We start from the raw sequence: 1,153,433 nt of genomic DNA, 5'->3' as shown, positions 1-1,153,433 counted from the left end.
TTTGAGCCCTTTGTTCCACTTTTGGCGGGCCTCTGTACAGAGACCCTCCAAAGTGGTGCCATTCTGTCTGGGTTACCACAGGGGTGTGAGAGGGGGTTTAGGCACCCTGGATCGAGTTGCCTTGCCAACTCCGGTCGCACTCTGGTGTGATTGGCCCAAGTGGTGAGCCTCCCCGCTCACCACTTATCATGTGTTGATTGACAGCTAGGCTGAATGAATGGGGGTTTTCTGCATAAAAGCAGGGCTTTTGGGACTGGATCTTCAGAAGTCGCAACAGGACCTAAGAATCCGACGAGGGTAACGCTGAGCCGACCTGCACGACGACACCTCCGGTGGAGCCCTGCGGAACCGACTCACCACTTCCCAACGACAGAGGAGATCTCCCTGCCGGAGAGTCTCTTCCCCTGACTGGTGGGAACAACCAGTCCCTTTGCTTTTTCTTCGCCTCAGGACGCAGTGGTCGAATTTCCCGTGCAGAGCACCTCGGCAACCTGATAGCCACTACCCCTGTACCGCGACCAAAAGGTGGTTCCTTGTGACGGAGCACTCCGCGGCTGGTCTCTTCCCTGGTGGTGCACCGGACTTCACTTTTCTTCGACGACGAGATCATCTCTACTCTTGGCAAAGACCCGACGTGCATCCACCACCAGGAACAACTGCCCCCGCCGGAGCTGTCTCTCCACAAACAAGGTACCGTGTCCGCCTGGCTTCCCTTTCGATCGGTTCGAGTGAGCTGTCTTAATCCTCTCCTTTCCGTTGGGCCGCCTCCAAGCTTTCTCACGTATTGTTCTGAACTGGTTCAATCTGCCGATAACAATTTGCTACAAAGACTCAAACGCATTTCCCCTAGAGACTTTTTGGGACATATCGCCTTGCCTCTCTCCGAGTGGGCCTGGCCTCTGAACTTTATGATCTCTTGTGGTTCTTGCCTTCTTGCCTTGCATTTTTCCTGTGAAGTATTGAACTGTGTTGATTTCGTAACCTGCTTATTTTTCTCTCCCCTCCTAACCAATATTAGAGTGCCATCTAGGTTGAGGCATACACCTCTGTCTGCAAATAAGTGATGCTGGTAGAACCTAGACTTGTCGAAATATTGTTAGAGGGATTGATTGTTTCTTCTTCGTAGAGTAATTGTGATTGAAGTGTTTGCCGTGATAGTGCCATAGTGTTTTCCATACATGTTCCGTTATAAATAAATACCTGAATATCTTTACACTGAGTCTCGTTGCGTGTTTGCTTGTCTTACTGTGAAGAATTGCCCTATATGTTTTATACTCCACATACTGCTTAACTCTTCTTGAGGGAAGTCTGACTGCTCAGACACAGCTACCAAGTGAATCTGTGTGGTACAGACTGCTACCAAGTGGGTTTACTGCCAAACACCTGTAGTCCTAAATGTTTTGCAGTGGTCCCAGAGGGAACTGTACAGGTTTCACTGGTGTACAGCGGTGGGATTTGTATCGAGTATACAGTTTAGAGTGCTTTTCGACACTTTAGGATAAATAACCACAAAACTTAGCACTAAAAAGCAACTTTCAAAAACATGTCTACGATGGAAACTTACAGTCAAGAATCATTGTCAGGTGAAAATACTGAGAGTTTGCGAGCTCTCTGCAGGCAAGAGAATCTTTCTGTAAGAGGCAAGAAGTTGGAATTAATAGAGAGATTGCTGGCGAACCAAAGTCTGGGTACTGGATCAGAGGAACCAATTTCTCCAGCAAATGTAGATAACAGTGATGGTGTTGATCTTAATCGTAATTCTGATGATAGCGATGAAGAGGCTGACGAGGACGGAGAGGCTAACGAAACTGTCTCCCCTGCTCCTCTACCTGCCTTACCCGCTGTGCCTACGGGGCCCATACCAGGTCCCACAAGTTACCCTGCTTATTTTGAACTTGAAAAAATGAAGCTCGAATTAGAATACAAACGGTTCTTGGCTCAATCTGAACGAAACCAAGAGCTCGAGTTCAGATGGATGAATGCCCAGGCTGAGCAGAAGCAAGCTGAGTTAAGACTCAGGGAAATAGAACTTAATCACGGATTAGAGATGAAAAAGTTGTCTATCGAAAATGCTTCTCTCTCCTCTGGTTCCTCTAGGAGCTCCAGTCCCAAAAGACCCCGGATGCCGAAGGAATTAGTGGGTATGTATGAACCGAGATTGGATGTGTTGGATTGGTTAAAACTGTTTGAGTACAATCATGGGCTTCAGGACATCACCGGGAATGATTTACTTCCCTGGTTGTTCTCTAGGCTCCCTCCTGTTGCGACTGATGTGGTAATGGAGTTGGGGGAGGCGGATAAGACGGATTACGAAAGTGTGAAACTAGCTTTGATAGCTAGATTCGGGAAGACCCCTTCCCAGTATCTTAAGAGGTTTAGAACCCTCAAAAAGCATGATGGTACCCCTTGGGCTACCTGGGTGAGTGAAGGGTTGAAAAACTTAGAGGGATGGATTAAGGGTTACAAAGTGAACACTTATGAGGGTATGAAGAATCTTTTTATGTTGGAGTCGATTTATGATGCCTGTTCTCCTGAGCTCAGACAGCACTTGGCTGATTCGAAGGAATTTGATTCCCGGACGCTAGCTAAGGCTGCTGATTTATGGGTTGCCAACAGGGCTACTCATAAGGATTCTGGGGCAACTCAGAAAAAGGATGAGGGAAGACAACCTAAAAAAGACTCAAAAGAGAATTCGAATAACTCAAATTCCAAAGAGGGCCCCAAACAAAACCAGAAGGGTAAGCCACCGGGAAAACCACAGCAGAATAGTGTGTCTTCTGGTGCCAAACCGGAAGGAGGTCAGAACAAGCCACCATTCCAAAAAGCGTTCGGTAAATGCTTTGTTTGTGGCTCGACTGACCACGTGAAAGGATATCCCAGATGTAAGGGTAAACCTTCAGGGCTCCAGCTTGTCTCCTTAGCCTTCTCTCCAGAGGAGGAAGTCCAAATGGCAAGTGGAAACTTTCTACTGCTAGCTGACGAACCCATTGGAGTCTCAGCCAGCGTTTCTTTAGTATCTCTGGGGTTGTGGGAACAACAGAATTTAGATGTCTATAATTCTAACCCCGATAACACTAAAGAGTATTATAAGGACAGTGTCCAGGTGAATGGTCAGGAGACTCCTGCCATTAGGGACACTGGGGCCAGCATAACTGTGGTGGATAAATCATTTTTTCAGGCTGAGGATGTTGCTAAGGCACCCAAACGCCTCACCAAGTTAGCTGGAGGGCCTGCGCAGATGCTTCCCCAATTACCAGTTCTCATCCAGTGTAACGACATGACTGTAAAGATACCTGTCAGCATACAGAGTGAGGTACCAGGATGCGTACTGTTGGGTAACGATTTGAAAACTCTCGGAGTTGTATCGCATACTCCCAGACCTCCTAGTAAACGGTTACAGGAGCTAACCAGACCCGCAAGAGAGAGGACCATGCGGGGTACTCTCCAGGAGATGATGAAGAAGGAAATCACTCCTGCTCCACTGGAATTGTCGGCAGCTGTCTCCGAGAAAACAGAAGCGAAAGGGAAACCTAAGACTTCTCTCCCGAAACCAGCAGCCAGCATTTCAGTGCAGCCAACACGGACTTCCCCGCGGTTGTCCAAAGTTACACCCGTAACTCCACCTCCAGCTGAGGCTGAGAGGGAGGTACAACCCTGTGTGGTAGAATTAGACTCTGAGGAAGAGCTAATGGAAGGCCAGGAACTCATTGGAGATCTGGATCCTGTTGACCATCCTGAGCTGCAGTCTTTACTGGCAGAAGGTGGACCCAGCAGGGCAGACTTCAGTAAGGGACAGAGAGAATGTCCAACTCTGGAAGGTCTTCACCACCAGGCAGAAGCTCAGGCTGAAGGGCAAGAGCCTGGGAAATACAGGTTGCACTGGGAAGATGGCCTCTTCTACAGCGAACCGACCGAGTCTGCACCTGGAGACTACAAACGACTTGTAGTACCCCAAGAGAACAGACCACAGTTCTTGCAGTTAGCCCACGAGATTCCTTTGGCTGGTCACTTGAGTTTCAAGAAGACTAAGGAAAGGCTCTCTCTCTACTTCTATTGGCCAAAGATGGGGGCCGAAGTAGAAAAACACTGCAGGAGCTGCCACACCTGCCAGACCTCTGGTAAGGTTGGCTCCAAGAATGTGGCACCTTTAGTGCCTCTCCCAGTTGTGGGAGTCCCGTTTGAGAGAGTAGGGATTGACATCGTTGGTCCCCTTGATCCTCCAACCTCCTCAGGCAACAGGTTTATACTTGTTGTAGTAGACCATGCTACTAGGTATCCTGAGGCAATTCCTATGAGGACTGTTACAGCTCCGGCTGTGGCTAAGGCCCTCCTTGGTATTTTTACTAGGGTCGGGTTTCCTAAGGAAGTAATCTCTGACAGGGGGTCAAACTTTATGTCCCACTACATGAAAGCCATATGGAAAACCTGTGGAGTTACTTACAAGTTCTCAACAGCTTACCACCCACAAACCAATGGGCTGGTAGAACGGTTCAACCGAACCATGAAGAGCATGATAGGTGCCTTAGAAGAACCCATTCAGCGTAAGTGGGACCTTCTACTGCCATGCCTTTTCTTTGCTTATAGAGAAGTCCCTCAGGAGGGAGTAGGTTACTCTCCCTTCGAACTTCTCTATGGTCATCCCGTCAGAGGTCCATTGGCCCTGATTAAGGAGGGGTTGGAGAGTGCTCCTTCCCCCAAGCCAGTCAGAGTGACTGACTACGTGATAGGTCTCCGGAGGAGAATGTCGCACATGATGACGGAAGCAAGCGATAACTTGAAAGCTGGACAAGCATTGATCAAGCACTGGCACGATCAAAAGGCTAACATTGTTGAGTTCGCTCAAGACCAGCTCGTTCTCGTTATGATCCCAACAAGGCAGAGGGCCTTGCAAGATAAGTGGATGGGACCCTTCCGAGTTGTGGGTAAACTCGGAGAAGTTAACTATCTGGTGGACTTGGGCAATCCCAAGGAGGCTCCGACAGTCTTCCACACCAACCGCCTCAAAGCGTATGTCTCACGACCTGATGTAGGAGCGTTGCTTCTCGCATCATCCGAGGAAGAAGAAGAGAGTGAAGCTCTTCCGGATCTCCTCAGAGGCTTACCTTTAGATGAACAAATTGAAGGAGTAAATCTCTCCTCCAATCTGACACCTGAGCAACAAGAAGAGTGCAAATCCATGTTGAATCAGTTTGCCTCTCTGTTCTCGCTTTCACCAGGCTTGACCCCTTGGGGCCAGCATGACATACTCACTGGTGACTGTCTGCCAGTCAAAAGCAGAGGATACAGAATGTCAGAAAACGTACGAACCCACATCAAGGGTGAGGTCAGCAAGTTGCTTGATCTCGGGGTAATAGAGCCCTCTACTAGTCCATGGTCTAGCCGAGTTGTGTTAGTACCAAAGGCCAGATCTAAAGAACTTAGATTCTGCGTGGATTATAGAGCTCTTAATGCAGTCACCAAGACTGATGCCCACCCTTTGCCAAGAACAGATGAGTTGGTGGATAAACTTGGCGCTGCCAAGTTCCTCAGCACATTTGACTTGACGTCAGGCTATTGGCAAATAGCCCTGACAGACCATGCCAAGGAGAAAACTGCATTTTCTACCCCCGTTGGCTTATACCAGTTTAAGGTAATGCCTTTCGGATTGAAGAATGCACCTGCTATGTTTCAACGGATGGTAAACCAGGTTCTGAATGGGATGGAGGACTTCTGCATGGCATACTTGGATGACATCGCAGTGTTCAGCAATTCCTGGGAAGAACATGTAACCCACCTGAGAGATGTTTTGCAGGCTCTTGGACGAGCCAATCTGACCATAAAGGCGAGTAAATGCCAAATTGGACAGAATAAGGTAGTCTATCTTGGACATGAGGTAGGAGGTGGAGAAATAAGGCCTTTGCTCAGTAAGATTGAAGCTGTGCAAAATTGGACAACACCTACTACTCAAACCCAAGTGAGGGCCTTCCTAGGCCTCACTGGGTATTACAGGAATTTCATAGAGAACTATGGGACCATAGCTTCTCCAATGAATGTCATCTCCTCGCCCACATTTCCTAAAAAGGTTAAATGGAACGAGGAGTGCAATCAGGCTTTTGAAAACCTGAAAAAGGCTCTTTGCCAAGCCCCAGTACTCAGAGCTCCTGATTACCGCCAACACTTCATTGTGCAGACAGATGCTTCAAATGTAGGGATAGGTGCTGTACTCAGTCAACTGGATGGGAAAGGTAGGGAGCACCCCGTTTGCTTCATCAGCCGCAAGCTGAAGGATCCTGAAACAAGGTGGGCAACAATCAAAAGAGAGTGCTTTGCTATCGTGTGGGCTCTGAAGAAGTTTAGGCCGTACTTGTATGGTTCTACTTTTGTCATTCAGACTGACCACCAACCCTTGAAATGGTTAATGCAAATGAAAGGGGAAAACCCAATCTGCATGCAAGGGTTTGATTTCACCATTGAGCACAGGTCAGGATGTCACCACCAAAATGCTGATGGTCTCTCTAGGATGTACGTCATCGACTAGAGGTATGACACTCATCCAGGAGTGGATTAAATCCTTATGTCCCTTAGTCTGAGGGGGGTGAGTGTTAGGGAGAATTCTCTGTTTAGGCTGAATTTCCTAACCTAGTGAGTCCCCCAGCAGCTTTGCTGATTTTCTGGAGTTGTTTTTTCCATCCTGCCAAGAGTGAGACTCCTTTTCCTCCCACTCTTGGACATGAATGTGTGTAATTCCTTTAAATGTCAATGTGTTCTATGGGCTATGGGGTCTTTTACTCCATAGGGTCTCATATGTTTTTCTATGGGTGTTACACCGCACCCTACGTGCCGTGACACTGGGCCGTCCTAGCAGACCTCCACCATAGACTCCATACCCGGGGACTGACTACTGTCTCCCCGGGCATGTAAAGTCACCATTGGCTTTACTAGACCTAAATTTACTAACAGAACTAGTACAAACCATCTTATTGTGGACGTACTAGTAGGGGTAATTTGATTACTCCTGGATCTGTTACTCGATGGGGCACTGTCCCGTCCCCCCTCGTCGAGTTTTGGCTGGTGGCAGTGGAAACTACTTGTTATGTTCGACCCCGAACATAACCCTATGGGATTCGTCCCATTGTTAGAGATTGATACTTTTCCTCGTTAATTTCTAACGTACCACCGGTCTACTTATCTTAAATAAGTTTATCGGATGGTATTTTCTGCCAGAACTCGGTTTTTAAAATGGCGTCTGTGTTCGTCTCTGTGACTCCTAAACCAAAGGTTGAGCCCTTTGTTCCACTTTTGGCGGGCCTCTGTACAGAGACCCTCCAAAGTGGTGCCATTCTGTCTGGGTTACCACAGGGCTGTGGGAGGGGGTTTAGGCACCCTGGACCGAGTTGCCTTGCCAATTCCGGTCACACTCTGGTGTGATTGGTCCAAGTGGTGAGCCTCCCCGCTCACCACTTAGCATGTGTTGATTGACAGCTATGCTGAATGAATGGGGGTTTTCTGCATAAAAGCAGGGCTTTTGGGGCTGGATCTTCAGAAGTCGCCACAGGACCTAAGAATCCGACGAGGGTAACGCTGAGCCGACCTGCACGACGACACCTCCGGTGGAGCCCTGAGGAACCGACTCACCACTTCCCGACGACAGAGGAGATCTCCCTGCCGGAGAGTCTCTTCCCCTGACTGGTGGGAACAACCAGTCCCCTTTGCTTTTTCTTCGCCTCAGGACGCAGTGGTCGAATTGCCCGTGCAGAGCACCTCAGCAACCGGATAGCCACTACCCCTGTACCACGACCAAAATGTGGTGCCTTGTGACGGAGCACTCCGCGGCTGTTCTCTTCCCTGGTGGTGCACCGGACTTCACTTTTCTTCGACGATGAGATCATCTCTACTCTTGGCAAAGACCCGACGTGCATCCACCACCAGGAACAACTGCTCCCGCCGGAGCTGTCTCTCCACAAACAAGGTACCGTGTCCGCCTGGCTTCCCTTTCGATCGGTTCGAGTGAGGTGTCTTAATCCTCTCCTTTCCGTTGGGTCACCTCCAAGCTTTCTCACGTATTGTTCTGAACTGGTTCAATCTGCCGATAACAATTTGCTACAAAGACTCGAACGCATTTCCCCTAGAGACTTTTTGGGACATATCACCTTGCCTCTCTCCGAATGGGCCTGGCCTCTGAACTTTATGATCTCTTGTGGTTCTTGCCTTTTTGCCTTGCATTTTTCCTGTGAAGTATTGAACTGTGTTGATTTCGTAACCTGCTTATTTTTCTCTCCCGTCCTAACTAATATTAGAGTGCCATCTAGGTTGAGGCATACACCTCTGTCTGCAAATAAGTGATGCTGGTAGAACCTAGACTTGTCGAAATATTGTTAGAGGGATTGATCGTTTCTTCTTCGTAGAGTAATTGTGATTGAAGTGTTTGCCGTGATAGTGCAATAGTGTTTTCCATACATGTTCCGTTATAAATAAATACCTGAATATCTTTACACTGAGTCTCGCTGCGTGTTTGCTTGTCTTACTGTGAAGAATTGCCCTATATTTTATACTCCACATTCTGCTTAACTCTTCTTGAGGGAAGTCTGACTGCTCAGTCACTGTTTCCAAGTGAATCTGTGTGGTACAGACTGCTACCAAGAGGGTTTACTGCCAAACACCTGTAGTCCTAAATCTTTTGCAGTGGTCCCAGAGGTAACTGCACAGGTTTCTGCCTAACAGTGCATAATCGAATTATGCATCCGGACAGAAGTTTAATCCCTTAGATAAGACACTGATCTTAATTTTAGTCACTTGCTTTTGTGACAAATTTACCACTTGTAAATCCATGTTTACTTGTTTTTGTTCTTGGCTTTGCTAGAGTGAGTTGACTGCATTTGTGAGGTTGAATCTCTTGATTCTCTTCTTGCTCCTCCTCCCTCTCTTTGTCTTATGTGGTTTCACCCTGGTAATGATATTCTTTTCCCTTTGTTCCATCCTTGGCCTTTTGGCTTTTTTCCTTCCAGGTGTAGAAGCGTAATTTGTTCAAAAAACTTCACTCTAATCGGGGATTCACTTTCTGATATTTCTAAGGATGAGTCAGCAGACTCTAATGATGTCTGTTCTTCCAGAATCTCCTGAGTATGTCTTGTGGTTATGCTAGCCTGTATTGCTTCATCCTATTTTTTCACAAACATTTATATTGTGCCCATCTCGTAATCTTGTTTGTCCCTTAAAAATGTGCCTTCTTTTCTCCATTTATTTTCTGTTTCATATCTTTTGAGGTTGTTTTCTATTTGTTTTTTAATTTATTTTGACAGTTCAACCTCATTACCAGAGTATACATCATTATCTATCTCTTTGATCTCCAATAACATACAGTCTTTCTCTGTGCTTCTTATCATACTGTACTAGTATTTCTAGGAACTTAAATGAGCAGTAAGGTGTGGCTACTCCCTATTCTGTGAGCATTGCTGGATAAGGATTTTCGTAGGTTGGAGTTGTTCAAATTCGTAGTCCTCTAGGTATTCTTTTCATGTTGTTGTATTTTTGGAGAGAGCTCACCTCCCACCACTTACTCGTTTCTTGTTTTTGTCGTTTTTCTAGTCTGGACATTTTTTGATACATTTTTGTATTTTGTATTTTGAAAGCAGTTGATCCAGGCTCTTATCCATTATCATTTGTTCATCAGATAAGGTTGCTGCCTCTAGAGTTATACGTGATTCTTAGTCTGTTATCTTCTGTGCCCTAATCATTTGAGTGTGCTAAACTAATACAGTAACTAGTGCCATTCATCCGTGGCTGTCCGCAGCTGTTTTATATATCTTCATTTTGAAACTAGATAGCAATATATCAAGTAAATTGCCAAGAAACTGGGTGTTTACAAATGAAACGGCCGCCATCTTTTTTTTCTCAATGTCAGAGATAGCTGCGGCTATATTTGAGGATGTCAAAAAATGAAACGCAGGAAAAAAACTATTTGCAGGTCAAAAAATATGCCAACTCCCACCTGCGATGTCATCATTGTGGTCATAGGCTGCGCATAAGGTGGCATGAAATTAAGGTGGCTTTAGCTGAAATTCAGGGGTTTTGTTGAATTAACTTCTCACCTTAATGTACCTGCAACTAAAGATTTTTCCTTGAATTCCAGAGGTTTTTTTATAATGTATTGCTTACCTTAGCATCCATGCAACTAAGGTTTTTTCCTTTAATTTCAATGGTTTTGATAGTCCATAGATTTTTAGAACACTACCAGACCACTAGCCATGGCCTTTGGCCATGGTCAGTGGGCTGTCCATTTTAAAACACTACCAGACCTCTAGCCATGGGCGGTGGGTCGGGCCATTCTATATATTAAAACACTTGCAACCCATCGCATAAAGACATTCATCAATCACAAACTGATTGTGTCCTGTTTTGACAGTGGTATTATTATGTATAAAAGATTTTAGGCTTTGAGAACTCACAATGTTTTTAGGGAATGCGCAGTGAGATTAAATGATTTGCCATGCACCACACACTTTGTTTAAGCAGCGTGCTACAGACCCCTTGTTTTATGGCCGATCTCTTGCTGACTGTTTTGATACACCCAACTAACCGCATTTAAGCAGCACGGAAAAGGGAAAACATGACTTGCTTCAAGGATAACATATGCCCAGTTATTATTGCCCCAAAGCAAAAATCAAAAGCTGGCGCCCATGAATATACACACAATAAGTGAACATAAATCTTCAAGTGAAATATACAAATAAAGTTCATTTGACCTTCCCCTTAGAAGAAAGTGTGCAAGACAAAATAGCAGTAGACTTTAAAAAATGTAATTAACAGCATAAAAATAACCTGAGAGGGGAAATGTTCCAATAGCTATGCTTTGAGCAAAAACAAAGATGGCAGCTGTTTCATTTCTAAAATAAAACAGTTTTGGTCATTTTCCCATGTTATAGCTATCTATTTTTGAGAAGGGGGCACCCCCTTCACCCACAAATATTTAAAAAATGACTGCACTGAATAACCCAAAACCACAAAAAAGGCCTGTTTTAAATGCTTCATGCCAAAGAACTTTCAGACCAGGTCCAAATCCATCCAGAGGTTTGGGCTGTGTGGTCCGGCAAAAATTATTTTCAATGGGAAAATGAATGGGAAGTAGGCCTCAACTTTTAACCAATCTTTACGAAACTTTGCAGTCTCGGACGGGCCTGCGCATCCCTAATCAACTTCAACATTTCAGCCAAATCTGGTGCTCAAATCAAAAGTTATTAACAATATACATTTTCGAGGTTCCTATGGGAGTCCTACTAACCCTAACTATATGGCGGCGACCGCTGTCCTATTATATATATATATATATATATACTCAGTAAAAAAACTTTGTTAAAGGGACGTTATGGTTAAGTTGCGCTACTAAAAACCTATGAAATTCAGTAAAAAAACTTTGTTAAAGGGACGTTATGGTTCCAAGTAAAACCGAAATAAAAAACTGAAATTCGCTAGTTATGGTAAGCTAAGCAACCATAACTCGCGCCACCACCGTGGACTGCTAAGACTAACACCCAGGACATCAAAGATGACATCACAAATGTCATTGATGATATCACTGATGACATCACATGTGCATTTACCTTTCATAAAAAGTCTGCACAAGGGATTCTTATTGTAATGTTAATAAAAAAAGTGTCAAGGATCATTGGAATAAATATCATGAGGTACGTAGTGCATTAAGTAATACATTATTCCAAATAGCATTGCATTATGAAATGTTTTCCAAAATACTAAGATACACATGTAGTAACATAGGCATAGTGTGCAGCAGACATGATGAAGATGCAATATTAATAATCTTGCCATGTTAAATACTAAAATCATAAATGCTTTCTTATTAGAGTCTTGCGTACTGTGAAAAATTTAATAAGTACCTAATCAAACCCACTTACTCCATTATTGCATTACTGCACACAAAACACAAACAGACAACAACACATACAAATAGAGCATATACAGGAAAGTGAAGTAAACAAAAAAACAGCAGTATTACCCGCCAATCTTCATAACCTAACTGATTATCTTCATGCACAGAAATGATTGCTCTGCTTCAAATCTACTACTTCCCTATGTATAACTATCACATATTGTGAGTAGACCCTAAGGAAAGTAGTGTAAGTGCAATGTGTACAAATATGAGCATATCCAGGGAAAGTACAGTAATAAAAAAACAACAGAACTATAAAACAGTGTTGATAACCTTGCTAATCATCTTCATACATAGAAAGCATTGCTGTCTTCCAAGTCTGTGTTTTCCCCTTTGTATGTGTTTCATATGCTTTGAGTGGACCCTAAGTGAATTACTGTAAGAACATATTTGAAGTATAAGTCTACAAATATAGTACTTTGTACTATAGTATAGTGAATTTTTAGTTCCTGACTGTTACTGGCCTAGATATATCAGTAAAGGAAAAAAGAGTAGCCAGACATGTGATGTTATCTTTGATGTCGTGGGTGTTAGTTTTAGCAGTGCACGGTGGTGGTGGCGCAAGTTATGGTTGCTTAGCTTACCATAACTGGCAAATTTCAGGGGTTTTTCGGTTTCACCTAATGTCCCGAATATACATTTTCATAGTGTGAATTTGATAGATGTTTACTAGGATTCCCTTACTTTATATACATGTAACATAGAACATACTGAACCCCCGCTAATGATTTTGATGTCCGCTGACAGTGCGTAGGTCCGCGAACGGTCGCGGACGACATCAACACTAACTACCCAAACACTCAGGGGGTATCTTATATTGTTCTATCATACAATTTAAACACTGCACAAGTTCAAAAAGCAGCACATAAACACATTGGCCCTCATTACAAGGTGGACACAAAGGGATACTGGGCACCGATAATGACACCGGTAATCCCTTTGCACCCTATTCCGAGGTCCCTTTCCGGGTCCCTCCCTTAACGCCTGGTCTTACCAGGCGTTAAGGACGGAACCCGCAAAGGGATACCGGGGTCAATAATGGTACCGCAATTTACGGTATCGTTATTGACGCCTTCACCCTTCCCATTGAGCCCTATGGGGGCTCAAATGGGAATGGGGAATGGCTTTTCAAATGGGGATTTACCGGTTCCGCAATGGTCGGAATAGACCGGTAAGTTCCCATGCTACCAAGTCGGTGGCGGTACCGGTATTGGTGCTAGTCATGGCGCTAATAGCGCCAAGACTAGCACCAACCTCGGAATGAGGGCCATTATATGTAATAATAAATAACCAGTGGAACCTACATATCTAACACATTAACCATCCATTTAAATACCATGGGGGTCATTACGACCCAGGCGCTAATTGCGCCAACTTTACCACCATGGTGTAAACTATGTTTACACCATGGTGGATGGCGGATTTACCGCCCCATTCCAAGGTGAGTGGGGCGGTAAATCCCCATTTCCAATTTTCCCTTCCCCATTCCCATTTTTGCCCCATAGGGCATAATGGGAGTGGGGAAGGCGCTAATTACGCCACCGTAAATTACGGTGGCGTAATTAGCATCATGGCAGGTTAGCGCCATGGATTTTAACGGCTGCTAAAAGCAGCCGTTAAAATCAGAATCAGGCGTTAAGGGTTAACAACGGCGTTAACCCTTAACGCCTGAGTTGTAATGAGGCCCCATATGTACTAAAATGGAATATACCAAAACAAAAAAGATATGCCTCCAACATAATTACCTCACAGAAACTGCAGAGCTAGAAGCAACAGTAGACCTACACAACAGTACGAATACAATTGACCAGAAACTAGTAAGTAAACTTCATGTTTCTTATATATTTTAAAACTTTTTGTATTAGGTACACTACAATTAATAAATGTGCAGTACTTTGGAGTGGCTTGAGGAGAATTCATGTGAGGAAATGCAAATTAATAATCATTACTGTATGTGTACTTAACATATATATATATATATTTATTTTTAACAGACTGTCAAACGGTAAATAATATCATACTTCCTATTGCAATGAATATATGTATATTGGCCTACACCAAGCTGCTCGTAAGCCACTTGCGAAGAAATCCGTGTTGCAAGGTCCTGACCTTAAAATCAATGTAAGCCGCCATTTTAGGTCAATCCACCATTTTAGGTTTGCGTTGTAAAGTCACCCTCTGAGTTAAAATGGTGGACGATGTCGTTCCGAAATACAACATGGCCGTCTTGACCTCTGTGTGTAGCTAATATGTAACTTGCCTGCAGGACACTTGTTGAGGTCGTGAACTGAGACCTTGTCCTTCGTTGACCTGTGTGTAAAGGATTACTCGCGTCAATGAAACTAATCCGTGAGCCTATGTTAAGAACAATGTATTCAAATACTGAACTAAGAACACTTGTTTAACTACATTGTATTAATATTTGAGAAGACTTGTATGAGGAATCCCAGAATACACAGTTGCCGTGTGGGCTTGTTGATGTATGTATTAAAGGCAAACTAGTTAAATGTGGATATGCGAACTCAGCATGAACCCTAGATCAGTAATGTATTAGAGGAATATTAACCCGAAATAGGGTTGGACATCGTGTTCGCAAATGGTATAAAAGAGCAACAAATTCTAATGTACAGCGTCTTCCACTGAACACACCGAACCACGCTGGAGTTCACTGTGTTGCACTGAAGGCCGATAGCTATCTGATTTTGTTTTGTTCTTTGTAACTGATTCAGTATAAATTAAAGATCTTTGTATTTCCTTTGTAACCCGTGTTCGGTGTATTCCTTTTGGGGTACTCAGCCTCGATATTTTGATTTTGTTTTCACAGTTGGCGCCCGAATAGGGACCCTCAAGATTGATGCCGGATTATCGAAGGTTGACCCTTGCTATCGGACTGGGATCGGACGGTGTGACAAAAAGGGGCCCCATTGAATGAGACACGACAGCTCAGCAGCGCTGCACGACCCGATCCCTGGACGATTAGCTTGTGGTCCGAGAACGGCATCTTGATGAGGGTCCACTTATCGAGGCGGGCAGATTTGCCGAAATCACCACACACGAGGTAAGATTAGTTAGGTAAGATTCTTTGAAATCCGATCAGACCTCCTTAGGACTGATCAGGTGAGTCGTGACACGATTTTTAAATATCCTGATAATTTGATTTTGGCGTATTGTATCTGCAGACACAATTATTGACCAGGAAACACCAATAATTTAATATGCCTGGGAAATTGACTACCTGCTTCAGGGAGTTGTTCCGCAGTGATAGACAATCTTTGGAATTTAGCCGTCCGGTACCACAGGAGGGGTCGCCGGCGTGTACTAGGTACTGTAAGCATGGCATTGGAAGTATAGTTTTTAATGATATTTGGCACAGACAAACCAGACATGCCTCCGAACTTCAGTGGCCAATCAATGGTAGTTTTGAAATCCCTCGTATTGAGTATTTAGAGTCTCCTCTATTAAAGAAAAAGGCTAGACCTGCAGCATTTGATGTTTTGCAGAATTGGAAAAAAGAAGTGTTACAGCAACTTAAGAGTAGAGAAAAACATGCGTGCCGTCATAAAACGAATGCCGCAAAAGCATTATTGTATGACCAAGATAAGCATTCTGGGTCGACTAGGAATATGGATAGGGCTTTCTCACTTGGAATTCAGAAAATCTATCCTTCTAAAGACCTTCATGTTTCCGACAAATTCAAATTATTAAATGAACAAAGGCCTGGTGCCTCTGCGCCACCTCCGTATGTTCCTCTTCCTGCTGCTATGCCTCTTCCTGCTGCTATTCCTGCTCTACCTGCTGTTGTTCCTGCTCCTCCTAATGTTCCTCTTCCTCCAGTTACTGTTCCTCCACCTATCCCTCCACCCCTACCTATTGCACCAGTAACAGTACCTCCATTGAATTTGCCTGCGCCCCCTCTTCCAAGTGGTCCTGTGCCGCTTGTAGTCGATCAAGGTGCGGGGTCGAAGGTTGTCACTCGCAATACTGTGCCACCAGAGAAGAAACGTGATTTGATTGCATGGGCTAAGCATTGTATGGAGAGGGATGATCAAGCTAATGTTTTTGCCACACTTCATAATATGGATAATTTTCCTGAGACTAATGTTTTTATTGAAGGTTTAGGGATTCATTTATGTGTAATGTGGGGCAAAGTAAATAAAATAGATCTCCCGCAAGGGTTAAGGGATCTAAACACTTTAGCGTTTTCAAGAGACACTGTGGAGAAAATAAATGAGCATGTCGAGAGGTTATTTGAGTATAGAAAGGAGTTGGCAAGGTTACAGAATGAGGATGACAAGGGGGAAAGTATGTATGTACAGAAACGGTTCCTTCCTTGTCGTAAATCGATATCTGAGGAAGCACAAATTAGTATGAAAGACGCGCTAGATGGATTTCAGATATGTCGATACTCCAGTTGAGGTATATGACACATATAGTCAGTATAAGCCCGAAATGCAGAGGAAAGTGATACAGGTAATGATAGAGTACCTACAGGATGATTGTGTAAAAAGAAAGATTAGTTGTCCCACAGAGTTATTAAGTATTTATAAGAGAGCTTTTTCACTTGACACTTCTTCGACTGCCTTAGCGCTCGACTTAGCTCTGTTGCTTAGTAAGCGTTCGGAGTCACCTACTTCTGAGTTGCCTATGAGAGAGGTTCCTCTGACATTTGTCCCGAAGGTTGAGATTGCGACCGATGCTGCACAGGGTATAGTTGCTGTGAACATTCCTGCACATTATATATCACAGTTTGTTCACGTCCCATTCTCAAGACAAGAAGTGAATACTATTAGACAATCTGTTCCTGATATTAGGAAAAATCCGACAGGATTCTATAAAGAAATAGAGTCCGTCTTGCAGTCCTCAGTGTTCATTTTAGGCGATATTGATTTGTTATTTCCTGTACTCCTGCCCGTATATTTGTGGAAACAAGTTAGGACTATAGACGACATGCCAGGGTTGGGAGATACATGGGCAAATATAACTAGATTCGATGGAGGAAGGCCAGCTGGTGACAGACCGCCAAAGGTGATACTAAATTTGTTTGATAGAATCATTGCAAAATTAAAAACCATAATTCCTGAGAAAATAATTATTTGGGACAAACTTACGGCCTGTGTCCAAGGGAAGTCTGAGGGTGCTACCGAGTTCTTTAATCGGTTTGAACAGGTATTCTAGGATTTCAGGGGACAAGACTTAGGCACAGAGCTGGGAAAAGGTTATTTGTGGACAAATTTGTGCGTTGATTGCTGCTTGACATCCAGTCACAAATTATGTCTTCTGAGAGCGCTTGGCAGGCGAAGTCCCAATCAGAAGTACTGCATATGGCTCAGTACTATGAGAATCATGTCAATAATGAAAAAGATAGAGTTGAAAAACGAAAAGGTGATTTAAAGACTAAAGTACTATTACAGCAAATTGTTAGAGGCACCAGAGGGGGTAGTTCGCAGATAAGAGGTCAGTATGTTCCACAAGGGAATGTGCCCTTGGGTCCTGTGAACATTAACCAGTGTGCCTATTGTCGACAAGAGGGTCATTGGCGTGCACAATGCCCCGTCCTTCGACAGAGGTCGAATAACACATTTGGGAATATGGGTAGACGACCCAGAGGTCGACCCGGGTGTAGGGGCACTGGTAGAGGTCAGTTTGCACAGGATCCTCAGCAACCTTTTTCACAGGATAATCAGACTTCGAGTGTGGATACTAGGAACATATTTGATCATCCTTCTGCTGCATATCTATCTGAAGAGCTTCCTTTTGATGATATTCTGTTTCGCTAGGATTGCCCGAAGCAGGGTTTGGAGCCTACACCTATTCCCGTCAATCAGAAAGGTCCCTACGTTGAAATGGTGGTGGGAAATAGGAAACATCAGTTTTTGATAGATACTGGAGCACAGAAGTGTTCCATTGATCAATCTGGGGTTCCAAACATTCCACTGTCAGGGCAAACCAATGTTTCTCTAGGGTTTTCTGGCACGCCAATTGTTTGTCCAGTTTCGTCGTCTGTACTTATTTCTTTGGGTCCCTTTATGGACCACTGTCCATTTCTGTTGACTTCGAATTGTGGAGAGAATTTGCAGGGGTTGAACCTGTTAAAAGAATTAAATGCAGTGATTTATTGTTCTTCTGATGGAGTGCGCTTGACGATTTCACCACAGCAATTTTCTGTCTCGCAATTCTTGACTAGACCTTTGCCGCCAGAATTCATTGATGTACCAGAGAGCTTCTGGGCTGTTGACGACAACGATGTCGGTGTTTTACACAATTGAGCCTGTTAAGATAGTTGTGAAACACGGGATTGCGCTGCCACGCATTCCCCAGTACAAGATTTCAGTTGAGGGCGAGCAAGCTTTGAAATGCATTGTTTCTGATTTTGGGCATCGCGGGGTGATTGAGGACATTTCAGGAAGTTTGTGCAATAGTCCGATTTTACCCATGTGCAAGAAAGGCGATAATACAATTCCATTCCATTTCATAATTGATTTACGTGCCATTAATAAAGTCGTCGCTCCACAATTTCCAATTGTGCCTGATGTGACGACAATATTAACCATGATTCCAGCTACAGCTACTTACTTTAGTGCTGTGGATCTAAAGAATGCTTTCTTTAGTATTCCTATACACAAGGATAGTAGATACTTGTTCGCGTTCACCTTTTGGGGACACTCGTTCACATTTACTGGTGTACCTCAAGGGTACACAGAGAGTCGTAGCATCTATAGTAGGGCTTTGAAAGAACAGCTTGATACCCTTGAATTGCCCTCTACTTGTACATTGCTTCAATATGTTGATGACTTGCTTTTAGCTGCTGACTCTGAGAGCACCTGTAAGGAGGGCACTGTATTATTGCTCATTCATCTAGCTAAGCATGGTCACAAAGCTTTGCTTAAAAAGTTTCAATATTGTTGCCAGGAGGTCGCCTATTTAGGCTATCTCCTGTCAAAGGAGGGAAGAAGATTGACACCTGAACGTATAAAACACATTTCTGGCATGTCTGTACCAAATACACAGAAGGAAGTTATAACCTTGATAGGTATGGCTTCTTACTGTAGGTTGTGGATCCCGAATTTTTCACTACTGATCAAATCGATGTTGGCTTTGACAAAGAAGGGCATTTCTTCACCATTGCTGTGGAACGCGGAACACCAGCAATCGTTTGATTTGCTCAAGACTGCATTATGCTCAGCACCAGTTTTGGGCACACCAAACTATGAAAAGGCTTTGTGTTGTTTCTGCTGAATGTGATGGATGTGCTTTGGCTGTATTAATGCAGGAACATGGAGGGAAGAATAGGCCATGCGGTTACTTTTCTTCCGCCCTTGATCCTGTAGCATGCACTTTGCCAAGATGTTTGCGAGCTGTCGCTGCTGCTGCTGCGTCTGTAAAACAGAGTGAGGGAATGGTCCTAGGCCATGATCTAACCCTGATGGTGCCTCACTCTGTAGATGTTCTACTGAACCGAACCCAAACGCAACACCTCACTTCCGCATGGTTGACGATATATGAATTGTTCTTGTTTGCTCCTCACATCCAAATTAAGAGGTGTTGTGTTCTTAATCCGGCTGAACTCCTACCTTTCCCGGAAGGTACTACTTGCGGCGATGAAGAGTCACATGACTGTCGGTATACTACCGAACAAGAGACCAAGGGTAGAATTGATTTGAAAGACACTCCTTTGGATAAACTGCAAGGAGAGCTGTTTTGTGATGGCACCTGCTTCAAACTTTCGGATGGTACATCCACAGCTGCTTATGCAATCACCACATTAAGCACGGTTGTGGAAACCAAGAGAATCATGCATAACACTGTGCAGGCCGCAGAGATTATAGCATTGACCCGAGCTTGTGAACTTTCCGAAGGGCTTGCAGTAAACATATATACTGATAGTCAGTATGCCTTTGGGGTGGTTCACAACTTTGGGAGACTTTGGTCAGAGAGAGGGTTCTTAACTTCACATGGCACTAAGATCCAACATGGCTCCCTAATAGTACAACTGCTCTCAGCGCTTGCGCTCCCTATTCAGTTAGTCGTTATGAAATGTGCAGCACATCGAAAGATTACAGATGACATAGGAAAAGGGAATGCTTTCGCTAATCAGATAGCTAGACAAATTGCTACCGATCTCCGTATGGAGATGTATGTTTCAAGGGAGATTGTAAATGCTTATGCAATGGACGAGGGTGTTGGGTCTGTACGGGATATCCAAGCTGGTGCCACGTTAGAAGAATCCAAGAGGTGGGCTGAAGGCTTGGGGAAACTTGATGATGATGGGTGTTGGGTGGACATAGTTGAAGGGAAACGGCTACTCCCCGACGCGTATGTAATAATGATGGTCACCATGGCCCATGGTCCTACGCATGTATGTGCCCAGAAAGTAACAAAGATGTTAGAGAAAGTTTGGGTAAATGACAACATTTCGAAAACTGCCGAACGCTATGTTCAGGATTGCATGATTTGCCTACAACACAATGTGGGAAAGGGGACAGCAACTCCAAGGGGACGTTTTGGGCCACCCTCTGTCCCCTTCGAAGTCATACACTTTGATTTTATTGAAGTGGAACGCTGTAATAATATGAAGTACGTATTAGTGGTCATCTGTGCTTTTAGTAAATGGGCTGAGGCTTTCCCTGTCAAAGATGCTACAGCCATGACTACTGCGAAAACCATGTTAAAAGAATACTTCCCGCGTAATTCTGCAGATATGTGTGGCATTAGAGATTGACACACGGTTCCATTCGGCCAGACAAGCTCAGAGTGCCGGACTAGTAGAAAGACACAATAGTATCATCAAGAACAAGCTCGCTAAGACGTGTGCCGGCACTAAATTAAAATGGCCGGACGCCTTACTGATTGTGTTATTATCCATGCGTACAACCCCTCAAACTAAGACTGGGCTCTCTCCATTTGAGATGGTAATGGGGAGACCTGCCAATATCTGGAACCTTCCTAAATGTAGATCTTTGAGAGATGTTGAAAATGCATTACTTTCAGATGATTGCAGCCAGTTGACTAAAAACCTGTATTTGATTAATAACCAGGTGCGAGAGGCTTTACCTGTGCGATACGAGCTCCCGGGCCACAGCATATGGCCTGGAAGCTGGGTGCTCATCAAGGCATTTGAGCACTCTTCCTGCCTTGCACCTCACTGGCAGAGCCCATTCCAGGTCCTGTTGGTCACACAAACGGCGGTGCGGGTTTCTGGAAAAAAGAACTGGATCCACGCGTCGCACGTCAAGAAACTTCCTCACCCAGTGGCACACAATACAGAAGAAACAGAACCCCTCGCTAACGCTGCAAACAACAATCCCAAAGCAGTAGATAGAGCTGAGGGTGCATCAGAGAATCTTTCTGAGCCTGCAAGGCTTTGGAAACCAGCCATTTTGTCTCCACACTCTCCAAAAGTTTTGCTTCCGGAAACTGCTGTTTCAAATTCGGCATCTTCACTTTTTTCTGATACGTTGCTTCCAATGGGAAGTGATGACACATTGTTTCCAGATCAATCAGTACCGGGAAAAGCAAAGTACAATCTGCGTCCAAGAAAATAGACTTACGGCACGGTTTTGCTGTGCATCTGATAGACTTACGGCACAGTTCGGCTGTGCATTCGGAGAAGAAAGGATCATCGAGGGCTTGTTTTTGCCCAAATTTGAGAAAGGGGATTCTGTTGGCTAGGGTTGTGGAAGGAATAAGAAGTTGCGCGGCTGGGAAGTCACCAGCTAAAAACACTGGGGTTTGTCGTTTGAAGACTACAATGCCTGCCACTGCTACCGCTCGTATGGGACTTGTAAATGATTGTGTAACCAACCGGGACAATGGACAATGCACCTGGGCCCCGAAAACGTATTGCTGTGTTTTTATAATGATATTTGGTTTTATAATAGTCACTGTCCTAGGCTTATGGTACCTCGAGGAAATGCATCCTTTAGAATCCTTGTTACCGACTGAAAATGTACCTACTGTTCCTACTCCCTTCGCACATTTGCATACTCTGTCCCCTAGGGACTCCCAGCATAGACAAAGGTACCACAATAATACTCTGCTACTTATCATGAATGTTATGCATGCCAATTTTTAATAAGTCTAACTGTTGGGTCTGCTCACATTTACCGCAACACAAGGATAAGGGGCTAGGTTGGTATATTCATCCTTTACCTTTGATTACTGCTTGTTATGCTTCTCTTAGAGCACTGTTCTTTGGCCGTTGGAACGATAGCATCTCGGGGAACTTTGATGGCACTAATTTGAATAGCTTTGAGAAACGTGTTCTGACTCCACTGGGATGCTCGCTTTTCGCAAATAGGAGTAAGCCCAACGTTGCTTCTATTAGGCCTTCTGATAGACTGTCTCGTCCTTTCCAATCCTTGATTTCCTTTAAGATGGCTCCGATAGGCAATAAGGATGCCATGCCTCCTTCTTACACTGTTAACGATAGCCCCGATTCAGTTTGTTTTTGCATACAGAGGAATGGTACTCAGTCAATGGGAGATTTTAAAGGTTGTGCCAACGTTGTAAATTTGACTGGGGAAGACAGACCTTTCTATGTAGGCGAACCTGTCTACTTTGTTTGCGGTAATGTAGCATTTCCATGGTTGCCCAGTGATTGGCAGGGAACCAGTTATTTAGGGATCCTGTTACCTGGGGTGTTTATAGCTACTACAATAGAAGTTTCAAAGGCTCGTCCATGGCGGGACGAGAACGGTGACACTCCAGCACAAATCTTGGGAGATATAGCAAAATAAGTTGTGCCATTTTGGGGGCAAATAGCGAATTCCGAGGATATCAGAAGACTAGCGAGAGTACTGGAGAGAACCATCAACCGGACCATGGACATACTCTATAATATGACATTAGAACAGAAAGCTATAAGAGTAGTAGCGCTTCAGAACCGGATGGCATTAGATGTCATTCTGGCAGAACGTGGTGGAGTGTGTAAATTAGTGGGGTCCGCTTGCTGTTTTTTTGTGCAAGTTTCCTCCCCAACTATCTTCAAGGCAATACAGAATCTGCACGTCCTTAGTTCAGAAGTGCATGTTCCCGAGGGAAACTGGGATTTTAGCGCTTGGTTCTGGCATCTTGGGGTTGGAAGGTACTTTCGGTCTTACTGATCATTTTGGGAATTCTGTTGTTCCTTTGTTGTTGTATTCAGTGTCTACCTAGTATATGTTCGATGCTAGCGGGATGTTGCGCACAAGTGATAGGTATGATAGGATATAAAGTGTATGCCCCGGATAAAACTTCCAAGGAATATGTTTTTGAAAGAAATGTTAGCGAATGACCTGATGGCAATAGATATTTCTGACAGCGATTCAGGGTGCATGGACGATGATGCATGGAGTTATTTGCAAGGAGATCCGAAGTAGTTTAGCACTTGGCATAGGCCCAAAGGAGGGTTTGTCAAATCGGAAATTATATCGTACCTCCTATTGCAACGAATATATGTATATTGGCCTACGCCAAGCTGCTCGTAAGCCACTTGTGAAGAAATCCGTGTTGCAAGGTCCTGACCTTAAAATCAATGTAAGCCGCCATTTTAGGTCAGTCCGCCATTTTAGGTTTGTTTTGTAAAGTCACGCTGTGACGTAAAATGGTGGACGATGTCGTTCTAAAATACAACATGGCCGTCTTGACCTCTGTGTGTAGCTAATATGTAACTTGCCTGCAGCCCACTTGTTGAGGTTGTGAACTGAGACCTTGTCCTTCGTTGACCTGTGTGTAAAGGATTACTCGTGTCAATGAAATAAATCCGTGAGCATATGTTAAGAACAATGTATTCAAATACTGAACTAAGAACACTTGTTCAACTACATTGTATTAATGTATGAGAAGACTTGTATGAGGAATCCCAGAATACACAGTTGCTGTGTAGGCTTGTTGACATATATATTAAAGGCAAACTAGTTACGTGTGGATATGCAAACTCGGCATGAACCCTAGATCAGTAATGTATTAGAGGAATATTAACCCAAAGTAGGGTTGGACATCATGTTCAGAAATGGTATAAAAGAGCAATGAATTCTAATGTACAGCGTCTCTCACTGAACACACCAAACCACGCTGGAGTTCGCTGAGTTGCACTGAGGGCTGATAGCTATCTGATTTTGTTTTGTTCTTTGTAACTGATTCAGTATAAATTAAAGATCTTTGTATGTTCCTTTGTAACCCGTTTTCAGTGTATTTCCTTTTGGGGTACTCAGCCTCGATATTTTGATTTTGTTTTCACAAGACCATCCATTGAAAATAATACACCAAAAGACACAATGGAAAAGACTCTGCATCGCATGGAACAGAAAATGGACATGCTCAATGAAAATGTCAATGGGCCTCATTACACGTAGTGCGGTAACGGTCTAACGGTACCGGTAAGGGCACTGGTACCGGTAAACCCTTACCGCCTTACTACGAGGTCCCTTTGCGGGTTGGTACTTTAACGCCTGCTTTTTAGCAGGCGTTAAAAACCAACCCGCAAAGGGACCAGGGTGCTAATTATGGTACCGCAATTTGCGGCACCGTAATTAGCGCCTTCCCCATTCCCATAGAGCCCTATGGGGCAAAAATGGGAATGGGGAAGGGCAATGGGGCAAGGGGGAATTACCACCCCGCCAACCTTGGAATAGGTCAGTAATTCCCCTTTCCTCCAAGGCGGTGCCAGTATTTTACCGGCATGGACCAAGCTGCTAATAGCACCTTGGTCCACCACCTACCGTGTAATGAGGCCCATTGTTTTGAAACAGTTAGTGGAGGACCACATAAAAGAAAAAATTAAATACCATTGTCCCCCATGTACCTGGTCCCCCTCTCCATGTCCCAGTCACCTATCCCCAAACCCTGAACACCTACAAAAACGTTCTGATGAGACTTCCATCCCTTCATCCCCTCCCATCCATCCTCTCCAAACCCCTAATTCCCCTGTATTTGTATCAGTTTCTGCTTCCCCCTCTCTTTCATAAATTGTATATATGTATATAATAAAATAATATATTATGTTTCTTTTAATGAAATTCTTCGTGTCTTATTTTTTTTCAAAAAGCAGTTAAAATGTCCGCGGACAGCTCGCCTGTCCGGGCTGTCCGTAATTAACAAAATGGGGATGTCCTAAGGACACTATACATGTCGGTAACATTCGCAGCAAAGATGGAACTGTTCTTATAACACACCTGGTGTCCGGGATGTCCGTAAATGAACAAAATGGGGGTGTCCTAAGGACACTAGACCTGTCCTTACCGTTCGCAACCAAGATGGAACTGTTCTCAGAACACACCTGGGGCCTCATTACAAGGTTGGAGGTAAGGGATTACCGGCACCGGTAAGGGTGCCGGTGTCGGTAATCCCTTACCTCCATATTCCGAGGCCCCTTAGCGGGAGCCACTATGCAGTAATGCAGTACGGAATGCAGTAAGGGGGTAGCTACCTCCAACCTCTTAATGAGGCCCCTGGAGACCGGGATGTCCGTAAGTGAACAAAATGGAGGTATCCTAAGGACATTATATCTGTAAGTACCGTCCGCAGTCAAGTTGAAACTGTCCTAAGAACATGCGCGGTGTCCGGGATGTCCGTAGTTAAACAAAAAGGAGGTGTCCTAAGGACACTATACCTGTCTGTACAGTCTGCAGAACATCTACGCACATGCGCACCACACCCATAAGTCCTGCGAATATCGCGCCTGTCCGTAACTGTCCGTCTCACTTGAGTCGCACTTTTAATTTGTTTGAGGACCCGAACACTGTCCGTAGAACACCCGCGCGCATGCACACAATCGTTCCCGTGCATTTGGTGTCCTGCGGACACCTGTTCCCTTCGCGGATGTGTTCACAACATCATCATATGACCGCACCCACGCTGAGCGTATGTCCTAATTTGCGGACACTGTCCGGTTCCCCAACATTTTAAAAGAACTTATTCAGACAATCCAAATTATTTTACAGTACAAATTCACCATTGCACAGGTCCCAGGCAATGACCCTGGCTTTCCACATACTTTTTGTAACTTTTTGAATCTTTTTGGGTGTTCGATCTGTTCGCGAAGCACACCCCTCCACCCCTATAAAAGGCCACACCCCAGAGCTCATATTCATTGTACTTCTGGCTATTGCAGATTGACTTTTGCTGCCTTTGCTGCTCTTGCTAAGATTATCCCATCAACCCTGATGGCATCCATGGCTGCTGTTGCTACATCTGCCTCAGCACCACCCCAAACCCTCCACCACCACCACCTCCCCAAGGGCCTGCAGAGGGGAAAACGCGTGAGGATGTAGAGAACGAGGATGAAGAGGATGAAGAGGATGAAGAGAATGAGGTCGAGGAACTCCCTACTACCAGCACTCACCGGGAGTCTTGGGTGTGGCGGTTGTTTACCATTCATGGTAACATACCAAAAGCACTTGCGAACAAGGTCACCTGCCAACAGTGCAAAACGGTGCTGAGTCGTGGGAGATGTGGTTCGTACAGCTTTGGTATGACATCCATGCAGCGACACGTAACGTCGTTCCACAGTGCGGACATTCGCAAGGTTGTACCTTGTGATAAACGTAGTAGGTGGAGTACTCTACACCATCCTCCATTTCCGCTCCTCTTACCACAAGAGACACTCCTGTGGGAGAGCGCATCCCTCCAGCTGCTTCACAGGCCACTCACGATGCTGTTGAGCCTTACCTTTCGAGGGTCACAATATTGTGTATGTACTGCGATGTAGTACTCTGCAGGGGGGAGAGTCTTCGAAGTGCTTTCGAGACTACAGTCAAGGAGCACCAGAAGACCTGCTACCTACCTAAGAAAGGCCCACCCTACATCTTCCCCTCTCCACCTGCCCTTTCTTGTCCCCGTGGTTGGTGTCCCTTCCTTACCCTCCTTTCCCCTCCTCCCCTAGTGTGTCGTGTGTAAAAAACCCAAAAAAATATAAAACAACAAAAATCCAAAAACAAAGGCTCTTTTCAGAGCCTCCTTTCACAGTTTAAAAATAGAAGTGGCAAATAAACAGTGCAGGGCCCTGTGCATTTTTTGGAAGTCCGCGGACAGTCCTAGGACATACAAAATTTTAGGGTGCTGCCCTAGCAAAACCAATGCACTTTTCTCTGGGAGGAAGTGGTGGCTCTGAAAAGAGCCTTTTGGTGGTGTTTTGTGTGTTCGAAAAACTTGAAATTGTCAACATCTACTGCAAAATAGATGACTCTAATTCCAAAAAAGGTTGCAATGCATTTTGCACATTTCTCAGAAAAATCTGATTGCCAGCATAAGTAAAATGGACTACATGGGCCTCATTACGACCCTGGCGGTAACCATGGTGCTATTAGCGCCATGGTTGCCTCTAAAACCTTACCGATTCCGCCATGGTGAATGGAGCAATTACCGCCCCATTCCAAGGTTGGCAGGGGCGGCAATGCCCCATTCACCATGGCCCTTCCCCATTCCCATTTTAGCCCCCATAGGGTTTCAATGGGAATGGGGAAGGCGGTAATAACGGTACCGCAAATTGCGGTACCGTTATTACCTCTAAAGTCCCTTTGCTGGTCCCGTCCTTAACGGCTGGTTTTACCAGCCGTTAAGGACGGGACCCGCAAAGGGAACTCGTAATAGGGCAGTAAGGGATTACCGGTGCCCTTACCGGTACCGGTAATCCCTTACCATCCGAGTCGTAATGAGGCCCCATGTCTGCGAAAAATGTATGTGCTACGAAACATAATATTTTCATTGTGAAAAGAGGACATGCCAACATCTCTTAGAAAGGCACAAACAGCCTTATTGACATTGCACCTCGCTTTCTCCATTTGTGGACCAAATGAAGAAGAACTCAGCCACATTTGCCTTTGCGCAATACGAGAAAAATTACTTGGGAATTTGGAAACATGTCCATGACCTTCTCAAGACCTTCTTTCATTGCAAATTTCAAAGAAATTCCAGACACATGTCCTAAACTGTTCCCTCCACAATGAATTATAATTATATCTGGATGATGCTATGTCTCTAAAGTAGCACAGAGAGGTACCAAGTCCAGCCACTTCATTTCACGCACTCCATGCCAGTGCACTTCCACATGAGGGAATCCAAGATCTGCAGCTACTCCACAATGTTCTGCATGCACCGCCAATCAATGTATCCATGAGTCTCCCAAAATCCAAATAATCTGTTTTCGGAAACACACATCCATAGCTATCTGTTCTTCTCACATGAAAAAGATGTTCTGACAAAATCTCTCCTTACACAACACACCCAGTAAACTTTACTGACCAATACCTAGCTCCTCACATTCTCATTTGCATGCCTCTCCACCCCAGAATCCCCGTATGTAATACGCGCTGTCCGCAGACTACCACCATGTCTGCGGAAATATCGAAAATCTGGGCGTGGTGAATGTAAATTTAAATAGTGTGCCCCATTTCCCCTTTGAGGTGGGCTCTGAAAAGAGCTGTTTTTTTTGTTTTTTTTGCAGATGCCTGACAGACACCTGTTGTTTTGTATTTTTTGGGGGTTTTTCTTCTTACTTTACAACTAAAATCTTCACATAACCTTCTCCAAAGCAACCCTTACATTCCAAAACAGCATGGCATTTCCCAAAAAAGATAACGAAAAGCCATCTTCTTCAAAATAAACAGCATTACTCCAATCAATATTCTCATTATTGCAGAAAAACATACCAGCTCTAAGCATGAAAGCACACATGCCTTGATTGATTGCACATCTAGCAATGTTTTACTGAGGACAGAAAACAGAACTATTGTCCCATATTGCCCTAGGTAGTAATCCAGAAAAAATTACTTTGCATTTGGAAGGATGTTCATTACTGCTAGAACCAACTGTTCCAAATCTGCCAACAAAGTAGGGGCACTGACGTAGCCCAAATAAAAGCACCATAGTGCAAAACTACCAGATGGGGACTGTTCATTCTGCGCATATCTTCACAAACTTGCAGAATTCCCTCTATATTGCAAACAGGCACAGCGCTCCACGCCACCTCCACTCCTTTAACATCGAAATTGTTTGCCACATGCCTGCATTGAGCATACTGCTGTACACCACAGACAAACATATCTCCGAGCACAAACACCCTGACTTTCTCCACCTCTGCCATCTTCACTACACACACTCTCTTTCTACACAAATCCACAACATAAACATCTGATCGGCTGATCCCTACAGTCCCCTTTCCATGCTGGATTTGCTGGAAAACCCCAGATGTGGCACGCCCCACCCGCGGACAGGCGCAGTGTCCTCGCGGCACGTAAATTTAGCCTGCCCTTCTACCCTTTCCACATCACTCTCAGTGCCATTCCGTCATTGGATGCAGCTAAGCAGTCAACCAACCATCCACCAATCACATCCAAGACCTCTACATCTAACTCCATCATCAGAGTTCTGCACTTTAAATGTACTATTGATCACCCTGAGTACAAGTCTCATATCATTTGAAAGCACCGCCTAGAAAAACTACTCTACAAGTCTCCAAGATTTCTACTTACAGCTGCATTCATATCCACATGCATGAATACAAACTATAGGTATGCATATTTTATTCAAAGTACATGTACAACTGTTATGAATCCATATAAACAGAGTAATGCACTAAACCTGCCTAGCCTATACATACATGCCAACCCTCCCGATTTAAGCGCAAGACTCACGATTTTTGATTGAAAAATCGCACTATTTTTTACTGTCTCTCGCATAACCTATACATACATGCCAACTCTCGCGCCTAAACTAATGCTAATCCCAATCCAATCCTATGGGAAAAATAAATGTTCCCGATTGCTGTGGTGAAATATCCCTCTCAGGTGCTCCCGATTGTTATCATGTCTACCTATAAAATGAACATATTGAAATTTAATCAACAGTCACTTCCAAACCTGTCTCCTATCTACAACACACATTTAAAAAACCAAGTGAATTTCATGCACTTAAAATTCTACTCATTGGCAAAGCATGTTGAACTAACATATTGTAAATAAAATATAAAGGCTGCACATAGTCAAATGAAATGCATGCATACACTATGTTCAGATATCAAACAAGAATACTACCACAAAAACATAAAAATCAACGTCTACATTAACATCAGTGCCATAAGCACACAAACTTACTAACTTCTTTCTTTTACAGTTGTTGTGAAGACCACTCTCCTGAAAACCAGCAGCATCTGAACTACAAACAACATATCCGAAGAAACCTGCTCATTCCACAAAAAAGAGTAAGCACAATACTACCTTCATATTCTAAGTGTTCCTCAAACACACTGTGTGGTTCATTCATGTAATTTGCGCACCAAAAAAAACAGCGGTTTCTGAACCATTCTGCCCACAAATCTCCATTTATTAAACAGAGATTAGTAGGCAGAATGGCACACAAATCTCTGTTTTTTTGGAACACAAATAACATACTCAACCCTTAGAATGTTAGTACTACAAAACAAAGAACTGTTTTAATTTTATAACATTAAATTTACTATTAATGCTTCTCCTCACCACTAGCTCACTTTCTACTCTCATCTGAACTGCAGTTTAGTAACACACAAATAGAAGAATAGCCTTCCCAACTAATTGTAACTGCCCAATGCACAATCACACCCACCACATACATCTTTCCCACCATACTCAGAGACTAATGCACACAGCACACATACATTGAAGAACGTCCCAACCTATACCTTCTTTTTTTTCAACAGAGCCCAAAGAATGGCTACCAAAAAGCAAGTCCATAGAAAGCAACTCTGAAATAGAGCAAATGAAAATAAAAGTGTCCAAAATAAGCATCCATCTCTACCAGAGTTTATACAAAATGTTCAAACAAACAGCTAATACTGTCATTTAGCAAAACAAAATAAGCTTCCAGTACAGAAACTTTGCCTCCTCTATCAAAATGTAAAATGAAACAAAAAATGCTTAACAAGAATTCGGCTACCACTACTGCTAAAAATGCTCCTATAAATCTTGATATACTAGCAAGTTGTTAAGTGACTTCAATTCAGCACTCCAACTAAGTCAATGCCTAGTTTAGGATGCCCAAGGGAAGCCCTTATTTATATATTTTTATGACAAGTTCATAGATCTGGATGATAAACCCTTGTATAACACCCCTCTCTTTGACTCCCCCTGACCTCACTGAGCCAAGAAGTAGGTTTGTTTTGCAAATTAAAAGATTTATTTGAAAAATTAAACAATATGTATATATCACACTTTTATGAATACATTTATATTTGATAGCACACTTATGAATATGACAGTGATCAACAGTGGATAATATTACACTAGCACCCTTTTTTAATTACTTAGGAGTTGGTATAGAAAGGATAAGGTATCTGAGAATACTTATATGGTTTCAAAGAAATGCAGTGATGGAAAAGAATGCAGCACAGAAATAAACTGATTTGGTTTCAACATGAGATAATATGATCACTTTTTCTTTTGACAATCCACTCCCCCCCTATGCAATATAAAGAGATGGAAAGAAGAGCACACAAATTTCAGGAATACAATCAAAAGCAGTTCACCCCCCCCCCAGCAAGCTTAGAGCAACCAGTATGCTTTTAAACAGTCAGAAATACTTTTAATGTGATTTGCAATGAAGTGAAAACATGCTAAAAATGATTTTAATTCCCTCTAGGAGATTCAGGGTAAGTGACAGCTACTTTGACTTAGTTCAGGTCAACACGAGCAATGATTCATGAGGGATTATCAGGTTGAAAATGAATTTCAGCAATGGAAGCAAAAGACAGCTATTTTTGACAGGTGAAGAAGTTGAGCTCGTTTGCAATTCGCGACATTTTTTCTGAGTGCACCAATCGCGATTGTGGAAAAACTATAAGGAATAGAAAGCTTTAAAATGAAAGTTAAATCTCGTTCCTAGCACGTATGGTTCAAAAGATGCAGACGATTTAGTGGAGGTAGTTTCTCAAATTAAAGTAAAGCTCAGAATGACAAATGTACTTTCACAGGTTTGAAATCACAGAATGGACACACAATTTATATGCAGTTCTAAATAGGTTGAAATGGATGGGATGAGATTATTTTAGACTAAGAGGTTTAGGTTCTGCACAGTTCTGGCTGGATACTCACACTATAAATTTGAAATAGGCCGTCAAGATCTGGTCAACAGGTTTAGACAGGTCTTCTGGCGGGTGGTTCTGAAGTCACAGCTATCTGGGTCAGCTCTGCACTGCTGGTCTGGATCTCTGGCTCTGGCAAAGGTTCTTGGCACTACACTGCTTTCTGGGTCTGGTTCTGGATACCGCTCTGCTTTCTGGGTCTGATTTCTGGGTCTGATTCTGGATACAGTTCTAGCCAGAAGCGAACAGCACAGCCCGGCTGTTGAGAGTCAGGTTGCAGGTTGAGGCCTGCTGAAAATGGATTCAGCTTGTGGTTCAGGCCCCTCTGCTTTAAGTTCTGGAATCTGGAGTCTTCTGGCAAAGCGCTTCTCAAGAAATCAGTTTGAAGTGGAAAGTGAATGTCCCTACCTGGGTCTCAGTGGCTCTTTTTATGTCTTTCGAAAGTGGATGGGAAAGTGGGTGGGAAGGCTGACTTTCTATGCCCAACCCTCTAAGGATCCTGATAGGCTAGAGGATTCTCTGTCGCCTCACTGGGGAACTGAATTGTGAGTCATCCCGTGTCATGAAGAAGAAACTCGGAGGCACCACTTTCTACCACTTAGCCGCGAAAACCTGGAACAACATCCCAAAAGTAATAAGGAACACTAAAGATCACCTTAAATTCAGAAAATTACTAAAAACCTGGCTCTTCAACACCAGAGACTAAAACCGAAACAACAATAAGACAAATGACTCAACAGAAAAAGACATTGACAAGCCCCTAGAACCTACAGAAGTACTCTGAGCACCAGTAGGGCTGACGCTGGACACAGGGGTCCACCTGCGAGACCCAGGGAGACGGAGGCAACAACTCCAGCCAACCCTTACCATCCCCCACCGCCCGTACAGCCACAACTAGATACCACGGGGTTGTGGAACGGACGAGATACCACCAATCACCACACAATCGGAAGTATAGACACTAGCAGGTATGCTAGTCATGTGGGTGGGGGTGAGGAGCATGCAAAGTTATTAAGGGAGCGGGCAGAGGGGACAGCTAAATCCTCAAACGGCCTTGAATGCAAAAACGGGCACGCACCTCCTGAGGCACAGGGTGCACAAGCATCCCGTCGTGTAAGATTACACAAGCCCAACCGATTCAATCCAGGATAGAGATACCAACTAACCAATACCACTAACAATTTCCTTCTCTGCATACACCTCTCAAACTCCAAACCAAACACAACCACAAACCTCCAGCACAGCAAACCGCACAAACTTCACTACACTGCAACAACAAAACAAAAAACACACATAGACTCGCACATCAGCACACAACGACTACCGGCTGCATACACCCCAGGCCCAGCCGACGGAACCACCGGGCTGAGGCTGCCAACAGCACATCACTGCAATCTTGCACTTTTTCAGCCTCCACCCACTAACCCACCTCTCCCTCCCTCTTTCAGAGCCACCAGAGCACCAGGGGACCACTCCGGTGGTGATAGTGCGCGGTACAAATGACCTTTAACATTAACATTAACATTAACATGAGACATCATTTTTATGGCATACAGAAAGAACACTCCCCTTGTCACTTTGCACAAAAATCTATTCTTGACTTAAATGCATATTTATCTATGTACAATTTTTCTAATATTATATGTCCAGTTAACATATTTTCTGTAGAGCCAAACCATCCGATCCCTGTCTTTGTAAGATGTTGTGTTCACTTCTGACAGAATTCTGCCCTTTTCATCCAGATCACAACCTCTAAACTTTTCCAGAATTTACACAAATGTGCGCAAGGAATATGGGCATCAGATGATGAAGTGTCAGATTTTTAACATACAGACATTTGGAGTAATACCCTATTTTCCGCTACTACCCCCCAGAACATTCCACAGAGTCCTAACACCTCTTAAAATGTGCACAGAAAAATCACAGGAATAATGATATTATTGATATAATTTTGACAATTATGTACTATGAATTATCCATCTTTCTAAAATCATGCTCTAGCTCAGAGGGGTGTGGTTTCCCAAAGCACATGGGGAATTTCTGGTTTGTCCACTTCCTCCAAGCTCAGCTGGCTCACAGAGGCAGTGCCCCTCCCATTTCCTTCCAAGAGGAAGCCATTTACGACCCCCTGATTTAGCAATTGCTTGGAGCAAAGGGAAGTTCATTGTTCTGTTTCCCTGCAGTCCCAGGTACTCCTCCCCTGATTCAATCAGAGAGGTGTAATCTCCTTTTGGTGGGGCAGCAGAAGGCAGGCCAGGCCTGTGAATGCAGTTGCTGGGCAAGTTTCAACTCCTGTCGGGGGTAGTTGCCGGGTAGAATTCAATCTCCTTAAACCAGGCTTCAGCCAAAGGTCACTTTTGTTCCCATTTTTCTTCATTTAAATCAAACTTACAATTTTGACACATGCAGCTAGAACACTGATTCTAAGTTCAAAACCATGACATTTAAGCAGTTGCAACCTATGTGACACTCAAAAGTAGGTCACTCATTTATTTTAAACATTTCGATTTTAGTGGCTTTAAATCCCATTTCACTTAGGCTGCTGACATCCACAGCTCAGCCAGTTTTGTTATGAACATTATTTTAGGCTCTTTATCTTTCCAGATTTGGTATGCACACAAGACTTCATTCTACCAGACGTCTGCTGGTGTTTAGTAAGATTTTTGAATATCTTGCAATGTTTGAAATAGGCATTTTGAGCTTGCATTCAGAGAAACAAAGGTGATTTCAAAGCGCTTTTTGAGCTAACAGGCACTGCTGATTTTCCTTTGGCACCACGTTTCACTCATGGCGCTTCTGGCCCATCACGCTCACACTGGTGGGTGGCGGGTCAGGCGACCATTTTGGTGTGTGCAAAAACTGTGTGGTTTTCCTGGATTCTGGCGCAAATGTGGGCTTTTTCGCCATCTTGGATTTTCTATGCCCACAGCACCAAATATTGCAGCATAATAACTTGAACGTGGGTCGATACACCTGACAAAGAACCCATACTAAAAAAGTACTTTAGCAAAAAATGTTCTGCCACAGAGTCCTTCAGAATCTTATAAAAACAGGAGACAAATCATCCACAACCCTTCAAACCTACCGTAGAAAATTAATCTTAGAAGCTTTGATAGACAGTGCAATCCTTCTCACAAGAAGGTTATTCATTTTAGTGTTAAAGAGAATGAAATCACTAACAAAACTAACTACTAAATTATATTAAAAAAAGTCTCAATAAAAAGAATGTCAACAAAAATAACTTCTTAAATATCTGTGGTGGTGAATGGAGTCACACCACGAGCACAGAACCATATTTTAATTAAGAAGCGTACAAACAAAACCAAACAAACACAATTGCCATCCATAGCAGTGGACAAGGTTATGAAAAAATTAATAATACCATAATGGAACAAGAAATACTGCTTACAAAAATATCCCCAGAAAGCTCAGATTTACCTCTCCATTCGACTGAACCAGAACGTCCAGTATACAAATGGCCATGCACGTCAATGTGTAACATTCCCAAAAATCTTTCAAATCTTTACGCCAGTTCCTCAATCAGTATGTGAAAGGCAAAGACAAAAACAAAATGAAAGTGCTGCAAATTATGGATACCTGTCCAGCGCGCAAATACACAGGACTACAAGGACATTCATTAGCTTTCATTTCAGGACCTATTTGCAAAAGCACCTTCCATCATATCAAAATGATATCAACACATCAATCAACTATATGAAATCTAGTCTATAAACTGTACTATGCTAAAAGTCTTGCTTTTGCACTAGCCAATTTAAATAACACTCTTCTACATGGTACACCCAAAGACCTACTCAAAGAAATCGACCATATCCAGAGAAAATATTTTGGAAGTGAAAGCCACTTACAAAATAAAATAGCTTTACAACAGACTAGCAACAATTCTGCACATGGCAACCCTTTACTACACACATGCAAAAAAGAAATACTAAAATTTAAAAGTACATCCGCTGAAGTACCAAACCATGTGCGTGTGTGTTGGCGCAGAACTTTTTATAAAAGTAACTCAAAAATCATAGACGTAACATACAAAATAGAAGACAATGAAGATTCCAAATGGTTTGAATGAGCTCTCTACCTTATAGCAGAAAACAAATATGCAACAACTGACCCCTTAATACTTTGCAGTTACTGCACTACAAAACTTGACAACAACCAAACTCCTTCACGTTCTATCACAACTGACTTGGAATTATTCCCACTACCAAAACCCCTGCAACAACTCAATTTATATGAGAGCATCATAATTCAAACAGTGCACCCATTTCAAGCAATAATACGCCTTCAACCAAAAACAGCAAACTTACCTCCCTCTGAATTGGTGAAAGGCATTTGTGGCAAAGTAGTTTATTTATGTTAATATCTGAAAGAAAATGTAAATGTGCACACTCTGGGAGTGCAATGTCCAATAGAGCAATCTTTAATTGTCTTAGTAAATGGTGTACCAACAAAAGACAAAAAAAAATTGGCAACAACTCGTAGACTTACATAAAGTTAGACAAGCCTTGCAATATCTAAAAGACGATAATGAATACTACAGAGAAATATATATTGAAGAAAACTTAAGGGAAACAACTGAAATAATTCAAGAGTCACCAGAAACTGGTCAATTTTAACTTCTAGATCCTGCTACAGTATCCAATATTTTAGACCAGTATACAATTCATCCATTACACTCTAATGGCACCATAGATGATGCACTACAAACGTACCAAATGCGACAAACCAAAGGATCACCACTCGGCATATGGGAAAAAAGTATAGAAGCACATGCTTTTCCTCTACTCTTTCCTACTGGCAAAGGAGGAAGGTACGATGATAGACCCACTCAGATAACACATCAGAAAACCGCTCGTTACGAATGTATTCTGAAGATCCCAGATTTAGACAAAATGTGGAATACATATTCCACCTACTATTTGAAAGTGAACTAGCAACTCTATCTTACGGAGTTGCACACATATTGAAATCAGGAACCCACTTTCAAAATATGTCAGCTACGCAATTAATACAAAAAGTGCAAGAAAACAATGAGGTTTTACAATCAAGCATTACAAATCTGTAAGCAAACATGCATGGTATGAAAGAGTACTGGTTCCGACGTCACGGAGTGTATGTTGTATGATAAGAAACCTTGGCCCACCCACTTGGTTTGTTACATTAAGTTGTGCAGAATATGCATGGGAAGATTTACATGATTTCCTATGCATATCAAACAAAAACAAAACAAACATAGATATACTAACACCTGGAGAACTTTGCTCTCTAGATCATGTTAATGTTTCAAGATATTTTCATCATTGTTTTATTGCTATGCTACACTTTATTTGTAATAAAACTGTTCCTCCCCTCTGAGAAGTGTGACACTTCTTTTGGAGAAAAGAATACCAAGCCAGAGGAGCACCACATATCCACATGCTTTTATGGATTAAAGATGCGCCTAAATTTAGTCAAGACAGAGATTCCACTGTTTTACAGTTTATCAAATAATATGTCACTAGTGAAATTCCATTGAAAGCAACAAATAGTGATCTTCATGCACAAATTGTACAACTTCAAAGACACTAATGTGGCAAATATTGTCATAGCAAATACAAAAACAAAGGGAAGTACTAGACCAAATGCCGCTTTGGTTTCCCTAGACCAGTTACAGAAACAGGTGAAGTGAACAAATTAATGTCTTCAGTTAGACATAGTGTTAAAGGTAAATCACCTAAGAACACGTATTACATAAAATGAACAGAAGAATCAACATATATCAATGATTACAATGCAATCATTGCCTTCTTATGGAATGCAAACATAGATGTGCAGTACATTGCAGACAATTCCACTGCAGTTGCACGATATGTTACAGCCTACTTAACAAAAGCAAAAAAAACAGAGCTTCAAGACCTCTGGAATGACCTATCATCAGACAAAACACTATCTCAGAAATTGTACAGCTTAGGCATAAAAATGCTATCTCATAGAGAATGTGGCTCCTATGAAGCTCCAGATCATTTAACCAGTACTACTTTGTATGGAAAATCTGAAAATGTAGTATGGCTAAGTCTTGGTCCTGCTAAATATAGAAAAAGAGTTCTCAAATCATATGAGGACATAGAAACAATAGCCAAAAATGATCCCAACAGCCAAGACATTTTGAAAAACAATTTACTGGACACATACTACCCGAACAGGAGTACCACTTTAGAAACTATGTGTCTATACGACATAGCCCAAAAATTCACATACAAAAATAATATAAAAACCAATTTAAAAAAAGGTAGATATAGAGTGACAGATTGTGAAGGCAGCTTAGTGAAACTTACCAAACGGAGCTTAATTAATCATATCAAATTGTCATTAAAAACTCCTCAACAGAAAGAACTATATTACATGTCCCTGCTACAACTTTTTAAACCATTGAGAAAAGAAGAAGAGATACTAGAAAACTATGACTCCTATGAAGACGCTTTCAAAGCAAATGAAAGCACTATCACCGATATAAACTTTACGCAGTACAAAACAATGTTGCACAATGAACAGCAACACGAAGAAGAACTCCAGGCCCAACTAGATAAGGACACTCCCGACAGTATTCAACCTTCTGTAACAGGAAGTCAAGAACCACTGGGACAGCCACAAATAGCAAATGAGGCAGAATTAGCTATGACAGAAGTAGAGAACACCATGTGTCACTATGAAGAAGATACAGAAGACTTAACTGTACTACAATCAAAACTGAACAAAGAGCAGCGCACCATTTTTCAAGAAGTCACAAAAGAAATTGCACAACATGAAAATAAAGAATGTACCTGCCAAAATTACAAACCTATACTACTATACGTCAGTGGTGAAGCTGGTTCAGGCAAAACAATCATCAGCAAGTTCCTTCAACAATTGACAAACAACAAACTGTCAGCTGTTGTAACTGCCCCCACAGGTTTAGCTGTCTACAACATAGGCGGTGTCACTTTACACCGATTACTAGTCCTTGCCGTAGAACACCAAAACAAATTAGAATATTACAAACTTTCTACAGAAGTTACAATGGATCTACGCAGAGTGTTAAAACAAATGGAAATGCTACTAATAGATGAAGTGAGCATTGTCTCCAACCTAATGTTGGCTTTGATTCACCTCAGATTGCAAGAAGTACTTAAAACAAACTGCGAAGAGCTCTTTGGAGGAAAACAGATTATTGTTTTCGGAGATCTTCTTCAATTGACACCAGTGAAAGGTGAACCTATTTTTAAAACCTTAGGACACAAACTCTGCCGTAAAACTGTTGGCAGCATAGGAAATGTCAACCTTTGGCAACATTTTCAATACAGAGAATTAACAGAAAACATGCGCCAATCTGCAGACCTCACTTATGCCAACATTTTAAAAAGTATTAGAGTTGGTGTACTATCTCAAGAAGCACAAGCAATATTAAAAACCCAGCACATCCATGCACTTTATGGCCATAACTCATGTGCTACTGATGTTATGGAACAATTAGCGCACAAAAATGTCAATTGTATGTCCTTAATGCCAACTCTTGCAAGCTGTTCCAAGTTCAATGAAACAATGTTGAAAAAAGAAATGCAACCAATAATTGAAATTTGCTCCACAGACAAACTGGACGTACATGGTATGACACTACCCATGTGTCAACAAGCCACAACAAGACTAAATACCTTAGAAAATTCTATCTCCAACACAGCTGGTTTGGAGAAAATATTAAAATTATCCTTAAACTGTAGAGTAATTCTTAAATGTAGCCTTGCCATGGAGTAATGACTAGTTAATGGAGCACTGGGTACAGTTGTTGGCTTTCAAATATACCCACATGACAACAACATTCAGTTTGTCAATATTCTCTTTGATAAACTTTCAGAAGTAAAAAGGATAGGGAGCTCAACAGCTCGATTCCTTCTCTTCAAAGACATGTATGTACGCAGAGAACAATTTTCTCTAAATCTAGCATACAAAGTCACCATTCATAAATCACAAGGTCTTACCCTAGACAAAGCATTTATAGATTTTAGTAACACAGTCTTTAAATAAGGCATGAGCTACATAGCACTATCACGCTTACGTACACTTGACAGTCTATTTCTAATCAACTTTGATGCAAGTAAAGTAAACGCTGATATTCCTTGCATTTTAGAATACAATAGACTACGTTCACTATACACCCCCATCTAAAAACATATCCTGTTCCACAAAAAGGAAAATGTTGTAAAAGAAAACTAATTCAAACAGAAATGCTACAGGATCTGACTGCAAATCCTCCAAAGAGAGTAAAAGAAGCTATTACTTCATCAATTACCACAACCTATTACTCAACCACAACCTATTACTCAAAGTAGCTCAGGTACTTCTTCAAAGAAGCAACACACACTCTGGAAAAATGACTTAGACACAGAACTATCTGGTCCATTCAAATTTTCAAACATAACTGGTGTAAGTTGCTACGCAAATGTAGCAATGAATATTCTATTACAACTGACAACAATTGTTGACAACATTTACTTACAAAGTACAGACCAATTGTGTTTGCAAATGTTAGTACTTCATAGAAACGCAACAAACAATCCTGACAACACGTATAGTGTTCATGGAATAAGACAAGAATTGGACTACTGTGCTGGAATGGGGAAATTCACTATAAACTCACAAGAAGATCCACAAGAATTTCTAATGTACTTACTAGAAGTGCTGGAAAACAAAAACATACCTATAAATGAAATCTTCCAGATGCACTCTCTGCAACAATGTGACACAAGAACAAATCCCTAATGAGCACTTTGTGTATGTATCCATACCTAATTGTGAATCTGTTCCACTTCAGCAACTTGTACAAAATGCAAAACATGGTAGATTATGTACTACCTGCAATTCAGATAATCGCTCCACCTTACTAATACAAACACATAGTAAATACGTAATACTAATGCTTCTACGTTACAATGCAGATGGTACCAAAAACAACTGCAAGCTGACTGGATTCACACATGGTTAAGTATCACTTGGTAAACAAACCTTCACAACAATAGGTATAATCTACCACGCAGGAGCCACAACCAATGCAGGTCACTACCTTGCATATATAAAAAAGAAATGTGGATTGTTCAAATGTAATGATAGTACCATTACTCTAAAGCAGAGATTACCAGCACATCTTACAAACACTTATTTTATCTTCTTAAAACCAAAATTTAATAACTAATCTGTACTTAAAAATTAACAAAACTTCAATTAAAAAACTATAAACTGTTAGAATACGCCAACAGTTATCTAACTGCCCCAAGATTCTATAACAACCAAACAGATAAATGAATACCACAAAATTATAACAAGGAATAAACAGTTAGAATACGCCAACATGTATCTAACTACCCCAAGATTTTGCAACAACCAAACAGATAAATCAATACCACTAAATTATAACAAAAAGTAGACAGTTAGAATATGCCAACAGGTATATAACAGCTCCAAAAATCTGCAACAAGCCAACAGATAGAACATTAGCCAGAAACAACAAGTGAACAATGAACACATACAAGCAAATAGACTGTAGCATAACAAAAAAAGGATTTTTTTAATCCAACATGGATTTTTTTCCCACAGACCAATGATTTGAAAAACAAACACAGAAACTGAGCAAATTGCACAGTACACTGGTTTGTAAACTCCTAAACATGAGGGTCGAAAAAAAGCTGAAATGTCTATTATGCAATGTAATAAGTCTTTATAAAATACGTACACTAACATGCTCTTTTCTTTTATCACAGAAATTGAAAAAGAATATGTGCTTCAGTTACCCAACTCATGAAAAAATATATCCAATCTCAAAAAATCAAACAGTAAGTATATTCTAATAGAACGCATAAATACTGCTGCACAACAGAACCATTAAAGCAAACATCTAACCATGCACCACAATACAAAATGTTGACTTCCATGGATATGTTATACTACAGTGCTTGTTCCCAAACTCTACAATCTTAATGATATGACATAGCCAACACTTCACATGCAAACTATACAAATCAAACAGTACACAAACTGTATATTTGCAAACATTTGATAGATATTCGATTCTATGAGTGTGATCTATGGGTGTGATATGCTGCAGTGGTTGTGGCCAGGGCCTAGAGTCTTGGGTGTATGGCCTACGACCTTCGGCCATGCACCCAAGACTCTAGGCCCTGGCCACAACCACCGCAGCATATCACACCCACAACCACCGCAGCATATCACACCCATGGTGACTTAAAACTTCAGTACTTATACCTTCGGTCTTGGGTGTATGGCCTTCGGCCATGCATCCTAGACTCTAGGCCCTGGCCAAAACTACCGCAACATATCACACCCATAGAATCAAACATTTTAACTGCGGCATATGGTCAATTTTTATGTCCGCTGACACCGCGCGTGTAGGCCCTGACCACAACCACCGCAACATATCACATTCATAGAATTAAACATTTTAACTGCGGCATATGGTCAATTTTTATGTCTGCTGACACCGTGCGTGTCCTTAGAACAGTTTCAACTTGCCTGCGGACAGCACGTACAGGAATACTATCCTTAGGACACCCCTCAATTTCACTAATTACGAACATCCCGGACAGCGTGGGCATGACGAATGCATCAGTAGCGCCTGCCACCTAAACAAATACAGTATTTGACCCATCTCTTACTCCCCAAACCTCCCCAAGCACTCTTGCCTACCAAAACACTCCCCAAAACTGCATTTTGCCTCTGTTCGCCGTCACGCTGTAGGTGGATCCAAGATGGCGGGCGCATCGGCACAATCTGATGCACATCACGCCTCACTCCAGCCAATCGGCAGACACGTTGCGTGCCTGCGGACATGACGCGAGCCAATTAGCCAATCGGTGTCCTGCCCGAGGAGTGAACAGGGAAGTGTGTCCGCGGAGTGGACATAGATATCACACATTTTTGGAGAACTACTTTTTGATCGTTTAAAAAAAACTACTGCACAGATGTTCACCAAATTTACAAAAGCACGCTCTCGGGACCAAGCCGCTGCTCCTGCCGCAAATTTGGTGAAAATCCGTCCAGCGGTTTGGGCTGTAGGCATGCGCAAAGTTTTTTCCCCATCCACTCTATGGGAAAAAAATACATTTCGGGACCCCCCCTATAACTTTGCCCCCCTGGACCAAACCTCACCAACTTGCAGCCACTACCGCTGGCTGTGTGAAATATATATATATATATATATATACATATATATATATATATATATATATATATATATATATATATATATATATATATATATATATATATATATATCAAAAACACACAAGCCCCTACGCAGTTGTAACACTACAAAACACACATATCAGGCAAGTACAAAAAGATCCCAGCACACAAAACCTTGCTACTTTAAAATAACATCTTTAATATAACGTATCACAGCACATCATTAAAAACAAAGGTGAAAGCATTCTCCCCTGTGACAGCCATAAGGTTGCAGAAAAGTCACTCACCCCTAGGGTGGAAAAAAGTCACGCGTTCCACCTGAATGCTCAGGCTTCCTCAGACTGTTGAAATCCAATTGTGCTGGTAACACCATAGAGTTTAAAAGGGGTAAAGACAGTAAAAAGTTTCAATGCCTGTTGCATCATGTGTCTAACAGTCATGTGACCGCATCTACAGGAGTCTCTAACATACCCGTTACCACGACCTCCATATTGTAATGGTTAGTTTCCTATTAATATAGTACTACAAACATTGCTAAGACTCAAAGAGAAAATCTCTAACTGCAACAGATAAGTATCTGTTGTTTATGTGCAGTGAAACAGGGATGTTGTTAAAAATTCATGCATTTGAAAAAATCGGTGTACATTTTAATGCACTAATGTGCTTGTTTGTCATTATATGGCGGAAAGCAGCTTGAATGGCCGCAATCAGACATACGCTCCCCCTAGGGGCAAGCACTTACAAGCCTTGGAGCACTCAACAGCGATCATCAACCATCAAATTTAAAGGGCTAGTGCCTAAAATTCACAAATAAAGCACATGCCTTTCGTATTGACACCTAAATGGGTAAAAATGTCTGATTAGTTGTCTAAACATCAATTATAGGTCAGCAGCCACAGTTATTGCTAAATTTAAAGCCTTTCCTACGAGATGCAATCCAATGTTTCAATTTAAGTCAACAATTCAATTGTACAGTAAATGATTCAACCAGGTCCGATAGTAGAGACAGATAAAGTGCAAGTTGCAATTCATATGGCATAAATACAGTACTCTTAACTAGCAGCATCACAAGTGTGCAAAATGGCAATACAGTATCCTAAATCAGTTGTGTTGTGCAAAAATCACAAAATGAGAATGAAAGGGGTCTCATTCATCCATGTCCCAGAATAGGGACAGGTAATGTGCAAATTGCAATTCCCATGACTAAGAAAAAGTCCTCTAAACTGGCAACGCCAGAATGTGCAAAGTAACACATCTAATATGTTAAAAAACATTTCTGCTTGAAGATAGTAAAATGAAGCATAACATATATAGCAATTTCTTTGTGATCCACTCAACCTTATTCAATGTCACTCCCATGTATCAATGTTAGAAAAAGTTAAAAAATGGCAGATACAATAGCTTTTCATCCAGGGGCTAATATGCCTGCGTAATATTCAAGTTTGAAGGAACACATACATTTCAGCATCTATGTTGAGGCCTTTCGGTCTCAGAGTGTCAAATTTACAAATCATAGTTGCTTCTAGTTGCCTCAATTTAAGTTGTCGGTTGCCTGGTCTCTTATTGTGCGGTATGTGTGCCAGCCCCAAGAAGGATAAGTGTCTCACATCTCCATTATGTTTCTCTTGGAAATGGCTGGTAAGTGGATAGGTTAAATCACCATTCTTAATGGCTCTATAATGCTGCAAAATACGCATTTTAGAGGTCCTATGGTTGAGCCTATGTAGTGTAAACCACATGTGCAAGTTATCACATATACTACAAATTTAGTGGTACAGGAAATTCTATGTTTATATTTCCAGCTTAAACCATTCGCACTGATGAAAGGAGTTTTCGACATATGATTGCACATTTTACAATTAGCACATTTGTAAAAGCCATTCTTGCTTAAATTGGTCATTTTCGTACTGTCAGCTGCTTTAGTTATTACCAAACTAGGAGACAACATAGTTTTAAGGGTAGGAGCCTTATGATATGTAATATTGGTGACATCATCTAAAACTGATTTAAGATATGGGTCTATAAGCAGAACCCTCCAATGTTTATTTGTGATCTTTTTGACTTCTTTTGACTGATGGTTAAACCCTGTGATGAGCCTAACTTTGTTGTCCTTGCTTTTCTTTTGCCTAGCAAAAAGAGATTCTCTAGTAGATGCCTCTGCTTTAATATAGCATTTAGAGACTGTGTTTTTTGAATAGCCACGTCTGACAAATCTCTGACTTATGTTTTTGGCTTCATTTTTGTAATCTAAGTCATTACTGCATGCTCTTTTGGCTCTTAAGAATTCCCCATAGGGAATAGAGTCTATTAGGGCTCTAGGGTGATGACTTCTTGCATGGAGAGTTGAATTGGAGCTCGTTGATTTCCTAAATAATTTGGATGTCAATTTATTATCTTCTATTTGAAATTGAACATCTAGGAATATTACATTTTGTTTACTTATTACCGTAGTGAGTTCTAGGTTAAGTGTGTTATCATTCAGTATATTCACATATTCTGTGAATTCCAATTCGGTCCCATCCCAAATTATAAACAAGTCATCGATGAATCGATACCATATTTTTATATGTTTGGTCCACTGCTCCAATTCTTCTGTCCATGCGTTCTGTATCTCCCACCATCCCATGTACAGGTTGGCGTAGGTCGGGCCATACACAACCCTATTGCCGTACCTCGAGTTTGTTTGTACAGTTGATTGTCATGGAGAAAATGATTATGATCAAGGCAGAACTGCAACATTTGTAACAGCATCATATTATGTTGCTGATAACTTATAGATCTGCCCTCGAGAAAGGACTGACATGCCTGTATACCTGCTGGATGCTGTATAGATGTATATAGCAAGACTACATCCAAAGACACTAGGAAATATTCTGGTTCACAATTGATGTTTTCTAATTTGGCCAACAGATCAGCAGTGTCTCGTATATACGAGCTTAAACTGGAAACAAAAGGTTGGAAAAAATAATCTAAGTATTTGGATGTGTTTTCCAGCAGACTACCCATTGAGGATACAATGGGTCGACCTGGGGGATCTATAAGGTTCTTATGAATTTTAGGGTTAAAATAAATGAGAGGAGTAACAGGATGGGCATTTTTGAGAAAGAAATATTCATCTTGGTCTATGAGTTCCTGATCACACCATTCTTTTAACTTCATGTGATAAAGGATCTTAGTTTCCAACAATGTCTCTTTTTCTATAGGAATAGAGTTAAGGATCTCACTCAGTTGTCTCTTGGCTTCTCTTTCGTATTTTTCACTGTCCATGACAACAATACCTCCGCCTGTGTCAGACGGTCGTATGACTATAGTGTGGTCATTTCTCAAAGTTTCTAATGCCTGAAATTGCGAATAGTTTAAATTTCGGCCTGCTGGCACAATGTTGGTGGGTAACTTTTTAAGATCTCTCATGACTAGTTCCTCGAAAATTTCAATGGGTCCACATGCTATGTTGGGACAGAATACCGATTTAGGTTTGAATTTGGTGGGGCAGTTCTTGTTGGTGGATATCCCATATTTTTCTTGTAACGTTACCTCATCAATCCTCATATTCTCTTCCGTTGCGGATTCTAAGGATTCGTCCATGTTCACTAGGCATATAAGACTGGTAAGATCTTTTTCTGATAATATAGAAGCCTCAGTTTCTGTTTTATCTCTCTTGTGTCCAGGGTTGCCTTCAAACTTAGTAGCATGAAATTTGGTATGTTTGAGCTTCCTAGTAAACTTGAATAAGTCTATTCTAGTGGACGTGTAATCGTAGATGTAAGAGGGGCTAAAGGAGAGACCAAGGGAAAGTACCGATTTTTCATTCTCAGTGAGATTTCTTAAGGAGATGTTGACAATCTTTAACTGGAGGTTTTGTTCCCTCGTGTTCTCCCCTTCACATTGGCTCCAGATGTCGTTGCCATGGGTGATTGGTTGTGTGTATTTGATCCCCCGCCTTGTTTTCCTCTGCCGCCTCTTGTTGCTGCCCCTCTCCCTTGTCCTCTTCTCTCCGATTTGCTGCCTAGGTGCAGCAGTTTGAACTCTTCTAAAAAATCAAATTTTTTTGATCCCATTCCTTCTGTTTCTGATGAGCCCACTTCTGAGCTACTTTGGTCTTCACTCTGCATTGCTTGTGCTCGAATATCATTTTTCTCCATTTGTTCCAGTCTCACTTTGATAGGATTGTCGAATCTTTTAGCAAAAGTGTAGATTCTCCCTTGCTCGTAATCCAGCCGATCTCGTTTGAACTTATGTTGTTTCCTCATTCTGATTTCACCTTCATGTCTTTCAAGATTTTCTTCTATGCGTGACATTCTTCTTTTGCATTCGTTTCCGTCATCAGAGGAGAATAACTGCTCCTCCATATTTTCGATATCTTTGAGAAGCTTAATTCTGTCGATTTTCGCAAATTTCACTAAGCTTTCTATCATTTTGAAGGAACATGTATTGGAGTGATCAGTCCATTATCACACGGCCTGCGGTAGTGGCAGTGTAGTTATGGTTAAGCTGCTAAACTGCAAAACCCATAGAAAGAGCACTTTTTGGGCAGCTCATAACTTCGCTCCGGCTGGACGAATACTCACAAAACTTTGCAAAAAGAGTATATGGCCCGCTCTGAATTTTATTGGCAAGTTTGGTGATGACATCTTTGATGGCCTGGGTGTTAGTCTTAGCAGAGCACGGTGGTGGCTCGAGTTATGGTTGCTTATCTTACCATAACTGGCGAATGTCTGAGGTTTTTCGGTTTTACTTGTAACCATAACGTCCCTTTAACAATGTTTTTCCATTGAATTTCACAGGTTGTTATTAGTGCAATTTAGCCATAACGTCCCTTTACCAAAGTTTTTCATTGAATATAATATAGCTACATGCTGAAGTCCTCCCTGTTCGAGATGCTTTATTAATGTCTGTTATCATTATCCAAGGCAGTGTTACTCAGATATTGTTGCCCATTTCTCTCTGTAAACAGAAAACCATTACAGATTTAGAAAGCATTTCACATTTGCACATTTCGCAAAATTATTTGTTATTCAGCAAAAGATAAGCAATCCTCAATATATTTTTGCACAGGGCAGGAGAACTTCAATACATTTCCGCAGGTGAAGGGGGCAGGTTTTCAGACCTATTGGTAGGTTCATTTCCATAGTCTCTTTACTAACAATCAGCGGTGCATGGAATTCAGGGCGGGCACAGGCTAATATCATCAGTCAGCACAAAAGGGGAGTGGCAACGTTAGTGTCACAAGAGAGAACACACACATCAGCTCAGCCAAAGCTAAGGAACCAGAATGAATACAAACAAGCATTGGCAAAGCCAGCATGTTTTGTTCTTTGGCTCAGAGGGACTGTCTCTAACACAAACCACTTACAGCACAGAAAATCCTTGACAATGTTGACTGTTGTGCTATGTAAACCCAGTCCAAATTATCATTAAAACAGATCTCACATCTAGGGATGCTTATTGTTGTAAGACATGTGTGTCCATATCCCTTTGTCTTTGTGTGGGACTCGTTATTCTGAGAGGAAATAATGCTTCGGTGGGAGACTTTATTCCTATAACATGTGAAGTCTTGCTCCAACACAACCTTTTGTTTTGGGTATTTTAGAGTCGATTTCCCATTAAACGCTCATGAAGTCACACCGTTTGGCCAGTATTGATGTACTTTGTTTATCTATGCAGATCAGATGGCAACATGACTGCTTCAGTTCATAGCCTACCTACTTTTCTGTTCTTTCCCTATAGACTGTGACGTAGTTTCAAAGCATTCTTGATAAGCTAACCGTGCTGAACATAGCTGGAAACTGCCTTCCTTTTCCTCACTGCCTAAACCTTCACCCTATTTTTTTTATTGATTTAGTTGAATTAATCAACTTTTTAATTTCATTTTTATCATCACATACATAAAAAATACAAACAGCTAAGATACAAAAGATGAATACTTTGACAATTAAGATGCAAAAAGATACATATAATACAAAAAATAAAGACTCAACATTTAACAAAGTGCTAACGATATATTTACAAAATCAACAACCATTTAAAATGTATAACCAACATTTAACTACATAAATTTCCTTCACTAAAAAAAAATATATATAAATATATATACCAATATGACCAAAAGTAGACAAGACTATGATATGTCTCTTGTTGCTTTTTTTTTCATACACACCATTTCATTTCATGTAGTCTTGCTCCAAATTTAAAGATGTTAGAAAATTAATAGTGGCTATTTGTAACATCTTCTCAGCAGAGCCTGCAATGTGCGCCCAACACATTTTCTCTTCCATTTGTCCTAAATATTGATGAAAGTTTCTGTAATGTGTTACTCTCGGGGATCTTAATTTAGTGCATTCAGTAATTAAATGTGCAGTTGTTTCTTCGACCCCCTTAATCTTGCAAAATATACATACGTTGTCTGCTTTTGATATAAGTTTACGTTTACAAGCCAGGCTCCTTGTGGGCCATAGATTGAAACGAAATCGCAAAATGGCATGTCTATGAAAAACAGTCGGTATTTGCTCAAGGTACTTTTCTGGTATACCCATTTGTTTTGGTTTGAATACTTCAGGTGATATAGACTGGTAGCTTAGACATCTTTCCTGATTATCAATCCAGTCCATTCTATAGATAGACATTTTTGCTTTATCAGGGTTGGTTATTAACATATCAATTGAAACATCTCTGTGTGACATAATCTGATAAATTGTTACCAACCACTTCTTCACAAAAGGATGATAACTTGAGACCATATATTCTGACACTGTTTTTAGTATGCTCGGACTACTTGGAGATATTATACATTTTCGAAAAAGAGCACATACTTTCCAACAGAAATCTGCATACAATGAAGTAAGTCCTAGTTCACATCGGATCCATGCCATGGGAATACAGTGTGGTAGTTGTAATATATGTATCCAGTAACGTTTTTCCCATTTCTCACAGATACAAGATGATAACGGAATGTCTGTCTCCATACAATATAAAAAGGTGGGAATTACTTTGTCTTTTCAATAGGTCAAAGCAGGGCGTATTGTAAATTTGCCATACCGAGATTGCATGATTTTTTGCCTGAGACACTACAGCGCACAACTTCTGTTCAATTGCAATATGGTGTGCTTTTGCGTTTGTGGACCCTTCAAAATGAATACCAAGATATTGGTATTCAGGTACAATTTCCAAAGGTAAATTATTAATGTACCAATTATACACCTTACCTCCCTTTCTCATCGGTTTGTATATTACTATTTGAGTCTTAGCTGTATTGATACTCAATTCATTGAGGTTAGTGTATTTTTCAAAAGCAGTCAGAAGACTTTGTAGGCCTATAGGAGTCTTACATATAAGAACCAAATCATCGGCGTATAAAAGTGGCTTGAGCAACGAACCGTTCGTTTTTGGTGAATCTGAGTTTACAACTTCCAATGCCTGTTGTACATCCTGAATGAAGTAGTTAAATAAAGAAGACGCTAGAAGACAACCCTGTTTTAGCCCTTGAAAAGTAGGTATTTCTGCAGATAACAGGCCTTGTAGATTTAACCTAATGCAGATGAGTGTGTTATGATGAAACTCGTAAATCATATCACATAGGGAAGGCGGGCACCGATCACGTATTAATTTAAACATCAACAGAGCTTGCGATACTGAATCGAACGTGGCTCGCAGATCTACAAATGCGAAAAATATTGGTTGTTTAGTTCTATGACATTGATATTTTAAAGCATTGATGCAAAGAAGATTAATGCCCATACCTAAACCTTTCACAAAACCTGTTTGTTTGGGGTCTCCCAATTTATGTGTCATTGTCCACGCATTGAAGTCCCGCAACACGCCTTTTGCAAACAATTTCCCTGGTATATCAAGAAGGGCTATAGGCCTATAATTAGCTGGTTGGAAATAGTCGCCCTTCTTGAATATTGGGACCAAAATCGAAGATTTCCACGTGTTTGGCAGAGATTTATGCATAAGAATTTGTTGGAACATTGAATGCAAAATTTCAGACCACAAATCAACATTGTTATTGAGCATTACATTGTTTAGTCCATCAGGACCTGACACTCTTGAATTACTTGCTTGTTTTATATATTCTGAGATGGTGCTTGTAGAACATTCTAGGTGCCACTGTCCATACGTTCGCAACTTGTACTCATAGTTGGCGAAACCCACATCTGTGTATAACTCATTAAAATATGATAACCATTGTTCTTCCGTTACCACGTCAGCTTGTGCCTCAATTTGATGGGAGTGCTTACAATCATTCAACAACATCCACGTATCAGCTGAATATTTTGTTAGAATTGTTTTGAAAAAAGCTTGGCTGTCGCTATTAAATAGTTTTGCTTTGTATGCTTTAATCCAATTAGTGTACTTACATTTTGCTGTTTTAAGCCTGGTTAGCATCACAGGAGAACTCATTTTAAGAATGTGTCTCCGTTCTCTACGATAAGCATTTTTCCTTTCATGTACTTTATAGTCATACTTATGGGTATGTCTGATTGGCTGATTGTTTTTTATGAGAATAGTGTCTTTGAATTGCTCAAGAATATAAGTATATGGGTGCAAACAGTTGTCATGAGCATGGGTTCGAATCTGCATATCGAGTGCCTGTAGCCTTGATATGGACCATTTGAATCTGGTTTTAGCATTATTAACTGCTACCGATTGATGCCAATATAGCTGTTGAACTTGATCTTTGGTATGGCACCACTTAAATTGACAAACCAGCAAATTGTGATCACTTGTGGACATCTTGATGACATTTAATGAAATGATATTTGAGAAATGTCGTGTATCAACAAAGATGTGATCAATTATGCTGGCACTGTTTTTTCTGTGCCATGTGGATTGAGCCGGTACATCTCCTGTAATTGCACCATTTACAAGAGTAAGTGCTCGCTCTGACATAAAGGCAAACCACGTTGAGCCCCCTTAGATTGCAAACCTGTGTTTTTTTGGTTGTTAAAATCCCAATTGGAATCACCTACTACAAAGGTTGGTGTTATCTTGTCAGTTAAGGCAGTTAGCTCCAACATGTTGGACAATTTCGAATAGAAATTCTCTTCCGATATTCCATAAGGGTTTCGGTAAATATTTATGAGTCCAATAATACCAGTTGAGCTTGTTAATTTTACAAGTTGTAAAGAGCTACCATAATGTAGCCAGGGCTCCAACTTAAAGCCTGATGTTAGACAAGTAGCCACTAGTAGGCCTGACGCTGCTCTGCCCTTAAGTCCTTTAACTGTCGGAATCAATGATACCACATAATTGTCCCAAATAGGTGCCACAAGTAACCAAGTTTCCTGCAATGCTATCACATCAAATCCACGAGTGAATTTTATGATGGATTCTGTCAAATTACTGTGACCTCATGTGTTCCAACAAGCAATTGTAATGTGTGATGCTTCATGATGATTGTTTAGTTATGCTCTCGAAAAAGCTGAAGAATTAGATTGTGATCTTGCTCACTGATCCGTGTTTTCTACGGGTCTAGAAGATGGATAGATCGCATGCATGTTTTGATTGGGAATTCTTTCCGGGTCTTCTGCTATCAGAAAACCCATATCAAAGAGCCTCATTTTTGCTTTCCATATTACATTACACACTAAACCTGAAGGTATCCATAATCTTATCACTGTGAGGTTCTTTCCTGCAACAAATTGAATAAGCTCAATGTCCCTTGATGAAATTGACTATAGTTCAGGAATATCTGAGAACAGGTTTAGTACACTTTCCCGATTTAAATCAAGCGCCTTGAACTGCCCTCCCCGACATCTCATTATTAACTAATTGCAATTGGGGCTGGTCTTAGGTTGTGATGGTTTTATCTGATGATTATGTGCATGTGTTCGATTGTGTGTGGGTCTTGTGGATTCAGCAGCCGTTAGCAAGGCTTGTCTGTAAGGATACTGTGACGGTCTGCCTTGTATATATACTATTTCATGCCCATCTTCCGTTCTTCAGCTGCAGCATTTGGAACGGTCCCTGAGCTGCTGAGACTGCTACACTTTCAATGTAGAGCTAATTGTTGAGAACTATATGACAGCGGCAGCAAAAGACGCTTTTGTGGAAACATAATATAAGAGAGACCCTTCATTTATACAGCACATTTATTAATTTTAAGAACAAGTCAACAAACCAGAATTTAAATTGCAATCATTAAATACATTATTTTGGAGAGGGAGTGTAGTGAGGGCAGCGGCAAAGGAGCAACGTGAGGAAGAGGGAGTTGTATTCTAGTGTTTCACACTGGGCGCAATATTGTCTAAAACTGCTCCGATCATTGCCAATAAGTGCACGCAAATGCTGCACTGTAAAAGTGCAATAATCGAAGGTCTTATGCGATCTGTATAGGTGTTGCAGCTACATGATTTGTCATGGAAAGTAGAGGTGGAGTTGTGCAGGTGAAATGCCCATTCAAGACAATAGGCAGTCAATTTAGAATAGACCTTAGTACTCCGTTATAGCATCATATTAGCATTCCCCTTCCTGTGCAAAGTGTGCAAGTCAGCATAGTAACCATGTCTTCTGGCTAAAGCTTCAACGTACTTATCTTACTAAGCAGTCCCTTGTTTTATGTTTCAAAGCCAAGACTTTATATATTTATCTTTCTAATTTACTTTCAAAATTGATAGTTTCGAACAATATTGTCTTTATATTTGAAGCAACCTGGCAAAACTGAAATGTTCCCACACATGTTTACCTCTGTATACATTACTCCTGCTGGTGTCTGCATATCCTTCACCCCGATTCACAATGGCACTGTGCCAAATGTGCAGGCCAGCAGGCAGCATGCATGCACCATGTAGGCGGGCGAATTACCAGCAATGACTTTGCTTGTGCAAGGCCTACGGCCAGCCAGTGTCTTCCCAGTAGAAGAATGTTCACCATGGGGGTTGGGCGGGGGATTGGCAGACAAATCCAGGAGCATATCAATATTCAAAAAAGAAGGCGGTCTGAACAGAGCCTGTCCCTGCATCAATTTCCCCTGAGCTGGCAGTGCACTGTTACACACCAGGCACAGTGAGACATGCAATACAGTCAGGGCCTATTCACGCATCTTGCTTGGATCGCTATGCCACAGATCAACATACAAATGCACAAATGGGTCTATAATTTGTGTACATTTCCTTGTCCAAAATGGGCTTAGAAATGCACACACCGCATTCACTTGGCAGGCGACTGATTCTTGCATGTATCTATGCACAGAGTACATGCCTCTTACTCCCTTTCAGACACAGGGCCTGAGTTACAAAAGGTATTGGGTAGCGGAGAGAGACTGCACACCGTGCAGAAATATAGAAATGGATTCACAGGTCGCACTTTGTACTGCCCAAGCTCATTGCCCTTAGTGCTGATAGCGCGGCATTAGCGCAAAGGAAGGGCGCAAAGTGCGCGAAGGGGGCGAAATATACAAAACTGAAAGAAAAGGGGGAATACTATGGGCATGCAGAGGGAAGCACTGTGCAAACTCGCCCCAGACCCCACATCAAAGTTCTAACCAAATTGAATTGACTGAAAAGATAGCACCATCACTCAAATATCAAAGGGTCAGAAATTCACTGCTAATCTGAGCAGATGCAAACTATAAAAGCACTGAACAATCATCATTTAAACTAGAAAGAATGGCTAACCATGCATTGCTCGCACGTGTGCTTGGACAATCAAGGAGGAGGATGACCAGGACATTCCACAGCCGCACCACCATTTTGGGATGCCAGATCAGGAGGTTTATGGCACATATCGATCCCCCCCACCCACATATCATCCTGGACATGGACAGGGAGTGGGAAGATAACTTGCCCTCACGCACTATATGCACACATGCATTACCACCACATGTGGGAATCTTAACTGCACTTCACTTCCTGGTCACTGGGTCATTCCAGTGCAAAAGTGCCATTGTAGGGGGCATATCACAGGCCACACAATCCCGGTGTCTACACCAGTTTTGCACTGCATCATTGAATGCATACATAGCCACATAAACATGCCCCACACTCTGCAGGCAAGGCAATGAGTGGCCAGGAGTTCTAAGGTGTTGCTCCACCCCCCGGAGCTATTGACTACACACATGTTGCGTTGAAAACCCAGAAAGACAATGCACACATACCAGAATAGGAAACATTTGCACTTCATCAATGCGCAGGTTCTTTGTGGCGTCAGTGGCCGCATAGGGCATGACAGGTTCATCCTACATCATCCCATGTCCTTCAGGCTCAAGCATCAGAACCATTTGGCAGTGTGTGGTTGCTTGGTGGGTACCAGCCATCAAGCACATCCAACTGCACACACAACCGCATGCAAAAACTACACTTACCACATGATCCAAACTAACCTATGCATACCATTTAACCATTTGCAAGGGACAGTCCAACCCGCTCGTACTATTCCCCATGACCTCCATTAAGAATCATGCAAAGCCAGGTGAGGTCCTGCACAATGCACATAGCCTTTTTTTTCATAAACCACAAGTGTCATGAACACTCCACAAACACCAATCGCGACGTCTTTCAATGATAATAAAGGGCAAGTCCTTTCTGCCCAAACATAACATCCTGAGAATGGCTGTCTTAATAATAATAATAATAATAACTTAGCATTTATATAGCGCTCCGAACCCTCAGGTATCTGAGCGCTGCTTATTATTACCCACGGTGTGTGGAAGGCTGAGTTTAGCCCTGCCGGGATTTGAATATGTGTCAGCAGGCTCGGCACAGATGTCAAGGCGAGCACTCTCCTCGCTGTGCTATTGGACCGGATGGATCCTCATCATCATCATCACAGAAACCACACACTGCAGCATTTACCTTATAAACATGGCACAAACAAACAGATCACCTCCTAAACACATGAGACACACCACACCAGAAACCATGTACTACACAATGCCCACAAGCACGGAAGTGCACAGAAAGTGCAGTCTTTGGCAGTGCCAACCACGTTTGAGTGCAGGCTGGGACCCTCCTTCTCTTACTCATTCGGCATTTGGAGACACTTCTTGCAGCTGCTCCATCTGCTTGCAGCTGGGGATCTTTCCTCGCTGCTGTTTACCTGCCTGAGAGTGGTTCCTTCAGTTCTGCTGTTGTGACTGTCGGCGCCTCCTTAAAACGTTTTCCACGGTGCGAAGCGCACGGAAAGTGCAGTCTCTGGCAGTCATTGGCAGGCGGAGCCTCTGGGAGCCGAGCTGCGTCCCCTCTTCAGTTACAGTAAGTACTTGCTCACCAAATTATTGATAAGTCAAGGGTCTATAATAGAGGCTGTTTTACAGACCTTGTGTCGAACTTACTCTCAGGTCCATTTCAACATGTCAAATGAAGGTGGGAATGTGTTGCATAATCTAAGGAGCGGCATTTTGAATACCAACACTAATTGTGCTCCTCCTCCAGCAAGTCACAAAAGCAAAATCACCACATATTTCAAAATAGAGCTATGATGAGTGGGGAGGTGGAAGTGGACATTTTACAACTCGAGAACAGTATTCATTCTACTGGTGACTCCTCCAAATGTACACCAATAGATAATAATTCTCTTTTCAACTTTTGTTACTCACAAGAGTAGCTTAATTACATCACACCAGCGGCTACAGAAGAACTAACGATAATGAATGCACTGAATGCCCCCATATTCAACAATCAGGGAGGAAATACAAATCTGAGCCCCAGCCTCGTGGCCACACCTCATTGGTTTGCAGCTGGTAAGTCTCCTGATAACACTACTAGCGGGAACACAACAACTGCCTCCCTTACAGCTACTTGCCACGACCCTAATAACTTTGCTTTAAAGATACTGGTACAATTCAGTAACGCAATTCATGAGAGAATGCTTGTCCAAGTACAGGCAATCCAGCGCTTAGAAGACAACAATAGGTTATTGCTGTTAAAAGAGGAGACCCACACAGGGAAGTCGGTGGCTAGTGATAATAGTGTAGTATTAAGTCGCGCCTTGAAACACTTGTGTATAGGCGAGTTATAAATGCCATATCATATCATAGCAGCGGCTTGGAGGCAAATATGCTTGAACAACCAGAGCTACAAAACAAAGACGCTCTTGAATCTACAATCTTGGAGGTCGTACTACAAACTATTCAATTATTGATCTGACGACTCAAGAAGAACAGGATAGATATCTTACATGAAGAGAACAAACACGATTAAGGAGAGTTAACATAACGAAAGCGAGTAAAGGAGCCAAAAAGACACTTAACCATCAGACAACAGACAGTGCCCCTGATGAGGTAGGAATGGTGGCCTATGTTGTGAAAAAGTGGGAAAGAAGGCAAAGAAATAACTAAGGAGAGCAAGAGCAAATGGCAACCTAAACAGGTGGTTACTAAGGACTAAGTCTGATCCCTCTGTGAATGCAAGTACTATTGATGTGGACAAAAAAGCGGGCCTGACCAACGAAAATATAGGCCAAGATTCAGAAACGGTGGATTCACTATGCACAAACTTGAGCATGGATAACATCAACAACGCCAGTGTGATAGATACACCTAGCCTATCATTATCGCCACATGCCCAAATAATGTAATAGAGAACATTGAACGCTAACTAAAAAACGCTGAAGCCTCATTGACCATCGCTAACCTCTTTCAGGATACTGAATCTGGGACGTATTTTGCCAATTCTATCATGCATCCACCCTTTAAGAGTGTTAAAATCAAATTATATTGACTACATCTAATTCATTGAACACACGCTGACCCCTGTTACGTGTGTACATTGTATGTCACCAGTGATTGTCCACATGATCAGATGTCCCATACACTGTTTCCTCAGATTGGGTTACAATCTTGATAATATGGCCCCAGTGTTTAATAAGAAACCCAACAAATATCCAGACAGGGATAATAGAAAGGGACCTGAAAGTCACAGTGACAATGATAGGCCGCAAAGTGGGGAACCACTGTAGACCAGACTGGGGCGGCAAGGTTGAATGTGAACTTGAGGGTGAATGGCAGTGGCTCTCCTCCTTTTTACCAACAAATCCCAATCAAAGACATTGGTCCTCATTATGACTGTGCCGGTCTGGTAAAAACTGTGCTGGTAAGCCTACCGGCATCATTGTTACCGGATCGGCACAGTACGACTCTGCGGGCGGGTGCCGTCCTAGGGGACTCAAATGGGAATAGGGATTTACAATTTACCGGCGCCTGGCTTCCCCGAATGCCAGGGTTGTAATCCTCCTGTGTTACGGCAAGCCAGGTGCCAGTAAATCTTGCAAGTTCGCCCACAACCCGCCAGTAGCACTGGCAGGGTTACCTCCAGACTTGTAATGCAGCCTCATTACGGATCCGGCAGTTGCCGTGCTGGTAAAACCGGCAGGTAGCCACTGAACCCTATTCCAAGTCCAGTGGTCGGGAAGTCAGGCCCCAGTAATTTTGTTAGTGCCCATTCCCACTAATTTTGTTAGTCCTGGGGACACAGGAGCACCAGCACTGTTAAGAACGTGGCGGTGTAGTAACAACAGTGCCGGTAGGCTTACCGCCACAGTTAGAATGAGGTCCATTGACAACATAAAATATTTTCTTGGAGCACGCGCAGGCACAGACATTACAGCAGCAGCACAGGGGGCATACAATTCTGACTGAGGTGGATATCTTTTTTATTCAAGAAGGTTGGTTAATGGGACCATTAACAATGGATGGTTATAAAAAATACCATGAACTAGCCCTTGAGGGAGCGAAAGGGCAACCTTATGGAGGGTTACTGTTAGGTATACGGGAGATATTGATACCAGGACTTTTACTGCAAAGACTAATGATAATATGCTATTTGTGCATAATTATATACGCTTGGGGAAGATAGGACGTCCAAAATGTTGCTGGTAAGTGTCTATGATCCTCCGACAGGGTTATGTGATATACTGCTTAAGTACAATTAGCCCCATGTATCGGATGTCCTAAATATTGGGGGCGATTTTAATGCACGTTGCTCAGATGCGAATGTTTGGGAGGAAACTGATCTGGTAAACGGGAACATCATGATGAAACAAGGCAAGATTGACAGGCAGGGCCAAAGATGAGTTAAATGCATTCATGACTGGGATTTGGCCATGCTTAACGGGAGAGTAAAAGAAGATGAAGATAGACAAAATAATTATTAGCACCATGGTCGATGCCGGAGTCCGCCATGGCGGAATGGGGAATTACCACCCCATTCCAAGGTTGGCGGGGTGGTAATTCCCCATGCCACCATGCAAATTGCGGTACTGTACTTACCTCGAGAGTCCCTTTGCGAGCCCCTACTTTAACGGCTGGTTTAGACCAGCCGTTAAGGTCGGGTCCCGCAAAGGGACCTCGTAGTAAGGCGTTAAGGGTTTAACGGCGCCAACACCTTTTACGGCACTGTTAAACCCTTAACGCCAGGGTCCTAATGAGGGCCACTGTATTGCTTTTATATAGTGAGATATTTTAACGTTAATGATACTGACTCTAGCAATCATGCTGCCATCACCCTGGAATAAGATTTGGGTATGGGTTGCGGTAGGCTAAGTAAGGTTGTTGATGCTGAAATTAATCAAGGTGCTAATCTTTTAGGGTGGACTGAGCATAATTTAGCAGCTGTTCCTAAACATATTAGGATGCATGAAAGAAGGGACTGGCAAATGCTTTCTACCAGTTCCACTGGGGCTATATCAGCGTGGATACAATGTCCACACGCACAACCATCAAATCTGCTATCACCTTCTATACCTCTCTGATCACTCTTTAATCTATTTCTCCCCTGAGTTACCTCCCTCTCTCCCTGTGCCTCTACTCATTTCACTTTCTCTTGGCATGTCCTGCGTTCCATCAATACTTCTTTTTTTTTCCTACCCTCAATTCCTTTCTTCTGTACATTCACCCCAATGCCGGCTACTACCGCTCTTCACTTTAATCTATTATCTACTCTTGACTCTCAATGTTCTTCTCACCCTTTTCTCCCTCGCTTCGACCTCCACAGCTGAATATCACCCTACTTCTCTCCATATAGTCTTAACTCCCAAAAGCTGAATGACTATGAAAATAACTCAGACTCTCTTACAGATCTTCCTACTCTCTCCTTTATTTACTCATCATATGACTCACTTTTACTCGATGCCAATAAACACTTTTTTCTGCTCTGACAACTTCTTTCTCTTATCATCCCCATAGCCTCTTCCAACTTCGCAAGAGAATACTCCCTCCTAAAAACCCTGATCCCTCTCTGTCCTCCCCTCTCTCTGAAACTCTGTTTTTTGATAGTTACAATTCTAACATCTACAACCTTTGTTCCTCATTTCCGGACTCTACACCTTCTCTGCCACTTATGCCTTTTTCTTTCTCACACTCATTTTCTTCATTCCATCTACTTTCCGACTCTGCCACAGCTAGCAACCTGTGTTGTGCCCACCCTAGCCCCTCCCCTATTGATCCTCTTCCTTCCTCTCTGATACCTTTGATGTACCCTCATCATCTCATACTGTATCTCACCTGTCTTTTTAATCACTTGTTTTCCTCTGCTCTCGTTCCCTCCTCACTCAAGCATGCCAGTGTGATTTCAATATTCGAAAAAACTTCTCTTGATCCCCACTCTTTTTCCAATTACCACCCTATTTCCATTCTCCCTTTCCTCTATAAAATGTTCGAACGGATATTTCACTCTCAAGTTTCCTCTCATTTAAATCTCCCCTCCCTACTCTTCCTCTGCAATCTGATTTCGTCCGTCCCTCTACACAGAAACTGCCCTCATCCACATTCTAAACTACCTTCACTTAGCCTGAGACAACAAACATTGCCCCAGACTCATTCTCCTCAATTTTTCAGCTGCATTTGATACGATAGATCCCCCCACTCTCATTTTTTCCCTCTCCTCACTTGGTCCTTCTGGTCCTGTACTTCTGTGGTTCCCTTCGTGTCTCTCAAATTGCTCCTTCTCTGTTTCTTGGGCTGGTTGCACTTCAGCTCCTCACCCTCTCTAATATGGTGTGCCCCAAGGCTCATCATTTTGCCTGCTTCTCTTCTCTCTCTATACCATTTCTCTTTCAAAGCTCATATCCTCCTTCAATCTCACCTCCAACTTCTACGTAGAGGAGTCACACATTTTCTTTTCATTCTCTGCTCTGTCTAACACTCTTCACACTGATATGTATGCCTAGCTCACCATTGTACAATACTGAATGCACTATCATTTTCTTTACCTAAATCCTTCAAAAACCAAGCCACTCTTTGTTCCCGCTACCACACTCTCCACTTCTGACTTTCCCTCTGGCATGTAATTTCACCCCTGCATTACTCCCTTTATCCTCCTCTGCTAGGAACCTTGGGGTTATTTTGAAATCATCCTTCTCTTTTGCTACTCACATCTCAACTACTGCTCGCACATGTTGCTTCCAGTTCTACAATATTTGCAGTGCTCACCCTTTTCTCTCTTTTCATGCAACCATAATTCTTATGTTTTCTTTTGTTCTTTCCTGACTTGACTATTGTACTGCCCAATTGGCTTGTCTCCCCACTTTGCATCTTTGCTGTGCCTTCAATTCTGCAATTCATGCCAGGATCTCCTTACCCCCTCTGGCCTCATTTACTCCCTACCTGTGTTCTGCTTCTCTTCTCTTCTTTGAAAACAGACCACTCTTTCACTTCGTCTGTACTGTTTATAACTACATTCACGGCCATACTCCATGATATCTGGATTCTCACATTCCGCCCTATACTCCTTCTCGCTCTCTTCACTCAGAACAGCTTAATGTTGTCACTGTCAGAAAACCTGTCTGTGCCCAGTCTGGTTTCTGTTGCTGTTCCCTACTTGCACCTAAACTCTGAAACTCTCTCCCTCTTCCTTTACGCTGCACCACCTCTCTTCACCTCTTTCATACCCTCCTAATGAGCCACCTACTGCCATCCCTGCCCAATGGTGGACCCCTATGACTGATGTTACCTTGTGCTCATGTGTACATTCATTGTACCTTTTCATTTTAATTTCTGTTCAGTGATGTGCAGAAAGCCCTATATAAAATGAAAAATGACAAATAAAAATACCAACAGCAATAACAAACACAATCGATAGCCACCAGAAATACACATATTTCGTGACATGGAACACTGCTATCACCTCTTGGAGGATGTAACCACAAGTGTGCCATGTCACAGAGCACATGTAACAATACATCACGGTACAAAAAAAACATGAACCTGAGTGAAACCTTTTTTTAAAGTGAGACGCCGGAAACCTTAACAGGTCTTGCAGAAAAACCTCAACTGGACCCCTATATGTGGACTGACAGTACAATCACTGAAAAAAAACATGGCCACCTTCGGCAGCAGGTGATTAATTAGATCCATGCCTGTGGAATGGAACAAAGCACTTCCAAGGGCATACGGAAGTGCCTTGGAGAGCTCAGGAAAAAGAACCACAGCTTGGCAAGTAGGTAAATAGCAAGGAGGGCCATAAGTCCCATGTCACTGGGATTGCTCCTCCTGTTCTGTATGTCGCCCTGGCAGCCTACTCAAGGCACACAGTTTCAAGGCCTGATCCCCTGGGTGACTGTAATATGTTCCAGAGAGGCATCCATAAGGCACCAATGAAAAAAAGGCCAAAGTGCCTGTACTTCTTGCTCTAGGCTTGCAATGCCCTGCACAATCTTTCTCTGCAGCTGGGCAACATTGTGGGTTATGTCCTCCAGGATGATCGATTGTGATGTGTTGGCCTGATGCAACTCCTGCTCCCAGTCTGCCGACCCCCCACAATGACAGCCCTCACTTGTGCATGGCCTACGGGTGCGAGAGGAAGATGTCCTGCCCAGACGTAAGCTGCTAGATTGATACCGGAGTGGCGGTGAGTGCAGACAGCACTGCACGGCTCATTGGACTGCGATTTGTTCTGCTGTTTCCTTACGGTCAATTTTGGTGTTACACCTTGCTATTCAAAAGCTCCCGGCAGGCGCCGAGCACCACAGAGTGGCGGTGAGTGCAGACAGCACTGCACGGCTCATTGGACTGCGATTTGTTCTGCTGTTTCCTTACGGTCAATTTTGGTGTTACACCTTGCTATTCAAAAGCTCCCGGCAGGCGCCGAGCACCACAGAGTGCCGGTGAGTGCAGACAGCACTGCACGGCTCATTGGACTGCGATTTGTTCTGCTGTTTCCTTACGGTCAATTTTGGTGTTACACCTTGCTATTCAAAAGCTCCCGGCAGGCGCCGAGCACCACAGAGTGCCGGTGAGTGCAGACAGCACTGCACGGCTCATTGGACTGTGATTTGTTCTTCTGTTTCCTCACACACCATTTTGTTGTTTAAACCTTGCGATTCAAATGCTCCCAGCAGGTGCAGATCACTGCAGAGTGCCGATGAGTGCAGACAGCACTGCAGACAGGGCCTGCTGACAGGCTTGGAGACTTGCCGGTCGGTGTGGTTTGTTAGGCTGTGTAGGAAGTAGGAGGTCGGATCCTGTACGGTGCGTAAGGTGAGTTCTACACTCTCTTTCCTTGTTGATGTACGATCTGCTTAGCATGAATAAAGTCGCTTCCACGCCCATCTTCCCCTGCCCATTGGAAAAAAAGAGATCAGGTCACTGTGTCCCCCAATAGACCGGGCCTGGCTGCTCGGCTTGAACAGGCTCATGCCCTTCCTTTGCCAGTTTCTCCTGCATTAAAGTCTGTAATGGGGGCAGGGTTCCCTAGGTCAGCAGGGGGCCTGATGGTTAAGCTTTTTTTTTCTTTAATTTTTTTATTTTTTTATTATTATTTGCATTATAAAGCATACACAACATTAACCTCTGCACAATGTGAGCATCCTTCCCCATGCCCCCAGGTTTATCTTCCCCTCTCCTCTGTTCCTGGTCTCCTTCACCTGCTCCCTCCCTCTTTTTCTCATTCATACTTCCACTTCCTCCCACTTCCCGCATATTTTTTATATTTCCCCAACATCTCCCTTGTTCGGTATATGATTTTTTCCATGCTGCAGCAATGTTCCATGCCCGTCTCCCAGTTGATCATTGTTGGCATGTCTTTAGATCCCCATTTAGCTGCCAGGTCCCACTTGACCACCATTGATGCAATGTTCAGGAGCCGATTATCCCATCTTGTTCCCTCCATTTCCCCACCAGTTTGCAATAACAACATTTTGGGGTCCTTGGGGATCGCAATGTCCAGCACCTCACTCATTCTCCCCAGGACTTGGTCCCACAGTCTCACCACCATCCGGCACTTCCACAGCAGGTGATAGAAGGTGCTCACAGCCCCCCTCCACATTTGAGGCACGTGTCTTCCTCAGACCTTCCCATTTTGTATAATCTGTCCCTTGATAGGTATATTCTGTGGAGTATTTCATATTGAATCAACCTCATCCTGGAGGACACATTAACCTCCCCTGCTGCCACCATCGCCTCCACCCAATCTTTGTTTTACAAATTCCCGAAGTCTCTCTCCCATTTCCCTTTAAGCTGTTCTCTGTAATTATGTATTGCTTGATACAGGGTCGATATCCCTTTCCTTAGGAGGGACTCCATAAACAGGTTAACTTGATCAAGATCGCCTTTGAACTGGGCCGACATCGCATGTTGCAGGCGCAAGTTTGTATACTCTCCCCCTTTGTTCAGTCCATATTTATTTTGCAAGTCTGGAAAGTGTAACCCCCACTCCCCTATCATCTCTCCTACCCTTGTTATGCCCGCTCTTGTCCACCTAACCTGCTTCCCCAGTTTCTGAATCTCCCCCAGTTTTGAATTGTTCCATAGCGGATGTGCCCTTGTGTCTTTCCCTTTCCACCACATTCCCCGAGTGGCTTCTTCCCATATGAAGACTATGTTCCACCCTGCTGGGGGGAGCAACCTCCATCCAATGCCCCTGTAGAGCACTTGTAGCAGGTCTGTGTTCCATACTACCTCCAGCTGCAGTCTTTCCCGACGTATACACATTTGTCGGCCACCACTAGATGTGCCACCCAGTAATACTTCTTTACGTCAGGGAGACCCAGTCCACCCTCACATACCGACCTAGTCAAGATGGTCAACGCTATCCGCAGGGGTTTTCCCCCCATACCACCTCCCTCATAAGGGCATTGATTAGCTTGTAGCTTGATGTGGTTATTAGTGATGTGCAATGGGGTATTCTGTAATACATAAAGTAGTTGAGGGAGCACCACCATTTTAAGTAGATTGACTCGTCCCAGCAGAGTCACCGGCAAGCTAGCCCAGTGTTTCACATTGTCTCATAGTTTATCCATGATCGGGGCCAAATTCTTTGCTATGAAGGACCCGAGTGTCTTTATACCTCGATCCCCAAGTACCAAGTACTTATACACTTCCATTTCTACTCAAAGTGGACACCCCACTGGTATTTCTGGCCTTCCCCCTTTGAGCAGCATTATCACCGACTTCCCCCAGTTGATCTTCAGCCCGCATTATTGTAGTAGCTGGATAACCTTCGGGCCAGATCTTTCAGGCTCCCCCAGATATACCAGGACATCATCTGCATATAGGGATATCCTATCTTCCCACCCTCCTGGCCATGTAAACCCACGAATATTGGGGTCTGTTCGAATATTGGGGTCTGTTCGAATAACAGGAGGGGGATAGTGGGCATCCCTGCTGGGTTCCCCTCTGCATCGGGAACGTGTTTCACAAGAGGCCGTTCACTTTGACCCTGACCAGTGGGCTTGCGTATAGTAGCTGCACCCATCTTATATATTCCGGCCTCAAGCCAATTCTTCCCATCACTGCCCATGGAAATTCCCATCCGACCGAGTCAAAGGCCTTCTCCAAATCTAGGGCCATAAACGCATGGTCTCCGTCAAGGGAGTCTGAAAACGCCAGTGCATTATGTAATCTTTGCAGTGGTCGGGTGGATCAATTTGCTGATCTGTGGCAATAACCTGGTGGTCAGTGGTTTCCGTTTATGTGTATGACCACAATATCGGCCCTTCTTAGTTCTACTGGGAGTTTTCCCCTGGCCTGGCTTACTTTTAACATCCTTAGCAAGTGTTCTCCTACCTGCGCTCACATACCTCCCCAGTACTCCACCGGTAATCCGTTTGGTCCCAGCGTTTTCCCAGTCTGTAATTCATGTATGGCCGTAACTAGTTCCACCCTCTTAATTTCCACCCCCAGATCAAGACGTTCTCTCTCCCCTTTTTGTAGTAGGTGTCACGGTTTTATTACATGGCACACTCCAGCCAGGGACTCCTTCCTCGACAATGAATGTGGCATACAATAAAGCGCTTTTTATTTTTAATAAACCACAGGTTCTTTTCTGTTTGAGTAGGCCTCCAACCCGTCTCGCACTCAACCTCCACAAACACCCTGTGTCACAATGGACCAGGAATCAGGCCGGTGTGTATCAATAGATATTTATTAATTTATTATTTAATTAAAAAGGAAAAACAAACAACTTTACAGCCACTAATGTTGTGGTACACAATTGCACTAATCTCTACAAAACAATTTGGTTAAGATGTACTGTTACAATTCTCGCAATCTTTAATAGCAACACAGAAAAAGAGCAGTTTTAGAAAGACCAACAGTTTAACACTCCCCCTGCAGCACTCCCCCCAAACATTGGCTAACTTGATTCCTTTGAATGGAAGGCAGTGGCAAGGAGTAGGGGTAGAGAGAGAAAATCGGATTTAGACTAAAGACCTCCACCCCAGGATGGGAGCCCAGCAAAGAAAGTGAAAACCCATTTTTGGAGAAAAATGGCAGAATTGGATTTTGATTATTACTCACATGCGTATGGGACAGAATGAAAGGAAATGTGTGTTGCTACACTTGAGGAGTTAGGGAATCTTGGAGACTACTATTCAGCACACCAGGGCAATGTAGAATTAAAGTAGGAAATTTGGTTTTGGGGAGAAAGCAAATGCAAAAGGAAAAATACAATGGCAAATGGAAATTTGTTTTACACTGGATCTACAATGACAGGCAGCTCAGGGAAGCGGTATAGCTCAGAATAAGAAAATCGGTTTTCATTGACACAGACAGAGACACATAACAGATACACTTGTAGGCAAAAAGGATTGCTCTTAATGAGGCTACGGTTTGGGGTTTTAATAGGACAGATGCAAATAGCAATTTGTGAGGTAAGGCACACAATAAACAGGCAAATTCGATTTTCAGTTACAAGGAGACTAATTCTTTAGAGGCAACACTTTAATGACTATAATTATTACAAAAAGACACGAGGGACAAGGGTGTTAATTTCAAATTTTAACCGACTTGTACTGTGAATTACAATGGGGGAATTACTTGATTTACTCAGGAATATGCTATGGATTTACACAGACACTTAGAGGTTTACTAAAGGGAATATGCTAACATACACAGGCTACACAAATTCTTCTATGGGAAGGTGACTGAATTACACTAACAAAGTGAGGTTCTCAATTGGGTTTTCAAGTAGGTTTTCAATGGGTGCAATGCTACAAAAAAGGAAGGGCTCATGCAATTTAGGGCTGGGTTATTTGCTACTTACAAAGTAAGCCTTGGTTTGGGATTTTGGAAAGCCAGCTGAATCTCAGGACACACTGGGCAGCTAGGCAAGGGGTCTAGTCACCGCACTCTCAAGGATGGTATGGTTCAGTGGCCTCCTCTCCATCTTCCTTCTCCTGTCTCCCCGGATTTTTGTCTGTCCTGACTTAGTACAGTCCCCCTTATATCGCCAAAATTACCTCATTCTCTTTACAATCTAGGGGAAGTAATCTATAATTACCCCTACCCCTCAAATAGGACAGTTCACCATTACTCTCTCCGTCCCCTGGCATGATTGGCTCAAGGGAAGAGAGCACTATCTCTATATTTTTAATGTATTACCATTCTTTGTTCTCTTGGCCACTTTTTGACAAAACCCAGTGATGTCTCATAACTTCATATTTCTACTAGCCCCTGATATATGCATTAGATATGCAGTTTGAGTGGGTCATAGGGAATTAGGTAAGCCGATCACCAACTCTGTACGAGGTAGCATGGCCCTTTGGCACCTTTTTGTAATTTTTGTAAAATGTCTAACAGTTATGACTCTGCAAATGATCAAGAATATTTATAATTTCACCTTCCATCTTTCCATCAAATCTCATAATTGTCACATCTTCTGAGCAGCCAGAAGCTAGTCTTAGCTGGCCATGTCAGTCCCCAAAATCCTAACAAAATGAACTATAGCTCTTAAAAACCACCTGGAAATTACACAAAAATATAGTGTAAAACTAAATTATGTATCATTCTAATTGCTACAAAAATTCTTACAAATGGAATCAGTTCTGTAATGTCAATTTGGGAAGATCAGTCCCCCTCTGTGGAAGGGGTGCTTTATCCCCCAGAGCCGGTGACCAGAGAATTTTATTACCCATTTTGAAGTTGTCAGTTTTTCCTTGGTAGTGGGTACAGGAGGAACTCACACCTCCCAGTCAAGTTTTTAGCCACACATGCTTTCCTTGAAATCCCTGAGCCCCTGCCTTCAAGTCAGGCAGAGCAGGGAATTATAACACCCTCAGTACATCACATGTTGTTGCAGGCTGATTCACCAGTACGTGCAATTTCCAGTGGGAAGCAGGGCTTTCAAGTGAGAAGTTGCCTGCCTGAGCCCAAAAACAGTTTTTCTTCTGGTATTATGAGCTTCTTCCAAGGTGATTGTAGTCTTGTGGATGGAAACATAATGTACATTTCTTACTCAACCCACTACCCCACAGCATTTTCCCCATCCATTTCTGTGCGAGCAGAGCTGTCCTTTCATGGTGGCTTTTTAAAGTCATTTTTTTTCTTCACACATATGCAAGCTGTTTTTTTCCGTTTGCATTATTTCAAGGGCTGCTGCTCAAATAAAATGGTAAGCAAAAGCTGTGTTGGGTTGTAATGTTGAAATCCTTGCCCCGCCTGTGAATTAAAAGTAAAACAATGGCAGTTTGTGGCTGTAGTGTTAACTTTTTGTCATTCAGATGAATTACAAGCAACACAGGGTGGTTTTTGGATGCAGTGCATAACTTCATGTCATTCAGGTGAAACAAAAGCAGCGCAGGGCCATTTTTTAATGCAATGCATAAATTCATGTCATTCAGGCGAAATAAAACAATGCAGGGGCACTCATGTGACAAGAAAAGCAAAGCACAGCCATTTTTGGTGACAGGGTTTAAATGCGATATTTCAGGTGGAGGGGATTTCTGTTTAGGGCCTTAAATGCATGCCACAGATGGCAACACCATTTAGGTACTATGCAATTTCTCCCAGGGTTGCACCTGGGGCCTCAGCACTTAAGGCCTTATAGTACTCTTCGAAGGCCAGGACTATGTCCTCCCTCTCCCTTAATTCCTCCCCTGTCCCACCTATAACCACCTGCACCCATATCCCCCTCCTCCTTCCTCTCCATCCATGCCAACACCCTCCCTCCTTTATTCACCCATTCGGGCTTCATCTGTCACTATTTTGTTCAGTTCCCGGACCACCTTAGCTCATGCTCTCCTGTTTTCATCTGGTGGGGCCTATATATGAAGTTTCTCAGCTCCTCTACTTCCTCCTCCTTCCCACTCATATTCACTCGCCTTTCCCTCTCAAGGCCCTCTAGCATGGTTTGAGTGGCCCTCTAAGCACTGTTTCATATGCCTCCCATATCGTGGATCGACTGTCAACTGATCCCAAGTTTTGTTCAAAGTACTTTTGGAACTGTCCATCAGTGCTTTCCTCACCTCCTCATTCCCCAAGTGGTAGGCATTCTGCCTCCATTGTCCCGTATTTGCCCTTGCTTTCCCTTCTTTCCCTTCCGATGCAATTTGTAGCAGGCATGGTCCATCAGGCCCCTGGGCAAGTATCTCGCCTCCCCCCCCTTCCGGACACTGTGCAGGGCATTAATGTATAGTCGAGTCTTGATTGTAAATCATGGGCCCCAGAATAGTACGAGAAGTGAGTCTGCTCCGGGTTGAGGTCCCTCCATGCATCTCAGATTCCGGATGCTGTGAGGAAGGACACCAGTTTCGTACTACCCCCTTCCCCTGGTGGTGGACCCTCTCTGGATCTCCTGTCCCTCCCTCTATCCACCACGTCATTAAAATCCCTGCCCCACTATGGTGACCTCGGCTCCCTGAGTTGCAAGCAAGGATATCCACTAAGTGTTCTGCCTAGAGGGCTGGTGGTGCATAGACACTAACTAACAGGACTGATTCCCTACAAAGTTCTCCAGTGACCCCGAGATACCTCCCCTATCATCCCTTCTTACCCTGGTGAACTGAAGGGGCAAAGACTTGAGTATTAATACTCCAACACCTCGTGATCCCTGGTGGTAGCCTGCATGTTCCACAACATTGTATTTTCCTCTCCCCAAGAAGCGGCAGAGCGAACCCAGTAGGTGGGTCTCTTGTGACAGGATTATCTCTGGCTTATTCTCCTTAATATAACGCATGACCAACACCCTCTTTATATTTTACCCAACATGCTGTTCACATTCGATGTGAAGCATTTTAGTGTTTTACGTCACATTTTCTTTGGTTTCTTGGATGTCTATTCCCCTGGCGCCTGGATCCCATTGTTCATTCCTTTCGACCCCCGGTAGATGACTCTCCACCCACATGGTACATTCTCAACCATAACTCCCCTTCCCAAATCACTTCCCCTCGCCCCTAACTGCCCTTACCCCAGTTCCACTCCATACTTCTCCCAACTTTGAAGCATCTGTCATCCCATAACCATTGAACTACCAGTCTCCTCGATTCGGGAGGTGGGTTCTGTGTGGGGGGACCCTGCAAAGTGGTCGCTCTGCTCTTGCTGCCATCTCCAGACCGCCTTCTGTCTATTCAGTCTGCTTAAGTTCAAGTTCAGTTCTGGGCTTTTATAAGCTTACCCCATACCTGCCCTTCGTTCCACCGGTATGTGCACCTCTGTGGGTCTCTGTCCGCTGTTCTGCCTCAGAATCTCCTTGGTCCAGTGGCCCCTCTTAAATCAGACAGGGTCTGTTCTTGGCTAGGGTATTCTGTTGCAGTCTGTTCGTTGGATGTTTCTGCTGTCTTTCGGCCCAATCCCCTGCTTCTGAGGGTTTACTGAAAAAGCAAACTCCCTGAGGTCCGAACACTCGCAGCATGGCCGGATACATCATTGCATATCGTGTCCCTTTTTCCCTACGGTTTTGTTTAGCAGCTTCAAAGGTTTGTCTGGCCTTTTTGACCACTCTGGGGAAATCCGGAAAGTTTGCTACTGCTGTTCTGTTGTGTGTCGGTAGCCCCTTTCTGCTTGCCATTTAAAGGACGGGGTCTCTGTCCCTATAGTTTAGTAGTCTGGCGATCACCTTTCTTGGCAGGCTCCCTGGTGGTGGTTCTCTTCCAGGCACCCTGTGGGCTCACTCCACCAAGAATAACTTTGACAGTCCTTGGGGACCCATCCAATCTTGGGGTAACGTCTCAAGAAACAGTTCCATGGAGGGACCCTCTGCTTTTCTGGTGATCCGCTCAGACGTATGTTGTTCCGATATGAGCGTCCCTCCACTTCCTCCATCCTGCTCTCTAGCACCTCCATTCTTCTGAGCAACAGTTGGGTGTCCCATTGTATTGGTGTCATGGAGTCTTCTATTTCCAATATGCGGCCTTCAGCTTCTTGGACTCTGGTGGACATGTTTCTTAGATCCTGGCTCAGAAGTCCCACTTCAGACCACACAGAGTCTATTCTTTGTTCTAACTTTGTTTTGATTCTCTAAGCACCTGTAGGATTTCTTGTATTGCCATCAGTGTCCCTTCCTTATTGCAAGTTTTATCCCCAGGGTCTGATTGGCCTGTTTCTCCCACTGTTGTGTAGACACCCATCTTTGTCTGATGTCCTGATCGCTTGGATTTCTCCTTATCTCTCTTAATTTCTCAGTCATTTGAATGTAACATTACGGGCCCACAAGTCTGCTCTTCCTAAGGTCTGGCTCTTTTCTGTTCCTTCTTACTGCTTCTCTGCCGTTTCTCTATCCCCTGGGTCCCTGTTCTGTAGTCTTCCTTGCCAATGTCTGTTTGGAGATCACCACTTACTGCATGAAAGGGACACTCTCCTTATTTTGGTTGTGCTGTGGGTCCTCCTCTAGCCCATCAATGCCTTCTACATCTCTCTATGACCTACACCTGTCCAGTAGCAGCTGCCATTGTGCCGCCCTTCTCCAGCCTTGGGCATGAGCACTGTGTTACCAGGGCTCTGTCTACCCCTGCTGGCCACCACATCTGCTATTTGATAGCAATCCCTGCAGAGGGTGGTTGGGGTGGGGGGCTAAGAACCCCAGTTCTGCTCCATCTTTCATGGTACCTGCTGAGGGATCTTTGATCCATGTTGTGATCCAGACCAGCTATACTGTTCCTCAACTGCCCTCCTTTCTTTGAACTTCTGGGGTGCATGTCCCCTTTTCTCACTGGGTGGGTGTTGCTGCAGGAGGCAGTCGTCTCTGTCCCTGGCCCCTCTTGCCTTGGTCCCTGGTGTGTGTAGAGGCATCCCTCTCTTCCCACTGGGATTAATTGCTTTGTTTGCAGCTGAAGGCTTGCGGCGCTGGGAGCACTGGCATACCTGCTTCATGCCTGGTAGTCTTCAGTCTAGGGTCATATTATTGTTTTTTCTCCACTTGCGCCTTGTTTCTCCTTTCTCACCCTCTGTGGGAGAATGGTGCACAACCCGCTGCAATTGGGCTTCGATTCTCTTCTATCAACCAACCTGTCGGCTTCCCACGCCAGGGCAAGAAGATGCCATTCTGCGCCACCTTCTTCTCCCTCCCTACATCAGCCTCAGCTTCGGCTGGGGTGTTGAGGGGCTGCATCCTCTCATCTCCTCTCCGGTACAGGACTTCGATTGATTGTCCCTCTTTTCCCCGCATCTGCACACGCCTGGCCGGCCCTCAGCCTCCTTCATCACGGCACGGGGGCCAGTACTCAGTCTACCTTCACGCCTCTTGGGTGGTTGGCAATGTCGGTAAATATGTTAGCTCTCTCACCTCGTAGCCACTTTAGACTCTGTTCTCTGCTGTCTTGCACTTTGCAACAGCTGCTGTGTTAGTTTCATGGTTCAGAGCTTATTATTTCTGCAGTATTAACAGCTGGTTTAGGGGCAGAGCGACGTGGAGTTGAACTACTCCATGTTCTTTGCAACAGTACCCCCCCACCCGATGGTTAATCTCGCAGAGGAGGTTTTGGAGGTAACCTCGACCAGTGGCGAGGGTGCAGAGTTTGTGAAGGTAGTTGAACAAAAAAGAGTAAATGGAAGTGGGACAAGATTGCCTTATTCTTCCATAAGAAGAAAACAGAGACAATTGAGATGGCTGTACAGCCAAGAGTATGTGACAAAGAGAGTCTGTCTTTAGTGGACACTGGGCCTACAGCAATTGGACCTTAACTTAAGTCATATTCAGGTGGAAGAGGAAGTGTTGATATGTGATATGTCACACCCACTGGAAGAGTCCCCCCTCATACTCCTCCCTCATTAGATATGCCACTAGCAATTGAGGATTACAATGACAATGCCATCGCAAAAGGCTCTACCCCGAGATCAAGTAGAAGTAAGGATTATTGTTCTTTCGCAAGTAATCTTAATCAACAAGGGGGGGGGACTCAACAATACAATCAGTATGGTTCTGTGCTCCATGCCTTAAACTATGTGCTTACATTGTTTGTGGATTTATATCAAAATATAAAAACGGAGGTGAAACTACATACTGTTATCCTGGACTCAATCCCAATGAAACCAGACTCTGGTTAGACCAGAAAAAATATGGGTCCCCTTTAAGAGTAGAGATCTGAGTAGAGATGATCCGGGTTCGTAGTTTGGGTGCCTTCTTTGTACACTGTGGACTCAGGCCCCCTCTGTTGCTCCTAGCCTTAAGGACTTGGATGCAAGGGGAAACGTGGTAATGGGGAAGTTTGGGAGCTGGCTCTACCTCTGAAGTTGTTTTAAATGGCTGTAATGGATGCGGTCCAAGTGTTCATATTGGATTGAACCTCACATTCAACACAATCAATAAATTAAGCAAGTAAGACTGTGAAGGCAATTGTCCACAGAAATAATCAAGAGCATTTAGTGGACAGGAATAAACAAGATGAAAAGAAAATTAAATACTTGAAAGCAAGATGGACAAAGGGCTCAAGAACATTTCTGAAAACAGCTCTAAGGTTGGCCTCCCCTCCCCAGTTTCCATCTTGTAAGCAGGTTGTAACTACTAATCAACATGAGGAGTCTCTTTCAAAAACCTCTGTTGTTTCTACCTTAGTGCCTCCGGTTGTACTGGTTTCATTGGATGTCCCTCGGGATGTAGGTCAAAAGCGCTTTGTAGACAGTTTTCAGTCAGGGGATTCTGGCCATCTAGGGCCAAAACAAACATATGTGGATGTGTAAAAAGTCAGCCTGAAGACACAAAGACACTAGTGGACAAACTAGGGAGAACATTACAGGATGACCTGGCGACTATTTTGGCACAACAACATGAGGAGCAACAACTATGGATCCAGTCACTTTATAAGGGCACTAGTGACGGTGGTGGTGGGTGGGGTGGGGGGGCTAGGTAATAGTAATCAGGCTCCTGCGCCACAAAGGGCTACCCTAATTTAAAACAATTATCAGAGCCCTTTGAACAGAAGGAGGTGCCAGTGCTAGCTTAAAAAATTAATAAACTGAGGGGATGTCCCAACCAGGACTGAATTACACTGCACCAATCTCCAGAGTATGGTAGTAGATAATGCTGCTAGTGTGGGCCCGAGAAGCTGCCTGTGGAATTCACTGAATACTTTAAGTGCTAAGCAGGTTTTTAAGGATGGTTCCCAAAACAACAATTAGTATTTTGAGGGTTGCCCGATCTTCGGATATCTCACTTGACAACTCTTGGCACATGCAGTTTATGCAGCAGAAAGATGTGGGTGGTCTTGGTAACAGGGGTCAATGGACTATCCTCTGAGTCTTCGTAAAGAAAATAGAACAACATTGGAATGTGAATTCAGAGAAGCACAACCTGTTGTGATGATAGAAAGAATGTTCTACTTTTCTTCACAGAGATCCCCAACCTGCGAGCCATATCCCCTAAGCACTTTTCAAGAGTTGATTTATTAGAGGATACCAGGGTGGACCTGGTCACAATGGATATAAGATCTAAAATAGTCTTGAGTCAATGAGACGACTGGGATATCATGTGACACCATACTTTCTCCTGTAGAAGCCAGTGTTAGGTGCAAGCTGCCAGGCTGGGATTCCTCCTTCAAGCAACATGTTAACTGTGATACACAAGGGGGATATTGTTAGGCAGGAAGTAGGTTCCCGGTACTGTGCTCAACCTACAACATTCAAGGCGACAGAATGGTCATGGGTTTCACGTGCTTTGTATGTAACCAGCCATAGGTCCTTGCCCGATGACCGGCCTCTTTGACAAAAATAGGAAGACGGTTTGGTGGAACTCGACTGAGCACTCACACTTGTACGAGAACAATACACTGGGTTTAAACTATTACATCGTTTTGCTTCAAGAGACGTGGTTGAGGGCACTCTGTCAAAATTCCAAAGAATATGCAGTAGGGCGTGCCTCGGGGGGGGGGGGTTCGATATATTCTGGTAAAATTCGTTCTGCAGTAGTTGATGGGGGAACTGTATGATATTGATGTGGGTGTCTTAGGTTTGGAATTACGTATGAAATGTGCCATTCATGCCATCATTATCCTCATTAATATGTTTTGGGAACCTGGAGTAGCACACATCATTACCTTTACTGGTGCCGTATGTGAGTTTATAAAATGCTGGTCTGCTAATCATTTGAATGGTCATGTTTTGGTAGGTGGGGACTTAAACTCCTGCTGTGATATAGCAGGAGTGTACAGTGGGACCTCGGTATGGTTAAATGAGCTTAATAATTCCTCTAGGAAAGTGGCATCTGGGCGAGTGTGGTTAGCCTGTCTTGCATCTATGGGTGTTTCCCGGCTCAATGGGAATATTGATGGGGACTGCCCAATGGTGGCTAACTGGTATAATGGCAGGTCTGAATCTGTTAAAGACTATATTTGTGTGGACCAATACTTTTGTCAATATTGTGATAAGATAGGAATTGTGTTGGGGACCCGCGAGCAACCATAGAATGTTATCTCTTACACTTTGAATGAGGAAAGAGGTGTATCAGGATAGAAGAAGAGGGGGATTGCTGTGGTAAACCAAGGGACCAATAGAGTTAGATGGAATCTAGAGAAAATGTCTGCCTATAATGAGTGTCTGTCGCAAGTATTTACATCCACAGATTATGAGTGGAAAAGAAGACTGTTACCCACTGACTTGTTTCACCCATTTGTCGAGGACATGGTAAATCAGAGGTTCTTAGGAAAAAGAGTATCCAGTGTTACAACCGTGCAGCATAAGATACATTTGCATGTGTTTGATGCCATAAAAAAGAGAGAAAGGCTGCTATGCAGAAGGAGTTGAGGATAATAAGAAAGGTATCAATAAACAAGAAGTGTAAAGAGGCTACTACTAAGATTTAACAGGAGTACCGTAGCTGGTTCAAACATCATACATGGAAGATGGTCCAGCAAGTAAATGAGTCGAAGCTGGAGGTCATCCAGAAAAAAGACACCATGGGAGTTAGTGAAAAATCTGGCCGTGATCCAGGCATCAGTTCAATCCAATTGTATCTCAGAATTGGAATGGACAGATTATTTCCATGGGAAATTTGGTGAGCAAAATAGGATGTATATAGATAATGTTGTCACGGTCATGTCGCAAGGGGCAGGCACTATGGACTTTGATTAAAAGGGCATCTTGCACAAGATTTGGAAGGCTAGCACCTCACATGTTATGGGTTCAAACATGCTGATGAATGTGCTGTTAAAATCAGCCAGATATTTGGGTGCCAATTTTGGAGATTTTTTTTGACAGATCATCTTAACTAATATATTTCTAGCTTTGTGGCAGACATCATTTGTTATACAAAAGGGACCTGGCGCAGACCCTAAGAACTATCAACGTATCCTGATCATGGATGCAGATAGTAAGATATTGCATCCATGGTCCTAACACACCTGGAACAATTTGCATTAGCCCAGAATATCTTTCTGAAATATCAGACTGGTTCCAGACGTTGACACAGTACAGCTCTATATGGATATCTTCTGCATTGCTTCCAGGACCTGACCAGGTCAAAACATATGAGTTCATCTAAGTGGATTCCATTGACCTCACATCTATTTTTGACCTGGTGAATAGAGGTAGTTTATGGGCCAAATTGGCTGTGTGGGGTTTTCCGGAAAGGTTGAGTATTTTGGTAAAGCTGCTCTAGTACTCAAATATTCAAGTTAGATTTTATCTGGATGGTACTCCAAGAAAGAAAAGTGACACTAAACCTGGCCTAAGGCAGGGCTGCGTTTTTGCGCCCTGCCTTTTTAATCTGTCTATGGAAGACATCAATGAATATTTAAGACTGGTGGCCTTTGTTCCTCTGAAATTGGCTAATCAGAGGTATACGTGGATCTCTTTTGCAGACAATTATCTACTCTTTGATTGCACACATTTGGGTCTCCAAAGAGTTTTGGAAGCCTTCTCTCAGTATGCGCTTAAACATGGGCTGCAGATCAATCCAATTAAAACACACGTTTTGAGAATTGACTACAAGACACTATGAGGGTCATTACGAGTTTGGAGGTAGCCATGGTGCTATTAGCGCCATGGCTGCCTCCAAACTCGTGTCCGGGTCCTGGTTGTTTCAATGGGGACTTACCGGGTCATTCCAACCTTGGAGGACCCGATAATTCCCCATTCAAAATACCCATCCCCATTCCCATTCAAGCCCCCATAGGGCTCAATGGGAATGGGGAGGGAGATAATAACGGGTCTGTTAATAATGGGCCCGTTATTAGCTCCCTGGTCCCTTAGCGGCTCCCACTAAGGGCGGCTGGTAAAGCCTCGTAAGGGACCTCGTAATGCGGCGGTAAGGGGTTAATGGCACCGGCATCCTTACCAGCGCCGTTAACCCCTTACCACTGCACTCGTAATGAGGCCCATAGAATACGTAAAGGGAACTGGATAGTAAACAATGCAAAACTGTCTCAAGCAGATCATTTGATTTACTTGGGTCTTTCGGTACTCAGTAAGTCCACTAAGTATTGTTTGTGGGATTATTTAAAAAATAAAGCAAAAGCCCTTATGCTCCATTTGGTGAAAATAAATAATACATTCGGGAAGTTCTCCATAGGCCCTGCAGTGATGTTTTACGAGGCGAAATTAGTACCTACGTTACTTTATGGAAATTAAACCTCACAGTCATATGTTTGTGGGAAAACCATGTTTTTGGAAGGCATCATGTGGAGGCGAACATTGAAACTTCCGAATTGCATTCCCATTGCTCTTATTAGATATGAGGTGGGTCTGAAATCTTTAGAGGCCAGGGTGAAGTGGAAGTTGCTGTGTCTCTATGCTAAATTCTGTACACCGCTAGCCCAGTCCCTTTATGGGGGTATGGTGATGTTAAAGTTAAAGTTCACTCTAAAATGTTATTGTCCCAATCATGGGACATCATGGGTGGCCACAGAGCAAAACTAGAACAAAACTGAAACCTGAATCCAATTTTTGTATCTTAACTAACTGTCCCGCCTGGGCCAGCTATTTAAATAGGTAGGTTTCTAGTGCCCTTCGAAACTGATAAAATGTTTTCTGGGCCTGAATTTCCATCGGTTGACTGTTCCATAGTTTGGGGCCATACACACTGAACCTCTGGTCGCCTGTTAACATATAGTGTGACCCGGGACTATCCAGTAACAGCTTGTCGCTAGAGCACAGCCACCGGGTCATAAGGTGAAACCTGAATTTTTTAGATAGGTATGAGAGGGCCATGTTATTCACACTCTTAAACATGAGGCACAGGATTTTAAAGTCTATCCAGCCTTTCACCATGAGTCAATGTAAGGATCGACGGAAGTTGGAGATTGGGAAGGATTTGCTCATTCTAAAAATCATCCTCTGCTGTGTTTTTGGCATTTTGCATATGATGCATTTGAGTTAGTGGTATACCTGCCATTAGTCCATTACAGTAGTCTAGGGAGGAGTTCACCAAGGCCCCAGCCACTACTGGGTGGTCCTTCACCGGTATAAAAGGAAGGGCTTGTCATAGGATGTGCAAGATATAGAAAACAGCTTTTAACTTCGCACTAACCTGGGCTTTACATCCTATATTTTCTTGCCAAATGGAACCAAGATTTATAATTTTAGGAGAGAACTGTAAATCTGCATCCAAAAAGCGTGGCAGATCCAGCCGCCTGGTTTGATTCAAGAGGTGTTTTGGACTGAACAGGGAAACCTCAGTTTTACTGTGGTTCATCAGAAGCCAATTAGAAGATAGCCTTGTGCTCACATTCACCAGACAATTTTCGACTGCCTGGAAGTGTGGAATATTTTCCCCATGCCAATGCACCCCACTGCACCCCTTTGCCAATGGGGAAAGAAAACTGCCAAAAATGGAGGCAATAACCCACGGGCGCGACAAATCTGCAAAACTGCACAGGGTTCATAAACCAAAAAAGAGCTGCACCCCCTGACACACAGGCAAAGTTGGTGTAAAAACAGGAATCACAGCTGTCACCTGTCACCTGAAGCAAGGCCACAGAAGGGCTAAAATCTGAAAATGCCCTTAAAAATTCAGTCATTTTCCCAGTGAATTATTGAAAGGAAAAGTGTGCTGAAATCAGAGATTCTCCAGGCAGTCAGAGGAATCCAGGCCTCCCTGCCTGACATCTGCTTAAGGAAATTAGTTGTCAAACCCAGTTTAAAAGTGTTTCTTTTTCTGGAAGAAATTGCAAAATGCGCCTATTTAAAGCATGTTTGTGAAGGGCTTAATTCTTTTAAATGTCCTAATCCCTTATAAACTATGCTTATTTTATATGTGTTAAAGACAAGGTTTTATTGTGAATCTTAACATAACCCAGTGGAAGTAACTGTTTAATTCTGATAGGGCAGTGCCTGGCCTGGGAAAGTTGACATCTCAGCTTGACACTCCCTTGAAAACAGGAAGCCTAATGGTTCCCGCATTTTGACAACAAAGAGAGCATCAGACATTCTTCTCTGGCTGAGCCAAGAACAAAGGACAGGCTGAGCATTGCCCTCGACTGGGAGGGGCAGGATACTTCCCTCTCCAGGAAGGGGACACACCTTCCTGATCAAAGGACTGGACAGCTGTTGCTTGTGAAAGGGAGGTACCAAGAAAAAAAAAACGGACTTTTGAAATCCTTCTTTGTGATTAAAGTTGAAACTCTTTACCTGAGCAACCTAAAGAGGGATACATCTGAACATTGGTAGACAGTAACCTAATTTCAGGCTTTTGATTTGAAGACATTGATGAAACCTGCACCATTTAAGGAATCAAAGTTATGAAAAAAGTCTCATTGTAGCAGAACGATTCATGTTGCAAACCTAAAATTGTACGAACATGATCCACTGATAAGCGCCCAGAGATGTACCGAATTAGAAATTATTAATCCAAACGGTTATGGTTAAAATTGATAAAAATATGTAGAATGACAAAGACAGCTCTCAGAAAGATGGAGGGTGTATTTGAAAATAGACATTAACATCTGATATGTATGTGTCCTATTTTATTAGGGTACATAATTTTTTTAACGTACATTTGTGCAAAAGTTATGTTTTGGGCAAAATCAATGTGGGAGTTCCTAAATCCCATCGTAAAGATGACAGCTCTGTTCAAACTGCCAACCAAAACAAAGCATGTGCCTGCAGCCACTCACACTGATCCCTAAGACCCTAAGTCCCTTAGCTACATCCACAACAAAAAACCACATCGCAGAAAAGAGTATTAGAACCGTTTTTATCGAATATCCCAAAGTAAAAGTTTGCCGCAAATTGACATTTTAGAAAAAGTTTACACGTCTTTTTCCCATTTCAAAGGGCTACTTCCATCCCATCCTGATCTAAAGTGTGTACTGTTGTTTATATTATAGCTCATCTGTTTTAGGATCTGTTTCGTGTTGCTTTCCTCAGAATTTCTATCCATTTAAGCATTTTTGCACCCTTTTGCATTGTCTCACAAAGTAATTTTCACATGTCAGTTTAAAAGTGTCATTGTCCAAAAACGGTTTTCTAACTTGTTGGGGGAGGGAAGATTACATCTAAACTCTAGACCTTTGCCTTTCATTCCTGAATACCTGCTGATTACTTACATTTGTGTAGGATTGCTCATTTGTACTTCAGTACTTTGCAGGGAGAACTATTAACATAACGCTATCTGTTCACAAACCAAAACTGTTCTTTTTCCTGTGTTCTCTATTCTGCATCATTATAAGTGAATTCAATTGCTTTGCTTATTTTCTGAATTGTCTTGTCACAGTTAGGTGATTGCTGTCCCATATATTACATGGCCACGCTAGTGGCCATGTTGTTATGGTTAAGTTGGTGTTTCCATAGGAAGAGTACTTTTTGGGCAGCTTATAACTTCGCTCTCCCTGGACGGATCCTCACCAAACTTTGCAAAAAAAAAGTATTTGGGTCACTCTGAATTTTTATGCAAAGTTTGGTGAGGATTCGTCCAGGCGGCGCAATGTTATAGGGGGGGCGGATTTTCACCAAATATGGACCAGGAGCAGCGGCTTGGTCCCGAAAGCGTGCTTTTGCAAATTTGGTGAAAATCCGTCCAGTAGTTTTTTTTTAAAATGACCAAAAAGTAGGTCAAAAAAATTAGTGATATCTGTGTTCGGTCCGCGGATGGACTTCCCTGTTCGCTCCGCGGACAGTGTCCTGATTGGCCAATCGGCTTGCGTGATGTTCGTGAACATGCAACGTGTTCGCTGATTGGACGGCGTGGAGCGTGAAGCGCGTCAGATTTTCGGTAGCATCTTGGATTCGCGGTCGTCCGTGGACAGCGCGGTGAAACTTTGTTCAAAATTTGTATTTAGTAGAGTGTGTTGGTGTGTAGGAGTGTTTGGGGAGGGTGGGAGTGTATGAGATAGGATGAAAGTTGTGTTTTTTATGTGTTAGACGTTTTTTTTGTGTTTGATTTGTATGCGGACATCACGGGTGTTCTGAAATGTTCTAAATAAACTCAACGGGGTGTGTTCTGATGACTCAATATGTGTCAGTTTTGTTTGCAAGCAAACTGAAACTGTTCTAAGAACACTCGCAGTGTCCTGAAATGTTCGCAAATAAACAAAATGGGGGTGTCCTGCGGGTGCTGTCCGTATTGTTCGTTGTCAAGTTGAATATGTTCTAAGAACACTCGCGGTGTCCTGAATTGTTCACAAATACACAAAATGGGGGTGTTCTGAAGACGTCGAACACTCGCTGTGTCCTGAAATGTTCGCAAATATGAATGGGGTTGTGGCTGACAAGTTGAATGTGTTCTAAGAACACTTGCAGTGTCCTGAAATGTTCGCAAATAAACAAAATGGGGATGTCCTGAGGACGCAGTCCGTATTGTTCTCTGTCAAGTTGAATGTGTTCTAAGAACACTTGCAGTGTCCTGAAATTTTCGCAAATAAACAAAATGGGGGTGTCCTGAGGATGCTGTCCGTATTGTTCTCTGTCAAGTTGAATGTGATCTTAGAACACTCATGGTGTCCTGAAATGTTTGCAAATAAACGAAATGGGGTGTTCTGAGGACACTGTCCGTATTGTTCGTTGTCAAGTTGAATGTGTTCTAAGAACACTCGCGGTGTCCTGAAATGTTCGCAAATAAACAAGATGGTGGTGTTCTGAAGACGTTTCTAAGAACACTCGCGGTGTCCGGGGAATGTTCGTAGGGGGTGTCCTGAGGACACTGTCTGTATTGTTCTCTGTCAAGTTGCATGTGTTCTAAGAACACTCGCGGTGTCCTGAAATGTTCGCAAATAAACAAAATGGGGGTGTTCTGAAGACATTTCTAAGAACACTCCCGGTGTCTTGGAATGCTCGTATGGGGTGTCCTGAAGACATAGTCCGTATTGTTCGCTAGCAAATTGAATGTGTTCTAAGAACACTCGCAGTGTCCTGAAATGTTCGCAAATAAACAAAATGTGGGTGTCCTGAGGACGCTGTCCGTATTGTTCGCAGGCAAGTTGAATGTGTTCTAAGAACACTCGCAGTGTCCTGAAATGTTCGCAAATAAACAAAATGGGGGTGTCTAGAGGACGCTGTCCGTATTGTTCTCTGCCAAGTTGAATGTGTTCTTAGAACACTCATGGTGTCCTGAAATGTTCGCAAATAAACGAAATGGGGGTGTCCTGAGGCCACTGTCCGTATTGTTCGTTGTCAAGTTGAATGTGTTCTAAGAACACTCGCAGTGTCCTGAAATGTTCGCAAATAAACAAAATGGGGGTGTCTAGAGGACGCTGTCCGTATTGTTCTCTGTCAAGTTGAATGTGTTCTTAGAACACTCATGGTGTCCTGAAATGTTCGCAAATAAACGAAATGGGGGTGTCCTGAGGCCACTGTCCGTATTGTTTGTTGTCAAGTTGAATGTGTTCTAAGAACACTCGCAGTGTCCTGAAATGTTCGTAAATAAACAAAATGGGGGTGTTCTGAAGACGTTTCTAAGAACACTCGCGGTGTCCTGGAATGTTCGTAGGGGGTGTCCTGAAGGCGTAGTCCGTATTGTTCGCTGGCAAGTTGAATGTGTTCTAAGAACACTCGCAGTGTCCTGAAATGTTTGCAAATAAACAAAATGGGGATGTCCTGAGGACGCAGTCCGTATTGTTCTCTGTCAAGTTGAATGTGTTCTAAGAACACTTGCAGTGTCCTGAAATTTTCGCAAATAAACAAAATGGGGGTGTCCTGAGGATGCTGTCCGTATTGTTCTCTGTCAAGTTGAATGTGTTCTTAGAACACTCATGGTGTCCTGAAATGTTTAAATATAAACGAAATGGGGTGTTCTGAGGACACTGTCCGTATTGTTCGTTGTCAAGTTGAATGTGTTCTAAGAACACTCGCGGTGTCCTGAAATGTTCGCAAATAAACAAGATGGTGGTGTTCTGAAGACATTTCTAAGAACACTCGCGGTGTCCGGGGAATGTTCGTAGGGGGTGTCCTGAGGACACTGTCTGTATTGTTCTCTGTCAAGTTGCATGTGTTCTAAGAACACTCGCGGTGTCCTGAAATGTTCGCAAATAAACAAAATGGGGGTGTTCTGAAGACGTTTCTAAGAACACTCCCGGTGTCTTGGAATGCTCGTAGGGGGTGTCCTGAAGACGTAGTCCGTATTGTTCGCTAGCAAGTTGAATATGTTCTAAGAACACTCGCAGTGTCCTGAAATGTTCGCAAATAAACAAAATGTGGGTGTCCTGAGGACGCTGTCCGTATTGTTCTCTGTCAAGTTGAATGTGTTCTAAGAACACTCGCAGTGTCCTGAAATGTGCGCAAATAAACAAAATGGGGGTGTCCTGAGGACGCTGTCCGTATTGTTCTCTGTCAAGTTGAATGTGTTCTAAGAACACTCGCAGTGTCCTGAAATGTTCGCAAATAAACAAAATGGGGGTGTCTAGAGGACGCTGTCCGTATTGTTCTCTGTCAAGTTGAATGTGTTCTTAGAACACTCATGGTGTCCTGAAATGTTCGCAAATAAACGAAATGGGGGTGTCCTGAGGCCACTGTCCGTATTGTTCGTTGTCAAGTTGAATGTGTTCTAAGAACACTCGCAGTGTCCTGAAATGTTCGTAAATAAACAAAATGGGGGTGTTCTGAAGACGTTTCTGAGAACACTTGCGGTGTCCTGGAATCTAAGTAGGGGGTGTCCTGAAGGCATAGTCCGTATTGTTCGCTGGCAAGTTGAATGTGTTCTAAGAACACTCGCAGTGTCCTGAAATGTTTGCAAATAAACAAAATGGGGGTGTCATGAGGACACTGTCCGTATTGTTCGTTGTCAAGTTGAAAGTGTTCTAAGAACTATCGCGTTGTTCTGAAATGTTCGCAGGGGGTGCCCTGAAAACGGTGTCTGTATTGTTCGCTGGCAAGTTGAAAGTGTTCTAAGAACACTCATAATGTCCGCGGATATTAAAAGTTTCCATAGACCATATTTGAAATGTTTGACTCTATGGATGTGATATGCTTCGGTGGTTGTTGCCAGGGCATAGAGTCTTGGGTGCATGGCCCCCCGCTCATGCCTCCTGTCTCCCTTTTGTTCCCCCACCCCCTGCTCATGCCCCGTGTCTCCCTCCTTCCCCCCCACCCCCACTCTTGCCCGTGTCTCCCATCTTTCACCCCACCCCCGCTCATGCCCTGTATCTCCCTTCCCCCTCCCACCCCCGCTCATGCCTGTGTCTTCCTTCTTTGCCCCCCAACAGCTGCTCATGCCCCGTGTCTCCCTTCTTCGCCCCCACCCCCCGCTCATGCCCTGTGTCTCCCTTCGTCCCCCCACCCCCCGTTCATGCCCCATGTCTCCCTTCTTTCCCCCACCCCCTGCTCATTCCCCGTGTGTGCCCTGTTCCCCACCACCCCCCGCTCCTGGCAAGTGTCTCTCTCCCCTTCCCCCACCCCCCGCTCATGCACTGTGTGTCTCACCCCTCCCCCCACCCATGCCTGCTCATGCCCTGTGTGTCTCTCCCCTCCCTCTCACCCCCTGCTCATGCCCCGTGTGTCTCTCCACTCTCCCCCGCTCATGCCCCATGTGTCTCTCCCCTTCTCCCCCACCCCCGCTCATGCCCTGTGTCTCCTCTATTCCCCCCACCCCCACTCATGCCCTGTGTCTCCCTCCTTTCCCCCCACCCCTGCTCATGTCCCGTGTGCGCCCTGTTCCCCCACCCCCCCCTCATGCCCCGTGTGTGCCCTATTTCCCCCCCACCCCCCGCTCATGCCCTGTGTCTCCCCTGTTCCTCCCACCCCCCGCTGATGCTCCGTGTGTTTCTCCCGTTCCACCCACCCACCGCTCATGCCCTGTGTGTGCCCTGTTCCCCCCCAACCCCCGCTCATGCTCCGTGTGTGCCCTGTTCCCCCACCCCCCGCTCATGCCCCGTGTGTGCCCTGTTTCCCCCCCACCCCCCGCTCATGCCCCGTGTCTCCCTTGTGTTCCCCCCACCCCCTGCTCATGCCACGTGTCTCCCTCCTTCCCCCCCACCCCCGCTCATGGCCCGTGTCTCCCATCTTTCCCCCCACCCCCTGCTCATGCCCCGTGTCTCCCTTCTTCACCCACCCCCCGCTCATGCCCTGTGTCTCCATTCTTCCCCCAACCCCCGCTCATGCCCCGTGTCTTCCTTCTTTCCCCCCCACCCCCGCACATGCCCCGTGTCTCCCTTCTTACCCCCCACCCCCCGCTCATGCCCCGTGTCTTCCTTCTACCCCCCCACCCCCCGCTCATGCCCCGTGTCTCCCTTCTTCCCCCCACCCCCCACTTATGCCCAGTGTCTTCCTTCTTCCTCCCGAACCCCCGTTTATGCACCGTGTTTCCCATCTTGAGACCCCCACCCCCGCTCATGCCCCGTGTCTCCCATCTTCCCCCCCACCCCCCGCTCATGCCCCGTGTCTCCCTCCTGTACCCCCCACCCCCCGCTCTTGCCCTGTGTCTCCCTCCTGTACCTCCCTCCCCCGCTCATGCCCCGTGTCTCCCTTCTTACCCCCACCCCCCGCTCATGCACCGTGTCTCCCTTCTCCCCCACCCCCCGCTCATGCCCCGTGTCTCCCTTCTTTCCACCCCCCACCCCCCGCTCATGCCCCATGTCTTCCTTCTCCCCCCCACCCCCGGTTCATGCCCCGTGTCTCCCTTCTTTCCCTCCCACCCCCCGCTCATGCACCGTGTCTCCCTTCTTCCCCCCACCCCCATTCATGCCCCGGGTCTCCCTTCTTCCCCCCAACCCCCGCTCATGCCCTGTGTCTCCCTTCTTTCCACCCCCCACCCTCCGCTCATGCCCAGTGTCTTCCTTCTTCCCTCCACCCCCTGCTCATGCCCCGTGTCTCCCTTCATCCTCCCCCACCCCCCGCTCATGCCCCGTGTCTGCCCTGTTCCCCCCACCCCCCGCTCATGCCCCGTGTCTCCCTCCTGTACCCCCCCACCCCTGCTCATGTCCCGTGTCTCCCTTCTGTACCCCCCACCCCCCACTCATGCCCCGTGTCTTCCTTTCCCCCCCACTCCCCACTCATGCCCTGTGTCTCCCTTCTCCTCCCCCCACCCTCCGCCCCCGCTCATGCCCTGTGTCAGCACTGTTGGAACAGGGCAGACACGGGGCATGAGCATGGGTGGGGGCCCCACCTTGCCCCACCCCCGCTCATGCTCTGTGTCTGTCTCCCTCCTTTTCACCCGCTCATGGCCCGTGTCTCCCCTGTTCACCCCCAGCCCCTGCTCATGCCCCGTGTCTCCCTTCTTTCCCACTCATGCCCCGTGTCTCCCTTCTTTCCACCCCCCACCCCCTGCTCATGCCCCGTGTCTCCCTTCTTTCCCCCCACCCCCTGCTCATGCCCCGTGTCTCCCTTCTTTCCACCCCGCTCATGCCCCGTGTCTCCCTTCTTTCCCCCCACCCCCGCTCATGCCCCGTGTCTCCCTTCTTCCCCCCCACCCCCCACTCATGCCCCGTGTCTCCCTTCTTTCCACCCCCAACCCCTGCTCATGCCCTGTGTCTGCCTTCTTTCCCCGCCACCCCCCACTCATGCCCCGTGTCTCCCTTGTGTTACCCCCCACTCATGCCCCATGTCTCTCTCCTGGTCTTCCCGACCCCCCCCATGCCCTGTTGTGTTCTCTTTATACACCCCGCTTTCCTTTTCGATGGCGTCCATCTTGGTAAAAGATTTTCCTCCCTACACAGGGACGCCTGCCTGCGGCGTCCCGATTTGGGAAGAAAAATCTTTTTTTTACCTCCCCGGGTTCCCACTTTGAGAACCTAGGATGCTAGTGCTCTTCCTCCATTGAAAAGGACGTTATAGTTACATTGCACTAATAAAAAACTATGAAATTCAGTAAAAAAAATGTGTTAAAGTGACTTTATGGTTAAATTGCCCTTATAAAAACCTATGAAATTCAGTAAAAAAACGTTGTTAAAGGGACGTTATGGTTAAGTTGCGCCAATAAAAACCTATGAAATTCAGTAAAAAAAACTTTGTTAAAGGGACGTTATGGTTCCAAGTAAAACCGAAAAACCCTTGAAATTCGCAAGTTATGGTAAGCTAAGCAACCATAACTCGCGCCACCACCGTGCACTGCTAAGACTAACACCCACAACATCAAAGATGACATCAAAAATGTCATTGATGACATCACTGATGACGTCACATGTCTGGCTCACTCTTTTTCCTTTTGCTGACATATCTAGGCCACATGGTTTTCTTCAGTAACAGTCAGAAACTAAAAATTGTATTTTATTTGTAGACGTATCCTACAAGTAGGTTCTTATAGTAATTCCCTTAGAGTCCAGTCACATCATATGAAACATATACATAGGGGAAGACACAAGCTTTAAAGACAGCAATACTTTTTGTGCATAAAGATAATCAATAGACTTATCAGCACTTTCTGATAGTTCTGTTGTCTTTTTATGGCTGTACTTTCCCTGTATATGGTCATAGTTGTATACATTGTACTCACACTACTTTCCTTTAGGGTCCAATCACATCAAGTGATACATATACATAGGGTAAATAGCAGTTTAGAAACAGAGCAATCATTTATTTGCATGAAAATAATCAGTTAGGTTATGAATTGTTTGTGCTACTACTTGTGCTTTTTTGCTAACTTCACTTTCCCTGTATATACCCATATTGGTATGTGTTCTTGTCTCTTTGTGTTTTGTCTATACTAATGCAATTATGTAATACATGGGTTTTATTAGCTACTTATTACATATTTCACAGTACACAAAAATCTATTAAGAAAACAATTATCATTTCATTATTCAACATATTAACATTACAATATTATACCTTCATTTTGTACGCTGCACACAATGCTATGTTTCTGCATTAGTAGCTTAGTATGCTAGATAGAACCCCATAATAGAATGCTATTTATGTCAATGCATCGTTTAATGCACTAATTAGGGTATGATATTTATTGCAATGATCCTTGACACTTTTTTCGCAACATTATAATAAGAATCTATTGTACACATATTTCATGAAAAGTACACACACATGTGATGTCATCAGTGATGTCATCAATGACATTTGTGATGTCATCTTTGATGTTGTGGGTGTTAGTCTTAGCAGTGCACGGTGGTGGCGCGAGTTATGGTTGCTTAGCTTACCATAACTTGCGAATTTGAAGGGATTTTCGGTTTTACTTGGAACCATAATGTCCCTTTAACAAAGTTTTTTTTACTGAATTTCATAGGTTTTTAGTAGCGCAACTTAACCATAACGTCCTTTTAACAACGTTTTTTTACTGAATATATTACACAGCCACGATAGTGGCTGTGTAGTTATGGTTAAGTTGCTGTTTCCATAGGAAGAGCCCTTTTTGGGTGGCTTATAACTTCACTCTCCCTGGACGAATCCTCACCAAACTTTGCAAAAAAAGTATATGGGTCACTCTGAATATATTTACAAGTTTGGTGAGGTTTGGTGCAGGGGGGCAAAGTTATAAGGGGGGGTCCCAAAACTTCTTTTTTTCCCATATACTGAATGGGGAAAAAAACTTTGCTCACGCCTACAGCCCAAACCGCTGGACGGATTTTCACCAAATTTGGACCAGGAGCAGCGGCTTGGTTCGGTCCGCGTACACACTTCCCTGTTCGCACCGCGGACAGTGTCCTGATTGGCCAACCGGCTTGCGTCATGTCCACGGACATGCAACGTGTTCACTGATTGGACGGTGAAGAGCGTGAAGTGCGTCAGATTTGAAGGAACGCCCGCCATCTTGGATTAGCGGATGTCCGCAGACAGCGCGGTGAAACTTGGTAGAAAAATACTATTTAGTAGAATGTGTTGGTGTGTAAAACTGTTTGGGGATGGTGGGGGGGTAAGAGATGTGTTAAATGTTGTATTTATTTAGGAGGTAGACCCCCCTGTTGTGTTCGCTTTGTCCGAGGACAACACGGATGTCCTGAAATGTTGTAAATAAACGAAATGGGGGTGTCCTGAGGACACTGCGGCTGTACGTATGGTTCGTAGGCAAGTTGAAACTGTTCTAAAAACACATCATGTGTCCTGGGATGTTCGTCAATAAACAAAATGGGGGTGTCCTGAGGATGGTGGATGTTCATCAATAAACAAAATGGGGGTGTCCTGAGGACGATATGCCTGTCCGTACTGTTTGGAAGCAAGTTGAAATAGTTCTAAGAACACATGAAGTGTCCTGGGATGTTTGTAAATAAACGAAATGGGGTGTTCTGAGGACGCTGTCCGTATTGTTCGCTGGCAAGTTGAAATTGTTCTAATAACACATCATGTGTCCTGGGATGTTCGTAAATAAACAAAATGGGGGTGTCCTGAGTACGCTATACCTGTCCGTACTGTTCGTAGGCAAGTTGAAATTGTTCTAAGAACACATCAAGTGCCTTGGGATGTTCGTAAATAAACACAATGGGAGTGTTCTGAGGACGCTAGCCCTGTCCGAATTGTTCGCAAGCAAGCTGAAACTGTCCTAAGAACACACGCGGTGTCCTGAAATGTTCGAAAATGGATGAAGTGGGGGTGTCCTGAGGACTTTTTTTTGTTATGCTACAGTCGATTTGTTTGTTTGTTTCAGTGTTCACTTGTTGTTTCTAGCTAATGCTCTATAGATTGGCTTGTTGCAGATTTTTGGAGCAGTTAGATACCTGTTGACAAATTCTAACAGTCTATTTTTTGTTATAATATAGTGGTATTGATTTATCTGTTTGGTTATTGCAAATCTTGGGGCAGTTAGATACCTGTTGGCATATTCTAACTGTTTATAGTTTTTATAATTAAGTGGTATTGATTTATCTGTTTGGTTATTGTAAAATCTTGGGGCAGATATTTTTATGCCCAAGCTGTATAATTTCTGAGACAGTGTATTGTCTGATGACAGGTCATTCCAGACGTCTTGGAGCTCTGTTTTTTCTGCTTTGGTTAAGTATGCTGTAACATATCGTGCAACAGCAGTGGAATTGTCTGCAATGTACTGCACATCTATGTTTGCATTCCATAAGTGGGCAATGATTGCATTGTAATCATTGATATATTTTTCTTCTTCTGTTCTTTTTATGTAATATATATTTTTAGGTGATTTACCTTTAACACTAATTCTCACTGAAGACATGAAGTTGTTTACTTGACCTGTTTTTGTAACCAGTCTAGGCAAATCAAAGCGGCATTTGGTGTAGTATTTCCCTTTGTTTTGATATTTGCGACGACAATATTTGCCACATTTGTGTCTTTGAAATTGTAAAATTTGTGCATGAAGATCACAATTTGTTGCTTCTGATGGAATTTCACAAGTGACATATTTGTCAATAAACTGTAACACAGTGGCATCATTGTCCTGAACAAATTTAGGAGCATCTTTAATCCATAAAAGCATGTGGATATGTGGTGCTCCTCTGGCTTGGTTTCTTTTCTCCAAAAGAAGTGTTGCACTTCTCCGAGGGGAGGAACAGTTTTATTACAAATAAAGTGTAGCATAGCAATTAAGTGAGGGTGAAAATATCTTGAAATATTAACAGGATCAAGAGAACAAAGTTCTCCAGGTGTTAGTATGTCTATGTTTGTTTTTTTTTTGTTTGATATGCGTAGGAAATCATGTAAATCTTCCCATGCATATTCTGCACAACTTAATGTAACAAACCAAGTGGGTGGGCCAAGGTTTCTTATCCAACAACATACTTCTCCATGATGTCGAAACCAGTAATCTTTAGTACCACGCATGGTTGCTAATAGATTTGTAATACTTGATTGTAAAACCTCATCTTTTTGTTGCACTTTTTGTAATAATTGTGTAGCTGACATATTTTGAAAATGGGATCCTGATTTTAATGTGTGTGCAACTCCGAAACATAAAGTTGCTAGTTCACTTTCAAAGAGTACTAAATCTGGGATCTTCAGAATACATCCGTAACAAGCGGTATTCTGATGCTGTTATTTGAATAGGTCTATCATCGTATCTTCCTCCTTTGCCAGTAGGAAAGAGTAGAGGAAAAGCATATGCTTCTATACTTTTTTCCCTATATGCTGATTGGTGATCCTTTTGTTTGTCGCATTTTGTACGTTTCTAGTGCCTCTTCTACGATGTCATTAGAGTGCAATGGATGAATTGTATAATGCTCTAAAGTATTGGATACTGTAGCAGGATCTAGAAGCTCAAATTGACCAGCTTCCTTTGACTCTTGAATTATTTCAGTGGTTTCCTTCAAGTTTTCTTCAATATTAATTTCTTTGTAATATTCATTATTGTCTTTTAGATATTGCAAGGCTTGTCTAACTTTATGTAAATCTACCAGTTGTTGCCAAATGTTTTTGTCTTTTGTAGGTACACCATTTATTAAGATAATTAAAGATTGCTCAATTGGACGTTGCACTCCCAGAGTGTGGACATTTTGTTTTAGATCTAATGGTAAATACACTACTTTTCCACAAATACCTTTCACTAATTCAGAGGGCAGTAATTTTGCTGATTTTGGTTGAAGGTGTATTATTGCTTGAAAGGGGTGCACTTTTTGAATTATAATGCTTTCATATAAATTGAGGTGTTGTAGGGGTTTTGGAAGTGGAAATAATTCCAAATTATTTGTGATAGCACATGAAGGAGTTTGGTTGTTGTCAAGTTTTGTAGTGCAGTAACTGCAAAGTATTAAGGGGTCAGTTATTTTGTATTTGTTTTCTGCTATAAGGTAGAGAGCTAATTCAAACCATTTAGAATCTTCATTGTCTTCTATTTTGTATGTTAGGTCCACAGTTTTTGTGTTACTTTTATAAAAAGTTCAGCGGCAACATCCACACATGGTTTGGTACTTCAGCAGATGTACTTTCAAATTTCAGTATTTCTTTTTTGTATGTGTGTAGTAGAAGGTTGCCATGCATAGAATTGTTGCTAATTTGTTTTAAAGCTATTTCATTCTGTAAGTGGCTTTCACTTCCAAAATATTTGTTCTGGATATAGTCGATTTCTTCAAGTAGGTCTTTTGCTGTACCATGTAGAAGAATGTTATTTAAATTGGCTAGGGCTAAAGCAGGACTTTTAGCATAGTACAGTGTATAGACCATATTTCTTATAGTTGAATGATGTGTTGATATCATTTTGATATAATGGAAGGTGGTTTTGCAAGTAGGTCCTGAAATGCAGGCCAATGAATGTCCTTGTAGGCCTGTGTACTTGCGCACTGGACAGGTATCCATATTTTGCAGTAGTTTAATTTTGATTTTGTCTTTGCCTTTCACATATTGATTGAGGAATTGGCATAAAGACTTGAAAGGATTTTTGGGAATGTTACACATTGACGTGCATGGTCATTTGTATACTAGACGTTCTGATTCAGTTGAATTGAGAGGTAATTCTAAGTTTTCTGGGGATATATTTGTAAGCAGTATTTCTTGTTCCATTATGGTATTATTAACTTTTTCATAACCTTGTCCACTGCTATGTATGGCAATTGTATTTGTTTGCTTTTGTTTGTATGCTTCTTCATTAAAATATGGTTCTGTGCTTGTAGTGTGACTCCACTCACCTTCACAGATATTTAAACAGTTATTTCTGTTGACATTTTGTTTATTGAGAAGTCTTTTTTGTAATTTAGTCATTAGTTTTGTTAGTGGTTTCATTTTGTTTAACACTAAAATAAATAACTTTCTTTTGAGAAGGATTGCACTGTCTATCAAAGTTTCTAAGATTAATTTCCTATGATAGGTTTTACGGGTTGTGCCTGATTTCTCTCCTGTTTTTATAAGATTTTGAAGGACTCTGTGATGGAACATTTTTGCTAAAATACTTTTTTTGTATGCTTACTTGGCACTATATCAAGATTTATAGAAGCAGTTTTATCAGTAGTGGTATCTGAATTTCTGTTTTGTTTAAAATTCTGATAGAGGAGGCAACATTTCTGTACTTGAAGCTTGTTTTCTTTCGCTAAATGACTGTATTAGCTGTTTTGTTTGAACGTTTTTTTTACAAATTCTGCTAGAGATGGATGCTTATTTTGGACACTTCTATTTTCATTTGCTCTACTTCTGCGTTGCGTTCTACAGACTTGATTTTTGGTAGGCATTCTTCAGGGTCTGTTGAAAAAAATAAAGAAGGTATGGGTTGGGATGTTCTGCAATGTATGTGTGCTGTGTGCATGAGTGTCTGAGTATGATGATAAATATGTATGAGATGGTGTGTGATTGTGCATTGGGCAACTACAACTAGTTGGGATGGGTATTCTTGAATTTGTGTGCTACTAAACTGGGGTTCAGATGACAGTAGAAAGTAAGCTAGTGGTGTGGAGAAGTACAAATAGTAAATCTAATGGTATGGTATATAATTAAAACAGTTGTTTGTTCTATAATATCAAAATTCTAGGGGCTGAGTTTGGTCATTTGTGCATTGAAAAATGGGAATTTGTGCGCCATTCTGCCTGTAAATATCTGTTTAAGAAATGGAGATTTGTGGACAGAATGGTGCACAATCTCTATTTTAAGGCACAGAAATAGCATGAATTAACCTTACAGTGTGTTTGAGTAATAGTACAAATATTATGGTGGTATTTAACTTACTTTTTTTCTGGAATGAGCAGGTTTCTTCTTAGTTGTTCTTTGCACTTCAAATTCAGCTGCTTCTTTTCAGAAGAGTGGTCTTCACTGTAATTGTAAAGGAAACAAATTAGTAATTTTGTTTGTATGTAGCACTAATTTTAATTTAGACATTGATTTTTATGTTTTTGTACAAGTATTGTTGTTTGATATTTGAACATAGTGTGTGCATGCAATTTTGTTTGCGTATGTTAACTCTTTATATTGTACTTTAAATATGTTAGTTCAACATGCTTTGCAAATGTGTGTGTAAAAAGAAATTAAATAGCAGATAGGTTTGGAAGTGACAGTTGATTATAGGAGATGGGAAAAATGACAGTACGTTCATTGTATAGGTTATACAAGCTAAAAGTAATTTAATCTGTTTATATGAATGTATAAGAATTGTACATGTACTATACAGAAAATATGCATACCTGTAGTTTGTGTTTATGCATATGGATATGCATGCAGCTGCAAGTAGAAATCTTGGAGACTTGTACAGTATTTCTTGTGGAAGTGCTTTCCAATGATATGACACTTGTACTCAGAGAGATTAACAGTACATTTGAAGTGCTGATCTATGATGATGCAGTTAGATGTAGAGGGCTTGGATGTGGTTGGTGCATGGTTGTGTGATTGCTTAGCTATATCCAATGAGGGAATGGCACAGAAAGTGAAATGAAAATGGTAGAAGGACTGTCCATGTTACGAGATATCCGCGGACATGGCGGTAGTCCGCGGACATCACGTGTTACATCCGGGGATTTTGGGGTGGGGAGGCATGCAAATGAGAATGAGCAGAGCAAGGGATTGGTCAGTAAAGTTTAGTGGATGTGTTGTGCCAGGAGAGAGTTTCTCAGATACTCTTTTTGCTGAGAGAAGAACAGATAGCTATGGCTGTGTGTTTCAGAAAACAGATTGTTTGGATTTTGGGAGACTCGTGGTTACATTGGTTGAAGGTGGATGCAGAAAGCTGTGGAGTAGCTGTAGATCTTGGATTCCCACATGTGGAAGTGCACTGGCATGGAGTATGTGGAATTAAGTGGTTGGACTTGCTACCTCTCTGTGCTACATTGGAGACAGAGCAACATCCAGACATAATTGTAATTCATTGTGGAGGGAACAGTTTAGGACATGTGTCTGGAATTTCTTTGCAAATTGCAATGAAAGAAGGACTTGGGAAGGTCATGGACATGTTTCCAAATTCTCAAGTGCATTTTTCATTGATTGCGCAGAGACAAATGTGGCTTTGTTCTTCTTCATTTGGTCCACAAATGGAGAAAGCAAGGCACAATGTTAATAAGGCTGTTTGTGCCTTTCTAAGAGATTTTGGCATATCCTCTTTTCACAATGAAAATATTATGTTTCGTAGCACATACATTTTTTGCAGAGATGGAGTCCATTTTACTTATGCTGGCAATCAGATTTTTTGGAGAAATGTACAAAATGCATTGTGACCTTTTTTGGAATAACAGCATCCATTTTGTAGTAGGTGTTGAGCATTTCAAATTTTTCAAACGCAAACAAACACCACCAAAAGGCTCTTTTCAGAGCCACCACTTCCTCCCAGACAAAACTGCAATGTTATGATAGGGCAGCACCCCAAAATTTTAGATGTTCGCGGACTGTCCGCGGAATTCTAAAAAATACACAGGGCCCTTCTTCATTTATTTTCACTTCTATTTTTAAACTGTGAAATGCGGCTCTGAAAAGAGCCTTTTTTTATTTTTGTTTTATATTTTTTTTGTTTTTTTATACACGACACACTAGGAGAGGAGGAAAAAGGAGGGTACAGGGGGGACACCAACCATGGGGATAAGAAAGGGCGGGTGGAGAGAGGTAGATGTAGAGTGGGTCTTACTTGGGTAGTGAGCAGATCTTCTCGTGCTCTGAGACCAGAGTCTCAAAAGCATTTCGAAGTCTCTCCACCCTGCAGAGTACTGCGTCGCAGTACATACACACAACTGTGACCTTCGAAAGGTAAGGGTCATAAGTATTGCGTATGGCCTGTGAGGCAGTTTGAGGAAAACGCTGTCCCACAGGAGTGTTCCTTGTGGTGACAGGATCGGAAACGGAGGATGTAGTAGAGGATGTCAACCTACTACGCTCCACGCAAGGTACAACCTTGCGAATGGCCCCAGTGTGGAATGACCTTAGGTGTCGCTTCATGGTAGTTGTCCCAAAGCTGTATGCACCAGGCCTCCCACGACTAAGTACCATTTTGCACTTGTTGCAGGTGACTTGGTTCGCACGCGCCTTAGGTACATTACCATGAATGGTAAATAACCCCCACACCCAAGACCCATGCCGAGTTCTGGTAGTAGGGTCTTCCACTACCTCATTCTCGTCATCCTCTTCATTCTCCGCTGCATCCTCACTCGTGTTCCCCTCTTCAGGCCCTTGGGGAGGTGGTGGTGGTGGTGGAGGGGGATGGGGGTGGTGCTGAGGCAGATGTAGCACCAGTTGGCAGTACTGCAGCCATGGATGCCATCAGGTTTCAAATGAAAATCTGGAAAGTTGGCAGCAAAATGCACTGTGTTCTGTAAGATAGCCAGAAACACAATGAGAATGGGCTCTAGAGTGTGGCCTTTTATAGGGGTGCTTATGTGCGGTTCGCGGACACGTGCGCTGTCCGCGGACAGATCGAACACCAAAAGAAAGGTTCAAAAAGTCCCAAAAAGTATGTAGAAACTCAGGATTACTATGTGGGACTTGTGCTATGGTGAGTTATTATTGAAAAATATTGTGGATTGGTTGAAAAGGTAGTTTTAAATTGTTCAGGGACACGAACAGTGTTCGCAGTCAGCTCAGTGTGAGTGCAGTCATATCATAGCTTCGCGAACATGTCCGCGAAGGGAGTGGGTGTCCACAGAACATCAAATGCACTGAAACTGTTTTGCGCATGCGCGTTTGTGTTCTACGGACATTGTTCGGGTCCTGAAACTAATTAAAAGTGCATCACAAGTGAAACAAACAGTTACGAACAGGCGTTTGTTCTTAGAACAGTTTCAACTCACTTGCGAACAATACGGACAGGCATAGAATCCTCAGGACACCCCCATTTTGTTTATTTTCCAGCATCCCGGGACACTTGATGTGTTCTTAGAACAGTTTGAACCTGCTTACGAACAGCACAAACAGGTCTAGCGTCCTCAGGACACCCCCATTTTATGAACATTTCAGGACAGAGCGTGTGTTCTTAGGACAGTTTCAGTTTGCCTCTGAACAACACAGACAGGCATAGAATCCTCAGGACACACCCATTTCGGTTATTTACCAATATTTCAGGACACCGCGTGTGTTCCTAGAACAGTTTCAACTCGCCTGCGAACAATACGGACAGGTATAGCATCATCAGGACACCCCCATTTTCTTTATTTATGAACATTTCAGGATACTGCCTGTGTTCTTAGAACGGTTTCAACTCGCCTGCCAACAATACGGACAGGTCTAGCGTCCATAGGACACCACCATTTTGTTTATTTACGAACATTTCAGGACACAGCCTGTTTTCTTAGGACAGTTTCAGTTTGCCTCTGAACAATACAGACAGGCATAGCGTCCTCAGGACACACCCATTTGGGTTATTTACGAACATTTTAGAACACTGCATGTGTTCCTAGAACAGTTTCAACTCGCCTGCGAACAATATGGACAGGTATAGCGTCATCAGGACACCCCCATTTTGTTTATTTACGAATATTTCAGGACACCCTGTGTGTTCTTAGGACAGTTTCAGCTTGCCTCCGAACAATACGGACAGGTATAGCGTGCTCAGGACACCCCCATTTTGTTTATTTACAAACATTTCAGGATACTGCCTGTGTTCTTAGAACAGTTTCAACTTGCCTGCGAACAATACGGACAGGTCTAGCATCCTTAGGACACCCCCATTTTGTTTATTTACGTACATTTCAGGACAGGCATGTGGTAGTTTGATTGCGGACATCCCGAACACCAGGTGTGTTCTTAGAACAGTTTCAACTTGCATGCGAACAGTACAGACAGATATAGTGTCCTTAGGATGCCCCCATTTTCGTTTCTTTACAGACATTTTAGAAACCCGCGCTGTCCGCAGACACCTGAACTGCTTTTTAAAAAAAGACAAGAAAAGAATTAGGACACAATATAATAATTTTACTTTATTTTATATGGATGTTAAATTTATGACAGAGAAGGTGAGGAAGAAACTGATACAAAAACAGGAGAATTGGGGGTTTCAATAGGATTCATATCAGGTGAAGAAGGGATGGAAGTCTCATCAAAACGTTATGGTTCATGGGGAGGGATTGGGGATAATTGACTGGGATATGGTGAGGGGGGACAGGTATATGTGGGACAATGGTATCTAGTTTTTTTTGTTTCAAGTGATCCTCCACAAAGTTTTTTAAATTGTTGAAATTTGCCATGAGTATGTCAATTTTTTCTTCCATGTGCTGGAGAGTGTTATCCAATACTTCTTTTTCTTTGCTATTTTCAATTTTTGTATGGTCTGTAAAAAAAAAGAAGTATATGTTAAATGTATATAAAATAATATTTATTAATTGGTTTATATAGTAAAGTGTCTACCATTAGGTTCACTATCTTCAGACATTTCCTCACGTGGGAAATGTTCCTCTATCCACTCCAGAGTACTAGACATTTCTGTGAGAAAAAAAAATAATATCACTTTTTTTGTATCTAATACAGAAAGTTTACAAATATATGAGTAAAATGCAGTACACTTACTAGCTTCTGGTAAGGTGTGTTCTTACTGGTCTGTAGATCTGCTGTTGCTCTTAGTTGTGGAGTTTCTGTGAGGTAATCATGTTGGAAGCCTATCTTTCTTTTTTTGGTATATTCCATTTTAGAACATATTGTATTTAAATGAACGGTTAATGTGTTATATATATGGGTTATACTTCTTATGTATTACTACATATAATGTGTATGTGTGCTGGTTTGTGAATTTGTACAATGTTCATATGGTATGATATAACAATTAAAGATACCCCCCAGACTTCTTGGGTAGTGTTGCTGTTGTCCGCATATGTCCGCGGACATTAGAAGAGTTCGCAGACATCAAATTCAGTAGAGGGGGTTCAGTATGTTTCATGTTACATGTACATAAAGTCAGAGATATTATTGTTAAGTTGTGCTACTAAAAACCTATGAAATTCAGTAAAAAAACTTTGTTAAAGGGACGTTATGGTTAAGTTGTGCTACTAAAAAACTATGAAATTCAGTAAAAAAACTTTGTTAAAGGGACGTTATTGTTCCAAGTAAAACCGAAAAACCCCTGAAATTCGCCAGTTATGTTAAGTTAAACAACCATAACTCGCGCCACCACTGTGCACTGCTAGGACTAACACCCAGGACATCAAAGATGACATCACAAATGAAGGGTGTGATGTGAGCGGTATATCATTCAGAATATTGAACTTATAGACACAAATAAATAAGGGTTTCATTGCGCACTACATGCTTGGCGAGAACGGGGTGTGTGTCTGATTGAAATCCTTAGCATAAGGTCTCGTCCATGTTCCCCAGTTTTATGAACACTTGGGTGTCATCTGCATAGGAGTAGAAGTTGACCATGTGCGTTCTGAGCAGATCCACTCAAAGGGGGCAGGTAGAGATTGAATAATATGGGGAAAAGTGATGACCCCTGTGGGGCTCCACAACCCTGAGGGAGGGGGGATGAGGTGAAACCACTCATCTTAACCTTTTGCTGCATCTCTGAAATGAAAGGGGAAAACCATTTACTACCTTGGGCCACGATGTTACTGATCTCTCTGAGCCTTCTGAGTATACAGTGATCCACCGTATCGAAGGCTGCAGAGAGGTCTAACGGGACCAGGAGGGACACATCTCCCTGGTCAGCCACCTCGATAAGATTGTCCCACACCGCTGTCAGAGCAGTCTCTGTCCCAAAACATGGGCAAAAACTGGATTGGAAGGGGTCTAGTATACATTCCTCATCAATGTACTTTTGAAATTTCGAGGTCACAATCCTTTCTTGGATTTTAGCCGGCTAAGGAAGGCCTGCCACTGGGTGATAGTTTTTCAATTCCCCCCGGTTCATGTTACGTTTTTTCAAAAGAGGGCAAACTGTACCCTTTTTTAGTACAGAAGGTACAACCCCAGTAAATAGAGACTTGTTAGCAAAACATGTTACAAAAGGGGTGATATCCAGTGCAAATCTTTTAGCCACCCTTGCAGGGATGGAGAATAGTACACATTTGTGGGTTTCACATTTTTCAAAAGACCAGTGACATACTCTTCGGTGACTGCTGATGGTATTCAGGAGTAAAAAATGTGATGCGCTTAAATGGTAGTCAGGTGTAGGAAATGTGAGGCACCTAAATGGTATTGAGGGGTAGGAAATGTGATGTACCTAGATGGATTTAAGGGCTAGGATATGTGATGCATTTGTATGTAATTCAGGGTGGCAGGTATTAAGCACGTGGATGAAATTCTGAGCTATGAAATGTGATGCACGTAAATTGTTTTTAGGAGTAGGAAATCTGATTAACTGACATGTAATTCAGGGGTAGGAAATGTGATGCACCTAGATGTGGGATGTATGAACCCACTTATGCTCTGCCCTGCGGCATCACTGTGTGCTGATGGTGCCAGAATCATCAAAATGGCCGCAAAACCCCTATGCGTGCCAAAACCTATGGAATTTGCAGAGTACAGAAAGATGGCTGCCGAATCTACAATGCATGTTGTCAGTGGTGGAACAGAGACCGCACTCCTGAAACATGTCACTGGGCTGCCCGACAAGTAAAAATGGAGACTGCATGAAAAGCAGTGCTTGCTGAAAGAAATCCGAAATCTTGCATTTAAATCCTTTTTCTTGGTTGCTGAAAATACAGAATGCTGGTCCAAAACACCCACAAACATCCAATCTTCTTGCTGGGTGTTACATTTTACTGAATTCAAGAAATCATTGTGAAATTGCAATATCCTGGAAAGTTGAATTGGTCATCAAAACACCCACAGCACAAGTTTGCCTGCCTGTGGGATCTGTCAAAATATGGGTGCAGTACCAGCGGCCGCCTGTATGACAGCTGTCAGTGGATTGCATCATAAGGATTTAAACTTGTACAATTGTAATCTAATGTCTGAAATCTAAGTGACCTGTTATCAAGAGTAACCTAGGTTGTAACTATTTAAACTTCATGGTTTAGAGTCTGGAATCAGTGTTCTAGCTGCTTGTTTTAAAAATACAAGTTTATTTAAACAAAGAAAATTGCAACAAAATGACATTTACATCTAAGCCTGACTCCATGCCAAACCAAAAACAACTTCCCCCAGAGGGCCAGTCACCTCCTTTCTGCTCTCTAGAACAGGAACTAACACCCTAGGGGAACTTGGGCTGCTGTGGAAAGAGCACAATGGACTTCCCCCAAGGCAAGGAGATGCTAATCAGGAAGGATCGTAAATGGCCTCTGCCAGAAGGAAGGGGGCGGAGATTGCTCCTGAGCTGCACGAAGGAGAAGGAGACGGGGACAGACAGACTTTTGTTGATTCACAATGGACAAAAAGCATATTTCTGAAAAGACTGATAATTGACTGCGTACAATTGTAAAAAATATGTAAACCCTGGACTTCGGAACCTAATTTTTGGCTGCACATTTTAAGAGGAGCCAGAACTCTGTTCTATGTTCTGGGAAGTAACTGTGAACATTATGGTTTTGTAGCAAATGTATTTATGTCAAAAGCATGAAACTTCACACGCTTATGGCCATATGCATATGCAATGCGCACAGTTGTACATATTTAAACTAGATATTGGGTTCTGGCCCAAAAGGGCAGAATTCTGTCAAAAGCCGACACAAGATCCTACATTGACGGGGCTTGCTCCACAAAATATGTGATCTAGATATGTTATTGTAATAAAGTTTGCAAAATTGTAAATATGTATTATACTAAAAGTAGATTTCATGTTCAAAAGTCAAGGGGAGGATTCTCTGACTCATAAACCCACATCATCATGGTGACACCCTATTTTCTCCTCCAATCAAGGGAGAGGGGAGACTCTAGCCAATAGCCTACCGAGGGGGTGCGCTTAGGAAAATACAGCACACACACCCCTTTATCAAATGCATGAATAGAGAAAGCTGAGGACTTAGAAAGACACACAGATTCACCCACTAACCAATTTCTGGTGAAGCACCCTGAAGAAGATCCATCCATTTTCCTTGCTCCAGACTCCAGAAACTTGGCAAAGCAGAAAGGCCCACTCTATAGCTGAACCATTCTCAGCTAGGCCTTAAACTACTAGAACCAGAATCCCACAAACTTAAAGGGGAAACGAAAGAAGCAGCAGGGCTGTGCTGTAACTGCTTTCCTGCTAAATAATTATCTTCAGAACCGAGAAGGGCAGATTAAACCCAATCGTGTGCTGTGCTTTGCCATGCTGTGCCAATCCTGTCCAGTCCTGTCGTGCGGTGACCAGAGCACCTTGCTGATTACAGACCCCGTCCAGTCCGGTGTGCCCGCGTCTGATCCCTGACCAGAAACCCTGACGGTTCCATTCAAACCTATCTAGTGAGTATCCATAGTGTAGGACTGTCACTAGCCTATCGACTATCCATAGTCAATCCCTATCTCAAATCCATCCTCTCTTAAATCCAGCACTGCATTGTTAGAATTATTTTGAATTGCCTGAACTCTCTATCTCATCCCTACTATCTTCCTTCTGTAATGGTATTGTTAAACATATCTTTGCGCTGATATATTTCATCTGAAGAAGGCAAGCTCCTCGGCAGGCAAAAACTTGATCCAGAGGTGTCCTGGTCTAGTGGCTGTGCTCCCGTGTAGTATCTGCTTCTTCACAGTCTGACCCTAGTGTAAAGAAATCCTGTTTGTCTTTGAAAGCGCATCCCTTGTTTCTCATTTTGGTGCATATTTGAAAAAAACAACCTCCACTAAAATGTCCATAACTTATTCAATGTTCATGCTAGAAACAAAATTCTAATGTCTGATTGTAGCTAACATCCACAGCTTTCCATAGTATCTCAGATCCTTACAGTTCTCCCGGGATCGCGATTATCGCGCGCAGAAAGGTTTGCCGTGGATTTTCGTTTTGGCAAAATATTACACGTGTGTAAAACAGCTTTCAATTGCACCCAGCCTCAATTTTCCATTTGCACATTGCTTCTTAGTGTCAAATCATTGCTAGTGTTTGTCTGCAACCATATAAAGCGGCTCCCATTACAATTTAACCAATTTCAGCCATTTAAACCATATTTAGTGTTTTACCATTCCATTGAAAGACAACTTTAAAAACCATTTTGACAGTTTGCCAATCAATTCTGTTTCTCTCGTGTTTGCTGGGGAAAATTGGGATTGACATTTGCTTGAATTCTGCATTCCTGAAACCTGTTCTCTCTCCTTCTATCCCTCTACATTGCATATTGGGGGGTTGAGGGGTGTGCAGGGGGAAATAGTAACTACATTGCCATTTGATCTGAATACACACCCACAAAAGTATTATTGCTGTGCTGCATTGTTTTTGATCATTATTACTCCTTGTGATGAAAGAGATTGCCTAGTGTGACATCACCGCATTGGTGATCATTGTATTCCCATTAAAAATAGTGTGATTATATTGTGAATATATAAATAAATATTTTAACTTTGCAAACCAGCCTGATTCCTGGTTCAGTGTGACCGGGGGGTACATCGTTCAGAATAAAATAACTTTTAGACACAAATAAATAAATAAGGATTTCAGTTGTGCATTACACGCTAGGCGTTGACTTAGGCGAAGTCCCGGATTGAAATCACTTACATAGATGGAATTCAGGGATAGGACATGTGATGCACTTGGACGGAACTATGGGATGGGAAATGTGATGCACTTAGATGGAATTCAGGGGTAGGCAATGTGATGCACTTGGATGGAATTCGTGGGTTGGCAAGTGTGATGCTCTTGGGTGGTATTCAGGGGTAGAAGATGCAATGCGCTTGGATGGAATTTGGGGTTGGGAAGTATGATGCACTTAGATGGATCCCCAAGATCTCCATCAACTAACCTTGCTTAAAATGCACTCTTCTGCATACACCTCTCAAGTGCTGAACTTAACACAACCAAGTCTCTACAGCACCACAATCTGCACTAACTTCACAACACAGCAACAACTAAACAAACCATGCATAATGTTGAAGAACAGCACATGATGGCCAACTTCCGAAAATCGCATCTAGGCTCAGTGAACAATGTTTCCAAAGTGAATCTGCCAACAGCACATCACAGTTCTCTTGCTCTTTTCCTGCTCAATCCTACTAACCAATCCCCCTCACCCTTCCATTACAGATCTGCCTGAGTGCCATGAGACTACGCAAGTGGCGAGAGTGAGCGGTATTAAAACCTTTAACATTAACAGATTCGGAAAAAAGTGTTGTTCAATCCCATATAAGCTCAATATGTCCTTACCCCTGTTCAGAACATGCATGTCCCTCATCACTGTATAAACTCCATAAAGGTCTTCTGCCATCAGACTATTCAGATTGTACAAAGAGCATCAATCCTTGAACATTTGCACACCATTCCCCAGATAGGTAGGGGGAAAATGGACACAACTTCTATGGAATTAACATACCTTGTTTCATGTGTCTCTAGACAGTCATTCCTGGAGTAAACAAATTAATCTGTTCCTTCTTTTGGTGCAAATTCAAAACCATGCTGGTATTTCTGGGTCTGTGAATGCTGTATGTCATTATCACCTCCGTCCCTGCTGTTCTTGTATTCTGAGGTGGTGGGCTGGCCGTGGCCTGGTGACAATAGTGCATCCTTGCAGTTCAGCTGTGATAAAGTAAAGGGAGGTTCAGCCATTTGTGGGGCTACAGACAATACGCTGGGGGTCTGCCTAATTAATATCTAGTTACGTCTCAGCACTTCTGCACTGTCTGGCCATGGATTCAACTTTTCCCCTTGTTGGGGTGATAACTGCTCCACATGATTATAAGCATGCTTGTTGGTCTGGGGCCAGAGTGTGAAGTGGACAGAGTCACTGGTCTCATATTAAGTATCTGAATCTGGTGTTCCAAGCATGCAACTCAACCTACCTTGCCCTACAATTTGCCTGCTTTTAATAGAAGTATGGGAGAGTCAGGCTTTCGGCCTGTGTGATGCCATATTTTGCCATATAAGCGAGGACTGCATAAGGCTATGGGTGAAGACGAGTAACTATGTAAAGGTTGCCTCAGTGATATCCCCTCCCTTGCAGCACCTCAGATAATATGTCGAGCACAGACATGCAAACATGTTTGTAGAAGTGGCATACAATTGGTGGCACAGGATATGGACACTCAGGGTTACTTTTGGCAACATATGGTCTGTGGTGTCATGTAGCATTTTTGTATAGGAAACAGATGCATAGATTGAACCTGAATCTAAACACCTTCCATGCTGAGGAAACAGGGGTATGCAATCAAAGGTTTAATCCATAGCTTGCACCATTAGAAGTCTGGATACCTTTTTACAGGGCATGTAATTGCTGGCTAAGGATCATACATATTGGTGGAAGCCTTCTGCCTGAGGTCTTCTGACCCTGTGCCATACAAATCTCACAGCAATGCATTGTCTGTGTGCATGCTGATGACTCATATCCCCCATGGCATTATTCACTGCTGAAATGTTTTTTCAAAGTCGCCTTGCTGCCATGCATGCCCCTTAAGTACTTGAGCAGTCCATGTTGCTACAGGGGTATGTCCTGGGTAATCCAATAGCATTAGTGCTGCATCATCCAATAACATTAGTGCTGTTGCCCCTGCTATTTCCTTATTTCCTATGGGCTTGTCTTCATCCTAAATTTGGTGCTTCTATTTAGAATGTCAGCCAGTTGGATATTCTGGTGTGACATTCTAGGAGTTGAGTTAGCTGATTGAAATTGTGCCACTTTTCCACAAGCCACTTCACACACATTGGATCTGCTTCTTCAGTAAACAGAACGTTAATCTCTAGGCACTACATGCAGTACTGCAGCACTGTTTAACATTATAGGGTGAAACATCACCCTGTAGGTTGGAGTGTGTTGGCTCTGCCCCCTCCGTGCTTCCTCACTAGGATAACCAATGTTTTGGGAGGGGGATAATCATGTTTCCAAATTTGTCTGGCCTCTTCAGAGTTGTTCTATTGCTGGATTACAGAATAGTGCCCAGGCATTGGATGGCTTTCCCCTTGTACATAGCCTTTATTCACCCAGACCTGTCTTACTGCAGGCTGCTAGCAGCCAGGGGTACAGTTGGTTAAGTAAGATTAATCAGTACGAGTCCCTGATCTATAGGCACCTGCCAGAATGATTCTGTCATATGGTCATTTTTCTACCAACAACCATCTGCTTAAGTGTAATTTTTGAGGCTCATCCATTGAAGTTGTACCCTGGAGGTGGCTTCTTGGCAGAGGTTTTGCTTGTGACTCCAGATATTTTCAGGTGCACCCTGGGCTGGCTAGTCCAAGGGAAGAGCCATTGCCTTACCTGAAAGGAACCTGCTGTGCTGCAAGGACATGTTTGCATCCTGCATATCAATCGTATGGCCCTCTCTGGTTGGTGTGTGAACACTTGCACACTCCATGTGGTCCACTGGGTATGGATGGCATGTTTTTCTCAATGTTCAGCAACTACCCCCACTGTGTCAGGTGAGATATTTAATGTGGATATGAAGGATGTTCAGGTCCCATCTTTTGATGCACATGGTGTAAATACAATGACGAGGAAAATGTCGGTGAAGAATATGCCCTGATTGCTTACCAGGAATACTCACTACTCACTTTCACACTCATCCTCATAACAGTGTCATACATAAATCAAAATCGCAAAATTAACAACCCCAGTGAAGACATCATCTCATTACAATTTACATACACAAGCTACATATGGGGATAGGACAGGTGGAGAACAGTGCAGAGTTTGAGTTGTCGGGGCCTAGGGCACTAATTAAGTCATACATGTACAAAAGGTTCAGTCATCAGCTGATCACACATATCATGCATTTTGTGTTTGGAAACCTTTAGGAATGAAGAAGATTGCTTGTAAGTCAATGAAGCATGCCAGCCTGGTCAGTCTTCCCTCTCCCTGTACCATACCGATTGCCTGGCCGTGCTTCACAAGACACGGGCCCCATTAGAAGTATGGCGATCCGGTAATAAGGCTGCCAGTAGCAACGTACCAGCACCCTTTCCGGACCGCCATACAACAATGATGGTGGCAGAGGCCACAGATCCCCTGGCAGGGCTCACCTGCCGGGTTTTTAGGCCCCTACTGGTATGGTTGTCATGGAATCACTGGCACTGTTAGCAATAGTGCCAGTGTGTCCATGACCCCATCTCCATGGAGTCTATGTGATTCCATGTAAATGGGGAGTAACCGTTACCGTCACCCGTTTGATATCCTTGTGACAACGGGATATCCGCCTGCTGAACAATTGTTTAGGGGTTGCCAGAAACCCGCCACCTACAGGCGTGTTTTCCGACAACCCCCGTAATGAGGTCCAAGGTGTTTCCATGCAACCACACAGCCTGGCTCACACCACTAGAAATGCCAACATGAGAGACTCACACAGAAGCAGATCGTTCAAATACCAATGTGAACTATTAACAGGCCCTATCCTGTCCCCACTTACACTGGGCCTTATGATGCTATTGTTTGGAGAGGATGACTTTTATGCAATAACTGTAAGGCTCCCTCACTCATATCAGCCCAACCTTTGTGTGGTCACCGGCAGCATCATCTACGCCTAGCCATGCCTGATGCTTTGATTGTCTCCCCTAATTTGCGATGGTTACCCCCTGACACCTGAGCAGTGTGTGCACAACGAGCAGTACTAATCAGTGTCTGACAGACACTGGGTGAGGAGCATGCGCCAGTACGACTTCCACTAATATCATATTGATAATCTGTACCTTAGCAGGTTAGGAATGTGGCCCCTGTGTGCATGTGGACAGCATATGTGATGCCAGCAAATAAAAGGAACATTGATGTAACACACCCACACATTGCACAGGACAAATGTTGTGTCAATGCTCACACTCTAGCCAGCCATGTTGGGGACCTTTTGATCGGCCTAAGCACATATATGTGATTTCTCCTGGTGGCAAAGTCCTCTGTATCAATCGTTCATGTAATGGGATGCACTTTAGCATACACGCCTTCCCTAGCTACCTCCCTTGAGTCCCAACTGGCATGCATCAACACCCCCATGTTAATGCAAGGTAATGTAGCAAACACATCCTCAGGGTCACATAGTCTTTCATCACGTACATGACTTCACTGGGAATTACAGCACATTATCACATTCACCCAGTACTTTTATATTCTAAGCTGAATTGGGACAGCATGGTTGAAATGTGGCACTGTGTGGTTGACAGTATAAATCTTTCAAGGGCAAGATGAATGACATTATATAATAGGAGCCGGGTGTAATGGGGACATGGCCTGGGAGTGTTAATGGGCCCCATGAAAGTGTATTGATCCTGGAGAAATATGTAGTGACAACACATGTACTTCCCCAGACATTTCCATTTTCCACAGAATCCTGTGTATATTTACCAAGTCACTTACTTAATCATGTTACATTTCACTTGTGTCAATTACTGAACCATACATGCCAGTACAACAACCTAACTCTGTCCCTGGGAAGTGTACCTTCATCAGATGTGGTAGACTACACAAAATGGGTCAAGCGCTCTACACAGGACAGACAGATTTCTCAGAGGAACAAGTGATGCACGTATTGAATTTGTGCATGTGCCCAATAAAACATTATATAATGGTTAGTCTCAAGGGGCTCATTCTGTTTACAATGTGGACCATGCACATGGGTGACAGTGGGCACCAACAGGTATGTGAAGTAATCATGTCTCATACATATGTGTCCAACATTATGCACACATCACTCTGTCACAGCAATTCACAGTGAGCAACAATGACATCATGCAGACATGCGACTCACCAGAGGAGGTCACATATATGTCCAGTCCTTTCACACCAACTACCTGCTCACTGGAAATTATCCCACTCACCAACTCTTCTAGTGGGGTCAACACCCCCACTTTGAGGGATGGCATTCATCTGTTGCCATGGTCAACGGCACGTCCCCCCTTGCCTTGGCCTCCTACTGAGGTCTCCAATGTGCGCACTGACTTCCTTGGCAGTGTCATTTCCACTCCACAGGCATTTAGCAGAACAGTCACCTGCTGCAATAGGTGGCCAGGTTACATGGCTGAGATTCTACTACTAGCCTAAACATTAAGGTCCATGATGCTAATCCACAAAATCTGTTTGAATTGCCAGCTCCTCATCAGTGAACCTCTTCTTACGAGAGGCTCCCTTTTTCTTGCTTTGCGATGCACTCTCTATGTTTTTTGATATGCAGAATGTGGTCTACACACATCCACTGAGAAATGTATTTGCGTGTATATGCCCCCTTGTGCATCTGGCACTTAATAGCAATCTACGTTATGCAAATATGTTGCACAAGCGCAGCGACCATAGCGTTATGCATGTACATTATGTGCTGTGGGACTATCCTTGATTTTTCTCACTCTGATGTCTCATGTTTCTTCTGATGCCACCTGTGCCTTACATCTCTTCCTTCCTTGCCACATCTGTTGGCTCCTCCTGCCTTATTTGCCTTCTCTGCATGACAACTCTTGCTGCCTGGTGGTCTGTCATTGATTGTGGTCCCTTACCCTGTCCTACAGTGACTGTTTGACCACCATGGTCTGCCAACTTCTACTGTTGTACTGTGTAGCAATTCTACATCTAATCACTCAGACCACCTCATCTGCCTCATCAGGGCAGCCACACCTCCATAGTAGCATCACAGCTCCTCTGGATAGGTAATCTAAGGACCCTATATCACCCCACTAGCCACACGTCTGTAATGTCTGAAACATAATCAAGCATTGCAATGGTGGTAAGGCTAAGGGGTGTCAACATCTCGGCTACTGAAGTTGGCATACTGGGTGATCAGGTCCTGCACCATTATGAGACCCTCTTCGATACTGAGAAGCAGCTTGGGGCTTCTACCCATCCAAGGATCTGAGATAACATCACAGCTTCTATCAATGTGGAGGAGGAGGCAGTCTGGACTGTAGAAAAACATCAAGAAGCACTGGGACGGCATGAAGATCTGGAACCTGAAGAAAGCCTGTGCTACCATTCAGGCCGGAGCCACAATGGAGGTGCAAGGTGCATTTTCATGGCCACCATCATGTCACCCCACTGCAGCTCTAGTTCCTGTAGAAGGTAAATTCAGCGCTTCATGCCCAGGTCCTTGATTTGCAAGTCTGTATCCAAGCTGCAGATAAGTACACAAAGGAATACACAACTGCAATGTTCAGTGATGAAACAGAGAGAAAGGGGAAAGCCAGTTGTATACCAGTAGAGGTGGATGTAGCACATTTTACCTACAACCACTTACACCATATGGTCTCCTGTGCATTGACACTTGTCTCCCATAACGACTGACACCTCTCCTTCAAAGTGCACATAGTAATAGACCTAGCAAAACATGGCTAACAATATGCACCTTTTATGAAACACAACTCCCTCATTCCAGCTAAATGAAGCACACCTGCCATATAAACCTTGGTCCGCTACTACATTCATGCCCAGCATTCCGCTCTCAAAGGCCTTATGAAGAACAAGTGAACACAGCAGAAAGGAATATAACAGGCTCCACCTTCATCCATGAAAGGACTGCAAAGTCAACCACAGCTAAATAACCCTACGCAAACAGTATGGCTTCACACCTCAAACACAGAACGCCTTCAAAATTGCCTGCATCATCTACAAGCCTGTATCCCTCTAGTTCAAAAGCCACCTTTATGATAACAGGGCTTGAACTTCAGGAGGAAGAGGTCAGCCCCAACATTGGTGAGTCTGTGGCAGTCTTGGAGGTTCAGCTTGCCAGAACACCAGGGTCACTTAATTGTCCCTGCAGAACTGGACAGCCTTCCCCAACAGATGAGTATTCAAAGCACTGAGAGCCCTCCAAGTGGCTGTTATTGCCCTCTAATTTTAGTACCTCTCACCCCCATCTTGACCATTTCCCCTGAGGGGCAAATGACCTCAGTGTTGCACCCCCCCCCACATGTGACTGGCATTTGTTATGAGAATGAATGCCTGATAGAAGGAGAACAGCCGGAATTGGTGATTCCCCTCAAGCAACTAGACCAACATTCTCCTGATCATGTGAGAGTCTGCTATCTGCCTGGTGAGGTCTATGAAAAACACATCCATGCTGGCCAGGAGGTATTGATCCAATAGTCTCAAGGAAAATATAGCCCATGGGACTCCAAAGACAATGTCTGCCAAGTCTCCATGCACCTGCAAGCATTATAGAACCGATGATTCCTTCCTGCTGAGCAAGGCCTTCAGCCTGTTCTGCAGCTTCAAGACTCTATATTTGGGTGTGGAGATCTATGTCTTCTGGGTATGGAAATGGCCCATATAAACTCCAAGACCGGAGTGGGGCAGAAAAAGACTTCTGTGTGTTCACCACTCAACCTAACCTCTCCAGTAGTGCTAGCACAAACAAGAGAAGAGTAAAGAATAGAGTACGGTGGAAGAAGATCAAAATTACGTAAACCAACGTAGAGGGGGCAACAGTATTTCAAGACATTGTAACACAATAGTTTGAAAGAAGTTTTTAGTGGAAGCAAATGTTAATAAAGGCCTGATTTGTTTACTGTTAAATAAGTGAATCTGGCAACAGTGAACAACAGAGAAAAGGAGGAATCTAAAATAAATCCAATATTGCGATCCATAGCACTTACCGAAAGCTGCAGAGGAGGAATATAAATGGTCATGGGGGAACAAATAGATGGAATCAACAGGAAGAAAAACATTTCTGTTTTTTTTGGATAAAGACAGAGAAACCTGGAGCCATCAAGATTGAACAGCAGAGAAACAAGAAGAAAGCCAGTGATTAATAGTGTTGGTAAAAGAGGGAAAGGAAAGGAAGATCTGAGGATCATCAGTGGATAGATGCACTTGAAAGCCGAAGGCAAGAATCAGAGGAGAAAGAGGGAAGGTGTACAGACATGAAAGAAGGGGGGATAGAACCGAACCATGTGTAACAACATATGGGAGAGGAAGAGCCTGGGAGAACAGTAAGCAAGTGATTACAAATGTAAGACTGAAACCAATGAAGGGAAGAATAAGAAAAAACAACTGAAACGAGTGCAGAGAGAAGAATGGAGTGATCCACTTTGTTCAAAGCAGCACTAAGATCAAGGAGTACAAGAATAGCAAAAGGTTTGCGTTGGCAAGCATGAAGAATAGAGCTTTAGACCGAAATAAGAGCAGTTTCAGTACGAAAGCCAGGGCAAAAACCACATTGAGAGGGAGGGCGGCGATTGTAGGTGGTGAGATACGATATACATTGAGAGTAAACAAGATACACAAGAATCAAGTATCAGCAGGATTGAGGGAGGGCTTTTTAGGAAGCAGAACTATAGTGGCAAATTTGAAGAAGGATGGTAGATGTTGGAAGGGACAGATTAAAGAGGGAAGTCAGAAAAATAATAAAATAAGGCAACATTGATTTAATAAGAGGCATAGGGAGAGGAACAGAGGGAGAAGTGGTAGGGTGGGAGCAAGAAATTACTATAGCAACATCAGTCTCTGCAATGGATGAACAATAAAAAGAAGAATGGCCAAAACCTAAAGCAATAGAAGAGAAGTTAGAAGGCATGAATAAACCGCAAAAAGACGAAACAGGTAGAAAAGATCTAATATCATTTATTTTTTTTATTTTTTTATTTAAAATGATATAGTTTATACATAAACATTTCATTTAAATTGCAAAAGACCTTTTTCGTTATTTACAAATTGCAAAAGAGAAGAAAAGAAAAAAAGAAAAACAAAAAACAACAAAAAAAAGGAGGAAAGAAGAGACGAAGGGACTAAGAAACACAAAAAAGTTACTTTAGGCAACTTGTGAAAGCTCCAAGATATTATCAAAGAATTGGACAACTGTGTAGCCATCTTGAGTCGCCTTGTTCTTGTTGTTCTGAGATTTTGAATAGGTCTCCAAAGAGGTTTCTCTTATCCGCTAGTGCAGGACATATCATGATTAGATGCTTAAGGGACTCTGTTGTTTCTTTATTCTTACAGAAGTGGAAAAAATGTTCCTCCTTTAGTATATTTCGAATTTGGGATAGTCTTTGTCTGGTAGGGAGGATATTTATTCGCAGTTTCATGAAGGTTGTTCATATGATTGGGTCCGGAAAAAGTTCCAAGTAATGTGGAAGTTCATTCAGTGCTCGTATGTCAGTCGGGCATTGTAAATTCATTGAGTAAGCTGCCTTTTCTGCCATCGTTTTGGACCAATCATTACACTGAAATTTAATCTTTGCACGCTGTGGACGATTTATCAACATTTCCTCTGTGATTTATTCTTTTGCCATTTGGTTGAACAGATCGGTCTTCCATGCTTTCAGGCTGGCATTGTGCATTGCTTGTGGCATGATTTTAAGGATTTGCATCTCTGGGATTGTGTCTTCCTTTATGACCTTACGCAGGAGGTCCAACGGCTTCCAGCGTACTATTGAGGCAAGTGATTACCTCAAAACGTATTCTGGTCATAGGATAATTCCTTGGGAGCTGGAAGATATTCCGCCAGAATAATGCCTCTAGCTTTTGCCAGTTTATTTTGGTAGCAGTGATCATGGCGTCGCTTCCCTAAGTAATGATCGGAATTACTTTTTGGCAGTAGAACGCTATGATCGGTTTTGCAGAGAATTTCCCATAGCACCTATGCAACATCACACCTTGACGTGCCAGCAGTTGGATGTTTCCTTCGAGACTGGTCACCCAGGCTGTTTCTTCCTTTTGTTGATTTAGTAATACGCCAAGATATTTAAACAAAGTCACTATGTTCAGCACTTTATTATCCAGTGTGAAATTTGGTCTGTTTCGGTAAGAAGACTTGTGATAATTGGTTAGTGCCATGATTTTGTTTTTTTTAATATTAACTGGAGTTCATTGTTGGTCATGTATGATTCTGTCATACGTACATTCTCCTGTAGTCCAGATGGCGTTTTATCTAGGAGTACAATATCGTCAGCATACATCAAGTATGTAATAGGGAGTGAATTTATTTTTGGCGGATTGAGGTTTGCAATGTCGATGTTCATGGAGTAGTCAGCAGTATATAGATTATACAGGGTCGCAGCTAAAGGGCATCCCTGTTTTTGGCCATTCCATGTTCTTATCGCCTCTGTAGTTGTACCTTCTTTAGTTAGCCTGATTGAAACTGTCGTGTTGGAATATAATAGTTTGATTGGTTCGCTGATTTCAAGTGGGCAATTCCATTTAGCAAGTTTTTTCCACAAGATGGACCTGTTTGTAGCATCAAAAGCCATGTGTAAATCTATGAACGCTGCATAGACGGGCACGTTGTTTCGTATGGCTTTGTGCATTTGTATTTGTATTTGTTTTATTTATATAGCGCAGACCAGGCCCAAGGGCAACCGGGCACATATCTTAGAAGGACAATACAGGCATGACATATAGTTACAGTGTTTACAGTAAATTGTGCACAAAGTACAAGTGACGTTACAATTCAAGGTAGCAAACAGAGCATTAGTGAGGGAGCGTAGCAGGACAGGGACCCAGAGGGCCAGTCATGATCAGAAGAGCTGTTGCTAGTAAGATGTGGCTAGCCAGAGCTTTGCTTTATGTTTAAATAGGTTGAATGAGGGTAGGGTTCTGATAGCGAGAGGTACGGTATTCCAAAGCTTGGCCGCCAGGACTGGGAAGCTGGTGCCTCCAGAAGATTGGAGCTTGAATCTAGGGATCGCAAGACCTTGGGATTGTGCAGATCTGAGTACTCACGATGGAATATGCTGTGTGAATCGTGAGGCAAGGTACGTTGGGGCCTGATGGTTTACGCATTTGTATGTGAGGGCTAGTGCTTTGAGTGAGATTCTTTGGGCGACTGAAAGCCAGTTGAGGTTCTTCCTAGTTTCTGAGATGTGAGCAGAACAAGGGATATTGAGGGCAGCTCTGATGGCATTATTTTGGATAATCTGTAGTTTATTAAGATTACCCTGGTTAGTGCCTTGGTACAGAGCATTGCAGTAGTCCAGTTTGGACATAACCAAGGTCCTGGCCAAGGTGATGCAATTCTGGGTGGTAAGGAATGGGCGACAAGCTGAGATCAATTTGCAGGTGTAAGCAGATGTGGAGGCTACTGCATTGGTTTGCCTATTGAGAGTCAAGGAGGAGTCCAGATAAATACCCAAAGTTTTAGTATCTTTGGAAACTTTAATTAGGTTACCGTCAATGTTAAAGGAACCAAACAGAGAGCTCAGTTTGTTGAGTCTCTGTTGGATACCTAAGATAAGAAGCTCTGTCTTGTCATCGTTGAGGCACAATTCGTGTTGGGCCATCCATGCTTGGATGACAAGATAGATGTCATTGAGGGCTTTGGAGTCGGCAATGTAGTCACCAGTGATGGATATGAGTATCTGGGTGTCATCGGCTTAATTCGTGTAGGTGACACCCAGATAGTCAAGCACATCAAATAGTGGTTTGGTGAAGACATTGTAGAGAGTTGGGGAGACACAAGATCCTTGAGGCACTCCACAAGGGACTGATGTAGGATCAGCCGATGAGGACGGCGAGAAAACTCTCATGTGCCTATTGTCAAGGAATGACCTGATCCAGTTGGATGCATTGTCTGAGAAATGTGCGGCGGATTTCAGATGCTGACATAGTATTTGGTGATTGATCAAATCGAAGGCCGCGGATAGGTCCAGTAGAAGTAGAAGGGCCAGTTTACCGTTGTCTTTGATGTCCTCATCACCTCGTGTTTTTTTTTAGGTTTAGAATTAGGAGATTTACATTAGTTCCTACGTTTGCGGTGAAACCGGTTTGCCGACTATCCAAACGGTTCGAAGCTTTCGCCCATGTAGTCAATTTTTACAGCAAGTATGAAGCAAACAATTTTCCCAATGGATCTAACAAGCCAATAGGTCTAAAGTTAGCTGGATTGTCTCTGTCGCCTTGTTTATAAATTGGGATCAAAACCGCTTTGGTCCACGACGTTGGTAATCGCTTGACTGTGTTTATTAAGGTTAGTATGAGATACATTAGGTTCGCCCAGGTCTCCGGGTCCCACTTCAGTGCAGCATTAGATAGCCCATCAGGTCCAGGTGCTCTGGAGGCATTTAATTTGACAATCATTTCTGCAAATATGTGCTTCTCCCAGGAGATGGTCCACTGATTTCAGATTGGCACTATCTCCATGTTTTTGTCGCTATTCTGCGATTTGTATAGGTTAGAGAAATGTGCAATACAATTCTTTTGGGTGACATTAGATACCATTGCTTGTTGCTGGTGGGCATTATTATTTAGCAGATCCCATAAAGATCTCAAGTTCTTGTTTCTGAGCGTTTGGAGCATAGCTTCAGCATCTGTTTGCTGCAGGGCCATTGCGTTTGATTTATTCCAATTTCTGTATCCTTGCTTTGCTCTCCGGATGTTTTCCAGGTTTTCCGGGTTTAGATCTTTTCTCCATTTACGCAAGTTTTGGCGCAACAGTTTTGTTTTTTTAACAATTTCCTGGTTATAGTAATGTTGGTGGATCGGTTTCTCTAAAGCAGGCGGTTGTTTTTGGAATGGAAGGAGGACACAATCGTAATTTATTTTCTGGTCATCTGGCAGGAGTGTTTGTTGGAATACTTGCGGAATGGTGGCCAACAGATCTTTACTGATTCTTAATCTGGTGTTGCCTCCAATGATTCCTATCCGAGGAGGGGGAGGACAACGTGCGGGGTCATCAACTATCGCAACAGAGATCGAAAGGATTGAGTGATCGCACTTGTTGGTAGATACTATTTGGAATTCCAATAGTGTGTTGGTTATGGCTGGTGATAAATATATATAGTCAATAATGGTGGTAGAATTTCGACAAATCCAAGTCGGAATCAATAGATTCTGGGCATCATGAGGTTGATTTATTAGCTTTAAATTTCTCATCGAGATCTCTTTAGTGCAGCCAAGGGCTCTGGTTGAGAGGTCATCATGTTGCCTAAGGAGACCATTGGTGTCATACAGATGGATATTAAGGTCTCCACAGATGATGCCATTTATATCAGGGAATTTACCACTGATTCTGTCTATTGTTAAGAATACGCCATCCAAGAAATTATTATCGTTAATTGCCGCTGGGTTCCAGTAAACGTTGATGACTGCGATCATTCTAATAGGCTTCAATTGTGATTCAGGCAGGAGTTCTGAGGTCGCCTTATTCGGAATTTTGATAATGCTCAGTTGTGTCCATGGATTTATGTTTTCTGTTTCGACAAGGTTCCAGAGTGGCGATATCCTAACCAACATTAATAGGCCCGCAGCCACGCGTCCCCTGGAATTTTTCAGGGCTGGATTGAGGAATGCTGATATATCCATCACAAGCCGGCGTGTTAGTCATCCACGTCTCTTGAAGGCATATGATATGACAGGATTCTAATACAGAGTCTGGAGAGTCAAAGAGATGAGATGAACCTCTCGTATTCCAGGAGCACAGTTTCTATCTGCCGCTCTTTGGTTGAATTGATGGTTATGAGCGAGATTCTGGAGGTATCATCGGTTGTAGTGCATCTTCTTCATAGTCTCTCCAAAACGGTTGTTTATTTTGCGATTGTCTGTTAATTTCAAACTGATAAAATGATAGGGATGTGCAACTTCTGCCAAGGTACGAGTTAGTACTCATATGTCATACTGGTCTATCGTCTTGCAGCTTAGTATATTCGGTGGGGGAGTTTGCTTGTTGTGTGTGGGATCGTATAAAGGCATCAGCGTCGCTTATTCCGTCCACAATTGACGTGAGTGCAAATCCTAATGAGAGCATGGCCATGTCTAGGATTCAATTCACGGTCTCCGGGGTGTGAAGTTCAATCTGGACCTTGTCTAGGTAATATTCATCTTCAAAGGTCACTATCTTTATTTCTTGAGATTTAATTGATTTGAGTTGCGCGATTGCATGAAACAGTCTTAGAACATTAGTCCTATTGAGTATTATGGATGTACTTGATTCACTAATGCAGGCTAGAGGAAGGATGTATTTCTGCTTTTTCTTCCAAGGATCTATGAATTGTGGAAGAATACAAGTACCGGCCTTGTCAGGATTCCTTGTGCTTTTCCCTGTATGTCTGGAGAGTCAATTGCTGAGGGTGATAGAGCCGCCTCGGTCTCAGTGGATTTATCAGTCAGACTGCTTGTTTCATTCAAATAGTTTGTCGGGTCATCTGATATGGTTGTAAGATCTCCCGTATGGCAGAGAGGAGCATCTGAGATGGTTTCACGGGACAAATTCAAATCATTTAAGGAGTCGGTAGAATCCATAGCGTATTCATCTATTATTTATAGAATTGATTTGTTGCTATTTAGTATCTGATCATTGGTCTCATGGTAGACTGAATACTTACTAAGGTTCAGGAGGTCTTCTATTTCAACTTCTGGGATATTAGAAGGTTCTTCTGTAGGGCATGGCTTGAGGTCTGATCTCATTGCTGCATTTTGTTTCAGGTTTCTAGGGGTGCAGTTGATCTGTTTCTTAGGCTCAGGGGCTCTGGAAATAGTCCTTAGAAAGGCTTGTGAGCCTGTTTGTTTAATCCTCTTTGTTTGTTTGGTTTGGGGTTTTGGAGTCTGTCTCACTAGTGGCATTTCCTTTAGAGGTTTCTTAGTTGAAAAGATTTGAAAAATGTCTGGGGGTTTCGGTGCTGTTAGGCTATCTAGTAAATTCGTATTAGCAGACTGAGGGCAAATGGCAGAAGTTGCCATTGAGGTTGATAGACTTTGTGGTTCTGCAAGGTGGTAGGTAGAACAATGCTGTTTGAGGGTGCCGTTTGGAGTTCTTGGGGAGCTTTGGGAGTTGGCAAAGGCTGAGCCTTCATCAAGGTAATCATTGTGGCAGATAACATAGCTTTTTCGGCTTGTTCAACTGCGGCCATTTCAAAGAGTCTTGTTTGCCACTGATGGGAAAGTTCTGCTTCTCTATCTAAACGTTTTTCTACGTTGGTAATGAAGGCTTCTAGATGGATTTTCTTCGTGTGGATTAACGCTAAGAGCGTGGTTTGATCTTTGGAACTTTCATTTATCGTTTCAACAGCTTGCAGAACGGAATCATGGCTTGTGTGGTAAGGGTTGTGAGCATATTTTGTAAATCGAGCATTTTGGTCGGGATCCTCTGAGGAAATTGGTCTTCAGGGGTAGGGGATAGGGCTTTGCTGAATGCATCATGTTCTTCTTCATAATTAAGAGGCGTGTCACTCTTTTTCTGTGTTTCAGAACCGAAAGGGAACGAGGAATCCATTTCATCGTATTCATGCATAAGGTTCTTTATCGTTTGCTCTTTTCATTTCACAGATTTCTTTTGTTGCACGTTCTCTGCCGTAGATATTGTGGTCAAAGCTGGAGTTGACGTGGTTGGTAAGTCATTTAGCCGCTTTGCACATGTGTCTCCAAAAGATTCTTTCCTTTTTTCGATGTTAGTCAATAATGATTCAATTTCAGTGTTGTCTAATGACAGGCGAGCTACTTTTGCTCTAGATTGTTGAGTGTCTTTAGAGCTTTCAGTTTTAGAGAGTCTCCTAGCAGTATATGATTGCAGCCATCTCAGTTTAGCCTGCCTGGCTTTTTCTTTTTTTGATGAGTCAGGTATTTCGTGGTTCTGTCTGTACTCTTGGGGGAGTGTGGTTGAAGGTGCTGTGATCGTCTTTGATAGGGGGGCCATGTTGGTCTCAATGGCTTGGTCTGTTTTACCAATTCCTTGGATGGCCATTTTAGGTGGTTCTGTTGGGATTTCTCCTCCTTTTATGCAGGGTTATGCAAACGGCAGTGGGGTTTGCACCAAGGGTATCGTGGTTAAAGGGTATTTAGTAGGGACTAGCAGATTTGCAGCAGTGTTGACTTTGGTCTCAGTGTCCGGCTCCAGAATTTTCTTTGAGCTTGATACGAGAAAGCTGCTAGCCCGTCGAGGAGATATCGGTAGCTGTCCTCCTGCCACTTGTTGAAAGTTACATGCCGGCGTTACTTGCAGAGTGTCTTCTGAAGATAACAATGTTTCTCTCCGAGCTAAAGTAGGGGAGATAACTTCTAGTTCCTGTATGTTGATTGCTGACAAGTTGGCGCCCACAGTCTGCGTGGGTTCGCCATGTATGTCTCTGCTTGGCACCTGGTAAGTGAGGGGGTGCATCATTCCTTTTGCAGTTTCGTGTTTGAGGAGTACTTCCTTTATTGATGGTTGTGATGAATCATTCAGCATGTTGGTCTGATGTTTCTTATCACGTTTTCCTCTTAGCCTGGTATGTGGGCCAGGTTTCACTGTTTGGGACTGGTCTCCTCCCACACTGGACGTATTTGTTCGGGAAGTCATTTCTGAGATATTTGCCAGAGGTTCGCTTCCAGAATCGTCGAGTTCTGACAGACGGTCTAAGACCATGTGTAATTAGAAGGAGAGAGATAGTATAGTTACTACGAGTCCTGCAGTATCCTGATTGCAGAAATTCCTTACTGTATCTGATGGTATGAAGGAGCAACAATTTTATACAGTACCAGAAACCAAGCACGAAAAGTTAGAGATATATTTACTAAAGTCAGGTAGACGCTAGGAAATGATGACAGCTTGAGGTTTCAGGAGCAGGTACCAGAATCAAAGGGGCAAGCCCCCACAGTCTCCTGGTAGCTCTAGTTCTCTGTGCTGAAGGTCAGAGAGAAGTGTAGCAGTGGTTGCTATAGTTAGGCAGTCGCTGAAAAGTGATGGCAGCCCGAGTTTACAAGAGCAGATATCAGGATCAAGGAGGGAAGCCCCCGCAGTCTCCTGGTAGCTCTAATCCCTGGGGGCTAGCAGTCAGAGATAAGGTAACGGTATAGGCAGTTCAAGAAAGACACCTACAGCAATTTCCTCTAGCGGTGGCAGCTGTGGCACCGTACGTGGGAGTAGTGCTTCTGTTCCGATTGTCAGTCGCCGCCCTGTGGTGAATTCAGGCCACGGGGGGTGGGGGGATCGACAGGGTTACCGCAGACCCAAGGACCCAAAGGACCCAAAGACCACAAGACTCAACGGCTCGACTCCGCGGCCCGCTCCGCGGTCTGGGTGTGCTTTTAGGCACCAAGAACAAAGAAAGTGGACTGAAGGTCCTCGTAGCTCGTAGCTCGCTGCTCGCCGCCCAGGGTGTCTATCTGTCTATCTAATTATCTATCTATCTATCTATCTATCTATCTATCTATCTATCTATCTATCTATCTATTATCATTAAACTTTGAACGAAAGAAGGTAGCAAGGTCATTAGTGGTGAGAGAAGAAAGACATGTAGGATCACAAGAGGGGAGCAGGAAGTTTGTTTAGCATCGAATTCAGAGGTCTAGGTGAACAACTTTCACACTGTGTCAACGATTGAAAGCAATACGTTTTAGCTTGCTTAAGGAGATAAGAAAAATAATGCAAGAACTCTGAAAAAAGTGATACATTAGCAATGGTCCTAGATTTTCACCATTGGCGTTCAGCCCTATGGAGCTGGACCCTGAATGAATCTGAAAGCCAGGGATGAGGAGGCTTCCATTTAGGTTTACATTTAGACATGAGGCAGAGAGTATGAAGGGAAGTAAAGATAGTATGACAAAAATCATTTATAGCAACATCAATGACAGGGAGGAAAAACTCAAAAGGGCTAGGAATATGAGCAGAAACAGAGTCAATAAGTGTAGAGTGATCAAGCTTCCAGATGTCATGACTGTGACAAATTGACTTCTGCCCTGCAGGAGTACAAGATTGAGTAGAGGCTAAAGTACCCTCTCCGCCCTCACACTTCTACAAACCAAGAGTCAACACAATCATAATGGTAAAACCGGCACAGTTAAGAGATATACCTCTTCGATATTTTGTGGTAATGTGGGCTGAGGGAAGGCTATACTCTCAAGAGTGGTGTGAATTTGGTTCAGTAGCAGCTTAATCAGCAAGCCACAACAGTCTAAAATAAAGGAATGTCCAATCAAGTTTCTCCAGAAATATATACTGTAACCAAACACACCACGTACAATAATAACAAACTAGAAAACACTATAAAAACCCATCCTGAAGAAAGTACACACAATATGCAGAGATAGAAAATATGCAGAAGTCTTGAGACGGGGAGAAAATGGAATAAAAGACCACAATAGTCAAAGGATATGGTCTTGAGGATGTAAAACGGATTCAAATGATCTATCCAGCCTCTAGGCTCAAAGATGGTCCACTGGGGCAGTTCATACCTTTGCAAAACTCTTGGTGGTGCAACAGCATTGCACAAGGCTTCTCTGCATTGATCGTGGGTTCTCTTCAGTTCTAAGATGCAGCAGTCACGATGGTCCAATTGTAAGCTGGTATCAAGTTGGTTCAAATAGAAGATGGCTGTGGTTTCAAAGCGTCTACTCGAGCTGCGCAGCTCGGGAGTCACCAGGCTTGGTTGGTGGTCGAGGTTCAATGGCAGTGTGCTGGTACCAGGATGTGCAGGCTAATCGAGGCTCAGATGTCGCTGTTCAGGAGACACCAGGGTTGGGTCAATCTCCTTAAAGGACCGATGATGAAGATGTAGGTGCTTCCAATGGTGACTCAGGAATGCAAGGCAGCAGTACTTCATTGGTTGGAGAAAGACAACAATGTGCTTCAGCTAGTGCAGCGGCAAACCGAGTCTAACAGGCAAATGGTGGGTCAAAGAAAAATGAAGCATAATGCGTCATAATAGTGTGGCATATCTCCTGCTTCCATCGGGCCCAAACCCAGGCATCATCATTGTTCTCTTCCCAGGTACAGCTGCCCCTTCGCCTCGCCAGCTTCGGACTACGCGGTTTTAGAAAGGGCTACTGCGCGCTTCGCAGGCCGTATAGCCGTGCTACATCGGCGCCAGAAATGTAGCACCTATGAGACACCGATAGCTTCGGAACGGAATTGCGAGGACATCCCCCTCCTTTTCTATCCGTCCCGCTTCTCCGCACTCGAACACTTTGGTCGTGTTCACCATTTTCACCACCGGTGGAGGGACAGTGTCTTAGGATTTGTCCCAGCCCGCGGACTAAGACTTGGAGGCCCTCCCTTGTTTTACCTTCCCCTTGTTTTCCCTGGGGGAGCGGAACACTGCTTGGAGGTATCACTACATCTCTTGCAAACTCCATTTTTCCCTGGGGTCCTGATGAAGGCAGCACAATTGATGTTTGGCCGAAACGTCCTTTACTTCTCTCCATGTCATCGAGCTATGCTACATGATTTAATAATGCAATTGAGGACGTAGACCTGGGATGTGTGTGTTTTTTGGTCAGGTGCAAATCACTTCGCCATGTTGAAGTAATTTTAGAATTTGTATAAGGTGACACTGCTTTATGTAGTATCTCTGTGACTTGTTAGCCAGATAGGGTCAGGAAGACAGCATGTGTGCCCGGTCTCCCCCATCTTAGAGAATTGTGGCTGTGGCACCTTGAACTTTTATGAATTAATCATAATAATGTTATTAGATGCATATTTAAATTCTCCTCATCAATATATGTTTGTATGTGGTTTGTTTTACTCAGTGAAACGTAGGACTCATGCCTGAGCAATAAAATTTAAAAAAACTTTTTTATATTAAATGAAAACTCTAGTGCACTGTGTATTACATTCTGTGTGGTGATGTGAATAACCTACGGAGTGGGACCCAGTATGAGTTAAGACTGGGTCACTAAATTTGTATTTGCTTTTGAATGGTCCATCCGGGGGACTCCCCTTAGTGTGTTGGCACAGATGGAGGTGGCACCCACTGGAGATGGCATGTGGTGTTCCAGCCTTATGTTTGATGGACTGAAGCCCTCCTTTACCAAGAAACCTGGCATTCATGGATCTTCTTGGAGCCTGAATGGATAATCTTGCCTAGTATCTTTAGGGAGCCCGAGTTGGCTGTGTGCAGACTTCGGATCAGAAAGGGGCTTATCTTTTCTCACTTATTTGACCAGTTAGTTAATCTGTGGGCTAAAGTCCTTCTGGCATAAAAAGAGGACATGTATTGTTATGTTATGTTAGTTATGTTAGTTACGCTTATAAGGCGCCAAAGTCCGCAGGCATCCAGGTGCCGAGGGATAGAAGTAGAAGAAACAACAGGGCTGGAAGTATTTTATTTAAACAGAATTGTCTTCAACTGTTTACAAAAAACAAGATGATTCTCTATTTTACACATCTGTATCGGAAGGGAATTCCAAGCTTGTGCACCTTGGATACAGAGGGCCCGTCCTAAACCACAAGGTTTTTTTATCCGGGGCAAAACCAACAAAGATCAAGCCGAAGTGCGTAAGCTTCTTGTTGGTTGATAAGTGTTGATCTTCTCCTTCAAATATACCGGAGCGTTTCCAAAAATACACTTGTGGCACATGGTGAGTATTTTGAATTGGATGCGAGCTACCTCTGGAAGCCAATGAAGTTTTCTTCTGGCCACACTGGTGGATTCCGAGCTTTTCATCTTGAAGATAATTCTGACAGCTGTATTTTGTATCTTCTGCAACTGTTGGATATCAGCCTTATTGGCTCCCCCCAACAGTGCGTTACAATAATCCACGCGGGGCAATATTACTGCTCTTACAAGTTTTATGCGATTTTCTACCAATATCAACGGGGCTACTTGTCTAAGTATTTAGATGGCCTTCTGTGGTGCTTCTTTCCATTCCAGTGTTGGAGCCATTATTGGCTTCGGGCAGAATTGACTGATACACAGTGGCGTATCACACAATCTGGGGGCCCCCCTGGTAGCCATGTTGAGGGGTCCCAGCTCGGCAACAAATCACGTGTCGTGCCACACTCTGGTCCAGCCTAGATCACCACGCTTGCGCAATGCATACAAGCAAGAAGCTGCAGGGGTACGCCACACACTGTTCTTGGAAAAGGAAATATATATATATATATATATATATTCAGTAAAAAAACTTTGTTAAAGGGACGTTATGGTTAAGTTGTGCTACTAAAAACCTATGAAATTCAGTGAAAAAACTTTGTTAAAGGGATGTTATGGTTCAAAGGAAAATCGAAAAACCCCTGAAATTCGGCAGTTATGGTAACATAAGCAACCATAACTCCCGCCACCGTGCACTGCTAACACTAACACCCAGGACATCAAAGATGACATCACAAATGAAATAAAAATAATAGAGAGCCCCGTTCATTTAAACAAATGAGCCAAACAACTCGAAGTAGGAATACTTACAAGTTTATTGTATGCAAAAATATGTATAGTTTAAAAGCCACCATTAGCAGAAACAACAGAGGCAGGACACCAAAAGAACAGTCCAGGATATATATAAATATATATAGTGTTGTAAAGTGACAGGCTTTCTTGGGTTACATCTTAGGTTTATTACAAGCACTTAAGTTACAGTTACATTAAGATAAATACATGGGAATATGGACTATAATCAGCACTGACCCCATCACTCAAGCAGGGGAGCTCTAACTGCCTCAGTATGGAACCCTCAGATCCATCATTCATACAGCAACACCCTTTTACATCAACGCAGGCAAACTCCAACACTACACTTCTTTCACCCAACTTCGATCAGCATATTAATATAGCACTACATGGTCTAGAAGTCCATGGGTGAACACCCTTTAACCTGCAAATCCTCCAACTTGTTACAAATAACTCTCAGTATCTTGCGCCACCCTTCACTTAATAAAAAGGATACAGAGCACCTTCACGCTACTTGCGACATGCATCTTCAAAATTGTGGGTTTTTTATAGGTCCTTCGCTGTGCTTGACAAAACCCACCAATGCCTTTACAACTTTGCATCTCAACCATGGGCGCCAAGTCTGCGATGCTTTTACCGCCAGTTCAATATTTTTTTGGCTCTTGTGCAGAATGCCGCGTTACCTCTCACGGCGCTCGGGTCCAGTTCCATGTCTTCTCGTCTCTTGAGAATAATGCTGCGTTACCTCATCGCGTGACAGCCGCACAACTTCCTTATCTAGCTGCATCACGATAGTTCACAGTAGATCCACAGGACTCACACTACAAATCTTGCCTTGGACTTTGCTGCATATTAAATAGACGAAGACTTTCTTCGCTTTCTGTACCATTGTGAGCTATTTTCTTAATTCCCCACGTGAAAAGCTCTACAATGTTTGTTATTCATTGGCTGCTTCTAAACGCCTCAAGGAGCGGCTTCTTCTCTTGTGAACAGCTGTTTATATGAGATGCCTTCCGGGTGCCGGTATGTAGCGCTGTCACGTGACATGATCGATATAGCAGGTTCTTTACTCAATCTCTGCATGCTTCCCCACGTATCATCAACTAACGACACTGCTACGGGCTACACTTGTCGCATCCACACATGGAACGTTGAAACCTTCGTTCCATTTCTTTGCAAAGTCCCCCTGAGTCTAGTGTGACATCATCATTCACATATTCACAGGGGAGAGGCGTTGGGCTCCTACTATCCAACAGTCATCTCACGAGTGAGACAAAGTTATGGTACAGTTTCACTTTGGCTCAACACCTTTCACCCATAGTGCATAGTACTTCCATCATCGTTCCATATTACCTTCTGGGGTACTTCAGCTTCTCCTCTATAGAGAGCAGCCTCTCTTTTAACTCCTTATGGGGATGTATTACTGCAGTTATGGGCATATACCCAAACCTTCCTTCCCGCTTCTACAGGCTTCACTTAGCTCCGCCTGAGGGGTTCTTCACCTTAAGGGCCACGCTCCCTTCCTGAGCTTCCCTCCTAGACGCTGCTTCTTCCTTCAACCCCTTGGATCCACCTCAGCCTGCTGGTTGTGGACCTCTGATCCCTCAGGACATGGGACTTTCTTGTTCCCCCTCCTTAGCCCTGGGTGATGGGTCTTAATTGAATTGTGGGGGCAGTGCTGTCCTTTACGTTGTCTGCCTCTCTCCTGCACCGCCCGCATCAGGCTCCTTCAGTCTTCACCTTCACCTTCATGTGCACAGGTTGTTCTCTCAAGACCAACTTGTCGCCAATTTTGTAAAGTGACTTGCAGGCTTTCTTGGGTTACATCTTAGGTTTATTCCATGCACTTAAGTTACAGTTAAATTAAGATAAAATAAATACATGAGAATATGGACTATAATGAGCACTGGCCCCATCACCCAGGCAGGGGAGCTCTAACTGCCTCAGTATGGAACCCTCAGATCAACATTCCATCATTCACACAGCAACACTAACTTCGCTCTCCCCGGACGAAACCTGACCAAACTTTGCAAGAAAAGTATATAGCCCACTTTTTTTGCAAAGTGTGGTGAGGTTTGGTCCAGGGGGGGCAAAGTTACAGGGGGGGTCCCAAAATGTCTTTTTTTCCCATAGAGTGAATGGGGAAAAAACTTTGATCACGCCTAAAGCCCAAACCGCTGGACGGATTTTCACCAAATTTGAGGCAGGAGCAGCGGCATGGTCTTAAAGCGTGCTTTTGTAAATTTGGTGAAAATCCATCCAGTAGTTTCTTTTTAAATGACCAAAAAGTAGGTCACAAAAAAATTAGTGATATCTATGTCCGCTCCGCGGACACACTTCCCTGTTTGCACCGCGGACAGGACACCAATTGGTTAATCGGCTTGAGTCATGTCCGCGGACATGCAACGTGTTCACTGATTGGATGGTGAAGAGCGTGAAGTGTGTCAGATTTTTGGAAATGGCCGCCATCTTGGATTCCCGGACAGTGGCCAGTGTCCGCGGACATCGCAGTAAAAACATATTAAAAAACACAACATTGCACTTATCAATCTTATCAAATAATCTATAAAGAACATATGACAAGGTTAACTTCTAGATATGTAGCACCTTTTTCAATTTTATTATTCTGACTGCCAGTGAACAAAACCACCCTGCCTATATATGTCAATAAACAAAAACAAGTGGCCCAGATATGTGATGTCATCAGTGATGTCATCAATTACATTTGTGATGTCATCTTTGATGTCCTGGGTGTTAGTCTTAGCAGTGCATGGTGGTGGCACGAGTTATGGTTGTTTTGCTTTCCATAACTGGCGAATTTCTGGGGTTTTTTGATTTTACTTGAAATCATAACATCCCTTTAACAAAGTTTTTTTTCTTTGAATTTCATAGGTTTTTATTAGTTCAACATAACCATAATGTCCCTTCAACTAGGTTTTTTCAGTTAATTTCAAAGGTTTTTAGCAGTGCAAATTAACCATAATGTCTCCTTAACAAACATTTTTCATTGAATTTCATAGGTTTGTATTAGTGCATATATATGTGTGTTTTAATGTATTATACAGCACACTTTCTGAGAATAATTTACTAAAAAGCCTGAACGTTTGCAATTGTTTTGTAGGGTAAGACCAGTCCAAAAATCCAATAAATGCAAGTCACCAACAGTGCACAGAAACATTAATGTTAGAATTCATTTAACGCTTTGCTATTAAAAATGTCATGCCACAATGAAAACATGTCCAACTGGCTTCACATTATAGACCAGTCTAGACATGCAATAACATATTACAGTAAAGCATGCCAGGCCACATTTACACATACATAGACTGGTTGCACCAAAATGCCAGTCAAAGCAATAACACGTATCATGGTTGATTTATCACAGATGCCCAGAAAAATATACAATGCCACAGTACGCAATGGCTAGACTGGTAGCACCAAAATGCCAGTCTAGCCATCTAATTACACTTAGCAGGACTGCTTTACCAGAGATGCCCAGTTAAAAAAAAGTCTTGCCAAACTGAGAAATGACTAGACTGGCTGCACCAAAATGCATCTCTTGCCACTAATACCACACACCATTCCTGCTTAGCCTGGATATGGATTACCATTATGACTTATCATACAATCCTTGCCCCCTTTACACAGCCCCTCTCCCTCCAACCCTCTGCCCCGACCCCCAACATCAGCACCTCAGCCCAGAATGACCTCGATGTCCCACTTCCCTGTCCCAGTGCTTACGTATGAGGCACCTTGCCTCATACGTAAGTACTAGTAGGTAAGTACTAGTAGGTAAGTACTAGGTCAAGGAAGAGCTTTACTCAGAGTAATGAAGATTACAGGTAAGTAAGTCAGACATTATCTGCATGTCCCGCTACTTCATCCCAGTACTGTGTATGAGGCATGATTGTAAGGGAGCACAAAGTTCTGTGATGAGGAAGAGTAGGAGTTGGAGTAATAGAGATCACCAGTAAGTTATTCAACCATTCCTACTGTATGATTAGGCCACACAAAATTCTGTTTAGGGCTTGCCATTGCAGTGCAATGCAGATTCATGGCACTATCCGTTTATGCACTGGGCGTGTGTTGTGGTTGTGGCCGGTGCAACTGATTTTTCTCGCACCTGTGGACTATGTTCTGACTTTATTCTCTGAATCAGCTAAACATGCTATACGTTTGCACGGCACAATCCTAGTGGTGGTATTAAATCTTTGCGTTATGTATGCACATTTTTTTGAAATGTTGCCTAAGGCTTCTGTTGCCCAGGTGATAATGAAGAGCTAGAATTAATATACCATATTCTTTTCACTTGTCCTTTCTATTCGTTCGAATGTAAAACCGTGGGTAATAATAGTTGGTTCTCACCGACAGCACTCATGGTGGCGGAGGGTGGCGGTGTCAGACCCAGGAAATGGTTGACAATGATTGTTCTAACTTACCTTGATTAAAACAGTAACATTGTTGAACGATATTTTAAATGAAAAGAGCACCTTGATGAATGTTTTAAACTCTGTAAGTCTGGAATGGTTGTAATGATTGTGTATTTTAGATGTATTGATTTGAAATCTAGTCATTTCTGAACATACATATTTAAATGATACCATTTCATATTGTAAGTTATTAAGTCATTGACAGCCTTTTCTTTGCTTGTCAACAACTGCCTGTGATGTACTTTAGGGATATAATTGCATTTTAACTTTTTATGTTGTACGCTTTTACGGAAATGTGTATTTTTCCAAAATAAAGCTTTGTTTGTTTTGTTGATGTCATTGTATGTCTGGATGTTTTACTGACCGGTCCCTGGTTTACAAAGTGTTTTTAAATGGCATTTTTCAAATGAAAAACACTTTTGCAAATCAGGGCCTTTGTATGGCAGCCATGTTGTTGTGCACATCTCTAAATACAACACACACTGCTGTCATATTGACCTTCCTAATATCGGATCTTCCGTGTGTGCTGATTTGTAAGATGTCTAAACAGTCGTGAGGCAATGGCCCTCATTACAAGTTAGCCGGTCCGATTTTAAAGTGCCAGTAGCACTGTGTACTGGCACTATTACCAGGCTGCACAATTACGAGATAGAATGCCAGTAACACCGGCATCGAGAGATTCAATGCCTGTGCCACCGGTGAAAGTGGCACAGACAACGGAATTACAGGAAACCCCTAAGACACATGCCAGAACCACCGGCAGAACAGAGCCATGGCTTATTATGCCCATGGCATTAGCGGTTCCACCGGCATAAAAATGCTGGTAGCGCTGGAAAAACCATGCCTGAAACACTGGCATGGCGGACCTGGCGGTAACTGAATTCAACGGTAGACCAAGACCCTCCTCTTTAACTCCCCTCATGCTGAGCCCTCTCGCCTGACCAGTCTGTTCTCTCTCACTGTTTCCTCTGAGGTATCTCCTCTGCTGTCCGTTGTTGTCTTGTTTCAATGTGCACTGGTGATGGTGGAGGGTGGCGGGGTCAGAGCCAGCAAATTGTTGACAACTGATTGTTGTAACTCACCTTGATTAAAACAGTAACATTGTTGAATGATACGTTAAATGAAAAGAGCACCCTGATGATTTTTTTAAACTCTAAAATTGTGGAATGGTGGTAATGATTGTGTATTTTAGATGTATTGATTTTAAATCTAGTAATTTCTGAACATGCATATTTAAGTGGTACCTTTTCTATTTATTGTAAATTGTTAAGTTGATATACTTTAGGGATATAATTGCATTTTAACTTTTTATTTTGTACGCTTTTATGGAATTGTGTATTTTTCCAAAATAAAGCTTTGTTTGTTTTGTTGATGTAATTGTATGTCTGGATGTTATACTGACTGGGCCCTGATTTACAATGTGTTTTTAAATGGCATATTTCCATTGAAAAACACTTTTGCAAATCACAGGCTTTGTATGGCAGCCATGTTGTGCAAATCTCTAAATAAATACAACACACACTGCTGTCATATTGACATTCCTAATGTCGGATCTTTCATGTGTGCTGATTTGTAAGCTGTCTGAACAGTCGCGAGACAATGGCCCTCATTACAAGTTAACCGGTAATAAAGTGCTGGTAGCACCGTGTACTGGCACTATTACCAGGTCGCACAATTACACAGACACATGCCGGAATCACCAGCAGCACAGAGCCAGGGCTTATTATGCCCATTGCATTAGCAGTTCCCCTGGCATAAAAATGCTGGTAGCACTGGAAAAACCATGCCAGAAACACTGGCATCGTGGACCTGGCGATAACTGAATTCAAAGATAGACTCAAGACCCTCCTCTTTACCTCCCCTCATGCTGAGCCCTCTCGCCTGACCAGTCTGTTCTCTCTCACTGTTTCCTCTGATGTATCTCCTCTGTTGTCATTTGATGTCTTGTTTCAATGTGTATACTGAGGGCTTCAGCCGTGTGGCGCATTATACAAATTTATATGCGTAAATACATTAAAATAAATGACCCCAGGTAAGCCCAAATGGTCCACAGGTGCATCACTTCCCCCCAGATGCACCAAATACAACCAGGAACACTAGAAAAGGACCACACCCACACAAGAACACACCACCAACACAACCGTGTTGGCTCTCTCAGTGGAAGCAGTGGACATGGAGGTGCTGCAGGCTGCAGTGCAGCAGAATGAGCTGGAGCAGCACTGATGGCAGCAGGAGGCCAGGGAGAGGAGGAGGATGACGAGGATGAGGATGATGGCTGGGAGGCAAGTGGTGAGGTGGAGGCCTTGATAGATGAGCAGATACATACCCTGTACTGGCTAAACAGGGAGACAATACAAGAACTACTGACTCCAATCCAGACAACATAGGGAGCAAGATCAGCATCCGGACAGCCATACCACCACTGAAGCTGGTGTCGGTCCTGCACTTCCTAGCCACAGGAATGTTCCAGCACTCTGTGGGCTAGCTGCATGGCCTATTGCAGCCCACATTCTCCTGAGTGCTGGTGTAGGTACTGGAGGTCCTTCTGCGCCATGTGGGCCATTACATTGCCCTCCCAACCACCCTGGCACAGGTGAATGCCACAAAGGGCAGCTCTTACGTGCTTGCAGGCATGGCAAATATGCTCCGAGCATTGGACTGCACACATTCGGAGCTGGTGCCCTAACACGCCACAGAAGAGGTGTACAGGAACTGCACGCACGCAGTACCTTTCCCTCAACGTACAGATGACCTGTGATGCTAACCTCACCATCATGTACTGCTGCACACAGTTTCCAGGATCAAGCCACAACTCCATGGTTCTGTGGAACAGCACCCTGCCAGCATACATGGCACATACAGCACACAAAGGACCTGGATGTTGGGTGAGTACATGGACAAGTACACACAGATTCTTCATGGTGCACATGCCAATGGGGTGGGTGGTATGACACCAATGCATGAACCACTACCACCAAGCATCAGTAGGTACAACCAGTGAATGTCCAAAAGTCAGTCCACAAAGTATTCAGTGGCAAGTACAGACATCGACCGTGAGGAATCAATCCGGCAACACACTGCAGGTACCAGAATGCCACATTGCCACTCCCAAAAACCCACACCAGCAGTACACCTTCCGACCCAAGTCGATATAGGCATGACCTAGCAATGTCCATACATGCACAGATGGCAGCATTGGTGTCATGTGGCATGTGCAGATACTTTATTGGCATTGGTGTGGCGATTAGCAGGCCACACCATGGGGATATGCATGCTGAGACTGTTGGCGGCTATTGCATTCCCACCCACATCAATTCACCACATGGAGTACAACACATGCCGGTGTGGATGACTCACAATTGCTGTCACAGGGTGCCTCAAATTGCATGACTCACATACTTACAATGGTAATGGACCATCAGGGCATTTAATAATGTGCCATTACAATGTCAGTCCAGCCACACACATGCCATGGCTCACCTTGTGTCTGATTCCCTTGCAGGTGATTCTGGATATCCACTGCTGCCCTAGTTCATGATCCTGCTGAGGGATCCACAGTTGCCAGAGGATGTGGCCAACAATCGTGCCTGAGTGCGAACAAGGGCAACTTTTGAGCAGATATTTGGACTCCTGAGGGTACGTTTCAGGTGCCTACACTGGTCAGGGGGGTTACTTATATACAGGTCAGAGAAGGTGGGACAGATAGTTCTGGTCTGTGCAATGTTGCATAATATCTGCATAAGGAGAAACATACCCCTGCCCCCAGACCTCGACATACCACCACCTGAGGGTGGAGATGATGATGACGGTGACAGTGCTGGTGAGGCAGCACCAACCAGGCATAGACACATGCACAGGGACGGGCATATTGTATGATAAGAAATCATTGCAACTACTTCTGAGTTCCTCTAACTGAGCACCACCCATGATATGACACTGTAATCAAGGTGCTGACTCAGTAAAATACTCTTGAATAATGGCTGTCCAGTCATTGTTTGCTGTTGAAAAATGGAATGTATTAACCATTGCTACATACTACAAATCAAACACCCTGCACACCACCCACAACCCCCTCCCCGCACACCCACCACCCCTCCCCACACTACATTACTACAAATTGTCTATTATACCAGTCCAGTGTCTCACTCCCTGTCCCTCATGGCAAGAGGACCCTTGCCATGGGCAGGCACACCGAAATGTCCCTGGTGGCAGTGCCAGGGGCTGCTCTGCATTGAGCTGGCAGTGGCAGCAATGCTAGAGGTGCAGTCTGACCCATGTGTGCCCATGCCCTCCTGGTTGGCCCGCACAGACATTGCCACAGACTCTGCCAGTGCTGACACTCCCTCATTCCCCTCTCTGAGCTTCTGGGCTAGTTGAACGAGTGCTGCAGTAGCGTTGGCCAGTGGCCTGTATGGTCTCGCTAATGAGCTGGGCCTCCACTAGTTTCTGGTGTTGGATGTCTAGCATCTCCACATAACGGACCTCCATCTGCCACATGTGGTTGTCCATATCCCTGATGGACGGCACTGGTGGTCATGGCGGACTGTGGAAGTTGAATGGACTAAATGTGGTGGAGGGATATGTTGAGTGCTGGGGTGTCTCGACCGTGTCTTGCCAACCATCTGCTGCCTCAGCCTCATCAGAGGTGGTGCCATGTGAGGCGGGCGCATGATGGATGATGGCTGGTCTGGATGGCCGCCATTGGTGTGCCACTGCCTGGTCATTGTAGAGCAGGCTGCTGTTCTGGGGCAGCTGCCTGGGCCTGTGGTGGTTTCTGGGCTTCCTGGGCTGCTGGCTGGGCCTATGTGGCTGCTCACTGTGCCTCTGCGGCTGGTGTTGCCACAGTTGTTGGATGAGTGGGCCGTTGGGTAGCTTGGCTGGGCCGTGCAAGGCCTGTGCATGGACCTGTCAGTCGATCGCCATTGCTGTCATTGGATTTGCCTGTTAGGGTGAGAAATCAAAAAAGGGAGTGTCCTGCCAATAAATCTCTTTTATAACAACAACATTAGCAGAAATTAATTTTATGCATTTTATTTGTCAACAAAGGTGGAACTTGGTGCATTGAATGCCAACATATTGTGGTGTCCCACAGTAAATGAGAGGGGCAGACTGACTCCAAATTATAACCATTATGTACAAAAAGTATCATAAATCACTCATACAGTTAATTGAAAAACCTGTAAAGTTTGGGTATTATATTTTATTTTATGAAAAGTAAAAATAGATTCATATCAAACCATCAGAACAAAAGGAAATTAATAGCAGAAAAATTCATCATGCACGTATTCATAAAAACACACAACATTTACAATTGGTCATGATAGGTATTAAGTGTTAAATAAACACCAAAAGAGAGGGTGAGAAAACATAGCAGTTTGAGGCCTGTTTGTGACTTTAATACACTTGCATTACCCTACCTGGACATTGCATGTTCCCTGGCCTGGTCGCGATGGGGGAGGGTGGATTGTGTACTGTTGCATGAATGCATGTGTTGGGTATGTCTGTTTTGATTGGACTCAGGGCAAGATGGTTTGTCTTTCGTGTTTTAAATGGGGTAGTACTAACTGTCCTGTTATGCCACGGTGCACATGACATGTGCACATGGGCACGGATACTTGTTGTATACAATGGTATTGCATGTGTTAGATTGGGCCCAACCCCTGTGTTCTATGTGTGCACTGGGACTTTTGATGGTGATGTCAGTGCTACTATCCCTTTCCTTGTGCATGTTTCCCATGCCTGTTTAGTGTGTAGCTTTCGTGTGGTGCAGGGATATCTGGTGTGTTTTGTTGTACTCACTGCCATCCCAGCTCCACCCTCTGCTCCTCTGACTCCCTCTATGCCCTCCAGATGCATTATTGAGCTGCATCGATCCTCCCAGGGCTTCAGTCAGATGGGTGACACTGTCCCTTCTCCTGTGGCCATTGTTTCACAATGATGTGCTGCCAGCAGGTTCTGCACCACCTTTCACGCACACTTGTGTACAGATGCATTATAAATGCCATATCATATCATATCCCTGGATGTTAGGGGGACAGACCCCACCGCAGTGACTTGACTAGCCACCTCCAGCCATATGGCTTACCTGCGCCGCTTGCTGGTGCGGCGGTTGTCCCTGCCAAAGAGGGTATCTGCATTGTCCACTATGTGGTCTGTCAATGCTGTTAATTCCGCCTCTGAGAAATGTGGCTTCCTGAGCCGGACTTCTGGGACCCTGTGCTTGCTGCTTCCAGAAATCCTGGCAGTGTTTCCTGGTGTGGATGCCTACAGGAAATACCTGATTTAAATTGGATTGTGTTTTCCAAAATGACCACAGGTCGAATTCCAGTTCCTTCGATGAAGCTAATTCCGGTGTCTATGTTGCCGGTGGCGGTGTTTCCGGCATCTAGGGGACATATCCTGTGTTAGCAGCATGTTTTCTGATGGTGGCACTGTTATTTTACGAGTTTATTCACTGTCACCGCATTGTCCGTGTCACTGTTTCCAGATCTGCCGGATGCATGGGCCAGAGGTGTTGTAATCTGCCAGTGAATCCGCCATGCCAGTAGACGGTAACGGTACTACTGCATTGGTGGAGTCACAGGCATCATAAATGATAACTTGTAATGACAGCCAATGTCTGTGGAAACGGTGCATCTCAGGCATTAAGAAAAGCTGGCTGGGTAGACAGGAACTTTGTCAGGGGTTACACAGCGCACCCTGGTGGCTTTGGGTTGGTTGTGCTAATGTAAGGGGACAGGCACAGGAAGAAAGGCCAGGCATCAGTGGTGAACAAGAAAGTCTGAGGACCATGCACTAGACAAACAATGAGGGAATCCCACTAGGGGGTGTACACAGATTGGACTAGAGACTACCCACGGATATAAGGGAAGTTCAATGCCTCTGTGTAAATTACTTTTGCAGGCACCTCACCTTGCAAGCCCATGGAAGGTGGCAGCAAGAATGGCTGCTGTGTTTGCACCCTAGGGCACAAACAAGGAGTGCACTTACATGGGACAAGCCAGTATGGGTCCAGCCGATCCTACAGCAGATGTCCTCTGAGGGAACAGAACGCAACACACAGTTAAGTTAAATTCATTATAGACTACAAGTAAAATGACACAAAGGAAGGGGCACAGATTGCCTGCTGGGAAACCCAGTAGCCAAACTCTGAACAAAGGAATAACAGAAGCATGAGTAAGGACAAGAACAGTATGGAAGAATAGGTAGTCAAAGTAAGCAAGGTTCTGGACAGAGACCACAAATGAAAGAGGAAAAGCAAGTAGAAATTGATCTAAGTGCAAAATGTACAGGGGACTGGAACTGCAGACTAGAAACTAAGGACCGGAATAAAGCAACAGTGTACTGAACTATAAACCAGGAACAAGAAAACTCAGGACTGAAACTTTAGACTAGGAAAACAAGGACTGAACAGCAGACTGGTTACATGGAATTCAAGGAACTGTAAATCTTGACTGGAATAACAAGGGCAGGACTGCAGACAGATAAGAAGGAAACTCAGGACTGGAAACTTGGAAACTAAAACCAGGCAACCCAGGCTATGGGTGTAGAACAAGGATCTGCAGGCAGGGAACAAGATAATAGGTGGACGAAAGCAGGGGCTGCAGACAGGGAACAGCAGACTGCAAGCAGGAAGCACAGAAGAGCAGGCCAGAAGGAAGGGGAGAGTAGGCAGAGTAGCAGGTCTGCACAGCAGGGAGCACAGAGCACATGGCACTGGAACAGGAGCAGGTTCTGGCAGTAACAGGAAACAGAAGAATTCCGAGGCTCAAGGAACAAAGGGCTAGGAGAGAACTCAGTGCAAGAGCCCTGTGCTCCTGCAGGCAGCTGCTTAAATATTGCCATGTCCTGTGCTGAAGCAGGCTCACTAGCCGCACCTGGAGCAGCACAACTGAAGGTAATCTGCCTCCCCCCTCTCTGGTCCTGAGAAAGTGAAAGCAGCACTAATCTCTAGAGCTTCTGCTTTTTTTTGTTTTCTGTAAGCGGGCAAGCACTTCTTTTGTGAGAAGATTATGGAAGAAAAATGTCAGTTTATGGCATAATTGCATTGAATCCGATACATGTATTTTACATTGTAATCCACGGACAGCAGTGGTAGGATGTTTATCGTGCAGTCCGGTTTATCATCCCACACTGTCATACAACAGTTGCGTAGCGATACTCCAAATGATGTTTGTTTTTTTTAAACATTTATTTTATTAAGAGAGCAGGTTATCAGCAAGACAGCAGTATAAGAAGCAAGACACATATTAGATATGATTGCATTATTGGCACACATACATTCTGCATGAGGCATAGCATATCAGGGCGAAGAAGTAGGTGTTACATCAGCATCGGGCATCAGATTCAACAAGTACAGGCGGAGTAGTGACCAAATGTCTTTAGGTCGACAAGGTTACGGGACCGATAGCACAAAAAGTTCCTCATCATCGTTTACCATACATAGGTCTTTTAGGAAACTGGCTCTGGTCGGCGCATTTGCGGACTTCCATGCTTTAAGGATACAGCGCTTTGCGACAACACAAGAGATGTTGAACAAACGTCTTGTGGTTTCCCTTACTTTACCAATGTCGCCAAGCAAGTACTTCAGGGGGGACAAAGTCGCCGGTATCGACGTTATGTCCTCAAGGAGGTCTGCCACTTCCTGCCAAAATTAGGCGATCAAAGGACATGACCAATACATGTGGTATGGCCCGGCATTAGGCGCATTGCATTTGGGGCAGGCTCCTGTGCAATTTTCCACGAATATGGCCAGCATGGCGGGGGCATAATGCAGTTGGTTCAAGACTTTAATTTGAATCAATCAGAGCCCTGCATTCATAGAAACAGATCTAGTGAGTCGGCAGTAGCAGGCCCACCTAATACCATCAATCTGTGTGCCCACGTCCTTTTCCCAGGTTTCTTTTATCGTGTTACGTGACGGGGAGTGGGTCTGTACTGATGAGTATACCATCGAGGCTCCTTTGTTATGGCTATTCGCGGACACTATTGCCCTAATGCATTCGTGTACCTGGGGCTCTATCGGGAAAGTTGGCCATCTAGCAGCAAAGACGGATCTCATGCGATGGTACTGAAAACGCTTGAGCTGCCCACCTCCCACCACTTCAATGAAGTCTGTGAGTTTGCAGTTTGTGCCGTCAGGGAACATATCCCGCAATGTAAAAAGCTTATTGGGATCCCAGGATTGTTGTAGGGCTTAATCAAAAGTTGAGGAGATGCTCGAGAAGTTCCATAAAGGGACCTCTGGGTTGTAGGGGTTCTCTAGGCCAATTCTTTTATATATCTTGGCCCAAGCCTGAGTGGTTGTGTACACTGGGTCAAACAGGCAAATTATCTTTATAAACCGGGTTGAGGAGAACTGGGGAGGACAGCATGCTTTTCGATGGGGATGTGGGGAGCTGTATCCTCGGGGTTGAACCAATGTTTAGCAAATTGAGCCTGTGCAGCCAGATAATACAATTCGAAATCAGGGGCTGCAATACCGCCCTGTGAGAATGGTTCCAAAATCTTGTCCAAACCTAGCCTGGCTGTCTTCCCGTTCCAGATGAAAGTGGAAGCAAGTGACTTGAGTTTCACGAAGAAAGGCTTGCCAGGCCAGATCGGGATGTTGTTAAAATAGTATAGGAGTTTGGGAAGGACAACCATTTTGAGTATTGCAACTCGGCCATATAGGGACAGCAGGAGATTCGCCCAGGTCTGGAACCTGGTATCCAGATTTAGCAACAGCTCCCCATGGTTATGTGCATACAGCAGCTGTCTGTCCCTGGCAACCATGATACCCAGGTAGCGTACACAGGTGGGAGCAAGCCTAAACCCTGCAATCCCGGAGAGGTCTCCCGCCCCAATGGTCAATGGGAATATCTCGGACTTGGGGACATTGATCCTGTATCCCGAGTGTTCAGAGAACTCGTAAATGTCTGACATAATGTGTTGCACATTCTCCTCTGGGTCCCGGACGTACAGAAGGGTGTCATCTGCGTACAATGATATGATCTGCGGTGGGCCAGTCATTCTAAGACCTCTGTGCGATTGATTCTGACATATATATTCCACCATTGGCTCGATAGTAAGGGCGAAAAGTATAGGTGAGAAGGGGCAGCCCTGCTTGGTCCCTCGGTGCAAATGAAACATAGGGGATAGAGTGGTGTTGGTCAAAATCCTAGCAGATGGACAGGTGTACAGCAACCGTACACATCCGATGAAGTACCGGCCAAGGCCGAACCGCTCGAGCACCAGGAAGAGGTATGTCCAGGACACAGAGTCAAAAGCCTTTTCGGCATCCAGGGCCACAACGGCCGCCTTCGCGTCCGGATCTGTGCCATTACATTGAATAGGCGTCTCAGGTTGAGCGCTGTAGACCTGCTTTTTATAAAGACAGCCTGATCTGGATGGACCAGGATTGACATATAAGGAAGGAGTCTGGTGGCCAGTACTTTAGTGAAAACCTTTGCGTCAGTATTTATCAGCGAAAGGGGTCAGTAAGACGCCATATCCTGTGCCGGTCTGCGGGGTTTTAGGAGGACAGTAATGATGAATTTGCGCATTGACTCCGGAAGGGCACCCCGGTCCATCGCATCGAGCCAGGGGCACGGCCACCTGAGAGGGATTTAATGGCTTCTTTAATTTCTTCAATTGTGATAGGTTGATCTAGTATCTTACGGGTCTCAGTGGTCAGTAGAGGGAGGTCTAGGTTATCTAGGTACTGGAATGTGTCTTCCCTAGTGCTTGTATAATGGTTAGAGTATAGGGAGGAGTAGAACCCAGCAAAAGCGGAGTTAATGTCTTTCTCCTTGTTGACTATTACCCCCGCCGGAGTTAGGATGCTAGGAATCGGGCTATGGTGCCTGTCGGTCTTAAGCATATTGGCGAGGAATTTCCTGGCCTAGTTGCTCTCCCCATATCTGCGGGCCTTAGTTGGTGCGGCCATGTATAGGACTTCCCTGCTGGCTAGCACATTAAATTATTTTAGCGTGACATGAATTTTTGCTAACGTTTCCTTATCCTGCGTGATACTGTATTCAGTTTGTAGCATGTCTATTTTGGCTTCGGCTATACCCAGTTCCCTACGCACGGCCTTCAACATACCTGGGGGTTTGCCCAGAATAGTGCCCCGTATCCAGACCTTGAATGCCTCCCACAGGGTAGCATAGGTGGACACTGAGCCCTCGTTAATTTCCATAAATTCTGCAATTTCTGTGTGTAAGGCTTTGCAGATATTGGAGTCCCTAAGAATGGCAGGGGGCATTCTCCATCTTCTAGCTGGAGGTGGGGTGTCGCCTAGTTTAATATCTAATGTTACTGGTGAGTGATCGGAAAGGGTGCAGGGGTGAAATGCACAGTCAGAGACTGTGCCGGCTAGGGATAAGCTAATAAGCCAGTAGTCTATGCGCGAGTGGGAGTCATGGACTGACGAGTAAAAGGTGAATTTCTTCTCGTGCGGGTGCACAGTGCACCATGCGTCTATCATATTCACCTGTTCCATGATCTGCGTCACCACCAATGCAGCTCTGGTCGGGGCTCTAGGGTGACTGAGGAGTGGTCCAGGGACTGATCTAATATCGTATTGAAATCCCCGCCCCAGATTATTTGTGCCTCCCCTGATGTGGACAAGACATCAAGTAGTGTACAGTAGAATTGTGGGTCGTCCCGGTTAGGTCCATATGTATTGACAAGAATTATTTGTTGTCCCACCAGCTCGTCCCATACCAGTGCATATCTACCGTGCACGTCTATTTTACTAGAGTGGTATTTAAAGCACAGTTTGGGATGTATGAGAGTCAACACTCCCCTGGATTGTGTAGAGTATTCTGTGTAGTACCTATGGAGGCCCCATCGTGGCAGGAATTTGGCAATGACATTTCCTAGTGCATGTGTCTGCTGTATATAAAGAATGTGAGGGTTGTGGTGTTCAACATATGCCGCTATCTTCCTGGCTTTAACCGGGTTTTTAAGCCCGCGTACGTTCCAGGAAAGTAGCCTGATATTTGTGGGATATTTTACCCATGCAACCGAGCCCTACCACAAAAACTGTGCATTACTGGCATTGAAAACATCATGATGGCCAGAACTCCCCAGAAAATGCACAGGGAAAACAGGAAGAATAGGCTGCCACCCATTTTTGCCTATGTTGTGAACACAGGAGGGCACTGCCTAAAACCTCCATTGGGCTACACACATAGTAGCCTGAAACCATTGGGAATGGCAAGGCTGATTGCCAAAAGCAACCCAGAGCTGTTGGGAATTCATTTTCTTGATGTCAAAAAGTTGCTAAAATCATGGGTGTGCAGTACCAGCTTTGTCCACAAACCGGCGCTAGTGGTCTAAACTCTGACAGGAGAACTGCTACTTCAGAAGCTAATCAGCCTCCTGAGACAGCTGGAAACTTCAAAGGCCCGCTGGTTAATTAAAACTCTTAACCACCTGCTGTTCCCAGAGACAATCTGATTGCATTAACAGGCCAAGAGGCTGGGAAATCTTCTCACCTCAGAGACCCACACAACAGCCCAGGAAATCACAGGTTTCTGTTAATCAAATGCAGAGTGGCCCCCTGGTCTGTTGACCTCAGCCTGCCGGACACAACACTTAGACTCTTTCCCTTGAATGGGGTATGTTGATTTTCAGTGTGGACTGTAAACAGAGCCCTGCCTGGGAGAGGAGAGACATGTGGTACTCCCAAGTTTCTGGGGGTGGGCTCAGACACTTTTGTGGAATCATATTGCAGCAAATATATGTTTAAGTTAAATGCGTCTAGAATATTGTATTAAGCTTACAAAAATGTGCAATTTGGAGATCCTTAATCTAAGAAATGTACCCACAATTCAAGACTTGATTCAACTTTGTACCATGTTCTGAGGCAAAACCCCGCTATTTATTGATATTACAGACACTGGGTTTATGCTAGAGACCTAGTAAATTAATGGAATATGGGTAGAAAGGCGGTGTACATGTGTGCCATTTTTGGTAAACGTCCGATATTGGTAAATCAACTAAAAACGAAAATAAGTTGTCATTTTTAAATGCAAGCCCCAAGGGAGATCAGAGTTGGGCCAGAATGTACCTTAAGTAATCTGTAATATGTACATGTAATGTCAAACAACTGTGTATCTGGGAAATATGTGTAGTTATGAAAAATGATTTCTAAGGTAAAGGCAAAGGGGCGTTTCTTCAATAGATCGTAAATGGCTGACATCACTCTGACACACTATCCTTTCTCAAATCAGGGACCAAAGAATCCTTTGGCCTATCAAATCTTGAGAGGGTTGGGCATGCAGAATTAGCCGACCCACCCACTTGCAAAACACATGAAAGGAGACAGTGCAGGACAGGTAGGACATCCAATTTCCATTTCCTTGCGGAGCACGTTGACAGACGACTTCACATCCAGAACATAGAACTTAACTCCAGATAGACTACAGAACTCTGAACCAAGAAGGCCTACTGTAAGCTAAAGTATTCTCAGCTGGCCTTGCAAGTTGCAAACTGATTACCCCAGATCTCCAAGGGGCACATCAGAATAGAACAGCCGGGCTGCGCTGTTTGATTCTGGCCTAAATCCCTGCGCCAGAAATCTCCAGAACCAGAGAGCTGTATCCAGAATCCACTTGATCCAGACCAGCAGAACCAGAGATCGTGCAGTGCCAAGAACTTTTGCCAGAATCAGAGACCAGATGCTGTGAGCAGAACCGCCAGAAGTCCAGTCCAACCTGTTGACCCGATCCGTGACGAAGTCGCATTCCTGTCCAAAATCTAGTGTGAGTATTCAGCTTTGATCGTGCAAAACCCAATCTCTTAGTTTAAAATAATCTAATTCAAACTATTTTAACCTATTGAGAACTGCATCCTAGAAATCTTGTGTTCCTTCTGTGACTTTAAAGCTGCAAAACTGTCATCTGTCATTCTGAAACTGTGATTTCATTTCTGAAAAACTACCTTCACAAAATCGTCCGTATCTCCGGAACCGTTTGTGCTAGGAGCGAGTTTTAACTGTCATCTTAAAGCTAAGATTCTAAGCTTTCCAACAACCCAAACCGACTTGCTACTCCGTAATTTGCCGCGATTTTACATTTTGCTTCATTTTAGCCACGTGTAAAAATATTTGTCTTTTCTTGCCTCCCTGAAATCCGTTTCCAACCTAATAATCCCTCATTAATCATTGTAGCGCAGACCTGAACTCATTCCAAGTATCTATCACCTACCCTGAACCTCCTATAGGGAATTACATTTTAGCACATTTCTCACTTCATTGTCATCACATTCAAAGCATTTTGGGCCTGTGTTTAAAACTTCTACCTGTTTTCCTCTAAGCTTGCTAGGGGGGGAATTGAATTATATTTGATTGCATTCCTGAGAACTGTGTGCTTTCCTTTCATCTCTTTACAGGGGGAAAAGTGATTACATTGTTTTGGTTGAAATCTTATCAAGTTTATTTTCTGTACTGCATTTCATTCATCATTGCATTGTTTTTGAAGCCGTATGAGCATTCTCAGCTACTTTATCCTCTCTATATCAACTTCTAAGCCATTAAAAAGAGTGTACCACTATAACATTATCCATTGTTGATATATATATATATATATATATATATATATATATATATATATATATTGTTTCATTTTCAAATAAACCTTTTAATTTGCAAAACAAACCTACTTCTTGGCTCAGTGGGGTCAGGGGGATTCTGAGAGAGGGTGTTATATAAGGGTTGTCATTCAGAGTAAACGAACTAGACATACAAATATATCAATAAGGGTTTCCCTCAGCATCCCAGACTAAGCATTGACTTAGCTGTAGTGTTGAATTGAATCCGCTTACATATTTAAACTCTTGTTAACCTGTGTCATAATTGTATCTTGGAGGAATCATCTGTCCGTAGCCCCATCCCTGTCGCGGGTGATACGGGCATCTTGCTATACAACCGCTCTCTGAATTTAACATTATAACTCCCCCCACCAACAATTCTCCAAACAGACCTGGCATACAGCCAGGCATAGCCCACTCTCGAATACCCCTCCCCCCCACCCGCATCATCAACCCCAACCCGATGATGTATCCCTTGAAACCTAACTTGGGAATGCTCCTGGGGGTGAAGACCGTACTCACATGGCTGCAATTCCTGGAGGTCCTCATGGCCCTGCTCCAAACAAGCAATAATGATCAGGGCAACCTCACCACTTGTCTTTCCAGACAATGCAACAGCGTGGTCAGGGTTGGAGTGCATCAGCCGGCGGGTTCATCCGGCTCCCCGATGGGCCGGGGCGGCCCATTCCGAGGCAACGCCCGGTCCCGGGGAGGTAGAGGGATAGAGGCTTCAACATATAACACAGCTTCTGTAGGATTTTCAAAGAAGTGCGCCTGTCCTCCATATTGGATCCTCATTTTCGCCGGGAAGACCATAGAGTAGGGAACCTGACACAGCCTCAGTTGTTTCTTGACCGGTTCAAAGGATCTTCTTAATGTTTGAATATGTATGGAGAAGCACGTGTATATGTGTATTCTGCTGTTTTCAAAGAGTAGAGTACCTTTTTCTCTGGCCCTCCGAAGGATAGCATCTCTGTCCCTATAGTTGAGGAGACTGGCGATTATCGTACGAGGCGGGGCTCCGGGTTTAGGAGGAGGAGCCGATGTACGGTGAGCACGCTCCACAAGGAAATGGTCTGAGAAAGTCTGGGCCCAGAAGGTCTTTCAGGAGAGATTCCACCTGGCGTTCCATGGACCCCTTGCCGAAGGTCTCGGCCACCCCGACCAGATGGATGTTATTTCTCCTGGACCGGGATTCAAGGTCTTCGCATTTATTCAGAGTTTTTTGGAGGTCTCCCTTCAGTTGGGTGATGTCACGGCTGTGCTGTAGTATAGAGTCCTCATTGGTGCCAATACGATTTTCGGCCTCAGTAATACGTGTGCTCTCTTTATCGACCCTTGCCTTCAAGGAGCTAATTGTCACCCCAATGTCGTCTAGTTTGCTGTTAACCGCCAGGAAGCCATTTTGGACCATTAGCATTAAACAGTCCACCCTCTCATCCGTCGAGGGTTCCATTTGGCTGTCCATTTGTTTAGGTGGCAACGTGGTGGACCCACCGGGCTGGGAGCTGGCAAACAAGTCTATAGGTCCAGTCTTCTTGGAGCGAGCCCCTTTCTGCTCGTGGCGGCCCATATAATGAGTCGAATGGCCTGTGTCCTCCCACGTCTCTCCGTGGGCCACAACGGTGTACCTGTGATTTTATATGAGGCCTGTATCAACCGTGCACCCAACAATCCTGTAAGGCACGACTGAAGGCTGGTAAAGGGTCCGAGGTTATGTCGGGTTGCAGGATCAAGGGGGGGTCCACTGGGTAGGCTCTAGATCTTCATTCAGGCCCTGTCATCACTGCAGGGGTTGCACAAGGTCACTCCTCACAGCAGCTGCCCCTCCACGAACTCCCGCCAGAGGGAAGGGTATAACACCCTGCTAATCCCTGGTTCCAGGAGGAGCGCCAGCGGTCAAAGCAATGCAAGCCACTCAACACTGAAGGCCCTCTGTGGTCTGTTATGAGTGTCACTTAGCGAGTAACAGACTCAATCAGGGGTGGTATGGAAGAACCCAACGCCCATGGATGGGAAACCAGGACAAAGTTCTTTCATGCGGGTCTAGTATATGCACCTCGGGTTCCAGCCAGCCCGCTTCTGGACGGTATTGTTGCAGCAATGGGGTTGCACTTAGGGTTCCCCGTTAGCGCCGAGGGATTGCCGGCACCACGGCGCTCCACCAGCTCCCAGCCGTGTGTACTTGTCAACTTGGTTCCACCGTGGGCGGCCTCGCCAGAGATCACGCCGGCACTTCGGGTCTAATAGTAGAGCCGAGGGTCGACCAATACCACGGGGTGCACCGCCTCACCAAGGGACATCAGGTTGTGTCCCTATGCCCGGGCGTGTTTGGACGGATGGGGACACACCGCACCGCCCCGAACACTTACTTGAAGAGATATCTTGAGGGCAAGCCCCCCGACCTCCCTCGGCCGATGCCGACACGAACAGGGGCATCCTCAGCCTTTCACTCCCGCAGGGCCAGTCACAGAACAGAGACCACAGTGCTCGAGCGCACGGCCCGCCGCCTCTCCCACTACGACGGGCCTCCCTTTGTTGTGTCTGCAGCGCGGGGGTTCCCCGACCATGGCACCGCAGCCCGGACAGGCCCACCTCCAGAGCGTCCGCCGCGCCGGGGTTCCCCGTCCGCGGCACAACAACAGATCACAGCCGCGGCCGGATGCGAGCGGAGTTCCAGCCAAGGGGTCACCTCACAAGACGTCACGGCTCACAGAGGTTAGTGTTTGTCTCCGCCGCCGAGAGCGGCTCTCAGGACGCGCTGCCCCCCTCCCCCTGCGGCTGCACAGGAGGATTCTTCTGGTGCCCGCGGCCGGCCCGTGCAGCCGCCAGGGTGTGGAGGATTCCTCGGGACGTCACAACACCCGAACGGCCCACGCCAGCAGCCCCAATTTTTCACAGCTCGTGCCGGAGGAGTTGTACAACACGCCAGTGTGCTTCTTTCGCCTTGTAGATTGCCCTGACGTAGGATAATGACAGAACAGGATTTATACGGGCCGGAGCTCTGGGACTAGGCTGCCATCTTAGATGTGCGCAACAGCGCCCCCCCCACTCCAAATGATGTTTAACATCCCAGACAATGATATGGACACAGGTAATTGAATCAGGAAATTAGAGCACTGTGATACAATGTTTCTCACACCGACAGAGGCACAGTTCTTTAGGGCCATCAAAGGCACAGCAAGAGGGGAAGCCTGCACCTTATACAATCCTGCGACAAACGTATGGGCCCCATGTAGAAGAGCATGTTTTGCGAGAGGATTCAATTGCCTACTTATCATGGGTGTAATTATAAGGGGGGACAGGGGTTTCCCCCCCTAACTTTTGTGTCATGCGTTAATGTTCCCCCCATACTTTTGGGCCGAGTTTGTGACCTGCACCAATGCCAGCTAGTGCTGACTTGTCCACCGAACCAAAACGAAACTCAGCTAGAAGCCAAAGCAGAAAATGAAACTCGGTTGAGTGAGCTGAGTTTCATTTTCTGCTTCTGCCTGTGCAGGGCTATGTTGAGCAGAAAACGAAACTCAGCTAGAAGTAGAAAATGAAACTCGGCTGAGCTGAGTTTCATTTTCTGCTTCTGCGTGTGCAGAGGCGGCACCGTGTCGGGCTGGGTGAGGTGGTCAGTTTCAGTTTGCTGATATTTCCTGGTCCCTGGCTGAGAGGCACGTGCACACACAGCACAGTTTCCCAGTCCCACTATGGTGACGGTCGGAGTTCGGCCCAAGCGTAAAGATACCAGTGGGGGGTGCCTGTACTTCCACTCTGTATATGGTAGATGAGAGGCACAGAGGACCCCAGCCAAGATTCTCTATAAGGTAGCAATGGGCGAGCAATAAAGGCCTAGCTTCTCAGGAGGTGATGCTGGCTGGTTCTTAAGTACAGTGTAGTCCCCGAACCCCCACAAAGGAATGTCCACACACTGCATTACTGAAAACACAGTCTTTATATAATTAATATTCAAAGGTATGTACACGATCACAATAACGCACTTTGTACTCGGAAATCAACAATGATAAATTTATACAATTCTAAAATGGTACCACCAATGTTATCAAATCTCCTTAAAGTGCATCAACTGTACGGTTAAAATGTCACACAGATCAATAACGAGGAAACCAGCAATAGAAATAAGAAGGGACGCAAGAGGGTTGAAACAATAGGCAGATTTCTGGCCCCTACCACTAGACACAGTTCTGTGTGGAGATCCCCCCACCTGGGCAACCTGTAAAATAAATATTTATAGCACAAGCCCAGTCCATATATTGTTCAATAGTCTTATTTCTTCCTATAATGTTTTACCCCCCCTAATGTACCTGGTGGAGTAGAGTTCTTCGAAGACGCGTCGAAGGATCCTTCTTGAGTGACTCCCTTTAAATCAGGAGCCACGGATCGTCGAGAGGCGTCGAAGATGGTGAACTTGGCATTGACGGCATCGATGAGAAGTTCAAGGGTGCCGAGACCACGACGTCGATCCAGGCATGCTTGTCAGCGACGTCCTGCGAGGATGAAGTGTGCGGGGCACCTCGCGATGGATTGTTCAGGACCGCAAAGAGTTTCAGAAGAACTGTGGCCCAACAAGGGCGTTGAGTGGTCGAAGTCTTTGTGGCCTTCAGGTGGCGGGAAACCCACCAGCGGATTCTCCTCGGCGCGTTGGTCGTCCTCGACTTTCTCCGGTGGGACAAAGCTGTTGATGTTGCGGACAAGGGAGTCCTTCGATTCAAAGGTTCTTATGCAAAGGAGCGGGCGGCTCCGGTCGTCGGTGGCACGGCGTCAAGTGGTCCCCACGGCTGGGCAACACAACTTCGACGTGCCTCCAGCGGTTACACAAACCTGCGAACCGTGGTCGATGGCAATAGACTTCGACAGCGGCAAAGTCCGGGTGCTTTGCTTCGTTCTCCTCAGCAGTCCCGTCTCCGGTCGGCAGTCTTTCGAGGGTCTGACTTCCAGGGAGCTTCGGCGAAGGTTAGTGGTGCTCGATAGTCCCTCGGAGCACGGGAAGAGGGCACCTTACAAGGTCCTCTCTAGGATCAGTCTTTGACGAATTCGGCAACTTTCAGATCAGGTCGAAGCAAATGCAACAGCAAGTCTTCTTCTTCCAGCTGGCCATCGAGGATCAGCAGTTCCAGTTACTTGTCAAGTGTAGACACAGCTTCTGAACAATTTCCAGTGGTGAGAGGTCCCCAGATATACCATCCTGTCTCTCATCCACACTGCTGGGTCACTCTCAGCAGCCACTCATACAGAAGGGCATTCATGCAGTCAGTCAGCCAATCAGGGACACAGTGCATTCAGGCCATCCTCCTCCCTCTCAGACACTTACAAGAAGGAATGTGGATTGGGACAAGTACCCAGCCAATTAACACTACACACTGCATTCAGACCATTTTCGGGCAGGGCTGTCTCAGTCTTTGTCTCTCATACCAGAAACCAGACAGCCACAACAAGAAGTGCATATTGGTCACACACTCCATTCACCCAGGTCCCACCCACAGGTTGTACCAACAACATACAGTCACTGGGAAGGCTCCAGCCAGTCTGGACTGGACTTCACAACAACACCATATATGGAACTTCCACCCAACAGCCAGTCAGGGGGAAGGGACAAAGTCAGGGCTTCCCAGAACTTTGGGAAACAAGGTAACCGGCAATAGAAAGCAAGAGGCCACAGGGGCCATCTTGTTTTCCATCAGGAATCAACTGATTCCAGTGGCAGGGCCTGGGTATCCCAAAATGGAGGATACTCAGAGCACCTGTCAAATTCAGCATGGAGCTGCCACCAGCCTATACCCTGCTCTGCGGGCCACCCACAGGTGCCATAAAACATACACTAGGGGCACAGGGTTATACCCCCATCCATGGGTGCTGTAAGGGTATCACATGGGTCTGTTCACCAAACCAAAAGAGAGAGAGCCGCACCGCCAGGCGTCCTACATGAACTCCTGCGCAGAAAACACGACAGAACACACGATAAAAAGGCTGTAAAGGACAAGGATACAGAGGCCCTGTCCCTCCGATGCATTTCCAGCATCACACCAAGCATTGAAAAGTTTACTTGCAGCCATGTTGCTGCTGCTGGCACCGTCCGTGTGACCCGAAGCAGGTAAGAGTTTAACATTTCTCACCCATTAATTTGCAGTGCGTTTTTCCCTGCCTATGCATTTTGACATTTGTAAAATAAGTTTCCTGCATGAAATAGGTCAATATTTGGTATAAGATTTGTTGTCAAGTTAAACACTAAAGTAGTTAGTTGAGTGGGTTAACGTGTACTATGTCACCAATATTCATTGTCAAAAATAAAGTCAGTGAGTGGCTAACAGCTATTGCGGAGAGTGAAACAAAAGTTCAGAAGAATCTCCTGCTAGGTCTGTTTTAACATGTTCATATAGGCCTGACAGAGTTGAACATTGCAGCTGCTTAGAAGAGTTGTTTCATTTTCTGTACTTGTGCGTGGCAGTTGTACAAATGGCTGCTTTTTATCAACTGAAATCACCATCTTCCCACCACATATTGCCAGTAGTTTTGTCCTGGTATATCTTTGATGCACGGCTGGTACAGCCTTGGGGGATGCTATCGCCCATTTAGCGAAAAGATTCCTATTTGTCATTCAGCCTACACCAGGGGTCAACGTGCGGGCACAATGCATGCCCTGGCCACAAAACACATGCATCATTCCCTATAGCTTTTGCGGACCTGATGTCAGAGCGCTTGCCTGGCAAACCCCTGAATCAACTAGGAACTAGGGTTCAATCCTGGTGAACCCCTCAATTAACCAAATGAATGCCTCAATCAATTGGGAACCATGGGCTGATCCACGCCATCAATGTTATGTTTCACAGTAGACACTACTGCGTGTATTTTGTTGTATATTTATGCCCTGTTTTTTGTTAGGTCAATGGAACACCCCTGCTCACATAGTTTTATGCCAAATAATATGACCATGTTTTTTTTTTTAAATGTGCACGTCCTGATTTTATGGTGCACTCAAGTCCTGCAACTTTAGCCTCTTATGTATGTACGACCACCCATACAGGTTACAAGGTCAGTGCCATGTTTAATGCAACAATAACATTTACCCACATGGTTTAACTCTAAAACGAAATCCATGCAGCCAATTAATCATTCGGAAATGCTATGAAACAAAATGACATTTTGATACATTATTTTTAGAGTTTTTACAAATAGAAACACATGTAGAGTACACACATATTCTGTGAAGTGTTGTTTTGAAATAAAAAGCGAGGCCTAAAATCTGAAATCCTATTGCAGATGTAAAATTGTGAGATGCACATAATTCGTACACCCAATTGAGAAGCCCCTGTTAAAGGGTTAATTTTGTGTGGCTAGAAATTAGACAATTGTATACCCCAGTCGGAGCCTGGTGGGGAGGGGGCACATAACACCACCTCAAATACCAGACTTTTTGGGTACATCCAAACCATGGTCCGGTGCTTTATAAATAAAATAAAATACAAATACAAATACCATCTCAACCTAGTGCCTGTGTATCCATTGTAGTGTATGCTCGGTTATCTTATACCATGCAAAGAAGTTGCCTCAAATTGTAAATGCACTAGGCCAAAAACCCTTTCTACACTGCAGCACCATGAATTTCGCTTGATGCAGGCCAGCACTAATAAGAGATGCGAATTACTTATTCAAACATATTCAAGGTGTTCAGTTTCACTTCTTCTGTTTGTCTGAACTACTGAAGGCACATGAGTGATCCAGAATTCAAAATCCTCAAAGTTCTACTCCAGTTTTCTGAAACACATACTGCGCTAACCTTTGCCATTTGCTGTGAGAAGTCAATGAGGGATATCCTCAGAAGCGGAAAACAAGGTTTACGGGCTCATTAATACACGTACAGTATCAGTGACGCCAATATTCTATACTCAGGAGAAAATGATGCAAGCCCTCTGGTCGCAGAGAACTGATTATGTGACTATCATCATGGTGGGTGCAAAAATCTTAGTTCCGTTTCCTGAAAGGCATATCATTGGATTTTGCTTGTTTAGGGCAAACTGGTGTGCGCTACTTGTACTTGGAGGAATACAAGCACGTTCGTTTTTCACTTTTCACAAGGTAGTGTAGTTGACTTGACAAGCATGTTTCAAACATTTGTCTCGGTTGCTGGCTGCACCTGTATGGGGGGTATTTCCTCAGGTACATCAGCCTGCTATGATCGTCTGAATAATCATCGTTTATATGACGTTATAGATTTCAATAATTGCTTTGCCATCATATATGGCCGCCTGTGGTGAAAGCAAGTGTTTATGCCATGTGTTATGGTGCGGCATAATAATGCGATCAGCCAGGCATATATATGGCAGCGAGGAAGGGTCGCAAAGGAAATTATGGACGTTTTTTGATGCTGGTTTCTGGAAAAAAGCTGGCAAGCTGGTGTCAACTTTTCACAAAAGTAGTACGACTGCAAACCATGGGAAACGTGAAATCATAGAGAACACAGAGAAAAAGGTGGGTGTAGGAACTAAAGGGTATCTAGTTCTCATACTTTTCAGGGAATCCTGCTATTGCGCCCTTACTTTATTTTTAAAAAAATGTATTTATATAAAGTTATACATCCAACAGATGAGAATATCAATAACATTTTTAAAAAAAACTTCAATTGTTCCCTTACTTTAAGTCACCCAGAGAACCTTTCTGGGGATTCGAACCAGGGACCTGCCGGCACCTGTCAGTAACAATCCAATGTGCTGGATGGAGTTTGTTTATGTGAGTAGACTGCTTGGAATGTAACGCCTAATCTTTTTCTGAAAATCCTAGCTCAGCAGCAATCTTCCTTTGTCTTCTGCAATTAAGAAGCAATTGGATTTGCAATGCCACGTGAGAAGTAACATTTGTATGACCTTTATTCGCACCCTCCCACCCCGAGTACTTGAGGTTGACCACTCTACTCTTTGTCTGGGCAGGCTGGCTTTACTTGCTGGCTGCGTTTGGAACCCCCTTCTCCACACACCACTCTGTTTTACCTGGCAAAGTTTCATCGGTGCTGCTTGTCTGGTTAGTCTGGCTTCCTGTGGTGGTGGTTCTCTGGGTGGCCCTGCCCTTGACCCGTCCCTGGCCATTAGACTGATTCCTTTTTAGTTTGGGCTATACGTTGGCAATATATCCTCCTGGGATCCCTTAGGGCTAGCCTTATCTAGCAATGAAAAGTGTCTGCCGGCGTTATTTCAATGCTGTCTTCAGAAAGTGAATGGCTTAAATGCAGCTATAAATGTGCTGGGGTTCAACCTGTCTGACTCAAGCAGCAGGCGTTGTGATGTCACAACTGAAGCGTAATAACTCATTAAGGAGCGGTTGTGATGGCATTTTCTTGTTACAGATCAGCTGGAATTTCTCAACTAGCCTGTGATAGGAACATTACTTCCAGTATTTTATATGGATATGATATGACAGGCTGCTATGTAATATGGTAGACTTACAGCTCAAGTGGGCAGCTGAAACAGGCTGTTGGCTGTCAACAGCCTCTACCATTGTATGCACTTTCTTCTTGGGCCCACAGTTCCTCTCTCAGGCTGTTATAAACTATTATAGCCCTCTCAGCTAAACAGGGATGTAAGGTGCATGTATATATGTCGTGCTAGAGGCCGCTCGAGAGCCAACCAAGATGGTGGCTCCCTAGCGAGCTCCATCTGCGCACCCTAAATGAATCCTGCATAATCATTGATTCCAGGCACCTCCAGATGCGATTGGCCCTGCGCGCCCCAACAGATTTACAGCAACAAAGAAAAACCAGTAATCAGGGGCAGAGAACCAACCTAGCGATCCAGATTGAGCAGAACCTGATCTAGGGGTGCCGCCGCGTCAGGCCCCAAACACGTGGGAGGACCGTTGCTCCTCCTCCCCCGGGGGGCGGACACTAACGTCGGAACCCATCCAGAGCTCGGCTCGATAGAGACTGACAGAGGAGCCTGCCGCGCTAACCATTGCAGTTGACCCAGATCGCATGGCGAGCTGCACCCTGATGCCTGCTGGGGCACGGCCCGTGGCGGTCTCCCGCTGAAACTACCTGCGGGACCCAAAGGCAGACTCACACCCACCAAGTCCATCCTCCGGCGGTGGTCCCCCGGCGCCCGGCAGGTCGGTGAGTGGAGCGATGGACTCTGGGCTGTGTCGGCTGAGGGAATGCCCGGAGTTGCTCCAACCCCAAGTCCCAGCCGTGCGGAGGGAGCTGGAGGCAGAGTGATCCGCGGGGGTGACCGGCCAGTCTTAGCACCACAGCCGGGAGTCACCAGCCCACACACTGCGAGGTGAGAAGAGTCCTCGCCCTCTGCCGTAGGCCCCCAGGAGGTGTGCTCCAGACCCCTGCGTGGAGACAGAGGCAGATTCCACCAGCCTGAAGGACCCCGCTACGTAGGTAACCCAACAAGCGGCAGCCCCACGTCGATCACTAGACAGCCCCTGCTGATGCTGAGACAAATCCAAAATCGCTTTCACGCGGCAGACGCCAGGTCCCTGGACCCGATCAGAACCCCCCAAACAACTCACCCTGTGGGCGGACTGGCAGGGGTGCCGTCCCATTCTGCATCAGACGCCAGCCCTGGACTGAGTGAAACAACCCATTGGAGGCAAAATCAAGTGTGCCCATACCATCACGCAGGAGCTCACACCACAGCGCCTCTGCCACACAGCACCACCCGCTCCCACAGAAACTAAGCGGGGGTAAGTGGCCCCCAACTGCAAGCCCACAGTCTCGTGCAGTCCCCGGACCTGGCAGCTAGAACACTTTGCACCAGACACCCCTCTCCTCCCCATCTACCAAGGAGTGATGCTCTCACGAGGTGCTGGGTCGGTGCGACACAGCATCCTGCAGTGCAAAACACGTGCTGGATACCCCCATAACCACCTAGTCTCTTCAACCTCCCCCCAAGACCTGAGGACATTGAGGATCCGAAAAGTTTAAAAGCAGCAAAGAACAAGCCTCCGGAAATGGGGAAATCTGATAAATCACAGAGAAAATTTTCATTCGAACCAGGAATAGTGGTCAGAACCCCCAAATCAAACGACCAATACACCGAACCTGGGGAAACAATGTCCCTTGACTACGACATCGACCAATTCATAGACATCAGAGGGATCCTCCTTGAGTTAAAAACCAGCTTCGGCAACATTGACAGCAAGCTCGACCAGATCCAGCACCGATTAGACAAACACGGTGACAGACTGGACACAGCCGAACAGCGGATCTCAGACCTGGATGACCACACGCTTTCCCTGGCATCAAGGATGGCAACATTAGAAATGCAAATGAAGGCTGTAGTGGCAAAAAATTAGGATCTCGAAGAGCGCTCATGCCGAAATAACATCAGGGGTAAGAGAACATCAAATCGCAATGAAAACGGAGGACTTCATGGAATTGGTCTGCAAAACACTGTTTGGAAGTCCAGCACTCTCCAACCTGTTTGTTGTGGAGCAAGCCCACGGAGTCCTGGCAAATCGCCTCATCCCTGGGGCGCCTCCACACCCGATCATAGCTAAACTTCAAAGATCGTGACTCAATACTACGCCTGGCCAGGGAGAAAGGTGACCCGATCTACGAAGGGGACAACTTACAATTCTTCCCAGACTTCTCCCCATCAGTCCAGGCACATCGAAGAACATTTACTGGGGTGAAAAGACGGTTACAAGATAACCAAATGCTCTATTCCATGTTATACCCAGCCAAACTGCGTATCCAACATGACGGAAAGTCTCAATTCTTCAACACCGCCGAGGAAGCAAACTCCTTTCTGGACAAATTAGGCTGCAGACCTGGGGTAAACAACCCGAGACTCCCAAGGAGAGACTGACCTGGAAGAGTCCCCCCTTGGCACCTCTCATCGCGGGAAGGGGACCAACTCAACACTACATGATCGATCACCTGGAATCTTCAACAGCGAATAAAAACAGGGTGTGCTGGCCATTGGGAGGTTACTAGCGCCCCAAGTGCATCAGTGTTATGTTTTGGGATTTTGAATGGAGAAATTCTGCAGGCTAGTTGGGGGTTGCCTGCGTTGGGGAGGGACGTTGGTTAATGTTTGAGAGACGCGCCTGCCAGGGGTCCGTGCCTCACCACCTGCCATCACGAATTCCCGCCAGAGGTACCAGAAATGCCCATTGTCAAAGAACATATGTACCCACACACCAACTTACAAATAAGTGGAATGGATGTATACGAATTGTTTGAACTACAATTATTCGAATTACAATTGACCTTTGCACAATTGACCGAATTGTGAAGGTCAGTTATTACATATATGCGGGGGGAAACCCCCCACAACCTCCCATTATATATATAATATATATATATATATATATATATATATATATATATATATATATAGAAAAGGGAGGAAAGAGCGAATCGCACTCCCGCAGGCACAAACATAAATGCCAGGTTCAAAAAGGTTCGGAAAAAACGAACAGACACAGTATAGAAATTACTGATGTCTTTAATGTTTAAGTAAGTTAAAAAACAAAAGCATCGTGCAAAAAACAAATGCACGACACATAGCAGCACATAGAAGACAGAACAACAACAGGACGCCTAGGGGCAGCAGCCTGCAAACAACGCGTTTCGAGCTATACTGAGCGCTTGATCACGTAAGGGGGAGAGGGTTGAACAGTGTGAATACATAATAGACAATAGTCCCTCAACTATGTCGATGGCAACGACTGTTACCAACTCCAAGGGAACAGGGGCGGCCATGTTGGAAGGGAGTGTGCATATATGCTAAAACTTGGATTAGAGCACAGTGCTTTGCAGATGCTTTTATCAATGATCAGTAGAGAAAATCTCAAACTGACCCGGATTTTAAATTGAAGTATACAACACCACAATCTCTAAATTAAGCAGAAAGGGCCCTCAAATATGTATAAATACATATAAGGGGACTTAACTACACATCAATATACGGTGTATGAAATAACAATGTGATGACCGTACAGCATAAAAGATATAATGAACCACACTCAAAATAAATAAACCAACATTAAAGAAATCACCCCATATAAATACATAGTCAGCCTAGTGAAAAAAGTCATTCCCAACAATAAAAATATTAGACAATGCAATGCAATGACAATAAAACTAGTCAACCACGATTAGATGTAAAATCAGGTTAAAAACAGTAGAACTGAACCTAAATATTAAAATTTAGCAGCAGGATGATACAGCCAGCAAAATATTTGTTAGTGCAAACAGCAAAGATAGCAGCTCAAACATTAAATGTCGATTATATAGTGCAAATAAGCAAAATAAAGCAGCAGGGCAACAGTATGCCTATCCAACCTCCAAAGTGGAGGAAGAAATAAAGTGCTAGTGCATCGATCTAATAAGCTGTGCAAAATTGCAAAGATTAGCAGCTAAGTCATCAAAGTGCAAGTGCAAACCATGATGTCAAAGTATCTAAAGCTGAAGACACAAACGCAATATGACAGATCCAGAACATACAGTAGACTAGGACAAAAATTTCAAAACATTGAAAGATAATGGAAAGCAATATCAGGAAATAATAGGAATGACTCAAATAACTAAAGCAAAGGGCTACGGTTAAATCTCCAAAATAAACAAAACATAATTGAGAAAACGCTCCCCCTATTGCAAAATAATCAGCTAAAACAGACAGGTAAAACAAAATAATAAGCATAAGTGCAGAAACAGAAAAAGATCAGTCAATACCTGCGGATAAACCATCGAAGAAAGAACAGGAATCCAAAAATACAAAAGTGATAAACCAGAAAAACAAGATAGCCCCAACAATGGAAAACAAAGCATAAATGACCAAGAAAAAGCAGTAATGAAAATGAAAAATACAAATGGGAACAAAATTAGGTTCCCAAAAAGGTATACAATTCCTCGTCTACATTGTGACCTCTGGGAAATTTGGTGTCAAGATCCAAGATAAATCTGGTTTCGAGTTGTCTCAGCCTCAAAATACGATCACCGCCCCTAGGATGAGGGGGTACATGTGCCACAGCGAAAAATGTTAACAAGTTAGCATCATTGTTGTGTACAGATTTAAAATGCTTGGCCATAGGATATGTCGGATCAGAATTCTTGATGGCTCTCAGATGTTGCAGAATTCTGAGTTTTAGTTTACAGGTAGTACTGCCCACATACCAACGTCCACAAGGGCACAAAAGCACATAAACAACAAAATTTGTGTCACAATTAATAGAATGACGTATCATCTGCTGAATTTGTGTGACAGGATGCAGGAAAAATTTCTTGACAACAGCATGGGCACATGCTTTACATTTCATACACTTAGTGAATCCTGTATGAGAGGCTGGAAGCCATGTATTGGAACGCTGGATCTTGCCCATAGGAGGTAGAAAACTAGAAACAAGTTTGTCCCTTAAAGAAGGAGCACGTTTGTAAGTCATAGTCGGGCGCTTACCCAAAATGGGCTTCAGGTCAGCATCAAGGGTGAGAACATGCCAATGTCTTGCCACGATTTTACGAATGTCATTGGACGAAGTATCAAATGTAATGATGAGTCTAGGATCATCATTTAACACAGTTTTAGAACCAGTATCATAAATCAAGGCATCTCTAGACATGCCACGAGCTCGGAGATATGCCGTTTCAATTGTTCTTTTTTGGTAACCTTGCTTTCGAAAATCCATAGCTGCTTGTGCACAATAATAATCAAAACATGCAATGTTGGAGCAATTGCGACGATATCGAATAAATTCCCCATAAGGGATTGATTTTTTGCAAGGTGTAGGATGGCAGCTATTGGCATGGAGTGGCAAGCCAGTGTTGGTAGATTTCTTATGTAATGCCGTACTAATACCTGAGTCATCCATCATGACAGTGACATCCAGATAAACAATTGTAGTACGGCTGTGGCATTCAGTAAAGCTGAGATTGACCTGGTTATTATTGATACTTTTAACAAATGAGAGCCAATCAGTTTCGGTGCCCTTCCAAATGATGAAGACATCATCAATAAACCGCCACCAAGAAATAATCTGTGTCGGAAAGGAAGATAGTAATAGGTCAGAAAGGAAAGTAGCCTCCCACCACCCCATTGTGAGATTAGCATAGGATGGTGCAAAGGTACTACCCATCGCAGTCCCCCTTACTTGCCGATAAAAATGGCCTTCAAAAAGAAAAACATTGTTGTGTAGACAGAATGAAAGCATATCCAGGATCATGGTGCTGTGTCCAAGGGAGTTTAAAGAACGAGTGTCCAAGAAGTGTTTACATGCAGATATACCAACAGTGTGGCTGATAGATGTGTACAATGAAACTACATCCAAAGTGGCCAAAAGTAAACCTTCCTCCCAAGGTGTATTAGTAACATGTTTGAGAAAATCCTTAGTATCCCTCAGATAGGAAGGTAGTCCCGTGACAAATTTGATCAATGTTTCATCAATGAATTGGGCTAGATGTTCCAATAATGAGCCACAGAGAGTAACAATGGGCCTACCTGGGGGATTAATAAGGCATTTGTGCGTTTTAGGGAGGAAATAAATGGTAGGAATAGTATAGCTGGTCGGAGTAAGAAATTTGACCAGATCATCCTCCAGTAGACCTTCATTCATCCACCTGGTACACAGAGCAATCAGATCTGTCCTGATTTCTTCTGATGGGTCTTTCAGCATTTTAGTATAGCATTGGCGGTCATGTAATTGTCGGTTGGCTTCAATAACATATTTAGTTCTGTCCTGGATGACGACATTAGAGCCCTTGTCGGCTGGCTTGATAACAATGTTAGATAGCAGCTGGAGTTCATTCAAGGCCTGGCGTTGGGCAATAGTGAGATTCTGTTTGCTGGTACCAGCCTTATGACGAAGTTTTCTGAAATCCTCGATACATAAGTCATGGAAAGCCTCAATACAGCCGCCCACAGGAAATTGAGGGTTGAATCTCGATTTACTTTTTAGCTTGGTCCGTATATCCCAGTTGGGATTGATGTCAAAATCAGAAAAATCAATATTAAATGGATCATATTGATCATCTTCAAGACATGCCAAATCCATGAGTGAAGGAATGTCTGAAATTAGAAGATCAGTGCCACCCATACGAGGTATTGAACGTTTCATGGGGGCATCAGTGTTGGCAAAGAATTTTTTTAACTTGATTTTACGCATAAACTTGTCAAAGTCTATGCGTACTTGGGCGTAATCATAGTTGACAGTGGGACAGAAATTAAGACCCAGTGATAATACCGAGGTCTGAGATTTTGTGAGAACATGAGACGACAGGTTGATAATTTGGTGAATCTTCATATTATCTATGGTTGGTTTCTGGCCCCAGAGCGTGTTTCTCTGCCCTGTTGCTGCGCCTTTTGACCGGTTCCCACGTCGGCCTCGGCGAATGACTTTTTTGCCTGCAATTTTTGTCCTCTTCCTCGTCCTTTAGGCTTACCACGGCCTCTACCTCTTTTTTGATTTTTCCCATCCTGACATAAAAGTCTCATTTCATCTAAAAAATTCATTTTAGGAATGGGTTCATCAGTCTCAGATGCAGAGATATCTGATTCAGAGGTGGTCGCGGCCAGGTCACCCGATGGGACAGACATTGACTGTATAGCATTAGTTTTGCGGAGAGAGTCAAAGCGTTTGGCAAATGTAAAGACACGACCCATCTCATAGTCTGTTTTATCTCGTAAGAATTTCCTGTGTTTACGCTGTTTAATTTCATCTTCATATACAGTTAAACCTTCATCAATTTTTTTCCGTAAAGATTTGCCTTCTTCTGTTGTAGGGACTTTAGTAAGATCCAGCTCTACAATACCTAATTCTTTCAGGGCTTGTTCACGATCCAATTTAGCATACTTCACTAAGATTGTCAGAAACTTGCCAGAACAACCTTTGCTTGCTTCTCCCCATTCCTCAAGCATTAATGGATTTTGGTCCTCAAAGGATGGAGTGGTCATAATGCGTAGGCCACGCGGTATTCTCTCAATGTCTAAATAATTTTGAAGAGAGTGCTCCTCCCACCATTTAGAAATTTCCCTTCGTCGGAGTCTCTCGTATTCCCTCAGCAGGAGCACTTCCTTGCTACCAAACCAATATATATATATATACATATATATATATATATTTATATATATTTATATATATGTGCGGTCAATTGTGCAAAGGTCAATTCGGACCCTCGACTTTCGGTCAATTCGGTAATTCGAACAATTGTGTTCGAACAATTTGGGTAATACCAAGTGGAATACCAAAATCAGTGGCACCATAGCTCCAAAACAAGTCAAACAAATTACCACTCCACTACATTCAAGCTAGCCACTTGGAACATTAGAGGGGGCAACCACCCTAAAAGAAATGAGGAAAATAACCCAATACCTTCGGAGACACAAGGTGGACATTGCACTGATCCAGGAAACCCACCTCCTTCCTGGCAAAGAAAACCGCTGGGCCTGTGAATGGGGCTGTCACAGATACTTTTCCTCGTATTCCTCATATTCCAGAGGGGTGGCCATTTTGATTAATAAAAGCCTAAAATTCAAGCTTCTACCATCCAGCAGGGACACAACAGGCAGAGCACTACTGGTACATGGGATCCTGGAAGGGACAGAACACATCATTGTGAACTCCTGCGGACTCAATGTCGATGGAGCAAATAACTTTGATTGGGTTATGACACACCTCGAGGAAGCTGGGTCAGCTACAATTATTTGGGGCAGCAACATGAACACCACACTCGACCTCCAAAAAGATATATCACAATCAACATCTACCCCGACCCCCAAGGCAGCACTCCAAATCCTCGAGATATGCAAAGCATATGACCTGGAGGAAGCCTGGAGAAGCCATGGTTCATCCCAGGATTACATGTTTAATTCCTGGGTCGATAAAATGAGCTCATGCCTAGACTACTTCCTGGTGTCCGTGCATAGGGATCTACAATGGAGTCAATGTCACATCCTTCCAAGGACAATATCAGACCACTCAGCAGTTACACTAGAATACACATCCCCTGGCCCATCAGAAGGGAATCGACACTGGAGATTCAAACCTGGGGCATTGCAAGATCAAGTGTTTGCAGAAGAACTTCGCACAGAGATCATCTCCTTCCTAGAAACAAACCAGGGCTCGGTGTCGTCAGCCGGAACGTTATGGGAATCCCTAAAATGCTACATAAGAGGGGTATGCATATCCAAGGAACACAGAATTCTGAAACGTAGCTCTAGTGAAACTCGATTAAAAGAACTTGAACGCGAAAACCCCGCTTCCACAGACCCGATTATAATTGAAACATTGAAAAAAGAATTAGACAAATTTAATGAAGCAGCCAATCACGAAATAACATTTTTAACTCAAGGCCACTGCATCCGCCAATACGGCGAGGGGCAAAAACCAGGGGGCCTCCTTGCAAGGCTGATAGCAGCAGACAGAAAACCCTCACAGGTAGAACAAGTATGTGACCATAGCGGCGCTCTTTCCCTGCACTATGGTGATCGGAGCGGATCGGGGCAGAGACACGGATGCCTCCCACGTTCCATCTGGAGGCCCTGCAACGCTCTTGTGCATTTTTCAACTGCAGGTAAGCCCCCCCTGGGCTTATGGATCGACGCATGATGCCGCTGCGGCTGACTATTGAATTGCACTTTAATTAATGGCGTGACTTTTTCCATCTGCTTCATGCAATTCAGGTGACATTAATTGTGCAGATTCATGGTCTGCTGTGTGTGTGTGTACTGTGCTGGCCTCTGCCTGCTGCATGAGGCTCGGCCATTCCAAGATGGCCCCTTCCTTTGTTCTGCACTGATGTGCCTTTTTACTTCTGTTATGGCCTAGGATTGGCCCTGACCCATTACATCTGGGCCAATGAGGAGGCCGGCAGGCTTGGCCGGCCCGCCTCACAAAGCCCACTACTGGTCCTGGCAACGCTTTCATTCTCCCACTCTCTGCTTTCCCTGCACTACAGCGATCGGAGCGGATCAGAGCAGAAACACGGATGCCTCCCACGTTCCATCTGAAGGCCCTGCAACGCTCTTGTGCATTTTCCAACTGCAGGTAAGCCCCCCCTGGGTTTATGGATCGGTGCTTGATACCGCCGCGGCTGACTATTGAATTGCGCTTTAATTAATGGCGTGACTTTCTCCATCTGCTTCATGCAATTCTGGTGACATTAATTGTGCAAAGTCATGGTCTGCTGTGTGTGTGTGTACTGTGCTGGCCTCTGCCTGCTACATGAGGCTCGGCCATTCCAAGATGGCCCCTTCCTTTGTTCTGCACCGATGTGCCTTCTTACTTCTGTTGTGGCCTAGGATCGGCCCTGACCCATTACATCTAGGCCAATGAGGAGGCCGGCAGGCTTGGCCAGCCCTCCTCACAAGGCCCACTCCTGGCCCTGGCAATGCTTTCATTCTCCCACTCTCTGCTTTCCCTGCACTACGGCGATCGGAGCGGATTGGAGCAGAGACACGGATGCCTCCCACGTTCCATCTGGAGGCCCTGCAACGCTCTCGTGCATTTTTCAACTGCAGTTAAGCCCCCCCTGGGCTTATGGATCGATGCATGATGCCGCCACGGCTGACTATTGAATTGCGCTTTAATTAATGGCGTGACTTTTTCCACCTGCTTCATGCAATTCTGGTGACATTAATTAACTGTGCAAATTCATGGTCTGCTGTGTGTGTGTGTAATGTGCTGGCCTCTGCCTGCTGCATGAGGCACGGCCATTCCAAGATGGCCCCTTCCTTTGTTCTACACCGATGTGCCTGCTTACTTCTGTTGTGGCCTAGGATTGGCCCTGACCCATTACATCTGGGCCAATGAGGAGGGTGGCAGGCTTGGCAGGCCCTCCTCACAAGGCCCACTCCTAAGGCCCTGTCTACCCCTGTCCACCACGGTACGCCGGATCGCCGCCCCCGTGAGTGTCTGTTCTCTGCCATGCCCCCCCGTGAGTGTCTCTTCTCCCCCATACCCCCCGTGATTGTCTGTTCTCCCCCATGCCCCCGTGATTGTCTGTTCTCCCCCATGTCCCCTGTGAGTGTCTATTCTCCCCCATGCCCCCCTGTGAGTGTCTGTTCTCCCCCATACCCCCCGTGAGTGTCTGTTCTCCCCCATGACCCCCCGTGAGTGTCTGTTCTCCCCCATGTTCCCCCATGAGTGTCTGTTCTCCCCCGATGCCCCCACGTGAGTGTCTGTTCTCCCCCATGCCCCCCATGAGTGTCTGTTCTCCTCCATGGCCCCCTGTGATTGTCTGTTCTCCCCCATACCCCCCGTGAGTGTCTGTTCTCCCCCATGAGCATAAACCACAGTAAGTCAATAATTTTCACTCTGACCCCTGAGACACGAGAATTCCAAGACGAATTTGGATCCAAATGGGAACATACCAACGTCAGATACTTAGGCATACAACTGGCCAGATCCCACCAAAACCTTTTCGAAGACAACTTTAGCAAGGCTTTGGAAAAACTCCAATTAAAGGTCACCAGATGGAAAGCATTGCCACTCACCCTCTGGGGCTGGGTATCGCTGGTCAAATGGTGATTCTCCCCAAATTTCTATATCTCTTTGCGAATCTCCCTTTATTGGTGCCACAAAAGTACCTACAACATCTACGTAGCTTGATTCTGGAACTACTGTGGGTGGGCAAACCAACCAGAATAGCATACAAAACACTGATTCAGCCTGTGACAAAGGGAGGCATGGCGCTCCCAGACCTAGAACGATATTATTGGGCAGCACAAGCCCAATTCCTTGGCCATTGGTATGCTATTCATTTTATAAGACCCCACGTTCAACTCGAAAGACCCCTTGCGTCTCCTTAGATGCTAAGAGCGGTCTTTATCGGGCAAACACACATACCACACGCAACAATAAACACGGTACTCGCCACCATCGCAATCTGGAAAAAATAGCACAGAAATGGGGCATACAGAAAAGGTTCTCCCCCCCTTCTCCCGAAAAGATTCATCCCTGGAATCCCTCTAACTTCAGAAAAAGTATATCTGAACTGGATCGACAAGCTCCAACTACACACCATGGGGGACCTATTTAGGGACCGAAAATTCCTTACACTTGAACAAGCCAGAGCCTGTGGAGCCACCACTGCCCTGGACACATTAATCTATTTTCACCTTAAGGTCACTCTCCAGGCCCTATTCCCATTGTTTCCACAACAACCGTCGATATGACAACTATTGCACAGGGTGGTCCAGTCTCAGGGAGAGGGTAGGCTAGTGTCGCTAATCTATAAAACCCTACTATGCGACACGGCCCCACCGCCTACAGCACCGAAAGTTAGATGGGAGAAAGCCCTACATTTGGCTATCCCAGATGAGGAATGGGACTATATATTAGCTCAAACCCAAAAAGTATCACTAAACACATGATATAAACTGATACGACAATGCCCCATTAGCTGACTTTATCCACCTCGCTTGGTCATGCCTGGCCATACACCAATTCTGGAAGTCAATCCTGGAGAAAATGGCATCAATCATTGATACCCCACTAGAGCCAGAACCCAAGATCACACTACTGGGACTAACCAAATATCTATCTCCCGCTGTGCGCAAACTAGCAGGACTGTTGCTGTTACTTGCCTGAAGAAGGATTGCAATGTCCTGGGGGAGAGGACCGATACCGACAATTCAACAATGGCAGATGGACATAACATATTGCCAAGACACTGAAGTGAACTTCATTAGTCTCCTACCTCTGAATGCACACCCCCCTGATATCTGGGGCCCTTATATTACCTACCTAATGTCCGTCCCGGACCAGGACTCTTCAAGAGACTCTTCCCCAGGTCCCAATGTCAGTGAGTCAACCATCGCTTCACTATGAGACTGTGTTGGGTACAACAAATAACCTTAAAATGTAGCAAAATCGGTGCATTTCTGGGGTAAGGGGCTGCAAAGGGGAGGCGGACACTAGGGCGGCTGGTACGGCATTGTTAATCTTTTTGTTTGTTATTGCATGTGCAGAGAAAAATACCAAAAATAAAGTGTTAAAAAAATGTATATACGTCGTGCTGAGTATTGCTCATTGGCGAGGTAACATTAAGGTCAGAAATACAATATGGTGCAGTTCCAATATTTTTAAAACATGGACATTAATCGAACATGCATAGTATTTTCTTTATAATAATAATATACTGATGTATTTAAAAAAACAGATTTATAGATGCACAAGATTTGAATGAACCTACAATACTCACACACAAGACCCCAACATTTCATTGGTACATGATGCTGCTAACACCTTTTGTTGGAAGTATGCATTTAATAAACACATGTTTAGATCTTGAAACATATTTACAAGTGTTCAGAAGGGAGTCAATGTTTTTCAATCAAAATCCACAACTATTCATCCAACGCATTTGCTGAAAGGTGTCGCTCACTGACATTCCACAAGATACACTTTCAAGCACTTACAAAAGGAAAGGGTGTTGCTTCCCTCCCACATCCTCACGCGTGTTGTGTCCCTCAGAATTGATGTTGTTCTGCAGTGTGATCAGAAAAACAGGTCTGCTATCATTTCTCACACAGGGCGAAGAGATCTAAGTACCGTCACATCAAAACACGAAGGGAAATGGGCAAAAAGGGCAGATGACCCCTGACTCAAGAATTTCAAGGTAGACATTAAGCGTGAGATTAATTATGTGAAAACGCAGTTCAAAGCCGCTTAAGGGATGGCCTGTTTCTAAAGAGAGTGCTGCTAACAATTGCAGACAAAGCCAGGTTTAAGATTCTAATGGCTCTCGCCTGTTCTGAACTTTCTTCCCCTCATTAAGCCCCTGGACTCTGGAAGGGACCAGTGAGCCGATCCACGGGAACAGATACACAACCACCGTGTGGGGCGGAACTGATAGGCTGCTGGGGGAGACGTGCAGGCTAATGGCCTCGTAAGACTGCGCCCCTGGAATGTCTTTTCGGTGAGTCATGGCTGAGGACCCTCTCTGGGATTAGCACCTTGCATTGTATAGTCTGAGCACATCCTCATTTCAAAGTACTGTATGCTCTGATGTTTTTAGGGCCCAGGCAAATCCGAGCAAAGCATGCCTTCCATACAGTGAAAGCTTAAAGGAGCTACACACATAAAAATGGCAGCCTTGAACTTTGAACAACTTGGAATTCAGAGTATTAGTCTGTGGTTCAGCTACCTGATTGAACTAGCGGAAGAGATGGCTCTGGTCTGGGATTCGCTGGCTTTTCGGGTGCCTGGGAAAGCCAACCTGGGCATGTGTTCCCAATCTTTCCAGCGGATAACCCCCACTTTACCTCACCACAGGTCATCTGATAAACCGGGGCTATGTATTTTTCCACATAAAGCGAACACCTAAAAGGGGCCTCGGGCTACTGTAATGGGTTATGAGGAGTTAAATTAGAAGCATGCATCGAGGAATATCACTTCACAGAGTGCCACAGATGGCCTTAACCATTATAGGATTTAAGGAACTTAAAATGAGTCTTAGGAAAAGCACAACATAGGAAGGGACAGGCTATTATGTTTAAGATAATCGTTGCATCCTAAATGATGAGGCGCATTTATACGCGACTTGCGGTCTGGGAACGAAGTTGCATATGAGAAACTGCATCTCTTATCTGTAAAAGTGTGTTCTGTGAAAGTAAAGTACATTTCAAAACATCAAAGCCACACAACAAAAAAAGAAATACAGACAAGACGAACATGTCCCAAGTAAATAAACTATACACTTCAAGGGAAACAGAACATAACCAACAGCAAACTCACTAAATCCAACAGCATGGCACACAATTAAAAATAGCAGGGCCTCACACAACACTGCAGACTGGGTGAAAATACTCACATATGTATGAAAGACAACACATGAAACGCCAGACACAATACAACGGCAGTGCACCCGTAATACATGTGTAACAACGCACACACATACACACACAAGCACACACACACCAGTGCATGCATTAGGCAAGCGCAGCAAAAAACAACATGACATATATCTGTCTGCTCACAGGACTGTCCACGGATCCTCCAGACACAGTCACAAAAACAAAAAGCACAGTCTCACTATTCCTGAAGTGAAGGCAGCTCGCACAATGACCAAGATGGCCACTCTTCCATGGGGCAGATCTGCCAAAAGGGCACCATTGTGTCAGTCCGCTGAGAGTGCAGGAAATACCACCCGTCTGTGGGAGGCGTGACTTTTAGTGCATACGTGCTCTCGAGAGAGCCTTTTGAAGCAACTGTCTGATGACCACCCCGAGGGTATATGTTACAAGCACCTAGTGATTCAATATGCCCCAATCCAATGCATGCTCTCTGAATGATAAGTTTGTACTCATAAAAAACACAATTAAACTATGAGCATACCATAAAAATGCTGAGCACTGATGGGCATGCTCACAGAGCCTAAATGCCTGGTCACAACAACAACACACTACCATGACAGAACAACTATATATAATACAAAAACAAAACAGGAGGTCACACGGATAGACACAATTATTCAAGAGATATTTGACCCAGGTGGGTGAAGGGTGATAATAGGCACAGGGCCTCATTACGAGGCTTGCGCTGACGGAATGAAGGGGGCCGGTACGGGACCGGCCCCCTTCATTCCGTCATGGCTGATTACAGGGTTCCCATCGCGGGACCCAGATCGGATGCCCGGTAAAACCAGGTGTGCTTTCCGGGTCCTGCGAGGGGAAGAAGGAGGTAACAAAGGGACACTCACAATGTGCTTGTTGTTACCTCCATCCCCATTCCCATTGAGCCCTATGGGGGCTCAAATGGGAATGGGGAATGGTTCCTGCAAGGTGGATTTACCGGGTCCTCCTATGTCGGAATGACCCGGTAAGTCCCCATTGCAGGAACCCGGTAAATGAGCCCGGTTTGGTGGCAGCCATGGAGCTAACAGCTCCATGGCTACCGCCAAACTCGTAATGAGGGCCACAGTCAGGTAAACAATCCAGTTCACATATGTTATTAGTTATCCAAAAATCACAAAAGAGTAAAAAAAATGTAATCCACACAATAACATTTTTAAAATGTATATGAATATACATATTTATCAAAAAAGTTCTAGAAAAGATCTAAAAAACTGCCTGATTGGGCACTGCTAAGTGTAGTACATTTAGTCACTGTGTATCTAAAAGAGTGGATAGAAGTCAGTGCAAAAAGATTTATCAAAAAGTGCTGAGTGCCTACTACGAGTATCTCATTTACAAAATATCATCAAAAGCGTAGTTTCGACGACCAAAAAACCAATCTAATTTTATTGAAAAAAAGAAAAAGAAAAGAAAAAAGCTGATAGTGGTCTTCATCAGGGCACACTAATGACATAAACATTTAATCTTAAGACAGCCCACAACATTTGTAGCATTAAAAATGGCAATCAACCAGTCGGTCACTTAATAGCTGATAAACTGTGCTTCAATTTTGATTGAAGATCTGGACCTCTAGTAGAATGCTAATACAAAAAACAAAAAACATATAAACAGACTTCTTGTTAAAAAAAACTATGATTGAGCCTGATTATGACTCTACACACACCCAACACCGATTAGAATTCAATTTATAGGACTGCCAAATTCAAGTAAACCAAATTGACCTTGATGGATCCATAGGGGGCGCCGAAAGTGATTACTTCATTCGTGCTGCCCAAAGGTACACCAATGATAACAAGTAGTTATTCATCTATGAAGACAAAAAAGGGACTTTAAACCATAATCCCACATTCCTAATCTAATTATACTGAGTAACTGACAAAAAAAGTGCAAGGGCAGCATATATGAAACCCGCACTAACCTTATAGAAACAACACATGGAGAACGTGTCCATAAATCAAAAGATCAAACATATGTCCGTCTGATGTACCAAGTTTATAGAGTTGGAATGCATACAAATGGATCAAGAAAGTCACTGCCCACGCTGGAATGGAAAGGTACGTCCACAGATACTGCCTCTAAATGGAAAAGACAGAGGCAAGTACATGTAGAAAGGACCGTAATAAACGCACAGGCAAACAAAGCGAACAATGATAGAAATACTAAATGACCGTCACATGTCAAGCAGGGGAAACCCATAACTCGAATGGAGAACAATTTGCATAGTTGTCAAAGAGTTGGACAATTATATGGAAGCCGCATCTCAATGGGCCTCATTACACGGAAGGCGGTAAACCATGGTGCTTTTAGCACCATGGTTGCGGCCAGTACCATACCGGCACCACCATGGAGAAAAGAGCAATTAACACCCCATTCCAAGGGTGGCGGGGCGGTAATTCCCCCTTTCTCGATGGCCCTTCCCCATTCCCATTTTTGCCCCTTAGGGCATAATGGGAATGGGGAAGGAGCTAATTGCGGTACTGCAAATTGCGGTACCGTAATTAGCAGCAAGATCCCTTTGCGGGACCCAACTTTAACGGCTGGTCTACACCAGGCATTAAGGTCGGGTCCTGCAAAGGGACCTCGTAGTAAGGTGTTAAGGGTTAACGGTCACCAGTACCCTTACCGGTGACCGTTAACCCTTACCGCCTTCTGTGTAATGAGGCCCAATGGATGTAATCAGCAGCCTTCCAAAGAGAAATCGAGGGGGACTAGCCCCAATAGGGTAATGTAATATGGCCCTTTCTAATATTACGTTAGCCCAGCTCATAGATATATAGCAATTTAACACGTGATAGCCGGCTCATAGTAAAGAAAAACAAGACCAAAACATAAGTAGTAGTATGCCACGCGAGTGCCGGCTCACGAAATAGAAAAAGCAAAGTAAGTCAGGCGTGCCGAACCGAAAAAACCGACATCTACATGGAAACCGGTGATAACATAAACACTTTAAAAAGCTTACTGCGTAACACGGAGGGTGCATTTATTCAATTCGTGGGCGGAACGACCATTGAAAAGTGTGTTCAGTAGCGTTTATAAATTTGCTGTCAGCTGTCTTCGGAGAGTGAAAACAGGAGCTTGTAAAATATACTTGCTTCGTTTCAGTAAGCCCGAGATAATGAACACAGAAAGGGGACTGGTCATCAACTCCTGCACATAAAAATAGAGGTAAACCAATGACTCTGGCACCTACAGCCGTTAGACTGGGATAATGGCCAAAAAGTATGTAAGAGATGAAGTAAAAATCTATATTTATTATCATTTATAACCAGAGGGCATGGATGTAACCAATACCGCAATGGCAAAAGATGGATAATAAAATTCCAAAAAAATCAGACAGAGGCCGATGGATATGCTTATTCACCTAGCCTGTCTAAGGATGTTATAGAAGATCTCATGGAATACAATGTAGCCACTCTTCTTGTCGGTTAAGACCTAGATCATAACTATGAGTATTGTACATCCACCACTGCTCGCGTTGTGCCAGTCTGGATGCTGTATTAGTGGCGTCCACGCATGAAACTTTTTAGAGAACCAACCATGTCAAATCATTACAGCTATGGTTTTTATCTACTAAATGAGTCACTAGAGGAGATGTAAGAGTCTTGGTCCGTATTTTTGATTTATGTTCTCCAATCCTCAGCTTAAAGGGCCTCAATATTTTCCCAATATATGTTTTTTGGCAGGGGCAAAATATAACATAAATGACATTTTTAGTGTTATATGTAGTGTGTTGCTTCAATTGCCAAATTTTGTATAGCATACAGCACCATGTGACAAGGCCGCTAAATAACCGATATCACTGCCTGCTCATGAATGGCAGCTGTAACACCATGGTATCTGCCAACTCTGAAAAGCCTAGTGTGTGTGATGCAGTACAATATCCATCAACACCAGCTCATGCACAGCATCATACATGGTCACAGATCATCCATTGCAAGGACACCTAGCTGACGATATTGTTGAATTAACCAATAAAGTCAAATATTCTAGGGATGCAGGCCCAGATGGACTCCAAAACTGAACAGTAATAGCTGATCTGAACTTTTGGGGTCGGATGTGGAAATATTGTACTCCAAGATAGTTTGTTCCTCCAGCATTCCATATTCTTTGCATTCCTTCCACATTGTGCCCATTTATAAGAAAGGAGATAGGGTGGATCGACAAAACTATCTCCCAATCACCTTACTTGACCTTAAAATCAACATATTTGCATCACTTATTTTACGGCACTTAGAATAAAGGGTTAAGGACTCAAACAAAATGTCAACAATTCAAATTGATTTTCGATGTTCTCAAGGAACCTCACCGAATGGTTTAATCATTAATAGTACCTGGCAGGGACATGGCTTAAGCCTCCCAGCCAATGAGTAGGCTCAGAATGGGCGCTTTATCACACGGTATTGCCTCAGCTCAGAGCCTCGGCACAGCTGAGTTTTGCCATATTTCCCAGCTAGATCACCGGTAAGTGCGTGCTCCCCCCGCGTCCCTTTCCCCTACTCGCCTTTTCCACATCTCCTCTCTCCCCCCACCCTCACCCCACTTACGCTTCTCTGTCTTTCTACTGCACGGGGAACACTAGTGTTCTCGGCATATCACCGACCCGGCAGTGGCTGCCATAAAAAGGGAGAAGGTACTACATGAAGTGCCTTCTGCATGTTCCATGGTGCCCCTCCTGTTTGTTTATTTTTTTTCTCACTTTTGAATGACTGCCATGGAAAGGTAGAAGAGACTACATTAAGTCCTTTCTCCCCATTCCAAGGTGTCCATCGTGTTTGTTTATTTTTTTTGTCACTTTTGAATCGCTGCCATGGAAATAGAGAAGGGACTATGTAGTCCCTTCTCCGGACCCATGGCAGCCTTTTTTTTTTTTTTCTTTTTTTTTTTAAAGTTGAGGAATGACTGCATCCTTTCTCAATTAAAAAAAAAAACATAACAAAAAACGATTACTATCTGGTATATCGTTCTGGATATTACTAGCAACATTAACCTCCCATCCCATGGGCAGCATTACCAGTCCTGGTAATGTCCTCCCCCCAATTGGGTAATATGTCTTAAATCTATTGCTGAATCAGGCCAGGAGTAAAGGATCTTCTCCTGACTATTTTATCTGTATTGATTTCTCTGGTGCTTTCGACCGAGTGAATCGAACCGTCTTATCGAAAAAGTAAAAAGTGTGGGGAATGCCTGATGGTTTTTTAAAACATTTAATTCTCCTGCACTTAAATATATCTATTAGTGTCAGACTGAACAGTAGAGGCAAATGTACCAACCCTGTTGTAAATTCTCGTGGATTAAGACGGGATTATTTTAGGCCCGTGTGTTTTCAACCTCTATATATCTGACTTTGTGACAGCTTAGATTCAGGGAGAGTGTTTCCTCCACTGCAGGGAAGGTGATGCTTCAATGGTTAGCCTATGCTGAGGACACAATCATTTTTGATCTGACACCCATTTGTTTGCAGTATTGTTTATCAATTTTCAAGTGTACACAAAGGACAATGATTTGGCTAACAATAGATCTCAAACCACAATAGGATACTTTTCCCAGTCAAGGATTTGTTGGGGTTGAACTAGTATTTGGGTATTAGTTCTTTAAAAATAATTAGCAATTTACTTATGCATGGTTCTTATTATTATTACCAAATAAGCCTAATAAGGCACAAATTGCATGCGGCTAAGTCTCAAAATAGCTCCTTTCATAGCACAAATAAAACAAATCAGGATTAGACTGTCAATTTTCTATTTTGCCATTGATATCATATTACAAATAGAAAGTTGTTCCTGGTCATGTGTATGGACTCAAATTTAATTTTACAACTGACTGGCGACATCTTGTGGGGTGCCTTCAAAGGCCCCAAACAGAAGTCCCTTTCACGTGAACAGCAGGATTTTAAACACTACGGCTTGCCCTGTGTTTCTGTTTCAAGTAAAATTGAAGAGCCATGTGAAAAAGGGGCATACCTGTCATTACCAAAGGAAAAGCAACATTTTAATTCACAAAAGAAGGAGGAATGAAAGATCCCTTTCACATGGAAAACAGGATTTTCAGTGACACAAAAACGGCCTGCATAGGTGTGTGCAAGTAAAAGCAGTTTAAATGTGAAATTGTATCACTGCTCACAGAAAAATGCCAGGGAAAATACACGATGTGTGGGTTGACAAAAAGCAATGCATATTATGTTTCACATACAAAACACCAGTGACATTTGAAAAGCTACTTTGTTTTCATGGGCAAACTTCACAAGGAAATCTCCCACTCCCACTTATGCTTCATGTAGTGCCCCACTAGACACATCAGATAGGGGCTCTAACTGCTTAGATGTGCTCTTCTGCGGAAATATACACCTTTCCCTGGTCTCATCTATCCCTATATCATGGAGCGAACATTTTGGCAGGATGATTGCTGTTCATTTTTTGAAGCAGTGACAGAAGAAAAAGCCTTGTTACATAACACGTTAGTAGACCTTATTTCTTCTTTACCAATTTGCAGAAATTTTGCTGAAGGGTTTTACAATCAATGCCTTCTGTTCAGACGTTCATTCAGTGCCTTGCCCCCTCTTTATAGTTAGACGGAGAAGGGCCCCAACCCCTTTGTATTTGCTAAGTTTAAAGCTCCTCAAACAACTTTACCAAAAGAAAGAATAAATATGGCCAAGTTCCAGGACTGCACCTCTTTTGCCAAAAGCCCAGGAAGAGCTCCTTTCATACAAAAAGGAATCAAGGAGAAAATAACTATGTTCTTACATAATCAAATTCAATCAGCTACCACTATGTCTGTTTAACTTTTCTCAATTGTCAAAACAGTTGTTTATCTGCCATGTAAATTCCAAAACATTGAACCTTCAGTCCAATTGGCCAATGAATGTGATGAATTATGTATGTCTAAAATTCTGATGATTCGGGAAAGGGTACTATGTGCCAAATCTTGAGACTTCTTGTTGAAATGCTTTGATGTTTCTTAGCTTATCCACTCGTTCTCTTTTAAGCAAGGCTCTGATGAAGATGTTCTCTTTTTGTCACAGAGGTTGAAACCTCCTCGATCTAACTCTGACTTTTGACCTGCTCTAGTCACTAAGCATCACTCCATTGCACTGTACAAACACATCTTCTGTATTTTCAATCTATCCCTAAAACAGAGGGTTGTTCCATCAGGCCTAAAAATCTGTTCTTATGACTCCACGCATAAAGAAATTCCTGACGGGCTCAGGTGTGTTGGTAAACTACCACCTGATAGAAGGCCTTCCCTGGATGGCTTAGATTCTAAAGAAAATGGTTGCACAACAATTGTGGAGAACATTCAAATCCTGGACCTGCTGCAGTCAGGTTTTCACCCCAGACATGGGACGGAAACTGCCCTGGTTTCTGTCTGGGAGGATAGTCTGGGAGGATAGTTTGCATTACTCTGACATGGGTCATTTCTCATTATTGGTGAGGCTGGACCTGCCCAATGCCTTTGATAAGTAGATCATATGTTTATGTTGTCATGGCTTTTTTGAATTTATTCTGCCTTTCTGGTTCTACTGTGTCTTCGTTTTGGGAGTTTTCTTTTTGACTCAAGTAGTACAGATGGTCCTTTTAGCTCAACATACTTATCGGCCACCTGTGGTGTGCCCCAGGACTCCTTGCCTCTTTTGTTTAATATCTACATGACACCACGTATGTCTAATATGCACACATTGAATATACTGTTTCACTGATATGCAGATGACACACAGCTTCTCTTTAAGGTCTCTGGCCTGAAGGACAGTTTCTCCAAGCTCCAGCTCTGTCTAGCAAAATCAGACTTTTGTTGATTGGCTGATAACAAACTCCACCAGAGACCATGTCTATAGGCCCCAAACAGTAATTAAAGGATCTGCTGAGGTGTCCTATTTCACCTCACATGTTTGGGCTGCCCACAACATTCTCAAATAAGGCTGCTTATCTTGGAGTAAAAAACTAGGTTGGATTTTTCTGTCTATGGATGTGGTGCCTCACTCTTCCTTTCCTTTTGTAAAGAGACCATGCTGACCATGCTGTGGTGTTTGGTGCTTTGGTTAATTCCTGCCTAAATGTTGCCTACAATCTCTATGCAGGATTACCAAAGTTCCTTTTGAGGTAACCCCAAAATGCACAAAATGTGACTGTGGCTTATTTTTAAATTTCTTGAATTTGCTTTGACTTCCGTCTCCTGATGCACCTTGCAGTGGATGCCTGTATGCCAACGCATATCTTTCTAAATACTTTGTACCTCATTTTGAGTCTGGCGATAAGCCTGCCGGTGATAACAGCGGCTTGCTGCCAGACTTGAAAAAGATTGCTGGCACCTGACTTCCCAGTAACACTGGGGTATTACAACCCCGGTGGCCGGGAAGTCAGGCGCCAGTAATTTTGAAAGTCCCCATTCCCATGAAGTCCCATGAGGACCACGGAAGAACTGGTGCCCGGGCTTCTGTGAAACTCTGCGAGCAGGTGCCGTTCCACCCGCCAGGTCTGAGCCTGGCGGGCGAGACGACACCCGCCCGCACAGTCATAGTCTGCCGGTACAGTAACAACGGTGCCAGTAGGCTTACCAGCACCATTGTCACCAGACCGGCACACTTGTAATGAGGCCCTTTGTCTGGTGTTAACGTGCCTAGATGGCCTAAGGCCCAACTCTAACAGACAGTACAAACCCTTCGCTCTGTACATGCAAGTCTACTGGTTATTTCCTCCTCCCAATCTATTAATGGAGAAGATAGACGGTTCTCCGTAGGTGGGCCCCGCTTGTGGAATTAACACCCACCTCATCTCCATCTGTTGAACTGCATTTATTCAGGAAAGAATCGAAAATGATTTTATTCTCAAAATCAGGTCTTTGCTTTTGAGTGTTCTTTGTTATCTGGACTACTTGATTTTCTCATTATTGACGATACGCCCTGATGCAGTTGAACTCCTCCGAAACAAATCAGTCAAATGAAATCAAATCTTGCTATATTTACAGCTCGGGGTCATGTATCCTTGATACAAGAATCGATTTAGCCAATGGTGTGGCTAAAACTGACCCACGGACTATAGTGGGCGGACCCATATATCACTCATTTATTTATGGACACGTTAGTGCCTATTTATTTTATGAGCAGGTGCCGTTCCACCCGCCAGTTCTGAGCCTGGCGGGCGAGACGACACCCGCCCGCAGAGTCATAGTCTGCCGGTATAGTAACAACAGTGCCAGTAGGATTACCAACACCATTGTCACCAGACCGGCACACTTGTAATGAGGCCCTTTGTCTGGTGTTAACGTGCCTAGATGGCCTAAGGTCCAACTCTAACAGACAGTACAAACCCTTCGCTCTGTACATGCAAGTCTACTGGTTATTTCCTCCTCCCAATCTATTAATGGAGAAGATAGACAGTTCTCCGTAGGTGGGCTTCGCTTGTGGAACTAACACCCACCTCATCTCCATCTGTTGAACTGCATTTATTCAGGAAAGAATCGAAAATGATTTTATTCTCAAAATCAGGTCTTTGCTTTTGAGTGTTCTTTGTTATCTGGACTACTTGATTTTCTCATTATTGACGATACGCCCTGATGCAGTTGAACTCCTCCGAAACAAATCAGTCAAATGAAATCCAATCTTGCTATATTTACAGCTCGGAGTCATGTATCCTTGATACAAGAATCGATTTAGCCAATGGTGTGGCTAAAACTGACCCACAGACTATAGTGGGCGGCCCATATATCACTCATTTATTTATGGACACGTTAGTGCCTATTTATTTTACGAACCATTCACTGATTCACAAAAAAATTGAGAAAAAGCATGCTTTCAGGACCCAGCACTCTGGCATTGTGAAGGTTTGGCCTAAATCCATCCAAAAGAGTTGGCTTTAGATGAAAGCAAACTTTTCAATATAGAGATTGAATGGGAAAATGTAAGTGTTGGACGCTCCACATCTATGGCTCCCCTCCTTCATGAAGTCCAACTTCTCCGTAACTACTTCCAGCCTATTTTACTTGAAGGCAGGGCTCCCTGGGTGGACATTCTAGTTGAACATTTCCAAATAGTTTCTACATGGTCCAGTTTCTGAAATATTGGTTTCTGAAGACCGACAGAACTGCTTTAACGAAAGTTTCAGTTTAACCCCACTACTTCATTGACCCTTCCCCTTCATTCTTTTTCTATCGTAGACATTTCTCCCCCGTGCATTTTGTGTTGCTAGGGCAAAGAGTCACAGTGGAATATACAATTGATCCCTGACAGAATGGGTCCACTACCAAAAGAGGTGGGTATTAAGTTACTATTATATGTAGATGAGTAGTATAGCTGTGGCATACAGGAACTGTGAGGTTTAGACCTGTTTTGCTAAATGTATGCCAATAAAAAGACATACAAGTATTCAATGATGATGTGCTCCCTCTTTGTGCACTGCACCACCCCTCCCTATGAGTGCCTCTACGTCGGCAGACAGTGGCGTGCATGTCCCATCCTTTCTCTCTCTCTCTCATCCCTTTTCATGACCCCTTACTGATGCTCTTTTCACTATCTATCCCAAATCCAATACGTTTGACTTTGCCAAAGCAGGTTTTATTTTCCTGTTGGATACACGTTTTCTTAAAGCTGCACTTAACAATTCTTTAATTTCTTCTGTGCGTTGAATAAAGTGCTATACATCTAATGGATGTATAAGGGTGTCACTTGATCAATCAATAAAGTAGATGTAATCCACAAACGGATGCAAAACTGGCAGGCTGGCTAAAGATGTGTCAGGGCTGTTGGGGGCCCATTTCAGCATGATGTTTGGCGGGACTTGCCTGCAGCTGGGAAAAACAACTGGCACCCACGAGGAGCTTAAATTATAAATCAGACAAATGCAGCAAGGGGGTTCATAACTGCAGATTATCATTACACAGGCATGCAGCAGAGAACTGAAACATGAAGGAGCTCATGTTGTGTGAGCCATAACATAACTTTAATGCATACGAATGTATGTTACAACTCATTTAGTTAACATTCCATTTCACCCTTCCTCTCTGTCATACAATTACTCCAGCACATGCTGTGTTTTTTCCAGCACATGCACGTGTTTTCATGCTGGCACAAATGCTGTGGATGCCCATGGAATCCGCCTGATTTTTACACCAGCAAAAGGCAGGAGGATTCCATAGAAATACATTGTAAACGCTGCCTGCCATGAGTAAATGGCAGGCAGCGTTTACATATTTTGAACGGCTGAGTCCAAAAGAGAAGCGCAAAAGCAAGTACGCCACCATTTCACACTACCCTTTTTCACGCTGCCTTGAAAAAGGTGAAAACTACGTTGAGTGGACCTGCGTAGGCCAAACTGTAAACCTAACAGTTCCCTGCTGGGAAATGTGTGTGGAACTCGAAAAGGAGCTCCTAAATGTCAACTGTAAAGATATGAGTCCATCCTTGTGAATAATGTGTGAATGTAGAGAAAAGCAGAGTAAAAGGCATCAAGGTGATGAGGATGGTGGTGGATACTACAAGTGGGAGGTGATGGCCTGACAGTGCCAGAAAAGCCAGCCTGCAAAGTGCACACTGTCTCGGGAGGATAGCTCAGGGGCAACATGCTCGCCCTGAAGCAAGACAACACAGAGCAACACAGGTTCGATCCCTGGGTCCGTGCTTAGAAACCTCTGGGCATGTAGCGCGTTATAAATAACTTATCATATCACATCAAAGCGCATGTTTAATAAGTTGCTTATCATAAGACTGGCAACCTGGCCCATCTGCTAGGTGCACCCCTGAGGCCCAGGGCCCATTTCAAAACAAATTGAAAGGCCCTGACGCCATCCCTGAAGATCGGGTCATACATGAACACCCTTCAGCAGCAGTATGACACTGAAGGGGAAATAGTGCAGCAAAAACAGAAACTTTTGAAAGCATTTCGAGCAGTTTTCGTAGATTGTTGAGATCATAATGGTAGTTCATTTAATATGGAGGACCCACCCTTGTGAGACCAACAGACATGACGTATTCATCACTAGAAAAAGAAAAAATGCAAGTCAACTGTGATCTCACTTTCATAACAGGAACATTAATGATACTGATGATTAGTAGGCAATGCAGCCAAGAAGCATAAACCGTCTTACCGACCAGAGTCAAGCCATTGCTCGGAATGCTGTTCCGTTTGGATGCGCGTGGTTATCGGAACACTTAAAATGCTTGTTCCTTATATGCTTCAGACGTCCATGTTGCTGACTCACTCTGACTGACTGGCAGAAGTTAAACCATGCGGTGTTTACGTGTGGAGATGTGTTTACTGCACGTAACGATGCATTCTGCTTCAGAAGGAAGAATCGAATTCCTGTCAGGCATTTACTACACAGCATACTGGCACGAGCCCGTTGTTAAGTAGTAACTCAGTCTTTCCCCAACCCAGCAAGTGCTACAGGACCCTAGTTGGCCTTGATGTCTCTACATACATTTCCAGAGAGGAGGTATTTAGCAGGAACCTTCTCTGTGTATTTTCCTTGTCGTTTCTTTGAGCCCCTCTCCCTCTCACCTCCTACATTTGCACATGTTTAGTTTGTTTATAAATATTGGTTTACAAAAAGAAAAAATATTCGACTGGGGAATATTTTTGTCCAAATGGTCTAAGCATTGTTTTTTGAATTGTGATACCCTTTGGCATATTTCATGCCCTTGTTTGATGTGTGTAATGTTTCCTGGCACACTTGAAAATAAAGAGTTGACAAAAAGGAAGTAGTAGTTTACTGCCTATATTTTAATGAGCAGTGAAAAATGGATTTTTGGGTGGTAAAAAGTAATTTTATTATTTCGGAATGTAGACTTTTATATTTGTATAGGTAGAGGTGTATATTTATGTAAGTATAAAGCTACACATGTACATGTCTGCATTCTTTCTTTGATATATATTATTAGCAACGGGGGTGGGGGGAGCAACCAATCAGGTTGCTCGGATTGTGGGCTGAATCTACAGATCCAGGCCTGCGTACTGAGCAACCTGATGGCTGCTTACTCGGGCCAGCCATCTTCCCCCAACCCTCCATTCCCTTCTTATTTGAATCCTCCATCCCCACTTACCTGATTACTATGGTGCTAGTGGCTGCCACTGCTGCTGCCTCTTCCCGGTGTCCTCACTGGCTACCATTAAAATAAAAGAGGGGCTCCGTATGGAGTCCCATCTTCCTGATCCATGACGGCCATCTTAGTATTTTGTTTCAACGAAAGGTAATAACCCAATCCAAGGCATATGCGAGCCTGGCAAGCGTCATTCACAATTAAAAGTAAATGCTGCCTGGCATGCAAGCATGCCAGACAGCGTTTTCTCACTTTGCACGGTGGAGTGCAAAAGTGCTGGGAAAAAGACAGTGCACTTTTGGGCTGCACTTTTGCAATCCACCATGCAAATGACCAAAATCTGGTAGCTGGGAGCCACCTATGTGTTTGTCAGCACATAAAGGCTCCCCTCTGTCAAATTATGCTTTTTAAGAATATGAGCTCTGCGGAATCATTAGTAATACATGTTTTTTATGCATGCTCTGTGATGGATACCTATGATCTTTGCCCTTGCAGGTGACTCTGGATACCCACATCTACCATGGCTAAGAACACCCATGCAGAATTTACAGATGCCACAGGAGGTGGCCTACAATGAGGCACAGCTCCGCACCAGGCTCTGGATGGAGCTGACCTTTGACCTGTTGAAGGTGCATTTCCGGTGCATACACCAGACTGGAAGGGTCGTAATGTACAGGCCAGAGAAGGATGGACAAATTGTACTTTCAAATGCTGTGTTGCACAATGTTTGCATCAGGCAGACTGTCCCCCTACTCCACGATGTGGTCATGCCACCCCAAGAAGAGGAGGACTCACTGCCTGTGGGTGATGCACTGCCATGCAGTGGGTGGGAAGAGGGCAGGGATGGATGTCTGGTTCGGCAAGACCTGATATAGAAAGTAAATTGAGCACATTGATATTCACATTGCACACACCTCCGTAAATATATTCACATCATGAACACATGTACACAATGTGGAATGTCAGAGAATTGCTTCAAGTGAACTATGTTTTAATATTGAAATGTGCAAAGAGCCTCCCCACACCTCCCCTCCACACAATGCTATCCCCAAAACCCCGTCCCCCACCTCCCCATCCCCAGAATGCCATTTCCAGCACACCCTCCCGACCTCCCTCCTCCCCACAACACCATCCCCAACACACCCTGCCCACAATGTCATCCCCAAAACACCACCACCCCCACCTCCCTTGTGCCCATATACAATTGTACAGCTTGGTTGGCCTCTTGCCCATACTACTCTCCTCTGGCACCTTTAGAGCCAGATTGTACATGAAGCAGGACCTTGGGGTGCTGGGAAAAGACCCCTCTGGGGGTGACAGAGGAAAATCGGTCTGACTCTGGCCCCTGGATTCGTTGGTGTGTCAAGAGCATGCTGGCCTGCATAGCCTCGGCAAAGGCAGAAATGTTCTCAGTCATATCCATCACTCTCTGTCCAACAACAGCAGGGCAGCAGATGTAACAGCTGCCTGTCATTGATCCCCGTCCATGGCCCTTGATATCCTCTGTGAAGGTGTTGGACTTGAGTGGCTGCAAGTGTTTCCAAGTGCACCTGGCACTGCTGTATAGCATGTTGCTTCTCCACATGGCATCCTTTGATGCATGGGGTAAGGGTTGAGGGCCATGGGGAGGGTTAGGGCTGAAGCAGGGTGAGCCGTACAACCTCCCATCTGTGTCACCCCAGAATCCTGGTCATGACGTGCCATGTGACTGTTTAGGTGACAAGGGGGTATCATGGGCCAGTTGGGTGACTGAATGCACAGTGATTTCAGTGGGAATGCCAGCAGTTGGCTCCCCTGTCTCAACCACAGTGGTTGGCTTTTGGGGGTGGTTGTCGGTACCAGGGGTGCAATACCTGCAGCTGTGACATCATCTTTGCCATTGGGTTTTGTGCTGATGCTGGCATGTGTGGCACTTCTTGGCCCTGTTGTCACAATCATTCCCTTTCTCCTTCTCATCCCATCCCTGGGCAGTGAAGGGGTGGTGGCTGTTGGCATTGTCATGGAGGACCATCATCCTCCTCCTCCTCCTGAGTTCCCTGTGAACCTGCTGGGTGAACAATGGCATGCTGTTAGTCATCATGCATACTTGTATGTGGACTTGCTAGTCACACATGCTACATGATGGAGGGATATCCTACTCATGTGGTCTGAAGGGTATGGTCAGTTGCAGGCCAATGCATATGGCCACAGCAAGGTGAAGGTAGTGTCTGCTGAGGGTGTACACCCATTTGGCATGTGCTCTTTGCCCCTTTGTTAAACTGTATTCACATAATACCGCCTTGTTATGAATATTGGCCTAAGCCCATTCGCGTTGCACAGAAAACCGCATTCATAATGTTTCCATTTTCAATCAACTTCGCTGCCATTTTAAGAATTGTCCGCCATTTTGATTTCAACTCTTGTTTCTGTGTTCTAAAATGGTGGACTGTGTTTTCAACTTGCAGCCGAGCCAAACCGACCTTTGAGCTTTGTTAACGTTTAGGCTGACTGCTCTTTGTCGAATGCAAAGAAACCTTGTGACTCATATGAACTGCAATCCAAGTGTTGTTGGGGGCGCACAAGCCTCATCCTCATATAAACAATGAGAAAATGAAGAACAAACTCAGATCATGTGCTTTTGCTGGACTGCATTGTGGCGATTCTTGAAATAAGGATTATTGTGGATCAGAGAACCTACGCCACCAATGAAACTTCATGGACATCCAAACTTGTTTAATCATTTGTACAATATTGTAATATTTGACATGTGAACTGGGTACGAACACTAGAATGTAACTTATTAGTTTGAAGAGGGGCTGGACAATGTTTCAAAAATAGTATAAATTTATGTGTGTTTAGATGTCCAGCACTCTCACCCCTCATTGTGTGTTGGGAGCCGGATAGCTATCTGTTTTGCTTTGATACTGTACAGTAATAAAATATACCTGTATCTTTTAAACCTGTGATTGGCGTATTTCATTAGTGGTACTTAACCTCAATATTTATTTGGTCTTTAAGATGGCGCCCGAATAGGGACCCTCAAGATTGATGTCACCTCGCTGAAGAGAAGACCTGGATTTCGGACCGGGATTGGAGAGTGAGAAAAAGGGGGTCCCTTTGCATGAGATGCGACACCTCGACAGTGATACACAATCCGATCCCTGAACGGTGAGCATGCGGTTCGAGAGGGCATCTTGACGAGGGTCCCCATATCGAGGCACGCTCTTTGCCAAAATCGCCAACTACGAGGATCCTTTGTAATCCGATCGGGCCTCCTTTGTACTTTGTAATAAGGTGAGTCGTGCCCCAATTCCTATGTATCCTGATATTTGGTTGTATATTTGCACCCAGGGGTTCAAACAACACCAGGTAACACCAGTGATCTGATGTTCTTGGGAAATTGTCTGCCTGTTTCAGGGGTTTATTCGGCAGGGACAGACAATCTTTGGAATATGGCTGACCAGCGCCACCGGAGGGGTCGCTGGCATGTACTATGTACTGTTAGTATGACATTGGTAGTATAGTATTCAAGGATATTTGGCACAGACAAACTAGACATGCTTCTGAATTTCAGTGGCCAGTTCATGGTAGTTTTGAGCTTGTTCGTATAGAGTATTTAGAGACTGTATTGATAAAGAAAAAGGGTAGGGCTGCAGCATTTGTTGTAATTCAGAATTGGAAAAAGGAAGCTATTCAGCAACTTCAGAGTAAAGAGAAACACGTACGTCGCCATATGTCTAACTCTGAGAAAGCGTTATTGTATGATCAACAGAAACAGTAAGAATCTATCAGAAACATGGATAGGGCTTTTCAACTGGGTGTACAGAAAATATATCTGTCTAAAGACTTTCATGCCTCAGATGAGCTAATTGATAAGCTTTTAAATGAGCGTAGGACTGTTGCCACTGCACCGCCTCCTTATATGCCTCTTCCTGCTGTCTTACCTCTTCCCGCTGTTGCACCTCCTACCGTTGTTCCTGTTCCTCCTGTTGTCCCTCCGCCTCCAGTTGATGTTCCTCTTCCTGTTGTTGTTCCCCCTTCTGCATCTCCATGCTTATCGACTGTGGCTGTTCCTGTAATTCTGTCTTTACCGCAAGCGGTAGTGTCTCCACTACCGGTTGTACAAGATGTGTCTGAACTTTCTTTCCAAAGTGGTTCTGCTCCACTTGTAGCAATTGAAGTGACTCGTAATACAGTTTCTAAAGCTAGAAAAAGAGAATTGTATTCATGGGCTAAGAAATGTATAGAAGAGGGTGAAAAATCAGGTGTCTTAACTTCAATTTCTGACCAAGAAAGTATTCCCAAAAAGAATATTTTGATAGAAGGGATGGGAATGCACTTGGCTGAAATGTGGAGTGATTTGACGGGCATGGATGTCCCACAAGGGTTGAGGGATTTGAATGCCTTAGCTTACTCAAAGGACACTGTGGAGAAAGTACTTGAGAATGTTGAGAGGGTTTTTGAGTTTAAGAGGGGGTTGGATCGATTATGGAATGATGAAACAAATGGTGATAGATTGGACGCTTCGTATGTGAAGAAACAATTTCTTCCTACATGTAAACCAATAAGTGAAGAAACACATATTTGCACAAGAGACGCACTTAGATGGATCTCGGATGTTTCAATATCTCCCGTGGAAGTATATGACACATTTAGTCAGGATATGACACATTTAGTCAGTATACCCCGGCTATGCAAAAGAAAGTGTTACAGATAATGGTAGAGTACCTGCAGGATGAGTGTATGAGGAGAAAGGTTTGTTGTCCCGCAGATTTAATGGTTATTTATAAGAGAGCATTTTCACCCGATACTGATTTAACTGCTTTATCACTCGATTTAGCCCTATTGCTTAATGGACGTTCTGAATTGCCTACTTCTCAATTACCAATGAGAGAGGTTCCTCCAACATTTATTCCTAAAGTAGAGATTACAGCTAATGCCGCAACAGGCGCAGCAGCCGCCACTATTGAAGCTCATTATGTTTCACAGGTTGTTCACGTCCCATTCTCTATAGAGGAAGTGAATACCATTAGACAGACAATTCCAGATATTAGGAAAAATCCAACAGAGTTTTATAAAGAAATAGAATCTGTCTTGCATTTGTCAGTTTTCACGCTGGGTGATATAGACTTGTTGTTCCCTGTGATCCTGCCTGCTGATTTATGGAAACAGATTAGAACTATAGAAGATTTGGCAGGACTGGGTGACACATGGGTTAACTTGGTATGGATAGACAGAGAAAGCAAAGCTGGTGAGAGTCCACCATGGGTGATATTGACACTGCCAGACAGAATAGTTACGAAATTTAAGACTTTGGTTCTAGAGAGAAGAATAGTTTGGGAAAAGCTCACAGCTTGCATCCAGGGGAAATTTTAAGGTGCTACCAAATTTTTTAATCGGTTCGAACAAGTGTTTTCAGATTTTAGTGGTTAGGATTTAAGGACCGAGTGAGGAAAAAGGTTGTTTGTGGACAAATTTGTGTGTGGATTGTTGCCTGATATCGGATCACAAATTATGACTTCTGAAAGTGCCTTGCAAGCTACAGTCCGAGTATTGCATATGGCTCAGTATTATGAAAAAAGAGTCAATAAATGGCAAAGAGTGGGTAGAAAAGAAGAAGGGAGACTTGAAGACAAAAGTATTGTTGCAGCAGGTATTTAGAGGAACCAGATTTGGGAGTACACAGTTTAGAGCGCAGTTTGCTCCACAGATTAATGCGCAGATGGGTCCTGTACACATGAACCAATGTGCTTATTGCAGACAAGAAGGTCATTGGCTAGCACAATGCCTGATGCTTCAGCAGCGATCAAATAACACTTATGGTACTGTGGGTAGACGATCCAGAGGCCGTCCTGGGATAGGGGGTCCTGGTAGAAGTCAGTTCGCTCAGAATCAACAGTCGTTTTCACAGGATTGTCAGCAGCATAGTTCGAATAAGGGGAACATTTATAACAATCCTTTGACTGTTTATCTTTCTGAGGATTGCGCATTTGATGATATATTGTTTCGTTAGGACAGCCCGAAGCAGAGTCTGGAACCAGTACCTATTCCCGTCGATCAGAAAGGGCCCTATGTAGAAATGACGGTGGGGAATAGGAAGCATCTATTTTTGATAAATACGGGAGCACAGAATTGTTCCCTTGATCATTCACGGGTTCCAGATATTCCACTGTCAGGGCAGTATAACATTTCTGTAGGGTTCTCTAGTACTCCAGTGGTTAGTCCGGTCTCTCAGCGTGTACCGATTTTACTGGGACCATTCACCAATTCATGCCCATTTCTTTTCACAACGAATTGTGGCGACAATTTGTAGGGGTTGAATCTGTTGAAAGAATTAAATGTGGTAATTCATTGTTCTCCAGGTGGAGTACATTTGACGATCTCTCCTCAGCAAACCTCTGCTTCACAATTTCTGACTAGGCCTTTACCGACTGAATTGGATACAGTTCTGACATGTTTATGGGCAGTTGATGATAATGATGTTGGCATTTTGCAAATTGAACCTGTTAAAATTGTCTTGAAACCAGGTGTTAAATTGGCACGTATTCCACAGTATAAGATTTCAGTTGACAGTGCGCAAACTTTAAAGAATATAGTTTCTGATATTGTACATCGAGGAGTGATTGAGGAAATTGCAGGAAGTTTGTGCAATAGTCTGATTTTACCAGTGTACAAGAAAGGGATAATGCAATTCCTCTCTGTTTTATTATTGATTTACGTGCTATCAATAAGATTGTTGCTCCACAATTCCCAATTGTGCCTGATGTGACCACCATATTAATGATGATTCCAGCTTCTGCTACTAATTTCAGTGTTGTGGATCTTAAGAATGCTTTCTTTAGCATTCCTGTACATGTTGACAGTAGATATTTGTTTGCGGTCATCCTAGGGGGACACTCGTTTACATTCATTGTGTGCCACACGGGTACACTGAGAGTCCAAGCATTTATAGTAGACCTTTGAAGGAGAAGCTCGATACACTTGAGTTGCCTTCCACTTGCACATTGTTACAGTATGCTGACGATCTTCTTTTAGCTGCAGACTCAGAAGTTGCTTGCAAAGAGGGCACTGTTTTACTGCTTATCCATCCAGCAGAACATGGGCATAAGGCTTCATTGAAAAAGTTTCAATATTGTCGACAGGAGGTCGCCTATCTAGGCTATCTCCTGTCAAAGGAGGGGAGAAGACTGACACATGAACAGATAAAAATCATCTCTAGCATGTCTGTCCCAAATACACAGAAAAAGGTCAGAGCCTTCGTAGGCATGGCTTCGTACTGTACACAGTGGATCCCTAACTTGTCATTAATGATAAAACCAATGTTGGCGTTGACAAAGAAGGGCATTTCTTTGCCATTACTGTGGAACTTGGACTGCCAGAAATCTTTTGATCTGCTCAAGTCTGCGTTGTGTTCAGCAACAGTTTTGGGCACCACCAAATTATGACAAGGTCTTCGTGTTGTATGTGAATGAATGTGATGGATGCACTTTGGCTGTGTTGATGCAGGAGCATGGAGGGAAGAATAGACCATGCGGTTATTTTTCCTCCACGCTTGACCCTGTTGCATGGGCTTTGCTGAGATGTTTGGGAGCTGTTGCTGCTGCCGCTGCATCTGTAAAACAAACTGAGGGTATGGTTTTAGGTCACTCTTTAACGGTGATGGTACCTCACTCTGTAGATGTTCTATTAAACAGAACACAAACGCAACATCTCACATCAGCACGATTAACAAGATACGAGCTGATTCTATTTGCACTGCATATCCAAATTAAGAGATGTTGCGCATTAAATCCGGCCGAACGATTGCCTCTCCCACAAGAAAATGCTTGCAGTGACAAGATGTCACATGACTGCCTCTATCCCACAGAGCAAGAAACTCAAAGCAGAATTGACTTAAAAGATAAACGGCTAAAAGATCCACAAGGGGAAATGTTTTGAGATGGCTCCTGCTTCAAACTTGCGGATGGTACATCCACTGCTGCTTATGCCATCACTACATTAAGCACTATTGTGAAAACCAAAAGAATTTTGCATAACTCTGCGCAGGCCGCAGAGATCATTGCATTGACTGGAGCTTGTGAACTTTTCGAAGGGCTTAGTGTAAATATATTTACAGACAGCCAGTATGCCTTTGAGGTGATTCACAACTTCGGTAGATTATGGGCAGAGAGCTGTTTCTTGATCTCACATGGAACTAAGGTTCAACATGGCCCTTTGATAGTTCAGCTACTCACAGCACTTGCGCTTCCTACTCAACTAGCAATAATGAAGTGCGCAGCACAACAGAAAGTAACAGATGATGTGGGGAGAGGACACGCTTTTGCTGACAGGATAGCCAAACAGACTGCCACTGATTTGTATTCTGAAATGTATGTAACAAAAGAAGCCACTAATGCTTGTATTATAGATGAAGGAATTGATTCTATAAAAAACATTCAGGCTGATGCCACTCCAGAAGAGCTTAAGCAATGAGCTGAGGGTTTAGCAAATTTGGACGATGAAGGTTGTTGGATAGATAATGCCAAGAAAGGATGGATGCTAGCCGATGCTTATGTCACCGCTATGGTTATGATGGCTCATAGCCCAACTCATATATGTGCTAGAAAGATTTGTAAACTGTTAGAACCTGTCTGGGTAAATGTAAATATCGCAAAAACGGCTGAGCGTTTGGTCCAAAATTGTATGGTATGCTTGCAGCATAATGTGGGAAAAGGTACATTGACACGGAGGAGTAGTTTTGGTCCCCCCTCTGTGCCTTTTGAAGTTATACATTTCGACTTCATTGAAATGGAGCGTTGTCAGAATTACAAATATGTTCTGGTAGTCATTTTTGCTGCTTTTAACAAATGGGTTGAAGCTTTCCCTTTAAAAGATGCCACAGCAATAAGAATGGCGAAAACCATGCTGAAGGAATATTTTCCTAGGTTTGGTTTGCTGAGGGTTATTTGGTCGGACAATGGTCCATATTTTATCGCTGCTGTTATCCTGCAAGTATGCGCGGGATTACAGATTGATAAATGGTTCCATTCGGCCAGACACACTCAGAGTGCCAGACTTGTGGAACACCATAATGGTATATTAAAGAACAAAATGGCGAAGATTTGCGCTAATAGCAATTTGAAATGGCCAGATGCCTTACCAATAGCTCTATTGTCCATGTGGACGACCCCGCAAATTAAAACTGGGCTGTCTTCCTATGAGACCAGTCAACTCAAAACTTGTATTTGATTTACCAACAGGTGAGAGAATCCCTCCCAGTAAAGTACGAGGGACCAGGTCATAGTCTTCGACCTAGCGACTGGGTGCTCACTAAGGCCTTTGAAAGAACATCCTGTCTCACAGCACGCTGGAAGGGACCATTTCAAGTCCTATTGGCCACACAGACCGATGTATGAGTAGACAGAAAGCAACACTGGATTCACACAACGCACATTAAGAAAATACCTGCCGCATGACGAAGGAGAAGAGAAGGAGATGGTTCGCTCTGTTCCTTATCACAAGCCTATTTTGACCGACACCAAGGGTGTCCCGGAAACCCTTCCTGAGCCCATGGGAACTGGGGAGACTGCTGTTTTGCCTTTGACTTCTTCTTTGGATCTTTCTGCATCATTGAGCAATCTTGCTTCTACTTCACCACTTCCATCAGGAAGCAACAACAATATGTTCGCAGATTACACCGTACCTGGAGTCTTGGGTATGATCTGCATCCAAGGAACCAGATTTAAGCACAGCATCGTCTGTGCCCACAAGGAACCACCTTTGAGCTAGTCCTTTGTCACTCTCTCAATGAAACGTAAATAAAAGGCAGGGACCGGCAAAGCTACCTTCAAGCAAGATAGGCCATCTGGTCAGGGGCCACCGACGGATGAGCTAAAAGAGCCTAACCTAGAAGCTTCTAAACGGACTCTGAGAAACAATGTCCTTTCCTAACTCTACTTGTATGGAACAAACTATTGGTCTTGTGGATGACAAAGACTCTGATCATCAAAGATCGTGGTCTCTGAGGAGCCATTGTTTTCTGATTACAGTGCTAATTTGTCTGACAATTGTATTCTCGCTTGGGTTTTGGTATCTGGAAGGGGTGCGTCCACTTGAGACTTTGTTACCTACTGAAGGGCACTATTCTTTGGTCATTGGAATGGCAGTATTTCTGGGAACTTCGATGGGACTAATCTGAATGAATTTGAGAAACGAGTCCTGACACCTTTGGGATGTTCCCTCTTTGCAAATAGGAGCAAACTTAATGTTGCTTCTATTACGCCTTCTGATAGACTCTCTGGACCTTTTCAATCACTCATTTCTTTCAAGATGGCTCCTGTAGGCAACCAGGATGCCATGCCTTCTTCCAATACTATCAAGCATATCCCCATCTCTGTTTCCTTCTGCATACAAAGGGATGGTTCCCAGCCAATCAGTACATACAAGGGTTGTACCAACATTGCAAACCTAACTAGTGAGCACAGACCTTTGATTGTAGGTGATCCCGTTTACTTTGTTTGTGGTGATGAAGCCTTTCCTTGGTTACCTAGAGATTGGCAGGGTATTTGTTACTTGGGTATCTTGTTACAAGGGGTATATGTGGCTAGCACTTCTGAGGTATCTAGAGCTCATCCAAGGCGGGACGTGAATAGTGATACTTCTTCGTAAGTCCTGGGTGATATAGCAAAATTCTTTGTGCCATTTTGGGGACAGATAATGAACTCTGAGGATATCAGGAGACTAGCAAGGGTATTCGAGAAAACCATCAAAAGAACCACTGATATACTTTACAACATGACACTGGAACAAAAGGCAATTAGATTAGTGGCCCTTCAAAATAGGATGGTGTTAGACGTCATCCTAGCTGAGCATCGTGGGGTATGTAAATTGGTGGGATCTGCTTGCTGTGTTTTCGCCCCTGCCTCATCCCCTACTATATTCAAGGCAATACAAAATCTGCATACCTTAAGTACGGAAGTACATGTCCCAGAGGGAAACTGGGTTCTTAGTGCTTGGTTCTGGCACTTTCTACGTTCATGGGGTTGGAAACTCTTTTCAGTCCTAATGATGGTTCTTGGTGTTCTATTGTTTTGTTGCTGTTGTATACAATGTCTTCCTGTCATATGTTCGATGTTAGGGGGATGTTGTACACAAGCCATAGGTACAATCGGACTAAAGGTACATGCCCACAAGAAAATTGCTAACGCTTTTGTAATGCAGGAAATCACTATCAAGGAACTCATGGCGACTGATATTTTTGAAGAATGTGATTCAGGATGTACGGACATTGAGGCGTGGGCTTTTGAGTAAAGCAAATGTTAGAATAATGCTCTTGGCCTAGGCCAAAAGGAGGGTTTGTTAAACTGTATTCGCATAATACCGCCTTGTTATTACTATTGGCCTAAGCCCATTCGCGTTGCACAGAAAACCGCATTCATAATGTTTCCATTTTCGATCAACTTTGCCGCCATTTTGATTTCAACTCTTGTTTCTGTGTTCTAAAATGGTGGACTGTGTTTTCAACTTGCAGCCGAGCCAAACCGACCTTTGAGCTTTGTTAATGTTTAGGCTGACCAAGAGCAGACTGTTTGTCGAATGCAAAGAAACCTTGTGATACGTATGAACTGCAATCCAAGTGTTGTTGGGGGCGCACAAGCCTCATCCTCATATAAACAATGAGACAATGAAGAACAAACTCAGATCGTGTGCTTTTGCTGGACTGCATTGTGGCGATTCTTGAAATAAGGCTTAATGTGGATCAGAGAACCTATGCCACCATTGAAACTTCATGGACATGCAAACTTGTTTAATCCTTTGTACAATATTGTAATATTTAACAGGCGAACTGGGTGCGAACCCTAGCATGTAACTTATTAGTTTGAAGACAATGTTTTGAAAATAGTATAAATGTGTCTGTGTTTAGATGTCGAGCACTCTCACCCCTCACTGTGTCTGCTGGTACACACTGTGAGGTTTTGGGAGCCAGATAGCTATCTGTTTTGCTTTGATACTGTACAGCAATAAAAGATACTTGTATCTTTACAACACGTGATTGGCGTTTTTCATTTGTGGTACTAAGTCTCGATATTTCTTTGGTCTTTCACCTTGTGCTGGGGCTCCACTTTGGCACTTGGCCTTTCTTAGCAAACATGGGTGCTGCACATAGTTGCATGTGCTCCCATGCACATTCATACTGCTTTGCATTGGTACGTGCACAGTTGCCATCTACCCCTGCCTACAGTACCGGCATTAGCTCTGGCAGCACCCGAGGAAAGAAGATATGTGGTGAACACCCACCAAGGGGGGGGGAGAAAATATGTGGGTGCTCTGCCACAACAGCATGGGGCAACCTTGCAGACCCATGCTGGTGTAGCTGTGGTGCTGTATTGCAATGGAAAGCGCCCAGCACCTGTGCTGGAGCCGGAAGTAAATCTTTTCAATAGAGCCTTGCTGCCATGCCTGCATGGGGCATCCTTTGGAAGGGTCCCTCATGCTGGTATAGCAGCGGCGCTCAGTTGAAATGATTGACTCCCCGCTCCAGCATGAGAGCTGGGCACTTTCCATTGCAATATGTAGTCTTCACCACACCAGCAATGGGCACTTGTTAGATTAGTCTAAGCTGGCATGTCAGGGGGGCTGATGTGGCACCCCAGGCAATTGTACGGATCGCCCATGCATGAAAACGCTTGGGTATGCATTGGGTGGTGTTCCCTTTGGGAGCATTGCCATTTGGTGCCATGTTACCCTGTCCATTGTGCACATCTATGCTAAGGGACACGTACTTGGGATGGTCATTTGGACAGTGTATTGTCAGGGAAAGGGGTTGGGGGGAGATTCAAACTCACCACATTCAACTTGGCTGTTGGCTCTGGCCTCAGCATTCCAAACTCCTTCAATCTCCTCCATGTGGAAGATGGAGCTGGCATTCTCCTCCCTCAGGTTCAGGCACCTTCCCATAGGAATTTTCCTGGGACAAACCAGCTGCCACTGTGTTTCCCATTCCAGCGATGAAGCTATTTCCGCTGACGGTAATTCTGCCAGCAGAATTTGTGCCGAATGTACGGCACTGACAGTAATTCCACCAAATACGGGTGGAATTACAGTCATGGACTCAGTTTCATCTGTAGTTTCGCCGGACGGAATTACTGTTAACGCCAAATGTGAGAGCGCACTCCTGCCAAGTTGTAATACTGGTGGTAATTCCGCCCATCACCGCAGAGGTAACAGTAATTCCACAGAGGCGGAATCACTGCTGCATTACCCGCCAAGTCATAATGAGCCCTCTTCACAGATGCTAATGAACAATCGCAACATTAAAAGATACACACACACTATAATGGAATCCAATTTAAATATTCTTTATTTTTCTCCAACAGATACAGACAGTGTTACATTGCTATGTCATTTATGTTGATGCTTGTGTATTTAATCCATAACATGATGGATATCCCTGGGCAGAGCTAGATGGAATGTGTTAATTAGATGTTCATATGACATTTGGGGCAAATACTTGGACTTCTGTCCATGAGGGTATCTGAGTCTATGTTGAGATCCTTTATTAACTGTTCCAAGGTCGGCTGTGAACCACATGCCTAATCTTGTGTCTGATATATCCTTGCTGCTTAATTCACTAATTATTGGAATATATTTTTCTGTCTGATGAATTCTGCACATGCTGCAGACCCACTATATTTATCCAGTTACATAGAAAAGTTTGACCTACTATGTTTCTCAATATATGGCACAAGTTTGCTGATTCACCACATTCTTAGTCACACATTATGGAAGAGCCACAGCTTAAACTGTCAAAGGGAAATGTGTTTTTGCTTTGACCATTTCTGTTCCCCAGCGTGCATGTCCAATGTACCATGCAAGCATGGGAACGTTTTGCCTTGCTAGCTTTTCATGGTCCATTGGGGATGAAGACTGAGGATCTGCATGTTTGAATTATCCTGCACCTCCCTTCACATTCAGACTGAATGGGGTGCTGACAATGGAGAGCTCGCCTCCTGTGTTAATGTTCAGGAACCAGGAATCACTCTGTGTGATTCCTGGTTCCTGTTCTTGTGTATGGGAGCCAGAAGGACTTCAATATGGGAGGCTCAGTCACAGCGAGGAGCAGCCTTCAGACTGGGGCTAAAGGTAACTTTAGAATGTTGTATGTATGATAAGAATGTTGTTATGTGTGTATGTGTGAATGAGCACGTTTGCATGGGTGGCTGGGTGCACTTTTGAATGAATGAGTGTATGGTGTATGAGCGCATGTGTGAATGAGTGTGTGAATGCTGTGTGCATGAGCAAGTGACTGCTATGTGAATGTGAGTTTGATTGAGCGAGTGAATGAGCAAGTGAATGTGCATGTGTTTGCTTTTGGTTTGTGCAAATCTGGGGCACTGGTTTGGGCAGGGTCATATTGTTTTTGACTGGGCATCTATGATACATCAAGCATGGTAAGTGTTATTATGAGGCTAGAATGGCATTGTGGTGCAGCCAGTCTACACATTCTTATTGTGGCAGGACAGGTTTTACTGGGTATCGATGATAAAGTAATCATGATACATTTTATTATGTGACTAAACAGGACTTTTGGTGCAGACAGTTTAGCTATTTCCTACTGTGGCATGACATATTTTACTTTGCATCTATGATAAATGTTATTACGTGAGTAAACAGGCCTTTTGGTGCAGACAATTTAGCTATTGCTTACTGTGACATGATATATTTTACTGGGCATTTATGATACATGTTATTATATGTGGCTAGAGTGACATTTTGGTGTAGTCATTATAGCAATTTCTTACTGTTGCATGACATACCTTACTGAGTATCTATGATAAAGCTAATATGATAATTGCTATCTTCTGTCCAGACTGGCCTACATTGGTGCATCTCATTTGGACATGGCTTCTTATTCTCTCATGGCATTATAATGGCAACACCAACAGGAGTATGTTCTTACGTGGTGATACTGCGGTACATAGGCAGAGCCAGTTTAGACATGTTTTACAGGCACTATGTGCAAAGCAAACATTTGTATGTTTTTATCTACTGACATATATTTGTACAGTCAGCAGGAAAATGTATAGGCACAGCCAGCTTGAAAATGTTTCTTTATATTAGTATATATTGTGGGAAAAGCCATCATGAAAATGCTTTGGGAAATGCTCCTGTGCACTATTGGATTTTTTCATGGATTACCCTACAAAACCAATTACAAACTGTCTGGCTCTCTACCCAGTTTTCCACAGAAAGGGTGCTGTATAACGCACTATTTTAACTCATTCAAAATGTTTAAAAAAATTGTCGATGGTAGAACCCTCCTCCCCCATAAAACCCACGTCTTGGTTGGTTAAGGCTCCCTCAATATGCTTGGTCGAATATTTACAGCCCTCCAATTAAACTATTCATCGGCCTCCACTCCCCATGATACATTTCAAGCTATGTTTGAAGCAACTGAAAGCAACCTAACAAATTACAAATTAAAACAATACAAATACATGTTAGACAATGAGCAAGAACAGATAGACAGAGAAATTGGTAATGAAACTTCTGAAATCAACCATCTCATCCAAGTATCCAAGAACCACTCAGAGAACCACTCCACCATGGCTCAATCCAAGAAATCTGAACAAGATTTATTATTTCTCATATGACAGTTAAATGATGAATAACACATGTACATGGAAGTCACTGAAGAAATAGAACATGGCTTGCACTGTGAAAACAAAACATACAATTGCAATATTAAAACAGCTCTGCTCTTGTATATTAGTGGTACAGTAAATTCTTGCAAATTTCTTCCGATTAACACAATTCATATATTCAGTTTTTAGAAAAATTTCATACAGCCATAAAAATGGCTTTTTATATTTCATGTCATTTTGCATGTCCATTTAAGTCACACCATAACTGACAATACAGTTACCCTGAAGGGAAAACGCTGGTTTTAGAACTTCTTTAGCATGTTATTGATGGCCACCCTAGAGTTAGTTAAGTGATAAATAAGCGCTAATTAGTTGCCCATCAAACGCAGACTCCAAATAACCATCCCCTCAAAGGAGATCATTTGTCCATCACCCATAGCCGAAGGCACTTCCTTCTGAGGTTTGAGGTTGCATTACAATGGCAAAGTAAATGTATGGCATGTTCTATCTCCAAAGTCCCTCTCGACCTGTATGTGTGCTCCTCTCTTGGCAGGGACCGCCGAGCCCCAATGTCTTCCAGCGATTCCACCATTTTGAATTTCACTTTCATGTACTCCATGCAGAGAAAGGAATTGGGGAACTCTATGATTAAATTGCTGTTTCATTCGAAGGGGCTCTGTAGCCCAGATAGTTTCTGCTACTGCTTTTGGTGGATAGATTAGGCCAGTTCTGTTCTTTTTCTAGCCAGAGTATATTTCAGCATACTTGTCTCTGGTGGTTCTGCATATGTCAATATTGATCTAGTGCTATAAGTTAGTCCCCGTTTCTATACTGCGCATGCAAGTTGCATTTTTTGCCATTTTTGAGACTGTATTGGCTTCTCCCTTTTCTGAGGCCAAGCAGGTGCTTTACCTGTGCTTTCATGAGCTTCCAATGGTACGTGGCACACTGATATGGATAAAGTTCCTTGATAGAACACAAGTTCAATTCACTCAATAGGAATTCAGTGGGAGTCCTGACTGGGAAGTTCATGATAGATTGAATACAGAAAGCTTCCAGTATACGTAGTTCTTTCTCTTTCTTCCTCCCCGTACTTCAATCCTGTATGTAACTTTAGGTACAATTTTACTTGTGTATATCACTATTAGGGACACTATAGAAAAACCTGTATGCTGAGCTGCAAACGTTTTATAGCCCTGATCGTTTGGTGGATCGTCACTTCTAGTGTTTCCAGGTGAGGGCTTCAATTCAAGTGAGGTCTATGGTAATGCTTAAATACTCAAGTTCAGATACCTGCTCTACCTTCTCCCCATTTAACGTAAACTGAAAGGACCTAATTTGATGTTATTTTCCTATTGAAAAGGTCATGATTTTAGTATTGGAGGAATTGATGTTAAGATCTTGGATATTCGCAAATTCTGCTGGCTAGGCTGCAAGTGGCTGCAAACCCTAGGGGTAAGAATGATTAGGAGGAGGTTGTCAGCATTGCAGCCCAGTCATGGAATTTGGGCGCCTCCCAGTATAGATGGATTTGATTGTGAACTGCTTGATGCAGAGAGAGTTGTGCCAAGTATAGATTAAACAGAAGCAGACCTAAATTACGTCCCTGCTTTAGCCCAGTGCAAGTGGGTATTGGGGCCGTGAACCTCCCCTTGGAGTATAGCCTCACTCGTATGGTGGTGTTCTGGTAAATAACACTAATTGTATTCAATAAACCTTTTGTCATGTCCCATCCATTGAGCTTGTGCCAAAGATTGTTTCTGTCACTGTGTTGAATGTGTCACCAAAGTCAATATATGGAACATGGACCGTTTGATTATGGAAGCCCCAGTCACCCCCCTCTATCATGGTAACCAGAGTCAGAATATCATGTGTGAGATTTGTGAAAGGCTGTGTGGTTAAATGGCAAAATCTGTCTCTGGTGAACCCATCCACCTAGATCTGCCAGAAGTACTCTAGCGAAGATCTTGGGCGGAGCATCGAACATTGCTAATATGTGGTCATTTATGGATCATTCATGGGGCCACATTCATAGACGGGAACCGCTATACTATTAGTCCACAAATCCGGTAAATGTCCTGTCTTACTGATGGATTGGAAAAGTTTTAAAAATAGCTTCCCCCATGCATCCAGGTTCATTTCCATCAGAGCATTGCTAAAGGACCAATGCTCTGGTGTATCAATTTTCTGTGGTGACACTACAGGTTTATGACACAGTGTATGTTTAATAAAAGATTCTCATGACTCCTTTGATCCTCCTTCCATTTTTTTGTGTTGACTAGAGGGACTGTTTAGCAATTTGCAGAATGAATGATCATCCTTGCGATTACATATCTTCATCAATTTCCTGCAGCGTTCCAAAAGCTGCACACCTCTATGGCTACGATATTTAGACTTTAAGTGTTCAATGCAAGCAACCAATATGTGTGGGTCTAAGTTAAACCTAGAAAAAGTCTGAGTTTGCCTCTCAGTAACCTTTTCTTGAATATCATGGTCGAAGGCCTTCACGTGTTGCCTTACTTCTGTTAGTGAAGTTACCTGGCTCAGGAGAAACATTAGGGAAAGTGGATTGAATCAATTTTGCCATAAGGAACTCATCCAGTAAATACTCATTGTAGCAGGTGAGTGTCATCCCAGGCCACACTTTCTCAAGTGCCCCATGTCTAGGTAGAGTCGTTTCACTTTCCCGATACATAAATTCCTCACTCAACTCAGTGAATAGGGCATTCAACCTGGTGAGATTCCATGGTTGTCATGATATGTGGTTCAAGGCTGTGTTAAATTAGAGGTCGACAGCAAGGTACCTCTAATTTTTCTGGGGATTAGAGGCACATTTGACATTCAGGGAATAGTGATCATTTTCATCCCTACAATCTACCTGAAGACATAGGATTAAGGGGAAAAAGCAGACCTGAATAAAACAATAATCCAGTATAGAGGTGCTCACATCAGTTAGTCTAGTGTAGCTACCTGGAATACCTCTGTTGATTCTGCCGTTTAAAATGCAAAATCAATTGCTGCATAAATATTTCAGCCAGTTTCTGATCTTGTCATTGCTCAAGATTTCTTTGGGCATAGCTTGGGGATATTAAATAATGTGTATATTTCATCTGCATCACCGCATGGGATTTTGGTGTATAAATCACCTCGAGTTAGGAAAGGAATTGGTGGTAAATAAGAACAGCTCTCCAGTAAAATGTTGATGCTTTTCATGATAGTCTCGGTGTGTACCAAGCCAGGCGGATCATAAACCTTAATAACAATGGTTTCCTTATATGGACCTAACCACTGCCCTTGTGATATGACTTGCTAGTATGTGTTCTGATTCAACCTTAATTTTTCCCAAGGTGAGCAAGTTAATGACGCCTATTAACAGCCCTCCTTTGAGACGTCCCCTTCTGCACTGCCGAGCTGCACTATTTATGGTATTCCTACCATCACTAGAGAGTTCATCAACCAACCAGGTTTCTTGCAAGGCCACTACCATATATGTGTCAATGTTTGAGCAGATACCTCCTTGTTGCACATAATGGGAGTACCCTTGGGTGTTCCAAGACAGAATAAAGGAGTGAGTGTTAGGGTCTACTGATATATATTGTTTGTAACACCCAGGCTAGCCATGACCAATCCGCCTTTTCTTTGTTGTTTCAAAGGTATGTTTTCTTACTACCATCCCTGGAGATTTCCACTGAGATATATGTGTTCAAGAAGAAAACAGACAACAACCTTTCAGATGTTTTATCAGCCTCCATGGGTCTAGCTGCTTACAACACATGAGGTGTAACTTTACACTGATTAGTACTCCTAGTACAATTGGGCATCAAAACAAAGTAAAGTGTCACAATTGTCTGCATACGCTGCATTTGAAGAAGCCATTATTCTAAAACCAATTTCAATCTCTTCTGATGAATGAGGGAAGCATGGTTTCTAAGTGAATGCTTGCCTTAATTCACCTAGGAATGCAAGAAGTCATTAAGGATGGATAGGAAGAGTTGTTTGCAGGAAAATATATCATTGTGGATGGTGATCTCCCACAGTTAACACCAGTCAAAGGAAAACCCATATTCCAACCATTAGGTAACAAAGAATGTTAAAACTCATCAAAGGAAAACTTAATTCATGGCGTCGCTTTCACTATAGAGAAGTTTCACTAAATCTCTGCTGACATTCTACCCAACCTCCTCTCTAGAATTCTTCATCTACCCCTCAAACATCCTGATATTTCCCCACCACTTCCTTATTCTCCATTGCCTCCTCCTCGCTTCTCCTGATGTTCTTCCCACCAGCCGCCTTAGCACTTCATTCGGCTTTAATAAACTTGTCTTCTCCTATCTTTACTCAGTCAGCCACTTCTTTCTAGCCTTCTTCCTCTGCTTCCTAAATCACTCCTGTCTCTGTCCTTTGCAATCTCTGCTCCTCACTCACCAGTTCCAAAGTCCTGCTCTGTAACTCTCGGCTCCCAATACCTCTCTATTGTACCGTACAAGCACCTCCTCCCTGGCCCCAGCTCTTCTTATCGGGGTCTTCTGCTCCTGCTTAAGTGAGTGACTGGCTTCTGACCAGCTTCTGTTTGGTTCACCCTGAGGTGGTAATGCTGCTCTTGCATCAACAATGGGGTGCACATGCACCTTAATGTGCCCTCTAGAGAGACCTAGATCATGATAACAAGAAGACTAATTTGTATTGGAATGCCAAGGAAGATGATGCATATGAATTACCCTCATTTGAACTTAAGATATTTGCAAGGCTATAACCACTATTATAGGGGAGAACCAGTAAACTGGAAAGGATAACATGTTAAAACATATTGAAACATATTAAAAGAAGGTACCAAGAATCCTGATGCATCTGCCCAATTCTGTTCCAGCCACTACATTTGACCTGGCTGTCCTGCATTATACGATTATTGGAGACATACCATGTGTTATATTGTAGCTGTAATTGTAGCTGTAATTTATATAGTGCCATTTTCCCTTTTGTTTGGCCTCAATGCAATTTGTGGTTGAAATGCCCTTGGGGGATCGAAGCCCAGGTATGGGTAAATGGTCTGAGAGTACAATTTAAGATGTGTGTGTGCATTTTCTGTGTGTAGGACTTAGCAGGGCTGGCTAGGCTCCAGTAAGCAACCCAAGAGGTTAGGTACATGGGCGTGTGTTGAGGGTGGATATGACAGAGTTCTAGTGCAGGAGACTCGATGTGTACCCAGCTATACTAAGTTTGTCATCGGTTGCCGCTGTATGCTAATGCCAAAGGTGTTGAGGCGAGTCTGGGGTTTCAGTGCGAAATGGATGTGGGCAGCTAGACCCAATTTGTCCTAGCCTTAGCTGCTAGAGTGTGTGGATGGAGAGCCGTGCCTGCCGCAGATGTCCATAGAAGTGGTGTGTTTTTATATACCTTAAACTCGGATTGAGTTTATCTTTGATGTCTGGCCCGGCTACCCCTAAGTCTCTAAAGGTGATAAACTGCTTGTCAGAGAGTGTCTTCTAGTAGGGGTAGAATCCTACCACAGAGAGGACCAGGCTGCAGAGCATCTAGCGAGTAATGTGATCTAATACACTTACTGTCAGACTCTACACCTCTGCACTTGTTTCTTTTTACATCAGTGCTGTAAGGTGACATTTAATGCTGCAGCTGCTAGCTGTTATCCGCCATGCAAACTCCCAAAATGTTGTCAAGGAGGGTGATAGAGTAGCAATAAGCAGTGTCAGAATAGCTTGATTTGCAGAAGACAAGAAAGTAGAACCGGTAGATGATCTTTAGTGTTTCCCCTGTTTAGTTCAGATACAGAGCAAAATCAAGGTCAAGCAGGCTCAGTCTCACAAGCTAGAGAAATTCTACCACTGTATGAATATTGAATAAATATTGGATTATAAAAACATGTTCGCATTGAGTTCAAATACCCAGTGTGTCAACTATTTATGATTCTATTAGACTCTTTTGCATGATTCATTTTCATGAGGCAATATTGGTGTCAGTTCAAGAGGTTCCTGTGGGGTGGAACTGCACCCTGCACCCATGCAAATTAAGAAAACATCCATACAGTTTTCGTTTAGGCTGCTGCTCTGTGCCCACCTCCGCAACAGAGGATGAATACTCTAACTAACAGAAAATATAACCCTGCATCCAGGTCAAACACAGCAGCTTAAAGACCCATGCTAGTTAAGATGTCATTGATTGAAGTATTGGAGGAATAGAACACCTTAGCTTTAGTACAAATCATCAGAGTGGAAGTTAAAAGTCAATACTTTTGGTGAATGGAACAGAAATGCAACCCATGATATCAGCCGTGTACATTTAGAAAATCAGGACTATGGAAATACAATCAGGATGTACTGGCCACTGAAGAAGGTAGAGGACATTACACAATGCTTACATTAATGAATCCCCTAATTTCTGGGACTTGCCTCCAAAGACAAATTTCACATCCAGAGAGGACACAGGCAAAACCAATGATCAATCAGAGAGAAAAGGAACATGATGGAAAAATCAGCTCAAGAGAAATACTCATCTACAAATTTACCAAAGCCATAATGATTTTGGATGCTGAAAAATATCAAAATCAGTCACAATGTAACGGCCACAAACTTTTTTTCTTGCAGCACTTTGCAAATAATATTGTCATGAAGAAAGAAATTGTCAGACCTGGGTCAAAGTATCAGGACAAAATAAAATACATTTGGCCTGTTTAATCCTTGCCTCTTAAAAATGACTATGCAATCTGCAATGACTATCAATTTTCACAATCCATCACATTTCGATATTAGCCTACCCAAATGCAATCGAATCCTAGATGTTGGGTGCAATGCGGCCCCAGAGCAAGGCTCTGCATTGCTAACGTTGCCTAGCAACGTTTTTTAATTTAAATACCATAACATCAACCGGCAGGCGGAAGGACCCGGCGGCCAGAAGAAGGCCAGAAAAAGGCCCTGTTTGCCCCTTACCTCTATCAGTCCCCCAGCAAGGTGCAGAGGGCAGGAGCCCCCACCTACCAACTCGATCATCGAGCTACAGTGCCAGAACTCCAGCCATGCCAACAACAAGCTTGCTTAGCCCATCAACAGCCTCCTTTGATCACCAGCGTTAAGGCTTGCACTTCAAACAGCCCCTGCATGTCATCCTTAGCCCTCTGAGCACCTGAGTTGCTCCGCTGCATTTCCGCAACTTCATCTTGGCAAATGCGACTGAAATCACAACGCGATATTAGCCTACCCGAATGCAATCGAATCCAAGATGTCGGGCACAACGCGACACCAAAGCCAGGCTCCGCGTTGCTAACGTTGCATAGCAATGTTTTTGAAATAAAATCCCATAATATCCGCCGGCAGGCAGAAGGAGCCAGTGGGCCGAAGAAGGCCAGAAAAAGGCCCTGTTTGCCCTTGTTCACCACAGGGCGCATAGGAGCCTCTGCCTTACACCTTCGATCCACCCACATTATATCCCGACGCACTGTGCAATATTGAAGGTAACATCGACCGCTAAAGTCTATCTTCATTAAGCTTATGGTAACCTGGTATCTGATTTCACATATCCCCTCACAGTTTGTTCTTAACTGTATTATTGCCTTTTTGCCCTTTTACATGCTACGTATACTCATATCAAGCATCATGCATATTGCTTTTATATCTCACTAATAAGGCAGCTTTCACTGTAAAGTATGTAAGCTATAATGCATCTATCTGCACAGCACCAGACCAGTATTGTTATCCGTAGGGACTACATGCCGTAAGCTAAATATTTGTATTATTATATATATGACTAGTTTAATCTCTATCTCAAAGTTGACACTGTGACCTGGCCAATATATTTGGCTGGTATTCCATTGTAACAGCGGCATGATCAGCAGCTCAGTCTATATTTCCAATCTAGATGCTTCATACCTATGGCCTAACCCATGAGTAGCAATTGTACCCAATAGCATTGATACTAGTTGCCTGTACCTAATTCATGAGTAGCAATTGTACCCAATAGCACTGATACTAGTTGCCTGCCTGTACCTAATTCTTGAGTAGAAATTGTACCCAATAGCATTGATACTAGTTGCCTGCCTGTACCAAACCCACGAGTAGCAATTGTATCCAATAGCATTGATACTAGTTGCCTGTACCTAATTCATGAGTAGCAATTGTACCCAATAACATTGATACTAGTTGCCTGCCTGTACCTAATTTATGAGTAGCAATTGTACCCAATAGTATTGATACTAGTTGCCTGTACCTAATCCATGAGCAGCAAATGTACCTAATAGTATCTTTGTTCCAATGATATACTGGTAGCTCTGCAACTCCCACTAGTCATTTGTACTTTACTCTGCCTGACTATTGATAAAAACTCAAGGTTGTTGCACTCCTTTTGACACGCTCAGGGCATTTACTACTGATGACTGCAGGCTCATATCATAGCAACCTCTGTCCATATTTGCCCATATCCAGTAACTTCATTGAATAATTAATTGCAATGCTCACTGAGATAAGTGTAAAGTTGCAATACCAAACTAAATTCTACCCAGTCCTACTGTGCAGATCAGACTGCGCTATACTGCTATACTATACTTTACCCGACTCCAAGGCAATATGCACACCATCCTGTTAAACACAGTCTCCTTAGTCACACTCCTCACAATAGGTGTATTAACTAGTCTTTCAAGTCTACCCACCTGCATACCACCTATTCATTTTATCTCATCTTTTATAGCAACCTCTTTGACCATTGTGCCTAATGCACCCTCTCCTAACATTCGGATTATTGGACAACTATCAAGTAAGTTAAACCACCCCCAGGGACCACCCAACCTCAATAGCCCCTGTAACATCACCTCTAGAAGCTCTAGACTTCGCTCTTGACTGCCCAAACTATTTGAACCCTCTGCCCGTTCTGTGACCATCAGAGACTGCCAGAGAAAGGGCCTTCCTAATGGGCAAAATATGACTACCAATATCTCATCACCTTACACATCACCTAGCCTCTTCCATACAAAAAGTCCAAAAATCTAAGCCTTATATAGACACATCTGCTACTGAAGTTATTTCCAGCACCCCTTCCCCTCCCTAGTTAGACAGCTCCACAGCAGACCTCAAGGGGGCCTTAATAAAGGCAAGATCATTGGCTGATCACGCTACGAAGATATCTGACCACATTACAGCAGAAAACTATGACTTCCTAGCCATCACCGAATCTTGGCTACATGATGCAGCAGGTCCTGTCTTACCTTAGCAGTCCCAGGTGAATACACTATTTTGAGAGCAGACAGACGTGAATCACGAGGAGGAAGCATAGCCATTATTGCTAAATCTAATCTATCCATGAGATTATCCCCTTCTCTAGACATCAAATCTTGTGAATCCCTTTCAGTCAAAATACCTATTGCAAACTCCCAAACTCTCAATATCCATCTCATATATAGACCACCGGATCCTATCGGCACCTTCGATGAAGATATCTCCACTATATTGTCGGATAACCTAAAAAGCACTTCACAAATCCTATTGCTGTGGGATCTTAATCTGGGATTTAATGACCCCAAAGACCTACAAACAACTACTGTAGCTAATATCCGGGTAGAACTTGGTTTCACTCAGAGAGTTAACTTAGCAACACACAAAAAGGGGAGAATACTTGATTGGGCGGCGGATTACAACTGTAACGCCTCGATAACCACTATCACCCCTCAAGCCTGGAAAGACTACCACCTTCTGTCATTCATGTTGGCTATCAAAAGGCCCTCCGCTAAGTCAACCCTATCCTCCCCACCCACATTAACTATAAACAAAAAGAATATTACGCTAGAGAAACTTCTACCACACATCCTATCTACTCTCAATTCATTACCTGATAGCATGGAATCCAACTCGTTAGTCGACGAACACAACAATATTATGACCACCACTCTTGATGATATAGCCCCATTAAAATTGAGAAATAGCAAGCCCAAAAGCCACCTTAACTCCTGGTTCACCCCACACTTGAAAAGCCTGAGAAAAGATAAGAGAATATGTGAACGCACACGGAGACTACTTCCCTCTGCTGGAAACAAAACTAACCTAATCAACATATCATCTCAATACAAGAAAAACATCCTCGGCGAAACAAGAAACTTACAACAATAGAATCCTGAAAACCAATTCCAGCATGAAGGAACTATTCATAATCTTAAAAGAATTAGAAACTCCAATACTAGCACAAGACAACTGCGTCATAGACAAAACCTGGTGCTCCAATATTCAGCATGCTTTAGTCAATAAAGTCTCTAACCTTCAGAATAAGATAGCACAAAAGAAAGCCTCACTAACATCCTCGACTCCACCTAACGAAACTCCCACGACCCCACACAAACACCTAACCCGCTTTAGCTTTTCCAAAATCGCCATTCTCGAAGTCGAGCAGAACTAATTAAGGATGCTGCAAGAGACCTAGCACCTTTCATTTCAAAGCTTAACAACGCCTCCTTCTCATCAGGTACTATCCCAAGTAACCTTAAAGAGTTCTGGGTACGCCCTCTCCTCAAGAAACAAACACTAGACCCTACTATAGCGACTAACTACAGGCCCATCACGACAGTGCCATTCCTCCAAAATCTTTTTAGATAAGGTGGCATACCTCCAAATTCAGAAGTTCTGGAAATTAACCAACTTCTAGGAGCCCGCCAATCAGGTTTCCGGCCACAACATGGCACAGAAACAGCATTAATCGATCTCAAGGCCCAAATTGATGAGCTCAGAAACAATGGAACATCAGCTTTGCTTCTCCTTCTTGAGCTTTTGGCTGCATTTGACCTAGTGGACCATAAGGTTTTATGCAACCACTTGGACTCAGCAGCCCATTTCTCTAAGGAAGCCATATTATGGATACAATCCTTTCTCAACAATAAGACTATGAGAGTCTTCTCTCCCTCAGCAGCTGCTGACCCTATTCCCATCACCTGTGGAGTGCCCAGGGGATCTTGTCTCTCACTGACTCTGTATAATATATTTACCAAGACCCTTTTTGATGATCTGGACCATCTTGGTATCATCTACACTAACTATGCAGATGATACTCAGATTCTCCTACCACTTACTGGGGATTATGATAAGGATTTGGCCTTGCTGAAAATAATTTACAGCATCATTTAAGCTTGGATCGCCTCTCAAGGTCTTTGCTTGAACGATGACAAAACAGAGCTCATCATCCTTGGTGCTACTTCCCACCTTACAAAACTAGGCCATGAATATTCATACTTTACCGTTGACGGGAACCCCATTAAAGTCACCAAAGAAGTAAAAACCTTAGGTTTTTACCTTGACTCCACCCTTACATTTATCAAACAGGTACAAATCCTGGCTTCCTCTACTGCATATACATGTACATTAATTAGAGCTGGCAAACAATTCCTATCCTCTAACAGCTGTATTACCTTGGCCAGAGCCCTCATCCTGTCCAAATTGGACTACTGTAACACCCTCTACACTGGTGCCAACAAATACATCATCAAGAGAATACAGACTCTCCAGAACAATGCCCATGGAGCTGCACAAAGCATAGCAAGGAAAGAGCATATCTCAGAGACTAGGAGACAACACAATTGGTTATCTACCCACGACAAAATCCGACTGAAAACGGCATCACTCACCCATGAATGTCTAAATAACAGGGCACCAGGCTACTTGACAGAGAGAATCAACAGAAAATCTTCAAGTAGGCCCACTAGAACAGTGAATACTAATTGTCTGGTTGTGGCAAGATTCAAACTATCCACAATAGGGGGCAGAAGCTTCCCTGTCAAGGCAGCTCAGCTTTGGAATTCCCTGCCACACCCACTGAGAGCTGACCAAATATTCACAAACTTCAGACAGAATCTCATCAACTGGCTCAAAGACTGACAAGTAACACACTGGCCTCCCACCTCTCCTGCCGTATAAATAGTTTCTAACTGCCACGCAAATGACGTCCCTGCTTGTATAGTGTTATTCCTTTTAAATATTTCTATGTATCTACTTTAGCCTGTATATTCTGAATATTATGCCTGTATATCCTGATCTGTATTTTATATTGTATTGCATGTAAATTTGTAACTAAGCTGAAAGCCTTCCGGTATCCTCTGCGCCCTGATAACCTTGGGTTTTGCGCCCATTATAAATAAATAAACAAACAAGCAAACACACTCTATACACACCCGTTAAGAAGAATGGGAACTGGCACAGTGAGACATGGGGATGACATCATTCCAATCACCCATCTCCTAAGGAATTAATGATCTGCCATACATGTGTTGGGCTGGCCTTTATCTGCTTTGCCATAAACATGTTGCTTGTTTTCTTGCCGTTGAACCTAATTTACATATGAGAATGTCCTTATAACAATAACAAATAACATATATTAGTAGCAATTGGGGTTGTGGCTTAGTCCTCTCAGCCAATGTGGAGGCTCAGAATGGGGGCTTTACCACACAGAAAACCCCCGCTCTGATCCTTCTCAGAGTGGGAGGCCACCATCTTCCCCCTCCGTGTGTAAGATAAGTGATCCCCATGACCATGTGTCCTTATCCCCCTACCCCCCTTTTCTAAAGATTTTGTCCTTCCCACCACCGCCCCACTTACGATGAAGCCCTCGCTTTGCTTGAGCTTGTAACTGCTGCTCTGGGGCATTACCTGGCCCGGTAACGCCCCCCACCCCGGCTCGGGTGATATTGCTTAATTATATACATTTAAAATATTTATTTTTTATTAAGAAAGTGTATGTGTTATAGAATAATGCATTCATACAATAACTATAGTTAAGTCCCAAGGTATTCATCCAGACCCCCTAAAATCATGATCAATTTAAAGGATTGAGAAATGCTAATTTGATTTTTGCTAATGGATATATTACCATTTTATGATGCTTTTATTGGAGTAGCATCAAAGCTTGACCCATTTAACTGCTGTCTCAGATTGGCAATTATGTATTTTTAACAACTGACTGTAGCTTTTTTGCAGCCTGATCATTGTTTTCTACATGTATTCATGTTTATGTTGTTTCTACTTTGGTACCTGTCTTTCTGTCCTGCTTTGTTTACTTTCAGCCGTTACTACAGGTAACCCCTGTCATTCAGTAATGTGAAGATGTATCGGTTATGTATGTGAGTTAAAGACCATTGGGTTGGAAGACCTCTTGGGTAGTATCCCTATAAATCAATACTGTTTTAAGGCACCTTAATGTGGAGTGTATAGACATGCCTGACTGTGATGAGCTAGCTCCTTGTGTGGTGGTCATATACCATTACTATTTTATTGTAACTCTCCTTCTTTAGATATTCTAATTCACTCCAAGATACATTGATTCTGACTTCCTTTTTTTACAGTAGCCTCATCTTGCTTATGCCAAGGCAGTCATATTTAAGGTAGCTGGCTGACAGAAATGATTGCAGCCGAAGACTATGGTAAAAGTGCTAGAGTATTACAGACAAACTAGGTCAGGTGTTGCTGGATAACCATCCTCGCAGTATTTCAAACATCTGTGTTACCGCCACAGCGTTCCTGCCATTGGTCACTGTTCACACCATGCAATGTTTAGAGTTGACAGTAATTTACTGTTAGACACAATTTAGGACCATCATTTAAGGGTTAGTTTTAAGAGTGGCAGACTTGACAGAGCCTTTGTTGATTTTCCTAAAATGGTAACTAAATATGCTTTGGTAGATACATGGAGGCTGCATCCCAAATGTAATCTAAATTGTGCTTTCTACTCACATTCATGTGACTCAGGTTCAAAATCTAACCCATGTATTCACTGTATGTCTCTCTGTCTTCTGTTGCCTACTCTAGCATGTAAGATACAGGTCTTTAGTGTGGAATATTGAATTAAATATACAAGGACCTTCATTTTATTATAGTGACCATTTTAATTACCTATGAAGACAGACAGGTTTATAATAATTGGGATATCTTTTATGCAAACTAAACCACCTTGTAGAACTAACTTACTGGTTAGAAATGTACAGTAGGAATTCTGAACTTGATGTTTAAATTAATAGAAATGCACACTACAAATGGTTTGAGATGTTTCTTGTTTAAAACTTCAAAGCTAAAAGCTATAGAACCAATGCACACAGCTTTCTTTTTAAGGCATGTGGCTTGAAAGAGCCATAATCACCCAACTTCAAGCACATATCAAAACCAACACCATCCTACCTGCCTATCAATCAGGTTTCAGACCTGGATACAGCATGTAGAAAGCCATCATACAGGTGGCTCCACATCATCTAAGATGGACACCTCTAACCTCCTCAAACACTCAGTAGTATTTGACACACAAGAGCATCAATCCATCATCTACGTACTGCAGAGCTGAATGGAACTTCAAGAGAACTTGCTCTGCCAGTTCACCTCCTACCTCAAAAACTGGCATCATTTACTGTAGATGGATACCTCCAGATCACCACATCTACCCTTCACCTGTGGAGTCTCACAGGAAACCATCCTCTCACCTATGGCCTTAAACCTCTTTATTGACCCACTAGGAAACCATATCACTAGCCACAACATCCATATATGCCAATACTAGATGTTACACCAATTCAAATCTTGGCACACCGAAATACTGACCTGGATGCCCAGCGCCTACCTCAAACTGAACCCTAGCAAGACAGAATTCCTGCTCCTAATGAACAACACTACACACTCCCATATCCAGTGCTGGTTGTCAGACCTCAAAACCATGTGCTTTGCCTAAGAGCTGACACCATGAACTAAGTATTTAGAATTGCTCACAGACAGCCCCCACTCCTATATATCTCACTAAGCAAATACAATGCATGCAGCGTGATACCAACTATCCCTGTAGAAAAGCAAATCTTTCCTCCCAAATTCCAGCTTGAAATCCTCCTTACATACTGGGGCCTAGCTCAGCTGGTTGGAGCACCTGCACACTGGCCTACATATCACTACTCTAACACATATGAGAAACACCTTCAACACTCGTATCTCATCTCATAGGAGATCTTCATAAATATGACCACATACAATCCACATTCATCATAGTTCTATGGACACTTCTACAAGCATGTGTGAACTTTAACGCTAGCTGCATCAAATACCAAGCTGTCATCTTGCATGCACCCTCTTTGACTGTCGGTACATCGCCAGACATCAGAAGCTGGGCAATCTAGATCAGCAGAACTCCCAAAAAGAAATAATCAGATAATAAGCATTCTCAGTCTATGCCCCCAAACTATGAAAAATCATTCCTGTCAACATCAAGCTCACCCCCACCTTCATGCAATTCAGAAAACATATCAAGACCCTCCTCTTCATGTAGTATATTTACACCGTATAAGGTGCCCATCAAGACAACCCAGCAATCAAGCCCTCTTGATGATCACACCCATTTTCATTGTCTCCAATATAGATAGCTCAGGGGCAACATGCTCGCCTTGGAAGCAAGACAACACTGAGCAACTCAGGTTCAATTCCCAGATCTGCGCTTAGAAACCTCTGGGTGTTAAGCGTGTTATAAATAACCTATCATATCATATCATATCCCAGCCCATTTCAGCACTATACATGTTCCCCACTAGCCAAATGTAAATGTTAACTACTCCCTGCTCCCAAAATTCTCATGCGGGTAATACACAATATTCAGGGAAGTCTGTGTACCTTTGTAAATGTAATGTTTGCCTGTTAACTCTATTGATATACAGTGCTTCATTGCTTTTTGACCCCAGGTTCACATGAAATAAATACCTACAGTAAAATAATACATTACTTAACTGCAAAGTAAGGACAAGAAGAAAGAAATAATGGAGGTGACGGGGTGCATCAACAATATTTTAAAAAAAAAAACAGAAACAGAGATAAGCTTACAGTTGACAAAAAAAAAAGGAGAAATCATATACACACAACCAAGAAAAAGGTTTTGATTTGGTTCACATATTGGACATTAAATGTATGTTATGTTATGTTATGTTAGCGGTACTTGTAGAGCGCAACGTCACCAACGGAATTGGTTCCCAGGCGCTCTGGCGGATCTGTAAACAAGAAGGGTGGGGTAGGGTTAGTCAGGAGGAGGGGAGAAGGAGAGTGGGAAAAGTGGTGTGCTGTTGGCAGCATCAGCTCGGTATACACCGAGTGCTGGGCTTTGGTGCTAGTATCGGATGAAGGCCTCGAGTGCTGTGGGTGAAGTTTATGTGTTGTTGATGCGGTGTGGTAAAGTGCGTGCAGCTCGCTGGGAGAGAGATGGTTGTGTGGTTTTGTATGGGTTTAAGTATGCAGAAGATTGAGGATTGGGTTAGTGGGGTCTGTATCCTGGTTCAGGTACTTATGATTCTGTTAGAGTTGTATAGCTGTGGGTTCGGATGTTGCTGGTTCCTCGTGGGCCGACTCGATTTGGTGGTGTTGCACTGATCCAACTGTATCCTATTGAGTATAGTTTGGATTGGTGGGTGCGTCTCAACCTAATCTTCAGGTGTGGGACTGGGTGGGTGATATCTATTCTCAGGTGATCTAGTGTGACTCTGGACAGTTAAGGCTTTGAGTGGTTCAGGGTCGGGGTCATGTTGAAGTGTTGTCCTAGTGGATCCGTCTTCGTGAGCGTGTGTATTGAGATGTCCGTATCCTTCTGTCCTGACTGGTTCTTTGATTTCCCTGGGGTGAACATCCTTGGGACTGATGTTTACTTGTAGTTGTGTGTGGTGGGGCATTGTGCTTCCTGCTTTGTATTGGTGGACCGTGTGTAGTGATGAAACATTCTGTTTCTCACCCATTGCATTGGGCCCGTGATGCAGTACTTCCTTTCCATCTCTATGTTTTGTTCTAAGGGCTTTGGGGAAGGTCATAGTTAGGTCCTGGTCCTCTTGATGATTTGTTCAAGTCTTTCTGTCTTAGCTTGCTATGTTTACTGTCTTTGGTCGTATTGTGACTGTTTCCCATTTGGTCCTTTAGCATGCTGTGGGATATTTACCTCAGCCTTTCCCATTGATTGATCGGTGCGTATCGCGGTCGCTCTACGTTCATTGATGTTTTTAGTTATGTCGGTGCCAGTGTCAGTACATAATACTTAATAAGATAAGATAACCCAGGAATATTAAACAAAGCTATATCATCATTCTGATAATATTGTAAGCATTCTATGTTCTCCAGTTCAGATATGCATGCAGGCCCTTTATATATTTAGTTTGAGGCAACTGCCTTTGTCTCGATGTAATCCTCTATGCCAGCACGATAGCCTTGATGATCCAGATATGTTCACCCTGGTCCATACATGTGGACATGCATTCTCTTTCAGAGTAGATAGCTGACCTCAATTTCTAGGATCTTGACTTGAGGCCAGACAGTTTTGTCACGCAGCTTCAGCAACCTGTTACTCCAATGTAACACAGCTTTTCATTCCCCTTTCATGGTTTTTGGCTTACTATTTCATAATACCAATGTCCAGTTTCTATACAACGGCGGCTTTGCCTGCATTCTATTTACTACTTATGGCTAGCCTACACGATGACTTGATCTACCTTTGCGTTTCAGCGTCTGTACATTCATTGAACTTCTGTTTTCAGCAGCACTTTGTTAACTTGTAGTCTTCATCTTTTCCACTTTAACAATTCACGTGATTCTTTACTTTGCCATTTGTCGTCTAGGATCATCTTCATTCAGTATTTCGGGATGTCGTGCACACTTTCTGAAGACATCATCAGTTTTCTTGGCTTTTTCTCATATTCCTTCAGGGTGTTCCTCCTGTAGGTTGTCATCAACTCAAAGGTACATTTGATAGGGTTGTCTAAATGGATATAGCCTTCCAAATACTTTCTGCAATATCGGTGCGATAGCTGGTGTCAGGCAAGGCACAGACTCATGTCCCCAATACAAAGTAGGTAGGGGCGGGATCTCCTGCGGATGTATACCTCTGCGCCTCTACATTTGAGTGGCATTTTGAGAGAATTTGAATCGACATAGTGGCTCCTTTGGATCCTCAAACAAACTCAAGTTATTGGTACATATACCTTTACCCCTGTTAAATGCCTCATAAGACTAACCAAGCCATTACCAGTAGGTAAATCAAGTTATTCTTTCCCAGTCTTGTGAGCTCAAAACCAAAACAAAAGAGGTGATGACTGGAAGGTTTAGAATTAATCTTAAGCTCGGTCATTGTTCTGGGCAACCCTCCAGACCATCGTTCTTCACCTGCCTAGCCATTGCAAACGGAGAAAGACTATATGCAAATCAGTCCTCTCCCCAAAAGGGGCAGTCCAGCTCGAAGTGCTTGGTCACATCCTTTCTACAGGAGACCACAAGCATCCCCAGGCATGTTTTGGCCTAATTGGGCCTCATCAGTGAGGAGTAGCTTGGGTTTTTAGGCGCAGCAGGCATGGGCCCCACATTCGGGTATACAAGCCCCACACAGGGTGACTATAGCAAAACAAAGGAAGTGATGGGTGGAAGGGTTATCATGTATCTAAACCTTTGGCATTGCTCTGGGCAGTCCTCCAGAACAACGTTCTTCATCTGCCAAGCTATTACAAAGGGGAAAGACCAGATGTAAATCATGCTTGATCCCACCCCAATAGGAGCAGTTCAGCCCGAACTGCTTGGTCACATCTCTTCTCCATGAGACCACAAGCAGCCACAGACATGTTCAGCCTCATTGGGCTCCATCAGTGAAGAATAGCTGGGTCTTCTGGCCCAGCAGGCATACGACCCACGTCTGGGCATAACAGTTCCACTCAGGCTGACTATAGCAAAACAAAAGAGGAGATGGCTGGAAGGTCTAGATTTAATCCTAACCTCTGGAATTGCTCTGGGCAACCCTCCAGACCAGCACTCTTCGCCTGCTAAGCCATTACAAAAGGGGAAAGACCATATGCAAATCAGGCTTGGTCCCACCACAAAAGGGGCAGTCCAGTCCAAACTGCTTGGTCACATCATTTCTGCACAAAACCACAAGCATCCACGACATCATTTCAGCATCATGCGGCATCATCAGTGGGGAGTAGCTTGGGTTTTAGGCCCAGCTGGTTTGGGACCTATGTCTGGGTATACGAATGCCACTTGTGGTGACTATAGCAAACCAAAAGAGGTGATGGGTGGAAGGGTTAGCATGTATCTAAACCTTTGGCATTGCTCTGGGCAATCCTCCAGAATAACGTTCTTCATCTGCCAAGCTATTACAATGGGGAAAGACCAGATGTAAATCATGCTTGATCCCACCCCAAAAGAAGCAGTTCAGCCCGAACTGCTTGGTCACATCTCTTCTCCATGAGACCACAAGCATCCACAGACATGTTCAGCCTCATTGGGCTCCATCAGTGAAGAATAGCTGGGTCTTCTGGCCCAGCAGGCATACGACCCACGTCTGGGCATAACAGTTCCACTCAGGGTGACTATAGCAAAACAAAAGAGGAGATGGCTGGAAGGTCTAGATTTAATCCTAACCTCTGGAATTGCTCTGGGCAACCCTCCAGACCAGCACTCTTCGCCTGCTAAGCCATTACAAAAGGGGAAAGACCATATGCAAATCAGGCTTGGTCCCACCACAAAAGGGGCAGTCCAGTCCAAACTGCTTGGTCACATCATTTCTGCACAAAACCACAAGCATCCACGACATGTTTCAGCATCATGCGGCATCATCAGTGGGGAGTAGCTTGGGTCTTAGGCCCAGCTGGGTTGGGACCTATGTCTGGGTATACGAATGCCACTTGTGGTGACTACAGAAAAACAAAAGAGGTGATGGCTGTAAGGTTTAAAATTAATCTCAACCTCTGGCATTGCTCTGGGCAACCCTCCAGACTGTCATTCTCCGCCTGCCAAACCATTACAGAAGGGGAAAAACAATATACAAATCAGGTTTGGTGCCACCCCAAAAGGGACAGTCCATTCCCAACTGCTTGGTTACATCTCTCATGCATGAGACCACAAGCATCCACAAACTTGTTTTGACCTCGTTGGGCCTCATAAGTGAGGAGAATCTTGGGTCAAGCTTAATCCATCCTACTTATATCCATTCTATATGGAAGCAAGGTATACAAATATTCAAAACGGAATAAATATGCCTGCCCCTAACAAAACAACAGTGGACCCCAATGACCTTAGCATCTATTGCACAATCACCCACATTCCTTTCCTAGGCCAGATCCTCAAAAGAGCTGTATCCACTGAACTTCAAGCACACATGAATACTAAAAACCTGTGACAGACCTACTATTTTGGCTCCATTCTCAGAGACTTTGACCATTCAAGTTGTTGACAATACTCACCATATCCTTGATGAAAGACACCTGCTGGCAATCCTTCATCAGCTTCAACAGAACGGATCATCTAGTCCTTATTGACATACTACACAATTGCATGGGAACTGATGACACAGTCCTCCAGTGTTTCACCTCATACCCTTCAGATTTGTACTGGAATTTAGATGAATACCTCCAGATCACCCCCACTACCTGTCACCTGTGGAGTCCTACAAAGATCCAGCCTCCAGCTCTTGATACTCAAAATCAACAAGGAGACCCTAGGATATCTCATTGCCGGCAACAACTTCCACATTCATCAATAGGCAGATGATACTCAACTCTACCTTAAAATATCTTTCATTTAAGGCATCCACAAGATCCAGGCTTGCTTCACCCTAGTACCAACGTGGATGCCCAGCACATACGTCAAACTGAACCCAATCAGATCAGAATTCCTCCTTCTGACACTGAACACACCCAGATACAGACCTGGCTGTCCACCATGATCCTAGATGGATTCGACCCACAGCTTACAGCAGGTGTGAAATCCTTTGGATTCAACATCGTCAGTCACCCGTCCTTTCAAATCACACACTGCAATGAAAACCCAAGCAGCTTGGTACCAACTAGTTCTCTTGCGAAAAACAAAACCAACTTTTTTTTACTCCAGATAAGAACTTCTTATCCACGGTACATGCCCTTGTCCTTTTGCACTTGAAAAGTGTGAATTCCTTATTTACTGGCCTACCCACCTCTGCGATGGCACCAATGAGAAGCATCCTCCAAGCTGCAGACAGTCTTATCAAAGACCTCTGCAAATTTGCCCACATTGCCTTCAAGACCAGATTCATCATTTCCAAATCTTTCACCTCGCACACTCCTTCCTTCCTGGCGGTCAATGGTCCACAAGAAGCCAGGAACTAGTCAGATTAGAACTGCAAAAATGTAAGGAAGAAATAACCAGGAAACAGGCTTTCAGTATCCACACAGCCCACCGACCCAGGCTGTAGAATCAAAAACTTGTCAACATTAGACCCGTTCCCGCCCTCATGCAATTCAGAAAGGAACTCAAAACCCTAGTCTGCCAGGAGCACCTTCTTTAGGCACTGTGACACACCAATTCCCACCTCAAGTCGATCCCACTTACCGCAAATGACTGTTCCTGATCCTTGAATGTAATGTAACACAACCCTCATGTAACTTTGCTGTCTAACATATAGTCCTAGAAACCTCTAATACAAAGTTTCAGCTTTTCGAATTTAGGGCTACACTCAATAAAATAAAAATAATATACCTACAAACAATACAGTATAGATTTCAAAGCTTTATTCTCTGACATCATTGTAAAGCGCTTTTACGACTTCCAGGTCTGGTCCGCGCTACAAAAAACTTTATAAATAAATCAAACCAATTCACGTACTCCTCCTTTGGCTAAAATGTAGATACTGTAGATAGGTATAATGTAAAGAAAATATGTTAAACTGTTCCTAGTGTGGTCTAACTTTACTTCTATTACATCCTGTTACCTAATCTCAATGAACAAAATGTGCCATACAGTTCTCATGGGTGTGATTTTCGTTAAAGTGCTATGCAGCTTCTTGCAGATCAGTCTATACAATATGAAACGGTTAAGGTGGCATGAAATTCCCTTCCCACACCCCCACCTCCAGCACCCACTAAAATCTAACCCAAAAAAAAAATACACAGAATAAAGGAAAAATCACATTATATAATCCATACCTAAATACAAAGCAAACTGCTTGGAGGAGTGACTTTGCAGAAGCATTTGTGTCATAAGGTGTGTCTTGTGCACATGCCACAAAAACAGCAGATGCATCACGAAGAACATGATTCTAAAAAGGATATTCCCGGATCTGAGTCTACCCCTCTGCCAGTCTCCTTCGTCCATGGCCTGTCCTGTTGCATGCAGGGACTTTATTTCACCAAAATGTCAGGGGTAGTGGACGTGGCATCACATGACCTTTGACATCTGATGAAATCACAGGAAATTATGTCATCTGACCCCATCCCAAAGGGACATCACAGGAAGCTATGGAGCACGACCTTTCATCCCTTGACAAAACAGGAAGTGGCAACACATAGCATTGTTTCTAAGTACACTATGAAACATATGGTTATGGTATCAGTGTAAAGTGATATACATTACATACAAGAATGGATCACCATATGTATCATTAATATCATTGCTTATAGGCCCATTTACCAAATAACTGTGAATGCAAGCAGATGTCCTAGGCCAAACGATAATGCGTTATTATATAGCACTTATGCTTAAGCGTTTCATATAGAAAAAATATACATACAAGATCAACCAACCTGTGTCGGTACTCATTTATCAACCTCAGCAGGAAGAAATGCTGAGTTGACCTTGCCGGGAGTCGCACCTGCAACTTGTAGATCTCACAACACACATTGCAGCAGCGAGTGCTCTACCCACTGAGCTACCTTAGCGGCTACAACTTACAGAAAACCAGCCACTCCAGAAACAAAGAGCGACATGGCCCTGGCCACAGCCGAGGAGCTATTTTTTCACATTTTTTTTGTGCTAGCAAGGGAGACCACAGGGGTAGCAGGGCAAGGGAGACTTCAGGAGTCACAGTTGCGACTCCTGGTATTCCTAAATGATGCCCCTGGTTGAATTGTATCACACAAAAGATCATCAGGTAAATGATTTAAATTATTTACACTTTTTAAAGTTAACTTCTGTGTAACTATAGCACTACTTGCCTTTCAACAATATGTTCTATCCCTCATGAGCTTGCTGACCCTGGGCAGCGCTGATGGGACGTTTATCTAGGGTGAGGGGATAGATCAAAGACTTGCCAGTTTGCCTAATATCTCACAGTCACTTCTAATTTTGATATAAAAGGCACGCCTTAACATATATCTACCTCAATGGTGTGCCGAATGCTTTGGTGAAATCTGATTGCTTAATTCTGTTTCCTTGCTCAGCAGTTTTAAAAGAAAGACGGAACAACTTTCGTTATTTAGTGAATTTATATTTAAGTCACTTTCCCAATATGGCATATCATCTAGTTGTATCCAAAAAATGTCATATTGCTCTTAGCAAGTGTTTTATTTATTGCATCGACCATAAGACCATCCAAGTGATCCGAAATTATGGTCTGTTCTGGCCTTACCGGTTTCAGTGGTGTGTCAGGTTACCACTTTCTTCAGGACCACCACACTGTATTTGGTACTGCCAATCAAAAAACAAAACAACAAAGCATAGAGAGTGTTGTTTTCTTTTCTTATGGCTAGCACACCGCACCTGTGGGCGAGAGAACTGGGAAAAACGGGGGGAGAGGAGAGGATGGGTAAGAGAGAACACAACGATTACTCAACGATTTGGGCTTAATGTGTCATTCTAAAGTCTCTCGACCCTGGATCATAACGAAAGGTCCTTAACCCAATTGCGTTGTATAGCCAAATCGTGTGGGAAATCACTTCAAAATCAGGTGACTGTGTTCCTTCTGTTTGGGCACGGTTTTTGATACGACGTCCCTATATGACCTAGGGTAACACAAAGTAGTATACCCTTTAAAGTCTAGTGTATGTTGGCAAGGCTAAAGTCAAACATATCTTCCATAACTAACAGCAATGCTTCCGAGTGTTGACCGCTAAGACAAAACACTTGTGTGCCATGTTCAGATTCTGCATACCCATGTATTCAGTCCTACAGAATCCAAACAATTATCCTAGGTGACTGCATCCCTTACCTCGTGTTATTCGAGGCTGCAGACCATCCATGATCCGGTTAAATGGGGGGTGTATTTTGTTTCCGCTATAAGAGCAACCCAATACCAAACAGGTCTTTCTAAACGTTTCTGCGGTTGTCCATGGCGTTGATGCGCATGTGGGGCTCACGGGAACGAATTTGGGTTATGATGTGGACAGGCATCCACCATCTTGGAGTGTGGAAATATATGCACAAAATATGTGTATAAAAATGTGGAAAATTATAGCTGATGCACTAACAGGGCTACCACATTCCTGCGTAATTAAATTGCCCAACGCCCACTCTTCAAAAAACAATCGTTTTATTTCGTCCGGGATTTTAATTCTTGTAATTCCCTCATTTTGATGTCAATTCATGAGTGACACCATGTTTAGTCCTGTACTAAACAGTTGTTGGTGGTTATTACTAGTTACATGAGAGCCCAAATGGGTTACCTCATACCGTGCTTCATATCCTGTGTACTACATTGCAGATGCCGCGCCTAGAGACTTCTGGGTAAGCGAGTCCCGGTCGATTGATGATTAATATTCTAACCATTCCTATTCATCACCACTATCCAAACAGTCTGATTCTTGTACTGTACACCTGGGTATTAGTTTCTCTACGATCTGGAAAAGAGGTTGGTCCAGGAATGTTTACTAGAATACCCTTCTTGAAACCTATGTTAGCAGCATTGTGTCTTCTCATGGTTGGTAGGTACCGCAGGTTTTCTCACATTGCGATGTAAATGGAGTGAATGCCAGTATTGATTTAGATGCTGCTGCTAGATATTTGCTACATTACACTTGTTTGTACCCCACAAAGTGTGTAGGTGTCTAATTGTGTATTACTGCGATGATCATTCGGGCCCGCGCATGCTATATCTATTTTTTGGTGAATATATCATCTTCTATTCCTGCACTTGTACATTGGTACAGGTAGTTACCAAATGGCTATCATGGAGGCTCATGGGTCCCACACATCTGAGTCAGCTTGCTGCACAACCTATTTGAGTTCATTGTAACATCTACGATGCTTGTATCTCATCATCCTAGACCAAATATTGGATGTGGATAAAGCTAATAGTAATGGGAGATGGAGACAGCGTGGTTGTCAGATAGTTGCTAGGGTCTGCCAACTTGTCTGTTCATTCAGACCAATTATGTCTGGTTGCAGATGAAAAATCCACAGTTGTTCTCTTTTAAACAGTAAGTTATGTATGTTACCACCCCTCTTGGTATGGCAATCTTTTCCAGGATTGTCCATGTGAAGTTGGTTGGGCCGTCGGTTTTCTTAATAAAGTGCTCGACCATTGGGGCTGACACTTTTTTGGTCCTTATGCAGGACCGATGTTCAGCCAGCCTGGTTTTTATAGGACGTGATGTCATTCCTACATATCGAAGGGCACACGGACACGTGATTAGGTATATTACGTTACTGCTATTGCAGATAGTGAATGTATTTTGGTTCCAATGGTATATCCACCCAATATCAATCGAGATTAATCTCTGTGTATTTTGGCATACACTCATTGGCCACAAGGGGCATGGCCCACCAGTGCTGTCTGATTCCAGAGTGTGTTCTGTTCCTGTTCTTTCAGTTCTTTGTACATATGTATCAAGGAATCCCAAAGGTTGCGACTTCTTTTCATAGCAAATCATGGCTTGGCCATCTCGGATTGGCCTACATTGAGTATTGTCCAAAGTCTGAGTACTTCCTTTTTGATTTTGTTCACCATTGGCGAGAAGCTGAGGACTGCTGTAATGGTCTCACTGGTTTCTGTTTTTCTCCCATGTTGTTCCAGAGTGATATCTCTGCGTCTTTTTTGGCTCGTTTTATCACGCGTCTAGGGTAACCATGACTTAGAAGTTTATCCACAAAATTCCTGTATTGTTTTTCATAATCACATAAATTGGAACAGTTTCTTCTATACCTGAGAAATTTGTCGAATGGGAGGTTATTCTTCAAACCCAATGGATGGGAGCTATCAAAGAGAAGTAAGGAATTTCGATCTGTTGGTTTGTTGAATACCATACTCTTTATATGTCCATCTGCCACACTCAGGTTTATATCCAGGAAGTGGATGCCTTCTCTGCTATGTGTCTCTATAAAGGCGAGGAACCTGTTTTGGCTGTTGAGCCAGTTCATAAAGTTGTTAAGTTCTTCCTCATTGCCATTGAATATCATAAAGACATCGTCAATGTACCTTGACCAAAGATACATTTATACAGACCAAGGATTGTTAGCATGATAGATAACCTTGTCCTCGAAGTCTGCCACATATAAAATTGCCAGACTTTGTGCGAAACCAATCGCAGTGCTTGATATTTGCTAAAAAAACCTGGTTCTCATATATAAAATCATTTTTAGTCAACACAATCTCAACTAGTTGCATTATCAGTGTTACTGGTGTCGCTAAAGGTGGTTCAATGTTTCTCAGTACTTTTTCGATTACTTTTAGGGTTGCCATTTGTGCTATTTTGGTGTATAAAGACTCAATATCTAGGGTCACTAGTAACTATGAGCCTGGGCAGAAATGGCAATCTTTGATCAATTGTAGTACTGCTGTCATATCTTTTAGATACAATCTCATTGTTGTAATTTCAGTTTTGTGGAAAAAAATCTACAAATTGGAATAGGGGTTCAAGAAGTGATCCTATCCCGAGTCGATTGTTCTACCTTGAGGAGGGTTTTTGCCTTTATGAATTGTTGGTAAGGCATAGAAGGCCAGCCGTCTAGGTGTTTTTGTACTCAGGAATTCACACTCCTTATTGCTAATGTGTCCTTCGGCAGCTGCTTCCTCTTTGATTGGAGTGATGAGTTGGCGTATAGTCTCCGTAGGATCACTACCTAATCATCTATAGATGTTGTGGTCTCTCAACAAGTCGGTCACCATTTTCTTATAGTTTAGAGAGTCCATTATTACAGTGGCTCCCCATTTATCGGTAGGTTTTATAATGATATAATTGTTGGTAATCACGGACTGTAAGGCTATTTTATCCTTTTTTGAGAAGTTGTTATGGGTCGGTGTGTCATTCTGTTCAAGTTCTGCCAGCTTATTAAGTAACGTTTTTTTTAAAGTTATTGACTCTGCAGTAATTCCATTGGGAGGGGGATAAAAAGTAGATTTGTTTTTAAGGTTCGTGGTACTACTTTCTTCTGCTGCTTTTCTGTTCTCGAAGAATTGTTTGAGACTGATTTTTTTACGAGTTGAGCTATTTCGATCTGGGTCTGAAATGCATCGTAATTAGCCATCGGTATAAAGGAGAGGCCTTTTTCTAGAATCCTATGCTGGTCCTGATTCAGACTGGTTTCTGATGAGTTGACCACTGAAGACAGTGGTGTGGGAGGGGTGTCAAGTTCTACTCGTATGATGGTCTGTCCTCTGGTCAGATTGTCATTTATCTGCAAAGCTTTCTGTAATCGGTTGTCTACTACCATTAGGGTGGTGGTGCATTTCATCCTCGGCCTCGGCTACGTGTGATCTGGAGTGATTGATTTTGCCATTGGTTTTGCCAATTGCCTCTGCTTTTGTTTTATGGGTTTGCCTTGCCCTCTGTTAAACTGGTTTCCTTTCGTATTGATATTATTTGGATCTATATATCTAACATTTCTGTTGGTTGGATGGCTTGTAGATGGAATCGCACTAGATGGGCTTGGTCCACTTCCATCTGAGCTTTCACTACAGAATGTCCGTTGTGTGGTCTTCGACATGTACCATAGCCTCGTTTTTTAAGAAAAGAACAGAGTTGTTGCCTACTCGTTGTGCCGTTACTCTTACTCAGGTTCTCGTAATATGCCTCCGTAATATATGGATACACCTTCTCCTCTGAGTGTGTTGAGAGATCTTTCTTCAATTTTAAACTCTTTGAAATCTTTCATAGAGGCATCAAGATCTTCCAGACTCTTCTTGTAGTTCACAAGTACACTAGCTGTTTTTATTGAGTCTTGTTTTGCCTAAATTTCCCTCATAATCTTTTCCAAGACTGTTTTTGCTGTGCTGATGATCAAGATTAACCAGTCCCTGGTGCATTTATTAGAAATGTAACTCTAATCTTTTCTAAAGTGGACTTGCTCGAGAAAGATGCAGCGTTCTATTCTGATGATCAAGCCCATGTGGGCAGCATGTGCCCTCAGATATACGGTCATCATTGCCCCATGGAGCTCAGTTCTTATCAATTTTTTCTTCAGAACTTCAAACTTGTTACTCGCGTCTGGATTTTTCCCAATTACGGGGTTATTATCTGCGTGCCAGGTTAAGGAGTCAGGTGAGGAAGACAGGGTGTTTTTGAGATCGCCTATCTTAATTGCTGTACTCCAGGTGTGCATGGTAATGCATTGCCAGTGGCTGACCCTTTGAAGGCCCCTCATTGGTAATGCATGCCCAAAACGTAAGTGGGTGGAGGGGTGACCCCAGCCATCTGTCCACCTGAGGGCTGTGGGCCACTGCATAGGTCCATGTCAGCAAAAGCCCAATACTTTTGCATAGAGGCACGAGCTGCAATTTCTTCACACTCGCAGATCATCCCATCTCAGGCTTTGGTGAACCATGGCAGTTGAACATAGTTGCTCATCACATCCTGTACCAACCACCTTTAAGCAATGTGGGCAGTTGTATGTGTTGGAACTGGTTAAGAGAAGCACTCCTTTGCCTACAAGTGAATAGTATTGCTTGAATGTGTTGTATTTTCCATTAATTATCAATGTATGTCATTGCACTGCAGTATAGTAATGCAAATCATGTTTTGAAATCAGTGCATTATTTCTTAAGTTTAAAATTACTCTCAACCTCATTTTAAATGGGCAGAGCGAGAAATTGGCACATGACACTGAGGTGTAATGCTTTTAAGCCTCCGTTGTTTGCTCCTTCCCATTTTGCAGCTCTGACAAAGCGAACCGGGGCGCAGATAAGAGCTCCACCGTGCTGACTTCCTTCATTGAGTCAGTGCACTTTGTTTTACATCTTGGATGAGCTTTTCATCCAGGTTGACATGACCAAAGAGCTGGTGGATTCCACAGAAATACATTAATAAATGCCAGATGCGAATTGTAATTTGCAGGCAGTATTTATTTTTTAACAAGAAAGAAAGTGAAAAGGTCAGTATCCTTTTATAATACCTTTCACATGTTTAAAATTCACTGCGGGGAGCCCCATTGTGCATAAATGCTAATGCTGGTGGCCACGTGCATGCAATTAACATGTATCAGACACGGTACACCTCTTGGCCATTTACATTTGCCCAACACTTTTTGTCCACTGTAAGAGCTTATTGAGCACATTATTATTGCCATCTGTACAGGGGAGTTAACATTATAAATACCAGACATGAAAGTCTTAACTGACGCCATTTAGTCCTGCCATTTCCTAGCCTATATTTCGGGACAGTAGTTATTATCTTTCATGCGACTACATTTCTGTTACCCTGATCAGAAAACTTTTATACAAGTCTTGTTGTGTTCCGTGTGTGTGTGATTCCAGGAAGCAGCTTGGGTCCGGACCTGCGCCTCCCAGTCATGAAAAAGCAGTCACCAAACAGTAAATGAGATGCAAGCGATACAATAACTAAACAATTTTCCATTCGCAAAGCCACGTTCACCGTAATAATGTATTCAAGACAAAAAATAGCCACACGAGTAGGAGAGTTAAACAAATGAATGAGCAGTTGAGCTGTGAAAGCAGTCACATGATTGCTTACCTTGATTGCTTGTTGGAGTCCTCTACCAGGTGTCAAATCCATCTCAGGCTCAAGCGTTTTTGGGGCTCTGTTGCCCTCCACGTCTTTTTCCATTATCTATTAAACTGTGCACATTTTCCCACTCCCTCCCCTCTTTCTCCTTCCCTAAGCATTTGTTAGCTTGGGTGTTGGCTGACGTTTTTTGGGAGGAAGGTCACCAGGGGTGACTGTGAGCAAATGTTCTTGAGCCCCTGGTGTGTTCAGGACTCCTTTTCCTGGAGCTAACTGCTGGAGTGGCATTTTTTTTACCCTTTTGCCTACCCTGGAGGTAGCTTACTCCATTGATGTGATCTACAGTTTTATGATCTCAGCAAAAGTGTACTTTGCTGTCTGTGCTTGGACTTCTGCCTTGGGCACTGGAAATTGCTATTTATAATTGCCTGCATGCTACCACCTTATCAGACTTTCCAAATATGTGCACTTCCTTGTACTGGTACCGGCGCTGTTCGCCCACCATCATCTGCTGGTGACTTGTGCCATCCACCCTGGACCTCTAAGCTGACTTTTTTTGTGTCCATTCCATCGCCTCTGCAGCGGGTCTTACAGCTCTATGCCGCCTCCCGTGTTTGGTGACTGGTGCAGTCAAGTGTTTCCACGTGACTGCTATTTTTAAGGAGCCTCCTTGGACATCTGCAGCCACAGCACCCTATTCTGTGGGTGACCTCTCTTGAAAAGCTTTGATTTTCATTATTTATTTCTGCTTTGTGGCAACCAATGTGCTGATTAGTCATCTATTTGTCTACGTTTCTCCTTTTTATTCTTCTCTTTACTTCTATGTCTCATCCTATCCCATCTAGGACAACCTATTGCACTTCGTCGGCAATAATGCTTCTAACTTGTCCTGTCCTCCCATTTCTTCTGACGCTCTTCTGCAATTCCACTTTGGTCCCTTAAACATTTGTTCTGTTTGTAACAAATTACATTCTATTCTTGATCTCTTCTCTCCTCTTGCTCAAATCTTCCTTATTTTTTATTCTTTTAATACAATTTTCCCTCTTTTTCTAATCCTTTTCCTGTCTATTTACTTGTTGTTTATCGTCCCCCTAGCCAACCCACAGATTGCCTTGAGCATCTTGAGCTCCTTCTATCCCATCTTCTTCCGTCTCCGCCCCCCTTTCCTTCTCCTTAGGGATTTTAATCTTCCTGCCACTAATTCTTCACTCCCCCTGTTGCTCTCTCTTGTTGGCTCTTACAACTTGCACTTCTTTCCTTCTCCTTTTTCCCATCAGTCTGGCTCCAGTCTTATCTTAATTTTCTTTTCTTTTTCACCTCTTCCCCTATCGCCTTCCCTCCCTCCTGTTCCTCCTTTGACTATCTTTACGCGTCATAATCTTTCTTCCTTTGTTCCCCATCTTCCTTTTCGTTATTGAGTTCTTCCCTTCCACCAATTTACCTTTTCTCTTCCCTTGCTCCTGATTAAGCTGCTAGTACCCTACATGCGTATGTGTGATCTGTCTTGGGCTCTTCTTTCCCTTTACATTCTTTCCCCCCTCCTTGTAAAACGTCAAAGCCTTGACTCACTCCTAGTTGTATTTCCCGTAGTTTTAGCTTGCGTAAAGCTTACTGGATGTGGAAAAACTTGCACTCCCCTTCAAATTCTGCTACACTTTCAGTGCCGCACTCGTCCTTTGATTCTTCTTTACTCATTGCCAAGAAATCTTACTTGTCTGAACTTACACTTTATCTGTCTCACCACCCTCGTCATCTCTGTCAGCTTCTACACAATATCCTCTCTCCAAAATCCCCTGATCGTTCTGCCTTCTCATCCCTTTCTTCTTCTGATTTTGCAAACTACTTTACGTCTTAAGTAGCTAACCTCTGTCTTGCTTTTACTTCTTCTTCCTCTTCTTCTGCTCCTTTTTCTCCTCCTTTGTCACTTTGCATATGTCAATCTTTTCTCCTTGTATGGACCTTGACACTTCTGCTTTCTTGACTCATGCTCAACCTACTTTTGTATTTTTGTATTTTATTTATTTGTAAAGCGCACCAGGCCCGAGGGCTTCCGGGCGCGTTGCTTAGTTACAACATGAGAAAAGGTGAACAGTACAATATATTTACAATATAAAATACAGTTATATACATAAGGCACAAAGCATGAAAAACAAGACTAATCAAGAAGCTACATGCATAAAGTGAGGCTGCTAGTTATTGCATGTAAGGAAGTTGGCCAGTAGTGCGGGGTGAGTTATTGGAAGATAGCCAAGCTTTGGTCAGGTTTTCCAATCTGTGGAAGGAGGGTTCCGCTCTTAGCACATTAGGGAGCGAGTTCCACAGTTTAGCCGCCAGGACTGGGAAACTGGTGCCACCTGATCTTTGCAGGTTGCATCGTGGTATAGCAAGGCAGTTAGTCTAGGCAGTTCTGCGGGCTCTGTTGGAGTTTAGTGAGGTAAATATGTTAGCTAGGTAGCAAGGTGCCTAGCTGGCAAGGCAATTGTGGGTGAGAGAAAGTGTTTTTAGAGAAATTCGTTGAGGGACTGGGAGCCAGCGAATATCGTGTCTGGTGTCTGAAATGTGATTGTTCCTTGGGATGTTAAGAGCTGCTCTTATGGCATTATTTTGGATAATTTGTAACTTGTTTAGATTACATCGGTGGGTGCCTAAATAGAGGACATTGCAATAATCAATTTTCGACAACACAAGAGTCCTGGCAAGTGTAATGCAGTTGGCTGGTGATAGAAAGGGGCGGCTAGCTGTGATAAGTTTGCAAGTGTAAGCCGCTGCAGAAGCAAATGCATTAGTTTGTCTGGCCAAGAATAGAGTGGAATCGATGTAAATCCCTAGGGTATTAGTGTCTTTGGAGACCTTGATGGTGTTGCCATCTATGGTGAAGGATTTGAATGCAGGATCTAATTTGAAGAGATTTGGGGGGAGCCAAGGATGAGAATCTCTGTCTTTTCGTCATTCAGTCAAAGTCCATGCTGCGCCATCCAGGCTTGGATGACTTGGTAGATGGCATTTATAGAGAGAGAGTCGGCTGTGAAGTCTCCTGAGATGGGGATGAGTATCTGGGTGTCATCAGCATAATTAGTGTATGTGACACCCAGATAGTCCAAGATATCGAATAGAGGTTTTGTAAATACTTTGTACAGAGTGGGAGAGACGCAAGATCCTTGTGGTACTCAGCAGGTTTCAGGTGAGGGTGAGGGTCCTGCTAGGGGAGAAAAGACACGCATTGATCTATTGTCCAGGAATGAACTGATCCAAGCTGTTGCTTTGTCCGAAAAGTGGGCTGCTTGTTTAAGGTGTCTGCACAGTATTTGGTGGTTTACAAGATCAAATGCTGCGGAGAGGTCTAGAAGGAGTAGTAGTGCAAGTTTACCCTTGTCACGTAAGTCTTCAATCTGGGTCTTAAGATCAATAAGGGCCTTTTTGGTGCTGTGACATGGTCAAAACCCAGATTGCCTGATCCCAGGAGTTTGTTGGATTCAAGATATTGTTGAATCTGTAAATAGGCAGCTCGGTCCAGGTTTTTTAGTAGGAACGGCACTGTGGTGATGGGCCTGTAATTGGTGGGAATGTTGGGGTCAGTGTATGTTTTTTTAGGAGCGGGATAACCCAGGTGTCCTTAAGGTTGTCTGGTACAATCCCAGTACTGAAGGATGAGTTAATGAATGTGGTAATGAAGGAATCTAGCTCAGAGGCGGCCTCCTTGATGATTGGCGCAGGGCACAGATCCCCCTGGCAATTACAAGGTTTGAGGCTATTGATAATATTTTCCACTTCTGGAACGGAAAGAGGAGTGAAGCTGAAGGGAATCAAAGATTCCAGGATAGGATTATTTAATGGCGGTTGAGAGTTAGGTTGTGGGTTAAGTTGTAAACTAATTTGTTTGTCATTGATTTTGGTTTAGAGGGTGGCTATCTTGCCAAGGAGAACATTTTGAATATTGATGCACCAAGTGCTATCTTTGGTGCAGGTTTCGGGAGCCGAGACAGGGGTTTCCAGTTCTTTTAAAATTCAGAACAGTTCTTTCCTATTAGATTTGGCTTGTTTGATACCATTATTATAAGTTTATTTTTTTGCCTGGAGTATGGCTTCCTTGAAGTTTAACGTTGCTAGAATGATGCTGGCTTTATTAGCTTTGTGGGGTTGCTTTTCCAATGTGATTCAGAGATTTGTTTTTCTTTACGTAGGGTTCTGAGCTGAGGTGTGAACCAAGAGTTAAGATGAGTTCGAGGTTTGGGTTTTCTTAGTTTAGATGGGGCAATAATGTCAAGGGCTTTTAACATAGAATGGTTGTAGATGTCAACCAAAGTAGTGGGATTGGTACATGAGGGAGCCTGTTCATTGAGGGCTGGAAGGATGAGAGGGAGAAGTTTATCACAAGTTATGTCGCGCTTGTTTCTAGTGGGAATGGCAGATGCAACATCTGGGGTGGAACTAGAAGTTTTGGCAGAGAAATTAAAAGTGATCGGGTGATGGTCAGTCCAAGCACATGGTTGGTTAGATTCAACATTAATTTCACAGTTATGGACGGCTATCCAGTCAAGGGTTCTCCCCTTGGTGTGTGTAGGATTATTATTGTTGAGTGAAGCCTGAGTTAGTGAGCATATTGTCAATCAGCAGGGCAGCCGAGTCATTAGGGTCAGTGAGGCCTAGGTTGAAGTCGCCTAGTACGATCATTTTGGAGCTGGTTTTAGTATTGTTTACCAAGATTGGATAGGTCTTCAGAGAAAGTGGATAAAGGCCCTGGGGGCCTGTATAATAAGTGGAGTGTGATGGTGAGGTTGGGAGTAAGGGCAAGTCTGGCTGTAAGCTCTTCCATCGAGGAGATTTGGTGCACCGATGAGAGACAGAGGTTCAGGGAGTTTTTATAGATGATGGCAATGCTAAGAGTGTTTATACTGACGAAAGGGTATCATGTGGTGATGGGAAGCATGGGATAGTCTGGAGCCAAGTCTGGTGTTTCTCATAAAGCGTGTGCATAGTTGGTTCGAAGTGGGTTTTGTGGCAAAGTGATGGAGCCATAAGGCAGGTGTTACGCTCACCTGGCTCCCACAGAGGCGTCGGTCGGACCCAGACTGCTGCGGCCTCCACCCACGTGATGCGTAGTGCAGCGATGACTGACTGGATCTGCCCTCCTAATCTTGTCTGCTTGACCCATAGAAATATTCTCCTACAAGTGGAGAGATGGATTTAGCACTTGTGGATTCAAGTGATAGCACCCCCACTGTCCTCCCCCCTAATCACCTCTGAAGTGCCCTCTCAGCAATCTCACCTTATATTCTTGAAGGATGAGCTCTCCATCCTGCGAAGTACACAGGGGCATGTTGATGACCAGTTACTTCAATGGCCTGAAGATATTGGAGGAGTTGTAGACGAATCCTGACTCCAAAAGGTCCTGGCGAAGAGCCGTAAGTATATAGTTTGTAAGAGTTCAAAATGTCTGGAATTCACTCCTGTCCAATTCCTCTTTTTATCTTGCAGCTTTGACGCAATAAGAAGATTGACAGCGGAAAGTGCTCCGGTAAAAGTCTGTGTTACCCAACACTGTCCGGTAAATAATGCCAAGGGTTAAACTTGCTGCTTTCTCCTTTTCTTACAGGTGTCTCTGTCTGTTCTCTCTGCTCACCTTGTTGTTTCTTGCCCCCCTTAGGTGCCAGAATTCGGCGATGTAAAGATGGAGACAGCGCCGGATCGAAGAGATGCTGCGTGGAACGCTAAGTATGGTGCGGCGCTGCTGCTGGCGATGCAACGCGTTTAAAACAAGTCTTTCCTCTGGTTTGAAGATGCAATGAATCCGGGATTAGGTAAGAAATCAGGTAATACTCTTGTTCTAACCTTTGCTTCTTTCCTTCTTTCTAGGTGCTCCAGGTTCGAGGCGGGCGTGGCAGAAGGCTGGATGCCGCTGCTGGCACGGTGAACGTTACGCTGCTGGATGCAGAATAACGCGAAGCGTGTGCTGCTCTTCGGGCGTGGTTTAAATAGCCTCCAAAGTAGTCCCAGGTAGGTATTCCTCCCCGACCACACCCGAGTAACAAAATAGTTCCTAAGGTAAAGTAGTCCCTTCCAGGCCTCACATGGGCTTGGATCTTCTTGCAGCATGGTCTGCATCAGGTAAGTGTGCACCTATGAGCCTGGCGCCCATGGCGCCAGGACTGATGTCCCATATGAGCCTGGCGCCATAGGCGCCAGGACTGACCCCAGACAGCCCAGAGCAGGGGTTGCTGGGTTTTCTCAAGGCAACATGATGCCTGCTCCCGGGGCTGATGAACATGGTCTGGATGCCCAGGGGTATGCATCATGACAGCAGGGTTGTTGAGGTATGGATTAGCTGTTATGGTTATCTCATTATGAAGAAGAGAGTTGGGCCACGGGGCAGTACTAGGTTGTGCAGGGAGGTTGTGTGGATTGTGAGACAGAGTACGGAAGCAATAGCTAGTGCAAATAGCTTGGGGAGAGGAAGTTTGAAGGAGTGATTGGCTGCCTGCAGCTGGGGCATAATGGCAGATTGCATAAAGGCGTGGATGTGGTTGCTGTACTATGATAATGATTGCAATTTCAAGTGAATGTGCAGAGAGTGCAATTGGGCTGAGGAGAATACCACCGAGCAGTCCCAGCAGGGTGGGCTCGTGGGGATTCGGTAGTGTGCCTCTAATGCAGTATCAGCTCAATAGGCTCAATTTACAATTCTCAAATGCATACGTCTGAATATGCAAAATGAACAATTTGCTAAGTACGTACTAAAAGGTAGGCCTGGCAGGGTATGCATGTAGGAAACTGGTAACAGGACTTGAGTTTAGCGTCAGCTGGATAGTCTAGGCAACATTACATTAAATGCAGGCTATGTGGCAGGGTGTACTGTAGCGGGCTCAGTGCAACAACAGCAAAATAAGTAAGGCAAGCATATCACTACATGCGCGCTACAGGCATGCCTAGCAGGGTGTGCACATAGGAATACAGCAACGAATTACAGGTGCAGAGTCAGATGGGTATGCTAAAAAATGGCGATCGGGCCGGAAGAGCTGCGGGGAGGACCATATGCCGAAGGTGCTAAGTGAAGTTACCATAAGGTAGCACGGGGTTTGCAGTAAGTACAGGGTTGCGTTGTGAAGGATCAGGTGACGCAGAGCTCAAGGTGCTAATACGTTATATAGCACAGCATGCAAGCGCAGCAATGTAGTAGATATTGAGCGGGGTTGGAGTATGGTGTATTGCGGTAGTGTAGCGAGTCAGAGAAAGGTGCTGCAGGGTAGGTGGCACAGAGGTGGGTCGAGTCTAGAGCAGGTGTGCAAGCCGCGCGCGCTTGGTCAAGGAATAGGAAGGGGAGGTAGGACGTAAGCCGCCCCTCCGACAGAAATCGATGTCTCAGATGAGAGTGGATGGAACGCCTTAAACCATGAAACAATGCAGTCAATGCTAGGGGTACATTTGTACATTTAGCGTACATAAGGGCCTCACCATGTGAGGGTTCATAAAGTCAAAGGAAGTTCCAGCTGATGTGGGAGTAGCGAGGTGAACTGAGGAAGAGCTCAAGAGCAGACCGCAGCACGGCACGCTCGGTCAGCTCAGTCAGCAGCCTTATTCTCAGCCTTTTTCCGTAGGCCGGCGCTCGCCTGCCGGCGATGCAGTATTGGCTATAAGGTGCAGCCAATCGGTTTAATCCAATACTATTTGCCTCGGAAGGAGGAGGTTGCCTGTCGCAGGACGGCCATCTTGGAAGGGGTAGACCGCATGTGGGTCAATGGTGGAAACGTCTCGGTGCAGCAACTGTGCAAATGCAGTTGATTTACAATCTTTTGATGCTTTTTGCCTGTGCCAAACAATGAAATAAGCGGCGGGATGACGCGCGATGGTGCGGGGTGCCTTGGGATCAGCTGGACAATGTGCCCAGAGCTTACCTTGCAACCCAGCCGGGTGAAGGTAGGAAGGGTGCTGCTCCTGCAACATGTGAGGCAGCTAGAGCTCCTGCTCTGCTGAGGGTGGACTACTGCTTCTCCATCTGACCCTCTCCCTTCCTCTCTCATTCCTCAAGTATATCCCCATCTTCTTCCTTACCCTATTACTCTTATTAACTCTTCCCTTGTACATGCTTGCTTTCCTGGAGCTTTCAATCATGCATTTCTTCTCACTATCCTAAAAAAAAGCCTTGTGTTGATCCATTTTGCGCATCTAATTTCAGCCCTATTTCTCTTTTACCCTTTCTTTCCAAAATTCTTGAACAGGCTGCCTATACCCAGGTAACCTGTTACTTGAGTCTGCACTCCCTTCTTACTCCCTTGCAGTCTGGTTTCCGCCCGTCTCTTCTTCATGTTTGCAATTCTCTTCTTACAGCCTGAAACTCTAAGTTTTCTTGGGTTCTTATTCTTCTCCGTCTATCTGCAGCGTTTGACACTGTGGACCACTCTCTTCTTATTTCCTCTCTTTCCACTTTAAGTATTTATGGTTCCGCTCTTACATGGGTTTACTCTTATTTCACGCAACAGACCTATTCCGTTACCTGGCTGGACACTTTTCTTCTTCTATCCCTCTTCTTTATGGTGTCTGCCAAAGCTTGGTACACAGCTCTCAACTTTTTTACTCTCTATACTGCTCCGCCCTCTGCTCTTATCTCCTCCTTTCACCTTTCTTTCCACCTGTATGCCAATGACACCCAGATCTTCCTTTCTTTCTCCTCCTTTGACTCTGCTCTCCACTGTTTCTAACTGGCTTCTAGCTGTTCAGAACTGGATGTCCTTCCACGTTCTACATCATAACCCCTCAAAATTGAGGTTTTATTATTTCCCTCTTCAACTATCTCTTCTACCCCATCCCCTCCCTTTCACCTTCAGCATGCAACCTAGGCATTATCTTTGTTCCTTCCCTTTCCTTTTCCCTTCATATGTCCTCTATTGCTCGCTCTTGCTGCTTTGATCTGTTTAACATTCACTACACTTGCACTTATCTTTCTTTTCACGCCACTAAACCTATTTTTTCCCTTGTCTTTTCCCGTATTGACTGCTGTTCCTCTTCATTGTTTGGTCTCCCTGCTTGTGACATGTTCCCTCTCCGTTCCATCTATAGTTCTTCTGTTCATCTCCTTTTTTCTGTGCCCCCTTGGTTGCCTATTATATCCTCGTTGCTTCTAATAACTTTATTTCCTTTTGAATCTCGTCTCTTGTATCACTTTCTCTCGATTGTCTTCAAATGCACTCATGGTCTGGCCCCGCCCTACCTCTCTTCCCTACTCTTGTGCTACATCCATTCACATCCTTTACATTCTCAGAATCTATTTCTCTTAACTGTTCCTAAGCCCCCTTTTGCCTCGTCTTGATTCCGCTCTTTTTCTCTTCTGGCTCCTTAGCAATGCAATGCTCTTCCTCTTCCCCTGCGCTCCTCTTCTTTGCTTTGTCTCTTCCAAACACATCTTAAACTGTACATTCTTTCGTTTCTTGCTTCATCAAATAACAAAAACAGATCAATCTCTACTCATTTGTCTCATTCACATTGTACCGTTTTCTGAATTATTTTATTGTTCACTGCCTTTGGCGGAAATCACTTTATACATTTAATAAAATACAAATACAAATACAAATACAAGAGAAGAATGTCAGCGTGTTTCATTGGTGTTCCATCCGGGAAGGGTTATAGCTGGAGGTCTGGTAAACAAACTGCTTTCCAAAGTTACTCAAGGGTTAACTAGAGGCATAACAAGACATTTAATCCCTGTGAAGTAATCTTGCTACAACACATTCTATTATTAAATCTAGTGCAATTGGGCAATTTGAATAAAGTTGTCACATTTGTTGTAAAGCTTTTATCGTGGTTGAAATGTTATATCACTAGATAAGGTTATAGCATTGCTATAACCATCACAAATATGTCCATTTTGGGTCCACATAATTTAATTACTTCTCTGATGTAGTGATGCAAAAGCGAAATGTCTGTCAATTGAAGATAATGTCATCAATTCAATGTTAAAGTTTCAGAATAATCTTTTGTATTTCGTCATTGCATATATAAGCGCAAGTGAAATATCCAGTTGAACATGTATGAAACAATTGATTTATAATTTTCCATTACGAAACGATGACATATTCAATTCGTAGGATGGATTGGGATTCGTCCATTATATCTGAAAGGAAACAAATAAGGCACATGATTACTATGTTTTATGTGAATAAAAGCACTGTGTATTCCCCTCCCCGGACCACTCTCCTCTCCCAACCCCAGTGCATATTTGTAAACACTCCATGACAATCCTATAGTGTTTGTATTTACTTTAGACTGCTAATAGAGGTTTGTGTGCATTGTATCTAATAAAACCTACCTAGGATGTCCTTCACCCCACTAGACTGGTTAATCTATCTGGCATTGCTACTTCTGTACTAGGCACACTGACCAGGGATTGCCCTGCCATCCAAATATAGTCACACGCAGACCTTCTTGTCGAGGTTCTCACTGTAATATCAGTAAAAACATATTCAAATATTTATAGAGAAGTCTCATAAAATCCAAGGCAACTTCTATCGCAGATATCACAGGCGGCTAAATGTGAATATATGCTCTGTTACATTATTGGTTATGATATATGATATGATATTTTATTTATATCGCGACCATACACAAGTGTTTCAATGCACGATGAGGCAAGGGAGGGGTACACGGGAGGACAAAACAACGATCTTACTAGACCCAGTGACATTGAGAACGCGCAAGTGCAGGATGGCCATTGCATCCCTCTGTTTATAGTTAGTGCATCTCTGGGTTACTCTGTTTTAGTTGCTTTGGTGCTCTGAAGTGGTAGCAGCAAGTGCGCTACACTAAGACATCATATATGCCGCACATTCCCATAACCATTAATCTCTCATTGTATTTCTTCATTAACCCTTCTTTTCCAAGGAAGACCTAGAAACCTCCATCCTAAATATATCAAACTGGGAGTGCACGACCTTATATATGTTCTTGTTCCAACAATCTCTTGCTTGCAGTCAAGAAGCTGAGAAGGATCAACGAGAGACGGAAACAAAAGTTAATTTGACTGGTAAAGCCACATGTATCGTGCACTGATACAAGACTTCGGTCTGGGCGTTGAAGAGCCCCTGCACTTCTTTCTTGTTTGCTGGTTTCGTTAGGTGTGGTCTGCTTCTTCTTGGCCTGAATGTCCCGCGTTTCAAGGGGCCCCTTCCCCTGGGTCACCAGGATGGAGCCGTGCTAATCCTTTATTTCTTGTCAGTAGCAAGAGCAAGGCCTGAGTGTCGCAAAGCCTCACAGTCCAGCTTCTGCGAAAGATCCTACCACTTATTCTGGCCTGCAATTTGGATACACTGGTTTATGCATGGCTCATGTCTGGGAGGTCTGACTCTTGTGTTCAATACACCACCTTTCTCTGCCTCATCGACGATCCAGGATACTTTGTCCCTATACGGTAGTCTCTTACTTTTCTCCTCCAATCTCCCTTTTACTCTGCTTTTATCTGTTGAAACACCTCCTAAACTTGCCACCATGTGATTGTTCCACCTCACCTCCTCACACCACTTCTCTAATGCTTGTAGCCTGCCTGTTCCTTTTCCTCCTATTTATGCTCTGCCTTCTTGTTGGTCAAATGCTGTTTAGTCTCTCCATCTCCTCTTTCCCCTGGAGGTCCATTCATTCCTCCCTGGCCTTCTCCACGTTAATTGTCACCTATCCTCTTTTCCTTCCCTCCGCCACTCACTCCTCTTTCCCCAGCTCCTTCTCTCCAATGTAGCTCGACCTCAAACGTCCTATTCTTCTATCTTCTGCCATCTTCTCCCCTCTCCAGCTCCAACTCCCCCCTTCTCTCCTCCTTTCCACAGTCGTCAACACAGTAATCTAGTATCTCCAAACCGCACACCTCCTTGAACCTCTTCTGGTTTATGTAGGGACTTGACCCATCCCGCGTAATGCCCTCGCTCAGCGTATCTGATGTGTGGGAAATGGTGCCAGAATATGATTTGCTTCACTCTGTTTGAGAATGACCTCCCTGCTGCTTTGTGGGAACAGCATCCTCTCTACATGGCCTTTATTTTAGCTTGCCACCATCTTCATCTTTACTTCAAGTTGGAGTAGTGGATGCCACAGTGTCTACTTGCTTTCCTGGCACGCGGATGGTGGCTGATAAATCAAACAGACTTAGGGGCTGGTGTTCCATGCACCCGCGTTCAACTTCTATTTTACTATTTCTGAGGTTTCCTGAACCCAAACTTCCTGAGTGAAATGCCTCAATCTAGAGGGAATGGGTGCTACTCTTCTTCCCAGTGCTTCCTTTCCAGCAGGCCTACTTAAGGTGTACCATGGTCTTGGGTGGGGAGTGTGGACATTATGACCTTGGGAAAAAGCATTGTTTGGGTGTCACCATACCTAGGAAACGCTTTCTGTAAAGTAAATGTCTTCATATCATGAGGGACACTTTAAGGCACTGGCATATAGGTTTCTTTAATGTGACAAGATCCTGATGTATGACTGGGGTGTGATGGGTTAAGAAAAGGGATCCGCTGCCACCTATTCCGGGTCATCAGCACTGCTTAGCAGGTGGTGAGACCCAGAACTCCATTATAGCCCACCCCTCACCCCAAGAACCAAGCAGGAGACTTTGTCACATTGCTTTGCCCTTTAAATTCCACAGCATGTTTCACTTCAGTGAAAGAGATATATAAAAATGTGTCTCTGACACTGTTCAAACACATTTAGGCCAGTTGTTTCTAAATATATTATGGCAAACTTTGGGCCTGATTTACAAAAACATTTTAACATGGGAAAGTCCCATTAAGAATCTTTTTATTGTAAATCAGGTACTTTGTGTTTTTGGTGGGTATTATTTAGAGCAGCCCACACATCCTTGATAGCTCTATTAAAGCTCAATGGCTAAAAAGATATTCATATGATTTCTGAGAAATCACAATTATTAAGAGCCAGTTTAACATACATAGAGAGAGTCAGTTCACCAATTTCAAATAGTGGCACTTTAAAAAAAATCAAAACTAACTTCCCAAAACAATTATTCTTAATGTGTTTTCTTAATTTGCATTGTTCTGATCCTATATATATTCAGTTCTGAAGCAGACAACTAGAATTTTCTCAACAGTTTTTGGTTTGCAGAGAACAATCTGCAGGAGAATATAACACTGTTAATCAGACTGACAACTGTAATAAGACATCTCCTACTAAACTAATATTCTTATTAAATCTCTATTATTTTCTGCTAGCTGTGTGCATACTTCTGTTTTTGACCTCAATCACATTTCCTGTGCCACGATTACACCAGCTCAAAGCTCTTTTTTTATCAAAACCAGTCCAGCCTCCAAATCTGATTGTAATACTTAAACTTCCCCATTCTCTTTCATTGTCACAATTAGCCATGGTCAAAATTCCTGCCGTCTTTCGTAGTTGTCATGTGATCTATAATATATAGCCATTATATTCTACAGTTACGATCAAGCAAATATTCCTTCAAGTTTCAATCCTGTTGCATATTACAATCTTCAATCCTCTTCTTTGACCTTCATGTATTTCTACTCATTTATTACATTTTCCAAATGTTTTATTCTTCATATTTCAATTGTCATTCCTAACACTAAATGTGACATATTTTCTTTTTCCATGTTTGGATTTAATCAGGAAATATCCTTTGGGATAGTCAATTGATAACTGTTTTAGGTTGTTCAGACAATATAAAAAACATCAAAATCAAACCAAAATTAAATACATTTCAGTGTTTCTTCTGATCATGTACCATCATTTCCAAAAGATGGTTTAATGACCCCTCCTTTAAAAAAAAAAAGTGTGTTTGTGCTTGACTCTTCCTTCGAGACCAACCATAGACCTGTTAGTAACATACTTGCTCTTTCCAAAATAATTGAGATGTTGGTTCTCCCAGATTCTCACACCAGCTTGTCCCTGCTTCAATCTGGATGTTGTCCCTATCATGGCATGGAGACAAGCCTTTTGGGTTTCTGGTGAGATACTCTAGCATCAATTAATGCTGTTAAAGCTCTGCTGATGGTCGTGTTGGTCTTGTCTGCCTCATTTCACATGGTTAATGACTTTATATTACTTGCCTTTTTGTCCATGGTTGTTTACATGACCAACAGCACCCTCCTTCAGTTTTGCCCCTTTCTCAAAGTCTGTTCCCAACAGGCATAGCTGTGCCCTTTTTTTAATCTAAATCAACACCACTGAAAGTGGAGTCCCGTAAGGGTCACTAATCTCTCCAATTCCAGTTATTCCATCCTTGGAATGTGAATATGCAATCTTATGTGGATGATACCCCAATGATATCTCAATTTGCATTGAAGTCACAGGAGTAGAGGGAGAATGTGCAAACCTCCAAGCCTGATTCTTAGCCATCAAAGATTGAATGTCCAAACACCATCTTCAACTTAATGGCTTCAAACTGAACTTAAAAAAATGATCTAGGACAGAGATGCACTCACAGTTTTCAAAAGTTCAAGTGGTTCAATAATTGATATATGTGTACATACGGTAAACCCTGTAGGGGCGAGACATTTTAGGTGCTGCCTGCTGAGATCTTGGCTACAAGATCATGAATTGGTAAAAAGGAACGGTCCCCAGTGTGCATCAGAGGGCACACAGCAGGGCACACTTTGTACAATGTAATTGTTAATTAGTTCATTTCAATACATACATGATTCAAATGTTCAAAGTAAAAGAATATAGATAATTCAAATTCCAAAAAATGAACAAATATCAAAAGCATTTATTTGACTAATTCGTAAATCTAAAGTTACATTAGTCAAGAATACAGACCAAGTCATCTCATTTTCTTAACATAGTATAAATCACAAGCATGAGAGTTTTTTAGACATAGAACATAAAATTCACATATCTTTTGGAATCGCATGTAGTCACAATAGGTTCTCTTTTCGTTAACAAATACATCCTGTTTGGTTAAAAAGGCATCTGAAGTTTGGGAAACACTCTTATTCCTCCCGTATGTGGACTCTCTTTAAAACATAGCTCTGCAATAAAACCATATATTTTTTTAAATGTTGATAACAATCTTACACTGGTCTCCCAGATCAGCGCAGTGCTTGGTAGCTGCTTGTGAACGTCAAATTACTCAGAATAATAATTCCTGTTCTTTACCTCAAACCATAGTGAATTTTAGACTGGTCTACTCCAATGCCCTGTATCTTGCCATAAACTAGAGAGGGTAAAGAATGATGCTATTCAATTAGTTTTGGTCTCCATAAATGACACCATGTTTCCATGTTCAGCGCATCCCTTCACTGTATGCGGATTGAAGGTAGAATTGAATTTAAGCTTGCATGCCTAGGGCCGGATTCACAGAGTGATTTCCTATGGGATTGTGCCATTATTAAACGCTTCTGTGAATCATGCCCGTAATTTTGAAATGTCTATATAATATGGTCCCTGCTTATTTAACCTGTACATTGCAGCCTTATTCATATATAACAGGACTGCAAGACTTGTCCTTGGCCTCAAGTCCTGGGATTGTATCTCTCCAGCCTTGAAATCTCTCCATTGGCTCCCAGTGGCTGCAAGGATTAAGTTGAAGACCCTTTGCATTGTCCACAAGGCTTTCTGGGGCCTGAGTCCACAATACCTTCAACTCTCCCTCAATAAATACCTCCCCACTCGACCTCTTCACTCCTCCCCCTCCAACTCCCTCAGGGCAGTCGCTTCTCCAAGCAATGAGTTGGGGGTAGATATCTTTCCTCCCTGCTCCTCTGAAACTTGAGGAGAGTCATCTTTGGCACCGGAAGCACCTCAAGACCTTCCTCTTTGCTTCTGCCTTCACTCTTCCTCTCTCCTGCTAATCTGTCTGCTTCAGCACCGGGCACTTGGTTACCCTCTGATTTTTGGGCCCAGGTCCCTGCCCATCCAGTCACACACCTGCACTGCCTCAGGGCCTCCTGGCAACCCTTGGACTTGGGTCTGTATCTGTAACCCTACAGTCGCCTTACCTGCGCTTATCAGACACCCCTTGTCTCTGCTTTACCCTGCACTTGCCACATTGGCTGCACTCCCAGGTGTTGTTGTTTAATCCCTTGCTCAGTACTTACCACTCCTCCCCTCTCCCTTGTACTTTCCCGTTTCCCTTTCCCCTGCAATTGTGCATGCTCAATGTAACTGGGCCTAGTAAGATCGCTGTTTTGTCCTCCCTTGTTCTCCTCCCTTGCCTCGCCGTGCTCTGAAATACTTGTGTAAGAGCGCCATACAAATAAAATATCATATAATATCATATTTACCCCTCCAAGATACTTTGATGGTCTAATCTTTTCCTGTTCACCTCTCCTCCCTTTAAGTTATCGTCTAAAAATGGGAAATGTTAGTGAAATGGGTTCTCCCAGCCCTTTAAGATGAGTAGCAATACCCTGGAGATGGATGGGGATGCAGATTTGTATTCATACATTAATAATCAAAACGACTTGGCAAACGGGGAGTCCATTTTAATAACAAGTATATAAAACAGGCAGTACAACGAACATCAGCAGTCGTTCGATCCTCTTACTCAATGGCCCTCATTACGACCCTGGCGCTAAGGGGTCTGCGCCAGCGTTAGCTGCGCCGACCCCTTACCGCCAACTACGAGTTCCCGGAGCGCCATGGTCATTTTTCCGCCCGCTTTTTGCGGGCGGAAAAATCCATGGCGCTCTGGGACCTTGGTGTTAATTACGCCACCGTATTTTACGGTGGCGTAATTAACTCCTTCCCCACTCCCATTATACCCTATGGGGCCGAAATGGGAATGGGGAAGGGTAAATGGGTCAATGGGGACTTACCGCCCCGCCGACCTCGGAATGGGGCGGTAAGTCCGCCATCCGCCATGGCGTAAAGGGACTTTGCGCCATGGCTGGAAAGTCCGCCGATGGCGGAAAAAATCCGCCAGGGTCGTAATGAGGGCCAATGTATTTTAGTAGAAACTGAGGTTATATTGCATAAAATTGTCATTATTGATGTTGACCTGCATCACTACCTACGTGGCAAACTACAAAAACCTATCGGAGCCAGGGATTGGTTCTAAATGAATGTCTAAGCATACGTTCCATATCAGTATAAGACCGTGAAGAAAAGTGATAGGGTGTTTAACATCAGGTGGGGCAACCAAGCCCTCCCTAAAACATGGCCACTATGAACGTCACTAAATAAACGACGTTCCATTGGCTACACAAACTATATGACTCTTGATTACACAGTCCTCTGTAATTGGTTGGCTTCTAACCCCCATCATTACTTTTCCACCTAGGTTTAGCAGCACACAGACTGAACATCCAGGCGTTAGTGGGCTCATTTAGAAACTAACTTCCCACCAGATCAAAGATCAGATCAGAACTTTCCACCAATTATTATATAAATCCATCATCACCTCAATGGTCCAGTGTCAATTAGTGCTTTGAAGTTTTCCTCGGGTTTGTACTGCGCTCTTTAGAATTTTAAGGAATGTAGGCACAGCCGGCCCTCGTGCCTAGGTGTGACCACCTCATCCTTCCAATTTCATCTTTTCACATGACTGGACACCATGAAATCCAGCTTTCCATGTATTTAATATTCTTTTTAATAGTCCTCTGACGTATTTTGTTTTGCTCAAGCTTCCTGAACAGGAGCCCGTTGTTCCTTCACACAATTTGTATGCAATGTAAGCCAAGTCATGTTTGATAAGACTTTTGGCTTTCTGGCTCATCCTATCTCCGATTCATTTTTACAATTAAAACTTGCTTTTAACTGTAACACACTGGAATGAGGCCTTCTTATTCATGTTCAGTATAACGTACAATCCATCTTTTATTTGTCCATATGCATCTATAGAGGTATATATAAATTGGTGCATGCCGTGGTCTATCTATCATAAGCTTAGAGCTAGATTCACAATCATTTTGCTGCTTGCATTTCAATTGCATTTGTACACGTGCAAACTGACTTGATATTTACATCTGTTTCTGCGGCATAAGCTTATTCACCTTGAGCCTAAGATGTCACTTATCCTTGTTGCTTTCTTGATGCCTATAATATCTGCATTCACTGATCCCTGCATCACTTCTGTATGCGTCATCTCTTTCTGTGTGAAGTCACCATTCATTCTTGCCTTTCATCTGCTCTGCTTCTTCAGGAATCTCATTCAAATGACCATCATATTGTCTTGCATGCAGGTACGGTTTTCCCAATGGGTACCTTGTCTCCCGGATTCTCTTCGGTATTGGGTCTCTTCTGGGTATTGCACAGAGACCACACTCTGCTCTTTGCTGATTCAATTGTTGCACATACGTCACATACTTTGGTTCCCATTCTATAGGTAATATGGGTGGGGCAGTTGGAGAGGGAGTACTTGGCTCCTCCTCTACACTCCCCCCTCTGGGTGATTTATTAACCACTCTCTCATCATCCTTCATATCTAGACATCCTTGTCTGAAGAACTGCTTCTTAGGGATCCATATTTTTATGACTCCTTTCAGACATCCTGCTGTTTTCCCATGCTCATCCTTGTTCCATGTCATAAGCATGCACTGTCCACTTGGACTGCAATAGATCCATCTTCCCACATATTTCTTATGGTTCTTTGGGTACAGGAACTTTGTTCCCTCAGGTGCATGGATACTGGCTTTCACAAAGTCTCTGATCTCTTCATCTGTTAGATCCTTGGGCTTCCATCCTGGTTCATCATCAATCATAATCTTCATCCCTATGGCTTTCTTTGCTGTTTTCCTGCACTGTGAGATTATTATCTTGATCACACAAAATCCAAGCAAGATCAACATGATCAGGGCACCAAGAAATGTGAACATATCTGCCATCCATTGTGGAACCCAAGAGAAAAGTGATCCAAACCAACTGTCATCAGCAATGTCTTGTACTTCATCTATCATCTGGCCATGGAGTTTTGTCAGCATGTTGGCAGCCTCTGTCAAGGTTCCATTCTCGTCATCATGAGAAGGTATGAACGTGCAACAGGATTCTCCAATGTTTGCACACCTCCATCCGTAGCTGTGATCATATCCAAGACATACCTATTCTAGATAGTCATCAGTCTTATGGCTCTCATCTCTTCTCTGATTGCATTGAATCCCTTTATGGTAGTGTTAATTGTCTGCAGAAATTCCCATCTGGTTATCTGTAGCCACTTGGTATTTGCATCAACTTGGATTCTTGGCATGAAGATCAATGTGAACACTGAAGGAGTTTGGCTGAATAGTCTGTGCTCAAATGGGATAGAATCAAAAGCTTCTATTGATTTGGCTGAAAAGTCGTTCTCTCTCTTAATTCTTTTTATCAGCTCCACAGATCTCTTCTTCCTCAGGCGAGCATCTGCTTTTGGGAAGCTGTCAAGATTCAGATCACTCTTCGGAATCACTAATGCTGGAACATGGACATTCACCAATGTGCATATTCCTCTCCAGTCTTTAGGTAGCCTTATGCAGGCCTTGGATCCATATGCCCAATAATGATCCATGATTACTGCTGTTCCAGGCACCATTCCTGATGTATCAAAGATATGATCACATTTCTGATGTTCTCCAACTTTTCTTGTAGCATTCCGTCTGAAGCACAACTTTGAGCTCTCCAAACGCACCATTTACAGCGGTCCTCCTCTGTCTCTGACCAATGTTAATAATTAAGGAAGTTCTGGCCACAATGATTTGCATACCTCTTGTACATTCAAAATAGTGGTTTCAGGACGATTAGTTACCATGCAGGCTCTGTAGATCACCACTCCTTTTTCCCAGCCGTCTGGTGGTAACACTGATCCCCAGATCTGCATCTGACCCCTGTTTTTCCAAATTCGAATATCATCTGCAGTTTTTCCTGCGATCTCCAGTTTTGTGTTCACTTCTCTTCTTATTTCTGCTCCTTTTACTCCAGGTTTCTTGTATCTGATCACAAGCCTACTTGTTTTTGCATTGTTTCTAGTCTTTACATCTCGGATGTAGTCATCTTCATCTGGATCTGTCTTTTCAGTTGCCCATTTGAGAGAGGCATCTTGACCCATGAACTGGCCTATTGTTTTGCAAAGTGCCACATGTGAAAGACAATTTGCTGTTTGGACATCTATTTCAACAGCTATGAAGATCTTTGACTTCCCCATGCTGTATGGCCGGAGTCCAAGCAGCACACATGAGGTCAGAACATAGCAAAACATCCCCACATAAAGGTCTGTTGCATAAACCTACTGTTTCCACTGTCTGGGAACAACATGACAATATTTTCTAATATATAAGGAAAACAGATCTAATTAAAATTTGACAAAAAAGAGGGGTGTATCACGCATTGGCTATTTCTTTCGAAAAATATTTTTATTTTAGAAAAAAGAGACATCATTCTCATAAATCTGTGGTAAAAACTACACAGACATAAGAAAAACCCTAAACCCAGGTTTCTTAACAGGTTGATTATGTACACAACATAAATGTGGAATGAAAAAACAACCATACCACATTCAAAATTATAAAAACATACAAACATCAGTAAAAAATAATTAGTTGCATTCTATATGTGACCCAGCATGTTTCTGTCTGTTGACTCCTAAGTGTCTGACATTCATCAGGGGTAGCTCTTCACAATGTTTTACAATAATCGTCCCCTCCAGTCCTGGTCTTGACTTGATCCTTAATGCAATCTTGAGATCAGCGTATTCCAAGGGTCCAATGTAAACAAATACTCAAACACACACAGCCGTATTTCAGCTGCCTTTTCGTATATCCTTTTGAATGGATATTGGGTAAAACACACTCCAAGTGAAACCCAGCCAATGTGTATTCCAACACTAGAGTACTCCTTAAGGTAAGTACCAGATCTTTTCAATGTCGGCAAAAGTACTGTGTTTTTTATTTTTCTTCTAACGTTTTCCAGAATCAATCAGTGTTCCGAATGTAATTCTGTGTACTTCCACACTGGTCAGGTCCCTGGTTCACCCCATGTGGTGTTCTAATCGCCATTACTCATAAACCGGGAGTGCTGTGCTGTCCAGATAATCATTTAATTCATAATTATCATCCTGTGTGCTTCTTTTAGATCTCATTCTTTTCATATGAGCTTCCATAATCATATTATGAAGTGTACCCACTTATCTTCTCCTCACTGAAATAATCACAGGAACATCCGTCCGGGTTCTCTGTGTAGGAGAAAGTTGAGAACGTCTCATCTGCCCAGGAGCCCATTTAGGCATGAAAATGTCTCTTATAATCTCCATCTGGAATCTTCCCTTTGAAACTGCTTTCGGGTGTATTTGCATGTATTACTTGGCTCATCTTTTATTGACCCCTTGCCTTGCCTGGTCTTCCCAGCCTGTCTCTGGCATCTAGAAATGGTCTCTAAGACACGTTTTGCATGTGAATTATTATTAACAACATCCATCTCAAGCTTAGGCAATTTGCCATCTTTCTTTGAGACAGGAATAACTACATATGGTCTAGGCCGCCCAGTAGTTGCCACACGTACAATTTCCTTCTGCTCAGAAATGTGCACAGGAGTGTTAGCTCCATGTGCACCAATGTAAAATGCCATTCTCACAGTCAAGGAAAGCAGTACAATTATGAACACAATACAGGTGTCGATTATACAGTGGTACGTTAACCTGAAAAATCGACTTCTTGGACAACATGAGTGCCTTTCTTCATGTGGTAGAATGATGTTGCTATTTAGATTACCCATCTTGACCACCTAAGGAAGAAAAAACCTAATCTTTAATGTTTCAGCATGGTGAACTGCTTCTGAAAACTGCCGTATTGATTCAGCAAGTCGCCCTTGATCAATTGTCTGCTTACTGGATGATGAAAACACTGTCTTTGTGTCTCTGGAATCAGTCTTTCACTAGTCGAAACTGCAGACACCTCTTAAGTATGAAGAAAAACAACCTCAGTAAGTCTACACAATCTGTACGACATAGATTATCTCCCAATCTATGCCTCGAATCTGCCTCATCCCAGAAGACATGTCGAATTTCTTTCAGCAGGATCCAAAAGTCTTTCTTTATCAGCAACCTCTCGATCTATCCTTCGAAGAAAAGTGTCTACAGTGATGTGTGATTTCTTTCAGAATAGATGCACACTTGTATAATGATACCTTCCAGGATCACATACAGATTGGCAGTGTTACTCGGATCTCTCAGAAAGGTGCGCACATCTGTGTGCCTCCCAACAATGTGCTGATATTCTTCAATTAGATGGAAGAACACCACACTGACCGGTCTATGAGCTGCTTCTTTTGATAGGGGTATTTGTGTTCTCCTCACTGTATTCAGGTAATTGCAAGAACTGTTCAGTGATGACTATGAGTAATCTTTTTATAACTTCTTCATTCTTAGGATTATGTAAAAAGGCTAGAACGCGGGTGGTTCTCCCCACCAGCGAAGAATAATTACACAGTACTAACTCGAAATAGGTAAGAATGTTTCTAGTAAGGTCATCACTGGTTAACACCATAAATAAATCCAAACAGGAACTCTGTGTTATACAAATCTGTGTATTGTACCCTTTTCCAATTGCTGTGTCCACGATTAAAATCTGGCATAATCTGCTTCGTATGAAGGCTTAAGCATGCCTCAGTCCAGAGTCAATAAACTATTGTGGCTTTAAGATCAAAAAGATCTTCTTTCACTCTGAAATGGCAACACAGAGTGTTCAAACTAGTTTTCCTTGACCCTTTTATAAATTACTTAAAAGGAGTGTCCCAAACCAACCCAAAATCCATTGGGTTCTTTGTCTTTCTACTTGTCAATGATCTTTTCTGCACATGCTGTGGTTCTTCCCCAATACTTGTACTTGCCTCATCATGTAAGGGTGCAGGGAGAGGAGTCTTTCCAGCAAAGATTTTCACCTCTCTCAGGAAAATTCAGGCATGCCTACCCTGAATTATGGCAGCAGACAGCGTGATGTCCTCCACAATGAAAGGACCACAAAAGCGGGGCTCATATCACTTTTTTCTCACGTGATTGCGGATTAAAACCGCATCTTCTGGGAATAGTTTGGGAATAGAAAGTTATTTAGATTGGTCTGTTGAAGCATATCCTTCTGTGTTCAGTTCTTCTCTACACTCTTGTCTCTGCAGCTGTCCTGAAATGACAGAGATACTGGAAGTCATACAGTTCAAAAACTCACGTAATTCCAAACCTAACAGTTCTGACGTTGGCTGAGCATCATTTACAACAATTTCATGGGGTGTGAGATGGTGTTCAGAACCTGGTTGGTTCCTCAAAGCATAAAATGCCAGTGGTAGACAATGCAACCACCCCTTTTTCAAGGTCAGCTTCAACTTGGCTATTCTTTCTTTAAGCAAGCCATTGAGCCTCTCACAAATCCCATTTCCATGTGGATGATAAGCCGAAGACAACTTGTGTTTTATACCAAGCAACAAGCTAATCTGTTCAAAAATTGCATTAACAAAATGAGGAACATTGTCTGACCTCATAACTTCACATACTCCCCATCTAGGAAATACTTCCTGCACTAACAATGTTGTTGCACAGGTGGAATATGGGTGTGTACAGGGGCCTGCTTCTATCCACCTTGAGAACAGACACACCACTACCATCAGGCATCTATATCCATTACATACTTGTATCATATCGACATTGTAGATAGGCAAGTGCTGGAAAGGGCCATTATGTCTCGGAAAGACTCCCCTAACTGCGCAGTGTATGCCCAGCCATGAATTGTTGACACACCATACAGTTCTCTATATAAAATACAGGATGTTCCATCAAATTCAGTACAAACCAATCATCAGCAATAGCTGCAGCAAGATTCTCCCCAGTTGTATGCGCGGGGTAGTGTAGCTGTTCTTACACCACCCTTGATAAGGATACAGGCATCAACAGTTTACCAGTGCTGTCCTTTCACCACAATGCTTCAGAGGGGTTTAAAGAACACCCTCTTCATGTCCACACATTATTTTCCTCTTGGGGTGCTTCCCCCTGGATTTCCACTAACTGCGTTTTAGACAAATGTTTATACCCTTCAGATACAATCATCATTACAGTCATTCTTTCATTTACATCACAAGTTTCAACACTCATCATCCCTATATCTGTAGTTGCTATGCACTTAGCATCAGCGTCCGCTGCTTGATTTCCATGTGAGATATAATCTGCTCCTTAAGTATGGGCTGTGCATTTAATGACTGCAATGCCTACTGGGAGGTGCAGTGAGCCTATCCAATAAGGCAGCATGTTGCACTAGCGTGCCGTCTGCTCTGACGGTAGCCCCTCCTCTTCCAATATGCTAGCCCTGCGTGCATCGTTGACGTCACATAGGTGGAGTCGCTGTACACTGTTGCTTCCTGATATGCGTGACTCTCGATCACGGGTATCAATGCCAATAATTCTGCCGCTTGTGCAGAATAATGAGATGGCAATCGAGTACTAATAAGCACCCAAAATTCCCCATTAAGCGTGTGCTTTACCACAGCGATATCTGTGTACCTCTGTCCATCATTTTTATCGATCCTTGAAGAACCGTCAATAAAACCAATCTCTCCTCCTGCTAATGCATTTTCCTTTATTCTAGCGAGCTCATTGCAGAGCTCTTCAGAGTTCACGCAATCGTGTACAGGCTCTCCCTATGTCATTGGCTCAGCTATAAACATGGCTGGAATCACTATTTTACATCTAACTATTTTGATCGCTGGGTTGAATATAACTACCTCATAGGCAGAAGCCCTTTGAGAAGTCAACATGCCTTTTTCTTTTTTTTTAAATGGCAAATAGTGCGTGCTCAACAAATAACGTCATGGAACATCCCATTACTATGCTTGCAGCTTTGTCTATGTCGAAAACTATGGCGGTCAAACTTTGCTCGCATGGAAAATGACCCCTCATCATTGGGACTAAGATTCCACTGTAATATGCAAGGGGCTTGTGGCCCAATGTGGTTCTCTGCATGAGCACTGCTGTCATAAAAGTGCCATCTGTATGTGAAAACAAGAAGAATTCCTCCACATAATTGGAAATCCCTAAAACTGGGGCCATGCAAATTGCTTTTTTCAATTCGTCAAACCCATTTTCCATCTACTCAGTTGCATTGCCTGTGCTTTCTTCAAGGCCTGTAATAGGGGCCTTATATACTAGCTGTAGTCAAAGACCCATTCTCTGACGTAGTTACATAATCCCAAAAATCTCTGCATGTGTTTTATCATGTGTGGCTTGGCTGTTTTCAAAATAGCCTCAGCTCTTTCAGGAGTAACCTTTTGCCCTTCGTGTGAAATCAATTGGCCTATGTACAACACTTCTTGTTGACAATATTGTAACTTTTACTTGTCAACCTTAGATCCTTTGTCAGTGAGCATAATCAACAGCTGGACCGAATCGCGTCTGCACTCTTCCTCTGAGGTGCTGCAAACTAGAATGTCATCTACGTTTTGCAACACAACACTTTCCAAAGCGATATTGCTTAAGTTCATCTGAAGGACTCTATTGAAAATCGATGGGGACTCACAGTACCCCTGGGGTAAACAAGTGCTTTTTATGCGACTTTGTCTGAACGTAAATGATGTCAGATCCTGCAAGTCTTTATACAATGTGATTGAGAAAAATGTGTTTTTCAAGTAAATCTATAAAATACCAAATATCGTGCCTCAACAGGCATATTACATAGAATTGTAGATGGGTTGGAGACTAGAGGGAACTCGGCCACAAACCCCCCTTAGATTTTTTGAAAGGGTACACAGCAGTATTACAGGCTGACTCTGACGTCACCAGGATGCCCTATTCCATCATGGCAGAAATTGTCTTTAAAATACCTTCATCTGCCTCTCAAGACATGGTATATTGTCAGGCTCGAGGTGAAATCGCTCCTGGTTTCAATGTAATCTTCCCTTCTCAAACCCCCTTTACTAAACCTATGTCATAAGGGCCTGTGGTCCATAATGCAACTGGCACCGTTGCCATTTCTTCGTCAAAATATTCAGGACACTTTTGTGCTAACATCATTTTTTGAGGAACTTCTCTTTTAATTGCTCTTACCAAATAATTAATGCTCATCTCAAATATCACCTCATCGTCAGATAGGTGATTCCCAAACAGATCTTAATCAGTGATGTCAGTCAATCTTTAATCTTCTACAATGGCAATTACTGCTCGCCATTGTCTGCCCTCATCATCATTACCATCAAGCAAAGCCATTCCTCCGCGCGCTATGGCTGCTTGTATCTCTAAGGGAAAGGCTTGTCCCTTTTCCTCGAGCATAGGTATCCTAGGCCTAAACAAAAATTCATCAAAAGTTCTCATCATTCTACCTGCCAGTCCTGGCAACCATGACATTAGAATGCGAACCCCATACTGAAAAACCTCTGGTTCTAATGGAATCGCTCTCTTAGCTATTTGTCCTGCAAATGCCATGATCATTTCGCACACGTTTCCATAATGCATTCCTGCCATGGAACACACTATACCTTTGTCAGTAAACAAGATTGTCATATTCAATTTCATCATTAAATCTCGTCCCAGTATATTAACAGGTGTTTGCCTCAAATATAGCAGTGGCACCTTCATGTCACATTCTCCTATAGAAACTGGTAATTCTTCTGTAAAAGGAATTCGACTTGTAGCTCCTGTGAATCCCTGAGTATACATGGCATTGCCAGACATTGAAAATGTTCCTTCTTGTATACATGAGCGCGTATCACCTGTTTCTACTAAAAACGAAAAATGTGTGATTCCTATACTGACATCCACCCTTGGTTCCTCATGGGGGTTTGGCGTCACGGATAGTATTGAACACATCAGGTCTCCCATTGTGCTGTCCTATTTCGGGTACAGCCTTGTCCCATCGCTTGTGAAAGGATTCCCTCCATTGGCAGTGACATTCCCTATTCTAGGAGTCATTACCTACCTGTGTTTGTGGTTTGCTGAAGCTGCATAGGCGATTTCTGAGACTGTCCTTGTGGCAGATTAACTACTACCTGCTGTGGTTGCGAGCCTTGCTGCATTCTCGGTGCTTGCTGCTGCGCTGTTTGATTTCATCTCCATTCTGCTGCGAATATATAGGTAGATTTGACATCCCCCCTCTTGAAAAGTGGCCATTTTGCATGAACCCATGACTTCTACATGTGTGAAACAAGTGCCCTGTCATTCCACATCTCCAACTTATAGGTGGTTGTTTCCCAACCTGCCATTTTGCATATTCAGATTACCATTCTGCATATTTTGAAACCCACCTTGATTATTCTGAAAGTTTCCATGATTACTCTGCCAATTCCCTTGATAACATTGCCACCCTCGTCCTCGGAATCCCTTTCCTCGTGGAGTATAACCAGTATTGTTTTGATCGAACTGTCTTTGATTATTCACCTGCGGTATGTTTACTGTCTGCTGTGAGTTCGACCCGTCTACACTGGTCAACAATGCCCCTTCAATGGCGTACTTGGATAGTTTTTTCCTGCACTAATTTTGCCTTGCGCCTTTATGAGCATCATCTTTTTGCAATTCTTTTCTTGCAGGAGTCTGCAGTAATGCGCAATGGTTAGCTGAAATTCTGACCATGGTTTAGCCTCTATCCCCACTAACTTTTTGAGCTGCTCCTTACTGGCTCTGGCAGCCCTTGACATAATATATGTAGAACACTGGTATAGATTTCCCCCAAGATTGACGTGTTTCCAACGCCCAAGATTCCTGAAAATGTTGAATGTAAATTAACAGATCATCTCCTTCTTTCATCTTTTTAGTTATTATATATCAGACATGTCCGGATATAATACTCAAAGTGCTTTCCAGACTTCTGCTCTTTAGTTATTGAACGATGCTCCATCGTGAGTGATATTGACTGTAGTCACACCAGGGTACCCTGCCCTCGTCCACACGTCATCAGCTCTCTCACCAATTATGGCGATTAAAAGACCTTTTATGTCCCCTATAGCCAACGTGTTTCCTCCCGTCATTTTATCTAATTCATGTATCCATTTCCCAGTGCCAGAAGTTAAAATTGGGAGTTCACACCTTAAATTATCCTTATCCATCTGGGTCCACGTTATATACTGTGGTCTGCCCCCTCCTTTTTCTAACAAAGCAAACTGTGACGCCCCAAACTCATCCTCATCTCTCATTATTTGTTTGTCCACTGCAGGGACAATATTGCCTTATTGCCGTCTACCTGGCAATGATCTTAACCTGCTTACATAAGGCAGCGACTCACCCCTCTGACCGTGAAGTTGCCCCCTAGGTCGGTCTGACAGTGCTAATGACTCCATTGCCTTAGACACACGCACATTTAAATCTGACAATCTTACTTCCTTATCCATAGAAAAGCATCCATCAGACCCACATACTCTCTCTTCTCCATGGAAGGCTTCCCTTGCTTTGTCTGACCTTTCCTGTGCCCAACTCGCTCAACTTCTCTCGTCTTCATTTCTATTTAGAGTCAGTCTGTCTAAAGACAGTTCCTTATGTCTCACACTACATGAGGCTTCCTCCGTGTCATAAAAGTGAGTGCTCTCTTCCCTTCCCCTTTGGCTCTTTCTGAGCCTTCTTGCATTGGTATACTTTATCGATCGTTTCCTCAATGCTCCATGAGCCAAACTCGTCTTCTAGATTTGCTCTAGACGTGCCTGAAAATGACTTGCATTCTGGGAAGAATTCCTATATATTCTCCCATGCTACTTTTGGATCTCTTACTTCCTTCTCCAAATACTCGAGATAGCGTGCTCTCTGCCTTATTCTACACTCCATATCATCATCAACTTCTCTTCGCTTTATAGCTTCCTCTCTCACTCTGTCTTCCCCTTTCTTTTTCATATCCCTTTTTTCATTTGCCCTTCATATCTACTCATTCCTTCATCTTTTCATCCTTTTATCCCATAATTTTGTGTTCCTCTTCTTCTATTCTCCTATCCTTTGTCTTTCTAACCATCGAGTTTAAGCAAACTCTGACCATCCATCCAATTGTTCAGTAAGAGAGCTACCTCATCAGTTTTATCTCTTTCTCCTTTCCATCTCTATATTTCTCTTCCTATATCTAGAGATGTGCTTGCTAAATCACTTCTCTCTTTATCGCATCTCTCCTTGTCCCTTGGGACCTTGGAGCTTACATCTTTCTCACTGTTTTTCTCCAGACCCTCATCACTACTTTGCGTAGGTGACTCATAAGCCGGGTTGCTGTACCCTGTCGCTGCTTTAAATTCCCTTAATGGGTATAACCCATCGTCTTTCTTATTCTGGCCTTTTATTTCCGACGGGGCTGGTGGAACAGAGGGCTCTTCACCCCCTCTCTGCATACATTAAGTAGCCAATCTAAAGGAGGCTCCTCATCTTTCTCTTGTTGATACATTTTCCAAAGCTCTAAGCTCACTAGGCGCTTTTCTAGCTTCTTCCCAGTATACGCAGCATGCAGATATGTCGTCATATGCTGAAAGACTGCCTTCGACAGTGATTCGCCTTGTGGCCACGGCATAAACATTTTGTCAGCGGTTCTTTAACCCATTCTGCACTGTACTGTCTAAGTTTAGGAGCATGTTTTGGAAACTGTTTGCAGAGATGCCCTAATGGAGTAACATCCTCCATTCTTAATTTGTCTATTCTTAACTTATTTACCACTCATTTGTTGTTGATCATAGGTTTAAAGCATGTTTTAAAAGAACAATACCACATGAGCGAGCACAAATCGTGGCAAGCTCCAATCCCGTTTGCCCACAATTTTACTTTAATCTTGCTAAATAACAACCTTCAAGTACAATAAAAACAGTCGCTTTCTTTTCCTCAACTTGACACTTCTCTCATTTATCATACATTTTTCCTTTGACTTTGACATAATCGTGCTTTCAAAACTACATAAAACAACAAAACTTGACCATTCACATAAAGTTTTCTACGATTTTCTTTCTTAAGACTCGTGTTACCCTCTAAAAATGCTCCTCGCAGAACTTAAATCTATCTCCATAGGATTGCCTTTAATCAGACCCGTATTCTACGCCATCCACAAACGGGATTTTAGATAAGATTTCTTCTAACGTTCTTTAAAACTTACATTTTGGGGAATACGACTAAAGAAACCCTTTCCCTGGTCATGAAATGCATTGCAAGAGCCTGTTCTTGCACTATGGCAAGGTTGTATTAGTGCTAGTTGCTCTTACACTGGTGCATCATTTCTGTAATACCATCCTTCAGATCAGAAATTCCCAATTTGACTGGTGACGGGGCTTGATAGAATGGGACCTTTGTGAGTTCCTCATGTAATTTCCTAAAAGCTGACACTTTCCTTCTTCACATCACACACACAACCACAGGTCTTTGAAAATTGAGGACCCCATGTGTCTTCTTGCTGTAGGGACACCAGAACGGTGTAGATTTTTTTTATTGCTTTTTGATTTCCACTGGCACAAACAACAAAATCATCACACATAAGTCATTTTTAAACCTTCACTTAATGACACATGTTAACCTCAGGATTCTTGCCACACATAGCACATCAATACAAATTCTGATTCTGTGAGCCATCATAATATGAGTTGGCTGGGCAGATTTCTGGGTCTTTTCATGGAACTTCCAGTAGGCGGTCAATTATTTTGTCTTCATTCAAACTGGAAAATTATTTCAGAAGTGCTACAACACGCTCCTCCTTTAATGTGTCTTTGCATACTATATAGGTCCTATTTTCCTATGGGAATGAACCACAGAACTATAATGGACAATAGCAAAACCATACATTGTTGGATCTTGGATAGCATAAAGAGTTTATTAGCAGGTAGTTTGTTTTTTTCTTAGCACATGGCTGACAAGAGAACGCAGGGCATATGTATCTCCTTCGCCCAAAAAAGGTGTCTTACACATTGGTTTATTTTATACCTATGTTGTTCCTTAGGGAGATGATGCCAGATAGGCTCACATAGAAACTGGGAACGATCAGGAGCAAGAATAATATGAATGCATTGCAGCTCGTTTGGCAGAATGGTAAGCACTGGAAATACAGATATTATCTAAATTAAGCTATCACTATTCCTGCACCTGACCTTAGCAAGATCTGGGTATATGGGCTCTACGGGTTTAAGGTATGAGGAGCATTTGGTACAGGTGATCTGATGATGTTAATGCATGTGTTACCAATACCAAATAAACGAGAAAGGAACAATGTAGCATGGAGAATCTAAGTTACCAGGGGTGTGAATCTTGTTTCATGGATTTGTATAGGTATGGGCAATTGGTGGGTGTGTAGATATTTGCTGGCCGATTCATGGAATAATTAGCGCGGCGCAAGTGGGCAAAAACGTGCGAATCGCAGTGGAATAGCGAAAATCGCAGTGCAATTGCGAAAATCGCACGAAAAGCAGCGCACGTCGATTCATGGAAGGCCGTGCGCGAGAAAACCAGCGGATGTGCGATAAAAAGTGCGCGGCGCACGTTGGCGCACAGGCCATCTAACAGCGTGCGCCAGGTCACTGCGAAAATCGCACAGGCCACAGCGAAAATCGCACATAGCGCGGCGCACGCAACAAAAGTAGGCGGAACACGGGCGTAACACTCGGAATGGGGAACAACTTGCCGGAAACGTGGGCGTCACGGGGGAAGTACAGGGCACAAGTGCGCGGAACGCCCACACGCTCGCCTACAACACGTATTCATGGAATAGAATAGGGGAAAAAAGCGCACGCTCAAACCAGCGCACAGGCACAAACACGACCGCCACAAGAAAGCAGGCGGTAGCGTCTCTGCGGCTGTAAGAAATGTGCGCCAAAAGGTGCGCCAACTAATCGCACCTATATACTGCCATGATGAATGTCCCATACTGTGGCCCTCCAGGAACAAAGACGTGCAAAGGGGTACCCACAAACACGGACACCCGCTGACAAAAAATACGTGTGCGTGTATACCGGGGTGCGCGGGAAGTCTAACACGCGATTTCAGCAGGGTACGTGCATCACAGGGGTTCGCGTGAAGTTTGACATGCGAATAGGCTGGGCGCGTGTATTCCAGGGGTGCGCGGGAAGTTCCACACGCGAATAGGCTGGGCGCGTGTATTCCAGGGGTGCGCGGGAAGTTCCACACGCGAATAGGCTGGGCGCGTGTATTTCAGGGGTGCGCGGGAAGTTCCACACGCGAATAGGCTGGGCGCGTGTATTCCAGGGGTGCGCGGGAAGTTCCACACGCGAATAGCCTGGGCGCGTGTATTTCAGGGGTGCGCGGGAAGTTCCACACGCGAACAGCCTGGGCGCGTGTATTGCAGGGGTGCGCGGGAAGTTCCACACGCGAACAGCCTGGGCGCGTGTATTGCAGGGGTGCGCGGGAAGTTCCACACGCGAACAGCCTGGGCGCGTGTATTTCAGGGGTGCGCGGGAAGTTCCACATGTGATTTCACAGTGTGGGTCCTCCCAGGTGTACCCTGTACACCCTCCACGGCCCCTGCAGGCAGTCCACACCACAGGGGACTACCCTGCATCCCTGGTCATGTCCCGCAGGCAGCCCACCCACCATGGGCATGCCCCCCAGCAAAGGCACATGTCTCCTTGAACAAATGAACACCAACTCATGTCCCCTTGCACCCCCACCCCCCAGCACTGTGGGGCACCTGCCAGCAGGCCCCCACCCATGTCCAACTCATGTCTCCCACCACCCCCACACCCCAGCCACCAGGGGCACCCTCCACCAGGCCCCCACTCATGTCACCCACCACCCCCACCCCCCAGCAGTGCAGGGTCACCCTCCACCAGGCCCCCACTCATGTCTCCCACCACCCCCACCCCCCAGCACTGTGGGGCACCTGCCAGCAGGCCCCCACCCATGTCCAACTCATGTCCCCCACCTCCCCCCCACCCCCCAGCACTGTGGGGCACCTGCCAGCAGGCCCCCACCCATGTCCAACTCATGTCTCCCACCCCCCCACACCCCAGCACTGTGGGGCACCTGCCAGCAGGCCCCCACCCATGTCCAACTCATGTCTCCCACCACCCCCACCCCCCAGCACTGTGGGGCACCTGCCAGCAGGCCCCCACCCATGTCCAACTCATGTCTCCCACCACCCCCACACCCCAGCCACCAGGGGCACCTGCCAGCAGGCCCCCACCCATGTCCAACTCATGTCTCCCACCACCCCCACACCCCAGCCACCAGGGGCACCTGCCAGCAGGCCCCCACCCATGTCCAACTCATGTCTCCCACCACCCCCACACCCCAGCCACCAGGGGCACCTGCCAGCAGGCCCCCACCCATGTCCAACTCATGTCTCCCACCACCCCCACACCCCAGCCACCAGGGGCACCTGCCAGCAGGCCCCCACCCATGTCCAACTCATGTCTCCCACCACCCCCACACCCCAGCCACCAGGGGCACCCTCCACCAGGCCCCCACTCATGTCACCCACCACCCCCACCCCCCAGCAGTGCAGGGTCACCCTCCACCAGGCCCCCACTCATGTCTCCCACCACCCCCACCCCCCAGCAGTGCAGGGTCACCCTCCACCAGGCCCCCACTCATGTCTCCCACCACCCCCACACCCCAGCACTGTGGGGCACCTGCCAGCAGGCCCCCACCCATGTCCAATCCATGCCCCCCTGCACCTGGGTCCCAACATTCCCCAATCATGTCCGTAATGCCCATCCTCCCCTGCCAAAAGGCCCAACCAACTATCACACCCACCCACATATCAAAGGCAATTACATGTTACACCCCCAATGTAAATAATGCAATTTAACACATGTCTGTCACACACAATGGCTGCAAGTGAATGACAAAACACCCAACATGACATGCCTGAAAGCAATGAGATGATACGACACATTGAAGAATAAAAAAATATCATGTATTGAACAGCAAACAAGAAAAAACACAAAGCAAATCAAACTAAACAAGATGAATGTCCAAGAAAAAATTCTGAATTATTAAAATAAGGAAATTAAGAAGATCATCCTGGGTCCATGAGCCCTACCAAATAAAACCTAACTGACTACTAACTAAAAAGTGAACTATATACAAAAAAGTGGTGCATTGTCCAATCGCAACCAAAAAAAATTCAAAAAAACAAAGGAAACCTAACCCTAACTATACAACTATATACAAAGGCAGCGGGCTATTCGGACGGCTCACTGGTTGTTGTCATGGGCCAGGGCATCATCGAACTCCTGGTCAATGGCTTGGAGGCGGACATGTTCCCTGGCCCCGAGGTCCCGCAGGGATAACGCAGTGTCCAGCTCTAACTCCCTGCGAAGACCCTCGAGGCACTCAGCCCGCCTCAGTGCCCTCCGCATGGAGTCCTCCGCCCTGACCATCGTGAGCCGTTCCTCCTCTGCCCGCTGCCGCTCCGCACCTATCCGCTGGCACAACCTCTCCCACACGGAAGCCACTCCCATTCCAGGGTTCTCCTGCCCTCCGGCCGATGCCTGCACCCCCGATGTTGATGGCCCCGAGCCATGATGCCTCCCACGTTGAGCCTGCTGCTGCCTCCGACGCAACTGCCTGTGCCAGCACGACGGCATCCAGGCTGGTGGAAACCACCGACGCCGTCGTGCACGTGCCCTGCCCGATGATGCCGTCACATCCTCCATCTGCTGGGGTCCAGTTGCTCTGGTGTCCACCCCTGCTGGATCTCTGACTCCCGACTGTGGCAGGGATGGGATCCCCACCGAGCTGGCTGCATTGGTCGGGGCAGGTCCACAGGGGGCCCTGGTGGCATCTGGGCTGGAAGACAGCAAGGAGAACGACTGGTGGATAGCCTGCACAGAGGAGGAGAGGGCCGCCACATTGGCCAACACATGCAGGAAACCCCCGAACATGGCCGATCCCAATTGGGCCACGTCGGCACGGTGCACTTCGTGATGACGTGCGTGCTCCTCCCGGGAAGCACGCACGGCATCACGAATCACAGCCGTGCGCATCGCGACCCCAATCAGGACCTTCTCCGCACGGCCAGGGGTTCCCACGTCCGCAGGTGGAGGGTAGTCAGGTGACATGGACATCCCCTCTACCTGCGGACGGGCCTGGGACGGGGCATCCCTGCTGGTGCATGGTGGTGCACTCACAGGGTCAGGGACAGCGACATGCACAGGCCCCTCCACGGTGACCTGTGCTGCCTCCTGCCCCTGGCCCTGGACTGCACCACTTGCACCAGCAGGGATGCCCCCACCAGGCCCCATGTGTGCCCCAGTGGCGGCCTCCTCCTCCTCTGTGCAAACCACCAACCTGGATGGCTCCTCACCGTCTCCCACCGTAGCAGGCCCCTGTGGGGGCTCACCCACCCCTTCCGCTGCAGCCGTGGGGGCATCCCCGCCGCCTTGCTCCACAGCGCCGTCTCCGCCCTCTTCTTCACTAGCCGCTGCGTAGAGGGAGACAAAGAACACAAGCATCAGGGCACTGTACAATGGTCCCCTAGACAGGAAGCAATAGCAGATGAGCACCACTGTCAAAGTACACTTCCATCATGTCCCTCCACAACACATGGGTCAGTCCAGGCAAAACACACACAGTAACAGGCATGGTGCATGCCATGGACATTTCCATGCATGTCCAATGGACTCTTGAAACATTCAATGATATGTAACTCACATGCATCATGCCTCATGCCCATCACATGCACACACTTCACCTCAGTCACATCCATCTGGCCCCAAACACACCAAACACAGCGGTTACAAGGGTAATTTGGCTGCTTTACTGAATCTCTGCACTGTCACACACATGTGTCATGCATCCATGGCATGCACAAGTCACAGACACGCAGGTCAGGCACACAGACATGGCTACCATATATGTACCTGGCATCAGCACCCATCCCTCACCCCCACCCATGTCCACGTACAGAGACTGGCATGCTCTCATGTTCAAAATCTGAATAGGGCTCCCCATGCGGCATTTCAACACATGCAACAACCATGTGCATCACACATCACTGGTCGCACATGCATTACCATGATGTCCCTGCACACATACATGCATACATGGCCTATGGCACACATACAGGCAAGTATCATAGAACCAGCACACCGCAACATGCCCTGTCTCACACAGTAATGCATGGACACTTACCGCTCAACTCCAGACGGGCCTCCCTCTCAAGGATCTGGGCGTGGAGCGCTGGGCGTACGCGTTCCAGGACCCTCATCTGGATGGAACTCATGTGGCCCCGGCCCCCCTCCACGAGGCGCCGGGCCTTCACAAGGGTCCTGGACCTCAAGTCCTCCCAGCGCTTCTTGATCTTCAGGACGTCGCGGGTTGCCACCCCCTCCGCGTTGATGGCAACCACACAGTCGGCCCATATCCTCTGCCGTCCTTCCTTGCTGGTGCGGGACGATCCAAAGAGGGCATCATACTGCCCCAGGACATGCTCCACCAGGACACCAACTTCGGTGACAGTGAAGCTGGTGCCCCTCTGCCCCTCTGGCCTCGGGTTGCCACTGGTGCCAGATGTGGAAGTGCCCGACATGGCAACCCCAGAGGCAGGTGTGGGTGGGCAACTGGGTCCTGGGGCTGGGCTGTGGAGCGATGTAATACCAGTCGGGAGTCTTCTGTTCCAGCAGGGGTGCACACAGCAACTGGACCCCTGCAGATGGCTGATGTGCAGGCACCAAATGGCAGGGCACGGTGGCAGCAGGCAGGCAGGCAGGCAGGCAGGCAGCAGCAGATGGCACGTGGGAGGCTGCTCGGGGCACTGGGGGGCAGTAACTCGGCCTTCTGGGCAGGAGCGTGGGCTTCCGTGTGTTTTCGCGTGGCCAGCTTGATACGGAGTGATTTGGCACGTGAAAATCCTGCACGTCAGCCTGAAATCCGAGGAAAGGCCCTTAGCGCGTAAGCGCGTCAGCACGCATACGCGATTCTATTGGACCAGAGTCCCTCAGCGCGTAAGCGCGTCTGTGACGTGACCCGCACGGGTGTTCCCCACTCAGCACGTGATGACGGGGCACACGTGGAGATACTGCACGTCAGAGTGTCATCGCGTGTAATTGGACAAAAGTGCGCGTACACGCGATTGGCCTATGTACGTGTATTTAATGGGTGCGCGGCCACTTACACACGCAAGTACGTCAGCGAACCTGTATCACATGGTGCGTGTGAATTTCCGCACGCTATTGGACTGGGAACTGGATTCCAGGGGTGCGCGGGTCACACGCTGTATCCCGTGGTGCGTGTGAATTTCCACACGCTATTGGACTGGGAACTGGATTCCAGGGGTGCGCGGGTCACACGCTGTATCCCGTGGTGCGTGTGAATTTCCACACGCTATTGGACTGGGAACTGGATTCCAGGGGTGCGCGGGTCACACGCTCGCCTAGAACACGCGCTAAGCATAAATTGCGGACTTTAACAATAACAAGCTCAGACGCCAGGATGAACATACCGTTCCTAGCAGCAGTGGCAGTGGGCTACCAAAGGAGGAGGAGGAGGATAGTCAGGGCCAGAATATTCACACCCAGAACCAGCCTTTTCGGGATGCCTGATGACCAGGTGTATGGGAGGTACAGGTTTCCACCACACATCATACTGGACCTGGTGAGTGAGTGGGAGGATGACCTCACATCACCCACCCTGTGCTCCCAAGCACTCAGCCCCCTGGAGAAGGTCCTCAATGTACTGCACTTCTTAGCCACTGGATCATTTCAGCGGACAAGTGCCATAGTGGGTGGGGTGTCACAGGCCACCCAGTCACGCTGCCTACACCAGGTCTTGAACATCATGACTGCACGCCCATCAGTCCGCAGGCACATATACCTGCCCAGAACACCTGCAGAAAGGCATGCTGCCGCCCTGGATTTTTACGCAGTGGCATGATTCCCCAAAGTGCTAGGTGCCATCGACTGCACCCATGTGGCTCTACGTCCCCCCAGGGCATCTGAGCACATCTATAGGAACCGCAAGCACTGGCATTCCATCAACGTGCAGGTAGCATGTAATGCCAAGGGAATCATCATCTCAGTATATGCCAACTATCCCGGCTCCACCCACGACAGCTTCATTTACCGAATGTCCACCCTAAGCCGGGACCTAGAAGCTGGGCGGCATGGCGATACATGGCTGCTTGGTGAGTATGTATGCCACTGCACATGCATGCATGTTGGATACTGAGCAAGGTCACAACCTCACCAATGATACCAATCCCCACCTCCACAGGGGACAGTGCCTACCCTCTGAGCCCCCACATGATGACGCCAATTCGGAACCCCACCACGCCACCCCAGGTAAGATTTAACACAGCCCACATTACAACCAGGGGCATAGTGGAGCGCACATTCGGAGTGCTGAAGTCACGCTTTCGCTCCCTTGACCGTTCTGGCGGGCAGCTGTTATACGCTCCCCCAGTAGTGTGCAGGATCATAGTGGCAGCATGTGTCCTGCACAACGTTGCAACACGCCGGGGCCTGGCCGTGGACATGGTGGTGGCCCCACATCCCCAACCACATGCACAGCCGCTGCGCATGGGAGGGGAAAGGGCACGGGGGGAGGCAGCCCGTACACAGCTAGTGGCTAATTACTTCACATAGAAATCACACCCCTGTGGAGTGCACACTGCCCTGGCACATTCCATCTGACAATCAATGATGACTCAACCTGACACTGATCCTGAATGTGTGGAGAATGAACCGGGAATTCCATGTCAGCCTGAGATTGTTCACCTGGAAGTGTCACAATGTGTGCATCCCTACCCACACAGACACCACCAATGCAGTTTTGTGAAGTTACACATTGAAGCAGCTAAAATGAATACCCACTTGCAAAATGCAACAAGAGGACAGTGCCATGTCAGCCAACCCAACCCCAGCACTGCCACACGACACACCGTGCCATGTCATGCTAATTGCAGGTAAACAAAGTAATCCCCACAACATGACATCACTCTCACTATGTACAGTGGCACTATTAGAAACCTGCAACACCTGAAATGCTCACAGCAATGCCGGACCAACAACATACTTGAGCACGTAGTACCATTAACATGACATCAAAAAGGTTACATATTAGTAGTCTCACCACCTGGAAATGCCTGCACTCCCACCACTACCAACTGTGCAGTGTTGGCGCCATGTAGAGTTGTAGGTGCACTGCTGCCAACATGGTCCCCTTCGCCAGACTAGAGGTCCTTGTGTGGACTTGAGGAAGGGACCTGCAAATTGGGAGGTAGACACAGAAGAAGAGTTACACATCAATGCAACATGCAGTGTACAACACAACAGCAATATGCACTATGAATGTATACACAGTATTGACTACAGACTGGCCACACAGCTCATGGGAGTCCAACGTCACTGTGTAATTCACTGTCACTTGGGCACACCCTTTGCAAGCCCATGGAAACGGGAAGCAGGAGGGGTGTGTGTGACTCAAACCCAAGCATCTGAACCAAATACATTACAAGCCTGCATGTGCCCAGCCACAATGCAGCGTATGCCCACAGGAACCACGGAAGCCAACAGATCGGAGCCAACAGATCGGAGCCAACAGATCGGAGCCAACAGATCGGAGCCAACAGATCGGAGCCAACAGATCGGAGCCAACAGATCCTCCCAAAAAAATTGGGAATAAAAGAAATCAAAATAAAAATAAAAATAAGAAACAATCAAAAATGGCCATTGATGGGCCCGGGGGGGTTGGGGAGGCCACCCAGGAGGTCCGAGGACAGGATGCACACCAGAACCCACCTGCGTGGATCCTGGGAAAATAAAACACCTCCATGGGCTCATGGCCCACACGGCTACCCTATTGTGGGAGTGTCACTGCTGTCGCTATTATCACCCTGTGCAGCTGCATCCGGAGGTGGTTGCACTATGGGAGGCAGCCCACGCAAGGCCCTAGTCTGCTCCTCCATGGCTGCAAGCATGCGGGTGTGGTAGGTCTGGTTCTGGAGGATGAGTGTGCGGAGGTCATCATGCAACAACTCACGGGATGCCCGGACCTCCGCCCTCGTTGCCTGCATCTCAGCTGAGAGCGTACGGGTGAGACGCTCCAGCTGCTGTTCTGTCCTTTGGTGTGTTGAAGCCTCAAGCTCAACAAGAGTCGTCCTGAGGTGTAGGAGCTCCTGCCTCAGGGCTTCCCTGTGTGACTGGCAGATGGAGTCGGTTGCCTGCTCTAGTCGCTCCATCAGCCTTTCTGGGGGGACAATGGAAGTGGCCACCCTATCCATGGCCTGAGCCATCATCTCGGATGATGCAGCCTGTTGGGTAGCCATACCGTAAATGGATTGCTCCCATGCGGTATTGCCGGGTGGCGTACGGCCACCACGTCGGCGGGCACCACACCTGTCTGGGGCAAGGCGAACTGCGCCTTGCTGTGCCGGCACTGCCTGAGGCTGCAGGACTGCATTCCCCCTCTGATATGCTGGCCCAGGAACAGGATCAGATGTCGCGGAGTGTGACCCTGCATCCGTAACCACCGAAGGCGTAGCTGCCAACACTGACATCCCCATGGAGGGTACTGACCCTGGTGCAGGTGGGTGAGACAGAACAGAATCCCTCCCTGGAACACTCACCAGCGATGGCACGTAGGTCTCATCCGAATCAACACCTGAGTACAGCTCGGGGGAGGTGCAGCCAGAGACACCCCTTGAGAGCACGACCTGCAGCACTTGTGGGTTCTCCCCCACCACCACACCACGTCCCTCACTGGTGGTTGGTCGGCCCTGGGACACCTCCTGGGTCTGCACCATCTCCACAACCCCAGCAGTATCAGGTGCGTCTTCCCCTGCAAAGACATGAAAACAAAGTAATGGAAACAGGCATTAGCACCATGGCACACATTGAGGGCTGAGAAGCAAGAGAACCAATACTTGATTGACATGTCCCACATGACTAAAACCCTCCCATGCATGCACCCTCACTGCGTATGAAGTGCAGGCAAACGGCACACACTGATGACACCAAGATGGAAGATGAACAAATTTTCTGCATGCTGCCTGGCAGTGGCATCACACATTGGCCTGTGATTGGCAGGTGAAACACACATGCCATCACACAGATGGCATGTACCATTGCTATTGAGTGAAGATGGAGAGGAGGGCAGCACCTATTCATTCAGTCCAGTTCCCGCATGTAATAGCTTTTCTGATTCTGACAGGTCAGATTTTTCACCTGGAGCTGCCAGTCTGTAATGGTCAAATTGCACAGGGACATGTGTGTACAAATGATATCCAGGTAACAAAGTCACTCCCCTTTACCATACCCATGTCAGACATGTGACTAGTGGACAGCGACATGCCTAGTGAAAGTGGTGGAATGCAAACAAACTGACTGAATGAACAGTGAAAAATAAGCAAATCTGTTGTGTCAAGGTGACACTTCAAGGGCAACTGGCGTGCAGTTGTGCTAGATGTCTACTGTTGGCAGAAGGGATACTGCTATGGCCAAATGCAGCTGCGCAGGAAGTATTGCATGAAGCACATGGCTGACCCATACGACTGAGGCGCACACACTCTCACCTGGCACCAAAACAGAAGCCCTCACACACACACCATGCACATGTATGACACACACATGCATGTGCACTCACCGGACAATGCCTCGTAATCAGCCAGATCTCCCACGCCTTGGATCTGTTCCTCCGTGACGTAGGTCCCAGCGACTGACTCATGTGGAGTGAGTTCCATGTCTACTACTGGAGACCCACCTCCAGTCACTAGAGTTGCGGCATGACTTGAGGCCAGCTTACTCTTTGCCCTGCGCTTTAGGTCATTCCAGCGCTTATAGCAATCATTGGCTGTGCGCCTCACGATTCCAAGGGCACTTACGATGTCCGCAACGGTCTGCCAGTGTGCCTGGCGTTGTGCAGGTGTGGTCTTGGATCCTGCAACAATGACCATCTCGTTGTCATGTCCGGACACATACTCGACAAGTGCATTCAGATCGTCATCCGTGAAGCTGGGCTTCCTGGACGGGCCGGACTGTGTAGCCGTGTCTGGGGCATCAGCCTGTGCCGGACGAGCACTCTTCCTCTTCCGCTTGGAAGGTGGTGGTGATCCTGAGTGTCCTGCGCCGCTCTGGACACTAGGGGCAGGAGCCCTGGTGGACTCTATATCAGGAGTGTGGGATTGCACACTCAGCATGGGAGTTGGTGCAGGCATTGGCTCTAGTGTGATGGTGTCAGGGGGAATGTCAGCAGCATGGACTAGGACCGACACTGTCCTGGCTGGGTGTGTGAGGGCTGGGGTGGATGGAGCCGCAGCTGCCCCTGCAGCCACTCCGCCCTGCCTCCTTGGTGCAGCAGATGACCTTGCTGCCCCAGATCCACGTGGCATGATGGCATCAACGTGCACCAGAGCACGTGTCGTAGCCCTGCTGACCTGGAAGTCAGCCATGGAGTCAGCCAGGTCTGGTGCCACAATGGGCTGGTCCAACAAGGGCTGAGCATGGATGGTGTCAGCCACTTCAGCCTCAACGGGAGGGGGGGAGGGGGGGGGGGATGATGGGTGCCCTTGACTGGTCCTCCACACATGGGGGGACAGGCTCACCCTGCAAGTTACGACCACGTCCCCTACCGGATCCACCACGGCCACCACTTGTGGCTCTTCCACCTTTGCCACCCTTACGGAATCCTCGCCTCCCAGCCATGGCACTGATATTAATGTGCGTATGGGAGTGGCTGTAGACAATTGTCCTGGGCAATTGGGGGTCAAAGGGGTTGGGTACCAGATGGTAATTGTACCCTAGTGCTCTAGCACGGCTGATTGTAACCCCTGGGGAAAGATGACGGGTCACGCAACGCACAGGAGGCCCAAAAAAGGGAGATGACGTGCACGCAACCCCTCCTAGACCACGTGTGCAGAAAGAAAAACCTGCACTACGCTGTGGCACCCAGTAACACAAGAATGAACGTATGCGTGTCACACGCAGCCTAGAATGACCTCTGAAGGGGTAGGCTACACACGGGGCAAGCACAGAAGTTGGATACGTGCGTGACTCACCGTCTGCCAGGTAAAAGAGCGTGAAGAATGAGCGCGTTTGGCTGGCTAAACCCCCGCCAAAAGAAGATGTGTACGCTGTCTGAGAAGACAGGACAACAGTAGAAGGGGACACTGTTTGAGGGAACAGGCCCAGGTAAACCAGTAAAAGAGAAAAAAGAGAAAAAGCTGTCAGCCTAGAATGACCTCTGAAGGGGTAGGCTACACACGGGGCAAGCACAGAAGTTGGATACGTGCGTGACTCACCGTCTGCCAGGTAAAAGAGCGTGAAGAATGAGCGCGTTTGGCTGGCTAAACCCCCGCCAAAAGAAGATGTGTACGCTGTCTGAGAAGAAAGGACAACAGTAGAAGGGGACACTGTTTGAGGGAACAGGCCCAGGTAAACCAGTAAAAGAGAAAAAAGAGAAAAAGCTGTCAGAGGTAACAGGGAATACGAACTGGAAACGCCGTGAAGTAAATTGCGTGTGAAACGACAAGAAGTACAGATTTCACCCACTCGCTCTCCACGAAAAGCACGTACAAGGAAATGGTGTTCTACATGTACCTTATATACAGGCCCACACGTACAGCGTCACTTACGTGGCGTGTACGTTCACCAATCACACGCTTTGTCACTCCTGCGTGTAGATCCATTTTCACCAATCACACGCTTTGTCACTTCTACGTGTACATCCATTTTCACCAATCACACGCTTTGACACTGGGACGTGTCACGCAACAATTTCCTGCACGTGCAGGTGACTATAGGCGCGCATATGCTGGTGACTATAGGCGCGCATATGCTGTTGACGGGTTTACGCGCTAAGGGCCTTTGCTGACGTGTGGGATTTCACTACCTATCAGGCTGTCCACGCGTTCACACACGAGAGACCACGCTCCTGGCCAGGAAGCGAAATTACTGCCCCCCAGAGCCCTGAGCACGCTCCCACCTGCCATCTGCTGCTGCCTGACTGCCTGCTGGCCACGTGCCCCACAGTGCTGGTGGGTGGGGGTGTTGGGAGACATGGGTGGGGGCCTGGTGGAGGGTGCCCCTGCACTGGTGGGGGTGGTGGGAGACATGGGTGGGGGCTTGGTGGAGAGTGCCCCTGGTGGCGGGGGGTGGGGGTGGTGGGAGACATGGGTGGGGGCCTGGTGGAGGCTGCCCCTGGTGGCGGGAGGGTGGGGGTGGTGGGAGACATGAGTGGGGGCCTGGTGGAGGCTGCCCCTGCACTGCTGGGGGGTGGGGGTGCAGGGGGACATGAGCAGGTGTGCAGGGTAGTCCCCTGTTTTGTAGGCTGCCTGCAGGGGCCGTGGAGGGTGTACAGGGAACACCTGTGAGGACCCACCCAGCCTAATCGCGTGTGATGATTCCCACGCACCCCTGTAATACACGTACCCTGGCCAATCGCGTGTTAAACTTCCCGCGTACCCCTGTAATACACGTACCCTGGCTAATCGCGTGTTAAACTTCCCGCGTACCCCTGTAATACACTTACCCTGGCTAATCGCGTGTTAAACTTCCCGCGTACCCCTGTAATACACTTACCCTGGCTAATCGCGTGTTAAACTTCCCGCGTACCCCTGTAATACACGTACCCTGGCCAATCGCGTGTTAAACTTCCCGCGTACCCCTGTAATACACTTACCCTGGCTAATCGCGTGTTAAACTTCCCGCGTACCCCTGTAATACACGTACCCTGGCCAATCGCGTGTTGAACTTCCCGCGTACCCCTGTAATACACGTACCCTGGCCAATCGCGTGTTAAACTTCCCGCGTACCCCTGTAATACACGTACCCTGGCTAATCGCGTGTATAACTTCACGCGTACCCCTGTAATACACGTACCCTGGCCAATCGCGTGTTAAACTTCCCGCGTACCCCTGTAATACACGTACCCTGGCCAATCGCGTGTTAAACTTCCCGCGTACCCCTGTAATACACGTACCCTGGCTAATCGCGTGTTAAACTTCCCGCGTACCCCTGTAATACACTTACCCTGGCTAATCGCGTGTTAAACTTCCCGCGTACCCCTGTAATACACGTACCCTGGCCAATCGCGTGTTAAACTTCCCGCGTACCCCTGTAATACACGTACCCTGGCTAATCGCGTGTATGACTTCACGTGTACCCCTGTAATACACTTACCGTGGCTAATCGCGTGTTAAACTTCCCGCGTACCCCTGTAATACACGTACCCTGGCCAATCGCGTGTTAAACTTCCCGCGTACCCCTGTAATACACGTACCCTGGCTAATCGCGTGTATGACTTCACGTGTACCCCTGATATGCACGTTACCCGCTTTGCGTTCCTTGTTTGGCTGCCCTGTAAACTGGTCCAGGGTTAGCGCAGCCCTTTGCGATGATTTAGCGATTTTGATGGCTTTTCCTTGCGCGAGGGCGTTCTTGGGGGCGTTACTGGCGCTGCTGCAGGGTCGCTGCGATACTCTGCGCCACGGCTGGTTTGGGAGCATGAAATCCATGAATACGCTGTGCGCGGAAATCGGTTTTAGCGCACGTGCCTGGCGCAGTCAATCGCACGCGGACACTCTGCGCCAGCCGCTTGCGACACTTTTCTGCGAAATTCTATGAATTACCCTGATAGTGTGTAGGTGTGAGGGTATTCATTGCTGATTGCGGGTCAAACCTTGGTTTGTAGATGTCCCTGTTTGACTATTTTCTCCATTATCCATCATCTGGACCTGCCATCAATTGGAAAACAAGAGTGATATTAAAAATGTATTGGTCTATACCAGGCCAAACTGAGTAAAGGTTGAGGGGATATAATACATTTGTTGAGAATTTTGGAATCAAAATGTACGTGTTTACTACGTTGCAGAACTGAAGGCTGAGCATGAAATGCATGTATTTCTTGTTTGTTGTTGGTATATTGATCTTCACCTTCTAGTGCTTTAACTTTGCAATGGTGCTACAGAAACCGAGTTTCTGGCTTACTAATTCAATTGGCATTGACAGGTGTATATGTTATCATGAATGAAGTTACTACGATTTGTAATATCGCGAAATGCCAGTATTTATGGGCACAGCTATTCACATCTGGCCAGTTAAATAAGGAGGATTGGCCATGCTGTGTTTTTGTGACTGTTAATTATGACACCAGAAAATACAGAATGCCAATAAATATGGAAGGATGAAGGGAGAAATGTAAAACATATTGACAATCTAGTCTTGAACACTGTAATTGACGTTATACCTTAGAAGATGTCTGAGTCACTAATAAGGCTTTTGGACTTTAAGATCCTTAGAAATGACACTTGTGTATGGAGATCTACAATGTGTATCAGCAAGTAATCTCGGGTGCTAGACTACTCACCATTTAACGGTCTAGCTGTTACACATGGGTACACACAAAGAACGTGCTGCGTGTACCCGGAACCATTTTTAAAGGCAGGCGAGCCGCATGCACACTGCCAAACATCGGATGCCACACCAGATGATTCCGGACAGGACATCTGTGGATTTCAACCAAGTAAGTTTTCTTTATTATTTATGTAGCTGTATGTAGTGGGTGAAACTATCATAGTTATGCCCATTATATTTTAACTCGTTGGAGCCGAACCGAACAGTCCCACTACCGTTTAGTGAAGGTTCAATAAGAAGCTATACACATTGCGCATACCTTATCAGGTAAGCCCATCATAATAATACCCGCTAACAGGAGAGTGACGCACATTCTGCGCTAATTATAAACATCAACATTATTTAGTAATGCTTGCTCAATTCCGTTTGTTTTAAATAGCTATTTGGCTAATATGACAAGTACAGCAAACAACGATTTTACAACTGTTCTGGTGTGACAGACATACCTGACCCATCATAAGGGGTAGGAATACACAATTTTTACAATTGTTAATCCCCTATGTCCCCGTTCAGATTGTTCAGGAATACTATGTTTGCATTCTGTTAACTACAGTTTTTTGACGTCATCTACTTATAGATTGACAATGGGCCTCATTGCAAGGTTGGCGGTAGCCTCGCCGGTACAACCGGCAAGGCTACCTCTAAACTTGCAAGAAAGTCCGTCACCCACGAATGGACAAATACCAGGGTATTCGGCCCCACCGGAGCCGGTAATTGCCCTTTCGCGGATGCCGGAATCGGGTGATCCCCATTCCCATTTGAGCCCCAGAGGACTGAATGGGAATAAGGGATGCCTGCAGCACTGGCACCGTACTTAACGGTGCTAGTGCTACATGCATGCTGTGCTTGCGGGTGCCTTTCAGGTCAGACCTGGCAGAATGAAAGGCACCCACGAGTACAACTCGGAGTTTGTCGATCCGGATACAAAGGTACCGGCCAGTTTACCGGTACCATTGTATCCTGTCCGGCAAGCTCGTAATGAGGCCCAATGGCTCTTTTGGTGAATTTCTAATCCAGGAACCTGGAATTAATCACTTTTTCACTTAGGACTCTTTGGCACCCTGGTCTTGATTTGCAAGCACATACTTTCACGCGATCATAATGGTGTCACCTGCATGTTACCACAAGTAGGGGGCGGACAGTGCTGTAGTTATGTGACTATGACACCAACTTTGGTGAAATCAAACCCCTGCCTGTTACATTGGCATCTGGGATCTCTCACAAGGACTGTACACATTATAATTACTATGAATAATGCACAAGTACATTGAAAGCCATAATTGGGTGGCACGAACAACAAATGAAAGGACTCCAATTGAATATTTCATTTAATAATTGGTAAACTTTGTGTATATGTTTCCATGCTTCGTCTGTTACTTCACCTACATACCCAACTCCACCCTGGTATGTGAAATTTATTTATTACCGATGCCATGATTTTGCTCTTTATTTTCATTTTATTTTAGTTAACAACAATTTTTGTGTTGGCTGTTACTGTACAACGTGTGCAACAGATTGCTGTGTAAAAATGAATAAACAATCATTTGTGTTGCTAAGCGCATTGGACTAGTATTTTCAATGTTGTCTTGAGAATTTAAAGTAGCATTTAGTGAGAACATTTTTGATGAATGAAGTCTGCAAGAAGAGATGTTGCTATTTTGAAAACCAACAAAGCTATTGCAAAAAAGACAACAAATAGACATTTTAGCTGGAGAGTATTTACTGAAAAAGTCTCCAGCAAACAGTTATCTGCCGTAGTTACCAACAAAGCGGAAAAGTCAACTACACAGTTTTTAGCTGTGTCCAAATTACTTTACTTGGAGGGGTGGGGACTCGAATTAAACTTTTGCTGTAGATTTATTTTGCCAAAGTGAGCAATGATTCTTTTACTAGCGTTTTCCACTACTTTCTTTGTAATTTTGTCAGATTCAAAATTGGGCAGAAAATGTATAATTTTCCAATTTCACAATTGAAAAATGATGAACGTTGCCCAATTCCACTTGTTGAATTTAGATTTCACCTAACCATATGAAAAATGCAAAGAATTAAGTATTATATGTCTGGGTACATACCTGCTGATGGCAGGTTCTAAGAGTTTTGCATTTTCGGATTAATTCAGCAATATTTTCTTCCTTGATTTTCAGTTCGGCTTGTAAATCTTGAATTTGGGCTTGCAAGGAGCTCACAGATTGTGTCCCACTCAGTTCTTCTGCGTTACAAGTAACTCCATCATCATTTGAGTCATTTCTGAATCTTGATTTTGCCTGCACAATGAAGTAGACACCTGGTCATTATTATTATTATGAGTAAAAGGGGGGGGGGCTACATGAATTCATTATCATTATTAGCAATACATTTGTATACACTAAACATTAACTTAGTATGGTTGAGGCTTGTTATAGGGAACATGTTTGATTTTTGAAAAATATGTTTACTACTTTTACTAATGCCCAATATGTACTATATTACCTTAGTCCAGTAATCTACAAGTCCACTTGTCCGTAAGCATTGCAATGTAGGTTATGTCAGTGGCATTATGAGTAACACGTGTTCATAATGACCTCTGGGTATTAAGCGTGTTATAAATAACCTATCAAATCATATCCTACCTTAACCACCCTCCCCCTTCCCTCAACCACAGAACCCCAGGTCAGCAGCATCAGGAAGGTGCACAACGTGAACTTCTGCAAGAGATGTGACATGGATGGTGCTGTTCGAAACTCTTCCATGACTGTATGCAAATACAGTGGGAGCCCCTCCACTAAGAACGAGCACGTCTATCCATCATGTTCTATGGGTTTCTCAGGAGGGTCTACAACTACTTTTTGGCTCACCATACCTTTCACTAAGGAGAAATAGCCAGTTGCATATGAGTCTGGTCTTGCCCGCGTTGACTTGACCACCCTTTTTCAGCTCCTTTATCATAAAAGGCTGAGGTACCAATCTTGCATATTGTCTCCTCTTTACGCCTGCCTCAAGACTTGAACTCTGGATCGCTTGAGACTTTGTGTCGCCAGTCTGTATAGGTGAAACTCTGTTGAGGGCGTGAAAGGAGTACACTTGAAGGGAAAATAGAATTCCATATGGACCTGTACAGTGCGGGATAACCCTGAGGCTGGAAGTTCCATGCCTTTTCTAGATATTGAGGAGAGACAATGTGTTGTAGTCTTCTTTTGATGCTCTTTTCAGTATTGTTCCAGCAAGCAGATTCTTGAAGCATTTAGTATGCATAGCTAAAAGCAGCTGCTGCTGTCATGGGCAGGCAGCAGATGTAAAGCCAGCATCCTCACTCCCATTGTATTCCACAGATGTCTTATGAATCATGTTGAAACATCTAGAGGAGGACAGATTTCAATAGTATCTCAAATCTGACTGCTGAATTTCACTGGACGTCCTTTATGTATTTAGTTAATGTATTTATTTCATTTGTAAAGCGTGCAAACAGCAGAGAGGCATCAGGAGCTGGTATAGGTACAAGTGTTTATTTGCATTAGGTTTGACATAGGAAAGCTGTTACATGAATTATCATTGGTTATGACATGCAGTAGGTTGTGAACATTAGTTTTGACATAGAATGGATTTTACAGGTGAGGACATTGCAATGGTTATAACAATTGGTTATAACATACATTACATTAGTTACAGGGAGAAGACACAAGGCTTGTTTCAGACTTAGGAGAACAGTTGTGTTTTTAGCGCTTTACGGAATACCCAGTAGGATTTTGTAACTTTAAAATCTGGAGCAGTACTCCATGAACTAGTAATGGTCCAGTCTTTTTCCATTGCTTCCCTGTGACTAGTGTGATGTCTTTTCTTGGTTTCAATGCTAGCCATCATCATTAAGAGGCTGCTCCCCGCACACATTATGTGGATATCAGAGGGACAACTGAGAGTAAGAAATAGCACCAGACAGCAACACCAGACGTGCACCTACATGCTCCTATAAATCACGTATCAACTTTCAATGCAGTATCTGAAGTACATTGAAGACACCTTTAAGGTACCCTAGCCTCATTCTGGACCTTCACCAAAGACTAAGGACAACACTCTCTAATGCTAGACAAGTCCTATAAATCAGCTACTTAAAAGCACTAAATACAAATTAAAATAAATATATAAATGAAATAAGCTACTTAAATTCAGTTGTGTTCCCAGAGACATATATCTAACTTCACAGACAACACTCAGAAATTATATGATATGATATACGTCATTTATAACACACCTGTACATAAGTGTTTCTAGGTGCGACAAGACACGGGAGGGAAGACAGGGAGGACAAGACAAACAAGCTTACTAGGCCTTGTGTCATTCAGATTGTGCAAGTGCGAGAATGAGCAGTGCAAGGGGAAATGAAAGGGGGAGTAGAAGGGAGAGGGGAGGGGAAAACAGGGCAGCAATGGACTGAGTAAGTGCAGCCAGGGTAGCGCGGCTCTGGGTAGTGCAAGGAGAACAAGGAACTGTAGGGTTACAGTTACAGCCCCTAAGTGCGTGGTAGTCCCAGTGGCAGTGCAAGTGTGATTGATCAAGAAAGAGCCTGGTACCAAGTGAGACTTTGAGGGTATCCAAGGAACCAGTTGCTGCAGCAGACAGGTAGGTCAGGTAGGTCAGCAGGGGAGGGAGAGAGAGCAAGCAGAGGAGAAGAGGAAGGTTTTGAGCTGCTTCTGGAACATCAGATGGTCCGTCTCAAGTTTGAGAGGGGCCGGTAGGCTATTCCAGAGAGAGCCGCCTGCAGAGGAGAGAGATCTACCCCCACTCTCTGCCTGGAGAAGCCTCTAATCCTTAGAGAGTTGGAGGTAGCTGAGTGAAGGGCTCGAGAAGGAAGGTATTTTGTAAGAGAGCATTCAATCTAGTGCAGGCTGGGCCCCAGAAATCCTTGTGGACAATGCAAAGGATCTTGAACTTGATCATTGCAGCCACCGGGAGCCAGTGGAGAGATTTCAGGACTGGTGAGATACTGTCTGTGGGCTTGAGGCCAAAGATAAGTCTTGCAGTCCTGTTCTGGATTAGTTGCAGAGAGCGGAAAATAGAGGAAGGCAGATTGAGAAAGACGCTGTTGCAGTAGTCCAGCCTAGAGAGAACGAGCTTCTGGGGGAAAGTGAGAAAGGGAACAGTTCCTTTGAGGAGGTGCAGCTGGTAGTGGAACTTCTTGGCGATGGTAAAATGTTGATGAAGATCACATCTGGCTTTTGTTCAGAGTAGTCCATCCAAAATAGTAGATTTATTTAATTTGAATAGTTTGGCTGAGTCTGAAATGATTGTGACTTTATCACGTGTATGTCATTGAAAGATTTGGCTGCCCACATAGGCCTTTTCCTGTGTTTTATTCGTCAATCAGTGCTGGTGCATTGCATATTTACAATTTAGTTATTCCATCTGGCAAGTTCGGCCTGTGCCGATGAGAGGTAATTTTTACAATGTGTACACTGAATCAGCAACATTAAAGGACAGAACAGCCAACACGTGTTTCAACCAAAGGAAGGGTCTTTCTCAAGGCTGTGGTAATGAGTGAAGGCCACAATAGAACAATACAGTGTGTTGCAATTACCCAAAAAATGAAGCCAAAAGTTGGTTTTATCGCGGGCCAATATTATAGGCAAAAACATACATTGGTTGAGAAGGACCGCGGTGTGAATTGGTGAAAAGAAAAACATGTGTGTCATATTATGGAAATCATTGGCATAAATTCATTGATGGTAGATCGGTTTTGAATATGTGAGAGAAGAGAAAAGAGGGGGCGAGAGGGAGAAAACAGGATGAGAAAAAGATAAATCAGAGTCTACATTGGGCCACCCCTGGCTGGGCATTTGTTGATACTATTTTGTGATTTATATGAAGGAGAATTCCTTGAATGCCAGGATGCTTAAATATATGTGAGCTGTTTTGTGTTTGTGCTAAGTGGGGCTAACGGGTGTGATATACGGTACTGGTTTATATTAGTGAGAATGGTAAAGACACGTGGGTCACATGCACAATGGATGGTGATTTATTATTGAGTGGGGCTGTGCTTTTGTTTCTTATCTCTTGCCTGACTTGGAGTGTCAAACTATTGATAGCCACAGGTGACCTTATTTCGGAAGAGTGCCCGGGTGCACGGTCTCTGTGTGAGTTTAGGCTTAGTTACTGTGGTGGTGAGGTTTATGGGTGGTGAAAAGAAATATTCTTGTGGGATCATATCCCATTTAACCAAGGGGGTGTGGCTTACGAGGTCCACTGGTAGAAATGATCCTGGGGTTGGGGGACCGCTTGTAATGTAAAAGTAGTGCGCATGATGGTCTCTAATTGAGGGGGAAAATGAACAAAAAATAAATAATGAACAAAGTGTTCACTTTAATATCACTTATCAGTACTTTTTTATTATTTGATCATGGTCTGCCAGGGTGTCTGGGACTATCCCTGTTATGAGAAAACATTTTAAATACAAGACATGGTAAGGAAAACATAATCTTACGGATGTCTGTAGTGGCTTAAGTCTTTGTATTCATGAATCATTGGCATAAATACTGGGGCTTGCTGCAGGTGCATCAAACTTTTCTAATGTCACCAGTTAGTTAGTGCATTATTTAATAATACAAGCCTGTCTGTGTGTTAGGCAGATGTGAAATCTGTAAATATGATATGATATGATATGATATGATATGGCATTTATAACGCGCCTATACACAAGTGTTTCAAGGCACGACGCAGCAATGGTGGGGGAACAGAGGGAAGACAGAGACAACGATCCTACTAGGCCAGGTGTCATTCAGATCGTGCAAGTGCAGGATAGAGGGGAAGGGAAAAAGTGAAGGGTGAGAGGGGAGAAGGGGGAAGGGACAGTGCAGTACATGGGATAAATAGAATAAATAAACAATAAGAGAGGTACGGCCAGCTGGTGGCAAGTGCAAGGGTAAGTGCAGATATCAGGTGTCATGTGCTGGTGGGGGACTGTAGGGATACAAAAAACAGTTCCCAAGTGCGCAGGCTGCCAGGGAGGCAATGCAGGAGTGCAACTAGTGAGGTGGGGGACGTGGGCCCCTAAGTCAGAGGGTGGCCAGGTAACCAGTGCAGTTTCAGCCAGGAGTTCAGCAAGGGAGATGAGGAGAGAAAGCCGAAGCAAAGAGGAGGATTTTGATGTGCTTACGGAACCCGAGATGGTTCTCCTCAAGTTTCAAGGAGGCAGGGAGGCTGTTCCAGAGTGAGGCCCTAACCGAAGAAAGAGATCTACCACCAACTTGTTGCTTAGAGAAGCGACTGACCCTGAGGGAGTTGGAGGCGGATGAGCGAAGAGCTCGAGAAGGAAGATATTTAGGAAGAGAGTTGAAGGTATTAAGGCCCCAAGCCCCAGAAGGCCTTGTGGACAATGCAGAGGGTTTTGAACTTAATTTCAGTCTTGGAGAGATACGCTCCCTGGACTTGAGGCCAAGGACAAGTCTTGCAGTCCTGTTCTGGATGATATGCAGAGGGTGGAGAGTAGAAGCAGGCAGATTTCGAAAGAGGCTGTTGCAATAGTCCAGCCTAGAGAGAACCAGAGCTCTTGAGACAGTGAGCTTCTGTTGGGAGGAGAGGACAGGAAGAATAACTCTGAGGAGGTGTAGCTGGTAGTGTGACTTCTTAGAGACGTCAGAGATGTTAGGAGAGAAGGAGAGAGTGGAGCCAAAGATGACCCCAAGGTTTTTAGCCTCGCAGGTGGGACCAGGAGGAGGGCCAAGAGAGGCTGGCCAGAGATTGACAGGAAAGGAGGGAGCGAGTGTGCCGACAAGGAGAATCTCAGTCTCACTGGCATTAAGGCATAGATCATTGGCGGCACACCACTCCTGGATAGCAGACAGTCAGAGATGAGAGAAGGAGAAGAGGTGGATGAAAGTAGCCTGAAAATGAGCTGAGTGTCATCCGCATAGCACTGAAAGTTGGGGCAGAGAGCAGCAATTTGATGGGCAAGAAGTGCCAGGTATTGGTTGAACAACCACAGAGAGCGGTTAGACCCCTGGGGGACACCACCGGTAGAAATAAAGATAGAGGAAAGGAAGGACACAAGTTGGACATGGGAGGGTCGATCGGAGAGGAAAGTGGTCAGCCACGCCAGGGTCTGACTGGTGATACCCAGGTTATAACGGAGATGGTTGAGCAGAGCAGTATGGCATGGTTGACCATGTCAAAGGCAGAAGAGAGATCAAGTAAGATGAGGACACAGGGGGTATTGGAATCAATGTTGGAGAGCAGGTCTTCATGGATGTTCAGGAGAGCAGTTTCATTGCTTCTGACAGGTCAGACCCAGACTGGTAGTCATAAAGACAACCAACAGATTCAGTGTGAAGATTAAGCTGTGAAATGGTCAGCTTTTCCAGGAGTTTGCCCGGGAAAGAAGGGATGGAGATAGGGCGATAGTTAGCTGGGCAGGACGGGTTGGCAGAGGGTTTCTTAAGAAGAGGGTGCACAAGGGAGTGCTTCAGGGGGAGGGGAAGACTCAGGTGGCAAAGGAGTGGTTGCAGAAGTCAGCCAGAGCAGGAGCCAGGGAGTCAATGTAGTCCTTGATGGTTTTGGAGGAACAGGGATTAACCTGTTTTGATGAGACTTTCATAGATCGGATTTGTCAAGAAACCTTGTCTGGGGAGAACAGGAGAAAGGCAGCAAAGGAGGGAGGAGAGGTAGCCGAAGAAGGGCCAGAGGAAAAGCAGGGAGTAGAGGGGGCAAAATACTAGGTTTACTAAACCGGGACAGATTCGACCCACAGTATCTGTCAATTTGGTACACTTGTTGCAATGAGCGGGCCCCACGGGGCGATAGCTTACCTTTGGATTGTTGTGTTAGGGGAGCCTTGGTCCAGGAGCTGCTTCTCCGCAACGTGCAGGAGGATTGGTGCTCTGTCACGTATTAATGATGGGCTAGATAGCGGTAGCGATCATAAAAGCTACCCTGCGGCTATTAATAGTTTTACTCTGCAGGTCAGTCAAGAGATATGAGGAAGCCCATTAGGATAAGCCTGCAGATGCTGTTTGTTGCTGTTCACTGGGTGTTTGTTTGAAATAGTTAACGAGAGAAAGAAACCTAGTTACCTGGCAACTGTGGTGATCAATGGTATGCACAAAGAAAAGCCAATAGAAACGTGAGACGTCTATTCACGCAGTCAGTGAGAACCTCTGATACTTTGTAGGTACAGCCTTTCAGGCTTGTAAAAACTTAATTTGTATTACCAACGCAGTGATAAGTGTCTACGTCTTTGCAACTGGTCTGTTTTCCTACGGCAATCTAGTTTTTTTTCTCAGGCCAAGCTGAGCGGGGGTGGAGTCAGACCTGCGTGCCTCTCGAGCCGGTCCGGCGTGCCCCCTTTGCTTTAGGTTCCTCGTCTGGGCTATATAACTTTGGCAGCAGCTGTTGAAAAACTGCCTGGAGACTAATTTTGCTTTATTACTGTTTTCAAACCCTAACATTTTAACACTCTGATATGTTTTAGAAATATATTTGTTATTGTGAATATTTGTATTTGTGCATATTACTCACAAGGTACTTTGCAAATTTGTATCGATTTTAACAGTATTGTTCACATTGTATTCTGATAGCCTTTGGTCTGATTGAAATAGTTGGAGTCGCTGTTGTTAGAGACCAAAGAATGGCTAAGTGAAAGGCAGAAACACCCTTATCACCAGGGATCAGCAGAAATAAAATAACCAGGATGTTAAATCCTATAAAGGATGTGAACTCTTTGATCACCGAAATACAAGGTTTAGTATTCAACATTGATGGTATTGAATGTATAAGAAAGGATGTCCCGACAACAATAGGTGGTGGGGTGCAAGAGCAAGAAGGAAACGTTAATGTCACTGCACAAGTACCACAGGTCAAATCGGTTCATCGAATTGCGTTACAGTTTCAGGGGCACATGGGGAGAGATTTGATAGACTTTATTGAACCTTGCGACCTGTTGGCATCAGAAGGTAGAATTGGGAACAACTATCGATCACAAAGCCCCAAAGAATATCTGTTGGCACACTTTGAAAGCAGCCAGAAACTGGGGCAGGAGGAGAAATAAATTACTTGTTACCTGTGGTGGACCCAAGTCCAAGGGAGGGGGTGTTTTGTGGTACCACAGTGGTGATCTATTCCTAAAAAAACAAGAATTCCGCCTATGGAACGAACCGAGGGGCCTGAAGTGATAGCACACCAGTGAACTTCAAGACCTCAAGAGGAAATTAAGGCATAGTAGTAAGCGAAAATGGCCCTATACAGGAAAGAGGGACGACAGAGATTAACCCCATATTTCGTGTTGCAAATAGATTTAAACCCCTTGCAACGGAAGGGCTTGGGATAACCAGGAAAAAATGTACCCAGATAAGGGAAAGAGAGAACAAAATTGAACTAAGGAAGGAGTAAAGTCAATTGGTCAAGGCGGAACGCGAACATCAGTCTCGGGTTATAAACCCATAAAAACATCGCCGATTGTGAAAAAATATGGTGACCTAGGGACTCAGACTTTTCTTATTAATCTAAATCAAACTGCAGGCCATGTATCAAGCAGAATGAACTTATCTAAAGAGGAAATCTTTTTGGATCTAAAAGACCTTATAGAAAGTAAAGCAGGGTCTTTTCTAAAGGATATAATGAATGAAAGCAGAGAGATCAAGGAAAGGGTAAATTCAATAATTGTCAAGGAAAATATACAGAAAAGTGCTGGGGAGGACACAGAAGATTCCATGCCCAGACTCACCCATGAACTAAAATATGGTGCAAAGGAAAACATCAGGGGCCCCCTGCCTAATTTATTACCAAGGCATAATATGTATACATGGGAGTCAATTCCAATTGTCCATTGACAGGACCAAATCATACTCAATTAGGAGGTCATCAATTACCTCGATTTAAAAGGGTCAGAGAAATGGCATGGTAAGCAATGGTCACCCCTCTGTTGTTATGGTAAATGTCCCTCGACTAACACCCAGATCATACGAAGATCAGGAGGCCCTGATCAATAAATGCATGCACTGGTTTTGACATAGTAGGGGCTGTCTATCCATAATAGGAGAGGATATTGTAAAGTGTTCCGATGCCCTAACCCACAGTCTGGACTCGACTGCATCCAGTGGACTAGACTACCTCCAGGCATATCTGCGTTCCTGTGACTTACTGGAGGGGACCTTGGGAATCAATCTCACGACCTGCCCAGATAGAGAATATAAGGATAGCTCTGAAGTCAGCCGAATCCTTTCAAAATACTTTAAAGAGGCTGGGGCAGGATCCTTTGGGGTCGGACATGCGATGAGGAGGGGACACAGGGAGGAAGGTATTATTTCAAAGACATCTGCTCCTTAGGGTATTCTGAGTACAGTTGACTGACTGGCTAGAGTCTCAGGTAGTGTAGCCAGGATGCCCGATTTTACACTCCTATCATGGAATGTGGAGGGATTTGATAGGCTTTTAAAAGACAAAGATGGGTGCTCTTTTGTACGTGGATACCAGGTAATTTTATTACAAGAGACTTGAGTATGCACACCAGTTTTATTCCAGTTTTTTTCCAGGGTTATAAAACCTTCTGTATCCCAGCAGTAAAAGGACCCAAGGGAAGGCCTAGTGGGGGACTTATGAAGGGTGGATGTTACCTTGAGCTGGAAGATTGTTAGCCTGGCAACTAATTGTGTAGATCTACAGCACATATTATTGACACCTAGAAAGGGAAAAACCTTGCATCTGTTTAACGTCTATAACAGGCCTACAGGCCACGGAAAATGGAAGTGGTGGAAGAACTGCAAGGAATAACTGACTCCAAGGCCTTTGGAAGACCAGAAAATAATAGCATCATCCTGGCAGGGGACCTTATCTTGCAAATAGAGACATTAGCGGCACTAGAGGAACTCTGGGGGCGGACCAGGACACCGTCTAGGACATTCCTGTGTTGGAGGCAGTCCCTCCTAGCAAGGCCCATTCCGTAACGATAGATATGGCTTGTTCTCGCTACAATTTAAACTTGAGGTTATGTGACGGGTGGTTTCAGAATGATCAACCTGTGACCAAAACATTTAGAGGAAATAAGAGGGACTCTCTAATAGATTATATTATAATCTCGGGGAATGACTGCGCCTGGGTGAGTGACTTGAAAGTGAGCATTACCTTCTAGTAATTAAAATCTGAGGAGGCTGGTAAGGTTTGGGAAATACCCAGGAGCCAAATAATACTAATGTTTGCAAATCAATCGAAAGTGATGGATCAGGAACTGAAGCCAGACATATATAGTCATCAGTAGAGTTGGAACCCCAAATAATGTGATCATGAGTGAGTTTGAGAAGCACAGTGGTAATTTGACCGTGCATATAACATTGCCACTGGTGGTAATAAAGAGGAACATACTGACACAGATAGGCTGATACGACCACTTATGTAGAGAATTAAAGAAAAAAAATGATGTCCTGGGTCTGTCGTGCAGCCCCGGGTATAGATAGAGTCAAACTGTGCTCCTCAAGAGTCGAAAATAAAAATCTAATTAAAACAAAGAAAATAGCATTTGCCCAGGATCAATGGAGTGCTTTCTACATTGCACTTGAGTGTGGGCATAAAATACTATTCTGGAAGTTGGTCACCTACGGGAAGCTGAAGAGAGAATATATGTCTCAGGAGGATAGCTCAGCAGCAACGTGCTCACCTTGGAAGCAAAACGACACGGAGCAACATAGGTTCGATCCCCGGGTCCGCGTTTAGAAACCTCTGGGTATTAAGCGCGTTATAAATAACCAATCATATCATATCATATCATGCTTCACTGTAATATTAATGGAGATGACTGCCAACTCCACTTTGCATGTTTGTACAAACAGGTTGAAGAGAACCCAATATCGGTGAAGAGGAGAGATGAGGCTTCAGCCCAAGACTTGGGGACCTTGACTATATCTGAACAAGAAGTTGAAAAAAGTGGGAAGGTGACTGGTCCTGACCTCATTTCATCAGACTTGTTTAAAGGTGAGGTAGGAGTGTGGGCACCGATCTTTTGTAAAGATCAGTTATTATCCCAGTGTATAAAAAGTGTGGTAGGGAAAGCCCTGCCAACTACCGCCCAATATCGCAGCTGGACAGGACAGCGAAAACCTTAGGTTGTGTAATTCTTTGCCATCTTCACTAATGGGCAGATTAAAATAATGTGATCAGGGACCTCCAGGTGGGCTTTATAAAAAACACAGGGGGATGATTGATCAATGATTTATGTTATATTTGTTGATTCAGAAGTATGTAGCCCTACAAAATCGGAAATTATCTATGCACGGCCTTTAACTCTGTTTTCAGAGAAACCCTGTGGAGGATTCTGCTAACTCAAAATGACCCCCCCTCCCCCACACCCCCTGTTTTGATCTCGATAGTTAGAACGCTATCTACAAATTATCTGGCAACAGTACATTACGGCTTTGGGATTGTGGAGACAACTGCTTTTAATGTCAATAAAGGTGTGAGACAGGGGTGTGTCCTGGCACCCCTCTTCAATGTATCTATTCAGAAAATCATAGATGCTTTGATGAGAGAATGCCAGGACTGGCCCAAAATGGCAGATAAGTAATACCTTTTTTATGCAGACGATGCAGTTATACTGCCAACTACGCCCTAGGCCTGAAAAAAAAATCACTGAATGTTGTTCTATTCAAATGCAAAGAGTGGTGTGTTTTGAGGTAAATACTGAGAAATCTAAATTTCTGATTTTTAAACCTAGGTTTGTAAAAGGTAGTGCCCTGACTATCGAGGTGAATGGGGTTCCATTGCAACAGGTTGGGTTTTTTGACTTCCTGGGAGTCTGGTACCAGGAGACTGCTGGCTGAACTCAGAGGTGGAAAAGTTGGGAATGACACTGGGGAAATACAGCAGGCCATTAGATTGTTTAATATTCGGCACAATAGTGGTTCACTTTCACCTGCCCATAAACTGTATAAAAACCAAGCCCTTCCTGCAGCTCTTTATGGCTCGGAGATCTGGGGACATGTTGCCTGGGGGAAACTGGTTCTCTGGAAACGCAAGTATTTGAAGAAACTGCTTATGCTTCCAGAAAGTGCTCTATCAGCCTCAGTATATTTGGAGCTTGATGTTAATCCAGTGTTGCCTCAGCTGGCCCTTAAACCTGTTTTGTACTGGATAAAACTATGGCAAAACGAGGGGCTGGAGAGTTATCAGGGCCAGCTGTCTTATCTAATGGCTTTCGATGGAGGCAAAAGTCTAGGTTGGGTGGCCCATGTATGCCCTTAAAGCAAGAGATCTTTGGGAAAATCCTATAGCTTGCTCACAACGGTTTGCTAAGGGCTTGAACAATTCTGCTAAACTAGATCAATGGCCAATTTGTTGATGAAATCCCTGACCCTCAAGACTTGGAGAGAATATATCGAACTGGGCTTGGAGCAGGGACCTCGTAAGTATGTTGATATAATTAACACAGCGTATGAAAGATCCTTGCTCTTCAAGATGAGGTTTGGAATATTCCCGGTAGCCTCATTTACAAAATCATGGAACATATCTTACTGATTTTCTCTAGAAAATTACTATGAGAAAACTGTATCTGTGACCCGTTGTGTAGTAGGAACAGTGTACTTTCTCAGGCAAACTGTGTCTCCCTACCTTGTCTTTGCAACAGCACAATATTTGCACAGGTCTTGGCTGCAAAGAAAGAGGGCCTTCAATTAGGTTTTTAATACTGACAGTTTTTTCTCAGAATATAGGCACTCTAACGTAAGTACTAGAGATGCTGTTAAGGCCTGTTGCTCGACTGACAAAATGTGGTTGGAGGTTGTGAGCAATGCTCTCCTCTATTTTACAGTTTTTATTAAGTGTTTTTTACCATAATTGGCAATTAAGAAATATATGGGGAATTCTAATGAGTATTTTTGTATGTATTGTAAATCTGATACTTCATTTTTTTAAATAAACGAATACAGATTTTTCAACAACCAGATACGAGACAAAAGCACAGCCCCACTCAAGAATAATCACCATCCTATTTGCATATGACCTACGTGTCTTCAGCACTCACACTAATATAAACCAGTACCGTATATCCCCTCCATTAGCCCCACTTAGCATAACCACGCAACAGCTCAGATTGACTTAAGCCTCCTCCCGGGCATTCAAGGAATTCTCCTTTGTATAAATCACGAAATAGCATTAAACACATACCCACCCAAGAGTGGCCCAATATAGACTCTGATTTATCTTTTTCTCATCCTCATCTGACCTTCTCTTCTCTCCTCTCTCAAATGTTCAAAAACCGATGTACCATAAATGAATATATGCCAATGGTTCGTATAATATGACACACTTGTTTTTCTTTTCACCAATGCACACCATGGTACTTCTCAACCAATGTATATTTTCACCTATAATATTGGCCCTAAAAGAGCAACATTTGGGTTCACCTTTCTGGTAATTGCAACATACTCTTTTGTACTATTTTGGCCCTCACTCATTGCCACAGCCTTGACAAAGACCCTTCCTTTGGTCGAAACAGGTGTTGGCTGTTCTGTCCTCTAATGTTGTTCATTCATTGTACAAATTGTGAATATGACCTATCATCAACACAGGCCGAAATTGCCAGATGGTATAACTCAATTGTAAATATAGAATGCACAAGCACCGAGTGACGAATAAAACACCAGGGGAAAAACGTTTGAAAAACAATGCATACACAAAGTTGCCTTTGGTCCTCCTTTACTCAATTTACCCTTTTTCCGGGAATTTTTGTTTGTGGCATCAGACCCACGCACATGCAGCAGGCATAGCAAACATAACACCATCAGACTAAACACAAGCCCAGAGCAGGAGATAAGCAGTTCATCACCCACCCTTCTTGCTCCATACATTTCACAATGATGGACAGTCCCATCTGCATTTTCCAAGGGTCTGTTCATAACTAGAGTGGCACTTCTTGGAGCACCTTGAGAGAAAGAATAAAATCAAGCATTGAAGTGGAGAGCGGCCACGTTTTAACAGGGACTCAGAGGCCCCACAAACCCCTTGGGAACACACAACCCGAAGAAGTGTTGGTTGTTGCAACATGGCATCAATTTTCCCAAAACACATTAAGAAAGGGCACATGCTAACAAATGGTGTATATTGGAAAGCCGAGTCAAGGTCTGCAGAACACTTTTTGGAACTTGGATCCAGAAATCCTGAATTACTCTCAGGAAGTGGACTCCTTGCATGCTGCAACTTATAGTTCAATAAAATCCCCAACAAAAATCATTATTTCGGGGACCCCACAAAACGTTGCAAGAGAGATCCTAATATCTTGACAACATCCAGATCACTTAATAAACCATTTGAACTCCATGCCCTTGTCTGTATAGCATTATTGTGTCACATTATTATGTATGTTGTATGCCACAGAGATTGCCTTTTTAGCATTGGGAAACTTTAAAAAATATATATCATAAGGTGAGCATCTAATGGTGTATTCTTGATTGAGGCCTAAGCGGGATTGGAAGCAGCAAGGAAGCTGTGGATATTTCCAAAAATTCTTCCCATCCAGGTTACATTTGAAAGGGATGTTACATTTCAAAATGGATGGTGTTAAAAGATCAATAATTATTTCTGCATAGCATTGATGCAAGTACAACAAGCCTAAAGCATACCATTCAGTGCATAAGAAGTGTTTTTATCAATATGAAATTGTATAATAAGCCAGAAGGGGCTCTGTTTAGTGATACCTAGTTTAATGTCCTCTTTCATATGCATGTCTGATCAAATTAACTTAGTGTGCATTAAGCCAGTTGTAGGTGTAGTGAGCAGTGCTGTCTAACGAAGTGCATTTTATAAAGGGTTTAAGAATGAATTTCTTATATGGTACTCAGAAATGGTGTTCTGCACCCTCTATGTTGGTCCTAGCTATTTGGGCTAGTATTGAGGCCCAGTAATAAAGATGTATATCTGTGGCAATAAGGACACCTCAGGAATAAGTATTTGTGGGGCTGTTCTTCTTAATTCTTGGTTTGATCCCTTGCCAAAGGGACGAGGGTCAAGGTCTGAGTAAATGATACAAATATTAAGGGTTAGCATGATAAAAGGGCATATTTGTTGTAGCGCAATCTCAGGCTGGACTAAGGTTAGGAGAATGTCATCTGCATATAGTAATAATTTGCTTTATCTTTCCCCTAAATCGATCACTGCAATGTGCGACTTTGCTTGTATATGACAGGTTAAGGGGTTTAGCGGAATGGTGCAGAGGAAAGGCTATAAGGAGCAACCATGTCCGGTACCGCTAGTTAATCAAAAGGAAACTGGGACTGCCCTTCATGTTTTGATTTCAGCAATAGGTGCAAGATATGATGCTTTTACCAAAGCTATAAAGGTATCAAGAAAACCAAAATCTATGAGGGTAAAACATGGTGCCGCAACCCTATCAAAAGCCATGTTGGCACTGAATGAGATCAGAGATTGCTTGGCCCCCACCAAGTCAGCCAAGCCAGCCATGTGTTCCAGCCTTCTCAAGTGATCCACAAAAGATCTTTGTGCTATGAAATCCATCAGGTCAGTATGAATGATCTGCCTTATCGAGTTTTGTATCCAATCTGCCAGAATGATTGTTGTGAGCGATATTCAATCAACACTACAGCTAAGTCAATGCCTAGTCTGGGATGCTGAGGAAAACCCTTATTGATGTATTTTTATGTCCAGTTCAGTACTCAGGATGACAACCCTTGTATAACACCCCCCTCTTAGAATCCCCCTGACCCCACTGAGCCAAGAAGTAGGTTTGTTTTGCAAATTAAAAGGTTTATTTGAAAAATTAACAAGATATATATATCACACTTTTATAAGAAATTAATAATTGATATCACACTTATGAATATAATGTTGAGCAACAATGGGTAACCTAACACTAGCACACTTCTTTACAGTCAATGAGGAGTGGGTATAGGATGGATAAGGTAGCAAAAATACTTTTATGGTTTCAAGGGAAAAGCAATGAGGAATAAAATGCAGTACAGAAATACTTGATATGATTTTAGCAAAAGATAAGATAATCACTTTTTTTCTGGCAATTCACCCCCCTCCCCTATGCAATGTAAGAAAGGGAAGGAGATGGAAAGAGGAGCACACAGTTCTCAGGAATGCAATCAAATACAATACGAAATTCAGTTCCCCCACAGCAAGCTTAGAGGAATCAGGTAGAAGTTTGAAACACAGGCCCAAAATGCTTTGAATGTGATGACAATGAAGTGAGAAATGTGCTAAAAATGCTTTTAATTCCCTCTAGAGGATCAGGGTGGGTGATAGCTAGTTTACATTAGTTCAGGATCACTTTGGCAATGCTCTATGTGTAACCAGCATGTTAAAACGAATTTTAGCAAAGGAAAGCAAGAAGCTGCTGATTTTTACACGTGGCTGAAATTGTGCAAAATGTCAAATCGCGGCAAATTTACTCGCGCACGTCGAGCGTAATTACGGAGGCACTATAAGGAGTAGGAAGTCGGTTCTAGGTTCGTTGGAAAGCCTAGAATCTTAGCTTTAAGATGAAAGTTCCTAGCACAAACGGTTCCGGAGACATGGACGATTTTGTGAAAGTAGTTTTTCGGATTTGAAATTTTAAAGCTCAGAATGACAGATGACAGTTTTCAGTTTTAAAGATGACAGAATGACATGATTCTAGGCGGCAGTTCTAATAGGCTAAAATAGTTTGGATTAGATTATTTTAAACTAAGAGATTGGTTTTGGCACAATGAGTACTCACACTATATTTTTGAAATAAGCCGTCAAGGTCTGGTCAGGTTGGACAGGACTTCTGGCGGGTGGTTCTGAACAGCGGTCTGGTCTCTGGTTCTGCTCTCAGCACTGCACAGTTCTGGTCTCTCTGGATCTCTGGTCTCTCTGGATCTCTGGTCTCTCTGGATCTCTGGTCTCTGGAGGTTGATGGATTTGAAGTCTGGAGTCTCCCGGCAAAGCGTCCCGCAAGAAAGTGGAAAGTGAATCCCCTACCTGGGTTTCAGTGGCCCTTTTTATGTGTTTTGAAAATGGGTGTGTGCCTTGGCCTAGCTAAGCCTGCCCTTCTCTACTTGTCATTGGCCCAATTCTCCCCTCTCCCATGATTAGGGGAAGGAAATGGATTGTCATCATGATGAGGTCTGTTTATGGGTCAGAGGATCCTCCCCTGGTCAATTTGCCCACAAATCTATATTTGATTCAAATACATATTTCCCAGATACACAATTTGTTGAAATTACATGTACACATTATATATTCCTTATGGTCCATGCTTGTCCGCCTCTGATCTTCCTGGGGGCTTGCATTCAAAATTGACAACATTTTGCGCTTTTTGACTGGTTTGCCAATATCGGACCTTTACCAAGAATTACACAAATGTGCGCAAGGAGTATGGACATTAATTGATGAAGTGTCAGATTTTTAACATGCAGACATTTGGAGTGAGACCCTATTTTCCGCTAGCAACCCCCCAGAATACACCACAGGGTCCTAACGCCTCTTAAAACGTGCACAGAAAAATCACAAGAGTAATGATATTTCTTATATAATTCTGACAAGTCCGTACTATGAATTATCCATCTTTTTTAAAATTATGCTCCGGCCCAGATGGGTGTGGTTTAGGTTCCAAAGCACATGGGGGAAGCTTCTGTCTGTCTCCACCTCCAGCTCAGGTGGCTCCCAGAGGCACTTCTCCTCCCACTTCTCCCAAGAGGAAGCTATTTTATGACCCCCCCAATATAACATTTGCCTGAGCCCGGGACACTGCATTGTTCTGTGTCTCTGCCCAAAGTTCTGTAGGTGCCCCTCCCCTAATCTAATCAGAGAGGTGTCATCTCCTTTTGGTGGGGAAGCAGGAGACATCCAGGCCTGGGAATGCAGTTTGATCAAGTTTCAACTCCTGTCGGGGGTTGTTGCCAGGCAGAATTCAGCTAAATGTCACTTTAGTTCCCAGTTTAAATCAACTTACACTAAATAATTACTTCCTTTAAGTCATTTCAGAATATAGTTTTACATTGTATCCACCTCTTACCAAGTCTTTCCTTGGCCTGGTTTGGGTTCATCTGTTCAGTTTTACACAAAAGTCTGGTGGTTTTAAAACACTGGCTTTCTGATAGTGGTGAGTACCGGTATTGCATCCATTTTTGAGTTGTCTTGAATTTGACAGGAGATTTTTGCTATTGTTTTGATGGGCATCCTTACATTTGAGTGGTTATGTGGAACCCCCCCACAAGAAGGTTGAATCTTTAGAGTGGTCTTGTGCCCATGATTTCAGCAAATTTTTGACATCAGTAAAACAGATTTTTTGAACAAAGGTCTCCGGTATTAGCTATCTTGCAATATGTGGAATGGACATTTGGAGCTTGCACTCAAAGAAACAGAGGTGATTTAAAAGCGCTTTTGCTCTGACAGGTGCTGCTATTTTTCCTTTGGCACCACCTTTCACCTCTGGCGCTTTTGGTATGCACACAACTGCGCGGTTCTCTTGGACTCTGGGATGGAATGATGGGCGGCGACAGCTAATCCCCACATTTACCCAGTCTATTGATTCAGCATGGGTCAAAACCCTTCACATTGTGAAGATCTTCAGTTCAGTGTTAAGGAGTGATAACAGGCTGTAGCTTCCCCTTTCCAAGGGATCCTTACATTTGTTTTAGAATAAGTGATATGTGCGGATGATACGAAGGGCCTAATTCACAGAAGTGTTTTATAATGGCAAAACCCCATTGGAAAAAGCTCTGTGATTAAGGGCCAAAGAGTCTGGAAAATGACCTGTTCCAAGAATGCATTTTGGAGGCAAGTTAAATGCAGTGTATTTGCTTCCTAATACACGTATAGAACTGTGTTGAAATCCACTGTGGCTAGCTGCTCTATCACTATGTAGAGATGTGATAGAACTATCCACTTCTTCTGAAATCACATGAATCATGAGGATCACTAAGTGAAAAGGCGTTTTCTCAAAGCAAGCCCAGCATGCCTGCCGATCAAACCTTTGCTCTGAAGAATGAAGTGATGGATAGAAGCACTCAAATACTCCACACATTTCTATGGGGGTTGTCACTGTATTGCCACCATCTTGAGACACTGCTGGGATGAATTTAGACAGTAGCTTCCTTTTGATGGGGTAAACCAGCAATCTTTCAAATTGGTTTCCTTTTTCGTAAAAAAAAGAACATTATCTTTCTTATGCATACATAGGGCTTTTTTAGTGCAAATCAAGTTAAGATCGTGAGTAGCTCTGTTAAGAGATGACAAAATCATGGGAGAAGGTGACTCCTTCTAAAGATGTTCAAGGATGCCAGACGGGCCCTATCTTCTTTTTAAGTCTTGAGCCTTTTTTGACAGCCACCCTGCTCCCAGTGGCTCTCGCTGCTTTCCTAGTATTTGCGAAGTAGTATCTCTAGTTTTATTCAGTTCCATAATCTCTACTGCAGACTGCTCAAAGGAATCTTTATTAGCATCTGAGTCATATAACATAGGGTTGAATTTTCAAAATGAAGGCCGGGCAGTCATATTAGTGTCTGTTAATCTAAGCAATACTGCTGAATGGTGGTACAGACCAGCTGCCAACAGTTTGGCATCAGGAAGGTTGTGTGTGTGTTCACTAGATAAGAAAATAAAATTGCATTAATCCTGAGGAGCATGTGATGGTGGGCAGAATAAAATGTATAATCTCTGATTATCAGATGCATGACACTGTGTTATGTTATGTTACTTTCATTTAAAAAGTGCACGGTCGCCCGAAGGCATCATGGCGCTGAGGAGAGAGAACTGAGCAACTAGTAGAGGCCACAGAGAAAAAAGCTAGAACAGGGTGGTCTTAAGCGCTCTTCTAAAAGCAAGGTGGTTGGAAGTTTTCCTCATGACGGGAGGGAGACCATTCCACAGGTTCGCTGCGGCTATGGAAAAAGCCCCGCCACCAACCCTAGTGTGGTGATATCTTGGGACAACAGGAAGATCCGCAGTGGAGGAGCATAGGTCCCGCTCTGGGAGGTAGCGGGAAAATTTGGCCTGTAAAAAGTCGGCCCCCTGACCATGGATAGCCCGATGGACAATGCACAAGGCCTTGAAACAGACACACTGGCTGACCAGTAGCCAATGGAGTGAGCGCAGCACCGGAGTGATGTGAGCTCCATACAGGGTACCCGTAGCCAGCCTAGCCTCCAGATTCTGTATACGCTGTAGCCGTTGAATCACACCAATAGGCTGCGACAGATACAGTGAGTTGCAGTAATCCAAGCGGGAGAAAACCAGTGCTGCGACTACCGGAGGGCCCAGCAGTTCAGATATCATTTGTAGAACCTTCTTCAGGACCCTGAATCTCTCCAGTTGTCAATTAATGATGAGGATGACATCATCTTGTGAAACACTCTGATCACTAGGGAAGAAAGGTGCCTGGGTGTTCTGGATCTATTCAAGGTAGGATTGAGGATTTCATTCCAGTCTGCACCTTCAATCCTTTTGCAGCCTGACTGCGGTTGAAGTTGAGACGGTATAAGCTGAAAGAAGGAAGGATCATCTGCTGTTGAGCCATATGGAGACATCAACAAAAGGTCCTGGCTGGCTTTTTATCCCAGAACAAGCACCAATCATCCCTCTTCATCCTCCACTGCTGTATTATGCAGAAATGGAAGATTGTGATTTGCGAGGATCACAATTCCATTCTTGCTTCTCGGTGATAGGCTATAGTAAGCCTGTCCCATCCATATTTCCGTCATCTTCTGGAGGTCTTGTGCATTATGCTGTGTCTAATGAAGCAAAATGACATAGGCAAGGGTATTGCATAGGTAAGAAAGGATGTTGGTTCTTCTGATAGAATGATTCATGACATTGACATTCCAGGAAAGTATCGTCATCACGGATGCCATGTTCCTTGATGAAAGTTAAAGCTACTGTCCACTCAGCGCATCTCGACTTAGGGAGCACTACCTGTGCTCCATCAATTTCGCTTTTTTCTTCATGTAGAAATGTGCATGATTCTTCTGGGGATCTAGACACAATGTTTCTTTTCCCAATTTGGAATCTGAGGGAAACCGGTACACATCTGCATGCATAGCAGATCTGACATTTAGTATGCTCCCTTTTATCTTGTTGAATTGATTCATCTTTTTCAGTATCAATGGAACTAAGTCCTGAACAAAGGCAATCATATAGCTACCTGATATCACGTTATTCGATTTTCTCTGCCCAGCTGCAATATTCTGTCTTTAAATGAGCATTTTAAAAATCATACTGGCTCTGTGTAGTCTGTCATTCTCAGGGTGATCCTTAATGTCCATTTGTAAAAAGAGGCCCGCAGTTTTCAAATGAAATGTTTGATAATGTGACCATCTGCTCTCTCAGGGACTCTTTATATGATATCATCTATCCCTGAATTCCTGGTCATCCAGCCACTCAGAAAGGAAATTAATCAGTTGTGTGAGTCAAGGTTGCCGCTCATGAAGGTATGCAGTTAATTCTCCAATGTAAGGTGCATCTCTCCACGTCTTCTAGCCTGGGGTAAATCACTCCTAAATCCTTGCAACGTTCCGGAGCCTCAGTTGTATTGGAGGACTTTACATCTGATTGAATTGTTAGAATTCTGAGCAGAAATACTGCTTGTTTCATCTGTGATTCTTGTGGGTTGGAGCGCGTGTGTGTTTTAGAAGAGTTAGCTTGTATTAATAAGCAAAGTTCACATGACACGGAATGCAACTACCAACAGCCCTGAGTACCTTTAAAACACCTAGTCACGTGCGTCAGCGCTTCAGAGACAAGCCAGTCTGCGCCGGTCCGTGAAGTGCGTGCTCTGTTGGACGTTTGCTGCTCTGTCTGTGCATATTGATGACCATATGAGTAAGTGCTTAGCCGTACTTAACTTACACAACGTCTTTGGTGGCTTTTTTATCTGGTATTGCTGCTGGTGCCCCTCATTTCATTATGCGCCCGCTGAATGTAATCGAACAGCTGCATGCTTACTTCTCTAAAGTTGTTACTTTTAACACAGCACTAACAAAACACATGCGGTATACGGATATGCTGGCCGGGTATCTGGCTGTGGATGAGGCCTCTGTTATAAATGTCATGGTCTCTAAAGAAACATCCTTTGCATCTGTGAACACTAAGGCTATGCCATTAACTAACTCCCTCTGGAATAGCCTCCCTGCCACATTATGTCTTGACCCGAATCGCCTGAAATTCTGGAAACTCCTCAAGACCTCCCTCATCTCCTCTCCCTTCTCTCTCCCTCTACCCTGCTAGACCTAGTTCTCTTTTATTCCCCTCGCTCCCTCCTATTCCTTCCAGCATGCTGACTGGCCGCCTGGTGTACCTCAGAGTCTCACTGGTCCCCGGCACACCCACAGTCCTCTCTCACACTTGCCTCAGGGCTCTACACCCCACCCACACTCAATGCACTGAGAAATGAATGCAAGAGAGTGGCTCTCTCTGCACTTACCCAAGTCTCAACCGACTGGGTGCACTTGATCCTCCCCTCCCTGTCACCCTCTGTGCACTTGCTTGATCCTTACGTACCACGCCTGAAGATCATCTGTCTGTTTCTATATATGTGCTATATAAATAAACAATACAATACAATACAATACAATATTGCCTGTCCACTGCTCTGACTTTGGTAACAGCATATGAATACATAGCACCTGTTAGTGAGAATGCCCAAACTCACTTATCTTCTGAAGTTCATATATTCATTTTGGAGGGAGAGCAGGCTGATTTACTGAGCGAAGCTATGTGTCATACCATATTTTCAGGATCTGAATGTGACTTGTAATCTACTATGCAGGATTATCAGATTCCTCATACTGGTTCCTTAGTCCAAAAGGGAGGATCAGGAGTATCTGATAATGCCCTTGTTTCTTCATAACTTGAAATATTTGAACGTTGCTTTGCTTACTACTAGATCCTTAGTTTCTCATGCAATGGAAATCTCAGATCTGGTTACTACCTTAGATGTAGACATTCTCTGTGCAATCGAGACATGGCTTAATGAGACCGCCACCCATGCAACTCAGCTAGCCACTCCAGGGAGTTTTAGGATCACTAGAGTAGATAGTATGGAATCCAGAAGAGGGGGTGTTGCCATTATTTTAAAAGATTCTTTGAACATACATGCTACTACTACTGGCATGTTGGATAGTTATGAGCATGTGTTTGTTAAGTTAAGCATTGATTACAACACTACAATACACTTTGTGGTACTGTTTAAACCTCTACGAGATATTTCTGTATTTGTGGAACAACTGCTCACCCTGTATAGCGATTCACTGAAAACTACAACATACATGATTGTCTGTAGGGATACTGTATATGGAGGCCGTAGGTGTGCCATGACATTACACTCAGAGGAGGCAGAAAACAGTTGCAAGGGGCAAGGGGATTAGCACCACGGCTACCCCCTTACCGCATTCCGGGTCTGGGTTCTCAAAATAGGGACTTACCGGGTCATTCCAACCTTGGAGGACTCAGTAAGTCCCCATTCTGAGAACCATTCCCCATTCCCATTCGAGCCCCGATATGGCTCAATGGGAATGGGGATGGAGCTAATAACAGGCCCACTAACAGCAAGCCCGTTATTAGCTCCCTGCGCCTGGTAAAACCAGGCGCCCATAGCGAGACCCGCTAAGGTACCTCGGAATACAGAGGAAAGGGGTTACCGGCACCGGCATCCTTACCGGTGCCGGGAACCCCTTACCTCCAACCTCGTAATGAGGCCCATTGTGTCCAAAACATATATGACCCTCACATTAAAAATGAACAACAAAATGTATAAGGTAAATGTCTCTGCTTTACATTCAGTAAAAAGGGTGCAAAAACCAAATATGTAAATCCAACAAAACAATCCTTCTATCCAGGGGATGATTCCCTTCCCCTGAACTGTTTCAGGTAGAATGTGGAAAGCGTTCAGTTCAAACAATAGTTCCTTAAGAGTGGTAGAAATGTATCTTTCCGATAACATTTTGTTAAAATGATGAACAGAAATGTCTTTTCCAAATAATGATGTTTTTAAGGATGGCAAGGTATCTCTTTTTTCTTGGTATACTGTCCTGCCACAAACTCCTTTCACTATGTCTTTTCCTTTCAAGCAGCTTATATAGATGACCTGCTGGCATATTCCCCTGCCAGGAACCCCTTTCACAATGTCTTTTCTCTTCACAAACTTTTGATGGATTTCATAGTGTACTCCCCTGCCAGGAATCCTCCTCTGGGCTTGGTAGATCTCCTTGTATACTCTCCAACCAGGTATCCTTCCCCCAAAAACTTGTTACCTAATGCACCTCTTTCACCAGGTCTTCCACTAATCTTTCAGTTCTCTGTCTCTTGAAGTAAAATACAGTTGTATTCCTTCACTGTTTATACTTTACTGGCTACAGGTACACTTGTTCCAACTTCCCCCATATTAGCACCCTTGACACTTGTTCACATCTTTATTGCTATCTTCATTGCTAGGATTCACTGGCTTGTGGCAATACTTGTTCCAATATTCCAACGCTAGATGGAGAAGCATGGTGGTCCCTTCTGATGAGTGGTGAAAAAACACAGTGTGATCGCAGTAACCTCATTTATGAAAAATATCAGTTTGGATAACTGAGACAGTTAACTTGGACTTTTTCATGGGGAAAAGATACCTGGAGCCCGGACACGGAAGAACGATGGATTTTAATCGAAGATGAAGATCACCAAATATGGAGCCCTTTGGTCTTCTTCTTTTGTAAAAATTGTAGTACAATTAACACAAATAAAATAAAAAATAAAAAAATATTGAATTTTATATGAAGATTTATGCAGATCTTGCCTTTCAACTGCTTTGTTATAGTTCATTAGCTCATGACATCTACTCCAACTTTCCCCATATCGTCATCTCATATATGGAGACTTGTGTAAATGCAGTCTTTTTATGTCACTTGTTTGATATTCCCAATTGTTTTTGCACATGTCGGTGTGCCCAAGGGCTCCCAGTACTCTTGGGCAGACTCACTGGTGTTTCTGACTTGTGGTGTATTGCGGCAACAATGTCCATTCTTCAAGGAAGCGTCCCCTGCTTTGCAGACCATCACATGGTTTTCCTGGTGGCCTCTCTGTCATCCACCGGTGGAACGTTTGCCTTTCACTATGACCGTGTCCATGAAAGTATCTCCACTGCTGCCAGTCTGTCAATGATTCCTCTACGGCATCCGCTTTGCTTCTCCTTGTCTCTCGCCGTCCCAACAGAAAGCCCTTGCTCTCCTCCTCAGGATTCGCTCATGTGTGTCTTCCTTCAGTTCTGCTTCCAGCTGCAATCACTCTGCATCTCTCTTCTCCTCTTTCACTACTGCCATGAAAAGTTACACAATTTTTTAATATCCCACGCAGCTGATGGGCATTACAACAACTAGCCTGCACATTCGTGTCTCTCTACTCCTTTCTACTCTTCTTCTTTTGGACCCTTTACAGCTATTTCACTTCAGGTTTTTGTTCACATCAACACCAGCATTGATAGGAGATGCTAATTGAGCATTATGTACATATGAGGTGTGAATGGTATCCTCCCTAGGGTGTTTGGCAAGAAAGGGTTTTACGGTTTTACCATTGGAAGGATTGGGATAGTGACAACATACCATTAGGGATTTAGATGAATGGAAGAATACTGCGCCTCTGCTGATGGGGCCATCACATGTCCCAGACAACAGCCATCTCCTCCCGTGTGATCCACCCTCATAATACCACCCCCAGGGTCAGGATGAGGTAGCGGCTGCCTTGCGCTGGCCACATGGGAGGAGACTTTAGGCTGGGGTTCAGTGAAGACTCCACAGGATTCATCACAGTATATGTGTGATTTATAAAGTACAAACCTAGCTAGGAAGCAATAGGGGGTCCACCAAAGGAAAATCAAATGGAAACACACCCTTGAATGTCTGAGCACAAATGATGCAATGATTCCAGCAATCCGTGTGCCGTGGTGCCCATATCAATGAGGAAAAATGTTTTGCTGAGAGATGCAAGTGTATGAGTTTCGTTTTTGTACTCCATTGCATTTCGGACTTATTAGAACCTTGAATTACTGATCCCCACTGGCTTACATTTTCTGGGGCTAGTGGGGAATCAGTAATCAAGGTCTTAATCATTTCTGATAGCGTTCAGGGCCTTGTGCTGTCAGACAGCGGCAACCACCACAGTTAACAATATAGATTAATTACTACAGCCCCATGTTAAATAGCTCTAGCTCACAGAACCGCAATATGCTATGGAAGACAATTAATTAAGTGCTCAATCTGATTCCTTTGCCTGAATTCCAGTCAGAACACACACTCACACATCTACACATAAACATATTTGAACAATCATGAGGCCCATGGGCCAACCCCCACATTGAAAACATGGGGTGGGAGACAATGAAGTTTCTCAGAGTCAGGAGTACAGAGGGTGAGGCACGGAGAGATATAGAGAGTTAAGAGCAGCAATGAAATCAAATATGTAACATGTGCTTATTTCCCCTGATCTCTATGAACATGCATACACTATTAAAGTGGCAGATGAAAAATAAATGAACAAATACTGCATTTTTTCTATGGATCAAATCGATAACATATAAACCTGTTCTCTAAAGCTGAATTGTTGAAGGGATGATGGTCTTTTAAAAATCCTCCAGATAAGAATAGACTGCCAAAATATATTTTGGGGTGAACGTTACCAAAATATATTTATTTGTATTTATTCTTTCAAGAGCTAATAGCAATAAGAAATATGCAAAATTCTTAGAGGGAATTTGCCAACACCTTAATAGTTTGCACTTATTTTAAAGGGTTATAGGAAGAACTTAAGTAATTGGATGCCAATCACTTTTCTAAATGTGAGCTACTAGTTACATGTGAAAATTCTGGCATTAGTAAAATCATGATAGAAATATTGAGTGCCAATCAGGTGTGTGCTGTTCCTGCAGAGAACATTTCCATAGGTTATTTTTAGGTTGTGATGCAGTGGGTTTTGTAGTCAAGAGGAAACTGGGAGCATGTGTTATAATTTTGGATTTGGAGAAGGGACATGTTAGGATTTTGTTTGGGGACATGTTTAGCATATTAGAAGCTTTTGATATTCATGCTTTTTTTGAGGCGAGAGTGACACATTTTTATAAAGTGTGAGAAACCACAGGGTATCCTCAGGGACTTGTCACCCAGGTGGCTAGGACATGGCAATCGCTTTTGGATCCAGTTCCTGGGGGTGGACCAGTGCGGGAGGATCACCTGGGTGAGGGGTCTTCAGGGGGTGGGGGTGAGGCAACTGATGGTGAGATGCAGTATTCCCCCCTTTCGCATACCCATCCTATTTTTTAGGATCCTCCATCATCCCCTGCTTTCCACACAAACATTGGGCCTAGGAAGAGGGTGACCACGAGTAAAGAGACTAACCCTTACCTATCTCATTGGACATGCCCTGTGAATCGTGACAGGCAAAGTCAGGCACTTGACTTTAATTACATACATCTGATACCCATTAGCTCTCCCTACATGATAAAATGTGGAACTTAGAGACACACTCTGAGCAAGGTGGAACACGAGAAGGAGCATAACCTCCAGGGCAAAGGCAAACCTACTGGAGCAGAGCGACCGACAAGGGATGAGAGAAAAGGGTAAAGAAACGCAGAGGATCCCTGCAGGAGTTTGTTGCCTCCGAAAAGTCGTGAAAGACACATGGAGAAGGCCAAATCCCAGACAAGAAGACTCCGTTGTGTTTCAAGGATGCCAGCGACCCTACCGGGGGAATGACAGAGTTGAGGAGGCGAGGCCAAGCCTGTGATATTAACTTTGACTCGTGAATTAAAACTGCAAAGACAAGAAAGGAATGCACACAGCTGATTAGTTGACGAGCGACATGAAAGACCGATTTGTGTTAAGGAAAGATTGAAGTAGCAACAGTGTATCTCACAATTGAAGGCTGCATGCATGTGGATGAGAAGTGAAGGAAGGCAGACCTGTGGTGAACTTTAATTTACTGATAACTGTGAAATCAGCCATACAGAGTAGTGGAGTTGTCTGGCAAAAGGAAGTAGCCCACTCGAACGTCTCTGTGAAAGGTGAAATGTTTTTGTTATGAAGCGATAAAGTGAGTGAACTCTAAAGAGTGTAATGATCAAGATTAACCCAGCAAAAGGGGAAAGTAAAAAGGTGAATGTTGAAGTTGTATGCTTATGATACTGAACTACGCAGTCCAATAGACCCTGGGGCAAATAACAAAACAGTGTGAGCTGAAGGGAAAGTCGAAATGGTCCTGCGGAGGTCTATAGTAAAAGCCCCACACATTCGAAAGTCTTCGACATCAGTAAAAGGTCTGAGCCCGACTGAGGGAGACCGGAAGCGTGTTAAGTTAGGGGAAGGGAGGAACCCGTAAAGGATGTGGATTAAGCTTGAGGAAGAAAACAACTGCAAGTGCTGTTTTTGAAAGGTCCAAGCACGACTGCGGGACTGAGGGAGACCTATGTGAACCTTTTGCTTTGAGAGGTCTGACCTTTGTTGAACAGTGACAGAACTTTTGAAAGCCGAAATTAGAGACTTTGATGTGGAAGACCAGATGGGCCTCGATCCTCATTTTGAACTGCCTTACTCCATGCTGTCTAATCTGGGGAGGAGAACTGACTCAGCCACATTGATTCTTTATATTCTAACACTGATTTTTCTTTGCATGCATATTCTCCTTTACACACTTTTTGTATAAAATATAGGCAGGCATTAGGTTTTGTTAGTATAAGCCATTGTTGATCTGACAGAGACTGACTAGGACTTTGTTTTCTTTGTTATTTGATGGTATAGACTCCTCCCATCATAGCTATGGGACAAATTAGGAGTTTTTCCAAACCCCAAAAATTGAATAAAGGTTTTACAAACTGTACCTCTTGCGTCAGTATCATACTTGTGATACCATGTCTCCCTTACAACAGAGAGTGGGAGCGTAGTCCCAATGAATGGTTAGTTAGGTGAATATTACAAGTGAAAACGGATGGTTTGAAGGTTGTCCTTTATCATCTTTTCTGTCTGTGTGCTGCCTGGATCTTTTAGGGAAGTAATTTGTCGGGTTAAGAAGTTGAGGTCTACATAAATGTGTGTTGGACATCAATGATGTAAATGTGATGTGTGTGGATCAGTTTGTAGTGCAAAGGGTTTGCATCATGATGAAAACTTTTGTGAAGTGTAAAGGTCAAAAGTGAGTGTAATACTGAGAGAAGTATACTGTAATACTGTTTGTTTTTTTAATAAAGGGAGAAGATTCTGAAAAGGGCCCACTGGGGATGGATACTAGCATGGGAAACAAGAGCGCATGTTGGTGAAAGGAAACTACTCTAGCACTGAATGCAAACATAGGTGTGTTGAGGGTAAACATGGACCAGTGTGAACCCAGTCAGGGTTGAAGCTGTGTCTGGAGGAGTATCAAGATGTAATAAGAAAGGTAACAGAAGAGAGTATGTGTAAGGGTAATAAGCGATTTTTGGGTAGGAAGATTTATGGCCATGTTACACAGGATTTACGCAAAGTTTAAGGCAAGAAATGTTAAGTATTTTTAAAAGAGATCAACATTTTTAAGGAAAAGATGAGACGAGAAGGAAATGAAAACAACAATACATAAATTGGGTAAAGTTTTATCATCATAGACTAGATGATAGGGAAGTCCAAAAGATGTTGGAATATGTCAATAAATTTGACACTAAAATGATTTGGAAGACTATTAATTTGATGAATGGTATAAATAGCAGGATTGAGGATACATTGTATAATGTAATTTCAGAAAATGTCTGGAATTAATATATTGGGGGGGATGTTTGATATTAATGAAAGGACTTGTCTCAACTTTGTTGAGCAGGATTTAGAAAGGTTGAAAGGAAACTTCAATGAACAGGAAATTCATGCCTTCATATAGAAAGCAAAGGGGTCCAGAGCAGCTAGGCCTGACAGAATTCCTAATTTAATATACAAATCAGATCCTCGTTTATTGGCCAAAGTTTTATTGTACGCATTTAAGGCTGTTGGATTTAGGGAGATGATACCAGTATCTTGGCGCAGAGCATTTATTGTGCCGCTATTTAGAAAAAGGTGATATGAGATGCCCTGAGAGTTATAGTACAATTACTATTATGGATTACTCATCAAAACTCTTCGCGGCCTGATCTTAAAAGAAATTACAAATTCGGAGAAGGTGGTTAATAAACTCTGCAAATTCAAACAGGTTTTACGGAGGAATGTGGTACATCTTTAAATGGTTTGGTGGCAGAGCTGTTAAAAATATCCACCCTAACAAAAGTTTACTCTCCATTGTATATAGTGAGTGTAGACTCAATACGATAGATCACAACCTCCTATGGAACAAGCTTTTTGGGGTTTGCAGAAGGGTTTACTTAGAATCTTGATAGAACTTCATACAAACACTATGGTTTAGGTTCACCTGGATAGCAATGGTAAATTAAGGTCAGTAGTAGACACAAATAGAGGCCTAAGACGGGGTGCATATTGGCTCCCTTCTTTTTAATGTGTACCTGTCAGACATGGTTAAACAAATGGGAGATGGGAATACATTTCCTCCTAAACTAGGTCTTATAAAAGTGCTGGCTATCCTATTTGCTGATGGCATTCTTCTATTCGATAATACCCCATTTGGCTTGCAGGATGCTTTAGATATATATTATCGAAATATGTTACCTATAATAAACAGACTATCAATGCAAATCAGTCTTCCGTAATGATGGTTCCATACACAAGAGAAAGCTAGACAAGATTGGCTTATATACGGGAAAACAATTGAAATGCTATGGGAAATTAGGTATTTCGGATTTTGGATACACAACAGGGACCATAAAGGGTGGTATACCATAAAGTGAAAGCATAAAGGACACAATTGTATGCCCAATGTAGTAAAATACTGGGAAAATATGTAAAATATGCATTGAAATGGGTGATGAAATACTACTCGGGCAAGATAATACCGTCTGTGCTCTATGGGATGGAGTTATATAAGGTTGATTGGGGGAAACTGGAATGTATCGAAGGCATGTTTTGAAAAAGATTATTAGGCCTTCCTCTAGCTTCACTGTACATACTAATCCAGCCTGAGCCTGCTTTAGTAATGTGGCAAAATTGGGTTAAGAGAAGAAAACTCCATCTATACAGGAATATTTGGCAAGCACTGAAAGAATCCCTGTTTGAAGAATTATGGTCAATTTTAGCAAAGGCAACATGTAAACCACTTTATAAATTTGTGTCTGAGTATGTATGATATGATATTATAGGAGGCTTGATTGATCTCTGTATCTCTTATTGAAAATCTGACAAAGGTATGTAAAAAGCTTAAAATTGATCAGTCGTGTAGGGATTGGGATTCATTGAGAAAATATAAATTACATAGGGAATTGAGACAGCAATATAGAGAGTACCTAAGTCATCCTGCATATTTAGTCAGATTTCCAAATAATAAATACCATAGGGTTTACATCATGTTCCAATTTAACTTGCACGGGAACCTTTGAAAGATGGGATAGGATAAGGGGCAATGAATGTAATGATAAGAAAGATTGGTCGTGTATTTTATTGGAAAAAAGGAAGTCTTGGAGACATTGAACTATTGGGTATAAAGTGGCCACCATTAAATGGGAAAAGAGAACTGCATTTTAAAAAGTACTTGGGGTCGATGGTATATTATGGAGAGGGATGGTTGTGGAAAAAAGTGATGGAAGGCTTCTTGACGTCTCTGATCATATCACTGGTTAAATTTCTTGTTTATGTTCATGTTACAGATGGGAAAGAGGTGTATTGTAATTAATTATGGGTTTGTTTTGATGTAATGATATGAATTGAATGGAAATTATTGGATATGATGAATTTAATACTGTTTTAGATTAAGTATTAAATGTCGGGATTGTATGAATTGATATAATGGAATAGAGATGAACTGATATGATGATTTTAATGTTGTAATATGTATTAATTTTATATATTGTATATATGAAATGAAGTAAGATTAATTATACGATTGGGTTAGGTTAAACTAATCACAATTTAAAACATTTAAAAAAATGAATAAAGAATGTATACAATCCATGCCATTTGGGAAATGTCCCCGGTCAGCAAACATATTTGAAATTGGACTCAGATTGTATAAAAATCTTGCAGGGTAATTCATAGAATTTCGCAGAAAAGTGTCGCAAGCGGCTGGCGCAGAGTGTCCGCGTGCGATTGTCTGCGCCAGGCACGTGCGCTAAAACCGATTTCCGCGCACAGCGTATTCATGGATTTCAGGCTCCCAAACCAGCCGTGGCGCAGAGTATCGCAGCGACCCTGCAGCAGCGCCAGTAACGCCCCCAAGAACGCCCTCGCGCAAGGAAAAGCCATCAAAATCGCTAAATCATCGCAAAGGGCTGCGCTAACCCTGGACCAGTCTACAGGGCTGCCAAACAAGGAACGCAAAGCGGGTAACGTGCATATCAGGGGTACGCGTGAAGTCATACACGTGATTAGCCAGGGTAGATGTATTACAGGGGTACGCGGGAAGTTCTACACGCGGTTGGCCAGGGTACGTGTATTACAGGGGTGTGCGGGAAGTCCTACACACGATTGGCCAGGGTACGTGTATTACAGGGGTGCGCGGGAATTCTCACATGCGATTTGGCCAGGTACGTGTATTACAGGGGTGGGCGGGAAGTTCTACACGCGATTCGGCTGGGTACGTGTATTACAGAGGTGCGCGGGAATTCTCACATGCGATTTGGCCAGGTATGTGTATTACAGGGGTGCGCGGGAATTATCACACGCGATTTGGCCTGGTACGTGTATTACAGGGGTGCGTGGGAAGTTCTACACGCGATTGGCCAGGGTACGTGTATTACAGGGATGCGCGGGAATTCTCACATGCGATTTGGCCAGGTACGTGTATTACAGGGGTGTGCGGGAAGTTCTACACGCGATTTGGCCAGGTACGTGTATTACAGGGGTGCGCGGGAATTATCACACGCGATTTGGCCTGGTACGTGTATTACAGGGGTGCGTGGGAAGTTCTACACGCGATTGGCCAGGGTACATGTATTACAGGGGTGCGCGGGAATTCTCACATGCGATTTGGCCAGGTACGTGTATTACAGGGGTGTGCGGGAATTATCACACGCAATTAGGCTGGGTGGGTCCTCACAGGTGTTCCCTGTACACCCTCCACGGCCCCTGCATTCAGCCCACAAAACAGGGGACTACCCTGCACACCTGCTCATGTCCCCCTGCACCCCCACCCCCCAGCAGTGCAGGGGCAGCCTCCACCAGGCCCCCACCCATGTCCCCTATCACCCCCACCCCCCAGCAGTGCAGGGGCACCCTCCACCAGGCCCCCACTCATGTCTCCCACCACCCCCACCCCCCAGCCACCAGGGGCACCCTCCACCAGGCCCCCACCCATGTCTCCCACCACCCCCAGCCCCCACCCACCAGGGGCACCCTCCACCAGGCCCCCACCCATGTCTCCCACCACCACCACCCCCCAGCCACCAGGGGCACCCTCCACCAGGCCCCCACCCATGTCTCCCAACACCCCCACCCCCCAGCAGTGCAGGGGCAGCCTCCACCAGGCCCCCACCCATGTCCCCTATCACCCCCACCCCCCAGCAGTGCAGGGGCACCCTCCACCAGGCCCCCACTCATGTCCCCTATCACCCCCAGCAGTGCAGGGGCACCCTCCACCAGGCCCCCACTCATGTCCCCTATCACCCCCACCCCCCCGCCACCAGGGGCACCCTCCACCAGGCCCCCACCCATGTCCCCTATCACCCCCACCCCCCAGCCACCAGGGGCAAGCTCCACCAGGCCCCCACTCATGTCTCCCACCACCCCCACCCCCCAGCCACCAGGGGCACCCTCCACCAGGCCCCCACCCATGACTCCCACCACCCCCACCCCCCACCCACCAGGGGCACCCTCCACCAGGCCCCCACCCATGTCTCCCACCACCACCACCCCCCAGCCACCAGGGGCACCCTCCACCAGGCCCCCACCCATGTCTCCCAACACCCCCACCCCCCAGCAGTGCAGGGGCAGCCTCCACCAGGCCCTCACCCATGTCCCCTATCACCCCCACCCCCCAGCAGTGCAGGGGCACCCTCCACCAGGCCCCCACTCATGTCCCCTATCACCCCCACCCCCCAGCAGTGCAGGGGCACCCTCCACCAGGCCCCCACTCATGTCCCCTATCGCCCCCACCCCCCGCCACCAGGGGCACCCTCCACCAGGCCCCCACCCATGTCCCCTATCACCCCCACCCCCAGCCACCAGGGGCACCCTCCACCAGGCCCCCACTCATGTCTCCCACCACCCCCACCCCCCAGCCACCAGCGGCACCCTCCACCAGGCCCCCACCCATGTCTCCCACCACCCCCACCCCCCACCCACCAGGGGCACCCTCCACCAGGCCCCCACCCATGTCTCCCACCACCACCACCCCCCAGCCACCAGGGGCACCCTCCACCAGGCCCCCACCCATGTCTCCCAACACCCCCACCCCCCAGCAGTGCAGGGGCAGCCTCCACCAGGCCCCCACCCATGTCCCCTATCACCCCCACCCACCAGCAGTGCAGGGGCACCCTCCACCAGGCCCCCACTCATGTCCCCTATCACCCCCACCCCCCAGCAGTGCAGGGGCACCCTCCACCAGGCCCCCACTCATGTCCCCTATCACCCCCACCCCCCCGCCACCAGGGGCACCCTCCACCAGGCCCCCACCCATGTCCCCTATCACCCCCACCCCCCAGCCACCAGGGGCACCCTCCACCAGGCCCCCACCCATGTCTCCCACCACCACCACCCCCCAGCCACCAGGGGCACCCTCCACCAGGCCCCCACCCATGTCTCCCAACACCCCCACCCCCCAGCAGTGCAGGGGCAGCCTCCACCAGGCCCCCACCCATGTCCCCTATCATCCCCACCCCCCAGCAGTGCAGGGGCACCCTCCACCAGGCCCCCACTCATGTCCCCTATCACCCCCACCCCCCAGCAGTGCAGGGGCACCCTCCACCAGGCCCCCACTCATGTCCCCTATCACCCCCACCCCCCCGCCACCAGGGGCACCCTCCACCAGGCCCCCACCCATGTATCCTATCACCCCCACCCCCCAGCCACCAGGGGCACCCTCCACCAGGCCCCCACTCATGTCTCCCACCACCCCCACCCCCCAGCCACCAGGGGCACCCTCCACCAGGCCCCCACCCATGTCTCCCACCACCCCCACCCCCCAGCCACCAGGGGCACCCTCCACCAGGCCCCCACCCATGTCACCCCCCACCCACCAGGGGCACCCTCCACCAGGCCCCCACCCATGTCCCCTATCACCCCCACCCCCCAGCATCCAGGGGCACCCTCCACCAGGCCCCCACCCATGTCTCCCACCACCCCCACCCCCCCAGCCACCAGGGGCACCCTCCACCAGGCCCCCACCCATGTCTCCCACCACCCCCACCCCCCAGCAGTGCAGGGGCAGCAGGCAGTCAGGCAGCAGCAGGTGGGAGCGTGCTCGGGGCTCTGGGGGGCAGTAGTTCGGCCTTCCGGGCAGGAGCGTGGTATTCCGTGTGCGTAGGCGTGGCCAGCTTGGTACGGAGTGATTTGGCACGTGAAAATCCTGCACGTCAGCGTGAAAACCGAGGAAAGGCCCTCAGCGCGTAAGCGCGTCTGTGACGTGACCCGCACGGGTGTTTCCCACACAGCACGTGATGACAGAGCACACGTGGAAAGACTGCACGTCAGAGTGTAATCGCGTGTGATTGGTGGAAATGGCCCTACACGCAGAAGTGACAAAGCGTGTGATTGGTGGAAATGGCCCTACACGCAGAAGTGACAAAGCGTGTAATTGGTGGAAATGTCCCTACACGCAGAAGTGACAAAGCGTGTAATTGGTGGAAATGGCCCTAGCGCGTACACGCCGCGTAAGTGACGCTGGACGTGTGGCCCTGTATAAAAGGTATGTGTAGAACACGTTTTCCTTGTACGTGCTTTTCGTGGAGAGCGAGTGGGTGAATTCTGTACTTCTTGTCGTTTCACACGCGATTTACTTCACAGCGTTTCAAGTTCGTATTCCCTGTTACCTCTGACAGCTTTTTCTCTTTTTTCGCTTTTACTGGTTTACCTGGGCCTGTTCCCTCAAACAGTGTTCCCTTCTACTGTTGTCCTGTCTCCTCAGACAGCGTACAAATCTTCTTTTGGCGGGGGTGTTGCCAACCAAACGTGCTCCTTTTACACGCTCGTTTACCTGGCAGACGGTGAGTCACGCACGTATCGAACATCTGTGCTTGCCCCGTGTGTAGCCTACCCCTTCAGAGATCATTCTAGGCTGCGTGTGACACGCATACATTCATTCTTGTGTTACTGGGTGCCACAGCGTAGTGCAGGTTTTTCTTTCTGCACACGTGGTCTAGGAGGGGTTGCGTGCACGTCATCTCCCTTTTTTGGGGCTCCTGTGCGTAGCGTGACCCGTCATCTTTCCCCAGGGGTTACAATCAGCCTTGCAAGAGCACTAGGGTACAATTACCATCTGGTACCCAACCCCTTTGACCCCCAATTGCCCAGGACAATAGTTTCCAGCCACTCCCATACGCACATTTACATCAGTGCCATGGCTGGGAGGCGAGGATTCCGTAAGGGTGGCAAAGGTGGAAGAGCCACAAGTGGTGGCCGTGGTGGATCCGGTAGGGGACGTGGTCATTACTTGCAGGGTGAGCCTGTCCCCCCATGTGTGGAGGACCAGTCAAGGGCACCCATAATCCCCCCCCCCTCCCGTTGAGGCTGATGTGGCTGACACCATCCATGCTCAGCCCTTGTTGGACCAGCCCATTGTGGCACCAGATCTGGCTGACTCCATGGCTGACTTCCAGGTCAGCAGGCCTATGACACGTGCGCTGGTGCACGTTGATGTCACCATGCCACGTGCATCTGGGCCAGCAAGGTCATCTGCTGCACCAAGGAGGCAGGGCGGAGAGGCTGCAGGGGCAGCTGCGGCTCCATCCACCCCAGCCCTCACACACCCAGCCAGGACAGTGTCGGTCCTAGTCCATGCTGCTGACATTCCCCCTGACACCATCACACTAGAGCCAACGCCTGCACCAACTCCCATGCTGAGTGTGCAATCCCACACTCCTGATACAGAGTCCACCAGGGCTCCTGCCCCTAGTGTCCAGAGCGGCGCAGGACACTCAGGATCACCACCACCTTCCAAGCGGAAGAGGAAGAGTGCTCGTCCGGCACAGGCTGATGCCCCAGACACGGCTACACAGTCCGGCCCATCCAGGAAGCCCAGCTTCACGGATGACGAACTGAATGCACTTGTCGAGTATGTGTCCGGACATGACAACGAGATGGTCATTGTTGCAGGATCCAAGACCACACCTGCACAACGCCAGGCACACTGGCAGACCGTTGCGGACATCGTAAGTGCCCTTGGAATCGTGAGGCGCACAGCCAATGATTGCTATAAGCGCTGGAATGACCTAAAGCGCAGGGCATAGAGCAAGCTGGGCTCAAGTATGCCGCAACTCTAGTGACTGGAGGTGGGTCTCCAGTAGTAGACATGGAACTCACTCCACATGAGTCAGTCGCTGGGACCTACGTCACGGAGGAACAGATCCAAGGCGTGGGAGATCTGGCTGATTACGAGGCATTGTCCAGTGAGTGCACATGCATGTGTGTGTCATCCATGTGCATGGTGTGTGTGTGAGGGCTTCTGTTTGTGTGCCAGGTGAGAGTGTGTGCGCCTGAGTCGTATGGGTCAGCCATGTGCTTCATGCAATACTTCCTGCGCAGCTGCATTTGGCCATAGCAGTATCCCTTCTGCCAACAGTAGACATCTAGCCCAACTGCACGCCAGTTGCCCTTGAAGTGTCACCTTGCCACAACATAGTTGCTTATTTTTCACTGTTCATTCAGTCAGTTTGTTTGCATTCCACCACTTTTACTAGGCATGTCGCTGTCCACTAGTCACATGTCTGACATGGCTATGGTAAAGTGGAGTGACTTTGTTACCTGGATATCATTTGTACACACATGTCCCTGTGCAATTGGACCATTTCAGACTGGCAGCTCCAGGTGAAAAATCTGACCTGTTAGAATTAGAAAAGCGATTACATGCGGGAACTGGACTGAATGAATAGGTGCTGCCCTCCTCTCCATCTTCACTCAATAGCAATGGTACATGCCATCTGTGTGATGGCATTTGTGTTTCACCTGGCAATCACAGGCCAATGTGTGATGCCACTGCCAGGCAGCATGCAGAAAATGTGTTCATCTTCCATCTTGGTGTCATCAGTGTGTGCCATTTGCCTGCACTTCATACGCATTGAGGGTGCATGCATGGGAGGGTTTTAGTCATGTGGGACATGTGTCAATCAAGTACTGGTTCTCTTGCTTCTTAGCCCTCATTGTCTGCCATGGTGCTAATGCCTGTTTCCATTTCTTTGTTTTCATGTCTTTGCAGGGGAAGACGCACCTGATACTGCTGGGGTTGTGGAGATGGTGCAGACCCAGGAGGGGTCCGAGGGCCGACCAACCACCAGTGAGGGACGTGGTGTGGTGGTGGGGGAGAACCCACAAGTGCTGCAGGTCGTGCTCTCAAGGGGTGTCTCTGGCTGCACCTCCCCCGAGCTGTACTCAGGTGTTGATTCGGATGAGACCTACGTGCCGTCGCAGGTGAGTGTTCCAGGGAGGGATTCTGTTCTGTCTCACCCACCTGCACCAGGGTCAGAACCCTCCATGGGGATGTCAGTGTTGGCAGCTACGCCTTCGGTGGTTACGGATGCAGGGTCACACTCCGCGACATCTGATCCTGTTCCTGGGCCAGCAGATCAGAGGGGGAATGCAGTCCTGCAGCCTCAGGCAGTGCCGGCACAGCAAGGTGCAGTTCGCCTTGCCCCAGACAGGTGTGGTGCCCGCCGACGTGGTGGCCGTACGCCACCCGGCAATACCGCATGGGAGCAATCCATTTACGGTATGGCAACCCAACAGGCTGCATCATCCGAGATGATGGCTCAGGCCATGGATAGGGTGGCCACTTCCATTGTCCCCCCAGAAAGGCTAATGGAGCGACTAGAGCAGGCAACCGACTCCATCTGCCAGTCACACAGGGAGGACATGTTGGGGTCCAACAGGGACAGGCGGGCGGCACTGGCGACTCTGCAGGAGGCCATCTCCATTGAGTCCCAGGGCCACAGGGAAGCCCTGAGGCAGGAGCTCCTTCACCTCAGGACAACTCTTGTTGAGCTTGAGGCTTCAACACACCAAAGGACAGAACAGCAGCTGGAGCGTCTCACCCGTACGCTCTCAGCTGAGATGCAGGCAACGAGGGCGGAGGTCCGGGCATCCCGTGAGTTGTTGCATGGGGACCTCCGCACACTCATCCTCCAGAACCAGACCTACCACACCCGCATGCTTGCAGCCATGGAGGAGCAGACTAGGGCCTTGCGTGGGCTGCCTCCCATAGTGCAACCACCTCCGGATGCAGCTGCACAGGGTGATAATAGCGACAGCAGTGATACTCCCACAATAGGGTAGCCGTGTGGGCCATGAGCCCATGGAGGTGTTTTATCTTCCCAGGATCCACGCAGGTGGGTTCTGGTGTGCATCCTGTCCTCGGACCTCCTGGGTGGCCTCCCCAACACCCCCGGGCCCATCAATGGCCATTTTTGATTGTTTCTTATTTTTATTTTTATTTTTATTTCTTTTATTCCCAATTTTTTTGGGACGATTTGTTGGCTTCCGTGCTTCCTGTGGGCATACGCTGCATTGTGGCTGGGCACATGCAGGCTTGTAATGTATTTGGTTCAGATGCTTGGGTTTGAGTCACACACACCCCTCCTGCTTCCCGTTTCCATGGGCTTGCAAAGGGTGTGCCCAAGTGACAGTGAATTACACAGTGACGTTGGACTCCCATGAGCTGTGTGGGCAGTCTGTAGTCAATACTGTGTATACATTCCTAGTGCATATTGCTGTTGTGTTGTACACTGCATGTTGCATTGATGTGTAACTCTTCTTCTGTGTCTACCTCCCAATTTGCAGGTCCCTTCCTCATGTCTACACAAGGACCTCTAGTCCGGAGATGGGGTCCATGTTGGCAGCAGTGCACCTACAACTCTACATGGCGCCAACACTGCACAGTTGGTAGTGGTGGGAGTGCAGGCATTTCCAGGTGGTGAGACTACTAATATGTAACATTTGTGATGTCATGTTAATGGTAGTACGTGCTCAAGTATGTTGTTGGTCCGGCATTGCTGTGAGCATTTCAGGTGTTGCAGGTTTCTAATAGGGACACTGTACATAGTGACACTAGTGTCATGTTGTGGGGATTACTTTGTTTACCTGCAATTAGCATGACATGGCACGGTGTGTCGTGTGGCGGTGCTGGGGTTGGGTTGGCTGACATGGCCTGTCCTCTTGTTGCATTTTGCAAGTGGGTATTCATTTTAGCTGCTTGAATGTGTAACTTCACAAAACTGCATTGGTGGTGTCTGTGTGGGTAGGGATGCACACATTGTGACACTTCCAGGTGAACAATCTCAGGCTGATATGGTATTCACGGTTCATTCTCCAGACATTCAGGATCAGTGTCAAGTTGAGTCATCATTGATTGTCAGATGGAATGTGCCAGGGCAGTGTGCACTCCACAGGGGTGTGATTTCTATGTGAAGTAATTAGCCACTAGCTGTGTACGGGCTGCCTCCCCCCGTGCCCTTTCCCCTCCCATGCGCAGCGGCTGTGCATGTGGTTGGGGATGTGGGGCCACCACCATGTCCACGGCCAGGCCCCGGCGTGTTGCAACGTTGTGCAGGACACATGCTGCCACTATGATCCTGCACACTACTGGGGGAGCGTATAACAGCTGCCCGCCAGAACGGTCAAGGGAGCGAAAGCGTGACTTTAGCACTCCGAATGTGCGCTCTACTATGCCCCTGGTCGTAATGTGGGCTGTGTTATATCTTACCTCGGGTGGCGTGGTGGGGTTCCGAATTGGCGTCATCATGTGGGGGCTGAGAGGGTAGGCACTGTCCCCTGTGGAGGTGGTGATTGGTATCATTGGTGGGGTTGTGACCTTGCTCAGTATCCAACATGCATGCATGTGCAGTGGCATACATACTCACCAAGCAGCCATGTATCGCCATGCCGCCTAGCTTCTAGGTCCCGGCTTAGGGTGGACATTCGGTAAATGAAGCTGTCGTGGGTGGAGCCGGGATAGTTGGCATATACTGAGGTGATGATTCCCTTGGCATTACATGCTACCTGCACGTTGATGGAATGCCAGTGCTTGCGGTTCCTATAGATGTGCTCAGATGCCCTGGGGGGACGTAGAGCCACATGGGTGCAGTCGATGGCACCTAGCACTTTGGGGAATCGTGCCACACCGTAAAAATCCAGGGCGCCAGCATGCCTTTCTGCAGGTGTTCTGGGCAGGTATATGTGCCTGCGGACTGATGGGCATGCAGTGATGATGTTCAAGACCTGGTGTAGGCAGCGTGACTGGGTGGCCTGTGACACCCCACCCACTATGGCACTTGTCCGCTGAAATTATCCAGTGGCTAAGAAGTGCAGTACATTGAGGACCTTCTCCAGGGGGCTGAGTGCTTGGGAGCACAGGGTGGGTGATGTGAGGTCATCCTCCCATTCACTCACCAGGTCCAGTATAATGTGTGGTGGAAACCTGTACCTCCCATACACCTGGTCATCAGGCATCCCGAAAAGGCTGGTTCTGGGTGTGAATATTCTGGCCCTGACTATCCTCCTCCTCCTCCTTTGGTAGCCCACTGCCACTGCTGCTAGGAACGGTATGTTCATCCTGGCGTCTGAGCTTGTTATTGTTAAAGTGCGCAAATTTATGCTTTGCGCGTGTTCTAGGCGAGCGTGTGACCCGCGCACCCCTGGAATCCAGTTCCCAGTCCAATAGCGTGTGGAAATTCACACGCACCACGGGATACAGGTTCGCTGACGTACTTGCGTGTGTAAGTGCCCGCGCACCCATGAAATACACGTACATAGGCCAATCGCGTGTACGCGCACTTTTGTCCAATTACACGCGATGACACTCTGACGTGCAGTATTTCCACGTGTGCTCCGTCATCATGTGCTGAGTGGGGAACACCCGTGCGGGTCACGTCACAGACGCGCTTACGCGCTGAGGGACTCTGGTCCAATAGAATCGCGTATGCGTGCTGACGCGCTTACGCGCTAGGGGCCTTTCCTCGGATTTCACGCTGACGTGCAGGATTTTCACGTGCCAAATCACTCCGTATCAAGCTGGCCATGCGAAAACACACGGAAGACCACGCTCCTGCCCAGAAGGCCGAGTTACTGCCCCCCAGTGCCCCGAGCAGCCTCCCACGTGCCATCTGCTGCTGCCTGCCTGCCTGCCTGCTGCCACCATGCCCTGCCATTTGGTGCCTGCACATCAGCCATCTGCAGGGGTCCAGTTGCTGTGTCCACCCCTGCTGGAACTGAAGACTCCCGACTGGGATTACATCGCTCCACAGCCCAGCCCCATGACCCAGTTGCCCACCCACACCTGCCTCTGGGGTTGCCATGTCGGGCACTTCCACATCTGGCACCAGTGGCAACCCCAGGCCAGAGGGGCAGAGGGGCACCAGCTTCACTGACACCGAAGTTGGTGTCCTGGTGCAGCATGTCCTGGGGCAGTATGATGCCCTCTTTGGATCGTCCCGCGCCAGCAAGGAAGGACGGGAGAGGATCTGGGCCGACTGTGTGGTTGCCATCAACGCGGAGGGGGTGGCAACCCGCAACGTCCTGAAGATCAAGAAGCGCTGGGAGGACTTGAGGTCCAGGACCCTTGTGAAGGCCCGGCGCCTCGTGGAGGGGGGCCGGGGCCGCATGAGTTCCATCCAGATGAGGGTCCTGGAACGCGTACGCCCAGCGCTCCACGCCCAGATCCTTGAGAGGGAGGCCCGTCTGGAGTTGAGCGGTAAGTGTCCAAGCATTACTGTGTGAGACAGGGCATGTTGCGGTGTGCTGGTTCTATGATACTTGCCTGTATGTGTGCCATAGGCCATGTATGCATGTATGTGTGCAGGGACATCATGGTAATGCATGTGCGACCAGTGATGTGTGACCCACATGGTTGTTGCATGTGTTCAAATGCCGCTTGGGGAGCCCTATGCAGATTTTGGACATGAGAGCATGCCAGTCTCTGTACCTGGACATGGGTGGGGGTGAGGGATGGGTGCTGATGCCAGGTACATATATGGTAGCCATGTCTGTGTGCCTGACCTGCGTGTCTGTGTCTTGTGCATGCCATGGATGCATGACACATGTGTGTGACAATGCACAGATTCAGTGAAGCAGGCAAATTACCCTTGTATCCGCTGTGTTTGGTGTGTTTGGGCCCAGATGGATGTGACTGAGGTGAAGTGTGTGCATGTGATAGGCATGAGCCATGATGCATGTGAGTTACATATCATTGAATGTTTCAAGAGTCCATTGGACATGCATGGAAATGTCCATGGCATGCACCATGCCTGTTACTGTGTGTGTTTTGCCAGGACTGACCCATGTGTTGTGGAGGGACATGATGGAAGTGTACTTTGACAGTGGTGCTCATCTGCTATTGCTTCCTGTCTAGGGGACCATTGTACAGTGCCCTGATGCTTGTGTTCTTTGTCTCCCTCTACGCAGCGGCTAGTGAAGAAGAGGGCGGAGACGGCGCTGTGGAGCAAGGCGGCGGGGATGCCCCCACGGCTGCAGCGGAAGGGGTGGGTGAGCCCCCACAGGGGCCTGCTACGGTGGGAGACGGTGAGGAGCCATCCAGGTTGTTGGTTTGCACAGAGGAGGAGGAGGCCGCCACTGGGGCACACATGGGGCCTGGTGGGGGTATCCCTGCTGGTGCAAGTGGTGCAGTCCAGGGCCAGGGGCAGGAGGCAGCACAGGTCACCGTGGAGGGGCCTGTGCATGTCGCTGTCCCTGACCCTGTGAGTGCACCACCATGCACCAGCAGGGATGCCCCGTCCCAGGCCCGTCCGCAGGTAGAGGGGATGTCCATGTCACCTGACTCCCCTCCACCTGCGGACGTGGGAACCCCTGGCCGTGTGGAGAAGGTCCTGATTGGGGTCGCGATGCGCACGGCTGTGATTCGTGATGCCGTGCGTGCTTCCCGGGAGGAGGACGCACGTCATCACGAAGTGCACCGTGCCGACGTGGCCCAATTGGGATCGGCCATGTTCGGGGGTTTCCTGCATGTGTTGTCCAATCTGGCGGCCCTCTCCTCCTCTGTGCAGGCTATACACCAGTCGTTCTCCTTGCCGTCTTCCGGCCCAGATGCCACCAGGGCCCCCTGTGGACCTGCCCCGACCAATGCAGCCAGCTCGGTGGGGATCCCATCCCTGCCACAGTTGGGAGTCGGAGGTCCAGCAGGGGTGGACAACACAGCAACTGGACCCCAGCAGATGGAAGATGTGACAGCATCATCAGGCAGGGCACGTGCACGACGGCGTCGGTGGTTTCCATCAGCCTGGATGCTGTCGTGCTGGCAGAGGCAGTGGCATCGGAGGCAGCAGCAGGCTCGACGTGGGAGGCATCATGGCTCGGGGCCTTCAAGATCAGAGGGGCAGGCATCGGCCGGAGGGCAGGGCAACCCTGGGATGGTGGTGTCTTCCGTGTGGGAGCAGTTGTCCAGCGGATAGGTGCGGAGCGGCAGCGGGCGGAAGAGGAGCGGCTCACCATGGTCAGGGCGGAGTTCTCCATGCGTCGGGCAATGAGGCGGGCTGAGTGCCTCGAGGAAGCTCGCAGGGAGTTTGAGCTGGACATGGGGTTATCCCTGCGAGACCTCGGGGCCAGGACAGAGTCCCGCCTCCAGGACATCGACATGGAGTTCGATGATGCCCTGGCCAGCAACATCACCGAGTGAGCCGCAGGACTTGCCCGCTGCCTTTGTATATAGTTATTTAGTTAGTTAGTGTTAGGTTTCCTTTATTAATTTTTGGTTTTTTGGACCGCTCGGACAATGGCCACTTTTTTGTATATATTATTTTCATTAGGTAGTAGTAGGTTTCATTTATGGTGTTGGGCTCATGGACCCTGGAATTTTCGTGTATATAGTTTGCTTTTTGAAGAAACATTTTTTTTATTAATTATTGTGTTCACCATGAGGAAATGGTTTTTCTTTATTTTACTTCCACATGATTTTGCTTTGGACAACATTTGTTTTTGGATTACTTTGTTTTTTTTATTTTTACATTTGTTCTCGGACATGGACCATTTATTTTGTTATCCCCATTGTTGTATGTTTTATTTGTTTACTTATTTTTCATCTTTAATACATGTTTTTTTAACTTTCACTTGTGGTATTTTCTCATTGGTTTCATACATGTCATGATATGGGTTTTGACATTCACTTGCACCCATTGTGTATGTGTGTGTGACGGACATGTGTTCATTTACAGACTTGCCATTGGGGTTGTATCATGTAATTGCATTCACTATGTGGGTGGATGCAATCCTTGCCTGGGTGTTTGTGCTGGGTATGCTGCCCATTACTGCCATGATTGAGTATCGTCAGGACCTGGGGGCAGGGGGACATGTGTGGGTGCCTGGTGGAGGATGCCCCTGCACTGCTGGGGGGTGGGGGTGGTGGGAGACATGGGTGGGGGCCTGGTGGAGGGTGCCCCTGGTGGCTGGGGGGTGGGGGTGGTGGTAGACATGAGTGGGGGCCTGGTGGAGGGTGCCCCTGCACTGCTGGGGTGTGGGGTGGTGGGAGACATGAGTGGGGGCCTGGTGGAGGGTGTCCCTGCACTGCTGGGGTGTGGGGGTGGTGGGAGACATGAGTGGGGGCCTGGTGGAGGGTGACCCTGGTGGCTGGGGGGTGGGGGTGGTGGGAGACATGAGTTGGACATGGGTGGGGGCCTGCTGGCAGGTGCCCCACAGTGCTGGGGGGTGGGGGTGGTGGTAGACATGAGTGGGGGCCTGGTGGAGGGTGCCCCTGCACTGCTGGGGTGTGGGGGTGGTGGGTGACATGAGTGGGGGCCTGGTGGAGGGTGACCCTGCACTGCTGGGGTGTGGGGGAGGTGGGAGACATGAGTGGGGGCCTGGTGGAGGGTGCCCCTGGTGGCTGGGGGGGTGGGGGCGGTGGTAGACATGAGTGGGGGCCTGGTGGAGGGTGCCCCTGCACTGCTGGGGTGTGGGGGTGGTGGTAGACATGAGTGGGGGCCTGGTGGAGGGTGCCCCTGCACTGCTGGGGTGTGGGGGTGGTGGGAGACATGAGTGGGGGCCTGGTGGAGGGTGACCCTGGTGGCTGGGGGGTGGGGGTGGTGGGTGACATGAGTGGGGGCCTGGTGGAGGGTGCCCCTGGTGGCTGGGGGGGTGGGGGTGGTGGTAGACATGAGTGGGGGCCTGGTGGAGGGTGCCCCTGCACTGCTGGGGTGTGGGGGTGGTGGGAGACATGAGTGGGGGCCTGGTGGAGGGTGACCCTGGTGGCTGGGGGGTGGTGGGAGACATGAGTTGGACATGGGTGGGGGCCTGCTGGCAGGTGCCCCACAGTGCTGGGGGGTGGGGGTGGTGGTAGACATGAGTGGGGGCCTGGTGGAGGGTGCCCCTGCACTGCTGGGGTGTGGGGGTGGTGGTAGACAGGAGTGGGGGCCTGGTGGAGGGTGCCCCTGCACTGCTGGGGTGTGGGGGTGGTGGGAGACATGAGTGGGGGCCTGGTGGAGGGTGCCCCTGGTGGCTGGGGGGGTGGGGGTGGTGGTAGACATGAGTGGGGGCCTGGTGGAGGGTGCCCCTGCACTGCTGGGGTGTGGGGGTGGTGGGAGACATGAGTGGGGGCCTGGTGGAGGGTGCCCCTGCACTGCTGGGGTGTGGGGGTGGTGGGAGACATGAGTGGGGGCCTGGTGGAGGGTGCCCCTGCACTGCTGGGGTGTGGGGGTGGTGGGAGACATGAGTGGGGGCCTGGTGGAGGGTGACCCTGGTGGCTGGGGGGTGGGGGTGGTGGGTGACATGAGTGGGGGCCTGCTGGAGGGTGACCCTGGTGGCTGGGGGGTGGGGGTGGTGGGTGACATGAGTGGGGGCCTGGTGGAGGGTGACCCTGGTGGCTGGGGGGTGGGGGTGGTGGGTGACATGAGTGGGGGCCTGGTGGAGGCTGCCCCTGCACTGCTGGGGTGTGGGGCTGGTGGGAGACATGAGTGGGGGCCTGGTGGAGGCTGCCCCTGCACTGCTGGGGTGTGGGGGTGGTGGGAGACATGAGTGGGGGCCTGGTGGAGGGTGCCCCTGGTGGCTGGGGGGTGGGGGTGGTGGGTGACATGAGTGGAGGCCTGGTGGAGGGTGACCCTGGTGGCTGGGGGGTGGGGGTGGTGGGAGACATGGGTGGGGGCCTGGTGGAGGGTGCCCCTGGTGGCTGGGAGGGTGGGGGTGGTGGTAGACATGAGTGGGGGCCTGCTGGAGGGTGCCCCTGCACTGCTGGGGTGTGGGGGTGGTGGGAGTCATGAGTGGGGGCCTGGTGGAGGCTGCCCCTGCACTGCTGGGGTGTGGGGGTGGTGGGAGACATGAGTGGGGGCCTGGTGGAGGGTGCCCCTGGTGGCTGGGGTGTGGGTGGTGGGTGACATGAGTGGGGGCCTGGTGGAGGGTGACCCTGGTGGCTGGGGGGTGGGGGTGGTGGGAGACATGGGTGGGGGCCTGTGGAGGGTGCCCCTGGTGGCTGGGGGGGTGGGGGTGGTGGTAGACATGAGTGGGGGCCTGGTGGAGGGTGCCCCTGCACTGCTGGGGTGTGGGGGTGGTGGGAGACATGAGTGGGGGCCTGGTGGAGGGTGACCCTGGTGGCTGGGGGGTGGGGGTGGTGAGTGACATGAGTGGGGGCCTGGTGGAGGGTGACCCTGGTGGCTGGGGGGTGGGGGTGGTGGGAGACATGGGTGGGGGCCTGGTGGAGGGTGACCCTGGTGGCTGGGGGGTGGGGGTGGTGGGTGACATGAGTGGGGGCCTGGTGGAGGCTGCCCCTGCACTGCTGGGGTGTGGGGGTGGTGGGAGACATGAGTGGGGGCCTGGTGGAGGGTGCCCCTGGTGGCTGGGGGGGTGGGGGTGGTGGTAGACATGAGTGGGGGCCTGGTGGAGGGTGCCCCTGCACTGCTGGGGTGTGGGGGTGGTGGGAGACATGAGTGGGGGCCTGGTGGAGGCTGCCCCTGCACTGCTGGGGTGTGGGGGTGGTGGGAGACATGAGTGGGGGCCTGGTGGAGGGTGCCCCTGGTGGCTGGGGGGTGGGGGTGGTGGGTGACATGAGTGGGGGCCTGGTGGAGGGTGACCCTGGTGGCTGGGGGGTGGGGGTGGTGGGAGACATGGGTGGGGGCCTGGTGGAGGGTGCCCCTGGTGGCTGGGGGGGTGGGGGTGGTGGTAGACATGAGTGGGGGCCTGGTGGAGGGTGCCCCTGCACTGCTGGGGTGTGGGGGTGGTGGGAGACATGAGTGGGGGCCTGGTGGAGGGTGACCCTGGTGGCTGGGGGGTGGGGGTGGTGAGTGACATGAGTGGGGGCCTGGTGGAGGGTGACCCTGGTGGCTGGGGGGTGGGGGTGGTGGGAGACATGGGTGGGGGCCTGGTGGAGGGTGACCCTGGTGGCTGGGGCGTGGGGGTGGTGGGTGACATGAGTGGGGGCCTGGTGGAGGCTGCCCCTGCACTGCTGGGGTGTGGGGGTGGTGGGAGACATGAGTGGGGGCCTGGTGGAGGGTGCCCCTGGTGGCTGGGGGGTGGGGGTGGTGGGTGACATGAGTGGGGGCCTGGTGGAGGGTGACCCTGGTGGCTGGGGGGTGGGGGTGGTGGGAGACATGGGTGGGGGCCTGGTGGAGGGTGCCCCAGGTGGCTGGGGGGGTGGGGGTGGTGGTAGACATGAGTGGGGGCCTGGTGGAGGGTGCCCCTGCACTGCTGGGGTGTGGGGTGTGGGGGTCGGTGGGAGACATGAGTGGGGGCCTGGTGGAGGGTGACCCTGGTGGCTGGGGGGTGGGGGTTGTGGGTGACATGAGTGGGGGCCTGGTGGAGGGTGACCCAGGTGGCTGGGGGGTGGGGGTGGTGGGAGACATGGGTGGGGGCCTGGTGGAGGGTGACCCTGGTGGCTGGGGGGTGGGGGTGGTGGGTGACATGAGTGGGGGCCTGGTGGAGGGTGACCCTGGTGGCTGGGGGGTGGGGGTGGTGGGAGACATGAGTGGGGGCCTGGTGGAGGGTGCCCCTGCACTGCTGGGGTGTGGGGGTGGTGGGAGACATGAGTGGGGGCATGGTGGAGGGTGACCCTGGTGGCTGGGGGGTGGGGGTGGTGAGTGACATGAGTGGGGGCCTGGTGGAGGGTGACCCTGGTGGCTGGGGGGTGGGGGTGGTGGGAGACATGGGTGGGGGCCTGGTGGAGGGTGACCCTGGTGGCTGGGGGGTGGGGGTGGTGGGTGACATGAGTGGGGGCCTGGTGGAGGCTGCCCCTGCACAGCTGGGGTGTGGGGGTGGTGGGAGACATGAGTGGGGGCCTGGTGGAGGGTGCCCCTGGTGGCTGGGGGGTGGGGGTGGTGGGTGACATGAGTGGGAGCCTGGTGGAGGGTGACCCTGGTGGCTGGGGGGTGGGGGTGGTGGGAGACATGGGTGGGGGCCTGGTGGAGGGTGCCCCTGGTGGCTGGGGGGGTGGGGGTGGTGGTAGACATGAGTGGGGGCCTGGTGGAGGGTGCCCCTGCACTGCTGGGGTGTGGGGGTGGTGGGAGACATGAGTGGGGGCCTGGTGGAGGGTGACCCTGGTGGCTGGGGGGTGGGGGTGGTGGGTGACATGAGTGGGGGCCTGGTGGAGGGTGACCCTGGTGGCTGGGGGGTGGGGGTGGTGGGAGACATGGGTGGGGGCCTGGTGGAGGGTGCCCCTGGTGGCTGGGGGGGTGGGGGTGGTGGTAGACATGAGTGGGGGCCTGGTGGAGGGTGCCCCTGCACTGCTGGGGTGTGGGGGTGGTGGGAGACATGAGTGGGGGCCTGGTGGAGGCTGCCCCTGCACTGCTGGGGTGTGGGGGTGGTGGGAGACATGAGTGGGGGCCTGGTGGAGGGTGCCCCTGGTGGCTGGGGGGTGGGGGTGGTGGGTGACATGAGTGGGGGCCTGGTGGAGGGTGACCCTGGTGGCTGGGGGGTGGGGGTGGTGGGAGACATGGGTGGGGGCCTGGTGGAGGGTGCCCCTGGTGGCTGGGTGGGTGGGGGTGGTGGTAGACATGAGTGGGGGCCTGGTGGAGGGTGCCCCTGCACTGCTGGGGTGTGGGGGTGGTGGGAGACATGAGTGGGGGCCTGGTGGAGGGTGACCCTGGTGGCTGGAGGGTGGGGGTGGTGAGTGACATGAGTGGGGGCCTGGTGGAGGGTGACCCTGGTGGCTGGGGGGTGGGGGTGGTGGGAGACATGGGTGGGGGCCTGGTGGAGGGTGACCCTGGTGGCTGGGGCGTGGGGGTGGTGGGTGACATGAGTGGGGGCCTGGTGGAGGCTGCCCCTGCACTGCTGGGGTGTGGGGGTGGTGGGAGACATGAGTGGGGGCCTGGTGGAGGGTGCCCCTGGTGGCTGGGGGGTGGGGGTGGTGGGTGACATGAGTGGGGGCCTGGTGGAGGGTGACCCTGGTGGCTGGGGGGTGGGGGTGGTGGGAGACATGGGTGGGGGCCTGGTGGAGGGTGCCCCAGGTGGCTGGGGGGGTGGGGGTGGTGGTAGACATGAGTGGGGGCCTGGTGGAGGGTGCCCCTGCACTGCTGGGGTGTGGGGGTCGGTGGGAGACATGAGTGGGGGCCTGGTGGAGGGTGACCTTGGTGGCTGGGGGGTGGGGGTTGTGGGTGACATGAGTGGGGGCCTGGTGGAGGGTGACCCAGGTGGCTGGGGGGTGGGGGTGGTGGGAGACATGGGTGGGGGCCTGGTGGAGGGTGACCCTGGTGGCTGGGGGGTGGGGGTGGTGGGTGACATGAGTGGGGGCCTGGTGGAGGGTGACCCTGGTGGCTGGGGGGTGGGGGTGGTGGGAGACATGAGTGGGGGCCTGGTGGAGGGTGCCCCTGCACTGCTGGGGTGTGGGGGTGGTGGGAGACATGAGTGGGGGCATGGTGGAGGGTGACCCTGGTGGCTGGGGGGTGGGGGTGGTGAGTGACATGAGTGGGGGCCTGGTGGAGGGTGACCCTGGTGGCTGGGGGGTGGGGGTGGTGGGAGACATGGGTGGGGGCCTGGTGGAGGGTGACCCTGGTGGCTGGGGGGTGGGGGTGGTGGGTGACATGAGTGGGGGCCTGGTGGAGGCTGCCCCTGCACAGCTGGGGTGTGGGGGTGGTGGGAGACATGAGTGGGGGCCTGGTGGAGGGTGCCCCTGGTGGCTGGGGGGTGGGGGTGGTGGGTGACATGAGTGGGAGCCTGGTGGAGGGTGACCCTGGTGGCTGGGGGGTGGGGGTGGTGGGAGACATGGGTGGGGGCCTGGTGGAGGGTGCCCCTGGTGGCTGGGGGGGTGGGGGTGGTGGTAGACATGAGTGGGGGCCTGGTGGAGGGTGCCCCTGCACTGCTGGGGTGTGGGGGTGGTGGGAGACATGAGTGGGGGCCTGGTGGAGGGTGACCCTGGTGGCTGGGGGGTGGGGGTGGTGGGTGACATGAGTGGGGGCCTGGTGGAGGGTGACCCTGGTGGCTGGGGGGTGGGGGTGGTGGGAGACATGGGTGGGGGCCTGGTGGAGGGTGACCCTGGTGGCTGGGGGGTGGGGGTGGTGGGTGACATGAGTGGGGGCCTGGTGGAGGGTGACCCTGGTGGCTGGGGGGTGGGGGTGGTGGGAGACATGAGTTGGACATGGGTGGGGGCCTGCTGGCAGGTGCCCCACAGTGCTGGGGGGTGGGGGTGTTGGGGGACATGAGTTGGACATGGGTGGGGGCCTGCTGGCAGGTGCCCCACAGTGCTGGGGGGTGGGGGTGGTGGGGGACATGAGTTGGACATGGGTGGGGGCCAGCTGGCAGGTGCCCCACAGTGCTGGGGGGTGGGGGTGGTGGGGGACATGAGTTGGACATGGGTGGGGGCCTGCTGGCAGGTGCCCCACAGTGCTGGGGGGTGGGGGTGGTGGGGGACATGAGTTGGTGTTCATTAGTTCAAGGAGACATGTGCCTTTGCTGGGGGGCATGCCCATGTTGGGTGGGCTGCCTGCGGGACATGACCAGGGATGCAGGGTAGTCCCCTGTGGTGTGGGCTGCCTGCAGGGGCCGTGGAGGGTGTACAGGGTACACCTGGGAGGACCCACACTGTCAAATCACATGTGGGACTCCCCGGCACCCCTGAAATACACGTACCGTGCAGAAATCGCGTGTAAAACTTCCTGCGCACCCCTGAAATACACGCGCACAGGCTATTCGCGTGTGGAACTTCCCGCGCACCCCTGAAATACACGCGCCCAGGCTATTCGCGTGTAAAACTACCCGCGCACCCCTGAAGTACACGCGCCCAGGCTATTCGCGTGTGGAACTTCCCGCGCACCCCTGAAATACACGCGCCCAGGCTATTCGCGTGTGGTACTTCCCGCGCACCCCTGAAATACACGCGCCAGGCTATTCGCGTGTGGAACTTCCCGCGCACACCTGAAATACACGCGCCCAGGCTATTCGCATGTGGAACTTCCCGCGCACCCCTGAAATACACGCGCCCAGGCTATTCGCGTGTGGAACTTCCCGCGCACCCCTGAAATACACGCGCCCAGGCTATTCGCGTGTGGAACTTCCCGCGCACCCCTCAAATACAGGCGCCCAGGCTATTCGCGTGTGGAACTTCCCGCGCACCCCTCAAATACACGCGCCCAGGCTATTTGCGTGTGGAACTTCCCGCGCACCCCTGAAATACACGCGCCCAGGCTATTCGCGTGTGGAACTTCTCACGCACCCCTGGAATACACGTAGCCCGCTCCCCTAGGCCCGATCGCGTGAGGAACTTCACGCGAACCCCTGTAATACACATAGCCCGCTCCCCCAGGCCCGATCGCGTGTGAAACTTCACGCGAACCCCTGAAATACACGTAGCACGCTCCCCCAGGCCCGATCGTGTGTGAAACTTCACGCGAACCCCTGTAATACACGTAGCCCCCTCCCCCAGGCCCGATCGCGTGTGAAACTTCACGCGAACCCCTGAAATACACGTAGCACGCTCCCCCAGGCCCGATCGCGTGGGAAACTTCACGCAAACCCCTGAAATACACGTAGCCCGCTCCCCCAGGCCCGATCGCGTGAATAACTTCACGCGAACCCCTGTGATGCACGTACCCTGCTGAAATCGCGTGTGAGACTTCCCGCGCACCCCGGTATACACGCACACGTATTTTTTGTCAGCGGGTGTCCGTGTTTGTGGGTACCCCTTTGCACGTCATTTTTCCTGGAGGGCCACAGTATGGGACATTCATCATGGCAGTATATAGGTGCTATTTGTTGGCGCACCTTTTGGCGCACATTTCTTACAGCCGCAGAGACGCTACCGCCTGCTTTCTTGTGGCGGTCGTGTTTGTGCCTGTGCGCTGGTTTGAGCGTGCGCTTTTTTCCCCTATTCTATTCCATGAATACGTGTTGTAGGCGAGCGTGTGGGCGTTCTGCGCACTTGTGCCCTGTACTTCCCCCGTGACGCCCACGTTTTGGCAAGTTGTTCCCCATTCCGAGTGTTACGCCCGTGTTCCGCCTACTTTTGTTGCGTGCGCCGCGCTATGTGCGAATTTTGCTGTGGCCTGTGCGATTTTCGCTGTGACCTGGCGCACGCTGTTAGATGGCCTGTGCGCCAACGTGCGCCGCACACTTTTTTATCGCACATCCGCTGGTTTTCTCGCGCACGGCCTTCCATGAATCGCCGTGCGCTGCTTTTCGTGCAATTTTCGCACTTGCACTGCGATTTTCGCTATTCCACTGCGATTCGCACGTTTTTGCCCACTTGCGCCGCGCTAATTATTCCATGAATCGGCCTGTAGGTGTGAAATTTGATGCAAATGGAAGAGGTTTGAAAATATGAGATGAAAAAGTATCAACATTTTTAAGAAAATTTGTTTTTAGCAATTTAGAGAACAGCTTAATTATAGGTAAAGAGAATATAATTAACAATGAAATAATACTTACATTGTAGAGAAGATTTACAAAAACCTTTGACCAAAAATAAAATTACTGAACTGGTGATCTTTGGAAGAAGTGCAAAGTCTGGGAGAAAAGTTCAAAAATGCACGGAATGGTGCTGTCTTGCCCATATTAAAGACAGCTTTTGGAAAGGGCAACATGGATGTGTGCTGTTAACTGTGGCCCTTATTACTAAAACAGACCATTATATGGGGAAAAGAATTGTGGGTGACTAGTTTCTGTGAAACTTGAAGAAATGGTCTAAATTAGGCTCTTACAGCCTGGAAGGTAAGTGGAGAAACATTTTAAATGAAAAGAAAACAAATGTGTCTTGTGTTACTTTTGGTACTCTTTCTGAGGAAGAGACTCGCTTATCATTTCAAAAAGATTGTGTGAGTCCCTCTATGGCGAACAAACATTAATTAATTTCTTCCACTCATGAGTGTCTACAAGCAGCTTTTAGCTCACTGACCCTTCATAGAGTAGAAATACCCATTTGTATATCCGTTTAGTCCCATCCTATAGGGCAGTGAAGTGCCGAAATGCTTGGCAATTCTTCTCTGAACAAGAGTACCATCAGCAACCCCAGACACGTGGTTCCTGGATGAACCAGGGATTAAGGCACAGGTTTTCACTTGGAAATGTTTATTTTTTGGTTCTTTCTAGTCTTTGTTAGGAAAAAGAAGGGGTTCGTCTGACACCTAGGCAGAAATACATGATTGGGAATGCATTCTAAGAACAAACCCTCTTGGAATAGGCACCAAGAACAAGATAGATCTAAAGACAAAAACACTGACAGGAAAGAAAATGAAAACAGCAAATAATAGTAATAACTGCATCAAAGAAGACAATTTAAAATTGAAGGCAGGTGCTTAAAAAAATAGTGAATTCTTAGTTAGGTGATCATAACAGGCTGGCAGGATGCCCCTGATTGTAATGCCTCTACTTTTTGAGAGAACTCATTGCACTGGTGTGGCAGCACCAATACAGTATGGGATTACCTACCAGATAGGTCATCATTACCGTGAGCATCTAGTATTGAAAACACAGCTGCTAATGGTAACAAGGAAAGATAAAGAAAAGAAATACACCCTACACTGTTTTTTCATCCCAGTCTCCCACACCCAATAACTTTTCATCCCTTTTACGTCATCATTATGGGAGAGATGGCACAGCAAGCTTTCTACTTTTAAAAAAACGAAACTGAGGCACAATCGATGAAAATGGAAAGCACCCTAAGGACATATTGGCAGCCAGCATGGACTGTTGGTTCACGCCTGTGAACACCGATGTATAAAGCCTGTGTTCCTCAAAAGGTAATTGGCTGGAACCTCTTGTCTGGGTGCTGCTATCCTATCATAGCAGGAATAGCTGCCACTAATAACCCAGAAAAATCTATCAGCCATCTTGTATACAAACAACATAAATAACCCTCTCAGGTCTTCATATTTATTGCATTTGTTTTGCATAATTACAATCCCACTACCTGAATCACAAGCACCATTCATCTGCCCTCGTAGGGAAGCCATGTAGGCATAGAGATTATAGATTATAGACCTTATTATTGAACATAGATTTTGTAGATATTATTAGATGTGTGTGTGGCAAAACAAAGAGAAATTGGTGGACAATACATAGTGAGAAAAAGATATGGGTGGTGGGAGGCTACTTTTTTGTCTGATTTACTTTCATCTAGTTTTCCTATACAAATGATTAGTTGATGGTGTTACATTGATGATGTTTTTATAATTTGGAAAAGAAATGAAAATGAATGGGGATCCTTTGTGGACAGTATCAACAACAATGCTGTGAATCTGAGATTTACCAAATGCCACAGCTCCACTAAGATCGTATATTGGGATGTCAATGTAAGCCTCAATAATTTAGGCATTCATACTTCCTTGTATAAAAAACCCACCAACATGGACTTCCCTTTGCATGCCACAAGTTGCCATCCGCCCTCGTGTAAGAACAGTATCCCTTATGGCGAATGTATTCGCTTTTGGCGCAACTGCACAGACATTCTTGAATTTGACCGGTGTTGCAGTTTGGCTGCCGTTGTTTTTTTACAACAGGGCTACCGCAAAAAGATTATTGAAATGGCCTATGTTAAAGCACGTGCACTTTCAAGGTAAAGTTCATTGCACGGTCCAACTAGTAAGAAAAACAAGGACCATGATGATCTTCGCCTTATTGTCACATTCAATAATGCGTCATATGATGTTCTGAAGATTATCATGAGACACTGGTGCATCCTTATGCTTGAGAAAGATCTCGGCCCAGTACTACCTAAATGTCCTATACTAACCTATAAACAAGCACCCTCGTTAAAGGACAGATTGGTTTCGAGTTACTTATCTCCTGTTCAGAAAAATCCTACCATGACTAATTGGCTGCCAGGTTTACCAAAAGGCAGGGGAGTTGCTAGGTCTGGAAAAGACCCGGGGCTAAACTGATGTTGGAACTTTTGGGACTGGGGGCTAGCTAGTCTTTTGGCTGTAGCTCCTGAGATTCTATCAGGGGCTACAACCAAAAGATCAGGGGCTATAGCCCCTTTAGCCCCCCCTAGCAACGCCCCTGCCAAAAGGCTTGCCCTCATGCTACTGCTTGTAAATCATTTATACATCCTGTCACTGGCATTGAATTTAGGATAAAACATTTCATCAACTGTGACACCCCCTTTGTAGTGTAGGTCCTTGCATGTCCCTGCTGAAAATGGTACGTAGGGTCTACTACATGCATATTGAAGCTCAGGATCTTACAGAGCTATTAAGAACGTTGACCCTACGTACCCGATGGCTAAACATTTCAGGCAGGCACACGACAATGATGTTCACCTTCGTATGTTTTTTGCTGTGGCCCATGTTCCGATCCACCTGAGAGGAGGTGATCGAACCCTGAGACTCAGACAATTGGAAACCAGATTCATTTTAGACTTTGACACTAAACACCCCAATGGGCACAATGTTGATGAGGAGCTGCATACCTTTATGGGAATCTGATAATCTTGTTTCTTTTGCCTCACCTTTTCTTCTTTTTTTTTGCTTATTTGACTTTGGTTTCTGACCACCTAACATTGCTTCTCTTAGCTATCAATACAATATATTACCCTGGCCTGGAAATGCCCCATTTATTTTAATTTTATTTCCTTTGTTATTCAATCTGATATTTTTTCTGGTTGTTCTTATGGCTGTCTTGCCATCCTGATGAATTAGGGGAACGTGATTTTATGCTTATGACATGATATGCTTATCTTAAATCCACCATTTTGTTTTTTGTCACAGTTATTGCTTTCTTCATCCCATTTTTGTCCTCTCTCCATTTCTGTTATTCTACCAGGCTTAGTACTGTCTAGTTGATTCTGCTCCTGTATATTCGCTCCCCAATGTGTGGGCACTTCAACAAACAAATTACATCATTTTGCTAGACCCTAGGGTGTATAATGCTTTTATCTGCACTCAAACTTGCAGCCACTTGTATTGCAATATGTAATTTTATGACAGGAAGATATCGGAATTTATGCATTTGCACTTTATGCTTGTTGATCTCATTTGATTACCTGTTGCTGTTATGCCGATATGTCTATGTTGAGATGCATTCGTATTTTACGCTGCAGCCGTGGATTACTTTCCTTATGAGAACTCTCATTATTGCATTTGCACTTTTTGGTTTTCCCTTGAAACATGTTTTAACTTGAGGGTTGCATTTATTGAATGGTTGTATTAATTCTTAACTGTCTATAGATGCTATTCAGTGCTGCTATGTCGATATGTTTACACAGCAATGCACTTGCACTTTATGTTGAAGCTATGGGCTGCATCTTCATGCTGCTATGTCGATATGTTTATATAGAAATGCACTTGCACTTTATGTTGCAGTAAGCACTGCTAATTTTCTTTGACAGTGAGCCATTCATACAATTTTAATCATGCTTACCTCTCATTTTTGTGACATTTCAAACATGCTTCATGAATTATTTTAATGACGATGTATTGTACTGCTATACCATATTTACTTTTCTATGGGTATATATGGGACTTCACTCCAGTCCAATATGGCCGCCCTGGCTTTGCGGCATAGCTGCTGACCTATGGAGATAGGCAAAATCGGAGAAGGACTACACTGTAATATGTATGGTGATTGTTTTTCCGGTCTGCTAACGTGACCAAGCACTCAGGGAAGCGCGAAACGCGTTGTTCAGGACACTGCCTTGGCGTCCTGCTTTGTTTGTTGTGTGTGCTTTGCCATTTTTTACCATCATTAAACTCGTTTTCTTTACTTAGAATCGAGTTAGTTTATTATTGTGTATTATTATTTATTTATTTTTGCTGGGATTTGCAGCACCTCACGTTTGGAGTGTGGTTTTTTCTCCTCTGCTGTTCTTCCTTTGGTGAAAATCCATCCAGTAGTTCTTTGAAAAACAGGTAAAATGCAGGTCCCAAAAAATTAGTGCTATTGGGCTCCGCTCTGCGGTCCCATTTCCCTGTTTGTTCTGCGGGCAGAACTCCAATTGGCCCGGAGGGCAGCGTGGTGTCTGCGGACATATGGCGCGTATGCTGATTGGCTGGAGGGGAGCATGATGTGCGTCATAATTTTCGGAAACGCCTGCCATGTTGTTTCCGAGGATAGTGCGGCGGCAAAAGGGCCTTGAAAACATGCTTTGAGGCATCTGGTGGTGGGAAGAGGGGCTGGAAAGGGTGATGGAGTGAAAATGTGTTCATATAATGTATTTTTGTTAGGTGGAAGAAGACAGTGGTGTGTGCGCAGTGTCCGTGAATACTACAGCAGTTCGCTGGTAGCTGCTCGGGTGAACCACTTCTGTGGTGACTGCAGGCAGCCTTCATTAGGATAGGATAGGTCCTGAGGCGAGTAGTTTATGTGGTGACTGCAGGCAGGCTTAATTAGGGAAGGGGAGTGCATTGCAGATGATATGAGGATGTTTGTGTAGGGTGTATTATCCTGTGTTGTGTGTGGTAAGTCCCTAGACTCCCAAGAGCCTGTGCACTGGTTGCAAGTGCTGCAATGGAATGTGTACAGAAGTGGAGAGGGCTTCAGGTGGCTGGCTTATTGGACACAAGAATCTGCCGATTGGTTGCAAGTACTGCAATAATATGTAAACTGAAGTGGGTAGGGCCGCAGGTGGCTGTGTTATGTTTGTGGGTTGTGGTAACTGGGCAGATGTTTGCATGCATTGCTCTATTATGTTGCAGTGGTTGTGGGCAGGGCCTAGACTCTTGGGTGCATGGCCGGAGGCCGTAGGCCGGAGGCCATGCACCCAATAGTGTAGGCCCTGGCCACAACCACTGCAACATAATACAGCTATGCATGCGAACATTGTGATACTGCTATATGGATTCGACAAATATGTGTACAGAGTGCAATTGTATTGTACCGACCGTTTGGGCAAGTCATTACAACCATATGTTGATCGATCGCTGTGTTAAGTTTGTGGGTTGTGGTAACTGGGCAAATGGGCCTCCGGCCATGCACCCAAGAGTCTAAGCCCTGGCCACAACCACTGCAACATAATACAGCTATGCATGCAAACATTGTGATACTGGTATATGGATTCGACAAATATGTGTACAGAGTGCAATTTTATTGTACCAATCGTTTGGGCAAATCGTTACAACCATACGTTGATCGATTGTAAACCTTTTTTATATGCATCATACCTTAGTTTTTCTCACTTTTACAGATGCGAAAAGAACGTTTTGGGTGCAGCCATCCTGTGCTAATATAATGCGTGGATCGATCGCCCTAAGTTTAAGTGAGGGCGTGGCCATAAATGAAAACAGCAGCCCCCGAAGCTGACATCAGTTGTCCCAACAATCTGCTCCAGCTATTTTCATTATGTTCGTAGCCAGCGTAGCCAAATGTGCCACGTCATCACCCACCATGCAAACAGTAAGATAAACACAATATAAAACAGACCTTCTCACACAGAGCGTACCTTCTGTTTCTTGCCATAAATAGCATTGTGTAAGTGAATATTTCAATAATACATCAACCATAGTGTGGAATGTTGCACATGCTTTTATTTTTCAAAGAATGTTCACAAGAAATTCTAAGCTCCATGAAACTGACGATCTTTTAATTTTGTGGGTTACTTTGATACTGATATTGATATTTTATTTCTATCGCACTCATACACAAGTGTTTCAGAACGCGACAAGGCAAGGGAGGGGAACAGGGGCAAACAAAACAACAATCTTACTAGGCCCAGTGGCATTGAGAACGCGCAAGTGCATGGGAGCGGGGGAGGGTAAAAGTGCATGGAAGGGTGGAGAAGTGGAGAGTGTGGAGCAAAGGAGAAACAGATAAATAATAACAAATAAATCATGAAGGCAACAAACAGTCGTAGTGCAGCCAGCAATTGGTAAGTGCTGGGTTTAAGGCAGCAAACAGGGTAGGTCTGATAAGTGCAGGAAGTAAAAAGGAGGGCTGTATGGGTACAGATACAGACCCCAGTGCAAGGGGTGGCCCGGAGGCAGTGTGGGAGGGTGGCAGGGTGAGCAGGTACCTGGGCCCAGAGGCTAGAGGGTCACCAGGTGCACAGTGCCAATAGAGAACAGATCAGCAGGGAGAAGGGGAGCAAAGGCAGAAGTAAAGAGGAAGGTCTTGAGGTGCTTCCAGAACTGGAGATGGTTCTTATTGTTTTTGTGACTGTAATCATTGGGACATTGGGGAAAAAAATGGTATAGTAGGCAAACTGATGTATTTGATTGATAGTTGCTGTATGCTAGTTGTTCCAGTTCCACAGAGTAGAAGGTCATTTTCTTTGTTGCAAGTATATATGTACTGGTGGGTGTTGGGGAGTAGGTTATTCTAATTTTGTACATCAGTAGGTAAATTCCAGTTTCAAGAATATTAAGTAGGCATTTGCAAGATTTTCTGGTAATCTCTGCTTTAGAGTAATGGATGTATCATTGCATTCAAACCATGCACATTGCTTTTTTTATGTATGCAGTATAGAGACCTGCACAGATTGTGGTGCCTATGTGGTAGATTATGGCTACTGTTGTGAAGGTTTTCTTGCCAAGTGATACTTGTCCACGTGTGAAGCTAGCAAGCTTGTAGTTGTTTTTGGTTCCATCTCAATTTTATCTTAAAACCGTTAGTATTACTTATCGGCTATGTGATTGTAGCTGTAAAGTGGAAGGATTATCGGAATTGCCAGTAGTGCATAATATGCTATGGTTTACATTTTGTACGAGTTGCTGAAATGGAATGGATTCACAGTTAGGTATAGATACATAAACAAAGTACTTGTAAGGGACTTGTTCCTGCATCACATGGTTGCAGAGAGTGCATATATGTTTCCACATGTATGAAATCTGCAAGATTTCATTTATAGGTATGTGTGTGATTTCCAGTACTTGTAGTAAGTGCATTAGAAATTCCTGTGGAACATCTTGTGTGTTTATAGTGAATCTCACCATTGCAGCACAGTAGTCCAATTCCTGCCTTATTCCTGAGACACTCTAAGTGTTCTCAGGATTTTTTGTTGCAATTCTGGGAAGGAGTAGCATCTGTAAACACAACTGGTCTGAGCCGTTTAAATACATGTTTTCAACAGTTGGTGGCAATTGGAATAGAACACTGATTGCTGCATTTGCATAGCAATTTACACCAGTTGTATTGGAAAATGTGAATGAACCAGATAGTTCTGTGTCTGAGTCATTTGATGGAAGTCCATGTGGTTCGTTTGAAGAAGTAGTTCTCTTTGTTTGTGTAGTTGGGTATGTATTTTTTCTATTCAGTACATTTTTCTGTGGTTTTGGTAGTTGATGGACTATGAGCTGATTTCAATTTCTTTGGTGGTACTGTTGGGAGATCATGTATAACTTCTGATTGCATTAGTTTTCTTTTACAACGTGTGTGTTTTTGAGGAACAGGGTACATTTTGAGATAGGCTGTATAGAGTGAAGGTAGTCTGTTGTACTCTATGATGCAAGGAATGTCAGCGTTGACTTTACTTGCATCAAACTTGACTAGAAATAGTCCTTCAAGTATAGGTAGGCATGACAGTGCTACATAACTCATGCCTTCTTTAAAGACTGTGCTGCCAAGATCAATCAATGCTTGATCTAAGGTTAGACCATGCGATTTATGAATAGTGACTGAGTATAAAAGTGACAGAGAAAACTGTTCTCTGCATACATACATGTCTTTGAAAAGAAGGAATCGAACTATTGAGCAGCCTATCATTTTAACTTCTGAAAGTGTGTTAAAGTGGTTGTTGACAAACTGAATGCTGTTTTCACGTGGGTGTGACTGGAAGACACCAACTGCACCAAGTGCTCCATTAACTAAACCTTGCTCCACATCAAGGTTACGCTTTAGCATTACTCTACAGTTTAAACACAATGGGCCTCATTACAGGTCGGGCGGTCCGGAAATAACAGTGGCGGTAAACCCGCCACCACTGTTAATTCCGGACCGCTCAATCCCGAGTCCTGCAGGTGGGAAGTGGCGCTCCCGCCAGGTCTGACCTGGCGGGTTTACCACCGCCCGCCTGCAGGCGGACGAGGAAACACCGGCACCATCACAAGATGGTGCCGGTGTTTCCATGATCCCCATTACCATTGAGTCCCATAGAACTCAATGGGAATGGGGATTTACACCATTCCGCCTCCGGAATTCCCGGGACACCGTGGTTGTAATGCCCTGGTAATTCCAGCAATCATGGAGGCGGAATGAGGCCCAATGTTAACATATTCTCTAAACCAGTAGTGTTAGAGATAGAGTTTTCTAAAATTTTTAGTCGTGCTATGGCTTGTTGACACATAGGTGTTGTCATACCATTTTCGTCATACCGTGTACATCCAGTTTGCCTGTGGAGTAAATTTACACTAGTGGTTGCATTTCTTTTTCAGCATTCTTTCATTGAATTTTGCACAGCTTGCTAGAGTTGGCATTAAGGACATACAGTTGACATTTTTGTGTGCTAAATGTTCCATGACATGGTATCTGTTCATTGCATCTAATGCCGCTCCATCTAATGCCATTCCATCAAAAATTTTCCATCTACAAAATGTGCATCAAATGCATGTTTTTTGGGGAGTAAAGGGTTAACTTCTGTTCAGGAGGATTTTAATGGGTAAAAAACAGGGGTTTGGGGGGGGATCCCCCAACAAACAAAATAAGAAAGAAATGCATTCGATGCACAATTTTTAGATGGAAAAAATTACAGATTGTATCACCTTGGAATTAGAATTTGGTTTTAGTGGTAACACCAACACTAAATTAAAAAAAATATCATTGATTACAGAAACACAGATGAACATAAATGAATGCACCAACTATAATTCTTTGTTGAACAAGCCCTGAAGAAGGATGACATATCCAAAATGCGTCGGCTAAATGTTGAATAAGTGGACTTTTATGAAGACCATTTATGGTCAAATCACTGTGTCTAGGAAAAGAAATTTGGTATCCTGAGCAAATGGAAAATTGTAGAAATGTAATATCATAGGAGAGTGTTATTATTATTATTGTATGAATTACATTAACTTTTTGAAACATATCTGATTATTCTACTTTGGATGGTGAAATGGAACCATCAACATTGTAAGATATGCTTTACACTTCTGTTTACAAATGGATTTAAATCAAAGTAAATACCAATTTATGACACTTGGAGAGCGGGTGTATGTTTTTTTTTAATCAATGCAATTATGTGTATCTCCTACAAATTAAAGCATTGAAGAATTAATAAACATTTCATGTATCCACACATTATTACAAAAAAATAGGAGGTCAGTTGACCCCACTAGAGTGCAAAGGGGTTACCTGTTGGCAATAACAGGTTACACGGGTTTAGCATATACCATGGCCACAGAGAAACAAAGACAACTTAATGACTAAATTACCATCACTCACAGCAGGAGCAGGCAAGTGGTTCTATGAGATGGAAAAGCAATCATCAGGGATGACATTGGCAATGGGGGATTTGAAGAGTTTAATTGCTTCTATATTTGGGGAACAATCGGAAGACTTACGGAAAAGGTCAGGCTATACTGGGTCAACAGCATTCAATACCACACATAGTGGGTTACTCTTTAACAACTGCTGAGCTGATGATTGTAGGGCATTAAGAGTACAATTCCTATATACATTAGACATGAGTGTCATTATGCCATGCAAAATGGGCATAAATGAGGACGCAGCTGCATATATAGAGGAGATAAAGGAGAGGTGGTGATTGGAGATTAGAGCGAATTGGGAAAATATGTACCTGGGTATTATCACGAGTTAGGTCAGGGTCTCTCCGAAGACTTTCAAAAACAATTAAAGAAAATAGTGGAGATTGAGGTGAAACCATGGCCTGAAATACAATTGAACATACTTATTTTTTGTTGAATGAAACAAGAGAAGAAAAGGAATGAAATTGAAGAGAGTTAAATGGAGGAAGTGAAATTGGTGCAAAAGAAATAGTCATAAATATCAATAGAGGGCGCAATGATCACAAATGTTGGGGGAGAGCAGTATAGGCAAGAAGGTCAACAGCCAGGTACCAGTGGATATTTTGCAGGGAGAGGGGAAAGTAATTATTACCCAGGGGCAGGGGGTATGCAGTGAGAGGAAGAGGGTATTGGTGTGGAACTGGATTCAGAGAGACATTTCATGGCATGAGGCTTTGCAGGGCAATGTTGGACACGTTGAAGAATTTGGCCTTATCACAGACATGCAAGAGCACAGCGGGGTGCAGCAGGGATGGCAGCAGTATGGCCCACGAGAGGGCCTGTTTACCCAACAGCATTAGATATTCTTTAACACATAACTCCTCCTAAATGTGTCCTACTAAACATTGTTACATTTACATTTCATACTATCATCTTATTGGTTGCCTCTATACTACTGTAGCCCAACTGGCAGACGAGGCTCTAACTGGGTACTGGTTGGCTCATTCAAGCTTGGTCATTTTATTATTATGCCAAGATGCATGGTGAGGAAGAAGAGATGAACAGATTGCTATAATCCAATTGGAAGAAGTTACTCCCTTCTCATTGCCAAGCCTGAGACCGTATCTGCCAATTTGTTGGTTTTCTTGTAATGCTGTCACTGTGTCTGGATGCTAGCAGGTGCGCTATCTGGTTGAGCCTGGAATTCATGATCATTGTTCTGATCACATGGTAGAGAACCACTATTCAGAGCTCATATTTGTACATGTATTGTGTTTCCACTATTTTAACCCATGTATGCTGCACTGTGTGTTGATTTATTAGGAGGCCACTTGGCACAGTAGCGATTTGCACCTGGAGATCAAAGTACTTTCTCACTTGTATCAATAGAAACTAAATTACTTTATAGTTGCATGCTGTGTGCTTTTGACAAATTATATCTAGTGTGGTGTCGATTCCCTGTCGCAGTCCGCTTCTTTACTGACCTTGACATCTGAGCATTTGTCTGAACATTGTGGGGCTTGGAATTGCATGCAAAGCAGTTTTGAAGTCAGGATTCATTTTTTCAGAATAAAGGCTTTTTAAAGTTGTCTAAAAATGGAGGTACTCTGGTTCAATCTCCGCCATGTTAATGTTATTCATGTCTTGTGCAAGCTGCCATACATTTATTCGCTGCCTGTGTATGCTGCAACCTACCCCTACCTATGTCCATCTCTATTCTACTTGTGTAACTCTGTGTATGCTGCAACGTTTCCCTAAACCTGTGACTGCACTCTACTTCTCACCCTACTTGTGTGGCATGACCTGTCTTACTCTTTATGGCAGTTGCATTATCACTAATGTTTAAACTGGCTATTTACAGGTTACTTGTCAGCTTTTACATTCATTCTCCTCTGTGAGTATCCCTTATGTTGATTTTATCTGCATCATCACATTCCCGAAAGACACCAGTGAACATATTGGGGAGGGATTTAATGACCAGGTTGAATATGACAATTTCAATTACTGAGGCAGGAATAATAAGTTTAATACAAGGTATTCATTATGTAAATGTAACGGGGTTCATACAAGCATGTTATGGCCAAAGGGAACTGAGAGGAGCACTGTTGTCCACAGACGTATTCTTTTACGGAGTACAGGTGCTGTTAGGATGGCTACCATGGATAAAAGACAATTGTTGCGCTTGCATGCAGAGTTTTTATTCAGGGCAGCGGTGCCCATGGATGTAGCAGAAGGAGAGGTTATTATGATGCAGCCCAAAGCAGCAGTGGTGCCAGAGGACAGAGTAGTAGTACATTGGGAGGGATGAAAAAGGTGTTAGTTGGCGCACAGTGATAGCACTTGACTAAGAGACGTGACAGATGATGATGTTATTTTCGACACCTGCATTGCATGTCATTTTCAGGTACAATACAGGGAAACACCCAAGATAATATCATTGGTTAAAAGGGTACTGTCCTTTTTACAAGAAGACTTGTCAAAAGTACCCAGTGAATTATTTACTAGCAGGTCCTATGATTTTGGATTATTGAAAGGGATTGGATCAGTGAAAATAAAATTGAAGAAAGGAGTAATTTTTCCCAGAGTAAAATAATACTCAATGCCTAGAGAGATAGACCAAGGCATCTATGAAACCATTGCCACCCTCATGAAACAGGGGATAATAGTGCCACCCGAATCCCCATGTAACACAATAGTGTACCCTTTGAAAAACTCAAAAGGGGGTCTTGGAGATTTATACAGGTTTTGGTCCCTTTAAATAATATTGTGGAGGCAGAATGTCTGCTTTTGTCCAATCAGACAACCAGTTTGTGTAACATACCACCTACTGCCACACATTTTATAGTGACTGATCTGAAGAATGCTTTCTTTTCTATATCCCTTTACACAAAGACTTACAATATTTGACAGCATTCACCTATAGATTGACTAGACTACAACACACAAGACTCCCACAGGGGTACTGTGAATCCCCTAATGTGTTTAATAGGGTGTTGCAAATGGACATTGCAGACACCCAGTCCCAAAATACAGTATGATGATGACCTGTTAGTGTGTAACTCAGTGGCGTTATTGACCCTGTTGGCCGAAAAGGGATACAAACTGGACAAGGAGAAATTGTACTGTTGTCAGGAAGAGGTACTTTATTTGGTCAAGTTAATATCAAGAGGGGAGAAAGGTGACACCTGAAAGAGAAGAGGCAACAATAATACGCTTCGACCAGAGACAGTGAAAGAACTGCAGCAATTGTTGGGGCTATGTAATTATTGTTGTGTCTGGGTCTTTGACTATAGCACAGCCCCTGTCGGAAGAACTACAAGAAGCACAGACAGAAAACAACACCATATTGTCAACAGGTGAGAGGATAACTGCATTTGACGAACTGAAAAAAGCAATAAGTACAGCTCCCTAGGTGGGAATACCAGATTACAAAGAAGAAGTGTACATATCTCCCATTCAAATGGGTACATGATGATGGCTGTCCTCACAAAAAAGACTTGTCTTTGCCTTTCACAATCAGCCATGCTCAGACCACTACCTCACACCACACGAAATAGTGACAGGCAGAAGAATGCATGTACCCATTGCTCCTCCCATGCATGATCGATTGGATGTGGGTTCTGTGGGGTGTTGGAAAATGAGATTATGATAATCTAACTGGCATAACTAAATGTTTGAAATTCATTTCTCAACAGATCCAGGTGTGGCAGGGGGCCACGAAGCAAACATTGGCAACAGAGAGGCATTTGTAGATGCAAATGCTGTAATTCCACCCCTCCAACTGTTCCCTGGGGATTTAATTTATGTGCAGACTTTTGTTCACAAGTGGCATACACCATTATTTGATGGCCCATACTCTGTTCAGTATGTAACCCCTTGCTCTGTAAATGTGTGAGGAAAAAAGACATGGGTGCATATAGGAGATGTCAAGATGTTTACAGGCATGGCCCCCTGTCAGACGAAGAGAGACCAGAAGAAGAAGAAGAGGTGACCATACCACAGATGAGGGTGAGGGTGAGAGCTAACCAGCAATGTGACACATGATGTTGCACCACAGAAGGATGCAAGTACAATGGACACTTTTTATTTAATGCCCCAACATATGCCTAGAAAAAGACATTATGAGAAACTCTCTAAGTATAATGATTGCTGCTTTTTTCTTTTCTTTTTGTTGTTTTTGGTTTGCATATACAATAGCAATTAGATTGTTTAGCAATGATAGCATTAATATAGCCGCTAACCTGAGTAGAGACATAAGAGGAGCTGGAAGAGGTGTGGCCAATGGAGAACACTTCTTGAGACATCATTTTGAAAGTTATAAATAAAAAAATGAATAGCTTGTTGTGCAAAAACATGACAAAGGTGGGGAGAAATAAATCAGATGCAAGGAGATACAAGTAAGGACAGCACACTGCCTAACTCACTTTGAATTGTGCAAAACAAGTGGATAATTTCTAGGCAGATGGGCCTTTATATCATGAGTTACAAAAGCAGACGTGCCTTATGAAGAGAACATTATTAAACCAACAAAAGTGAAAGGAACAAAAGAAATGGCCATGCAATATACATGAGCAGGGCCACACCAAGGTGAGGTAACAATGATAAAACATCCACTGGTGAAGTGCACAGATTCACAATGGAATGATGGTATGTAGAGTAGAAGCTCTCATAGGGGTACGGCAGGGAATCTTGAGAAAGGCCAATAATCAATGTCTTGAGGAATGGACAAAAACTACCAATTTGCTGACTTGGATAGAGGATGAAAGAGGGCCAAAATACATAATAAAGATGGTAAATGCGTCCTGGTGCTACAGAAACAACGCCACTGTGAAGGTAGGAGAGAATGAAGTATGTGGTCGCATTATGGATTTGCCAGGTATGAAAATAGGCACAGCTGTACTGATGAACCACTATTAGGCCCGTGGTACAAAGGCCTATACGCAGCTCTCACCAGATTGGCGTGGTATAGGCTCACTGGCAGTGTTGAATCCACTAGTACTGGTAGTGCCCCAGAGTAACATGGTGAAGATAAGTGAACAAACCCTGACAGATAATAAGCAAAGGAATAAACAATCCCGAACATTAGAACACACGAAAAGAGAGAATTACTTTTCACACAAAAGTACAAATTCACTTTGTGACATACCACACAGGCTGTTCAGTCAAGCATCATTGTTTTGTACTTCCCTCCTTGCTCCTGGTTTACAAGCAGATGAACATGCCAAGTGGTTGCAGATAACCAGATGGAAGTTACTGCAAATGATCAATGCCACTACCAAGGGGCTTAACACAATTAAGTAGGAGTTCAGAGCTATCAGACTGACCGCTCACCAAAACAGGCATGTCCTTGACCTCCTCCCTGCTATGGAGGGGGGAGTGTGTTCAAAGATCCACTCAAGTTGTTGCACATTTTATCCCAGCACAAGATGAGCAGAATGGGAACTTGACAGAAGCTATAACGTCTCTGCAGGAATTGGATACACAAATGGTGCAGTAGACTGATACATCAGAAGAGGAGGACTGGCTTACTTACTTGTTCTCATGGGTGCATACCTTGTTGGGTAGTGCATTTAAAATACTAATAGCAGTACAAATACTAGTAGTGGGTGGCATATATGTCCTGCAAATTATACTGAGACAATGTAAACGAGCAGGGAAGAAAAAAGTGGAGAAACACATGCTGACGATAGTGATGGGTAGAGATAATGTGAAGCATGTTCACACTCAAACAGATGACCAAACATGTATGCATGTCAAAGAAAGCCCTTTTGGACCCCCTGGTACAGGATTTGAACCCCCATTAGATCCTTACAATTATACACAGGATTAGGTGGACTGTGAAGGAGATGGAGAATACTGTTTCTTGACATGTGGTCCAGAGGAGTATGTGGAACAGGGAGATAGATTAACGGGGGGTCTCCAAGGTGTGAATTCCTAAAAATAGTCCTGATAATACAAGAAGAGAACAACAGTGGCTAAAAATGTGCGCTAGGATCTCTCTAAAAACAGCCTCACTAACCTACAAATGCCTCAATAATGCAGCTCCCCCTTACCTTGCAGAGAGAATAGTGAGAAGAACATCTACCCGCTCTACCAGAACTGCCAATTCCTACTGCTTACAGATAACTAGATTCAGGCAAAAGAAACAGGTGGTAGTAGTTTCCAGGTTAAGGCAGCCCAGTACTGGAACACTCTCCCACTTGACATCAGAATAGATCAATCCTACTACAGTTACAGACCTAATATTCTTAAATGGCTACATTCCAATGACCCCCAGGACTAACCACAAACTACCTCAGTTACTGAACTCTGTCCTGACCCTAACCTTCTCTGTTTGTACATATGCATATTCTTTCTCTAGATTTGTTCAATTACGTATTTGCAATGCTTCTCATAAACCCTTGTACCTTACTCTGTAACTAAGTTTAAAGTATCCATGTATTTTGTTCTCTTTTGCGCCAAGTTACCCTTGGGTTGGGTGTGCCATACAAATGAATAAACAAACAAACAAACAAACATAAGAGGACAGAAAAAGAGTATGTGGTAAATACATTGACCATAGGGGGCAGTGTGATGAAGCAGATAGAATGTGCACAAAGTTTGGTCCCAAACCCAGATGTTCACAAAGTACAAGCTGACAGTGACCTGTAAACAGCTAGTTTAAACATTTAGTAATAATGCAACTGCCATAAGGAGTAGAACTTATAGCACTACACAAGTAGGGAGAGAGGTTGAGTGCACTCACAGGTTTGGGGAAAGGTAGTAGAATAGACATATAGGCTTATACAAGTAGCATAGAGATGGGCATAGGTAGGAGTAGGTTACAGAATATATTGGCAATGAATACTGTATGGAGGCATGCAACACATGAGATACAAATAACATTAATGTATCAGAGATTTACCAGATTACTGCAATTTGTAGACAGAACTTTGAAAGGCTTGTATTCTGAAATACTGAATCCTGACATCAAAATTGATTTGCACGCAATCACAAGCCCCACGATGTTCAGACAGATGCTCCGGCATCATGTTCAATAAGGAAGGGATCCCAAGAGGGAATCAAAACCACACTAGATAGCATTTTCCAGGAGCACACAGCATGCAACCATAAAGTTAATTAATTAACATTGGTAGCAGTGAGAAAGTACAGATAACCATGATGTCCAGGTGCCAATAGCGACTTTGTCAAGCATCCTCCCGATACACACAGAGAAGTAAGAATGGGTCAGGATAACAGGAAAACCTAATAAATAGATGAAAATGGATCCCGAACAGTGGTCATCTACCACGTGTTCAGAACAGTGATCATTTATTCCAGGCTCAACTAGTTAGTGCACCTGTTACTCCCTTGGTAGATCCAGACACAGGGACGACATGTCAAGGCCACAAACAAATTGGCAAGGTCTCAGTTTTGCAAATGAGAAAGGAGTAACTTCTTCAAACTGCATCATTGCGGTCCGTTCATCTCTCCTTCCCCACCACACACCCTGAAATCACATTAAAGTACCCAGTGTCAAATGAGCAAACTACTAACCAATTAAAACCTCATCTGCCAGGTTGGCTACTGTAGTACGGAGCCAACCAATGAGGCGATAGTATGAAATGTAAGATTGTTTAGTAGGACAAACTTAGGAGAGGTTAGCAGTTGAAGAATATTCAGTAGTAGTAGTCTTTGCCTATAGAACATATAGGAGTTATATTTTACTAACCGATAGGATGGGTCAATAAAGGTGTTATCTCATCACTAACGATGATGCCATATATCATAGTTTTTGATTTAAAATGTTTTGTTTTGTATTATAATGATTGAGAATGCTTTTATGTGTTTTCCCAGTCATCATGTTTGAATAAAGTTGGGTGTTCTCATGCACTTTTAGTTATTCCATTTTTCTTGAGTTTGGGACCACTTTAACAATTGGAGGCAAATGGTGTTGACAAGGAACTTCCTTTATTCTTCTCCTCTACTATGATGACTGTGATGTTTGTCATGGCTCACCATCATCCGCTAAACTGTGTTTTGTGGATCATTTATAATGTGGGTGCCATTTTTCAAGTCAGATGAGTTTTAAAACAGTTGTATGAAACTGGGATAAAAGGTTGCCTCATGTTTTTCACTTGTTTAAAACTCATTCTTTGGGCAGGCAGAACAGAACCTACCTCATTTGCTCTGCCTGACAATACAACCAACAAAATGTTCATATGTCCGCTTTTAGCCTGTGCTAAAAGCATGTGAATTAAAAAATAAATAAATTCTAAATGCATCCCAGCAGTATGCATTGCCGGAACATTTATACTTCTTTACAGAAGTGAAAAATGATTGCTATTCTCCAGATTGCATGAATGGGACCACAATTGACATACATGTACATGTTGATACACCCCTTCATGTAATTTATACATTTTAGAAAATGAACCACTCTGTGTTGTTTCTCCCGGTTCATCACTAGAGGCGATCTCACCTATCCCCTTTCTGCCCCAGAGGCAATGGAATGAATATCCTCTTCCTCCGCCGACCTCAATACTTGAGTATCTATTACAATCTCTTGTTCAGTAGCTGAATTTTACATAATATTTCAACACACAATTCTGGCCTCCTTGTAACAGACAGCAGTTGCAGTGGCTGATGTAAAACTCACTCTAATCGCATGCCTGCCCAACAACCTTGCAGGCTTGGGTGCACCAGACTTGTTGGTGGCTTGTTCTCTTCCCACATTGATTTTCATCCACTGCATACAATCTCCTCCTGCCTCCAAAGTATGTAAAGACTTCTGCATAAGCATCAATTATGTGCAGTGGCCCCACAATGACAACTCTCTTAGTTTCAGCCACTGAATGCTCTATCTTGCTTACCAATATTTCTCTGACTTTTCATTTGCAAAACAATATCTAAAGTGTTTTTTGTGCAAACTGAAGTATGTAGACTGGCCACACAGACAAGGTGCAATGGATTACAGACCCTAAAAGTAATTCCCTGTCTGCAGCTTCTTTCACCCAATTATATTCTTCTCAATCTGAGAAGCTATGAAACGTGTTCATGTCACTTTCATATCATGCAAGGTAGTGTTGTGGCGAGAAATAGACTGAAGCCACTTTAAGAGGGATGGACCACATGCCCTGGGAGAAAGACGGGAGGAGGGAGGAAGGGGAGGGGTCTGGGAGGGAAGAAGACAGTTCTGTAAGGAAATAAAGGAGAGAGGAGAGCTAATTCAGTGGCTCCCGTGTCGTATGTGGGAGGGCTGATTGGGGCCTAACAACTGGTGTCGAAGAGCGACATCCCATGCTCCCAGACTGAGGGTGAGAAATATCACACGATATGTCAGTAAAAGCAAGGAGAGCCACTATGGAGAAGGTGCAAGCATGGAGGGCATCACAGAAGAACCAATGGAGGTGTCAGCCGGCCCTGGAGGAGAGTGTCCCAAGAACCAGTGACGAAGGCTGAACATGTACCAAGAGGCCCAACACTGTGAAGGTGCATGCACGGAGGGCATAGCGCCAGGACCAAAGGCGGAGACAGCTGAACCCCCAGAAAACAAAAAGTAGGACCCATCAAACACAGACGGCCGACCGGAACACAGGCTGCCGCAAACAGCAGAGAGCAGGCCTGGCCTACAAGGAGCTGGTAAACTGTATGCTGGAGATTGAGGGACACGCTCACTGAGCGTAGCACACAAGAGGCTGCAGCAGAGGGAGAGGAGGGACACACACACCTTGCGCACTGCACAGAGGGCAGCATAAAGGAGAGAAACCTCTACCTGCATCCACAAGCACAGATACTTGCACCGGGTGTATGATACAGGGACCAAGGAGGGGAGCACCATATGGCAGGAGAGTAAAAGGTGAACATCACAAGCACTATTTAACCTGCACAGGGGAAAAGCCAGCAAAGACATGTGCCTGCACTGACCGTGCAGTGTGATGGCTAAAAGATCCCCATACAGCAAAGGAAAGGCACAACCACCATGCCACAAGGGCAACAGTGCACCTACCTACCACCACTGCGACATAAAAGATGAAACCAACCAAGAACACAACAGATCGCCAAGGGGCAAATCAAGAATAAAGGAATACAGCCAACCAGCTACAGAGACACACACTTGCACAAATCCAATTGCAAGCAAACACGACCATAGCCTGTCAAAATGCCAGAAGGAGCACAAGCAGCCGCAAGTGCGGGAGCAAAGGTCCACGTCCCCTCTGTGGCAAGCCCTGCATCTAGAGCACCATTCCTCTGATGCCCCAACCCATATACGCTTCACATCATGACCAGGGTCAGAGGTGGGAAGAATGGATGGAGGAGTTTGAAGACATTATGAGAGCTATAGGTGACCAGGACTCACCTAACAAACAGAAATGTTTGCCAATCCAGCAGGGAAATAGATCAAAGGAACCCAGAAGACAATCCCAAAGCAAGAGAAGCCCAGGTACCAATGCCTAATCACTGCTGTCAACAGGAAACTAGTAATCCTGCCTAACAAAGACTATGAGAGGTACACAATGAATCAGTGTGCACAACTGCCACATGAAACGATGGGAGAGTTCATCCTCTGACTTACAAAAAAGATTACCCACTGTGACGTTGCCAATTTCAATGACAATGAAGCAATCAGGCTCAGGATAATCGAAGAGTGCACCACCTTGCAGTTTAGGAAACACCTACTGAAGAAACCCCTCACACTACAAGAAAAAGTTGCTCTACCAAGAATATACAAAAGGGTGGCTCTGCAGGCGGCAGCCATGAAGAACCCTAAGAAAGGTGACACAATTGCAGCTTTGAACACCGGGCCCCAAGTTTAAACCCGTTATCCAGGACCACCAGGCAGACAAGAACCCTGAAGTCCCCACCAATGAATTTCAGGGGAGAAGCAATGCTACAGGTTTGGATTTGAATTTCCCCACAGGGGCCAGTGTCTTGGCTATAGGACAGATGTGTATGAGGTGTGGACAAGAAAACCACTTCCAGGCATTGTGCAGGGAAAAATCCCCAATGCTTGCAGCATACAGGACGATACCACTGTCTGGCCCAATCAGGAGACATGAACAGCCGGGAGGGCCAAGCCCTTGATCACACCAGGACCGAGACATCTCGAGAATATCGCAAGGCAGGAACATCCCATCAAGCCACGCTCAACCGGGATTCATAAGGGCTGTTGAAGGCCTCAATATTGATCCACTGGCACGATACGCCAATGCATATGACTCCAATGCCAATGCACCCAACCCACCTACAAATTACGCACCGGAGCATGGACCTAACCAGGAATATGACAAAAGCGCATACCCAATGCCATACTACGTCCACAATCCCTACGAGAACCCGCCTCGGAAAGAAGGGGTCCATCAAGCAGACGACCAACACTACACCCACGACAAGGAAAGTGTCAGACTCATCAGCAACACTTCAGATAACAGAACAGCACAAAGGTTGCAGTCCAGATAGGAGGCTTGAACAACCAGTTCATCGTAGAAACCGGGGCAAAGTCAAGGTCATGAATGAGGGCACTTTCCGCACAATAGCAAGCACCTAACCACTATGCCCGTCTCAAGCACGCATATTCCAGTGGGGAGCAGCCCACCCACTCCAATCCAAAGGCCTATTCTGGTGGACTTGCTCTACAGAGGACGAAGATTACCCACCACCATTCATGTCATCTACAGCCCAACGACAGGGCAATGCCTCCTCAACTACCAGATTGCCAGATCCCTAGTCCTGATTGATATCCAATACGATCCATCCGAAGTAGTGCAAGGCCTACCCCCAGGGGGCCAGATACTGAGCTCCATATCGTGCCAAGAGATGGACATTGAAGAACTTAAATCCACCTTCCTGAAACTATTCAAAGGAGTGGGCATGCTTAGAGACACCGCCATAACCCTCCACATTGACCGAGAGTTTGCCCTGTGCCTCAGCTCCCCCACAAAGTAGTATTCCATCTACAGCCCCAAGTCATGTATGAACTACAACTCCTCCTCGACAATGACATCATCGAGAGAGTGGACGGCCCCACACCAAGGGTGTCCCCTCTAGAAGTTGTGCCAAAAGCCGACAGTGTCCCTGCGCTTTTATGTGGATATGAGCATCCCAACAACCGCGAAACCAAAATTCCCCCACGCATTGAAAGGTGGGGCATCAGACTCCAAGAATATGATTTTCAGATCATTCACAAACCCGGGGGTGATGCCAAACCGGCAGACTACCTGTCCAGGCATCTGGAGGGAAAGACAGAGGATTCCATGTGACAAGAGGCAGAAAGCTACATCTCATACCCATCGCTCAATGCCCCCCACCCCCACCATAATGATGGAGACATTTGCCAGCAAAAGCAGGGCCGACTCCATGATACAAGCAGCGATACGCCTCACCCACTCAAACAAATGTAAACACCTCAACATAGAACAGTTTGTAAGCAGGAAGGTGGACAAACAAGAACTAGACAGGATTGAGAAAATACAGAGTAAACTTGCCACAACCGACCAAGGGATACTGCTAAGAGGAAACTACCTAGTAGCCCCAAGAGCCTGAGGAAAGCACTAGTGACTATAGCCCATGAAGGCCACTGGGGGGTTGCAAGCACAAAGAAAATACTGAGAAATCAAGTATGGTTCCTGTACATAGATACCATTGTGGAAGACACCTTGACCCAGTGCATAACCTGCCGAAAGACGGCAGCTAACAGTCCCCAATGTCCACTCCAGATGGTACCCGTACCGGACGGACCCTGGCAAACAATAGCCATGGACCTCTGCGGTCCGCTGGAAGGACACCTCTTCGTGATAATAATGAGTGCTCACAATTTCCACTAATAAAACATGTACCATCCACATCGTTTGACCATGTTTCAGGAGTGATTGTTGAACTGTTCAGTGAATTGGGGATTCCCAACACAGTAAAGACAGACAACGGCCCACCGTTCCAAGGACAAGACTTTCACAGATATGCCACTCACCTAGGTTTCCGCCACCAGAAAATCACACCAATGTGGCCACAAGCCAATGGCATGGTGGAGCGATTCATGGCCTCCATCAGGTATACCCGACAGAAGGCGACCACCGATCAAACATTGCTACCCCAAGCGATATGCCAAATGTTAAGGAGCTACAGAATTACACCATTTGAAACAATGGGATGTACGCCTCTGGAGCTAATGATAAAATACAAGCCGCTAACCCGCCTCCCACAAGTAGAAGACTGCACACCAGAGAAGGACGCAGAAATTCGAGATAGAGACGTGGAAAAGAAAAGAAAGGCAAAGGAATGGGTGGACCAAAAGAGGAGAGCAAAAGAACATCAACTGCCAGTCAGTGAGGTTCTGCTAGTAAGACAAAGACAGCATAGGAAGACTGACCCGAGATACAGCCCGGTGCCACTCTTAGTCACTGAGGTGAAGGGACCGATGGTCACCACAACAGGAGATGGAGGTGAGATAACCCAGAACACCTTCTTCTTCTGCAAACTACACTTGGAAGAGCTGGAATCAATGGAGAAGACAGCTATGGAAGAAGAGGAACCAAGAGCTGGAGAAGCCAGCAACCCACCAGGCACAGAGGGGTCTGGGGAGCCCCGTGAGTCACCAGGCCACCCACAACGAGCCACGCAGAAACACCTGCACCTCATTGAACAAATGTAGATGGCAAGCTTTCCTGATAAGCAAGGGGGAGGTGTTGTGGCGAGAAATAGGCTGAAACCCATTTAAGAGGGATGGACCACAAGCCCTGGGAGAAAGGCGGGTGGAGGGGCAGGGTCTAGGAGGGAAGAAAGCAGTTCTGTAAGGAAATAAAGGAGAGAGGGCAGCTAATCCAGTAGTCATTTGTATTCTCTCATTACTTGTATTGAGAAGGCAGAGACAGTTACAGTCACTGAATATAATTACTCCCAAACATTGTAAGACTCTTCTATGGAAGAAACATTTATGTGGATTGTGCATATAAAGACAACAGACATTCTCTGGCCTCCAAAGAAGGCTTTCAGTAAAACTATTTCTAAGATTTTTTGTTCAAAAAAGGGACTTTTCGTTGGTAAATTGAGTTTTGGGGATTTTTAATGACAAAAGGATTTCTAAGACCTCCATCTACTAAATCCTGTCCTTTTTCTGCCTCAGCCCCAACTAAATCCCAATAATGATCTACTTATCCTTAAACTAATTCATGTTGTACTTTTATCACCCTTGGATGAACTAGAAACAATTCATACTATTTAGAATTAACTATGCCAATAATATCTCCTGAATCATGTAGAAACTTTGGTAATGTCAGTTATTAGGAAAAAGGGACAAAATTCAGGAGGTTACATTTTTATTTGAATGTGATCACCCAGGCTTAGTCACTACTCCTCCACCACATACACTATTTCACACATGATGTCCACAGCAAAAAGAAATGCAAAATTGATTGCATGTTGTATGCAAGCATGATAATTGTAGCACAAAAGATGTTCATATCAACGGCCAGCCACACTCCACACAGGGCACACATGCAACAGTAGCGTTTATATACAACCTCTCTCTAAACAAGGGGTCTGCAACTTCAGTCTCTAGAGATGTTTAGGACTACAACTCCAATCAACCATAGCCATCATAGTAAGTGGCAAGGGATGACGAGAATTGTAGTTAAAAGCCTCTGTAGACCCAAAGATTGCAAACCCTGGCTCTAGCCAGAGTTGGGAAATCCTCAAAATGTCACCCAATTTCAAACCACTAACATCTTGATAGACAGAAACGAACAGAGGCACATTTCCTCCATCAGTTCTGCTTAATGTTTTTATCTCATCCCACCTACACACCCAACTGTGAACTCAAACACTACTCACTAATATATGCATATCATGTCAATCTCAACAGATGCACTAACCTCAGAAGATAGACATAGCTTGTCCAGCGGTGATCTTTCTGGAGCTTATCTTAGAATTACATTTGTTCACCCAGCCTGCCTGATTGGGGGCATCAATGACTCTATCTTAAAAACAAACACTGCATTAAACTTGTTGTAGTCTTACTTACCCAGAAAAGAAACAATAGAATGGCAAAGGCACAGAGAGGCAGTTTGGGTACCTTGTTCCAGAGGATAGGGTTAGCATGATGGGGATGCCCATGTGACGTCAATTTTAATTTAAACAACTTGGTACACTCTGGACCAACCACTAGATGGCAGAATATGTATAGCATGTGTTTCTGGACAAGAACAAACTCCAGAAACGCTATTGCTTGGAAACTAACATTTTCAGATACTCTATGAAATTGTGCATTTGGTTACAAAAAACGGTCAAATATAAGTACCATAAGGAATAGCCCAACAAGCACTCTGTAGATGTGGAATACATTTTAATGGGTTAAGGCATTTAACTGCTCACTCCAAAAGTATGCTGGAAGCAGACAAACTCTAAGGAGGAAGTAATACACACAATATAGGAACAAAGAAGGGAGAAGTAGGTTAAACAATTGGGCAGACAATGCCAGTCTAACAAACGTAGGGTGTGTTTTCTCTGTATTGATCGGTATCTATCACTGTACTTTGATACCCTAACCCTCATTAAGCCACCACATTGTCTCACCAGGAACTAAATAAATAAAGTCTAGCGTGACATTACATGACATGGAGCAATAACTTAATAGTAATCGTTTTGACATCAAGTTGCAGATCTTTTTCAATTTTACCATATTAGTTTGACCACTCCATTCAATTACCTTCTGTTAAAAACAACATTCACCTTTATAAACACACTTTTCTTCACTACGCCACTCTTGGCATAGATTTGGCAGTCACAGAACGAACTGCCTGGAGTTTGACCCAGGATACATCTTGATGCAAGGGTAAACAAGCCACCAAACATTCAAGGTTCTCTGAGCACCCTCTTAAACCCCTCCTGAATCCAACATTGCAATAGTGCTAACTTCCAATTCTACAGAGCTGCCTTGAAAACACAACCCAATAATGACAGCACTTAAAGACATAGGGCCTCATCACGAGTTGGGCGGTAGCCCTTAAATGCGGCACTAATATTATTACTGCCGCATTTAAGGGCTGGTCCTATCACGAGCTGGGATGCTAAATGGCTGTTTTACCTCCATTTTCTTTCTGGAGGTGAAAATCCCATTTAGCGCCCTGTATTTTGATGTTTTTATTTGTGTTTGGTTTATACAATTAAACCTTTACAAAATATATTCAATTATATCAATCACAATACCAGATAAAAACATGTAAAAAACATGTAAATATTTTACAATCACATATCTTAATTTCGAATACAAATATATTTTTAAAAAGAAACAATGATACATAAAACATATAAAACAATTAAAAGACATCCTATAGTCCTATCAGAATCGATTCAGGTCCCACACATTGGGCCTCATTACGAGTTGGGCGCAAAGGGATACCGGGCACTGGTAAGGACACCGGTGCCGGTAATCCCTTTGCGCCCTATTCTGAGTTCCCTTAGCGGGTCCCTTCCTTAACGCCTGGTTTTACCAGGCGTTAAGGACGGGACCAGCTAAGGGACTTTAGAGCTAATAACGGTACCGTTATTAGCGCCTTACCCCTTCCCATTGAGCCCTATGTGGGCTCAAATGGGAATGGGGAATGGCTTTTTCAGTGGGGATTTACCGGTCCCGCAAAGGTCGGAATAAACCGGTAAGTCCCCATTGAACGAGGGCGGACTTGGTACCGGTATTGGAGGTAGTCATGGCGCTAATAGCGCCATGACTACCTCCAACCTCGTAATGAGGCCCATTGACTTTAGTGTATGTGTGACATGCTACAAAAGCGCCTCAAATATATGATGTTGTACAGCTGAGATTAAATATTTCAGTAGGTGATAATGAGATATTATAACAAACATATTTGATAAGTAGAAGTGTTCATTGTTTGTTATATCACTAGTGTCCAACAACTACAATTCAGAGTAATGGAGCCCATGATATACTCAAAACATTCATCATCTTCAATGTACCATACATAATACATCAAACATAGTATATAAAAACACATAAAAAAAAGATTTTATTAATGAAATTCATTTGTTCATAATCCATATATTATATGAGACCATACCACTGGGTCAAAGTAGGCTTAAAGTTTTAGGTTGATATTTCGGTTTATAGTCAAAATCTCGAAAATTAAAATCTCGAAAAAAAATATCAAATTTGTTTTTCAATGCGTTTTTTTTCAAAATGGGGGTTTCCCCCAACCCCCCTTTTTTCATTTTTTTTTATTTTACCCCTTTTTTTTACTTACCTGACCCCAAAAACACAAATAAATAAATAAATAAATAAATAAATAATTCGATATTTTTTTTTCTCGAGATTTTTAATTCGTGCTTTTTGTAATTCGAGATTTTATTTTCGGTATTTTGACCGACCACCTGATATTTCATATTTCAAGATTTAATAATTCCTTTCTTTTGGTTCAACATTTCAGTTAATTTCTTACCAATTGGGGTAAAAATACTTGTGAGTGTTAAAACCAAGGCTTGACTGTTTCCCCACATGCATCTACTCCAAATGTTTTCCCTGGATAAATTTGTCTTGGTTACCAAATATTTGTCAAATATCCTAATCCATAAATCGCCAATATACAAATTAAACAGGACTGCTGCTAAATTACAGCCCTGTTTCCCACTGATATTGGTTCGAAAAGGATCGGTAAGAGCCCCTTCTCTGTTTAATCTAATCCTATAGTTTGTATTAGCGTGTAGAATCGATATAATGGCACTAAGTGTGTTTGAATTCCAAGGTTAAGCATTTTTTTCCACAATTGATTTCTAATAACTCTATCAAAGGCGGCCGACATGTCAAGTGCTGCCAAATAGACTGGAGCAGAGTTAGAGTATTTAGTTTGATTTAGAAGATGGGCAATAATAGTTGCGTTGAGTGGGCAGCACATATGCTTATGAAAACCCACCTGAAAGTGGGAAAGTAAGTCATGCGAAGAAATGTATTTTTGAAGCTACTCCAGAATAAATATTGAAAAATGTTTGGATGAGGCATCCATTAACGCAATTGGACTGAAGTTTGCTGGATTTGCAGCATTACCCTTCTTGTATATAGGGATTATATTGCCTGAGCACCAAGAGGCAGGAATGGATTAAGATTTCATATGGTCAAATTTCATTTTCAGTATTAGTGCCCAAAACTCTGGATCCAATTTTAAGACACACAGTGGAATCCCCTCGGGACCCTAAGACTTGGAGCTCTTAAGCTTGCTTATGGCCCATATTACATCATTATGCAACCAAGGAGAGGCATCGAGTATCAATGTTGCAAAGTTCTTGCACTTAATGTCAGCGTACTTACAAGGCATGCAATATTTTTCAGTTATATATTCGGTCCACACATCAGCAGGAATAGATGGTTCAGTAGGAACAAGGGGATCACCAGTTAGGGTTCTCAAGGTAGTCCACATAGAGTTATGTTTTTTCAAGTTAAAGATCATACGTTGATTATTTGCTATGTACAGGTCCTTTTTTAAGGTTTTGAATGTATTTTTATATGCTTGACCAATACGTCTTTTTTCGTTTAACATGACAGAAGGCAAATATGCATGTTTCTTTAACTCTCTTAGCTGTTTACTTTTAATTCTTTTTATTTTTACAAGCTCAATATTGAAACATTGATGGTGTTTGACAACTTGATAGTCGGATAAGCCTTCCTTGGTGAGTTTGTTCAAGTGATATTTAATAAGTGTCGCATACTCACCACTATCTGTGATGCAGAGAGGCCATCAAAGGTAACAGATGTCTTAATTTGACTGTCACGTTTTATTTCCTGGATTAGCCTGTTACAGGTCAAAACATTCAATTTTACTGACAGTTTCACTCAGTCCAATTCAATTAATGTAAGATTAGGTTCCATCTTAAATCGCTTATTCGATAAACTGAGTCAGTTTAATAATCATATGGTCACTGTATGCAGGATTTGTTATAATAACTGGGTCACATGCAATATAAGGATGTGTAGACACAAACACATTATCTATAAAGGATCTATAGTTCCCTCTAGACCATGTATATTTAGGACCATTCTCACCTGAATCAACCATTTGCATGTCCCAGTCAAGGAAAAACGTAACCCACCTTCATCCATTACTTGATGAAATAGGGCTGGCTTCATACAAGGGCTCAGGATTACTAACGGAAGGAACTTGACATACAGAGTTGAAATCACCCCCTTCAACTATTTTAACCTTGGGATTTCGCGTCACAGCTTCTTCAAGAGTTGAGTCCAACTGGGCTAGCATATGCAATAGATGATGTTTCATTCGGTTCCAATAAATACAAAGTATCAAAAGGCAATTACTGGGCTCACCATGGATAATTAATTCAATCGCAAAAAGATCATCCTGATTGTATTTCTTGATGGATGATGCTCTAAGAGAATTTTCGATCAGAATGGCTGAGCCACTGGAAGGTCTACCAATTTGGCTTCTATTGGCAGGTTTTAGATAAGCAGTATAACCTTCCATAGTAAAACGTGAGATATTCATTGTCTCCTGTAGTAGGATAACATCTACCGTGATTCCTTTAAACCACCAATTTAAGTTTTTAATCCCACATGCATTCCATGAAATAATCGTAAATGCCTTGTCGCTGCGACTCTGGCAGAACTTTGTTGTGTACTGACACTTTATTTATTAGTGGCTCAAGCCAAGTGAGATCCTTAATTGCCAACGCAAATACTGTGAATTGTTTTACAATGTCTTCATTAGAATTAGACGGGAGACCTTCATTTGACTGGCCAATGACAGGCTCAATCATACTTGCATCCTCACTTGAGTTAAATATGTATGGTGCCAGTCCTAAATCTACAAAATCAGATCTTATATCCCAAATAAGTTATATAACAATGTATGATTTGTAATTACATATTGTACGATTATTATTGTTTAGCACCAATCTTATCCTATTGATATCTTCAGATCTTAATGTAGGCAATGAAGGAATCGATTGGAATGCTGTCATTATATACGACCTGTTTAAGCTTGACTTGCCTTTTATGGCTAAATCACTCTCCTATCCAATTATGATAGGAAGATCGGACATTAACACTAGAATTAGCATGGGAAGGGTATTCGCATTCTCGGTGATCTAATCTTTTACTAGGGGGACAACATCATTTTGGTTTTCTTGATTAAAGCTTGTTGTATCTGATAAGTGTGTATCCTGCGTACCTTTCCCCAATGCCTTAATCTGTCCACTACCCAACGTGCCACTGGCAGGGGGGTTTAGCAGTATCGATTTAGACTGACCAGTCTGCATCCCCAGTGGGTGAATTATTAATTTGTCAATGCATTTATTCTGGAGCACAGTGCCAGACAGCTCAAAATGTCTTTTGACACTGCTATTTCCCACCTCCGGTGATGAATTACATAAGGTCAATTTATTGCTTATTAGTGGAGCTAGTCTGTCACTATTTATCCCACTTGGAATATGATAGTCCACCCCAACTTGACAGGACATTGCCCTATATTTTTTATATTTCTTAGATCATTCAGTCTGTTTCTGCCTATTGAAATTCGGGAGCTTTTCACTCTTCGTATCCTTCTCAACATTGAATTTGATCGTGGATACCTCTTCAGGTTCAACATTGGAGAGAGTTTTTTTATTATTTTTTATTTTCTTTTTCTCTTCCACTAGTTTCGGCACTTGGGAAGTGGATGCTTGTACATTATTGTCCAATAATGATTTTGATTCATCATCTAATTGATGGAGATCAATGAGTTCATCATCTATTGAGTGATTGCATAATGTTATAATATTTGCACTATGACTCTTAATTTTTTAGCGGGCTCATTGTTAGATTTTTTTGTCAGCTCTTATCTTTGCTTTATTTCTGTAAGCTCTTCTCTTTTGTGCCCTAAGAACCAAATGTTTCTCTCTATGTGTAAGCCCAACTGCTGGAGTGCTGTGAATATCAAGGTCTATAACCACGTTTCCATCTGATACCTCATCGATTCCTACAGCTAAATCCAGTAAATCGGTCAATGCTGAAGGACTATTCGGACTCTCTGACAAATTTTGTAGATCAGGCATAGTAGATTGACAAATGTCATTTAGATCATTAGATCTAGCCTTTTGGGCATCCACCAAAAGCTTCATATCATTAAGCATTATTTACATTCTTACAGAATTCGAGGCAACCGCTTGTACCAAGGCCTCATCTGATTTACTTTGAGGCCTTACTCTTTCCAGCCTTTTGCTAGCGGCGACATCAGCATAGGACTTAGGTGTGTATTCAGGAATCCAAACAGAATCAGTGGTTTGATTCACAGATCCCAGTCTTTTTTGCTGCAGGTGAAAGTGCATATATTGTATCACATGCAAAAAGAAGGCCTTCAAGTTTATTCGCTTCCCCAAGATGTCTGACAGTGATAACTTAATTTCCCTTACTTCCCAGCGTGTCTGTTCATGATCCTTATCAAGCAAATTTAAGATTTGTGTAAGTACTGGAAAATCAGAATTCTCATTAGCAGCACTATCAGGCAGTGGAGGAGGCGATCCATGAGACTGGCTTGGTACATTTGCACCTATGGCATTCACTACTCCTAATTCCCTCACATGGTCCTCCTGACCAATCTGCTCGCAAAATTCAGTATTTAGATATCTGCTTTTAGTTACTTGAGTGGGAGAACTAGAAGAAGGCAGATTTTCAACCAAAATTACTCCTTTCGTCATACACTACAGAATGGAACTTGAAAGTCTCATACACTTTTCTAACTCCGCCTCTATCACAGGAGTTCGGAGTTTAGAGGGCCCGGTAATTCCTCCCTCAGGGAACCCGGGCCCGGACCTTCCCCATGGCCATTCGAGCCCCGATAGGGCTCAATGGGAATGGATGCAGGGAGCTAACAACGGGCTGATTAGAACCGGCTCGTTGTTAGCTCCCTGGTCCCCTCGCGGATTTTACTTGGCGTCCTTACCGGGTCCCGTGAGGGGACCGTATAATCATGTGGATTGGGTTTAACGGGTCTGCATCCATTAGCGGCACCCGTTAACCCAGTCTGCCAAGATTGTAATGAGGCCATTATGTTTGTTTTATTCGAAGCTGTATAAGGGCTAGGATGTAATTTTCTCCCACTTCTCAAATCATTTACCATGATACAATACACTGAGCCTCATTACGAGGTGGGCAGTAAGGGATACCGGGCACCGTTAAGGAGACCGGTGCCGGTAATCGCTTACCGCGCAATTCTGAGGTCCCTTAGCGGGAACCGTAAAGAACGTGTGGTCTGACCACACGTTCTTTACGGGACCCGTTAAGGGACCTTGGAGCTAATAACGGGCCCGCAATTAGCGGGCCCGTTATTAGCGCCTTCCCCCTTCTCATACACTACAGATATGGAACTTGAAAGTCTCATACACTTTCCTAACTCCGCCTTTATCACAGGAGCAAACATAGAAAAGTCTGAAATACGATTATTAAATTGCTCATAAGAGATTTCAATTGGGGCAGAATTATTCAGAAGAAATAAATGATTAGATGGAATTGGCACATTACTAATGTTATGCTCAATATCATTAACTTGATGCAAGGTGTATGTTATGGGAGGAACAGTAAAAGGGCCGTAAATATGTGCCACTGCTGATGCAACATGGGGCTGCACATTTTCAGAACTAGATGGCAGTAGCTGTGCTTCACATCTTGTGGATAGCTTTTCATCCATTCCATCAAAGGATGCTTTTGATGGCCCGGGATCCTCATGGACCAGAAAGTCATTTGGCCTCATTACGGCTTTGGCGGTAGCCATGCCGCTATTGGCGGCATGGTTGCCTCCAAAACCGGGTCCGGGTTGCCTGAATGGGGAATTACCGGGCCATTCCGAGTTTGGAGGGCCTGGTAATTCCTCCCTCAGGGAATCAGGGCCCGGACCTTCCCCAATTTTATTCGAGCCCCCATAGGGCTCAATGGGAATGGGTGCAGGGAGCTAACAACGGGCTGATTACGACCGGCTCGTTGTTAGCTCCCTGGTCCCCTCGCGGGACCCAGTAACGACGCCTGGTTTTACTTGGCGTCCTTACCGAGTCCCGTGAGGGGACCTCATAATCAGGTGGAATGGGTTTATTGGGTCTGCATCCATTAGCGGCACCCGTTAACCCATTCCGCCAAGATTGTAATGAGGCCCATTATGTTTATTTTATTTGAAGCTGTATAAGGGCTAGGATGCAATTTTCTCCCACTTCTCAAGTCATTTACCATGATACAATACACTGGGCCTCATTACGAGGTGGGCAGTAAGGGATACCGGGCACCGTTAAGGAGACCGGTGCCGGTAATCGCTTACCGCGCAATTCCGAGGTCCCTTAGCGGGAACCGTAAAGGACGTTTGGTCTAACCACACGTTCTTTACGGGACCCGTTAAGGGACCTTGGAGCTAATAACGGGCCCGCAATTAGCGGGCCCGTTATTAGCGCCTTCCCACTTTCCATTGAGCCCTATGGGGGCTCAAATGGGAATGGGGAATGGCATTTTGAATGGGGACTTACTGGGTCCGCCTAGGTCGGAATGTCCCGGTAAGTTCCCACTCCACCAGACCAGACCCGGACACGATTTTGGAGGCAGCCATGGTGCTAATAGCGCCATGGCTACCTCCAAAGTCGTAATGAGGCCCACTGTCTCTCCCGACTGTGTACACATGAGAAAAAACAACAAAACCAAATACCTTTACTAGTAGGTGATCGTAGCCCACACTATTCTTCTATTTTTGTAGAAAGCGTTTTCTTGAAGTAAATTAGTTAACCCATAGACAAAAGAGATTTACAGAGGCTGCATGCCTCTATGTAAGTTCAGTGCACACAGAATTTCGTCACCTGCGCTCCAAACTAATAAAAACGTGTTGCAGAAGCCAATGAACCCCATACGCTGCAGTTTCTTTTCAGTAAGATTGAAAACAACACATATCTCATGCATGCAATCAAATATGCCAAACAAGGATGCTTGTACACTCAGCTTACAGGAAAATCGGAATGTTAACAGAACAAAACTCAATTACCTTGCATACATCGACCGCAACTATGATGAGCTTAGAGGAAATGGGCGGTCATAAGAGATGAAATACCCACAACAGGACACACAACCCGCAAACCCGCGCACCCAAACGCCCAACAGCACACTTTGGTGCACCTCGGGTGCACGTGCGGGGCGTGTGTACCAGGGCTGATATAGGCTTTCTGGGTAGGCCGGAGATGAGACCAAGTAGGAGAACTAAAGAATGGGCAAAACAACAAATTTTGCAAAAAGCGTTAGTCCTCAAACACGTGGAATGAGTTGGTAACACAAGTCCAATCAGAAAAATTACTTCTGGTAGAAGAGTGAAATGACTTCACTGCGTTACGACTGCGGGCAACAACGTCCAAAGGTGCTTCCTCTTGACGACGGCACCACTGAGAGGGAAGTCCACAAAGGCAGTTGAGCAGAGTATCAGAGTATCAGCCCAACAGCACACTTTGGTGCACTTTGGGTGTTAACGCCCTGTATTACCGCTGGCAGTATTAGCGTGTGGTATGAGCACCGAAAAATCCCTATTGGACCCAATGGGGAGTGGAGATTTACTGTTAACGCACAACCCGTGATCCGGCGGTAATACCAACTGACTGGTGAGCACTAACGCTATTACAGTTGGGCGGTATTACAGCCAGGATACCGCCCAACTCGTGATGAGGCCCGTAGCCTCTACCTGCCTTTTACCAAACTATGGTCCACATAACAGCACTGACATGCACTGATGCTATCACAATATGTCCTTCACCCCTGGATCCCTCCCTCCCTTTGTTTGTACCATATATTTCCTGCTTTCACCTCTACTTATCTTCCCCATACACATTTTATTTCCTCCAGCAGACTAAGGCCTGGACGATCCTGATGGGGGTACAGTACGCCACTCCAGCTACAGGCGTGTGGGCTCTGAAACTACTATCTAGTGATTTGCCACAGTGTAAAAACACATTCATATAAAATATCATATAGGAAGAGAAGGTGAAGCAGGAAAAACACCACACAGTAAAAAAAAAACAGTGAAAAAAATTGCATCTTGAATTACTTGAAAAGCAGTTTTGGGATGAATGGCAGTAAGACATCACAGAAATAGTGCTTGGAAGGCTAATGAATCCCATTGGAGGAATAGCCTGAATGTGTTTTATTATGCAACATGATTGCTTGAGTCAAATGACAGTAAACACATATTTTTATAGCAAAGCATTGGTGGCTTTGCTGCTCGTCACTATTTTGCTCATAGCATTCTTCCATCATCGATCAACATTTTTACTGTTTAATTACATAATGAGTTGTCGCTTTTTTGAAGTTCAAACAAAACCACTGCTTATAGATATATCATGCAAAAAAGAAAGAAAAAAATATATCAGTACCTTTTTACATATGTATAATTTCACACATCTTTTTTTGCTCATTTTCAAATCTCCCATTTTGGTTTCCGATGGTAACTCTTGGAGAACTGCTCAAAGAATAAACATTCTGGGTTAGAAAGAAGGATGTGAGCTGATGTTCATAACCAGTTACATTTTAGACGGTTTGCTTTTTCTGTCGCACTGACTCATACACTCACATATACAAATAGCTTTCTCGGGTGGAAGTGTGACATGTGACAGGTGTCTTATGGTCTGTACAGCAAGATGGCTCTATTTTACAAAACTGCTGAAAATAGAAGTAATGTACTCTGGAAACCCCACTTTGGTGGTGTGGGGGTATGTTGGTGGGTGGAAGGGCAAGGCTGAGGTTTAGGGTGGGGAGGGGATGGAGCCCCAGCCCATATCATGCAACACCCTATCTCTTCACAGAACCTAAGCCTGGAGATTTGGATACACACAAAGCACATTTTGGGAACAGAAGAGTGCCCTCATTTTTATATTTGAAATATGCCTGATAGTGATTCAGCAAGAAAGCTTTTGAGCAAACAATGGAAGTTGGACTCCTTACTCTTTTCGTTTGTCTCAATACTCACCCTAACAAAACAAGTTTGTAAATTGCAAAACTTATATACCAAGTTGGACAGCTTGTAAACTATAAGTGAGGCTTTGGTGTCGAGATGCACCTAAGACCTGTCACAGTATATCAGATCAAACAAATAGAGTGAAAGACAGCACCTCCAAGCATAATAGGATACATGTTTCTTGAACAAGATCCATGTTTGGCCTGGTCACGTGCTCAGTTCATTCAGCCCTTCCACCTTGTGAAGCCCATAAAAAATACTTTCGTGTTGGGTAACTCACAAACATCACTTAATCAGTGCCAAGCTGCCTGAAGTTGAATGTGAGCTTTACAAGTGAAACTGCTTATTATTCTCCTGTTTAGAACATGGCCATGGGGGTGGGGTGTTGAATGCACTGACTGAGGTGTGATTATTATTGACCATTCTGTGCATTTGTTTCAATGGGGCACCATATGTATTCCCATCCTTCCTACATTTATAGTTTTCGGTCATGGGTGCCAGTGTGAGCCAAACATAATGTTATATAATATATAGAGCGTGTATAGAGGAGATGATGGCCTTGATAGACAAAAGTCCTTCTTTCTCTTCACTCAGCTAGACTTATCCCGCCTTTGCTAAATGGTATGAAACTTAAGACTCTGATGTATGCAGATGGTACAGTCCTAATCAACCTTACTCCTGTTGGATTACAGCAGAGATTATTGAATACAAATGTATTTTTAATGACCATAGGTTGAAACTAAATGTGTCAAAAACAATGATTGTGGTCTTTGGAAAGGAAGGGTCAAAGTGCAGCTGGTCTGTTAAGCATGAAAACATTGAAGTTGTCCGATCCTAGAAGTATTTAGGGTTAGTGTTTGCTAACAATGACAGCCGGGCTACACATATAAATATGATTGTTAATCAGGTTGCAGCAGGTTGCCACAGGTTGCTATTGCACTTTTAGGGTTATAGAGAGTAGCATATTCAACAACTGCCTCTCAGTGGTGGAGCCTAATACCCAGATCTAGGGGTTCTCCACCTGTGCATGCCTATATGGTATGCATAACATATTCTTGAGGAAAGGGTATGGGCTGTCGCCCGGCTCCCCAGATGACACACTGAGGCTCGAGTTAGGTGTTATTAGTATAACCTTCCAGGTACAGCAGAGGTTTTTAGAATGTTGTCTGCTCTGCAAATCCCAATATAAGTAACGCTCCTATAGCGCCAGTGACCTCTCCCTCGCAGGAACAAAGGAATAAAGTATAAAAGTCAAATCAGGTCCCCAGAGTGCAGAAGGACAGCCTTGATGATTTGGTTAAATGTGCTCCCCATAAAGGCCAGAATGAATTGACGGGGTATACACACGTGGCGCGGTTGTAGTAATGACACTGATGGATAAAGACAAGGATATTATGCATTTTGTATTGGTTTGTAAAAATTGTATTGGATTTGAAAAGGAGATGGATTAAGCACCATTTTCTTAAAAACAACATTACGACATGTACGGATCACGTTGGGCCTCATTATAAGTTTGTGGGTATCCCAGCAGTAATGTTGGCGAGATACTGGCAAACGGGTCTACAGTTCATGAAGCCTAATATCCCAGTATTACCGGGATATTACAGGTGTTGGCAAGGCTTTCATTCCCCATTCCATGGAGTCCTTCCAGACTGCATGAGAGGAATTTCACTCACACTTTTCTAGTTTGTACACTGAACCACTTCTAGCATTGAATCCTAATAGCACATGTTGAATGCTTTGCTATGTAGAGTGTTATGTTGAACGCTTAGTGAGAAATTGCTTTCTTATTTCTTGAATCCAGAGAAATGACTCATGTTGCTTCCCTGTTTGTTTCTTAAGTCAGAATGTTTCCAATGCAGTGGACACCAGTATTTGCACAGTGTTGATGTATGTTTCCAAATTCATGTATATGTGCTAAGGATAGTACTAATGGTGAAATATGTGGCATTGTTGATTTGTCTCTTACTGGGCGGCACGCTCAGATTCTCTGTTTTTAATGACGAATGTCAAATATAGTGAGCTAAACGATTGGGCGGTATTGCCCTAGTTTGTTTTGGCCAGTATTTTTTTTTACCAAAATGACATTCACATCGCTCTTTCTAGAATGAGGTGCTTGGTATTCCAGACAGGGAGCTTTTAACTGTGTTAATTTCTTCGCTCTCATTGTACAAATTAGAAATTCAGCAGCATGTTTTTTTTTTTCCAGGCAGATGGCACCCGCCCAATAATCTCACATTCAATTTGTTCACATTGCAAGGCATTGCAGTTGTATTTTGTCAGCTTAGACAAGTTTTTAAAAACTGTGTTAAATTTGGCTGCACATTTCTGATTAAAAAAAACAGCACTAACGTGTACTCTTCTTACTGAAGCAGATGTATAAACATGCACATGAAATGGTGTTTTAACTGACAGACTGTTTGGCGGAATAGCATATCCTTACAGCCTGATGGCCCATCATCATCACTTCCACGGCACAGATTGAAAACATCTCTCCCTTCGTTGATGTCCAGAATCTTCAAACACGTTTCCAGCACGGTATTAGTGTTTGTGTCTTTTGGGACCTTCAAATGCAATTTCTGTTGCAATCCTGAAAAATATTAAAGTGTATTATCCATTTTGGAGGCCAAAATGTATAAGTGATTCTCAGAATGAGCATTGATGCTACATATATGACCCTCAGAAGAAAAACTGAACACATTATACAACAGAAACATTTTATTCTAAGATACTACATTCGAAACATACTTCAGAAACCTAGACAGTGGGACACAGAAGGACTTTGTTTAGTTCATATCATGGTAAGAAATAACATACAAGCAGAACAAATATCAAACTTGAAAGGATTTTTTATGTGTTTTTTAAGATTCTTAATTGGGATTCAGATGATGGCTTGGGTAGAGGTTAGGCAGAGGGTGTGCTTGGATGTTTGAGCTGCAAAGAGGGGAAAGGCATATACACGACATAATGTATGACTAAGCATTGATAAGCACAATAGTTTTGATTATTGTTTTGTAAAAAGCATTTCACAAACCCAAGGCAGAAGCCTACATGCGCACATAAACACACACATATGCATCTAGCCATGACTACATGAGTGCAGTGGAGTGGAGAGTTATGCAAGAAAGGTGAGGGAGGATGCAATGAAGAACTCTGAGTTGAACAGGCACGATGAAACAACATTGATGCTTTATAGGGATTAGAAAATCTGGTCGTCAAATTTGGTTTGGACCCCTAACTTTCTGAATGTAGACCATTGCTGGGGACATAACAGAAGAGACATATACCACATGGGAGGAGACCGTAGAACATGATGGCCTACAAAGACTGTGATCTTGGAGTTATCATAGTTGAGTTTCAGGGTGATGTTGTTCACCCACGATGAGATTTCACTCATACAGTTTTGAAAGCAGATGAGTGGGAAGTTAGCTATACTGTAACAGAGAGCCAAATAATGAAACGTTGTGAGATGTGTTAAATAGCAAAAACGGTCGGACATAGAGGTTGAAGAAGAGGGGTGAGGGCTTGGGGGCACCAAATATGAGTCCAATAAAAAGAGGAAGTGAACGCAGGGATGAAGGGACTGCCTGAAAGATGTCTGAAATAAAGGACCAAAGCCAGTGAAGGGCAGAGCCTGTGATGACTGTGGGCTGAAGACTAGAATATCATAATCAATAAGGTTGAAGGCTGCAAGAGGTCTGAAAGGACTAGGGAAACAGATATCCCGTAATCAGTTGTTGCATTAAACTAGTGCCAACCTGGGTGAACGGAAAACTCAAATGATAACCCTCATAGAGCAAGTGACACCAGGAATGTGATATCTAGATATGAACACCAATATACTGTGGGTTACATGAGCTATAACTACAGCACTTCTTTATGTTCAGCTTCCAAACTTCCCACTATGGAATCTTCAAATCAAAGCTCTAAGAGTTAAAGCATCTCAATACATGCAATGCCACACATCTAAATGTGTGCCTGATAGGGTGGTGTCCAGTTTGAGTTGCTTGTTGTCAGAGGGTATTGGGTTTGTAGCTTGATAAGAGAGTGATGTGCAGTTTGTGTGTTTTGATAGTTTGATTCTCTAGCCATCTGTGTGTGTTGTAGGTGGGAGGAATGGGTTGTGTGGAAGAGAGGAGTGGTTAGTGTATTTTGGGTGATCATTGGGTATTTGTAGCTATATTATTGTTTTTAATTCTGTATTTATCCCTTGTTTCCATTTTATGGGTTGTATTAGCAGGCATTGGATGAGCTGGTTTGGTCTGCTTGTGAGGGTAGTTTGTGTATAGGTGTTCTATGTTTATCTCAGCAATTTGAATTGTCTGGTTTTTAGTAGTTTTCTGAACATTAAGTGGTCTTCGGAAAGGAAATAAGAATGATGGATCGAGTTCCACAGTTCGCCTATCAGATAGAAGAAGGTGGTTCCTCTGAATTGTCTTCCATCAAAGTGTCTTGTTTCTATGTGGAGGTCGGTGCTAGATCTTAAGTCTCTTCTCAGTTGAAATTGGGTGATTTGTGCTGGGATGAATTCAGCACCCTGTCTGTGTACGATTTATGGGCAATGCCTAGAGCTTTCAAGTTGATGCATTTATTTACTGGTACTCTGTGTAGGCTTCTTAGGGCTGGTATAACTTGGTCTCTTCTATTTAGTCTCAGTAGTCTTGCTGAACTATTATATATGTGTTGTAGATTATTGCCAGGTTGTTTGGGCATTCCTAGGTATAAACTATTTGTGTAGTCTATCCTAGATAATGCCAAGAATGTGACCGTGAGGGTTCTGTGTGTGAAATTGGATTAGGGAAGGATCCCTCCTATTAAATGCCAGAGGTAGAAAACATGTTTTGATATTGCATTGACTTGTGCTTCCAATGTGAGACCGTTGTCCATAAGGATTCCCAGATTTCTTTGTCACTGTTGAGGTCTTTGGTTGGGTTCCCATGCTGCGTGTCAAGGTGAGGAATATCTGTTAGACTGTCTTCACATGGGTGGATCATTATTTCTCTTCTGGTTGGGTTTAGTTTGAGGTTGTTGTTTGCCATCCAGGTGTTTATGTCATTGAGGTATTTATTGACGGTGTTGTCAAGGTCGTTGTCATTGATGATGAGTTGGGTATCATCTGCATATGTGTTAGCTGTAAATTCATGTGTTTGAATTAGCTTTATTAGGGGGTTCATATACATTTTGGAGAGGAGTGGGGGGCTTGATCCTTGTGGCCTATTGTATTGCTTCTCTTTTTGCTCTTTGGTCGGACGTGATGCTGTCACATAGTGTGTGCAAGGGTAAGATGCTGTTACTGCATGAAATAGTTTTTTTTATTTCCTTGGTGATTCTAAACATTTATTTTTGTGGATTTGTTGCCAATTGGATTCTCATAGTATTGTAGACTTTCTTGGCTTCAGGACAGTTTTGTATATCCAAATTTGTCATTGTAGTTGACTTTGTCCATTCAGTTGTAGTACTTCCTCCATCGGTTTTCTAGTTTAATAGAATGTTACTAAAATGTTTACTAGAACGTTACTGCCCAAAAACTCTTCTTTTCTCAAAGTAAAAAGACTCTTAGTGAGTTGCATAAATAATACATTTATAAATAATAAACCTTTCCCCTACATCCCCTGTTCTTTGTGTTCTTCTCTCAGGCCTACCATTGCTTGAAAAAAAGTCGAGAGATAGTTCACCATGATATGTTCTATATGCTTTGCTAATTTACCCTAGAAACTTGGCACACTCCTTTTGCCAACTACAGCACTTGTTGTGCTCTCTTTTCTCCTGGGTACGAATCCCTGACTCGATTTATAACTGCTTGGTTCACTCTCCTGCCAAGCAGTGATGCTTTAATGGCACTTCTCATGTGGGTGCGGGTCCCAGACTCGCAACATTCAATTTGCCTTGGTAAGCTCTCCTGCAAAGCAATACTTCCCCTTTGGGTATGGGTCCCAACTACACAATATTCGATTCAACTTGGTGTACTTTCCAGCCAAGTCTTTGCCCTCTAGAGAACACTGTGAGTCCCAGACTCGTAACATGCACTGTTGCTTGGTCTATTCCCCTGCCAAGCAACAATTCCAACATGGACTGTCTCTTTTTAGGTGGCAGTCCCAGACTCACAATATTTGGTTTGGATTTGTTTGTTTCTCATATGGGTGCAGGTCTCAGACTCGCACTGTTCAAATTGGTTTCTTTTCTGACTTTGAAATGGATGCGTGTCCCAAACGTGCACCCGGTTTCCAGGTCCCAGACCCTCTTATAATGGCCTCCTCATTCACCCTCTCGCTCACCCAGACCTCCTGCGCTATTCAGGCAAACTGAGTGCCTGTTGACTTTCCACTGGACGGTACCAGCGTTTCCCAAGTGGATGCAGCATCCCTGCAGGCTTCCGGTCATGTTCAGACTTCCTTTCCGGTAGGCAGTGGCTTAATGGGCAACTGCTTCTTTCTGGAGGCACATCTTCTCTGCTGGGTGCTTTGCCGGTGCTCAGCAAGCCCAGAGGTACTGGGTGGCATTAATGTGACCAGTCCTGGCTCCTGGGACCTTGCTTGTGTTATCCTTTTCCTCCCCTTTCGGTTTCCCACCAGCTCATTCTCTGCCTTCTCGCCACTGTTTCGTTTGCCGGTTTCTCCTCGATCAAGTCAGCTGTTCCATGTTTAAACTCCTGCATTGGGAAAGGGAGTTTCTTTCAACCAATCACATTAGCTGAAGAACTAGAGTGCTCATTCTGCTTCCTGATAGTGATCTTTGGACTCCTGATCATCTTCCTCTTTTCAGTCCTTAAGAAGCTAGAATGTTCATTCTGTTTCTCTGTAATAATCTTTGAACTCCTGATCATCTTCTTCTCAGTATAAATCAGAGAGTCAGATGTGAAACATTCTATATAATCTAAAGTTTGGAGCCTGTCAAGTATGTTAGATTGACGACATTGACAATGATTGATATGAGCCATATCACAAGGAGGGAGTGTCAGATTTAATATTGAAGATGGGTTTAGGGGTAATAATATGGGGGCATACTGCCTTCTCTGAAGATGGTCATCCCTAATCCCATAAGGATGTGCCTTCCCCATGCAATCCTCCCTCAGTGCACCACCCCCAGTGACATTATTGTACTGTGGATGCACCACCCTGGCCACATGGGAAAGGACTCCCCTAGGAGAGAAAGGACAACATCCTCAGATTGGTCACAGACCCCTCTTGCTATCTAACAACAATTTTCTTTATTGGCTTTGTAAAGTCAAATCTTTAGATGCAAACTGTAGAAACAGGAGCATACATGCACTACACTTCTCAGAAAATACCGATCACTGGTGTCCAATAAAGCCAGGAGAAACATAGGAGAACATCACCAATACCCACACATCACTATGTACACTTTTGTTTTATTTTATTGCTGGTATCGTCTTGCAGCTGTCATGGTCCAGTTGGGATTTTCTCACCTTGGGGTTTTATCTTTTAATACTTACAGTGTATTACCAAGATTGGTGAGCCCTGTGTTTCACCACTGGTGCAAGTACAGCTAGCAGACGTTTGCATTACAATGCACACTCCTCTTCTTCTAGTAAGTACACTAACATCTCATTTCCAATAGCAGTGTGGTAGGGATGTCCCTCTGATATGATGATGTTAGCCTACTACAGCTGGCCTGCCACCAGGTTTGGTCACTTGCAATTTGTTCACACCTTTTGATATAGGAAATCTCTGTCTGGCCAGGCTGAAAGATGTTAATTGTGATTAAAGGGCAATGTCTTGATTGCTTTACTTAACACTTACATACCCCACTCCAACCATTCTAGTCTATTTAAAAGGCCCAATTCTAGAGATAACCTTACAGTTACTCATTGGACATTGAACGCATGGGCTACTGCACCAGCTCTACCTGCTACCTGAACTTCTGCTTTCACTGCAATGCTGAAATCGATAATCCTAGCAGTGTGAAACTGCATCAGCCTGAGCAGGAGTGCTAAACTCAGGGAGAGTTAAGCTACTTAATATGCAAAAAAAAGGGGGCAGGGTTCTCGGAGTCCCTCTACCAGCACGAACATGGCCCTTTGAACTGTTCTTGGGTGGATGGTCCCCGGGAGAGTCTCAACCAAGTCTTTAGCTCACTGTCCCTTTCACAGAGGAGAAATATCCCTGCATATCAGTCTTTGTCCTGCCCTGTGGCAGTCCAGCACTGAAATGCTAGGCAATTCTCCTCTGAACAAGAGTACCAACAGCAACCCCGGACATGTGTTTCAGCCTAATTGGGCCTCATCACTGAGGCGAAGCTGTGCCGAGATTAAAGCAATACCCTTTATCGCGGGAGGCAGATGAGGGCATTATGAAACCATTACAGCCCTAGTTAAACAAGGCATTTTAATTCCATTAGAATCGTTGTGCAACACAGCTGTGTACCCTGTGAAAAAGGCAACACAGGAGTCATGGCGATTTATATAGGATATGCGCACTTTGAACCACTTTGTCTAGGGAGAATTTCCTCTAGCTCCGAATCCAGCAACAATTTTGTGTAGCATTTCAATGGAAGCTACCCACTTCATGGTTATGGACTTGAAGAATGCCTTCTTCTCTCTACCACTCCATCTAGACTAACAGGATTTGATTTCATTCCTATATAGAAACACACTCAGCTTCCACAAGGGTGCTACAAGTTCCCTTACATATTCAACAGAGTACTGCAGATGGACTAAGGCAATGTACAAATGAAAAGTACTGTCATACAGTACGTAGAAAACATCTTGATCTTCAGCAACACAAAAATGCAATGCAGAAATGACTCACTACACATGCTGACTGTGCTTGTAGAAAAGGGTATAAGGTAGACAAAGCCAAACTAGAATATTGCTAAAAAGAGGTGTTAAACACTGGATAACTGATATCACAAGAAGGACGGAAAGTGATACCAGAAGGGCAGAGGCAATTTTCAAGACTCCAAAACCCATGAGCATAAGACAAATGCAGCAGTTTTTAGGTATCTGCAATGACTGCAGGGCATGTGTATTCAACTACAGCACATATACAAGGCCTTTGTTGAGCGCACTAAAGGAAGCACAAAGAGGGGACGGCACATTAAAATGGATAGAAGAAATGACTGGGGCATTTGTGGAGCTGAAGTTTGCAATATGTAGGGCTCCAGTGTTTGGGATCCCAGGATATCAAGGCAAATTTGACCTATTCTCACACTCCAACAGAGTAGTAATGGCAATACTGACACAGAAGACAACCATGGGTCACAACCCATTAGTTTTCTACAGCTGGAAACTAGACCCAGTAATGAGCGGTCACTACCCTTGTAAGCAGGCACTAGCTGCTGCTACATTTGCAGTGGATCAATCAACAGGTTTTATCATGGGATGCAGCACCACTCTTTTTGTGGAACATGAATGGCCCAAAAGTATGCTGACTGCACAAAGGGCTCCAGGATATGAGGTGATCCTATCAAATCCAGCCATCAAAATAGTAAGATGCTGACTGGAGAAACTGGCGACATTCATTGCCAAGCCCATGGAGGAGGGAGAATATATACACAACTGCACTACAAATATAGAAAGCTACGACGACATCCCAAGAGTGAGAGAGAACGTACTTGATGGGGAGAAGTCCTTTACATTGACGGCTCATCAACTATAGACGAGACCACGGGGAGAGACATACTGGGGTGGCAGTAGTGAGGCTAAAGGAGAATGGGACAAGCAAGATGTTAGTAATCACATGCGTATCATGGCATTTTACAGCACAAGCTGAAGAGCTAGTAGCTCTAATACTAGCACTGGAACAGAGTAAGAACAAGGAAGTGACAGTATATTCAGATTAAGCCTTTGTGATGTCTAGAGTCCATTCTGGACTGTCACGTTGGCTAAGGAGGGGCTTCCAACATGCTGATGGGTTGCTGGTGCAGCACATGCTCTTATTGGGCAGAATAATAGAAGCACTCCAACTCCCAAGAAGCATAGTGGTCACGAAATGCCAGTTCCACACGAGGGGGAAGGATCCCATCTCCAGGAGCAACAAGGCAGTAGACGCGGAAGTAAAATATGCAGCATATTTTGAATACATCTTGGATATGGACACCCCATCTCAGGGGCGTAATTTTGTACAAACAATGGTACTGAAGGAAGGCTATAATACACTACCAGTGACACAAATAGTGGAATTACAGGGAATGCACCAAGAGAGGAGAAGGAATTATGGGTAAAAAGGGGTGTTGTATATAACCCTCAGACGCCTGATGGCAGCAAGAAAGCACGGTAATGTAGTTATGCCCTTATCGTTGTTGCACACGGCACTGACAAAACTACACCATCCTACCCATATGGGGAAGGATGTATTTGCTGCTCACCTTTGAGAAGATTGGTTTTGGCCCAACCTGGAGGAGCACGCCTCAGAATTTATGACTAATTGCCTTGTCTGCAGGCCATTTACTGCAGGCCATACACTTAGAGTATTGAGAGGAGCCATAACTCGCCCACTGGGTCCATTCCAAAACCTTCATGTCGATTATGTAGATATGCTCCAAGTATGTCAGGACTACCGCTACATGATAGGGGTTGTATGCCCGTTCTCCTGATGGATCAACGCTGGTACCTGTTCGCATACTGATGCCCTTCAGGCAGCAAAATTCCTAGTTAGAGAAATGTTCCTAAGGTGGGGCATATGTAAGGTCCTGCGGTAAGAAAAAAGCCTTCACTTCGCCAATGAAATGTTCCATCACATTACTACTTTGCTAGGAATTCAACACAAATTCTCCTGTGTGTACCACTCACAGGTGAACAGTATATGCAAGCCACTTAACGGGCTGCTCAAAGAGTAAATTGCCATGATAAATGTCACCTTAAATAAAAGTTGGCTCTACTGTCTGCCTTTAGCATTATTTGCATTGTGCAGCAAACCAGGGTCTGACCACCACTTAAACCCACATGAGGTGGTAACAGGGCAGTGCATGCCACTTCCCCTGGCTCCTCCCACTTGGGCTTTGACATATGCAGAAACAATGTCTAATGTATTGGGACATGAAATCTCTGATTACACTTCTGTCTTGATGGCTAGGGCCTCTTTTATTTCTCGCCAACTGCAGGCACAACAGGAGAGGCCCAAAGGAAAGGAAGGAGGTAATGATACAGAAACAAATGAAGAATGGCTTAAACCACCACAACTCTACCCTGAGGATACAGTACTACTGCTGGAATTCACCAGGACCTTTTTCAAGCCCAGGTTCACGGGTCCACATGAAATCGAGGAAATAACAGATTGAGCAGTGAAAATGCAGGGCAAGAAGGCCTGGAATTTCCTCAGTGACATCAAGCGCTGACAAGCAGCGGCCTATTCTAGCAACGACAGAGAAAGGGCCAACATCCCAAAAGAAGAACAACAAATGGATCAACAAACAACATTACACCCCAGCAGAGGTCAGCCTATGATTACTCGCTCCCGAGCGAGAGAGATAGGGAAAGAACTTTCTACACATCCAGAGTGAGGATACACTGTTTATTTATTATTTTTCTTTTTGTTCACTGACAGCATTCTTCGTGAAAGTAGCGACTGTGATTTATCCACTGTCCCATGCTTACGCAAGACCCTCAACCATGACCTTTCAAGGCCAATTGTCAATTTTGTTGGGAAGTCCAACCATGTAAGAAAGCCCCATCCCAGTTTATTCTTTATTATTTTCCTGACCTATTTGTCCCAAACGTACCCTCAACTTAAAAGAATATTGGGTAACATGGGTGTGGTATAACCCTGAAGGGGATTGCTGTTACGTGACATGGCGTTTGAATGAGCATGCAAGATTTTATGGACATTTAGAAGGAGTAACAAAGATTCATTTAGAAGGAGTAACAAAGATTTGGCTGCCGGAAATGATGGTGAATAGTTTTGGAGGAGTGGTCGACAAGTCGACCAGAGGGAGGACTAAAGAGAGGGTCCCCAGAATGGCCCTCATGTCTCCTATGTGAATGTCAGCCTGAAGGATAAAAAATGAGAGGTGCCAGTCACTGTTTGGCCAACCACCGAGTGAACAAGTGTATCCCAAGTATGGGAACAGATATTCTCTTAGCCAACCATTCAAACCCGATCCAGTTGATGTCTTCGTAGGGCACGTGCTTCATCACTGGATCAGGTTGACTGATGATAACAACCAGCTATGCTGACGTCACCAGTGATAACGCGACATAGCGACGTTAGTCAGAAAGTAGATATGTACGCCTTCACTAAGTTACACAGACATACGCACACAAAAGGAATATGCTTAAACTGTTCTCTAGAAAGAGGACAGATACATATACTTACTATCAAAAGCTTTACTTTTTCACTAGCCAAATGAAGAAACACAAGACAGCAAAGTATACATGGAGCCAGCTTGCAGTTGCTTCATCACAACTAACCATAAGGAGCTACAGGGACATGTAAGAAAACTATAAGGGCTCGAATAATACTCATATCTAAAAAGGAAGTACTAGAACATATAGGGAAACCATAGAAGGACCGTAGTGAATTTGCATGAAGCCATAGGCCTCAAAATAGGGAAGAAGAGAAGCAGACTCTGCATCGCGAAGCACAGAGCCAGTGTTTGCAGCCCAGGACAAGGGTGAGTGGAAAATTCCTAGTTTCCGAGGCAGTGAGCAACCTGCAAAATACAGAATAAAATCCTCAATAATTGCAGACCGACAAGCTCAGTTTTGTGGTCCTTGCCCACGTGACCCAGCCGAGCCGAACTATGACCATATACTTGTGGTGGGTAGAGGAGTTGTTCCCAACATAGCAGACAAGACTGATACATGCGTTGTTCACAGAAGGTTGCAACCTGCAGGCACTCTCCCAGGCTAGGTGGCTATATCAGTGGCAACAATGGGGACACACAGTCTTATAGGTCTTATAGGTACACCAAGTGCTGTGAACAGAACAGGGTCCCAGGCTAGGGAGACCCGCTCCAGCCAATCCAGACGCTCTGACCCAGGGGTGGTGTATAATGTTGCACGGGCCAGTGGTGATCATGCGACCCTGAAACATAGTAATAGATTGTTTTTGGGGAAGTCTCAGGCAGACCCACCTGACATGGGCAGACCAATGGAACAACTCACATAGGGGATTTTCATAGGAGTTATCACCCACGTTACACAATGGATGCGGCCCTTCGTTTTTTGGGATGGGTTGGTGGTTGTGACATCACTAAGAAACAATACCAAGTGACGCAGGATCAGGAGTGGTGATTGCCAGAGATTTTGTTGTTTCCTTTATGATCCCTGTCTTCTGAAGAACAAAGACCGTTTATTTGCCCCATGCCTGAATTCTCCATTATTGCCGGGGGGAAGGGTTCAGATGGGCCCCAAATACTCTGCTAACTTGTGCCATTATTGGTATGAACACCCCCATGTCCAACAAAAAGTAAAAAACTGATGCACAGGATAGCCTGTGGCAAAAATTCACAGGGACTCAATTTGAGCTCTCCACTGAAGCCAGCAAACAGCGCCTATAAAAGCAAAACAGACCATAGACAGACGCGATGAATGCAACAGCAGAGCTGGAAATATCTAGTAATAACCAATCTTTGTGTGGTGCTTCACACTTCCTTCAAGGCCTTGGTCATCTGAACACACATTGGGGAAAACAAAAATAAAGTCTAATTAAATAAACAGGACAAGATCTTAGAATTATGTTCTAGTTACTTGAATGACAGAAAGCTACCAACTCTTTGCCGGGCCTAGTTCTGTATCTCTTAGGTCCCCCGGCTAAGCCTCTGCTTGTTTTGCCAGTCTCCTTCTCTGTAATTTGACCAATGAATAAAGTGTCAATTGCTGCTTTTGCTGCCACTTTAATGCCCCCTCTGACGCCTGCCACTGCCCCACTCTTACTCTGCCCTTGCTAATCTTCAACTCTCTATCACCAACACCCAGGACATTCTTGCCCCTGTCATGAGGATCTACTTAACACCTGCCTCCAAGCGCAATACCTGGTTTGACTCCGACCTAACCTTTCCCGGAACGCAAGTGCAGAGTTGCTATGATGTGATATGATAGGTTATTTATAACGTGCTTAATACCCAGAGGTTTCTAAGCGCAGAGCCGGGGATCGAACCTGTGTTGCTCCGTGTCGTCTTGCTTCCAAGATAAGCACGTTGCCGCTGAGCTATCCTCCTGAGACAAAGCGGAAGCAGAAGTGGCAGACATCTGGCCCATCCTCTTATAGACTGGCCTGCCGCCTGTCCCAAAGGCTATGCAGACTCTCCATCTGCTTGAAGAAGAGGGCCCATATCCAAGCCTGCATCTCTGGGGCCACTAATAACATGGACAAACTGTCTAAAATATGCAAAGAACTTGCCAATCCTACAGCAGTCTCCACTTCTACTCTGCCATCCCTGACCCTCTGTACTTCACTGGCCTCCCACTTCTTAACCAAAACTCAGGACATCTTGTACTCACTCTCCTCTACTCCCCTCTCTCATCCCTCCCCAGTTCCCAGTACTCCCTTGGCCCCCCTCTCCTTTTCCCTCCTACTCTCCTCTTTCTCAACCATAACACCAAATGAGGTCTCTAGACAAGTTCTCTATATGAAAGTATCCTCTAAACATGTGTGTCCCTGCTCCTCCAGAATTATCAAGGACAACATTACCTCCCTTGTGCCAGCCATGGCTGATTTCTGTAATCACGCATTCGCCACTGGCTCCTTCCTGCTACACCTCAAGCACTCCCTTGTGCATCCTCTCCTCAAAAAACCCTCTGCTGACTCCTCTTGCCCGGCTAAGTACTGTCCTATCTCCATTACCCCCTTCCTGGGTAAACTGGAGAAGCTGGTCATTTCCCAACTGATCCAACACACTGAATCTGTTGGTTGTCTTCATGACCACCAATCTGGCTTCAGAGAGCCAGAAGCAACAAAACTGCTCTTCTGAATACTCATGAACACTTGCTCTCAAATCTTGATTCCAACTCTCCTTCCATTCTTATCTTTCTGGATCTTTCCTCTGCATTCAACACGGTCAATCATGCCACACTGACAAATAGGCTCTGTGACACCTCTGGCATCAAAGGCCTGGCACTGGACTGGTTAACCTCCTTCCTCTCTGACCATCCTTCCCAGGTTCAACTGGGCCCTTTTCTCTCCCCTATCACACTCTCAACCTTTAGGGTCCCTCAAGGCTCTATCCTCTCACCATGGTTCTTCAACATCTACCTTGCCCCTTTGGCCCACCTGATCTCCTCCTCCCTCTCTGCTCACTTCCGCTCATATACAGTGTTATGCAGTCGACACACATCGCTCCTTCAAGCTTCCTCTACTCAGGGGCGTAGGAGACACACACAATCTGGGGGGGCAGGGGACACCTTGGGGACTTTGCTGTAGACACAAGCCAACCAAGCTGCCATAGGGCAGAATGCTAAAGGGTTATAAATATGTTAGATTTATTTTAAGAAAGTACACAGAATAAGGGCAGTTTTAAAAACACAGTGGGCCTCATTACGACCCGGGCGGTAAGGGATTACCGTTACCGGTAAGGGCACCAGTACCGGTAAACCCTTACCGCCCTACTACGAGTTCCCTTTGAGGATCCTCCCTTAACGCCTGGTTATACCAGGCGTTAAGGACAGGACCCCAAAGGGACCTTAGAGCTAATAACGGTACCGCAATTTGCGGTACCGTTATTAGCGCCTTCCCCATTCCCATTGAGCCCTATGGGGGCTCAAATGGGAATGGGGAAGGGTCCTGGTGAATGGGGAATTATCGCCCCCGCCAACCTTGGAATGGGGCGGTAATAGCTCCATTCACCAGGGCAGAGTCGTGAGGTTTTGGAGGCAGCCATGGCGCTGATAGCGCCATGGTTACCTCCAGCCTCGTAATGTCCTCCAGTAACACTTTAAATCATTTGTAGATTTCTCATCTATGGCACAATGGGTCTCATCACAAGTGGGCAGTATCCCAGCAGGAAATCCACCAATATACCACCCAATGCTATCGCGTTACCGCAACTTGGACCGTCGCTATTAGAGCCAGATCCCAATTTGCGTTGGTGCAGTAAATCCCAATTTTTTTCAGATTCATAGGACTAAATGGGGCATTTTTGGCACAATTACAGCAGTGCTAAAACACTGCAGTAATCACACTGAAAATGGGTGGAAAGTTGGTGGATTTACCCCAAACTCAGAGCTGGGGCTGAATCCTCCAAGTTTCAACAAACTCAGGACTTATGCAGAGCCGGAATGCGGCAGTAATAAAATTACCGCTGCATTTTTACCATTCTGTCCAACCCCTGATGAGGCCCAATATTTAAAGCCGATGTTAAACATATTTTCATGAAAACAGTTTGAAATAAAGTATTTGTGCACTGCTAAAAAAAACTTTCAAACATTTGAAATCTTACAGTAGGAATTTTAAGGAAACAAAGTTCTCTTAATCTCTTTGAAGAACTCTATGTAGTTGTCTTGAGGGGGCTTCGATATTGTTAAAGTGTTCACATTATGTGTTGGACTTCAGGAATGGTTTGTAGAGGGTCAAAATAATTGGTTCTCTTTTATGCAAAAAAGGTAGGAATCAATATTTGAATGATGTTTCTCCAAAATAGGAAAGAAAGTTCAGAGATATTCTTCTGGACTACTGGACTCCTGTAACATTGGGAGCAGGATACAGAAGCATACGTTTGTCTCCAAAACCTATTTGGGTTTCAACAATCAAATAATCAAAAAGGTTTATGTATCTTCTGGCGCTACAAAACTATCTCTGGAGCCTTATATCACTGACAATACATTGGTGTAGAAAGCACACTGCCAGTGTCCTATATCAGTAAGGTGGAATAATTTGAAGGAACTCTACACAGTGTGATTTATTTTGCATTAGCATTCCACTGCTGGGGGGAAGCCACAGAGCATTAACAGGACATGAGTGGTGGAACCTCACTCAAAATGCTGGCGCTAATACATGGTGAGTGATAGGAGATGAAGACAGACCCATTCTCATGCCATTCACGTGCATACAGAATGGACATTGTCACAAAACATTCATAGGAAACAAGACAAGTGTGGTGGGGGCTGATGTGGTTATTGGCAAACAAATCTCACCTATCCTTAAACAATAACCTGAATCACAAAATATGTTGTGTTTCACAATGTACATGTTGTTTTATATATATTTACTACATAACGCACACACTGGTCCCTTACAAATGTATGAACAATCTTAAGTAAGAAATACAACTATATAAAATATATACAAAATGATAAAAATTATAAACATGAAATTCCATCTAGACCAATGAGCCCATCTCCCTTCTTTAATGACCTTCCATCTCCTTCACCAACTCTCTTTTGGGAAATAGGCACAGAGTAAAAATTACCAATTATTTCATTATAAGTGATGAACAGGAAAATGTGTTAATGTTTTGTGTTATTCAGTACACATTGCAGATTATTTCGCAAGTGTCGGTATTTCTCCTAGATCCATGTTATCTGTATGTATATTGCACATAGCAACATGATTCCGTCTTTTCTGAGACATGGTTGAATGTAGCAAGATTTTGAGTCGTTGCATAGCACTGAAGCTTCTCTCATTGGAAGAAGCTGGAAGAGTTAAGAGTATCCGCATTGGCTTTGCCTGTACAAAGAAACCTCTTCCTGTGGGAAGGATCCTTCCGAGAAATGTCTACTAGTTCTGAGACTAACGAAAACCTGGGGATGCTTAATAAGGTTGTTAATTGTGCAGAGAGGAGGAAATATTTCATTTCTGGGAATTTAACAATCTTTTCAGAGCTTCTTCCTGGTTGGTGGAAGAGTTGAATGGAAGAGATCAGAATGTGGGAGTGTGGGAGAGTGAAAGAAGGGTGTGAACAGTGGGAGAGTTGTTAACAGTGTGGTAAAAGAAAATGATCCGAGTGGAGGAGCATTTGAGAGGATGCAGGTATATATATACGTAGATAATAACCACAATAAAGGTCAGATACAATTACTTTTTTTTTTTTATTGATTTAGCTGTTAAAAACAACTTTTCAATATACAAAATTCAAACATTTTAAAACCCAACAAACATTTCCATTTAAAATTCATTTAGGATGTACAAACTCAAACAGCGACAGTACTATTATTGCTTTAACATCACGAAAGACATATTGGTACATATCAGTCAGTCTACACCCCTCAGGTAGCTATTACATCACAATTAGAACATTCATAAAACACAGTTTATCTGGTAGATGACTTAGCAAACAGTTACCCCTCTTTAAGTCGGTCGCTGCTTGAGATTGGAACCGCCTCTCAGGTAGAAATGTCCCAGTTTATGGCCATCAAAAAATTACTTAAGTCCACCTTGACAGAGTGATTGTTAGAACACAATAAAAAAGACCAGCGCATGTCATAGGCAATGATTGTTAACGTACTCATCACCTTTGAAAAATGTTTTGATCTTAAGATAGATAATTGGGCACAATTGCAGACCAAGTGTTCAAGAGATTCATTCGTGGTGGAATCATTACAGAATCTGCATGACATAAGTGCTCGAGGTCTCAAATTGCGTCTCACTTGAACTTGATGAGTGGGCCATAGATCAAATCGTGCCCTCATTATTCCTGATCTTAATGCTACTGATGGAAATTTTAGTAGATAAGACTCTGGACTTTTTACCGGTTTGGGCCAGAATCGATACTTACATGGTTGGCGGTATTTTTGGCATTTCTCTAAGGTCTTAATCCAGTCTAGTTGGTATAAAAGATTTTTTGCCTTTGTTGGATTAGATATTATCAAGGCTATTGGTCAATCCATAGTTTTACAAAGGATTTATCCGATGTTAGCATAAAGCCAGAGATGATCGACAGAATAGTAACTTTTTGAGAAGCCACTATGCATTTACGCAGAAACATACAACAACGCCATGTATAGATAGCATGCATTGAGACGAGTCCCAATTCATAACGCAGCCAAGGACCGGGAACACAGTTCGGCAAAGATAACACCGCTCGCCAATATTTTCCCTCGAACCTATCAAGAATAGATTTTCTAAGATTTTGACAATTCAGGATGGATTCCGCTCCATATATAATCGAAGGGATGGCTTTTACAGTCCAGAAAACTATAGCCGGTTTAATGGAAAATTTCCCAAATTTGTGCAATATTATTCTGGTCTGCGAAATGGTCGCGGTCAGCTTTGCCTCCATGCGCTCTATCTGGCTGCGTGAATTGGTTAGGCCATCAAAATCAACGCCTAAGTAGGTGTAAATTGGCACAATATCTAGTGGTGTATTATTTATTGACCACGCTAGCCTGGACCTACTAAGTTTGTTAGCTTGGTAGACTACAATCTGTTTTTTTTTAGTGTTGACCACCAGTTGGTTCTTACATAGGTACAGGTTAAATGCATCTATAAGATTCTGTAGGCCCTTCGGCGTTTTAGAAATTAGGACAATGTCATCAGCATAGTTCAAGTTAGTAATTTTAAACCCTTTCAAGACAGGGGCATCAGAACATATCTGTAGAAAGGAAATACTCAGGTCATGTATGAAATAGTTAAAAATTGCTGCCGCTAATAGGCAACCTTGTTTTAAGCCTCGCACGGTCTTAATAGGAGCAGATAGCAACCCCTCCAAAGTAAGCCTTACACGAATAGAGGTTGCACCATGAAATGCATGGATGATATCAAAGAGGTCTGATGGACAATTATCTCTTATTAATTTTGCCAATAGTAAGGGACGAGAAAAAGAGTCAAATGCAGCGTGCAAGTCAATAAACGCGAAATAGACTGACTGCTTATGAGACTGGCAGAGGGCTTTCATTGTGTTTAACGTAAAAAGATTGACACAGGTGCCCATGCCCGCAACAAAACCCGTTTGGTGAAGATCACGTTTACCACAGGTTTCTGTCCATTGATTGAACTCTGACAATACTAGTTTTGCAAACAGTTTACCTGGGGTATCTAGCAGGGCAATTGGCCGGTAATTACGAGGATCAGAGCGGTCACCCTTCTTATAGATAGGGACTATCACAGAACTTAGCCAAGAGGCTGGGAGTCTGCGATTAGTCAACACTTGTTTGCATGAAGGTTTAAAGCCCAAAGACTTGGATTGTCCTTCAAGATGACATTATGGAGGCCATCGGGACCGGCAGCTCATGATGAGCTTAATTTTTTGATCATTGCTTCAAGAAGATAAGGGGAGCAATGAATGTCCCAGGGTTTAGAGGACTGGTTCTGGTGATCGTTCGTATCAAATTCTGGATCACTATAGAGATCAGAGAAATGTGATACCCAAACGGCCTCTGTTACAGGATTTGATTGCACATGGGCTTGAGCTATATTTGGTTTTTGATTAAGATATCGCCATATTTCTGCTGAGTTTTTAGACCAAATTGCAGATAGCATCGCTTCACCGTCTTGTTGGAAAAGCTTGGCTCGGTGTCCTCGAATCCAATTCATGTATTTGCATTTAGCTGTTTTTAGGTTGGCATTAATGTTAGCGTTATTTGTCATAAGAATTACTCTTTTTTTCTTTGCGATATTCGGCCTTGCGAGCTTTAATTGCAAAGTCAAATGTATGCTTATGAGTTTTTACATTTGGATTTGGAACAATTGTGTGCCGAAATGGATCAAGAAAATCAATATACTCAATCAGTTTAGATGATTTATCATACTGATGAATTGCATGCGTGAACTTCATAAGATTTCCATGCGTCCATCTGAGCCGATTTTTGGTATTATTGACCATGAAATGCTGGTCAAGCCATTGTCTAGGGGAATTCATAGGCGTCCAAGCTAACTGAAGGGAGAGAAGATGGTGATCACTTACAGACCCCTGTATTATCTCAAACAGGAGAATGCGGGTAAACATGGTTCGCTCAACATACATGTAATCAATGGTACTTTGACTAATGCCTCGCTGCCATGTTGGATTCGGTGGGATGTCACTATCTACAGAGCCATTTACCATACACATATTGCAGTCAGACATAATGCGGGACCACGTGGTAACAGCCCTCGTCTTATTTCTATTAGCCAGGGATAAACAATCTATGTTTAAATCGCCCATGATAAGGGAGTCAGTGATGCCAGGTGTGACTGATTTCAAATCAATGAATCCTGTTAAGCCCTCAAAGAAAGCCACGTCTGATAACCCGACCGGGTTACGGTAGATGTTGACAAGGGCTATTGTATGATTTTTACAGGTAATTTTCACCAATTGCATATAGTTGCTGACATGCTTCCAGGCTTCGACTTTAAAACCCAATTTCTTATTAGCAGCCACCAATAACCCTGACGAGGGCCGACCACGTGCTCCCAGATAATAAAATGACATCAAAATTGTCCCAGGTTGGAGATTCCAAATACCAAGTCTCTTGCAGGGCAATTATTGCATAGTCTGCTAGTATTTTTAATGAAGTGTGTAAATGCGAATGGCCACGAGTATTCCAGGAAGCTATTTTAATGACATGAGGCTGTAGTGTAGTTGATGGTTAATATCTAGATGTCTGCATGTCATCCCGGGAGCTCATGTAAATTTGAGATTGGTGAACTGAAAGGGCATCTACATGTTTTGTGATACGCTCCGGGTCTTGTGTCAACAAGAAACCCATTTCAAATAGAGACATTTTAGCAAGCCATATAGTATTTAAGACTAATCCTGAGGGGATCCATAGTCTCACAATTGCTGTAGTGGTGTCAGAAATATATTCGACTTGAGCTATATCGTGTGATGTTAGGTCTTCTAGTTCAAGTACGTCGCCAAAAATATTCAAGACACTTTGCCTGTTTAGATTGAATTTAGGATAGGGACCATCACGGCATTTCAAAATTAGCGTGTGGCAGGCTGGCACAGTAGTAATAAGGTGGCGAGATTGCTTATTGCTGACATTTTTTGTCTCAAGATTATTGAATGAGATGTTGTTTCTTTCCGCGGTGTATTTTTGGTGTTCTAGAGACAGACATGGAACGTGTTTAGATATAGACAGACCTCTATTATTTGGTCGATGTGGAGAAGTTTTAGATTGAACCACCGGGGAAGTCCAAGAGACTGATTTGGTTTGGGAATCCACTGCTGGATTCAAAGTGTGATCATTCAGTGACGGGCAACGCTCATCCATGTAGGCGTCCAGTGCGCAACGCATTTCACTCAAAATAACAGACCGTTGTAATTCAGTATCATGATTACTAGGAGTTGGTAACTGATGAGCAGAAGATGTAGCCCGAGTGTCAGTCCAGATCGGATCATCAATGTTATCAGTATGGTCAGTTTCAAGAGCCTCAACTAGGGCATCTAATGGGTCATAAATCACAGGTAATGCAGGTAGAGCATGTTCATCAAGATTGTTAGATACAGGACAGGCTGGAAGAGGTTTTACTATTTCTGCAGCTACAGGACGGACCATAGTAATTTTTTTTAAAAAGGCATGTATTGAGGCTTTTGACATTCGTGCAGCAGGCATGTTCTTAGTCTTTTTTTTGGCGTTGGTTTTGACAATCTTCCTAAATTTCGAAGAAACTACAGAGGGACACTCATCCAGGACTGTGGGGTTCATTACAGGCAGAACGTTTTCCAACATAGGGTTAAAAATTGGTGAGTCTTGCACACTCACCCACGATTGATTAGAGGAAACTGGGGGAACAGCCGGTTTTGGAGGACTTACTGTGATAATATGCGCAATAGTGGGCAGCGCCGGGTAAGGCGTGGGCAAAGATGTTAAAGGGACTGGGTCAGCTACCATCCGAGTGCCAGAGGAATCACCACACAGCGTCCCTTCTGTTGGGCATGGGTGAAGTGGAGGCGCCAGTTTTACTTGCTGTGTCCATAACAACAAACCATCTAACTTAGATTCTTGGTTTGTTATTTTAGAGTTCAATACTTCAAAGAGTTTAAACAGAGACATTAGTGTGGTATTAATGACTGTCAATGTAGTTTGTAACAACAGAGATTGAGCCACTGCAGAATCACCTTGAGGAGGTGCACAGGGACGACGCGGTGTAGGGTGTACATATGATATCGCAGACAATGAATGAGCTGGTAGAGACACGTTAGATTTTTGGTGAGAATTCTGCGAGTTGTGGATCGGTATTGGGGATTCACACTGACTCGCGTAGAGAGAGACCTCTTGATTCTCATTAGGGTCATTAGAGTCTGAACTGTAATCAGTAGACATAGATGATTGAATGGTTCGGTCTACTATTACTGGTTGAGCGTGACAAGGTGAATTTAACATAGTATTGTCTGAGAGTTCACATGGTGTCTTTAGATCAGCCACAGTTCTAATGAAAGGTCGCTGAGGTGGTAGATCGTTGTTATTATTAGACTTGAGTGACTTAAGTGACCGTGGAAATTGGGTGTGCAACTGAGCACTTTGATTAGGGGTTGACAGACACACAGGATGAAACATGGTAGTACTGGGACCCTTTGGGGTCATGGGGCAAGGAGTCAGAACAATAGATTTATAGGAAGACATTTTTTTTTGTAAATTATTTTGGTTACCGTTAAAACTATTGCCAACATTTACCGTTGATGGCATGTCGGTTTTTAATGAGTAAAGCCGACCCCGCATCAACATTTCAAGGAGACTGAAAGTATCAAATAGAACGGCAAGGTAACGCCAAAACAAAATACTCAGAGCTGTTTATAGACTGAGGTCTGAGGGGGGGCTAAAAGGGGCACTTACTCGTGAGTCAGGATGTAAAAGAGACCACCTCAACCGTCAACGCGGCAAAGCGGGTAAGCGGTACTCAATCCGGTACTCGCCCGTGTGCGCGCGCGCTGTGCGCGTGCGCAATAGATTTGAAGGCTAGGCAGGGTCACAGTGCAGCCAATCGCTGCAAGAAGGGGTGGAGCCGAAAAAATGCTCGCACAATTCTGGCGCCAAAGAGAAAACAAACAAACAAACAACACAGTGTCACTTCAATTTTGTTGACAACAGTTGCAATAAAGTTTTTTTTCAATTTTGATTAGTTCTTCGCATCACCTCCCAAGTAGAACTACCAGCTGCAAAAATCAATGTCCAACAGTCCGGCACTGGAGACACAGATGCGTAAGCAGGAGCACAGGCAGGAAACAGTGCGGGTAAGCGGTACTCAATCCGGTACTCGCCCGTGTGCGCAATTACTTATTTGTCTATTACCACACCTGCTGTAACACTTTAGACTCCACTTAGAACAAGCACTGGTGAAGCCAACAGTTTTGGCCCTTCTATAAGCATGTTATAATCATTGTCATCATAAATCTGGGCACTGATGCTAATTACCAGATATTTCCATCATAAGTCCAGATAGTACCACATTTTTCAAGGTATTGGCATAACCTTCTCTGTTACTCACACCATTTACTGTATCTGGCTACCCTTTACCAGGTAACAACAATATTTCAAGTCTTTCTTAATAAACTCCAAGGTACTCTTACAATTACCAGCAATTGCCATCAATGCACCAGGCTCTTGCACCATTACCATTCAATGCCAAGGAACTCACTTCATTGTCAAGGCTATGCGCAATTAGTATAGGAGTGCCAGTCTCCAGGATGCCCAATTAGGAGGCAGCACCAGATTCCATGATGTCATTGGCATAGCAGTACAAGACTCCATTTTGCCCAATTTGGCCATTAATGGCAAGTTCCATTAGGACCACTTGCTTCAGAAAGGATACATTCCAATATGACATGAGCAATGGCAGATTCAAATTTGCAGAGCTAGCACAGTAAGGCCACATTCCAATCTTTGTATTTGTCACAGTAAAGCAAGATACCATTATGATCACCAGCATAGTAAGTATAAACTTTGGTATACCCAGTTAGCACTGCACAGACACATTCTGTAGGGGGCTGTATGTGTTTGTGTGTGGTGAAGTGGGAGGTACATGTGTGGTCCTTATTGCAACTTGAGTGTGGAGTGCTGAGACATCTTGTGCACTGTGGTGTAAAATGTGTTCAGTGCAGAGCTGAAATGGTGTGTGTGTGTGTGTGCAATACAGTTTAGAGGGTGGCTTATTTACAGTGTCTTTGGGTGGTGATTGTGCAGTACTCTGTATGGTGTTTGTACAGCACTGGGGCAGTGTTTGTGTGTGTATGTAAATATAGTGGTGCAGTGTTTTGTGTGTTTTCAGGTTAGTGCTGAGGCCAAGTTGAAACAGTGCTAGAGGGCTGTGTGTATAGGTCTGGGGTTGTTTGTGTGTGCAGTGCTGGGGCAGTATGTGTGCGCAGTGCTGGGGCAGTATGTGTGTGCATTTCTGGTAGCACAATACCGGGGGCAGTGTGTGAGCATGTGTGCAATAGAATATGCTGTGTGTGAGGGCTGCAGGCCTGCAGGCAGTGTGTGTGGAGTAGTTTTGGGACTGTGAGCCTGCATGCAGTGTGACAATGGTGAGTACAGGGTGGACGGAAGTGGGTGAGGAACAGTGCTGGGGTTGTGTCCATTCAAGCAGTGAGGGGATGGTGCAAGTGTAGAGCAATGTAGGGCCTGTGTACACATGTGCAATGTGGGAATTGTGTGAGTGCACAGCAGTGCAGGTGTGCAGTGCAGAGGAGCAGTGTGTATGCACTATGCTGGGTACTCTGGGTGTGCAGGGAAGTTGAGAGGTGTGTATAAATATGCTGGGCAGTGCAGATGTGCATGCAGTAGGGCGTATTTTCAGTGTGTGATGCGTGGGAGTGTAGTGCAGTGACTTGTAGTATTTATACAGTGTTGGGGTGGTTTGTGAGTGTGAATGTAGCAAGGGGCTTGTATTAGCTGTTGTTGGTGTTTGTGCATGTTTAGTGCTATGAACTCCCTGTACAGTTCTGGCATGTTTATTGCAAAAGCACACTTGGGCAAATGTTAGAGGAGGTCCTTAAAGGTGAACACATCTAAGAACACATTTCCTTTCAATCTACTTATAAATGAATAAGAAATGCCGTTCTCAAACTTTTTAAAGAAGGTCCGTTTTGCCAACATTCAGCGAAACATAACAAATAAAAGTATGTAAATTGAAATAATTACATTGTTTTTGGCATTTCCAGACAGAATCCTGTAGCTTCTTAACACTCTTGTAATCTACACATGTTTTTAAGACCCACTCAATGGCACTCATTTGATTACTCTCAATAGAATCAAAGTCTAAGTTGACTCTGATGGGATGGGGTTGCAGTTGATGCATCAACTCCCTGAGCTATTTTACTACATACATATTTCAATGTAATACATCTTGCGCAAAATTGTACACACATGCACATTTACTGAATGTATTTATATTTGTTGATAATAGAGCAGCAAAGCTGGGTTATGTAGAATGTGGGACAGTCTGGCAGGCGGCTCTGGGGAAGGGCCAACTGCAGATGTCTCAGGGGTAGTGGGGATTTTGGTTATGAGGTTTGGGATCCCCCCTTGCCTAAAAGCTGGAAAAAAAGTCAGATACGCAAGTTGATTGTTTAAATTATAATAAAGTCAAAAGAATACAGCAAGCTGGTTAATAGTGTCATATGATTATGGAAACGACAGCCAGCAGAGGGCTGACACACTAAATGTCCCCGGAAAAGCAATTAATTGCCAGGCAGCATGCTAATGTACGATAAACATAAATAAAAAGGCAATGAGTTGCTAAGAATGTTGCCAGTGACTAGAATGAGGTGATGCTCGTAACGCGGGGACAGTGCACGTTTAATGCCCCTAGTTAAAGAGCTTGTTTCTGTGTTATAAGACTGAAACACTGATGTCAGCACGCAGAAACTCTCCTCCAGGGCAAAGCAAGTAGATCCAGTTGGAAATGAGACCAGCTTCTCTAGAGAATGGCACTGTGAAGCTCCTTCAGTTGAAAGGCAGGTGCAGGATGGGCAACGGCAGTTCACCTAAGACCCCTTTAGTTTAGGTACGGAATGAGAAGTTTTGCTTAAATATCTGTCTTTTATCTGTTCTTTCATTCTTTACCTGGGCTTTATCTGTGTTGTAATTTGAAAAAGAAGGATTACACCTTTAACTAGCCTTCCCAACCCAAATAGTTAGGAAAAGTCACCCATGTTCTTAACACCGTGTCTTCCAGGGATAGTTCTCATATCTTCTCTCATTGATAAACTGTGAATAGATGGCTGTCCAGGCCCTCAGCATGAACTGATGTAAAGCACCTTCTTGGTTAAACTGTGAATTGTTTTCATGCTGCTGGTAAAAAGCACGTCTCCTCTCCAACCCACCACATACAAAAAAACAAGCATTGACAATGGCAACAGTTTTGGATGTTGTGTAGCCATTGGAAAGGCATTTGTCAGGTACTGCCATTGTCATATTAAATGGCCATTGATGGTAGCAGTTGCAAAATGGTGGGAGCACATGGGAATATAATAGCAGTGCCTGGAAAATGCCTAATACGTATAAACGAGCCAAAACTGTTGGCTTTGACAATGCTTGTTTCAACAGGACTTCAGTGAAGGACACACATAGAGCTTATACATCAAGTGGTCGAAGGCAGAACAGATAAAGATGTTCTTATTTCACCAGTTACCTGTTTGCAGCTCCAATTGCATCATTACCTCTCAGAAAAGTGCTTTGAAAAAACACTGGCAAGCACTTCATGCACAAGGTTTGATAGTAAGCCTTGTTAGGCTAGCTCAAAGAGATCCCAGAGGGATGCACTTTGGACAGGGAGGGGCAGGAACGGAGTGGAAATGTCCATAGGGATTAGCAAGGCCATGGCAGTCAATTGGTGGGTAAGTAACCAAACAATACCTACAAGCAAAGTGTCCCTCCACATATCCCATGTTTCCTTTGCTGTACTCTAAAGCAATAGTTTCGACTTTTAGCCAAAATAGCCAAAAGAAATAACCAGTATGGTGGCCATTTCCCAATGGGGAATTAAGGTAACCGAAAGGCATAAATGCCTTACACCCCATTTTCATGCATTTGAAGGGCAGAAAGAAGGCGAGGATCACAAATTACGATTCTGCCTCCCCCTTCCTCTCCACCATACAAACATTACAATAAAAAATATGTCTGTGCAAATGCTGTGGATTCCTATGGTGTCCCCGGGTGTATGCACCAGCAGACACCATAGTAATCCATGTCAATGCGCCCTGCCATCCTTACATGGCAGGTGCTGTATGCACAGTTTTCATGGTGAAGTGCAAAAGAGCAGCATACAAGTCTGTAGGCTGTCTTACTAACCTCCCCTTTTCCACTCCAACATACACAAGAGGAAAATAAAGCGACAGGACCTATGTTTGTAAAAGTGTGAACATAACCAGTCCCTGCCTGCTTTTTACGGGGAACTCGAAATGTAGCCCCTATGTTTTTAACAGGAGAGCAATTCTCACCTTGCTAAGTATAAATAAATCCATTTAAATGGATATGGGGGTCAGGTCAATCTGTAATCAATTGGCTCTCTAAAGATGCCCACGTCTGTGCCTTTGTCACAGATAAGTTGATGTGGGAGTAAGCAGGGTCTAAAAGGCTTTTAATACATTTCAGAATTAAAGCAATGCATTTGTATTTTAAATCCCTTTAACTCTAAATCATACAAATACAATGGGCCTCATCACAAGTCTGGCGCTCCAGAACTAAGGGTGCCAGTAGTAACATACCAGCAGCCTTTCCGGACCAGTCTACGAGAATGCCTGCAGGGGCTGGTGCTCTCGGCACGTCAGAACTGTCGGGAGCACCGGCCCCTGCAGTCATGGTTTTCACTGAAGCACGGGCACCGTTAGCAAGTGAATAGGGACTTATAGTTCAAGCGCCTGCATTTGGGGTCGCTGGGAATTGTAGCATTCCGGATATCAGGCCGTGGAAACAGTGTTACGAGGCGGCGGCAACCCGCCGGTAGCATTGGCGGGTTACCGCTGGCCTCGTAATGAGGCCCAATATTACCTATTGACTTAGCGGGCTTAACGCTCAAACATTTTTACTGTCTTTGAAAAAATGCTCTGCAGATTGTCTTTGATTTCTCAGATCTGCCTTTCAGCCTCTGGCAGGAAGGTGGGAGTGGCGTGATGGCATCCAGCAGTCAACTACTCACCCCCTACTCTACCATGACAATTATCTTAATGGGCTGTTCAAAAGAAGGAGAGCATGGTCTGTTTAAAATTTGAGCACTTGGAAAACGAAATGCATGTTTCTAAAAAGACAGCCTTGCTTCCCAATTGGAAACATAAACAGGCTTTCTTTTTACTTGTTCCAGATAGTGTGTGGGATAAATCATATTGTAGCCCCCTGCTTAAAATTCTGGGGGGATTTATCCACCTGTTCCCCCATGTTTCCTACATCTATGCCTCTACTGGCTCCTCTTCCTCCTCTCTCATCCCTGACTGTCTAGCTTCTATTCAGGCATGGTGTGCTCCAATGATCTCTGCCTTAATGCCAGTAAGACTGAGATCCTTCTCATTGGGACTCCAGCTCCCTCCTTCCCTCTGGCTGACCTCTAGGGGCCCCTCTCCTCAGCCTCTCGTGAGGCAAAACACCTTGGAGGCATCTTTGACTCCTCTCTCACTCTCTCCTTCTCTCTTCCTTGCCAATATTGCCCACTATCAGCTGCATCTCCTCAGACGCATTCTCCCTTTCCTCACCTTCCTCAGAAACTCAAAGTCTCCAGAGCTCTGATCCTCTCTAGGCTGTACTACTGCAACATCCTTTTCCTCAATGTTTCCTTTATCCTTTCTTCGCCCCCCTTCAACTAATCTAGAATAGGAATGCAAGAGTTATCAATGGCCTCAAGCCCAAGGACCACATCTCTCCATCCCTTAAATCTCTCCACTGGTTCCCAGTTGCAGCTGGGATCAGGTTCAAGACCCTCTGCATCATCCACAAGGCTTTCTGGGGCCTGAGACCCCACTACATCCAAACTCTATCTCCCTAAATACCTCCCTGCCTTTAATTGCCTAGATCCAATTCGCTGCAGATCTGACACTTCTCTAAGCAGAGAGTTGAGGTAGATCTCTCTCTCCTCTGCTGGAGCCTCCCTCTGGAATGGACTCTTGCCCCTCTCATGCTTGAGCCGGGTCTCCTTAAGTTCTGGAATCTCCTCAAGAGCCTTATTTTCTCTTCTTCCTTCCCACTCCCCCTCCCCTGCTAACACGCCATCTGCTGCAGTGACTGGCTGCCTGGCTCCCTCTGAGTTATACAGGGCATTAGCCCCCAGCCCAGTCCGCCCCCTCCTCACAATTAGCATATGGACCCTCAACACCTGCACCTCTTCCAATTCCTGGCACGTGCCCTTCTGGCCTCCCCTTAGCAATTGCCTAGCCCCTGTGACCCTCCCCCCTTTTGACATGCACGCTCTCCTCTTTACCCAGCACGTTCCCCTTCCCTTCCCACCCTAACAATTTAGCTCTGTACTTGTAGCACCAGTATTGTTATCTTTCTCCCTTGTTCCCCCCACCCTGTTTTGTCTTGTGGCACCTTGAAACACAATTTTTTCTATCCGTGCCATACAAATATTCAATAAAAAAATAAATAAACAAATATGGCAGGGCTCTGTCTAACCGCTGGAGTGTCAGAAGTCTAAATGCTAAGTGTAATGGACAGCATCCTTTGCTGCCCCTCATTTCACCATGCAATGCTTTCTAGTGTGTGTCAAATGTAAATGTAATTTACATTTGGACACAAATGCTAAAACAACTAATAGAAACATGGACACTAAAATGACACACTGTTCATGCTAACAGAATATTTGCAGCCTGAACCTCCTTCTACGGTGGGGGCAGGGCACACGCATGCCAACAGGTTATATATCCATGATGTAAACATTCCACCAGGTATCAATACAGTGCTAGCCTTTCTTTTCCAGTCAAGGAATAAATGCAACTGTTAGGTAACGTATGGTCAGGTATAAGGTTGATTTCACAGTTGAAGACACGATTCGGTGGTTGCTGTATCTTCTCAGGTTCTTGAAATACATCCTGGTACACGTGGTATTCTGGGGACAGCGAAATGCAGGTGCATAGACAAGCCTAAGTGTGGTTTCCTTCTGAAAACGTAGGTTCCCGAATGGAGGTTTGGCACTCCTCCTAGCAGTAGTGAGTGGGACCAAAATCTGAGGAAAAGATCATGATGCAGCTCTTCCAGTTAATGCTAGGATGGTGTTCAGTACACCAGGATAACCTGAGCACCACTGGGTAGGATGATGTGCACATGACATCAAATGCCAATTGTTCTGTGTTCTGATTTATGGAGACCTGCAGGACCGTGGTTTGATGAACAATGGACCAGTAAAACAGGGGTTCTCATCAATAACCTGGATATGGGTTATTTGTCTCTTGTGGATCATAGGTATGCCTTTGGTCTGTACGACTTCTTGATCCACATAATTCCCAGAGGCACCACAATGCAGTAAGGCTGAAACAACTATGGTATACATGGCATTCTTGCTCCAGGTCAACTGGAGCTCCAGTACGAACAACAGAGAAGGAGGCATACAGTAGTCAATCCGTTTAGGAAGATAAAAATTAGAGATGGTGGGGCCCACTGTCTGCTTCGCCTCAGAGATCCACACAATACAAATGACTCTATCCAAACCCTTGGAAAGTCTTCCTCTGCATACTCCCTGCTTTCCAAATAAAATGACCAGCACAAATGTGATTCCTGTGTTCCAACCAGTTACACAAGCTTGTCCAACCAACTCAGTTAAGCACAGCATAAGGGACTCATCTCATTGTACTGCTCTGTTTTTTAGCATACCACTGAAATGTGGGCTAATACATTCCTGATCCATGGTCTTGCATGCAGGCGAAATTTCTGATTTTGTTCTGGAAAACAACCTTGATCTGCTGGTGGTCACTGAGACCTGGCTGCATGAGGCAGCTCTTCATGCAATAGCCTTAGCCACCCGTGATGGCTATTTGTGCCTCCAGGCTGAACGTGAAAGTGGTAGAGGGAGTGGAGTTGCTATGATCTTTAAACAAAATTTGAGATTTTATATCGCCACCACCCCAAGTTTGATCTATGTGAAGCCATGCTTTTGAAAATGAACACCGACTCAGTTCACTTATATAGTGTCCTGATTATTTATAGACACCCTAGGACCGCACCTTTATTTGAAGAACACCTCTTGGCATTTACAGGGAGTACATTTAATAGTACTAAATCTCTTATTATCTCAGGTGATTTTAAACTACGGGCTAATAACCCACAGGATCCCGAAGCCATATCGTTACTACAGACCCTCAATTCTTTGGGACTTGATCAATATGTTAATGTCCCAACACGTAAAGGAGGTAATACTTTGGATTGGATTCTATCCAAGAATCAAAAGGTGACATTAATATCAGTGGAAAGGTGTGTTTGGTCTGTTCATGTTCTTCTCCTTTCTGAAACGTTCTTCTCTCCCTGCCCCATTCCCAAATCAGCTAGGCTATAAGGCCCAACTCGCAATCACAAGAAAGTCACCTCTGAAGCCTTTAATTCAGTAGTAATTCCATTGCTACCACCACTGGCAGAGAATGTATCTCTTGATGAGTTCACACTCTCTTTTGGGTCAGTTATTAATCCAGCTTTTGATTCCCTGGCCCCCCTTCGCTTAGTCAAACAGAACAAAGTTGCTACATGTAATCAATTGTTTACCACAGAGGTTTTTATTGGTAGAGGGGGGAAAAGAAGGGCGAAACAAAATGGTCAGTGCTATTCTTCTGAAATCTCAGTTTCGGCCTACAAACATGCTGCTAGACTTTTTAAGTCTGTGGTGTTTAAAGCTAAAGAGCTTAACCTTAATGCAGGGTTGAAAAGGCCAAATCAAAACCCAAGGAACTATTCACAGTCCTACAGGAACTAAAAGGGACTACTGTTGAATCCTCTTTTAACATGAACAATGTCTGGTTTCAGCGCATCCTTGAAGGCTTCACTCAGAAGACTATAAACAACAGATGCACATCCAGGATAAGGTCAATATTTATCAGGCTATTAATCAAACCTCAATGCCACTCCATGAAGATGTCAATCTGGGCACTGTCCAATTTGCTTTTAATGATGTTTCAGAAAATGAGGTCCTAAAGACTATTCAAAAAATGAAGCCTACATCATGCAAAAGTGACCTTTTTCCAGCCACATTGTTTAAAGATCTTGACCCCAAATTGGTCCCGTGGGTCACAAGATGTATTAATCACTTGTTTCAAGAAGCTTATGTTCCAGAGAATATTAAGGAGGCATGGATTAGGCCTCTACTAAAAAAGGAGCATCTTGAACCCACAGTGGTCGAAAACTCTCACAAACGTTCCTTTTATTCTGAATATAATTGATAAAGTAGCCTGCTCCCAATCTTTAACGTTTGTGGAAGAGCATGACATTCTAGCTAATGAGCAATTGGGTTTTCGTGTAAATCATGGAACAGAGACTGCTCTTTTAGATTTAAAAACACATATTACTGGAATTATCAAGGAGGGGATGGTGGTACTGCTTTTACTCTTGGATCTTTAGTCGGCTTTCTACTTGGTCGATCATGATCTGTTGGCAGACAGGCTGATTAATGTAGGGAATTGCACCCTGGCCGCGGCATACTGGTTCAAATCTTTTTGGGAACTAAGGACATCAAGTTTGGTTGGGGGAGAGGCCCAATCCAAAGGACACTCCTAACATGTGGTGTCCCACAGGGATCGTGCCTGTTGCCTTTGCTTTTCAATGTATAGGTCAAACGGTTATGCAAGCTTCTTAATTCTCTTGGGGTCAAATTTGCAAACTAAGCATATGACACCCAGATAGTATTTAATCTCTCTGGGGTGTACACAAGGATGATGTGGCCAGAGTTGATGAAGTCTTTAACGTTATACAGAAGTGGATGGCCATGAACTCCCTGGCTTCAAATGACTCAAAGACTGAGTTGCTTATCCTGGAAATGCAACACAGATTAAACAACTTAGATGCACACTATGATTGTTTTGTGATCAATGGGAATGTTATCCCAGTCTCTAAATCGGTTACGACACTTGGGCCCTCATTCTGAGGCTGGTGGTAGTCATGGCACTATTTGCGCAATAACGGTACCGTGTCTGGTTTGGTGCAATGGGGACTTACCGGTATAGTCAGACCTTGGCAGGACCGGTAAGTCCCCATTCACCAAACCATTCCCCATTCCCATTCGAGCCCCTGGGAATGGGGAGGGCGCAAATAACGGGCCGGCGTATGCCAAGCCTATTATTTGCGCCCCGGTCCCTTAACGGGTCCCGTCCATAACACCTGGTCAGACCAAGCATTAAGGAAGGGACTTGCTAAGGGACCTCGTAGTAGGGCGGTAAGGGATTACCGGCACCGGTCTCCTTACCGGTGCCCGGTATCCCTTACCGCACTACTCGGAATGAGGGCCTTTGAGTCTTTTTTGATTCTCATCTCTCTTTTAAAAAAACATGTCTCCTTTTTGAAATCCTCATGCTCCTACCATGTCCATTTATTGTGGCAGACCCGCGCCTATCTATCAGAAACTAATAAGGCCCGTATTGCAGCAGCCATAGTGAATACACAGTTGGACTACTGCAACAGTCTTTTGATGGGCACATCTCAAGCTAACATAAAGAAGCTTCAAGTAACACAGAATGGAGCAGTGTGTGCTGTCAGTGGGCGTAGCCACCGCTCACAGGTTTCTGAATACCGTAGAAATTTGCACTGGCTCCCAGTTGAGCAGCGTATCCAGTTTGAGGGCTCTGTCCTAGTGTTTAAAGGCCTGGCCTGGCAGGTGAAGCCACCTTTCCCCCAGAGTGAAAAGAACTCCTGTCAGACAGACTCTCCATTCTAACAATAGTGGGACCTTATACCAACCACGTGTCATCCTAAAAAAGATTGGTGGGGATGGTTTTAATGCCTAGGCTCTTTCCCTTTGGAATTCGCTTCTGCTAGACATTAGAGGATGTGTATCCTTATTACACTTCAAAAAATGTCTAAATAAAACTCATGACCACAGGTTCCCGAGGGTTCTGGCCCCTAAATCGCATTTAACAAATTGCATACACTCTTTTATGTGGTATATGTATGTGAGTCTTGTGAGCACCCTGAGGCCTATGGGCGAGCTGCGTCAAATAAAAAATCTTTAGACAGATAGATAGATAGATAGATAGATAGATAGATAGATAGATAGATAGATAGATAGATAGATAGATAGATAGATAGATAGATAGATAGATAGATAGAGCCGTGCCTTCAGTTTTCTGCTGCTTTTACCGGATGTACAGGGCAGCTGCTAAGAAAATGCCCGGGTGGACCAAAAAATAGGCAAAACCGGTTCACCCGGCGATGACGTTGTTCATTTCAGATAACGGACCATGCGACATACCTTTCTACATAGTTTCCCTCGTTGTGGTCCCAAGACCTCTGGGTGATGGGGTACTGGGCAAGATATGTGCTGGACGATGTTCGGAGCAGTCCAGGCACCGACATTCAGAACATCTCTCCGTTTGTCTGTCCATTAGACAATGGTAAATCTGGATAGTGTGGTCAATCAATACTTGTAATGAAGTTGCTTATGGTATGTGGAGAAGCTCGTCCATGTATTCCTCTCATAGCCCTTCGCGATGTAACATTAACTGTGCAACTTCGAGCCATAGGGATTTGGTGACAGGTTGCTTGAATCAGCCAATGTATGCAATCAAGTCCTGTCTTCCTTGACGTATGTCATTGTCATGTATGCTGTAGGAGGGTTTCATGTACTAATTACCATCTGCAAGCTGCTCTGGTGCCTCATATCAAGATGTTGCCAGTCCCCTGGACCTTACTTGACCATGGCTCATACCCCCTCACATCCTGGAATATGGACTCCTGAAACAAAGAACTTTACAGAATGGTCACTCCATTCGTCATCCGACTTAACCTCATCCCACTCTATCCCACCCCACCGAAGACAGTGTTAGTTTATTTTAATGTGTTCATGCTCCACATGCTCAGTGCCATAATTCTTGATAGGAAAATGGTAGTCTTCCAGGATGTCCTATTTGGCAGTGAGGCTTCAGTTTCAATAGATTGGCATTCAAAAGGAAACAACCCTTTTGAACAATCCCCACCCAAAGTTCCAATCAAACAACATTTCTGGTTTGGCATCTCCAAGAAGGTTGCAGGACCCCTTGGATGTGTCGAGGGAATAGTGGGTGCATACTTCTCCTTACCATCATGCCACACTCTCATTTCTCTATCCTAAATTGGATTAACCACTTCAGTTTGAGGTCTCTTCTGAAATCTAGAATGACCCTTCCAGGGTCCCACTCTCTCTGCCGAGTTCTCTTTAGTCTTCAACTATCCTTCACCAACTCTCTATCTTTCCTGTACATTTTCCCTACACCATTTCAAACACCCATCCAACCTCTTCCCCTCAATCTTCTCCATTCTCTTCCAATAATTCTAGACCTTTCCCCAAAATCCCAGCCTCCTCCTGAGGTATACCAGCCTCCTTCAATGTCTCCCACCTTCCTTTGATAATTTCCCCTCCTTCTTCTAATTTCATCTTCCCCAATATCTTTACACCTTCCTCCAGTATCTGTCCATAATCCTTCTCCTGATGTCTCCCAACCTCTGCTGATATCTCTCCACAGCCATACAATAACTTTCCTCCTCCTGCTGATGTGTCCTAGCCTCCTCCAACTCCTTAAATTCCTTTAACTCACCACCCCTCTTATCCCAGCATTCTCCTCCAGTATTTATGGTTGTTCCTCCTATTCGCCAACATGCTCCAAAAGCCATTCCTCCTCTGTTTCAAATAACCACACTCTTGATTGTATGTTTTGCCTTTTTATAGGGTTTTGGCACCTTACCTTTGGTGGCTATCTTCACATTGGCTTTCAGATGGGTCATGCTTGGTACTTCCTCCTAGAGCCTGCTTCTGGAATGACAGAGGCTATAAGTAGGGGGCTGACAATCATGGATTCCAGAGTCATGGCCTGATTCTATGGGACTGTCCTAATGATGTAGTATCTATTGTGTAGAGGCTTTGGTGAGTAGGTCTTTGTACAAGTTCCATGGGGACTTTTGGGACTTCTCCCCAGGGCATTGTGATGCCAGGGGTTGGCCTTGGTTGAGTTTGGGTATAACATTTGGAAGCTCTTCAGTCTGCTGTCCCTCCATCAGGTTCACAGAACTTGTGTGTTTGGAGCATCCTGAATATCTTGAATTGTGACTTTACAGATGTACCCATGGGTTTATACCATCTGGGGGAGTTAACTAGACCAGCAGGGCTCTCAGAGTTGGATCCTAAGTCTGTTTCTCTGTGGATTCATTTTCTGTGATAGGAAAGGGGATTTCTTTCAGGCACAGGGGTTTGGCCATGACACAGAGGAATTGTGGGGTGGGTAGTTGCTTTGTGACAGTCCCCTGATAACTGAAGGAGCCACAGTGCAAAGTCACATGGGATCCCTCATATACCATCTATTGGGCCACCTTGCTGTAGTGTAAGGAGGGATCCGGCCCCTACGACCCTCACACTGGTGGCATGTATAGCCACACATGGGACCTTGTGACAATAGGCATTAAAGAATACCCATGAATAGGTTGTGTGATTTCAATAGGGATAAACCTGTTAGATAATACACAGCAGAGGGGTGGCCCCTGACATTTACTGTGGTAAATGGTACAAAAAGCGATATTAAAATGAAAAAACTCTTGTGCCCCAGCACCCAACGGTTTGGCAAATATCATCTTAAAACAGAATCCTGCCCATTGAGCAACAATCCTGTGTGTTTTGTACAAGAAGATGTGCCAAACCCATAAGATACCTGAGTCATGGCACCATGCAATCTTATTGCCAGTATATAAAAATGGTGAACGCAGCCTGCCACAGAATTATAGGTTACTTTTGCTTCTTGATGCAACGGGCAAATTATTTTCAACTTTTATTTGCGATGTGTTACAAAGTTGGGTAGAACACACAAAGATACTTAATTTTACCCAAACTGGGTTCAGAGCTGGCTGGGGCTGGAACCACTCACAATTTGAGAATTCTCAATTCAATTATCGAAGAAACGTGAGAGGTGGCTGGTCCAACTTTGTACTTAATTTTCATAGACTTTTCAGCCACTTTCGATAGAGCAGACCACCAGTGACTCTGGAAAAAGCTTAGTAGCTGGGGGTGTACCCCGTGGTTGATCAGTATTCTGAAGTGTCTGCATGAGGGCTCTCAAGCGCGGATGCACCTAACTGATGATGGGAATACGACTGTATCTTTTACAATATACAAAGGAGTGTGACAGGTTGGTATTATGGCAGTATTTCTGTACAATTTGTATATGGCTGATCTACCTGAACGGCTATTACCAAGCATCAGATGTGGTCCCAAACGAGGAGGGTCATCCGTATCACGTCTTCTTTATGCAGATGACTTGATTTTGCTGAATTACACATATTTAGGTGCAAAGAATATGTTCTCTGAACTGTATAAATATTCATTAGAGAACAAACTTAAAAATAAATATGGCTAAAACCAAAATAATCCTTTTTGCTCAACTGTGTCCTGTAAGTGTGCGCTAACTGCATGTTGATGTTTAGGAAAAACAGACTTGCTCAATTCTGCTTCCAAATGATTCTTTTAATGTTTATAGTCGCATTACTTGATATTATCCAACTTTATGATGTCATTCAACTTAATTACAATGTATTGTCTTTCTCTCCAATACTTTGTATTTTTCTTTAGTGTTAATGGTCACATTGTTTGATGTCATTCAACTTAATTTCAATGTAGTTTGTCTTTCTCACTACACGTATTTCCCCATGGTCTATAAACATGGTTCTTCAGGAGAGAATCTATTGTAAAAATGACAAAATAAAAATAAGAAAAGAATCAATATATGCCTAATACATTTTTCTCTATTTCAATGAAATCACAAAGAAGCTCCTCTGTGCCTTTTAAACTGCCAGTACTTACTCCATCTTCATCCTTATTCATCTTTCCTTGTAGATTAATTGATTCTTCTTCTTTATTTTATGAGTGTGACCTAGAGATTAATACATTTATTTTAATTACTTTTTTCTATTCATCATCAATATTGGATTTTTGTGACTATTTAATCCTAGTTATACTCTCTTGGCTAAAGTATATTTGTTTACTCAATAACTCAGTATCTTCTAAAGAGATGCTAAAATTCAGAGATTAAATGCTGGAACTTAAGGAAAGCCACTTTATCATATCTAAATCCTTACTATTACTATTTTTCTAATTTTCTCTAATGTCAATGGGTCATACAAGTGGGATACTAAACTAAAACTTCAAAAGTTATCTAAGTGCTGCTTATGCTTATCCTTATGTTTCAGAGTCCTAGTCTGACCTCTTTCAGATTAGTTGAGTCTGAAAGGTAAACAGCACTAATGAGTTCCCCCTCCTTACCTGGTTGTAGTCTCCCAAAAGGATATGATTGTCCTTGTTCCTTGATTGCCCCACACTAAACTAACTCTAATTGGGCTCATTTGCACTATTTTGCGTGGGTCACGTTATTGTGCTTCTAAACGTGATGACATCATCACGTTTTTGCGTGCCGCGTCATTGCGTTTGAGTGCCAAGACGTCACAACATCTGTTCGTCCTGCGTTTTCGTGCCCATTTGTGAATTAGCTTGTATTTTTGTGGCGCACTTAGCACTTCACTCATAGCTTTTCTTTTTTGCTAATTGTGTCTTTTACTGGTAATGTGTCACCTCGTAGGTATCTTGAATCATCGATAGATATGCTCTATAGATAACTATTTACCATGTGTTCTAAGTTTCATTTTGTTTTATATATTTACCTCTGTTGCTTCATAGTTACCTGAGACATATTCTCCAAATAACATAAAATCAAAACAATCCAGACATAACATGAAAACAATCTGTGCTCATATACATTTCAAAGCATAATACTGGACCACTAAAAAACATGAATTAAAAACATTCTGTACTAATATACATATCTAAAATTCTCAAAGTTTGTTAACACATGACAGATTTAATGCATCACTCTAAAATCCTGAAATTTCTGTTGGTTACTATGGCTAGAGCCAATAGGCCATCTCGTTTTCCGTGTTTAAACCTGTATTCACTGTATCCATTAGACAGATCCATTCCGCTACCGTTCTTCTTAAGCAGAGTTCTCTATTGCCACATCTCTCTGGCATAAAACCAAAATAATGTCTATATCAGCAAAAAAGGTGAAAAGTCCCGGATCTAACACAGAATTGCGTAAAATTGAATATGTTGAAACTTACCCTTATGTTGGCCTTGATATAAGAAGTATCAGTGCCTATAAATATATTATAGAAGCCAAGAAAATTAAAGCATCAAGACTGACACATTTGATTGTAAAATTTGCCAGAGAAACTGCAGGTTTCACATTCAAAGGAATCACTCCAACGTGTGTGTTGGGATGAGGGCTGGCCAGATGCAATTTGACCTTGAGGATTATGCATTACATCTTCAAGCTCAGAACCACTAGGAGACCTGGGCCTGATGGCCTATTAAATCATGTGATTAAGCAAAATCTCATAGCCTCGGCTAATATCCTTATGGTTATTTTTGTGCAGGCCATTAGGAGTCACCAGCTGCCTCCCTCTTGGAGAAAATTCATTGTAATACCGATCTATAAGAAAGGCGATTGGTCAAACCCTGGCAATTATAGACCAATCACCTTATTGGATGTTCCTGGCAAACTCTTTGCCAAGTTGATCCTCAGAGATCTCAACCAGTGGCTTGACACCACCAAGTTGTGAGACCCTAATCAGACTGGATTTATGCCAGGGTTGGGGAGCGCAATAAATGTACACATGCTGCAAGCGATAAAATTACAGGAACAATTTAGAAAGCAGTCATTTTATATGGCGTTCATTGATTTTTAGGCGGCATTTGACTTCGTATTCAGAGAACTACTTATGGGAAAATTATGTAAAGCCGCCTTTCCCGAAAATGTATTATTCTGGATCCAAGAACAGCGTTCCCAGACCACGATACAAGTGAGGTTGTCCCTTGATGGTAATCTAGCAGAACCCATCAAAACCTTCAGGGGCCTTTAGCAGGGGTGCTTCTAGCCTCTTTAATTTGTTTGACGCTGATATGTGCCATGAATTTTCCAACATTGTTTCTGACTCACCTAAATTAGGAGGGCAGGCAATCCCCTGGCTGTTCTATGCTGACAACCTTGTGTTGTTGGCCAGAACACCCAGGGTTTGCGCGCCGTTCTCTCTCCGCTTGGCAGGTATGTTGAAGCCAATCTGCCTAGGATCGACCAGGCTAAGTGTAAAATCATGGTGATGGCCATGAATAGAAAAAGGGATCCGAAGGCTGCACCATGGTCTTTGCAGGATATCAAATCGGAGGTAATTCAAGAATACAAGTATTTGGGCCTTTCTATTAGTAACAATCTGAATGATAAACCTATGCTGTGTATATTTGGAAACTTTGCTCCCTCCAAAGGAAATACCTACTGTTATGTTATGTTATGTTATGTTACTTTGCATTTATATAGCGCCTTATGTCCCATTGGTATGATCTCAAGGCGCTGGTAGGTTGAACGCCCTCGGGAACTGTAGTTCAAGTCAGTAGAGAGAGACAGAGGGTCATAAGGTGCGTGTGAGCACCGGTTATGTGTGCAGCAGGTGTGGTATTCGTATGACAGCTGCTTCTTAGCAGTAGGTGTGGTGGTTGGGAGATCATAAGTATGTGTTTGTTCTGGCAGGGTGTTATCCAGACCGATTCTGGCTGCGTTAGGCCTGAGACGAACGCCTAGGCTAGCGGGTGTGTAGCCTGCTGTGTTTAATTAGGATGATGGGGAGTATGAGGCAGGTGTTGGTATGAGAACAGCCATACTGAATGTGTCATAGTATTGCTGTGTTCTAGTTGAGTGGTGGTGTATAGAAAAGAGTAAGCATGGAGATGTGATATGGTGGTTTACATTAGGTGCTTGTGATCGAGCGCACTCCAACCGGTCCATGGACTCAACCGTTTCATGCACTCCAACCGTTCCATGCACTCCAACCGTTCATGTACTCCAATCATGTTTGTACAGTGTCCATCCATGCTCTCAATCTGCTCCATTATGTCCATCCCTTGCATGTACTCCCTCAGTTCTATGCACTCTATCTGTTCAATCAGTTCCATGTATTCCTTCTCATGCACTTCGTCCGATCTATGCATTTTGTGGTGCTGCCCGATGAATGGGCGCGCACGCGGCGGCGTGACGTTGCACGCCGCCCCGTGCAACATAAATAAACGGGGCGTTCCCGGCCGCAGCAGAGCGACCGGGAAGCCCGAACCGAGAGGACGTCTCCAGCTGAGTCCTTCGGGGTTGGGGGCTTAAGGAAGGCGCTGGGGGGGTCCTGACCAACCCCCAACAGTGGCGACGAGTGGGGCAAACAATGCCTGGGCCCGGCGGTGACTTGACCGGCAATTTTTGTTTATTTGCAGCGAGGTCGCCTTGAGACTTCGCTCCGGCCCGCAGGCTGTGCGTTACTGACACAGGCTGGCGGCCATTTTGTGAATCAGGCCGTGAAACTTCTCCGAGCTCCGGTTTGAGCTGAGAAGTGCAACCAGGCCTAATTTTTGGCAATCATGCTAGCAGGCAGTGATACCTGCATGTGACTATGCCCAGTTGGTGATTTTGCATTTTCCTGGGTCTCCTATGTCGAGTGCAAGCAAGAAGGAGGGCTACAATGGCTGGGCCTGCAAAGCCCATATTTCTTTCTTGTCCTAATTTTTGGAACAGCTGGAAGCTGAGGCTTCTCTTCATCTTCTTCATCATCAGACTGGTGGCCCCACTGATCTTCATCCTCTTCCTCATCACAGAGGTGTGGTGAAGCAGCTGTTTTTCTTCAATGGTGCTGGCTGGAGGCATTTGGACTTGGTGTTTGAGTTGCGGCCCCTGTCCTTCACGCTGGGGGTGCCTGTGCGCTCGAACGAATGAGTGATACTGAGGACCAGTACGGAGCGGCAGTGCAGCAGCCTCCACGTGTGCCAGCAGCACCTCAAGGTTTGCTGCCTCCAGTGCAGCTGGCACAGCAGCCTCCAGGTGGTCAGGCAGGCCCTCAAGGTCCTCTACTTCCAGCGCAGCCTGTGGCAGCACCCGTTGTTCAGCAGATTCTCCCCGTTATGGCTCAGGTACATGCACAGGCAGCTCTGCAGCCCATCCCGGAGTTTGATGTATCGGGCCCACCTTCCAGTTTGGGGCCCAGATGGAGGAGGTGGGTGGACCGCCTGGACATGTACTTTCGAGCTGCCCAGGTGGTAGATGATGATACCCGGCTGGCAACTATGCTGTACTCGGCAGGTCCATCTGTCCAAGAGACTTTTGAATCGCTTCCGCCAGGGGATGGATCCTATGATCAGGCGAAGGCCGCTCTGCAGGCCTACTTCCTGCCTCTCGCCAATGCGGATTATGAACGATGAGACTCTGGACACTTTCTATGGGCGCCTAAGGCGTCTCTCGCTGGCCTGCGCTTGGGGTGATGCGGAGGACATGATCAGGACAATGCTGATCCAGGCTTGCTCATCAGGCAAATTAAGGCACCAGGTGCTAAGGGAGCCTGGAATTACACTTCAGCGCATCCTTGAACTGTGGAGGTGCCATGAGGTGTCGGAGGCAAGGGCTGCTAGAATGGAGGCCGGGTCACGCCCCATTAAGACCGAAGAGGTATGTGCAATGTGGCGAGGTGGCAGGGGCACCCGAAGGCTTGGCGGCAGTCCCCGGGATCGAGCCGAGAGGGCAGGAGAAATCTGCCAAAAATGTGGGTATGATCTGCCCCACCCTGCTGAGTGCCCTGCGGCTGAAAAGACCTGTGGACGGTGTGGGATGCCGGATCATTTCTCGAGGGTATGCAAAGCCGCAATGCCAGTGTTGGTACCGAGGGGCCCGGGACGGTCCAGTCTCATTTGCCAGGGTCGACCATCCAACGTCGCTCAGGTGGATCAGACTGGGGAGGATGCCCAGGTGGAGGAAGCTGAAGAAGAGGAGGAAGAGAACATCTTCTTTGTCTCGAGTGTGGGGATCCTGAGAAGTAAGAACAGGAGACAGCCAAGGTGCGTGGTCGAGGTGAACCGATCTCCAGTCCCCGTCCTTGTGGACACTGCAGCGTCGGTGAATGTAATGGCCCGTGGACACTATGATGCCATGAACCAGCCCCCCAAACTGGCTGCTCCCAAGGCCCGCATTTTTGCCTTCGGTGGTGTTGACCCCATCCCTCTGGACGGTGTGTTTGTGGCAAAAGTAGAACATGAGGGCTCTCAAATCACAGCACAATTCTACGTGACACCGGTGAGCACCAACACGCTGCTAAGTTGTGCTGCAGCAGAGGCCCTCGGCATCGTCAGCTTCGCATACTCTGTCTATTTAGAGGACATTAATGACTTGCTCAAAAGGTATGCCGCGCTGTTCAAGGGGATCGGGCAGATGGCCGGTGACCCAGTGAGGTTACACATTGATGAGTCGGTGCAGCCCATTTCCCTGAAACATCGAAGGGTGCCGCTCCACCTCTGTGAACTTGTCGACAAGGAACTGGAAAATTTGGTCAACCTTGACATTATAGAAAAGGTGGAAGGCCCGACGCCCTTGGTGTCCCCGATAGTGGTGGCATGGAAGCCTAAACAACCCGATGCTGTTAGGATCTGCGTCAACATGAGGCTCCCGAACAAGGCCATTAAGAGAGAGAGGCACCTCACCCCGACGATTGACAACATCATTGCGGAGGTACAGGGAGCTTGTTTCTTTTCGAAACTGGACCTTCGAGCGGGCTATCACCAGGTTGTCCTCCACCCCGAGTCGAGGTACATCACCACCTTCACGACACACTGAGGGCTATACCGCTACAAGAGACTAAGCTGTGGTGTGTCCTTGGCGGCAGAGGTGTTCCAGAACATTATTCGGGGCGCCCTGGCTGATCTACAGGGCGTTTTGAACATAAGCGACGACATCCTGGTGTTTGCCAGAACGGAGGTAGACCATCTGAGGCAGTTGGCGAAGACGTTCGGAAGACTGCAGTCCTTGGGACTCACCCTCCACAAAGAGAAGTGTGAATTTCTCCGACCATCGATAGAATTCTTTGGTTTTGTATTCAAAGAAGGGGGGGTGTCTCCTGATCCCCGGAAGGTGCAGGACATAAAGAAGGTGCAGCCTCCGGAGTCCGTATCCGAGGTGCGAAGCTTCCTAGGCATGGTCACATACTGTGGACGATTCATTAAAAATCTGGCCTCCAGATCGGAACCGCTCAGGGCACCGACCAGGAAGGATGTCATCTGGAACTGGGGCCCGCTAGAACAGGTGGCTTTTGATGACATAAAGGGTGCCCTGGCGGCTGAAGACACCATGTCCTTCTTCGATCCCGCACTGCCTTCAGAGATCATCGTCGACGCCAGCCCATTCGGCCTGGGCGCTGTGCTAACACAAATTGACAGTGGTGGGGGCGTCCGCCCAGTGGCATATGCCAGCAAGGCCCTGTCCGATCCAGAGCAGCGATAATCACAGATAGAGCGTGAGGCACTGGCAGAACTGTGGGGATGCTAGCACTTCCGGCTCTACGTCCTTGGACGCCCGGTGATGGTGGTGACAGACCACAAGCCGCCGCTTCCCATCCTAGCAGGGTCGTCATCCAAGCCACCGGCAGACATTGAGCGGTGGATGCTCGCCCTTTTGGAGTATGGAGTCACCTGGGTATACCAGCCAGGGGTGAACAACGCTGCAGACTATCTCTCCAGAGACCCTGGGGCGTACGCAGGCGAAGTCTAGGACGACTGTGCAGAAGAAGCAGAAGAGCACGTCCTGGTGGTGGTGGAGGCAGCCACACCAAATGCCATGCCTCGATGCAACAGGGCTCCTGGAAGTCGGTGCTGGAGGCTCTGGCGGGGCGCACCCAGGAGGCCAGGACCGGACTTGAGCAACTATGGAAAGTCCGGGAGGAGTTATCGTTCTCGACATCTGGCCTTCTGCTCCGCGGAGATCAGATTGTGGTGCCCAAATCGAAGGTGGACAAGGAGATCGCTTTGGCTCATCGTGGTCATCAGGGTGCCGCCAAGACCAAGGCACGCCTACGGCTGAAGGTGTGGTTCCCCGAGCTAGAACGCAAGGTGGATGACTTTGTGATGGCCTGTGTTTGGTGCCAGGCGGCATCTCCCCTGCAGCGGGAACCTGCAATAGAGACAATGCCGAGGGGGACGCGCCCTTGGGAAATCGTTCATGCGGACTTTGGATCCACCACCATGGGCACCCATTTCCTAGTTCTGGTCGAAGAATACTCTAGATACCCCGAGGTGGAGTTTGTGGACTCTGTGGCATTTGAGCACATCGTGGTGGCCGTGGAAAAGGTGTTTGCGGCACATGGTTTCCCACGCACGCTGTGCTCAGACAACGGGGCGCCATTCCAAAGCGAACGCTTCTCGGAGCTGATGGAGAACTATGGGGTGGTGCACAGGAAAATCATGCCCCTCTGGCCCCGGGCCAATGGCGAAGTGGAAAGGCTCATGAGGACTCTAAATAAGACCTTTAGAATTGCTCAGGGGCAGGGGCAGTCACTCCAGAGAGCCCTGTACCAGTTTCTGAGGGTGTACCGCACCACGCCACATGCATCCACTGGAGTGGCCCCGGCTGAGGCATTTTTCAAGCGGTGTCCTCAGGTTTGCTACCGGAAGTAGGAGAGAAAGAACCTGGGGTGATCAATGACCAACAGGTCGAGATGGACCGGCGGCGGCTGAGGATTGAGCACGAGAACGCTCGGAGAGGGCTTCTCCCGCAGCGGCTGGAGCCTGGCGATGAGGTCCTCATTCGGAATAGGCATCCCCATGGGAAGCTCTCCCTACCGTATGAACCGGAACCGCTGGATGTCGTCGCGGTCCAGGGATCCATGGTGACTGCATCGGACGGATGGTCGGCGGTAACTCGCAATGTGAGTTTCTTCAAGAAACTGCGGAATCCAAGAACTGATCCACCTCGTGATCCAGACCCAGGAGAGATTCCTGAGGATGAAAGGGAAACACCCTGTCTGCCTGAGTCCCCAGCCCGGGGCATGCTCCTGGACAGATCACCCGTGCCGGAGGTGAGCAGGAGGTACCCCCAGAGGGCTGGGTGAGGGAAGCCTGCTCACCTCAGCGATTACGTGTTGGGTCACCTGGCTGTTTGTTCTGACGATGAGACCTGTTAAGTAAGGGGACCCGGGTGGATGTCAATAAAGGGGTGTTCTGAACATGGGGGTTTCATAAAGTGTTAAGGATTCATTTTGGTTTGTTTTGCAGTGTCTAGTGTTAGTATTGTTATTGTTCTCCCAGAAAAAGGAGGAGTGTGGCGCTGCCCGATGACTGGGCACGCACCCACTTAGTCCGTGTCACCCATTTCATCCGTTCTAACCACCATATCTGTTCTACAAGCATCATTTGTTTTGCCCACTTCATCTGCTCCACACACTTACTTCATACGCTCCACACACTTACTTCATACGCTCCACACACTTACTTCATACGCTCCACCCACTTACTTCATACACTCCACACACTTACTTCATCTGCTCCACACACTTTCTTCACCGGCCCAACACCCTACATCCCCCCACACCCTACATTCGCCCCACACCCTACATCCGCCCCACACCCTACATCTGCCCCACACCCTACATCCGCCCCACACCCTACATCCACCCCACACCCTACATCCGCCCCACACTCTACATCCGCCCCACACTCTACATCTGCCCCAACACTCTACATCTGCCCCAACACTCTACATCCGTCCCACACTCTACATCTGCCCCACACTGTACATCCGCCCAACACTCTACATCCGCCCAATACTCTACATCCGCCCACACTCTACATCCACCCCACACTCTACATCCGCCCCATGCACTACATCCGCCCCACGCTCTACATCTGTCCCACACTCTACATCCGCTCCACGCTCTACATCCGTTCCACACTCTACATCCACTTCACACTCTTCATCTGCTCCATTCACTTCATCCGTTCAACCCACATTATCCGTTCAACCCACGTCATTCGTCCCCGATCCGTCCCATGCACTCCATCCGTCCCATGCACTACATCCATCTCATGCACTTCATTCGTCTATTCCATTTGTTCCGTTTATTCCATTCACTCTTATATTCCATGCCATCCATCCGTTCCATACACTCTGGCCCTCATTACAACCTTGGCGGAGGACCATGGTGCTATTAGCACCATGGTCCATGCTGCTAAAGTTACGATTCCGCCATGGTGGATTGCGGAATTACCGCCCCATTACAAGGTGAGTGGGGCGGTAATTCCCCATTCACCAATGGCCCCTTCCCATTTTTGCCCCATAGGGCATAATGGGAATGGAGAAGGCGATAATTACGGCACCGTAAATTACGGTTGCCGTAATTATCGCCAAGGTCCCTTAGCGGGTTGGTTTTTAACGCCTGCAAAAAGCAGGCGTTAAAGTCACCATCCCGCTAAGGGACCTTGTAATCAAGGGTAAGTGTTTAACGCCGCCGATGCTCTTTACGGCGCCGTTAAACACTTACCGCCTGGGTTGTAATGAGGGCATCTGTCTATTCCGTGCACTTTGTGCACTCATCCGTAACATGTATTCATCTTTTCCATCCTCTCGTCCACTTTATTCCTCTTGTCCACTTCGTTCCTCTCGTCCATTTCATTTATTTCATCCATTTTTATTAATTTCGACCACTTTACTGCTTTCATACAATTTGTTCCTTTCATCCACTTCACTACTTTCATCCACTTTACTCGTTCTATTCAGTTTGTCCGTTTTAATTTACATTAGTGGTTATTAGTTTTCAATTTCTTGTTCGGATCATGATGCTGGATTTTTATTTATGATATAGCAGTTTTGGGATAAGGTCATTGAATTGCTGTTATCCAATTTGAGTTAAGAGTCAATTTTAGGGGAAGAGTCATGTTTTGAGTAATTTGCGGAAAGACATGAGGTCCTCTGTGAGTCGGATGTGGGGTGGGAGTGCGTTCCACAGAGTGGGGGCAAGGGCTGAGAAAGATGATCCACCTAACCTGACTGAGCTTGTTTTTGGTATGACTAGGAGGCCGGCAGAGCTTGATCTTAGAGTACGTGCAGGATGATCGGGTTTTAGTTTGTCTTGAAGATATTGAGGTCCGGTTTTATGAATTACTCGGTGAGTGATGCATAAGGTTTTGAAGGTCTCCCTTCGGGCAACCGGAAGCCAGTGCAGAGTTTTTAGGGCTGGGGAGATGTGATCTCTTGGGCCAAGCGTTAGTAGCAGTTTGGCTGCAGTGTTTTGTGCTCTTTGTAGTTTAGTCATTTGGTACGCGTGGACTCCGAGGTAGAGGGGGTTAGCATAGTCCAGTCTTGACATACCAATTAATTGGACTGCAGAGAGTCTGTTGGGAAAGGAGAGGTATGGGAGAATGCGCCTCAGAGTTTTAAGGTGGTAGTGGCAGGACGTTTAGACATTGTTGACTTGGCTCGAGAGGGCTAGGTCTGAGTCTAGGGTGCATCCAAGGTTTTTTACTGAATTAGAGGGTGTCGGTGAGTTGCCCATGGCAGATGTCCAGGGTAGCAGGTGTTGAAGAAGTTTGGTGTTGCCACATACCATGATTTCAGTTTTGGAAGCGTTTAGCAAGAGGTGGTTTGTGGTCTTCCAGTGATCTCTGTCGAGGAGGCAGGAGGCAAGGTCGGGTTGGCAGTTGGGTTTTGAATTCAGGAGTTTTAGAATTAGTTGAGTGTCATCGGTGTAGTTGTAGCACAGGATATTGCTCCTTGGGGAACACCCGTATTGACTGGTCGGGCTTGGGAAGAATAGGCGGAGAGTACAGTTATTTGGTTCCTATTATTGAGGAAGGGTGCTATCCATTTGAGAGCGTTTCCACTGATTCCCAGGGAGTGGAGGCGGTCAAGGAGGATTAAGTGGTTGATTGTGTCAAAGGCAGCGGATATGTCAAGAAGGATTGGTGCAGCGCATCCCGCAGAATCTGCAGTGTTTTTAAGGTTCATCCCAGATTGAGGTTAGGGTGGTTTTGGTTCTGTGTCGGGCTCTGAAGCCTGATTGAGCAGGGTCTAGGAGGTTGTTGGCTTCGACAAAGGCATTTAGTTGGGAGTAGGCGGTGCGGTCAATGAGTTTGGCAAGGAACCTGGTGTTTGAGATGGTGCAGTAGTTTTTGGGCTCAAGAGGGTTGAGTGAAGGTTTTTTTATAAGAGGTTTGACATGAACTGTTTTAATGCGTCTGGAAAAATTCCCAAGGAAAGGGAGTCGTTTATGATGGTTCTTGCGTGTTCTCCTGCGCAGGTAGATGCGAAAACTTCTTTGAGGGTTGTGGCTGGGCAAGGGTCTAGCGGAGAGCCGGGTGGTTTGCAGGCAGAGAGAAGTTTGAGAAATTGGTCGATTAATATTGGACTGAAGGAGTCGAACGTCGGTTGGGTAGTGGTCGCAGGCGTGGGATAGCCTGTATGGTGGGTGGATTGCCTGTTGGGTGCAAGAGAGCTAGTTTGTTGGTTAGAGCGTTTGTTCTCTTGAGAGCTGTGGTGTAAAAATGGAGAGAGAGTGAGTCGCACAGTGATTGTGTGGGGGTCGGAAGGGTGATGGTACATGATGGTTTGGTGAATTCGGCAATGATTGTGTGAAGTTCTTTGCTGGAGTTTTTACAGTTTAGGATTCGGGAGTTGTAATGTGCTTTTTTTGCTTTCCGGATTTCAGCCTTGTACTGGCGATGGTGCCGGGCCAAGGTGGATCTGCTCAGGGGTGTTTAGTCTTTCCGCCATTTGCGTTCTAGGGATTTACATAGTTGTTTAGTGGTCTTCAGTTCAGGTGTGAACCATCTAGGAAAAAGGCCATGGCGAGCTGATGGTTTGCAAGATGGGGTGAGCGGTATTAGTGAGGTGTTGAGCCATGAGTCAAAAGCATAAGAGGTTAGTTGTTCGTTGGGCAGGCGGGTAGGGGGAGGAGACTGAAAGAGTGTATCGGCTAGGTCAGGAAGGATTTTTAGTTTATTCCAGCATTTGCGTAGATTCTGAGGTTCTGGTTTGGGTAAAGGGAGCGCGTTGGGTGAGCGAATGGTGAAAGAAACAATGTAGTGATCGGACGAGATGATAGGGGAGGGGGGGTTAGATGTATCAGGTTGTGGGAGCTGAAGATGGCAACAAGTGTGTGTCCTTTATAGTGAGTCGGGCCGTTTATGTGGGTTTGGAAGTTAATCGCGTCTAGGCCATCAATCAGAGAGTGGGTCATAGGGTTGGTGGGAATGTCAAGCCATATGTTGAAATCTCCTAGAAGGGTGAGCTTGGGATGGTTTAGTTGGAGGGTGGCAATAGAGTCGCAGAGGTTGTTTGCAAATTGTCTATCGTAGCCAGGGGGTCTGTAGATGATTAGTAAGCTGTGGGAGAACGAAGGGGGAGGGATAGTTTTACGAGGAGTGATTCGCAGGAAGCAATGGATGGTTGGTTGTCGATGATTGAGGTGTGGAAGTGAGACTTGAAGGCGACTGCTAGTCCTCCTCCTCTAGAGGGACGGTTCAGTGGGATGAGGGAGTAGTCAGGGGGGAATGCTTCATTGGCGATAGGGGCGAAATAGTCAGAGAACCAGGTTTCCATGATAAAGACCAGGTCCAGTTTGTCAGAGGAGAGGAGGTCAAAGATGCTGTGTCTGTTTTTCGCTACAGATTGGGCATTAAAAAGGATGCAATTTACTTCAGTAGAGGAGGATGATGAGGTAGTTGCAGAGGTGGGGGTGGGAGGGGAGAGGGTGGAAACTGGAGAGAGAGAGGGGTGGGGTGGTTGGTGGTCCATGGGAAGAGTAGTTGAGCAAATGAGTTTGTGGGTATGGGGGAGGGGTTGGATAGGTGTGATGGATGATTGGGTTTGGCATGGGGGATTTGAAGGTGAGGTGTGGGGGGTTAGGAGTTTCAGTTGTGGATGGTGATAATTCGAGGGAGAGGGGTTTCAGGCAGGGTGAGGCAGGGGGAGGGTGGTGATAATCGTGATTGGGAGGATGAGGTGGCAGATCGAGATAGGAGAGGCAATGAGTACTTAGAGATTGAGGGAGACCAGGTGTGTTTTCTCTTCAGTGTTTTACAGGATGAAGAAATTACACACTCCAGAGCCAGGATGAATTTATGGTACACTAATGATGTCTTGTATATGTATAGAATTAGCCAAAATAACGGCTGTATGTTGTGTTCTAAAATCTCTCAGCCTGAGACGATAAAGCATCTGATTGCCAAATGTCCTTCATTAATAATTTTAACTAGATTGTTTCATCAAATGTTTAAGGAATATCAAATGTTAAATCCAGATGTATTGTGGAGGGCTATTTTGACAGTCATAGATCTGGGACGAATGTAGCTATGGTAAGCTTTATGCAATCTCTAAATCTGCCTGAAGTAACCAACTTTAATTGGACAGCAAGATTAACTTTATTAAGTAGTATAAAAAAATGCAAACTATAGAATTGTGTATGTAATCCTAATTTGCTTTGGTATTCAGTTGAGGATGTAATCATATTAATGTTATTTTTCTTTTTTTGTGCTTCTTTTACTTATACCTTTTTGTTAAAGGGGAATGCAAGGGAATAGAGTGAGACTGTGTTCTTTTGTTTACCCTTTTTCTTGTATTAATAATGAGACATGTAAACTGGCTTATTTGTTTTATTAATATTGTGAAACTGGCAAAATGTAAAGTATGTTTTTTGGAATATGATGTATAAGTGTTGTTTCGTAGGTTGACATATTTTATAGTTCATATGTTAATATCTTAAATTTGAAAGGGTATTTGTTCAGCTATAACAAATAAACAAATAAAACAATAAAAAAAATAATAGGACTTTCAAAATAACCTTGACTGGTCAACACTGCACCATAATGAATCCCATAGGGAAGGACTATGAATATAATGAACATTCAAGGCAGTTTTTGTCCAACTCTACCCAAACCTCCTCCAAAAGGGAAAAAAGTCACATCTTGGCCTATGTCCAACACGCTTGCCTCTATAACCACCTGCTCCTTCCCTTTTGCTGTCATGTCCAGCTTACCCCTTTTCGCTTCAAAAGTATCCAAAACTGTTTCCCCCTTTTTTTCCAACCTTATGACCAAATGCAGCTCCTCTCATGCTCGTGTCCATTGTTATGTCCTCGCCTGAGGTACCCAGGCCAGGCGGACCAAAACTGGGGGCACCCAGAAGACAGGACGACTGCAATCAAGTAGCCATATTGGAGGCAGGGGTCACCCTGCCTACGTCGTGACCACCCGACGTAACACCAGTGCTGGGGGCACCCAGCAGAATTATCCAGATCCGAGGCATCTGGTCAGCCCATGAGCACATGGGCTTCTTCGTGGCAAGGTCATTCTAATCACACTGCCAGTGCTGCCCAGGCTGGGGCACCAGCATCTGCACGCAGAGTTGCCCAGCAGGGGCTCTGCATCTGATCATGGATAGGGGGACGGTGTTGCCCAGCAGGGTCACCATCCTGGTGTCAGGCCCTATATGGTAGGCCCTCTGCCTGGTACGCAGCGCTGCGTGCTGCAAAGAAGACACATCAGGCAAGAGTCCGTTTGTTCCAAGACTCCTGAGCAGGAGGCTGCTCATTATTTGTATTGAATGAAGTCACGTGGTCACTGCCACAAGACATGAGTACGAGCCCTGGGAGAAACGATGCTTCCAGGAGGGGTGACACACTACATCCGTGTACCAACAACCCTGCTTTGAAACCACAAAGCTCTGATGCAGGCAACGCTCACCTGGCTCCCTTGGAATGCAACAGGGCACCATGGCCCACCTCAACAATGTCTGTAGCACTCCCCCACACGTTACACTGCGGTGCATTGCTGCATTCTACTGTACTTGACCACCCTCACTGTCACTATCACAAAAAACTTCATGGTAGCAAACACATGCCACATGCTCCATACTCCATGCCACCAGTGCAGTGATCAACGACGCCTCCTCCCTCGTTGTGCCGCTCTGCTCAATGTTGTGCCGCTCTGCTCAATGTTACCATGGCGAGATAAAATCTCAGCAAAACTCCCAATGCGCCGTAGCAGGCCAATGTAGTTCTACCTGTGAGACGACTTTCCCTTGGTTCCAGACCATGTCTAGCAGACTTGCACCACCACACTGCTCCCAGACGCCATTCCCCTTCAAACTTTCATGGCCTGCAAGCTCCTGAGACACTGTTCCTCCTTTACTGGCAATACTATTTCAGCGATACAACTCACTGGATACACACCCAGGTGACAAAACTCTCTCACCACAGTGCCGTCATGCCTGATTCCGGCTCATTCCGGCTCGTAGTGATCTGGGCTGTGGACGTGTCCCTTGGAGGCCAGTGGTCAACCCTTCGCTGCTTCCGCCACCAGAGCACGCCTGATAACTGCACCTTGCACTCCTGCAACCAAGTGAAGACCTCCTTGTTGCCAAAATGTAGTGGATTCATCAGCCACAGAAGACCCTGAGCCAAGGCTTCACTGCAAGTAGTTTTAATGCCCCTTGGAGTACAAGCAGTAAATTACATACAGGTAGGTTGGTATTTAGACATAGACCCATAGACAGACAACACTGGCCATCCACTCCCAGCCAGCTCCCAGATGTAACTTCCACTCTCAGAACACTCCAGCAGTCACACACACTACATTTCATGTTGACCTCACGACATCCCAATCCCTCAGCATCGCAAATACCAACATGAGATCATAACAGTATGATTAAAAACATATATTTAAAAAAAAAAAAATTGTCATACAAGGTACAATCGACATGTTTTTTTTTTTGCATTTCAGTCCTTTGGTCTCTTTAAATTACTGAGTATGTTGAAGCAAATTGCAGTGTTTTGTTGTTATATGTTCACTGTACAGAGTAGAGATTTGTGATTGCTGCTGCTATTGTTGTGATTGAACATGCACAGCAATTGAACAAGCTGTGGTTCATGTCTTGTGAGTCTTCAGTGCTATCTGTGTATTATGGATGACTGCTTATTAGCAGGTTGATAAAGTTAAATTGAAATAAAAAAATATTAAGAAAACCATAGCCCTGTGCCTCTGTGACTAGGGATATCGCCCCCAATGCTAGGGGTAGCAAGGAGACTGCCAATGCGAGCAAATGCTTTCCTTTGCTATCCCTAACTGGAGTCCAGGTAGCAGATCAAGAATGTCTACTTCATTCATTTTGGGAGTTGTCTTCCTTTGTGAATGGAGGCGGGACAAGTTCAGTGATTGCTTGCATCCCACTTCTTATTTCTGCTATGTTGTCATGTAAATATTATTACTATCATTAATTGTATTACTATAAATAGCAGCCTGCAACTACAGCACAACATCCTGTAAATAATATGGCTTTCAACCCCGTGGCAGGGGGCAGACATGGACGGCAACGGGCCGCCAGCCCGAGCCTAGGTAGGACCATGGGAAGTAAGGGCTTTGACTCGGGTTGGGGGCAGTTACAGGCCATGTCTGCCCCCAGCCGTAGGGGTGAAAGTCATTTGCACAGCAGTATTTATCCGGGGTGAGAATGGTTTATTATTTTTCCCTCGGGAGATTGGCTGACAAATGACGCCAATCTCCAGAGAAAAAAAGAAAAGAAAGTTGAACGCTGCCATAGGGAAAAGGGACTAAGTCCATTTTACATTTCTATGCCAGTCGGGAGCAGGAGGAGCGTGCAAACTGGAGGACAAGCCCTGGTCCAGCAGGTAAGAGGGGAGGGGAGAGAGGGTGGGGAAGAGGTTTGTTCTGGGGGTGGTGAGGTGCGGAAGCAACAGGGAAAGGCTCTGATGTCTCACCATAAATTAAACAAAAGATGGCACCAGCTGGAAACAGCACCCGGAGAATGTGTATTCTCACCCACTGTTCCAGCCACTTGATTGGCTGAGCGCCCTTCCCCTGATGTAAACTATCTTTTTACAGGCTAATTTTTGCATCACTACTGACCTGAAATAGCCAAACGACATCACTGTGCTATGTAATCAGTTATTACACTTCAGCAAATGCTTGAGCCAGCACAGAGCAGAATTCCAGCTCCAACTGCAGCACTTCATTAAAGCTGTGACAAGCTTTACCAAGTCCTTTCTTGTAAAATTGCTTTCTCTCACATTTTACAGCCATTAACTAATAATGAACTGGTATTTTATGCAGTATTGGAATTTAGCACATGAGTAAGAATCTGCACGATCTTGATTATTTTAAAGCACACAATTAACACGGTTTAGATGCACTTTATTGAACTGCTTTAAACAATTGCTCTGCTACGTATTAGAAGCTGCATATTCATTTTCTATGTGTTTTTATTAAAAGAAACTGATTGAAGCAACTGGAAGATCTCTTACACTACATTAAGCAAGGGGCCAGATGTTAAACAAAATGACAGACTAGGGACATGTATTATAAGGAATAAAATATCCCTACCATATGTGAAAAGGATATTGCAAGCCCACTCTGAGTTCCATGACATTAAGAAGGAAAACGTCTTTAGGCCTTATTCCTCTATTTGTTTACAAAACTCTGTGGTGACTTGCAATATATACTACATGGCAGCCTGTAATATCTGTATAAAAGCTTGGAAATCATTGTCTTATTACAGGCTAATTGTGACATCACAACTGACCTGTAATAAGAAAATTACATCACAACTGCTCTGCAAATCAGCTATTATGCTTCAGTTGTGACATTACAATGCCTGCTGCTTGAGCCAGCAAAGGCCAGGATTCCAGTTGTCACAGCAGCATTTAATTAACGCTGCTACAGGTTTTTCACAGTCCGTGTTTGTTAAATACTTTCTGTGACACTTTACAGCTATTAATTGACAAGGAAGTGTTTATAATAGAATGTGTGATTTGAGCACTGCCGAAGTTTAACACATGTGAGCAAGAAGTTGCATGTTATTCCTTATCTTGAAGTACAACATGAAAACATTTTTCAATGCATTTTATTAAAGTACTCAAACTATTTTTCTGCAACACATTAAAAGCTGGAAATTAGCTTTTTTTGATTTCAAACGTAATCTACATTAATTATATGGATCAGCAAATGGATGATCTCGTACATTAGACTAAGCAAGAGGCCATGTATTACATGGATGGCAGTGTGTGACCATGTATTGTAAGTAATATTATACCCCTACCGTATGTAAATAGGATTTTGCAATTCAACTAATTTTTTTATTTGGTCACAGAACTGCTCAGTAAATTGCCATATCCTCATAATGTGCGGTAGGGCATACTTTATCCCATATATAATGTACCGTAGTCAGTGCTTTATACCATATTATTATTACTGCAATTGTTATAATACTTGTTAATATCATATATAATAATAATTTTGCAAGACCTCTAGAGTTCTCCATCGATAGACACCTCTCCTTTGACAACACACAGCAAGACAGACACCCACGGCTTGGTATGAACTTTCTCTACTGCAGAAAATCAAGCCCTTTATTCTAGAAAACAACTTCAGATCTGCTGTCCAGCGTTGGTCTTCTCTCCTGGATGGTGGCAATGCACTTTTGGAAGTCCTTCTGGCAACCACCCTGCCACCTATGAAATTCCAAGGTGGGGCGGTAATTCCCCATTCACCATTTGCCCTTCCCCATTCCCATTTTTGCCCCATAGGGCCGTAATTAGCACCAAGGTCGCTTAGCAAAAAAAAGCAGGCATTAAAGTGTGAATCAGGCGTTAAGGATTAACGGCGCCAACGTAATGAGGGCCATTGTCTTTAAATCCTGCTACATCATCTACAAGGTTTTCACTTGAGAAATCCCCAAGCTAGCTAACTGAAAAAATCAGCATCTCCGAAGGCCTACGATCTACCAGAAGAAAGGAGATGTGCAGACTTGAACACTGCTGCTGCAGGAAGGAAAGAATCAGAAGACAGGCTTTCTCTGTATACACCCCAAGACCCTGGAACCACATCCCCATAAACATCAGAGTCTGTTGAAGGATAAAGGGAAATCATCTTTGCTACTTCTCCTTGACCTATCCACAACCTTTGACCTGGTGGACCACGCAGTCTTGTGCAACCACCTCAGGTCGGCTGCCCATTTCTCAATTGATGCCATAACATGGGTTCAGTCCTTCCTAGCCAACCGTACAATGAGAGTCTTCTTCCCCTCAGCAGCTGCTGACCCCATACAAGTCTCCTGTGGCATACCCCAAGGATCATGTGTTTCTCCGACCATGTATAACATTTTTACTAAGCCCCTCTTCCACAAGTTGGATAAACTGGGTGTTACCTACACTAATTACACAGATGACACCCAGATCCTCATTCCCCTTTTGGGCAATTTTCTGGAGGATTCTGCCTTAGTAAATAAGATATACCTCCTCATTCAGGCATGGATGGCATCCCATGGCCTATGCCTGAATGATGACAAAACGGAGTTACTGATCCTAGGTTCAGAGACGGGCATTAAAAAACGTAACCCCAGCTACGCCTCCTTCAGCATTGGCAACAACGTCATCATAGTGATGCCCGCAGTTAAAACACTTAGCTTCTACCTGGACTCTGCACTTACCCTTAAGAAGCAAGTTAATTCATTAACATCATCAACTGCCTATACATGCAAAATGATCCGAGCCTGCAGACCATTCCTTTCGGAATCTAGTTGCATTACCCTGGCCAATGCCCTCATAATATCTAGATTGGACTACTGCAATGCCATGTACGCAGGAGCCAACAAGTACATTTCTGACAAAATACAAAGACTTCAAAACAATGCCCTTAGAGCTGCTCTAAATATCCCTAATAGACAGCGCATCTCTACATTTAGAAGAGACGTCCACTGGCTCAAGATCAATGACAGGATCCACCTTAAAATACTTTCTCTCACGTCTAAATGTCTGAACAATATAGCCCCACCTTATCTTATTGAAAGAATAAACAAGAGACTCACTGCCCACCCCATGAGATCTGCCAACGCTCACACCCTAGAGATCCCCAGATTTAAACGTACTAGGCAGGCAGATCCAGCTTCCCGGTTATAGCTGCGCAATCTTTGAAGGCACTCCCACTAGAGCTCAGAACAGACCAACCTTACTCCAGATTTAGACGCAAAGTCCTCACCTTGATATGCTCCAATGACTCTTAACTTGCTGCAATTGACTCCTTAGCCCCGACCACGACAGTATTTGCTACCTAATGCCTGTCTGGCTTCTCCGTTTTCAATGTATCTACTACTAATGCACCAGTTGACTGTAACCATGCAATATCTACATATGACCACCAGTCCCTTGCTATCTATGTTACAGTAATTCCTTATAGTTCTCTGTATGTTCTTGTATGTATGTAATTACTCGGCAACTAAGCTTTAAGTATACTTGAAATGTTGCGCCGAGCTACCTGAGGGTTTGGTGCGCTTTATCAAATAAACAAACAAACAAACACTCACGATTCTACAGATCACGAATGGAGCTCAGGAGCCTCCTCTTCAATGAATGGCTCCTCTCTAACACATATCTCCACACACCCTACACTCACCACCCTACATAATAATACTGTGTGATCTGCTTGTTAGGCAGAAAACTGTGCAGTTCCCTCTGGGACCACTTGCAAAGATTTAAGACTAGAGGTGTGTACCACACAGATTCACTTGGTAGCTGTGGCTGAGCAATCAGACTTCCCTCAAGAAGAGTTAGGCAGTTGAAGTGGGAGAATGGAAGACCAGGCTCCCGTCCTTCACCTCTCGCGCTTGGCCTAAAGGGTCACGACCCAGACACCCGCCACGAGAAGAGTTTGCCCATCTACCAGACGACCAAATACCCTGGTACAGGAACATACGGATGTGTCCATCTGCCTGCCCAGCAGCCCGCACTGGCCATGCCGACACCTGCGGCCCGGATCAACTAGACTAAAACCTACACGTCGTTAGAGATGCCATGACGACCTAGCCAACGGTCAGCACACCTGTACAAATATACACACTGGACACTCCCGCACCAATCTACACGAAGAATATACTCAGTGCTATGACGTAGGCGACAGACATACTCACGGGCGTGCATTTTTATTATTTTCCACATAGGCTTTCAAAATGCAGAAACGCAAGACGCATCATGAACTCATCTAAAAGAGCTTGCTTACGCTTCTCCTAAAACCAGTTGCCACAATGAGAAATATAATGAAAACACGATACTGGTCATAAGACAATATGGTACTGTAACCTAAAGCGCCTGTGCACCAAACGGCTCCACTTATACACCAGGCCTAAGTAGGCCGCAAGCAAGAGCTTCCATGGACGTTAAAAGAACAAGAGTCAGGTTGCTGATCCTGCAGAATGAGCCCGGCGAAGCAACCAGCCAAGGTCGCAATGTTGCCAACCCACATTCCGAGAGCAAACCATCAAGGGCACGATGTTACAACCTTGCACGCCGCACACCAACGTTAAAGTCACACCTGCAAATTAAACCAGGCACACAGTGGAAAAACAATATTAATTGTGCAGAATTCTGCCTCAAACACGGTCCCACCTCACGTGACCAAGCCGAACCTGACAGGATGCCAAGCCCAGGAGGAAGAAAGCGTCTGGATCTCTCGTTACAAGACATAGGCAGATACAATTAAAAGGTTCAATGGACATCTGCGACAGTGGGAGTAGTTGGCCTTCCAGCTATGAATAAGTCCTCACATTGTCTGCACGTACCCATAGTGAAACATTGTTGCAAATGACAGGTACACCGAGAGCTGGGAACAGCGATGGTCCCAGGCTGGGAAGCTCGCGGGCGCACCAATCAGAACATGGGGCTCCTATCACTGACGCCATTAACTTTAACCAATCATCAGGGGTCTTCATGTAACAATTCTCATGTATCTAATTGTAGGGACAACCCAGATATATCACCTGACTAACCCTTGTCCACTAATATTGTTCTCTATACGTCTGCTATACTAACCCTACCACTCGAGCAACCAATTAAGAGTGGCGATAGGTTTTTTGCTAACTTTCCAAGGTGACGCAAGTAGCGCGTCATAATAAGGTAAAAAGGGCCTGCAAGCCCTACGATTGTGTGTGTGTCAGGACGGACGCGTACGCTCCTTGACCCATCCCTGCCGTTTTATCTAATAAACAGCAGAGTCACCTTGCTTCTTGCGTGTGTCTCATACTCTATCTCATCTGGGATATACGGGAGGAGTTGGGGCCTCCCTGCCCGGAGGTCTGCGGACGGCCCGGCCGACCCCGGCAGAATTTCCCCCCGACAAGTTGGAGGCACTGCTGAGATCTGTTTAAGATCCGCCTTTTTATTTTTACCTTTTCCAGGCACTCCAGCTGCGAGGAGGCCCAGCCCCCTCTGCCGTTGCCCCCTTCTGAGGACTACAGGACCATCGCGGAGCTGCGAGAAGACCGGACAGCGCAATCCGGATATAGGCCCTCGGGAGCCGGTTGAGAAGTATCCCGCCCACGGTTGGCGAGTGTCCAGACGTGGTCCAGACGAGGGGAGGTGACGAGCCGTTTGGAGGGGTGCACGCAGTCGAGCGGCCCCGCATCAAGAGAACTTAGTGAGCATGACACGCACAACAAGCAATGCGAAATTGTGAGGGAGGGGGGGGAATTAAATAAGGGAGGAGGGAGGTGTTGCACAGGTGCGCGGCGAAGGTTTGACAATTTAGTGTTGGCAATGGAATGAATGGTAGTCGAACGAGTGCGAGAACAGTCGGCTACGTCACGCGAGAGAGGGGGCGGAGCACGAAAACATCACGTGCGGCCGCTCGTAGAAACTGATTGGCCTAGGTCGCGACTACGTGTAAGGGTGGGTGTGTGTGGTTTCCTACGATTTGGCATTTATTGATCAATGAGTAGATGAGGATCCCTATTGTTCGAGCAAGAAACTCGATAGGTAGATGACGTTTCCCTGTAGGCGGTAGCTAGTTAGTTGCCCAATACGGAAGATAATTGGCTGGTTAAGCCCTCCTGTTGAGGGGCGTATCACACGCGAGGCGACGCAGCGTGCGCAGTCCGATTATATTATTGATTTGATTACCTTGTTCCAGGAGTGACAGGAAGACAGCTGTAGGGTTAACGGGGGTAGATTGCAAGTGTTTGTAACTTAAAGAATATACGAAGAACTTACCAGTAGCTCGAAGAGATCGGTGACGTCACCAGTAGGGCTTTCATAGGATATCGCGAGCACAAGGCACCTTCGTTTTAAGAGTGGTGGGGAAGAGAAATATGGTAAGGGAGTGGAAACGGAGATAAACGGTAAATGAGTTGATCGGGGAGAGGAGAAAGGGGGGCGTGGCTGCGCACGGAGAACGCCGGCCACGGCAATTGTAAAAGGGGGAGGAGCACGTGAAAACAGGACGACTGTATAAGAGCGTCATAAGGGGTATGCAGCCGCAGGGGGCTACGTGCGCCTCGGCCGCAGGGGGCCGTAAGGGTGTTGTATAAAGAAAGAAAGACAGAAGGGAATATACAAATGTAAAACACCATATTTTTTTTATAATTTTTATTAGCGGATTGTCGTAAGTCCCCAAACTTACGGGGCCAGGTAAACAATATAAGGTTGTATATTGTAAACTGCTAGTAAGATAAACTGCTACCAGATAGGGGAAGGGTAACAAGTGGAGCGCTACTATGTCATACGGGACAGGGTCGGGAGGGTGGGGGAACACCCTCACTACCCCACTACAACACATATGCACAACACTGCCACCCCATAGGGAGAAACTAATTAAGTACAGCATAGAATGGACCCAGGGGACGGATAACAAAATGCTAACACCGTGGCCGCCTAATGGTAGCTTCGATCCATATGCCCAACATTCACTGCTAAACCATCTGCACAATACATACCAGGGGAAGAAGTTGGCAAACCATGTGGAGGTGTTTAACTTATGGAGGATGTTCCAGGGGTCCCGACCAGGACCAAATGGAATGTTCACTATGGGGAAAAAACCGGAAGAAAAAGAGATTAAGGAGGAAGGAGAGGATGGGAAAAAGGGGAGTGAAAGCAGAAAGAACACGGGGAATGGAGGAGAAGGAGGAGAAAAGAATAATAAATTAGATGACATAAAAAAGGAACCGAGCAACGAGATACCCATAACACAGGAAGTGAAAACAGAGGGAGGGGGGCTGTACCCTTTAAGAGAATTAGGAGAAATAGAAAGATGACAGTTAAGGGCGGCTGAGGGATACTCGAACCCGGCATACAGCCCTCCACCATATGTGGCTCATAGGTAGATGCCAGTGGGGGAGGGGAGGACTGGAGAAGAACAGACTGTAGAGATAGGAAATGATGAGTGGGTAGCTGCACAGATACTATTAAAATTACGAGGTTCACTAACTGGAGAAGAGAAGGAGGTAGTAAAGAAAACAGACGAGGATAGTGCCAGGGAGAGTGAAATGAGGGGGGAAGAGCTATTACGGCAAAAGGAAGAGATTTTGGAGGAACGACTAGCAAAGCTAAGGGATGAGCAGAATGAATTGATCAAACAGCTCGAGAGGGAGGAGAGAGAGAGAGCGAGGAAAAGGAAAGAAGGTAAGAACGAATTGGAAAAAATAAGGCAACGGAATGAGGAGCAAAGGAGAGAAGCTGAAAGGGTAAAAGCAGCAGCAGAAAGGGTATCAAGAGTAGTGCTGCGAGAGAAGAAGAGGGAAGAAGAAGAAAAAGAAAAAGAAATGGCAATGTGGAAGAGGAGGTTACTATCAGAAACAACTAAGAAATATGAAGAAGGGAAGGTAATAGAGAGTATAGTAGAAAGAGAAAGGGTGAAATGGGAAAGGAAGAAAGAGGATGAAAGAATATTGGAACAGATGAGCAGTGAAGTGATGGAGGAATTAAAAAGGAAAAGGGAGGAAAATAGTAGGGAGATGGAGGAGAGAAGTGAAGGAGGAAGAGAAGATAGGAGTAGGGAGAGTGAAAGATGGGGGGATGTATATAGAAGCACAGAAGTAGCGACAACATCAGCACAAGGGGGAGCAGTTGGTAACGGAGAAAAAGGAGAATTGGACTTAATAGACTTACAAACAGTAACAATAAAAGGGAAAAAGACCGAGTGGGGGGTGCCGTTTATGACTGACTTTTGTAGTGAGGAAGAAGAAGGAGTGGAGAGGGAAGGAAGAAAAAGTGAAAGGGAAAGCTTAGACAAACTATACCTCACCCGAACCAACATAGACTCGCCATGGATCAGTAGGAGAAAGGATGAGCTGGAGAGAAGTGAGGAGGGAGAGCAAGGACTAGCGGAAGGACAGATACATGAAGCCACACCATCCCCATCCCCATCACGCCCTCCCCCATCGCACCCTACATGCTCAACCACCTCACGCTCGTTGCGCAAAATAAAACTCACGCCCTTCACAGACGAACTGACAACCTATGCATGTCGGCTTAGAGACCTTCCTAGTCGCAGGCAGGACAGACGAATACACATGCCCACATTAAATACAGGAAATGATGGAAGGAGGGGAAAAGATGGAGAAGAAAGAGTTACGAGCAGGGGTAATAAGGACGAAATTGAAGATGTAAAAGAAAGGGAAGAGGAGGAAGGGTGTGAGGACTCGATATTATGGAACATAAAGGGTGAAACGAGACACAACTTAATGCCACTTTTGGAGAGAGGAGGGGTTAGACCACAGTATGTCCCTTGGAAGCATACAGATAAAGAAAATATAAAATGTAGGCTTCCATCATTAAGTGGAGGTGCGGGTAAGTGGATATATGAAATGGAAAAACACACCGCAGGACAGAAACTGGCAGTAGGAGATGTAAAGGGCCTTTTAATATCAATATTAGGGGATAGAGCGGATGACATTTGGAAGAGAGCAGGATTCCATGGGGTAACAATAACAAACACATCGCATGATGGGGCACTATTCGCAAACTGCAGACATGCACTATGGCAGGCACTGAGGGTACAGTACCCAGACACATCAGACATAGGAGCAATTACCTCCCGTAAGATGCGTGAGAATGAAGATCCTGTTGATTATATCCAGGAGATCCAAGAGAAGTGGCGCATGGAAACTAGAGAGCAATGGGATAAAACACCAGCAATATTCTATCATATACTAGTACATGGGCTCCCAGAAGGAGTTCAGAAACAACTAAAGAAAGTAGTGGGAATGGAAGCAAAACCATGGCCAGAAATACAACTGACTATAGTGCATCACTGCAGGACATGGCAAGGAAAAATGAAACAAAAGGAAGAGGACAGGAAAACGGAAGAGGCTAAACTAGTACAGAAAAAACTTACTAAATACACAATGGAAGGGGCACTAATAACTACGCCCACAACAATGGCCCAAAGCCCCACACAAGTAGTGGCTGCACAAGATTCCGCCCAAATATCACCTTCACAGACTATAACACAACAGGCGCCGCCACTGCAACCATACACAACCAACATGGTAGGAGGGTACCCAATGCAAGGAGCTGGGTATTATAATTATAACAGGGGGAGAGGAGGATTTATGAGAGGGAGAGGATACGGATATAACCCCCAACTGCAGGTGGGAGGACTTAGAAATTCCTACCCCACAGGGCAACCAGTATACCAGGACAACACAGGGAGCTTCCCATGGCAGAGTAGGGAACCACCAGTGTGTTGGAGTTGTGGATTATTAGGACACATGTCACGCACGTGTAGAGTTAGGCCAGGAACACCATCATGGAGTGAACAGGGACAACCAAGGCCTTCACAAGAACAGCAGGGCCTACAACAACAGCAGACGTTGCAACAGGGAAATGAACAACAACAACAAATAACACAACAACAGCCACAGACATATTCACTGCCACAACAACAGGTAGCGATGACACAACAACCCCAGACACAACAAACACAATTGGGTAGGGTGACGGTCTTGGGACACAACCCTTACACAGGAATTGGCCAATCATTGTACCCTCAATAGGACAGCCCACAGACGGCCTTGGTGTGTCCCATTCTGTCAGTAACACCTAATAGTGCGGAGGAGCCACGCATAGAGGTAACGATAGGTGACAAAAAATTATCATTCCTTGTTGACACCGGGGCGACCCGGTCTTGCATAAGGGAAGGTAAATTTAAGATGTCAGGCGAAGCCATGAACACCCAAGGATTCTCTGGGGCTAGAGGGTTGGTTCCCTTTACTGATAACATTCCCTTATCTATTGGAGATTATGATCTGTCAGTTCCACTTTTATATTATATTGCCTCACCAGTAAATATACTGGGAGAGACATAATGAACAGGTTGAATATGACGATCTCCTTTACAGAGGACGGCATAATTTGCTCTACTCCAGGGATTAACATGCTCACAGCACGACAGATTATGCAAGCATACTGCGGACAGACAGCGATTAGGGCGGAGCCAGTAGATGGCGAACTATTCCAGTATGGAACAGACATGGCATTTGCATGGATGCCAGGGATAGAAGGGAAAATATGGAGGAGGCCAGCAGCCTATCTCTTCAGACCAGAAACACCTGTTAATGAACCAGAAGGAAAGGTGGTTCTAATGGACATTGAGAGCATTATTGCAACAGCTGATTATATTGCTGTGCATGCCCAAGACAAAGAGGGAAGAGCATGGAGGGCAGTGATAGCACTAGCAGAAGGATGTAGGCTAACCCAGGTGTCAGATGAGGAGCTGTTCTCAGAAGAAAAGGAGGAAGGTGAAATGGTGTTCATGATGAGTGTAGAAATATGGCTAAGAGTGGCTCACAAACAAGTAGCAAAGAAAATTGCGATGTCACTTGAGGCACCCGCATGCACCCCAGTCCCCTTCTTTAAGGAGGATATGTCAAAGGTACCCAAATCATTGTGGACTACTAGCCCTTATGACGTGCGGTGCATAAAAAGCATAGGGGGAGTAAGGATAAAATTGAAAGAAGGTGCAATACTCCCCAGAGTGAAACAGTACCCACTGTCAAAAGAGGCAGATGAGGGCATATATGAAACCATAACGGCCCTTATAAACAATGGCATATTGGTCCCCTCAGAATCACCATGCAACACGGCTGTGTACCCAGTGCGCAAGGCTAAAGGGGGGTTTTGGCGCTTCATACAGGATCTCAGGCCCTTGAACAACATAGTAGAAGCAGAATATCCCGTAGCAGCAAACCCGGCCACAATATTGTGTGGCATTCCAGCAGAAGCATCACGATTTACAGTGATCGACCTTAAAAATGCTTTTTTCTCAATACCATTGCACCCAGACTCACAGGATCTGACAAGCTTCACTTACCGAAATACAAAGTGGAAACATACCAGATTGCCACAGGGGTATTGCGAATCACCCTCAATTTTCAATAGAGTAATACAGATGGATTTGGGTAACATTGAAGTGGAAAGCACAGTGTTGCAGTATGTGGATGACATAATAATTTGCAGTACAAACGAAAGAACATGCAGAGAGGACTCCTTAAAGATGTTGACAATATTGGCTGAAAAAGGGTACAAGGTAGACATGGAAAAGATACAATACTGTCAAGAACAGGTACTTTACATTGGTCAACTTATATCCCAACATGGAAGAAAGATTGCACCACAAAGAGCACAGGCCATTTCAAGCACTCCAATGCCACAAACTGTGAGGGAACTGCAGCAATTCCTGGGGCTGTGCAACTACTGTAGAGCATGGGTATTTGATTACAGCTCGTACATAGGACCCCTGCTTGAGGCTTAAAGGGAAGCTAATAAAGGGGAGAAAAAGTTGGGGTGGACTATGGAAATGAAAGAGGCTTTTGATGAATTGAAAGATGCGATATCAACTGCTCCAGTACTGGCATCCCCAGACTATGAGCGACAATTTTTTATATTTTCACATTGCGACTCAGCAGTAATGAAAGCAGTGTTGGCTCAAAAAACAAGCATGGGCTACAAACCAGTAGCATTTTACAGCGGTCACTTGGATCCTGTGATGTTAGGTCACTTCCCTTGCGAACAAGGTCTCGCTGCAGCTGCTTTTGCAGTGGAAAAAGCATCAGCAATCACCATGGGGTGCCCAACTACACTGTTTGTGGAACATGCACTATTTGCAATATTGAATAAACCTAAGTCCACCCTAACCATGCAGAGGGCATCAGGTTATGAGAACATTCTATCTAGAGCTGAACTATCAATTGTTAGATGTAGCACGGTTAACCCTGCAAGGTTCCTAGCAGAAGTAATTGAGGAGGGAGATTATGCCCATGACTGTACGCAAATAACTGAAATGTACTCCTGTACTAGAAAGGTTGAAGAAAACGCACTAGAGGGAGGTGAGCTTTTGTTTATTGATGGGTCATCAACTATTGATCAAAGAGATGGGATAAGGAGAACTGGGGCAGCAGTTGTAAAAATGATGGAGGTACCGGTGTGTGTGTCTATGAAATGTGTACAATTACCACAGCATTACTCCGCTCAAGCAGCGGAACTGGTTGCACTAATCTTGGCGTTGAAGGAAAGCTTTGACAAACGAGTAACCATATACTCCGACAGTGCATATGTTACATCCACTGTCCACTCAGGGCTGTCGAAATGGAGAAGAAGAGGGTTTAGGAGAGCTGATGGCACTCCAGTGCAACATGCCCTCTTATTGGCTGAACTAATTGAAGTAATAAATGACCCCCAAGAATTAGCCCTAGTAAAATGCACCGCACACACCAATGGTGAAGACCACGTCTCAAAGGGGAATGCAGCAGCAGACGCACATGCGAAGTATGCTGCATACTTTGGTGAGATATGGAACCCCCCAGAGTCACAGAGAGGGAGAGGGAGGGGAATGGCTAAGGAGATGTTGATAAGAGAAGGGTACACCCATCTCCCAGCCACGCAGATTATGGAGCTACAAGCGGCTGCACCAATGGCCAAAAAAGAAATATGGGTAAAAAGAGGATGCACAATGTCACCAACCGACGCACTATGGCGCCAGGGTGGCACTGGAAAGGTTGTAATACCATTGGCACTTTTGAACACCGCCCTGAGCCAACTACATCATCCAGCCCACACAGGCAAGGAAGTAATTGCAGCACGAATTAGAGAAGATTGGTTCTGCCCCGAGTTAAATTCTCATGTGTCACATTTTATCAGCAATTGTCTCACATGTCAACAGTTTACGGCCGGCCATACCCTAAAAGTAATAAGAGGTACTATACCCCGGACAGAGGGACCTTTTCGGCATCTCCATATTGACTATGTTGATATGATCAACATATGTCAAGGTAATAGGTATATGATTGTAGTAGTATGCCCATTCTCTAGGTGGATTGAAGCAGGGCCCTGTTCACACCCAGATGCATTTAGAGCAGCTAAATTCCTAGTGAGGGAGGTCTTCCCCAGGTGGGGAGTGTGCGAGGTGTTAAGGTCAGACAATGGCCCACATTTCGCAAACGAAATGTTCCAGCATATCACATCCTTGCTGAACATAAAACATAAATTTGCATGTGCCTACCACCCACAGGCCAACGGTGTATGTGAACGCCTGAATGGCCTATTAAAGGAGGCAATTGCAAAGATACAGCAAACAACAAAGAAAAGCTGGTTATATTGCCTTCCATTAGCCCTATTTGAGCTAAGGAATAGACCAGGGTCCGACCACCACCTCACCCCACAAGAGGTGGTTACCGGACGTCAAATGCGCCTTCCCCTAACGCCAACATCAAGAGCATTTACCGACCACGAAAGCACAGCGAGTGTTCTTGGTGATGAAATGTACCAATATGTGTCTTCTTTGATTACTAGTGTAGTGTTTGTGTCTCAACAGCTCGAGCGCACACGGGGCGGGTCTAACAGCAATCAACAAGAAGACGTGGATAAAGAATCGGAAAAGGAAAACCTGTGTAAAATTGCTAAAGGTGACCACGTGCTACTTCGCAATTTCAACAGGAAGTGGAATAGTGCACGATTAACTGGCCCCCATCTGGTAGAGGAAGTATCAACAAGAGCAGTAAAGCTACAGGACAAGCGTGCCTGGAACCACCTACATGATATAAAGATCTACAAACTGCAGACCCACCCCAGCGCCACCGACAGGTCCCTTGGGAGAACAACAACAACATCACCAACGGAGGAAGAGAGTTCTACCACAGCCAACGACCCAATTGTTCCCATACCCTGTCACTCCCCAGATTCCCCGGAGACAATAACTGAAGAAGAAAGGGGTGATCCCCATACTGCCCACCCCATGGTCACACGCTCAAAGAGTAAAAATACTTCCGCCAGCTGAGCCCAAACCCCCTGCCCATTGACCCCTACCCCCAATACAGTAATAACCGAACTGAAGGACATTGCCTTGCACACGTACACATGTAAACACGTGAATGCTCTCTTTTCTCTTCTCTCGCACATGCAGGAACTGCGTATTATTGTGTTGCTAAGAAAATAGATAACTAACAAATTCACTGCCCAGGAGTAGATGGTACCCCCAGACGATAACTATCCGGAAGAATTGTCACACCAATTTGTATATGAAATAAAAAGGCCAACGTACCTGAAAAGGAGAAGGGTACATGTCTACTACACAGCATTCCTCTTGGCCATAGAATATTCAATGCCCCACCTCCACCCATACTTGCCTGTCCTAAGAGATAGATCACTTAGAGTAGCGTGGGAAAAGCTCTTCGCCTGGGCACTGAATGACTATTTGATACGGAGAGCTTAAAGAAAAACAACAACTAACATTTAATAACCAGCATTTTGAGAATTTTCAGGCGGGCAACTTTAACGTCGCAAGAATACGCTGCCAGGACTGCAGCAAGGTAAGAGCAAAATGCTGGTGAAATTAGCATATGTAATAAAACTAATAGGGATTTTGATGATCACCGGGTTCTTGGCTGCCTCTGTATGGCAGTACAGCTATGCTATTCATCTTATTGCTGCACCCAAACCTAATACACCCCCATCCCCTGCTGCAACAGGTGTTACGTCAGGTGATACTAGTAAAATTGCACACAAGCAAAATAGAGTTAAACGCAGCACATACTCAGATAATAAAGGTATTGATAATTATATACAAGATTTAGCACACGTCTCAAACAACATATGGTACCAGCACATGACCCACATTGGTAAGCAGACAACAGAGGACAGCTGCTACGTTTGCTCATTAATACCATACGCCATGAGCGCTTCTCGAACATTTGTTGCCACAGAAATAGATGAAAAGACAGCACGATGCATAATATACTTGGCACTGTTCCAAACGAAGGGAAGATTCCAAGGGACAGTGGTGCATATGGTGTGGAAAACACGAGACTCATACCCATATGAAAACAACTTCCTCAAAACTTATTTGAGTTACCACAAGAGCAGTCTGCATGCTGAAGCATTCAGATACATAACAAGTGGTCCTGCAAAAGGGGAAACAAAGAAAGTAACACTGCAGTATCTACCATGTGATTGGTACGCCACTGAAGTTCCTGGTAAACCAGGATGTTGGGAAAGGCCACTGGTGATGATAACAGGGAAGGTGTACCTGGACAACAATTGGGAGATAGGAGTGATTGGCAGCAACATGGTAACAAAAGAAACTATCTCAACTATCGAGGCACACAACCACAGATGTTGGACGACGTGGATCAAGTACGTACCCATGCTCACGTGGGTGGAGACGGATGAAGACCCAATAACAATACTGCCGCTGACTGCGCCCAAGGTATGCTACCAATATAAAGGAGAGGTGGACGTAGGATACAACACCAACTGTGCAAGCATGATGGAGTTACCTGAGGGGGGAGCAGGAACAGCAGTAATAATGGACCATTATTGGGCCTGTGGAGAAAAGGCATACCATACACTGCCTCCCCTGTGGAATGGTGTGTGCACAATGGTGCACGTCAATGTACCATCACTAGTGGTACCCCAGAAGCATGTGAATGTGGCGAACTTTCCCAAAATGGATGAAGGGGACAAAAGAAGGAAGAGATCTGCACCACCTCAGGAGGAGCAAGGGAATAGGACCAACAGCAATGATACTGTCCTAAACAGAAGGAAAAGACAAGGAGAACCTCTGACAGGAAATTACCTGTGGGGAAGGTCGGAAACGGCACTCACTTCAATCCCGCCAGAACACAGACTATTCAGCAGAGCAGCAATGTTTTTCTCCTCAATCATACATCCGGGACTGCAGGACTACGCAAACGCAAAATGGCTCCAGATAACTAGATGGGAATTAATGATGACCATCAATTCTACAGTAAATGGATTCAACGCAATAAAAGAGGAGCTACGAGCTATAAGGATGGTAGCACTCCAGAACAGATATGTATTGGACCTCCTCACAGCCATGGAAGGAGGAGTTTGTGCAAAGATAGGACAATCATGCTGCACGTTCATTCCTGCCAACGATGCTGACAATGGTACACTGACAGAAGCAGTTTCACAATTGGCCGAGATGCACTCCAAAATGATGGATGAAAGTAACGGTGTAAACAAGGATAAGAGCTGGTTTTCACTATTATGGTCATGGATGCCATCTTGGCTGTCAGATGGACTGAAGATTATAGTTGGTTGTACTATTTTGGCTGGAGCTACACTGATCATAATAAGATTTTGGAAGGCCCGGAAGGCACGCACCACTGACGAGTTGCTTGAAATGGTCGGTATGCACCCCTTGATGCCAGCAGATGACGGCCAACACACAGGCATAATAATACAAGAGAGGGAGAAGTTGCGCAACCAGATCATCACCAACCATCTGGACCCACCATCGGTGAAGATCGAGAACCCAAGAAACCCCAGGAGCTACATAGGGAAATGGGTATACTGTACTCCTGGAGGAACCTGTGAATATATGTATTGGTCATTTGAAGATCATGTGAACCACTATGGACATTTAGGAGGAATAACTAAGATATGGAGAGTAAGAGGAGACAATGAAAAGGATATGTTTGTGGTCGACAAGTCGACCAGAGGGGGGACTGAAGTGGGAGAATGGAAGACCAGGCTCCCGTCCTTCACCTCTCGTGCTTGGCCTAAAGGGTCACGACCCAGACACCCGCCACGAGAAGAGTTTGCCCATCTACCAGACGACCAAATACCCTGGTACAGGAACATACGGATGTGTCCATCTGCCTGCCCAGCAGCCCGCACTGGCCATGCCGACACCTGCGGCCCGGATCAACTAGACTAAAACCTACACGTCGTTAGAGATGCCATGACGACCTAGCCAACGGTCAGCACACCTGTACAAATATACACACTGGACACTCCCGCAGCAATCTACACAAAGAATATACTCAGTGCTATGACGTAGGCGACAGACATACTCACGGACGTGCATTTTTATTATTTTCCACATAGGCTTTCAAAATGCAGAAACGCAAGACGCATCATGAACTCATCTAAAAGAGCTTGCTTACGCTTCTCCTAAAACCAGTTGCCACAATGAGAAATATAATGAAAACACGATACTGGTCATAAGACAATATGGTACTGTAACCTAAAGCGCCTGTGCACCAAACGGCTCCACTTATACACCAGGCCTAAGTAGGCCGCAAGCAAGAGCTTCCATGGACGTTAAAAGAACAAGAGTCAGGTTGCTGATCCTGCAGAATGAGCCCGGCGAAGCAACCAGCCAAGGTCGCAATATTGCCAACCCACATTCCGAGAGCAAACCATCAAGGGCACGATGTTACAACCTCGCACACCGCACACCAACGTTAAAGTCACACCTGCAAATTAAACCAGGCACACAGTGGAAAAACAATATTAATTGTGCAGAATTCTGCCTCAAACACGGTCCCACCTCACGTGACCAAGCCGAACCTGACAGGATGCCAAGCCCAGGAGGAAGAAAGCGTCTGGATCCCTCGTTACAAGACATAGGCAGATACAATTAAAAGGTTCAATGGACATCTGCGACAGTGGGAGTAGTTGGCCTTCCAGCTATGAATAAGTCCTCACATTGTCTGCACGTACCCATAGTGAAACATTGTTGCAAATGACAGGTACACCGAGAGCTGGGAACAGCGATGGTCCCAGGCTGGGAAGCTCGCGGGCGCACCAATCAGAAAATGGGGCTCCTATCACTGACGCCATTAACTTTAACCAATCATCAGGGGTCTTCATGTAACAATTCTCATGTATCTAATTGTAGGGACAACCCAGATATATCACCTGACTAACCCTTGTCCACTAATATTGTTCTCTATACGTGTGCTATACTAACCCTACCACTCGAGCAACCAATTAAGAGTGGCGATAGGTTTTTTGCTAACTTTCCAAGGTGACGCAAGTAGCGCGTCATAATAAGGTAAAAAGGGCCTGCGAGCCCTACGATTGTGTGTGTGTCAGGACGGACGCGTACGCTCCTTGACCCATGCCTGCCGTTTTATCTAATAAACAGCAGAGTCACCTTGCTTCTTGCGTGTGTCTCATACTCTATCTCATCTGGGATATACGGGAGGAGTTGGGGCCTCCCTGCCCGGAGGTCTGCGGACGGCCCGGCCGACCCCGGCAGAATTTCCCCCCGACACAGTATACAGAGTATTCACAATAGGTCAAAAGGAACACAGTAGAACAAGCAAACACTGACCAGAGCTTGGTGTAAAAGAGATATAATTATTTATTTAAAACCACATCTAATAAAACACACAGGCACTAATATTAAGCAGTTCAAAAACACAGTCACTAAAAGATATACAATACCTTAAAAGAATATTTAGACAAGTCTTTAAGTAAAGCCCCACTTATTTTCAGACAGCGATGAGAGCTTAACGCAGATGGCACTCTAATAATTCAGTTTAAAAGGGAGAGAAAGGCAGAGTATAAATTGAAACAGATCCCAAAACTTTCACAAGAATACAGCAAGAGAGGAAGGCAGAGTCAAACCGTGAAGTTAGAGTTCTGAAAGCCAGATCCACTTTAAGAGGATCAGAACGAAATGTGTCCAAGGTCACACGGTTGAAAAGTGCACAGAAGTCTCAAAAAGGTTCAGGAAGAGTTGGACCAAAAGAAAGGGACCAGTTAGATGGTCAAGGCGGCCAGCCCAGTCCAGAAGGTTAAGGGATTATTATTATCTTGTAGCAATCTTTAGAAAGGGAGGCCTGGCGGACACGATACCTTAAAGTGGTGAGAATACTCCAGCGGGGGCAGTTGTTCCTGGCAGCAGATGCAAGTCGGTGCTTCGTCCGGGTGAAGAGAGGATCTCATCGGGGAGGAAGACAGGAGTCCGTTGCACTGCCAGGGAAGAAACCAGCCGCGGAGTTCTCAGTTAAAAGGAGCGGTCTTTTTGTTCGCGGTCCAGTGGTAAGTGGCTATCTCTTTCCTGGGGTGCTTGGCACGGGCAATTCGACCACAAGACGTCCTGGGATGCGAGGAAAAGAAGGTAAACTGGTTGTGCCCACCAGTCAGTGGAAGAAGACTCTCCAGCAGGGAGATCTTCTCTGTCGTCGGGAAGTGGTGAGTCGGTTCCGCTGGGCTCCACTGGTGGTGTCGTCGTAGCAGGTTGGCTCAGCTTCTCCCTCGTTGGATTCTCAGGTCCTGTGGCGACTTCTGAAGTTCCAGTCCCCAAAGCCCTGCTTTTATGCAGCACACCCCCATTCACTCAGCCTAGCTGTCAATCAAACATGCTAAGTGGTGAGCCGGCCGGCTCACCACTTGGGCCAATCACACAAGAGTGCGACTTGAGTTACCAAGGTAACTCAGTCCAGGGTGCCTAAACCCCCTCCCACACCCGCTGTGGTACCCAGACAGAGTGGCACCACTTTTGGAGGCTTCTGTGGAGAAGCCCGCCAAAAGTGAAACAAAGGGCTCGACATGGGTTGGAGTCACAGAAGAGAACACAAACGCCATTTTAGAATTGAGTCCTGGCAAAAAATACCAACCAGCGAATTAATATTAAATAAATAAACCGGCGGTATGTTCGAGGCTATGAGAATTAAATAATTAAAGTTGGTAGCCTCGAACAATGGGAAAATCCCATAGGGATATATTCGCGGTCGAATATAAAAAGTAGTATCCACTGCCACCAGCCAAAACTCGATCAGGGGGGACGGAGACGTGCCCCCTCGACTAACAGACCCCGGGGCAATCGAATTGCCCCGACCAGTACGTCCACAATATTATGGTTTGTACTGGTTTCTGTTCATAATTTGGGACTAGTAAAGCCAATGGTGACTTTACATGCTCTGGGAGACAGTAGTCAGTCCCAGGGTATGGAGTCTATGGTGGGTTGTCACTATGACACCCCTGCGTCACTGCACGGAGGGTGCAGTGTAACACACATAGTAAAAACACATGAGACCCTATGGAGTAAAGGACCCCATAGCCCATAAAACACATTAACAGTCAAAGGAACACCATAAATCATGTCCAAGAGTGGGAGAAAAAGAGTCTCACTCTTGGCAGGAGAAAAAAAAACAAACTCCAGAACTCCAGCAAAGCTGCTGGGGACTCACTAGGTTAGGAAATTCAGCCTAAACAGAGAATTCTCCCTAACACTCGCCCCCACCAGACAAAGGGACAGGAGGATTTAATCCACTCCTGGATGAATCTCATACCTCTAGTCGATGACATACATCCTAGAGAGACCATCAGCATTTTGGTGGTGACACAATGACCTGTGCTCAATGGTGAAATCAAACCCTTGCAGGCAGATTGACCATCTGAATAATTTTGGGTTTTCCCCTTTCATTTGCATTAGCCATCTCAAGGGTTGGTGGTCAGTCTGAATGACAAAAGTAGAACCATACAAGTATGGCTTAAACTTCTTCAGAGACCACACAATAGCAAAACACTCTTGTTCAATGGTTGCCCACCTTGTTTCAAGATCCTTCAGTTTTCTACTGATGAAGCAAATTGGGTGCTCCCTACCTTTCCCATCCAGTTGACTGACGACTGCACCTATTCCTACATTTGAAGCATCTGTTTGCACAATGAAAGTTTGGTGGTAGTCAGGAGCTCTGAGTACTGGGGCTTGGCAAAGAGCCTTTTTCAGGGTTTCAAAGGCCTGATTGCATTCCTCATTCCACCTAACCTTTTTCGGGAATTTAGGAGAGGAGATGACATTCAGTGGAGAAGCTATGGACACATAGTTCTCAATGAAATTACTGTAATACCCAGTGAGACCTAAGAAGGCTCTCACCTGGGTCTGAGTAGTAGGTGTTGTCCAATTTCGCACAGCTTCAATCTTACTGGGCAAAGGCCTTATTTCTCCACCTCCTACCTCATGTCCAAGGTAGACCACTTTACTCTGTCCAATCTGGCATTTACTTGCCTTTATGGCCAGATTGGCCTTTCCAAGAGCCTGCAAAACATATCTCAGGTGGTCCACATGTTCTTCCTAGGAATTGAACACCGCTATGTCATCCATGTATGCCATGCAGAAGTCCTCCATCCCATTCAGAACCTGGTTTACCATCCTTTGAAATGTAGCAGGTGCATTTTTCAATCCAAAAGGTATAACCTTAAACTGGTATAAGCCAACTGGGGTAGAAAATGCAGTTTTCTCCTTGGCATGGTCTGTCAGGGCTATTTGCCAATAGCCTGACGTCAAGTCAAATGTGCTGAGGAACTTGGCCGCACCAAGTCTATCCACCAACTCATCTGTCCTTGGCAAAGGGTGGGCATCATTCTTAGTGACTGCATTAAGAGCTCTGTAATGCACACAGAATCTAAGTTCCTTAGATACTGCCTTTGGTACTAACACAACTTGGCTAGACCATGGACTAATAGAGGGCTCTATTACCCCGAGATCAAGCATCTTGCTGACCTCACCTTTGATGTAGGTTCTTACATTCTCTGAAATTCGATATCCTCTGCATTTGACTGGCAGGCAGTCACCAGTGAGTATGTCATGCTGTCCCCAAGGGGTCAAGCCTGTTGAAAGTGAGAGCAGGGAGTCAAACTGATTTAACATAGATTCGCACTCTTCCTGTTGCTCAGGTGTCAGGTTTGAAGAGAGATTTACTCCTTCAATCTTTTCGTCTAAAGGTAAGCCTCTGAGGAGATCAGGAAGAGCTTCACTCTCTTCTTCTTCCTCTGATGATGCAAGAAGCAAAGCTCCTACATCAGGTCTAGAGACATACGCTTTTAGTCTGTTGGTGTGGAAGACTGTTGGAGCCTCCTTGGGGTTGCCCAAGTCCACCAGATAGTTGACCTCTCCAAGTTTACCCACAACCTTGAATGGTCCCATCCATTTGTCATGCAAGGCCCTCTGCCTTGTTGGAATCATAACGAGAACTAGTTGGTCCTGAGTAAACTCAACCATGTTAGTCTTTTGGTCATGCCAGTGCTTGACCAGTGCTTGTCCAGCTTTCAAGTTATCACTTGCTTCTGCCATCATTTGTGACATTCTCCTTTGGGGACCTATCACATAATCAGTCACTCTGACTGGCTTGGGGGAAGGAGCACTCTCCAACCCAACCTTGATCAGGGCCAATGGACCGCTGACCGGATGACCATAAAGAAGTTCAAAGGGAGAATAACCTACTTCCTCCTGAGGGACTACCCAAAGAGAAGGCATGGCAGTAGAAGGTCCCACTTTCTTTTAAGGGGGTCCTCTAAAGCACCTATCATGCTCTTCATGGTTCTGTTGAACCTTTCAACCATTCCATTTGTCTGAGGGTGGTATGCGGTTGAGAACTTGTAAGTAACTCCGCAGGTTTTCCACATGGCTTTCACGTAGTGGGACATAAAATTCGACCCCCTGTCAGAGATTACTTCCTTAGGAAACCCTACCCTGGTAAAAATACCAAGGAGGGCCTTAGCCACTGCCGGAGCTGTAACAGTCCTCATAGGAATTGCCTCAGGGTACCTAGTAGCATGGTCTACTACAACAAGTATAAACCTGTTGCCTGAGGAGGTTGGAGGTTCAAGGGGACCAGCAATGTCAATCCCTACTCTCTCAAATGGGACTCCCACTACAGGGAGAGGCACTAAAGGTGCCACATTCTTGGAGCCAACCTTACCAGAAGTCTGGGAGGTGTGGCAGCTCCTGCAGTACTTATCTACTTCAGCCCCCATCTTTGGCCAATAAAAGTAGAGTGAGAGCCTTTCCTTAGTCTTCTTGAAACTCAAGTGACCAGCCAAAGGAATCTCATGGGCTAACTGCAAGAACTGTGGTCTGTTCTCTTGGGGTACTACAAGTCGTTTGTGTTCCCCAGGTGCAGACTCCGTGGTTCACTGTAGAAGAGGACATCTTCCCAGTGTAACCTATATTTCCCAGGCTATTGCCCTTCAGCCTGAGCATCTGCCTGGTGGCGAAGACCTTCCAGAGTTGGACATTCTCTCTGTCCCTTACTGAAGTCTGCCCTGTTTGGTCCACCTTCTGCCAGTAAAGACTGCAGCTCAGGATGGTCAACAGGATCCAAATCTCCAATGAGTTCCTGCCCTTCCAAGAGCTCTTCTTCAGAGTCTAGTTCAACCACACAGGGCTGTACCTCCCTCTCAGCCTCAGCTGGAGGGGGAGTTACTGGTGTAACTTTGGACAACCTCGGGGAAGTCCTTGTTGGCTGCACTAGAGTGCTCGCTGTGAGGTTCTTTTTAGAAGTTTTAGGTTTCCCTTTTCCTTCTAGTTTCTTAGAGACAGCAGCTGACATCTCCAGTGGAGCAAGAGTGATCTCTTTCTTCATCATCTCCTTGGGAGTACCTCTCCTGGTTCTCTCCCATGCAGGTCTGGTGAGCTCCTGTAACCTTTTACTAGGAGGTCTGGGGTTATGTGACACTACTCCAAGAGTTCTTAAGTCATTACCCAGCAGAACCCTTCCTGCACCTCACTTTGTATGCTGACAGGTATCTTCACAGTCATGTCATTACACTGGATGAGAACTGGTAATTGGGGAAGCATCTGCACAGGCCCTCCAGCTAACTTGGTGAGGCGTTTGGGTGCCTTAGCAACATCCTCAGCCTGAAAAAACGATTTGTCCACCACAGTTATGCTGGCCCCAGTGTCCCTAATGGCAGGAGTCTCCTGACCATTCACCTGGACACTGTCCTTATAATACTCTTTAGTATTATCTGGGATAGAATTATTGACATCTAAGTTCTGTTGTTCCCACAAACCCATAGACACTAAAGAAACACTGGCTGAGACTCCAATGGGTTCATCATCCAGTAATAGAAAGTTTCCACTTGCCATTTGTACTTCCTCCTCTGGAGCGAAGGCTAAGGAGACAAGCTGCACCCCTGAAGGTTTACCCTTACATCTGGGATGTCCGTTCACATGGTCAGTAGAGCCACAAACAAAGCATTTACCAAATGCTTTCTGGAATGGTGGCTTGTTCTGACCTCCTTCTGGTTTGGCACCAGATGGTACACTAGCCTGATTTGGTTTCCCTTGTGGCTTACACTTTTGGTTTTGTTTGGGGCCCTCTTTGGAATTGGAATTATTAGAATTCTCTTTGGAGTCCTTTTTTGGCTGTTTTCCCTCACCCTTTTTCTGAGTAGCCCCAGAATCCTTGTGAGTGGCCCTGTTGGCAACCCACAAGTCAGCAGCCTTAGCTAACTTCCTGGAATCCAATGTCATGATGCCTACCCCCGGAGCACCAGACCAGGCCCAGCACCCCCGGGAGCAGGCATCATGCCCCCTGGTAAAAGCCCAGCGGCCCCTTATAGGGGCTCTTTGGACTCTGTCCCGGCGCCGTTGGCGCCAGGCTCATGTTTGACATCAGTCCTGGCGCCATAGGCGCCAGGCTCATAAAGGAATTTGTTTTGTGCACTTACCTGATGCAGACCATGCTGCAAGATTCAGGCCTCCCTGAGACCTGAAAGGGACAATTTTTTCATTGGGACTATTTTGCCACTCGGGCGTGGCCAGGGAAAGATACTTACCTGGAACAACTTTGGGGCCTATTTAAGCCACGCCCAGACAGTAGCTCACGCTTCGCGTTGATCTGCATCCAAGCAGCTGAACGCTCACCGTGTCTGCTCCTGCATCTGGTCTCCAGCCACGCCCGCCTCGATCCTGGAACACCTGTAAGGAAAGAAGAGAATAGAAAGGTGAAAACCAAGAATTTTACCAAACTTCTTACCTGCATCCGGAACCTCCACGCCAGCGTTCCTGAGAAAAGACTTTCATTTAAAAGCACAGCGTTGCTCGCTGCAGCGCTGCGCTTCACTCACCTGTCCTCGGGAGTTCTTCTGGCTTCACCGCGACTGTCTGCACCGGTCGCCACATCTCTGCACCTAGGGGAGAGAAGAAGAGACAAAACATGAGCAGAAGGAACATATGAGGAAAGCCTAATTTTCCGCCATAACACTTGCCGGACTTCTGTTGGTGGACCATTCCTCATTTCGGGTCGGCGCTGCTTCGCTGGCAGGTACCGCACCCCGGCCCCTAGGGGGAAAGGACAAAAGACATTACTGGAGGAATATAAAAACATTAAGAGGGATCGCCCCCATCGCTAACTCACCTGAGTTTACCATCGGCAATTCAATCCCTCAACGCATCGCCTTCATTCTGCACCTGAAATAAAGGACAGATCATAGGTTAGGAAGGCAACAGAAAAGGATGCTCAACACTTGAACCTTTGTAATCTTCATACTTACGGCGTTCCGCTCGGAAAAGTCAAGTGGATTTTGCCAGCGCCATTCTGAAAACCAGTGAAGTAACTGGACTAACACGTGCCCCTGCACCAGAAGCAGGATGGAGAGTTCATCCTTTCAAACCATAAGGTGAGCTTCAACCGGGGATTTCGGAGGAAGATAGAGAAGAACGAAGGGGGGAAGGGGGGAGCAAGCACACTATTCTGCAGACTGTTAATCCCCTTTCTCATCTGCAGAAGGATATTCCTACGGGCCAGACAAGCAAGATTTGAGGGTCCTGTTCAGTCGGTGTTCCGAGTTCTGCGCATCACGCTCGAAGAGGCCACAGCAACCCAGACTAGACCAGCACCTCCGTGGGAGTCAGGTGAGCGTTACAGAACGCGAAGACCTCCTACAAATTCCCACCCAGGCGCTATGGAAACTTCTGAGACTGATCAGTTGGCCCAACTACTGGGGGAATTACGGGCCGAAGTACACGCCGCTCGTCAAGAGACTAATGCTCTCAGGAGGGAAGTGATTGTATCAAAGGAAAGAACTGATCACCTGGCTAGACAGTTTTTGCAAGGTCAAGCTGGACACACTCCTCTACCCGGTTCTGGGTGGAACCCCGCTCCTGTGGTTCTCAGTAACCCTGTGCAGATTAATCTACCTGGAAACATGCCGCTGGCCCCACCCGAATGCTTTGCTGGGGACCCCAAATGATTTGCCGTATTCATGAATCAGTGTTGTTTGCACTTCCTATGCAGACCTGGGGCCTTCCCTAATGACCAGACCAAGGTAGCCTTTGTATTGTCATATCTCAGTGGCTGTGCTGCCGATTGGTCAGTTCCACTGGTTACTCAAGATGACCCGATTCTCCGAGATTTTCAAGGATTTCAAGCAAGCATGGAAAGGTTATTTCCTCGACAATCTCAGGGGCAGGCTCTGGATGACAAACTCCTATCCCTGCGACAGGGCAATCAGGACCTCCTATCCTACATTGCAACCTTTAATAGACTAATTGTGGAAACTGGGTGGTCAGAGGATAAAAGAATCACGTTATTTTATCGAGGTCTACGCAGAGAACTTAAAGATGTCCTGGCCCAAGTTGTAAATCCGCCCCAAGAATGCACAAATATATAGACTTAGTGGTCCAATTGGATCGCCAGACTTCAAAACAGAAAAGCAGATCGGTCCAAGTTTGAGACCCGGGTGTTGGTCAAGACCCATGCTAACCCCAAGGGTGCTGATGTCTCTGAGCCTATGCAAATCGCAGGGGTTAAAGGACCTTTAACTCAAAAAGAACGTGAAAAAAGACGGCAGATGCAATTATGTCTTTATTGTGGGTCCTCTGGACACTTTCTACGAGATTGCCCGGCAAAACCGCCCAAGAAGGTGGTAGGAGCCGCTGATAAAAACCATGAAGACTCTGTTTCGGGAAACGACCATGCCCGACAAGCGTAGGGGTCCGCTTGCCGAGCTTCAAAACTAACTCTCAGACCTCGCATTTCATTGTGCCAATGGTCCTCGTAGATCCGAAACAGCCTAAGCGGTTGCATGCAATAAAGGCATACATCGATAGTGGGGCTATAGGAAATTATGTGGATCGTGAATTGGTCTCTAGGATTAACCTCCCTCTGCGTCCTAAAACCAGCAAAGATGTCATCACCACAGTCGATGGAACCGAAATTGCCTCTGGACCGGTAACACATTCCACTGCTGAGGTGACACTTATAGGTCCGGACGGCCATCGGGAGGCAGTTGTGTTTGATGTAATCAAGGCTCCACAGTTTCAGGTTATTCTCGGAATCCCTTGGTTAGAGACACATAATCCTCGAATTGATTGGCGAGCGAAGAGAATAACCTTCCCGGATTGTGCACAAACCTGCTACCCAGAAAATCTGAAGATTAGTCTAGCGTCTGTAACCTCTGTCTCCATGCAACTACCTCCGGAATACCAAGACTTTCAGGACGTCTTCCAAAAGGAACAGGGCAACACGTTACCTCCCCACAGATCGTACGATTGCCAAATCGATCTGGTGCCCGGTGCACAACCCCCTTGTAGCAGGATTTTTGCCCTTACTGAACCTGAGAATCTGCATTTGAGACAATATTTAGATCGATACCTAGCCAATGGTTTCATTCGCCCGTCAAAGTCTCCGGCATCCTCGGCTTTGTTCTTCGTGCCCAAAAAAGAAGGCGACCTTAGAACTAGTATCGACTACCGCGCATTGAACCAGATAACTGTTAAAAACCTTTACCCTCTGCCTCTGATCCTTGAACTCCGTGACCAGGTGAAGGACGCTTGCGTATACACCAAGTTAGATCTCGGGGGTGCTTATCATCTGGTGCGAGTAAAAGAAGGCGACAAATGGAAAACGGCCTTCCGTACAAAATATGGATTATTCGAATACCAGGTGATGCCTTTCGGGTTGTGCAACGCGCCTGCTGCCTTCCAATTCTTCATGAACGATGTCCTTCGGGAACTCATCGATGTTTGTGTTGTCGTATATATCGATGACATTCTTGTGTACTGCTCTTCGGAATCTGATCACAGAAAGCATGTCAGGGCCGTCCTTGAGAAATTGCGCAAGCACAAACTGTTTGCAAAGCTGGAAAAGTGCGTTTCCCATACCACCGAGGTTGAGTTTCTTGGATTCATCCTGACACCTAAAGGGGTCCGCATGGACTCACGAAAAGTGGATGCCATCCTCAAATGGCCATCACCTAGTTCGGTGAAAGGTGTCCAAAGCATGCTTGGTTTTGCTCATTTTTATCGCAGATTTATCCCGGAATTTTCGCGTGTGGTGCAACCCATCACTGCACTCTTGCGAAAAAATAAACGCTTCGAATGGACCGGGGAAGCCGAACAGGCCTTTCAGGAATTGAAAGCTAAATTCATGTCCGCACCTATTTTGAAGCACCCGCGTCCCGATCTCCCATATATAGTCGAAACCGACGAGTCCAGCTTAGCCATGGGAGCTGTCCTGTCTCAGAGAGACCCTGAAACCAACCAACTGCACCCCGTAGCATTTTGGTCCAGAAAGTTCTCGGCGCCTGAGGTAAATTATACAATCACCGACAAGGAATTATTAGCCATTAAGTCCGCCTTTAAGGCTTGGCGGCATTATCTTCTTGGCGCCAGGCATACCATCACCGTGATCACTGATCACCGAAACTTACAATATTTAAAAACTGCCAAGGCTCAATCGTCACGTCAGCTCCGATGGGCTTTGTTCTTTGCTGAGTTCGATTTTGTAATCACTTACCGCCCCGGCTGTAAGAATGGCAAAGCGGACGCGCTATCTCGAATAGGAATGGGAGGAATAGACACAAACTCAGAACCTGTGCCGATAATTCCCGAACAAAGAATTTTGGGGATAACCTCTTTACAAACCCTTGAAGACATTCAAGCACGGGTAAAACAACTCCTGGACTCTACAGCCTTGCAGGATTGGATCCAAAGGGGGTCTTACTTTTCGGTCAATGATGGCCTACCTTACTTTCAAGGACGCTTATTTCTGCCAGAAAAGGAGTTGCAAGAACTGGTTATTTCCCGTCATCATGATACCCTGATGGAAGGACATCCTGGCATTGCCAAAACTGAGGAAAAAATTAAACGACAATTCTGGTGGCCTTCCTGGCGAAATGATATATTACATCTTTCGTGATGTCCTGTGGAGTTTGCGCCCAAAACAAAGGCCAAAAGACAAAACCCGCCAGTCTTCTTCAGCCTTTAGACATTCCACCAGCACCTTCGCACACCTTGTCACTAGATTTTATCACGGACCTGCCCCCTTGTAATGGATACAATACTATTCTCGTTGCGGTGGATTTATTTTCCAAGATGGCTCATTTTATTCCGTTGAAAGGATTACCTTCAGCTTCTGTCCTAGCCAAGGAATTCCTCGAAAATATCATCCGTTTGCATGGATTCCCGTCCATACTAGTCTCCGACCGGGGAAGCCAGTTTATTTCTCATTTTTGGAGAAAGTGTTGTCAACTGGCACAAATCGACGTAAGACTCTCAACCAGCCACCACCCACAGACCGATGGTCAGACGGAGAGAACGAACCAGACCCTTGAACAATACCTACGATGCATGTTGCACCAATCGGAGGGTAATTCGAAGGATATTTTATGGGTGGCCGAATATGCATACAATAACTCGGTACACTCTGGAACTGGACAAAGCCCCTTTTATACCCTATATGGACATCACCCTCGTACTTCAGACCTGGACTCACCTCTGATCCTTGAAATGCCCGCAGTGGACCATTTGCATTCCACGATAACTCAAGCCTTCAAGGATGCAACTGCACATTTGCAACAAGCGAAAGGGAAATACAAAAAGAATGTGGATCTGCATCGGAGTGAGGCTCCTCCATACCAAATAGGGGATCAAGTATGGTTGGCTACCAAACACTTATTGCTCAAGGGACCCCGAACTTTTAATCCAAGGTATTTGGGCCCTTACTCGATCAAAGCTATAATTAACCCAGTGGCAGTCAAGCTCGAGCTACCAGCTAACATGCGGATTCACCCCGTTTTTCACGTGTCACTTTTGAAACCAGTGCAACCAGGAACCAGATTAATAAAGCCACCAGAACCAATCCAGATAGATGGGGAGCCTGAATTCGAGGTGAACAACATTTTGGATTCTAAGATCTCAAAATCAAAACTTTTCTATCTAATTGATTGGAAAGGGTTCGGGCCTCAGGAAAGGTCTTAGGAACCCAGCGACCACGTACATGCACCTCGGCTGGTAAAAAGGTTCCATCGGAATTTCCCAAACAAACCGAAACCTCCAGAGGGAACGACCTTGGGAGGGGCCTTGGGGGGAGTGCTGTCATGATGCCTACCCCCGGAGCACCAGGCCAGGCCCAGCACCCCCGGGAGCAGGCATCATGCCCCCGGGTAAAAGCCCAGCGGCCCCTTATAGGGGCTCTTTGGACTCTGTCCTGGCGCCGTTGGCGCCAGGCTCATGTTGGACATCAGTCCTGGCGCCATAGGCGCCAGGCTCATAAAGGAAGGTGTTTTGTGCACTTACCTGATGCAGACCATGCTGCAAGATTCAGGCCTCCCTGAGACCTGAAAGGGCCTATTTTTTCATTGGGACTATTTTGCCATTCGGGCGTGGCCAGGGAAGGATACTTACCTGGAACTACTTTGGGGGCTATTTAAGCCACGCCCAGACAGTAGCTCACGCTTCGCGTTGTTCTGCATCCAAGCAGCTGAACGCTCACCGTGTCTGCTCCTGCATCTGGTCTCCAGCCACGCCCGCCTCGATCCTGGAACACCTGCAAGGAAAGAAGAGAAGAGAAAGGTGAAAACCAAGAATTTTACCAAACTTCTTACCTGCATCCGGAACCTCCACGCCAGCGTTCCTGAGAAAAGACTTTCATTTAAAAGCACCGCGTTGCTCGCTGCAGCGCCGCGCTTCACTCACCTGTCCTCGGGAGTTCTTCTGGCTCCACCGTGACTGTCTGCACCGGTCGCCACATCTCTGCGCCTAGAGGAGAGAAGAAGAGACAAAACGTGAGCAGAAGGAACATATGAGGAAAGCCTAATTTTCCGCCATAACACTTACCGGTCTTCTGTTGGTGGACCATTCCTCATTTCGGGTCGGCGCCGCTTCGTTGGCAGGTACCGCACCCCGGCCCCTATGGGGAAAGGACAAAAGACATTACTGGAGGAATATAAAGACATTAAGAGGGATCGCCCCCATCGCTAACTCACCTGAGTTTACCATCGGCAATTCAATCCCTCAACGCATCGCCTTCATTCTGCACCTGAAATAAAGGACAGATCATAGGTTAGGAAGGCAACAGAAAAGGAGGCTCAACACTTGAACTTTTGTAATCTTCATACTTACGGCGTTCCGCTCGGAAAAGTCAAGTGGATTTTGCCAGCGCCATTCTGAAAACCAGTGAAGTAACTGGACTAACACGTGCCCCTGCACCAGAAGCAGGATGGAGAGTTCATCCTTTCAAACCATAAGGTGAGCTTCAACCGGGGATTTCGGAGGAAGTTAGAGAAGAACGAAGGGGGGAAGGGGGGAAGGGGGGAGCAAGCACACTATTCTGCAGACTGTTAATCCCCTTTCTCACCTTCAGAAGGATATTCCTACGGGCCAGACAAGCAAGATTTGAGGGTCCTGTTCAGTCGGTGTTCCGAGTTCTGCGCATCACGCTCGAAGAGGCCATAGCAACCCAGACCAGACCAGCGCCTCCGTGGGAGTCAGGTGAGCGTTACATCCAATTCCTTTGAATCAGCCAAGTGCTCTCTGAGCTCAGGAGAGCAGGCATCATAAATTGACTCCAACGTTACAAGATTCTTCATTCCTTCATAAGTGTTAACTCTGTAACCCTTAATCCATCCCTCTAAGTTTTTCAAACTTTCACTCACCCAGGTAGCCCAAGGGGTACCATCATGCTTTATGAGGGTCCTAAACCTCTTAAGGTTCTGGGAAGGGGTCTTCTCAAATCTAGCTATCAAAGATAGTTTCACACATTCATAATCCTTCTTATCCACCTCCCCCAACTCCATTACCACATCAATTGCAACAGGGGGAAGCCTAGAGAACAACCAGGGAAGTAACTCATTCCCTGTGATGTCCTGGAGCCCATGATTATACTCAATCATTTGTAACCAATCCAACACATCCAACTTAGGTTCATACATACCCACTAATTCCTTAGGCATCCAGGGTCTTTTGGGACTGGAACTCCTAGAGGCACCAGAGGAGAGAGAAGCATTTTCCACAGACAACTTCTTCATTTATAGTTCATGATTAAGCTCTATTTCTCCGAGTCTTAACTCAGCTTGCTTTTGCTCAGCCTGGGCATTCATTCTTCTGAACTCTAGCTCTTGGTTTCTTTCAGATTGAGCAATAAAACGTTTGTACTCTAATTCAAGCTTCATTTTTTCAAGTTCAAAATAAGCAGGGTTACATGTAGGACCTGGCATAGGCCCAGTAGGTACAGTAGGTAAGGCAGACAGAGGCTCAGAGTGGCTAACTTCATTAGGTTCACTTTCCTCTTGTGACTCATTATCAAGGCTTTGATTCAGATCAATACCATCACTGTTTTCTACGTTTGCTGGGGGGGTAGATTCCTCTGTACCACCCAAACTTTGGTTTTCTAACAATCTTTCTATAAGTTCCATTTTCTTGCCCTTCTCAGAGAGACTCTTATGTCTGCACAATACCTTTAAGCAATCAGCAGTTTTGGCAGACAATGATTCTAGGGTATAACTCTCCATAGCAGACATAGGGCCTCATTACCCGGTAGGCGGTGAGCCATGGCGCTATTAGCGCCATGGCTCATGCCGGTAAAATACCGGCACCGCCTTGACGGAAAGGGGATTTACCGCCCCATTCCAAGGTTGGAGTGGCGGTAAATCCCCTTTCCGCCATTGCCCTTCCCCATTCCCATTTCTGCCCCATAGGGCTCTATGGGAATGGGGAAGGCGCTAATTACGGCACCGCAATTTTGCGGTGCCGTAATTAGCTCCGAGGTCCCTTAGCGGGTTGGATTTTAACGCCTGCAAAAAGCAGGCGTTAAATCCCCCAACCCGCAAAGGGACCTCGTAGTAAGGCGGTAGGGATTTACCGGTACCAGTATTTTACCGGTGCCGGTAAATCCCTAACGCCATCTGTGTAATGAGGCCCATAGTTAGAAAATCAGCTTTTTTAGTGCTAAGCTTTGTTGTTAGTTGTCCTTAAGTGTTCAAAAAGCACACTAAAGTGTATAATCAATACAAATCCCACCGCTGTACCCCAGTGTTAGGCAGAAACCTGTGCAGTACCCCCTGGGACAACTGCAAAAGATTTAAGACTACAGGTGTTTGGCAGTAAACCCACTTGGTAGCAGTCTGTACCACACAGATTCACTTGGTAGCTGTGGCTGAGCAGTCAGACTTCCCTCAAGAAGAGTTAGGCAGTATACAGAGTATTCACAATAGGTCAAAAGGAACACAGTAGAACAAGCAAACACTGACCAGAGCTTGGTGTAAAAGAGATATAATTATTTATTTAAAACCACATCTAATAAACCACACAGGCACTAATATTAAGCAGTTCAAAAACATGGTCACTAAAAGATAAACACTCCCTTAAAAGAATATTTAGACAAGTCTTTAAGTAAAGCCCCACTTATTTTCAGACAGCGCTGAGCGCTTAACGCAGATGGCACTCTAATAATTCAGTTTAAAAAGGAGAGAAAGGCAGAGTATAAATTGAAACAAGGTCCCAACACTTTCACAAGAACACAGCAACAGAGGAAGGCAGAGTCAAACCGTGAAGTTAGAGTTCTGAAAGCCGGATCCACTTTACGAGGATCAGAACGAAATGTGTCCAAGGTCACACGGTTGAAAAGTGCACAAAAGTTTCGAAAAGTTTCAGGAAGAGTTGGACCAAAAGAAAGGGACCAGTTAGATGGTCAGGGTGGCCTGCCCAGTCCAGAAGGTTAAGGGATTATTATTACCTTGTAGCAATCTTTAGAAAGGGAGGCCTGGTGGACACAGTACCTTAAAGTGGTGAGAATACTCCAGCGGGGGCAGTTGTTCCTGGCAGTGGATGCAAGTCGGTGCTTCGTCCGGGGGAAGAGAGGATCTCGTTGGGGAGGAAGACAGGAGTCTGTTGCACTGCCAGGGAAGAAACCAGCTGCGGAGTTCTCAGTTAAAAGGAGCAGTCCTTTTGTTCGCGGTCCAGTGGTAAGTGGCTATCCGGTTGCTGGGGTGCTTGGCACGGGCAATTCGACCACAAGACATCCTGGGATGTGAGGAAAAGAAGGTAAACTGGTTGTGCCCACCAGTCAGGGGAAGAAGACTCTCCAGCAGGCAGATCTTCTCTGTCGTCGGGAAGTGATGAGTCGGTTCTGCAGGGCTCCACCGGTGGTGTCATCGTAGCAGGTCGGCTCAGCTTCTCCCTCGTCAGATTCTCAGGTCCTGTGGCGACTTCTGAAGTTCCAGTCCCCAAAGTCCTGCTTTTTTGCAGCACACCCCCATTCACTCAGCCTAGCTGTCAATCAAACATGCTAAGTGGTGAGCCGGCCGGCTCACCACTTGGGCCAATCGCACAAGAGTGCGACTTGAGTTACCAAGGTAGCTCAGTCCAGGGTGCCTAAACCCCCTCCCACACCCCCTGTGGTACCCAGACAGAGTGGCACCACTTTTGGAGGCTTCTGTGGAGAATCCCACCAAAAGTGGAACAAAGGGCTCGACTTGGGTTGGAGTCACAGAAGAGAACACAAACACCATTTTAGAATCGAGTCCTGGCAAAAAATACCAATCGGTGAATTAATATTAAATAAATAAACCGGCGGTATGTTCGAGGCTATGAGAATTAAATAATTATAATTGGTAGCCTCGAACAATGGGAAAATCCCATAGGGATATATTCGCGGTCGAATATAAAAAGTAGTATCCACTGCCACCAGCCAAAACTTGATCAGGGAGGACGGGGACGTGCCCCCTCGACTAACAGACCCCGGGACAATCGAATTGCCCCGACCAGTACGTCCACAATATGATGGTTTTTACTGGTTTCTGTTGATAATTTGGGACTAATAAAAGCCAATGGTGACTTTATGTTAATGACTCCAATCAAGCATTCCCACTAAGTCAGTGCCTTGTCTGGGTTTGCTCAAGGGAAGCCCTTATTTATATATTTTTATGACAAGTTATAATCTGGATGATGAACCCTTGTATAACGCCCCTCTCTTAGAATCCCCCTGACCCCACTGAGCCAAGAAGTAGGTTTGTTTTGCAAATTAAAAAGGTTTATTTGAAAAATTAAACAATAGATATATATCACACTTTGATAATAAATTAATATTTGATATCACACTTAGACATATGACAGTGATCAACAATGGATGATGTTATACTAGCACACTGGTTTTACAATCAATGAGGAGTTAGTATAGGAAGGATAAGGTAGCAGAAAATACTTTTATGATTTCAAGGAATGCAATGATGGAAAAATGCAGCACAGGAATAAACTGATAAGGGTTCAACAAGAGCTAATATGATCACTTTTTCTCTGACAATTCACTCCCCCCCTATACAATGTAAGGAGATGGAAGTAACACACACAGTCTTCAGGAATGCAATCACAGTACAATACGAATTCAGTTCCCCCCTAGCAAGCTTATAGCACCAGGGATGGTTTTGAAACACAGGCGAAAGACTTTCAGGTGATTTGCAAGGGAGTGAAATATGCTAAAATTGATTTTAATTCCCTCTAGAGGTTCAGGGTGAGTGTGAGATGCCTTAAATCAGTTCAGGTCCACACTTAGAATGATTAATAAGGGATTATCAGGATTTCGATATGGAAAGCAAGAAGCTGCTATTTTTACAAGTGAAGAAATTTGAGCCAAATCGCAAATCGCGGCACTTTTTCCGAGTGCGTCGAGCGCGATTACGGAAAAAGTATAATGAATAGAAAAATGAAAGTTAAACCTCGCTTTTAGCACAAACGGTTCAAGAGATACGGACGATTTTATGAAGGTAGTTTTTCAGAAATTAAATAATGATTTGAAATGGCAAATTACACTTTTACAGGTTTAAAATCGGAGAAGGGACACACGATTCTATGATGCAGTTTTGGACAGGTTAAATGTTTTGAATCAGATTATTTTAAACTAAGAGATGGGTCCTGCACAGTTCTAGCCGGGTACTCACACTGTAAATTTGAAAGGAATGGCCTCGTCACGGATCTGGTCAACAAGTTTAGCTGCGGTTCTCTCAGCTCTGCGGGTCAATCAGGCACCGGTTCTGTTCACAGGGGTCTGGTCTGGGTCTCTGGTTCTGCTGGTCTGGATCAAGTGGATTCTGGTTACCGCACTGCTTTCTGGGTACTGGTTCTGTTGTGGATACACAGGACTCTTAGCAAGCAGCAAACCGCACAGCCCGGCGGTTGAATAGTTTGCAAAAGATTTTGAGGCCTGCTGAAGAGTTCAGCTCTTTGGAGTTTTTGTTCTGGAGTTAGTCTGGATCTCTGGAGTTCTGGATCTGGAGTTCTCCGTCAGCGTGCTGCGCAGGAATTCAGTTAAAGGTTGGAAAAATGAATGTCCCTGTCTGGCTTCCAGTGGCTCTTTTTATGTCTTTTGAAAATGGGTGTGGATGCTAACTTTCTATGCCCAACCCACTCGTGATCTGATGGGTCAAAGATTCTCTGTGACCTGATTTGAGAAGGGACAGTGTGTCAGAGTGAGTCAGAGTCTTACAGTCTATTGAAGAAACGCCCTTCGCTTTTGCTTTAGAAAATCATTTTCATAACTAAACATATTTCCCAGATACACACGTCGTTGACATTACATGTACATATCGTATATCGCATATGGTAGTCTCTGTTCCAACTCTGATGTTTCTAAGAGCTTGCATTCAAAATGACAACTTATTTTCATTTTTGGTAGCTTTTGCAACATTGTTTTTTCATCAAATCTTTACACAGACCTGTACCCTCTTCCTGAGCATATTAATCTAAGTTATCTTGTTTCTAGCATAAATACAGTGTTTGCAGCATTCATAATTCCTGGGGTTTTGCCTCAGAACATCACAGAGCGACCAGCCTAGTCTTGAACTGGGAGTGAATGTGTAATTTTAAAGATCCCAAAGTTGTATATTTCTGTCATCTGGTTACACTTAGTTATCAGTATTCTTATAAAACATATATTTGCCTTCAATTCACTTCACTTCAGTGTTTGGGTCCGCCCTCAGAAGCTTGGGGAGTCAGATGGTCACATGGCCTTCTTTGCTGGCAGGGCACTGTTTACAGTCAACACCCAAATCAGCATATCCTATTCAATGGAAAGAGTCTATTGTGTTGGGTCCTGCAGGCTGGAGGAGAAACCCCTCCCTCTCAATCAACATGGCGATGTGATATCCTGCCTTCTTGTGTGGAGTTCTGAGGTGAGAAGGTTTCCCAGCCTCTTGCACTGTTACTTGAATCAGCCTGTCTTCTGGGAACAGCAGGTGTTTAAGAATTTTAATTAACCAATAGGCTTTGAAGTTCCCAGCTGGCTCAGGATCCTTTTGAAACTCCTGAAGTACAGTTCTGTGTCCAATGTCGGTACTGCACCCATTTTTTTAGGAGTTGTCTTGAATTAACTCCATTTCAAAAAGGGGATTTTCTTGATAGTATATGATCATTGTTCAACATGGCCTTGGTGTGGATTCTGCAGTTAAATAATTTTGTGCCCCTAATTTTAGCCATTTTTGACATTAATTAAAACGGATTTTGAACAGATGGTCTCCTGTATTAGCTATCTTGCAATGTTTGAAATGGACATTTTAAGCTTGCATTCAGAGAAACAGAGGTGGTTTAAAAGTGCTTTTGAGCTAACAGGCCCTGCTGCTTTTCCTTGGGCACCACCTTTTACCCATGGCGCTTCCGGTCCATCACGCTCGCACTGGTGGGTGGCAGGTTAGCCGACCATTTTGGTGTGCGCAAAACTGTGCGGTTCTCCTGGATTCTGGCGCAACATAGACTTTTCAGCCATCTTGGATTTTCTAAGCCCACAGCACCAACTGTTGCAGCTTAATGACTCAAACGTGGGTCAATACCCCTGACAAGCCCCCCCGCCCGACTGCACTTTAATTTCGAGTCGAGGGGGAGTCGGGTGCAAAGGATGTTTTGATCCACGCGCTGGTATGTCCGCATCATCTTCTTCCAATTCCGTAGATGGCACAGTTCAGCATCTTTTCCTCCATCCAGTTGGATCGATCGGTTCTCCTCACCGGTCCTGATGGGAGTATTGGGCGGTACCCCGGGCCCCTTGGATCTTTGCTCCCGGTCTCCAGGTCGTCTTCCGTGGTCAGTCTCTGGGTTTTCTTCCTCCTAGGATGACAAAGCAAAGCGGCAATACACATTCCTAGACATTTTTCCACCACTATTAAGGGTGTGGCGAACAGATACATTTTATAATCAGGATACATTTTGCAGTCTTATTTTAAAAACAGGATATAATTGGGAGAGATTTACATGATGTTACTATATTTTTGATATGTGGAATATTTTAGGGTTGGAACTGAATTACTCTGGAGCGGCCCCCTCTGGTATTGCAGAGGAATCCTCCAATTGCTGCAGGGTGTGCCTGGGATGGCAACACTTTAACTGATTGATATATGGACCCACTTGTCTTCCCCTTCCACCAAACTACCTTTGGGGATGTCGATCTTGTATGCAACTGGGGAGATCTTGTCTATAATTTCAAAGGGTCCTGTCCATGTAGTCAAAAATGTTCACTGTTTGGCCTATTTCCTTTGGAAATTGTATAGATAGACCCGGTCTCCCACATTATATACTTTCCTGGAAGTTTTCAAATCATAATGGGTCTTCATGCTATCAGCTGATCTTTCTAGATTCCGCTGAGCATAGGCAAAAGCATGTTGAAGGTGTTTCCTTAAATTCTCCACATACTCATGAGTTGTGGAGGCATTTATCAATGTCTGCTCTTGGGTCCTGTAGAGCAAATGCTGGGGAAGCACCATCTTGCGTCCAGTCAACAGCTCAAATGGTGACATTTTGGTTGCAGATGAAGGGGTAGATCTGATGGCCATTAGGACCAGAGGTAATCGGATATCCCAACTTTGCCCAGAATCTGCCACAAACTTTTTTAATATGCTCACAATGGTTCTGTTGTATCTCTCTACTGCACCAGAAGAGGCTGGCCAGTAAGCAATATGTAGCTTCCTTTTGACCCCCAGTATTTCTCACATCTTTGTCATTACCTCGCTGGTGAAATGGCTACCTCTGTCTGACTCAATCCTTTGAGGTAGACCAAAACGGGAAAAGATGTGGTTAATCATCAGGGGAGCTGCTGTTTCTGCCTTTCAGTTTGGGGCCGGGAGACATTCCACCGACTTGGTAAACAAGCATGTGACCGTCAACATGTACTTGTTTCCCCTTGACGAGCGAATCACAGGGCCTACGTAGTCGATTTGCAAATCTGACCATGGCAGTGTCATCCCCCTCTTTTGGAGTGTCTGGTGTGTGAGGGATGATGGCTGAAATTGTGCACACACCAGACACCCCTTCAAGTGTTGGTCGAGGTCCTGCCCCATGTGTGGCCAGTATGCAACCTCTCTTAAGATCTCAAGTTTTGTATGAAACCCCCTATGACCGGCAGTGGCCGCATCATGGGGGTGACTTAACAAGAGGCTTCGGAATGAGGTAGGGACCACCCACTGATCATGGCCAGCTTGGGATTTCCTTACCAACAAACCGTCTTGGATTCGGAACATCTTTGGACATTTCATCAACACTCTAAGGTCCTCTTTCCCAATGTAATCGGTATCCGTCAGGGGAAAGTTCTCAGGGTCCTCAATGTGTTGGTAAAACTTACCAATTATTGGATCCCCCTTTTGAGCCGTAATCAAATCAGCATCTGGGGTCTCCTTACTCCATTGTGCAGTTGAAAGATCATTGTGAGTATTTGTCTGGGACCTAGTGATAGCAGTGATCTGGAGTTCCCCCAACAGGGACTCAATCTCTATTAGATCCCCTTGGATGGCCCTGGTTTTGGACAGCTGATCAGTTCAGTCATTTTCAGTTTTGTCTGGTCCCTCTACTTTGGGATGACCCTTGATCTTTTTCCAGCAGATGGTCATCCCATTCGATGTGACCAGATCATCAATATTTTGGATTAACTTCCCATGTTTCAGGGTTTTGTTATTAGCACATAACATGCCTCTGGTTTTCCAAATAACCAGGTGCTCCACAAACCCGTTCCGTACATAATCTGAATCTGTGATTATGACCAGTTTGTGGAGTTGATGTTGGACAGCAGTGAGGATGGCTTGATACACAGCCATCAATTCTGCCACGTGACTACTTCGGGGACCAATTTTGTACCCAGCGGAGGGTTCTGGGGACTCCTTCACCCATGCATTCCCTATGCCGGCCACCAGTTCTTTTTCCCCGTTGTTGTCAACATGGTAAGAGCTTCCATCCACATAGACAGTGGGCATTCCCTCACACGTGTCCTCTTCAAAGACTTTGCGTGGGGAATTTAGGTATGCCTCCATGTTGTCCTTGATTTTTAGACTTTTGTCCTCGAGACAGTTTTCTCTGGCACAATCATGCAAGTCAGCCAGACCTTGCGCGAGGGGACTCTTCTTGTTTTGGCCATATCTGACCTCCACAGGAAAGCCTTGCATTGACAGAATACAGGAAGTAATTCAGGAATTACTCACATTTCCAGGCCGGATTCTGTCACTTTGGAGGTATTGCAGAGGCTAGTGTGGAGTCTCCACTATGATGTGTTCCCCCTGGATGAACGGGCAGTAATTCTTCAATGCCCACACCATTGCCAGGAGTGCCTTCTCACAATGGTTGAATTTTTCCTCCACAGAGGATAAAGTTTTGCTAGCATAGGAGATTACTTATTTGACCTTGTCATGCTTTTGGTATGATAGTGCCGTCAAGCACATATTAGAGAACCCGGTCTCCAGGAAAAACTCCTTGTTTCTGACAGGGTAAACTAGGCAGGGCGCTTGAGTGAGGCTTCTTTTGAGCTGTCTTACTGCCTCGGATTGTTCTGGACCCCATTCCCACTTGACCCTCCCCTTCAAGAGATGAATCAGGGGTCTGGTGATCTCTGCGTAGCCCTCAATGAACTTTCTGCTGTAATTAGTTAGTCCAAGGAGGCTCCTTAGTTCCCGCAGAGTTGTGGGGTCTTTCAGTTTCTGAAGTCCTTCCACTTTCTTTTCTTGGGGACAGAGACCCTGAGGAGTAATCTCATGCCCCAAGAAATTAACACGGGTTCTACACCACTGTGCTTTCTGAAAGGAAAGTTTGGCTCTGGCGGCCCTCAACTGTGTCAGAACTCCGCTATATGTTCCTCCACAGATGAACTTTTGATGAGGACATCATCTACATAAGCCAAGTTACCCCTTGCACCCAGGTCGGGCATGGCCTTGTGTAGGAAAATGTTGAACTCATTGCCGGAGTTGAGGTATCCGAAGGGAGTCTGGGTCCATGTGTACTGCTGGCCCCCAAAGGTAAAAGCCAGTTTGTATTGGTCCTCCCTACTGACAGGCAGGGTCCAGTATCCATTGGTCAGGTCTATTGCAGTGAATACCTGTGACCCTTGAATCTGGGCCAGCCCTTTGTCAATGTAGGGCAGAGGCCATCGGGAAGTATGGACCCGTTTGTTGAGCTCCCTAAGGTCGGCGCAGAGTCTCCACTGGCCGTTTGGCTTCAATATTCCCAGCACCGGATTATTGAAGGTGCTGTGTACTGGACGGACTATTCCCCGGGACTCAAGGTTCTTAATTATTTCAGTAAGGGACTCCATGGATGCGAGAGGCAAACGATATTGCTTCACAAACACTGAAGTCATGCCAGTGTCCATGGGAATTGTTGTTGTGTGGATGTCGGTGCGACCACAGTCATATGAGTCTACCGCAAAGAGATCTTGAAAATCCAAGAAAACTTGTTTCAACTTTTGCTTCTGTTCCAGAGTCACGCAGGCATCAGCTAGGTTGACTCTCTCTTCCACCATCTGCCTGAAGCCTGGAAAGACTTCTGGTTTTGCTATCTCAGCGGCCTCCTCCAGCTGGGTGGAGAATTCCCTGGTCAGAGTGCTGATTTGGACTGGAGGCTTCAGGTGGGAAAGGCAGCCCTCATGGACCTGGAAAATCACCTCATCCCTTCTGAAGTCACAAGTCACGTCTTCCTTGCCATAAGGGCAAGAAGTGTACACCAGGAAGTTCCCCCCATGCCGGTTAAAGATCCTCTCTGGTGTTGTATTGTCATCACTGTCACTGTCAAAACAGTCCTTGGGGATTGGTCCTAACAGTTAATTTCCTAAATCAATGGAGTAATGTCGGTCATCAACCGCCATTCCAATAATTGTGCTTGCGGCTAGAGTAATACTCTTTAAGTCGCTGTTATCCACCTCTATTAAAATGGTGTCATGTTCTATTGACTAATGGTGTTGGGTTTACCCCTAACCCTTGCTGTTGGAGGGAAGCATTTAGATGAATGGAAGCATCAGGGTTTTTCAATTTTTGTCCTCTTTTAACTTTCACTCCCAGGGAGAATTGTCGGGTCATTTCTGGGATGGTGACTTCCTCTTTAACCTGAATTTCGACTGCATAAGGTAGCAATTTAGCTGACCTAAATGCTTTTTCTGGATCATCAAAGCCCATGGGATTATCTGCTAATCGGGACCAAGCTTTGAAGTTTATTAGGTCCAAACTAATGGCAAAGCGATTGCGAATATCACTGCCTGAGTAAAACGCGGCAGTGACGTATCGCTCGACCCAACAATTATGGACTATGCTCTTGTTCCCAATGGAGATTTTCAGCATACACCATTTCCCATTTGTCTATCAGTTTGAATGTGTGAATGGCTGGATCTTTTGGGAGTTGGCGGAACATGGCTTCGCTGATGAAGCTCTTACCGTTGTTCACACACACTCGGCCGAGAACAGAGAACAGAGTCCTTCCCATCATTTAACTGAACAGGGATGATCAACTGCTCTCCAATTTGCTGAATATCAGCCAGGCTCTGAGCTGATTTCACATCTTTCTGGACTATCGGAGTGGGAATGTCTGATTGTGGATTAGTAAAGAATTTCAGAGTGCTTCCTTCCAGTGTGGAATACCACCTTAAACTGGAAGGAAGCTTGATTTTCAGAAATAGAGAGGACCCCCCATCACCAGTCTGTTGTCCTACTGCTATTACTGTCACATCTGGAATTTGGTTGATCTGGAAGTGAAAATCTACTTGGTCAGATTTTTGTTCAGCCATGTGGCATGTGCCGCTTAAACTAATATGGTTGACACTCTGTTTTAATTTTATTGGTCGACTAGTCTGGGTCTAGAGGACCTTGTTTACGCAATCTATTAGGGGTGACAACCTTCTCAGGAGGTCATTCCCTAGTAAACACGGGGTGTCCTCTGGAGTCACTACTATGACCGGGTGTTTCACCTTGTGTCGCCCAATTTTTATGTCCAAATCTGCAGTCCCCTCGATGGGAATTTCCTTCCCGTCAAAGTTCTGGAGTTGTCCAGGAAGAGAGGTGAGAGGAATACGGTAATTCTTCCCCCTTCCTGCATTTAGTTCATCAAAGGCCCTTTTAGACAGAAGAGCAGCTTGTGATCCAGTGTCCACCAGTGCCAAAATTTTACCCTGCCCCTGTACTTGAACCGGGGCATAGTATCTTCCCTCCTTCTCTGTAAGGGGGCACAGATAATGCACATTTTTGGACAACTGGGGGGCTAATTTTCTGGTTTTGGACATTGAGAGAGAAGAGATCTGGGCAAAATTCTGTGGAGAGTCATGGGAATCTGCAAGAAAAAGTTGGCAACTTAAAAGAGGATATTCGAGTTCCCCTGGTTCCGGTCCTGGGCCGCCCCCCCCTTTTTGGAGGCAGTCACCAGGATGGGTTTGGACTAGGGGTTTTTGGTATTGTTGGTTCTGGGATAGGATGATGGGCGGCGACAGCTCAATGCCCACATCTACCCAGTCTATTGATTTGGTTTTAGGTTCCCCCGGTTCCGGTTCTGGGCCGCCCCCCCCTTTTTGGAGGCAGTCACCCGGATGGGTTTGAATCAGGGGTTTTCGGTATTGTTGGTTCTGAGATAGGATGATGGGCGGCGACAGCTCAATGCCCACATCTACCCAGTCTATTGATTCGGTTTTAGGTTCCCCCGGCTCCGGTTCTGGGCTGCCCCCCCTTTTTGGAGGCCGTCACCCGGATGGGTTTGAACCAGGGGTTTTCAGTATTGTTGGTTCTGGGATAGGATGATGGGCGGCGACAGCTCAATCCCCACATCTACCCAATCTGGGTTGGAATCCCTTGGAACCCATTTTTCCTTGGGAGGAGTTCCCCCATCTCTGAAGGAGAAGATCCTTTTCCCAGGATCCTCTGAGGACCCCTCTCCCTCAAATTGGAAGACTTGTACCTCCTCCACAAAATGGGTCTGTTTGGGTCCTTTGTTTCTCCTACCCCCCCTCTGCTCCTTGGGTGGCAGACTTTCAGGGGCAGGAGATTTTGTTTCCGGTCCTGGGTTTCCAGGGGCTGTTTACAAGTAGGGAAGGAAGCTTCCTCCAAGGCTTTACAACCCCCTTCCACTTGTGCCTCCTCCCTGGGAACCGGTGGGTTATTGGGGTGCTGCCCCCGTCATTGTTCTGGAGCACCAGGCCCAGAGTTTGGGCATTCTGCGGTGGCATGCTCATCTGAGGGTTCTGTTGAGCCCTCAGTATGTGACCCAGATCCCATGCCATATTTTAGACCTGGTGCTCTAACTGTGAAACCCGCTCAGGCTGATACGGGGTTCTATTTTCTCCCCTGGGCTGATCCCGGGAGGGGTAGCTATCCCTTCTCTGGTAGTACCCTGGGTTGAGAAGATTTGGGTCCCGCTCCACCTTTGGCCTCCCCTCTCCTGGATTCGGTTGTCTGGGCTCAGGGAATTGGGGAAAGAAGGATGGATGATTTTGAGGCTGGAAGTTGGGTGGATACCTGGGGAACAAGTTCTGCCCAGGATTTGGTGAATTTCTGCCCTCCTAGGGGAAGTGCGGAGGGAAGTTCCCTGGGTTGGGCGCTTGGTTGGATCCCCCCCCCTTGGGCCCGAGGAGTCCACACATAACCCAGGATTGGACTGTTTCCCTTATAGCGGGGACTTACATAGTCAGGGGAGCGACGGACCCCATTTGTGGGACTACCTCCTTGACTCCCTGTCTGTGACTGGTCCAAGGGCTTTCTGGGCTGTGAATTATTTGGTGCCGGCAGGTTTTTAGGCCCCCCCATCTCCAAATCTAAAACCTTTACCTCTGCCACCTTGGCAGCAGCAGGGGTGCTGTTGGTTTTGGGGTTTTTGGGCTGATTCTTATTTTCCACCAGTTTCTGCACCTCATAGATGTGGGTGGCTTGCTCAATGACCCAGACCAAAGATCTTTTCTCGTGAAAGTCTCTCACGAGCTGGGTCATTATGTATTTGGGTAAGGCATGGAAAAACGTATTAACAAATTCTTTACTGTCCGTGCGTACCCTTTTTGTAGTCTGCGCAAAAGCACGCTTTACCTCCTGCACAAATTTTTGTGGGGCCTGATCCTCCCCACATTGCAAATTGTAGGCTGCCTTGCGAGCCTCTTGGGGTTTTCTGTGAACAGAAAAATGTTTCAAGATGGCCGCCCTGTAGGTGGACCATCTTGAATGATTTTGGTCCTCCAACCCCGCATAGAAACTGGAGTATTCTGGGAAGAATGTTCATTTGACATACTGAATGCAGCTACTGCTGTCCTTCAAATGGAAAGTCTCCATCATTTGCTCATAAAGCTCCAAGTGTTCCCAAACAGAATACATTCTTGTGGTAAGGCGTGATGACACTCCTTATTGCCTTGATCTGCTTTAAGGGGTCCTTGAGCAAGGCCCTTTTTGCCTTATTGGCCTTTTTGGTTCGGGGAACCCTGATCCTCTGACTCAGAAGCACTGCTCCCAGAGGTGCCCGTCTGATCTTCCAGGCTCTCCTGGATTCTGCGAGTCTGGGAATGGCTGGCAGAATGTGGGGATCTGGTCTCCTGTGTCCTGGGCCGCTCAGAGGAGTCTTCAGATCCCTCCTTGCTGCCAGGATTTGATGGGTACCCCCGCACTGACCTAACTGGGCAGAGGTTTTCAGGATGCCCTTAGTGGGCCTACTCTCTTGGGGTTCCCCACTAAATTGCACTCTGCTTAGGTGCCCATACCTGGATGCTCGCCCATCCATTCCTGGGAGGTACTGGCCTATGAACCCCATACTTTTGGCTGCATAGTAATCTGCCCTCCCTGTGGCCCTGTGCTCATGGGGGTGGCAGAGTCCAAGGCCTGGGAGAGATGAAGGACTCTGGTACTAGGGCTCCTGAGGTTATGCTCAGGTGTTTCCCTTTCCCAGCGAACTTCATCTCTATCAGCCCCTGCTCCCTGTTGCAATGCAAGAGCCTGCGCTTTCAGTTCCTCAGTTAAGGCCTTACTAGACTCTATCAGTCTCTCCTGCATGGCTACCTGTTGCTGGAGCCTATCATTGTGCTGACAGAGAGCCTCATTCTCTCTCTGTGCCTCCTGATTGGTGCTGGAATACTGGGCCCGTCTTTGCTGCAGGAGGGTTACCTCCTGAGTCCCATCCCTACTGGCCTGCTCCTTTCTTGCCAGAGCATCTTCCACCCTCCTGGTGTGCTCTAACAAGTTCTGATGCTCTTTTTGGAGGTCACCCAGCCCCTGGAGGGCCAGGTGATTTCCTGCAATGTTTTCTTGTAATTGGCAGACTTCCTGGCCTAAGGTGTCCCTTTCCTGACTAAGGGCCTCATTACACGGAAGGTTGGAGGGGCGGTAAATCCCCTTTCCGCCATTGCCCTTCCCCATTCCCATTTCTGCCCCATAGGGCTCTATGGAAATGGGGAAGGCGCTAATTACGCCACCGCAATTTTGCAGTGCCGTAATTAGCTCCGAGGTCCCTTAGCGGGTTGGATTTTAACGCCTGCAAGAAGCAGGCGTTAAATCCTCCAACCCGCAAAGGGACCTCGTAGTACGGCGGTAAGGGTTAACGGTCACCGTTGCCATTAACGGTGACCGTTAACCCTTACCGCCGTCCGTGTAATGAGGCCCTAAGAGCCTGCATCTGTGCCGCCAGTTCATCCCTCTGCCTTTGAAAGGCACCAGCTTTCTGGCGTTCTTGATCAAACTCTGCCTGGGTATCCAGGTCTTTCATAATCAATGTATCGCTTTCCTCTTTCTCTCTGTCTAGTCGGATTTGCAGGATGGCTACCTGCTCTGTGCATGCCCTGTTAAAGTCTAGTTGTTGCTCCAGCTTTTTCTGGCTCTGCAGTAGGGAGTCCAAACCTTCTTGGTACTTCTTCTGCAAGGCCAGAAATCTGGTATCCTGGTCAGCCTTTTCCTGTTGCAGGATATCCATATCCTCCTTTATTTTAATAATATACTGCCTACTATCATTTTCTGACTCCTGACTCCTCTGCAGCCTCTGCTCAGAAGGGACCAGGTCAGATTGGGCCTTCTCTAATGCCATCAGTTGCCTATTTGCCAGATCTTGGCCTTCAGCACATTTGTCCTGTATGGCTCCCATATATAAATATAAATATGCCGCTACCCTGGCAATCTTGTTGTGTTCATCCTTGGCCTTAGGGGCCATATATAGTTCACTCAGGGCCACACGTAAGGGACCCTGATGTTTCCATATATCTGACCCTGTTTCAGTGATCTGGGGTGCGATTGCCTTCAACCAGACCGCCTGGTCCTGATGAGCCCACTCACCTCTCACAAATAGCTTATGTAAGAGGTGTTCTCTGGCTATATTGATATCTACCAAGGTCGTCATTCTGGAATTTGATTTCCTTCCTGACTTACAGAAGTTTGTATTTTATTTTGCAAAACAGACCGTTTGCTTAGAGCGTTCCTTTGAGGGGTGTTTTTACAGTGTAACACGGAGTTGTGATCCAACAGAATTTATATAGCCTGTCAGTTAGCACACCGTATTAAGCTGCACAAGCGGTAGATCTAATCCAGAATTCCCCGGCTACGAACCCCCAATCTGTTAATGACTCCAATCAAGCATTCCCACTAAGTCAGTGCCTTGTCTGGGATTGCTCAAGGGAAGCCTTTATTTATATATTTTTATGACAAGTTATAATCTGGATGATGAACCCTTGTATAACGCCCCTCTCTTAGAATCCCCCTGACCCCACTGAGCCAAGAAGTAGGTTTGTTTTGCAAATTAAAAAGGTTTATTTGAAAAATTAAACAATATATATATATCACACTTTGATAATAAATTAATATTTGATATCACACTTAGACATATGACAGTGATCAACAATGGATGATGTTATACTAGCACACTGGTTTTACAATCAATGAGGAGTTAGTATAGGAAGGATAAGTTAGCAGAAAATACTTTTATGATTTCAAGGAATGCAGTGATGGAAAAATGCAGCACAGGAATAAACTGATAAGGGTTCAACAAGAGCTAATATGATCACTTTTTCTCTGACAATTCACTCCCCCCTATGCAATGTAAGGAGATGGAAGTAACACACACAGTCTTCAGGAATACAATCACAGTACAATACAAATTCACTTCCCCCCTAGCAAGCTTATAGCACCAGGGATGATTTTGAAACACAGGCAAAAGACTTTCAGGTGATTTGCAAGGGAGTGAAATATGCTAAAATTGATTTTAATTCCCTCTAGAGGTTCAGGGTGAGTGTGAGATACTTTAAATCAGTTCAGGTCCACACTAACAATGATTAATGAGGGATTATCAGGTTGAAAATGGATTTCGGTATGGAAAGCAAGAAGCTGCTATTTTGACAAGTGAAGAAATTTGAGCCAAATCGCAAATCGCAGCACTTTTACTGAGTGCGTCGAGCGCGATTACGGAAAAAGTATAATGAATAGAAAAATGAAAGTTAAATCTCGCTTCTAGCACAAACGGTTCATGAGATACAGACGGTTTTATGAAGGCCGTTTTTCAGAAATGAAATAATGATTCGAAATGGCAAATGACACTTTTACAGGTTTAAAATCGGAGAAGGGACACACGATTCTATGATGCAGTTTTGGACAGGTTAAATGTTTTGAATCTGATTATTTTAAGCTAAGAGATGGGTTCTGCACATTTCTAGCTGGGTACTCACACTATAAATTTGAAAGGAATGGCCTTGTCATGGATCTGGTCAACAAGTTTAGCTGCGGTTCTCTCTGCTCAGCGGGTCAATCAGGCACCGGTTCTGTTCACAGCGGTCTGGGTCTCTGGTTCTGCTGGTCTGGATCAAGTGGATTCTGGATACCGCACTGCTTTCTGGGTACTGGTTCTGTTCTGGATACACAGGACTCTTAGCAATCAGCAAACCGCACAGCCCGGCGGTTGAATAGTTTGCAAAAGATTTTGAGGCCTGCTGAAGAGTTCAGCTCTTTGGAGTTTTTGTTCTGGAGTTAGTCTGGATCTCTGGAGTTCAGGAATTCAGTTGAAGGTTGGAAAAATGAATGTGCCTGTCTGGCTTCCAGTGGCTCTTTTTATGTCTTTTGAAAATGGGTGTGGATGTGAACTTTCTATGCCCAACCCACTCGTGATCTGATAGGTCAAGGATTCTCTGTGACCTGATTTGAGAAGGGACAGTGTGTCAGAGTCTTCCAGTCTATTGAAGAAACGCCCCTTTGCTTTTGCTTTAGAAAATCATTTTCATAAATAAACATATTTCCCAGATACACACGTCGTTGACATTACATGTACATATCATATATCACATACGGTAGTCTCTGTTCCAACTCTGATGTTTCTAAGAGCTTGCATTCAAAATGACAACTTATTTTCGTTTTTGGTAACTTTTGCAACATTGGTTTTTCATCAAATCTTTACACAGACCTGTACCCTCTTCCTGAGCATATTAATCTAAGTTATCGTGTCTCTAGCATAAATACAGTGTTTGCAGCATTCATAATTCCCGGAGTTTTGCCTCAGAACATCACAGAGCGACCAGCTTAGTCTTGAACTGGGACTGAATGTGTCATTTTAAAGATCCCAAAGTTGTACATTTCTGTCATCTGGTTACAATGAGTTATCAGTATTCTTATAAAACATATATTTGCCTTCAATTCACTTCACTTCAGTGTTTGGGTCCGCCCCCAGAAGCTTAGGGAGTGAGATGGTCACATGGCCTTCTTTGCTGGCAGGGCACTGTTTACAGTCAACACCCAAATCAGCATATCCTATTCAATGGAAAGTGTCTATTGTGTTGGGTTCTGCAGGCTGGAGGAGAAAACCCTCCCTCTCAATCAACAGGGCCATGTGATATCCTGCCTTCTTGTGTGGTGTTCTGAGGTGAGAAGGTTTCCCAGCCTCTTGGACTGTTAATTGAATCAGCCTGTCTTCTGGGAACAGCAGGTGTTTAAGAAGTTTAATTAACCAAAAGCCTTTGAAGTTTCCAGCTGGCTCAGGATCCTTTTGCAACTCCTGAAGTACAGTTCTCCTGTCAGAGTATAAACCGCTAGCGCCGGTTTGTGTCCAATGCCAGTACTGCACCCATTTTTTTAGGAGTTGGTTAAAAAGGGGATTTTCTTGATAGTATATGATCATTGCTCAACATGGCCTTGGTGTGGATTCTGCAGTAGAATAATTGTGTGCCCTTAATTTTAGTCATTTTTGACATTAATTAAAATGGATTTTGAACAGATGGTCTCCTGTATTAGCTATCTTGCAATGTTTGAAATGGACATTTTAAGCTTGCATTCAGAGAAACAGAGGTGGTTTAAAAGCGCTTTTGAGCTAACAGCCCCTGCTGTTTTTCTTTGGGCACCACCTTTTACCCATGGCGCTTCCGGTCCATCACGCTCGCACTGGTGGGTGGCAGGTTAGGCGACCATTTTAGTGTGCGCAAAACTGCGCGGTTCTCCTGGATTCTGGCTCAACGTGGGCTTTTCGGCCATCTTGGATTTTCTAATCCCACAGCACCAACGGTTGCAGCTTAATGACTCAAACGTGGTTCAATACCCCTGACATTTACATGCCCTGGGAGACAGTAGTCAGTCCCAGGGTATGGAGTCTATGGTGGGGTGTCACTATGACACCCCTGTGTCACTGCACGGAGGGTGCTGTGTAACACACATAGCAAAAACACATGAAACCCTATGGAGTAAAGGACTCCATAGCCCATAAAACACATTAGCTGTCAAAGGAACACTATAAATCATGTCCAAGAGTGGGAGAAAAAGAGTCTCACTCTTGGCAGGAGAAAAAAAACAAACTCCAGAAATCCAGCAAAGCTGCTGGTGGACTCATTAGGTTAGGAAATTCAGCCTAAACAGAGAATTCTCCCTAACACTGCTTCCCACACATTTCCATCCTGATTGTTTGTAGACCCCTTGCTGCAAAATTGCTTGCTTTCCCCCAGCCATGTTAGCTCCCCGCTCCCTTGTGTCTCTGCTCCCCTCACCATGTTCTTCCCCCTATGATAGGAATAAACTCCTTTGCGTCCTGAAGCAAGGTAAATACCCTGATAATAATGTAATAATATTGATGATAATAATAATGTAGCATTTAAAGGGTGCTTCTTTAAAGCATGTCCAAAATGATAAGAGGAGCCGGATCACCAGCCTAAAGTGGCTATTGCTGACACACAGGAAGGTTTCTAATACCTTGTTTAAGAGACAATAGTGAAGAATTGTGTGGGTATGAGGAAGCAGAGAATTCCAGAGTTGGGAGGAGGGTATTATGAAGTTAGGACCTTTACAGTGAGGCTTTGGTGAATCAAGAGAAATTGAATTTGGGAGTGATTTGGATCCATTATGCTAACCAATGAAAGGTGGAAAGGGACTGAGCAAATTGAATACATCACTTGTTTTTTGGAGGCCAACAAGAAGTCAGGCAATATCCTTTAGGACTATTTAAAGCATGTTGATGGGGAAAGATGGAAGGCCTAGACAGATGCTCTTATTGTACCCAGACTCGATGACATCAGTGTCATTTTACATGTCAGTTTTTACAGGGAACATTATTATTTTTGGTGGGCTATGAGGTTTGTACATTAATGAAGATTAACTGACGACTGGGAATAGTAGAGAGGTTATATCAAGTTGCATGCAAGGGATTGTAACTGCGAACTGAGTAGATGTAGACTAAGAGAGATAGGCCAGATCAATGTATACACATACTTGGCACTGTAGATTGTGGTGATAACCTTAATTGTATGACTTAGTTTCAGCTAATTGTCAGAAATCAACTTGTGGGTAGCTAATATCCATTTTCAGAGTTTGTTGCACGTGGAGCACAGATATTTTTCCATTCTAAACATGATTGGTGTCTTAATTGAAGAATTGAAGAATTGCAGAATGACACATGGGCTACACTACACAGGATACAAAGGATAAAAGTAACATAATATTGCTTTGAAGTTCTTATAATAAGCAGGAAACCGAAAGATGACTCCTTGGCGATGACTTCATGTATGCTGAAATCCACACCTCTCTCTTAGGTTTCATAGGTGGGTGTGTATAAGATAACCAGCTTTGCTACGATTTATGATAGATGGCAGTAGCTCAGACGTTATTAAGACCTTTGATAATTCAAGGGTCCTTATTTCTTTTAAATCATCTAGGTGCCTCATATAGCTGGGCTAAAAGTAGGTTTAATTTATAGGCTAAATGCAACCTCGGTTCACTCAACTCTAAATGTTTATAAAGCTTATGTGCTTGTCCAGTTATCTTGCGGTGCTGCGATTTGGGGTTTGTGGGGGTACCTGTTGAAACAAATTTGAGATATGGGGGAATGAAGAATTTTACAAGCATGGAAAACGTTTTTTGCCCAAGGGAGTCACACAATAAATTGTCTAATTGGGAGATGTGTCAAATTGTCTTGTTAAATAAGCTGCACAGTTCTATGGTGTAATTGGGTTTCCAGCCATGAGTTAGTGAGCCAAATAAGATTCCACCAGACACAGTGTCGTACTACATTTAGCACTGGAAAAAAGGTCTATTGACCGCTGGGAAGAATTAATCCACAAAAGTACAGTGAGGTCATATGTGACATACATAATGGTGTAAAGCTCTGTAGTATATTTGGATTGAATTACTAGAAAATCAGAGAGATCTATTTATACAGAAGCAGGCGAGGAATACTCTCATTAAAATCTAATTTGGTGAAATGGAGACCAAATGAGGATTAATCAGGATCATACACACTTCATTTTGTTCTGACCCTGCACCAAGATTAGAGGAGAAGGTGGAGCTTACAGTTGATCAGAGAGAGGGTTAAAAGAAATGTTAGGGTGGCTTTTACCTAATTTAGGAATCTTGGTCAAAAACATAAAATGCATAGAATAGTAACTTTATTAGGTTAACCGTACGAGAAACACATTGTTAATTGCATTTTTATGGATTTTATTCAAAAACTGATCATCTAAACGGATGTTTTAAATTTTGATTCGATAATATATGCAAGGCACACCATTTTCTTTTTAAATGTAGTTAGTACTTACTTATTAGGTCTTGTTTGAATCATTTTCAGTCCCTTTTAAGTCATTGTAGTTGAAATGTTGAAAGTTGCACATTGTGTTGCTTTTATGGTGTTTGATCACCGAAGTATCTATCTGTGGATCAACAATACGTCAATTTACAAAGACCATGCTAATGGTGAACGATGCCCCGGAACTCGGACATTAAAATGGATGTCATTTTATGTCTACCCGTATAATGGATCACCAGAATTACATACACACACTATATGAAGGAAAGCCACTACTGGGTAAACTCTCTGAGTCCCAGTCACTTTGGTCAATGCAGAAAAGAAGCTGTTGTGAAAATGTAAAATTAAACATGCACCATCAATCACCAATTCCAGGATATGAGAACAGGTCTCGAAACACCACTATCCACTTTACAAGAGGACACAGAATAAAGAGGCATCACTAAAATAATTATTCCAGGAAACCTGGAGGAAGAACCATTAAATCAAAGTGAGCATGGAATGAGTTGATTATGTAATAATGAAGGAAAGTAAGAATTAGCTATTGGTATAGATCTTAGTCTTCCCCAGCTACTTCAGTACCTGACACTTACTATTCTGATGCAAAGCATCATGTTCTGCATCCTAAGCATCCTTCTCCTAATGCAGAGTGTTGCTGCACCCATCCAAGGTTACAACACAAGGCATGCCAACCTAGGTGCCTTCCACTAAGACAGGATCAGAAAATCAAAACCAATGCGACCACTTCCACCAGGGACTAAAAATGGTAGAGTTGGTACCCATTACAACTATCCATAGCGGATAGACCTAATCACCTGGCGCCACAAACAAAAGACCACACCAATGTATTCATTCCAAATCACCAGGGACACCACAAAGCTAGTCCTAGGTAAAGGACCACATTTCTAAAGAAAATGTTAACTGGTACTTGTACTGGTCTATCTATACCCATACCTAACCCAACTAAACCAATACCCCACTGTAGGTATAGGAGCAGCGGTCACAGACAGTGTATTGCTGACTTTAAATGTACCTGAGAGGCCACAAAGCCCTGTCCCATATCTGAATTAACTGCCCACTACTGGAAACCCGTATGGAAAACATTCACATAACCCAAAAACGAAATTGGACTAACTAATAACCTATCTGTCGGTGCAGCATTAAAATCGTGGTGAATGTCTAAACACGCAGCGGGGCTACAGCAAGTGGTTCTTAGAATCCACACTCTCCACAGACTTGAGTACATCAAAGAAAACAGCCCCATGATGAGTCGAGCACTCCATGATCCACATGCTTGGCTGTTTCTCAAAGCTGCCTATCTTCCAGGATTCCATCACTGCAGAGGAGGCATCAAGCAGTTTGGAGCTCCCATTTGCTCCGTGCTGGCACCTCCAGCACTGTATCAGGATCCCCATCTAGTGTACAATCCTGGCCCAGATCTCCGAAATCCACTGCAACTGACTGCTCCATTTGAACGACCCAGAGCTTAGGACATTGACTAGGCAAGTCCTTGCCATCTAATTACTTCCCGTGACACATGCTACACCTTTAACAGAACCACTGTTACTACTAGCTTGAGTTGCCAGACCCTCCGATATAAATTCCGTTCCATGCATGGGGATGAGCCAATGGGGATTGAGAACTGCTTTTATCCCAACCATATGTACTGTGCCTTGCTCCTTGCAGCTCCCTGATTCCATGACATCTAAGTGCTGCAATGCACGGGCCTTCTGCAGTAGCACTCCTCATGAGTATGGCACACCTTAGTTAATTGAAATCCCAGCTGCTTGCTCCATGCCCATGACCCAAACCTATGAGAGGAGAAGCCTTCCCCAGTGAGCTACTCTTCATGGCTGACTGACAGCTTCATTTGATATGAGTTGCAACTGACATCTGGGCTGTCAAACATGGGGAGCTGCTGATGAATGAATTCCACTGACGTGCCCCTGCTCCGCCCTTGCATGGATTACCTGGGGATGGGTGATAATTAGAGATGGTGGTGGGTGGTCTGTCCTTGCCTGCTACCCCTGCCAAAGCCAGGAGCTGACTGGCCTACAGGGAACTCTGGAGTTTCCCCAGTAGGCCTCTGCACTCTGGGCCTCTTTTATGTGGTTATCTATTTTATTTCAAAATGTTCCCAAAGGAAAAGAGTTGGGCTTCATCAAAATGTACAATATGTGGCCACTTTGAAACTTATTTTCAGGATCTCTTTTGGTTCCCAGTTCACCTGTTGCCAAAGCTTTCCTTACTATTTGCCCACTTCCTGCCAGGTCGTGTCACATCCTTGCCACTACCATTTTGATCCAAAAGAGGTTTGGTTGTAGACCTGATCAGACTCAAACGAAGCTAGCGACCACCAGTAACCTGTGGAGTTCCCCAAGACCCCATCATATCCCTGTCATCTTCCACTTCTTCATGGAATCACTGGCGGAAGTCCTCGCTAGCGCCGACATCAACATACACCAAGAAGCAGTCTACACACAGCGTTTCCTGAATATCATTTGTATCAAAGACATGCATCAACTAAGGCATTGTCTGTTTTTCATCTATGTCAAGAACAAACCTCAAGATGAACTAAACAAGTACCAGATTTCTTCCTTTAGGAATACTCACCATGCATGCCCAAGTCCAGACATGGCCGACTGACATGAAACACAAGGAATTCACACCACAACTCTCACCCACTTCAAAGGATTTCAGCTTTAAGATCAGATGTGACCTCTCATTCAAAAGGACATTGCCATTCCTCGCCAAACGGAAACTGTTCATCCAAACCATGAGCTTCAGGACAGTTGTCCTGGCACCGGTCCACTCCCACTTGGATTGTGGCAATGCCCTAATTGCAGAACTCCCCGATGCTACCTTGGACCCTCTAAAAACTGTCCACTATGATGAAGCATGCTCACAAAAGACTAAGAACATTTTTACCACATCACCCCTATCCACAAGAGAATGCACAGGCTGCACATTGATGCACCAAAGACACTGTTCACCTAAAACGCAGTCACAACCATACGCTCACTCTTCCTACCCAAGTAACTCACCATCTCCAGAGGCCAGAGCACCACCAGACACCATGACATTTCCACCCAGTCTGGAAACAAAAAAACTGTAAGGTATAAAAGAAACTAGTAGAGGCCTTTTCCTGTTCAATTCACCAAATTGCCAGTTGTAGCGGAAATGGCATCATAGAGCTGGCGACATCACAGGAAATGGCTGCTCATGACATTTAGCAGAGTGTCTGTCACAGAAAGTAACATTTTGTGAAATGTGACGTTGATGGCATCAGCAGAAGTAATACCACTGAATTTGTTGTCTATGTGGTTCATTCTAGGATTTAAATCCACGCTGTTAGCTGTCAGCTATTGTTACATTCATAATTCCTGTGTAGATGTTTCCTGCCAGTCACTTTCAGCCCTCGATCTGTTCAGATACATGGCAACATGTCCCATGTTAATCAAAGATGGCCATCCAGCCATGCTTTTCTTTGCATTCTTAGGGCCTCATTACACGGTAGGCGGTAAGGGTTTACCGGTACCGGTATTTTACCGGTACCGGTAAACCCTTACCGCCCTACTACGAGGTCCCTTTGCGGGTTGGGGAATTTAACTCCTGCTTTTTGCAGGCGTTAAAAACCAACCCGCAAAGGGACCAGGGAGCTCATTACGGTACTGCAATTTACAGTGCCGTAATTAGGGCCTTGCCCATTCCCATAGAGCCCTATGGGGCAAAAATGGGAATGGGGAAGGGCAATGGGGGAAGGGGGAATTACCGCCCCACCAACCTTGGAATAGGGCGGTAATTCCCCTTTCCACCAAGGCGGTGCCGGTATTTTACCGGCATGGACCAAGGTGCTATGAGCACCTTGGTCCACCGCCATCAGTGTAATGAGGCCCTAAGACCTAAGAATTACCGCCCTATTCCAAGGTTGGTGGGGCGGTAATTCCCCCTTCCCCCATTGCCCTTCCCCATTCCCATTTTTGCCCCATAGGGCTCTATGGGAATGGGGAAGGCGCTAATTACGGCACCGCAAATTGCGGTACCGTAATTAGCTCCCTGGTCCCTTTGCGGGTTGGTTTTTAACGCCTGCAAAAAGCAGGCGTTAAATTCCCCAACCCGCAAAGGGACCTCGTAGAAGGGCGGTAAGGGTTTACCGGTAACGGTAAAATACCGGTACCGGTAAACCCTTACCGCCTACCGTGTAATGAGGCCCTTAGTAGTTTTATCTTACCCGTAATTAATCAAGGACTATATGTGTCCCAAAATAAAAAAGAACATAACAACTGGAATGGCATGGGGCATGTTGGCATGTGTACTTCAGCTGCCATAAAATGTAAGCCTATTTGACTGAGGTACGTCAAAGTCTGTTGTTTTCACTAGCTTTAATATGGAAAAATGTGGTACCAGGTAGTAGAACGCTTAGGAAAACACGTCAAATGTGATACTGTTATAGGAAATTGAGAGAGAGTGACTGTCGCAGACCTATGGAACTGCGGGCTCCCCCAGCCTACACTGGAAAAAACAAAAACAAAGCTTGTTGTTCCATGGAGATGCGCTGTCGCGTCTGGTTAATAAGTATAGATACACAAAATCTGAAAAGTTACAATCTGTGGTAAACCAATCCTGACATTTGAATCGGGCAATCCTTTTCTTTAACATTATAGCCTTGCCATGAAAAAGACCTAGGCTAGGTCGAAACACGTGTTGGCGAAGTGGCACATTTTGGAAGAATCTGAACATATCAGTGACATATTAGTTGTATCACTGTGATTAAAACACAGATTGTAACTTTTCAGATTTTGTGTATCTATAATTACTTATTAGCCAGACGCGACAACGCCTCTCCATGGAACAACCAGCTTGGTTTTTGTTCACTAGCTTTAAGGTCACTGTAGATATATGCAGGCGTAACATATCTTCATAAAGAATTTCATGACATTGTTTTGCAGCTTTCTTTTATGTACTGAATTTAACCATTTTAAGACAACTGCATGTAGCAAGAAACAACCACAACTTCAGGCATGCCTGTCATAATGGCATGCACATGTTCATCAATAAGCAGACACAGCTCTTGCCATATTTACTTTACATTTCTGACATTGACCCTGCAGTGTCTGAGCCAGGGGTCGCAAGACCAGTGCCACCGTACCAACATGGGAGCCAGGGATCCCTGTTGAGCCTCAAATGATGTCCCTAAGGCACCCTGTCGATGGAACAAGTTACCAATGCAGATACGACTGGCCCCTCCATCCGACACGTCAGGAAAGACCTGAAGACCAAACTTTTTGCTTCACTCCCCTTACTTCTTCCCCTCCCTTACATTGGTGTGTCCTTGACATGACACCATTCCAAAGGGGAGAGACATGAGGGGAGGAGGAGAATGAGCAAAGGGGAGTGATGTGAGAAGCCTGGGAGCTGGACAGAAGATAAACAAAGAAGCAGGTTTATTTACCTTTGTCTCTGTGTCTTTCTTACCTGTTCCCGAGTCTAGTGTGTCTAAAGCCAGAACAGATACTATCCTAGCTCCTCTTGTACCCCCACACTCTACTTGTAATACCAGCGGTGCATCCCTTCTGTACAGCAATCCTTGCTTTTCAGCAAGTGTTGTGTGTTATAAATCCCATACATGCATGCATGCATGCATACAGACATACATCTTTGGTCTCTATTCCACCCCAGTGGAATTTGTAACTTCCTGACAGTTCTGATTTCAGATGCTTTTCTGTGACTCTGCCTTCTGGTTAGTAAGTATTCGGAACTGGCTGGACTGAAACTTCAAGAAGCCCAAAGAAGGTCTTACAACCGGGCATGAAACAACGGTCAGATTCTCTGCTGAAATGCCAAGCACGATAATACTAATGTCGAATAGAAATATATATATATATATATATATATATATATATATATATATATATATATATATATATATATATATATATATATATATATATATATTTTAAAACAGAATATGAAAGTAGAAACGAAAAACGTAACATTATACAAGATTGTCAATGTAGAATGAAAACGTTTGGTTAAAACCTGCCGAACAACGCGAGCCCAGGACACATACCTAAAAACAATCTTGAAAATATGACTACATGTTTATATGTAGCAAAGCTGTTTCTTGTTTTCTGCAACACAGTGACACTGAAGGTTGGTCAGCGTTTTAGAAGTTTTCAAAAACATACAAGGTGTCAATTAGCCAATTTTGGACTTCCCCCTTTCTTTTTTTCCACACACATGTACAGTACAAAGGGGAACTCCTACTGACAAGCAAAAGGCATTTGAATGTCTGGCCCAGTTTATAGATAGTGTTCTCGCCTCTGGGCCATTAGGTCACGAATTAGTTTCGGCTTGAACGAGGAAACATCCAACAATGGCAAGTTTGTGTGTGGTTTTATGAGGAGGCTGTTTTATGTGCTTATGGTCTTAAGGATACTCCGAGGAATATGCCCGGTGGAATGCGAGCATTATCACCCCTGTGCCATGAGAAACAGACCTTTCTTGTAGACTTATAAACTTTGCTTTGAGAAACTGGTGACGCAAAGCGATGCACACCGAGAGCAGTAGCCCTGTTTGACTGCACTGAGAATGGATATTAAACACGGTGAAAAATAAATAAATAAAACCGAGACAGTGGCGGCTTTTACTGCATCCGCACTATTGGCCAGCCCCTCCTCGCTCCTCCCCCTGTGTCCCTCCGTTGTGAATGCGTCTGCAGTTTGTGGGGAGACAGCTGCTACTCTGCAACTTGTGCCTCACAGCCACGCCTCACAGCTACGGAGCCGCTAGGCCTTCAACAAATCTGCCGAGTATGAAGGGCGAAATAGACCAAAATTCAAGTGCCTCAATGCGTAATGTTTATAGCAGATATACTGGTACACATATAAAATATGAATGTGCCATTGTGAGTACTAACATGATGGAAGCAATCGCTTTGCATGCACTATCCTGATATTTACCAAGTCATATTTGGCTATCATATCAATGTGTTGGCTAGATGATAGATGAGCTATTGTTGCACTGCACGTATCTTACCTATGTGAAAGCATAACATCACAAACCAAGACACATGCAAAATGCCATAAACATTAAAGTATGTCCGGGTCAATTCACCAAAATGCCTGGGGTAGCGGGAGCGACATCACATACATATATCATTTAAAAAAAGTGAATGGGCTAAACACGTACAGAAAACAAAGGGTCTTATTTAAGGCAAACAGTACATTTTCGCTTCACAGTACTTTTCCCTTTCACATCCAGGTGTGATGGCCAGTAGGCCAGGGGCTGCAGGGGCAGTGCCAGGGGTCCAATCAGATTGCCAGGTGTAGCAGATGGTACCCTTAGCTACTTCAAATGATGTCCATGAGTATTTCATGGATGAACGACTGCCCTCAGTGGATTAGGCAAGGAAATATTGGTATCTATGCCCCTCAAGTTCCTGAGGCCAAATCTATTCATAGTGTTAAAGACACAGATAGCTGGCCAACTCTAATGGGGTTAGTGAAGGTTGCCTGGAAAACAAAAGTGGCCCGATATCACACCATCCAAGCAAACATGGCTAGTGCAACATGGTCGAGCAAACATGACAATCGAATCTGGGTGTTTAATATTGTACTGTGCTCAAAGAAACATAGCCTTTTTTCCCCCTTCTAGGAAAGTCAAATCTGGGTGTTTCACAATCTGGTAACTGTAGCATTGTTTCTCAGTCTCTCTAGGCCCCCACCTAGACCCTCCTGCCCTCCGCATGGCATGCTGTTCATTGTTGTGAGTGACTTGTTCCACTCTGGTGTTCTTCCTTTGTTGTCACCCGGCCCCCCTCCTCAAACTCCCCCTGCACATTCTGAGTTGTGTGGCACATAGCTGTGCATTTCTCTCTTCTTCTCTCACACCCTTCGCACCACCTACCTCTTTTGCACCCCTATGGTGCTCTCTGTCTCTCCCATCTTCACTAACTGCTATTCTATCTCCTATCCTATCCCTCTCACTACGTCTGGTAGGAAGAAGCTCAAAAGGGACATCCCGGTCTCCAATCCAGGCCTCCAACACCAGTGTTTCCTCCAGACAGACCCTCACAGAACTTCTTCGTCTTTCCCTTCCCAGGCCTATCGACCCCCCACATAGTCTTTGTTCTCTCTCCTTTTTCCTTCTTTCCCATTAATGGTGACACTCAATGGGAGATAATCCTTGCCCCCTTCCCCTCCTCCAAGACAATCATTAATGTCTATCTGAATGGCACCGTCCCGGTCTATGGCCCTCAGCCCAATGTGCTCCTTTTCTATAAACGCTTCCTGTGTCTTATCAACTTCCTTCCTTCTCGTTCTACTCCTACCCACACCTCTCTGGCTCCTCCACCACCTTTTTCTTCTGCCACCTCTCTGGCACCCTCCTCAGCTTCTTGGCTGCTCTGCCTCCTCCTTCCACCGCCACCTCTCTGGCACCCTCTTCTTTCCCGATCACTACTCTGCCAGCTCTATCTTCCTCCTCTGCCCACTCTCAGGCACTTCCAACACCTCTGCAGGGCATACCTCATCTCTGTACCCCTCCACAGAAGTCTTTCAAATGTGGCAATCTGCTCCACGTCACTACTCTTAACTTTCGCTCTGCTGTCAAACACTCCTCTGACATCTGCTGACTCCTCAAAGAACTTGATCTGGATGTCCTCGGTCTCACCGAGACATGGTTCACGGCCAGCTCTGGCACAAGTTTTGACACTCTCCTACCGATGGCTACAAGATCCTCTCAGAACACAGAACCAACCGTCAAGGAGGTGGAGTAGCCCTGATCTTCCCAGAGTGATCCCTGCTTGTGTCATTCCTACGCAGGTCTACTGCTCCTTTGAATGCCCCATCTCTCCCGGCCTCTCTCTTACTGTGGCCACCATCTACTGGCCACCTGATCAGGTCACCCTCTTCCTCTTTGAGTGGGCTGACCTCTCCTCCTCCACCCTCCTTGCCTCTACCTCTCAACTTCTCCTCCTCAGAGACCTCAACATCCACTTGGAAGCCCCTCATCTGGGCTTCTTTACAATCTCTGTGACTCTCTCTTTCTCTCTATTCTTCCCTCTGGCCCGACACACTCTGCCGGGCACTCCTGGATATTCTTATCTTGTCAGACATCCCCCTCTCCAACCCTCTCACCACTCCTCTCTCTTGGACTCACCACTTTCTTCTCTCCTCTCACCTGGCGCTCTCTGTCCCCCATGGAAAGCCAACCCCAGCAGTGCCACCCACCATCTCGGTCAACCAGTCCATGAAGCGTGTGTCAGTGGAGGCTTTTGCTGCTTTCTCTCTTCCTCCTACTCCTGAGGCTGACCCCTACTTTGACACAGCCTTCTCCAACCTGCGCACCTCAGTCTCTAACATTCTTGATGTCCTTGCCCCTGTCATGAGGATCCATCTGAAGCCCACATCCAAGTGCAACTCTTGGTATGATTCCGACATCACAACCCTTAAACGCAAGTATATGGTGGCTGTGTGTGGGGCATCAGGCTCATCGTCTGACAAACTGGCCTGACGCCTGATCTAAAGGCAATATAGACTCTCTGTCCTGTCCAAGAAGAGAGATTACATCCAAGCCAGTGTCTCTGTAGCCTCTAACAACTCGGCCAAACTTTTCAAAATATGCAAGGAGATGGCCAATCATGCTTCCGTCTCCACCTCTCTTGTTCTGCCCAAGGCCCTTTGCATGGCACTGGCTTCTCACTTCACCACTCAAACTCAGGTCATCCTGTCCACTCTCTCCACTTCCTCTCCCTATACCACTCATTGCCCCTTTCTGGCCATCTCTCCTCCTCCTTTCTCCTCCTTTCTCCTCCTTTCTCCTCCTTTCCCTGTGTTCACTCCTGACAATGTTTCTTAGAAAGTCTCATCAAACTCCTTCAGAACCATCAAGGACCATAGTGACACCCTTGCTCCAGCCCTGGCCGATTTCTGAAATCACACTTTTGCCACTGGAACCTTCCCTTCCCCCTAAAGCATTCCCTTGTGCACCCCCTCCTCAAGAAGCCCTCAGCCAATCCTTCCTCTCTGGCAAACTACCATACAATCTCCATCACTACTTTCCTGGGCAAACTCCTGGAAAAGCTGGCTATCTCCTTGAGCACCAGTTTGGCTTAAGGACAGCCAGAAGTTTGGAAACCGCTCTCCTGAACACCTGTGAAAATGTACTCTCTAATCTCAACACTACCCTTCCTTCTGTACTCATTCTCCTTGAGCTATGCTCTGCTTTTGATAAATTCAACCATGCCACCCTGATCAATCGTCTCCATGATAACCTGGCCATCATGGTTCAGGCTCTAGTCTGGTTGACCTCCTTTCTCTCTGATCGACCCTCTCAGGTCCAACTTGGGTCCTTTCTCTCTACCACCTCTCTCTCTACATGTGGTATTCCCCAGGGTTGTAAACTCTCACCCTTGTTCTTCAACCATTACTTGGCAACCCTGGTCCACCTCATCTCTACCTTCTGTTCTTACTTTCAGTGTTTTCGTGGATGACTCTCAGCTCTCCTTCAGGCTCCCCTCAGCCTCTTCTGCTCTCTCACTCATTCCTGTCTATCCATGATTTTGGAATGATGTGCCTCCAAAGATCTCTGCCTTAATGCCAGTAAGACTGAGATCCATCTCATTGGGACCCCTGCTCCTGCTTTCCCTCTTTCACTCTGGCCGCCCTCCTTGGGCCCTCTACCCGCACCTTCCTGTAAGGCAAAGTACCTTGGGTCAACTTTGACTCCACCCTCTCCTTCTCTCCTCACATCTCTGAAATCTCTAATAAGTCACACTACCAGCTGCATCTCCTCAGTGTATTCTTCATTTTCTCACTGTCTCCAGAGGCCTGTCTTGTCTGGACTACTGCAGCAGCCTCTTTACAAATGTGCCTGCCTCTACCCTTTGCCCATTGCAACTAATCCAGAAGAGGACTGCAAGACTTGTCCTTGGTCTCAAGCCCAGGAATCGTATCTCTCCAGCCCTGAAATCTCTCCACTGGCTACCGGTGGCTGCAAGGATCAAGAGCAAGACCTTCTGCATTATCCACAATGCTTTCTGGGGCCGGGAACCACACTACATTCAACTCTCACTTCCTAAGCATCTTCTTTCTCAAACCCTCTGCTCATCCACCTCCAACTCTCTGAGGGTCAGACACATCTCCAGGCAGAGAGTGGGGGGTAGATCTCTGTCCTCAGCTGGGACCTCCCTTTGGAACAGCCTCCCTCAAACTTGAGCTGGACCTCCTAAGGTTCCGGAAGCAACTCAATACCTTCCTCTTCGCTTCCACTTTTTCTCTCCCCTCCCCGCTGATGCACCTGTCTGCTGCACTAACAGGTTACCTATATACCCACTGAACCTCACAGGCACCGGACCCCTTACATTGCCTCTGGGCCACCCATCCACTTAGGCACTGTATCTGTATCAACATCCCTACAGTCCCCTGCCTCCCTACACTTACTTGAGCCGCCACCCTGGCAGCACGTTTTGCCACTGCACTCCCCCCTGGCACTTCTCCTCTTCCCTCCCCCTCAAACTTGAGTGACACAAGGCCTATTAAGATTGTTTATTTTTGTCCTCTCTTGTCACACCTAGAAACACTTGTGTACAGGTGCACTATAAATGGCGTATCATATCATAGCATAACTCTTCTAAAGAGAGTTTCATTGTATTGGTGGAAAGAGGCATGATCTCCAACCAAGAAAATCTGGCTTGGAAAAATGTGCCAAATAATAAATATATATGGGGGGTAACGGGTGGGAGGTTGGGGGCATGAAGGCGTAAAGTGGGCATGAGTAGACACCCACAATTAAAAGAGAAAATGGCAAACTAGAAAATATAGGTCACCCAATTTACCACATATAAACAGTCAACAAAACCACATAGAACATTTGTGTCTTTATATGGGGATTAAAAAGAAGGAATGTGCCAAGATGTGTGGGAGAAAAGGTGAGAAGAGCTCAAAAAGGAAGCAGCATCATTATTAGTTTGTTTATGTAACACTTTCAAGTGCTAAATGGGAAAACAGAGTAAACAGGAGTCGGAATGGGAGTCCATGAGTGTTTTTTATTATGAATAGGTTACAGAGAATGTGTTTGCTGGCATTGGTTTTTAATGGGACGGGAAGGCATATTCTAAGTGTATGATAGTCCCGGACCTAACCTCCCAAGTGATATCAGAGGGCCCTCTCTGTGGTAATCTGTGAACTAAGTTTCACCACTTGACACCAAAGAAAGATACCTGTAAAAAAAGTAAATCCATTGAATGAAGTGATTCATGATGGCTGAGAGTTAACCTATGTGTATGTTTCTGAACAAGCAATAGCTGTCTGACTTCTTAAATGTGTCAATGTGAAGTTGGCCAGAGTGCCTACTGTGATGGGTCAGAAATGTGAGGCAGACTACTTTGTAAAGAGCTTTTAACTTCTGACATTTTATTAAATAAAACAGGTTAAATAAACGCCTCACTATCCCTATCCTAACGTGGATTTCCCTGCCTAATGTAAAACTAAAAGGGAGCACTTTAAACAAGGGATCTCTAACCCTCACACTTATATGACAACGTAAAAAGGTATAATATGGCAAATCAATTCAACAAATGCATACAACACATAACCTTGTTTACCCTGTAATCAATATCTCTTGTCATGTACTTAGCAAAATCCCATTCCCCAGAGCCAAACAATGGTGTTCTCGACAGTTCAAAGGAAAACCAAGGAAATCTGACTTTAACACAAAGTTCTGTTGTTTTAATTAAGTAACTTATCAAAGTCAAAAGCTCTCACTCCTCCTGGAATAAGAGCTCCCCCAAAGTATCGTGAAAAAAAGAAACTCATAAGCTATCACATCTCCTGGAATGAGAACTCTTTAACATCTTTGGCAACAGCAAAAGGTTTGGTCAGAATGGTCTGCTTCAAGAATAACTTCAGGAAGAATTGTAACTTTTCTTCAATCAGCTTTCACAATTCTTCCCCAAATGTCACAACTCAATATGTTGCTTTACAATTGTAACACTCTTCAGCACTTGCACCTTCTACTACTCCCTGATGTAACCTTTCACCAGGTTTCTTATGGCCAATCACCACTTTGCCCTATGGGTCAACTCGCCTGCCCATCGACTTCATTAGAACCAAAACAGATAAGTGCATCAATAGTAACAACAACTTCAATGGTTTTCTTTAGCAGAAACATGTTAACAGCTTTCAGGGAAAAGAACATTCACATTGATCCTTATCAGGGCCTCTCCACATATGATGCACATCTCCCTCTGGATAACCACCTTCAGAAGGGCAGCCTGTTTGCCACCTTTCTTTCCCTTCTATATAAATACAAAACATAAAGTTCAGGATCAAGTATTTTCCTGCTTCTATTTTGGCTGTACCAATGTGAATCTACATCTACCACAATGATGGGTATCACCGAACCTGAGAGGCAACCTTTGCAACCTTGGGGCTTCCTGACATTTCCCTCTTGTGTTTGGCAACCTTTATTGGACTGATATTGCCAGTTATTCAAGGTCCCTTGGCTTGGGTATTGGTGGTACGCCTGGGTTTCTAATACGACCTTCCCAACAGGTGGTTGGTGTTTGCCCATACTCACACCTTCATTCCTGGACCTTGTTTGGTTTAATATCAACCAATTTGTATGACTGCAACAGTTTGGTATTCTTAAGATTTGTTTGTTTTAATTTGCACGTTTGGAAAGTTTGGTATTTGTAAGGCTGCTTATTCTGTCTTTCACTCGCTTGCAAGTGACCCAGCCTGCACTGAACATATGGCCCGCACAGGAACACCCCGAAGTCACTTGCGTGGCTTAGGTGGGTAAAACGCCTCCAGGTGGTCATCTCTGCATTTGCAGAACTACTGAAACCGTGGCTTCTCCATACCTGGCGCACTCTCTCTCTTTGGTTGCCACTTTGTCTGCCACGCTGATTTTGCGTCGCTCTAACTCTCAAGAGTCTCTGATGCAACCCTGCCACCTGAGACCTCTCCACAGCTCACACTACGCCTGCTTCCTGCTCCGAAAGCTCTGCACGATGTAGTCTTCCTGGGTAAGCGGTTCTTTCCCACGCTTTTCGCAGCACGACCTCTGTAGTTTTGGGATGATAGAGGCCCAGGCCCTCTCAGGACCCACAATGGTCCTGGCATCTTCAAGCTCCTCTACTCCTGTCTCCTGCAGTACGCAGCATGTAGATAACAACCCATCACTGTGTGAGCTGGACCTGTCCACTGCTGTGACAAGTCTGCATTCCTGACAACTGTGTCACCTTTCACATGCGCCCTCCTGGGAAGGCCTTGCATCAGTCTCGCTGCAATCACAGTCATGGGGTTGAGGTAGATTGAACTAATTGCACTCAACCTGGTGACAGTGTCACAGGTGGTTCAGGAGGTTCATGGTACCCAGTGAATGGGTATCAGAAATGTTTCCCCTTCTCATGGTGTTTCAACTCACAATGATTGCACCTAGTCCACAAAGAAAGATTAAATCCTGCCTAACTCCTCAAAAATATCTCTTTCTCCAATTGCTGGTATGCAGCAGCCCTGCCTAGCCTCCCTGCAGCCAACCCGAACACTGTTAAGTTCGAGGTCCAGACAGCAAACAAGTTCAGAAGTACTTTATTAAGATCACACGTAGACAGCAGGCACCCCCTTCAGAGGCAGGCTCCAACTGACCCCCATAGAACATACAATGAAGCCAAAACATTCTTATTAGAACTTCGTTACATCACAATCACTCTGTTTTGTCAACACTACATAGGATGTACAAATAACTATTTTAAGTCAGAAATAAGAAAAGTAAACACCAGAACACAGAATAGGACAAGTATACATCAGAACACATATCTTCCCTTTAATTTGCAGCAATTTAACCTAGGTAATAATCATTGAATCTGACAGGTTTTTTTTTTACTCTGTTTGCATTCAAACTGCTGTTGTGACTGAACGCTGATCTCACATTCGGTTCAATTTGTTCAAACCTACGCTCAATCTTTCCATGCTCACCCGAAACCTGCTCTTCTCTCTCTCCCTCACCGACATCATTGTCAACCTTATTGCACTTACTTAATTTGGACAATGACCAACATTCTCCGCCCTCCATGATGACAACATTCCCTCTGATCACAGCAATCCTCTTAGGTCCAATGAATTTACTCTCAATACACTTAGAAGAAACCCTGGGCTTTTTTACATAGACCCAGTCTCCCACTGACCATGGTATCACTTTGACACCCCTTTTTGTATCAAACCTCCCTTTGTACTCATCTTGGGCCTCTCTGATGAGATCCATGATCTTTTCTCAGTTTACATGTACACTCTTTGCTAAGTCCAACCAGCCCGGACACAACTTTGTACCGGGTTGTCTTCCCTTGAGAGACATGAAGGGTGAAATGCTGGTGACAGAGTGTGGAGTCACGCAGTAGTTCCATACCATCTCCCTGAGAACTGTCTGCCACCTTAGACCCGAAGCCATGGCTAATTGTACTCATCCCTTTAAGAATCTGTTAGCTCTCTCAACAAGACCATTCACTCTAGGCTGGTAAAGTGCTGTCCTGTAGTGCTTAATACCAAATTTGTTGAAAAACTCCACCATTCTGTCTGAACAGAACTGTATACCATTATCTGAAACAAGCTCTGAGGGAAATCCCTCCCTGTAGAACACCTCAAAAAATCTAAACAATTGTGAAGTGGTTGCTTCTCTAATGGCTTTCCACTCAACCCATTTAGAGTGATAATCCACCAGGACAATAAAATATTTAAAATCCTCTCCCAATTCCTGTATAGGCCCTATTAGATCCACTGCTAATTGTCTCCATGGCTCTCCTGGAACACTGACAGGTCTTAAGGGGGGTTCTTTAACCATCTTGCTTTTGTCACTTCTCTCACATTCTTTACAATTCCTCACACACCTTTCTACCTGACCACCAAAAGGATTGCCTGATATGCCTTTTGGTACCCCTCATACCTAAATGGCCTTGATGAGCTATGTCCACTAATCTGGGCCTGATATCACCGGGAGGTACAATCTTCATACCTTTTCGGAGTTGAGATCCATCCCCTGACAAGCTCAACTCCTCTTTCATGCAATAAAAGTTCTTCTCAATAAGGTCTTTCCTGGGCCAACCTGTTTTGGTCCACAACTTCACTTGCCCCAGGACCTCATCATTAGCATCAGCGGATTCCCATTCCTCCTTGCTTAAGGCATTATGTGCAAGTTCGCAAATGCCCACAGTACACTCCGCACTCACATCCTTAAGACTCTCATTCTGTGCAGGCAGTCTAGAAAGACAATCAGCTACCACATTTTCTCCCCCAGGTATGTACACCATTCTAAAATCATATGCCAGCAAGTCAATCATCCACCGAGATATTCTGGGTGAACCTTTAGCCCACTCTGCACTGCCCAATAACTGGACCAGCGGTTTATGATCTGTTTTTACAACAAACGACTGGCCCCATAGAAAAATTTGAAATGAGACACAGCCCATGACACAGCTAGTGCCTCTCTCTCCACCACGGAATAATTGCTTTCTGCTCCCCTCAGTGGTCGCGAGGCAAAAGCTATAATATGTTCAATGTTACCATCATACTGAAAGAGAGCGGCACCAAGCCCTAATGTGCTTGCGTCTACAGCCAGCACAGTTCGCCTACCAGAAACAAACCCTCCTAATGAAGGTGCTTTCACAATGCTATCTTTAATTTTACTAAAGGCAGTTTGACATTCTTCCGACCACACATATTTGGTGCCCTTTTTTAATAAATCTCTCAAAGGAGACGACATGGTAGAAAACCCATCAACAAACATGTGATAGTACTCCGCCAACCCCATGAACGGGTGTAACTGTTCCTTATCCAGGGGCTGAGGAGCACCAACAATGCTGTCAACCAGCGATTTTCTGGGAGAAATACCATTGCAAGAAATCTTATACCCCAAGTAGTCCACCTCCGTTACTGCAATCTTGCATTTCTCCCTTTGTACCGTCAGACCCGCATCCCTGAGCCTGACCAACACTGATCTAAGTATCCTATCATGTTCAGGACCATCCCTGGCAAAAATGAGAATGTCATCTTGGAACACTGTTACTTTTTCAAGACCTTTGAGTACTGTTTCCATTACTCTCTGAAATACCGATGCCGCAGAGGCCAAATCAAAGGGCATTCGGTTATACTTGAAAACACCTTCAGGAGTGATGAATGCAGTCAGATGTTGGGACTCTTTAGACAGCGGAACCTGATGATAGGCAGCAGAGAGATCAATGATGGAAATTAACTTAGGTTCTCCTAGTGTGGACAAAAATTCTGAAATATTTGGTAATGGATGCCTCTCCACCACTATGTTCTTATTGAGACTGCGTAGGTCGACACACAACCTCATCTTACCATTTGCCTTGGTAACCAGAACAATCGGAGACAACCATTCAGTAGCTACAACGGGTTCAATCACCCCTTTGTCAACCAAATTATTAAGTTCCTCCTTGAGTTGCGCCCTCATTTTCAGTGGTACTTGACGTACCTTGTGTACCACAGGTTGGGAATTTCTCTTAAGCTTAATGTGATGCTCAAACTCTTTTAACCTTCCTAGACTCTCAGAAAACACTTGTGGAAATTCCCTGGTCCAGGAATCCCCCACCTCGGCAATGGTGACAGGATCTGGTGCACTAGCCTGCACCCTTAAACCAAACTTCCTCTGCTCCTCCCAGCCTAAGTGAGAGGTCCCTTTTTCCGCCACAAGGAGCATGGCCTGGCAGTCCCTTTCCTTATAAGATATTTTGTCAAGAAATTCACCCAAGATCTTTATATCGGAATCTGCATATCCACACACCCTAACATTGGTAGGTCGAACAACAGTATTGCTCTTCCCCAAAATGTTTATCAAGGTGTCTTGAGAGATGATAGTCCAAGGGGAACAAGTATCTACCTTCATTACAAGCTCAATACCATCAACTTGAAACTTATCCACCGGACCTTTGGTCATCCCAGACATCTCTGAAATTTCAAAAATGTGCCTTGGTGAGAATTCTTGTGTACAGGATACTTCATGGATGTTGTACCCCTTTCCAATCTCATCTTCACCATTATCCAATTGTTTGAACTCTATACTGTTGATGACATTACCCTTGCAGACGTTAGCAAAATGCCCTTTATTCTTGCACCTGAAACATTCTGCATATTTGGTGGGGCATGAAGGATAATTCACACCATGTCTTGAACTGCCGCAACGAGAACACATATTCTTTGTATAACTGCTTCCTTTCTTCACTGTGGAATAACCAATTTTCTTCTTTTGATTCACAACACACACAGAGGTTGATGGAAGATTTGGTTTGTCAATCCTAAGTTCTTTAACGTACTCAGATGTTTGCTCGATGCTTCCGGCTAATTGTACAGCCTCATCCAATTTCATATCTTTTGCAAGAAGTTTCTCCTGGACTCTCACATTGTTAGTGCATCTAACAAGCTGATCTCTGATTAGCGAATCCGTTAAATGCTCAAACTCGCAAGTATAACTCAGGGATCTGAGGCAAGCAATGTATGATTCCACAGACTCCGACTTCTCTTGGATCCTCTGAAAGAATTTGTGTCTCTCAAAACTAACATTCTTCTTTGGTTCAAAGTGATCACGAAGTTGGTTGAGAGCAAACATGTATTCATCCATGTCATCAGCATCTGGAGCACGATTCCTAGAGAGTCCATCATAAATCCTGCGTCCTTCTATGCCAAGGTTGTGAAGGAGTAAGGCTCTCTTGCGTGCAGAGGGAAATCTCTCCCCTCCCATGGTCACCAGGTAGTTTTCAAACATGTCTCTCCACCTGTCCCAAGCAATTGGAGGTCATCCCGGTTCACCCAGGAACGGGGCAGGCGGTGGAATGGAAGTGGCCATACCTTACAGCTGCAGCAAGCACACCAAAAACAGAGCTGCTGGTAATCTTCCTACTGTCAAAGAGCAACAGAGAGCAAACAGAGAAAAAAAAAATCATTTTTTTAAAAAATTTTTTACATTTGTTGTACGCTCCCATTAGCATAATGTGCCACCTTGTCTTGTTACAATGGGCTCTTGACGTACCACATGAATGAACAATGGGAGATCCGGGGCTTGGTCAGACTTGCAGATCGAGTTCTGCTTTCTTTCCTCTGTTCAAGGCGTGGAAGACCTGTTGCTGAGCAACCAATGTCACAATGGGAGGACCAGAGTTCTTGGGGATCCACGCGCCCTCTGCAGTGCGTGTCTGGAGGTGCGCGCTGAAGAGGGGGGCTCGCGCGTGTGCTCGCGCTGTGTTTGCGTTGGCCTTCTAAATGCCGGGGTCCCGACCGGAGCTTAAATGCAGCCCAACGTTGCAAGGACGTGCGCGCTGTCTTCCTCAATGCTACAGCACTGCAGGGAACCTCGCGCCGGCGTCCGCGCTGGGGCACACGCAGGATATGGCTCGCGCAGGCTCTCCGGCGGGTCTGAGCCCCTTCCCAAAGGTTAGCACTCACAGCGGTGCCAAAGTCAAACGAACAGCTGCTAGCGGCGGTGCCCGGCCAAGCATAGCATAATGCGCCCAAGTACAGTCATATGCGCTCACCTCCCTACGCCTGCCTCCTGCCTGCCGTCTTCCAGGGAGTGAGAGCCGGGGTCCGGGCTGCGCCACCGCACAGGAGACACAGAGTTCCAAGGTGAGTGATCAGCAATCCTCGTCGCCAGTGTTAAGTTCGAGGTCCAGACAGCAAACAAGTTCAGAAGTACTTAATTAAGATCACACGTAGACAGCAGGCACCCCCTTCAGAGGCAGGCTCCAACTGACCCCCATAGAACATACAATGAAGCCAAAACATTCTTATTAGAACTTCGTTACATCACAATCACTCTGTTTTGTCAACACTACATAGGATGTACAAATAACTATTTTAAGTGAGAAATAAGAAAAGTAAACACCAGAACACAGAATAGGAAAAGTATACATCAGAACAAACACCACTAAGGAAACAGGAGGTTGCTGGTCCTTTATATGGGATACAAATATATTTTCTGTCTCTGAACTCACCCGAATCCACACAAGAATACCAACATCTGATGCCACTATGACATGCATAGCCTAAACCTTGCAACATTCTGGAATCCACATTAGGCATTACAATCTCGTCCAAATTAGTGAGAAAGATTCGGACACCACAGTTCTTTAGTGGGCTTCAACAAATTCACCCGAATCCAGCAATTGAACGTTCAGGGATTCATGGGGCGGTTTCAGGGAGATTTGCCCGGATTTAGACATGATATATTCTTCCCATTTATATCATTTTAAAAAGGAGACCTCTTTGAACTCTGGTAAAGAAAAAAAAGGGCATTCTTCGCCACTGATCAGCTGTTTAACCTGAGGCTAGACATTCTTTGCGATTGCAATGGGAAGGAGACAGGGAGTAACCGGCAGAGAGGCCGGTTCAAGTTCCCCTCCTTTTTAATAGTGGGGAACACAAAATCATTTTGATTACTTTGTGGGTCGGGGCACCACCCTCCACCAGAGGTTCACTAGGTACTAAAAGCGGCCCTGAAATTTGCTTTTTCAAGTTGCCTGATACACACAGACCTGACAGGCTGGGCCAACTGCCATAAGGAACCACTCAGGGGATCCCAAACAACATTTTTAAAAGGTGGATCGAAAGGGTACATTTAAAACCATTTTGCTGTAACCGGCATCATGCCTATCCCCTACCCAAATCACGACATTCATGTCTGCCGTTCTTTCTTCCCACAATCTAAGATGCATATGGCATCCTGCCCCTCTCCCTCCGTCCTCACAACACAATGTCGATACCTGTCCTTCATACCACCCCAAAAGATACATCCCATAAGTGCTGTACAAATTTAGCATATGCAGCACAGTGGGCTAATTTATTTTGCCTTGGATCACAGACTTTAGTTAAGAGGTGAAGCTATGATTTTAGCCAGTCCTCACAACAGACCCTCGCACCCATATCGTCACTACTCTGCTGACAAATGTTTTAATTTGGGTTTCCTTGAAAAGACCACAAATCACATTGTAAACCAACCAACTATATACATTTTTACATTAAGCAAAAGGTGCATTTCACTTCCTGAATGGAAGGCTAGCCTTCTTCACCACGGTGGAAAGCTCCAAGCACTACTGCCTCTTCTACACATTGAAACAGATTAAAATTAAGGCATTTTCATGTGCAATTTCTATGCGTTCACAGTTCATTGTCTTTGCCCTCTAATGTTGTTGAGTCTCGCCTGGGTCCCTCGCAATGGTTTCTGAGGCATTCAGCTCTTGCAAGCACTTCTGCCAAATCGATGAAAGGCCATGTGCAGGTGGTACAGACCACGGTCTGCAGCAGATATTTCCATTATGCGTAATAAGACCTGATCATTCACCCACGGCCCACATGAATCTTATTCCAGTTGTCACGGAGCAAACATGCCTTCACTTGAAGATGCAGGACGTGCCATTTGGCAAAGGTGTGCCATAGTGATGAGGGGGGATAGCTCAGGGGCAACCCGTTTGTCTCGGAAGCAAGACATTGCAGTGCAACACAGGTTTGACTCCAATCTCTAGTATTAAGGGCGTTATGACAGAACAATGATAATTATATAAATATAGTTAGAGGCAAATATCTTACTCACATGGCCTTATGGGCTGTCATGTGCATGCCAACAAATCCAATTTATCACTGTGGCACCTGCGCAAACATGGCCTAGGTCGTGAAGTCATTGCCCAGTTATGGCTGCAGTTCTGCTACGTCTTCTGGCTCATGCTCATCTGTGGCTTATCAGAAATACAAGACTGTCCGTTTTGCCAGAAGGGAGCATTGGACATAACTCAGGGAGGGTTCAAAACAGATACAAGGCCTACTTCACAAATAATATTGGGAAGATAAACTGCCAGGAGTACAGGCTAAAAGCTTCTTGCCCAAATGCCATTCCTTACACAGCCCTCCAGATGTTTTAGCTTACAACTCCTATGAGCCCTAGCCAATACAGTAAATAGTGAGAAATAATGGGAGTTATATTGTGACAGGGACAACCCTGGGAGGTGTAGCCAAACCAGTTCAAGGTAGCAGTGATGAGATGTCTAGGGTAAGTCTCAAGAGGTGTTGAGCTTGTAGAGGGTCCACAATGAGTACACACAATGGTAATGTATAAAAATACAGTTATTTATTTATAAAATCACTAGGAAAAATTACTACTAACTGGTGGAAGTATCGCACAACAACAATAATAGATTACATATATATAGTCACGGGAGTAGGGAATAATACAAATGAAACCCCTTTAAAAGAAAGTGCAGATTACTTTATGCACTACAGGTCCACAGAGAATTAACCCTATCTTCAAGAGACCTTCCCTAAGTTGTCTGGAGCCTTATGTCCAAAATTTCAGGAAAATTCTGACACAGTTTGTGATGCAGGAAAAGATGAAGGTAGGGTCTCTGGGGTCCATTGAACAGTTCCAAGGATTAGGGGACAGTTTATTTTAACAACCAAAAGTGTCTCTAACTTTCGGAAGGCTTGCACGAGCAAGCAATGACAAAGACAAAGTATAGCTAAAGTTGTATAAAACGTATCAAAACCTTTAATGGGAGTTTAGGGGCAGGTAAGAACCACTGTAACTCACCTCCCGTACTCCGATTCTTCCCAGGACTTGGCAAGGCAATGGAAGAAGGTCTGAGGTTGTTTTTCCCACCGTCAGCCTCAGTCCTTGATTCGTAGGGGCTGCAGGTTCGAGCAAATCTCTGGTCGGTGTCTTTCACTGGTGCAAGGACTCTCGGATGAAGAATGCAGAAAAACATGATGCAGGACCCTTCTCAGGACTGGGCTCGACTTAGGCAAGCGGTTTCGGATAGTGGTCACCGCAGCAAGGAGACGCAAAGGGACTCCTTGTCATGTCAGACTTTCCCTCCTATTTTGGGACCCCTTGACGCTAGGACGCCAAAATTCTGCTGACCTAAGTCTTGCAGCACAAGCTGAATATCCCCCAAGTTGCAGTCCTTCAACACAGAATGGTGACATAGGCAGCACTGCAGTCCAGAAGCAGAGCCTGTCAGCCACAGGATGGTCCCGGGACAATTCCAACAGCCATTCTTCACAAGGTACTGAACAGACGTCAGGAATGGATGTTCCCTCCACTCCACAGGTCGCAGCTCTCTCGCAGGACTGCTGAAGATCAATAGCAAGACAGTTCTCCTCCAAGACAGCAGCAGAAGTTGTCTCCAGGCCTCATTCAGACGGGTCTTGGTCTCTTCACAGGTCTCACAGCTAAAAAGGAGTCTGGGCTCCTTCAGGTTACTCCTTCAGGATCTCCAGGATCTCTCCAGAGTGGGTGCAGGGGTCCTCTTCTTATCCTAAAAGCCAGTTAAGAGCCGAAACTCCCACTAGCCAATAGCAGAACTGGCCCCACACACAACCCAGCAGTGGTCCACAATAATTTGTATTACATTAGCCCATTTTGCCTTGCTATCTGATTGTTGTATTTAGTATACACCCGCCTTGCCACCAATGTGCTACATTAGCCTATTTTGCCATGCTATCTGATTGTTGTATTTAGTATACACCTGCCTTGCCACCTCTGTGTTACATTAGCCCATTTTGCCTTACTATCTGATTGCTGTATTTAGCATACACTTGCATTGCCACCTATGTGTTACATTAGCCCATTTTGCCTTGCTATCTGATCATTGCTTTTAGCATATACCTGCTTACCATTTGATTGGTGCCTTTAGCCCATACTGCCTTGTACCTGAATGCTGCATTTAGCCTCATAATTTGCCTACCTAGCTTATGATCATGAGTGAAATTATAAGAATCCAGACATTCCACCTTGTACTAGGCTTCCTTGCCATTATGGCTACTGCCTCCCTTGTCTCACGCCCCCCAGGTCAGAAATATGAGACTGAGATCTAGATTGTCCCGCCTCAATGAACTTACACTGAACCACTATGCTAGAAGCTACTCACGAAAGACTGCCCTACCCTTAGGATCTTCCAACAAGCGCACACAACTACACAACTATAATGACCCGACGCCTGTTCTTCCTGCAACTACACTAACCAACCCCCAAAGAGCTAACCAACCTACAACTAAACACCCTCTCATTACGCTATCTCTATCTGGGTCGCTTATCAATGCCCGATCTATGGTGGCTCACGCTACTGCTATTGCGGACACCCTAACTAATAAAATCTTGGACTTGCTCGCCATACCCGAGACGTGGCTCCACGAAGCTGCAGCCCCAGCTATTATGTTAGCTGTACCAGATTGTTATCAATTTTTGAGAGCTGACAGACCAAACGCCAGAGGTGGCGGTCTTGCTATTATTCATAAATCTAACCTACCTATCCAACTAACTACTAGCCCTTCGGTCCAATCATGTGAGATTCTCACAGCCAAACTCTGTCTTTCTGACAACCGTACCCTAACTATCCATGCTATCTACAGACCACTTGGACCCTTATATTCATTTGAGGACGACTTAAACTGTATCCTGACCAACAATACTAAGGAACATGCTCAAATTCTGCTGCTGGGAGACTTTAGTCTTAGCTTTAACGATAGAAACGATAAACATGCCATATCCGCAGCCTCACTTCTGAAGGACTACGGTCTGACTCAATCACTATCCCTACACATACTAAAGGAAGGACCATAGTTTGGGTTGCCGACCTGAACTGCAACATTACCATCACTATTATAATACCTCAATTGTGGTCTGACCACCACTTAATCACCTTCTCTGCCTCACTTGACCTTATCCACCCTAAAACAATAACCATGGCACGACCACTTCCTACCAGGAGCAAAAAAGACATTACGGCAGACAAACTACTACCATAACACAGACCGCACCCTACTAGTGGAAGTCTTCAATACTGCCATGACAAAGGCACTTGATGCCATTGCACCTCTCACAATCTGCAAAGCTAGACAGAATTCTCACCTCAATAACTGGTTCACGCCACATCTGAAAGAACTAAGAATCCAGAAAAGAAAATTGCAATCAATTTGGTGTCACTCGCCCACCCAGGAAAACAAACTTAAGTTATCCAACTTCTCTAAACTGTACAAAAATGAAATAATTAGTACAAAAAATAACACATTTAACGACAGAATATCTAAGGCTAACTCAGATACCAAGGAATTATTCTCTATCCTTCGTGAAATGGAATCACCAATACCACAGATTGATAATACACCAAAGTGTAAGCCTTTGTGTACCAATATACAAATGCCCTGTCAGATAAAATGACCTCCCTCCAAACTAAAATTGCAAAAAAGAAAGCTGCCCTGCTCTTACCAGTTGAGTCCCCACCTCAGCAGCACCGAAACTCACTTAATAGCACTCTTCCACCTTTCAGCTTCAAAAAAGTCTCCATTATCGAAACAGAAAAAATCACGCTTTCACTTAAACCTTCTAATTGCAAAGGAGACAACTGCCCAGCCCAAATTATAAAGGATGCAGCTAGAGACCTAGTCCCTTAAGTCTCAAAGCTCATCAATGCCTCTTTCAAGACAAACCTCGTGCCGAACAATCTTAAACAATCCTGGGTGCTACCTTTGCTTAAAATACAAACTCTAGACCCGTCCATACCGACTAATTACAGACCCATCACCACAGTCCCTTTCTTACTTAAAATTACTGACAGAGTAGCCTATCTACAGATACAGGACTACCTAGAATCTAATAACTTACTTGGCTCACGCCAATCTGGCTTCCGCCCCCTTCATGGCACAGAAACAGCCTTGATTGACCTCAAGACCCAAATTGACGAGTTAAAGGACAATGGTAAATCAGCTATGCTACTCCTCCTTGACCTATCGGCAGACTTTGACTTAGTGGATCATGCAGTCTTATGCAACCATCTTAGGTCAGCTGCCCATTTCTCAAGCAATGCCATAGCCTCGGTGCAATCCTTCCTCGCGAAGCGTACAATGAGAGTATTTCCCCCCTTAGCAGCTGCCGACCCCATACAAGTCCCCTGCGGTGTTCCCCAGAGATCATGTGTATTTCCTACCATGTATAATATCTTTACTAAGCCCTTGTTCGACAAGCTGGACCGATTGGGTGTCACCTACACTAACTATGCAGATGACACTCAGATCCTCATCCCCCTTTTGGGCAACTTCCTGAAGGACTCGGCCTTAGTAAACAAAATATACCTCCTCATTCAGGCATGGATGGCATCCCACGGCCTCTGCCTGAACGATGAGAAAACGGAGCTTCTGATCCTAGGCTCAGAGACACCCATTAAAAAACTTAACCCTAGCTACGCTTCATTCAACATCAATAATAACGTTATCAAAGTGATACCTGCAGTTAAAACCCCTGGCTTCTATCTTGACTCTGCACTGACTTTCAAGAAGGAAGTTAACTCCCTAGCATCCTCTACAGCCTATACGTGCAAGCTAATCCGTTCCTGCAGACCTTTCCTTTCTAAAGGTAGTTGCATTACACTAGCCAATGCTCTTATATTATCCATACTAGACTACTGCAACGCCTTACATGCAGTATCTAATAAGTACATTATTGATAAACTGCAAAGACTCCAAAATAACACCCTTAGAGCAGCCCTAAACATCCCCAACAAAGAGCATATCTCTGCACTTATAAGAGATGCCAACTGGCTCAAGATTAAGGACAGGATTTCACTTAAAACTCTTTCTCTCATGTCTAAATGTCTCAACAACTTAGCACCACAATACCTTGTCAAAAGAATAAATAAGAGAACAACCGACCGACCTATGAGATTGTCCCACACCTTCACCTTAAAGGTCCCTAGATACAAACGTAGCACAACCGGTGGATCTAGTTTCCCCGGTGATAGCCGCTCAATCTTGGAACAGTCTCCCCCTAGAGATTAGATCTGACCAACCATACCCTAGATTTAGACGAAATGTCCTCTCCTGGTTACGAACCAATGACACCTAACCGGTCCTCCTTTCCTCCCAACTGATATTCTCTCTCCATGCACTTCTCAAGGAGTGCATTGCTGGACTTTGTCAACTGCTTACGTCTCTACCTTCACTTATCTGTATTGTAGATATATTCACTGGGACCATAGGTCACTGCATAATGTGCCACTATCTATGTTATCTTTGTCTATAACCCTGTTGTACTACTATGTATGTATCACCTTCCTTTGTAACTAAGCCTTTAAGTTTTCTTGTAATGCTTGCGCCCAGCTACCCTTGGGTTTTGGTCTGTGCTATATTAAATAAACAAACACAACAAACAAACAAACAATATCAGAGAGACCAACCACTGATGGACTAGGCAATCAAGTGACAGGAGTGTGGCAGTGACATCCCTGAAACACAGGAGACGGTTTACTGGGGAAAAGGTTCATCAAGTTGCCAATAAAGGCAAGACAGAGCAACTAATGGAATTGCTTGAACAGTGGTCCTGTTCTCTTGGACACAGGGTGGAGAGCTGGTCTGGTGCTCTATTGAGACACCCAAGCCGGGGGGTGAGGGGAGGTGTCGAGTGGGATATCTAAACACAAGCGATGATAGGCGTGCTACCTGACTGGAAGGCAGTCTGGCTTGGTTTATTTTGTTGGTCACCAACAGCCTGACAGGTGGAGGGGGGCGGGGGAGAGGGGAGCAAGATGGGAGTGAGGCAACCAGCACTATTGTGTGAAAGAGTGCGAGAGGGGGATGAAATCTTGTACTCTTGAATCTAGACAACTAGAAATATCAAGTGCAAAAATGGAGGCATCGGGATTGTTACGTAATTTTATTCACCCTGATGACTCCAAAGTTCCTTGCAAATGTGTGGTTGCCCGGAGAGTGGATTGGGTGATACCAAATTTTCACTAAAAAAGTGTGCACTGTCCCACTAGCTATGGGATGTGCTGGAAAAACCCATGCTTTCTGGTTTTTTTTCAATTTCGTGCAGTAGCCCCTGTTGGTCTTGGGGGTATCATAAAATGTTGTGGTGGAGCCACAACAGGTGAGGTCGACCGGTTTCGATGGTTTGTGAGTGATTACCGACCATCTTCTTCAGGACAAGATCGATCTTCATGTGCTACTTAATAGTTTCTGTCCTCTTAATAGGGCAGCGGTGACAGGCTGCATGGGGATCCTGGGAAGGGTTGCTGGGCTGTCCATGAGGACCGCTGGGAGCAAAAGAGCTCTCTCCAGTGGCGTGCCTGACGGAGTTCAAGGCGGTCACACAAAAGCTGCAGCCTGCTCGGTCCCAAGGCTGTGGGCATCCCTTCCAGAAGCCATCTTGGATTGGTGACATCACATCCAGCAGTAATCCTGGATTGGTGAAATCACTTCCTGCAGCCATCTTGGATGAGTGACATCACTTCCTGTAGCCATTTTGGATCAACCCCATTTCCAGCTAAAGGCCACAAGAGGTTCCTCTGCGAAAGCCAATGAGGAAGAAATCGCCTCATCCAGCAACACCAGGGCCTATATCAGAGAGACCAACCAGTGATGGACTAGGAGATCAGAAAACAAGAGCATGTGCCATCTCTTCTAAACTCCCCAGAGGTGTCCAGCGAGGGGCATCCCAGTTAAGGGTGGAATAATGAAGGTTGAAGACCAGCTTTCAACCAATCTCTTAGCCTCTTAGCCTATGAACCTTTGCTTTTGCCTTTCTCCCTGGTACACCTGTGAGTACAACAAGTGTCTTAATTACTGTACTGTCTCTCCACACTGTGCTACTCACCTATAATGCACAGACTCCTGCTGCTCCTGCTTCTCCTCCTACTCACCTCTCCCAACACTTTCTCCAATCACCCTACACTATCCTCCTTTCCTATCCCTAATAATAAACTCACAGCTCAAAACTCCCACTACTCCATCTCTCTTCCAGCTTCTTCCAACAAACAAAGCCAATGAGAAAACCATACCTCCTCTAACACCTATACACTCCACCTCTCTTCCTGTGGGACTCAACCTCTCTACATTTTCTTATCTCATCAACTGAACATTGCACATCACAGAAACCTGGATTCCTCCATCTGACACTGACACTCTTGCAGCCCTTCATGGCTCCAAACTATCCCTGATTCACTGTACTCAACTAACTGGCAGAAGTAGATGCGTCGGACACCAACTCTCTTCCTGCCACAATGCCTCACAAACCTCCAATGGCATGCCATCTCCTACCTCTTTTGAATTCTCCATCTCTACTACTGCTTTGTCTCACTCGGGTCTCATGATCTCCATCTATCGCCCTCCTAGTCCCACTGGACCATTTTTTGATAATCTTGGGAAACTCCTTGATTCTATTTCCACTAATCATCACCTCATTCTCATAGGTGACTTTAACATTCCAAGCACTTTCCAGAAATCTAAACTCCAGTCTTTTCTTAGTGACCACACACTCCACTCTATCAATAACCTACTTACCTACACAGGGGGTAACTCTTTGGATCTCTTATTCATCTCCACATGTCTCTCAGCCACTAATACTACTGTCACACCATCCATATCCGATCACTCAATTGTTTCCACCAGCATCTCATTTCCACCCTCTGAGCTTTGCTCACCACTTGTTTCAACTATTACCAAAAGAAAAGATAAACCTTCTGATATTCCCCCCTTTCTTTCTGACCTTCAACCTGTCCTTCGACTCTGCTTGCTTTCTCTCTGTTTTCAAAACAGCCACGGTCATCCCTCTCCCAAAAAACCAAGGGGCGGGCTACAATCTACAGGCAAACCTCTGCCCTGCGTCTCTCCTTCCGCACTACTCTAAAGTTTTCGAAAGGGTTGTGTTGAACCGTTTTGCCAATTTCTTAGACATCCACAACCTTTGCGATACCGTTCTGCTCCTGTCACTCCATAGAAACTGTTCTCATAAATATGTGCAACGTCATCCCCTAAGCACTCCAACCTATCCTCCTTGCACCTCACCAATTGTTTATCTCCTGGAGCAACAACACCTCTCACTTCACTCCCCTAACTGTTGGTGTTCCACAAGGCTCTGCCTTGGGTCTGCTACTCTTTACACTCTATACCTCTGCTCTTGGGGCAGTAATAGCATCCTCTGGGTTTTTGTGTCAACACTTTTTCTTTTCCTGCACTCTCCTCTGATCTCTTTATCAGCATTCCCAACTGCCTCTCTTCCATTAAATATTGGATGGATTTGCACTCTCTGATGTTACACTCTACCAAAACAGATGTGTGCTTCTTCCTTGCCAAAAGTTCTCTCTCATCTCTTCATCTGCCTGTCCAGTTCTGACCTTCCACTCTCCCTTACTCTTCTTCAGCAAGGAACCTTGGTGTCATCTATGACCCTTCTCACACCTTCTCTACTTTAATCACCAAAACTGGAACAGCAGCTCACCTCGACTTCCTTCATTTCAACACCACCAAGCATCTCTTAACCACTCTTGTCTTCTCTAAACTGGACTACTGGGCCAGCAATCTCTTTGGTCTCTCCAACTATGCTTTCTGTCCTCTAGCGACAAGATCATTAACTTCACTACCAGGAATCTCTTTCAACTCCCTCACTTCACATCTACTTCCACTTACCATCACCAGACTGGATGGCTGACAATGCAAAATAAGGTAGGGTTTACATTTCTTCTCCTGGTTTACCAATCTATCCCCCTCTTTCCAAATCTACAAGCCTTCTCGTAATCTTCGTTCTGCCTTCTCAGCTTCCCTTGTGGGTCCCTCTGTGCTTCGTCTTACTTCTGCTCTTTCTCTCTTACTGCTTCACTTCCATGGAATTCTCTTACCCAGACATCCAAGAAAAATTCCACATTGATTTGTTAAAAACCAATCTAAAAACATACTTCCTCGCCTCCGAGTTACCCTCTTAACCTTCCTCTCCTTTGTCTGTTAGCTAAAGAAAATTCCATCGCCTCTAAGCTGCCTCTGTCCCTCACTTTCTCTTCCTCCACTCTAGCACTTCACCCATCATGGTCTCATCCTGAGCAGAGCTCACCGTACAGCCTACCTGCGATTAAAAATGAATGTCCGATGTTGGCTGTCCTTAATACATGTATGTGCACTTTTGTATTGTCCCCGGTGACTGTTCCATTTACTCCCCTCCACAACCTGGTCAGAATATCCCTCAAACTCACCCCATTGTAAGAAGATCACTGCTTCCCACCAAATCTGATTTCTTATCTATTGTATGTTATTTTGTGATAAAAAAAAAAACATTAAGTAGCTGTTGGGCTACCTCAGCATGCATTAAGTCCTTTTACAGCAGAAGAGATGACTTTACCCTCAAAGCATAGGGAAAAACATACATTTGCCTCCCTCTGCCTTGCCACGATAATGATACTTATAGTGCTTGCTCATGTGGTAATACTCTGTAGACTTACCCAAATAGTCAAAATAGTTCAGGCAATCCAATTTCTCACCAGCAAGGTGCTGGTTAGGCTGTCTCCTAGAATGTAATGTCATGGCCTTGATCATCTTGATATTAATACTCATACCTTTATATGCTTAATATTACTAAGCATATTAAGCTGATGTTGATGACCAGTGGGCCTTTAGATACCAAAGTGGCACTGTCAGCAAAGAAAAGTACTCTTTCCATTAATGCAGAGGCCTCTGCCTTTTGATTGACTAGCTTAATTTACAAAGCATTCCTCTATATTGGAAAAGTAAGGGGAGAGCATGCACTTTTTGGGTGGGTTATAACTTTACCGCCACAGGACGAATCCTCACCAAACTTTGCAAAAAACGTATATGGCCTCCTTGGAACGATTTTGCCCAAACCGCTGGCTAGATGTTCACTGAATTTGCATCAGGAGCAGTGGCTTGTAGCTGAAAGCTTGCTTTTGTCAATTGTGTGTAAACCTGTCCAGTAGTTTTTTTTTTTAAATTGCCAAAAAGTAGGTAAAAAAAATAAGTGATATAATTTCCTGATTTGCAGTCCGCAGCAGCCTCTGGACCAATCAGGGTCTAGTGTGATGTCCGCAGACATCGTACGCGCCCCCTGTTTGGATGGTGAAATTTTTGAGCTGCGTCATATTTTTGGAAACGGTTGCCATGTTGGATCCGGAGACGGCCGCTGTTGTACGCAGATAGCGCAGTGAAGAAAAAGTGTGGAAAACACATTTGGGGTTATTTGGCGGCTGAAAGAGGGTTTGGAAAAGGTGGGTGAGTGGAATAAAGTTGACATGGAGCTGTTTATATAGGTGAAAAAAGGGTTTTTAGGTGCTGCCGTGTCTGTAGACATAGCTGCTAACTGCAGATAGCACAGTGAGAAAAACAGTGAGGAAAACACATTTGGGGTTATTTTGCACCCAAAAGAGGGGCTGGGAAGTGTGGGGGAGTGGAAAAAAATTAAGATGGAGCAATTTATGTAGGTGAAAAAACAAGGTGCAGGTTTACTTCTATTGGGATGGGTGTGGCCAGTATAGGTAGAATGGCTTGCCTTGTGCTATTTTATCTGTGGACACAATAGTAGTCAGCTGATTCACATTTGCCTTCTAGGTCTTTTAAGGATGCCTGGCACAGAAAGTGACTGCCCTGACTGCAGACAGTCGTGGATGTCTGCGGACATCGGGGGGATTAGCCAATCAGGTTCTGTGGTTGCGGTGTACAAGAAGAGGAGGTATCAGGTGTTTTCTTTGCTGGGTGCAGTGAAGATGTCTGTAGCTATGGCTATGAAGAAGCAGAGTGTGTGGATTGTGGGAGATTCTTGAAAGCATTCATTGAAGGGTTACAGTGAACCTTGTGGTATCTCTGCTACTACTGGATTGGAAGAAGTTGAAATTTCGTGTGGGTTAAACTGTGTGACCTTATTGCCATTCTGTAAGAGTATGGCTCACTTTAAACATCCAGCTATTAAAGCTGTGCATTTTAGAGGCTACAGTTTTAGCTATATAGGTCCAGTATCTCTGCAGCTTGCCATTAAGAATATGTTGAGAAGCCTAAAGGAACCGTTTCCAGCTGCAAAGATATTTTTTTCTCAAATCAATCCAGGGAAAATATGGAGCTGTCCACATTTGTTTTATCCACAAATGGAAGATGATAGGCACCTCATCAATAGAAGTGTATGTGCATGTTTATATGGTTTAAGCATGGCATCTTTTGAGAATACAAATGTGAAGTTAGATTGTGAAAATACTTTTCATAGCGATGGAGTGCATTTAACTGATGTTGCCAATCAGATTTTTCTTTGGAATGTTAAAAATGCATTGAAAATGTTCATGTGAACAAGTTAAAAGGGAAGATGTGGAGTGTATACTAAAGCATTTCTAAAAGACGAGTATTACTGTGTTTGTGTGTTTGGGAGGTCAGAGTAATTCTTCCGGCTGAGTTTGCTGATTAGGACCAGCTGAATGGTCTCCTAGGACATGTTTATACCTCTTTCCTCCCTCGCCTGCAGCCACGCCACAATCACTGGTTACTAGGTAAGCCTCATCCCCACTCCCCACCCTTCCCTGGGGGTGCTCTGATTCCTTGGTATAGCTATGGAAGACTCTGCCAAAAGAAAATATTGTCTACACAGAACATGCATCAAATCTGGCAAGGAAGCCCTTAGCCCAGCAAGTAATCACGGCACAATTAAATGTGCACTGCGCATGAAAAAAGGGGCGAAGGACATAGCAAACAACAACTCTGCACCCAACAAGCAATCTAAAATGACAAATGTTCTGGTGGCGACACTGTCAGTCTCTTCACCAATAGATCTGCTACTAGAGACTATGGGCCTCATTACGACCCTGGCGCTCCCATAATGAAGGGGGCTGGTACGGGACTGGCCCCCTTCATTACGGGAGCGCCGATTACAAGCTTCCCTTTGCGGGACCTGGATCAGATGCCTGGTAAAACCAGGCGTCCTTTCCGGGTCCTGCGAGGGGAAGAGGGAGGTAATAACAGGCCAGTTGAAATCTGCCCTTTATTACTTCCCTCCCCATTGCCATTGAGCCTATGCGGGCTCAAATGGGAATGGGGAATGGTTCCTGCAAGGAGGAATTACCGGGTCCTCCTATGTCGGAATGACCCGGTTATTCCTCATTGCAGGAACCCGGTAATGGAGCCCGGTTTGGAGGCAGCCATGGAGCTAATATCTCCATGGCTGCCTCCAAACTCGTACTGAGGCCCTATGATCTCAAAGGCATTAATCACTAAACCGGATTTATATAACACAGATCGTTCCTTTACTATTGACTGTTAAGGATTTCAATCAGGCACACACCCAGGTTTCGCCTAGCATGTAGTGCGCAATGAAACCCTTATTTTATTTGTGTCTATAAGTTCAATATTCTGAATGATATACCACTCATATCACACCCTTCTCAAAATACCCCCCAAGTCACAATGAACCAGGAATCAGGCTAGTTTATAAAGGTAAATATTTAAATTTAATATATATTAAATTATATATATATAATATATGCTGTCCCATATATATATATGGGACAGCAATCACCTAATGGTGACAATACAATTCAGAATATAGGTCAAGCAATTGAATTCACTTATAATGATGCATCATAGAAAACACAGGAAAAAGAACAGTTTTGGTTTGTGAACAGATAGCGTTTAAGTTAATGGTTCCCCCTGCAAAGTTTTTTAAATACAAATATGCAATCCTGCACAGATGTAAGTAATCAGCAGGTATTCAGGAATGAAAGACAATGGGCCTCATTACGAGTGCGGCGGTAAGGGGTTAATGGCACTGGTAAGGATGCCAGTGCCGTTAACCCCCTACCGCCGCATTCCGAGGTCCCTTAGCCTGTGCCACTAAGGCCGGCTGGTTTTACCAGCCGCCCTTAGCGGGAGCCGCTAATGGACCAGGGAGCTAATAACGGACCCGCTATTTGCGGGCCCGTTATTAGCTACTTCCCCATTCCCATTGAGCCCTATGGGGGCTCTAATGGGAATGGGGAATGGTTTTCAGAATGGGGACTTACCGTGTCCTCCATGTTGGAATGACCCGGTGAGTCCCAATTCCGACTATCCGGACACGGGTTTGGAGGCAGCCATGGCTCTAATAGCACCATAGCTACCTCCAAACTCGTAATGAGGCCCAATGTCTAGAGTTTAAATGAAATCTTCCCTCCCCAAACCAGAGAGAAAACCATTTTTGGAAAATGACACTTTTAAATTGACAGATGAAAATGGCACTTTGAAATGTGAAAAAGACACGTGTAAGCTTTAAATTCACGGCAAACTTTAACTATGCAATTTTCGAAAAAAAGTGTCAAATAAACTGTTCCACAGTTTTTAGTTGTGGATGTAGATAAGGGTCTTAGGTATCAATGAGAGTTGAGATTTTGTTTCTATCATTAAAATTGAAGAAGTTATGGCGGTTTTAGTGAGAGGCGTTTTTGCAACATAGGCGCAAAAATGGAACAGGAATTCGGTTTTAAAAATGGCAGATCAGTTGTATTACACTATATTAATGACTATGAAAAAGAGAATGCCACACATGAATCTGCACAGTTACTCGCGGCCGCTCATAACTCTTCATGTGTGATACTCTAGTTTCCGTTCTATATGGGAATTACTTTCATTAATCCAAATCAATAATGGGTTATGGTTTAATAACACAGATGAGAGAAAAATCAGTGCAAGAATGATTCTAACAATACTAGGGTTCTGAATTTAAAAATGGGATGGGTTGAAATAGGGATAAGACAATGCAAATAAACTATGGATCACTGTTCTTCCTATTAATACTTACAGTACTTTGTAATTAAATTGGACCGCCAGGTTCCGGTCATTGGATCGGGTAAGGTCTACCGGCAGCAGGGCACCTGTGGAGGGATTGGATCAGAGGCGTGGTTCTGGTCAATTTTGGACTGCACCTCAGACTGGATTTGGATGGGCCCTTCTGGTCACTGGACACGGCAGATTACAGGATGCAAGTTTCAGCGGGCAAACCTTGATGGTAGCAAGCCAAGCTAAATCAGAATTAAATCCCCTCAAGTTTGGGATGTTTGAAATTGGGTCTAGATAGCAAGAGTTCAGCAATGCTAAAGTCTGGATTCTGCAAAGAAATCTGGATCTTCAAAGAAGTCTGGAGTCAGCTGCAAGCTCAATAGTTCTGGAACAAGGTGCTGCACGGAAATCTGGATGTGTTCTGGAAGCAGTGTCTCTATGTGGAGTGAAGTTCCTATATTTATACTATCAAATGACATCACCAAGTTTTATGGTTTGGGCAGAATTTCAAAACACACCCCATGGCTGCGAGTGGCTGCAGGTACATGCTTTGATTTGGTTGGCAAACAGAACAGAGCTGTCACCTTTACAATGGGATTTAGGAACTCCCACATTGATTTTTACCAAAACATAACTTTTGCACAAATGTACATCTCTAACATTATGTACCCTAATAACATCGGACACATACATTTCATATTTGATTGTCTATCTCCGCATTCAATCCCCATCTCTGTGAGAGCTGTCTTTGTCATTCTAAAGATTTTTATCAATTTTAACGATAACAGTTTGGATTAATCAATTCTATTTCGGTACATCTCTGGGCGCTTATCAGTGGATCATGTACGTACAATCTTAGGTTTGCATCATTAATCGTTCTTCTACAATGAATGTAACTTTGGTTCCTTAAATGGTACAGGTTTCATCAATGTCATCAAATCAAAAGCCTGAAATTAGGTTATTGTCTTCCAATTTTCAGATATATCCCTCTTTAGGTTGCTCAGTTAAAGAGTTTCAACTTTAATCGCAAACGAGGATTTAAAAAGTCACAGCAGTTTTTTTTTCTTCTTTGTACCTCCCCTTCACAGGCAACGGCTGTCACAGTCCCCTTGATCAGGGAGGTGTGTCCCCTTCCTGGAGATGGAAGCTCCCCTGTATAGATCAGCTGGGCAGCTTGCCATTGTTCTTGGCTCAGCCGCAGATGAGTATCTAATGCGGTCTCATTGTGTTCCTTGTTGTCATTATGCGGGAACCATTAGGATTCCTGTTTTCAAGTGAGTGTCAAGCTGAGATGTCAACTTTCCCAGGCACGGCCCAATCATAATTAAGCAGTTACTTCCACTGGGTTATTGTAAAATTCACAATAAAGTATTTTCCTTAACACATATAAAAATAAACACAGTTTATAAGGGATTTGGACATTTAAAATAATTAAGCCCTTCACAAACATTTTTTAAATAAGCACATTTTGCAATTTCTTCCAGAAAAAGAAACACATTTAAACTGGGTTTGACAGCTAATTTCCTTAAGCAGCTGTCAGGCAGTGAGGCCTGGATTCCTCTGACTGACTGGAGAATTTATGATTTCAGCACAATTTTCCTTTCAATAATTCACTGGGAAAATGACTGAATTTAGCGCCAAAACAGCACTTTGAAGGTTGCCATTGATTAGAAAGCTGTATTTAAGGGCATTTTTGGATTTTAGCCCTTCTGTGGCCTTGCTTCAGGTGACAGGTGACAGGTGACAGCAGTGATTCCTGTTTTTACACCAATGTTGCCTTTGTGTGGCAGGGTGTGCAGCTCTTTTGTGGTTTATGAACCATGTGCATTCTTGCAGATTTGGCGCGCACGGGGGTTATCGCCTCCATTTCTGGCAGTTTCTTTCCCCCGTTGGCAAAGGGTGCAGTGGCATGGGTAAAAATATTCCACAAATCCCACCCCGACTCCAGCGTGACGTCCAGTTGTGGGGGAGTCGGGCACGTGGGATTATTTTTCCTTCGGTCCATGTGAAGAAATCCGGTTGCTTCTCCCATCAGCGATGGATGCAACACACTCTCCTTGCTGGTTCTAGTTGGAAGTGTGGAGCTTCACTCCAGGCTCTTGGTTTTTCTTTCTTTCCCGGTCCCTGAGGAGGTCCTCCTTGGTGATTAGGTGGTTTTAGTTCCAGTACTAGAAAACAGAACATAGCACGGTTATGGAAATTTCCCCACTACTGTTCCCCGAGGGTTGTAGTGGGGCGGATGCATGCATTTAATAACAATTTACAATATTCCCCGCCTATATTCAATAATGGTCTTAACACTCTTTCCTCGTACGTAATCAATGAAATTTTAATAATTGTTTGGAGATCTCTGGATTTTCTCCCTCTGGGTTTCCGGTAGGCTCTTCTATTTGCCACAAAGTATGCCGTGGATGGCCACTCTTTAGCTGGTGGAGAAGGATCCACTTGTCTTTCAGCCAGCAAGTTACCTCTGGGAAGTTGGATTCTGTAGGTGAGGCCTGGGATGGTGACCTCTCCTCCATTTCTGAAATTCCATTTCCTATCGTAGCACTAGTGCTGACCGGAAGTCTTTCTTTAGGTCTGCCAGGACCCTGGGATTTACTCTCCAGTTGGGACAGGGCTTGGCAATAACGAGTCCAAATTAATCTCAAGTTGGTTGATGAGGTGACTGCTCATATAAAAGGCAGAAGGAACACCTCGCACAACCCAACAAGTATGTACTACGCTTTTGTCATCCCTAGAAATTTTTATCATGCAACTGCTAAGCAGAGGATGTTTGAAGCGGGGCATTTCCGGGCCCCATACCCATTGCTGCACTGACTCTACGTCTCGTAGGGTCTGGTCTTTTGGGAGTTTTTTTAATAATACTTCGCTGATGAAGCTTTCTTCGCTATTCAAGTCAACTCGGACGAGGACAGACTCTTTCCCGTCATTTAACTGAACCAGGAGGAACTGTTCACCCTTCTTCAGAATGCCAGCTAAGTTTTGTTCTGGTTTGATATCAATTTTGGCTATGAACCTGGGATTTTCTGATTGTACATTAGTATACAATTTCAATGTATCTCCTTCCAGGGTGGAATACCACTTGAGACTGGAAGGAAGATTGATTTTCAGAAATGGAGAGGAGTTTGCATCACCAGTTTGTTGTCCCACAGCTATGATGGTGACGTCGGGTATGTCATTGTTTTGAAGGTAGAACTTAATTTGGTCCGGTTTTTGTTCAACCATGTGGCATGTGCCATTTAGACTAACATGGTTGACACTTTGTTTTAATTTAATTGGCCTGTGTTTCTGGGTCCAGAGTACCTTATTCACACAACCTATTACGGGAGACAGCCTATGGAGGATGTCATTCCCTAATAGACAGAGGGTTCCCTCTGGCACCACGACTAGGACTGGGTGCTTCATTTTGTGTCGGCCAATTTTAATTTCCAGCTCTGCAGACACTTCAACAGGAATTACCTTCATGTCAAAGTTGTAGAGCTGTCCAGGAAGAGGGGTGAGAGGAATTTGGTATCTTTCCCCCCTCCCTGAATTTAGCTGCTCAAAGATCCTCTTTGACAGCAAAGTTGCTTGGGATCCAGTGTCCACCAGTGCTGGAAGTGCACATTGCCCTTGCACATGGATGGAGGTGTAGAATCTACCTTCCTTCTCCTCCAAGGGGCAAAGGTAATGGTTGTTCTTGGTGAGCTGGATGGTCAATTGACTTATTTCTGACTCTGACACCGGGGTAGTTGGTTCAAGAGATGGTGTTGGGGTTGAGGAATCTGGCAAAGAGTTTTGACACACCGCTATTTGGGGAGTTTCAGGCTCCCTTTGTCTGGTTCTGGGCTGAGCCCCTTTTCTGGAGGCAGTCAACAGAAGTGGTTGGTGAGGTTTGGGGTTCCTCTTGTGCTGGTTCTGGGTTGCCCCCCCTTCTAGGAGGTGGTCCCCAGAATGAAGTTGGGTGGTTTGGGAATCTGAACCAACATTTTCACACTCAGTGATTTGAGGAGTCTCGGGCTCCTCCTTTTCTGATTCGGGACTGCACCCTCTTTTTGGAGGCAGTCCCCAGAATAGGTCTGGGCATGATTCAGTGGGGAAGCTTTGGAATCTACAAAAAAGGTAGGACAGTTGGATATTTTGAGCTCCCCTCGTTCTAATTCTAGGCTGCCCACCCCTTCTTGGAGGCAGTCACCAGGATTGGTTTGGGCAAGGTGATTTTTTGGCTTGTCATTCTGTGGTTCAATGATGGGTGGTTTTAACTCAGTCCCCACATTTACGCAGTCTCGATTAGGATCTCTCGGGGCCCATTTTTCTTTGGGAGGAGTTTCCCCGTCCCTAAAGGAGAAGATCCTTTTCCCAGAATCCTCTGAAGACCCCTCTCCTTCAAATTGGAAGACTCTAACCTCCTCCACAAAATTGATCTTTTTAGGTCCTTTATTTGTTCTACCCTCCCTCTGTTCCTTAGGTTGCAGGCTTTCGGGGGCAGGAGATTCTGATTCCGGTTCTTGGGTTTCCAGGGGCTTTTCCCGAGTGGGGAAGGAAGCTTCCTCTAAGGCTTTACACCCCTTTTTCCTCTGTGCCTCCTCCTTGGGAACCGGTGGGTTGTCAGGGTTCTCTCCCCGTCATTGCTCTGGAGTACCAGACCCTTGATTTGTGGAGTTCTGAGCCAGCATGCTTATCTGAGGGTTCTGCGGAGCCCTCAACATGCGACCCATATCCTGTGACAAGTTCTGAACCTGACTCTCCAGTTGGGACACCCGCTCTGGCTGGTACGGGGTCTCTGTTCCATCCTGGGTCGATCATGGGAAGGGTAACTGTCCCTTCTCCCATAATACCCTTGGTTGCGATCGTTCTGGTAACCCTCCACCCTTGGCCTCCCCTCTCCCGGATTGGGCTGTCTGGGCTCAGGAATGTGGAGGAAGGACAAGACGGTTGTTTTGGGGGTTGACGTTTGGCAGGTACCGGGGAAAGAAGCTTAACCTGACATTTGGGGGGTTACTTCGGTCCTGGGGAAAATGAGGAGGTAAGTTTCCTGGATTGGCAGCTACCTGGTTGGACCCACCGCCTGGGCTGGGGGAGTCCACACATAGCCCAGGATGGGTCTGTTGCCCTTGTAACAGGGGCTTATATAATCAGGGGAGTTAGGGGTCCCATTTGTGGGACTACCTCCCTGACTACCTGTTTGGGATTGGCCTGAGGGCCTTCTGGTTCTTTGGTTAGAAGGATTTTGCACAGGAATATTTTTAGGCCTTTTCCCCATCTCCAAATCTTTTTTTTTTTATTTATTGTATATGCATCTCCAAATCTAAAATGGGGGAACTTTCAACTCCGCCACCTTAGCAGCAGCAGGGGTGTTGGCTGGTTTGGGGTTTTTATTTGTATTTTTATTCTCTACCGGTTTCTGCACTTCATAAATATGAGTTGCCTGTTCAATGACTCAGTCTAGTGATCACTTCTCGTGGAAGTCCCTCACCAGCTAGGTCATGATGTATTTAGGGAGTGGATGAAAGAAGGCATTAATGAACTCCCCACTGTCTGTGCGCACCCCCCTAGTGGTCTGCACAAAGGCACCTTTTAATTCTTGCACAACTCTTGTGGGGCCTGGTCTTCCCCACAATGCAGATTGTAGGCCGCCTTGCGGGCCTCTTCGCGGTTCCTATGTACGGAAACATGTTTTAAAATGGCTGCTCTGTAGGTGGACCATCTTGAGTGATTTTGACACTCCAGCCCTGCAAAGAAGCTGGAGTATTCAGGGGAAAATGTCCATTTGACATATTGGATACAATTCTGGCTGTCTTTCAGGTGGAAAGTATCCATCATTTGCTCGTATAACTCAAAGTGTTCCCAGACGGAATACTTGGCATTTTTATGATAGGGAGTTATGACGCTACTAATGGCCTTGATCTGTTTCAGAGGATCTTTCAGTAGGGCCCTCTTGATTTTGTTGGCCTTTTAGTCTTAGTCACCCGTGTCCACTCATCCTCTGACTGAGAGGCACTGCTACAGGAGGTGGCTATCTGATCCTCTAGGCTCTCCCTGATTCTGCGAGCTTGAGAATGGCTTGCAGAATGTGGGGGCCTAGTTTTTTTAGGCCTGTGGCGCTCAGAAGAGTCTTCTGACTCTCCCCTGCTCCCAGGATTGGCTGAGTACCACCCCCAATGCCCTACCTGGGAAGAGGTCTTTAAGATACTCTTTTTGGGCCTAGTTTCTTGGAGCTCCCTACCCAATTTTACAGACTGATCCTTTGGTCGGCGGTAATTTTGAGGATCCAATTCCCTGATTCTCCCCTCACTGGAGTCTTCCTAATCAGAGAGGCTAGCCCTAACATTTGGGAATCTGTACAGAGATGTCCGCCCATTCATTTCTGGGAGGTGGTGATCTGTCAGTCCCATGTTGCTATTCTGCATTCTACTGAAGTCTACCATCCCCATGGTCCTTGGTTGACATGAACCAGTGGACATGAGGGTGGCAGAGTACATGGTACTGAAGGGGTTAAAGTCCCTGATGACAGGGGTCCTGATGTTATGCTCAGTGGTTTCTCTGTCCCTTCCTACCTCATCTCTTTCAGCCCTATTCCCTGGTGACATGCAAACATTTGACCCTTTTGCTCCTCTATTAAGGCCTTAGTGGTCTCAATGATTTGCTCTTGCATGGCTATCTGTTTGTGGAGCCTATCATTCTTTTCACAGAGAGCCTCATTGTCTCTCTGTGCTTCCTGCCTGAATTGGAAATACTGGGCCAATTGTTGCTGCAGGAGACTCACCTCCTGAGATTTGTCATTATTGGTCTGAGTGTTCTTTTCCAGAGCATCCTCTACCCGCCTGGTGTGCTCTAGTAGCTTCTCATGTTCAGTTGTAACTTCACTAAACTCCTGAAGGGCCATCTTTCTGTCCTCGAACTTAGTTTTTAATTGGCTGACTTCCTGGCCTAAGGCGCCCCTCTCCTGACTTAGAGTGCCCCAGCCAGGTTGTCCCTCTGTTTTTTAAATGCACCAGATTTCTGGCGCTCCTCATCAAATTCCTCTTGAGAGTGGATGTCTTTAATAATTAATTTATTGTTTTCCTCTCTTAATTTGTCTATGTGGTCTTGTAGGATAACTACCTGTTCTGCGCAGACTCTGTTAAAAGTTAATTGCTGCTCCAGTTTCTGTTGACTCTGTTGTAAAGAGTCAACCCTTTCCTGACATTCTTTTTGCAGTGTCTGTACTTGGGTATTTTGCTCTGCTTTCTCTTGCTGTAAGAAAGTCAGATCTTCCTTCAGTTTGGTAATATACTGTCTAGCCTCTGTTTCTGATTCTTGGCTCTTCTGTAGCCTTTGCCCTGCAGAGTCTAGCTCAGTTTGAATTTTCTGCAGTGTTTCCACTTGCTTCTTTGCCAGAACTATATTTTCTGCACGCTTTTCCTGTATGATTCCTATGAGGAGGTACAGGAAGGCTGCTATTTTGGCAATGTTACACGGCTCCTCTTTTATTTTTTGGGCCATGTACAGTTCACTAAGCACTTGGTGTAATGGACCCTTGTCTTGCCATATATCTAGGTCTATGGCAGTGACTTGTTCTTTTATTTCCTGTAGCCATACCTGTTCATCCTGTTTGGGCCACTCACCCCTGACAAACAGTTTGCGCAGGTGGTGTTCCCTAGCAATATTAATTTCTACTGGGATCACCATTGCAGAAATATCAATTTCCTTCTGAATTATTTCAGGGTTAATTTACTTTTGCAAAAAGGCCTGATTTTTGGAGTATTTATTTTGAGAGGTGCTTGTACAGTGCAGCACAGTACCCCAGCCCAGCAACATGTCTGTACCATGCAGGCTAGTGTGCTGTGTTAGACTGTCACGGGAGGTATTTCAAATTCAGAATCCCGGACGAGCCCCCAAGCTGTTAAGGATTTCAATCAGGCACACACACAGGTCTCGCCTATCATGTAGTGTGCAATGAAACCCTTATTTCAGTTGTGTCTTTAAGTTCAATATTCTGAATGATATACCACTCATATCACACACTTCTCAAAATCCCCCCCAGGTTACACTGAACCAGGAATAAGGCTAGTTTGTAAAGCTACATATTTATTGTTTTTATTTAAAATTCAAATCACACATAAGTTTAACATATATATATATATATATATATATATATATATATATATATATATATATATATATATATATATATATATATATATATATATATATATGGGACAGCAATCACCTAACGGTGACAATACAATTCAGAATATAGGTCAAGCAATTGAATTCACTTATAATGATGCATCATAGAAAACACAGGAAAAAGAACAGTTTTGGTTTGTGAACAATAGTATAACTACTGCTCGAATTGCCCATGTTGGCCGCACAGCAGTTTTAAATTATCAAAAAATATCTTCTTGATGAAATTGTAACTAAACTTCTATTGCATATCAGTTAGAGATTCTCTTGTGAATAGTAATAGAGGTTCGTATGAATACTATCCATGAAGGCAGTATGAGATATTTTGCACTTTGCACTTTCCAAGATGGCGGAATGTAAATATTAGCATCTGTGTAAGTCACCTTTTCTGTGTTCATTGATGTGTCATGGGTTAAAAGAACTCCCAGAACAGGGCGGAGTTACTGTGAACAAGCCACAGGTGTGTGGTGAAACACATTAGCTAGCCCCCCTGCCACTGGGAAGCCGTTTTTTATTGTAAAGATTATAGAATTAAAATTTGAACTTTTAAAAAAAAGCACACTGTTGCAGTGCAGTCGTTCGCTGTTGGTTTTCCCTGATTGGATCTTTGGACAAGCAATTGTTGCAGGATATTTCTGGATTTCGTTGCTGATGGGAGTGCAGCTTCTTAAGAGACAGGACAATGCGGTCCGTGTTTGCTTTCTTTTTCATATATATATATATATATATATATATATATATATATATATATATATATATATATATATATATATTCTGAATGATATACCACTCATATCACACCCTTCTAAAAATACCCCCCAAGTCACAATGAACCACAATGAACCAGGAAACAGGCTAGTTTGTAAAGGTAAATATTTATTTTATTTATTTATTATTCAAATCACACATAAGTTTAATATATATATATATATATATATATATATATATATATATATATATATATATAGCAATCACCTAACGGTGACAATACAACTCAGAATATAGGTGAAGCAATTGAATACACTTATAATGATCCAGCATAGAAAACACAGGAAAAAGAACAGTTTTGGTTTGTGAACAGATAGCGTTTAGGTTAATAGTTCTCCCTGCAAAAAAATTTAAATACAAATGTGCAATCCTACATAGATGTAAGTAATCAGCAGGTATTCAGGAATGAAAGACAATGTCTAGAGTTTAAATGTAATCTTCCCTCCCCAAACCAGAGAGAAAACCGTTTTTGGAAAATTACACTTTTAAACTGACAGATGAAAATGGCTTTGGAAATAATGCAAAAGGGTGCAAAAAGGTTTAAATGGATAGAAATGCTGAGGAAAGCAACACTAAACAGGTCCTAACACACATGAGCTATAATTTAAACAACAGTACACACTTTAGATCAGAATGGAATTGAAGAAGCACTTTGAAATGGGAAAAAAACACATGTAAGCTTTTGAAAACTGCATATTTGTGGCAAACTTTTACTATGAGATTAAATGGGTCAAATGTTGCACAATGTATTTTTAGTTGTGGGTGTAGCTAATGGTCCTAAGTATCAGTGAGAGTTGAAATTTCGTTTCCATCTTTAAAATTGAAGAAGTTATGGAGGTTTTAGTGAGAGGCGTTTTTGCAAAATAGGTGTGAAAATGGAACAGGAATTCTATTTTAAAAATGACAGATCGGTTTTATTACACTATATTAATGACTATGAAAAAGAGAATGCCACACATGAATCTCCACAGTTACACACGGCCGCTCATAACTCTTCATGTATGTAGTTTCCGTTCTATTTGGGAATTACTTTCATTAATTCCAAATCACTAATGGGTTATGGTTTAATAACACAGATGAGAGAAAAATCAGCAAAAGAATGATTCTAACAATACTAGGGTTCAGAATTTAAAGATGGGATGAGTTGAGATAGGGATAAAACAATGCAAATATACTACGGGTCACTGTTCTTCCTATTAATACTCTACAGTCCTTTGTAATTAAATTGGACCGTCAAGTTCCGGTCATTGGATCGGGTCAGGTCTACAGGCAGCAGGGCACCTCTGGAGGGATTGGTTCTGCGGTGCGGTTCTGGTCAATTTTGGACTGCACCTCAGACTGGATTTGGATGGGCCCTTCTGGTCACTGGGCACAGCAGATTACAGGATGCAAGTTCAGCAGGCAAGCCTTGATGGTAGCAAGCCAACCTGAATCAGAATTAAATCCCCTCAAGTTTGGGATGTTTGAAATTGGATCTAGCTAGCAAGAGATCAGCAATGCTAAAGTCTGGATTCTGCAAAGAAATCTGGATCTTCAAAGAAGTCTGGAGTCAGCTACAAGATGAAGAGTTCTAGAACAAGGTGCTGCGTGGAAATATGGATGTGTTCTGGAAGCAGTGTCTCTATGTGGAGTGAAGTTCCTATATTTATGCTATCAAATGACATCACCAAGTTTTATGGTGTGGGCAAAATTTCAAAACACACCCCCACGGCTGAAAGTGGCTGCAGGCACATGCTTTGTTTTGGTTGGCAGTCAGAACAGAGCTATCATCTTTACAATGGGATTTAGGAACTCCCACATTGATTTTTACCAAAACATAACTTTTGCACAAATGTACATCTCTAACATTATGTACCCTAATAAAATCGGACACATACATTTCATATTTGATTGTCTATCTTCGCATTCAATCCCCATCTTTGTGAGAGCTGTCTTTGTCATTCTATGGATTTTTATCAATTTTAATCATAACCGTTTGGATTAATCAGTTCTAATTCGGTACATGTCTGGGCGCTTATCAGTGGATCATGTACATACAATCTTAGATTTGCAACATTATTCGTTCTGCTACAATGAGAATTTTTTCATAACTTTGGTTCCACATCACATATAATGGATCGCTCCTGAAAATGTGTTATAATCTGAAACAAAACTCCTTGGGCTCCCCGCCACTTCACTGTGACCATATAATCCACACAAATCTATTAGCATGCCCGAATTTGGAGGCACTCATATCAAGTCTGGAAGCATCCGATGAAGAAACTATGCACAAGAATGATAATGCAATTACAACACAGCAGACGATCCTAGGGAGGTCGGTAGTGCCATCTTCTGACTTTGAAATTTTAATGGCTAAGATGGACGCCTTAGTGTGTCTGTGCTCTGAATTGGCAAAGCACCCGTACAATCTTAAGTGTATAGTGACCAAAGTGTATGATGTGAACTTGGCAAGCGACCCGTAACACTCAGCCAGACTCGATCAGCCGAATGGGGAGATGCTGTTAATCACGCAACCGGGCCATACCATGGCCAATCCAATCATGGCCTTGGCAAATACTGCCCCAGTTAATCATGGGACAAGCAAGGAGGGAAATCAGATCATAAACCCACAGCGCTTCATTTTGGAACAACACCTGAATGACTCAATGCTGGTCGCATACGAAACAGAGGAGTAGGCCATCGAAACACTTTGCACCGAAATCTCATTGCTGAAGCCCCCCCCCCCCCCCAGAAAAAGATCAAAATGAGGAAGAAGGTAATAATGGAAAAATCTGCATTCCCCCTTAAATGAATAGAACTTCCTAACACTACACCTGTTACTAGACTCCAAGATGCTCCGGAGCAGAGATTGATCTTACAGACGAGGCCAACTGCTATTGCCAACCGAGACCAGGGCAATGGTACTAGTAGACAAGTTGAATTGAGAGGACCATTGGACAAATGTATATGTCCACAAAAACCTGGGCTATCCAGGAAACCATCTAAAAGGAGGGAGGCATCTAGGGGTGAAAGAACTGATTCTGAATCTTGTGTCCAGTCTCAGGCATCCCATTCATATGCACAGTTAGTCGAAGGAGAGCCTCTAAAGAGCACAAAGGATCGATGAGCCATTGCAAGTAATGAACACTATGTTCTGTTAATATCCACACTCACATGAATCTGGGAACAATGGTAAAGTCCGAAGAAGTCACCCCAACATTGCATAGCCCCTTCTTAAATAGATTGAGGCTTCTGTTATTATGGAGAAACATTCCGTGGCTCAGAGCCATTAACAGCAGTGACATATGTTGTGTAGTGATCCCTAAGCAGGACATTGCCTCAACTGGACGCTGATCCAGCTGGTGTCCCTGGCCACGGTCTCATTAATATGCTCTTGCTCAAATAATCAATGGGTTTAACACTAACGGTTTGTTGTGCCTCCTCCAGAGACCCCTGGGAAAAAGGGAGAATGTATCCTACCCGGCTCCTTTTGAATTGGAACAGGTTTTTTCAGACCAGTTTGCCAATTTGACTTCTCTTTATGCTGGGTCACAATATCAGCATTCGTCACAGATGGTGGGGGTGCCTGACCAAGCACTCTCCATAGATCGAACGGACTATGAAACATATTGACATTCTACATTCTACGTATTTGAGTTCCATCAAAATTCTCTGCTGGAATGCGTGTAGTTTTCGCTCATTCATGAATCACCCATTGGGGTAATCAATTGTAAAAGCAAGTGATTTAATCATGTTGCAAGAAACTTGGGCAGTTAAAGATTTGTTCATTGATGGTTATGGTGTATTGTCAAGATATGCCGTACGTGGAACTCGAGGTCGCCGTCGGGACGGCTCATTATTGGAGCTCAATCCCCTATAAAATGGACTCCTTGCTTGGCAGAAATTGTTTCGCCTTATGTATTGTCGGCCACGATCAGCATTCAATCAAGTGACATCCATATATTGATTATAAATATCTACTCTCCACCAGTCTGGACCCGGTAAAAGTGATTCTAAATAAGCTTCAAAGAATCCTGGGTTATTGGTATGATAAATATCCTGAAGGAAGAACAATTATAGAGGGTGACCTTAATGCACCTCAAATATCTGAATGGATTGCTTCTATTAATGAGGACTTTGATTCGCATCAGCTTAATAATCATCTGCCTGCTAATTCGGGTAGAGATATTGCATGGGCGCTGTTTACGAATATGTTTGATTTGGTCTATTTAAACTGTAAGCATGATAACAACAAGCTATTGCCTTATATCTGGACTAACGGTACCAGCTATTCCTGTCTGGACTATGTCTTCACGGACAGAATAACAGGGGGAGTGGGCTATGGAAATATTGTTGCTACCTTTGCTCCCACAAGTGACCATACTATATTGACGTGGACCTTTACCATCTGTAATTTGCAAAAAATCTGGAAAGATCCTGATCTTGGTAGCCATTAATGGTCAGGACAACCGTATTGTCTGGTGTAATAGGAACATTCAAAAGATGTGTGCATTCATACATTCTAACAGCAAAGCTATTCTTTGTTGGCTCAAACTGAATCATTGGAATACACAGTATCTTATGCACAAGTTATACGACCAGCTAAAACTACAATTGAGACACTCAAGTATGTTGGTGCACCATTCTAATTGTTATGATCCCATTATTCAGCAGGCAAAGATTGATCTTCGGAAACAACAGACTTAATAAATAAGACCACTAGTTATTCTGATTTGGAAAAAAAGATATCTAAAGACTCTTGCCCAAACCAGATATAGAAATTGGCTGAAAAGCCATAGATGTTCTTTGAGATCAGCAAATTGGAGATTCTTTTCTGAAAGAGTAAAAAATAATGACGATAAAAGTTTTGGGCAATGTCTAAAAGATTCTTTAATGCAATTGAAAAAGCAGATCTGAATCTAGTTGGTGTGAGAGAATGGCAAACAACCATTGGGAAGCTAAATTATAGTGCTGATCACCAATTTTTGATTGATTTTAAATATGTATCAAACCTGAGTTTTCATGAAGGCTTCTCGCAGGAAGATATTATACCGATTATTAAATCATTACATAATTCCTGTGCCCCTGCACCGGATATGCTGTCCGGTGCTGTTCTTAAGGAGAATCCTCGATTCTGGGCTTTTGTCCTAGCGCAAGTTTAAAAGAAGGTTGTGGCAGAAGATGTGATTCCAGCTAGTTGGGGGCGTTGAATTCTTATCCCTGTACATAAAAAGGGTGACAAGACTGATCCATGGAATTATCACCTCCTTGCCATGCTCGAATCAGGTAAAAAGATCTGCTCTAGAATCTTATTGAAAAAACAGTAAAAATGGTTGGCGGTGGCATGTCTGTTTTCTCTGTGTCAGACCAGCTTTTGGAAGGGATATAATACTCTTCATAATATGTGTGCGCTCCAATATGCTAACGCTCCCTGTAAAAGCACCCCACATGTAAAATGTTATCTTTGTTTTATTGATTTTTAGTAAGGCCTTTGTTTCAGTAACTCGTCCTTTGTTGTGGCTCAAACTGTGCCAATGGGGTATAGATCAATCTCTTTTATATTGTATTATTCTTATGCATAATGAAAACACTGTGGTGATTTGTATGAACCAGGAGGGCTCATATTTTACCAATATGGGAGTAAAACAGGAATGTGTCCTTGCGTCTCCATTATATAACTTATATGTCAGCGATATGGGCAAGGCAAACAATTCTTTCTGCAATTTTCCTCCGCACATAGGAACTATGGGGACATACTGGGTTAGCTATGCTGATGGATTGTGCACCCATTGGGCTGCAAAGCTCTTTGAATGCTGTAGCTATATATGCTGGAAAAAATAACCTAAAAATGTATTCTCAAAAATCCAAAATGTTAATTATTGTAGCACGAAGCAGGAAAGCTTGGTTCACATGGTCTATGAATGGTTTGATGCTGGAACTAGTTGACCAATATGTGTATTTGGACTTCCCTATTTGGGATACCCCAACTCCAGAACTTTATAACGATTTAACCTGCTCCAAAATATTGAAGAAATGGTTTCTCTTCAAAAAATGTATTCGTCTTAGAGCTGGCAATAACATTGAGGGACAAATTGATAATTATTGGAACAGCATTGTGCCAAAAACATTATACGGCCTAGCTGTTCTCCCTGAACACCTGTTGCTCTGGATGGACAAACCAGAAGGTAAGATCCTGAGATCTATTCTGGAGGGTTCCACAATCGGTGCCGGTGGAGGTAATACAGTGAGAGCTGGGTGTCCAATCAATAAAGTCACGTTGGCTAATATAACACTGCACTTTATATCCTTTGATTCTGTGTACACCTAATGAATTGAATAGGTTGTTTAGCAAGCTAGACTTCTCTAATGTGCACGCTTTTAAAAATGAATTTGTATTACAACTACATAAGTTCACTTTGAAACACCTTGGCAGAAATAAGTAATAGAATAGATGGTTTGTCCACCATGACTTTGTACGCAGAATATAGTACACAGAGCCTTCGCCAAAATATCCCTCAAGTCATATTTAACCAAATTACGCTTGTCTGCAATTCGTAGATTTATTATCCACTTGCGACTGAGCATACCTCCAACGTAAGAGCACACTGGTAGATGGACGAAACTCCCCAGAGACAAGAGAACCTGTTGTCTGTGCGGTCTGGCTGTTTAATCAGAACAATATCTTATGACGCAATGCACTGTAATGTACACTTATTATTTAAATGGCTACTCTGATTTTACAGCCAGTCTGTCACAGATTGAGGGTGACTGCTTCTGGAGTTATATCTTTGGTGCAGAATCAGTGGTTATTATGGCTGCTTCATATTTTATCTGGAGAACAGCCCTTAATTTAATTTATCTGGTCTCAGAATTTTAATAATTGTAATTCTTTTCTTATGTCTGGAAGACGAGCATCATTGGCTTTTTTATATGTGGTAATATAGTGTGCTTTTCATATAATGTCTGTTATTAGGTCATTTTACTGTATCATTCTTGTGTCTGATTAATATGGTGTATTCCTCTGCCCATCCTCTGGCACCTTCAAGACTTCCGTAGGGTGTACCTCTGGCCTGCACCCCTCCCTGAAAGTCCTTCAAATGTGGCAACCTGCTCCACATCGCTACTCTCAACTCTTGTTCAGCGGTCAAACACTCCTCTGACATCTGCCATCTCCTGGAAGAGCTTGATTTGGATGTTCTCTGTCTCACCGAGACTTGGTTCATGGCCAGCTCTGCCATACATGTTGACACTCTCCTTCTGGATGGCTGCACAATCCTCACCGAACCCAGAACCAACCGTCCTGGTGGGGGTGTAGCCTTGATTTTCTGGAGTGGATTGCTGCTTCTATCATTCCAATGCAGCACTACTCCTCCTTTGAATGCCTGGTCTGCAGGATATCTATCTCTCCTGGCCTCTCTCTCTCACTGTTTCCAGTATCTACTGGATGCCCTCTTCCTCTCTGAGAGGGCAGACCTCTACTCCTTGCTCCTTGCCTATACCTCTCAACTTCTCCTCCTCGGAGACTTGAACATCCACCTGTATGCTAGCAGCCCTTCTTCAGGACTCTTTCTCAACCTCTGCGATTTTCTCTCTCTCTATTCCTCCCTCTGGACCGACTCTGCAGGGCACATCCTGGATGTTCTGACCTCCTCAGACCTCCGCTTCTCTAACCCTCTCACCAGTACTCCCTCTTGGAGAGATCACTTTCTCCTTTCTTCCCACCTCTCTCTCTCATCCCCGCAGGTCAAGCCGACTCCAGCACTGCTACCTATGTTCTCGGGCATCCAACCCATGAAGTGTGTGTCAGTTGAAGCCATCCCTGCTACTTTCTCTCCTCCTTCTGCACCTTTGGCTGATTCACACCCTGATAGAGCCCTCTCTAACCTTCATCTCTCTATGTCCAACACTCTGGATATTCTTTACCTTGTCATGAGGATCCTCTTGAAGCCCAAATCCAAATGCGACTCTTGGTACGATTCTGACCTCTCTGCCCTTAAATGTATGTGGAGTAGGGTGGAGAAGAAGTGGAGGGCATCGGGCACACCCCCTGACAAACTGGCCTGCCGCCTGCTCCAGAGGCACTACTGACTCTCCTCTCTGAGAAAAAAGCCTACATCCATGTCCGCATCTCTGCAGCATCTAACAACTCAGATGAACCTTTCAAAATCTTCAAGGAGTTGGCCAATCCTGCTGCAGTCTCTACCTCTCCTGTTCCCTCCCAGGCCCTCTGCACAGCCTTGGCCTCTCATCTCACTACTTAAACTCAGGACATCCTGTCCACCCTCTCTGTCTCTACCTCCTCTTCTTCCTCCTCTTTGACTCCTGGCCCGTCTGAGGCCATCTCCCCTGCTCCTTTCTCCTCCTTTACCCCTGTTCACACCTGACAATGTTTCTAGACAAGTCCAATCTATGAAAGTCTTGTCAAAGCAGGTTCTTCCCTGCTCATCCAGAACTATCAAGGACCACATCGTCACCCTTGCTTCCAACTCTTGGAAAAGCTTGCCATCTCCCACTTTAATCTACATACTGAATATGGTGGTTGCCTCTATGACTACCAGTCTGGCTTCAGAGCTGTCAGAAAGATGGAAACTGCTCTCCTGAACACCTGTGAAGACTTTCTCTCCAATATTGACTCTAATCGCCCTTCTGTCCTCCTTCTCCTTGATTTATCCTTTGCCTCTTACACAATCAACCATGCCATCCTGCTCAATCGCCTCTGCGACAACCTTGGTATTACCGATCAGGCCCTGGCCTAGTTGACTTCCTTTCTCACTGACCAACCCTCTAGGGTCCAACTGTGGGCTTTTTTCTCTTCTCTCGCTCAACTTGTGGTGTTCCCAGGGGTCTAACCTCTCTCCCTGGCTCTTCAACCACTACCTGGCACGTTTTGCTAACCGTATCGCTACTTTCTGCTCAAATTTGCAATGTTATGCGGATGACATTCAACTCTCTTTCAGGGTCCCTGCAGCCACCCCTGTTTCATCGCTCATACCAGACTGACTGGCTGCAATTCAGGAATTTATTTATTTATTTACTTATTCATCTTTACTTCAATAAAAAACACCAAGTCATACTATTAATATTACAATTTCATATCTCATTTATCGATCATACCAAGATGTTACCAATTCAATATATTTAAAATACATTAAAATTTGAACACATACATATACACAATTTGTAGTAAAATCAACTATACACATTACATTTTAGATTTGATTCTCTATAAAATTCAAAAAATTCTATAAAATAAAATGTAATTTCTTATCCATTGACAGAGAGGTGCAAAAAGGTTCCCCTATTATAACGATATCTTAACAGAGCAACGTACTTTATCCATATACTCGTTGACTTGGTAGGGTTTACACTGGGATCCCTTATGGCCTTCATTATATGCTACTTAGATTATTCTTTATTATGCACCACACTTTATATACAACCAGAAATTCAATTGTTTTTATCGTGTTATAATCATGCGTCAGATGACCCAAAGTGGTCATATAATATGACCCAATTTGGGGCATTCTGTCATCAGATGCCTGTATGTTTCTATATTTCCAGGGATTTCACAAATTCTACAAAATCTTTAAGCTCTGTCTATTTTCCATTGTCCGCCTGAGATGATTTGTACTATGTAACAATCTAAATCTTTGCACTTCTGGTTCAGGACAACGGAGAAGGTAGCTTTGGGGTATCATAAACTTGTGACATTGTCTGTAGAGTTTGAGGATACGACCTAATAAAAATCCAACAGTGATATACAAATCTACACACCATGTGAGTAATGTGTTGGCTTTAATTCAGGACTGGAGGGCCGCCAATGATCTCTGCCTTAATGCCAATCCTCCTTATTGAGGCACCCACTCCCTCCTTTCCTCTCTCTCTCTGGCTGCTGACTCTGGGACCTCTTCCTGCTCCTTCCTGTGACGCTAAGAACCTTGGTGTCATCTTCAACCGTACCCTCTCCTTCTGTCCTCACATTGCTGACATCTCTAAGAAGTAAAAGCATCAGCTACACGTCCCCAGAGATAGTCTTCCTTTTCTCACTTTCCCCAAGAAGCTCACTGTCTCCACAGCTCTGGTGCTCTCTAGGCTGGACTATTGCAACCACCTCTTTCTAAATCCTTCTGCCTCTACTCTTTGACCTTTACAACATATCCAGAACGGGGCTCTGAGACTTGTCCTTGGCCTCAAGTCCAGGGATCGTATCTCTACAGTTCTGAAATTCTGAAATCACTTCACTGGCTCCCCGTGGCTGCAACGGTCAAGTTCAAGGCCCTCTGCCTTGTCCACAAGGATTTCTGGGGCCTTGGACCACTCTACCTGGAACTTTCTGTTCCAGAACATCTTCCTTCTCGAGCTCTCCTCTCGTTCACTTCCAATTCTCTGAGGATCAGATGCTTCTCCAAGCAGAGAGTTTGGGGCAGATCTTTCTTCCTGGCTGGGGCCTCCCTCTGGCACAGCCTCCCTGCCTCTCCCAAATGTGTGCAGCCGTACCTCCGGTTCCGGAAGCAACTGAAGGCCTTCCTTTTCATTTCTGATTTCTCTCTTCCTCACCCCTGCTGATGCACCTGATTGCTCCACGTACTGGTCACCTGGTCACCCTCTGAACTCGGCCAAGGCTCCTGCATGTCCAGTTGCCATTGCACTGGCTCCGGGCTCCCCAGCACTCAAGGGTCTGTGTTTGCTACCCTAGAGTCTCTTCTATCTGCACTTATGAGCCACCCGCTAGCTGCACTTGTGAGTTAACTGCACTCCCCCTTCGGCTACCCCCCTGGCATTTCTCCCCTTCCGTCTTCCCCACACTAGCAGGATCTGATTGACACAATCCCTAGTAAGATCGTTATTTTGTCCTCCCTTGTTTTCCCCTCCTTGTCTTGTTTCACCTAGAAACAGCCGTGTACAGGCACATTGTAAATGCTACATCATTTCATATCATGTAAGGTTTGTTTTTAACCAATAAACACATTCAAAAAACAAAAAAAGCATTTCAAATTAGGTGTAGGACATCAAAATGAGAAAAACTACAATAAATTGAAAACCCCCCAAAAAAGGCCACCATTGTAAAATAAATGCTTTAAATTGAGTTTAAACCTCCCCACACCCTTCAATTGGTCCTGGGCCTCATTACGAGTATGGAGGTAGCCATGGTGCTATTAGCGCCATGGCTACCTTCATACCAGGCTCCAATACCGGGTTCCTTCAATGAGGAATAACCAGGTCATTCCAACATTGGAGGACCCAGTAATTCCTCCCTGAAGGAACCATTCTCCATTCCCATTTGAGCCCCCACAGGACTCAATGGTAATGGGGAGGGAGATAATAACAGGCACGTAAAAACTGGCCCATTATTAGCTCCCTGTTCCCCTCGCGGGACCCGGAAAGGACGTCTGTATTTATCAGACATCTGTTCCTAGTCCCCCAAAGAGAACCTTGTAATAGGCACTCCCGTAATCAAGGGTGCCGGTCCCGTACCGGCACCCTTCATTACGGGAGCGCCAGGGTCGTAATGAGGCCCTATATGTACATTCTGGGTATTTTAAGGATGGTAGGCATGAAAAAGGGATTACTGGTTTTGTGGGTATGGTGAACAGCAAGACTTGGCAGCAAGAGTTATGTTTGTTGTGTGCAGTGACAATGGCGATGGCTTTGAGGAAGCAGAGTGCCTGGTTGGTGGGCGATTGTTGGGTCCATTGGGCTAAGGTCTATTGTGATTAGTGTGGATTACCTGGGAATCTTAGATTTCAAGAATTTGAAGTGTCTTGGTTTGGAGTTTGAGAAATACAGTGGGTGGAATTGCTCCCCTTTTGTGAGAGTATGGTTAATTTGAAGCATCCAGATATCACTGTAGTGCACTGTGGTGGCAATAGTTAGGGCTATGTAAATTCAATATTATTACAATTTGTGATGAAGGATACATTTTCATACTTGTTGGAACTGTTTCCACAATTGAAGATTGATTTCTCTCATGACAAAGGAACAGACTTTCTCAGACCACCCGATTGGTTGGATTTGATGTGGCGGCTCATGCAGGTTGTGCCAAAGGAGTACTGCTCAGGTTGTTCATGAGTAGGTATACCCCCGCACTGAATGTATTTCACCTGGGCAGCCTGAGCATTTGGTGCTCCCCCAATGGTGGTAAGAAACTGCCACACCCATGACTCTCAGGGCGTTGCAGGTAGGTACTTCTTCTACCTATTCTTCCTGTTCCTCGTTATCCTCGTCCAAATCACTGCGCCTGTTGCCCTTCCAGACCTTTCACTTGGTGGTTGTTGTGGAGGTGGAGGCCCCGGGAAGGAGGCATGACCCTGAGAGATGCCATTGTTAAACTTATGGATGTCCTTTGGAAGTAGCTCTTCTGGACGATTCTGTCTGCTGGTGTGCCAGACTATAAATGACTAAAAGTAGTGGGTGGGTCCCTTTAGGGGAACCATTCACGGACCACTGAGCAGAAAGTAGGCCTTGGAAAGTTGTAAAGAGTTGATAAATCAAGTAAGAATGGGTCTAGGAGCTCTGGAAGGGTACACTTTGAAATTTGAATTTTGTACATTGGCTGAAATGTAGTTTCAAACTAACACAGTGATGGACACTGTCTGTGGACACTTCATCACGCTGCACGGGTACGGTCACATGATGACGTCTAGGGATATGTGAGGTGGCGGGTGTTTGCAGACCGCATTGAGTGGGAGACACCAGGTGCATATGCATGAATGTCTGGAAACATGTGTGCTGCCTGTGGAATAACTAAAAGTGCGTTATGTGAGACCGGACATATGCTGACACAGCGTGATGTGTGTGGACACTATATTTTGTAAAGAGACCCCTGAATAGTCGTGTAGTACGTGGACTGTTAATTGGGGTTAAAAAGAGGAATGTATCACAGAATAATATAGAAGATATTTATAGTATTAAAAATAAATGTATTTAGCAAAGTGACAGGGTATCAGAACGAGAAACATAAATGTGAGAATTTGGAATTTATATAAAGTGATGATAGGCTGAGGGAGGGATGTTTATATATTATTGGTTAAGTTGCTGAACTCATAGAAAGAGTACTTTTTCGGCAGTTTATAACTTTGACGCCATTCAACGAACGGTCGCCAAACTTTGTAGACAGGCTCACACTCATTGGATGTTTGAAAATGTGAGGTCCGTTATAATCTTTGAAACAGTGGCCATATTGTATGGATGGATCATGGCCTTTGTGCGTGGACAGTGCAATGAGGAAAAGGAGTCTGGAAATTATATATGGGGTTATTTTGTGGATGAAAAAGAGACTGGAAAGTGTGTGGGAGCGGAAGCAAGTTTATATAGAGCTTTTTTCATAGGTGAACAAAAGTTCTGTAAGTGCTGAGGTGTATTCCATAAATATTTTCTGTTTGTGGACACTATTGGGAATGGGGTGGGGGTGGCTGAGTATTGTTATTTCAAAGTGTATTGTACCTACTTGTTATATGGTTTAATTCTATTATGGTGGTTGTGGGCAGTGGCCAGATTCTTGGCGGTATGGCCACAGGCTGTGCCCACAAGCACTCGTATTTTTTATATGGTGGAATGATTTAATTGAACTGTATATGGTATTTATGATTGTAGTACAATTGAAGATAGTGATCATCTATCTTTGCTTTGCCTTTCTTATGGTCAACCATTCTATCCTTATTAAATGGGTCCATGATACCTTTGGCATTATGGACCAGGCATTATAGACCATGCACTGGACTGGCTGACCTCTTCCATCATTCCGCCCTTTGCAGCTGCAACTGGGCCATTTCTCCTTCACCACTTCAGTCTCTACTTGCAGTGTTTCCCAGGGTCCTAAGTTGGACTACTGCAAAAGCCTCTTCCTCAACCTTCCTCTTTGTTCCCTACACCCCCTTCAGCAAATCCAGAATAGGGCTGTACACCTATTTTTGGACTCAATCCCATGAATCGTATCTCTACAGCCCAGAAATTGAAGACCCTGTACATTATCCAGAAGGCTGTCTGGGGCCTGGGTCCTACATAAAACTTTATCTCCCTAAATACTCCACTGCTAGAGCCCTCCGCTGCTGTAACTTGAATTCTCTGTTTGTTAAATGCTTGTTGCATTAGAGAGTGGGAGGCAGGTTTCTTGTTTCGGCTGGTGCCTCTATCTGGAACGGGCTCTTTGCCCCTGTTAGACTTGAGCCGGACTTCCTTAGGTTCTGGAAAATTCTCAAAACTCTGCTTTTCTCTTCCTAATCCCCCTCCTATTCATGCACTTCTATCACTGAACAATGCATATGTGCATTTATAGCAGCACTGTGTGAAATTATTTTGTATAAGTAAGGGAAATGTAGGAGAAAAATATTTGTAGAACATTGGTAAGTGGCTGTTGGTGTGTGGAAGTTTAATATGTTGATATGGTTAAATGTACATTTTTTGGAAGTGATTGCTGGATGGATGTGTGAGTGTTTAATAGCAGGCAATGAGTGAGTGTTAGAAACATAAAAGTAAACAGGGTCGAAGGACTGTCTTGTGTGATCGCGTGCAAGTGTCATTTGGGTCTTTCAATGTTGCCTGGTCTGGAAAGAAGACTGGGGACAACGCGGATAGTTATGAAGGTGTATGGATTATGGTCCTTATTGTATGCTAGAGAAAAGTATTTGTCACAGAAAATAGTTTTTGTCCTTTTTTCTTTTTCTCTATCATACAATTTTCCATTATTTCCATTAGCATTGTACAAAATGGTAATGGAAATGTTGGAGAATCCTATTAAGTATAACTACTTTATTCAAATATGTAAAATAGATGAAATCTATACAATGTATTTAGTTCTATTTTTTAACTGTGAAAGGTGGCTCCAGAAGGATCCTTTTTTGGGTGTTTTTGGCTTTTGTATTTTATTTTTTTATTTTTTTCTGGAGAAGCGAGGAAGTAAGGTGGGGGTGGGAAATGAGGGAAGGGGCACCAATGACAGATACAAAGGGGCAGGTGAACAGGGGAAGATGTTCTGTGTGCTTTAAATCTAAGGCAATGTGCAATGTTTCTCATGCTCCTCGATTGCAGCTTCGAAAGCACTTCACAATTTCTCTCCTCTGCAAAGTGTTGTGTTGCAGTATATACAGAGTACTGTTTTCTTGGAAAGATATTGATCAACAGCCTCTTTTATAGGTTTCAAGGTAGCTGCTGGGATATTCTGCCCCACATGAGTAGCCTGTGTGGTGAAGGTATTGGTTGAGGAAGATGAGGTAGAGGAGGACAGCCTAATACTTCCTGAGAAAGTTTGAAGTTTGAAGTTTATTTTATTTGTAAAGCGCAGCCAGGCCCATGGGCAACCGGGCGCATATTCTTAGAAACAAGTTACAATATAAGCAATATACATACATTAATATACACATAGATATAATATCTTGAGATATATACAGGCAAGAGATAAATTACAATAGCAGAACTGGTGGAGGAACTTGTAGAGTCTGCATGAGCAGCCAAGATTTGGTAGTATTCTTGAAAGTTGGGAACGAAGACTCCGTTCTGATGGAGGTGGGCAGTGTGTTCCAAAGTTTTGAGGCTAGGACAGGGAAGCTCACACCACCCGCTGTTTGGAGTTTAAATTTGGGCATGATTAGGCTGTGCGTTTGCACTGATCTGGTAGGTCGTGAGGAGGTGTGGCGTGTAAGACGAGCAGAGAGATAAGGTGGGGCTTGGTTGTCCAGGCATTTATGAGTCAAGGCTAGAGTTTTCAGGGCAATTCTTTGTTTTACCGGGAGCCAGCGTAGATCAGATCTGACATTAGAAATGTGAGACCGTCTGGGAATATTGAGAGCTGCCCTTATGGCATTATTTTGTATGGTTTGCAATTTATTGAGGTTGGACTGGCTAGTCCCTAGGTAAAGGGCACTGCAATAGTCAATTTTGAACATAATGAGTGTTCTGGCAAGGGTAATGCAGTTATGTGGGTTCAGACCTTACTGCGTTTGTTTGTCTGTTCAAGGAGAGGGTGGAGTCCAGGAAGACGCCAAGAGTTTTAGTGTCTTTAGAGACCGTGATGACATTACAGTCAATGTTGAAAGACTTGTAGGCTGGGTCTAGTTTGTTAAGACGTTGAGTTGAACCTAGTACCAGGAGCTCAGTCTTGTCATCGTTGAGGCAAAGTTCATGTTGAGCCATCCAGGCCTGGATGACTAGATAGACATTATTCAAGGATTTGGTGTCGGCTGTGTAATCACCAGTGATGGGGAGGAGTATCTGGGTGTCATCCGCATAGTTTGTGTAGGAGACACCCAGATAGTCGAGCACATCAAAAAGGGATTGGTGAACACGTTGTAAAGCGTAGGCGACACACAAGAGCCTTGAGGGATGCCGCAAAGGATAGGAGAAGGGTCTGCCGATGCTGTGGATGAGAAGACCTGCATTGACCTATTACGTAGGAGTGAGTGGATCCTGGCGTTGGCAGAGTCTGAGAAGTGGGCCGCGGATTTGAGATGTTGGCAGAGTATTTGGCGGTTAACCAAATCAAATGCCGCGGAGAGGTCAAGGAGAAGGAGGAGCGCTCATTTCCCATTGTCTTTTACAGTCTCCATCTGCGTTTTTAAATCAATCAGAGCTGTTTCAGTCCCGTGTTTCAGGCGGAAGCCAGATTGTCTTAGTCCCAGGAGATTGTTAGATTCAAGGTAGTATTGGATCGGCAGGTAAGATGCGCGGTCAAGGATCTTGAGCATGAACGGGACTGTGGTGATCGGTCTGAAGTTGGTCGGTATGTTAGAGTCAAGAGATGGTTTTTTAAGTAGTGGGATCACCCAGGCATCCTTGAGGTTGTCAGGGACTATACCTGTTTTGAAGGAGGCATTTATGAAGGCTGTAATGAAGAGAGCTAGGTCGTGAGAGGCTTCCTTAATGATAGGCGCCGCTTTGGCAGTTGGAAGGCTTGAGGTTGTTTATAATTCCTTCTACTTCAATGGTAGTGAGAGGGGAGAAGGAGAATGGTTTGTGGGTCAAGTTGGTGTTGTGGGTCAGTGTGCCCAGGAGCAACCTTACACACCTTCATCCTGCCTGGATGTTTAGGTAAGAGAGGGCTGCCCATTCCACCTGCCACCAGCTCCTCACGAATGCATCCGAAAATTGCCAGAATTTCTACAAAATTCCGCAACTGGGAAGTCATAGGACTCACCCAGCCATCTGCCAGAAGGAAGGACTCGAACCCCCTTCTAGCTACCTCCTACCATATTTCACCATTGGAAGCCACGAGGCTTCAGGACACTCCAAAATGGCCGCTTAACGGGCTTCCACTTCCTCACCCTTCTCAGCAACAAACCGACCGGCGTGATTGCCTTATCTCCCCCTCAAGTAGCCAATAGGATTGCCGGTAGGCGTGAGCCAGCCCGCGAGAGAAGGCACGTAGAAAAGGCTCAGCTCCTGACTGAGCTGACCGAGCTGTGACTGCTCCAGGTCCCTAAACCTTGCCTCCTGTCTGGGCCCCCGTTTACACAGTGAGACATTGATTGGACAATTTGTTCAAAACTACCGCAACATTGCTCTCACGAGTCGAGACATGAGACCTTAAAGTTGCCTCATATGAACACTATTTCTACTACTAATAATACAAGGATGTGGCTAGAAAGGAACAGCCATTCTCAAAGCATCACAGTGGTTGGAATTGGTGTTTTACCTTGGTAGCGTTAGCCTTCATCACACCCTCAATGGTTGTATAGAACCACCACACCGATGATTCTCTCTGGGTGCTGGAGGTAGGCATTTCCTCTATCTCATTTTCCTCTTGATTCTTTTCTGCATCATTGATTGATTCATTTATTGTTTATTTGTATAGCAACTACACACAATGTGTTTCAAAGTGCTTCAAGGCAGCGAATGCAACATGGGAGAATACATTTACATTCTTACAAGTCCTTGATACATTCAGAATGTGAAAAATAACTATCATAATCAGCCTAGCGACATTTCAGATAGTGCAAGTGCAAGTAACATAGAAGGTAGATTGGGTGTGGGAAGGAGAAAGATACAGACAAGCAGCCACATTACTATGCTTAACGACAATTGTAGTAGTGCCGGAAATTAACAAGAGGAGGGAAGGGTTGACAATGTGTTGAAGTAAGGGAGAAGGAAAAGAACAAAACAAGCTGTTATCATGATGAGTCAGATAAAGCTGGGGTGGTGGCTGGGAGGGGAAGAACAAGGAGGGAAAAGGGTGGGGGACAGACAAGCTGCTATCACACAAGTCAAGATAAGGTAAGCGCTATTAACAAATGAAAGGGAGGGGGGCAAGGGAAAGAGACAGACTGGCGGCTACATTACTATGCCTGACTGCAATTGAGGTAATGGGTAACACAAACAAGGGGCAATGGGGGCATGGGAAGGGAGGGGAACACAAACGAGGGGCATGAGGGGCACTGTGGCAGCCCAGATAGCAGACACAGAGTTGACAGGGGCCTACAAACGGGCCTTGGAGGCGGGCCAGCATTCACCTGCCGGCTCGCCTGATTGGTGAGGATGAAGGCAAGATGCTCCAATCACAGGCAGCCTGTAAAAGCACAGGGAGGCCAGCAGACCCACCAGGAAGGGATCAGCCATGTTGAAGAGGCCTGATCAGCAATCCTCACAATGTACAACAAGTACAAAAAAGCCTCAGATGCTGAAAGCTGTAATTCGCCAATGTGGCAATAGATACACAATGAATTGTGACGGCACTCGGTCAGCCCAAAGTTATTAGGAGCGCGTGCATCCAGCATAGCATTTTTTAGTATTTAAAGCCCAGAGGGCTTACCTTTAGATGGTGGGTGCAAAGTCATGGATCCCACGGCCTCCAGGCCACGGGAAGCCTGTAGACCCACCAGGGACGAGGAGGAGCACTTTTTTCGTTGTCCATGCTCTCTAGCTGGTAGTCGTGGTGGGGGCTATTGAGGAGGAGGGATGGCCTTTGCTAATGCCATTTTTGAAGTTAAATAGCAGTTGTGCTAATATTCTTCCAAGCATGTGCTTTCTCCTGGATTGCAGATGCAAAATCAGTAAGAATACGTGTAGGAGCTGTGCAAGGGTACATTTTTAGCTTGAAATGTCATAGATCAGCTGAAATTGCAGTTTTGAACTGTTTGTGAAGTAGAGGCCGGTTTGCAAACCAGTCATCACGCCACGTGCGTGTAGTCACGTGACACTGTCCAGAAAGTTCCCGATGACGTCAGATGTTTGCGAATGTCAGCAAACAAAAAATTGTGCAAAAAGTTGCAGAAAGTTCATAGAAGAGTTAACAATGTTGCTAGAAGGTAGGGAATGATACAGTTTTAAGGTGAAACCTATATCATCTGAAAATGCTGCTATATTGGAGGTAAGTATAATATTAGGAAGTTGTAGCAAATTAGGGTGCACTGGTAAAAACCCATTAAATTCTGAGAACAAAATCTTTTTGAATGGATGTTATGGTTAAGTTGCACTAATAAAAACCTATGAAATTCAGTGAAAAAACATGGTTTAAGGGACGTTATGGTTTCAAGTAAAACCGAAAACCCCCAGAAATTCACCAGTTATGGTAAACTAAGCAACCATAACTCGCACCACCATCATGCATTGCTAATACTAACACCCAGGACATCAAAGAGGACATCACAAAAAAAGTATATGGCCACCTCAGAGCGATTTTGCAAAGTTTGGTGCAGTTTCATCCAGGGGGGTCCTAAATGTTTGAAATCCTCATAGAAACAGTGGAAAAAAATGTTTTGCATGCACCTAAGCCCAAACTGCTGGATGATTTTGAATCAAATTTGCAACAGGAGCAGCGGCCTGGTCCCGAAAGTGTGCTTTTGAAAATTTGGTGTAAATTGGCCCAGTGTTTTTTTAAAATATAGAGCATAAATAACATAAATAACATAAAGTAGGTAAAAATAAATTAGTGACATCTGGGTCCATTCCGCTGACTCATTTCCTGATTTGGTGTCCACAGACACCTCTGGGCAAATCAGGGGGTGGCTTGGTGTTGCATGTTGATTGGATGTTAAAACACGTGAGGTATGGGGGGGTGCTGTTGAGCAGCCGAAGAAAATGGATGCCTAGCCAGTGAGCTCCGTCTCTGCCCACTGCAATCCGTTGGACATCGGCGTTATATTGTACACCTTCCCCATGGAACCACCACGATTTTTGTCCCCTTATCCGCCTGGGTGCTTGGCTGAAATCTGGATGAGAAACGGAGCTGGGGGACGGAGTTGGGGACCTCGGGCCCTGTGGCGTGGCACTGCCTCCTCGCCAACCCCTGAGGAGGCAGCCCGCGGCCTCCTGACACGCCGCCCTCACTGGCCCTGCTGGGCTCCCTGCTCCGCCTCATCGCCGGACGGCGTGGATTCCCTGCAGACCGGGCCTTCATATTGTGCCCCCCGCCCTCCTGCCAGCCCGGGGGTGGCTGCGGGCCCCGGACACCTGATCGATTCCGGCCATCACGGATTGGGCTACCGGCCCCCTGCGCCCCTTATCCTCCCGAGCACTTGGCTGACGACCGGTCTGTGGATGGTGCCGGGGGACGCCGGGGCGGACCTCGGGTCCTGCGGCGTGGCGCTGCTTCCTCGCCGGCCACTGCGGAGGTGGTTTGCGGCCCCTGACAGGCTGCCCTCATTGGCCCTGCGGGGCTCCCTGCTCCGCCTCCTCACTGAAGAACGTGGATCCTCGGCAGGTGCCCGGTGGAGCGGGCCTTCATCTTGTCTACCCCCCATCCTACTGCTGGTCCGGAGGCTGTGGCGAGATCTGGACAGCTTATCGGCCCCGACTGCTGCCGGCTGGGCAGTCGGCCCCCTGCGCCCGTGTGTGATCGCGGCCTCCTAATCCGGATCTTGATCTCCCGGCGGGCTTGCATTGCTCCGACATCGCCTAGGCCACGGAACTGGGCCTGACCCCCCGGGGGAGTATTATGAGTGCAGTGCGGATCCAGCTGCTGGGAAAATTGTGAGGTGGGTGAATGCGGCTGGAATGTGCCTCATCCCCTCTGGACTGGTGGAGCCCCATGCACTCCCCTGCATTGCTTTTGTGTGTATACACAGATGTTAGCCCTGCTTACCCAACTCCGGCTGTTTAAGGCGTCTCAGCCCTCCATGGTTTAACCCCTTGACATTATCTCCCCTTTCGCTCCTTGGAGGGGTGTCATCCTTGTGGGGCTGCCACCTCATTGGGTCCCAGGGACTGTGCTGTAACATCTGTGGTGCGGATAGAGCCGGAGACCCCCCACCCAGTCAAACGGCGCTGCGCAATGTGAGAGCACCAGGAATAAGCTTTGGTCTGCTCTACAGGTGGATCTTGCTCTGTAGCCACATCTGGTGGGTTCCAGATAACATGTGACTAGTTAGCCTTCCCTGGATCACCCCCAACTGTACCTCCGCCACTAGTGCCTCTACACCCTGGCTGTACAATACTATGCCTACTGCTCTTGAGCGACTCAAGCGCCACAACTGTGGTCGAATTACCGCCCCATCATCTAGGAGCTATCGTAAGGGCGGCGCTGGTCATACCCAGGCGGGTGCTCCCTCCCTCCACTGCAATGCCCAGTAAGTCGAGACCCAACGGCAAACCAGGCGCCATGGACAGATTCGCCAAGATAGCGCCTAGAGCGGATCACGCATCGTCCTCTGCGCCACATGAGGAGGACGAGTGCAGCCACGACCCCTCTCAGGCAGACCTTTCCACGATGATGGAATCCATGGCAAAGAATTTTGCTGCCTTCCACGAAAAGCTGGATGACATCAATGCAAATGTTGCCTCACTGAGAGCGAAGATCGACCAGCATGGGGCCAGAATTACCGAGACTGAGCAGAGGATTGGGACTAATGAAGACAACGTTCACACCCTACAAAACATGGTCTCAGAACTTGTCCGCGACATGAAGCAGGTCAAGGCTAAGTGTGATGACCTGGAGTGGCGGTCCCGGAGGAACAATGTCCGCATTGTGGGGGTCCCCGAATCTGCACTGAAGGGCCGCATGGAGACTGCGGTCGAACAACTCATCAGAGACCTCCCTGATAATCCACCACTCTCACCGTTCTTTACTGTGGAAAGGGCACATCGCTCCCTGGCACCGCGGCCTAAACCTGGGGATTTCCCTAGACCAATCATCGCAAAACTTCTGAGCTACAAGGACAGGGACCATATCCTCCGTTTGGCCAGGGAAAAAGTGGAACTTAGGATGGATTCACAAGTCATCAGAATCTTCCCGGATTTCTCGGTAGCATTACAGGCGGAGAGGCGACAATTCAACGGGGTGAAGAAGCTGTTGAGAGAGCGGAAAATCGAATATGCAATGCTTTTCCCTGCTCGCCTCAAATTCACCCACCGCAACAAACACTAATTTTTCACAGTCCCTGATGAGGCCGTCAAGTTCATCGAGGCGCAGATCCCGCCGGCCGATCCTCCTGGGGAGCGGATGGATGACGACTAACATCTAGACCTTTGGTCGCCCGTAGTAGATACCAGTGATGGTGGTGTAAGTACTATGGACTACCCTGGTGGGCTCTGGCCCCCCCTCTCTGTCCAGCGGCGGGCACTTAGAGGCCCTGCAACACTGTAGCGTGTGCTTATTTTATTGAGGGGGACGCACAGTGGGATCATTTAACTGTAACACCACTCACTGAGCCTGTGCTCCGTAAAACTGTACTGCATTGTGTAACACTGACCTTAGGGATGCAAGCTATGCTTTTGCGGCTCTAAACCAAGCAGGTTTTTCCCGTGGAATCTAAGTGCTCCATTATCCTCTCTCTGCAACCGTTTGTGTGTCAGCTGATTTCCAGTCCTATATGTTGTTATCGTAACTGATATTAGTACAAGTGGGCAGAACGTCAGCGGCAGCCCCCACTGCGGCTGCTATTCCTTCTGAGTCTAAGTGTTTGTGTTTTGGCCCCGGTTGGGCTAGTTCCCCCCTGCCGCCAAGTTGGGGATGGTGCGCAGTTGATCAATGTATGGGTGGGTTTCCACACACTGCTGGTTGGGGCAGGGCGGTGAGGGTGGGGGTTGCAGAAGTTGGGGTAGATTATATGAAAAATGGCAGAGGAGTTGGGACTGGTTCCGAGGGGTGGCACCCTCATGCAGGTGCGGCACACACGGTGGGAATCAACGATAGATGCTTTACTTGGGATGTTCCGCAAATTGGTGATATGGCGGTCAAGATGATGTCATGGAATGTTTGCGGCCTGACAAATTTTACGAAGGCTCGCAGGATTGCGGCCTATGCACAAAGACATGGGGTTAGGGTCCTCCTACTACAGGAGACGCACGCTTTGAAACATTTATCGTCCAATATAGCACACACCTGGGGTCTCAATAGGTATTATACTCAATACTCCACTCAAGCTAGGGGTGTCCTGACCCTTATCCATAAATCCCTAAACTTCACACTTCACACGTCCCACATCGACACAGAAGGCAGATATGTTATTCTACACTGTACCTTAGCTCATGAGGACTGCATACTGGTCAACGTATACGCGCCCAATACTGATTCCCCCGAGTTTTTTGACAATGTGGCCTCCATTCTAATGAGATATCCAGATATCCCCATCATATGGGCGGGAGACATGAATCTGATAATCAATAATGCCCTAGACAGAACAACAACCACTCGCAGAACCACTACGCGTGCTGCCAGGCGACTCCGCACACATATGGACTCCCTAAATCTGCATGATATATGGAGAACTCTCCACCCCCACGAAAGGGACTATACATTTTATTCCACAGTACATGATAGTTCTTCACGAATCGATTTGTTTTTGCTCTCTGGTGGGTTGGTGGACAGGGTCTCGGACGTCAAGATCCTGGCACGTACGCTGTCTGATCATTCCCCTGTGCTGCTACAGATCCAGATCGGCAACACGGGCCCAACGCGTCCCTCGTGGCGCTTTAAGTTGGCCGCCCTGGCGGACATTGTATTCAAAGCTGAGATATTAGCGGACATTACCACATTCTTCGAAAACAACAGTACGTCAGAAACATCGGAGGGGGTCAGGTGGGAGGCATTCAAGGTGTACATCAGGGGGATGTGCATCTCTAAAGAAGCAGGTGTCCTGAAGGCTATAAGCCAAGCCCTAAATACCTCGGAAACTAAGCTCAAGGCCCTTGAGCGGGAACATCTCGCTACACCGTCCCCTGGGATACTAGCAGGGATCAGAGCTGAGCTGGAACAGTTCGAGTCACATGCTATGAGAGAGGTGCAGTACCATGCCCGTCCTGTCGCCGCCCATAGATATGGCGAGGGGGACAGACCGGGTAGAACACTGGCTAGGCTTGTGCGAGCGGAAGGCGGCAGGACTCGGATTGATTGCATTACGGACGAGCAGGGACTGAAACACTGGTCTGACCGATCCATCCTCGACATATTTGCTAGCTTTTATGCCGAACTATATAGTCCCCAGCACGGACACTCAGATCAGGATCTGGATGACCTCCTAGAGAGCATCCCTATGACTATTATTTCCCAGGACACCAGAGAGTGTCTCGAAGCCCCGTTCACTTTAGAGGAGATAGTCCAGGTGATATCAGATCTCCCCAAAAACAAGGCTCCTGGCCAGGACGGACTCACCTCTGAGTTTTACCAGGAGCATGTGGCCGTTCTAGCACCAGCGCTACTCGGGGTCTGGACCGAAGCGCTTCGATTACACATCCTCCCTCCCTCCTTAAGGGAAGCCTTAATAACAGTCCTCCCCAAACCGGGAAAACCCCCGGAGGAGTGTGGGTCCTATAGACCGCTATCCCTCATTAACACTGACATGAAAGTCTTCGCCAAAATAATTGCAAATAAGTTTCTCCCTTTCATGACCCACATGGTTCATCCGGACCAGAGTGGGTTCATCCCTGGTAGGTCCACGGCACTCAACATCCGTCGCCTATTTAATGTGATTTCCAGGATTGACCCGAGCACTGATGCCGTTGCTGTAACTATAGATGCCCAAAAGGCCTTTGATATGGTCTCATGGCAATACCTGTGGGCGGTGCTGGAGAAAATGGGTGTGGGCCCAAACATGCTCTCTTATATAAAGCTCTTATATACAGATCCGGTAGCCAGGGTCCTTGTAAACTCTGCTCCCTCCCCCCCTTTCAAGCTACACCGCGGGACCAGCCAGGGCTGCCCATTCTCCCCCCTCCTCTTTGCGCTTGCCATCGAGCCCATGGCGGACCGTATTAGAGGGCGTCACTCCAATAAAGGCATTCGGTTAATTGACGCTCCGGAAGTAATCTCACTCTACGCAGACAACGTCCTCCTCTATATTAGAAACCCCTCCACATATCTGAACCCGATCATCCGCGACATCACTAAAATAGGCACGTTCTCCGGGTTTACGATAAACTACTCAAAATCTGAAATTTTCCCTCTCACTGCAGCAACACAACAACCAACATGCGATTACCCCCTGCGCTGGTCCCCGGATGGAGTCAAGTACCTCGGGGTTCAGGTGTCACTATCCAAAAAGACCCTACTAAAGGACAATTATGAGGCCGCGGCCCAGCTCATTATTTCTGAGTTTTCCAAGTGGCGACATTTGCTGCTATCCTTGGCAGCCAGACTATCCTTGATAAAGATGATAGTGGTTCCCAAGCTCCTTTATGTTTTTACTAATGTCCCAGTCTGGCCCGGAAAGCAATATTTTAAGAAGCTCCACTCGGAATGCGCCCAATTTCTCTGGCACTCGGGGTCGATGCGTATGAAGTGGCAACACATGACAGCACCATATGATAAAGGGGGGTTTGCGGTGCCAGACCTACGACTGTACTGGTACGCGGTCCAGGCCCAACATGCCTCCCATTGGTATGCATTTCAGAATCCGCCTCTGCATGTAAAACTCGAGAAAATGGCCGGGGGTGGGACTAATATAATGACCCTACTGTTGCACCGCTTGCTCCAAACAGACGCCCATGCAGACCAGGTGACCACCACGATAAGGGCTTGGAATGCTATTCTATATTCCGAACAGGAGTGTCACCCGTACTACAAGTGGCTCCCCTTGTGGCAATTTCCTGGACTCTCCCCCACACATCGCAGCAGCACTTCTCACGACACTGGGAACATCTTGGCTATCGAGGCCTGACAGACCTCTTCCCAGAGGGTAAGTTTATCACCCCATAAACATGGCACCCAGAACACACTAACTCCCTCCTTGAGATGCTACAGTATTACAGGCTCCGTGCTGCAGTTCGGGCTATGTGGCCCTCATATCCAGACGAACCCCCAGAATCACCCGAATTCCGGTACATAGCAAACTCCGCGGGCTACAAGGGGGTGTTATCCAATTTGTATAAAATGCAACTGGGGAAGAAGGTGTTTGGGTCCCTCAAACCACGTGCGGCGTGGGCTATGGAGCTCAAAATGGAAATATCCGAAGGTCTGGTGAGTAGGATATATGCACATACACGCACGGTCTCCCTAAGCGCCAGATTCTGCTGCATACAATTTAAGTTCCTCAACAGGCTCTACTACACACCGTCTAGGGTGGCGAAATTCGCAGGTGCCCTGTCTGGTGCAAGCCCAAAGTGTAAATCTTCTGAAGCTGACCATATTCACATGTTCTGGACATGCCCTGCAATCAACGCTTTCTGGGTGGCTGTGGCGGAGGCGCTCTCTGAAATAATAGAGGCCCCGGTGGATGTGGACCCACTTGCCCTACTGTTTGGTGTCTGGGAAGGGGAAAATGCAAAGAAAATGTCTAAATTTTTAAATGTTAGTGCCATTGTTGCTAAAAGGTGTATATTGCAAAACTGGAAGCGTCACAGCCCCCCCCCCACCTTCACGATGTGGCTCAAAGCCCTTACCTGGAAACAAATGTGTGAAGAGGAATACATTGGGTCCTTGCCTCCCTCATCACGACCCAAAAATGTGTTTTCAGAATTCTGCAGCTACCTGAACAATAGAGACGAAGTGGAGTGGGTGGCTTCCCCTCCCCAAACACGCCCCGCTACGCCATGATACTGAATTGTTCTGTTTTTCCCTTCTCGCCCCGGCTGGGCCGCTCAAAGACACTAATTGTACATTTCCCATGAGACGGTACCCAGCTGAGATGTAGTACTGGTTGTTATGCGATCTTGTTTGATTACTGCCGTGTAACCTGTACTGTGCCTGTCTTAAATTTCTGCCAATAAACAAAAAAAACACGTGTCGTATGTCAGAATTTTTTTTACAGTTCGCCATATTAGATTTTCAGACAGCCGCTGCTGACCACGGACAGCACGGAAAGCAAAGGGTCTGGAACTCGCCTCTGGGCTTACTTTGTGGCTGAAAGAGGGCGTGCAAAGGGTGGGGCAGTGGAAAAATGTTAATAGGGAGGTGTTGTTGATGTAGGTAAAAAAAGAATTTGTAGGCGCAGCTGATCGCAGACATCGCAGTAAGAAAAAAGTCTGGAAAAGATATATGGTGTTATTTGGTGGCTGAAAGAGGGCCTTGAAAGGGTGGGGAGAGCAATAAAGTTGTCATGGAGCTGTACTGTGTTTGGTACAACATTAGTGTGTGTTACACTGTTGATGTATTGATTTGATATAATCATTGGGTTATTGGGAAAAAATATCCATAGTGGATTAAAAAAAACTACAACATTTTAAAGAATATACATGTTACAGAGTACATGTGTTTGGTAGCATTGATATATGTTGTGAATGTAGATGTGGTAGGATGTTTGTTGGAAGGGTGTTGTAAGTAAAGATATGTTTAAAGTAGTTAGATACCCATTGGCATATTCTAACTATATTGGATATTAAAATGAGGATTATAGTATTATGGATGTAGCTAGATACTGTTGGTGTATTCTGACTGTTTAGTGTACTATAAATTAGTGAGTACATTTATTTGGGTTGAAGGAATATTAAGTAGGCATTTGTTAGATTTGCTGGTAACCTACATTTTGGAATAACAGATGTGTTGTTACATTCAAACCAACCGCTTGTTTTTTTAACAAATGCCGTATAGTGGCCCAAAGTGGTTGTGGCACCAGTGTGGTAGATTATGACTACAGTTGTGAAGGTTTATTTTTATGCTGGAACGGTTGTCTGATGTGCAAAAAGGTCATAAAATGCTAAGAATTGCATTTTGGAGAAGCTGCTGAAGTTTAATGGATTCGCGATTTGGTGTGGCTACATAGACAAATCGTTCATTATGGATGTGCTCTTGTGAAACATGGTTGCAGCGCAGAGAGTGCATGTACGTTTCCACGTGTATGAAATCTGGATGATTTCATTAATAGGGATGTTTTTGGTTTCTAGTACTTGCAGCAAGTACATTCGGAATTCTTGTGAATCTTCCTGTGTGTGGAAGATGAATTTGTTACGCTCACCTGGTTTCTGCGGAGGCATTGGGGCACGGCTGCAGCCCTCCCACAGGTGAGGTTGCTCGGGTCTGACTTCGCCCTCTGCACTAATGTGTTGACTGGTGATAATAGGTGATGTTGCTTGGGACTGTTCCTGTGTGGAGAATAGGGGGCGTGAGTATGCCAGCTTGCGCGCCTGATCCCCTTCCAGACCCCTTCTCCCAAACGGTGGTACCCGTGGGATGCGCTGTCCCTGGATAGCTCACCTGTTGATTAGTTTTGGCGAGCACTCCGTCCTGCAGCTTCTGGCAGGGGTGTGTGTATGATATGGACCGAGTTCCTTCATTGGTCCCTTGCATGTGGTAGTCCAGTCCTGCTGCAACTAAGCCGCTATACTTCAGGTGAGTGTTCCTGTTTGCCTTTGTCTTTCCTTGTCTGTTTTTGTTGTATTGTAAAGTTTGTTGTCTTGTATTGCTGTCTGATCCACTTTTCATGTTTGCTCTTTTGCTTTCTTCCCTTGCAGGTGATGTTGCCGGCCCGGAAGAAGCTGCGGAGCTCGAGGCGACAGCTGGAGGGAATGAGGAATGAAGCTGCAGTGGTACAGTAGCTAGTAAGTTGTTAACTAGGGGGTGCGCGGCGTTCAAATGCCTATGATGGATGTTCTAACCTTGTCTTTCTTCTTCTTCACAGGGTCCGATTTTGTGGATGCGGAGTGCGGTGCTGCGGCGTTGGGATCCAGATCACTGGATGTCAGGAGATGAGTCTGCAGATGAAGCGATGAAGCACCAGTTTCCTGGAGGTGAGTATGCCAGAGAACTTCTGGTTTCAAAGGTAAGTAAACTGGTCCAAGCGCCGGTGAGCATCACGTTGCACGCGAGTTCACAGTTACGCAAAGCATCAGCCTTAAGGATGGAGAGCAGTTTATATAGCTGAGCTCCTAAAGCCACGCCGACCAAGTTCAGCCTGCCTGCCACATCCTGCCACACCCAATGAGTCAGCACATGAAGACCAGGCCTAGGGAGCCACACCCGATGAGTCAGCACATGAGGATGTTCTCTGGAATAAAGGCTTTCAGCTCCTGGAAAGTTCTTGTAAAATAAAAACACTCCTGCACTGAAATAAAGTAAAAGAACTCCTGCACTGAAATAAAGTTTTCCTGCTCACATCTCTATATGAGACTGGCGCCAAAGGCGCCAGGACTGAGTCCAGCCAGAGCCCCTGTGTTTATAGGTCGCAAAGGGACATAAGTGAGTCAAGTGACCCATTGCCCCCATCCCTAGATGGTGTGAGTTTTGTGTTCTGGGGCTCACCCCCTCAAGGTTCCTCTCATAGGTGGTTTTCCCCCTGGCCCTGATTTAGTGAGGTTATTGTGGTGGAACTGCCTGATTAATCGTGGAGCGTGTACATGCTCACTGGGTTCACAGGTCCGATCTTGGGATCCATCCCCTTTCCAGTCTGTAAGGTAGTATAACTTAGACCGGACCATCTTAGAGTCTAGGATCCTTTAACTTCTTATTCTGGTTCTCCTTCAACTATTTCGGAATCCGGTGGAGTATCGATCCGCGTACCTGGTCTCAATGGTATTAGGAGGGAGACATGAAACACCGGGTGGATCCGCATGCGGGCCAGTAATTCTAATTTCATGGCCACAGGGTTGATCACAGCCTTGATAGTGTAGGGTCCCAGATATCTGGGACGGAACGCCTGTGGTCCTTTCAGGGGGATGTTTTTGGATGCTAACCTACTCTCTGACTTGGTAGTTGGGAGCTTTCCTTCGGTGTCGATCCGCAAACTGCTTCTTTTTCTCTTTGGCTCTGGCAAGGTGCTCTGCTGCTTCCTTAAAAACCTGGATGATGGTTTTGTGTAAGGTCATTACAGCGGGCATTTATAATGATTCGACTGGGTCAAAAGCGGATGTCCGTGGATGTCGACCATACACTATGTAGAATGGGCTTTGTGCCGTACTGGTGTGAAAGGAGTTGTTATATGCTTATTCTACTAACCAAAGTATGTCCTTCCAGGTATCCTTGGTTTGTTGCAGCATACACCTTATGTATTGCTCAAGGGTCTGGTTAGTCCGTTCGGTCTGGCTGTCGGTTTGGGGGTGGTGGCTTGCAGATAACGGAGGTTGAAATTTGGCAATTTTACAACACCTTTTCTATAATGCAGAGAAAAACTTAGTTCCTCGGTCTGATATCAATATTGATGGGAACCCGTGTAGCAGAACAATCTGTTCCAGAAAAACGATAGCCAGAGTAGATGCTGTTGGTAGACCTTTCAGGGGAATAAAGTGGGCCATTTTGGAAAACAGATCTACGACGACTAAGATGGTATTGTATCCATTACAGGAGGGAAGGTCTGTAATACAATCCATTGATAGCATATGCCAAGGTGCTGGGGGTACTTCTAAATGATGTATCAGACTTGCACGATTTTCTTTTTGGGACTTGTGTGGGCACAGGTGCCACAGGTTGCAATGAACTGGACAATGTCCTTTTGCCAAGTTGGCCACCAGTAATTTGTCTTTATTTTAGCTTGGGTTTTGGCCATTCCCGATGCCCTTCTACTAATGAATCATGATAGTTTGCGATGATTTGATTCTGTCATTTCTTATCCGGGATGCACAATCATCCTTGGTAGTATGGTAGGTTGTCCACGATTGCGTACTGGTCTCCCTTCCCTAGCCATCCATGTTGCGCTGGTCAGTGTTGCAGGTCAGATTTTAAGTTGTCGAGAGTGGTGGTTGTGGCAATCATGCCTTGGATTCGACCATTAGGGATGATTGCCACGGGGTCTGGTGTAGTAAATGCCTCTTCTCCCTCACTCATGCGAGACAGGACATCCGCTTTTCCAATGCGTACTCTGGGTCTATAGGTGATGACGAAATCGTATTCAGCAAAAAAGAGAGCCCAGAGGAGTTGGCGTGATGATTGCGCTTTAGTGGTCTTCAGATATTGTAGATTGCGATGATCCGTGACGACGGTGACTGTATGTCTAGCTGCAAGAAGATAATGTCTCCAGGCTTTTTAAACGCTGCCTTAATTGCTAGCAGTTCTTTATCAGTGATTGCATAATTCAATTCAGGGGCTGAAAACTTGCGAGACCAGAATCCCACTAGATGCAACTGACCTGTTTCGGGGTCTCGTTGTGACAGGACTGCTCCCATTGCTATGTTGGAAGCATCAGTTTCGACCACGTATGGTAGTTCTGGTGGAGGATACCGTAGAATTGGTGTTGTGGTAAATGCTTGTTTTAGCTCCTGGAAGGCTTTCTCTGCCTCTGCGGACCAATTAAATTGTTTATTTTTCTGTAGTATAGAGGTGATTATGTGGACGATCTGGGAGAACCCAGGAATGAACCGAAGATAAAAGTTGGCGAACTTGAGTAAACTCTCTACTCCCTTTATGGATGTCGGTAAGGGCCAGTTAAGGATAGCGTCTACCTTGCGTGTGTCCAAGCGTACACCCCGTGGTGTGAGAATAAAGCCGAGGAATTCTACCTCTGTCACATGAAAGAAGCATTTCTCTAATTTGGCATATAGCCGGTGTTGCTGCAGTTTCTCCAAAACTGCCCAGACATAGTTGACATGGTCCTCCTTGGTTGTCTAATAGACAATAATGTCATCAATATAGACAAGAGCGCAGACGTCCAACAGTTCGTGGAGCACGTCATTCATGAAAAATTGGAACGCCGCCGGGGCATTCCATGGTCCAAAGGGCATAACCTGATATTCATGAAGGCCATATTTTGTGCGAAAGGCCATCTTCCACTCATCTCCTTTTTTGACTCTTACTAGATGGTAGGCCCCTCGTAAGTCTAGTTTTGTATATATCTGAGCGTTTTTGACTTGATCCAAGAGCTCAGGGATAAGCGGTAACGGGTACCAGTTTTTTACAGTGATCTGGCTAAGTGCTCTGTATCGATGGAAGTTCTCAGGTCTCCCACCTTTTCAGGCACAAAAAAGAGGGGTGAGGATGCAGGGGACTTGGACGGACGAATGAAGTTATTTGCCAGATACTGATCGAGGTAGGTTTTTAGATGCCGGTTTTCCTGTTCTGTTAGGGCGTAAATCCAGCTGCAGGGAACTTGAGCTCCAGGTACCAGATCAATTTGGCAGTCATTCGGTCTGTGCGGAGGTAGGGTGTGCGCTTGCTCTTTTTGAAAGACATCTTGGTAATCCAGGTATTCAGGTGGTAGCGAAATGGTGAGGCCCAGTATGGTTTCTTTCTTCGACGAACCTGGGTTAAGACCTTTTAATGAGAATCCCTTGCTATAACAGGTGTTGGCACAGTCTTGGGGAAAAGTCAGAACTCATTTACGCCAGTCAATTCTGGGATTGTGGTTCTCCAGCCAGGGCATTCTCAATATCATCTGGAACTGAGGAGCGCCGATGAGATCGAAGGTGATGTCCTCTTAGTGACCGTCCTGACACAGAAGCGTGGCCTTCTCGGTGTAATGCATCACTGGGCCGGATGATTGCTGAGATCCATCAACCGCTGTGACGTTTTCCGAAACCTGCTTCTGTCGGAGAGGAAGGCCTATTCGGGTAGCCAGATCTTGGTCCATGTAATTTCCCACAGCCCCACTGTCAATGTAATCCTCCAAGGCATGTATTTTCGAAGGTTGCTTGTGGTTTACCAGGAGCACAGGGATGACTAGATGTGAGGTCTGTATAGGTTCCATTTCAGCGCTCAACAAGTGGACCCCTACGCTTGCCGGGCGTTGGCGTTTCCCGAGTCCTGTTCTTCTTCACCCTTGTCAGTTGCTCCAACTGCTTTCCTGGGTGGTTTCACCGGGCATTCTCAGAGATAGTGACCTGCCTTACCACAGTACAAACAAAGCTGCTGCTGTCTCATTTTCTCCCTTTCTGCCTTGGTGAGTGGGCTCCGCAAGCCTCCGATTTGCATTGGCTTGGACTGATCGTGTGATTTGGTTTGATTCTCACGGGGTCGTACGTAGACTGACCGCCCCTCAGCCTTGGCCTGATCCATCTTCCGATCCTGCAATCTGTGATCGAGCTGTACTGTCAGGTCGATGTATTGAGCACTACTTTCTGGGGGATTTACTACTTGGGCTAATACGTCCTTAAGTTCTCCTTGCAAGCCTCTGTAAAAGAGCATAGTTTTTTTCTCCTCTTGCCAGTTAGTTTGTGATATCAGACGATTGAAGGAAGCGATATATGTTAGTAGGTCTTGATTACCCTGCCGTAGTGATAGCAGTTCATTGTCCAGAGCCCGCCCTTGAGTATGCCATGCAAATAGTTTCTCCATTTCACACCGGAAACCTCTGAAGTCTTGAAGCAAAGGATCATCCTAGTTTACCAAGGGTACTGCACTACCTCACAAATATGTCGGCGACATTGATTCATAAAGATGGAATACTTATTCGGATCGCCTGTGAAGCGTTGTGGTGGGGCCAGTGGAACCCCCCTGGAAGAACCACCTGTACTGGCGTGGGCTGTGGAGGCACGGCAGGAGGGGCATACCCCGGCAGTGGGACCTGGCCTGCCTGTGCCTGGTGCATTTGCCTTGCTAGTTCATCTGTCCACTCCTGGTTCACAATTAGATCCCTCCTTAGGGCATTGGTGTCCTGTCTTGAATAATGAACTTCAGCCCGTAACTCTCCCAGTAATCGGGCCAACTGGTCCGTTTCAGAAGTTTCCATAATGCCCAGGCAGAGATTCGAAGAGGCTTCACGTTCTGTTGCGCTCACCTGGTCTCTGCGGAGGTATTGGGTCACCCCTGGGAGGGTTGCAGCCTTGCCAGGGGTGTGGTCGCTCAGGTCTGACTTCGCCCTCTGTGCTTATGTGTCGACTGAAGGTAATAGGTGATGCTGCTCGGGACTGTTCCTGCGTGGAGAATAGGGGGCATGAGTATGCCAGCTAGTGCGCCTGATACCCTTCCAGACCCCTTCTCCCAAACTGTGGTACCCGTGGGATGCGCTGTCCCTGGAAAGCTCATCTGTTGATTAGTTCTGGCGAGCACTATGTCCTGCTGCTTCTGGCAGGGGCGCTTGTATGATCTGGACCGAGTTCCTTCACTGGTCCCTTGAACGTGGTAGTCCAGTCCTGCTGCGACTAAGCACCTATACTTCAGGTAAGTGTTCCTGTTTGCCTTTGTCTTTCCTTGTCTGTTTTTGTTGTATTGTAAAGTTTGTTGTCTTGTATTGCTGTCTGTTCCACTTTTGATGTTTGCGCTTTTGCTTCCTTCTCTTGCAGGTGATGTTGCCGGCCCCGCAGAAGCTGCCGAGCTCGAGGGGACAGCTGGAGGGAATGAGGAACGAAGCTGCAGTGGTACAGTAGCTGGTAAATTGTTAACTAGGGGGTGCACGGGGTTCAAATGTGGCTCGGCCCGAGGACGGTTGTTCAAACCTTGTCATTCTTCTTCTTCACAGGGTCCGAGTTTGTGGATACGGAGTGCGCTGCTGCGGCGTTGGGATCAAGATCACTGGATGTCAGGAGATGAGTCTGCAGATGAAGCGATGAAGCACCGGTTTCTTGGAGGTGAGTATGCAGGAGAACCTCTAGTTTCAAAGGTAAGTAAACTGGTCTAAGCAGCAGTGAGAGTCAGGTTACACGCGAGTGCACAGTAACGCGAAGAACCGGCCGTAAGGATGGAGGAGTTTATATAGCTGAGCTTCTGAAGCCACGCTCATCAGGTTCAGCCTGCCTGCCACACCCTGCCCCACCCGATCAGTCAGCACATGAAGACCAGGCCTAGGGAGCCACACCCGATGAGTCAGCACATGAGGATGTTCTCTGGAATAAAGGCTTTTAGCTCCTGGAAAGTCCTTGTAAAATAAAAGCACTCCTGCACTGAAATAAAGTGTTCCTTCTCACATCTCTATATGAGCCTTGAGCCAAAGGCGCCAGGACTGAGTCCAGCCAGTGCCCCTGTGTTTATAGGTCCCAAAGGGACAAAAGTGAGTCAAGTGACCCATTGCCCCCATCACTAGACGGTGTGGTTTTTGTGTTCTGGGGCCTGTGGCCATGACATAATTTTAACATTCTGGCTCAGTAGTCTAGCTCCTGCTTTATACCAGAGACACTGTAAGTGTTGTCAGGATTATTTGTGACAATTCTATGAATGAGGAGCATTTGCAAACATAACTGGTCGGAGTTGTTAGTAAACGTTATGTACAAAGGGTGACAATTGGAAGATAAGATTCATTGCTACATACCTCATACCTTCTTTGAAGACTGTACAGCCAATGTGTTACACTACGGCCTCCACTCAGGGGGACTCCCGTGTGTATGTCATTGCAATTTAAGGGCAGACCCAGGTTTTGCAGGCATAGCATAGCACTTCACCGCGGCATAAGGAATATTGCGGCTCCATTTCTGAACTGCTGGTGGCTTCCCTGGAGGAAAAAGCATGGCTCCCATTTTTCGGACTACAGCTCCCATGATCCTTAGACACTAGTTGTAGTTCTGTGTAGGCAGACACCGGAACCTCGTTTTCACCAGGGTACTCCTCCTCCCTGATATAGTGAATGGCAGCCTACTGAACGCTGCTTCTGTTTGCAGTTGCTACCGGCGCTACTTTTACCTCCGTGTCAATCTCCTTGTTAATTCTACTTCTTGTGTGCCAAACTTTGCTTTTCACGTACGGACTGCCTTTGGATTTGATTCTGCTTCACTCTGCTTCATGTGTACAAGACTCTGCTTTTTACGTGCGGACTGCCTTTGGATTTGATTCTTCTTGCTTCTGCCTCCTGTGTGCCAAACTATGGATATTGTGTACGGACTGCCTTTGCATTTGATTCTTCTTCATTCTGCCTCCTGTGTATCAAACTCTGCTCATTGTGTACGGACTGCCTTTGGATTTCAATTCTAACCTTGTTTGTTTCTTGTGTGCCAAACTCTGCATCACTACCCTGGACTATTCTTGGATTACAAACAGCAACCCCTCGAGTCTCCGGAACTGATTACTCATAGCGGTAAGCCAGAGTGACATTTCCTTGCTCCCATATTAAAGGGGAATTCTCCCGTCTGCTGATGCTAAGGAAGTACTGTATGATTGTCTCCCACTTCATCTCCTGTGTCCTATTTGGGGATTCCTCTTCATTACCTGGACTTTCTACCTTTCAGTGCACATCGGGACACTCTGCTGAAGTGTGCCATCCCATCCCTAGTGCGCTCCTCGTGTCGCCCGGGCAAAAGCTACCCTACTAATATTCCTTTTTTAATTTTATACTTTCATTGTTTTTCCCCTTGGCTTTTTCTCATCTTTACTCCCCAGCAGTGGTAAGAAACACACCATCTTACTTATCCTCATTTCCTTAAGGGGTTTATTATCTGATTCTTCTCTCTGTTCCTAGGGGGTGGCTGTTATCCAGTTCCTGTTCAATCAGTATAGGATAGGGGGGAAGGCATAAAGGTAACAGTAGTCAATTATTAATAATAAGGAAATCCCTCTCTATATCCTTGGTGACTCATCACTATTCCTTTATTTTCAGCTGGGTCCATGGCGGTGCAGTTCTCCCCGCTCTTTTATGTGATCAGTCTCTCTGTTAGTTATACAGCACTACAGAGGGTCATATCACAGAAAAGGTCTTTCTTTCCTTCGCAGAGAGGAGGCTTGGTTGGAAGCCCCAACCAGGTTCCTTCAAGCAAATCCCTGAGAAATCCAGGCATCCTGTCTTTTGGCACTCTCCTTTCGGTAAGTAACGCAATGTCAATTAATGCATGATCTAGGTTTAGACCTTGCAATTTGTGAATAGTGATAGCATTTGCAAGGGATAGAGAGAATTGTTCTGTGTGTACATACATGTCTTTGAAAAGAAGGAAACATGCGTTTGTGTGGCCTATTTTCTTAACTTCTTCAAGTTTGTCAAAGTGGATGTTGACAAACTGAATTCTGTTCTTATGTGGATATGATTGGAAGCCAACAACTGAACCAATTGCTCTATTGACTAAAACTTGTTCTACATCAAGGTTACATTTTAGGATTACTCTGCAGTTTAGACACAGAGTTAATACTGTTTCTAATCCAGCTGTGTTGGAGATACATTTTTAGAAGGTATTTAGTCGTGCTTTTGCTTATAATATTATATTATAATTGGTTATTTATAATGTACTTAATACCCAGAGGTTTCTAAGCATGGAAGCAGGGATCAAACCTGTGTTGTTCTGTGTCGTCTTCCTTCCAAGAGCACCTTGCCTCTGAGCTATCCTCCCTAGTTAAACAACTCGTTCACAAATAGGGAGTTTCATTCCATGCACTTCAAGTTTGTCTGTGGAGCTGAAGTGCAGTATCAGTTGTATCTATTTTTTCAGCATTGTATCATTGAATTGACTAGAGCTTACAAGGGTTGGTATTAAGGACATGCATTTAATGTTTTGTTGTGTTCATTGTTCCATGACATCAAGGGCAGATGTGTTTTGCCCATAGAGTTCATGGATTAGTGTAGCTTGTAGGATGGATTTAGTATTTTTAATAAGCAGACCAGTTCTAATGCTTTTTAAAATTTGACCATAGGTGAGATAGCAGACTGACGCATGTTTTGAGTTAGTTTGCTGTAGCTGTCAGAGATTTACATTTCCAATGCTGCTGATTGTGTTATGGCATTGTTTGTGTCCTAATCTTTTAAAAATAGGTTTACCTTTTATTGGTGTTAACTGCGGGAGGTCTCTGAACAGAATGAAGTGTTTTGCTCCAAACAGTTCTTCGGAGTTGGTGTTTAGGACTTCTTGCATTCTGAGAGGAATTAAAGCCAACATGAGGTTTGAAACCATGCTTACTTCATCTATCAGGAACCCTTTCATTTTTTTCAGAATTCTGCATACTTCAGTAGCAGCTTCTGCTGATCACTATTAGTATTTCAATTTGTTTTGGTATTCTACAGGGAGGAGCAATAGTCGGTGTAAAGTTACACCTCCTGTGTTATATACAGACAAACCTGTGGGGGCTGTTACAACAGCTGAAAGGTTGTTGTTTGTTAAGTTTTGTAGAAATGTGCTCATTATTTTAATTAAGAACATTTTACCAGAACCAGCTTCACCACTTACATACAGGAGCAGAGGATTATCATGTTTAGAGTTACACATTTTAGTTTAATGTTTAAGACCATGTTCAATCTATTCAGTGACTTCTAGATAAACAGTGAGTTGTTCATAATTTAGCTGTGATTTGAGCACTCACACGTCTTCTTCAGGTTGTTTATATTGATACAGGGTATTTTCTACCTCTGGCATGGTCTTTGTTGTATAGACACATGTTTTCCAAACTAGTACTTCAGTTTGGGTAGTATGTATCAATCAAATTGTCCTGGATGTTTGGATCTTTTGTGGCTATTGTTTCTATCTCTTGGTAGGATCTTACTACTCTTTTTCAGGATGAAGCTGGACCAAGGTTTAGCCAGACAATTGGTCTCATTACGAGTTTGGAGGTAGCCATGCCGCTATTTGCGCATGGCTTCCTCCAAACTTGGGTCCAGGTTGGGGTTCCTTGAATGAGGAATTACCATGCCATTCCAACCTTGGATAACCCGGTAATTCCTCATTCAATTTACCCATCCCCATTCCCATTTGAGCCTCCATAGGGCTCAATGGGAATGGGGAGGGAGCTAACAACAGGCCCTTTGTTAACTCCCTGGTCCGCTTGCGGGACCCGGAAAGGATGTCTGGTGTGACCAGATGTCCAGAGTAGGTCCCGCGAGGGAACCTCGTAATAGGGCGGAATGGGTTTAACGGCACCAGCACCATTACCAGCGCCGTTAAACCCATTCCACCAGGGTCCTAATGAGGCCCAATGTTTTCAGATTTGCCATACTAGGCGGTTCCTGTTAAATAGTCTGCAGCTTTGCAGCAACATCATTCTCTATGGGAGGGGTATTTTTAGACTGAAGCTGTATAATTTTTGTGAAAGTGTTTTGTCAAATTATATGTCATCCTAGAGATGTTTTAGCTCTATTTTCTCAGCTTTGGTGAGATAGGTGGTGACGTATCTTGCAACTGCAGTGAAATTGTCTGCAATGTATTGGATGTCTATATTTGCATTCCACAAGAGGGCAATAATTGCATTGTAATCATTCATGTACTTGGATGCTTTGTCCCTCTTAAACTTGATGTGATTTTAGGGGATTTACCTTTTACCCTGCCTCTAACAGAAGACATTAAGCTATTTACTTGTCCTGTTGTGCAAACTGGTCTAGGGAAACCAAAGCAACATTTGGTATAGCATTTAACTTTTTTTTATATCGATGTTGGCAATATTTGCCCAACGTTTGTTTTTGGAACCATACGATTTGTGCATGTAGGTCACTATTTGTGGTTTCTAAGGAGATATCACAGGTAATGTATTTTTGAATAAATTGTAAACAGTGGCATCACTGTCATGGCAAATTTGGGAAAATCGTTTATCCACAAAAGCATGTGGATGTGTGGTGCTCCTCTGTATTGGTATTCTTTTCTCCAAAAGAAGTGTTCCACTTGTCCGAGCAGAAGGATATTTTATTGCAGATGAAGTGCAGCATGGCAATGAAGGGATGTTGAAAGTACCTTGATACTTTAACAGGGTCAAGAGACTAGAGTTCTCCTGATGGTTTAATATCCATTCCCTCTTTATTTTGGTTTGCAGTGTGTAAGAAGTTGTGCAAGTCATCGATGCATATTCTGCACAACTTAAAGTAACACATCATTTGGGTGCTCCTAGTTTCCTTAGGATACAACATACATCAGCGTGACAACAGAACAAATATTCCTTTGTGCCACGCATGTTTGCCAAGAGATTTGTGATACTTGACTGCAAAACTTCATCTTTTTCTTTTATATTTTGAAGCAGTTGGGTAGCAGATATGTTTGAACAATTAGAGCCTGTTTTTTATTGTGTGTGCAACTCCATAACATAGAGTTGCTAGTACACTTTCAAACAGGAGGTGGAAAATATACTCTACATTTTGTCTAAATTTGGGGTCTTCAGAATAAATTTGTAAAGAGCAATATTCTGATGCACTAGTTTGTGTGGATCTTTCATCATATCTGCCTTCTTTTCCTGTAAGAAAGAGTAGAGCAAAAGAACGTGCCCCTATACTTTTCTCCCATATGCTCATTGGAGAGCCTTTGTCTTGACACATTTGATATGTTTCTAATGCATCTTTTACGGTGTGTTTGGAGTGTAGTGGGTGAATTGTATACTGGTCTAAAATGTTGGCTGCAGTAACAGGATTTACACATTCACAGTAGGCAGTTGTCTGTATTTGACCGAGACATTTTGATGTTTGAAGAAAATGTTAATTCCTGAATATAGATTATGTTTGTACATTCCCCTCCAGCATCAGAATTGGCTGGTTGACCGTATCCTTTGCTCACGGTCTCTAAATTAGAAATCCTCCTTTTGGGCATCACCAATCTCCTGGTCTAAGACTATGATGACCCACCCCAGTTAAGCATGATATCACATATAAATGTATCAATAGACCACTTTAGGCAGACACATTCAGGACCTCACCAAAGAATCCCATGAACAGTTTAACCTCCTAGAAAATGTTTTCTCTTACTGAAATAGGTCCCACAATTGAGGTTTCCAGAGCCATGGTCCTTGTCCACTACGATCCACAGTGATAGTCTATCTGGGTCTCTCCAAAACTCAGATTCACCTCCTCCGGCTCATTTAAAATCAGACCATGTGGATGATCTTGGGCAATATACCTTGGCAGCACAATATGGCTGCACTACAACCGCTCCCCTTTCTGCATCAAGCAATGGATCCCCTTCGTCCACAGGCCTCCTGAAAGGCGGGTCCCACATGCATCCATCTAAACATCAACAATTTGAGATACTTTCAACTTCTGGATTGCAGTCCTTCCAGATGCTAGCAATCATTTGGCTCTAGGAAATCCTCACATCCTGCAAGAAAAAGGGATAGGTTTTGGATTCCTCACTCATACAGGTGCTCCCCTTTGGAATTAGCTCCCAGTCTGCCCTTAGTCTGACGAAAATCTCCTGAAGTTTAGGAAACTCATTAAGCTTTGCCTTTTAAAGGAAGCCATCTACACCTTGTAGGGGTTCCAACCCCTGTCTGCTTATCCCTTTAATCTCTAAATCATTCTTGCACTCGCACTGTTCATGGATTATGGATAGCCCTCTGCTGCATTTCTGTCATTGACTGCCTGAATTCTGTACATTTCGGATCCCTTCTAAACTAGAAGTGATTGTCTTCCCTTCAACATAGCCGCCAGCGCATGCAGGCCTCAGATCGTGCCCACAACCTGTTCAAGTTACTTCACTTAGGTCTCTGAACTCTGCTTGTTGTTTGCCCTTCGAGTGACTACTCACTGTCTTTCACTTCCCCAGCTATGCCCCCCCAGCATATTTACCAGTCAGAACAAATGTGTCCTTGAGCTCATAGTTTGGCTTAGTGTACTCCCCTGTCACTCATTCCTTGCAGCCTGGATCGAATAAAGCTATCAGACCTTTACTCTCTGCCTTACTGCATACACCACACCTCTTATCCACTCCCCATTTTCCCTACGTTTTACTTTCAATAAACATTATTCGACACATCAGTTTTTAGCACACAACAATGTTACAACAAAATCACTACATTTAAAACATACCATCCTCATTACATAAAAATAGCTGAAGTTGAAACATACAATCCATATTTCAACATGATTCAAATTCTTAAAGCCATGCAGTTCATCAATCACAATGTGCAAAATTAAAACAAGTCCATTGATAAAAACAAAACTCATCTAGACAGGGAGTAATAAGAGGCATTACATCAATTATTCCGCATAAATTTGACCTAATCAAAAAGTTCCTGCGAGCCCAGGCTCTATGCATGTACTTTGCAATAAGGAATACAGTGTTTCGGTCAACAGACACCCGGCACAATGAGACCGATTCTGCTGCTCTTCGGATGCAGGCTTTCCTAAATAAAGGAGGCACATAAAACATCCTCAAATCCTTAAATGACTACTTGCAAGATCTCAATGGCCAAGGACTGTCAAAGATCGGTTTCCTACCTCCATTCCCCTTGCCCATGGGGTGCCACAAAGCAAACCTTTTGCCAATGGGTTTCATATAAATGTACTATACATCGTTTATTTAATACATAAATGTATCTAAAATCTTGCATTATTGTAAAGATTGGACACATTACTATAATGTCTCCAAATCACACTTTCAGGTGTCATTCCTCATCAATATACTTCACTGATAGTGACTGCTTATTGACTTATAGAATGCCATCTTATCGAGTAGTATGTGTTTTGTATTTTATTTTATGATGTTATTCAGCTTTCATGCGAATTGCACACCTATCAGCATACACTAACTCAATGAAATGTGACTGGCTTTGCTGAAAATGACAGTGGGTTTAAGTTTATCTTGGAACTTAGAATGTGTGTATAGCGATCTCCATTGGATTGTTGTAATTGCAATTATTTTTTTTCCCAGACTAATCAATCAATCACACTGCACCACTCTTGTCCTGCTGTCCTTTTACCTACACCTCCTTTAACTCGTACCCCTTCCTGTAGCGCACAGTTACTAACCAGCTAAGCGTGTGCTTTAAAAACACCCCAAGCATACATACATGCATGCATGTGTACTATGTTATCCACAAACTGAGGTGCAACAACTAGATCCAATTGAACCGTTTTATAACTGCCCACGAGGAATTTCCACCATGTACAACCATTGACATAGAAGACCCATGAGAAGAAAACAACTGTGATTGTGAAAGAGGATGAGCATGTTGTTGTATTACAGGTTTCCACATGAGAACATTGCATTGTAAGGTCTTTAAAAGTGGAAAATACAGTAATGCACTTTTGAAAACAATGCATGTGATGCTTTCATAAAGTTAAAAGCAGAGGTATATTTTATTTTGGTAAAGGTGTTACCTGGATTTTAAAATTCCACCAGCTGGATTTAAAAATCCCAAGGTTTACATTTGTTGTAGGGAACAGCAGATCCCCTGAACATGTGCTCTTTCATTCAACTTCTTACGGATGCTGAGCTTGGAGGGTCGTAAATGTTTTATTAGATGTGGTTTTTGTTGTGGTCTGTGGAGTTGCTGCTTAATTGGGCAGACTCCTATTGTGTGTATGAAACTCTAGGACATTTATTGTTAATTTAAAATATTAATTTCACACTTGTTTTCTTAATGCCAATTTCAAAAGAATGTTTCTAAACATAAGTACCTTTCCTTTTTTAAAAGTAATAAGCAATGACATACACGCACATTGAAAGTCATTATGAATTTAATTTCTATGGGCCTAATTTACAAAAGCTATTTAGAATGGGAAAATCCCAATCCCACTGAAAAACCCTTTATATATCATGCGCTATGTTTCATTAAAGCAAAACATATGTTTCTCCAACGTATCTTTAAATGATGAAATTGTCTTCACATGCGTTTTTAGCTATACGACTAATATATATATATATATATAGCAGCTAGCCACGGTAGCGGCCATGTAGTTATGGTTAAGTTGCTGTTTCCATAGGAAGAGCACTTTTTGGGCGGCTTATAACTCTGCTCCCCCTGGACGAATCCTCACCAAACCTTGCAAAAAAAGTATGTGGCCCACTCTGAATTTTTTTGTAAAGTTTGGTGAGCAATCGTCCAGGGGGAGGGGAGTTATAGGGGGGATCCCAAAATGTCTTTTTAACCCATAGACTGAATGGGGGAAAAACTTTGCGCACGGCTACAGGTGAAACCGCTGGATGGATTTTGACGAAATCTGCGGCAGGTACAGGGGCTTAGTACAGAAAGCGTGCTTTTGTAAATTTTGTCACCATACATGCAGTACGTTCATTTAAAATTATGAAAAAGTAGGTCTGAAATCATTAGTGACATCTATGTTCGCTCTGCGGTCACACTTCCCTGTTCGGTCGACGAACAAGAAACCGATTGGCTAAGGGGCTGCCGTCATGACCGCATACACGCAACGTCTCTGTCCATTGGCTGCTGCGAGACGTCTTCTCCGTCAGATGGTTTGGATGCGCCCGACATCTTGGATCCGCAGAAAGCGGAGTAACAAACAGCGTACACATGATTTTTTCATTACACTATTTAGCTGTGGCACAGAGCATTGGGAAAGGTTAACACAGTAAGAACTGGGTGATCTATGCATTTGTTCCTGGTCCGTCATGATGTAATTTCTATGGACACCTTGTACGTACAGTAAATGTGAGGGATAATAACGATAGCACTTCAGTCCATATAGTGGGCAGGAAATTTGTAACACTTGACTGCATGTAGTGGATAGGAAATTTGTAACTCTTGAAAGTACACGGGTATAGGTAGGCAACATTGAAATTGACAACATGCCGTAACCGTATTATTTTTCGTAATGCCTATTATTACAATCATTAGTATGCCGACATGGGTGGCACATGCTAGGGTGGTAGTGGCCAAGGGCTACATTCTTCACATATGGGTGATTAATGCACTTGTTCTGGGGGTCGGTCATCATGATCTAATGTGTATGGACATCTTGTACGCACAGTACACTTATACCTACTTAATGAAGTATGTTCTATGGCCTCCTTGTATGCACAGAAAATGAGGGGTCCAATAAGGGCAGTATTTGAGGCCGTATATTGCACGGGGGAGTTGTTACATTTGTACGGACACGTCTGGTGTTAGGGAACATTGAAATTGCCTACATGCTGTGAATACATTACTGTTTCCAATGCCTATTATTATATTCATTAGTACGCTGCCATGGTTGGCACAAAGGCCATGCACCCAATAATACACTTATACATACTTTATGACGTATGTTCTGTGGCCTCCTTGTACGCACAGAAAATGAGGGGTCCAATAGGGCCAATATTTTGGGGGGAGTTGTAAGATTTGTAGGGACATGTGCATTAATGTTTCCAATGGCTATTATTATATTCATTAGTACGCTGCCATGGTTGGCACATGCTATGGTGGTTGTGGCCAGGGCCTAGAGTCTTGGATGCATGGCCGTCGGCCGAAGGCCGAAGGCCTTACTTCCAAGACTCTAGGCCGTGGCCACAACCACCGCTGCATGTAACAACCATGCATACACCCCTTGTGTTGCATTTTCATTGGCAAGTTGTGGGGAGTGCGTGCAGTGTTGGGTCCACAGCCGAAGCCCATATCCCCAACAAGAAAGTGGTAAGTACTACACTTGGAAGACACTGCACACCCATCCCATGTAAGATCTACAGACATACACCTAGGAGGGAAGCCTCTGGGCAGAGGTACAGCAGAATAACACACCTATGGAATAACCCCCACTACCACACATCACTGAGGTGGTTGTGGGGAGACCCTGCAGTCTTGGGTGCATGGCTAAAGCCCATGCATGCAATACTGAAGTCATAAGCAGTGGAGTTACAAGTTAATATGGGTGTGGTGTATTCTGGTCATTGTTTTGATGCCCTAGTTTCTTCACTTCATGGCTGCAGACAATGGTCCGAAAAGTAAATTTATAAGCAGGTAATTTACAAGGACCATGTTTCAGATATGCAGTGATGGTTGTGGATAGGACCTGTACACCTTGCAACTTGTTTTGAAGGCATATGTGGTAGGTTACTCACCACAGACGAAAGGACAGCATACAGGCACTGCAGCATATTACTACCACACATTAGGCAGGTACATTCCCATGTGTAGAAAATGCCTGCCAATATACTTACTCCTTAGTTTGTTCAGAATCCAGAAAGTTTTTTTTATGTTTGGTTTTCATACTTGGCGAAATATCACTTTTTCCATTTCTGTGATGAAAGAAAAAAAAATGTTAATGTTTGCAGATTTTCCACATTTACCACATTGCTTAATAGACAGTTAATTTTTTTTTAGACCCTCATTTTTACTTTAAAAACCAGTGTACTGTGCATTGTGCTCAGTTTCTGTGTTTGGTTTTCTTATCCTTGGGTTGGGGAAAAAAATCCTTGTTGGATTAAAAAAAACCTTAATTTCTTATGCAACTAAGTACTCCATTTTTTCCTTTCAGTGTTTTCTTCATTTTTCTGATCAATGTTATGTTTGTTGCCTTCCTGCCTTTTTTTAACAGTTAGATACCTGTAGGCGTATTCAAACTGTGCATTTGTTCCTACACATTTTCGATACTCATTCATTTGTGTCGTTGTTACATCCTGTTTCCTTCATCTTTCCCATTAATGTTTTCTTTGTTGCCTTCCTGCCGATTTATAACAACACTTAGATACCTATAGGCATATTCTACCTGTGAATTTGTTTCCAACGATCTGTGATAATCATTTATTTGTGTCATTCTTCCATCCTGTTGGGTAGTTAGATACCTGTAGGGGTATTATAACTGTGCATGTGTTCCTACAGATTTGTGATACTCATTCATTTGTGTCGTTGACATATCCTGTTTCCTGTATCTTTCCCATTAATGTTTTCTTTGTTGCCTTCCTGCCCATTTTCAACTACAGTTGGATACGTATAGGTGTATTCTGCCTGTACATTGGTTTCCAAGAATCTGTGACAATCATTTATTTGTGTCATTCTTCCATCCTGTTGGGTAGTTAGATACCTGTGGGTGTATTCTAACTGTTTGTAGTCTTTCACTTACTTTGTTCACAATTTTGAAGTGCACATTATTTCATAAATTTTGGCTTCAAGAACATTAAATACGCATTTGTTAGGTTAGCTGGCAACCTCTGCTTTAGAGTAATGGTGCTATCATTACATTCAAACCATCCACAATTCTTTTTAATGTATGCAGTGTAGTGACCTGCATTGGTTGTAGCTCCTGCATGGTAGATTATTCCTACTGTTGTAAAGGTTTTCTTTCCAAGTGACACTTGACCGTGTGTAAATCCAGTTAGTTTGCAGTTGTTTTTGGTGCCATCTGCATTATAAAGTAGAAGCATAGGTATTATGTAGGCACTATGTGATTGTATCAGTAAGGTAGAGCGATTGTCTGAATTGCAAATACTACATAATCTGCCATGGTTTGCATTTTGTACAAGTTGCTGAAAAAGAATGCTCTCACAATTTGGTATGGAAATATACACAAATCGCTCATTTGGGATTTCCTGCTGTATCACTTTGTTACAGAGAGTGCATGTATGTTTCCACATGTACGAAATTTGGAAGATTTCATTTACAGGTATACTTTTGTTTTCCAATACTAATAGTATATACATTAGGAATTCTTGTGGATCTTCTTGTGAGTTCATAGTGAATCTCACCATTCCAGCACAGTCGTCCAATTGTTGCCTTACTCCATAAACACTGTATGTGTTGTCAGGATTGCTTGTTACATTTCTATGCAGTACTAACATTTGCAAACACAACTGGTCTGTGCTGTGCAGGTAAATATTGTTAACAACTGGTGGAAATTGAAATAGAATATTCATTGCTACATTTGCATAGCAATTTACCACACTTTCATTTGCAAATTTGAATGGGCCAGCAAGTTCTGTACCTGAGTGCATTTTTCGTTTTTTCTGTTGCTTCTTTGCCTACGTGCCTGGTTTACATTCCCTAATAGGTTCTTCTATGTTTGCGGCAATTGATGAAACTTAAGCATCTTTTCTTTTTTTTGCAGAATTTCCTGTTGCATTCTGTTCTGTTTCATTTACTTTTCTTTTACCACGTTTCACTTCATCTGGAACAGGGTATTGTTTCAGATGAGGGGTGTACAGTGAACGCAATCTATTGTATTCTAGAATGCAAGGAATATCAGCTTTGACTTTACTTGATTCAAAGTTTATTAACAAAAGACCGTCAAGTGTACGTAAGCGTGATAATGCTACGTAGCTCATGCCTTCCTTAAACACTGTCTTTCCTATATCTATCAATGCTTTATCTAGAGTAAGACAATGGGATTTATGAATGGTAACTGCATATGCAAGAGTTAGAGAAAATTGCTCTCTACGTACATACAGGTCTTTGAAGAGAAGGAATCGAGCCATTGAGTGTCCTATCCTGTTTACTTCTGAAACTTTATCAAAGTGAATATTTACAAACTGAATGCTGTTATCACGTGGGTATGATTGAAAGCCAACAACTGAGCCCAGTGCTCCATTAACTAGCCCTTGCTCTACATTAAGGTTACGTTTAAGCATTACTCTACAATTTAATGATAATTTCAATACTTTTTCCAACCCAGCTGTGTTGGAGATTGAATGTTCTAAACTATTTAGTCTTGTTGTGGCTTGCTCACACATGGGTACTGTCAAACCATGTACGTCTAGTTTGTCTGTGGCGCTAATTTCTATTATTGCTTGCATTTCTTTCTTTAGAATTGTTTCATTGAATTTGAAACAGCTTGCAAGAGTTGGCATTAAGGCCATACAATTGACATTTTTGTGCGCTATTTGTTCCATAACATCAGTTGCGCATGCATTATCACCATAAAGTGCATGTATATGCCGCTTTTTCAATACAGCGTGACTTCTTGCGATAATACAGCAACTCTAATAATTTTTAAGATGTTGGCATAAGTGATATCTGCAGATTGCTGCATGTTCTCAGTTAATTCTCTGTATTGGAAATCTTGCCAAAGGTGAACATTACCTATGCTACCAACAGATTTCCGGCAAAGTTTGTGGCCTAAGGTTTTAAAAATCGGTTCACCTTTAACTGGTGTCAATTGTAGAAGATCTCCGAAAATGATAATGTGTTTCCCAGCAAAGAGTTCTTCCTTATTACTTTTAAGTACTTCTTGCAATCTGAGATGAATCAAAGCCAACATTAGATTGGAGACCATGCTCACGTCATCTAATAGTAGCATTTTCATTTGCTTCAATACTCTCCGTAATTCCATTGCAGCTTCTGCAGAAAATTTGTAGTAGTCTAATTTATTTTGATGCTCTACTGAAAGCAGTAGTAATCGGTGTTAAGTCACACCGCCTATGTTGTAGGCAGCTAAACCTGTGGGGGCTGTTACAACAGCTGACAGTTTGTTGTTTGTCAATTGCTGCAGGAACTTGCTAATAATTTTGATTAAGAATGTGTTCCCTGTTCCAGCTTCACCACTGACGTACAACAGTATAGGTTTGTAATTTTGGCAGGTACATTCTTTATTTTCGTGCTGTACGCCATGCACAATTTGTTTTGTACCTCTTCAAAAATGGTGCGCTGATCGTTGTTAAGTTTTCCTTGTTGCACAGTTAAGTCCTCTGTATATTCTTGATACTGATACATGGTGTTCTCTACTTCTGCCATCTCAACTTCAGCCTCATTTGCTATCAGTGGTTGTCCTAATGGCTCTTGACTTCCTGTTACAGAAGGTTGACTACTGTCGGAAGAGTCTTTATCTAGTTGGGCCTGAATTTCTTCTTCTTGTTGCTGCTCATTGTGTAATATGGTTTTGTACTGCGTAAAGTTAACATCAGTGATAGTGCTTTCATTTGGTTTGAAAGCATCTTCATAGCACTCATAATTATCTAGTATGTCTTCCTCTTTTCTCCATGGTTTGAAAAGTTGTAAAAGAGACATGTAATATAGTTCGTTCTGTTGAGGAGTTTTTAATGACAACTTCACATGATTAATTAAGCTTTGTTTGTTAATTTTCACTAAGCTCCATTCACAATCGGTCACTCTATATCTACGTTTACATTTCTATGCCTAGGCTGTACAATTTCTGTGATAATGTTTTGTCTGATGCTTGGTCATCCCAGAGGTCTTGAAGCTCTGTTTTTTCTGCTTTTGTTAAGTAGGCTGCAACATATCATGCAACAGCATTTGAATTATCTGCAATGTACTGCACATCTATGTTTGCATTCCATAATAGGGCAATCAATGATTGCTTTGTAATCATTGATATATTTTGATTCTTCCCTTCTTTTTATGTAATATGTGTTTTTAGGTGATTTACCTTTAACACTTTGTCAAACTGAAGACATGAAGTTGTTTACTTCACCTGTTTCTGTAACTTTACGGTGACAATATTTGCCACATTTGTGTCTTTGAAATTGTAAAATCTGCCCATGCAGCTCACTAAGGCTCTGTTGTGAAGGGATTTCACATGTGACATATTTTTGGATAAACTGCAAAACAGTGCTATCAATGTTGTGCGCAAATTTCGGTGCACCATAACAGCATGTGAATATGTGGTGCTCCTCTCGCTTGATATTCTTATCTCCAAAAGAAGTGTTGCACTTCTCCAAGGGGAGGAACACATTTATTGCAATAAAGTGTAGCATTGCAATGAAACGATGATGGAAATATCTTGAGACATTAACTGGATCTAGAGAGCAAAGTTCTCCAGGTGTTAATATATCTATGTTGTTTTTGTTGCTGTTTGTTATGCGTAGGAACTCATGCAAATCTTCCCATGTGTATTCTGCACAACTTAGCGTAACAAACCAAGTTGGTGGTCCAAGGTTTCTGATCATGCAGCGCACGTGTCCATGCCATCTGAACCAGTATTCCTTTGTACCGCGCATGTTTGTAAACAAATTTGTTATACTTGATTGTAAAACCTCATCTTTTTCTTGTACGTTTTGTATTAACTGCATAGCTGACATATTTTGAAAGTGCGTCCCAGATTTAAGAATGTGTGCAACTCCATAACATAGTGTTGCTAATTCAATTTCGTAGAGTATGTGGAATATGTATTCCACATTTTGTCTAAATCTGGGATCTTGGGAATACATTTGTAATGAGCGGTATTCTGATGCCCCAATCTGAGTGGGTCTATCATCGTACCTCCCACTTTTGCCAGTAGGAAATAGCAGTGGAAAAGCACGTGCTTCTATACTTTTTTCCCAAATACTCATTGGTGACCCTTTGGTTTGTCGCATTAGGTAAGTTTCTAGTGCATCATCTACACTTTCATTAGAATGCAATGGATGAATGGTGTAATGGTCTAAGAGAGTGGATACTGTAGCTGGATCCAGAAGTTCGAATTGTCCAGTTTCTGATGGCTCTTGAATTATTTCAGTTGTTTGCCTTAAGCTTTCATCAATATTTATTTTCTTGTAGTACTCATTGTTGTCTTTTAGATATTGCAATGCTTGTGTAACTTTGTGTACGTTTACTAATTGTTGCCAATTTTTTTTGTCCTTTGTTGGTACTCCATTTACCAAGACTATTAAAGAATGCTCTATTGAACGTTCCACCCCTAGAGTGTGCACATTTTCCGTTAGATCTAATGGCAAGTACATTATTTTGCCACAAATGCCTTTCACCAATTCAGAGGGAGGTAAATTTGCTGTTTTTGGATGAAGGCATATAATTGCTTGAAATGGGTGCACTGTTTGGATTATTATGCTCTAATACAAATTGAGCTGTTGCAGGATTTTTGGTAATAGAAACAATTCCAAATTATTTGTAATTGCACATGAAGGAGTGTGGTTGTTGTCTAATTTTGCAGTACAGTAACTGAAACATATTAGACATTCAGTTACTTCATATTTGCTTTCAGCTGAAAGGTACAAAGCTAATTCAAATCCTTTAGAGTCTTCATTGTTTTCTATTTTGTATGCTATGTCCACATTTTTTGTGTTCCTTTTGTAAAAGGTTCTGCGGCAACATACACACACATGGTTTGGTACTTCAGCCGATGACCTTTTAATATTTAGTATTTCTTTTCTGTATGTGTGTAATAGAAGGTTGCTATGTGCAGAATTGTGTGTACCATGCAGAAGAGTGGTATTTAAATTTCCTAATTCTGAAGCTGGACTTTTTGCACAATATATTTTATACACTTGCAGGCCGATTCATGGAATAATTAGCGCGGCGCAAGTGGGCAAAAACGTGCGATTCGCAGTGGAATAGCGAAAATCGCAGTGCAATTGCGAAAATCGCACGAAAAGCAGCGCACGTCGATTCATGGAAGGCCGTGCGCGAGAAAACCAGCGGATGTGCGATAAAAAAGTGCGCGGCGCACGTTGGCGCACAGGCCATCTAACAGCGTGCGCCAGGTCACAGCGAAAATCGCACAGGCCAAGGCGAAATTCGCACAGAGCGCGGCGCACGCAACAAAAGTAGGCGGAACACGGGCGTAACACTCGGAATGGGGAACAACTTGCCAAAACGTGGGCGTCACGGGGGAAGTACAGGGCACAAGTGCGCGGAACGCCCACACGCTCGCCTACAACACGTATTCATGGAATAGAATAGGGCAAAAAAGTGCACGCTCAAACCAGCGCACAGGCACAAACACGACCGCCACAAGAAAGCAGGCGGTAGCGTCTCTGCGGCTGTAAGAAATGTGCGCCAAAAGGTGCGCCAACAAATAGCACCTATATACTGCCATGATGAATGTCCCATACTGTGGCCCTCCAGGAAAAATGACGTGCAAAGGGGTACCCACAAACACGGACACCCGCTGACAAAAAATACGTGTGCGTGTATACCGGGGTGCGCGGGAAGTCTAACACGCGATTTCAGCAGGGTACGTGCATCACAGGGGTTCGCGTGAAGTTATTCACGCGATCGGGCCTGGGGGAGCGGGCTACGTGTATTTCAGGGGTTCGCGTGAAGTTTCACACGCGATCGGGTCTGGGGGAGCGGGCTACGTGTATTACAGGGGTTTGCGTGAAGTTCCTCATGCGATCGGGCCTGGGGGAGCGTGGTACGTGTATATCAGGGGTTCGCGTGAAGTTTCACACGCGATCAGGCCTGGGGGAGCGGGCTACGTGTATTACAGGGGTTCGCGTGAAGTTCCTCACGCGATCGGGCCTGGGGGAGCGGGCTACGTGTATTCCAGGGGAGCGCGGGAAGTTCCACACGCGAATAGCCTGGGGGCGCGTGTATTCCAGGGGTGCGCGTGAAGTTCCACACGTGAATAGCCTGGGCGCGTGTATTTCAGGGGTGCGCGGGAAGTTCCACACGCGAATAGCCTGGGCGCGTGTATTTCAGGGGTGCGCGGGAAGTTCCACACGCGAATAGCCTGGGGGCGCGTGTATTCCAGGGGTGCGCGTGAAGTTCCACACACGAATAGCCTGGGCGCGTGTATTTCAGGGGTGCGCTGGAAGTTCCACACGCGAATAGCCTGGGCGCGTGTATTTCAGGGGTGCGCGGGAAGTTCCACACGCGAACAGCCTGGGCGCGTGTATTTCAGGGGTGCGCGGGAAGTGCCACACGCGAATAGCCTGGGGGCGCGTGTATTTCAGGGGTGCGCGGGAAGTTCCACACGCGAATAGCCTGGGCGCGTGTATTTCAGGGGTGCGCGGGAAGTTCCACACGCGAATAGCCTACGGGCGCGTGTATTTCAGGGGTGCGCGGGAAGTTCCACACGTGAATAGCCTGGGCGCGTGTATTTCAGGGGTGCGCGGGAAGTTCCACACGCGAATAGCCTGGGCGCGTGTATTTCAGGGGTGCGCGGGAAGTTCCACACGCGAATAGCCTGGGCGCGTGTATTTCAGGGGTGCGCGGGAAGTTCCACACGCGAATAGCCTGGGCGCGCGTATTTCAGGGGTGCGCGGGAAGTTCCACACGCGAATAGCCTGGGCGCGTGTATTTCAGGGGTGCGCGGGAAGTTCCACACGCGAATAGCCTGGGCGCGTGTATATCAGGGGTGCGCGGGAAGTTCCACATGTGATTTGACAGTGTGGGTCCTCCCAGGTGTACCCTGTACACCCTCCACGGCCCCTGCAGGCAGCCCACACCACAGGGGACTACCCTGCATCCCTGGTCATGTCCCGCAGGCAGCCCACCCACCATGGGCATGCCCCCCAGCAAAGGCACATGTCTCCTTGAACTAATGAACACCAACTCATGTCCCCTTGCACCCCCACCCCCAGCACTGTGGGGCACCTGCCAGCAGGCCCCCACCCATGTCCAACTCATGTCTCCCACCACCCCCACCCCCCAGCCACCAGGGTCACCCTCCACCAGGCCCCCACTCATGTCTCCCACCACCCCCACCCCCCAGCCACCAGGGGCACCCTCCACCAGGCCCCCACTCATGTCTCCCATCACCCCCACACCCCAGCAGTGCAGGGTCACCCTCCACCAGGCCCCCACTCATGTCTCCCACCACCCCCACCCCCCAGCCACCAGGGGCACCCTCCACCAGGCCCCCACTCATGTCACCCACCACCCCCACACCCCAGCAGTGCAGGGTCACCCTCCACCAGGCCCCCACTCATGTCTCCCACAACCCCCAAGCCACCAGGGGCACCCTCCACCAGGCCCCCACTCATGTCTCCCACCACCCCCAAACCCCAGCAGTGCAGGGTCACCCTCCACCAGGCCCCCACTCATGTCTCCCACCACCCCCACCCCCCAGCCACCAGGGGCACCCTCCACCAGGCCCCCACTCATGTCTCCCACCACCCCCAAACCCCAGCAGTGCAGGGTCACCCTCCACCAGGCCCCCACTCATGTCACCCACCACCCCCACCCCCCAGCCACCAGGGGCACCCTCCACCAGGCCCCCATTCATGTCTCCCACCACCCCCACCCCCCAGCCACCAGGGTCAGCCTCCACCAGGCCCCCACTCATGTCTCCCACCACCCCCACACCCCAGCAGTGCAGGGTCACCCTCCACCAGGCCCCCACTCATGTCTCCCACCACCCCCACCCCCCAGCCACCAGGGTCACCCTCCACCAGGCCCCCACTCATGTCTCCCACCACCCCCACACCCCAGCAGTGCAGGGTCACCCTCCACCAGGCCCCCACTCATGTCACCCACCACCCCCACACCCCAGCAGTGCAGGGTCACCCTCCACCAGGCCCCCACTCATGTCACCCACCACCCCCACCCCCCAGCCACCAGGGGCACCCTCCACCAGGCCCCCACTCATGTCTCCCACCACCCCCAAACCCCAGCAGTGCAGGGTCACCCTCCACCAGGCCCCCACTCATGTCTCCCACCACCCCCACCCCCCAGCCACCAGGGGCACCCTCCACCAGGCCCCCACTCATGTCTCCCACCACCCCCAAACCCCAGCAGTGCAGGGTCACCCTCCACCAGGCCCCCACTCATGTCACCCACCACCCCCACCCCCCAGCCACCAGGGGCACCCTCCACCAGGCCCCCACTCATGTCTCCCACCACCCCCACCCCCCAGCCACCAGGGTCAGCCTCCACCAGGCCCCCACTCATGTCTCCCACCACCCCCACCCCCCAGCCACCAGGGGCACCCTCCACCAGGCCCCCACTGATGTCTCCCACCACCCCCAAACCCCAGCAGTGCAGGGTCACCCTCCACCAGGCCCCCACTCATGTCTCCCACCACCCCCACCCCCCAGCCACCAGGGTCACCCTCCACCAGGCCCCCACTCATGTCTCCCACCACCCCCACACCCCTGCAGTGCAGGGTCACCCTCCACCAGGCCCCCACTCATGTCACCCACCACCCCCACACCCCAGCAGTGCAGGGTCACCCTCCACCAGGCCCCCACTCATGTCACCCACCACCCCCACCCCCCAGCCACCAGGGGCACCCTCCACCAGGCCCCCACTCATGTCTCCCACCACCCCCAAACCCCAGCAGTGCAGGGTCACCGTCCACCAGGCCCCCACTCATGTCTCCCACCACCCCCACCCCCCAGCCACCAGGGGCACCCTCCACCAGGCCCCCACTCATGTCTCCCACCACCCCCAAACCCCAGCAGTGCAGGGTCACCCTCCACCAGGCCCCCACTCATGTCACCCACCACCCCCACCCCCCAGCCACCAGGGGCACCCTCCACCAGGCCCCCACTCATGTCTCCTACCACCCCCACCCCCCAGCCACCAGGGTCAGCCTCCACCAGGCCCCCACTCATGTCTCCCACCACCCCCACACCCCAGCAGTGCAGGGTCACCCTCCACCAGGCCCCCACTCATGTCACCCACCACCCCCACACCCCAGCAGTGCAGGGTCACCCTCCACCAGGCCCCCACTCATGTCACCCACCACCCCCACCCCCCAGCCACCAGGGGCACCCTCCACCAGGCCCCCACTCATGTCTACCACCACCCCCACCCCCCAGCCACCAGGGTCAGCCTCCACCAGGCCCCCACTCATGTCTCCCACCACCCCCACACCCCAGCAGTGCAGGGTCACCCTCCACCAGGCCCCCACTCATGTCACCCACCACCCCCACCCCCCAGCCACCAGGGGCACCCTCCACCAGGCCCCCACTCATGTCTCCCACCACCCCCAAACCCCAGCAGTGCAGGGTCACCCTCCACTAGGCCCCCACTCATGTCTCCCACCACCCCCACCCCCCAGCCACCAGGGGCACCCTCCACCAGGCCCCCACTCATGTCTCCCACCACCCCCAAACCCCAGCAGTGCAGGGTCACCCTCCACCAGGCCCCCACTCATGTCTCCCACCACCCCCACCCCCCAGCCACCAGGGGCTCCCTCCACCAGGCCCCCACTCATGTCTCCCACCACCCCCAAAACCCCAGCAGTGCAGGGTCGCCCTCCACCAGGCCCCCACTCATGTCACCCACCACCCCCACACCCCAGCAGTGCAGGGTCACCCTCCACCAGGCCCCCACTCATGTCTCCCACCACCCCCACCCCCCAGCCACCAGGGGCACCCTCCACCAGGCCCCCACTCATGTCTCCCACCACCCCCACCCCCCAGCCACCAGGGTCAGCCTCCACCAGGCCCCCACTCATGTCTCCCACCACCCCCACACCCCAGCAGTGCAGGGTCACCCTCCACCAGGCCCCCACTCATGTCACCCACCACCCCCACCCCCCAGCCACCAGGGGCACCCTCCACCAGGCCCCCACTCATGTCTCCCACCACACCCAAACCCCAGCAGTGCAGGGTCACCCTCCACCAGGCCCCCACTCATGTCTCCCACCACCCCCACCCCCCAGCCAACAGGGGCACCCTCCACCAGGCCCCCACTCATGTCTCGCACCACCCCCAAACCCCAGCAGTGCAGGCTCACCCTCCACCAGGCCCCCACTCATGTCTCCCACCACCCCCACCCCCCAGCCACCAGGGGCACCCTCCACCAGGCCCCCACTCATGTCTCCCACCACCCCCAAACCCCAGCAGTGCAGGGTCACCCTCCACCAGGCCCCCACTCATGTCACCCACCACCCCCACACCCCAGCAGTGCAGGGTCACCCTCCACCAGGCCCCGACTCATGTATCCCACCACCACCACCCCCCAGCCACCAGGGTCAGCCTCCACCAGGCCCCCACTCATGTCTCCCACCACCCCCACACCCCAGCAGTGCAGGGTCACCCTCCACCAGGCCCCCACTCATGTCACCCACCACCCCCACCCCCCAGCCACCAGGGGCACCCTCCACCAGGCCCCCACTCATGTCTCCCACCACCCCCACACCCCAGCCACCAGGGTCAGCCTCCACCAGGCCCCCACTCATGTCACCCACCACCCCCACACCCCAGCAGTGCAGGGTCACCCTCCACCAGGCCCCCACTCATGTCACCCACCACCCCCACCCCCCAGCCACCAGGGGCACCCTCCACCAGGCCCCCACTCATGTCTCCCACCACCCCCACACCCCAGCCACCAGGGGCACCCTCCACCAGGCCCCCACTCATGTCTCCCACCACCCCCACACCCCAGCCACCAGGGGCAGCCTCCACCAGGCCCCCACCCATGTCTCCCACCACCCCCACCCCCAGCACTGTGGGGCACCTGCCAGCAGGCCCCCACCCATGTCCAATCCATGCCCCCCTGCACCTGGGTCCCAACATTCCCCAATCATGTCCGTAATGCCCATCCTCCCCTGCCAAAAGGCCCAACCAACTATCACACCCACCCACATAGCAAAGGCAATTACATGTTACACCCCCAATTTAAATAATGCAATTGAACACATGTCTGTCACACACAATGGCTGCAAGTGAATGACAAAACACCCAACATGACATGCCTGAAAGCAATGAGATGATACGACACATTGAAGATTAAAAAAATAATATGTATTGAACAGCAAGTAGAATGGAAATGAAATAAGAAAAAACACAAAGCAAATCAAACAAAACAAGATGAATGTCCAAGAAAATAAACTGAAAAATTAAAATAAGCCAATGAAGAACCATGAAGAAGATCATCCTGGGTCCATGAGCCCAACCAAATTAAACCTAACTATGACTACTAACTAAAAACTGAACTATATACAAAAAAGTGGTGCATTGTCCAATCGCAACCAAAAAAAAATCAAAAAAACAAAGGAAACCTAACCCTAACTATACAACTATATACAAAGGCAGCGGGCTATTCGGACGGCTCACTGGTTGTTGTCATGGGCCAGGGCATCATCGAACTCCTGGTCAATGGCTTGGAGGCGGGCATGTTCCCTGGCCCCGAGGTCCCACAGGGATAACGCAGTGTCAAGCTCAAACTCCCTGCGAAGACCCTCGAGGCACTCAGCCCGCTTCAGCGCCCTCCGCATGGAGTCCTCCACCCTGACCATCGTGAGCCGTTCCTCCTCTGCCCGCTGCCGCTCCGCACCTATCCGCTGGCACAACCGCTCCCACACGGAAGCCACTCCCATTCCAGGGTTCTCCTGCCCTCCGGCCGATGCCTGCACCCCTGATGTTGATGGCCCCGAGCCATGATGCCTCCCACGTTGAGCCTGCTGCTGCCTCCGACGCAACTGCCTGTGCCAGCACGACGGCATCCAGGCTGATGGAAACCACCGACGCCGTCGTGCACGTGCCCTGCCCGATGATGCCGTCACATCCTCCATCTGCTGGGGTCCAGTTGCTCTGGTGTCCACCCCTGCTGGATCTCTGACTCCCGACTGTGGCAGGGATGGGATCCCCACCGAGCTGGCTGCATTGGTCGGGGCAGGTCCACAGGGGGCCCTGGTGGCATCTGGGCTGGAAGACGGCAAGGAGAACGACTGGTGGATAGCCTGCACAGAGGAGGAGAGGGCCGCCACATTGGCCAACACATGCAGGAAACCCCCGAACATGGCCAATCCCAATTGGGCCACGTCGGCACGGTGCACTTCGTGATGACGTGCGTGCTCCTCCCGGGAAGCACGCACGGCATCACGAATCACAGCCGTGCGCATCGCGACCCCAATCAGAACCTTCTCCGCACGGCCAGGGGTTCCCACGTCCGCAGGTGGAGGGGAGTCAGGTGACATGGACATCCCCTCTACCTGCGGACAGGCCTGGGACGGGGCATCCCTGCTGGTGCATGGTGGTGCACTCACAGGGTCAGGGACAGCGACATGCACAGGCCCCTCCACGGTGACCTGTGCTGCCTCCTGCCCCTGGCCCTGGACTGCACCACTTGCACCAGCAGGGATGCCCCCACCAGGCCCCATGTGTGCCCCAGTGGCGGCCTCCTCCTCCTCTGTGCAAACCACCAACCTGGATGGCTCCTCACCGTCTCCCACCGTAGCAGGCCCCTGTGGGGGCTCACCCACCCCTTCCGCTGCAGCCGTGGGGGCATCCCCGCCGCCTTGCTCCACAGCGCCGTCTCCGCCCTCTTCTTCACTAGCCGCTGCGTAGAGGGAGACAAAGAACACAAGCATCCGGGCACTGTACAATGGTCCCCTAGACAGGAAGCAATAGCAGATGAGCACCACTGTCAAAGTACACTTCCATCATGTCCCTCCACAACACATGGGTCAGTCCAGGCAAAACACACACAGTAACAGGCATGGTGCATGCCATGGACATTTCCATGCATGTCCAATGGACTCTTGAAACATTCAATGATATGTAACTCACATGCATCATGGCTCATGCCTATCACATGCACACACTTCACCTCAGTCACATCCATCTGGCCCCAAACACACCAAACACAGCGGATACAAGGGTAATTTGGCTGCTTTACTGAATCTGTGCATTGTCACACACATGTGTCATGCATCCATGGCATGCACAAGTCACAGACACGCAGGTCAGGCACACAGACATGGCTACCATATATGTACCTGGCATCAGCACCCATCCCTCACCCTCACCCATGTCCAGGTACAGAGACTGGCATGCTCTCATGTTCAAAATCTGCATAGGGCTCCCCATGCGGCATTTCAACACATGCAACAACCATGTGCATCACACATCACTGGTCGCACATGCATTACCATGATGTCCCTGCACACATACATGCATACATGGCCTATGGCACACATACAGGCAAGTATCATAGAACCAGCACACCGCAACATGCCCTGTCTCACACAGTAATGCATGGACACTTACCGCTCAACTCCAGACGGGCCTCCCTCTCAAGGATCTGGGCGTGGAGCGCTGGGCGTACGCGTTCCAGGACCCTCATCTGGATGGAACTCATGCGGCCCCGGCCCCCCTCCACGAGGCGCCGGGCCTTCACAAGGGTCCTGGACCTCAAGTCCTCCCAGCGCTTCTTGATCTTCAGGACGTCGCGGGTTGCCACCCCCTCCGCATTGATGGCAACCACACAGTCGGCCCAGATCCTCTGCCGTCCTTCCTTGCTGGCGCGGGACGATCCAAAGAGGGCATCATACTGCCCCAGGACATGCTCCACCAGGACACCAACTTCGGTGACAGTGAAGCTGGTGCCCCTCTGCCCCTCTGGCCTGGGGTTGCCACTGGTGCCAGATGTGGAAGTGCCCGACATGGCAACCCCAGAGGCAGGTGTGGGTGGGCAACTGGGTCATGGGGCTGGGCTGTGGAGCGATGTAATCCCAGTCGGGAGTCTTCAGTTCCAGCAGGGGTGGACACAGCAACTGGACCCCTGCAGATGGTTGATGTGCAGGCACCAAATGGCAGGGCACAGTGGCAGCAGGCAGGCAGGCAGGCAGGCAGCAGCAGATGGCACGTGGGAGGCTGCTCGGGGCACTGGGGGGCAGTAACTCGGCCTTCTGGGCAGGAGCGTGGTCTTCCATGTGTTTTCACGTGGCCAGCTTGATACGGAGTGATTTGGCACGTGAAAATCCTGCACGTCAGCGTGAAATCCGAGGAAAGGCCCTTAGCGCGTAAGCGTGTCAGCAAGCATACGCGATTCTATTGGACCAGAGTCCCTCAGCGCGTAAGCGCGTCTGTGACGTGACCCGCACGGGTGTTCCCCACTCAGCACGTGATGACGGGGCACACGTGGAGATACTGCACGTCAGAGTGTCATCGCGTGTAATTGGACAAAAGTGCGCGTACACGCGATTGGCCTATGTACGTGTATTTAATGGGTGCGCGGGCACTTACACACGCAAGTACGTCAGCGAACCTGTATCCCGTGGTGCGTGTGAATTTCCACACGCTATTGGACTGGGAACTGGATTCCAGGGGTGCGCGGGTCACACGCTGTATCCCGTGGTGCGTGTGAATTTCCACACGCTATTGGACTGGGAACTGGATTCCAGGGGTGCGCGGGTCACACGTTCGCCTAGAACACGCGCAAAGCATAAATTTGCGGACTTTAACAATAACAAGCTCAGACGCCAGGATGAACATACCGTTCCTAGCAGCAGTGGCAGTGGGCTACCAAAGGAGGAGGAGGAGGATAGTCAGGGCCAGAATATTCACACCCAGAACCAGCCTTTTCGGGATGCCTGATGACCAGGTGTATGGGAGGTACAGGTTTCCACCACACATCATACTGGACCTGGTGAGTGAGTGGGAGGATGACCTCACATCACCCACCCTGTGCTCCCAAGCACTCAGCCCCCTGGAGAAGGTCCTCAATGTACTGCACTTCTTAACCACTGGATCATTTCAGCGGACAAGTGCCATAGTGGGTGGGGTGTCACAGGCCACCCAGTCACGCTGCCTACACCAGGCCTTGAACATCATCACTGCACGCCCATCAGTCCGCAGGCACATATACCTGCCCAGAACACCTGCAGAAAGGCATGCTGCCGCCCTGGATTTTTACGCTGTGGCACGATTCCCCAAAGTGCTAGGTGCCATCGACTGCACCCATGTGGCTCTACGTCCCCCCAGGGCATCTGAGCACATCTATAGAAACCGCAAGCACTGGCATTCCATCAACGTGCAGGTAGCATGTAATGCCAAGGGAATCATCACCTCAGTATATGCCAACTATCCCGGCTCCACCCACGACAGCTTCATTTACCGAATGTCCACCCTAAGCCGGGACCTAGAAGCTGGGCGGCATGGCGATACATGGCTGCTTGGTGAGTATGTATGCCACTGCACATGCATGCATGTTGGATACTGAGCAAGGTCACAACCCCACCAATGATACCAATCACCACCTCCACAGGGGACAGTGCCTACCCTCTCAGCCACCACATGATGACGCCAATTCGGAACCCCACCACGCCACCCCAGGTAAGATATAACACAGCCCACATTACAACCAGGGGCATAGTGGAGCGCACATTCGGAGTGCTAAAGTCACGCTTTCGCTCCCTTGACCGTTCTGGCGGGCAGCTGTTATACGCTCCCCCAGTAGTGTGCAGGATCATAGTGGCAGCATGTGTCCTGCACAACGTTGCAACACGCCGGGGCCTGGCCGTGGACATGGTGGTGGCCCCACATCCCCAACCACATGCACAGCCGCTGCGCATGGGAGGGGAAAGGGCACGGGGGGAGGCAGCCCGTACACAGCTAGTGGCTAATTACTTCACATAGAAATCACACCCCTGTGGAGTGCACACTGCCCTGGCACATTCCATCTGACAATCAATGATGACTCAACCTGACACTGATCCTGAATGTCTGGAGAATGAACCGGGAATACCATGTCAGCCTGAGATTGTTCACCTGGAAGTGTCACAATGTGTGCATCCCTACCCACACAGACACCACCAATGCAGTTTTGTGAAGTTACACATTGAAGCAGCTAAAATGAATACCCACTTGCAAAATGCAACAAGAGGACAGTGCCATGTCAGCCAACCCAACCCCAGCACCGCCACACGACACACCGTGCCATGTCATGCTAATTGCAGGTAAACAAAGTAATCCCCACAACATGACATCAGTCTCACTATGTACAGTGGCACTATTAGAAACCTGCAACACCTGAAATGCTCACAGCAATGCCGGACCAACAACATACTTGAGCACGTAGTACCATTAACATGACATCACAAATGTTACATATTAGTAGTCTCACCACCTGGAAATGCCTACACTCCCACCACTACCAACTGTGCAGTGTTGTCGCCATGTAGAGTTGTAGGTGCACTGCTGCCAACATGGACCCCATCTCCAGACTAGAGGTCCTTGTGTGGACATGAGGAAGGGACCTGCAGATTGGGAGGTAGACACAGAAGAAGAGTTACACATCAATGCAACATGCAGTGTACAACACAACAGCAATATGCACTAGGAATGTATACACAGTATTGACTACAGACTGCCCACACAGCTCATGGGAGTCCAACGTCACTGTGTAATTCACTGTCACTTGGGCACACCCTTTGCAAGCCCATGGAAACGGGAAGCAGGAGGGGTGTGTGTGACTCAAACCCAAGCATCTGAACCAAATACATTACAAGCCTGCATGTGCCCAGCCACAATGCAGCGTATGCCCACAGGAACCACGGAAGCCAACAGATCGTCCCAAAAAAATTGGGAATAAAAGAAATCAAAATAAAAATAAGAAACAATCAAAAATGGCCATTGATGGGCCCGGGGGGGTTGGGGAGGCCACCCAGGAGGTCCGAGGACAGGATGCACACCAGAACCCACCTGCGTGGATCCTGGGAAGATAAAACACCTCCACGGGCTCATGGCCCACACGGCTACCCTATTGTGGGAGTATCACTGCTGTCGCTATTATCACCCTGTGCAGCTGCATCCGGAGGTGGTTGCACTATGGGAGGCAGCCCACGCAAGGCCCTAGTCTGCTCCTCCATGGCTGCAAGCATGCGGGTGTGGTAGGTCTGGTTCTGGAGGATGAGTGTGCGGAGGTCCCCATGCAACAACTCACGGGATGCCCGGACCTCCGCCCTCGTTGCCTGCATCTCAGCTGAGAGCGTACGGGTGAGACGCTCCAGCTGCTGTTCTGTCCTTTGGTGTGTTGAAGCCTCAAGCTCAACAAGAGTCGTCCTGAGGTGAAGGAGCTCCTGCCTCAGGGCTTCCCTGTGGCCCTGGGACTCAATGGAGATGGCCTCCTGCAGAGTCGCCAGTGCCGCCCGCCTGTCCCTGTTGGACCCCAACATGTCCTCCCTGTGTGACTGGCAGATGGAGTCGGTTGCCTGCTCTAGTCGCTCCATCAGCCTTTCTGGGGGGACAATGGAAGTGGCCACCCTATCCATGGCCTGAGCCATCATCTCGGATGATGCAGCCTGTTGGGTAGCCATACCGTAAATGGATTGCTCCCATGCGGTATTGCCGGGTGGCGTACGGCCACCACGTCGGCGGGCACCACACCTGTCTGGGGCAAGGCGAACTGCGCCTTGCTGTGCCGGCACTGCCTGAGGCTGCAGGACTGCATTCCACCTCTGATCTGCTGGCCCAGGAACAGGATCAGATGTCGCGGAGTGTGACCCTGCATCCGTAACCACCGAAGGCGTAGCTGCCAACACTGACATCCCCATGGAGGGTTCTGACCCTGGTGCAGGTGGGTGAGACAGAACAGAATCCCTCCCTGGAACACTCACCTGCGACGGCACGTAGGTCTCATCCGAATCAACACCTGAGTACAGCTCGGGGGAGGTGCAGCCAGAGACACCCCTTGAGAGCACGACCGGCAGCACTTGTGGGTTCTCCCCCACCACCACACCACGTCCCTCACTGGTGGTTGGTCGGCCCTCGGACCCCTCCTGGGTCTGCACCATCTCCACAACCCCAGCAGTATCAGGTGCGTCTTCCCCTGCAAAGACATGAAAACAAAGAAATGGAAACAGGCATTAGCACCATGGCACACATTGAGGGCTGAGAAGCAAGAGAACCAGTACTTGATTGACACGTGTCCCACATGACTAAAACCCTCCCATGCATGCACCCTCACTGCGTATGAAGTGCAGGCAAATGGCACACACTGATGACACCAAGATGGAAGATGAACACATTTTCTGCATGCTGCCTGGCAGTGGCATCACACATTGGCCTGTGATTGGCAGGTGAAACACACATGCCATCACACAGATGGCATGTACCATTGCTATTGAGTGAAGATGGAGAGGAGGGCAGCACCTATTCATTCAGTCCAGTTCCCGCATGTAATTGCTTTTCTAATTCTAACAGGTCAGATTTTGCACCTGGAGCTGCCAGTCTGAAATGGTCAAATTGCACAGGGACATGTGTGTACAAATGATATCCAGGTAACAAAGTCACTCCACTTTACCATACCCATGTCAGACATGTGACTAGTGGACAGCGACATGCCTAGTGAAAGTGGTGGAATTCAAATAAACTGACTGAATGAACAGTGAAAAAGAAGCAAATATGTTGTGGCAAGATGACACTTCAAGGGCAACTGGCGTGCAGTTGTGCTAGATGTCTACTGTTGGCAGAAGGGATACTGCTATGGCCAAATGCAGCTGCGCAGGAAGGATTGCATGAAGCACATGGCTGACCCATACGACTCAGGCGCACACACTCTCACCTGGCACCCGAACAGAAGCCCTCACACACACACCATGCACATGGATGACACACACATGCATGTGCACTCACCGGACAATGCCTCGTAATCAGCCAGATCTCCCACGCCTTGGATCTGTTCCTCCGTGACGTAGGTCCCAGCGACTGACTCATGTGGAGTGAGTTCCATGTCTACTACTGGAGACCCACCTCCAGTCACTAGAGTTGCGGCATGACTTGAGGCCAGCTTACTCTTTGCCCTGCGCTTTAGGTCATTCCAGCGCTTATAGCAATCATTGGCTGTGCGCCTCACGATTCCAAGGGCACTTACAATGTCCGCAACGGTCTGCCAGTGTGCCTGGCGTTGTGCAGGTGTGGTCTTGGATCCTGCAACAATGACCATCTCGTTGTCATGTCCGGACACCTACTCGACAAGTGCATTCAGTTCGACATCCGTGAAGCTGGGCTTCCTGGACGGGCCGGACTGTGTAGCCGTGTCTGGGGCATCAGCCTGTGCCGGACGAGCACTCTTCCTCTTCCGCTTGGAAGGTGGTGGTGATCCTGAGTGTCCTGCGCCGCTCTGGACACTAGGGGCAGGAGCCCTGGTGGACTCTGTATCAGGAGTGTGGGATTGCACACTCAGCATGGGAGTTGGTGCAGGCATTGGCTCTAGTGTGATGGTGTCAGGGGGAATGTCAGCAGCATGGACTAGGACCGACACTGTCCTGGCTGGGTGTGTGAGGGCTGGGGTGGATGGAGCCGCAGCTGCCCCTGCAGCCTCTCCGCCCTGCCTCCTTGGTGCAGCAGATGACCTTGCTGCCCCAGATCCACGTGGCATGATGGCATCAACGTGCACCAGCGCACGTGTCGTAGCCCTGCTGACCTGGAAGTCAGCCATGGAGTCAGCCAGGTCTGGTGCCACAATGGGCTGGTCCAACAAGGGCTGAGCATGGATGGTGTCAGCCACATCAGCCTCAATGGGAGGGGGGGAAGGGGGGGGATTATGGGTGCCCGTGACTGGTCCTCCACACATGGGGGGACAGGCTCACCCTGCAAGTTACGACCACGTCCCCTACCGGATCCACCACGGCCACCACTTGTGGCTCTTCCACCTTTGCCACCCTTACGGAATCCTCGCCTCCCAGCCATGGCACTGATGTTAATGTGCGTATGGGAGTGGATGTAGACTATTGTCCTGGGCAATTGGGGGTCAAAGGGGTTGGGTACCAGATGGTAATTGTACCCTAGTGCTCTAGCAAGGCTGAATGTAACCCCTGGGGAAAGATGACGGGTCACGCAACGCACAGGAGGCCCAAAAAAGGGAGATGACGTGCACGCAACCCCTCCTAGACCACGTGTGCAGAAAGAAAAACCTGCACTACGCTGTGGCACCCAGAAACACAAGAATGAACGTATGCGTGTCACACGCAGCCTAGAATGACCTCTGAAGGGGTAGGCTACACACGGGGCAAGCACAGATGTTAGATACGTGCGTGACTCACCGTCTGCCTGGTAAACGAGCGTGTAAAAGGAGCACGTTTGGTTGGCAACACCCCCGCCAAAAGAAGATTTGTCCGCTGTCTGAGGAGACAGGACAACAGTAGAAGGGAACACTGTTTGAGGGAACAGGCCCAGGTAAACCAGTAAAAGAGAAAAAAGAGAAAAAGCTGTCAGAGGTAACAGGGAATACGAACTTGAAACGCCGTGAAGTAAATCGCGTGTGAAACGACAAGAAGTACAGAATTCACCCACTCGCTCTCCACGAAAAGCACGTACAAGGAAAACGTGTTCTACACGTACCTTTTATACAGGCCCACACGTCCAGCGTCACTTACGCGGCGTGAACGCGCTAGGGCCATTTCCACCTATTACATGCTTTGTCACTTCTGCGTGTAGGGCCATTTCCACCAATTACACGCTTTGTCACTTCTGCGTGTAGGGCCATTTCCACCAATCACACGCTTTGTCACTTCTGCGTGTAGGGCCATTTCCACCAATCACACGCTTTGTCACTTCTGCGTGTAGGGCCATTTCCACCAATCACACGCGATTACACTCTGACGTGCAGTCTTTCCACGTGTGCTCTGTCATCACGTGCTGTGTGGGAAACACCTGTGCGGGTCACGTCACAGACGCGCTTACGCGCTGAGGGCCTTTCCTCAGTTTTCACGCTGACGTGCAGGATTTTCACGTGCAAAATCACTCCGTACCAAGCTGGCCACGCGTACGCACACGGAATACCACGCTCCTGCCCGGAAGGCCGAACTACTGCCCCCCAGAGCCCGAGCACGCTCCCACCTGCTGCTGCCTGACTGCCTGCTGCCCCTGCACTGCTGGGGGGTGGGGGTGATAGGGGACATGAGTGGGGGCCTGGTGGGGGCTGCCCCTGGTGACTGGGGGGGTGGGGGTGATAGGGGACATGAGTGGGGGCCTGGTGGGGGCTGCCCCTGGTGACTGGGGGGTGGGGGTGATAGGGGACATGAGTGGGGGCCTGGTGGGGGCTGCCCCTGCACTGCTGGGGTATGGGGGTGGTGGGTGACATGAGTGGGGGCCTGGTGGAGGGTGACCCTGCACTGCTGGGGTGTGGGGGTGGTGGGAGACATGAGTGGGGGCCTGGTGGAGGGTGACCCTGGTGGCTGGGGGGTGGGGGTGGTGGGAGACATGAGTGGGGGCCTGGTGGAGGGTGCCCCTGGTGGCTGGGGGGTGGGGGTGGTGGGTGACATGAGTGGGGGCCTGGTGGAGGGTGACCCTGCACTGCTGGGGTTTGGGGGTGGTGGGAGACATGAGTGGGGGCCTGGTGGGGGCTGCCCCTGGTGACTGGGGAGGTGGGGGTGATAGGGGACATGAGTGGGGGCCTGGTGGGGGCTGCCCCTGCACTGCTGGGGGGTGGGGGTGGTGGGAGACATGGGTGGGGGCCTGGTGGAGGCTGCCCCTGCACTGCTGGGGGGTGGGGGTGGTGGGTGACATGGGTGGGGGCCTGGTGGAGGCTGCCCCTGCACTGCTGGGGGGTGGGGGTGGTGGGAGACATGAGTGTGGGCCTGGTGGAGGCTGCCCCTGGTGGCTGGGGGGTGGGGGTGGTGGGAGACATGAGTGGGGGCCTGGTGGAGGCTGCCCCTGGTGGCTGGGGTATGGGGTGCAGGGAGACATGAGTGGGGGCCTGGTGGAGGGTGCCCCTGGTGGCTGGGGGGGGGTGGGGGTGATAGGGGACATGAGTGGGGGCCTGGTGGGGGCTGCCCCTGCACTGCTGGGTGGTGGGGGTGGTGGGTGACATGGGTTGGGGCCTGCTGGCAGGTGCCCCACAGTGCTGGGGGGTGGGGGTGGTGGGAGGCATGAGTCGGGCATGAGTGGGGGCCTGGTGGAGGGTGCCCCTGGATGGTGGGGGGTGGGGGTGGCGGGTGACATGAGTGGGGGCCTGGTGGAGGCTGCCCCTGGTGGCTGGGGGGTGGGGGTGCAGGGGGACATGAGTGGGGGCCTGGTGGAGGCTGCCCCTGGTGGCTGGGGTATGGGGGTGCAGGGAGACATGAGTGGGGGCCTGGTGGAGGCTGCCCCTGGTGGCTGGGGGGTGGGGTGGTGGGAGACATGAGTGGGGGCCTGGTGGAGGCTGCCCCTGGTGGCTGGGGGGTGGGGGTGGTGGGAGACATGAGTGGGGGCCTGGTGGAGGCTGCCCCTGCACTGCTGGGGGGTGGGGGTGGTGGGTGACATGGGTTGGGGCCTGCTGGCAGGTGCCCCACAGTGCTGGGGGGTGGGGGTGATAGGTGACATGAGTGGGGGCCTGGTGGAGGCTTCCCCTTTTGGCTGGTGGGTGGGGGTGGTGGGAGACATGAGTGGGGGCCTGGTTGAGGGTGCCCCTGGTGGCTGGGGGGTGGGGGTGGTGGGTGACATGAGTGGGGGCCTGGTGGAGGGTGACCCTGCACTGCTGGGGTGTGGGGGTGGTGGGTGACATGAGTGGGGGCCTGGTGGAGGGTGACCCTGCACTGCTGGGGTGTGGGGGTGGTGGGAGACATGAGTGGGGGCCTGGTGGAAGCTGACCCTGGTGGCTGGGGGCTGGGGGTGGTGGGAGACATGAGTGGGGGCCTGGTGGAGGGTGCCCCTGGTGGCTGGGGGGTGGGGGTGGTGGGTGACATGAGTGGGGGCCTGGTGGAGGGTGACCCTGCACTGCTGGGGTTTGGGGGTGGTGGGAGACATGAGTGGGGGCCTGGTGGAGGGTGCCCCTGGTGGTTGGGGGGTGGGGGTGGTGGGAGACATGAGTGGGGGCCTGGTGGAGGGTGCTCCTGGTGGCTGGGGGGTGGGGGTGGTGGGTGACATGAGTGGGGGCCTGGTGGAGGGTGACCCTGCACTGCTGGGGTTTGGGGGTGGTGGGAGACATGAGTGGGGGCCTGTTGGAGGGTGCCCCTGGTGGCTGGGGGGTGGGGGTGGTGGGAGACATGAGTGGGGGCCTGGTGGAGGGTGACCCTGCACTGCTGGGGTTTGGGGGTGGTGGGAGACATGAGTGGGGGCATGGTGGAGGGTGCCCCTGGTGGCTTGGGGGTGGTGGGAGACATGAGTGGGGGCCTGGTGGAGGGTGACCCTGCACTGCTGGGGTGTGGGGGTGGTGGGTGACATGAGTGGGGGCCTGGTGGAGGGTGCCTCTGGTGGCTGGGGGGTGGGGGTGGTGGTAGACATGGGTGGGGGCCTGGTGGAGGGTGACCCTGGTGGCTGGGGGGTGGGGGTGGTGGTAGACATGGGTGGGGGCCTGGTGGAGGGTGCCCCTGGTGGCTGGGGGGTGGGGGTGCGGGTGGACATGAGCAGGTGTGCAGGGTAGTCCCCTGTTTTGTGGGCTGCCTGCAGGGGCCGTGGAGGGTGTACAGGGAACACCTGTGAGGACCCACCCAGCCTAATCGCGTGTGTAACTTCCCACGCACCCCTGTAATACCCGTACCCAGCCAAATCGCGTGTGATAATTCCCGCGCACCCCTGTAATACACGTACCCAGCCAAATCGCGTGTGATAATTCCCGCGCACCCCTGTAATACACGTACCTGGCCAAATCGCGTGTGATAATTCCAGCGCACCCCTGTAATACACGTACCCAGCCAAATCGCGTGTAAAACTTCCCGTGTACCCCTGTAATACACCTACCCAGCCAAATCGCGTGTGATAATTCCCGCGTACCCCTGTAATACACGTGCCCTGGCTAATCGCGTGTAAAACTTCACACGTACCCCTCTAATACACGTACCCTGGCCAATCGCGTGTTAAACTTCCCGCGTACCCCTGTAATACACGTACCCTGGCTAATCGCGTGTAAAACTTCCCGCGTACCCCTGATATGAACGTTACCCGCTTTGCGTTCCTTGTTTGGCAGCCCTGTAAACTGGTCCAGGGTTAGCGCAGCCCTTTGCGATGATTTAGCGATTTTGATGGCTTTTCCTTGCGCGAGGGCGTTCTTGGGGGCGTTACTGGCGCTGCTGCAGGGTCGCTGCGATACTCTGCGCCACGGCTGGTTTGGGAGCCTAAAATCCATGAATACGCTGTGCGCGGAAATCGGTTTTAGCGCACGTGCCTGGCGCAGACAATCGCACGCGGACACTCTGCGCCAGCCGCTTGCGACACTTTTCTGCGAAATTCTATGAATTACCCTGTAAATTTCTTACTTTATAATGATGCACTGATATTCTTTTGATATCATGGAAGGTATTTTTGTAAATAGGCCCAGAAATGCAGGCTAGTGAATGTCCTTTTAGTCCTGTGTGTTTTTGCACTACACAAATATCCATATTTTGCAGCACTTTGATTTTACTTTTGTCTTTTCCATTTATGTATTGATTGAGGAACACACGCAAAGATTTGAAAGCTTTATTTGGAATGGCACACATTGATGTGCACGGCCATTTGTATACTGGATGGTGTGGTTCTGCTGAATCGAGAGGTAATTCTGAGTTTTCAGAAGACAATTTTGTAAGTAGTGTTTCTTGTTCCATGATGGTAGTATTGATTTTCTCATACCCACGTCCACTGCTATGGATGGCAATTGTGTTTGTTTGATTTTGTTTGTATGCTTCTTCATTGAAATATGGCTCTGTGGTTGTTGTGTGACTCCATTCACCACCACAAACATGCAAAACATTATTTTTGTTCACATTCCGTTTATTGCTGAGTTTCATTTGTAGTTTGGTACTTACTTTTGTTAGTGCTTTCATCCTTTTTAACACTAATATGAACAACTTCCTTTTGAGAAGGATTGTACTGTACATGAGTGCTTGTAGAATTAACTTTCTACGGTACATTTTAAGGCGTGAGGATGATTTTGCTCCTCTTCTTAGTAGATTCTGAAGGAATCTGTGATGAAAGATTTTTGCTAAAATACTTTTTTTACTATGGGTTCGTCTTACACTATCAGGATTATCAGGAACATTGTTAGGTGTACTGGCAGCTGTTTCTTTGATCTGGGTGCTATGTGCATGTGTGCAGAAGTGTGATGGGGAAACTCTTTGGCATGGTATGTCAACACACAGTGACCTCTAACTATCATTTGGTAAGGCTACTTTACTGTTTGTATAGTAGTACAAAGTGCTTTAGATGAGAGTACACCATGCCCTACTTGTGCCGAGAACCATTATTAATAACCAAAATGGCAAAAACGTGCTACCACCACTTATTTTCACAATCTAACCTTCTACGGATTTCCTATTAGTTTCAGTACCAAGCACACAGCCATTTGTCAGTCATTCCACCTGTTAATCTTTGTCCTATTAATGGATATTTGTAGGCTGAATGGTTTACAAATGAATGCTTCCTTTGGTGCCCAAAATAAACAAATAACCCACGCAGCCTCTTTAAGGAGAAGTTAGAAAATGAAGGTTGTACTGTACTTACTTTTTGGAGCAAGATGACAAGGTTTCTTCGGATATGTCGTCTGCAGTGTAGATGTTGTTGCTTCTCAGGAGAGTAGTCTTCACTGTGAATTAAAAAAACGATATCAATTACTTCGTGTGTTTGCAGCCGTCATGATACTGCAGCCTTTTCTTGTACTTCTTTCATCATATGATTCAACTTTCATGTTTCAACCCAATCCACGTGCACATTTCACTTCTCTCTGCGCACCCTTTGTATACTACTTTCAATATGGTACTTCAAAGTCCTTCAAAATATCGATCTTTTTTTAGGGGTTTGGAAATGCCTTGTTCTTTACAAAGTGTACTATGCATAGGAGAGAGGTTTGTAAGCGATAGGGCAATGTAGTAGATGGGCAAACATTTTGTACTTCTTAATGAAAAGCACAATGACCAAAAATCGGGAGACCCTCCGAAGGACATGTCAGCACCACAATCTGGAGCGATTACTATTCTCATACGATCACATTGCAAGTAGCATTACTGTTGGCAGTAAAGAGGACAGAACTGCGACATTTTGACATACAAAATTAAGGTTTGCCCTAAATTATACTTCTCAACTCACACACTTTTGGCGGATGTCACCCGCCTTGTAAAGGGCAGACTCAGCCGCCAAGCCTCCTGCACGGCCATTCATTCCAATGAGCGTGTCACCCGACAAAAACAAAATCAGCTCATTTCACCCGCACTTCACACGAAAATGGTTGAGAACTATGCCTAAATAGCCATGCTTGCAACGTATGTGCAGGTTATGAAGAAGAAATTAAGCAGTCATGCAATTTGTTAATGGCGAATCAGCAATCTTGCACTTTACAAGGGGGAGCGTTGTTATGTGCTTCTTATGGAAATTTACCAGCATTATTTTGTCTATTTTAAATTATAAGGCTTCCACATGTACTCTGATTAGAATGAACATACCTGTACTCTATACTGATGCATGTGGTCATGCATGGAGCAGTACGTAGAAATGTGCAATCCTTTCACAGTAGCTTGTGAAGTAGGTGCTTTGCAATGGTATGCAATTTCCATTAAGAATCATCAACAGTAATTTTGAAGTGCGCAATGTTGATGACAGAGTTAACATTAGCAAGGTTATATGTGATTGGTGGCTGATTGTGCGCCCGCTTAGTTGTGTCCAATGATGGACTTGCTTTGGTACCGCTGTAGAAAGGGTGGAAGGACTGGGTAAGAGTTACGTGCTGCACTTAGGAAACACTTGTCCGCTGGTAGGGCGTGTCACATACGGGTTTCTACAACTAATCCTGCATGGAAAGACAACTGTAGCCATCAGCCATTCAGATGTTCACATTACTCTTTTGTGTCGAAAGACGGCGCACACACTGAAAATGGCAGAGATGCAGAGGGTCAGGGTTTTGCTGCTCAGAGACATTTTTGTGCACGGCTTACAACACTATGCCGAGAGTTGGCATGTGGCACACCTTTTCGATGTGCGAGGAGTGGAGGTGCTCTGGAGTGCTGACACTGATGCCAATGCTGCGGCAATTCCGCAAGTTTGCAGAGGCATGCATAGAATGACCACTCCTCATGTGGTAATTTTGCACTACGGTGCTTGCCACTTGGGATTCCTGACTTCACGTACTTTGTTGGCAGATTTGGCACAGTTGGTTGAAGCAATCATGACCATCTTACCAACATCCAAAGTTATTTTTTCTGCTTTACTCCCCAGACTACAATGCAACAACACTTCTGTTTTCTGTCCAGATGAAAGCATCGGGAGGTGCATCCTCAATTGCGCCATGCGTGCATTCATGCTGCGAGTTGGTATGTTTTTTTGTAGCCACGATAGTATTGCTCCCAGCAATGTGCATTACTTTGAAGGAGATGGCGTTGCATTATCCTCTTTGGGAAATGCGATGTTCTTTTGGAACATAAGGCTTGCTTTAGAGAAGGTTCTGTAATGTTTGCAAGAGTAAAGCGAGGACAAAAACTACAATAAATTGCATGAAATACCACGTCTGTACGATATGTGTCCAAATTTTTTTAAAAAACGACTCTTCTCAGAGCCTACCTTAATGGGGATTAGTACTTTAATGTACCGTCATCACGCTCTGCTCCTCTACATGTCCGCAAACATGGCGGTAGTTAACTGCCATCACATATCACCACTCGGGATTGAATGGTGGAGCCGCATGTAAATGAGAATGAAAGGAGCAAGGGATTGGTCCATAAAGCTCAGTAGGTGTATTCTGACCGATGTACTTTAGTAAGACCGTCTTCTCCCTCACAGGACACCACACAGCCATGGCTTTCCATGGTCGAAAACAGATTGGGCCTCATCACGAGTTGGGCTGTAGCCCTTAAATGTGGTGGTAACGGTATTACAGCCGCATTTAAGGGCTGGCCCTATCACGAGTTGGGCGCTAAATGGGCTGTTTTACCTCCAGCCTTTCTCTGGAGGTGAAAATCCCCTGTTTTCGGCTGCATTACCGCCGGCTGTATTATCCCGCATAATTAGCCCTGAAAATAGCCCATTGAATCCAATGGACCCAATGGGGAATGCGGATTTACCGTCAACACCCAACTCGTGATCCGGCGGTAATACAGCCGAACCGGTCGGTGCTAGGGCTATTACAGTCGGCGGTATTACAGCCGGGAATACAGCCCAACTTGTGATGAGGCCCATTGTCTGGATTGTGGGAGACTCATGGATACATTGGTTGAAGGTGCATGCCGAAAGCTGCAGTTTACCTACAAATCTCGGATTCCCACATGCGGAAGTGCACTGGCATGGCGTGTGCGGTATGAGATGGCTGGACTTGGTACCTCTTTGTGTTACTTTACAGAGAGAGCGTCCTCCAGATATACTCATCATTCATTGTGGCGGAAACAGTTTAGGCCATGTATTTGGAATTTCTTTACAATTTGCCATGAAGAAAGGACTCGCGCAGCTCATGGACATGTTTCTAAATTGTGAAATACTTTTTTCCCGTATTGCCCAAAGACAAATATGGTTGCGTTCTTCTGCATTTGGTCCACAAATGGAGAAAGCGAGACACAATGTGAATAAGGCTGTGTGTGCCTTTTTAAGAGATGTTGGTATGTCCTCTTTCCAAAATGAAAACATTTTGTTTTGTAGCAATTTCATTTTCCGCAGAGATGAAGTCCACCTCACATATGCAGGCAATCAGATGTTTCTTCACAATACACAAAATGCATTGCGCCCTCTTTTGCAATCACACTAACCTATCTGACAATCCATTTTACCTAATCCACTGCTTTTTAACCCACACAACACACCACCAAAAGGCTTATTTCAGTGCCACCACTTGCTCTGCTTGCACACTCCCTTTTTGCCCTCTACGACTGTCCGCAAACTTTTGCTGAACTCCGCAGGGCTCTACAGCCTTCACTTCATAGTTCTATTGTTACACTGAGAAAGGCGGCTCTGAAAAGAGCCTTTTCTGTCATTTTTGTTGTTTTCATGTTCATTGATTAACAGCACTCCACACACTAGGAGAAGAGGCGAGAGGAGGGTAAGGAAGGGACACCAGCCACGGGGATAAGAAAGGGCAACTGAACAGAGAAATATTAAGGGTGATCTTTATTTTAGTAAGGAGCAAATCTTCTGGTGCTCGCTGACTGCAGCCTCAAAAGCACTTCGAAGACTCTCCCCCCTGCAGAGTACTGTGTCACAATACGTGCACACTACTGTCACCTTCGAAAGGTAAGGGTCCACAGCATTGCAAATGGCTTGTGAAGCAGCTGGAGGAGGCGCTCCCCCCGCAGGAGTGTCTCTTGTGGTGGGAGGATCGGATTCCGAGGATGCTGTGGAGGAGCTCAAATGACTACGCTCTTCGCATAGCACCACCTTGCGAATGTCCGCAGTGTGGAACGAAGTGAGGTGGCGCTTCATGGTTGTCGTACCAAAACTGTACGCTCGAAATCTCCCGCGACTCTACACCACATCGCACTGGTTACACTTCACCAGGTTCGCACGTGCTTTTTGTACGTTCCCATAAATGGAAAACAACCGCCACACCCATGACTCCCGCCAAGTGCTCCTAGTGCGCAGTTCCTCCACTTCATTCTCTTCCTCCTCTTCTTCCTCAATCTCTACACCCTCACCCAAATATCTCTCTCCAGGGCATTGGTGAGGTGGTGATGGTGGCGGGTTTGGGGGAGGTGCAAATGCTAATAACCCAACAGCAGCCATGGAAGCCATAGTAATTTGTTTCCTTTTCTTCACTACAGCAGTAAAGGCAACGCACCTCTATCTGCTATAGCTAGAAGGACAATGAAGATGCGCTCCAGGGGTGTGGCCTTTTGAAGGGGTTCAGGGGTGTGCCTCGTGACCATCTTCATCCTTACAAAGCGGTACAGTCAATTTTACACAGCAAATCCTGAGGTGGCCTATTGTTTGGGATGTGTGAAATTACATTTTTCCACTCCACAATACTTTGCTTTGTGTCTACAAGTTCATTTTTAGCGTTGCGGAAGCACACAAACTGCGGAAACCCGTCCCCACGCTCAGCGTAGGAGCAGTCACAAGATGATGTCCTCAACACATCCGCCCCCTTCATGAAAGTCCCCTGGACATCAAATGCAAAGAATCACACATGCGTATGCGCACAAGTGTCCTTCGGACTGTGTTCGGGTTCTCAAAGTGCTTCAAAGTGCTACACAAGTGAGACGGACAGTTAGGAACTGACGCAATGTTGGCAATCCTTTTGTTTGTACTGCACATGTGCTTGCATGCTATGTTCACTGTACAGACAGTTCCAGTGTCCTTAGGACAACTCCATTTTGTTTGCCTACGACCTTGCTGCCCACCGTGCCTTTTCTACGGACGGCACCATTTTGACTGCCCCCAATACGAACCGCTATACTGTTCTTCACACACTCACTTTCTGCTCATTTACACCCATTCCGGACATCTTGTGTGTTCTACAACCATGTATTATCTCGTTCCCAAGCGGTACGCCGAGTTAGTATATTCTTTGGACACCCCTTTCTGTTTATGTACGCACATTGTGAAAAGATGTTGCAGTCACACATCACATCCGTCTTACTTGCCATTACACATCATCCACATTGCATTGCTTGCGGATAGGTCGAACAGGCGTGCTGTTCGCGAACATTTTACGTCTTTTAAAAAAAAGAAATTAAACACATACTCTATCTCTACAACTACTGTACACAACCATTTACTATACACACAAAAACACACATCAATCTAAAGAAACAGCAGCGGAAGCGGATACGGAAACAAATATGAGGGAATTTGGATTTAACACGGGCTGGTTATGAGGGGAAGATTTGTGATGGGAAGAAGGGATGGATACTTCGTCGAAACGTCTATTTTCCTGTTGCAGGTTTGGGGATGGGTCACTAGGGATTGGAGAAGCAGGACAGGTGCAGGTGGGGCAATGATACCGAACTTTCCCTCTCACAACGTCCTCCACAAACTCCCGTAAACTTTGAAAATTGTCATTCAAAACATCAATTTTCGAATCTATCCTTTTTATTCTGTCTTCTTCTATCTCGTCTGTTGCCCTTTCCTCTTTTTTTTCCTGGTCTGTTGAAAAAAAAAACACCACAAGTTAAATGCCTATAAAATACTGGTCACTATTCTCCATATGCAGACCAATGTGTACCATTGTTGTCACTGTCTTAAGACATTTCCCCGTTCGGGAAATACTCCTCCAGCCACTACAAAGTACTAGCCATTTCTGAGTCAAAACAACAGAAAGAAATTATTATTTCTGCACCACATACAAAAAAACCACACCCACTTTACAAAAATGACCTGCACTCACTCTTTTGCTGTAATCTCCCTTTGTCCAAATGCGTCCGTCCACTATCGTTCCAGGCTGCCGAGTTTCTGTGAAGTGGTTACAGTGGTGGCATCCTTTCTTTTTTTATTGGTACCATCCTCTTCATTCTACATGGTTATTAAATGTGTCGTTTCCATTTTCCACCTTCAGGTTTCCATATTTAATTATTACTAGTTACAATATCTGTATGCCCTTCTTCACCATTTCCCAATTTTTGTGTAAGACAATAGTACATTTTCAGATACCCCCCACCTCTTTGGGTAATGTTGATCCTGTCCGCCCCCGTCCGTAAACAGGTGCTCAGTCTGTCCCTTTCTAAAGTCAATAGGGAGGGGGTTCTGAATGTTCTATGTTAAATGTATGGTAAGTACATAGATTATACTACATATCTCTCAAAATCACATGATTACAGTGCATATCCTGCTCCCCAACTTCATTGCCACAATTTCATGCTTAAGTTCCACCTTCCAAAAACCTGTACATTTCCCTACAAAACACCCTTTGATAAGGGGACTTTAGAGTTCAGTTGCCCTCCCAAAAACCAGTGCAATTCACTACAAAAAAACATTGTTGAGGGGACGTTATGATTAAGTTGTCCCAACAAAAACCTGTACACTTCACAAAAAAAAAACTTTCCCCCTCCCCTTTATGCTTCAAATTAAAACCAAAAAACCCCTGGAATTCGACAGTTATGGTAAATCAAGCCCCCAACCCTGCCACCACCCCTGTGCACTGCTGGCACTAACACCCAGACCATGAAAGATGTGTTCCCAAATGTCAATGATGACATCAATGACAACATCACTTGTTTAGCCCCTTTCTTCACCTTCCATGCCAAGCATATATATGTACATTCAGTAAAAAAATGTCACTAAAGGAATGTTACACTTCACAGTGCAACCAAACACCACTGCACATTCCCACATTATAGTAAGCTAAGCAACCATAACTCGCACCATCTACGTGCATTGCTAAGACTAACACCCAGGACATCAAAGATGACATCACAAATAACATTAATGACATCACTCCTGCACCATTTCATTGGCACTCCTATTTTTTTAACTTTGAAAGGTAGCTCTCAAAACAGCTGTTTTTCTTTTGATTTTTGTGTTTGGTGTTTTTTGTGCCTTTTTTTAGATATGAGACAGAAGGAAGGGGAGTGGAGGGAGAGTAAGCAAGGGCACCAACCACAGGGATGAAGGAGCAGGTGGAGAGAGGAAGATGTTGGGTGGGCCTCAAAGAGGCAGGGGACAGTGTTTCTCGTGCTCCTGGTCCAAAGCCTTGAAAGCACTTCAAAATTGTTCCCCCCTGCAGAGTACTGCATCACAGTACATACACAGTACAGTGACCCTCGAAAGGCAAGGGTCCACTGCATTGTGTATTGCCTGTGAGGCTTGGTCACAGATCTGCTGCCCAACAGGAGTGTCTCTTGTGATGACAGGAGCAGATGTGGAGGATGTGATAGAGAAACTCAACCTACTACCGCCTCCGAAGGGGACGACCCTCCAAACCGCTGCCTTGTGGTTCGACGTCAGGTGTCACTGCATGGAGGTGGTCCCATAGCTGTACAGCCCAGGCTTGCCATGACTAGTACAGTGAACTTTGGCCGCACACGCCTTGGGAACCCCCCCTAACTGTGGTAAAGAGCCTCCACACCCAAGATTCACGTTAGCAGTTGGTATTAGGGACTTCCACTACCACATCCTCTTCCTCTTCTTGATCCACATCTACCTTACCACGCCTGCTCCCTTCCCCAGGCCCTCCAGAAGATGGTGATGGTGGAGGTGGGGGTGGGAGTGGTTCTGAGGCAGATGCAGGAGCAGCCATGGATTCCATTATCCAAGTAATCAGGAATCAGGAACACAGCAATCTGCAAAACAGTCAAACAGCAACCTGCAGCAGTGCTCTGTAGTCCTGGTCAGCAAGAAACAGAATGAGGAGCAGCAGTGGGGTGTAGCCTTTTATAGGGATGCAGGGGAGCACTCCGTAGACAGTTGTTCTCTCCGCTGACATTTCGAGCCCCAGGTTGGGCTCAAAAAGTTCCAAAAAGTCTTTAGATTGATCAGGACATGGTCTAGGACCTCTGCAAGGGTGATATTTCACCTTAAAACACCCTGGATTGGCCGGAAAAAGCACTTTTTAGGTAACTGGGGGTATGAACAGTTTCTGCAGATATGGACAGATGTTCAGTGTGGGTGCAGTCAAATGATGAGGACGCAAACATTCGCGAATGAGACATTTGTCCGCATGACATCTACTGCGTGGGATGCGATGGGCGCATGCGCCTAGTTGTCCGTAGGACAGGGAGAGGATCCCCAAACTAATTTCAAGTGCGACACATGCACCAGACAGTTCTGGGCAGGCACAGTGTTTGGAGGGCACAAGAGATAAGATGCGCATGCGCTCAGGTGTCTGTAGGACATGGACGGGACCACCAAGCTAATTAAAAGTAGACCACAACTTTACGGACATCTGCGGATAGGCACAGTGTTCGGAGGGCACGGGGATCAAATGCACTTGCGCTTAAGTGTCCTCAGGACAGAGGTGGGACCCCCACACTAATTAAAGTACATCACCTCTGTACAGATATCTGCAGACAGGCGCAGGGTGCAGAGGGCAGAGGAGATTGGATGCAGATGCACCCAGGTGTCCACAGGACAGGGCCTGGGATCCCGAACCATATATAGGTGCATGATGATTTTTCAGACAGGCGGGACAGTTGCTCTGCTCGCAGACCCCAAACAGGTCTTTAAAAAAACACACACACACACACACACACACACAGCAACAGTAAACAAATAGAACTTTATTAACACCCACCAAAAACATTGCATTAGGAAAGGGAAGGGGTAGTGGAATGGGAAACTTATACAGGGGAATTGGGGTTTTGCACAGGCTGGTCATCAGGGGGAAGGGATTGAGGTCTCATCATAGCATCTTTGATTAAAGGGAATTTGTGGGGATGGTTGGCTGGGACAGGGGAAAGGGGCAGACGTACTTGTGGGGCAGTGGTACTTAATATTGTCCATCATATGCCTTTCTACAAATGTCTTCAACTCTGTAAAATTAGTGTTCAGCTGATCCATTTTTGCACACATGCTTCTCAGTTTATTTCCCAAAGTTGGACTTTGGGTGTGTCTGTGCCTATCCTCTTGCACATTTGCAGGTGCTTCTGGCGCATTTTCTTCATTTGCATATGTACTGTTAAAAAGAAGCATTTTTCAGTGACATGTGAAGCAATGTGCATTACTTTCCCTACTTTAGAGATTGTACTGTGTACAATTAGAGATGCTATTGCCACTCATTTCATCACAAGGGACATTTTCCCTAAGCCACTGCAGGGTGCTTGCCATTTCTGTGTAAAATAGAATAATGCTTTTTACTAGTCATGTACACACAACAAATTCCACAGTTACAGGAAGAAATATAGTGTACTTACTATTTTTTGTATGGTTCTTTACTTAGTACGTTGGACTTCCTTGTTACAGTTGCTTCAGACTGTGTGTGCAAAGCAGCACTGAAGTAATATTGTTAGATGCACAAGTTATTTTTCTGCTTGGTGCATTCCAAATGTAAATGCACACGTGATATCATCAATGCCATTTGTGATGTCATGGGTGTTAGTCTTAGCAGTGTACAACAATGGGGGCCCGAGTTATGGTTGTTTAGCTGGCCATAATTGGTGAATTTCTGGGGTTTTCTGATTTTATTTGTAATCACAACGTCCCTTCATTTCTTCATGTGGAAGGGGGGGGTGCACATCTTGGATTGATCATATGTTTGTCTTTGCGGAGCTGAACAGGAAAAATGACTACATAGCCCGGGGAGACCCGGTGAGTAGTGATCATTTGCCTATATATTATAACTTAAGTATAACCCAGAACATGCAGCAAATCTGTCCATTCTTGGCCTTTACTCTGGTTACTAAGGGGGCAGGGGCAGCTATAAAGTGGAATACAAAGGCAGTTAGGGATTTAACAGTGGCATGGGAAAAGAAATAAGAAATATGGTGGAAAACGGTCTCCAGGTAACAGTTTGGAATTATAACAAGAAATTGGAAACTTGCTTGAACTCTCTTGCTAAGAATGGACATTTGCAGGGAAATCACACTCATTCCTACACCTTTGTTGGTAAAATCAAGGAAGCAAAAAGAAAGAGGAGAGCTGGGGTTAAGTTATGCAGGTTACATTTGGCTACTGTTGGGTCATTCCTAGAGAAAAAGAAGAAGATAATGACACATAACAAACAGGTATTTAAGCTGATTAAAAGGGAAACAGTAATCAAGAGAAATCAAGAGATGGTGATGTCACTGGTAAAAAATGAGGCTGGGAAAGTTTGGTCTATGATGGCGGGGGTTACAAAAGGAAACATGACCACGATAGAAGAGTACCAGATCCCAGCAAAGGTCTGGGTGCAGTTCATTGGGAATACATTTTCCATTCCAGAGAAGGAACCTCTGTTAAATTTGGAAAGATGGCCAAAGGTGGAACAAAATTGCCAGTGGGTTAGAGAAGATGTGGTGTGGGAAATTGTTAGAGCAAGACCCTCAAAAGCACCAGGGCCAGATAGCATCCCTCCGGTTGTCATTAAGGAAAGCATGGAGCTATGGGCAACCCCTTTATGGAAACTCTTTTGACGTGTACATGATACTTTAAGAGTGCCAGATACGTGGAAGCAATCTCATATTGCACCAATTTATAAGAAGGGGGACAAACTAAATTCAGCAAATTATAGTCCCATGGCTCTATTGGATTCCACTAGTAAAATCTTTGGGACCCTGTTATTGAGGGATCTGAAAAGCGAAATACATCTACAAGGGCTTTTCTCTGAGTGTCAGATAGGTTTCCAAACAGGTATGGGGATCCCTTTAAAGGCTTTCACATTAGCACATATGAGAGCACTGGTGAAGAGGAAATCAATTTGGACTGTCTATATGGCCTCAATCGATATGACTAGTGCCTTTGATGCGGTTAGTCATGGTCGATAGTGGGAACATTTTTGAGGACCGGGATCCCGCTGAATCTAGTAAAATTGCTAACACTGCTGCACACAGATGCAACTGTGAGAGTGAGGGTGAACAAGGAAGGAGCTATGACCCACCTAATAGGCACTTATGTGGGAATGAGACAAGGATGTGTGGTGGCTCCAACCCTTGTATATGGCAGATATAGCTAAAATCTGGGAGGGGGAACTACAAACTCAGTAAAGTTGGGGTTAGCAACGTTGGATTGGATAGCCTTTGTGGACGATGTAGTGTTGTTTGACCTCACACCTATTGGACTGCAACGTAGGTTGGCGCTTTTCCACAGTTATGCAGCTGAAAACAACTTGAAGGTAAATGGGGCAAAATCAAGAGTACATATCTTCTCAACCAAAAAAAGACCTAAAAGAATTATTTGGAATGCAAGTGATGAGCCTATGGAGAGGGTTTCTGCTTTAACTTATCTGGGATATATGGAGTACTAAATTCAACATCGAAATTGGGAGGGGTGAACTATGTGAATTCTAGATATGGCCCTCTTCTTACTAAAATGAGGTGGGTATATGCTCAGCTATGTAGTTATTCATTGCTACGACTTATACGGTTCTACCAGATGCAGGTGGAGCCGATGATTTTGTATGGGTTGGATTTTAACCATAATGATTTGAGACAGAATCTAAACACATTCCAAGAAAAACCTTGTAAAGAATCCCTAAGGTTAGCAAAATCAATACCAAACACAACTATACGCATGAGTTTGAACTAGTTTCACTCGCCACAAGGGGACATATGCAAAGTTATTAAATCCTCCACCCTGCTCAATGATTGAAAAATGGGGGCTAGTGCAGACACGAACCTCCAGAGACTCTATCGGCAGAATTAAGGTAGAGATGAATAAACTACTTCTTGAAATCGGCTCAACACTGGAAGAGCTGCTTGTTAACCAGTCGAAAGTAAAACAAAAGTTGTTTGACTATGACTGAGGTAAAACATCTGAAGATATTACTAAAACACGTCTTTACAAGGAATACATTAGACTTGTATACAGGAGGGACAAAATTCTTAGGTATATACTTATTTTTCAAGGTTCCAAAAGAAGATTTGTATACCTACAGTTTTGATTGAACCAATTCCCAACACTCAAGAGGGTGGGTAGTTGGTATGGTTTAACAACAGACTTCAGCTGTAGGTTATGTGGCAGGGGTGTAGTATAAGAAACTATCAAGCATCTGGTCCTAGGCTGTATAGTGTTTGAGGAAGATCAGAAGAGGTGTTTAAGCATGGTACAGGGTACGGCTAAGCCACTCTCATGGAGTTACAAGCACAGAACTGTATTCTAGCCCAATGTGATCTGCTCTATAAAATTGTGGAGAAAGTAGGTGAAATGGGGGAGGAAAAGAGGAAACAAAATGATAGTGACTAAGTTAGTTGGAGAAAAGTTTCCTTCGTTCCTTCGTTCCATCCGTCTTTTCTTCTCCCTCCAAACCGGGTTGATACCTTGGTATAATTTTATTATTTTATGAAATTTGTATGACTTTGTATGATTTTGTACGTAATTGTGAAAGATTTATTTCTGTTGTAGTTGGAAATCAAAACACATATCAATTTTTTTTTTAAACAACAAAATGGTTCTTTTAGGAATCACCTTTCACAGTTAAAAAATAGAATTAAAACAAATTATACACTCCATCTACTTTACATTTCTCTATAAAGTACAGAGACTCAGTGCGATTTTCCAACATTTCTTTTAGCATTTTGTGTTATGCTAATGGCAATAATGTGGCATTCATCCTCTGTTCCATGGACTGGAACGGGGATAACGGCCATGCAAACAAAGTTATCAGCCCAAGCGAACCAAGGTTGGATAAGAAGGGCTCTGGACCGTTGTCCCCTGTTCCAGCCCCTGCAACAGAGGATGAAGGGCATTAGCACCTTGGGTGGCAAAAGCAGTAACTCGGGGTTCTAAAAAAAAGTATTTTCCTTCCGACAGCGGGATGCATGTGGCGTCCCACTGTAGGAAGGAAAATCTTTTTCCAAGATGGTCACCATGGAAAGGGAAGGCCCAGCTCCGTACAGAGAACCCTATGACCATATTAAGCTTCCATACACCAACTGCCACGTAACAATCTTTTACAAATCTTTCCCATCTACGTTTCCCTTGCTTATCCCAAAACATTGTACTTAGTGCTCCTATAAATGCACATATGCATTATGCAGTGAGAGACGTGCATAAGTAGATGGGGCAGTATGGTTGGCAAGTGCTCATGAGAACCCAGGAGGGAAATGCCAAGGCATGCCAAGGTGGGACGGCACTGGGTAACTACTGGAGCAGAGGAGTCCCAAGGGTGGGATGCATCTTAACCATAACATCCCTTTACAAAGTTGTTTCTGTCAATTTAGATTTTTACAAGTGAAATGTTTCATGGTGTTACATCACTGTAGATATGTTATTAATAATTCCTCTTTTCATATATATGAAAGAACTATAACGCTCCTTTAAGAAACATATTTTGTGCAGCACATACCTATGTCTGTTATTATCAGCAGTGCATTCTGGGGATGGAAATCATTGTTCAATTGCCTACGGCATAAGTCTTCACCTCGACCCCAGCAGAAACAAACCACCCCTAATATTCACTACACCTACCCTGCATCCTAGTTCAGTGTCCACAATACCATAATAATGTAACCAATGCCCACGGCTCATGGCTTGCACACATGACCAGTCTCCAAATCCATGGGGCATGGGCTTCGGCCATGCCACCTTCCCAAATAAACAAATCAGTGTACACATTTGTGTTTGTCGAGGGCCAGGCCCACTCCCCAGACACCAAATGTATATCACTATTTTGTCTACTTGCATTCTTACAATTTGGAAAAATAAAACACAACACATATTTCCAAAAACATGCTTTCAGGTTTTTGCTCATGCTCGTCGCGCAAGTTTATTGTAATCTTGTTCACCACTTCACGTTGTAACCACAGGCAGAATCAAACCTACCACTTTGCCCATGCTGCATGCCCCAATAAGACAATCATAGTACATATTTCTACTTGCTGATGCCCAGGCTCATTGCCCACACACCAATGTTATATCACTGTTTTGTGTACTTACATTTACACACTTAAAAAGAAAATACAGGGCATATTTGTAAAACCATGCTTTGAAGTTCTTGCTGACCCTCCTCGTGCATATTTGCTGCAATCCCATCCAGAATTTCAACCTGTACCCTCAGGCAGAATTTTGTTTTCCCATTCAAACCCATCTCAATTTGGAAAAACTTTACCACATAGACGGTCCCTGATGGCCATGCCCACTTTAACCCCATTGCTAGTCCCTCGTGGTCATGACCAGTAGTCAGATTGTCCAGGTCATAACCATGACCTGGACAATCTGGCCATTGGCCATGGTCACAGGCTATAACTCTGTCACCAAAAGTATATCACTTTTTTTGTACCTAGATTATGCTACTTTTAAAAAAATAAAAGATGAACACATTTACAAAACCATTCTTTCAGGTCCTTGCCAATGCTCCTTGCACAAGTTTGCTGCAAATCTGCCCATGTTTCATTTTTTTAAAAGTGTCAAAATGTATGTACATAAAATAGTCATATAACATAGTCCCCACTTGACAACATCCATTCAATCTCTGCACAAATATTCAAGGTTGGGTCTACAATTTTTCTGAAAAAGTTTGTCCACATTTGTCAAACGACAACAAAGCTATAAGCATTCTACAAATGTTGAGACCCCCCTCTAATATTGCCCCCTCTTGACAAAATCCCACCAGACTTTGTGAAAACATTTGTATTTAGGTCTAAAATCTTTTTGCAAACTTTTGTGCAGGTTCATCACATGGCACCACATATATAAGCCTTTAAAATATTTTGGGACCTCCCCCATCTACTTTGTTCCCTCTTGACATAACAGCACCATACTTTGCAGGACCATTCAGGGTCAGGTCCAGAATGGAAAAGCCAAGATTTCATGCAGTTGCATTGAGTGGTGCAAAGGTTATAAGATATCCAAAAAACAGCTTTTGACCAACCCTGTAATTTAGAAAAAGACATAGATGTCCCCGAACATTTTAGATGTTCGCAAACATCAGACATAACGACTGTTAGCGGACATCAGAGTTGAAAAGCACCAATTTTTGGGCTTTTTATGGCCATATTCCATCCCATTCTCATCACACCTCACCTCCCCAGAGATTATTTTCATTAGTTCGACAAGTGCAAAGTTGTGTTTTCTAATATGTTTTTACAGTGATGTTCACAGACACCGGCGATTGTCTGCAAATCCAACATGGCGGGCGTTTCCAAAAATATGACGTACCTCACATTTTGTATTGACCAATCAGTGGGCGCGCCTGATATCAGTGGAATCACCTCGCTCTCCTGACCAATCAGATACCCATCTGTGAACCGAACCCAGATATCACCAATTTTTCTTTACCTACTTTTTGGTTGTTTAATAAAAAATATTTGGTGAAAATCCATCCAGTGGTTTGGGGTGTAGACGTGAGCTATTTATTTTCTCCATTGCATCTACAGGAAAAAACACACATTTTGGGACCTCCCTATTACTTTGCCCCCCCCCTTGACAAAACGATCTGACAGGGCCATATACTTTTTCTCCAGTTTTTTGAGGATTCGTCGATGGGGGGGGGGAGTTATAATCCATCCAAAAACTGCTTTTCATCGACACTATAATGTAAGATATGCATGGATGTCCTCGAACTTTTTTCCGGTTTCGTGAACATGACAGCGATATCCCCCAACATCGAAGTTGAAAAAAAGCCATATTCTTTGCTTTTGATGGCCACATCCCATCCTCATCACTGCCCCAAGCATTTTTCTATAAGTGTAAATTTTAGTTTTTTAATATGTTTTTACCGCAATGTCCACGGATTACGGCGCAGTTTGTGAATCCAAAATGAAATCCATTTGAAAAGTTTTGACGCACCTCACATTTTTAATTGACCAATCAATGGGTGCATATGATGTAAGCAAACATCACAGAGTTTTCTGATTGGTCCAGAAATGTCAGTGGACACCGAATCAGGAAATGAATCAGCAGACCGGACGCAAATATCACACATTTTATTTAACTACTTTTTGGCCATTTAAAAAAAAAAACACTACTGGATGAATTTACACAAAATTTTCAAAAGCTTCTACTTCTCGCGCAAGTCTGGTACAAATCCAACCAGTGGTTTGGGCTGTAGGTGCGCGCAACATTATTTTTCCATTATGTCTATGAGGATTTCAAACGTTTTGGGACCTCTCGTATAGCTATGCCCCCCCTTGACAAAGCTGCACTGAATTTTGCATAACCAATCGGAGGTGGCCAAATACTATTTTTGCAAAGTCTGGTGAGGATTCATCAAACGGCACCAAAGTTATAAGGCACCCAAATCGTGCTCTTCCTATCGGTTGAGCAACGTAACCATAACTACAAGCCTGCTACCACAGGCCCTGTAATATATATATATATGCATGAAAGTTTGGAAAATGATTTCAGACACAAATTTGAATGGTTCTGCAAAGTCTGGTGGGATTTCGTCAAGAGGGGGCAAAACTACATGGGGATAACAACATTTTTAGATGGCTTGTAACTTTGGTGCCATTTGACGATCCTGCGCAAAAGTTGGCAATCAGATTATAGACCCAACCCTGAATGTTTGTACATAGTTTGAATAGATTTTGTAAAGTGGGTGCTAAGTTATAGGACTATTTTTGTACGTACATTTTGACACTTTTCAAAAAATAAAACATGTATGGATTTGCAGCAAACTCGCTCAACGAACATTGGCAGGGACCCAAAAGCATGGTTTTGCAAATGTGTCCACTTAAATTTTTGGAAAAGTGTCATAATGTAGATACAAAAATAGTGATATACATTTGGTGATGACCCAGACAATCTGGCTACTGGCCATGACTATGAGGGACCATCAATGGGGTTAAAGTGGGCATGGCCATCAGGGACAGGCTATGTGGTAACATTTTTCAAAATCGGGAAAGGTTTGAATGAAAAAAGAAATCTGCTCATGACTACAGCCCAAGTGATGGATGGTATTGCAGGAAACGTGCGTGTGGCACACCAGCAAGGACCTCAAAGCACAGTTTTGCAAATTTGTCCTGTGTTTTATATTTTCCAAAGTGTCAAAATGTAAGTGATATAACTTTGCTGCCTGGGCAATGGCCCTGGCCCTCTGCAAGGACAAGTGTCTACTCTGATTAGCTTATTGGGGCATGCAGCATGGCCAAAGCCAATGCCCCATGGATTGTGGAGACTGACCATGGCTGAAAGCCATGCTCATTGGCCATTGGTGACATTATGAGAGTATAGTGGACACTGAATTAGGATGCAGGGTGGGTGCAGGGAATAACGGAGGTGGTTTGGTAGGGCTGGGGTCATGGTTGATCCTCATGCCCTAGGCAATTCAACCATTGTTTGCATCTGCTACTGATAACACCACACATCAATATGCATTACAAAAAATATGTTTGTTAAAGGAGATTTATAGTTCTTTCATATATGTTTAGAGAAATGATTAATAACTTTTATCCATGATGTAACATGTTAAAGGGACACTGGCCCTCATTACGACCCTGGCGGAAATCGAAAAACGATGGCGGAAATGCAATACCGCCATCGAATAGCGCTCGGTGCGATTATGACCCGTCACTGTAAAGTACGATGCCATTAGCGACACCGTAGTGAACGCCAACGCTAAGTGCACCAAGTACGCGCACGCGCGCCATGCGAAACCGTAATTACCACCATGGCGCAACGGTACGCGAATTCTGACCCTAGCGGACATTTACCTAACGCCATCAAGCATGGCGGAAAGTACCATTCCGCCATGGTGAGAAGTACGGCATCGCGAACCAACCGTAAAAGGCCCTACTGAGTGCCTGTACACCACTCCCTGGCCACATTGCACAACTCCTCGTAGGTGCAATGAAGTCACACAATGCAACCAGTGAAATGTACAAGTCACCCATGCATGCCAACGAACAAATGAATGTCGGGGCTCCAAGTGCCTTGTGAGTGGCCATCCATATTTGCCATGGCACCATTGCCGTACTGATGCAGCACAGGCATGTGAAGGTTCAAGTACAGCAACATGAACTGAAACATGAGACAAACAAAAACAGGCCCCCCATTGCTTGACACCAGTGTAAGGCAACATTCAAAGCAGTATCCTGAGTGAGACTGCACCAGCCCTGTACTCCTGCCAGTAAACAAACCAACCATCAGCATAAGCATGTACCACACAAGTTGGCAGAGTGACTGAGCAGCCAGGCTCATCTCAAGAGGGGCCAATGGGAGCTGCAGGGCACAGATGGCACGAATACAGAAGCTATTCCAACGGACATGACCTCAGTCTCCCTCCAAGAAACGCACGCAAACACAGGCACCTGTGACCATCCATATGCTGATAATCACATCATTCCACCAATCCACCTGGCTGACCGGCATCTGTTACACAAAAGCTAATCCCCCGCCCCTGAGCATGACATCATTAAAACAGTCATAATGGCAGCCCCTATCCCTGACCTTACTGTGCCTCGTAGGCAAACGCGGCCAGTACAGTACCACGCAACTATACTCAGAAGCCGGAACCCAATGCAGATCTTCTCACAATACATCGCTCCACAAATAGGAATATGCCACATTACTTGCAAAGAATAACGCTACACGGTTAATATCAGAATAAAAATTGAATGCACATCAAATTCACCAAGCCCATACAGCTATTAGGCCATGAACTCCAAAATACTTTTTCATTACTGTGGGCTGCATCCGCAATAAATGACCAGCTTCTTCTTGTGTGACGCCCTGTTCCTTCATGGTACACAGGGGCTAAATTCACGTTCAAAAAGGCAACATGGAAGCGCCTAGAACCGCAGGCCCGTCCCATTAGGTAGGCACTAGTCCAGCTGAAAGGTCGATATGTTGCTCCTAGCCACTAGTACTGCGTAAGGGCATGTGGCCCATTGGCCATCGTCCCATAAGATCGTAATGGTGCTCCACTGATTAACACGAAGCAGCAGGTGTCGGGAGTAAAAGCCATCTGCAGGAGTGGCATACAGATGGCAGCGGCAAAAGGGGAGGAGATACCTGTCACCCAAATGAAATGAAAAAGAATAGTATGGGCATCAGAACTTCATTTGTATTACTCACTTCAATGATCACACTAAATCTACAGCCATATGCATGCTAGCCCACTCAAAAGGCTCATCCCCACCCAAAAATCACTTGTGAATCAGAACTATATAAATCGAGGTGAAAACACTATTACAAACGAGTGTTTGTGTGCATGCGTCTGTTAAAACAGAATCCATTAGATGGGATTAGTAACGTGCATAGACACAAGTGTTTGAAGGCGCGTCGAGACAGGGAGGGTTCAACAAGGGCAGATAGACGATGGTCCCACTATGGCAGCCCTGCATCACATAGCGCAGGGGAAGGGGATAGATTCCCAAAAGCCATGTACATGGCAAACTCACTATTAAATCATCTGTCCATGCATCCATACATCATTCCCTCATCCCGGTATAAAAACGCCTGATTATTTACTCACATAACATTTGAAATTTCCATTGAGTCTGTGCGTAATGCAGTCTGCAAAATCCACTGTGCTCCAGGCCGTAATTCCAGTGTTGTGAAGTAACATGTATTTGGGAACGTCCGGCCTTATCGTCCACTACGCTATTGCGCATCCCATACAATTCATGTCAATCATTGCATTCTCGCCTTGGCCCCTGTCCCAAGGACATTAAACAATAGAACTTTATATCTGCAGTCAGACCTGTGGGCGTCTCCTCGCTGCTAGCTGAAAACCGAAAGCGCTGTCCTTCGAATTCCTCATTTGCAACATCACGTCGAAAAGGCATCTGTGACCGCTTGAAATCACAAATCCATCCATGTAGTGCGGCAGTGTGTGAAAATGGCAACTGGCTTCACTCACAAATGGGACGCCCCGCCCGTCGGTGAACCGCGGTACAGTGCTGCATGAGGGTCCACCGTTAATCGAGTACTACATTCCACTGACCCTTCACAAGTTTGTTCGCGACTGCAAAGATAGTATGTGAAACAATGGGACCATAGCAGAATGAACATATGAACCAATATTTCACTGCCATCGGGATTAAATACATGAATGTAATAGCAAGATGCCATGCGTCAAATTGCAGCGTTGTGTGCGGGATGTGCTCGCCCAAAGGGGATTGCAGCTTGCACAGGTGGAATGAATCACCACAGGTGGAGGCTATACAGCCTGAAAACACATAAATTGCACACCCAACCCCCTCCCACAACCACACCCACTCCAAAATGCTACCGGCAGGACTAGCGATGTTGGCCCTGGGGGACCTGATAGCACTGCAAGTACTCCAACTTCAAGAAGAAGACGAACACCAACTACTACAACAACCGGCCGCACAGAGGAGACGCAGGAGGAGGAGGAGGGCAAGGCAGGGCCAGCAAGGCCCACCAGCACAGCCACTACCACCACGCAGGCAGCCCGTAATCCCACGCCTCCGAGCACATCCGTTCAACCTCACTGATGAGCAGATCCACACCCTCTACCGTTTGGACCGGGACACCATAACCGCCATTGTGGACATGACACACGCTGACCTTGTCAGCATGATAGATAGCCCAACCGCCATCCCACCCCTACTGAAGGTGGTGTCTGTACTCCACTTCCTGGCCACAGGCACCTACCAGCACACAGTCGGACAGTTGCATGGCATTTCACAGCCACTGTTGTCACGGACACTATTGCAAGTGCTCGATGCCCTCCTGAAGCACGCAGACGACTACATCTCTCTACCACGCTCGGAGCAGGAAATTACGAACACCAAAGTGGGATTCCATGCACTTGCCGGCATACCGGGTTGCATTGGTGCCATCGACTGCACCCATGTGGAATTGGTTGTCCCACATGCCATGGAGGCCCAGTACCGCAACCGAAAACAATATCATTCTCTTAATGTACAAATGGTGTGTGACTCCAACAGGATCATTACACATTGTTGTGCCCGATTTCCTGGATCAACCCATGATTCTATGGTCTTGAGGAACTCTACAATACCACGCTACATGGAGCGACACGCAGGGAACAGATCCTGGCTACTCGGTGAGTCTCATTTCATGCATGATAATGTGGGGTATGTGATGCGGCAATGGCCTGGCAGGAAGGGGGTGGGGGGATGCGTACGTAGCAATGTCATTCCTCAAACATCCTTTATTGTCCACATACAGGTGATGCCGGGTATCCACTGAAGAGATGGCTCCTTACACCACTCCGGAACCCACAGAACCAGCATGAGGAGGACTACAACCATGCCCACTCACGTACCCGTGTAGTCATAGAACAGGCATTCGGCCTACTGAAGGGTCGTTTCCGCTGCCTCAGCAGGTCTGGCGGGGCACTCCTGTACCGCCATGAGAAGGTTGCAAAGATGGTCATGGCATGTGTCATGCTACACAACATGTGCGTACGTAGAAATGTGCCCATGCCCCCTGACGCAGAACTGCAAGCACCTGAAGATGGTCATGATGAGGGTGGGGATGTGGCAGCACCTCAAGGAGTCCGCGAGGCACAGGAGGGCCGTGAAATTCGTCAGATTATCATAGATTCATGCTTCTAGCACTCACGCCTGGTGGCTGATACATGGACACGGGACTTGTGGCACTGTGTGTGTCTGGAACAAGCACAATGTGGACTGTACGCCTATAAAGGACTCGTACACAAAGATCAATGTCCACACATCTCATTGGATGATTGTGAAATGTTTATAGCATATGTGAAATTATGTTACACACCCCATCGACCCGCCACCCAAGTAAGCCCAACACACCCCCTCCACCCTCCTACCTCCCCCCCGAACACCAGTGTCCAAAGATGCTCATTGTCAGTGGGCAGACGCCATTGCAAGCCCCCTCTGCGGGTATCAGGGGCACCCCTGCCTGTGGAGCGCAGGTTCCTCCCAGATCTACGTTGGGGGCTGCCCTGGACGGAACTTGCAACGGATGATGTCTCTGCCTGCTCACGTCCATGCATGTCCCTAAGGGTTTGTGAGAGCTCAGTGAGCACACGGCGCACAGCGGCAAGTTCAGCACATACGTCTTTGGACGTCGCATGCAGTTCCCCCCTCAGGCTCTCGGTGCTTCTCTCCATTTGTACTCTCAGGCTCTCGGTGCTTCTCTCCATTTGTACTCTCAGGCTCTCGGTGCTTCTCTCCATTTCTGCCCTAAGTGTCTCAGTAGATGTTTCTATGGCTGCCTTAGTACCCCCACATTCATCAGCATGGTCCTTGAGGAGCGTGGCCAGTTGCTGCTGTTGCACGATCACCTGGTCGAGGGACTGTTGCCTCTGCTGGGCCATGCCCATTTGCGGTGGTGTCACAGAGGGGCTGATCACCTCATGTTGCCTTGACACAGGGCTTGTGGGGGATGGCCAGTCGTCGTCTTGTGGGTGCCCCTGCGTGGTATCCTCATGGTGTACGGGATGAAACAAACAGGGGGATTGAGACAGGTCATGGATGGTCATGGATGGATCCTACATCGACATCACCGTTTTCACCGTTTTCTGTGTCGGAGCATGCTGCCATTAATGCAGTGTCACCTATGGTGCTGCTGCCACCAGAAGCAGTGCCTTCTGTGGCATCCATTGGGGGGACCTGTGGTGGTGCTGTTGTGGGCATGCTGGCTGCTGGGGTGCCTGTTGAAGTCCCCTCCTGTGTGCTGCCACTCGATTTGTGCTGCTGCCGTGTCTTGATCCGTGCAGCTGAGGTGGAGGGTCTTTGGCCGTTGGTCTTGGCCCTCTTTGCAGGTGTGCTGGTAGGGGTGTCCTGGAGCTCGTCGTTTGAATCGGACCCTGTTAATGGGTCTGTGGAAATTGGAATGGCAATGTATCACATGCATTGGGGTGGTACCTGAGGGTGATTTGGGTCAGGGCCTTGGAGGTGGTTTCATTTTTGTGTGGATTGAGGATGCAGTTGTTTTGCAGCCTGCAGTTAGGGTGTGCCTGCTGCACGTGTAGAGGGTGTTTTTAGGATTTTTAATTATTTATGTATTTAATGTGAATTTTAAAGTGCACTATCAGGCCAATGTATGTGGACGTTCTCCTGGACATTTATTTATTTATTTATTTATTCGCATTTGTTAAGCGCACAGAATCAGCCCTGAGGCATCGTGGCGCTGGTTACAGAATAGCGCTGGTTACAGGGAAAGCGCGTCTTAGTTACAGCATAAAGAGGCATACATGCATACAGTTTGGGCAGTAGCAATAGTTAGCAGTGTGTGCCTGAATGGCGGTAGGTAGAGGAATTTTAGTTAAAGAGAGAGGTTTTGAGTTTTTTTCTAAACGCTGTGAGGGAGCCTTCTGCTCTTAGAGCGTGGGGGAGATTATTCCAAAGTTTTGGTGCTATGTAGGGGAAACCCAGCCCCCCGGCTGTAATCTTGTGGATGCGTGGTACAGTGAGTTGGTTAGTGTAGCAGAGTCTGGTAGGTCTGGATGAGGTCTGTCTGAGAATGGTGTCTGAGAGATATGATGGTGCAGTGTGGTGGATACATTTGTGGGTAGTAGTCAGTACCTTGAAGGTGATGCGTTCTTTGACAGGGAGCCAGTGAACTGATTGCCTTGCCAGTGAGATGTGGTCCCTTTTGGAGATGTTTAATGCTGCTCTTAGAGCGTTATTTTGGGTGACCTGGAGTTTGTTTAGGTTTTTTTCAGAGGTGCCGGCTAGAAGTGCATTGCAATAGTCAAGTTTAGCGCCTATGGTAGCTCTTGCTATTGAAAGGCAGTTTACTTTGGAAAGGAATGGTTTAATGGCGTTGATGAGTTTAGTGCTTAGTGCAGATGCGGAGACAATGGCACTAACTTGTTTGTCCATGGACAGGGTTGCATCAATGTAGACCCCTAGCGTTTTCACAGAGGATAGGACTGGGATAGTGCAGTTGTCGATGTTGAAATTGGCATAGCAGCTGTCTAGCCTGGCCAGTGTGGATTTTTGGCCGAGGATAAGGATTTCAGTCTTATCCCCGTTAAGACATAGGCCGTTAGTGGCCATCCAGGCTTGAATGGTGGCATATATGAGTTTTAGAGCTAGGGCGTCTTTGTGGTATGAGCCTGATAGACATAACAGTGTTTCTGTTGCACTATGTGGACACATGGTGCTTCACATGATTGGACATTGTGGATTTAGCATTGTTTTATTTGGCCCACCTACCTGATTCTTCGGATGTCTGCACTCCTTTCTCCATCCCTCCGACTCCCTCGATACTCTCCATTCCAATGGTGGAGGCACAGATTTCTTCCCAGGGGGTCAACTTGATGGGTGATTCCGATCCTCCCCCGGTAGCTGTGGCAATGTTACGGTTGGCGGATAGTATGCTCCGTACGCGTATCCACAAGTCGTCCCATCGCTTTCTGCATTGCTGTGGGTTGCGGGGTGCGGTCCCCACCGCACTTACCCGCTGTGCCACCAGGGCCCATATGGCCTTCTTGTTCGCAAGTGCCGTCCTGGTCATTTGCGTCGAGATGACGACTGCAGCATTCTCCTGGAGGGTCTCTGTGAGCACGGTGAGTTCCTCACGGGAGAAGTGGACCTGCCGCTTGCGGTCGCACGCTTTTTTCACTACTTTTCCCATTTTTATTGTTTTCACTAGGGTGGATGACGGGTTGGGATGTGTCTCAGGGTAGTATTTTTAATGGTTGTGTGGGAATTCTGATTTTATAGGTGTACGGCGTGATGTTTCCCGTTCCGGGACCATATTTTTACTTCCGTTTCCGTATATTTACGGTCACCGTATTTTCCGATTGCCGCTCATTACGGTGACCGCTATGATGGGTGGCGGAATTGCACCTAGGGCGCCGTACGACGGCGGTGAGGGGCGTTTTGGGGACATTTCCGCCATCGCGGACTTTGCACTTCCGCCATGGCGTAGTGCTCGTGCCCGATGGGTCAGAATTAGCCGCACTTTACTCCGTCGTGCAATGGCGGAAACGCTATTTACGCTATGGCGGTCAGGTCAGTTACTTTCCGCCAGGGTCGTAATGAGGGCCACTATGGTTAAGTTGCACTAATAAAAATCTATGAAAAAACATTGTTAAAGCGACTTTATGGTTACAAAAAAATAAAAAAATAAAAGAAATGTGCCAGTTATGATAGGCTGTGGAACCATAACATGTGCCACCGCTGTGTACAGCTAAGACTAACATCAAGGACTTCGAAGATAACATCACAAATGCCATCATCAATTACATCACTGATGACATCACATATGATATTACTACTGCGTAGCAATTCAAATGGAACATCGGGATAAGGGGTACTGCTTACAGACTCATTTACAACAGATTAAAGATTATCAGTAGTCTTGTAATAAACTACTATGTGTCACATAAAAGGTGCTTATTGAAAAAGAAACCTTAGGAAAATAACTTCAGAATAGAGCGCAATGTCAAGCTCTACATGCACAGTACCTTTATAGTATGTGTAGCATGGTTTCAATTTAGTATAACCACAAGTCCTCAGCTTAAAATTAATACTGTCACCGTACAAAAACAACCACCTCAGATATGTTAAGTAAGTTTTTACCCTGAATTTGATAGGTTTTTGTTTTGCAACTTAACCACAACATTCCTTTATAATGTTTTTTCACTGAATTTAAAAGATTTTATCAGTACATCTTAACCATAACGCCCCTTTAACAAAGTTTTTTCAGTGAATATATGTATATATATATATTCTGGGGAAAAACTTTGGCTGCAGGGACGTTAAGGTGAAAATGTAATGCAACAAATCCCCTGAAATTTGGCACAGAATTCAGGCAAATTCACCTTAACTTCACGCCTCCTCTAGCGCAGAGTATGACCACAATGATGACATCAGAGTTTACATCACTGATGACATCACTGTTGACATTACTAATTACATCACTGTTTAAAGGTTGAAGGGGTTCATTACAATTTATTACTCACAAAATTAATACTGTCACTGTACACAAACAACCACCCCAGATATGTGATGCCATCATTGTTGCTATTGATGATGTAATTTAGGATGTGATCTTTGATATCCTTGGTGTTACTGTTAGCAGTGCATGACAGTGGTGTGTCTTATGGTTGCATAGCTTACCATAACCGGTGAATTTCTTGGGTTTATCGATTTTACTTGTGACCATAAAGTCCCTTTAAGAACGTTTTTTTCCCTGAATTTGAAAGGTTTTTGTTACTGCATTTTTCACTGAATTTAAAACGTTTTTATTAGTGCATCTTAACCATAACACCACTTTAACAAAGTATTTTCAGTGAATATATTTATATCTATATTCAGGGAAAAAACTTTGAAAGCAGGGACGTTAAGGTGAAAATTAAACGCAACAAAACCCCTGAAATTTGGTGCAGAATTCAGGCAAAGCCACCTTAAATTTGCACCCACTGTAACACAGTGTATGACCACAGTAATGACCTCAGAGATTACGTCACTGATGACATCACTGTTGACATCACTAATTACTTCATATATAACATCACTTATTACATAATTGATAAAAGGTTGAAAGGTTTTGTTACAATTTATTGCTCACCTTAACGTCCTTGCAACTAAAGTTTTTACAGTGAATTTCAAGAGTTTTGCATACCATATTTTTTTATCGACCACTAGCCATAGCATTTGGCCATGGCCAGTGGCCACAGCCTTCAGCTGTGTCCGCTGTACATGTTCCACTCTTATGTTTTTTTTGGACTCACCAGATGGTCTTTCAAGCCCACTAGCCAGGGCCGTTGGCCCTGGCCAGTGGCATAGCCTCTGGCTGTGATCCCTGTCTATTTTAAAACTCTACCAGGCCACTAGAATGGCCTTTGGCCATGGCCTTTGCCCGTGTCTAATGTTTGTGTTCCCCCAATATGTTTCTTTTGGACCCAATATGTGGCCACGTCCTTCAGCCATGACCATTATACAGTCTTTTAGTCCCACTAGCCAGTGCCTTCATCCCTGGCCAGTGAGTAAGGCCTTCGACCATGCCCACTGTATATTTGAAAATGCTTCTGGGCCAGTAGCCATGGCCTTCAGTGATTTCATATATGATGTTATTAGTGATGTCACCAGTGATGTAATCTCTGATGTCATCAATGTGGTCATATGCTGCCCATCAGAGGGGCATAATGAACAGGGCTTTGTCTGAATTCTGTGCTGAATTCCAGTGGTTGTGTTGCATTCAAAATTGGTTTTCAGTCAATTTCAAGGGTTTTCAGTGCCTACGAGATGTTGTCTGGAGTACAAAGATGGGGTTTGGGAGTGTGGCACGCCAGCAAGCAGCCCAAGCCACCTTGTTATTGTATGGCTGCAGGGATTGGGCAGGAAGTGTTGGGGTGAAATTGAACGGGTCGGGTGAGTTTTATGAGCCTGAGACGGATATGTACTGATGGGGTTCTCGAGAGTGGCATGTCAGTGAGCTGCCCGAGTCGCCTTATTATTGAAGAAATGTGGGGTGCACTGAGGGTTGATGAGAGTGGGGGTAAAATGGGGGGTGAAGGAGGGAGAGGAGTGGGGTGAGGTGTGTTACATCCGGGGCAGGTATGATAGGCCAAGGGGTGAAAACTATGTCCTGCCAATCTCCGAGCTCCTCTGCAAGAGGAAATATGACAGCAGCGAGGTGTTTACACAATTTCCTGTGTGTTTGCCCAAATCTGCCTGAGGTTAATGCAATGCAAATGCTTAAAAAGAGCCTCTTTTCTGTAGGCAGTGATAGATTTGGCAAGGCAGTGCGAGTCAATTAGATTCGGCTTTGATAGAACTGTCAAAAGCAGGTAGATTCATATATTTCCGAGTGATGAATACCATTTAGATTCCAACTTTGAAGTGAGTAAACTTTTAGCAGTGCAATGGAAACACACCTGGATTTAACTTTGGCAGAGCAATGGAAAACACCTGGTTTTAAAGTCGGCAATGGAAAAACATTCAGATTCAAGATTGGCAGTGCAATGGACACACACCTGGATTTAACTTTTGCAAAGCAATGGAAAACCCCCTAGATTTAACTTTGGCAAGGCTACATAATAAAAATGGGCCAAGACAAGGATGATCTATCTGACATATTTAGTCCAACTTTTAGGGTTGAACAAAAATAATGTTTTTAACATACCCGGGGATCATGGTGTTGCCTCTGCCCAGACAACTTATCTTCATCAATGCAATATGTATCAAAGTTAGAAAAGATCCTGTTCACTTGATAAATTGGTAGTCCTGATTTGCTGAATTGAGAAGACAAATGATTTTGTGATGATGACCCTATGGACGTGTCTAATCAGGCTGCCATCTTTCACTGGTCTGACATCCTGCTATCAAAATGTTAAAGAAACAATTCTATATGTTCTGAGGCAGAGCAGGATATTTTGCTCCCAAGAGCGGAGTCTAAATTGGTGTCTTTTGGAAGTGTCTACCATTTTGGAATTAACCTGAAGCTCCGGCATATTCTTCTTCATTAAATTAGATCATATTTCCCGTTTCATTTCGGATAATAAGGTTGTACTTAATTTTTCTACAACTTTAAAGTGTTATCAAATATATGCCTTCTGTTGCCGTATGTGTGTGCCATTTGTCTAGTCTCCCTTTTGTTATGGGAGTTTTAATTAAACCAGATGTGGTTTTGTAGACTTAGAATCAGAATTATGGGTTACATTGTCATGGTTTGTTGCGACCATACACTTGTAATACCCCATCTCCAATGGGAGTAGTGTGTTGTGAGTAATGAGGTGTAATGTTTAATGTAAATCAAATTGCATTCTATGACAAAAGATAACAATGAAAAGTGATATGGAGGTACAAAGTGGATGGCATTGTAATAATGAAATCTGTTTCTGTGCATTTTTTCTTTTTTACACATCAGAAGAGTTTGTTGAAGGCACTGAAGAGAACACAAAGTATAACAGTGGTGTGTACATATTCATAGAAACTGTTGAGAACCTTAATCCACACAAAAATCTGTTTTCTGTTTCTCGTAGTAATGGGGTTCAATTGCCACTCTAAGGTGTTTTTTACATGTTGTATTTGCCACAGATGACACAATAATCGTTCAAATTCTCAGAGGCAGTTCAAGGGTTGTTATTGATGAATCAGTGGGCCCTACGGATGTCTCTCTCTCTCTCTCTCTCTCTCTCTCTCTCTCTCTCTCTCTCTTTCTCTCTCTCTCTCTCTCTCTCTCTCATCTTGAAGCCCACACTCCCTATTCCAGAGCTCTTTAGTCAAAGGTTTGTATATACTGATTGTTTCACCCTCAGTATACTATGAACTTAATAACTTGGAGTTTTTTAGCCTAAAAGCCCTTGACCTTGTCTCGAATTTCCCCCTGGGATTTCCTACTTTTCCCTACAACAAACAGTGGTAAAGTTCCTGTAGGATCAAGGAATAGTGCCTTGCAATTATCCTGCCTCAGTCAAGATTATAGTTCACGCTCAATCGCTCCTCTCCCTACTCTTATCCTGTTCACATCTTTCTTTTTTTAACTCCACCCACCTCTCTCCTGTCCCTTAAATTGTCCTGGCTCCTTTGGAGCCGCACCTCTACCCTTTAGATGTAACTAGTTACTCTCTGCTACACTGATCCCTCCTGTCTCCTCCATTCCGCTACTCCATCCTCCACCTAATTACTCCCTCCATCACTCCACTACTCCTATTTCCACACAAGTACTCTCTCCTCACTCCACTACTCCCTCCTCCACTCCCCTACTACTTCTAAAACTCCCTTCTTTCTCTTAACAGTCACTCCTTACACTATTTACTATAACAACACTTCCCACACTACGATGCACAGTCACACTGCAGTACCTCTTGCACTCACTATACTATTCCTCCTCTTATCTCTTATCTAGAAATCAACTCCACCATTCGCTGCTCATTCCTCCTTCTGCCTGGTCTCTTTTTCCACCTCCTCCACCTCCTTTGATCTCATCTTTCTCCCCTTCCCAGCATTGGGCCTCTGACCATGGCAAATCCAGTCATGTCTTCCTCTTCCAGAGTGTTTAAAAAAACAGCAAATGTTACAAGTGAAGGGCTTAGCCTTGAACACTTCTCACAGTCCTTCTGCAGGAATTCAATAGAGGCCCGAGAGGGTGAATGTTCGAGTTTGTGTTATAGGGATTTGTTCCTGTGGCCCCACAAGTAGATCCTGGTGTGCTGAGGGCTTGAATCCCTGCAGATAGTCTCTGTTAGTCTAGGGTGGATGCCCGTGACTGCAGAGTTTCAAATCAACTAAACAACAGTCCTACATGGTTTTGATGCCCACCACGTGCAACCCTTCTATGGTGCTTATTCTCTGCTCAGTCTCTCGGAGGGTGTATTGAAAGAGATAGGGGGCTGTTGCCTGATCATTAGGTTGAGGGCTTGCTGCTACTGCTAGACAGCACTACATGCTGGTTCACACGGGTTGCCACTCTGTTGTCTTCTTGATACACTCTGCCTTTTCTACAAAGAGTGGATGTGTAACATAGCTATTTAACATTTTTCTTTAAAATAGTTTTTTTTTCATTTGAAGTTGGCTATTTGTTGGAGAAATCACAAATCTGAATTGGTGCAAAAGAATGCCCTTTGTTTAATTTGGATACATCTGTTGTAGTGGGGTGTCTGGCACACATAGCCATGTCCATGCTGTCTGCTAGTCCAAGGGTGTTTATTTGACTTGATACAACAGTTGGAGTGGCTGTAGGTTCCTAACAAGGGATCATTCAGGTTTACTGTGTTACTAAGGGGGTGGGATCTAGGCACTAAGGTTGTCCACCTCTCTCTCACCTTCCCCAGTCTTTCTCACTGCCCTAACCCAGGCGTCCACAACGAGAGGTTAGTAGCTAGCTTCTCTTCTTCTTTTTAAGTCTGAGCGTGACTTCCCTAAGGCATTGCCTACCTGACTCCTTAGGGGTATTCTAAACCTCCCTCTCCTACCCGTGCTTAGTGTTCTTAGAGATTTAGGGATGGTGCCTTCTTCATGCCCGGTATCACTCGTTCTCCTTCTCACATGCACAATCTCTCCTGGCCCTCTTCTACACTGGAGTCAAGCTGTTTTCCTCCCACCACTCCTTTATCCCTCGCATCACACACACCCCATTTCTTCCTCCACCCTTTGATGTTACCTCCCCAAATCCTACTTAATTTCTTCACTGTCCCTACTTCTTACTATCTTTTGTTATTATGTTCTACTCCCTCCTTCCTCCTATGCTGCCTCCATGCACCCACTACTCCCCTACTGTTACTTCTATTCACTACCACCACCACTATCTATTTTTACTACCATTGCTCCCCCTTCTCCTCACTACTACCACTACTCCAACCACCGTCTACCAATTCCAACTCTCAGTCCCACCTCTCATTCCTACCACTACTCTGCTCCTAATACAAGCACTCCTTACTTCCACCCACAAATTCTCCACTGACCCCATCGCTCCGGAAGCTTCTGCACTCCTGTCACACTTTCCTCCTCTGGTCTCTGAGACGTCCTCCTCGTCTCATATCAACTAACCCACACTAAACCGATGACACACACACTTACTTAAATACACTACCACTTTGCATGATTGGACACTTACCCTGTCCAATCACTTGACTGTTTTCAGGGGGGGGTGTTATTGGAAGGGCTAAGGAGGATTACTAAGGGAGTGTAAGACCCACTCCCTTTCTCAGGCAGTCTGACTGCATTTCTGGTTTGAGGCCTGTAATGGCTCACTGGAACCAGTTGCTGTTTTAGGCCTCTCAGAAGGCCTTTGTCTATTTCAAACCCTGGTAGTTGAGTGGATTTGTTTAATACACCCAATTCCTGGTAGTTTAGTGGGTTGTCCTCCTCCTGTGTCCACTCCTTTTCTGGACACTGTGGTGACTTGAACAGTTTCTTTGGCATTCCTTCTGGCAGCCGGTGCTGTGCTGCCCATTGCACCCATCGGTTCTGCACAGTCTGCTGTGGTGTGGCCATGCATCCTGAGCTCTTCCCTGCTCTGGTAGTCACAGTTCCTGTGGCAAGCCTGCCATGGCCTTTTCAGTTAACTAGGAGTGGGAAGGGGACCTGACAACACTTGCTTGAGCACCCAGGCGGCTTTTAGGGTTCATGCTCCCTGCCCATCCTGATAGGGCTGTGCCTGCAGCCCTTTCAGAATGTCTTTGTCGGTTGTCATATTGCTGTATGCACAATTAGCGTCTCCTGGTATTCTGTCATTTGTCCCTGGTCCAAATTCAGTCATCTTGATTTCTTTTCCAAGATCTTTTTACTTCGCAATTTTCTTCAAATGTGTCTTCTAAATCACCTTGCCAGACCTCCTTTTTTTCTCTTCATCTCATGGTGTTGATGTAGCTTGGTCTACCTTAATGGTACTCTCAAAGTGAGGTGCTATGGTATTGAGATGATACCCTAGGAGAATTCATAGCCATCAGATTTGTACCCAATCTTTCCTTGATATTGCTGGGAAGGAGATGAACCTATCCCATCCCCATAGGCGCTTTAGAGTAAGGCGAATAATTTGGGCCTGCATGGTGGCGCAGTAGACACAGACCACGAATGGAACCTGAATAGGCCCAATCACTGATGATAAAGAGACCCACGCTGTTAGAAAATGTCTTTTGTTCCACAACTGTTGCTAATATGTGTTATCCCAAGAAGGAATGTACCCTGCAAGGCCGTTTGACGGTACCAGGTGCCTCACAGTGCACGGTTATCACAGCCAGGCCAAAGCAAACCTCCGACCCCTACCCAGCCAACCATGAGTTATGGCACCCACAACTGTCCCAGTCCAAGAACCCTGAATCCCATGATAGTAAGTTACCCCATACCACCAACCATAAACCCCACTGGCCATAAAAGATCTAAAAGAACACAACCATCCCACCTTATTTCATACTGACAAGATTTGTAATGTGAGGTACTTGGTGGAATAAATTATAGACCAAAACGAGGGTGGACGCCTGGGGTGCAGATAGTGCGATTCCGAATGAGTGAAGAATGTGTGGGTAAGCGTGATCTTAAGCCTCCCCCTGTGCCAGTTCCGAGCCTCCCAGGTGCACAGCATAATGATAGATGATAGAGTGGTATTGTCTTAGATAGGAATTAATTGTGAACTCTAGCTTGTTGCAGTGGAGATGATGAGCCCAGCAGATCCCACGTGATGGAAGACGTGCGGACGTGGCTGGGGCCAATGGCCTGGCATCTCCTATAGAGCAGGCTGACCATGTGTAAGGTCTCACCAACCAGCCATGCAGGTTTCTACTGTATATGTTTACATCACTGTTGACAATTTGTTTCCTTATAACATTCAGCTTTTACCATTTTTTGCCAGAATGTTCTTCAGCAGCAGAGTTCTTTGCTGGCACACCCATTTCTTGTGTGATTAAATCTCTTGGCATTTTTTCCTTAACGGGTTGTAGTTTTTCTAGCGTGAGTGTTTGTGGGCATGCCTTCACTATCCATACTCTCTCTGCCCACTTCAATCATTAGATCTTGACGTTTTTAAAGCAGGATGCGTATATTCCTTGACACACCACTTTAGGCAGAATGTCCAGTTTATAGCGATTTTGCTATCCCGCAAAATGCAGCAAAAACAACCGTTTTTTTCAAAAAGCGCAAAAACATCTATTTTTGCAAAAACACTCATGAAAATGGCCGTTTTTGCAAAACAACCATTTTAAAAAAAAATACTAATGTGGCCAGTTTCTCAAAACTTTTTTGGACTCAAGAAATGAAATGCGCAAACACAACTCATCACTTGTGCAAAACACAAGAGCAGCCCAATCCAAAAAGGACATCTGAATGGGTGCATCTTATATTTATATGCACCCATTCGGATGGTCTTTTTCAACCCTTTATGCAAATCATGGGGCATTGCTGCGCATTTAAATGCACATCCCAAACTGCCAAACAAGATGTGCTTTTAAATGTGCTGAAATTGTAGACAACCCAATATGACCACTTTGAATAGGGCGAGCGGGGTGCCACTGCATGACCAGGTCTTTACTGACCCGGTTGTGCAATATCTTTTTTATTTTATCATTATGTTATTTTTTTTATGTGTGACAGCTGTTGTCTCACTTGCATTTCTGTTCATCACTTGCATTTCTGTTCCTCAAGGCGGATAGAAATGTGTTTTTGGGTCACATTTTACAGTGGCAGGCCACAAGTGCCTGTCACAGTGAAATGCGCAGGGAGCCTGTAGAACATTGTCAGGAGAGCGCTTCCAACACAAACGTATTCAAATCGGCTGGCCAGCGCATCATTAACGCTACCGCTCAGCCCCACGGAAATGCGCAGGTCTCCTTTGAAATTAAGGTGACCTGTTCATTTCCAAAAATGAGTTATCTAAAAATAACATATCCTTTGCTCTATTTTCAGATGCCCCATTTTTGAGGATGTGGGCCAAAATCTACAGTTTTCAAAAAAGTTTAAATTGTCACAATATGAGAGGGAAAGGAAAGACGGGACGAGTGATGGGTGAGCTGTGGAGTGTTAGGCAACAAAACAGAGGCAGAGCAGAGAGGAGGTGGGCGGTGGGTCAGACATCAGAGCGGCAGCAGAGGTACAGAAAGTAGAGGGAGCATGGGCTCAGAGGGAGCAGTGGGCAAAAAGCAGATAGGAAAGAGGCAGTGAGTTTGAGATTGGGAGAAAGGATGAGGACAGAGTGTGATAGAATGGGAGAAAGGATGTAAGATGCAATAATAGCACAACAAAATGAAGGAGTGTTTACTGCAGGATGAATTGTGGAGCGTAATGTGTGAGTATTATTTGGAGTTTTCCTGGGACAGGAGGGTACAAATTGTGAATGGGAAGTGTGACAGAGCACGTGAGTATGGGTGTGACTGAGAGTGGGAGATTTGGGAATACGGGTTGTGATGGGGAATTGGTGAGATGTGTGAAGTGTGTTGGTGAGAGAGGTGTGTGTGTGTTTGGAGTATTGGAGAACAGGGAAAGGGAATATTTTCAACATTACATCTGATAATGATCAATACAGTTAATAATATTATATATGCATGCACATTAAACCAAAAAACATAGATAAAACCAACACTGTTCTGCCAAGCCAGAGACATCTGGGACTCTTCCTATCACATTGATACAAAAGGTCAAATAATGACAACCTGGCTCTCTTGAAGCCTTGAGCACTGCCTCTTTCCTGCAATGTGCTAATCTTCCAACCTCCAGTCAATAACACATTTGCTGGAAAAATTGCCCCAATAAATAACGTTTGTGTTGCAGAAATTGCCATTTCATGCCGCAAAATTTGACATTTCATGCCGCAATATCCGGGAGGGTCGGTTTAGGGAACCCATCACTTTCTTGGTCCATCAATGCTTTGCACATGACAAGTAGAAAATATTTGCATAGAATTAAACATGTAATTACTGTTTCAATTACTAGTATAGTTAGTGTTCATACTTGGAACCATAGCATAGTAATATTCAAGCTCAATAACATGTCATGACTGTGGTCCACAAAGGGCCTATCCTGCTCCATGACTGTGGTCCACAAAGTGCCTATGCTGCTCCTCTCTTTAAGTGCATGCAGAACGATAACCTAATTAAAAAGTATTACCAGAGCTCAGATTTCCAATAATGGAAGGCAGAAACTGATACAGGGCTGCAAAACAGAACATTAAAGGATGTGTTGCAGCAGTTAACACAATTACATTGGTGTGGTAGGGGCCATTTATTTTCTGGCTGCATGGAACATATCAAAAGGAGACTTGTGACATGTTTGTAGACCTGCCATTTAATAGCAAAGAGTTCTTCGGAGTCGGGATGAAGAAGAAGCTTTGCAAGTGTAAAACGGGTGCTAATACTGCCAGGCACTTTGGAGTGAAGAATAAGTCATCGGCCAAATCTGTATCCTCCTCTAATTACTAAATCTGGAAAATACAAATATGCCCTTTGGTTCATTGTGGAACAGATGACAGAAACAGATCAGGAACTTCAGCAGTTAGAGCAACTTGTGGCTTTCCCGATTCTTTGGACTGCATCTTCCATGATCCCTCACCATTGGCATTGCTGGTTAGGGCTAATGGGGTTGGTAGTCCAAAGCTTATGAGAGACAAAGGTTTCACCACTGAGTTAGAGGGACAAACAAAAACAAGGCACGATGGCATTCAACTCAGGGGCCTCTTTCAAATATAAAAGTACCGTTAATCTTCCCCCGATGAGCCAAGAACACTGCCTCCTGGTAGACTTAGGCGACTGTGTACATATAAGCATGTCTAAACACTGTGCAAGACCACTGAGGTCTTATCCACCCGTCTGCATTCACACACGTAAACTGAGGGCAAAGGCAGGAGAAGTGGCATTCCAACATTGCATGCATCTACATGTAATATTCAGCATGGCCATTTGGCTTAACCAATGCTAATGCTTATTGTAAGCATTATTCCATTAAGTGAAGGTCCATAGTTGATGCTGAGTTTTTCACGTCCTGTACTCAAGATACTTTTTGGCTAATTAAAGAGGAGGCCCCATCTTCCTCCCTAAAATGACTTCTGAGTGCTATGAGGTCTATCCCAATAATCTAGAGGATTGGGCAAGATGTATCAATTAGTTCAAGTTACTCATCAAAATCTCCGTAATAGAAGAGTTTTGGAGGGATTAGGATTGAGGTATGGAATCTGGAGAGTGCATAAAGGAACAAAGCATGTTGATGGCTAGATCATCACCTGTCACACAATTCTCTTTTCTTTTGCCTTGCAAGAAATGCTCTGTTTGGGTATGCAAAGTAGAAATATCTCAGGAGACTGCAGGAACAGAAGGGGCATGTGCACTGCCTGTACATAAATGATTATGGTGAGTACATTGCACTTTGTATTTGGTGCTGAAATTGATGTAAGGATTTTCCAATCCCTATTAGTTCTGATGCCATAGGAGGAGTGACAATCAGTGAAACGTTTTGAGCTTAGTTCATTCCTGAGCTGACAACCAATGAAGAAGGTTGAAGATGAATTTATACCGCCTAAGAATAAGTTAACATTGTTCAGTCAATGGTTTAAAAGTTGTGACATGGATGTTTTGTAGGTAAGCTCAGTAACCTCTAGTGTGGTCATTTTCTGAGGGGGTGACATTGTGTTGTTTGCATTTGGAACACATTTAGATCAGTGTTAATGTTGTATATATTATTTGGGGAGTTTTCCTAAAGTCCACTTTAGTAAAACTTCATAAAACCATCCCAATGGTTTACAGCTCCCCAACTCTTAGTATCAGACTGTAGTACTCGTGGAACCTTGGTAGAGTGGCAGAGAAGTCAGGCTTATAATAAGAGTAAGATGTGAGATGCAGGTAAATACACTGAACTCAATTATCACAGTAGTCCAAAGAAACACTTACACCAATAAACTTATATTCAAATATAAATTTATTATATTTACACAAGGAAACTCGTTATATAAACAACATACATGAGATTGCGTGTAGATACTTTTCAAAGGCCACTACTTAGTGTGTAGTTGTTCGCGATTTCAATTGTTACAGCGTTTGACACTAATGACAGTTCTACCGTATTATCGGTTATACAGTCCACTCGTGCACTGCCAAAGAAATAGTGTGATTGTATTTAGTTAGCTTTAAAGTCCAATTCCTATCTAGTTGCAAAAGTCAGTTCTGAGAGGGCTTAAAGTCTTACAAAGCAGCAGATCAGCAAAAATATCTGTGGATACTTTTAGTCTCTAGGTAAAGATGCTTAGAAGAATAACACAATATTGGAGATCCGGTTAAAGGACTCACAAAAGGGACATACACTGGCAGCTTGGGTAAGAGTAGACAACCTGGATACCTCTTCATGCACTCCAATGCTCTGGAGAGACTTCTCAGTTGAAGGTAAGCATTACCTTTTTCACCCCACAGTACCTTATGTTAAAAGAAATGTTTGTGGCTGGATTCTCCTCTATGCAGCAGCGATCGACCTGGTCCCTGGATTCCTTGGTCTGGTGATAAAAGGCAGGACAATGAACATGATGTCTCAGCAGCAATCTCGAGAGAGAAGACCTCTGGTACGGATTTCTTCAACTTCACTTGTCAGTCTGCAGTTTTGGCACCTTTTCTACAGCACCAAAAAAGGACACAATTCACCAGGACAATCTTTGTCATTTCCTGGATTCCTGCACTCTTGTTAGGGGACTAGGATCAGTTGGATCTAGTCTATGGAGGTTCACCTGGAGCTCAGCAAAGACTTGGACAGATTTGGCCTCGGAAAGACGTTGCACTATGATTGGGTCAGAGGTCTCATGGTATTCACTGTCTGCAGCACTGGAAAGGCACAGCACTTTGGGAGATGGCTCAGATTGTGGTTCGTCTCAGAGCTGGTTGGTCCCATCAGCCAAAGGGAAGGAGTCATCCTCTTCAATGATTCCCCTATCACATAGAAAACGTGGTCAGGACAACAGTGGTCGCTTCACAGTGTTGAAAAGAGTCTGCAGGCGTCTGTGGTCATCTTCTTATTCGGTTACTTCAGTTTCCAGTGGTCGACTTGACTTTCACCTCAGGAACCTCACCTTTCATTCAGTTTCAGTACACACTCCTCTGCAATTGTCATGATGCCTACCTCCAAGGAGCCAGGTCCGACCCGGCAACCCCAGAGGCAGGCATCATTTCCCCCAGGGGAGTGCCAGCGGGCCCAAGCTGGGGCCCTTTGGACGCAGTCCTGGCGCCTTAGGCGCCAGGCTCATGTTGGACCCCTGTCCTGGCGCCTTAGGCGCCAGGCTCATAAAGCTAGACATGTGTTTAAGTGTTTTAATGTGCACTTACCTGATGCAGACCATGCTGCCACATCCAGGCCCTCTTGAGGCCTGAATGGAACTACTTTACCTGTGGGATTACTTTCCACCCGAGTGTGGTCGGGGAAGGATACATACCTGATCGGAGGAAGGATACACTTTTGGAACTTCTTCCAAAGCTATTTAAACCACACCCGATCAGCAACTCACGCTTCGCGTTGTTCTGCTCCTCGCAGCTGGACGCTCACCGTGTCAGCTCCTGCATCTGGACTTCAGCCACGCATGTCAGCATCCTCGGTCACCTGCAAAGGGAGACAAGAGACCTTACCAGCTAAATCTGCACCACGGAGACATCACCGACGATCCTGAAAGGGAAGACATTATTTTTAAAAGCATTTCGTTACGATCGCTGCAGCGCTGCATTTCACTCACCTTTCCTGGGTTCCTCCATCTTCAGCAGCGATCATCCGGATACACAGCCACTTCCCAGAGCCTAGAGAAAAAGACAAGAATAGGAGGTGAGAGAAGGAAGGGAATAAGACTTACCTGTTGGGTCATTCCCATTTCATTTCGGGTCTTGCCGCTTCCAGGCATTTTCCGGGCCCCGGCCCCTATGGGGAAAAAAGACAAAGACATTGAATGAGCATATGAAAAGACAGTTCCCGAGCGCTCATCCAGAACTAACCTGCCATTTACTGGAACAGTAACTGCACGTTTCACTTCGGGTCGGCGCCATATCTCCGGCATTCCGAACCCCGGCCCCTAAGGGGAAAAAAGACATAAGCATTAGCGCTTTCTGCAAAAAGACAATGAACATTATTATTAAGCTTGGACTTTTGAACTTGCAACTGAACTTTTACAGAGCCTTACCTGAATAGTCAAGCTTACCTGAACTCCCATCAATCCTCAATCCAGTGAAGTAACTGGGTTTCAACGCGCCCCTGCATCAGAAGCAGGATGGAGAGCTCATCCTTCCTGACCCTAAGGTGAGACTTCACGGGGAATCGTGGAAGGGTATCGTGGAGGGTTGGAAGAGAGTGGGAGGCTTGTGCATAACTCAGTCAGTAGGTAATACTCCCTTTTCACGCACAGGGGAATATTCCTGCAAGCCGGAGAAGCCAGAGTAGAGGGCCCTTCCTGTCCATCTTCAAAGTCCTGCGCTTCACCATTGAAGAAGCATCAGCACTCGAAGCCAGACCTGCGCCTCCGTGGGAATCAGGTGAGCGTTACAGAACGCAAAGCCTACCCACAATTTCCCACCCGGGCGCTATGGAGACTTCCGAGACTGACCAGCTGGCCCAGCTTTTGGGGGAATTACGGGCAGAGGTGCACTCAGCCCACCAGGAGACTAACGCTCTCAAAAGAGAATTGATCTTATCCAAGGAAAGAACAGATGACCTAGCCAAAAGGTTATTACAGGCCCAGGCAGGGCACACTCCTTTACCTAATTCCGGGGACATTTCCACATCAATGGGTTTGAGTAACCGGGTACAAATTAATCTACCTGGACACATGCCTTTGGCCCCGCCTGAACGTTTTGCGGGGGATCCCAAGAAATATGCCGTCTTTATGAACCAATGTCGTTTACACTTTCTATGCAGACCCGGAGCCTTCCCTAACGACCAGACCAAGGTAGCCTTTATACTATCTTACCTCAGTGGCAGTGCTGCCGATTGGTCTATTCCATTGGTAAATCAGGATGATCCCATTCTCCAGAATTTTCAGGGCTTCCAGGCCAGCATGGAAAGATTGTTCGCTCGACACTCTCAAGGACAGGCCCTTGATAACGAACTGCTATCCTTACGACAAGGTAATCAGGATCTTCTGTCCTACATAGCCACCTTTAACAGACTGGTTGTGGAAACTGGATGGCCAGAAAGCAAAAGGATCACATTGTTTCATCGAGGCCTGCGCGGAGAGCTTCAGGATGTTCTAGCTCAGATAGTAAACCCACCCTAGGTCTGCGCAGACTACATTGACTTAGTGGTTCAACTTGATCACAGACTTCAAAATAGAAAAGCAGATCGGTTCAAGTATGAAAACCGAGCACCGATCAAAACCCACGCTAACTCCAAGAGTACCGACGTATCTGAACCTATGCAAATCGGTGGTGTTAAAGGACCATTAACGCAGAAAGAACGAGAGAGAAGGCGGCAAATGCAACTCTGTCTGTATTGCGGGACTTCCGGTCACTTTCTTCGAAATTGTCCAGTTAAACCACTTAAGAAGGTGGTTGGAGCTACTGATAACGAATTAGTGACACCTGATTCGGGAAACGACCTAGCCCGGCAAGCGTAGGGGTCCGCTTGCCGAGCTTCAAAACTAACTCTTTGACCTCGCATTTTGTCATGCCAATGGTGCTCGTGGACCCAAAACAGCCTCAGCAGTTGCATGCTATAAAAGCATACATCGACAGTGGAGCTATTGGAAATTACATAGACCGCGAATTGGCTTCCAGGATTAAGCTTCCTCTCCACCTGAAAGTAACCCAAGATGTCATTACTACAGTAGATGGAACCGAAATAGCCTCAAGGCCTGCAACGCATTCCACTGTTGAAGTGACACTGGTGGGTCAGGATGGACATCGGGAAGCAATCGTGTTTGATGTGATCAAGGCCCCACAATTTCAAGTAATTCTTGGAATTCCTTGGTTAGAAACACATAATCCCAGAATTGACTGGCGAGCAAAGAAGATAAGTTTTCCTGATTGTGAACCAACTTGTTATCCAAGAAATCCAGCTATGGGTCTAGCCTCAGCAACTTCCACCCTGTACAGCTACCGTCAGAATACCAAGAATTCCAAGACGTTTTTCAGAAAGAACAGGCTAACACGTTACCTCCCCATCGGTCTTATGATTGCCAAATCGATCTGGTACCCAATGCTCAACTACCTTGTAGTAGGATTTATGCTCTTACGGAACCTGAGAACCTGTATTTGCGTCAGTATTTAGATCAGTACCTAGCCAATGGTTTTATTCGCCCGTCCAAGTCTCCTGTCTCTTCAGCTCTGTTCTTCGTGCCGAAAAAAGAAGGCGACCTTAGAACGTGTATAGACTATCGCGCCCTAAATCAAATAATGATTAAGAATCGTTATCCTCTGCCCTTGATCCCTGAGCTTATTGACCAGGTGAAAGACGCTTGTGTGTACACCAAGTTAGATCTCCGAGGAGCTTATCACCTGGTACGCATAAAAGAAGGCGACGAATGGAAGACTGCATTCCGCACCAAGTTTGGGCTCTTCGAATATCAGGTGATGCCCTTCGGTTTGTGCAATGCACCTTCCGCCTTTCAGTACTTTATGAATGATGTTCTTCGGGAACTTATCGATGTCTGTGTCATTGTTTACATTGACGACATCCTGGTGTACTCTTCTTCAGAATCTGATCACAGAAAACATGTTAGGGCAGTTCTTGAGAAACTGCGCCAGCACAGACTATTTGCAAAACTCGAAAAATGCGTTTTTCATACCACAGAAGTTGAGTTTCTCTGATTCATCCTGACACCTCAAGGAGTCCGAATGGACTCGCGAAAGGTGGACGCCATCCTCAAATGGCCTTCTCCAAGCTCGGTGAAGGGAGTTCAGAGCATGCTCGGCTTTGCCAATTTCTATCGAAGATTCATCCCGGAATTTTCCCGAACAGTCCAACCCATCACTGCTCTCCTAAAGAAAAACAAACGCTTCGAATGGACTCTTGAGGCCGAACAAGCCTTCCAGGACCTGAAAACCAAATTCACCTCTGCACCTGTATTGAAGCACCCGCACCCAGATCTCCCATACATAGTGGAAACCAATGCATCCAGTTTGGCCATGGGAGCTGTCCTGTCGCAAAGAGACCCAAAAACTAACCAACTACACCCAGTGGCCTTTTGGTCCAGAAAATGTTCTCCTCCTGAAATCAACTACGCAATTACCGATAAAGAGTTACTGGCCATCAAATCTGCTTTCAAGGCCTGGCGTCACTACCTTCTCGGGGCAAGACACACCATCACCGTAATTACGGACCACAGAAACTTACAGTATTTAAAAACGGCCAAAGCTCAATCTTCACGACAACTCTGCTGGGCTCTATTCTTTGCGGAATTTGATTTTGTAATTACCTATCACCCTGGCTGCAAGAATGGAAAAGCGGACGCCTTATCCCGGATTGGCATGGAAGAACCTAATTCGAGCTTAGAACCTGTGCCCATCATACCTGAGCAAAGAATCTTAGGCTTAATCTCATTGCACACTATTGAGGACATCCAAACGCAAGTAAAACAACTTCTAGACTCTTCAACCTTACTGGAATGGAGTCAGAAGGGTCCTCATTACACCGTTAAGGATGACTTACCCTACTTCCAGGAGCGGTTGTTTCTGCCAAGTAAAGAATTGCAGGAACTTGTTATTGCCCATCATCATGAATCTTTAATGGAAGGACATCCTGGTATCGCTAAAACGGAGGAAAAAATTAAACGTCACTTCTGGTGGCCTTCTTGGAGAAAAGACATAAAGTCTTTTGTTCTGTCTTGCGGAATTTGCGCCCAAAACAAGGCTCAAAAGAAAAGGCCAGCCGGCCTACTTCAACCCTTGGATATTCCACCGGCGCCATGGCACACCCTGTCAATGGACTTTATAACCGACCTGCCGCCTTGTGCTGGTTACAACACAATCCTTGTAATTGTGGACCTATTCACCAAAATGGCCCACTTTATCCCTTTAAAGGGTTTGCCTTCTGCTTCCACCTTGGCCAAGGAATTCCTGGAGAATGTAGTTTGCATACATGGTTTCCCTTCCATATTAGTCTCGGATCGTGGAAGTCAATTTATCTCCCATTTTTGGAAGAAGTGTTGCCAACTAGCACAAATAGATGTGCGGTTATCCACCAGCCACCACCCCCAGACCGACGGACAAACCGAGAGAACCAATCAGACTCTCGAGCAATATCTTCGGTGCATGTTACACCAATCCGAGTTAAATTGGAAAGACATCCTTTGGATCGCAGAATATGCATACAACAATTCAGTGCATTCCGGAACCGGACAAACCCCCTTTTATACTTTGTATGGTCACCATCCTCGGACCTCTGACCTAGATCCACCTCTGACCCTGGAAATGCCCGCAGTAAATCATCTGCATTCCACAATAACCCGAGCTTTCAAAGAAGCTGCAACTCATTTACAGCAAGCCAAGAAAAAGTATAAAGAAAACGCAGATTTGCACCGGAGTAAAACTCTGCCTTACCAAGTAGGAGACCAGGTATGGCTAGCAACTAAACACTTATCCCTCAAGGGCCCGCGAACCTTCAATCCCAGATTCATAGGACCTTATCCCATCAAGGCTATAATCAACCCAGTGGCCTTTAAACTGGATCTACCGTCCAACATGCGTATACATCCAGTTTTTCATGCATCACTTTTGAAACCCGTACAACCAGGAACCCGATTGTCCAAGCCTCCAGATCCAGTTCAAATTGAAGGGGAATTAGAATTAGACTCCAAGGTAGTTAAGTCGAAACTCTTCTATCTTGTTGACTGGAAGGGATATGGACCTCAGGAGAGATCGTGGGAGCCTAGTAACCATGTCCACGCACCTCGATTAGTACAAAGGTTTCACCGGAGATTTACGAACAAGCCAAAACCCCCGGAGGGAAGAACCTTGGGAGGGGCCTTGAGGGGGGGTACTGTCATGATGCCTACCTCCAAGGAGCCAGGTCCGACCCAGCAACCCCAGAGGCAGGCATCATTTCCCCCAGGGGAGTGCCAGCGGGCCCAAGCTGGGGCCCTTTGGACGCAGTCCTGGCGCCTTAGGCACCAGGCTCATGTTGGACCCCTGTCCTGGCGCCTTAGGCGCCAGGCTCATAAAGCTAGACATGTGTTTAAGTGTTTTAATGTGAACTTACCTGATGCAGACCATGCTGCCACATCCAGGCCCTCTTGAGGCCTGAATGGAACTACTTTACCTGTGGGATTACTTTCCACCCGGGTGTGGTCGGGGAAGGATACATACCTGATCGGAGGAAGGATACACTTTTGGAACTTCTTCCAAAGCTATTTAAACCACACCCGATCAGCAACTCACGCTTCGCGTTGTTCTGCTCCTCGCAGCTGGACGCTCACCGTGTCAGCTCCTGCATCTGGACTTCAGCCACGCATGTCAGCATCCTGGGTCACCTGCAAAGGGAGACAAGAGCCCTTACCAGCTAAATCTGCACCACGGAGACATCACCGACGATCCTGAAAAGGAAGACATTATTATTAAAAGCATTTCGTTACGATCGCTGCAGCGCTGCATTTCACTCACCTTTCCTGGGTTCCTCCATCTTCAGCAGCGATCATCCGGATACACAGCCACTTCCCAGAGCCTAGAGAAAAAGACAAGAATAGGAGGTGAGAGAAGGAAGGGAATAAGACTTACCTGTTGGGTCATTCCCATTTCATTTCGGGTCTTGCCGCTTCCAGGCATTTTCCGGACCCCGGCCCCTATGGGGAAAAAAGACAAAGACATTGAATGAGCATATGAAAAGACAGTTCCCGAGCGCTCATCCAGAACTAACCTGCCATTTACTGGAACAGTAACTGCACATTTCACTTCGGGTCGGCGCCATATCTCCGGCATTCCGAACCCCGGCCCCTAAGGGGAAAAAAGACATAAACATTAGCGCTTGCTGCAAAAAGACAATGAACATTATTATTAAGCTTGGACTTTTGAACTTGCAACTGAACTTTTACAGAGCCTTACCTGAATAGTCAAGCTTACCTGAACTCCCATCAATCCTCAATCCAGTGAAGTAACTGGGTTTCAACGCGCCCCTGCATCAGAAGCAGGAAGGAGAGCTCATCCTTCCTGACCCTAAGGTGAGACTTCACGGGGAATCGTGGAAGGGTATCGTGGAGGGTTGGAAGAGAGTGGGAGGCTTGTGCATAACTCAGTCAGTAGGTAATACTCCCTTTTCACGCACAGGGGAATATTCCTGCAAGCCGGAGAAGCCAGAGTAGAGGGCCCTTCCTGTCCATCCTCAGAGTCCTGCGCTTCACCATTGAAGAAGCATCAGCACTCGAAGCCAGACCTGCGCCTCCGTGGGAATCAGGTGAGCGTTACAGCAATCTCTCTCAGCAGTTTACATAAAGGGGCAGGTGGCTGTTCAATCAGGGCAGCCAGATCCCCAGTGGGAGCTGGTTCCATTCAGGCACTTAGGGAAACAAAGAGCAGGGGAGTGACAAACTCCTCCCCTACTTCCTGCCTTCCTAGACACACTGGAGCGTAGGCGGGGACACACAAGTATTCCCGCCAAAGACAAAACACACACACATACCTCCCGCTCCCAGAATGGTAGAAGAAGGGCTAACAAAGAACAACCATGCTAGAAATGGCTAAAAACGAAAGCAGCCATCATGTTAGGACATAAGTGACCCTACTATGCACAACAGGGACTGTAGATACAGTCTACGGTGACAAATAGCACAGTAGTTGGTAAAACATGTGCACTGCCACCAACCATAACTAGAAGGTTGTCTATGTGACTAAAAAGTCACAGGAGAAGGGAGAAGGGGGATGCTAGGTATCTTCTTAACACACCACATAGGGTGGGGGTGTGGTTATCACTCATTGTATAAAGTTTTAGGAAGGATACAAAGTATCCCTCTATCTTTGAGAACTGTAGTTACTGAATGATAGTGACAGAATCTCAAAGGAGGACCCCATGTGTCCCAGCAAAACTGCACATAGGGTGCTGTGGGCTGCAAAAGTAAAGCACAGATCCCTTAAAGAGATATGAAGGAAGGTAGACTCCATAGTAAAGGTAAAACACAGAGAACAGAGTTCCAAAAGTCAAAGCAAATAAGAATGAATGAGTGGAAAAAGGCTCCACCCATTCAGTATATAAAGAAAAAAGTCCAGAAGTCCAGCAAAAACTGTGGGGGGTCTCATTAGGAGAGGGGATGATGCATAAAAGTGATACATCTCCCTAACATATATGAGTATTTCTTCTGAACCTCAAAATGTTGCATATGATTGGTTCAGTGGAACCTGCCTTCAATATACACATGTGTAACATGACAACGATGGAATATATATATATATATATATATATATATATATATATATATATATATATATATATATATATATATATATATATATATAAATATATATATTTCTATGGGGTTTATGTGAAGAATAGATTGGTTGGGTGGAACACATAGAAGAACATTCTATTGCAAAGTTTAGTAAATATGAAGTACAAGTGTATATATAAATGGTTTACAGATCATGGAGGACTGAATGAACATGTATAATTTGGGTGTATTCCATGTGGTATTGGTATTTGAGCCAATTATTACTCTAAGACACCAAGCCTTAGTGCACTATTAATGCTCTTGATAATATCATATTCTTCACGGCATTGTTAGATGGAGGGGTTCTGTTTGTGGCTTGCTGCAATGAACATCTGATCTTTCTTTGACGAGTTATGTGGTCTGGGAATGACAACATAGAGGTAAAAACCTTTGAGACTGGTGTGAAGAAGTGGAGGGCATGATGCAGGTGCAGTATCATGTGCTGGCTCCATGTGAGAGAGTAATAGAAGTCACCCATGACTATTCATTAGGGTGCATTCTGTCCTGTTGGCTGTCTCAGTGTTTTCTCACTTCATAGGAGGATGGAAGAAGGGGACACAAATATGAATGGCTGGGAGCGAGAATAGCATGAGGCCTAATTGGGTAATCTGTGCAGTTTGCTATTAGCTAGAGAGCTGCAGGTGGGTCTTGGGAAGAATAGAGTCATGCTTAGGGGGTCACTTTGATCACCCGTGGGAGGAAGGGAGGGACCACACATGTGGTGTGAAGTCTAGCAAATAATTACTAATTGAGATGGTGTCTCTGGAAAAATGTATGCACTTTCGTTGCGGGATGCATTCTGCTGACAGAATCCCAGCTTCCATTCTTGGATGAGTGACGCCTCTTTCCATAAGGTGCTTCTTGAAAGAAACATTTTTTCAGTGAAAAGTCTAGTGATTTCATTTGGGTGATAAAATTAACTGTCAATACTTCACAATCCAGACATGATGTGTTAGTAGGGCAAAGGTCAGGCCTCTTGTGCTGGTTCTGGATGCTTTAATCACTGTCAATGTTACTGTGATACCACAACTTGGTTGTAATTTGAGGTTGGACTTTGAGTGTCTTCAACCTTTGGTTCTACGGTTGTTGTCCAAAACATCTGAAAAGAACATGATGAGGCCCCCTTTGTGCCTCCTATGAGGGAGGTGTGGCATGTTGCTTTAAGGTAACACATGCAATGGAGTGTCGTAGCTCTGTCGTGTGTGAGTAAACAGGGCATTGCCACGATGCACCAGAGCATGCGCGGAACCTGAACAGAGAGCAGCTTGTCTTGTGTAGTCTGTTGGGCTGGGGGGGCTTGTGGTGGACCAGGCCGTATGGGGCACCTTCGACATTGGCGAGGAGGAGGTCTACATCTGTCACACTGACCCCATGTTAGGGCACGGTGCTGGTGACTCAGAGCTCATGCTTTTACTGGCAACATCACCGGCTGAGGAGCCAACACGTGCGTCATGGTGAGAGGCATCTTGTTCTTCATGCTTGTGGAGGTAGCAGCTCCCTAGTGGAGTGCTTGTGCGCCTCCCCGTTCAATCTTTGGATGGAGCATCCACAGATGCAGCAACAGTTCTTTTTGTCTTTGAAAAAAAAAAAGAAAGAAATATAGAGAAGCAGACTCCACAGTTTGTTTTTCTTGGCCTTCATAGTACCCTCCACCAAGTATAACAGTGAATGTCTGGGGAAGAGGAAGGAGGGAGAGGTTTTCTCCCTTTATTTTTCTGTGCTTCCCATATTTGTTTTCGTTCTCTCATCTGTCCCATGTGGGGGAGGGCCTGACCAACCAGGTGGACTTCAGGGGACACATGTACTTTCCTGGTTTGCAGCCCCTGTCATAAAGGGGGTGCTAATGCGCCCATGTGTGGAGCTGGTTTGCGCCATGTGTCAAAAGTAAAGGCCTGTGTGCCCAATGCCCGTCTCTGCCTGCCGGTGCTGTAATCATGCAGGACGATCAAGGAGGGGAGGATGCTGCTGGTGCGGTCACCCAGGTGAGAGCAAGAGTGCCGCGCCAGCAATGTTAGTTTGCCCCTATGCTGAAGTTTAATGTCTCAAGTATGCCATCCAGCTTGGGACCGAGGTGGAACTTGTGGATCAACCACCTTCATATGTATTTTAAGGCCACAGGGGAGATGGACAATGAAAGCAAAGTGGTGACCCTCATATATGCGGCTGGTCCTACTGTCCATCAGATCTTCAAAACGTTACAACCTGTAGATGAGTCTTACGCTGTTGCGAAGAATGCGCTGAGGGAACATTTCTTGCCACTTGCAAACATAGATTATCAGAGGTTTGTGATGTGCGGTGCAAAGCAAAAGGACGATGAGTCCCTCAGCACGTTTCCTGGCCGGCTCTGGCGCCTGTCGGTAACATGTGCATGGGACAATGAGGAAGGCAAGATCCACAACCAATTGATCCAAGGGTGTGCATCTGGCAAGCTATGTCGACAAGTGCTACAGGAGCTGGGAGTGACATTAGCCCGAATCCTTGAATTGGGAAGATCGCATGAGGTGGCGGAAACATGTACTTCTAAGATGGAAGCTACAATTTGCACGATCAAGAGTGAAGAGGAATGTGCAGTGGGTCGAGACCAATGGGCGAGAGGGGCCCAGCTGGCCATAGCACCATCAAGAGAGAGATAGAGATGCAAAATCACCTGAGTCATGCCTCGAGTGTGCATATGACCTTCCACACCCGTCTGAAAGCACGGCGAAGGGGAAGGCATGTGGAAGGTGTGGTAATGTTTAACACTATGCACAAATGTGTCGTGCCCCCTGCCAGTGGTAATTCAGAGAGATCCGTCAGGGCAGAATTCTTCAGACAGCAGCGCCCGCCGAATGTGGCCCTCGTAGACCAGGAAGAGGAGGGACAATGAGGAGAACATTTTCGTCTTTTCCAGTCTGAGTGTGTTCAAGATGAAGGCCAGGAGACAGCCGAAGTGCATGGTACAAGTTGATGGGTCACCGGTTCCAGTTTTGGTGGACACAGGTGCTTCGGTCAATGTCATGGCGTAAATCCACTATGACGCTACGAGGGATCCCCCTGCGCTGAAGCACCCGAAGACACGTATTTTCGACGTTCGAAGGTGTTCAACCAATCCCAATGATGGGTGATTTTGTGTCACTGTTAGAACATGGCTCCAGTTCGATCAAGAGGGCTCCTGGCAATTCCCTGATCTGTCCAGGTAAGTCAAATAGTATATATACACTTGATCAGCACAGCCAAACAAGGTCACCACAACCATATATTCAAAGAATCATAAAGCTGATGCCACTCTTGTGAATGAATTTTAGTTTTTAAAAAAAGGTGATTTAATAGAGAGAATAAAACAAATCAATGTTCAAAAGGACAAGAGATAGAGCAACTATACAAGTAGTTGGTAAACTGAACGGACATAGTAGTCAAAGGCATTTATTGTAAGAAAGACATTAAACAATGCAGTCCCAAACAATTTTGTGGGATCGTACAATCTGATTCATTAAAAAAGTTGATTTAAACAACTGAAGATGGTGGCAGTGTTGGCATTAAACAGTGAGGGAATAAATGTCGACACAGATGTGTTCTGGCCATGAGAAGCTGCCTTATGTGTGCTTGGAGTTGGATGGCCTTCATCAGGACAAATGGAAGAGTATGGTGGTGGAGCAATGAATGTATGGTCCTGTTTTGCTCTGCCTATGAAAAGAACAGAGAAGAGTGTGCAAGGGTACGTGTAGTCGTTTGGATCAGTAATTACGTATTTTAGTAAGGCACCTAATGCTACTTATTTTGAAAGAGGCAACCCTCTGTGAAGTTGAGTCATGATCCCAACATAAGGCTCCAAGATAAGATCAAGAGTTGGACACGACACATAGAGGAAGAAGGCTGGATATGTGAGGATAAAAGAACTTTCCTTAACAAGACACACGCCAGAAACACAGCTTTTTACATACTTCCCAAGGTCCACAAAAATCCAACAAACCCCCCTGGACGACCGATAGTCTCGGCATGTGACTCTCTTCTTGAACCATTGTGGTTGTATACAGATTTCTTCTTTAAACGGTTGTGGCAAAAATGAAATGTTATATAAAAGACACTACGGACACACTGAACATCTTAAAAAACATCAATCTACCAAAAGACTTCATTCTTGCTACCCTCGATGCTGAGGCTTTATACACTTGAGGGCAGGTTTTTCTTAAAAGACCTCCACTGATGCCTAGTTGCTGTCTTTACCTCCTAGTAAAGACAGCAACTAGGCATCAGTGGGGGTCTTTTAAGAAAAACCTGCCCTCAAGGGAAACCTAATAAAGTCAATATTGCTTCACTTTTTCCAAAACCTCTGTTTTTTAAGAAACTATTTCAAATAAAAATGCCCAAATCCTAATGTGAAAACATGATAACCAAGGGAAGGTTTGGGTACTAGACCACCCTTAAGGTCCAGTACGTGGATACCCCCCCCAACGATGCTTTATACACTTCAATCCCGCAACAAGAAGGTCTGGAAGCACTGAGAATGGTTTTGGCTTCCAGACAAGATAAGTTAACTGTACCAATGCTTTTTATCTTGGAATGTGTCAGATTAACCATGTCTGAAAATGTCTTTCTGTTCAAAGACCAACTATGCAAACAGACAAAAGGCGTGTGTACGGGGGCTACCTTTGTGCCAGGCGTGGCCAATTTATACATGGCTCAATATGAACTTGACCACATCTATTCCAACACCAACCCTATTAGGGACAACATACTGGTGTGGTGCCGTTATATTGATGATGTACTCCTGATTTACGGTGGCTCGTCCGCAGAGCAATGCCTTTTTCATCAATGGTTGAACATGTGCAATAGACATATCAAGTTTACTATCCAGTGGGACTTTCACTCAGTTGACTTCCTGGACCTCCACATATACAGAACAGGCTCCATCCTCAAGATTGAGTTGTTACGGAAGGCTATGAACTGGAATAGCTTATTGCATTTCTTCAGCTGCCATATGGCAGGTCTAAAATACAAACTTCCATACGGACAGTTCCTCAGGATCAGAGACGTTTCTATGGGAGGGCAAAAGGGGCACTTGCCCAGGGCCCCCACCTTGGAAGGGGGGCCCACAAGGCCAGCTAATCTGAAGTAAGATTCTATTGTTCACCAGTCTTAAATAGCACACGTCAGGATATTCTATAGGGTTTTGCTGAGGCTCTAAACTCATTTCCTTTCTGTTTTGACAAGTACATTCTGTCTTATCAATTTATCATGTATTGCTTTCTGTGTTCGCTGTGGTATACATAGCTTGTGTGTTCCTTATTGCACAACTCTGTAGCATTCTTTCCTTCCTGTGGGAATTATGTTGATCGTGTGCAAAAGGCAATGGTAAAATGCATATTGATAAATTGAGTGCCCCAATGTTTCAGAAGTTAGATCAGTGTGTGAAGCACTCATTGTAGAGATATGGGTTAATATGCACAATTAGAATATCACATTACAGCAAGTTTAGCCAAGCCTTTCCTATGTCTGAAGTTTCTAAACCTTCCTGCATATGTACTTGGTTTTGCAGAACATCTGCTATTATCTGCAATGTACCTGCACAAGATAGGGGTTGCTATAAAAAGGAACATATCATCCGTATTGTGAAGGTCTAGAAATTGGTTTGTTCAGATGGGGTGTTGTAAAACCTAGGCAATCGCCTCCAACTATGGCATAAACCGTTAGACCAAGAGGTGATAAGTATTCAATTTCAAGACTATGGAACAAAAACGTTCATGTTTGTATCCTGGATTTGCCAGTAGACGATACAGTGATCCTGGTCAAACCATCTAATATATCTTACATTTCTGTGCTTCTTCTGTGAGGTTTGCCTTCTCTTGCATGCTGCTAGTATCATTTAGCCCATTACTTGATCTTTCTTCTTATGTAGGCCATTTGGGTGGAAGGGATGGTAGACAGAGAGAGGACCATATGTTTCAGGCCTCATGCAAGCATATTTTAAGGTCTGCTTCTTTGACAAAAAAAAAGAAACAGTTTGCTTTTTGGTAAAAGTCAAAGGTTTTTATGCATGTTTATAAATGAAAATGTCACAAGCCATTGTTTTGGAAGCATTTAAAGTTTTAAAAACACAAAAGACAAACCCAGATAAAATGTGTTATATCACATTGATTGGTATGCTGGTTCTTGTATACTTCCCTTGATGATGGAGAGAATGAAGCTAGAATCATTCCTATTTTGCATAAGACCCTTCTATAATATTTTTTTTAAAAATAGTTATGTTTGGTAATGTGATTTATGTATTTTCCAAGTTCGTTTTTTTAAATAAAATGAGATTGTTTTAGTTCATGGTAAGAACTGGAAAAGAAAGTGTTCAAATGCAGAAATTGCAGAGTTGGCACAACTCCCAGCTTCACCCCTTTACCAATGTGTGATCCTGGGCATCTCATTTCATCTTGTATTGCCTAACCTCTCAATATTACCAGTCTCTAAACCTTTCAAAATTGTCAGCCCGTCAGAGTGATTTCTGATCATCATAAAAGCCTTATTCATGGATTCACTGTGTTAATAGTGAACATATTTATATTGCACAAAACAAGAGTGTGTTCCTTTGATATCTAATGGTATCACTATATCCCACTTCTAATCTCAGTCTGTCTGGATAAAGACACCTTCCTGGTAGCTTCTAATCTGCTTCCACTATCCATGCTACGCTATGTGTAGCGTTCTCCTTACTTCCAATTAGTGGTCTCTAGCTGTGCATGAGCACTTTTGCATTCTGTGAGGCAGCTAATGTGAGTTCTCTGTCTACTATGGGTTACATGTACCGTTTACATATGGTCCTGCATTAATACTACAGGCTGCATACCTTCCTGGATATGTTATTGATACAAAAGTATCCTGTATGTACTAGAACAGTAACCTCTTCGTAGACTGCTAATGTTGGTCTTCAAATGTTACTTATTTATCATTCTGAATGAAGAGGGTAAGGGGACTTAAAGGGAGTAAACGTGCTTATTGTGCTGCGACACAGCATATCAACCTATAGGTTGTGAGCACGATGGGTGGGGGTGGGGGGGCGTGACCAATATTCTTCATCCCTTAATTCCTTTGGTTTGGTGGAGAGGGGCCCCAAAGATGACCGTGCCCAGGGCCCCAAAAGGGTTTAAGATGGCCCTGCTCAGGATCTGGATAGGAGTTATCCGAAGAAATCCATATGGACCTCCAGAAAGAAAGCAGCAAACACCTGCAGGGAAACTTGCCTCACAAAAAAAATATACAAACCATTGGGGAGATTGGTATGTGTGACCACGTACAACCCTCTGAGTAATTGAGTAATGTGATCAAAAGTACCATAGATAAACATTGGCCCTAATCAAGAATGCAAGGAGCCTAGCCAAAAAAACTTGTTTCGTGTTTAAGAAAAGCCACAACCTCAGAGAGAGACTAGTGCACACTTATCTTGAACCTACCAAGGCACCCACAACAGGAACCCTGTGGGGGCTCGCACCCGTCAGGGGTCACTATAAATGTGGCCAATGTGTGGGGTGTCATTTCACAGATACAAAGAAGGTGTTTGAGCACAACAACATGTTCATTGGGAATTGCAAGTACACACCAACTGCAACAGTAAATTGGTGATCTATGTCATCAAGTGCCCTTGTGGCTTGCTACATATTGTCAAAACCATTAGACCGGTAAAGCAACAGATTTCAGTGCACTGTTCATGCATAAAAAACTAAGTTCCAGATAAACCCATGGTTGAACATTATGCTGCCGTCCATTCGGATCTAACATGCTTTGTTCTGCAGATGATAAACCCACAGAAAAGAGGGGGAGATATGATATGATATGGCATTTATAACGCGCCTATACACAAGTGTTTCAAGGCGCGACGAGGCAAGGGGGAACAAAGGGAGGACAGACAACGATCCTACTAGGCCAGGTGTCATTCAAATCGCGCAAGTGCAGGGGATGGGGGAAAGGAAAAGTGCGCGGGGGGAAGGGAGAGGGAAAGTGCAGTACATGGGAAAGTGGAATAAATAAGATAAATAAAACAGCCAGCTATCGGCATGTGCAAGGAAGTGCAGATATAAGTGCTAGTAGGGGGATTGTAGGGATACAGAAAAACGGTCCCCATGTGCAAGTGTTGCCAGGGAGGCAGTGCAGTTGGGCAAATGACAGGGCCTGGGCCAGAGATCAGAATGGGTGACCAGGTAACCAGTGCAATTTCAGTCAGGAATTCCTCGAGTTTCAAGGAGGCAGGAAGGCTGTTCCAGAGAGAGGCCCCTGCCGCAGAGTGTGATCTGCCACCAACTCGTTGCTTGGAGAAGCAACTGACCCTGAGGGAGTTGGAGGCAGATGAGCGAAGAGCTCGAGAAGGAAGTTATTTAGGAAGAGAGAGTTGAAGGTATTGCGGCCCCAGATCCCAGAAGGCCTTGTGTACACTGCAGAGGGTTTTGAACTTAATCCTCGCAGCCAGTGGAGGCCAGTGCAGAGATTTCAGTCCTGGAGAGATACGATCCCTGGGCTAGAGGCCAAGGACAAGTCTCGCAGTCCTGTTCTGGATAAGTTGCAGAGAGCGGAGAGTGGAGGCAGACAGATTTAGATAGAGGCTGTTACAATAGTCCAGGTTAGAGAGGACCAGGGCTCTGGAGACAGTGAGCTTCTGGGGGAAGGAGAGGAAAGGAAGAATACCTCTAAGGAGGTGCATCTGATAGTGTGACTTCTTAGAGACGTCAGAGATGTGAGGGGAGAAGGAGAGTGCAGAGTTGAAGTTGACCCCAAGGTTTTTAGCCTTGCAGGTGGGAGGAGGGCCAAAGAGGCGGCCTGGAGAGCTGCAGGGAAGGAGGGAGTGGGTGGCATTAAGGCAGAGGTCGTTGGTGGCACACTATTCCTGGATGGCAGCCAGTCAGAGATGAGGGAAGGAGAACAGGAGTAGGTCGAGGGTAGCCTGAAAATGAGCCGGGTATCAACCAGATGTAAACAGAGCTTTGACCAGACTAAAGCAAAATGGATACACCGCCTGGGCATGGTAAAAAACAGCCTCAATATCATGGTTGAATGGAAACACTTTATGGGGGCATGATGGTCTATATCACCCAATCACAATAAGGGCCGGGCTCCACATAACCACATATCCTTTGATTAAATGTATCTTCTGTATGGGGATATTACACAGATAAATAGGTGTGCTCTGGTATACTATTCAACACATTTCTGTTACTGGGTATGACACCTGGACAATGTAATTTTTTGTCTTAAATGTGCACCTAATATAATATCACACCTTTTCCATCCAATAGGGTATTGAATGTAGGTGCATTACGGCATCACGAAGACCTTAGCGCCCTCACATGCAGCGAGATTTTTTTTTTCTGAAGAACTTTCATTGTAATAATGTATGTTGTCACGAAAAACGTTCTCCATAGATCGTCCTGGACATAATTGTGATACCTGTTATTATATATTTCTGCATACAGTGTATGCCATCTGGACAAGGTGGCTTGTTTGTCAAAATGTATACTTAATGTAGTATAAATCCTTTTCAACCCACCAAGGCATTGAGTGCAGAGACACCAAGGTATCACTAACACCTCAGTATAATGACATGCAGCCACACTAGTTGAGTTCAGGCCCCCTGCATCACCGTAATCATCACACTCACACTCTAATTTTCTTCTTTGCATTTATAGTGCGGTAAACATTTTCAGTTTTAAACAGATATTTACTTTATAACCTATGGGTCCCATTTTTAGGTCCATATCCCATGTGCATCCAATAACTACTTTGTTATTTGCCCCTTCCTAAACCTTTCCAACATGGCCGCTAAGCAAGTGCTTTGGTGTTTCCTAGGTTATGGACACATCGTAACTCTTGAATACGAGGCTTAGACAGCCCAGCTTTTTCATTGCTAGAGCACATGGCCCATAGCAGTTCGGGTATGCAGGCAGAATCATGGATCCACTTAATCTACGGTGCATAGGTAAGATCTCGATTGTATTTCGATCGCAACATAGGTACGGGCCCAGGCCCCAGGAGACACACATGATGTACATAGACGCTGATCACACGCGGTCCACAATCATTCTCCCAGCTCCACGGCAGTTGTCTGCCGGTATCGGGAGAACTGTGTAGGCGCATCATTCCGTTCTCAGCCCTATTTAGGCCATATTGGCACTGGGATCTTTTTGTAGTGAGCAACAGATTGCTCACGCCTCAGTGCCACAGGAAACCTACACGCTCGATACTAAGGTCATTAACTATTCACACCGAAGCATTTTCTACAAGCACTATACATCAACTGATTATTCTGAAATGTATACCATACAGTGAAATTACTATAAACAACCACCATCGCCTGGACACCCGCTTCTTTACTCTCGGTGGGGGGGTTCTGTTGGGTTCAGGCACATGGCCAGCACACCCTTCCCATCATAGTGCATGCCTAGACTCAGTACACTCCATGGGCTTTGCACTTATTGATCATTAATTATTATTTTATGATCGTTCTCATCACGCATGAACCATCCCAATTTAAATCGAATACTGTTGGGGGATTACTTGTGTACTTTGGACAAACCGCGGACACTATCATTATCTTTCAGCAATACCTGCACTAACAAGTTCAAGCTTCGAAGTTTCTACGGTGCACCTTGGTCGGAACCTACCACAATGTTTGAAGTGGATTTCCACTGGGCCATGTCAAACTAATTCAACACAGTAAGAATACCAACCCCCTGTACGGGGGAGGGTTGCCTCTTTCAAAACAGGTAGCATTAAGTGCCTTATTAAAATACTTAATTACTGATCCAAATGACCACACATACCCTTAGACACTCTTCTCTGTTCTTTTTGAAGGCAGAGCAAAACAGGACCAAACATTCATTGCTCCAACACCATACTTTTCCATTTGTCCTGATGAAGGCCATCCAACTCCAAGCACACTAAAACCAACTTCTCATGGCCAAAACACATCTGTGTCGACATTTCTTCACCCAGTGTTTAATGCAAACACTGCCACCATCTTCAGTTGTTTAAATCAACTTTTTTTATGAATCAAATCATACAAATCCATAAGATTGTTTGGGACTGCATTGTTTTATGTCTGTCTTACACTAAATATCTTTGACTACAATCTCCGTTCAGTTTATCAACTACTTGTATAGTTGGACGTCTTGCCCTGCAACATCCCTGCACCAACAGGGTTGCCCACTGGCTAGAGAGACCATCATCTCCAGCCCAGACACCGGAGCCGGAAAACCGCAGCGGAGCCAGCACTAGCCAAAGGCAGCAGCATAAGGCTACTGCCTTTCTTGGCCACACTCCGCGTCCCCTGCTCAGGAGAGCAGTCACCCTTCATTTCACTTTGAGAGTGATGTGTTTGCATTCGCATGGAATGCTGTTTCGTGCACTCTAAGATGGACGACATGCGGGAGATGACCTGCTGCCATGAACATCTTGCCCTGCAACTGCCCTGCACCATCAGGGATGCCCATTGGCTGGAGCGACTATCATCTCCAGCCCAGACACCGGGGCTGGAAAGGGGAGGCAGAGCCGGCACTAGCCAAAGGCAGTGGTATAAGACTAATGCCTGTCTTGGGCTGTCCTGGCCGACCCTGGTTACTGATTCCTGGACCCCTGCTCCCCACAACTTGCCAAACACAACAATGCACAAGTACACCCGATGGCCCCCAAGACTCTACCCCAGACTCTAAGGTATCAAATGCTGGTGCTTCCTCTCCTATCCTTGCTCAAGCTACTTAGACCTCTCTCTACTTCTTCAAATCCTTAGCATGTCTATTATGACTTTGTTTCCATGCATATCCATGCTTGACTGTTGTGCTCTGTAAGTTCCTCATTACTGGTCCTGACTATTCACTGAAGTTATGTATAATCCATGTGTTGTTCTACTGTGCATTCCCCACACCCTCCCTATTGTTGCCTGCTATGCTTTGTACTCCCCTCACCCTCCGCCTCGTCGCCCGATGTTTCTAGTATCCCCCCACCCTCCCCACAGTCACCTGATGTTTCAAGTATACTCCCCACTCTCCCCATGGTTGCCCAATGTTTCTAGTATCCCCCCCACCCTCCTCATGGTTGCCCGATGTTTCTAGTATCCCCCACCCTCCCCATGGTCACCCGTTATGTTTTGTACTCCCTCATCCTCCCCATGGTCGCCCTGTTGATGTGCCCACTTCCCCACCTTCTGTGTCACCCCTTGCACACCCTTCCCTAACTAAAACCCACCTACCTGACCGCCACACCCGTATGCCGCTTCATGTAATAGATGCTAGGCATCAGGTTTGTGCCATTGATCTGATCTTTGCATTTTATGCTGCCTCCCTGCAACTTGGGGTAAGGCATCATGTTGTGCGCCACCGGTTTTGACTATGCACTTCAAGCTGCCTCCCTGCAACTTAGGTAAGGCATCATTTTTTGTGTCACTGATTTTGACTATGCATTTCAAGCTGCCTCCCAGCAACTTAGTGCAAGGCATCATGTTCTGTGCCACCATTTTGACTTTGCAACTTTATGCCACCTCCCTGCAACACGGTACAAGGCAACATGCTTGTGCCATCTACTTTGACTACATCCTTATGCTCTTATGCAATTAAGTAAGCCACCCTGACACCAGGGCTAGGCAACTTGTATGTTCTCATGTCTTTCAAGCACTTATGTAACTAAGCTAGGCTTTCTTTAACAGCGCCACGATGCTCTAGGACACTTGTGCACTATATAAATTCAAATAAATAAATAGTTGCTATATCTCTTGTCCTGTTGAGCATTGATTTGTTTGATTCTCTGTATTGTACAGGAGGTACCGAGAAAAAGAGGAGGTACCGACAACTGAATGCAGCCCCCCCCACTTAAACTAGGCATAGAAATCCATGTGGGGTGAGCAAGGCCTTCAAATATGCAAAATACTGAAATCATAGTGCTTTAAATTGTGTTGTGTTTTATAAAATCATAAATGTGTTAAATGCTTTAAATTATGAATGATGTATCGAGAAGGGCAGGATATGGAAATGTACTATAAAAATCGGGTAGAAAATAACCAAGTGTTTAAATATGACCAGACATAAAATAATTCATTATTTTGTATACTAGCCAACCCTTTTCAAACCTTGCCTTTAATGACCAATACAAGGTATTTAATGAAGCTCATCTTTGCAGACAGTGTTGAAATGAGTCAGCCTCCTGTACAAAATGTTTCAAGGCCACAGAGCCCTAATCTTGCCAATGTTCCCCGTGGAATCATATAGCAGCCTGAGACCAGACAGCTAATGATGCCGTGTCTGGGTTTCGTAAGCAAAAGGACACAGCTGCATGACCAAATAAGGGTCGCTGAACCGGGAAATCCAGTGGCGCGTGCCAAAATGTATCTCAAATTGAAGGTTAAACATAGAATGACTAATCGCCAGGTGTGAGATTAATGCCAATGGAGAGCTTTGCTGCTGACTCTCATTCTCAGAATACGTATTTAAACAGCTCCATCTTCAGCACGGTGGCTGAGTTCCTGTACTTGACAACAATGCAGTGTGTGTGTCAGTCTGGCATGAATAAACCTGATGTCCATGAACAAAGCCTGTCTCCGTCTCATGGTATGCTGTCTAAGTATTTTTCTGAGTGTCGAGGGCCCAGCAGAGCCTAGCAGGGCCCAGCAGAGCGTAGCAGAGCCCTGCAGAGCAGCAAAAGAGGGGTCCCAGGTCCTTCCGAAAAATATTAAATCACCTGTTTTTGTAAAACTAAAATGAATTTGCTAAACTTTACAAGAGTGGCATCAGCTTTATGATTCCTTGAATATATGGGTGTGGTGGCCTTGTTTGGCCGCCCTCAACACGTGTATATATACTAGTGTATATATACTATCCAGTTCGAATAAGGGCAGGCTTTTTGTGGCAATGCCCTGTTTAGCTGGGCCGCAGCTGAGGCTCTTGGAATAGTGAATTTTGCTTATAGTGTGAACATCGAGGATGTACAGGCGATACTTGAGAGATTTGCAGATGTGTTCATCGGAATTAGTCAGCTGGTGGGTTACCCGATTAGACTGCATATAGACAAATCGATTTGCCCAGTTGCTCTGAAACATCATAGAGTTCTGTTTCACCGGAGAGAGCTTGTGGGTAAGGAACCAGAGAATCACATCAATCTGTACTTCATCGATAAGGTGGAAGGGCCAACGCACTGGGTGTCACCTATTGTCATTGCGAGGAAGCCTAAGCAACCTGAATCGGTCAGAATCTGTGGGGACATGAGGCTGCCAAACAAGGCGATAAAGAGGGAAAGACATCTACCCCCCACAATTGACTTTATCATCGCTGGGTTGCAAGGTGCCAGGTTTTTTTCGGAGCTTGATTGAAGGCATGGGTACCACCAGGTTGTGTTGCACCCCAAGTCCTGGTATATAACCACCTTCACAACCCACCAAAGGATGTACAGATACAAGTGCCTCAGCTTTGGTGTGTCTTCGGGTGCCAAGGTTTTTCAAAATATCATATGGGATGCTTTAGAAGACTTGGAGGGTGTCATAAACAATAGCAATGACATTATGGTGTTCGCAGGGTCTGAAGTCAAACACATGGCAAGCATAGTGAAGACGCTTGAACGCATCCAGTCCCTAGGCCCCACGCTGCATAAGGAGAAGTGAGAATTTCTCAAGACAAGTATTGATTTGTTTGGCTTTCTGTTTAAGGAAGGATGAGTGTCTCCTGATCTCCGAAAAGGTGAAGGAAATCATGGATGCCAGGCCCCCGGAGAAAGTTACATTGGTCTGCTGTTTCCTGGGGATGGTAATGTACTGCAGGAGATTTATTAGGAATCTAGCCATGTGGTCTGAGCCATTAAGGAGCCTGACAAGGAAAGCTACTGGGCTTCATTACGAGCATGGCGGTCCGGGAACTAGAGTACTGGTAAGCATGCCGGTGCTGTAGTTCCCGGACCGTCATACTACGAGCTCTGCTTGCGGGTGTCGTCTCACGTGCCAGTTTTTTCCTGTTTTTTTCCTGGTGGGTGTAACAACTCTGAATGTGCCGGTGCATCCAGCGCCCCCATACCCATTCAGCCCTATGGGGCAGAATGGGGATCAAGACGCCCTTGATTCCGGCATCCACAAATGGGAAATTACCGGGTCCACCGAGCTTGGCATGACCCGGTTATTGCCCATTCGTGGGTGCCAGAAAAAATGCAACTCCGATGGCATCTGTGAGTAAGATCCAGCAGGTGATTGTGCTGGCCCTGCAGGGACATCAGGGGATGGCCAAAACGAAGGCCCATCTGATATTGAAAGTCTGGTTTCTGGATCTAGAAAGGAAGTTGGAGGAGTTTGTAACGGTGGTCAGTGATAATGTCGAATCCAATAATGTCGACAGTCAAAATGTCCAAACAAAATGTAGAAAAAAATAATGTAGAAAAACAATAATGTCGAATTTTTTCAACATTTTTTTGAATGTTTAGAAAAAAATAAATAAATAATTAAAATGTGTTGAATATGAGTGGTGAGATGGTGGTGGGGGGGTGGCAGGGGGGTGTTTGGTGAGGGGGGTTGGAGGGGACCCCCCTAGTAAATGATATTTTCCTTGTTTATTTATTTATTGAATAAATAAATAAAAAAATATATAATTAAAATGTGTTGAGTATGAGGGGTGCGAGGGTGGTGGGGGTGGGGGGACTGGCAGGGGGGTGTTGGGGGAGCTCTTCTTGTTCATGTATTTAGTGATAGTGCTAAATGACATTTTTTTTCGACATTTTTTTTCTAAAAATTGACTCTTTTCATTATATGTATAGGATTTCGACATTATTGTTTTCGACATTTTTTTTTCGACATTATCACTATGAACCGTTTGTAACAGTACAACATCCTTTCATCGAGGGACGTTTTTTCGCAGGGTTTTTTACTGTGAACTTTTTATCGAAAAAAACATCACATTTTTTTGGGGGAGGTTAAAAAATGATATATATGGGATGTGGGTTTTTGGTAATAGATATAAACTGAAAGGGAATGGGGGTTGGGGTGGACCCCCAAAAATAATTTTTTTAAAAATGTGTGTTTTTTTCGATAATAAATTCGCAGTAAAAAACCCGGCAAAAAGAATCCTGCGATTAAATGACATGGAACCTTTGTAACAGGCTGCATATGGTGTCAGGCAGCTGCCCTGGCACAAAGAGACCCCATGATCGAGTCCATGCCCCGAAGTACACAGCCGTCAGGAGACAGTACATATGGACTTTGTCTCAACAGAAAGGGACATGCCCTTTCTGGTGGTGGTTGATCAATGGACAAGGTACCCAGAAGTAGAATTCCTGGAATCAGTGGCATTTGATGACGTGGCAGCAGCACTGGAAAAGGTGTTTGCCACTCACGGCCTGCCCCAGATGGTGTGCTATGCCAACAGGCCGCATTTCATGGGGAGACTTTCAGCCAGCTCATGAAGGAGTACGGAATCCACCATTGTAAGATAATGCTGATCTGGCCGAGGGCAAATGGAGAAGCGGAACGCTTCATGAGGACCCTCAATAAGGTGTTCCGCACTGCCCATGGCCAACAACAGTGTCTCAAAAGGGCTCTCTATCAGTTTTTGAAAGAGTATCGGACGACCTCCCCACTGTTAAACCGGGGTTGCGCCGGCAGAGGCCACGTTCAAGAGATGCCCGAGAGGTCTGCTGCCAGGCACTGGGGACCGGTATACAGCAGTGATTAAGGATGACAGAGTGGCTGAGGAAAGAAGAGCCAGGAATGAAGGGGAGAACATCAGACGAGGACTCAGGCTGCATCAGCTCGTGGAGGGAGATGAGGTGATCGTGAGAAATAGGAGAGCAAAGGGAAGCTGTTGGTTCATTATGAGCCCAACCCCATGGATGTGGTGGCAGTAAAGGGATCAATGGTAACCTCATCTGATAGAAATGCCACAGTCACGAGAAATGCGATCTTCTTCAAGAGGATCTGGGAGAGCTGGCAGCTAGGCATATCCCCCGGAGGAGGTTGTGCCGAAGAGCCTGACGAACTTTGAGGAACTGTCCGCCCTCATATCTCCCTGAACCAGGGGGAAGCAAGTGAGGAGAGGGCAAGATGGGAAGGGGGCTGGCGGTATCTGCAACATGCTGTGAGGGGGAGACTTGCCCACCTCAATTACTCTGTGATGGACACCTGAAGTGTGCGCTGGACGTTGCTCAGAGTGATTCTGTTATTGTGTTATTTTTAATTGTCAATTTTATGGGGTGGCAAGTTTTTCATCACTGTTTGTTGTTATGAAAAAGAAGGTGTGTGGTGTGTTGCTTTAAGGTAACAGAGTGATGTAACTCTGTCACATGTGAATAAACGGGGTGTTCCTGCGATGCACCAGAGCATGCGCGGAGCCCAAACAGAGAACAGCTCATCTTGTGTAGTCTGTGGGGGAGGGGGCTCGTGGTGAACCAGGCCCAACGGGGCACCTTCCACAGGAAGAACTGAATGGGTAGCTTGGGTAATTATAGCAATGAGGAAGTAAATTGTTTTGTTTCCACATCTTGTTGGAAGAAGGTGTTTTTTCTAAATGTGTTATGGTTGAAATAACAAGCTGCGCCATTTGTTCTGCCCGGCAGCAGCTTGAGATGAGGAACCTCCATATTGCCGGGATACATGTTACAAGATGGGAGTTACTTAGTGCTCTAAATAGACTTCATTCATGAAGCAACCTACATTTAGCAAAATGATCGTGTAACTGAGGGCTTTTCGCAAATATCATCTCTTTAAAAGTTTGTATGAACGTTGAATAAGCCATTTGAGCCAAGTCAGACATGTAACAGCGACATCCAGCTACCATCACTGTATGTTCACTTCCAGCTGAGGGCCCCATGAGGAAGGCATTGTGGGTATGCAACCTAAGCCAAACGCTCCCTTAGTGCTATGTTATACATAATTTGTTCAAGTCAAGATAGACAATTCTCCAGGCTGCAGACCACAGCATAGCACAAACATGAAAATCGCACTAGACAAATGAAAGCAGCTAACTTTAAAAAAACGATATATATAGCACTGCCTATGCTGATTTGCTAAACATGGTATATCCCATTCTTTTCAGCACAAACACGCATTCTGCTCCTCGCAAGGGTCAGATGTAGGCCACCCTGCTTCAGAAACATATCATTCTTATCTGGCATTTGCCTATGAGTCCCTCGCTGTATTTATAATACCTTTTGCTAACGCTTCCATATTTGGCTCTGCAAAGGATGCCTCCCCGTGCAAATCTCCCCACATATCTCATGGAATCGAAGACGAAGGCCTGGCGGGTTTGGGGGGGGCTCTCCGAGGACTTCTGACAACGCCGACAGGATGACTACATGAACAGCTACAAATCACCGCGTATAAATGTCTGCTTTCTGGCACTCTTAATTAATATTGATGTGTTTACTTAGAAATTTGGCAGCTCATTTCATAGCAAAACATGTCTTATGTTTCTACTTACTTGATGTAAATGTTCGCTGGTTGCTTACACAGAATCAACGTTCGACCCGTGTGACTGGTTTAATCTACTCCATGTTGTTTTGTCTTACCTTTTACAGTTATACTCATGAGCTCTGACTTCTTGTGTGTTGTCTTATTCACTGCTATGTCGTCCCTAAGAAAAGAGACAGGTTTCCGAGAGTTGTGTTTATTGGTTAAGCATGAATTCAACTGTATGTTTTAACAAAGAAATACATTTGCTTCTTCGGTCATTTAAAACGGTATATTTATTCTGCAGCACTAATGCTGACAATGATAATAAGAGTAACGATGTAAATTGAGGTAATACATACAGTAAGTAAGTACCACGTGCACAGCTTCTGCGATATTATAACTCCGAAGGAAAAATGCATTATCTAAAAAGCCATTGCAATGTTCTCAGCCGACCCCAGTTGATTGAATGATCACTATGTGGGACTTTTTAGTTTTGACAATTAGATGGTGATAAGGTGCCACCTATAAACCCAAGCGATTGAATAAGTGTACAGCTAGGGAGAAATGGTATATGGGACGGGGCACAAAGCTTTTAGGTGTTTGGTTATTTACCTCACACCCCCATTGGCTTCCTGTGCCATGCTAATCCCTATGGCCATTCCCACCCACTTCCTTCACCTCTGTGCCTAAAGCGCATCCTCCTGCAATCTCTTTGAGCTAGCTTGTTCAAGCCTTACCATCAACCTTTGTGCTTATAGTGTCTGCCAGTATTTTTTCAAAGCAGACACATGAGAGATAATGGGCCTCATATGGTAATAACGCGTCCGAGTAGGCTTGACACCGCAAATAGCGGCCGATTACGAGAGTGCGTGCACGTGCATGCCGGCATGCTGGTAACATTTGTACCGCCATGCCACTAACAACCCTCAAACCCCCGATAGTGGCATCATGTAATGCGCTGATGCCGCCACCGCCTCCAACCAGCCCTAAACAACGAGCCCGGTAATACCATTAATGGCATTACCGGGTACATCAATACCGGACCCAGAAGTAACGTCATCGCGCCGGAACGGGAAATGCACTGGTGGTTATCTTTAAAAACACAATCTATTGCAATCCTCCAAACACAGGACCTGTACTGACTACAGAGCACACACAACCTGTATAAAATGGCTAAAGCTACCAGGAAAGGCACACCCCGGCTGTGCAAGAAGCGGTTCGCCGATGATGAGCTCAACATGTTGGCGGACACATTGGTTGAAGATGCAGATGAAGTGTCTGCTGCAGACCTGAGGCATCCCGCCCAAATCTGCAAGAAGAAAATATGGGAGGAAGTGGCCAGGAAGGTCAGTGCGGTCGACACCACCGCCCACACTGTGAAAGATGTAAAGAAGTGGTGGGACGATCTCCACCTCCATGTCAAAAATATATTGTCGGCCAACCGCAGTCAGGGGCTGGCAACAGGCGGCGGCGACCACTCTCCCGCCAAACTAACCAGGTAGGAAGAGACATACAGTACAACCATTAACATGGAGGGAATCAAAGGACTAGGAGATGTTGAGTTGGGAGTACCGTCATCGGCAGATGAAAGTGAGTGTCCCCACAAACCATAGATAACTAAAGCAGGATGTAGGCCAGCGAATGTTATTGTGCAGTAAGGCAATGCATGACCTATCATACACACATGGACATATCCCTGTTCAGATGGTGGCCCAAACACTGTCACATTAACATGTATGATGCATGCTTATTCCATACCCAAATGACACCCTACACACAGCAAAACTGCATGTGTCACAGAGCACACAAACCACAACACAATGGTAGGTGCCACAGCAGACACCACCACAGAAATGTGAGAACCTGATGTATGCCAATATAACCCCCCCTTATTGCAAGCACCATGTCTGCCACAACTGCAAGAATGCAATGCATAAAATGGGAATAACTGCACTAACACCAATGTATGCATGATGTGCGTACTACCATCACTGATGTCCTGCCTCTCTTCGTCCCCCACAGGCACGGATGCTGACAGTGACGGACAGGTTGCAGCTGCACAGGCCAGGACACCTGTTAAAAAATCCAGGCCCAGGGATGATGGCACCAAGGAATCAACATCGAGGGCCATTCCGATGCCCAAACTGCCACACAAAGCACCACCAATAACGCAGGCCAAACCACAGGACAGCCAAATAACAGGCAAGACACCACATGAGGAAACTGAAACACAGGACGTGTCCACTGTAGTGGAAGCAGAGGCAGATGGGACACAGTCCGCCACCACCAGCTCCAAAGATCAGGCGGCCGCAGCTTCCCTGTCTTGGCAGCCAAGGTGTGGAATGCTTTACCCAACCCGCTGGACCCTCTTTCCCAGCCTTTAAGCGCAAAGCCAAAGCCTGGCTGTCCACCCACGATTCTGCATGACACTGACTCTAACTTCTACCTATGGCATTCGTAGACCTTTTTGTATCATATCCTCCACCTATGGCATTGTAACCTTTGTATCATATCCGGCCGTGCAGTTTTGCACAGCCCTGTGTAACTCACATACCCCTGTTTATGTAATGTTTATCTTGTATATTTAATGTAAATACCTCTGCCTGTAACTGCCTGTAACTAAGTAATGCGCCCGGTTGCCCTCGGGCCTGGAGCGCTGTACAAATATATAAAATACAAATACAAATCAGTGGGTTCCCTGGGTAGGATTTATCCATGCGCACTCATGGATGCATGACCTGTGTGGTGCTTTGATGCGGTCGTGGATATTTTGCTTACTGACTGCATGTTGCTGAATTGTGTTGCTTAGGGTACGGTCTGATGATGTGCAATGGACATGATGAGGGGTGTGGGCTGCTTGCCAGTCTGACATTTTGGCATTGGTGTGCCGCCAGAGGGAGGTGGATGACATATTCAGTGTCATGTACAGGTTGGGATGTTAAGGGGCACAGTGTTTTGCTGTTTTGCTGTATGGACAGTGTACAGTCACCACCCCAGACACACCTAGGTGGTATATGCATCTCCCCGGATTTACCCAGGTGTTAAATGCATCTTTCCCCCCCTGGACTCACCCAGGTGGTATGTGCATTTCTTCCCCCCCCGCCGGACTTACCCAGGTTGTATATGCATCTCCCCCCCCGGACTCACCCAGGTAGTATATGCATCTCTCCCCCCCAGACTCACCCAGGTGGTGTAGGCATACCCCTCCATTTCACTACCATGGGCCTGTCAGCCGACTTACCCAGCAGCCAGACACGTTATGCAGCATGTCGCTCCATGTAGTGGGGCAGCGGGGAGTTCTGCAGCACCATTGCGTGAGTTGATCCGGGGTATCGGGCACAGCAATGTGTGATCATCTTGCTGGAGTCACATACCATCTGTACATTGATGGAGTGGTATAGTTTATGATTGAGGTACACCACCTCCATGGCATGTGGGACCACCAATTCCACATGGGTGCAGTCGAGGGCACCAATGCAATTTGGCATGCCTGTCAGTGATGGAAATCAAGGTTTGTGTCATTCAGCTCCTGGGCAGTCTGTGGTAGGGATATGTAGTCCCTTGTGTGCTTCAGGAGGGCATCCAGCACTTGGTTCAGCATGCGTGAAAAACAAGCTTGTGATATGCCATGCAGCTGCCCAAATGTGTGCTGGTAGGTGCCTGTGGCCAGGAAGTGGAGCACAGACACTACCTTCAGTTGAGGGGGGATGGCGGTGCGGATTTCAATCAGGCTTACTATGTTGTTGTGTATCATGTCCACAATGAAGGTGATGGTGTCCCAGTCCAGGTGGTACAGGGTGTGTATCTGCACAGGGGTTAGGTTGAATGGAATTGCCCTGATGCAAGGTATTTGTGGCTACCTCCGTGGAACCACTGCCTGCACTGGGGGGACTTGCTGGGCCTGTCTCACCTTTCTTCTCCTCCTGCGTCTCCTCTGTAGTGCCTGTTGTAGTTGCTGCTCGTGGAGTAGCAGTACAGTCATGTCCTCAGCCCCAAAAATCGCAACAGCAAGTGGGATCATTTTGGTGTGGGAAGAGGTGTGGTGTGTGGGTCTGCTCCTTTTGTGCTTGCCCAAACTCCATTGCCTCCACCTGTGCTGATTGTGGGCACCTGTGGCAGTTGGGAATACAGCATATTGCTGTGAACGGGTGATCCGCGATGTCGGTATTGGTGGCATCATGGTGGCGCTTCTTACTGGCATCTGGATGCCAGTATTTGCTGGTCCGTGTTGCTCGTAATGTCCTCTTCCTTGCGGCATGCCGGTGTTACTGGCACGGCGCCAGCACGCTCACATGCACCTCGGTATGGTGGTGCATGGCCACAGCGGGTCCCTGTCGATGCCGGTAGTACCGGCCTCTAGGGTCCTAATACAACGGCCCGGTAATGGATGCTGGTAATGCCTTACCGGTACCATTATTACTGGAGCGCCAACCCTGTAATGAGGCTCAATGACTTAATTGTAGCTGTAAACATGCTACTGTTGCAATTCAAATGTTTTAACCAGGTCTGCCTTCAGCCACTAAATAAGCACTATGTGTGTCCTTCAATGAAGATCTGTTAAAACATGCATTGGCAAAGCCAACAGTTTTGGCTGGTATACAAGTATTAGGCATTTATTTGCAAGGCACTGCCATTATATGCCCGGGTACTCGCATCATTTTGGAGCAGCTACCATCAATGGCCATTTAATAGGACTATGGCAGTGCCTGGCAAGTGCTTTTCCAATGTCTACACAAAAGCCCACAGTGTTGGCATTTCCAATGCTTGTTTTAGTTGTGGCTGATTGCTGGCACAGCCGCAGATTGACAACCGCTGTCATGTACATTGGTGAAACAGAGAAGTGTAACTGGCCTAATTACTGCATATCAAATATTCCTTGCAGGAATGTGGTGGAGTGTATGAATGCAGCTACAGTGGATGGGCTGGGAAGTGTCGGTAAAGCATACAGAGTGGAGGTGTAACTGAGGTTCACAATACCCAGCCAATCATGTGTGCCTATGACAGGTAAAGTTTGGCAAATGGTGAATGTCTTGAAAAAGCATACACATGACCTCGGGAAAAGCCCAAACTATAAACCATAGGGTTTGTTAATCCGTGTCTAACCAGTGGCACCATTGCCATCTTTTCTTTACCTGAGCCCTGCAAAACGTATTGCTTCTGACTACTTAAAACGTGTCCTTCAAATTTGGAAAGAGAAACTGCTGGATGAAGCATCACTTTTCGCATCCACGAATGATGTTTATAGATAGTATTACTAGTAAATGTCCTTCTCATACGAGTGCACCTCTAGGTCTACGCACACATCTCCAGTGCCACCTTTGACTTCCTATTCGTCATCATGAGAAGCTATGATGGAATAATTCACTATCTGGTATCCATGAAATTCCAATCTCTTTAGTTAAGGGTCATCAGCAAAACTAGGTGGCAGCACAATTCCAATGTTGCCTGATCGTGTGATCTTTACAGGGGTTGCAAAGAAATGCCTAAGTTGTTTCTCTAATTCTATTTTCCTGAAAATCCTGTGGAGAGGGAGAACAACGTTACTTTCTTCTCAGTATACAACTTTTCACTTGCACATTATACACATCTCCCCTGTCAATCCAACTGCAGCCCTCTTTCAAACTTTAGTTTTCAGAAGAGTTGACTTTTCAACTTTGACTCGTTGCTGAATTGTGGACATTTGTATATCATCGATGGGGTCCTACACTTTATTCTGAAGACCAATTCCTGCTTTCTAAAACTTCTTCTAAATGCCTCTTGTGCTTTATACTTCCTTAGGTGAATGCCCCTCTGTTTCTGGGTGTCATTGCTAAAGAATTAAAACATGGCAAATACTACTCTAGTAAAACAGAGAGTTAAGAAACGACCATCCCATTACAGACTTCACATTCTCCAACCAATTTCTTAAACCAAGCCAATGGCAATCTCAGCTCTTATCACAAGATCATATTTGCTCCCATCGGTCTGGCTTGTTTCTGTAGAATCACTTTAGCATGTCTACCATGAAGGTGTTTAGCAACACTGTATGCATGCTTGACAGCAGAGATGCCTGTTAGTTCCCACTCCTTTATCTATCAATGGTGCTTGACATGTTCGCCAACAGGAAACTGATTTCCATTGCGTACACCAGAATGGAGACTAGGTGTTATATCTTGAAGCGATATACCTTGTTTCTGTCTGGTCAAACACACTTAATCTAAATTTGGTTCTGCAGGTCCTGCCTTAGCTCTATGACACGTGTCATGCCCTGGGAATGATCCTATCTTCCAAAATTTGTAAAAAAACGTCCCAATAATTTAATATCTACGCTACGTAGAGCTCTTGGAAGATGCTGTGTACAGCTTGAGCATCTGTCTGCGGGACTCCGATGGGGATCTAGTGCACCTTTGGGTGCCATCACCAGCTGATGTCTTCCACCTCAGGCACTGTCCTTGTGCTGCTGGCAACTGCATGTCTACTCACTTTCTTAGATAGTATTGTTAAAAGGGGTTTGTTTGACTGTGTTTGGTGTCCAATAATTGTTTTGTCTAGTATTGTCTTACCTGTTCAATCTTAACTTTCTATTCTTGGGATCACTCCAACTCAAGTGCTTTCAGTCAAATCTCTTGGTTTGGAGTGCATTCCAATGTAGGATCCTGTTCCCTTTCACACCTCCTCAGAAGGACAGTAAAACCACTACTATCTATCACACCACTGCCAGAGACATGTTTTTTACAGGAGTAACATGGGTAACGTGATTTATTTGGATTGGCTTTCCATGTTCTTAATTGATCTCTTTTGAAAAAGGTCCTTCATTCCACAGGCCATTTCATTCTAGCTGCATGGAAATATGAGCACCCATTTCCCATCTCTTGCGGTCTGCACTGGCTCCCACTGCACAATGGGACTGTGATCAAGCTTTCTTACATAATATGTAAGCAGAGACGTTAGGAGATTAGGATTTGACTCAACTGTGCACTGCACTTCGGTATTTCTAGTGAGTTTGAGTTAGTTGGCTGCAAGGTCACGGGTAGGAGAGGTGTTGCCCATACCTCGGGCTAAGACTTGAACGTATTTGATTTTAAACCCAGCTACCATGCACTTAAAGTATTACACTTCACATTCTTGTTTGCGGTGGGTTGAGTGCATTTTATTTGTGTGACTTAAGTGGTCAGCCAACACGTGTTTCGACCTCTCAGAGTCATTATCAGTGCTAATACTTGGACTTCAGTTGCCTGCTCGCGGTTCTGTGGTAAATGTCCGTTTTCACTGTTTTTTCATGGACATCAAACCGGTTGGGCAATTATCTGGCATGTTGGCCCGATCTACTGAACAATGTCCCGAGTGCTACCTGAGTGAACCCAATAAAGGTGAAATAGGCACAGTGTGCCAGGTATACATCCTTAGTCTCCATTTGTAAAGTTGCCAGAGGCAGGCTACATCATCACTATGGAAGTGTACGGACTCAATTGCAAGACAAAACAGCAATATATAGTGTTGTAGTACCAAAATAAGACTGTCTGATAAAGGTTCTATGAAAATAGCAACTTTGATAAAATCAAGCAATGCAATCAATTCTTTAAAACACTAAAGACACACACCTCTAAGAGAAACACATAGAATTTCGAGACTTGCAATGGAAGAGCACTCTAGATTGATAAATTGCGGTGTTCAGCAAAAGGACTTCAGCTGCAATGCCAATGTTCAAGGGCATGTTCTCATTAGGGAAACGTAGGCAGACTTAAAGTCAGTATGGTCCCTTAAATACATTTAGTTCTTGTCTTGGGTGCTGAAATGCATTAAGCCGGACTATTAGGAACTTTTACTGTGATTGAGCAGAGGTCAAGAAATTTGACTCATGCTGTTCAGCTGGTGAGTCTCCGACAAGTCGGTTTGATATGAGGGCTCCTGTCGAGTGGAGTCAGCCTTTCTGATGGACAAGTCAATGGCTTTGAATGGATTGAGGTTGCCCTTAAATTGGCGGTAAAACAATGCTTCTGCTGGGTCAACTCGGAATTTGAGACAGGCGAATTAAGGGCTTCCAGCAGGTTGAGTTAGCATTCATATCAGTTACTTCCATGGAGTTGAGGTGGCAATCGAATTGAGATGAGGTGGTCTACTACAATGGGGCGAGCCAGTTTCTGAATGGCTTGAAGTGCAGGTAAGCAAGTCGAAGATGTGTAAGGTGCCAAAAGTGTTACTGTGGATCCTGTAGTGGCTGGAAGTGCATCAATCAAGGTTGAACCGGCTTGGAAGAATCTAGAGCTGATGAAGCAGGGTTTCATTTGCTTATCTTCTGGTTTGCTGAGAAGCCCAATCCATGGTGCCTCGGCACGATGCAAGTCCTTGGTTCCACAATTCTAATTCAGCAAAGTGTCTGAGACCTGGAGGGAGTCCTTCCATCCAGTTAGCAAGATCCTGGTTCCAGTGAACAGGCAGCAGAGAGTCCTTGGTCCATATCAGTGTCACCCCTATGTTTCTTACTGATGGTTAGGTACCAAAGCTTAACTCTGCTTGGATGCAATCTGTCTTCACCTCTATGGCAGGGGACTATGAAATAGGCTGCATCCCTAACAGAGTTCCAATTAATCTTTCTTCTTGTGAGACTGTAAAAATGAATCAACTGAGGGGGTGGTTACCCCTCCTTATAAAGGTTGAATACCCAGGGGATTGGTCCAAAACAAGCCGGCTATAAGAGGTCCAATCAGATTTATTGTTACAAGTGTCCTTTCCTCCTGACATCATATCTAGCCTGCCTTGAATGCAGGAAAGAGAGAACATAGGAGGTTAAGAGCCGTAGCACAAACTAAAATGGTGGAACCCCTCTCTTTGCCTAACTTTCTCCTGCAGCTACTCTAGCTCTACCTCTGTGCCATGTCCTCTGACTTCACAGGGACTCCGGTGGCCAGCATGCTAGTGTGAGAGCATATTTGTTGTGTCAGTGCTGCCTTTGAAGCACTCATTCCCAGGGGACCACATGTGGAGGGCTGTGGAGGTGTTGCTCTTCCTCCAGGAGAATCAACAGGCAACTTCCTATCCATTGTCCCTACAATATGCAGTGCTGAGACTGTCACTACTTCTTTAGGTACATTTATTCAAGAATGATACCAGAAATAAGATGCGTGGAGCGCACCACACACTGTCTCCTTCCTCTTCCACCTTTAATAGCTTTCCCTGGAACATTTTCCTTTATCATTCCCTCCTTCCAAAATGCTCTCTCACACACACACACACCCCCACACATACACACCCACACACAAAAACAACCACCCTTGCGTAAATATAAATTTCTATTTATATCACACACCCCTTCTTTATTTCCTAAACACCAACAAGATGTCATCTCATTTCTCCAATGGCCTGTACTTTCACCACTCTCACCAAATTCCACACTTGGCAACCACTAAGCTTCACTGCTCCTGCACAGACATTTTCCACTTGCATAGGATCGCTATACAACACCTCTCCCTTCCTTTTTATATCTCATTTTTTAACTCTTATTCAATCACCTCTAAACCTTGCACACCTCTTCTCACGTCACTCCTTTCATTCGTCATCTCTTTGTGTCATTTACACCTTCTCCTCACCTTGCCGAAATCTACCTCTTTACACTTAGCTAAACCCAGCCAGGCTGGGCATACATGAGAGTTTCCGCTTTGTCCTTTCAATAGTTCAAATGGACCTTCACCCTTTACAACATGCGCCAAAATACTCAGCCCTCTTAATCTCTCTTCCACCTTATCATTTTTTCTTTTTCCTTTTTTCTTTTTCCACACACTTCAGCCATCCTAACAGCCTCCATTATACACCTATCTACTCTTTCGACAGAACGATTACACTCAGGGTGATTCAACTATGTCCTCTTATTCTTAACCCCACACACCCTCAAATATTCTTCCATCACCTTTCCACAGAACTTTGCACCATTATCTATCAACACATACATCGGAAATCCCTCCCTTCTGAATATATCCCCTAAGAACTTCATGTTTGTTCTTGCACTTGACTGACAGACACATTTTATCTCCACCCACTGAGACAACAAATCTACTACTACTATAATGTACTTTCCACAACTGCCTCCAACATCAATTGGACCCAAAATATCTATCGCCAATGCTTCCTACACATGCCAAGGAACATCAGAACAAATCATGGACCTTGCACATACACATAATTTCTAAACCACTTTTTCCCAGACTCCAAACAAACATCCAATTATTTCTCTACCATCCTATCTAGCCCTGGCTACCAATAATCTGCCTTCAGCACCCCTTTTCTTTTTGGAAATGCCAACATGCCTCACATGCGCCAAATCTATCAAACTTGTATGCAATCCAACTGGAACAACAACTTTTCCGGATCAGTAAAGTATCCCATTCTCAATACTCAACTCGTCACAAACTTCCCAATATGCTCTCACATCTCCTGCCATCCTAGCCTTACATGTTCATTCATATTGTAGCCCTTGCATTGCTGTAACATTGTTTACATCCTCCTGGAACACTTCTATTCACTCCCCTCACAATACCTTCTACTGATAATGCCATCATTAGTCAGAAATATTTGCTCACACCATTCCTCCGCCCAACTTCATCCTTTCCATTTAAACATAACTAGCAATCAGCAAAGACATTGGGGATCATTCCGACCCTGGCGGTAGGGGGTTAACGGCACTGGTAAGGATGCCGGTGCCGTTAACCCCCTATCGCCCTATTACAACGTCCCTTAGTGGGTACCGACAGGGCCAGCTGGTTTTATCATCCAGCCTTAGCGGGACCCGTTAAGGGACCATGGAGCTAATAATGCGCCGCAATTCTTGGGCCCGTTATTAGCTCCTTTCCCATTCCTGTTGAGCCCAATGGGGGCACAAATGGGAATGGGGAATGGTTTTTGAAATGGGGACTTACCGGGTCTGCATAGGTTGGAATGTCCCGGTAAGTCCCAATTCGGACACCAAGGACCAGGCACCATGGCTGTCTCCAAACTCGGAATGACCCCCATTATCTTTTCCTGCAATTACCTACACACTAAATGAATGGCACTGCATCCTGGCTACCCATCCTGCCCACCGTCTTGATATTTTATCTATTCCCTTTGACTCAAACATTGCATTTAAAGGACGATGTTCCATACACAGAACAAAATCAGAACCCCAAACAAAATTTCAACATTTCTCCAACACCCAATGATATACTAACGCTTCCTTTTTAATTACTGAATATCTTTTCGCAGTTCCCTTCAGAATACATAACGCATGTATAATAATCTTTTCTTCTCCCCCTTCGCTCCTCTGAGATAACACTGCTCCCAGTCCCACATCACTTTCATCAACTGTAATAATATATGTCTTATATAGCGATAATGGAACTGGCAAATCTTTTTCATCCTTTTTCTTGACGAATTTGGCTTTCAAACCTCCAATTCCATAGAAATTCCACCTCCTTCCTCAACAACTACCTAATTTCCACCACTTTTCTGACAACATTTTTCAAAAACTGTTGATAGAATTCTACAATACCTAGAAGGGAAAGCAACTCCCCTTTATTTTCAGGTGTCTTCATTTTTTGATGCGATCGACCAATTCCTCTTTCGGCTGCACACCCTCTTGCGGTACGTCATGTATCAAATACTCAAAAACTTGATTTCTAAAAAATACTTCTCCTTACCCAACGTCAAACCTCTCTCCTCCAATACTCATAAAACTGCTTTTAATTTGACGTCATGCTCTTCAGCAAACCTCCCAAACATCAATATTTTGTCTTGAAAGCACAGAACACCCTGCATGTCACCAAACAATATATGCTTCACCTTTTGGAAAACTGATGAGGATGACAAAAGCCCAGATAGCATTCTGTGAAATGGAAATACTCCCTCATGCATTATGAAGGCTGGGAATTTACACAACTGGCTCCAAAACAATTTGGTGATGTGCGGATGACAAATCTAATTTTGAAAACACTCTTCCTTTCCCAATCATGCTTAACATTACCCCCATATTTAGCAGAGGATGTATTTCCACCACAACACACTTCAGTTGTGTGGTGAGTCAGATGAAGAAAAAATAATCATTGAGGTCATGGTGTACTCTATTTATTAAAGTAAAAGGATAAAGCCTAACTTTCTCTATCTCTATGATTGGTCCCTACCTGTGTTATTAAATAGGATACTCATCAGTCAGTCTTTTCTGACCCTACCACTATGAAAAGTAACTTGTCTGAAGAATTCCCCCTTCTCTTAAGAGTACTTATAGCAACAGTCTTTTGATACATGATTTAAAAAAAGGCTCTTTAAATGGTGCTGCGGCACTCTTGTTTAGTCTCTTGAGAATGATTTCACTCTTCTGAGGGTACTCCTAGTACCAGTCTTTAAATACATGATTTGTGAATAGTCTCTTGTAACTTCTATCAAACTCTTCAATTCCTTAATTGGGTTATTTGGCATACTCTTCTCTTTGTATATCCCTCCTGGAATTCTCTTAGTAATTCTCTTTTTTTGTCTGTGATTCTACGTGTGCCCTTTTTCAGAGCTTTGTTGGAGCTTATGTGGTTCCGTTGCCTATTTTCTTTCGGCTCTTTTTCATATTGTGCTTCCTCTTCAAGCTTATTTTGGGTATGTACAGAGTGTCGAGTTATCTTTCCCTTCTCCCTGGGTATTTTTTATCAATTCTTCTCTTTCTGCAATATTTAGTCATTCAAAAGTTATTTTTGGAAAGCTCTTACTTATTTTGTTTAAAATGTAACTCTGTTTCAGATTTTATACTGGGATGACTTGAATGGGTAATATAATGATTCTCTTGGGTTCTCCGGGTATCCTGTTCCCCGTGTTGCCTTCCTTGTAGCAGGAGAATATCTGTGGGAATCATCTTCCTTGCAGACTCCTTTTCGGTTAACAGTCCACCTATGTCTCTCCTGCTTCGGCACCTCTCTTGACATGTTTCCTGGTCTCTTCCCGACTTTGCAGTTCTTCCATGGCTGACCTCACATGCTCTGTTCATCCTACACTGGCGGTATCAGTGATGTAGATTGGACGCTATGTCCTCCAAGGATTTCCATGCCTGGTCCTGTCACCACTTTCTGCTTTCTCGTGTTCTCAGTTCGCCTTTGCTCCGGTGCACCATTTTGCATCGTTACGTGAGCTTGAAACTTGCTGACTTCGGAGTCTCTCTTTCCTTCCAGGTGTGCATGGCTTCAGGGATTCCCCATCTGATGTACAGTATTCAGTATTCTCTCTCTCTCTCTCTCTCTCTCTCTCTCTCTCTCTCTCTCTCTATTTCTCTCTTTCTCTCTCTCTCCATCTCTCTCTATCAGTCTCTCTCACTCTCCTTCTCTATCTTCATCTCTCTCTCAGGTCACGTACCTCTGGACCTTCCCCAGCTGGCATTTATGGGATTCTATCCCTCCATCTCCCTCCCATTAGTCTCTCACTGGAGTTATGTTAACTCCCTCTCTGCGATTGGATATTTGGTCTTAGAGCGACATGGCCTTTAATCCTGAGACATTAGGGGTTTCCTCATAATTCCTGATATCATGGTTTCTTTGTCCCAGTTTTGGTATTTGATAGTATTGTGATAGTAGTATTGTGCATTGTGATAGTAGTGCTTTCCTGTGGGTTTTCTGCCCTCCTAGCAAAGCATTCATCTAGTTAACTTACTACCATTATCTGTCTCGCCTTCTCTCTGTCACGTCTGCTTGCACGTCTTCCTGTGTCCATCCCCAGTGTTCTACCCGCCCCTCCCCATCTTCTTCTCTCCTCTCCCTACCTGCTCTATGGTGTTCTCTGTCTCTCCTATCTTTTCCAACTGCTTCTCTATCAACTTTTCTGCTCTCCTCACTTAATCTGGCAGCAAGAAGTTTAAAACGGACATTCTGGTCTCCAACCGAGTCCTCCAGGCAAACCCTCACAACATCCTTTTTGTCGTTCCATCGCAAGACCTATGGACTCTTCATGTGGGCTCTGTGGTTTCTCCTTTCTATTCTTCTCCCATTAATGGTGGCACCCGGTGGGAGGCCCTCCTGGCCCCCTTCCACTCCTCTAAGGTCATCATTAATGTTTACCTGAATGGTACCGTCTTGGTCCAAGGCCCTCAGGCCAACCTTCTTCTCTTTGATAGACGCTTCCCACGCCTCATCAATTTCCTTTCCTCTCCTGCTGTTCCCTCTCTTCCCTCCATGACTTCCTTGCCTCCACCTTCTGTCTCCTCCTTGGCTACCTTGCCCTCTCCTCCTTCCTCTTCTGCCCTCTCAGGCTTCCTCTATAAATCCGCAGGGCGTACCTCTGATTTTTACCCCTCCCCAGAAGTCTTTGAAGGATGGCAACCTTCTCCATATTGCCACTCTCAACTCTCGCTCTGCTGTCAAACACTCCTCTGACATCTGCCGCCTCCTGGAAGAACTGGATCTCGATGTTCTCGGTCTCAACGAGACATGGTTCACGGCCAGCTCTGTCACAAGCTTTGACACTCTCTTCCCTGATGGCTACAAGATCCTCTCTGCACCCAGATCCAACTGTTCCAGAAGGGGTGTAGCCCTGGTCTTCCCTAAATGGATCCCTGCCTCTGTCATTCCTACTCAGGCTTACTCCTCTTTTGAATGCCTCGTCTGCGGGCTCTCTCTCTCTCCTGTCCATTTCCTTACTGTGGCCACCATCTATCGGCCACCTGGTCAGATCTCCCCCTTCCTCTCTGAGTGGGCTGATCTCTCCTCTTCCCTCCTGGCCTCTTGGAAACTTTAACTTCCACCTGGATGCTTCCTGTCCTTCATCTGGACTCTTTTGTGACCTCTGAGACTCTCTCTCACTCTCTATTCTCCCCTCTGGCCCGACTCACTCTGCAGGGCACACTCTGGATGTTCTGATCTCTTCAGACCTTCCCCTTTCCATCCCCCTCACCACTCCTCCCTCCTGGAGTGATCACTTTCTCCTTTCCTTCCAGCTCACCCTCTCTACCCCTCAGGCCAGGCCACCTCCAGCACTGCCACCTACCTTCTCGTTTATCCAACCCATGAAGCGTGTGTCAGTTGAGGCTTTTGCCACCACTTTCCCTCCCCGTTTCCCCCTTTGGCTGACTCACAACCTGACACAGCCCTTTCCATGTGCCACTGTGCTGTATCTGATACCTTTGATGTTTTGCCCCTGTCATGAGGATCCACTTGAAGCCCAAAGCCAAGTGCAACTCCTGGTACAACTGAAAACACGTCACCCTCAAACGTAAGTGCAGGATGGCTGAGAGGAAATGGCGTGCTTCAGGTACATCCTCTGACAAACTGGCCTGCCGTCTGCTCCAAAAACAATACCGGCTCTCTGTTCGCACCAAGAAGAGAGTCCATATTCAAGTGTGTGTCTCTGCGACATCTAATAACTCGGCCAAACTCTCCTGTCCCCTCCCAGGCCCTCTGCACAGCTCTAGATTCTCATTTCATTTCTAAAACTCAGGACATCCTGTCCTCTCTCTCTTCCTCTCCCCCTACTCCCTCTACTCCCTGCTCTTCCTCTGTCCCTTTTTTTCTGGCCACCTCTCCTACCTCCTTCTCTGCCTTTCCCCTGTTCTCCCCAGACAATGTTTCTAGACAAATCCGATCTATGAAAGTCGCATCAAAACAGGTTCACCCCTGGTCCTCCAAAACCATCAAGGACCACATTGACACCCTGGCTCCTGCTCTGGCTGACTTCTCCAACCACTCCTTTACCACTGGAGTCTTCCCTTCCCCCCAGAAGCACTCCCTTGTGCAACCTCTTCTTAAAAAACCCTCTTCCGATTTGTCCTGCCCGGCTAACTATCGCTCAATCTCCATCATTGTTTTCCTGGGCAAACTCCCGGAAAAGATGGCCATCTCCCAGCTTAATGTTCACACTGCATCTATTAGTTATCTCCCTGACCATCAGTCTGGCTTCAGAGCTGCCAGAAGCACAGAAATTGCTCTCCTGAACATCCGTAAAGACCTGCTCTCTAACCTTGATTCCAACACCCTCTGTGTCCTCCTCTTACTCGATCTTTCTTCTGCCTTTGACTTGGTCAACCATGCCATCCTGCTCAACCGTCTCCGTGATAACCTGGGTATCAATGATCAGGCCCTGGCTTAGCTGACTCCTTTCCTCTTTGATCGACCCTCCCAGGTCCATCTTGGGTCCTTCCTCTCCTCTATCTCTACCTGTGGTGTTCTAACCTCTCTCCCTGGCTGTTCAACCAATACCTGGCACTTCTTGCCCACTGCATTGCTGCTCCCTGCCCCAACTTTCAGTGCTATGTGGATGACACACAGCTCATTTTCAGGCTCACTTCAGCCACCTCCTTTCCTTCTCTCCTCTCCGACTGTTTGTCTGCTATCCAGGAGTGGTGTGCCATCAATGATCTCTGCCTTAATGCAATTAAGACTGAGATTCTGCTCATGGGTACACCTGCTCCCTCCTTTCCAGTCACTCACTGGCTGGCCTCTCTTGGACCTCTTCCTTCTCCCACCTGCAAGGCTAAAAACCTTGGGGTCATCTTCGACTCCACACTCTCCTTCTCTCCTCAAATCTATGACTTCTCTAAGAAGTCAAACTACCAGCTGCACCTCCTGAGAGATATTCTTCATTTCCTCGTCTTCCCCAGAAGCTCGCTGTCTCCAGAGCTCTGGTTCTTTCTGGGCTGGATTACTGCAATAACCTCTTTCTAAATCTGCCTGCCTCTAGTCTCCGCCCTCTGCAACTCATCCAAAACAGGACTATGAAACTTGTCCTTGGCTTCAAGCCAAGGGATCATATCTCTCCACAACTGAAATCTCTGCACTAGCTCCCAGTGGCTGCGATATTCAAGTTCACAACCCTCTGCATTGTCCACAAGGCCTTCTGGGGCTTGGGACCTCAATACCTTAAACTCTCTCTTCCTAAATATCTTCCTTCTGGAGCACTTCACTTACCCGCCTCCAACTCTCTCAGGGTCAGTCGCTTCTCCAAGCAACAAGCTGATGGTAGATCTCTTTCTTCGCTGTGGCCTTCCTCTAGAACAGCCTCCCTGCCTGTCTGAAAAATGAGAAGAACCACCTCTGGTACCGGAAGCACCACAAGACCTTCCTCTTTGCTTCTGCTTTCTCTCCTACTCTCCGCTGCTGATCTTCTGGCTGAAACTGAAACTGCAATTTTCACCTGCCAACCCTCTTTTCTTGGGCCCAGGTCCCCTCCCTGCCAGTTGCACTCCTGCACTGCCCCCCTCGCAACCCTGTCACTCTGGGGCTGTGTCTCTACAGCCCCCTACCAGCACTTGAGACCTGATGTCTGCACTTACCCTTGCACCTGCCACCAACTGGCCGCACTTCTTATTTATTGTCCTTATCATTGTTTTTATTTATTTACTGTTATCGTATGTACTGCACTTCCCCTCCCTAGTTCCCCTTGCACTTTTCCTCCTCCCCGCTCCCGTGCACTTGCGCGATCTCAATGACAACTGGTCTAGTAAGATCGTTTGTCTCTGTCTTCCCTCTCTTTCCATCCCTTGCTGCATCACACCTTGAAACACTTTTGTAAAGGTGTGTTATAAATGCCATATCATATCATATCATATTTCACAGGATTTGTTATTACAGCATCTTTGTCCCAGTCCTGGTATTTCAGTGTTCGGTGTTGTTAAACATCCCATATAGACCATTGTATGTACCACTTGAGGGATTTCCTCATTGGGAACTGGAGTACTTGTCCCCTAAGGGGGAGTCTCTCTCGGTGAGGTCCCACATGCCTCTAACCCTATGTAGGATATTGGAGAGATGGCTCACCTCCCTAGCCTCACAGAAAGGGGCTCCCACTTGGAGAGGAGGGACAAATTCCCTCAATTTGTGACAGTTGCCTAAGATCAACACACAACATGATACTTCCATTTGTTTTCCTTGCAACTATAATGGGTGACACCCAATCTACAGTATTAGCTCTCTCAAATATCCCCCCATCACACCATGTTTTTAACCCTACCTTTACGCTCTCTCTAAAAGTTAAAGGCACTGGTCAAACTTTGGACGCCAATGGAACAATTCTTTCTTTCACAATAATCTGATGGACCATTGCTCTTAGTATCCCAATTTCTTTTATACAAAAAACAGACACAAAAAGCTCTTCCACTAAAGGTCCTTCACTGGACTGTACATGCAATACTTTTTCCTTGGTATTAGGATCCAATTTCATGTGTAAATGTTTTTGTTCCACCCATCCTAAAATAAATACACCCTTATTCGTTACATACATTTTTCCAAACGTTTTTCTGCCCTTAAATTGAAAATGTCCTACAAAATATCCTAAAAGTTCAATGCAGTCCATACCCTGTCCTGATATCAGGTGGTGTCATATTTTCCACCTTCCCTTTAAAATGTTTCACAAACACCTTCTTTTTTGTTGAAGTCACCTTAGCTCCAGAGTCCGCTATCATCCATAGTACATTCCCCTTTACCAAGACACTTGTCATCAGGCTTTCACATTAATCATCCATTTCATATTCAACCATATTTACTGTAACTATCTCTGGATGTGTATTCTCCTCAGCTTCTGATGAAATGCTCATACATCCACTCACAAACTGTATATTTATTTTTTAAAGATTCATATTTCCTTGGACATTTTTGCAGCAGCTTACAAAATGACTCCATCTCTCGCATTTGGTACACATCACCTTTTTTGCCAAACCAATAGCATGCACAATTATTGGAGGGGGCACTAGGGGTAGAATGTTTTATGATATGATATGATAGGTTATTTATAATGCGCTTAATACCCAGAGGTTTATAAGCGCGGACCCGAAGATCGAACCCTTGTTGCTTTGTGTCGTCTTACTTCCAAGGTGAGCACGTTGCCGCTGAGCTATCCTCCCGGGACACATCTGGAATTCCTTCCATGACGAGATGGGTTTTCCCCAAATGATTTATGCCCCTTGTACTTGGTAGATTTATTTTCATCTAAATCGACTTTGAGAATTTATGTTGGAACCATTTTTTGTTCCACTTTATTATGTTTCGCAACACATGCCATGGAGTGTTCTACTTTCTTTGCAATCTTCAGCACTTCATCTAAGGATGACTCATCTTTGAGCCATAGTTCCTCCCTAATATGATTGTTGCAACAATGTATCATTAATTGGTCACACATATGTTCATCCAAACTATTGCCCAAATTGCAGGTAATTGCTAAATGTCTCAGTGCAGTCACATATTCTTCCACTGCTTCGCCATCCTCCTGAGTACGGGTGCCAACATTATAAAGTTCCAATGTGGTACATGTATTGGGACTGAATTTAAGGTCTAACTCTCTCTTATTCGTTCATGTCATCCACATTATAGGCAACATCCGCTACATCAGGTAAAGGCTCATGAATCTGTAGGCCTTCAGTCCAAGGAAATGCATCAGTAGAGACACTTACCTGCCAATGGCAAAGCCTGCACTACACGGGACATGTATGTAATGCAAGAACTCTTTTTTAGCATTTACTCCACTTGACTTTAGGAATTTCAGGAGAATGTATACAAAGTGCTGACCTGGTACATTTCGCATCGACATTGTTAGAACGAAGTGCGCAAATTATTGTACAACAGTAGTGTATTTGTATTGTATTCCTTTTGTATTGTGTTTGTTTCAGTTTCCCATTTCTTTTAAAAAAAACAAAAAACCATTGGCAGCCAGAAAAACATCTGCCTTGCTCGCTCGGCATGAGTCAGTGTGCTGGTGGAGATCCTCACTAAAATGTCTTCATGCTGCGTCTCTGTATATCGTTGTTTACTTGCGTTGCTCTGCAAATGCTGCTGCGCCTGATGGGAAGGCATGCTCATGTTCTGCACTGCTTTCTTCTAACTGCTCCTCTACTTAGGCATACTTCGACTGAGCGCTCTAGCCCTCACACCGGGTGCTCACGATGGGTCTCGCCCCACCCTTGCACTGAGCACTCACACCAGGACTCACCTTTCCACACAGCGCGCTTTCCTGGGATAGCTTCCTGGAAACCAACACTCCCTTTAACAGTCAGCACTGCAATCCCCTCCTCTGGTGACAGCTCACCACATTGGAGTCACTCGGTCATGCTCCGCTCTGCAAACGTAGCTTGGTGGGCGTGTTGAAACTGCTCATCGCCACGGTAATATGGACCGCTGAGACAGTCAGGACTTCTTCAGGTAGATTTGTTCAAGAATATTAACAAAAATAAGATGTGTGGGGAGCGCCCCACCACACACTCTCTCCTTCCTCTTCCACGCTGAACTGCTTTCCCTGGAACATTCCTCTGCCTCCATTCACTTCTTCCTGAATGCTCACACACACACACACTCCAACGTCATTCCCTTAACTTGAAATAACTATTTACATTACAGTCCAAATGGCTATTGTGGAGACACCTAGTCCAAATAGCTAATACACATATCTGTCACAGCTGAGCACAGCTCATCAAGCTGACACTAGTCTGATATCAAATTGATGTGGCTATATAATTGCAGGACCATAGTATTGGCTATTTTGTCATTTAATTATAATCATATAATGTAATCCTTATATAGTTCACATGCTGCATTGCCTGCATTAATGCACTTGAAGCACTGCGGGGAAATGATGAAGAAAGGATAGATGCTTAGTCTGAGCATCTGTTCACATTTTCGGCGAGTATCAAGACATACAATTCTCGTCTCGTAAATGAATAAGACATTCCATTCTTTTGGCAGTCAAAATACTTCAAAGCTTGAAATACTGGTAATAAATGGCTTTCATAATTACACATTCTTTTAAAAATGCAATTAAATGGTTGCGAACACAAGTACCTGCCTTTTCCCTTTTAAACTTGAGGACAAAACGGAAGTTGCAAGTGGATTTGTCAAAATCCAGACCTAGATACAGGGTTTGGTGGGAGAGACTCCTGATGATGTTCAAGTATTAACAAAGTATTTTCAGCTATTTTAAGAATCCCTCAAAGGCACAATGACTGGAAGTTGAAATTTAAACATGGGGGAATCTTTGGAAGTTTTTAAATTCCTAGCTGGTCACTATTTTTTTAAAGCTTCTCTGTGTTTTACATACAAACAAGGCTTCCTTAAAGATCTGAGCATGGGACATAGGAAACTGAGCAGAACCATAATTTAATAACAATGAATAGAGTTAAACAGGAAAGTACATTCTGTTCCAGGTGAGAGGTTAGAGGGAAACAGTTCCAAAGGTTCAGGCCCTGTGATAGCAGAATTCTAGTCCCCAAAATGATTGTACATCTCATGGTGAACTGTTATTGTTGTGTTGACTGCCTGGAGCAGAACTCTGTCTGATAAGGAAAAAGTAGTCTTAAGACATATTCTTTTTTTTTTCCGGTCCTTTAGCGCTGGGTGCACAAAGCAGAGTATCACGGCTAATCAATCTTTTATCAAGAGTCACTGAAAATATTGAAAAGTTGTGTTACGCCTGTTCCCAATGAAAAAATCTTTTTCAAATGATCCTGTCACTAGAAGGTTGCTTTAGAAATACTGCTCTGTGACCGCACAGAGCAGTCTTTCTAAAGCGACCTGTCATGCCCCTGCCGCACACAAGTGCGTACAGGAGCTGACAGGCTCTGAGGGACCAGGAAGCGGAGGGCGAGGGGAATGGGTAAGTGTATGTGTGCACATGTTTGATTTAGGGGGTGGAAGGCTGGGACAGAATTTCCATAGGAAAGGGTGGGTGTGGCGAGGGGTATATTAAAAAAAGGGAAAACCTCATTTTAAAGGTCGGTCTCAAGAGAAACAGACATTGACAGTGATGGTTTTACGATCATAAGAAAATCAGTCAAAGTAAATTGGTCTTTATCTCTTGAGGCCTTTAAAAAAAAGGTCATTTCACATAGAACCGTGGGGTCTCATGAGTTATTTTCATCCCAAAGGTGAGGCTTACTATATGATTTTGTGCTCTTTTAGATTCATCATTATAATGGCAGGAAAGCCTTTGTAAATATCATTACATTATACTAGGTAGGATTTGCAGAGATAACTAGTTTGATCTGTTTAATTATGAGCTGAAATTCAAGCACTCTCTGGGGAGGTGCATGTTGTAAAGTCATTTCTCATTCCAGAATTGACTTTTGAAGTGAAGGATAGGTATGTGTTGAAGAGAGCACCTTTAATAAGGGTGTTCTGCTTGGGTGTTAAGCAAGAGAGCCTAGAAAATGATAGTATGAATGATGGTCATTTAAATGAAATGCAAGGATGGTTACTGCAGATATAAAGATGTTATGTTTTGTGTTGATAAAGCAGATCAAGCTTTTGTTCACTGAGTCCAGGACATGGGTATGCCATTCTGTCACTACCATTGATGAATCCTCTGATGGATTTAGATGTAATTCACATGCCTATGTTTGAAGACATTACTACTGGTCTGCAGGAGTAGACGGATGAGTAGCGTTTGCTACAGCGCCTTCATCTCTTTAAAGTAGCATGGGCTGAGGGCAGGGATACTCTTTAAGAGGGGGGGTTGAGTCCGTGAGGACACATCCACAACAATAGTACGGTGTTATCCATATAAAGGAAATGTGTAATCAAGATTCTACAAAAACACAATATTTTAATAAAAGTGAAAGGACAAACAAACTAATAAAAAAACAACCCTCTAATGAAATGCACTGGATATGCAGACGTTTGTCTTAAAGGGGCACCATTGCTAAGGAGATAGGGTAATGCAGTCTCTTAGCTTCAATGCTCAAGTGTATGTTTAGGGGCCTGATTAACAAAAATGTATTAACATAGGTAAGTCCCATCGAAAACATTTTTGTAAATCAGGCTCTAAGTCTTTATAAAAGGGTATGTAGTGCGGTCTTAATTGTCCTTCTTCAAACCTGTATAATTGTCTATTGCAGAAGATTTGATTATGCTGAGCAAATGCAAATTGGCCAGCAAGCAAATCACATGCTTTATATGAGACATTCTTATTCTGTGCTCTGTTGTTACCATTGCCCTTGTTTCCTTGTGAAAGAAGGAATTTTCTGTATCATCAAATTTCTTTACGCACTTAAGTACGCAAGCCAAGAGAATAATTGCAAATAGGGGAAGTCTTCATAATTCCAGTGCAGCGCTACCTTGGGACAAGATCCTGGTAAGTTTGTCATTGATTGCAGCAGATGCACTTCCATGATACCAAGAGTGACAAATATTGTTGTGCCCCATATGTCACCTTCATGATGTGTTGCTGCTGCTAACTTCACATACACTTTCAGGGAATTAGGTAGACAATTCCTGCAATCTGTGTTGGGAAAGTGTATGATACTTGGCCCTACATGTTTCAATTTATCAACAATGACTGTAGTATGTCGCCGCCAGCACCCACTCTCAAAAAGGTGATGCCCAGAAAATGCCTACAGCATGGTTTCTCCTTAATGCTCCTCCAAACCGTATCATCTTTCTTTTTTGCAAATTATGTTCTAAGTGTTTGCTCAGCAAGCCCCTCTGAAAGCCACCAGTCTCCTTATCATGCCAAATGGACCCTGGTCTGTAATTGGCCTATCAGTAGTGAAACGAATGGCCATAATATCCAATTTAACCGTTTTCCGTTTTGCGCTTGCCTTGGGAATATGATGCCATGCAACATGGGTTTTACACTTGGTCAAGAATTAAAAGCTTGAAGAGTCCGACAAGAAGCACTATATACATCACTGATAATAATTCCTGAAATATTTGGGGGCAAGTGTTTCTTTCCAGGATAAGCTGATATTGTTGGAGGGCCTCCGATACCTGGTAGCCATGGTGGGAAATCAATAGAGAACACAGGAAAGAGCATCACCTCAGGAGCAAAGGATGATGTAGATGCCACCATGGGAGCAGTGAGAGGTCCTGCAAGAACAAGAGAGACGTGAGCACTATTTGGAAAGAAGAGCAGTGTGCCACCAGAAGCCTACGAAGTCACCAATAGTGGAAGCCCACAGGAAAACCCGATACAGAATGAAAAGGACAAGGACAAGGCTAAGGGCAAGTGTGACCATGGAGGTGAGGCATCCAAGATGGGACAGAAAGCTGCATGTGGGGAAGTATAGTCAAAGTACTAAAATGCGCATTAAACAGTGTGACAGAAGCAGAGTTTGTACATTGAATTCTGGAAACTGTAGTTTAAATTGAAAAGTGTTCAAGATAGAGGAAACACTCATACAATATGTGATGGGAATTGTGGTCAAATACCAGAGTGTCTGGTGTAAATTGCTAAATAAAGGGACATCAGACACTGAACTCTAAGGATTGTAGTTTAAGTTCCAAAATGTCAGATAAAGACTGTGACAGAAAAAGAGTGTTGCTGGTGGGAAACATTGTCCTAATACCACATCACCCTATAAAGACTGTGAAAGAAAGAACGTTGGCACACCGGGGAAGGTCATATAGCCAATCAGATGGCTGAAACAGCGGGCGAGAACATCCATTTTCCGCCCACTATTCCAGCCACTCAAGGCCCTTCCCTGGTTGGCACCATTTATTTTATTCTCTATGAGTGAATCCCCATTCTTACACAATTAGTTAAATCTTCTTTTGCAAAATGAAATAAAATACGTGTAAACAGAAATTGCAATTTATTTTGTGAAGGTGGTTCAGTGGCTGGCCACATTACTCACCAACAAAAGGCAGACTGCATCTAAGTTGAAATCGGCTAAGCCGTGTTCAGATGATTTTAAGTCTAGACAAATACTTCTAAACAATCAGAGACAGGAACCCAAAGAATATATTAAATTCCAATGTATTTAAAACACAATTTCAAATTGTGGAGCCTCAGAAGTATATGTAGACATATGTGTGGTACGTTTATTGTTCATACATGGCTCCCAGTTCTGTCTCACCACTACCCATTGACCTACTGAAACTTTTGCAAATACACTTGCTAAATGGCTTTCATTTGTATTCTTATACTTGAAAAGCAAAAGGCAAGAGAATTGTACATGTGTTCTTGCCTAACTATTGAAATGTGCTTTGTCTTGGAAGTTATTTACTCCAGAAATTATAATCATGAACATGTTTTGACTCCAAACAAAGTGGATCTATGTCCATGACTTCTTCTCCCAAACAATATGCTGATGCTTGGACATTGACTCTTCTGTCTGTCAAGGGAAGGGTAAAGTGAGGAGCCAGGAATGAGACGCGGACACAGAAGGCTCATAGTTTTGTCTAGAAACTTTTATCCAAAATAAAAGGGGGATGGAAAATGTCTCGCTGTCAATATTCTAAGAGGTGTTTCCCTACCTAACCCCAAACTAAGGGTCTGTCCTATGTCAAGATATCCAAAGCAAAAATGTTTTGTGTTTGAAATCCTATCCTTGCCCTCACATTCTAAAAGTATGGTGTTAAGGGTAATTTCTCTGCCGTTGAAAGTGCTTGAATATTCAGTCTCGAAAGAATGATGCAACTCCATCACAAAGGTTCCCAATGGATAAAATGTACAGTTATAGAGGATGGCACACTTCTCCTGGTATTCCCTTCAATAAACTCTTAAGGATGGGAATCTTCCTTGGACCTTTCTGGTCAATTAAAAAAAAACTTGTATGCAAAACAACTTGAATGCAAATCCCAATTTTGTAGGATACTTGGTATACTCCCCAGCCATGTTTTTCTCCACTTTAATGTGAATTCACATCTTTAATGTAACTTCCACATGGCAGACTGACATCTGCAGTCCTCTTTCTTTGGCCTTCTCCCTGAACCGGCTGGCTCCACGGTCCTCCCTGCGGCTTGTCAGTCCCTCAGTCAGCACCGAGCGGGCCCAACCTCCCCAGGCAGCATCTCTCTCCATCATGCTTGTTCGGGTTTATCATTTGCTTGCAACCCACTTGAGTGTGCTCAGTGTTTCTCAATTTGACTGATCCTCATTGTTCCATTCAGCTTCCTCATCCCAGTACTCTCACATGTCTGTAAACAACAAACAGTTCTTGGTATTTTCTGTACAGTATATTGGAAGGTGTCAAAAGTAGGTCCCATGGATTGTTGAAGGGAGCCATCAAAATATGTCATCAATGGTTGAGGAATGGAGGGGGTAACCCTAAAAGCAAAATGGGGATAACATGTCTCATCCAATGATGTCATGTCACTCCCTTGAGAGATGCCTACCCCAAACAAGTCTTCTCTCATAGAGGAGCCCCCAGGGTCAGTATCAAGCAGCGGCTGCCATCCTCTGGCCCCATGAGGAGAGGTTTCCCGCGGGGAAGAAGTGATGACATCATCAAATTTATCGCATACCCTTCCTCTAAGGCTCTGGCTTACCACCCAAAGGTACCTGCCCTCGCTTTGAGTAGGGAATTTGGTACTTTGAGGTCTTCCCTCAAATTGGGTTTCCCTCGGGTGAAAATTCCCCTTCTTCCCTGGAATCAATAGGGGAATATAAACTGGGAGAATTGTTGACAGTCCTTAAGAGGTCCCTTTTCTACAAGAAACAAGGTAGGGGTTCTCCCACCTGTGGGTTGGATGGTACCTTTAAATATGGTGGTCTACCACTTTGGGTTTGTATTTAAATTTGTGCCACTCTGAGGCACACTGGTCGAATTCGGGTATGCTACTCCTTATAACTATTTGGGCTGGCAAGTTGGAGATTACGGGCACTGTCAAATATACTTCTATTCCCAAGATGGTAAAGGGGGAGTTGGGTCAGCGGATGGTTTTCCACATAGCCATGGACACAGCCTACTCTTTTTACTCGCAACGTTTTCCACCCCTGGAGAAGTAATTCTGCCTTCATGGCACACCCCTTGCTTCCAATATCCAGTTGGGCTTAGAGGAGTTTCGCCTCTAGAGTAACAGGGACTCTGTGAGAAATTTTGCTTCCTGTATAGAGGAAAATATTGTATCTTCTTCTATTCTTATTTGTCCACCATTTAGGTAGGTATTTCACCAGGTTCTTTTCCCAGTTTTCTAGCCTCTCACTAGGTTCAGCGCAGAGGATACTAGCATGAGATGGTTCAGGCCTTGCTTGCTTTCTTACTGTGCCCATCCTGACAGGCTTCTTTTAATGATGGTACGGTGGAGATCAATCCAATTCAGGGGGCAATGTCTCGCTGGATGAGCATAATCTCCACAAGAAAAACATAACCGTTGGTCTGAAACAGGAGAATGGTGTATAATAGATGGTCTACTTACGTGTTCATCCCCTATTATCATAACATCAAAACTGGGTCTAGTAGCTTTAGGTGTATCTGGTGTCTCTTATATCCTATGAACCATTGATGGGTGTCCGTGAGGTGGGTAGCTTTTGCTCTTCTTGTTCCAAAGGGCAATACCCTGGAGAGAATCCACATTCTTTCCATGAGGGATCCGGCACATCTCTTATAGGAGAGGATGGTCTAGGGGATGGTATTTCTTCATCCTCTCCTCCTACTTCAACAATCTCGTGTTTGCCAGGGGGAGTGAATAACCCTGATAAGGTGTCTTCCTCAATGGGAAACCTGTCTTCCCATTCTTTTCCAGGTGTAATGGGATTGTTGCCCAAAGTGGAGAACAGAATATTTTGAGACTGGTAGCTTTACATTTTTCTGTCTCTGAGGGACAAGAATTCTCCCAAAAAGCAAAAAGGTGGACAATTGGGAAGACTGCTATGATCCCTAATAGGAGCCCTATTTAGGACCTGGGTATTTGGGAGGCCTGGGGGGGGATACCAATATCGGTTGCTCAGGCCTTCTACTGCCCTAAGAGTGTAGAGTAGTATTCTCGTTGGTCCCAGGTTCCCTTTCTCGAGGGAGAAACATTTCAAAGGTTTTTTTCCCATAAGGACTCACCCTTGATTTGCTTATAATCCACCTTCCCTTCTAAGAGATAGAGAACATTTTCTGAGGTTTCTTTCTTACCAGATGGACTCTCTGGGTAACCTCCTTTCCCTTCTCTAATGGTCTCATGGCAGAGAGGTTCACGTAAGGTTTCATACACTAGACTTCACACCAACTTGCAACTTCTAATTTTTATTGGGGTCAAAGAAAAATGTAAGAGAGAACATCTCAGTTAATTTCCACGGGAGATGAAGGATAGTATCTTTAACTCTCACTCTCTATGGGATATAACATAAATAGCAAGTCAGATGGAGAGGTTTTCTGTAAGTCTAAAGAGACTATTGTCTTTTCTCTCCCCTGTACCATATAATCCCGAGAAGTAAAAAGGTGGTAAATGTTCCCTGCCACAGTCTTCCTTACTGGGATAATGGCCTGTAAGGTCAATAGATGGAAGGTGACTCCTATCCTGTAGCCTAAGTGGTTGTGGGGTTGGTTAGCCTCTGTTTTCTGAATATAAGACATTCTGGTAGAAAAGAGAATTTGTAGTTGCTCTTTTTTCACATTTAAGGGTCCCCCAGGTTGTATCAACTGGGCCTGATCACACTCCTGACACAATATATGTGAGGAGCTAGGAATGAGATGCAGACACAGAGAGCTCTGAGGTGTTAAGGGCAGTGTCTCTAGGGTTGAACGTGCATGAATGTTCAGTGTCAAAAGAAAGATGTAACTTCAACACGAAAGTTTCCAATGGTGAAAGTTCACAATTCCAGAGGATGGCTCCCTTCCACTGGTTTTCTCTTTAAAATACTTTTCAACACTTAAGGATATGAGTCTTCCTTAGACTTTTCTGGAAAAAAAAAACTTGTATGCAAAACAACTTGGATGCAAATCCAAACTTTGTTGGATACCTGGTATACTCCCCTAGCAGGTTTTTCTCCACTTTAACATAACTTCACTCAAGAGATTGGCTTTACCTGGTGTACTCTTCTGACTGGATTTTCTTATTTGATTCACTTTACAGACTTGCCAACTTAACCTTGCCTGATATACTCGTATGCCAGGACTTCTTTGTGAAGTTCACTTTGCACAGTTTCAAACTTGACTTTTCCTGGTAAACTCTCCTGCCCGGGCTTTCTCTTGTGATTCACGGTACACACTTGAACACTTGATTGTGCCTGGTATACTATTCTGCTAGGGCTTTCTCATGTGTTTTACTTTACACATTTGCAAACTTGACTTTGCCTGGTATACTCTCCTGCCAGGGCTTTCTCATGTGTTTCACTTTACAGACTCGCAAACTTGACTTTGCCACGTTCACTCTATTGTTCTTCCTTAGGAAATATTGAGTCTCATATTCCCTTTCATTCACTCCACTTGCTTTTATCTGTTAGGTGATGTTTCTGGAGAGCCCCAGTGTCCCAGTATCCCTCATGATGAGTCACTGGCTTTCCGTGGCACTTTCAGCCCCCTTGCAGTAAACTGTCCTATTTCCACTTTACGGACTCACCGCCTTTGATGAATGACTCCCACGTCATCCACCATTACCGCTTGGCTGCCAAATGCTTCTCCGTACTTGTGTGGCACTGAAGTTGCTCTCTGATTCCCCTGACCCTTAGGAAGTCACTCATTCTCTTCCTCTAACGGTTTCCACACAGTGAACCAGCATCTGCAGTCCTCCTTCTTTGGCCTTCTCCCTGAGCCGGCTGTCTCCATGGTCTAACCGTGCCGCTGTACAGCACCGAGCAGGCAAAAACTCCCCAGGCTTTGAGATCAGAAATGTGTTGCCAGTTAATGTAGTTGTTTCATAGTCTGTGGTTGAAGTGAGCGGGACCGGTCAGGAGCGGTGCTCCTATACTTTATTAAATGACCTTGTTCAGGTCCTATACTTTTATTTTAAAAAGAAACCGTTCCGGAATGGTTTTGTTTTAAAATAAAAGTGTTGGAAGAAGTTGAAACCTTCACTTTCAGTGCACTGCACTGAACGTTCCCTTAAACAGCAGGTACAAGTGTTTGGGGGGTGTATTGTGTGTGGGAGGGGTTGTGGCAATGGGGTTTGTGGGGAGCAGGGGCAGGCCAGGAGGGAACATAGTTCCACTACTTCTTTTCGTACACTTTGACCACTGGTCATAGTCATAGTTGATCATAATGTATAAATATTGAAATGTGTTCAATGCTCTCCAGCGCCCAGATACCTACGCGTTTGGCGCGTGCTTCAAATGTTAAATAAATAAATAAATGCATGTGTTAGCTTTAAGTTTCAAGAATATTCTAAGTCATTACTGAGGGTGAAGTGAGCTGATATCTTTTATTTGACAAACATGATGATGCTTGCTCTCCATAAAAATAAGGCATTGCATTTAGTTACTTTGCTTCTTTCTGGCAAACTCAATAGGTTTTCTCTCTCATATGCATAGGTGCATCTTTAAAGGCCCCAGAAATGCCATGCACCAGCATGGTCAACATATGGTAAGTTATTACTTAATATGTGCAGCTGTCGTCATATGGCAAGTGCAGCCTCAAGTACTCAAATAATGGCATCAAATGCCAGCATGGTCATCTTATGGTTTGGTATAATACCACATGTGCAAGTATGGATGAATGTATTCAGCCAAATCCTGAATCACACAGATGTATGCTATATTTGGGATCCACCAAACTAATGTTTAAGAGATTCAGGAAATCAAGTTTAGGTAGCTAGATTTTCCTGTCTATATACAGATATTATTTCCAGAGTTCATCAGCTCCTCAGCAGTCATTGGGAAACTTTTAGGGAGGAAAGACAATGTTGTTTATTGGAGAGTTGTACTATTGTACTTAGGCAGGGATTTTTGTCATTGATCTTTGGGGTGGGGTTTTCAGGGGTGTTTTTGGGCATTGCTGAACAGAATATCATTGTATGTTTTTCTTTCTGCAAACATATTTAAAGGATTTCCTGTATTTTATTGAAAAAAGCTGTCTAGGCTAGCAATAGTATTGTAAATTGCTTGCATACTTTGTCCTGGGGTGGCTTGATTGAACAACATTCACACACAAAATGGTTCAGCAGAATAACTGCCCCAAGCATTTGAATGTTCTTTAAAATGTATTAGCACACTTTGGGGGGGGGAATGTGTTTGGGGCTTGCCGGTAGAATCGTTGTTTACAGGGTCTTGCTGTTTACTCAGGCAGTTGCATTAGTGGAAGGGTGTTTGGGTGTGAAACACGTGTGTAGGTGCGTTATAAATGCCATATCATATCATATAGCATTGTCTGTGCAATTTGAATGTCTTGTCTAATTCGTAGGAACTCTTTGAGGGGATGAGAAAACTTGCTGGCAGCACATTGTTTACAGGATTATGCATTTGAGGTCATGTGCAATATCACACAGTGAGGTAATACAACATTTAGAAAAATCCACTCAGATCTGTCATTGTCTGATTTGTGTCTGACAATAATCAATAACAGATAAGATGTCCTCAAGACTAGCATGCACACATGGGAGGGCTTGAGGAAGGCATGAAAGTGCTGCATGGTCAATATCAGAAATATCTTCTGCTGCAATTGTTGGTATAGACAAATCATGGGAGACAACAAGCATAGTATAGCAACGGATAACAACCAGAAGGAACATACTACCACAGCTTTTAGATATGTGTTGGTATTGATATTCTGTGGGCAGGGAGTTTCCGGTGGGTTCGTTTGTGGTTTGTGGGTAGGATCCTGTGCTTTTGGCAGATGTCCTTGTGGGTTGGAGAAGCTAGTAGATATTAATGTTAATGTTAAAGGATATTTTGTACCGTGCACTATCACCACCAGAGTGGTCCCCTGGCGCTCTGGCGGCTCTGAAAAGGGAGGGGGTGAGTTAGAGGGAAAGAGCTGGAAAAGTGCTAGAAAGCAGTGATGTGCTGTTGGCAGCCTCAGCCTGGTGGGTCCGTTGGCTGGGTTTGGGGTGTTTTACGGCCGGTAGTTGTGTGCTGTTGTGCAAGTCTATGTGCAGTTTGTTTTGCTGTTGCAGTGTAGTGAAGTTTGTGCGATTTGCTGCATTTAAGGCTTGTGGTTGTGTTTGGTTAGAGTTTGAGAGGTGTATGTAGAAAGCTGAAATTGTTAGTGGATTGTTTAGTTGGCATCATTCACTATTCCATGTAAGTGTGGCACATGCTAACATTCACAGTCCTGTCTAGATGCAACGCGAGCTGAGGTTAAGACTTTCAGCTGAGTCTGGCACATGCTAACATTCACAATTCTATCTAGATGTGACGCAAGCTAACCTTCACAGTTCTATCTAGATGTGACGCATGCTAGGTTACGACTTTCAGCTGAGTGTGGCACATGCTAACATTCACAATCTGGTGGACTTCTGTTTACTAGAGGTGTGCTGTGGAGAGTTAGAGGAAGTTTCCTGTTTTATAGGGAGAGGGCGACTGTACTGTGAACGTGACGATAGTCTAAGTTTCCTGTTGATTGCTACTATAGAAATAGTGGTGGACGGGACGAAGGCTTGTGTTCTTGCTCTGAGTCATTTCTTGCGCCAGAATCCTTGGCAGGGGGCTGTGATGATTTGAGAGTAGAAGGGATGGGAGGGTCTGACTGGGCTGGAGGAGCGTATAACAAAGGTAGTATCTCATTCGATTATGGTTGTGTAATTTGCATGTTTTTTATTGGGGTGTTGTTGGGGATACTGGTTTCTGAGAGGACTTTAGGCGGGAAAGCTGCCGTCTTGTGTAAGAAAGGCATGGGGCAGGGTAATGGGTAATGCCTAGGGCAATAAACAAGAGCCAGGCCAGAGTCATGGTAGGTATAGGTGCCTTTGGTGCAGGGCCAGGAGTGCATTGCAATACTGGTTTGATTGTGATTCATATAAGATAGAAGTAATGCAATGTGGTAGGAGTACAAACTAATGGTAGTGTATATGAGGTGAGAGAAACAGAATACTATACTCAGATTAATCATTGCAGTGTTGGTAATACAGGAGTAAAACATCCCCTGTGGAGTAAGAGGTACACAGGGGTCAGGGATAGCAATTATGTATTAAAGTGTAGTGTGGCAGTGTGTGGTGCAGGGAAACAAACTGCATGGTCGTATGTTACGCATACAGTAATACAACCAAACAATATGTGGTGCTAAAATGTGTTACAATATTGCATACTATACTACAATACTTGTATTTTGTATTACGTATATTTATTTGGATATTTCAATGCATTTTCTGGGCTTGAGTTAGTCATTATGAGATAGCAGGTCCATACTGTAGTTCAAGAGAAAACAAGTACATGTCTATGTTTTAACATATATGTATTCCTAACAGAGTTGAAAACATACTTTACAGATTAAACAAGTTAGCAACGTGTGCAAATATGTTCACCCAGGCCTGGGTACTAGAAAGCTGTATTGCTTAGAAATCAAGTCCAAAAAAGTCACAAATGTTCAAGAAGTTTGTATTATTTGTAATACCTTTCATGAAGCCGGTTTTGTTCTAAAGCACCATACCTTATCATGGATAAAGATAAGGAGATGATTTCATTGCTGGAATGAATCCCTTACCTTTCAGACAGCTGTTTTTGTAGTCTAAAATAACGGTTTACATCTCTTTAATATTTCAATAACACAGTTAAATTAGCAACTGGCTATTTGACTATCTTAAACTGTTGCAAATCCATTCCTCCCCTCTTGATACAATATGCTCTAGCTACATACCTTTCATTGGTTCAGTAACTATGAGCCAAAACCTAAACATAGTAATAATTAAGCGTTAAGCATCTGTTCCAAGGGCTGGAATGGGTGTTAATGGCACCAGGATGTTAACACCTGTTCCAGCCCTTGGAACGGGTGCTTAATGCTATTAGCACCCCGGATTTCAAATCCGGAAACCCTGGATGCTAAGAAAATTGTATTTTCATTCAATGTACCAGACGCAGCATGTTCATTGAATGAAAATACCGTCTCAAGATGGCCACCATGGATATGGAAGGCGGGGCTCTATACAGAGTCCCTCTTCCATTTCCATGTCAGCCCGAGAGTGGCAGTAGTAACGCGGAGGCGGAGGCTGCTGCCGCCGTCGAAGAAAGGTAAGTGGGGCAGAGGGGTTGAGGAACGAGAAAAATAAAAGATAAGGGAAGGTGGAGGGAGATGGCGCCACGCGGAAGCAGACTTCAGGTTCTATGGAACTGAGATAAGCAGTTTCAGTCCGCGATCCAAGGAACCTGATTGGCTGCTCCCCCCAAACCTATTGCTAATAAAAGAATAAGAAGTATTTTGCATTCATGCTTCTATTCTACCTTTATGTTACATAACTAGTAGCTTAGCCCTGTTATTACATTAAACCCCACGGTTGAAGAAGGAGAAGAATACCCGTGTGGCGAAAGATCAGAAATCAAACTAACCTAGCTGTGTTTCATTTCAAACTTTTTCCAAGAAAGGGTGAGAAATTGAGAGCCATATTTTCTGGCTTAAAGAAAAGATGATACACTGAAAGTGATAACCCCATTGCATTTTGTTCATGCCCACATGTCTAACCGCCAAACTAAACTGAACTGTACATGGCTTTAATTTACATTTGCTTCAACCTGAGTGTAGGTAAATGTGAGTTTTTAGAACTGTTAATGTTTCTTCGAATTGGAAGTAATATCTTATAAAAGGAGAGAGACATGTGGGATACAAATGATTTTAAACTTGAAAAATAAAGTCTACTTCATAGAAAAAAATATGTATTTTTTACCTGTTGTGGTGACAGCCTTGCAGGATCTGTGTTCTCTCGTCATGTGGAACATTATTCTGAGTGCTGAGGTTTACCAGGGCTGCTGTAAATTGTTCTATATCATGAGTCCCAACTTCTTCTAAAGAAAAAATAGACATTTTTTTTGTGAAATAAATTATCGATGACATTTAATTTCCTATATATAATTATCTAAGGATGTCTGAACACCGGCTTTCTCGCTTGTAAAATTCGGGCTCAATTAAGCCTTTCGACCCTAATGGAGTGAGAGATGTCACATACATTTAACTTCACATCCAAAAGTCTGAAGATGTCCAAATGAGTATAAATGGGTAATCGTTATAAACACTTTAATACTAGGGTGAGTGTTCTGAAAAATAAAAGAGTACCAAGCCCAGTGTGCATTATGTACTTAGTGATCTAAGCATGCAATTAACAGAGATAATTATGAAATTTAAAGGTATGTGGTCCTACTTATGGTTTAAAAATGTTCTTTAATGTTATGCAAATCAGCTGAGAATCTACATCGTTGCTATTTGCCCTCTTTCCTTTTCTCAGACGTGTTTTGCTCATTAAGACATGTGTAACATTATTGCTAAGACCATAAAGAATTATTAGAAAAATCAATGCAATTGCATAATTTCCTTTTTTAATAGCTTCTTTTGCAAAGTGTAGACATTATTTTTCTCCTTAAAATGTCCTTCCTTCTTGGAAAGAGTCGTGCTCAGAATAAAATCCATGATCTGTTCTTCTGTGAGCAATAGGGCAATGTTTAACTTTTTTGTTCTGCCTGCTAATTGGTTGGTAGTTCTTTTAAACATGAAATTGTGTTACATTATACACCAACTCTATAAATAAAAATACCAACCAATGCTATAGACCCTGGAGTCGGGTCCTCTGGTCCCTCACAACGTCTGACAGAACATCAATGCTCCATAACAGAGCCTGTTCACATCCATCACTCCTCTCCCATGTAGACAATGAACCCATGATGTAATGGTAACATTCATGCATGACAAATGCAATGACAATGTACTTCTCCAAATAACAAGCCAGTTCACATCTAGGGGAATGACTCTGTCACTGCAGCTCTCATTCTTCCTTTAACCATAAAAAACACATCACCCAGATCTTTATGATATCTGTGTTGTTACTCTGGTTGCACTGCTATCAGATAAAAGGTTGTGAGCAAAAATGCACCTGACAACACAACTTGAAGACAGATGAGGGAATTTTAGGCCGAGGGAACACAGAAAGCTCAGAATCGAAGCAAGGGAGAGTGTTGGATCATCCTACAAAAGGCAGGGTACAGCAAGTTTATATCAGAGTTTACATTTGAACCACATGCAACTTAGCCACACATCGCCATCTTCCTAACTTTTGTGAACTATATATATATATATATGTATATATATATATATATATATATGTCCCTCAAAGTTCAAGAAATAAAACCTCTCCTGTGCAAACCACATTGTGATACTTAATGTCATGTTTGTGCACAGACATTCTGTATGTAATACCATTAATGATCAAACAGATGAAAAATGGTAATATCTTTATATATAAAGCTGAATGCATGTATGTGTGTATTTATTTATTTATTTTATTTATTCACATTTGTATAGCGCACTTGCAGCCCATGGACATCGAGGCGCTGTTACAAGTAGGTGTTGGATTCTTAATTCAGCAGATATGCATGAGACGAGAGGTCTTATGGATACACATTTACAGGCATAGTTACAAGTGAAGAATGATAATCATAATACAGTGACAGAATGCAGTCAGGTACGTTTCATACAAAGAGCTTGGTTTTAACAGCTTTGCGGAAGGCTTGGTGGGATTCAATCATTCTGATGTGAGATGTATATTTGTCCAGCTACAAATCCAGACCGTTGAACCCACTGCTAGCAAATTTTGCATGGATTCCTCATTTGTTTGGGGGAAGATTGTAGTCTATGTTTGGATGCAAAATCTTATATGCAAAAAAAATGTGGATGTGTCTGTGTATGTTTGTCCGAAAATACATATCCACACCATTGATCCCACTGCTACCAAATTTTGCATGGATTTCTCATTTGTCTGGGGCAAGATTGTAGTCTGTTTGGATGCAAAAAGTTCACTCCGTAGACACCCTCATTTACTGATGCTCACGCTGATTCACTACAGTAGGTATTAGAAGGAGGCAACATTTGGAAAAGTGTCTGAAGCAAAATGTTTGATGTGTTGGTTATTCCTTTGAAATGCATTACTATTCTATAAATTTCAAAGTGTTTATTACAGCATTTTTAAAGGGAAGTAAAACAAAATTATTTTTAACACGCCACTCCAAATATGGGAAGGTTACAGTTCACTTAAGTTCATTCATGAAAAGAGAGCAGAATCAATCAATCTTTCTTGGACATTTTCTCAAATGTGCTGAAGCCATTGAGTGACTGAAACATGCAGCATAAAAAACAAACATCATTTGGAAAAGCTCCATCTGATGCAAAGCAAAAATCAATATCAAGAGCTTCTGAAACACAACAACAGACAACAACACGACTTGCCGACCAGAGGACAAGAGCAACACTCCTCCAGGGCACATGAGACACCACTCTATCAGGGCACGGGCAATGCTGGGTACTCCAGCTAGTTTTGTTATAATTTGTATATTCCTTTTAATGCTGAGGATCTATTCTGACATATATAGAGAGAGCTAGCTCACATTGGACTGTGTGTGTAAAGGTCAAAATGTTGTACATTCTCTGATATCAGCTTTACATTACATACCAGACCGTGGAGGCACTTCCATAATACAAAGTGCTTTCTCAGGGATCCTCCACTGGCTACTAGCAAAATGGGAGATTGATCATTTGCATGGAGATGGAAAATAAGTGCATTTAACATTGGACTACTCATTTCTTGGTGCTAGTCCAGAAATGCAATGCTCTCAGCGGATTTCTCAGTGTGCTCTATCCACTTATTCCTGTTAAAGAGTGCATAATGTTTGAGATTTCCTATTCAGGAGACTCGTGTTTGTGTTTTAAGTGGCACAGAGCACTGACCCGGGTAGCCACTGGAAGAAATTGATGAATCATGTTCCTTCAATCTAGCATAAACTCCAACTTCTCTTGTTTTATGTGAATGAATTCTGATGATTTTGTCATTATTTTTTGTTTTTCTTTTTGTTAGTTATTTTACATTTACATTTGAGTAAATCATTTGTAACATCATACAACGGCAATACATAGCATGTTTCTGAAGTTGCATATTGTTACTATTTTGTAAAGATATCATATGGCTATCACAGAGCAGTTATTGCTAACTCCTCCACTCTACTTGGTTCACTTGTTCTTTTTTTTCCAACTCATTTTCCAATTTTACTCCCAGAAAAACAGATGAATCTACAATTTGACATCTGTTTTTTGTGGATCTCCAAAAGCTGGAAAAGGAGACTATATCACACACAAAATAAATTGGGAAGCTCATATCAATTAAGAATTAGTGAAAAAGTAAATCAGAATTTGGAATACACAAGCTGACAAGTCCCTGAGGGAAAATGTGTGTTTGGTATGTGAACGGTGATGTTGGAATAAGGATCGCTGAATATAAAATCCACACATGAATTGTCAATAAGCCCTCCCATGTGGAGCACCATTTTCAACAAGAAAGGCAAATTTCACAATTGTTTCAAGTTATTTATTCAAAAACAAGATCACTGAGGGGTGATACCAGGGAACAAAAGCAATTGCAGGAAAGACATCATCTTACTGAACAATTCAATTAGGGTTGAATTTTAAAGTGTATTTGTTTATCTTTTGCCTATAAAATTTACTTTTTCATCACATTATTTTCTTCTTTCTTTACTCATATTAATTTTATAATGTTTAAGTATTACATGACTGGTAATGCACATAGAAGTGATTTAAAAGGAATTGATTTATAAATATAGAAATAATAGTTTGTGTTATCTGTTCAAATACCTGAATCACTGACACCGACAAAAGCATGTATACATACAATGAAAATGTTGTTTAGGATGGAGTGTCGTGGCTGGATTAAATAATGATTTTCAAAATAGACAGTTCATGCAGTTTATTATACTTTTTATGTTTATTTTGGTTTTGATTAAATCATTTATACATCATTTAGATTATACTTAGACCAATATCCTTGCAAGGCGTAGTTTAAAAATTGTGCTGTTTTTCTCCCATGAGAGGGGCGATTATTATTAGAGATTGACTGAACATACAAAAAAGTTAAATAAATTTGGAGAATCAAAACATGAAAAGCATTTTGCAAAACTGTTGGGTTTTCCAAGCAGTTTTCTCAAATTTGAAGAATACTCTCAATATTAGAATAGGCACTATGCATCTGGCAATCTTACTCTACCCCTTTTAATAGATACTGTGTGTGCGAATAGTCGTGCACGTTTGTGGACATCCGTCAGCACAGGTGACATCAATCATACCCTGATATACAGGGGGATAGATTATTGCATATTTGCCACTTTTGACTTCTTGTCAATATTGTCTATTCGGCGTTTGCTCACTTTTCACTTTACTCACTTTTCACTTTGCTCATTTTTCACAGGCTCCCCTGGGGATTCTTATTCACTTCTTTCATTCTTTTTCATTCTTTTTCTATGTTCAGGGGCTTTCAAAAACATGTTGTCTGAACACAACCACTCCGCTACTCTGTATTAGTTCTTTTCATATACACACAGGGTTTCTCTCAGACTTAGAAACTGACTGGTAGCCGTGTTTTTTGCTCTCACTTCCTTGTGGGTGTCTGCCCTACAGACACCACTAGACTGTTGCTTCCTGTCAGGGGGACGAGCATCTGTCAGTCACATAAAAGGGATGGCCTGCATCTAAGGCTCCCTTCTCCCTCTCTCTCCAGCTCCCTGGAGACACGGTTCCCTCTTCTTGCAAAAGCACTCGGCTCCAGTGTATTTTCCTTCAGCGTCTTGGTGTCCTGTTCTCCGCCAGTTTCTTTGAGGTTGTGCTGACCTTTCTGTTCCTTTCTCTTCAGTTCATTTTGCTGGAGGTTCAAACACCTGTGACCACAAAATAGCCCACTTGCCTTGGGCCCCACAAGTCTTCTGGGATCTCTGCAGGTGACATGGCTCTAGTCCAAGTCCCAACTTGGCTGCCTTCACTTCAAAAGGGATCCTCGGCTGGTCTCAGCCACACAGCCTCCATGTTGCTCTCCTAACTGCTGACAAACTCTCTGTTATGTTGTATACCTTTTATACACCTGGGCACTCTCCAGGGGTTTCAGGTGTGAGTCTTTGGCCTTGTTTGCCTGACTTGCCTGACTCCAACTACACCAATTATTGGGACATGCCTGACTTGCAGATATGTAGTTTTTAGGACTCCTCTTCTTCGTCCCAGTACTAAAGTGGTGCTTTCTCTGTGTAATCTGCATTACTCTAGGTGTTGTCTTCTAAAGATTTTCAAAAAATGTTCAAAGGGTCAAGTTCCAGTGTTAAAACAAGCAAACTGGGATCACACTTTTCGGATTCTATGATTTTAAAATCTGAACATCCAAAATTCAAATCATAAGAAAAAATAATATAATTGATGGTGATAGGGAAAGCTTATTGCACCATGTGTAGTGTAGAGGGATGTCACCGCCGACATTCCCATTCACAAGTGATAGTCCCAGCTCCTCTCTGTTTCTAGAAATTATAAACCCCTATCTTTTGCTAACATTAATTCTCCAATTTGGTCATTTGACTGGTAATGCTGCACGTCAAGACATTGAGAAACTCACTGGTAGCAGCGTTCGTCATTCTCACTTCCTTACTGCTGTCTGCCTCACAGACAGACGCCCCTAGACTGTTGCTTCCAGTCAGGGAGGGTGAGCTTCTGTCAGTCACAGAAAAAGGACAGCCTGCTTCCAAGTCTCCCATCTCCTTCACTCTCCAGCTCCCTGGAGAAATGGCTCCCTTGCCACGCAAAGGCACTCTCCTCCGGTGTGTCTCCCTCCAGCATCTCAACATTCCATTCTCTGCCGGTTTCTCTAAGATTATGTTGACCTTTCTGCTCCTTTCTCCTTTCTCTTCAGTTCATTGTGCTGGTGCTGGAGGTTCCCACACCTGTGACCACAATATGGCCCACATGCCTTTGGCCCCACAAGTCTCCTAGGATCTCTACCGGCGACCTGGTTCTGGTCCCAGTGTCAACACATCTGCCTCTACACAAAAAAGGGATTGTCTGCTGATCTCAGCCACGCAGCCTCCCTGTTGCTCTCTTGACTCCTGACTAACACTCTGGTATGTGCTCTACTTTTTATACACCTGGGCCCTGTTAAGCAGTCAAGATAATAGCTCCAAAACGTGATGATTGAGAGAAAAAAACAGCATCTTCATCAAGAATATAATCAATAAAGAAAATATGGTCCTCCACTAGTCTCAGGTATACCTCTCCAGGGTTTGATCAAGCCAGGGGGCTTCCCCTGCTTCTGATCCAGCAAGACAAGCAATACATGTATTTGCAGTGGTCCAGTGCCCCGAGTCCACCTTAGTGGGCCCAAATGACTTATAACACCGTACTCAAGACACGTTCAAGCACATTTGATATTTACTGCTCAAATCAATTGTCTGCACCCCTGTCTTCATCCAGAGTGCCCCCTTTGCTTACAGCGTGTACTTTCCTTGTGTTTCGTTTACAGGGAAGGGTCTTTGGTTTTTTAAGTAAATTTGTTAGTTTTATTGAAGTTCCTATATTCATAGAGCATTGTATGGGCATTCTTTTATTTTGGTAGCACCCTACTTTGGTTGTTGGTGTTGCATCTGTACGAAGTCACATCTCTGCTGAAGAGATGCCTACCCTTGTCCAGCACTACTAAAAGAAGTGAAGTCTACCTGCCTGGCTGTGCCTGTATCGCTTTTATGATTGGGATCACTGCTGGTTTAATAGTAGTTTGGGGCTGAGAGGGTGATTTAGCCATTACTCATTCCTGTACACCTGCAGAGGAATAGCCATTTTGCCACATTTACCTGATCTCAATCAATCAGGGCATTACTAGATACATCCCCACTGAACTCATAGTCAATTATTTGAACAAAAGGAGGGGAGGTAAGAAAAGTAAAATGATAATGATCTGTTCCCCGATAATACAGGGGATGAGCATTTCAGAAGGGATTTAGAATTGCACATAGCTCTAAAATAATTCTTAGGCCTTTGCGGGCCATGTTGACCCGAAAAAGAATAGATGTTCTTTTTGTTGCATCTTCAGAACAGGACAAGCTTTACAGGTTAATATACATTGGAGACAGTGTTACAGTTCAACGTTGACAACAATTCAGAATTTCACCCCAAGTATCAACTCAATTTGCTGCAATAAAAACATGTAAGACTCAAAAGGACGCACAGGGAAATGGGGGAGACCAACAAGTAAAAAGACTGAGAGGGGAAAAAATATAAAAAGAGCAGGTAGCAGGAATGGGCGGGAGTGGTCAGCAGTCACCCAGAGGCACGATTGAATCCTAAGAATGGTCATCTGCACCCCTAACCCAAACAAAATCATCCTACCGTCTCGTTCTCCCATCATCTCATGAAATCTCCCAAAATTCTTTCAAACTTCCTTGTAAATTTCCTTGTCTGAAACATTGCTCTCTTGTTCAACCGAAAGCGGTTCCTTTCTATAAAACAATCACATACATTGGGTGAGGCAGAATCTTTCCAGACCTGCAAAATGATCCTTTTTCCCTGGCGCCGCCAACCGGAGCACTAATTCCCTGGGACCTCTGCTTAATTCCTCAGCCCTGCTGTCCCGTTAAAGGATCACTTTTCCACTATTGTACACATATCTCCTGGACTTGTCACACTCACCTAATTTGGTTGTCCGCCATGCGATGCATAACAAACAAGACGAGAAACAAAAAGGTAAATACGTATGACTCTAAGACCCACACAGGTGTAGAGGCATATATATTCTTACCAAAAGACAAAAATGATCAGTTTCCAAAGTACCATATAATCAACAATGCATCCAGAACTGCTCCCTTGCCACCCTGGTCCAGGTGTGAACCACCCAAACCTTACTCTGAGGTGCTGAAGAAATGAGGGAAATTGGGAGTATTTGCCCTCCTGTTCCATCATCCCTATCTAGAGCAAGGTTCGTCCATAGCTGCATATTGCACATTTTACTGGCTTTATAAAGGCTTGCATATGCCAATACCACCTACTGGTCTCTCTACGTCTCCTACCAACCTGCTCATGCACCCCACACCCAATGGTGTCCCTCTGTGCTAGCCACCACTCAATGAAATGCCAATTTAAGCAAGGTAGAATGCCTCAAAGTATTGCCTCAAACATCTAATCTAACACTTCCCGCTACCTTTGCTGCTCGCTCCCAGCCACGGACACTCAGGGCCCCTTCCCAATGCACCCTACCTAATCTCTTCTACCTCTTGCATCTTTAAGAAAGTTTAACAATCACGTATTCTAGCGCATCGCCATGTTTGCCATAAAATCAACCACAGGCATTTGTTGCCCCTGCTGATGGCTATGTGCACTGTATTAGGGCTGGTGGCTTCCCAGCAGACGCTGGAGCCAAGTCTGCGGGCCAACGGCTTCCCAAGTGCCTCACAGTTAGGAGCCCCATCAGCTTTTGCTCATAGACTCCTCTAGTGCTGCGCTTACCTCACAAAGCAAAAAGTGTCTGCTCTGCCATGACTTCCTCCAGCAGGGCCACCTAGTCCCACGCTGACTGCACAGAGGACCCATATGTTCCAAGCGGCAGTGAACCGCTCACACGGAGAACGCCTGAACGAGAGGTGCTCACGGGCCACCAGCGTCCAGGTCACCAAGGGCTTCCCTGGTAGTCCTGCGCATCCACGTTACGTGAGCATCGGTGCACTGGCCTGCAGCTCGGGGGAATGATTACCTGCCATAATGGTGAGTCAGGCTGCTGGAGCATTTTGCGGTCAAATGAAAAATTCAAGTCTCTGCCATATCACGTTATGAAATGAAAATCAGTGCGTTTAAACAAATGAAAATGGATCAGCACGGTCCCAACTACACATCTTTCCACAAACAACTGAAAAAGCCCGTCCACTTGCCAAATAAAGTATCCGTTCAAAGCACAGTGCTGACATTCAGTGACAGGGAGTCTCTAGTCCTTCTCCTCACAGTTTCTCGTAAATGCCATCCGCTTGTTGGGGTCAACCATTTATCACATTTTATAAATAGCTGCAAAAGACACAACGTACTGCAGCCTCTTTTCTCTTCCAACTCTTTTATGGGGATGAATAGCGTCCTCCTTTGTACTATATATTTGCTAAGGGCACTGAAACATGATATCTTATTGTTGCTGAGCTACCTTAAATATCTCTTCTACCTTGCAGCTTTCAATATCAGTTCCTTTTCTTGGAAGTGCAGGAGCCTCCCAATAAATGCCCTGTCTCTCTCTAGAATAGTTCTAGGTCTTTGAGAAAGATGTTCATGCCCAGGTAGTACTGTCTTTACAAACTCTCTCCCTCACAATCTTGCAGAAAACCCAAAAATCTGGAGGTTATTTCTACTAGTCAGAGAGCAGGACATTTGCTTTGACCAAATCTAGGGACAGTTGTTGCACCTCTAATTCCAACTCAGATGGCTTTTCTTCATTCTTAATCTTCTCTACCTCTAGCTCAGTTATTTTGGTATTGACAATAAATTGTGCTTTTTAAACTCTGGCCATGGAATTGTAAAATATCCCCATATCCAATGCAATCTGGGAGACCATTTGATAAAAAGCTGTTCCTCTCTTCCTACCTCATTGGCTATGTCTACCGACTTTGGGTTTTCCCCTCTTCATTGGTTCTCTTCGCTGGGCACATCCCCCAAGCAGAAAAAGGAACACGTACTATCTTGTGTCCATTGGGTTTTCAATTATCTACCTTTATAATGATTCATTCTTCAGAATTATCTGACAGTGTCCATTTCAAGGGTTGCTTGATCTATCTGTGCTATCCAACAGGACATACATGTCTTGTGAATCCTTATCGATTTTCAAAGGTGAAAACTGGCCTCAGGTGCTACTGCAAATCAACTGCTTTCATTCGGCAAGCACTGTTCTCATTCGTGGGTATGACTAATTTAAACTGCTAAAGTGCTACAGCACTAACAGTGAATGTGGGTAACCTCAATGGGGTATTTTTGAATTGAAGGTCATTGATCCAGCCCCTGAAAATGGCTCATTTGGACAATAGCCCCGGGGAGACAGGGGGTGTTCTCCTAGCTGCCCTCTTAGTGGAGTTTGAGGATAATCTCCCAATCATGCTAACCACCCTAGACCCACTGCCGTCGCTTACTGACCACAAGCATTGCCCGTATCCAGGAAAATGCACTAGTTCCCCACAGTGCATGCAGTAACAGTATGCTTTGGAGATACACGTTCGTTGAACAACAATGGGCACTGCCTTGAGAGTCTCTCCACTAAACCAATTGGGTGCACCAGATATACAGATACTGCATACTGTGCTGTGGAGACTAGCTCTTGCACTAGCTCAGTGTACCATGTCCTTTATCATCTAGGCAGAAGAATGTGACACACTGCTTCCATCATATTCATAAGGACTGGGGGCATTTCTTCAAGCGGCCTCTTAAAAGGCGCTGTCGTGTTTCATTCTAACAATTAAATTCTACATTTCCCTTGCAATGTCCAAATATCGAACTAGACACTTTACCTGTGAGGATAGGCTCAGCAACACATTTCCAAGCTCGGATGCCAGTGGGAGTTGCACAAACAGGGACGGTGTGCAGTCCAGTGCACAGAAGCACATGAGGGTTTAAGAACTAAGTGTGGCTCTCAACCCTCAATGGAGAGCAAATATTCAGCACAGAACATCTGAGGGCTTAGTCTGGGAAGATGGAGTTCCTCCAATTAAACCACTGAGTTCGTGGGAATGAAACTTGTGTATGCAGGTTACACACACACACACACACACACACACATGCACGCACGCACGCACGCACGCACGCACACACACACACACACACACCCCCCTTTAAGAGAAACTGGCCTGTGGGGCAATTGAGATATTTACAGACAGGCCAGTTGCTGAGCCAACTCCACTTCACAATTGTGTAATTCTTATTTAAAAGCTACTTTTCTGCAATGACCAATGCTTCATTATTTTCAATATCAATTGTACTTAAAGTTCCAATTCCAAATTTGTGAAAGACTGGGTCCCTGCGTGACACTTTAAACCTGCAGGTTGCACTCGGAATCCTGCAGCAAGAGCAGATACCCACTGAGCTATCGAGCAGAAAGTGTGCATGTCTCTTACTTTACCTATTGCTCCTTCCCTCTCCAGCCTGATCCCATAATCATTCCTACCACATCCCTGTACATACATTTCTTCCATGTATGTGTTTGAATGTTTTAGGGACCACCCCTTGCACTGGGGTTGTATCTGTACCAATACAGCCCCCCCTTTTTTTCCCTCCTGCACTTATCAGACCCACCTGATCTGCTGCCCCAAACCTAGCACTTGCCACTTGGCTGCACTACCACTTTGTGCTGATTTTATTATTTCTTTAGTTTTGTTATGATTATTTATCCTGTTTCTCCTTTGCTCTGCACTTTCCACTTTCTCCCTCCCCTCCATGCACTTTTCCCCCTCCCCCTCTCCCATGCACTTGCACGTTCTCAATGTCACTGGGCCTAGTAAGATCGTTGTTTCGTTCTCCCCTGTTCCCCTCCCTTGCCTTGTCGCGCTCTGAAACACCTGTGTATGAGCGCGATATCAATAAAATATCATATCATATCACAGCCCTACATCTAAAAGGTTTCTCTAAAGATGTGGCTCCTCTGACATGTCTTGATTGAATCTGGTTGGGGTGTAGGGGACGAGGGAGTTTGGGGGGTATGTGTGTGAAGCAGTTGGGCGGGCATACGGGGCTACACAAATAATCCAGGCTTTTCTTGGAAACATGTTCGTAACTCATAAGTCAACATTCAAAAAAATACTGTGGCTAGCACTGGGCATTGGTCTCTGTTCCCCTCCCGGTTGCCTTGTTTTTAGGTACATCAAAGAACAACTATTATGTTTGGTAGATTTGAATCACTATTCATGAAAAGCACAGTATGAAGAATAATGAAGGCATTATTAGTCGATTAGTGTTGCAGGTTTCAAAAATACACATCAGAGAATTGTTGCAACTCAGACGTCAGCACACAATTCCAGAGGCCTCCAATCATGTTGATGTTTGCTTCTGCAGCTGCCCTCCCAGAAACATACAGAGGAAATTGACTCTGATAATGGAAAAGCAGGCAGACGGCTATCATAGCAAAGGAGGATTAACTCCCGTCCACTTAATCCTCTTGAGAAGAAGCAGCAGCGGGACCTCTCTGGATTCTATATTTAAATCGACAGTTTGAGTCCCTCTAAATCCGGATACTGACTGCTGACGTGCAGCAAATAACACCCTGCTCTGAGCCATTAATGAAGCATTTTCCGAAATCGAGCTATCCGTCTGCAAATAATCGTAGTGGCTCAGTAGCGACAAATGTATGGTGGCAACAATGGCATAACACAAAAACATGTTTTATAGGTGCTTTTGCAAAAGACAACTTTTGCAAGTGGAAGTTAATCTCAATTATACTTAAACAGCATTATATGTTTCTCTGTCTCTCCCTCCCTATCAGACTATGATGCTGCAGCGTAGCCTCCATATCCATACCCAAAGCACACTCGTTAATTGAGTAGCACTTCTCCCACCCCTTATGCCTTGCTGAAGTAACAAACAGGTGTCTTACCTAGGAGCAGGTCCAGGCCTCTGCTGGCAGTGTCTGCAGGTTGCAGAAGTGTGTACACAGCAGACAGTAAGCGCTCTTTCTCTTTAGCATGCGTCAGCTGCAGGAGGTCCAGCATGTTCATGTCAATTTCAGCTATATGAGACCCCTGCAGATTGTTTTCTGCAATGAAATAGAAGCCATCAGTTTTTAGAAGCAGAGAATAGCTATTGCCTCTTAAACTGTTGCAGACTACTAAATATCATATTTGTGTTGGTAAATATACCTTTCAATAACTTTAATTGCATAGACAGATGCATAATTCGATTTTTCTGGTCTCAATATCGGTTCATATTATGACTGTTACTGTGTTGCCAGTGTGACATCCAAAAGCAAACACTGGTACATTAAAAACTGTTTGAATAATTTGCTTGCAGACCATCTATGTACACAGAGGCTCTGCAGAGTGTGGTGACTGTTGTGTGGAAGGAGGGATTGATGGCTTCGGAGAAGGTTATGAAGAAGTTCGTTGAGTTTCTTGTAGTGAAACTTAGAGGTTGTGGAGGAAATAAGTTAATGGTAAGTGTGTGGTGAACGCTTGGTAGAGGTTAATGGAGATGCCTGTTGTACAGATTGTGGTAAAGATTGTAGAAACGTTTGGGGTGAACGATGTTGATTAAGGCTATGGCGAAGGATGCAAAGAAGGTTCCAGGAGTCAAGAAGATTGTGACAATCTTTGCTTGATTAACATTATGTGACCTTCTACTGTGCAATCATGAACAGACTTAGCAACAATGAGCAGTGTTGTTCTTGGCGCGCGCCTTTGCAGGAAAAATATGCACTTTTCCATGAATCGGGCCCTTGATTAGTAAACAACTTTAAAAAAAGAAAGAAGAAATGAAAAGCAGGTGAATTCATCTTAGAGAAAAATAAGAAAAGCAACATCATACAGGTTTCTATGTCCCTACATCGACATGAGGTTTTTGAAAATCATTTTATTCGATGAGATTCTTTTAAAAAAACTCATTTCTTTTATATTTAGCGGAACCCTACCCTGACCACATCCCCCCCCTTGTAACCTTTACCCCCCATATATTTCAGAAAGTTTTTGGGAAATAAAGTTGTCAAAAAATATTATTTCAAAAAATCTCCTGGGGATAAAACAACGTGTTACCGCATACAGGGACCAACATAAGCATAATCAAACCAAATTCAGTCAAGGTGAAGGAGCGAAGTGCTTGAGTAGGAAGATACTTCAGAAGAGAAATCTGGAGATACTTTGGTCCCAGGCCCCAGTAGGCCTTGTGGACAATGCAAAGGGTCTTGAAATTGATCTTTGCAGCCACTGGGAGCCAATGGAGAGATTTCCCATCACAAACTGCTAAACATAACTCAAACAACCAAGAGAAGATTCCAACAAATATATCAGAACGTTATGCAATTGAATACTCAATATCCATCTATGTTTGGAGACTAATATGTTTCCTATTTTACTTATATTTCTTAATACAGTCCTCATAATACATCTTCATCAGGATCAAGAGCGGTTTTAGAGGTCATGCTCCAGTCATTTCTTACTAAATAATTTCAATGTTTTGATGGAGATTGAGTGAATACATCTATTCAAAGTTTTGAAACACTTTTTTTTAAAAGAAGTACGAGTGAGATTGTATCGCTATTATTTCAATGTAGTCAAGTATGACATACATTTTGGAAAAATACTTAATGTGCTGCGTAAGGGGTCCAGAGTAAAAAAAATGTATTTGTTCAAACAGTTGAATAAGTTGCATTAAAATTAAAGTCTCACAAAGGGTTGAACTGTTATCCTAGATATTTCTTACATGTAACAGAGGTCAATGTATTGTGGGTTTCATTAATGTCTATGGATTCTTCAATTTGCATGCAGCATCAGTAAGGAATTTGATAGTGAATATTTGGAAAACAAAATGCTTACTCTTGAGGGTTAATCAGTTACATGAAATATTAGTGGTAACTTGGGTTTACCCCTGATTCTGCTTCATGCTAACGATTGAAAAACGTTTTCTTCATATTAGCTATATAATAGCCTTAAGGTGGTGGTGTTGTCATGAACAGGTTCTTAATAGGTCGGGTTGTCTCCTAAAACCCAATGAGTAATAGCTATACATCTTAGTCCTGGCTGTTATAAGTACGTTATGTTATGCCTCACAGTATACAGTTGTTGTTTGGATGTTATTACCTCTAGCTTTCTTGGTGCGAGGAAAAACAAAGCAAACATATCTGTGAAGCCCTAGTGCCAGGCAATAGGCCAGGCAATAGGCCAGGCACTAGGCCTACACGGCGTAAGTTCATGACCATTGACAGTCATTGAAGTTTTCAACAGCACAAACTGGAAGAATGGGGATATATAACTGACCACATGGACCACTGACCATTTTAGGTGTTTAGCTCTACCTACAGTGGAATCCTTGTCTTTGCCAACATTTTAAGAAGTGATTTTAGACTTTATCATATGTAGAGCACAGGACAGTTACACCCAAGTATCAGAGCCATGTTGGCATTACTCTGGGAATATGGAATGGATCAAGGCACCATGCCCTTCAACTCAATTAAAAAATGGATCACCGAAACTTACCATTGGCACTCCCATATTCTTGATCCTATAATAGTGGGAATAGAGCTTCTGTCAGCAGCAGCCATTAATGGAATGGTGCGTATTCAATTTTTCACTATCAAAAACCTGTAACTCCATATACAATTTTCTATGCAATCTAAGCCTTGCAATTTAAATGAATTAATGCTTTGGCAATGTGATTTACTGAATGCAAATGAATGCATACATTTGGCAAGTGACCACATACTACTTAAACTGTTGTCGAATAGTGTATGCACAGTTACTGGATCGTTTTAGGAACTGAGGAATACAAGCTCTTTAACTCTGTCTAATAGCCTCGTCCTGTGTGCGTGTTACATTTAAGAATCCACAGTGTGTTCTTATTAGGCCATCTAACTTGTCACTCCTTACTGCACGTTTAACAGCCTCGATATTAATACAGTCAAGATCAGTAACTATCAGCTTTGGTTTGGATAGTGTGTAACCATGGACGTTTGTTGGGTATTCAGATGGCCTTTGGACCTATATTCAGGGTCGGACTGGAGCATACCATTGTCTCATACACCAATGAAAAAGTGGCCCACAGTTGCAAATGGCAATTCATTTCTCTTGTGGCAGACTGTTTGAGTAATACCTAAGGGGGAGGTTTTCGATAAAATGCAGTGCGAATTATGCAAATTGCTGATAGCAGAATTTTGTAGTAGGAGTGTATGACACAGACAATGTTATATTGAATTTTAGACCATTCTTGGATGCCAATAGCTCTCTTCATTCTCTGTACCATTTTCTGACGTTACACGTTCCTTAGGGTAGACTCACTCTTTAAGTCTCACCAGAAGGTTTTTGGCTTCTTTAATTTGGTCTAATTTCTTTCACGCAGTTTTGACGCAGTAGGAGTAATTAGCCAAAGGAAGAATATTGCTCATTGCTTGTGGATGCTGGCTGATTTACAGTAAACAAGAGGTCCTATCGATCTCTTTTTATTAGAGACTGATCTAAAGTATATTGTTTTCATGTCTGATGGAGATGTCCAAAATAGTAATTCTCTCTTGTTCGTTGACATTGTTAATTCAACCTTTATAGTGCTCCTGTTGAGCCCAAAGTGAAGTGTTTTCATTTCATGTCTGTGCCAGTTCAAACCATAATTAAACCATCTATGTACCTTTTCCAAGCAAAACAAAGACTTATCTGTGTTGCAAATATGTGTTTCTTCTAAGATGGACCCATTTTTTTTATTTTTTATTTGTTTTTATCAAACCTTTACAAAATTCATACTTTATACAACACAACGATATACAAATATAGTCTGCTTTAAATTCATTACAAATTATATTTAAAATGTGATGGACCTATAGAGGTTTCGTCAATTTTGGAGTAATGACTGTACATATGGCCATGACATTGATTTGTAAAAAGAAGTCTGTTTTTAACAAAGGAATTGTTTTGAAGGACTATTTCATAGCACTGGAAAATATGTTTAGTAGGGTCTTTATCTAGTTGCTGACTTACTTATTGTAAAGACCTCTATAGTTCCTTGCTCTGTAATACAGGTATGCATGAATTCCTAATAAAACAGGGAAGGAAATGGGCTGGAACAAGACAGAACAGAGCGCCAGCAAAGTTTGTTTTGCCAGAGTGCTGCCGCAGCTCTGCTCCATCCGGAAATCCAGTGGCTAGGTCAGGAAACTCACAAAAAGCCAAGCTCTCATGTACAAGCAGCCCACACATCATAAGACTAGGCACGCAAGACTCTAATGCCGAAACAACCAAAGTTTTATTAGGGTGAATATTGTGGCCAATAAAAAGAACAGAGTTCATTGTCTACTACTCAATCAAAGGTGTTTCTTGCTGAATAAATGTTGCAGGCAAGTTTCACATTTAAAATTGTGGTCATTCTTATTGTCCCAAAATGCTCTTTGCTTTTATGCAAATCGCCAGGCTTGGGTTCCATATAGTGAAACTGTGTTGCGTGATGACCAAGCCTCAGGCCACACCGCAGGCCTTGGCTCCTCCCCCTATGTCCTCACCCTTAAAGGAGTAGCGAGTTCCCAGAGTACATTTTTTCAATTTCCAGCACTGACATAAAGGACATTCAACTCTCTTGTAATGATCATAATCATAATCTTCTACACAATATCATCGCTGATATCTTACAGATAAGCTTATTTTTGCAAAGTTGAAGGTTTTAGAAAAAAGTCAATAAGCATCTGCACAATAGTTCTATGAGTGACCCATTTACAAAGGTGATTGGTGTGCCAGGAGTTTCAACTATATTTTTGAGTAAAATATCAGAATGGACAGGGTTATTTATTCTGAAATAATGTTCAGTACTGATGATTGTCATATCATACTGGTTGGTATTAGGTAAGGCTATGCCTTCCCCTTATTTTCTAAATAGATTGTCATCAGAAGGTTTAAGCTCTCGTAGGGCCCCACACTCCTCTGTTGGGAGGCTGAATTTGTATAAAAGCGGTACATAATTCATGTTACACCCCTCTTGCATGACAATTTCTTCAAATGTCAGAACTTCATAAGGCATCATGCCATCTTCCGGAATGAAGGTAAAAGGACATTTAAAAGACCTGTGTCATACTGATTTTGCTCATGTTATTATCCAAAATGAATATTTACAATGACATATTCGTTAAAGAAAATTACATTTCTATGTGAATTGATTTTCTAGTTTGTGTTTGTCTGGGCTTGGTTTATAGACCTTGAATTATAGACTGGATCAATATTTAGTTGAGCTAGATAAAAGATGGCTATAGTTTTTATTGTCTGTATATTCTGCTGCTGGTTCTGAATGCCTCTTGTTCTTCTTGTTTTCTTGTTTGAGAAAGTCCATATTAGTGTTGTGTGGATGACTCCTTTGTTGACCCCTCTCTCAAAAGGCCTTCGCTGACAAGATTGAAACTGCTCCAATCTTAGGTCTTCCTCTTCTCCCAATGAGCTACTTGAAGATGAGTTTTAAATGTCTCTGCCTATGAAAGTAGCCATATAAATCTATCCTTAGCCTCTGAGATGGTACTAGTCAATAGAAACCCTTTTTCAGATTCAGCAAATCCAGTTAAAATTATTTCACTATGTTTTTCAGCAGTTTTAATTGCATAGACTCTCATAGCTCTACTGCATTTATTTGTGAAACAACTGACATTGATTTGGTATTTCTTGTCATCTAGTCTTCTCATGTATTGCCACTGAACCCTATTTTATCCTCTGTATATATACTTAGTTTCAGTTATAAGTTCTACATTAGTGCAATATGACCAATTTAACACAGCCTACTGATATAGTCACACCACACCAATCTAGGCAAGAAAACAGGCAGCTTTTCGAAAATTCTAAATAAGGAACACAACCACAAACAGCTTGTTTCCAAAAACGAAATTGACATGCCTGCATCAAGCTCACTATTCTTCACCCACAAGCACTAATTTCCATAATCAATTTGATAAAGATATTAGGTTCTGAATAATACTACATATTCTTCTGTTGCTTGTTGATAAATATCTTTCAAAATGCTTCACTTCACAAACACATCTCAACTCTATGTATTAGGTCAGATTTGCAAATTCATCAAAATACCATTTTAACTTTTCCCAATGACACCAATGACACCCACCATTTACAGAATCAGGAAACTGTTAGATTTCACAGCTTCCCAAACAAATGTGGTGCTGGGCATCCCAGCATGTGTATGCAATTTAAGCTATGCTTGAAATACTTGGATCTACAGGTTATGCATTCAGAAAATAATGTTCTTAATTCTAAAGTATACACAATTTCAGTTCCTTCTTTCCATCCTGGAAGAGTTTTCAGATTACTTTCAACTGATCTAACCACACCTGCCCTGTCGCTTCACAAAGGGGTCCCTCTGAAAGGGGGTTGCTTGGGTTTTACATGTTCAATATTTTCTTTGAATATAAACAAACCCTCTGATCTACCTTTTATCCACAAATATCTGTGTAATACCTTCTGCTCACCAGCAGCAAATTATTGATAATTTCCTATCAAGTTATGTTGCTTCATGACTGCTTCATAGCTTGAAACATTCATATTGCTGGCAGGAACCCAAGAATTCTACTTTCATTTGGCTTAATTTGTCAAGAACAAAACTGCACTTAGATTGTACAATGGTGCTGTCAATTTTACACTGTACACTCAATGTTCAATGCACTAGGCTTTATGGAAATTAAATTTCAATTTGTACTTAATGGCAATTTGGTACCCAGTGCATTTGAACTTACACTGCTCATTTGACCCTTTAAAATTAGCATTCCCTTTTTGGTCAGAGACACCTCCAACCCCACTCCAGGGAATAACCATGGAGAGGACTATAATGTAATCTTGGTTTAAATTGAGGATTAGTACATACCTTTAAATGGTGTTTCCCCTTTTAGCAAATCAGCCCGGACCCTCTTAGCATGGTATTCCTCAAACAGCAAGGGTCTCAATCTGTTCTATACAGGGCCTAAATGGACAGCTCATCTCCTTTAGAATAAAGAACATCTTTGATGCAGCCTGTATGAAATCCCAGGTCGCCTGTTGGTGTCCTTCTCCCGTCTAGCCATCTCTGTCGGTTAATATTAGTAATAAATGCCCTTATATTGTTGCACATTGTATTTTACCATCAAAATTAATCTCCCCTTGGCATTATGATAAAGCTTATTTTCATTGTCTTGTTCCGTCCTCAGACACTTCTTTAGGATACTCCTCTAAACTTGATTAAATGTTTATGTATTTCAACCTTATGGTTTAAAAAGTAAAGTGGGGGCATTCACTCCTCATACAAAAGTGCATTTTCCCCTTATAACTTTGGACAGAAAGGTTCTAATTCAATAAAATAAAAATCAACATAATCCATAACTTACACAACTCTGTGACCTCTTGCTTTCTGAAGTTATTATCTCTTCATACATTTTAATACTTTTCAGAATTGTAAACCATATGAATTTGGTGTTATCTGCAAAACACAATTGATCTCAGGTTCCTATCTTGTTTTTATTAGAAACATATTGCTTTAATTAGTTTGTATATATTAGTTACATGACAGGACATGAAGCCTTTTACTTAGTTGTAACATAATTGCATCTAAATAAATGCCATTCCTTGCCACACAATGTCACCCCAAGTGTTTTTCTTCTTGATAATTGGTTTAGGTAAACTCAGAAATGTTGTTTTCACTGTGGAAAACAACTCCTGACTGGGGTCTCTGGAATAAACACAAAGAAGGGCTAACACATATGATAAAGGCATGCTGCAACACGCTCCACATTCATCCAAAAATTGAAGAGGAGGTAACCTGCATATCCGTACAAGAGACACAAGGATAAGGTGATTGTCTCACTAATCCTGCCTATCAGTATACTAATGCTAGGCTGTGCTGGTGTGCCACATATCTACAAGTGGACAGAAAAAGAAACAGAAAAAAGAAGGATCACTTGTCTTCTAGGTTCTTCATAGGCCATGCTAGTGCTTGTTGCAAGAATTACTTATCTTGGTATACTTGTTCTCTTCTCATCTTCAACAATCACCCTATCCACAATTGTTGTCTCCCAAAGAAGCAAATGGCTGATGAATATGTATATTTGTTTAACATAATGCATTCATTCAGCACCTCTTGCTTTGCACTGAGATAGTCTCCATGACTTTATGTTAGGCACAGTTCATTATAAAACTTAAATCAGATGTATCATGTTTGAAGAAACAGTGCCACTTCTCAGCCCTTTTCACTATATTCCCTGTCATACTTCATTTGCCTTTGATTTTCCCCACACCTCCTCCTGTTCCAAAAATGATATGTTATGGTTAAGGGAAATTGCCAAACTGGCCGGTTTGTCCACCTGGGATAGTTGTGCTCCATCTGCATTTGCAATGTCAGCTTTACAGTTCATGATCTTGCTCAATGAAGCAGATTTAAGTGCGAAGAGGCCCGACAAATGCAGAAAAGGTGTTTACTAAATAATGCATACAAAAAAATAGCACACAACATCATCACTTATTATGGGATGAGCAAGAGGTTGATTGGTCAACCGCCAGCCAGATCCAATTTAGTCAATACTTCACCCCTACCACAAGCAGCGCACATGATGTGGTAACAAAAGGCTGCAAAAAAAGCAAGCATTAATAAGAAAATAAATACTGAATGTCTGGTATGCCTTCTAATACTTAAAATTATTCAAAACAACGGACGTGTGAGAAATACTCCCAAAGAAGAGCAAACATGTCATAAAGGGATGAACAATCTTTTACTGGCCATTCTTAGTATTGACTAGCCACATCAGGTTTTCACTAGTCTGTCCGACCTATAATAATGTCAAGGCTTTAATTGTTCTAGCATACTTCCCTTACCATGGAGTTAAAGACTGTGATTTGTGTTTGGCTAGGAACAAAGGAAAGAACACAGGATCTAGATTGTATGAACTGCACTGTCCTGCCATATATTAATGAAAAGCTGTATGTGAACAATTGCAAACACTCTCAAATATGCAGGAGTCACATTTACAGTATTTTAAAAGGTGCAACCTGCACCCTGACTTTCATTTCAGCAAACATACATTTAGGGGATTGTGGACCCTTTGGGATTTGGGGAACATCCACAGACACTGAAAGAGTGGCAGGTTCACCTGCTGTCACTAATTGATTTACACGTCTGTGAAGTAATGGAAATTACATTTTTAAGTCCTTAAATGCTAAAAGCGTATAGTTTCACCGTAAGTTACTTAGTACATTATTGCACACTCTGTCTGAAGTCCTACGGTATGTGTGTGATTTGTGATTGTGATATATGTATATAAGATTGAGTGTGCATTTGAATGTAATGCAGTGTGTGTGTGTGTGTGTGTAAGACTAGTTGAGTAAGTCTGCAGCTGCGCATATTTGAATGAGTATGTTAGGATTAGAGTGCATCTGAATATATGTCTGAGCATAAGTGCACACATTTTGCATTTATATGGTTGGTCACTGTACATCTTGTAAGTGACTCCAATCAAGCAATCCCACTAAGTCAGTGCCTTGTCTGGGATGCCCAAGGGAAGCCCTTATTTATATATTTTTATGGCAAGTTATGATCTGGATGATGAACCCTTGTATAACACCCCTCTCTTAGAATCCCCCTTGACCCCACTGAGCCAAGAAGTAGGCGTGTTTTGCAAACTTAAAAGGTTTATTTGAAAAATTAAACAATATATATATATATATATATCACACTTCTATAAATAAATTGATAATGGATAGCACACTTGTGAATATGAGCAGTAATCAGCAATAGGTACCCCTACAGTAGCACAGTTCTTTACAATCAATAAGGAGTTGGTACAGGATGGATAAGGCAGCGAAAATACTTTTATGGTTTCAAGGGAAAAGCAATGAGTAATAAAATGCAGTATGGAAATAACTTGATATGATTTTACCAAAAGATAATATAATCACTTTTTCTCTAGCAATTCACTCCCCCCCCCTATGCAATGTAAGAAATGGAAGGAGGGCACACAGTCTTCAAGAATCCCAACAAAATACAATACGAAATGCAGTCCCCCCACAGCAAGCTTAGAGGAAAATAGGTAGAAGTTTGAAACACAGGCCCAAAATGCTTTGAATGTGATGACAATGAAGTGAGAAATGTGCTAAAAATGCTTTTAATTCCCTCTAGAGGTTCAGGGTGGATGATATCTAGTTTATATTAGTTCAGGCTCACTTTAGCAATGCTCTGTGAGTAACTCGCTGGTTAAAACGAATTTTAGCAAAGGAAAGCAGGGAGCTGCTGATTTTTACACATGGCTGAATGTGTGCAAAATGTCAAATCGCAGCAAATTCATTTGCGCGTGTCGAGTGTAATTACGGAGGCACTATAAGGAGTAGGAAGTTCTAGGTTTGTTAGAAAGCCTAGAATCTTAGCTTTAAGATGAAAGTTAAATCTCGTTCCTAGTACAAACGGTTCCGGAGATACGGACGATTTTGTGAAAGTAGTTTTTTGGATTTGAAATGTTAAAGCTCAGAATGACAGATAACAGTTTTCAGTTTTAAAGATGACAGAATGACACGATTCTAGGAGGCAGTTCTAATAGGCTAAAATAGTTTGGATTAGATTATTTTAAACTAAGAGATTGGTTTTGGCACAGTGAGTACTCACACTATATTTTTTTAAATAAGCCTTCAAGGTCTGGTCAAGTTGGACGGGACTTCTGGCGTTTCTCCTCACAGCGGTCTGGTCTCTGGTTCTGCTCTCAGCACTGCACAGTTCTGGTCTCTCTGGATCTGTGGTCTCTCTGGATCTCTGGTCTCTGTGGATATCTGGTCTCTGGAGGTTGATGGATTTGAAGTCTGGAGTCTCCCGGCAAAGCGTCCCACAAGAAAGTGGAAAGTGAATCCCCCACCTGGGTTTCATTGGCCCTTTTTATGTGTTTTGAAAGTGGGTGTGTGCGTAGCATCACTAAGCCTGCCCCTCTCTTGATTTGATAGGTCAATAGATTCCTTGGTCTCTGATTTGGGAAGAGATGGTGTGTCAGAGTGATGTCATTTTTATGACCTACAGAAATGACACTCCCCTGGTCAATGTGCACACAAATCTATTTCTGATCCAAATACATATTTCCCAGGTACACAAGTGGTTGAAATTACATGTACATATTACACATTGCTTCTGGTAGTCTCTGTTCCGACTCTGGTGTTTCTAGGAGCTTGCATTCAAAAATGGCAACTTATTTTCAATTTTAGTGGGTTTTGCAATATGGGATTTTCATCAAAAATTATACAAAGGTACATTTCCCTTCCACATATATACCAGTATCTTTCCATGTCTCTAGCTTAAATACAGTGTCTACAATATTCATAATTAGCAGGGTTTTGCCCCAGAACATGGTACAAATTGGAGTTTGGACTCAAATTGTGAGGGCATTTTTCATACTAAGAATCTCAAAGTTGTACATTCCTGTTATTTGGTTACAATAAGTTATGATTGTTTCTATAAAATATATATTTGTTGCAATTCAACTCTCCAAAGTGTTTGGGTCCTCCTCCAGAAGTCTGGATGGGTCAGTGATCACATGTCTCTCCTTGCTGGCAGAGGGCTGTTGACAGGAAACACTCAAAATGTACATACCCCATTCAACTGAAAGGGGCTATTGTCTCTCTCCTCCAGGCTGAAGGGGAAACCCCCTCCCTCTCACTCAGAAGGGCCATGTGATATCCTGCCTCCTGTTGTGAGTCTCTGGGGTGTTAAGAGTTCTCAGCCTCTTGGCCTCTGGGAACAGCAGGTGGCTAAGATTTTTTAATTAACCAACAGGCTTTGAAGTCCAGTTGCCTCAGGTCCCTTTGTCAGCCAGTTCTCCTGTCAGAGTTTAGACCGCTAGCGCCACCTTGTGGAATTTGTGGGTACTGCATCCATTTTTGGGATCTGTCTTGAATTACTGCATTTCAATAGAGTGGTCTTTTGCTTGATAGAATAGGACCCTTGATTAACATTGTTTTGATGGCATCCTTACAATAGAGTGGTGATGTGGAACCCCCCACAAGAATGTTGCATTTTTGGAGTGGTCTTGTGCCAACTGCGCAGTTCTCCTGGACTCTGGGATGGAATGATGGGCGGCGGCAGCTCATCCCCACATCTACCCAGTCTATTGATTCAGCATGGGTCAAAACCCTTCACAAACCCCCCCCGCCCGACTACGCTTTGATTCAAGTCGAGGGGAAGTCGGGTGCAAAGGAGGTTTTGAGCCCTTGCGCTTGCATGTCCACATTATCTTCTTCCAATTCTGTAGATGGCACAGTTCAGCATCTTTTCCTCCACCCAGTTGGATCGATCGGTCCTCCTCGCCGGTCCTGATGGGTATATTGGGCGGTACCCCGGGCCCCTCGGATCTTTGCTCCCGGTCCCTGGGCATCCTCCTTGGCCAGTATCCAGGTTTTCTTTCTCCTAGGACGACAAAGGAAAGCGGCAATACCTATTCATAGACATTTCTCCCCCACTATTGATATAGTGGGGCGACATATACATTTTATACTTTAATAGACATAGCATTCCAATTTTTAAAAACAAGATATAATTCAGAGACAGTGGCTTACAAGCGTCATAATATTTTAGAGACTATATGTGGGATATTTAAGGGTTGGAACTGAATTAATCTGGAGCGGTCCCCTCTGGTATTGCAGAGGACTCCTCCAGTTACTGCAGCGTGTGCCTGGGATGGCAACACTTTAGCTGATTTATATGTACCCACTTGTCTTCCCCTTCCGCCAGACTACCTTTGGGGATGCAGATCTTGTACGCTACTGGGGAGATCTTGTCTATAATTTCAAACGGTCCCTTCCATGTAGGCAAACATTTTCGCTGTTTGGCCTGGTTCCTTTGGAAATTGTATAGCTAGACCCGGTCTCCCACATCATATTCCTTCCTGGTGGTTTTCAAATCATAGTGCGTTTTCATACTCTCAGCTGATCTTTCTAGATTCCGCTAAGCATAGGCAAAAGCATTTTGGAGGTGTTTCCTTAAATTCTCCACATACTCATGAGTTGTGGAGGCATTTATCAATGTTTGCTCTTGGGTCCTGTAGAGCAAATGCTGGGGAAGCACCATCTTGCGCCCGGTCATCAACTCAAATGGTGACATTTTAGTTGCAGATGAAGGGGTAGATCTGATGGCCATTAGGACCAGAGGTAGTCGGATATCCCAACTTTGCCCAGAATCTGCCACAAACTTTTTAAATATGCTCACAATGGTTCGGTTGTATCTCTCCACTGCTCCAGAAGAAGCTGACCTGTAAGCAATGTGTAGCTTCCTTTTAACCCCCAGTATCTCCCAAATCTTTGTCATTACTTCACTGGTGAAGTGGCTACCTCTGTCTGACTCAATCCTTTGAGGTAGACCAAAACGGGAAAAGATGTGGTTAATCATCAGGGCAGCTGCTGTTTCTGCCTTGCAGTTTGGGGCCGGGAGACATTCCACCCACTTGGTAAACAAGCATGTAACGGTCAACATGTACTTGTTTCCTCTAGACGAGCGAATTACAGGGCCTACAAAGTCGATTTGCAAATCTCACCATGGCAGTGTCATCCCCCTCTTTTGGAGAGGCGCACAGTCTGTGAGGGATGATGGCTGAAATTGTGCACACACAAGACACCCCTTCAAGTATTGGTCGAGGTCCTGCCCCATGTGTGGCCAGTATGCAACCTCTCTTAAGATTTCCAGTGTTGTGTGAAACCCCCTATGACCGGCGGTGGCCGCATCATGGGCGTGACTTAACATCAGGCTTCGGAATGAGGTAGGAACCACCCACTGATCATGGCCGGCTTGGGATTTCCTTACCAACAAACCGTCTTGGATTCGGAACATCTTTGGACATTTCATCAACACTCTAAGGTCCTCCTTCCCAATGTAATTGGTATCCGTCAGGGGAAAGTTCTCAGGGTCCTCAATGTGTTGGTAAAACTTACCAATTATTGGATCCCCCTTCTGAGCTGTAATCAAATCAACATCAGGGGTCTCCTTACTCCATTGTGCAGTTGAAAGATCATTGTGAGCATTTGTCTGGGACCTAGTGATAGCAGTGACCTGGATTTCCCCCAACAGGGACTCTATTTCGATTAGATCCCCTTGGATGGCCCCGGTTTTGGCCAGCTGATCAGCTAAGTCATTTCCAGTTTTGTCTGGTCCCTCTACTTTGGAATGACCCTTGATCTATTTCCAGTAGATGATCATCCCATTCGATGTGACCAGAGCATCAATATTTTGGATTAACTTCCCATGGTTCAGGGGTTTGTTATTAGCACATAGCATGCCTCTGGTTTTCCAGTTAACCAGGTGCTCCACGAACCCGTTCCATACATAATCCGAATCTGTGATTATGACCGGTTCGTGGAGTTGATGCTGGACAGCAGTGAGGATGGCCTGATGCACAGCCATCAATTCTGCCACCTGACTACTTCGGGGACCAATTTTGTATCCAGCGGAGGGTTCTGGAAACTCCTTCACCCATGCATTCCCTACGCCGGCCACCAGTTCTTTCTCCCCATTGTTGTCAACATGGTAAGAACATCCATCCACATATACAGTGGGCATTCCCTCACACTTGTCTTCTTCAAATACTTTGTGTGGGGAATTGAGTTATGCTTCCATGTTGTCCTTGATTTTTAGACTTTCATCCTCGAGACAGTTTTCTCTGGCACAATCATGCAAGTCAGCCAGACCTTGCGCAAGGGGACTCTTCTTGTTTTGGTCATATCTGACCTCTACAGGAAAGCCTTGCATTGACAGAATCCAGGAAGTAATTCGGGAATTACTCACATTTCCGGCCCGGATTCTGTCACTTTGGAGATATTGCAGAGGCTGGTGTGGATTCTCCACTATGATGTGTTCCCCCTGGATAAACGGGCGGTAATTCTTTAATGCCCACACCGTTGCCAGGAGTGCCTTCTCACAATCGTTGAATTTTTCCTCCACAGAGGATAAAGTTTTGCTCGCATAGGAGATTACTTTATTGACCATCTCATGCTTTTGGTATAATACTGCCGTCAAGCACGTATTAGAGAACCCTGTCTCCAGGAAGAACTCCTTGTTTCTGACAGGGTAAGCTAGGCAAGGCGCTTGTGAGAGGCTTCTTTTGAGTTGTCTTACTGCCTCGGCTTGTTCTGGACCCCATTGCCACTTGACCCCCCCCTTCAGGAGATGAATCAGGGGTCTGGTGATCTCTGCGTAGCCCTCAATGAACTTTCTGCTGTAATTAGTCAGTCCAAGGAGGCTCCATAGTTCCCGCAGAGTGGTGGGGTCTTTCAGTTTCTGAAGTGCTTCCACTTTCTTTTCCTGGGGACAGAGACCCTGAGGAGTAATCTCATGCCCTAAGAAATTAACACGGGTTCTACACCACTGTGCTTTCTGAAAGGAAAGTTTTGCTCCGGCGGCCCTCAACTGTGTCAGAACATAACGGATCTCCGCTATGTGTTCCTCCGCAGATGAACTTTTGATGAGGACATCATCTACATAAGCCAGGTTACCCCTTGCACCCAGGTCGGGCATGGCCTTATGTAGGAAAATGTTGAATTCATTGCCGGAGTTGAGGTATCTGAAGGGAGTCCGGGTCCATGTGTACTGCTGGCCCCCAAAGGTAAAAGCCAGTTTGTATTGGTCCTCCCTACTGACAGGCACGGTCCAGTATCCATTGGTCAGGTCTATTGCTGTGAATACCTGTGACCCTTGAATCTGGGCCAGCCCTTGGTCAATGTAGGGCAGAGGCCATCGGGAAGTATGGACCCGTTTGTTGAGCTCCCTAAGGTTGGTGCAGAGTCTCCACTGGCCGTTTGGCTTCAATATTCCCAGCACCGGATTATTGAAGGTGCTGTGGACTGGACGGATTATTCCCCGGGACTCAAGGTTCTTAATTATTTCAGTAAGGGACTCCATGGATGCGAGAGGCAAGCGATATTGCTTCACAAACACTGGAGTCATTCCAGGGTCCGTGGGAATTGTTGTTGTGTGGATGTCGGTGCGACCACAGTCATATGAGTCTACCGCAAAGAGATCTTGGAAATCCAAGAAAACTTGTTTCAACTTTTGATTCTGTTCCAGAGTCACACAGTCATCAGCTAGGTTGACTCTTTCTTCCACCATCTGCCTGAAGCCTGGAAAGATTTCTGGCTTGGCTATCTCAGCGGCCTCCTCCAGCTGGGTGGAGAAGTCCCTGGTCAGAGTGCTGATTGGACTGGAGGCATCAGGTGGGAAAGGCAGCCTTCATGGACCTGAAAAGTCATCTCATCCCTCCTGAAGTCACAAGTCACATCTTCCTTACCATAAGGGCAGGAAGTGTACACCAGGAAGTTCCCCCCATGCCGGGTGAAGATCCTGTCTTGTGTTGTATTGTCCTCACTGTCACTGCCAAAACAGTCCTTGGGGATCAGTCCTATCAGTTCATTCCCTAAGTCAATGGAGAAATGTCGGTCATCAACCGCCATTCCAATAATGGTGCCTGCGGCTAGAGTAATGCTCTTTAAGTCGCTGTTATCCACCTCTATTGGAATGTTGTCATGTTCTATGTTGACTAATGGTGTTGGGTTTACCCCCAACCCTTGCTGTTGGAGAGAAGCATTTAGATGTATATAAGCATCAGGGTTTTTCAATGTTTGTCCTCTTTTAACTTTCACTTCCAGGGAGAATTGTCAGGTCCTTTCTGGGATGGTGACTACCTCTTTGATCTGAATTTCAACTGCATAAGGTAGCAATTGAGCTGACCTAAATGCTTTTTCTGGATCATCAAAGCCCATGGGATTATCCGCTAATCGGGACCAAGCTTTGAAGTTTATTAGGTCCAAACTAATGGCAAAGCGATTGAGAATGTCACTGCCTAAGTAAAAGGCGGCAGTGACATCTCGCACGACCCAACAATTATGGACTATGCTCTTGTTGCCAATGGAGATTTTGAGCATACACCTGCTTGGCAGGAGATGTTTTGAATTGGGTACTTCCAGGTCCATTTCCCATTTGTCTATCAGTTTGAATGTGGGAATGGCTGGATCTTTTGGGAGTTGGCGAAACATGGCTTCGCTGATGAAGCTGTTACCGTTGTTCACACACACTCGGGCGAGAACAGAGTCCTTCCCCTCATTTAACTTAACAGGAATGAACAACTGATCTCCAATTTGCTGAATCTCAGCCAGGCTCTGAGCTGATTTCACATGTTTCTGGACTATACGAGTGGGACTGTCTGATTGTGGATTGGTAAAGAATTTCAGAGTGTTTCCTTCCAGTGTGGATTACCACCTTAAACTGGAAGGAAGGTTGATTTTCAGAAATAGAGAGGACCCCCCCATCACCAGTCTGTTGTCCTACTGCTATTACTGTCATGTCTGGAATTTGGTTGTTCTGGAAGTGAAATTCTACTTGGTCAGATTTTTGTTCAACCATGTGGCAGGTGCCGTTTAAACTAACATGGTTGACACTCTGTTTTAATTTTATTGGTTGGCTAGTCTGGGTCCAGAGGAACTTGTTTACGCAATCTATTAGGGGTGACAACCTTCTCAGGAGGTCATTCCCTAGTAAACAAGGGGTGCCCTCTGGAGTCACTACTATGACCGGGTGTTTCACCTTGTGTCGCCCAATTTTGATGTCCAAATCTGCAGTCCCCTCGACAGGAATTTCCTTCCTGTCAAAGTTCTGCAGTTGTCCAGGAAGAGAGGTGAGAGGAATACGGTAATTCTCCCCCCTTCCTGCATTTAGTTCATCAAAGGCCCTTTTGGACAGAAGGGTAGCTTGGGATCCAGTGTCCACCAGTGCCAAAATTGTACCCTGCCCCTGTACTTGTACCGGGGCATAGTATCTTCCCTCCTTATCCTCAAGGGGGCACAGATAATGTACATTTTTGGACAACTGGTGGGCTAACCTTCTGGTTTTGGACATGGCGAGAGAAGAGATTTGGGCAGAATTCTGTGAAGAGCCTGGGGAATCTGAAAGAAAAAGTTGGCAACTGGAAATGGTTTCGGGTTTCTGTGAAGAGCCTGGGGAATCTAAAAGAAAAAGTTGGCAACTGGAAATGGTTTTGGGTTCTGGGCCGCCCCCCCTTTTTGGAGGCAGTTGTTAAGACGGATTTCTGAACTCTCTCCTGGTGGCGCAGAAGTTCAGAAGGCCAACCTAATTACTTGGAACAGGGTAACCTCTGGATGAGCCAGACCAATCAAGGTAGCGATCGCGGCGGTCAAGACTAGGTCTCAAGAGGGGTGAGGGTGACTGAAAGCCCGCAATGAGCACACAAAGCAAGAGCGCTTACAAACTACTCCAAACAGTTGTTATATCAAAAATATATACACATTTATTTTAAGGCCTTTAAAACAATGACCGTAGCGAGAAAATCACAGTATCACAATATTAAACCAACACATACCATATCAACACAATATATATACAAATACGACAGTCGCAAGCGTTATATGCACGAAATGTGTAGTCCACCTGCAAGGGAAGGAAAACAGGCAGTGCGATACAATGCTTTAGACTTAGTTCGCCTTCAGAGGCACCTAACTAGATGGAAGTCCAAGCCCTGCGAAGAGTGGAGCCTTGTGCTCAAAAGTACCTGCACACGCTGGTGCCAACGGGCAAAAGGAGAAGCTCTTCGGAGGAAGTCAGGCAGTTCGGGTTAGTGCACAACAGAAGAAGAACAGGTTCCGCGACTCAAGCGCAGCCTCCACAGTGAGCAGAAGCAAAGCGCGAGTACGGACAAAAGGGTGCTGTTTTTACACAGCGGGGAAAAGCAATGGGCTACTGCAGGAGGGCGACCAGATCCTAGCTATACTACTCACCGGTCCCCGATGCAAGCAGACCCAGGCTTCTCCACGTTAGTTTCAGCAGCTGGCAGGTTCAGAAGAGCCGGGAATGCCTCGTCGTCGTGTAGAGAAAAAAGACGTCCCAATCAAAGAAACCTGCACAGTTTTGTCACCACAGCAGGGCAAAGGAGCGGCCGTGTGTATCTGAGCCAAATGTACACTACTCACTTCAGACTTGGGAACGCCAAGTGTACTAAGCGTGTGAGAGTGACAAGGACTCGAAATACAGCACAACCTGGCGGCGGTTACAGAGCAAGACTCCCTTGTAAGCTGGTCAGTCAACTGGATGGCCCAGAGACGCTTCCGAAGGCTTACTGGCAGGAGATGATGAAGTCGCCGAGAATAGCTGTTCCTGCTATTCCAAAGGTCAAAGCACCAGTACAGGCCTTCTGGTTCGATCAAAGGAGGAAAGGGTTTCACAGGACGACAGCAGTGCAAAGGAGGAGTCCTTCAGCGGGTCACCAGCGATTCCTCGGTCCAGCCTCTTGGTTGCAGGATACTTGGCTCCTGTATTCCTTCGTTCGTGAGAACTCAGGAGATCGACATGGTAGTGGTGTTTCCAGCCCCCTCTTATCCACGGTTCCCTTCGCGCCAAAACGGAGGGGAGCCAATGGGAGATCCGCTCATCAACACACACACCATTCGTGGACCAATCACGGACCACGGTGGACCCAGGCATTCACACTACCCTAGACTCTCTGGCACCCAGGATGTGTATTGGGACCAGACATCCCAGCCCACACCCTGGAGGCACACAAAAGACATGTAGAAGCCCGCGAAAGCATCCGTGTTTCACGGAAAGTACATGCCCAAATAAGGAAGGCCCCGGGTCGCTCGACCCGGGGAAGGTGAAGGGAGCAAGACGTTCAGTGGACAGGACAAAGGAGCCTCGTGGTCTGGCCATTTTGGGAGCCAGGCCACCATTTTGGGTTCAGCACGAAAAACGCGGTCAGAACGCCAAAAGGAGCTCAAAATACACAAAACGATCGCTGCCACCATTCCAGTCCCTGAATGACTTGCACCGATCAAATGCAATCCTAAACGAGTATCTAGGGCATGTAGAAGGCTAGAGACCCAAGAGAGCTGTAACTTAGCTTACAGTGCCCTCTTGTGTCATGTTGCACTAAAGCCGCAACATGATAAAAGAAACTACGGGAAACAGCGTTCCCCGGTACTGACTGTCTTAAGGGCATGTCAGTTTCCCCGTAAGAAAAGGAGCGAAAGCCCAGAGGAGTGCGGCAGAAGGCTGCACTTCTCTGGCAAAGTCAAGAACAAGGTGAAAAACAACAGCAAAAAGTTTAGGGGTTGCCACATGGAAGGAAAATTACCTACAATTACGGAATCTTTCCTAACAGCAGTCATCAGGATGGGTTTGACCCATGGGATTTTGGTATTGTTGGTTCTGGGATGAGATGAAGGGCGGCGGTAGCTCAGTCTCCACATCTCCCCAGTCTGTTGATTCGGTTTTAGGTTCCCCTGGTTCCGGTACTGTGCCGCCCCTGCCTTTTGGGAGGCAGTCACCAGGATGGGTTTGAACCAGGGGTTTTTGGTTTTGTTGGTTCTGGGATAGGATGATGGGCAGCGACCGCTCAATCCCCACATCTACCCAGTCTGGATTGGAATCACTTGGGACCCATTTTTCCTTGGGAGGAGTTCCCCCATCTCTGAAGGAGAATATCCTTTTCCCATGGTCCTCTGAGGATCCCTCTCCCTCAAATTGGAAGACCTGTACCTCCTCCACAAAGTGGGTCTGTTTGGGTCCTTTGTTTCTCCTACCTCCTCTCTGCTCCTTGGGAGGCAGACTTTCAGGGGTAGGAGATTTTGTTTCCGGTTCCTGGTTTTCCAGGGGCTGTTTACAAGCTGGGAATGAAGCTCCTCCAAGGCTTTACACCCCCTTCCCCTTGTGCCTCCTCCCTGGGAACCGGTGGGTTATCGGGGTGCTGCCCCCGTCATTGTTCTCGAGCACCAGTCCCAGAGTTTGGGGCATTCTGCAGTGGCATGCTCATCTGAGGGTTCTGTTGAGCCCTCAGTATGTGACCCAGATACCGTGCCATATTTTGGACCTGGCGCTCAAGTTGTGAAACCCACTCAGGCTGATACAGGGCTCTATTTTCTCCCCTGGGCTGATCCCGGGAAGGGTAGCTATCCCTTCTCTGGTAATACCCCGGATTGGGAAGATTTGGGTACCCCTCCACCCTTGGCCTCCCCTCTCCCGGATTAGGTGGTCTGGGCTCAGGGAATTGGGGAAAGAAAGATGGATGGTTTTGGGGTTGGAAATTGGTTGGATACCTGGGAAAAATGTTCTGCCCAGGATTTGGTGAATTTCTGCCCTCCTGGGGGAAGTTAGGAGGGAAGTTCCCTGGGTCAGGTGCTTGGCTGGATTCCCCCCTTGGGCTGGGGGAGTCCACACATAACCCAGGATTGGTCTGTTTCCCTTGTAGCGGGGACTTACATAATCAGGGGAGCAAGGGACCCCATTTGTTGGACTACCTCCTCGACTCCCTGTCTGTGACTGGCCCGAGGGCCTTCTGGGCTGTGAATTATTTGGCACAGGCAGGTTTTTAGGCCCCCCATCTCCAAATCTAAAACAGGGGCAACCTTTAGCTCCGCCACCTTGGCAGCAGCAGGGGTGCTGTTGGTTTTGGGGGTTTTCTGCGCATTACTTTTATTTTCTATGGGCTTCTGCACCTCATAGATCCAGGTAGCCTGTTCAATGACCCAGTCTAGTGACCTCTTCTCGTGAAAATTTCTCACTAGCTGGGTCATGATGTATTTGGGTAAGGCATGGAAAAAAGTATTGACAAATTCTCTGCTGTCCGTGCGCACCCTTCAGGTGGTCTGCGCAAAGGCACGTTTCAATTCTTGCACGAATTCTTGTGGGGCCTGATCCTCCCCACATTGCAAATTGTAGGCTCCCTTGCGAGCCTCTTGAGGATTTCTGTGAACAGAAAAATGTTTCAAGATGGCTGCCCTATACGTGGACCATCTTGAATGGTTTTGGTCCTCCAGCCCTGCAAAGAAACTGGAGTATTCTGGGGAGAATGTCCATTTGACGTACTGGATGCAGCTACTGCTGTCCTTCAAATGGAAAGTCTCCATCATTTGCTCATAGAGCTCCAAGTGTTCCCAAACAGAATACTTGGCGTTCTTATTATAAGGCGTGATGACACTCCTTATTGCCTTTATTTGTTTCAATGGGTCCTTAAGCAAGGCCCTTTTTGCCTTATTGGCCTTTTTGGTTGGGGTAACCCTGGTCCATTCATCCTCCGACTCAGAAGCACTGCTCCCAGAGGTGCCCGTCTGATCTTCCAGGTTTTCCCGGATTCTGCGAGCCTGGGAATGGCTGGCAGAATGTGGGAACCTGGTCTCATGTGTCCTGTGACGCTCAGAGGAGCCTTCAGATCCCTCCTTGCTGCCAGGATTTGATGGGTACCCCCCCCACTGACCTAACTGGGCAGAGGTTTTCAGGATGCCCTTAATGGGCCTACTCTCCTGGGGTTCCCCACTAAATTGCACTGCGCTTGTGTGCCCATACCCGGATGCCCGCCCCTCCATTCCTGGGTGGTACTGAATTGGGTACTTCCAGGTCCATTTCCCATTTGTCTATCAGTTTGAATGTGGGAATGGCTGGATCTTTTGGGAGTTGGCGAAACATGGCTTCGCTGATGAAGCTGTTACCGTTGTTCACACACACTCGGGCGAGAACAGAGTCCTTCCCCTCATTTAACTTAACAGGAATGAACAACTGATCTCCAATTTGCTGAATCTCAGCCAGGCTCTGAGCTGATTTCACATGTTTCTGGACTATACGAGTGGACTGTCTGATTGTGGATTGGTAAAGAATTTCCGAGTGTTTCCTTCCAGTGTGGAATACCACCTTAAACTGGAAGGAAGGTTGATTTTCAGAAATAGAGAGGACCCCCCCATCACCAGTCTGTTGTCCTACTGCTATTACTGTCATGTCTGGAATTTGGTTGTTCTGGAAGTGAAATTCTACTTGGTCAGATTTTTGTTCAACCATGTGGCAGGTGCCGTTTAAACTAACATGGTTGACACTCTGTTTTAATTTTATTGGTTGGCTAGTCTGGGTCCAGAGGAACTTGTTTACGCAATCTATTAGGGGTGACAACCTTCTCAGGAGGTCATTCCCTAGTAAACAAGGAGTGCCCTCTGGAGTCACTACTATGACCGGGTGTTTCACCTTGTGTCGCCCAATTTTGATGTCCAAATCTGCAGTCCCCTCGACAGGAATTTCCTTCCTGTCAAAGTTCTGCAGTTGTCCAGGAAGAGAGGTGAGAGGAATACGGTAATTCTCCCCCCTTCCTGCATTTAGTTCATCAAAGGCCCTTTTGGACAGAAGGGTAGCTTGGGATCCAGTGTCCACCAGTGCCAAAATTGTACCCTGCCCCTGTACTTGTACCGGGGCATAGTATCTTCCCTCCTTATCCTCAAGGGGGCACAGATAATGTACATTTTTGGACAACTGGTGGGCTAACCTTCTGGTTTTGGACATGGCGAGAGAAGAGATTTGGGCAGAATTCTGTGAAGAGCCTGGGGAATCTGAAAGAAAAAGTTGGCAACTGGAAATGGTTTCGGGTTTCTGTGAAGAGCCTGGGGAATCTAAAAGAAAAAGTTGGCAACTGGAAATGGTTTTGGTTTCTGGGCCGCCCCCCCTTTTTGGAGGCAGTTGTTAAGACGGATTTCTGAACTCTCTCCTGGTGGCGCAGAAGTTCAGAAGGCCAACCTAATTACTTGGAACAGGGTAACCTCTGGACGAGCCAGACCAATCAAGGTAGCGATCGCGGCGGTCAAGACTAGGTCTCAAGAGGGGTGAGGGTGACTGAAAGCCCGCAATGATCACACAAAGCAAGAGCGCTTACAAACTACTCCAAACAGTTGTTATATCAAAAATATATACACATTTATTTTAAGGCCTTTAAAACAATGACCGTAGCGAGAAAATCACAGTATCACAATATTAAACCAACACATACCATATCAACACAATATATATACAAATACGACAGTCGCAAGCGTTATATGCACGAAATGTGTAGTCCACCTGCAAGGGAAGGAAAACAGGCAGTGCGATACAATGCTTTAGACTTAGTTCGCCTTCAGAGGCACCTAACTAGATGGAAGTCCAAGCCCTGCGAAGAGTGGAGCCTTGTGCTCAAAAGTACCTGCACACGCTGGTGCCAACGGGCAAAAGGAGAAGCTCTTCGGAGGAAGTCAGGCAGTTCGGGTTAGTGCACAACAGAAGAAGAACAGGTTCCGCGACTCAAGCGCAGCCTCCACAGTGAGCAGAAGCAAAGCGCGAGTACGGACAAAAGGGTGCTGTTTTTACACAGCGGGGAAAAGCAATGGGCTACTGCAGGAGAGCGACCAGATCCTAGCTATACTACTCACCGGTCCCCGATGCAAGCAGACCCAGGCTTCTCCACGTTAGTTTCAGCGGCTGGCAGGTTCAGAAGAGCCGGGAATGCCTCGTCGTCGTGTAGAGAAAAAAGACGTCCCAATCAAAGAAACCTGCACAGTTTTGTCACCACAGCAGGGCAAAGGAGCGGCCGTGTGTATCTGAGCCAAATGTACACTACTCACTTCAGACTTGGGAACGCCAAGTGTACTAAGCGTGTGAGAGTGACAAGGACTCGAAATACAGCACAACCTGGCGGCGGTTACAGAGCAAGACTCCCTTGTAAGCTGGTCAGTCAACTGGATGGCCCAGAGACGCTTCCGAAGGCTTACTGGCAGGAGATGATGAAGTCGCCGAGAATAGCTGTTCCTGCTATTCCAAAGGTCGAAGCACCAGTACAGGCCTTCTGGTTCAATCAAAGGAGGAAAGGGTTTCACAGGACGACAGCAGTGCAAAGGAGGAGTCCTTCAGCGGGTCACCAGCGATTCCTCGGTCCAGCCTCTTGGTTGCAGGATACTTGGCTCCTGTATTCCTTCGTTCGTGAGAACTCAGGAGATCGACATGGTAGTGGTGTTTCCAGCCCCCTCTTATCCACGGTTCCCTTCGCGCCAAAACGGAGGGGAGCCAATGGGAGATCTGCTCATCAACACACACACCATTCGTGGACCAATCACAGACCACGGTGGTCCCAGGCATTCACACTACCCTAGACTCTCTGGCACCCAGGATGTGTATTGGGACCAGACATCCCAGCCCACACCCTGGAGGCACACAAAAGACATGTAGAAGCCCGCGAAAGCATCCGTGTTTCGCGGGAAAGTACATGCCCAAATAAGGAAGGCCCCGGGTCGCTCGACCCGGGGAAGGTGAAGGGAGCAAGACGGTCAGTGGACAGGACAAAGGAGCCTCATGGTCTGGCCATTTTGGGAGCCAGGCCACCATTTTGGGTTCAGCGCGAAAAACGCGGTCAGAACGCCAAAAGGAGCTCAAAATACACAAAACGATCGCTGCCACCATTCCAGTCCCTGAATGACTTGCACCGATCAAATGCAATCCTAAACGAGTATCTAGGGCCTGTAGAAGGCTAGAGACCCAAGAGAGCTGTAACTTAGCTTACAGTGCCCTCTTGTGTCATGTTGCACTAAAGCCGCAACATGATAAAAGAAACTACGGGAAACAGAGTTCCCCGGTACTGACTGTCTTAAGGGCATGTCAGTTTCCCCGTAAGAAAAGGAGCGAAAGCCCAGAGGAGTGCGGCAGAAGGCTGCACTTCTCTGGCAAAGTCAAGAACGAGGTGAAAAACAACAGCAAAAAGTTTAGGGGTTGCCACATGGAAGGAAAATTACCTACAATTACGGAATCTTTCCTAACAGCAGTCATCAGGATGGGTTTGACCCATGGGATTTTGGTATTGTTGGTTCTGGGATGAGATTAAGGGCGGCGGTAGCTCAGTCTCCACATCTCCCCAGTCTGTTGATTCGGTTTTAGGTTCCCCTGGTTCCGGTACTGGGCCGCCCCTGCCTTTTGGGAGGCAGTCACCAGGATGGGTTTGAACCACGGGTTTTTGGTTTTGTTGGTTCTGGGATAGGATGATGGGCAGCGACCGCTCAATCCCCACATCTACCCAGTCTGGATTGGAATCACTTGGGACCCATTTTTCCTTGGGAGGAGTTCCCCCATCTCTGAAGGAGAATATCCTTTTCCCATGGTCCTCTGAGGATCCCTCTCCCTCAAATTGGAAGACCTGTACCTCCTCCACAAAGTGGGTCTGTTTGGGTCCTTTGTTTCTCCTACCTCCTCTCTGCTCCTTGGGAGGCAGACTTTCAGGGGTAGGAGATTTTGTTTCCGGTTCCTGGTTTTCCAGGGGCTGTTTACAAGCTGGGAATGAAGCTCCTCCAAGGCTTTACACCCCCCTTCCCCTTGTGCCTCCTCCCTGGGAACCGGTGGGTTATCGGGGTGCTGCCCCCATCATTGTTCTGGTGCACCAGGCCCAGAGTTTGGGGCATTCTGCAGTGGCATGCTCATCTGAGGGTTCTGTTGAGCCCTCAGTATGTGACCCAGATACCGTGCCATATTTTGGACCTGGCGCTCAAGTTGTGAAACCCACTCAGGCTGATACAGGGCTCTATTTTCTCCCCTGGGCTGATCCCGGGAAGGGTAGCTATCCCTTCTCTGGTAATACCCCGGAATGCGAAGATTTGGGTACCCCTCCACCCTTGGCCTCTCCTCTCCCGGATTAGGTGGTCTGGGCTCAGGGAATTGGGGAAAGAAAGATGGATGGTTTTGGGGTTGGAAATTGGTTGGATACCTGGGAAAAATGTTCTGCCCAGGATTTGGTGAATTTCTGCCCTCCTGGGGGAAGTTAGGAGGGAAGTTCCCTGGGTCAGGTGCTTGGCTGGATTCCCCCCTTGGACTGGGGGAGTCCACACATAACCCAGGATTGGTCTGTTTCCCTTGTAGCGGGGACTTACATAATCAGGGGAGCAAGGGACCCCATTTGTTGGACTACCTCCTCGACTCCCTGTCTGTGACTGGCCCGAGGGCCTTCTGGGCTGTGAATTATTTGGCACAGGCAGGTTTTTAGGCCCCCCATCTCCAAATCTAAAACAGGGGCAACCTTTAGCTCCGCCACCTTGGCAGCAGCAGGGGTGCTGTTGGTTTTGGGGTTTTTCTGCGCATTACTTTTATTTTCTATGGGCTTCTGCACCTCATAGATCCAGGTAGCCTGTTCAATGACCCAGTCTAGTGACCTCTTCTCGTGAAAATTTCTCACTAGCTGGGTCATGATGTATTTGGGTAAGGCATGGAAAAAAGTATTGACAAATTCTCTGCTGTCCGTGCGCACCCTTCAGGTGGTCTGCGCAAAGGCACGTTTCAATTCTTGCACGAATTCTTGTGGGGCCTGATCCTCCCCACATTGCAAATTGTAGGCTCCCTTGCGAGCCTCTTGAGGATTTCTGTGAACAGAAAAATGTTTCAAGATGGCCGCCCTATACGTGGACCATCTTGAATGGTTTTGGTCCTCCAGCCCTGCAAAGAAACTGGAGTATTCTGGGGAGAATGTCCATTTGACGTACTGGATGCAGCTACTGCTGTCCTTCAAATGGAAAGTCTCCATCATTTGCTCATAGAGCTCCAAGTGTTCCCAAACAGAATACTTGGCGTTCTTATGATAAGGCGTGATGACACTCCTTATTGCCTTTATTTGTTTCAATGGGTCCTTAAGCAAGGCCCTTTTTGCCTTATTGGCCTTTTTGGTTGGGGTAACCCTGGTCCATTCATCCTCCGACTCAGAAGCACTGCTCCCAGAGGTGCCCGTCTGATCTTCCAGGTTTTCCTGGATTCTGCGAGCCTGGGAATGGCTGGCAGAATGTGGGAACCTGGTCTCCTGTGTCCTGTGACACTCAGAGGAGCCTTCAGATCCCTCCTTGCTGCCAGGATTTGATGGGTACCCCCCCGCTGACCTAACTGGGCAGAGGTTTTCAGGATGCCCTTAATGGGCCTACTCTCCTGGGGTTCCCCACTAAATTGCACTGTGCTTGTGTGCCCATACCCGGATGCCCGCCCCTCCATTCCTGGGTGGTACTGGCCTATGAGCCCCATACTTTTAGATGGATAGTAATCTGCCATCCCTGTGGCCCCGTGCTCATGTGCACCAGGGAACATGGGGGAGGCAGAGTCCAGGGACTGGTAGAGGTGAAGGCCTCTGGCACTAGGGCTCCTGAGGTTATGCTCAGGAGTTTCTCTTTCCCAGCGAACCTCATCTCTATCCGCCCCTGCTCCCTGTTGCAATGCAAGAGCCTGCGCTTTCAGTTCCTCAGTTAAGGCCTTACTAGACTCTATCAGTCTCTCCTGCATCGCTACCTGTTGCTGGAGCCTATCATTGTCCTGGCAGAGAGCCTCATTCTCTCTCTGTGCCTCCTGATTGGTCCTGGAGTACTGGGCCAGTCTTTGCTGCAGGAGGGTTACCTCCTGAGCTGTGTACCTATTGGCCTGCTCCTTTCTTGCCAGAGCATCCTCCACCCTCCTGGTGTGCTCTAACAAGTTCTGGTGTTCTTTTTGGAGGTCACCCAGTCCCTGGAGGGCCAGGTGATTTTCTTCCATTTTCCTTTTTAAGTGGCAGACTTCCTGGCCTAAGGTATCCCTTTCCTGACTAAGAACCTGCATCTGTGCCACCAGGTCGTCCCTTTGCCTTTGGAAGGCACCAGCTTTCTGGCGCTCCTGATCAAACTCTGCCTGGGTATCCAGATCTTTCAGAATCAATTTATTGCTTTCCTCTTTCTCTCTGTCTAATCGAATTTTCAGGGTGGCTACCTGCTCTGTGCATGCCCTGTTGAAGTCCTGTTGTTGCTCCAGCTTTTTCTGGCTCTGCAATAGGGAGTCCAAACCTTCTTGGTACTCCTTCTGCAAGGACAGCAATCTGGTATCCTGGTCAGCCTTTTCCTGTTGCAGGATATCCATATTCTCCTTCATTTTAATGATGTATTGTCATTTTCTGACTCCTGGCTCCTCTGCAGCCTCTGCTCAGAAGAGGCCAGGTCAGATTGGGCCTTTTCTAACGCCATCTGTTGCCTATTTGCCAGATGTTGGCCTTCAGCACATTTGTCCTGCATGGCTCCCATATATAGATACAAATATGCCGCTATCCTGGCAATCTTATTGTGTGCATCTTTGGCCTTAGAAGCCATATATAGTTCACTCAATGCCACATGTAAGGGACCCTGATCTCTCCACATATCTGACCCTGTTTCAGTGACCTGCTGCGCGATTGCCTGCAACCAGACTGTTTGGTCCTGATGAGTCCACTCACCGCTCACAAATAGCTTATGTAAGAAGTGCTCTCTAGCTATTTTGATGTCTGCCAGTGTTGTCATTCTGGAAATTTAGTTCCTTCCTGACTTACAGAAGTTTGTATTTTATTTTGCAAAACAAACCGTTTCCTTAGAGCGTTCCTTTGAGGAGTGCTTTACAGCGTAACACAGCGTGGTGATCTAACCGGATATGTGTATCCGGTCAGTTGGCACACTGTATTAAGCTGCACAAGTGGTTTTGTCAGTAACTTCATGCATGTAATTTAAAGAGACCATTACTAGCATAGATAAGTTGTGGCAGCAGCCTAATGCATGTGATTTACAATGAACATTGCTTGCTTAGATAGTTTGTGGCAGCAGCTTAATGCAAATAATGTACACTGACCATTACTGGCATAGATAGGTTATGGCAGAGGATTATGACTGAAGATGGTGTTTGAGGCTGGAGGAATGAAGACTTCCATCTTTGAAGATGTTAGTATTAGGCACCATAGAGCTATCTAGTAGTGGATGGTTTTGAGACAATTTGGTCTAGAAAGATGGGAATGGAAGGCAGGTGAGAGTGGTGAGCATTGGTAAGAAAATTGTTCATGTGGATGAGTGCAGTTTTGGTAGAGTGTTTTGGTTGCATTCCGCGTTATACAGGGTCAGCAAGTGAGGGTATTGTGACAGGGTTGAGTATGCGATTAAAGACAAACCTCTCATGTCTTTTAGAGTAGTAGAAAAGGAGAGAGGCAGGTCTGTAGAATGTGGGCATTGTTTGGGCCAGCGCTTGTTTCTTTAGGAGAGCTATGACTGTGGTTGATTTGTAACAGGCTGGTAAGATATTAGTTGAGTGAGATAGTTTAAATGCATGAGATTTTAATAAACCATTATTGGCATATATTGGTTGTGGCAGCAGGGTCATGCATGCAATTTTGACTAGCCGTTACTGGCGTAGACAGGTTGTGGCTGCAGCTTCATGCATGGGATTTACACTGACCACTAATGGCAAAGGTATATGTTGTCAGCAGCTTCATGAATTAAATTTACACTGACCATTACTGGCATAGATAGGGTGTGGCAGAAGCTTCATACAAGTGATTTAGACTGACCAGAACTGGCTGGCATATATCAGTGGTGGATGCAGCCTCATGCATTGAATTTACAGCGTCCAGTACTGGCATAGATATGTTGTGAAAATATCACAAAGTGCTTGTAAGCAGTGTACTATTGGTGACGTGGCATTTACTGGATTTTTTCATGTGTTAACCTAGAGAAACAACTGTATGGCGTTTTATCTAATTTTTGACAAAAATTGTGCTCCAAAATGCGGAATTTCAGCACATTATTTTAAAAACAAACATTCTGGAGGGCAAAGCCCCCGGGCTACCTTAATTATTCTGTGCCCCCTCGCTACGTTTAGTCGTTAACACTAGTTTGAGGAAATATTTAGGGCCATTCACTCAAAATATTCACGAGGCACGACAACCCATGAATCAAGACATTTTCTGGATGTTTTTCATGTTTCCCGAGGGAAACAATTGTAAATAGTTCGGCTTTTTATACCATTTCTCTCAAAAATGTTGCTGCAAAAGGCATAATTTCAGCATGTGATTTAAAAACATGCTCTAGGGGAAAACACCCGGGAATCCCACCATAATTATTTTGGGCTAATTGGAGCTAATATTTAAGTCACTCCACAGAAAACATTCACTGCCACATGAGTTCTCAACCATGAATGATTTAGAATCTCAGTGCCTATTTAGGAGGCACCAAAAGTTGCCTCCACCAAAGGTGTGCACACCGGAAATATGCACCATTTGACGGTAGTGGATCGATAGTTAACTAAACTAACTTGGCCAACCAAACCCCATTTACAAAATAAAACTATGTAGGTGCTCAATTAGTTCTTCAAATACGCAGCTTCAACGCTCTGAGGTGGTTCAGAAAAAAACAATACCACTGCAGTGACCACGTGTATGTCAAATTGGAGAATTGGACGGCGATTTTTAAATCATAGAACATTTTACCTTCAGGAAGGATGGCATCCTGTTGTGCGATAAAAGCCTAAAGCGAAATTAAAATGCAATAATGTAACTGTCTCTCTCAGCATATACGCTCAAAATGTCGCGGCAATAGAATTTTAGGCAGTGATAAAAGCTGCCAGCATCAATCTCCAAAGGCAATTGAAAGCAATTGAAAACAGACCAGTGTCAGATAATTGCCAGCTTTGAGCAGAACGGTGAACTCGCTGAGACAGTTCAGCTTTCAATCCAACAGTGATAGCATGCCGTGCAATCGCAGCTTTGCACAGTTTCAGAAGTGCTTACTGTCCCCAGAAGGCTGGGTGTTCACAAATGATAATCTTTTTTTGGGAGAGCTTAGCATTAGAGTGCTAAAACCCCTGCCTGCACAACTCCCGTTTAATTCTCTGTGACAGCCCTGACGTCAAGACGCCAGGAGATTTCTGACACAGGAGAAACTTCCGATCTAGGTCACATTAAATAAAACGAATGCGGCTGCCTCTCCAGAGATAGGGAGGTGACCCCCTTCTCCTAAAATAGGCGTGAGATTGAGTTAAACATCATGTCCGTGATGGCAAAATGGAGCTGCGTTTAGCAACAAGAGGCAAGAGTTGGCAAGCACTGCCTAAAATGGTTGTTTCAAAATGCCTGAGATGATAAGAAAACGAAACACTTTTGCTGAAAAACAGAAGAGTAAACAGTATGTTGAATTGTTACATGCACATTACATGCGCAACATATATTATTATGTACGAGGGCACAGAAATCATGCAGTGAAAAAAGGCTCCCTATGGTAAAAAGCAAAAAAACAAACACATTTAATATCAAATTGAGATCTAGTCCATTTACTTATTTTATTTATGGTTATGTCATTTGTATTGCGCCCAAACACAAGTGTTGCGATGTGCGACAAGGCAAGAGGGAGGGGGAAAGGGAGGACAAAAAGTAGCGATACCTAATAGGCCTTGGGCCTCATTACGAACCCGGGGCTAAAACATGGTGCTATTAGCCCCATGGTCCATGCCGGGGTCCGCCATGGTGAATGGCGGGATTACTGCCCCATTCCAAGGTTGGCGGGGCAGTAATTCCCCATTCACCATGGGCCCTTCCCCATTCCCATTTTTGCCCCATAGGGCTCAATGGGAATGGGGAAGGCGCTAAGTATGGTGCCGCAAATTGTGGCACCGTACTTAGCACCAAGGTCCCATTGTGGCACCCTACTTTAACACCTGGTAAAAGCAGGTGTTAAGGTCGGGTCCCGCAAAGGGAACTCGTAATGAGGCGTTAAGGGTTTAACGGCGCCGACACCTTTTACGGTGCCGTTAAACCCTTAACGCCAGGGTCGTAATGAGTCCCCTTGTGGCATTCAGATTGTGCAAGTGCAGTAACGAGAAGTGCAAGGGTGGAGGGGAGTGGGGGAAATACAGGACAGGGCAGAGGGCTCTAGAGAGGAGAGCGCCAGTGAAGGCCAGATGGACAGGGCCAGGGGAAGCAGAGAGTGCAGGGGAAGGTGGGTCCACAAGCAAGCACGAGGTAAGGGCTGGAATGTTTCTGGTGTGCAGGCCAGCAAAAAAGGTCAGGAGGGCGGTCCCATGAGTGCAAGTGCCGGATGAGGGGGGGATCAGGGGAGACCAAGTGTAGGGGTAGACTGGGTAGGGTGGGCTGGAGCCCTGTTTTATTCTGGGGGAACCAGACCACCAGTCTAGGGCAGACGGGAATATTAGCAGAGGAGAGGAAGGAAGAAGAGAAAAGGATGGGCTTGAGGAGCGTCTAGAACTTAAGGCGATCCAGCTCAACTCTGAGAGGGGAAGGGAGGCCATTTCAGAGGGAAGCACCTTCGGAAGAGAGAGATCTACCCCCCACTCTCTGCTTGGCAAAGCATCTAATCTGAAGAGAGTTAGAGCTAAACAAGTGAAGAGCTCTGGCAGGGAGGTATTCAGGGAGAGAGAGTTGGATGTACCGGGGTCCCAGGCCCCAGAACATCTTGTGGATGATGCAGAGGGTCTTGAACTTAATCCTTGCAGCAACCAGTATCCAGTGGTGAGATTTAAGGGCTGGAGAGATGCAGTGCCTGAGCCTGATTTTAAGGATACGTCTTGCAGTCCCATTCTAGATTAGTTGGAGTGGGTGAAGGGAGGAGCTAGGCATATTGAGAAATAGGCTGTTGCAGTAGTCCAGCCTAGATAGAACCAGAGCTCTGGAGACATTGAGTTTCTGGTGGAAGGTGAGGAAAGGAAGAATGCCTCTGAGGTAGTGCAGTTGAAAGTGGGCCTACTTGGCCAGGTCTGTGATGTGAGGAGAGAAGAAGAAAGAGCAGATGAATATGATGCTTAGGCTTTTTCCTTCATGAGAGGGTGAGGGGTGGGGGCCCATGGAGGGTGGCCAGAGTGTGGGAGAGAGTAGGGGTCCAAATGAGAAGGATCTCTGTCTTACTGGCATTAAGGCACAGATCATTAATAGTGCACCAAGCCTGAATGGCAGACAGGCAATCAGGAATAAGAGAGGAGGAGGAGGCAGTAGAAGGTAGTTTGAAGGAGAGTTGCGTCCATGAAACTAAAGTTAGTTCAGCAATTACTAAAATGTCCTTGCACCCCAGACTGGAGAGAAGCACATTCTGTAATATCCCAAATCATGCAGGGAACATTTGAAACCAATATCACAGTGCAGCATCCTACTATTACAGTAATTCAGACCTGCAGATTAATGAAACAAGAAGACACATGGTAATGTGAAACAGCATCTGGGACCTTCATCAACAATTATACATCATTTACTTTCTTCAAAACAATCGGCTTCACTATTGTCTGGCAAATGTGCTTTAATGTGTACTTATTCAACCACAGGGTGCCATTTCAAACATAAATAACTTGCAAATTTGGCAATAACAGAGATCATTAGCGGTCCTAGGTTAAGGTGTCTTTGCAGACAGGAAGAGCATTGTTCAATGTTGTATACAGGGTGGTGAAGGAGTCCAAATGGCAACTTAATCCAGGACCATAGACTGGAGGACATTACAATATGTTTAACTCTGAAATTGTCAATGTCTTCGCTGATTCCGGACGTTGACACTATGCTGGTTAAAAGGGTCCATCCTGCATGGAGCTAAACAGGACCCTATGGCCTCTCCTGTGTACAAACCTCTGAATGGTGCAAAATTGGTAAATGCCAAGCTGATAGACTCTTGGACTAGTTGTCTCACTTTGGAGATGACAGAGAAAGCCCTTTCCCACATTGAAAGGGTTATGCTGAGGCGACAGAAGTGTGAGATATTTGATAACATTTGGGAGAGGTTCTTGGAACTGGATCTGGTTTAATTGATTCAGAGGGAGGTTTGTTTGGGGTTGACGGGAATTGTGCTCTTTCTTTCTTCTCCCTCTCTTTCTTTTCTTTCTCTCAGTTGTATCCACTGTGTTTGAAATGTTGTTTCTCTTTATGTTTACTATTGTTTTGTATATTTACGAAATGTTAATGCAAAAATCAAAAAAAAAACAACTTGTTTAAGATTGAGAGCCTGAGGGCAGTATTTACATATTTGCATATACATGGACAGTTTGAGCAGCACATTTTAATGTTAACCTGCCTATTTGCGCTCAAAGATATATGTTGGTAACCTATCCATTGCAATTGGAAGATCTATAAGTTGTCCATTGTAACACTTAATGATATATTCAGGTTTCCTTTATACTCTATTCAATAGAAATTTTATATAGCGCCAGCCCGCCCACACTAGAAGATGTCTGCTAGTAGCCTATTATGGAATTTAGAAGATATAGAGAAAGACTATAAGGGTAGCCTCTCTATTGTGCTAGGAAATCCTATGATCCTATATCCTAAGGCAGCCTGTCTGCCACGCCAAGAAGATGGCACAAGATAGCTGTCTATATGTGCTTGGAGGACTCTGATGGTAGCCCATCTGTAGTGCCTAGAAGAGTATATGTGGGTAGCTTGTCTTTTTCACACAGACGATCGGATCACACAGCAAGATCAAAGATAACCTCCATCTTAACTTAAGGTATGAATAAAAGCATCACTTTGGTGGACTTCTGCTGCAGGCATGGCTATCCATCCACACACTTTAGAATGCAGCTATGAGTAAGACAAATTTGTTCTAGCTGGACACGTACCAGCTTTGCCCCTTACACCAGACTTATCTCAACACCTCTGCCATTAGAATACAGTGAAAACCCTTTGTTAAATGGTAATTATATAGTGCCGCCTTAGTATTTATTTTGGGCTAAGCCTATTCACGCTACACGGAGAATCGTGTTGCAAAGTTCCAATTTTTGGATTAACTTCGCCGCCATTTTAAGGTTCATCCATCATTTTGATTTCCACTTGTGTGTTGTACGTTCTAAAATGGTGGACTCTGTTTTCAACTTGCAGCCATGCCTTCCGACCTTTGAGTTCTGTTAATGTTTAGGCTATCCGAGAGCCGACTGTTTAAACTGAGCAAAGAGACCATGTGCTTCATTTGAACTGTCATTTTAGTGTTGTCTGCACTCACAAGCCTCATCCTTGTATAAACGTTGGGACAATGAAGAACAAACCTCAAGCGTATGCTTTGGCTGAACTACATTGTGAAGAAATGTGGAACAAGGCTTACCGCGGGATCCGAGAACATACATTGCTATTGTGTCTTCATGGGAATACAAACCGATGTAATCCTTTGCATAATATTGTATAATCTGTATGTGAACTAGGCACGAACTCTAGACCACAAATTATTAACATGAAGTGAGGCTGGACAATATTACACAAATTGTATAAACGCACTAATGTTTCGATGTCCAGTACCTCACTCACCTCTCTGTGTCGGCTGGTACACACTGCAAGGTGTTGGGGCCAGATAGCTATCTGTTTTGCTTTGTAAACTGTACAGTAATAAAAGATCTGTGAATCTTTTAGCCCGTGATTGGTGTATTTCCTTTGTGGTACTCAGCCTCGATATTTCTTTGTTCTTTCAGATGGTGCCCGAATAGGGACCCTCAAGATTGATGCCACCTCGTTGAAGAGTTGACATGGATATTGGACCGGGTTCAGACAGAGAGAAAAAAAAGGGGGCCCCTTTTGGGTGAGACGCGATACCTCAACAGTACTGCATGATCCGATACCTGGACGGTGAGCACGCGGTTCGAGACGGCATCTTGACGAGGGTCCATATATCGAGACGGGCAATTTTGCCGAAATCACCAACCACGAGGGTCCTTTGTCCTTTGTAATCCGATTGGACCTCCGTTTGTCCTTTGAATCAGTTGAGTTGTGCCCTGATTCCTAAGTATCCTGATGTTTGGTTGTAGATTTGTAGATCGCAAGCACAAACGGTGCGAGGTAACACCAGTAATCTGACATGCCTGGGTATTTGTATGCCTGTTTCAGGGCGTTATTCCGCAGAAACAGACAATCTTTGGAATTAGGCCAACCGGCACCACAGGAGGGCTCGCCGGCATGTACTATGTACTGTAAGTATGGCATTGGTAGTATAGTATTCAACGATATTTGGCACAAACAAACTAGACATGCTCCCGAACTTCAGTGGCTAATCACTGGTAGTTTTGAGATTGCTCGAATAGAGTATTTAGAATCTATATTGTTAAAGAAAAAAGCTAGACCTGCAGCATTGGATGTAATACACAATTGGAAAAAGGAAGCTATGCAGCAACTAAGAGTAAAGAGAAGCATGCATGTTGACACATGTCAAATTCCAAAAAAAGGCATTATTGTATGATCAACAAAGACAGTCAGAGTCTGTTAGAAACATGGAAAGGGCTTTTCAACTTGGTATACAGATAATATATCCGTCTAAAGATTTTTATGCCTCAGATGACCTAATTGATAAACTCTTAAATGAACGTAGGCCTGGTGCCACTGCACCACCTCCTTATGTACCTATTCCTGCTGTTTTACCTCTTCCTGCTGTCGCTCCTCCTCCTGTAGCAATTCCTGTTCTTCCTATTGTTCCTCCGCCTCCAGTTATTGCTTTGCTTCCTATTGTTGTTCCTCTGCCTGTACCTTCGCCTTTACCGACTGCTACTGTTCCAGTAAATCCGTCTTTGTTGCCAGTGGTAGTGTCTCCACTACCTGTTGTACAGGATTTGTCTGCTCTCTCCTTCCCAAGCGGTTCTGCTCCGCTTGTAGCTGATAAGGGGGCGAGTGCTGAATCAAAAGTTGTAAAGCAGAACACGGTTTCCAAGAGAAGAGGAAAGATTTGAATGCATGGGCTAAGCAATGTATAGAGAAATATCTACTGTCTTAGCTACGTTCCTTAATCTAGAAAGTATTCCCGATCAGGATATCTTTATTGAGGAGATGGAGATACATTTGGCTGTAATGTGGAATAGATTGACGCAGACAGATGTCCCACAAGGGTTGAGGGATTTGAACGTTTTAGCTTATTCAAGGGATACTGCGGAGAAAGTACATGAGCATGTCGAGAAGGTTTTTGAGTTTAGAAGGGAGTTAGAATGGTTACAGAATAATGAACTAGATGGTGATAGTTTGGATGTTTTTTATGGGCAGAAACGGTTCCTTCCTCCCTGTAATTCAACGAGTGAAGAAACGCAAATTTGCATGAGGGATGCGCTTAGATGGATTTCAGATATGTCGATATCTCCCGTAGAAGTAAATGATACGTATAGTCGGTATACTCCAGAAATGCAGAGGAAAGTGTTACAGGTAATGGTAGAATACCTGCAGGATGAATGTATACAGAAAAAGGTTTGTTGTCCTGCAGAATTATTGAATATTTATAAGAGAGCTTTTTTAAAAAACATTTTTTGTGTTTAACCATTTGAGGTTTTTACTGCATGTAAAATTCAACGTTCTCTTTGTTTTATGCATTTTGTGTACTACTTAGGACACCACTTTTGATGGAACGATTACTCAGGAACCATTTGCAGGTTGCAAGCTGTTATTTGCCGAGTTTGCTCTTTTTAAGGCTACGACCAGGAGTTTTGCTGCCGTCCTGGACCATCTGGCTGAGTCACCTGCATTTAGATGGTACCATCCAGTTTCTTCATCTAGTACTGACGGGTGAGATATAAGTGGTGCCAAGTATGCTTGTCTCTACGAAGATAATGCTGAACAGGACATGAGGAGGTGTCTTAGTGTTTCAACTTGATCACGGTTTCCACAGAGACGGCAATCCGATAATGAAGATAGAGATCTATTGGCCAAGATTTCCCTAGTTTCGAGCAAGTTTAACCAAGCTCGCATGTAGGTTTTTCTTAGTTCTTTATCCGGGAATTTTTCACAATACTTTATTGGTGTTTTAGTTTGGTATGGCCTGGTGGTAGATGTTTTAATGATTTGTACGACAGAATCTTCTCATTAGTGGTGACCCAGTCTTGTTGTCCTATTTTCATCTTTACTCTGGCTGGATTTTTTATCAGAACCTCCTCGGTACAGACTACTTCTTCTAGTATAACTTGATGTTGCCTGACCCCAGCATTGAGTGGTTTGCAACCTCCTTTCTTAATTTCGGTGGCAACCACCTGAAAAACTGGTGGCAAACTGGGAAGCAAGATTTTTCTGTACAACTGTATAGCACTTTGGTCCACCACTGAGGCTAGTGATGATAGTACCAGGTCTCGACTGATTGCCGCCATAGCTGCTGATTTAGGCAAACCCAGAACCGACTTCCACAGAAACCCTTAAAGCTGAGTCCAAATTTCTGCAGGCAGATTTAGATTGGCAGCCATTCCATATGTTAGCGCCGGGACAGATTTAGATTTGTAGAATTGTAGTGCTGGCATCCATGAAAATTTCCCAAATATTCTATCCACGGCTCTTATTTGTGCCGTCACGTTTCTTATTTTGGCCCACAAGGATGTCTGCATGGAGTTTCCGTTCAAGGTGTTGTCAATCCAAACACCAAGATATTTGTATTCCTTTACTACTTCGATTTTAGTGTTTTGGAGGAACCACACTGGGCTATTTTTGTATTCCTTTGATGATTTAGGAAAAAGAAGGATTTTGGTTTTCTTTTTGTTAATTTGCAAGTTGTTATTTTTCATGTACGATGTTAAATTAGTCAGTTGCCTTTGGAGACCTATTATAGTCTGGTCCATAAGGATCAGGTCGTCGGCATACCACAGTCTTGAGACTTTGCTTGTTCCCACCTTGGGAGGGAAGGATCAAATCAATTTTTCTGAATCCTGAAAATCTGTGATGAAAGCTATAAAGAGAGCTGGTGCCAGAGGGCAACCTTGTTTAACTCCCCGCTCTGTGTAAATTGGGTGGGAAAGAAGGCCTTGTTGACTTAGTCGAACCCGCATTGAAGTCGCTGTGCGCAGTGCTATTATCGGTTCCAGTACAGGGCCGGGGCACTTCCAAGTTCTTAACATTAGCCATAATTTGTTGTTGTCAACCATGTCAAAGGCCTGCGAAAGATCCACCAGCACCAGGTAGACTTTAGGGGTGCCTACTTTCACTTTGGCTTTGATGATGTTTAAAACTAGGAGGTTAATTGCTGTGCCTGCGCCCTTCTGAAAGCCTGTCTGAAAGATGTCAGCTGCCGGGGATTTTCTGGCCCATTCGTTGAAATGCAACAACAGGAGGGATGCAAAGATCTTGCCAATGATGTCAAGCAGAGCTATTTGTCTATAGTTGGTCGGGCTGTCTCTTTTTCCTTCTTTAAAAATCGGGACCAGGACTGATTCTTTCCATGTTTCTGGGATTTGTTTCGACTTATGGCAGTGGTTAAAGAGTTCGCTGATCACGGCCGCCCATTCTTTCGGATGTCTTTTTAGATCTAGATTTGTGAGTCCATCCGGACCTGGCGCCCTTGAAGATTTTAAGTTAGCGATTACAGATAAGAGAGCCTTTGCGTCCGATACTGCTTCCAAGACTTTAGCGCTCGATTTGGATCTGTTGCTTAGTAAACGTTCAGAGTTGCCTACTTCCCAGCTGCCTATGAGATAGGTTCCTCTGACATTCGTTCCTAAAGTTGAGATTCCGGCTAATGTTGCAACAGGTGCAGCAGCCATCAATATTGAAGCACATTATTATCACAGTTTGTTCACGTCCCGTTCTCATGACAGGAAGTGAATACTATTGGACAGTCAATTCCAGACATTAGGAAGAATCCAGCAGGGTTTTACAAAGAAATAAAATCGGTCCTGCATTCGTCAGTTTTTACTTTGGGTGATATAGATTTCTTGTGTCCCTTGCTCCTGCCTGCTAATTTATGGAAACAGATTAGGACTGTAGATGATCCAGCGGGGTTAGGTGACACGTGGGTTAACTTGGTTAGGTTAGATGGAGAAAGGAAAGCTGGTGAAAGACCAATGCAAGTGATACTGACATTGCCATATAGAATAGTAATGAAATTAAAGACTTTGATTCCAGAAAGAAGGATTGTTTGGGACAAACTCACTGCTTGTACCCAAGGAAAATCTGAGGGTGCTACCGAATGCTTTAATCGGTTCGAACAAGTATTCTCAGATTTTAGCGGACAAGATTTAAGCACCGAGTCAGGGAAACGATTGGTTGTGGATAGATAAATTTGTGCGTGGATTGTTGCCTGATATCCAGTCTCAAATAATGATTCTGAGAGTGCTTGGCAAACCAAATCACAGTCTGAAGTATTGCATATGGCTTAGTAATATGAGAATAGAGTCAATAATGAAAAAGAAAGGATTGCAAAGAAAAGGGGAGATCGAAAAACCAAGGTATTATTGCAACAGATGAGGGCCTAGAGGTGGAAATACACAGTTTCAAGGTCAATTCGTTCCCCAAAGTAATGCGCCATTGAGTCCTGTACACGCGAACCAATGTGCTTATTGCAGACAAGAGGGTCATTGGCGAGCACAATGCCTGATCATTCAGCAAAGGTTGAATAACACATGTGGTGTAATGGGTAGCCAATCCAGAGGCCACCCTGGGGTAGGTGGTCCTGGTAGTAGCCAGTTCGCTCAAAATCCTCAGTCATTTTCACAAGATAATCAACAACCTAGTGTAGATAGCAGAAATATTTTTATTAATCCTTCAACTGCCTATCTTTCTGGAGATCTTGTCTTTGATGATATATTGTTTCGTTAGGATAGCCCGAAGCAGGGTCTGGAACCGACGCTTATTTCTGTTAATCAGAAAGGTCCCTATGTTGATATGATGGTGGGGAATAGGGAGAATCTATTTTTGATAGACACAGGAGTGCAGAAGTGTTCCATTGATCATTTACGGGATCCAGACATTCCACTGTCAGGGCAGAATAACGTTTCTGTAGGGTTTTCGGGCACGCCAGTGGTTAGTCCGGTTTCTCTGCCAGTACCAATTTCACTGGGGCCATTTACAGATCACTGTCCATTTCTTCTGACAGTAAACTGTGGAGAGAATTTGTTGGGGTTTAATCTGTTGAAGGAATTAAATGCAGCAATTCATTGTTCTTCGGATGGAGTGCGTTTGAAGATTTCACCTCTGCAATTTTCTGCCTCACAGTTTTTGACTAGACCTTTGCTGCCAGAATTTAGTGAAGTTCTGGCGTGTTTATGGGTGGTTGACGACAATGATGTTGGTATTTTGCAAATTGAGCCTGTTAAAATTTTTTGAAACCAGGAGTTAAGTTGCCAAGAATTCCACAATGTAAGATTTCAGTTGATGGTGAGCAAGCCTTGAAGTGTATAGTTTCCGACTTTGTACATTGTCGAGTAATCGAAGAAATTGCAGGAAGTTTGTGCAATAGCCCGATTTTACCGGTGTATAAAAAAGGGGATAATGCGATTCCTTTCTGTTTCATTATCGATTTGCACGCTATCAGTAAGATTTTTGCTCCACAATTTCCAATTTTGCCTGATGTAACAACGATATTGACAATGATTCCAGCTTCTGCTACTCATTTTAGTGTGGTGGATCTTAAGAATCCCTTCTTTAGCATTCCCATACACGTGGATAGTAGATATTTGGTGGCGTTCACCCTAGGGGGATGCTCATTTACATTCACTCGTACACCACAAGGGTACACAGAGAGTCCGAGCATTTATAGTAGGAATTTGAAAGAGCAGTTAGATACACTTGAGTTGCCTTTTACTTGTACATTGTTACAGTACATGGACGACCCTCTCTTAGCTGCAGACTCAGAAAGTGCTTGAAAGGAAGGCAATGTGTTATTGCTTATTCATCTAGCGAAGCAGGAGCATAAAGCTTTGTTGAAAGAGTTTCAGTATTGTCGACAGGAGGTTGCCTATTTAGTCTATCTCCTGTTAAAGGAGGGAAGAAGATTGACAGCTGAACGAATTAAGAGCATTTCTGGCATGTCTGTCCCAAATACACAGAAGGAAGTCAGAACCTTGATAGGAATGTCTTCTTACTGTAGCCAGTGGATCCCAAACTTTTAACTAGTAATAAAACCAATGTTAGCATTCATTATTAGCTAAAGGATTATCTTTTGTGCCTACCAATTATACTGATTGGTTCAAACTGGATCTTGAACTCAGCAACTTTTTCCGTAACATCAGGAGAAAGGTCTACTTCCTGGACAAAGATACCCTGATGGGTCCTGAGGATTCCGGCTTGAGACCTAAATCAGACTTTCTCCCGAGAGACTCTGAAACATCGGCCTCGATCCTCTCTTTTGAGAAATGCATCCACCAAGAGATTGGAAAATTACAGTCCAGAACGGACCAACACAGGCAGAACCTGACTTCTGGGGAAAGAAAAGCCCTCGCCGCTCTAGGCGCCAACAAAACTTTGGTTATCAAACCAGCGGACAAGGGAGGGGGCATCGTAGTACAAAATATTACTCAGTACAATGCCATGGTGATGTCCCTTCCCAATGAGGAAGGAAACTACAAAAAACTGAAAAAAGACCCCACTCTAGAAATAAAAAACAAGATCAAAGAAATATCAGGGTATGCACTGGAACATAACTGGATTAATGATAAAGAAGAGGCTTTTCTTAACACATCTGAAGGAAGAACTCCTGCCCTCTATGCCCTCCCCAAAATCCACAAGAACAGCCACACACCCCCCGGTAGACCCATCGTATCGAGATGTGGCTCTATCCTTGAACACATTGGAATATGTATTGATCATTTTCTTAAGCCCCTGAGCCAGCAAACTCCCACTTACCTGAGAGACACTATGGATACTATTACCAGATTTGGAAACCAGCCTTTTTATCCATCAGAAGATCTCCTTGTATCTCTAGACATCAAAAGTCTGTACACCTCAATTCCGCAACAACAAGCACTGGAATGCATCAGGCATCACTTGATACAGCACATGACACAGAGACGGGTGCGCACCAACTTCATTATCGAACTTTTGGAATTAGCACTCACCAACACCTTTTTCGAGTATAACAACCTTCAGACTTGTGGGGCAGCCATGGGTGCAGTTTTTGCCCCTAGCATGGCTATCATATTTATGTCTGAATTCGAATTGACACATGTCCATAACATCACCAATCCGTACCTGGATTCCGTGACCTCTTGGTTCCGGTACATTGATGATATTATCTTCCTCTGGAAAGGGGATGATACCACCCTGATGCAATTCTTTCAATGGCTGAACCTACGTACCACAGAAATTCCATTCACTATCAACCAGAGCAACCAGAAGATGAACTTCCTGGACCTCACCATAATACCCAGAAACAACAAACTAGAATTTTCCATTTTCAAAAAGACAATGGACCGCAACACGGTCTTGCATTACAGTAGTCACCACCCCAAGAGCCTACGAGACAATCTCCCGTATGGACAGTTTTTGAGGATTCGCCGCAACTGTACCCAAATGGATGATTTTCAAAAGCACTCGATTGACCTACAACAAAAACTGACGTCAAGAGGATACAGAAAGAAACTCGTTAAAAACACCCAGAAAAGAGCAAGATTCACACCAAGAGAGGCCCTCCTGACACCCAAAGTCAACACCGCCACCCTGAGAACATCCTTACTTGTGTCACCACCTTCTACCCCACCACTTCCAAACTCAAATCTCTCATCAAATAATGTTGGCCTCTTGTTCAACTCAATCTTCCAGCTGAACCCAAACCACGCATGGTACTCAGGAGGTCTAAAAACCTCAAAGTACTGCTTACTAGTGCTAAAACCCACAAAATCCCGGTGTGTTCCACACTTTGGGATATGAGAGAGATTAACAAACACCACCCATGCGGGCAATGTACTGGGTGCAGACAAACCAAGAAACTGAATTAATTTATGATCGAGGGAAAAGAATGGAAGATCAGACACTTTTCCAATTGCAAATCCACCAACGTCATCTATGTTATCCAATGCCTCTGTGGCCTACGTTATGTAGGTCAGACTTCGAGACCCGTTCACAAGCTATCAGTGAACACAGGTCGAGGATACGCTGTAAAACCCTTACTGCTCCTCTGGTCCCGCATTTTAACGAATACCATCATGATCCGGACTCCTTTTCTTGGTGGGTTGTAGACAAAGTTCAGAATAAAACCAACATTGCCAACGCTCTGAATTTTAAAGAAGCATGGTGGATGCACAAACTCAAGTCCATCACCACCGGCCTCAACGAGGCCCAACCAGGACCACTCTATACCTAATATTGCCAGTGATCTCATACTCTAGCCCACCCAGGATCTCTTTTAACCAACTAGATGATCGATGATCCTCCTGCCTGGCCCTTTACGCCCTCCATCCTCGAGGGCACCCACAGACATATCACAAGATCCAGCACTTTTTCCAACTAGGTGACCCCCTTTTTAGTCTCCACCCTTGTACCCAAGACAGAACCCAAGACCTAGCCACCAGTTTATAACTGTGACCCAGACCACCTTAATACATTGGGTTTATTCATGTACAGCTGCCTAGTGCGCAGCCTCTATGCAATTGCATAGTAGACGTGATAATATTCTCAAAGTGGTGTTCTATCGTTTCATGCCTAGATGTACCCCAGATGCTTCTGATTTATGCATCTGTTGTTGTATTTATACAATTCTTCTATCACTTTAACATCAATGCACTTATATTGCTTGCCATTTTGTGTGTCCTGACTGCATTTAGCCATGCTTGCCATTTTGTGTGTCCTGACTGCATTTAGCCATGCTTGAAATGTTGATCCCATTGCTCCACACAGATCGTTTTCTTCAACACAATTTTACTAAGATCTGATGTTCAATTCATGTAACAACAATGATGTTATTGCTTACCATCTTATTTCCATAGAACATATGACATGAGGGCATGTCATTTTTTAACCTGGTACCTGACCACTTGTCCCCCATCCGCCCCTCCCCCTGACACGCCCCCTCTTCCCCACCCGCAGGTTCATCCATACATTGTCCACTTATGGCTCCTACCTTTACCCATGGACCTCCGCAATTTGAGTGCCCTCTTGACCAGCCTTAGCTTGCCGCCCACCCAGGCTTTAACTTACTTCACCGCCCATTCTCCTTGTGGACACGGTGTCCTTACGTGCCCCACCAGGCCATGCGGTCAGGCAGGTTTGACCTCCTGCCTACCCAGTTCGGCTCCCCCGAACTGCATCCACGGCATCGGGGAGCCATCTCGGCAGAGAGCCACTACTCTCCCGAGCGTGCGCAATCATGTTGCGAGACACTTTTTCGAACGCTTTCTCCCCGCGCATGCGCAATAGAACTCTTGGACAACACTGCATATATACAGCACGCTCATAGAGAGCCAGCACAGGCGCCATTTCCAGACGCCGGTCCTGTTCCAGTTTGCCTCGACTCTTGCAGGTATGCCTGGTCTGACCTTTGAATGCCGTATGGCACCCGCTCCCCTACTCCTTCTTGACTATGCTTCTGCTGGGTGTTATTATCCTTACCCACGTAAACCCCCTTTTTCCGCTCTCTTTTCCTGTGTTCCTTCCCCTCCCCCTCTTTTTATCCAGGGCGTACCAGACGAAAATATCCATGAGCCATCCACTTCAGATGATTCCACCTTAGACTACTGAAGCTCCAGCTTAGATTATTGTGGCTCCAGCTCCACTCCAGACTCACATCCCAGATCACCATCAGTTACAACCAATACTCCTATCATGGGTATTGCTGTGGCATACTTTACTCTCTACCCCTTTGACCCCAGTACTCTCCCCTCATTCTGTGCACCCTAGGTCCGCCATCTAAAGTATTCAAACGGACCTGGCACTGATCAACAGGGGAAACTTGGATTATTCCCACGGGCCGTCCGCCTATTTGCAGGACGCCCCTACAACCAGTGCCCACACGGGCCTCTTCTCTGCCCTACCATGAAACCTCTTGTATTCATCTGCTCCCAGTCGAAGCACGACCAGTGGTGAGTGGAGTTTGTCTCCGGGACCTTCTAGGACTTGTTTTTCATGTATTATATACACCATGTCAACCCACCCCAGCACATCGCTGCTGTTTTAACACTATTCTTCAATTACTTCTTGTTTTTCTAAAACACAGAGTTTCCTGACTTCTTTGGCACCAGAGAAGGCTTCCATCCATTTCTGCCGAAACGTCGACAGCACATAGACCGATAATCATCATGGGTTATTTTTAGTGCTGCACTCAGACTCCTAACATTCTACTTAGACGTAGACGGCATATGAGGTCAGACTTCAGCCTGGCATTAGAGACCTACTATCAACGTCTCCTCCATTTACATTCCTTTTCCTGTGTTTTCTATACCCAATCACATGGGATACATATTTTTTTACAAGCAAAATTCACTGTTAAAATGTGCATATGGATGTTTAACAACGTATGTCATCTGTAAAAATGTTACACTGAATTGCCAATAGAACTATTTGTTTGTTTATTACAATGGTTACCTCGCACTGTTATGTATATATCAAAACTTAAAATACTTTGCAAAAAAAAGAAAAAGCATCAGCTAAAACTAATAAATGCTGACACTTTCTTACTAATTTGAGATATGTGTTTTTCAGTAGTAAACATGTGTTTTCTTAAAATCATGGTTGCCCCAATCACATGGGCACCCATGAGGGTTTAAAAACCAGTGTGCACTTGATATATTGTCTGCACCCTTTTTTGACTTATAGACGGTAGGACAAATCCCCTTGTTATGGCATTGACAAAGAAGGTCATTTCTTTGCCACTACTGTGGAACTTGGAACAACAGAACGCTTTTGATCTGCTCAAGACTGCACTGTGTTCAGCACCAGTTTTGGGCACACCAAACTATGATCAGGCCTTCGAGTTGTATGTGCATGAACATGATGTATGTGCTTTGACTGTGTTAACGCAGGAACATGGGGGAAGAATAGACTGTGTGGTTATTTTTCCTTCACACTTGATCCTGTTGCATGCACTTTGCCGAGATGTTTGAGAGCTGTCGCTGCTGCATCTGTAAAACAAAGTGAGGGTGTGGTTCTAGGCCATACTTTAACCGTCATGGTACCTCACACTGTAGATGTTCTATTAAATAGAACGCAGACACAACACCTTCCTTCTGCACGATTAATAAGATATGAACTGATCCAATTTGCACCGCATATTCAAATTAAAAGGTGTTGCATATTGAATCCGCCTGAATTGTTACCTCTCCCGCAATATATTGCTTGCAGTGACGAAATGTCACATGACTGCCTTTATACCACGAGCAAGAAACTAAAGGCAGGATTGATTTAAATGATACACCTCTGAATGATTCCCAAGGGGAGCTGTTTTGCGATGGATCCTGCTTCAAACTTCCAGATGGTACATTCACTGCTGCTTATGCTATCACTACACTAAGCACGATCGTGGAAACCAAGAGAATTTCGCATAAATCTGCGCAGGCCGCAGAGATTATTGCACTGACCCGAGCTTGTGAACTTTCAGAAGGGCTTAGAGTGAATATATTTACTGACAGACAGTATGCCTTTGGGGTGGTTCACAACTTCAGTAGACTTTGGGCAGAAAGAGGTTTCTTGACCTCACATGGAACAAAAATCCAACATGGCACCTTGATAGTCCAGCTACTTTCAGCACTTGCGCTTCCTACTCAACTAGCAATCATGAAGTGCACCGCACATCAGAAAGTAGTAGATGATATAGGGAGAGGAAACGCTTTTGCTGACAGGATAGCTAAACAGACTGCTACTGACTTATATTCAGTAATGTATGTTATGAAGGAAGCCACAAACACCTGCACAGTAGATGAAGGGATTGATTCGATAAAGAATATTCAAGCTGATGCCACTCCAGAAGAATTTAAATTCTGGGCTAAGGGTTTAGCATGTTTGGATGAGGAAGGGGGTTGGGTAGACAGTTCAAAAGGAAGATGGATGCTACCCGATGCATATGTCATCGCCATGGTTACAATGGCTCATGGTCCCACTCACATATGTGCTAGGAACATTTGTAAATTATTAGAATCTGTTTGAGTGAATGGCAACATAAAAAAAAGTGTTTTGTCCAGAATTGTATGGTTTGCTTACAGCATAAAGCGGGGAAGGGTGAGTTGACACATAGGGGTAGTTTTGCCCCCCCCTCTGTGACTTTTGAAGTGTTTCATTTTGAATTCATCGAGATGGAGCGCTGTAATAACTACAAATATCTCTTGGTAGTCATTTGTGCCTTTAGCAAGTGGGTTGAAGCCTTCCCTTTGAAAGATGCTACAGCAATGACAACGGCGAAAACCATGCTTAAGGAATTTGTCCCTAGGTTTGGTTTACCAAGGGTCATCTGGTCGGATAATGGTCCACATTTTATCGCTGCTGTTATTCTGCAAGTATGTGCAGGATTACAGATCGATAAACAGTTCCATTTGACTAGACATGCTCAGAGTGCTGGACTTGTAGAACTCCATAATGGTATTTTGAAGAACAAGCTTGCCAAGGTCTGTGCCAGCAGTAATTTGAAATGGCCAGAAGCCTTACCTATAGCACTACTGTCCATGCGGACAACCCCACAGACTAGAACTAGGCTCTCCCCCTATGAGATAATAATGGGGAGGCCAGCTAACATTTGGAATTTGCCTAAAACTAAGAAATTGAGAGATGTGGAGCATTTACTTCTATCTGAATACTGTGACCAGTTAACTCTAAACTTGTATTTGATTTACCAACAGGTGCGAGAAGCCCTCCCAGTTAAATACGAGGGGCCAGGTCACAGAATACGACCTGGTGACTGGGTGCTCACATAGTCATTTGAGAGGGCATCCAGCCTCACACCACGCTGGAGAGGACCATTTCAGGTCCTGTTAGCCACACAGGCTGCCATACGATTAGCCAGTCGACGACACTGGATACATGCTACACACATCAAGAGGATACCTTTCCTTTTGCCATATGACGGAGACGGAAAAAAGGAAACTACTTGCCCTGCTTCTGGTGATCAATCGGTCTTGAACAACACCAAAGGTATTTCGGAGATTCTTCCTGAGCCTGTGGAGCCTGGGAAAACTGCTGCTTTGTCTCTGAATTCTTCTTCGGATCTTTCTGTACCCTTGAACAAACTTGCCTCTGTTTCACCACTTCCATCAGGAAGCAATGACACACTGTTCGCAGATCATGCAGTACCTGGAGTCTTAAGGTACGATCTGCATCCATGGCACTAGAGTTACAGCACAGCATGGTTGTGCCAACAGGAAACGACTGTTGAGCTCGTCCTTTGCCACTCGTTCGCTGAAACATTAGTAAGTGGCTGGGACCGGCAAAAGCTATCTTTGATCAAGGAAAATCATGTTGTCAGGAGATCACCAGCAAATGAACTACGATGTCTGTCGCAGAAATTGTGCGGGAAAAGAGCTTTGAGGAACAATGCCTATCACTATCTCTACTCATACGGAACAATCAATCGATTGTGTGGCTAACAAAGACATTGGACAGAAAAATACATGGTCCGTGAGGACCTACTGTTTTCTTCTAATTATGTTAACCGGTCTAACAGTAGTAATTGCTCTTGGGTTTTGGTATATTGAGGGGGTGCGTCCACTTGAAACTTTTATACCCACTGAAAGTGTTCCCACTACGTCTTCTGCTTTCATGCATCTGCAAACTCTATCTTCAAGGGATTCCCAACACGCACAGAGTTATCACAACAATAAGCTTTTGTTAATCATAAATGCGACCCATGCGATCTTGAACAAAACCTATTTCTGGATATGTTTGCATCTGCCACAACACGGGGAAAAAGGGTTGGGCTGGTATATTCATCCTTTGCCTTTAACTACTGCATGCTTTGCCTCTCTAAGGGCATTATTCTTTGGTCGTTGGAATGACAGCATCTCAGGGAACTTTGACGGGACTCATTCAAATGAATTTGAAAGGCGAGTCTTGACGCCTCTGGGATGCTCCCTTTTTGCAAATAGGAGCAAGCTTAATGTTGCTTCTATTAGGCCTTCTATTAGGCCTTTCTAGACCTTTCCAATCGTTAATTCCTTTCAAGATGGCTCCCATAGGCAACCGGGATGCCATGCCTCCTTCTTACACTATCAATCATAGCCCCATCTCTGTTTCCTTCTGCATACAAAGGAAAGGTTCTCAGTCAATGGGTACTTTTGAGGTTTGTACCAATAGTGCAAATTTGACTACTGAGGACAGACCCTTGTATGTAGGTGATCCTGTTTATTTAATTTGTGGCAATGAAGCTGATCCTTGGTTACCTAGGGAGTGGCAGGGTACCTGTTATTTGAGTATCTTCCTACCAGGGGTGTATGTAGCTAGCAACTCTGAGGTCTCTAGGGCTCATTCAAGGCGGGACAAGAACAGTGATACTCCTTCACAAGTCATGGGTGATGTAGCGAAATCCTTTGTGCCATTTTGGGGACAGATCCTGAATTCCGAGGATATAAGGAGACTAGCAAGAGTAGTGGAGAGAACCATCAACCGGACCACCGACATACTCTACAACATGACGTTAGAACAGAAGGCAATTAGATTAGTGGCTCTACAGAACCGGATGGTGTTAGACATCATCCAGGCTGAGCGTGGTGGAGTATGTAAATTGGTGGTATCTGCTTGCTGCATGCGTTTTTGTACCTGACTCCTCTCCTACCATATTTAAGGCAATACAAAATATGTGCGTCCTAAGTACAGAAGTTCATGTTCCCGAGGGAAATTGGGATCTTAGTACTTTTTACTGTCTTGGAAACTCTTTTCAGTCTTAATGGTGATCCTTGGTATTCTGTTGTTCTCTTGTTGTTTCATACAATGTCTTCTTGTCATACGTTCGATGTTAGGAGGATGTTGTGTGCAAACTGTTGGAAGATTAGTACTGAAAATAAACGCAACTGAGAAGATGACTAATGTTTTTGTAACAGAGGATATAACTATTAAGGATTTGATGGCAATTGATATATCTGATGAATGTGATTCAGGATGTACGGACATTGAAACATGGAGTTACCTGTAAAGCGAATATTATTAGTAAGGCTCTTGGCTTAGGTCAAAAGGAGGGTTTGTTAAACGATAATTATATAGTGCCTCCTTAGTATTTATATTGGCCTAAGCCTATTCGCGCTACACGGAGAACCGCGGTGCAAAGTTCTGATTTTTGGATTAACTTTGCCGCCATTTTAAGATTCATCCGCCATTTCAATTTCCACTTGTGTGTTCTACGTTCTAAAATGGTGGACTTTGTTTTCGACTTGCAGCCTAGCCTTCCGACCTTTGAGTTCTGTTAATATTTAGGCTGTCCGAGAGCCAACTGTTTAAACAGAGCAAAGAGACCTTGCACTTCATATGAACTGTCATCTTAGTGTTGTCTGCACTCACAAGCCTCATCCTTGTATAAACGTTGGGACAATGAGGAACAAATCTCGAGCGTATGCTTTGGCAGAAATACATTGTGACGAAATGTGGAACAAGGTTTACCGCGGGATCCGAGAACATACATTGCTATTGTGTCTTCATGGAAATACAAACCTATGTAATTCTTTGCATAATATATTATAATCTGTATGTGAACCAGGCACAAACTTTAGACCACGAATTATTAACGTGAAGTGAGGCTGGACAATATTACACGAATTGTATAAAAGCACAAATGTTTCGATGTCCAGTAACTCACTCACCTCTCTGTGTCGGCTGGTACACACTGCGAGGTGTTGGGGCTAGATAGCTATCTGTTTTGCTTTGTAAACTGTACAGTAATAAAAGATCTGTGAATCTTTTAGCGTGTGATTGGTGTATTTCCTTTGTTGTACTCAGCCTCAATATTTCTTTGTTCTTTCACTATGACAACCTTTGGTCTAGCTGGTCACACATCGCTCTGTTGTGACCTCCCTCAGAACCCATCCACATGCCTGAATTCCTGAGGTGCTTACTGGAGGCTAGCCAGCCCACCTAATTTCTAATCTTGGCCAAATGCACACACGCAATCTAAGCCTTTTCTGAGAATGTTTCCATACCTGGACCTCGGGCCCCAAGGGCATTCCTACCACAATGCGTGTGTAGGCCATACAAATGGGAAAATGTGCTATATACATGACAACTACTACTACTACTACTACTACCAATACTAGAGTAGTCTGAGGGTTAAATGCAAGAGAGGTGGGATTTTGGTGGGTAGTTTGTATAATAGGGTGCAGGGGCTTAAGTTGCTCTTTCCATTACTAGTAGGAAGAGTTTGAGCCTCGTTTTGAAGAGATCCACTAAAGTGATGGCTTTGATGGCTGTGTGGAGAGCATTGCAGTAGAAGTGGGCAAGTAAGGAAAAGGAGCAAAAGGGTGAGGAGGCATACGTGGGGCAGGAGAATGATAGGTTGCTAACGTTCGACGAAGGGGGTTTTCTCGTAGGAAAGCAGAATGAGATGTATTTGCTTAGGTAGTGGGGCCAAGGATCATGGATGGATTTATAGATGATTAGCCAGAATTTAAAGAGAGTGTGATTTTGCATTCAGAGCTATACAGCATGGCAACAGTAGGTAGAAGTTGGGGATGATCTGGGCAGGTTGAACATGGTGCCTGTCAGAGTCTTGAGGACATTTGAGGGGAGCCGAGGGGTAGATCAAGAAGAATGCTTGCACTGTAGTCCAGTTTGCTGAACATAAGAGTAGAGGTAAGGTTTTTAGTTGAGTAGTGCAGGAGGAGTGGGTGGACTTTTGTAAAGTATAAGATGTTGAGTTTCACTGCAGTGGCAACAGCCATGATGAACTCGTTGAGTTTCAGATTTTTGTCAAAGAGGACCCCAAGGTTGCGAGCTAGGGGTGAGGGTGTGACAAGATCAGAGGGAAATAGAAGGGCCTGTGGGGCTGGTTTGAGGCATGGGCAAGAAGACATCCATCTTTGAATACTTTAACATTAGGCAGCATAGAGCCATCTAGTGGTGGATGGTGTTTTGGCAGTTTGTTCCAGAAAGAGGAGAATGGAGCAGAGGTAAGAGTGGTGGTCAGTGGTAAGAGAATTGGTGACATGGATGAGTGAAGTCTTGCTGTGTGAGTATGTTGACTGCAATCCAGATTATATAGGGTCAGCAAGTCAGTGTATCGTGACATGGCTGAGTATACAGTTAAAGGCAACCCTGTCAATGATTTCAGAGTATAATAGAAGGAGAGAGACAGGTCAGTGGAATGGGCAGTTGTTTGGGCCAGCACACATTTCTCTAGGAGAGCTATGCCTGTGGCTCTTTTGTGACAGGCTGGGAAGTTATCAGTTGAGCAAAACAGTTTAAATAAGGTGGAGCGGGAAGCAGTGATGGCAGGTGAACATTTCTTGTTGCTGCAAACAGGTAAATTGTAATGTAGGATGGGTTGGCAGAGATATGAATTAGTAGAAATTTGTTATTGGGGTGGGGAAGAAGTCAGATAGAGAGGAGAGTGTGGGGAAGATGGTGGAGAGTTTACGGAATGTAGGGCAGAGATACAAGAGTGGACAAGGCAGCCCATATTTTGGTGATTGCTGTGAAAATAAGCAGACACATTAATTAACTGAGAGATAGAAGGGAATGGGGCATTGTTTAGGATGGAAGCATGGCCTGGAAGGTCATGGATAGTTATCAAGCATGATGGCATAGATAGGAAGTAGGAAGATTTGGCTGCATTTCGAGCAATGGTCAGGGTCAGTAGAGAGTCCTTGTAGGCAACAAGAAGAGTGGGGGGATCAGTCTTTGAGCCAGCGTTGTAACCAGCAATGCACTATTGTCTTTAGCAGCAGGCTGATTGGAGAGAGCCATCTTTGAGGACGTGGGGATGAGTGGATAAGGAGTGGCAGAGCAGTGATCGTTGAAGGGGGTAGGCAGTGCAGAGTTCAATTCGGTAAAGACAAGTTCAATGAAATGAGCAAGTGGAGGTGAGAGGTTGTAGTGAGATCTTGACTTGGTCAGAGTAGGGGATCATAGATTAGAGCTGACATTATATTTGGTGATATATGAGGCAGGGCAGGGGTTTGTATCCTGAATTTATGGACATGTTTTGGACTATGACAGTGGTACCTCACCACCGAAATGCTGGCTATGGCTGATGCGAGTCGTAGACCAAAACATTGGGTGAGCCAAAGGTTCCTAACTCCTGTGGTAGGGAATGGGAGAATGGCGGAGCAACATAGATGGTGAAGTGAATGAGAGGTGGCCAGAGGGGGATGGTTCAATTGTTGGTGCAGAGTAGACTAGGGTGGAAGATAAGGAAATTAGATTGAAAGAGTTTCCTTGGGTGTGGGTTGGGATGTTATGTGGGTTGAATAGTGAGTTGCAAGAGAAAGTGGAGTCAGGTTGTTACTGTTGGGCCTTAGTCATATTGGAGGGGTTTAGGTCACCCATTATGATTACTGAGAGTTTTTCAATTAAGAGGAATTCAGAGAAGAAGAGGTTCAGTGTATCCTGTGGGTGGTAGATGAGGGGGCTATTAATAGGATTTGGACTCAGATATGCTTAACAGAGAAGGGAGTTAAATCAGTAAGGGGAAGGAGTACAAATGGTGTGCCCTTGCTGAACTTGTGACCAATGCAACCGTCCATTCTGGAGACACATGTGGAGCAAAAGAAGCAGGCAAGTTTGGTTTGCAGAGCTGCCAGCGTGAAAGTGTCATGGAGCAATCCAGGTTTTGATAATAACTATCACAAAGAGTTTGTGGTCATGGAAATCAACATGGTTAATGTGAAGGGTGTTTTTGCAGAGGGATTGGGAATTGCAGAATTCCATGGTGGGAAAATAGGAGGAGCAGAGGTAAAGAAGAAGGTTGCTGGAGTAGGTAAAGGGAAGCTGGTAGGGGAGATTAAGTTGGGGAGGGTGGGATGGGAAAGAGCAGTGACCTCTGTGGTGTTTGGGGGGAGAGTGTAACAGGGGAATGGCAAGGCGGGGATAGGGCCCATGGCAGTGGAAGGAAGAGAGGGGGCGGGAAGTAGTCATGGGAAATAGAAAAGGAAAGAACTGAAACAGGGAGGACTAGGATTGGCAGGTGGACAGTAGGGACAGTAGGGATGGAGTGATGGAGCGGGTGTGAGAGGACCACCGGTTAACCAAACAGTGTAATTTGTAAAAAGAAAAACAACAAGATCCTAGGCAACCAAACAGTGTAATGTAAACAAATAAAAGTTTCTTCAGCAACCAAAGAGTACAATCAAAACAAACATGGGGTCCTAAGTGACAAAACAGTGGAATGTAAACAAAATCACAGGTTCCTAGGTGAACACCAGTGCAACAAGGCCTACGGTGACCAAACAGTACAATATGAAAAATCACAGGATCCTAGGTGCCTAAACAGTGCAATTTAAATAATTACAGAGTTCTAGGCAACCAAGCAGTGCAATTTAAAAACCACATGGTTCATATGTGACCAATCAGTGTGATTTACAGCATACAGTTGGTACATGCATTGGTTTACTTTCACAACATTGATTGCACAGATTTAGGAATCGGGATTTACTAGACAATTCTGCTTTGACAGGAGTATGGGTGGGGGTGCAATAGGGCACAATGGATGGCCCTCAGACCTACCAGACCCTAACTGGGTCAAAGAGACCTGCAGTTTTCTGTGCACCCCATCCTTTGAATATCAGGTAATGGGATATAGGCGAAAAAAGGACCAATAAGGTAGCTGCCTGACTCTAAAATGGCAACTTAGATGGAACTAAGGCTAAGCACAATGGTGGCCCAAATGCGGGGCATTCCTCAGCTGAACTCACAACTCCAACAGGGAAAGTTCCTCTTGTTGGTGCTGCCTGCAGGTGTCTGGCCTAGGCTGCAATTAGGAGATTACTGATTCACAGAGCAATGTGGGTAAAAACTGGATCTACTGGCATGAAATCAAATGGGGTGGAGGGCCAATAAGGGCCAATGAGGGATCTGCCTCATTGCAAAATGCTCTCACAAATGGGACAAAGACCATCAACCCATGTCATTGCTTCTGTTGGGTGGTAATGAAGAATTTGAGTCAATAGAGTCCTTCACTCCATCCACAGTTAATACTGTACGAGCACATCTCCACACTACACCCTCACTTCTTTTTTGCTGCCCTTCTGATTGTACTTCCTAAATCACTTGAGGAACCACTACACTCACACCATCAATGTAGGAATACATGCCTTAATGACTTAAAAAGAAGCATGGCAGTAACTACAGATATTTGCTCCCCTTTGGCTGTAGACTGAATAGCTCTATGGTGGTTGCATCATTGCCATTAAGTCGCTGCACGCCAAAGAAGTATAGGCCAAATATGAAATCATCAAACAACTTGATTGGGGGTTAGTATGTCACAGCTACCATCAGCTATTCACCATAAAAATGAGTCACTTGCCAGGTCAATTGTTTATAGGTAATGTGGTAATTCATACTTAGACTGAGACTGAAAGAAAATGCAACTCTGCTTGTTGTTTGCTCCCATGGGAAAGAAAACTCACTTGCATTTGCCAGGAACAGTCTGTGACCGGCTGCGAGAATTAGGCAACAGCCTCGGAGCCACATACAGGAACTGTCACTTCCAAATAATTTAAAAATGGCGGTACAAACCTTTAAGCTTTTGATACCCCAGTCACAGAACATTATTAGTCACAATTACACACAGAGCACTAACAATTAGCCACAATGGCAATTACTTAGGGAATTAATGGAAACACAGGGAAGGGGGACTGGAATCAGAAAATAACCAATTGCTGAAAAGGATTCAGGAAAAAGGGCAAAACAACCCATTACAGATAAGACCGAACAATCCGAGTAATCCTGCACTGTGTAAAAGTACACATGGTCCTACAAGGAGTGTCTGTAACGCTCACCTGTTCTTTCCCACGGGGGCTTTTCCAGACACACTCCTGAGGACTCTTCCGTATTCCTCTCTCGTTTGGACCCTCTGGATAAGCGGATTCGGCTCTAGAAGACAGAAGGGGCAGCTTAGATAATTTCCTACTAGGTCACCCGCCTCCCGCGTTCCGGTGCAGGTCCCCTAAGGACGGTTCTCACCTTTTTGATATTAACGATGCGCTCTCCATCCTGCCACTCGGTGCAGGGGTGCGCCGATTTGGGCCCGTTACTTCACTGGCGAGGGCCGGAGTTCAGAACCGGCTGCAACTCCTTCTCCAGGTAAGTCTTAATGTAAAGTCTTTATTGATGAGAATAAGTCTTTGGCATGAGTTAACTCTTGTTTTAGTCGCAGATGGTGGAGGTCGCGAAGAAAGCTGAAGATTGTTGGGGCAGGTAAGCAGAGTCGCCTTGCGGCGCTGGAAGCGTCCTAGCAAATGACTAAACTGCCAACTTGTCTTGCAGACCTTGGCGACTAGAGGTGATGGACTTGCCTTGGTTGCTCCGAGATCAGTGGATGCTGCGGAACTGGTTAGTATGGCGATGGACTTGCCTTGGTGCTCCGAGGTCAGAGGATGCCGCAGAACTGGTGAGTATGGCGACGGACTTGCCTTGGTGCTCCGAGGTCGGGGAATGCTGCAGAACTGGTGAGTATGGCGATGAACTTACCTTGGTGCTCCGAGGTCGGAGGATGCTGCAGAACTGGCGAGTATGGCAATGAGCTTGCCTTGGTGCTCTGAGGTGGGAGGATGCTGCAGAGCTGGTGAGTATGGTGATGGCCAGGCCTGGGTAGGCTCCGAAGATGATGGATAAGCTGAGCAGGTAAGGATGCTGAGCAGGATGAGCGTCACGCTGCAAGGCAGAATAACGCAAAGCGCACGCTCTTGACCGGGTGTGGTTTAAATAGCTAGGTAATGTCCCAGGTACCCTTGTGGCGGCCTCACCCTGAAAGCTAGACCGCAGCATACAGTTCTCTAGTATTCCACATGGGGGCGGCCATGCTTACCCATCGGCCATAGGAAGCCCGTCCCAGTCAGCGTCTCCTATGCCAGCAGCGCCAGGACTGGCTCCAGGGCATCCGAGGAGGTCCCAATAGGGTTCACCAGGGCCTGTGCCCCTTTGAGGGAGACAAGGTCATGACAGCGTCACAGACGGGATACCATCATGCAGACAGAGGGAGGAGTGAAGGAGAACCAAGAATAGCCTGTGCATGCAAGAGATGAGAGGTATCAACCTGCAAGATAAAGGCAAGAGCCTTGTGAGAGGTAGTTCGCATACTTTCCCAGAGACTAGAGACTGAAAAGGAGAGAAAGCCACGAGCCTGCTGAAGGCTACTTCTCAGACATTAGCAGAGATCAGAAACAGAAGAGGAGAGAAAGGCAAGAGTTTAGAAAGGCTATTTCTCAGACATTGCAGGAATCAGACACAGAAAAGAAGAGAACCCAGTGATCCTACTGAGGGCAAATAACACAGCTTGACATAAACCCTGAACAAGGGAGGGGGAAAACATTCTGGTATGACTGAGTACAATGGTATTAAACCTCAGCCCGGAGGGTCAGCCTGTGGATATATGGTGGACATATCTGATCCTGACCTGTACCCTGAAGCAAAGGGAGATAAGTATTTACTGGTAGATGAGGTGTGATCATCCAGAGATTGTGTTTGTAGGGATATAAACACATGGGGCACTATATCCATGTGACTGTACATTAAAGACAAGAAGCATACTTATGATTATCCTTGAGACTGTGTTAATTAGGGAATGTAGGGACAACCAGCATTCCCGTAAACTGTCCTTTGAATTGCATTGAGTTAACTCATCCTTACAGCTTTGGAATTAGTATCCTTTATCATTTCTAGATTGATTACACTAGACTCAACTCAATTTAACCTGACCCTTCCTATTCTAGTGAATAAAAGTAATGAACATTACCAATGACTCCGGTTCATTCAGTTGATCTTTTGTAAGATAAGCACCATATCTGTCCTTGCTTTACCCAATACCCGTCTTTTCTCCAGCCTCTTCTCTACCTTCTTGCAGCATGTTTCTATTTCTCATGTTATTTTCTTTGAATCACTGCTCTGAAACGTGAATTTTTCTGAACTTCTCATTGAGATGTATCACTAGAAAAATTGTTTCAGGAATGATATTGTGAAGAATCATGTGTCAAGTTAAAGCTCTGCCAGATATTGGCAAATACCTGTACAAATATTGGTAAACAGAGTGCTCAAGATTAAACCTTTTGTCAATTTCTAAATCATTGTTACCAATTAACAGAAATAATTCAGCAAGCATTAAATTGTTACCTCTAATAAAAGGAATGTAATTTTCCAGCTGAAGCTCTACAAACCACTGACAGATGTCTTCTGTGCTCATTTCCTTTAGAGCCATGTTATTCCTTGCATCTACACGGAATATCTAAAATAAATAAAAAGCAAATTGATCATTTCTGTGGCTTAATTTTGAGGACATTCTCTATAACATGATTTGATTAAGATCTTTTCCCATTGAACGGAAAATCTGTGCATCAACTGGCAAGATAAAGAAAACAATAGAGGCATTTTCCCTGGCTAACTCATAGATACATTTTGGAACAGGTTGTCTTTTATTTATTTTAAGAAAAAAACAAAACCATGCCACTTTAACTCTTAAACAGAATATCACTTTACGATCCTTCTCAGTCCTGTTGGTCATCAAGGACATTTTGAATGTTTGTAAGCTGTATACAACATGATTACACTTACTCAGACCATTCATGCACAAAATGGCCTCCACTGGCCCTCACTGATTAACCTGATTCACTGTTACTTCTCAATTTAGCTTCAACTGATATTACGCCACCACTGCCAACGCCATTTAGTAGTTAAAGGACCTGCATTTACTGTTTTAGTCCAAAGTGATCCTGCATTTTATTTGTTATATTTGTTTTTAATAGATCGAAGATGTATTGCTGTAGTTGCTAGTAGGCTTTCACATATTGACTTGATTGTTTTTGTTTTTATAATGTTATTGTATTTTGTTTTATTACAAATTTGCATGCATACAAACCTTTATATATACAACACATTCAAATCAACAACAAGTAAAAAGACAAATGCAAGACAATTTTATTTTTCAACATATAAAACATATACCGTTTCATTATCAAAAACTCACAAATCATCTCTCAATACCTGGTTTCTTACATTAAGATTGCTGTGGCATTGTATAAATGATCCGAAAAAATTGTAAAAGTTAACCAATTTTCCCTTAAAAAGCTATAACAAACTTTGATAAAGTGCATTAAGTTTTGCTTGGTATGCATTTAACAATTGACACCAACAATCCTCTACATTTACAATTTTGAGTTCAGACACAAAAGACCTAAAACAGTTGTAACTCAGTACCTTTACTATGTCACATTCTTGAATCAGGTGTTTCTAATTTTCTAGTTTCACCTTATCTTTGCACAACCAGCATACTCTCTTTGCCTTTCTAGTCCCCTACTTTGGCCCCAGACATCCAAAGTGCACAATTGATTTAATCTGATTATCATAAAAAAAATTAACTACAAGAGGGGTCAAGGAAACATTGTAAATACATAGGCAAGCTGCTTCAAGGCCATTTTCCATTTTTTCCGCTTGCATTACCCAGTCACACTATCTGATTTTCCATTTTATTTTTCTGGGGTTGAGCACCAAAACTTCCAATTCAATTCTGTGCTGAATCCTAGCCCCAGGCTGTGGCCTCCTCCTGTGTGGTCAGGGGATGGCAGCCATTTCCTGACCTGAGCATGGTGGTGGCAATATGAGGAAGGATCATATGGGAGGAGATAACTGCCGGGGGAGGTGACTCCATCAGAAGGGATGCACTAAGCCCGAGAAAGCCTGATGACACCAAAACTCCTGATGGCATCCTACCGTTCTGGTCCGCATTCCCTTCCTACCACTTCAACACCCATAAAGCCTCTTGTACTGAGACAAGGAAGAGGAGGGAGGAGCTGATGCAGATTGAGAGAAACCCAAAGTTGAATGTGCAGACTAATTGTTTGGTTAAATCACAAGTGCACAGGACATTTAAGAATAGCATCCACACTCAAAATGAAAGCAGAACAGGAGAGGACTGTGCCAAAAGAAGTCAAGACAACAGCCACATCTATGCAGCAGCTCACAAACGTGAGAATCACATACCAGCGTGGCGAGAAGGAAGGAGAGATGCAGGAGACACCTTTGGAGGACCGTCGGAGTACCAGGTGCAGCAGAGCAGCTCTTGCAGATACGGCTGTGCCGAAATGCAGCATTATCAAGTCCAGGTCATGGTGAGAAGCCGGTGGGAGAGCTCAGAGCTGAAAGGAACTCCGGAGGAAGGTCTGTAGTGCACAGGCAGTCCCATGTACACAAATACATACCAATGAGATAAACACAGTGACAAAACCTGACAAGTCCCCATGTATGAAATGTCAATGTGGAGAAAGCAAGTGTCACCCTAAGCAAATAAAGACAAATGAGATAAGAACAGAGACAAATCTTGACAGGTCCCCATGCATGCGATGTCAATGTAGGGAAAGTTGGAACAAGTATTACCTTAAGCAAGCAAATAGAAACAGAGCAAAGTGATACAACGGTAGCATTCTTAAAGGACAGTGAAATTGAAAAGAAGACCTGGTGAAAGAAGTACACCCGGCAGTTGCCATTTGGGGATGGGGAGATACCTGGCAGATAAGTATACCAGCATGCCATTCTAGTCAAATCCCCTTCCTCCCTTCAACATACACCACACACGCATAACATCTCCTGTTTCTGTTGTTTTTCAATACAACTCCTAAACAACCTTATTTTAGAAATCCCATACACTCTAGGGACTTCAACTCTCATAAAGCCTCAAGTCTAGTTGTAGGGCCATATTCGAATGTTTTGGATGCAAGGAGAGTTTTATAAGTGTAATGACTTGTGTGATGAATCAAAGATAATTCCCCCAGAAAACCTGGCCTGGCACCCTTACCATATGGCCAGGGAAAGGCAGACTCCTACTGATCCTGACCCTGGGGGTGGTTTTCTGGGAGAGGATCACATGGGGGCGGGGGATTAGGTCAGGAAGAATGGGACAGTACATTTACCAACTTTCCCAGATACCCTACACTATTAATGGCCTACTGTAAAATTGAAACTGTAGAAGGAAAATATAGTTTTAATGGTGGGGGCTTCAAGTCCCACAATGCCCAAAGTACTGGGATGAGGAAGAGGGATTTGGATGCACTAAACTGCAAAGTGCAGTTTACTGATTCTAATGACCGGTTCTGTGAGGGTCTCTACCCGTAAGCCCCTTTTATGCAGATGTGGCCTGGCAGGAACAATTGTTCCAGAAAACATACCCCCTGAGGATTTTGAATGCAGAGGTTGTGCAGCGAGAAGCATTCATGCAAATCTGCACTCTTGTGGCAGGCGAGTACCGGAGTGCTTGTGGATAGAGGAAAGTTCCTCGCCCGAACGGCACAGGCAATGGAAGAAGCTTGTCTTTTAGCGCGTAGCGAAAAAAACCTAAAGCACTGAGGCAGCGTAGCAAGAAAATGCCTATGCAGCACCCAGTGAGTTCACTAGTCGTGTGTGACCCCGGAATGCTTTGTAATTGCCTGCTAGCCCTTGTTAACAACATTGAACACCAAAATAATGTGAAGAAGGTGAAATGGCAGATTAAGGATAACTTTTCATACCAATCTGATAGTTACCAGCTAAAGTGGCAGAATAAGAACATTGGGTTCAAACCAGAAGGTTATAATTGTAATTACAGAGGTAGAAGTAATTGCCAAAGCCAAAAGAGTGCAATAGTAAAAGAAAGTAATAAAAGCTATCATTGCAAAAGCTAAGAGAGGGCAATATTAAAAAAAGCTTAACACCACCCAATATTGCCAAAACCAAGAAAGGGAAAAGATAAAGCAATTTAATAAGAACCAATATTGCCACTGCCGAAAGAGGGCGATTAAGAAGCAAACCAATATTAACCCCTATTGCCAAACAGAGGAAAAGGCAGTAGTTGATGAAGACCCAAACAAGCATTGTCTAAGTGCCATAGAAAAGCAAGTGTGATAAAAAGCCCTTATTAGCATTTGGTTGATCCATATTGAAGTTGTTGATACTGATATTGTAGTTGAAAGCCAAATGATTTTGCTAAGTTGTTTCAAGTGAACTTTAGCACAGAAGTATTTGTAGTAGTGTTTAGTGCTGACAGGTGAGTATACCAGGCCAAGGGACTTTGTAGTGGTAGTCCTGGCAGGTTAGTGAACCAGGAAGATGCTATTGAAGTATTGTGTTGTGGTTAAAGACTGCAGAGAAGAAGTGGAAAGGCCACTAAAATGAATCATTGTGGAATCATCCTGACAAAACATTCCTGTTTCTATCAAGGAACTGTGTAAATGTTTTGGATCCTTAAGAAGAAGTTGTGTTGAACTATTTGCTATAAAGTGGAGCGACAAAGATTTGTTATTTCTTTTGAACTGTTGGAAAGTCCTAGTGAGAGACTTTTAGAGCAAGAATAACCTTATCACCAGAACTTTGTTGAAGAACTGAACTTTCCTATTTTGAACTGTTGATATAAATTCCTGCTTCGAATCTGGGGATGGGAACATTACCCAGGTCACAAGAAGAATCAGTTATTGAGTTTATGGTGTACATAACTGTGATTTTGTTGTATTTTGAATTGCCATATATTCCCTTTCTATATTTGTTATATGTTATAAGGGTCAGATTCCTTTTGTTTGAGTGTTCCCCTTAGTTTATTTTGACAGGCAGGAAAATTCTCTTCAGTGTAGGGATAGTGAGGCAAGTATCAAACCTGTTCAAATTAATAAAATGGCATTTTATGAACAACTTTTACAAAGTTGTCTACCTCACATTTCTGACCCTTCGCACTTGACACAGACTGCTCTTTAGTTTTACTTTTAGTTTCCTAAGCGGGGAAACTCTCCTTAGGATAGGCATAGAGAGGTGTTCATCCAAACCTTTTTTGTTTAATAAACACGTCTGAAACTGAGGAAACTATGGCCCTCATTACACGTTGTGCAGTAAATCAAGGCATTTACTGGCATGGCGTTATTTGCGTCTCCGCCCTCGCAAGAGCCCGCTAATTGCGGACTATTACGAGTACGCAGACACGAGCATAGCGCCATGCCGGTAATCCTCCTACCGCCATGTCGTAAAAGCCCCCAAAAAGTCCATTAATGGATTCGACCAAAGTGCTAATAGCACCTCCGCCTTCTTACTGCATGCAAATTGCGGTCACCGCTAATAGCGGTCACTGTTAAAACGCGGAAGCGGAAATAGCGTCATCGCACAGGAACGGGAAAGAGCACGGCGGCCAGCTTTAAAAACACAATCCATTGCCATCCTCCACATCCAGGACACCTTTCCAGGAAACTCGGTCAAAAACCCTTCCAGGACAGCCTAAAGATGCCCAAGGCCGTAAAAAAATCTACTGAGCGGCAACGTAAGGAAAAATTCTGCAATGAGGATCTCATAATGCTGACCGAGACACTAGCGGCAAATGCAAATGTGGTCTTCAGCAATGACATGCAGCGGGAGACCATCCTCAAGAAGAAGGCAATCTGGGCAGAGGTTGCCAACAAGGTCAGCGCGGTGAGCACCACCACCCGCACAGTCAAAGACTGTCGTAAGAGGTGGGACGACCTCCGGCTCCGTGTCAGGAACATACTGGCAGTGAACTGCAACCTGGCTATGGGCACAGGAGGAGGCAGCGAATCGCCTTTTAAACTCCGTGAGTGGGAGGAGACATGTGCATCCACAATTGCAGTGGAATCCATAGAGGGTGTTGGAGAAATGGAGCATGGCGTGGCCACTTCGTCCGATGGAGGTGAGTGTATAAATCAAAAAATGCACAGTGAAGTGTGAGGGACACCCCAAACATGTGTCCATATTAATGCCGTGGATCCAGCCACAAACATACATACATGCATCACCACATACACGTGCAAAACAGACCCATTCATGCATGACCCACCCAACATCCCCATTACCTGAATCCACAATAAAGAGGCCCAAATGCATAGAGCGGCATGACGTATGCATTCAGCATAAGGCAGGTCGAACCATAAATGATTAATATCCCCATTTCTCACCCCTACAGGATCACACACAGAAACTGAGGAGCCACGCACTGCGACACCTGCTCAGCCATCCCCCAAAAAACCCAGGAGAGATGGCAAAGGGGACAATGCCACCGCCTCAAGGGGAACCGGGAGGAGCGACCATGACCAGAGGGACAAAGGCAGCAGGAGAACCAGTTCCACGCAGCCTGAGGCCATGCCTGCTGCCATCGTAGCACCCACGGCAGTGTGCCTCCCTGCAAGTGAAACCAGCATGGAGGGCACGCACTCTGCTGCCACCAGTTCAACTGGTGAGGCAGCAGCCACTGCCCCACTGTCGGACGAGGAGGAAGCACATGGCATTGTGGATCAAAGCCAGACCCCCAGCCCAACACGCTCCATTCTGGCAAGCCCAAGGTTGTCATCAGGTCCGGGAAGCCATGGTGGATCAGCCACCCCCACCCTGGAAGGTGCATGGAGCCCCCTGGTGTCCTCACCTGATGCCAGTGCCGTGGATCAAGACGCAGCAGTCATCCCACCAGCACCTAGCATGCAACATGACCTCTCATCCATCATCCAGAGGCAGGCAGAGATCACTGGGCTGGGTGGGCAGCATGTGGCTGAGGCAGGCTGTCTGAGGGAGGACCTCGGTATGTATGCACGGCAGACAAGGGAGGGCATGGAGGCATGCACGAACAGGATCTGCAATGAAATGGCCCAACTCAGGCAGGCCATGATCCGTATAGTGGACGCGATTGAGCGCCGATGCCCACTCACAACACAGGATGAACCGGGCACCACCTCCTCTGGGAGTTCCTGGCAAACTAGCCCCCTGCGCCGGTCTCTGCGCAACCTGAGGCACACCACATCCCAACCACCAAATGGCGGAGGAGGCACTGACGATTAGGGCCAGCAAGGACTAGGTGGCACATGTGTTGAAGGACATGTACACACCATGAGGCTCACATGGGGGTGTTGTGGTGGAAGGGGGTAAGGGTGTTCTTGGGAGTGTTGTGGGGGGAGGGGGTAAGGGTGTTCTTGGGAGTGTTGTGGGGGGAGGGGGGTAAGGGTGTTCTTGGGAGTGTTGTGGGGGGAGGGGGTAAGGGTGTTCTTGGGAGTGTTGTGGGGGAGGGGGTAAGGGTGTTCTTGGGAGAGTTGTGGGGGGAGGAGAGTAAGGTCGTTTGCACAGTTGGGGCCATGCACTCAATTTTTGTCTTTTGTTCACAATACATTGTTGAAAAGTTTAAACACAGGCTTGGTATTCATCATTGTGTGTGTGTACTGTATTGGGGAGATGGTTCTTTGTGGGACTGACCACATGCATCAGGGCAGTAATACCCATCTGCATCCATAATAGTTATACCTTGGATGTCATGGAATCTGATACATCAGATGCTGACGCACATCGTGTCCCTCATGGACATTGCCACTTGCATGTCCTTGCGGGCCTTTTGACCCATCCTCATCCCCATCCACATCATCCTCATCTGGCGCTTGCATGTCAGGTGGCATAGGCACATTCCGTCTGACGAAAATGTATTCCAGCATCACACATGCCATGGTTATCTTCAGCACTTTGTCATGGCCGTACAGGAGAGCCTCACCCGGCACGCTTAGGCACCGGAGCTGTGTGTTGGAGAGGCTGAATGCCTGCTCCATCACTACGCAGGTACGGGTATGTGCAATATTGTTGTCCTCTTCCTGCTTGTTCTGTGGGTTCCATACAGGGGTTAGGTGCTACCTCTTCAGGGGATAGCTGGCTTTGCCTGTATGGGGTGAAGAATGAGTACCTATTACCGGCCACCCTGCTGTGGACTGTACATGTCACACATGTCTTCTTTGCAGATGTGATTAGAAGTCACAACGGACAGCATGCATGCAGACAATCTGCGTGACTGCAATGTACAAAGCTGGGCTCAACCATGCAAGTCGACATGCCCGAAACATGCCTCCGCAAGTAATGGAAATGTCCTGGCTGAGGCCAGGCCTCAGGTGTCCTTGGGCCGAGGCAAATTTTGTACCGCTATGCCAGTGTGCTGCCATTCCTACATCCATGTTGCTGTGCTGCGGGTCATCACTGCAGTGGTGCTATGGGTTTGTGGTCAGGTGCCATGGCTAGGGGTGATTCCTTTGCATGCATTCTAGGGCACATTGCGGTATTGATGTTGTGCTGCCCAAAATCTGTATGACTGTCCTGAGGGCAAGATGATGATTTGTGTATTATGTGGTGTGGCATGATGTGAAATGTGGGTGTCCATGGATGTGTCATCTTTGAAATGTTGGAATGTATGCAATGTTGTGCAGCTTCGCATTTCATGTGGGGTCTTATCAAGTACATTGTGAAGCCCCCCAATGGACATTGAAGTACATCTGTATGACCATTTGTCCCACGCACGCCAGACAATTCACAGTTGGTGTATCGTTCTCTCCCCCCCAATCACACCGCCCTGTGCATGGCCTGCTACTCACCAAGTTGCCACGATCGTTGGCCAGCTTGTCGCTCCATGTTGCTTTGCATGGTTGAGTTCTGCAGGACCATTGAATCATGCGTTGATCTGGGATGTCTGGCGCAACAATGTGTGATTGTCTTGTTTGCATCACATGCCATTTGGAAAATGATTGGGTGAAATTATTTTCTGTTTCTGTGGACTACTTCATTGTGATGTGGGACCACCAATTCCACATGGGTACAGTTGCTGGCCCTGATTCTACTTGGGATGGTTGCAAGTGAATTGATGCATAATTTGGTGTTTGCAATCTCCTGGGCAGTCCGTGGCAGAAATATGTGTTCATGTCCAAGCTTCAGGAGGGCATTGTGTTCCTGGTTCGGCGTGCATGGGAATACTGGTTGTGAGATACCATGCATCTGCCACACATTATGCTTCTGCGAGCCAGTGGCAAGGGAGTGGAGCGCAGTCAACACCTGCACTAGAGGGGGGATTGCAGTTCTGATGTCTATGAGTCTCACGCTGTCGTCATGTATCTTATCCAGGATGATGGTGATGGTATCCCAGTGCAGATGGTACAGGGTTTGTATGTGCTCAGGTGTCTGGTTCAATGGACTGGCTTGGATCCTGGAGATAGGTGGCTGGCTCTGTGGTATTTCTGGGTGCCCTGGTGGTGCTTGCTGCGCCTGTCTTGCCCTACTCCTACTCCTCCTCCGACTCCTCCTCCTGCGTCTCCTCTGTGCTGCCTGTTGTTGGTGCTGCCGCACTGCAATCATGTCCTCCAGCCCATGTAATGCTGGCAGTATTGGAAGAATTTTTGTGTGGGAAGGGGTGTGGTGTGCTCTTTTGTGCTGCCACAGTCTCCATCGCCTCCACCTGTGCTGGATATGTCCATCTGTGGCAGGTGGAAACACTGCTCAGGTCTCTTAACGGGTGGTTCCCGATGCCGGTATTTGCGCCATGCCGGTAAGGGGTTTTTGGGTCTTTCCCATGCCACTATTGCCATGTCCGCCTAGCTTGTGATGGCATGCTATTACCGCCATGCCGCTATTTCCGGCCTGGGGGTCACGCGCCCACGGACTTGCCGCTATTAGTGGCACCGTACTTACCGGTTGCGCTAATAGCGGCAAGTCCGGGTCGTAATTAGATAGGAAATTTAGCGGTACCGGTAATCACTTACCGGTACCGTTATTCCCTTACAGCCTACCATGTAATGAGGCCCTATATCTTTGTGTCTGCCTCTCATTTCTGACCCCTCACAATATCTATTTCCATAAAAGTCCCTGCACCCCTTGTGAAATGTATTCAGGGCGAGTGAGGAACCTGCAGCTAATCCTACACTCAGCTTTTCATATAGCCAGTCACTTGGGGGTCTAAGATTTTTTGCAAAATTATGAGTTTTGTGCCTCAGATGATAGAATGGATAGATTTCAGTACAAATTCTAATCTTACAGCGATGATGGGTAAGCTTAGTGGTAGGTATAATGTTTATTCTCTGAGAGCCCTTCAATCGTGGTTGAATCCTTCTCTGACGGTTGTTCATCTATTTCCAATCCATACATTATGGAGGGAATATCTTTCTGTATGTAGACAATTGTAGGAGGAACCAGTGAAAAACTACAGAATTTTGTCTTTCATGTTTTCATTTGGGCCAAAAGAAGAGAATGTTTCAATCTAAGCCCCTTCTTTGTATCCAGGGAAATCCTTCCGCTCAAGATATTATAGCCCAAATATTGGATATGACTACAAATCTGCAATTTTCCCTGATGGACAAACCAAGCGTGTTTTTCAATTTCCATTTCAGAATCAAAGGCCAAAATTGCTGGTTTTGACACATTCATTATCAAATTATTGCTCGCAAGATAATTTTCACTCAAACAAGCAGACTCTGTAGACCAACTTGAGTGGAGTCCAGCAAAATTATACCATCTGAAAAGGCCATAAACTGAATATGGATATGACCTATCTTGGGTAGAAAAGCACAAACCAAATCGCTCAAGTACAGGTTAAAAAGAAAGGGATTCAACATGCATCACTGTCTGAGCCCAATATTTGATACTATTATTCGAGTCAGGGCTCGTTCATGTTTAGCCTAACCGCTTTTGTTATGTTCGGCTGCAATTGTATTAATAATTTCAGCAGACCAGGCGGAATACCCCTTTTCCACAATTTATTCAATCTATTATTGTGGTCCATATGGTGAAATGTGGATTGTAGATATACACCGTAGAACTTGATGGTGGAATTAACTGCTGGTTAAGTATGTTCAATAGAAAGCTGTTTACAGAGTAACCCGTCCTTCTGCTAAATCCTTTTTGGAAAGCTGACAAATGCTGAGACATCCGTACCAAATGCTCTAAATCCTCAAGGTCTATGGGTGCAATTATTTTACTGGAATCCGATAAGGGTATAGGTCTCTAATTCTTTTGTTGGCTGCTACTGCCCTTTTTGTATACAGACATGATCTAGTTATTGTGCCATGAGTCTGAGAGCCGAGTTTTCTTGCCAATTTGCACATATAACGGATGGAGAACTTTCGCCCAGATACTGGGTAGAGGTGTCACGGTATTAGTTTTATGACGGTACGATAACCTTCTTGCCAAATGACGGTATATCATGGTTATCGCGGTATAGCAGGTGGAGTTAACTAATCTTAACAAATATTTTCTAAAAGGTCATAAATTGACAGATTTATCATCACAAACAAAACCAGGCACCCAGGGCCAGAATTGGGCTTTTCAACATACTTTCCACTGAAATGCCTTGCTTCCACCAAACACAAACACATGTGTGGAGAGGAGGGGGGGCTGCTGCAACTGGCAAAGCAAACTGAATAGCTTTTCTTAAGTGGTCATTTAGGCTTTATGCTCCCCCACTGGCTACTGGTGAAGATGAACATGTTGCCATCTTGATAACCTGCATGCCACCGATCAATGAAGGCTGATGGTAGTATACGCTTGTGCGCATATACACACACAGACACACACACACACACACACACAGACGCACTCTCTTTACGTTACAGCCTTTAGTTTACTTGCGGGCCAAAAGCTGTTCAGTACTCACGGACATGTTACCCTTTGGTATGGCAGCAGGGAATACCCACAGAGATGAGTGAATTTCGCAGTGTGACTTATTATATGTAAATTCAATGATAGAACCAGGGAAATCCCCCATTGCCATATGTTTAGAGAACATTATCCATTATAAATATATAAACCCCAAAGCCGCCAACCCAAAGTAAACCCTTTTCCTTCTTGGCACTGTATCTATTCTTCGTATTGCTAACGTATTGATTTTGTGTCAGGCACGTGTGGTTTATGGAATGGCATTAAAAACTGCTCCAACTGAAACTACTTGGCAGACGGCACATCCAACAGTGCAAGACCAAGACTGCACAGCACTTGCTTACTGCAGCCTTTCCAAATCAGATTGAAAAGCACACTTTACGGTATGAACGGTATAACGGTATAAACAATGTGTCGGTTATTATTGTTCAATTAAGTGGTTCACGGTATCTTTAACGGTATACCGTTATACCGTTACATCCCTAATACTGGGATAATGTTTTAACATATAACTAGCCAAGCTTCCTGGGCCCATGGCCTTCCACTGTTTGCATTTTGTAAGTCTTCCATCTATGTCCTCTTGCTCTCTTGGGAACAAACTCCCTCCCAATCCGAAACTTATCAATATTAAAATCGAGAGGTGTTCCCAAGTTATAGCCAAACTTTGGCTCCATATAAAACATCCACTTTACTTCAGGAATTGCTCTAACCAATTCCCCAATCTTCTGGAAAGAGTTTTACAACCCCATATGCAATATGTTCAACCTCTTCCCTTGTAGGTTGCTTTCCAGATGTGTAAGATAATGTTCACACTGGGTGGGGTTCACCTTTAGGCCCACTTACATAATGAGCATGACAAGGTCACTCCTTGAGGATTACCTAATCGGCAAAGAGCCTATTGATCCAAACAGTTGTTGTGAAATAATAATACAAGGTAGAGTAACTCAAACCCTGCCTCGATGTACTCTTGGACAGGATGTCCCCTTTCATATTTAAGCAATATGACCCGAGCGGCGGGGGCATTACCGACTCAGGTAATGCCCCGGGGACCATAGTTATAGGCCCGAGCAAAGCGAGGGCCTTAACGAAGGCCCCGGGGCATTACCAGAGTCGGTAATGCCCCCGCCGCTCGGGTCATATTGCTATTAGTATCCCGGCCCGCAATATTTGCGTGACCGGGGTACTAAAAGCAATTTTTTTCTGTCCCGAAACACTGCGGCGTTTCGGGACAGAAAAAAAGAAACGGCCAAGAAAATGGCCGCCGCCATGGAAAGGGAAAACGGAGTCCGTTTTCCCTTTTCATGGCGGTCATCGGAGCGGACGTGCTGGGAACACATGTGTTCTCAGCGCGTCCGCTCCCAAAAAAGGATCAAGAAAAAGGTAAGTGGGGTTGGGAGGAAAAAAAAAAAGAAAAAGTACCTGCGTCCCCGGCGGGGGACGAGGAAAGCCCCAAGCCGTGTGGAGGCGCAGAGCGGGGATGGCCCTGCTCCGAGTCTCCACACGGCTGGAGACTTCCCTCGTCCCCCGCCGGGGACGCAAAAAAGGATCAAGAAAAAGGTAAGCAGGGTGGGGAGGGTGTTAGTGGGAGGGGAAAAAAAAAACGTACCTGCGTCCCCAGCGGGGATGGCCCCGCTCCGAGTCTCCACACGGCTGGAGACTTCCCTCGTTCCCCGCCGGGGACGCAGAAACAAGAGGGTAAGTTGGGGGGGCGGATGGGAGGGAGGAGAGGGAAGGGAGAAAAAAAAAATACTTGCCCGAGTCCCCGGTGGGGGGCGAAGGCAGCCTCTCAGCCGCGGGGAGGCCCCGCTTCGAGCCTCCCCATAGGCTGAGGGATTGCCACGCCCCTCGCCGGGGAAAAAGGCCATGGAATCCCGACGGAGGGATTCCCAGCCGGGTATGGGCCTGGCGAGAGCCAATCAGAATGGTTGTTTCATTCTGATTGTCTCTCGCCGGGGTACTAATTCCATTTACTTTATGAAGATCCAACAATCCATGAATTTCCGCCAAACAGAAACCCTCACCATCCCCCCTTTGTTCAATTTGCCAGACCCAAGACACTCCCCATCAGACGTCTTGGTGTCAGGACACCAACAATTAAGGTCAACACGAATAATTATCAAGTCTGAAGAGGTTTTAGAATACCAATCCAGAAGAAGATCTTCAAGTGAAGACAATAGCCTCTTTGAACCAACGCTAACCAGATTTCAATATACATTTACCAATAACTAATAATTGTGACCCCATTCCAAGCTAGCTGCCATTAAGGACACACATCCAGAATGCCATGCTCTTATTTTAAATCCCCACACATTTTCTACTCCAATCATGAGACCACCCCTCCGGTTGTACCTTTTGTCGCTGCTTTTAAGAACATTGAGTAATGATCCAGACTAAGCTTTTTGCAAAATCACACTTCCTGTAATATAAAAATATAAAAATCCCATACATAATCATAGGGGGAATTACACAACAAGAAGCTATTACAATACACAAATTCCAACACAAAGTGCCTCATCACGAGTTGGGCGGTAACGCTGGCACTATCTGCCCTACCGCCAAACCCACCAGCGCTATTAGCGCCGCATCATGGGTTTGGCGGATTTGGAATTCCCCATTGAGCCCATTCGGGAATGCCCCATTCCCCATTGGGCTCAATGTGGATATTTTGCGCTCATACCGCCAGCGGATTTCCCGCCGGTGGTATGAGCACGAATTTTAGGTGGATTTCCCACCAGCTCAGAGCTGGGGAGACATCTGCCGAAGCCCTGATTTGGCAGACCTTTAAATCCGGCGGTAACAGCGCTACCGCCGGATTTAAGGGTTACAGCCAAACTCGTGATGAGGTCCAAAATCTTCAGATTCCCAATGTTAAAGATTTAAATTCTGAAGCGCTTTATTAGTTTTCGAGGATAAAGAGGCTGATACCCAAATCCAATACTCCATTTTAGGATACTACTCTTTTATCCTCCCACCACTGTACTTTTCTGGGATAATTATTCCCCACAACACAGAATATTTTTTACTGTTTTCCTTTTGCAACCAACCACCTGTGTAACATTACACTCTTTCACTGCCCTAACAGCAGAGCTCCTCTCTTTCTGAAACAGGGAGGCGTTGAATGCATAAATGCCAAAACCCAATGATAACAAACATTGGCAATGCCAGCAGTTTGGGCTTTTGTGTAGGCATGGGAAAGGCATTAGCCAGGCACTGCCTTAGTGGTATTAACTGTCCATTGATGGTAGCAGGTGAAAAATTGTGCGAGTACCTGGGCATCTAATAGCACTGCTTGACAACTGCTTAATACATATACACAAGCCAAAACTGTTGGTGTTGCCAATGCTTGTTTTTAACAGGGCTTCAGTGAAGGACAAACAGCGTGCTTATAAATTTAGTGGCTGAAGGAAGGCCCGGAAAACAGCACAATCACAACAATGGCCAGTGGGGTATTGTTGATTCTTCACCTCCCCTCATCACAACCTTCACACAGAGGAAATAATCACTTTATACAGTGTCTCCCTCTCAAGATCTATCCCTCTGGTAAAACGAAACTTACCCTGTGGGTGAATGTATATCCCTAGTGAGATGGTGGTGCACCGCCTATCTTAACAGTGGATAGAAAGAATAACTATCCCTTATCCTCATCCTCAAGATATCTTGTGACCCTCAATATCCTTATTTAGTGCAAATACCTATTTCAGACATGCGTTGAAAAACTTAAATAGCCCGGTGAAGCGGGATAGTAAAGGGACTCAACTTTATGATTCCCTCCTATTCAGCCAATGCACAGGACAAGCTAAAACCTAATGGAATGAACTCTTTATTCCTTGCTATTCAAATTCTTTAAGCACTACATCAAATAAAAGGTGTCTCCTTTAAAAGAATGTAGAGCGGTTTTAGAAATATGCTTGAATTAAATCGCCTTCCTTAGGAGCAGTGACACCCTGGGTGGGGTGCACTGTGAAGTACCTTGATACTTGCTTAAACCATTGCCGATCTACGTTTTAGTATACTACCAAGATTTTGTTTTGAAAACCCAAATATCTTTTTTCGGGCATCACTTAATTTTCTTCCAATTCCACTTTCTTTCTTCTTATTTTGCAGATCCCTCTTTAAGCTCCCAAATTGTATGTGTTCGCTGTTGGAGAAACTAATGATGCCCGAGTTAGCTGCGCTGAGGTTTAGACATTTGTATTACACCAATAACGGGTTTACAACTCCAATAAATTCATTAACTCTCAGAAGGCTGCTTTGAAAACACACTGTCAGGCATCCAGTGCAACGTGTAATGATAAGGCTTGCTTAAAACGAGCTGAAAGAGTTCCAATGAGGAGGTGTTTTGGGAGTGGCTGGTCAACTGGCTTGGTATGGCCATAGGGATTATGGCCATGGGCAGTTCATGGGTGGCCAACACAAATCAAATAACACCTACAGGCTTCCTCCCCATATGCCATCCCTCCCTATCTGTACTCTAAGGCAATAGCCCAAACAAAACATGGATCTGCCTCCTTCATTATCAAGATGTACATTATTTTCGAGATCACACGGATTGCTACAAGATCTAGTCATTCATTACTCAGAAATTGATGGAATACCCATCGGTTCCCTGCAGAGGCGTTGCTAGGGGGGGGCTAAGGGGGCTATAGCCCCTGGTCTTTTGGTTGTAGCCCCGGATAAAATCTCAGGAGCTACATCCAAAAGGCTAGCTAGCCCCCAGTCCCGACACTTCCGACATCAGCATAGCCCCTGGTCTTTTCCAGACCTAGCAACACCCCTGGTTCCCTGTGTGTATCTATTCCCTGTAAATATCAATTATCTCATGTGATGTACAACCCCTTTATTTTCTTCTGTGAAGGGATATTATAGATTTGTCCAGAGATGATGTGTACTCCCCCTCCAGTTCCCGCGTTAAAAATGGCATAATAGATTGCCGTTTCCCGTTTTTCCCACGCTTCACAGAGACCATCGATTTGTTTTGGACCGAAGTTGTTTTCTTTTTCTTAGTTAAATTGTTTGCCTTTCCCTTAGAAGTTTAATTGCCTTCTTCTCTGGAATCACCATTATTTTGTTTGCTGCAATATCCAACGTTTATTATTTTTAGATGTAGTCACTTTTAACTTGGGACTTCTTATCTGCTTCTTATATTTGCCTTTTTCCTTCCCATTACGGACATTCCTGGATGCCAATACTTCTTCCGAAGCTAACGGCATCTCTTGCACCAGAGAAGCTCACCACGATTGGAGACCCACACTCCGCCATAAAATTCTTCCTTTCCTAGAGTGTGGATGTCCGACCAGCAGAATGCAACCCATCATGGAGAGTATGTTTAAAAACAGTGTGCCTCTGTATTTCCCAAGATCACTGATCGCTTTTTTGTGTTGTCTTTTATAGTCTCATATAACCTAACCAAGGACTGCAATACCAAATGTAATACAGCCATATTTCTTTTCATTATGGATAAACATTGGACAATGCGGTTACTGTCACAGGTTGGTGGAATCTCTGTCACAAACATGTTTAATAATATATGATTTCGACTTGTGTTTCTTTCAATGCAAAAAATGATGGTTTGGATATGATATGTAAAATGACTGTGCGTTATGCATGTCAAGTGAATGATATTCCATTGTATTTGCGTTTTCTTGTAATTATGGTATGATTGTTGACTTTGGTAGCCCTGAAGAGGACAGCGCGTGAGGGTCGAAACATGTGTTGACTTATCTCCAAAGCACCACCATTAAATGGGAAAAGATTGAGACTGTATCTGGCTAATTCCTAATAGTGCCAACTGGGCAATCTGTCAAGGACACTAACTTTTTGTGGCCTCCATCTAGTGTTCTGGTGATTAGTGGCCCACAGTTAATGTTTTGGTGATTAGAGGCCTTGCATTTATTGTTTTAGTTGTTATATCCTGAATTTACTGCTTTTTCTGTAAGTGGCCCTTCATTTATCCTGTGGTCATTAGTGGTCCCAAACATTTTGTTTTTGCTTGTTAACAATCCTCCATTTACAGATTTAGGCTTCGTGGCCCTGCTTGTACACATTTGGTTGATAGTGGCCCTACTTTTACAGCTTGGTTGTCAGTAATCCTAAAGTTAATATTTTGGTTGTTGCTGGACATGCATTACATTTAATGTTTTTGGTTGTTAGTGCCCTTATATATGTTTGTTTTTATTCAAACTGGTCCCACACATGTGCAGATTACTGTCTACTCCAAGGTCTCACTAAAACCGATCACAATTTAGATTAAAAATGGTGTTACCCTCCTATGTTCCTTTACTCACTGTCCTTCTACCACAGCCCTCAGGCCCACTAAAGCAGACCTCACACTGCAGCCCTTACCTACCCTTGGTTGCCTCTTCCTATGGCCTTTGTATTGTAGACAACAGCCTTATTTTCAATAACGCTCCAGTTTAATCTACCCACCCTGTCAATTGTCCCTATCTCAGCCCTCTTCTCGTTCTTTGTACCCTCATTCTGGGTCTAGGATATGCCCAATCCCTCTGTAAGAATACTTCCTTCTTCTCTGACCACTTTGATTACCACATCCACCAGATTGTGAGCATAGGCATGACAGAGAGATCTATCAGTTTCATAGGGCACTTCCTCACTGCACTACACATAGACATACGTTTACTCCCCTCAGATGTCCAGGAAAGTAGGTGCTGTGTGCCAAATGTTCAAGTGGTACAGCCCTACTGCTCCTTTACCACCGTTGAACCTCCTCCATCCCTCCCTTGAATGTATTGCCACCAAATCCTTGCACTAACTCTCCTCACCTTCCTCCTGGTCTACATGCCCACAATCTCCCCTCAATCCCTTGTTCCCTGATCTGGCCCTTCTTCTTGATTCCCTGCAACTGTAACCTCCAATACTTGAATGGTGCACTTCAATCTATATAAAATCACTTGTACCGACCAACCTGAACAGGATTCCCACCTTGCAGATCAAACACTGAACTTCCTGTAAAAACAGCCCAGCCTCCACCAAGGTAACTCAATCTATCTAGTGTTCCTCTTTTCTTTTATCTAACAACACTATACACCTTTTCTAACTAGCCATTCTAATTTACTTAAATGTTGCTGTCCCTCTTCCTCTTTCCCATCTCCAAGCTCAAGTTCAAAGTGAACTCCATGCCTAGCCAAGGCATTGAACAGATGTTTGATGACTTCTCCCTAGTCCTAATCAACCCCCTTTGAAAACCACAATCTTGTTTCCACCTTTACCCTTCTGCACATTACCCCCAAACTTTGTTTACTACTAAGAATCACCAACGAAAGACTGTTGTATGACTCCACATCTATAAATCACAATCAGTCATGAACACCACGCTCCATCACTCTTCAACACTTACTTAGACACTGTCCAATCACTTACAGAAGTCATAAACGCATCCAAACTCTATTACTTCACCAACTCCATTTCCATGCTCCTTTTGCCCCCTAACAAACTCTCCTCTATCTTTAAAGCTGTGCTGCCACCCCCTCACCTTGTTGGTATGTCCTCCTCTCTCTCAGCAAAGATCCTTCCTTCTACTTTTCATCTAACACCTTTAATCTCTGTAACACCCTAATCACCCACCCCTACCTCTATTCTACTACCCCCTTCCGACGACCTCAATTCGTTCCTATCCTGATTTCAATGCTCCCATTGAACATGCTCTCCTGGTCTTCACCCAGAGCCAGTTGGCTCTATATGCTCAATGGTTCCCTCTTCTAATTCCTCCTACTCATTGCTAAATCTATTTATAGACTTGCCCAAAACCTGTCTTTTCTCCTCTTCTACCACTTTCCTCAATGTGCCCTAAATTCCACCAGCCTTCTCAATCTTTCTGTACCTGCCAGCCATGTTATCAATCTCACTTCCACTGCTCTCCCCCCCCTTACCCCACATTACTGAAATGTCTTACCGCTCGAAATTAAACATCTTACCGACACGCATGCATTCTAGTGAGCACTTAAGCTCCATCTCCTACAGATTAAAAGAAGAGCCACCCTATCCTGGCAAATCCCCTCAACTTCAGCTGTTCATCATCTACACTGCATGTTCCGTGAGAGCTTCCTGAAAACGTTCCTCTCTGTGCCCTTCCCTATTTGTTTTCTTCTGTCACTTACATGTTGCCATAAAACTATCCTAACCTGTCTAAAGGTCCAGTATTAATTCATTTCTATAGTATGGCACTGCTTATGGTATTGCCCTGGTGTCAGTATGTATCTGTAAGTGCCTCTTATTAAAACACAGTGGGAATCATTATAAGTATTGCGGTAAGGTAACAACGGTGCCGGTAGCGCTACCAGCACCATTGCTACCATACCGCCATACTACGAGCTGTGCTCGCGGGTGCCTGTCAGCCTGCCAGGTCTGACCTGGCAGGCAGAGCGGCACCCGCGAGCACAGCAAGTCGGATGCACCAGCACCAAATACCCCGTTAATTGCCCATTATCGGGTGCTGGACAGGGTTGCGAGTTTGGAGGTAGCCTTATAATGAGGCTCAATGTACTAATAAAAAATTAAAAAGACCAAGCCGTATCGATGTGCCTTAGATGGCAATATTCTTGCGGTTGTCCATACCTATATATATATATATATATCGAGGCATTCTTATTTCTGACATTAGGAGTGTTGCACTATAGGAGGACTATGTCAGATGTAAAATAGAAAAAAGATTATTGGCTGTTTTTACATTTTGTAAGAACTACAAGTGGCTGCTCATTGAAAGGACTGATTAAATTATATAAAACGTGCCTTATCCCCTGTCTACAGTAAAAGAAACATCTTGGTAAAAAAAAACCTGATGGTCGAATGTGGAGAAGAGCTCTGGATATTCCTAAGAATACACCAATTGAAGGATTTAATTGTGAGCTTGGGCTTTTATCCCTGGCCCCACAAAAGTGGAACGCAATAGGCATTTTCTATATCTGTATGATGCATAAAATTGAGGAACGGGATTATATATTTGCCAATTTAAAAATGCTTTGAATAAGAATAGCACAGATGGTGCATTGAAAGAATGGAGAAAGATGTATTCTTGTTTTTTTGAGGAAATTGGATTTGATATAGCAGAAGACACACATATCTCTCTAATAGAAAAACAAATAAAAGAAAAGGCTAAAGTCTGGGACAGGAATAATAATATTACTTATATCGGACAGTTTGAAAAATATAGTGTGTATGTTAAACAGGCTTTTCCTGTGGAATCGTCCTGATGAAGGTCATCAGGTTTATAATGTCACTGAGATTGGAGATGCTCCCATCATTCTCTAGAACAGGTGCATGGAGTAATATTCCATATCTCCAATGCCTTTGTTTATTTTGTAATGAGGAGATCGAAACTCCTAGATATCTCCTGATTCAATGTATAAAAATTGACACAATCCATAAAAAAGGTTATCTTTGAGATACAATATTGAAAATGATAAAAGTGATCCGAATTGGAGTATTTTATACTCGGGGCATTGCACAGTCCTATATTTTACTATGTACCATATGTGGTTGCGAATAATGGAATGTTTGAGTAACTTGTTATAAATTATATTTTAGTAAATATTATTTGTTAACAATTTTTTCCATGTAAGATGAAGTGATTTTATGTGTATGCTAAACATATTTTGTTGGTATTTATGAAATGTAATATCCCCATGTAATCACATGTGTTACTCATTTGTGTATCATTTCTGTTTTGTTAAAACGGTTTAACCACAACACTGAATATAAAAAAAAATAAAATAATAATCCAATGCACATAAACATAAGGTAAAAATGCAACAGTTGCCTCAGAGCATTTCTGGAGATTCTCAGAACATTGTAGAGCCATGTCAGATTCATTGTACGATATTTTAATATTTTCAATTGTTGATAGGTTTTACTTTAAATATAAGACTTCTGCAAAACTGGCCCCTGATAAAGGCATCAGCATGAAGCAGCACATTATGACAATTGGTGAAGAAACGAGTATGCAATCGTTTAACATGAAATAATCTGAACATTTTGGGCTAAACTACCGTAAGCAATTAGTGGCAGGATGACAGCCATATGCGCAAAGTGGGACAACTGGTTGTGTAGAACAAAACATCAAAAGGTACATACAAATCCAATGGAAAGAATACCATACCCAAATGTTGGTAGTGTCTACATGCAAACATAGCATGTGTCACCACATGCAAGAAAGAGAATGGCCCTCATTACGACCCTGGCGTTGGACCATGGTGCTAACAGCACCATGGTCCATGCCGGTAACTTACCGACTCCGCCATGGCGGAATGGGGAATTACCACCCCATTCCGAGGTTGGCGGGGCAGTAATTCCCCATGCCGCCATGGCCCTTCCCCATTCCCATTTTTGCCCCATAGGGCTCAATGGGAATGGGGAAGGCGCTAAGTACGGTGCCGCAAATTGCGGCACCGTACTTAGCACCAAGGTCCCTTTGCGGGTTGGTTTTTAACGCCTGCAAAAAGCAGGCGTTAAATTCTCCAAACCGCAAAGGGACCTCGTAATCAGGCGTTAAGGGTTTAACGGCGCTGCCACCTTTTACGGCGCCGTTAACCCCTTAACACCTGGGTTGTAATGAGGGCCAATATGTTTGAAATGTTTGGCTGCAACACCTTTGAATCTCACTAGACCGAGGGTGAAACTCTTTTGGGAGGCATAACTAATGTTTCGGCAGTTGGGAGGGGAGCAGTAGTTTTGGGAGTTATCTGTTTGGCTTTGGGTCTAGGCAAAGGGCTTTGACCTCATCCCATTGCTTAATTCGTAGGCATTGATGTTATTTCAAACCTGGAGTCAAATATTCCATTCATTATGGCCCAGAATGAGCCAATCAACATAGCTTTGAACTGTTTAATACTCTTAGAAAATGAACTAGGCCAGTGGCTAGTTTTATTTTTATTTCACAAATGCATTGAACCCTCTTACTCTCTTTAAAAGGTCTACTTCCACAAATACTGAATTTAATTTTTTTTATTATTTTTTTTTGTATTAAGTGTGTTAGTGCATTACAAACGTTAACACTAATCTTACAATATAAATACAATAAAATACAGTAAATACAATCAAGGTGTTATGATGACCAACTTCCAGGGCACTAGTGGTCCAGGGATGAATATCGCTTTCTAAACCATCAATCAGCCCCACACCTCTAGTACACCACAAGGAATCTGAACAGATTTAAAACACAAGCAAATTATAAAACTCCTTGTCCAATTTTGGCAACCTGGATGGAACGGCCGTCTTATGTTGGAAAGGTCGTGAAACGTTGGTTATTTGCAACACAGCAAAAATACAATTATTACCTAATGATAAATGGGACTGTCCAGTTAAGGTTATATACACATATCTACTTTATTATTATCACAACAGACAGTTCTAGCAGCACTAGAAAATACAACCCACCCTGTAAAGGAATGCAGAGGACAGACAGTCCTGGATACTGCCAGGAGGGTGATCTGTATAGTAAATAATCACAACATTTCCAGGATACTTGGTTTCAGCACAAAGGCAGCAATGGGTTTTAAAATGTCTCTTGGGGCCTTTGGACAAGGGGACAGAACCACAATAAACGGTGTGCTGTAGGTGTTGTTGGTGCAGTCCTAAACGTATGCTTGCCCTCACAGCTAATCTTATACAATGTGCAGGGATTTCAGCAACCAACAAACCAGTGTAAAACACAAGGTTTGGAGCTCTGTCCAGCTTGCAGCTTTTTTTCAGCTCCCTTCCACAAGTATAAAGCAGTTCCAATAAAAGTGTCAGGATTGCATTAAGCTCAAAATAATATAGAGTTAACCAACTCTTGGGGATCCCTTCCCCAAGTATCAAAACATAGTTCCAAACACAAAATATCATGAGATTTCGCCCTCAATTCACCTCAATGTTATATATTGTTGAAAAATGTCTTTAATAATGTACCCAGCACTCAGAAACACTTGTACTAACTGTAAAAGGTTTCATTTACTTAACTCAGTTGTTATAAGTCTTTGTAAATTGCATTTGTAACATGCCCCACACTCAGAGACTTTTTTTTAACAATTGGAAAAAGGTTTTATTTATTTAATTTCAGTGTTATAAGTCTTTTTAAATTGCCTTTGTAATGTGCTCAGCACTCTGAGACTTTCGAAAATGTGTCTTCACTTATGTGTGACCACTCCGCTACAAAGTATTCTCACTTTTTCAAAAGTCAATGAGCATTCTAATCAGAGACCTTCGAAAATGTGGTTTATCATGCACCTGACCACTCTGATACAATGTAATCCTCTGCATAATATTCACACACTTGCTTACCGGGTTTCCTTTCACATAGAAACTCTCTGGTTGCATCTATTGACGTTCCTGCAGTGCAGATCTCTTGGCCCTTGATTCTCTGCCTCCGGGCTCCACCTTTTGACACTAAGGCACTCCTGGGTTGGCTTCTGACCCCAGGAGAACAAGCATTGTGAACTCCACAAAAAGGGATATCCTCCAGGCACGGCTCCCCTTGCAGAGATTGTTCGGTTCCACAGAGACCCAGCTCCCGGGCTGCACTCCTTTGAACCACCTGGCATGCCATGCTTCTAAAGCTTCTCGCTGTTTCTTTCGGACTCTGTGCTGCTGCTCCTCCATCAATACCATGGCTTCTCGCTCTGTTTATTTTGGGTTGGGACTTTTATACACATGCAGCCCTTTAACAGGCTGCAGATGAGAATGTACAATTAGCCCTGCCTGACTATCATTAAGGGGCTATGCCTGACCTCTATCACTCTCAGCAGGCCTATCCACGTCCCAATACCTGAGTGGTAAAAGCACATAGTCTTCATTACTCCCAGTTGCCTTTTGCTCATCCGAGAACTGTTAGTATTCACATATGAGGCAGTTAGGGGAGATGACTCATAAAACCCCATGAACGTGGGGAAATGGTTGGGTTAGTCATTATTAGGAAAATTGGCTACCATGTCTCTCCCAAGGGCATCCCGTTCCCAGTCCCCAAAAACCTTCCATCCCTTTTATATTTAATTATTGTTTGTTTTCTTCCTAACCTGTCTGGTTTAAGAGTATTTCCTTCTCTTTTTCTGGTCAATGGGATATGGAGAACAATACCACATATCTGCCCCTGGAATAGAGTTTTTTCCTTGAAAGGGAAGTGGGGAATATTGTGTTTTGCCCAAAGGTATCCCAGTTCCAATCTCCAAGAATCCTACACCCAGTTGATCCTCCCTCACTCGTCCACCCTCAGGGTCAGGATTCAAGAGTGATGACCTTTCCCTGGCCACCTGTGCAGAAGATCCTAATGGAGTGGCACTGATAATACCCTCAGGCTTCTCACAGTGGTGAGGATCTAGGTTTCCCAGTGTTAGGGGTGCCTGGATTCTTCTTTACAGTGTGTACAGTTAAACAAATGTTTTGGGATTTCCCTTCATTCTTTTGGGGACCTGACTTCGAAGAGGAATGGGTTGGACCTTTATCTTTCCCATCCTTGTTAATATTTTTTTGTCCAAAGATTTCTCTTCTTGTTTAGGTGTGCTCACCTGAGACTATTTGATGCTGGTGTAGGTCAACCTCACAATTTTTCAATACGTGCTCACACGCAATAAAATTGGACATACCTTTAAATGTGTCCACTTTGTTACCAGACACCCACCCACTCAGATATTTCAATGACAAGTGTGTGAATGCTTCAAACGTCTGCCCGATTTTCTTTCCAACCTCTCTGAAGCTCTTGAGATACTACTGTTCAAGGGTTTTACAGAACTTCCTGAAAAGGGCCGCCTTCATGCTCTTGTGAACAGACCTTTCTTCAAGAGTTAACTGAAGATTTGCATCAGTCCGTGGTGTCGGTAAGCGACTCATCAGGGCTGCACCCCACAGAACCTCGTCCAGCTCCTACAGCTGAAAACCAAGATCAAGCGCTTTAAACCAGTCAAAAATATTCTTCCCCACTTTGTACGCCTGCACTAAGTCTTTGGGGATGTGCAGCTCGGGTTTATTCCGGGCACCCTGGTTTGAGCCACTACTGCTGCTTTCACTAGAGGTGGATCTGTTGACCTCCTTCTTCTCTTCGAGTGCCAGCTTGGTATACGTTGTCCTGCTGCTTCTGTTCCTCTAGCGCTAGACTCCTCTACTCCAGCAGATTTTAAGCCGCTACCTCGTTAACAGCCAGAACAATTACCGGGCCATTTAGAGAGTGTGCCGAGGCATGGGACCTGCAGGATGCCACACTAGCCCCTGACCTCACTAACACTCTAGAATGTTGGGATACCACACTTGCCCCCCAGAAGGTGTTCTTCATTCAGGTACACAGGGCCTAGCCCATCCCCTGGGGACTTCTGCCCAGCTGCACTCGATTCTACCCAAGCTTTGAGGCTGGTCAGCAATTCAGATTGACGTTGGTGCTGTGGGGAAGTTGAAAGCATCAGTGGTTCAGCGATGAATATCAGTTTCTAAACTATCAATCAGCCCCACACCTTTAGTACACCAGACGGGATCTGAACATATTGGAAACACAAGCAAATTATAAACCTCCTTTTCCAATTTTGATAGCATGGATGGAACGGCAGGTTTATCTCTGAAAGGTTATGGATCGTTGGTTGGTTGCAACACAGCGAAATACAATTATTACCCAATGATAAAAAGGGACTGTCCAGTCGAGATTGTATACAAATATCTACTTTATTATTATCACAAAAGACAGTTCTGGAAACACTCCAAAATGCAGCCCACTCTGTAAAGGAATGCAGAGGACAGGCAGTTACAAAGAAGGAAAGGGATGCACTCTGCATAATGACAGGAGGGTGGATGGTATGGTAAATAATTCCAACAGTTTAAGGATACTTGGCTTCAGCACAAAGGGAGCAATGGGTCTTAAAATGTCTCTAGGGGCCTTCGGAGGAAAACTGGGGGACAGAACCACAATCTACCTTGTGCTGTAGGTGTTCTTGGTGCTTGACAGGGTTGAGTCGGCTTCAGGGCGCTTTACAGGGACAGAGCTCAAGATGGGAGTCAGCTGCAGGTATCAGGCTGCAAGACGGTTAGGATTTTCTGCTGGGCAGTGCCAGCAGAGAGCCTATAGTGTCTTAGCCAATTTTTAAGATCTTATCATGAGATTTATAACCTTCACAAGATATTCCAAGGGGTCCATTTTCAGAGATTTACACAGCTTGCGAGCATTGTGTTTCAGGGTTTTCTTTTCAGATGCAATATGTGTGTTGTAAAAACTTTGAAACTTAAGAATTGTTACCAAAGGCACAGTTACTATAGAGATTTCCAAAATAGTGAACATTTGCAGAAATGTTGTCTAATATCAACTGTGGATCCAGGAAAGGCATAGGAAGAATGGATTCTGAGTTGCTCGATAGATATTGATTCAACATGTCAATGTTACTGGAGTTCCAAATGATACCATTACACTGAGAGCTAACCAAGACACTATCAACCATTTAAGAAGGAACCTAAAGTGATGCGAAAATGGAGTGGGTAGCCAGAAACACATGATCGCTATGTATCTGAGGAATGGTTTCAATACGAGAGATATTTCCTTATGAATATATAATCGCTGATGCTACTTTGTTCACCATTAGTCCAAGTAGGTTTGTCAATCCCTTTAATGGGCGTTAAATCATTAAGAAACCTCAAGCCATAACTAACAGTAAAATTAAGCCATGTGTCTTCCTTGTAGCAATTGTCCTTTACCATGTATTATACTTCCAACATGAATTTCACCCTTACGATGATGGATCACAGTTTCACAGTGGGTGCTAAAGTCACTGCATCATGATACCATCTCGTTGTTATAATTTTCCCATCAGATGTCAATATTTCTGGTTGTACTACCCATAATGCAGCCTGTTTCCAATCATCCTGGGGGGGGTCATGTATGTCAATAACAAGGAAATTGTGAGACAAATCAACATGCGCATACTGCATTTGCACAATCACAGACAGGAAACCAGGTTGAGGAATATCTGGTCGAAATTCTTTGATTGAATAATGGGATTTGATGCCAAAAATATGACCACTCCAAGGTATAACCGTAGACATTTTAGAGGCCTCACTGTGAACTATGGCAAATCCATCAATTGCGAATGTGTTTCCCAACCAAGTTCCCTGTATGCAAATAACTCATATACCGATAGTGCATCATAACTGGACTGGAGGTTAATTAGATGTTTGCATTGATGGTTATTCCAGGTGGCAATAGATAAAGAAAAACTTAAATTAGCAGAAGGTCATTTGGGAGAACATAGTGATGCAGTGGGTAGCCATGACTAGTCACCACAGGTCAAGGACCACTAACCAATTGCTTTCCCAATTTCTCAAGTTCCACTCACCGCTTGTTCCCATTTTTCGTGATCTAAAGGGGTTTTGGGACCTTGGCCATAGATGAAACAGCAGCAATAGGTGCTTAAGAAAGCTTGAACCCAGGTTTAATAGATTATATGAATAAGCTAGAATTAGCTCAGTGATATGTGCTGAGAAGAAATTAATGCAGGACCAGTTCCGATCTCTTATAGAATCAGGAAGTAGATCCATGGCCATATCCTTAGAGTTCATAACTATGAGTTGGGGAATGGTATGAAGAAGGTTCAGAATAAATAGGCAGTTCATAAACAGGCTCCCTTTGTTTGAAAATCGATCATTAACTATCAGCACATGTCTCTTCATTTCTTGCTGTTATTGCATGAAGATGTTGTGAGAGATTGTTATATGCTATGGATTGTCTACAGGCACAGTGGGCCCTCTAGGGACAACTAAATAAATATAAGGTTGTTTGAGAGAGCTACCACCTCCACAAGATATTCTATAGTTTCTGTATCCAAACTAATAACAGACACAGAATTTTCAATAATGGTGTTCGTGGTTGGGGGATTAGCTTTAACTAACCAATAGGCCACCAAACCTAGCTTAAGTTTCTGCTTGGAGCAACATTTCCTCTTCTGTTTAAATGGTCTATTGATCTTTTCTGTTTCATATTTAGCCCCAGTAGTTTCTCTTATTTCATACAAATCAGTTGAAATCGCTAAAGACTGTTTTTTTATGTGTACTTTTTTTGAGGGACGTTTGTTCTGTTGAGAGTTTTTCTGTTGTTCAGAGATGTTTTTACTTTCTTTTGAAACACCTGTTCCAGCAAAAGTTACAATCATCTGCCCTGTTGGGCATAGATGTTACCACACATTAGTGTCACAGGGTTGTGCCAAATGAGACACTCCCACTACGTCTTCTTGAAAGGTTGTAGCAATCAGAAGTGCTTCATGGGGCTTGTTCGAAGACACCATGGCTGTAGGAGTAGCATTGTGATTATTGGACAATGGGGACACAAATGAGGGAGTATTTGATACTTCGAGCACAACAAGGATGTAGAAGAGTGAGGATGTGTAAAAGTTGCCATTTCCTCAATGCTCTTTAAAATGAATGTTCTATAGATAGCAGACGAAGTCCCCGAAGTGGTGTTGCTTAGCAACAATTCTTCACTTCCAATACCATCCCCATATCCTGTGATGGCCTCTAGATCAGGAGATAACGAAAGATTAAAGCCAATCATGTTAGACATGCCATTCAGTATAGGCGGGGCAGTGGTTGCTGCTAACAAGTTAGAGTCCCGCTGGAGGCTATAACATAAGTCTAGCAGAGAATGATTATCAAGAGGCGGTAGGGAGGAGTATGAATTAAGCTGGATAGTCGACATAACTCTGGGGTCGCTTGCCATAGGATTCAGCTGGTTAGTCTAAATAATAGTAGGAACAATGCTCTGACCGAATGCTTTCTCTGCCGTTTTGGTGTAAAAATATTTGACTTTTCCTTTCTTACCATTTACCTAACTAGTAATATCTCAAGAAGGAGAAGGTTTCGAGTGACAACACTTGTGTCGTGTTTCATTGTATCAGGGCTCCCCACCTTTGATGAAACAAGGGTTTGTGGTCGGTCTGAGCTTTGCAGATTCTATGACAAGACTGAAGGCGAGCATTAAGCTTCAACTTCTTTATTACTACCCTTCAGCAGTTTCAACAACTGTATCAAACAACAACCAAGAAATGTCCATGTGACTTTCACTTTAAACTACAAATCCCAAAGTCTCTGTAGTCCTTCCTTCTCTCCAGCTCAGTTATGACCACATCCTGTCCCTGAGCTCCTCCTCTTCTTTTACTGCTTTTCAAGCAGATAAGTGGTTTTCCTTCTACCTCCCAGCTATTGTGTGTTAGAGAGGATTACTGTAAGATTTATTGAAGTTGAGGATATGAGAGGATTTATAGCATACTTACGCAGCATATTATGTGTTTTATTTTAATAGCTTTACGCAGATAGGAAGGTTTTTTGCAGGACTTCGGTCCGAGCGTGAGTAGCCTCCGTGGCATCATGGCGTGCGCGAGCGTTGGGCGCGATTATAGTAGGCTGCCTCCTAGCAGCACCAGGAGCTCCGGCGGCCGCTAGCCCCGTGCCGTATTCCCGGCACAACAGGGGTGCGTTGCGGGGCCACGGAGCTCCCGCGAGCTGCCCCTACAGCGGGAGCGGACGCGCTTAGGTTCCTCCCCTCCCCCCCAGGGAGGCGAGGTGAGCGTCAGACACATCGAGCCCTCACAGAGGGCCGAGAGGGAGGACTCCGGCCCGCACCCTCGTGGGGGCGGAGTTTTTCGAGGCGCCAAGCCGCGTCGCACTCATTCTGCGACGCGGCCCCGGCAGCAAGATCCTTCCTCTTATTGCGACGGAGCTTTCATCGAGGCTCCCGAAGGCACGTTTTCCTACCCGCACCGGTGAGGCGCACGGCGAGCGAGGGCCTGCGTGATCTCGAGAGAAGGCGGCAGGCGTGGGAGCTTCCCGCGGTGTGAAAAAAAGAAAAAAATGTGCAGAGCAGTGCGAGCAAGCACACATATACGAGGCTTCTGCCTCAGAGGACAAGATTCAGACCCATAAGCCGATACAGGCTCAACAGATCAAGTGAGTCGGTGCAGCCACAAAAAAAAAAAAAAAAAAAAAAAAAAAAAGGAGAGACTGAGTTTATCTCGTAGGGACACAGAAGTTGTCTCAGAGCATCTGCTAGGAAGTGGGCAGCATAAGACACCTATAACAAGGTATTGAGGCACGCAGCACCCCTATCATTTCAGAATTCGAGTGGAGTGAGGAGGAGCAGTCCCTTGACTTGGCTGCCAGTTTCAAGGAGGTGCTGGGGAATTCCCTAGTAGATGCAGTGGCACAAGGGGTGAGACCCTTACAAGAAAGGCTTGAAACACTGGAAGCCATGCTTCACCAGCCTACCGAAAGCACCAAGAAGACTCACAGCTTGCCCATCGCACCCTCTGGAGCAGGGTCTACGGGGAGTATTCAGGCCCGCAAGAGGAAAGCCTCTGCAGACCCCCAGGGCCCTATGGATGGGGCGGATGATAAGGCCCCGGAGGTCGCCGACGCCTTTGCAAAGCTTAAGCAAGCATATTTACTGCGTCAGGCCGTGCCGGACCTCATGACCCCCCCTCCTGGGGAAGAAAATGAAGGAGATGATGACCTAGGCTCGGAAGAAGAGCCAGAGGAAAGGGGTTTGTCCCCTCTAGAGCCGGAGGAGCCAGTCAAAGAAGAGTGGGCGAAACCCAGTGGGGGCAAGAAAGCCCGGAAAGAGAAGCACCTCGATGAGGAGCAGGACGATATGTTCGACCCGGATGCTATCAGAAACCCGAGGTCTTCCGACTGGCAGCCTTCCCCAAGAGTGGCTCAATATATGACAGCAAGGCTGCGGAAATCCCTAGATAAAGAAGTGCGACAGCGGCTTTGAGCAGAATGCCCCCGACCAGACTTGCCGGGGAAGGTAGCGGAAACCCCCGAGCTAGATCCGAAGATGCTCACCTTTGTTTTGAAAACCAATAAGGATCCCCGTAAAGGGATTGATAGGTCATGTAAAAGCTGCCAGGAGAAGGTCCTGGATTTAGCCGGCCCTCTCGCTAAGATCATGGACTTAGCGGAGAGAGCGAGAGACACGGGCGAAGAAGTGGACCCGGACGCTCTTGCCGGATGGGCCCAAAGAGCGGTTTGCCTCTTGGGAAACGCGAATTGCGCTATAGCCTCCGAGAAAAGAAGAGGGTTACTTCTAAAGATTGACTCGAAGCTCAGTGACCTGGCATCTTATGAGGCCGGAGAAGCAGCCCAAGGCTTCTTATTTGGAGAGACTTTCGGGAAAGAGATGGGCCGCTTCGTGGGCACATACACGTCCCTGGAAAAAGCACAGGCATCTATTCGCAAGATCTTCCCACAGAGAGTTTTTGCCGGGACCGGCCGTTACAGGGGTCGCTCGACCTGTCGCCAACAGGGAGGAAGGAGACCCCCGAATAACAGAGCCCACTACTGAGGAAGAGGTGCCGGACGTGGCCAAGGGTTCACGCCAGGTAAGGGCCATTACTTACCCTCCGGTGGGAGGGAGGACAAGTATGTTCTGGGGAAACTGGCGCGCGCTTTCCAGCGATGCCTGGACTTTGCAAACCGTCAGAGGCCTGCAATTAGAGTTCATTCAGGACCCAGTGCAGGCAAGGGCGCCTCATCGCCCGCAGCTAGCGAAGGCAGAGCTAAAGGCCCTCAATGCCAAATTGGAGCAGTTAGTGAGGAAAAGAGCAATAGAGAGATGCCCTGGGGCCCCGAACTTCCTCAGCAACATGTTTCTCGTTCACAGGAAGGAGAAGGTTCGCCCAGTTATCAATTTAAAGGAGCTGAACAGATGGATAGTGTACCATCATTTCAAGATGGAGGGGATCCATCAGCTCAGAGATTCCCTGAGAGAGGGAGACTGGCTGACAAGGTTAGATCTAAAGGACGCATACCTGACAGTGCCCGTGCAGGCGCGTTTCAGAGGTTTCCTAGCTTTTCGCTGGAAGGAACAGTTCTGGCAATTCAAGACAATGCCATTCGGGCTTGCGTCAGCGCCTTGGGTGTTCACGAAGTTAATGAAACCAGTAGCCGCAGCCATCCGAGAGAAAGGGATTCGGCTGATCATATATTTGGACGATCTATTACTGCTAGCAGAGGATCGGGGAGCGCTGGAGTATCAGACGCAGTGGGTACTAGACCTGTTGCGATCACTGGGGTTCCTAGTGAACACAGAGAAATCGGATACCAAGCCGGCACAAAGGTTAGACTTTCTCGGCTTCATCCTGGACACAAGGAAAGCCTCCCTGGAACTTCCAGCAAGGAAGATCCGAGACATCAAGAGAGAAATCAGAGCATGTTTAGGGAAGAAAGTGATTTCTCTGAGAGTTTTAGCGAGAATTGTGGGCCTCCTAGCGGCCTCCATACAAGCTATTTTTCCGGGTCCATTACACTTTCGAGCCTTGCAAAGATTGAAAATCAGACATCTACGACAAGGGTTGAGATACCATCAATCGGTCCCACTGGACCAGGAATCCATCACAGAACTGGAATGGTGGTTGCAGAATATGGATGCCTGGAATGGGCGTGCCATATTCGGAGACCGGACGGACCTAGTGATAGAGTCAGACGCCAGTCGTATAGAATGGGGAGCTCGATGCGGAGAGTTGCAAACTGGAGGGAAATGGAGCTCAGAGGAGCTGAGCCTGCACATAAATTGCTTAGAACTCCTAGCGGGCTCTTTCGCGATAAAGACATTCACGAGAGACAAGGTGAAGTCGTGCGTACTGTTAAAGATGGACAACATTTCGGCGGTACGTTATATAAACCACTTAGGAGGGACGAAATCCAAGATGCTAGCCGAGCTAGCGAAGGATTTCTGGCATTACTGCCTGAGGTCCGGGACGTCAGTGACAGCGGAATACTTACCCGGAACTCTGAATGTGATAGCGGACTGGAACTCTCGCTACCTCACGGACTCCAGCGATTGGAAGCTGGATCCGGCAGTATTTCAAACTCTGAATCAGAGATGGGGTCCGTTTCACACAGATCTGTTTGCCTCTCGCCTCAACACCCAGATACCCAACTACTTCAGTTGGAGACAAGACCCAGACGTAAGAGGTACGGACGCATTCCTGCAGGACTGGGCAGGCGGAGCGCACTACGGGTTTCCCCCATTCATGATGCTGAGCAGAGTGCTAGCGAATTGTCGGAGGGAGAGAGCAGAACTAGTGCTGATAGCACCACTGTGGAAAGCTCAAGTGTGGTTCCCGACGCTGATAGAGCGCCTAATAGATCTGCCGAGGGTCCTCCCGGAAGGGGAGCGATTGCTCACGGACCCAGTTGGGCAGTGTCATCCTCTGAGAGCGAAAGGGACTCTCCCGCTCATCGCGTGTAGGATATCAGGCGACGATGGGAGCTGCCAGGCATTTCGCAGCAGGCTGCAGAGCTTATCGCCGAATCCTGGGCTCCATCGACTAGGAGGAGCTACGACGCGGCTTGGGCCAAATGGACGAGCTGGTGCAGAGGGAGAGGTTTTCATCCCATTTCGGCGCCTGTAGTGGTATTCTGAATTTTCTAGCACAACTACTGCAAGATGGGAAAGCATTCCGCATTATAGGGGTGTACAGATCTGCGATCTCTGCAGGTCATGTACCGATTGAAGGCGTGCCAGCAGGTGAACACCCAGCAGCCTGTAGGCTCGTCAGTTTAAAGTGCCGCCAGTCCCCAGATATACGGTACTGTGGGACGTGACGAAAGTTCTGAGATTATTAGAAAGTTGGCCAGCTAATAGATATTTGTCGCTCAAGCAGTTATTGGGCAAGTTAGCGATGCTTTTGTGCCTCGTGTCCTGTAAGAGGGTGTCCGATGTTAGAGCACTGGAGATTAATAGGAGGACCGGAAGGCATACCTTCATAGTGGTGCAGAGGACCAAATCGAATACATCCACAGTGCATTACCCCTATTTCCCAGATAATGCTAAATACTGCGTCGCTAGCTGCATTAAGGAATACGAAGGTAGGACGGCAGAGAACAGAGCGATGGGGACAAATCAGTTGTTAATTGCGCGTAGGAAGCCTTTTCAGGCGGTCAAAACAGCTACCATAGCGAGATGGGTTAGAGAAGTGATGTTAGCATCAGGAATTGATTTGCGACAGTATGGGGCGCATTCAGTGAGAGGGGCCATGGCATCTAAAGCATATAGGACAGGAGTTCCCTTGTAAGATATTATGGCAGCAGCAGACTGGGCGTGTGATCGTACCTTGAGAGAATTTTATTTTAAACCAGCTGAAATTATAGCGAGTGCAGTATTGGGACAGCTTTGAACAAGCATAATGCTCGCCTCCAGTCTTGTCATAGAATAAAGATTACCCCTGCTAACTGCGCAGGGAGTATTAATTCTATTAAAGACTAGGAGGCGAGCATTAGTTCCCACCCGTGACTGTTTGATAATCATATTGTATGTAACAGTGTATGGTTATGATGACAAACTGAGTGCCACCCTGACATTATACATTTTCTGTTTTCTCTAGGGGAGGAGCAGAAGAACAATTGAGGGGATGGACTAGGAAAGACGACGAGAGTTCAGTCGTTACGGAGTTATGTCGGAGTTATGAAGTCCTTGCTCGGTTGGCGGGATGTGAAGTTTTGGTATCAAGACATTAAGAGCACGTAAAAGAGAGGAGGAGCTCAGGGACAGGATGTGGTCATAACTGAGCTGGAGAGAAGGAAGGACTACAGAGTCTTTGGGATTTGTAGTTTAAAGTGAAAGTCACATGGACATTTCTTGGTTGTTGTTTGATACAGTTGTTGAAACTGCTGAAGGGTAGTACTAAAGAAGTTGAAGCAAAATGCTCGCCTGCTAGTCTTTAATAGAATTAATAGAATTAATACTCCCTGCGCAGTTAGCAGGGGTAATCTTTATTGTATCAACAAGAAGTCGCCATCAAAGCATATATCAGTATAAGCAAAGAAGGACAACAAGGGGTTACGGCTTATCACCATATAGTTGACTTTGGCGTCAACCCCAGCTGCAACTGCGTAACATCAGACACTCAAGGATCACGCTGCTCGAGCACTATGCGCTCCGAGTGTGAGCTTAAAGGATTCCTCTAATAGAGCTAAAAGCTGACTTCAAAGGCAGTAGAAACTGAAGAAGGACAGCAAAACCAACAGGGGATGTTCTGCGTAACTGCAGACACTCATGGATCACTCCGTGCAAGTGCTACATGCTCCCAGCGCAAGTCTAAAGGATTCTTCAAACAGCTAACAGTTGACTTCAAAAGCAGTAGAAACTGGAAAAGGACTGCAAAACCAGAATGGAATGTCCCGTGCAAATGCAGACACTCCAGGAGCACTCCGCTTGAGGCCCATACGATCCCAGCATGAGTTTGAATGATTCTTCAAACAGCTAACAGCTGACTTCAAAGAGAGTAGAAACTGAAGAAGGACAGCAATACCAACAGGGGATGTTCTGCGTAACTGCAAATACTCAGGGGGCACTCTGCGCAAGTGTTACACGCTGCCAGTGTGAGTTTAAAGGATTCTTCAAACAGCTAACAGCAGTCTTCAAAGGCACTAGAAACTGAAGAAAGACCACAAAACCATCAGGGAATGTCCTGCATAAATGCAGACACTTCAGGAGCAGTCCGCACGAGTGCTATGCACTCCAAGCAAGAGTTTAGAGGATTCTTCAAACATCTAACACCTGACTTCAAAGACAGTAGAAATGTATAAAAGACTGCAAAAACATCATGGGAGGTTCTGTGCAACTGCAGGCACACAAGGAGCACTCCATGCTATTAATAAATATTACAACAACATGCATTCAATCGATAAACTCCATTCTAACATACCAAAACCAATTAACTCAATAATGCTTTGTTTACTATCATATTGTCTCAGGAGGATAGCTCAGGGGCATCGTGCTGGCCTTGGAAGCAAAACGACATGGACCAACACAGATTCCATCACTGGGTCTGCACTTAGAAACCTCTGCGTATTAAGGGCGCTATAAATAACCTATTGTAGAGGAGGTACCAACCTCAATTTGCACTCTGCTGCCCATTTTGAAGTACCAGGAACATTTACACCAAAATATGTGACTTATAATGAGCAAATAAACCAGCAGAGAGCCAGAGTTGGGCTCTGTCCAGTACCTATTAGAATTACAGCACCTATTGAAGAACCGACACCTAAGAAAACCTGGACAGTAAGGTACCCATTGAGAAAACCATATCGACAAATGAGACAGAATGACGATTGTCAGAATGTAATACCCGAAGAAACTAAGAAGATACTGAAGGAAGGCAAATGATGATGTCATAAGAACCCAGACTGACTCACATATAGAAGAGATAACAACCTGAGAACGATGACAAATGAGATGAAACACCATGGATAAGTGACATCCTAAGCCTAAAGTGAAACAATTGATGTCAAGATGTCAGAAACGTATGCCATATGCACGATGAAGATATTCAGTTAATTTAAACGTGCAATTATGCAAAGTAACCGCAAGAAGCACAGAAATCGTGAGGCTTGCTTATGCTTAGTAGTAAGATAGATTGCGGCAAGCGCCACCTATACATATCTACCTCAAAAGGATCACTTTATATAAGTATACTTCCACTATGCACAAGAACAGAATCAACCAAGGGTTACTAAAGGTCTCTAGAGGAGAGTTTCACAGCAAACAAATCAAGTATTAAAGACGGAGAGAAATTCAGACGAGGGCAACCATGCCAAAAAGCCAAGGTCGTATTGGCTGAAATAGACCAACAGTGGATACAATTAATGAGAAGAAGAACAGAGTATCCTGTTCAGAAATGTCAAGATAAGCCACAGATGGCAGATGACTGGCAGAATTAAATGAAATACACGAAATTGCACTAAGGAAAGGCTGATTTCACAGTGTCGAAATCACGTGACCGACCAGCAGGAAGGGATGAAACTTTCACACCTACGAATGGACGTTTGCCATGCCCAGGCGCCTTAACTTTCCCAGATCAAGAAGCAGACTCGAGGCCAACCACAAACAAATAATTGACACATGACCACTGAGGTGATGATTGATTGTAGCAATAATTGGAGGGAAGCTGTGGTGCAGACGAACTCCTTGTACCTGACCGGCTATTCTGCACGCTGCTAAGCGCAAGTGGGAAAGTAAGAGTGGGGTTGATGCCAACCCAATCATAGTGGACCGTGTAATCTAGGGTCCTATAGTTAGTAGAACCAATGAGATGTCATACTTTTAGTGATGTTTACAGTAGTCACTTTGAAGGAAGGGCTTACTTGCCCCACCTGACATTGTCTATCCAATCCCTATTTTCCCGTTACCATATAAAGATATAGTAATTATATTAAAGTTACCTTCCTAAAACCAATCGAGTTGCATGCTACATTTTACAAGTTACACGTCAGTAATGACAAGTTTTTCATATAAATGTTATGTTTTTTTCTGAAATTAATTGGAGTTGAAGTGAGAAGAAGATCGAGCGATTGCTGATATTCATGAACTCCCCGTTTTTTGTACTTGTATTAAACAGACTCCCTTTGCCAAACAATTGAGTTGCCATTATTGATTTGGTGCAAGAGCGCGAATCTGCATCCCCATCCATCTCAAGGGTGCTACTACTCATCTTAAAGGGCTGTTTGGAAACCCCCAGTCCTATGGGCCGGCTGGGGTCCATCGAGCACACTTGGTAGCAGAGATTGATGGTTATCGATTAGAATCGATTAGATAAGACACCCATTGGCCATCGACATAAGTAACTCCGGGTCCTTGGCAATATCACAAGTCCTTTGCCATCAGGATGAGTAGAACGAGAGGCTCCCCGTAGATAGTGGGTAGTCTAAGTGAAAACCCTGCAGGTTAGGTCTGAAGGAACCTTTGCTTTCGCCCATAAACTCTTTCCCACTTCTACAAGCAGCCAATCGGGCGAAAAGCAAGGAGAGGCGGTAACGAAGGCAGTGATCCCGAGCATCCAGAGAGGAAAAAAATGCCAACAGTGAGTTAAAAAAACTGAATACTTTGGCAAAAAGTTGCATGACTTAGAACAATTAAGGGAAGGTAACAGAGGGAGGTGGGACAAAAATAGAGACAGGGTAAGAGTATAATATATATATGGGAAAATATTGACTCAAGGGTCGCCGAGCAATAGACAGAGATACTGGGAGGATACCTGAGCAAAAGAGAGATACCGTGAGGATAGCTGAGAGAATAGAGAGAGATACCGGGAGGATACCCAAGAGAGAAGTATGTGTCCAGATACCTAGGTTTTAATATAGCGCTAGAAGAAGCCTGCATTTAAAGTCATGAATGAATTGAGTGATATAGGAGACCAGAATCGATTAAAGGCAAATCTGAAAGAATTGAGCTTACATTCCATGTCGGAATAATAAATAGGGGCAGAAATGCATCTGACGAAGCAGATAGCATGAGGTTTATGTAGCCGGCTGGAGTCTGTCTAGTCTGTCGTGTCTGTCTTGTGTTTTTCTTTTTTCTGATGTCACGAGGTAAGAACATTTTTGGGGGAAATAGCATGAAAATTGTACGATTGAATAGACAAACTGTTGTATGACATGAATTGATGGGTGTTGTTTGAAAAAGTAAAAGTACATTTTTTGCGAAAAAATGGGATTGGAGCTTGCAACAATTGGTGCTCGCTCATATTGTTGATCTTGTTTGTGAAACGTAAAGCATAACAACGTGTTATATATAAGGAGAGAATAAACAGATTTAAGCATGGAAGACGTTACCCCGTTAGTACACTTGTGCAAACAGTTGCCAAAACATGCACCTAAGCTGAAGAAGTATAGTGCAGAATGGGGTAAAGGAACCGCTCACAAAATGTTTATGCCATGGCCCCAAAGCGGATCATTATCTAAAACGATCCTGCAGTACATGACGACATATTTGCATGCCACATATACTGGCAAAAAGTTAGATAAATGCCTAGCTAGTTTAGAGCTTTTGAAGATGTACCAAGAGGAAAAGGAGGAGGAACCACCATTAGTTTGAATACTTAACATATGCACAGAGGGGGTGAAACACCTTCTGCACCACCCGCCCCGTCTGAAACCAAAAGCGAAGCCAGTAAAGACGAAGGATTATACCCGTTGAGGGAGCTTAAAACAGCCACGGGATATAGTAACCCGTATATGAGTCACCTACGCAAAGTCGTGTCGAAAGCCCATACAAAGACAGAGACAGAGATATTACCTCCAAAGTCCTTTGGGACAAGGAGAGATGCGAGAAAGAACAAGGAGACCAAGCGCAAGCAAGGAAAGAGAAGGAAAGAGATGGAAAGGAGATGAGGAACGAACTGATGAGATGGCATTCACACAGAACGAATCGATGGGAGGTCAGATTTTATTGAACCTCGATGGTAAAGGCATTGAGGACGTGAGACAAAAGGGAGAGCCAGACAATTCAAAAACGGAGGGGAAGGAAAAGGAAAAGGCATTGCAAGATGAAAGAATCAGAAAAAAGGACAGACAGAAACAAGAGCCGTTGTATCGCGAAGAGCAAGAAAGGAAACGCAATCATAAGCCAAGAACAGCTAATGATCAGGACAGGCAGGAACAAAGGAGAATAGAAGAAGAACAAAAACTATGGGAGAAGACAATAAAAAGATGAAGGGATGAAGAAATACAAAGGGCAAATTAACTTAAACATGTGAGGAAACAGGAAGAAGATAGGGTCAGAGAGGAAGCAAGGAAGCGCAGAGAGTTCAATGACAACATAGAGCGTAAGTGAAGACAGAGAGCACTGGATCTTGAATATCTGGAAAGGGAGGTTAGAAAACCTGATCCAGTAGTAGACTGGGAAGACATAGAAGCATTCTTTCCTGAGTACGATTCAGTACCAGGCATGTCTAGGGCAAATATGAAAGATGACTTCGACACCAGCAGCATCGGAGAGATGATTGATAGAATATATGATGAAATGGGGCTAGAACAGGTACCCCAAGGGAGGGGAGAGGAAGAGCGCCTGGCGAACACTCAGTTGTATGACACTGAGGAGGCCTCCCGAAGTAGCAGAAACAGAGAGCTGTCCCTAGATAGATTGACGCTAAACAGGAATGAGAGAAGTTGCATGAGTTGGGCACAGATAATATCAGACACAGAAAGAGAGGAATGTGAGGAAAGAGAAGATGAGATAGGATGCAAAATACGCTTGTCTAGAGGAAAGGGAATAAGATGGTCAGATTCTAGTGGGTCTGCACCTAAGGCATCAGAGTCAGCCACACAATCAGACCGACACAAAGGAATATTTTACGGTCAGAGGGGGGTGTCTCCACCACCCTATGTGAGCAGACTAAGGACATTGCCAGGTACACAGCGATGCAGGAATATTACACCTGCAATAGATAGAAAAATAATTACAGAGGAAAAGGAGTGCCATGTGTTACAATTCCCGTTACTCGAAAAAGGAGGAACAAGGCCACAGTATATACCCTGGCCACACATGATCGAGAAAATCTGAAAAATAAGCTTCCTATGTTAACACCGGGAGCCGGAAAATGAATACATGAGTTGAAAAAATGACTGGAGGGAACACGTTAGCTATTGGGGATATTAAGGGCCTTTTAATAGCCATACTTGTTGATAGAGCTGACGATGTGTGGACACGTGCAGGTCACCCTGGCGTGACTACAGTTAATGCTCATGATGGAGTGCCGTTTAACAATTGCAGAGCCGCAGTATGGAAAGCATTACGATTCCTATACCCACATACTTCAGACATGGGAGCTATTATGACACGAAAAATGAAGGAGTCAGAGGATCATTTGCTTTACATTCAGAATTTCCAAGACACGTGTGGGTGCTGCAAACTAGCAAAATCCATACCCGTGTTTTACCATATATTATGCCATGGGCTGCCAGATCAGGTACAGAAGCATCTCAAGAAATAGGTAGGAATAGAGGCCAAACCATGGTCTTAAACACAGTTGTCCATAGCTCACTATTGCAGGCTGCTGCAAGAAAAGAATTGCAAAAAAGAAGCTGCCTGAAAGGCTGAAGATTCAAAATTAGTGCAGAAAAAATTGTCAAAATATGCCATTGTAGGGGCAATGATAACTAGCACAGATGGATCGAACATGCAGCAGGTCAATAATGAAAGGCAGGTTGATCAAGGCAATAACGGGTTTTACCCCAGAGGGAGAGGCTTTCGAGGAAGAGGATGGCAAAGTAATCAGGGAAGTTTCTAAGGTAATCAGGGAGGTTTTCAAAACATGCAAAGTGGCAATCAGGATATGTCAAATGGGAAAATAATCAGACCACCGTCAATAGGTTGGATGTGTGGGATGACAGGGCATCTAGCATGCAGAAGCAGAAGTCAAGGCATGGTGCAAAACGACCAAGGAACAAGAGTAGGGATGGTGAATCCACCTGTGTTTTTACAGCAGGGTGGAAATGGAGTTACACAAAATCGCACAGTGCAACAGCAAGCGCCGGGAGCACAGCAAAGCTTGCAACCTCCGAACATGAAAATGTTCCACAAGGACAGTCTCAACAGTCACCGATGCAACTGTTACAGACAACAAGTACAGGACAGGTACTGAATTCTGGAATAAGAAATAACACTGGTGATGGAGGAAGTCAATTCACTCAGCATGGGACAAAGTTATATATGGATTAGGACAGCTCACTGGGAAACCTGATCCTGCAGATGAATTTAAGCAATATTGCATTAGAGAGTGTTGTCTTACAATATGTGGGTGACATCTTAATTTGCAGCACTACAGATGAAACGTGCAGACACAATTGTATTCTAATATTGAATATATTAGCTGAGAAAGGATATGAAGTTGACAAAGAGAAGTTACAGTATTGTCAACAAAACGTGCTGTACAGAGGCCAGCTGATCTCACACGAGGGGAAAGGGTTACCCCTGAAAGGGCTGAAACCATATTAAACACAACCAAGCCACACACAATAAAGCAAATACAGATTTTTCTAGGATTATGCAAGTATGTCAGGGCATGGGTCTTTGACTACAGCTCTAATACCAAGTCCTTGTTACAAGCCCTAAAGAAAGCAGAGGTGACGAAAGAAAAAATTGAGTGGTCCGAGACTATGGAAGAAGGGTTTGTTGAACTAAAAAAGACACTGCACCAGTTTTAGAGATTCCCAATTATGCAGAGGAATTGTACCTGTTTTCACACACGAATGGCAGTCTTATGACGGCAGTACTCACACAGAGAACCACGTTGGGGTTCGAGCCCCTGGCATACTACACTGGGAATATGGACCCAGTAATGAGAGGTCACTTTCCATGCGAACAAAGTTTAGCTGCCGCAGGCGTTCGCCATTGAGAAGGCTACAAGAATTGCGATGGGATGCTCAATGACATTGTTCCTCGAGCACGCACTATCTGCCATTCTAGAGAAACGGAAAGGCACATTGACATCTCAGAGAGCTTCTGCTTATGAAGTGATCATATCAAATCCATCGATTAAAATAATTTGATGCAAGGTAGTGAGCCCTGCTACGTTTATAGCAGAGCCAGTCAATAAAGGAGAGCTAATCCATGACTGCTTGAACTATGAAGAATTTTATGATGAGATTCCCAGAGTGAAAGAAAATGCATTGGCAGAAGGAGAAATTGTCTTCGTTGACGGTTCACCGAGAATCAACCAAAATGATGGGCAGAGATATACAGGCACCACTGCGATAAAACACATGGCAAATGGAGAAATTTGAGTACTCATTAGTGCACGATTACCATCTCATTATACAGCACAAGCTGCAGAATTATCGCACTCGAGAATCACGCAGACCAGGACTTGGCATTGTACAGTGACTCTGCCTATGTGACATCAACAGTGCATGCAGGATTAGCGTGCTGGAAAAGGAAGGGCTACCTCTGGGCGGATAGCATGTCAGTGCAACACGCAGCCCTATTGGATAGGCTCATTAAGGCACTACAACTCCCATTGGGCATAGCAGTCATGAAATGCTCTGCCCAAACGAAAGGGACATATTTTATCTCACAAGGAAATCAAGCAGCAGACGTGGAAGCCAAGCAGGTGGCGACCAAAGACGAAATAATAATGAATGTGGAAATAACTGATGTGCATGAGAGAATGATTGTTGCACGAAGTGAACCTCAAGGTTACAGTAATATGGAGAAAACCCAATTAATGGAGCTCCAAGGGGATGCACCACAGGAGGAGAAAAACCTTTGGAAGCGGTGAGGGTGTTCTTTAAACCCCTTCGAGAGCTTGTGGCGACAAGACAGCACTGGTAAACTTGTGATGCCTATAGCCTTATTGAAAATAGCACTTGAACAGTTACTCTATCCAGCACACATGACAAAAGAGAATCTAGCAGCGACGTTTGCCGAAGACTGGTTCATACCAAACCTGGCAGAGCACATTGCATTTTTTATGGTGAACTGTATAATCTGCCAACAGTTCATGGCTATGCATACACTAAGTGTACTTAGAGGAGTCATCCCAAGGCCCAATGGACCTTTTCAGCACTTGCATGTTGATTATTTCGATATGATTCAAGTATAAGGGGTACAGGTACCTAATTGTTGTGGTGTATCCATTCTCTAGATGGATAGAAGCAGGTCCATGTACACACCCAGACTCTACCTGTGCGGCCAAATTTCTGGTAAGGGAGGTAATTACCAGGTGGGAAATATGTGAGGTCATGAGGTCAGACAATGGACCTCACTTTGTAAATGCAGTATTTGAACAGATCAGCTTGTTGCTTGGTATAAAGCACACGTTTTCTTCGGTGTATCATCCTCAAGGAAATGGAGTATGCGAGAAACTCAATGGCTTGTTAAAGGAAAGGATAGCCAAGTTGAAGCTTACTCTTAAGAAGGGATTGCTACACTGCCTTCCACTGGCACTGTATGCGCTCAGAAACCAGTCTGACCACCATCTCATGCCGCATGAAATCGTGACAGGCAGAAGGATGAACACGCCCAAGATAGAGCTAGATGTAATGCCCAGCCAACACAGGAAGTGTTAGGATCAGAAATGCAAAATTACTTGAATTGCATGACATATTGTCTTACTGTAATTTCTGGACAGCTGCAGTGACGACAAAAAGGGTGCAGGGCAGCACAGAACACAGAAGGAGATACTTCAACAGACAAAGTTCAGGGTTTACGTGTTCTACAACTGTTCCCTGGGGACACGGTCCTGGTGAGAAACCACACAAGAAAAAAGTGTGACAAGCCAAGGTTCAACGGTCCCTTCAGAGTGGAGGACGTCACTCCCTCAGCAGTCATGTTACAGGGAATAAGAGCTTGGATCTTTTTGGGTTACATCAAGCCATGCATCGGAGAAGACCCTCTGCCCTCACCCCAATGCGTAGAGACTACAGACAATGGGGAAGAACCACAGCACATGCAGATGAGATCCATGACGAGGAAGAAGGACGCATGACCAGCAAAGCAAAGGCAAAGAACATTTGTGCAAAGTTGTAGCTTAATTTTGCACATTTCCTCTGAGCAAAATAAGGGGATAAGGACATAAAAACATGGAAACTCTGTGCATCATAGTTGCAGGGTGAAGAAGAAAATTACACGTATAAGCCACAACATAGTCTGTTGACTTTGAACCATGGACTGAGGCATACTGAAGCCTTAATAAGAAAAGATATGCCATATTTTGATCGAAGACACATAAATTGGAAGAAAATACAGTATCCAGACTCTTTTAACACAGAAGATTTATTTGGACTCACTTATGGTGTCATGCAGTAGTGACATCACTAAGGACGTTTTGATTTACTTCAAGTTAGTACTGAGGCCATACCCGTCGTTAGTGGGAAGGCTCACTAACATCAATGAATTTCTTCAGGACCCTGAAAATGAAAAGACAATAAGGAGGTTGCTCATCGTGATTGCCGTGCAGTTCCTTTTGCTTCTAGAGTACAATGAAGACAAGACAAATGTCCCACTTAACAATGTCTAAATGCCTTTAAAGAACTCCTACTAAATTCCTTCAATTTCCACTTCTCTCACTTAAGCTCAATTGTACCTACTCAGTTTCTGAGATGTGGTCATAAATCTAGCAATTGGGTTATAGAGATGATGGAACTGAAATGTTAATCCAATCAGGCCTTCTATTGCTGTGTGTCACTCTTACTCTCTCATTCTCTGTCTCACCTTCTCTCTCACACTTTCTCTGTGTGCTCTCTTTCTCTCTCTGTCTTCCTCTCTGTCTCTCTCAATCTATGCCTCTGTCTCTTTCTACACGGGTGAGAGTAGGGGTGTCAGTTGTGTCCTTTTTTGTTGCTAGAGCCATCCTATGCAGTTGCTGTCAGGTGCCCATTCAGAGGGAAAGAAAATAAATCTTGCAAGTGGCTGTGTTGTTTGGAAACATACAATGCTTAATTGTTCTAACATTTTAAACAGGCTTTTTTGAAAATGCTCAAATGTTCTTTTCTATGGCTCACTTCCTGTATATATTTTACTCATAATAAGAACGTTGCACTTGTTTTACTGAGCAAAGAATATTATTGAAAGCTAGAATAAACATGTAAATTCATTTCTGAGAGGTTATGTGGCGGTTCAGAAGAAAGAAGCGGACTCTGATAAACCATTTCACTTTTAGATTTATTAAAGAAAACTAAAACTGCCTGGATTTCCATATTCTATAAGGCTTCCCTACATAACACAACTAGCTAAAGTTCTCATCAGTCATCAGTGAATGTCTTAACAGAATCTGTCCAGCATCCAAAACTAACCTAAATGACCCGACCACTGTAATAAAAACTGAAGACAGGAGAATTACTGCCTTCTCCTGGTGTGGGTTTTGCGTTTTACAACCTTTTATTTCAATATTTAATCTTCAGCTTTTGATTAATTCTTACAGCTTGTATATGACTTGGTTTGGCTTTGGCTTCCTTAAATGTTTATCCTTGTGGGGTCTATTACGCTCACTTGATTTTTTCAACAAAGATTGGTTCTCCTCTCTTCCTGTGATAAACTGTTCCACCATGTACATGTTTCTCTTCTGTCTTATTTTCTTGGGTTTTAATCATATAACATAGGATATTCGAGTATTGATTTTTATTCACTTCTTGAAGTTCCACTATTTAGATTTCCTCATTTTGACTGAGATGAGTAAGATTGGTCTCCGGTCGATTTTCATTCACCCATCTTGTTTCAAGTATTAGTAAAGGTTTAGTCCCATGATGATTCTTAATTCTCTCCCGTTCTCCCTGTTACCTGGGACTTCTAGGGGAAACATCACCAGGGCTTCTTGTGGCACTCTGTTGATTCTCTGTACTGGTTTCTCTCTCTTACTCCTTTAAGGATTTCCTTCTCATGCTATTGTCGAGGATGGTCATAATGTATTTCCCGTAATGTTCTGTTCCAGATTTCTGTGTGTGGGATGGCTTCAGCATTAGTTGGGGGACACCTGGTCCACCACAAGTCTTTTGTGGGCAGACCACCACCAGGTCTCTCTCTCGCTCGTTGTTCCTGTCTGCTCTGCGTCCGTCTGCTTCTTTGGGATTTTTCCAGGTGAGATGCTGGATGTTTCACATTGCCTCTAGGACCCAGGATGTCGCACGTGCAGCTCTCTCTTCTCTAGGTAAGACGCTGCATGTCTGAATCTCCTTCGTTCTTCCAGGTAAAACACTGTATGTTGGATTCTCCTTCCCTCTGCTGTGCATCTGCTTCTTCCTCTCTCTCACAAGTAAGACGCTGTGCATCTGCTTCTCTACCAGTAACCGGCAACAGCCCCGTTTTGTAACACATGGGCTTTCTCACTTGCCAGTCTCCTCCCTCATTATGTGTGACCGGTGCACGTCTGGGTCGTTCTCTATTGTTCTTGCTTGGCCTCTTTGTTACAGTGGAATGGGATATTCTATTTAAATAGATATTTACAGCTTCTTAATGACCACACTAGCATATGGTGCGTTATGTAAACCAGCTGGTAATCAACCCAACCGGGCCTACTTAGAGGGTCTTTTTTGGAAGAGGCTTCTAATGCTACCCAAAAGTGTATCGGTCCCTTTAATCCGATATGAATTAGGTCTCACATCTTTAAAAGCAACAATCAATTGGAACTCTTTGCTATTGTATGGGAAGTCTATCATGAAGGGCACTTTTGATTCTACTGTTTTCTCTATCATATGGCAGGCTTTCACGACAAATGGCACAGATATGAGACATTTATGGAAAGCACGAGGCAGAGAACAAATGGCTGAAGCTAACATTGATGATCACTTACTAACAACAAACCCCAATCGTGCTAAACAAAAATACTGTTATCTAGATTGGGACCATACTATGTCACAATGTGAGAAATATACAATTTCCAAAACTGGCATTTTCATCCCCAAAAGGTTAAACGAAATTCCCAAATATATATAAATGTTTTCGGATGCAGGATACCACTCTAAGATAATGAGATTTCATTTTAACCTATGGCCAACGAGAGCAGTTGCTGCCCCCAGATCTAAAGACAAAGCTACAACTAGCACATGTAGATTCTGCAAAGTCAACACTGAGACTGAGACTTTACACATCATGGTGCTTTGTAAGGCTCTATTGAGATTAAAGACATGAGCATTTTTCGAACTTCTTTAGTGATTACCGAATGCTAACTTCCAGCATAATGTGTTCTACGATACTGAATGCCCAACATATATCCTTGAATGTTGCTGTTATTAAATACCTACTAAAATTACAGCTAGAATAAAATCAAAGAAATGAAAGAAAAATCATAAATCGCAAATCATCAATGATAACACAACTAAAAATGTGAACCTGTCAAATTGAAATGAGACTTCCTAAAGATGAACTACTAATGCACTATCCTCTAATCCATACAAATAAAAAATGCATGCACGCTGGTAGACCGGGAAATGAATGACATTGGCCCTCATTAGGACCCTGGCGGATTTTTACCGCCGTCGGCGGACTTTTCCGCCATGGCGCAAAGTCCCTTTACGCCATGGCGGATGGCGGACTTACCGCCCCATTCTGAGGTCGGCGGGGCGGTAAGTCCCCATTGACCCATTTACCCTTCCCCATTCCCATTTCGGCCCCATAGGGCTCAATGGGAGTGGGGAAGGAGTTAATTACGCCACCGTAAATTACGGTGGCGTAATTAACACCAAGGTCCCATAGCGCCATGGATTTTTACGCCCGCAAAAAGCGGGCGGAAAAATGACCATGGCGCTATGGGAACTCGTAGTTGGCGGTAAGGGGTCGGCGCAGCTAACGCTGGCGCAAACCCCTTACCGCCAGGGTCCTAATGAGGGCCATTGTGTGGTTTTTGGCAGTGACTATAAACATCCTGGAAGCACATGTGAGAGACCTTGAGACGTTGCAATTTTAGCTCAGGATTCTGAACTTTGCTCCATAATGAGTCCTTATTACAAGTTTAAGTTTTCATTATTCTTCTCTTGGGGCTGTCATGATACTTGAAGTCAACTTGAAATTACCTATTGGACATGAATTACCCAGCTAAATGTAAAGTTTTTATGTGAAATGTAATGTTTTGTTTATTCAATTTCTATTGTTAAATATATGTTTGTAAAGTTGCAATTGCAACTAAACCAAATAAACATTTTAAATATATAGCAGATGCTGGTTTCTTCCTCATCCATGGTTGCACAGTAAACGTTCTCACAGGTACTATTGTAAAGTTTTAAGAGAGTTCTTCATTGGAACGGGAGTCCGTGTCCCCAAAGGAAAGTCTCTCCCGATTAGGTCCCACTTGCCTTTATCCCTAGGGAGAGTATTTCAGAGTGGGCTCACCTCCCTCTTTTCACAGGGGGGTCTCCCCCTTGGGGAGAAGGGAATAATTTCTGCGATTTGTCACATACCATTCACTCTTGAGACCTGTCCAGGTGAAATTGTCTCTTCTGGACGTGTAGTTGGTATTATTTCTCAGTTCCAGCTGGGTTCGTCGGATAGGTCAGTGGAAGGTTCTGGGGTGTTTAAAGGAGAGTATGTTTTTTTGGTAGTTTCAGGGGGGTCTCAATAATTCAGAAAAATTTGGAAAATCCGTACCTATTATGACTTCTTCAGGAAAACCTGGTACAATTGCTGATTTCGTGGGTGTGGGTTGTGCCCTTACTTCTAGGGTCAATGGTATTTTCAGATAGGTTTCTATTTCTCCGTGGACGCAGGCTATGTTCACTGGTTGTCGCCCCTGTCAGTCTTTGGGATATGAAAGAACTGCTCTGACAGACGTCTGTTTGCTTCCCGAGTCTATGAGAGCGTTGTCCCAAACTCCATTTACTAGGATTCTTTCCTGTGTGTTAAAGGGTTGAAAACCACAATAGTACATCTCGGAAGTGTCTATTTGCGACTCTACTTCCCCTTTTTCTTCTTCCCAGGGCTCTGTTGAAATCCAGTCTATTTCCATTGGTTCTCCAGGGTTTCATTTTGGGACATAACATTGCAATGTGTTCCTTTTCTCCACATGAGAAACAGATTGGACTTGTGGGAAAAGGTATTTTTAATGTTCCCACTTCTTCTGCACCGGACAAGGAAGATTTCATTATAACTGTAGGGGAGGTCTTTTTATGATGTTCTTCTTTACCTACTAGCATCTTGGGGAGAAACACTTTGTCCTTTCTTACTCATTTCACAAGTGGTATAAATTCGGGTGTAGGTTTCACTTCTTTCTTCCGGTTTTATGGTTTTGGTACGTATTTTAGATATGTGTCGGCCTCTGAGTAGGCTTGCACTACCTGAATGGCTGTTTCAAACAAGGGTTTGGGTTGTTGCAAAATGCCTCCTTGTAGAGGGCATTCATAAATTGCTCTAACGCAAATGTCTCCAACACTTCAGGCAAGATATTCCTTCCCAACCACTGAGATAGGGTATTTTGGACCCAGACTTCTAATTCTAGTGGGGTTTCATTAGGCAAAATATGTATCTCCCGGAATTCTTATCTATAGAAGCTTTCGGTTTGTCCTACTCTTTCAAACAGAGCTCTTTGTATTTCAGGGAATGGAGTTGTTCCTGATGGGTTGATGGTCTAATAGGGGGCTTGTAGGTCTCCTTCTAAGAGAGGTGCCAAGTAGCACATTTGTACTCCCTCATCCCATTGAAACTGGATGGCAAGCCTTTCAAAAAGGATGAAGAAGGCTTCCAGATCCTCTCCCTCCTGATAGGGTTTTAACACCCCATGGAGAACTATTCTGTGTTGCGGTGCTGATCTTATTTGACCTAACCCATCCTGCAGGAATTGGCCAGCCTGTATCTGATGATTGATCACACGAAACAGGAGGGTTTCTATTTTCAAGGTGGGGTCTGTTTTATGTTCGGCTTCCAAACGTAGGGAATGTTCCATCTCATCCTCTGCCCACTCATCAGGTTTCACATTATTTTCTATCTCCCCTTCAACTTTTGAATCATCAGGTAATTGGTAATTCAGTTGAGTAGGATTAACAGGTACCAGATTACTCCTTTTGGTTAATGTAGGTTTTATACCCGATAATCCAATAGGTGGTAATTTCTCAATAGGTGTGACCATGCACTCAGGGAAGGGTGTGGGTTGTCTCTACCTCAAGACTTTAATATGCGATTCCTCAGACCATATGTCATGAACAGCCGACCCTGGCGGGTATGGAGAAGGTGGAAATGGTAGACGGACACCGCCTTTGTAAACATCAGGCGCATTTTAGTCTTTCAGCCTATAAATACCTGGAAGAAGCTAACGCGCATGCGTTGCAACTTTCCAGTGCTACGGGAAGGTTTTTCCTAACGCTCCGTGTGTTTTCCTTTCTACCCGTTTTCAGACGGGATCCCTTCCTTCTCCTTTCCCGGCTTTCATGCCCTTCCCTCCTTCTGACTTCTTCCCAGTACGTTGTTCCCTGTGTCTCGTACTTTCTACCTGTTCCGTGCTTCCCTGTTCATTTAACCGTGTGCTATGCTTACCTTCGTCTGACCACTCCTCTGTTGGATTCCCCACCTGGCAATCTTTGTTGTACTGTTGCTGTTCCATTTCGCCGAACTCCTGCTAATGCTCGCATTCGCATCACAGTGCATCCTGGGAATTGAAGTCTTCAGCTGGTATACGCCGTCACAATTTACCAGGGTTTTTTCGACAAGCTTTTTCCCTGGTCTGGGGTGGGCTCCCTAGGGTCCCCGCTGCCAGATTTACCCACATTTCTGGCAGAGTGGCTTCCGGTGGAGCCCATACCTGCAACTACAAGCAGAAGGGAAGGATTTACCAGAAGGAGACCAGCGAAACTTGGCGACAAAGAAGGAAAGGACTCTCCTCAGGCGAGACGGAAGAATCCTCTACGGCTCATACCAGTTCAGGTGAGGAGAGGGTCGGGGAACCTGGTGTTACCACACAGTCCATACCTGAGACCATATGTGGTGGGTCAGGATAAGGATGCAGACACTGATAAAAAATGTCACTATTAGATGTGTTGAATAAAAGAAAAAAGGCCTGTCTTCCCCTATTCGATACAGCTTCCCTACATAACACAACCAGCTAAGGTGCTCGTCAGTCATCAGTGAATGTCTTAACAGCAACACTCCACCATACAAAACTAACCTAACTGTACGTACCATTATAATACCAACTAAAAACAGGAGAAATACATACTGACTTCTCCTGGCGCGTGTTTTGCTTCTCGCAAACTTTTGTTTCAATATTAAATCTTCAGGTAGTCTCTATTCACGGTTTTGATCAGTTCATATAGCTCATATATTACTTGGTTTGGCTTTGGCTTTCTTAAATTATTATACTTGTGGGGTCTATTACTCTCCTCTTGATTCTTTATACAGAGATTTGTTTTCCTCTATGCATGAGATAAACTGTTCCACCATGTACACGTTTCTCCTTCTGTCTTATTTTCTTGGGTTTCACTCACATAACACAGGATATTCCAGTATTGATTCTTATTCACTTCTTGAGGTTCCACGATTTAGATTTCTTTATTTTGACTGTGACGAGTAAGATTGGTCTCATGACGATTTTCATTCAACCTTCTTGGTTCAAGTTTCACAGTCTCTTTACTTTGACTGGGATGAGTATGATTAAAACCATAACGATTGGAATTCACTCTTCTTGGTTCCAGTATCACAGTCTCTTTACTTTGACAGGGATGATTATGACCAATTCCATAATGATTGTCATGCACACTTCTTCATTCAAGTATCACAGTATTTTTATTTTAACTGGGACTGGTAGGATTAGTCCCTTAACAAATTTTACTTTCCCTCTTGGGTCACCCATTCTCACCGTTACATTAGACTTTTAGGGGCAACATCACAGAGGCTTCTTGTGACTGCTGCATGTCTATCTCTGCTTCTTGTTGCCTCTCGGACCCAGGACGCTGCACGTGCAACTGTCTCTGTCTTCTCCAGGTAAGACTCTGCATGTCTGATTCTCCTTCCCTCTTCCAGAGAAGACACTGGACACTGCATGTTGGATTCTCCTTCCCTCTGCCGTGCGTTTGCTTCTACCTCTCTCTCACAAGTAAGACACTGTGCATCTGCTTCTCTTCCAGTAACCAGCAGCAGCCTCGTTTTGTCACTCGTGAGCTTTCTCATTTGCCGGTCTCCTCCCACATTATGTGTGACGTATGCTTGGGACTTCCCTGGCATACGACTGGGTCCTTCTCTTTTGTTTTTGTTTGGCCTCTTCATCTGTGGAATGGAATATTCAATTTAAAGAAAAAATGTATGGCATCTGAATGACAACAGCATATGCTGGTTTCTTCCTCTTCCATGCATCGACAGTAAATGTTCTCAGAGGTACTATTGAGAGGGTTTTTAGGGAGATTTTCATTGGAACGAGAGTCCTTGTACCCAAAGGGTGAGTCTCTCCCGATGAGGTCCTACTTGCCTCTACCCCTATTGAGGGTATTGCAGAGCGGGCTGACTTCCTTAGCCTTGGGGTGTGGGGTGATTTCCCCCTTGGAGAGAAGGGATGAATTGGATAGACCTAGTCTTTGGAGGTAAGGAGGGAATGGCTGCATAAACAGCCATTTAATTGGCATCCAAATGCGTACTGTTCTTTTCCCTGTACATTATTTGTCCCGGTCTCAGGGTCAGGCTGGCTATGCACAAGCTCTGTTCCAAATGCACAGACATCAACCAAGACTGTTATATATATATGATTTACATCAACTATGACTTGCTCCTTCACAACAATACCCTAGTTACAATGTGGACAAGGTACTTTTCAATTAATAACATACTTCTAAAGTCCTCCCCTAGTTAATCCTGTTCCTGTTTTTGAGCTGCCTGAGTAATGAGTAATGCAGTCTAATATCTACTTGATAAGACCAACTAACAGAGGTACATGAGACAGTATTCTGCATCTGCTCGTTGCTTCTTATTCCCTCCATAACTAGCTGTTACCATATAATTGATTACGCCCCCCGACCCGCAGTTGATCTTAATATCCTAAGGGGGTTAATGATGCTGGGAAAGTACTTCCTTTAATTCTACAGTCCCATTTAGGGCATCACTTTCACTTCCTACCTGATATATTATCAGTTTTGCTGTTTATAACAGCTCCCTTTTATGCGCAATCTGATTGGAATCTCGCATCTGTTGCAATACAGCCCATATGAAAACGTCTGGTTCATGTTTCTCCTGTTAATACATTGCTTTGATGTAATTCATATATTATATCATTCTTGGAGAACCACGAAAGAAGTGTGGGGACACACAAATCTCCAAGACTGAGAGTGACTGATAAGGTAGAATAAGGTCTAATGTATTCCTGGATTCCTGTATAAGGGATTCCTGGAGGCAAGGGAATGGAACTCAGAGACATTTGTTGAACTCAGAGACTTTTTTTGAACACAGAAACATTATTGTTTGGATGTCAAGGTGGAGATGGGTTCACTTCTCATTAATTGCCCCCGTTGCCTAATGATCCCTAATAAAGCAGTATTGTATAACTATTTCTTACCTTCAGTGATCACCTTAAGTTGATTCTGCTCAGCTTCGGAATATTGTTACCAAATGTGCTGAAACCTAACCTAGCCAAAAATGAGTTTATGATTTGGGCACAACTCTACAAAATCAACATCAATACGATGGCCTCAAAACACGTGATCTTGCCCTATTCATATGCCATTGTTTAGAAATCTTGAAGGCTTTGTGGACAGAAACTTCACTCACAATGGAACTGCACATGAAAGCCATGGTAAGGAGCTGCTTCTTTCAACTCTGATCGATCTGATGCATCATGCTTTAAATTAACTTCATGTACATTACCATGGAAGTGACCACTCTAGTACTCTGAACACTATATTACACATTGACCCTCTACTTGGATGTCCACAATTATCTACTCAACAGATTACAACGAGTTCAAAGTATGCAGCTATATTCACCGCACCCAACCCTTCTAGCACTCCACTCCTAATAAACAGAGGATACACTTCAAAACTGTGTACCTTGTCTGAGTGACTTTCTTGGCAATTGTCCATAATCGACCTCAAGGAAATGTTTTCACTAAAACCCATTGAGAACAGGTTTCCAGCAACGCTGCCTTAGTAATGATACTAAGCTTCAAAGGCAAATGTCACTTTCTCTCTACTAAACTGTGGAAATCAATATCCAAACAGCGGCACACAGAGGAAAGCCACCAAACTTTTTCAGAAAATCGTTGGAAACTAGCACTTCAGCTAATACCAGCACGAAACCAGCACCACCTCCTTGGAAGACAAATGCCTATTCCTGGTAGCATAGATCAGGCAAACTCTTCAGTGCAAAGTTAGGAAAAAAGGCCATAAATCCACATGCAGCTCATCAGCCAAGGACTACAAGAGATCTAAATAAACATAGAGAGATGTTCCTGCGAACATGCAATGGGCTAGCACATAAGGCATCATATAATAAGCAAAGGAGATTGGACTAATTAGGGTTGCTCTCTCCTCCCTCTAAGCGAAACTGGAACAGAAATGACCATTATCAACCAGGCCAACAACTACAAAAACCTACAACTTTAATTTAATTTAATATTTATTGGGTTATAGTTTAAATTATAAACTTTACACAAACCTTTAAAAAAAAGAAAAAAATAACATATACAGTTAATACATAATCCAAATACATATCTAAATACACATACAGAAAATTCGTAGCCTAAAAAATTAAAAAGAAGACAAACGTATAAAATCTATCCACATAAATGTCATACATTCCGCTGAGAATTGTCTATACATAACTTAAGATGACCACCTAAAGAGAGTTATACCCAATCTAGCTTCAACTCTCAGCCAGATGGCATATAAAGCTGTCAACAGGCACATACTGTTGGAATTCATACAATGGTGCCAAAACAGATCATCCTTAATTTACATGGTTTCATGAACATAACTGCCAAGGAGGGGAGTAAATGTACTGGCCATCACTGGGCATTCAGTCAAAAGTTGCTTTGCCGTCTCCAGCTGATCTTGAGTTTTACATAGGCGGCATATTCGCAGCTTGACAGCAATCTTGTCTTTTCTCCCTGTGATCATTATTGTGGGTAGTTGTTCCAATCTGAGCAATAAGATAAACCGTCTTAGTCTGGCTGATGGGCAGATGTTCAAATATCTCTGGGGTTTCTTAAACTCATACAATCTGTATTGCACAAATTGATAGCTTCTCAGGCTCCTAAGATGTTCAAAATTTTCTAACTAGTCCCAGAGATCTATACGTTTGCTCAGAGCTCTATTTACTTCCTCTGAGTAGCAACTATCCCTAGGTCACGAAACAGATTAATCATCTGATCAATGGTTGAGCATACCGAGTGCTCCTTATCCATTCTTGATGGACCGCTGTTAATAATCCATTACTTGCGTCACAGGTAATTTTTAGATATAACGAGGCCCGCTTCTTTAATACTAATGCCTTTAACGAAGTCAGGCCAAGTTCTAATCTAACAATGGCCATAGGGACACAGGGAGGTAAGCCAAGAATGCAACGCCAAAATATACCTTCTATCACCTCTAACCATTTTAAATCAGACTCAAGGAGGGCTTCAAATCCGTAGATTATGGCTGGGGCAAAAGCTTGTACATAAGGTTGGCGTGGACCCCACAGAGTAAAGCCACCCTGTTTAACAGTAAACCTATAGAACAGGGCAGTCAATTGTGCCGCTCTAATGCTGTGTGATTGTTTACAGGCCACATGGTCTCAAAAGACTTCAAAGTCAATGCCCAGGTAACGGTACTGGGGAACGTAGGAGATGTTCACCAAGCCTACTTTAAGTTGCACACGGGATATCTTCTTTTTAGTATATCTCATGACCTTTGTTTTTCCTAGGTTAATACTAAGGCCATTCTCCTCTGCATACTCCCACAGTGCAACCGCTGATCTACGCATCCCACTGATGATATAATCAAGTATCACCAGATCGTCTGCGTACGCTAATACTGGACAAGTGGCTTTACCTATTTTAGGGGGGCAGTTGCTAGCAACAGTTATTGCTTCAGGAATGTCATAAACATATAGGTTGTAAATTAGAGGCGCTGTGACGCAGCCTTGTTTTACTCCCCTATTTTGGGCGACATTGTCAGTAGTATGACCTTCCTGATCTAACTTCAGTTTGACTGCTTTATTTTGATGTAAGAGTCTTAGGTAATATATTAAACCTTCCGGAAACCCATTAGTTGCATTTTTCTCCACAGTCGGCTTCTAGGCATGGAATCAAAGGCCGCTGTGAAGTCTATATAAAGGGCATACAGTGGGGCCGCTCATCCTTTTAATGCTCTAGTTTGTAAGATCTCCATTACCATAATATTATGGGAGGTAGAATATCCCTGTCTGAACCTACTTTGGAATTTAGACAGTACCCCGAAACCTTCAGCCCGTGATTGTAGTTCCTGCAATAAAAGTGAGGCAAATATCTTCTCCGTGATGTCTAGCATTGAAAGCAGCCTATAGTTGCTTGGATCGAGTCTGTTTCCCCTTTTTAAACACGAGGATTAATATTGCCGTTTGCCAAGAGTAGGGTATTTTACCTGATTTCAAAACTTTCTCAAATAATATGCCCAACAGACTCGCCCAGAATTCAGGGTATGATTTCATAACAATATTGGCCAGTCCGTTAGGGCCCGGTGCTCGTGAAGATTTTATCTCTTTAATTTTATTCAGGATGAGTTCATGTGATATGAGAAACGGGGCCTCTAAAGGGGGACTGCCCAATATTGTTAATTCCTCATCCTCAGTATTTCTATTTTCCAGGCATTTTACCCACACTCTAGCTTCAATGGGGTTGACTAAAGCCACCTTCTGAGCACCTTGTGCCTCACCCAAGAGGGACCAGATATTATGAGTCTTTCCTTCACGTATGGTGTTGACCGGTCTTTGCCAGGAGATTACCTTGTCCACCCTTTTTTCTGCCTTAATAGCCGACCTGTACCTATTTATAATCTCCCTGATTTTTAGAAAATATCCTTCTCCCAGGGCCATTGTTTTTTTTGGCCTTTCGTAACTCTGCTCTGAGATTACATTTCATGTCTCTGATTAATTTATCAAATGGCAGTTTTTTCCCCTCAGGCCCAACATCAACCCCATAGGTACTGCTGCATGTTTACCTACAAAAGCATAGATCCAATCCTCTATGGAGTCGATGGACATTGCATTAAAGTTAGGCAACATGTTGGGTTCTGCTGCCCCCAGAACTTCAACGGCAAGTGATATATTTTTATCCGACCAGGAAATCCTAGTACCCGTTATATTGGTTTTCACCATGCCTAGATTACTGGGTAAGGACTGTTCTCTGGGAATGCACATCGCACATTTTAGAGCCGCATGGTCGCTCCATTCGTTGGGAATAACTGTCATATCTTCAACCTGTTCTTGGAACCTAGGGCATACAAATACATAATCCAGTGTACTATAAGAGCTACCATTTGACCATGTATGTTGCCCAGGATGGTCACTGATAGTTCTGCCATTGAGCATTACCATATCCCAGGACTCAAACAAGTATTCCCGTGAACCACCCTCAGGGACTTTTTTAATATGAACCATAGTTTCCATTTCTTTCAGTTTAGGATTCAGCATTTTACACTCCCGCCCTGTCATATAGCAGTTAAAGTCTCCAACAACAATTATCCCTGTGTCAGTAGTTATAGACAGCCAATTCGCCAATAGATCCTGAAGCGAGTCTTGCAATTGTTCACTTAGTATCGACCCAGGTGGATTGTATAGGCTTACCAACAGGAATGAGCCCATAGGGTCCTTACCATCAAGGATCACTTCGACTGCAAGCATATTGCTTTCAAGATTGCAGTCAATCTGTCTCGAGCCCAAAGTATTAGTCATCCCTGTGATCAGTCCACCAAATGGCCTGCCTTTTTCTCCTCTTTTGGCAGCCAAATGGTACGGCTTATAGCCATCTAAAATTAGGGGGTCTATGGCCCATGTCTCTTGTAAGCAGAAGCAGCTGCATTTGTACAACAGTTTCATGGAGCCCTCCGATGAGAGAAAGTGCGCAAAACCCCGGCAATTCCAGGATAGGATGGATATATCTCATTGTTTCGATATAATCTCAGGAAGAGCATCTACCAACCGTTTTAACACTTGTTGGACATCCGCTGCTTCTACCTTTTTCTACTTTGGTATACTTGGGCAGACTACTGTTACCAGAGGAATAGCTGCCTCTTCCTCCGGACATCTCAGATCAATTTCATTTAGATCGGCATCCACTTCAATGTCCACTGTTTTTAATTCCTCTTTATAACTTCTTAGCAGTTCAGCAGTGGCTAAGAACTTACAGTGTAACGCAGAAACATTAGGATTTGGGCCTTTCAAGGGTTCCACAAATTGAAAGTCATCTTATTTGAGCACCTGCAGTTGTGGAATAGAGTAAAAGTTTGTCAAGAGTTCAGAGCGTGATAGCCATTTGTTGTCCCTACTGTGATATAAATTAATGATCAGGCATATACGACTTCCTTTCGTTTCCCTTTTGTTATCCATAATGGCAGCTGCTTTAGTTACTGGATCTTCCAGCACTATAGGTTGTCTTAATGCCGTATCCATATTGGGGGCATCACTATTGCACGCCTCTTCTGCCTCCACGATCTATGCCTCCTCTTCCATCTCGTGTTCGGCGGCTTGCTCAGGCAGCATCCAACTAGTGAGGTAGCCGTCGCTAGCTGCCTTCCTTTTCTTAGCTCTTGTTAGTCTTTTCCTGCTCTTCTTGGTGGGCATTCCTGTCCCACTCAGCTCTGACGTCATTGGTAGTGTAGCACTGACTCTTTTACCCTTGCCAGCTTTTCTTGCTAACCTCTTCTGTTTTTTGGAGAAAAATGGATTCGGACTGCCCACCTCCTGGTCAATCTCCAAATTTTGAGGCGCTTCGGTTTCATTAACAATGTGGATGGCTTCAGAAAGATTTGCTTCTGCATCTTCTGCAGATATCAATCTCCCCTTTTTTTCCATAATTAGTGTGTCTGTGTTAGCAAGGATTCGCCCCGACATTTTGAGCAAAATCTTGAGCGCAAATTGTAGCGAAGCTACTGATGACTGAATCGCAGCAATCTCAGCTGCCCCTGAGTATGATTTACCTAGGCATTCTGTTTCGACATCAGGGTCGTCCTCCATTGAAACCATAGCTAGGTTTGATGAGATGGATAATCTGTCCAAAGCGCCTCCAGCAGTTGATGTCTCTGGAGGTATGGTCAACGATCTGTCTGCCTGTATTCCACTGTTGTTACTCAGCCTTGCTTCAGGTTGTGGTGACATACTTCTTTGGATGTTTAGACATAGATCTAATAATGAATTATTATCAATGTCATCAAAGTTTGACACACTCAATAGGGCATTTGCGCATTACTCAGGTATGTCTTCTTCAACCATGGTGGAATTTATTTCCCAAGGTGGATTTGGAGGAAAACATTTGGTGATCGCACCTTGATTGACAGGAGAGATTTTCTTTACTCCTGTTTTAGATTTCGATTTTTCCATTTCAGCCTCCTTATTAACAGGGCACTGGGTAGTTACCCTCACCTTGGTTTTCCTTAGATTGTATGCAGTCTGGTTCTGGTCCTTGCCTGTTTTCATTGACAATTCACAACACAGAACTAACAGGCCTAAAAAAAAAAACTATTTCCTATCCATTCCTATTCCCTATTAGAATCACATCTTTACCTCCCTTAGTCTCCTGTTTACACTTCTCTCTCACACACACACAAAGCTATCCCTCACACATGGGAGCAATCCCACACACAAATCTATCCCTCACACATGGGAGCAATCCCCCAAAATACAATAAACGCATATGCAACGCCACTGCTTGCTTCTCTACGACTATCCCATCTCCCTCCGACAACATTTGGATAACTAAGGCCTCAGACCGCTGACTCAAAACCCAAATCACAAGGCTCTCCAGGCAATTACCCACATAAAATCATATTGGTACTCAAGATGTTAGTACTTCTTACTTGCAAGCATCTACCACATGATTCAGATATGCATCTCACTCTATCCCATTAACAACACCCCTCCTTTTTTCTCATAGAGCCAAACAAACTCAACCAACAAAATAGCAGTGGGGTACTATACAGGACCACTTTACCTTACACGTTACATTACATTAAAATATGAATAAAAATCCTTCCTTTATTTTTCTTATCCTAGGACCCGATCAGTGTTTTATAGACGTAGAGGTTATATTTAGATTTTTTTAATTAGGTGTGTGTACGTGTTATGCTATGTTATGTTATGTAACTGGGACTCATACAGATCACTTCTGTCATTTGCATGGTTTCCAGGTGCTCTGATAGATATGGACGGGGGTTAGGTTAGTGGGAAAGAGATGGAGAATGCATTTGTGTTGATGCTTGACAATTTACTATACCCTGAGCTCTTCAAGCAGGTCTGCTTCTAAGTGTTCTACGTCAAGAGCATAGAGGTATGTGTGTCCAGTGGGGAGCCTTTTGCACCACTGAGGCGAGGATGTATTGACAGTGCCTTTTTATGTATGTTGGTTGTAGAGGGGTTTGTTGTCAGTTGGAAGGTTATTCAATTGCAGTGTGTGAGTGGCTCTTTCAGTAAGTATATATTGAGTTGGAGAGTAGAAATTGAGTGTGTTACTGTGAAGAGTAGTTAGTGGAGAGCTTGCTGAGACTTTGGGGCAGGAATCTGTGTGGCTGTGCTAACATTCTGGCACTGCTGTACCCTAGGTGGGTAATTGTGAGAAATCCTGAGCATCCTGCAATGGACTGTTCTTACTAGGAGTAGAGAGTATGCTGATCCTGTCTTAAATCACGTTGGAAAAGGATGGACACATGTGAGAGGACAACAGTGGGATGCAAGTGAAGAGTGGAATGAAATTGTTGCAGCAGGAAAATCACCACAGGGACAACTAGGGGCAGAATTACAGTGGGGTTGTGGGAGTAAAATAACATCATAACATAACTACAGTGGGGCAGCTAGAAGCAAAATGACAGTGGGGACAGTGGAACGCTTAGGAGCAAAATCAACGTGGAGCAAAGTAACAGTAGAACGCATATGAGGAAATCCGAGCATAGCAACATTACAGAAAGGCACCTAGAAGCAAAATCATGATGTGGCAAAATTGCAGTGAGACACATAGGAGCAGAAGTACAGTCAGATAGATGGAAGCAAGGTGAGTGACACATGCACAACCAGTTGGATAACAGCAATGCAACACCTGGGCAGTATAGCATAGGTTAGAACGTACAGTGGTGAACAAGCTTGCAAGAGGTGCAGACAAGCAAGAAGCCACACCTAACAAGACATACCATTGCCTGGCGTGGCACAGCATGGTATGAACATGTCATCACAAGGCATAAAAGAAATAACAAAACATAAAAAGCAAAGTTTTTGATTGTTACTCGTTACACGTGTTATACATTATGCATCATGTTTACCAGTTATCACATGCGCTATGTGGCTGAGTGCCAGCCATAACATGTTTTAAGTACTGCATATATTTTTTCCAGGCATGCACAAATATCTCACAATAGCCATTTGTGAAACCTACTGAAAAATCCACTGAAATCATGCCAGCAGATACACCATCTACGCACAAGGTCCAACAGGTAATTGCAGAGGGCAGACGAGGGTGCACACACACCAGCATTCATTGACTTTTACCGATAAACTACACATTATTCTTGCTGGGGAGCTAATAGAAACCACTTACATGAATCAAAAGGTCATTGCTCAGAAGGGCATCCTACAGTACATCAATGCAAAGGTGTCTATGCTAAGAACACTAAAATAATTCAATAAATAATGGCAGGACCTGAAACAACATGTTCACACGCTTATGTCTGTCCATCATGAACAGCAGACGCAGGAAGCAGTCTGTCAGCATTACTGTTGAAGCCCAGGGAACAAGTGGGCAACAGTCTGAGGGATATACTGAATGGCGGTGGATTCAAAGAGATGGATGTTGTCATTGTGCAAGGTGAGCAATGCGTTCATGTTGTCCAAAAGTACTCACCAACATGTATATTCCTTAACAATGATGCCCATACAATATTTCACACATGAGTCCTTTTGCATTGGTGTTGAAAGCCTTTTTGTGCCACATGATTTCATAAGGACACAGGCAGTATGGACCTATCTAACCACACCCATGTGCCCAGAGTCTAGGGCATTGATTCCTCCATGAGCCAGGCACTTCGAGTCATCCCTGCCCAGCTTTTGCCTTGGAGAGTATGCAAATGGTAGCAGTGTGCAGTATAAATCCAAAATACCATGACCACCACTCTCTGCCACAGCCAACTACTGCAGCTCAGTCTGTGCCAACCAAATCTCCTGCCAGTGTTGCATGACACTCACAAGCTGGATACTGTTCTCCTTTAAATACTGCCCCTTGCTGGGCAAGGCCATCCTGTGAAACCATCACCCCGCCAGACTTCAATATTGCATGCTGCTTAAGAAGGCATATTGGCATGAATGACACACATTTTGTCTCATCAAAACAACACCATGAACAATTCTCAGCAGCAGGTCAAGCCTTCCTATTAGACTATTATATAAACCCCAGGTCCTGCCAGTCACAAAACTGTTCACAGCCATTAAATGCCTTGAGTAAGGGGTCGACGAGCATTCCTAATACTGCCGTCATGAATTGATAGTTCAGGGGCTCCAGCATCATGCATCCAACAGGACAATGCCACCCATGCACTGCCTCCACATCACAATCAGTCGCAGCATCCCAAAATGAAACGCAAGCCCTACTGTGTGTGCCGTTGTTGTCTTCTCGCCGATCCTTGAAAGTGTCTAAAAACACATGTGTTTTCAAATGAAACAATCAGCCCTCACACCATGCCATCACGTTCCACTGAAGCCCCTCAAGTCCCAGGCCCAGAGGATATCAGGATAAGCTGCAGGTATCAGCAGCACACCAACCCGGGGAGGAGAAGATTGCTTAGACCTTCTGCTACTACTGGTGGGTTATGGTCAAAGTATTCACTTGCATATTTCTACACAGAGGAATGTCCAAACGAGATGCCACACACATCAAGTATTTGATGTGGATATTGGTTTATTTAAAACGTGCTTTTTACACAAATCTTAACAGTAGTGTGCATTGTTCATTGACGTGGGTCATGCCATATAATTTGATTAGTGATGGATCTCACTTGTTGTGATTATCTATAGAATGTTTTATGAAAGTTATGTCCATGAAACTGACATCGTTTTTTTTAATTTTCTCTGTTTATCCAATACACCAACAGCTAATACCCCCATGGCTTTGAATGCAGCTTCCTGGTACTGTGGTACTGTTGCATGAAGGGAGCAGACGTCTGAGAAAGAGTGTACGTTGGAGAAAAGGGTGACAATTCAAGGCATAGATCACATCTGAAACAAGATCTTGATGGTCGTACGCTTTACCACTTTGAAATTGATATCGTCCTGTGGCAGAGCTTCAGAGTAAAGGAAACGTGTTCCTCTACAAGAGATGGCTACATTGCCTCAATGGTGCATTCTAGAATCCAGAGCAGAGAGGAAATGGGCAAGATCATAGAACTGCTCTTCCACTCGTGGCCCATCCTCCAGGGACAGTGGCATAACAACCATTGTTCATGTGCTTGACCTGTAAGTGCAGCACTTGGTATATGTTGCTTTCGGGGGGTGAGTTACAAGGATTCACACAGGAATTGATGACAGCACAACGCATATCCACAGGTATTGCCAGAATCATTTTATGATATGGAGGAGTGTGGCCCACCTGCGGTCAGGGTCAGTGGACAGGAACATCTTATGAGGAGAAGGCCTGAAGGCTGGAAAGGCAGGGCGTAGACTGGGTTACTTCAAGTGGTGATTCATTAGGTCTGGCAACCAGCCAGCATCTTAGTGGGATTCTTGGGGGAAGAGAAGTGGTTAGAAATCTTCTGGAGAGGCTCTTTAGACCCATGAACAAGTGGACTTTGAGGTAACTGGGATCACCTTGTGGGGAGGTCAAGCAACCCTACTAATGGATAGGCAAAATGTAAATAGGCCCCGAGACTGACTGAGAAGCGGAGGCTGTTTTTGGGAGCCAGACAAGGACTTAGTCCAAGACTGAGAGTGTGAGACTTTCCCCAGAGGAAGGTTCAAGGGCAAAGACAGGGACAGGCTAACAGCTGGGGCAATGAGGGCTGGTGGAATGGTGCCTGATAGTGCACAAGGGAGAAAGGAGGCAGTAGTAAAGCCATGTTCATAGGAAGAGTGACACCAAAGACCTAAAGAAAGTTGTGTGAAAACAGAAATAAAATATCGAGGCTGAGTACCCCAAAAGGAAATACACCGAACACGGATTACAAAGGAACATACAAAGTACTTTATTCTCTACTGAATTCAATTACAAAAAACAGTGCAAAGTCAGATAGCTATCGGCCCTCAATACAACACAACGAACTCCAGCGTGGTTCAGTGAGAAACGCTGTACATTAGAATGCATTCGCTTTTTATACTTTTTGTGGGCACTATGTCCAGCCCCACTTCGGGTTAATATTATACTTTATACATCACCAATTCTAGGGTTCGTGCCGAGTCTCAAATAACCGCATATAACTGGTTTGCCTTTAATACATGTAACAACAAGCGTATGCATTCACTGTGTATTCTAAAGTTTTGCATGCAGGTCTCCTTAAACATAAATACAATGTAGTAAGACAGATGTTCTTCGTTCAGTATGCAAACACATTATCTCAATATATGCTCGTGGATTAGTTTCATCGCACAAGTGATCCCTTTACACATAAGTCAACGAAGGACGAGGTCTCAGTTCATGACCTCAACAAGTGGCCTGCAGGCAGATTACACATTAGATATGTACAGAGGTCAAGACGGCCATGTTGTATTTTGCAATGACATCGTCCACCATTTTAGCTCACAGGGTGACTTTTCCACAACGAATCCTAAAATGGCGGTTTGACCTAAAATGGCGGCCTACATAGATTAAAAGTCAGGACTTGCAACACAGATTTCTCTCGCAAGCGACTTTCGAGCAGCTTGGTGTAGGCCAATATTAAATATATTTATTACAATAGGAGGCACAATATACTTTTTATTCCGACAGTTGGACATCATATTCCAGTAGTGGCCTCACCATAACACACACACGCACACCCATAATTTAGCTGACAGTGCAGGAGCAGTACGTTTTTACAAAGAAAGACCAAATGCCAGAGAGTGAAGAGCAGGGCATTGGGAAGACCCCTAACAGCAGTCAGGAAGGGTTTGGCATGGTCTTTTACAGGAGCACAGCTTAGATAGCCCACAGAGGGGGTGTCAGAGTGAGGGAACACTAGCAGGATAAGGATGAGGTGAGGCTGGTGGGAAGCTACAAGAGAATGATGCAACTGCATGTGAAGACGCATCTGGCTACTTCAATGATGCTAACCTGGAACCATCTGTCTCCTCTGTCTGTCTGTCCCCTACGGGGCATACAGCAGTTTGCAATACTACATGAGACATAGGATCATAACAAAAGTGAGGTTGTGACGGATATACTGAGTTCCCAGATCTTGGACCCCATACTTTCCAGCCAGCCAGTGACTTCTGCCTCTGGAGCCTATGACATGCTTTATTATCTTGGTCCCAGAGACATGTAAAAGGGGCACATTCGGAAACACCCCATGGTGAGCAGGGATGTCATTTCACCAAAAAGCCTGGGGTAGAGGAAGCGACATCACATGACACTTGACTTCCTGATGACATCATAGGAAGTGATATCATTTGATCCCTCCCCCAAGTGATATCACGGGAAGTGATGGCAAACAACCTTCAGATATTTCAGATGCGTCTAGCACACATGTTTCCAGCCTCTCTCATTTCATCCAGATATAAGAACCGAGGCACAGGGGGAGGTGTGATTTGTCCACGATCACACATTTGGGGAATGTCATTAACCAGATTCAAAGTGGGCTCTATATATAAAATATCCATAATGCAGTACTTGTAACAGGATAACCAAAATCTCAAATGCAGGCTACAGCTAGTTTATGAAACATCTATAGATGATTGGACACAGAAGTACTAGTTATATGTGGCGTTGCTGTGTTAAACTAGCCAAATGAGCACTGATTTGGGGAGGCATACACTGCTGTTTACCCAGGAGCAAAATGCTGCACGATCATAGCCTGAAAATTCAATCATTGACCAGGATTTAGTATCAACAAAATTTCCTGGTTATAAATGTATCTATAAGTCAGCTACCACTACGATAGAAGAAACCTATTTGACTGGTCTGCGTGCACACAGGGGAGTTCACCTGATGTTATCTTTGCTGGAGTATAATACATGGGAAGGGTTCTTTCAATCTACCCAAGACACCCCGTAGTTTCTATTATCTAAGCAAAATACTGGGGGCCAGAAGACTTAAAAATCCCCCACCATTTAATTTAATATCATTGCTGCACACATAAATATGTGGCACCGCACAGTTATTTTAATTGAAAACACCCACAAGTTGCTTCTCACCCAAGAACTCACTGACAAACTTCAAGGCGCGCACTGCACACTACCCCTTTGTCAGACCCAGTGGTGCACAATGGCATAGCAAAAAATGTGGTCAACCCCAAGTTCCTTAACAAAGCACAAGGCACGCCACACGCCGGGCTGGTCCAGACCACCACGTGTGCACAATGTCCCTGATTATTATGCCACCGCAGGGGCATACACTACTGCAAGTGAAAGAAGTAAATATGTTATTTGATCAAAGCTTCATTGTTTCACTTAGCATAGAAAAAATGGGGTGGTACCCAGTCCACAAATATACCAGCCACCAGTGGTGACTGGTGAGTTGTTTTTTTTGGAGGGTGTAAATATTTGCCTCAGGTATGCAATTGTGACTGAGCCTAGCAAGGGAGCCCGAATTAACAAAAATGGGTTTGGGTGGGAGGGAGTCAGAGGGGATTCTTCTCCCTCCCCAGAGAAAATGTTTGAATAATGGGTTAAAATGGTGCATAACACAGCACACTTTCTGTGAAAATTTGAGTAAAAGGCCAACAATCGGTTTTGTAGGGTGTAGGGTATAATATGGAAAAAGTACAATAGATGCAAGTCCCAATGCATTATCATGCCTATCGCTGTAATATATGCCAGTATAAAAAACATTGTAATGCTGGCTACACCCATACATTTCCATACTGGCTCTACAAACATATGCTAGTATTCCCATATAAGACCATACTCATGTTTGCTTTAAGATGTTTTTTATAGTATCATTACTGGCACTGGGCACAAAACTGGCTCTGCCAATATATGCCAGTACTCATATGCAAGAACCGTTGGTTTGGTCATTCAAAGTGACTTGTCACAATATGAAAGCCTGTCCACACTGGTTCCGATGTAAGCCAGTCTAGAACCATAAGAACACTTATCATGCTTGATTCATCATAGATGCACCGTTAACACAAAAGGCATGGTACAGTAAAAAATATGCAGGCCACTACACCAAAACATCAGTCTAGTGAGGTAACATTACTTATCATGCTTGGTCTTTTAAAGATGCAGAATAATAACTGTCATGACACAGTAAGCAATGGCTAAACTGACTGCACCAAAATGCCAGTCTAGCCAGGTAATGGCACACATGAACTTGGCTCTGCCCGCAAATTCCAGTAACACATTCAAAGTCAATAAAGAATGTGGCAAAAAAACTCCAGTGTTCCACAGTCTCCCAGGGCCTTACACACACATGTACACTTGCATTCCCTTTCTCCCACCAGTCACTCACCCATACATCCACTCTCACATTCATTCACACTGCATTCACCACACAGGCACACACCCAACCCCACCTCAGAACTTTCAGACACACACTACCACATTCATACTCATTCACACACCAGTCTCTTACTCACACCTTCTCTTACATCCACTCATTGTATTCACTACACAGGCACGCAGCCACCTACCCAGAACATTCAAATACACACCATTACATTCATACTCATTCACTCACTCATACATACACCTTTTCTTACCTCCACCCATCACATTCTCTACACAGGCACACACCCACCCAGAACATTAAAAATACACACCATCAAATATATACTCATTGACCCACCAGTCACTCACTCACACCTTCTCTCACATCCACTCATTGCGTTCTCTACAGAGGCACACACCCACCCAGCTAGAACATTTAAAAACATATATCACATTCATACTCATTCACCCACCAGTCACTCGCACCTTCTCTTACATCCACTCATTGCGTTCTCTACACAGGCACACACCCACCCAGCCAGAACATTCAAAAACACACATCACATCACATTACTTTTCATTCACCCATCATTCACATACATACATCACGCACTTCACACATGCAAAAAACACATCATATTTTTTTTTAGAGCCTTCTTACCTTTTTCTTGGAGCTTCGGTTTGTCCTTACAGGCCACCGTTGGCTCCTCCATGCTGCACACAAACAGGAACCAGGAAGCTGCAAGAGTTTACTGCTTCCTGTATGTGAACTGCAAGGAAGCCGAGGGAGAAGGGGTTGGAGCTGAACGTGGCATGTGACATGTGCCACATGTCACGGTCAGTTCCAGCGCCATCCCCCACTGAGCATCTTCCCGGCACAGCCTTCAGCCTGATGGGTGAGGACTGGGCCATGGTCCCACCAGACCTGGTGTGGCACGGCCCTCTCCACCGCGGGCGGCCCCACTACAGCAGGAGCATCACTTTTATGTTGCTTTTTTATTTGGGTTCACAAGGAATTTCCCAAGTGTCACAGTTGCGACCCCTGCTGACACCGTCCCTGATGGTGAGTAAGATGGGTAGGATACATACAAATACTGGATGAATATGCCAGTGCTTTGGTAACTCCAACTTCATAGCCAGCAAAGACACCAACTTTCACATACTGACTAGCCCCACAAAACAAGGCTGCAGATTCATATGGCTTCATATGGCATTGTTGAATGGCATACACGATTGCACAGCTTAAAAGGCAGGACTGGTTTCTGCTTTCAATGTTTATTTATTGTATGTCTCTCTAGTATTAACAGGATTTTTTTTTTTAGTATTGTTGTGGACCCCTACCATCTAATTAGTGAATTCCTGCGCAGCATAGAGTTGGCATGGGGGGAGTGTAGGTGTGGGGAAAGTCTTAAGTCCCGGGAGGATAGCTCAGCCGCAAATGCTCGCCTTGGAAGCACGATGACACAAAGCAACACAGGTTTGATCCCTGGATCCGCGCTTAGAAACCTCTGGGTACCTAAGTGAGTTATAAATACACAACTAGGACAAAAAAACAATTATGCAACTAAAAAACAAACAATTTCCTGTAACAGCGCCTCAATGCCCGTGGGCTGTGTGAGCGCTTCAAAAATGCTAAAATATAAAAATATAAATATATTAAGGTGGGTGCCAGTCAGACAAAGAAGTGAGAACATTCCAATGGAAGCATGACAGTGGTTGTTATATGTAAATTGCGCCAAGGGTAGAAAATATATCCATTTGTTTTGCCTTTGGGTTATGTAGCATCATAGCTATTGTTTGATGACCTGATTTACTTTTTTGGTTTAACAAGCTGTTTGATGGTCGAAGGTGGGGAAGTGTACTGCACAGAAGCTGAGTTGCTGAGTCAATATATGTCAGGACTAGCCCGTGAATTGCAGTCCTCGGACGGATACTATATCATCCTGAAGTCAATGCAATCAACCCACCTGTCACACAAAATGTTGTGCCACAGTTTCCTCTGTTTTAGTATGGCTAACCCCACAAAATGGTCCATCGTAATGCAGGTATTGCAAATAGCCACAACAAGAGTCTTTTTTTGGGTGAAGGTAATTCTGTATCATAGTCCATGTTGAGCTTGCCTCAAGATCAGGTGGCATTATCAAGAGTAAGAGATGGCTTGCTGATGCCTTAATAGATTTGTTCTGCTGTGTGCAGATGGTCCTTTATGTATTCTTCAATGTCAGCCCACAATACAGGCCACCAGAACCAGCCGGCATTGAACCATTTCACAAGCTTGTTTTTTCCAAGGATGACAACTCAATGTAAAATCATGACACCACTGGAGTAGCTCCTTCCTTATTTTGGCACATATAGGCATCCCTGATGTTAAAGTACGCTTCCATCGCCGGCTAGAAATTAGGATATGCTGTTGAAGCAGTTGTAGGATTTGTGGATCCTGCATTTTAGGATGTTGCCATAGTTCCAGCGTGTCATGTGTCATACTAATATACGCTGACTCTGGTGTCTGGTGTGGATTCCATTTGGTATAGTGCACTGGCCTTGTAATTTTGTTATATTTGCAAAAATTTAACATCTACGTAGCATGTCGTGGTTTGTCAGGTCCATTATTACCTCTACACAGAGGACCAACATTTACAAGTAATGTCTCCAGTTGCTTTAACTTTCTTTGATTGCCAAATCCCCATGTCATAGATGCAGTAATTGCATTCTGTCTGGTCTAGTCATGTCCAGTTGAACATGACCAGATGTAAGTACTGGTCTGGTCTTTGGTTGTATTTGGACCATGGCAGACCAGAAGGCTTCCTTGAGCCAATTAATGTCTTTTTGAGTAAGTGGTGTCCTCAGGAATGGCACATTTTTCTTGGTGAGATGAGTAGGTGCTTGGAAGATGGCTGCAACATTGTATGGCATAAAAACAGTAACATTTGACAAACATCCCAAAGAGCTGGATATCCACGAATTACAGTAGTCAGTGCCAATAATTCACAACCTAGTTCTTCTTTTAATCCATCTCTACTCGGTTAGGCATGAGCGTGTACCCTTAGAATTATAATACTTGAATGTGGAAATTAAATGTTTCCTGTTTAGCACAGTTCGTTCTGCCTCAGTTTTTGTAGGTCCTCCCGTACATGGGGTTCATGTTCTCTAACAGAATGTGAGTACATTAATATGTACTCCAAATACTCGACAAGGAATACCGCACACAAAACGTGGAAGACACCAGATGTTGTGATGGTTTCTAATGTGCATTTCGCCTTCCGACCTATTCCCAACATGGCCGCCACTTCTGCACTAGGAAATCGTCTACTCCACAGTCTAGTTGAGACTGATTCCAAGATGGCCGCCACAGCAGTTACCATCGCTAGCGTACAATGCAGGCTAGTTGTTAATTCCCAGGAAGCCTTGCAACCTTCCACCATCACTTCCTGTTCACTCCCTTATAATCCAGCAACAACAGAAGGAAGATGCGTTGCTACTCTCTCAGGAGCCGGCACACGCTTCGTAAGTTCGCCTCACAAGGATTACGAAGACATTTCCTCTCAACCATTTTTTTGTCTACTTTACTCACCTTCTTGTTCTCCATTCCTCCCTTTTATTTCAGAAGGCTTTACGGAACCTTTCATTTTCATTTACGGCATTTCCGGGATCGATTCTACTTCTAACCATGCTTAGACCTGGAATCCAGGGAGTCTCTAGGTGCTAATCTACTTTTCATCTTACTTCTTCAATCACTCACGGCTATCGGACTTCTGTTTCTAACTCCTCACCCTTCCTTTATAGCAATACCTTGTTGGGAACCTCCAGATTTTCCTCATCCACTCAGGCTGGCTCAAAAGGACTTGGAAGTAAAAGGGTAGGCTTTCTCCTAGTTCATCCTACTCTTATAGAACTAGATACATCCACCCTAAATCTTACGGGTCTTTTCTTTCCCTCATCATAGTGCCCTCTTACTTTTGCAACACGACGGAGATTCCTTACCTCTCCGATCTCTCTTCATGTTTAGCACATGGTAAGCTCTTAGAACCCTCTATAGGAACTTCTCCTTTCCTTACTTTCAGGAATAACTGTGTTCATTTTTACCCACTATATTTAGCTCAGTTTCAAAGGCCTCTCGTCTAAAACAGCCAGAAAGAATACCCAGACCAGCTCTCACCGGGTCTCCACAGGAAGACAACGCCCACCAGCAGCTCTTCCAGGGTTTTATCCCCCGCGAGGGTTTCCCTCAGAGTTTCATGAAGGACAAGCTTTTGCAGGTCCTTTGAGGAGTTCTCAGGGGGATTTCTCCTATTCTTCGAAGATCCACCAGGGTTTCTTCAGACATCTGTTCACCATATAAATCCCCAGGTAGGTGTTTTTTTGTTTCTTCCCAGTGTATTTCGGAACAATTTTGTTGTCTTTACAAAACAGTTAACAGTTAGCAACGCCAGTGTTATCTTTTGTTCCTAGTACTCTGGGTAGAAACATAGGAATCACAAGTCATGGATCAGCAACAGCAGCAACAAATTCAACAGCTGATTTCTGCTGTTCAATCCCTAACTACTGAAGTACAGCAGTTAAAGCATGAGAATGCCTCCTTAACACAGCTCCAACAGCAAACGGCCCAACAGGCTGCAGCCCCTCGTATCCCACACTGCTCAGACGTTCCTCCAGGACCCTTACCAGGAGGACAGTTTGATGGTAACCCGCATAAGGTTAAGGAGTTCTTGGACTCCTGCTCTGTGCAATTTGCCTTTAAAGCAGCTTATTTTCATACTGATAGAGATCGTGTGAGATATATGGTCTCACAAATGACTGGACCAGCATTGGCTTGGGCAACACCTTTAGTCACAAACAATAACCCTATTTTAGACTCTCATACAGCATTTTGCAATAGCATCCATACCATGTTTGGCCGCCAAGAGATTTGTGTAGCGTCACAAGAACACCTCCTTGACCTAAAACAAGGAAGTTTAGATATTTTGGCTTACATAACCAAATTCAAACAGATGGCAAGCGAAACCACTTGGTCAGATGACGCTCAGGTCACACTCATCAGAACAGGTTTATCTGAAGACCTCAAAGACGAGGTGTCTCGGGTCCCTCGCCCCTCTACACTAACTGAATTCATCGCATTGGTAATGCAAATAGATTACCGTATGAAGGAAAGAGTAATGGAGAGAAAAAAGGGAAGGAATACATGAACTACGTTCTCTCCTCCTTCTCGTCCTCAGTCCAATGATGAACCGATGCAATTTGGTTCAACAGCTCGAGGCCCCTTGACTCCCGAAGAGAGAAACCGGAGGAGGACCTTGGGTCTTTGTATGTACTGTGGTTCAAATAACCACACGGTACAAGATTGCCCAATTACACCACCTTGGCGTTCGGCAAACGCCAGCTCCCGGCCGTAAGGGGAACCACGGTACGGGAATCAACACCTAAACAGGGTTCCTCACAAACCTCTTACTCCTCCTTCTGTACTAGTCAGACCGATTCTCATACGGTGGTACTCTTGGTCTCTTTCTCCTTCGGTGATCGTCTGCTACAGAACATACCGGCACTAGTGGACAGTGGAGCGGCCGGAAATTTCATTGATGATCAATGGGCCATCTTACACAGAATTCCCAGGTCCACTAAGGTAGAACCTATTCCAGTGGAAAGTGTGGATGGTAGCCCTTTGGTTTCCGGACCCATCAAGGATCAAACTAATCTAATCTTGATGAACATATCTGGTCATCAAGAGATTCTCACGTTGGATATCATTCGGGCAGCCCATCATCCAGTAATTCTAGGATTACCGTGGTTAAGGAAACACAACCCGTTCATTAACTGGACAGCTGGATCTTTCTTTCTGGGGTCTGAATACTGCATAACCCATTGTGTCAAAAATCAGCAAAAGGTGATGGTTGACTCTGCTCCAGTTCCCTTGAATCACCAGTGGGTAACCTCCCTTAACCATGTATCTGGGCTTCCAGAACGCTATCATAAATTCCAGGAAGTTTTTCTGTCTCAGAATACACTCAACTTCCCCCTCACCGTAGGGATTACTGCTCTATAGAGCTGGTTCCTGACCAGCCATTACCATTTGGGCGAATGTATAACTTATCTGAAAACGAAAAGGAGGTCCTACGTGAGTATCTTCGAACCCATCTTAAGAATGGACTGATCACCGAATCCACTTCACCTGCGGCTGCCTCTTTGTTTTTTGTTTCCAAAAGAAACTCTACGGAACTCCGCCCGTGCATAGATTTCCGTGGGCTGAATAAAATCACAGTTCCTGACAAATACCCTATGCCATTAATACCCGACATTCTTGAAGCAGTTAAAGGGGCCAACATTTACACCAAATTGGATCTCAAGGGAGCGTATCATCTTATTCGAATAAAACCGGGTGACGAATGGAAGACAGCATTTAGAACTCCGTTTGGACATTTTCAATACAGAGTGATGCCTTTTGGATTGTCCAACGCCCCGGCTATTTTCCAAAGGTTTATGGATCACATCTTTGCAGATCTGCTACTTCATAATATGGTCGTCTATTTAGATGATATTTTGATATTCTCTTTCAATATCCAAGAACATCAGAAACATGTTGAAGAGGTGTTACGGCGGCTCCAACAAAACCATTTGTATTGTAAGATAGAGAAATGCTCCTTCCATCAAACTCAGGTTACCTACCTAGGATATGTTCTTTCGGCCCAAGGAATAGCAATGGACCCTGAAAAGGTGTCTGCTGTCCAAAACTGGCCCACTCCCTCTTCCGGCAAGGACATTCAACGCTTTGTTGGATTCGCTAATTTCTATCAAAGGTTTATTCCCGAATTCTCAAGACTTACTCAACCTTTGACGAATCTACTAAAAAAGGGAAAAATATTTTTATGGTCTCCGATCACAGACCAAGCATTCAATAAACTTAAGGAATTGTTTACCTCAGCTCCTATCCTGTTAACACCTGATCAATCCCGCAGGTTTATTGTTGAAACCGATGCCTCACAGTACGCTCTAGGAGCAGTTCTACTTCAACTAGACGATTCTAATCAAGAACGCCCTGTAGCATATCTATCCAAGACACTTGCTCCTGCCGAACTAAACTATACTGTTCTAGAAAAAGAACTCTTAGCCATCAAGCGAGCCTTTGAGGAGTGGCGTCATTTACTCTTAGGAGCCAGACATCCTGTTGAAGTCAGGACAGATCATCACAACCTCCGGATTCTGCAGTACGCACAAACCTGTAATAGCCGCCAGGCTCGCTGGGCTCATTTCTTCTCTCCATACAGGATCACTTTCTCATTTATTCCCAGAAGGGATAATTCGAAGGCGGATGCTCTTTCACGGAAGGAACACCTTCCCAACAAACTTTTCAAGACAGAACCCATCTTTCCCCTGATGGCTTCAGGTTTACAAACCACATCAGATTTTTTGTCACGACTTAAGATCCAATCGGGGCACATTACCAAGGACCAACTGTCACTTATCGGTAAAACGGCTTTGATCAAGGAAGACAATTGTTATTTTCATGGAAATAAGGCATTAATTCCCACTCGACCAAACCAGAAAGAAGTCTTGGATATGTGTCACTCTTCACAGATAGCTGGACACTGTGGAGTCCTGTCAACTCTGGAATTGATCTCACGTTTTTTCTGGTGGCCTACGTTCCGGAAGGATGTCAGGTCCTGCCCCGTCTGCCTACAAACCAAGGTTCCTCGAAAAGCACCTCTTGGGGAATTGGTAAAGATGCCATTACCCTCTCGCCCTTGGCAGATAATATCAACAGATTTTATTGTTGATCTTCCACCTTCAGAGGGTTGTTCCACTATAATGGTAACCATCGATACCCTTACCAAAATGGCTCACTTCACTCCTCTGATAGGAGTACCATCGGCAGCACGAATGGCCTGCATCTTTATCAGTAACATCTTCACCTTACATAGTTTACCCGAGACTATCATCTCTGACAGGGGTTCACAGTATACCTCACGATATTGGAAGCTTGTCTGTTCACACCTCGGTATTTCTCGGGCTCTCAGTTTAGGCTATCACCCTCAATCGAATGGCCAGACTGAGAGACTCAATCAAACATTGGAAGGATATCTCCGGAGCTATGTTTCTGCAGCCCAAGATAACTGGAAGGAACTCCTGCCCATGGCCGAATTCACATACAATAACTCATACCATTCTGCCATTAACACAACTCCTTTTCATTGTACATATGGATTCAATCTCACTTCTTTCCCGATACTGAAAAGATTCGAAACCAGATTTCCAGATGTGGACTCTCTAATGCTCCAGATACGTCACGGACATAGCTCCGCCTTGACCGCATTACAAAATTCACAAGTCAAAAGGAAACATTTTGCAGATCGCCACAGAACCCCAGCACCAGTGATCAAGAAAGGGGACTGGGTTTGGCTATCCTCTAGATTTCTCCCTCGCCATTTAGTACCATCTAAGCTTTCTCCTCGATTTTTTGGACCTTTTCAGGTTATTTCAATGATTGGTACCGCAGCTTTTAAACTCCGACTCCCGACCTCCTGGTCCCAGATTCATCCTGTTTTTCACATATCACAATTGAAACCAGACAATCGAAGTATTTTTCACCCTGTGGTCTCGGTTCGTCCTCCCCCAGAGATGTGTGAAACCGGACCAGAATACGAAGTCAAAGAAATTTGTGACTCTCGGTATCATCGGGGTCGGTTACAGTATCTTGTGGACTGGAAGGGGTATTCTCCTGCCGACCGCACATGGGAACCTGAGACTGAGATTCATGCTCCCCGCCTTATTAAGAAATTTCACCTCAAACACCCGTCTAAACCGGGAGGAAGCAGGTCTAAAAAGGGGCATACTGTGATGTTTTCTAATGTGCATTTCGCCTTCCGACCTATTTCCAACATGGCCGCCACTTCTGCACTAGGAAATTGTCTACTCCATAGTCTAGTTGAGACTGATTCCAAGATGGCCGCCACAGCAGTTACCATCGCTAGCGTACAATGCAGGCTAGTTGTTAATTCCCAGGAAGCCTTGCAACCTTCCACCATCACTTCCTGTTCACTCCCTTATAATCCAGCAAGAACAGAAGGAAGATGCGTTGCTACTCTCTCAGGAGCCGGCACACGCTTCGTAAGTTCGCCTCACTAGGATTACGAAGACATTTCCTCTCAACCATTTTTTTGTCTACTTTACTCACCTTCTTGTTCTCCATTTCTCCCTTTTATTTCAGAAGGCTTTAAGGAACCTTTCATTTTCATTTCCGGCACTTCCGGGATCGATTCTACTTCTAAGCACGCTTAGACCCGGAATCTCCTCCATACCTCCCTCCAGGGAGTCTCTAGGTACTAATCTACTTTTCATCTTACTTCTTCAATCACTCCCGGCTATCGGACTTCTGTTTCTAACTCCTCACCCTTCCTTTATAGCAATACCTTGTTGGGAACCTCCAGATTTTCCTCATCCACTCAGGCTGGCTCAAAAGGACTTGGAAGTAAAAGGGTAGGCTTTCTCCTAGTTCATCCTACTCTTATAGAACTAGATACATACACCCTAAATCTTACGGGTCTTTTCTTTCCCTCATCATAGTGCCCTCTTACTTTTGCAACACGACAGAGATTCCTTACCTCTCCGCTCTCTTCATGTTTAGCACATGGTAAGCTCTTAGAACCCTCTATAGGAACTTCTCCTTTCCTTACTTTCAGGAATAACTGTGTTCATTTTTACCCACTATATTTAGCTCAGTTTCAAAGGCCTCTCGTCTAAAACAGCCAGAAAGAATACCCAGACCAGCTCTCACTGGGTCTCCACAGGAAGACAATGCCCACCAGCAGCTCTTCCAGGGTTTTATCCCCCACGAGGGTTTCCCTCAGAGTTTCACGAAGGACAAGCTTTTGCAGGTCCTTTGAGGATTTCTCAGGGGGATTTCTCCTATTCTTCGAAGATCCACCAGGGTTTCTTCAGACATCTGTTCACCATATAAATCCCCAGGTAGGTGGTTTTTTGTTTCTTCCCAGTGTATTTCGGAACAATTTTGTTGTCTTTACAAAACAGTTAACAGATGTGAAGTGTTGAAAGACTTCAGGTGCAATGCACAGTCCTACTGGCAATATTGTGTCTAATGGCTGAACTTGGTTTTGAAAGCTGCATGCCATTCAACTGTGGTTTATATCTGCACCAGCTGGTGTCACCTCATAGATGACTCCTGCTGAACAACTTTGCTTTACAAACTTGATCGACGAGAGCAATAATCAGTGGCAGCAGATACATTTTCTTTATCAAAACACCCAACATGAAGCGAGCAAAGGATCTACCCCATCAAAACAATCCAACATGCTAAACCATGAAAAATCCAACAAGAGAAAACGACCAGAAAAGCGGGGAGCACAACCACTAACGTATTCCAGTAAAACGCCCAACTCTAATCACCTGATATCATATCATATACCTACCAGCATTAGCTTACTCTCATGGGCTGGCCTTATCCTGCATGTAACCGAACTGTGTAAATTAGCCACTTCCGCACTCAGCCTGTACGTGTAGGTTAGCCACATTATGCAGCTAAGCCTTGTGCTCCCTGCTGCGCTCTGAGACAGGTACTATGTAACTTCTGTTTCATGATGGGTTGATTGAGATGGATTGTGTGGGGTGGGAATTGCATCGCACTTCGATAGACTGTTGGGGACTGGAAGCATATCACACCCAGATGGATGGTTAAGGGTGAGGAGTGAGTCGCACCAGAGTGGAATGCAGGGGATGGGAGATGCATCACACCAGAATGGGCTGTAGGAGACGCAAAGGGCACTGGACTTGGATGGAGTATTGAGGGTGGGAAGTGTGTCTAGTTTGGATGAACAGTTGGGGTGGAAGATGTATCACACTTGGATGGACTGCCTGGGCTGAGAAATGCATGGTTCTAAGAGAGATTTGTAGGGTGCATAAACCTTGCTGCACTAGAATTGAATCATGAGGACAGGGAATATGTATCACCTGGTTGAATTGCTGGGGGACGTAAATGCATTGCACTTGAATTAACAGTTTGGTGTGGGAAATGCATCACACACAGACAGAATTTCGGAAGTAGGAAGGTATTGCCACTAACTAACCGTAATAAAAACTCACTTTTCTGCATACACACCGTCAAACTCTAAACTAAACACAACCAACCCTCTACCGCACCACACGCTAAACGCACTTCACAACACCAGACATGAAAAACAACCATACACAATCACACCTCAACAACATATGACAGATACCAACCGAAAACGCACTCAGTGTCCAGTTTCTCTGAACTGAATCTGCCAACAGCACAATAAAGCGATCTTGCTCTTTTTCCTCTCAACCCAATAACATACCTGCAACCCTCCTTCCATTGCAGGAGCGCCAAGAGCCCACACAAGTGGCTTCAGTGCACGGTACAAGACCCAATAGCATTAAGATTAACATCATGTTGCAATTTAACACGCATTGAGCAATCCACTGGTGTAGATCTCCGATTTTCTTTTTTATGAAGCAGATTGGTGCCCCTGTCAGAGGGGACTGTATGAACCATTCCTTTAAGGTTTCAGTGACATATTCTTCGAAGTTATCTTCTTCCTGCACCATCCAGGTATAGATATGTCCATGAAGATTAGGAGGAGATATGTCTGCTGGTCCAGAATCAGGTCAATGTGACTATTGTATGGGTGAGGAGGTGGCAATGTATGGCCTCAATTGGCAAAAGCACTTCTAGACCCCTGATACAAGTAGATTGTTCATGTTATGTCTCTACATTTTCAGAAATCATAGACCAAAATTTCCTCCGAAAAAATAATCCCATTTTTAATTTACAAAAAAGGCAATGTGCATCGATGAAATGAGTGTCGCAATGTTTAGCCAATGCATTTTGGAACAGGGTCCGTCTTCAGGGATGGGCACTGACTATGGACAAGACTTTAGGTGTCTGGCCAGTCATCCCAGAGACTGTCATGTTAGATTCATTTCTACCTATTGCTAAGTTGCTGGATGTGTTGTGGCAACAGGTAGAGAGACATTACGTGAACCATCTATTTAACATAACATAACTGAAACTTACTTCAAGGGCAGGACGAGAACTAGGGATTCTTTCTTAGTTCTTCTCACTAAATCACAATATGCCATCAGTTCTAGATCTATAGTGTATCTGCTGTGCTGTTTTGCAATTTTCATTTTGGAACCCTGAGGGGAAGGGATTCTTGGGAGATAAAGTTGTTATTCGAGGAAGTGTGTTTGTTCTGTGCCTCTTTCTCTAACTCAATAAATATCACTTCAATGGTTTTCTACGCATGCAACCTGTCACTCTACAGAGTCACCTTAAGTGTTCCTTTGTTTGACAAACACATACATCTCCCAAAGGCGTTTTACAACCACAAAGCTGTGTTGCACCTATCTTAGACAAATGGACACGATTCACCTTAATATGCAGTAGCAGGGTTCATTCTTCATGACTTTGCATACAGCGGACTAAAGTCCAGTTTATTTGACAAGAGATTTCAGACCTTATTCCAGTTAGAAGCAGAAGCTGTGTTTCTTGTCATTTTCATTTCATTTAATTCATGTTTTATTTCAATAGTTTCACCATAAAAGCCAACACATAAAAATGTACCAAAATCACAGCATTAAAATCATTGTGGGATCAAATAAAATCACAAAGATCTGAAACAATACAAAAACAAGCTTTAAACAATGTTCGCCCAATTGGGAAGATCACTGTAGTTATAGCACAAAATAATAATTGAAAAAAAATCACAAAAGTGTCAATGTGCATCAAGTACATTCCATACAGAGGGCCCAATGAAGTTCAACATTAAAATCACTGTGAGTTCAGAAAAGAAATCACATACATGTGCAAAGATGAATTCGTCCCGTTAGTGCTTATTTAGCAAACAGTATTCATCAGTGCAATTACAAAAGTGACAGTGAGCATAGGGTGCATTCGGGATTACAAAACCCAGTAAGGACCCATATGACAATCAAATTCATTCAGTTGCAACAGACAACACTTTTGATCACCAGACCCCACTGCTTCACATACTAAGCGGGCTCATGTAGATACTATAACACCCTTGGGGCCCACCCTAGTACCTGTGAACTAAATCACATACTTAGATCTTCTTCACCATGCCCTAAGTAAACCCCACCCCGTTGCAAAAGTTGCAAGTTGATCCTTGGCTGCTCAGCACAATAATATGGCCTCAGTGGTGGTGTTAACTGAGCACAAAAAAGAGGTTTAAAGGATCCTTTTCTTAGATCACCATATGTAGGACAGAGCAATACAAAAATGACCATATCTTCCACAATATCCGGACAGAAAAGATAGTACGGGGTAACATCGGGGTTCCACTTGGACCTCAAAGCAGCAAGAGGAAGAATGCCAAGGCGAGCTTTGTTAAAGAGAGATCTCACCAGCTTCGGGTGCATTGGGTCCAAATATTTTTCATAGCCCTCATTCTGCTTCAGGGACCAATATCTGTAAAACGGAGTTGAAGTCCACAATTTCCTACCAATTTCAGCTTTGCTTGTGACCATGAGTGCACATGCATCTTAGCCTTTGAATCACCAGCAATAGTATTCAAGTCAGACTAATAGTCTTAAAGCCCTAGTGCTCAGAGTTCATTCTTTAAAAATAGGAGCCATGGCAGGGTCATGGCTCCTTGCTGTGTCATTAAATCCCCCACTGCCTCTCAATACTTGAATAAGTTCCCGTTTGTCCAGAGCCTTACCCAATAAAACTCATGTTTTACCCTGCACACTTTATCGATTGGCTGTAAGTCCAGCTCAAGGCTGACCTGAAAATTCACTGCGGAAATAGGTAGGCCGAATAGGTTCTTCTGGAAAGTATTTTCTATGGCTGACAAGTGTGAGTTGTTGGACCAGCCCCACAACTCGGCACCATCAAGGGCTGCCTGTTGTGCCTCAGTCTTATATTCCTCTAGGGCCACATTCACGACCCCAGCACCATGTTCTTTGTCACATTTGGCTATGGTACCACTGTTCCTGGTTAAAGTCAGGCGAGCTTTCTCCAGCTGTTCCTTCCAGGTGCAGTCATGTTTTATTCTAAAGCCCAAGTAATTATATGTATCGACTTGTTCAATGGATGCTTCCCCCAAATCGAGGCTAATTTTGGGCTTTTATTTTTCCCTATTACCTCTAAGTACCATGGGCTTGGTCTTCTGGGAATTGATTACCAGGCCATTTTCCCAACAAAAGTTTGCAAAAATGTCCAACTGGCAGTGCAGTCCCACAGGGGTCATTGACAGTAAGGCTGATGAGTCAGCGAACATCAAAAGTGCGATGGATCGATGGAAAAGCCACCCCTCAGACGAGCATAAAGACAGTTTCCTCCTAGCCTCACTCTCCTACAAAGATGCCATCATCACGGCAAAAAAGGAATCTTTCAACAACCGCATTATACAAGCCGACTCGAACACCAAGGAACTCTTTAAAATCCTAAGAGAGCTTGAAACTCCAGTCACCCCCCCCTGACACATGCGTGAAAGATAGTAAATGGTGTGCCAACATCCAAGCAGCCTTACTAAATAAAATCTCCACACTACAAGACAAAATCAAAGATAAACAGGACAGCCTGAACCGCGACAACCACGCTCTTTCCCTCACTAAGGCCCCCTTGCCAGACTCTACCAATATCACACCATTCGCATTCTCTCCGCTTACCGTGGCAGAGGTAGAAAATATAATTCTTAGAATTAAACAAACTAACTGCCAAGGTGACCCGTGCCCAGCCCCTACTATCAAGGACTCAGCGCATGAGTTGGCCCCATTCATCACGGCCTTCATCAACTCTTCCTTTCAAACAGGAATTGTCCCGGACAATCTGAAGGACGCTTGGGTTATCCCACTGCTTAAAAAACCTTCCCTAGACCCTAACATTCCCACCAACTTCCGACCTATCACCACTGTACCATTTCTGCTCAAGATCCTAGACCGTGCCGCATACTTTCAGATCCAAAATTACTTGGAAACTAATAACTTGCTAGGTCTACGACAATCTGGTTTCCGCCCCAGACACGGGACAGAGACCGCATTATTAGACCTTAAAACTCAAATCGAGGTTCTAAAGGATCAAGGCAAACTAGCAATGCTACTACTTCTCGACCTCTCAGTCGCATTCGATCTGGTCAACCATCAGATCCTGTGCGAGCACCTCCATTCAGCTGCCAACTTCTCTTCCTCGGCTGCGGCTTGGATCAAATCTTTCCTGAGCAACAGATCCATGAGAGTCTTTGCCCCATCCGCAGCCGCGGACCCTTCCCCGATTCACTGCGGCGTTCCTCAGGGATCTTGTGTGTCACCTACACTTTATAACATTTTCACGAAACCACTCTTTGATGTGCTTGACTATCTGGGTGTCTCCTATACTAACTATGCAGATGACACCCAGATACTCATCCCCATCACTGGTGATTATCTAGGTGACACCAAGGCCCTTAACGACGTCTACTTGGTCATCCAAGCCTGAATGGCCCAACATCAGTTGTGCTTGAATGATGACAAGACGGAGCTCCTGATCTTGGGCACTGCACAACGCCTGAGCAGACTAGAGCCATCCTATCAGTCATTCAACATAGATGGTAATATCATTTGTGTCTCAAAAGACACCAAAACGTTAGGTTTCTACCTTGATGCCACACTCTCATTAACCCGACAAACTAATGCTGTCAGATCTGCGTCTGCATACACATGCAAACTTATCGCAGCTTGCAGACCATTCCTCACTACGTCTAAGAGCGTTACGCTAGCGAGAACCCTTATTATAGCTAAAATTGATTACTGCAGTGCTCTCTATCTTGGCACCAGCCAAGAGAACCTGAACAGACTTCAAACGACACAAAACAACGCCATTCGTGCCGCTTTAAACATTCCCCGACACCACCACATCACAGAAACCAGAAGTAAGTTAAATTGGCTACCTGTCAAACAAAGAATTTCACTCAAAACACTCGCCCTTACGCACAAATGCCTAGCCAACAAAGCCCCGATCTACCTTGGTAGTCGACTGTCGCGCCACTCTACCTCCCGACCTCTAAGAACAGCCCAATCCCACTGTCTAGCAATCCCCAGATTTAAATTGCAAAAAGCAGGGGGCTCAAGTTTCCCCGTCTTAGCTTCCAAGTTATGGAACTCCCTCCCTGTTTCAATTAGAGCGGAAGACTCTTTCAATACCTTCAAAGCCAATACTAGATCTTGGCTTTTCAACCAGCTTTAAGGCAGGCTTCGCGCTTCTTCCTGACCTACCCTGACTTGCCGACCGCTATTATCACCTATCGGCACTGAAACTACTGTACATATGTATATAAGATCCTCTTGTAAATGTATATAATGATTCTATGTTATACCTGCACCCATGTGTAAATGTTTAATGATTCTCTGTTATGCCTGCATATCTGTAACCTTGTACAAATTGCGCCCTGATGCCTCCGGGCCTGTTGGTTTGCGCGTTATAAATAAATAAATACAAATAAAGTGAGATTTTATCAGATGCTAACAGGTGCATCTCAATTTCCACCATTTTGGACATTGCCCCATCGATAACCCAACGGAACCTGGCATCATTCCCCACATGAAGCGAATGAATGACATTCAATAACTCCTTCAGGATGCTCAATTCCATCAGGGACGTCCCCAGCCTTGCCCACTGGACTGTATCAAATGCTGCCTTTAGATCTATAAAGACGGCATCAATGGGCATTTTTCTCAAGATGGCTTATTTATCACAGATCAGGCATAATCTCATATACTGATCCACTGTGCTAATACCTTCTTGAAATACTGCCTGTAGGTGTTTCAGGGCTCCTGCATCCTCCACCCAAGCCTGAAGATGTCTCAGAATAGCTTTGGGAAAAATGTTACCCCCCACATCCAGAAGGGAGATCGGCATGTAATTGGCTGGCTGGTTTCTATTTCCCTTCTTAAAGAAGGGTACTATGACAGCCTTGTTCCAGGATGCAGGGGCTCTGGTCAATGATAGAATTGCATTATAAAGTCTACTTAGGTTGGGACCCAAATGGGCAGTTCGCTGGCAAAAAAGTTGTCCTGGGGGCGAATGCGAGGAGAGTCGGAGGTGATACAGGGAGCAACTGGGAGTTTATTAACAAATAGATATGGGAGATAAGCATAAAGATATTGAGGGCCGCCAATCTCTTCATCCTTCCTTCTCGCCGCTCTCCAACTGCCAGTCTGTTCCTCCTGGAATCTCCGCACACCACAGCAAGACGAGGCTCGTGGGGGACACAATGCATGTCACCATAGATGACATACTACACATCCCTTTCCCTCAACAGACTAATTGAATTAACTAATTTCAATCCAGATCGATACAGTACAGTCCAGCTTCTACACATATCCTGTCAAATGTTTAGGTCCCCAGTAGGTTCTCCCTGACCTCGACTGGCGAGAATCCCCAGCTGTATGATCAGCCAAGGAAAATTCAGTTCTGTGTTATTCAACCACTTCTGCATTTTGTTCAAACATTCCTGCCTTCCCTTCCTCGCCACATTCATTACCTCTCTGAAACTTCCTGTCAGAATTCTCTCCCTCTTCGGCATTCTCTCTCTCTCTTCTCTCCCTTCTCCTCACTAAAGACACTCTCTCCATGTTCCACACTCTCCCATAATCCAATATTACAGCATGCTTAAACACTTCTGTCACTACATTTGGCTTGGGCCACCTACAATACCCATTTCTGAGAGGAGGAGGGAGTTTGATCCTCACTGTATCCCCGATAGTGGGAAGAATTGTGGGATGTTTTTACCCATGCATCCAAGCCCTACCATAAAACTGTGCAGTACTGGCATGGAAAACATCATGATGGCCAGAACTCCCCAGAGAGTGCACAGGGAAAACATGAAGAATGGGCTGCCACCCATTTTTGCCTATGTTGTGAGCACAGGAGGGCACTGCCTAAAACCCCCATTGGGCTACACACACAGTAGCCTGAAACCATTGGGAATGGCAATGCTGATTGCCAAAAGCAACCCAGAACTGTGGGGAATTCATTTTCTTAATGTCAAAAATGGATGCAGTACCAGTGCTCACCACTATCAGAAAGCCGGCGTTTTAAAACCACCAGACTTTTGTGTAAAACTGAACAAATGAACCGAAACCAGGCCAAGGAAGACTTGCTAAGAGGTGGATACAATGTAAAACTATATTCTGAAATGACTTGAAGGAAGTAATTATTTAATGTATATATAAAAAATAGCTGCATGTAAGTTGGATTTGAATGTAGAAAACTGGGAACTAAAGTGACATTTAGCTGAATTCTGCCTGACAACTACCCCCGACAGGAGTTGAACTGGCTCAACAACTCTTCCCAGGCCTGGCTGCATCCTGCTGGCCCCACCAAAAGGAGATCACATGGCCCTGTTGATTTAAAGGGGAGTGGCAGCTGGGGACTGCAGGGAACTGAACAATGGGCCTTCTTTGGCTCAGACAAATGTTATATTGGGGGGGTCGTAAAATGGCTTCCTCTTGGGAGAAACTGGGAGGGACAGTGCCTGTGAGAGCCAGCTGAGCTTGGGAGAAGTGGATAAACCAGTTATTCCACCATGTGATGTGGGAAGCCACACCCCTTTTTGACCAGGGCATAATTTTAAAAAGATGGATAATTCATAGTACGGACCTGTCAAAATTATATAAATAATATCATTATTCTTGTGATTTTTCTGTGCACATTTTAAGAGGTGTTAGGACCCTGTGGTATGTTCTTGGGGATAGTAGCGGAAAAATGGTTGTTACTCCAAATGTATGCATGTTAAAAATCTGACACTTTATCATCTGTAACCCATATCCCTGGTGCACATTTGTGTAAAATCTGGAAAGGTTTAGAGGTCATTATCTGGATGAAAAGGGGAGAATTCTGTCATCAGTGGACACAACATCGTACAAAGACAGGGATTGGATGGTTTGGTGCTACAGAAAATATGTTAACTGGACCTATAATATTAGAAAAATGGTACATAGATAAATATGTATTTGGGTCAGAAATAGATTTGTGTGCAATTTGACAAGGGGAGGTTCGTCTGACCATAAAACCTACAGCATCACTCGGACACTCCATTTCTTCCCCCCAATCAAGGGAGAGAGGAAAGCTTGGCCAATGATAAGTGAGAGGGGCAGGCTTAGCTGGGTCCAGGCACACACCTATTTTCAAAACACATAAAAAGGGCCACTGAAACCCAGGGAGGGGATTCACTTTCCACTTTCTTGCGGGACGCTTTGCCGGGAGACTCCAGACTTCAAATCCATCAACCTCCAGAGACCAGAGATCCAGAGAGACCAGAGATCCAGAGAGACCAGAGATCCAGAGAGACCAGAGATCCAGAGAGACCAGAACTGTGCAGTGCTGAGACCAGACCGCTGTTCAGAACCACCCGCCGGAAGTCCCGTCCAACCTGACCAGACCTTGACGGCTTATTTCAAAAATATAGTGTGAGTACTCACTGTGCAAAACCAATTTCTTAGTTTAAAATAATCCAATCCAAACTATTTTAGCCTATTAGAACTGCCTCCTAGAATCGTGTCATTCTGTCATCTCTTAAACTGAAAACTGTCATCTGTCATTCTGAGCTTTAAAATTTCAAATCCGAAAAACTACTTTCACAAAATCGTCCGTATCTCCGGAACCGTTAGTGCTAGGAACGACATTTAACTTTCACCTTAAAGCGAGGATTCTAGGCTTTCGAACGAACCTAGAACCGACTTCCTACTCCTTATAGTGCCTCCGTAATTACGCTCGACGCACGCGAGTAAATTTGCCGCGATTTGACATTTTGCACAATTTCAGCCACGTGTAAAAATCAGAAGCTTCTTGCTTTCCTTTGCTAAAATTCGTTTTAACCTTCTAGTTACACATAAAGCATTGCTAAAGTGAGCCTGAACTAATATAAAGCAGCCATCACCTACCCTGAACCTCTAGAGGGAATTAAAAGCAATTTTAGCACCTTTTCACTTCCTTGCAAACCACATTAAAGTAATTCGCCTGTGTTTAAAACTCATACCTGTTTTTCTCTAAGCTTGCTGGGGCAACTGGAACTGTGTATTGCATTATAAAGTGTGATTTGTTGGGATCCTTGAAGACTGTGTTCTCTCCTTCCATTTCTTATATTGCATGGTGGGGGAGTGAATTGTCAAAAGAAAAAGTGATCATATTACCTTTTGCTAAAATCATAACAAGTATTTCTGTACTGCAATTTATTCCTCATTGCTTTTCCCTTGAAACCATAAAATTATTTTCGCTGCCTTATCCATCCTATACCAACTCCTCATTGACTGTAAAGAAGTGTGCTATTGTTAGGTTACCCATTGTTGATCAACATTATGTTCATAAGTGTGATATCAATTATTAATTTCTTATAAAAGTGTGATATATATATATATATATTGTTTAATTTTTCAAATAAACCTTTTAAGTTTGCAAAACAAGACTACTTCTTGGCTCAGTGGGGTCAAGGGGGATTCTAAGAGAGGGGTGTTATACAAGGGTTGTCATCCAGAGTACTGAACTGGACATCAAAATACCTCAATAAGGGTTTTCCTCAGCATCCCAGACTAGGCATTGACTTAGCTGTAGTGTTGATTGAATATCGCTTACAAAGTGGCGGCTCGGAGCCGGGATATTCTGGGTTAGATTTACCACTTGTGCAGATTAATACAGTGTGCCAACTAACCAGATACACATATCCGGTTAGATCACCACGCTGTTTTGCACTGTGAAAGCACCCCTCAAAGGAACGCTCTAAGGAAACGGTCTGTTTTGCAAAATAAAATACTAACTGTTGTAAGTCAGGAGGGAGATCAATCTCCAGCATGACGACCATGGTAGATATGAAAATAGCGAGGGAGCACCTCTTACATAAGCTATTTGTGAGAGGTGAGTGGACTCATCAGGACCAGGCGGTCTGGTTGCAGGCAATCGCGAAACAGGTCACTGAAACAGGGTCAGATAAATGGAGAGATCAGGGTCCCCTACATGTGGCCCTGACAGAACTATATATGGCCCCTAAAGCAAAAGATGAACACAATAAGATTGCCAGGATAGCGTCATATTTGTATCTATATATGGACGTCATGCAGGACAAATCTGCTGAAGGCCAAGATCTGGCAAATAGGCAACAGATGGCGTTAGAAAAGGCCCAATCTGACCTGGTCTCTTCTGAGCAGAGGCTGCACGGGTGCCAGGAGTCAGAAAATGACAGCAGACAGTACATCACTAAAATAAAGGAGGATATGGATAGGCTGCAACAGGAAAAGGCTGACCAGGATACCAGATTTCTGGCCTTGCAGAAGGAGTACCAAGAAGGTTTAGACTCCGTACTGCAGAGCCAGAAAAAGGTGGAGCAAGAGTTAGACTTCAATAGGGCATGTGCTGAGCAGGTAGTCACCCTGCAAAGCCACCTAGATAGGGAGAAGACAGAGAGCAATAAACTGATTTTAAAAGACCTGGATACCCAGGCAGAGTTTGACCAGGAGCGCCAGAAAGATGGTGCCTTCCAAAGGCAAAGGGACGACCTGGCGGCACAAATGCAGGCTCTTAGTCAGGAAAGGGATACCTTAGGCCAGGAAGTCTGCCAATTAAAAAGGAAAATGGAAGAAAATCACCTGGCCCTCCAGGGACTGGGTGACCTCCAAAAAGAACACCAGAACTTGTTAGAGCACCCCAGGAGGGTGGAGGATGCTCTGGCAAGAAAGGAGCAGGCCAATAGGGACACAGCTCAGGAGGTAACCCTCCTGCAGCAAAGACTGGCCCAGTACTCCGGGACCAATCAGGAGGCACAGAGAGGGAATGATAGGTAACGGAAAGGACTGCTCAGGAGGAGTGGTAGGACTTTTAGAGCTACAAACTTTTGAAACAAAATGGTGGCGTCCTGCCACATATATTTAAATTTGCAATATCATTTTCTGCAAAGATTATCTCAATCGACATGTTGAATATCAAAGACATTGTATATTCATGATTAGCCGAGGTGTAAATACAAAAAGAAGGATCTCAAGGTTGACATTTAGCTCATTTATTTAACTAAGGTCAAAGCACAAGAGGAGATAAGGGTTCAGTTTCCCTTAGTAATTTTTATGAACAACACTTGCCTTCAAATTTGGCAAACATATTAAAGATCGAACGAAACAGAAAGAAAGACAATTTTCAGACACACTATTCAAGTTATTTGTACATGGTCCTAGAATTGTTATTGCATGCACATAAGAGCATGGGCAATCTTTGCAACGGTGAATAGTAAACCAGAGTTAGGTTTTTACACAGAACATCTTGGTAGTTGTTTCCAAGGTGTGTTACCTTCTTGAGGGAGGTAACCAAGTCTTTGGCCTACGTCTAGATATTGATCAGATGGTGTGTGGGGACAGGCATATCTGAGCCAGATGGTGTGTGGTCCCGTGACGTTTCGGCGGAAAACACCTTCTTCAAGGGTAAGAACCCAGTCTCCCTACAATGAGGAATCAAGTGAGGATAGTGTTAGTGAAATAAAGTCACTATAGTGTTGTTATAAAAAGCACAACGGGATATTCACATGTCATAAAAACAAAGGACAATTTAATTAAAATTGAAGTTCCCCCCAGCTAAAAAAGTGAGTAGAAACTCAAACTTGTGACTTGTGCTAGTCAGAGACTAACCTGAATGGGTAACGGTTGAAGGTGAAATTCAACTTCCACTGTTGCGAGACAGTGGGAAAATGGCCTTGGGGTAAGGTCTGGAGAGCAAACGCTGGTGTGTTCCTAAAGGAGAGACAGGAGCATATAGATGGTTTTAGCCAATAATTAGCCAAGGTGGGTACCGAACCCAATTACAAAAATTATATTGTTGGTTCAGAGTGTATCAAATCCCCACCGAAGTGATCCAGTCCCCTGATGTTAGGCTGCAAATTACCTGCTTTTTAGATCGGTAAATAATGTAGGTGTCCTGGAGGCGTTTAAGGACGCTGTTAGCCAGTGCTGAGATGCTGGCAGTGAAGGGTAGCTGCGTGCTGTCAGCTGCGGATTGCAGGCAGGTAAAGTAGCTGCGTATATCTAACGAGTGGGTGTGAAGTAACCCACTGGGCAGAGAAGAAAAGGGGAAAACAAAAGAAGAAACGAGAGTCAGCGGGCGGGCCAGTTGGAAGTGGCGTGTTGCGGGCTCAGAGCAAATTAGGCCACTGTATGGAGGTGACAGAGGTCTTGAGTGGGAGAGGCGTCATTGTTACCTGAATTCGATGCGGTCCCGCTAATGGAGCATCTGCAGTTCTCTGAGGCAGCCATGAATGCTGCACTCGAACTGACAAAAACGGAAGAAGCTGTGTACTGGAGGGCAATGCGCATGCGCAGACGCATAGACACTCGCTTCTGCGCATGTGCAGGTATAATCTGTATCCCGTTATGCACATGCTCGGTATTGTCGATGTTGCCATGGAAGCTGTGGAGGGCACTTGTGTTGTGCATGGGGTCTGATCTGGAGAGGTACATATAGCGTCCTATTGAGGATAGCGAGTGCATGTTGTGGGCCATCTTAATGTGTGGCTGTGAATTTTTCGGCGGTCAATGTAGAGGTTGGACAGTTAAATAAAACCGACAGCAATCGAGTATTGTTGAAGGCTCAAACAGTTATGCAACATGCATCTTGTATATACATGAGGTTGTATCAAGGCGTATAGAGGTCACAGAAGGATGTACAGCAACATGAATACATATGTACAGTAGGCAAGAAAACAACAGAGGTTGCTGAGACAAATGTCTAAAGGATAGATCTTCATATATTGTTATCATTTAATCATATAATGCATTTAGTACATTGAGTGCAAAAAATGATGAAAGTAAAGGAAGATACTAGCGTGAGGCAAGTCATAGAGTGGCACAATAGACAGAGTAGATGTATTCTGTAGAGACACATAGACCATCTTGGTGTATACTTGGTTTGTAGCAGTGGTCTGGGGAAAGGGGTAAGCTTTAGTTGTAGTTCATCGGCACCGCCTCATTGAGGCCTCTGGTGGTAGCTTTTAGTTTAAAAATTCACCATGCTTCTTTGTGGTTAAGTGCATTGGTGGTGTTGGTATTATTGAGGATGGTATCGACAACCCACCATTTCATATAGTCTACTCCATGTTGATGTTCAATGTAGTGTGAAACTAGGGGTGCTGTATGTACCCTGCACCGGATGCGTGACCTGTGTTCCCCTATCCGTTTGTTAACTTGTCTTTTGGTCTGGCCAACATATCTCATTCCGCATGGACATTCAATCACATAAATGACGTTGGGAGTTTTGCAATTCGAGAAGTGTTTTATCTGCCAATCTCGTTCCCCAATCTTGAAGGATGTAGTTCTTTTGGTTAGTTTGCACACATTACAGGCTCCACATGGGTGGTGTCCCACGATCTGACGCATACTCCAAATTTCTGATCTTTGTGATTTTTTATTGAGTCTTGAGTGGGTGAGTATATCTTTTAGATTTTTCCCCCGTTTCAGTGCCATCCGTGGTAATGGTTCATCAGGTAGACTGATTTGTATAAGGGGCCAGAATTTCTTGATAATGGCCTTTATATGAGTGGTGTCAGGACTGAAGGTGGTCACACATGTCATCTGTTGTCCCGTCTCCGGATTCTGTGTTCTTGGTGAGAGGAGAGTTTCTCGGGGTATATACTGGACTCTTTTCCTTGTTTTATTGACCAGTTTTTTGGGGTATCCTCTATTTCGCAGTTTGGTCTGTAGTACAGATGCATTTGCCTTATATTGTTCCAACTCTGTGCAGTTGCGCCTTAATCTCAAGAATTGTCCGAATGGTAGGTTGTTTTTGAGGTTATTGGGGTGGAAGCTCCTATAATGAAGGAGAGTATTGCGATCAGTTTCCTTTCTGAATAAGGAGCAGATTAATTTGTTCTCCTTAACCGAAATGGTTAAATCCAAAAAGTTAATGCTTTGGTTGCTTTTCTCCAGAGTAAACTGGATTTCGCTGGTTAAATTATTCACCCATTTAAAAAAGTTGTCCAAAGAGGTTCCATTCTCACGCCAAATGAAAATGATATCGTCAATATAGCGGAACCACCGTGAGATTTTGTCACGGAAGGGATTGTTGGTATGAAGAATGAACTGTTGTTCATATTCTGACATAAAAATAACTGCCAGGCTGGGTGCGAATGCGGCACCCATAGCCGTACCGCTCACTTGTAGGTAAAAGGTCTCATCAAACGTGAAAAAGTTGTTTCGGAGGGCCAGTTCAAGTAGTTCTACTATAAAGTTAGTAGGTACTCAAGTCTGTTTCATGTTATGTGTAAGGTGCTGTCTAATGCATTCTATGGCAGAATCTTGTGGGATACTAGTGTATAGGCAAGTGATGTCCATTGTTACTAGTGTCTCGTCTGTGGGAGCAAAAGTCTGATTTTCAAAGATGCAGATAGTAGCCATCGTGTCCCGTAGGTAGGTGGGTGTCTCCTGGCTGAGTGGTTTTAAAAAATAATCCACGAACTTGCAGATTGGTTCAAGAATAGAACCACAGCCGGATACAATGGGCCTTCCTGGTGGGTGATGTTGAGTCTTGTGAATTTTGGGGAGTGCATAAAACGCAGGTATTCTGCCTTCTGATGTGGTGAGGAAGATCTCTTCCTTTTCAGTAATCCATCCATGTTCTGATGCAAAGGTCACACTCTCCTGAATTTTAGTTTTTATTTCCAGTGAGGGATCCTTTTTCAATTTTTTGTAGTTAGTTGGAATATCCAAGAGCTGTTTGACCATACTTTTGTACTGGTCAATGTTCTGAATAACTATTCCGCCTCCTTTGTCTGCTGTTTTAATAACAATCTGTTTATTTGTAGAAAGGCTTTTCAGTGCTTTGTGCTCTTCAGCAGATAGGTTTTGTTTCTTTTGTTCCTGTTGGTCTTGGAGTTTTGTTATTTCTTTCTTAATGCACTTTTCAAAGGTTATAATCGAAGGTGATATTTCATTTTCTCTTGGGTTAAAGTTTGAGGGTACCCGAAGGCCCGAGTCCTCTTCATGTTCTCCTGGTTCCTTATCTTTGAAGTAGGATTTGCGTCTTACTGTCCTAAAGAAAGTGGATATTTCTTGGTCGAGATTGAACCAGTTTGTTCTATTGGAGGGTACAAAGGAGAGGCCTTTAGCCAAGACCGCACTTTCCGCCTGGTAATTTCAAGGCCTGAGAGATTGAAAATTGGAATGTTTTCTAGGTCCTCCAATGGTTGCGTCGTCGCCGTCCTGGTTGGCCCCACTGTTGATAATTGTAGGGGTAGTAGGGCATTTGTATCGGTAGTGGTGGACCCCAGTAACGACCTCTGGGGCCCCCCGCCCTAAAAAAGGAACCTGAGGCGGAAGTGGTGCAAGTTGGCCTCCGGATTGCTGTCTCCCTGAGTTTTGAGGTGATCCGTCGGAGGACCCTGAGCTTGAAGTTTCAGAGAATGTGACCCTCTTCCTTCATCCTCTGTTAGGACCTCTTTGGTTAGCCGCTCTTTCTCTGTCTTTCCTGTCCTTGTAATCTGGTGCCAGGTATGGGTATACATTTTCAATCTTGAAATTTTGGATGTCTTTGGTCAACTTTTTGTGCTTTTTTTCTAAGGTTGAAGCCATGAATTGATCAAATCCTGTATTAATCTCCTTTAGTTTCTCCCTAGCGTTTTGGAAGTCCTCATTGGTGAGGAATTTTTCTTCTTCCATTGCCAATTCGGTTTTGATTTTGGCATGGATTCTTTGTGCTGTGCTGATGGTTAGTACCATTAGGTCTCTTGAACATTTGGTGGATATTTTGCTAAAGCCAATCATGTATTCTTTATCTTCTAAGAACAACGCCGGTTCATTACGAACTATGAGTCCTAGTGGGACCATGTTGACTCTTAAGTACTCTCTTAAGAAATGTCCGTGGACTTCTGTCCGGAAACATTTTTTCTTGAGTTTGAGTAGATCATCGCCAGATGCTGTGGCGGCTAAATGTTGCTGGGCCCCATCTAGATTGAAAAGGGTGGGGCCCTGGATGATGTCTGCGGTTTCTTCTTCTGAAAAACTGAGGACCTGTTCCATTGTGAACAGAGCTGGAGTGAAGGGGCAGGTCAACGACTGGGTGTAGCACAAGGAGGTAAGGGGGGCAAAGTTTAAAGATGCACGGAGTCAAACAAACGACTAGTAAGGACAAATTAAGGGTGTCCCTATTATAGCAATTGCTATATCTATAAGGTAGGTAACGGAAGGGACTGCTCAGGAGGAGTGGTAGGACTTTTAGAGCTACAAACTTTTGAAACAAAATGGTGGCGTCCTGCCACATATATTTCAATTTGCAATATCATTTTCTGCAAAGATTATCTCAAACGACATGTTGAATATCAAAGACATTGTATATTCATGATTAGCCGAGGTGTAAATACAAAAAGAAGGATCTCAAGGTTGACATTTAGCTTATTTATTTAACTAAGGTCAAAGCACAAGAGGAGATAAGGGTTCAGTTTCCCTTAGTAATTTTTATGAACAACACTTGCCTTCAAATTTGGCAAACATATTAAAGATCGAACGAAACAGAAAGAAAGACAATTTTCAGACACACTATTCAAGTTATTTGTACATGGTCCTAGAATTGTTATTGCATGCACATAAGAGCAGGGCAATCTTTTTCAGCAATTATATTTACATAGGTCATGTAACGGTGAATAGTAAACCAGAGTTAGGTTTTTACACAGAACATCTTGGTAGTTGTTTCCAAGGTGTGTTACGTTCTTGAGGGAGGTAACCAAGTCTTTGGCCTACGTCTAGATATTGATCAGATGGTGTGTGGGAACAGGCATATCTGAGCCAGATGGTGTGTGGTCCCGTGACGTTTCGGCGGAAAACGCCTTCTTCAAGGGTAAGAACCCAGTCTCCCTACAATGAGGAATCAAGTGAGGATAGTGTTAGTGAAATAAAGTCACTATAGTGTTGTTATAAAAAGCACAATGGGATATTCACATGTCATAAAAACAAAGGACAATTTAATTAAAATTGAAGTGCCCCCCAGCTAAAAAAGTGAGTAGAAACTCAAACTTGTGACTTGTGCTAGTCAGAGACTAACCTGAATGGGTAACGGTTGAAGGTGAAATTCAACTTCCACTGTTGCGAGACAGTGGGAAAATGGCCTTGGGGTAAGGTCTGGAGAGCAAACGCTGGTGTGTTCCTAAAGGAGAGACAGGAGCATATAGATGGTTTTAGCCAATAATTAGCCAAGGTGGGTACCGAACCCAATTACAAAAATTATATTGTTGGTTCAGAGTGTATCAAATCCCCACCGAAGTGATCCAGTCCCCTGATGTTAGGCTGCAAATTACCTGCTTTTTAGATCAGTAAATAATGTAGGTGTCCTGGAGGCGTTTAAGGACGCTGTTAGCCAGTGCTGAGATGCTGGCAGTGAAGGGTAGCTGCGTGCTGTCAGCTGCGGATTGCAGGCAGGTAAAGTAGCTGCGTATATCTAACGAGTGGGTGTGAAGTAACCCACTGGGCAGAGAAGAAAAGGGGAAAACAAAAGAAGAAACGAGAGTCAGCGGGCGGGCCAGTTGGAAGTGGCGTGTTGCGGGCTCGGAGCAAATTAGGCCACTGTATGGAGGTGACAGAGGTCCTGAGTGGGAGAGGCGTCATTGTTACCTGAATTCGATGCGGTCCCGCTAATGGAGCATCTGCAGTTCGCTGAGGCAGCCATGAATGCTGCACTCGAACTGACAAAAACGGAAGAAGCTGTGTACTGGAGGGCAATGCGCATGCGCAGACGCGTAGACACTCGCTTCTGCGCATGTGCAGGTATAATGTGTATCCCGTTATGCACATGCTCGGTATTGTCGATGTTGCCATGGAAGCTGTGGAGGGCACTTGTGTTGTGCATGGGGTCTGATCTGGAGAGGTACATATAGCGTCCTATTGAGGATAGCGAGTGCATGTTGTGGGCCATCTTAATGTGTGGCTGTGAATTTTTCCGCGGTCAATGTAGAGGTTGGACAGTTAAATAAAACCGACAGCAATCGAGTATTGTTGAAGGCTCAAACAGTTATGCAACATGCATCTTGTATATACATGAGGTTGTATCAAGGCGTATAGAGGTCACAGAAGGATGTACAGCAACATGAATACATATGTACAGTCGGCAAGAAAACAACAGAGGTTGCTGAGACAAATGTCTAAAGGATAGATCTTCATATATTGTTATCATTTAATCATATAATGCATTTAGTACATTGAGTGCAAAAAATGATGAAAGTAAAGGAAGATACTAGCGTGAGGCAAGTCATAGAGTGGCACAATAGACAGAGTAGATGTATTCTGTAGAGCTACATAGACCATCTTGGTGTATACTTGGTTTGTAGCAGTGGTCTGGGGAAAGGGGTAAGCTTTAGTTGTAGTTCATCGGCACCGCCTCATTGAGGCCTCTGGTGGTAGCTTTTAGTTTAAAAATCCACCATGCTTCTTTGTGGTTAAGTGCATTGGTGGTGTTGGTATTATTGAGTATGGTATCGACAACCCACCATTTCATATCGTCTACTCCATGTTGATGTTCAATGTAGTGTGAAACTAGGGGTGCTGTATGTACCCTGCACCGGATGCGTGACCTGTGTTCCCCTATCCGTTTGTTAACTTGTCTTTTGGTCTGGCCAACATATCTCATTCCGCATGGACATTCAATCACATAAATGACGTTGGGAGTTTTGCAATTCGAGAAGTGTTTTATCTGCCAATCTCGTTCCCCAATCTTAAAGGATGTAGTTCTTTTGGTTAGTTTTCACACATTACAGGCTCCACATGGGTGGTGTCCCACGATCTGACGCATACTCCAAATTTCTGATCTTTGTGATTTTTTATTGAGTCTTGAGTGGGTGAGTATATCTTTTAGATTTTTCCCCCGTTTCAGTGCCATCCGTGGTAATGGTTCATCAGGTAGACTGATTTGTATAAGGGGCCAGAATTTCTTGATAATGGCCTTTATATGAGTGGTGTCAGGACTGAAGGTGGTCACACATGTCATCTGTTGTCCCGTCTCCGGATTCTGTGTTCTTGGTGAGAGGAGAGTTTCTCGGGGTATATACTGGACTCTTTTCCTTGTGTTATTGACCAGTTTTTCGGGGTATCCTCTATTTCGCAGTTTGGTCTATAGTACAGATGCATTTGCCTTATATTGTTCCAACTCTGTGCAGTTGCGCCTTAATCTCAAGAATTGTCCGAATAGTAGGTTGTTTTTGAGGTTATTGGGGTGGAAGCTCCTATAATGAAGGAGAGTATTGCGATCAGTTTCCTTTCTGAATAAGGAGTAGATTAATTTGTTCTCCTTAACCGAAATGGTTAAATCCAAAAAGTTAATGCTTTGGTTGCTTTTCTCCAGAGTAAACTGGATTTCGCTGGTTAAATTATTCACCCATTTCAAAAAGTTGTCCAAAGAGGTTCCATTCTCACGCGAAATGAAGATGATATCGTCAATATAGCGGAACCACCGTGAGATTTTGTCACAGAAGGGATTGTTGGTATGAAGAATGAACTGTTGTTCATATTCTGACATATCATTTTTTGCACTCAATGTACTAAATGCATTATATGATTAAATGATAACAATATATGAAGATCTATCCTTTAGACATTTGTCTCAGCAACCTCTGTTGTTTTCTTGCTGACTGTACATATGTATTCATGTTACTGTACATCCTTCTGTGACCTCTATACGCCTCGATACAACCTCATGTATATACAAGATGCATGTTGCATAACTGTTTGAGCCTTCAACAATACTCGATTGCTGTTGGTTTTATTTAACTGTCCAACCTCTACATTGACCGCCGAAAAATTCACAGCCACACATTAAGATGGCCCACAACATGCACTCGCTATCCTCAATAGGACGCTATATGTACCTCTCCAGATCAGACCCCATGCACAACACAAGTGCCCTCCTCAGCTTCCATGGCAACATCGACAATACCGAGCATGTGCCTAACGGGATACACATTATACCTGCACATGCGCAGAAGCGAGTGTCTACGCGTCTGCGCATGCGCATTGCCCTCCAGTACACAGCTTCTTCCGTTTTTGTCAGTTCGAGTGCAGCATTCATGGCTGCCTCAGCGAACTGCAGATGCTCCATTAGCGGGACCGCATCGAATTCAGGTAACAATGACGCCTCTCCCACTCAGGACCTCTATCACCTCCATACAGTGGCCTAATTTGCTCCGAGCCCGCAACACGCCACTTCCAACTGGCCCGCCCGCTGACTCTCGTTTCTTCTTTTGTTTTCCCCTTTTCTTCTCTGCCCAGTGGGTTACTTCACACCCACTCGTTAGATATACGCAGCTACTTTACCTGCCTGCAATCCGCAGTTGACAGCACGCAGCTACCCTTCACTGCCAGCATCTCAGCACTGGCTAACAGCGTCCTTAAACGCCTCCAGGACACCTACATTATTTACTGATCTAAAAAGCAGGTAATTTGCAGCCTAACATCAGGGGACTGGATCACTTCGGTGGGGATTTGATACACTCTGAACCAACAATATAATTTTTGTAATTGGGTTCGGTACCCACCTTGGCTAATTATTGGCTAAAACCATCTATATGCTCCTGTCTCTCCTTTAGGAACACACCAGCGTTTGCTCTCCAGACCTTACCCCAAAGCCATTTTCCCACTGTCTCGCAACAGTGGAAGTTGAATTTCACCTTCAACCGTTACCCATTCAGGTTAGTCTCTGACTAGCACAAGTCACAAGTTTGAGTTTCTGCTCACTTTTTTAGCTGGGGGCACTTCAATTTTAATTAAATTGTCCTTTGTTTTTATGACATGTGAATATCCCATTATGCTTTTTATAACAACACTATAGTGACTTTATTTCACTAACACTATCCTCACTTGATTCCTCATTGTAGGGAGACTGGGTTCTTCCCCTTGAAGAAGGCGTTTTCCGCCGAAACGTCACGGGACCACACACCATCTGGCTCAGATATGCCTGTCCCCACACACCATCTGATCAATATCTAGACGTAGGCCAAAGACTTGGTTACCTCCCTCAAGAACATAACACACCTTGGAAATAACTACCAAGATGTTCTGTGTAAAAACCTAACTCTGGTTTATTATTCACCGTTGCATGACCTATGTAAATATAATTGCTGAAAAAGATTGCCATGCTCTTATGTGCATGCAATAACAATTCTAGGACCATGTACAAATAACTTGAATAGTGTGTCTGAAAATTGTCTTTCTTTCTGTTTCGTTCGATCTTTAATATGTTTGCCAAATTTGAAGGCAAGTGTTGTTCATAAAAATTACTAAGGGAAACTGAACCCTTATCTCCTCTTGTGCTTTGACCTTAGTTAAATAAATAAGCTAAATGTCAACCTTGAGATCCTTCTTTTTGTATTTACACCTCGGCTAATCATGAATATACAATGTCTTTGATATTCAACATGTCGATTGAGATAATCTTTGCAGAAAATTATATTGCAAATTGAAATATATGTGGCAGGACGCCACCATTTTGTTTCAAAACAGAGAAGGAATGAGGCTCTCTGCCAGCACAATGATAGGCTCCAGCAACAGGTAGCGATGCAGGAGAGACTGATAGAGTCTAGTGAGGCCTTAACTGAGGAACTGAAAGCGCAGGCTCTTGCATTGCAACAGGGAGCAGGGGCGGATAGAGATGAGGTTCGCTGGGAAAGAGAAACTCCTGAGCATAACCTCAGGAGCCCTAGTACCAGAGGCGTTCATCTCTCCCAGTCCCTGGACTCTGCCACCCCCATGTCCCCTCGCGCACATGAGCCCAGGGCCACGGGGATGGCAGATTACTATCCAGCTAGAAGTATGGGGCTCATATGCCAGTACCACCCAGGAATGGAGGGGCGGACATCCGGGTATGAGCACCCAAGCACAGTGCAAATTAGTGGGGAACCCCAGGAGAGTAGGCCCATTAAGGGCATCCTGAAAACCTCAGCCCAGTTAGGTCAGTGGGGGGGGTACCCATCAAATCCTGGCAGCAAGGAGGGATCTGAAGACTCCTCTGAGCATTACAGGACACAGGAGACCAGGTCCCCACATTCTGCCAGCCATTCCCAGGCTCGCAGAATCCAGGAAAACCTGGAAGATCAGACATGCACCTCTAGGAGCAGTGCTTCGGAGTCAGAGAATGAATGGATCAGGGTGACCCGAACCAAAAAGGCCAATAAGGCAAAAAGGGCCTTGCTTAAGGACCCATTGAAACAAATAAAGGCAATAAGGTGAGTCATCACGCCTTATCATAAGAACGCCAAGTATTCTGTTTGGGAACACTTGGAGCTCTATGAGCAAATGATGAAGACTTTCCATTTGAAGGACAGCAGTAGCTGCATCCAGTACGTCAAATGGACCTTCTCACCAGAATACTCCAGTTTCTTTGCAGGGCAGGAGGATCAAAACCATTCAAGGTGGTCCACATACAGGGTGGCCATCTTGAAACATTTTTCTGTGCACAGAAATCCTCAAGAGGCTCGCAAGGCAGCCTACAATTTGCAATGTGGGGAGGATCAGGCCCCACAAGAGTTTGTGCAAGAATTAAAGCGTGCTTTTACGCAGACCACCAGAAGGGTGCGCACGGATAGCAGAGAATTTATCAATACGTTTTTCCATGCCTTACCCAAATACATAATGACCCAGCTCGTGAGAGATTTTCATGAGAAAAGATCTTTAGACTGGGTCATTGAACTGGCTACCCGGATCTATGAGGTGCAGAAGCCCATAGAAAATAAAAGTAATGCGCAGAAAACCCCCAAAACCAACAGCACCCCTGCTGCTGCTAAGGTGGCATAGGTAAAGGTTGCCCCCGTTTTAGATTTGGAGATGGGGGGGCCTAATAACCTGCCTGCACCAAATAATTCACAGCCCAGAAGGCCCTCGGGCCAGCCACAGACAGGGAGTCGAGGAGGTAGTCCCACAAATGGGGTCCCTCGCTCCCCTGATTATGTAAGTCCCCGCTACAAGGGAAACCGACCCATCCTGGGTTATGTGTGGACTCCTCCAGCCCAAGGGGGGGGATCCAGCCAAGCACCTGACCCAGGGAACTTCCCTCCTAACGTCCCCCAGGAGGGCAGAAATTCACCAAATCCTGGGCAGAACGTTTTCCCCAGGTATCCACCCAATTTCCAGCCCCAAAATCATCCATCCTTCTTTCCCCAATTCCCTGAGCCCAGACAACCTAATCCGGGAGAGGGGTGGCCAAGGGTGGAAGGGTACCCGAATCTTCCCAACCCAGGTTATTACCAGAGAAGGGATAGCTACCCTTCCCGGGATCAGCCCAGGGGAGAAAATAGAGCCCCGTATCAGCCTGAGCGGGTTTCCCAGTTAGAGCGCCAGGTCCAAAATATGGCACGAGATCTGGGTCACATACTGAGGGCTCAACAGAACCCTCAGATGAGCATGCCACCGCAGAATGCCCCAAACTCTGGACCTGGTGCTCCAGAACAATGACGGGGGCAGCACCCCGATAACCCACTGGTTCCCAGGGAGGAGGCACAAGGGGAAGGGGGTGTAAAGCCTTGGAGGAAGCTTCCTTCCCAACTTGTAAACAGCCCCTGGAAAACTAGGAACCGGAAACAAAATCTCCTGCCCCTGAAAGCCTGCCTCCCAAGGAGCAGAGAGGAGGTAGGAGAAACAAAGGACCCAAACAGACCCACTTTGTGGAGGAGGTACAGGTCTTCCAATTTGAGGGAGAGGGATCCTCAGAAGATCCTGGGAAAAGGATCAAAGGTTCAAACCCATCCTGGTGACTGACTCCAAAAAGGGGGGGGGGGCGGCCCAGAACCGGAACCAGGGGAACCCACAATGGCTCTGATCTCCAGTTGCCAACTTTTTCTTTTAGATTCCCAAGGCTTTCCACAGAATTCTGCCCAAATCTCTTCTCTTGCAATGTCCAAAACCAGAAAGTTAGCCCACCAGTTGTCCAGAAATGTGCATTATCTGTGCCCCCTTGAGGAGAAGGAGGGAAGATATTATGCCCCGGTACAAGTACAGGGGCAGGGTACAATTTTGGCACTGGTGGACACTGGATCCCAAGCTACCCTTCTGTCCAAAAGGGCCTTTGATGAACTAAATGCAGGAAGGGGGGAGAATTACCGTATTCCTCTCACCTCTCTTCCTGGACAACTGCAGAACTTTGACGGGAAGGAAATTCCTGTCGAGGGGACTGCAGATTTGGACATCAAAATTGGGCGACACAAGGTGAAACACCCGGTCATAGTAGTGACTCCAGAGGGCACCCCTTGTTTACTAGGGAATGACCTCCTGAGAAGGTTGTCACCCCTAATAGATTGCGTAAACAAGGTCCTCTGGACCCAGACTAGCCGACCAATAAAATTAAAACAGAGTGTCAACCATGTTAGTTTAAACGGCACCTGCCACATGGTTGAACAGAAATCTGACCAAGTAGAATTTCACTTCCAGAACAACCAAATTCCAGACGTGAAAGTAATAGGAGTAGGACAACAGACTGTTGGTGGGGGGTCCTCTCTATTTCTGAAAATCAACCTTCCTTCCAGTTTAAGGTGGTATTCCACACTGGAAGGAAACACTCTGAAATTCTTTACCAATCCACAATCAGACACTCCCACTCCTATAGTCCAGAAAGATGTGAAATCAGCTCAGAGCCTGGCTGATATTCAGCAAATTGGAGATCAGTTCTTCATCCCTGTTCAGTTGAATGATGGGAAGGACTCTGTTCCCACTCGAGTGTGTGTGAACAACGGTAAGAGCTTCATCAGCGAAGCCATGTTCCGCCAACTCCCAAAAGATCCAGCCATTCCCACATTCAAACTGATAGACAAATGGGAAATGGACCTGGAAGCACCCAATTCGAAACATCTCCTGCCAAGCAGGTGTATGCTCAAAATCTCCATTGGCAACAAGAGCATAGTCCAGAATTGTTGGGTCGTGCGAGATGTCACTGCCGCCTTTTACTTAGGCAGTGACATTCTCAATCACTTCGCCATTAGTTTGGACCTAATAAACTTCAAAGCTTGGTCCCGATTAGCGGATAATCCCATGGGCTTTGTTGATCCAGAAACAGCATTTAGGTCAGCTCAATTGCTACCTTATGCAGTTGAAATTCAGATTAAAGAGGAAGTCACCATCCCAGAAAGGACCCGACAATTCTCCCTGGAAGTGAAAGTTAAAAGAGGACAAAAATTGAAAAACCCTGATGCTTACATACATCTAAATGCTTCTCTCCAACAGCAAGGGTTGGGGGTAAACCCAACTCCATTAGTCAACAAAGAACATGATACCATTCCAATAGAGGTGGATAACAGCGACTTAAAGAGTATCACTCTAGCCGCAGGCACCATTATTGGAATGGCGGTTGATGACCGACATTTTTCCATTGATCTAGGAAATGAACTGTTAGGACCAATCCCCAAGGACTGTTTCGACAGTGACAGTGATGACAACACAACACCAGACAGGATTTTCACCCGGCATGGGGGGAACTTCCTGGTGTACACTTCTTGCCCTTATGGTAAGGAAGATGTGACTTGTGACTTCACAGGGGATGAGGTGATTTTACAGGTCCATGAGGGCTGCCTTTCCCACCTGAAGCCTCCGGTCCAAATCAGCACTCTGACCAGGGACTTCTCCACCCAGCTGGAGGAGGCCGCTGAGATAGCCAAACCAGAAGTCTTTCCAGGCTCCAGGCAGATGGTGGAAGAGAGAGTCAACCTAGCTGATGCCTGTGTGACTCTGGAACAGAAGCAAAAGTTGAAACAAGTTTTCTTGGATTTCCAAGATCTCTTTGCGGTAGAATCATATGACTGTGGTCGCACCGACATCCACACCACAACAATTCCCACGGACCCTGGAATGACTCCAGTGTTTGTGAAGCAATATCGTTTGCCTCTCGCATCCATGGAGTCCCTTACTGAAATAATTAAGAACCTTGAGTCCCGGGGAATAATCCGTCCAGTACACCGCACCTTCAATAATCCGGTGCTGGGAATATTGAAGCCAAACGGCCAGTGGAGACTCTGCGCCGACCTTAGGGAGCTCAACAAACGGGTCCATACTTCCCAATGGCCTCTGCCCTACATTGACCAAGGGCTGTCCCAGATCCAGGGGTCACAGGGATTCACTGCAATAGACCTGACCAATGGATACTGGACCGTGCCTGTCAGTAGGGAGGACCAATACAAACTGTCTTTTACATTTGGGGGCCAGCAGTACACATGGACCCGGACTCCCTTCGGAGACCTCAACTCTGGCAATGAATTCAACATTTTCCTACATAAGGCCATGCCCGACCTGGGTGCGAGGAGTAACCTGGCTTATGTAGATGATGTCCTCATCAAAAGTTCATCTGTGGAAGAACACATAGCGGAGATCCGTTATGTTCTGCCACAGTTGAGGGCCGCCGGAGCAAAACTTTCCTTCCAGAAAGCACAGTTAATTTCTTGGGGCATGAGATTACTCCTCAGGGTCTCTGTCCCCATGAAAAGAAAGTGGAAGCACTTCAGAAACTGAAAGACCCCACAACTCTGCGGGAACTAAGGAGCCTCCTTAGACTGACTAATTACAGCAGAAAGTTCATTGAGGGCTACGCAGAGATCACCAGACCCCTGATTCATCTTTTGAAGGGGGGGTCAAGTGGGAATGGGGTCCAGAACAATCCGAGGCAGTAAGACAACTCAAAAGAAGCCTCTCACAACGCCTTGCCTAGCTTACCCTGTCAGAAACAAGGAGTTCTTCCTGGAGACAGGGTTCTCTAATACGTGCTTGACGGCAGTATTATACCAAAAGCATGACATGGTCAATAAAGTAATCTCCTATGCGAGCAAAACTTTATCCTCTGTGGGGAAAAAATTCAACGATTGTGAGAAGGCACTCCTAGCAACGGTGTGGGCATTGAAGAATTACCACCCGTTTATCCAGGGGGAACACATCATAGTAGAGACTCCACACCAGCCTCTGCAATATCTCCATAGTGACAGAATCTGGGCCGGAAATGTGAGTAATTCCCGAATTACTTCCTGGATTCTGTCCATGCAAGGCTTTCCTGTGGAGGTCAGATATGGCCAAAAAAAGAAGAGTCCCCTCGCGCTAGGTCTGGCTGACTTGCATGATTGTGCCAGAGAAAACTGCCTCGAGGACGAAAGTCTAAAAATCAAGGACAACATGGAGGCATACCTCAATTCCCCACACAAAGTCTTTGAAGAAGACAAGTGTGAGGGAATGCCCACTTTCTATGTGGATGGATGCTCTTACCATGTTGACAACAAAGGGGAGAAAGAACTGGTGGCCGGCGTAGGGAATGCATGGGTGAAGGAGTTTCCAGAACCCTCCGCTGGATACAAAATTGGTCCCCGAAGTAGTCAGGTGGCAGAATTGATGGCTGTGCATCAGGCCATCCTCACTGCTGTCCAACATCAACTCCACAAACTGGCCATAATCACAGATTCGGATTATGTATGGAACGGGTTCGTGGAGCACCTGGTTAACTGGAAAACCAGAGGCATGTTATGTGCTAATAACAAACCCCTGAAACATGGGAAGTTAATCCAAAATATTGATAATCTGGTCACATCGAATGGGATGACCATCTACTGGAAAAAGATCAAGGGTCATTCCAAAGTAGAGGGACCAGACAAAATTGGAAATGACTTACCTGATCAGCTGGCCAAAACCGGGGCCATCCAAGGGGATCTAATAGAAATAGGGTCCCTGTTGGGGGAAATCCAGGTCACTGCGATCACTAGGTCCCAGACAAATGCTCACAATGATCTTCAACTGCCCAATGGAGTAAGGAGACCCCTGATGCTGATTTGATTACAGCTCAGACAGGGGGTTCCAATAATTGGTATGTTTTACCAACACATTGAGGACCCTGAGAACTTACCCCTGACGGATACCGATTACATTGGGAAAGAGAACCTAAGAGTGTTGATGAAATGTCCAAAGATGTTCCGAATCCAAGATGGTTTGTTGGTAAGGAAATCCCAAGCTGGCCATGATCAGTGGGTGGTTCCTACCTCATTCCGAAGCCTGATGCTAAGTCACGCCCATGATGCGGCCACCGCCGGTCATAGGGGGTTTCATACAACACTTGAAATCTTAAGAGAGGTTCCATACTGGCCACATATGGGGCAGGACCTCGACCAATACTTGAAGGGGTGTCTTGTCTGTGCACAATTTCAGCCAACATCCCTCACACACCGGGCGCCTCTCTAAAAGAGGGGGATGACACTGCCATGGTCAGATTTGCAAATCGACTTTGTAGGCCCTGTGATTCACTCGTCTAGTGGAAACAAGTGAATGTTGACCGTCACATGCTTGTTTACCAAGTGGGTGGAATGTCTCCCAGCCCCAAACTGCAAGGCAGAAACAGCAGCTGCCCTGATGATTAACCACATCTTTTCCCGTTTTGGTCTACCTCAAAGGATTGAGTCAGACAGAGGTAGCCATTTCACCAGCGAAGTAATGACAAAGATGTGGGAGATACTGGGGGTCAAAAGGAAGCTACATATTGCTTACCGGCCAGCTTCCTCTGGGGCAGTGGAACGCTACAACCGAACCATTGTGAGAATCTTAAAAAAGTTTGTGGCAGATTCTGGGCCAAGTTGGGATATCCGACTACCTCTGGTCCTAATGGCCATCAGATCTACCCCTTCATCTGCAACTAAAATGTCACCATTTGAGTTGATGACCGGACGCAAGATGGTGCTTCCCCAGCATTTGCTCTACAGGACCCAAGAGCAGACGTTGGTAAATGCCTCCGCAACTCATGATTATGTGGAGAATTTAAGGAAACACCTTCAACATGCTTTTGCCTATGCTCAGCGGAATCTAGAAAGATCAGCTGATAGCATGAAAACCCACTACGACCTGAAAACCACCAGGAAAGTTTACGAGGTGGGGGACCGGGTCTATCTATACAATTTCCAAAGGAACCAGGCCAAACAGCGAAAATGTTTGCCTACATGGAAGGGACCCTTTGAAATTATAGACAAGATCTCCCCTGTTGCCTACAAAATCCGCATCCCCAAAGGTAATTTGGCAGAAGGGGAAGATAAGTGGGTCCATATTAATCAGATGAAGTGTTGCCATCCCAGGCACACTCTGTAACAACTGGAGGAATCCACTGGAATCCCAGAGGTGGCCGCTCCAGAGTAATTCAGTTCCAACCCTAAAATATTATACATATAGCATATAAAATTCTGTGATTCTTGTATATATATATATATATATATATATATATATATATATATATATGTTCTTGTCTCCTAATTTAAAAAAGAAAATGTATATGTTCATATCTTCTGATTTATAAAATGTATATGTTCGCCACACCATTAATAGTGGTGGAAAAATGTCTAGGAATGTGTATTGCCGCTTTGCTTTATCATCCTAGGAGAGATGAAACCATGGAGACTGACCATGGAAGACGACCTGGGGACCGGGAGCGAAGATCCGAGGGGCCCGGGGTACCACCCAATCCTCTCATCAGGACCAGCAAGGAGAACTGATTGATCGACTGGAGGGAGGAAAAGATGCTGAACTGTGCCATCTACGGAATTGGAAGAAGAGGAGGCAAACATCCCAGATCTTGCGAGTTCCATCAGTGAAAGGGAAGAATGGCCATCGCAAGATGGGGGGATTGTGGAATGTTTTTACCCATGCATTCAAGCCCTACCATAAAACTGTGCAGTACTGGCATGGAAAACATCATGATGGCCAGAACTCCCCAGAGAGTGCACAGGCAAAACATGAAGAATAGGCTGCCACCCATTTTTGCCTATGTTGTGAACACAGGAGGGCACTGCCTAAAACCACCATTGGGCTACACACACAGTAGCCTGAAACCATTGGGAATGGCAATGCTGATTGCCAAAAGCAACCCAGAACTGTTGGGAATTCATTTTCTTAATGTCAAAAATGGATGCAGTACCGGTGCTCACCACTATCAGAAAGACGGCGTTTTAAAACCACCAGACTTTTGTGTAAAACTGAACAAATGAACTGAAACCAGGCCAAGAAAGACTTGCTAAGAGGTGGATACAATGTAAAACTATATTCTGAAATGACTTGAAGGAAGTAATTATTTAATGTATATATAAAAAATATCTGCATGTAAGTTGGATTTGAACGTAGAAAACTGGGAACTAAAGTGACATTTAGCTGAATTCTGCCTGACAACTACCCCCGACAAGAGTTGAACTGGCTCAACAACTCTTCCCAGGCCTGGCTGCATCCTGCTGGCCCCACCAAAAGGAGATCACATGGCCCTGTTGATTGAAAGGGGAGTGGCAGCTGGGGACTGCAGGGAACTGAACAATGGGCCTTCTTTGGCTCAGACAAATGTTATATTGGGGGGGTCGTAAAATGGCTTCCTCTTGGGAGAAACTGGGAGGGGCAGTGCCTGTGAGAGCCAGCTGAGCTTGGGAGAAGTGGATAAACCAGTTATTCCACCATGTGATGTGGGAAGCCACACCCCTTTTTGACCAGGGCATAATATTAAAAAGATGGATAATTCATAGTACGGACCTGTCAAAATTATATAAATAATATCATTATTCTTGTGATTTTTCTGTGCACATTTTAAGAGGTGTTAGGACCCTGTGGTATGTTCCTGGGGATAGTAGCGGAAAAAAAGGTTGTTACTCCAAATGTATGCATGTTAAAAATCTGACACTTTATCATCTGTAACCCATATCCTGGGTGCACATTTGTGTAAAATCTGGAAAGGTTTAGAGGTCGTTATCTGGATGAAAAGGGGAGAATTCTGTCATCAGTGGACACGACATCGTACAAAGACAGGGATTGGATGGTTTGGTGCTACAGAAAATATGTTAACTGGACCTATAATATTAGAAAAATGGTAAATAGATAAATATGTATTTGGGTCAGAAATAGATTTGTGTGCAATTTGGCCAATGATAAGTGAGAGGGGCAGGCTTAGCTAGGCCCAGGCACACACCCATTTTCAAAACACATAAAAAGGGCCACTGAGACCCAGGGAGGGGATTCACTTTCCACTTTCTTGCGGGACGCTTTGCCGGGAGACTCCAGACTTCAAATCCATCAACCTCCAGAGACCAGAGATCCAGAGAGACCAGCGATCCAGAGAGACCAGAGATCCAGAGAGACCAGAACTGTGCAGTGCTGAGAGCAGAACCAGAGACCAGACCGCTGTTCAGAACCACCTGCCGGAAGTCCCGTCCAACCTGACCAGACCTTGACGGCTTATTTCAAAAATATAATGTGAGTACTCACTGTGCAAAACCAATTTCTTAGTTTAAAATAATCTAATCCAAACTATTTTAGCCTTTTAGAACTGCCTCCTAGAATCGTGTCATTCTGTCATCTTTTAAACTGAAAACTGTCATCTGTCATTCTGAGCTTTAAAATTTTGAATCCGAAAAACTACTTTCATAAAATCATCCGTATCTCCCGAACCTTTTGTGCTAGGAACGAGATTTAACTTTCATCCTAAAGCGAGGATTGTAGGCTTTCGAACGAACCTAGAACCGACTTCCTACTCCTTATAGAGCCTCCGTAATTACGCTCGACGCCCGCCCGCGAGTAAATTTGCGGCGATTTGACATTTTGCACAATTTCAGCCACGTGTAAAAATCAGCAGCTTCTTGCTTTCCTTTGCTAAAATTCGTTTTAACCTGCTGGTTACACATAGAGCATTGCTAAAGTGAGCCTAAACTAATATAAAGTAGCCATCACCTACCCTGAACTTCTAGAGGGAATTAAAAGCAATTTTAGCACCTTTTCACTTCCTTGCAAACCACATTAAAGTAATTTGCCTGTGTTTAAAACTCATACCTGTTTTTCTCTAAGCTTGCTGGGGGAACTGGAACTGTGTATTGCATTATAAAGTGTGATTTGTTGGGATTCTTGAAGACTGTGTGCTCACCTTCCATTTCTTATATTGCATAGGGGGGGAGTGAATTGTCAAAAGAAAAAGTGATCATATTACCTTTTGCTAAAATCATAACAAGTATTTATGTACTGCAATTTATTCCTCATTGCTTTTCCCTTGAAACCATAAAAGTATTTTTGCTGCCTTATCCATCCTATACCAACTCCTCATTGACTGTAAAGAAGTGTGCTAGTGTTAGGTTACCCATTGTTGATCAACATTATATTCATAAGTGTGATATCAATTATTAATTTCTTATAAAAGTGTGATATATATATATATTGTTTAATTTTTCAAATAAACCTTTTAAGCTTGCAAAACAAGCCTACTTCTTGGCTCAGTGGGGTCAAGGGGGATTCTAAGAGAGGGGTGTTATACAAGGGTTGTCATCCAGAGTACTGAACTGGACATCAAAATACATCAATAAGGGTTTTCCTCAGCATCCCAGACTAGGCATTGAGCTGTAGTGTTGATTGAATATCGCTTACAGAATGCTGTCTTTCCTAGCCCCAGCACGGTGTTGTGCTTCTTTTTTTCTCAACTGACTACACCTGATGTTACTCACAACATTCACCAACTTGCTCCTCCTCACTGTGTCCTTGTCCATCCAGGCTGGCACAAACTTAGTATTTGCTTTCCTACCTCTACTGAGTTCAAAAGGAGAAACTACCGTAGTATAATGAGGGGTAAATCGGTGCGCCAGAATCACCTATCTCACTGCCTTCTCCCAGTCTCTTCAATTAGCCCATGCCCACCTGATGGCTTCTTTTAGAACATTATTAAAGAGTTCTACAACTCCATTGGTTTGGGAATGGTATATGGTGCTTTTCCTATGTTCAATGGAGTTCTCTTGGCAGTATTCTTTCATCTCCTTTGATCTAAATTGTGACCTGTTGTCAGTCACAATGACTCTGGGGAATCCTTCCCACTCACTGATTTCTTCTAAAAACTCATTGACAGATTATTATGTTATGTTAGGTTTGATCAACATTTCCACCCACCTAGTTAACAAATCAGTGACTACCAGACAAAAGGATTGTATCCCATTACTCCACACAGATCCCAAATCATTGATTCCCCATTTGTCCTATGGCGGTTCTGCAATGTCTGCGATAACCATGGGATATTTAGAACTCAGACACACTTTGTCACTCTTATTGCAAAGCATACAATCTCTGACAGTCCTTAAGATTTGCAGATCGCATCCTGGCCATCAGTAGTCACTTCTTAGCCTCTGTTTTTTTTGTTAATGATCCCTTGGTGACTTTCGTGGGCAAGGTTTATGAGACGTGCACAAACTTTAATTGGTGGAATAATTTTGTCACCTCGCATTATCATGTTTCCTTGGACACATAGATCATGTGTTCCATTCCAGTAAGGTAAGAGTCCCAATTCTTCAAAACAACATTTCTTCCTGCGAGCATTGTCTTCCTCCAATTCCTGTTTGAGTCGGCTTAAACAAGTATCCTGTGTCATCGATTCTTCCCATTCTTCTTGTGGTACTGGTAAGGAGGTTATTGATAGGACCACTTGATGATCTTCTCTTCACTGTTTAACTCCAAAACGATTGTCAGCCTTGACAAACAGTCTGCTGCAAAATTCTTCACTCCAGGTAGATATTTTACTGTGCAATTGTATTCTTGCAATTGAGACACCCACCTCCTGAAATGGCCTGACACGTTATCTAGGCCCTTTGACATAATTTTCTCAACCAGGGGCTTGTGATCAGTGCGGCAATCAAAATTCATGCCCCAGATGAAATTCCTAAATTTGTCTGCAGCCCATTTGATTGCCAATGCTTCTTTTTCAATAGTGGCATACAACTTCTCTGCTCCCTTCAGTAGTCTGGAGGCAAACATTATGAGAAATTCCTTCCCATTCTCTGTGTTACTACTGCGCCTAGACAAACATTGCTAGCATCAGTTGTTATTATCGTCTTCCTGTTACTCCTGAAGTGCTGTAGTGCAGGAGCTCTCGCATGTGCTTTCCTGATGAGTTCAAACTCTTCCTCACATGTCCTGCTCCAAATGAACATACACCTCCCTTTAGTATGCTTTAGCATGGATGCAGTGTGTTTCGCAAAATCTTGAATACATTTGGTTAGTACTCTGCCATTCTTAGAAATGTTCGATCCTTTTCACGAGAAACTGGTCTTGGCATGTTTTCAATTGCTTCAGCAAGTTGTCTTTTGGGACGTATTCCCTCAGCTGAGATAACCTGTGCTATGTATTCAATTTCTTTTCTATTAATTTAGCATTCTTCCCTACTCATAGGGCCTCATTACAACCCTTGCGTTAAGGGTTTAACGGCGCCTTCGGCGCCGTTAAACCCTTAACGCCAGATTACCATTTTAACGCCTGCTTTTAGCAGGCGTTAAAATGCAAGGTGCTAACCCGCCTTGGTGCTAATTACGGCACCGTAATTTACGGTGCCGTAAATAGCGCCTTCCCCACACCCATTATGCCCTATGGGGCAAAAATGGGGAAGGGTAAATGGGGAATGGGGATTTACTGCCCCACTCACCTTGGAATGGGGTGGTAAATCTGCCATCCACCATGGTGTAAACGGAGTTTACACCATGGTGGTAAAGTAGGGAACTTACCGCCTGGGTTGTAATGAGGCCCATAGTCATTCCTGCAGCATGTAAATTCTTGAAAACACCATCCAATCTTTCGTTGTGAAGTTTGAAGTTGTCTACAGATGAGTGTGGAGAGCGGATGAGTGTGGAGAGCGGATGAGTGTCGAAAGCGGATGAGTGTCGAAAGCGGATGAGTGTCAAGAGCGGATGAGTGTGGAGAGCGGATGAGTGTGGAGAGCTGATGAGTGTGGAGAGCGGATGAGTGTCGAAAGCGGATGAGTGTCAAAAGCGGATGAATGTGTAGTGTGGATGAGGGTATGGAGCGGAAGAGTATGTGGAGCGAATGAGTGTTTGGTGCGGATGAATATGTGGAGCGGATGAGTGTGTCAAGCGGCTGAATGTGTGGTGCGGATGAGTGTGCGTAACAGATGAATGCATGGAGCGGACATATACATAGACCAGATGAGTGTGTGGAATGGATCGACACGCAGAACAGACGAGTAGTACTGTCAAGCCAACGAGCAGTATGTTGTGCCGATGAGTGGGTGGACTGGATGAGTGCTGTGTACTGGACGAGTGTCTAATCTGGACGAGTATGAAGACTGGACGAGTGTGCTGACTGGACGAGTGTGCTGACTGGACGAGTGTGTCGACTGGACGAGTGTGTCGACTGGATGAGTGCGTGGACTGGACGAGTGCGTGGACTGGACGAGTGCGTGGACTGGACGAGGGTGCGGACTGAACGAATGTGTGGAGCAGACAAGTGTATATGGAGCAGACAAGTGTGTGGAACGGACGAATATGTGCAACGGATGAGTATGTGCAACGGACGGACATATTATGTATGTGCACGCGACTGCTTGACATAGATATTATGCTTTGGAATGAAGGGAACATTTGAAAAACATACATCATACCACACCCCACGCTTACTCTCTCCCTTACACCACCACTCAACTAGAACACAGAGATACTATGACACCATTCGGTATAACTGTTCTCATATCTGCATCTCCCGCTCACTACACATCACTCTAAGTAAACATTGCTGGTTTCACACCCCCAGCCAGGCATTCTCCTCAGGCCTAACGCAGCCACACTCGGTCTGGATAAAGCCGGCCAGAGCGAACACATACTCCTGATATCTCAACCACCACACCTACCGCTAAGAAGCAGCTACCACTCGAACTCCGCACCAGCTGCATACATACCTGGTGCGCACACACACTTTTTTGACTCTCCCTACTCTCTCTACTGACCCGAACTTCAGTTCCCAAGGGCGTTCAACCTACCAGCGCCTTCAGACCATACCAATGGTATATAAGGCACTATATAAATGCAAAATAACATAACATAACATAACATAGACTAAAATGTCATCTTGGAAGCATATGATTCCTTCGTCTTCATTAAATCATTTGTGTATGACTTTCTGAAATATGAGGCAGCGAAAACTAAGCCAAATGGCATTCGCCTGTACTGAAACAATTCTTTAGATTTGATAAATGCCATCAAGCATTTGGAATCATAATGTAATCTCGCTTGATGGTACGCAGATGCAAGGTCCAGAGTGGAGAAGTACTTTGCTTGACCTATAGTCGATATAATTTCCTGTATATTGGGTAGTGGATGTCTCTCTGGAACTACACATTTATTAAGTCTCTCGTGTCTATACAAATTCTGAGTTTCCTAGTTTTGTTCCTCAAAACTACTAGAAGTGAAACCCATTCCACTGCATCTATGCTCTCTATGATGCCTTGACTTTCCAATTTCTTCATTTCTAGTTTGACCTCTTCTCTCATCGACAGAGGGCTGCTGTGCAGTTTCTGCGCTACTGGTTTGCAGTCATTTTTCATTTTTATTTTGTGCACAAATCCAGTGGCCTGGGTCCGGGATGCATGGGCTGTGGTCAATGATAAAACTGCATTATAGAGTATACTTAGTTAAGTCAACCGGTTTACATCTGGGACCAGTGCCTTGACTTTTTTGTGGCTCTCCAGAGCCAAACTGACTTCCCCTTCCCCGATGGCCAGTTGGAAGTCACCTGGCCCCACAGGCAAAATATTTGGATCACCTATCCCACAGGGTCTATTCTCCTCATATAGATTCTCGAAATGTTTTACACAGGTGTCTTCTGGCTTGGCTTCCTAAAGTTGGTTCTGTTAGATCGGTTGCTCCTTACTCATTATCTCCAAGAACCCCTTCCTAGTCTCATGTTTTATTGCCCTGAGCAGTGAATCCCAAAGCCCCTCTGGTTATGTTTATTTTCAGGATTCAATGCCCAAACAATAGTAAAATCATTATGTAAAGATGCTGTCCCTTTATTCATGACTTTTCAGCTCAATCCAGAGTGATATAATAGTCGGAAGTGCCTGTCGAAGTGTGTCTGCTCGACTGCAACGGCGACTGCCCGCTTTGTTTCTCGTTTTGGAAAATCGTTTGGAAAATCCCTGGTTCCGCCCACATTGAGTCCCGCTCTCCCACTCTCCATAAGGCTGACTAGCCCACGCACTAGTGCACGCGCACTGCGGAAGTGCCTGTCGAAGTGTGTCTGCTCGACTGTGACGGCGACTGCCCGCTTTGTTTCAGGTTTTGGAAAATCGTTTGGAAAATCCCTGGTACGCTGGCGCACCATCCATCTATGGACTGTTTATGAACCTCTTTATGTATAACATTAGTAGTATACTATATACGCCTAATTGCGTTCTTTACCTGTTTGTTCAGGTAACGCCCACATTGAGTCCCGCTCTCCCGCTCTCCATAAGGCTGACGAGCCCGCGCACTAGCGCGCGCGCACTGCGGAAGTGCCTGTCGAAGTGTGTCTGTGTCCGTGCTCCGGTTGCTGGTAGCCGACAGCCGACACTCACTGGCAGTCTGGCAGTGTTTCTGCCTGGTTGTCAGTCCCCTAAGGGCCTTTCATGGGTAAATATCACCAAACATTGTTTAACAAATGTCACCTATTAGTTATCATAGTATTCATTAGCATTGTCTCACAGTCTCACAGTCTCAATTGTTATATCGTACTAATAGGTTTTTTAACTCGTTTTTAACCGATTTTATGCACGTTTTTAAGTGTGTTTTATACATGTTGTATGATATTCAAGGCCTGTAAATAGCTACAGTCATTTTAAGCTTATGTATAAGATACTCAAACAACGACGTCGACATAGTTTCTAGCAACTTACACTGACACTCCTCTCCATACCTATTCCCATAAGCACAACTTTAAGCTGTAAAGAATCCATTTGTGAAGGCATTGTGGTGTTGTGGTGGTGTTGTGGTGGTGCTGTGTTGGCGGTGTAGTGTGCGGCTTCTGCCTCCTTTCGCCCACCTCTCCCACCTACCTCTCCAGTTGCGCATACTTACTAAGCCCCAGACAGCCTCATTGATATCAACGTCGACATTCCTTGTGAGTTTTGTTTTGGTGCTTAGTCTGTTTGTGTACCTGGCTACCGTAATGGCTATTGTAATGGAAGATGATGACTACAAGCGTGAGCTGGAAATCCATAAAAATCTTAGAAATCGAAGGATTTGCGTACCAAAAATCATATAAAATCCTAAGAAATCGATACCCATGTCAAAACAAATAACTGAATACTATAGCAAAAAGAATGTTCAACCAATAGATAAATTATCTATAAAATCTGCCAAAGATAACCTCATTTTGGAATTGACATCTGATCTGGGATGTGTTAGCACCAAATTACTAAGTGATATGCTAAGTTCTCCTGTACCTACCCCCGTTCCAACCCTTATTATACCTGCCACTTCTACCAACTCGAATAATGTTGTTTGTTGCGTCCCTACAGATATTGTTAGTAATCCCATTGCTCAAATAGCACTGCGTACCAATGGAACTATTCACAACGATATGGGCATACACAAGGATACATCAGAATATTGTCTCAACAGTAATGTAGCTCCATCCAATGCACCTTCCACGACTATGGCCTTAATTCATGATAGTACGGTACCTGAGTCAGGAGTAAATCATGGTATCGATTTAGCTACCTCTGCAATAGATGAATTGGAGGTAGAATATCTGGGGATTGACCCTGACCAATCATTGATGGAGGTTGTATCTACATCAATGTTCTTCACACCACCGACTAAACCACCCAGCATTAAGGGCCATGTGAATCAGGGTAACCCCCCTGTTACTAATATAAGCCCTGTAAAGATGGAATGCTCAGAACAAGTGCCATTTATCCCTATCTATCCCATCGATATCAACGATAAATCTGCATTCCACTTTCCCATGACGCTACCTGCTGATGTGAATACTCTCACTGAGCCGAAAAGTCCAAACAATATTAGCATGAGCTCTGACGATATGTTCTACGCCATGGAGAATCTATTTACTATATTGATCTCCAAGTGTGAAAACCTGTAGAAGACAATCAATATTCAGTCATTGATTATCCATAAAAACATGCATGGTTGTTGTCACACTCTGCCTGATCCCTCTACCAGTGATCCATCACAAAGAGTATGTATAGCTCCATATCAATTCTCTAAAAAAACTTTAGAAAAGAGTAAAACATACTTGCCCCCTATAGTGCACCATGCATTTATGTATTTCACTAAAAAATTATATAAAAGAAAACAAAAACATAGAGATCCGCCTGGGATAACTTCCCTCAGCAGTGGTGAAGGTATTAACTCAGCTGTTGATTCCTTGCATGCAAATGTGGTAATAGTGAATTCATCAATTGATGATTCACTGGTACTGGCTGATCTAGCAACTAACCCAGCAACAAACATCTCTGACAAGCCATCTCTTTTAAAAACTGTAAAGAAACCGACAAAAACACAAAAGAAAAAAGTTGTCACTAACTTGGCTAAACAGGTAACATGCACTCATAAAGACATGAACACTCAATTGACTGTCCCGAATGTCTGGGCACAGCCCAAGAGTAAACCGGATGAATCTAATAAGTCAAACCGGGGCACTTGCCCCGCAGATTCAATAAAAATGGTACCCGCACTTCAATTGGTGAAAATACATCAAGATTTAACTCCCACACCGTTGAATCGCGCAGCAGTATTGTGCATTTTAAATCCATTGTTCCACTCCGAGTTATTACATCAAGTGACATACGTATTGTCGATCAAGTTGTAGCTAGGAATCAGTTTATAAGCAACATCTGGTTCGAAACAAAAGCCACTCTAAATTATGTTTTAAGCTTCGAAGAGGATTTTCTGCGTGTGGGTTACAATATTTATCGGGCAGAAATCCCCTTAACTAAGTTTGTGACCCCAAACTCTCCAAAACCAATCAATAAAGCACAAAAACACACCCATACAGCAGTAACCGTACCCAACCCTGACAATAGAACTGAGGGTTTGGTTGACGACCAATGTTGTCCTCTAATCCTACCCACTATATTGTTGACAGAACCACCGCCTTGTCAACCTCTTGAGGGTTACTGGCAGTGGTTACCAGTGGCGTTCAAGTCCCATTTTAACGCTAATTGGCAGTGATGTATCAATGTGGATATGCTCTATTCTTGGAATACTAGAGGGCATACCCACCTTTTTGAAAATGATGGTCTGGTGAGTGTGATGGACATTTTTAGTGTAGTAGCATTACAAGAAACATGGTTGTAAGCAGAAGTGCAACTTGATGGTCGTAGTACTGTGCACCAGAGAGCCAGCAAAGGCCCCCTCAGTCGCTCAAAAGGTGGTCTCCTGGTGTCGGTGCTGCCCCCCTGGCAAGTTGTAAAACTTGATCTCTCCACTGAGTACATTCAAGCCACGCGCATATTCACACCTACATCTGATATCATATTAATAAATGTCTATGATCCTTCGAATATGGCAATGACAGCTGCTAATATAAGGATTGTTAATGCATTATTGTTCAAATATAATGATGTATTACCAGTATGGATTGTTGGTGATTTTAATGGAGCCATTGGACATCTCCCAATGAGTAATGATAGCATTTGTAATTTCTCGACCTCTGCCGCAATTACACAGAAGGTAAATCGTCAGGGCTCGAAATGGCACTCTATGTTAGCTGCCCACAGAATTGTGAAACTGAATGGTATTACACCTAGCGATAGCCATATGGCATTCACAAGAGTAGAAGGTCGCTCTGCATCCACCATTGACTATGCCCTCTCTAACGATTATGGCCTTGCTTATATCAAGGATATGGCCATAGTCGTCAGACATGAAAGCGATCATGTTCCCATGTGCTGGCTTTTAAAGCTACCAACCCCAAGGGACTCTATCATCGAATATGACGAAAACGGTCAGCTATTTTTGAATGAGGGTGGAAATCGTATCTCCTGGCATCCACTTAGCATTGATAAAGCTAACAATGTTGTAGTTAAACTGCTCCCAGACTTTATACAAACGCTATATGATGGAGTGAACATCTCTGCAAACTTGTTGCCCGCCTTTACTAATATTATGGCAACAATTGCGTCTGAAGTAACTGAAAAGCGTAGACCTATTGGAAGGAGTGAGCTATCAAATATGCCATTTAAGTGTCGGGTTGGTTTTGATGCTGCGATTAGCAAGGCAAAACTAAAAATGAGAAACGAGATCAAACTCATATTGACTGAGAATACACCCAATTATAGACCTGAGGCTGTTTCCTCCCAAATTAAAACCGTAAAAAAGAACTATAAAAAATGGCTAACCGCCCACTGGGTGATAAGCAGTGCGAATTTATGGCAGCAGATTGCCGAAAAAGCTACCTCTACTGACTCTGTTGACATATGGCAACTGCTCCGTCAGGCCAAACCGCGACCCTTAACCATTAACTGCATCTCTGAATTACAATGGCAATCCCACATTGGTCAAACCTTAGGTTGTGCTGTCTCCACCGTTTCCAACCTTCCCATTCCGACTGCCCCCTGGGCTTGTAAGGCAACAATATTAGACATCATGGTGATTATCTCAAATTTGAAGAACTCTAGAGCCGCAGGATCTGATGGCATGTGCAATGTATTAATTAAACAACGTCCAGAATTATGGGCCGCCGCTCTGCACAAACTATTCACCTACATTGGAATAATGGGAGTAATACCACCATCATGGCGAACTAGCCATATATTAACCGTCAACAAAAAAGGAGCATGGGATTGTCCAGGTAATTTTAGGATGCTTGCAATGCTCGATACATCATCAAAAATATTCGCTAAAGTCCTATTACAGTAATTAAATGAGTGGATCTCTGAGAAACAAATACTACCCCCTAACCAAATCGGATTTCGTACTAATTCGAGTACAAAGCATGGGCTTTTGTTATTATCCACCGCTATCGAACACTCTTGGACTAGGCGTAACTTAGATGTGTATTGTGCCTACATCGATTTCTCTGCGGCATTTGACACTGTGCAGAGAAATAGGTTATGGCAAAAGTTGACTGATTGGGGCATTCCCCCCGGCCTTTTAAGAATGCTGATGTTGCTGCACTCTGACACTACTGTACGCATTCGTCTGAACACGGCTGGTAGATTGTCGGCGCCGATGAAGATATCCAGTGGTGTCAAACAGGGGTGTATGGTTGCCGCAATCTTATTTAATTTGTATTTGGCTGATGTGGTTGAAGTAATTAGCATTGCCGCTGCAAATCCTGTAAACATTTCTGAGGTGATTTTAGGGTGGTTAGCCTACGCTGACGACCTTATTTTGCTCGACTACACACCAGCGGGTTTCCAGTTAATGCTGGATGCCCTAAGTAGTTACTGTACCCTCAACTGCCTATTGATTAATATCGATAAAAGCAAGGTGATGGTATTCACAAAAAAACGGTGCCTTAAAAAATACATGTGGTCTATGAATGGTAAACCCCTAGAACAAGTCAAATCTTATAAATATCTGGGGATTATCATAGATGATCATATGACATGGTCCGCCCAATGGACCGCCCTACAAGCTCGATGTCAAACAGCCACTAATGCTCTAAGCATATTTATTGGTAAGAACAGTGGCTATTCGGTCTCTGCGATATTGACCATATATACCGCTAAGATAAGATCAATAATATTGTATGCAATTATCATATGGGGACATAAATACATCAAATTGGTTGTGCAACTTGAAGCTTCTTTGCTTCGAAAATTGTCCGCCTACCTCAATGCGTAAGTGTGGAATACCTATATCTTGAATTTAATCTGACAGGTATCTCTTACGTGTTTATTAAACATTGCGTACTAAATTCTGAGAAGTTGTTGCGCCTAAGGACTGAAACCATCACCAGTGATTATGTGTCTGTTTACCTGCCCTTGGTTAATGGTACAAAGTTTGGAGTAATGGGTGACCTAAAAAAACTTCATAATAAGTGGGCTTGCCAATTGTCTCTAGATGCTTTAATGAGTATTCACTCTGTGAAGGCAATTTTAAAAAATGTTCTAAAAGAGGTCAGCCACGAACAGCAGATAACTGACCTCTCAACAGAAATCAATAGCGGGGTCTATTGTAATGAACTTGTATTACGTAGCCAAACCCCCAGATACATCATTGCCTATCCCAGCCCACGAATAGTGAGGCAATATCTTTTATTGAAGTTTGATATCTCTGAGGCACTCGAAATTAAAGGCGCATATATGCGCATCCCACGAGATCGTCGTTATTGTCGCTTGTGTGGCACGAATGTAATTGAGACGCTTCATCATCTTTTAATTGTATGTGAAAGCCTATATGCACTCCGGTATAGACATACGAAATCATACAACAATAACTTTAACCCTGATGAAATTGAGAGTCTCTTGCTACTATTTATGAGTGGCAACGACATAAATTTAATGTATTTTATGGTGTTATTTTATATCAAAATTGTACAGATTTTACACTGTATTGAATGACTATGTGAGATTATTGCAATACATGCCTTTGAATCACCTAAGTTTTAATGAATTGTATAACTTGGCAATGTTATTCATTAATAGGTCATTATTGTTTGTTTTTAAATATAAAATTGTAAATGGTCGTTTTTAGACATAATACTGTAAATGTGAATGAAATGATATATAAAACATTTGTTTTGTTATATGTATATCAATAAACTGAAACTGAAACTGATATAATAGTCAGAGAATTTCAGAATAGGGATGCCAGAGGGTTTTTGAGGCAGAGTGCTGCCACACCAACTGTAGTCGACTTGTACCGCTACCCCTTACCAAATCTGCGGCTTCTCTCAGCCCGTCATCCCACAACCCAAACCTGTGTGGCAGGTCCAGCCCCTATAAAAGCCTGATCATGCTGTCATGTGCAGCACAGAACAACCCCACCACCATCCAATCACATCTATTCACTCAATGGCATTCAGCATCCACCTAAAAACCTCGCAGCCACGTTTTCCAGTTCCATGCATGCCACCTCAAGCCAGTCCTGGTTTTTGCTTCCATGCGGCAACTTGTAGTTTTATGTTTTCCATTGAAAGGGTGTGCCTACAAGTCCCAGCATGCAGCGTGTGAAAAAAAACAGGACTAGCTTAAAGATTCTGCATGGATCTGGGAAACTTGGCAGCTATTTAAACAATCACGCGTATCAGCTCATTACATGCTGCTGAGTGAATACGCTAAGATAAAGACATTCGAAATACAGGCAATAAGATTATCCACTGGGTTAATACACCTCCCACAGCTACCTTTATGTACCTTAGTTTTCCTGTGCAAGCAGTTCATTAAGTTAAAACTTTTAATAGCACTATTGAGCTGAGAGATAGTAACAATCATTATTTATTAGCTGTAGTCATCAGCATTTGATAATAAAGTTTATTGCAAAAAGGGTACTATGTGATCATTGTCTTTAAATGATTTATTTAGTTATAGTTAAAGCAGACGAACTATGCAAAAAGTGATCTGCCAATATTCACATCACCTTAGGAGAGGGCAACTAGCCCCCATAGCCACACCAAAGCACCCTAATGCCACCACCCCTCCATATGGCCTTCATCTGTTCCTCACCCCACCCAGCACTCCAAGAAGTATTTATTATGGTATTGTTTTTCTATTTGCAGGGCAACAGAATTTGCAGTACCCCATTTTCCTCTTGTTTTTCCATATTCACTATTCCCGATAGTTGTGAAAATAAAAATAACGCAAAATGTAATAAGTACACAGAGAGATAGAAAATAACAATTTGCTGTACTGATCTAATCAAGTAATCTGTGTAACGCTGCTTTAATATGTGATTTCTGTCTTATTTCCCTGCCACTGTATACCCAAGTGAGCAAACTAAGACCCTATTTATTCGGGGAGGTTCAAACACCTAATAGGTGTTTGAAATATTTTACTGGACGTTTTCATGGAATTTGACTGTAGCTACTGAAAAGGCTAGTTCAAACCCACCCTTGAAATACAGGAGGTCCTTTAATACTTCTAATCCAAAAGGACACACACTACTTTGCAAACACAACATCTGGATCAAGGACCATGGTTTAGTATAGGCCTGAACTGAAGAACGCCTTGGTGTACATTGATCCACCACCAGCCATGCTTGTTGCCTTTATCAATAAAATGACAGGGACAAAGAATCCACGAAAGGAAGGCTAGTCAAGGAACAGTTGAAGGGTCATGAGTCTTTATGCCCAACTGTGTGGGGCCTGTGTGCCAGTTAAACCGACATTTCTGATCCTATATGCACAGAAGCCCTAGAAATAGGTGATATATGGGGACCCCTTACCGCCGAAGAATGACTGCAGCAAAGACTGGAAAATTATAACCGGTCTGTTGGCAACAGGGTACACTGCATGCAACACTGTCCACTCTCTTGGTCGAGAAACTTGTCTGCTCCAAAATAGAGGGGAGTCCCCTTTCGAGTGTTGGTCAGGCCCTGCAGAGCTCTATGTGTATGAATCAAACGGGCCTAGTTGCTCTCATGCGCACCTACTGGTTGAATTCCTAGTCACTGAGGAAGCATGTTTTGTCAGGGTTTTGGTGGATTCCAGAGCCTCCTGGAATCACACGTATCTTCGGTATGAACAACAGCACACAATAGCTGTGTTCCTCAAGGCTGCACCAAAGGAGGCCCATTCAGTTAAAGGATCAAGCTTGGAAAATGTAGCGATCACATATACCCCTTTGCCTTTATCAATGCAGATCTGAGAGCATCAAGAGTACATTCGGTTTGACCTGTGTGACAAATCAAGGGAATTAAATCCTTCTCCTGAAGAGAGAGCCCCCCTGTGAAGATAGGAAGGTGAGCCCACTCCGTAATACTCTCCCTAACTTTAGAGGCAAGTGGGACCTCACCAGGAGAGACTCCCACTTAGGGGACAGGGACTCCTATTCCCATGAGGAACTCCCTAAAGCTGGACATACTATGGCATACATGGGATGTTGTAAAATACCAGAATTGTGAAATAACGAGACTGGGATGAAGAAGCTTATAAAAGATTCTGTTTGCTTATGGAAAAAGAACATGTCACTTTATAAATCACAATATCCAATCCACTGGGATGAGTACGTTGATGAGCGTGCACTCAGAGACCCAAGAGAGAGAGGAACACATACAAGAGAATGGGAAAAGTTCAAGCCCTGTAACACCTGGAGAAAACCGTATACCGTTGTTTCATCGTGAGGCAGTATTACGACTGCCTTTTAAACGTGAATGAAATGATAAAAAATGTCATAGAATTTTATTTGGGGTTGGGAAAGGGTAGATAAGTGGTTGGGGGGGTCGGGAATAGTTAAAAATAGGGGTGGGAGGGAGAGTGTGGGGGGTGGAACCCCAATAAAAAAAGAAATAAGAAAATCCGATGACATTTTCGAAATTCTATACATGTTTAAAAGGCAGTCGTTATACTGCCTGATGATGAAATAACATAGAACCGAGAAAACATACACCAGGAAGCCTGCAAGTTTCAAAGTTGCTTCATTTTGCAGAGCGGGATGCCAGAGCTATGGTTGACCCGCAGTAGAAGCAACTGACAGGGCAGGAGCCATGGAGGGGGCGGTGGCGAGTCTATGACGGAGAAGCCGTGGTTTGCTTTCAGTCACATATTCCATCGGCTTTAGAGTGTCACAGGTTGTCCGGTTTGAGCAGTGAAGCACTGCAACACCACGAGGAAACGCGAGGAGAGAGCGACCAGAGCGGAGAAGGCACCACCGGTAAAGGACCAGAGAGAAGGTCCCAGAGGAAGCAGGCACCCAAAGATGTTCTCCTTCAAGAACACAGGTAATCGGAAGAACGGGAACCACGGGAGGCACCAAGGGAATCATTATACCGCACAAGCCACTTGTATCAGTAGAAGATATGAAACAGAGTTAACTAAGAAGCCAAAACCCTCTAAATATTGTGAAAGCGAAGAAGTTATTATTGAAAGGCTAAATAATGGGAGAGAAGAACAGTGAATAATAACACTCTGGGAAAAGGGATAATGAAGTCGACATTCTATACAAGAATAAAATACCAAAGAGAAAGGAAGATATGAGCAAGAGTTCAGAGGAACAAGGCAATAGAGACACATAGAAGGTCAAATAAACCAAAACAAGATGAACTGTAATTACCCAGGAGGGAAAGCCTACCAAAGCAATAATACATTCATAGGATATGCTGAGATCAACAGCCAATAATATAGATTTTTCAAGAGATGCCCAAAAGGGATTCCCAAGGAAGGGAGAGAATTCTATAGCCCAATTGACAAACTATAGGGACTGATATGGGAAGTCACAAGAGACTATTTGTGGATTGTGGATTAGAGTTAACTCTAAAGGCTGAATGAAGAGGTACCCTCACAACAAGGGAGTCATTCACTTGACCTAAGGTAGTTTTCATAGTGGTGGGGTCAGTAAGGGTAGTTTTGGACAGTACACTTATTTCTTTGGATGTTCATGATTGACTAATGAACACCTTAGTTAGTAACATAGGTAGGAATCGTCCACAGTGATACAGTGATAGGGAAAGTTTGGCCTTAAAAATATAAGTTAATAAATCATCTTACACCATGTCCACAGAGAGTTTGTGTCCTTCTTCTGACTTGCCACACCTGATACATGCAAATCAACTTAAGACCATCTTGAGTATGCCATGGCTGGCATATCAGAACCCTATCATGTACTGGTCATTATAGATCCTTTATCTGCATTCAAATTATTATTGACAAACGTGCCATACCCAAACATTTCAGAGTGAGGTTGCTGCTCTTGCATCAACTGCTAGTAATGTCCTATCACAAACACACTACCAACAGTGTATCAGGGGTCGAAAAATGCTTTTGCCAGTTGATGCCATAAATTGCCACTTCCTCACCCATTCAACAGTCCCATTGACCTGATTCTGGACCAGCAGACGTATCTACTCCTAATCCTCATGGACATATCTATACCTGGATGGCACAGGAAGAAGATAACTTGGACAAATATGTAGCTGAAGCATTAAAGGAATGATTCATACAGTCCTCTCTGACTGGGGAACCAATCTGCTTAATAAAAAAAAAAATCAGAGATCTACCCAGTGGATTGCTCAATGCGTGTTAAATTGCAATATGATGAAGAAAATATATCTGCTGCCAATGATTCTTGTTCTCATCGATCAAGTTTGTAAAGCAAAGTTGTTCATCAGGAGTCTTCTATGAGGTGACTACCAGCTGGTGCAGATATACACCAATAAACCATGCAGCCTTCAAATCTAAGTTCAGCCATTATACACAGTAATGCCTGTTGGGTTATGCACTTCACCTGAAGCTTTTCAGCACTTCATATCTGGTGTCTTCCACATTTTCCGTGGGGTATTCCTGGTAGAGTATCAGAAGCATATATTACTGTACTTACATTCTGTTACAGAACATTAACCACATGTATGGAATTTGGCCACGACAGGAATTTCCATTGTTGTTGATATCATTGCAGTCCTGTTGAGTTTTTGAAAGAGGTTTCTTAGAACTTGTCATCATTCAATGTCTTGCTGCTATTTGCTATTACATCAGCCCACCCATGAGAGATGTTGTGCTCTTTGTAAGGAAGCATATGGAGTGGGGGCCTTCTCATGCAGCCCTCCCTAGGGGCAGATATCTGCTCCTAGGACGGGACACCTGACCCCAGGGAAGAGTGCATGACATGCCCCCCTTTATCTGCCCCCAGGGAGGGATACATGAGATGTCCCACCCATCCATTTGGGGTGGGGGGGAGAGGGCCACCACAAGATATCAATGGGTGTGCAGTAAGGTTTGGGCACAATGGGGGGATGATTTTCACACCAAAGTGCCCATCTGCACCAAGGGAAGTTTGGTAAACAAAGAAAAAAATTGAAAATGATAGCCTGCACTTTAGGGGGGCTGAGGGACACCCGAAACCGCCAGGGAATGTGTTACTGCAAAGGGGGTGCGCCTCTCCCCCCTACCCCCTACCCCAAATGGATATCTCATGTAGCCCTCCCTGGCGGCAAATAAGGGGGGGGTTGTCATGCACTCCTCCCCGGGGTCAGGTATAAGATGGCCCCCACTCCATTTTGGGCTGGGAGGGAGAGGGCCACCACGCCTTCCCATTACAAAATTCCCCGGCGAATTAGAGTGCCCTACAGCCCCCCTAAAATGCTGTCTACCTTTTTCAATTATTTTCTTTGCTTACCCACCTCCCCTTGGTGCAGATGGGCACATTAGTGTGCCAATCTGCCCCCAGGGTGCCCAAAACCTACTGCCCCACCCATTGGGGGGCCTGTCCGATATTTTATGGTGTCCCCCTCCCCCCACCAAAATGAATGGGGGGCACCTCATCTCATGCAGGCCTCCCTGGGGCTCCTATGAACAGCTGCATGAGGTGCCCCCCTCCATTTGGGGTGTGGGGGATAGGGGTAACCAAACAACGTTGGACAGGCCCCCCAGTGGTTGTAAGTTTGGGCACCCTGGGGGCATATTGTCACACCAAAGTGCCCATGTGCGCCAAGGGAAGTTTGGTAAACAAAGAAAGAAATTGAAAATGGCAGGCTGCACTTTAGGGGGGCTTAGGGGCACCCTAAACCATCAGGTAATTTTCTAATGTCAAGGGGGGGGGTGGCCCTCTCCACCCCACACCAAATGCAGGGGGGCATCTCATTCAGCCCTCCCTGGGGACAGATAAGAGGGGGGCATCTCATGCAGCCCTCCCTGGGGTCAGCTGCCCCTTCCTAGGAGCAGATAACTGCCTCCAGGGAGGGGGCTGCATGACATGGCCCCCAGTCCATTTTTGGTGGGGGGGAAGGGACACCCCTTTCCATTAAGACAATGCCCTGGTGGTCTAGTGTGGGGGGGGGCAGGGAGAGTGCCACCACCCTTTCATGTAAAAAAAAAGAAACCCTGGTGCCTAGTGGCCCCCCACCCCACCCCTGTTTCATGCATTTTTTCCCCATGGTTCCACTCCCCGGGGGCAGATGATCACGCATCTGCCCCAGGCATCTCCACTGAAGGTAATCCAGCCCCTGGGCAGTGAGGAGGGATTGCCCCCTCACATAGCCCAGGGGTTGGATTACAGTATTGAGCGATCCCTGCCTTGCAGGGATCGCTCAAAACAAGGTGCCTAAAAGGACGAGCTATCTCGTCCTTGGCACCCGGGAGGGAATTCCAAGGACGAGATACCTCATCCTTGGCACCTAAGAGGTTAACCATAACGTACCTTTAACAATATTTTTTAAGTGAATTTCATATGTTTTTACCAGGATACCCTTACTTTGTAAAGATGTACTGTACAACATACTGAACCTGCTGGCACCATTTTAATGCGTACGGCAGTCGCAGACTAAGGGTCTGGTTGCAGACTTTGGGTGGCATCCAACCTGCTCAGAAAGGCAGGGGCTCTCTTACCTAGTAGTACCATTCAGCAAACACAAGGAACATATACAAACAGCACCATATACATGAATTGCAAGGGAAAATAGAGTAGGTCTGCAAAGTGTGTACTTACGAAACAAACAGCACAAAGGCATAGGGAGTACACCATAGCGGAATGCAACAACAAGAGAAGTGACGTCTGCCTTCAACAATCTTACTGCACTGCTACTTTACATGGTAACAAAGAACGAACAGGCAGAGTAAGGACTGGAAAGTACTAAGACCAGAACGTCACTACAACTTAGTAAGCACACTAAACTTTGTCGGATAATTGAACAGGTGGTGCAGTATACAATAGTAGAGAAGCATAACCTTTCTTTTTTTTTATGCAGCAATGGCAAGTACCTTGGAGTGGCTGGAAGACAATTTTCCTCATGCCGCAACGACGATAGTAACTCCATTGGTACTCACCACAGTAGGGCATGTAAAATATTTAATATCTATTGCTTCATGTACACCTAACAGATATGTTTTTCTTTAAGAGGACATATTGGAAAGGAAAGCAAGGCAGCACAAGCGGCACCCCTTCCACAACAGCATATGGGCACAGGAATGGAAAGAAACTCTGTAAATAGAAAACTGGACAGCCTGGAAGCCAAAATGGAATAATTGGTGAACAATTTTGCTGCCTTAAAATAATACGTACAAGGACATATTATGGACAAAATGAAATACCACTGCCCAACCTGCATGTGTAGCACTTCCCCATTTCATAGACGACCATCCCCTCAAAATCCATGTGATTAAAGACGTTATGATGATACCTCAATCCCTTCCTGCCCCCACGACCAACGTGTACAAATCCCCAATTTCCCACAATATTGATCCAATTCTGCTACCCCTTTCCCTTTTCCTAATAGTATTTATGAATGTGTGCAAATGAAGATTGATATGTAAATTGTTCCTGAGTGTATATATGGCTTTTCCTTTGTTTTTAAAATCCCCTTTTGATTCAGCGGCGCACTGTGCTGGTGGGAATGACTGCAATTAAGCAAAAGGGAGGTGTCCTAAGGACACCGCACCTGCCCAGCCTATCCGAATTCGCAATGGAGGCATCCATACCACGCTGTACGAACCGCATGTCTGCACCTTGTGAACCACCTACAACTATTGGGAGCGGACGTTTGTCCATTGCACAAGTACGCACATGCGTATCTCTTCCTCTGTCTCCTGGTAACACCGCCCATATCCAGCATATGCAAAGAAACTTGTGACAAACTTTAAATAGTTTGAGGCGCCCACCCACGTCCTACAGGTAGCTGTACACATAAACATCCAACCTGCTTTACCCAACAAACACCCAGCATGTCCCAAAATGGTCACGCACTTGTGTCAAACTATATATCAGTCCAGAGATCCCAACGGTGTGCCATGAATACCTATGCACATGCGCACAAAGTATAACGCCAGAAACGCATCCTGCAGACAACCATCCCAATCGAGAAAATTTGCGATATCACCATGCGACCGCAACTACGCTGTGCGTGGGCCCTTATGTCATGGACACGATCCGGGCCCTCGGACAGTGGAAAAGTCAATGTTCTGCGATCTACGGAGTGTTATTGGGAAATTACACACTTACAAACAGCCCGCAATGTGTCATTGCACATGTATGTATTTGATTTAACGATGTAGGCCTCTTTGCCGGTTGCAAGGTCTCTGCAGCAGCCCTACAAAAGGTCATACCCCAGAACTTCTCTGCATTCTGTTTGTAGATTGTACCCGGCTCACTACACACAGTAATGGATACAAGTATTAATGCCCTTTCCTCTGAACCACGCCCGCTCTACCGATAATCCCCACTGTTCCATTCCCATGGGCAACATGCTGAAAACGCTAGTATGTGGCATGTGCACTTCCCCTAGTACCGCGAGGGCTGCACCCCAGTAAAGCAGTAGCAGTTCTTCTTCCCTTTCCACTATTTTCTGTCTAGCACTACCTCATTGGGTACTGTTAAATAGTCACACAAGCATCCACCAATCCCATCCAAGACGTCAGCATCTAACACTGACAGTTCTATACAATAGTTCATGTGTACCGTACACATTCAGTCTGCAAGTGTCTTGTCATTCGCAAGCACGTCCAGTAGAAATTTCAGTAAAACTATGAAAGATTTTTGCATCCACATACATCCACATGGCCACCCATCACCACAAAGTAGAGGTATGCATAATTTTTCTGCAGTATGTTTACAACTCTCTTATAAGTGCCTCTGAGCACGGTATCTGCCACTGAACGTCCATTACATATGCCTTAACCTCAAGCCCAGGGATCGTATCTCTCTGCGACGGAAATATCTGCACTGGCTCCCACTGGCTCCCAGAAGCTGCGAGGATTATAACCCTCTGCATTATCCGCAAGGCCTTCTGGGCCATGGGGCCTCAATATCTTCAACTCTCACTTACTAAATATCTCCCTGCTCGAGCTCTTCACTCATCTACCTCCAACTGCCTCAGGGTCAGTCGCTTCTCCAAGCAACCAATTGATGGTAGATCTCTTTCTTCGGCTGGGGCCCCCCTCTGGAACAGCCTCCCTGCGTCCCTGAAACTTGAGGAGAACCATCTCCAGTTCCAGAAGTACCTCAAAACCTTTCTCTTTGCTTCTGCTTTTTCTCCTCCTCTCCCCTGCTGACTTTGTGGCTGAAACTGATTCTTCACTGGTTACCCGACCACCCTCTAATCTCAGGCCCAAGCCACCTCCCCTAGCGAGTCGCATCCCTGCTCTGCCTTTCTGGCAACACCCACACTTGGGGACTGTTTTCTGTATCCCTAACAGTCCCACCACCACCTGATGTTTGCAATTATCCCTGCACTTCCCACCAGGAGCCCATACTTTTACCTATTGTTATTTATTCTTCTTCCCATGTATTGCACTTTCCCCTCCCACTACCCATGCACTTGCACTATCTGAGTGACACCTGGCCTAGAAGAATCATTGTCTCCCCTCTGTACCCCCTCGCTTGCCTCAACGCGCCTTGAAACACTTGCATAGAGGCGTGTTATAAATGCCATATCATACCATATCATATCATATCATACACACATTGCATGCATAACAAACAAGATGTCTGCCACTTACCTTGCACTTGTCACATAATTATTTTCCACAGTAACCCATTTCCTACACAATTTGCAAAAATATTGCACAAAAGCAGCACTGAATGTATCTTAGCAACTTTATACAAGTACATACCATGCATGCATAAAAACATGATGCCTGCCCCTTACCATGCATACTTCAACCATAGCCTTCTGCATGTCTCTGCACAAATAGACCATCTGCCACAGTTTTTGCATACACACCACAACCAGAAACCTTATTGAGCAATACTTTAGCCTCCACAATCCCAATTCCATGCCTGCCATCCTGAAAAGGTCCGGATGTGGCACGTGTAATTCTGAAATTACCGTGGAATCCACAGAGTTATCGTGCTAGGAGCAGGAAGGGGGAAAAAGAAATTTCAAACAGGGTCAGGGATTGGATCTTTAGTCGTGGCTCAGAAAAGATTTTTTTTTGTGTTTTTTTATGTACTTGCAAACAACCTTTTTTGTTATTTCTCTTTATATGACTTTCTGTTTGCTTCTCCTCCTTACATTTTTACCGAATTCTGGTCAACGCTTCTTCCACAGTGTAAAAGAAAATAGCATTGCCAATGCCGGTCAAACAAATGCCATTTGCATGGAAACAGTGCATATTTTGCAACTTCATGATCTCATAGTGGGTACAGAACATCCCATCAGTGCACATAAACGCACACATGCTTCTGTTTATAAGACACCTTCCAAATTCTGGCTGGGGACAAATTACTCCGGCATGGTCCCATACTCCTCTTAGGAAATGACCTAAGAAATGAGGAAATAAGGAAATGAGAAAACGACCTTGTCAGCGGGAAAAATCTGCATCACTGCATTCATCAACTTCTTCAGGTGACGTAGCAAACATCCACACAACATGTAACCCAAATGTACACTTCCATAATGCACCACAGCACCATTGACAGTTGCGACAGAGGCCACATATATACAAAGGTGAATTATCCCAGCGGAATTGCACTCATAGAGACTGCCCAACAAAGCCTCCACTCCTTCCAATCTGGAATTTGCAGCAACGCCTCTTTGCACGACATACCTGTGCAGATCTTGCACAAAGGTATCACCCAAGATCAGCACTGTGCGTCTCCCCATCTCTACCAACTTCACTACACACAGTATTGGGAAAAAATAGTAGTGCCTCTTCCTGTGAACCACACCCTGAACACCTGATTGGATGATCCCCACAGTTCCATGTCCATTTCCACAATGCTCAGAATGGCAGGATGTGGCACATGTGCTTTCCCAGCTACAGCGAGGGCTGCACCCCAGTAAAGCAGGGAAGTCCTTCCTCCCTTTCCACTATTTATTTTGCAGCACTCCCTAATTAGTGATACAAATAGTGACACAGGCATGCAGCAATCACACCCATGACCTCTGAATTGAGCACTATCATTTCTGTACAGCACTCCATATGTACCATTCCACACTCAGAGTACATGACTCATGTGATTTGAAAGCATCTCCAGTTAAAGGTTCTCCAAAAGTATCCACGATTTCAGTTTCCAGATTCACCAAGAGCAGCACCCATCACCACTATGTAGAGGTAGCAATAGTTTCCCAGCACCCCAGTAAGTGCAAAGAACCAATACTTCAAAGTGCAGTACAGTAGTCAGTAATCTGTGCAACGCACACTACCCAAGCACATAAAATATGCATTTCAACCCTATCCACGTGTATACACAACACAGTATTTCAATACAGCACTCAGTGGACACACTGCCGGAGTGTTCACGCCATAAGCTCCAGCCATGGACTAAAAGCTGTAGGACATGCTAACAATCAGCACACCCATGCAACCAAAAATGTATGCAATTCTCACAAACCACACACAAAATGCAACAATGATATGATATGATATGATATGATATGATATGATATGATATGAGATGGCATTTATAATGTGCTTATACACAAGTGTTTCAAGGCGTGATAGCAAACCTGACCATCAACAATTGCTAACCTACTTGCAAGCAGTCAACATAGTTGTCAGGGCAAGCGCTCCAGCCATGCATTCAAGACCCTAGGGCCTCACTGCACACAACACACCATAGTACACACTATGTTTAAATGCTCATGTCATGTGCAACTCACTCCCCATCTGCAATTGAGCCTACCAACTTTCCCCCTGGCCACATGTTTCCATGCATGGCTGCATGAAGTTGCGTTGGGTGTGGTGAACAGTATGTGGGTGGCTGTGTACATTGCCTATATTTTAAATGTGTGATGCTAAGGACTTTGTTTCATGGTGCAATATCTTAAAGCACTTCCTACAGCAAGAGTCTTATAAGGGGCAAACCATAGCAAATGCAAATGCTCACATGTGGATCCCTAATGTGCAACACATCCATTGACCTACACCATATGGTAATGTACACATATCACCTCACCTTGGGTGTTCTACCAAGTCTAAAATGCCCTCCACAACCATTCTTCAATGGTCTCCACCATCGGAGAGATGCAGAGTTAAACCTGCATGGCTGATTATGTTGTGGTGGCTGTCGGCAAGGACTAGGCTCTTGGGTGCATGGCCTACAGCCTACAGCATTTGGCCATGCACCCAAGAGTGTAGGCCTTGCCCACACCCACCACAACATAATAGAGCCATGAATGTGAACATGTGGCCATGTACCACAATCCACAAACGTAACATAGGCGTTATAAAGGGCAAACCATAGCAAACCCAAATGGTCACATGTGGCTCCTTAATGTGCAACACGTGCAATAACCTACACCATATGGTAATGTGCGAATATCAGCTCACTTCTGCTGTTCTACCACGTCTAAAATGTCCCCCACAACCATTCTTTAAAGGGCAGGTCTCTTCTTGATATGTTCTGAAAGATAACAAGGGGTGTTAGCTGACAGACGTTTGTAAACAAGAGTAAGAGCCTTGTACTGCACCATAGTATGCTGCACTGGGAGCCAATGCAATTTTCTCCAGGTGTCAGTAAAAACTTCTTGAACTGCCCCGTTTTTAATTATTTGTAACATCTTGACATTAGTCAAACATGTACCCACCAGGAGACTATTCAGATAGTCTAACGTTGTGTTAATAGTAGCAAGGCCCTATTCTTTTCAGATTGGTAGGGACGAATCTGCCATAACAGTTTAATCATATATAAACAGGAGGATCTAACGTCTGCCACATGCTTGTTAAACAGATGTTGCGAGTCCGGATGAACTCGCAGTATTTTTACATGCTGGGCAACTATGATAACACATCCAGCAATTACAAATTGGTCATACTGGGAATCCAATTTCTTCACTCTGGCTCCAGTTCCAATAATAAGCAACTCTGTCTTCTTATCATTAAGCACTAAAGAATTCAGTGGCATCCAACACTGAATGGATGTGTAGATTTCATTCATAGTACTGGAATCCTGGATTTAGTCACCTGAATGGTCAAATAGAATCTGTGTGTCATCTGCATAGTTTGCATACGATATACCCAAACCATCCAGATGATCACACAATGACTTAGTATAAATATTGAACACCAAAGAGGACAAACATGATCCTGGGGGGACATCACATATAAGAACCATAGATGTGCTTAGGCAATCTTCCATGGCCACTCTAGTGAGCAGCGCCACACGAACTTTATTGACCTTTATCATCGATTTTAGTGCTATTTGACTTTAGATCCAATAAGGCAGTCTCGGTTCCATGTTTCGTATGGAACCCAAACTGTATCACTCCAAGCACCTTGTGAAATTCAACAAAATCATTGTATTGACAATAAGTAACCCTATCAAGATTTTTTAAAAGAAATGGCACAATAGCTATGGGCCTTTAATTTACTGGAACAGCAGGGTCCAAATGATCTTTCTTTCAACAGTGGCATGATCCCTGCCTCCTTGAGGCATTGGAGACTTGTTCAACAAAAGAAAGATTAATATAGTGACCCATGGTAGTAAGGGTTCACGAGAGTCTTTAAAAAATTAAGCAGGATTGGCATTTCCTTGACAAGTAGTGGGTTTCATATTCTGAATTATTTGCTAAACCTCACTCTCTGTTAGATCCTTCAAGGAGAAGAAGGACTGTATATCAGAAAGTACTCCTGGATCTGGCAATGATTCAATTGCCAAGGGGGATTCCTAATAGATCTGAGATGTTAGATCCAGCAAGCAGAACTTGCTATCTTTACCACGCTGCAAACTTAAGAAGGTGGAGAACGTGGCGTTTTATACGGCAGCCCCTAAACTCTGGAGCCTGCTTCCCCTTATGATTCGCCAGCAACCGTCGGTCACCTCTTTTAAGAAAACCCTCAAGACCCATCTCTTCCACTAATCAAACACTCTTGCATTCACTTATGCTGACCGGGTACTTCCATATCCTTTGCATTGATCTCCTCCCCTCTTCGATCCTTTGTTTTTCTCCATTTACGTTTTATGTCCTGTTTGTTCATGTCTCGCTCCCTCGCGCCTCACGGTACACGGCAGCGCGATATAAATTTCATAAAGTAAAATGACGTAAAGTAAAGTAATAGCATCTTGATGACAGGAACGTTTCCTGGCAAACTCTTCCTGGATGCTTTGACACCAATTACTATCCACTTCTATATACTAGGCTTATTATTATTATTTTATTTTTTAGGCACAATGCAAAAGCCCGGAGGCATACAGGCACTAGAACAAGACAAAACCATACTCAAATAAATAGATGGAGTCATTCAGAGACCATTGTGCTCATGACATGAAGTAGGTCAGCAGAAAAGCCTAGTTTTCAGTTACCTTTTAAATTCCAGAAATGCTGCACATGCACGCAAATCAGGAGCAAGAGCATTCTTCAGTACAGGGGCTGCATGTGGAAAAGACCCACCAGGAACGCAAGACAATTTAGCATGTGGGATAACCAGCAAGCAAGAGTTGTTAGACCGGAGGGCTTTGCGGGCCTGAAGCCATGTAAGATGTTAAGCCAAATAATCAGGACCTTTCCCATAAATGCAGCGATGGGAGAGACAAGGAACCCGAAACAGAATGCGCCTGCTCACGGGGAGCCAATGTAGGGTTTGTTCTAAGAAAACATTCAACTATGCGCACTGAATTGTTCTGAATAATCTGGAGCCGAGCTAGATCCCTGCTGGTGATGCCTAACAGGAGACTGGCACAATAGTCGAGTCTTGATCCTATAATGGCACGTGCCACCATAGCACAGTTGTTAACCTTCAGGAACGGTTGAGCTTGTGCGAGCAACCTTAGATGATATGAGGTGACCACCACCAGGCTATTTGCCTGAGCCCTCACCAGCAGGTTCTGATCCAGGGTAACACCCAACGTTTTTACTTTGGTTTGTGTTTTAATCAGACTCCCAGCCACATCACTTTGCTCATATTCTTGCCATGGTTTCTTGATTTGGGTCCCAGGGCTGACCACCAGGAGTTCTGTTTTGGTGTTGTTTAGCATTCGCTTATTCTCCAGCATCCATGTTTGGATCAGTCTGTAAGTGCTATTTAAGGAATTGAAGTCAACATAGTAATCACCTGACAGTGGCCCAAGGCACTGCCTGTCATCGCCAAAGTTTGCACAAACAATGCCAGCGGCAACCAGTTGGTCAAATAAAGGGCGAATAAAGATATTAAATAGAATGGGGGACACACAGGATCCCTGGGGCACCCCGCAAGAAATCAGAAGCTCCTCTGCACAAACTTCTTGGATGAAGGTTCTGGCCTTACTCTCAGATAAGAATGAGTGTACCCATTGGCCGCCTCCCCTGAGAAGTGCGCTCTACTACAGACTCTATCCACGAGGATGGTGTGATCAAGATGATCAAATGCTGCAGAAAGTTCTAACAGAAGCAGCAGCACTTTGTCACCCTTACTAAAGATGTTTAAAATGTTGGATTTAAGGTTAAATAGGGTAAACTCTATACTATGTGCATGGCGTAAGCCGGATTGTTTATGTCCTAAGATATGAAATTGACTTAAAAACTCTTCAATTTGTAGTTGGCTATTTTATCCAGAATGTTGAGAAGAAAAGGGACATTATTGATTGACCGATAGTTCACAGGCACATTTGCATCCAAGGTAGACTTTTTTTATCAATGGGTAGATACAGGCCTGTTTGATTTTTGCCGGGACAGAACTTTCCCTAAAGGAAGCATTTATAAATTTCGTGATCACTAGGACAATTGCGGACTGCTCTCCTTGACGGTCAGGACAGGACAAATATCTCCCTTGCAGTTAGTAGGTTTTAACTGCCTAAGAACGTATATGAGATGCTCCTTGCTAATGGGTTTAAACTTCAATTTGGGGTGTTCCACACCAATGGTAAGTGTGAGGTGATCGGATGGTCTCCCTGTTCATGCTTGGTTTTAAAAGAAATGTCCTTCTGGATATTCAGCAATGTATTACACATGGTGTCTTGGATGGTCTGACAACACTTAACATCCTTCGTGACCTGCAATGGAATATGACATAGGTCATCTGGCTCTTTAAGAATCCTAAACAATTCCTTTGTGCTTGAGTCTGCCCCCTCAATCCTCATGTTACAGAAGCATTTCTTCTGCTGTTAATATGGCATTTCTATGTTTTTAGTTGCTGCATAGTATGTTGTTTTGTCTTCACCTGCCTGTGCTTTTTGCCATTGTTTCATGGCTCTCACCTTTGCTATAATAAACGTTTGAATCTCAGAGCAAAACCATGTTTTTATTAGATTGGGTTTTAAGCAGCCTAGTTCTTATTGGAGCTAGCATATTGACCGCCTTCTCAGGTGTGTTGCCAAAAGCCATTGCTAGTTCATCTGAAGTATTTAGATTGTTAAAATTGTCCGACATGGGAGAGAGAAAAGATGTCATTGCCATGGGGGACAGCTTGCACAAGTTTCTGTACAATGCCCAAACCTTTGCAGGCTTCATTCTGTTTTGCGTAGGTAGGGACACATTCCATTCCAAAAGGAAATGGTCAGACCAAGGACAGGTAGAGCTCTTAAGGCTATTTGGAGACATGTTCAGTGTGAGAACCCAGTCTAAAATTCTCCTTTTCATGTGGGTCAATGAGTTCACATGTTGAGAAAAACCCCAGTCCCCTATAGTCAACTTCACAAGTATGCCCTGCGAGTCTGCCACATCATTAAAACTCAGATTGAAATCCCCCATGATGAAAACCCTTGAATTAGTCCTCAGGTTTTCCTTCCAATTCACGAAGGATGAAAATAAGTTCCATGGAATTAGATTTTGCTGCAGTAATTCTGTTATTAAAAGGAAGTTGCTTGCCCTTAAAAATAATATTTTCTTTATTCTTTTAAAACCTTCTTATAAGACAATAGTCTAGTAGCACAGGCACATTTCCTCCATCTATACTCAAGAGCACCCTTGTATTTTCTAGCTTGTATCACCCCATCATTGTACCAAATATTCTGTTTCACCTTTGGAAATTATAGTGCGTAAAGGGGCTATTGTATCAAAAGAAGCACTGGTGATCAAACTAAATTGATTTGTATGATTTTCAGGAGAAATGACAGATGGAAGTTCAGCTAGCTGAGGTGAGTCCAGGGAAACAAAAGCATCAGGTGTAGCTTTCCTCAAATTCCTGATCTCTCTTGGTTTCCTAGGCATGGAGCTGGGAGGTGACATAGAAGAAGGATAAAAGAAATTAAAAGAGATGCAGAGATGGTCTGACCAAGGACACTCTTCCATAATTATGACTGAAATTCCAATATTAAGGGTCAGCATCCAGTCAAAGACATTCCCTTCCATATGAGTGGCTGTCTTGACGTGTTGCGAGGAGCCAATGACTTCAAGAGAGTTCATAAGGGATGTGGCATTAGTCACCCACATATTAAAATCCCCAAACAGAAGCACTCAAGAAGATGATTTCAGCGAGACACCTAATACTGCAATCAATTGTTCCTCGAACTCCAGGGTTTTGACAGGGGACCTATATAATAGAAGGATGCTCAAAGAGGTGCTTGCAATTTTACCATTAAGGATTCACAGTGCTCCAGATCTAACATGACAGTACTGTGGATTTTATGTCTTTCTTTAAAACATTAGTGCAATCCCACCACCCCTTCTCCCCCAGAGCCAATACGGTCAGCTCTTAAAAGATTATACCCCTCAAGAGTAGCAATAAGAGAGGCATGGGTTAAACAGATATAGCCCATTGTATTACTTTATGCTTTCATTTTATTTTTATTTTTAATATTTCTTAGTGTATCATTCCACACTACCTTTTGGGCAGCTTCAAAGTGCCCCACATTTTTCCAGACATCATATAACCTGATTAAATTAGTGGCAATCAATTAAATAAATGAGTGACTGTGAAAATAATACTTTTCTTTTCGTTTTTGCTCATGCATGGCAAATTAGTACCATCAGGGGAAGTCAAGAGCAATTGTTATAGACACATAGGATTAGGCATGCTATGGAAAAAAAACACACTTAGTTGCTTTCTGCACCTATACTTGGCATATGACATGCCACGTGTAGAGTGCTTTCACCTTTTTCCCATATCACAAAACTATGCTGGCAGCAGGAGAAAGAAATGCATGCCAGAGTGGGTGCCTTCAGGAGAGCAGGGCATGCCTCTCTGCTGCTTCCCTATGAGCCACTAGGCAGAGACAGATGCCACTGCTGCTCGCCCCCTTCGCCAGCCACCTCGACATATTGCAGCTACCGCCATGAGTCACCAGTGAAGGTAGGCACTGCAAGGGAAAGGTTAGTGTGCTCAAGGAATCTGTGCTTTGCAGACCCTGTGTTCCCCCGGCTGCCTCTCAGATCATGTTGCGAAATCCAGCTTGGAACAGGGAGGCCTGGGATTAGTACATGGGAGCACGCCAACTGTGTCTCTGTGCTCCCCATGCCCCACAAAACGCTGAGCCTGCTGGGAAAGTCAGCATGCACAAGAGGCAGATGGGCTGGTGCAGTGTGTGCGCACTGCATGAACTTCTCTCCTGCAGTGCGTAACATGTTGGGGTTTTGTCGCATGGCACCTCCCTGGTTCCTGGTTCTGGGACTAGGGACCAGCCAACTACAAAAGCTAAAAATGTTGGCTTTACCAGTGATAGTTTATTCGTTTAGACTCTAGAAATAAATGTATCACCATCATAAAAACATATACACATGACTTTATTTTCACCAGAGAAAGAAAATATCTAATATCAAATTACTCCATCATTTTCTGGATTACTTTCTTTCCACACCACAAAACAGGGATCACCATCCTGTGGCTCTCCAGATGTGTTGAACTACAACTCCCATGATTCCTACTTATTAACTTTGCTGGCTCGGAATGATAGGAGTTGTAGTACAAAACATCTGGAGAGCCAAAGGTTGCAAATCTATGCCATAAAACATCTATGTAGGCCAAGGGTCTTTTGGTCTTGTGACCTGCTGCTCATTTAGTTATGTATGCTGTTTTTTTTAGTAGGATGCTCTTCTGTGAAGAAATGGTAACATGCTGTTCAAATATGTCCCACCCCAGCACCAAGGTACAAAGTTTTCAGAGGCGGGGGGGGCAGTCAGTGGCCATCACATGCTAGCATGCGTGTCTCTTCTTTATTCTAAACAGGATACGGATGTTTGAAAATGCACCAAACAAACTAACAGAACCAATGAGAATTGAGCATACTGACACACCCACCTCTTAACCCATGTCCTGCCATTAACTTTACAAATCGGGATAGGATTGCATCCAACCAAGAACAAAGGCAGCCGTAATAGAAACTTCTAGAATGATTAAAGTTCAAGTGGCTTTACCGGTTTCCCTCAGCTAGAGTCTTAGTGAGATCAAAAAGTCTGCCAGACAATGTTGCAACTCCTGACAGGTTCGGAACTGCACAGCTAAAAGTGCAAGGAGGACGCCAACAAGCAGAATACATACATCTATTTCATAATCTAAATAAGTATGCCGAGCTTCGTGCTCCTGAGCCAAGAAGGCCTCAGGGTGGCACTTCATTTTAATGTTTTGAAAAAAAATCATAAAAGGATTCTTAGAAGCATTACAACATGTATGTTTATTTTCCCTGTTAATGAGGTTGCCTCTGTTTCCCTCGTTGGGCTTGATTTAGTGGAACTCTGCTGGATGCGCTGCGCATCCCCTCTCCCCCCACCAGCTAGCTTAGTGGCATTGCACTTATTTCTAGGTGGTTGATTTCCGGTCTAGGCTCCCCTTCACTTTCCCCTATGCACCCTCTAAAGTCAGGAGACATTACTGATCTTAAAATGCACGGGAACAGATGTATTTTTCCCATGTCCTGTATACAACTGTATTATACGCAACCCATACAAAAAAATGCCTCAATGCAAAACTGAGCATTTTTAACATGTTTGCATTACTCGCTCTCGCCTTTGACGTTTTCTAGTAAAACACATTCACATGCATCATGATTTGCAAAACACATATTGTTTTTTATCCAAGGAGAAACATTTTTTATCCCACAGGGGATTAGGGGTCACAATGTGCTTCTCAATAGCTCATATATTGAGAATTACTCAAACCTATAATTTCACTCCCTTTACACATGGACACAACCTGTATCTCGCTCTTTATGCTAGGAGAATTGGCCATCTCGTGTTGGTACTTCATTTCAGTGAAAACGTTTTGCCAATGGTTATGTTCCAGAGATAACTCTGTAATTAAACCTGGGCATTGATCATCCAGAGAACTGTGTCTAAGAATAACTTTGTCAAAACTGCATTCGGTCCTCTTAACATGCTTTCAGAACACCAAGCGAGCGATGCTCTGCACGACCGTGAATACAAATCCCACTAATGGCAATTTCTACCACTCTATGGGCCTCATTATACGTTTGGTGGTATCTTGGCGCTAAATCTGCCGAGTTACCAACAAACGGAAATTACTGTTACTGCCACTTGGTCCAGCGGTATTACTGCCGGATTATAAGTGGAGGTGGCAGTGTTAGCCTCCATTAATTTGGAGTCGCAAGGACTCCATTGGACATTTTGGCAGAATCGCTGAGCTACCTATTCCGCTGGTGGTAATTCCATCAAAATTGGGCTGAAAGCTGGCAGATTTATCTCCAGCTCATAGCTGGAGGTGAATACTCCAAATGTTTGCAGTAATGTTGCGGTATATGGTAATACTGCCGCATTTAACCCACACCACCCAACTCGTAAAGAGGCCCTATGACAGTTTCCACCACTGCCACTGATGTGACATTTGCTCTTTGGCATGTTCCTCTGACATCGTTGGACCCTAGGGCAGTATTACAGAAATGCTATGCTGGTGCAATGCGAATAGCATTAGGGTATCAGTTGCCCAGCAGCAAAAAGCGCATTCTCTGAATGCATTTTTGAGCCAGGGCAATGTTTGCCCAAACACTAATGTGAAATACCAAAATGCATTGATGGCATATCTTTTTGCGCTTGGGAATCTTTGCCCTAGGGCTTGCACAAGTGCATAGTTTCTGTGATATGGCCTGTAGTTATAGACAATACTTTGTGGAGTATCATACTGAAGGGACCCATGGGTATCCAAACAGCATTATTAAATGAGCTAAGCTGAAAGAATGGTGCACTCCAAAAGAAACTCCCTGGACTCCAAATGAACGGGGCATTTCACACTTGGTTTGAACCCTTTAAATAGATTGCTCAAACTGTTAAGGAACACCCGTGTACCCCATCTAAGGAGCTTGGCGTAAAGCAAAATATTGCAAACCGTGTTCCCAAGGGGAAACGACAATAGATATACTTTTACACCAGTGCATTCATCCTAATTGGAAAATCGATGCCAGTGCAGGTATTCGGTGGCTATGACATTTAAGATAAAAGATAATTAAACTCTGCCAGAATGAAGTGGGCGGAGATTGCTGCTGAAGCTACAAGAAGGCGAAGGAGGCGGGACAGACAATTTTGTTGATTCACAATGGAAAAAAAGCAGATTTCTAATAAGACTGATGATTTACTGTGGACAATTGTAAAACAATATATAAACTCTGGACTTCTGAACCTGCATTTCTGCTGAACATTTTAACAGGAGCCAGAACTCTGTGCTATGTTCTGGGACATTGTGGTTTTATAGCGTTTGATGTCAGAAGCATGAAACTTCACACTCTTATTTTCATGCATGGCAGGCAACTTAACTTGGTTCCTGAAACACTGTCTTCACACAGAACTGGTTATGCCCATAGAACTGCTAAGACATTCTATTCTAAATGGAGGTTGTTTGATATCTTGCCTGGAAAACGAAGTTTGCATTATTCACGTCGTTGAATTCACGTGATTAGGGATTGTCACATGTGTTACAGCATTACGTTCATAAGCAGCATGGAGACGTCGCTCGCTGCTTCTGATTGAACCAACATGGTGCTCCGTAGCTGAAGCATTGATCTGCATCCTTGCATCTCTTCAGCAACTTCTTTGGCTTTCCTTGTGCGTGTTGCTTCTGTAAGAGGATTCAATTCAACACTACAGCTAAGTCAATGCCTAGTCTGGGATACTGAATGGAAACCCTTATTGATATATCTTTATGTCCAGTTCATGCGTTCTGGATGACTATCCCTATATAACACCCCTCTCTTGGAATCCTCCTGACCCCACTGAGCCAAGAAGTAGTTCTGTTTTGCAAGTTAAAAGGTTTAATTGATAATTTAAACAATATATATATATATATATATATATATATATATATATATATATATATATATATATATATATATATATCACGCTTTATAATAATTAATAATTGAATATCACACTTAATCTGATATGATAAAGATTAACAACGGAGAATCTGGCACCATCATATCAGATTAAGTGTGATATTCAATTATTAATTATTATAAAGCGTGATATATATATATATATATATATATATATATATATATATATTGTTTAAATTATCAATTAAACCTTTTAACTTGCAAAACAGAACTACTTCTTGGCTCAGTGGGGTCAGGAGGATTCCAAGAGAGGGGTGTTATATAGGGATAGTCATCCAGAACGCATGAACTGGACATAAAGATATATCAATAAGGGTTTCCATTCGGTATCCCAGACTAGGCATTGACTTAGCTGTAGTGTTGAATTGAATCCTCTTACAAATTGGGGGCTCGTGCCGGACGTTTGGATTAGATCTATCACTTGTGCAGATTAATACAGCGTGCCAGCTGACCAGATACACATATCCGGTCGGAGCACACGCTGTGTTATGCTGTAAAGCACTTCTCAAAGGAACGCTCTAAGAAAAAGGTCTGTTTTGCAAAAATAAAATACAAACTTCTGTAAGTCAGGACAGAGACCAATCTCTAGAATGACGACCTTAGTAGACATGAAAATAGCCAGAGAGCACTTCTTACATAAGTTATTTGTGAGAGGTGAGTGGACTCACCAGGACCAAACAGTCTGGTTGCAGGCCATCACACCCCAAATCACGGAAACAGGGTCAGATATATGGAGAGACCAGGGTCCCTTACATGTGGCCCTGAGTGAACTATATATGTCCTCTAAGGCCAAGGATGAGCACAACAAGATTGCCAGGGTAGCGGCATATTTATATTTACATATGGGAGCCATGCAGGACAAATGTGCTGAAGGCCAAGATCTGGCGAGTAGGCAACTGCTGGCATTACAGAAGGCCCAATCTGAGCTGGACTCTTCTGAGCAGAGGCTGCTCAGGAGCCAGGAGTCAGAAAATGACAGTAGGCAGTATATCATTAAAATAAAAGAGGACATGGATATACTGCAACAGGAAAAGGCTGACCAGGATACTAGATTTCTGGCCCTGCAGAAGGAGCACCGAGACAGTTTGGACTCCTTACTGCAGAGCCAGAAAAAGCTGGAGCAACAATTAGACTTTAACAGGGCATGCACGGAGCAGGTAGCCACCCTGCAAAGTCATCTAGATAGAGTGAAGGTAGAGAGCAACAAGCTGATTTCGAAAGACCTGGATACCCAGGCAGAGTTGGATGAAGAACGCCAGAAAGCTGGTGCCTTTCAAAGGCAGAGGGACGACCTGGCGGCACAAATGCAGGCTCTTAGTCAGGAAAGAGACGCCTTAGGCCAGGAAGTCTGCCATTTAAAAAGAAAAATGGAAGAAAATCACCTGGCCCACCAGGGACTGGGTGACCTCCAAAAAGAACACCAGAACTTGTTTGAGCACACCAGGAGGGTGGAGGATGCTCTAGCAAGAAAGGAGCAGGCCAATAGGGACACAGCTCAGGAGGTAACCCTCCTGCAGCAAAGACTGGCCCAGTGCTCCAGGACCAATCAGGAAACACAGAGAGAGAATGAGGCTCTCTGCCAGCACAATGATAGGCTCCAGCAACAGGTAGCGATGCAGGAGAGACTGATAGAGTCTAGTAAGGCCTTAACTGAGGAACTGAAGGCACAAATGCAGGCTCTTGCATTGCAACAGGGAGCAGCGGCGGATAGAGATGAGGTTCGCTGGGAAAGGGAAGCTCCGGAGCATAACCTCAGGAGCCCTAGTACCAGAGGCCCTCATACCTCTCAGTCACTGGACTCTGCCACCCCCATATTCCCTGGCGCACATGAGCACCGGGCCACAGGGATGGCAGACTACTATCCAGACAAAAGTATGGGGCTCAAGGCCAGTACCACCCAGGTATGGAGGGGTGGGCATCCGGGTATGGGCACCCAAGTACAGTACAGTTCAGTGGGGAACCCCAGGAGAGTAGGCCCCTTAAGGGCATCCTGAAAACCTCTGCCCAGTTAGGTCAGTGGGGGGGGACCCAGCAAATCCTGGCAGCAAGGAGGGATCTGAGGACTCCTCTGAGCACCACAGGAAACAGGAGACCAGGTCCCCACATTCTGCCAGCCATTCCCAGGCTCGCAGAATCCGGGAAAACCTGGAAGAACAGACAGGAACCTCTGGGAGCAGTGCCTCTGAGTCAGAGGATGAATGGACAAGGGTTACCCGAACCAAAAAGGCCAATAAGGCAAAAAGGGCGTTGCTTAAGGACCCCTTAAAGCAGATTAAGGCGATCAGGAGCGTCATCACGCCTTACCATAAGAACGCTAAGTATTCTGTTTGGGAGCACTTAGAGTTGTTTGAGCAAATGATGGAGACTTTCCATTTGAAGGACAGCCAAAGCTGTATTCAATATGTAAAGTGGACCTTCTCCCCGGAATACTCCAGTTTCTTTGCGAGGCTGGAGGACCAAAATCATTTAAGATGGTCCACCTATAAGGCGGCCATCTTGAAACATTTTTCCATTCATAGAAATCCTCAAGAGGCTCGCAAGGCAGCCTACAATTTGCAATGTGGGGAGGATCAGGCCCCACAAGAATTTGTGCAAGAACTGAAACGTGCTTTTGCGCAGACCACCAGAAGGGTGCGCACAGACAGTAGAGAATTCATTAATACATTTTTTCATGCCTTGCCCAAATACATAATGACCCAGCTCGTGAGGGATTTTCACGAGAAAAGATCTTTAGACTGGGTCATTGAACAGGCTACCCGGATCTATGAGGTGCAGAAACCGGTAGATAGCAAAAGTAATGCCCAGAAAAACCCCAAAGCCAACAGCCCCCCTGCTGCTGCCAAGGTGGCAGAGGTAAAGGTCACCCCCGTTTTGGATTTGGAGATGGGGGGGCCTAAAAACCTACCTGCACCTAATAATCCTAAACCCATAAATCCCTCAGGACAGTCACAGGCAGGGAGTGAAAGAGGTAGTCCCCCCAATGGGGTCCCTCGCTCTCCTGACTATGTAAGTCCTCGCTACAAAGGTAACAGTCCAATCCTGGGTTATGTGTGGACTCCCCCAGCCCAAGGGGGGGGATCCAACCGAGCACCGAACCCAGGGAACTTCCCTCCAAACTTCCCACAGGAGGGCAGAAATTTACCAAACCCTGGGCAGAACTTTTTCCCCAGATATCCACCCGACTTTCAGCCCCAAAACCATCCATCCTTCTTTCCCCAATTCCCTGAGCCCAGACCACTGAATCCGGGAGAGGGGAGGCCAAGGGTGGAGGGGTACCCAAATCTTCCCAACCCGGGGTATTACCAGAGGAGGGACAGCTACCCTTCCCGGGATCAGCCCAGGGGAGAAAACAGGGCCCCGTATCAGCCTGAGCGGGTTTCCCAGTTAGAGCGCCAGGTTCAAAACATGGCGCGGGATCTAGGTCACATACTGAGGGCTCAGCAGAACCCTCAGAACGGCATGCCGGCACAGAACGCACCCAACTCTGGACCTGGTGCCCCAGAACAATGACGGGGGCAGCACCCCGATAACACACCGGTTCCCAGGGAGGAGGCACAAGGGGAAGGGGGGTGTAAAGCCTTGGAGGAAGCTTCCTTCCTCACTTGTAAACAGCCCCTGGAAACCCAGGAACCGGAAACAAAATCTCTTGCCCCTGAAAGTCTGCCTCCTAAGGAGCAGAGGGGTGTAGGAGAAACAAAAGACCCAAACAGACCTTGTTTGAGGAGGAGGTACAGATCTTCCAATTTGAGGGAGAGGGATCCTCAGAGGATCCTGGGAAAAGGATCTTCTCCTTCAGAGAGGGGGGAACTCCTCCCAAAGAAAAATGGGTCCCTAGGGATGCAAATCCAGACTGGGGAGATGTGGAGACTGAGCTACCGCCGCCCACCATCTCATCCCAGAACCAACAGCAGCAAGAAAATCCCCTGGTTCAAACCCATCCTGGTGACTGCCTCCAAAAAGGGGGGGGGCGGCCCGGAACCGGAGCCAGGGGAACCCACAATGGCTCTGATCTCCAGTTGCCAAATTTTTCTTTCAGATTCCCAAGGCTCTCCACAGAGTTCCGCCCAAATCTCTTCGCTAGCGATGTCCAAAACCAGGAAGCTAGCCCACCAGTTGTCCAAAAATGTGCATTATCTGTGCCCCCTTGAGGAGAAGGAGGGAAGATATTATGCCCCGGTACAAGTACAGGGGCAGGGTACAATTTTGGCACTGGTGGACACTGGATCTCAAGCTACCCTTCTGTCCAGAAGGGCCTTGGACGAACTAAATGCAGGAAGGGGAGGGAATTACCAAATTCCTCTCACCTCTCTTCCTGGGCAACTCCAGAACTTTGACGGGAAGCAAATTCCCGTCGAGGGGACGGCAGATTTGGACATTAAAATTGGGCGACACAAGTTGAAACACCCGGTCATAGTTGTGACTCCAGAGGGCACCCCTTGTTTACTAGGGAATGACCTCCTGAGAAGGTTGTCACCCCTAATAGATTGCGTAAACAAGGTCCTCTGGACCCAGACTAGCCGACCAATAAAATTAAAACAGAGTGTCAACCATGTTAGTTTAAACGGCACCTGCCACATGGTTGAACAAAAATCTGACCAAGTAAAATTTCACTTCCAGAATAGCCAAATTCCAGACGTGACAGTAATAGCAGTAGGACAACAGACTGGTGATGGGGGGTCCTCTCTATTTCTGAAAATCAACCTTCCTTCCAGCCTAAAGTGGTACTCCACGCTGGAAGGAAACACTCTGAAATTCTATACTAATCCACAATCAGAAACTCCCACTCCTATAGTCCAGAAAGATGTGAAATCAGCTCAGAGCCTGGCTGATATTCAGCAAATTCGAGAGCAGTTGTTCATCCCGGTCCAATTAAATGATGGGAAGGACTCTGTTCTCGCTCGAGTGTGTGTGAACAACGGTAAGAGCTTCATCAGCGAAGCCATGTTCCGCCAACTCGCAAAAGATCCGGCCATTCCCACATTCAAACTGATAGACAAATGGGAAATGGACCTGGAAGCACCCAATTCCAAACATCTCCTGCCAAGCAGGTGTATGCTCAAAATCTCCATTGGCAACAAGAGCATAGTCCACAATTGTTGGGTCGTGCGAGACGTCCCTGCCGCCTTTTACTTAGGCAGTGACATTCTCAATCGCTTTGCCATTAGTTTGTACCTAATAAACTTCAAAGCTTGGTCCCGATTAGCGGATAATCCCATGGGCTTTGATGATCCAGAAAAAGCATTTAGGTCAGCTCAATTGCTACCTTATGCAGTTGAAATTCAGATTAAAGAGGAAGTCACCATCCCAGAAAGGACCCGACAATTCTCCCTGGAAGTGAAAGCTAAAAGAGGACAATATTTGCAAAACCCTGATGCTTACATACATCTAAACGCTTCTCTCCAACAGCAAGGGTTGGGGGTAAACCCAACTCCATTAGTCAACATAGAACATGACACCATTCCAATAGAGGTGGATAACAGCGACTTGAAGAGTATTACTCTAGCCGCAGGCACCATTATTGGAATGGCGGTTGATGACCGACATTTTTCCATCGACTTAGTAAATGAACTGTTAGGACCAATCCCCAAGGACTGTTTTGACAGTGACAGTGAGGACAATACAACACCAGACAGGATTTTTACCCGGCATGGGGGGAACTTCCTGCTGTACACTTCTTGCCCTTATGGTAAGGAAGATGTGACTTGTGACTTCAGGAGGGATGAGGTGATTTTCCAGGTCCATGAGGGCTGCCTTTCCCACCTGAAGCCTCCAGTCCAAATCAGCACTCTGACCAGGGACTTCTCCACCCAGCTGGAGGAGGCCGCGGAGATAGCCAAACCAGAAGTCTTTCCAGGCTTCAGGCAGATGGTGGAAGAGAGAGTCAACCTAGCTGATGCCTGTGTGACTCTGGAACAAAAGCAAAAGTTGAAACAAGTTTTCTTGGATTTCCAAGATCTCTTTGCGGTAGACTCATATGACTGTGGTCGCACCGACATCCACACAACAACAATCCCCACGGACCCTGGCATGACTCCAGTGTTTGTGAAGCAATATCGCTTGCCTCTCGTATCAATGGAGTCCCTTACTGAAATAGTTAAGAACCTTGAGTCCAGGGGAATAATCCGTCCCATCCACAGCACCTTCAATAATCCGGTGCTGGGAATATTAAAGCCAAACGGCCAGTGGAGACTCTGTGCCGACCTCAGGGAGCTCAACAAACGGGTCCATACTTCCCGATGGCCTCTGCCCTACATTGACCAAGGGCTGGCCCAGATCCAGGGGTCACAGGTATTCACAGCAATCGACCTGACCAATGGATACTGGACCGTGCCTGTCAGTAGGGATGACCAATACAAGCTGGCTTTTACCTTTGGGGGCCAGCAGTATACATGGACCCGGACTCCCTTCGGATACCTCAACTCCGGCAATGAATTCAACATTTTTCTACATAAGGCCATGCCCGACCTGGGTGCGAGGGGTAACCTGGCTTATGTAGATGATGTCCTCATCAAAAGTTCATCTGTGGAGGAACACATAGCGGAGATCCGTTATGTTCTGACACAGTTGAGGGCCGCCGGAGCAAAACTTTCCTTTCAAAAAGCACAGTGGTGCAGAACCCGTGTTAATTTCTTGGGGCATGAGATTACTCCTCAGGGTCTCTGTCCCCAGGAAAAGAAAGTGGAAGCACTTCAGAAATTGAAAGACCCCACAACTCTGCGGGAACTAAGGAGCCTCCTTGGACTGACTAATTACAGCAGAAAGTTCATTGAGGGCTACGCAGAGATCACCAGACCCCTGATTCATCTCCTCAAGGGGGGGGTCAAGTGGGAATGGGGTCCAGAACAAGCCGAGGCAGTAAGACAACTCAAGAGAAGCCTCTCACAAGCGCCTTGCCTAGCTTACCCTGTCAGAAACAAGGAGTTCTTCCTGGAGACAGGGTTCTCTAATACGTGCTTGACGGCAGTATTATACCAAAAGCATGACAAGGTCAATAAAGTAATCTCCTATGCGAGCAAAACTTTATCCTCTGTGGAGGAAAAATTCAACGATTGTGAGAAGGCACTCCTGGCAACGGCGTGGGCATTGAAGAATTACCGCCCGTTTATCCATGGGGAACACATCATAGTGGAGACTCCACACTAGCCTCTGCAATATCTCCAAAGTGACAGAATCCGGGCCGGAAATGTGAGTAATTCCCGAATTACTTCCTGGATTCTGTCAATGCAAGGCTTTCCTGTGGAGGTCAGATATGGCCAAAACAAGAAGAGTCCCCTCGCGCAAGGTCTGGCTGACTTGCATGATTGTGCCAGAGAAAACTGTCTCGAGGACGAAAGTCTAAAAATCAAGGACAACATGGAGGCATACCTTAATTCCCCACACAAAGTCTTTGAAGAGGACAAGTGTGAGGGAATGCCCACTGTCTATGTGGATGGATGCTCGTACCATGTTGACAACAACGGGGAGAAAGAACTGGTGGCCGGCGTAGGGAATGCATGGGTGAATGAGTCCCCAGAACCCTCCGCTGGATACAAAATTGGTCCCCGAAGTAGTCAGGTGGCAGAATTGATGGCTGTGCATCAGGCCATCCTCACTGCTGTCCAGCATCAACTCCACGAACTGGTCATAATCACAGATTCGGATTATGTACGGAACGGGTTCATGGAGCACCTGGTTAATTGGAAAACCAGAGGCATGTTATGTGCTAACAACAAACCCTTGAAACATGGGAAATTGATTCAAAACATTGATGACCTGGTCACCTCGAATGAGATGACCATCTATTGGAAGAAGATCAAGGGTCATTCCAAAGTAGAGGGACCAGACAAAACTGGAAATGACTTAGCTGATCAGCTGGCCAAAACTGGGGCCATCCAAGGGGATCTAATTGAGATTGAGTCCCTGTTGGGGGAAATCCAGGTCACTGCTATCACTAGGTCCCAGACAAATGCTCACAACGACCTTTCAATTGCACAATGGAGTAAGGAGACCCCTGATGCTGATTTGATTACAGCTCAGAAGGGAGATCCCATAATTGGTAAATTTTACCAACACCTTAAGGACCCTGAGAACTTTCCCCTGACGGATACCGATTACACTTGGAAAGAGGACCTAAGAGTGTTGATGAAATGTCCAAAAATGTTCCGGATCCAAGACGGTTTGTTGGTAAGGAAATCCAAAGCTGGCCACGATCAGTGGGTGGTTCCTACCTCCTTCCGAAGCCTGATGTTAAGTCACGCCCATGATGCGGCCACCGCCGGTCATAGGGGGTTTCACACAACACTGGAAATCTTAAGAGAGGTTGCATACTGGCCACACATGGGGCAGGACCTCGGCCAATACTTGAAGGGGTGTCTTGTGTGTGCACAATTTCAGCCATCATCCCTCACGCACCGTGCACCTCCCCAAAAGAGGGGGATGACACTGCCATGGTCAGATTTACAAATCGACTTTGTAGGCCCTGTGATTCGCTCTGCTAGGGGGAATAAGTACATGTTGACTGTGACATGCTTGTTTACCAAGTGGGTGGAATGTCTCCCAGCCCCAAATTGCAAGGCAGAAACTGCAGCTTCCTTGATGATTAACCACATCTTTTCCCGTTTTGGTCTACCTCAAAGGATCGAGTCAGACAGAGGTAGCCACTTCACCAGTGAAGTAATGACAAAGATGTGGGAGATACTGGGGGTCAAGAGAAAGCTGCATATTGCTTATAAACCAGCTTCTTCTGGGGCAGTAGAGAGATATAACCGAACCATTGTGAGCATATTAAAGAAGTTTGTGGCAGATTCTGGGCCAAGTTGGGATATCCGATTACCTCTGGTCCTAATGGCCATCAGATCTACCCCTTCATCTGCAACCAAAATGTCACCATTTGAGTTGATGACTGGGCGCAAGATGGTGCTTCCGCAGCATTTGCTCTACAGGACCCAAGAGCAGACACTGATAAATGCCTCCACTACTCATGAGTATGTGGAGAATTTAAGGAAACACCTCCAACATGCTTTTGCTTACGCTCAGCGGAATCTAGAAAGATCGGCTGATAGCATGAAGACCCATTATGACCTGAAAACTTCCAGGAAGGAATATCAGGTGGGGGACCGGGTCTATCTATACAACTTCCAAAGAAACCAGGCAAAACAGCGGAAATTCTTGCCTACATGGAAGGGACCCTTTGAGATCATCGACAAGATCTCCCCTGTGGCCTACAAAATCCACATCCCCAAAGGTCCTTTGGCAGAGGGGGAAGACAAGTGGGTCCACATAAACCAGTTGAAATGTTGCCATCCCAGGCACACTCTGCAACAACTGGAGGAATCCTCTGGAATCCTAGCGGGTACTGTCTCAGACTAATTCAGTTCCAACCATAAAACATACCACATCTAGTCTCTAAAATATTGTGATTTGCATGAAACTGTCTCTTAGTTATACTGTTTTTTTTTCAAAATAAGAATGTAATGTTTCGTTATGATGAAATGCATATGCTGCCCCACTATCTCAACAGTGGTGGAAAGACGTCTATGAGTAGGTATTGCCGCTCTTCCTTTGTCGTCCTAGGAGAAAGAAAACCTGGAGACGGGCCAAGGAGGACGATCCGGAGACCGGGAGCAGAGACGCAATGGGCCCGGGGTACCGCCCAATATTCCCATCAGGACCGGCGAGGAGAACCGATCGATCAGTACCGGATGGAGGAAAAGATGCTGAACTGTGCCATCTATTGGAAGAAGATGAGGAAACATCCCAGGTCTTGCGAGTCCCATTCGTGAAATAGAATGGCCATCGCAAGAGGGGGGCTTGTGGGATGTATTTACCCATGCATCCGAGCCCTACCTCAAAACTGTGCAGTACTGACATGGAAAACATCATGATGGCCAGAGCTTCCCAGAAAATGCACAGGGAAATGCATGAAGAATAGGCTGCCACTCATTTTTGCCGATGTTATGGGCACAGAAGGACGCTGCCTAAAACCACCATTGGACTACCCACACAGTAGTCTGAAACCATTGGGAGTGGCAATGCTGATTGCCAAAAGCAAACCCATAACTGTTGGGAATTCATTTTCTTAAATCCCAAAAAGGGGTGCAGTACCAGTACTCACCACTATCCAAAAGCCGGCGTTTTAAAACCACCAGATTTTGTAGAAAACTGAATAAATGAACCCAAAGCAAGCCAAAGAAAGACTTACTGAGAGGTGGATCCAATGTAAAGTTATATTCTGAAGTGACTTGAAGGTTTATAGCAAGACTGACTGAGCTGTGGATTTCAGCAGTTTAAGTAAATTTGGACTGAAAGACACTACAAATCTAAATGTTTAAAAGAAATGAGTGACCTACTTTGAGTGTCACATAGGTTGCAATTGTTTAAATGTCATAGTTTTAAACTTAGAATCAGCATCCTAGCTGCATATGTAAAAAAATGTCTTGACTTAAACTGGGGAACAGAAATGACATGTAGCTAAAAACTGGCTTAAAGAGATTCCAATTTTGCCTGGCGACTACCCCCCATCAGGAGTGAAACTTGAGTCACAGCTGTGTTCCCAGGTCTATCTGCCTTTTGCTGGCCACACTAAGGATATGCCATCTCTCTGATAATTGAATTAAGGGGAGCCCCCACAGAATACAGGAGCTCTGAACAAAGCCCTGTCCTGACCCAGGCAGATGGTTTATTGCAGATGTCGTAAATGTAGCTTCCTCCTGGAAGGACAAAGGAGGGGCACTGCCTATGAGAGCAAGCTGGCTTGGCAGAACTGGAAAAACCAGAAATTCAACCTTGTGCTGGGGAAAACCACACCCCTTTGGGGCCAGAACATAACTCTAAAAAGATGAATAACTCATAGTACGGACTTGTGAAAATTATTTAAATGACACCATAATTCTTGTGATTTTTCTGCCCACATTTTAAGAGGTTTTTAGAACCGGTGGCATGTTCAGGGGGGTTTTAGCGGAAAAGAGGATATTACTCAAAATGTGTGCATGTGAAAAATCTGACACTTCATCAACTAATGTCCATACTCCTTGCGCACATGTGTGTAAATTTGGGTTAACGTCCGGTATTGCAAACCAGTTAAAAAGTGCAAAATATTGCCATTTCTGAATGCAAGCTCTCAGGAAGAGCAGAGTTGGAACAGGGGATACCTCCTGTGATATGTGATGGGTGCATGTAATTTCAAACCACTGTGTAGCTATGAAATATGTATTTGGTTCAAATCTAGATTTGTGTGCAAGTTGACAGGAGGAGTGGACTCTCTGTAGGCTGTAAAATGACATCACTCTGACACAACTTAGCTCCCCCAATCAGGGGAGAAATGAAAGCTTGGCCAATGATAAGTGGAGAGGGGCTGGCTAGTGATGCTGCTCACACACACCCATTTTCAAAACACATAAAAGCAGAGAGACAGGACAGATAGGGACCTTCAAATCCATTTGCAGCTGGAAGCTCTGCCGGGAAAATCCATACTTTACCTCCATCAACCTTCAGAGACCCAGACCAGACCAGCAGAGTAGAGCTGACCTGTTAGCAGAACCAGAGAGAGCTGACCCAGATCACTGTGAAGTGCAGAGACCAGAGTCCAGTCTAAAACCTGACCAGATCCGTGGCGTGGCCCATTTCATTCAAGAATACAGTGTGAGTACCTAGCAAAACTGTGCAGAACCAATCTCTTAGTTAAAATAATATAATTCAAGCTATTTTAATCTAAGTAGAACTGCCTCCTAACTGTCACCTGTCATTTGTAAAGCTGTCACTTGTCATTTTCTAGTTGCAAGCTGCACTTGTCTTTTTGAACTTTAAAATTTCAAATCCGAAAAACGACCTTTATTTAATTGCTCATATCTCCGTAACCGTTTGTGCTAGAGACTTGCAGTAACTTTCCTCAGAAAGCTTAGAATCGTGGCTTTCCTACGAACCTATAGTTTTGCCGTAATCGTGAAAAACGCATTCGCGAATTTTGCCGCGATTTGCAAATTTCTTCACGTGTAAAAATCTGCTGCTGCTTGCCTTCCATTTGCCAGAAATTCGTTTAACCTGCTAATTATCCCTGAATCATTGCTAGTGTGAGCCTGGACTAATATTAACTAGATACCACTCACCCTGAACCTCTAGAGGGAATTAAAAGCATTTTAACATATTTTCACTCCATTGCCAGCACATATCAAAGCATTTTGCCTGTGTTTTCAACTTCTGTAGTCTAAGTTGCTGGGTGAACTGGGTGAACTGAATTACATTTGAATTGCATTTCTGAGAATTGTGTGCCTTCTTTCTTTCCATTTCCCTGCATTGCATAAAAGGGGGGGTGAATCGTCCAAGAAAGTGATTACATTGTCTTTTGCTGAAATCCTATCAAGTTATTTTCTGTACTGCATTTCATTTCACATTGCATCCATTGGAAACCATAAAAGTATTGTTGCTATCTTATCCATTTCATGTCAACTCCTTAGTGATTATAAAGAAGTGTGCTAGTGCCAGATTCTCCGTTGTTAATCTTTATCATATCAGATTAAGTGTGATATTCAATTATTAATTTATTATAAAGTCTGATATATATATCTATTGTTTAAATTATCAAATAAAACTTTTAACTTGCAAAACAGAACTATTTCTTGGCTCAGTGGGGTCAGGGGGATTCTAAGAGAGGGGTGTTATATAGGGGTAGTCATCCAGAACGCATGAACTGGACATAAAGATATATCAATAAGGGTTTTCATTCAGTATTCTAGACTAGGCGTTGACTTGGCTGTAGTGCTGAATTGAATCCTCTTACACTTCCCCACGTGAAACCCTGTTGTTCACGTGCATCTATCTACATGCTACTGTCAGCAGCCGTCTAGAAGACCAAAGGACGGTTTTTCCTGCACACGCATGTTCGGCAGTCCCGTCTGCATGTACTCTGGTCGCGTGTAAAACCTCACGTGGTTTCCTGAACTCTTCAAGCGCGGCTTTCCTGGCTGTGTGTAATTTTGACACGTGTAAAAGCACACACGTGTTCCTGAACTCTGAACGTGCGGCTGTCCTGGCTGTGTGTACTTTGGTCATGTGTAAAAACATACGCGGGTCCCGAACACTGAACGTGCGGCTTTCCCGGCTGCGTGTACGTTTTTCATGTATAAAAACACACACGTGTTCCTGAACCCTGAATGTGCGGCTTTCCTGGCTGCGTGTAAGTTTGTTGCGTGTAAAAACACACGCGGGTTCCTGAATTTCTAACGTGCTGTTCCTGGCTGTGTGTACCATTGCACGTGTAATTCCACACGCAAGTTGTGCTACACTTTTGATTTAAACCCTGGCACTTGTGAGGAGATAAAAGGTGAATTTCTACTCCTTATTTCTGTTCTACATGGGAAAGGAAGAACTGCCGACAACTGTTATTAGAAGGTGATTGTGCACAGTACTTTGGACGCTATCCTGTGGTGCACCAACCCGGTATCTAGCGTGAGCCTAGTGCCGTTCGGGATAGGTTTTCCCTTACTAACCTTCCCTCCTTTTGTCGTTGTTTCCTTATTGGGATTACTACAGAGACTTCTTGGCGGAGCCCCAGTTATCCGAATCTACAGGTTAGTGTTGTGTTAGTTGCTATTGCTGTGCTATTAGTGATAGTTAATGTTGGGACACTTCCTCATTATACTTTATTGTATCCTAGGCTGACTTCCAATGATTCTCCCATGCCCTTTCCAGTGATCCCTCTCTCTGTCTGTGTTATTAGTCAGAGAGTTGTATCATTTGGAAGGTCTATTGTTGACTTCACTACGGTCAAGCCGTTTACCTCATCAAGGATCCGGAAGAGCCCTACCAACTGTATCTTTTATGGTTATACCAATATCCTTTTTCATAAGATACTTGGGTGATTTATGACACTTATGCCCATATACGATGCGCACATTTGTACCAATTTTGGACAAACTAGAGATTGTGTCCCGGACAAAAAGTACAAAATTCTGTCAAATCCAGTCCCAAGATCCTACAGAGAGGGGCTTGGAAGAATACTTGTTCCACACAATATGTGATCTAGATATGCTATTGTTATAAAGTTTGTAAAATTGGAAATATGTATTATCTGAAAAGTAGATTTCATGCTCAAAAACCCAGGGGAGGATTCACTGCCTCATAAAACCACATCATCATGGTGACACACTGTTTTCTCCTCCAATCAAGGGAGAGGAAAGATTCTAGCCTATAGCCAACTAAGGGGGCGCGCTTAGAATGATCCAGCATATATACCCCTTTATCAAATGCATAGATAGAGATAGCTGAGGACTTAGACACCCACCAACCGATTGCTGGCAGAGCACTTTGCAAGAGAACTATCCATATTCCAGACTCCAGAAACTTGGCAAGCAGAAAGGCCCATTTCCATAGCTGAACTTCTCTCAGCTTGGCCTTAAAATTCCAGAAACCAGAATTTACCCCAGGCATCCAAGGGGAACCAAAGAACAGCCTGGCTGTGCTGTACTGCTTTCCTGCTAAGAATTATTGCCAGAATCCAAAGACCCAACCCAGTATAGGCGTGCTGTGACCATATAGCTGTGAACAAGATCACCTTGCTGATTGCAGACCAGAGCGCCTTGCTGTCCAGTCCGGTGTGCCCAGCAGAATTCCTGTCCAGAAATCTTGACTGACCTGAATCCCTGACGGTTCTGTTCTAAACTATATAGTGAGTATCCCTAGTATAGGACTGTCGCTAGTTTATGTACTGTCCATAGTCATCCCTATCCAAACCCATCCTCTATGATATCCATATCTGCATTGTTAGAATATTGTTGGACTGCTTGAACTCTCTATCTCATCCCCATTATTTCTTCTGTACTAGTAGTGTTAAACCAATCTTTGCGCTGATATATATTTTTCTGAAGAAGGCGAGCATCTCGGCAGGCAAAAACCTGATCCTGAGACGTCCTGGGCTGGTGGCTGTGCTGTTGTGTAGTTTGCATCTTCATAGTCCATCCCTAGTGTAAAGAAATCCTGTTTGTCTTTTTAAAAGCGCAAAATGTAAGTGTCTGCTTGTAGCTAACATCCTAAGCTTCTCAAATCCTTATAGTTTTCCCGCAATCACGATGACCGCGTGTGGAATAGTTTGCCGCAAATGTTCGTTTGGGCAAAATCTATAACGTGTAAAATAGCTTTTCAATTGCACCCAACCTCAACTTTAAGTTTTCCCATTGCTTATTGCTCTTGTATCATTGCTAGTGTTTGTCTACAACCAAACAAAGCGGCTCCCATTAGTATTTCAACATTTTCTGTGATTTAGCCTATTTTTAGTGTTTACCTTTTCCATTCAAAGCCAATTTTAAAACCATTTTGACAGTTTGCCCATTAGTTCTGTTTCTCTCTTGTGTTTGCTGGGGGGAAATTGGGATTGATATATTTGCTTGAATTCTGCATTCCTGAATCCTGTTCTCTCTCCTTTTATCTCTCTATATTGCATATTGGAAGGGTTGAGGGGTGTACAGGGGAAATAGTAACCACACTGTTATTTGATTTGAATATACACCCAAAAGTATTATTTCTGTACTGCATTGTTTTTCCTCATTATTACTCCTTATGATTAAAGAGATTGCTTAGTGTGACATCACCCCATTGGTGAACATTGTATTCCCATTAAAAATAGTGTGATTATATTGTGAATCACTAAATAAATATTTTAACTTTGCAAACCAGCCTGATTCCTGGTTTAGTGGGACTGGGGTGGGAGAGGGGATTCAAAGAGAGGGGCATGATATAAGTGGTACATCATTCAGAACTGTTAGGCACAAATAAATAAATAAGGGTTTCAGTTGTGCATTCCACGCTAGTCATTGACTTAGGTGAAGTGCCGGATTGAAATCACTTACATATGTAGGTAGGTGATTTATATAGCGCAGCCCTAGGTAGAAAGCAATGGAGTACTGTCAAATAAAGGGCGTGGAAAACAGGGGTGGAGAGAGGATCGCCTTGTCTGTCTATGGTCCTCTTTTGTCACTGAAGTGTTCCCTGAAGAGCAGGCTTTTTCCGATCTTTTCCGATCTTTTCTGAAACATAGGATGGAGGCAGCCAGCCTCAAGTTGGCAGGAAGGTTGTTCCACACCATGGGAGAGCAGGAGAATGTTTGTTTTCTGGCCTTCTCTTTCTTTCACTTTTTGGACTGGAGTCCAGTGATTTCTTAGCTCAAGGTTTTGTGTTAACCTCCTAAAATGGTGATGTTTTCAGCTAAGTGTTATGGCATTTTAGGCACTTGAACATTAGAGCTCTGTAGGTGATGGAGGCTGTCTCGAAGGTGGTGCGAGCTCAGAGCGATAATCACTGTAGTTCCTTGAGAGTGGGAGAAATGTGGTCGAATTTCTTCAGTCCAGTGATTAGGTGTGCTGTGGCCTGCCAGATAGCTTTCAATGGGGCCAGAGCCCTGGTTGGCACACCTGCCACGAGGGCGTTGCCACCATCCAGGTGGGAGAGCACAGAGCCTGGACGATGGAGCAGAAGTCCAAGGCATGGTTGAAGGGTTTGTTCTGGTGCAGGAGTGAGACATGTTACCATTCTACTTGTGTCTTCTGTTATGATGTATGCTTTGAAGGAGGCATAACCGTTTTTTACAGTCGCCCAGTCTAAATTGCTCATTATATTTATAACAGGTATGATTCAAAATCCACCAAGTTGTTTGTTTAAAACTAAGTGAAGAGTGTGGTGTGCCCTGATTGGGTGTCTGTGGGTGCAAAGCAATTATGAGTGTGATCTTTCTTACCTGTGATAGATAATGGCAAGTGAGAGCAAAGCAATCACTGGCCCGATCTTGCAGTGGCAGATACAGGCATGTGGGGTGCAACGAGTTCCAAGGCGTGTGCTTACAAGGGCAAATGTTGAAATGTTGGGGAAAACCTTTTACAGTGTGTGCTTACAGTTGCAAATGCAGGCATGTTGGAGCTATGCCATCGTAAGTGTGTACTTAGATAGACAAATACTTCCAGTGCCATCGTGAGTGTGGACTCACAGGCATTATTACTGTCAATGTATTGGCAGAAGCATGACATGTTTGGTCTATATGTTGGGAGCACCTGGATGATGTATCAATGTTGCTCTAAATCAGCAGCACAAACGGGTGCACACTTTGTACCTGTAAGTCAAAATGTTACTTGGTAGAATGGCAAGTATGATGGGAAATGTAATTAAAAGCATGATAAAACAATCACTGAACAGCCACGTCTCAGACATGTTTGGCTCTTTCCATTAACATGACATCAGAACCTTCCCATTGCAAGTAAGGTGCACGTAGATGCACACATAATTCCCCTTTCAGCCAAGATCAATGCCAGACCCATACACACGTAGGCAGTATTGACCTCACCAAAGTGGATGTGTATAAATACACTTTAGTATTGGCCAATGCCCCTATTAGGATTTCCACATTGTGTCGGCTTTACAGAACAGTGGTTGCTTTATTCTGCTTTGAGTACCAGCCTACTCCTACCTCGGCCCTCTCTCCCCTTCATGCTACCTAGGACAACTCTCTCTTTTCTAGCACCCACCGTTGCTACCTCTCTCTTCCCTACCCCCACCCCTACTACAATATTTTCCACCCCACCGATCTACTCTGCTTTCTCCTCTCTTTCCCCGCCCTCCCTACTACTCTCCTCTCCATGCCCCATCCAACAGACGTCACTAGTTTCTCCCCCATCCACCTAATCTCACTCCTCTGTGCCCTACCTGATTTCTGTCATGCCTTACATGTGGAGGGCCTACATATAAGGCATGTGTGAAACTACTAGAGGCATTATTTCATACAGTCATGCAGTGGCAATTATTTTGACTGACAACAGAAGCAAAGTGAACATGAGTGTCCTTGTGTGGGCAGGGTCTACATTGGTGCCACCAGTTTTGGCGTTTTTTTCACATCAGCACAGCAATTTAAATGGCAATATGGACAAAACACTTAAGAGTGTTCTTACGTGTGTTCGGCCTAAATTGGTGCACCCAGCATGACATGGTTTCTTACAGTGACATGCCATTTTTTGCTCAACTTTATGGGCAAAGTGATCAGTGTTTCTGTGAAGTGAGGGCCTAAATTGGGGCACCCAGTATGGACATTTGCTGTATAGTGCTGATGTATTTTGACTGCCATTTTAGAGAAACCAATAATAAGTGGTCTGAAGTGGAGAGAGTCTACTTTGGTGCAGCCAATATGAACATGGTTGGAAAACGAAAACATATAAGGATAGACAGCGAATGGTGATGGGTGGGGGAATTGAATATATTATGAATTTGTTTTCTCTATGTTTTTGGAAAAACAGTGAAAAAGGTGGTGGCAGATGTGGATGAACAATGTTAGTTCAATGTGCAGGTATGATTTTGAAAATGACTATATCTATGTTGTGGGGACGAGAAAGGACTTTCGAAGGGACATGATATATCTACTAGGAACCCAGATTTAATAATGAACTTTCTGTGTTAGATTGATGCTAATAGTTACGCGATGTTTGACGTATCTATGACAAAGGTTTTAGATTAGAAATCAAAACTAGTTTACGCCTGTGCAGATTTCCTTAATATGCAAGCTATCCATCAAAGGTGCTTGGCAGGATGGCGAGAGCTTCCTTCTTGCACTCTTTTGGGTGGTTGGCTCACAGAAACATCTCTGCAGCTGTCTTTCTCTTGCAGGGGATCCTGACAACATCCCTTTCATGAAAACAGTCTTTAAAACATTAGCCCAAACCTGTGCAGGTTGCTTTTATCCAACCCACCCATCAGAGTACTTGGTGGGATGCCACGGGTTCCCTTTTCCCTTTACACCCCCTTTGGATGTTGGTTCGGTACAAAATCCTTGCAGCTTCCTTTTCTTGCAGGTGGCTCTAGCCATTGTCCCTTCCACGGCAGGTGGTGCATTAGAAGAAGGATGTGCACTAGCCTAGGCCTGTGCATTTTCTACTCAATCCAAATTGCCCATCTGAGTGATTGGCAGAGATGCAAGAGCTTCCCCTTGGAGCCCACTGTGTGGCTGGTTGATGGCAAAATCTCTGCAGGCAGCTGTGTTTCTCTTTCTCTTTCTCTTGCAGGTGAAACCAGTAGCACGTCAGGGTTCAACAAATAGCCAATCTTATCTTATCTAGAGAAGGAAGGATAGCTCACGAGCAAACGCCTTTGTCTGGAAGCAAGACAACGCAGCACTGCCGATGATGTGCTCCTCTTCGATAGCACACATTCAGGCCTCCAGAATAAATTGGAAGCCTTTGATTATTATTGCAGAGCAAACAATCTCCCAATAAATTCCTCCAAATCGACCATTCTTGTGCTATCTTCAAAGAAAAAGGTGCGCAAATTTTGTTGGAACATTGATTCCCAAAATGTTCAAATTGTAAAACAGACCATTTATTTAGGCTACAATTTGTCAAATAATTCTTCTACTTCCTTTTGGCACAAGGCGTTAGCTGAAAAAGTATTACCGCTACAAAATCAAATGAAAATAATTTTTCAAAAATACTGCAAGTTTTCCTTGTTGCCATTATTTGAATTTTATTCTAAAAAGGTGGAAGCAATTATTTTATATGGTCTCGATTTGTGTTTACTGGAGCTATCACCCTTTCTTAATAAACTACAAGCCAAGCTGTGGAAAGCAACCTTGGGTCTGCCTAATTATCTACCCAATGCGATTTTACGCCATGAATTAGGTTTAAATTCTTTGGCATCGCGATATAATTGGCGCATTCTCAATATATTTGTAAAAATGCGCTTTCCTTTAGTAAATTCGCTTTACGAAGATCTACTTAACATGTTGAGGGAATCCCATCCTGTGTCGATTGCAAGACTACATAAGCGTATACTTACTATACTATCTAGCATTAATATCCTCCCAGAGGATTTGCAACCGAAACTAAGTTCAGCACACAAACGTATATTTTTGAATGACTGGGCTGCAACTTCTTCACAAATAACGTCATATTCTTTGTATACAGAATATGCGCTATTTAGACACAAGCAAAAACCTTGCTTGCAATATCTCGTCTTGTGTCCCAGTGTCGACATCCGGACTTCATATATGCGCTTTCGTCTAGATCTTTTATATACGAAAGTGAGAACTAAACATTGGTTTGGTAATATTGACAACTCCTATGAGATCACCTGTAGATTTTGCAAAAAGGTGGAATATATAGAAACCTTAAAACACCTCTTTCTTGTATGTCCTTATTTTGAAGCAGAAAGAGTAAAAACGATTACCTCCTTTAGCTCTACTAATACTGAATTCGGAAGGGAATTAATTTGGGCAAGATGTATGTGGGGTTCATGTAATTCCATAATTATTGCGACAGTACGCTTAGTGAAAATTATTGAGGCAGCTTCATCTATGTCTTTAGAGACTTAGAGATTTTAAGCATTGTTACTGATCTGCTTATTCATGATGTCTTTTTAATGAAAATATGATTATGCTTCATATTATGCATTTTTTGCAAATAAGGTATTATGTCTCTGTTGTAAAGAAAATTGTTTATTTGGACTGTACCTGTCTGTGTAATTGTTATTGTTCTTCTTTTTTTGTTTTCGTTATTAATTGTGAATAATGTGTATATGTCAATTTTTAAATTTGTGTAAATATGATGCAAAGATTAAGATGGAAATTGAATGGTGATGTAATTTTGTAAAGATGCGTAAGCATCAAAAACAAAATCACTCAATAAAAAAAAAAATGTATACACATTTTTTTTTTATACAACAGCCAATCTTATTCGTCCAGTTTTATTGATAACCTGCATATAGATTTGCATGTAGCCATGACTGGCTTATGTTTGACTTTAGTGGTTCATCTTCAGGGCACTTAAAAGGGCATACAACGCTAGAGTGAGTTGCATTTACTAAACGCTCCGGTGGTCATTTTGTTTTAAAATTCAGATGGGCCATCATATTTGAAACAACATGATTAAGAAAAATGTCCGTTTCACACAAAAGTGTGAAGAACAAACAGTCAAAATGTTGTGGCAATAAAGGACACTTTGCTCGTTGTGGGTTGCAGCGCACCGGTACACCCGTGCAGTTGCAACAGTGGTCCATATGAATGTCCAGAATGTGTGTGATGCGAGGCAGGGGGATCTACTTTGGGAACTATGCTTATACGAGCTGGGGGCAAAGGCACACACATGAATGATGTAAACATACAAGATTTATTTTGGCATTTGTAGAGCGCACCTAACCGTGAGGCATCTAGGCGCTAACTAAATGTTATGCTCACTGTAAACATGTGCATAGACTAGCCAAAATTTCATTGCACAATTTCTCCAGCCTCTACTGTGGCCTAGAATCTGATACATGTAGCCTATCTTCTACTACATTGGAGCCCAGGTCCTGCTCTCTGCACCCCAGTCCTCCCCCTTTTTGCATCAACCCATGTAACCCTAAACACACTGTGTCTGCCTGCACATGTAACGCCTTACTGGGCTTCTCATTGTCTTGGCAACCCTGCAGCGACAACAGACAACAGATATGCAATATTAGTTCTCTTCTGTTTTATCCTGTAGACCCTCTGTTGAAGCCCCCACCTGCCACCCTTTGATTACCTGAGTTTATCTCCCAAATGTGCAGTAAGAGGAGTTCAAAGCACAATCACATCTCAGGTCGAGTTCCTTCACTCATGTTGCAGAAGAACGAGTTCCTTCACTTGTGAATCCCTTGTTAAGTCATAGAGTTCCTTAACTCACAGATAATTGAATAGTTTCTTCACTCCTTGGTTAATACAAGGCACAGGGAATATAGTTCCTTCACTGTAGACACAGGGTTAGTATATTGCTGCTATGTGGTGTGTTGCTGTTATGTTCCGTGTTTCATATGAGTTGTTCCATGCAGGCGCTGCACATTTGACTCCATGTCTTGTCCCAGTATTTTGTCTCTTCTTTTCTTCTTGTAGGTCTGGAGCAGCGGTCCTACCAAATCACCAGTCTCTTCTTTCTTCCAGTGGCAGACCCGGAGCAATGACACGGCAGTGAGTGGGAGAGCCAAGCGGAAGAGCAAAGATGTCACGTCTCAAGCAACATGAAGCATCCCCTTTTCCGTGCACTACCTTATTGAAACATTGAATGGGAGGCAGCAGTAGGATGGAATACAGGTATTTATTAAGTCTCTTTCGTTATGTCCATTAGCAGTGCAGTCAGAGCCTCCTCCTAGCATCCATCTCCTTCAACCGCCATTCTTCTCACCTGATTCCAATGAATTCCTGAACACACTCAACCTCGTACAATCCACTCATACACACAGACATACCAGCATCCACATGCATCCCCATGCACAATACACACCTCCCTCCCTCAAACACTCAAAGGAATATCCCAGGGCTATTCCCCAAGGAAACCATACACACAGACATACCATTCTCCACATGCATCCCCAAGCACACTACACACCTAGAAGTCAGTGTATCCATTTCGTTTGTATAAAGCTGTGTTGTTCAAGCACATTGACCCATCACATAATCTTTGAATTTCCTGAGACTCTCTTTTTTTCCTCAATGACGTCCTTCCTACTTCTTCCACACCCTTCAATCTAACATCAATGGTTACCTCAGGAACATTCTGCTCCTCGACCTTCAACACTCTACTCATATTCCATATCCTCCCATCCTCAGTCATCACAGCATTGTGAAATACTGTCACAACTCTACATGGTTTAGACCATTCCAATGGTCCATCTCTCAATGATGCAGGTCATTTTACTCTCACCACGCTGCAGGAGCTCAAGCACCCATCTTTGACAGCTTTCCTTCTGTCATAGTTACCCTTGTTAGACAAATGCCTCTATCTTACTCACAACTTCGCTTGTAGCATGCTGTGCCCTGACCACCTAGCTCTCCTCATCCTGGCAGGGCACAACTTGCAATTCGCTCAACTTCCTCTACTCAACTCGAAGGGTGATGCACTCGTTGCACCATGTGGTGAAAACCAATGTGCTTTAATTCTATTTTCCACCACACTCACCATTCACCCACACCCATCTTTTACAGTCCTTTAAGATTTTGTTGAATCTTTCAGCCACACCATTGGCCTGTGGTTGATAAATGGAGGTGCGTCTGTAGTAAATACCATTCCCCACCACATATTGACACATCTCTTTGCATTTAAACTTGGATCCCATTGTCTGTGATAAGCATGCATGGATACCCTTCCCGCCAAAACACCTCATCATTTGCCATACACTCTTCCCACTCATTTTATTTCAATCATTTTCTGTTATACTAGTAACACACAATCCTGGTAGTTTTCATCTTCTTCTTCGTCCTTATTGATGCTCAGTCGAGATAAACAATCAACAGGAAGGTTCCTTTTCCCCAGAAGATACTCAACATAAAAGTGATACTCTTGGAGCGCCGAACCGGTTTCTTTATCTTGAAGACACTCCATCTAATCCCTTTTTCTGCAATGTCTCTTTCAATGGTTTATGATCTGTCCTAATTGTGAAAGTTGAACCCCACAGGAATGTTCTAAACTGTGCAATTACCCATTTTATTGCTAATAACTCCTTTGAGATTGTTGAATAGTTCAATTCTGCACCTCTCAACCGGCATGATGCAAATGCAGTCACAAACTCTTAATTATCTTCCATCTGTGTGAGCACTGCCCCCACACCTGTAGGAGCACTTTTAATTTTAGGTAAAATAGCACTTGAGTTAGAATATCCCCCTGCAACATTCCATCAACCCACAAATAATTACTTTTGAGTGGATAAACAGAAGCAGCAGGTAATCAGGAATGACAAATGGAAAACAGAATGGAAATCGGACCTTCCCTCCCCAAACAACAGAGAAAAACGGATTTTAAACCTTGGCAATACTAACAATAACACTCGGAAATGGATGAATGAATTAATGAATGTGGGCAAAAACCTTCAAACAAATATTATTCCCCACTACAGCAACCATGTAGAAGTACAAACAATCACAAGCAATGTATAACCAAGAGCATACAGTTCGAAATTTAAGCAAATGACACATTGGAAAATTTGAAAACTTTGCAATTCCTGCCTGAAATAACCAAAACGTTTTTTAATAAATACGGGTGAACTATTGTCAATCGTTTTTATGTTGGGGTGTAGCTATAGATCATAGGTACAATATGGAAGTGAAATTAAGTCTATAGCTGGAAAATTGAGTGAGTTATGCAAGATCTAGTGAGGTTCATTTTTAGGAAAATAGAGCAGAGAAGCAACAGCAAATTTTACTTAAACTGGCTTTAATGACTAAGAAAAAGAGAATACCAGCCGTGAATCTCCACAGTTACACGGCCGTTGTAACTATTCACGTGGTGTATCCCATTTCCTTTATAGAAAATTAATGTATTTAATCAAACTCGCTACTGGCTTATGTTCTAGCAAAACAAAAATGAATAGAAAATCGGTGCTAACACTAGGAATCAAAAGCAGGGTTTCAGATATCATGCTGACAATTTTAACAAGATATCGGGGTCAGAATAGGATGGCTTAGAGATTGGGATAGGACAAAGCAAGGCAAGGTATACTATGAATTTCTATGGCTCCTATTGATACAGTCCACTTTATAGTTTTTGGATTTAGGACAGTCAGCGCTCTGGTCACCACACAGATCTGGTCTAACAAAGGACAGCCGGACAAAATCAGCAGGACAGGATCAGCTGGGCATGGACTGGATACCGGGTAGCACTTCTGGTCACTGGATAAAATAGGGCATCAGCGTAGGTGGATGGCAGCAGCATACAGTGAGTGGCAGCAAGCCAAGCTGGATCAGGATGCCAAAGTACCACAGTTTTCTCCCGGTTAATGGGAGATTAGTGGGTTTTATTTATATTAGAGGCCTTGCTGGGAATGGGTCAGCACTGCTTGGGTGCTGCAGTGGGCCCTGGAGTAAGATCAGCAATGCTTGGCCTTGTAGTTGGGATCTGGAGTCTGGATAGATGACAGGAACAGGAGGCCGGCGCAGGGAAATCAGGAAGAGTCTGTGTGTGTGTCAGGGACCCTTATTTATAGTACAAAATGACATCATCAAGGTGTAGGCTGGGCAGGGTTAACTACGCATACCCCTAAACTACTTGGATTGAACAGGGTTGCTAGTCTCGGCCTTGCTCTCAACTGGTTGGATTTCCCAGGGAATTAGGTCAGATCTATGAGGTGAGGTTTACAATGTCCAAGAACTCCCACATTTACTTTACTGACAATCTGATTTTGCCAAAAATGGACATTTCTAAAATTACAATCTCTTGGCAAATTATACACACAGGTTACATATTATGTACAGCACAGATCAGTCCAATCCTCCAGTCTGTGCGACCTTGTTTAGCCCTTCAAATATATTTTGGTAATTTTATACTTGAAAGATTTGGCCTAAAATTCCATCATTTGATACATAGATGCGAATTATCCACAGAGATCTATGTACACAATTTTATGTTTGCAACATTAATACTTTCCTGGAATCTGTCATATTTTATAACTTCTGTTCCCCATGCAGCAATGAGTTCTACCAAGTTTTAAAAGACAGCCCATGAAATTAGATTTGAAAATGCTAACTTTTTAATGTTTTACTAATTCTTACTGAAGAGATAAAAAGTATTTAAAGTTCCTTTATCAAATAGTATTTGTAACCAAAAGGCAGTCCATTGTTACTAGATCCTTTTTTTTTCCTTCCTCCAGCTGCAGGCAACTGCCATTTCCTTTAAGGCAAGGGGGGTTTCCCATCTTAATTGAAGGTTTTAATGCCCCTTACACTTGACACATTAGTGTCCCAGGACTTCTATTGTCCCAACCTGGAGCACAGATGAATGTCTGGCGAGCATGCAAACTTTCTTTATCCTAGCCCATTCAAAGTTTTTCAAGCTCGCAATTTTCATCTACGTGTCCTGGATTTATGGTGTGTCCCCCTTCCGTGGGGAAGTTTCATGGCTGGCAACTGGAAGGACTGGTTTTTCTGAGAGCTTGCAAATCCAGCCCATGTGTTTTAAACTATTTCATTTCTTATTTTGGGTCCTGAATTAAAACAACCTGTGAAAAAAGATAGCCTATGTGTGTATAGTCACCACTAACATAACCCCTTTACATTGCTAAGTAAGCAGACTTTTATTAACAATTTATTTTTAAACAGCCTAATTTTTTCTTCAATCAGCAAAGCCCATTTTTCCACATGTGTTAAAACTGCTATCATTTCCTTCTTTAAATTCGGTTTTGCTGCTGTAGTCATTTCCTTGAAGCAGGAGTTTTATCTAAAGCATCGATACATTTGCCACTGATCTGGCTCAGAGAGTTAAAGTTTCTTTGAACTGCTGAACCTGGATACATTTGGAAAGAAATAAACGTGTGTTCCCTGCGAGTGAAAATGAAGTTGCTTATCAATTTCTCTCAGAGCTGGTTTGACTGGGCCTATCACTCAGGAGTTATGCCTGGTTTTGGTGAAGCACAGTGAAATATCCTGGGCATGACAGGGCCTTTTGAATCACAGTGGTTTCAAAATGAACAGATGGAATTGGCATCAAAGCAGTATTTTTAAAGGGGGAAAATGTTTCATTTTGAAGGGCATTTTTGGCTTTTGCAGCAATGCAGTGCTGCCTTTCCACTTGATTCCATATATAGGTTTCAGAACACACTGGCATGCTTTTTCAGTGTGTCCCCTTGTTCCATTTTGACTGAAGTGTGTTAGGCAGGATGGTGCAGCCATTTTTCTGTTGCTGCCAAAACACAGTTTTGAGGTCCTGGTGCGCAAAGGAGCCAGCGCAGCCAGGTTGCTGCTTTTTGCGCAAATGCAGCTTAGTGATGTGAGGCAATGCCATTGAGCGGGTCAATATATCCCACACTGAGAGGATACTTTAGTGGTGGGCATCACCCATAGCAATGCAGAGAAAAAAGACCCAGGAAAGTATGTTACACTGTGTAAGTAAGCAATAAAAGGCAACTCAGAAACATAAGACACAGGCATGTATCCCATCTAACACCATCAAACAAATCCAAACAACTGGGCAGGGTCAACCAAATGGTATAAATTCCAACAAAAATCACCCAAAGGGAGACATCATTTGTGCATCCCTGCAAACATACCGCAGAATGTTTAAGAATGTCCTTCTGCAACTCCTCATAATGCCAGTGGCTCTCCTCCTCAGTTCCAAGCTGCTGCCTCACAACTTCTCTCACCCCACCATGTGGAAATGATTGAATTGAATTTCCATCACAACAGTACTGAAGAAGAGAGATGCACTCTCAATACCACCAATTTCAATCATTTGCTGGTACATATCCTTGACAAATGTGGGCACCTGACAAATTTTCTCCATGCCATGTAGTACCTTCCATCACATATGTGAGTAGATTTTTTAGACAACTCTGCCAGGAGCTGCTGTGGTATGAAGCTCGCATTAAGCACCTTCAAGTCCCAGTCCACCTGGTGCCCAGCAAAGAGACCCCCATGTGTGCAGATCCAATTCAGTCTGGTAGACATAGGCCTAAGGTGTCTCCACATAGAAGCAGAGGAAGGACATGCTCATGAGGATGATGTACTTGGCTCTGACAATTCTGAGGAAGGCGCAGACATATGAGGCAATGGGGTAGGACAGGATTCTTCCAAAATGTAATCTTCAGTTCAAGATGGCACGTTCATAGCAGCAGCAGCCTCAGAAGGCACCACTGGATATGGAACGTCTGAGGACCTGAGGGCATGTGTTCCAACAGAGCTAGAGACACACATTTGCCGTCCCCATTAGGAGCCTGCATTTTGTGCCCCCCCACACCCCAGTGTTCGGGGTACTCTGAACAGATATAGTCTGGAGTTTTAAAGTGTCATTAGCAGCGTATTAGGTGTCCTGAGTGGATGGGCTGATCCACCATAAGACATAAGGAGCACGTACCTCAAAAACCTCTCTACTCTCCAACCAAGGTTTGCCAGCCATGGACCATGCAGTAGTTCATCAAAGCTTTCACAAACGTCAATAGGATCATCCACAGACAATGAAAAGTCATCTGGCATGCTGATGGCTGCATGCAAGCAGACAGTGTGGATTATTCCCAACCACAGCCTGGCAGCCTGTGCTGCTTGATGTGCAAGCATATTCCTCTGTGGGAGGTTCCGCAAATGTAAATGATCACGGAAAGGAAATCATCAAAGACTCCAATGATGCACACAGATCACAATGCAGCATCCGTGTACCACATTAACTGAGCACATTCTGCATAACACCAGACTACTGAGCCCCTCTCTCCATCACATATGCTGTCCACACAGATAAGAAGATAATATCATGCCAGAAGAACCACCAAACATGCAACATGCAAGGTTTTCTCAAGTTCAAGGTCCATTCCTGGGCACATAAGGGTCTCCTGTCTGGGAATGGCAGCAATGTGCAGTGTGGTTGCATGCAGATCATGATCATCACCCCCATCCATTGTAATATCTGCATACACTCAAACTAATGTGCCTCTTGCATGCCATGCAATCATCATCTAATGGAACCATATCAGCGATCTTTAATTGACATGTAGGCAGTGGACTAAGCATGCATCATAACACATCAAATGTACATATGACAAATACACATCCTACAATCTCTCAGCCATGGCACGCATGGCCTCTTACATTTTTTCAAGCACTGAAAGCAACCTTATATGGCTCATGACCATATGGGAATAGACATGAGGCTCCTTCAATGATTGGCATCCCCCAATCTGGTTCGGACAAGTAAGATCTATCTGTGGCATCAGTAGGCAGTCAGTAATTGCCACACAGCCGTGAGCAGTGCTATATTGAAGCTCCACAACCTGGGGGGTGGGAAGTGGAGAAGATGAGTTCATGATAGAACATATGGTCAGGGTAACATCTGATTAATTCAAAAGTGGTATTCCATAGTTACTAGCCCTTTAGAGAGACATATGCTGTGTATTTGACTTTAGTAATAGAGAAACAGGTGCATGGGGCATGACCACTTCTAACAGAGATCCAAGCATGATGTTCTCACTCGTCTCCACTGCTAAAGCTGCCACAACTACCGATCTTAAGCAAAGTGTCATTCCAGCTTCAACTGGATCTAACTCCTTACTGTAATAAGAAATAGGCCTAAAATGGATTCCATGTTCTCTGGTGAGCACCACCAATGCAAATCCATTCCTCTCATGGTAGTATAAATGAAACCCTTTTTATAATCTGGTCAACACAAAGCAAGAGCTTCAGTCAGGTGCAATCTTATTTTTACAAAGGGTTCTTCAGCCTCTGGAGGCCCCTGCAAAGGCTATACTGTGTTCAGTCCGGTGTACATTTTGAGGGATTTGACTATTTCAAAATAAACTAGAAGGCCCACATTTCTGTAATGATCTGTGATTTTTGATATTTTTAAACATCTTATTTCTGGGAAGGGGATATCAGCCAGTAGTCATCCATGATGTCATGCCCCAGAAAATGAACCCTTTGCATGCACAGCTGCAATTTCTGTTTAGAAGCTTTATGTCCTTTTATTGCAAAAGCAGTTAATAGCACTTGGGTGTCATTGTTACAGGCTCCATAAGAGAGAGACACTATCAACAGATCATCCAGCTGTTGTAGAAAGAGCATAGTTGGACACATTATACCCGTTATACCCATGAGGTAATCTTGTCCACGTGTACTGATTTCTTTCTGTAAACATGCAAAGAGATCTTGACAGTCTTTATTTACTGGCATAGGGTGAATATAGGTCCACCACAGTTAAATAAGTGCCTTTGGCAGGGAAACAGGACATTATGGTAGCAGAGTTTGACACTCCCTGAAATGATGTTATTTCCAGGCCTTTTCACTGGAAAAATTGGAGTGTTGCTCAGGCTATTCGTAGGAATAATGATTCCTTGATTTAAGAAGGTCTCAATGACAGGAGTGATACCAGATTCAACCTCTGGCTTCAGAGGGTATTGAGGGATGTGCGGTAGTTTCTCAAAAGTATCTATTTTTATCTATAAAGGTTGAGCAGTATTTAAATATTGCACCTAATTATCATGCATGGAACAGAAAGAGTTATGTATAGAACCAATCAACCCCACTCAAATCATCTGCCTACACCTTCTCTTCATCGTCTGCTCAATCTCCTTTCTCTTCTGTAAGGGTGCTGAAGAAGAAAAATGACACACATGTGGCATTTCTGTGGTTTGCAAGCTTTTATTCAAGGTATTGGGGAAAGGGCTCACCATCGCTAACCACTAAGAGGGGTTGCCTGCCTCAACAAAAGATTACCATGGACCTTGTCAGGATTTCCGTTGAATAAACATATACAATTTCCTGTGTCTAATCCTATTTCTGTTCCTTACACTTTCTTTCCAATTAAATGAAAAAAGGGGGTCTTCTTGATTCCAGAAGGAGGCCTCGCCCATTCTGAATGTTCATACCTGTGGCAGTTCTTCTGCCAAACGAATAGTAATAGTTCAATGTTAATAGTTCAATGTTCACTATTTACAAGTTCATCCAACTTAAAGATAACCCAGTTTCTCGGTCTCCTGGGGCGAACCTCTTCTTGCGCTCTTGGTTCCTTCTATTTGCAAGAAACAACTTTCCTCAAAGATCCTCTAGGGAATTCTTCTTCCCCCAGTTCATACCGCAAAGAATGATCCTTCCCAATATCTTGTCAGGCCTCGTTCACTAACCTGCCAGACCTCACTATAGACTTTTCCAATAGGGTATCAAGCGTAGTTTACTTGCCTGCTAGACTAATTGTTCTGCTGTTGATGTGGGTCCTCGACCCTTATGTATTCCGCTGTTGGGCTTCGCCTGCTTTCATTTGGGTCTCAGATCCTGTTCCTCTGGCTTGGCAGGGTCCCTCTTCCTTCATTACCTAGTGTCCACTCGAACAGACCTGGTGTACTGCCTGCAAGGCACTGCCCCACCTAGGTGTACTTCCAATGTTCTTATCTCACCAAATCTCTTTCTTTCTATTTTATTGTGTCCCTTGAGACTTGTTTGTCCACTTCACAAAGTTTGTACAGTATTGTAGGTTCTCTTTCTTACACCCTCTTCGACTCTTCAGGATATACCTACTGGAATCATAACGTTTGCAACTATTTCTTTCCTTTTTCATCCCCTTGTAATCTTCGGGGTGTTTTCATAAAGTTTGCAAAGTTCGTATTATATTGCACGAGGTCCCTTCCACCCCTGTGTGCTCCTTAGGATTCTCTTTAGGTTCATAATGTTTGTGTATGATTGTTTCCTTTCTCATCCCCTTGTAATCTTTGCATTGTTTTATAAAGTTTATACCGTTTGTATTGCATTGCATGAGATCCCTTTCAACCCCTTGTGCTCTTCAGGATATTATCATTATCTCCCTTAGCTCCCTTAATCCCCAATGATGGGTCCAGTCCTTTCCCTACCTTTGGGAACTCTCAGGATGGTCTCTGGTCTCTTCAGGAGTTGGAGCTAAGCTTCTCCGCTCCTGCCATGCTCGGCACTCCTCTTCCAGTGGCTATGCAGCTTCAACGTCTCTCTCTTGTCTTCAGCTGTCCGTGTCACTTTTCCTGGTTGATCTCTGCTGGTTTGCATCCCGTGTCTCTGCCACTGATCAGGTCCACCTCGCAAAGACCTCTCAGGCACATGTCGCAGTCTGCATCCCAGTCTCGATTTTTCTGCCTCTTTGGTATGGGACCAGCACTCCTTCCCTGCTCCTCCAGGGCTGGCTGATTGGCCATGACCACCACATGAGTCTTTCTTGCCTTTTTACTATCAATCCTGCCTTTGGGCAGCTGAACTGTGTGTGTTTGTTCTGCAGTGGGTTTTCGCCTCCTTGCCTCATCTTCCTTGTTTCAGTGATCTTTTGAATCAGGTTTAGGTGAGTCTTCCTCTTTCTAGTCTCAGTCCTTTTAAGGATGTCCTCTGCTAAACCATAAACCATAATGGTGTGGGGGACCAGAGGGATTTGAGTTGGGGTTATGGAAGTTGGGGAAACTAAAGGTCTGAAGGGATACTTCATTCTCCCAGTGCCATTGTGACCAATCCCATGAGGAATCTCCCCTCCCATGAGATCCACTTGCTGAGTAGCACCCCCAGGGGGACTATTGGGTAGCAGCCTCACTTTGCTGGCCTCATGGAAAGGGTCCTCTCCCATGGAAGATGTGACAAAACCCTGGGATTCGTCAAACTTTCCAGAGTGTTGCAAAGACAGAGAGCACCATCAAAGACACTACATCTGGGCTCCAATATATGGTGTCCTCCAGAAACGTACACAGCAGATCTCTACTCAATAACTACACTGGAGCAGTTGGGCTCAAAAGGAATGCATGCTGGTTGGCAATCATTCTCAGTGTTATAGTGAGGAGCTATGTAACCGTGTGCACAATCTACCTACAGCCTTGACAGTTTCTGCATAGATAGGGATGTCCAGGAAAGCATCCATCCCCAAGGCTGATCTATCAGGCCCAGTATTTACCCAACAGGTGACAGCTTTCCCTCTACCTGATCATGGACATATCAGCCTTCTTGGTCTAAAGGGATCAAAGGTGTTTCCAGGGGACCTCCCTCTTCTGGTTGTCAGAAAGTATCCTAATGCATCAAGGTAATGTTAGGTTCCCCAGGAACAACAGATTTACATTGTGATTTGGGAATGCAGGTGGAACCACCTGTGGGGATTCGGGGATAGTGGTTCCCTGTTGATGGGTAAGGACATTCCTTGGTCCTATGTTCCCTTTCTGGTACTGCTTCTCTGGTCTGTATGGACATGTATGCATTTTTCCAATGCCCCGCTTTCCTACAATAGTTACAGACAAGGGGGCCATACATGGCTGCCCTTAGACTCTGCTAGTTTTGTCATTCTCTCTGTCTCTTTTAGTCAGTAGGGCCACAAAACCTCTGTTGGTCCCGTGTCCCCTACGGATATTGCTGCATTAGGCACCCACATTCCCCCTTGCATTTTCAGATTTTCAGTTTGATTGGAGTCCCCCGGCCTGTAGTTCTTGGTCAGCCACTTTTGTGGATTTGCTTGTGTTTACTGCATCTGTCCCTCTACCTGCAAGCTCTACATCTGTAAGGTCATCAGTTTACTCTCAAAAGCCTCTTTATTATGTTCCTGACAAGCAACATATTGATTTGCAACTGCCACCAGCTTCACCAGTGGTTTGGGCAGCAATCTGAAACACACATTCTAAAGATGTGCATGCACTTTAGGTAAAAGGGAAGGCACACAAGAGTTAGCTATTTCTTCTTGTGCAGTCTCATCCAGTTTAGTGATACTGGAGTGTTGGATAAGCACCACTTTCAATCTATTCAAGTAGTCTGCTGGAGATTCATCTTTATTCTGCTTAGTATGGTATTTTAGCACAATCTGTTTTTCTTGGACAGATCTCAGGAATGGTAACTATTGTTCTTTTCTTCACCTTGACTAAGCCATCACCAGTACCCGGGTAGAGCGCTAGCCAGTGTCTCACTCTATCAACCGCTGCCTTACTTTTGGTGCCATGACAATCCTCATGATCTGATTCATGTCATCTCATGATTGGTTGTAGCATATGTGATGAATCGCAGGATCTGTCACTTCTTCCCATGTGGGAGCCTTTTTCTTCTGAGGCTTAAGAGGTGAGCCCACTACACAATACCCTCCTTTGGGATAGAGTCAAGTAGGACCTCACCGGAAGAGACTCCCGCTTTGGGAACAAGGACTCCTGTTCCACTGCGGAACTCTCTAAACCCAAGATGATCATACCCTCTTTTTAAAGATCTTGTGAAGGAAGACATGAATAACAAGCCCTAGTTTGTTATTAACAACCAAGTACTCATTTAAGATCTATAAGAGAAACTGGGACAAAGAAGATAATTCAATCCATAATGAATGAACAAGTGAAAGAGAAGAAGAACTAATGCAAATGCTCAGGGAAGCCTGAGCAGGACGTCACAAAACTGAGAGGCAGCAACCTGTCGGAGAGAGTGAAGGACTGCAAATTTCAAATCGGCTGGTGCTGCCAAGCTGATGAGGAATTGGATGTGCCATGTGGGGTGTTCTGACCCACTAGGCTCTGCCCTGCAACATCACTGTGTGCTGCTTTCATCAGAAACAACAGGATAGCTGTGAAAAAGCTCTATGTGCCGTAAATCTCTGAGAAGTGTGCAGGGAAACCTGAAAAATAGGCCGCCAATCCCTTTTGCATGTGTCAGTGGTGGAACCGGAGACCACACTACAAAAACCTGTCATTGGGCTGCCCACAGAGTGAAATGGAATTACCTGAAAAGGCAGGGCTGCATTGCCAGGAAAACCCAGAAGTGCTTTAAAATCAGTTTTTCCTTGGCTGTTGAAAGTGCAAAATCATGATTCCCAAACATCCACGATAAGCTGCGCATGTGCAGGATTTGAGGGAGTAACCCTAATGTAGTTTACATAGCCTCTGTCAGACAGTCGCTGATACAGTCGCGTGTGGTTTTATTTTTTGTTGTCTGCTGGGGTGGAAAGTGCCTGCCAGCGGAAAGAGCTTTGCACGGAAGCCGTTTGGGTGCGCACCCGTGTAAAGCCCCATTAAGTCCCGCTTTGCCGCGGACTATTCTCCAGCGCTTACTTCTGTGGACTTTGCTTGCTGTCTGCACGAAAAATTCCACGAAGGACTACAAGCCCCAACAGGCTGAACTGCATCAAGTACTGGGCGGAGCTATATAAACTCAAGCGCGCGCGCACCGCGCGCGTGCACACGTGCAAAGCCCTGTTAAGTCCCGCTTTGCCGCAGACTATTCTCCAGCGCTTACTTCTGTGGACTTTGCATGTTGTCTGCACGAAAAATTACACAAAGGACTACAAGCCCCAACAGGTGAAAAGAAAAACAACTAAAGACTTTGTGGAGAACATTACTCATATGGAAAGTTGACTTCTAACATACTTTTCTTATTATATAGGCTTAACTGCATCAAGTACTGGGTGGAGCTATATAAGTTCAAGGGCGCGCGCACCGGGCACGCACACCCGTGTAAAGCCCCGTTAAGTCCCGCTTTGCTGCTTCGCCACGGCTAACTCAGTTTCTAACTGTAATTTAATATTAATAGTTCCATTCCAAAGAGTGGTGGATTGTAAACCCTTCTGCTGACCTATTTTTCAGTTACTCACACGAGGTAAGAGAGAGTCGAAAATCTATACTCTACGAACGGACATGCCATGCCCTGAACGATTGCGTGTTCTTTTTGAATCAACATCCAAAGACAGTCCGGCTTCTACTCTAAAAGCGGCTCGTCCTTTTGTTAAGAGTGCGCATTGGGACAAATGCTCGAGGAAGAAAAGAACTAGACCCGATTTTATAATTGGTGATTTAAGAGACTTTGGGTTCTCCTCCTCGCGCTCTCCGCGCCCAATGACTTGTATGTCAGAACTCACTAATTTGAGTGTTTCAAATGTTGAGGCTCAGCCTCTCCTTAATGATCAGGGTGAGGTATTGGTACAGCAACCACCATTGAGCTTACAGACTGTATGTGATATGAGAGTTGGTATTGAGGTAGACAAACAGCAGTAATGTCTCTTTGACAGATTCCATGATATTACAGAATGCTCGTTCAGGAACTGTTAGACTGGTTCCACTAAATAAGGGCACTTTTGATGACGTTGCAGATGATGCAATTATTGAGTTGGAATCATCAGAGTCTTGTTTTTTGGCCAAGGAAGATGAATCTGATCTGTCCAAATCTCCTGCTTTGTTTGAAAATGGAAACATCCCAGAATCCGAAAGCTCCATTTCATTCATTCCTCCGACCCCTAGAAGGCCGAATAGAACTAGCTCGGCTGTAAGCCCTGGCACCCCTTTTAGGGAAGCCCGTCTGATAACTCTGGAAATAATGAATACAGCATTAATGTCTCTTGCAAAACTGTTTGAAGTTTTGGACTCAAAGGTAAATCTAATTCATGACAATATTGAAAACCTTGTGAGATCGCAGAAGGTTGTTAGTGAACCCTTGGCACAGAGACAAGAGTCAGATGATAGAAAGGCAGCAACGTTGCTAAAACAATTGGCAAGGTTGTTATCAGCACAAAAAAATGTAATCGATCAATTAGATGTGCAGTTGAATCTTCACACAGCTGAAAGGAACATACAATGATCTAAGAGTGCGGTGCCTTATATTGCAGGTGTCATACGGGAATTAACTTCGGAGGTGGTGGCGAAAACACCTCTAGCTTCCCAACCATCGCCAATGGTGGCGATGGCAGTGCTTGATGCAGAGGGTGATAACTGTCAATTACCTCTGAAAACGGCTGCGAGGGCTCCCTCCTCTTCTCAGTCACTGACTGTTGAAGAGTTGGTAGTTGCCCCTGCTGCTGAGTCCCTTAAATCGAGAAACGCACTACCGCACAAAGAGGCTTACACGATTTTCGCAAAAAACTAAAAAAATCAAAATCATCCATCTAAGGTAAACTTAAAGAAACCTAAAAATCAAAAGCCCAAGGGAGTGGTCTCGAGTGGGCAAACAAGACAATTTTTTAAACCCCTGACAAAACCAGTGAGACGTTCAGTGGTAGCCTCAAATGCTATCTCAAACAAATATTCAAGTTTAGCACAAGAAAGACAAAAATTTGGCAAAAAATGGAGTGAACGCCTCTCAAGTGGTTCTAGAGCACGCTCCTCTGGATGAGTTGGTGCAAATTGCGGAGGAGCTTGAGACTGGTCCAAGGAATGTGCCGGAACAGATTCAAGTTGTATCGGCACCTGAGACTAACCAAATAAATGGAAATGATATACCTGAAGTAACAGTTAACAGACAGGAACTCAGGAAAGCAGTGGATGAGTATATGAGTCAATTTCACTCACCTCTGACTTTGCTCCATCCGTTAACGCAGCTGTCTACTGCTATGGTGAAAAAGCCAGGATCGAAGCAGGAGGGGAATGTAAATGTTGAGAGACCTCAAATCAAACAAGTAGTAAAGCTTATAAAGAATAAATCTCCTGAAATACCATCGACTCCTGATTCCCAGGTCAATCTGCAAAATAACATCTTAAGTACAATTAAAGATTGCCTAGTAGCTCTAACCTCAGAACAAAAGACTCTCAAATCGTCCATGAAATCAATTATTAGTAGTCAAGTTGACTCTGTAAATGCTCTTGATGGAAGAGCGAACCCCAAGAGTGTTTCGTTTAAATCCCCAGTGGAGGGAAAGAATTGTTATGCGCACACAGAAATATCTAGTAAGCAAAAAGGTCCCTCTTCAAAAGTGACCTCTAAGAATACAAAGCCTCCGCAGCTGTACTGATTATTCCTTAGCTGTCGTGGTGAATCCTTTCCAACGTACACCATGAACAGAATGAGCATTATGCAAATATTTTCGGATATTCCAATTTTGGAATATATTTCTACTGGTGATATTGTACAAGCTGAGTTTCCTGATGACAATTATCCAACTGTTTCCTGTCTGTGGATAGGATCTCGTATTATTTTTAACATTATTTGGTCTGCTAGATCTGCTCTGTATGACTTGGGTTTCAATCTATTTCCAACTACAATAGAGAACTCGCCTGTTGAGGTTGCTCATCAATCTGCCAAACAAACCAATAATGGTGATCGCACCTTAGCCCAGGGATGCTGCTGTGGGAAAACTTAACTAGGAGTCGGTGAACCTTGTGTCCGGACTCACAAAGTAGTAATTGTGAGCTGGAATACTAGGGGTCACAGGCACCTATTAATTAATGCCAATTGCTGCTTAAAAGATTGTGATCTAGTGCTTCTGCAGGAAACTTGGTTAACCGTCCCATTATCGTGGGACAATCATTATGTCCATTTAATCCCGGCGATAAAGGGTCAAAAAGGTAGATCAATGTCTGGCCTGGCAACTATCTCTAATATCCTCAGAACAAGCAATGTAACAGACGGGCCTAATCCGAATTCCTTTTTACAATGTTCCACAATAATGATCCAAAAACTAAAATTCATAATTATTAATATATACTGGAACCCAATGGCGATCCTAACTTCCACCTTTTTTAATTATCTCAATGCACTTATGGAAGGTATTATCACAACCTCGGATATTGGACATGTTATACTAGCCGGTGATCTGAATATTCATCTACTAGCTCCGGCAAAAAAAGGAAACTCGGATCGGGTCTCTCTGTGGCTTGAGTTTGTTAAAACATGGGATCTAATTATGCTAAATGGAGCTGTGGAGACTGATAATCCTCCTTCCCATACTTGGACATGTGGAGCCCAAAAAGCTATTATTGACTATATGAATGTAGATAGAAGCTTATTTGCTAAAATTTCCGAGTTTAGGGTAATTCCAACTACATCAAGTGATCATTTGATGCTGAGGGTTGAGATCTTGATTCACTCTCAGGATGAACCTTGATCTCACCAACAGCAATTGAAAATTTGATCACAGATTACAATGGTCAAGTGTTGTATTGGAAGCTTTTGCGTGTATCTTAACAGAGGACAACCGACGTTTGATGAAAGGTCTTGATTCATCTGATTATCACGATAGAATGCACCTTTTTGCTTCCTCCTCCACATCAGGTGCTAAGAAAGTCAATAAACCCCTGCACCCATGTATTTGACCGATCTGTCAGAATGAGGAAGACACAATATCGGAAAGAGAAAAGGCAGATATTATCCTTACCGGTGCAATATTGTGAACTATCTTTACGCAAATTGAAGACAAACTATAGAAACTGGACACGAGAGCATAGAGCAATAATGTACCAAAATGATGGCGAAAGATGGTTAAAGGTAATTAAGACTAAAAAACTATTCGCAGATTTGGAAGTTGATAAATGATGGCTCACCCTGTTCCCAATTAACATCTCAACTTAATGGTGTGACGGAAAATAGGTGGGTTAGTTACTTCACTAACATCTATGACCTCCCAAATAACACCATCTCTCATTCTGATTTGGATTTTGCTAACACTTCCTTTCATATCAAATTTGATCGAGAAGATGTGTTATTCTATATAAACAAGGCAAGCTCTCAAGAGCTCCAGGGCCAGACGGTTTTTCAAATTTTGTTTTAAAACAGAATCCAGTGTTATGGGCATCTATTCTATATGCAGTATTTCAAGCCATACAAATTAAACAAACAGTTCCGCCATCTTGGTGCAAGGCCATACCGTGGCAATTTATAAGAAAGGTGATTGCACGGACCCTGCAAGTTACCGACCGATTTCCCTCCTTGATGCCCTTGGCAAGATCTTTAGTAGAATTGTCTTAAGAGATCTTAACATCTGAGCGGCAGAAAAAAATCTCTGTGATCCATTCCAAACTGGATTTGTTGCAGGTCTAGGTACTAGTGTTAATATAACGACACTTAATGCAATCAAAGAAAAACTGATAAGATTTGGCTGTCCTCCCTACTTGTGACAATAATATACTTGCTTCATTCTAATACCTCAATGAAGGTTAAAATGAACTTGGAAGGGTTGGTATCTGAAGTAATCCACACCAAACGCGGCCTGAAACAAGGCTGCATACTTGCTTCCACTCTATTTAATCTGTTTATATTTGACTTGGGCATTGAATTTCTAGACGTACTAAATGATGCGCCAAAACTTGGAAACCAGGCTATTGCATGGCTTCTGTATGCAGATGACCTGGTGCTTATTTCGCAGACGCCGAGTGGCCTGCAGAATATGCTAAATAAGTTGGATCAGTATGTTGCTAAGAATAATTTACCTTTAAACTTGGAGAAGACACAAGTAATGGAGCTTGGGAGATCCAAAATAAGACAAAGAAAATATTATGAATGGTTTTTGGAAAAGGGAAAGTTGAAACTAGTAAATGAATATAAATATCTAGGTGTCATATTTAGTAATTCCCCTACAAACATACCACATCAAAACAGTCTAAATGGCAAACTGACTACTTTAATATCACAGGCCAAGATTTTGCAATATAAGTATGGCAAATTTTCTTGTAAACATATTTTCATTTTTTACCAGCAAAAGGTAATCCCCATTATCACTTATGGGGCAGAAGCTTGGTTACCTTCAGCGGCCTGCCACTGGAATACATTTGAAGCAAGGTTCTGGAAAAAAGTCTTGATTCTCCCAAACTCTACCCCGACTGTGCTTCTTCGCTTTGAGTTGGGAACTTTATCAATGCACGTTCAAGTATCGTGGAAGAGATGCTGTTTGTTTTGAAAATGTGTAATGGGTCTGGATAGTAATAATCTGCTCAAAGTTCTGGCAGACTATCTGTTGCGATCTAACCATCCATTCCCATCAAAATGGAGGGCGGCTGTTCTTTCAGACACGTCTGAGGCAAACATCTCACTAGACCTTTTACTTAGTAATCCAACTAGAAGCCAAAATCAGATTATACCAACTGGATTGGCACTTAACTCAACAGAACTGTCTGAAACTGAAAGATTTTGACAGATCGCTCTTTGGGCATAAAGAATTTCGTCACGCTGCTGATTATCTACTAAAATGCCCCTCATACAACTCAGAAATCAGATTATAAGGTTTCGCCTAAATCTATGGCCAACAAAACAAATCTTGTTGAGAAGAGGCCTTATTAAGGTTGAATCAGCATACTGTCGATTTTGTAAAGATGCAAGAATTAACGAAACATTGAAACACTTATTAATTGAGTGTGCTGCCCTAAAAATGCAAAGAGAAGATATCATTAGCAAATTAACAAGGTCTCATTATATAAAACGCTCAAATGATGAATTATGGTATGAGCTATTCACGACTTCTAAGATAGCAGTAAGAATAGCTACTATGCAATTTCTAAACAAAGTATTGTGCACAATGTGTCCTGGAAAATAACTTGACGTATTGTTGAATTGGATATTTGATCCTATGAAATCTCTTCCCTTTCTTTTTTTTTCTGTCGGAAAGCTTGTTCTGACTCCTAACGAATGAAATGATTGGTGAAAGAACCAGGACAATGCTACTAGACCACATTTTATTTAAGTAATTTACCTGCTGTTCCCTAAATTGTTTCCTTGACCACATATGTTGAGTTAAGTATGAAATGATGTGTTGTTGTATTTTTGTTTTATTGTCTTATTATATAAAAACTTTGTTTTGAAAGGTTAATTAATTAGCCAACCAAAATAAATAAAAAATAAGATTCCCAAACATCAGAAAAGATCCAACATCTTTGTTGGGTGTTAAACATCACTTTATTTAAAGAATCCATCTAACCACAATGTCAGGAGAATTACATTTCATCATAAAAATATCCCCCTTCAAAAAGGTGCCTGCCTGGAAAAATATGTCAGAATATGGGCACAGTACCACCGCTTGCCTGTGTCAAAGCTGTCATTTACTTATACTGGCAGTTTAAAACTTGTGTCTTAATATCACATTGTGGAAAAGAAGAGACTTGCCATCAAAAGCAATATAGGTTGCTACAATTCAATCTCTATGTTTGAAAAAGACTGGAATTATGAGATTTGTGGGTATATTTGTTGAAAATGTAAGATTATTTAGAAAAGCAAATTTTAAACAAGTGGTTTTAAAAGTGAACTAATGTTATCCACAGTACTTCAAAGGCACATTCCACAGTTTGCCCCAAACAAAGTCATCTTCCCCCTGCTCTCTGCTCAGGAACTGTCATTGAGTTGTTAATGGAGGTGGGAGGAAATTTTGGCCTGTTGCTCTGAGGAGAGACAAAAGACTCCCTTGATTGAAAAGATATGCAGATTCAACTGTCAACAGAAAACAACTGCCAGCAGGAAGGGAGCCTGGGAGTGCTCTGGACCCAGCAAACCATGGAGGCGGGACCAGACAGATTTGTGTATCTGAAACTGTAGAAAATATATTTTTGGAAAAAGACTCATAGAGAACTGTGCAGAAGTTGTAGAAATCTGTAATTTATAGGTTGTTAATATGAAAATGCTGCTCACAGTTTGAAACTACTCTGAACCCTGTGTGATATTCAGAGACAGGACTACCAAAATGTTGATGTTGTAGCAATTGTGATAATGCTAGAAATATGAAACTTCACGGGATTATGCCCAGATCTCATGCGCATGTATGCAGAAAAATGTGGATAGATCTGACACTGGGTACCCCACCAAAAGCATGAAAAACGGTCAATTTTGAACCAAAGCTCACACTAAAATGAGACTCGGATACGTGCGCTGCTAAATCTGTAATGTGAATATGTATTATTAGCAAGTTGGTGATATTGTCAATATGATTTATGTGAAAAATAGATTTACTGTACTGAAACAAAGCGCAGGTACTCCCTGGATTGTAAAATGCAGTATCACTATGACACTAGATTTCCTTCTCAAATAAGGAGACGGGACATTCTCTAACAAATAGGTTTCCAAGGGTGTGTGTTTAGTATAATTAAGCCTACCAACCACTTTGGGAAATACATAAATAGGGACAGTTTAGGCCTAGAAACACACACAGATTCACCCATCAACTGATTTACTGGCGAAGCGCTCTGCAGGAGGAAACCAGATCCAAGACTCCAGAACTTTGAAAGCAGAGAGGCCCAACTCCAAAGCTAAACCCTTCTCAGCTGGCCATTAAAATCTTGAAACCTGATTTTAACCCCAGACTTTCAAGGGGCACTCCAAAAATTGAACAGCCTGGCTTTGCTGTTTCTGCTTTTTTTCCAAGAACTCTTGCTGGAATCCAAACCAGTAGAGCAGAGCTGTAACCAGATAGCTGTAACCCAGAACCAACCCCTCAGATCTAGTCCAGAGGCTGTGCAGAGACCAGAGTGCCGTGCTGAGTGCAGAACCGGGTGCCTGAATCCTGTCCGGTGGGCTAGCAGAATTCCAGTCCAGAACCCTTTGACCAGATCCTGACGGGCCTATTTCAGAACCATAGTTGTGAGTATCTATAGCATAGAATTGTCCATAGCCAATCTCTTATCCTTAAGTAATCCAATCCAAAACCATTCTATCATATCCAGAACTGCATTGTAGAACCTTTCTTGTCTTTCTGAATCTTTCCCTCATCCATATAGTCCTTTGTTAATTGTAGTGATAAATTCATCTTTGCTGATATATTTGCTGAAGAAAGACAAGTGTCTTGGTGGGCAAAAGTCAGATCAGAGGCGCCGCTGTTCTGGTGGCTGTCCGTTGGGTATCTTGCATCTTCTAGCCTTCTTAGTGTAAAGAATATCTGTTTGTAATTTCAAAAGCGCATCTTTCATTTGAAAATATTGACTCTTTCTGAAAAAATCGACCTCTACTAAAACCTTCATAACCTCTGAACCGTACATGCTAGAAAACGAAATTTAAGTGTCAAATTGAAGCTAACATCGCATTCCAACTCATTATAGTTTTGTCACAATTGCGTTTCTCGTGTGCTGAAAAGTTTGCCGCAAATTCACATTTGGCTCAATTTCAACACACGTAAAACAGCTATTCTTTGCATCTGACCTCAGAATTCCGTTTTCATTCTGCTAGTTGTTTAATCATCATTGCTAGTGTTTATCTGGAACTATACAAAGTGGCTCCCACTAGTTTTGAAACCAATTTAGAGAATTAAATGAATTTTTCAGTATTGTTCCCATTCATTACAAACCACATTCAAAAGATTTGACCTGTTTTGAAATCATTCCTGTTTCTCTCTGCTTGCTGGGGGGAATTGGGATTGAAACTGCATTGGTTGAGATTGTATATTCTTGAACCCTGTTTTCTCTCCTTCCATCTCTATATTGCATATTAGGGGGGATCGAGTAGTATCAGGGGGAAAGAGTGAAATTGCATTTGATTGACCCCATATCAAATATTATTCCATGCTGCATTGTTTTCCTATCCATATCAAGTATTATTCCATGCTGCATTATTTTCCTTATCCATACTCACTCTGATTAAAGAGATTGTTGATTGTTGTGATATCACCCAATGCTGATCATTGTATAAATATTAATAGTGTGATATCTAGATATTGTTCAAATTCATAAAAGTGTGACATATATATTGTTCAAATCCATAAATTAAATCTTTTAACTTTGCAAAACAAGCTGCTTCTTGGTTCAGTGAGATCGTGGGGGATTCAAAGAGAGGGGCGCGATATAAGGGTACTTCAATCAGAAATAAAAGAACTTATAGACACAAATATATAATTAAGGGTTCCAGCTGTGCATCACATGCTAGGCATTGACTTAGGTGGAGTGCTGGGTTGAAATCACTTAGAGCAGGGTCTGTCATGGGGCTGAGCACCTCAAGAGAAGCCTGAGCACTGCTTTGGGGAAGGGAAGCAACTTTGCAGACCGAAGTGGAAACCAAGCATACAGAGAAACTGTGAGAACCAAGCCTGTTACCAACGCATTGCGTTGGGAAAGGAGAGAGAATGAGAATGTTAAAAGAGGGCATACCTAGAACCTTCCAGGTCTCTCAAGAGAGGGTGGTAACATGACCACAGGAGAGACACTGTGGACCCTTTTGACCATGAACTGAGCCGAGACCACAGAAATGAAGCAGACCAAGAATGAAGCAAAGGCGGGGGCAGCCAAGCAACAAGCTGGTTGATTACTGACAAGAGTTGCCATCCCAACACGTGAAGAAAGAATTCCAAGTTCTTGCTGGACCCCAGTGACGTTACCCCAACAAACCAGAGGTGAGTGGGAGAATGGGAGACAAATAAGCATTACTGGGTGCAATGATTTTGACTAAAACATAGTGCCTATGTGCGCTTTTGACTAAAATATAGCACTTGTGTGCAGTGCACCCAGAGCTATAATGGGCGCTTGCTTTAGGCCTCAGTGGAAGCTGCACTTGAGGCAAACTCTTTTCGCTTTATTCCATTGGTAAACATGGTAAATTCAGTCTAGTGCTTATGTTATTTTGCAATGCTTCAAATACACGTTGGAGAGAAACTACATGCATAGACGGCTAAAACTGAGCCAGGTGCCGTCTGGTAATTGATAACATTGTTGTGGAATGTAGTTATTTTTGCTGCTTTCATGGAAAAGGGAAAAGATTTGCCTTTTTGAGTTGCTATAGGTCACTCCAGCCGGGGGCCCCTGGGAACTTTTGAATCAGCAGATACTTGGAAAAAGCCAGAACATTTTTGAAAATGCAATCATGCATTTGCAATGACTTAAAAATGGGGGTGCCCGGACAGTCAGACAGAGAGAAAGCTTCGTAGATAGAGCCATCGTGCCAGGCCCGTTGATATCACAATCTCTTTGCCTGCCTGTGGAGAGCATTCTAGTGCAGTTTTTCTGGTGAGATGAAGACATTCTTTAATGCTGTATCAACAGTGATGTATTTGTTCTAAACTACTTTTATTACTTCTTATTTGTGTTGTTTATACACATTTATGTATGTTTTTGGTGAATAAATAAGCCATATAAGAGAGCCATTTTATAATCTAACTGAGTGTGTGTCTGTGTGAATAATTGTCTCCCAGTGTCCAAGTACGTTTTTCATTTAGTGTACTTGGGTGAAAAATAAGCAACATATCCGTGCACTTTTTGGAAAGGAGTGTGTCTTGTGATGATTCATTCCAGGCATTAAAGGATCCGTACTTGAACGCTGATAGGCAATTATTATAGTGAAAGTGAGTTTTTACTCGTAGTGGGAGTTACACTGTGTTAATAAGAATTGTGTGTGTGCACTTTGTGACTGCGCTTAGGCTGCAGTGAAAACGTTATTGTGCATAGACCAGTGCAAATTATTGTAAATATGAATACCCCATTTAAGAAGAGAGATAAGATGTTTTCCGCAGGCAGAGATTGTCATAGTGTTGTGATTCCCTGCTGGGCGAATGGCCCATTTGATGAATTTGTGAAAGAATGGCGATGCAGCACTAGGCTGAGAGAGCCGTGGGTTGATGGTTTGGGCATGGTAGGCCCTGCAGAGGTAGTGTTGTGTTTACATCAGGTTTCAGTGGAGAAGGGAAAGGAATTTGCTGCTCTATGGAGGAGAGGGTGGATTCTGTTGTATACTTACAGAAAAATGTGGAACTGGAGGCAGATGTTTTGCGCTTGGAAAAGGAGTTAGCTGCTGAGATGCAAATTTCACTGATGCAACAATTGAAAATCTGGCATGGCAAAGCACAGAACTATCAGGAAGTTGCTGAAAGGGCGGCTGTCAGAGTTGCTCGATTTAAATATAGAAGAAAAAAAAAGGCAATGTCAACAAGAGAAAGGTTGTTGCTGTGATTGACACTGCAGGGGCAGATTCGGATCCTGATAAATGGGATGGTGATATTTGGAATTCTACTGACTCAGATTGTAGCTCAGAGGTGAGAGCAGAATCTGAATTAAAACAGGATGAGAAGGCTATAACTGCTAAGCCAGTAACTAGGCACAGGGCTGGCCCCCATTCCCATAATCCAGGGGCCCGGGGGTGTTGAAGATTTGACCACGCTGGAAGATTACACATAGCAGGAAGTTGGTGAGATTATTACTCATCTGAGGCAGAAGTCAGGGGAGGCTTTACTCACCTATATGATGCAAATGTATGTGCTGGGGGTCTGTTAGTTGATTCTACATATTCTCCATGCTTCCTGCCTACAAGAAGCATTGTGGGCTGGGCCTCCTCCAGTTGTGAATGGCCAAGCTTTACAAGTGTCTTTGTTGCACCTAGCGGCTGTCAGGGCCAGCCAAAAGCTCCCACGTGTTATCTTGACACGTAGTGAAGTTATACATTCTTCCCACCAATGTGATCCACTGAATACTTAAATTAACATGCAGAGGGACCAATTGATTGAAAGATGAATGGATCCCATGAGTCACCAATCTGTAAAGGAAACAATTTACACGTTAACCAGAATGAATCCATCATGTCTCGAAAAATATAATTTATGAAGTACTGGAAAGTGACCAGGGCATTACAAAGCCCGAATGGCATTACCAAATACTCAAATAATCCGTAGTTCATTTTAAAAGCAGTTTTCCACTCATCACCCTTGCGAATACGGACCAAGTTTAGGCACTGCGAAGATCTAACTTGGTGAAGATTAAAAAAGTTCCCAGTTGGTCCAGAAGTACAGAGATCAATGGAATCAGATATTGGTTCCTTATCATGATAGCATTGAGGGCTCTATAGTCTATGCAGGGACGTAAATCACCCTCCCTCTTAGGGACAAAAAACAAGGGTGATGCCACCGGAGAAAGAGATGATCGAATGAACCCAGATTTCAATGACTTGTCGGTATACTCCTTGAGGATTATATCCTCCTTTTGGGTCAATGAGTAGATCCTCCTTGACGGGATCTGGGCTCCTGGAACTAAGTCTATCAATCAATCATAGGGCATGTGTGGTTGCAAGACTTCCGCACCCCCCTCATCAAAGACGTCCTGGAATCCTGATATTCTGAGGGCAATGGACAAGAAAGCACTGCTCCAACTGTGGGTGCGGTGTCCAGTAACAGATGACTAGGACTGCAAACAGGGTCAGCAGTCTCAAGGCAATGAGAGTGGCAATATTCCGAGAGGAATTCCATCTTCCCTGAATCCCAATCCAGCAAAGGATTATGGGTACAAAGCCAAAGCAACCCAAGAATCAACTCATATTGGGGGGCTGCAATGAGATCAAATGTGATGGACTCAGAATGACCAGAAGCTGTTTCCATGGTTAGATCAGCGGTTTGTTCCATCACCAAACCAGACAGGAGAGTAGACCCGTCAACTGTGTTCACCAACTCGGGTTCCATCTTGGGAACAACCCGTAAGCCTATGGATCTTGCATATTGATCATCAATGTAGTTTCCAGTGACCCCGGAATCCAGCACTGCCATAGAGTCAATGGAATCAGAAAACAAATGACCAAGCGTGACAGACACAGTAAAGTGGCTGATGATACAGAATCCTCAAATTTAGCTGTACCCGACAATGGGACTCCCTTCATTGTCGGCCTTTCGCGTTCCCTGCTTCTTGTTTGGTTTCTTAGTACATAACTTCAGAAAATGCTCCGAAAAGTCACAATAGAAGCAGAGATTGTTTTTCTTACGATGTTCTCGTTCATCTGGCGATAAAGGACTTTGTGTAGCAGCTCCAATCTGCATGGGCTCCGGAGTGCTCAGTGTCAAGGGAGAGACACCCACCATGGGTGCAGGAAGACCTCTCTTCTCACCCTTCCGTTTGGCTTAACAAGCATCTATTTGGAGTATGAGATCTAACAATTCAGAAAACGATGTAGGGACCGGTATCAAAGCGAGTGTATTCTTTAAGTTGTCTGAAAGCCCTTTGTAAAATAGGGAAGCTTTCTTGTCATCCGGCCAAGCTGTTTCAGCAGTTAGCTGGTTAAACTTAGTCAGATATGTCAGAATGGTTGAGTCTCCTTGTTTAAGACTCAACAGTTCTAGCTCCAGGGTCTGAGATTTATAGCGTGTATCAAATACTTTACTCATAGCATCGATCAATGCATCACAGTCAGAAAGTAATTGACTACTTTCTTCCAATAAAGGATTAGCCCAGGCTGCCTCCGTTCCCCCCAAATGAGAGAGAAGAAAGGCCGCCTTAGTAGTAGAATCCGGAAATGAACCGGGTCTGCAGAAGAAATGCAGATGACATTGGTTAAGGAAGGTCCCGAATGTTTTAGGATCCCCGTGAAACTATTCTGGTGGTGCCAATGGAAACTACAACGTGGCGTACACTGGAGCGGTCTGAGGTACCGGAGCAACACCTCAAGCCTCACCCTGCTGATGGGAGGGAGGCACCTGTGATTGAGCATGAGCATGCAACTCGTCAATGCAACGCTGCATGACGTCATGCGCCTTAGCCATGTCAGTCCTAAGCTCTGCTACCAGTTGAAGTATACTAGCCAGTGACTCAGTAGGATCCATTATAGGAGGCTTCTGAATATGTCATGCCAGCCAAAAGCTCCCACGTGTTATCTTGACACATAGTGAAGTTATAAATTCTTCCCACCAATGTGACCCACTGAATGGTTAAATAAACATGCAGAGGGACCAATTGATTGAAAGATGAATGGATGCCATGAGTCACCAATCTGTAAAGGAAACAATGTACACATTAACCAGAATGACTCCATCATGTCTCGAAAAATATAATTTATGAAGTACTGGAAAGTGACCAGGGCATTACAAAGCTCGAATGGCATTACCAAATACTCAAATAATCCGTAGTTGATTTTAAAAGTGGTTTTCCACTCATCGCCCTTGCGAATACGGACCAAGTTGTAGGCACTGCGAAGATCTAACTTGGTGAAGATTAAAAAAGTTCCCAGTTGGTCCAGAAGTACAGAGATCAATGGAATCAGATATTGGTTACTTATCATGATAGCATTGAGGGCTCTATAGACTATGCAGGGATGTAAACCACCCTCCCTCTTAGGGACAAAAAACAAGGGTGATGCCGCCACAGAATGAGATGATCGAATGAACCCAGATTTCAATGGCTTGTCGTTATACTCCTTGAGGATTATATCCTCCTTTTGGGTCAATGAATAGATCCTCCTTGATGGGATCTGGGCTCCTGGAACTAAGTCTATCAATCAGTCATAGGGCATGTGTGGTTGCAAGACTTCCGCACCCCCCTCATCAAAGACGTCCTGGAATCCTGATATTCTGAGGGCAACGGACGAGAAAGCACTGCTCCAACTGTGGGTGCGGTGTCCAGTAACAGACGACTAGGACTGCAAACAGGGTCAGCAGTCTCAAGGCAATGAGAGCAGCAATATTCCGAGAGGAACTCCATCTTCCCTGAATCCCAATCCACCAAAGGATTATGGGTACAAAACCAAAGCAACCCAAGAATCAACTTATATTGGGGGGCTGCAATGAGATCAAATGTGATGGACTCAGAATGACCAGAAGCTGTTTCCATGGTTAGATCTGCGGTTTGTTCCGTCACCAAACCAGAATGGAGAGTAGACCCGTCAACTGCGTTCACCAACTCGGGTTCCATCTTGGGAACAACCCGTAAGCCTATGGATCTTGCATATTGATAATCAATGTAGTTTCCAGTGGCCCCAGAATCCAGCACCGCCATAGAGTCAATGGAATCAGAAAACAAATGACCAAGCGTGACAGATACAGTAAAGTGGCTGATGCTACAGAATCCTCAAATTTAGCTGTACCCGACAATGGGACTCCCTTCATTGTCGGCCTTTAGCGTTTCCATGCTTCTTGTTTGGTTTCTTAGTACATAACTTCAGAAAATGCTCCGAAAAGCCACAATAGAAGCAGAGATTGTTTTTCTTATGATGTTCTCGTTCATCTGGCGATAAAGGACCTCGTGTAGCAGCTCCAATCTGCATGGGCTGCGGAGTGCTCAGTGTCGAGGATGAGACACCCATCATGGGTGGAGGAAGACCTCTCTTCTCACCCTTCCGTTTGGCTTTACGAGCATCTATTTGGAGTATGAGATCTAACAATTCAGAAAACGATGTAGGGACCACCGGTATCAAAGCTAGCGTATCCTTCAAGTTGTCTGAAAGCCCTTTGTAAAATAGGGATGCTTTCTTGTCATCCGGCCAAGCTGTTTCAGCAGTTAGCTGGTTAAACTTAGCCAGATATGTCAGAATGGTTGAGTCTCCTTGTTTAAGACTCAACAGTTCTAGCTCCAGGGTCTGAGATTTATAGTGTGTATCAAATACTTTACTCATAGCATCGATCAATGCATCACAGTCAGAAAGTAATTGACTACTTTCTTCCAACAAAGGATTAGTTCAGGCTGCCTCCGTTCCCCCCAAATGAGAGAGAAGAAAGGCCGCCTTAGTAGTAGAATCCGGAAATGAACCGGGTCTGCACAAGAAATGCAGATGACATTGGTTAAGGAAGGTCCCGAATGTTTTAGGATCACCATGAAACCATTCTGGGGGTGCCAACGGAAACTGCAACGTGGCGTACACTGAAGCGGTCTGAGGTACCGGAGCAACACATGAAGCCTCACCCTGCTGATGGGAGGGAGGCATCTGTGATTGAGCATGAGCATGCAACTCGTCAATGCAACGCTGCATGACGTCATGTGCCTTAGCCATGTCAGTCCTAAGCTCTGCTACCAGTTGAAGTATACCAGCCAGTGACTCAGTAGGATCCATTATAGGAGGCTTCTGAATATGTCATGCCAGCCAAAAGCTCCCACGTGTTATCTTGATACGTAGTGAAGTTATAAATTCTTCCCACCAATGTGACCCACTGAATGATTAAATAAACAGAGCGCGACTGTTGAAAGATGAATGGATCCCACAAGTCACCAAGCTGTAAAGGAAACAATGTACACGTTAACCAGAATGACTCACCAAGTCTATTCTAAAGATGAAACCAGAAAATACACACTTGTGCAATATGCGCAGGTTCTTCGGATCAATAACTCTGAAGGCACAGGCAGGTGGTTGACCAATTCTAACAGTGGAAACAAGAATAAGATTAATTCTAGGCTCAAGATCCCCTCAGCACCAGAACCCCTTAAGAAGTGTTCTTACCATGGAATCCTGAGCCTGAGCAGGACGTCACAAAACTGAGAGGCAGCAACCTGTCGGAGAGAGTGAAGGACTGCAAATTTCAGATCGGCTGGTGCTGCCAAGCTGATGAGGAATTGGATGTGCCATGTGGGGTGTTCTGACCCACTAAGCTCTGCCCTGCAACATCACTGTGTGCTGCTTTCATCAGAAACAACAGGATAGCTGTGAAAAAGCTCTATGTGCCGTAAATCTCTGAGAAGTGTGCAGGGAAACCTGAAAAATAGGCCGCCAATCCATTTTGCCTGTGTCAGTGGTGGAACCGGAGACCACACTACAAAAACCTGTCATTGGGCTGCCCACAGAGTGAAATGGAATTACCTGAAAAGGCAGGGCTGCATTGCCAGGAAAACCCAGAAGTGCTTTAAAATCAGTTTTTCCTTGGCTGTTGAAAGTGCAAAATCATGATTCCCAAACAACCACGATAAGCTGCGCATGTGCAGGATTTGAGGGAGTAACCCTAATGTAGTTTACATAGCCTCTGTCAGACAGTCGCTGATACAGTCGCGTGTGGTTTTATTTTTTGTTGTCTGCTGGGGTGGAAAGTGCCTGCCAGTGGAAAGAGCTTTGCACGGAAGCCATTTGGGTGCGCACCCGTGTAAAGCCCCATTAAGTCCCGCTTTGCCGCGGACTATTCTCCAGCGCTTACTTCTGTGGACTTTGCTTGCTGTCTGCACGAAAAATTACACGAAGGACTAAAGCCCCAACAGGCTGAACTGCATCAAGTACTGGGCGGAGCTATATAAACTCAAGCGCGCGCGCACCGTGCGCGTGCACACGTGTAAAGCCCTGTTAAGTCCCGCTTTGCCGCAGACTATTCTCCAGCGCTTACTTCTGTGGACTTTGCATGTTGTCTGCACGAAAGATTACACAAAGGACTACAAGCCCCAACAGGTGAAAAGAAAAACAACTAAAGACTTTGTGGAGAACATTACTCATATGGAAAGTTGACTTCTAACATACTTTTCTTATTATATAGGCTTAACTGCATCAAGTACTGGGTGGAGCTATATAAGTTCAAGGGCGCGCGCACCGGGCACGCACACCCGTGTAAAGCCCCGTTAAGTCCCGCTTTGCTGCTTCGCCACGGCAAAGCGGTCAGCGAGCGAGGGCTAACTCAGTTTCTAACTGTAATTTAATATTAATAGTTCCATTCCAAAGAGTGGTGGATTGTAAACCCTTCTGCTGACCTATTTTTCAGTTACTCACACGAGGTAAGAGAGAGTCGAAAATCTATACTCTACGAACGGACATGCCATGCCCTGAACGATTGCGTGTTCTTTTTGAATCAACATCCAAAGACAGTCCGGCTTCTACTCCAAAAGCGGCTCGTCCTTTTGTTAAGAGTGCGCATTGGGACAAATGCTCGAGGAAGAAAAGAACTAGACCCGATTTTATAATTGGTGATTTAAGAGACGTTGGGTTCTCCTCCTCGCGCTCTCCGCGCCCAATGACTTGTATGTCAGAACTCACTAATTTGAGTGTTTCAAATGTTGAGGCTCAGCCTCTCCTTAATGATCAGGGTGAGGTATTGGTACAGCAACCACCATTGAGCTTACAGACTGTATGTGATATGAGAGTTGGTATTGAGGTAGACAAACAGACAGATTCCATGATATTACAGAATGCTCGTTCAGGAACTGTTAGACTGGTTCCACTAAATAAGGGCACTTTTGATGACGTTGCAGATGATGCAATTATTGAGTTGGAATCATCAGAGTCTTGTTTTTTGGCCAAGGAAGGTGAATCTGATCTGTCCAAATCTTCTGCTTTGTTTGAAAATGGAAACATCCCAGAATCCGAAAGCTCCATTTCATTCATTCCTCCGACCCCTAGAAGGCCGAATAGAACTAGCTCGGCTGTAAGCCCTGGCACCCCTTTTAGGGAAGCCCGTCTGATAACTCTGGAAATAATGAATACAGCATTAATGTCTCTTGCAAAACTGTTTGAAGTTTTGGACTCAAAGGTAAATCTAATTCATGACAATATTGAAAACCTTGTGAGATCGCAGAAGGTTGTTAGTGAACCCTTGGCACAGAGACAAGAGTCAGATGATAGAGAGGCAGCACTGTTGCTAAAACAATTGGCAAGGTTGTTATCAGCACAAAAAAATGTAATCGATCAATTAGATGTGCAGTTGAATCTTCACACAGCTGAAAGGAACATACAATGATCTAAGAGTGCGGTGCCTTATATTGCAGGTGTCATACGGGAATTAACTTCGGAGGTGGTGGCGAAAACACCTCTAGCTTCCCAACCATCGCCAATGGTGGCGATGGCAGTGCTTGATGCAGAGGGTGATATGTGTCAATTACATCTGAAAACGGCTGCGAGGGCTCCCTCCTCTTCTCAGTCACTGACTGTTGAAGAGGTGGTAGATGCCCCTGCTGCTGAGTCCCTTAAATCGAGAAACGCACTACCGCACAAAGAGGCTTACACGATTTTCGCAAAAAACTAAAAAAATCAAAATCATCCATCTAAGGTAAACTTAAAGAAACCTAAAAATCAAAAGCCCAATGGAGTGGTCTCGAGTGGGCAAACAAGACAATTTTTTAAACCCCTGACAAAACCAGTGAGACGTTCAGTGGTAGCCTCAAATGCTATCTCAAACAAATTTTCAAGTTTAGCACAAGAAAGACAATGAATGGCAAAAAATGGAGTGAACGCCTCTCAAGTGGTTCTAGAGCACGCTCCTCTGGATGAGTTGGTGCAAATTGCGGAGGAGCTTGAGACCGGTCCAAGGAATGTGCCGGAACAGATTCAAGTTGTATCGGCACCTGAGACTAACCAAATAAATGGAAATGATATACCTGAAGTAACAGTTAACAGACAGGAACTCAGGAAAGCAGTGGATGAGTATATGAGTCAATTTCACTCACCTCTGACTTTGCTCCATCCGTTAACGCAGCTGTCTACTGCTATGGTGAAAAAGCCAGGATCGAAGCAGGAGGGGAATGTAAATGTTGAGAGACCTCAAATCAAACAAGTAGTAAAGCTTATAAAGAATAAATCTCCTGAAATACCATCGACTCCTGATTCCCAGGTCAATCTGCAAAATAACATCTTAAGTACAATTAAAGATTGCCTAGTAGCTCTAACCTCAGAACAAAAGACTCTCAAATCGTCCATGAAATCAATTATTAGTAGTCAAGTTGACTCTGTAAATGCTCTTGATGGAAGAGCGAACCCCAAGAGTGTTTCGTTTAAATCCCCAGTGGAGGGAAAGAATTGTTATGCGCACACAGAAATATCTAGTAAGCAAAAAGGTCCCTCTTCAAAAGTGACCTCTAAGAATACAAAGCCTCCGCAGCTGTACTGATTATTCCTTAGCTGTCGTGGTGAATCCTTTCCAACGTACACCATGAACAGAATGAGCATTATGCAAATATTTTCGGATATTCCAATTTTGGAAGATATTTCTACTGGTGATATTGTACAAGCTGAGTTTCTTGATGACAATGATCCAACTGTTTCCTGTCTGTGGATAGGATCTCGTATTATTTTTAACATTATTTGGTCTGCTAGATCTGCTCTGTATGACTTGGGTTTCAATCTATTTCCAACTACAATAGAGAACTCGCCTGTTGAGGTTGCTCATCAATCTGCCAAACAAACCAATAATGGTGATCGCACCTTAGCCCAGGGATGCTGCTGTGGGAAAACTTAACTAGGAGTCGGTGAACCTTGTGTCCGGACTCACAAAGTAGTAATTGTGAGCTGGAATACTAGGGGTCACAGGCACCTATTAAATAATGCCAATTGCTGCTTAAAAGATTGTGATCTAGTGCTTCTGCAGGAAACTTGGTTAACCGTCCCATTATCGTGGGACAATCATTATGTCCATTTAATCCCGGCGATAAAGGGTCAAAAAGGTAGATCAATGTCTGGCCTGGCAACTATCTCTAATATCATCAGAACAAGCAATGTAACAGACGGGCCTAATCCGAATTCCTTTTTACAATATTCCACAATAATGATCCAAAAACTAAAATTCATAATTATTAATATATACTGGAACCGTATGGCGATATTAACTTCCACCTTTTTTAATGATCTCAATGCACTTATGGAAGGTATTATTACAACCTCGGATATTGGACATGTTATACTAGCCGGTGATCTGAATATTCATCTACTAGCTCCGGCAAAAAAAGGAAACTCGGATCGGGTCTCTCTGTGGCTTGAGTTTGTTAAAACATGGGATCTAATTATGCTAAATGGAGCTGTGGAGACTGATAATCCTCCTTCCCATACTTGGACATGTGGAGCCCAAAAAGCTATTATTGACTATATGAATGTAGATAGAAGCTTATTTGCTAAAATTTCCGAGTTTAGGGTAATTCCAACTACATCAAGTGATCATTTGATGCTGAGGGTTGAGATCTTGATTCACTCTCAGGATAAACCTTGATCTCACCAACAGCAATTGAAAATTTGATCACAGATTACAATGGTCAAGTGTTGCATTGGAAGCTTTTGCGTGTAGCTTAACAGAGGACAACCAACGTTTGATGAAAGGTCTTGATTCATCTGATTATCACGATAGAATGCACCTTTTTGCTTCCTCCTCCACATCAGGTGCTAAGAAAGTCAATAAGCCCTGCACCCATGTATTTGACCAATCTGTCAGATTGAGGAAGACACAATATCGGAAAGAAAAAAGGCAGATATTATCCTTACCGGTGCAATATTGTGAACTATCTTTACGCAAATTGAAGACAAACTATAGAAACTGGACACGAGAACATAGAGCAATAATGTATCAAAATGATGGCGAAAGATGGTTAAAGGTAATTAAGACTAAAAAACTATTCGCAGATTTGGAAGTTGATAAATGATGGCTCACCCTGTTCCCAATTAACATCTCAACTTAATGGTGTGACGGAAAATAGGTGGGTTAGTTACTTCACTAACATCTATGACCTCCCAAATAACACCATCTCTCATTCTGATTTGGATTTAGCTAACACTTCCTTTCATATCAAATTTGATCGAGAAGATGTGTTATTTTATATAAACAAGGCAAGCTCTTCAAGACACAAGTAATGGAGCTTGGGAGATCCAAAATAAGACAAAGAAAATATTATGAATGGTTTTTGGAAAAGGGAAAGTTGAAACTAGTAAATGAATATAAATATCTAGGTGTCATATTTAGTAATTCCCCTACAAACATACCACATCAAAACAGTCTAATTGGCAAACTGACTACTTTAATATCACAGGCCAAGATTTTGCAATATAAGTATGGCAAATTTTCTTGTAAACATATTTTCATTTTTTACCAGCAAAAGGTAATCCCCATTATCACTTATGGGGCAGAAGCTTGGTTACCTTCAGCGGCCTGCCACTGGAATACATTTGAAGCAAGGTTCTGGAAAAAAGTCTTGATTCTCCCAAACTCTACCCCGACTGTGCTTCTTCGCTTTGAGTTGGGAACTTTATCAATGCACGTTCAAGTATCGTGGAAGAGATGCTGTTTGTTTTGAAAATGTGTAATGGGTCTGGATAGTAATAATCTGCTCAAAGTTCTGGCAGACTATCTGTTGCGATCTAACCATCCATTCCCATCAAAATGGAGGGCGGCTGTTCTTTCAGACATGTCTAAGGCAAACATCTCACTAGACCTTTTACTTAGTAATCCAACTAAAGCCAAAATCAGATTATACCAACTGGATTGGCACTTAACTCAACAGAACTGTCTGAAACTGAAAGATTTTGACAGATCGCTCTTTGGGCATAAAGAATTTCGTCACGCTGCTGATTATCTACTAAAATGCCCCTCATACAACTCAGAAATCATATTATAAGGTTTCGCCTAAATCTATGGCCAACAAAACAAATCTTGTTGAGAAGAGGCCTTATTAAGGTTGAATCAGCATACTGTCGATTTTGTAAAGATGCAAGAATTAACGAAACATTGAAACACTTATTAATTGAGTGTGCTGCCCTAAAAATGCAAAGAGAAGATATCATTAGCAAATTAACAAGGTCTCATTATATAAAACGCTCAAATGATGAATTATGGTATGAGCTATTCACGACTCCTAAGATAGCAGTAAGAATAGGTACTATGCAATTTCTAAACAAAGTATTGTGCACAATGTGTCCTGGAAAATAACTTGACGTATTGTTGAATTGGATATTTGATCCTATGAAATCTCTTCCCTTTCTTTTTTTTTCTGTCGGAAAGCTTGTTCTGACTCCTAATGAATGAAATGATTGGTGAAAGAACCAGGACAATGCTACTAGACCACATTTTATTTAAGTCATTTACCTGCTGTTCCCTAAATTGTTTCCTTGACCACATATGTTGAGTTAAGTAAGAAATGATGTGTTGTTGTATTTTTGTTTTATTGTCTTATTATATAAAAACTTTGTTTTGAAAGGTTAATTAATTAGCCAACCAAAATAAATAAAAAATAAGATTCCCAAACATCAGAAAAGATCCAACATCCTTGTTGGGTGTTAAACATCACTTTATTTAAAGAATCCATCTAACCACAATGTCAGGAGAATTACATTTCATCATAAAAATATCCCCCTTCAAAAAGGTGCTTGCCTGGAAAAATATGTCAGAATATGGGCACAGTACCACCGCTTGCCTGTGTCAAAGCTGTCATTTACTTATACTGGCAGTTTAAAACTTGTGTCTTAATATCACATTGTGGAAAAGAAGAGACTTGCCATCAAAAGCAATATAGGTTGCTACAATTCAATCTCTATGTTTGAAAAAGACTGGAATTATGAGATTTGTGGGTAAATTTGTTGAAAATGTAAGATTATTTAGAAAAGCAAATTTTAAACAAGTGGTTTTAAAAGTGAACTAATGTTATCCACAGTACTTCAAAGGCACATTCCACAGTTTTCCCCAAACAAAGTCATCTTCCCCCTGCTCTCTGCTCAGGAACTGTCATTGAGTTGTTAATGGAGGTGGGAGGAAATTTTGGCCTGTTTCTCTGAGGAGAGACAAAAGACTCCCTTGATTGAAAAGATATGCAGATTCAACTGTCAACAGAAAACAACTGCCAGCAGGAAGGGAGCCTGGGAGTGCTCTGGACCCAGCAAACCATGGAGGCGGGACCAGACAGATTTGTGTATCTGAAACTGTAGAAAATATATTTTTAGAAAAAGACTCATAGAGAACTGTGCAGAAGTTGTAGAAATCTGTAATTTATAGGTTGTTAATATGAAAATGCTGCTCACAGTTTGAAACTACTCTGAACCCTGTGTGATATTCAGAGACAGGACTACCAAAATGTTGATGTTGTAGCAATTGTGATAATGCTAGAAATATGAAACTTCACAGGATTATGCCCAGATCTCATGCGCATGTATGCAGAAACATGTGGATAGATCTGACACTGGGTACCCCACCAAAAGCATGAAAAACGGTCAATTTTGAACCAAAGCTCGCACTAAAATGAGACTCGGATACGTGCGCTGCTAAATCTGTAATGTGAATATGTATTATTAGCAAGTTGGTGATATTGTGAATATGATTTATGTGAAAAATAGATTTACTGTACTGAAACAAAGCGGAGATACTCCCTGGATTGTAAAATGCAGTATCACTATGACACTAGATTTCCTTCTCAAATAAGGAGACAGGACATACTCTAACAAATAGGTTTCCAAGGGTGTGTGTTTAGTATAATTAAGCCTACCAACCACTTTGGGAAATACATAAATAGGGACAGTTTAGGACCTAGAAACACACACAGATTCACCCATCAACTGATTTACTGGCGAAGCGCTCTGCAGGAGGAAACTAGATCCAAGACTCCAGAACTTTGAAAGCAGAGAGGCCCAACTCCAAAGCTAAACCCTTCTCAGCTGGCCATTAAAATCTTGAAACCTGATTTTAACCCCAGACTTTCAAGGGGCACTCCAAAAATTGAACAGCCTGGCTGTGCTGTTTCTGCTTTTTTTCCAAGAACTCTTGCTGGAATCCAAACCAGTAGAGCAGAGCTGTAACCAGATAGCTGTAACCCAGAACCAACCCCTCAGATCTAGTCCAGAGGCCGTGCAGAGACCAGAGTGCCGTGCTGAGTGCAGAACCGGGTGCCTGAATCCTGTCCGGTGGGCTAGCAGAATTCCAGTCCAGGACCCTTTGCCCAGATCCTGACGGGCCTATTTCAGAACCATAGTTGTGAGTATCTATAGCATAGAATTGTCCATAGCCAATCTCTTATCCTTAAGTAATCCAATCCAAAACCATTCTATCATATCCAGAACTGCATTGTAGAACCTTTCTTGTCTTTCTGAATCTTTCCCTCATCCATATAGTCCTTTGTTAATTGTAGTGATAAATTCATCTTTGCTGATATATTTGCTGAAGAAAGACAAGTGTCTTGGTGGGCAAAAGTCAGATCAGAGGCACCGCTGTTCTGGTGGCTGTCCGTTGGGTATCTTGCATCTTCTAGCCTTCTTAGTGTAAAGAATATCTGTTTGTAATTTCAAAAGCGCATCTTTCATTTGAAAATATTGACTCTTTCTGAAAAAATCGACCTCTACTAAAACCTTCATAACTTCTGAACCGTACATGCTAGAAACGAAATTTAAGTGTCAAATTGAATCTAACATCGCATTCCAACTCATTATAGTTTTGTCACAATTGCGTTTCTCGTGTGCTGAAAAGTTTGCCGCAAATTCACATTTGGCTCAATTTCAACACACGTAAAACAGCTATTCTTTGCATCTGACCTCAGAATTCCGTTTTCATTCTGCTAGTTGTTCAATCATCATTGCTAGTGTTTATCTGGAACTATACAAAGTGGCTCCCACTAGTTTTGAATCCAATTTAGAGAATTAAATCAATTTTTCAGTATTGTTCCCATTCATTACAAACCACATTCAAAAAATTTGACCTGTTTTGAAATCATTCCTGTTTCTCTCTGCTTGCTGGGGGGAATTGGGATTGAAACTGTATTGGTTGAGATTGTATATTCCTGAACCCTGTTTTCTCTCCTTCCATCTCTATATTGCATATTAGGGGGGATCGAGTAGTATCAGGGGGAAAGAGTGAAATTGCATTTGATTGACCCCATATCAAATATTATTCCATGCTGCATTGTTTTCCTATCCATATCAAGTAGAATTCCATGCTGCATTATTTTCCTTATCCATACTCACTCTGATTAAAGAGATTGTTGATTGTTGTGGTATCACCCAATGCTGATCATTGTATAAATATTAATAGTGTGATATCTAGATATTGTTCAAATTCATAAAAGTGTGACATATATATTGTTCAAATCCATAAATTAAATCTTTTAACTTTGCAAAACAAGCTGCTTCTTGGTTCAGTGAGACCGTGGGGGATTCAAAGAGAGGGGCGCGATATAAGGGTACTTCAATCAGAAATAAAAGAACTTATAGACACAAATATATAATTAAGGGTTCCAGCTGTGCATCACATGCTAGGCATTGACTTAGGTGGAGTGCTGGGTTGAAATCACTTAGAGCAGGGTCCGTCATGGGGCTGAGCACCTCAAGAGAAGCCTGAGCACTGCTTTGGGGAAGGGAAGCAACTTTGCAGACCAAAGTGGAAACCAAGCATACAGAGCAACTGTGAGAACCAAGCCGGTTACCAACGCATTGCGTTGGGAAAGGAGAGAGAATGAGAATGTTAAAAGAGGGCATACCTAGAACCTTCCAGGTCTCTCAAGAGAGGGTGGTAACATGACAACAGGAGAGACACTGTGGACCCTTTTGACCATGAACTGAGCCGAGACCACAGAAATGAAGCAGACCAAGAATGAAGCAAAGGCGGGGGCAGCCAAGCAACAAGCTGGTTGATTACTGACAAGAGTTGCCATCCCAACACGTGAAGAAAGAATTCCCAGTTCTTGCTGGACCCCAGTGACGTTACCCCAACAAACCAGAGGTGAGTGGGAGAATGGGAGACAAATAAGCATTACTGGGTGCAATGATTTTGACTAAAACATAGTGCCTATGTGCGCTTTTGACTAAAATATAGCACTTGTGTGCAGTGCACCCAGAGCTATAATGGGCGCTTGCTTTAGGCCTCAGTGGAAGCTGCACTTGAGGCAAACTCTTTTCGCTTTATTCCATTGGTGAACATGGTAAATTCAGTCTAGTGCTTATGGTTTTTTGCAATGCTTCAAATACACGTTGGAGAGAAACTACATGCATAGACGGCTAAAACTGAGCCAGGTGCCGTCTGGTAATTGATAACATTGTTGTGGAATGTAGTTATTTTTGCTGCTTTCATGGAAAAGGGAAAAGATTTGCCTTTTTGAGTTGCTATGGGTCACTCCAGCCGGGGGCCCCTGGGAACTTTTGAATCAGCAGATACTTGGAAAAAGCCAGAACATTTTTGAAAATGCAATCATGCATTTGCAATGACTTAAAAATGGGGGTGCCCGGACAGTCAGACAGAGAGAAAGCTTCGTAGATAGAGGCATCGTGCCAGGCCCGTTGATATCACAATCTCTCTGCCTGCCTGTGGAGAGCATTCTAGTGCAGTTTTTCTGGTGAGATGAAGACATTCTTTAATGCTGTATCAACAGTGATGTATTTGTTCTAAACTACTTTTATTACTTCTTATTTGTGTTGTTTATACACATTTATGTATGTTTTTGGTGAATAAATAAGCCATATAAGAGAGCCATTTTATAATCTAACTGAGTGTGTGTCTGTGTGAATAATTGTCTCCCAGTGTCCAAGTACGTTTTTCATTTAGTGTACTTGGGTGAAAAATAAGCAACATATCCGTGCACTTTTTGGAAAGGAGGGTGTCTTGTGATGATTCATTCCAGGCATTAAAGGATCCGTACTTGAACGCTGATAGGCAATTATTATAGTGAAAGTGAGTTTTTACTCGTAGTGGGAGTTACGCTGTGTTAATAAGAATTGTGTGTGTGCACTTTGTGACTGCGCTTAGGCTGCAGTGAAAACGTTATTGTGCATAGACCAGTGCAAATTATTGTAAATATGAATACCCCATTTAAGAAGAGAGATAAGATGTTTTCCGCAGGCAGAGATTGTCATAGTGTTGTGATTCCCTGCTGGGCGAATGGCCCATTTGATGAATTTGTGAAAGAATGGCGACGCAGCACTAGGCTGAGAGAGCCGTGGGTTGATGGTTTGGGTATGGTAGGCCCTGCAGAGGTAGTGTTGTGTTTACATCAGGTTTCAGTGGAGAAGGGAAAGGAATTTGCTGCTCTATGGAGGAGAGGGTGGATTGTGGGATGTATTTACCCATGCATCCGAGCCCTACCTCAAAACTGTGCAGTATTGACATGGAAAACATCATGATGGCCAGAGCTTCCCAGAAAATGCACAGGGAAATGCATGAAGAATAGGCTGCCACTCATTTTTGCCGATGTTATGGGCACAGAAGGACGCTGCCTAAAACCACCATTGGACTACCCACACAGTAGTCTGAAACCATTGGGAGTGGCAATGCTGATTGCCAAAAGCAAACCCATAACTGTTGGGAATTCATTTTCTTAAATCCCAAAAAGGGATGCAGTACCAGTACTCACCACTATCCAAAAGCCGGCGTTTTAAAACAACACCAGATTTTACTTTTTGTAGAAAACTGAATAAATGAACCCAAAACATGCTAAAGAAAGACATTTTAAGAGGTGGATCCAATGTAAAGTTATATTCTGAAGTGACTTGAAGGTTTATAACAAGACTGGCTGAAGCTGTGGATTTCAGCAGTTTAAGAGGATTTGGACTGAAGGACACTAAGAATCTAAATGTTTAAAAGAAATGAGTGACCTACTTTGAGTGTCACATAGGTTGCAATTGTTTAAATGTCATAGTTTTAAACTTAGAATCAGCATCCTAGCTGCATACGTAAAAATGTTTAGTTTTATTTGGATGCAGAAAACTGGGGAACAGAAATGACATGTAGCTAAAAACTGGTTTAAAGAGATTCCAATTTTGCCTGGCAACTACCCCCCATCAGGAGTGAAACTTGAGTCACAGCTGTGTTCCCAGGCCTATCTGCCTTTTGCTGGCCACACTAAGGATATGCCATCTCTCTGATAATTGAATTAAGGGGAGCCCCCACAGAATACAGGAGCTCTGAACAAAGCCCTGTCCTGACCCAGGCAGATGGTTTATTGCAGATGTCGTAAATGTAGCTTCCTCCTGGAAGTAAAGGGGAGGGGCACTGCCTGTGAGAGCAAGCTGGCTTGGCAGAACTGGAAAAACCAGAAATTCAACCTTGTGCTGGTGGAAAACCACACCCCTTTGGGGCCAGAACATAACTCTAAAAAGATGAATAACTCATAGAGCGGACATCTGAAAATTTTATAAATGATGCCATAATTCTTGTGATTTTTCTGCCCACATTTTAAGAGGTTTTTAGAACCGGTGGTATGTTCAGGGGGGTTTTAGCGGAAAAGAGGATATTACTCAAAATGTGTGCATGTGAAAAATCTGACACTTCATCAACTAATGTCCATACTCCTTGCGCACATGTGTGTAAATTTGGGTTAACGTCCGGTATTGCAAACCAGTTAAAAAGTGCAAAATATTGCCATTTCTGAATGCAAGCCCCCAGGAAGAGCAGAGTTGGAACAGGGGATACCTCCTGTGATATGTGATGGGTGCATGTAATTTCAAACCACTGTGTAGCTATGAAATATGTATTTGGTTCAAATCTAGATTTGTGTGCAAGTTGACAGGAGGAGTGGACTCTCTGCAGGCTGTAAAATGACATCACTCTGACACAACTTAGCTCCCCCAATCAGGGGAGAAATGAAAGCTTGGCCAATGAAAGTGGAGAGGGGCTGGCTAGTGATGCTGCTCACACACACCCATTTTAAAAACACATAAAAGCAGAGAGACAGGACAGATAGGGACCTTCAAATCCATTTGCAGCTGGAAGCTCTGCCGGGAAAATCCATACTTTACCTCCATCAACCTTCAGAGAGCAGACATAGAGACTTCAAATCTATCAAATTTCCAGAACCAGAGAGAGAGCAGAGCTGACCCAGACCACTGTTACCAGAACCAGAGAGAGCTGACCCAGATCACTGTGAAGTGCAGAGACCAGAGTCCAGTCTAAAACCTGACCAGATCCGTGGCAAGGCCCATTCTAATTCAAGAATATAGTGTGAGTACCTAGAAGCCCTTGTAGTTCCTCTGTAATCGCGCCAGACGCATTCGCGAATTTTGCCGCGATTTGAAAATTTCTCCACTTGCAAAAAGATAGCTGCTTTTGCTTTCCTCTGAAAAAAATCGTTTGCCTCATAAAAACTGTCCCTGCATCACTGCTAAGGTGATCCTGAACTTATTCAAAGCATATACCACTCACCCTAAACCTCTAGAGGGAATTAAAAGCATTTTCGCATATTTTTCACTTTATTGCCAGCACATATAAAAGCATTTTGCCTGTGTTTTCAACGTCTGTAGTTGCTGGGTGAACTGAATTACATTTGAATTGCATTTCCGAGAACTGTGTGCCTTCCTTCCATTTCCTTGCATTGCATAAAAGGGGGGGTGAATTGTCCAAGAAAGTGATTACATTGTCTTTTGCTGAAATCCTATCAAGTTATTTTCTGTACTGCATTTCATTCCACATTGCATCCATTGGAAACCATAAAAGTATTGTTGCTATCTTATCCATTTCATGTCAATTCCTTAGTGATTATAAAGAAGTGTGCTAGTGCCAGATTCTCCGTTGTTAATCTTTATCATATCAGATTAAGTGTGATATTCAATTATTAATTTATTATAAAGCGTGATATATATATATTGTTTAAATTATCAATTAAACCTTTTAACTTGCAAAACAGAACTACTTCTTGGCTCAGTGGGGTCAGGAGGATTCCAAGAGAGGGGTGTTATATAGGGGTAGTCATCCAGAATGCATGAACTGGACATAAAGATATATCAATAAGGGTTTTCATTCAGTATTCTAGACTAGGCGTTGACTTGGCTGTAGTGCTGAATTGAATCCTCTTACAAATTGGGGGCTTGTGCCGGACGTTTGGATTAGATCTATCACTTTTGCAGATTAATACAGCGTGCCAGCTGACCAGATACACATATCCGGTCGGAGCACACGCTGTGTTACGCTGTAAAGCACTTCTCAAAGGAACGCTCTAAGAAAAAGGTCTGTTTTGCAAAAATAAAATACAAACTTCTGTAAGTCAGGACAGAGACCAATCTCTAGAATGACGACCTTAGTAGACATGAAAATAGCCAGAGAGCACTTCTTACATAAGTTATTTGTGAGAGGTGAGTGGACTCACCAGGACCAAACAGTCTGGTTGCAGGCCATCACACCCCAAATCACGGAAACAGGGTCAGATATATGGAGAGACCAGGGTCCCTTACATGTGGCCCTGAGTGAACTATATATGTCCTCTAAGGCCAAGGATGAGCACAACAAGATTGCCAGGGTAGCGGCATATTTATATTTACATATGGGAGCCATGCAGGACAAATGTGCTGAAGGCCAAGATCTGGCGAGTAGGCAACTGCTGGCATTACAGAAGGCCCAATCTGATCTGGACTCTTCTGAGCAGAGGCTGCAGAGGAGCCAGGAGTCAGAAAATGATAGTAGGCAGTATATCATTAAAATAAAAGAGGACATGGATATACTGCAACAGGAAAAGGCTGACCAGGATACTAGATTTCTGGCCCTGCAGAAGGAGCACCAAGACAGTTTGGACTCCTTACTGCAGAGTCAGAAAAAGCTGGAGCAACAATTAGACTTTAACAGGGCATGCACGGAGCAGGTAGCCACCCTGCAAAGTCATCTAGATAGAGTGAAGGTAGAGAGCAACAAGCTGATTTTGAAAGACCTGGATACCCAGGCAGAGTTTGATGAAGAACGCCAGAAAGCTGGTGCCTTTCAAAGGCAGAGGGACGACCTGGCGCACAAATGCAGGCTCTTAGTCAGGAAAGAGACGCCTTAGGCCAGGAAGTCTGCCATTTAAAAAGAAAAATGGAAGAAAATCACCTGGCCCACCAGGGACTGGGTGACCTCCAAAAAGAACACCAGAACTTGTTAGAGCACACCAGGAGGGTGGAGGATGCTCTAGCAAGAAAGGAGCAGGCCAATAGGGACACAGCTCAGGAGGTAACCCTCCTGCAGCAAAGACTGGCCCAGTGCTCCAGGACCAATCAGGAAACACAGAGAGAGAATGAGGCTCTCTGCCAGCACAATGATAGGCTCCAGCAACAGGTAGCGATGCAGGAGAGACTGATAGAGTCTAGTAAGGCCTTAACTGAGGAACTGAAGGCACAAATGCAGGCTCTTGCATTGCAACAGGGAGCAGGGGCGGATAGAGATGAGGTTCGCTGGGAAAGGGAAGCTCCGGAGCATAACCTCAGGAGCCCTAGTACCAGAGGCCCTCATACCTCTCAGTCACTGGACTCTGCCACCCCCATATTCCCTGGCGCACATGAGCACCGGGCCACAGGGATGGCAGACTACTATCCAGACAAAAGTATGGGGCTCATAGGCCAGTACCACCCAGGTATGGAGGGGCGGGCATCCGGGTATGGGCACCCCAGCACAGTGCAATTTAATGGGGAACCCCAGGAGAGTAGGCCCATTAAGGGCATCCTGAAAACCTCTGCCCAGTTAGGTCAGTGGGGGGGTACCCATCAAATCCTGGCAGCAAGGAGGAATCTGAAGACTCCTCTGAACTGCGCAGGACACAGGAGACCAGGTCCCCACATTCTGCCAGCCATTCCCAGGCTCGCAGAATCCGGGAAAACCTGGAAGAGCAGACAGGAACCTCTGGGAGCAGTGCCTCTGAGTCAGAGGATGAATGGACAAGGGTTACCCGAACCAAAAAGGCCAATAAGGCAAAAAGGGCCTTGCTTAAGGACCCCTTAAAGCAGATTAAGGCGATCAGGAGCGTCATCACGCCTTACCATAAGAACGCTAAGTATTCTGTTTGGGAGCACTTAGAGTTGTTTGAGCAAATGATGGAGACTTTCCATTTGAAGGACAGCCAAAGCTGTATTCAATATGTAAAGTGGACCTTCTCCCCGGAATACTCCAGTTTCTTTGCGGGGCTGGAGGACCAAAATCATTTAAGATGGTCCACCTATAAGGCGGCCATCTTGAAACATTTTTCCATTCATAGAAATCCTCAAGAGGCTCGCAAGGCAGCCTACAATTTACAATGTGGGGAGGATCAGGCCCCACAAGAATCTGTGCAGGAGTTAAAGCGTGCTTTTGCGCAGACCACCAGAAGGGTGCGCACAGACAGTAGAGAATTCATTAATACATTTTTTAATGCCTTGCCCAAATACATAATGACCCAGCTCGTGAGGGATTTTCACGAGAAAAGATCTTTAGACTGGGTCATTGAACAGGCTACCCGGATCTATGAGTTGCAGAAACCGGTAGATAGCAAAAGTAATGCCCAGAAAAACCCCAAAGCCAACAGCACCCCTGCTGCTGCCAAGGTGGCAGAGGTAAAGGTCACCCCGTTTTGGATTTGGAGATGGGGGGGCCTAAAAACCTACCTGCACTTAATAATGCTAGGCCCAGAAGGTCCTCGGGCCAGTCACAGACAGGGAGCCAGGGAGGCAGCCCCACAAATGGGGTCCCTCGCACTCCTGATTATGTAAGTCCCCATTACAAGGGAAATCGACCCATCCTGGGCTATGTGTGGACTCCTCCAGCCCAAGGGGGGGGATCCATCCAAGCACCTAACCCAGGGAACTTCCCTCCCAACTTCACACAGGAGGGCAGAAATTCTCCAAATCCTGGGCAGAACTTTTTCCCCAGGTATCCACCCAATTTCCAACCCCAAAATCATCCATCCTTCTTTCCCCAATTCCCTGAGCCCAGACAACCTAATCCGGGAGAGGGGAGGCCAAGGGTGGAGGGGTATCCAAATCTTCCCAACCAGGGGTACTACCAAAGAAGGGATAGCTACCCTTCCCGGGATCAGCCCAGGGGAGAAAACAGGGCCCCGTATCAGCCTGAGCGGGTTTCCCAGTTAGAGCGCCAGGTTCAAAACATGGCGCGGGATCTGGGTCACATACTGAGGGCTCAGCAGAACCCTCAGATGGGCGTGTCGGCGCAGAACGCACCCAACTCTGGACCTGGTGCTCCAGAAAAATGACGGGGGCAGCACCCCGATAACTCACCGGTTCCCAGGGAGGAGGCACAAGGGGAAGGGGGGTGTAAAGCCTTGGAGGAAGCTTCCTTCCTCACTTGTAAACAGCCCCTGGAAACCCAGGAACCGGAAACAAAATCTCTTGCCCCTGAAAGTCTGCCACCCAAGGAGCAGAGAGGGGGTAGGAGAAACAAAAGACCCAAACAGACTCAGTTTGAGGAGGAGGTACAGATCTTCCAATTTGAGGGAGAGGGATCCTCAGAGGATCCTGGGAAAAGGATCTTCTCCTTCAGAGAGTAGGGAACTCCTCCCAAAGAAAAATGGGTCCCTAGGGATGCAAATCCAGACTGGGGAGATGTGGAGACTGAGCTACCGCCGCCCACCATCTCATCCCAGAACCAACAGCAAGAAAATCCCCTGGTTCAAACCCATCCTGGTGACTGCCTCCAAAAAGGGGGGGGTGGCCCGGAACCGGAGCCAGGGGAACCCACAATGGCTCTGATCTCCAGTTGCAAACTTTTTCTTTCAGATTCCCAAGGCTCTCCACAGAATTCTGCCCAAATTTCTTCTCTTGCAATGTCTAAAACCAGAAAGTTAGCCCACCAGTTGTCCAAAAATGTGCATTATCTGTGCCCCCTTGAGGAGAAGGAGGGAAGATACCATGCCCCGGTACAAGTACAGGGGCAGGGTACAATTTCAGCGCTGGTGGACACGGGATCTCAAGCCACCCTTCTGTCCAGAAGGGCCTTTGACGAATTGAATGCAGGAAGGGGAGAGAATTACCAAATTCCTCTCACCTCACTTCCTGGACAACTCCAGAACTTTGACGGGAAGGAAATTCCCGTTGAGGGGACTGCAGATTTGGACATTAAAATTGGGCGACACAAGTTGAAACACCCGGTCATAGTTGTGACCCCAGAGGGCACCCCTTGTTTACTAGGGAATGACCTCCTGAGAAGGTTGTCACCCCTAATAGATTGTGTAAACAAGGTCCTCTGGACCCAGACTAGCCAACCAATAAAATTAAAACAGAGTGTCAACCATGTTAGTTTAAACGGCACCTGCCACATGGTTGAACAAAAATCTGACCAAGTAGAATTTCACTTCCAGAACAACCAGATTCCAGACGTGACAGTAATAGCAGTAGGACAACAGACTGGTGATGGGGGGTCCTCTCTATTTGTGAAAATCAACCTTCCTTCCAGTCTAAAGTGGTACTCCACGCTGGAAGGAAACACTCTGAGATTCTATACTAATCCACAATCAGAAACTCCCACTTCTATAGTCCAGAAAGATGTGAAATCACCTCAGAGCCTGGCTGATATTCAGCAAATTGGAGAGCAGTTGTTCATCCCTGTCCAATTAAATGATGGGAAGGACTCTGTTCTCGCTCGAGTGTGTGTGAACAACGGGAAGAGCTTCATCAGCGAAGCCATGTTCCGCCAACTCCCAAAAGATCCAGCCATTCCCACATTCAAACTGATAGACAAATGGGAAATGGACCTGGAAGCGCCTAATTCCAAACATCTCCTGCCAACCAGGTGTATGCTCAAAATCTCCATTGGCAACAAGAGCATAGTCCACAATTGTTGGGTCGTGCGAGACGTCACTGCCGCTTTTTACTTAGGCAGTGACATTCTCAATCGCTTTGCCATTAGTTTGGACCTAATAAACTTCAAAGCTTGGTCCCGATTAGCGGATAATCCCATGGGCTTTGATGATCCAGAAAAAGCATTTAGGTCAGCTCAATTGCTACCTTATGCAGTTGAAATTCAGATTAAAGAGGAAGTCACCATCCCAGAAAGGACCCGACAATTCTCCCTGGAAGTGAAAGCTAAAAGGGGACAAGAGTTGAAAAACCCTGATGCTTACATACATCTAAACGCTTCTCTCCAACAGCAAGGGTTGGGGGTAAACCCAACTACATTAGTCAACATAGAACATGACACCATTCCAATAGAGGTGGATAACAGCGACTTAAAGAGTATTACTCTAGCCGCAGGCACCATTATTGGAATGGCGGTTGATGACCGACATTTCTCCATTGATCTTGGAAATGAACTGTTAGGGCCAATCCCCAAGGACTGCTTTGACAGTGACAGTGATGACAATACAACACCAGACAGGATTTTTACCCGGCATGGGGGGAACTTCCTGGTGTACACTTCTTGCCCTTATGGTAAGGAAGATGTGACTTGTGACTTCAGGAGGGATGAGGTGATTTTCCAGGTCCATGAGGGCTGCCTTTCCCACCTGAAGCCTCCAGTCCAAATCAGCACTCTGACCAGGGACTTCTCCACCCAGCTGGAGGAGGCCACTGAGATAGCCAAACCAGAAGTCTTTCCAGGCTTCAGGCAGATGGTGGAAGAGAGAGTCAACCTAGCTGATGCCTGTGTGACTCTGGAACAAAAGCAAAAGTTGAAACAAGTTTTCTTGGATTTCCAAGATCTCTTTGCGGTAGACTCGTATGACTGTGGTCGCACGGACATCCACACAACAACAATCCCCACAGACCCTGGCATGACTCCTGTGTTTGTGAAGCAATATCGCTTGCCTCTCGCATCAATGGAGTCCCTTACTGAAATAATTAAGAACCTTGAGTCCCGGGGAATAATCCGTCCAGTCCACAGCACCTTCAATAATCCGGTGCTGGGAATATTAAAGCCAAACGGCCAGTGGAGACTCTGCGCCGACCTCAGGGAGCTCAACAAACGGGTCCATACTTCCCGATGGCCTCTGCCCTACATTGACCAAGGGCTGGCCCAGATCCAGGGGTCACAGGTATTCACTGCAATAGACCTGACCAATGGATACTGGACCATGCCTGTCAGTAGGGAGGACCAATACAAGCTGGCTTTTACCTTTGGGGGCCAGCAGTACACATGGACCCGGACTCCTTTCTGATACCTTAACTCCGGTAATGAGTTCAACATTTTCCTACATAAGGCCATGCCCGACTTGGGTGCGAGGGGTAACCTGGCTTATGTAGATGATGTCCTCATCAAAAGTTCATCTGTGGAGGAACACATAGCGGAGATCCGTTATGTTCTGACCCAGTTGAGGGCCGCCGGAGCAAAACTTTCCTTTCAGAAAGCACAGTGGTGTAGAACCCGTGTTAATTTCTTGGGGCATGAGATTACTCCTCAGGGTCTCTGTCCCCAGGAAAAGAAAGTGGAAGCACTTCAGAAACTGAAAGACCCCACAACTCTGCGGGAACTAAGGAGCCTCCTTGGACTGACTAATTACAGCAGAAAGTTCATTGAGGGCTACGCAGAGATCACCAGACCCCTGATTCATCTCCTGAAGGGGGGGGTCAAGTGGGAATGTGGTCCAGAACAAGCCGAGGCAGTAAGACAACTCAAGAGAAGCCTCTCACAAGCGCCTTGCCTAGCTTACCCTGTCAGAAACAAGGAGTTCTTCCTGGAGACGGGGTTCTCTAATACGTGCTTGACGGCAGTATTATACCAAAAGCATTACAAGGTCAATAAAGTAATCTCCTATGCGAGCAAAACTTTATCCTCTGTGGAGGAAAAATTCAACGATTGTGAGAAGGCACTCCTGGCAACGGTGTGGGCATTGAAGAATTACCGCCCGTTTATCCAGGGGGAACACATCATAGTGGAGACTCCACACGAGCCTCTGCAATATCTCCAAAGTGACAGAATCCGGGCCGGAAATGTGAGTAATTCCCGAATTACTTCCTGGATTCTGTCAATGCAAGGTTTTCCTGTGGAGGTCAGATATGGCCAAAACAAGAAGAGACCCCTCGCGCAAGGTCTGGCTGACTTGCATGATTGTGCCAGAGAAAACTGTCTCGAGGACGAAAGTCTAAAAATCAAGGACAACATGGAGGCATACCTTAATTCCCCACACAAAGTCTTTGAAGAGGACAAGTGTGAGGGAATGCCCACTGTCTATGTGGATGGATGCTCTTACCATGTTGACAACAAAGGGGAGAAAGAACTGGTGGCCGGCCTAGGGATTGCATGGGTGAATGAGTTCCCAGAACCCTCCGATGGATACAAAATTGGTCCCCGAAGTAGTCAGGTGGCAGAATTGATGGCTGTGCATCAGGCCATCCTCACTGCTGTCCAGCATCAACTCCACGAACTGGTCATAATCACAGATTCGGATTATGTACGGAACGGGTTCGTGGAGCACCTGGTTAATTGGAAAACCAGAGGCATGTTATGTGCTAACAACAAACCCTTGAAACATGGGAAGTTGATCCAAAACATTGATGATCTGGTCACCTCGAATGAGATGACCATCTATTGGAAAAAGATCAAGGGTCATTCCAAAGTAGAGGGACCAGACAAAACTGGAAATGACTTAGCTGATCAGCTGGCCAAAACCGGGGCCATCCAAGGGGATCTAATTGAGATTGAGTCCCTGTTGGGGGAAATCCAGGTCACTGCTATCACTAGGTCCCAGACAAATGCTCACAACGACCTTCCAATTGCACAATGGAGTAAGGAGACCCCTGATGCTGATTTGATTACCGCTCAGAAGGGGGATCCAATAATTGGTAAATTTTACCAACACATTGAGGACCCTGAGAACTTTCCCCTGACGGATACCGATTACATTGGGAAAGAGGACCTAAGAGTGTTGATGAAATGTCCAAAAATGTTCCGAATCCAAGACGGTTTGCTGGTAAGGAAATCCAAAGCTGGCCACGATCAGTGGGTGGTTCCTACCTCATTCCGAAGCCTGATGTTAAGTCACGCCCATGATGCGGCCACCGCCGGTCATAGGGGGTTTCACACAACACTGGAAATCTTAAGAGAGGTTGCATACTGGCCACACATGGGGCAGGACCTCGACCAATATTTGAAGGGGTGTCTTGTGTGTGCACAATTTCAGCCATCATCCCTCACGCACCGTGCGCCTCTCCAAAAGAGGGGGATGACACTGCCATGGTCAGATTTACAAATCGACTTTGGAGGCCCCGTGATTCGCTCGGCTAGGGGGAATAAGTACATGTTGACCGTCACATGCTTGTTCACCAAGTGGGTGGAATGTCTCCCAGCCCCAAATTGCAAGGCAGAAACGGCAGCTGCCCTGATGATTAACCACATCTTTTCCCGTTTTGGTCTACCTCAAAGGATTGAGTCAGACAGAGGTAGCCACTTCACCAGTGAAGTAATGACAAAGATGTGGGAGATACTGGGGGTCAAAAGGAAGTTACATATTGCTTACAGGCCAGCTTCTTCTGGGGCAGTGGAACGCTACAACCGGACAATTGTGAGCATCTTAAAAAAGTTTGTGGCAGATTCTGGGCCAAGTTGGGATATCCGATTACCTCTGGTCCTAATGGCCATCAGATCTACCCCTTCATCGGCAACCAAAATGTCACCCTTTGAGTTGATGACTGGACGCAAGATGGTGCTTCCGCAGCATTTGCTCTACAGGACCCAAGAGCAGACACTGATAAATGCCTCCACTACTCATGAGTATGTGGAGAATTTAAGGAAACACCTCCAACATGCTTTTGCTTACGCTCAGCGGAATCTAGAAAGATCAGCTGATAGCATGAAGACCCAGTATGACCTGAAAACTTCCAGGATGGAATATCAAGTGGGGGACCGGGTCTATCTATACAACTTCCAAAGAAACCAGGCAAAACAGCGGAAATTTTTGCATACCTGGAAGGGACCCTTTGAGATCATCGACAAGATCTCCCCTGTGGCCTACAAAATCCACATCCCCAAAGGTCCTTTGGCAGCGGGGGAAGACAATTGGGTCCACATAAACCAGTTGAAATGTTGCCATCCCAGGCACACTCTGCAACAACTGGAGGAATCCTCTGGAATCCTAGCGGGTACTGTCTCAGATTAATTCAGTTCCAACCATAAAACATACCATCTAGTCTCTAAAATATTGTGATTTGCATGAAACTGTATCTTAGTTATACTGTTTTTTTTCAAAATAAGAATGTAATGTTTCGTTATGATGAAATGCATATGCTGCCCCACTATCTCAACAGTGGTGGAAAAAAAACGTCTATGAATAGGTATTGCCGCTCTTCCTTTGTCATCCTAGGAGAAAGAAAACCTGGAGACGGGCCAAGGAGGACGATCCGGAGACCGGGAGCAGAGACGCAACGGGCCCGGTGTACCGCCCAATATTCCCATCAGGACCGGCGAGGAGAACCGATCGATCAGTACCGGATGGAGGAAAAGATGCTGAACTGTGCCATCTATTGGAAGAAGATGAGGAAACATCCCAGGTCTTGCGAGTCCCATTCGTGAAATAGAATGGCTATCGCAAGAGGGGGGCTTGTGGGATGTATTTACCCATGCATCCGAGCCCTACCTCAAAACTGTGCAGTATTGACATGGAAAACATCATGATGGCCAGAGCTTCCCAGAAAATGCACAGGGAAATGCATGAAGAATAGGCTGCCACTCATTTTTGCCGATGTTATGGGCACAGAAGGACGCTGCCTAAAACCACCATTGGACTACCCACACAGTAGTCTGAAACCATTGGGAGTGGCAATGCTGATTGCCAAAAGCAAACCCATAACTGTTGGGAATTCATTTTCTTAAATCCCAAAAAGGGGTGCAGTACCAGTACTCACCACTATCCAAAAGCCGGCGTTTTAAAACAACACCAGATTTTACTTTTTGTAGAAAACTGAATAAATGAACCCAAAACATGCCAAAGAAAGACATTTTAAGAGGTGGATCCAATGTAAAGTTATATTCTGAAGTGACTTGAAGGTTTATAACAAGACTGGCTGAAGCTGTGGATTTCAGCAGTTTAAGAGGATTTGGACTGAAGGACACTAAGAATCTAAATGTTTAAAAGAAATGAGTGACCTACTTTGAGTGTCACATAGGTTGCAATTGTTTAAATGTCATAGTTTTAAACTTAGAATCAGCATCCTAGCTGCATACGTAAAAATGTTTAGTTTTATTTGGATGCAGAAAACTGGGGAACAGAAATGACATGTAGCTAAAAACTGGCTTAAAGAGATTCCAATTTTGCCTGGCAACTACGCCCCATCAGGAGTGAAACTTGAGTCACAGCTGTGTTCCCAGGCCTATCTGCCTTTTGCTGGCCACACTAAGGATATGCCATCTCTCTGATAATTGAATTAGGGGAGCCCCCACAGAATACAGGAGCTCTGAACAAAGCCCTGTCCTGACCCAGGCAGATGGTTTATTGCAGATGTCGTAAATGTAGCTTCCTCCTGGAAGTAAAGGGGAGGGGCACTGCCTGTGAGAGCAAGCTGGCTTGGCAGAACTGGAAAAACCAGAAATTCAACCTTGTGCTGGTGGAAAACCACACTCCTTTGGGGCCAGAACATAACTCTAAAAAGATGAATAACTCATAGAGCGGACATCTGAAAATTTTATAAATGATGCCATAATTCTTGTGATTTTTCTGCCCACATTTTAAGAGGTTTTTAGAACCGGTGGTATGTTCAGGGGGGTTTTAGCGGAAAAGAGGATATTACTCAAAATGTGTGCATGTGAAAAATCTGACACTTCATCAACTAATGTCCATACTCCTTGCGCACATGTGTGTAAATTTGGGTTAACGTCCGGTATTGCAAACCAGTTAAAAAGTGCAAAATATTGCCATTTCTGAATGCAAGCCCCCAGGAAGAGCAGAGTTGGAACAGGGGATACCTCCTGTGATATGTGATGGGAGCATGTAATTTCAAACCACTGTGTAGCTATGAAATATGTATTCGGTTCAAATCTAGATTTGTGTGCAAGTTGACAGGAGGAGTGGACTCTCTGCAGGCTGTAAAATGACATCACTCTGACACAACTTAGCTCCCCTAATCAGGGGAGAAATGAAAGCTTGGCCAATGATAAGTGGAGAGGGGCTGGCTAGTGATGCTGCTCACACACACCCATTTTAAAAACACATAAAAGCAGAGAGACAGGACAGATAGGGACCTTCAAATCCATTTGCAGCTGGAAGCTCTGCCGGGAAAATCCATACTTTACCTCCATCAACCTTCAGAGAGCAGACATAGAGACTTCAAATCTATCAAATTTCCAGAACCAGAGAGAGAGCAGAGCTGACCCAGACCACTGTTAGCAGAACCAGAGAGAGCTGACCCAGATCACTGTGAAGTGCAGAGAACGGAGTCCAGTCTAAAACCTGACCAGATCCGTGGCAAGGCCCATTCTAATTCAAGAATATAGTGTGAGTACCTAGAAAACTGTGCAGAACCAATCTCTTAGTTAAAATAATATAATCAATTCTATTTTAATCTAAGTAGAACTGCCTCCTAACTGTCACCTGTCATTTGTAAAGCTGTCACCTGTGATTTGCTAGTTGCAAGCTGCACTTGTCTTTGTGAACTTTAAAATTTAAATCTGAAAAACGACCTTTATTTAATCGCTCATATCTCCGTGACCGTTTGTGCTAGAGACTTGTAGTAACTTTCATCTGGAAGCTGAGATCCTAGGCTTTCCTAGGACCCCAAAACGATATTGCTAGCCCTTGTAGTTCCTTTTTGCCGCGATTTGAAAATTTCTCCACTTGCAAAAAGATAGCTGCTTTTGCTTTCCTCTGAAAAAAATCGTTTGCCTCATAAAAACTGTCCCTGCATCACTGCTAAGGTGATCCTGAACTTATTCAAAGCATATACCACTCACCCTAAACCTCTAGAGGGATTTAAAAGCATTTTAGCATATTTTACACTTTATTGCCAGCACATATAAAAGCATTTTGCCTGTGTTTTCAACGTCTGTAGTCTAAGTTGCTGGGTGAACTGAATTACATTTGAATTGCATTTCCGAGAACTGTGTGCCTTCCTTCCATTTCCTTGCATTTCATAAAAGGGGGGGTGAATTGTCCAAGAAAGTGATTACATTGTTTTTTGCTGAAATCCTATCAAGTTATTTTCTGTACTGCATTTCATTCCACATTGCATCCATTGGAAACCATAAAAGTATTGTTGCTATCTTATCCATTTCATGTCAATTCCTTAGTGATTATAAAGAAGTGTGCTAGTGCCAGATTCTCCGTTGTTAATCTTTATCATATCAGATTAAGTGTGATATTCAATTATTAATTTATTATAAAGCGTGATATATATATATATATTGTTTAAATTATCAATTAAACCTTTTAACTTGCAAAACAGAACTACTTCTTGGCTCAGTGGGGTCAGGAGGATTCCAAGAGAGGGGTGTTATATAGGGGTAGTCATCCAGAACGCATGAACTGGACATAAAGATATATCAATAAGGGTTTTCATTCAGTATTCTAGACTAGGCGTTGACTTGGCTGTAGTGCTGAATTGAATCCTCTTACAGGATTCTGTTGTATACTTACAGAAAAATGTGGAACTGGAGGCAGATGTTTTGCGCTTGGAAAAGCAGTTAGCTGCTGAGATGCAAATTTCACTGATGCAACAATTGAAAATCTGGCATGGCAAAGCACAGAACTATCAGGAAGTTGCTGAAAGGGCGGCTGTCAGAGTTGCTCGATTTAAATATAGAAGAAAAAAAAGGCAATGTCAACAAGAGAAAGGTTGTTGCTGTGATTGCCACTGCAGGGGCAGATTCGGATCCTGATAAATGGGATGGTGATATTTGGAATTCTACTGACTCAGAGTGTAGCTCAGAGGTGAGAGCAGAATCTGAATTAAAACAGGATGAGAAGGCTATAACGGCTAAGCCAGTAACTAGGCACAGGGCTGGCCCCCATTCCCATAATCCAGGGGCCCGGGGGTGTTGAAGATTTGACCACGCTGGAAGACTACACATAGCAGGAAGTTGGTGAGATTATTACTCATCTGAGGCAGAAGTCAGGGGAGGCTTTACTCACCTGGATGGTGCAAATGTATGTGCTGGGGGTCTGTTAGTTGATTCTACATATTCCCCATGCTTCCTGCCTACAAGAAGCATTGTGGGCTGGGCCTCCTCCAGTTGTGAATGGCCAAGCTTTACAAGTGTCTTTGTTGCACCTAGCGGCTGTCAGTGCCAGCCAAAAGCTCCCACGTGTTATCTTGACACGTAGTGAAGTTATACATTCTTCCCACCAATGTGATCCACTGAATACTTAAATAAACATGCAGAGGGACCAATTGATTGAAAGATGAATGGATCCCATGAGTCACCAATCTGTAAAGGAAACAATGTACACGTTAACCAGAATGAATCCATCATGTCTCGAAAAATATAATTTATGAAGTACTGGAAAGTGACCAGGGCATTACAAAGCCTGAATGGCATTACCAAATACTCAAATAATCCGTAGTTCATTTTAAAAGCAGTTTTCCACTCATCACCCTTGCGAATACGGACCAAGTTGTAGGCACTGCGAAGATCTAACTTGGTGAAGATTAAAAAAGTTCCCAGTTGGTCCAGAAGTACAGAGATCAATGGAATCAGATATTGGTTCCTTATCATGATAGCATTAAGGGCTCTATAGTCTATGCAGGGACGTAAATCACCCTCCCTCTTAGGGACAAAAAACAAGGGTGATGCCGCCGGAGAAAGAGATGATCGAATGAACCCAGATTTCAATGACTTGTCGTTATACTCCTTGAGGATTATATCCTCCTTTTGGGTCAATGAATAGATCCTCCTTGATGGGATCTGGGCTCCTGGAACTAAGTCTATCAATCAGTCATAGGGCATGTGTGGTTGCAAGACTTCTGCACCCCCCTCATCAAAGACGTCCTGGAATCCTGATATTCTGAGGGCAATGGACGAGAAAGCACTGCTCCAACTGTGGGTGCGGTGTCCAGTAACAGATGACTAGGACTGCAAACAGGGTCAGCAGTCTCAAGGCAATGAGAGTGGCAATATTCCGAGAGGAATTCCATCTTCCCTGAATCCCAATCCAGCAAAGGATTATGGGTACAAAGCCAAAGCAACCCAAGAATCAACTCACATTGGGGGGCTGCAATGAGATCAAATGTGATGGACTCAGAATGACCAGAAGCTGTTTCCATGGTTAGATCAGCAGTTTGTTCCATCACCAAACCAGACAGGAGAGTGGACCCGTCAACTGTGTTCACCAACTCGGGTTCCATCTTGGGAACAACCCGTAAGCCTATGGATCTTGCATATTGATCATCAATGTAGTTTCCAGTGGCCCCGGAATCCAGCACTGCCATAGAGTCAATGGAATCAGAAAACAAATGACCAAGCGTGACAGACACAGTTAAGTGGCTGATGCTACAGAATCCTCAAATTTAGCTGTACCCGACAATGGGACTCCCTTCATTGTCGGCCTTTCGCGTTCCCTGCTTCTTGTTTGGTTTCTTAGTACATAACTTCAGAAAATGCTCCGAAAAGTCACAATAGAAGCAGAGATTGTTTTTCTTATGATGTTCTCGTTCATCTGGCGATAAAGGACCTTGTGTAGCAGCTCCAATCTGCATGGGCTCCGGAGTGCTCAGTGTCGAGGGAGAGACACCCACCATGGGTGCAGGAAGACCTCTCTTCTCACCCTTCCGTTTGGCTTAACAAGCATCTATTTGGAGTATGAGATCTAACAATTCAGAAAACGATGTAGGGACCGGTATCAAAGCGAGTGTATTCTTTAAGTTGTCCGAAAGCCCTTTGTAAAATAGGGAAGCTTTCTTGTCATCCGGCCAAGCTGTTTCAGCAGTTAGCTGGTTAAACTTAGTCAGATATGTCAGAATGGTTGAGTCTGCTTGTTTAAGACTCAACAGTTCTAGCTCCAGCATCTGAGATTTATAGCGTGTATCAAATAATAGCATCGATCAATGCATCACAGACAGAAAGTAATTGACTACTTTCTTCCAATAAAGGATTAGCCCAGGCTGCCTCCGTTCCCCCCAAATGAGAGAGAAGAAAGGCCGCCTTAGTAGTAGAATCCGGAAATGAACCGGGTCTGCACAAGAAATGCAGATGACATTGGTTAAGGAAGGTCCCGAATGTTTTAGGATCCCCGTGAAACTATTCTGGTGGTGCCAATGGAAACTGCAACGTGGCGTACACTGGAGCGGTCTGAGGTACCGGAGCAACACCTCAAGCCTCACCCTGCTGATGGGAGGGAGGCACCTGTGATTGAGCATGAGCATGCAACTCGCCAATGCAACGCTCCATGACGTCATGTGCCTTAGCCATGTCAGTCCTAAGCTCTGCTACCAGTTGAAGTATACTAGCCAGTGACTCAGTAGGATCCATTATAGGAGGCTTCTGAATATGTCATGCCAGCCAAAAGCTCCCACGTGTTATCTTGACACATAGTGAAGTTATAAATTCTTCCCACCAATGTGACCCACTGAATGGTTAAATAAACATGCAGAGGGACCAATTGATTGAAAGATGAATGGATGCCATGAGTCACCAATCTGTAAAGGAAACAATGTACACATTAACCAGAATGACTCCATCATGTCTCGAAAAATATAATTTATGAAGTACTGGAAAGTGACCAGGGCATTACAAAGCCCGAATGGCATTACCAAATACTCAAATAATCCGTAGTTGATTTTAAAAGTGGTTTTCCACTCATCGCCCTTGCGAATACGGACCAAGTTGTAGGCACTGCGAAGATCTAACTTGGTGAAGATTAAAAAAGTTCCCAGTTGGTCCAGAAGTACAGAGATCAATGGAATCAGATATTGGTTACTTATCATGATAGCATTGAGGGCTCTATAGACTATGCAGGGACGTAAATCACCCTCCCTCTTATGGACAAAAAACAAGGGTGATGCCGCCACAGAATGAGATGATCGAATGAACCCAGATTTCAATGACTTGTCGTTATACTCCTTGAGGATTATATCCTCCTTTTGGGTCAATGAATAGATCCTCCTTGATGGGATCTGGGCTCCTGGAACTAAGTCTATCAATCAGTCATAGGGGATGTGTGGTTGCAAGACTTCTGCACCCCCCTCATCAAAGACGTCCTGGAATCCTGATATTCTGAGGGCAACGGACGAGAAAGCACTGCTCCAACTGTGGGTGCGGTGTCCAGTAACAGACGACTAGGACTGCAAACAGGGTCAGCAGTCTCAAGGCAATGAGAGCAGCAATATTCCGAGAGGAACTCCATCTTCCCTGAATCCCAATCCACCAAAAGATTATGGGTACAAAACCAAAGCAACCCAAGAATCAACTTATATTGGGGGGCTGCAATGAGATCAAATGTGATGGACTCAGAATGACCAGAAGCTGTTTCCATGGTTAGATCTGCGGTTTGTTCCGTCACCAAACCAGAATGGAGAGTAGACCCGTCAACTGCGTTCACCAACTCGGGTTCCATCTTGGGAACAACCCGTAAGCCTATGGATCTTGCATATTGATAATCAATGTAGTTTCCAGTGGCCCCAGAATCCAGCACCGCCATAGAGTCAATGGAATCAGAAAACAAATGACCAAGCGTGACAGATACAGTAAAGTGGCTGATGCTACAGAATCCTCAAATTTAGCTGTACCCGACAATGGGACTCCCTTCATTGTCGGCCTTTAGCGTTTCCATGCTTCTTGTTTGGTTTCTTAGTACATAACTTCAGAAAATGCTCCGAAAAGCCACAATAGAAGCAGAGATTGTTTTTCTTATGATTTTCTCATTCATCTGGCGATAAAGGACCTCGTGTAGCAGCTCCAATCTGCATGGGCTGCGGAGTGCTCAGTGTCGAGGGTGAGACACCCACCATGGGTGGAGGAAGACCTCTCTTCTCACCCTTCCGTTTGGCTTTACGAGCACCTATTTGGAGTATGAGATCTAACAATTCAGAAAACGATGTAGGGACCACCGGTATCAAAGCTAGCGTATCCTTCAAGTTGTCTGAAAGCCCTTTGTAAAATAGGGATGCTTTCTTGTCATCCGGCCAAGCTGTTTCAGCAGTTAGCTGGTTAAACTTAGCCAGATATGTCAGAATGGTTGAGTCTCCTTGTTTAAGACTCAACAGTTCTAGCTCCAGGGTCTGAGATTTATAGCGTGTATCAAATACTTTACTCATAGCATCGATCAATGCATCACAGTCAGAAAGTAATTGACTACTTTCTTCCAACAAAGGATTAGTTCAGGCTGCCTCCGTTCCCGCCAAATGAGAGAGAAGAAAGGCCGCCTTAGTAGTAGAATCCGGAAATGAACCGGCTCTGCACAAGAAATGCAGATGACATTGGTTAAGGAAGGTCCCGAATGTTTTAGGATCACCATGAAACCCTTCTGGGGGTGCCAACGGAAACTGCAAGGTGGCGTACACTGGAGCGGTCTGAGGTACCGGAGCAACACATGAAGCCTCACCCTGCTGATGGGAGGGAGGCACCTGTGATTGAGCATGAGCATGCAACTCGTCAATGCAACGCTGCATGACGTCATGTGCCTTAGCCATGTCAGTCCTAAGCTCTGCTACCAGTTGAAGTATACTAGCCAGTGACTCAGTAGGATCCATTATAGGAGGCTTCTGAATATGTCATGCCAGCCAAAAGCTCCCACGTGTTATCTTGATACGTAGTGAAGTTATAAATTCTTCCCACCAATGTGACCCACTGAATGATTAAATAAACAGAGAGCGACTGTTGAAAGATGAATGGATCCCACAAGTCACCAAGCTGTAAAGGAAACAATGTACACGTTAACCAGAATGACTCACCAAGTCTATTCTAAAGATGAAACCAGAAAATACACACTTGTGCAATATGCGCAGGTTCTTCGGATCAATAACTCTGAAGGCACAGGCAGGTGGTTGACCAATTCTAACAGTGGAAAAAAGAATAAGATTAATTCTAGGCTCAAGATCCCCTCAGCACCAGAACCCCTTAAGAAGTGTTCTTACCATGGAATCCAGAATGTGATAAGAGAATATGGACGAAGACCAAAGATAAGTTGAATGCAAGCAAAAATGTGAAAGGGAAAATATGTCTTTCCCAAGTAGTGCGCGTTCGCTTCCTCACTAGAGTTGTCGTACAAACAGATGAAAAGGAAAATGTCTTTCCCACATTGCGCACTTTCGCGTCCTCACTGGAGTTGTAGTGCAGAAATGTGAACAGGAAAACGTCTTTTCCACGGAGCATGCATTCGTGTCCTCACTGGTTTGTAGTATCAAAACTAAAAGGTAAGGCTGAGCGGAATCTGAGTAACTAAGTGGGGGAAAGGCAGAAGAAATGGGGAAACCCCGCTGAGGTAAGGACAGACATAGCGAGAGAGCAATAACCAAAACACCATCAATGGAAAGTACACCACAGAATACCTTCTATAATTGTGCAATGCAAAACGTCAAGCCAAACAAGGGAAATCCAATAAGCAGGTCGGAGTCAGGCCGGATCGAAATTCCAAGAAAAACCGAGTCAGAAAATTCAAAGGGGCAGGCAAAAGGCAAAATGTAATTACGAAGCAGGAGTTGCCAGCAAGAAACAACAATGACCAAAAACAGAAGATGAAAGTTTTTTAAGAAGTGAGGAGCTGAGCGCAGGAGGGGCTGATAAGGATGAATACATGTGACCTTAAACAGCTTACCCAAACGTAAGGGACGCCACCGCTGCCATGGCAACCGCCAGTCTCGGTCTACCGGCTTCCCACTGAAGACTTGTCTTAAAGGGAAAGGACGCCGAATTCCTGGAAATGAAGCCTTGTTTTAGCAGTGTCTTCTAGTTGATTCCTCATGCGTGTGCGCTGCCAGATCGTGACAGTGGCCCAAGGGTGTAACTGCAATTATCCTATCACCACAGATTGGCCAACTAAGAAGAAGAATTGGTATACATTGAACGATGCAGTTAAAAAAATCAGAGAACATGCTATGAAGGAAACAGTTCATTTACATGAACCGGTACATATGGGGGTGTGCCATTGTCAGTGTAATTGAGAAATATGTTCATAGAAATTGCCCCACTGCATATAATAGTGTCTTTATGACTTTGTTAGTGGGCATGACTGGGAAGCCAACTGATGAAGTGCTAAATGCTATTCAGCAATTGTCAGGTCTGGGTGAATGGGACAAAGGTGATTACAGACCCAGAGAGAGAGAGTGGGGTGCAGTGAGTAAAGAACAGAAGACAGGAGACAAGATAGATGTTTTTGGCATTGTTGAAAGATGGTGTGCCAGGGAGGGGATTGATGGTATTGAAACCAGGGAAATATATGAGTTATACAAAAAGAGAGGACTTGCTGGGAAAGAGAGTCTGGATACACTCATTCCAAATTTGACTAGTATCATAGCCAGGTCCTGGCAATTTCAGATTATATAAAAGTTTACAGACTACCTCATTTTAATGTTAAGATATTTTGATAACCAGGAAACACACAAGAGGTCCAAGCTTTGATAGACACCAGGGCGGAGGCCTCATTGATTCATGGAAATCCTTCAAGATTTAAAGGTCAACACTTTATCATTACTGGGCTGGGCGAAAGGAAACGCCTGCAGTACAGGCAAGAGTGGAAATGAAGATAGGCAATTTGTCAAAGCAGAAGTATCAAGTGTCGATTGTCCCAATACCTGAATGCATAATTGGTTTCAACATTTTGGAGGGGTTGACTTTGGGATTAGGAGTTAAAAAAAACAGGTTGAAGTGAATGCATTAACTTGTACACAAGTTATTGTAGGTACATTGAAACTCTCTCTGGCTACAAAGCATGTATCTATGAATAATACTGCATTCCCGGGCGACATAAGTACATTTCAGACACCATTAAGGGATATGTAGAATCAGGAGTGTTAAGTCCTGGTACTACTGCTTGGAATATGCAGATCTGGCTGCTAAAAAAGGGGATGGGAGCTGGAGGATGACAGTGGATTACAGAGAATTGAACAAACACACTCCTTCTTTGGTTCCTGCTGTCCCAGACACTATCACTTTAATTGAGAATGAACAAAAGTTTGAGAGAACCTGGTATGCCGTGGTAGATTTAGCAAAGGCATTTTTCTTTGTGTCATTTGCTGAGGAGTGTCAGGAGCAGTTTTCATTTTCTTGGAATGGGCGTCAGTACACCTTCACAAGGTTGCATATGGGGTACTTACGTAGCTCAACCATTTGTCACCAGCTTGTGTCAGAATATTTGGACAAAATACCATGCAAACCTGATATACAGATTTCACATTACATTGATGATATTCTGATCCAGGGCAAGGTTGAGCAAAGTGTGTGAAATCAGTGGGAGCAATCATTGACAGGTTGAAGAAGGAAGGGTGGGAGATTAACCCTAACACAATTCAAGGGCCAGCTGAGACTGTGGTATTCCTGGCAATTAAGTGTCATAATGGGCATTGTGAGATGGTGCAGAAAGCCCGATAAAAGATACTTGAGTTTACCACACCTGCGAACAAGAAACAAGCTCAGCAATTCATAAGACTGTTTGGTTTTTGGAGACAGCATATACCACATTTAGGGCAAATATTGGCACCACTTTACAAAGTGATGCCAAATAAATATGAATTCAAGTGGTGTGAGGAGCAGCAAAGAGCATTTGACTCAGCAAAATATACTGTACAGCGAAGTGGAGTTGAATGTGTCAGTACAAGAGAATTATGCTAACTGGAGTCTATGGTAAATGCAAGATCAAAATCAGGTTCCTTTAGGATTTTGTAGTCGCAAATTACCTAAGGCTGGTGATAGATACACTCCATTTGAGAAGCAGTTGCTAGCATGCTACTGGGCTCTTGTAGACACTGAGCAAATGACAGTGGGTCATGATGTACTGATCAGTCCCGAAATTCCGATTATGCAATGGGTGTTGAGCTCTCCTAAAACACACAGGATAGGGCACGCTCAAGAAGCCAGTATAATCAAATGGAAATTGTATATCCAAGACAGAGAAAAATCAGGAAAGGGTGGGGTTGCAAAACTACATGAGCAAGTGGCTAGTGTGCCACCTGTAGACTACATACCGCAACAAGTGACAGAAGTGTGTGAGTTGCCAGTGAAATGGGCAGTACCTCTTGGGGATTTGACATGTGAACAGACAGAACATGCCTGGTTTACCGGTGGCTCAGCCCGTTATGTGGGAAGTGAGCATTATTGGAAAGCGGTGTCATATAATCCCAAGGCAAAAAAGATCCTAAACACACTAGGTAAAGGAAAGAGCAGCAAGTTTGCAGAACTTTATCCATTGTATCAAGCTTTAAAACAAGAAATAACGGTCATGTCATTTGTACACAGATTCATGGTCAGTGACTAATGGGCTAGCTACATGGCTGCCGACATGGCAAAAGACTGGGTGGAAAATGATTTCCAAAGAGTTGTGGGCAAAGAAACTGTGGCAAGATATCTGGGAAATGCTATCACAAAGTCAAGTAACAATGTGTCATGTGGATGCGCACTGTACTACTGACTCATTAGAACGCTGTTTCAAGTCTTTTCCAGACAAACACACCATGATTTCCTCTGTGGATGCAGAGGCTCAGGAGGGTGATTTTGAGGGTTTGGCCAAGCGGGCTCACCAGAAATTTGGACACAAGGGAGAGAAGGTGACTTGGAGGTGGACAGGAGTATGAGGGATTAGTATCCCGTTATAAGTAGTGAAAACAATTATTTTGCAGTGTCCTGTGTGTCAGCATGAGCAGTATAGACCCATCCCTCACGTTGTCCAGGGTACTTTATGATGAGGCCAGTTGCCGGGGCAAATCTGGCTGATTGATTACATTGATCCTATGCCAATTAGTAAAGGTTGCCAGTATGCATACACAATTGTGGACACATATTCTGGATATTTGATGGTATTAACATGTAAGAGAGCCAAACAAATGAACACTATTAAATTGTTAGATCAGATTACCTTGTATTACGGCATACCCTTGCAAATTCAGAGTGACAATGGCTCAGACTTTGAAGGCAAGTTGATTCAGGAATATTGTCAGGTAAAGAACATTGATGGTAATTCATAGAATTCGGCGCACAAGTGGCGCACGTGGCAGGCACACAGAGTGTGTGTCCGGCAGTCGGCGCCAGTCGCGTGCGCCAAAACCCATTTCAGCACACAGCGTATTCATGGATTTCAACATCCACAACCAGCTGTGGTGCAGAGCGGTGCAACGACCCTGCAGCAGGGCCAGTTACGCCCCCAACCCCGCCCTGTGCGCCAAAAACATTGCACAAATCCCCTACATCGCGCAAAGGCCAGTGGACCAGCATACATCCCCCCAACCATGAAAACGTGCAGAAAACTCCCCGCGAAAACCTTGGAATACGTGTACCCCGCTTGCACTAGTGAAAACGTGTGTAAAAGTCCACGCGCACCCCCGGAATACACGTACCCCACTCGAGCTAGCGAAATCGCATGTGAAAATCCACGCACAACCCCGGAATACACATATCCCACTCGCACTAGCAAAAACACATGTAAAACTCCCCACACAACCCCGGAATACACGTACCTCACTCGCGCCAGCGAAAACACGTGTAAAAGTCCACGCGCACCCCTGGAATACACGATCCCCGCACACGCTAGCGAAAACCCATCTAAAACTGCCCCCCATTCACATTCGCTCTATCTTCCTTGCTCGCATTCAGTGGCAGACAACACCATATTTTTACGACCGCATTCAGTGCCCCAGCAAAACCCTTCTTTCTTTCCACAATGTATACAGTGCCAGCACACACACCATATAACGTTCTTCCCCCAACGCATGCAGTGTTAGATCACCCACACTCCCCAACATAATGCATGCAACGCCTAAAGAAAGCACCCCAGAACCCACGCACCCTAGCTCACTTTAACACTTGCATGCAGTGAGGAAACACAGCTCATCTATTTCACTGCACCCCACTACAAGCACTGTATGAAGACATACCCTTTCTCTCCCCCCCATTTAGTGCATGTAATGCCAGAACACACACCCCTCTGATTCCTTTCGCCCTAATGCCCCATTTGGGGCCCTGCCTCCTCCCTTCACCCCTTGGCCCCAATGTATCCACTGCCACACAAGGTGACTCGCCCACCGCTCCCGCTGCATGCAGTGCCACAGGGGCACTCGTGGGCTCTCCACCCCCCTTCCACTGCAGTGGTGCCAGCCTTGCCCCTCCCCAACACTCCATCGCCTCTGCATGGAGAGCTGCATGTGACATTGCCACATATGCCCCCACTCCCTCGGCCAGTCAATGCCAGGGTACGCTCTTTGTTGCCAGTCCGCTGTGTCAGTGTTGCTGCCCCTTCTTGGCCACATCAGTCGCCATGCCGACACTCTGTGTCGCCTCCTGTGAGATATTTTTGGAAGCTTTTTGATAACAAATTATTCACCTTGAAAGATGAGCCTAGTCCCAAAAGAAAAAATCTTCCCCTCGTGGCGATATTTTAGCGCTTTTGTATATTCCTGGCACTATACGATACTCAGTCCAATATTTGGAGAACCAGCATATGCTGCCTCGTACAAACTGGGGGCAATACATGGCCGGGAGAGAGAAGGGGGAGGGGATAATGGAACTACAGCACAGCGCTGGTAGGTGGAGGGGGTGTCGCATAAAATTGAAATGCGTGCATTTCTTATGCTGTCGTTGAAAGGCGCAGCTGTGGGAGTAGAGGCAGTCATATGTGTCAGTTGGGTCGGTTGCGTCGATGTATCTTTCTGCGGGCAGTAAAAGAAAAACTGATTTATAATATTCCAGAAGTCTTATAGATGCTGGTACTTCAGAGACTGTGCTAGGGCTGGGGCAGTTACATGTTGGGTGTGCCTACATAACCTTCTGTTCCTCTGACGGCGTTCAAATGTCTGCCAGGGAATTGTGTAATGTATGAATGCGTGGGTTTTATAAAGCGTAAACCTATGTGGAAAGAAGCCCCTGTACATAGGCGAGGCACCCAGGTGGCCATTATTAAGCACTGGTCCCTTTTAAAGACCAGTAGAGAAGAGGAGTCAATCACATGTCACATGTGCCCAACAGAGCCCTTTATCTTGCTTAGAACAGTAAAATGAGAGACATTGAAATGGGGAAGATTAACATCTGCAGGCTTCCTACAAGGTAGTACTTAAGGCCATTCTCAAATGGTGCCGACTAGAATGGCTTCATTGAGCCCCTGACAAACTGGTCAAAATATGATAAAGATTTCTCCAAAATGTGTTTACGCAAAGTGCCAAAAGTAAGCCCCACACCTCTCACATCAACCTCGTTTGAGGGGTGCCACTCTCCTTGGAATCAGCTTCACCCTCACGAAAAACCAAAGGTTTTTCATAATCTAAAATAGGCTGGGCAGACTAAAATTCCCTCATTACAACCAGAATATATGTGATCTAATTTGCTTTTAATGGGATCACCACTACCAACATCTGAATTCGCCCATCTTGAAGGGTCAGGTGGTTTAGCTGTCCCTGGAACACCAGGCAAGTATCTGCAGCATGTAAAATACGATGTCAGCTTGCAAAAGTTAAAGTAGACTGTCTGCACACTTCTGCTGCGGTGCCCCGTGCCTGCGCATGATGAACGTGCCCAGGCCGGGGGAGAAACTGCACGTGCCCTGCCTGCGGAGTGTACTGCTGCGCAGCCTCAGCCTTTGTTTTTCCTGAATGAAGGAGAAGCCAGGCAGAGACACGTGCTCCAGTGACTCGACTCTGTGAGAGCGTGTGTTATTGAAGGAGACAGAGTGAGACAGACTCCTAGTCCGACTGCGACTCGACCTCCACCCGAGTCCTCAGCTACCATAAGGTAAGTCAAGTGGCGTGGCCCCCCTCTCCCAGGTGCAGGGTGGCATGGGGAGGATTTATTGGAGGGAATGTGCCATTGCCAACGTCAGGTATACAGTTCCTAAGCACGCGTGGTGCATTGCAAAACTGATCAGGAATCCTGGCCTCTTAATGTTTCATTATGAAACATTAAGAGGCCAGGATGCCCTGATCAGTTTGCAACGCGCCGCGCTTGTTTAGAAACTGTACATCTGTGTTATTATATTCCATAATACAAACTATTACCAGCACAGACCTGAACGCTGTCCCTGCCCAAAATAAACCATTTGTTGGTGCCCATCCTGCTCATTCCCAAAATGAGACCCGGTCCCCCAGCTGGAGGTGACATCTATTGCTGTGACACTTTGTCCCTCTTCGCACTCACTCAACATTCTTAGCATACATGGAGCAACAAGAAACTCAGTTAGAACATTTACGATTGAGGCATTCCGTTCTAGTGTACACTGCCAACTCAGTCACTTCTAGGTGATCCCAAGTAGACATATAGAGAAACGAAATGCACAGTGGGGAGGTCACACGATTCGCCCAGGATCACACAATCTGGGAAAGACTGGATTTTCTCCAAGATGTCCCTGTACTCCAGGCCTGGCTTGCAAAGTGCAGACACTGCCTGAGATATCAGCCTGACATAGCATACGAAATCCTCATGAAACCATATAAAGTAAAATGAGGATAAGCCAATCTGAAGAAGGGCCGCTACATGGGATGTGTCCTCTTTTCCATAGTAATGTCTAAGGTAGGCAAGGGAAAACACTTGATGTATGCTCTAATATCAGTAGGCCTCACTTAAGGCACACCCCTCCACCTCTTTCCACCAACTCACACCTGCTTGAAGTTTGGATGGTACCACACCTAAAGCTTGCTCTCTGACATGAGGGCTACCTGCATTTCTCTAGTTCAAACCCAGCAGCAGCTGGGACCACTTAACCTTTCATAAATTCAGTACGGTTCAAATGAGGGCAATAATACCTGCTATTGCATTGCCTAGAAGCTGAAAGCATGTGCATGACGCACTATGACCAAAGTGTTAATATATATCCAAAATACAAACTATTACCAGCACAGACCTGAACGCTTTGCCTGCCCAAAATAAACCATTTGTTGGTGCCCATCCTGCGCATCTCTCAAAAGAAATCAAGCGCAAATCTTCTGTAGGTCTTGGCTAAGCTTCACTGTTTTATTCAGCCTGGCTATTTCTGTCAGCGTACTTGAGTGGTCGCAGTGCAATCAGATTTTGGGGGTAGAGCCTCGGCAGTACGGGGATTTAGCGACTTCTCTGTCTGTGCACCCTTCCAAATATCCATGCTCCTGACTATTTCTTAAGAGAAAATGCTTGCAGGTATCAATGGGCCCTTTAAAGGTCATGGATCTGGCATGCCTGTTCCAGCTTATTCTGAGAAGCTATATGGAGTGGTTGGTCATGCAAGGCAGGCAAGAGAAAACCTGTGAAATGTAAGCCAGGATAGAGAGGGTGCTCTGAAGACTGAGGAGAAAGTGCTGAGTAAGTCTACAGATGAGAGTTGTGGGGTGCTGGCCATGGGGGAATGGGAAGAGAGGGACTGGGTTGCAGTAGAGCGTGGGACTGCAAAGTGAAAAAGGGTAGAAAGGGTGCAGAGGACAGAAAAAGAGAGGAGCAAGGGAGGGGAGAGATGGGAACAAGAACGGAGTGCAGATGAAAGATAGGGACGTAGTACAAGAAGGGAAAACCCCAGGACTCAGCACCGTTAAGTATATGTAGGCTTGATTTTATTGGTCAATCAAACAAAAAAGTTTATTAGCCCTCTTTAGGTTGATTACATGTGTTTCAGCTCGCCTGAGCCTTTTTCAAATCAGGGCCGTGGATAACGTGAAAGATCCATACGACTGTTGTCAGGTAAGTAATAGCGGGGTCAAATCCCTAAGTCCAAAAATCACGGGCTCGAAGCTCTCCCACTGCCCCAGTGTCATCTGCGCTCCTGTCTTGTTCCTCTCCAGGAAGAGACAGTCAGAGCAGGCTGTTCCTGCATCAACTCAATCTTACCTGCAACCCAAGTCTGAAGTCAGGACTAACCTTAAATGAGGTATATATTCACCTCTGACCTGTCCTGTAGTGGGAGCTGGTGCCAGGGTGCGTGGCATCTTGCCTGGCAAAACAGCATCATGTTATTTGGGCTATCTTAGCAACGCCAGTTCTGGTTTAGATAAAGCCACTGATTTAGGGATGTTTACTACAAAGGCCTGTGTAGTTAATAACTTAATTGGAGCTGGGAACATACTACTAGTGTAATACAAATGTCTTAGCCAGGGATGCCTTCATCCACTCTATTAGCACTATGCATGTCCGTCACTGAAGTCCTGCTAAAAACCAGCAATGGCAAGTGTTTGCTTGTCTATACGTATTGGGCATTTGCCAGGCACTGCTATTAAATGTCCAGGTACTTGCACCATTTTGCAGCTGCTACCATCAGTGGGTACCTAATACCACTATGGCAGTGCTTGGCAAATGCCTTTTCCATGCCTACATTAAAGCCCAAATGGTTGGCGTTGCAATGCTTGTTTTAAAACTGCATGTTTGTTACCCACCACCAGCTGACTAATGCATTGTAGACAAGTTTTAATAGCGGCAACCATAAGCCATCTTGGTGACCCAGAAAAAAATAAAGCAGAGCCTCGAGATTCAAACAGCACTTGTTCCGCTATCCATGTAAATCCAGTAAATACCCTGGTGCCGAGGTATGATTGCAGCCCATACACTGCTGTAAAGGGGCTCAAGTGGAATAGGATAGGATGGGTTGGTGAAACTCCATCAAGCATCTGCATTTAAAGCGCAGGTGAGAGTATTATAAAAAGATCTCTCTAAATGTCCATTGCTGGGAGGATTTTATACTCTGAACTGCTTTTCTTTTTCTTAATTTTCTTCAGTGTTGTTTTCTTCTATTCTCTTGTTTTATACAGTGATGATATATGTAATTTAATACATACTGCTATTTTAATTTTGTGAAAAGTCGATTTCTTCAAAAAAGCAAAGTCCCCAAGGTGTCCCCTGTCCCCCCCAGATTTTACGGGTCTCCTACGCCACTGGGTGGGGTGTCCATCCCTGCTGGACCTCCGACTCCCGACTGTGGCAGGGATGGGATCTCCACCAGGCTGGCTGTGTTGGTTGGGGCAGATCCACAGGGGGCCCTGGTGGCTTCTGGGCCAGAAGACGGCACGAGAACGACTGGCGTATAGTGTGCACAGAGGAGGAGAGGGCCACAAGACTGGCCGACAAATGGAGTAAACCCCCGACCATGGACCCTCCCAACTGAGCCACGTTGGCACACAGCTCTTCGTAATGACATGTGTGGTCCCCCCAGGAAGCACGCATGTCATCACGAATGTCACATGTGCGCAGCGCGACACCAATCAGGACGGACTCCATCCGGTCACGGTTCCCCTCATCTGCAGGTAGAGGAGTGCCAAATGAAGTGGACCTCCCCCCTACCTGCGGACGGGCCTGGGAATGGGTATCCCTGCTGGTGCATGGTGATGCAGTCACAGTGTCAGGGACAGAGACATGCACAGGCACCTCAGCGACGACCTGTGCTGCCTCCTGCCCCTGGACTGCACCACTTGCACCAGTGGTACCACCCCCACCAGGCCCCATATGTGGTTCTGTAGCGGCCTCCTCCTCCTCCATACGCACATACGCACCACCAACCTGGATGGCTCTGCACCATCTTCCACTGTTGCAAGCCCCTGTGGGGGCTCATCCACCCCTGCCGCTGTAGCCGTAGTGGCAGACGCAACTCCCAGATGATGACATTTCCTGGGAGGGTGACTGGGCCTTGCATCGCCGGCCGGTGGAGGCATCCCTGCCGCTTTCCTCAACAGCGCCATCTCCACATTCTTCTTCACTCGCCGGTGTGTAAAGGGAGAAATTGAACACAAGCATCAGGATACTGAACTATAGTCCCCTAGACACAAAGCAATAGCACATGAGTGGCACTGTCAAACGTCACTTCCATCATGTCCCTCCACAACACATAGGTCAGTGCAGGCAAGACACATGCAGGAACAGACATGGCACATGCAACATACATTGGCATCCATGTCCAAGGCACCCTAGTTGCATCCAATGGTGGGATGATTCTCACATGCATCACGGAACATGCTGGTCACATGCACACACATCACCGGAGGGTCATGCATCTGTCCCGGTATACCCCCAGACACAGTGGATACAAGGATGACTAGGCTGTATCAGTGAATCAACACATCGTCACGGACATGTGTCATGCATCCATCTCTCACACCCCAAACATGTCAAAGTACAGACACAGGCATGCATACATGTGTGTGTTCCACATGCTGCTCCACATGATGCATTGTAACACATACACCATCCATGTGGGTCATGCCTGACTGGACTCACATACAGCACCATCATGTCCCTGCACACACACATCCAAACATGACCCATGTCACACATGCAGCCAAGTAGCTAACTGCCAGCACACTGCAACATGCCCTTTTTTGAATGTGAATGCATGGCTACTTACCGCTCGACTCCAGATGGGCCTGCATCCTGAGGATTTCGTGGTGTAGCACTGGGCGAATGTGCTCCAGGACCCTCATCTGCTGGGTGGTAAGCTGAACCCAGCGCCCCACTGCATCCGCTGCTTCCAAGAGGCGCCGGGCCTTCATGGGGTTCCTGGACTTGTAGTCCTCCCAACGCTTCTGGACGTGTATGATGTCACGGGGTGCCAACCCCTCCGCATTGATGGCACCCACTATGTCCTTCCAGATCCTCTTCCGTCCTTCCTTGTCGGCTTGTGATGGTGTGAAGAGGGCATCATAATGCCCCAGAACTTGCTCCACCAGGATACCAACTTCCTTTTCCCTGATGCTAGTAGTCCTCTGCCTCTCTGCTGGGGGGTTGCCGCTGGTGCCAGAAGGTGTTGTGTCGGACATGGCAACCCCCAAGGCAGGTGTGGGTGGGCAACTGGGTCCTAGGGCTGGGCTTTAGAGTGATGGAAATTCAGTCAGGAGTCTTCTGTTCCAGCAGGGATGGTCACTGCAACTGGACCCCTGCAGATGGCAGATGTACAGGCACCAAATGGCAGGGCACGGTGGCAGCAGGCAGGCAAGCAGCAGCAGATGGCTCGTGGGAAGCTGCTCAGGGCTCTGGGGCCAGTAATTTGGCCTTCTGGGCAGGAGCGTGTTCTTCTGTGTATTGTCGCCTGACCAGCTTGATACAGAGTTATTTGGCATGTGAAAAACAGCACGTCAGCATGTAATTCGAGGAAAGGCCCTTGGCGCCTAAGCGCGCCTGTGATGTAACACTCCTGGGAGTTTCCCTCGCCACGGGTTGAAGGTGCCACGTGGGTTTCGATCGCTCTGTACATGCTCTTCCTGGAAAGCGGTGCATGTGTTTTCCAGACCTTGGGGTTCACACGCCATTACTTCACAGCAGCTACAGTGTGTACTTCTTTTGGCGTGGGTGTTGGCTACGCATTTTTCTTCTACACGCAAGGCAGATGGTGAGGCGCACACACTCTTTTTTCTACTGCGGGTGTCCCTGTTAGTCACGTACCCCTTTTTTGCAGTCATACTAGCCCACGTGTACGCATTTTTTGTGTTCCTGGCTGCTATAGAGTACTGCATGTTTTTTTTTTACACGTACATGGGCTACAGGGGTCGCATAACTCTTTCTCTTGCTTTTTTGGGATACCTGAGTATTGTGTGACACGTCATTTCTCCTAAGGGGCCACAGATTGGACATTCATGTAGCTGTATATACGTGTTGGTTGTTTGTGTGCACTTTTATACTGCACTGGGACGCTTCCGCCTGCCTTCATGTGGCGGACGTGTTTAGGCCTGTGCGTATATTTTGGTGTGTTTCCCCTATTCGATTCCATGAATACATGTAGTTTGCTGGCATGGGGGCATTCCATGTATTTTCCAGCAGCACTTCCTCTGTTACGCCCTCATTTTCATGCGTTGTTCCCTATTCCGCGTGTTCCACCCCCTTTTGATGTGTGCGCTACACGTTGTGCGCTTTCGCTGTGTGCATCGCGCACAGCGTTCGGGATGTTGCAATGATGTGTGTGCCCGTGTGCGCCCGTGTGCGCCACCCACGGATTTGGTGCACATCCCGGGGAAAGCACGCGCAGGGCCTTCCATGAATCGCATGCGTGCGCGTGCACTTGCTTTTTCACGCTTGCGCCAGCTTGCGCCACATTTTTCGGCACACATTTGTTCCATGAATCGGCACCATTGAGTGGCTCTATCATGTTCCATATCACCCTAAAGCATCTGGTTTGATTGATAGAATGAACGGTTTGCCGAAAGAACAGTTGCCTGACAGGTTTGTGTGATTGTGTGTTTGATGCTGTACACATTTTAATCAACAGATCATTGACTGAAAATGAAACACCCTTAATGCGAATGGTAGCACTTGCATTACAGATGTAACCTCATTCAGCTTTAGAGACTCTATTATACTGGGTGATAAAGCCAGGTGCTTTAACACCATACTGTGGTGAACTTGCATTCTCACCAAGAGATCAGATTAGAAATCAGTGGTATAAAAGTATTTGAAACTTGGATTGGAGTACAGATTCCACCAAAACACAGGGTATTGTTTGCCCATAGATCTGGATTAGCATTGAAGGGCATCCACGTACTGGGAGGAATGATCGATGCTGATTATCTCAGAGAAATCAAAGTCATTTTAATGAACAGTGGAGACCAAATACTGCCTATCCATGTAGGAGACAGGACAGCCCAACAGATTGTCAAACCTGTAAAAATGTCCATGATTGGAAAGTGGGAGCCCTTCACAGTTTTTACTACTTGTGGGGACCATAGTTTTGGCTCATCAGACCGCATGGTACCGGGAGTAAAGGTATGGGTAGAGAAACCAAGTGGCCCACCCATATCCACAGATGTCATAGCGTCCAGCAGGGACAAAGTCGTTTTGGTGTTGGAGCCTGGCCAAAAGAAAAAGAATTATGTGCCAGCAGACAAATGCTATTTAAGAGAGTGATTATCAACACTGACCTGTCCTTTATCCAAATTTATTTTGTAGCATCTGTGCCTGCCTGGTGTAATTGTGATACTAAATGGACTCCATTTGGAAGAGTTAAACGACACACTGCAAACACACAAGATGCTGTATTTGCACAGCAAACCAATGTGAGTCTGATGATATTGAGAAATTATGTTTGGAGGTCGCCTGATCATGACGCACCAGTACCAACAGGCACAGAAAAATTGATCCGTAAAGCATTGAGACTACTGGAGAAAAGAGCTCAAGAAACCCTGTTGCCAGATAAATAAGAGACAGCACGGCAAAGGTATTCGCCAATGATGGCCCAAACAGAGAACATGTAGGCATATCACGCACAAAGTGTTTTAAACATCTTGAATTTTTGTTTGACTGGTGTGCACAATACAGGAGACTTGCTGACCACATGTCTAGTAGTGGTGCCAACACCGGCTTCAATTCTGAGAGAGATCTTTGGAATTGTGCACAATGATTCTTTGGTGGAGGATTCTGATGTGCGGCAATAGTTCTCTTTTCATGAATATTGCAGGTGCTGCCAAGAAACAAACCAAAAATGGAGAAACCTCATGTAGATAGTGACTTACAATATCAACCTAGGGGATATCTGTTACATGATGACCTGTAACACTAAAGAAGTTAACAAATGTCAACAATTGAACATTGCCAAACAGGACAACCAAACTGTGTTTGAAATGCAGTTGTGTTCACGTACTTCAAGCACATGCACCAACGTTAACAATACCGTGTTGTGTAGTCATACAGTTGTAGCTGCTAGTCATTGAAATCATGTGAAACTTCCAGTAGGATGGCTTTTTTCATGTGGTAACACTACTTACAGATGTATTTCAGCCTTTGCAGTCCCTCACTGCCACCCACCTTCTCGGTCATCCGACCCATGAAGCGCTTGTAAGCTGAGGCTTTCGCCGCCACCTTCTCACCCCTCGTCTCTCTTTGGCTGACTCTCATCCTGACACAGCCCTCTCCACACTCCACTCTGCTATATCTGATACTCTTGATATCCTTGCCCCTGTCATTAGAATTCGCCTGAAGCCCAAAGCGAAGTGCAACTCCTGGTATGACTCTGACCTCGCCACCCTAAAACGCAAGTGTAGGGTGGCCGAGAGGAAATGCTGTGCTTCATGTACATCCCCTGACAAACTGGCCTGCCGCCTGCTGCAAAGGCAATACTGTCTCTCTGTCCTAACCAAGAAGAGAGAGCATATTCCTCCCCGAGTCTCTGCAGCATCTAACAACTCGGTCAAACTCTTTAAAATTTACAAGGAACTGGCCAATCCTACCACAGTCTATACCTCTCCTGTCCCCTCCCAGGCCCTCTGTATGGCACTGGCTTCTCACTTAATCTCTAAAATTCAGGTCATCCTGTCCTCTCTCTCCTCCTATCCCCTCCCCCCACTCCCTGCTCTTCCTCTGGCCTCTCTGCAGTCTCCTCTCCTCCCCCCCTTCTCTGCCTTTCCCCTGTTGTCCGCAGACAAGTTTTCTAGACAAGTCCGATCTATGACAGTCTCATCAAAACAGGTTCACCCCTGTTCCTCCAAAACTATCAAGGACCACATCGAATCCCTGGCTCCTGACCTGGATGATTTCTGCAATCACTCCTTGGAGTCTTCCCATCCCCCCTGAAGCACTCCCTTGGGCACCCCTTCTTAAGAAACCCCTCTGCCGACCCCTCCTGCCCAGCCAACTATCGCCCAATCTCCATCACTCCCTTCCTGGGCAAGCTCCTGGAGAAACTGACCATCTCCCAGCTTAATCCCCACACTGAATCTGTTGGTTGTCTTCATGACCATCAGTCTGGCTTCAGAGCTGTCAGAAACACGGAAACTGCTCTCCTGAACATCCATGAAGACCTGCTCTCCAACCTTGACTCTAACACCCCTTGCGTCCTCATCCTGCTTGATCTCTCTTCTGCCTTTGACACTGTCAACCATGCCATCCTGCTCAACCATCTCTGTGATAACCTGGGTATCACTGGTCAGGCTCTGGCATGGCTGACTTCTTTCCTCTCTGAATAACCCTCCCAGGTCCAACTTGGGTCATTCCTCTCTGCTATCTTTTTCTCTACCTGTGGTGTCCCCCAGGGGTCTAACCTCTCTCCCTGGCTGTTCAACCAATACCTGGCACTCCTAGCCCACCGCATCGCCGCTCTCTGCCCCAACTTTCAGTGCTATGCGGATGACACCCAGCTTATATTCAGGCTACCCTCGGCCTCCTCCTCTACTTCCCTCACCTCCAACTGTCTGTCTGCTATCCAGCAGTGGTGTGCCGCCAATGACCTCTGCTTTAATGCCAGTAAGACTGAGATTCTCCTCATCGGCACACCCACTCCTTCCTTTCCTTTAACTCTCTGGCCATCCTCTCTTGGCCCTCTTCCTGTTCCCACCTGCAAGGCTAAACACCTTTGGGTCATCTTCGACTCTGCACTCTCCTTCTCTCCTCACATCTCTGACATCTCTAAGAAGTCACACTACCAGCTGCACCTCCTCAGAGGTATTCTTCCTTTCCACTCCTTCCCTCAGAAGCTCACAGTCTCCAGAGCTCTGGTTCTCTCTAGGCTGGACTATTGCAACAATCTCCTTCTAAATCTGCCCGCTTCTACACTCCGCCCTCTGCAACTTATCCAGAACAGGACTGCAAGACTTGTCCTTGGCTTCAAGCCCAGAGATCGTATCTCTCCAGGACTGAAATCCATGCACTGGCTCCCAGTGGCTGTGAGGATTAAGTTCAAAACCCTCTGCATTGTCCACAAGGCCTTCTGGGGCTTGGGGCCTCAATACCTTCAACTCTCCCTAAATACCTTCCTTCTCGAGCTCTTAGCTCATCCACCTCGAACTCCCTCAGGGTCAGTCGCTTCTTCTAGCAACAAGTTGGTGGTAGATCTCTTTCTTCGGCTGGGGCCTCCCTCGAGAACAGCCTCTCTGCCTCCCTGAAACTTGAGGAGAATCATCTTTGGTTCCAGAAGCAGCTCAAAACCTTTCTCTTTGCTTCTGCTTTTTCTCCTCCTCTCCCTTTCTGACTTCCTGGTTGTTGACACTGAAATTGCACTGGTTACATGGTCATCCTCTGTTCTCGGCCCCAGTTCCCCTCCGCCCCAGCCGCACTCCTGCACTGCCTTCCTGGTAACCCCTGCACTTGGGGACTGTTTTCTGTATGCCTACAGTCCCACTACCAGCACTTGACACCTGATGTCTGCACTTATCCTTGCACTTGCCACCTGCTGGCTGTACCTTTACTTATTATTTAATTTAGGGGGCCCTGGTGGCTTCTGGGCCAGAAGACGGCATGAGAACGACTGGCGTATAGTGTGCACAGAGGAGGAGAGGGCCACAAGACTGGCCGACACATGGAGTAAACCCCCGACCATGGACCCTCCCAACTGAGCCACGTTGGCACACAGCTCTTCGTGATGACATGTGTGGTCCCCCCAGGAAGCACGCATGTCATCACGAATGTCACATGTGCGCAGCGCGACACCAATCAGGACGGACTCCATCCGGTCACGGTTCCCCTCATCTGCAGGTAGAGGAATGCCAAATGACGTGGACCTCCCCCCTACCTGCGGACGGGCCTGGGAACGGGTATCCCTGCTGGTGCATGGTGATGCAGTCACAGTGTCAGGGACAGAGACATGCACAGGCACCTCAGCGACGACCTGTGCTGCCTCCTGCCCCTAGACTGCACCACTTGCACCAGTGGTACCACCCCCACCAGGCCCCATATGTGGCTCTGTAGCGGCCTCCTCCTCCTCTATACGCACCACCAACCTGGATGGCTCTGCACCATCTTCCACTGTTGCAAGCCCCTGTGGGGGCTCATCCACCCCTGCCGCTGCAGCCGTAGTGGTAGACGCAACTCCCAGATGATGACATTTCCTGGGAGGGTGACTGGGCCTTGCATCGCCGGCCGGTGGAGGCATCCCTGCCGCTTTCCTCAACAGCGCCATCTCCACATTCTTCTTCACTCGCCGGTGTGTAAAGGGAGAAATTGAACACAAGCATCAGGATACTGAACTATAGTCCCCTAGACACAAAGCAATAGCACATGAGTGGCACTGTCAAACGTCACTTCCATCATGTCCCTCCACAACACATGGGTCAGTGCAGGCAAGACACATGCAGGAACAGACATGGCACATGCAACATACATTGGCATCCATGTCCAAGGCACCGTAGTTGCATCCAATGGTGGGATGATTCTCACATGCATCACGGGACATGCTGGTCACATGCACACACATCACCGGAGGGTCATGCATCTGGCCCGGTATACCCCCAGAAACAGTGGATACAAGGATGACTAGGCTGTATCAGTGAATCAAAACATCGTCATGGACATGTGTCATGCATCCATCTCTCACACCCCAAACATGTCAAAGTACAGACACAGGCATGCATACATGTGTGTGTTCCACATGCTGCTCCACATGATGCATTGTAACACATACACCATCCATGTGGGTCATGCCTGACTGGACTCACATACAGCACCATCATGTCCCTGCACACACACATCCAAACATGACCCATGTCACACATGCAGCCAAGTAGCTAACTGCCAGCACACTGCAACATGCCCTTTTTTGAATGTGAATGCATGGCTACTTACCGCTCGACTCCAGATGGGCCTGCATCCTGAGGATCTGGTGGTGTAGCACTGGGCGAATGTGCTCCAGGACCCTCATCTGCTGGGTGGTAAGCTGAACCCAGCGCCCCACTGCATCCGCTGCTTCCAAGAGGCACCGGGCCTTCATGGGGTTCCTGGACTTGTAGTCCTCCCAACGCTTCTGGACGTGTATGATGTCACGGGGTGCCAACCCCTCCGCATTGATGGCACCCACTATGTCCTTCCAGATCCTCTTCCGTCCTTCCTTGTCGGCTTGTGATGGTGTGAAGAGGGCATCATAATGCCCCAGAACTTGCTCCACCAGGATACCAACTTCCTTTTCCCTGATGCTAGTAGTCCTCTGCCTCTCTGCTGGGGGGTTTCCGCTGGTGCCAGAAGGTGTTGTGTCGGACATGGCAACCCCCAAGGCAGGTGTGGGTGGGCAACTGGGTCCTAGGGCTGGGCTTTAGAGTGATGGAAATTCAGTCGGGAGTCTTCTGTTCCAGCAGGGATGGTCACTGCAACTGGACCCCTGCAGATGGCAGATGTACAGGCACCAAATGGCAGGGCACGGTGGCAGCAGGCAGGCAAGCAGCAGCAGATGGCTCGTGGGAAGCTGCTCAGGGCTCTGGAGCCAGTAATTCGGCCTTCTGGGCAGGAGCGTGTTCTTCTGTGTATTGTCGCGTGACCAGCTTGATACAGAGTTATTTGGCATGTGAAAAACAGCACGTCAGCATGTAATTCGAGGAAAGGACCTTTGCGCGTAAGCGCGCCTGTGATGTAACACTCGTGGGAGTTTCCCTCGCCACGGGTTGAAGGTGCCACGTGGGTTTCGATCGCTCTGTACATGCTCTTCCTGGAAAGCGGTGCATGTGTTTTCCAGACCTTGGGATTCACACGCCATTACTTCACAGCAGCTACAGTGTTTACTTCTTTTGGCGTGGGTGTTGGCTACGCATTTTTCTTCTACACGCAAGGCAGATGGTGAGGCGCACACACTCTTTTTTCTACTGCGGGTGTCCCTGTTAGTCACGTACCCCTTTTTTGCAGTCATACTAGCCCACGTGTACGAATTTTTTGTGTTCCTGGCTGCTATAGAGTACTGCATGTGTTTTTTTACATGTACATGGGCTACAGGGGTCGCATAACTCTTTCTCTTGCTTTTTTGGGATGCCTGAGTATTGTGTGACACGTCATTTCTCCTAAGGGGCCACAGAATGGGACATTCATGTAGCTGTATATACGTGTTGGTTGTTTGTGTGCACTTTTATACTGCGCTGGGACGCTTCCGCTTGCCTTCATGTGGCGGACGTGTTTAGGCCTGTGCGTATATTTTGGTGTGTTTCCCCTATTCGATTCCATGAATACATGTAGTTTGCTGGCATGTGGGCATTCCATGTATTTTCCAGCAGCACTTCCCCAGTTACGCCCTCATTTTCATGCGTTGTTCCCTATTCCGCGTGTTCCACCCCCTTTTGATGTGTGCGCTACACGTTGTGCGCTTTCGCTGTGTGCATCGCGCACAGCGTTCGGGATGTTGCAATGATATGTGTGCCCGTGTGCGCCCGTGTGCGCCACCCACGGATTTGGTGCACATCCCGGGGAAAGCACGCGCAGGGCCTTCCATGAATCGCATGCGTGCGCGTGCACTTGCTTTTTCACGCTTGCGCCAGCTTGCGCCACATTTTTCGGCACACATTTGTTCCATGAATCGGCACCATTGAGTGGCTCTATCATGTTCCATATCACCCTAAAGCATCTAGTTTGATTGATAGAATGAACGGTTTGCCGAAAGAACAGTTGCCTGACAGGTTTGTGTGATTGTGTGTTTGATGCTGTACACATTTTAATCAACAGATCATTGACTGAAAATGAAACACCCTTAATGCGAATGGCAGCACTTGCATTACAGATGTAACCTCATTCAGCTTTAGAGACTCTATTATACTGGGTGATAAAGCCAGGTGCTTTAACACCATACTGTGGTGAACTTGCATTCTCACCAAGAGATCAGATTAGAAACCAGTGGTATAATACTATTTGAAACTTGGATTGGAGTACAGATTCCACCAAAACACAGGGTATTGTTTGCCCCTAGATCTGGATTAGCATTGAAGGGCATCCACGTACTGGGAGGAATGATCGATGCTGATTATCTCAGAGAAATCAAAGTCATTTTAATGAACAGTGGAGACCAAATACTGCCTATCCATGTAGGAGACAGGACAGCCCAACAGATTGTCAAACCTGTAAAAATGTCCATGATTGGAAAGTGGGAGCCCTTCACAGTGTTTACTACTTGTGGGGACCATAGTTTTGGCTCATCAGACCGCATGGTACCGGGAGTAAAGGTATGGGTAGAGAAACTAAGTGGCCCACCCATATCCACAGATGTCATAGCGTCCAGCAGGGACAAAGTCGTTTTGGTGTTGGAGCCTGGCCAAAAGAAAAATAATTATGTGCCAGCAGACAAATGCTATTTAAGAGAGTGATTATCAACACTGACATGTCCTTTATCCAAATTTATTTTGTAGCATCTGTGCCTGCCTGGTGTAATTGTGATACTAAATGGACTCCATTTGGAAGAGTTAAACGACACACTGCAAACACACAAGATGCTGTATTTGCACAGCAAACCAATGTGAGTCTGATGATATTGAGAAATTATGTTTGGAGGTCGCCTGATCATGACGCACCAGTCCCAGCAGGCACAGAAAAATTGATCCGTAAAGCATTGAGACTACTGGAGAAAAGAGCTCAAGAAACCCTGTTGCCAGATAAATAAGAGACAGCACGGCAAAGGTATTCGCCAATGATGGCCCAAACAGAGAACATGTAGGCATATCACGCACAAAGTGTTTTAAACATCTTGAATTTTTGTTTGACTGGTGTGCACAATACAGGAGACTTGCTGACCACATGTCTAGTAGTGGTGCCAACACCGGCTTCAATTCTGAGAGAGATCTTTGGAATTGTGCACAATGATTCTTTGGTGGAGGATTCTGATGTGCGGCAATAGTTCTCTGTTCATGAATATTGCAGGTGCTGCCAAGAAACAAACCAAAAATGGAGAAACCTCATGTAGATAGTGACTTACAATATCAACCTAGGGGATATCTGTTACATGATGACCTGTAACACTAAAGAAGTTAACAAATGTCAACAATTGAACATTGCCAAACAGGACAACCAAACTGTGTTTGAAATGCAGTTGTGTTCACGTACTTCAAGCACATGCACCAACGTTAACAATACCGTGTTGTGTAGTCATACAGTTGTAGCTGCTAGTCATTGAAATCATGTGAAACTTCCAGTAGGATGGCTTTTTTCATGTGGTAACACTACTTACAGATGTATTTCAGCCTTTGCAGTCCCTCACTGCCACCCACCTTCTCGGTCATCCGACCCATGAAGCGCTTGTAAACTGAGGCTTTCGCCGCCACCTTCTCACCCCTCGTCTCCCTTTGGCTGACTCTCATCCTGACACAGCCCTCTCCACACTCCACTCTGCTATATCTGATACTCTTGATATCCTTGCCCCTGTCATTAGAATTCGCCTGAAGCCCAAAGCCAAGTGCAACTCCTGGTATGACTCTGACCTCGCCACCCTAAAACGCAAGTTTAGGGTGGCCGAGAGGAAATGCTGTGCTTCATGTACATCCCCTGACAAACTGGCCTGCCGCCTGCTGCAAAGGCAATACTGTCTCTCTGTCCTAACCAAGAAGAGAGAGCATATTCATCCCCGCGTCTCTGCAGCATCTAACAACTCGGTCGAACTCTTTAAAATTTACAAGGAACTGGCCAATCCTACCACAGTCTATACCTCTCCTGTCCCCTCCCAGGCCCTCTGTATGGCACTGGCTTCTCACTTAATCTCTAAAATTCAGGTCATCCTGTCCTCTCTCTCCTCCTATCCTCTCCCCCACTCCCTGCTCTTCCTCTGGCCTCTCTGCAGTCTCCTCTCCTCCCCCCTTCTCTGCCTTTCCCCTGTTGTCCGCAGACAAGTTTTCTAGACAAGTCCGATCTATGACAGTCTCATCAAAACAGGTTCACCCCTGTTCCTCCAAAACTATCAAGGACCACATTGAATCCCTGGCTCCTGACCTGGATGATTTCTGCAATCACTCCTTGGAGTCTTCCCATCCCCCCTGAAGCACTCCCTTGGGCACCCCTTCTTATGAAACCCCTCTGCCGACCCCTCCTGCCCAGCCAACTATCGCCCAATCTCCATCACTCCCTTCCTGGGCAAGCTCCTGGAGAAACTGACCATCTCCCAGCTTAATCCCCACACTGAATCTGTTGGTTGTCTTCATGACCATCAGTCTGGCTTCAGAGCTGTCAGAAACACGGAAACTGCTCTCCTGAACATCCATGAAGACCTGCTCTCCAACCTTGACTCTAACACCCCTTGCGTCCTCATCCTGCTTGATCTCTCTTCTGCCTTTGACACTGTCAACCATGCCATCCTGCTCAACCATCTCTGTGATAACCTGGGTATCACTGGTCAGGCTCTGGCATGGCTGACTTCTTTCCTCTCTGAATAACCCTCCCAGGTCCAACTTGGGTCTTTCCTCTCTGCTATCTTTTTCTCTACCTGTGGTGTCCCCCAGGGGTCTAACCTCTCTCCCTGGCTGTTCAACCAATACCTGGCACTCCTAGCCCACTGCATCGCCGCTCTCTGCCCCAACTTTCAGTGCTATGCGGATGACACCCAGCTTATATTCAGGCTACCCTCGGCCTCCTCCTCTACTTCCCTCACCTCCAACTGTCTGTCTGCTATCCAGCAGTGGTGTGCCGCCAATGACCTCTGCTTTAATGCCAGCAAGACTGAGATTCTCCTCATCGGCACACCCACTCCTTCCTTTCCTTTAACTCTCTGGCCAGCCTCTCTTGGCCCTCTTCCTGTTCCCACCTGCAAGGCTAAACACCTTCGGGTCATCTTCGACTCTGCACTCTCCTTCTCTCCTCACATCTCTGACATCTCTAAGAAGTCACACTACCAGCTGCACCTCCTCAGAGGTATTCTTCCTTTCCACTCCTTCCCTCAGAAGCTCACAGTCTCCAGAGCTCTGGTTCTCTCTAGGCTGGACTATTGCAACAATCTCCTTCTAAATCTGCCCGCTTCTACACTCCGCCCTCTGCAACTTATCCAGAACAGGACTGCAAGACTTGTCCTTGGCCTCAAGCCCAGAGATCGTATCTCTCCAGAACTGAAATCCATGCACTGGCTCCCAGTGGCTGTGAGGATTAAGTTCAAAACCCTCTGCATTGTCCACAAGGCCTTCTGGGGCTTGGGGCCTCAATACCTTCAACTCTCCCTAAATACCTTCCTTCTCGAGCTCTTAGCTCATCCACCTCGAACTCCCTCAGGGTCAGTCGCTTCTTCTAGCAACAAGTTGGTGGTAGATCTCTTTCTTCGGCTGGGGCCTCCCTCGAGAACAGCCTCTCTGCCTCCCTGAAACTTGAGGAGAATCATCTTTGGTTCCAGAAGCAGCTCAAAACCTTTCTCTTTGCTTCTGCTTTTTCTCCTCCTCTCCCTTGCTGACTTCCTGGTTGTTGACACTAAAATTGCACTGGTCACCTGGTCATCCTCTGTTCTCGGCCCCAGGTCCCCTCCGCCCCAGCCGCACTCCTGCACTGCCTTCCTGGCAACCCCTGCACTTGGGGACTGTTTTCTGTATGCCTACAGTCCCACTACCAGCACTTGACACCTGATGTCTGCACTTATCCTTGCACTTGCCACCTGCTGGCTGTACCTTTACTTATTATTTAATTTAGGGGGCCCTGGTGGCTTCTGGGCCAGAAGACGGCACGAGAACGACTGGCGTATAGTGTGCACAGAGGAGGAGAGGGCCACAAGACTGGCCGACACATGGAGTAAACCCCCGACCATGGACCCTCCCAACTGAGCCACGTTGGCACACAGCTCTTCGTGATGACATGTGTGGTCCCCCCAGGAAGCACGCATGTCATCACGAATGTCACATGTGCGCAGCGCGACACCAATCAGGACAGACTCCATCCGGTCACGGTTCCCCTCATCTGCAGGTAGAGGAGTGCCAAATGACGTGGACCTCCCCCCTACCTGCGGACGGGCCTGGGAACGGGTATCCCTGCTGGTGCATGGTGATGCAGTCACAGTGTCAGGGACAGAGACATGCACAGGCACCTCAGCGACGACCTGTGCTGCCTCCTGCCCCTAGACTGCACCACTTGCACCAGTGGTACCACCCCCACCAGGCCCCATATGTGGCTCTGTAGCGGCCTCCTCCTCCTCTATACGCACCACCAACCTGGATGGCTCTGCACCATCTTCCACTGTTGCAAGCCCCTGTGGGGGCTCATCCACCCCTGCCGCTGCAGCCGTAGTGGCAGACGCAACTCCCAGATGATGACCTTTCCTGGGAGGGTGACTGGGCCTTGCATCGCCGGCCGGTGGAGGCATCCCTGCCGCTTTCCTCAACAGCGCCATCTCCACATTCTTCTTCACTCGCCGGTGTGTAAAGGGAGAAATTGAACACAAGCATCAGGATACTGACTATAGTCCCCTAGACACAAAGCAATAGCACATGAGTGGCACTGTCAAGCGTCACTTCCATCATGTCCCTCCACAACACATGGGTCAGTGCAGGCAAGACACATGCAGGAACAGACATGGCACATGCAACATACATTGGCATCCATGTCCCAGGCACCGTAGTTGCATCCAATGGTGGGATGATTCTCACATGCATCACGGGACATGCTGGTCACATGCACACACATCACCGGAGGGTCATGCATCTGGCCCGGTATACCCCCAGACACAGTGGATACAAGGATGACTAGGCTGTATCAGTGAATCAACACATCGTCACGGACATGTGTCATGCATCCATCTCTCACACCCCAAACATGTCAAAGTACAGACACAGGCATGCATACATGTGTGTGTTCCACATGCTGCTCCACATGATGCATTGTAACACATACACCATCCATGTGGGTCATGCCTGACTGGACTCACATACAGCACCATCATGTCCCTGCACACACACATCCAAACATGACCCATGTCACACATGCAGCCAAGTAGCTAACTGCCAGCACACTGCAACATGCCCTTTTTTGAATGTGAATGCATGGCTACTTACCGCTCGACTCCAGATGGGCCTGCATCCTGAGGATCTGGTGGTGTAGCACTGGGCGAATGTGCTCCAGGACTCTCATCTGCTGGGTGGTAAGCTGAACCCAGCGCCCCACTGCATCCGCTGCTTCCAAGAGGCGCCGGGCCTTCATGGGGTTCCTGGACTTGTAGTCCTCCCAACGCTTCTGGACGTGTATGATGTCACGGGGTGCCAACCCCTCCGCATTGATGGCACCCACTATGTCCTTCCAGATCCTCTTCCGTCCTTCCTTGTCGGCTTGTGATGGTGTGAAGAGGGCATCATAATGCCCCAGAACTTGCTCCACCAGGATACCAACTTCCTTTTCCCTGATGCTAGTAGTCCTCTGCCTCTCTGCTGGGGGGTTGCCGCTGGTGCCAGAAGGTGTTGTGTCGGACATGGCAACCCCCAAGGCAGGTGTGGGTGGGCAACTGGGTCCTAGGGCTGGGCTTTAGAGTGATGGAAATTCAGTCGGGAGTCTTCTGTTCCAGCAGGGATGGTCACTGCAACTGGACCCCTGCAGATGGCAGATGTACAGGCACCAAATGGCAGGGCACGGTGGCAGCAGGCAGGCAAGCAGCAGCAGATGGCTCGTGGGAAGCTGCTCAGGGCTCTGGAGCCAGTAATTCGGCCTTCTGGGCAGGAGCGTGTTCTTCTGTGTATTGTCGCGTGACCAGCTTGATACAGAGTTATTTGGCATGTGAAAAACAGCACGTCAGCATGTAATTCGAGGAAAGGCCCTTGGCGCGTAAGCGCGCCTGTGATGTAACACTCGTGGGAGTTTCCCTCGCCACGGGTTGAAGGTGCCACGTGGGTTTCGATCGCTCTGTACATGCTCTTCCTGGAAAGCGGTGCATGTGTTTTCCAGACCTTGGGGTTCACACGCCATTACTTCACAGCAGCTACAGTGTGTACTTCTTTTGGCGTGGGTGTTGGCTACGCATTTTTCTTCTACACGCAAGGCAGATGGTGAGGCGCACACACTCTTTTTTCTACTGCGGGTGTCCCTGTTAGTCACGTACCCCTTTTTTGCAGTCATACTAGCCCACGTGTACGCATTTTTTGTGTTCCTGGCTGCTATAGAGTACTGCATGTGTTTTTTTACACGTACATGGGCTACAGGGGTCGCATAACTCTTTCTCTTGCTTTTTTGGGATGCCTGAGTATTGTGTGACACGTCATTTCTCCTAAGAGGCCACAGATTGGACATTCATGTAGCTGTATATACGTGTTGGTTGTTTGTGTGCACTTTTATACTGCACTGGGACGCTTCCGCCTGCCTTCATGTGGCGGACGTGTTTAGGCCTGTGCATATATTTTGGTGTGTTTCCCCTATTCGATTCCATGAATACATGTAGTTTGCTGGATGTGGGCATTCCATGTATTTTCCAGCAGCACTTCCTCTGTTACGCCCTCATTTTCATGCGTTGTTCCCTATTCCGCGTGTTCCACCCCCTTTTGATGTGTGCGCTACACGTTGTGCGCTTTCGCTGTGTGCATCGCGCACAGCGTTCGGGATGTTGCAATGATGTGTGTGCCCGTGTGCGCCCGTGTGCGCCACCCACGGATTTGGTGCACATCCCGGGGAAAGCACGCGCAGGGCCTTCCATGAATCGCATGCGTGCGCGTGCACTTGCTTTTTCACGCTTGCGCCAGCTTGCGCCACATTTTTTGGCACACATTTGTTCGATGAATCGGCACCATTGAGTGGCTCTATCATGTTCCATATCACCCTAAAGCATCTGGTTTGATTGATAGAATGAACGGTTTGCCGAAAGAACAGTTGCCTGACAGGTTTGTGTGATTGTGTGTTTGATGCTGTACACATTTTAATCAACAGATCATTGACTGAAAATGAAACACCCTTAATGCGAATGGTAGCACTTGCATTACAGATGTAACCTCATTCAGCTTTAGAGACTCTATTATACTGGGTGATAAAGCCAGGTGCTTTAACACCATACTGTGGTGAACTTGCATTCTCACCAAGAGATCAGATTAGAAACCAGTGGTATAATAGTATTTGAAACTTGGATTGGAGTACAGATTCCACCAAAACACAGGGTATTGTTTGCCCATAGATCTGGATTAGCATTGAAGGGCATCCACGTACTGGGAGGAATGATCGATGCTGATTATCTCAGAGAAATCAAAGTCATTTTAATGAACAGTGGAGACCAAATACTGCCTATCCATGTAGGAGACAGGACAGCCCAACAGATTGTCAAACCTGTAAAAATGTCCATGATTGGAAAGTGGGAGCCCTTCACAGTGTTTACTACTTGTGGGGACCATAGTTTTGGCTCATCAGACCGCATGGTACCGGGAGTAAAGGTATGGGTAGAGAAACCAAGTGGCCCACCCATATCCACAGATGTCATAGCGTCCAGCAGGGACAAAGTCGTTTTGGTGTTGGAGCCTGGCCAAAAGAAAAATAATTATGTGCCAGCAGACAAATGCTATTTAAGAGAGTGATTATCAACACTGACATGTCCTTTATCCAAATTTATTTTGTAGCATCTGTGCCTGCCTGGTGTAATTGTGATACTAAATGGACTCCATTTGGAAGAGTTAAACGACACACTGCAAACACACAAGATGCTGTATTTGCACAGCAAACCAATGTGAGTCTGATGATATTGAGAAATTATGTTTGGAGGTCGCCTACTCATGACGCACCAGTCCCAGCAGGCACAGAAAAATTGATCCGTAAATCATTGAGACTACTGGAGAAAAGAGCTCAAGAAACCCTGTTGCCAGATAAATAAGAGACAGCACGGCAAAGGTATTCGCCAATGATGGCCCAAACAGAGAACATGTAGGCATATCACGCACAAAGTGTTTTAAACATCTTGAATTTTTGTTTGACTGGTGTGCACAATACAGGAGACTTGCTGACCACATGTCTAGTAGTGGTGCCAACACCGGCTTCAATTCTGAGAGAGATCTTTGGAATTGTGCACAATGATTCTTTGGTGGAGGATTCTGATGTGCGGCAATAGTTCTCTGTTCATGAATATTACAGGTGCTGCCAAGAAACAAACCAAAAATGGAGAAACCTCATGTAGATAGTGACTTACAATATCAACCTAGGGGATATCTGTTACATGATGACCTGTAACACTAAAGAAGTTAACAAATGTCAACAATTGAACATTGCCAAACAGGACAACCAAACTGTGTTTGAAATGCAGTTGTGTTCACGTACTTCAAGCACATGCACCAACGTTAACAATACCGTGTTATGTAGTCATACAGTTGTAGCTGCTAGTCATTGAAATCATGTGAAACTTCCAGTAGGATGGCTTTTTTCATGTGGTAACACTACTTACAGATGTATTTCAGCCTTTGCAGTCCCTCACTGCCACCCACCTTCTCGGTCATCCGACCCATGAAGCGCTTGTAAGCTGAGGCTTTCGCCGCCACCTTCTCACCCTCATCTCCCTTTGGCTGACTCTCATCCTGACACAGCCCTCTCCACACTCCACTCTGCTATATCTGATACTCTTGATATCCTTGCCCCTGTCATTAGAATTCGCCTGAAGCCCAAAGCCAAGTGCAACTCCTGGTATGACTCTGACCTCGCCACCCTAAAACGCAAGTGTAGGGTGGCCGAGAGGAAATGCTGTGCTTCATGTACATCCCCTGACAAACTGGCCTGCCGCCTGCTGCAAAGGCAATACTGTCTCTCTGTCCTAACCAAGAAGAGAGAGCATATTCATCCCCGCGTCTCTGCAGCATCTAACAACTCGGTCGAACTCTTTAAAATTTACAAGGAACTGGCCAATCCTACCACAGTCTATACCTCTCCTGTCCCCTCCCAGGCCCTCTGTATGGCACTGGCTTCTCACTTAATCTCTAAAATTCAGGTCATCCTGTCCTCTCTCTCCTCCTATCCCCTCCCCCCACTCCCTGCTCTTCCTCTGGCCTCTCTGCAGTCTCCTCTCCTCCCCCCTTCTCTGCCTTTCCCCTGTTGTCCGCAGACAAGTTTTCTAGACAAGTCCGATCTATGACAGTCTCATCAAAACAGGTTCACCCCTGTTCCTCCAAAACTATCAAGGACCACATCGAATCCCTGGCTCCTGACCTGGATGATTTCTGCAATCACTCCTTGGAGTCTTCCCATCCCCCCTGAAGCACTCCCTTGGGCACCCCTTCTTAAGAAACCCCTCTGCCGACCCCTCCTGCCCAGCCAACTATCGCCCAATCTCCATCACTCCCTTCCTGGGCAAGCTCCTGGAGAAACTGACCATCTCCCAGCTTAATCCCCACACTGAATCTGTTGGTTGTCTTCATGACCATCAGTCTGGCTTCAGAGCTGTCAGAAACACGGAAACTGCTCTCCTGAACATCCATGAAGACCTGCTCTCCAACCTTGACTCTAACACCCCTTGCGTCCTCATCCTGCTTGATCTCTCTTCTGCCTTTGACACTGTCAACCATGCCATCCTGCTCAACCATCTCTGTGATAACCTGGGTATCACTGGTCAGGCTCTGGCATGGCTGACTTCTTTCCTCTCTGAATAACCCTCCCAGGTCCAACTTTGGTCATTCCTCTCTGCTATCTTTTTCTCTACCTGTGGTGTCCCCCAGGGGTCTAACCTCTCTCCCTGGCTGTTCAACCAATACCTGGCACTCCTAGCCCACCGCATCGCCGCTCTCTGCCCCAACTTTCAGTGCTATGCGGATGACACCCAGCTTATATTCAGGCTACCCTCGGCCTCCTCCTCTACTTCCCTCACCTCCAACTGTCTGTCTGCTATCCAGCAGTGGTGTGCCGCCAATGACCTCTGCTTTAATGCCAGTAAGACTGAGATTCTCCTCATCGGCACACCCACTCCTTCCTTTCCTTTAACTCTCTGGCCAGCCTCTCTTGGCCCTCTTCCTGTTCCCACCTGCAAGGCTAAACACCTTCGGGTCATCTTCGACTCTGCACTCTCCTTCTCTCCTCACATCTCTGACATCTCTAAGAAGTCACACTACCAGCTGCACCTCCTCAGAGGTATTCTTCCTTTCCACTCCTTCCCTCAGAAGCTCACAGTCTCCAGAGCTCTGGTTCTCTCTAGGCTGGACTATTGCAACAATCTCCTTCTAAATCTGCCCGCTTCTACACTCCGCCCTCTGCAACTTATCCAGAACAGGACTGCAAGACTTGTCCTTGGCCTCAAGCCCAGAGATCGTATCTCTCCAGGACTGAAATCCATGCACTGGCTCCCAGTGGCTGTGAGGATTAAGTCAAAACCCTCTGCATTGTCCACAAGGCCTTCTGGGGCTTGGAGCCTCAATACCTTCAACTCTCCCTAAATACCTTCCTTCTCGAGCTCTTAGCTCATCCACCTCGAACTCCCTCAGGGTCAGTCGCTTCTTCTAGCAACAAGTTGGTGGTAGATCTCTTTCTTCGGCTGGGGCCTCCCTCGAGAACAGCCTCTCTGCCTCCCTGAAACTTGAGGAGAATCATTTTTGGTTCCAGAAGCAGCTCAAAACCTTTCTCTTTGCTTCTGCTTTTTCTCCTCATCTCCCTTGCTGACTTCCTGGTTGTTGACACTGAAATTGCACTGGTTACCTGGTCATCCTCTGTTCTCGGCCCCAGGTCCCCTCCGCCCCAGCCGCACTCCTGCACTGCCTTCCTGGCAACCCCTGCACTTGGGGACTGTTTTCTGTATGCCTACAGTCCCACTACCAGCACTTGACACCTGATGTCTGCACTTATCCTTGCACTTGCCACCTGCTGGCTGTACCTTTACTTATTATTTAATTTATTTTTTTGTTTTTTTCTTATCCCATGTACTGCACTGTCCTCTCCCTCTCCCCCCCCCACACTTCTGATCCCTTCCCATGCACTTGTGCTATCTGAATGACACCTGGCCTAGTAGGATCGTTGTCTGTCTTCCCTCTGTTCCCCCTCCCTTGCCTAGTCGTGCCTTGAAACACATGTGTATAGTCGCGTTATAAATGCCATATCATATCATATCATATCATATCATATCATATCATATCATACATAGAATCAAATTATCAGTTTTGAAATCTGTAGGGCTATCCCCAGACTATGATTCAAATGTACACCTGTTATCAGAAACCAAAGTCTTAGCTCTTACATATTTATTGGTGGGAGTTTGGGGATTAGTTGCTGGGGGCTATACATCTTTGATTAAGTTGGCATGCTTAGTAGTGAAAGGGTTAAATCATGCCTCTAAAACTTTAGCAGAAGTGCTTCTAAATAGCCAAGCTATGAGAAAAGCAGCCTTGCAGAATAGAGCTGCAATTGATTATTTGTTATTAAATCATAATTCAGGTTGTAACACTTTTGAAGGAATATGTTGTTTTAACGTGAATGACCATTCCCAGTCTGTGCAAAACCACATTCAAAATGTGAAGGACTTGACAAAGCAATGGCAATTGGTGGGATTGGTAATTTTTTTGGATTCACGATGTTGGAGGAACTCTGAATTACGCCTTTGCTTGTATTTGTGTAATTGTCATGATCATAATTATTTGTTGTCGTTGTATTCAATGTATTCTTAACTTAGTTTTGAGGTTTTGTTGTTTTTTCGGAATCTTACTTTATTGTTACGGAGTTATGGAAGTCAAGTGTCCAAGGATCGATTGTGATTATTTTGACTAAAACATAGCACCAATGTGTGCTTCTGATTAAAAAATAGCGCTTGTGTGCAGTACATCCAGAGCTATAATGGACATTTGATTCAGGCCTCAGTGGAAGCCACACTTAATGCAAACTCTTTTCGTTTTATTTAATTGGTAAACATGTTTTCAGTGCTGTTATTTTGCAGTGCTTTAAAGATACGTTGGAAAGAAACAACACGCATTGACGGCTAAGACTAAGTCAGGTGCCATCTGGTAATTGATAATGTTGTTGTGGAATTGAGTTACTTTTGATGCTTTCATGAGAAAGGGACAAGCGTTGTCTTTTTGGGTTGCTATTGGTTAATCAAGTTGGGGGCCCATGAGCCAGAAAGTGTTGGAAAATGCCATGATGCATTTGCAATTGCTTAGAAATGGGGGTGCCCGGACAGTCAGACAGGGAGAAAGCTTCTCTGGTAGACGGATGCATCGTGCCAGGCCCATTGATATCAAGATCGCTCTGCCTGCCTGTGGGGCATCTTTCCAGTGCAGTTTTTTCTGGAGAGATGAAGGGATTGTATAATGCTGTATCAACAGTGATATATTTTTTCTAAACTACTTTTATTACTTCTAATTCTTGTTGTTTTTATGCATGTATGTATATTTTTGATGAATAAATAGGCCATATAAGATAGCCAGTTTATAATCTAACTGAGTGTGTGTCTGTCTGAATAATTGTCTCCCAGAGTCCAATGTTGTTTTTCAGTTAGTGTGCTGGGGAGAAAATTAAGCAATATATCCATGCACTTTTTTGAAAGCAAAACACTTGGACACACATACTCGTCTCAGTACACCAGAAATGTTAAAGATAATGTGGGAGACTAATAAGCATTACTGGGACACACATACTCGTCTCAGTACACCAGATGCTTTCACGATACATAGAGAGAATAATAAGCATTACTGGGACATGCATACTCGTCTCATTACAACAGAAGCTTTAAAGATACACAGAGAGACAATAAGCCATACTCGGACATGCATGCTCACCCTAGTACATGAGAAGATTTGAAGATATCGAGTGAGAATAATAAAGGTTACTGGAACACGCCTACTCGCCCCAGTCAACAACATGTGTAAAACTGCCAGGAAAAAGAGATAATCATCATTGGAGCCTTCCTACTCATCAGAGTAAAGACAAAATAGGGGAAGTACTTTGGACAAGTGATCAATGTAACTGGAACGTACCTACTTCTCCTAGTATGGGAGGAGTATTAAAAGGAAGTGAGAAAGAGAGTTCAAACTTTACAGTTGGTATTCAACACGAGGAAAGGGAATATATGAAAGACAGCAAAGACTGTTGTGAGAGTAAAAAGAGAAATATTGAAAGGACCTATGAGAGGAAAAGGATAATTGAGAAAACAGGAGAACAAGAGAGAAAGAACAGAAACCATGTGGAGAACTCTCCTGAAATCTGAGAGAGTACAGTATTTGCCCTGTATGGAATAATGAGCGTGGTGGCAAGGAGATATCTACGTGTGCCACATTGAACTGAACTTGAGGAAGACCCAGACTACAGGAGAAGGGAGTCATTCTCATGTCCTTTAGCTATTATTATAGAGGTAGGGCCAGAATTGTGTAGTTTTGGACAGTGGACTGAATCTGATTTGGGACTTGCACTGACGACTGACAAGATTCTTAGTTCATTTTTGGTAAGTAGGGAGCATCCATAGTTTAGGGAAAGACAGTAATTTGCATCTTTTTTGTTGAATAAAAATCTCTTAATAAAGAAAGTCCGAGTCTGTATCCTCCTTCTGACCTGCCACACATTTTAAATCTGTCTGCAATTCCTCCACAAACTGCAATTTCCCAGATTTCCTGGTGTACAAGGAACATGTATGGTAACAAGGTTTGGCTGCTGTTTCCCCTCTGCCTCATAACCTGTGGCACCTGTTTAAGAGGTGCCTGAATGACCAGAGGGTTTCTCCCATACACTGTACCTCTCCTTGTCATAGAAAGAGTGTAGGAGGGAGGTGCACCTATCAGCATGTGCCCCCCTGTAGCATCTAAACCACTTGATCCCAGTAGCGCTGGGGCAGAAGGTACAATTTGTACAGGATCTTGAGCAGGCACTGCCTTTTACAGTGGTTTTCAAGGTTCTCATTGTCTCTGTCCTCAAAGCTGATTAACTGTCCTGGTCTTCCTGTTCATCATCTCCCTCCTCTTTCTCCTTCAGTATTCTGGGGCACACATTTGTTCTTATTTGTGTTCTTATTTGCTGAGCTACTCAATTTTAAAAACATTATCTGTCCCCACAATCTGTCATTAACTTCCCTCAACCCTCTGACATTGCTCTCATTCCTTCTTGCTGTCGCCTCCTCTAACCATGTTGCAGACCCTCCCCAATGTATCTGTGTTATTTTCTACAGTAAACTGTTTTATATTTTATTGCAGTTCACTGTCTATCTCTACTACCTGCCTATCATCAAGTGTACATCAGGTTCATCTCAATCCCACTGTCGACCTCCGGTCACGTCCTCCTCAGGCAAAGGGTGTAGGTCCACCAGCTCTTGCCGCACATCCCCTGGAGAAGAAGGTTCCATTGTTCAGACACGATATATCAGGTGCAGTCCAAAGATGGAGGCTGAGTGGCCTTGTTCCAGTACCCCCAAGGGTCCCAAAATTGCTGAGCCCAGCACTCCCTATGGCGCAAGCTCCACTACCGATTTTCAAAACAAGCATTGGCAGTGGCCAATAGTCCGTGGAATACCCTCAACCAAGGTCCACTGAGATTTAATGAAAAGTAAAAAACTATGTGGCTCATAATAGAAAGGGCAGAACAGAAGGCATTATAAAATAGAAATCACCATAAATGTAACAGGAAACCTATCCATGATTAATTCTACCCACCCCGCGCCATGTGAGACAGGAAAATGATATCATATTTGTTCACCTATCCTAACCAAGAGGGTGTCACTGCTGACAGAGTGGGCCCATTTCATCATGGGGGTTGATTACTATAGCCATGTCCGATCATGATTACATTCCATGTGCATTTTGGTCTGCTGTGGTGCACCTTGTCAGTGTAACACATGCAGATTTTCGGGATGATGATCATCACAGTGACTTTGAGTGGAGTTCATTTTTACATGAGAGGGCTCTGGCCTTTTGGGATTCTTACCATTCCCAGTTGTTCTTTATTGTATATCAGCCACATGTGCAAACAGGTCTCTCAAGCAGGGTTGCAGAAGACGTCATGTCTGTGTATACCTAGTTTCTTGGGGTTCTGTGACTCACTTATTGTGTTGTCTTTCCTCATTCATTCTTTACATGTCTGGTGGACATGTAGCTAGGGTGCCAGATTGTTGCTGATTGTCCAGGTTTTTGCTACACATGACTCATAACATTGTCGCATGAGGTTGCCAATCATCAGTGTGGTGCACCTTTCCATGTATGGGAACCTTAGTCATCTGCAACATATATGTAGCAATTTCAGTGTTTGGTGGGGTAGACTCGTCATGTGTTATGTCATGGGTTTGGTGCAGCATTTCTTTGTCAATCTTTGGAAAGTGTTTTGTCACAGCATGGACCTGGTCCTCCATTACTCTGAATTGTTGATTGCAGGGCATGATGGGCACTGGTGTTCATGTCTTACATGGGCAAAGTCCTTACATATGTAAGGAATACATGTGTAACGCGCTCACATGTGTAAATGTTGTCCACTTTTGGTTAATCGAGTGGATGTCTGACAAATTGTTCAAAAGTGTTGCACTCTGGAAAGTAGCCATTCTGATATTAGTGCAGCTGGTGGGTGTTTGCACTTCAACATGGGGTGCTGGTCATGTGATGGAGGGATCATCTTCACCACATCCATGCGGCTGCTGCCACTTTTGTATTCTGGTCACCTGATATGTCCATGGCATACATCGTGTGGTGAAAGCTGCATGTTTATTGATCTTGTGGCTAGCATGTACATGTCAAATATGCATGGTGAATGTGTCTGATCATGATGGCATGACGTTATTGGTTATGCCAGAATAACAGGTACTAGTTCCTCAACTTTGGCATCTTTGCATTCAAAACAGGGCTGGGCACCTGTTGTTCAGCTGGTGTTTGACTATGGTACTGCATGTTGTGCTGGTTGATTGAACATGTTTGCTGTTGGGATGTATATGTTATATATGGTCAATCGTGGGGATGGTTTGTGGAGGTTTGGTAGGGTGGAGCCACATGTCAGCTGCCATGTCATGTGTACAGTCATGATTTCAATCTGCTTAGTGTTCAAGTGCCATTATTATCCAATGTCATTCTCAGTTATTGAAGATGTATTATTGGTCACAGTTATGTTTCTCTTTGGGTGTTGTTCCTGGACTTTAGGGACAGGTGGGTGTGTGGGGATACCTCTCATGTGTTGTTTGGTTCAGTGGGAACCATTCAAGTGTATTCTCTGCTGATCTCAGCCTGAGGTGGTGTGTGTGCTTCTTCTGTCTGCCTTGTATATATGCAGGTCCTTTGCCATGGCTGCCTTTGGTTATTTTGAAGGAGTTTTGTGTGAATTTGCCTGTACAGTGGTGACCAGTATGGTGCTATGTGGTCTGAAGATATGTGTTAATTGTGCCCATTTTCATGGAGGGTGTGTGAAGAACATGTATGTGTCTTGCCATCTTGGTATATGGTGAGCTGGCAGACACTGATGTGCACTGTTTGCTGGAAATCATGAGAGTTGATTTCTGGATTTGTGGCTTGTAGGTGGGTGATTGTGTGTGTGATGTGGGCAGGAACATGGCTGTTGTGGGACAGTTTGGGTTGGACTGCTGCCTGCATGAGTTGTTACATTACCAGCTTCATGGGGATGATGGCAGCTGCACAGGAGAGGTTGCATCTGTATGTTGTGTGGATACATGTTGGTTTTGTTTCAATATGTGTCATTTGTGTTGCATTGATATCTGGTGTTGGGAGTGTTGTTTGCAATGTCATTTGCGTGCTGGTTATAGAGTAGTTGGTTGGGTGGAAACCTACACTGCAGCCCCCTATGTGATGTAGCACTGTTCACTCACAGCAGGTCCAAAGAGCAGTGTTTGCCTGGACGGGGGAGGTGTTCCTGGCATGTTGAGTGCTACATTTGGCCTTTTGCACAGTTGAGAGTTGCTCTGCCATTTATTTGTTAATCACCTTTATGCATGTTATGGTTGGTGCAAATACTTTGCATCATTTCTGAACTTCTTTTGTGAAACTTAGGCACTATGCCTTATGCACAGGTTCTTTCATGTCATGTTCGGGACATAGGCCCTCATTACGACCCTGGCAGAAAGGGGTTTACGCCGGCGTAACCCATGGCGTACCTTTCCGCCCGACTACGAGTTCCCGTAGCGCCATGGTGATTTTTACGCCTGCTTGTTCACACATCCCAAACAATGGGCCACCTCAGGAGTTGCTGTGTACAATGTGTCTACCGCTTTGTAGAGATGAAGACGGTCACGAGGCACACCCCTGTACCCCTACAAAAGGCCACACCCCGAGCGCATCTTCATTGTCCTTCTAGCTATAGCAGATTGAGGTGTGTTGCCTTTACTGCTGTAGTGACCAAAAGGAAACTAATCGGTATGGCTTCCATGACTGCTGTTGGGTTATTAGCCTCTGCACCACCCCAAACCCACCGCCATCACCACCTCAGCAAGGGCCTGCAGAGAGATATATGGGTGAGGATGTAGAGATTGAGGAAGAAGAGGAAGAAGAGAATGAAGTGGAGGAACTCCATACTAGGAGCACTTGGCAGGAGTCGTGGGTGTGGCGGTTGTTTTCCGTTTATGGGAACATACCAAACGCACGTGCGAACCTGGTGAAGTGTAACCAGTGCGATGTGGTGTTGAGTCGCGGGAGATTTGGAGCATACAGTTTTGGTACGACAACCATGAAGCGACACCTCACTTTGTTCCACACTGCGGAAATTTGCAAGGTGGTGCCATGTGAAGAGCGTAGTCGTTTGAGTTCCTCCACAGCATCCTCGGAATCCGATCCTCCCACCACAAGAGACACTCCTTTGGGGGAGCGCCTCCCCGAGCTGCTTCACAAGCCATTCACAATGCCTGGATGATGAGGTAAACCTTATTTACCAGGGCCAAATCCTTTTCATAATCACCGGTAATTGGTAGGAGGATCTGAGTATCATCTGCATAGTTAGTGTACGTGATACCCAGATGATCCAGATCATCGAAAAGGGGCTTAGTGAAGATGTTATATAAGGTAGGCGAGACACATGAACCCTGGGGAACACCGCACGTGATGGGGATAGGGTCAGCAGAAGCAATAGGAGAGAAAACTCTCATGGTACGATCACTGAGGAAGGATTGTATCCAAGCAATGGCTTCAGGGGAGAAGTGTGCTGCTGAGTCCAAGTGGCTGCACAAGACCTGGTGATCGACTAGGTTGAATGCAGCCGATAGGTCCAGGAGCAAGAAGAGAGCTAAGTCGCCCCTGTCCCTGAGGTCGTCAATCTGGGCCTTCAAATCAATTAACGCAGTTTCAGTCCCGTGTTGGGGCCGGAAGCCTGATTGTCTAGATCCCAGCAGATGATTGGATTCCAAATATTTTTGAATTTGTAGATAGGCTATTTTGTCTATGATTTTCAGGAGGAATGGTACCGTAGTAATAGGTCGGTAGTTTGTGGGAATTAGGGGGTCTAAAGTTTGTTTCTTTAGTAAGGGGAGCACCCAAGATTCCTTGAGGTTAGTGGGGATGCGGTTGGTCCTAAATGAAGCGTTGATCCATTTAGTAATAAAAGGTGACAGTTCTCTGGCTGCATCCTTGATGAGTTGGGCCGGGCACTGATCACCATGGCAGTTAGAGGGTTTGAGTGAGAGTATTGTCTTTTCTGTTTCGAGAATGGTAGCTTTTGAAAATTTGAATCGTGTTAGTGTGTCAGAGATGATGGGAGGGGATATAATAGTATTGTTGGGCAGATTGGTTGATAATAAGGCTTTTTTATTCTTAATTTTTGTTTGGAGAGTAGCAACTTTACCTGTCAATGCTTGCTGGATATTTGAGCACCAATGAGTGTCCTTGACACAATTGTCAGGTACGGGGATGGGTGCTTCAAGTTCTTTGAGGATAACAAAGAGTTCCTTAGCACTGGAGTTAGCTTGGGCTATTCTTGAATTGTAGGATTCACGTTTGGCTAGGAGAATTTCTTTTTTGTAGAAGGCAGATTTGTTTTATTTTTATTTGTTTTATTTTCTTCAGAAGGGTGGGATATCCATAGTAATTGGCATGATCTTTTTTTTAGTGAGTAATGTGTTTAGATGGGGTGTGTACCAAGAGTTGAGGTGCGCCTTAGGTTTGCTTTTCCTAAGTTTAAGTGGCGCAATTGTGTCCAGCGAGGTGTTCATAGTATTGTTGAATACTTTGATCAAGGCCTCTGGTCCCAAGTTTTCTGGGAGGGCATTAAGGGTGGGTAAGATCAGGGGGAGTAGTTTATTGCAAGTGATGCTTTTTTTGTTGCGAGTAGGGACTGGGGGAGCTAGAGGCGCGAGCGGGACAATAGTTTTCTCAGTGTTGAGGGACAATAGAACTATGAAGTGAAGGCCGTAGACCCTTGCGGAATTCAGCAAAAGTTTGCAGAGAGTCGTAGAGGGGAAAAAGGGAGGGTGCAAGCAGAGCAAACGCAATAAAGTGTACGTTGGGAGTAAGTGGCGGCTCTGAAAAGAGCCTTTTGGTGGTGTGTTGTGTGGGTCAAAAACAGTGGATTGGGGAAAACGGATTGTCAGATAGGTTAGTGTGATTGCAAAAGAGGGTGCAATGCATTTTGTAAATTGTGAAGAAACATCTGATTGCCAGCATATGTGAGGTGGACTCCATCTCTGCGGAAAATGAAACTGCTACGAAACAAAATGTTTTCATTGTGGAAAGAGGACATACCAACATCTCTTAAAAAGGCACACACAGCCTTATTCACATTGCGTCTCGCTTTCTCCATTTGTGGACCAAATGCAGAAGAACGCAACCATATTTGTCTTTAGGCAATACGGGAAAAAAGTATGTGACAATTTGGAAACATGTCCATGAGTTTCGCGAGTCCTTCCTTCATGGCAAATTGTAACGAAATTCCAGATACATGGCCTAAACTGTTTCCTCCACAATGAATGATGAGTATATCTGAAGGACGCTCTGTCTGTAAAGTAACACAAAGAGGTACCAAGTCCAGCCATCTCATGCCACGCACGCCATGCCAGTGCACTTCCGCATGTGGAAATCCGAGATTTGTGGATAAACTGCAGCTTTCTGTATGCACCTTCAACCAATGTATCCATGAGTCTCCCACAATCCAGATAATGGGCCTCATTAGGACCCTGGCGGAGAGGGTGTTACGCCAGCGTAGTGCATGGCGTACCTCTCCGCCATACTACGAGTTCCCGTAGCGCCATGGAGGTTTTCTCCGCCTGGTTTTACCAGCCGGAGAAAACCATGGCGCTACGGGACCTCGTTGTTAATTACGCCACCGTATTTTACGGTGGCGTAATTAACTCCTTCCCCACTCCCATTATACCCTATGGGGCAAAAATGGGAATGGGGAAGGGTAAAATGGGGATTGGGGATTTACCGCTCCGCCGAGGTCGGAATGGGGCGGTAAATCCGCCAACCCCCATGGCGCTATCGGCGGCTTTCCGCCATGCTTCGCGGTGCATTTAGCACCGCGAAGTCCGCCTGGGTCGTAATGAGGCCCAATCTGTTTTCGAGCATGGAAAGCCATGGCTGTGTGGTGTCCTGTGAGGGAGAAGACGGTTTTACTAAAGTACGTCGGTCAGAACACACCTACTGAACTTTATGGACCAATCCCTAGCTCTGCTCATTCTCATTTACATGCGGCTCCACCCTCAATCCCCCGTGGTGATATGTGCTGGCTGCTAACTACCGCCATGTTCGATGACATGTACAGGATCAGAGCGTGGCAACGGTACATTAAAGTACTATTCCCCTTATCCCCTTTAAGGTAGGCTCTGAAAAGAGCCGTTTTTTCTATTTTTGGCCACATATCGTACAGACATGTGGTATTTTATGTATTTTTTTGTATTTTTTGTCCTTGCTTTACTCTTGCAAACATTACAGAACCTTCTCTAAAGCAAGCCTTATGTTCCAAAAGAACATCGCATTTCCCAAAGAGGATAGCGCAACACCATCTCCTTCAAAGTAATGCGCATTGCTTGTAGCAATGTTATCGTGGCTACAAAAAAACATACCAACTCGTAGCATGAATGCACGCATGCCGCGATTGATGATGCACCTCCCAATACTTTGATCTGGACAGAAAACAGAAGTGTTGTTCCATTGTAGTCTCGGGAATAAAGCAGAAAAAATAACTTTCGATGATGGGAAGATTGTCATGAGTGCTTCAACCAACTGTGCCAAATCTGCCAACAAAGTACGTGAAGACAGGTATCCCAAGTGGCAAGCACCATAGTGCAAAATTACCACATGAGGAGTGGTCATTCTACGCATGTCTCTGCAAACTTGCAGAATTGCCACAGCACTGGCATCAGTGTCAGCACTCCACACCACCTCCACTCCTCGCACATTGAAATGGTGTGCCACATGCCTAGTGTTGTAAGCCTTGCACAAAAGTGTCTCCGAGCAGCAAAACCCTGACCCTCTGCACCTCTGCCATTTTCAGTGTGTGCCCCGTCTTTCGACACAAAAGAGTAATGTGAACATCTGATTGGCTGATGCCTACAGTCGTCTTTCCATGCAGGATTTGCTGTAGAAACCCATATGTGACACGCCCTACCAGCGGACAAGCGTTGCCTACGTGCGGCACGTAACTCTTACCCAGTCCTTCCACCCTTTCTACAGCTGTACCAAAGCGAGTCCCTCATTGGACACAACTTAGCGGGCACACAATCATCCACCAATCACATAGAACATTGCTAATTTTTACCCTGTCATGATTCTTAATGGAAATCGCATACCATTACAAAGCACCTACTTCACAAGCTACTGTGCAAGGATTGCAAATTTCTACGTACAGCTCCATGCATGTCCACATGCATCAGTATAGAGTACAGGTATGTACATTTTAATCAGAGTACATGTGGAAACCTTATGATTTAAAATAGACAACATAATGCCAGTATATTTCCATAGGGAACACATAACAACGCTCCCCCTTTTAAAGTGCAAGATTGCCGATTTGTCATTAACAAATTGCACGACTGCTTACTGTCTTCTGCATAACCTGTACATAGGTGGCAAGCATGCCTATTTAGGCATAGCTCTCAACCATTTTTGTCTGAAAGGCGGGTGAAATCAGCCGATTTTGTTTTTGGCGGGTGAGACGCCCATTGGAATGAATGGCCGTGCAGGAGGCTTGACGGGTGAGTCTGCCTTTTACAAGGCGGGTGACACCTGCCAAAAGCGTGTGAGTTGAGAAGTATAATTTAGGGCAGACCTCAATTTTGTATCTGAAAATGTCGGAGTTCTGTACTCTGTACTGCCAACAGTAATGCTACTTGCAATGTGATAGTATGAGAATAGTAATCGGTCCCGATTGTGGTGCTGACATGTTCTTCGGAGGGTCTCCCGATTTTTGGACATCATGCTTTTCATTAAGAAGTACAAAATGTTTGCCCATCTTCTACTTTGCCCTATCGCTTACAAACCTCTCATACTACACTTTGTAAAGAACAAGGCATTTGCAAACCCTTAAACAATGTAGTTATTTTGAAGGACTTTCAAGTACCATATTGAAAGTAGAATGCAAAGACTGCACAGAGAGAAGTGAAATGTGCACGTGGACTGGGTTGAAATATGGAAGTTGAATCCTCTGACGAAAGAAGTACAAATAAACTCTGCAGTATCATGACGGCTGCAAACACACAAAGTAATTGATATCGTTTTTTTTCATTCACAGTGAAGACTACTCTCCTGAGAATCAACAGCATCTACACTGCAGATGACATATCCGAAGAAACCTGGTCATCTTGCACAAAAAAGTAAGTACAGTACATCCTTCATATTGTAACTACTCCTTAAAGAGGCTGTGTGGGTTATTTGTTTATTTTGGGCACCAAAGGAAGCATTCATTTGTAAACCATTGTACCTACAAATATCCATATATTGAACAAAGAATAACGGGTGGAATGGCTGACAAATCCCTGTGTGTTCGGTACTGAAATAACATAGGAAATCCTTAGAAGGTTAGATTGGGAAAATAAGTTGCGGTAGCAAGTTTTTGGCATTCCAGTTATTAATAATGGTTTTCGTCACAAGTAGGGCACTTTGTACTCTCATCTAAAGCACATTGTACTAGTATACAAACAGTAAAGTAGCCTTACCAAATGAAAGTTAGAGGTCACTGTACGTTGACACACCATGCCAAAGAGCTTCCCCATCACACTTATGCACACATGCACACAGCACACATACATTGGACAACAGACCAAAGTATATATTTTTTTTCTCAACAAACACCAAAGAATGCCAACCAAAAAGCAGCTCCTTAGAAAGGAACTCAGCATTAGAGTAAATATAAATAATGGTGCCCAATGTAAGCATCCACCTGTTGTACAGTTAGTGGAGAATCTTGGTACAAACCACCTAATGCAGTTGGGTAACATAATAAAAGAAGTCTCAACTACCGAAACTGTACCTCCTCCATCAAAAAGTTGCACAAAACACAGAAATGTTGTCAAAAAATGGCTGCCAGTACAGCTAACAATGTTCCTAATAATCCTGATAGTGTAAGAAGAAGCCATAGTAAAAAAAAGTATTTTAGCAAAAATGTTTCATCACAGAGTCCTTCAGAATCTACTAAGAAGAGGACCAAAATCATCCTAACCCCTTAAAACGTAGCGTAGAAAGTTGATTCTACAAGCACTCATGGACAGTGCAATCCTTCTCAAAAGGAAGTTGTTCATATTAGTGTTAAAAAGGATGAAAACACTAACAAAACTAAGTACCAAACTACAAATGAAACTCAGCAATAAACGGAATGTGAACAAAAATCATTTTTTGCATTTTTGTGGTGGTGAATGGAGTCACACAACAACCACAGAGCCATATTTTAATGAAGAAGCATACAAACAAAATCAAACAAACACAATTTCCATCCATAGGAGTGGACGAGGGTATGAGAAAATTAATACTACCATCATGGAAAAAGTAACACTGCTTACAAAACGATCTTCTGATAACTCAGAATTACCTCTCGATTCAGCAGAACCACACCATCCAGTATACAAATGGCCATGCACATCAATGTGTGCAATTCCAAACAAAGCTTTCAAATCTTTACGTCTGTTCCTCAATCAATATGTAAAAGGTAAAGACAAAAATAAAATGAAAGTTCTGCAAAATATGTGTATTTGTGTAGTGCGGAAACACACAGGACTAAAAGGACATTCATTAGCCTGCATTTCTGGGCCTATTTGCAAAAGTACCTTCCATGATATCAAAAGAATATCAGTACTTCATTCCAAAGTAAGAAATTTAGTGTATAAAATATACTGTGCAAAAAGTCCAGCTTCAGAATTAGGCAATTTAAATACCACTCTTCTGCATGGTACACCCAAATACTTACAAGAAGAAATGGACCGTATTCAGAAAAAGTATTTTGGAAGTGAGAGCCACGTAGAAAATGCAACAGTTTTAGAGCATAGTAGCGACAATTCTGCACATAGCAACCTTCTATTACACACATACAGAAAAGAAATACTAAAATTTAAAAGGTCATCGGCTGAAGTACCAAACCATGTGTGTGTATGTTGCCGCAGAACGTTTTACAAAAGGAACACAAAAAATGTGGACATAGCATACAAAATAGAAAACAATGAAGACTCTAGGATTTGAATTAGCTTTGTACCTTTCAGCTGAAAGCAAATATGAAGTAACTGAATGTCTAATATGTTTCAGTTACTGTACTGCAAAATTAGACAACAACCACACTCCTTCATGTGCAATTACAAATAATTTGGAATTGTTTCTATTACCAAAAATCCTGCAACAGCTCAATTTGTATTAGAGCATAATAATCCAAACAGTGCACACATTTCAAGCAATTATATGCCTTCATCCAAAAACAGCAAATTTACCTCCCTCTGAATTGGTGAAAGGCATTTGTGGCAAAGTAATGTACTTGCCATTAGATCTAACGGAAAATGTGCACACTCTAGGGGTGGAACGTTCAATAGAGCATTCTTTAATAGTCTTGGTAAATGGAGTACCAACAAAGGACAAAAAAATTGGCAACAATTAGTAAACGTACACAAAGTTACACAAGCATTGCAATATCTAAAAGACAACAATGAGTACTACAAGAAAATAAATATTGATGAAAGCTTAAGGCAAACAACTGAAATAATTCAAGAGCCATCAGAAACTGGACAATTCGAACTTCTGGATCCAGCTACAGTATCCACTCTCTTAGACCATTACACCATTCATCCATTGCATTCTAATGAAAGTGTAGATGATGCACTAGAAACTTACCTAATGCGACAAACCAAAGGGTCACCAATGAGTATTTGGGAAAAAAGTATAGAAGCACGTGCTTTTCCACTGCTATTTCCTACTGGCAAAAGTGGGAGGTACGATGATAGGCCCACTCAGATTGGGGCATCAGAATACCGCTCATTACAAATGTATTCCCAAGATCCCAGATTTAGACAAAATGTGGAATACATATTCCACATACTCTACGAAATTGAATTAGCAACACTATGTTATGGAGTTGCACACATTCTTAAATCTGGAACGCACTTTCAAAATATGTCAGCTATGCAGTTAATACAAAACGTACAAGAAAAAGATGAGGTTTTACAATCAAGTATAACAAATTTGTTTGCAAACATGCGCGGTACAAAGGAATACTGGTTCAGATGGCACGGACACGTGCGCTGCATGATCAGAAACCTTGGACCACCAACTTGGTTTGTTACGCTAAGTTGTGCAGAATACACATGGGAAGATTTGCATGAGTTCCTACTCAAGATATTTCCATCATCGTTTCATTGCAATGCTACACTTTATTGCAATAAATGTGTTCCTCCCCTTGGAGAAGTGCAACACTTCTTTTGGAGATAAGAATATCAAGCGAGAGGAGCACCACATATTCACATGCTGTTATGGTGCACCGAAATTCGGGCACAACATTGATAGCACTGTTTTGCAGTTTATCCAAAAATATGTCACATGTGAAATCCCTTCACAACAGAGCCTTAGTGAGCTGCATGGGCAGATTTTACAATTTCAAAGACACAAATGTGGCAAATATTGTCACCATAAATACAAAAACAAAGATAAATACTACACCAAATGCCGCTTTGGTTTCCCCAGACCAGTTACAGAAACAGGTGAAGTAAACAACTTCATGTCTTCAGTTTGACAAAGTGTTAAAGGTAAATCACCTAAAAACACATATTACATAAAAAGAAGGGAAGAATCAAAATATATCAATGATTACAAAGCAATCATTGATTGCCCTATTATGGAATGCAAACATAGATGTGCAGTACATTGCAGATAATTCAAATGCTGTTGCACGATATGTTGCAGCCTACTTAACAAAAGCAGAAAAAACAGAGCTTCAAGACCTCTGGGATGACCAAGCATCAGACAAAACATTATCACAGAAATTGTACAGCCTAGGCATAGAAATGTAAACGTAGATATAGAGTGACCGATTGTGAATGGAGCTTAGTGAAAATTAAGAAACAAAGCTTAATTAATCATGTGAAGTTGTCATTAAAAACTCCTCAACAGAAAGAACTATATTACATGTCTCTTTTACAACTTTTCAAACCATGGAGAAAAGAGGAAGACATACTAGATAATTATGAGTGCTATGAAGATGCTTTCAAAGCAAATGAAAGCACTATCACTGATGTTAACTTTACGCAGTACAAAACCATATTACACAATGAGCAGCAACAAGAAGAAGAAATTCAGGCCCAACTAGATAAAGACTCTTCCGACAGTAGTCAACCTTCTGTAACAGGAAGTCAAGAGCCATTAGGACAACCACTGATAGCAAATAAGGCTGAAGTTGAGATGGCAGAAGTAGAGAACACCATGTATCAGTATCAAGAATATACAGAGGACTTAACTGTGCAACAAGGAAAACTTAACAACGATCAGCGCACCATTTTTGAAGAGGTACAAAACAAATTGTGCATGGCGTACAGCACGAAAATAAAGAATGTACCTGCCAAAATTACAAACCTATACTGTTGTACGTCAGTGGTGAAGCTGGAACAGGGAACACATTCTTAATCAAAATTATTAGCAAGTTCCTGCAGCAATTGACAAACAACAAACTGTCAGCTGTTGTAACAGCCCCCACAGGTTTAGCTGCCTACAACATAGGCGGTGTGACTTAACACTGATTACTACTGCTTTCAGTAGAGCATCAAAATAAATTAGACTACTACAAATTTTCTGCAGAAGCTGCAATGGAATTACAGAGATTTTTGAAGCAAATGAAAATGCTACTATTAGATGACGTGAGCATGATCTCCAATCTAATGTTGGCTTTGATTCATCTCAGATTGCAAGAAGTACTTAAAAGTAATAAGGAAGAACTCTTTGCTGGGAAACACACTATCATTTTCGGAGATCTTCTACAATTGACACCAGTAAAAGGTGAACCGATTTTTAAAACCTTAGGCCACAAACTTTGCCGGAAATCTGTTGGTAGCATAGGTAATGTTCACCTTTGGCAAGATTTCCAATACAGAGAATTAACTGAGAACATGCAGCAATCTGCAGATATCACTTATGCCAACATCTTAAAAATTATTAGAGTTGCTGTATTATCGCAGGAAGTCACGCTGTATTGAAAAAGCGGCATATACATGCACTTTATGGTGATAATGCATGCGCAACTGATGTTATGGAACAAATAGCGCACAAAAATGTCAATTGTATGGCCTTAATGCCAACTCTTGCAAGCTGTTTCAAATTCAATGAAACAATTCTAAAGAAAGAAATGCAAGCAATAATAGAAATTAGCGCCACAGACAAACTAGACGTACATGGTTTGACAGTACCCATGTGTGAGCAAGCCACAACAAGACTAAATAGTTTAGAACATTCAATCTCCAACACAGCTGGGTTGGAAAAAGTATTGAAATTATCATTAAATTGTAGAGTAATGCTTAAACGTAACCTTAATGTAGAGCAAGGGCTAGTTAATGGAGCACTGGGCTCAGTTGTTGGCTTTCAATCATACCCACGTGATAACAGCATTCAGTTTGTAAATATTCACTTTGATAAAGTTTCAGAAGTAAACAGGATAGGACACTCAATGGCTCGATTCCTTCTCTTCAAAGACCTGTATGTACGTAGAGAGCAATTTTCTCTAACTCTTGCATATGCAGTTACCATTCATAAATCCCATTGTCTTACTCTAGATAAAGCATTGATAGATATAGGAAAGACAGTGTTTAAGGAAGGCATGAGCTACGTAGCATTATCACGCTTACGTACACTTGACGGTCTTTTGTTAATAAACTTTGAATCAAGTAAAGTCAAAGCTGATATTCCTTCCATTCTAGAATACAATAGATTGCGCTCACTGTACACCCCTCATCTGAAACAATACCCTGTTCCAGATGAAGTGAAACGTGGTAAAAGAAAAGTAAATGAAACAGAACAGAATGCAATAGGAAATTCTGCAAAAAAAAGAAAAGAAGCTTTAGTTTCATCAATTGCCGCAAACATAGAAGAACCTATTAGGGAATGTAAACCAGGCACATCGGCAAAGAAGCAACAGAAAAAATGAAAAATGCACTCAGGTACAGAATTTGCTGGCCCATTCAAATTTGCAAATGAAAGTGTGGTAAATTGCTATGCAAATGTAGCAATGAATATTCTATTTCAATTTCCACCAGTTGTTAACAATATTTACCTGCACAGCACAGACCAGTTGTGTTTGCAAATGTTAGTACTGCATAGAAATGTAACAAGCAATCCTGACAACACATACAGTGTTTATGGAGTAAGGCAACAATTGGACGACTGTGCTGGAATGGTGAGATTCACTATGAACTCACAAGAAGATCCACAAGAATTCCTAATGTACATACTATTAGTATTGGAAAACAAAAGTATACCTGTAAATGAAATCTTCCAAATTTCGTACATGTGGAAACATACATGCACTCTCTGTAACAAAGTGATACAGCAGGAAATCCCAAATGAGCGATTTGTGTATATTTCCATACCAAATTGTGAAAGCATTCCTTTTCAGCAACTTGTACAAAATGCAAACCATGGCAGATTATGTAGTATTTGCAATTCAGACAATCGTTCTACCTTACTGATACAATCACATAGTGCCTACGTAATACTTATGCTTCTACGTTATAATGCAGATGGCACCAAAAACAACTGCAAACTAACTGGATTTACACACGGTCAAGTGTCACTTGGAAAGAAAACCTTTACAACAGTAGGAATAATCTACCATGCAGGAGCTACAACCAATGCAGGTCACTACACTGCATACATTAAAAAGAATTGTGGATGGTTTGAATGTAATGATAGCACCATTACTCTAAAGCAGAGGTTGCCAGCTAACCTAACAAATGCGTATTTAATGTTCTTGAAGCCAAAATTTATGAAATAATGTGCACTTCAAAATTGTGAACAAAGTAAGTGAAAGACTACAAACAGTTAAAATACACCCACAGGTATCTAACTACCCAACAGGATGGAAGAATGACACAAATAAATGATTGTCACAGATTCTTGGAAACCAATGTACAGGCAGAATACACCTATACGTATCCAACTGTAGTTGAAAATGGGCAGGAAGGCAACAAAGAAAACATTAATGGGAAAGATACAGGAAACAGGATATGTCAACGACACAAATGAATGAGTATCACAAATCTGTAGGAACACATGCACAGTTATAATACCCCTACAGGTATTTAACTACCAACAGGATGGAAGAATGACACAAATAAATGATTATCACAGATCGTTGGAAACAAATTCACAGGTAGAATATGCCTATAGGTATCTAAGTGTTGTTATAAATCGGCAGGAAGGCAACAAAGAAAACATTAATGGGAAAGATGAAGGAAACAGGATGTAACAACGACACAAATGAATGAGTATCGAAAATGTGTAGGAACAAATGCACAGTTTGAATACGCCTACAGGTATCTAACTGTTAAAAAAAGGCAGGAAGGCAACAAACATAACATTGATCAGAAAAATGAAGAAAACACTGAAAGGAAAAAATGGAGTACTTAGTTGCATAAGAAATTAAGTTTTTTTTTAATCCGACAAGGATTTTTTTCTCCAGACCCAAGGATTAGAAAAGCAAAGACAGAAACTGAGCACAATGCACAGTACACTGGTTTGTAAACTAAATATGAGGGTCTAAAAAAAAAGTTAACTGTCTATTATGCAATGTGGTAAATGTGGAAAAACTGCAAAAATTAACACACCTTTTTCTTTCATCACAGAAATGGAAAAAGTGATACTTCCGCCAAGTACGAAAACCAATTTAAAAAAAGTTTATGGATTCTGAACAAAGTAAGGAGTAAGTACATTGGCAGGCATTTTCTACACATGGGAATCTACTCAGCTAATCTATGGTAGTAATATGCTGCAGTGCCCGTAGGCTGGCCTTTCGTCTGCGGTGAGTAACCTACCACCTACGTCTTACAACCAAGTTTCAAGAAGTACAGTTCCTATCCACAACCATCGCTGCATATGTAAAACATGGTCCTTGTAAATTAGCTGCTTATAAATTTACTTTTTGGACCATCGTCTGCAGCCATGAAGTGAAGAAACTAGGGCATCAAAACAATGACTACAATCCACCACACCCATATTAACTTGTAACTCCACTGCTTATGACGTCAGTCTTTCATGCATGGGCTTTAGCCATGCACCCAAGACTGCAGGGTCTCCCCACAAACACCTCAGTCATGTGTGGTAGTGGGGGTTATTCTATAGGTGTATTATCCTTCAGTACTTCTGCCCAGAGGCTTCCCTCCTAGGTGTATGTCTGTAGATCTTACATGGGATGGGTGTGCACTGTCTTCCAAGTCTAGTACTTACCACTTTGTTCTTGGCAGCGTACTGATGAATATAATAATAGCCATTGGAAACAGTAAAATACGTGTCCTTACAAATCTAACAGCACTGCACACACTCCCCACAACTTGCCAATGAAAATGCAACACAAGGCGTGTGTGCATGGGTGGCACATGTGGCGGTGGTTGTGGCCAGGGCCTACAGTCTTGTAAGTAAGGCCTTCGGCCGTACAAGATGTCCATACACATTACATCATGACGACCGACCCCCAGAACAAGTGCATTAATCACCCATATGTTAAGACTATAGCCCCTGACCACTACCACCGTAGCATGTGCCACCCATGGCTGCGTACTAATGAATATAATAATAGCCATTGGGAAAAATAATGCGTTCACGGCATGTTGACAATTTCAATGTTACCTACCTATACCCGTGTGCTTTCAAGAGTTACACATTTCCTGCCCACTATATGGACTGAAGTGCTATCGTTATTACCCCCCACATTTACTGTACGTACAAGGTGTCCATAGAAATTACATCATGACGGCCGAAGAACAAATGCATAGATCACCCATTTCTTACTGTGTGAACCTTTCCCAATGCTCTGTGACACAGCAAAATAAGGTAATGAAAAAAGTATGTGTAAGCTGGTTGTTGCTCCGCTTTCCGCGGATACAAGATGTCGGGTGCATCCAAACCATTTTACGCAGAACATGTCTCGCAGCAGCCAATGGGCAGAGACGTTGCGTGTACGCGGTCATGACGGCAGCCCCTTAGCCAATCGGTTTCTTGTTCGTCGACCGAACAGGGAATTGAGACCACGGAGCAAACATAGATATCACTAATTATTTCAGACCTACATAATTTTTCATAATTAGAAATAAACGTACTGCATGTATGGTGAAAAAATTTACAAAAGCACGCTTTCTGGAGCAAGCCCCTGTACCTGCCGCAGATTTCGTCAAAATCCATCCAGCGGTTTCACCTGTAGCCGTGCGCAAAGTTTTCCCCCCATTCAGTTTATGGGAAAAAAAGATGTTTTGGGACCCCCCCTATAACTCCGCTCCCCTGGACGATTTCTCACCAAACTTTACAAAAACAATTCAGAATGGCCCACATACTTTTTTTGCAAAGTTTAGTGAGGATTCGTCCAGGGGGAGCAGAGTTATAAGCCGCCCAAAAAGTGCTCTTCCTATGGAAACAGCAACTTAACCATAACTACATGGCCACTACCATATATATATATATATATTTCCAAACGAAAGTTCAGCCCGTCACAGGGCAAAACTAATGGATTGCGCTCCACAAAGCAGCTGAATCAGGAAAATCCAGTCGTCAGCAAAATGAAGGGCTCAGACGGCAAAAACAGTTAGCACCAAATGTCCTTTATTTAATCAAAGTGCATCAGAGAGGAGGACCTGAAGAGCACAACGACGCGTTTCGCAGTCCTCCGACCACTTGATCACGTAAGTAGGGAGAACATAGAAGGAGGACTCATTTAAGCAACGCTCGAACTCTATGGTAACAATGCATAGAGAGGACCTAGACACACGTTGATACAATGAATAATTCACTCGGCGGCCATATTGGAATGTGCAAATAGCAGCATGTGCATTAGTGTACCATCAAATAAAATAGAATAAAGTACAACACTGTATATTAACAGTCAGCAATCACCAATTTCAAATTGGCAAGTAGCCTGCACAGCCGCAATATTCAATTAAAGTGGGAACTAAAAAAAGATACGGAAAACTAAACGTATACAATGCGTGTAAAATACGAACATACAGAGTATAAAACCACAGCCGGTAGCAAGTGCCGCTGTCAAATGAAAAACCCTTATAATGGGCCATCAAAGAAAACCTATGCCGTTAATGTTGGCATACTCGGCTAAGTCATACCTCCTCAAAAATTAGTCCCACGAATTGAATGTAAAAAGAGCGCTAGGTTCAAACATTTGCTAAATGCAAAAAATCTCATGGTCAGTAGTCTCACAATATATACAAATACTCAGGCAATTCATCATGCATAAATGGAATTAAAAAACGGGAAAATGCAAGTCAATAATGGCTGTATGCATGGACAGAATAAAGTGCATAGTGCAAGAGTTACCAATAAAGTGCAAAGTGCATAGCAGCATGAATACAAGGCAGGAGAAAAAGGAAAAGAAAAATAAGAAAGGATAAAAAGTAAGAGGTACCAAAAAAGGAAAGGGGGAAAAAATTATTAAAAAATGTGGAATAAGACTGAAAATCTCAACAGCAAAAATCCTATGCATAGTGCTCTGTGTCCATGATGGCTATAGTTGTCAATCTCAATAGACCAGGAGTGTATAGTATGAAACAAAACGTCTATTTAAAATATATATTTAGAAAAATCATTAAATATCTAAAATAACATAAAGTTTCAATGATTAAAGTCTATCATACTCCCTCAAGTAAAGCAACAGATTAATAGGCCCTAAGAAACAAGCCTCCATGGACGGCCGGAGAAAAGTCAACAAATATATCCACTAGAAAGGTGCAAAGTGCAATATCCCTTAAAAAACCTTAAAAAACCTCAATTATTGAGGCCAACCTCCCGTCCCCTTGGTAGTACTACAGCCATAATAAGATAATACATTCATGTTTAAAAAGACCCGTCAAGAAATCTATAATAAAAAACCAGAATGCAAGAAATGTATATTACAAACCCCTATATAAAAATATTAGAGGCGAGACAAGGTTATATGACCAAGAAAAAGCATAGAGTCCCTCCTACATAGTGTGACACAATATAATAATCAAAAATACCAAAATAAAGAAGTGTGAATCAGCCCTACAAGAATACATGTTAAAAATAATGTGCAAAACGAGCGAACACTAGTACATGAAAACGCAACCTGTAAAAAACCTATCATAAAAACTGTGAAAAAACTGTAAGATAATAGAAAAGCACTGCTAATATTCTCTGGTAGGAGAAAACCTTATGAAACCTTAATAGATGTTAGAGAGGTCATACACAATACATATTTAAACACCTAGCCTTCAACCATTGTTGAGCCTTGGTAAACAGAAAATTGCATACCTATTAGGTCCCTAAAAAAGTATCCAACTCTTCGTCAAGATTATGACCTCTAGGTTTCTTGGTCTCAAGGTCCAAAATGGACTTTGTCTCCAATTGCCTCAGCAGTAGCTCTCTATTACCACCTCTGGGTGACTTGAGCACTGTATGAATCCCAAAGAAGGAAAAACCTTCAATTTTGCTGCCATGCTGGGACTGAAAATGTAAAGCCATGGGATAATTGGAATCAATGTTTTTGATGGCTCGAATATGCTGAAGAATTCTCAACTTGAGTCTACCTTTTGTACTGCCGACATACCACATATTACAAGGGCAACTCAAGACATAGACCACATAATCTGTGTCGCAAGTAATTCTAGATGCGATCTTGATGTTGTTACCCAAGATGGGATGAATATAATGGGTCTTGTTGACCGCATATGTGCATGCTTTACATTTGGAACATTTACTGAAGCCATTAGATTTAGTGTTAAGCCAGCCATTGGTCACTACATTGGTGATTGGCCTCATAAAGCTCGGAACCAATGTATCCTTAAATGAGGTAGACTTCCTAAACGTGATGTTAATATGGTCACCTAGAATGGTTTTCAAATGTTCATCAGATTAAAGGATGTGCCAATGACGCTGCATCACTTTTCGAATGTGATGTGCTTTAGCTCCAAATGTCAAAATGAGTCGTGTTTCATTATTATTGGCCCTGATATGATCGGCAGAATCAGCCAACAATAGCTAGAACGGTCCATGCTTCTCGCTTTCAAAAAGGCCCTCTCCAGAATTTTCTTGGTGTATCCCCGTTGTTTGAATTTATTAGCCATATAGGCACATTCATAGTAGAAAGTTTCGATCTTTGAACAGTTTCTACGTATTCTAACAAACTCACCATAGGGGATGCTCCATTTAAGGGCGGTAGGATGATTGCTCATGGCATGCAGTGGGATATTAGAGCTTGTGGGTTTTCTATAAAGACTGGTGGTGAGTGCACCTTGAGCCACAGTAACAAGAATGTCCAAGTATGTAATAGTAGTCTTGCTGTGGCTCTCGGTGAACTGTAAATTCAAATCATTGGTATTAAGAATGTTAACAAAATCCAACCAATCTGCACTGGTCCCTTCCCAAATAACAAACAAATCATCAATATACCTCAACCAAAGGGCAATTTTGGATGTATGATGATTGTTCCCGGGATGCCAGACTACAAACTTTTCCCACCAACCGATAAACAAATTTGCATAGGGGGGGGGCAAAGGTAGAACCCATAGCAGTCCCCTGGAGCTGCATGTAGTACTGCTTGTCAAAAAGAAAACAATTATTAGTAAGACAAAGTGAAATCATCTCTAGAATCATCTGCGAGTGTTGAAGATAATTCAAGGAACGTGTATGCAAAAAGTATTCACAAGCTTTCAGACCATCGCTATGTCTTATTGACGTGTAAAGTGAAACAACATCAAGTGTTGTAAGTAAGAAAGTAGGTTCCCATGGAATACCATCTATGCGGCCCAAAAAATCCTTGGTGTCCCTTAACGCTTTAAGTGCCAAGGACGAGGTATCTCGTCCTTGACAGTGCACACGCAGTGCCAAGGACGAGATAGCTCGTCCTTTTCGGCACTTTGTTTTGAGCGATCCCTGCAAAGCAGGGATCGCTCAAAACTGTAATCCAACCCCCGGGCTATGTGAGGGGGCGGTCCCCCCTCACTGCCAGGGGGCATGATTACCTTCAGTTTCACGTCGGCGTGTGTAACGCACGTCGGCGTGAAACTGAAAGTAAATTCCCCGCAGCAGCCATTTTCGGCTGCTGCGGGGAAGAGAGAAGGTAAGAAACCTTCTTTGTCCGCCTCGATCTCCGGCTGTATTTCAAGCCGGAGATCGAGGCGGGTATTGTTGGAAAGGGGAGATTCTCCCCTTTCCAATGATACACATTGTGTGGCATTGCTGCCCGCGGATCGGGCGCAGGGCTCGCGATCCGCGGGCAGCAATGCCACCGGATCAATACAGACCCGTTTGTGACGCAGGGGGAGGAGGGGGCTGCTTACTAGGTAAGCGCCCCCCTCCCCCGTGGTCCCAAGGCATGGGGCCACAGCGGCAGAGACCCCTGGGGGCAGATGATCACTGCCCCCAGGGGTGAATACGGGTGGGGAGGGAAAAAAAAAAATCAGAGGGAAGGGGGAGGTGGGAGGGGGTTTGGGGCCCTGGGGCCCACTAGACCACCAGGGATTTTGTAAAAAATGGTGTCCTTGGAAAGGGGGGGTTCCCCCCTTTCCAAGGACACCACATATATGAGGCATTGCTGGTCACGGATCGGCGCAGAGCGCTCGATCCGTGACCAGCAACCCACTAGACCACCATGGATCCGTTTGTGAGGGGGGGGAGGGGGCTGCCTCAAGTAAGCAGCCCTCTCCCCCCTCCCGGCCCCCAAAGCATGGGGGCACATGCATGAGAACCCTGGGGCAGATGGCTGACCATCTGCCCCAGGGGAATGAAAAAAAATAAATTGAAATTATGTGGAAAGGGGGTGGGGGAAGGGGTGGGGTTCCACTAGCCACCATGGATTTTTTATTGAATGAAAGGGGGTGGGGAGGGATGCCCCCCCCAACCGAAGAAGAAGAAAGGGACACCCCTTGTAACCCTCCCTGGGGGCAGATATCTGCTCCTAGGAAGGGGCATCTGACCCCAGGGAGGTATGCATGATGTGGGCCCCCCCTATCTGCCCCCAGGGTGGGTTGCATGAGGTGGGGCCCTCCATTTGGGGCGGGGGTGGTTGAGGGCCACCCCCCGTTGCGGTACATCATTCGCTGCCAATTTAGGGTGGCCCTCAGCCCCCTCTAAAAAGCAGCCTATGAATTTGTATTTTGTTTTTTGTTTACCCTACTTTGCTTGGTGCAGATGGCCACATTAGTGTGGCTATCTGCCCCCAGGGTGCCCAAACCCTACTGCCCCATCTATTGGGGGTCCTGCCACACCTTTTGGGGTGGCACTCTCCCCCCTCACCCCAAATGGAGGTGGGGTGTACCTCACACTCCCGTTTGGAGGAGGCCCAGGGAGGCCTGCACGGACTTTGCAGGGGTGTCTGGGTAATAAATTCTGGGGCGATGTGCGCAAATCATACCTCTGCGTATTCCCATGGGTGTCCTCTTTTCAGAAATGCATGGGGTTCCCTGTTTTCCTTGGTGGCTTGGACACCCGAGGCCCATATCTGTACGTTGTGCCGGTCGGCAGAATGTCTGAGATTCCCCTCTGCAAACAGGCTGGGGGTTGCTTGCGTTTTGGGCTTGCCCCTTGCCAGCCAGGTAGGTGCACCCACACATGCGAGGTACCGTTTCCATCGGGACACCTGTGGGAACGCGTGACGGTAGGCCATGTGTTGTTGGGAGCGTGTTTTGATGGGTGCGTCGAGCAAAATGTGCAGAAAAAATGTTTTTTTCCCCACATTTCGGACTTTGCGGGGGTGTCTGGGTAATAAATTCTGGGGCGAGGTGCGCAAATCATACCTCTGCGGATTCCCACGGGTGTCCTCTTTTCGGAAATGCATGGGGTTCCCTGTTTTCCTCGGTGGCTTGGACACCCGAGGCCCATATCTGTACGTTGTGCCGGTCAGCAGAATGTCTGAGATTTCCCTCTGAGAACAGACTTCGGGTTACTTGTGTTTTAGGCTTTCCCCCTGATGGCCAGGTAGGTGCACCCACACATGTGAGGTACCGTTTTCATCGGGACACCTGTGGGAACGCGTGACGGTAGGCCATGTGTTGTTGGGGGCGTGTTTCGATGGGTGATTCAAGCGAAATGTGCGGAAAATGCATATTTTTTCCCACATTTCGGACTTTGCCGGGGTGTCTGGGTAATAAATTCTGGGGCGATTTGGGCATATCATACCTCTGCGGATTCCCACGGGTGTCCTCTTTTCGGAAATGCATGGGGTTCCCTGTTTTCCTTGGTGACTTGGACACCCGAGGCCCATATCTGTATGATGTGCCGGTCGGCAGAATGGCTGAGATTCCCCTCTGCAAACAGACTTGGGGTTACTTGTGTTTTCGGCTTTCCCCTAGGCGGCCAGGTAGGTGCACCCACACATGTGAGGTACCGTTTTTATCGGGACACCTGTGGGAACGCGGGACGGTAAGCCATGTGTTGTTGGCGGCGTGTTTCAATGGGTGAGTCGAGCGAAATGTGCGGAAAATGAGTATTTTTTCCCACATTTCATACTTTGCAGGGGTGTCTGGGAAATAAATTCTGGGGCGATTTGGGCAAATCATACCTCTGCGGATTCCCACGTGCGTCTTCTTTTCGGAAATGCATGGGATTCCCTGTTTTCCTTGGTTGCTTGGACACCCGAGGCTCATATCTGTATGTTGTGCCGGTCGGCAGAATGCCTGAGATTCCGCTCTGAAAACAGACTTGGGGTTACTTGTGTTTTCGGCTTTCCCCTTGGCGGCCAGGTAGTTGCACCCACACATGTGAGGTACCGTTTTCATCGAGACATCTGTGGGAACGCGGGACGGTAGGCCATGTGTTGTTGGGGCCCTGTTTCGATGGGTGAGCCGAGCAAAATGTGCGGAAAATGCGTATTTTTTCCCACATTTCGGATTTTGCGGGGGTGTCTGGGTAATAAATTCTGGGGCAATTTGGGCATATCATACCTCTGCAGATTCCCACGGGTGTCCTCTTTTCGGAAATGCATGGGGTTCCCTGTTTTCCTTGGTGGCTTGGAAACCCGAGGCCCACATCTGTATGATGTGCCAGTCGGCAGAATGGCTGAGATTCCCCTCTGCAAACAGACTTGGGGTTACTTGTGTTTTCGGCTTTCCCCTAGGCGGCCAGGTCGGTGCACCCACACATGTGAGGTACCGTTTTCATCGGGACACCTGTGGGAACGCGGAACGGTAGGCCATGTGTTGTTGAGGGCGTGTTTCGATGGGTGAGCCGAGCGAAATGTGCGGAAAATGCGTTTTTTTCACCACATTTCGGACTTTGTGGGGGTGTCTGGGTAATAAATTCTGGGGCGATTTGGGCATATCATACATCTGGGGATTCCCACGGGTGTCCCCTTTTCGGAAATGCATGGGGTTCCCTGTTTTCCTTGGTGGCTTGGACACCCGAGGCCAATATCTGTATGTTGTGCCAGTCGCCAGAATGTCTGAGATTCCGCTCTGAAAACAGACTTTGGGGTTACTTGTGTTTTCGGCTTTCCCCTAGGCGGCCAGGTAGATGCACCCACACATGTGAGGTATCGTTTTCATCGGGACACCTGTGGGAACGCGGAACGGTAGGCCATGTGTTGTTGGGGGCGTTTTTCGATGGATGAGCCGAGCGAAATGTGTGGAAAATGCGTTTTTTTCACCACATTTCGGACTTTGCGGGGGTGTCTGGGTAATAAATTCTGGGGCGATTTGGGCATATCATACCTCTGCGGATTCCCACGGGTGTCCTCTTTTTGGAAAAGCATGGGGTTCCCTGTTTTCCTTGGTGGCTTGGACACCCGAGGCCCATATATGTATGTTGTGCCAGTCGCAGAATGTCTGTGATTCCGCTCTGAAAACAGACTTGGGGTTACTTGTGTTTTTGGCTTTCCCCTAGGCGGCCAGGTAGGTGCACCCACACATGTGAGGTACCGTTTTCATCGGGACACCTGTGGGAACACGGGACAGTAGGCCATGTGTTGTTGGGAGCCTGTTTCGATGGGTGAGCAGAGTGAAACGTGCGGAAAATGTGTATTTTTTCCCACATTTCATACTTTGCGGGGGTGTCTGGGTAATACATTCTGGGGCGATTTGGGCATATTATACATCTGCGGATTCCCACGGGTGTCTTCTTTTCGGAAATGCATGGGGTTCCCTGTTTTCCTTGGTTGCTTAGACACCCGAGGCCCATATCTGTATGTTGTGCCGGTCGGCAGAATGCCTGAGATTCCACTCTGAAAACAGACTTGGGGTTACTTGTGTTTTCGGCTGTCCCCTTGGCGGCCAGGTAGGTGCACCCACACATGTGAGGTACCGTTTTCATCGGGACACCTGTGGAAACACGGGACAGTAGGCCATTTGTTGTTGGGGGCATGTTTCGATGGGTGAGCCGAGCGAAAAGTGCGGAAAATGCGTATTTTTTCCCACATTTCGAACTTTGCGGGGGTGTCTGGGTAATAAATTCTGGGGCGATTTGGGCATATCATACCTCTGCGGATTCCCACGGGTGTCCTCTTTTAGGAAATGCATGGGGTTCCCTGTTTTCCTTGGTGGCTTGGACACCCGAGGCCCATATCTGTATGATGTGAGAGTGTGACAGTTCCGGTGTGAAAAAAGACTTGGGGTTACTTGTGTTTTAGGCTTTCCCCTTGGTGGCCAGGTAGGTGCACCCACACATGTGAGGTACCGTTTTCATCGGGACACCGGAGGGAATGCGGGACAGTAGGCCATGTGTTGTTGGGCGCGTGTTTCGATGGGTGAGCCGAGCGAAATGTGCGGAAAATGCATATTTTTTCCCACATTTCGGACTTTGCGGGGCTGTCTGGGTAATACATTCTGGGGAGATTTGGGCATATCATACCTCTGCGGATTCCCACGGGTGTCCTCTTTTCGGAAATGCATGGGGTTCCCTGTTTTCCTTGGTGGCTTGGACACCCGAGGCCCATATCTGTATGATGTGAGAGTGTGACATTTCCGGTGTGAAAACAGACTTGGGGTTACTTGTGTTTTAGGCTTTCCCTTTGGCAGCCAGGTAGGTGCACCCACACATGTGAGGTACCGTTTTCATCAGGACACCTGAGGGAACGCGGGACAGTAGGCCATGTGTTGTTGGGCACGTGTTTCGATGGGTGAGTCGAGCGAAATGTGCAGAAAATGCGTATTTTTTCCCACATTTCGGACTTTGCGGGGGTGTCCTGGTAATAAATTCTGGGGCGATTTGGGCATATCATACCTCTGCGGATTCCCACGGGTGTCCTCTTTTCGGAAATGCATGGGGTTCCCTGTTTTCCCTGGTGGCTTGGACACCCGAGGCCCATATCTGTATGATGTGAGAGTGTGACATTTCCTGTGTGAAAACAGACTTGGGGTTAATTGTGTTTTCGGCTTTCCCCTTGGCGACCAGGTAGGTGCACCCACACATGTGAGGTATCGTTTTCATCAGGACACCTGTGGGAATGTGGGACGGTAGGCCATGTGTTGTTGGGGGCGTGTTTCGATGGGTGAGCGGAGTGAAACGTGCGGAAAATGTGTATTTTTTCCCACATTTCGTACTTTGCGGGGGTGTCTGGGTAATAAATTCTGGGGCGATTTGAGCATATCATACCTCTGCGGATTCCCACGGGTGTCCTCTTTTAGGAAATGCATGGGGTTCCCTGTTTTCCTTGGTGGCTTGGACACCCGAGGCCCATATCTGTATGATGTGAGAGTGTGACAGTTCCGGTGTGAAAAAAGACTTGGGGTTACTTGTGTTTTAGGCTTTCCCCTTGGTGGCCAGGTAGGTGCACCCACACATGTGAGGTACCGTTTTCATCGGGACACCGGAGGGAATGCGGGACAGTAGGCCATGTGTTGTTGGGCGCGTGTTTCGATGGGTGAGCCGAGCGAAATGTGCGGAAATGCATATTTTTTCCCACATTTCGGACTTTGCGGGGCTGTCTGGGTAATACATTCTGGGGAGATTTGGGCATATCATACCTCTGCGGATTCCCACGGGTGTCCTCTTTTCGGAAATGCATGGGGTTCCCTGTTTTCCTTGGTGGCTTGGGCACCCGAGGCCCATATCTGTATGATGTGAGAGTGTGACATTTCCGGTGTGAAAACAGACTTGGGGTTACTTGTGTTTTAGGCTTTCCCTTTGGCAGCCAGGTAGGTGCACCCACACATGTGAGGTACCGTTTTCATCAGGACACCTGAGGGAACGCGGGACAGTAGGCCATGTGTTGTTGGGCACGTGTTTCGATGGGTGAGTCGAGCGAAATGTGCAGAAAATGCGTATTTTTTCCCACATTTCGGACTTTGCGGGGGTGTCCTGGTAATAAATTCTGGGGCGATTTGGGCATATCATACCTCTGCGGATTCCCACGGGTGTCCTCTTTTCGGAAATGCATGGGGTTCCCTGTTTTCCCTGGTGGCTTGGACACCCGAGGCCCATATCTGTATGATGTGAGAGTGTGACATTTCCTGTGTGAAAACAGACTTGGGGTTAATTGTGTTTTCGGCTTTCCCCTTGGCGACCAGGTAGGTGCACCCACACATGTGAGGTATCGTTTTCATCAGGACACCTGTGGGAATGCGGGACGGTAGGCCATGTGTTGTTGGGGGCGTGTTTCGATGGGTGAGCTGAGCGAAATGTGCGGAAAATGCGTATTTTTTCCCACATTTCGGACTTTGCGGGGGTGTCTGGGTAATACATTCTGGGGCGATTTGGGCATATCATACCTCTGCGTATTCCCACGGGTGTCCTCTTTTCATAAATGCATGGGGTTCCCTGTTTTCCTTGGTGGCTTGGACACCCGAGGCCCATATCTGTATGATGTGAGAGTGTGACATTTCCGGTGTGAAAACAGACTTGGGGTTACTTGTGTTTTCGGCTTTCCCCTTGGCGACCAGGTAGGTGCACCCACACATGTGAGGTACCGTTTTCATCAGGACACCTGTGGGAACGCGGGACGGTAGGCCATGTGTTGTTGGGGGCGTGTTTCGATGGGTGAGCGGAGCGAAATGTGCGGAAAATGCATATTTTTTCCCACATTTCGTACTTTGCGGGGGTGTCTGGGTAATAAATTCTGGGTGATTTGGGCATATCATACTTCTGCGGATTCCCACGGGTGCCTTCTTTTCAGAAATGCATGGGGTTCCCTGTTTTCCTTGGTTGCTTGGACACCCGAGGCCCATATCTGTATGTTGTGCCAGTCGACAGAATGTCTGAGATTCCGCTCTGAAAACAGACTTGGGGTTACTTGTGTTTTCGGCTTTTCTCCTAGGCGGCCAGGTAGGTGCAACCACACATGTGAGGTTCCATTTTCATCGGAACACCTGTGGGAACGCGGGACGGTAGGCCATGTGTTGTTGGGGGTTTGTTTCGATGGGTGAGCGGAGCGAAATGTGCGGAAAATGAGTATTTTTTCCCACATTTCGTACTTTGCGGGGGTGTCTGGGTAATAAATTCTGGGGCGATTTGGGCATATCATACCTCTGCGGATTCCCACCGGTGTCTTCTTTTCGGAAATGCATGGGGTTCCCTGTTTTCCTTGGTTGCTTGGACACCCGAGGCCCATATCTGTATGTTGTGCCGGTCGTCAGAATGCCTGAGATTCCGCTCTGAAAACAGACTTGGGGTTACTTGTGTTTTCGGCTTTCCCCTTGGCGGCCAGGTGGATGCACCCACACATGTGAGGTACCGTTTCCATCGGGACACCTGTGGGAACGCGGGACGGTACGCCATCTGTTGTTGGGGGCGTGTTTCGATGGGTTAGCGAAGCGAAATGTGCGGAAAATGCGTATTTTTTCCCACATTTCGGACTTTGCGGGGGTATCTGGGTAATAAATTCTGGTGCGATTTGTGCATATCATACCTCTGTGGGTTCCCACGGGAGTCCTCTTTTCGGAAATGCATGGGGTTCCCTGTTTTCCTTGGTGGCTTGGACATACGAGGCCCATATCTGTATGATGTGAGAGTGTGACATTTCCGGTGTGAAAACAGACTTGGGGTTACTTGTGTTTTCGGCTTTCCCCTTGGCGACCAGGTAGGTGCACCCACACATGTGAGGTACCGTTTTCATCAGGACACCTGTGGGAATGTGGGACGGTAGGCCATGTGTTGTTGGGGGCGTGTTTCGATGGGTGAGCGGAGTGAAACGTGCGGAAAATGTGTATTTTTTCCCACATTTCGTACTTTGCGGGGGTGTCTGGGTAATAAATTCTGGGGCGATTTGAGCATATCATACCTCTGCGGATTCCCACGGGTGTCCTCTTTTAGGAAATGCATGGGGTTCCCTGTTTTCCTTGGTGGCTTGGACACCCGAGGCCCATATCTGTATGATGTGAGAGTGTGACAGTTCCGGTGTGAAAAAAGACTTGGGGTTACTTGTGTTTTAGGCTTTCCCCTTGGTGGCCAGGTAGGTGCACCCACACATGTGAGGTACCGTTTTCATCGGGACACCGGAGGGAATGCGGGACAGTAGGCCATGTGTTGTTGGGCGCGTGTTTCGATGGGTGAGCCGAGCGAAATGTGCGGAAATGCATATTTTTTCCCACATTTCGGACTTTGCGGGGCTGTCTGGGTAATACATTCTGGGGAGATTTGGGCATATCATACCTCTGCGGATTCCCACGGGTGTCCTCTTTTCGGAAATGCATGGGGTTCCCTGTTTTCCTTGGTGGCTTGGGCACCCGAGGCCCATATCTGTATGATGTGAGAGTGTGACATTTCCGGTGTGAAAACAGACTTGGGGTTACTTGTGTTTTAGGCTTTCCCTTTGGCAGCCAGGTAGGTGCACCCACACATGTGAGGTACCGTTTTCATCAGGACACCTGAGGGAACGCGGGACAGTAGGCCATGTGTTGTTGGGCACGTGTTTCGATGGGTGAGTCGAGCGAAATGTGCAGAAAATGCGTATTTTTTCCCACATTTCGGACTTTGCGGGGGTGTCCTGGTAATAAATTCTGGGGCGATTTGGGCATATCATACCTCTGCGGATTCCCACGGGTGTCCTCTTTTCGGAAATGCATGGGGTTCCCTGTTTTCCCTGGTGGCTTGGACACCCGAGGCCCATATCTGTATGATGTGAGAGTGTGACATTTCCTGTGTGAAAACAGACTTGGGGTTAATTGTGTTTTCGGCTTTCCCCTTGGCGACCAGGTAGGTGCACCCACACATGTGAGGTATCGTTTTCATCAGGACACCTGTGGGAATGCGGGACGGTAGGCCATGTGTTGTTGGGGGCGTGTTTCGATGGGTGAGCTGAGCGAAATGTGCGGAAAATGCGTATTTTTTCCCACATTTCGGACTTTGCGGGGGTGTCTGGGTAATACATTCTGGGGCGATTTGGGCATATCATACCTCTGCGTATTCCCACGGGTGTCCTCTTTTCATAAATGCATGGGGTTCCCTGTTTTCCTTGGTGGCTTGGACACCCGAGGCCCATATCTGTATGATGTGAGAGTGTGACATTTCCGGTGTGAAAACAGACTTGGGGTTACTTGTGTTTTCGGCTTTCCCCTTGGCGACCAGGTAGGTGCACCCACACATGTGAGGTACCGTTTTCATCAGGACACCTGTGGGAACGCGGGACGGTAGGCCATGTGTTGTTGGGGGCGTGTTTCGATGGGTGAGCGGAGCGAAATGTGCGGAAAATGCATATTTTTTCCCACATTTCGTACTTTGCGGGGGTGTCTGGGTAATAAATTCTGGGTGATTTGGGCATATCATACTTCTGCGGATTCCCACGGGTGCCTTCTTTTCAGAAATGCATGGGGTTCCCTGTTTTCCTTGGTTGCTTGGACACCCGAGGCCCATATCTGTATGTTGTGCCAGTCGACAGAATGTCTGAGATTCCGCTCTGAAAACAGACTTGGGGTTACTTGTGTTTTCGGCTTTTCTCCTAGGCGGCCAGGTAGGTGCAACCACACATGTGAGGTTCCATTTTCATCGGAACACCTGTGGGAACGCGGGACGGTAGGCCATGTGTTGTTGGGGGTTTGTTTCGATGGGTGAGCGGAGCGAAATGTGCGGAAAATGAGTATTTTTTCCCACATTTCGTACTTTGCGGGGGTGTCTGGGTAATAAATTCTGGGGCGATTTGGGCATATCATACCTCTGCGGATTCCCACCGGTGTCTTCTTTTCGGAAATGCATGGGGTTCCCTGTTTTCCTTGGTTGCTTGGACACCCGAGGCCCATATCTGTATGTTGTGCCGGTCGTCAGAATGCCTGAGATTCCGCTCTGAAAACAGACTTGGGGTTACTTGTGTTTTCGGCTTTCCCCTTGGCGGCCAGGTGGATGCACCCACACATGTGAGGTACCGTTTCCATCGGGACACCTGTGGGAACGCGGGACGGTACGCCATCTGTTGTTGGGGGCGTGTTTCGATGGGTTAGCGAAGCGAAATGTGCGGAAAATGCGTATTTTTTCCCACATTTCGGACTTTGCGGGGGTATCTGGGTAATAAATTCTGGTGCGATTTGTGCATATCATACCTCTGTGGGTTCCCACGGGAGTCCTCTTTTCGGAAATGCATGGGGTTCCCTGTTTTCCTTGGTGGCTTGGACATACGAGGCCCATATCTGTATGATGTGAGAGTGTGACATTTCCGGTGTGAAAACAGACTTGGGGTTACTTGTGTTTTCGGCTTTCCCCTTGGCGACCAGGTAGGTGCACCCACACATGTGAGGTACCGTTTTCATCAGGACACCTGTGGGAATGCGGGTCGTAGCCATGTGTTGTTGGGGCGTGTTTCGATGGGTGAGCCGAGCGAAATGTGCGGAAAATGCATATTTTTTCCCACATTTCGGACTTTGCGGGGGTGTCTGGGTAATACATTCTGGGGCGATTTGGGCATATCATACCTCTGCGGATTCCCACGGGTGTCCTCTTTTCGGAAATGCATGGGGTTCCCTGTTTTCCTTGGTGGCTTGGACACCCGAGGCCCATATCTGTATGATGTGAGAGTGTGACATTTCCGGTGTGAAAACAGACTTGGGGTTACTTGTGTTTTCGGCTTTCCCCTTGGCGGCCAGGTAGGTGCACCCACACATGTGAGGTACCGTTTTCATCGGGACACCTGTGGGAACGCGGGACTGTAGGCCATGTGTTGTTGGGGGCGTGTTTTGATGGGTGAGCAGAGCAAAATGTGTGGAAAATGCGTATTTTTTCCCACATTTCGTATTTTGCGGGGGTGTCTGGGTAATAAATTCTGGGGCGATTTGGGCATATCATACCTCTGCAGATTCCCACGGGTGTCTTCTTTTCGGAAATGCATGGGGTTCCCTGTTTTCCTTGGTTGCTTAGACACCCGAGGCCCATATCTGTATGTTGTGCCGGTCGGCAGAATGCCTGAGATTCCGCTCTGAAAACAGACTTGGGGTTACTTGTGTTTTCGGTTTTCCCCTTGGCGGCCAGGTAGGTGCACCCACACATGTGAGGTACCGTTTTCATCGGGACACCTGTGGGAACGCGGGACGGTAGGCCATGTGTTGTTGGGGGCGTGTTTTGAGGGGTGAGCCGAGCGAAATGTGTGGAAAATGCGTATTTTTTCCCACATTTCGGACTTTGCGGGGGTGTCTGGGTAATAAATTCTGGGGCGATTTGGGCATATCATACCTCTGCGGATTCCCATGGGTGTCCTCTTTTCGGATATGCATGGGGTTCCCTGTTTTCCTTGGTGGCTTGGACACCCGAGGCCCATATCTGTATGATGTGAGAGTGTGACATTTCCGGTGTGAAAACAGACTTGGGGTTACTTGTGTTTTATTCTTTCCCCTTGGCGGCCAGGTAGGTGCACCCACACATGTGAGGTACCATTTTCATCAGGACACCTGTGGGAATGCGGGACGGTAGGCCATGTGTTGTTGGGGGCGTGTTTCGATGGGTGAGCCAAGCGAAATGTGCGGAAAATGCGTATTTTTTCCCACATTAGGGACTTTGCGGGGGTGTCTGGGTAATACATTCTGGGGCGATTTGGGCATATCATACCTCTGCGTATTCCCACGGGTGTCCTCTTTTCGGAAATGCATGGGGTTCCCTGTTTTCCTTGGTGGCTTGGACACCCAAGGCCCATATCTGTATGATGTGAGAGTGTGACATTTCCGGTGTGAAAACAGACTTGGGGTTACTTGTGTTTTAGGCTTTCCCCTTGGCGGCCAGGTAGGTGCACCCACACATGTGAGGTACCGCTTTCATCGGGACACCTGTGGGAACGCGTGACGGTAGGCCATGTGTTGTTGGGGGTGTGTTTTGATGGGTGCGTCGAGTGAAATGTGCAGAAAAAGTGTTTTTTTCCTGACATTTCGGACTTTGGGGGGCTGTCTGGGTAGAAAATTCTGGGGCGATGTGCGCAAATCATACCTCTGCGGATTCCCACGGGTGTCCTCTTTTCGTAAATGCATGCGGTTCCCTGTTTTCCTCGGTGGCTTGGACACCCGAGGCCCATATCTGTACGTTGTGCCGGTCGGCAGAATGTCTGAGATTTCGCTCTGAAAACAGACTTGGGGTTACTTGTGTTTTAGGCTTTCCCCTTGGCGGCCAGGTAGGTGCACCCACACATGTGGGGTACCGTTTTCATCGGGACGCCTGTGGGAATGCAGGAGGGTAGGCCATGTGTTGTGTTCGTGTGGTTTTCATAACGTTTTGACCCATTTGCTGCTGCCCTTTGTCTCACAACCCTTTCTTTTCCCAAATGTGACCTACATTTAGTCGCTGCTTTAGCCACCATACACTTTTGTAACCTGCACAAGTCACCTACCCTTGAAAAGGCCTGCCTGTGCTCTTTCAAAAAATGTATGGCTGCCGTTCCTCCCCACATTGGTTTTCCCAATTTACACATGCTAAGTGCGTCTGGTCAGGCCGTGAGCATAAAACTCCTGTGTACCATGGCTCAGTGTTTGGCTTGTGGTATTGCTTGTTTTGTAAAAACACTACAAAAATGGTATGCTCTCCTAACTGCAAGAGTCGGGGGAATGTAGCGGAGCATTGCTTTTCTCAAAATTCATAGAAGCTTTTGCCGTACCAAGCCAACCATGTCCAACACATACCTTTTTTTTCAGTCATTTTCCCGCTTTTCCCCCATTCGATGGCAGTTTCCCCAACCTAGTTGTTGCCTGACCTATGCAAATCACCCCTTCCTAAACTTGGAATTTTGTCTACTTTTCAGAAATATATGCCTTCCTGTCCTCCAATTTGGCTTTCCTGCCCTTTTCTTCCATTCCGTCCATGCATGTCCAATTGGCAAAAATGGCAAAAATCGCCTACCTCTCACAAAACGGTTGATAACCACATCAAAATAATTTTTTTTCATTTCCACTCAACCTGTTCCTGAAAGCCAACACATTGGGGAACTCAGCACAGCAAACCATTTGTTCCTAGCTCTTACAAGGAAAAAACCACAGGCTTCTTTGTACATCATTTTATTGGCATTTTTTGAAAAAACCCAAAGTTTTCACACTTTTTCCTTATTTTCTCTCACCCCCCTACAGCAACCTGGGATTCCTGGGTGGCGTTACGACCGCCTACATGTGGGAAAAAAAGGAGCCACATTTGGCAGAGATATCTCATGTAACAAAAAAGTTACAAGCCATTGAATGGCCACATACCAAAATCACCAAAAACGGCCCTGGCACTGGGGAGAAATACCCATGACACTTAAAGGGTTAAATAAGAAGGCAGAGTGGTAACAAACGACACCAAGGTCTCGTCTATAAATCTAGAAGTATGTTCTAATAGAGCGCCGCATAGGGTTACAATTGGTCTGCCAGGAGGTCTAACAAGACTCTTATGTATTTTTGGCAGGAAGTAGATGGTCGGAGTCACAGGTAACCTAGGATGAAGGTAAGAACAGATGTCCTCATCCAGCAAATCTTTTTCCTTCCAGGTCAGCAAAAGATGGCCTAATTTATCACTCATCATTCCTGATGGATCACCAAGCAATTTAGCATAACAGTCCTTATTCAACAATTGTCTATGTGCCTCTTTAATATAATCTCCACGATTCATGAGGACGATGTTCATGCCTTTATCTGATGGTTTGATAATGCAGTCACTCATAGTACTCAAACGTTCAATAATGTCAATTTGTGAATTTGTGAGATTCGATTTATAGGGCACACGTTGTTTCCTAATTTTCTTTAGGTCATGAACAACCAGATCCTGAAAAGCCTCTATATGGCCACCTGGATTGAAAGCAGGGTTAAAGCGTGACTTTGCCTTAAATTGAGTTTTCCCTGGCCAGGCGGTGTCTACATACAAAGACACTGATTCTTGGTCCAAAGCATCAGTGTCCAGTTCACCTTCAGTGTACAAAGATTCCAAGTCTCTAAGAGTTAATGTGTCTTGTATACAGTGGCGGCTGGTGAGTTTTAAAGCTGGTGGGGCGTAAATTTGCAAGGGTGAATTTAGTAGCGAGCGCGCAAAGCGCCCAAGCCCACCCCCCCCAAGGAGGGAGCAGGGGGGGGGCTCTCCCGCCACGAAATTTTTGGAAAAATGGCCTACAAAATGTTCAATTTACTGTCCAAAAAACCCACCGAAATATGAAAAAAGCATTCGGTTTTACATATTAATGGTGGTACACTATTCTTACGTGTGCAAGTGTGATGGTGTATTTTACAGCAGCTTGTATTGAGAATAACTGGTACTATGGTGTAATGCATAACTTTTGCTGGCTGCTGGGATTATTATTACCTATTTTATGTGTATCAAGAAGCAAATGTAGTATTCCGACGAATATCTAACAGTGTGTCAATCATACGGCTGAAGCCAAACAAAGCCGAATGCTTGCTTCATTTATTAAATCCACGTTTAAAATTGAAATGTCACACTTCCTTAAAAAAAAAACACTGTTTTAAATGTGTTCCTATGATTTTTATTTCTTTACATTTTCATCAAACTATCATCCTGATTTAAAGTATATAAGCCATAGAAGAAAATAGTAACATACACACAGGGTCCACCTGTCTAAAAGCATGTTCATGTGCAAACCCAATGCTATTTAAAGTAGCAGGCTTCACAGACGCAAATTGCCAGATTGCAATAAACAGCACGGCAGTCGGGCATTGATATTTTCAATTGCCCTTGAGTATCACACACATACCAATAGCGGCAAAATGAGTTTCCCTCCTTCCTTTGAGCTCACATAACAGTACAAATGGTTTCTCTGGGTGCCCTGTTGGTAAGAACTAGCCGTTTCGTTGCGTGGCTATCAGGCCAGTTCAGTTCTGAAAATGATGGGTCTTGAACATTAGAGTTTGAGCACAGATTGAGCACTCTCAGTGGATATGATCATACGAGCAATATGATTTTAAATGATTAGTGTCCATTCACCTCCTAATAATAATAATAAAATAAAAAGCCCGGCCGTGTGGATTTGTGTACAACCACAACACCCTGCCGTATCTTAAGATTTCAGTGAATGCTGTTTCAGCAGCCATACCCCAGCGACATGCGCATGGGTTTACGGAGTAGCACACTCACCCTTGCCCTCTGTTCATTATAATATTTTTGGGAATTTATAAACACATGATTTTGCTGTGATCCCAGTGTCTGTTGCAGGTGGGCCCAGGCCTTGCTTTAACTACCACCGCTAAGCAGTAGTTTTCACCCCACTGCTTGAAGGTTAACTTGTAATTAGCCCGCTTCTCAAGTTGGTTGAGAGTTTATGCAGAAATACTGCTGCTACTTGGTGAACATGCTCTGTTTAATGATTAGCCGCTCCCCGTCACATGCAGGTGAACTTAGTAGTTGGAGCGAGCGAAGGGGTTTGTAATCGGGTTGGTTTGATTGAACAATCGCTATGACTGTTTTCTGTCCCATAATGTGCTGGTCCCGTTTTTAAGAGCAGATCGCCATCACGCTCTTTGCCAGGAGTTTTTTTTCCCCCCATTTCAAATCCAACGCATGATGTGGTATGTGCGCTAGTAAGTTAAGCCAGCAATTGTACTGCACCAACAACAACCTTCGACTCGCACAGAGGGCGAGCAAGCCAAATCTGTACCAGGCAGTGCTGTCACCAGTGAATTCCAGTATCAGGCGAAGCGAACAACTTGATGGAAAATGGTGCACTGCACTCAGATCCATTTACGAAGGAACACAATTGTCATGAAGGCAATCGACTCAACAGCCCATCCTCACGCCTGCTGTCAGACCCTGCCTATTGCCTTTTCAGAAGTTACTTGTGAATCACAAGCTCCTGGAGCACCGGTCTGGCTGCAGCCCCCACCCCTGCTTGTGACATCTACAGGCTCGGCGTGCCGCTGAAAGAGCTGCAGTCGCACACTGACTCTGCGCCTTCACAGAAATCTCGAGGCGGCGAGTGCACGCGAACTATCGCACAGCTGCAATATGCCTTCACTTGAAGCCTGGCCATAGCGCTAAGAGGTGAGCGGAAGGAAGGAAGCGGCGCTGTATGCATCTGTAACTCTGCATCAGGGCTGAGTTTACACACACACATCACGCTGCCAGTTAAGCTCTCCCAATACATCGTGCCAAATTCTTGCCCATTGCACACACTGTTGTCATCACTAGACTGACTAGAGTCATAACATGCCATTCAGAGAACCTGGGTTACACGTGACATAACCAAGAAGCCCCTTTTAACTGTCAAACACTTGTAGCCAAATTATTATTTTTTTTTCTTTTCTTTTTTTCTTTTTTCTACACTGTTTGTGTGGGACTGGATGCGGGATTGCGGGAATACTGATTCCCGCAAACACACCGCAGAAGCCCGGACTAGTTGGGCGTGTGCCTCATTAAAGCCCTGCCCGCTCTCGTTGCGTCACCTGAGGCAGCAGCAGCCCAGGGCTCTACTTGTGCCGTTTTATATTTTCAGCATTTTTGTTGAAAAATGCCGAAAATATAAAACGGCACATTGGATGTTGAAGATTCTACACGGGCACTGCCCGGCAGCAGCAGCACGCCTGCCTGGGCCTTGCCTTGCTGTCCGTGGCCCAAGGCTCTAGGGCCTTGATCCACGGACCGGGGGAAAGAAAGGCCCAGGCCAGGCAGCCCCTGCCTTGGCCCCCACCTTGGGGGTAGGCAGGCCCGGGCCCGCTACCACCAAGGCCGGGCCCAGTCACAGTCAGTCAGCAACACTGAAAGCCGTAGGCCCTGGCCTACACGTCTTTCAGTGTTGCTGACTGTGGCCGTGGACCACGTCCCCGACCCCAGGCCCAAAAGAAAACAGAACAACATCTGGGACAGGACCACCTGGTACTTACCCACCGGCAACTCGTCGCGTCGTGGTCCAGGCTGTCTCTGGTGGTCTTCAGGGGTCAGAGGCAGCTGAGCTCGCATCGTTACTCGTCTGACTCCAAAGAATCCAGGGGAGAGTGTGAAGGTGGCGCAAGCGCACCTACACGCCCTGCACCAGCACGAGATCTGCATAGATACAGTAATGTCATTGGCTGTTTGCCAGCCAATGCAAAGGTTGTCATTGGCTGGCAAACAGCCAATGACATTACTGTGTCCATGCAGGGGAGGGACTGACCTAGTGCTCTGTTTGCGCACATTTTAGACTGGCGGCGGGGCCACCCCTGAAGCGCCCCGCCAGCCTTCTAATTAAAGGGGTTTACGAAGAGTGCGTGGAGCTACAAGCTCCACGCATTCTACTATTAAAGAAATTAGAGTAAAACGGGACGCGCCCTGCTGTGTAAGCAGCCGGGCCCAGCCCTTCAGGTGTTGCCTTGCCACAGCGCCCCCGGCTGTTGGCAAAGGAAATGCAAGCTAAAAAAGAGATTCAATCAGAGAAGTTCTCTGATTGAATCTCTTTTAGCTTCCTCTTTCTTTTCTCTTTCTTTTCTGGGGGGGCGGCGCCCAGACGCCCTATAATAGCAGCCGCCACTGCTTGTATAGAGACTTCTGTGCCTCCCGGAGATTCAGTTTAGGTTTGGGTTTTGGAGGATACATGGCAAAGAATTTTTTCAGTCTGACTTTGCGCATGTATTTGTCAAAGTCTATCCTGGTTTCAGCATAATCATATTTGGAAGAGGGGCAGAAGTTAAGGCCCTTTTGTAAGACGTTGGTTTCATCATCGCTAAGGGGGTGCGAGGACAGGTTAATGATGGACATGTCCTGTATATTCATATCTGCTTGCGTTATTTCTTGGCACCAGAGCGTGTTAATCTCTCCGGTTTGTCCACGCTTGGTGTAGATGCTACGCCTCCCCCTCCTTGTTTTTTTTTACCTCTTTGGCCCAAGGTTTTTCCTCTTCCTCGGCCTCTGGTTTTCTTTCCACTGTTCAGCCGACCCTCCATACCCAATAGTCTCATCTCCTCTAAAAAATTCAACTTTCTAGAGGGCTGTTGTTCACCCTCACTCTCTGTAGTGTCCACATCAGAGGAGGATACATCAGTAGGGATATCATCAGTAGTTCCAGTTGCAGGTACGGGTAGGTTTTTGCGAAGGTTATCAAAACGTTTTGCAAAAGTCAATACTCTTCCCTGTTCATAATCCTGCTCATCTCTAATGAACTTCCTTTGTTTCCTTAATTTAATTTCCCCCTCTTATGTTTTGTATCTATATATATATATACTCAGTGAAAAAACTTTGTTAAAGGGACATTATGGTTCAATGTAAAACTGGAAAACCCCTGAAATTCAGCAGTTATGATAAGATAAGCAACCATAACTCACGCCACCGTGCACTGCTAACACTAACACCGAGGACATCAAAGATGACATCACAAATGTCATCGATGACATCACTGATGACATCACATGTCTGGCTCTCCCTTTTTTCCCTTTACTGACATATCTAGGCCACATAGTTTTCTTCAGTAACAGTCATGAAGTAAAAATTGACTTAGACTTAGGGTCAAGTCACATCATATGAAACATATACATAGTGGAAGACACAGGCTTGAAAGAGAGCAATCCTTTCTGTGCATGAAGATAATCATTAGGGTTATCAGCACTTTCTCATAGTTTTATTTTTATTACTCTACCTTCTCTGTATATGCTCATATTTTGTATACATTATACTCACTCTCCTTTCCTTTGGGTGCAGTCACATCATGTGACACACATACATATGGTAAGTAGCAGCTTTGAAACAGAGCAATAGTTTCTCTGCATAAAGACAATCAGTTAGGTTATGAACTCTTTCTGCTACTACTTCTGCTTTTTTGTTTACTTCACTGTCCCTGTATATAGTCATATTTGTATGTGTTGTTGTCTCTTTGTGTTTTGTCTGTAACAATTATGTATTAAGTGGGTTTTATTATCTACTTATTACATGTTTCACAGTACGCAAAACTCTAATAAGAAAGCAGTTATCATTTTACTATTCAACATGGCAAGATTATGAATGGCACCTTCATCATGTATGATGCACACACTGCCTATGTTTCTGCATGTGTAGCTTAGTATACTGGATAGAACTTCATAATAGAATGCTATTTATATCAATGCAGTGCTTAATGCACTAATTAGCTCATGATATTTATCCCAATGATCCTTGACAGTTTTTGCTCAGCATTATAAGAATCACTTGTACAGAGTTTTTATGAAAAGTAAATGCACATGTGATGTCATCAGTGATGTCATCAATGACATTTGTGATGTCATCTTTGATGTCCTGGGTGTTAGTGTTAGCAGTGCACGGCGGCGCGAGTTATGGTTGCTTATCTTACCATAACTGCCGAATTTCATGGGTTTTTCGGTTTTACTTTGAACCATAACGTCCCTTTAACAAAGTTTTTTCACTGAATTTCATAGGTTTTTAGTAGCGCAACTTAACCATAACGTCCCTTTAACAAAGTGTTTTTACTGAATTTCATAGGTTTTTAGTAGCACAACTTAACCATAATATCCCTGACTTTAAATACATGTAACATAGAACATACTGAACCCCTAGTTAGTGATTTCAATGTACGCAGACTACCACCATGTCCACAGACATATCGAAAATCTGAGCGTGGTGAATGTAAATTTAAATAGTGTGCCCCATTTCCCCTTTGAGGTTGGCTCTGAAAAGAGCTGTTCTTTTTGTTTTTTTTGCAGATGCTTGACAGACACCTGTTATTTTGTATTTTCTTCTTCTTTTTTTCTTACTTTACTCCTAAAATCTTCACATAACCTTCTCCAAAGCAACCCTTACATTCCAAAACAGCATGGCATTTCCCATAAAAGATAAGGAAATGCCATCTTCTTTAAAATAAACAGCATTGCTGGAATCAATATTCTCATTATTACAGAAGAACATACCAGCTCTAAACATGAAGGCACACATGCCTCGGTTGATTACACACCTAGCATTGTTTTGCTGAGGACAAAAAACTGAACTATTGTCCCATATTGCCCTAGGTACTAATCCAGAAAAAAATACTTTGGCATTTGGAAGGATGTTCATTACTGCTTGAACCAAGTGTTCCAAATCTGCCAACAAAGTAGGGGCACTGACATAGCCCAAACGGAAAGCACCATAGTGCAAAACTACCACATGGGGACTGTTGATCCTGCCCATATCTTCACAAACATGTACAATTCCCTGTACATTGCAATCGGGCACAGTGCTCCACACAACCTCCACTCCTTTAACATCAAAATTCTTTGCAACATGCCTGCATTGAGCATACTGTTGTAAACCATGCACAAACATATCTCCGAGCACCAACAACCTGACTTTCTCCACTTCTGCCATCTTCACTACACACAGTCTCTTTCAACACAAATCCACAACCTCAACATCTGATTGGCTGATCCCTACAGTCTTCTTTCCATGCTGGATTTGCTGGAAAACCTCAGATGTAGCACGCCCTGTCCACGGACAGCTGCGGTGTCCGCGGACCGCGTAACTCTTGGACAGCCCTTCTACCATTTCCACTTCACTCTCTGTGCCATTCCCTCATTGCATACAGCTAAGCAGTCACACAATACGGAGAACGTCCTCATTTTGTTTATTTTCGAACTTTCAGGACACCGCGAGTGTTCTTATAACACATGCGACTTGCCAGCGAACAATACCGACAATGTCCTCAGAACACCGCCATTTTCTTTATGTACGAATATTTCAGGACACCGCGAGTGTTCTTCTGGCTCACTCTATTTTCTTTTGCTGACATATCTAGGCCACATGGTTTTCTTCAGTAACAGTGAGAAACTAAAAATTGTATTTTATTTGTAGACGTATCCTAGTAGGTAGGTTCTTATAGTAATTCCCTTAGTGTCCAGTACCATCATATGAAACATATACATAGGGGAAGACACAAGCTTTAAAGACAGCATTATTTTCAAGCAAATAAATGATGATTTCTCTGTTTCAAAGCTGCTATTTACCCTATGTATATTTATATTGGTGTGTGTTCTTGTCTCTTTCTGTTTTCTCTATAGTAATGCAATTATGTAATACATGGGTTTTATTAGCTACTTATTACATATTTCACAGTACACAAAAATCTATTAAGAAAACAATTATCATTTCATTATTCAACATATTAACATTCCGAATATTATACCTTCATCTTGTACGCTGCACACAATGCTATGTTTCTGCATTAGTAGCTTAGTATACTAGATAGAACCCCATAATAGAATGCTATTTATATCAATGCATCGTTCAAAGCACTAATTAGGGTATGATATTTATTGCAATGATCCTTGACACTTTTTTCGCAACATTATAATAAGAATCCCTTGTACACATATTTCATGAAAAGTACATACACATGTGATGTCATCAGTGATGTCATCAATGACATTTGTGATGTCATCTTTGATGTTCTGGGTGTTAGTCTTAGCAGTGCAGAGTGGTGGCACGAGTTATGGTTGCTTAGCTTACCATAACTTGGGAATTTCAGGGGTTTTTCGGTTTTACTTGTAACCATAACGTCCCTTTAACAAAGTTTTTTTTATTAGCACGCAAACAATATACAAAGATGGAGTGTAAAAAGCAATTTCTCAGAGATGGCTGTACACAGAATGATGCAAACTAAGAATTTATGGTCGTTTACAGTGAAGGTCAGCTGCTTCCATTTTTTGCTTGTGTGCCAGAGAGGCCCACGACACGCACCATAAGGTTCTATTGTTTTTTTACCTTGACAGACAGGGATCGTGCTAAAAGACTTCTTTTGAAAGAGTGTTGCAAAAACGTAACACACGATAAGGATGACATTTCTGAAACGAAACCACTTTTATATATTATATCACTATGCGAAAGATCGTTGGCACAGACTGAGTCGTATTTTGGGACTGCACTACGCTTAGACAATGGAAAATGCCAATATAATGTAAGTAACCCTTTAGATTATTTTATACCGGAATATAATAACAATAGCGTGGTGTTAAAGCCCGGTTAAGTTGTACTTGTTCCTTCAATGTGGCATAGTGTTTTCTACCGCGCACTATCACCGCCGAATTGGTCCCCTGTTGCTTAGAGGGCTCTGAAAAAGGCAGAGGACAGAGGGTGGGTTAATGGGAATAAGTTAACACACTCCGTTGCACTATCCTTGCTAGCAAATAGTTTCATGCCCTAATAAAAAAAATGAATATTTTTAATGAAGATCGGCTGGTGAGACTAATTTATGTTTTTTAAAACAGGTATGTCCTCCCGTACTGTGAATGCCACGATTTTCAGACCTCAGCCGACGGATTTTTTAACTGCCAGGTGCAGCTACTTCTAAACAACCTCATGATCCTCACCATTTTATGGGACAATCGCCAAGGACCAATATGCCCTTACGCGGTACTAGTGGCTAGAAGCAACATACCAACCATTATGGTGGTCTAATGCCTCGTTGTTGGAACAGCCTTCCGATTATCAGTGCCACCATAGTGCTTATTTTATCATAAACCAACACCCTGTGTACCGCAAAGGAACAGCGCGTGACTCAAGATGAACTTTTGCGGATCGACAGCAAAGACAAATGCAAATCGCTGAATATTCTCTAAAGATTTGATGTCAAATAAATGTACTTTACGAAATGTACAATCTTGCTGTTTCCTTTTAAATCACAGTTTCATATTCCGAATTGTGGCGCGCTGTGTTGTGAGATGATCTGTGTTGTTTTCCGGGTTCTGTGTAAAGTCGCGTAGGAACCGCAAAGGAACAGCGCGTGACTCAAGATGAACTTTTGCGGATCGATAGCAAAGACAAATGCAAATCGCTGAATATTCTCTAAACATTTGATGTCAAATAAAAGTACTTTACGAAATGTACAACCTTGCTGTTTGCTTTTAAATCACAGTTTCATATTCCGAATTGTTGCGCGCTGTGTTGTGAGATGATCTGTGTTGTTTTCCGGGTTCTGTGTAAAGTCGCATAGGACTGGAGACGACTGGGCGCGTTTGGCTACGCACCCTGTACCGTCACGGAGAGAGGCGGGGAATATGAATGCTTTGATAATGTCAGGCTTAGGGGCGGGAGTATATGATTTAGTGTCGCAAAAGCAGGTCAGCCAGGTCGATGGGGCAAGTGATAGGATTATCACATAATGTCGACGCACAGCAGCCTGATTTATCGTTTGTTTAGTGGACAAAAAGTCGGGTAAGGGCCATAGGAAATTGTAATGTCAACGGACATAAGGAGAGTTCTTATAACACTTTCAACCTGACAACGAACAATACGAACAGCGTTCTCAGAACACCCCCATTTTGTTTAATTGCAAACATTACCTCCACGTCCACTCTTCCTCGTCCCAGTACTTACTTCATGAGGCCCCTGCCTCTGACACAGGACCTTATTCTATTTCTTTAAATTCCTATAACTCCTCCCCCACATCACTCAGTTTCATATTACCAAGCCGGAGCATGGGACCTTCCCCGCAGGGAGAGTGAGGAGGGTCATCAGTACTGTGACGAGGAAGAGTAGTACTAGGAGTAATGAAGATTACCGGTAAGTAATCAGAGCATTTCAGGACACCGCAAGTGTTCTTAGAACACATTCAACTTGCCAGAGTACAATACGGACAGCATCCTCAGAACACCCCCATTTTGTTTATGTACAAACATTTAAGGACACCGTGAGTGTTCTTAGCTCAATTTGAGCTTGCTTGGGAACAAAACGGACACATACTCCGTCCTCAGAACACCCCACCATTTAGTTTATATAGAACATTTCAGAACAGCCGTGTTGTCCGCAGACAAATCGAACACAACAAAAGCGTCTAGCATATAAAAAAAACAGAACATTGAACCTATCTCATACTCCCCCACCCTCCCCAATTACTCTTACACACCAACACACTCCACTAAATACAATTTTTAATCCAAGTTTCACCCCGCTGTCCGCGCTGTCCGCGGTCGTCCGCGAATGCAAGATGGCGGGCGCCACAGAAAATCTGACGCGCTTCACGCACCACGCCGTCCAATCAGCGAACACGTCGCATGTCCGCGGACATCGCGCAATCCGCTCGGCCAATCAGGGCACTGTCCGCGGAGTGAACAGGGAAGTCCGTCCGCGAAGTGAACGGAGATATCACTAATTTTTTTGCCTTACATTTTGGTCATTTTCAAAAAACTACTGGACGGATTTACACCAAATTTGCAAAAGCACGCTTTCGGGACTAAGCCCCCGCTCCTGCCGCAAATTTGGTGTACATTGAATTGTGTCATTTCTACTCCCATAGAAAATTATGTGAATGTAAATCCCATGCAACCCCCCACTTTTCAATTTACACAGTTGAGAAAAGTAATCTCACCCCAGTGGGATTCAATCTGTGAATTAAAAGGGATGGGGCTCTCATACTTGTATACAAATATCTGAAAATTATTGTCTTAGTTTGGGTGCGTAAACTGTAATTCTGTGTGGTTTGAATTAATCATTCATAAACTGGAACCTGCTGAATTCTGATGCAGCTCGATGTGGATATACTTTATTTATTTATTTATTTAATGTGTTACAGTTTAGCTAATAAACTTTACACATAAATAACAACAAAATACAATAATGGAATTAAGATTACACAACTAAATTTAACAATACTAATAAAATAGCAATAAATAAATAAATCTATCTATCTATCTATCTAGCCTAGACACAATCAATCATTCTAATACCTAATACCTAATACCTAATACCTAAAACCTAAAACAACCTAGATCGTCCTACATCAAACCCTGTGGGAATCACATCAGAGCTCACCATGATACGCAATATTGACAATATTTCGGAGAACGGTTAGCAGTTGGAATTCATGATTACAGGATTCACAATAGGCAAATAAATCTAGCCCAGACACAATTGTGCATTATAGAACCTGAAACAACCTAGATCGCCCTAAATCAGATCCTGCGGGAATCACATCCGAACTCACCAGGATACGAAATACTGATAATATTTAGAAGAGCGGTTAGCAGTTGGAATTCTTAATTACAGGATTCACAATTAAAGAGTCACGCATGGCCAAGGAGGGGTTCTAGTAAAGATGTAAAGATGTATCCCATCTCCACACCAGGGTGAAGATAATGCTGCCTATTCAGATCCTAATACCCAATTTTCCCTCTATGACCAACCAGATGTTATATAGAGCAGTAAAAATGTGGATATTTTCGGAATTTAGGCAGTGATGCCAAAATAATGCCTTAGAGATTGTAACAGAGTCATGCGTATACTTTCCCATATGTTGATATATTATGTTTGTCATACTACTGCATTGAGTCAAGACATGTCTTGCAGTCTCAAGAACATTATTGATTTTACACAATCTGCAGATCCTTAATGTCGACAACAGTCGATCTCTCCGGCCCGTGACCCAAAGGGTCGGGAGTAGGCCCAATCTTAATAGGAGTACAAAACGTCGCAATCTTCTGCAAGGGCATAAGTTAAGGTAATCTTGCGGTCTCATATATGTATACAACCTGAATTTCACATATTCATAACTTTTCAATGCACTGAGGTGGGCAAAATTTTCCAACCAATCCCACATATCTATTCGCTTATCTAGGGCTCTCTGAACTTGCCGGGTGTAGTCCCCTTCACGATAAGTCCATCCTATGTCAGCGAGATATTTTAACATTATAGCAGCGGGAGATAGGGTATTTTGTTTTTTATATATTTCCTTATCCACAGCAGTCAATATTGAATTTGTTGTACCACTACGCATTTTGATAAAAAACCCTAGTCTCTTTTTCATCACTGTAGCTTTCAATGATGGTATGCCCAATTCTAGGCGTAGAATGGCCATTGGAGTTCCTGGGGGCAGCCCCAAGACCCGCCGCCAGAATTTCCCTTCTAAAACTTGTAGCCAGCTAAGATCTAGGTCAAACAAGGCCTCTAGACCGTAAGTTATCATGGGAGTAAAAACCTGCACATATAGTTGGCGAGTGCCCCATAACGTGAAACCTCCTTGCTTGTTGGTAAAGTTCGCAACCAGCGATGTGACCTGCGCTGCTCGCGTCATCCGAGTATGTTTGCACATGGTATAGTCACCACTCGGTTCGAAATCGATACCCATATACCGATAATGTGGGGCGTAGGGGATTATGTTCTTACCCACCATAAGACTTACACGTGATACTTTTTTATTAGTAAAACGCAATACCTTAGTCTTATCTAAGTTGATAGTAAGGCCATTATGTTTCGCATAATCCCACAGAGCAGTGGCCGATCTGCGTAGGCCACTGATTGTGTGATCAAAAATGACCAGGTCATCTGCGTAGGCCAGAACAGTGCATACCAGCTCCCCAATTTTAGGTGGACAGTTTGAAACGGCCTTTATGGCCACTGGTATGTCATAAACATACAGGTTATATACCAAGGGGGCCGTCACACAGCCCTGTTTCACTCCCCTATTCTGAAGCACTTTGTCTGTCAGATGTCCTTCATGATCTAATTTCAGTCTGACTGACGTATTGTAGTGCAGCAGTTTAAGGTAGTACAGGATGCCTGCGGGGCACCCCAGACCGTTAAGTTTAGCCCACAAACGATCCCTAGGGATGGTGTCGAAAGCTGCTTTAAAATCAATATATAAAGCATATAAAGGTGGTGCACCTTTGCTGCGCGCTTTAGTTCTCAACAGGTTCATGACCATTAAATTGTGACTCGTTGAATAACCTTTCCTGAATCCGCACTGAAAGATGGACAGAATGTTTGCCCTTTCTACCCATGATTGTAATTCCTCAAGCAGTAGAGAAGCAAACAATTTACCCGTTGTGTCCAGCATGGAGAGGAGCCGATAATTAGTGGGATCTAGGCGATTGCCCTTTTTAAAAACAGGTATCAGTACTGCAGTTTGCCATGAGCTTGGTATTTGCCCCTGAGACATTATCTTTTTGAACAGTGTTGCTAATAGACTCGCCCAGAACTCGGGCTGTTTTCTCATAACTATGTTGGCTAGGCCGTTCGGTCCTGGGGCTCTGGACGGTTTGAGCGTCTTTATCTTGGAGATTATGGCCGTATAAGAAATATCAAAGGCCAGATGGGGAGCCAAGGTTATCTGAGGGCCCAGTTTGTCGTTCGGTAATTTTGAGTTACGGGCAAGTAAAAACTCGACCCATGTCTCAGCTTTAATTGGATTAACCATTTGGCCCTTCGAAGACTCCCTAGTTTCTCCCAAAAGTGCCCAAATACTACGAGTGTTTTTAGAACAAATCGTTTGAACTAATCTCTGGTGAGCCCAGGTATTAGCGGTAGATTTAATATTTTTAATAATAGATCTATATTTGCTTTTGATTTTCCTCGCAACCACTCGTAATACATCAGACGGTCCTAACTTTTTCTTGCTCATACGCAGTTCCCGTCTCAAGTCCCTTTTGGCATCTCTAATCTTGTTATTATAAGAGCGGGGACCACCCTCCGGTCTAAGCATGCTAATGGTCGGAACCAAAGCATGTATATGAGAGAAGGCTTTTATCCAATTTTCAATGGATTCAATAGACATGGAATGGAAATTAGGTAAATTTGGCCATTTATCCATTTCGAGTGCCAGTGCAGCCTGATTAATATTCTTAGCCGACCATCTAATGTTAGAGCCTGATTTATTCACATAGACTGTGCCCATATTGCACTTGTCGAGAGCTCTCAGTTGTAAGTTTAGTATGCAATGGAGAGCTGAATGATCACTCCATTTGATTGGAGATACAAACATATCTTCTACCGAGAGCAGCATATTAGGGCACATGAAGATGTAATCCAGGGTACTACTATATAGCCCATTGGACCAAGTATGTTTCCCCGGGTAGTCACTATTCGTGTAGCCATTCAGCATTTCCAGATCCCATTCGTCAAACAGCCGGCGCCAACGAGGTCCCTCGATGTCGGTTTTGTTATGAGTTAATAGATGTTTCTCTCTTAACTTGGGGTTTTGGGGATTTTTCCCTGTCACAGCAGGAATACGACAATTAAAATCACCCACAACAATCACTGCTCGGTTACCAGGTAGTACAGACCAAGAGGCCAGTAATTCATGAAGGGCTTCTTGAATAGGTTCACTAGCTCCCACACGCGGGGGATTATATATATTTATCAACAGGACCTTCCCCTTATCATCCTGTGATCCATATTCAACCTCTACTGCCAGCATATTGTCACACTCATTACAAGGTATCTGCCTCGAGGGCAGAGAGCTGATCACACCTATCAAGAGCCCTCCAAACGGTCTCCCTTTATCTCCCTTCTTAGCATAGGATTGATAATTCATATATCCATCAAGTAATAAGATGTCCATTGCCCATGTCTCCTGTAAGCATATCAGGCTATGTTTCACTATAAAATTGACCGACCCCTCCAACGTCAACAGATGAGCAAAACCTCTTGTGTTCCATGATAACAATGTCAGATTTCAATGTTTAGGTAAAACCTCAGGAAGAGATTCAGCGAGCCATTTTAGGACCAGCTGAACATCAGCAATCTCCACTTTCTTTCCTTTAGGTATCAAGGGGTACTCCACTGGTATATCTGGCCCATTTATTTCTACAAGTTCAGCACTTGAGTCAACTTCGTCCAAGTCTGCATCAACCTCAACATCAACAGCCCTCAATTCTTCACGGTATTTCCTAAGCATCTGTGCGGTGGATATAAATTTACAATGTATTGCAGACACACAGGGGTTAGGGCCTTTTAATGGTTCCACAAACAGGAAATCATCTGATTTCAAGACGCGTAGTTCAGGGACCGAATGCAGACGTATTAGGAGCTCTGATCGTGGTAGCCATCTACGTTCATAGGTTTTATACAGGTTTTTGATCAGGCAGATTCTGTTCCCTGAGAGGTCGGGTCCGTCCTTAACTGGTCTACCGGGAGAGATGATGGAACTAGTCGGGGCTGGTTCAGATTGGAGTACCAAGTCGGGGCCCCTGATCCGAGTTTCCTCCTCCTCTTGAAGGTCGGCCTCAAATCGTTCCCATTCATCTGCCTGGTCCTCTGTTTCCTCCACGGTCGGCAATCTTTCCGCTTCATCAGTCAGATCCACCGTCACTGGTTGATCATGTTTGGACGGCGAGACTAGATTCGTATCTTGATGAGTGATAAGCCAACTGCAGAGGCGACCTTCTCCAGAGCCCATCTTTTTCTTAGCTCTGGCTGCCCTTTTTTTTGCTTTTTTTGAGCGCCCCCCAATGTGCACCGTCTTGTCTTCTTTAGTTCCTTGCAACGTATTTGCCTTATTCTTTTGCGCTTTCTTAGCCAGTTTGCGTTGTTTACGGGAATAGAAGACTGACTCATTCAAGTCCTCATTTACCAAGGAGTCTTTATCAGGTATCTTATTTATTTCCTCGGCGATACCTATGGCCTCCGATAGATTGGTCTCCGCCTCTTCTTCCTTATTCTTTTCTTCTGTTTGTGTATTAGGCAATGGATTAGTGTTTGTAAGTATCCGACCCGTCATTTGGAGCAAAATTTTGAGTGCAAATTGAAGGGAGGCCACTGAGGATTGAATCTCAGCCAGTTCCTTAGCCCCAGGGAACAGGGTGGAGAGGTTTCCTTCCTCTGTCTCCGGACCGTCTTCCATAGAAACCATTACTAAATTGGGGGAGGCTGACAGTCGGCCCAGGGGTATCTCATGGCCTATGATGTTATCAGAAGATGACATAGAATTATTCTCCGGTCGCATACCTGTGTCTTCCAACGGCCTGAGGATATGGGGAGTCATCCCCAGCTGGATACTCAAACACAGGTCTAACAGCGAATTATTATCTATGTCATCAAAGTTAGTGGAACTCATTGGATCGCCTCCCCTATCATCTGATGGGACGGGATCTTCAATGATCGTAGAGTTAATTTCTGTTAAGGGGAGAGGGGCAAAGAAACCAGTTATGGCTCCCTGTCCCGTAGGGATGGATATACTGGATTTCCCCTTATTGTTTGTTTTAGATTTCCTCATCTCATTGTTCGTCAGGGTTGCCACCTCCAATTGTTTCTTTGTCTTACGTAGATTGTATTTATTTTGTGTCATTTTCTTTCCTGGCGCCATTAGGTTTGTTACAGAGATCAAGGTGCCTTCACTCTGGCCAGTTTTCTAAATTTGGCTACACCCAAATCCAAGCCAGATTTCAACACGTGACCTGCACTGTCCTTAGTAAGCTGACGAGGCGCAAAGCCAGCTGTCCCCAAATCGTAGCGCCCCTCGGGCAGGCCCTCAGGCAGGCACTATGCAGGTTCAGTACACACTCCCAGATGGAACTCCTCACCAAATGGTGGCAATACCATTAAATCAAACCAAGGGAGGGAGACTGGGTATAAAGGTGGGGGGGACAGGTATCAAGGGGGGGGTAAAAAGGGGCTTGATTAAAGTAAATAACACTGCTAGCTAGGCAGTGTAATTACTACAAGACAATATAACTCCCCCCTGCGCTTTTTCCCCCATGTACTGATTACCCACCGCAACCTCTATCCGCTCCCACACCGGGAAGAGTCGCTCTCCCTTGGGCGTCCCGCGGCCGGCGAAGTGCTCAGAACGCCGTGGCCAGCGCAAGCTGAACACTCCGGCGGCTCCCGTATGTTCCAGCTGTCTTTCCACCAGGCTTCCCGCCGGTAGAGGTATCCTGCCGCGGCGTTGCGCTGGACGCCCTCAGGAGCAGACAGGCACCGCGAGCAGTTTCGTACGTTGTCGTACGCTGGTACGCTGGAAAGCGAGGGCAGGCTCAGGCGGGCTCAGTCTCCGAATGCAGAGGAAAGGACCCTGAAGGACAGAACATCCGCGTCCGCGTCCACGTCGACTCAAGCCGACTCAAGCCGCACCTCGTAGAATCGTAACGTCACAACGATTGAGGCCGCCTCCGAGTCACATTCAGATCGAGATGGCTTTGCATCTACTTTGGATATACTTTGAAATTGCACACACATACTAGCAACACACATCACCATGTTTACATGGGAAATATGATGCAAGCAACAGTTGTGATTCCATCACTTGTTGGTCTTATTTGGAAAAGCAAAGTTCTTTCAATAATTTGCAATTTATGCATAATTTAGAATTCTTTTAAAGTTACGAGAGTTTTGTGCAGTGACCAATAAGTAGAATAATTACAACTAGAATGGCATTCTTTTTGAGAATTAAACATGTAGAGATTTGATTATATAAATTTGTGCATGTTTACGAAAAATAGCGGGATTTATGCTGGCAGGTTATTTCCATTTGTGGCGACAGGCTGACTGTGATTGTGTAATATTGTGATGACTTCCCTTGGATAAAGTTTGGGGATCACCTTTGCATTGATTTTACTTTAATAAAACAAAACATTGATTCCAAAATCAGCCTGTATATTTTTCCCAGAATTTTGGGGTGGGATTTTATGTAACAGGACATTAAATCATGTGTGCACTCCTAGTGAAACCAACCAGTTAATTTCTGTGACAACTAAATACACTGACTCATATCTTACCTCATCATCAACAGTGACGTTTTGTTCCACAGAAGAAGGGATGTAGGATGCTGCATGATAAAACACAGATTGTTCCATTGATTTAGACATTTCACATTAAATATGCCTCATAAATCCTACAGTGCAATTTCTGACATTCACATTTTCTGTCTAGGTTCGGCAAATATAAATATCCATATTTGTCAGGTGTTTGGCTGCATTTGGTTTGTTTCATTAAATCATTAGAAATGGTCCTGATTTTCAAAATCTTTTTGTAAATCAGGCCCAATACCTAGCTTGTTGAACACATCTGCACACATTCATATATTATATTTATAAGTCAGTGGCAAGGGTTTTTTCAGCTAAAAGGCAAACAGTCATATCAGCAAGGTTCTGTACCCAATTGGTGTATTGAATTTTCAAACGCTCACACATTCTCACCTTCATCACCCCCCTCCTCCGTCCTCGTTCTCCTCCTTCACCCCAGTCACACCTGAAGAAGTTACCAGAGTTGTCTGCTTCATGAATGCCTCATCTAAGCAGGTTTCCCTCTGCTCTTCCAGGACCATCAATGAGAATACAGGTTCTCTTGCCCCTGCTCCCACTAACTTCTGCAATCACACATTCCTCTCAGGATCTTTCCCCTTCTCCCTTAAGCACTCCCTTGTGTGCCCACTCCTGAAAAAACCCTCATCTGATTATACCTGTCCTGCCAACTACTGTCCTATTACCATCACCCCCTTCCTGGGGAAACTGCTAGAGAAGCTGGTATTACCCCAAATCAACTTTCACACTGACCTTGTGGGTGGTCTCCATGACCATCAATCTGGATTCAGAGCATCCAGAGGCATGGAAACTGCTCTTATGAGCACCCGTGAATAACTGCTAGCATCTCTTGACTCCAACTCCCCAGTTGTCCTTATCCTTCTTAACCGCTCCTCCGCCTTTGACACAGTGAACCATTCCATCCTCATACAAAGGCTCCATGATACCCTTGGTATCTCGGAATGGGCACTGGACTGGCTGACATCCTGCCTTACTGACCACTCATCCCAAGTTGTCCTTGGCTTCTTCTCCTCTCCTTCGTCCCTCTCTACCTGTGGTGTTCCCCAGGGTTCTATCCTCTCCCACTGGCTCTTTAACACCTACCTTGCTCTGCTTGCAAACCTCATCTCCTCCTTCTCTCCAACTTCCAGTGTTACACAGATGACACAAAGCTCTTTTTCAAATTTCCTGCCGGCCCAATTGCACCTCCATCATCCCTGACTGCCTATAAGCCACCCAGTCCTGGTGCACTGCCAATGATCTCTCCCTCAACGCCTGTAAAACAGAGATTTCTTCCCATCGGGAACCCTGCTCCCTCCTTTTTCCCTTCACTCTGGCCTTCCTCCTTCAGCTCTCCCTGTGCCCTCTTCTGAAGCTGGAAACCTTGGAGTCATCTTTGATTCCTCTCTCTCCTTCCTCCCTCATACTCATGACATTGGCAAGAAGTCCCACTTTCAGCTCTTCCTTTTCAAAGGAATCCTGCCTTTTCTCACTTTCCACCAGAGGCTCTCAATGTGACCCAAGTCCTGGTTCTCTATAGGCTTGACTTCTGCACTAGCCTCCTCCTGAATCTGCCATCTTCCACTCTGAGCCCCCTCCAGCTAATCCACAATAGGGCAGCAAGACTTATCCTTGACCTTAAGCCCAGGGATGGCATCTCTCCTGCACTAAAAAGTATTCACTGGCTCCCATTTGCTGCACTGATTAAATTCAAATCCCTCTGCATCATCAACAAGATTGTTGGGCATGGGGACCACACTATCTTCAACTTTATCTTACTAAATATTCTTCCTCTAGACCGCTTCACTTCTCTGGCTCCAACTCTCTGTGTGTAAAGCATTTGGCTGAACAGAGGGCAGGAGGTTGTTCACCAACCTCAGCTGGCTCCCTCCTATAGAACAGCCTCCCCTTCCATCTGCGCCTTGAGCAGGATCTTCTTAAAATCTGGAAGCTCCTCAAGACTCTCCTCTTTACATCCTCCTTCCCTTCCTCTCTCCCCTGTTAATCCTACAGTTGTTGCAATGGTGTACTGGGCCCTTATGCATCCTCAGGGCCCTGACCTCCCACACCCACTCGGACCAGCTCCTGTCTATCCTCTGCACTTGCATGCACCAATTCCGCCCTTCAGGCTGTGTAGCACTTAACTTACCTAGTACTTCATCTGTGGCTCACTCATGAGCTCAGACTCCCCAGCACCTACCCTCCTGCCCTCTTCCTTGCTGAACTTGCACATTCCCTTTTCCTATCTCCTCCCCTCCTCCCCTTACTTTCTCCTATGCACTTACTCTATCAGAATTGTCCCTGGACCTAGTATGATAGCAACCTCGTCTGTCGCTCCCCCGTCCCCTTACTGTCCCCCTTACTGCCCCCGTCCCTCCAGCACTAACTGAAACATTGTCAGGCCTAGTACGATAGTCACTTGTTTTGTCCCTACCCTCCCTTTCTGCACCCCTCTCCCTCACTTTTTGTTTTCTCCGGCTCTACCAGAAATGTCATCAGGCCTAGTACGGTAGTTGCCTGTATGTTTCCATTTCCTTCCCACTCTCCCCTCCCTTCCTATCTATGTCTTAGCACTTGCACTATCTCAAATGTCATCAGACAGAGTACGATATTTAATTTCACATCCTTACTGCTCATGGCCTGTAAAAATGTTATTGTGTTTTCCCTTGTTCCCTCCCTTGCCTTGAAGCGGTTTGAAACACATTGTGTATAGGCGCTATATAAATAAACTATAATATATCATATCAACCTCCCAGGTCTAACTTGGGTCGCTTCTCTCCACCACCCTCTACATATGTGGAGTCCCCTAGGGCTCTAACCTCTCACCCTGGCTCTTCAATGTCTACATGCCCCCCTTGGGCCACCTGATCTCTACCTTCTCCTATATATTCCAGTGTTATGCGGATGACATTCAGCTCTCTTTCAGGCTCCCCTCAGCCTCCTCTGCTCTCTTGCTCATTCCTGACTGTCTATCCGTGATTCAGGATTGGTGTGCCTCTAATGATCTATGCCTTAATGTCAGTAAGACAGATATCCTTCTAGTTGGGACTCCTGCTCCCGCTTTCCCTCTCTCACTCGGGCTACCCTCCTTGGACCCCCCTTTCTCCGTCCAGTGAGGCAAAAAACATTGGTGTCATCTTCGACTCCACTCTCGCCTTCTCTCCTTACATCACAGACCTTGCCAAGAAGGCCCATTACCAGCTGCACCCCCTCAGAGGTATTCTTCCTTTTCTCTCTTTCCCCCAGAAGCTCCCTGTCTACAGAGTCCTGGTTCTCTATCGGCTCGACTACTGCAACAGCCTCTTTCTTAATCTGCCTTCCTCTACTCTTCGCCATCTGCAACTAATCCAGAACAGGACTGCAAGACTTGTCCTTGGCCTCAAGCCCAGGCACTGTATCTCTCAAGCCCTGAAATCTCTTCACTGGCTCCCGGTGGCTGCAAGGATCACGTTCAAGACCCTCTGCATCATCCACACAGCATTCTGGAGCCGGGACGTGCTCTATATCTAGCTTTCTGTTCCAAAATACCTTACTTCTCGAGTCCTTTGCTCAGCTACGTCAAACTCGCTGAGGGTCAGATGCTTCACTAGGCAGAGATTGGGGGGTAGATCTCTCTCCTCTTCGAGTGTCTCCCTCTGGAATGGCCTCCCTGTCCCCCTCAAACCGGAACCAGACGACCTGAAGTTCAGGAAGCAGCACAAGACCTTACTTTTCTGTGCTTTCTCTCTCCTGCTGCCAGCTGACCTAGCTGTCTGCTGCGCTGACTGGTTGATTGGCTACCATCAGAATCTCACTGGATACCAGGCTGATCCAAGAACAGTGTCGTCTGCACTACTCCCGGGAAACTGTAACCTTACAATCCCCTGCCTCCTTGTACTTACCCAGAGCTGCGCTGCCCTGGCGCACTTACTTAGAGCAATGCTGCCTTGATTGCACTTCCTCCTTCCCTCTCCCTGACACTTCCCCTTCTTCCTTCCGCCTGCACTTGGCATTGTCGCACTTGCCCAATCTGAATGACACAAGGCCTACTCAGATTGTTTGTCCTCCCTCTGTTTTCCTCCATTGTCTTGTTGAGCCTAGAACATTTGTGTACATGTGCATTAAAAATGACATATCATATAATTATTCTAAAATGATCTTCTCTAGAAATCAATAGTCGACAAATCTATGAATGAGGGAGACAATATTAAAGATGCTTTTGAATATTAAGTTGACGAAGACACCGGAATTTACCCCACATTGGGTTGGGTTTGCATTAAAAAATATTCAGTTCCTTTTAATCTATGCCAGAAGGCGGAATGGGGGGGTCAGTACCTTAAATCGTTTGAGTCAAAATGTTTTCAGCATGAACTGCAACTAATTGCCTTTCTTTCAAAGCACAGAAAAAGTTTTTTTAAATGCAATCTAAGGTATATTCAATACAGTTTAGCAAATGTTTAGCACCGGGAAAATCTCTCTCACCCAACGTTAACCGCCTCTGTCTTGAAAATCCTTTTTTTCCGACATCATCATAATCTCTTTGAAGCTCTGCTATTTGTCGAGGAGTTTGCAACACAACATTCTCTAGACTGCTCTTTCTAATGGATGATATCTAAAATCAAACAAAGAGATACAAATATAAATACATGCATGGTGTACATTAAATAAAACATCGTGATACGTTTGCAAGGGCAGTCCATAGATTAATTAGAGTCTGTGTGCAAAGAACAGAAAATAAACTGGCATATCGGTTCGGTCTGATATTTCTCATGAGTCACCACATGTTACTTTTTGTTCTTCTAGTGGAACTTAAAATAAGGCTGTACCCAATAAAATGGCGACAGTCTAAATAAAAGCATTGTACTAGCCTGGATTATTTGACTGAAACGACAGTTTGCATGCACCAAGTGGACACGCAATTTGGAAAAGGAACACACTATGAAGATGGCTTGCTTCACAAAATTCCTGATTCACAAAGAATCAAACATTTAGAAAAGTGCACATGGTGTGCTATTTATTACAGTCCAATACTTAAAATGCGCAGGTCCCTGAAATCAGAAAGGTTACCTGTGGATTCAATGGGACCTTGAGCGAGCAGCACACACGATTATCTGCTGTAAGTGCTTGTCCGACAATAATGTACAAAAGTTCCACACACCCTATTTCGGCACTGACTGCATATCTCACCTTAACCAAAAAATGTGATGCGTGGAAAGTTATTTTAGCTGGTCTGCAACAGTCTGAGTGATTACAAAAGGGGACCAACCATATGCAAAACAGTCTTGGTCCTCTCTCCAATGAGAGTAGTACAGCCCAAACTGCTAGGTAGGAGAGAGATTCAGGGTAATTCATAGAAATTCGCACAAAAATGGCACACGCGGCTGGCGCACAGTGTCCCCGTGCGATACACTGCGCCAGCCGCGTGCGAAAAAATCCTTTTCATCGCACAGCGTATTCATGGATTTTAGCCTCCGAAACCAGCCGTGGTGCAGAGTGGCGCAGCGACCCTACAGCAGTGCCAGTTACGCCCCCAAGAACGCCCTCGCGCAAGGAAAAGCCTTCAAAATCCCCAAATCATCGCAAAGGGCTGCGCTAACCCTGGACCAGTTCACAGGGCTGGCAAACAGCAAACGCCAAGCGTGGAACGTGTATTTCAGTGGTTTGCGGGAAGTTCCACACGCGATTGTCCTGTGTACGTGTGCATCAGGGGTGCGTGGGAAGGAACACACGCAAAAGCAGCAGGGTACGTGTATTTCAGGGGTGCGCGGGAAGTATCACACGCAAAAACAGCAGGGTACGTGTATTCCAGGGGTGCACGGGAAGTATCACACGCAAAAGCAGCAGGGTACGTGTATTTCAGGGGTGCGCGGGAAGTATCACACGCAAAATCAGCGGGGTACATGTATTTCAGGGGTGCGCGGGAAGTATCACACGCGATTCCATCAGGGTACGTGTATTCCAGGGGTGCGCGGGAAGTAACACATGCAAAAGCAGCAGGGTACGTGTATTTCAGGGGTGCGCGGGAAGCATCACACGCAAAAGCAGCAGGGTACGTGTATCTCAGGGGTGCGCGGGAAGTATCACACGCGATTCCATCAGGGTACGTGTATTCCAGGGGTGCGCGGGAAGTATCACACGCAAAAACAGCAGGGTATGTGTATTCCAGGGGTGCGCGGGAAGTATCACACGCAAAAACAGCAGGGTTCGTGTATTTCTGGGGTGCGCGGGAAGTATCACATGCGATTCCATCAGGGTACGTGTATTCCAGGGGTGCGCGGGAAGTATCACACGCAAAAGCAGCAGGGTACGTGTATTTCTGGGGTGCGCAGGAAGTATCACACGCGATTCCATCAGGGTACGTGTATTACAGGGGTGCGCGGGGAGCACCACACGTGAATTGCACGTGTGGGTCCTCCCAGGTGTTCCCTCTACACCCTCCACGGCCCCTGCAGGTGGCCCACACCACAGGGGCCTACACTGCACATGTCCTGCAGGCACCCCATCCACCATGGCCATGCCCCCCAGCCAACCCACATGTCACCTTGCACTACTGCCCACCAACGCATGTCCCCCTGCACCCCCAGCCACCAGGGGCAGCCTCCACCAGGCCCCCACCCATGTCTCCCTGCACCCCCACACCCCAGCAGTGCAGGGGCAGCCTCCACCAGGCCCCCACTCATGTCTCCCACCACCCCCACCCCCCAGCCACCAGGGGCAGCCTCCACCAGGCCCCCACTCATGTCTCCCACCACCCCCACCCCCCAGCCACCAGGGGCAGCCTCCACCAGGCCCCCACTCATGTCCCCTATCACCCCCACCCCCCAGCAGTGCAGGGGCAGCCTCCACCAGGCCCCCACTCATGTCTCCCACCACCCCCACACCCCAGCAGTGCAGGGGCAGCCTCCACCAGGCCCCCACTCATGTCTCCCACCACCCCCACCCCCAGCAGTGCTGGGGCAGCCTCCACCAGGCCCCCACTCAAGACTCCCATCACCCCCACCCCCCAGCAACCAGGGGCAGCCGCCACCAGGCCCCCACACATGTCTCCCATCACCCCCACCCCCCAGCAGTGCAGGGGCAGCTCCACCAGGCCCCACTCATGTCTCCCACCACCCCCACCCCCCAGCAGTGCAGGGACAGCCTCCACCAGGTCCCCACTCATGTCTCCCACCACCCCCATCCCCCCAGCAGTGCAGGGGCAGCCTCCACCAGGCGCCTACTCATGTCTCCCATCACCCCCACCCCCCAGCCACCAGGGGCAGCCTCCACCAGGCCCCCATTCATGTCTCCCACCACCTCCACCCCCCAGCAGTGCAGGGGCAGCCTCCACCAGGCCCCCACTCATGTCTCCCACCACCCCAACCCCCCAGCCACCAGGGGCAGCCTCCACCAGGCCCCCACTCATGTCCCCTATCACCCACACCCCCCAGCAGTGCAGGGGCAGCCTCCACCAGGCCCCCACTCATGTCTCCCACCACCCCCACCCCCAGCAGTGCAGGGGCAGCCTCCACCAGGCCCCCACTCATGTCTCCCACCACCCCCACCCCCCAGCAGTGCAGGGGCAGCCTCCACCAGGCCCCCACTCATATCTCCCATCACCCCCACCCCCCAGCCACAAGGGGCAGCCTCCACCAGGCCCCCACTCATGTCTCCCACCACCCCCACCCCCCAGTGGTGCAGGGTCAGCCTCCACCAGGCCCCCACTCATGTCCAACTCATGTCTCCCTGCACCCCCACCCCCCACGCCACCAGGGGCAGCCTCCACCAGGCCCCCACTCATGTCCAACTCATGTGTCCCTGCACCCCCACCCCCCAGCAGTGCAGGGGCACCCTCCACCAGGCCCCCACTCATGTCTCCCACCACCCCCACCCCCTAGCAGTGCAGGGGCAGCCTCCACCAGGCCCCCACTCATGTCTCCCACAACCCCCACCACGAGCAGTGCAGGGGCAGCCTCCACCAGGCCCCCACTCATGTCTCCCACCACCCCACCCCCCAGCCACCAGGGGCAGCCTCCACCAGGCCCCCACTCCTGTCCCCTATCACCCCCACCCCCCAGCAGTGCAGGGGCAGCCTCCACCAGGCCCACACTCATGTCCAACTCATGTCTCCCACCACCTCCACCCCCAGCAGTGCAGGGGCACCCTCCACCAGGCCCCCACTCATGTCTCCCACCACCCCCACCCCCCAGCAGTGCAGGGGCAGCCTCCACCAGGCCTCCACTCATGTCTCCCACCACCCCCACCCCCCAGCAGTGCAGGGGCAGCCTCCACCAGGCCCCCACTCATGTCTCCCATCACCCCCACCCCCCAGCCACCAGGGGCAGCCTCCACCAGGCCCCCACTCATGTCTCCCATCACCCCCACCCCCCAGCCACCAGAGGCAGCCTACACCAGGCCCCCACTCATGTCTCCCACCACCCCCACCCCCCAGCAGTGCAGGGGCAGCCTCCACCAGGCCCCCACTCATGTCTCCCACCACCCCCACCCCTCAGCAGTGCAGGGGCAGCCTCCACCAGGCCCCCACTCATGTCTCCCATCACCACCACCCCCCACCCACCAGGGGCAGCCTCCACCAGGCCCCCACTCATGTCTCCCATCACCCCCACCCCCCAGCCTCCAGGGGCAGCCTCCACCAGGCCCCCACTCATGTCTCCCACCACCCCCACCCCCAGCAGTGCAGGGGCAGCCTCCACCAGGCCCCCACTCATGTCCCCTATCACCCCCACCCCCCAGCAGTGCAGGGGCAGCCTCCGCCAGGCCCCCACTCATGTCCCCTATCACCCCCACCCCCCAGCAGTGCAGGGGCAGCCTCCACCAGGCCCCCACTCATGTCCAACTCATGTCTCCCACCACCCCCACCCCCCAGCAGTGCAGGGGTACCCTCCACCAGGCCCCCACTCATGTCTCCCACCACCCCCACCCCCCAGCAGTGCAGGGGCAGCCTCCACCAGGCCCCCACTCATGTCTCCCACCACCCCCACCCCCCAGCAGTGCAGGGGCAGCCTCCACCAGGCCCCCACTCATGTCTCCCACCACCCCCAGCAGTGCAGGGGCAGCCTCCACCAGGCCCCCACTCATGTCTCCCATCACCCCCACCCCATAGCCACCAGGGGCAGCCTCCACCAGGCCCCCACTCATGTCTCCCATCACCCCCCACCCCCCATCCACCAGCGACAGCCTCCACCAGGCCCCCACTCATGTCTCCCACCACTCCCACCCCCAGCAGTGCAAGGGCAGCCTCCACCAGGCCCCCACTCATGTCCCCTATCTCCCCCATCCCCCAGCAGTGCAGGGGCAGCCTCCACCAGGCCCCCACTCATGTCCAACTCATGTCTCCCACCACCCCCACCCCCCAGCAGTGCAGGGGCACCCTCCACCAGGCCCCCACTCATGTCTTCCACCACCCCCACCCCCCAGCAGTGCAGGGGCAGCCTCCACCAGACCCCCACTCATGTCTCCCACCACCCCCACCCCCCAGCAGTGCAGGGGCAGCCTCCACCAGGCCCCCACTCATGTCTCCCATAACCCCCACCCCCCAGCCACCAGGGGCAGCCTCCACCAGGCCCCCACTCATGTCTCCCACCACCTCCACCCCCCAGCAGTGCAGGGGCAGCCTCCACCAGGCCCCCACTCATGTCTCCCACCACCCCAACCCCCCAGCCACCAGGGGCAGCCTCCACCAGGCCCCCACTCATGTCCCCTATCACCCACACCCCCCAGCAGTGCAGGGGCAGCCTCCACCAGGCCCCCACTCATGTCTCCCACCACCCCCACCCCCAGCAGTGCAGGGGCAGCCTCCACCAGGCCCCCACTCATGTCTCCCACCACCCCCACCCCCCAGCAGTGCAGGGGCAGCCTCCACCAGGCCCCCACTCATATCTCCCATCACCCCCACCCCCCAGCCACAAGGGGCAGCCTCCACCAGGCCCCCACTCATGTCTCCCACCACCCCCACCCCCCAGTGGTGCAGGGTCAGCCTCCACCAGGCCCCCACTCATGTCCAACTCATGTCTCCCTGCACCCCCACCCCCCACGCCACCAGGGGCAGCCTCCACCAGGCCCCCACTCATGTCCAACTCATGTGTCCCTGCACCCCCACCCCCCAGCAGTGCAGGGGCACCCTCCACCAGGCCCCCACTCATGTCTCCCACCACCCCCACCCCCTAGCAGTGCAGGGGCAGCCTCCACCAGGCCCCCACTCATGTCTCCCACAACCCCCACCACGAGCAGTGCAGGGGCAGCCTCCACCAGGCCCCCACTCATGTCTCCCACCACCCCACCCCCCAGCCACCAGGGGCAGCCTCCACCAGGCCCCCACTCCTGTCCCCTATCACCCCCACCCCCCAGCAGTGCAGGGGCAGCCTCCACCAGGCCCACACTCATGTCCAACTCATGTCTCCCACCACCTCCACCCCCAGCAGTGCAGGGGCACCCTCCACCAGGCCCCCACTCATGTCTCCCACCACCCCCACCCCCCAGCAGTGCAGGGGCAGCCTCCACCAGGCCCCCACTCATGTCTCCCACCACCCCCACCCCCCAGCAGTGCAGGGGCAGCCTCCACCAGGCCCCCACTCATGTCTCCCATCACCCCCACCCCCCAGCCACCAGGGGCAGCCTCCACCAGGCCCCCACTCATGTCTCCCATCACCCCCAACCCCCAGCCACCAGAGGCAGCCTACACCAGGCCCCCACTCATGTCTCCCACCACCCCCACCCCCCAGCAGTGCAGGGGCAGCCTCCACCAGGCCCCCACTCATGTCTCCCACCACCCCCACCCCTCAGCAGTGCAGGGGCAGCCTCCACCAGGCCCCCACTCATGTCTCCCATCACCACCACCCCCCACCCACCAGGGGCAGCCTCCACCAGGCCCCCACTCATGTCTCCCATCACCCCCACCCCCCAGCCTCCAGGGGCAGCCTCCACCAGGCCCCCACTCATGTCTCCCACCACCCCCACCCCCAGCAGTGCAGGGGCAGCCTCCACCAGGCCCCCACTCATGTCCCCTATCACCCCCACCCCCCAGCAGTGCAGGGGCAGCCTCCGCCAGGCCCCCACTCATGTCCCCTATCACCCCCACCCCCCAGCAGTGCAGGGGCAGCCTCCACCAGGCCCCCACTCATGTCCAACTCATGTCTCCCACCACCCCCACCCCCCAGCAGTGCAGGGGTACCCTCCACCAGGCCCCCACTCATGTCTCCCACCACCCCCACCCCCCAGCAGTGCAGGGGCAGCCTCCACCAGGCCCCCACTCATGTCTCCCACCACCCCCACCCCCCAGCAGTGCAGGGGCAGCCTCCACCAGGCCCCCACTCATGTCTCCCACCACCCCCAGCAGTGCAGGGGCAGCCTCCACCAGGCCCCCACTCATGTCTCCCATCACCCCCACCCCATAGCCACCAGGGGCAGCCTCCACCAGGCCCCCACTCATGTCTCCCATCACCCCCCACCCCCCATCCACCAGCGACAGCCTCCACCAGGCCCCCACTCATGTCTCCCACCACTCCCACCCCCAGCAGTGCAGGGGCAGCCTCCACCAGGCCCCCACTCATGTCCCCTATCTCCCCCATCCCCCAGCAGTGCAGGGGCAGCCTCCACCAGGCCCCCACTCATGTCCAACTCATGTCTCCCACCACCCCCACCCCCCAGCAGTGCAGGGGCACCCTCCACCAGGCCCCCACTCATGTCTTCCACCACCCCCACCCCCCAGCAGTGCAGGGGCAGCCTCCACCAGACCCCCACTCATGTCTCCCACCACCCCCACCCCCCAGCAGTGCAGGGGCAGCCTCCACCAGGCCCCCACTCATGTCTCCCATAACCCCCACCCCCCAGCCACCAGGGGCAGCCTCCACCAGGCCCCCACTCATGTCTCCCACCACCCCCACCCCCCAGCAGTGCAGGGGCAGACTCCACCAGGCCCCCACTCATGTCCCCTATCACCCCCACCCCCCAGCCACCAGGGGCAGCCTCCACCAGGCCCCCACTCATGTCTCCCACCAACCCCACCCCTCAGCAGTGCAGGGGCAGCCTCCACCAGGCCCCACTCATGTCCCCCAGCCAACATGTCACCACAATGTAAATCCCTGGCCCTTATGGTCAGCCTCCAAATGCCAAACACACACCCGAGTATTGCATCCACCCACTTAGAAATGGCAAAAACATGATAGAACCCCAATTGCAAGTTTGGAAATGAACACATGTCCCTCACATACACCCAATGGGTGTCAGTGAATGTCAAAACCCATATCATGATATGCATGAAACCAATGAGATGATACTACACATTGAACTTTGAAGAAAAAATATGTATTAAAAGCAACATGAATTGAATCAAAAATAAACAAACAATAATAGAAATTAAAAAAAAAAAAACAGCAGGTCCGTGAAATAATGCTAAACCAAAAATCATAATGCAAAGGAAAGGTGTCCAAAGTCACAGTCGACAAAAGTAAATCCAATGGAAAATTAAAATCGAAAACATTGCTCCATGGCAAAATCATAATAAAAATTAAAAATCCAAAAGTCAACTATGTACAGATAAACAGTCCAGGGTCCATGATCCCAAACGAAGAAATGACACCTATCTAATAACACTACCTAAAAAAAATAACTATATACAAAAATGTGGCCCATTGTCCAAAAGGTCCAAAAAAAATGCTAAACCAAAGGAAACTAAAAAGTATTCACTGGCTCCCATTTGCTGCACTGATTAAATTCAAATCCCTCTGCATCATCAACAAGATTGTTGGGCATGGGGACCTAACACTAACTATAGAACTATTTACAAGGGCAGTGGGCTAGTCCGACGGCTCACTTCGGGATGTTCCGGGCCAGGGCATCATCGAACTCCTGCTCAATTTCCCAGAGGCATTCCTCCTCCATGGCCCCGAGGGTCCGCAGGGCCGTCCACATGTTCACCCCAAACTCCCTGTGGATTGCCTCGAGGCACTTGACCCGCCTCAGGGCCCTCAGCATGCAGTTCTCCGACCTGACCATCGTGAGACGTGCCTCTTCCGCCCGCTGCCGCTCCGCATCTATGGCGTGGCCCAACCGCTGCCACACGGAAGACACTTCCCGTCCTGGGTCCTCCTGCCCTCCGGCTGATGCCTGCCCCTCCGATGTGGAAGGCCCCGAACCATCACGGCTCCCACCACGTTGCTGCTGCTGCGCCTCTGCCCGTACACTGCCTCCTGCTGCCTGCACATCCTCCGCTGGCTGGGGTGCAGTTGTTGATGTGGCCACCCCTGCTTGACGTCCGACTCCCAACTGTGGCAGGGATGCCTCCTCCACCAGCCTGGCTGCACCGTCAGAGGCAGCTCCACAGGGCACCCAGGTGACTGATGGGTGGGAAGATGGCAGGGAGGATGACTGGTGCATAGGGGGTTCAGTTGAGGAGGGGGTCGTAGCAAGCCCCATCAAACGGAGGAATCCGGCCTGGGTGACCTGTCCCAGTAGGCCGACGCGGTCAACGAGCCATTCGAGATGACGAGCAGTCTCCTCATGAAAAGATTGCAGGTCACCTCGCATGGCCCGTTGACGCAACGCCACACCAGTCAGGACAGGCTCAACCCGGACCCGGATAGCCACGTCCGCAGGCAGAGGAAGGCCAGTTGTCGTGAGCTCATCCCCTGCCTGAAAACAGGTCTGGACGTAGGCATCCCTGCTGGTGCAAGATGATGCAGTGACAGGATCAGGGACAGGATGGAACACAGGCACCTCCGCGGCGACCTGTGCTGCCTCCTGTCCCTGGTCCTGCACTCTACCACTAGCACCAGTGGAATCCCCATCTCCAGACCCCGTCTCTGTTGCTTGCACGGCCTCCTCCTCCACCAAACCCCCCACCAACCTGGATGACTCCGTGCCATCTTCCCCCGTTGGGCCCTGTGGGGTCCCAGCTGCCCCTTCTGCTGCCGAGGAGTCCAACTCCGACCTCCGCCTCTTGGACCTCCCCCCCGGCAGCTGCGGTCTGGGACGCGGCACCGGACTCCTCACTCCCCGACGAGATCACAACCTGGGAGGGGAGCCGGGCCTTGCGTCTCCGGCTGGCGGTGCGATCCCCGCCGCTGTGCTCCACAGCACCTTCTCCGCCCTCTTCATCAGTTGATGCTGCAGACAGGGAGAAATAAAACACAGGCATCAGGGCACTTTACAATGGACACATACACACATGACAGTTGCACATGAGTGGCATTGGCAAACCTCAGACATGGCATCACAATCGGCAACACACATGTCATTTCAACTTGCACACATGAGCCATACCACAGCCACATCGCAACTGCCAGCACCATCCATACACATACAACATCATGAGCAGGCAAAGGTGAGCCAGACATCACATGCAACACAGGGAGTGCACTACACATGCACGCACACCACCACACTTGCATGCATGTGTACACCTCAGCCAACTGTCGCAGTGTTCCGATGGGCATCCATGTCACATCTGCCAATCAGGCTTCCACATCCCGCTGTCACATGCATCCATGTTGCATCACTGTTGCACCCTTGTCAAATACACACACATGCACATGTACACAGTGCTGATACATGCAGCTGAAAACAACATACATGCGTGACATCACGAACATGCCCACTTACATTCACATTCATCCAAACGTGTGCCCACACAACTGCATTTGGCATGCAAGCCTACACACAGAAGCACCATCCATGTCTCACACATGACAGCCCTCGCATGTGTTAGCCTCACGGTCCTGTACACCCCCACCCATACTCGGCCCCATACAAACAGATGTGCAACCGGCACACTACTGGCACATCACCACACGCACAGCTTACAATCATGAGGCATGTACACTTACCGCTCGACTCCAGACGGGTCTGCCTCTCAAGGACCTGGACGTGGAGCGCTGGGGATATGTGTTCCAGGACCCTCATCTGATCTTCAGACAAGTGGCCCCGGCGCCCCTTAGTATCCGCTGCCTTCAAGAGGCGCCGGGCCTTGTTCAGGGTCCTGACCTGAAGTCCTCCCAGCGCTTCTTGACATGTTGGAAGTCGCGGACTGCCACCCCCTCCGCATTGATGGCAGTCACAATGTCCGTCCAGATCCGAGTCCGTCCTTCCTTGTCGGCACGCACACTTCCGAAGAGGGCATCATACTGCCCCAGGACTTGCTCCACCAGGACACCAACTTCCCTGGCACTGAAGCTGGTGCCCCTCTGCCTCTCTGGCCGGGGGTTGTCAGTGGTGCCAGATGTTGCAGTGCCCGACATGACAACCCCAGAGGCAGGAGTGGGTGGGCAACTGGGTCCTGGGGCTGGGCTGTGGAGCGATGGAATCCCAGTCGGGAGTCTTCGGTTCCAGCAGGGGTGGTCACAGCAACAGCACCCCTGGCTGATGTGCAGGCAGCAAATGGCAGGGCACGTGGGCAGCAGGCAGTCAGGCAGCAGCAGATGGCAGGTGGGAGCGTGCTCAGGGCTCTGGAGGGCAGTAATTCGGCCTTCTGGGCAGGAGCGTGGTCTTCCGTGTGCTTACGCGTGGCCAGCTTGATACGGAGTGATTTTGCACGTGAAAATCCTGCTGCTGCCTGACTGCCTGCTGCCCACGTGCCCTGCCATTTGCTGCCTGCACATCAGCCAGGGGTGCTGTTGCTGTGACCACCCCTGCTGGAACCGAAGACTGCCAACTGGGATTCCATCGCTCCACAGCCCAGCCCCAGTACCCAGTTGCCCACCCACTCCTGCCTCTGGGGTTGTCATGTCGGGCACTGCAACATCTGGCACCACTGACAACCCCCGGCCAGAGAGGCAGAGGGGCACCAGCTTCAGTGCCAGGGAAGTTGGTGTCCTGGTGGAGCAAGTCCTGGGGCAGTATGATGCCCTCTACGGAAGTGTGCGCGCCGACAAGGAAGGACGGACTCGGATCTGGACGGACATCGTGACTGCCATCAACGCGGAGGGGGTGGCAGTCCGCGACTTCCAACATGTCAAGAAGTGCTGGGAGGACTTCAGGTCCAGGACCCTGAACAAGGCCCGGCGCCACTTGTCAGAAGATCAGATGAGGGTCCTGGAACGCATATCCCCAGCGCTCCACGTCCAGGTCCTTGAGAGGCAGACCCATCTGGAGTCGAGCGGTAAGTGTACATGCATCATGATTGTAAGCTGTGCGTGTGGTGATGTGCCAGTAGTGTGCCGGTTGCACATCTGTTTGTATGGGGCCGAGTATGGGTGGGGGTGTACAGGACCGTGAGGCTAACACATGCGAGGGCTGTCATGTGTGAGACATGGATGGTGCTTGTGTGTGTAGGCTTGCATGCCAAATGCAGTTGTGTGGGCACACATGTTTGGATGAATGTGTATGTAAGTGGGCATATTCGTGATGTCACGCATGTATGTTGTTTTCAGCTGCATGTATCAGCACTGTGTACATGTGCATGTGTGTGTATTTGACAAGGGTGCAACAGTGATGCAACATGGATGCATGTGACAGCGGGATGTGGAAGCCTGATTGGCAGATGTGACATGGATGCCCATCGGAACACTGCGACAGTTGGCTGAGGTGTACACATGCATGCAAGTGTGGTGGTGTGCGTGCCTGTGTAGTGCACTCCCTGTGTTGCATGTGATGTCTGGCTTACCTTTGCCTGCTCATGCTGTTGTATGTGTATGGATGGTGCTGGCAGTTGCGATGTGGCTGTGGTATGGCTCATGTGTGCAAGTTGAAATGACATGCGTGTTGCCGATTGTGATGCCATGTCTGAGGTTTGCCAATGCCACTCATGTGCAACTGTCATGTTTGTATGTGTCCATTGTAAAGTGCCCTGATGCCTGTGTTTTATTTCTCCCTGTCTGCAGCGTCAACTGATGAAGAGGGCGGAGAAGGTGCTGTGGAGCACAGCGGCGGGGATTGCACCGCCAGCCGGAGACGCAAGGCCCGGCTCCCCTCCCAGGTTGTGATCTCATCGGGGAGTGAGGAGTCCGGTGCCGCGTCCCAGACCGCAGCTGCCGGGGGGAGGTCCAAGAGGCGGAGGTCGGAGTTGGACTCCTCGGCAGCAGAAGGGGCAGCTGGGACCCCACAGGGCCCAACGGGGGAAGATGGCACAGAGTCATCCAGGTTGGTGGGGGGTTTGGTGGAGGAGGAGGCCGTGTAAGCAACAGAGACTGGGTCTGGAGGTGGGGATTCCACTGGTGCTAGTGGTGCAGTGCAGGACCAGGGACAGGAGGCAGCACAGGTCGCCGCGGAGGTGCCTGTGTGCAATCCTGTCCCTGATCCTGTCACTGCATCATCTTGCACCAGCAGGGATGCCTACGTCCAGACCCGTTTTCAGGCAGGGGATGAGCTCACGACAACTGGCCTTCCTCTGCCTGCGGACGTGGCTATCCGTGTCCGGGTTGAGCCTGTCTTGACTGGTGTGGCGTTGCGTCAACGGGCCATGCGAGGTGACCTGCAGTTTTTTCATGAGGAGGCTGCACGTCATCTCGAATGGCTCGTTGACCGCGTCGGCCTACTGGGACAGGTCACCCAGGCCGGATTCCTCCGTTTGATGGGGCTTGCTATAACCCCCTCCTCAACTGAACCCCCTATGCACCAGTCGTCCTCCCTGCCATCTTCCCACCCATCAGTCACCTGGGTGCCCTGTGGAGCTGCCTCTGACAGTGCGGCCAGGCTGGTGGAGGAGGCATCCCTGCCACAGTTGGGAGTCGGACGTCCAGCAGGGGTGGCCACATCAACGACTGCACCCCAGCCAGCGGAGGATGTGCAGGCAGCAGGAGGCAGTGCACGGGCAGAGGCGCAGCAGCAGCAACGTGGTGGGAGCCATGATGGCTCGGGCCCTTCCACATCGGAGGGGCAGACATCGGCCGGAGGGCAGGTGGACCCAGGACGGGAAATGTCTTCCGTGTGGCAGCAGTTGGGCCACGCCATAGATGCGGAGCGGCAGCGGGCGGAAGAGGCACAGCTCACGATGGTCAGGGTGGAGAACTCCATGCTGAGGGCCCTGAGGCGGGCCGAGTGCCTCAAGGCAATCCGCAGGGAGTTTGGGGTGAACATGTGGACGGCCCTGCGGACCCTCGGGGCCATGGAGGAGGACCGCCTCTGGGACATTGAGCAGGAGTTCGATGATGCCCTGGCCCGGAACATCCCGAAGTGAGCCGTCGGACTAGCCCGCTGCCCTTGTAAATAGTTCTATAGTTAGTGTTAGGTTTCCTTTGGTTTAGCATTTTTTTTGGACCTTTTGGACAATGGGCCACATTTTTGTATATAGTTATTTTTTTTAGGTAGTGTTATTAGATAGGTTTCATTTCTTCGGTTGGGATCATGGACCCTGGATTGTTTATCTGTACATAGTTGACTTTTGGATTTTCAATTTTTATTATGATTTTGCCATGGAGCAATGGTTTTAGATTTTAATTTGCCATTGGATTTACTTTTGTCGACTGTGACTTTGGACACCTTTCCTTTGCATTATGATTTGTGGTTTTGCATAATTCCACAGACCTGCTGTTTTTTTTTTTTTAAAGGTCTATTATTGTTTGTTTATTTTTGATTCAATTTATGTTGCTTTTAATACATATTTTTTCTTCAAAGTTCAATGTTTATTATCATCTCTTTGGTTTCATGCATATCATGATATGGGTTTTGACATTCACTGACACCCACTGGGTGGATGTGAGGGACATGTGTTCATTTCCAATCTTGCAATTGGGGTTCTATCATGTTTTTGCCATTTCTAATTGGGTGGATGCAATACTGGGGTGGGTTTTTGGCATTTGGAGGCTGACCATAAGGGCCAGGGATCTACATTGTGGTGACATTTTGGCTCGGGGAAATGAGTGGGGGCCTGGTGGAGGCTGCCCCTGGTGGCTGGGGGGTGGGGGTAGTGGGAGACATGAGTGGGGGCCTGGTGGAGGCTGCCCCTGCACTGCTGGGGGTGGGGGTGATAGGGGACATGAGTGGGGGCCTGGTGGAGGCTGCCCCTGCACTGCTGGGGGGTGGAATGGTGGGAGACATGAGTGGGGGCCTGGTGGAGGCTGCCCCTGGTGGCTGGGGGGTGGGTGTGATGGGAGACATGAGTGGGGGCCTGGTGGAGGCTGCCCCTGGTGGCTGGGGGATGGGGGTGCAGGGAGACATGAGTTGGACATGAGTGGGGGCCTGGTGGAGGCTGCCCCTGCACTGCTGGGGGGTGGGGGTGATAGGGGACATGAGTGGGGGCCTGGTGGAGGATGCCCCTGGTGGCTGGGGGGTTGGGGTGGTGGGAGACATGAGTGGGGGCCTGGTGGAGGCTGCCCCTGCACTGCTGGGGGGTGGGGGTGGTGGTAGACATGAGTGGGGGCCTGGTGGAGGCTGCCCCTGCACTGCTGGGGGGTGGGGGTGCTAGGGGACATGAGTGGGGGCCTGGTGGAGGCTGCCCCTGCACTGCTGGGGGGTGGGGATGATAGGAGACATGAGTGGGGGCCTGGTGGAGGCTGCCCCTGCACTGCTGGGGGGTGGGGGTGGTGGGAGACATGAGTGGGGGCCTGGTGGAGGCTGCCCCTGCACTGCTGGGGGGTTCGGGTGGTGGTAGACATGAGTGGGGGCCTGGTGGAGGCTGCCCCTGGTGGCTGGGGGGTGGGGGTGCAGGGAGACATGCATTGGACATGAGTGGGGGCCTGGTGGTGGCTGCCCCTGCACTGCTGGGGGTGGGGGTGGTAGGGGACATGAGTGGGGGCCTGGTGGAGGCTGCCCCTGCACTTCTGGGGGGTGGGGGTGGTGGGAGACATGAGTGGGGGCCTGGTGGTGGCTGCCCCTGCACTGCTGGGGGGTGGGGGTGGTAGGGGACATGAGTGGGGGCCTGGTGGAGGCTGCCCCTGCACTGCTGGGGGGTGGGGGTGGTGGGAGACATGAGTGGGGGCCTGGTGGAGGCTGCCCCTGCACTGCTGGGGGGTGGGGGTGGTGGGAGACATGAGTTGGACATGAGTGGGGGCCTGCCCCTGCACTGCTGGGGGGTGGGGGTGATAGGGGACATGAGTGGGGGCCTGGTGGAGGCTGCCCCTGGTGGCTGGGGGATGGGGCTGGTGGGAGACTTGAGTGGGGGGCTGGTGGAGGCTGCCCCTGCACTGCTGGGGGGTGGGGGTGGTGGGAGACATGAGTGGGGGCCTGGTGGAGGGTGCCCCTGTACTGCTGGGGGGTGGGGGTGGTGGGAGACATGAGTTGGACATGAGTGGGGGCCTGGTGGAGGCTGCCCCTGCACTGATGGGGGGTGGGGGTGATAGGGGACATGAGTGGGGGCCTGGTGGAGGCTGCCCCTGCACTGCTGGGGGGTGGGGGGATAGGGGACATGAGTGGGGGCCTGGTGGAGGCTGCCCCTGGTGGCTGGGGTTGGGGGTGGTGGGAGACATGAGTGGGGGCCTGGTGGAGGCTGCCCCTGCACTCCTGGGGGGTGGGGGTGGTGGGAGACATGATTGGGGGCCTGGTGGAGGCTGCCCCTGCACTGCTGGGGGGTGGGGGTGATAGGGGACATGAGTGGGGGCCAGGTGGAGGCTGCCCCTGGTGGCTGGGTGGTGGGGGTGGTGGGAGACATGAGTGGGGGCCTGGTGGAGGCTGCCCCTGCACTGCTGGGGGGCGGGGGTGGTGGGAGACATGAGTGGGGGCCTGGTGGAGGCTGCCCCTGGTGGCTGGGGGCTGGGGGTGATGGGAGACATGAGTGGGGGCCTGGTGGAGGCTGCCTGTGCACTGCTGGGGGGTGGGGGTGGTGGTAGACATGAGTGGGGCCTGGTGGAGGCTGCACCTGCACTGCTGGGGGTGGGGGTGATGGTAGACATGAGTGGGGGCCTGGTGGAGGGTGCCCCTGGATGCTGGGGGGTGGGGGTGGTGGGAGACATGAGTGGGGGCCTGGTGGAGGGTGCCCCTGGATGCTGGGGGATGGGTTTGCTGGGAGACAAGAGTTTGTGATCAGTAGTGCAAGGTGACATGTGGGTTGGCTGGGGGGCATGGCCATGGTGGATGGGTTGCCTGTGGGACATGAGCAGGGGTGCAGGGTAGTCCCCTGTGGTGTGGGCTGCCTGCAGGGGCCGTGGAGGGTGTAGAGGGAACACCTGGGAGGACCCACACGGCCAAATCACGTGTAGCATTCCCCGGCACCACCGAAATACACGTACCCTGCTGAAATCGCGTGTGAATCTTCCCGCGCACCTCGGAATACACGTACCCAGGCCAATCGCGTGTGGAACTTCCCGCACACCCCGTAGTATACGTACCCAGGCTAATCGCGTGTGGGACTTCCCGCGCACCCCGAAAGTACACGTACCCAGGCCAATCGCGTGTGGAACTTCCCGCGCATCCCGAAGTACACGTAGCCAGGCCAATCGCGTGTGGAACTTCGCACGCACCCCGAAGTACACGTACCCAGGCCAATCACGTGTGGAACTTCCCGCGCACCCCGAAACACACGCACCCAGGCTAATCGCATGTGGAACTTCCCGCGCACCCCGTAGTATACGTACCCAGGCTAATCGCGTGTGGGACTTCCCGCGCACCCCGTAGTACACGTATCCAGGCTAATCGCGTGTGGGACTTCCCGCGCACCCCGAGGTACACGTACCCAGGCCAATCGCATGTGGAACTTCCCGCGCATCCCGAAGTACACGTACCCAGGCCAATCGCGTGTGGAACTTCCCACGCACCCCGAAGTACACGTACCCAGGCCAATCGCGTGTGGAACTTCCCGCGCACCCCGAAACACACGTACCCAGGCTAATCGCGTGTGGAACTTCCCGCGCACCCCGTAGTACACGTACCCAGGCCAATCGCGTGTGGAACTTCCCGCACACCCAAGAACACACGCTATTTTTCACACAGCGGGTGTCCGTGTTTGTCGGTACCCCTTTGCACCTCATTTGTCCTAGAGGGGCCACTGTATGGACCATTCATCATGGCTGTATATGGGTGCTTTTTGTTATCGCACATTTTGGCGCACATTTTCTTCAGGCGCAGGGACGCTACCGCCTGCTTTCTTGTGGGGTACTTGTTTGGCCCTGTGAGCGTCTTTGACCGTGCGCTGGTTTGCCCTATTCGATTCCATGAATACGGGTTGTAGGCGAGCATGCGGGCGTTCCGCGCACTTGCCTCCTGTACTTCCCCTGTGACGCCCATATTTTCACGCGTTGTTCCCCATTCCTAGTGTTACGCCCAGTGTTCCGCCTACTTTTGTGATGTGCGCCGCGCTTTGTGCGATTTCGCAGTGGCCGTGGCGCACGCTGTTGGATGTCCTGTGCGCTGGCGTGCGCGGCGCACATTTTCAGCGCACATCTAATGTTTTTCTCGCGCACGGACTTCCATGAATCGATGTGCGCTTGTTTCCCTGCGATTTTCGCACTTTTAGTGCGAATCGCACGTTTTGGCACCTCTGCACGGGAATTTTCGGCGCACATTAATTCCATGAATCGACCCCATTGTCTTTTGGCCCAATCCTCTAGCAGCCTTGTTTTGGATGATCTTTATCTCTTGAGTCACTGATGCCATGTGTGTTCTTAGGGGCTGAGTAATGGAGACCTCATAGTTAAGGTGAAGTAGCTTCCAACACTTGCTGAATTTCAGGGGTTTTCTGCATTAAATCGTCACCTTATTGTCACTCCAACTAAAGATTTTTTTTAACTGAATTTCCAGGGTTTCGTTGCATCAGATTGTTTCACTTGAATGGTGCTTCAACTAAAGTTTTTTTTTTACTGAATTTCAAGGGTTTAGTATACCTCCCACCGCCTCTAATTCTGTATTTTGTTATGATGACACAATTGAAATCAGCTAATTTGTTTTAAATATCTGTTCTTCATCTACACAAAATCAGGTTTATTAAGCATTACATCTTTTTTTGGTGTCCGCTAGATAAGAAGGTATTAGTAATGGCGTACTGTGATGAGGAAGAATGAGGTGGGATTAGTGGGAGACTGTAATGAGGAAGACTGAAGGTTGCAGTTGGGGACTGTGACAAGGAAGAGTGAGGTGAGGTTGTTGAGAACTAGGATTAGGAGGCTAGTGCAGTAGTTGGGGCTGTGACGAGGAAAGGTGAGTTGGTGGAAGAGGGGTATTGTGACGAGAGAGATGGTGTTAGTGGGTACTGTGATGAGGAACAGTGAGGTGGTGGTGCAGGGTACTGTGATAAGTAAGAGTGTGTTGATGGTATTGGGGTATTGGGGAACTGTGATGAGGAAGAGTGATGTGCTCGTAGTGGGAGACTGTGACAAGGAAGGGTGAGGTGGTGGTGAGGGACTGTGTTGAGGAAGAGTGAGTTGGTGGTTGTGGGGTAATTTCATGAGGAAGAGTGAGTTGGTGATAATGACGAGCTGCCATGAGGTAGAGTGAGTTGGTGGTATTGGCATACTGTGATGAGAAAGAGTGACATGGCGGTAGTGGGGTAGTGTGATGGGGAAGGGTGTGTTGGTGGTAGTAGGTTCCTGTAACGATGAAGAGTGAGATGGCTCTAGTTGGGGACTGTCATGAGGAAGAGTGATCAGGGGTAATGGGGGACTGTGATGAGGAATATTGAGTTGTTTCTGGTGGGGTAAGGTTGTGCGGAAGACAGACATGGTGGTAGTGGGGGACTGTGATGTGGTAGAATGAGATGTGGTAGTGGTGACTTTGATGAAGAAGAGTGATGTTATGGTAGTGGGGGCTATAAAGAGGAAGAGTGAGTTTCTGGTAGTGGAATGCTGCAATGCTGAAGAGTGACATGGGGGCACATGGTGGTAATGGGGGACTGTGATGAGGAAGAACACACATACACTAGTCACCATACCACATGGTAAACAACGACACCACTGGTACAAGCATCCCAGACTCCACAGAGAGCACCAGCCCCCCAGTCACATGGACGCATCTATGACCATTGAAAAATACCTCATGCCACCTGTCATGAGGTATTTTTATCATGCTCGACACAATTCATTTTTATACGTGTCTTTTTCTTGTTTAACTCAATTTATAATTATTTTATCATTAACATGTTATTACTTTGAACCAAGAGAGGGAATGGGAAAGAGAGAGAGAGAGCGAAACAATAATATTTCTTTTTTTCATTAACTTTATTATGTACATCATCATATTTATTCGTTTAACTCTTCTTCTTTCTGCCACGTGTGTACCTCTGAATCTACACCTTTCTCCTATCGAATTTGTGTTTCTTCTTTGGCCATTCCCATTTCTGTTTCCTGTGTTACACTCTCATAAGATTTTTGTACGTCTGTCAAATGTATCCAATATCTCAGCCCCTTCACCTTTACAGCAGTAGGTGTACAGTACACCACTTCATATGGGCCATGAAATCTTGGAGAGTTCCACCGATGTACCAAACTTCTCACATACACCATCTCCCCTGGGATTAGTTGACCTGTTGGACTGTCTGCTGCCGGTGTTATTGTGCCACTTGATGCTTCTTGTGTAAATGGGGGTGCTACCTGCCTGGCGATCATACAGGCCGCCTTTGTGAGTTTATCAGGTATTGATTGAATTCCTCCCCTAGAATTATCGCACTTCTGTGCGCATCTGAATGTCTGCGGAGTGGGGAGTGCGCAGTATGCATGCGTCTTCCTGTCACTATTTCATGGGGGGAGAAATGGTTGTCCTTGCTGGGTTGATTACTCAGTTCGAACAAGGCCAGGGGTAAGCAGTAAACCCAATTCTTTTTTTAGAGTGAAGCATCATTTCGACAGTCTCCCCTTCAGGAGGCCGTATATCTTCTCAACCATGCCGTTTGATTGTGGGTGATAAATAGTGCACAGTTTATGGGTTATTTCCAGCATTGCTGTTACTTCTTTGAACAGATCATTGACAAAATGTGTCCCATTATCGGAACATATCACAGCGCATATTCCCCAATGCGGAAACACTTCCCGCACTAGGAACTTTGCAGCACACTTTGCATCTGGGTGGGCGCATGGCCCTGCCTCCACCCGCCCTGCAAACGGGCAAATCACCACTATCATGTAGCGTGACCCATTGCATCATTCTCCCATGTCTGCATAATCAATATGCTGCTCTCTAAACGGGCTAGTTGGTTTGGGCAATGTCCCTCGTAGTGTTCTGAGTGTCATTCCTGAATTATATATCTGACACGTTGTACATTTAATGGCCAATTTTGATATTTGCTCCTGCAGGCCTGGTGCAAACCAGTTTTCTTGTACATCTGCTGCGATGTGTTGTTTGGCATTGTGAGCTGGGAAGTGGAGCTGTTGGAACGCTATTTCTAGTAATTTATGGGGCATCACTACTTTACCTGTGTTGTTTTGACGCCAAGGGAGATCTGTTGTTGACTGGCACACCCTCTTTTTTCCCATAACTCCTTCTCCTCACCTGTCGCTCCTTCTTGCAATTCTGAAATCTGTGAAATGGGCATTGAATTAAACCCATCAGGGCAATCCTCTTCCACATGTTTCTATAGTATGTACTCACCTCCTTTACCCTTGGCTAAATATGATGCTTCTTTTGTGGCAGCATCAGCTGCTGCGTTTCCTAAAGATATGACATCATTGTTGTTTGTATGGGGCTGGAATTTCACTATGGCCACAACTGTGGGTTCCTTTAGCGCCTCTATTAACTCTTTTAGTAGCTCAGCGTGTTGCGCTGGGGATCTGTCTGCTCTGTGAAATCCTCTTCTCCCCCGTCTAGCCAAATCCCCATGTACTGCTGTGGTCATGTATGCATAGTCAGTATAGATGGTTACTCTGCATCCCTTTCCTGTGTGTAATACTTTGATGAGTGCTACTAACTCTGCTGCTTGTGCTGAGTAGTGGGCAGGTAGCCTCTGTTTGACAAGTACTTCATATTCACTTTCCTCTAGTCTCACAACAGCCACCCCCACATGTTTCTCTCCTGTCTCTGAATTTATTGATGCTGACCCGTCTATAAAACATACTTCTCCTTCAGATAAAGCATTTTCACTCACTGTGGGTGTGTCTCCATCCTCTCCTCTGTATGTAGCACAATCATGTGTTTGCATGTCTTCCACTGTGCACGCTTCTGTGATAAATGTTGCAGAGTTAACTGTTTTACATCTCACTATGTGTACGTTGGTGCTGGATAGGATGATCTCGTAAGCTGTTGCCCTTTGTGTTGTTAGTGTGCTTTTGGATCTTTCTAATTTTGTGAACAGGGAATGTTTACAAACAGGGTCACAGAACATCCCATCACAATCGTTGCACTTTTCTCTATTGCGAATGCTGCGGCTGTGAGAGACTGCTCGCAAACGAAGTGTCCTTGCATTACTGCATCTAGCGTGCCACTGTAGTACGCCAGAGACTTGTGACCCAAAGATGTTTTTTTGTGTTAGCACTGCTGTCATGAGTATCACATTGCAATCTGAAAATAAGTAGAACTTGCGTTCATAGTCTGGGTTCGTGAGTACTGGTGATGTTGAGATAAGTTCTTTTAGTTAGCTGAAGCCTTGGTGCATTTCTGGTGTCCATTGTATTTCTTTGTTTTCTCTTTGTGCTTCTTTGAGTCCCTGCAGTAATGGCTTTATGTAACCTGCATGTTCTGATATTCAGGTGCGGCAGTAATTGCAGATGCCAAGGAATTTCTGCATATCTTTCACTGTTTCGGCTCATTTACAGTGCGTACTGCATCCGCACTGTCTGGTATGATTCTCTTATCATCTTTTGATATCAACTGACCCAGGTACAACACTTCTTCCTGGCAGTATTGTAATTTCTCTTTGTTTACCTTGTAACCTTTGTGGGCCAATAATGTTAGAAGTGTAATAGAATCCTTCCTGCACTCATCTTCATTTTCCCCGCAAATCAGGAGATCATCCACATAATGAATGATCGTGCTATTTGTGACGATATTGCCTAGATCTTCATGCAAAGTTCTGTTTAATATACTTGGGCTCTCACAGTATCCCTGAGGTAATCTGCAGTGCTCATATCTTTTCCCTCCCAGGGTGAATGCTGTCAAGTATTGTGACTCAGGGTGCAGTGGAACTGAGAAGAATTTGTTCTTCAAGTCTACCACTGTAAAATATGAAGCATCTTTTGGTATGCTACAAAAGATTGATGCAGGGTTTGGGACCAGAAGAAATTCTTTTTGGATAATGTCATTAAGTGGGCGTAGGTCCTGGATCATCTTCCACTCCCCGCTCTTTGCTTTCTTGATGGGGTAGATACAAGTATTACATGTTGAATTTGAGGGCACTATCATCCCCTGTACTAACAGTGCATATATTGGTTCTTTAATCCCTTTTTCTGCTTCTCGGGAGAGGGGGTATTGCTTTACCTGGGGCAGCAATACCCCTGGTTTAAGTTTTATTTTCACTGGTGTCACCTTGCGCAGCAGACCCACATCGTGCGGGCCAGTAGGCCACACTTTGTGTGGCAGCAGTTGCATGTCGTCATTGAAAAAGGAAGGTGGCACCCCTACCACTGCCATTAGCTGTACTGGCACCTGCCTTGTTTGTATCATGATATCGCAGGGGATCGCTATCTCCATTATTATTTCCCCATCGCTGTCTGAATCTGTAAAAAGGTCCTCATCAGACAAGTCTTGCAGTGCGATGTTAGCATTAATGCACAACACCAATCACCACTGACATCGATGTATATCCATTCCTATTTGTTGCGCTGACACCTGTATCGCATGCAAGTCTAAGGACATCACTTTTAATGACATTATTTCTGGCCGTGCTACAGGGCGGAAAACAAATTCTGCAGGTACTCTCCACTCTTGGTGATTCAACTCAGGGACCACTCGTGCTAGTATTTTTAGCCCCTGTATGAACATGTATGGGTCTACTGGTATGCCACGTACCTCCAGTGCTGTGGCTCGTATGTGTGCTACCAACATCACTCGCTCATTGGGCAGCTCCCCTCTCACTGAACGATATGGTCACATTGAGCTTGCTGATGAGGTCCCTCCCCAGGAAGTTAATCTGGGATTCTTCATAGTACAGTAAGGGTGCTCATACTGTCTTTCCCCCTACTGTTACATCCAAATCTTCTGTATAAGGAACTTTGACCACCACCCCAGAGAACTCCTGCTTCTCCAATTTACGATTAGATAGTGGAAGCATGCCTTCACGTAGGCATGATTTGTCAGCTCCCGAATCTACCATTAAAATGAATTGTTTATTCCCTATCTCCGCCCCGACCAATGGTTCCTCTGCTGAATCGAGGGTCGTTGATAGTACTGGGCACTTAAGTGCTCTTTGTGGGCTGTCCTATGCTGGGTGCCTTGTTGTTCCCCCATTGTCAAAAACATTTCCCGATACCACAGCCACTCCACCAAAGGGTGCAGGTGCATCATTTGCCGTTGTGACGAAAGGATTACCTTGTACATGTGCCATGTGTTTGCAGTATTGTGGGTGTTGCTAAACATTACGCGGAGGTGCTCTGCGCTCGTTTGTGTATCTCTGATCCTGTTGTTCTTCTCTCCCTCCACCTCCCATTGGCAGCCCATATGGGTTCCCTGGATGGGGGTGGCCATACTGCTGTGCATTTTGATAAGTATTCATGGGTCTGCTTCTGCACTGTGTTGAAAAATGCCCCCACCTTCCACAAGTCCAACAATTCCCTTGTCCTCCCCTTGGACCTGGACCACCGTACCCTGGACCACCCCCTCTTTGCCCTCTGTACCACCTCTTCCTCCACGGGCGCTCCACACTTGCCACTGTGGCCCTCTGCATTGTTCCTCACCGTTCCACCGCTCCTGTCCGTTTCCCGCCCAATTAGCTGCCATTCTAGCTTGCATTGCTATTGACTCTTCCTCCATCCTCTCTGTCTCCTGCTGTGGGGAGCGTGGCTACAGCTGCTGTGACCTTCACTAGTTTCATCTGTATTAATGTTGCCTCATCCGCCAGTCTTCTCTGTGCTATCTCCTTCTCCCTTTCTTTGATCCTTTTGCAATGGTGTACTATGATGCTTTGTATCTCGGGCCAGCCATTGACTTCAATCCCAGCTATTTTGTCGAGTGCTTTTGGAACTTCCTTCAGGAGCCTTCTCTTTATTATAAAGTAAAACAGGGAGGTTGACTTATCCCAGACCGTACTCATCTCCGCTCTCCACATCTCCTGCACTCGTAAAATGAAAGCCATTGCATCTTCCTCATCATTCATTGTGCATTGCATTACTGACTGTAAGTCTGGTGTGTCTGGGAATGTGCCCCTCAATGCGTCCCATATCCTTGCTCTTACCGTGTTAAAAGAAGCACCATCATGTCTGTCACAATCTAATGTTATTCCTGGGAAGCCCAAACTCGATCAGATTGATCGCCCACTGCGGACACTAGCAAACTGTAACGTAACCTACTGCCAAAGGAACCCCTGCAGTGTGTTTATCAAAGGCATATGTCCATTTACTTGCACCTCCTGACAGCGGTGGCAGTAATTTTTAGCAAATTTGCCTTATCCATCTGTGCCCAAGGAATATAATTTGGCCTCCCTCCTCCCCGATGTATCAGGGGCAGCTGCAACCTTCCTTTTGTTCCTTTCCCCATACTCACCTTAGTTCCTCGTTTTCCCAATACGGCCATCCTCCCTACTCTGCTTCTTAATCTTCCATTCCATTCTTTTTCAATTGCACTCCCCAGAGGGGTTTCATATAACCTCACTGGCGCCCCTCCTGCTGAGAACCCTATTCTTCTTTCTTGTAACTCATCTTCGTCTATGTCACACCATAACTCTTCCGTCCATCCCGAGGTCATGCCTTCTCCCACTGTGTCTCCCTCAGACGTGTGTTGCTCTAGCTCTATTATTCTTGTTGGCTCATTGTGTATGCGGAAGAGTATCTCCCCCTTTTTCCACCCTTCTTCTATGGACTTGTTGGGTGTCTGTGACCTCTGTGTCTGATCGATCCTAGAAGTACTTGATCCACTTTGTTCACATATCTCTTAATCTGGACACTTCGTTTCGGGCCATTAATAACCTGGAGTCTAACTCTTCTGTGAATTTTTCGATATCTATTGCCGGGGTACTTACCTGTCCACTCTCTCTTGGCCATTCATATGGTTGGGGTGCTGTGGGCCGTGGTGTGGTAGGGAGGTAGGGTTTGACACATACACCGGGTTACTATATCCCTCAGCGGGCACTGGTTTGTTTAAGAGGGTGTATATCCGTGCAACCTCTACTGGCCCTTCCTTTCCTTCATTCTCTTTTTCACTATTCTCTGTTGCCAGGGGAGATGCAATCTGTTCCTTTCTTTGCTCTTTTTTTTTTATTGGAGGCACCTCTTCAAATAACCTCCATAGGTCTAATATCTCTCTTCTATTTTGTAATTGTCTTCCTTTATATTTTACAAGTAAGCATGTGGCCACCATGTTCAGCACACTTTTGTCAAATGATCCTCCCTGGGGCCATACCTGTGGTAGCCCTTCCCTTTTTAATTCTGTTACCCACTGGTCATGGTACTTAGTGATACATTCCGCATAATCTGGCAAGTTCTGGCAAATATGGCCCAATGGTGTTTCCGCGCCCATGTTACTTCCCGTCCCCCCCTTTATACTCCTCGTTAGTGTGTGGGTGGGTGTTACTTTCTCACTATGCTGACGATGCCAATATTTTACCGCTAATATACCACTTCTGTGTACCACATATATTGAGTCTTTGAAAGGTCACACTTACAATGACCACTTATTCATAGAACAATCACACAGTCATTTTAACTTTTACCAAAACATTGTGATCACAAAAGACATAACCAATTCAATACATAACCTTGATGGACAGACAATTCACATACAACATGTAACATGAACCTCCCTGTCTTCTTTCCTCTACTCTTTATCCAATGGATCTCTTTTACCCCAGCCCATTACACCCCTTAACCCTTAGAATGTCTTAATAATTTCCCATAGATTTAGAAAAAAAAAGAATAAAGCGTTTCTAAATTGTACTCCGAGTCTTCCCCTTATGCGAAACTCCCACTGATTTCTTCTATTTTCCACTCATTACCAGTACTAGTCAAGATAGCACTATGAGGCGCCACCTTCTAACCCCTTTCAGAGCTAGGTTCCTGTCTTCCCTTTTCACCTTGTAATCTCCTTAACTCATCCTAATGGCCATATGCAGAGAAAGAAAAAAGAATAAGATAGTGTCTATTAGACTCCCAAGAGCCCCTATAACTTGGTCTGACCTCGTATACACGTTTTACATCCAACTCCTTTTAATGTCGCTCGCACTTGATACTCACGTGTCCGTCTTGATCCGAGACCCTCTGGACCCGGACAGTCCAGGCGGTGGTGCCTCACACTCAATGGCCGCCCCCGGCTCCGGCGAGCGGTACTATAGGTTTTGTGAAGTGGGACCCGTACCCTCTCGCCCTACTGTGTCTGCACATCTAAGCGTACCGGTTGCCGTAGGTGGCCCGCTCTCTTGAGGGTGTGCGCTGTGCGTCTCCGCTATGGACGGGGTCGTCTCGTGCCAAAAGGAATGAAAGAACAAATCACGTCTAAGGGGTCACCACTTCAAAGTGAGTGTTCCCCAAAAGGCATTTAAACATCTGCAATGAGAGTCAACAATGGACACACCCCAGATGGGAATGAGACCAAGACCAAGTGCGAGTGAAGTCAAAAAGTTTATCCAAAACAATATAGGGCAAGCACAGAACTCTGCAAACTCTGAGAGCGCTCTGCTAAACATCAGCAAACATTCACATTTTGTTACAAAACCACGTCACCTATGACGTGGGAGCTAGGGGATACATAAATCTATGAGACACTTGAGTTTGGGGATTTGGACAGTCAACCAGTTCTGGACTCAAAAGCTCTGGTCACAGGATAGCGGTGGACACTCCTGACATCAAGCCGCTGGGCAAGTCTGGTCACAGGATGGCAAGGGTACAGCAGGCATGCAGGTAGTGAGTAAAAGGCCAGTCTGGTCACAGGATGCTCCCCAAGGGTAGCACAGCTTTTCCTCTTTGCTATTGGGATTTTTGTGGGGTTTTCTGGAGAATCGGCCTTGCTGGGATAGGATCAGCTATGCTTTGGCCTTGCTGGGATAGGGTCAGCTATGAATTGGCCTTGCAGTAGAGTCTGGAATCTTGCAAAGGTGGATCTGGAATGACTGGATATGTAGGCACTGGAAATTCAGGAGAGAGTCCTGTCCCTGTGAGCTCCCAACATTTTTATAAAGCGAGTGACATCACCGGGTATATTGCTGACAGAACTAAGTTAGACCTACCCCCAAGAACCGGATAGGGCAGCCAATGTTGGTTGCCTCCACTTTGAGTGGACTCAGTTTATGGGGTTGTGTTTTTATGAGGTGCAAAGCCTTCCCACAGTCCTTTTTGCCAAAATCAATCTTAACATAAATTACACATTTGTACAGTTGTGGCACATTCGCAAATCACATAAGCAGATAACATATTTTATACAGAGCATGGTGTTCCCACTCCCAGGGCTGTACGCCATTCTTTCGTCCTTCTAATAGTTTTTTGCGATTTTAGTGAGAACCGCTTCATCCAAAAGCCCACAATTTTAGGTGTGTGTGCATATTATCATAGGGCATATTTCTATTAATTATTAACATTCCACCATGTGTACTTTAACCATGATTCATATTTTCCTGGGGTTTGCATCCCATACATGCTATGAACAGCCCCAATATCTTGTTTAGAAGCCACAGAAATCACATTTAAACTGTGCAACTTTTACATTACTGCATTGTCTGGTTACAGAATTAACAGTCTTAAAAGTATATTCATCAAATAGTATTTTCAGCCAGATTGGCTGGCCTTTGTTATGATATGATATGGTATTTGTAACGCGCCTATACACAGGTGTTTCAAGGCGCGACGAGGCAGGGAGGAGAGGAACAAGGGGAGACAGACAAACGATCCTACTAGGCCAGGTGTCATTCAGATCGCGCAAGTGCAGGGGTGAGGAAGGGGGAAAGTGCAAGGGGAAGGGGAGGGGGGGAAGTGCAGTACAAGGTAAGTGGCGTAAAGTAATAAATAAATAGGGCCAGCTGGTGGCAAGTGCAAGATAAGTGCAGAACAAGTGCTGGGGAAGGGGGGGGGCTGTAGGGATACAGAGACAGTCCCGCAGTGCAGAGGGGTTCCAGGGCATCAGTGCAAGTGGAGAGTGGCTGGGCCCAGGACCGATTTCCTCCACTGGAACCATTTTTTTCTTCAGGCTACCACCAAATGTCAGTTCAGCCCAGGGCTGCCCTGGAATTTCCCCAGCTTGAGTGACTGGTGGCTGTCACTTCCAAAAGTCGCACGTAGGTGTCCCAGATCTATTGTCTCAAGCTGAAGCCCAGACAGAAGTCTGAGGAGCGTGTGATATTTTTTTCTCTTGGTCATTCAAAGTTTTCAACGGCGGCAGTTAACAGGTAGGTGTCCCAGAATCTAGTGTGGCTTCTTTTGGGGGGAAGGCCTCTCCTGTTGCTAGCAACCCCCCAAGCAGAAAACCTGTTTGGCTAGTTCCACAATGCAGCCAATGCCTTTACTTAGTTATTTTATTTTTCTGCATCAGAATCATGTCTGTTGAAACCAAAAATCCTGTTTAGGTTTTCAAACAACAACCCCCCACCCCCTGACATTTCTAGGCAAGGAAAGGGCTTTATTCAACACTACCATTTTAAAACAAGCAGTTTTGTAATTTGCAAAAGCACTTTTTGACTCAAGGTGAATTCTGCTGGATATCCCTGTCAAATTCAGTTTTCTCTCCCATCTTGATTCCAAACACTGTTTGTAGCCCAAGTCAGTTTCTCTTACACAACAGTCTGTATAAGGCCAAAGGTCCCTTGAAATTGACATATGCACAGAGCTATGATTTCTTTTGCAGGGTTTATTTTTGACAGGTTGTAGCAAAAAGTCAAGCACTTTTCCATACCGCTTAAAGTAAAGTTTCTGTTGACTCCCAGATCAGGCCTGACACAGCCTGTCATTAAAGGATAATACTCTCTTTTGCTGGCACAATCTGAATGTGGATGGGCACAGCAGGATCTCCCTGAATCAGAACTGTGGAAGGTTGAACAGATGAGAAAGAGCATCAGGGCGCCAACATTTTAAACGCCAAATATTTCCTTTTTCAAGGGGAACTGTTGAGCTAGCAGCAAAGCAGTGCTGCCTTTCCATTTTCTTCATGGGTGCATGTAAGAAACACACTGGCTGCCTTTCTCAGTTTGCTCCCTCTCCCATCTTGCCCAATAGGTGCTTGGCGAGACAGTGCAGGCATTATTTTGTAGCTACAAATCACAGTTTTGATCCAATACCCTGGTGCTCAAAGGAGCCAGCACAGCCATTCTGCTGTTAACTGCTGAAGTGCAGCGTCGTGATGTGGGGAAGTACTGCTGAGTGGGTAAATATATCCCACAAACATCACCATAAATTGTGTAAATATAATTCATTATGTAAAAAATGTGCAAGTACAACTTGCAAAGTTGACAAAAGTAAAACCAAGTTCTATTGTGTGCAATACATTTAAAATACAATTGTGTTTTATTATACCACATTTAATAAAACAAACATGAGCACGTATAACAAAAGTAAAACAAAGTTGGGGTCAAAGAAAGGTAAAACAAAATGTCAGTTTCTCACAAATAACAAAAACACAATTGTGTTATATGCATACAAATGTAAAACTCAATTATAAAAAAAACACATGGTCCTTTAATAAACAAATTGTCCATTGGTATTTTATTTCAGTGGGAAAACAGAAGCATGAAAAGAAAGAGAAAAAAGAAAACGAAGACAAACACCACACACATTCCTCAAAAAAGGAACACAAAAAGGAACATAAAAGCAAACTAATAACTAGCCAAGAGGAACTTAAAATAAACATTCCCTCTGATAACATTACAGCTGTCCCAACTACTGTTAATGTCACAGAAGTCATAGTCAAAGATATATTTAAAAAAATGTTAGCACAGAAACAACATATATTGCACTGGTTGAAGTGTTTCCTTTCTTGCTGCAGTTTCTTTAAAGCATTTGAAACACATCTGAAAATAGTGATATACTTTTCAATACTGCTAATGTGACCACGGAGGCTACATGTACCACACTTCATCTATTATGTTCAACATGAGATACTCCTAAAGTCAACAAATTGCAATTAATGAAAAGAACTGAATTTGAATGTATTTCTACAGTACAAACTTCTATTGAAATATAAATTCAATCTAAATTGGCTGTTGCCAGTTTTAGCACTACATCAATAATTGAAAGTTCTATTACACCAACTACAATAATAGATACATCACCACATATTAAACATACTACTATTCCAACAGTTCAAAGCATACACATTGAAATCAATAACACAAATGCATTCCCCAGTACTACTACTAGTACAACTGCAAAAGTACAAGCTGTAATTATAGAAGCTGAAAACAAAATGTATTACATACTACAAGTACTACCATTTCAACAGTGCAACATAATTTTATTCAGCCCAACAAAAAAACTACATTGTAGCACTTCAACTACTTCTATTTCAAAAACTAAAACTTTTCATACACCTAAAATAACTGTTAATGTGCCAATTGCAACTCCTATAACTTCACCACAAAACAACTTCAAACTTCAAGTAGTAATATTTTTAAAAGTAAAACTAGTGTTTCTCACAAACCCAAAAACATAATGTATCTATTACTTCTACTTCTTTAACTTATATGCCAGAATGTTGAACAACAGAGGAAACATCAGAACAAAATGTCCCTAGTCCTGACAGTTTTAAAAGCATTTTAAGCGCTGTTACTAGCAAAAGTAAAAAACAACAACAACAAAATATAACTTACCTCTGGAACAATTCCATTTGGTAAATTAAGATCTTAGGGGCATCTTTGAAACTCCTGAATATGATGATATATGAAATGTTATTCAAGTAATTTACATAATCTACAAAACTATATTAAAAAGGGGCAATACACAAAAATATAATTTACAAAATTCAACAATGTTAGCACATATGCAAAACACACATGAGCAAATACATTTAAAAAAATGTTTATACAAATAAAACAGCTGAACAAACTTCCATAAAAACAGTTCCACTATAGTTAGTATGACTAAAAAACAAAATACTAAAATAAATCACATTGAAACTTTAACTTTAGAAAAAGGACAGGAACCTGTACCTTTTAAAGGTCCCAAAACATATCAAGTTGGTGATTATGTCTCACTTCCAAATTTGCCATATATTGATCCAGAGTATGTTTGTTCTTTGTTAGGCTGTTTAAAATGTGGTGCAATAATTGCAATAGGGCAAACAAATGCTGCTACTCGTCTACAAAAATGCAAGAATCCGCAATTAAGACATACTTTAAAAGTAAACATTTATTAAAACCAGGTGTTTCTTACAATGTAGCATTCATATAAAAATACATGTTTTTAAAATTCATATTTTGTTGTGTATTCATAAATGTAGACTGTTACTTTTTCATGTATTTCAGTAACATATTTGTATTGTAGTAATAACATATATTACAATATAAAAAGTGTATAGGTCCAGTTATTTTCATAAATCACGCCACTCCAAAAAATCATATTTTTCAACATCCTTAAAAACAGATGTATGCATTATATATAATAAATTTTAATAAATACATACTTAAAATTATTGTCTATTAAAACATTAAAAAATACATAATATGTAAGTAAAATCATTTTCCTTTATAAATCTAAAATGTAGTACATGATTTATACATCATTTTAAACATTATTAAAATAATTCAACACATACACTTCATATCAATGTTAAAAATAATCCATAAATATTACTAATGCATGCAACATAGAGTATATCTGAATTCTGCATATTCCTGTTTAAAACATACTAACACTGAAATCAGTTTTTACCAATTACATAAATGTAAAAATAAAACAACACAAAATTCCAAAATATATATTATTTGAATATTAATTTAATGTAAGTTTACTTTTACATACTTCTTCTGTGATGTGTGTAATGACACCCAGAAAGATGTCAGGGATGGATTTAAGGGGTGATGTGGAGTCAATCACGAAAAATATATTTACATTTTCACAAACATAAATAGTTAAAATTGTACAGAACGATATAAAACAACAATTACTACGGAAGTGTGCATATTTTAATTAAATACATTATAATACATAATCATTTTCAAAATTGAATATTACTTAAAAACATTTTGCATACAACTTCACAACATATATATTATTTTAATATTAATAACATGTAAGTCTATTTTTACAGAATTCCTCAATTTCTGGCGATTTTCATAATGATACCAAGAAAAAACTGAACAAGTACATAAAAGTATTCATATTATAACTTGAACACCTTTAATTGGTATTTTTTTCCAAAAGCTATTATGAATACATAACATCTAATTGGATTCACTTACATTTAAAATGTGGTATTTTTTGTTTGACTCTCTTTCAGAGGTTCTTATTACCATTGGAGTTAAAGGACGGCTTTAAGGGGTGATGTGGACTCTGTCACAATAATATATTTTCATTCATACAAATATAAATAATTCAAATTCAACATAACTGCATAAAAAACACAATTTAACAAACATTCATCTTTTACAATTTAATACGTTATAACACATAATTGATCAAATTCAGTAATACTTAAAAACATTTTGCAAACAATTGCAAAACCTTAAAAAAGCAAGGAATTATTTGAGGAAGAATGTTTGCAAAAGAGTTAACGTTAAACCAACCAAAACCTAAAATCTGTAAATACATCATAATGTTAAGGTAACAACATACACATACATTAGAAGCACATTTAAAAGAATATTATACTTATTCCTTAGGCATTCACAACCTTTGAGACCCCGTAAACACAGGTTTCCACCCCGCCACATCACAGAACTTGCTCTCATGAATGTCTCAAATTCATGGACTCTGCTAAGTACTCCTCTATGATAAATCTCCTTGACCTGTCTTCTACCTTTGCCACTGACGATCTCTGTGATCTCCTTATTACTCTCTCTCTTCATGGTATTTGTGATCTAGCCCTTCCCTCGACTGAATCCTACCTAACACCTTGCCAATTCTCTGTCTCCTGAAACACCTCTCAGTGAACTCCTTTAACTGTTGGTTTTCCACAAGGCTCTGTCTTGGGTCCGCTCCGCTTTACACTCTACATCTCTGCTCTTGGGGCACTAATCTTCTATTTTAAGTTTTCATACCACCTCTATGAGGATGACACCAACATTTTACTGATCTCTCCTCTGATCACTCTATCAATATTTCAACTGTCTCTCTTCCATTAAATATTGGATGGGTTTATACTCTCTGATGTTAAACTCTTCCAAAACAGAGGTGCTCTTCTTCCCTGCCAAATACTCCCATCTCCTACCCTGCTTCTCTCCTCTAAACATCTACATCTATAAAGCTTCTAAATATTATGAAAATGAGACACCACCTTCCTTTCAGCACAACCCAGCATCTCTTAACCATTCTTATCTTCTCTAAGTTCGACTACTGTGTCAGCATCCTTTTTTGTTGTCCCCATTTATGCTTGCTGTCCTCTCGACAAGATCATCAACTTCGCTATCAGGATTCTACTCAAACTCCCTCAATACACACCTACTTCCTATTACCATCACCAAGCTGAATGCCTGATGATGCAAAACAGGGCCGGATTTAAATTTCTTCTCTTGGTTCACAAATCTATCCACGGTAAGGCACCATCATATATATCTGCCTCTATCCAACCATACAATCTTCCTTGTAATTTCTGCTATGCCTCTTTGACTATCCTTATTGGACATCACACTCTTTGTGCTTCCTCTCGTTTCCGCTCTTTCTCTCTTCTTGACCTACTTGCATGAAATTCTCTTCCCGCAGACATCCGAGAAACAGTCCACACTGAGTTGGTCAAAGCCAAATTGAAAGCCTATCTCCTCACCTCCGAGTTATCCTCTTAACCTATCTCTCATCTGTCTTCGAGCTATCATTTTACCTCACCTCTAACCAGCCTCTGTTCCCCACTTTCTCTGTCTCTACTCAAACACGTCATCTATCATGTTAACATCCCTAAAATAGCTGACTGACTGTACAGCTTACCTGCACTTAAACATGTCTACTGTTGATTGTCTTTATAATATATAAGTCCCCCTCAAGAATTGTCCATAGTGACTGTTCCATTTCCTCCCCACCACAACCTGGTAAAAATGCCACTTCTGATATCTATGCTATAATCTTTTGCAAAGAACATTGTTCTTCCCTGCATGAACATAAATGAAAATAAATAAATATATTACATTACATTAGTGATGAATTATTGCAGTCAAAGGTAGCCAACATATGATGTGAGCATTGGATTAGGGAGCAAGATGGTCAGGCGGGAAGGATGTAAGAGAGGAGAGCGTATGGATGGCATTGGGGAGAAAGATGACTTCTGTTTTTTAAGAGTACAGCATGCGGCAGTGGAGAGCGCATCCAGTAATGGATTGCACTGAGAGAGTTGGCAATCCATTTCAAGATGCCTTGGGAACGCAGGGAAAGTAAACAAAAAAACAATTGAGCGTCATCAGTAAAGAGGTGGCAGTAAGGGCCAAGGTACAAGATTAGTCTTCCTATCGTACAGGTGTAGAGGGTGAAGATCAAAGGTCCAAGAACTGATACTTGGGGGATGCCATAACATAAAGGGGTAGGGTCAGACGTTTGTGCTTTCCAGGACATTTTAAAGCAGCAACCTTCAAAGGTGGAGGCAATCTGAGCACAGATTTATGAAACCCAAGATTCTGGAGAGTGCAGAAAAGAGAATGGTGATTGACAGTGCCAAAAGCAGCAGAAGGTCCGAAAGGATAAGTATAGAAGAATGTTTTGCATTTTGAGAATCTGAAAGGAAATTGGAGACATACATGTGTGCAGTCTCTGTTGTGTGTTTACTATGGAAGCCATATTGATGTGGATCTCCAAGCCCATTATCCTCAATGTGCATAGTGATGTGATTGGATTGAAGATTTTCCACTCAACGACCATAGAATAATGGGTAAAGAGGAAATGTGGGCAAATCATGTCAAGGATGTTTGGGTCTGCATAGGTTTTCTTCAAAAGGGGTAGGACTGGTGGGGAAGACTCCAGTGGAGACAGAGGTTAAATAGCTCAAAGTGATAAGGGAAGGTGATTATAAGACAACGGTTTGGCCTGATTCAGGTGTCAGATAGGTTGAAGTGAAGTTAAAGATGGGTGGCTTGGTAAGGTTAAGTCCCTCAGCATAACAAGTGGGTTGCTGGTTCTGATTGACTCAATGAGAAGGTTAAGGTGAGGGAAGATGGAGTTGAGAGGATCTGGCAGTTGACAGAGTGCCAGAACAGTGAGGAGTAGCAGAAAGGAGTTGGGCAGTGGCATAATCAAAAGAGGAAGAGGTGATGTCAGAGTGGGGCATGGGGCAGTGTGTAGGACCCTATTGATAAGGAAACTCACTCACCACCTTTACCAACCGGTATAGGAGAGTGGAACAAGCTATTAGAGTCAGTGTGGAGAGGTGCTAATGAAGCAGGGTAATGAGTGGAAATCCTGGTTTCAGTGATAGCAAGAAGTGAAAGTTGAAGTTGAGAAGAGTTGAAGTGGTCAGTGATTTAGGACGGATCGGGCATTCCAGATGCGAAGTGAACAAGTGTTAGGAGGTTGGGGAGAGGAGCAGGTGTTGTGCTATAAGTGGGGCATGAGGGCAGATGATGGTGGAGATTGTGGGAAAATGGAAGCATCAGGTTTGAGGGTAGTGGGTGCCGAGAGGAGGAGGGAGATTGGGATGGGAGAGAGTGAGGTAGAAGTTAGACTGAGTAGTGGCTCAAGGCTATGAAAGAAGGGGAGGATAAAAGTGTGTACAAGGAGGCATGTTGTGAGTTCAAGGTGCATGATGGAGGATAGCGGAAACAGTCAATTGAGGACTTTGAATAAAGGCTGCAGTCCAAGAGGGAGAGGATAGGTGGGTGAGTGGAAAAGGAAGGAAGGAAAGGTTGGCAATGAAGGATCAGTTTTAACTGAGCTGGTCTAGAATCATGCTATAGGCAACCAAAAGACAATTCACTGCACAAAAACAAGGATGTTCCTTGGAGCTTAGCAGTAACAGCAGTTCTGCCATGAATTCAGAGTCACTGGATCAAAGGATCCCGATGTTATGTTTGTAAGTGGCAACGTGCAAGCAAAGTGAAGTCCAGGCATGAGCAGGGGCTCTATCCCTAAGCCCTTTAAGTCCTCACGGGCCCGGAAGTTGTAGTTTCTGCTTGTGGCTCTTAGCTGTAGATGTCCTGGGCTGTATGCCCAGGGGAGCTTCAATGACAAGGGAAGCAATGAAATTGTATGAACTGCCACTCTATGCAGTCCATGAGTATGGAAATGGACTAAACAATAGACAAATAATGCATGTAGATTTCTAAAAATACTACATTCAGTATTTCAAGACATCTGTCTCAGTTATCTCCAAACGGGTGGATTTGTTATAGTGAGGCAGATATTCAGGAATACTACCTTGTTCTACTTTATTTAGCAAAGCAGGGAGTCCATTAGGAAATGTGCCAAAGTTACAACACTGAGGGCCTAGGATGCATAGAAAACACAGGCGTGGGCCAGCCACTTACGCCTGACAGGTGACAACTACAGAGTGAGAGATGTGAATTAAAGAGGGTCTTAATTCTGAAACGCGTTGGAGTTATAGGTAGTCATTCCAGTGTTTCGGAGGCCAAACTGATTTCAAGAAATGGCATCAGTAGCAGTGTATTCGTAGTATCATTGATCTCACGAGGTTCGCCCCCGAGGAAGAGAAAGCACACAGGAGTACCATGCCAGGAAGGAGGTTGCCACTGGCACATTGAAACAATTAGCAGCAAAGAATGTACCACCTCAGTTCAGGCGGTTGCTCAGTTAATATCATGCATTGTTGAAGTTTTCTGTTTGCAACTGAACAAACATTGTCTTGGCCACTGTCCTAAAACGATTGCACCACGTGGTGGAAATGGTCCTGAATTCCATTCCTTGGTGGGGTTCAAAAGGGAGTTCTCCCCACACAATCACTGCAAACAATAATATATAAAGTGGTTCAATCCAAAAACCTTCAGACAAGATATAAGATCACACACATTTCATATACGTAATAAAAGCCTCCATTTCGACTCAGGGAATTGAATTAGCTGCAGAAAGGCGATTTATGGGGCTTTTGGAGTCATAATCGGTTTCTGCCTTGCCAAAAATTGCTGTAGTGTGTTGTCTGAAGAGGCCTGTGGGGAGATGAAAGCTAAAAGCAACGCAAGCACTTGGATAGCACAGGGAGCAGTGTGTTCATGCGCTGTTTAATTGTGCCAAGTCTTTAAAAAAAAAAAAAGCATTAGGTATGCAAATCCTGCAAGAAATATCCAGACCTACATTGTGTATATATGTATATATATCAATCTTGCGAAACAATGAATGCAGCTTGGCAAATCTTACCTGAGCCTGCTGAGATGCCAGTTTACTGCATAAGCATAAACCCGTCTGCTCTGCAGGGGGCACATCTCGAGGAGGGACTTCCTTGTCGGTAAAGTCACCTGCAGAACAAAACAGGCTGTGAGCTTAAGCATTGAATAATTGTTCTTTGATGAGGTTGCCATGAGGAATGCAAAAGTGTCACGTCACTAATGTCGTGGTGTTAATGTGCTCTGGCGATCAAAACACTTGGGAAGTAACTAACTGCTATCAAATGGCAAACATAGTAACGTCAAAGAAAAGGGATTAGTGAAACAGGAAACCTCGATGAAGCAAAGTTACCAGGAAGAAGAGTAATGATTTACCTTGAAATAGAATAGAATATTGCAGTGTATAATAACAGGACGGACCACTGCTTTACTGCTAGGGTGCCATCACAGGATACCAGTGATCACCAAGCCATCCAGTACCAGCAATGGGGATCATGCACCACATTTCTCCCTTTTCAAGCATCACAACATTACTGTTCACCCTTCAGATATTCTTAAGACTCATGAAAATGGGGTTTCGAGTGGTCACTCAACTGGGGGTTTGCCTATTTCCGCACACACACCATTGCCTGTTTCTAGAGTTTTTGTTAGACTTGTACTGTAGGAATTTGTATCATAATTTCTGGTTACAGCACTACTGCTGGCCCCTCTGTACTTGGTGATTATGTTGAACTCTTTCAGCCACCCCCATGACACTAAAGTGCCAGATTGTCTTTCGTTGAGCAACACAAACTGGCAGAAACCTCTCACACTCGTGTGTAGTGCCTTTGGCCCAGAGTCATTTCTGTAAGAGCTTTCTCCAAGGCAGCTGGTTAGAGTAGGCCAATCTTATTTCACCCTCACTACTTTATTTGCTTCACCTACCCATTTATCATAGGGTAGAATACGGGTGAACAGTGTTACCATTTTTGTGGACACTAGTGCCACCTCACTCTCCGTCGTTTTCTTTTTTGGATACCCATTCACCAGGATGGCAACTTCAAGCAAATGCATCATTACCTTAGTGGCTATTTCCTGCGCACTTTCCACAACTACCCTCTTGGTAAGATCCTCTTTCAGGATGAATCCATACTGCATCTTGTCCCCAAAGGTTTGGTTGGACCTGTTGTGACAAAACTCTTCCTATTGTGATAAAACATTCATGTCTACGAATTAACAGGACCCCTGACTTTGTCAAATTCCTTAGAGGCTTTACTTTACTCACAAAGGCTTCTGCCTCAACTTGAGGCACTCTTCCACGTCTGGTATTTTTTTAAAGCCTTCATTAAATTATTGTTCCTAATGTCAACTGCCAACGCTCAAGACCAGGTTCATGAGGCATCTATCTATCCTCTGCTTTTGACACGGTCAACCATGCCATCTTGCCCAATCCTTAACCTGTGTATTACTGATCAGGCTTGGTTGACCTCCTTTCTCACTGACAGGCCTTCTCAGGTCCACTGGGTCTTTCCTCTCTTCTATCTCTCTCTCTCTACTTGTGGTGTTCCCCAAGGGTCTAACCTCTCTCCCTGGCTCTTCAACCACTACCTGGCACCTCTTGCCCACTGCATCGCTACTTTCTGCTCCAATGTTCAATGTTATGCAGGTGACACTCAGCTCTCTTTCAAGCTCCCCTCAGCCACCTCTGCTTCTTTCTCTCATACCTAACTTTCTGGCCGCAATTCTGGAACGCTGTGCTGCCTATTATCTCTGCATTAATGCCAGTAAGACTGAGATCTTCCTCACTGGGGCACCCACTCCCTCCTTTCCTCTCTCTCTCTGGCTGCCCACTCTGGGCTCTCTTCCTGCTCCTTCCTGTGAGGCTAAGAACCTTTGTGTCATCTTTGACTCCACCCTCTCCTTCTCTCCTCACATCTCTGATGTCTCTAAGAAGTAAAACTATCAACTGCACCACCTCAGAGGTATTCTTCCTTTCTGACTTTCCCCCAGAAGCTCACTGTCTCCAAAGCTCTGGTCCTCTCTATGCTGGACTATTGCAACAGCCTCTTGCTAAATATTTCTGCCTCTACTCTTCAACCTTTACAACTTATCCAGAACAGGACTGCGAGACTTGTCCTTGGCTTCAAGCCCAGGGATCGTATCTCTCCAGCTCTAAAATCTCTTCACTGGCTCCCCGGGGCAGCAAGTATCAACTTCAAGACCCTCTGCAATGTCTACAAGGCTTTTTGGGGCCTGAACTGCTCTACCTCCAACTTTCTCTTCCAAAACATCTTCCTTCTCGAGATCTCCTCTCATCCACCCCCAAATCTCTAAGGGTCAGACGCTTCTCCAAGCAGAGAGCTGGGGCAGATCTATCTCTTCAGCTGGAGCCTCCCTCTGGAAAAGCCTCACTGCCTTTCTCAAAATTAAGCAGAACCACTTCCGGTTCCTGAAGCAACTAAAGAACTTCATCTTCGCTTCTGCTTTCTCGCTTCCTCTCCCCTGCTGATGCACCTGACTGCTACGTGCAGTGGTCAGCTGGTCCCCCTTTGAACTTCGGGCCCAGGCTCCTGCATGTCCACTTGCCCTCGCACTGCCTCCGGGCTCCCCAGCACTTAAGGGTCTGTATCTCCAACCCTATTGTCCCTTCTCTCTGCACTTATGAGCCACCCTCCGGCAGCACTTATTGAGTTATCTAGACTCTATCCCCTCCGGCACTCCTCTCCCTCTTCCCTGCACTTGTGCGATATGAATGACACAAGGCTTAGTAAGATCGTTGTTTGTTTTGTCCTCCTTCTGTTTCCCCCTCCTTGTCTTGTCACACCAAGAAACACTTGTGTACAGGCGCATTATAAATGACTTATTATATCATGTCGGACTTACACTAGAATTCAATTTGTTTTGGATGTATGTTGTATTTAGGGGCAGAAAGGCCAGAAATCTTAGCTCACTACATCAAGGGGACATTGCACTAAATGTTGGTGGGGCATGTTTTAGAGACCTCCTTGGGAGGCCAACCTCCCCTTCGCCCAAGTGTCTGCTGTTTGAAATCTTCCATTTTGAATTTCTAAAAATCTTTGGTTATTTAGTGACTTTGAATCAGTGAACATATGCATAAACAGTGAATTTTTAACTTAGGTGATCCAATTCATGGCCCTCTCTCCTTGTGCATCACAAACTAAATTATTGTTAGGAGCATCATAGGCTGAGAGTTGCATAGCAGACAAGATACAGAAGGGAAAACAGGAACCCAACGAGAATGTCTTGTCTGTTTGAATAGTCAAGTTTTCTGAAGTTTCGGGGAAAAAGTAGAAGTTAGGTTTGTGGATGACAAAAGAAGAGAATGTGCAGAGAAGCTTCCGTTGCCTCTTCCCATGTTTCTACAAGGAGGGACTTTTTAAAGCAGTTAGTTGGCAGAGTGTAAGGCTTTGGCAGGGTAGTAAAGTTTCATTGTCCTGTTTAAGTAACTGGGCGCCGTGCTACAGAGACATTTGCAGGTCATGCTTAAGAGTTTGAATGAAATGCATTTTTTACAGGTAGGCGATGGAGTTCTCTTAGGAAAGGGTAAGTGAAGTGTGTTGTGTATGTCAGCAGTGAGGCATCCAGAGCGTTTTAGACCAGATGAAGCTATTTTGGTAGGAGGGAAGGTTAGTGTAAAGAGCATTGGGGCAGTGCAAGCAAGAGTCCATGGTCATAAATCCTACTACAGTTGATAATGCTCTTGTGGAAGGAATGCAAGGATATACCTTTAAATTGCTACATACACCTCCCAAGCTGCGCCCTCTTGCCTTTGAAGGGACTGCAAATGCATGATCTGTGAAGCCTGGGCATTTCAAGAATCCGTATCTCTGGAATAAGGAGAATATCCTTCTTTGTAGCAAACTCTTTCCAGGAGGGACCTGTGAGCTTTTGAAGAGAGAAGACAAGTTACAAGACACAGAGCCTCATCACGAGTTTGGCGGTAACCCTTTAATTCGGCGGTAGCGCGATTACTGCTGGATTTAAGGGTCCGCCAAATCAGGGCTTCGGCGGATTTCTCCCCAGCTCTGAGCTGGGGGGAAATCTGCTGAAATTTCACGCTCACACCGCCGGCGGGAAATCCGCCGGCGGTAAGAGCGCGCAAATTCCCCATTGAGCCCAATTCGTGATGAGGCCCACAGTCTCAACTGAGCTATCGGCAGAGTTAGACTTATGATTTTAAGTGCCAGTGAGTCTAGAAAAGCACAAGGGGTTGTCACACTCCTCTGTGGTTCTTACCTGGGCTGAAAGATTGCTGTCCTCAATATGACCATTTTGTTATCTGACCACTTTGAATAAATGATGGATGGTTGGCTTTTAACATATGAGGAGTGATGGATATGGTCGGGGGTCTGATGTGTTCTCTACATTGGTAATTAGAATACTTGTAGAGAACTGTTTACCCCTCCCTTTGCACTTGAGACACCTATGTGTGTGCACACCGATCCCCTCTAGTTGGCCTGGTTACTTGGTCAACACACGAAAGACATAAAGTGACAAACAATATATGGAAAAATACTATTAATTCCAAATTAACCATATCAAAAACCGACACGTAGGTGTCAAGTGAAAAGGGAGGGGTAACCCGTTTCCTACTAGTTTTTGGATGTTTAGTCTTCTTCCCATGGTGAAACTGGTCCCTCGTAAACAAATTAATTGGGAAGTACCCATTGTTAGATAGACAGGATTATGCAGGTCAGGTTGGAAGACTTTCAATCGTGTCACATTAGGATCATTTCATTCTATTTCATTGCCCAGAATAGCTCCCATACAGTTGCATTCATTTGTTGGTCTATTGCATGAACTAGCATAGTTAGGGGCAGCAGTAATGATTCAATAAATGATAACAATAAACAATTTAGTCACATAAATTATTATGTTCCATTGTTTTTGGACCTAACAATGTTGTGCAAGCAAATGTAGCAGTTACATTCATTGTATTTGTTGCACATTCCACAGTATCCACTAATGCGAGGAAAGAAACCCCTAGACCAGGGGGATCAGTTTCAGATGTAATGGTGTTATCTGCGTGTAATACGTTCCCTCACTACAGATCAGCTAGACTATGCTTATTCTCACATAGAGTTGCCTCGTTAAAGCTCCAAGTTCAGGCTCAACAGTATGTTCTTCCATTGGGTGATTTCTCTTGTAAGTGCTTCCATATTCAGAGTGAGTGGTGCAGTAGAGGGAGAAGAAGTGAGAATACTTATTTGAAGTAACACATTAATACCTGATTAATGTATTCGATGTGAGTGGATGTTAAAATGATTTATAAGGTCAATGGTGAAGTCGGGTAAGGGAAATGTTGAAGAAATCCTCCTTGACAGCAACCAATGGCCTCCCATTTTTCCATAATAAACTATGTCAAAACACCAATAAAGCCTGTGAATGGGTAATTAATATGAGTTCATTTAGACACAAATCATGCATTTCTTAATCAATCTGATACCAAGACTATGGGCTTCATTACAAGTCTGGCGGTAACCCTGTCGGTGCTACTGGCGGGTTGCTACCAAACTTGTAATAATTTACCGGCACCTGACTTCTCGGTGCCACCGGCTCATTACGAGACCGGCAGCCTGGGAAGTCAGGCCCCTGTAAATTGTAAGTGCCCATTCCCATAGAGTCTGGTAGGACGCTATGGGAGTGGGGACAGAAGCGCTGGCACAATTGCTAATGGTGCCTGTGCTTTTGTGAAGTGTTTGCCTACCATAACCGCTGCGCCCGGCAGAGTCAGACTTGGGCACAGTGGCCACGGCAGGCAAACACATAGTTTGCCAGTCCAGAAACAAGGGTCCCAGTGAGCTTACCGCCACCCTTGTTTCCGGACCGGCAGACTTCGAATAAGGCCCTATGACTTGTTTGTACATTGGCAGTGAACCTCTTGCTTTGCGTACCTGTGTGCCACAGCCCAACTGCCCTGTTGGAAGAGAGTGAGTATATGTTTCGAAGGGAACAAATGGTTCTTCAGTCTGTAGATGACAAGTCGAAAGTAAAATCTGGTCTCCAAGTCTTTTTGGTTTCTTGTCACTCGGACAAATGTCAACAAATTTAAAGTGCAAGAGTGCTTTGTCCATACAACAAGACTGTGATGAATTGCCATCTGGCAAGGGTGTAAAAGCCCTGGAATTTTTTATTTGTATTAAATAATACAATTATGCGAGTAAATCCATCTCTGAAAGAGAAATCTGCTAATCAGATTCCCCATTCATAAGCTCCATGACATAAGCATAGTATGTACTTGTGCCTTTTGGTGCATCAGTATCCTGATTTGAAAGTGCCTGCTCTACCAGTGGTACAGAGCAGGTTCAGAGGCCACAGGTTCCCCCTTGACAGCTGCAGTGACACCCACGTCTCTTCAGCACAGGGGCTGCATTTAAAATATGCACCCCGGTTCCAAACATTACATATCCCTTAAGATGGTGTCCTGGTGGCATATAAAACTGTACATATAAGCCACACCTGAGCTAGGGTACGGTGGCCAGCATGTTCCAGAGTTATCCCACCCACACTAAATTGATTTTGCACATGTGACAACCTTGGAGCCTAGTTCAGCTGTGGAAGGATTATGTGCTTTCCTCTCAGACATGGCTAACCCCTGTCCACTGACAGGGCTAACCTTGGGGGATTGCTTCTTTTTGTTCCTTTGTAAATGGCAGGTAACACCCTTTCCCTCAGGACAGCCTCTCCACAGGACTCTGTCCTTTGAACAGAAACAAAGAGGCACATCCATTCACAGAGAGCCATGCTTTACATGCATTTCTAAAGGCCTTTAATTCTATTGAGTGTTGAGGGGGTGGAGTTAAGATGAGCCAGAGAGAGATGTGCACAGTTTTCAATGGGTTCTGCCATGTTTTATTCTTTCTGTCTCTCGTTCTCTTTCCTGCCCCTCCACTTCCTTCTGGAGCAAAGCACATTGGGTGTGACATTGTAAGGGCAAAGTCCACTCATACAATATCAGGAATTGGACCCCCAAAGCAGGCTAGATTTACTTCAATCATATGGGGACCTTTGACTATAGAAAAGGGCCTCTCACCCCTTCTCTGAATCATCTTGAAGCATTTTTGAATCATCACTTGAGATGATTTTACTGGACCCTGCTGAGAGAGCAGTCATTTCTAAAGGCCTCCATCTGTGAGGTGAAGGGAGGTGTTCCAAGGCAGAGACCAGCTCTGTCCCCTTACCATCCCCAGGGACTATTGGGGGTGATCTGCTGTTGGAACAGGACCTGCCTGTCTGGCAAACAGGGTGGTACCCAGGACCCCTGAAGTTGTGTTCCAATCTCCCCCATGATTGGAAGCCGGAGAACAAGGGCCCATCTGTCCCCAAGTCCCTGGATTGGGACTCAGAGCAACCGCAGAAGTAACCTGCTGCTGGAGCAAGACCGCCTCTCTGCCAGCCACAGCGGTGCCCAGGACCTCTCTGTGTTTAAGGACCCCTGAAGCAATTTTCCAGCCTCCCTAGTGTTAGGGACCACGAGAAAAGGACTGATGGAGTTGGAGACATTAGCAAAAAAGATCAGGATACCTGAACAAAGAATACCCGATTTTTGGTCAGAAGTGGAAGAAGAAGAGTAAAGAACGTGTGCTGATAAGTCAACCATCACGAAAACCATACCGCTGCACTAAATCCAGGATTGCAAAAAAAAAGACACTCTGGCTCCTCCAATTGACCTGAAAGAAGACAGCGAAATGGAAAGTAATGCATGTGAGATTAGCAAAACATCCCCCCTATTGATTGTCTGTGACCAAGATTTTGCTGCAGGATTGGAAGGAGTAGTGACAGACACAAGCATTTCTGAAGACCTGATAAATCTCTCAGTCTATTCAATTCAAGAGTCAGATTCCCAGTTGGAACCTTGCCATAGTCCAGCAGTGACAATGGCGAAATCCCAGGTAAGATAAAAATACTGGTGGTTGTGGACTCTCCTAAATTTCAAACACCAGAGGAAAAAAGATGTACAGCAATAAAAAGGGATCAAGCAGCAGGAGAAAATGAGGGAATTGATCTATTATCCACGAAGGATTTAAGAATAACATCCTCGCATGGACCTGGTAGAAGGAGCTCTTGGAATCAGCCAGGAATCAGGGAATCTTGAGCAGAGTGCAGAACAAAGAAAGCTACACCGAGGCTCAAACCCTGTTGGAAACCCAGGGACCTCAACAACAAAAAAAATCTTTCTTGACCAGTCCACTAGCAAGCCAGTTTTGGGGGCACAACTCTCACCGGAGGGGCAGCATCTGCCCCAGTAGAGGTAGAGCCCAAGGGAGAATTAGTGACTGTTGTGTGAAGCTGAAGAGATTGGTCGACAGTGAGGATGTTTTGATACTGAACCGGAAGAGTGTAATGGATCTATTAGAGTGTATTCCAAACCTGCACCAAATTACATCTAGCGATTTAAAGATCATAGAATTTGTGGATGAGCTGCGCACAGACAGCATCTATTTACACTTGACCTCTCCGGTCATGAATGGAATGCTGCTGGGTGCAGCTGAAAACTTGTTAATGTTGGGCTTTGATCTTACAACTGTGAAAGAAACTAAAGAAACTTGTCCCGTAGAGCCGGGAAAGGTGGCTCCAAGATCTAATATGTACCATCAAATTAAGCCTGGTGGAGAACTGCAGGAAGAAGAACAGAGAGGGAGAGCTCCATGTAGAGCTCTTAAAAGGGTTACTTTTCAAACATCCACAGTTTCGAAGCAACTCCTTCAAGGCCCTGGAAGACCAAACATTAGCATCACAGTGCACGCCAACTGTAGAATTGGCTCAACTACAGAGGTAAAGTGGGCCCATGAGGAGTGCACTCGTTTTTTAGAGAAGTTCTCCTGGTTATGGCTATCAGGAGTCCTAGCAGGCACTTAGGGATCCTAGCTCTGCAAGAAGATCCATCCGGACCAACGAAGGATGGCATCATGGAACACTAGAGGGTTTGGGCACCTGACCACGAAAAGTGACGTGGACTTAGGTGACTTTGATGTACTATGTCTCCAGGAGACGTAGTTGTGTCTGAAAAATTCCCTGGCCAGGGATAATAAGCCTTCCAGAAAAGGGCCTGAAGGGTAGTCAAACCTGAGGCCTCTTAACGGCAATCAGGTCAGGGAGTGGCTTGGTCTGATCAAAGTGGCAAGCAATACATTGTTTGCCCAGGAGATCATTGTGGGTTGGACACCACTTGTGGGGGAGCATAGGCACACGGGTGTTTCCCACTTGGCTATTATAAACCTGTACTGGAACCCAAATGTCTGGTCAGATGAGGACTTTCTAGAAATGGTGGTTTCTCTAATAGATGACGCCTTCACAAATCAAGGAGCATGTAACCATTTTGTGTGGGGACCTGAATGCAAAATGCTTGAGCAAGAATGCAAGGACAATAGACACTTCCCAATTAAACACTTCAGTAAGGTGAGGAGAGGTTTGGCTACTTTTAATGGCTTCCAGAGTAAGTACATGTTGAATGGCCATACGCCGGGACACATACCACCTAGAACCACCTGGTCAAGAGATAACCAATTAGCATGTATAGATTATACTTTTGTGTCCCGGAACATTCTACCATGTATCTCCTCATTCAAAATCACTGAGACAACACACAGTGAACATGATCTCTTTCCAACAATCTGGGCATGAATGGAAAAACTGACCAACTGGGATTGATAGGACCTGTCACTTAGTGTGATGGAGGGACAAGATTGAAAATGTCAAAGAGGCTATTGTCCTTTTTACTACATGTTTCAAGCACAGCCTTGAATTAGAAGGTTCGATGGATGAGGGGTACTTGTTGGTTATGTACCCCTACTCAAATGATTTCATAAATGGGCACAAGGACATCCCCAGTCAGAAAGAAACACCTTACTTGGCAAGAGAAGAGAGGTCATAAGTTTGCTGCGAAGAGCTAGGAGCTTGTGCCTGGTTGATGCTTTCCATCAAGCTAAAATTGCTGTTAAGAATTACAAGAACTGGCTGTGAGCCAGTAGAATAAAAATGTATCAGCACAACTCAAAGTCCATGCTGAAAATGATTTGCGGGCGGAAATCCTGTAAATTCTGGACTTTGATAAAAAGTCATCTGGGAAGGCAAGCACAACACAGATCAACAGTGTCTCGGAGGAAGCCTGGGTGGTGCATTTTCGGGTCCTCTATGAAGAAAAGAGGGACCTGTCTCCTCCTGAAATTAGCAAGGCACCTGTGCCATCGGATGTCCCTCCTGGTGTGGATGACATCATGGAGAAACTGACAAAATGGAATGGTTCACGAGCACCTAGACCGGACAGCCTTACCAATGCCATGCTAAAGCAAGATCTGAAGTATTGAGCCACATATCTTCATTCTCTATTTGAAAGCATCATGCAGATTCACTGTCTCCCGGAGTCTTGGAGGAGGGTGATTGTAGTCCTGATATTTAAGAGGGGCAATAGGGAGGACCCTAAGAACTACCGCTGAATCGCCCTTCTAGATGTCGTTGGAAAATTCTTTGTGTCCCACCTCCTTACAAGATTGAACGAGTGATCACACCAAGAGTGACGCAACGGCCCATTTTAAACTGGTTTTGCACTGGGGTTACACAGGTGTCAACCAATTGCTCCTCAACATCCTGTCTGGGATGCCAAACCAAAGATATACCTGGCATTTGACCTCATCCAGACCTTTGATCTGGTCCCCGCCTGTGGAACAAATTTCATAACTGGAGTTGCCCGAGGTCCATTTTGGAACCACTAGTCTTGCTCCACGCTGTCACCAGTATGCAGGTAAGACTGAACAAGAGAGGACAGCTGTCACAGGAGATAAAATCAACCAGATGTCTGAAACAGAGGAGCCCATTGGCACCAGTGTAGAGAAGGAGCTAAGTAACCCAACCTCAATCGCCTCTCCCATCTTGCCTATATGTTGGGAACCAGAGTGTGAGACACGTGCGGTCCCAGTGAAAATACAGATACCAAGGAGAATCCTGGAAGCACGGTTCCTATTGAGAAAACCATATCTGCATACAAGAAAGTATGATGGCCATTTCAATTAAATCCTGGAAGAAGCAGAGCAAATGAATGGCCAAGATGAATCGTGACGTCAAACAGAATCAAAACTGACGTACATAGAAGAGATGCAGACTAAAGAATGCTGATATACTATAAGGTACCAAGAAAGGATCGATGATAAGTGGCATCTAGGCATCAAGATGAAGAGAATTATGCTACAAAATGGATATGGATATCAAGTCAGTTTACACATGTACAGATGCAAAAGAAACACAAGCAGACAAAGTATTCTTGAGGCTAGCTTAATAGTGAATAGATTGTGGCATGCACCAACATATACATATATGTACAAGCAAATGAAGAATGCATGTTTCCACTACGTGTTCTAGCAGAGCTGGGCTAAAAAAGGAAGGCTTCTTTTCCAGTGTGTCGCAGTGAGAAAACAAATGAATTACAAAGTTAATTCAGAAAGGCGAAGCTGGATGAGCCATGAAGCCAAGCCAAGAAGCCAAGGTCTTATCAGGCTGGAGTGAGCAGACATTGGATACAAATCGTGTGAAGGTATGAAACTCCTGTTCAGGAAGCATGAACAAAACAAGGAAGACATGAGAGGTTTATTAGAAAATAGTATTTTAATACACTTGAAACTCCCTTTTGTGGTCTTCAGTCATGTGGATGGATGAAGTTAGATGAACATGATGGTCACACCTACGCATGAGGGCAGAGCGTGCCTTCACTCCCCTAAAATTCTCCAGAGCTAAGAACACTTCCAAGGACAAGTTCAAAGCCCTAATTGACAGCAGGCCACTGAGGTGATGATGGATGAATATGCTAATTGGTGGGAAGCTATGGTCAAAGACTAGCTCACCAGCACCTGGAAGCTCAGCCTGCATGCTGCTAACATACGTGGAAAAATACTGATGGAGGTTAGAGTGCCAACCAATGGTAGAGGACATCATGATTAATGGTCCTGTAGTTTGTGTAGCCAATGGGATGTCGTGTATTTAGTAACGTTCATAGTGACCTGTTTATGGGGTGGGCTTAGTTGCCCCACCTGATATTAAGAAACAAATCACTTTCTCTCACTGCCTTAGATGAGTATGGATCGTATACTTAGATATTCCCTTAGACCCTATCACACTTGCCATTAGGTTTTTGTAGTTTGCAACGTAGGATGATGTCAGTAATACATTGGTTAACGCCACTTATGATGATTTTTTGCGATAAAAGAATGCTGTTTTTAACATGCACTGAGATTCCTTACGCTGCAACGTCCGTTGATGTCCGTTATACTCCCTGTTTTAGATAATTGATTTTAAAACAGTTATCCTTTTGCCAACTACCTAAGTCAGTTCAAATATTTATGTTTGAATAATTTCTGCATCCACATCCATCTCAAGGGTATTGCTACCTCATCTTAAAGGGCTGGGAGCTCCAGCTCACGTGGTAGCATGAGACGGGTACCCGGGTTTCCACAGAATCCCCTCCCAGCATCTACAGGAAGCTGAACGGATAGAAAGTTGAAAAGGCTACTGAGGAGGCATACTATCCCGAGAATCGGAAGTTGAACAACTGAATGGTGAGTAAAAACTGAGTGAGATGGCAAAAGTGTGAATGGCTAGTGGGTGAAGAAAGTGATGAAGAGAAATACGAGTAACGCAGAGAGGCTGGAGTAAAGTAACTTAAGAACTGATGAGTATTGAAAATTAAGTAATTGACTTGAGAAGAGGCCAAGCAATTAAGAGATATCGTGAGGAGAGGCCACGATAACAAGTACTCCCAAGATACCTGCGTTTTAAAGAATGTAACAGAAGGAACAGTATCTAGGGTCCCATAGCAGATGATGTAGAAGACAAACTCGGTTAAAGATGAGTTTAAAGAGTACAGTTCAAACTCCGTAGGAGTATTTTTAGAAGGCAGGACAGTCTAAGAGATATGATATGATATGATATGGCATTTATAACGCGCCTACACACAAGTGTTTCAAGGCACGACGAGGCAAGAAAGGGGGAAAAAAGGGAAGACAGGCAAGGATCCTACAAGGCCAGGTGTCATTCAGATCGCGCAAGTGCATGGGAAGAGGCAAAGGGAAAAGTGCGTGGGGGAAAGGAGAGGGGAAAGTGCAGTACATGGAATAGTAGAATAGATAAGATAAGTAAAAACGGCCAGCTAGTGGCAAGTTCAAGGTAAGTGCAGCCATAAGTGCTGGTAGGGGGACTGTAGGGATACAGAAAACAGTCCTCAGGTGCAGGGGTTGCCAGGGAGGGAGTGCAGGTGGGCAACTGGCAGGGCTCAGAACGGTGGCCAGGTAACCAGTGCAGTTTCTGCCAGGAATTCAGCATGGGATAGGGGGAGAGAAAGCAGACGCAAAGAGGAAGGTTTTGAGAACCAGAGATGGTTCTCCTCAAGTTTCAGGAAGGCAGGAAGGCAATTCCAAAGGGAGGCCACAGCCAAATAGAGAAATGTACCACCAACTCATTGCTTGGAAAAGCAACTGACCCTAAGGGAGTTGTAGGCGAATGAGCGAAGAGCTCGAGAAGGAAGATATTTAGGAAGAGAGAGTTGAAGGTATTGCAGCCCCAGGCCCCTGAAGGCCTTGTGGACAATGCAGAGGGTTTTGAACTTAATCTTTGCAGCCACTGGGAGCCAGTGCAGAGATTTCAGTCCTGGAGAGATACAATCCCTGGAGTTGAGGACAAGGACAAGACTTGCAGTCCTGTTCTGGATAAGTTGCAGAGGGCGGAGAGTAGAGGCAGGCAGATTTAGATAGAGGCTGTTACCATAGACCAGCCTAGAGAGAACCAGGGCTCTGGAGGCAGTGAGCTTCTGGGGGAAGGAGAGGAAGGGAAGAATACTTCTGAGGAGGTGCAGCTTGTAGTGTGACTTCTCAGAGACATCAGAGATGTAATGAGAGAAGGAGAGTGTGGAGTTGAAGATGACCCCGAGGTTTTTAGCCTTGCAGGTGGGAGCAGGAAGAGGGCCAAGAGGATGGGTGGGTGTGCAGATGAGTAGAATCTCAGTCTTACTGGCATTAAGGCAGAGGTAATTGGCGGCACGCTACTCCTGGATGGCAGACAGACAATCAGAGATGAGAGAAGGAGAGGAGGAGGCTGAGGGTAGCCTGAAAATGAGCTGGGTATCATCCGCATATCACTGAAAGTTGGGGCAGAGATCGGCGATGCGGGGGACAAGGAGAGGTATTGGTTGAACAGCCAGGGAGAGAGGTTAGATCCCTGGGGGACACCACAGGTAGAGAAAAAGATATCAGAATGGAAGGACCCAAGTTGGACCTGGGAGGGTCGGTCTGAGAGGAAAGAAGTCAGACACACCAGAGCCTAACCAGTGATACCTAGGCTATCATGGAAACGGTTGAGCAGGATGGCATGGTTGACAGTGTCAAAGGCAGAAGAGAGATCCAGCAAGATGAGGACGCACAGGGTGTTAGAGTCAAGGTTGGAGAGCAGGTCTTCACGGATGTTCAGGAGAGCAGTTTCCGTGCTTCTGGCAGCTCTGAAGCCAGACTGATGGTCATGAAGACAACCAACAGATTCAGTGTGGAGATTAAGCTGGAAGATGGCCAGTTTCTCCAGGAGCTTGCCCAGGAAGGGAGTGATGGAGATTGGGCGATAGTTAGCCGGACAGGAGGGGTCGGCAGAGGGTTTCTTAAGAAGAGGGTGCACAAGGGAGTGCTTCAGAGGGATGGGAAGACTCCAGTGGTGAAGGAATTATTGCAGAAATCAGCCAGGTCAGGAGCCAGAGAGTCGATGTGGTTCTTGATAGTTTTGGAGGAACAGGGGTGAACCTGTTTCGACGAGACTTTCATAGATCAGACTTGTATAGAAACCTTGTCTGCAGAGAAAAGGGGAAAGGCAGAGGAGGAAGGAGGGGGGTGGCTGCAGAAGGGCCAGAGGAGGATCAGGGAATAGAGGGAGGGAGGCGATAGGAGGAGAGTGAGGACAGGATGTCCTGAGTTTTTGAAATGAAGTGAGAAGCCAGTGCCGTGCAGAGGGCCTGGGAAGGGACAGGAGAGGTAGAGACTGCGGCAAGATTTCCCAGTTCCTTGCAGATTTAAAGAGTTCAGCCAAGTTGTTAGATGCCGCAGAGATGCAGGCTTGGATATGAGCTCTCTTCTTGGTGAGGACGGAGAGCCGGTATTGCCTTTGCAGCAGGCGGCATGCCAGTTTGTCAGAGGATGAACATGAAGCACGCCATTTACTCTCGGTCACCCTGCACTTGCGTTTTAGGGTGACAAGGTCTGAGTCACTTGGCTTTGGGCTTCAGGTGGATTCTCATGACAGGGGCAAGGATATCAAGAGTATCAGATTTAGAAGAGTGGAGCGTGGAGAGGGTTGTGTCAGGGTGAGAGTCAGCCAAAGGGGGAGTAGAGGGTGAGAAGGTGGTGACGAAAGCCTCATCTGACATGCGCTTCATGGGTCGGATGAATAAGAAGGTGGGTGGCAGTGATGGAGGTGGCTTGACCTGAGGGTTTCAGAGGGTGAGGTGGGAGGATAGGAGAAAGTGATCACTCCAGGAGAGAAGAGTGGAGAGAGGGACGGAGAGGGGGAGGTCTGAGGAGATCAGAACTTTGAGAGTGTGCCCTGCAGAATGAGTCAGGCCAGAGGGGAGAATGGTGAGTGAGAGAGAGTCAAGGAGGTTGCAAAAGAGTCCAGATGGGGGGACAGGAGGCATCCATGTGGATGTTGAAGTCTCCAAGAAGGAGGAGTTGTGTGGTTGCAGCCAGGAGTGAGGAGGAGAGGTCCGCTCACTCAGAGAGGAAGGAATCAATCTGACCAGTTGGCCGATAAATAGTAGCAATGTCCGCTGTGTTATACGATACAGAGAGTCCCTTAACCGCCTGCCGTTTTACTCCTGGGTTAATGATGTGACCCGTATTCTTACTGGAGCGCTGGAAGGATGTGGATCAGGCACCCAAAGGTAACGACATTTAGTTCACTTTCTTAGCTTTCCGGAAAGCCGGAATAGTGAAAGGAGGGATGCAGTCATCGCGGGTCACATCTTTAACCCAGGAGTAAAACGGCAGGTGGTTAAGGCTATTTTTGTATCATATAACCCAGCGGACATTTCTCTCTTGGTATCCTTGGCTGCTGTAAGGCATGGAACAACAGCACCCTCCTTCCTAGAACCGAGCAGGAGTGTGTGTGCCACAAATAACTACAACAGATCCCTTTCATATCCATGACAGCCTTGCATCCTTGGAGCAAAGGAAGCTAATGTTAAACAACAGTGAGAAAATCATCTCCCTTTGATTTTTATTGTTGAGTGGGCTAAAAGTTGTAGCATGTACGGTTAATCAGAAGTACTCAACACAACAAAACAAACATCCTTTGAAACGGGTTATCTTTTTCTGTCCTGAAGACGGCTACACTTTGCAACAACAGACATGTTGTGTAATTGTCTGATTTTTCCTGTTGCCATTAGCCGAAACATATGTCGACCATCACAAAAATCCTAAGGTTTCTAATAGGCTTCCTTCAAGATAGAGCTGTCTAGTATCAACAAAAGTGCTCTACTTCTTGTGTCTGTTTTGAACAGTTTTATAAAAAATAAGACACACACGCACGTACTAACCCCGCCACGTTTTTAATGTGTTGCATCAGACTCCTGGTCTGCTCTCTGCTCATTTGTTTATTTAGGGTACATTTTTACACCTGTTTTATTGTTAATCAAATAAAACATATATTTTTTGCTAAGATCTGGTTGGTCTCACAACTTATATTGTACACTAAACAGTAATGCATCAGGTTACTTTGTATCCTCACAAATACTGGTATAAGTTGCAACCTTGTTCTTTAAATAAGTGACCTCTTCCGATAATAGGTACACCTACTGTTAGATTTCAGAATCAAGAGATAGGGTCATCACCTTCACTGTGCTTTTCTCCTCCTAACTTTGATCCCAGAAGGTGCTGTTCCCCAAAACGGGATCATCCCAATTTAGCTTACACTGGCCTGCGTAGGAGTGTCAGAGGCAGGAATCCACTCTGGGAAGATAAGGGCTACACCCCCACCAGAGCGGTTGGGCCTGGGTGCAGAGAGGATCTTGTAGCCATCAGGTAGGTAGGAGCTTGTCAAAGCTGGTGAGAGAGCTGGCCGTGAACCATGTCTCAGTGAGACCGAAGACATCGAGGTCAAGGCGGCAGATAACAGAGGAATGTTTGACCACGGAGCAAGAGTTAAGAGTGGCAATGTGGAGAAGGTTGCCCTCCTTGAAGGACTTCTGGGGAGGGGTACAGATCAGAGGTATGCCCTGCAGAGGTGTAGAAGGAGCCCGATAGGGGGCAGAGAGGGAGGGGGAAGGCAAGGTAGCCAAGGAAAGGGAAGGGGGGACAGAAGGAGAAGAAAGGAAGTTGATGAGGCACAGGAAGCGTCTATCAAAAAGGTTCAGGTTGGCCTGAGGACCTAGGACCAAGACGGTCCCATAAGAGTAAACATTAATGATGACCTTAGAGGAGAGGAAGGAGGCCAGGAGAGCGTCCCAACAGATGGCACCATTAATGGGGGAGGAGGCGAAAGGAGAAAGCACAGCGACCATATGAAGGGTCCATAGGTCTGGCGGAGGCATGACAAAGAGGATCTCGGTGAGAGTTCCCTTGGAGGAGGCACTGGTGTAGGTGTCAGTGATAGGGAGGTCTGCGTTAGAGACCAGGATGTCCTTTTTAAACTTCTTCCTACCAGATTTAGTGAGGAGAGCAGGATAGTCAATAGAGAAGCAGTTAGAAAAGTTAGGAGAGACAGAGAGAAGCATAGGGTGGGTGGGAGAGGAGAGAGATGAAAGGAAGAGGGGAAGACACTAGCGAGGACACAGAGTAGGCAGGGAAGACAGCGAGAGGCAAGCAAGTTGAGCAATAGGACAGGACAACGACACTCAGAGAGAAGACTGAGAGATATATGTGGCCGGTTGAGTTGTTGTCTGTTTGTTTTATGTGAATTATATATGGTGAAGAAGAATTGATAGATGTGAAAAAGAATATATGAGAATTGTGAATTAAATATTTATTTGTTGGTATTGAACGTGTTTAGTGAAAACATAGATCAAAAGAAATTGAAAATGTAATATAGAGGGTTTGGAGCCTGCAACAATTAATGCACGCTCATTTTGTTTTATTTTTCTAAAACATACTTTTAAAATCTCTAAAGTGTAGAGGTGAGAATTGACAGTCAAAGAGTGACGTGTCAAAATGGAGGCTGTTACTCTGCTTATACATCTTTGCAAACAGTTACCCAAGCACGCGACTAAGCTTAGACAGTACAGTGCGGAGTGGGTAAAGGGCACTGCAGACAAAATGTTCATGTCGTGGCCACAAGGGGGATCATTATCAAAGGCAGTCTGCAGCATATGACGACATATTTGCATGCCGTATATACAGGGAAAAAGTTGGACAAGCTATTAGAGAGCTTAGGGCTCTGGAAGATGTATCAGGAGGAGAAAGAAGACCCTCCTCCTGTAGACTGGATACTTAATGTATGCAGAGAGGGGGGTGAGGAGTCTTCTGCCACCCACCACGCCTGAAACAGATGGCGATAAAAAGAAAGATGGCGGTCTGTACCCATTGAGGGAGCTTAAGGCAGCAATAGGGTATAGTAACCCAGCATATGAGTCACCTTCGCAAAGCAGCGACGAGGACCCAGAGAAAAATACTGAGAGAAATGTAATATCTAAGGTGCCGACGATCAAAGAGAGACGTGATAAGCAGAGAAGTGATCGACTAAGTACATCTGTAGATATAGGACGAGAAATAATGAGATGGAAAGGAGAAAAAGATAAGACTGATGAGTTAGCCCTTATACAGAACAAATGGATGGGTGGTCAGATTTTGCTCAAACTTGATGGTAAGAGCATTGAGGGCGTAAGGCAAAGGGAAGATCCAGACAAGCAAGAGAAAAAGGATAAAGAAAAAGATGTAAGATTGAAAGAAGATGGGGCCAAAAAAAGGACAAAGACGGGAACAATTGTATCAGGAGGAGCAATTTAGAAAACAGGAAAGGTCAGAGAAAATATGACAACAGCCAGAGGCAAACCGAAGAGCAGGAAAGATTATAAAGGAAGAGAATGGATGAAGAGGAACAGAAATTAAGGGATAAAAGAATGCTAAGACGTAGAAACAAAGAGATACAACGGGCAACTGAGAGAAGAGACATGAAGAGAAAGGAGGAAGAAAGGGTGAGAGAGGAAGCAAGAAAGTGAAGAGAATTTGACGATGAGTTAGAACCAAAGAGAAGGCAGAGAGTACACAACAATGATTGTATGGAAAAGGAAGTAATGGATCTTAATCAGTAGTGTCATGGGAAGACATAGAAGAGTACTTCCCAGCACATGAGCCAATAGCAGGTCTGTCTAGAGCAAATCTAGAGGATGAGGCTGACTCAAGAAGCATTGGGGATGCTATCAATAAAGTTTATGAAGACTAAGAAAGTGTTGCAGGGGAAGGGTAAAAATGATTGACTTAAGAGTGCACAGCTGTACGATAAAGAGGGACCCTCGTGTAGTTTTGAGCCAAAGGAGCTGTCCTTAGACAGACTGACTCTAGACAGAGATGAAGAGGAGAAAAGTCACACAAGTTGGGGGCAGGATATGTCAGATGAAGACAGAGCAACCTTCCGTAGGGGAGAGGAAGGTGATGGATGTGGCCCTGAAGGGTGCTTTTCGATGGACAAGGAAGTAAGGTGGTCAGATCTAGACCTAGCCAAATCTCGGGCGTCAGGGTCATTTACGCCGCTAGATCCACTTAAAGGGCTGTCCCATGGTCAGATGGAGGACTCGCCACCTTATGTGAGCAGGCTAACATTACTGCCAGGTAGAAGGGGGAGTGGTACCATTGTCCCTGTTATGGATAGATAGATGATGGGTGTCAAATGCGAGTTTGGGATTTCACTGTTTCCTTTGTTAGAAAAGGGAGGAACGAGGCCACAGTACATACCATGGCCACATATGGATAAAGATAATTTAAGGTGCAAACTCCCGAGTTTAACTTCTGGCGCTGAGAAGTGGATACCTGAGTTAGAGAAAATGACAGGAGGTTACACGTTAGCTATAGGGGACATTAAAGGTATCCTGATTGACATCCTTGGGGAGAGGGCTAATGATGTTTGGACAATAGCCGGGTATTCTGGTGTCACCACGGTGAATACTGCTCATGATGAAGCACTGTTCAATATCTGTAGGGCGGCGGTCTGGAAAGCGCTTAGAGTACTGTATCCAGACACGTCAGATATGGGAACTATAATGATGAAAAATATGCAGGAAGGAGACGATACACTTGTTTATATTCAAAATGTCCAAGAGCATTGGGCCTTGGAGACACAGGAGGCTTGGGGGAAATCTATACCTGTATTTTATCATATATTATGCCTGGGGCTGCCAGACCCAGTACAGAAGCAGCTCAAGAAGTTAGTGGGTGTGGAAGCAAAACCATGATCAGAAATACAGCCGACAATCGTGCATTATTGCAGACTTTTGCAAAAAAAGTATCGAAAGAAAGACGATGTAAGGAAAAGCGAAGAGGCAAAGTTAGTGAAGACAAAACTATTCAAGTCTGCCACCGAAGGGGCAATGTTGACTAGTGGAGACGAATCAGGTGCACAGCAAACAACTAGTATGCCGCAGGAGAATAACCAAAGGCAGTTCTACCAAGGTATTAATGGGTTTATACCACAGGGAAGGGGAGGTTTTCGACGAAGAAACTTCCAGGACAATCAAGGTGGGTTCCAAAACCAGACGTTTTTCACTATGTGGTACACATTTTGTTAATATGGCTGCCAGGCTTAGTGGGCAAAACTGTGAGAATACCTGATGAATTTTTATTATTCAGGCCAAAGATACATATGGATGAAGAGGAAGGACAAGTATTTCCTTTAGAACTACAAGCAGCTATAGTGCAAATAGATTTAGCTTTGCTTTAGGGGAATGACCATGAGGGCAGGCAATGGTGCACAGTGATTGCTATTGGGGAAGGTTACAGATTGACTGACATAACTGATGAGGATCTGTTTGGAGATCATCCCACAGATGACGAAGTGATATTCCAGATGAGTATTACTTATTGGGTGGGAGCAATTAAACGTGAGGTTCCTCAGAAAATGTTGTTGGCTCAGAAACGCCCTGAGTATTAAGATGAAGACATGGCAAAGGTGCCAGCCTCATTATGGACAAAAGGCCCCTATGACATAGGCCTATTGAAGGGGGCTGGAGAAGTAAAAATTAAATTGAAGCCATGAGCAATTTTACCACTAGCATAACAGTATTCCATGTCTTGACAGGCAGATGAAGGTATTTTTAAGACAATTTCTGCTATGATGGAACAAGGCATTATAGTGATGTCCGAGTCACCATGTAATACCGCAATATATCCTGTGAAAAAAGGGAAAGGGGGGTTGTGGTGTTTAATTCAAGATATGACGTGATTAACCAGATTGTAGAGGCCGAGTTGCCTCTAGTTCCTAACCCGGTGACAATTCTATGTAATATACCTGTCAAGGCACGATACTTCACTGTGATTGATTTGAAAAATGCAATTTATCAATCCCATTGCATAAAGATACGTCAGATCTGATGTCATTTACTGTTAGGGTTAAGGGTTTGGGCCAAAGGAGCGTGAGGATAAGGACCTGAACTACACTTCCCAGCAGGCAGTGGGTCATCGTGTAGTTCAGCGTGTGTGCGCGCTTTGGCCCAGCTGGCTGTAATTAAGTGCCTTTATAACCGCCAACCATCCGTGCCCTGGTGCAGATAATTAACATTGGACAGCACGGGTAGCGGTGGTTTGCAGATCCAGGAGGAGAAATGCTGTGAACTTCGAAGAGCTGAAGGAATGCCAGAGAAATCAGGTCTTTTTGCTTCTCTGGCACTAGCTCTGCGGTCTCGCAAGCACTAAGTAGGTTGTCCTTGGCTGCGCCGGTGAGAGTCACAGTGGCCCGCCCGCCAAAGTTCTATTTTCCTGGGCTGCGGTGGTGAGAGGAGACAGCTCGTTTGAGTTCTGCGTCATCACTACAGGTCAGGACGGCCTCACGAGGCATCTGGACATTGAGTTAAGTGGCCACCTACTGTTTTGTCTGATATCCTGCAAACCTCTACCATTTAGGGGTGTTATGAAGTGCATGTGAAATGTAGTAGGGAAATTAGCACTTCTTTACTTTTTATGTATAGAGTGGGAAATACACCCATGAACTATGGCATCTGTTAAGTGGGCAATGTTAAAAGCCAGACCAGGAGAGTTCTGGCAATAAATGCAAATAATACATTGTATGTGTGTGTTACGTTGTTTGTTGCTTCCGCTTGCCCACGAGGCCATGTGTTTTCATTTGGTTCACTTAAGGGAATCCCCTTTGTTTTGTGCCATACAGCTTGCAATCTATTTTATATGTATGGTGGTCTTAAAAGCTGGTGATAATTGTTTTGCACTCTCTATGTGCCAGGACCTACCCTATATGTGGTATGTGCATTTATGTGTAAACCGAGCATGTGTTAAGTCTCATATTTTGGGTAACCAGCATTAGTAGGAGGTCAGGAATAGGTTTGAGAGTGTAGGTTTGGTTATAGTAGGTCAGGTTGTGAAGTATAGGTTCTAGGTTCTAGGGTGATGGTACAGTAATACTATAAGAGTATATGTGTATGTTTCTTTCCCTTCCTTTCCTTTGTCATTCCATCCCCTTTCCCTAACTCCGTCTTCCCCCCATTGGCTGCCACGTGGTTACATGTGTGAATATTATTCAGGCACCCGTGCCAACCACGGTGGGAGGGTCGATCATTTTGGCTTCTGTGGTTCGGGAGAGGGGATTGATACCCCAATCCTTTTGTAATAGTGCTTTTGACATTTACGTTCAGAGAAACTCACCTGAAAAGCACTCATTTACCCCAAGGGTACTTTGAGTCGTCATCGATTTTCAACAAAGTCTTACAGATGGACTTAAGTAATATTGATTTAGAGAGTGTTGTATTACAGTGTGTGGATGACACATTGGTCTGAAGCACCTCAGAGGAAGAGTGCAGACTCAATTCAGTTCAACTGATGATTATCCTTGCAGACAAAGGATATAAAGTCGACAAGGAGAAATCGCAGTATTGTCAAGAGGAAGTGCTGTACATAGGCCAGCTAATTTTGTATGGAGGAAATAAGGCAACTCCTGAGAGGGCTGAGGCTATTTTGAAAACAGTAAAACCGATCACGATAAAGCACATGCAGAGATTTCTGTGACTGTGCATTTATGTAAGAGCATAGGTTTTTGATTACAGTTCATGTATAAGACCCTTGTTGCAAGCTTTGAAGAAAGCACAGGTAAATCACAAAAAAATTGTCTGGAATGGTGAGATGTAAGAAGGGTTTGATGAATTGAAAAAAGCAATTTGCACACCTCCAGTTTTAGGGATTCCCAATTATGATGATGAATTATTTTTATTTTCGCACACGAATGGCACTTTTATGACAGCTGTGCTGACACAGAGAACCACATTGGGGTACAAGCCCCTTGCATATTACAGTGGGATTCTGTACCCAGTAATGAGAGGTCACTTTCCGTGTGAACAATCTTTGGCTGCCACTGCGTTCACCATAGAGAAGTCTGCTAGCATAGTAATGGGATGTTCTACGACATTATTTGTTGAACATCCATTATTTGCAATTTTGGAAAAACTTAAGGGTACTTTGACTTCTCAAAGGGCTTCTGCCTACGAGGTAGTCATATCAAATCCAGCGATCAAAATAGTCAGATGCATGATAGTGAATCCTGCAATGTTTGTAGCAGAACCACTGGAAGAGGGTGAGCATGCACATTATTGCTCGAATTATGAGAAGTTCTATGATGAGCTCCCAAAGGTAAAGGAAAATGCTTTGGCAGCTGGGGAGATTCTCTTTATTGGCGGATCTTCAAGAATCGATGAAAACGATGGACAAAAATATACAGGTGCTTCTGTTGTGAAGCACATGGCCAATGAGGAGTTTCAAGTGGTGATAAGTGCACGGCTACAGTCTCACTTTTCAGCACAGGCTGCAGAATTAGTGGTGTTGATAGCCGTGCTCGTGAATCATGCAGACCAGGAAGTAATGGTGTAGAGTGACTCCACCTATGTGACGTCGACAGTGGACTCAAGGCTAGCACATTGGAAAAGGATGGGCTACCTCCGACCATATGGCACTCCAGTGCAGCATGCAGCCTTACTGGACAGGCTTATTAGGGCACTACAACTCCCAGTAGCCATCGCAGTAGTTAAATGCGCAGCTCATACTAAGAGAGCAGATTTTATCTCACCTGGAAATCAGAAAAGCAGATGAGGAAGCGAAATGTGTTGCATATACAGAAGTTATTGTGTCCTGATGTGAATGAAAGAATGGTGGTGATGATGGGTGTGTCTGAGTGTTATAATAACCTGTCTAGGATTCAATTGGTAGAGATCCCAGAGGAAGCGCCCTTAGATGAAAGACACTTGTGGACGCAGAGAGCATGTTCTTTAAACCCCTAGGAAGCATTGTGGTGACAAGACAGCACCGGTAAACCGGTGATGCCTGTAGCCTTATTAAGGGTGGCATCGGAACAGCTACACTACCTTGCACAGGTTACAAGAGAAAGCCTCGCCGCAACAATTGCAGAGGATTGGTTTGTTCCAAATATAGTAGAACACGTTACATTTCATGTAGTATATTGTATTGTATGTCAGAGGTTTACTTCTGGGCACACATTGCGCACACTTAGAGGAGTTATTCCGAGACCAAATGGTCCCTTTCAGCATTTACATATCGACTACGTCGACAAGCTGCAAGTCTGTAATGGATACAGTTACATGATTGTAGCGGTATCTCCCTTTTCAAGGTGGGTTGCACCTGGAACGTGTACACATCCAGATGCCACCTGTGCAGCCAAATTTCTAGCACGAGAAGTGCTTCCTAGATGGGGAATATGTGAAGAACTAAGATTAGATAATGGCCCTCATTTTGTTAACGAAGTCTTTGAGCAAATAAGCTTGTTGCTTAGTATAAAGCACAAGTTTTCATCAGTGTATCACCCGCAAGCGAACAGTGTCTGTGAGAGACTCAATGGCTTGCTTAAAGAGAGAATAGCCAAATTAAAATTGACCCTATAGGTAGGATGGTTCCATTATCTACCACTGGCATTGTATGCGTTGAGAAATAAACTGGGTTCAGACCACCATCTTAACCCCCATGAGATAGTGACAAGGAGGCAAATGAGGACAACTCTCACACCTCCAACTAGGTTTAGAAGTGATGCCCAGCCAACAGCAGAATTGTTATGAAAGGAGCTATGTTATTATCTTACATGCATGACTTCAAGTATCTCTTTCATTTCAGATCAGCTCAAGTGGAAGGGGTGTGGGGCAACTTGGAACACAGAAGCAGATGCTGCAGCAAACGGAGTTAAAGAGCTATGTCTTTCCAAACTTTTTTCCGGAGATGCAGTCTTAATCCAAAACTTCACTGGAAGGTGGCACGAGCCGCGTTTTAATGGCACCTTCATAGTGAGAGGATGTTATACCCTCTGAAGTCAAAGTGCAAGGCAGACGTGCTTGGATATTCCTTGTTGACATGAAGATCTATGATGGAGAATCCCCTTCACCCTCAACCCCATCAGAAATAAACATTGAGGAAGAACCCCAGCACGTGAAGACTATTTCTATGACGAGGAAGAAGGATTGAGAAGCTGTTGAATAAGGATAAAGAGTTTATTGGACTGTGGCTTATTTCGGGACACTCTTTTCAGTCTTTAAAAAGGAGTTAAGGTAAGTTATCTGTTCTTGAGCCACAGGAGCTTGTTGACATTGGACTGAGGCATGCTTAAGCCTTGAGTGAAAAACAAAGATATGCCATATCTGGAGTTCCTTTTTGATGACTGGAAGAGGGAGCAGTTCCCGAATCCTTTCTCACTGAGTTCCTGTTCAGAAGTGCCTATGGTGGTGCCCAATGACAACATTTCACAGATTGTTCTTGCAGTTTTTCTGTTCATATTGCCCGTTTACCCTGCACTTGTGGGGAGACCTACTAGCGTTCATCTGTTCTTGCAATATCCTAAGAATGGTCCAGTTGTGAGGAGATTGCTTGCATCTATCATTGAGCAAATTCTTCTGCTTCCTGAGTTCAGTGGAGAGAACACAAATGCCCCTGTCACCGGATAATGCACATAGACTGGTCAGCTTAGTATTCTACTCCCTGATTGAGGAGTGCCCGCATCGTGTTGGGAGGCAAACCAACATCCAAACGTTTCTGAGGGACCCAAGAAACAATGCAGTGCTCGCTAGAATATTGAGAGACATAAGAGGATTAAGAGGAACTTTTGGAGCCAACTCAGCAGCATCCAGAAGTAGTGCATGATGTTGGTTCATTTAAACATTGCTTTTCCTTCCTTAAAAGTAAAATGGCCAGCACCAATAGCAATTTTGTCATGGCAGATTACGAGACCCGTCCATGATGTGCAAAAAGCTATTACTGCAAATGGTCATACTTGTGGGTCATTTACTCTTGTATTTTGTTTATGGTGATAATGCTCTCCCTTACAGTACAAACTGCTTACTATGTAGACATAAGTGGAGCAAAGACATATTGACATGCTGACATATTGCATGAGATGGTTAGAGAAGCTCATAAGAAAATAACCAGACCTAAGAGACGTGCAAAGGATGATGATCATGAGCTGAAAGATTACCTGGACAGTACAGCACACTTGGGGAATAACATCTGCTATCAGCATATAAAAGAAGTGGGAAGAAGGACCTCAAAGGAGAAATGCTTTGTATGCGCACTCCTGCCTTATAGCATGCAAAGGTCTAAGATCTTCATAGCCATAGAAATAGATGTCAAGACAGCACATTGTCTCTCGCACATAGCACTTTGTTGCACCAGAGGTCAGTTCATGGGTTGAGATGCCTATCTCAAATGGGCAACTGAATGGACAGATCCAGATGAAGATGTCTACATTCAGGATATGAAGATAAGAAACAGGCGGCATGCCAAGAATCATGTGATCAGATACGAACAACCTGGAGTGGAAGGAACTGGAATCAGATGGGAAGTAAACAGAAAACTTGTGATTCCAGGAAAAACTGCAGAAGAAATTCGTAGATGGAAAAACGGAGGCCAAATGCAGATTTGGAGATCAGTGCTATCACCAGACGGATGGGAAGAAGGAGTGGTTATCTGCAGAGCCTGGGTGGTCATTGGTTGTTATCAACTATGGCCAAGACTTGCTAAACTACTGCCCTGGGTTGAAGATAGAGCAGGAACCTTGCAGATAGTGCCTTTGGAGACTGCAAAGCTGTGCTTCAGAAATAACGGCTCAAGACAAGCTGGAGAGAATCAAAACTGTGGTTGAATCTTTGATGTACAAGGAATGAAACTTGGAACAGCAGTGATCATGAATCATTATTGGGCTTGTGGATCCAGAGCATATATGAAGCTAACGAAGGATTGGGGAGGACGATGCTCACTAGTGAGTGCTCATGTCCAGGGTTGGTGATTCCTAAAAGTGATCTGAATATTGACAGTTTCCCAAAAGCAGATGCTCACCTGAGGAAGAAGAGATCTGTGGAGCTGATTAATCGAATGAAGAGGAAAAACTATTTCTCTGAGAAGTCAGTAGAAGCTTTTGACTCTATCCTGTATGAACACAGACTGTTCAGCCAGACTTCGTCAGTATTCATTTTGATCTTTATGCCGAGAATCCAGGTTGAAGCAAATACCAAATGGCTGCAGATTACCAGATGGGAATTTCTGCAGACTATCAACACAATCATAAAGGGATTCAATGCTCTCAGAGAAGAGCTGATAGCCATAAGACTGATGTCTCTTCAGAACAGATACGTCTTGGACATGATCAAAGCTATGGATGGAGGTGTTTGTACAATAATCTGAGAATCATGTTGCACATTCATACCTTCTCCTGATGACGAGAATGGCACCTTGACAGACGACATAGAGATGTTAATGAAGCTACATGTCCAGATCATAGACAAAGTAGAGGACATTGCTGATGACAACTGGTCTGGATCAATCTTTTTTTGGGTTCCACAATGGATGGCAGATATGTTAAAGTTCCTAGGAGCCCTGATGATACTGGTGTTACTCGAATTCTGTGTGATCAGGATAATACTGTCACAATTCAAGAAGAAAGAAAAGAAAGCCATAGGGATGAAAATCATGATCGATGTTGAGTCAGGATGGAAGGCCAGAGACATGATGGATGAAGAAAACAGAGACTTTGTGAAGGCCAGTATCCATGCACCTGAGGGAACAAAGTTTCTGTATCCAAAGAACCATAAGAAGTATGTGGGAAGATGGATCTATTGCAGTCCAAGTGGACAGTGCATGCTCATGACTTGGAACAAGAATGAGCATGTGAAATCAGCTGGATGCCTGAAGGCAGTCATAAAGATGTGGATCCCGAAGAAGCATTTCTTCAGAAAAGGATGTCGAGATGTGAAGGATGATGGGAAAGTGGTCATTGAATCACCCAGAGGGGGGAGTGTAGAGAAGGAGCTAAGTACCCTCACCTCAACCGCATTGCCCGTCTTGCCTATATGTTGGGAACCACAGTATGAGACACGTGCAGTACCAGTGAAAATACTGATACCAAGGAGAATCCTGGAAGCAAGGTACCCATTGAGAAAACCATACCTGCATACAAGAATGTATGATGACTATTTGATTGAAATCCCGGAAGCAGAGCAAATTAATGGCCAAGATGAATGGTGACAACACACATAATCAAAACCGACGTACATAGAAGAGATGCAGACTAAACAATGCTGATATCCTATAAGGTATCAAGAAAGGATCGAAGACAAGGGGCATCTTGGGATCAAGATGAAGAGACTTATGCTACAAAATGGATGAAGATATCAAGTCAGTTTACACGTGTACAGATACAAAAGAAACGCAAGCAGATGAAGTATTATTGAGGCTAGCTTAATAGTGAATAGATTGCAGCATGTGCCAACATATACATATATGCATAAGCTAAATAAAAAATTGATGTTTCCACTACGTGTTATAGCAGAGCTGGGCTAAAAAAGGAAGGCCTCTTTTCCAGTGTGTCACAGTGAGAAAACAAATGAATTACAATGTGAATCTCAGAAAGGCAAAGCTGGATGAGCTATGAAGTCAAGGTCTCATCAGGCTGGAGTGAGCAGACATTGGATACAAATCGTGTGAAAGAACGGAACTCCTGTTCAGGAGGCATGTACAAAACAAGGAAGGCGTCAGAGGTTTATGAGAAAATTGTATTTTAATACACTTGAAACTCAATTTTGAGGTCTTCAGTCACGTGGATGGATGAAGTTAGACAAAAATGATGGTCACACCTACGCATTAGGGTAGAGCGTGCCTTCACTACCCTAAAATTCTCCAGAGCTAAGAACACTCCCAAGGACAAGTTCAAAGCCCTAATTGACAGAAGACCACTGAGGTGATGATCGATGAATATGCTAATTGGTGGGAAGCTATGGTCAAAGACTAGCTCACCAGCACCTGGAAGCTCAGCCTGTGTGCTGCTAACGTAGGTGGAAAAGTACTGACAGAGGTTAGAGGGCCAACCAATGGTAGAAGACCACATGATTAAGAGTCCTATAGTTTGTGTAGCGAATGGGACGTCGTGCATTTAGTGATGTTCATAGTGACCTGTTTATGTGGAGGGCTTAGTTACCCCACCTGATGTTAAAAAACAAATAACTTTCTTTCACTGCCTTAGACGAGTATGGATTGTATACTTAGATATTCCCTTAGACCCTATCACACTTGCCATTAGGTTTTTGTAGTTTGCCACGTAGGTTGACGTCAGTAACACGTTAGTTAACGTCACCTATGACGATTTTTTGCTATAAAAGAATGTTTTTTTAAGGTGCATTGAGAGATGTTGATGTCTCTTGTACTCTCTGTTTTAGATAATTGATATTAAAACACTTATCCTTTTGCCAACTATCTTAGTCGTTTCGATTATTGATGTTTGAATAATTTCTGCATCCCATTCATCTCAAGCGTATTGCTACCTAATCTTAAAGGGCTGGGAGCTCCAGTTCACTGGCCCTTTGTAATCTCTTTTTGGCTGATTTATATCTAAGTCTAGACATAGCCAGAAGTTTCCCTCCTTGCATGGGCGGAATGCCCTTGAGCCGTCCCCTCTAAATGGATGATTTGGTATTAATAGACCAAACGCCCATTGGCCTCCAGAGGCAGCTTGATAAACAGAATGAGTACATGGAGGAAAACTACCGACAGATAAACACAGGGAAGACAAAGATCTTGGTACTGGAAAAACTAAGGAGGAAGAAATCAAAATGTGTGTGGCGACTGGGGGTAACCCGAATTGAACAGGTCGACTTGTTCAGGTATCTGGGAAAACTGATCAACAGCAGTGGTACTGAAGCCCCAATGGTAGCATTCCTACGACAAAAAGCAAGAACATTGGTGAGTCAAGCGAATATCTTAAACATAAAATGTGGTCACTTTTCATGGATCGCAGTCTTGGACTTCTACTAAATGAAAGATGTACTAAGATTGACTTACAGCTCAGTTGCAATATTTCTGATCTCTAATAAGTTATGGTCATTTCTCTTCTGGAAGAGAATTTTGAAAGTGCTGCTTTCCATCCCCATCCAGATTGTGCATATATAACTGGCCCTTTTATCATTAAGGGCATTGTGGATTTGAAGAGACTAGCACTTTACAGGAAGTGTCTTCTGGGCTCTGGAGCAAAAATCACAGAGATTATATACAATGAAATTTTGAGGCGGACCAATGGTGGCCAGAAGGCATGGGTTGAGGCTAACTAGAACAAGTTGAAAGATACAGGGTCTACACAGTAGGACTTAAAATCATGCCCGTGTAGGGTGAAAATCAAGCTGTGGGAGCATAATTGGATCATTATGAACAATGAAGTGAACAACTGCAAACTGTTATACCATCTGGAACAGGAGGTTAAGGCTCTGGGTGAAACACCAGGTTATTTGGTTACATTTCGGAGCAGGTGTCACCAGGAGCAATTTCTTAGGATTCGGTTAAATCTTCTTTTGACAAAAGAGATAATTGCATCAAGGACGGTAGCCACAGTTTCAAAAGATTACAAATGCAGATTTTGTAAGAAAGAGGGAATAGTGGAAACTTTAAAACACTTTTTTCTGTATTGCCCAGGACTGATTGAAGAAAGGACAAAGTACTTTGGGCATTTGTTAAAAGATTTAAGAACGTTGACCCCGGAGGAATGGTGGGTTTTCATTTTAAGAGGAGAAAGGGTGTCAGAGGTACTGGCTGCAGTATGATTTACAAATGAGATTCTGGCAGAGCCAAAATGAAATGTGAACTGACATGGGCGCTCTTACATCCTTGCTCTCCCCCTACTTCATGTGACTAGAGGACTTTCCCTTCCCTTTCACTTTTTATGATTGTATAGCATTTGGGAGGGAGTAGGATTTTTTTTTCTTTTTTTCTTTTCTTCTTTATTGCTAAATATTTTGTAATGAATTAAAGTAATAAAACAATAAAAAAGAAAATGACTTGTTTCTTTCTGAGCCCCTGGATTGGTACTCACAGCACCTTGAGAGCCAAGACACCCAGGATCCTAGTGTTTTTCACCATTGAACTACTTGGAGCCTGTTTCAAGAACTCTTCAGCACATTAGAACCAGAAGGAATGTCATTGCTGCCTTTTGCTTCCTCCCGATCTACGCACTGCACCAAGAAAGGCAAAGAAGGTTCTATTGACTGCTCACTGCCCCCTTCGTCCATTTTTGAGACCCAGAGACTGGTTAGGTCACTTTAAATCCTTTTTGCTCAAAAGTACATTTACTTTTTCAAACACATTGTTGCTTTTGCTTGCCTTTCACCCTTGATTCATTAGCCAGAGTGCTGCATATACTTTCTTTGCCTATTCTGTGTTCTTTCCTCAGGGATGGGGTATGTGTAGTGTTTTTCTAGTTAGTTAGTATTGTACATAGTTTGTTTAATTACAGTGTTTATATTTTTATAGAACCTTGATTGGACAGTCCTCTATTTTGGATTGTTATACTTTGCTGTTTGGGTTGCCACTGAACCACATTCACACCCCTATAGAGAGTATATCCTTCCCCAGCCCACGCTACCACAAAAGGAGAAGCAGGTATATCTCTTGACTGCGACTGTTTTACCCTTATGATTGTGTTGGCTCTTGATTTGTAGAAATGTGAGGGCTGAGTGTTCGTTTAAGCTTCTACTCATCCTTGTACTCCTGCAAGGCAGGAGCAAATTCATCACAAAGGCCACCAGCAGTTAGGTCCCCGCACAGATTCCTTCTCCTCCTCTACCAAGCCATTTGAGTGCCGGTAGGGGTGTTTTTATAAATGGGAGGGATGGGTCATGTACATCAGTTAGCGACTGGCAGGTCTAAAGTCATTTTAAAGGGCAGCTGTGATTTTACCATCAGGTCCATCAGCTATTAGACTTTCAAAGTGGGGAAAAAGAAAACAGGTTATCATGCCATGATCTTTCTAGACAGAGGTGCCTGCTTTTGCATTTTTGCAATGAATTTAGGGTTTATCACCCTAAGTTACCTGGGGGAACTCAGGCAAGGGGCTCTCTGTGCTCAGAGAGGCACAACCCCACCTCACTGATGAGGCCCAACAAGGCCGAAATACGTGTCTGGGGTTACTGTTGGCACTCTTGTTCAAAGATGGTTTGCCAGACATTTTGGTGCTTGACTGCCCGTGTGGGCGGGACAAAGACTGATATGACAATTGATATTTCTCCTTTGTGAAAAGAACAGTGAGCAAATAGCGATGGCTGCGGACTTTCAAAGTGGAAAATAAATGCAGAACAGGTTATCATGCCATGTTCTTTCTAGAGAGGGGTGCCTGCTACCCTTTTTCCATCAGCTATTAGAGCCTGATCAAAGTCTGCTTCTTCCTCTTCTCCTCCTCTCCCCTCACGCACAGGACAATTGTCTCTGATCCCCATTCCATAAACCTACCCACACATGTACTATACCTCATTTTCCTCCAACCCTTGCAGAAGCACATAAAGAGTTCTGAAATAAATGTGGCCCAGGTATTGAAAGAGCCAACCAGTGATCATCTGGAAATTATTAAAGTCTTAAAGTCTAATCTGAATATAAAAGAAGGTCAGCTAAACGCAAATCTGAATATGAGGAACAAGCTTGGGCTGATCTTTGCAGAGAAACCAAGAAAATAAACACCAGAGTGTTTTGGCAAATGGTTAATCACAGACCTGGCTATGCTGCATGTACTAAGACAGTAGAAT

At 45.1% G+C, this 1,153,433-nt stretch overlaps 1 protein-coding gene across 1 annotated transcript; it reads right to left on the bottom strand.

Annotated features, from left to right (window-relative positions):
• Positions 1-236,375: 236,375 nt before the first annotated feature.
• Positions 236,376-740,784, bottom strand: LOC138467284 (uncharacterized). Its single transcript, XM_069607283.1, has 8 exons — positions 740,769-740,784; positions 702,665-702,823; positions 689,930-690,047; positions 655,700-655,764; positions 367,175-367,321; positions 364,151-364,236; positions 275,034-275,225; positions 236,376-236,950 (listed from the first exon to the last, which is right to left on the bottom strand). Exons 1-8 carry the CDS (start codon positions 740,782-740,784, stop codon positions 236,945-236,947), a joined length of 789 nt encoding a protein of 262 aa, XP_069463384.1. The 3' UTR covers positions 236,376-236,944.
• Positions 740,785-1,153,433: the final 412,649 nt, after the last annotated feature.

The sequence above is a fragment of the Ambystoma mexicanum genome, chromosome 4q (genome assembly GCF_040938575.1).
Source record: "Ambystoma mexicanum isolate Mex_15411 chromosome 4q, UKY_AmexF1_1, whole genome shotgun sequence".
NCBI classification, from domain to species: Eukaryota; Metazoa; Chordata; class Amphibia; order Caudata; family Ambystomatidae; genus Ambystoma; species Ambystoma mexicanum.
The sequence above is the reverse complement of the archived record's forward strand: the minus strand, read 5'-3'. Positions and strand labels throughout refer to the sequence as shown.

Bases quoted from the DNA above. Each gene is read 5' to 3' on its own strand.
- LOC138467284 (XM_069607283.1), bottom strand. The intron at 690,048-702,664 runs GTAAGACACCTG...TTTTTTCTTTAG, and splicing joins AGGCCTGGACCTGCTCCTAG to AAGAAGTTGGGACTCATGAT. The intron at 655,765-689,929 runs GTAAAAAATACA...CTCTTTTCTTAG, and splicing joins CAAGGCTGTCACCACAACAG to GGACGACATAGCAGTGAATA.